Source organism: Apiospora marii (assembly GCF_038362585.1).
Source record: "Apiospora marii strain CBS 49790 chromosome Unknown utg000003l_segment0_segment0, whole genome shotgun sequence".
NCBI lineage: Eukaryota > Fungi > Ascomycota > Sordariomycetes > Amphisphaeriales > Apiosporaceae > Apiospora > Apiospora marii.
Window position 1 is genome coordinate 2450058 of NW_027117374.1, and position 1074814 is coordinate 3524871.

Sequence of the window (1074814 nt, forward strand, 5' to 3'; positions counted from 1 at the left end):
AACGGATCATCTAATTCGTATCTTTGGGGAGGGGGGGGGGTAAGGGGTACGGCAAGATACCCTCCCATCCAGGTTTGCAAAGAGCCTCCCGAGCATCGTACTCGGGCTTGGAACTTCGTGTCTAGCGGAAGCCATACTGAACAGTACTCTGGCCAACCACCTGCCCTTTGCTAAAGAAAAATGAATCGGCTGTCGTGATCATTCTGTAAAGTTCTTGCCACACATGCGAAGGTCACCCAGCCTGATTTCATCAGGCGCCGTGCTAGTCCCTTTCGAATATGATGAGTTACCATCGGTAGTTTTGATAGTGTCCGTTGACACTTACAGACCACTTACCTCAACGAGCGGAACCAAAACTGCTTATTCCATCAGAGCGCGCCCATATGTCTCGGCTTAGTATCGCGAGTAGCCGGCCTCTTGGATTCTGCTGATATACCAGCGCCGACGATGATAAGACTGTAAGGCTCGCCAGTCGTAAGTAGTGTTTCACTATTCCCGGTATAATTCTATCTGAAGGAGTAAATAAAACCATTAGACGACAAGCTTGATGCCGAGACTTGTCTTGGATAGAGGAAAATCTCGTGGGAATTGTCATCCGTCAACAAGGAGCGATATCCAAGAATCTAGTGCCTGTTTGTAGTATCAAACAGTATGGTTGGAGTCGCCCAAGGGACAGCTGAAGGTGGAATCCAGGAATACAGGTTGGCAGTCATCCACAAATCAAGCCCAGGCAGCTCACAACACTTAGTTCTCTATCCGTTAACTTGAGCATCTATCATCCGCTCGTTATACATGTACGTTGTGCATTGACTGGACTCCAGCTCCCGTTCATCACATCCAATCCCGGTACTACCGAGCTAGTGAGCCCAGTACCATTCGACGGAATTCTTACATGAGTCTAAGGGATGCCATGTGGCTATTTTGGTTACCTAGTCCGGAGTCTTCTCAACATCCCTACGGGGAAGGGAAGGGGCTTTATTGCCTGTCCAATCAACATCCATCTGGGAGCGGGATAATTTCTGGGGCTCTTTTGTGACTGGCTCCTCCCTACGGCTTGCTTTCCGTGCTACGCCAAGGACATGGGTCTGCATCGACACACCATCAGGAACACCATCTTCAAGGTTTGGTGACTAGAAGCAGACTGGCAGCAGCAATAACAATCAACTCAGCAGAGTAAATGTGGTAGATGAATCTGTATGTACATGTAAGTGGCATTATTAACGACCAGATAAGAATCTTCTCAAGCTGATGTCATGGTCCCCACAGTTGTAGAAAACATCTGCAATTGGCCGATGCCGGCCTGCTGGGCCGAATTTAGCATTTGAGGGTCAAAGTTCAATTCCCCTTCCCTATCTCTTATCAGATCCAGCGAATCCTGAGTCACTGCGCATTCCATTGAATGATATAATTCGGTACCATCAGCGTCTTACTCGCAGCCCCCCTGCCGGTGAAGTGCTGAGAACGGTGCGGCAAGTCATTAAAATACGACTTGGCACGAATAGTCCATCAATAACCAACCTTCGTTGTCTGAGTGTTTCGGAAAATGCCACTATCGACATGAGTTTGCGGACGACTGCCTTGAAGGCTAGTTCTAGCTTCCATGTGAGCATGCCTCTCTCCATTACTCATTTACATTCCACGACGGCACAAAATGGCTGATCCATAACTATAGACACCAAATTTTCCTGGGTGCCACAGACGAATTTCAACCAAAATAGCCGATGGCCCCTCGCTGCAGCCACCGCACCACTCTGGGGCATCACGGAATAGTGGTCGCCTTGCAAACTCGGTAGCATCCAGAAAGTCCCGGTTTGCCTCAATACCAGAAGCACAAAGGCAACAAAAGAACATAGACAGGGTAACATTACTGGCACTCGGCTGTCACTGAGTTTGGCTAATGATCACTTCAGGACTTCCTGGTTTCTGTCTTGGAAACATCAGTCACCAAGCGCGATGCACGTGCCTATATCAACAAGTTTGCTCCCCTGTTGGAGAGAAAAAGGATTGGCTTCAAGCAACAGATAGCAAAATCGGCAACCAGGGACCCGTCCCATGGCGTACAGGAAGAGGACCGAGATGGGTCACTCCAAAGCCCGCAGTCGCGCGTTGAAAATGCAACACAGCCGCCGCTCTACGTGGCCATAGTGAAGTTCCGGGCTCCCCAAGGAGCAGACGACAGTACGGTTCTGGGCGTAGCCAAGTCCCTCAGCGCGCTGAAGACGCTTGGCTTGATTAGTATTGTGGTTGTGGACTGCGATGGTATGACTGGAACCGATGCCGAACGCCGACATGCCATTGATGCACAAGCCAACCGCATTGCGGAAGCCATTGACTTGTTTGACGAGGAGGGAGCCGTAGTACTCGGCACCCCACTGACTATAGGGGATTCCGTTGGTAAAGGAACATCACCATACGTGTCCGAAGATCTTTTCGTCACCGACTCAAGTAGTCTCTTGCAATCATTGCAAGACGACGTCATTCCTGTCATACCGTCGGTTGGGGAGACGGAGCAAAGTATCGCTTATAAATGTGTCGACGCCAACGACGCAGTCCTGGCTTTAACGAGACAACTGTCAGGTCTCCAATTCTTGGGACAGCCAACGGAGGATAAACATATCTTGCAACGATTGAAGGCTACCGAGGTGTACAGGCTAATCATTCTAGATTCTGTCGGAGGAGTGCCCGCAAATAACCGCGCCACAGGCCGTTACATGTTTCTGAACCTGGAGCAAGAGTACGAAGAAGTTACTCAATCCCTCGCAGAATCAATCTCGAATGCAGGCTCGAGCGATCCGGCAACAGTGCAAGAAAACCAACACCACCTGCGGAATGCACAGCTAGCCCGAAAGGCGCTGTCCCTTTTACCCCCCACATCGTCTGCTATCATAACGACGCCTCAAGATGCTGCTAATGAGCGTCCTCAGGATGAGGCTGACTCTGGTTGGCCGTCCGTGGGTACTCGTAGGAAACTCAACCCGCTCATACACAATCTTCTTACGGATAAGCCTGCACAGTCGTCCTCTCTACCATCTGGAAGATTCACTCCTGTTGTGTCTTCCAATGGCGCAGCCCAGTTGGGTTCAAGCACAACGTTGGCCAAGCGCGGTATGCATGTCACGATCCTTCCGGATCCTCGAGTTTCGATGTGGCAACCGCCTCGGCCAGGAGAGCCACGACTGAGACTCACCGATTCCTCCGTAGATCTCCCTCGGCTTGTACATCTGATCAATGACTCTTTTGGGCGGAAACTGGATGTTGAGCATTATCTGAAGCGAGTCGAGGAGAACCTAGCTGGAATCATCATCGCTGGCGAGTACGAGGGAGGCGCCATTTTGACATGGGAGAAACCGCACGATGTAGATGCCTCTGGGAACGTTGACCCATCCAGATTGGTCCCATACCTGGACAAATTCGCCGTCTTGAGGAAGAGCCAAGGTGCTGGAGGGGTCGCAGATATCGTCTTCAATGCAATGGTACGGGACTGTTTCCCGTACGGTGTCTGCTGGAGGAGCAGAAAAGACAACCCGGTGAACAAGTGGTATCATGAGCGATCCGCAGGATCACTGAAAATAAGGGATATGAACTGGGCAATGTTCTGGACGACACCTGAACTGGCCTTGGATGACCAAAAATTCAGAGACTACGAGAGTGTATGCCGCGGGGTCGAGCCATCTTGGGCAGATAAGAAACAGGTCGCAGACTAGGTTATGTAGGGTGGAGAATATACAGTCTGGATATTGACCACAGCACTGATGCCACTGCATTCACGAGTCTTCTGTGTAGTTCCAGTCCTACATCTAACGCGAGTGGCTTTTTGTAACACCCATTCGGGAGAAATGGTGTATATCAGCATGCAATCGTAATCCAGGGGCCACGAACTGGCTATTCATGAAACTAGAATCGCTATATGATGATATCAGTGATCGAGTGGGAATATGACATCGCACATCGCGGGGCAGACGGACAGGGCGGTCAAGGCGGGTTTTCGTAGTGGGGTTTTCAATAACACTGACTCGACCCCCCAGGGTAGCTGCAGCCTACGCTGAAGATAAATAGAGGAGCACGCACCCAGCACCCGAGTCGACTTTTTACCTAAGTCGAGGCCGGAAACAGCAAAGGGAAGAGGCGCCAAGCATAGCATTCGAGGCCAAGGCAACAACTCATCTAGGATCGAACCAGTATCACGTAAAATTCAATATTCTTTACACATCGCTGACTTTGCGTTTGGGCATTTCCAATTCGGTGCGGGCGGTAAGGCTGGCGCGGTTTCTGGCTTGGGTAGTTCTGATGACAGCACAACCGCCAGAACTGGGCTATGCGGGGCAGATTTACGATATGCCAAGTGCCCTTGGCCGCAAAGCGAACAGAGCTGCCCGGGTCACCTCGTCACCTACTAAGGGGTGGTCATGCAAATCAGGCTATGATATAATGGCAGTGGGCTAAAAATGGAACCATGAAAAACTCGACTGGCGTTGGGGGTCTCGTCTCTGTTCTCGTCAAACACCTTTCACTTTTGGTGCCTGGCAGCCTGGTGGTTTTTCTGGTTTGGCCGACCGAGACAATGGGCTGAAGAGCGGGCAGGCAAAGGGGCAGGGCCACGGAAACTACCTGTAAGGTATGTAGAGACGGTGCTAGGCTGTGGTTGGTTAGCGAGGGTGCTTGCGATCCGTTGCGGCGTTGCCAGGTTGGAAAGTTCTGGATTGTGCAGGAAGGCTCAAAATAGACAACGCACTCCCCTGGGGCCTAGGGGTGCCGCTAGAGGAGGGGAAGACTGTGTCCTTCCCTATTACTTACTCGACCCGCGCCGCCTGTCGCAAGCCTGGAAGTGCACCAAAAGACTCTGATTTCGTCTCCCCCCACCCCCACCAAAAACGCAATCCAATCAATCACAGTAATAAACACGGGCACTTTTGCGCAACAAACTCGGGCAGCATCCAGACGAGCGCCAACTTTTTTTTTACGACCCGGTCTATCTTGAACAACCAACATTCACGTTGTAGTTCCTTCATTTTTCTGCTACTGCGCCGACTCCGAACAAAGAAACACACGATCCGTTCTCTGAAACGACTTTCTTCTATTTCTTTTGCTTGTGCATTCGACCGTCATATTTGAGCAAAGATGAGCGTCGTTGGTGTCGACTTCGGTACCCTCAACACCGTCATCGCTGTTGCGAGGAATCGAGGTGTTGATGTCGTAAGTAGAAGCCTGTCTCTGCCTGCCTTTCCGCCTCGCACCATTTGCGCCCACTACACCGTGCCCTGTCAACATCTCAGCATGACTGCAGACTAACTCATAATACAGATTACCAATGAAGTGTCCAACAGAGCCACTCCGTAAGTTGTTTTTACCCCTCTTCTGCCGTCGAATACGGCTCGACTTCTACGACAGTCATTCCTGACATGTACCGTCTTCTGCTCTAGTTCTCTCGTAGGATTCGGCCCCAAGGCTCGTTACCTGGGCGAGACTGCCAAGACCCAGGAGATCTCCAACCTTAAGAACACCGTCAGCTGTCTGAAGCGGTTAGCCGGCCGAAGTCTGAAGGACCCCGATGTTCAGCTCGAACAGCAATATGTCACGGCCGCACTGGTAGAGTGCGGTGCCCAGGTCGGCGCTGAGGTTTCCTACTTGGGCAAGAAGGAGAAGTTCAGCGCTACCGAGCTCGTTGCCATGTTCCTGAGCAAGGTCAAGCAGACCGCCCAGGCCGAGCTTAAGCTGCCCGTGTCTGACATCGTCATGAGCGTACCTGCTTGGTTCACTGATGTCCAAAGAAGAAGCTTGATGGACGCTGCGGAAATCGCCGGCCTGAAGATGCTCCGCCTCATGAACGACACTACCGCTGCCGCTCTTGGCTGGGGTATCACCAAGCTCGACCTGCCTGCCCCCGAGGAGAAGCCCCGCCGTGTCGCCATCATTGACATTGGCCACAGTGACTACACATGCTCCATTGTCGATTTCAAGAAGGGTGAGCTCGCCGTCAAGTCGACCGCTTGCGACCGTCACTTTGGTGGCCGTGACTTCAACCTGGCCCTCGTCAACCACTTCCAGAAGGAGTTCAAGGCCAAGTTCAAGATCGACATCACCACAAACCCCAAGGCTATGACGCGAGTTGAGACTTCTTGCGAGAAGCTCAAGAAGATCCTTTCTGCCAACCAGCAGGCTCCCTTGAACATCGAGTCCCTGATGAACGATGTGGATGTTACTGGCATGATTACACGACAGGAATTCGAGGCTCTCATCGAGCCCATGCTTCTCAAGGTTACTGCTCCTATCGAGCAGGCCCTGGCCGAGGCCAAGCTGGCCAAGGAAGACATCGACGTCATCGAGCTGGTTGGTGGCTGCACGCGTGTTCCCGCGCTGAAGGATCGCATCCAGGAGTTCTTCGGAAAGCAGCTGTCATTCACTATGAACCAGGATGAAGCTATTGCGAGGGGTTGCGCTTTCAGCTGTGCCATCCTGTCCCCTGTCTTCAAGGTCCGCGACTTCGCTGTCCAGGATATCTGCTCCTACCCTATCGAGTTCTCCTGGGAGAAGGACCAAGACATCCCGGATGAGGACACGAGTCTTACTGTGTTCCAGAAGGGCAATGTCCTTCCCTCCACCAAGATTCTCACCTTCTACCGCAAGCAAGCATTCGACCTGGAGGCAAGGTACGCTAAGCCTGAAATCCTGCCTGGTAAGGTCCAGCCTTTCATCGGCCGCTTCTCCGTCAAGGGCGTTAAGGCCGACCCTAAGACCGAGTTCATGATCTGCAAGCTGAAGGCCCGCGTCAACATTCACGGTGTCCTGAATGTGGAAAGCGGCTACTACGTGGAAGACCAAGAGGTTGAGGAAGAGGTCAAGGATGATGAAGGCGAGAAGAAGGACCCCGAGGCCATGGAGACTGATGGCGAGAAGAAGGACTCCAAGACCAAGACACGGAAGGTCAAGAAGCAGGTGCGGAAGGGTGACCTGCCCATTGTGGCTGGCGTGACGTCTCTTGACCAGCCTGCGCTGGCCGCCGCTGCTGAGAAGGAGAACTCCATGGCGATGGAAGACAAGCTCGTTGCGGATACCGAGGAGAAGAAGAACGAGCTGGAGGCTTACATCTACGAAATGCGGAACAAGCTTGACGAGCAGTACGCCGAGCTTGCCAACGATGACGAGAAGGACAAGATCCGAGCGAAGCTGACAGAGACCGAGGTAAGTTGATGCATTGTGCTTTATACAAGAGAGTGGTATACTAACTGTGCTCTAGGACTGGCTGTACGAGGATGGTGAGGACGCCACCAAGGCCATCTACGTCGCCAAGATGGACGAAATCCGGGCTATGGCTGGACCCATTGCTCAGCGACACTTCGACAAGATCGAGACTGAGCGACAAGCGGTGCAGGCCAAGCTCGATGCTGAAGCTGCTGCTAAGAAGGCTGCCGAGGCGGAGAAGAAGGAGGCTGAACCCGCTAAGGACGAGGTGATGACTGATGCCGAGGCGCCTCAAGCGGAGACGGAGGCCAAGGAGTAAGGGTGCTTATGTGATTCGTTGCCTGGCGCGCTGGACTGGTATAAAGGATAGACCCGGATTGATGACCTTTTGATGAGCAAAACCATTATGTAGACAGTAATGGCAAAAACAAACCATTCAACTATTGGCTCTCTCCCCACTTACATGCGTTGCCTGACTTATTAACTCTGCCGCCGACATCTGACCTTGCGTTGTCGCGTTTCGAATGCTATCTAGGACCAGGACATGCATGCCATGTATGGACAGAGGGTTTCTTCTGTACGATGTTCTATCAGTAGAAGCTAAAATACCCAGGCGTGCCATCCGAACAAGAGAAACCTTCCGACCGGGCCGTAGTAAAGCTTGAGGAAGGGATAGCTCGAACCATGGCCCATGGTCCCTAGCTTCCCCGTACTCGTGATCAGCAATGGGTAAGATGGCAAAAGAGAGTGGTTACAACCATGACTCGCGACTCATGGCATATGTTTCATGACCCCAATGGCGGCATTAGGCGACTCTTATTCGGATAACCCGTATTTTTGAAATCCAGAAACTTCGCCAGCGATTCCGCCCCTTTCTTCGAAACATGATCAAAGTTCAACTCGGTTGCAGGCTGCTGCCAGGCAGATCTACCGGAGATAAGATTCAGTGTTGATCTACCTTCCATACGCACGGCTACTCATTGTACGTTCAAGTCCCGCCATACATCCGCACGACAGACAACACATCTCGTGCTGGAAGCAGAACATTAGGATCTTCTGGACTTGTGTGCGTGGGCTATAGCACGTACACACACCATGGATCGCATCAAGACCAACAAGCACGACAATAATGACGATGGTGGCCTTGGTAGCCGGCGACCGTCTAAGCACGCCAATGAGCGGCATGCTACAACCAGGTGCTCCTCTCGGCCACGCCTTCAGAAAACGTTGATCTTCTTTAGCCTCTGCGCGGCTCTTCTATCGGCAAGACTACTACTGCCTCTCCTGGGGTCATCACGACATGCTCCATCGTCATCTTCTCTTTACTCGCCCAAGGCGGAGAAAGCATGCAGAGCCATCCAAGCTGCCCAGACGACGTATTTCCCCGGGGACGCGGCCTACTGGGCAGAGCTGAGCCACTACTGGAGCAAGTCGCTGGCGGAGCTGCGGCCGGCGTGCGTGGTGCAGCCCGCCACGGCGGCGCAGGTCGCCGCCGTGGTCCGGGTGTTGAACTACGGGAACCACACGTCGGTCCGCTTCGCCGTCAAGAGCGGGGGCCACGACCCCAACGCGGGCCACGCCAGCGTCGACGGCGGCGTGCTCGTCGCGCTGCGCCACATGAAGGGGGTGCGGTACGACGCGGGGGAGGGCGTCGCGTATGTGAAGCCTGGTGAGACAAACATGATAGAGAGACAGCAGCCTTTCTCGTTCTTCCCCTGGATCATTTTCGTGGCTTCATTTGCTCGGCCCCCCTTTGTTTCGTTATCGTTAGACGCTCTACCGACAGTTACGCCCCGAGCCTACTGCAACACATCATACAAGAAGAAATGTCCTGCATGAAGCAAAGTTAGAATGCTGACCCGAATCTTCTATGATAGGAGGTACGTGGAACGATGTGATAGGGGCCTTGGAGCCCTACGGCGTCACAGTCGTCGGGGGACGGCTCGGGATAGTAGGAGTTGGGGGATACTTGCTCCAGGGAGGACTGTCGTTCCTGAGCGCACAGCATGGTCTGGCCGCAGATGTGGGTTGGCATACCGCACCTCCCCTATTTGGAAGAGAAGACCTCGAGCTGACTGTTCCGCACAGAGTATTATCGGATGGGAGACGGTCATGGCGAACGGGACCGTCGTCAACATCACGCAAGAAACGCACCCGGAACTGGCAGTTGCCATGAGAGGCGGAGGCAATCAATTCGGTAAGCGCAGCCCAAATTGATAGTAGTTATATGTGTAGGTGGTTTGCCGCTTTTGTTGACCACGGTGCCTGCCTTTACCTCCTGCCAGGAATCGTCACGCAGTTCACAATCAAAACCCGTCCCATGGGCAAGATCTGGGGCGGAGTGAGGCTGTACCGCCGAAATCGACGGGAACAGCTGCAGGCGGCGTTGCACGATTTCATCACCGCCGGTGCCGAGGACCCCAAGGCCGCCATAATCTTCGCCGATTTCTTCATGTATAAGAACTGGGGCGTCTATATGGTATTCTTCTTCTACGACGGTGAGATTCCGCCACCGGCTGGGCCGTTTGCAGAGATGCTCAGAGTCCCGGCCACGGCCGACTTCACCTCGACCAAGAAATACTCTTCAATGGTAAGACTTGCCAGCTTAGCATGGGTCGCCTTACCATGTGTGTGCGTTTAACTGACATGAACATCGAAAATAGCTTTGGTCGAATGGTTTTCTGGCAGATTGGATCAAAGGGCGTGTCTTGTTCCGTGTAAGCCTCCTCTCCCTTCCCCCTTTCCCCCACCACCTCCCAGCCAGCTGACCATGACGTGACACCGCCCCGCCCTCCAGACCTTCACACTCCCCGCGATCCCCAGTAACCCGCGCGTCTACGATGAGATCGCGACGCAGTGGCGCCGCATCATGCTGGGCGGCTACCTCGACCGGCTGCGCAGCTTCCCCAGCCAATGCAGCGTCGAGTTCCAGCCGCTGCCGGCGGCCGTGGGGCGCCAGAGCGAGCGCGCGGGCGGCAACGCCATGGGCCTGCGTGCCGCGGACCCGGACCGCGTCGTGCTGAACCTGCAGTGCATGTGGCAGCGGGCGCGCGACGACGCGGCGGTGCGGGCGCTGGCCGCCGAGATGACGGAGTGGCTCGCGGGGCGGCTGCCGGCGTGGAATATGCAGGCGGGCGCGGGAGAGGTAGGGGTAGAAGAAGCGGGCGAAACTGCTGCTGCCTACATGCCGCTGTTCATGAACGATGCCATGTCGGACCAGGATGTCCTGCGCAGCTACCGTGGCTACGACGAGTTTCGGGAGCTGCAGCGGAGCGTGGATCCCGAGGGCATGTTCAGGAACCGGGTGGGTGGGTATAGGTACTAGTTTCCAGGATGGGGCAACCTGGAGAGGCGACGATGGTGGTGTTGGATTACATCACTCTATAGCGTAGATCTCTCGCGCTCTTCAGAAACTAAATGCGCAAACAATTCAAATCCTATATACCCAATGCATGCATTTGCTATTCGTCCCCAGGCACATTGAAAGAGTAATAACAGAATAAACTTGAGTTTTAATGTTAATTATTCAAGACATCAAGATGAAAATCATGGTGGAATGGTGTCGAGTATTTCCTACCAGGTGGCGTGCGTTCTGTCCAGTCAGCTTAGAGTTCCGACTTGGCCTGGCTGAGAATCCGATGGCACCTGCGCTGCCCAATTGAACTTCTTCTCGAATATGCATTCACATGCGGCATTCAATCGGTAGCGATGCTCTATCGTCGTCAACTCGCATTTGCATCCCGTACAGACTCGGCCGAATGAGAGTGAAGGGTCGCTGACTGAAGTCTAAACTGGAACACTGGAACCTAGGTTGACTGGCCTAAGTGGCGGGTTCGGCCGTTACCCTCTCGGGCCCCGCAGAATCTCAGCGTGCCGAGGACCACCCATCTCCCAATCCCTTGGGGACCCCTCGTGTTACTTGTGTCGACCGACACAACTGAATGCAACCCCCGGTCAGCCTGGACACTCGGTATGATCTGTCCCGTTTTCGTCCCCGTCCCCGTTTCTACGCTTACATATAACATACCGCCTGGCCAGCGTTGAGGTCTTTGTCAGATAGATTTTAGTCTTTCCCCTCTACCGAATTCCCTCGAAACTATGGGAAGCTGTATTTTATAAACCCAATTCCGAGCCAGCCCACCACGAACACCGCGAGCCAAGAAGCCTGCCTGCCACCAACGCTGAACGTGGGGCCATAATCCCGAGAGACCAACGAGCACGACGCCGGCAACCCACGACGGAACCTCGCCCATGGGGGACGTGGCGGACATGAGGCAGCTCTGCCTGCAGCTGAGGAGCAAGCTCGACAACTTCCTCGACACACCAACCGACGACAAGGTGCTCAAGGGCGTCCAGGCCCAAGTGCGCATCGCGCAATCCATCATCGAGGATGCGCTCAAGCGGTATCGGTACGTAAGCAATCTGACGCGCAATTGCCCGGCAGAACGATGGCGGCGACAGCCACCCGAGAGACGAGAGAGAGAGCCAGCAATGTGCTAACACTGTGACTGCGCAGACCCGACGAGCTCCTCATCGCCTACAACGGCGGCAAAGACTGCCTGGTCCTGCTGGTCCTAATCCTCGCCTCTTTACCGTCGCACTTCCCCTTCCAACACCCTCCAAATTCGAACCACTCCTCCTCCTCACAACCGCAACAAAACCACAACACAAGGACGGCGCAGTCCTCCAACTCGCTGGCCTCGAGGTTCCCCCACGCCCTGCAGGCGCTCTACATCCGGCCGCCGCGCCCGTTCGCCGAGGTGGACGCCTTCGTCGCCGAGACCACGACGACGTACCACCTCGACCTCGCCACCTCGGACCAGCCCATGAAGGCCGCCCTGGCGGAGTACCTCGTCAAGCGCCCCCGCGTCAAGGCCGTCTTCGTCGGCACGCGCCGGACCGACCCCCACGGCGCCGCCCTCGGCTTCTTCGACGAGACGGACCAGGACTGGCCGCGCTTCATGCGCGTGCACCCCGTCATCGACTGGCACTACCGCGAAGTCTGGGGCGTAAGTGTCTTGCTCTTCCTTTCCTTTCCTTGCCCCGCCGCCGTCTCTCTCTTCCCCCCCGGCCAGCCGCCCAGTATGCTAACCAACTCGTCTATCGCAATACAATAGTTCATCAGGGCCCTCGACATCCCCTACTGCTCGCTTTACGACAAGGGCTACACGTCGCTCGGCGGAACCGACGACACGCACCCGAACCCGGCGCTGCGGCGAGGGGGCGATGACACGGAAGAAGAAAAGAAGACAAATACTGGATTCCGGCCGGCCTACGAGCTCATGGAAGACGACGAGGAGAGGCTGGGGCGCGACCGGTAGTCTGGTATTTGGCGCACGCGTGGGTGGCTGAGACATGACATTCCATTCTCGCTACACCGAAGGCGTTCCTGAAGCAGGGTCAACCCCGGATTTGCCCTATAGGGCATTGGAAATTCACGACCGCAAGAAGCCCACAAGTTGGGTTAAACTCATTGAATTAGAGCATAGAACCAACATTCGCATCTCATATATTTTAAGTATTAAGGCGTTTCATATAGAAATCTCAGGGAATCTCGAGTTTCATGGAAGGTGAATCGGAAACCATTTAGTCACTTGGATCAGTCACAGGGGGGAAAGGAGACGACCATGCTGGAGAGGGGGAAAAAAAGAGAAAATAAAGAAAGAACCGGTTGACGATGAAATAAACTACACCCAAAAACTACGATGGTATCATCCCTTCCCTTACGTCCATCCAGTCCATGTAGTCATCTGCCATGTCCATCCATTGCTTGCTCAGAAAACTCCCGCTATAGGGCTTGCGCCTCATAAGCCGACTCGATTGACACCACACATAACTCCAGCTTCTGACCATGTACCCAACTGTGAAGCGACGACCAACACCCCCTGCAATGCTGTTGCTGATTACTTATTATGCCACCAGGGACCGACTGGCATTTCAATGCTTGGTCTGAAAGAATGATTTAAGCGCGAGACTTCTCACTATCCATATCCTCCTGTCTCACGTCGCCGAACAGCCTCAGGCGGTAGAAGCACGTGTGGTCCGCGCCGTAGTTGCTGACGGCCCGGATGACAACGTGGTGCGAAACGGCGCCCAAGCCCGCGAGCTCGGAGCTGAGCTTGAATAGCTGCATGCCTCGCTTGTCGCCCGTGTTCTGCTGCCGGTAGATGAAGTGTCCGATCTTGACGAAGCCCGAGTTCAGCGTCTTCTCCTCGGGTGTGTCGGGGAACTGTGTCGTGCTCCAAGAGTTGATCGACGTCCGCAGGTTCAGCTCCTCAAAGTAGGCCCAGACCTCGATTTCGCGGGGCATGGCCTCGGGGTCCAGCGTGGCCCCGGGGAGGATGTGCTCGACGAGCAGGTGCTGCGGAGTGATATCGCGGCTGAGAAGAACGCTGAGGGTGTTTCGGTCGTTCCCTGCGCAGAAGCATTGGCCTTCGTCGGTCCAGTGCTGAAGCGCATTAAGGGCCGGCTGTGGCTTGTACCCGTCTCTTTGCATCCATGCCTTGCTCTTGAGCGGCTTGGCCGGGATCCTCCACATGGGCGAGGTATATGTGGGATCAATCACAGCACCAGAGCCTATGGCGAGGAAGTTCACCTGGTTGGCCAAATGATCATCGAGGCGCGTCTTGATACCAGTCTGGGCCATCGCCTCGAACTTAGCGTCCGCGACAGCCTTCTTGGCCCATGTGTCCACAAGGTCTTTGATTTCCTGGCGCGACATGCCCTGAGGGGGGTTGTTCTGAGCATTGGCTAGTGCCTCCTCGATTTTCCCGTTGCGCTCTTGAATTTCGCGCAGCTCTTGCTGATATTCCTTTTTGTATGCCTCGAGTTCCTTTTGGACTTGCTTTGCAAACTGGTCCTTCGACACGACTACGTTGCCGCCGCCGTCTTTGGCCAATTGCTCCAAGTGGGCCTTGAGTTCCTTTTCCGTCATGTCAGGACCTAGGAGCTTCGACACAGTCTCGCTATTCTGACGAAGCCACGACTCCCATCCATTGAGAAGTTTCTTTCCCATATGGGGTTCAGCATCCGGAATCGCAAGAGTTTTGCCGTCTACCAGGCGCTTGAGTGCAGTCCAGAAGTGCGCAGGCAATGGTTCTGTAGTATCTCGGAGATTCACCACTGTGCCCGTTTCGGCCTGGATGCGGTCTTTGACAGCGTGCCAAAAGTCTTCGGGCACATGTGTTTTGCCCTTCGGATCAACCTTGAGGTAGCATTTGGACGGGAACTCTGCAACAATGGCTCCGAGTTCATTTAGTCTGGACTCAAAATTATCCAGACGCTCGACCAGGCTTCGAGCATCGACATCTCCAAGCGGATTCCGGACAGCTGGGATCAGCCCTGCAAAGCTGTCTCTGACACCAGGCCAGACATTCCAAGAAATACCGGAATTGGTTGTGTAGTCTTGGAGATGAGATGCGAGTTGGATAAAGAACATAAGTGCAAAAACCGTTCCGCCAAACATCAATAACAGCTTTAGGAAGTCCTTAACGATATCGAGTGGAATGGGCCACAGGAATTGTGGTAGCTGCCACCAGGAGCGGCTGGGAGAGACAGGAGTCTGGTTGCTCGTAGTGCCCCTACGTGGCACGCGTCCAGGAACAGCGCCCGTGGGATTACTAGGCGTGTGCACAGGCTTTTTCCCTCCCTGTACGGGCTTGACTGGCCTCTGAGTGCCTGTAGAGACTGGAACTTCCTGTGAAATTGGTTTGGCGTTTTCCGGGTATTGATTGGCAATCGGCTGAGATGCTGATGACGGTACAGGTTTCTGTGACGTCGGCAATGGATTTTGAGCGGGCGGACGCGAAGCCATGCCCAGGGTACCAGTCGCCACGTTCGGGTTCTGGAAGCGACGCCGCATTTCAGAAACCTCCTTTTGTTCCTCTGGTGTTATATTCTCCGTCATGAGCACAGGTACACCATTGGGGTAAAGGACTTGCGGGTGCTTGTTGTATCGCATTCGATTACGAAGCTCGGCCGCCTCCTCCGGGTCTCTGTATGGATCCTCATTCTCCTTCGAGTTATCGTCATCTTTAGCCTCGGCCGTGAAGCTCATGGAAGGGGGAGGCGATAGTTTGTCACCAAGATGTGGAATGTGTGGTGTGTGGGGTCCGACAATCGGTTGACGGGTCTTCTCTTGGTCGAGCGATGTCAAACCTTCGGGCCGCTTCTTGTTGTTCCACGCTGAATTCGGCTTTGCCTGAGCAGCCGGCGGCTTTGACTGGGCAGCCGGCGGCTTTGCCTGGGGAGCCGAAGGCTTTGCCTGGGGAGCCGAAGGCTTTGCCTGGGGAGCTGGTGGCTTTGCCTGGGGAGCTGGTGGCTTTGCCTGAGGAGCTGGCGGCTTGAGTTGGCCAGCTTGTGAGGATGGCTGTTTTTGCGGCTTCATCAACGAGCTCACGCCTTTGACGCTTGGAGGTTCTGCATTGCCAGCCGTCTCGCTTGAAACTCCGAGGGGCGACGGTTGGAATGGCTTTCTGGTACCCGAGATAGGAGCTGGCGTGTGGACTGATGCATCCCCATACAGGTCACTCTCTTGAATGAAACTCCTTGATGTGTCAGGGCGTCCTGGAGAGTATGGCTCGGAAGAAGCACGTCCGGTGGGGATTCCGTATTTGCTTCTAAGAGACGAGGGTGGCTCCGAAGGTGGCCGTAGTCCGTTGTAAGTGGTACTGCCTGGGTCAAGGAACGTGGTGCTAGAAAAGTTTCGGTCCGTCGTCTGACCTGTATAGTTATTCCTGTTGCCAGAAAGATGCGGTGGCCTGCTAGGGTCTAAGGGGGGTCTGACCAAACCGAGTGGTCCTCTCACAGGCTCTTGGCCATTTGTACGGCGGCCATGATTTTCCTCCTCATCGTCGTAGTAATCATGTTCCGCGGCGTCTGCTGAGTTCAGTTCAAAATCAGCGCCAGCCGTATCTACAGGGCTTAAGTCAGTATTGTCAACATCGTCTTTTGTCTTGTGTCTAGTCATATCTGCAGCAGCATCGGACATGGCTTTTCGAAGGCTGCTGGAGCTCGAGCGACCCATGGCTGTCTTCTTTTTCTTCTTCGTCCCGAAGATCTGCGCTTCGAATGCCTCATCCTCAGCCGCCTCGTCGACTGCCTTGACGACTCTCGAGACAGAGGCACGGCCAGGATTCGCTGAGTATGTGTTTTTGCCATAGACTGCGCTCGCATGAGCAGCTGACAAACCAGCAGGGTTTGTCTGGCGGACATTCATAATTGCATCAATCGCCCTCTCACCTCGGTTCCGCGATTCAGCCTCCTCAGCGGCACGCCTCACAACGCTGGCCTGTCTGGCATTGGATTCCGCTGGTGTCAAGTCTCCGGCATGAGTGCTGCTGCGTGTGTTACGCCGAGCAGGCCTGTTGTTATTGGCTTTGGGAGGCATCTTGTGCACGCGATGGCCGCTATGAAGATAGCGCAGTCCTAAACCCCAAATCAGCAGATGCAATAGATAAGTGACTCCGAGTTGTTGTGCAAGTAGAGGTTACGGTGTCTGTTTACAGCCTAACCGGCTTCAGTAGCATTGTAGAGAGAGGGGAGAGGGGGGGAGAAAAGAAAAGAAAAAAGCCGAGTTTAGATCTTACCAATTCTTCGGATATGGTTCAAATCCTATAATCACATACAGCTTCGTAGGTGTGCAGGAAAATAGGAAAGGACTGGATGGTATCCCCCCTTGAGTTGGTGGTTGAAAACTATTGTTGATGGTTCTGGCGGGCTAGATGAATGCTTTGACAATGGTGACTAGGGTGGCTCTAGATGGCCTCGATGATTGTCCCAGCACCCCGGAAACAGACAATACGAAGGTGCATTCAGAAAAGTCCGAAGCCCATTTGTGTCAAGACCGCCGGACACGGACACGGCAGAGACAATGCAGCTTCAAGTGCACACAAAGGCCGACTGATCGGGAGGCTGCTCTGACTTCCTCCACCAAGGCGACTTCGAGCGAGCTCAAGACATGCAAATAAGCTTGGTACCAGACCAACGCACAGCACCAGGTCGATGGTTCGGGACGCTGTTTCGGGGGATTGGCTGGAGATGTCAAAGAAAAGGCTGGAATGTGGACTGAATTATGGATTGTCGCATCATTTCCCGTTGCTCTTTGTCGTGCTTCGATGGTATCTGCCAATCCAGGAATGCGAATTGCGCCGGGGTGGACTTGCCTCTAGTCGCGTTCGGCGGGCTCTGGGGCGCGCGCGTCTCGGCGTGGCTGATGGAGAGTGAACTAGAGACCCCGTAGAAGGAGGCTTCTTGGGCAGCATCCACGTGACCTGAAATCGAAGATGGGCTTTCGGTGGGTGACCGACCATCTTCCGATTGCGAATGCGGAGAGATAACAGGACGCGAGCTCGACAACTACATCGAAATTGTTCCAGGAGCTGGTTCTCGGCGTTTGGTTATTTGCTGAGGAGGATCTGTATTCTTCCCTTGCAAACATAATCAAGGCCAGTCCAGTTCTTCTACATTTGTAATGCCAATCGAATCCAGTCTTGTTTTGGACGTGTATTCTGGTTACCTGAAATACAAAGCATACCGACGATAACTTACGGTACAACCAAACCAAGTCAAATAATATCTGTTTAGACGGCCTCTGCCGATAATCAGAATTTGGTACCAAGCACTTGCTGGACTTCCAAGTTTGTAGAGGGAAACAAAAAAGACCTTTGAAAGCTTCGAGAGGGAGATGAGATGTATTGAGAACTGGTGGTGGTGTGCATGTGGTCTAGATGCGCTTAGTAGATCCCAAACCTACATCTTTCTCAACCTTTACCAGGATCTGCCAAGTTTTCCCAGAATAACGCTGCCGATGCGCCAAGTCAAGCGACGCTGCTGGGCTCAACTAGCACGGGCGGTGAGATGATGGACATTGAGCCGTTCAGAGGGCCGTTAAATAAGATAGTCAAGTCGGGAGGTGGCATCATTGTCGGACCCCTGGAGATCCCTGGTCATCCCTGGTTGCGCGTCCAACCAGATGCCTTGATTCTGCTGGAGGGGCCACGGGGAGCTTAGAAGAAGCTGAAGTTGTACTTTTTAGCTGGGCCATGCACCGAGTAGGTACATGCTGTGGCTAACGGGAAGTGAATAAACAACAAGCTTCTAGCGAATTGACGAGGGCCCCATTTTAGCCATTGCAGCTTGGTGGGCAGTGGATGGTGGATCGACTATCCGGAAACCCCCACCAACCTTGTGTGTCTAAAGCAAGCAGAAGGTGATCGTAACGAGATTTGGAATAGACGTTACTGCGCTGTGCCAGATGAAATGAGACTGAGCAGACAGTTAATCTAAAGGTAACCATCCTAGTGCACCTGAGCTGCTGTCACCTCCCCCCTCGACATATTTGTTTTATTTCTCCTGTTGCTCTACAATCTTTCTCTCTTATCCCATCGCATCCTCCCCTCGATCCTCATCTCTGCCCCGCACACAATCGCATCTAGAATACACATTGCGTCAAGATGGCTGTTGGAACTGTTCTCGTTACTGGGTAAGTTGGAGACATCGCCCGTTGAGCGCGCAGGCCTGGACCGCCAGCGACAGCCGTCGCGAACCCCGCATCCTTCCATTGTTTATGTATGGTCGTTTGTCTGCATAGAATTGGGACATGGACATGGAATCGGAAGCTCGAGCTGGCCGCCCCGCCATCGTTCTGCGCAAGGCGCGCCTCGACGCCCGCGGAGAGGAAATGAGAACACCCTGCTAACCGCCATGTGGCTTGTAGTGGCACCGGCTACATTGGCTCGTTCACGACGCTTGCTCTTTTGCAGCACGGCTACAATGTTGTCATCATCGACAGTCTCTACAACTCGTCCGAGGTCGCTGTAGACCGCATTGAACTCATCTGCGGCAAGCGACCTATCTTCCACAAGGGCGACGTTACCAACGAAGATGACCTGGACAAGGTCTTCACCGCGCACCCGGAAATTGACAGCGTCATCCACTTTGCCGCGCTCAAGGTAAGTCCTTTGCTTGGGTCCCCAGACCTTGCGTGGTTACAGCACGCTGACAATGGGTCCAGGCTGTCGGCGAGTCGAGCGAGATTCCTCTGGAGTACTACCGTGTCAACGTTGGGGGTACCATGACCCTCCTCTCCTCCATGACGAAGCACAATGTTTCCAACATCGTCTTCTCCTCGTCCGCGACTGTTTACGGTGACGCAACGCGATTCCCGAACATGATCCCAATTCCCGAGAAATGCCCCATTGGCCCGACCAACACGTACGGGCGCACCAAGGCCTTTGTCGAGAACATCATCGAAGATCACGTCAATGCGCAACGCAACAACTTGCAGAAGGCTGGCAAGCCTTACGAGCACTGGAATGGTGCCAACCTGCGCTACTTCAACCCTTGCGGTGCCCACCCCAGCGGTCTCATGGGCGAGGACCCCCAGGGCGTGCCCTACAACCTCCTGCCCCTTCTGGGCAAGGTTGCGACCGGAGATCGCCCGAAGCTGTTGGTCTTTGGTGATGGTGAGTAAAATAGAAAGACATGCATGCTACAATGACTTGGCGGCTAATTCGGTTGGTATCAGACTACCCTTCTCGCGATGGCACTGCCATTCGCGACTACATCCACGTTGTCGATCTCGCCCGCGGACACTTGGTCGCCTTGAACGAGCTTCGCGAGAAGAAGCCTGGCGTCAAGGCATGGAACTTGGGATCCGGGCGAGGCAGCACCGTGTTTGAGATCATCAATGCATTCAAGAAGGTGGTCGGCAAAGATCTGCCCTACGATGTTGTGCCGCGCAGACAAGGTGATGTTCTGGACCTGACGGCCAACCCTACGAGGGCGAACGAGGAGCTTGGCTGGAAGACGGAGCTCACTATGGAGAAGGCTTGTGAGGACCTGTGGCGATGGGTGTCCAACAACCCCAAGGGATACCGACAAGAGCCCCCGGCTGAGTTGCTGAATGCCGTAAAGACCCCGTCTTCCTAAATTCGAGGAGACCGCGCTAGCTGGATAGAAGAACTTGGTCAAGGAAGCATGGGGAAGTGCAGTAGAACTGGGCTATCTGATATACATAAACAGCATTAAAAGAATAGACAAAATCAAGACCAATCCAACCCATTTTGCGTAGTCCTAGCTGGCGCTTTTTGCTGACAAAATCACAACAGATGCATGTTGAAGCCTGCAGTGACTGGGATACGATACCAAAAACGGGGCCAAGCATACATCATCGCGACCACCAACTGGGTAACGGGGGTGGGCAGTCCAAGCGCTCGGCGCATCGGTATCCGCAGGCCGGCTGTCCCCGTCCTCAGAGCTACTTTGTCGTCGTTTCAGTGTTTCAGCGCTCAGAAAGGTCCCATTGATAAGCCCACCATCACGTCAGATGTCAAGAGCCCGTCCCTAGGTCCAGGCTGGTAAGATTAATACAAGACCCCCCCGGGATGTGAACGATCGGGTTGCACGACAGGAAATCATGGCCGCGCGCATAGGTATTGGGGAGCAAGCAACAAAGGGCAATTCTGGCAGAATTGAGCTGCCGATCCTGCCACGTAAGCCAACGCGCATGCATGTCGCGATTTGGTTCCTGCGTTCCCCTTGGCCAGCCCTTTCTCATAAACTACACGTACAGACTTCTGCTCGGGGACATCCCAATTGAATACACAAGTGTGTGTGTGTGTGTGTGTGGGCGGGTGTTGGGTGTTGGGTGTGGGCAGGCTGGGACAGGCGCTGGGCGAGCACAGGCTTGCGCAAACCATGATGGCATATTCGAGGCGCAGCGGAATCGCGACTCAGGACGCGGCAAATGGATACGAGTGTCTGCGAGCGGGACGGGTTGATTTGGGCAGGGCAGGACTGGCCAATTATTGAAGGCTAGCAGGACGGGCGGACAGGGTCGAAAGCGTGGTTGGTCGATGCGCGCATACCTGAAATCAAGCAGGGTCGCCAATTCTGTCCACTGCCTTTTCAATTCTCCACTGGGAGCGACCTAACGCCGCGGCGGTAGTGCGATAGTTTTGGGTGTGGCTCAACCCTGCTGTCTCGAAGAGTTCGTCAATGCGACTCTTAATTTTGTAGAGCTTGAAGCAACCCGAGCGCCTGTCGTCTCGTGTTCTCCTTTCACCCCAACCAAGCGTGTGCTGTTTTTCTTCTTTCCCCAGCCACATGTGTACGACGATCAGTTGCCTTTTTGCTGACTGATGAATCGCAGCCGTGGGATTGTCTCTATTCAACCTTTCGTTTTTTAATATCCTGGTGTTGCCAGCCAGCCGCTTTACCACTCCCTTTCTTACTTGTCACCCGCTTGCCCGGGGTCGACTTGGGATATACTGTACCTCCTTGCAAACCCAATCGCAGACAGCCCCTAAAAGCGACTACTGCATAAGACTTGCTTCCGGCCCCCGGGCTCCATAACTCACGAGGCTGCCTGTGACATGCGAGGTATCCCGGACTTTTCATCACCTGTTATGTATGCCTTAGACGTCTGCCGGCCTTGAGCCTAATCCTGATAACGCCGTTTCGTACGTCGTACTGCCTGCCCTTACCATCCTCTCTTTCCAACTTTCTGCGTACTACTCATACCGGTCGCACATACCATCGGTTTTGAGAGGCTTTCTTCAAACAACCAGGCTGCAGTATTCTCTGGGCTACGCCGGGGCTCGACGGCGGTATGGAGCATGCATCGGCCGCGGAAATCGGCCAAAGCCGCCTCCAAGCGCTCGGCCAGGAATGGGGCATAGAGTCTTATTTGCCCCCAGACCCTCTGACGCGGCCGGAGACGCCGCCTTCGTACCAGACGGAGAGCGATGATGCCCTGGCCGAGGAGCTTTTGAAGCGCCAACGCATGTCAGAGTCGCATGGCTCTCATGGGAAAGTTGGCTTGTCGCGAGCCTTTACAACGAAGAAGAAAAATTGGGAATACAAGGAAATATATAATGCCCTAACCACCCATGTCACCAACAAGGGCGCCCCAGGCGTGGCCCAGGCTCTTATCGCCAAGTTGAACTTGGTTGGTGGTAATGTCAATCTAGCGCAGAAGAGCCGGACGAGTCTGTTGACACGGAGGAAGAGCCTGGACCTAGCAGAGCGAAGTCAAGTCCTACAGCGGGCAGTAGAGAACGGCCAAAGAGAAATGGTCGAGGTACTGCTACCTTTTGCGGATGCGCTCAGTCTCGACACTGCGTTACCCATTGCCTTCCAGAACCAGGACACATCACTCGCTATGCTCTTGATCAGCTACGGCGCCAGCGTGGCGTCCACAGAAGAATGCCAGGATGCCTTCAGGCGGATATGCGCACAGGGCGGGAACGCTGATCTTGTTTCCATAGTGTTGGCGTCGGAGGGGCGGCCAGCGCAAGAGTGTGTTTCGCAGTGCATGGTCGATGCCGCCAGAGCTGGCTGTTTAGGCACCGTCATGGCTCTGAGTCAATCAACCGCCGATGGAAACCACGATGGTGCAGCAGCACTAAAGACGGCGATTGGCCTCGGACGCAGAGACATCGCACTGGCGATATTACTGGGCCAAAAGCCTCCCGGCGAGCCGGGACTGAGCGACGCTTTCGAACAGTTGATGCATCACCAGAACATCAACGCAAATGAGAAGACTACGTTGGCCGAGGTGCTGCTGTGTGCTGGTTCTGGAGGAGATTCTGCCGCTCGAGCCTTGGTCCATGCGAGTGCGATTGATTACCTCGACATGGTTCATCTGCTTGTCCAATACGATGCGTCAATAGAATACGACAATGCAGTCGCCCTCAAGAGGGCCATATCCAACCGCAAGATGGACCTGATCGAGATCCTTTTGAACGGGACTGCGCCCCTAAATCCCACTCTGGCCTCCGAATGCGTCGCAGCAATGCCCAAGAAGATGAGATTCGAAGACCGACAAAAGCTATTGGACCTGCTTCTTCGAAGGGGTGCTAGCGGAGAGGCGCTGGACGAGGCGCTGGTTGACGCAGCTGAGGCTGGAGATGCCGAGTCAGCAAAACTACTGGTTACGGGCCAATTTCCGGGCAAGGTTGTCGGCGACCGTAGTCTGAAGCGAGGCCCTCGGAGCATGGTCTTTGAGAGACATGAGGTGGCGTCAGCAGACCACAAGGGGGCGTTGGCATTGCAGCTTGCTGTAAAACAGAGCAATGTGCCCATAATGAAAGTCATATTAGCCAACCGGCCTCCTACCAACGAAGCAATGGCTCAAGTATTTCCTAGTGTGCGGAACCTGCCCCGCTTGGAAAGATATCAGATGACAGAGGCCTTCCTCGCCGCCGGTGTCTCAGGTCCCTCCGTTCATTCCGCTCTGCAGAATGTAGTAGATGAGCTACCACCTCACCGCGATGATCGTCTAGTCGCCCTCCTGCTTCGTTCGAACGCCGATGTCAACTTCAATGAGGGAGCTGCCATCACTGCAGCCATCTCACAAAAAGACATGAGCCTGTTCACTCGCCTAATGAGGAGCAACCCAACCCCTACGACAGCGGCTAAGGCACTACCGTTGTCCATGATGGTCAACAACCTAGACAAGAGGCTACGCATGGTCTCGCAGCTCCTAGCTGCCGGAGGCGGGCAAGACGCCGCCCAGGTTTCTGCCGCGGTTGACAAATTATTACAGACTAAACCCATCGACAAGGCTCTACTAAAAGTTTTATTGGAGCAGGGGAACGTGGACATGAACACCCGCGATGGCATGGGTGTGATCTATGCCACGCAAGACTCAGATCCTGAAATCTTGCAGCTTGTTCTCGATTTGGGAAAGCCAAATGCCCAGACCGTAGAAAAAACCATGCAACACCTTTCCAGCTTCCCTTCCGGCGCGTCCAAAGCTGAGAAGTTGGGCGCACTTCTCCGGAAAGCTCAATCCCCGGAGCTCATCAGTAAGCTTCTCGTAGAGGAAGTACATACTATTGTCAAGATGCCACTCGAAGAGCGCACCATGTCTGTCGCGAGGACTCTGCTAGCCAACGGCGCCGACATCAATGCATACAACGGCGAAGCACTGTGTCGCGCAATTGCTTCTGCAGATACGCCAGTGGTGGACCTTCTCTTCCGGGCTTGTCCCAGTCCCCACACTCTGTCATTCGCTATGCCCCATGCACTACGCATCAAAGACCCAATGGATCGCCTAACCTTCGCGCAGAGGATCCTGGAAGGTGGTATACCCCCAGCCGAGGTCAACCGCGCATTGGTCTTTGCTGTAAACACGTACCCAGATGATATACCGCTCATCAACGCTTTGCTGTCATTTGCAGACACCAACGATGGCGCGGCTCTAATCGAAGCAATCAAGGGAGAAAGCCAGGATGTGGTCGAGTTGATCTTGGGGAAAAAGAAGTTCTCGTCAGAAATCCTGAACCATAGTTTTACGCAAGCGACCAAAGGGAAGAACAGGAGACAGCGCAGTATATCCTGCGGCAGTCTTCTAAAAGCGGGAGCGTCGGGGGAGGTCGTCTCTGATGCACTGCTTGCCGCAGCTACGGATGGCGATTTAGAGCTCGGTACGATAATCGTTCAGAACGGAGGAAGCATCGAACATAAGGATGGTCAGGCTATCGTGGAAGCTTGCAGGTCAGGGGCAACGAGCGTACTGGGCATGCTCCTCTCTGGCGAGGGCCAGATCGCACAGCCGGTCTTACAAAAGGGGTTCCAGGCGGCCACAGAGATATCTGATCTGGATAAGCGAGCTGATATATTCAAACTGCTTCTTCAGCAAGGCGTCACTGGCGAAGTTGTAGATGCTCAGCTCATCTCGGCAGCGAGGTATGGCGACGCTGGAACCGGCTTATTGAAGCTTCTCCTGGCGTATGGAGCAAGCCCCGACTACAAAAACGGCGAGGCCGTGGCAATGGCTATCAAGAGTGCTTTCCTCGCCAATCTCGAGATGCTCCTGGGTATCGTTGAGGTCGGGGGAAAGCAGAAGAAGCCGTCTTCAGCCACGCTGGTACGCGCAATAGATTCCTGCTGGAACCTTAGCAGAGACACACGATACACGGTCATGACATGGATATTCCAAGCCGGCAAGCCTGTTCCGAGCACTCTGCATAATGCTCTCGGCAGGGTCGTCAACGAAGAAGACCCCGAAGAAAGATTAATACAGCTACTAGTCGCAAATCGGGCAAGTCCTGCGGCCAACGGATGCCAAACTTTGATCGACGGCACGCGTACGTTGCCGCCGTCAATATTTGCTCACCTTTTGGAATCGAAAGTCACTCGCGAAGATGCGTCCGAGGTATTTAAGCAAGCCTTTGCCCTCGACAACGTCGAATCCTGGCTGTCGGACACGGGCCTGGAAATAGCCCGTTTGCTCCTAAAGAAGGGAGCGTTCGGCGACGGCGTTTCCTCCGCATTTGCAGCAATACTCAGCATATACGCGAAAGATCCAGGGAATCTGACCCAGAGCTTCATGGAGCTATTGCTGGCTCACGACGCGGATATCAACTTCAATCGAGGTGAAGCACTGCAGATGGCTGCATCTCAGGGGAAACCTGATCTGGTGCGAAGACTTCTCCAGCAGAAACCAAATGCCGAAACGCTCACCTTGGCAATTCGTCGGATATTTGATTCCGAAACAACGGAGGACGAGATTTGTGAGCTCATTCAACTCCTCACAGGATACAGCGAGGGCGAGAATCGGGTGGATGTCATGTTCACCTACCCTGACTCGGAACCCGTCGTGGTTCGGGCGCTCTCACGGTTTCCTCGATCAATTCCAATTCTCCAAGCATTACTGGACGCTGGCTACTATCATGATCAAATGATTAGCCATCAAGTCATACCTGAAGTCGAGGAGAATGAGCCGGTCACGCTCCTTGCATGGGCTCTTTTGCAACCGCAAAAGAGGATCAGCAGTGCTGTCATCATTCTATTGATTGACCGGGGTGCAAAGGTCAATTTCGAGACTCGCGTCACACGTGTCACACCCCTCATGCTGGCGATCGATGCTCGGCGCCAGGATATCGTGAAGGCGCTGCTCTTAGCAGGGGCGGAGGTGGACATCACGGACGCGACGGGGCGATCACCGCTGTCCACGGCCTCTGCAATTGGCGGAGATCTGGCCATCACCATGATGTCTAACTTGCTCGCTGCAGGTGCCTCGAGAAACGATGGCTCATTGCACAATGCCGCCCGCGAGCTTAATGTGCAAGCTATGCAGATACTGGTGGAGTACAGACATGACCCCGACTTTCCTAGTCCTCAGCATGGTGGCCGTAGCGCTCTGGGCGAGCTGTGCCTCCACGCTGCCGATATTGGCCCAATCACGGCCATCAAGGAGAAGGCCATGGAACGGGCGATCAATTTTCTCCTTCAAGATTCCGATATCACTGTCCAAACCGATGGCAAATCCGTTCTCCTACTGGCCCTCGAATCAGTCGACCCCCTTACAACTACCAAAGTTTTACTCCGGGCAGATATGTGGAAGTACATTAACAAGCCTTTCAATCAGTACACTGATGGCACATTCACATATTCACCTACACAATATGTCTCGCGTGTCATGCCACAGACAGAGAATACTCCTCAGTTGCTTGCTCTCCTCAAGGCCAACCGTGGTACCGATGTTTACTATGCCAACTCCGGCCCTCAGCCAGAAGGTGCAGTGGGTATGCCCGAGACTGTCCTTTCGGCGGAGCAGGAGCGCAGAGCACGTTTGGATCGTGCAGCAAGGGAGGGCGAAGACCACGCAGCTTCTATCGCACGACAGAAAGAGCTCGCCGCGGTTCAAGCTCAGATATGGGCCGCCCAAGCCGAATTGGAAGATATACGCAAGAAGCGCGCCCATAGCGAAGAGCTATCAGCTATACAGGAGCGGGCCCACGTGGAGGAACAGCTGTTTGCCAAGGCCATGGCTCAGCAGCGTGCCAGGCAGACGGAAGAGGTCATGCACCAACAGGCCCTTACCGACGCCAATGTCCGCCGCGCGCGCGACGTCGGCAATACCGAACTGGCGCTCGAGAACCAGCGGCAGAGCCGGATGCTGGAATGGGAGCGCGACCTGGGGAACGAGCGAGTTGGCAACGCCAACCAGCTCAGTAGCATTCGGTTGCGAGAGCGCGAGGAGATGGACCGGTTCGACAAGGGCGCCGATGGGCGCTTCCGGGACCGTATACGCGAGCAGAAGAAGCTGGTCGACAGCCAGAACAACCTCGCGACCAACTTGGGAGGCCAAGGCCAGGCGGCCCGCAGACAGCAGATTGGTTACGTCTCTGGCGAATTGGATTGATCAGTAAACATATTAATATCATTAGGGGGGTTTTACCATGCATATAGCGAAGCTTTTTGGGGAGGGGGGCGAGATAAGCGTTCATTTCAATGTCATTTACGATACCAATCTCCTGCACGTCTATAGTACACACCACACCTGCATGCACTATACTGAACAGCTATTGATTCATGTGAAGACGCAACTCTACGCCACAGTATACCAAGATACTAGCCGCTTCCCGGGCTTTGAGGGTGGCGGGCGGCTAGAGAAGGCCGATGAAGATCTCGGCATGCCCATCTGGCCATCTGCCCATCCGGGTAGATGTGAGACCGCATGGTACCTTCCCGAAATCGAGCGTGACGTGCCAGTTCAGCGTTGCGTTGGAGAATGACGACTGTCTCGAATGCAGAAGGTGGCAGCCGCCTGTGGCGGGACAATGCGGGGGCGGCTGACTTGGCAAGCGTGGTGTCATCTTGCACAATGCCACCATGCCACTCCAAATGCTTGAATCAGTGGGCGGCAAGTGTTTGCAGAGGTCATGAGGGAGGGAGGAACTAAGCACCGGGCATCGCAGCAAACGGCAGGAGCCATGCCGGGATGGGTGTGGCAGGCTTTTAGGGCGCCAAGCACGCGAACTGCCGCAATCTTCCCGCTTGCCGACAGCAGTCGCACTCGAAGGGCTTGGCACCTACCACAAGTGGAAGTGGCCCGCGACTGTACGCCGCATGGCCAAGGCGCTACGTAGATTGCACTGCATCTCGCCCACTGCGACCTGATAACGCTGGGACATCGTCGGTTCGCTTATACCGCTTCTCTCTATCGACCATGTAACCCTGCGCTCGGTATCTTCACGAGGCCGCTGAAGACGCAAGGATGGACCAGGGCTATGGCGCAAATGTCGGTCGGGATGTGGCATGCGAGGGCAGAAGAATCGCGTATATATGGATCTCTGTTCCTCACGACGCCAGCCAAGTCTGACTCTTGTCTCTGCGTGAGAGTGTGAGTGCGAAGATCTTCTCGTGCGTTCTCCCAGTACAGTCATTCCTGTCTACCCATCCCCCGTCAACTTTGTTCCACATCATCACCATGAAGTCCCAAACTTTCTTGGTTGCCGTCGTGGCAGCATGGCAATCCACCGCCATGGGCAAGGAGATCCCGAACCCTGTCCGGGATGAACGCTACGACAGCGGTGAGGTTCACGAAGGCATCATGGCCCTGAAGCATGTAAGCAAAGCCATATCATTGGTGCATCTTTCTGTGAGCAAGAGTGACTGACTTGATCCCTCGTCCTCAAGGCGCAATGGGCTGCCCGCGAACAAATGGGAATCTTCGAAGTGTCCCAGTACAAGAGCTACACCAGAGAGGGACCTGTGCCCTGTGTGGACGGGTACGCCGAGGTTGTTCCTGGCGACAAGAACAACACCTTCGCGTGCAGCAATGTGAGTCTTGCTCATCCTCTGGCAAAACAAGGTAGCACTGACTGACTGACTTTCCTTTCCTTCAAGGTCGACTTCTACGACTTCAAGAGCCACGCCGATCTCGGCTCGGCCAAGGGTCAGGGGTCCAGCTCTTGGGGCTGGACCAGCCCCGAGGGCCGCGAGTTCGTCGCCGTAGCCCAGGCTGACGGCGCCGCTTTCGCCGAGATCACCAAGGCCGGCAAGCTCGTCTACCTCGGCCGCCTGCCCCAGTACACCACGGCACAGCCGTCGCTGTGGCGCGAGCTGCGCGGCTACAAGAACTATATCGTGATCGGATCGGAAGCCGTCGATCACGGCGTCCAGATCTTTGACATGTCGAAGCTCGTCGATGTCGACCCCGCCAGCCCCGTCTCCTTCACCAATGAGAAGGACCTGACGGGTTACTGGAACGGGCTTCCGGTCGGCAGAACTCACGTACGTGTATCTTTCTTTCTTCAAGGAGAGATGGCAGGGTGAAATAGGAGACCCTACTGTTTCTTTCAGTACATTGATCTAATCCACTCTCTCTTCTGCAGAACATCGTCATCAATGAGGAGAAGGAGTATGCTGTCGCTGTCGGCGCCCAGCCCCGTACTTCTGACTGTGCCTCAGGTCTCATCTTCATTGACCTCTCCGACCCCTCGAATCCTGTTTCACCGGGCTGCGCTCCAGGCGATGGTATGTTATACCCCGATGCCGAACTCTCTGTCTTCCCCTGGGAGATCTGATAGTCCATCTGCAAACATGATGCTGACGCCGGCAGGGTATGTCCATGATGCTCAATGTGTTGTCTACCGCGGCCCAGATGAAAAATACAACGGGAAAGATATTTGCTATGGATACAACGAAGACAGTCTGACCATGTAAGACCCCGATTATACACGAATATGCGGATCTAATCTGGGCGCTAATCCCTGGTAGCTACGATGTGACGGACAAGAACGCCACCAACATTATCAGCCGTACGGGATACGAGGGGTCGGCCTATACCCATCAGGGTTGGACAATAGACAAAGAATGGCAGGAATACCTCGTTTTGGACGACGAGTACGATGAATACGACAAGACAGACGGCGGGATCGGAAAGCCCATTACCTACTTCTGGGATATCAAGTCGTTGGAGGCACCGAAGCTGACGGGCTTCTACCGCCATAGCCGCAAGGGCATCGACCACAATCGTAAGTCTGATACTTCCTCAATCCAGTCCTGCGATCCAAATTCTTGGTGACAAGGGAGAACTTCCAAGCGCTAACCGCGGCCCTTTTAGAATTCGTCGTCGATGGCCACGCCTACCAGAGCAACTACGGTCAAGGCTTGAGCATTCTAGACCTGACGTCGATTCCCTCGGACCCAACTGGCGGCAGCGTCACAGAGGCTGGATTCTTCGACATCTACCCCGAGGACGACGATGCGCAGGGCGGCGGCATGATCGAGTTCGTTGGATCCTGGAGCCACTACCCGTTCTTCAAGAGCGGATATATCCTGATCAACACGATGGAGCGTGGCGCATTTGTGGTGAAGAGAACCACCTGAAGAGTCAATTCCTTCGCCTCGGAGGCCCTTGCCGCCTGACGACGACGTTAGAGAAAGGGTGGGAAAGTGGATTAGAGCGGCTTGTTCGTAATGAGGCAGATCAGATACATGGGCACAGAATAATGACTGAATGAAAATGTCATGCCACCAAGCTTGCTCAAGGCTCTCCTAAGCCACCACCGTGGAGATTACATGGAAATGATGAAGGGTTAGTTTACGTTTGTGTGGTAGTTCAAACGTCAGAAAATATTCCTTGCCCAGATGGTCTCTGGTCCCATAGCATGTTTGCGATTTAGACGTTACCGCTGGGTTTATAAGTAGAATAACGCACCGGCGCTGAATGTGGAATAGAGAACCTCCGCATGCTCTGCAAGTTGGACTGCCCTGCCTTTCCTCCGGTGTCAGTCAAAGTCAACTCTTCCAGCACTGCCTGGTTATCGTCCTCAAAGGGATTCAATATCCCCTTGTCATGTCACCTGCACCACAAATACTCTCGGATGGGCTGACTAATTGCATGGCAGCATTATAATAATTTTATAGGCAAATATAAAGTAACACGGGACAGACGTACCGTTCTTACCCGTATCCTGCATTAATAAAAATGCCATTACCATACCAAACGTACCCATCAGATGAATTAAAGGATGGTCCAAGGACCGCAGCAGCAGCAGCAGCACATTTCCCCTCCCGTCAATCTCTTTCCTGACTGTAAGGGGAGACTGGCTGGGGCCAAGGGTCTCGGGGATCAGAACATGAACATTCCAATGGTGCGCATACATTACCTCAACCGGCACCTCGACCGGCAATTCGACATCTGCACAGGTGGCACAAAACAGGATTTGACACACAAACAAGAAAGTGTATTACGGAGTACTTAATATGGAGACGTTCTATAATAAGTACTCACGCTAGGGCGGTCGAGAATGACCCCCACGGCGCTATCCATCAAGCCGTGGCGGCGACCCGGGCCCTATTCCAACGCCACATCCGAAGGCCCGGTCTTCTTCACGCACCACGTCCAAGTCTACAGCAGTGGCAGCATCTAATACCCCAAGCAACAGCCTGAGGGGAACGCCTACGACGAGATTAGATGGGGCGTAGTACACGCAATGCCCCCAATAAATCACATGTGCTGTGAACAGGTTTCTTTCCCTGGCCCCCGTCTGGTTACATCGGTGCAGGGCCCAGGTAGCATTCCTACCCGCTGTAGCGTCAGCTAAGATGAGCGGGTTCAGATGCTACGGAACCACGATCCGCACACCGAGTGCCAAGCGACATGCAAGTCAAACGTCGCCCATGTGCAGGAACCGGTGAGGAATTCGCGCTTCGGTTAGCTTTCCCGGCTTCCCGCACAAAGATAGCAAGCCCGGCCGGGGTTTGCATGTGGAGAGTCGGGCCCGAGCAAGTGCCGCAGTCAACACGCGAGGACCCAGGCCCTGTCGGGCAGAGAAAGAGGATCGGATAGCATGTCTGTCTCACGAGCCAGGTGGATAAGTAAGTAGATAGGGTGGGGGGCTTCGCCTGCCTGCCTTACGATGGGACCAGCCGCATCGCAGGGTATAGGCGAAGAGAGGAATGCTTCCGGGTCGCCTCCGCAGGGCGGGAACGCCTGCCGATTCGTGCGGTTGGGGTGCCAAGCATGTCAATTTCCGGCAGGACCCGGTAACTCCACGTACGTTTGGCTCCATCCCCCCTTGTCAGAAAGCTTATAGTGTCTAGATGCACCGCATTCCTGGGACCTGGGGTTGCATCGAGGCTGACAAGATACCCAACTTGGCAGGAGAGACAAGTCTGCCGTCTCATGCCTGCCAGGCTGACTGAGGAGAGATGATTAAAAAGATATTCCATCAATCACAAGAGAGTTGCACAACGCGACTATCGTATCATGGCAGTTGCTGTATGCCAATGGCATCATGAAGTGATCCTAGATGCCAGCTCTTGCGTGACACCAGCTGTCGTCCGTCATCTCTCAGGCTAAGATGACTGCATTGCTAACACACCAAGAGCATCGCGAACCCCATCACCGCTCAAGATCCCGCACCTACATGATCCTGTGGGACTTTCCTGCACGAGGAAGGCCTTTCGGAAATAGACCGGCGAGAATTTCGCCATCGTGATGGCTGTCGTGAATTTTTGGACAAGGACAAACACAAACAGGTTTTGGAAGTGGTTCTGCGAAATATATAGCACGGCGCCGCCAACCATATCAACATTTGCTTCAGTAGCTCTATCATATCTCCCTATAACCATAAGTTCAGATGTTCGCAAATATGCTGTTTCTTGTACTAGTCGCGATCGGCACTGCCTTTGGCGCTGCCACCCCTGATGCAACGAAGAATGCCACCCAGGCTATCGTTGCCAAGAAGGTCATCATCGAAGCTGGAGAGGTAAGTCCCTATACATGATGTGCTTTATGATAGTCCCCAAAGACAAAAGTCAACACAGGCTTACCGATTTTCAGGGCATCTCCATTGAGTCACTGGCCAAGAAGGTCGAGTCCACGGGCGCCAAAGTTCTGAAGACGTTCGCCTCCGATGTATTCACCGGCCTCAGTGTCGAAATCGACGCCAACACGGACTCGTTGCAAGTCGACAATGAGGTCCGCAGCACCTGGCCCATTGGCCGAATGCAGCTTGCCCCGACTTTGCCGACCCTATCGTTCAACCAGGACGCGGCGAACTACTCGGTCCATGAATATACAGGTCAGCCAAAACCAGAAGAACATCAAAGCTTCCCATATAGACAGTTAACATGGGGAATAGGCGTCTCCAAGTGCCATGCTGCCGGCATGTACGGAAAAGGGGCGAAAGTGGCAATTGTTGACACTGGGACCAACTACAATCATGAAGCGGTACGTTCTCAAACCTCCAATAAGTAGACAACTCTATGCTAACAAGAGAAAGCTTGGGGGAGGTTTCGGGCCTGGCTTCAAAGTGGCTGCTGGCTATGATTTCGTTGGCGATCGAGGTTTGATCTCATCACCGCACCTTTATCAGATGAAATTAGTGATGCTCACGTTCATAAAGACTGGCCATACACATCCAAGGAGCCAGATTCAGACCCCCTGGATGACGAGCTTGGTCACGGTACGCACGTGGCGGGCATCGTCGCTGGGAAAAGTGAATGGTAAGTCGATATTTAGTACTCTCGTGCACAGCTTGCTGAATTCACGCAGGTTCTCAGGGGTGGCCCCGGATGCCACAATCCTATCCTATAAGGTCTTTTCTGCGCAGGGTGGTGTAAGTATTTGATCTCCAGTCACTCTGCTACCTCCTCATCTCACGCTGAGTACAGAGCTATACGGACGAGGACACACTGATCGAGGCTTTTCTACGCGCGTACACCGACGGCGTGAGTGACGATTGTTTTTTTTTTTTTTTTTTTTTTTTTCAATAATTTATCTCCGTTTGTATTTTGCTGACGCGGTGGACAGGCCGATATTATCACCGCGAGTATTGGCGGTGATGGTGGGTTCACTGATGGTCCATGGGCAACGGTGGCCTCGCGGCTTGTCGACAGGGGCGTGGTTGTGACCATTGCAGCGGGCAATGAAGGTCTACGAGGACCTTTCTACGCCAGCAACGGGGCATCAGGCAAGAACGTCCTGGCAGTGGCTTCCGTTGACGCCAGTGAGTTATCGGCTTTGCCATTCCAAGCTACCTTCTCAACGGATGAGACGCCGAATGTGACCACGTTGGGGTATTTGCCATCTTTCAACCCGTGGAATATGTCGTCCATGCCTATCGTCCCAATATCCCTGAACACTTCGATTTTGGGGGATGCCTGCAGCTCCCTGGCTGACAGGGATCTCAACCTCACAAACTCCATTGCCCTCATCCGTCGTGGCGGATGTGACTTCGCCATAAAGAGAAGTAATGCGGCCGAACTCGGCGCTAGGCACATTCTCTTTTACACGGACGACCAGCCCATCCTCGCTCCCACAACCCCTGACTCTGACGACGACCTCGCAATGATTGAAGAAGCCGCCGGTATAGCCATTGTGGAGACTGTCAAAGCAGGAGGAAACGTGACGGCAGACTTTTCGTCCCACGAGTCGCGACGTGTTGGCGTCTTCAACTCGGCAGGGGGGATACCGTCAGATTACACCACTTGGGGTCCGACCTACGACATGGAGATGAAGCCGAACATTGCAGCCCCGGGACGCAATATCCTGAGTACATATATTGGCGGGAACACGGCGTGAGTGGTTCTCTTGTTACATAAGTTTATTTTGCAAGATTTAGAGACTGACTTTGACCCATAGCTATGCGGTGATGAGCGGTACTTCTATGGCATGCCCCTACGTGGCTGGTGTTGCAGCCCTCTACATTGGCCAATTTGGCGGTCGCAGCGTCCACGGCAACAATTTCGCAAAGCAGCTCGCCGACCGCATCGTTGCCAGCGGCGCCGCATTGCCTTGGTCCGTCGAACAGCCCAAGGGAAATCCTCAGCCAAGCCGAAACTGGGCACCGGTTAGCCAGGTTGGGGCCGGCATGATCGATGCATGGAAAGTGATGAACTACACGACTGCTCTAGGGTCTTCCAGAATGAACCTGGGCGATATCCCACGCTTCGCGCCGGAACAGTCTGTGGACATAACAAATGGAGGGAGCACACCCGTCTCATACAAATTCCGATTGCAACCGTGGGCTGGTGTTGAAGCCCAGTCGTCCATTTACCCCTGGTACTTGGCCTATTACCTCGAAGAAACACCAAGAGAGATGGTACCAGGGGTTGTGTTGCCAGAGGGAGTGTTCACGGTGCAGCCCGGGGAAACAAGGACAGCTCGGTATGTTTTCTCTTCGTTTTCAGATGTCATGGATATAGTCGCTTACAGTCTACTCCAGTTTCAATTTCAATTACCCCGAGTATGATCCAGCCAAACTGGGGATGTACAGCGGGAAAATCCTCATATCCGGGAGTAACGGAGAAGAGTTATCTGTCCCATATCTAGGTTCGTTCATTTTAACGCGATCCCACTCTGCTTCCATTGCTGATGTTGTACACACCGGAGCAGGAGTCAGCGCAGATATACACGAGCAGATGCAGAATAGCATGTTCACCGACAGCGTTCCGTACCAGTACGGAGGCGTTAACCGAGACAACATCGAGTATTTCCACACGTACGAAGTCCCACTTCGCCCTTGCACCGACATGTGACTAGAAGGTCAAAGAGCCACGCTGATGCAATTTGAGAACAGATACGACTTCAACTTGACATGGGGGGCCCAGAATTTCCCAAAGATCAATCTCGATCTTCACTACGGCACCAAGGAGCTTCGATGGGATGTAAGTAGGAAACAAAAACTCCACAAGATGCGACGACAGTGACTGACCCTTCGGGCTTATCAGGTCTTCGAGAAAGGCTGGGACGAGAAGGATTGGGAGTACCCGCCGGTGTTGGGACAGACACCGGGCTACATCGGCTCGGTGGCCTACTATGCCGGACAAGGGAGCGGCGGCTGGGGCTACGACCCGACTCTCTACCCCGACCAGAACGTGACGGTTCCCTTCCCAGTGCCCCTTAGCCGGGGCGACCCATGGGCAGGGAGAGATTCTGCCTTTTGGTGGTTCGGGAAGCTGGCCAATGGATCCTACATCGCGCCCGGAGACTACTAGTACGTGCTACCCTCAATCTGCGGCTCCTTCAATGCATTATGACAGCTAACTGGGATGCAGTTGGCGCATTGCGGCGCTTTACCCGTTTGGCGACCCCAAGCGGTCAGATGAGTGGCATGTCTGGAACCTGAATGGGGTGGAATATATCACGATCACCCCTTATACCCCTTATGCCCCCTGAAGAATGGCATGTCGGTAGATGCAGGGCTGAAATTGACACTTGATCGCGCAATGGCTCTACAGGCTTGGCTCTGGAGGACGGGTGACTGCAGCTCCCTTTTCACATGACGATGGTATACGAGTAGAAGCAAGCAATTTATCGTACGTTTTGCTCCGGAGTGCGTCATGTGCTCGTCAAATGAACAGTGACAGATCAATACCTATGATGCGGGCACAATTTTGAGGATGTGTGTGCGTTGGGTCTCGCGACGTTGCTGCAGTGGATCGGTTAGCGTCCCGGGGAGTTGGCAGAGTCCGCGCGGGTACCGACAAGGCGCTAGCGTTGATTACCACTAACCGAGACTGGTATCCTTCGCGGCCTGGTCATAAGAGAGATCATTAAGATCTTCGGGGAAAACATCTCATTCGTTCAGAACTTTGGCAGGCCCCCCCCCCCCTAGCAGTGAGCCGATAAGGTCTGGCCCAGATTCATCAAGACCCCACTGGCGCCCTGCCAGCAACGAAAATTTGTCGCTGCGTGCATGCCACTCCACGTGGGCAGATTGCTCGCAATTAGATTCCATGCTCGCTGCAAACCAACCAGCCAATCGGCACGTCTTCGTTTGCCGTTTCTTCCAAAAATTTTTCATTTCCAATTCGATATTAAAGAAGAAAAGACGAGGGTCGGACAATGCACGCAGAAATGCCGGGATAGGGCGATGTGACAATACGATGGCCGCTGGTGGGCCGGTCGCCACTGCGCCGTAGATGCAAAAGTGGTGTTTAGGGGGCTCCATCACCAATGCTGCTAACACGATGGCCAGGGTATCCTCTTCCTCGCCTCTCCAGGCACTCCGCCTCTCCCCATATTTGCTAATCGAGATACCGAGGGACCGCTGAGTTCAAATGGGACCGCTCTCCCGTCTTTAGCGCTTCCCCTTCGTGCTCTTTCCCAAATGTGTACGTTGCGGTCCTTCTGGATTTTGGAATGAACCAGCCAGTGTCTTGAGTCAGTCGCCATCATGTCTACCGCCGCGCTGGATCTTACTTATCCGTTCGCGCGTCTGCCCTTCGCGGCGAGCGCCGTTATCGTCGGCGTGCTCTCGGCCCTGTACCTCGCCTACCAGTGGGCCCTGCCGAAGCCTCTGCCCGGCATCCCTTACAACCAGGACGCGGTGAAGACCCTCCTCGGCGATGCGGCCGAGCTCCAGCAGATCAAGAAGGAGGGCGGCCGGCCGCGGGCTTGGTTCAATCTGCAGACTGTCAAGCACAACAGCCCCCTCGTCCAGGCCTTCATAGCGCCCCTCTCCAAGCCCGTTCTGATCCTGTCCGACTTCAGGGAGGCCCAGGATATCCTGCTCCGGAGAGGCAAGGAGTTCGACCGTGGCCCCCGTCATCTAGAGAACTTCGCTGGTATCGTCCCGTGGCATCATATCGCCATGGCCACGGCGAATCCCCAGTTCAAGGCGAACAGAGAGCTCGTCAAGGATTTGATGACTCCTCAGTTCTTGAACACCGTATGTTAGCCCCCAAGCTCTTTGGCCGACCCACTCCATTAATGACATATGCTAGGTTTCTGGGCCCGAGATCTACAATAACGCCATGAAATTCATCGAGCTCTGGAAGCTGAAGGCTCAAGTGGCCGCTGGCCGGCCTTTCAGGGCTGAGGATGACCTCCACACCATGACGTTCGATATCATCAAGGTAGTCGCCCTCGGCGAGGGTGATGACCAAAGCATGACTGCCCTGTACACCGACCTGGTACGCTCCACTGCTTCCAATGCGCAAGATGCCGCCTCCGCCGGACTGGATGAACCTTTCGTCTTCCCCGAGAACAAGCCCAACGTGGATCTGAGGGCACATGGTACCCAACAAGAAGCCGTCGGAGCTGCTGCCACCCAACCCTTCCCGGCCTTGTTCCATAAGATCAACAACCGGAAGCCAGCCATGAAGGAAGCTTACGCCGCCAAGTTCGCCATGCTGGACCGACAGGTCTCCCTGGGCGTGCAGCGTATGAAAGCCGGGGCCGAAGTCAAGTCCGCCCTGGATCACATGATGCAGCGTGAGCTGGCTTCTGCCAAGAAGGCCGACCGTGCGCCCGTGTTCAACTCGCCCTCCATGTACGACGAGCTGTACGGCTACATCGGCGCCGGCCACGAGACCAGCTCTACCTCCCTGCAGTGGGGCCTCAAGCATCTGGCTGCGGATCAGCGCGTCCAGACCACTCTCCGGGAGTCTCTTCGTGCTGCCTATGTAGATGCCGTGAGTGAGGGTCGCCATCCCACCTTCGCCGAGATCATCAAGACCCAAGTACCCTACCTGGATGCTGTCGTCGAGGAGATCCTCCGCGTCACCGGCCCCGTCCAAACCCTGTTCCGCACCGCCACTGTCGACACCACCATCCTCGGCCACCACGTCCCCAAGGGCACCCAGATCTTCCTGCCCATCACCGGCCCCGGCTTCACCGCGCCGGCCTTCGCGATCGAGGAGTCCCAGCGCAGCCCGTCTTCCCAGTCCCACAAGCACATGCGCGGCACCTGGGATGAGACCGACGCCGCCAGCTTCGTCCCCGAACGGTGGCTCAAGGCCGAGGAAGGCACGCAGCAGCAGTCCTTCGACTCGCAGGCCGGGCCCATGCTCGCCTTCAGCCTGGGCATCCGGGGCTGCTTCGGCCGCCGGCTCGCCTACCTGCAGCTCCGGATCCTGATGACGCTGATCGTGTGGAACTTTGAGTTTGGAGCCCTGCCCGATGAGCTGAACTCCTTTGATGCGGTGGATACGCTGACGACTAAGCCGGCTAAGTGCTTTGTGAGGCTTGCTGTGGTTCAGTGAGTAGAGGGGTTGAAGGGGGTGCGTGTTTGCGATTGGCTTTGGCATAATACCCCTATTTAGGATGGATATATCTTTAGAACATAGCATTTTGAATAGACGGTAGGCTTGAATAGAAAGAATACTAGTATTTTAATCTAAATTCTCTTCGTGTCATCGAGCCTATGTATTAGCCAACTCTCTTCGGTGATTGTTTTTCTTCATGATTGTTCCAATATATCGTGCCTGTGTCTCACCCAACTGCCCATGTTCAGTTCTCTCTATTATCTAGGTTTTACATCATAGATTCTAACGTCTCACCTTCTTGAGAGCTTCTATCTAATAGTGCCTTCCTTTCAATGTGTCGTGACTCCTGATCGCGGATGATCAAGCTGGGGGTTTATTTTCTACCCTATTTGCATACTATCTACACTATTTAGGAAGTTACATGCATTCCCTGTCAGCTTCCATCATGTTTAGCTTGACATTTGTCACCCCGCCACCCTTCTCGCAGTCTCGCTCCCTCCCCGCCTAAAATACCTTGTGGTTGAATTCCATACATAATGACCTCTCTGCAATCGCCGAGGTGCCACCTTCCGTAATCTATATCACGTATTCCGAGCTCTTTTTCATTTCTCACGCAGTCTGTTCTTTATTCACCTCATCCTTTTAGCTACTAGCCAACGCCACCTTGGCCCGATTGCTCTATATATTGTCTCTTGATTTCCCATTCCCGTCTTGTTGCTAACTGCCTTGTCCCAGGGCCGTACCTCAACGGCGAAATCTCACGCTTCCCCGGGCAAGCAGAGCCGCATCCCCTTCACTCGTACTTAGCTACCTACTTTTGGAGTGAATTGGATGTCTCAAGAGGGAACAATGAAATTTCTCGGGTAAGCGGTTACTCCATCCCTCATGGGAAACATGGACAACATGGAATAAACACCGAAAGTCGTCTACTGCATCGCTTCATATATTACGACTTCGCCCAAGACCCGCGAGCAACAATAACTTTGGTATCGCATTTGAAGTGTTCTTTCTTGTATAGGAACACCTCTCGACGGATATCATGCTGTGAGCCGTTTTTCTTTCACCCTCCACCAGTGCTGGCTAGCCATTTGCTCTCCGCTGTTAGCCATCCGACATGCTGCTTGAGGGGAAGCGTCCCAGGTACTGCCCAGCCCTCATGCGTCTCCCTTGTGCCTGCACGACGATGGCGCTGACTTTCTCTAATGCTCGTGCTGCATCTACGAAAGCCACATATTGATATCACCAATACCCTGCCGATTCGAGCCATGACCACGACAGTTCCTTCGAGGTCTCCAGCTCGGACGCGTCGCCGGAGCCGTCCACAGATGAGCCTTCCACTAATGAGCTTTCTGCGCTAGAGGTAGCTCTTCCGTCTCTCTATCCTCCCGTCACAGCATTTTAACCCTCCTATCCCAGACCAATGCACCTAGGCAGGCTCGGTTGGCCGGCCGGTCTAAAGCGACGCCGATCCCCAAGGCAAGTAGGCTCACTTTCCTTTATGCACTGCTCGCTTCTGCTAACATACCATCTTTTTGTATAGACTACGGCTTTGAAACAAACCAGGCTCCCCTTTTTGCCTATCTCTTCGCGTACCACATCGGCGGCCCCCAGACCCAAGTCTCACGCGAGGTCCCAGGCAGCTCGAAACTCCACTGAACCCAGCATGTGTCCGCTGGCGCGCCCGGCTAAGATACGGCCGAGTGGCCCCAGTGCAGTGCAGCCCCACGGCCACAAAGATGTGGCCGATGACGCAGATGACGAGAGCGATGATCCCGTGGCGCCTCGCAAGCGTGCTCGCAGAAGTGGTCGTCGTCCCGTGATTCTTTCATCCGCAGAGGGCAGTAACCACATTGGACCGTCCGCAGCGAGTCCAAGTGCCCGTCAGGTAAGAAGATGTCCTTCCGGTTATGCTGCGCGACTACAGTAGCTAACTTGTATCCAGCCTTCACGAGACGCGACTTGGCCGCCCCAGCTCCGTGGTAGATGTAAGTAAAAGTTACCTTCCCTGGTGTTGCCTGTTAGTAACCTAGCTATCTGTTCTAGCATAAGATATCTTCTCCCGCGGCTCGTATGGACGACAAGCTCACGTCTTCGCTCTCGTCGCGGCCGTCCCCGACACAGCCGTTTATGCAGACCCTGGGCATCGGCTCGCATCACACCGCCAGCATCCCAGACCCTCCCCCGGCAGCCCCTGCCCGGAGGCCACCTACGCCCATGATAGTTGAAGACGCTGGACAGGCTGCCAGCCCCGAGTTTCCATTTTATGTCAAGATTTGTGTCGTCTGCGGCGATGCGAGCGATAAACACATCAACTGGATTGGAATCGATGGTCAAGAGCATCTTCTCGTGTGTCTGCATTGCCAGGCCGCAGACAAGCGATCCCGTTCCGACCTTGGCAATGGCAAGGCCTGGGCGCTCCGATCAGGTGCCCTTCCGACTCCTGGGCGCAATGGGACAACCATCGCGGCCACGTAGTCTACGTCACAGCAAGGAGGGGATGGAGGTAGCACCTGGTCCGCCGCGCCACGACCACGAGGAGGAACACGGGGTGCTGTTGCGGAGTCGGGGAAAAGGGTTTTTGGAGGAGGCCGCAAGCAGGCGTCGGCCTAGGAGCCGCGTGTCGCGTGTCGCGTGCCCCTGTTCCCGTTTTTGGTCATGGTGCATTCCAGAGGATGGAGTTTTATGGCATGGGTCTTTTGCTAGCCCCTTTACGTCTGTCAACCGCGCTTTGTTGTCAAATGACGGGTCCCACCCGGCAAATGTTGCATTCTCACCTGCTACAAGGTCGATCTATACTATAGTTCAATTCCCTGTTTCTACTCGAGCGACGGTACTCTACCCTGGGCTTCTCTGTCTCGCATGATTCGGCATATCGATGCCCATCGGTACTGTATTGTCTTTTGCTTTGGGCGATCCAGCTTCGTAGTTTATCTTACTAGGATCGTTTTAAAGGTGAGCTTTGGCGTGGCACCCTGCCGAGTTTACGTGCTCAATCTACCCAGCCACGTAGTCCTTGTGGCGTTCTGAGCAAGTTGGAAAGTTTAATACCTAATGATCCATCTCTGGTAAACCTTACGGCACCTCGCGTCGGAGATATACCCAGTAGAGATAGCATAAAACTGTATAATAGAATTTCTGTTCCTGACTTTTTATCTCCTTCCAGTCAAGACTTCCTACACTTGCTCAACCATCATTATCTCCTGTATACACCACGCATCAACGCCATAGCCAACATGCAGCTGAGCCTCTTGACCCCCAGCGACCCCCCCTCGTACGAAGAGTTGTGCCATTCCACGTCTCGGCCAGCACTCCCCGCAACTGCCGGTGCCTTCTACCATGACCACCCCGGCGGACTGTCTATCAAGATGAACCTCGGTCCATCCCCGGGCGAGCCGATGGAGAGCCAAGCCTGGCTTGGCGTGCTCTACGTCAAGTGCGGCAACGTCCCCGAGATGATGAAGCTGGGGCTGTTTATTGGACCGGAGAACGTCTCCCACGAGGACGGCTACATGGAGCACACAGCAGACACAATCTCGGACACAGAAATTCAAGCTCGATGGCCATATACCCGCCACTACTATTTCCGCGACCTACAAGAGCCGCCCCGGTGGGTGGCGCACATGGCTTGCCTGGCGGGCGACATCCGGAGCCTGGCTGACATGCATCCATGGGAACTTTCCCATCAGCACGTTACTGCAGCTAGCGCTTGGGCCGTGGAGGGGCAGCAGATTTACCGATTCGACCGTCGTTACCCGAGTGTTTTCATCAACACCATTTACGACATCCCGCTTCAGGGCCTGTGGCCGTGGCCAAAGGCTACCGAGGCGACAGATAACGCCGATCATAAGGCGCCACATGCACCAGCAGATAGCCTAGGGAAGCCCTCTTCCCCTCAAACTAAACCTTCCCAGCAGTAGTTGCCGGTCGGCTACCAACGGTGACTCGCGTGTCTCTTGCCCTTGTTGTTTCAGAAGCCGGTACCGATCCAATATTTGGTTGTTGGAATGCTTGCAAGAGTTTCGGAGGTATTGATTATACAGGTATAATGGCTTCTTTTCAAGTTTATATTGTGAGGTAGCCTGTTCTTCGCCAGTCTTGTGTCTCTACCCGAAATCCTTGGTATAAATCGAGAGAGAAGAAAGGAAAAGGAAAAGGAAACAGAATGAAAAAAAAAAAAAAAAAAAGATAAAAAGAAGTTCATCTATAAAACCATAGTGCTGCGTTAGAATAGGTGACAAATTGGATACGACGTGCCCTAATAAACGTCATAATATCATAATTTTCAGAATAATGACAAATGGATCAACAGGTTACAAGGTCATCGCCAATTCTCATAGAGAGCACCAAGGCCCTCCATCTAGCGTTACATGGCCCCCAATGTTGCACCAGAAGCCATATCGTTTACCTAAGAGACCACAGAGTTCATGTCAATTCTCGGACAACGAACCCTGATGCTGCTGGACCAGGCTTCCCCAGTGAGCTGAAAGGGACCGCTCGTCCCGAAAAGAGGTTTCCGAGAAGGTTTTGGGGGAGGCCTCACGGAAGACCACGGAGAAAGCTCCGAGACAGGCCTTTACAAGGCTTCCAGGGAGACCATCTCTCTGTATCGTGAAGTTGTGGCTGAAGGGGGTAACATTGGAGTGGATCACAAGTTGTCGTCAGCTTGGAAACTACGACCCATGTCCCATAGCCTCTATTGGTTATCTTGGTCGTTATGCATACTTGCTGTGTAGGCAAAAGAAGACGTGGCGGGCCGAGCCTATTTGTTGTCTATTTGTATTTTAACCCCAGGCCTGATCTGCCAATATATTGAACTCTAAATCTAGTATCGATAGTCACTAGTCAAGATGGCTTACGGAATTTCGTTAGAGCACCCGTATAAGGCCCAACGGTGAGGTTGGATTAAGCTGCATATGGTGATGTTTTGACAAGCCTTTCGTGATTGGATGAAGCGATGCCAAGCATGCCAGACGCGGCTTAGTCACTTAATGACATATTGCTTACTACTATGTACAATGTGGAATGGTCGTAACTTGCCGTTCAGCCCGTGCAACATAAACGGCTGATAGTTCTCCCTCGTCCTGGTTGGCTTGGTGATCTACATGGATTGAACAAGGGCCAGCCATGCATGTTACCGAGTATCCAAGCAGCATTGTCAATAGTGTTGCAGCCGGTCATCAACACGTTCCGCAGCGGCATGTTCCAGAAAGCACGTGCATAATTGGTAATGCAGTGTGATTGGTAAACATTCTTCCAGGGGCTGGCTATGCAATGCGCATCGTACATCGTACTACCCGGAAGGACGGTCTCATAGCCCGACTCGCTCGTGCCTCTTATATGCCGCAATTGTGGGTATCTCCAGTCCACTTGCGGATTAGAGTTGCAAAGGACGTGGGGCCAAGTTACCTCCATGCTTTACTGCCGACATATGAAACAAAAGAAGGTGATGCCGAGGTATAAATTCACGATCCAGCGTTGCATCAAGCAAAAATTTCCCGATGTTCATCCCAACATAGCCACGAGACGTCGAGGCCCCTTATGTAAGCTAAGCCGTGCTTGGGACCGGCTCGGCTCGGAATGAAGGATATAAAACCCTGCTTGGCGGCCCAGCATTGAAACAAGCTTTTCCAATACGATCATCTCCCTCCTAGGCCCCTACCGCATACAGTAGCCCGCTCTGTTTAAAGTTCGTCCGAAGATGAGAGTGTCTGGAACCCGGGTTGCCGGCGTCGTCGCGGCGGCCGCCGTCTCTGCAAATGGCCAAAACCTGTTAGCTGAGGCGCCTCTGACCAACACAACCACCACGGAACAGTTCGCCGAGGCATGCAAAGCGTTTTCCCAACAGGTTCAGATCGCCAACAGCACCTTCGTCTCTGCCGATTTCGTTGCCGCCAACACCACGCTGCAATTCCCCAATGCCGACCCGTCCTGTAGCAGACCCTCACAGCTCGTGTCGGTGCCTCTGTGCCGAGTCCAGGCCAACATCACCACTTCGAGCACCTCCGGACTCCACTTCGAAGCCTGGCTTCCCCAGAACTGGACTGGCCGGTTTCTCAGCACAGGCAACGGCGGCCTCGGTGGCTGCGTCCAGTATGACGACGTCGAGTGGACGGCCTCGCTGGGCTTTGCCGCCGTGGCCACCAACAACGGCCACGACGGCATGAGCGGGCTGCCCTTGTACAAGAAGCCCGAGGTCGTCACAGACTTCGCCTGGCGCGCCATTGAAACCGGCGTCGTAGTAGGCAAGGACGTGTCCAAGGCCTTTTACGGCAAGGCCCACACCAAGAGCTACTACCTCGGCTGCTCCACCGGCGGCAGGCAGGGCATGAAGATGGTGCAGGACTTCCCCGACCTGTTTGATGGCGTCTCCGCTGGCGCCCCGGCCATGAACTTTAACAACCTTAACACCTGGAGTGCCCACTTCCTGCCGGTAACAGGCTCGAACACGAGCGATACCTTCGTGAGCCAGGACCTGTGGAACGTCGTGCACAAGGACATGCTGAGCCAGTGCGACGCACTCGACGGCAACATCGACGGCATCCTCGAGGCGCCCGACCTGTGCCGGTACAAAGCTGACGGTCTCCTGTGCGGCAATGGAGCCGCGCCGGCCGGCGCCTGCCTGACGGACAAGCAAGTCAACACGGTCAACACCATCTTTAGCGACATGAAGGCGCCCAACGGCACCGTGTTGTATCCCCGGATGCAGCCGGGCAGCGAGGCAGCCGGGGCCTTCAACTCGTACTACAACGGGCAGCCGAGCGACAAGGCAGACTGGATCAAGTACGTGGTCATGGCGGACCCCAACTTCGACCTGAGCAAGTTCACGCCGGACCTGTGGGCCCTGTCCGACACGCTGAACCCGGCCGGCATCGCGACGACCAAGGCGGACATTTCGGCCTTCCGGGACCGCGGCGGCAAGCTGCTGCACTATCACGGCACCATGGATGCCATCATCAGCAGCGACAACTCGCCGCGGTACTACGAGAGCGTGCGCGCGGCGCTGAAGCAGGAGCCAGCCGAGCTCGACGCCTTCTACCGCTTCTTCCGCATCTCGGGCATGGGCCACTGCAGCGGCGGGCCGGGCGCCCACTACATCGGCAACCAGAAGAAGCAGCTTGCCTTCCCCGGCCAGGCCGACCAGAGCGTGCTCATGGACCTCGTCCGCTGGGTCGAGCAGGACCAGGCCCCCGACTTCCTCACCGGCACCGCCTTCGTCAACGATACCCAGGGCGGCGAGGTCGCCTTTGCCCGGCACCACTGCCGCTGGCCGACCATGAACAAGTTCATGGGCGGCGACGCCAACAGCGCCGATTCGTGGTCTTGTGTTTCTTACAACGCCACTACCTAAGCAGAGAAAATGGTGAATTATTTTTAGGTGCTACTGTTTGGGGGCAGGGGTAACCAGTTGTTTGGCTTCTGTGACGAAATAACTTCTTGTATACTATATATTTACAAATATGAAAGTCACACGCTTTGAAGATTAATGAATGCAATGTTGAAATTATCCACATCGTTTCCCTGACGAATAAAAACGAACCTATATTGCTTAGTTCCCTATGCCCAGAAGCTCCTCCGTTTGCTGAATGATTTGTCCTGGGTGTCTTTTGCAGATCTTGCAGCTCTCTTTTGATCTTGATAACTCATCTGTGCCACCACAGTCGGCTTTTTGTCTGTCAAGTACGGACTGCCTAGATACACCGCACTCTCCACCATTAGCTGCTCTGCCTCGTAGTGGTTCCCTGCCGAGTTTCCGGCCTTCATGAGCGCCGGGGCGACGATTAGAGTCACGCAAGTTGCGCCCTTTTCGAAGTTGTTGTTCACGGGTTTCATCGCAAAGTCGTTGAACTCGATGCCGTGGCGGCTGTCCCCCGGGTACTCGCAGAACCACGACGCCATCTGCTGGGACAGATCCGAGTCGAGCTGGATGGCCTCCAGGATGAAGTCGAAAAGCTGTTGGACTAGGCTGGGGTCCCGTGTTTTGAGCAGGCCCCGCAGGTCTTTTTGGATACGGGCTACGGTTTCGTATGCGTTTGCTTTGACGTTGTCTCGCTTTGCGTAAGATGATAGGAGAGCCGCAGTTTGGCTCCTCCAGAGGTGGTAATGTGCATCTCCGCACTGACCGCTACCAGCAACACTCTTATCTATATATGACATTAGTTCCTAGGTGACAAGGAGTTGTGATAGACTGGTGAACAAACTCAAGTCATAGAATTTGTCGCAGAGTTCCCCGGCCCAGTATCCTCGGCTAGGGCAGGTTCGTGACGTGAACACAAACTTGGCCAGGTGATCCCAGATGACTGCTTGAACCAAATCTACGCGGTCCTCTTTAGAATGAAGGAACGTCTCTGGCTGTAGCGTGATCTTTTGTAGGAAGCCTGGCCTAAACTTGCTCGGAGTATGATACGGCGATGGCTCAACCACATTACTGCTCACAATCTGTCCTAATTCCCACATGAGTTTTCTCCATCTGCTGATGATCTCGCTGTCTGGTAAAAGTCCGATGCCGGATATTACCTGGGTTCGAATCGGGCCCGCCTTCTCCTGTACCTTGCGCTGTAGCCACTCAATTGTTTGCACCTGTTCGAGCATTCCTTCCTGGTAGGATGCCTTCATATCCTCCATTTCCAATTTCAGGCTTCTGACCTGGTGCTGCAAGACCGCGATTTGCTCCTCGTGAGCATTGTCCGGCTCTTTTGGCAGGCTGTCTCGAGACGAACTGCCATAGCCGCGCGACACTGTGGTGCGTACGGGACTCGGGGGGACCTTGCTTGAATGGGAAGCGCTCGCCCGCCAGCTTACTTGACGAATTCGAGGCCGTTATGGAAGACATATGCCGGTCTTCTCTCATAGGCTTGACCCCAGAATCTGGGTTCGGTTCAGGCCACGGCCCAGGTGGATGCAATGAGTCGTCTGGTGTCAGGGGCCGGACGGTGGGATCTTTGCCTCTAGTCCCGGGATCTGCCGTAACCTTGGAAAGGGCGAAGCCATTCGCGTTTGGTTTCGATGTGTTTCGCCTGAAGAGGGGCCTTACTCTCCTCCCCAAGAACGAACCCTTGGCGTACGGAAGTCCTCCTATCTCAGGATACCGCCCATACTCTCCGGTGTTTGGTTCGCCACGCATAGTTTCGCCGGAGAGCTTTCGAAAGATCTTTCGAACCTGGAAGCCTTGAGCCGCATAGCCCATCCAAACGTCTTGGGATTCCGTGGCGGATTGAGCTCGATGGCCCACTCTTGCAAGTCTCGGGGCTTTGCAAGTTGTTTGTCATGCGTTGGTGGCTGCTGCTAGCGTACTGGAAGGCTTGGACATTCAGCCCATTGACACCCAGTGTCGGAATCTATGTCCTTCGCACGTTTCCACAACCTGATGCCAGTTTTCTCAACCCTCTTGCAGTACGCCGGTCCGCCACCGTTTAATCAAAGAAAGGCTAACTTGTCACATTCATTATCTTGAGACGCTGACCGATGAACTTTTAGACGGGAGTTGTTCGGCGTACTGCGCATCGGGAAATCCTGTAATATTGTCGAAGCCTGGTGGAATACTTTCAGGCCAGTAGTCAGATGAAACTCTCACCGTGCGTCCTCAGGTATTCTATGGTGAGTGTGTAATCAATTTTTCCTCGCATGTATACTGTGTGTGTGGGTATTACTAATTATATCTATTACGCATATATATCTATACTTGTGGCTGACCTTCTCGAGAAATTTTCAAACATGGCGCTCTTATTCCCGGCTAACCTTTCAGCTGGTGCCAGTCTTCTGATAGCTCCTTGGCTCCTTATTTGCGGGCAGTGTCGTGCCTGCAGCCACAAGTCGTGTTGATATTGATGTCGGGCCGCCAGCTCATGGATGTCTGCATTTGTCTCAACATGTGACGGCTTTTGAGCCCAGCTATTGGTTCAAATTCCAGAAGCTTGCTTCACCACAAGGCGTGAACGCAGGTCGTGATGGGTCTTGGCCAAGCCGAGAAAATACGATAATTGTGGTCGGTGGTATTTAAGGCTTGCCGTACTCGTCCAAGCCTGGGCTAATTATGGCAATATGCAGCCGTAAGTTGGCTTGGGGCATTGCCATTTCCGAGGATGGCACCCTTTGCAAGGCTCTGGGAGTTGCGGCGTAGCTGATCACAAGCTTACATTTTGATTTATGAACACCCGTGAGCAGTTGTGATTTCCAGCATGCTTGGGGCCTGAAAGGTGATCCTGGGATACTCAAACTAATCCAAAGCACAGTCTGTCCAAAAGTAGTGAATATGCCTGAAAACACTACAGTTCGGTGGAGCGCAGCCAAGCCATACAACTTTGGCATAGCAGAACTGCAAGGCTCGCCTGTACCGCAATCTTCCAACCGGTACAAAACAGGTCAGCAGTCTAGCGCTAGCCGGCTTCGAATGCCCAGCAGGCCCTCGGACAAATTCATTGCGATAGGCATCGACTTCGGGACTACGTGAGTTGTCCAAACCCACAAGACACGTTTAAACAGATCTGACTCTGGTCCAGGTTCTCAGGAGTGTCCTGGGCTTACTCTGAGGATCCCGACCTGATACACGAAGTCAGTCACTGGCCAGCCGAGTCGCAAAACAAGGACGAGATCCAAGTGCCGACTATCTACGATGTAGCGACCAACAGCTTTGGATACATGGTCTCACGGGACGCGTTGCCTATCAGGTGGTTCAAACTTCTCCTTCTTAATGACAGGGACGCCAAATATGACCTGAAGAGCTGCGAATACCTCTACGACGCGAAATGGAGGCTAGAGGAACGGTCAATGGATGTAATAGGCCTCATCGCAGACTACCTGCGCAAGATCTGGCAACACACACTGAGCGAAATCAGCGTCCAAGTCGACATCGATGCTTTGCCGCTTCGAGTGGCCATTACGGTGCCTGCGATATGGCCCCAGTATGCACGCGAGAAGATGAAGGCTGCAGCGCAACGAGCCGGAATACTGGAGTACCGACCCATTGGAAAGACCGTATTACAGCTCGTGGAGGAACCTGAGGCGGCCGCTCTGGCAACACTCTTCGAGAGAAAGAAGTACCCCGAGACGAGCGTGAGCTACAGTCGCCGATCTTAGTGTAGATACATGGTGAGCTAATAGCAACTAGGTCGGCGAGATCTTCGTCGTATGTGATTGTGGTGGTGGAACTGTGGTAAGTGGACAATGCTCTCCTTTTCCTGAAAGCCATGTCACTTACTTGAACTACAAGGACACCATCAACTACAGAGTCAAATCACTGGAGCCCTTTTGCTTGGAGGAAGCGGCAAAGGGGGACGGTAAAACTCAATCTCGCTGTTATACGGCTTGGTAGTCCTCGGCATTGACAAGCTTATAGGAAAGCTTTGCGGCGCCTTCTTGATTGATGATGCCTTCGAGGCCTGGATGCAGCACAGATCGGGCCTAAGATTCAGCCAATGCCATGCACCCAAGAACGAGTTTCGAATTTTTGTGACCGAAGAATGGGAGTACACCATGAAGAGAGCCTTTACTGGCAAGGAGGTTAATAAGGAGTTTATGCTCCGGCCACCGGCGAAGGCCTTCTCCAAGTTCAAGAGGGTCCGGGGCCAGAGCGATAGCTACTCAATCAAGGGGTAGGTTTCTGGACCCGGAATTTACGAAACCAAGCGTCCAAGAACTTACAATTCTTTTTAGAGAGACAGTTCGGCATTTCTATGATGCGACCTTGCTGGGTATTCAACAGCTCATCAGTGACCAAAAGAGAGAGATCAGGACAAAGCACAACAAGGAGCCGAAGGTAAGGGAATCCTAGGACACCTCTGCATCACTAGACCGTTTGGCTGACACGTTCAAGAAAATCCTTCTCGTCGGTGGGTTAGGTTCCTCTAGGTACATCTACAATAGACTGCAGGAAGAGCACCAGAACGTGTTGCAGCCGACTCGGGCGTAAGGACAACAGTCCCAACCCCTACGTACTCCTGTTCTAACACATCATTTATACAGATGGTCCGTTGTGGCTCGGGGAGCGGTCATATCCGTGCTTCGCAACACTCTTTCCAGCAAAGACTTTGCCGGATCCCAAGACTACAAACGAAAGCAGACTCTCCACCGGTTGCCTGAGATCTCTGCACGGGTCTCACGATTCAATCACGGAGTAGAGAGCGGAGTACCTGTATACCGAGCATCTCCGCCAGTAGACGTCTCTAGGGATAGAGTAACAACAGATTGTGACGGTACCCAGCTGGTCTGGCGTATGCGGTGGTACCTCAGACAGGTGAGCATACCGACTTTTTGCGTCTCTGCCCATCATCGACCAGCCAACATTGCCAACTGACCCAGCGATAATTAGGGAGACACGGTTCATGATCGGAACCCTGTTACTCACAACTTCACGGAATACGTCAAAGATGCAAACGCCACCAAGACCTACTTCAACATCCTGGTGAGCGACACAGCCGAGGCATCTGTCAGACAAGACCACACCGTCAAGCAGCTATGTGTAATTGGGTGCGAGTACGAAGTACCATGGGAAGAGATGCAATTCATTGCTCCAGGTGTCCGGATGGTGGATAACATTAGTCTTACCATGAGGTTTCAGGGGGAGCCAAAGTGGAGCGTGAGGGTTGGACGCAACACTGTAGAGCGCGACGTCAATGTTCAGTACACGGATTGAGGAAGTGGTCTTTGTCCCCTCCGGTTATAGATTACAAATGACAAAAAGGTGACCTGCGGCACGTTGGCCATTTTTGTTCTGATCATTCCTTGGCAAAGCGTGCTTATGGAACCAAGAAGCCACTTGACGACGGCTTATAATATGCGAACGTTTTAGTTGCGAAACCGAATTAAAGAAGGTCTCTTACTTGCCTGTGCTCTTTTACTAATCTATCTTGTGTGAGATATATGACAATGAGTCAACGGCGTAAGATTCGATGCGGCTTTGCTTTGTAATTGTTCCGGGGGCACAGTCAGCCCGCCCCCTGATTTGCTAGCGCCAAAGGATTACTGAGTAGCCCCGAAAAGGCCGAATAGGGCATCGGCGCGGAGGAACAAGAGAGTATTTGGCAAGTCTGGACAACAACATCATTCCGTATAACATGATGCAAACAAAATATATATATGTTTGATGGTGCCCCTAAGGGCTTTCCTGGAAGTGGAAGAGAATTAATTTGACATTCATGATACCCGGACTGTTACTATACAGAAATCAAGATTCACTTCCACTTACACGATGCTTCAATCACCTGGTTTTGTTTACCAACCACGGCTGCACAAGACGGAAAACAGCGTAAAATACCCCAAGAGAACTCCCAAGCAACAAGGGGAAATCCAACGACTATATGATGAAGCAAAGCTCCAATACGACCAGTCCAGCTGGTCTTCTTCGATAGAAGCGCTGCTAGGCGCCAAAAGTCTACCAGCTATTACCAAAATTGTGTCATTAGGTCTGGGCAGTCTTTACGAGAAGTCCAAAGACCAGCCGCGGCGGTTGAAGCAGCTGGCCATGTTGCTTGGCGTAGCCGAATATCTGCGGTCGGCGAGCTGCCCCGAAATCAACATCTACGCGCAGGACCCCAGTTTCACAAAAGCAGACGAAGCACTTCTCCGTAGCATGGGCGTTCAAGTGCTGAAGACTACGTCGCCGGCGGACCTGGGCGAGGCGGGGCGTGTCATCGACGAAAGGACGTTGGTGTACAGCCCCTTTCTCACGATCGAGGCGTACGAGCTGTTGCTGGGAACCTGCACGGTGGACCTGCTGGTGGGAGACGACTTCAACGCGTTGCGCTCGAAGTGGAAGAAACACACGGCCGAGCACAGGCAGGTGGAACACCTGATGAAGTCGTGCGTATCGCAGTACCAAAGACGCAGTATCAGCGGCAATGGCTTCTGGAGAGACGACGACAGACACTTCCCGATGGCTTTGTATAATCGAGGCCACCATATAAGGAGGCAGACGGGCGCCAAGGACCAAAGCAGTAGAAATCAGTTGTTGCCGGATATTCAACCCAGGGGTGAAACACCTCGCGCTAGGTTATAAACTGCTTTACTTTCCTTACTACATATTCTTCAGGGGGCAGAGACAATATCAAACACGGGACTAGTCATAGTGCACTCGTACGGTATACATGAAAGTATTTATTGCCTTAACTACTTGCCTTTTCTAACCCTCGAGAAACAAGGTGAGCACGATGCTCTTAAACTACTTTCTCACCTAGATAAACAGATAAAACAAAGCTTTGCAACGGATGAACTGGTCTTTAGAGATCCGGGTGGTAACTCTAAGACGGAACGGATGGGAACTCCTTAAACCGCAGCGGGTCGACCGGGCTGGGCAGTCGGAGGGGGCGGAACGGGGTTAGGTGGAGGCTGAGGTTGAGGTTGAGGTTGAGGCTGAGGCTCAGGCTGAGGTGCAAAGAAGTCCAACGGAACGGCATCGACTCTTGACCTAACTCGCGATTTTCCCACGAGGTACATCAATATGAAAGCAATAGCCAACCCCAGTGCAATGACGCCGAAGGCGATGGCGAGGATTAAAAGAACCAGCCGATTCCTATCATGACTGTGACAGTCACATGTGTTATTGCCGGAGCCCCTTACCTTGAAGTAGGTAAGGAACCCCCCGTCGTCGTTGACGCTGCCATCGGTACTGCCAGCGCCTCCGCAAATCTGGCTCAACGCAGCCGAGTAGAAGTTTGAGCCAGCCGCACCAGCCGCTGCGCCAATGTTGCCGTCGAACGCGACGGGGTAGACCACGTAGTTGGGCATCTTGTTTAGTGTTGGGGTGAGAGTCGGTTTAGATGATGGCTTGGGGCGTTCGGAGAGGTCGGGTTGTCAGCGAGCAGATGCTTCAGGGGAAGTGATGTTTTTGGGGACCAGTGAGGAACTGGGTGTGTATTTATACTAAATCAAGATATCCCAAGACCTTAACGTCACTGTTGTTGCTTGAGAAACTCATTGATTGTCGTAACAACACCAAAGATGTTGTGCTCTCGTTGTCGTCTTTGTTTGGTAACATGCTTCTTTCTGCGAGAGTTCGACAAAGGGCTTGTTTCCCGCAACTTACGGCGTGTGTATACAAAGCTCATTGCCTTCGGACGGGGAGAAAGGGATGCAGCCCGTACTGCTTGACTGCCAAACGATAATATGGCCCATTGCGAGGACCGGGTTTGACCAAGTTCCTACTAGGACGATAGCTACGTGGTATCAACGTGAAAACCCGACGTCTACTATTCGGGCGTTGGACCCCAAGGCGCAGGCCATTTCCTAATCCACGGCTATTGAGCAAGGGCCGGCCGGACAAGCAACACTATGCGACTGTTTGCTGTCTTGGTAAAAAGGTACAGGACGAACCGTCGTTGGCTACAGCGATGTTCTTTTACAAGAACTGCTGTTTATTAAGTACGTATGTACGTATGTACGTATGTACGTAACGATGCGACATAATGACCGAAGCATAGAAGAAGAAGAAGAAAACCGAAGTCGGCAAATAAAAATAACGCGTTGTCTACACGTAGGAGGCTCCATGCAGATATTTCGCCATCAAGTCAAAGCCTGAGAATGGAAACCCTTGACTTGCAAATAGCAGACCCAAGGCGTACCAAGAAATAAGAGGGCAGAGCCGGTAAGCACTAATGCTTCTAACCGCCTCCTATTGTAAGATGTGCATTTCGTGGCGGCGGCTGTTAGGTTTAGGTTTGAGCTGGCACTTGGGGCGGCAGTGACAGAGAGGTGTTGAAGATTAACCAAAACTGCTCGAGTCCCTTCCGTTCGACCAGTAGGGACATCAACAAGACACCGTACTAACCAAACAGCCAGGCTTCCCCCGACAGCTGGCAATTGATACAATTATATATGTAGTATACGAGTAATCGGGTAATTATTACACTCGTGAATTGTTTATTACTATTGATTATTCTATTCGAATGCTTTAAGTATGGGCGATTAGCCTGGTTATTCCGGTGTCTATTTGATGTCACTTCTGGCAGTCTGGTTCGACTAACCTTAAACCGTTGGAGCAACCCACTGCCGCCAGTAGATTGGTCCCAGCTCACTCACCCGCTCCATACTGATCTCCGTCTCCAGTCGCATCAATTTTCCTTCATATTGGTAGGTCCGGTACCTAAAAAAAGCATTTCAGATACCTAAGTATGGAAAAAGCCCTTGATGAAGATTGATTGATTGAAAACCCACGCGCCTTGCTGGCTTTTCCCGACATTGCATCGCATTGCATTTACTTTACATTGGTCTCACTCCAATCACCCGCGGATCGACTGATTGATTGATTGTTCGATTGACCAGACCAAAACCGACCGCATCGCCTCGCCTCGCTTTGTCCTCAATCGATTAATTGGATTGTAAGGCCCCAACGAGCTTGTATTAGGTACCGTGCCGAAGCGCGTCCAGGGTCGTCGCATCCGCATTTGGTGCCAGTAGTCAGTGCAGGGTGCTGTCCGTTGCTGGTGCGCTGGTGCTGCTGGCTGGGGAAAAATCCAATTACGGCTTCCCCTCCTCCATTGTCTCTGCGGTTTTCTTACCTGTACGACGCGTGGTACAAGACATACATTACTTTGAACACCTCCGCAACCCATCATTCCAGCTCGACAACCAACAAAGACCAAATGGCCGGCCAAGATTCTGCTGCTGTCGGCAAACAGAGCCCAACTCCTTCCGAAACCGACCGCATAAAGCCTCCTTCTGCAGCCGAAGACCCCGATACCGCCGCCGCGCGCAAAGAGCTTCGCAACACGGCCATCTCTGACAAGCCTGATCTTGCCCCATCCTCAGCCATGGCTTCTTCTGCTGCTACCGCCGACACTGCTGCTACGGACTCCGACACGGCTTCCGCTCGGAACAACACGCCCGACCACGAGAACAAGATGAAGGACCAGATTTCTTCCCCAAAGAAGAAGCGGGCGCACGACGAGGTCGATCAGAACAAGGACTCGACCCAGGATGCCAATGGCGATGTCTCGCCGCTGGGCGCCGATGCCAACCCCAACAGAACTGACAGATCAGAGCCCGAAAAGAAGCGCCCCCGGGACGTCTCCAGCGAGACGAAAGCCGCCGCACAGAACAATGCTGTAAGTTACGTTATATAATATTTTCTATCTTTCTCTCTTTTACTCTTCGTCTTTTGTTTCCGATAATCGCAATCCTGCGCTTAATGCCCCCAGGTCGCATTCGGGACGACTGCTGACAAGAACATTTAACAGTCCCAAGATGCCAAAGCAGCTGGAGATAAGACCGTCAAGACCACCTCGAGCTCGGCATTCAGCAGTTCAGGGCTTTCTGGCTTTGCTAATACAGCGTCTCCGTTCCTCCCATCGACAGGCGCCAAACCACTCACTTCCTTTGCCAGTCCTTCTGGCTCGCTATCTCCGTTTGGTGCGGCAGCCACTACGAAAACGGATACCACCAAGTCGGTCTTCGGCAGCGGCAGCCTCTCCAATGGCGCCTCCCCCTTTTCGTTGGGCGGCCCTTCGAAATCAAGCGTGTTTGGCTCTGGCTCAGGCTTGAGTGGTGGTCTCACTGGGCTGAGTGGTTCCAAATTGACATCCTTTGGCAAACCCGGCGAATCTTTTAAGAGCAGCAAACCGGCCAAACCATTCGGAGCTCCGGAGAGCGACGCCGAGTCAGGCGACGAGGAAGCTGACGACGGCGATGACAACGCAGGGGACGAGGCTAAGGAAGACAAGGAAGCTGACGATGATAAGAAGAAAATCAAGCTGCAGAAAAGCAAGTCATTCTCGACGCAGCGTATGCCAACTGTTGCTAACGCGATCACAGCCAATGTTGATGACGGCGAGGCCGGCGAGGTTACGGTCCTCCAGCTCCGTGCAAGGATCTACTTCCTGGACAAGTCTGCTACACCTGCTGCTTGGAAGGAGCGTGGCGCCGGCAACTTGAAGATCAATGTGCCCGAGGCCTGTGTTGATTTGGACGATAACAACCTCCCCATTCCCGGCTCTTTCGACGCTTCCACTCTCGAGGATGCTGACAACAAGAACGTTCGCCTCATCATGCGCCAAGACTCTACTCACCGCTTGCTACTCAACACCGTCATCATTCCCGCCATGAGCTTTCAAGAGAAGCCCACGAACAAGACGGTGTGTGTCCTGTTCACGGCAATTGAGGACAAGGGAGAACCAGTCAGCATCCAGCTCAAGGTTAGTTCATCACTTCACTTACCAAACATGGTACATCATTAGTATAACTGTCTTCTAACATATCGTCCAGTTCAACCCTGCCAACGCTAAGAGCTTTCTGAACGAAGTGGGAAAAATTCAACGTGAACTCCAGTCGAACTAGGAGTCCGATGCGGGTCCACCTGAAGATCCTTCCGCCGTGCGAAGTCCCCTAATTATTACCAAGCCGACGGTTCGTGTTCTCACGAGTCCATCATGTGAACCATTCACTGGTGGCGCCATCAGCCAGACGCCTCTGAAACCCGGTCGGGTACTCGTACGTGTGAACTCTGGTCGCCGGGTTTCTTACGAAGACTCGGGATACCATAGTCGGGAGTCTCAAGGGACCCAGGACGAGTTGGAGGGAGGAGATTTTTCTATTTATCGTGAAGCTAGCCCTTGTCATGGCTTGTCCCGACGCGAAATGGCTACAGAAGACATCTCTGAGCCCGATTCTAGCGCTGGGGCGGCGGCGCAATCTCCGTTGCCAGACTATGACTCCGGTGATGAGGGGGATATCAGCACCTTTGTCCCTGATACACATACCACGACGGATCATGATATACCCAAGGTCGAGAAGGATGATGACCAGATCCGAACAGAAGAGACTGGGTGAGCGAGTCGATGGGCAGTAAGTACATGGCCAGACGCGCACATCCAGTTGGTGGTACCCAAATCATGGCGGGGAGGGGGAGGGCGGAAATAGACGGAGTTTCAGGGCGGGTCAGCGAGCATTTGCATAAGATGGATGGGGTTGTTTGATTTGGCGTGTGTATGGACTACCAGACGGAAGGAACCGGACCCCTGGCATGCAGTAAAACTTGGACATAGTTTTTAGTACGTCGCAACAAACTGGCAAATACCCCCTTTCTAAGGCTCGTTGTTTATGTCAACCTGTTATTCCCTCTCAACATCATGTAGATTCTGTGCTTCTGTCATAATCTTCTGTCATAATCGTAAAATTCGATTCGATGTCCCTTCCAGGGTAAACATTGGCAATGGTAGTACACCGTGTTTCCCCTCGAAGAAAACTGTCGAGGTCAAATTTTCATCGATTTACTTGTACTACTATTGTATAATTCGCTATATCCTAAATCGAAGATGGTACCCGTTCTTCATCTTGTCTGCAGCAGTCCCTCCTTACCATCTATGCGGAGCAGACTGCCTGCCAGCGTGCGTCGCCGTGAGTGACAGCCAGGGCGGCCTTGACCGTCTCGGAGGCGGTAAAGTCCGACATCTTGCAGGTGCCGTAGTCATCGCTCTCGCAGCCGGAGGGCGACAGGTCGAAGTTGGCCTCGTTGAGCAGCAGCTGGATCCGCTTCTCGCCGCCCTCGCAATCCAGACCGCGGAACAGCATCTGAGCCGCAAACGGCACCTGACGGGCTGTCCGCCACGCCCGGTTGGGGTCCACGGGGCCGGTCGCGGGGAAGTGGGAGTCCTGTGCGAGGTGGAGCGCAGAAAGCAGCAAATCTAGCGTCGTGTCGTGGCCGAAATTGAGCGACAGGTTGTCTTGACCTTCCTTGTCCTGCTTCAGGAGGAACTCCGTCATGTTGCTCACCAGCAGGCTGCCGAGCACGGGACCCATGTCGCCGGGCAGTCCGTATCCGAAAGCCCCGCGCATCAGCAAATCATACTCGTACTCGTGATCGAGGATTTCAGCGCGCGTGAAAACGGGACACCAGGGGGACGAGTCTTTGCCATACACGGCCGTCCCGTACACGCACGCGTAGAGCATGCCGTGGACGTGGGCTGGCGTGAAGTTGACGCTCGGGAAGCTGTCCGCCAACAGGTGGTTCAGCCGGTCGGCGATGGGCGGCAGGTAGGCTTTCCCCCATTCGGATACCAGGGCGCCCCCGAAGCCGTACGTCCACTTCTCGCACGTGTCCATGGGCGTGATCCACGAGACCGTCTTGTTGTCTTCGGCAATGAGATCCAGCGAGGCGCTGGAGTTGGCAGAGCGGCCGTAGTATCCGTCCATGAACCAGCGGGCGGACTCGACGACGCGGTCTTGGTCGCCGGCCAGCACGCGCGAGGCCGACAGCTGCGGGTACTTGAGGCGCATGGCGACGCCGTGGTCGAAGAGCTGCTGGCGTCCGGTGGCGGAAAGATCATTGGTCGTGAAAGTGCTGTTCCAGCCCTCTTGGAGGAAAGCCAGGGCGTCCGGCACGGGAGCGCGCGGCGCGGAGAACAAGGAACTCTCGTTGCCGATGTAGTAGGCCAGGTTCTGAATCGTGCCGATCTCGTCGGACAGCGGGTTTCTGCTACCATGGCGGTGGACTAGGAAGCCCTTGGCCACGGCACAGCCCGGGGGAGCGCCGCTCGAGAGAGACGGTGGCGTGTTGCTGGGCTGGAAGTACGGGGATAGGTTGCCCATGTGCTCATAGATGTTGAAGTCACATGATGTTGCGTCTGCTGCCGCGGTCGGCGATGTGACGACGATGGCCGCCAAGCCGAGCTTGATCGCCTGGCTGAGGGAAGTGGTGAGCATGGCGACCATGGAGCGACTGCCCGCTGTGGTGGAGAACAATTCAATCAAGCAATGCCAGACACAGGCACCGAGGAAAGTGAAGAATAAGAGGCGGGCAAGGCGAGAGACAGCAACGGGGCTTTTCTTAAGAGCCTCCAGCTCGCCATTGCTCCTGTCGAGCCCGTTCTCCGCATCTTGCTTGTTTATCTCCGTTATCGTTCCCATTTCGAAGGCTTCCCGATACCCGGATCGGCAGAGACACTAACCAAGCTCTTCCCCGGTTCCTTGCAGCTCAGCCCGTCGTGCTGGGAAGGGCTGGAAGGGAAGTGGTTGGTTTAGGTGGGTTGGGATCACTACGTATATGCTAGTCATGCGGCGGTCATCGAGGGGTCAGGCCGAATGAGGCAGGTGCTCAAGTGACCTACTGGGCAAAGCGGAATGATTGGACGAACCGATGCCAGGTCAAGATATGTAGATAAATTGATGATAGACTTCGATAGAACCGCGAGTGTCAGGAGTCACTTATGGTATTCAGGTGAGGGTTTGTTCAGTGTTGCCGTTTCGCTGAGGTGCCAGGGGCAAGCGATCAGCACCTAATTACGTACCCAGTACCTACCTACCCCTACCAGGTGCTAAAGTATTGAAGCTCCGTGCTGCGTGCGAGCGTGCTACCTCTCAACTGCGGGGCGTGCTCGCAGTGAGTGATCTGCGAGATCTCATTGCCCCACCGACCATACTGATGGTTCTTCTCTACATTCCTTCGTAAGTAGGTACTGTAAGGCAACAATCAAGGTGCTACAACACTGATGGGTTGCCACAAAGAACGTACAAGCAGTTCAACTGCTTGCCCGTGGATCAATTTAAAAGTACATACAGCGAGTTGTTATAGAATAGAAAGCCCACCCCAGTTAGCAACCCCATTGAGCAAGGTTAGTGACAGTGCTTAGAACACCCAAATCGCAGCAATCAAAGTCAAGCCTCCTGCAACCACCGCTGCCGGACTTCCAGTCAAACTGGAAGCACCACTTTGTGCCATCACCGAGGAAGACGCCGGACTGGAGGACATCATAGTCGAAGACATCATCATGGCTGTAGTAGTTGAAGACATCATATCAGGGGCTGCCATAGCCGAAGTTGTCATCATACCAGGGGCCGTAGCCATCGAAGTTGTCATCATACCGGGCATCATCGCGGCAGCCGAGCTTGTCATCGTCATCATGCCCGGAAGTTGTGCTGATCCCGTTGACGGCCTGTCACCTGCGTCAGCGGGCTGAGCAGGATTGAGCGCAGGAGAATTGGCGCCAGTACCATTACCCGAGGTGGAATTTCGACCCGAACCATTGCCGTTTCCTCTTCCGTTTCCGCTTCCGTTTGACATACCACCGCCGCCGCTGCTGCTGGAAGAGTTGCGGCCACCGCTCATGGCACCACCGCTCATAGCACCTCCGCCTGCAGCCCCACCGGCGGCGGCGCCTCCAGCAGATAGAGCCTTGATGCCTCCATCGAGGGCCGCGTTAATTTGGTCGATCGATCCCTGGGCGATCCCTTGGCCAACACCCGGAACCTTGGAGACAATGGCATCGCCTAGCGCCTTAGAAGCCGTCTTCTGGTCCTGGATCGACTGGACAGCAACCATGGTGACACCGAGCATGTCGAGCTGCGGCTTCTTGGCGGCCAGGTCCTTCATTGTCGTGTTGACCGAGGTCACCAGGCTGTTGGCCGTGTCTTGGAGAGAGAGCGCATCGAAGACACCGAGGGCTTGCGCCGCGTTCACTTTGGCGGTCGAGGCCTGCATGGTCATCTGAATCTTTTGCGACGCCTGGAGGACGGGCGCCGCGGAATTGACGTCGGTGCCCGTTATGGCCTATGCAGGGTGGTTCATCAGTTACTCAAGTTGACATGGGCCCTGGCCCTTCTGTGTGAGTGATGAGAGAGTGTTTCGTACCTTAACCTTAGTATCGAGGTCGCCCAAGGCATCTGACACAGCACCGATGGCCTGCTGCATTGCCTCAAGCTGGGCGTAGGCGAGACTCGCCAGAGTTGCCTCCAAGACAAACGAAGCCAGCTTCATCTTGTATTCCTTGAATATAACGACTGTATAGGGTATTTTAAAAGGTATTTAGAGAGATACTGCGCCGGGCCTGGAAGAACTGTCGAGGTGATCAAGTAGTGAAATTATGTGATTGAGATGCCTGGTCGGATGACAGGTGTCCAGGCCAGCTTTATAGATGCAGTGATATAACCTTGAGCCTCAACCCCATGGGCTGCCCGGAGGCCGCGAAAACTTCTATTCACCTGAAACGTTTCCGAGCAACCTTGAGAATCTGAGAATCTGCCCTGCCCCTCGTCTCCTAATCTCCTGATCCAATCGCCTATGGGCCACGGCTATCGCCCGGGTCCAAGCAGAGGCGCCAAGACCAGATGAACCCAAAGTATACGAGCGATCAGTGAGGGCCGTTTCATGTTTCGAGCTTCCGTTTCCATCTGGAAACATCAGCAACGTGTTTCCTGACAAAGGGCAAAGTCTATGATCCTTCTGCCAGTGAACTGATGAGTGCCATGTGTTGGATCTGAGCCGCGATCTGACGATGCATGAGCCGCATCTCCAAACTACTGGGCGGGCGAAGCATACCCGTTGGAGTTGTCCTCGTATGCTTCATTTGTCATCGATTGAACGGAAAGTCTCAGTAGTCAAGGGTATTTGGAGTATTGAAAAACGACGCGTTGGGGTATTAGCGCTGGCATCTCGTCGCACTGACATCGGGCTCTCGACGACACCTTCATCTCCCGACAGCAAATCCCGGCGCACCACCCGTGCAAAGACTGGTCCAGTATCATGCGCCAGACTTTGTCCGGCCTGGTTGAAGCTGGCCATGTTTGTAATGATCTTGACAGCAGAGTCGTTTCCAGATCTCCGATGCCTCGGGCCGCTCTTTGGTCGCACACAGGCCCTTTAGACGAAGATGCATGAGCTGGGAAGACGATTCCATTGGAGTATGGAAACTGTACACCTTTTCATTGATATAATGGTTTTCATTAGCATTACAGACTGCCGTTCCCACCACCGTTATGGCTGAGATTTGGCCTCGTAAGGGTATATGTTCGTCAACTGGCTTCTTGAGATTCGCCAACTCCCAGATCAAGACCGCGATGGCTCCTCATCGCTATGATGGGCTTTATCTTGCTCGACCCTAGTGTCATCATCATCTTCGTGATCGTCGCCGCTTTGTTCTCCCTCCTCACCCCCTTCCCCGTCCTCGTCGCTGTTTCCTTCTTCTCCCTCTTCTTCGCCTTCTTCTCCACCGCCTTCTTCGCCCTCTTCCTCACCGCCTTCTTCGCCCTCTTCCTCACTCTCTTCTTCACCCTCTTCCTCCTTTTGGTCTTTGTTAACATTCTGTTTTTGCTTGCCGCCGTCATTTACGCCGTTGTTCTCATTTTCGTCGTCTCCCTCTTCCTCATCGTCGTCATCTTCGTCATCATCATCCTCGTACCAATCGGGAATCAAGTGATTGTCTGCTTCGCCGTCCTCGCCGTCTTCGTTGCCATCGAGCCTTCGGCGGGCCACCTCACGGCCGACCACGGGCAGTTTGGTCACGCCACGGTGCTTGGCCTTGTCGGGTATGAGTGCTGGGTCGAGGAGGCCCACCTGCATGAGGACAGAAGCCTGGTCCCAGTACACATACTCATGAGCAAGCTTTCCACCTCGCACAGTAACGATTGAGACCATCAGCACTTCAACCTTCTTTTTCGTCGGCGGGACCCCGGGTAGGATCCACGGCATCTCGGTAGTGTGTTTGAAGGCAACATGGAGCTCATCGACTACTCTGTTGGTGCCGACGGTTCGGGAGAGCAGTGTCAGCTGCAGCGATCCAGGGTTGCGGTGGAGGAAATAGTGCCCATAAAAGTCATGCAGCTCGTCGGCACCGATCCCGCCGGTCTGCGTCGGTACGAATGTCACGTATGGAGTGGTGTTTTTCGTGTACGTGGACATGGTCTTCTGGAGGTTTTGCGTGAAATATTTGGCTGAGAATGTTAGTTTTTGGAAGTCCTAGTAGGTAGATGGGATCAAGGAAAGAAAATGAGAAAATATTGAAGCACGTACCCTGGACATTCTCTTCATGCACTCGCTCCAGGTTGGTATCGCGTCGCCACGCTCTCCGAGTTGTCGCAAGAGATCGGCTCCAGGCCAGGTCCGCACTGATTTTGTCGTACTCTTCCAGATCGTGTTCCGCAAAGCCACTATTCGCATCGTATGAAAACGTGGGGTAGTTGTACTTCACGTATTTCCCAGTGCCCATGCCTTCGGGGATCTTGCGATTGACTGTCCGCCGCTTCCCCTGGATGCCAACCATCTGATCTTGCTTGACGATACCCACTGTCTCGTCTCCCTCGGCCAAATGGACCAGCACGTGGACGCCACCGGGGTAGCGCGTGCGCGGATCCGGGATTGCCGTCGGGTAGTATGCGATGAGACAGCACAGCTTGAAGGACGGGTTGTTGTCGAGGACGTGGAAGAATTCTAAGCAAGCCGACGCCGCTTCACCATAGCAGACCAATCCATAGGTAGAACATGGGCCAAGGTCTTGGTTGTTCAATGCGCGCAGATGCGTCTTGTACTCCTTGCCACCCTTTCCCATGGAGAAGTACTCGACGTCATAGCCTTCATTGCGCCATTCGGCTATGGTGAGCTCGTCGAACTCTTCCTCTTCTGCCGTAATGTATAGTTTGGGCTTCCCCTTAGGGAAATCATCTTGAGTTGATATTAGCTATCGTCGTATCGATGGTATCGAGTCTTCATACCTGAGAGGAAATTAGGGTCATTGTGGTTGGGTCCGGCCCCGGCCATGCTACCTCCCGTTATATTGAGTGTACGGCCATTGCGTTCCGACTCGGGTAACGCAGCTTCGACTATCTTCGGAACGTCGAACATGATGAATACACGTGTGGTGAATTTGTCAATAAAAACAGATGCTATTCATGCCGTACTCATTAGGAGGTGTCCCTACTCTTCGTGGCTATTACTCTTATATTCTAGTTTGAAAAACAGGATTACAATACCGACCGTCATTGAACCATGACGTCAGGCTCGATCCATCGACCACCATAACGCCATTGGGGGTCCCAATCTCCTTGAAACAAACCCTTGACGAAATAACACTTCGAGGTCGTAACAATTCAATTAAATTCGGTCAACTTCATGTGTTGTCTTATTTGTCGTATCTGATGTGGCAATTGCTTGTCTTGTAAATCGCAAGGAAACAACGGTTCTGATACTAAACATCAAGCAAGTCCTGCTGCATTGTGCTGTCTCCACTGTTGTTGACCTTTACCACGCAGAGATAGGTAGTCGGGCAACGACTCCGACCGTTGTGACTAACAATCCCCGCAACGGACACTAACAACTGTCATCATACTTCATCAAGTTCAACTTGCTTCCATCAGCACCCCACTCTGCCACTGTCCAACATTGAGATGAATAACGGCCACGCAATTAAGTTATTCGGTCTATTACACTTCTATTGTACGGAGTATTGTTTATTCAAGTGTTTATTCGAGCGTCCATATGCCAGATCATTCCACTCGACTTATGTAGAGGTGTTAGAACTGGTTGGTCCGGAGTATTGTCAAAGGCAGTGCTGATCAGTCCACCATCCATCCCACCCGCTACCTACTCCAGTGCACCACTCATCTCTTGTAATCTTAGCTGCACATCTGGTGCGCTACCACGAATCTATCAAGGATGCTATCGCAACCGTAGCAACGGCACATCTGGAAATGGGCAGCGTAAGTAAGAGTTTCTCCAAGGGCTGAATATCGCTGCAGACGCCAAACCTACCTCTTCTTTCCCGCCCGGGACGCAGTCAAAGATTTTGGTCGCGTTGGACTCCTGGCCCATTAATACTGTGGACCAGCAAGCGGCGGAGTCAATGACCTGGTAACACGGCGCAGGATCGCAAGGGCCGGGTTGTTGTTGGTCCTGCCGGACAGCCAGCGCCGGAACGAGCGGCATCAGGAGGCAAAGAATCGCCGGGGTTTGCATTTTCGTCGGCTGGAGAGGGACGGAAGGCGGACTGGGTGATCGAAGGCTAAAAGAGTGAAGTGAAACCAGATTAGGTACGCAGTCGAGGAGGCGTTCAAAGAAATACCATTTACTTATCAATACCTACCTAATCATGCTGCAAGGGGTAGAAGTGCCGTAAGGGGTGACTTCTACTCATTTGGGTCCAACTACTCCTAGATACCACAGCTTGAGGCAGCATGCATAATGTTTTCGTTCGCAGTACGATGCGCACGGGTCTCTTGTGTCTATTTAGCCTAGGTTCTGGTAGATGGCATATCAGATAACGTGACAGCATCGGACTGTCGGCAGTTGATTTGCATGCAGTCATTTCAGCCGCCCTCAGGTAACCATAACTTGGGGGCTTAGATATCCTCAAACTCGAATTTCACCAAGATGGAGCATTTGGTCTCCTTTCCTTTCAAATCCAACAACCTGATAAAGTTCCAATCGTCTCGAACATACAAAAGCCGGACAGTGGCTACACCGTACGTAGGGTTTCTGGCCCACGAATCGTCGCTTTTGATCAACATGCGAAGGAAAATGAGCTCGTTGTCGTCGTACTCCCATCGGAGCTCCTCATCCCAGATGGGATCTGTCGAAGGCGGATTCTCGCCCCGGTGAAGAAATCCGAGCCTGTGCTGGTGGTAGGGGCCAGTCTTTTGCTTCGCCGCGAGGTCTTTTTCATTGGTCACCATCGAACAGGTCAAGTACGGCTTTACATCACTGGCATCGCGGTCCGGGGGTAGAGGGATGTCGGTGGCACCGCCCACATGCAACCGGAGTCTCTTTCTCTTGCCTGTGTTGAGCTGTCCATTTCCGCCCGGACGCAGGGCAGCTGGCTTAAGAACAAAGCCGTCACTTCCGGTGAAAAGCGCCTCATTACACTGCATGGCCGCCCCGTAGGTCTGCCAGTTGAGGGCACAAATCTGGGCCCCTATTCCCCAGAAGGATACTGCCCGTAGATTTCTCGAGCTCACGCGCGTTCCCTTCGGAAATACGCGTACTAGACCGGACGCGTTGTGGTGGGCAATCTTTTCGGAATTCGCTGGCATGTGCTGAAGGAGCTGTGTCTCCGAGACGTTGATCAAATGATGGTGAGGCTCTTTGGTCCCCCATTCAACATCTTCAAACCAGGAGTTATCAGGAGGCTTGACGGATTGAGCATAGACCCCCAACTCGGCCAGCTCGGGGATAATGACGTTTGAGGCAGCAGCTGCTTTCTGCTCGCGATACTTCTGATGGTTTCGCCTTTCCTCCTCATCTTCTGAGGAATCTGATAAGTCATCCTCTTCCATGACCTCGTTCGCGTGGTGATACTCGACGATAATACAAATCTTAGAGCCCAGGTCGTTGAGGCAGACATGGTCATCGGAACCATCTTGTTCCAGATGTCCTCGGTCGCGCACAGCCTTGCTCAGGAGTCGGTCGCCGAAGACCTCTCGCATGATGGTAACAAGTCGTAGTTGCCCGTACGCATCGCAATGGTTTTCCAAACTTATGAAGATTGGTGCGGCTCGATATCCCTGTTCGTCCACAGCCTCGGCAGCCTCTTGATCAACAACATCGCGAATCGTCTCGCAGACTTTTCTGAACGCTATATGAGATACGAGCGTATAACCATGCGTCACCTTGGGTTCTTCTTTGTCGTCGCTGTTCCACGCGTCGATCTCGACACATCGTGCGCCGGTGCGAAGTACTTTTTCGTAAGCTGCTGCGGAGCTCTTGCCAAACAGCTGATGAGCCAGCAGGTAAGTGTTGTGGCTTGAACTAATGAAGTATTCTGGCAGTGTGTGGGACCGATCTGTCAAATGCGCTGGCACTGAGATGTGCGGGCGCTGGACCAAGGCCTCCAAGGCCGCTGTGGGTTGGTCGGAATCGACACCGGCTTCTGCCTCGCTCAGAACGTTCTGCTTGACCAAAAAAGACCTCAAAGCATGGCTGACACGTAGTTGGCCCGTTGTGATGGCGGTCCGGCGACCAGCGTGTCCTCCACCCGCCACACTTTCAAAGTCGATTTGCTCCCCATATTCTTCCTCATCGTCTTCGCCTTTCGAGAAAACGTTCAGCCTGCTTAACTTTGAGGTCAGGTCAGACATAATGGAAATGGATGAATGGGAAAATTGCAATCGACGAGAGTTCCCGAAAGATATTGCTACATATCAGGATTTGTTTGCCATTTTAAAAAGAAAGAGGAACTGAACTGTCCTTAAACCGTTTCAGCCGGGATTTCGGCACCCTCAGGCGCCTTTTCCCAGGTTGTCATGCCTTGCTTACGACGATGAGAATGGACTTGGCTTACGCCAGTGAGTTTTGGTGGGGTGGGATGACCCCCCAATTGTGGCGCTTTTCGCAGTCAGGCTCACTCAGCTCAGGCCCGCGATGAGCATCATCATCCGTCACCTTGTTAGATACTTGACGCCTCACTTCCTCACGTGTATATACCAGTATTTCTTGAATACCGCGGACGCCTCGGTCAGGTGCAGCTACTTCTGTGATGCCAGTGATAAGTCCATTGCTGTATGAGAGGGGAACCACACCTTTAGCGGTGGGATTTTAGTGGCAGATGCGATCTTCCCAGCATCGCATTCCTTGGGCCCGGCGCCCGTAATCTGACTTGTACATACCGCAGCTTACAGACACCCGACTCTCCTTTGTCAATCCCTTAGCAACTTCAGTTTACATTGTGTGTGATTGGTCATTGTCTTGCATTTTGTTTCGGAATCCAGCATCACTTCGCCATGCTGTTTCGTGCACAATGGGTCGATTGAGTCGAGGCTGCTTCAAATGTCGGCAACGACGCGTTCGCTGTGATCAAGGTCGCCCCTCTTGTCAGCGCTGCATCAAACGAAATGAAGTCTGCGAGGGCTACCGCGACGAAGCAACTCTGATATTTCGGCACGAGACTTTAAAGGTCATGCGACATGCACAAATTGCCGCGGCGGTATATTACACCCCTCCCGCATCGATAAGTCCCCGCCGTAGGAGTCGGTCGGTTGATGGGAGGAGTCCCGTCTTGTTAACAGGGTCGGTGAATTCTTCCCACTTTAATCCAGATGAAGCCATATCCCTCCCCAATCTCCCTTCGCCATACCCGTGGCTGAAGCAGATCCCCCATCATGTCCAAGTCCACAAAGAAGAACAAGCGGTGGAACAGTTCATGGACAAATATGTCATGTTCCCTTGCAATGAGTCCTCATCGCCTGGGTTTCTGGAGCATCTACCATCTCTATTCAAGGAAGTGAATGTCGAAGGCCGATATGCTCTGCGCTGGGCCGTCAGAGCCGCGGCTTACGCCGAGGCAGCCAGAGACTCCGAGGGAAGCCATATCGTCCAAAGAGCTCTGCACTGCTACGGCGAGGCCTTGTCGGCGCTGGGCGAGTCACTGGCAGAACCAGGCAAAACACCTGACGATTATGACTTGATGGCCATTGTGGTCTTGGACCTGTTTGAGGCAAGACGAGCTCCCACCTGGAATTTCTGAGTTGGATTCTGACAGTAGCAGGCCCTTTTCCTACCAGATCTCTCCCAGGTCGGTGCCCACACTCAAGGCATGGCCCAGATCCTGAGACTGCGAGGCTCGAATCAGTTCTATAATCCGCGGGGTTGGTCTCTCTTTCGGCTGGCGCATCACCGTATCGTAAGTCTTGCTCTTATGTAGCATGAGAGGTATGCTCACTTTCAAACCAGCAAAAACAGCAGTTAGCTTTCAATCAGCCAGCGCTCATGGAGTCGACGGTTTGGCTTGATCAGCTAAACGAAATGGTGCCATTCGTCCGGCTGGAGAAAGATGCACACGAGATCAAAAAGACGTGCGAGAGAGCACGAAGCCTCTTAGAAAGTGTGACAGTGGATAACGTCTCTACTGATGCCGTCAAATCAATCCGGGAACTGTACGAACTCGATCAGACAGCTTCCGGCTGGCGGCAACGTCCCCAATGGCATTTTAGAACGGTTGCCGCCAGCGACTTGCTTTTGGACCTTCCACTTCAACCAATCACCCGCCACGTTGAGCTTCATGGAGATGTTTGGAAGGCCTACGAACTCAATTATCATAGGACAGCCCGAATTATATTGCACCAACAGCTTTTGATGGTGCTAAAAGCAATATTGGCAAAACCTAGCCTATCAGAGCCAATGATCCTAAGTCTGCACGATATGATGGACCGGTCAACAACGACTGTGGGTGCCCTTGTGGAATCGATACTGGCCACCGTCCCTCAATCGCTGGGCGATATCGACCATTCGGGTCGCGTTCCTCACGCTCAAAATGGAATCCCTAAGTGTAGGTCGATTGGGTGTTATCTTCTCTTATGGCCGATCAAAACAATCAAAGCCCCCAGCTCGGCGGCGTCTTTGGAGCAAAAAGGCAAGGCCCGGTCCGTGTATGAACGAATTCGAGACTACACGGGAATGAAGTCAACGCTAGGGGATTTGAGCATGTTGCCGTGATTCTGGATGGTTGTCGAATTCGGTGGAGTGGCATGGGCAGCCACGGTCCCCACATACCGTTCCGAACCCGAAATCTGGGTTGATGGATGCATCTCAGCCATCCACGTCATGGAAACGCATCGGAACGAAATCATGAAGTGGAGGGTCTGCTAGTTTTGCGACCGTTTTGAGCATCATCGGGTATCGCCTGTCAGCATGTCAGACAGAGCCAACGGCTCATGGCGATAATGTTTGTTGGATAGATCGTGCTTGAATGCGTGCCGACAACCAACGCCTCTTTCCTATATAGCGGCCCTCCAATCAGGCAAACTCGGAGTGTCTCCCACCCCTCATCAATAATTCCACGGATATTCCTTAGCCAGAACCAACTCCGACTGTGCCGCACCTCGTGTCTCTATTTAGAGCAGCAACTTGCTCTTCATTCGGCACGACAGTCTTCCCTCAGCCAGAAGCATCTCTCGCTACTGGAAAAGACCACACTTCAATCATGTTCACCATCACTCGGCTTCTTATTGCCATGCTGGCCGTGATGCCGGCATTGGCTCTCCACGTGACCTCCGCAAATGGCCTCAGCCTCCCCGAGGTACGTTTAGTAGTGGCACCCCACCCCATAATCAAAATGACAAAGGATTGGGAACTCACTAACGTTCACCGTCTAGTTCGAAGTTGCCGCCAGGGCCACATGCAGTACCAATGACGACTGCCCCGGCGGCGCATGTATCTGCAGAGGGGGCTGCCACTGCATCTCAGGCCCCCCAAGAGATTAATACCGGCATGGATCTTGTTCATATTCCACCCTAATTGCTTGTTGATAGTGGAATGGCAACGAAGCATGCGGATAGAAACATTCGCTCTTCATTACCAACAGGGGGAAGAGGAAGGATTGACCATCCTGGGCAACGGTTATTATTTGCTTCATAAGCCCATGGTTGTCTAATACATGAATTCAATACAAAACTTGCGAACTAGCCAAAGACCACAGCACCATATACCTAGGCCCCCTTCATTTGACTTGATCGCCAGACCTTCTACGTCGCGCCTATCCCCATACGCCCGAGACAGCATTCGGCTTCAATCACTTCCTGGCTTAGGCCCCTGGAACACCGTCTCCTCCAGCACCGTCCCGTCCTCGAGCTGGACCTTGTCCGCGCCTACCATGACGAAGGCGATCCGGCACGGCTCGTCCGTGCGGTTGATCCACTGGTGGTTGGCGCCGCCCTGGATGATGAACTCGCCCGCCTTGACGGTCTTTTCCTCGCCACCGTCGAGCGCCAGCACGATCTCGCCCGACATGACGACGCAGTAGTCGAGGCTCTGCGTGCGGTGCATGGGTACGCTGTACCGCGCCGGGAGGTTGGTGATGCTGAACAGGGTGCCGCCCGGCGGGCAGCGCGGGATCTTCTGGGCCGGCGCCGCCGCCACAGAACCAGCATCAGGCGAGTTGTCGTTGGACACGGGCACGGCGTCCCGTGTGTCAAAGGTCGAGAAGGAGCTCTTGCTCGGGCCGAAGGGGGAGAAGGCCTCGACGGCCTCGTCACTGTGGAAGATGGAGGTGCCGTCGGCGGCGTGGCCGGTGATGACGAGGCGGGGGTTGGTGAGTTGGGCCATGGCTGTTACTGAGAAGCTAGATTGCTGGTGATCGATGCTGTGATGAATAAAGTAGAGGAATATGTAGTGGTGGCGGTTGCTTTCTTAGGCAGAATCGATTGGGTGCAGTTGAGAACAGAGATACTTGCAAGGCGATGATGAGGAGAAGGAATATCTCTTCGAAGGTGTAACTCGATCCCTTTATATGCAGTCATGGCAATTCCAGCAACATGCTGAGCTCCTAGGTTATCGTATGCCTTGACTTGTAAGTCCTCGCGCAGCTAACCGTGTTGGGAAAGGAGGACGATGCTGACGCCCCGAATCCATCTCGCGCAAAACGTCGTATGATTGGCTGTTCGTGTATATATCTCCACACATCCTGGCTGGCTAACGGGAGGCGTATCAACTACGTGTGCTAGTGGCCACTATGGCCCCTTATCAAGCATTTTACTAATGATTTCCTGGCCTTTAACGCATATAATGCACGACAGCTAGTCCGTGTGTATTCGTCGTTGTCCATGAATCTTAGACATTCATAAGTTTACGACTAGGGGGGTGCTGCCCATAGAATAGATAGCAAACGGCGGGACAGTCAGATGGTAAAGGATTGACAGCACTCAAAGGGGGTGATACTAGAACTGCAGATCGAAGACGGCAATTCAAAGGAACCCTTTTGGGACTTCGAGTATTATTTAGTACAACATGTATGAAACCGCCATGTTATCGACTCTCGCCATCATGGGTTGTCCGTCAATTGTGTTGCTTCTCAGGCTATGGAGCGTGAGTCATTCTGAGAGAAGATGGATTTCTTTCTCCCTAAACGAAGGCTTATCCTATCATATATGGACCTGCGGTTCTATGCCGGAAGTCACTCACGATAACGACTGGAAAGCTCGCGGATGTGATTGAAACGTGTAACGCTGGCACGACATCGAGGCGGCACAGCTTCCATTCCATGCCAGGTTATCTTGATATTCCATACATGCCTGCAGAGCAAATTGAAGCGCTCTTCACCCTCTCCTGTTCCAACAGAAGCCGGGGATACTCCAGGGCGAACCAACCGCTGCTGCCTACCATGTCTGGAAACGCTCCTTTATTCCTGAAATTTGGCGTCACTCATGAAGCCCGATCCATAACGTGTAATTTTACCTGGCAGCTAGTGATCAACCGCAAACAAAAATGAGTGCCATCTGCAGAATCAGTAGCAAATATCTGTCTCCACCCTACTGTTCGTGTCCAATGTCCCTGCTTCTTGATTATTACAACGAGAATCCCCTATAACGTCGCTGTCGCCCGAGTAATCGGTAGGATATCTATCACAAAAGGCCCAGGGACACCATGGGTTAGTACTGCTCATTTCATTTGCATGGATGCTTTGCTGACAAAACGGCACCACTATAGTCCTCTCTGGGGTTGATATGTTCCGGAGGTTTCTCCACCGGGTATTTACGATGTCAAACCCCGTCGGAGAATTTGGCCAAAACGCCTACGATACTTCTGACTTGCAGGAAAAATCCTTTACTAATAGCTTGAGACCTGCAAGTAAGTTTAATAGAATAGAAGCCCCTCGTTCGGCCGATGTTTCTTGGAAATCCGATTGTATTCACACTTTAGGTATTGACACCCTGTCCTCGGTATTAGCTAGGAGATATTATATCCAATATGACGGAGCCTATGTCGACAGGTCTTGTCCAAGACTACACCTTTAAGCTGGCTATGCTGATTCTCATTCTGGTAAAACTTGATCTACCCTGACGTTCCGATAGGATCATCCTTTACTAATTCACCTTGGCCTGGTAGTTTCTCTCACACGCAATATGTACAGCAGTGTACAATGGACTGTTTCATCCTTTGGCGTCTTTCCCGGGCCCTCTATCGCATGGAATATCCGTCATTCCTCGGACAGCGTACTTAGTGTCTGGTAAACTGGCTTTCCACGTCAGCGATCTGCATACGAAATATGGTGCCGTGGTGCGCATCTCCCCCAATGAACTGGCTTTCTGCGAGCCGCAGGCCTGGAAAGATATATACGGCCATCGCCAGCAAGGCCAGGAAGAGTTTCCAAAGTACAATGGTTTCTATCGACCGATGAAAAGGAAGAGTCCGGCGTCCATCATGTCAGCTCCGCGTCATGATCACGCGCTACTCCGCCGCCAGCTCTCCCATGGGTTCTCTGACCGCAGCATGCGAGAGCAGGAACCCATTATCGGACCTTATGTCGACTTACTCATCAAGCGCCTACGCCAACGTGGAGGTGACGGTGGTAAAGCTTTGAATATGCGCGAGTGGCTGAATTGGACAACCTTTGACATTATTGGCGACCTCGGATTTGGAAGCTCGTTTGGTTGTCTCGAGCATAGCGACGACCACCCCTGGGTCCGGAGCATTACCCGTACTGTCAAGGTCGGCAGTTACATCCAGGCCATATACGAGCTTGGGGGCATCCAACTCGTCACTTGGATAGTCGACAGCGGGATATGGGCATCTCGCAGTGAGCACAAGAGGCAGGTAAACGGAAAGCTTGCTCAAAGGGTCCAACTCGATGCCCAGCGGCCGGATCTCATTGAAGGGTTACTAACAAAGCAAAGTGACCTGGTAAGTAGCCAATTACTGATATATCCGTGCAGAGCCAAATTCATGTTTCACCTAGATTTCGCTAACTTCAATGGCAATAGTCTTTTGATCAAATATCGGCGGCTGCCTCAACTCTCATTGTTGCGGGTTCGGAAACCACGGCGACACTTTTGTCAGGGGCGCTCTTCCTTCTCGCCAAAAACAGAGGAATTCTAGCCATACTGACCGAGGAAGTGCGGTCTACATTCCAACGGGACGGCGAGATCACGTTGAGCTCTGTTAGCTGTCTTTCGTATATGCTGGCGTGCCTAAACGAATGTCTTCGTATGTACCCACCCGTGGCGATCGGCCTTCCCCGGGTGGTGCCGAAAGGAGGCGCGGCGGTGGCTGGCAGCTTTGTACCAGGAGGCACCGTCGTTAGTGTGTGGCAATGGGCAGTCAACCACGACGAGCGATTCTGGGAAAGCCCCTGGGAGTTTCACCCGGAGCGGTTCCTCGGCAACGACCCACGCTACCAGGGCGACCTGCTTGACGCTATGCAGCCTTTCAGCACTGGGCCTCGGAACTGCATTGGGAAGAAGTAAGTGATAGGGTCTGCTGGTGGAAAAGAGGCAACTCGAGAAACGACAAATGCTAATGTAACCATAGTCTTGCATATGCGGAAATGCGCCTTATACTAGCTAAGATCATCTTCAACTTTGATATCCATTTGGCGGACAACTCAGAAGACTGGATCAACAGACAAAGTGTCTATTTTCTTTGGGAGAAGCCAGCTTTGCATGTGCATTTGACTCCCGTTTCCCACTAAGCGTCGGGATGTCGCGGTCATTTTGATGTATGAGTCTGCACTTGCCAGTAAGTTATTACAGAGCTGTTGTAGCACGAGACTTAAGACTAAATTTGTATTCATTTACTTACATGGATAAAGGAGGTTCATAGATACATCTATGGCTCTTTATATACTATCAACTTTTAGTCAGGCCTTCGCGAGCATTGTTTCGTTCCGGTTCCTACTTTGAACTTGGTGGCTGTACCCCTTTCCCCCTTTTTCAAGCACAGCCATGCTTGCTGCAGGCAAATGACCGATCACCTTTCGTTTCTTGGCTCGAATATAAAGATCACAACAGTTGTCTGATTGCTAAACGAGACTCAGTTTTAGTGTGTCGTACGAGATTTAAGTGACCCGAAGAATTACCTCGTCGTCGCCAAGAATGAAGAGCCGAAAAGGGAAGCCCCGAATGATTTGTGGGTCACAACCTTCCCCCCAACTCCGTCGTGACAGGCCAATATATCTCGATCACGCTAACCTCTTCAAGCTCGGTAGACATATCCCGAGATGGCTATCTTAAGGCCTTTGCCGGCCAGCGAGATAGCGAAGTACTTTTCCTCCATTTCGACCATCGTATCCCTTGCTTGAACGACTGCGAAAAGAGTATTACACACGACCATTGCTTACTATGGACTCGAGGAAGAGCGAGCACGACGAGGAGGAGCAGGCGTTCCTGGACCATGCCGGCATCTCTCCAAAACCCCACAGTTCACGGAGGACGGCGACCTGGTGGTGGCGTTTGCTCCTCGAACTCGCCATGGCGAGCACGATAGTGTTGTTGCTGTTCTTTCCGCCCTTCCCTCGTCGAAACACCATCAAGAGAATTCCGGTGCCTCAGCGTGAGTCGATTGCTACTCAATATATGTCGCCACCAACATCACTAACGCTGCTGTCAAGTTCCGAGGAAGATCTATACCTTCCATGACGACCCGAAATACATGCGCGGGGACATGTTCTTCAATGAATCCGACACTCTGCACACATTGAACCACTGGATCGAGCTGAGCTCCGGTATACCTCCCACCCATCTCTGCTGAGACCCAGCTGCTAATTGAGACCCATACACGCATAGGCAGCCGAGGCTACGTAGTGATCAAGGACGCGGAACGCTTCGACCTGCCGGACCCGTACACGGTCGCCATCGACCGCGAGAACGAGGGGCCGGGCTACATGATGTCGTCGTTCCACCAGCTCCACTGCCTATCCTACCTCGCGGAGCACCTGCAGCAGGGGTACGCCGGCGTCAACCTGACCGAGGAGGTGGCCCACCACACGGCGCACTGCTTCAACTACCTGCGCCAGGGCATTATGTGCTCCGCGGACACGACCCTGGAGGGCAAGACGGAGGCGGGGCCTGGCGAAGGGTCGGAGCACGAGTGCGTCGACTACGATGCTCTGCTGGAGTGGGCCAACAGCCATTCGGCGTACAAGTGGCGCGGGAACCTTCCCGATGAGGCTGTACTATAACACAAGTCGCGATAGCAATGCGAGTGAATTTCATTATTGTTCTCAAGGCATCTCATCCTTTGTGAAAGCATAGTCCTCCCGCAGATCCGGGGTCGACCCCGCGATGTATTTACATAGTATGAGCTAAGCATGACTGGCTAATATGTACCTAAGCCAAATATACTTGAGAAGAGTACCTAAGACGCATGCGACCTCTTTGACATCCTCCGAAAAAGAATACACATGGTCTTCTCAACATCAAAAGTAAGACCATTGATGGTTTACCTACATTTGAGCTTATGCGAAAAATAGCTGGCCCTCTGTTCTGCGCTTGGTAATGGATGGCACTAATTGACAAGATCGTCAGTGGTTGTTAGGGGCTTTAGCTATGGGTAACTGTGGACCCCACTACTCACAACCACTTTAAACAATTCCTCAGTGCGACGCGTCGCGTCTTGCAAGTGCTGTACCCGCGAGCGGACTCTATGCTACGCGCCACTTTAACACCACCCTGATCAACACCACACCAGCGACTACACCAGAGCCTCGAAGTAACTGGTAAACTCAGAACTCACTCCAATACAGATTTTGCCCAGTCAATTGAGTGCCGACAATGTTGACAGCCTCTTCGCCCGTTGTTTATCCCACAACATCGTCACCACCTCCCGCTTCCAAACGGTCGCAACCTCACAAGGGTCCCAAGGCCTCCCAACGTGGAAAGGGTGGATTTCTAGTTGACGATGACTCCGATGACGATGTGGCCCCCGAGCCTGCCTCCAAACGGCGCATGCTGAGCAGCCCGAGGGAAATGCCCATCGAAACCACAGAGCCCTCGTCACCTCCGACTGAACTCGAAGCGTTTTTGAACGTACCTCTAAGACTCGAAAGCGACAACACGAAAGCAACAGTCGATGCGAACCCTAGTGCTGAGCCACCGCAAAGCACGAAACAACTTTACGACACCCTTCTCCAGTCTACGCAAGACTTCGCATCTGCTTTCCAGAATCTCGCCTCGCGCAATGCCAAGAGCAAATTCAACATCAAGACGTGTTCTGGCGCCAGCCAGGAGATTAAGCAACGTCAGGCCGTAGCAGCTCCGTCATATGAGCGCCTCGTCGCTGCAAGGTCGAAGACGAAGAAGGGGCGCGCCGAGCGCAGCTACTATGGTCTCGACATCCACGAACTGATCGACACGGCCAAGAAGGAGATTGCTACGGGCGCGCAGGCCACGACAACAAAGGCCACCCCAGACCAGCCGATGCCCTCGGTCGAGGCAGTGCAAGGCAAAAAGCCCAAAAAGTCTCTCCTATGGACGGAGAAGTATCGAGCAAGGAATTTCATGGACCTCTGTGGCGACGACTCAACAAATCGGAATGTGTTACGTTGGTTGAAGAGATGGGATCCTCTAGTATTCCCTGGTTCTTCCAGGTCAAGGGGCATAAGGAGGCCGGGGGTGAAGCAGCAGGCAGAAGAGGAAAAGCCTCACCGGAAGATCCTCATGCTTACTGGACCCCCTGGTTTGGGCAAGACCACGTTAGCTCATGTCTGTGCACGACAAGCCGGCTACGAAGTACTAGAGATCAACGCGAGTGATGATCGCAGCCGAGATGTTGTGAAGAACCAAATCCGTACGAGCTTGGGAACAGAGAACGTCAAGATTGTGCAACACAAAGCCGGTCAATCTGGCCAATGTCAAAAAGTCGCCCGACCGGTTTGCGTCGTGGTAGATGAAGTCGACGGTGTGGTGTCAGGATCTTCCGGCTCCGGCGAAGGAGGTTTCGTCAAAGCGCTACTAGACCTCATTACTATCGGCGAGAAGAACAGTTCTGGGCAGTCGGAAAACACCCCGCACGCCCATCGCCGGAAGAAGAAAGGCGACGACTTCCGACAGATGCGACCCATTATCCTCATCTGTAACGATGTGTATCATCCCTCCTTGCGGCCACTGCGCCAGTCAAACTTGGCCGAGGTTATCCATGTGGGTAAACCGACGATCGATGCGGTTGTGAACCGTCTCAAGTCGGTATTCGAAAAAGAGGGCATCCCGTGTGAGAAGGACGCAGCGCGCAAGCTCTGTGAATCGGCATGGGGTATGACCAGTGGCCTGGATGCCAAGAAAGGCCGAGAGAGTACTGCCGAAGGTGACCTGCGTGGCATCATGGTTGTTGGAGAGTGGGTTGCTGGGCGCCTCCGAGCAGCATCCCTCAAAGGCCCAATGTGTTTGACTCGACAGTGGGTTGAGAAGCACATTGCCCACGAACTTGCCCACGGTGGTGGTGGTGCACGAGGAAGCGGACGTGGCAGCGTGAGAGATATCGTCAGCCGCGTTTTCCAGGAAGGTGCCGGGTTTCCCAGCTCAAACATGGTTGTACCCAAGATGAACCTCAATTCTTCCGAGCAGCCCCAGGCCCAGCTTGGCTTCTCTGAGCAGCAAAAGAAGTATGCCATGGAACGCTTGCAACACATGGTTGAGACCAGTGGCGATATTGACCGCATCGTCACCGACATATTCGCAGATTACCCGAACCATGACTTCAACGATGACTCGTTCCTTACAAAACCGGACCAAGCATACGAATGGATGAATTTTCACGATACGTGCACATCAAGGCTGTACAGTGGCCAGGAATGGGAGCTAGCACCCTATCTCAGTCGGGCAGTCCTCGCCTGTCACCATCTGTTCGCGTCGCCCATTCGCCATTCCCAGCTGATGTACCAGAAACGTGACGCAGCTGAGGAGGAAGCGGCACCGCTCCCCTTTTCTGGGCCCCGTGCCGACTTTGTGGCATACGAAACTGAAAAGACCAACCGTGTTATGCTTCAGACTCTCCAAGCACAGCTATCACCAAGGCTGATGCGTGCGTTCCGGAGTGCTGAAGACATTGCTACAGATTTCATGCCGTATCTCATTCGACTTGTGTCGCCCGATGTGAAGCCGGTCGTCGTTGGTGGCAGTGGCGACTCAAAGGGGACCGCAAGCGTCAGGAAAGAGACGGAGAAAGCAATGGTTGCCCGGGGAGCAGAGACACTACTGGACGTAGGCGTCGAGCTTCAAAGAGGCAAGATAGAAGGTGGCACTTTCGGCCGAGGGCCTACCTGGGTTTACCGCATGGAGCCGTAAGTTTTAACGATATTCGAATGAGCGTGAACAGAAGGCTAACAATATCTCGACAGTGATTTGGATATCTTGGCAACATACGAGACATCAGCAGCCGTTATGCATGGAACGCAAGCACCCACGCGTTATGCTGTTCGACAAGTACTGGATCAAGAAATGGAAAAGCTGCGGAGGCTACGGGAAAGCGCGGCGCGACAGACTCGTTTCCGTACTGGGAACCCATTGGACACTAGGGAAGCTGTGTTTGAGAGCAAGGAGAAGTCTGGCAAGTCTAAGGGGGTCGAGCTGCCGATCATTCCTGTGAAGAAGGACTTCTTCGGACGGGTGGTTGCGAAGCCCGTTGTGCAGCCACTTCAAGAGGGCGATGGGAATACCAACGGAAAGAAGGCCGAACCCGTTACAACTGGCGAGAACAAGGTATGGGTCACATTCCACGAGGGAATGAACAATGCTGTGAGGAAACCTATTACGTTGGATGATCTATTCAGGGGCCTATAGTGAAGGGTGTTGTTGGTTTATGCGTTAATGAGAGAAGCGTTATGTATGTATGCAGTTGCTGGGATTGGAGCAACTGGGGTAGAATAGGCATCATTGAATGGATTGACCGGTTCATGACAAACACATCGGTTGTCTCAATCATTAGTTGAAGAGCAATCATTGGAATGCGATATTATGACAATCTGATTCCCCAAACGCAGAATTGCATGGCTATTTTCAGAGTTTGAGCAAATACCCATGAGTGAGAAAATAGCATGTTGTAGAAAATCCACATTAGCCGGCCCCGGATCTGGCCGACGTCATCTTAACAATTGAAACGAGGATCGAAAACCTGTCTGCTTCCACGCGTCGGGACACCTATTGGACACGCACAGCCATGATAATACACCCAAGATTGCAGGGCGCATATAGCAGAACATTCTTAAAGACCTGCGCACGCAAGATGAGTACCAATTCGGAGAAGAGCCCGCTCCGTTTCGGCCCATTCGAGGTCACGTCACAGGTAAGCGACACTTCAACTTGTTAGGTCGGCGGCAGAAAGCTAGCTAGCTGTCTGTAAGCTGTATACTCTATGTATGCCGAGCCGCCAGAAAACACGCATAGGAACACCGTACTTCCAATCGGGTTGCAACTCCCAGACTTACTTGCCGATCTACTACTCACCCTTTTCTTATCTTTGTGCTTCTACCTCGGACACTGCCTAACCAATCTGCCACTTCTAGGTTTTCTACACCACACCGTACTCCTTCGCCCTGGTGAACCTGAAGCCGCTGCTGCCGGGCCATGTCCTGGTCTGCCCGCAGAAGCCGCACAAGCGGCTCACGGATCTGTCGGCCCCCGAGCTGACGGACCTGATGCAGGCGGTGCAGCGCGTCCAGCGCATGCTGGCGCGGCACTACTTTACTACTTCTTCTACGCCGTCTTCCTCTGGCAACGAATCACAGCAGGGCAAGGAAGACAGCAATGGCATAGCGGGGGAGGAGGAAAGGGGACTCCCCGAAGACGGCTCGTTCAACATTGCGATCCAGGACGGCGCCGAGGCGGGCCAGACGGTGCCGCACCTGCACGTACACGTGATCCCGCGCATCCGCGGCGCGACGGCCAAGAGCGGCGACGGGCCGGGCGACAAGATCTACGAGATGATGGCGGACGAGCACGGAAACGTCGGGGGCGCGCTCTGGGATCGCGAGAACCAAAATGGTGATAGCGGGCGACCGCGGCCCGGCGGCGGGTTCCCGCGCATCGAGGACGCGGACCGGCAGGCTAGGAGCATGCGGGAGATGGAGGAGGAGGCGCGGCTGTTCCGGGACGTGCTGGGGAGGTTAGAGCGGGAAGGGTCTTGAGAGGGCTCTGTCTGCAGTGTGCATGTGTGCGTAGAATTACCGGGTTGCTTGGGACAGAGGCGTACTTCATGGGCATGTTAGAAGGCTTCGTTACGCTTCCGCGCATGCAGCCATTTCCATGGTAGACCTTGGTTTCGCTCAAGAAGCTTTCAATATAAGAGCATCAAGTCTAATCTATCTCTGCACTCCCCATAACACCGCAGCGCTTAAGGGCAAGACTGCCGCAGTAACCCTCAGGGAGCATCATACAACCACCTACTCTTCAGGTCTGCCTAGATTCCAGCATATTACGCGAAATTTGACAATCAGGGGACACAAAACTAGTTGAAGATCAAGTGTGGCGTCGGTCTATGAAGTAATGAATGCTTCCGCGAAGTTGATTACTTAGCTTCGCCACCGGTCTGGGTGGCCGTATGCGAAAACCATGGACCAGTCCAGACAATAGTGATGCGAACGAGATGCACCGCTGATGTCCTTGGGAAGAAGTAAACTTTTATTGACCTTAGGCTACTGCTCAGCTCCCATCACCTTTGAGTTCGGACACGGCAGACAGTCCAGGGTAGTACTTGTGCGGCCTATCAAGATCCGCGCGAGGGTCGGCGGAGGGTTTGCTTTTAATCACCCAGCAGCCTGGGCTAGACTTCACTGAAGGCATTGCGTGGGTGGAAAAAAGGAAACCCGCAGGCCTCGATTGTATAAATGTGACTGGCTCGGTGGACTCCAAGAGGTGAGCGGCGGATGATATGGTGAAGCGAGCTGAAGTTCGAGCTCAGTTCAATCACGCGACGTGAGCGCGTCTTGTTTGATCATCTTGATGCCTGTTTCCTTTTGCCTTCTATAGTATTGTCAATCGAGGCCCATGTGGCTACGAGCTGAGGAGGGTAAATCTCCAGCCCGCGCTGCCTCAGCCAGCCCAGCGCCATGATAAGTGAGAGTAGTAGTAAAAGAGGCTCGGCCGCTCTGCGAGGGTCGAGCTATGGCGTGGGCGCTTGGTGATAGCACGGCGGGCTAGTGGCCGGCCCCGTGGGCTAGACAAGGACGAACGATGGAGAAAGCTCGGGACTGGAGGTCTCGACTAGCAAACAATGCCGTTGAGCTGTGCTTGTGGCGTCGCCCGTCGAGGGCTGAACGGCTGTCACCGCATGCAAGGTACAGAAAGCACATGCATATGGATGTGTGAATTGGATTGCGTGCCTGTTTCCTTTTTGCTCCATCAAATGACCAACGCAAGCCTCATCGCTCCAGAGCACACTGGCCAAATAGTTAGAGACCCAGCGCTGCCCAACTATATGTGCACTATTGCTCCCCTTGAACGCCGCAGCGCTGCGGACCAAGCATGGTTTAGTGCAATCGGTGTTGCGGTTTCCAAGGTCCGATGTGCTGATAACGGTGATTGTCAGGCAATATCAAACGGAAAGCAGCTCTTTAGCGTTCGAGGGGATAACATACAGATGTACTTACTGCTTACCTTGTAGAGCTGCCAAGCTGCGCAGAACCCTTGTCGGCCAGAATCCACGCGGGGCAGTTTAAGACAATCCTACACACGTCAAGGCGGGGATTAGACAACCGCTCATCCAGAAATCGGTCTTCAGGATTACTGACGTTCGGGATCTAGAACGAGTAGCCCACGGAGTTACTTAGGTCATGCAGGACGAGGACGGTCATCGCCAGAAGAATGCCCCTGCAGTAAGCTCTCGCAAGGATCCCGCATACTTTATTAGTTGACATGCAGGTAGGGCAGGGGTGGTTATCTGCCGCCAAGGGCTTCTAGGCAGGTCAGGCAGGTCAACACGAGGAAAACAAAGCAACGCTAATCAGCAGAGGCTACCTGTGGCCACGACAGGAGTCGTCAATTTCCCAAGATGCTGGGTTCCGGCCCGGCGACGCTGCGTACGGCAGGCACCCAGAGGGACGACAGAAAGCAAGACCACCCGAAAGCTGAAGTCGAGCATGAGGACGTCACAAAAGCCACTCGCAAAATGAAATAACATACAGAACTGCCTAGTACTGAGCTACTAGTTACTATAGGTACTCTTTTGTGTCGACGCGACCTACGAACACCCTGCACAGCTTTCCCGTTCCGGTACCATGGCGGGTTAGCCTCCAAGTGACGGCGCTACCCTCTTCTCCCTTTAGCGAACCCTCATCACACAATGGCATACCCGACGGTATGCAACCGTCCAACATGGCACTATCGAAATCTACAGGGCCCCTGTCTCCTTCCCCTCCCGGTTGGGTGGCCAGTCAGTTAATAAATATGCTGGCTCTCCAGTCCCATCGATATATAGAAGTTATGTTATCCGCCTGGCATTCAGTGTTCTATCCTTTTGGTGTCCCAGCAGCCTGGTAGGTCAAGACATTCGACCCTGATCCGGACTTTGCCAAGCATGGCTCCCTCTGGCCTTGTTTCATGGGCAATTGCCCTCGTGCTATCGAGTTGCTTACTATACGGCGTTGATGGCTTCGCTTCCACGGATACCATCACCTGGGGCGGTGACAACTCCAGAACCGGCTACCAGGACAACCATAACATGGACCCAGATATCGTTGGTAGCGCCCAGTTTGGACAGCTCTTCCGAACGGCGCTGCCAGGCAACTACATGAATCTCGGCCCCGAGCAGATCTTCTCTCAGCCTTTGGTCTATACCCTGAGCAGTACCCAAACACAATATGTCTACGTCCTCACGACCCAAAACAATCTCTACCAACTTGATGCCAAGACTGGTGTCATTGTCAATCAGAGGAACCTACATATCCCATTCCTGACGTCCGGTTAGTAGCCAATCCCTGCGTGAGAGCTTCAGCCGGGGAAGGGCTAGATATATGAACTTTGCCATTGGCGTGGGCCTCACAACCTCGCAGCACTATATCACTAACGACTTAAGCAGATCTCAATGGCTGCGTTGATATCAACCCCACGGTTGGTGTGACTGGAACGGGTGTCATCGATCCTACAACTGAGACGCTCTACTTCACTGCCAAAACCTACAAGCAAGGGTATACGCAAGGAAGACTGAATGGTGAATATTGGTTTCATGCAGTCGACGTGAACACGCTCCAAGACCGCGCCGGATTTCCTGTGTCGATGGAAGGCGCCATCTTCCGCAACAACCCCAACCGGATGTTCATCAGCGGTAATCAACACCAACGCCCTGGTCTACTTCAGGTTGGGCAGTACATCTACGCTGGCTTCGCGTCACACTGCGTGCAGTACAACTTCACCGGTGCCATTCTGGGCTGGAACAAGAACACTGGTGCCCTTGTCGAGGCCTTTGCCATGGAGGGTGGCCCTGAGCCAAACACCGTCCCCGGTGGTGGCGTGTGGATGAGCGGAGGCGGACTCGCTTACGATAGCGGCTCGATGTACTTCGCAACCGGTAACGGTTACGCAAGTCAACTGAAGGGCACTCCGGTTCAAGGTCGGAACCCACCCACTGCCCTCGAGGAAGCCGCCGTCAATGCCAAGATCAACGACGACGGTACCATTACGCCAATCGACTTCTTTATGCCCTGGGAAAAGACCGATCTGGACGGAGCAGACAAGGATCTTGGAACCAGCCCTCTGGAAATCCTGCCTTCGTCAACCTTCAGCTGCCCCAACGCTAAGCGCATCGGAATCGTTACTGGGAAGTCTGGGAAGACATATTGGCTCAACCTCGACAACCTAGGAGGCTACCAGATGGGACCTGGACAATACGATGCTGTGCCCCAGCAATTTCTGAACGAGAACTCGGTATACTCCGGTGCAGGTGTCATGCCACTTGATGGGGGATATGTGTACATCAACGTCATCAAATACAAGACGCACGTATGGAAGTTCGGCTGTGACGCGAACGGGAATGTTGCTTTCACCCACGTTGCAGATACTGCCGAATACAATGCCAATATCCTTGGTGTTGGCCATGGAACCACAACGTCTCTCAACGGGCAGTCGGGAACCGGGCTTCTCTGGACTTCCGACGTCGAGGGTCTCAACTTGAGGATCTACCAGGCCGTTCCCCAGGCAGGAACTCTGAAGATGATCAACTCATTCAACGTACCCGGCTCAATGAAATTTGGCCGCCCAGTCTTTGGGAATGGTATCTGCTACGTGGCGAGCAACCAAGGCTACATTTACGCATTTGGTTCCCCTGTCAACCTGCCTCTGAACTGCACAGCCCCCTCCAGCTTTGGCTCGGTAAACCTAGGAGACCAGTCTGCATCTCAGAAGGTCACTTGCACGGCGAATGCCAACACCCTGGTTAACAATGTCACCTTACAAGGCAACGCCAACTTTGCCTTCTCCGGGTTGCCAACATTCCCCCTGTCTCTGTCAACAGGCTCTTCTTTCTCCTTCCAGGCGACCTTTGCCCCGAAGCAAGTCGGGCCCTTGTCTAGTAGTGCAAGTGTCAACACTACCAATGCCGTAGCCGGCTTCTCCACCAACACCCCGGTGAAGTTGACGGGCACTGGCAACTCGAAGCTACCGCTTTTGCTAATATCGCCCAACACCGTGTCTTTCACCGGCGTCATCACTGGCCAGATAGAGAATGGTGTCAACCAGACCGCGGTGCTCCAAAACCAGGGCAATTCAACCTTGACTATCTCGAGCCTCCTGTTCTCGGTTGAGACGGAGACCGGGCCCTGGATTACACCTAACACCACGAGTTCTAATAATACTTCGATCGGGCCATTCACCCTCTACAATCTGCCCACGACGATTGCTCCTCGAACCTCGGCTTACATCCCTGTAAATTTCAACCCAACGACCAATGGAAACTCCAAGGTCTTCATGCAAGTCAATTCAGATGGCGGCAACGGAGTTCTCGATATCATCGGAACGTCCAGCACCCTACCCCAGGTCATGATTGAGTTCCAGAGTCCTGATGGACAGAGCTGGGTCAATTATACGAGTGGCGTCAACTTCACCTTTGGTAGCGTCCTTGAGGGCACCACGGTCACGCGAAAGATGCGTTTCACCAATATTGGCGGACCCAATGCTGCGGCTCTTTCCGTCACTGTTTCCAAGCCGCCATATGGAGTCCCGGGCATCGTTGGTGCCGTGAACAACGTTGATCTTGCCGAGGGTACATTGCTGCAGGCTGGCCAGAGTGCTACCGCCGACCTCTACTGCGCAGTGCCTAGATCGCAAGTGAACGTCGATTCCTATAATGGCACAGCCCAATGGACTCTCAATACCGGCGACCCTGTCATGGGAAAACAGGTTATCCACTTCCTCTGCAATGCCGCGTCCGAACAGTTGGGCCCTATTGCTTCGAACGGCTCCGCCCTCTACAGGTACACCGGTTGTGCTCAAGACAACAACCCTGGACGACAACTGCCCAAGCAGATCTATACCGACAATGTCAACAACACCAATGGGAACTGCATCGATGCCTGTTATGGAGCGGGTTATACAACTGCCGCCACCGAATATGAAGCCGAGTGTTGGTGTGGCAACACCATGCCATCGCTTTTCGTCGCAGACGCTGAATGCAGCTATCGGTGCACCGGGACCATCAATCAAACTTGCGGTGGTAACGGAGAGTTGCACCAGGGCGGCTCGTTCATGTCCGTTTTCGCGACAACGCAGGCACTTCCCAACACACTTCCACCTGGTGGCCCGGTCCAGCCTAAGACTGTCGGCAATTACAGCTTCGCCGGTTGCTACTCCGAGGCTTCAAATGGAAGGGCCCTGACGGGAAGTAGCCAAGCTGTGGACACCAACACCCTTAACAGCTGCGCCGCTTTCTGCAATGGCTTCACGTATTTTGGTGCCGAGTATGGACGCGAGGTAAGTAATTGCATTTCCTGGCCCGGCCCTCCCCTGGGAGTTTTATATGCTAACTTATACCAGTGCTTTTGCGGCAATTCCCTCAACGCCGGCAGTACCATGACTGGTATCAGCCAGTCGGACTGTAGCATGCCTTGTGCTGCTAACAGCACTCAGCTTTGCGGAGCCGGCGGTAGGCTGTCAATGTATATCTACAATCCGTATGGCAACAACACTGCTCCAAACACAACGACGACTCAGCCTGCGACTCAACCTGCCACCACTACCTCACCTACTTCAACCCCAGCTGCCCCCAGCGTTGTTCAGCAGGCAGGCACTTTCGCCTACTACCGCTGCGTGACGGAAGCCACGGGCATGCGGGCCCTCTCCGACCTGTCTTATTATAATGATGCGCTGACGGTGGAGATGTGTGCCTCGGTCTGCGCCGGGTACCCCATGATGGGAGTCGAGTATGGACGGGAATGCTACTGCGGCAGCGCCACCAACCCGGGCAGTGTCAACGCGAGCGAGACGGACTGCCGAATGCTCTGCTCCGGAAGTAAGTCCGAGTACTGCGGCAGCGGTAACCGGCTGAACCTGTACACGCAGGCGCCCGCCAACACGTCCACGGCTGTTTCCAGTATCACGTCGTCGGCGTCGTCAAGCATGGCGTCCACCTCGACCAGTGCTAGTGCCTCGATGGTCACTACTGCTACGTCTTCGGCGACACTCTCGGCGACCGTCTCGGCGACGTCTGGTACCAGCGGTGTTTCGGTGACGGCGTCGCAATCTACGAACTCTGTGTCGTCGAGCGCGGGCTCGACAAGCACCTCTTCCGCTTCTTTATTGACGAGCTCGTCTGCTCCCTTGGCCAGTTCCTCCTCGACTTCTTTATCGACGAACTCGTCCGCTTCCTCGTCCGCTTCCTCGTCAGCCTCACCGTCTGCTTCCATTTCATCGAGCTCAACTATTTCTTCCTCGACGAGCTTGTCTTCTTCCTTGATGGTCTCGTCGTCCGCCTCTATTTCGACGAGCTCGTCTGCTGCTTCCATTAGTTCCTCCTCGGTTACCCTGTCGGCTAGCGCATCTGCTTCGACTGGTTCCACATCGTCGTCGACGAGCTCGCTTACTTCCTCAACACTGTCGTCTTCCGCTTCGTTCTCATCGAGCTCGGGCATTTCTTCCTCGACAAGTTCGTCTGCTTCCCCGACAGAAACATCGTCCGCCTCGGTTTCACCAACGATAACACCGAGCTCGGTCGTTTCCTCCACCAACCTACCTTCCTCTACTTTGCAGTCTTCTAGCTCATCCGCTTCTTCTGGGCCATCATCATCCATGCCATCTAGTTCCTCCATCAGCCCAACCTCGTCAGCCAGCTCCAGCAGCATTCCGGCGTCCAGTATGACTTCAAACACGCCGACTTCTTCTGCGTCGACAAGCTCCACTGCCACATCTACATCTACTTCAGTTCTGAATGCTTCGACTCCCTCAACTAGCAGCGCTGTTGCTACCACAACAAGTAGCGTTGTCCTTGCATCGCCCAGCAGCGCTATTGCCTCACCTAGTAGCACTGTCATCACTTCGTCTACACCGACAAGCTCTGGCCCCTCCGTCCCTACCGTCTCAGGCTACGTTTATCAAGGGTGCTACACCGAGCCCTCTGGCCGACGGGCCTTACCCGACAAGACCTTCGCCTACGATAGCATGACACTGGAGTCTTGTGCAGCTAATTGCACCAACTATGCTTGGTTTGGTACCGAGTATGGCAGAGAATGCTACTGCGGTGCCACGCTCGACAGCGGCTCAAGCAAGACATCTGGCAGCACTATCAATGGTGCGTGCAGCAAGCCTTGCGGAGGCAATAACACCGAGGTTTGTGGCGGCGGCAGCTTGCTCTCGCTGTTTTACTCCTCGGATCCGGCAAAGTACAACGGACCTCCCAAGATTGTGGACGGTAACGCCAACTACACTTATTACGGGTGTGTAGGAGAGCCACAGAACGGCCGTGCCTTGTCCGCCAGCACCGCCAATAGCGGCATGACCGTCCCGCAGTGCCTGACGTGGGCGGCTTCCAAGGGCTACAAGTACGCGGGACTCGAGTATTCCCAGGAATGCTGGGGCGGTAACACATTGAGCTCGGGCGCGGCCAATAAGACGAATGCCACCTGCTCGATGCTTTGCGGCGGCAACCAACGGACGTATTGCGGAGGTCCCTCGCTCCTTTCTCTTTACATCACCAACTCTACCTCAGGATCGCGGGGCATCGGCTCATAGCCGGGTGCTTTGTACGCACAATATCCGCCATCTAGAATAATCTCGGCGCTGGCCATAGTCACATACATTTCCTACAGCACATGATATTTCTTCAAATACTGTATAACAGTTTCATAGAGGATTGTATTACTTAAGATTATCTGTAATTGATAATAATACGAAATAAATAATCGTTCTTCCCAATTTGTACAGATAGCTTTTGTTTGCATTGAGCCCATATTACCTTTGTTCTTAGAAACGCTGCACCGAAGAGACAAAGTAAGTGGTCCTACAAAACAAGGACATTGATAACCATGCTTTGAAAACAAAATACTTTGTCTAGGTACCCCGACCTAAGGACACCTCTCTATAAAGTGTATGAGAGATGGTTAAACTAGATTGTTGATTAGCTATTGTTCGCAATATTCGCAACAACTCTTGTGAATTCTACTTGGCCCAATTTCTACTGCGGTGTTCCAGCACAACACAAACCGCCAACCGCAACCCGCAGCCTCACGATGACGTCGCCGACACCACCCAGCACACCACTCAGTACCCCGCCGAAAGTGTCGAAGCAAACGCTTCGGCAGCGGAATGAGCAGAAAGACGACCCGAATTATTACGATGTTGGCGGAGTACCGGCTCAAGTTATCTCTAGCGGTATGCGCCTAGCATACACCAGTAAGGAGTATCTTGAGACCGTCGACTTCGGGTCCATGGATGGGCTCCGAGAGTCTGTCAATGCTTTGGAACTACTTCAGATGCGGAGGAAGGCCTGGCTATCTAGCAACTGCGTGGACATACCGTTGGTTGCGACGTATAAAAACCAGCCCAGGGCCGTCCGCCACCGCATCAACCTGCTGCTAAACAGTGACACCAACAAGCTGTTCGACGACCCGGTGGTCCCGGGCCGCGAGTACACCGATACCTCGCCCTTCGACATCAAGGACGAGCAGCGAGCCGACGCCATGTTTACCAAAAGGCTCAACGAGGTTTACAGGTCCCAGCCCAAGCTCTGGAGGCGGATTCGCGCCCGCGAGTTCACCATTTGGCCGATGCACACCACGAGCCACTTTGTGACAACCATCATGCGGATGCGCCGTAGCGATCCGTACGCGGACCTGTCGACCACTTACGACGAGGTCGCTCAGTTTGCCGTGCTCGAGCCCGCCTACAATCTGCAGTCCATCAAGCGGATCCACCGTCGCCTGCGCGCGATCCTGGCCAAGGACGGCATCAAGATGCCCGCCGACGCGTACCGGACGCCCTGGTACCCGAGGCAGTTCGACGACTACTCGTGCGGCCTGCGCTCCTACAACATGGCCAAGGAGTTCATGGAGCGCCTGACGCTCATCTACACCCTCCTGCCCGTCGTCTTCCACGCCACCAACATGCCCGTGACGCTGAGCAACTCGACCCGGCAAGACCTGGAGGCGCCCCCTGCAGTCGCTGGGCGGCGCGCCGCCGTCCGAGTCGGCCTCGTCGGCGGGCTCGGCCATGGACACGGACCCGGACCCGGACCCGAGCCTGGGGACCGAGGACCCGCACCGCCGCATCAACGAGCCGCGGTTCCAGCGGATGCTGTGGGACTCGCCCTTCAACGGCTACGTCAACGAGAACGCGGTCCGCGAGCAGATGATCGGCTCCGTCGTCTGCGTCGCCCTCAACCGCTACGACTACCAGGCCCGCGCCGCCATCGTGGCCATCGACTCCGTCACGGACCGGGACCTGATGCACGACGCGGAGCTTCGGCGCGAGATGGCCATCAAGGACGCCAAAAAGGAGGGGGGCAAATCGACCCCTCCTCCCCCGCCTCCGCCCGTCACCGCCAAGGTGTACGCGGCGGGGGAACTGCGCCCCCAGCGCACCGGCAAGGTTCAGCGGTTCAAGGCCGGCCAAAAGTCCTACAACCCGGTGCAGAACCCAGGCATGTCCCTCGACAGCGCCCTCGAAGGCTTCGCCAACATGACCGTCAGCGGCAGCGGTACCGCCGCGCCCAAGAAAGGCAACTTCGCGGGCCCCCAGGAGGCCCAGCAGGCCGACGGCGGCAAGCAGCGGCTGACGTCCGGCCAGTGGCAGCGCAGGAACAGGAGCCTCTGGAAACAGGGTCGGCTCCGCAAGGCCAAGCGCCACGACCGGTACGGGCCCGCCTTCCTGAACGTGCCGGCCTTCAGGAAGGTGCTCTGGGAACATGCCAACAAGTAAAGGCGAAACGATCAGGTAACGCACGCCCCTCTCTTCTTCCAGTCCCCCTCCCCCGCCTGTAAAGCAAAGGGATAGCATAGGTAAGTCATCATCAGCGTAGACCTCGTGCCGCTGGCACTACCTTTGTTTCCATTCACCACCATTGTCTTTTCTAAGCGGTTTCTGTTTTCTTTGTTTATCTTTTACCAACTCGACAGCAAATAGACACAATTAACCTTGCGTAAATAATATACTATAACACTTCTTCGTTTTATTTTGACCAAATGCCGTCATAGGATCTCAACGAAGTTTCTGGACATACGATGTACATTTGTATACTGCTTTTATATTTTTCTTTTCTTTACACTGTAAAGTATGTATATAAGGGCGTCTCATGGTATGTATGTGTATATATAAAGAGAAAACCGCATGCGCCGATAGCCCCCTCTAAGAACCCGATCTAAACGAAGTATGACACGACAGCTTGTTGGGCCGTGATTAAGTACCTACACTCTAGGCAGCGAGCCAGCGGCGATGTCCTCTTCAGCCACTACATCCTCGTCGGCACACTCACTGTACAAATGGGCCTCGGCGGTAGACGTAGGCCCGGGCGCATAACCGTCCTCTTTCAAGCAGACTAAATTCAATCATGTCAGTATTCAACAAACTCCGCCTTCGCTGCAAAGGGGAGAAATACTTACGGTGAGGCCTGAGGAAGATGCTGCCGACCATCGCCAGCCCGAAGAGACCCGCAAGCAGCACGAAGAAGGCCTGGGGGAAGCTTTCGACGGTCGCGGCGTAGATGCCGTTGAACATCATGGGGGCGAACACGCGGCCCAGCGCGTGAAGCAGGCCCAGGGCGCCAAGCAACGAGCCGACGCGCTCGGCCGGCACGTGCTTGGTGATGGAGCTCTGAATGACGGCGCCGCCAAGCCCGCCAAAGGAGGTCAGCACGCCGGACAGGACGAACAGCTGGGGCGTCCGCACCAGGCAGTACCCGACGATACCCGTGACATCCGACACCAGCGCGATGCGCAGCAGCCAGACGTCCAGCTCGTCCATGCCCGAGTTCGTCTCCATGATGTGCAGGGCACTATCGCGCTGCCGGCGCTGCATCGGCCGCACGCGGAAGATGTAGTTTACGAGGGGGAAGACGCCGAGCAGCGCTATGACGCGTATGAAGCTCGTCAGCGACACGAAGCGCGAAGCGTCGAAGGTGCCCCAGTGGAACATGTACTCGACGTAAAGGATGGTGACTGCTCCCGAGCCAATCGCGACGGAGAGGATAATGGTGTCGATGAAGGCAAGGATTAGAATGTTGCGCCGCAACCGGCCCTCGCCTGCACCTCCGGGGACGAGCATCTTCAGGGGCGCCAGAGGGTTGGCCATGAAAACGGCCGGCAGCCAGTCCAGGAGTAATCTGCTCCTCACACGGGAGTGCAGGCGCGAGGCAAGCGCGTCCTCTTCCTGCTGGTGCTTCTGCCGTGCTAGCAGTTGGCGCTTCTTAGACAATGATTCGGGCATGACGAGCCAGATGAAGAGCATGAAGATGATATGGCTCGCGAGCGCAACATAGAAAATCGACAGCAGTGTGTCGGTCCATTTCACCAGGTAGCCTGCGAGTAAGGGCCCAACAGCCACACCGGTGAAGAGGCAGGCTTGTAAGTAGCCGATATAGACGCCGCGCTTCGACGGCGACGAAGTGTCACTGGTGTATGCGGTAGCGATGATACCGCCTGCGGTGAACGAGCCTGTGATACCATCCATGAAAGCGCCCACCAGAATCCAATGGTAATCGAGCGCTTCGGGATACTTTGCGCAAAGAATGGTGGCGATTTCGTTGAGGACGCCGCCGATGGAGGCGATGGCGAGCAACCGGGTCCGGCCGTATCGGTCGCTGAGAGAGCCCAGCTTGGGCGCCGTGAGCGCGCTCAGCGCGCCGGTCAAAACACTCGTCATGAGCGTGAAGGTGGCGACGCTGCGCTGGACCGGCGGGATCTGACATTGCGGGTTGTCCCCGCCCAGCACTATCGGGGTGACAATGAACGTCGGATCCAGCAGGCTCTTATCCGCCATATAGTCGCGGCATACCAAATCAACAATTCTGCAAATTGGGGGTCGAGATACGTCAGCTGCGCGTTCAAGAATGGCAGGTTGCATACACCCGGACTGGGTGGAAGATGCGATGAAACTCACAGATTGATCCTCGGCACCAAAACACCTCCAAAGGCAAGCGTGAACAGTAAGTAAGGGCCAATGAGCCAATATACCTGACTCGAGAGTCAGTTTTCCCTTGCATGCGGAAAGTCTAATAAATGAACGGGAACGGTTGGTTCGCGACGGGCTTCTGCATGGCGCATCCGCTCGCTCGGGTAAAGCATCAACAACATCGTCAACAACGTACCGAGGGCCGTTTATACCAAGGCAGGTGGTCGTATTCTTGCGCCAAGGTTCCCCTGCTCTCCGCGCTTGTGTTTTCGCTGCCGCTCCCCGTTGCGTCGCCATCGGCGCCGGCGCCGAGCAAAGGCGATGTCTCCCCTCCTCGTTTTCCGCGTCGATCATGATGATCTTATTACTCCCGACCGTCGCCCCCGGGGGCTGCCTTTCGCTGGTCATCTCTATATCTTTCTTTTAGGGATGTTGCTTGGTGGGTTTGCGCATAGGTTATGCAGTGATAGCTGGCGCGGTTTTCGATCTGATTGGTCGGGGAAGTTCGATCCGGGGTAATCGCAGGTCACAACTCTGGCGCAAGAATATTTCCTGTCTATCTAGGATGACGTCGTTGAAGCGCTACGATGCGCAGCAGAGGTTGACTGAAAGCTCCTGCCTTGCCTCGATGCCATGGGGAACGAGATGGGGAGATGCAAGAAAATGACCGATTAGGAGAATATCACAAAAAGTGGGAGGATTATCGATCGCTACGGATCTCTGCTCGGGGTTGGAGGGATCCGAGGTCGAGATAAGGGAAAGTTGGGTGGTGAACGCGGGCCCCGTTCCTCCTGGCATGTCCGGGTACTTACGACACTCGACTTTCTTATTTCGTCAAGATAGTCTACGCAATACATACCAACACCGAGTGCACAAGGGGGCTACCACTTTAGCGTCGCGACTGGGGGTGTGGGTGGATGCCCAGTTGGCTCCAATGTGTCAGCCAGCAATTCAGTAATGCAGCACAAGAGAGTGTGCTACATGTAACCTACTTGGTGTAAGCCCCCGGAGCGGACTTTACGGACTACTTACAACGAAATGATAATATTGGGCATGTTCTATTATCAAGCTGGCGAACCGGGGAAACAGGAAACAGCATCGAAACGAAACGCTAGACCGGCATTGTTCCAGGATACATTTTCAGTGCCCAACGCCAGCCAGCTCTGATCAACTCTAGATCACAACTTGAAAAAGGACAATTTACTGGGTATGGGCTGAGCAACGCCTGACGGACCGCAATATTGATAGCTGACCTGAGGTCGCCCACCCAGAAGCTTATCCCGTCTCTCCTTGCTTCGTCTGTGAAGGAAGAAGCCGAAATGGGAGAAAACCTTCTTTGCGATGCTGACAATTAACCACGTTGACCCCTGTAGGCTACTGCGAACGTGGCAGCTTGCTCGGAATCTACAGGCGGTTCAGGGACACGGCGTGTCTGGTCCTATCGGATTTGCTGGGATAAGCCACGGGAGGGTTTCAAGGTACATCCTGCTTCAGTGGGTGTCTGTCTCAACAATCGCCGAGGCCGCCTCTCTGCCTTTACGAGCTCCATATGGTAAAAAAGGATATGCCTATGGTCGGTCAGGTAAACCTCACAAAACACTGCGACTCAACGGCTTTGTTCGCACAGCGCTGCACTATGCTCATTACCTGCAAATATGCCATCTGTTCTGTCGTGAAATCATAACCACGTAAAGACGAAAATCGCATTTCAAATCAATGACGCAACGAAGACAGACCTGCGCCGCGTGGGCTTTAGAGCGTGGGGTAGTACTGTCGTACTACGCTCCAAGACTGGCTGCTTGTCCTGCCCGCTGGGAATTGGCATTTATCAGCAATGACTTCTCAATGGCAGGGGTATTCTTAGCGGATGCATCAATTAAGCCAACGGGGTGCAGTGCATTTATCAGTGATAATCATTGCATTTGCATCGGCATTGCCTGCAATACCGAAGATGAAAAAGTCCAAGTAGAATCCCTTCATGAAAACTTACATTGGCCTCTGGTTAGAGGGTTTGAGGCGGGGTATTTGGGAAAGGGACAGCCGATCTGCCAGCACTGAGATAACTCATATGGTGATACATGAATTTATACTCCGTACAGGTAGTAGTAAGTACTAACCGAGTAGCAGACTAGTGGGTGTCATGACTAGAAGGGCTCTACTTCGAAAGGCTTCGTGAAGCGTGGTAGGGCGTGAATAGTTGGTTTCTTTACACTTGCTTCAGGCAGGCTCTAATATACACTTTCTACTGTCGCAAACTATACAGCAAATGCATTTTCCGGGCCAGCGAAGAACTTCTTCGACTCGGCACAACGTTCGCTCTTGCATCCAGGGCACCTCAAGCCCATCTGCAATGAGCACGAAACCCCGCTGTCCAGGTGCGACTTGGCAAGATCTGCCAGGGCCTTGATAAAGGTAGGGTTGCCATTCAAGCTCTCCACACGCTTGATCGTGTCTGGGTGCCCCGACTCGCCAATGATCTCCTTGTCAAGCTCGTAGAGAGTCTCGATATGGTCCGATGTGAAGGCAATGGGAATCAGTACCATGTCCGTCTGGCCCTTCTTGACATACTCCTCCACCGAAGTGGATGTCTGGGGTCCCAGCCATGGCTGCGGGCCAACCTGGGACTGCCAGCATAGCCGGTAGGGGTTAGAGAAGTTCAAGCGCTGCATAACAGCATAGACGGTAGCCGCAACCTCGGCAGGGTAGGGGTCGCCTGGGTTCATGTTAGCGGGTGCAATATTTACTGCTGTGCACGGAATCTTACCTCTGTTGACGACTGTCATGGGCAAGCTGTGGGCTGAGAACATCAGCATTGCATTCTTGCGCCGCTCTTCAGGATACTCTGCCAGCTTCTCCTCTATGTTCTTGGCAAATGTCTCCACCAGTCCCGGGTGCGCCGGCCATCTGTCAATGACACTCCACTGAATAGTGCCTGATGTTGCCTTTCCCTCCAGACGCTGGCGCCATTTCCAGAGCTCATTGATACTGCTGCCGGTTGTAGAGCAAGAGTACTGGGGGTATTGCGTAAAGGCGACAGCTCTGCCTCCCTTGCCGTTGCCAAATCCATCTGCGAGAAGTCGGTTGTACATCTCCTCCGTGAGAGGATCCGCGTATCGGAAGGCGACGTATGGTTTATGGGGCGCGGTTTCGGGGGACATCTTGTCGAGGAGCTTGCACATCTCGGCGCTCTGGTACTCCGACCATTTCCGAATAGGCGAGCCTCCTCCGATCTCCGCGTACTGCTCTTTAATCTTGGGTGTTCGGCGTTTCGCAATGAAGGGCCCGAGGTAGTTTTGCAGCGGTCCGAGAGGAATCAGATCTGCATCTGCCTAGAACAGGGGCACTGTCAGCTCTCATACAGAGTAAGTGAGCAAAGCACCGGTAGCTCATACAAACAAGCGACTCAGGAAACTGTGGACTTCGTCGGTAGTAGAGGGACCGCCCATGTTGAGGAACACCATGGCGGTTGGGCCCTTGGACCCGGCGGCATTTTGCGTTACTGGCGGCACCGGGGTCGCGAAGCCTCGGGCTTGAAGTGCATTGTATCCTGGAGAGACCAGCGACTTCAGCACGGGAGAATTGGAGCTCCTGGTCGTTTGCGACACTCTCTTCGAGAGCTGCCCAGCAGAATGTCGTAGAGACATGCTGGCAAGTTGCAGGCAGGGGCCTGGAATTGAAAGAACGAAGCGATTGACAAAACAGGCAAACAGAATTTGACTCAGTTCCAACAAGCCAAGAAGAACTATGCAGTATCAGTTCAGCAGAAAAGGCTGAGGAGGGCAAAGAAAATGCCACGATGAACGAACATCCCACTCGAATAAAACGTGAGGGTCATGGCCAGCAATACACGGTACGTAGCGCTAGTAGCTGTGCCAGTGGGCTGTAGACAGGCACCGAGTCGCCGAGCATCCACTGGTAATCGTACGCTAATGGTGCTGCTACCTACGAGCACCGATCTTGATGGATCTAGTTGTTCTGCGAGATCTGAAGATGAACAACAGCATGGGCCAATTGCTCACTTGATTAAATGCAGTATTTATCCTCAAATAGAAATACTAGTCAAATTACCTGATTTGAGTCCATTTACAGTTCCCACCCATGTCTGCTGTTGACTGTTAGAGGATGTGTTCGTTCGTTCCTGATGACAGCAACAAATGTTGCACAAGATGCTGGTGTTTGATCCAATTGGATAGCTGCAGTTGTTAATCGAGGGCGTTTGAAGTACTGGCCTGTGCTTCCAAAGTCAGGTGCTTTCGTGTGTTAGACAATGGCTCCACTTGGCCTGGACGCGGGTGGTTGCCTAGTATCCCTGGCAAGCGTGTAGGTGCCTATGCCTTCACAGGCCATCATCAAGAAGAAGAATAGAAGCCCGGACAAATACCATAACAACCCATTGGCCGATCAAAAAGGTTCGATGCCGCTTCATTTTTTTCAGACTTCTGATGCTTCATAAACCAATCCTTCTGAGACCATATCTCTTTCATTAGAAACGTCATCATGAGTTACCACCATAATCAAGATGGCCAAGAGCCTGAAGAAGACGAGCTTGATGAGGATGTTCGTCTCTTATACCCATGAGTTCCTGCCCTGGTCGGACGAGCTAATGAAATTGTAGATCTACAAGTCACAGAAGGACGCGCTGCTCTTTGCAATCGACGTCAGCAAGACGATGCAGAAAGCACCTCCGGCCTCAGATGACAAGAAAGCTGACACGGACAGTGGCATGACTGCAGCTCTCAAATGTGCCTACCAAGTGATGCAGCAGCGAATCATCTCCAACCCCAAAGATATGATGGGAATCCTCCTGTTCAATACAGAGAAGAGCAAATCCAATGACGAGGATGAAGAACGCGGCAGCCCTGGCTATCCTCATTGTTATGTATACGTACCGCTCGATGTCCCGGCTGCCGATGATGTGAAGAAGTTGAAGAGCCTTGTAGAAGATGGCGAAGACTCTGAAGAGGTCTTAATCCCATCTAAGGAGCCAGCCACTATCAAGGACGTCTTGTTTTGTGCCAACCAGATCATGGCAACCAAGGCACCTAACTTTGGCTCTCGGCGACTCTTCATCATCACCGACGGTGACAATCCCCACTTGGACGATAAGAAAATGAACGAGGCAGCCGCAGTTCGTGCGAAGGATTTATACGATCTGGGTGTGTTCATCACTCTCTTCCCCGTTGGCCACAAAGATAGTTCTTTTGACCTAGGCAAGTTCTGGAACGTATGCAATCCCCCTCTTGGCTAAAGATGATGCCCGGTATTGATTTTACCTCAGGATATCATATTCAAAGACCCATTAGCCGAGCTCACCGATCCGGAGAACGTCTTAGAGTCCAAGTCTGGCAATGATGGCCTGTCGCTTCTCAAATCTCTAATCAAGAACATCGACTCAAAAAAGACACCGAAGCGTGCTTACTTCTCTAGCATGCCCTTTGAGATCGGGGCAGGTCTCACTATATCTGTCAAGGGCTACAACCTGTTCCAAAAACAGGCGCCCGCAAGGAGCTGCTACGTCTGGTTAGATGACGAGAAGGCTCAAATTGCGGTTGGCGAGACCGCGCGGACAGAGAAGGACAGCACACGCGACGTTGAGAAGGGGGAGCTCAAGAAGGCATACAAATTCGGAGGCGAGTATGTCTACTTCAGCCCAGAGGAGCAGACCGAAGTCAAGAAGTTCGGCGAAAAGACTATCAGGATCATCGGTTTCAAAGATCGATCCCTGCTCAAATTTTGGATGGCTATCAAGAAGTCTATCTTCATCTATCCCAGCGAGGAGGGCTATGTAGGCTCCACGCGTGTGTTTTCTGCACTATGGCAGAAGCTGGTCAAGTCAAAGAAGGTTGGCATCGCATGGCATATTGCACGCAAGAATGCGAACCCCCAACTTGTCGCCATAATTCCTTCACGAAGCCAGTCGGACGAGAAATCGGGAACGCCGTATCTTCCTGCTGGCCTCTGGCTCTATCCTATCCCATTTGCGGATGACGTTCGAGCTGGGCCTGAACTGCAGATCGTGAGGACTACGAATGAGCTGACCGACAAAATGAACAAGATCACGGGACAGTTGCAGATGCCTCGGGGATTGTACGAGCCACACAGGTATCCCAATCCAGCTCTGCAGTGGCACTACAAGATTCTGCAAGCCTTAGCTCTGGAAGAAGAAGTCCCAGACAAACCAGACGACGCTACTGTGCCCAAAAACAAAGCAATCAGCAAGCGGGCGGGTGAGTCACATATTCATTTCGTATCAGTTCCAATCTCGATAGAGCTTTTCTCTGCAGAGTATATACTGACACGTCTTTCCCTCTACAGGAGGCTACCTTCAGGAGTGGGCAGATGTAGCCAATGAAGCATTGGTCAAGCACCAGGAGCAAAAGGCCATCAAACGGGAGCTTGATGCCGAGGATGATGAGCCTCGACCAAAGAAGAGAACAAAGACAGCGACAGCTAGCAAGAAGACTGACGAGGATGGCAGCTCAGCCATGACCGATGCAGCCTTGAAGAAGCTGGTCAATTCGGGTGATGTCACAAAAATGAAGGTCACAGAGCTGAAGGATGCCCTCGCAGCTCGCAGCTTGGATACAAAGGGACGCAAGGCTGACTTGGTGGAACGGCTTGAGCAATGGGCCGAGGAGAATATGTAAGACCATGACGACATTATACCAGAGGATGTGGTTTGCAAGGCGTTCCGGATTTGTTCATATATCAAGCTGTCTCCTGTACGAGGCCTCGAGGGACAGGCGATGGGCAATAGTGCAAGAGGGCTTGCAAGGCATTAGTCTGTATGGCTATACAATAACATAACCACTGCTCGATCAATTTTCAAATCCCCCTTGTGCTTGGAGACTGGGGAAGGTGCACAAACTGCTCGTCTCTGTTGCAGTTGGAGAATGGTATCTTGACACTTACGCCTCACGTGCGAAAATCCAATATTTGTATCAACTTCTGAAATCTTAGCACTGCAGGCTGGGCGCGGAAATCGTCAATATATGTGCTTGATGCACCTTGCATTTGTTCTACATAGGTATATGCTCCAGTCTACTGACATGGCACTTTGTATGCGCTGCAGTTGATAAGTACCAAGAACGAGCAGGCAAGAACGACCCGTTTACATTTCGTTGCACCTGACTGCTGCATTTCCAAACACCCAAAACTTCGTACTTGCCTAACTTGTATGATTTTGTCTGCCTGTTGCCCCTCATACCCAGATTCGAACAAAAGTTTTACTTGTTCACTCAAAATTTCTCATTCTAGTGGGCGAAAGTTCACATCAACACAGACGCCCGCATCTGGTTTCTGGTAGTGTCGGTAGTGTCAGTAGAGCACCCAAATGCGACACCCAATATTAGCAAGGTATACTCACACGGCAAGCGCACAGACCCGATCCTCGCACCTGCAAGAAGCTACTCCACCAAACTTATCCAACTTATCCGTCATCACGGCTTTCTAGGTCACTTCAATCCGGGGCGCGTATACTGGTCGCGACACGCGACTTTCGACACCCATGCTGCCCCGTCGGCCACTTTCGCTACAATGGACGCCCTCCTGAGCAGCATCGGGCAGTCTGTCAGGGCCGAAAGCAACAGCAATGGAAACGTCTGCAACACGATCCAGGACGTTTGCCAGTCTTTGGCCAATCATGTTGCGCGACGTACCGACACGCGCGCCGAACACATATCGACAGCCTTTGAGATTCGGCAAAATGCAGTTTTCGACATCGCCGTCGAGCCCGAAGTCCCCGAGGGGGAGGACCCGGTGCACCACTTGCAACCCCCAGTCACGCGCACCATAAACGCCTCTGAGACGATCATGAATCAACCGAACGACGACCCGGTCCTGCAACGCATTGTCGCAAAACATATAATTGGTGCTATTGGCGAGGTGGACGGAAGTTCTTGGAATGTACGCCAGGTAGTGAGGGGTGTGCAGGGCTGGGACTTCACCTACCAGTGCAAGAACTCTCTGCAAGCGTGGAATCGTCAGAATGCCAAGAGCACGGGAAGGCCACCCATTGCTGCTTGGAGCGGCCCAGGCGGGCAAGACCCCATCAATATGAGTCGGCCTGCCTTCGACTGCCGTGGAAGTGTATCCATCACGTTCTCGAGAGGTAGCAGAGCTATAGTCATCAAGTACGAACACACGCCTCTACACAAGACCGTGGCCGAGCTGGCAGATCTTCTGGCTCCGGCAGTGCCTCCCCCCTGTTGCCAACGGTAACCACGTTGGCAACAAGTCGACCAAGGCGAAGCGACCGCCACCTGCCGAAGGCGAGGAAGGCGCACCGAAGAAACGAGCGAAGAGAAAGAGCAAGGCGGCGGATAATACTGAACCGAACCAAGCCGATCCCGAAGGAACGAACACATCGGCCCAGAATCCATCGATCCCGGAGCAAAACTCTGCCAATGCTGGTGCGGCGTCTGCGACACCGTTCTTGAACATTCCTGCAGCAGAAGCTGCGAGACGAAGAGAGTTGGCGGTCGAGTTATTGTCAGGAAAGGGGATAGACCCCACGACACTCTCTGAAGAACAGATGAATATATTCTCGAACCAGGCACCACATCTACAGGAGCTCTCTCTTGAAATGCTCGCTAAGTACGGTGCAGAGCGTCTGAGGATTGTACACCCTGACGAGAAGGACCAACAGGCCTCAGCCAATACTACCCCCGCCCAGGGTACTCCAGATGTAGCCGATGCTTCCGCACCGGGACCTGCTGCGGCTCCGCCTGGTGACACAGAAACACCCACCAAGAAGAGAAAACCTCGCAAGAGGAAGTCGGATGCTGCAGCTGAAAATGGGGATGGTACGGCGGCCTCACGGGCTGTTGAGCCTGGCAATGCACAGAACGGTGGGATGGAAACTACAACCATGACGCTGAACCTGCCGAAGCAGAGGAGAACGCGTGGTACCTGTGACACCTGCAAGAACCGGAAAGTGAAATGCACAAAGGAGCATCCGGTTTGCTCTGTTTGCCAGGAGGCTGGCGAGACCTGCGTATACTTGCCGCCGCGCCCACGAAGAAAATCGGAGAAACCAGCAGAGAAGTCAGCAGAGGCTGCTGATCCTGATACCGATGTCCAAGCCGAAGAGGAGGATGATGCTGGAGAGAGAGAACAGATTGAGCAGCCCGAGCATATTGAGCCACCACAGAATGTACAGCCAGTACAAATCACACCAGTACCGGTGCCCAGGCCAATGCAAGCAGTCCAGCAAGTAGCTCCAGTTGCGGCAGCTGCTCCTGTCCCAGCCATGGATCCGGACAATGATGAATTCATACCGGATCCGAATATATTGTCAGGCCCAATTGAGCAACCACAGCCAGCTGCGCCTCAGTCCATGAACACTAATTACTATTCGTCAAATAGCGGCGTGACCTACTCCGATGCAGATAGTTCAGAAGCCGCACGGCATGCACATCAAGCTATGGCCAACCTGACATTCCCATCTTCGCAATTTCAAAGAGACACGTCTCAAGCGTCCCCATCTCTGTCTTTTCCATCGGCAACACAACCCAGTCAACCGCCGTCCGCATACTCTCAGCCTCCACCTGTTGCCCAGCCTCAACCAGCTCGACAGAGTTCCCGGAGTACAAACAGACGCAGCCTTCCTACGGGACCCGCCACTCAGCACCAGCGCACCGACTCTGGGAATACAGCTGCGAACCTGGTTCGTCCACCAGGCTGGAATAATGCATCGCACTCGCCAGATTTGACTGCGCAAGGCACAACCAGATCGCCGAGTCTCTCGCAAGCGCAGGCTGCAAAGCAACGACCCAAGTCGCGTAAATCGGGATATGAAGCCCAGGTCCATGCCCATCCAAGCCCGGATACCATGCAAGCTGCCGTGACGCTCTCACAAACGGCAACGCAGCAGCAGACCCCACACGTGTCAGCAGTAACAAGATCTCCATACCAAACGACGAGGAAGCCCACCGCAAGGACTCAGTCACGACAAGGTCATAGATCACAGACCAATACTCCGGTCACACAGACCCCTGTGCCACCACCACAGGTTCCCACATCTTTCAGCGCCGCCGCAAATGCTTATGGCCACGCCAGCGCCCCGACCACGGCTCCTGGGTACGATACGTATGGCCGATATAGCACGAGCAATACACAGTATCCCACCACCACTACAGCCGGCGACGCTACTGCACATAGCTCCTACGAACCTAACTCGTATCAGACGCAGTCTACATCCACGGCAACAAATTCGTATACGGCGCCGTCGTATGATTATTCGAGAAGCAGCGGCACTGCCGATACCAACACCGCCAATGACACAAGCAACTATGGTGCTTCGAGCAGTGGCAACTCTAACCAATGGACATCTGCCCAAGGCCGCGGCTCCCGGTCAGACACCACACATTCTTATAACATGCCGAACGCGCAACCAGCACCAACCAGTCCGTATGGAACGCGTTCAGCTGCCCGGCAGGCCTCCCAAGCTGCTTACAACCAGTCTCAGCAGCCAGGGTACAACTCCTATCAATCCCAGATCGCAAATCAGCCGCATCAAAGCCAGAGCAATCAGACGTGGTACGGCTTCCCAGCGGCAAGCACCAGCACTTCAAACCACGCCAATTATAATAGTAACACGGCAAACGCAACTTACGGCAGCACGAGCGCTTCTGCTAATGCTGGGGCGTACTCGAGCCATCGACCAAGCATGCCTGGCTATGGATCTAGTTATGGAGAGGAGCCGTCGATGTTTGATCTGCTGAGCCGCGGCCATCCTGGCAACTAGGCGTCACCTAGGCGGTATACCATGCATTGGGAGAGACGGTTTGACGAGGTTCTACGAGAACATCCTTAACTGTGGAAGCATTTTGGAAGGAATGAATTCGAGTCAGAAGACACACAGTGGCGTTTGTTTTACCATTGCTACACAGGCGTACGGCATGTATAGAAGGGCGACTGGAGTCAAGGGAAGAAGATTTTCCTGATGCTTCAGTAATTATTATGCGATGATTTCTAGTATTATACCCTAGCAAGCTGGAGATGGAGATGACCGAGCTCAATCAAATGGAAGGACCAGGTGTGAAAACCATGCATGGTAGCTATGGCATTTATGTAATTGACAACCCAATTCATTGGCAGCTATCTAAAGTATTTTCCGTCGCCCGCATCATGACATGCATTGACGCTGAAATCTGTATGGAGGTTGATTCAAGTGAACCTCGCCGTCCGTGCAAACAGGTCCGCCCTATGGTGATGATACCCGCAACGTCCCGACAGTTATCTATCTCTACCTCTATTATCCGGTGTCCAAAGTAGTGAAATGAAGCAAGAAACAAAAGGCATCGTAACCCTCTAAGTAAACGTAGCATATGGTGACATAATCTCACCGTTCTTAAGACTCCCCTTTCCCGTCTATTTCTCTGTAATGGCATCTGTATGTTGTCGCATCCCTTTTGACTGTGTTGGCTCATATCAAGCTCTTACGACGAGGTCGAGGAGGGGCGTTGGTGCACCAGTCGTCCCTTGACCCAGACCATCTTGGTATTCCGGTCGTCGCCGTTGTACACCCACTTGGCGATGCGCTCGTCCCACTTCTCCCAGCCGAAGATGTCGACGTTGCCCTCATCTGCACCGACTCCTCCGACACCACCACCACTGCTATTCTCTACTGATCCGGTCCCGTCTGCGTTGCCATCATCGTGTTCGTCGTTGGCGACCACGTTCAGCCCGATCAGCTGCGCGTCCCACTCCATGCCGACCTCGAACCCGCCGACCTTGTGCTCGAGCCCGAGGACGGCGGCGCCGCCGCGCGTGGCGAGATGCAGGACCTCCTCGACGCTCAGGGTGGCGCGCGCGCGCTCCTCATCGTCGATGTCGGCGGGGGCGCGGCGGCCGTCACCCTGGGCGTTGTAGGGCATGGCGAGGTGGCGGGAGACGAGGCAGGCGAGGCGCGCGGCCTCGAGCACGCTGGGGGCGTAGCCGCCGCTGACGTCGGTGCCGAGCCCGACGCCGACGCCGCGGTCGAGCAGCCAGCGCACGCGGCACTCGCCGCTCGTTAGGGCCGAGTTGGAGCAGGGGCAGTGGGCGACCTTGGCGCCGCGGCGGTGGATGAGGGCGGCCTCGGCCTCGGTCAGGTGCACGGCGTGGGCGAGCACGGTGCGGGGCGTCAGGAGGCCGAAGCCGTCGTAGACGGAGGCGTAGTCGGCGGCGTCGGGGAAGAGCTCGCGCACGAGGGCGATCTCGCCGACGTTCTCCGAGATGTGCGTCTGGACGCGCAGGTCGTCGCTGCGGGCGAGCCGGCCCAGCGCCTCCATGGTGCCGTCGGAGCAGGCGGGCGCGAAGCGCGGGGTGAGGATGGGCGCGACGATGTCGCCGGTGGGGTCGATGCGGCGCATGTGGTCGATGGTCTCGCGGGTCCGGGCGAGGACGGCGTCGGGCCCGCCCTCGTCGGCGTAGTAGTCGGGCGCGAGGCGGTCCATGCAGACGCGGCCCACGAAAGCGCGCTGCCCGGCGGCGAGACAGAGGTCGGCCAGCAGGTTGGTGGCGGCGACGTCGATGGTGGCGTAGTAGGCGGCGGCGGTGGTGCCGTGCGACAGGGTGCGGCGGACGACCTGGCCGTAGACGCGGCGGGCGCGGGGCAGCTTGGCCAAGGACGCCTCCATGGGGAAGGTGTACTTGTTGAGCCAGTCCAACAGGGTCGAGCTGCCGAAGATGCCGGCGTTGGGGTACTGCGGCGCGTGGATGTGCGTATCTTGACGATGCCCGTGTTAGCTCGTAGCACAGACCGAGGCATCGCTTGTTTGTTTCTCGTACCTATGAAGCCGGGGAAATAGAACTGTCCCTCTTCGCAGGCCCGAACCTGCACGTCGCCATCATCCCACCCCAGTTTCGCGTACAGGATCTCTGCCGCTTGCTTCTGGTCGTAGAATTGCAGCTCAATGGCCACAATCTTACCCGACTTATCAACGGCAATGGCCGCATCGTGCAAGTACTCTAGCTGATTGAGCGATTTACTGTGGACGAAAGTGCCCACGAAGAGTTGGTTCTTCTGCATTGCTGGCGGCGCCATTTTTCTCATTCGACTCGAGGACAAAGGCCCGTCCCCCTATTCTGAGACCGGTTCAAATGAGTTGTACTTTGGCTAGGGGGCAACGAAGAGTTCCCCTGTGGTCAAGAGAGCCCACCAGCTACAGTTAATGGCAGATCGGCGTATGCACCCAAATCTATGCGAATCAGCAGTATTTATCTCCAGACCTCCCAAAGCACACGCAATTCCGTTGATGAGGACGATCAAAGGGAGCAGGCAACGTCGGTGTCCTTTCTTTATACAAGTGGGGGGTTCTGTTCGGGTGGGTTTGGTTGTTGGCGGTTTACCTAATGTAAGTCGGGGACGGGGCCCAATCATGTCTTATCTTGCAGGGCGTTTTGGCTTGGTTCCTGCGTTGGCCGTGCTGCAATCCCCAATCGGCACTTGGCACACTCCGCGTTTGCTACCTCGCCTACTGTAACTGCTGCTAGTTCCGTTTCCAGGTCCTACCTACTTGCTCCTTGTACTCAGGCTTCGGCCGCTGCCGCCCACCGTTGGACTTTTCTACAACCACCTTCATACCAAGTACGTAACACACATGACAAGACATTGGAATCTCAGCAAAGATAATGCATTGGTTATCTATCAATGTTGTATTAGGCGACGCCATTGCGCCACCCTCTTTGGGTAATCTACTGTACTGAAATCAAGCAATTGTGCAAATAGCAACCGTCACACCCCGTCCCAAAAGAATAGCTCTCGCCGGTACCAGGCAAGCGCCGAAACTTCTATACATGTACATGGCCAGTCGTCATTCCTCACGTTTCTTCATCTAATGAATGTCTTGGCTCCCCTTTTCCTCTAATCTAGACATTCCGATCGTGATTCGTCCCTAGTAACAACTGTTGACCAAGAGTGTCTAAGTGTATCTAGGCCTCAGCCTCAACGTTCTCTTGGCCATCAACGCCGCTGACAGCGTTGTCATCCTGGTACGAGTCCCACTTCTGCAGAATCGCCTTGATGTTGGGGGAGCTCGTCAACGCATACACATTCTCGAAGTACTCCTTGGTGAGCTCAAACGGACGAGCCGTCACGTTGGGAATGTACTTGCCAATCAGCTTCGCGGGATCAATACTAGTTTTCTTAATCTGCGTGTTCAGGAAGCTTCGGAAAGGCTTCACGCCCGACCGCAAAAAGGTCGAGTGGAAGGGCACGTCGATTCCACGGAGCGGAATGGTGGCAAACCCGCGCTCCAGCTCCAGCGGCTTGGGCTTGGCATTCGTCTGCTGGGCGCACCCGTCGATGATCTCGACCAGATGCTGCTTGACCTCCTCGGGGCTCAGGCTCTTCTTGAGGTCGACAATGTCGATCTTCTGCACCTTGAGGTAGTTCATCACGGCGCCAAGCGTGTCGAGGGCCCGGAGGTCACCAGCACAAACGTACTGCATGTTGGCAATGTTGTAGTTGACAATCTCCAGAAGCCAGCCCGTCTTCTCCGCGATGTTGCCAACAACAAAGCGCAGAGCCTCCTCGTCAAACGACTTGGAGATGCGGCTAGGGTTGACGGCGCACATAGAGTAGTTGGACCGTCCGTCGGCGTCGCGCTCTACAGCTACCTGCATGGTCAAGCCTCGGTAGAATACGACCGACACCAGAGACTCAATCGGCATGACGTCGGCAAGTGCTGCGAGGGCAGAGTACTCGCCCAGCGAATGTCCGGCGAAGGTGCTGTCCCGGGGAACAAGACCCTTGGCCTTCATGTCTTCGAAGCTGGCCTTCTCCATCAATGTGAGAGCGGGCTGTGTGAACTGCGTGGCAGAGAGCAGACCCTGTGGCGACCGGTACGTGTAAGAGGTAGTCTTATCCGAGATCTCCTTGAAGATCTTCTCCGACTTGGTGCTGCCATCTTGGGCCACCGTCTCGAACTTCATGTCCATGTACTTTTGACGGATGGCCTTGCCCTTGGGCCCACCGAAATGAACAGTGAACTCCTTGGGGTTGTTTCGGACAATGTGGGTGATAGAGAAGCCTGTAACGAAGTTAGAAGAGAACCATAAAATGACGGGGTTGAGGTTGACTTACCGTAGTTGTCCAAAAGGTACTTGTCAGCTCTGTCCCATACCTCCTTGGCAACGGGACTGCTGTCGTACAAATCCATACCCATACCCTGTTCCTGAGAACCCTGGCCAGTGAAAACGTAAGCCGTCACGGGCTGTTCAACCTCGGCTTCACCAAGGAGAACCTTCTCCTCAGTCTCCTTGTTGCTGACCTCTACCTTGATGATCTTGCGACCACCAATCATGGCCACATGCTGCAGCTTCACTTCGATATCATCGTTGGGAAGCACCATACCGACAAGGGAAGCCTGGAAGCTGCGAACTCGGCCAACGTTGTTCTCAGCAGCCCAGGTTTCGACCAAGCTTCGCACAGCTGCACTCGAGTACATTCCGTGGGTGATGGTTCCCGGGAGGTTGGCATAGCTGGAGAAGACGCGGGACACGTGGATGGGGTTGTAGTCCCCGGAAACCTTGGCGTAGGTCTCGTTCGAAGCCGGGGCCTTGAGTTGCAGAGGCGTCTTGCCACTGAGCGGGATGGGGTTCTCGAAGTGTACAGGCTGCTCAATTGACGATCCATGTCGTTCGAGGTAGTCAATCACCGGGTTGCCGTGCGACTCGCCTGCCACGTATTCAACGCTGGCCACCTGGTCGATCTGCTTGCTAGGGCGCTCAAGGAGCACCTGGCCTCGGGTTTCGACACTGCTGAAGACAGACTTGTTCTTGAACTTGATGAGACTCTGGAGGCGGAAGACGAGAGTCTTGCCAACAAGGTCTTCATTGTCTTCGAAGATGAACCACTCCTTGGACTTGAGGACAGCGACGTCCTTGGCCGTAGCAAGGTGGACCTGCATCGGGGTCTCAATCTTGCGCTGGAACGTGTTCTCGTAATCGGTGTAGGCGCCGCGGTACAGGAACTGCGACGTCACTTCCATAACGGGCTCGCCGTCACGGGTGATGGTACCGCAAACCTCAACCATCTTGCCAGATTCCTGGTTAACAATGGCGTTGACCTGTGCGGTGGTGTTGACGGTATCACCCTTCTTCAGAGGCTCGGCACCAGGCATCATACGGAAACCGTTCGACAGATGGACAAGTTTGAGGAGATCTCCATCAATCTTGCGGGGGAAAATGGGCTTGGTAATCGCCTTCCATCCAACAACGATGGCAAAGTCCATGGGAGCATAGACTTCCTTGCCGGGCCGGTCGACGAAAGCCTCGCCCGTGTTGCCAACAGCGTGCACAAAATCGTTGATGTCCTGGCTCGTGATAGTCGCGCTTCCGCCATCGAACTTACCGGTGACCGGGGCATCGAGGTCAAGCTTATCATCGCCGAACCATGCACGCCAGTAAAACTCCTTGATGCGGTCGTTGCGGTCATCCATGTATTCACGGATAGGAGCGTAACCGGCATCAGGGTGGTAAGTGAAGCGCAGAGGCAGAGCAACTGGCTTTCCAAGGGCAGTGGTGTCCTTGATCATGTTGACCACGATCTTGTTCTTGCCGTCGAACTTGACCTCGATGACGTCGACATACTGATTGTGTCGCGGCTGCTCCTTCACGACGATCGAAGTCTTGCTAGGGTTGTTGGGGTACGAAATCTCAACAAAGAGACCACGGACAGGAGCGAAGATGCGTCTCATCGGGTTGGTCTGGTACTTCTGACCTTGAACCAAGACTTCTGACATGAAGAGAGCATGGCGCCATGAGCGTTTCGGACCGGCCAAAAGAGTCAGCCAGGTGTCCACAGAAGGCAAGGCAGCGCTGGGGGAGTTGGACAGGCGGTAGGTGTTCTTGTTGTCGTCTTGTGACACCGTCAAGCCATCAATGTCGAGAGGAACGCCGGCATCGATCAACTTGCCACCAAAGTATTCGATGGTCGGGATGGTCTCCGGCTTGCCTTGGTAGAGGTCCCTGGTCAGGCTGGCGATGTGTGCATTGTGGATACCGTCCAGAATATCCTTGATTGGTTCATCAACAACAGTCGAGTATCTTGCAGCGGTCGGTCCCTGAAGGATACATGTTCTGCCGACATCCTGGCCAATGACGGCGTCAAGGTCCTCAGATTGCCACAAAGAATCCTTCTTGAAGAAGAATTCGAAGTTCTCATCCAATGCAGGCACAAAAGTCGTAGGCTTCTGGGCTGGTCGCTGGCACAGCATTAGGAAGTGCTGTACATCCTGAGCATTGATGATCTGAGTTTCGGCCTCCGGGTACCTCCCAAGATTCTGTCAACAGTCTCAAAGGGTTGCATGAGATCAGAGTAGTTCTGCAACATCGACATCTGTCCAGTCGAGGAAGTGAAACGCTCTTCAACTCTGTGGATGAAATCGCCAACCAACTTCATGTAAGAGGGGTCAATCCAGCGAGACTGGTGCTTCACGTAAGTCAACTCCACCAATCTTCGTACGACTTCAGCGTACGTCATGTCTTCCAAGTCAACGGTTTGGCCTGCAGCGTTCTGGCCAAACCAGACCTTCTGGCAATCGTCGTTGAGTCTCTTGATGATGTAATCCCGGTTCTTCTTAAGTTCCGCGACTCGCTTCTCCTTGGGTAGGCTGAAGATCTTCTGGTCCATCTCTGCCCAGAATCTGACACCGCGGGTAGCGAGTTTGTGGATCGGCTCGCCCATTTCTGATCGAACCGTGATCACACCACCAGCTGGGCCCTTGTAGGTCTTCTCCCACTGATCATCGTCAAGACCTGGGGCATCAATGATAGCCTGCTTGGCGGCCTTGCTGGTGTGGGCTTCCTTGGCAACCATCATGCGGCTACCGAACAAGCAACCATCAAATGGCATCGGCGGGTAACCGTACGCCTTGGACCATTGTCCAGTAATGTAAGGGTAAGTGTCCTCGGCACCACCAAAGCCACTGCCGGCGACGAGAATGATGTTGTCATAGCGGCGGATACGTGCATACATCTGAAGAATGGGTGTGTGGAAGTCTTCGAAAGAGTGGTGACCACCACCACGACCACCTGTCCATTGCAACACAACAGGGAAGGTAGGGTTGGCCTTGGCAATGTTGATGACATTTTGAATGGCTTCCATTGAACCAGGCTTGAAAGCAATGTGCTTCAAGCCAAGCGTGTCAATGTATTCTTGAGCGACGTCAAGTGAGGGAACACCAGCACCAATCGTCAGACCCTCAATGGGAATACCCTCGGCTCGGAGTCGACCGATAAGGGGGATCTGCCAACCCATCGCACGAGGGTTCACGTAGATCAGATTGACGGTGATACCTCTTCCAGCAGGAATAGCCTTTTCGATCTTAGCAAAGGCATCGGTCATCATCTTGGCGTTGAAGTAACCACCGCCAGCCAACTCAATCTGGTAACCGGCGTTCATCGTAGCAGCAACGAAGTCCCAAGGGACAGTCGTAGGTGTCATGCCAGAAACCATCAAAGGAGGAAGACCGAGGAGTCGACTCATCTTGGTGTCAACGAAGGTCTGACCCGTAGAGGTTTTGATCAGCTTGGGGCCATATTCCTTGACCCAATCGGCGGCATACACAATAGCATTCTCCTCATCGCGGTCGAACAGTTCAGGCTTGTATCCAACCTCCGAGACAGTCCCGCTCAGGCTACCCGCGAGGATAACTCTAACACCGGTACCTTCTTTGTTACGGCTGGTAAGGATTCCCAGGCCGGAAATGCCTCCAGGGCCGAAGTCCAAGATGTGGGTGGCACCTGGGAAGACAGTTGCCGTCTCCCAGTTCACAGGATCACGGGTAATCATGCGGATCAAGGAAGGGACAATATCACCTTGTACCTCCTCTCGCAGATCCTTGCCGGTACATGTGTTGAACACAGGGATGCCGAGGGATTTGGAATCAATCTCAATGTTCTTGAGGTCCTCGTCAATCAGTTTGGTAGCGTTGGCAAGGTACTGGCTGTGGAAGGGGGCCGTGATGGGAAGGAAGCGGTTCACAAAGCGAATCTTTCGCTCTGTGTGAGGAATTCTGTTCTGGTCGAGGCCGGTGGGGGCCTTGACCTTGCGGAGTTGCAGGTTGAGACCGTAGAGGGAGATTGGAGGTCCAGTTACCACCATGTTGCGCGGGCTGTTGATAAGGGAAATAGAGATGTGCCTGTCCTCGGGCAGGTACTGGTTGGTGGCATCAATGTGCTTCTGCACTTCGCTCTGAGGAAGATCACGGATGCTCAGCATGGGCGTGGGCTCGCCTTCACCGTTCTCATCCGAGTCCTGCAGCACCTTCGGGGTGAGCGAGGTTCTGGGGAAGACCTGTTGGCTGCGAGCTCCGATCCAGAAGAGGATTGTCAGAGCATCCTTGGCGACTCTGTCGAAGGAGTCCCAGTCGCTAGCAGCGGCAGTGGCAGCAGCCACAACGATACCCTGAGAATGGCCAGTGGCTCCGCTGAAGCGATCACGCAGGATGCCGGGGTGGAGACCAAGACCCTTTCCCAAGACCATGTAATGACACAGCTGGACCAAGCCAATCAATGGCAGACTGACAGGCGCAGAGATCAAGTAGTCATTGTCCGGTGTCGTGTCGGGCGTATGAAGCCAGGTCATAACATCAAGTCCCTTCGCGTACAGCTTTTCGGCCTTAGGGTCTCGGGACAGAGTTTGCAACAGATCTGCTGACCTGGAGACGAGGTCGCCGACAAATGACGGATACGTCTCGTACACTTCGCGAAGCTCGTCGAAGTACTCGACAATATTGCCTTGGCCGCCGAAGATATTGTACAGCTTGGCATCCTCCTCGTCGGCTGCTCTCATGATGGCGGAGTCATGTGGGCGGATAGCTCTGTTCGCTGTCGAGCGGGCAGCGAAGTAGCACCGGACAACAGCAATTTGCTTCTCTGGGATGCCAGGGAGGCTTCTAGCCAAAGCGTGCACATCATTGCTTCGAAGGAAGACTCGCTCGAACTCGTTCAGTGCGAGCTTGAGCACCTCCTCGTACGACCCCTGGCCATCGTCTTCACCCTCTTCTACTTCATGGGCCACAAAGCCCATGTATCTGGCAACCAGCTCGGGTATTGAGGAGGGCTCGTCATCTTGGGCCAACTCGTCTGTGGCAGCGGGTAACGTAGCGGTAAATCGCTCCTTCAATTGGTGTGCATAGTAGTGAATGCCGGTTGGTACTAAGAACGAGGTCTCGAGAGATCCGTGGGTAAGTGTGAGAGGGCGAAGGTTGGAACTGGATCTAGGAGTAGAAACGCCCGTCTGGGGGCCGGTTCCGGTACCGTACATGGTGGACGGCTGTACGGGATTTCTGGGTAGAAAAGTCGGGCTATTCGGAAGCCAAGTTAGAATGCGTGTTTCGAGCGATCTCAAGAACAGAGCAAGTTGCGGTGGGCTTACTTGTGGATGTCTCCGTGAACTCAGCCAAGAGCAGGAGGCAGATAGCTTCTCCCAGCAATGGGCAGTATTAAGTTGCTTTGCAATATAGACAAGCAATAGCGTCCAAAGGAACAGCAATTGACGACGGGAATGGCCTTGACAATCTACGCAGCGTGCGTAGGAAGGGCGGGTATTGGGTTCTGACGGCAATGTGCGTCCAGAATGGGAAGAAGAATGGAGGTCTTCCCGAGTTGTTTGCTTGGAGGGAAAGAAAAGTGAATTGGAGTCAGGGAAGTGAAGGATGGGATCGGATCTGTCAAAAGGATGGTGATGGACGGGTTTCAAAGCTTGCCCAAAGTCAATGATCTGGAAGGAGCAACAAGAGACGGTTCGTCCATTCCCATCCACACTTCAATTGAGCGAGGTGATTATTGAAAGATCCATTCATCAGCAGCAGTAGCAGCGCAGAAACCCCATTACCATTTCATTTGATGGAGCAAATGTCTACTTTTGCTTGGCTACTACGCCTAGCTACATCCTTCTCTAGTCGATGAGTATTACCCAATCGCCGTGGTGCGTATGCAGCCCATGCCTGCCTGTCCCTGCTCAACGTATCAACTTTTTTTGCTCTTGGGGCTGCGGGAAGCATTCTGCCTCGCCAAAAATTTCGACTTCTTGTTGGGGACTTGTACCGGACAGGGAAGCTACGTGCAGCTCTAGCCCAGATCCACGACAGGGGGAGGGGCAGGTTGGAGCAGGAGGGTTGCAAGGAGGGTTGAAGTACCGGGTACCTCCCCAAGGCGCCATTACCCCCCAATTGATGGATGCCAATCGCCAGCCAGTAGCTGCGCCCAGCGCCCTTATCCGCCCGCATGGCACCCCACCTGAACGAAGACCCTGACTGCAGCCCGCGAACGAAACTTTGAAGACCAGACCGGACGATACCTGTTCAATTGAATGCGGCAGCACCACCACCAACACCACCACCCGAGCGTTTCGGCGAGTATTACGCCCGCGCACCGGCATCATCGATAGTGACAGTATGTCTTGAGTTCATGATGCACGTACCTGGCTGGCAACGCGTGGATATCCCTCATGCATGACATTCTGCCTCGAACTCCTGGGATGCAGCCATGTACCTCTTCTGTTGCGCCCCTGTAAGCTGCAAATGCGTTGCACCCATAATTGATGTTCGTTCGTTGGGGCACCACGCAAGTGTTGATAACCAATCCCAACTCCCATCATTCTCATTGTTTGGGGTTCCAACGATGTGTTTGTGGATAAACCTGCCTGCCTGCCTGCCTATATTCAAACCTGTATGAAGGTGTACACTTGAAACATGGCGAATTTAAGCCTGTCCATCTTTACATGCGACCTGTGTTTATCAACCGAGTCCCGAACGACGAACTTCCATGGCCTCCCACCACATTTCGGACTTACCATGATAGAAAATGCGCGAACCTTAGTCAACATCCTCGGATCGGACGGCGGCTCGAAAGTAAGGTTAAATAAACCACAGACAAAAGACGCGGGAATAGCCCCGGGCAACTCACATATAGTGCCATATGGGTCTTTAGAACAAGAGCGATTGGTCTTCCAGAAAGCATGCATTCAATTACATTCGGTCATTATTCTGGAATAGCTTCATGGCTTGTAAATCTGGAAGATACCGGCTTCCTTGTAAAGGGAGTCGGATCGGCTGAGATACAAAAGATCACGGGCGTGTCAATGCATTGAACCTGCAAAGCGCGAGCCAAGGAAAAGGATACCCAGGCGGTCATGCAAGAGGCACGGATGGGGGTCGTTGGAGGGGTATCCTTTCGATGGGATTACTTATTATAGAGAATCCCCCGCATGGCAATGCTCAATGATGTCGTAGCTCGCATCAGCCGATCGCTCTCGGAAACCTATCCATGCTTTATATGCCAACGATAGCGACGACTTCAACATCCAGTGCTGCAGAAGCGGTGCTAGACGTATGCAGCCAAATAGCTAGCTTCATCAGTGTGTCCTGAGAGAGGAAGACACAGTCATGTCCTTGTGCCAGCCAGCCCTGGAGACTCACTACATATGGTTTCAATTTGCCATAAACGCTATACTCTACGCGGTTGTATAATACGATATATAGTATAACTCGACCATTCCCAATAGCCCCCAATAGTTCAACCAACACAAGTGATCAGAGTACAGTAGAGTAGCCTGATGGTGCAGCAACCAATGATCGGGAATGCATTGCGAATGTATTCGGTACGAAGCCATTGGCAGTTGGCACCCACCGGAGAACGGATGGGACCCGCATTAAGTCGAGGCATTTGAGTGTGGAAGTGGACCCGACGATAGGGGTCGGACTCGGAGAGACGGTGACGGCTTCATCAATTTGAGTCCAGATGAGTTGTCAGGAACGGCGCTCCATATTGCCACGATACTCGAGCTTAACGAGGGCGACTGCATGCTGAGCGAATCAGGGCACGCAGAGCAAGCAGTAGTAAGTTGCAAGACCCTTTCCCACTGCCAGTTACAGTTACCGGAACTTGTCACTTGGGTCTGTCAAGACTTCGGCCGAAACTCTCTGGGTAGGAGGGGTCCTCAACTTGCACCAAGGATGATGGTACCAAAGCCAACATAGGCCAGAAGCCAAGTCCATTGAAATAGATGGGATGAGACTCTGTGGGGGAGAGAGGGGACCTTCTTCGCACGCACTATTCCGATTATGGCTTAGAAACATCAAGTTGGTTGAGAGGAAAGTGGTGTCACAGAAGTGGAGAGTCAATCTAGAAACAGAGGGTTCGGTGTTCTTCGTGCTGGTCACTAGGTGGCGGCTGCGAATCGTGAATCTACCAACGTCTACATCCTTCTTTGCGAACAATTTGGGTCTTAGAGCTCTCCGGGACATGGGAAGCAGCCAACATACGATCCGGAGCACGAAAAGATAGCCGTAGAGCTGGAATGCGGTAATGGTGAGAAACGAGAGCCTGCGATGGCAGGGGTCGTAATGCATGCTGCAGAGGGGCCTACAATATTTTGTGCATTGGTTGTCGGATTGGCGGCTCGAACCTGCTGGGTACTTGTTTACACGCGGCGCTCTTGCAGCAAGAGAGGTACCAAGGCTAGCGGCCAGACCAGCCAATTTTTTTGCGTGTTCAACATTTGGGAAAACACGCGAAACTTGAAGCTACAGCCTCTAGAAGGTGCCCATCCCGGCATATCCCCAGTCCCCTGTCTACATGTATCCATCCCACTTTGTCTTGGACGGCCTGTCGTAGAAAAGTATGGTGTACGGTACGTAGAGGCGCGCTCCTTCCAGTCACTTTTTTTTGAGACCGCAATTCTTGAGTGGATTTGTCAATTCAAGTGGTATTCTTGTTCTTGCAGGGGCGTTGGAACCGCCTCTATTGCACGATACAGACAGAGGTACGCAAAAACTGAGCTTGCTCATACATGTATTCACCCACCTTCCCTTCCACTCTCTACAGTAGCTCGTCTGGAGTCCTCTCATTCTTCCCAATTTCCCTCTGTTGCTTGCCTGCCATCCAAGCTCAGCAGTGCTTTCCCATCTTGACTCTTTGTTAATTCAATTGTAATAGTTTCAAGTCGAGGTTAGCCACAGGGACAGCCAAAAACTGTCGACCTCCCGACCTATCTACTCTCAACCCCTTCTACATACCTTCACGCCTTGCACGACGTTTGCCACGAGACACCATACTACCAGTAGACGAGATACCCCGTGGAGTCTCGCCAAACGAGAGCACCCCTCTCTCGACACATAGAGAACCTTTTCACAGAGGTGTCTACCCTCTCTCCCGCCGACCCTTGCCACACCGCCCAAGATGCGTCCCGAAGTCGAGCAAGAGCTTGCTCACACGCTCCTTGTCGAGCTTCTCGCTTACCAGTTCGCCTCGCCAGTGAGATGGATTGAAACACAAGATGTCTTCCTGGCAGAGAAGACGGCCGAGCGGATCGTCGAGGTCGGCCCCGCAGATACATTAGGAGTGATGGCAAAGCGAACCATTGCTTCCAAGTACGAGGCATTTGACGCTGCAAAGTCGGTCCAACGACAAATTCTTTGCTACAACAAGGACGCAAAGGAGATCTACTACGATGTAGACCCCATTGAGGAGGAGCCGGAGCCAGCAGCTGAGAGCTCCAGTTCCAGCGGAGGAGCTGCCCCAGCTGCCGCCGCTTCTGCCGCACCGGCAGCGGCTGCCCCGGCTCCGGCGAGCGCGGGTCCAGCTGCTTCTGTGCCAGACGCCCCAGTTCAAGCTCTTGAAATCGTCAGAGCCTTAATAGCTCAGAAGCTCAAGAAGCCCTTCCTCGAGATCCCCTTGAGCAAAGCTATCAAGGATCTTGTTAGTGGTAAGTGGTTTATGCAGTATTCTAATAATCTCTTACGCCTACATTGCTAACCAATCTAAAACCAGGCAAGTCTACTTTGCAGAACGAGATTCTGGGTGATTTGGGCAAGGAGTTTGGCTCAACCCCTGAGAAGCCTGAAGACACGCCCCTGGATGAGCTCGGCGCTGTTATGCAGGCGACATTCAATGGCCAGCTTGGCAAGCAGTCGCTAGCTCTCATTGCTCGACTCGTCTCTTCAAAGATGCCTGGAGGCTTCAACATCACAGCTGCTCGCAAATACCTCGAGACGAGATGGGGTCTTGGTCCCGGACGACAGGATGGTGCTCTCCTGCTGGCCATCACTATGGAACCTGCTGCACGTCTAGGCTCTGAGAACGATGCCAAGGCATTCTTGGACGATGTTGCCCAGAAGTACGCTACCAACGCTGGCATCAGCTTGTCTACTGCCGCAGCGGCTGGCCCAGCTGCTGGAGGCAGTGGCGGTATGATGATGGATCCGGCAGCCATCGACGCTCTTACCAAGGACCAGCGTGCACTCTTCAAGCAGCAGCTTGAGCTTCTGGCGAGATACCTGAAAATGGATCTCCGCGCCGGCGAAAAGGCCGCACAAGTAACTCAAGAGTCCTCGAAGGTATTGCAAGCCCAGCTCGATCTCTGGTCGGCTGAGCATGGCGACTTCTACGCCGCTGGTATTGAGCCTGTCTTTAGCCCTCTGAAGGCTCGCACATACGACTCGGCATGGAACTGGGCTCGTCAGGATGCTCTTCACATGTTCTACGACATCATCTTCGGTAGACTCCAGGTTGTCGACCGTGAAATCGTCAGCCAATGCATCCGCATCATGAGCAAGTCGAATCCCCTGCTTCTCGAGTTCATGCAGTACCACATTGACAACTGCCCGACTGAGCGGGGAGAAACATACAAACTCGCCAAGGAGCTGGGTCAACAGCTCATCGAGAACTGCAGAGATGTCTTGAACGTCTCTCCCGTTTACAAGGATGTTGCTGTTCCCACCGGTCCCCACACCACTGTTGACAACCAAGGCAACATCAAGTACGAGGAAGTTGCCAGACCCAGTTGCCGCAAGCTTGAGCACTACGTTAAGCAGATGGCCGAGGGCGGCAAGCTCACAGAATACGGCAACCGTACACGGGTTCAACATGACTTCACCCGTCTTGTCAAGTTGATCAAGGCCCAGCAGACAATGGCCAAGACGACACAGGCGGAGATCAAGTCCCTCACCAACAACCTCCGCCAGTCCCTGGCAATGAACGAGAACCAGATCTTGCCTAGAGAGAATGGCAAGACGTCTGGTCTCGTCAAGAAGAGCGGGTTGAAGGCAACCACCGCCGCCTCAACTAACAAGGGCAAAACCGAGACGATTCCTTTCCTGCACCTCAAGAGCTTTGATGAGCTTACTGGGTGGGAATATGACAGGAAGCTCACCAAGGTGTTCCTGGACTGCTTAGAAGTTGCCGCCAAGGATGGTGTCAGCTATGAGGGCAAATACGTACTTATGACCGGTGCCGGTGCTGGTTCCATTGGTGCTGAAGTCTTGCAAGGCCTCATCAGCGGTGGCGCCAAGGTCATCGTTACTACCAGCCGCTTCTCGCGCGAAGTTACCGAGTATTACCAGGCCATGTACGCAAAGTTTGGTGCTCGAGGCTCTCAGTTGGTTGTTGTGCCCTTCAACCAAGGTAGCAAGCAGGATGTGGAAGCTCTTGTAGACTACATCTACGACACCAAGAAGGGTCTTGGTTGGGATCTTGACTACATTGTGCCCTTCGCCGCCATTTCCGAACAGGGTCGCCAGATCGACAACATCGACTCCAAGTCTGAATTGGCCCATCGTATCATGCTGACCAACCTCTTGCGCCTGCTTGGCTGCGTGAAGGCCCAGAAGATCGAGAGAGGCTTCGAGACTCGACCGGCCCAGGTTGTCTTGCCCCTGTCACCCAATCATGGTACATTCGGAAGCGATGGTCTCTATTCCGAGTCCAAGCTTGGCCTGGAAACCCTCTTCAACAGATGGCGATCCGAGGATTGGGCCAGCTACCTCACCATTTGCGGAGCTGTCATCGGCTGGACTCGAGGCACGGGTCTCATGTCTGGCAACAACGTCGTTGCCGAGAGTGTTGAGCAGGAAGGCGCACGCACTTTCTCTCAGCAGGAAATGGCTTTCAACCTGCTCGGTCTCATGTCTCCCCAGATTGTTGATCTTTGCCAGCACCAGCCTGTCTTTGCTGACCTCAACGGTGGCCTGCAATTCCTCAAGAAGCTCAACAAGCTTATGGGCCGGGAGCGCGCCAACATCACCAACACCAGTGAAGTGCGCCGCGCAGTGACCAAGGAGACGGCCATTGAGAACAAGATCGTCAATGGCGCAGAGAGCGAGGCTCTCTACAAGAAGAAGGTTATTGAGCCGCGTGCCAACCTGAAGTTCGACTTCCCGAACCTACCGGACTGGAAGAAGGATGTGGCTCCCCTCCATGACAAGCTGAAGGGCATGGTCGATCTGGACAAGGTCGTTGTCGTCACCGGTTTCGCCGAGGTTGGCCCGTGGGGTAACTCTCGAACCAGATGGGAGATGGAGGCGTACGGAGAGTTCTCGCTCGAGGGTTGTGTTGAGATGGCTTGGATTATGGGTCTCATCAAGAACCACAACGGTCCTATCAAGGGCAAGCAATACTCGGGCTGGGTTGATGCCAAGTCTGGGGAGCCTGTTGACGACAAGGACATCAAGCAGAAGTACGAGAAGCACATCCTGGAGCATTCTGGTATTCGTCTCATTGAGCCTGAGCTCTTCGATGGCTACGATCCCAACAACAAGGAACTCCTGCACGAAGTTGTCATTGAAGAGGACCTTGAGCCATTCGAGTCTTCGAAGGAGACTGCTGAGGAGTTCAAGCGCCAGCACGGTGACAAGGCCGAGATCTTTGAGATCCCGGATAGTGGTGAATACATTGTGCGCATGCGAAAGGGTGCCACACTCTGGATCCCCAAGGCTCTTCGATTCGATCGCCTCGTCGCTGGCCAAATCCCCACTGGCTGGGACGCCAAGAAGTACGGTGTTCCTGACGACATCATCTCTCAAGTCGATCCCGTCACTCTCTTTGTACTTGTTTCGGTCGCTGAGGCTCTTCTCTCTTCCGGTATCACCGATCCGTACGAATTCTACAAGTACGTCCACACCTCTGAGGTCGGTAACTGCATTGGTTCGGGTATGGGTGGTGCTGGCGCTCTGCGTGGCATGCACCGTGACCGCTTCCTGGACAAGCCTGTTCAGAATGATATCCTCCAGGAGTCCTTCATCAACACCATGTCTGCATGGGTCAACATGCTGCTGCTGTCATCCTCCGGTCCCATCAAGACCCCTGTCGGTGCCTGCGCTACTGCGGTAGAGTCGGTCGACATTGGTTACGAGACCATCATGGAGGGCAAGGCACGCGTGTGCCTTGTGGGTGGCTTCGATGACTTTGGTGAGGAGGGATCTTATGAATTCGCCAACATGAAGGCAACCAGCAATGCTGTCGATGAGTTTGCTCACGGCCGTACACCCCAAGAGATGTCGCGACCTACTACCACTACCCGTAACGGTTTCATGGAGTCCCAAGGCTCTGGTGTGCAGATTATCATGACGGCCCAGCTTGCCCTTGACATGGGTGTTCCCATCTATGGTATCCTGGCTCTCACAACCACTGCCAGCGACAAGATCGGACGGTCCGTTCCTGCTCCTGGCCAGGGTGTCCTCACTACCGCACGCGAGACGGCTCGTAAATTCCCTTCGCCCCTGCTCGATATTGAGTACCGCCGCAGACAGATTCAGCAGCGCAAGAACCAGATTCAAGACCGAAAGGAGTGGGAGATGCAATACATCCAGCAAGAGGTTGAGGCCATGAAGTCCGCTGGCGAGCCATTTGACGAGAAAGACTACATGGAAAGCCGCGTCCAGCACATTGAGAAGGAAGCCCTTCGTGAAGAGAAGGAGGCACTCCGAAGCTTCGGCAACAACTTCTGGAAACAAGATACGACCATTGCTCCTCTCCGTGGAGCCTTGGCTACCTGGGGTCTTACCATTGACGACCTGGACGTTGCCTCTTTCCACGGTACCTCCACCAAGGCCAACGACAAGAACGAGTCGTCTGTCATTTGCCAGCAACTTCGTCATCTCGGCCGCAAGAAGGGCAATGCCGTTCTGGGTATCTTCCAGAAGTATCTCACTGGACATCCCAAGGGTGCCGCTGGTGCTTGGATGATGAACGGATGTTTGCAAGTCCTGAACACTGGATTGGTCCCTGGCAACCGCAATGCCGACAATGTCGATCCCATCATGGAGCAGTTTGATTTGATCGTATACCCAAGCCGCAGCATCCAGACGGATGGTGTCAAGGCTTTCTCGGTCACTTCTTTCGGTTTCGGACAGAAGGGAGCCCAGGCAATCGGAATCCACCCCCGCTACCTCTACGCCACTCTTGACGAAGCCACGTATGAGGCTTACTGCCAGAAGCTTGGCGCACGCCAGAAGAAGACCTACCGCCACTTCCACAACGGCATGATCAACAACTCATTGTTCCAGGCAAAGGCCCACGCTCCTTACACCGAAGACCAGCTGAGCTCTGTACTGCTCAACCCCGAGGCACGCGTCTCTGAGGACAAGAAGTCGGCCGGTTTGATCTTTGCTACCGACTTTGCCAAGAAGGCAGCCCTTGCTGCCCAGACCTCGGTGTCGAAGAGCACCACTCAGGCTCTTACCGAGACCATGGCCCGTGCCCTCCCAATGAACAACGGACAGAAGCACGGCGTTGATGTTGAGGATATTGCATCCATCAACATTGACAACGAGACCTTTGTTGAGCGCAACTTCACTGAACAGGAGATTGCCTACTGCCGCAAAGCACCCAGCCCGCAAAGCTCCTTTGCCGGTCGCTGGAGTGCCAAGGAGGCTGTGTTCAAGAGTCTGGGTGTTCAGAGCATGGGTGGTGGTGCTGCTCTGAAGGATATCGAGGTCCTTCCCAATGAGCACGGTGTCCCGACTGTCACTGTAAGTTAACCCGTTGATGTTCCACATTCTGACCAGTCATGCTAACCAATTATTCACAGCTGCATGGCAATGCCAAGGCTGCCGCTGACAAGGCCGGCGTCAAGGATGTGGTCGTTTCCATCTCCCACACGGACCTGCAAGCCATTGCTGTATCGGTTGCTTCTTTCTAAGCATCATGGCGTAACGTTTCATGTGAATGAATGTATATATTAGACTTGGCGGCGCGGGTGTTTGTCCATTGGGAACGTGATTTTACTTCTCAGTGTCGTGTATTTACATCCGTTACCAAAGATAGACGAGCAACGATATCGAGTGGGGAGGGAAGGAGAAGGAACAGGAAGATAGAGGTGTCGATGCTCTCTCATGGCTATTACACATATTATGTGTCGAGAGCAAATATAAAATATTTTAACCTGCACGCACTTACCTCATCCCTCGGCCTAATGTGCAAATGCCATATGTACAACTAAGATACTATGCCAGTTCCATCACGAGCTCGAAAACCGTGGCAAGACATTGGTCCGCTCTCATCCACCTCTCGATAGGTGGCAGTGGCCCTGACAGTGAGTGGCCCATGCGACATCTGATCTGATCTCATGAAAGTCTATCTCCGAACTGCCAAAGGCCCGACGCTAATGGACGCACGATGAAAAGCTTGATTCTCGGCTCGTGCCGCTGCCATTGAGCCCCTGCTCAGTTGTATCAGTACTTGTTCTCCTGACCCTCTTGATACGAGATGTCGGGGTGCCCCATTCCAAGTGCTAACCCAGATTCGTGGATCCTGCGTGGGGGGAGCCCAGCAAGGATATGTGGATGTAGCAATATTATGTGCATGTGATCGTGGTTCGATACGGCCCCTGCTCTGGTCGCGATGCGTCATGCCACCCCAGCCACACTATTTCTCTTTGTTAGTCTTTGTCGGTCCTCAGTGAGATAATTCTCGGGTTGATATTTTGGGGCACTTCGGCCTTTTTCCTTTTTGACAAAAGGCCCTGCTCATCTCCACCTTGGTAGTAGGTGTTCCTTTGGGTCGGAGATATCAATGCCCCGTATACTTGTCGGCCGTCAAAGAACGCTGGTGTTTCCACGTGACAATACCTCACGACAACAGTTTTCTCTTGGATTTACGGTGTATCATTTTCTGAGGCTTCGTCGTTGTTGCCCAAACAACTCCATATCGTAGTTTCCTTTAGATGTCGTTGGCCTCGAAGAGGGCAGAAATGGCCGAAACGAATCAACCCGGGTGGCCGACAATGTTATCTCAAAATTAGTCGCTGGCGCTTGCTATTATCCTGAAATTCTGGATGTGTATCAATCATGGCCATTTGTGCTTTCTGAAACGATGCTTGGTGCGATGGTATCTGTGGAAGCGAGCTCTGTTACCTCCCTTGCACCACGGAGATGTTTTCGAGTGAATTGCATTTGTCACCCTGACATTACGGCAGTTCCGTAACTCATGTTCCTCGTAGGAAAGTCTTGTATAGGTAATAGTCTCTAGTCTGGTATGTTGTTCGCCCATTCTATTCTAGGATCTAGCGGACGGAAGGAGCTTTGCAGCAAGAAGAACTGTCTTACTAACGTGTGTCCGAAACCTCGCCACCATTTCCTAGGTCTCAAGGAGGACGAGAAGGGGCTCATATGCCTAGATAGAGCTTTTCTCTATCAGCCAACCAACTGCCTCAGTTAGTTAGTTAGATAAAATGCCCAAGGCCTTTATTCAGGGGGGTGTTTTCGTACGGCTCGATCCTGACACAGGGCGGCCAGAGCTTTTTGTTTTCTTTCTTTTCTGGATCAGCCTGTGGTCTTGAGTCCAAAGTCTCACCGATACCACTGGTTTGTTGCAACCACAATATAACCACAAAGGCTAAGAAACTCCGGTCACCATCTCTTTGCAGAAGATCTTGAGCTGGCACCTCTGGTTGATGTTATCAATGCAAATAATTACACTTCCAACACCCTGGACGGTCATTATTGCCTTGGACAAAGTAAAAGGTTACGTCCAATCGTTATGGTGTATAAAACGCACGACATACATTCAAGTCCTCGTCCTAAACTTGCCTTCACGTACCGTATGATATCTCTGTTGGCATGCAAGGCCAGCTACTCAGGTCCATTCTGTTACTTCACATGCCCTTCCGGGGAATGCTCCAGACCCAAGGACGGAATGGCAACACTTCAAAGTCGAGACAAGTAAGTAATACACTATGGATAACTTTGTATACATGCTATTGAGCCAATCAGGTGAGATATTTCAGACAATTTTCTGCACCCACCTCCATACTGAATCCTATATTCAATGCAGGTTCTGCTCCGTGATCTATTTATCTAACAGGTAAAAACCCTTGACCACATCACCACTCGGCGATTCCTTCATCTTCACTCAACACCTTCTCCCTGTCTGCCAACATATCCACCCCTACCCAATCGCCGCTTCCTTGGTAGCCTCACATTGATCGATACCAAGCTGGCTATCACACAGCCCAGAAAGCTGACAAACGTTCGGCGGTCGGCCGCACAGGAAAAATGAAAATGGCTGGCGGACGTTGACAAACGTTCGCCAGTCGGCCGTACAGGAGAAAACGAAAACGGTTCCCGAACGCTGACAACCGTTCGGCGGTCGGTCGCATAAGAGAAAACGAAAAGGGCAGGGCAGAGGAGGGCGTTGACGGCCCCTGCGCCATCCCAAAATAGCTCTCGTGACCACGATGGCATTTTGGCGGCGGCGCTTAGTAAAGCGTTGCATCGCCGATCATTTGAACGCAGGAATCACCATCACTGTCGTTGAGTCAGCGGGCGCCTCCATGCCACGTGCTTGGGATGGCTTCCCCAAACTCCCCGGCTAGGAGTATTTATCTTTACGCACGCACACTTTCTCTTTTCCCTCCTTCCCTCAATGTCCCATTCTCGATTTCGACTTTCTACATGCATACATGCAGCTGTGCCTCGAGCTCGTCTGAGCTCCGAATGCACTTAGCGTTCGTTATTCGTTGGGCTTCGTTTCCACAAGGGCGAAAGAAAAACGAATTCCCAGGAGTCAAAGAAACATTTATTGCGAGCAACACATAACACCTGGTCCAAACACACCTATCGACCCTCGTTGCAAGTATTTACTCTCCTGGAGTGAACGAGATATCTCAAGAGGGAATAGTGGGAGTTTCTCGAGTAAACGGTTACACTTCCCCTCAAAAAGCACTGGGATAACGTGGAATAAGCACTGGAATAGGAATGGATAAACACCGAAAGTCGCTTACAAGGACATTTACTCCATATTGATAGCCATATCTGGCAAAGGAAAACGCAGGAAGGTTACGCTAGCTGACCAGCCATACTCCGGAAGCAGCAGATTATTCCATCTCTCTAGACTGGGGGAATTACCCGAATAACCAATCATATATCTTGGCACGACTACCCGAATAATCAGCCATATATGTTGGTACGACTGGCCTGCAGACCCTACAACGACTCTAAACGACTCCGTCATCTGCTCTCAATGTACCCGAGCTAGTTACCAGATATTGAGAAATCGAAGTCCTCCATGGCATCCACCGATTCTCCGCTCTTCACATGGGTGTTGTACTCGTCCATCTGCTGGAAGAACTCGCTGTCGTCAAGACCTTCAACCGCATCCGAGGCCGAGGTGTTGTCGGGGGTATCGGCAGACGGGAAGAAAGGATAGCCAGCAAAGCCGGTATCGGCGTGGCCCGAAGCAGCAGCATCGAAAGCAGCTGGAGCAAATGTCTGGGGGACAGGGGGCGAGTTCAGGTTACTCTTGACTGGGACAGCGGCCATAGCAACGCCTTGGGCCTGGGCCTGAGCCGACGCAGCAGCGATATCCGGGAACGGGTGCATCAGCTGAGACGGAGCGATGTTGGCCGACAGATGGGAAGGTGTCGCAATGGCGGGGAACTGAGGGTTCTGCTGCTGGGTAGGGACCTGAGCAGACGGAGTGCGGGCGATATGGCTGAGAGGCGTAGAGTTGACGGAGACAGAGGGAGTCATGGCGGACGGGTAGGCAAGGTACTGCGATGTCAGCGTCTGTTGCTGTTGGTGCTGTTGTTGTTGATGCTGCGGGAGAGGCTGGTCGTTCTGCTGGCCACGTCCGTTCATGCCACCGCCGCCGCTTTGCATACGCTCGACAACACCCTTCCAGTAGTCCCGCTCGCGGGTTAGGGCGCCGACCTCTTGCGATAGGCGCTGGATCTGTCCAGACTGGGTGCTGATCAGATCGGCGCGGCGCTGACGACTGCGGCGGGCAGCCTCGTTGTTGCGCTCGCGCTGTACCTTCTTGTTCTCCTCGGCCTTCTCGCTGTTATGCTTGCGGCGGCGCTCGTACTCTTGGATCGATAGGCCGTCGCTCAGGGGCAGCAGGCCGCGACCGATGATGCCAGGGCCTCGGCGGCGGCCAGGGGGGGCGGCTTGAGGTTGTGTCTTCTCTGCAGCCTGCTGCTGCTGGTTGTTCACGGGCCTGTATCGTGCAATCGATTAATTAGTGGCGGGGTTGAATAAGGAGTATATGTAACAATCATACATGAAGTTATTTTGAGCCGTTTGGTCGGTGCCGCTGGACTCAGGGGTCGCAGTTTGCATGTAGCCCATCCATTCGGACATTTTGCTAGGTAGTCGAAAACTCGGAGTTCGTTGACCCTGATCTATATCCATTGAGTCAGAATACTGTATACGTTTTGTGGTGTTGAGTTTAGTTGGCGCGAAGAGTATTATACATACGTTGGTTGGTGTTGTCCCGTGGCACGAAAGGGGCGGTGACTCGAGATCGATATCAACGACGGTTATGACAGTATCGCAATCGTGGCTGCTGTCAAGACTGTTATGACAGTGGCGTAATCGTGGTTGCTGCGAAGACTGTTATGACAGTTTCGTAGTCGTGGCCGCTGTGAACAGATGTGTGTAGTGATGGAGAAGATACGTTCACAAGTGATGGCTGACGGGAGTTTATATAGGGAAGAAAGTGCACCCAAGTTGCAGCGAATATTCAATCGCCGTCGCAAGACAACTTGGTTTCTTGAAATCATTCGATGTTCCTCCTCAACTTGAAGCCATTCAATGCTGTTTGGCCCCTCTGTATGACATGAGGCCACTCCATATCGAGCTGCAAAGATGGGATGGCGTCGATGAATACAAGAAGTACCCACCATAGCTAGTATCCTTCACGGCTATTGCTGGAACCGTCTGATGTATACGCAGTCGGTTTACTGAGTCACCCTGAGCGGTTATTCAACAGTACGTGATACAGCTCAACATGATGGATTCAAGGTACCCAGGACACTTCAAGGGGAGCGAGCAAGTGACATCATGTGCGTGTTCAGTATTGCCCTGCGACATAGATACGCTGCATTCAATGCGAAAAGCGAGCCGCATACAGCGATCAAATTCCGGGGATGCAATCAATGATATGAAGCAGGTCTATCACGCGTAATTGTGGTACTTCCGGTGGCAGGTGCAGCATTTCTACACAAATGGCGGGGTTGCCTGGCGCTGTTGTTTTGGCAAGAGCAAAGTTATTTACAGAATATAAGTAGTCAGTAACTGTACCGTTGTACTGAGATACGGGTGTACCATAAGTTTGAATCTGTCGACATTTCTGACCTGGTGATATTATGGGCAAGGCTGAAAAGGGGTAAACCCCTCCATGAGTCAGCCAATGCGAAGTTGCGGCACCGTGACCAATTACCATGACCTGGAGTTGTCATCCAGTATCAAACGGGACAATACTTTCAAGAATCAATATTTAGGTCCTGCGTAATGCTATTTGGGTGCAGAGGTTTTCGGCCGAAAAAAAAGGCCTGCAAAACATTGGGTGCGCAAAGGATGGCTTCCTATTCAGGGCGGAAACTTTACGTTCAATATTGTTGCTTGGACTTGGTACGCATTTAGCTGCAGAGAAGACTCTGGATACTATTTGATTCTTGGAATAAACATAGTTGGGACTTGAATTACGAGCAACGCTAACAACACCAAGGTGAATGTCACCAACCTGGATTTATATTTGGTGTCTTGTGTATGGAACTTAGGGACCCCTTGCAAATGCAGATATGTATGTTACCGCTGCAGTCGATATCAACTATTATGTGCAATTGGTCCAAAAGAAGATACCGAAGACAGTTGTATCACCAAGCCTGATATCAGATTCCAGTGAAGCCCTCGAGGAAACTCGTTACGAACGCATTTTGCCGTAGTATTCTGGTTTGTCTGACATTGGCTTTGTTGAAGAATAGAGCGGCGCCTGTTGGTTCCCAGGCCCGTTGCTCCTGATGGGAATATAGAGGACTGTATACTAGAAATCGAAAGAAGAATACTGTTGGTCGCAGTGGATCGGAAGGAAGCAAAGTCTCATCCAAATACCATTGGCAGTTGGCAATGGCATTAAATGTACAATGGACGATATGGCAAGTACAATTTGTGAGAAAATTCAAGTTGTATCATAGAACCTGCCGAATATGTATACTTCAGACATGTACGGTATGCTCATTATCCCTCTCTTTCCTGTCCTTGACCTTCTGAACTAGATTAGAAAGACGTGCCTGGTTCTTGTCGAACGCCTGTCGATACGTCAGCCCGTAATGCTCCTTGTCGCGTCCGTCGAATGCACGACCGTCATGGGCCTGTGGATCGGCGCCCTTCTCTAACAACCATTGAACAAAGCCCCAGTCCTGGGACCCCTTAGCGTGGGACAATGGAGTTGCTTTGAATCCAATTCCAACAGTCATGACGCTGTGAGGCTGGATGGCATCGTAAACGTCCCTGTGTCCATTGATGTCCTCTCCATTTTGTATCAAGTGCTCCGCCATCTCAAACCGTGTAGAATCAACCGCAGCACCTGCGAGGAGTCTGAACTCGACGAGGCATTGTAGTGCTCGTCCGTATTCAAACTTAGCACCGTGGGCCAGCAAAAGGTCGATGGCCTCGGTGGACGCGACCTTAGCAGCCATGTCGAGAACGTCTCCGATCTTGCGCTGAACGGGCGCTTTCCAAGGATGCCGGAGAAAAACCATGGAACGGGGCCCCTTACGGGCGATGGTTGGATCCGCTCCATGGTCAAGGAGGAGCTTTAATATCCTAGTATCTCGTACACATTGCACATGGTGAAGTGCCACCTCTTGGGGTGGTCCCAAGATCTGGTTGGGATGCCACCCGTTGTCGAGGAAGACTTGTAAAAGGGAGAGCAGCTTGGGACTGCCGCTATCGAATATGGTTCGTGCCGTACCACAAGATTTGTTGGCCCCTGTATGGAACAGAGCGTCGAGGTAGTGCGTGCACTCAGCCCTGGAGCAGCCGCTTGCGAAGATGTTTGTCACCGCGAGCCTAACGTTGTCTTTGGGCCATCGTCGGGTCTCTCCCCAAAGGTATCCATTGATAACGGAGTTGTTGCCGAAGAGGCTTTGGACAGGATGGTCATTGTTCTTATGTATTTGGAAAACTAGGGTGTGAATTTTGGTGCCCTGATTCTGCATTAGATACCGCACGATCCTAATCTGGAAAGCGTGAGCCGCTTTCTCGAGGCCATACTGGCGGTCGGCATGCGATGGCTGGGCAATGTCGATGTAGTCGCAGACTTGGGGCAAATCCCCAGATGTGCACGCTGAGTAGAATGCCAGTGATCCCTTGTCTTGGCTGTACCGCGGTTGGTCTTGGATCAGATAGTCCGGCTGTGGTACTTCGGGGGGCAGTGGAGGGAGGTCGGCATAGAGGGCTTCAATTCGGCGTATTTCCTCCTCCTGCATAACCTCCAGCTTGTCCTCTGTTGGTTTCATCCCATCTTCTGTCGACTTCTGCTCAACGTCTCCAAATTTCCCTCTTTTGATCTCTTGTCCCACAGGGGCTTCGGTTTCAACAACCTCATCTTCCTCTCGTGCGCGCTTCCTTAAACAGGACATCATTGAGATAGAGCAAGTCTTTCGGTCGTGACACTCGAAGCTGATAGATGGAGGTTGTTGGGAGAAGTTGTCAAGGTTGGAGTGCGGGGCTGAGTCCTGCGAGGGCCTTTTGCTGTTGGTAGTTGGTTAATACAACGCGGCCCGGGAGCGCTGGGGTCTTCGGGTAGGAATCCCTGCCGAGGCTGACCAAGAACCGGGCGGAGTTTCTACCACCTGATATTAGCCCTTACTTTTGTAAGGACAGAAGCCCCAGGCTGTTGGAAGAAACGCAGCTTAGGTGGCTACAAGGACTGGGATGCGGCGCAGTCTTACTGTTAGCCATTCATGAAATAATTGGTCGTTGGTGCCATCACCTAAATTTAGAAATCTCAATGTGGATCGCGAATTGGAAGGAAGTCGTTGAGGACTGGCAAGTCTCTACCAACATTATCATACCTTGGCGCAGTGCTGCAAGCGAGTTGTGGTAGAGATGAGTGCTTCATGTTGCCAACAGGATAAAAAGCAAATGAGACGTCAGAGAGCTCATATAAAACGGGCAATGGTTAATCTTCGAGTCAAACAGCATCTTCCAAGGACAGTCTTTTCTGAACTCCATACTATATATCCATTCTCTTCATCATGATCCTCACAGGGGCACTTGCCGTCGTGGTAGGATTGGCATACAGCCAGGCCAACGCCTACACCCATGATGTCGCTCCTCGCTCTCAGCCACCAGGTCCCAATGCAAAAGAATGGCCTACCTGCATCAACCTTGTCCAGTATCACGCTGGACAGTGTTGCATTACCGGAAAGCCTTGCCCTTCTCCAATACGGACAGAGGCCGCCCCAAGCACACGCAGTACGGCCCAAGACCATCCTGAGCCATGTCATGGACAATATCCAGCAACACCGACAATTATAGACACTTTGACAACCAATCAAGCTGGCGAACCTATAACCATTGCTGTGATCCAGGGGGGCCCCATAACCTCCCTCGTCACTCTCACGTCCGGTCCTCAGCCGACATCTCTCGACCTTTCTGGAGGCCCTGTGAGAAACAGTGTTTCTTCTGTGTCTTCTTATTTGGCAAGCAACGTACTTCCGATCGCAAGCTCATGGGCCTCGGATCCTAATCCAGCCAAGGCTACCGCCGCAATTGTTGCTGTTCAGAACCTGATCCCTCAGCTTGGTGGGCTTTCGAATGGCCTTCCAAACGGTAAAGGCATTTTCGACTGCACTGGCAGCTCGTCCAGAGCCACACAGGACATAGCGACAACACTTGTCCAAAAGCTACAGGATGTGACCTGCGGAGTCTTAAACATTCTTGGAAGTCTCGAATTTGGCCAGCAAACAACAGCGCCGGGTGACTTGGCTCCTATCATTCAAGATATTCGGGACAATGCTGGCAAGATATCTTTTGATCTCTCAATTGTCATGTCACACTTGGGCACTGTTCCGCCTTCAAACATCCAGACTACCACCGTTGCTAACATCCCAGCTCCCCTTCCCCCAGCAGACTTGACGTCAGTTGCCTCGACCACAACATCTCTGCCCCCAGGAAAGGGCAAGGACCCAGGGGACGGGACGAGCGAAGGAGAATCAAGTAATCCAGAGAAGAAAAAGGATCCACATGACAAAGAAGACACTGGGAAGGGAGAAGACCCCGAAAATGGAACGGACCCTGGAAAGGAGAATAATCCAGGGAAAGAAGGGGAACCATCTAAGACCAAAGATGACCCTGAACCATCCAGCACAGCGCAAAGTAGCACTTCATGCACTACAACTTTATCCGCGACTTACGCAAGTGTCTTCTGCTCTGTCACGGCAACTGCAGTCCCGGGACATGGCGAGAGGGACAGGCGGCGTCAACAGTCCACCGGCTGCTCTACGCTTGCGTATAGTACTGGAACAGCATGCGATACACTGTTAGCATCTACAACTACGGCATTATTATCCGAAGAGACGTTGTGCAGCCCCAATAATTGTGGCGCTGTGAGTTGCGGGCTAGGAAAGAGGTTCTCCCAGCAGCTTAAGAAGCGTGGTGCCCCAGCCCGAGACAGTCAGCCGGAATTGAACAAATGGTCTGACCCGCTAAATTACAATGGCGATCGAAAGAAGTTCATACGAGGTGGTAGGTTACTTCCCAGTCTACCCTGTTCATTATAACCATGTTTTGACTGTTGGGTAGAGGTTGCATTGGCCGTCGCTCAAGAGGCGAACCATGTCGAGCATGGCTTCTATAATGACCAAGCATTTCCCACGTCAAACTGGATTGAATTCGGCAACCAAGTTAACACGCTGGCTGTCTCGGGTTTGTATGGATGTACGTCAGTCGTGGTCGTCTCTACAAAAGGTGCATGGGCTAGCCATTTCTGGGAATGGCCTTCATTCACGCACGGCGACGAACAATTCGAGTACGACGTCATCCGTCGCTTGCATACGGGATTAGGCGTCCAGTACTTGAGTCAATTCGGCCTTGACGAGCTACGGAACAATGATAATAACCCCCATGGACACATGTTTGACGATGCCAATCAGCCTCGCGTCTTTGTCATAGCACCACGCAAGAAAGCATATCTGCTGAATGGAAAGCCCAGTAACTCGGAAACAGCCGGCGGGAGCGAGTTCAGGCACAATAGCTACGTCAACCGAATTCTGGCGGAACTGAGGACTATTTTCCCTAACAATAACGAACTAGCCCTCTCAACTATCCAGTACTCGATCCAAGAAAAATGGGAATTTGTGGATGTGGGAGATGGCAACGGACAGCAGAAATGGGAACCGGATAGAGGTGATGGTCTGTTCAACTTCCACCGGGGAAAAGTGCTTGTTCAGTATCAACCGGCCCCAAAGGCATGCGAACGCAACACAAACATCGTCGAGACGGAACAACCCAAAGCCATGTGGCGAATGTGGTTCGAAGGAAGAGGTAAGCTGAAGAAGCTCCAGTTCTTTTTAAAAATAGTAGCTTGACAACAGAAACTGACATTTTCCATCACGCAGACATCGGAGATCGACATGCCGAGTGGGTTCCGGCAGAACATCAACACCTAAAGCGGGATGAACAAAGCTGTTCCATGAAGGAGGCCGGTCCTAGCAGTGGGGACTCTACCAGCGCGAGTCCGCTATCTACACCAGCATCCACTGACACTGCAAGTCCCACCACTGCATCCACGACGGCTCCTATCGAACCGCCGCCGCCGCCGCCGTCGACCCCGAAGACATGCAACCTGCATCTTGACGAGTATGTCGAGGACCCTGATCACAAACCTATTCTCGTGGAATACAGCTTTTACGACGGGGGCGACAAGCCGAAACACCAGGGCCAGTTCAAAAAGGACTGGAACCAAGAGTACCTTGTGCCCACATCCGAGACGGGACTCGCCCTCCCGATCTCCGTGACAGTGACCGACAAGCTACCGCCAGGTGCGTTGGATCCGAAATGTCCATCGGTCGAGGAGGCAGGGTGTGACCGTACGTTGTGGAGGAGCTGGGTAGTTCATCTCAAGTACGGCGAGATGGCTTGGCCCAGCAGCTATGTCTCGAACCTTTACTGGGTGGATCCCAAGAGGCTGCCTAACTGCCAAGTCGGTAATTGGGCCCAGGAGGACTTTTTGGGGGGAGCTATCAAGAGCGCTCCGCACCGGCAGATGGATTGTCGCTTTGCTTGCTAATAAGATTCCCATTATGTTCGTTGTCAGTTTCTTTTGTTTTTGTCTGTCGGTGTCTTGATCTATAATCGTTAGCCATCGCCGATACAATATTATTGAACCTTTCCCATGAGGAGTGGTATTCTCCATGTTCTGCATCCGCAATTATTGACTTATTTTCCCCGAGACACGCATTCCCAACCCCTCTCTGCTTCAGACTAGGTATCCCGTTGCCATCTCTTTGAGATTTGTCGCTAAAATTTCTATGGTCGGCAGCGATGTGACTGAGGTTCACGTCGACGTCACCGCCACTTCTTGGACGTCATCCCGGCCAGTCGTGGCCTGCAGTCGAATTAGAGTCAGCGCTATCCGGGAGGCCGAGCGCCCAACGCTACCATTGGATCAGATGCGGGGCTAGGCGTTCAAACTCCACGGAATAAGGGGTTTCTTCCGAACTTCTGCCACTTCTGCCCGAGCCAAAACAAACTTTCTACTTCATGCATGTAACACTTAACTTACCCCTCAAGCCCAGGTTCGGTAGTTCAACATGCTCACCATAGTCGCATGGCCAAGGCGCAGACGAACAAGTGATTGGTCAATTCAGCTGAGCTTGAGCCCTAGTCACATGTCGGAAATTCCACGAGTATGTAACCAATGTAGCCGTTTGGGGAGAAAAAACTTCATTGTCGCGCAGATGAGAGATCAGATGGATAGGCTAAACACCCGTATCGTTGCACGATATGCACATGTCACTAGACGAATTTAATCACCGCCATCTGGCAAAGCTGACTCCCTACGTGTGTTTATCTCTTGTTGACAAGTTGTGATGCAGGGAGCTAAAGCTTACGTGATATGATTCGAAATAAAAAACTTGCAACTTGCTGCAGATAAGAGAGCACATGCTTAAACACCGGGCGCGACTCGTTGCACAGTTCGGTAAGATTGCTGTATCTAGGTTGAGAGCGACAACTTTCGGAACGCTACTGCACCAAACTGAATTATTGGTTCAAGTCTGAAGGTTTGGGCAGTCGGCAAGTTCAGAGTGAAGTAGTATTGCCAGGGCGCGTGCTCTGGCTCTGGCTCTGGCTCAGACTCGAGGCCCGCTCCTTGATGCCTCGCATTGGCGTGCGCATGAAACAAAAACACGCAGTCGCGAGGTTTGTTCCTTCCCAGGAAATTGACTTTGATATCAAACTGAATTGGGATTCGCAACCAACAGGGCCCCGCTCGTTCTACCAATGGTGATTTGGTCCACTGGGTAAGCTTGTGTTTCCCGATACTGTTACGATATTGACTGGTGACGTTAATCGGAAACTGATATCTGGCGATACAGCAACTCATTCGTATCTGTTAACCCTCTTCCTCTATCTTTACTTGGAAGAGGCCGGCGACTTGTAATTACCTGGTGTTAAAGAATGTAGGCCCACAACTGTTTCCACTGGCCGAAGAACCCTTGAGTTCGTATTGAGAAAGATCTTGCATTGATTTTTAGTAGCAATGTCTCAAGACGCCCCTATTGCGGTTGTAGGCTTTGCCTATCGCGCTCCTGGTGTTGGCGGAAAAGGCCTATGGGACTACTTGGCACAAGCAAGATCGGCCTGGTCCAAAATCCCCCCGGATCGCTTTGACCAAGATGCGTACTGCAGGCCAGGTCCCGAGAAGTCGGGCGTCTTCAGGGTCCAGGGCGGCCACTTCGTCCCCGGGGACATCTACGCCTTCGATGCCGCTTTCTTCAACATGAGAGCGGAGGAGGCCAAAAACGCCGACCCCCAGCAGCGCATGCTGCTCGAAATCGCCCTAGAGGCCGCCGAGATGGCGGGCCACAGCCTGAACAGCATCGCCGGCCAGAACATTGGCGTCTTCATCGGCAGCGGGCAACACGAGTACTCGGGATGTCTGACCGACGATCACTTTGGCGTCAAGACGTTCACCGCTACAGGGATCGCGCCGTGCATGCTCGCGAACCGGCTTTCATACTTCTTCGACATAGACGGCCCCAGTACGGTTCTTGACTCGGCGTGCGCTTCGAGCGCGTATGCTGTGCACCAGGGAATCTTGGCCATTCGTAACGGAGACTGCAAAGCCGCATTCGCAGCAGCGGCTTCGTTGAATATTGGTCCTGGTGGCTTTCTAGCACTGGAGAAGACAGGGTAAGCAATGCAACTCTATTATTCTCATTTTACATATTGTATTACTGTCGTGCTGAATCTAGAGTTGGACAGAGCGCTTTCGGACGATGGCAGGAGTTACTCGTATGACTCGAAGGCTTCGGGCTTTGGCCGTGGCGAGGGCGGCGCTTGCCTGCTGCTAAAAGCCATGGACGAGGCCATCAGAGATGGCGACCCTATCCAGGCCATTATACGAAGTTCTGCTTGCAACCACGGCGGCCGGTCCGACGGTATTACTATGCCGAACGGCATAGCCCATCGGGAATTGCTTCGGCGGGTTCATGAGATGGCAGGCTTGGATCCATCCGACACAGCTGTCGTTGAGGTAAGTCTCTGAGATGCGTGGAAGTGATGTTTTGGTCGTTCATTATGCAATATGGTTGATCGTGGGTTGTTGTCTTCCATGTGATGTTCTTACCCCTGAATTGGCATTTGCCTCATGTACCCCCCTGAATTTTAGCTCAGAGAAATAGTGGGACCCCTTTGTTTGGCGCCCTTCGAGCAAATGACCCGTCTTTCCCATCAGCAACGACGACAGCAAACATTCACTGACATCAATGAATTCGAAAAGGGCCATGGAACCGGAACAGCTGTTGGGTGAGTATCACAGAGAAACACCAAAATGAGGACTGTTGGCTAATGAAGAAATGCACATATTAGTGATCCTATTGAGGCTGGCGCCTTTACGTCAGTTCTCGCAAAACACCGCACAGCCTCCAATCCGATCTACATTGGTTCGATAAAGTCTAACATGGGGTCAGCATTTGGACATCTTTTTTTTGCTTGTCACTCCTAGCTAACACGGTGTGCCTAGTCACTTGGAGGGTGCAAGTGGTATGATCGGAATGGTGAAGGCCATTCTCCAGGTCAAGCACGGAGTCGTATTACCTACGGCAGGATTTGAGTGCATCAACCTCAAGATTCAAGACAAAGAGAAAATTATTGTGCCTAAGACCCAAATCCAATGGCCTCAGGGGGAGATCAGAAGGATTCTAGTCACTAACTTCGGTAAGAACTGGCCTACCTACAGAACGCATATCGTCTTGAGCACTATGCTAACTACGTAAATGCAGGATTTGGTGGCAGCAATGCTGCTGTGATCGTTGAGGGACCACCACCCAATAATCCCATCGAGACAAACGGGTACTCAACAAACGGCGAATTCCACAAGAATGGCGTCAATGGGAAAGAGCTTCACCAAAATGGCCACAACACAGAAGTCAAGCGGGCATTTGTATTCTCAGCAAAGTCAGAACGGAGCCTTATTGAATATCTTTCGTCATTCGAGGAGTATCTCAACGGAGCACCCAGGACTGATGATTTTATGGTGAATTTGAGCTATACGCTGGGAGAGCGTCGCACCCACTTTCCTCACCGAGTCTCTGTTGTCGCGGATTCCATCCCAATTCTATTGGAGAGGCTGTCTAATGCCAAACCAGCAAGAGCCAAGGAGAGGGTTGTGGCCTTTGCTTTCACTGGACAAGGTGCCCAGTAAGTGCATGATCCGTATTTGTTCTTTACGTCACTCACAATATCACCAACTAACATCGCGTCATAAAACAGGTATCCTCAGATGGCTGCCAAACTTCAACACTACAAGGGTTTCACCAGGGCAATGGCTGTAGCAGAGGCACATTTTCGAGAATTTGGCGCCACCTGGAGCCTAACGGAAGAACTCCAAAAGCCGGATAGTACTTCATGTGTCAACAACGCCAAGATCAGTCAGCCTGCGTGTACCGCGGTCCAGCTCGCCCTTGTAACACTTCTGAGAAGCTGGGGTGTGGAGCCAGCCGTTGTTACCGGACATTCCAGTGGCGAGATAGCAGCCGCCTTCGCGGCGGGTCTGCTGTCTTTCAAGACGGCTTGTGCTGTGGCATACTTCCGAGGTCAGGCGGCTGCCCTATTATCCAGCAGATATGTCGGGAAAGGTGCCATGCTTGCTTTAGGGGTCGATCTTGAAGAGGCAACTGATCTTATCAACGAGCATTCGGGAGGTGCTTACTCGACCATTGCCGCCATCAATAGCCCACAGAGCGTCACTATTTCGGGAGATCTTCCAGCCATCCAGAGCATCCAGAAAGCTGCTGGAGAGCAAGGCTTGTTTTCTCGACGACTGAAAGTTGACATTGCTTATCATTCGCGCCACATGGAGTCAGTGGCCGATTGCTACCTCGAAACCATCAGGCCTTTTTGTGATGGAGGTCTCGCCGACCAATCAGCAAGGGAGACTTCTTTTCCGACTTTCGTGTCGTCCGTAACTGGACAGACTGAAGACACAGCCGCGGGTGGCGCCGAATATTGGGTGCAGAACCTGGTTCGTCCAGTGAGATTCTGTGATGCCATCCAACAAGTCGTCATGCCAAATGGTAAAGACATGATCAGCAGCAAAGGCACAGCTGCCAATGTCGTCATCGAGATCGGGCCTCATTCCGCGTTGAAAAATCCCATCAAGCAGACGATTGAGCTCACTCGACCTCAAAAGGCCGGAAGCCAGCAAACTATCCCAATAACATATCTTCCCTCCTTGATACGCGACACAGACGGGGATGAGGCGCTTCTCGACCTGGCCAGGTCGCTTTTCACTTTGGGCTCTCATATCAATCTTGGGGAGGTCAATGGGACTCCAGTGAAAACTGCAACCGTGCTTGATGATCTTCCGGCTTATGCATGGGACAGATCGACGAGCTACAAGATTGAGTCAAGATCCAATCACGAAAAGCTGTTTCCCGGCGAGCCGTATAACTCTCTGGTCGGTAGACTGCTGTCCTCCAATGGCGGCAAGGAGCGCGCATATCGACAGGTCTTTACGCTCGACGAGATGCCCTGGATCCGCGACCATGCCGTGGCTGGCGCCGTTGTCTTCCCCATGACTGGGTATATCGCGTGTGCCATTGAGGCTGCGCGGAAGACATCTTCGGTGCCTGCGGCCGCTTTTGTCGTCCGGGACTTTTACATCAAGGAGCGCATGGAAATTCAAGAAGAACAGGCTATCGACATGGTCACCAAACTGAAACCGGCCGTCACAGGTGCATCGAACGTTTCTCAGACGGCCTGGGACTTTGAAATATCAACCTGGGACGATGCTACTGGGTGGACAATACATTCTCATGGCTCTGTCCAGCCCGAGACGAAAAGCATGACGGCGGATACTATAGGATTAGAGACCTCTCTGTCCCTGGTCAATACGACAGGGGAGATTATCGAACACGACCTCACCAACTACTACAAAGAAGCCAGTGTGAGAGCGACTCGTTTCGGACCCACTTTCCAGAACTCGGTCAGGTTCTTCTCGGGGAAAGGATACACGGTACTCGAACACAAACTGCGTGATCTTGGCAACGCCTCAGAGGTCCCAGGTAGCCCAAATTCTGTCGATTCTCCCGTCACGGTTGACCCTCCAACGCTGGATGGATTTCTTCAAGGAGGTGCCCCTCTCCAGATCACCGAAGACGGAAGACTACCGGCCCAAATGCCAAATTATATCAGTCGTTTCCGCGTCTCTAACACCATACCCTCAACACCTGGACAGCGGTTCGACATTGTTACTAGACTGTTACATTACGACTTCAAGGGAGGCCGCATGCAGATTGGCGTGGCTGCATTCTCACGGAGCCCCGACAACGCGCTGATACCCATAGCTGAGTGGGAGTCGGTTGCGTTTCGCACTGTTGGGTCTGCTGAAGAGAACATTGACCCAGCCGCGAGCCTCCCGGACAACTGGGGGTGGGAACTGCTGCCCAGTCTCGAGTATCTCTCTGATGACCAGATCGAGAAGGTCCTCCCGGAACATGCCGACGACCAAGCTGAAGAAACGCGCGCTGAAGACCTGAAGCGCATAGCATGGTACTATATCAACAAAGGACTGGTGGAGACAGCTCAAGATGACCGCTCGAAATTGCCTTACCACCTAGCCCAGTTCGTCAAGTGGGGTATTCGGCACGGTGCCGCGAGCAAAGTCACTCTGGCCTCAGACGTTGCGGCTACGGAACTGCGCAACATGGTTCGCAGTCGAGACGCCCAAGGTGAGATGCTCTGCGTCCTGGGCGAGCAGATCGTGCCCATTCTGCGCCAAGAGGTCGAACCGCTGGAGATCATGCTGAGCGACGGCCTGCTCACGCGCCACTACGAGGCCGATGCGATGAACGCCCACTTCAGCAAGACCATGGGCAAACTGGTGTCTCATCTATCCGACCTTGTTCACAACATGAGAATACTTGAGGTCGGTGCGGGCACGGGTGGGACCACACTGCCCGTGCTCCAGGCCCTTACGCGCAATCGGAAAGAAGAAGGTATTGTCTATGTGAACTACACCTTCACCGACATCTCGACAGGGTTCTTTGAGAACGCACGCCAAAAGCTGGCCCAGTGGTCCCAACACATCACATTCCAGAAGCTGGACATCACGCAAGACCCCGCGGAGCAGGGCTTTGAACTCGAGGATTTCGACGTCGTCATCGCTGCCAACGTTTTACACGCCACACCAGACATGCGAATCACCATGGAGAATGTACGAAAGCTGCTGAAGCCCCGGGGCAAACTCCTATTACTGGAGGCAAGCGCACATCCACCGACTCTGCTTCCATTTTTCCTACTCCCGGGTTGGTGGTACGCCGAGGATCAATACCGTGACCGTGAGGAAGGTCCGATGATGCCAGTACCTGTTTGGGACCGTCTACTCAAAGACACCGGTTTCTCGGGCGTGGACATCAACGTTAGAGACCAACTGGGCGGCCAAGAGCAGGTCATGGGTATCATGTGTGCCACCAGGGTTGGCAAGATGGATGCAAACCAGACCGTGACGGTGTGTGGCCCGTTCATGGACAAGGAAGAAGTCGGTTTCGCGCAGACTGTCGCCGATGCTGTTACTGAATGCTTCGGCTGTCGTACCACGATGAGATCCTTCGCCGATATCGACCCAACGGACAATCCGTTTTACATCGTACTTGATTCGCCGAGGCACAATTTGATGAAAGACGTCAATGCTGCGAAGTTTGACAGTATGAAGGACCTCTTGGTACGCAATGCAGGGCTACTATGGGTCATCCCCGATAACGGACCGGTCGAGAGTGGAACTATCAAGGGAATCATGCGGACCTTGAGACTCGAGGATGAGCCGAAGAACCTGATGATCATTGACCAGTTACCTCTGACCGAGCAAGGCGTATCGGCAATACTTGATCTTACCAAGAAGCTCCGAGACCCAGAGGTGACCCGCACACAGGACCTGGATTTTGTGTGGCACGCAGGGTCAATCCATGTACCTCGGATGCGGTTGTTGCGAGATATCAAAGAGCCATTCGCTGTGGAGCAGGGCATATCATGTCGCAAGCTACAGAACATCTGGGACGGCGAACGCGCTTTGGAGATGACGATAGATAGTGCCGGCAGCCCCGATTCTATCTACTACCGCAGGACTGATGTACTCCAAGACCCTCTGGGAGACACGGAAGTGCTGGTAAGAGTTGAGGTGGCTGGTGTCAGTCAACGCGATCTCAGTCTTATACTTGGTTCTATACCTTGGACTCCACCGGGATTTGATGGGGCAGGCACGATTGTCAAGGCCGGCAAATCCGTGGCAGGCCTTGAAGTGGGAGACAATGTTTTCTTCCTTTCGGTTGAGAACAGCAGTGGCTTCTCTACATATAAGAGGTTGTCATCTTCTCATGTTGCCCTGGTCCCTCCTTTCACCTGCAATACGGACGCCGCGACTATGCCTCTGGCGTATTCCATGGCTATATACGCCTTGATGCACACCGCACACCTTGAAAAGGGCGAGACAGTCCTGATTCATGGGGCCACGGGTGCTATTGGACAGGCATGTATCACCGTCGCACAACACCTGGGCGGCAAGGTTTACGCCACTGCTGGCACCAACGACAAGCGGGAGTTCCTACACGCATCGTACAACATACCAAAAGAGCGTATCTTCTGCAGCCGTACCCCAGAGTTCCGAGACAAGATTCTCTGCGCGACAAATGGGAAGGGCATAGATGTCATCATCAACTCGCTCAGTGGCGACCTCATGAAGGAGACTTGGTCTTTGGTAGCACCCCTGGGACGGTTCGTCGAGATTAGTAAGAAGGATGCCCTTCAGAATACCAATCTACCGATGTCGCCATTCGAGAACAATGCCACTTTCCACCCCATTGACTTGCGTTGCTTGGCTCAACATCGCCCGCAGGAATTGAGCCGCATCTTTTCCACATTTGCCGATCTCGCCCAACAGGGCGTCGCCCTTCCGATCAAGCCTGTGTCGGTATTCCCCATATCGGATCTGGCATCGGGCTTGCGGAGGCTCAGGTCTGGTGAGAATTCGGGCAAAGTCTTGGTAACGGTTGGGAAAAACGAGCGTGTGATGGCTGAGAGCGACCTGAGATCGACAAATGTCCTCTTGAATCCTGACGCGACATATATGGTCACAGGTGGAACCAAGGGAATTGGCCTCAGCCTGGGGTACTGGATGATTGAGCATGGCGCCATGAACTTGGTCCTTCTTGGCCGCAGTGGTGCGTCTGGGGCTGAAGTCCAGAAGCTCCTCGCCCGATTCAAAGGGACCAATGTGTGCGTAAGGGCTTTGGCATGCGATGTTGGATCGAAGAGGGAACTAGAAGGTGTCATGGAATCCATCAAGGATCTCCCTCAAGTCCGAGGTGTCGTACACAGCGCCCTTCTCCTCAGCGACAAGTTATTCGAGAACGCCACGTATGAAGACTGGCAGATCATTATGAGACCCAGAGTGGACGCGGCGTGGCACCTCCACGACCTGCTGCCCAAGGACATGGACTTCTTTATCGGCCTGGGCTCTCTATTGGGCGACACGGGTAACCCCGGCCAGGCCATCTACGCCGGCTCGGCTGTGTTCTACCACGAGTTCGCCAAGTATCGCAGCGCCTTGGGCATGCACACTGTCTCCATCGCCCTGCCGGTCGTGCTGGACGTCGGCTACGTTGCTAGCAACAACCTGAGCGACCTCTTGCAGCAGACGCTTGGCGCCACGCTGACCATGGCCGACATCTGCACGCTCGTCAAAGGCGCCGTGATGGCGTCGTCGCCACTCCACCGCGATGCCAAGGCCATCGCCTGCACCTTTTACCTCGATGGCAAGCCTATAAGGGACGGGCCCTGGGACTACATCCACCCGGTGTACGCACGCGAGCGCGTCAAGGAGGAGGCCGCCAAGAGAAAGAAGAAGATGATGACGAAGAGGGGGGATGCTGGCGGTGTGCTGCACTCTACCACGAATAGCGCCAGCGGTGGGCCCTGGCAACAGGCCGTCGACGACCCTCTGCCGGGCCTGACCGAGGCGCTCATTACCAAGGTCGCCGCCATGACCATGTTGGACCGCGACGAGGTGGGTGCCGACGCGCCGCTGGCCTCGCTCAGCCTTGACTCGCTCGTCTCGGTCGAGCTGCGCAACTGGATCCGCCGCGAGGCCGGTGTGGAGCTCGTGCTCAGCGCCATCACGGGGGCGGAGAGTCTTGGAGCTTTGGCGGTGGAGATCTTGGCGCAAAGGAAGTGAGTTAGGAGGATTTGAGGGGTAATTTGTTCAATGTGGGATTGCGAGTTAGTTACGATCGTTAGAAGTTTGTTGTTCAATTTGGTCACAGATTGTCGCGTTGAGTTAGTGGGTTGCCGGCGGCACACAGTCGCACATCGCCATTCATTATCCAGGTAGTTAATATACTTGATGGAATGAACACATGTAGCAGTCATAAGCATGGGTATCTCAACAAGTTGTTCCTTATATTTTTACCGACATAAGCTCATTAGTATACATTATGGCTAACTGGACCAAGAGCCTCGGAGTCAGTAATGAGAAGCCCTAGCTGGCCCCTTTACGTCCTGCATGGCAGTCCGTCCCCAGGCGTCTCAGTGCCTATGCCTGACCAGGCGTCGACTGCGTGGTTGCGTGTTGAGCATACACAGGTGTCTGTGCCTGAACATTCTCAGCTGGCTTTTGACCGAGTTCCACATCGGGAGAGGTGGTTGAGTGGTGGTTCCGGACACTTCCGATGATGAAGAAGACCAGGTTGATGATACACAAGACCCAGGTGACAGCACCCAGGGCAGCGCATGCAGCCATGACGGAGCCGAAAGTATGAAGTCCGGAGTAGAAGTAACCGTCGTAGTAAGCCAGAGTAAAAGCCGCCCAGGACGCCGACCAAGCCCAGCTGGAGAGCCAAAAGACGCAGGTCAGGATGTAGGCGAGCAGCATGGCAATTCGGTAGTAGAACTGGTTGGCCTTAAGCTCCAGGAAGATGGCAGCGCCATAGACGATCCATGAGAAAATTGTCTTTTTGATGGTCAGCATGTAATCGGAAGACATTGTTCAAGGGGTGAGGGAAGAGGTGTGACTTACCACGAAGAGCAGATATCCAGGGGCCCCGGCGGAATAATAGTATGCGATGTCGCCATATAAAGAAAGCGCATAGGCCGCCAAAGCCAGAATCACGGTGGCAAGCAGGATGATGGCCCCCTTGATGAATATGAGCCACTTTGGCTGAGGGGGCACGCCAGGTGCGGTCAGTCCTGATATCGCCATTATGAGATCTTGCTATGAAGGGGTTTCAAGCAACGAGATCAGGGATCAGTCTTAGCGATGAACAGTGTTGGATAAACGTTCCACAAGAGAAGAGATGGGGAACCAAGTAAGCGGGTAGGCGACAGGCGAACCCCCCTGGGAATGTGCCATATGCAGTATATATAACAAAGGCATCCCTGGAACGAGTGAAGCGAGAGCAAGACAATGTTCGCCTGGAATGTAATTACCTACAAGGGTTCTAGATAAGCCCATTGTCTCACAAGCTGTCACAATGACTGACTAACACGGAAAGCCACAAGCGCGAAGAAGAAAGAAGCGTTATTAGCGCCTCTCAGCCGCGGCACTCGGTCGATGCAGATCTTGATCCCGCCTTGAGAGCTGAAAACAGGGGTCGCCATCACCAGTCGGGTAGGACTTTGATATCAAGGCTCTTTTGCGGTTGCGGCGGCAAACGAGGGTGATATTAGAGCTGAAGAGCGGTGGCATTTGGTAGCGCCTTGGCTTCAGACCTTTGCCAACATGAAGTGGCGCGGTCTGTCTGCATACTTAACCCAGGCTATGTTCTTTATTAGCTCAACTGCCAAGATTCCAAATGCAGAAATAAGATTGACGAATTCTTCTGCTGGGGTCTTGTACAAAAGGGAGCTAACCCAATCCCAGACCTACTAGACCAAGGACTTCGTACTTAAGCTTCCATGACTCTATGAAATCATGGGTTCTATGTTGCGACAGTCAATTGTACGGGTCTCTAGCTAATGTTGCTAAAGTTGGTTGCGTAAGTATGAAAGATATGAATTATGTATTCCTCTTCAAATAGGTGTATGTCCAATAAGCAGGACCATGTCTTCGTGAGGACGATGAGACAGACGGTATCTGAACATGCATGCTTGGGGTTCTGGCGCCCCGGCATATGCACAGCGCTGTCTGGTGCCGCGCTGAAGGGAGTGAAAGAAGCAAGTCGAATCGCTGGAGGGGAAGGAGCACCTGCAGGTAATCTCCACATTCGGCGTGCGATGTGCCACCGCGAGTTGATTAGCTGGCTGTCTCGAAGATGTCATGAGGTAAAAAATACTGCAATGAGATGGGATATCACCCACCGTATGTGATAAAGGTTTCTAACCAGACGTATTGTACGATGGTCTGATGTAGAATGGCCGTTCAGCGGTGCCTATTTAAGTAGGAATTGCACACGGGTGGTGTTCTGCTGGGGAAGGAGCACACCATGCAACTGCCATTTCCAAATCTTCCAATCTGATGTGCCTACACGTATATCTGAAGAAATACCGAACTTGATGCACAAACCTAGAAATCGATTATTCAACTTGACATGAAGTATCAGTTATTACCGGTATTGTTTTAACGCTCATCAGAACATCCATTTGATCCCATGCGCGCGAATAGAGGTTCGCCCGCCAATCACCATCATGGCCGAAGCATTCGTGCGCCACCCTCCTAGGAGTCCGAGGCCCAGTGCAGACTTGGCTGTGGATGAATATGCCCGCATGAATAAGCTGTCCATAGATATTCAATCATACAACCCTGTCTCGTACCTCAAATCAACCGCCAATTCACTGCTTGAATCCCAGGGTCAAGGCTACGGAGAGGATGACTCACTTCCAGACCTCGATATTCCCTTTCGCCTATCCCTCAGCGAACCACCGGTCATCTCTAAGGGCTCCGTCAGCTTCCTCGGCTCCATCGCCCGGAGAGAGGATGACGAAGCTATTATGGACCGGGCCATCCAGGCCGCATGCTCCAGCCCGAGACGGCATCTGAAGGTGGCATTGCCGCTTCTACGATCTGACCATGAGTCCGATTGGAGGGAGCTCCTCAGAGACGTGAGAGAGAGAACAAATGTTCACTTATATTCCAACATGCTCCCACTTGAACCACTGGAGATATCATTGGACGAGGCACCAGAATACCCTGAAAGTGCCCACTCGTTTCGCTCGCAGTTGGCACGAGATGCTGATGCGAGTCAACTCGCGATATCCCAGGATGCATTGAGATTTCTCGCCACAACTTTGGCTATTGACAAGGATGTTGAAAATCCAGAACAGTTGCTGGTGGGAGGATCTCGTGATCGCCGAGTCAGTAGACAAGGATCCATGTTCTTGACGATCAAGCTAACATATTTCCTAGTCTTTCATGTCTCGCGATGTCACCCCGCCAATCACTCCATTGTCAGTGCCTGAAGAGCTGTACACCCCTGGACCAGATCGCTGTCAAGTCCCGGTCGCGTCAGACCCATGTAGCTTGATTGAGGAAGATCTGGTGGCGGCACAGTCGGCCTTGATCGCAGCCAGTTCTCCTCCCATCCTGGGGACGCCTGTTTTGCCCTCATCACCTGGAGTAGAAACATTCTCCCCTGCGGTCAGAAGAACCGAGTCTCTCAAAGTGGAACAGCCTCTAATCCCATCAAGACCAAACTCTCCACCAGAAAACCGCACGATTGACCTGAAGCAGGCTGCGGAGAGCGCGCAACTGGCTGTTGATGCTGACTGTGATGTAGACGCTTACTCGTGGAAAGAGATACCTGACCTCTTGAGCGACGAACTGCTAGAAGAGCTGCAAGCAGGCGCACATTCGGCCAACTTGGCTATAGAGCAGGAGCGCCTGGAACACGCAGATGCAATTGCTCGCGTCCAAGTCCCAATTATGGACTTTGCCATCACGAAGCCAGGGTGGCAGAGATTGGGACAAGATAGCAGTCGACACATCAAGTACCTCTTGCAAGCTCCTGGAATGGCTTTAACGAGACTGAAGGGCAACTATAGGGAACGGGATTACTGGTGGGCGCCATTTCCGTATAGGCTTCGCCACGTATCTCTTGATGAGTCACCTGATGATGTTGTAGAGGTGGATGATGTTCTTCGAATGTACAACGATGCAGAACTCCCGACAGCTGCATCGTGCGTACAGAAACGACCTGGAGTGGCCATACTGAGAGAGGCTGAGGATGACGAAGAAGAAGAAGAAATCCAGGTGTCGCATAACCAATCCGTAGGCCTCACGGATATCCTGAGAAAACGGAAATTGGAGCTGCAAGAGGCAGAACCAGGTCGATCCCCGCCGTCGAGCGATACATCGGTTGTGGATTTGGTGCGCCATCCCCAACACGCGCGGCCTGCCAATGCTACCAGACTAACGCGTCTACTCGTTGACAACGATGACCCTAATGCCACGGCAACTCTATTGGCGAACTATGTCAATCTGCGGACTTCGAAGCGGCAGAAGAATGAAGCCAGTTCGTTTTTCGGCCCTAAGAAATCTGCACAGAATGAAGCAAATTTTCTTGGTCACGGAGCCAAGAAACACACGAAAGAAGACGAGGCCCCGAGATCTAACGTGGCCCCGATTGAGAAGCTTGAGGCAGCCCCAGTTCCGGATTTGAGGGGATCTTCCAACCCGATCAAGATGATAGTAGCATTGACTATTGGCCGCGGCATTCTTGGTTGGATCGAAAAACTACTTCCAGAGGCTAAGCTTGTGGAGCGGGACTTTAACCATTGGAATACCGTCGCATGGAATCGAAACATGGTCTCTCGCTCGCCAATAATATCTTCCTTAGCTGCTGAAGCAGATGTTGTCGTATCGCCAGTCACCGGAATAATCTTGACCACGCTCATCAAAGTGATCCAGAAACCACTCCCGGGGCAAAAGAGCAAAACAGCGATTCAGGAACGAGTTGAGAAGGTCTCCGCACGATATGAGAGGCTCATCGTCTTAGTATCGCAGTCTAATCGTGATGATGAGTCGACCAGAGATCTTTACGCATCGGAGTGTGCTCCATTCGCTGAGTTCTCAGGTTTGGTTTTGGGGCTCAATCCCAACTCCCAGGTATATTTCGTTGGCGGCGGCGAGGAAACTCTAGCCAAGTGGCTCGTGGCGATGATTCAACGATACTCTTTTGAGGCTGACGGACTTCAAGGTCTGCTGATTTCGGACGAGACGACTTGGGAATTGATAATGCGCAGGGCTGGGATGAACGCTTATGCTGCACAGGTCATTTTGGCAGAACTGAAAGGGATCAGCAACAATGACCCACAAGGTCCATCCATGGGAGAGCTGCAGAGGTTCATCCTTATGACGCCCCGGGAGAGAGTTGAACAGTTCTCCGGAGTAATGGGCGGCACGGATGTCTTAAAAAGAGTTGGCGCGGCCTTGGATGGTCCTTGGGAATAAGGCCGGGGTAGTATCGTTTAGCAGGAAAATGTGGCTTGATGTATTAGTTTGGGAGGAGGTAAATCTTCGAGACGACAGATACTCTCATTTTGCTATGTACGTTCGGATAACCGCGATATTGCTTTCAGGAAAGCTAGCTCATGAACGAAGTCCCCAATACTCGACGGGACACAACAGCATTGACACGCCCATATGTATCATTCTGCCTCTGTGTCGCCATCAGTAGAGTTTAAGCACCATATCTTAAGGCTGCTCTCCTTATTACTTCTGCGCATCCATGCCGGCAATCTTTCTGTTTCACCCTGGTCGCCGTTGCGCGATTTCGTCGTATCGTTATCCGAGTCGGCTTCCTTATCTTGGCCAGCAAAGTCCCAGGCACCCGAGCACGTCGCAATGACCGAGCCAGACGGGTGCAGGCATGTGCTGCCCACTGTCGACTCGTGGCCCTGCCAGTCCCAAGCCGGCGCGTGCGGCCCCTCGCGCATGCCGACGTTCTCCCAGACCTTAACCGTGCCGTCCGTGGTGCCGGACCAGACCTCGAAGCCGCCGCCGGCCGCGTCCCCGGAGAGGAAGACGTCGCAAGTGACGCGCTGGTTGCTGTCGGCGGCGTCGCGGCCCTCGAGCCAGCCGAGCAGCTCGCCCGTGACGCGCACGTCGTAGACGAGGACGCCGCGCGACTTGCGCTCCGAGACGAGCAGGTACCGCCCGCAGGGGCTCCAGGCCGTCTGCGTCACGCCGTTGCCGCCGATGCCGATGCCGGAGTTGCGGCCGCGCTCGGTCGTCTTCTGGACGGCGGACTCGATGCCCCACGCGGCCACGCAGTCGCCCGCCTGCGCGAAGTCGTACATGCCGACCCAGCGCGTCCAGGTCCCGGCCGCGACCAGGCCGAGGCCGCTTTCGGACGACGACGGGTGGGCCGCTAGGGTCGAGATGGTGCCGCGCATGCCCACGCCGCTGCCCTTGGACAGGTGGCGCTCGGAGGGGATCGTCTTGATGCGCAGGAGCGGCTCCTCGCCCGTGCGGGAGACGTCGAACTTGGCCAGCAGGTTCTTGGTGGCGGCGACGAAGTGCGTACCTGGGCTTGGCCACAGCATCGCCGTGGCGGAGAGGAAGGTCTCGGAGTGGGCTCTCATGAAGGGATAGGACGAGGCGGGCTGGTGTTTGACCTTGGTGGCGGTGCCATCTTCGGAGGTTTGAGGGGGGTAGAGGTAGTAGAGCTGGATGGGCAGGTCGTGACTGGAGATCAGGATCTGGTTGGTGTAGGCCTCCGCGAGCTGGAAGTAGGGCGCGGGGCAGAGGACGTTGGTCCGCTCGGATAGGGGGATGGTGACTTGGGGGTTCAGCGAGTGCGGGCTTGACTCCGGGTCCAGCAGGTCTGGAGGGAGGATGTAGCCGTCTATCTGATGGTTAGATGAGGTTGTGAGGATAGTGGTGCCGTCTGCAGTCCTATCAATCGTTTTTGGGTCAGTAGGTATATTCAGGACCTGGCCGCGTGTAAGTGAGGGTGGGGCTGGATAGCTGGACCGTCTTGCATACCATTGGGCGCTTTCGAAGTAGCCATGCAGTTGATCCTTCTTCTGGGGACGACTGCTCGGAGAATTTCGCTGTTGCAGGGTTATATCGCCTGTCGAAGCGACCAGCTTCACCCTGCTCTTAGACGAATCGATTGCTTCTGATTCCTCCATGTCGACTTGCCTAGAATCGTTTTACTCTGTAAATAGGTGCATCGAATTCTACCTACCTAATTCCGTCAACGTGGCTGGGCTTCTCGCGTCGCAGTGAAGTGGCTCAACCCGCCCCTCGTCCCTGAGAGGCGCGTGTGGCGCAGGAACTCTATGTGTGGATAAGCCTATTTCGACTCTATGTGCAGCATCGTGAGCATCTCCTATGCAATTAGATAGGCAGGCATCAAGGGTGGCATCCATCAAGTCCGTAACCGGCCAAACCAACCATGGCGAAAACGAATTCGATTCCACTCAACAGATCAGCCGACATGGTGGAGCCAGGCACCCTGGCTTGTACTTACATAGATTGCAGGGGTGCTGATCAGAAGCGGTGGTGAGTCCCACGTCATCGCCAAACAGGCAGGGAGCGTCATTGCAGTTCGTGGCATGTGTTGGCCCATTTCCCACCTGCATGTCGGTTCACTAGTATCACTGTTCCGTTCCCGCCCTTCAGGTGCCAGGCCAGGTACCAGGAGAAACGACCGTCAATTCGCATCAATAGGTAGTACGCCGTATCTTGTCGGTTATCGATTAGAGCTTGCTTATCTATGTTCGGCGTGTGTCATCAATCAAACTGCTGCACGCACTAAAAACCCTTGCCAGTTCTGGTGCCTGGATGGAACGGAAGAGGATGATGGGGTAGCGCGCTATCTTGCAATTCTAGGCGTTATTGGGTACCTCTGCGGCCTACCGCGGCCCCCTGGAGAACTCCCTGCTCCCCCGGCAGGTAGCGCCCAATGTCAACCTCTGACCATGTTCTGGCACCGAGCTACCTACGCGCAACTGACTTCGTGCATGATCCAAACTCCATTCCAGCCCAAACATCACGTCCCCATTATCGTAGGGGGGGATTGCCGGCTGATCATTTCTCAACTTCTACTGCATCCGGGGTCCATGGTGGTTTCTGTTTCTAGCACGCCATGTATTCGAACCACTTGTAGAGGACATCGCCAACGTGCAACTCTTGCACCTTCTATTAACATTCCGATACACCAGCTTCTGACCTCACCGGATCGTACTGACATACGAGACACCCCCCATCACTCGACAGCGTCCAATTCCTGAGGCGAACCTCCCACACTGTCACTGCATCGAGTCGGTCAAGGGCAAGATGGACAGCTTTTTGGACATGATGGAGGACCGGTGTGCGGAACTCCATAGAGTCGGGTATACGAACTTCTTCGTTTCTATGTGAGTACAATGAATCCGGCATTCCTGGGGCGAACCAGTCGAGGACGGAACGTATAGAGCTGACTGCTTCTTGCTGCAATCCAGCCTTATCATCATTGGCATTCTCTTCTCCTATCTGCTCCAGCACTACCGTATTATCTCCCGAGGTACATCCGAGGGCATCTCGCCGTACTTCGTCCTCCTCGGCGTCACGAGTGCCAACTCCCAGTTCGCCAACATCCTCGCCTTGCCCCAATCGCGTGCCGACGTGGAGTGCTGCAAGCAAGTCAGCGGGCTCGAATGTGCCGCCGGACTTCTGGGTATCGCCCAGATTGGGGTGCAGTGGATATGCTTCGCCGTCATGTAAGGATACACCACCACTAGCTCTCTCTGGCGGACTTGTTGCTGATGCGGGACTGTTGTAGTCTTGTTCTTTTTCTGGTGTTCTTTCGCCGAGACGAGACCGTACCCGAAGATGATGACGACGATGTGATCGACCCCGACCAGCCTACATGGAGGACTGCTATCGGCGTTGCTGCTGCTTGTCTGGTCCACGGTCTGCTTATCGTCATCGTAACAGCATCGCTTGCACTTGGAGCTCCGAGTTACCTGGCCATGTGGGCCAACATCCTGGGCATCATGTCTGCTGCCCTCGCTGCCATCCAATATGTTCCCCAGATCTGGACCACCTACCACCTCAAGCACGCGGGGAGTCTGAGCATTCCCATGATGTGCGTCCAAACTCCTGGTGGCTTTCTGTTTGCCGCGAGTCTGGGTGCCCGCCTTGGCTGGTCCGGTTGGAGCTCGTGGGGGGTCTATGTTCTCACCGCAGTGATGCAGGGCATCGTACTTGCCATGGCTATTGGCTACGAATGGCCCAGCCATGGTAGTCAGGGGCACGCAGAATCGGCTAGTTCCAGACCAGCTTTCAACCGCCGCACCACGCCCCGAGTTCTCCCCTCGCCTGGTCCGTACTCGGCCCATCTCCAGGCCTACGCCGAAACGCAAGAAGAGATTGAGGCCGCTCTGGACCGCGAGGCAGTACAAGGCCTCGGTGAGAACCAGCCGCTCCTGGCACCTGGGGGCATTGGCAGCTCTGGCGTTCGATAAAGGTGACGAGGACTACTGTGAATGTATCACTCCTACCACGCCTCCTTGCTTATTTTATTGCATTTATTCTGTGTACCTTAGAGCCAGAGCGCGAAACAACTGTACTTACCCCAAGTTTCTGCTGGCAACAACATGGCGATACTGACATTACAAATTGGCTCAAGAATAGACAAAAAAAAAAAAAGAAACCATTGTAAGCCCATGTTTGTGGATTCTGGACATAGATAAGAGTGTCAGCTACTTACTGGCTGATTAAATAGTCGTTGCTATTCAGTACTACATACATTTGTCTACTCGTCGAATTTCTTGAGTTGATGTGGGCTCCTCCACTGCATCGAGTGGCAAACAAAGCATCGTCGGCGGCATAGTCACATTGTGTTAATGAGTTTATGGCTCACTGCATAGCCGAGGCTCGATGCATTTAAGAGAACAGTAAGAGAATAGTCCAGGCGTGAAACACGACTCGCAACCTGTCCCAGCTTGCGCCTTGTTCAACAGCTGCCAAGTGGATTCCATTCCATCAGCAGTTGAAAGCAGTCCTTATCCATGAGCCCGATCAGACCGTGAGAAGGGTGAATGCGCCGCGTTTCCGCATCGTCCGCTCGATTTAGATGATGCGCTACCTGGGAACCACTTGCCGGCCTAAGGAGGCTACTTACAGCCAGCAGCTCTCGATTGGCGCGACGAGACGCAAGCTGGAGCCCTGGAATCAATCCGGCCTGCAGGGCCAGGATCCCTAACTCCTAATCCATAGTGGGGTCAGCAATTGAGCGTGCCCGTGATTGCGCAGGCCCCTTGATTGGCTGAAGCTCGCTACAAGCTACAGGCTTGACGGCCAGCCGCGCTCCGGGGTACTGCAGGCTGTCCGAGTCAACGGTGTCATTCTCAATCCCTCTTAATCATCACCTCCTCTAGTCGTATCTCTCGCTCAGGGTGACTGACTAGTAAGACTCATCGGTTGCCTGGCGCTTCTTTGTTCCTCCCCTTTCCTTTCCTCTGGTAAGGTTTTGCCATCATCGTCGCTGTGTTCGCTGCATACAGGCCAGAGAAGGAAGTTTTTGTGGTCGTTGAGTTGATTCCAATTCCAAAGAAGCCCTTATCTTCATCCCACCATGGCTATCTACAGCGCTGTCCCGCCGCCGCCCGGCCTCGGCGGCACCACCACCACTACGAATGCATCGCAGCAGCAGCAGCAACCCCAAGCTGCTGTCGCCGGCCACCCGGCCCTCGATATTGAGGCATGGACTGTATCGGCGCTTCAATCTCTCGCCATCTCTCCGGACGCCCGCGGCACCAATGCCCCGCTCTCGATTCCCCTTGATGGCACCAATTCGAAGCCCTCTGTCACCATCCAAGATGCCCGCGCTACGGGCGAATCCATTCGCCGGCCTCTCTCCCGCCGTGATAGCATGAAGCGCCGCGAGGCACTTTTGAAAGGCAAGGAGGGTAGTCGACAGCGCCGGCGCTGGGAGAATGGTATTTATTCCCTCTCCATCGTTATCAATGACACGTCTCCGCGCGTTAGCTGCATCGGCTGATCACATGCCCCTTTTTTGCTCTGCAATTATAGATCGTCTCATGCACGTCCCCAACGCGCAGCCACCCCAGCCCTTCGATTGGGAGCCCCGGGCCACGCATCCTGTCCACCACGTCCCCTACCAGATGGCCGCCGCCTGGGACATGCGCGTCCGCGCCGACGTCGAGGCCAAGAAGGCCGCCGCCGCCCTCCGCAAGCAGCAGCAGACCAAGACGCTCGGCGACGACGCTGTGGCCGGGCGCGTGCCCCGCGAGCTGTTTGTGCGCGCCAAGAAGACCCCCGCCGTCAAGACCTGGGTGCGCTCCCTCGAGGAGCCCGTCCGCAAGTTCCTCGTCGACCAGCGCCGCGCCCGCGAGGAGGCCGAGGTCGAGGCCGAGGACAGCAGCGACAGCACCGAGGACGAGGAGATCGTCTTCGTCGGCCGCAACGGCACCATGCGCGACGGCTGGAAGAAGGCCAGGCGCGAGGACAAGAAGCAGGGCGCGACCGAGGAGGGCATGGTGTTTGATGCGCTCGGCGATGATGACGAGAGCAGTGCTTTCAAGTACGTACAACCAATAACACCATCTATGCTGTATTGGAATTATTGGCGGAAATATACTACAAGAGAAGGGGAAAAGGGGGAGTCTTTGTGTGGACTGTTGTTTCCGAACTCCTCGTGCTACAATTTCCCCCTCCCCACGCGCTAGTTTACTGACTTTGATGACTCTAGGCGATGGCTCACTCACTCCATCTCGGATTACTACGGCCTAGACTCGCGCTCTGTCCTGGTTGGAAACCCATCTCGCAAGGTGGTGTACGTTGCACCCAGGGCGATGAAGTCGGGACATCCGCCGCCGGCGGTGCTCGCCAGTCTGCCCCGACCTCTGTGGCAGCTGTGTTCGTAAATATACATGTTGAAGACGTAAGTGAAAGAATCTATATATAGACGTCTCGGGGGTGCATATTAGACGGTAACGGGGGGCTATTTCTTGTACGATCTTGCATTATTTACTGTCACTTCGCTTCCCTCTCACTTACAATATGAGAGAGCCAATGTGAGACTGAAAGTCATAACTAAAAGGGTCTGGGAGGTCCAGTCTGCTGCCAGACCGGCTCCTCCACCTGTAAAGATCGAGTACCATTGTTGCAAGTATCCATCCTCGCCGTAACATGGATACTGGCTTTTTTAGGCCATTATGTGGAAACCCTGTTGGCGAACATGTGTCAGCAGGATGTTGTGCCAGTGTCACATCCCAGCGTAATCAGAACCATAACACCACCGCCCTGGCCGGCGTCCTTTTCGATGCCAATTTCAGGCCTCGTTCTTCAGTTTGAACTTATGTTAGTAATGCACTTCGTTGTATATGGTATACGCAACTGGGCAGTCCGAGATGGCGGACAAGAGCTTCTAAAGCAAGAGGAAGGGTGCGCAGCCCCCCACGTCTTGGACATGGACGGATGCGACACAGGATCATGGTGCCTCGGTGTCGTTCGATCTGCCCGTCATCTTCAAGGGCGGCTGCGTGGAAAAGGCGATCAAATCGGCGGGAGGACCAGATTTTCGATGTATCAGCATGGTCAGGGGCAAGGATGAAGCAGCGGCAAACGATACTGCAAACGTATCAGGGTAGGCCAAGATCTCAGAAAAGGGACAAAGACGAACATGAAAGGAACGCAAAAGGAAAGCAATGCAAGCAACCGGGTCTAGCTGATGGGTACTGGAAGATTTGTCGTCGCCTTCAGTTGTTGAACACTTGCCTAGTGTACCAACCCAGGTGCTCCAAATCCGGCAGGTTGAGCTCCTCGTACCATTCCAAGAGGTCCACCACATTATCGAAGGCTTCGATGCCGTTTTGGCCCCCATCGATTACGTAGCGCCACTGCCAGTTGGTGTCCTTATCGCCGTCGTCGTATACGCCCTCTTCCCCCTCTTCTGAGCGGCAGTAGAGCACGTAGCAAGCGGTTTCTGGGCCGTTTCCGATCTCCCAGCCAGTCAGGACCTCCCAGCCATAGAGTTCAAGGTTGTCGGGGTCAACTAGAGTTGTTTGCGAGTAGTCCAATCCGTGCCAAAGTGTGACCTGCTGGCCCTCCTCGTGATACTGTGGCCAACCATGGCCAATGAGGCTGTCAACTTGGCTCATCAAGATCCAAAAGTCGTTGGGGAACTTCTGTAGATCCGCCATGTCTTCACCACCGCCGTTGTCGCCGTCACATACTCGTAGCAGCTCGGTCATCATGCTTTGCTTGAATTCGATGCGGTCTCGTTCACGCATCTCGCCATCTTTGGAGTCGATGACGCCGTCAAGGTTAAAGATGCGCACGAGCGCGGTCCACTTCGTGAGAATATCTGCAGGTGTTTCGATGCGCTCATTGGGGTCATGGTGCAGCTCAGGGTGTGAGACGTTGAGGAGCCGGTAGATGAAGTTCAGGCGCCCTGCCGCCACCAAATGGTCCGGCGTCTGGGGATCCGTGGTTTGAGCCGTCTCGGCCATCTCGACGAATTTGACAAAGGCGTCGCGGTTGTGCTGTACGACGCGCTCGCGGTAGCGCGTCAACGCCGCCAGGATTTCGGCTTCGGTAGGCTGCATGGTGTTCGCTTTAGCAGTTCTGAGATGGCGGTTGTATGCATGAAAGATGAGTCCTGAGAAAACGCCGGGAGTAGACTGAGTGGCTTTACCCCCAGATCATGAAAGGTAGGAAATTATATTCAATGGAGCTGTGAACTGTTTGCTCGGGGTATCCGGGTGTGTCTTTGACCTTTGTTCCATGCACTTGTGGCAAGGTCGACCGATCCCTGATGTATTCAAATGAAATACATCTTGAGACACGACCGGCACATATGGCTTAGACCAAGACTATTGTTACAATACAATCTCGGCCCTCATTGCGAGTTAAGAACCCATTTGTCCTATTATTGATTTGAAGCATTGTTTCCTGGTCAATAGAAGGGGTGTATCGTGAGATCAATTTGGTTTCCCTATGACGTTAACTCGACATCGTCATTCACTCTCCAAATCTCTGGATTGCGATGCGAGCCACCAAATGACGGGAGCTCCTGGCTTCCATCCTTATGAACAGCCCAAATTCGATCCTCGCAGACCTCCTCCCAAATCTGCAGCCCATCCCCCAAACGCCTGAACTGGGCAAAAGACGCTGACTCGTACACCAAGCAGGGTTTTTCTTCGCTTCCATTCCAAGGTGCCCCTTCATAAGTCTCGTGGGATCCCCGCGGGAGTGTTCCTGACGAGCTCGCTGCTCATCGCCCCACTTACGGGAGAGCACAATGTCCAGCCATAAAAGGGTAGTCCTGGCGTGTTCTTGAATCGAAACAACTTTGCTCTTGTTCTCCACATCTCCTGCCTCGTCGATTCTCCGGAGCTTGCACCGCCTCGATGGGGGGTGGAAGAACCCCCACAGGGGCTTCCCCGAGGATGGGAATACGACCGAGACCTTCTGGAGATCGGGGCTGTAGCGGAAGACGAGCTCCGGTAGCCACTCGTGGGCCTCGCCGAAGACGGGCGGCTCCACGGCCAAGTGGCGGAGTGTGCGCCAAGATTCGGGGTTCAGAACAGCAGCAGCAGCAGCAGCAGCGGCGTCCCCCCTACGGTCCTCTTTCGCCATGGCCTGGAGCGTGAACATGGCATTCGATGAGCTAACGAAGAAGGCATCCATCTCCGGCCGGTAGGGCCGATAGGGGACTTGACAGCCCGCCAGCCGGGAGCGATGGAACCTGACGCCCGAGGACGGGGAGAGGACGAAGGCCCGCCACTCGCGGCAAATGTGCATCAGGACCGGGAAGGCGGTGTCGACCAGGAGCGGCTCGACGATCTGACTGAGGCCCTGGAAGCGCAGAGGCCACATGACGCAGACCTCGGGCTCGTCGTCGGGCAGGGCCAACTTCCAAATGGCCTCTTTGACTTCTCGGGGGGCTCTGTTGAACGCCATGGGACCAAACTAACGAGTGGGTAATGGAAATGGTCACAATACTTTGGGGCTCACCGGGGGATGTAGTGGGATCAAGTCCAGCCAGGAGACCAAGATTGTTTCTTAATTTGCCCGCGATGCAAGGGGCCGCCTCATTTGATTGTTGCCCCCTCATCCAATATATCTCAAAGGCGCCTGCATTATATCGTTACACAAGCCAATTGTATCTCAACTCCTGACTTTATGCCAGGCTCTGATTAACTATGAAATTGGCATGCTGCCTTTAGAGTCAAGGGGCAACACACGGAAGATGGGGGAGGAGATAATGTTCAAGGGTCTTGGCTGGGCATATAAGGGTGTACCCATGATTTATGTAGACTTTTTCTATTTCGAGGGATTATATAGTTCGTACAAAGTAAATGGCACTGTTTCCAAAACCAAACATCGACTAAAACAGTGAAGCCTGGCAGCTTTTCGCCCTCTTTACTCTCAGTAAGTGCGGATCCTGTGATAACACTACAGCGAGGCGAGAGAGGCGTTCCTCTAAGGAAGACGAACGTGGCTGTGGCTTCCGATGTTGAGCCTCTCGTACTTCTTGGGGTAGTCGACCTTGATGTGCTCGAGGATGGCAATGGCATGCATGAAAACACTGAAGAACAAAGTCAGGTTAGCTTGGGTAAAATAGTTACGGATATAAGGGGGCATGGGTCTCAATTTACTCACAAAACGATGATGTTGATGGGGAACATGACGTTGAAGTTGTACTTGTACTGGATGTTTTGCCAGGGGTCGGGGATGGTCTTGGTCCAGATGGTGAAGATGAGAAGGATGATGCTGAGCCAGGCATCGCTGATGGGGCCGAGAGGCTGGTACGACGTGGGGTGCTCCTCGTCGCCGTCCTGTTGCTTGGACTGCCATAGCCGGGGAAAGCGGCCGGTCATAAGGACCAAGACGAGGTTCCAGACCAGGTTGAGGAGGAGGACGACGGCGAGGACGTTGAGCACCGGGGTGTAGTTGTCGCCGTTAAAGTGGAGGGTGGTACTGGCGATGAGGAGGCCGATGGTGACCAGACGCAAGCTCAGGATGATGTCGACGTCGCCCAAGAAAGACCTCGTTTTGGTGTGGCTGGCGCCGTCGACAGGCCGGACGATGCTTGCAGGATTCATAGTGGGCGCGTTTACTGCAGATGTAGATGTAGATATAGATAATTTATTGGGGGGGGGGGGGGGTGTGTGTGTGGAAGGATGATGATGATGCTTAGTGATGCTATTGTGTCGAGAGAAGAACCACAACTTCGACAGCCGTTGCACCTTATATTCATATATTTCTTGTATATTGAAATGCCGCTGCCTAAGAATGCACCGTAACCCGTACCAGAAAAGGACCTCTCATGGGTTACAGGGGTTGCATCATGGTGCAGCCATCGGAGGAGTCCACTCAATCAACCAATCAGGGGCGGTTTAATTGGGTGCCTAACCTTCTGCTCCAGTTGCTCCGAAAGGGGGGTCGAGCCTTTCATGCTGGTGGCTTGAGGAAAATCCTTTGATGTGGGATCTAAGCAGTGGGAATCAGCTATGTCCTTTAGCATGTTTGCTTTCGAGTTGCTATGCATATCAAGTACTCAGGCCAAGGGTCTCCCCATATAATGATTTATATTGCTAAGAATTTCGGGGCCAAGGCTTGGAACTGTGTATAGTTCCACCACCCCTTGTTGCCGTCGTTGAATCCAGCATACATCTTTGCGATTTATTAAAGGCTGTGTTCACTCCAATTATAATGGATGGCTAAGACCACTACGTAGGTTGTTGTTCTCTTAACTGTACCGTATCTCCTCACTTTGAAATCTTCCTTGCTGACGCATGCCCCCTATTCAGTAATTTCACCGAAAAGAAAGCCACACGACTGCACTGGCAATGTAATGTGCAAAGTCCGAATAACAGCCCTGGTCTTTCATAGATAGATCATTGGAGCTTAAATAATCAGCTGAGCATGGGAACAACAAAACCAAGTAGCGTAAAGCCATCTGCAGCATAACCCAAAGACACTGCCCACCACCCTGGATACATCATGGAATCCTCCACATGTTCGTCACTGTCTGGATTGGCTTACTATGAATAATTCAAGACCCAGTTAACATTGCAATTTCTCTTCGCATATCTCACCTTTGCTTATTCCATAACATTCACGACTACTTTGGAAACCCCACTCGGATATCGTGAGCCTGTAAGCACTTACTGAAGTCATGTCACACTCGCCAGCCCGTCTAGATAGCCCGGGAAACAATAATGTTACGTTGATATTGAGCAACCAAGGCGTGGTTACGCGCATGGTGTCCTCACTCTCGACAGTTCTCAACCCCTATGTTCTGACCAAGGTTCCGGTGGGAACACACAAGGGCTAGGCATGGTTCTCCTGCAAGTGTGAGGCACATTGCCTCTTCTCCAGACCCCGTCGAAGAAGTAGGAAGTGATCACTGACGCAACACAACATTATTATAAGGACTCGCCAGCTCAACTGTCAACCTAGCCTCCGAATCTGCAGTTTCTACCTACCAACCACCGGCTCGGAAAGCCACCGTGTGCCAAACACCTTCTCGTCGTCTCCTTTGCAATCCAAGGATATCTCCCCCTATGCCTTCGCCGAGGGCGTTTACGTCCCTGTGCCCAGAATCAGTCTCTGAGTTCCGTACGGGAAACAGTGTGTAACCCGCTGGTACAAGTGTCTGAAAGTTGGCACCATACGTCAACGGCTAATATTGTCTATTGTTATGTTCCTCTCGATAAGTAATAATAAGTTGTTTTAAATTCAATTAATGTAATGGCAAGCTTTCCCCACATAGAAGGAAGACCTCGGGTAAGTAGGTTACCTTAAGATTAAGTCCGGGGTCATTTATAGGTCAACTGGTACCTATTGTCTATTCTATAGCTGACTTTTCACGTTGAATCCCCCGTGGATGAGCTTCCAGTGCCTGGAAAGCTCTGGGCTAGACACAGGCCCGTACGAAGCCCTAGTTATTTATAACCTATTGCCCCGCCCAACCCTCTCTCTGTCCTTCCTGTGACATTCAACTGCTGGACCGCCTTGAAGTTGTCTGAATAATAATTACATCTCCGTCGCCACCACCAACGCCACCACCAACACCACCGCCGCCTCCCTCTTCCGCCCGCGCCTCTTGTGTAAGTCGCACGGAAATAGATAGGCCATCCCGATCGATGCTAGAAGAAAACGAACTGATCGCAGTCTAGCAATCAAGAACCATGAGTGGTCAAAAGAGAACACCGCTCCCCTTCTAGGGAAAGGATGACCAGTGGACTCCTGAGACCCTCTCGGCTCAGATCCGAGCCAAGAAAGAGGCCAGACTCGCCGCCGAGGCCGCTGCCGCTGCTACCGCCGCTGCCGCTGCTACGGCTACTAGCTTCCGTTGCACCGGATGCGACCAGGTATGATTCCCAAGTTCCCTATCTTCTTTTCTCCATTTTTTAAAAAAGAGCAACACTAACACCGAGGTTCGCAATGAAACCAGACCTTCGACAGCATCGAGCAGATGCAGAAGCACGCCTGGTACGCCCACGTGGGCACGGCGTGCCAGGTCGCCGGCTGCGGCCACACCACCACCAATGAGGCCGCCATGCGCATTCACCTCTGCGACGACCACGACCGTAGCCGCCGCCGGTACGAGTGCCTCTGGGACCCCTGCGGTCAGACGTTCCCGACCCGGATCGCCGCCAACGACTGCTTCCATAAGCACCAGGCCCTCGCGTTCGCCGCCGCCACCGACGCCGTTCCTGTCCAGAAGCAGCAGCAGCAGCAGCAGCAGCAGGGCTAGAAGAGAAACTTCTTCTGTTTGGTGGATGATGGATGGTATGTTAAGCGACTTGCACCCTAACCGTAACCAAGTCATTTACTAACATACGCCACAGAAGACGATCCCGTGGTTCTGACAATATAGAAAGGTTCCCTTCTAGAGGGGTTTAGGCTGTTTCGACCCCGTCAGGAGATCACGCAAACCAGGAGGCCCCCCCTTGTTTCCGACCGTAAATTTAAGAAAATTGGCATTGGCGAAGAAAAAACCTTATTCTTGACCCCATCTTGTTTCATCTCTTCTAGAACGCCGTGGAGGCTGAAGCCCTGAATGGCTGTGACAAAGGCTATTTATGTACTATATGTGGTGGTGAATGACTCGCGGATGTTCCAGGGAAGGACTGGCGGCGGGATGTGACAACCCCCGGGAGCCAGGGTCCTCGTTAGAGTGGGATCGGCTGGGAAGCCCACATTACAAGTCATTTTCCCCCCCAAACACCCTGGATATGGACAATGATTCAGTAAAAAACGACGCAATCGAGACTCGTTGAGAGATGCGTAGATCCATGCGTAGATCCAGAGACAGGAGATTAGGTATTGCTATGTCTAAAACTCGTCCAGGCTCTCCGGAGCATGTGGAGGGGTCTGATGCAACAGATGGCGATGCCCCCCAAAATCCAGAAGATGCATATGTATATACAAGACGATCGTGCATCAAAAGATGGACTCCCAAAACGCCGATGCTGGCTGATGCTGCTTCCCAATGACCCCCCAAAAGAGTGAAATGCTCATAAAATGATGCTGAACCCAGGAATGCGCCCGCCCCGTAGCCGTGAAAATGCTACGCAATTAAGATTTTGCCCCTCCGTCCGTCGTTTATTATCAACCCATTATGATCGCCATGCCAGCGGCCAACGCCAACGAGCAGAGTCCCAGGGGCGCCAGGGTCATCCCGGCACCGCTATCGGGTTTATCCGACGACTCGGCACTTCCCTGGGCCGCGCCGCCCGTCGTCGTCGACGAGGAGTCCGTCGCGCGGACGGGCGAGTCGGTAGCGCTGGAGGGCACCTTGGAGAAGGAGGCCGACGCGCTGGCGCTGCTGCTGCCGTCGGCGTTGGGGACGGGGTCGGTGGTCTTGGACGGGTCGCCCTTCTTGACGCCGTCGCCCAGCTTCTCCTGGACCCACTTGGCGGCCTCGCCGGTGAACTTCTCAAAGTACGAGAGGTGCGCCATGGCGTCCGGGTTCTTGGGGTCGGCGCTCGCGCAGATCGGGTCGGTGCCGACGCAGTAGTCGCGGTGCCGGTCCGCGAAGGCGGCCAGCTTGTCCAGCTGGTCGCCGGGGCGGGGGTAGAGGCCGCTGGCACCCGCGCCGCTCTGGTAGTTGCCCGGCTGGTTGGCCGAGTGGCGCGTGTCGCCGAATGTGAGGACGGCAGCGACTAGAAGACACCAAAATAGTTAGTAAGCTGTAAGTGCATCCCGGGAGGAAAAACCTGGCAGCTAGTGCCCCTTGGTCCATGACTCGTGGTGGAAAGGGAGCGAAGCCCATGGGAAATTACTTACGCGCTTTGCCGGCGTCGCTCTTGGGGTCGAGGGGAATAACCGGCTTCTCGACGCAGCCCTCGAAGAAAACACCACCGCCGCCGCTGAGGGCGTCGCCGACCACATGCGCGCCCTGGGAGTAGCCGCTCAGGACGAGCTTCGAGTCCGGGCACTTCTTGTTGTAGGCGATGATCTGGGTGACGGTGTTGGCGCCGCCCTCGTGGACCGAGTCGCAGTAGGGGTCGGGCAGCATGTTCTGCATGACGACGTCCTCGTAGTCGCAGCTGTCGTAGCCCTTGCAGATGGCGTTGACCAGCTCGCCCTGCCGGCCCGGGTAGGGCTCGTTGTTGCCCTTGGCCAGGAAGACGTGCACGTCGGTGCACTTGCCCGTCCCCGTCGACTGTCGAGCCTGCAAGTCGGCTGGCGTCGGCGCCACGGCGGCCTGTGCGACGGCCGAGGCCGAGAGGAGGGCGGCGGCAGCGCCGCTGAAGGACAGGCCGGTTGACAGCATGGTCGATTAACGTAAAATCTAATAAGAACAAGGTCTAAGGAACCGAACGAATGGAAAAAGCAAAAAATTCCGAGCAACGAAGAGGAGCGAAGCGATGCAAATCTATCTTGTAACAAGTAAACGTCCAGAGAAACGGAATGGACAAGGCAAGTTCAAGTAGTAGTATCTCGTTAGAGTGTTTCCCACCAGGTTTTGGCAGCAGTCGAAGTGGGTTCAAGCTCTCCTTTCCAAGGGCCCTTGATCCCAGTTTGACAAGCGAGTGGGTAGAATCTCCGGTTTTCCCAGCACACCCACACCACCAGGGTTGTGATAAGCAGCGCATCGTTGCTGGTTGCCTGTTGAGTTGTGTGCCGTGAGGGCTTGGTTGCGGCCTGCGACTTGGTTGCTTGGGGCTCTGCCGTTTCTGCAGTAGCCTCTGGACTTGCCGCTTGGACTGTAGCAGGGCATTCCCGACACGAGCCCACCCAGATTAAGAAGGCCAACAGGGGTCAAGGGGCAAGGGGGCTGGTCGGTGGGGTAAGAGAAGCGAGATCACCAACCAAGTCCTTCGCGAATGTCCACATCGTCTCCATTCCACGAGAGACATTGCGTAGTTTATCGTGCACGGAAGCACCTGTGGTCATGAGCCGGGCTCCTCTCGCCTTACCGAATACCAAAGGCAGGACATGGTCTGGACATGGGTGGCCGAAACACGAGAAACCGGTCGGGAAACGTTTCGTCGGCGACGTGGGCAATGACAGCATGCAGCACGTAGGTAGATGCATACGTCTCCGACTTCCAAAAGCAACAGGTTTTGTTACAAAGTTGCGTCAATGATGTTACCCTGTAACCTTGCGGCTCCCAGATCCCAGGCGGTGGTGGTCAGTTACATAGTTGAAGAAAATGCCCCCCAGATCTTGGCATTGGACAGACATGGCAAAACCCAATTGGGATTCGGGTCCTGGGCGTCGACAAATTACAATATGCGGGCAGCCTCTACAGCGCACAGCCCGCAGAAGGAGGGGCACGCATGCGCCTACCCTTTACGACAACCAAAAGTCGCCTTGATGCGGAAATAGAGATAAGAGTTTTTACGAGAAGACCCTTTTGCAGACTTCGTGACTTTTCTCGACACGAGACGCGCTCTGGACGAGCTGTGGTCTGGCATCGGTCCTTTGCTCCCGGCTACTGCGCATAGTTGTGAGAACTATCGTCTGATCAGCGCGAAAGGCGGAACGCTAAGGGCAAGCAAGTTTGACCCCCAGTGCAGAACCAGTGGTCGAGCCCGATTTTCTCATTACTACTATTTTAGGGAATTGTCGGCCTATGGACAGAATAGGCATCTGCTAAACACATCCAGATCCGGTCTGCGTGCGCTATCAGTCATCATCTCCCAGGGTCGCATCGAGGATGTTCGCTTCCAGCAAGCGCCGTTCAGGCACATACATATATTACTCATCCTAACACAATAGGCCATGTTTGTGCCGGACCTGGAAGAGTAGCGTTGTGTTATCGCATGCTTGTGGAATGGTTGCAGTAGTGGTATCCGATGGTTGACTGTATCCATTCACTTTCCCGTCAACCAAAGGCCAGGCAGGAGGCCAGGGTGAGCAATCATTCCGGAGGATTACATAGAAACGGTTACCTCCACACTGGAGTGCTGGCCCACCCTTGGAAGACCGTGTCTTTCAGTAAATACGACAGCAACATATTCCAAAGATGCATAAGTAACAAATGAATCAAGGCATAGGTATTATTTCCTGCCCATGAACAAAAAAGAGTCGTCATAAATATTTTCCCTTTATGCATCCTCTATGATGGCCAGCCGGTAGTCGGGACATCGGGCACCTTTCGGGGGAGTGAAGCCCACCTAGTGGGACCCTCCCATAGCAGCTGAGGTGGACTAAGCTCCAGCCAGTGGGTTTTGCCTTGTAGTCCCGACGTCACAACCTTGAGCGGATCGATTTGTCCCCGAGCGAGAAGAGATCGCTGCAAGATGCGATCTATCTCGAAGTTTTCGATACACTGGTTTTTTATTTGTAGAAACTTGGTTGTAGCTTTTGTGTTCAATGCATTGTTCAGTTGACCATCAGGAAGAATGGGGGTGAGAGGGGGATCGTCATGTGTGTGTCCTGTGATGATGGTAGCTGCACTGACTTGGCCAGCATTCAATACCAAGTACATACAGTCAAACTGCACGCACATACATAGAGATATGTAAGCCAACAATATTCATGCCAGTCTCATCCAACAACCGAATCGGCATCCCTTCTACTCGATTACAAGTAAAGGAGATGTCTACCGGTTTCACCTAGATTGTCCAGACTCAGTCGACTCTTCGCGCTCGCGGGGTTCGCTCAAACCTTTGACCTGGCGGCGAGCACACAAGAGGCATAGAGAACAGTGCAACCACTCCCATGGTCTGCGCAGCCCTCTGTACTGCATTTGATCAGGCATGGCGCCCATATAGCCTCTTCTACAATAGGACAATGTCGGGTATTAGGAACCATAACCCTAACCGGAACCGTAACCCTAACCGCAGCCCCAACCCCAATCGTAACCGTAACCCTGACTGGATGCACCGCCGCGACTAGATGCGACGCATCACTTTTGACGCTCTAAGGCCATATGAATATACCAGGCGGTATCAATGATGAACTCCTATCTAGCATTGGACTTGGGGAGGGCATGTTGCGTGCCGCAGTACGTTGAACCTAGCCGTCGGTAGCTGAAAGGGAGGAAGCAGAAGAGCTTCACACACCCAACATCCCAAAGTGAACATGCAGTACCCAGTAACAAGGCGTGGCGAACCATGACCAGCCGTCTACAAGTCGAGCGCAGTCGCCCATTCAATGTCAAGACTCTACGTGGTATCGCAATGAGACACCGTGGCCGTCCCTAGGAGCTGTACCCCCCGAAAGGACAAGGGAGAATACAGTGACAGTCTATCGAGACATTATACATAGTGCTGTTCGTAAATTTGGTTTGAAAAGTAGTCATTCATCTCATTATCGTTGTCATACCGACTCGTCTAAGTCTGTCATCATCTTGCCACCTGCTTTTGGTCCACGCGCCTCGCCATATCAGTGTGCTTGCCAAAACCGTGATGCCAGCAGTCTCTCCCAAATTTTAAGTAGTATATACATATCTTGCAGTTGAGCTTGTACTATTTCGAATCAAATCTTCATCCACGATGCTCTCCTGCTACCTCAGTGTGTTGGTGTGTTGGACACCATTTCGAGCTATCACCGCCGCATGACGCCATTAGGTGAGATCGACGGCGGGCTCCCACTGGCGGCGCTGGAGTTGTTCATCTCCCGGACGAGACTGTCGAGCTCCTGCTCTGTGAAGTTGATGTCCATATCCATGGGGAACTGGAATTCGTCATCAGGCGACTCGCTGACGGATACAGCCCCTGGTTGCATAACGGACGACATAACAGACGGTGCCGGCGCTGCTACCGCGACGTTCGCTGTCGCTATAGATAGCGGTCCCTGGAGCGACGCCTTGAACTTGCCCAGCAGGACGGGGTCGTCGGCCGGCGTCTTCTGCATCGACATGATGTCTCGAGCCCGCGCCTGGAGCTCGGCATCGCTCGGGAAGATCCCCGTCTTCTGCAGCTCGCGGCGGACGTAAGCAGTCAACCCGCTTGCGAGCTGGGGGTTGCCAAAGGTTCGGGTAGGTGTCTCGTGTCGCATGGGGTCAAGCTGCTCAGCTTGACTAGCCGTGGCAATGTCGTCGGTCGCAAAAGGGGTCGTCAGGTTTGGAGTCTGGAGCATGGCATCAAACTCGATGGAAGGGAGATGAGCCAAGGGATCAGTCCCCCCTACTGGCAATGGCCACGAAGTCAAATCAATCTGCTCGGCATGGGCATCGGGAGGGAGGATCCCAACATCCTGTTTGAACTGCCGCAGCCACTCCACGTTGTCAGCGGGTGTCTGGTTCCATTTATCGTCACTGTTTCCATGTTAACTTTATTGATCGACAACTCGAGCGAGGCTATGGCTACTTACTCGTCATATTCGATCCACCTTGCCTGGTATTGGAGCTCTTCGTCAGTCGGTATATGTTGATTAGGGTTATTCTCCGACATGGTGGACGCTACGTAGCGGCCGAGCTCTTTAGCCAGTCGCCGATAGCAGTTCGCTTCGTTCACGAAGTACATGAACCTGGCTTTATGGTCCTGCTGAGGACTTCGTCGACCCGGTGTCGATGTTGACGTGGTGGGAAAGCCCGGCAATGGCGATGGAGGCTTTGGTGGCTGTGAGGTGCTCGGCAGCGGAATATCAACTGATAAAGAGGGATCGATCTCGTTTGCGTGCCTCTCTCTGAAACCACTGAGCCACACGCCATCGTCTGCTGCGGTTTGGTTCCAGTCATCATCTTGCTCGTATATGATGGTTCGCGCCTGCCTCTGCAGATCCGCGTCAGTCGGCTCCAGACCTAAGGACCTCTGCGAACGCAGAAACTCGCCTAGTTCTCTGTCAAGCCTGCTGTAGTTGTGAATGGTGGAGTCAATCGACATGGGATCCTGCGATCGCTGCGGGTTGTCATTGACGTCCTCGCTGCGCGGCAGATGAGCTCGCCTCCGGAAGTCGGTTAGCCATTGCGTGTCCTGGTGGATCAGGCGAATTGCCCAGTTCGCAATGGCGTCGGAGGGATCGATGGACTTCTCTTCCATGCGGCTGATGATCTTGCAAGCCTCCGCCTGGAGCTCTTTGTCCATTGCTGTTAGGCCGAGTAATCGACGGGCTATCACAAACTGCTGCAACTCTCTTTCCAGGTCGCAGTTTTCGAATATGTCCCTCTTTCCAGTGATCATAACTTTGGAAAGGCACCCTTCTGTTGGCCCCCTCGGCCTGAACATGGCGGCGGTACTGATTTTAGGCTTGGCCATGACAAGGTCGCGGAACCACGACTGTGCCGGGTTTTTGCTCTTAGAGAGCGAATCTCCAGCAAATATTATGCGGCAAGCTTCCACTTGCATCTTTTCGTCAGAAGGTGGGATAGCCTGGTCATCGGCAAGGTTTTCCATCCAATCTTGGAGTTCGAGCTTCAGAAGACCATACGCATTGGTGGGAGTAGATGTTGGGGTCTGGCTTGCTTGATAGGGAAGTGGCGAATTCCTCTCATGGTCGATCATGTCTAATTGGTATTGTTAGTTCAAAGACAACGTAGAAGAGGTCACTGCACGGCGCTCTTACAGGGTGGAATCGAGTTCTCGACCAGGTTCATCACAGGAGCGTCGAAACCCCAGTCACCCTTCCAGTCAGCCATGGTATAACCATTCTTGAAGTGCTCCGCCAGATGATCAGTACGAGCTGTCCAGCTATCCATCACGACGCCGCAGAAACCACATCGCGATCTGATTTCAGGTGTTGTGACGCGCCAGGCATCCATGGACCATGCTGTGAATGTCACGTCATGGACGAGTTTCAGGTGTTGCCGCAAGTGATCCTTTCGATAGAACGTCCGTTCCTCCAACGATCGCTCTGTGCAGCCGGAGAAGTTGTGCGATTCCACGTGGGCATCGCTCGGGTTCGCCTCGCCACAAAAGACGCAGCTCATCACACCCGTCCCAGAGTGGATGACCCTTGGGCCTTTGGGTGAGCAAACCCAGCGTTCGAGTGACAGATGGAGAGATTTCTCATGCCTCTGCCAGTCGTGCTTGGTTCGGAAAGTTTCCGTGCAGAAAGTGCACTGGAAGGTTTTGGGCTTCTCGCCAAGCTTCTCTTGTGAGCGTTTTTGGGGAATACGCCTACGGCGTCTTCGGCCTCGGGCTCGTACAAAAGACGGCAACGAACCCATGGAGCCGTGCGACTGGTGGGAAAAGGTCGACGCAAAGGAGCCGCCGCTGGACTGCGACTTGGACAAGCTACTAGCCGAGGATTGGTTGGCAATGGACCTGCTAGATCCATCATCAGAGTACCCGGATACGTATGGGCTGTTCAAGCTGGAGCTCGAGGACATGTCGGTGCCCGAAGCGGTGACGGCCCTCGCAATATCCGTCACGGACGCCGGTTCGTTCTCAGGGGGCGAGTTGGCCCAACGCTGCAGCGGGTTCATGTTTTCGAACAGTCCAGGAGTTCCGGATCGGCGAGGTATGTCCATGGCAGTAGCATAACCTCGTCCAACATGAGGCGAGGTGGAGCGTGTAGGTTGGATCTTTCCTCTTCGGCGGGCATTGGCCAACCAGTTGGTGATCTGGGTCTTGTTGAGGCCTGTGATCCTCTGCAGAGTCTCCTTCTCCTCTTCGGTAGGGTAAGGGTGTCGACTATGGGTTGCTATCCAGTTCTTCAGGATCTTGACAGACTCCCGAGAGAAACGAGCCCCGGGCTTGGTCGGCAGAGTCGGTAGAGGGGCGACATCCCCTACGTGGTTCTCTGCTATAGTCGCCACGGGCTTCAGGGGAGCCACCAAGTCATCTTCGAGAAGAATCGAAGTTCCCGGGCGGTCACCTATGGTGGGCCAGGGGTCTGCTGGGAACGTCAGGCCTGCCTCTGGACCACCGTGGTTTCCAACGGGACCAAAGCTACACTCGCAACGAAGTGCCACACAGACAGTGCAGTAACCCTTATATGAACCTTCCCTAATGAGCTTGCACTGATAGCCACCCTGGGCGCAATGCATACATGGGGACTTGGGGGTTTCCCAGACGAACTCCGTTGGTGGCGTAGGTTCTGGCAGCGGCATAGCGTGCTCTTGAGGGGGGCAGGCAGTGGTCTCCTGGGGCAGATGTGTCGAGTCAAAGTGCTCGAGGGCCCAGAAGGACCAGTCATCGCCGTCGACATCCCCAAGAACGAGGTCCATGTTGGTCCCTTGGGTAGGGTCAAATGCGCCCTGCGGTGACTGCTGTTGGGGTTGTTGGGGTTGCTGTTCGAGATTGAAACCGGTGTCAGCACCAGCTGCATCCCAGTTAATGAAATCCATCTCTTCGAGCTCGTCAATGGTAGTCATCTACAGGGCGTGCTTCTGCCAAGCTTTGGGGTGAAGGGCGTATGGGCCAGTCTAGGCTGTTTGTCATGAACACGCCTTTCGGCTACACACCAGGCCGGGCCTGGAAGAAGCTGATGAGTCGAGGTAGTTAAATACCTAACCTACTTCCCCTGGAGAGTTCCAGTTGAGTGCAGGCCACGTACTCGGACCTTGGTATACCAGGGAAGGAGACGGAGATGTTGCAAGTTGTTTACCGAAACGTCTTGATGGAAGAAGAACTAATAAGAGAAATGATATTTACAGGTTTGAGTCATAGGACAAGCCGCCATGGCAGATAGATTTATCGAGCAGGCTAGCCCTAGCAAAGCAACCAGGCATGTGTGCTGTTTGCAGTCTCCAGTATCCAGTATCTAGTATCTAGTAAGCCGAAGGAGAGCTATCGTATCATCGGCAGAGGGTCACAGGCGTGACCCTTCCATCATTCATACAGCAAAAGACAAGGGGAGCGCGCCGAAAGGCGATGGAGCGCAGAGCCCCACATCATGTCAACTTTGCGCCCTTGGGTTGACTTGACGAGCAGGACCGGTGGAAGCTAGGACGGTAGCGGATTGGCTGGATGCTGGTGGGGTGCGGGGGATCAGGACCGACATTATCAATCGCCCAGTGGCAGGCCATTGACGTTACTGGAGACCGCAGGGAAACCCCCTTCCCAGCGCCGCATTTCACTGGAGCTACCTACTACTATACCCGGCTACGGTCCGGTGTGTCCATATTCCAGCTCGAAGCAATTATGTACCACTGCAACCACCAGCGAGGAAGAGACGCGACAACGCCGCCGCCGACTGCCGGAGTTGTTGTTGGGACCCATGCCGTTTAGTGCTGACATGCATTTCTTGGCGCCGCCCTTGTTCATTGAACGCCTCGCCGCGGACGGGCGACTGCGAGACTATCACTAGAAAAGCGGTGGAAAGCGAGCTCCCGATCGGAACTGCGTTTATGTTCTAGTCGTACTATATTCCAGCAACCTCGAAGGGAAACAATCACGTGTAGGTATCCCAAATGTCATTACTTACAGTATCATGGACTGACGATCGTCGTCTCTGACTCTGCCATGAGATCCTGGCCCTTGTCCAGTCGTTATCGAGTCGCTGACTAGCGGAACGTCTGTTTGCTGCGGCCCGCCCATCATGACCCAGAGAACTGGATTTGGCGTTTGCGATCCCCATTGAAGGAAAAGCACGGCCTGGAAAGTGGTTTCGGTCAAGCCAGGGCCACTACCGCGATCTCCAAGTTTATTAATGATCCGTTGACGATTGCCCATCTCGGAGATTTCAATATTTGAACACCAAGTTCAACTCAATACTTAACGTAGGTCACGCGATCAAACAGAGTTGGGTGCATGTGCACGTTGGGTTGCATTGCGCTGGGCCGGCCTCTGGCCCGGTCGCTATCTGCTCTAATCTCTACCTACTTAGTCGTTGAACATCAATAGTGAGCTGGGCCCCTGGGCGCTTGGGTGCAGGGACCCTTCGACTCACTTCTTTCCGAACTACAGATGCCTCTCCATATCGCCGTCGCAAATTACTCATTGTCTTCCATTCGCTGAGATATAGTAATTACGCAATCGGATGAGAGCCCATTCGAATTTGAGTGAGGTAGGTAGAAGTCAACAGACGGAAGTTTGGTAAGTCGCAGCTTCTGCTATTTTTCTTCGGGTATTGTGCTAAGAAATCCAAAATCAAATGCCTCCCCCTCCCATACCCAATGTTCCCCCTTAGCGCCGGGCTTCCCAAACAGATCAAATCGATGATTATAATGACTGTAGTGACTGTACAGATTCTTTTGAATGGTGAAGTCGAACAAACATGCAAGGAATTGTCTCACTTCGATGGCAAGCATTGTATCTATGCTCATATGTACTTTATTGCCGTTGTGTTGTGTTGCGTCGGCGTCGACCGCGGTCTGCAGTGTGAGTTCCTAGTCGTCAAGGCGGAACGCCGAATGAGTCTCCTGTCCGTTGTTCGGAGCGCTCAGTTTGGCTTTGCCCTGAGGCCCTGGCTTGAGGTAACAATTGCCGGGCGCGGTCCCTTTCTCCGCTGTCGGTCGGTCCGTCCAGCCCGGTACGAACGTGACGCCCGCGCAGGTCTTGTTGCCGTTGGCCGTCGAGTTGGCAAAGTTCTCTGATATGTGCTTCGTATAGCTGGCGCACGCATCGATGCAGTCGTCGAAGTTGCCGACGAAGAGCCCCTGCAGTGGGGCGTTGGGCGTTTCCTTATTGCACGCAATCTGGTAGGATGACTGGTCGAAGACTGGAAAGCATGGCGCGGATTCATGTAGTTAGCTCATGGGTCTAGGGGCAGCACTAGGAGAACGCGACAATACTCCACGAAATGGGGACACGAAATGGGGACACGGGCTGACGACGGTACTTACACTTGGAGGTATACGTCGTTCCCGACGCTCCAGTTGGATTTGATGAACAGCCTCGAGTTAACGCATCATAGTTGCCCGCTGCAAAGTTGGGGGAGGTGGAGGAGGTTAGATTGGCTCGGAGGGCAGCCAGATTCGACTCGGCCGTATTTGCCCGATTGGATTCCACGCCGGTGCCTGCGGCCAGCCCAATAACTGCGGCGGACAAAATGGCGATGATGACACCCAGAACGAAGACCACCACCGAGCAACCCAGGATCGTGCGCTTTTCTCTTCGTCGCCCTCCAAGGTCGGACGGTAGCGATCCATAGCCTGTAGTGTCGTAGTTCTGTGTTGATGGCGGCCCCATAGGAGACATCGCATACCCGGGGTACTGGTTGTACACGGTCGAGTCCTCCCTCTTGAAAGTGGGCGGCAACGGCTGCTGATGTTGCACATATCCATGATTTGCTGTTACCTCTGGTGCCGTTGGTGGTGAATGATACTCGGGGAATGCAGGTGGAACTGTTTCCGGCGCCTCATCGTACTAATCGGGAGCACGAGGTAGTCAGCATAACCCAAATGCGTGTGGCTGACGTTCAGTATCAAATCGTCTTACCCTCGGTGCCATTGTGTCAGTCTTGGTGCGCCAGATAGGGCGGCAATACCAAGAGGATAGCGTCCCTGCGGTTCGCAATGGGAGAAGCTTGTCTCTCGAGGTCCAGCGCGGCAGACGGTCTATATGACGGGAGGGAAAACACAACAAGTGGAGAGTCCGGGAGGCTGGGTGGAGCTTCGAGGGCTCCTCAGCGGCAGATGTTAGACTGCTGGTCCTGGCGAAGGAGGGAGGGTCAGTCCGTGTCTTGATCAGGACCTGGCCCCGATGCAGCTAATATGGGGGGCTAAGCCTGTCGTTGCTGCAACGGACGCTTGTCGACCTGTAAGGACGAGCAGAGAAGTGAGCCAGGATCTGAAACCCGGCGGCCCTGCTACGTGTGTACTTGTAGCTGCAGCCTTCGTGTGTGCGGCTGACCAGAGTAAATTGCCGACAATCTTAAGATTGGATAAAAGGCAAGGTGTATAGTGGGACTATCAGGGGGGCTTGCAGCAACCACCAATAGATATCTCGCGATGTGCATAGAACAGCCAAATAAATAGCGATCAGTCCCCGAAACAACGAGTAGGTCGGCGACCATCATGTATGCCAGGAAAAAACCAGAGAGCGGCGGCGGCTTTGTCAGGCACGATGGTGACTGCTCGCTCTATAGGCAACCTGTCGACACTTGCTGAGCAATTGTAGAAGCATTTCTACGAGCGATGGATACTTGAGGCACAGCATGATCAAATATCAGTACCCTGTGAGTTGATTGGACCCAGCCGCCTAAAGCGTTACATTGCGCTTGCTCGTCACAGTATAGTGCTGACGGCCGTCGTATAATGGCCATTAACTGCTGCATGGTACCTTGCGTTGCTTTGACTGAGCATTCAAGCACCAACACCCTCTCGATACACGATTCCGTATAGCTGGTATATCATGTCCAATATTATGTTGGGGGCCTGCAGGGAATTATGCATCACCAATTCGAAACGATTCATGTTGCCTGCTCGATCCCATTCTTTCATCTCGTTCTCATTGTTGATGGGGATTTTCGGCCCCGAAATTGTGGGCAGAAAGATGCAACCAAGATTACAAATGTGAAGAGGGGAGGGGCCGCTGTAGGATGAAGATCCACGCATCCATAGCTTTGAAACTACATGATATTTGACCACATCTTTCAGATTCGCCAATACTATCATGATTGGATCAGCGACCAATCAACCTACATGACAAAACGCGATCTCAACTTGACTTCTATGTGCAACCGATGCTTTTCTTAAGGCCAGGTTCATTCCGTCGAAATGAATATAAGACGGCTACCAGTCTTTGGCACGGACAACACAAGCGCCCGGGGTAGGTGGATCGGCGAGAAAATAAGCAACACACTAACCTGAACCGCCGCCCCCATGGTCCATCGTGCCACTGCCCAAGCCATACATAACAGCACACGAAAGTCGCATTCTGTTTGAGGATACATGAGCTTAGCAGAGGCAGTCAACAGAACAATCTGCATCCTGTACAGACTTTTGCTATCCGCCAGCACTGTATCTATCAGGATGAGAATCTGCTGTATGTAATCCGTATAGGGCTGAGCGAATGTTTGGCTGGGCATTAGGTCTAGTAGCGGCCATCAGATAGAAGCCTGGGTGCTGGGGGCCAGGGGCCGTATTCTAGAATTACATCAACACGCCAACCCGATCCTTCGGAGACTTCGAAGCCGCGGGGACACCGGTCAGGGTCACGTCAGCGTACTCTTAAGAAGCACATATGGATGCCAACACTCTGTCCATGAGCGGTATGCACGACTGGTGCAGCGAGGAGTGGCCAGTAAGTTTAATCTGGGAGAAGCAGATAGCAGAAGATACACGTGGCTGCTGCAGACACTTTTCACCACGCCGGGACTTTGTATGCATCATGAGTTCCGAGTCAATCATGTACATTCTACTTTCCCTGCATCAAAACGTTACACGTATTCGCAAACGAGACGCCGCAGGACATCTAGACCAAAAACCCGGCTGCAATAGCGGCTCGGTGTGGTCCAACCATGAGGAGGCACAGCCAGGCAGAGGGTTTTCCAACCTCTTTCCTCGATGCGGAGAATCTGGCTAAGCTGTTTGCATGAGCGTCGAGTCTCAACTCATTCCGCTGGGCTGTCTCGGCAGGTGTGGTGTCGGATGTTGATGCAGGGTGACTCAACCTTGTGTGGCGTGGTTTTCGACCGGTGCTCAGCGGAATCAGTCGGTGAACCCATCATACCGATACACTACATAGGTAATACTGCAATTCAAACGATGTGGTGGCTGGCCAGAGTATCATCGTTTGGACAACTGCCCAAAGTCCATTGAATAGCGATATTGATATTTGCACTACTTGGGCATCCCGCTCATTAGTAAAACAACAATGGGCCATGGATCAATGCACGGGCAACGGGGGGTCATCCGTATTGCTGGGCGTGGATTCTGGGCGTGGCAGCGTGGGGTGGTGTTGTCCACTCAAAATCAAGCTCGAGGGCATGAGGGTGGACAGTAAGCGCGGGGTTGGGGACCCCTCTTTTTGCCCTTGACAGATTTTAGAGGGAGGGGATGATGAGGGGCAGACAGACAATTTGATGGTAAGTTCGATAGGCAGCTCCCGAAACCAGGATCGATCTTGTGTTGAAATCAGTGTAGATTGATTGAATCATAATTCCTAGAATCACAATATCGGTAAGAGCAACACTCTTTTTCCAAGGGCACAGGTGGGTGACGTGGTCTGCAGAATCTTGGTACGTCGGCCAAGGGAATCAGACAGACTCTTTCTTTCATCTAGCGATGCTCGGAGTAACTGTTAGAGCCTCCCGCAGATTGGATGACACCAGTGGTTGTCCGGTTTCAACGGACTCTCCCTTTTTTTCAAACTGCAAACCAGGCACGCACGAGTCAGCCAATGAAGGCGCTCCCAGCAGTCGGCACCGATTCTCTCCTTGGACTCTTACTGGTAGGGCGGTAGAAGGAACACATGGAAATGGAAAGAAAGAAATAAAGGTCCAGGGCTTGAGTGGGTTGGGCGAAGTTAGAATAGACAAAGTACCACTACTGTACTACCTGTATTCATCAATCGGAAGGACTCAATAAAAGTCACCGGTGATCCACCTGCCCTCCGGTCGTCGAGAACGACCACTTGCCCGTCCCAATTATTCCCCAAGCTCGAACCTTTACATAACCACCTCTTCGCTTCTTCTTGATCAACCATTTACTTCCTCGTTGTGCTGGTGAGGACGGAGTGCTTCAACACGAACCTCCTGTATCAAACCGCAAACAAACAGGCTAATCGTATTCAAGCGTCTGAGAATAGAGTGTTGCGTCACTTCCCTTCAGACTGTTTTTAGGTATGGTCCAATTCCAGTCCAGGCCCTCAATTTATTGACCGGCATCGGCACCGATCGTCCTCATAGCCGTAATCGTAGCTTGCTGCCAATGCCAATTTGCACGCAAGCTTTCTTTCGCTAACTTTTTTCTCAATTTAATAGTCTCGATCTCTGTATTAATCCCTTTGTCAATTGATACGTTCCTCCCAAACCAACCCAAATTGCCTGCACCGACGCTGCCACCGTCACAATGCACGTCCACGAGATGGTCGCAGAGGCCGAGAAGACCGGCCAGCCGTCTTTCTCGTTCGAGTACTTCCCACCCAAGACCGCCCAGGGTGTGCAGAACCTCTACGACCGCATGGAGCGAATGTACGACTTCGGTCCCAAATTCATCGACATCACCTGGGGCGCTGGTGGCACGACGGCCGACTTGACAGGAGAGATCGTCACCCAGGCCCAGACATATTTCGGCCTCGAGACCTGCATGCACCTGACATGCACCGACATGGGCGAAACCAAAGTGAATGACGCACTATCAAGGGCATACAAATCCGGCTGCACCAACATCCTGGCATTACGCGGCGATCCGCCCCGAAACAAAGAGAAGTGGTCCGCCACCGACGAGAACTTCCGATACGCTAGGGATCTTGTCAGCCATATCCGCCAAAAGTACGGAAGCCACTTCGATATCGGCGTGGCTGGCTATCCCGAGGGCACAGACGACAACAAGGACGAAGAGCAACTGCTCGACCATCTCAAGCAGAAAGTCGACCTGGGTGCCTCTTTCATTGTTACCCAGATGTTCTATGATGTCGATAACTTTATCCGCTGGGTTGGCAAGGTTCGGGACCGGGGAATCAACATCCCCATTCTGCCCGGTATCATGCCTATTGCAACCTATGCTAGTTTCATGCGGCGAGCTAAGCACATGCAGTGCGGTATTCCCGATCACTTCATATCTGCACTCGAATCCGTAAAGAACGACGATGCAGCTGTCAGAGAAGTTGGCAAGGTGCTGGTGGCGGATATGTGCCGCAAGATCATTGCGGCTGGTATCCCCCATCTGCATTTCTACACGATGAACCTGGCTCAAGCCACGAGGCTGGTGCTGGAAGAGTTGAACTGGATGCCAACGACAACGCGCCCACGGAAGCATGCCCTGCCCTGGAAGCAATCGCTTGGCCTTGGCCGCCGTGCCGAGGATGTGCGACCAATCTTCTGGCGCAACCGCGGAAAGTCGTACGTGGCGAGAACACAGGACTGGGATGAGTTTCCCAACGGTCGCTGGGGTGATTCCCGCTCCCCTGCCTTTGGCGAGCTGGATGCATATGGTATCGGACTTACCGGCACCAATGAATCGAATCGCAAGAAGTGGGGAGAACCTAAGTCGGTGAAGGATGTCGCCGACCTGTTCGTGCGTTACATCGAGCAGGACCTCGACAGCCTTCCTTGGAGTGAAGCACCGCTCACAAGCGAAGCCGAGTCAATTAAGCAAGATCTGATTGACATGAACAAGCGTGGACTGCTCACCATCAACTCGCAGCCCGCTGTGAACGGCGCAAAGTCTTCTGACCCCGTCCACGGTTGGGGACCATCCAATGGATATGTGTACCAGAAGGCCTACGTCGAACTGCTAGTGCCGCCAGCACTCTTTGAGAAGGTGCTTCCCCGCCTACACAACCACCCAGACATGTCATACTACGCCGTGACCATGACGGGCGAGCTCAAGTCCAATGCACCCTCCGAAGGCCCCAACGCCGTAACATGGGGTGTTTTCCCGGGCAAAGAGATTGTGCAGCCGACCATTGTAGAGAGCATCAGTTTCCTTGCTTGGAAGGATGAGGCCTTTAGATTGGGTCTTGACTGGTCACATTGTCATGATGCCGACACCCCAAGTCGTGCCCTGATTGAAGGCATGATGAACGATTGGTATCTTATCAACATCGGTAAGCTCATATATTCTGAATGTTTACTACATCCTACTAATGTCCTCTACAGTCAACAACGATTTCCACTCCCCACGGGCCATCTTCGAGCTCTTCGAAGGGTTGTCAGTGGACGGACTTGAAGAGGTGCCAACTATAGAGGCGACGGCAAATGGAGTTCACCAGCCCGTCCCCGGTACCGAGACCAATGGTGCCGCAGCGGTTGCGGCTACGGCGTAATGCATTTCATCAATGGGTCAACAGCATTCTTGGATTTTCAACAACAAGCATATATGATGGGCGTTTATTCAACGGAGTCCTGAATTTTCAACAAAAATTTACGAGGGCATGCAACGGGAGCTTGGCGAATAGGGTCAGGCTCGAACATGGTGCATTATCTCAACGATACCCCGGGTGTGAAAAGGAAGGCAACGGACAGGCGATTTTTTCTTTGGATTTTTGTTACTACACACAGTATCATGATGATGTAGTTTTGGAGGAGAGCAAGCCTATGTCAGCGAATGTAAGGCAGTTTGTTGGTTGCAGTTGACAGTCAGGCCAAGGAGCAGGCGGCTCTCACACGAGCGGTGGTCAATTGGTCCCAAATACTCACGGGACCAAGGAAGTTCTGATAGTCTCAACACTGAACTTCTTCAGCATGCCAATTTTGGCATGCTACGCTCATATCGCACTTTTGCCTCTGCTATTTGACTGCCAATTACTGTCCACACTATTTGACTGAAATCATTTGAATGCATTAATTCGTTATTGGAATGGCATCAGTTCACTACTTGGTCACCTAACGAAGCGTACTTATACACTCAAACCTGATGTATGAAAACTACGGGTGTTGAGGAGGCCTATCCAAGATACAGCCCCGTACGCACTACAGTCGTATTTCAGTATATCAGGTTTTCGCATACAACTGACTCCAATTGCCGCCAATAGCGGCCAACTAGAGTTGCCAAAAAAGGCAGGATGGAAAATTGTGAGATCGGTCAGTTGGGCTATCAAGACAACCAATATCTTATTTTACCTTGGACCTCTGCGCTTGTCGACATGCCACTGTGGTATCAATTGCTTTTAAGTGTTACTCCTGCCTGGCCGTGTTAGTGACTGGCGCTTCCGGGGCCTGTGCTTAGGCGGCAGCGGACGCTATCATTGACGTCACAAAGACCCTGACTCCCGCTAATTCGATCCGATCGCGCCTTGGGAGATCTTGCATCTGGCCATCGCGTCTATGAGGACACCATTCGTCACTACACTAAGGTGCATAAAACATTATAGACAAGGCCGAAGGGAGTTTTGATTTGATACTGACCGGTTTTTCTTACATTTTCACCCGAAATATTTGTTCCATGTGTCCTCGAAATATTTTGCAGAGGACTCTGACGCCCTGCATACGTTACGTGAATGCTGAAATCGTCCGTCGTCCTCAACTCAGACTCAGTCCCAGCACGGGGCGTAAATTGCTACACAGAGGTTTCTACTCGGCTTCTGCGGTCAATGCCAGCTCTACGGTTGCAAGTATGAAGCGAAGTGCGCCATCACCCACCAAGCCGGGCCCTAAGGCCAAGAAACCTCGCCCAGAGGTGCCCGAGTACCATTCGACTCCTTCCATGAGAGACGAAACAGGCGAGATCATTTGGCCGGCTCCAGCGGCCCAGATCGAAGGTGCGCGAAAGTTTATCAAAGAATGGTATATTCTACTTCGCAACTTATTTGGTCATGCGGTTCTGATTTAATCTTGTCTGGTAGTGCTGCGGCGGGCAAGAAGACACTCATTATCCCCGATAAGGATGCGGATGGCTTGACCTCAGGGGCTATTTTACAAAAGACTCTGGTCCTACTCGGCCTAGACCCTAGTCTCATCTCCGCCCATCTGCTTCAAAAGGGCAGTAATATACACGTTGAAAACGAACGCAGTATCATGGCATCATATGAGCCCGAGTACATCTTCGTGTTGGACCAGGGATCGCGCAAATCCGCGCCCGTCATCGATGGTCCCCACAAGGCCCTCGTTATCGACCACCACTTCGCTTTGGATGACGACTTTCCCCAGGGATCGGAGCATGTAACGGCTTGCAACTCTCCCCCGGTGGCTACCAGCGCCCTTCTCACATACCATCTGTGTTCTGAACTGCACGAGAAGGTTGCAGCCACCTGCGATTGGCTGTGCGCCATGGGCACTCATGGAGACTTGGGAAACACTCTGAAATGGGAGCCCCCATTCCCCGATATGAAGGCCACATTCAAGGCTTACACGAAGAAGGCGGTCAACGATGCCGTATCTCTCATAAACGCCCCTAGGAGAACATCAACCTATGACGTCCCAGGGGCATGGCAAGCCTTGATCTCAGCCGAATCACCCAAGGAGCTCCTCAACAATCCCACGCTCCTTTCTGCCAGAGCCGAGGTCAACGCCGAGGTTGAACGCTGTACTCACACTGCGCCCAAATTTTCGGGGGACGGCAGGATCGCAGTCTTTCGAATCAATTCGGCTGCCCAGATACACCCCGTCATTGCAACCCGGTGGGCAGGCCATCTACAATCACCAAAGCTTGAAGTGATCCTCGTGGCCAACGAAGGGTATTTACCCGATATGGTGAACTTCTCTTGTCGCGTGCCACGAAGCGCTAGGGCTCGTGAACCCCCTGTCAACATCATTGAAGTCCTGAAAGGCATCGCGGACAATGCTACAGATCCAACTCTTCGAGAACGTATGGGGGAATCGTTCGCTAGAGGTCATAAGGAAGCTTCCGGAGGTATTGTCCCCAGAAAGGAGTTCGAGGAGCTCATTGAAGTCCTGGAGATTGGCAAGAAGCCAGAGGGGAGCAGCCCTACCAAGGCGAAAGCGAAGAATTCGGCGCCCAAACAAGCAAACACGTTAATGAACTACTTTGGCAAGCCGGCTAGCAAATGAGAAACGTGGCCAGCCTATCTGCTCCCATACGCTTGAGTCAACCCTTCGATGTTTCTCAAAGCTGCCAGTCTCTCTGGTTACGGGGCATGACTCAAAGTCCGCCGTAGGTAGAAGAGCTTTGTTGGTCGACCCTGCTTCAGAAATTGGTTGGAGTCGGGACTCGAGGCTGCTTTGATCCACTCGGGCTTGATGTGGGATTGGGGAAAAAAGCCGACTTTTCCATCCTTGGTCATTCCAGACCAACACCATTGATTCTGATCAAGCCCTGGTTCTGGTTAGCTATCTTCGCTTTGGCAGTTCCGTACGAGTTTGGCATAACTCACAGCTAACGTTACGAATCGTGGCCCCTTTATCAAAGCTTAGCCACCCTGAGCCCGGGTCACTGGGTTCCCATTTCCACCTGGCCGTGAAGGTCACGCCGTCGTTGTTCATCCCAGGTATTCGGACATTGCCCTTGGGCGGTGGTAAAAGAGAGATACACCTGGCGGGGAAGGATCCACGGGCGCCATCATGCCAGCCCACGCACTGTTTTCCACCCCATTTCTCAGGAAACTCTACGCCGAGGATGCGAGCACCTTCCAAGAACTGCATTGTATTCTCGCCATCGGGCCCGACATTCATACGATCACCAGGACGGACCAGATGGTCCGTGATCGCAACAGCAGTGGGTAGCGATCCAAACGTCGTGGGGTCTACTTCTGCCAATGGGTTGGCCGTTTGAGGGTTGGAGAAAACCAGATCGAAATTCCCTAACCCAATATCCTCTGGTGATAGTTCTCCATACGCCACTGGGAATTCCTCCAACTCGGGCAACGGTTGGGGATGGCGGGCCAAATGGCGAAAGAGCTGATCGGGTGTGGTGAAGACGGTGGCATCGGACTCGCACGGGGTTCATCTTTCCTGCAAGCAAAACACACATCCGTATCTTGTCACGTGTGCATATTCCGACGGCAAATGCGACTTGTAAAGGAACCTCAAACGGTATCGGACGCCCCATGCGCAAAGCCCACCACTTTCTATCCCTTCGATTAGCATCTGTGTAGACTGGCTATGACCAGGGGCTTTCTTACTCCTTGGATCACTGTCCAACTCGATCGCTGATAGCGTATGCCGATACTTGCACTCGACGCAACGAGCAACAGTCACCTTATTACCCTTTGTTGTGTATGGTCAGCTATCTTGGTATGACGACTTTACCAAATGGGTATTCTTACCTGTTCCAAGCCGGCTATGGTGGCTGCCTGCCCTCCTTCTTCCCTGAAAATAAAAGCACCTTCGCAGAAGCCACCCATCGTCTTAAAACTGCTCTCGATCCCGATGGTGCACTTGGCTCGATTCGCGTACCATGGTTCCATCTCGGGCGCTGGTGTCGGTATGCCCACCAAGCATTCGCGAGAGGCGGCTTTCACCCCACCCACAGGTCGCAATGTGCTCCCATGGAGATTCTCTGAACTCGGGGCCGGGAATACATTGAAGAAGCGGGTAGGTAAGGGTGGTATTTTGGTCGAGCCAAATGATACGTGGAGGCCGCCTTTCGCTGTCGAGAGACGACTGCTTGCCTCTGAAAACACAGATGTCCGATAGGAAGTCGAACCTGAACTAGTGGGGCCTGCCGAGTCGTAGTCGGGCAGTTCCGAGCCCACCAATGTATCCCGGCTCGACGTGCTTGTAGCGGGACGGCCTGCGTGCCTGTGGGGTAGCGTAACGTCGTCGGCGATCACCTCCGTCTGAGTCGGCAAGCTGGTGGACAGCTGGTCTCTGACCCACTCACTTATTCGCGGGGTCGGCGACATATAGGCCATCTCGGGGCCTATTTCAAGCTGCGAAGGCGTGAGTTCTTGACCATCGGCATCTGCCCGTACAGGCGACGGCCTGTCGCTCTTGTTGAATTTTGATCGTGCCGGCTGAAGTGCACCGGGGTGAACGGGATGAACAGAGTGGAGAGGCGATTGGTCGCTGCGCCTTGAGGAGACTGAGGACCTAACACTTCCTGAGGAGTTTGCAGAGTTTGCGGATGAAGTGTGAGACTTCACGGTGTGTACTCTCTCCAAAACATGGCCACCTCCTAAAGCACTCTTACCGCTTGTGCGTGTCGTCGAGCTGGTACGTTGCGAATCCTTCCTAGATGTGGAAGCTGACGCTGGACTTGAGTCTACCCGCTTGTTCAATGGCCGCGAAAAAGACTCATACCTTCCCGGCGGTAAGGGAGGTAGGGGAGGAAAGACGGTGTTGGTCGGATGTGAAGCCAATGGCATCGACTCAGAAGACGATGGCATAGTGGATGAATGATCGTCGATTTTCAAGCGCCTGATAGCCTCCAAGGCGCTTAGAGCAAATGCTTTCGATGCCGCCTGGACCTCGGAGTACTTGTCGGCATCGAACGTGTCCACCTCGATGAAGTCATCCAGGTCGTACAGCAGATCCTCCAGGATCCTTCGATTCTCCACATCTGCGTCTATAGGCGAGTTAGCGTCGAGATATCTCGGTCTTGCACGCAAGTCATCACGACCAACCGGGAATGGGCAAGCCTACCGTTATCTGTAATACCTCTCTTGAAGGCATCGCCGTGCTTGTCTACCTGGGCGTCCCAGAGAGGCTGGATCTTCTGGAGGGCGCGCTCGCCTTCCTTGACCAGGCCCCGGGCGGACTTGAGCATGCGTTTTGACCGCTCGGGATCGTCGCTCTGGCCGGCCTCGGCATTCGCCGCTGCTTCCTTCGCAATTCTGACCAACTCCTGGAAAGGGTGGATAACGAAGCATTCTGCGTCCACCGGCATGACAGCAGCAGTGGCGACTGATGGAAGAGTTCCAGGGGGTGGCTCTGAAAATAGATATCTGCAGCTAGTTGCAGCAGGTTGCCCGTATGGCGTCCGACATGTAGGAAAGCAGAATCGATCGTTGAGTGAAGCAACACAGCTTAGCAAGTTGATCGTGTGACTTTCTCGTACAACTGAGTTGCTGTGCTTTCGACAAGAGGTCTGTCTCTCCTTGTCTGCAAGTCTCAGATGGGCGAGCCCAGCCGGTCGGGTAGGGCGTACCTTTTAGAGGCATGATCTTAGTAGAGGCTGCAGCTGGGCCAGGCCGCGCGCCAGGGATATCCTCGCCGGGCGGGCGTTGGCTGGCCCCGTTGCTTAGATGACACTGCATGCTGTGGGACACTCTATTTGAGCCCCGGTCACCGAATCTGAGTTGAGACAGCCAGGATAGCCCCGACTCGAGGGGTTGCCATTGGCCTGGCGAGGTCCCGGAGGTGTGGTGGGATTACCTCATCCGGCCAACTCTGTACAGGGGACCTTCCTGTTCGATAGCGCTCCAGGCCAATCGATAAGCCCCTAGCGCCCACGTGTGTGGCTTCCGACCTCAGGTGGAAGGCGCAATCTGGTTCATCCACGCGAATAGCACGCTTCGTACGACGAAAATAAACCATTGATCGAATTTAGTATTATTCATAGGCATGTTATGTCTGTGTGCTGTAGCAAATGCGATGCGGCGGGCAAGTCGTGCCGAACGAGAGTGGCCTGACGCTAGCATCGATGTCCCCCGTCTATTCCCGGCCGTCTCATACTCGGTAGCCAGCATGCTTCTGGGCCTTTCTGATTCGGTGGCATCCTTGAACATGACCACACCAATGGGCAACCAGTATCATTCCGGTCTGGCCATATTTCTTTCATCTATCTCACCCTTTTCCATAACCGCCAGCTGTCATTGCCCCCTTTCCATCGCCCACTACTGACTCACAAACCTCGTACCGGCCTTCAGGTGGAACTTGAACCACTGGATGGCCTGGTTGAAGGCCTGCTCCTTGGCGAAGACCTCGACGGCGTTTTTGGGGTCGCAGCGCACCGCGAACCCGTGCTGGACGCCCGAGTACACCGTCATCTGGTACGGGACCTCGGCCGTCTTGAGGAGCTTCTCCATGTGGCGTCGCTGCTCGCCGGCGAAGACCTCGTCTTTCTCTGTGTAAATTATTAGCCGTTTTTCTGTCCATGTGACCCACGCTTTCCTTTCCGTCCCTTGCACGTGTGTATGCATGTGACACGACGATAAGGAAAGAGAGAAAAGCGTGAAACGAACCATACCTAGGGCCCTGGACCCTGAGAAAAGGGAAGGGAAAAGGGGAAAAAAGGGGGAGACAAGATGAAACTTACCACCAGCCACCACGCACAGCGGCTTCTTGACACAAAGCGCGTCGTCCGAGTCGAACCAGTTGGGGTGCGCGATGAAGCCGGCGTCCAGGGCGCCCGGGAGCAGATAGCGCATCACGTACTTGGCCCCGAAGCAGTAGCCCGCGGCCGCGATGTAGCGGCAGCCGTGCTTGCGCATCTCCATAAGGACGGCGCGGACGATGGGCTCCGTCTGCTGGGAGCCGTGGTTCCGCACTGATCGATGAGCATGTTAGTGCTGCTACAGTTTCATTCGTGCTATATTCATTATTGATTCATGAGACACGGGGTGGAGAGAGAAAAGAAAACAGAACGTACTCCACTTGTGGGCATCGAAGCCGGCGAGCGGGATGTCGGGCACGGGATCACCGCGGAACAGGTCCGGCATGACGGTGAAGAAGCCGTTGGCGGCGAAGTTGTCGGCCAGCAGGCGGTTGTTGAGGTAGCCGTGGCCCATGGCGTCGGTGAAGAGGAGCACGGCGTTCTCGGAGCTGCCGTTGGGAGGGCGCTTGAAGTAGACCTGGCCTGTGGTCACGCGATCAGTCAGTCAGTTATCATTGCCGTCGTCGTCATCGGGTGTCGTTGAATGGGGAGCACGGGGTATGACCCAGAGGAATAGAAAAAGGGGGTGCGTATACTACGCAGTGGTAGCTCGGAAGCTGATATTCAGCAAGTTCACGTACAGCCATCAATGTATCGGTAGGTGCCAGTCGGCTCACCGTCGTGGAGGTGGCCGGTGGTACAGCAAGTACTGAGGGTCTCGCCGTCACCATTCATCTTGTTGCATAGGCCGGCGAATTCGGATGATGCCTCGGAATGGTTAGACGAAAATATCTGGCAAGGTTCAGTAAATTCCTCATCTCGGGATGACCACCGCTTTGTGAGATGCTGGCGTTTTTGTTTTTTACCTTGGGAGTTACGATGAGGCAGTGCTCGCTTGAAGAAAAGCTGCATTAATGAGCCTGTGTCCAGGACAATTTATGAGTGCCGCGCGTGTGTCCAGACAGCATCGAAGAAAGAGAAAACTTCCTGCGCGCGATAGGTAGATGTGTGGACAGGATTTCGTCCCAAGTTCTGATGAACCAAATAAGAAGATAGAGATATCTTGCAGTTCAGGTGGCTTATCGTTTTCGTCCTATCACGAGCACAGAAGTGGGAAAGGACGAAGGAAAGCTTGGGTGAGATGGGCTTTAGCTTCCATCGAAAATCAATTTTGTGGTCACTGCAGTGACAGGATGGAGGGCCAACGACGAGCCCATCAAAACGCCATGGGCATGTTCTATTATAGCACGGCGATGGATCTAGAATGGTATCGTTACTTGACTCACACAGTTTATCCAGTACACCAGCACTGATTTGACCTCGCTGTCTAGACTGGGCAAAACCACCGAGATATATATGGGAAATACATTCGGGCCTTTGGCATCTACACATAAAGGCCTACATTGGTCCGGGGACGCAATACAAAGAAGAGAAGCATAGAACCCATGTCATTAACCTGATCGTGATCTCTGTTCTTTGTATACACACAATTCCTGAACATGCTACCAACCGACCAACCCAATCAGCCAAAACGCCAAAAAGGATAGCCTCGAGTATAAAACCCACACAGAAGGACGCTCATTGTCGTATGCCAACTCCAGCCATGCTCTATAGTCTGCTGCTGCCGCCGCCGCTACCGCCCAAACCTCCATAAAAACGCCTTCGCCTAAACACACAAGTGGGTGGTCATAAATTCTTGATAAGGCGTGGCGAGTGTCCGACGTGTGACGCTCTCTCATTCAGTAACCAGCTCCTCCAGCACTCTCATGGCCCGCCCGCCTTCCTGCTCGAACTTGCTCACCATGGCCTCGCACTCGCCTTTGAGGCGATCTTCCGCCAGGCCGGCGTTGTGGTTGATCCACTCCTCAACAGTCATCTTCCTCTCCGGTGTAGTAAGCTGGGCGCCCTTCTGAAGCAGGGAAGAAGGGTTGATGTTCTCCTTGTTCAGATCCTCAAATACTTCGTCGATATCTACAGCTGTCCACGGATGCGTGCTCTCGAGTCCTTGGAGAACGTTAGCGTTGCGTTTGGACGGTGACGAGGGCGCAGGCGTAACCGCGACCGGCTCCAGTGCTACGCGACTAGAGTTGGCTGTGTTGGAAGGCTTCGATGACGGGGGCTGGTTCTCCTCGTCAGAGGCCTGAGGTGATTGAGACGGAGACAGAGCAGACTGCCTTGCAGATGGGGCCGGGGAGATTGCAGATTTAGGTGTTGCTGGAGTCTCGCTGATCTCAGGGGGGGCAGGGGATGGCGAAATGGTTCTTTCGGGAGTCGCCTTTGCAGCAGGTCGCGGCGTGGAAGACATTTGGACTTCGTCCGAGAAATCAACATGCATGGCGGCTTTAGGAGGAGGTTCTGGCTTGGGCTCTTCGACGGCGGGTGGGGGTTGTGTGCTGTTCTTCTTGGGTCGGCCACGCTTCTTAGCAGGTGCCGAGGCTGTGGTGAGCACAGTCGCATTAAAGCTTAACTCGTCGTCAGACATGGATTGAGCCGGAGCAGGGATAGTTTTGGGGGCAGCACCTCGGGCTGGCGCTGGCGCGGCTTCCGGCTCCAGTTCCTGCTCCTGCGCGGCTTCAGCCTCGGCTTCGAGAGCTGCCTGTTTCGCCTTCTGTGCTTTAGTCTGCTTCGAGGCCTTTCTGGTGGTGCCGGCCGCCTTGCGGCCCTTCTTGGGGACCTGCAGTGTCGAGGCCTCCTCGGCTTCCATATTAGCACGCATGGCCTTCAGCTCAGCAGAAACATCGGCGTCGTTGACTTCCGCTGGCATAGGATCAAACATGGCATGGTCGCCAAGGGGCTCTCTGTTGCTGCCTGTGCTCTTCTTCTTCGGCGCCGCCTTCTTGGCCTTGCCCTTAGCAGCTGGGGCCTTGCATCTCTCCGAGTCAGAGTCTGCAGCAATGCCTTCATCCTCAGATAGTTGCCTGTCCAGATCCTCCTGCAGTTGACGATCAATTTCCGCGTCATCGGGAATCTCCGCTTCGTCGGGAATCGACATGGCGGAGGCAGTGGAGGCAGTAGACATCTTTCGCGCATTCTTTGCCCTAGATGCTCGCGGTTTCTTTTGCGTGGCCTTTGTTGGAGGCGCAGGGAAAGAATCGACCATGCTCTGATCGGCACTGGACTCGACGACGGACGCGTCCGCATTATTGCTCTGGCGGGTACGAGTAGCTCGCTTCTTGGGGGCGGGAGCCTCGGCGTTGGTCATCACCGAATCGTCCACCGAATCAGAAGCTCGCTTGCGGCCGCGAGCCGGCTTGGGCGGAGGGGGAGGTGCTTCGTCCTCGGGCGGGTCTTCTAGGACCTCAATAGGTTCGTCTTTCTTGCCCCGACCCTTCTTGGCCCTGGTTGTCGTGGCCTTCTTCGCTCTCGGCTTCTTTGTCCCGCCTGCTGTAACTACGGACGTGGTTGTCATGACGCTATCTTCGTAGTCGGGGAGTGTGGATGGTGCGTCGGAAGCAAAGGTGGCGACAGATTGTACCGATAACCTCGAGGCTTTGGAGGTCCTGGTTCCTTTGCCGCGGGCTGTCTTTTTCAGAGGACCTTGTTGGTATTGGTCTATCAGTCTGAAGAACGGGCATTCTGGTGAGCGCCGGTAGTGTTCGTTCCTGTTACGAGATATTAGCGATCACATCCCAGTAGTAGCGGGTGTGACCAGCCTTACATGGGCTTGTCCGCGGGCTCCCACCCGTCCAGGGCAAGTTGGCAGTAGGTACACGTTGCCATGTCGTCGGAATCGATCGTGGGTGTGTATTTCCAACCGGCGTCGACCATCTATTGCCGTATTGGCGGTTAGCGAGAGGCAAAGAAGAAGACGCGTTTTAGCCCGCCCAGCTCTTGTAGAAGACAAACGCACCTGCTTCGTCTTGCATTTCCAGGCCCGCTTTCCTTCGTGCGGCCATCTCTTCGCGAACGTCGCTTTCCTCGCCTCCATCATGCTGGGGTGGCTCGGGTCGTCCATGTTGTAGTCGCCGAGCCCGGCCTCGATGGCCGTGACAATGGCCCAGCCGCAACGCGGCGAAAGGCGCAAGTGCTCCTCGATGGGGCTGTCGTCATCTTCCCAGCCTCCTATGCGCGCGTGGCATAGATAACACACAACATTATCGGGCTTGTCGGCGGTAGGTTCGAAGTAGAAACCGGCTCTCGCAAGCTGGAGGGACGTCCGATGTGTCAGTGTCCGTTGTTGTGCTGTAGAATGCCACCATGCCCCTCTCCTCTCGTGCGCCTGGAAGAAATACTTACCAAATTCTCGTCCAGTCCCCTGTGTGGCCATGCCAGGGTCTTAGGTCCTCGTTTCCTGCCCGAGACGGGCTGTGAAGATTGGAAGGAGGCCAAGCGGCCCTCGAAAGTGTAGTAATGATCGGGAACCTCGCCGTCGTCCATGATCGCGGATATCGGTCGCGTCTCGTTGCGACGGGAAGGGTTGCGCGCTGAGCGTTGTGAATTGATATTGTAGACGGAGCTCCAAGGTAAGGCTGTAGTGCAAAAAGAAAGAGTCCGCAGAATACTTGAAGTAACAAGGGTTGCTTATTTGTTATTCGAGAAGCGATCAAAAAGTCGTGATAGTCGGGTGGGCTTGTTTGTTCTTTCAAGTCTAGACAGGCGCTACCGGGTTACAGGTCCAGGTTACGTTCAAACAAAGTGGGATACGCACAAATGCGAATCGATTAAGGAATTGAAAGACGCGACTGCGATTGGCCCGACCGGGATCGCGTTTGTTTACTTTCTGGCGACTTTTAAGGGCGCCCGGAACACAGTGGGGCCCCGCCCTAGCTTGAGCTCTCAGCAGCTTAGCGCATCGCTCCCTCAGTACCGCGCTGCTCAGTAGCCTCCAACCGTCAAACTCCACCTCCCCCAAGGTAGGAGGTAGATTGGTCCTAAGCACCACCGCCGGCCTGACTGCCTCAATCTCTCATCGTCATATAGAAAACCAAGCAACTCATGCCATGATATTACTGTCAGCAAAAGGACATCAAGTGGCAATAATCGATGCATCTGGGCCATCCTATTCGTTCCAAGAAGACTAGTCACAAGACCGAAAGTTAGTAGGTCACCTCTGCTGCATTAAACGTGACCTGTACATATCTGTCCAGGACCACCAGTGCTTTAACTCATATTGTATTTTGTATGTATCGAGAGCTGCGATTATTTCTTGGCTTATTTGTATTCTATCCAGAACCCTGCCAGCCCCTGCATGGTCCATTCAAGTCTGGGTTTTTCCGGGGATGGCATGAATGCTTTTGTGACGCCGTGGAAGAGCAGGCCACATAGACTTTGGCCCTGATGCATGCTCTATATACGTAAGGAGTTAACTCACGCCTGTAGTCCGAGTTCTCGGTAGAAGGCCTCGGTGCTGGGCTTTCTTCCGAGGAACTGCTCAAGAGTGGTCATCTCGTCTTGGCTACCGCCCTTTTCGAGCACCGTGTGTCTGTAACGCCGTCCCTCCTTACCGTCCATGGGGTTCTTCTTGAAGACGGTGTGGAACATGTCGGTACTGTACACCTCGGATGAGAGATAACCGTAGTAGCCAGCATCGTAGCCGCCAATCAGATGGCCAAAGGTTGCTTGGCCACTACCCCAGTTGCTACAATAAAGTCAGTAAATGCATAGGAAAGAAGCACAGTGACTGGGCAATGAAAGGCTGAAACTTACTATCCTTCGCCAAACGTCTCGGGGCCGGCGAATCCACAGAGCTCAGCCCGGAGCTCGTTGTAAAGCTTCGTGAGGTCCATCTTCTCGATCGTCTCGTGGTTCTCGGGCGCGTGGACCTTCATGTCGTAGATGCCAAAGTGCAGCTGTCGGAGGTTGAACAGCGCATCGTTGACATGCTTCGTCGCGATCTGCTTCTGAATTAAGTCGTCGGGGATGGGCTGGCCCGTCTCGTAGTGGCTTGACAGTGCCTTGATCTGGCTAGGAGTCCAGCACCAGTTCTCAAGCATCTGCGACGGGGCCTCGACAAAGTCCCTGACCGTCGAAGTTCCGTGGAATCGGGCATACTTGGTGCGACCCGCCAAATCGTGGATTCCGTGACCAAGTTCGTGGAAGAGCGTCGTGACCTCGTCGTGCTTGAGGAGGGAAGGCTTCGTGGGGGTTGGCTTGGAGAAATTGCATACGAGGGCCGTCGCAGGGTAGTGGCGCGATCCATCAGTCTGGACGAAGCCAGGTTGCAGGTTGAAGTTGGCGGCGTGGCCATACTTGCCCTGTCGTGGGTGAAGGTCAAGGTAGAGGTAGCCCACGAAGCCATTACCTTCGGAGTTGTCATCCCAAACGGAGTAGACGATAACGTCCTCGTGCCAAACAATGTCTTCCGCCTTGCCAGTCGGCGAAATCTTGGCGCGTTCCTCTTTGCTAAGCTGAACAAAGGCCAGGCCGAAAAGCTCCTCGAAGATCTTCAGCATCCCCTTTACAGTATTTGAGAGAGGGAAATACTCCGCAATCTTTGTCTCGTCGATGCTGTACTCCTGCTCAATCATCATGCGATCATAATAACGGTGATCCCAGAGGTAGTATTTGCCATCCGGCTTCAGACCTCTCGACTCCTCGTCCTTCTTCTTGAGTTCAAGCAGATGCTTTCGCTCCTTCTCACCGCCAGCGGTCAGGCGTTGTCGGAGATCCGAGAGGAACGTGTTGACGGTATCAGTGGTCTTGGCCATCTTATCCTCAATACGCAGAGCGGCATGGTTGGGGTAACCCAGCATGCGCGCGGCCTCATCACGCAGAACAATTGTTTCCTTAAACAGAGGCAAGTTATCGTTGACCTTGTTCTCATTGGCAATAAAGACCTTACGCCTCGTCTCCGGGTTCTTGGCGAACTTGAGTGTCGGGAACAGGTCAGGGTACTTGAAGCTGAGTCGGACCTTGCCCTCGTTCTCGCCTGTACCCTTTTCGAGGCCCTCAACGACGTCAGCAGGCACGCCGTCCAGCTCCTCCTTCGTGAACCACACACCGCCGTTCTCTTCGTTCAGGTTCTTCTGGAACTGGATGCTGATCTGGCTGAGGCGCTTCTTGATCTCCTTGAAGCGATCACGTTGGGGGCCTTTCGGTAGACCCAACCCGTTCTTGATGTAGTTCTTGTGCTCCTTCTCTAGCAGCCGAAGGCTCTCTGAGTCGAGGTTTGACTCGGACTTGATGTTCTTGAAGACGGCATCGACCAGCTGGAAGACATCGTCGCGCATGTTGCACTCAATAGCAAAGTCGTCCATTATCTTCTCTGCTTCGGTCGAGGCATTGCGCAGATCCGCATCAGCCGACACGTACTGGTAAAAGCCCAAGATGCGGCCATTGAGTGCAGACTGGTCCTCGTCCTCGGCCATGGGCTTCAGGACGGAGGCAAATGTGGCCTTTTCCACCGGGACTTGGGCCACGACCTTGTCCAGGACGCTGCGCGTGGTGTCGCACAGGGCCTTGGCCTGGCTCGCAATGGAGTCCTTGGTGCCGGTGAAGGTCGGCGGGGCCTGGGGTGGATTCTTGTACTTGTCCGGAGCCATCGAGGCAGACATGATGGGCCGACTCGGGGTGAGTGTTGTGTATCTGCTAGCGACGGGGTTGGGCCTGAATCGCAAATGGTTCAGGTAGGAAGTGAGGCGGGAGGCGGCGCGTGAGGAAGCCAGATTGAAGGTGATGGAGGCAAAGAGGACAAGGAGGGAGCTAAGGAGGAGGAGGAGACTGAAGCCTCTTCTTGTAGTGGAAGTGGAAGCCAGAGTCGTCTCGTGCTCTCAGGGTTCTATGCAACTGGGCTGGTAGCTACTTCTTCTGGCGTCTTCATGTGAGACAGAGTCCAATGGGGGGAATCTTCAGCTGCAGCCGGTTCCAATAGCAAACGTCAGCCGGCACCGAGAAAATGCAGGTCTGGTGGGGGGTGGGTAGTTGCCGTTGCGGTTTTGGGTCGGACAAGGAAGCTACCGATGTCTTGTCCTTTCAGATATTGACAGTACGTACTTGGACTTACCTCGAGCTTAAGGTTAAACACTTTCTTACGGTACTTTGATGCACGGCGGAAGGGCGGTATGAGCGGGGGGACTGGCTGCTGGCTGGTCGGGTGGTGGGCTTGGTTGTCGAGTAAGAGTATTAGTAGGCGCGGCGCGGGGTAACGAAAAGGGTTGACGAGGTAAGCGAGCGGCAGGGCGATTGTGATGCGAGGTGGGAGGTGCAAGCTAGCCGAAACAATTGCTGTAAAAGGCCGAACAAGGGCGTTAGGGTAGACTTCCGCCGGGAGAGGAGGGGTTCTTGGAGGGGTTGTTTTGCCTGGTTTTGGGTACATGCAAGTCAGATACAGATAATGTAGATAATGTACAGGACACCTGATACATCCAACCAAGATAATCATGATGCTATACGAGTGATGGGCGACAGGAGCTACAGTACAAGACAGGCAATACCCACAGTAATGCTGTAACCTACATACATATGTATGTATACCTCTGATCCTTGCCAGCGAGACTAATATTAGGCCCCTTTCCCTCACGCACGCTTGCCCACTGTACCGTCAGCTTTAGAGAGGGGCACTTGACTTGGGGCGTCGTTCCCGGCGGTGGGCGACCAGTGATTTCAGCCCAAAGCCGCATCCAAGGACACATCTGAGGGAGCTATCCTGGCAAGGGCGCTGTTTGCACTCCAGCCCAGCACTCATCAATCGATCTGCAGCATCGAAGCACCGAAGCAACCGCCCGGGCACTCGAGGTGATATGTGTGACCGATTGCTTGCTTTGGCGAGTCGTCACCGCGGTCGCCAAAGTCTTCACCACCTGCTACGGTAACATCCAATGTCACACAACTTTGACTGGTTGTAGATATGCAAACACACCAAACACGCGCACACACAAACGGGCATCGAACACAACACCCAGGGGACCATTTTTGTTATGGGTAGGGATTCACAAGCGCATCATCCCGTGCCATGTGTCCTTCAATGATTATCTATCCGAGAGAGGAACCAGGAGCGAGTTCCCCCTTAAATCAATACATGCGTAATTCCGTGATTCAATCAATGAGCAAACGCCATGTCATTCCCCCCAGCCATGCAAATTCCTGCAATGCCTGATACTGGGCTTCGTAAAAACAAAAGACGATCCAATCACCCACAACTCCCAACGCATTTCGGCACCTCTTCATCCATGACATCCGACCTTAGTTGGCCAAGATGGTCCGCACAAGGTCTGTATAGCATTAGCATTTATTCCCCAAGAAACTGGCCTAATGCACCCCTGCTTAAAGAATTAGGGGAAAGGCATGTGTGCGACTTACCGGTGTAGTTGACCTGTCCGGAGCTGGTGTCGACGGCCTTCAGCAGCTCGTCGACCTCCTCGTCTGTCATCTTCTCGCCCAGGTTCGTCAGGATGTACTTGAGCTGGCCGACTCCGATGAAGCCCGTCATGTCCTTGTCGAACACTTGGAAACCGCGGCAGTACTCGTCGGGCTCGCCAGGGTCGCGGAAACCGCCCGGCCGGTTCAGGACGCGCTGGAAGGTCTCGAAGTCGACTGTGATTTGAAATCGCCTTGTTAGTTGATATATCCTGTAAAGGCATGCTGCAATGTCTCGCGATTGATGCGTTGTCGTCGTAGTTGCGCAAATGGCCACAGAGACGGTCGCAGCCCAAAAATGGAGCTGCCGAACATGGGTGCGAGATGGTGTTACTTACAGTCACCACCAACATTCTTCTCCAGGTCGCGGATCTCTGTCAGGGTCGGGTTCTGACCACAGGCCCGGAGCAGGTCGCCTAAGCTGTCGAGTTGGACACGACCGTTGCCGCGCTTGTCGAACAGGGAGAAAGCCTCCTTGTAGTTGGTAGAAGCCTGTCCTTCATTAGCTGCCATTTTGGGTGATGTTTTTGTTTACACCGGCGAATTGCGAGATGCGCGCGCAGGGACTTGTTGTTGGCGTTGCCTGTTGTAATCGGCGGATGCGAAAATTGACCGAGCAGGAAAATGGCAGATTGGCTGGTAGCGATTGATGTTCCCGGCACGGATGAGGAGGAAATAGCGATCGTGAGACAATGCAATCAATCAGATGTGTTGGTAAGAGGTGGGTTCATCGAAAGACGGCAGACGGGCAAAATAGAATTGCAGCCGGGCCAACAACAAGAACCTCGGAAAGTTTTCCAGTGCAATTGTAGCGAACAGAATGGGCTTGATGGCGCTGACTGGTTGCTTCTGACGGCATCGTTGGGGCGCTAAAAGCAGGGATTCTGGCCATCTTTTTTCTTGCTTTGCATGGCCTCATCTGTCGCTCGGTCGGGGTTTCGAGGGGCTGCACCGACTGGTCGTTTTTTTGTCGAACAGGTAGGTAGGCGGTGTTTACTTTTCGCAGGCCGGCCGGGTAACAACAAGTCCCTTGCACCGCAGCATGCCGTGTGGTGTGGTGGGGTGGTTTTGGGGCATATAGGGGGTTGTAAACTTACCATTCTGACGGTGGGGGTATTTCTCGTGGGAAATAGAGCGGTTTGAGAAGATGAATTCTAGCCAAACAGTAATTTGGACTTGGTGATGGGATTTCGAGGAGGAGAGAAACAGTAAAGGGAGAAATCCAAACAGTGAAACAACTGATCAGACTGGTTTTCTTTGGTTCTCCCTATCAGAGGGTGGTCCATTGGCATGTACTGGTCTGTGCCAATTTCAATGCGTCCAGATTGCAGTGGGGTGCGACCAACTCAGCGCCCCCGGTTACTCCCATTGCTGCCCTCCATCGTCACGGCAACCAAACGGACAACGCTGGCTTCTTGGCCTGAAGCGGCAAGCGGCGGTGAAATAGTCCCAGCTGAGTAGCCCCACGAACGACCTGATAGTCTGAGACTGATGGGTGAGACTGATTGGTGACTGCTGCTGCTGAAGCAGCTTCATAGGACGTGTCATCTTTGTGTCTGTCTCTGCCTCGAAAAGGGTCTTCCGGGTACCGTTTCAAAAAACAGCCCGACTCATGGGATACCACTCCCCGCACTTGACATTACATTGATACGGGTCAACTTGGTTACAAGCTCTCCCCATCTATCTAGGCTATACAGTTCGATACAGATGTTCTTCATTGAAACAACTCATCATCTTCTCCTCGCCATCAGTAGATATGTTCCCCAATCCGACACCACTTCAGCTTCTTTCCAGCGGTCTCCCATCGCCTTCCACTCCGGCACTGAGTCAATCATATGGTCCCACATAACGTCCACCACGTCACCCTCTCCGCCCTCTGCTCGACTCTTGACGTCCGGGTAAGCGTCTTTCCACGAGTTGTAGCAGCTGAATGTGCGGGTGTACGCCTCAACGGCACCGAGTTTCATCTTGTTTGTCTGCCACGCGACCTCCTCGCCCTGGCCCTGCTGCCCCGGCTCGTGCAATTGCCTCTGCACGTCGGTAAACTCGGTCTCGGGTGGGACGACCTCGCGCAGTAGGTTCCGCAGTATCTTCCGGCCGGGTTCCCAGAAGCGCCCCATGCCCTCGACGCCGGGTGCCACCTCGCCGAAGCCGTAGACGAATGCCTCCATGATGTCGGTGGCCTGCTCGTAGCCCAGCAGCACGTTGTCCTTGTAGCCGAAGAACGCCACGGCGCCGCCGGGCTTGAGGGTGCGGGCGAGGTTCGGCCAGACTTGGGCGTAGTCGAACCAGTGTGCCGCCTGGCCGGCCACCACCATGTCCAGCGACTTGTCCCCTACGAAAGTCAGGTCCTCGGCATTGCCTTGCCGGAACTGGATGTTGCTGCTGGTTGTCGTCTTCTTTGCTTGGGCTACCATGCCGGCCGACGGATCGATGGCGGTCACGGAGGCGAAATGGGGGCTGAGCTCCCGCGAGATGAGGCCATGGCCGCAGCCGAGATCAAGCAAGGCCCCTGCGGGTGTGGGAAGTTGATGATATGCCAGTATGGCCCGATAGAGAACGGGTGGGTATGATGGCCGGAATGCAGCGTATGATTTAGCCGAGAACGTTGATCTCCTAGTTTGTAGTTAGCAACTTGGTATACCTGATGCTTGAGTGTGATGTGTTGCTAAGCGACTTACGCAAATGCCGACATTTTTGAAACGTCACAAGTCGCCTAGCTATTGTGAGGATAAAGCGAATTCAACGACACTGTTCATTCTCTACTTGGTGTCTTTTGTATACAACAGTATTAAAAACTAAAGTTTAAGAATCTTTTAACTACGTTAATAATATTAATAAAATAACGCTTAATATAAACCTATTAATCTACCTCTACTATATAATTATTTTACTTAATATATTTAAGATAATTTAAAGGTATTTAATCGCTATTATATAAATTATTTAATTTTATTACCTTAATATTTAATAAAGCTTAACCTATTTTATTTATTATTATTAAATCGTTTAATTTAATTTAAAAGTTTATAAAAATATTATAATAATTATATAACTTAATATTATTATATTTTAAAAAATAATAATTAAAAATCGTATTTATTTTAATAAAGAATTAAACCCATTATTTTTTATTATATAACTATTTAAAAATATAGCTTATAATTATAATTAATCTTATTCTTATTATTATAAAAATTATAATTTAAAAATCTTCTAATTATATTAATAATATTAATAAAATAATGTTTAATATAAACTTATTAATCTACCTTTATTATATAACTATTTTATTTAATACGTTTAAAATAATCCGAAGGCATTTAATTACTATTATATAGATTATTTAATTCTATTACTTTAATATTTAATAAAGCTTAACCTATTTTATTTATTATTATTAAGTTATTTAATTTAACTTAAAAGTTTATAAGAATATTATAATAATTATATAATTTAATATTATTATATTTTAAAGAATAATAATTAAAAATTATATTTATTTTAATAAAGAATTAAACCCGTTATCTTTTATTATATAATTATTTAAAAATATAGCTTATAATTATAATTAATCCTACTTTTATTATTATAAAAACTATAATCTAAAAATCTTTTAACTATATTAATAATATTAATAAAATAACGCTTAATATAAACCTATTAATCCACCTTTACTATAATATATAAATAAGTATATAATTATATAATTATATTATTATATTTATAATTTAAATAAAGGAGCTTTAAAACTTAGCTAAAAGGTATTAAAGCTAGTTAAGCCGTATATAAAAATAATTTATTATTATTAAAGGATATTTAAAAAAAATTATTTTAAAAGAATATAAATAAAGAAATTATAAATAAAATATTATAAATAAAAAAGAAAATATAATAATAAATATATTATTAAGATATTATAATTATAATTAAATATTCCTTTAAGTCTTTTAATAAGCTATTATTATAAAAATTAATTAAAGGGAAAGAAGAAATATAATAAAATTAATTTTTTATAGCTAATAAATTAAACCTTTATAATAATTATTCCTTTTTTATTTATTTAATTTAAAAATAAATTAATTAAAAAGTTAGCTAATAGGTTTTAAATATATAGTTATAACTTCTTTAATTTCTTTATAATTTTAATTAATTAGTTTTATATAATATTTTATATAATTAATATATAAGTATATTTAAAGTATATCTTAATAATTTAATTATAAAATAATAGTTAATAATTAATTTAATTGTTTAATTATTTTTTATTCCATCGTTTTTAAATTAATAACCTTATTAATTTTAAATAAAATAAAACTTTATTTAATCGAAATCGATTTAAATTATATATATTATTTTATATTAAATAGCGTAGTTATATAAGAGTTAGATTTTTTAATTATAATAATTACTATATTATAAGTTATATTTATTATATATAATTCTTATTTAATTTTATAAAGCTTAGGATAATTAATAGCTAAATTAGTTTAAATAGTATTTTTATCTTTAAAAGTTTAATTTAAAATAAATCGTTTTTTTTTTTTAATTAATTTTATTATATAAAGCTATATAATAGGATTTATTATAATAAGTTAATTAAATAACTATATTAGTATTTTTAATTAATTATTAATAAAATAAAGCGGAAATGGCTTATATTAAACTAAATAAATATTAGTTTAAATATAAAGGGATTAATTCTTTTATATAATTAAAATATTAATTTAAAATATAAAAAGAATAATATATATATATATATATATATATTATTTATTATTAAATTTTAATAAATAAGTTTATAATATTTAAAAATATATTTTAAAACCTTTAGTTTTATTATATTAATTATAACTTTATAATTAATATTATTTTTAATTCTTACTTTATTTATTAAAAATAAATCTAAACTATTTTTTAATAATAATAATATATATATTTTAAAGTTTTTTAATAGTTTTTAATTATTAGGTATTAATTTAAAGTATAACTATTTATATAAAATATATTTTTTAAATAGTAATATTTTAAACTATTACTTTTTTTTTTATAATTAAGTCTTATATTAATATCTTTATAAAATTAAAATTCTTATTAAACCGTTTATAATAAAGCTAACTTTATTAATAAAGCGCTAATAAGGTACGAATTAATATACTATATTATTTACGCTTTCTTTAAATACTCTTTCTATATACGTTTAATAAACTACTTATAATTACCTTCCTTTATTACCTTCCTTAAATATTATCGGAATTTCTTTTAAATATTATTATATTTACTTTTAAAAAGGTACTCATTTTCCGTATTTATGATAAAACTATAACTCGATTTCCAATAGATTAATTACTTCTTTAATAAATAGGTAAACTTTAATATCGGTAATAAAGGTATATATTCGTTAATTATCTTTTATATATTTAACTTATTTATCTTATATACCTTAATTAAATACCTTTTAAAATTACTACGCTTTTTAAATATATTTATATTTTAATTAAAGGTTTTACTATTATATCTTAAACAAAATATATATACTTTAAGAATACCTAGATTCCTTATTATTATTAATTTATATCTAGAAAATTTATAATAATTCTTTAAAATAACCCGTATATAATATACCTAATTATAATATTTTATTTCGATTTCTTTATATTATTAATAAATATATTTTTATAACTTTATAGAAATTAAAAATTATTAATAATATCCGAGCTTTTAATATATTTCCGAATATTTATTAAATTAACTATAATAATATATTTTCTTATAAATTTTAATTAATATACGTTTAATATATTTAATAATATAATTATTATATTAAAACCGATAAATTTAATAAAAAAGAATTAAAATATCTTAAAAGTTTTATTAATATAAAATATCTTTATTAAAATCGATTAAACAAGTTATTATATTAAAGCTTAAAAAAATAACTACTTTTTTAATAAAAAGGCGAAATATAATTAAATTTAAATTATTAAAATTTAAAAATCGTATAAAGTTATCTGGATTATTAAGAAATTCATCGGTTTTGTCGTTATTTATAATAATAATAACGATACTTATTATATTATTAAGAGGCGGTTAATTAGGATCCTTATTATCTTCGTTATTTTCGTTATCTTCGTTATCCTCGTCATCCTCGTTATCTTTGTTATCCTCTTCGTTGTCATTAAAACTTAAATTTCCGGAAGTATTAAAAAATTAATATTAATTAAAAGAATTTATTATAAAAAAAAATATTAATTATTATATATATATTAAATATAAATTAAATATATATATTAAAGTCTTATTTTTATAAAATAATAATATTTTTAAAAATTAATTAATTAATATCGATAATAATAAATAAATAAAAATTAAGGTTAAATAATATAAATAAATAATTTTAATAATTTTTATATTTACTGGTAAAGGGAATAAACGAAATAAAAAGTTAATAATAATTAAGATCGATAATAATAAATAAATAGAAATTATAATTCGAATTAAGATTAAATAATATAAATAAAAAATATTATTAATTTTAATAATTACTAGTAAAAAGAACGGGTGAAGTAAAAGGTTATTAGAAGTTAATATCGACGGCGGCGAGTGGGTAAAAATTATAATTCGGGCTAAAGCTAAAAAGTATAGGTAAAAAATATTAATAATTTTCGTAATTGCCGTTAAAAAAAACGGGCGAAACGAAAAATTAATAATAATTAAGATTAATAATAATAAATAATAAATTAACCGAGGGAAATAATCGCGATTTATTATTTAAAGTAATTAATAATAATTAAGGTAAAATATAAATAAATAATTATTTTAAACTATCGATATAATAAATAACGTTAATTAGAATTAAAAACTTTAAAAAATAAATATTTAATTTAATTTTTTATAATAAATATTATAATTTTAATATTATAATATATTTTAATATCGTTAGATTTTATTATTATATTTAAATAATTAAAAAGGTAATTTATTTTAAATATATTAAGTATTTTAATAGTTAATAAAGGTAATTTAAGGTTATTTCGAATATACTTATAACGAATTAAATAAAATGTATATCACTTTTTTAAGTTAAAACGTTTTATTTTTAATTTTAACGTTTATTTAATAAATTTTATTTTGGCTGGTTTTTTATATTAATTACGTTTAATTTAAATTATATTATATAAAACCGGTTTTTTAGAAAAAGCGAAAAGTAATTAATATTCGTTAGTTATTTAAATTAAAACGACGAATTATTTATAAATCGTTGCCGTAACGGCGTTAAAATATAATATTTATATAAATAATAAAAAAACGATATAATTTATATTAATATAGTTTTTAAAAATAATAATAGTTTAAAGATAATATTATATAACTTTTTTTTTATAAAATAAATTAATAATAGTATAAAAAGGAGAAGTATTAAAAAGGAATATATTTATTATCTTTTTAATTTAAATTTTTTATAATAATATTTTAAATATTATTATTATAATAGCGAAATTGGATATATTTTTATAAGAAGGTATATTTATTGTTTTAAAATTTTAATAATATAGCGTCCCCGGTATACGTTTTGAAAACTAATAAAATTATTAATACGAAAGTTTATTAAATAACGGCATTTTATAATATAATTTTATAATTTATTATATAATTAATAATTTTTATAATTATATTAATTACGGTATATAATAGTAAAAACGATTTATTTTTTAATAATAATTATATAATTTTATTTTTATATATTAATTTATTAAAAATTTAATTTAAAAAAAATATAATTAATATTAATAAATATATAAAACAAAAGAATAAAAAAATATATAAAGTTTAATTTTTTTTATTTAATTTTAAATAAAATTAATTAAAAATTTATATTTTAATTATTTATAAATATATATTAAAACTTTATAAATATAGTTTCGTATTATAATTAATCGATTTATAAATTTATATAAATCTATAAACGTAATTATAAATAAATAAACGATTTTATTTTTAAAAGTTTTTAAATTAGGATTAAAGTTTATATAAACTTTTTTAACTTAAAATTTAAATAAGTTTAACTATACTTTTTCTTTTATTATTAAAATAGGATTTGTTAAATAAATATTATTATTATTAATCCGGTTAATAAAAGTATTAATGTTAATTAAAATATTTTCTTTATTTATTTTAAATTTTTACTTTTTATATTTATTTAAAATATAACGAGTTTTTATAAATATATAATAAAGCCTTTCTATTTTATTATTATTAAATAAATAATTATTATTTATAATAAAGTATAGCCGGGATATATTAAGTATAAATATTATTTTAAATTATAAAAAAAAATATTATTCCGTTAATTAAATATTATATAAAAATCTAAAAGTATAAAATTTAAATAAAGTAATAAATATATAAACTAACTAAATAAATAATTAAAAGGTAAAAATAATAATAATTATATAACCGGGCAATATTCTTTAATAAACAATTAGGACTTAAAAATAATAAATTAATTAAATATATATTTAAAGTTTAAGATATAAAAATAATTAAATATTAAAATAAGGAATAACGAAATTAATAGAAATTAAAGGCGTTAGTAAAATACTTAACTTAAGAAAAGCTTTCTAATTAAAAGAGATTTAATAGTAATAAAAAGTATAAGATAATTAATATAAATTAGTTATTTAAAATTAGTTAAGTATTTTTAATATATATTAAATAAGGAAGGAACGTTTAGAAAGGGAAGGAGGAATTATTTATATTAAATAAAAAAAGTTTAAATTACCGCCTACTTACCTTCCTTAAAGTAAGAAACTATTTAACCTAGCCGTTATTAATTAAATTAATTTTATACTAATTACTTTAAATCGTTAATAATTATTTATAAAAGTTATTTAATATTTAATTAATTTCCTTATTCGTTTACAATAATAAATAGAATAAATAACGGTCTTTATTTAAAAAATATTAATTAATTAATAATATTTTTAAAATTTAAAGTATTTCCGATAATTCCTTCTTTATTTATTATATTATAAAATTATTTCGCTCGACTTTTATATTTTTTTAAAATTATAAGAAATACTTTTTTAATATAACAGTACCCGATATTTATAGTTTATATAAAAAGAAATATATCGATCGTTAATTAAATTCTTTATATTTAAAAAATAATATGGATTTAAAGATTATATTATAAAATATAATATTAAAAATAAGTTAATAAATAATACTAAATTATTAATAGATTTCTTTATATATCGATAAATAAAATTATAAATTATAAGGTTATAAGGTTATATTAATTAATATATAAAATAAACCGTTAATAAAAAGCCGTTAAAGAAATAGGTATTTAATATACTACTTTTATTATAGATATAATTAGATATTTTTATACTAATTATAATATTTTAACTTTACCAGGATTATATCGAAGCGACGATATAATTAATAAAAAAGTTATTAAGGATTAAGCCGTAAAGGTTATAAATAAATTCGATATAACTAATATTTATAAAAATAAATAATATATTTAAAAGGATAATAAATTAGCGATTTTACTTAATTTATTCTTATAAATAATAAATAAGGAATAAAAGGTAATAGAAAAGGTTGATTATAATAATATCGTTAAATTAAAGGATTTTATTTACGCTAAATACGTCGATAATAAAGGAAAATAATAAACTTTTTTTAAAAAGGGTTTTTAAATAAATCTTTAAGAAATATTTAATAATTAAGTTTTATATAATATCTTAGGTAAAATATTCTAATAATATAAAGAGTTTTTTTAAAAGACGATTTTAAACTATAATATTTATAATAATTATTCGGTTACCAACGACGGCGTTATAATAAATTTTATAAACTAATAAAACAATAAGTTAAACGAATAAAAAAGGGTAATTAATAATCGGTTAATTATATTATTTATTTAATAAATATAAAGGCGGTAAATATAATAAAATATTAAAATATAAAAACCGTAAAGATTTATTATATATATTAAATAACTTTATATATATATATTAATAATATAAAAAAGAATTATTAATAATTTATTTTAATTAAATATATTATAAAACTATAATAATATAATTAAATACTTCCTTTTTAATTACCTTTTAATTTAATTTTATAAAATAAAAATTTAAATTCAAATATAAATAAACGGAGCTATAAATATATTATAAGATAATATTCCTTATTAATATTATAATAAAAAAGGAATAATCTTTATCCTTATAAAATTTTATATTAAGCCTCTTTTAAATTTTAATTCTAATATAAAACATTAAAAACTAATTTTAATAAATTATTAAACGAAACTATAAATCTATTAAATAACCTCCCCTCTTTAAATAAAGGGATTAAACTTATTTATTTTTTCCTTTATAATTTAACGAATATATTTATAAATATTATAAATAATTACAATATTTTTTATAATAAGATAAATATATTAAATAATTTATTAAATATTTTCTTTTAATTAAAAATCGATATAATTATATTATAATTAATATAATATAACCTTTTTATAATAGATATTTATATATTCGTTATTTTTATCTTAGATGGAATAAATAATATATTCGTTATTTAAAGCCTTTTTATTATAATTTATATAAAAGGTTTCGAATATAACCGTTTTATTAAGCTTAATTTAAGTAATAACGGCTTAATATTAATAAATAATGGAATTAATATTTAAATTTTTAATATATTTTATTAGGATATTAACGTTTGATAATAAATTTATAGAATAGATAAAGGATTTATTAAATTAATTAAAGATAGAACGGTTAGGTATTTACTAATTAAAGAAATTATAATTTATAATAAATTATCAGGTAAATAAAGTGCCGAAGACGATAAATATATTATAAATACTTTAATTAATAACGGGTTCTTTTAATAATATTAAATTAATAAGATTTTATTAAAAATTAGGAGCCGTTAAAATTAAATTAATTTTAAGGGTTTAATTTCGTTAAGTTATTAAAATAATAAATATTAATTATAAATCTAATAAATTATTATCCGATTTAATATAAGGCTAAAGTATTTTTAATTTTAAAATTATAAATTTATTATCTTTTACCGAAGGAATTTCAAATTAACCATAGGATAAAAGAATATAAATATTAAAGTTCTATAATAACTACTTTATTTAAGCTTGATTATTTAGAATTATAATAATAAATATTATTAGTAAAGAAATAATAAATAAGCGGCGAAGGATATATACTATATAGAAAGGTAATCGATTAATATTTTAGTTTATTCTAATATCTATTCTTAACGATTTTTTATTTAAAAAATATAATAAGGAAGTTATTATCGAAATTATTAATCGGGTTTTATAATATATTTTAATATATTATTTTATTTTTCTTAATATATTTAACGAAAATAAGTTTTTAATTCTTAAAGTTAATAAAGTTGTTATCGCTATTAAAGAGGAAATTATAAACTTCGATTATATCGTTATATTTATATAGTAAATTCTTATTATTATAAGCGTTTTATTATTTAATATATATCTTAACCTAGGCTTTATAGTTATAAATAATTTAAGCTATTAGTAGATAATTTATTAATTAAAAGTATAAAATATTAAAAACGCTTTTCTTAAAAACTATTTTATTTAACTTTTTTTAAAATAATATAAGTATATATTTTAAAAAATAAAATTATAGATAACGATTTAGTAGGCTTAATTTAAGTTAATAGAGTTATTATTAATAATAAGTAAAAAGAAATACGAAATATATTAAATATATATTATAAAGGGGGGGGAAATTAAAATAATAATAAATATATAATTAATATAAAATTAATAATATATATATTAAAAAAGGAATATAACTTTAAATTATTAATAGGAAAATAAAATTATTAGTTTTATATAATAAAAGTAATAGATAGAAATAAATTCGAATTTATTATTTAAAACTATTCTAAAAAAAACCGATTTAATATTATAATAAGGAAAAGGTAGGTATAAAAAGTAAAGAGTAGGTCTATAAGTAAAGGTATACTAATAATATCGGTTAAAATTAAAAGATTAAGGATTATATAATAGGTAAAGAAGTAATTAATAATAACGGTTTTTAAATTTCCTATTATAAATTTAAAATAAAGTCGATTAAGGAAATAAGATTAACCTATAGGATAACGCTTAAATAAATTCTATAATTATAAAAAATTACTTATATAACTATTAAATTAAGTAAATAAAGTAATCCTCTACCTACCTCGCTTAAAATAAAAATAATAAATCGTAATAGGAATATATATTTAATACTTTATAAAATTTTATAACCTTAAAATATTATTAAAAAGGATACTTATAAAACCTTAAAAAATAATAATTATAATAAATCGCTAGGATATTATTATTATATAAAAATTTAAATTTAAGGGTTAAATTAATATTATAGGAATATAAAATTTATTATATAAATAAGCGTTGGTTAAAGGGTTAAAAAAAAGATTTATTAATATAATAATTTTAATTAAATTATTATATTTAATTATAAGAAAGATATTAGGTTTTAATAGCCGGGGTTATAGCTAAAGGATATAATTAAGCTATTTAATTCAATATTAACTATAATATTCGGCGACAATATAAGGCGGCTGTAATTAGCTTACTTAATTTATTATTCCTTTCGTTATTAAACTTATTATTATTATTATTTCTTAAATATAATAATATAGTAATTATTATATTTTTTTATAAAAATATAAAATTAAAAGGTAATAAAAAAATTATTAAATACTAGGATATTTATAATAAAATTATCAATAAATTCATTATCTAGAATTTCGAAAGTATTAAGTTCTATATATATAACAAATCTAAATTACGGGATATTTTAAATCGATTCTTTTTTAAAAATAATAACCTTTAAATATAAAATAAAGGAAACTATTATTATTATATATATACGTATAAAATCTTTAAAGTTTTAATCGATCGGTTTTAAAATAAAAATAATAATCTTAAAATTTTTATAAAGTAATATTAAAGAACTTATAATTTATTGTAATTATTAATTAAAAAGACGTTTTTATTAAAAACCTTTAAACGAATATTTAAAAAAAACTTAATTAAATAGCGTAAGGTAATATAAAAAGATAAAGTATATATAATAATAAAATATTTAATAATCTTTAAAATAAAAATCGTTACTTTAATATATAATAAATAGCATTTTTTTAAAAATATTACGTTATTTTTTATAAATTTATTTTAAGGTTTAAAATATTATATCTAATCTACTTTAAAATTTAAATTCGCCAGTTTACTAAAAAAGACGATAATAGATATAATAATTATACGAACTATATATATATTAATAAATTTCATTTTTATATATCTTTTTAAAGAAGTATAAAATAGGTTTTATTAGGCGGTTTTAAATTAAAATAAATTTAAAAATAATTTATAAATATTAAAAAATATATTAAAAATTAAAAAATATAAAAAAATTAGAAATAATTATTTATATCGCTATTTAAATTATTAATACCCGCTATAATAACGAAAAAACCTAAGGAATATAAAAAGCGATAGCAAAATTAAAAATATTAAAATAAATATAAAAAAGATTTTATTTTTAAAATATAATATCGGGGGTTTAAATTATATTAATAAGAAAAATAAACTCGAAAATAATAAATATTATAATTAAAAAAGAAATAATTAAATTAGAATTAATAATGGATTTTAATTTATAATTTAAAGTATTTATAAATTAATAAGGTATAACGTTTTTATATTAAGTATAATAAAAGGAAAGGTTTAAATAACTAGGCGACGACTTTAAAAGAATCGAATTTATAAATATATTATAAATAGAAATAAGGATAGGTATAATATAGTTATTATATAAGAATTAATACTATTTATTTTTAATATAACTGTATTATGGATATTATATTATAAAATTATTAAATATTATTTAATTAAAATATTAAATATTTAAAAACTTTTAAAATTAATTCTAAATTAATTTAATTATATTTATTATTTTATATTAGGTAATTTTATCCTAAGAAATAAAAGTTTAAATATAAAGAATCGGAGAATTAAGTATTATTTAAGCTTTATTAATATAAAGGGGATAATTATAAAGAATATTAATAAGATATAAAAATTCGTAAAAACAATATTTATTTAATTTAATATTAATAAATTTACTAAGTATTATTTCTTAAGATATTTTTATTAACTACTTAAGGATTATATAATAGAAACGATAAAATTAAAGAGTTTATTATAATAATATATAAGCATTAATAATTAGGAAAGGCGGGGAAATATATAAAATAATATATATAAAATCGAGCTAACGCTTTATAAATATATATAAGGCCAAAAGGTAAGTGGGAGAATTTAATCGGATAATAATATCGCTTTCGAAATTTAATAACTTATTAATAAGATCGATAATTTTAAAAAGATAAGGTTTTAATAAGCGGCGGGAGTTATATAACTTTTTAAATTAAATTAAATAAGGGTATATAATTTTAATTTTATTAATAATTAAAATTATAAATCGGGTTATTATATTTTATTAGTCGATTTATAATAAAAATATTAATTACGGTATAAAATAAATAATAATAAAATAAGTTTATTATAACTTTAAATAAAATAATAACGGCGATTTCGATTTAATTTATAATATAAACTATTAAAAAAATATTAAGGTTATATATTTTAAATAATTCTATATAATAAACTTTAGCGATTTCGACGTTATAGAAATTTAAGTATTCAATAATAATTTAATAATTAATTTAAGAAATAAGATATAAATAATAAGTTAAAAATTATATAAAAAAATAAAAACGGTTAATTTTATAAATAAAAAAATATTTTATATTTTTTTAATAATTTTAAAAAATTTTAAAATTAACTTATTTATATAAGCGGCGGGATTTAATAAAGTCGTTATCGTAAAATATTAATAATTATTATTAATAATTAAAATAGAATTAAAATAAAATAGAATTATAATATTATAAAATTAATAGGTTTTAAAAGGAAATTATAGAGCTAATTTATAACTAATATAAAACTAGTTTATACTTATTATATAAGTTAAGAAAAAACTTTCCTTCCTTATTTTAAAATTTATAATATTTAGCTACTTTATAATAACGTTTCGAAAGTTAATCCGTTATATATAATTAAAATTATAATTAAAATTATAATTAAAATTATAATTAAAGCTATTAATTAAAATCGTCATTTTAAATAAATTTATTTTATAAAATTTTAATTTTAATTAAATTTTAAACTTTAAATATAATATTAAATTTAATTTTTATTATTTTTAATATTATTAAACTTAATATAATTATTATAATTAACTTTATTAATTTTTATATTTCTTTTTTTATTTATTAAATATTTTTTATTATAATAAATTTTTAATAAAATTTTAAATTAAAAAATAAATTAAATATTTTAAAAATAAAAATAAAATTTTAAATTTCTTTTAATTTTAATAAAAAATCGATTTTATAATAAATAATAAAATTATTTAAATTTAAAAGGTTTATATAATAAATAAATTTCGAAATTAATTAATATATAAATTTTATATAAATTATATATATTAAATAATAAATATTAATTATTTATATTTTTATATAAACTATTTATTATTTAATTAAAAAATAAATATAAAATAATTAAAAAATAAATATAAAATAATTAAAAAATAAATATAAAATAATTTTAAAATAATTTTTAAATAATTTTTAAATAATTTTTAAATAATTTTTAAATAATTTTTTAATAACTTTTTAATAAATATAAAATAATTATAAAATAAATATAAAATAATTATAAAATAAATATAAAATAATTATAAAATAAATTTTAAATAAATTTTAAATAATTTATAAATAATTTTTAAATAATTTTTAAATAATTTATAAATAATTTATAAATAATTTTTAAATAATTTTTAAATAAATATAAAAAAATTATAAAATAAATATAAAATAATTATAAAATAAATTTTAAATAATTTTAAAATAATTTTAAAATAAAAATATATATAATTTTTAAATATAATATTATATTTATATATTAAATTTATTTATATTATAATTTTTAATTTAAAATAATAATTTTAATATTTTAATTATATATTTTATTTTTTATATTAATAAATTAATAATAATAATTAAAATTAATTTATATATTTTTAATTAAAATTAATATTAATATATATATATATATTTTTTTAAATTAAATTTTAATTAAACTTTTTTATATTTTAATTAATTAATTTAATTAATTAAAATATTAAATTCTTTTTAAACTTTTTAAAATAATATATAATATATTATTATATTAAATTTTAAATCCTTTTTATTAAATATTTTAATTAATTTTTTTTATTATTAAAAAGTAATAAATATTTATATTATTATTAATATAAATTAAGTTTTTATTATTTCTTTTACCGTTTCTTTTAATAATTTTAAATAATATTCTTTTATTTTCCGGTTTTAATTATTTATAACTTTATTAATATTATAAAGAAAAATATTAATCGCCTTTTACTTATTTATAATAATATTAAATTAAAAAACGGCTTTTTTTATTAAGAATTATTTAAGAAATAAAAATATTATTAAGTTATATAAAAATTAATTTATTATTAATTTAATATTTAAAAAAAGTTATAAAGCATTATTTTTCTATCCGGCTTAAATAATCGTTATCTATTAATAAAAACTATTATTATTAAATTAAATAATCGCTTTTAATTATAAATAAACGTTAAATAAATATCCGAAAAACCGTATAAAATAATATAATACTTAAAATTATTTAATTAAAAGCCTATAACTTAATACGATTTTTATTAATATTAAGTAAAGCTTAAAGAATTATATTATATTATTTTTTAATTAAGCAGCTTTTAATTTAAATCTATAAAGTTATATAATTAATAATAATTTAAATTTATTATATCTTTTTCTTATATACTCTCTTTAAATATTTTTCTTATATACGTTTAATAAATTATTTATAATTACCTTCCTTTATTACCTTTTTTAAATACCGCCGGAATTTCTTTTAAATATTATTATTTTTAAAAAAGTATTTATTATCCGTATTTATTATAAAGTTATAATTTAATTCTTAATAAATTAGCTACTTTTTTAACAGGCGGGTAAGTTTTAACGTTAATAATAAAGGTATATATTTATTAATTACCTTTTACACGTCTAATTTATTTATTTTATATATTAAGATTAGATACTTTTTAAAATTATTATGCTTTTTAAATATACTTTTATTTTAATTAAAATTATAGTTTAAGCAAGATATATAGGTTATATTAATACTAAAATCCTTATTTATTTAATTAAATAATATCTTATAGTTATATATAACGCGGTAATTCTTTAATATAAATTAAGTAAAATATATCTTATTATAATAAATTATTTAAATTTCTTTATATTTTTTATAAATATAATTTTATAATAAGGTAGAATTCGAAAATCGTTAATAATATTTAAACTTTTAATATATTTTTAAATATTTATTAAATTAGCTATAGCGATATATCCTTTAATAATAATCTAATTTATAACGCTAATCGAATATATATATATATCCCGCTTATTAAAATTAGTAATAAAAAATAAAAAGGGATAAGGGATTTTAAAAATTAAATAAGTAAAGAATATTAAATAATAAAATAATTCGGTTTTTTATTATATTAATAATTAAAAAAAACCATATGAACGTAATAAAAGATAAAATAAGAATTTTAAATAAATTTTATAAATAAAAAGTATATATTATATCTTTTAGATTATTAAGAAATTTATCGATTTTACCGTCGTTTATAATAACGATAACGATATTTATTATATTATCGAAAAGCGGTTAATTAAGATCCTTATTATTATTATCTTTATCGTTATTATCTTTATCGTCGTTGGTTTTATCATTATTATTGAAACTTAAACTCTTAGGGATATTAAGAAATTAATATTAATTAAAAGAATTTAATATAAAAAGAAAGATTAATTATTATATATATATTTAATATAAATTAAATATATATATTAAAATTTCATTTTTATAAAATAATAATATTTTTAAAAGTTAATTAATTAATATTAATAATAATAAATAAATAAAAATTAGGATTAAATAATATAAATAAATAATTTTAATAATTTTTATATTCGTTAATAAAAGGGATAGATAAAATGAAAAATTAATAATAATTAAGATTAACGGCGGTAGGTAAATAAAAGTTATAATTTAGATTAAAATTAAATAATATAAATAAGAAACGTTATTAATTTTTATAATCGTTGGTAAAAGGGATAGATAAAATAAAAGGTTAATAGAAATTAATATTAATAATAATAAGTAATAAATTAATCGAAGGAAGTAATTGCGATTTATTATTTAAAATAATTAATAATAATTAAAATAAAATATGGATAAATAATTATTTCGAAATACTAATATAATAGATAATATTAGCCGGGATTAAAAGTTTTAAAAATTATATAAAAACCTTAAAAACTTAAATATCTTTTAATATAATATTTCTAATATAATAATAAACTATATTAAATTCTAAATCGTTTGTAGAATAATTAAAAAAATATTAAACTATAACTATATCTATTTATTAAAAATAATCGTCTAATAATTTAAAAACTTTTTAATTAACCTTAATTCGAACGTTATAAATAATATATTTACTTATAAATCTAATAACCCCGGTTCCTTATTTTAAAATATATAAAAATTAGCTAGTTTTAACAGGTTTTTTATAATTAAAATAAATAATTTTATATCAAATAATTTTATATAAAACTAGCCTTTTAAAAAAGGTAAAAGGTAATTAACTTTTAAACAATTATTAAATTAAATTAATAAATTATTTATAAATCGTCGCCGTAACGGCGTTAAAATATAACGTTTATATAAATAAAAGCTAAACGATATAAATATAAAATTAAAGGTCGGGAAAAGGAAAAGTCCTTTAAAATTTATATTTATTTTATATTTTAAAAAGGATAAATTAATAATTATATAAAAAGGAGAGGCGATAATAAAGAATATATTTATTACTTTAAATATTAAAGGTTTTAATTTTAATAAATTAAATATTATTCCCTTAATATTATAATTTAATATATTTTTAAAAAAAAGTATATTTATTATCGAAATAACAGGATAGGTTAATACCTTTAATATTATATACAAAAGTTATTATTATAATAAAAAATAGAACTTTTTATATTATAACGTTTTAATAAACGGTTCCGTAATTTATAACGTACTTTAATATATTAAAGTATATAAAAAATATAATTTTAATATTAATAAGATAAATATCGCTTTATAGTAATTAAATAAATTTATATTCTATAAATAAATACTTTAGAAGATTATTTATAAAAAACGGATTAAAGTAAAAAGGGGAATATAAGGCGAAAAAACGAGAATATATTTAGTCGTTTTAATTCCGTTATTATAGGATTAAAATTAGGATAATATTTAATCGTATTATTTTAAATAATATAAAATAAGCTCCTCTTAATATAAAATTTATTTAAAACATTTTTATAATTATTACTTTAAGGTTCGTCGAATAGATAAAATACGAATAGTTCGATATTATATATAATAAATAATAAGGCGAAAATATCTTCCCTATAAATAATTTCTTAAAATTCGTTAAATTAAAATATCCATAATTTCTAAATATATATATTAATAAAATTAGGTAAATATAGCCCGCTTTTAATAACCTAGATAAATAATCTTTTAAATTATATTTAAAACCCTTTTTTATTCGTTTTAAATTTCTATTTTTTATATTTATTTAAAATATTAGGAGTTTTTATTAATAGGTAATAAAACGATTCTATTCCGTCGTTATCGAAATTTTAATTATTATTTATAATAAAATATAGCCGGGGTATATTAAATATAAATATTGTTTTAAATTATAAAAAAAAATATTATTCTATTAATTAAGTATTATATAAAAATTTAAGAATATAATATTCGAATAAAGTAATAGGTATATAAATCGATTAAATAAGTAATTAAAAAATAAAATTAGGAATAGTTATATAATTAGGCGATATTTCTTAATAAATAATTAGGATTTTAGGATGGTAAATTAATTAAATATATATTTAAAGTTTAAGATATAGTAACGATTAAATATTAAGATAGGCGACGAGGAGATTAATAGAAATTAAAGGCGTTAATAAAGTATTTAATTTAAGAGGAGTTTTTTAATTAGGGGAGATTTAATAATAATAAGGAATATAAAATAATCGATATAAATTAATTATTTAAAATTAATTAGGTATTTTTAAAATATATTAAATAAGGAAGGAGCTATTTATATTAAATAAAAGAAGTTTAAGTTATTATTTATTTATTTTCCTTAAGGCGAGAGATTATTTAATTTAATCGTTATTAATTAAATTAGTTTTATATTAATTACTTTAAATCGTTAATAGTTATTTATAGAAATCGTTTAATATTTAATTAATTTCTTTATTTATTTATAATAATAAATAGAATAGGTGACGATTTTTATTTAGAAAATATTAATCGGTTAATAATATTTTTAAAGTTTAAAATATATTTATTAATTCTTTCTTTATTTATTATTTTATAGAGTCGTTTTACCCGATTTCCGTATTTTTTTAAAATAATAAAAAGTATATTTATTAAATAATATTATTAGAAATGTACGGTTTATATAAAAAATATTTTATTAATTATAATTTATTATATAAGAATTAAAAAAGTAATATAAACTCGGAGATTATATTATAAAATATAATATTAAAAGTAAGTTAATAAATAATATTAAATTATTAAAAGATTTCTTTATATATTAATAAATAGAATTATAAGTTATAAGGTTATATTAATTAATATATAAAGTAAGGTATTAATAAAAGGTTGTTAAAAAAATAAGTATTTAATATACCGCTTTTATTATAAATATAATTAAACGTTTTTATACCGATTACGGCGTTTTAACCTTATTAAGATTATATTAAAATAACGGTATAATTAATAAAAAATTTATTAAGGATTAGGTTATAAAGGTTATAAATAAATTAAATATTACAAAAAACGATAATATAAAAATAAACTTATTAGGTAGGTTAGCGATTTTATTTAATTTATTTTTATAAATAAAAAATAAAAAATAAAAAGTAATAAAAAAAGTCGATAAAAATTACGTTTATTTATAATAGAATATTATTTATATTAAGTATATCAACGGTATAGGAAAATAATAAACTTTTTTTAGAATAGGATTTTAATTAAAAGATATAATATAAAAAATATTTAATAATTAAGTTTTATACGATATTTTAAATAAAGTATTTTATTAATATTTTATAATAATTACGGTAAATCGATTATATTATAATATTTATAATAATTATAAAGTTACTAGCGACGGTATTATAACAGGTTTTATAGATAAGTAAAGTTAAAAGGTATTTAAGGAATAAATTAAAAAAGGAAGTTAAAGAATAGCCGGTTAATTCTATTATTTATTTAATAAATATAAAAGTAATAGATATAATAAAATATTAAAATATAAAAATTATAAAAATTTATTATATATATTAAATAGTTATATATATATATATTAATAATATAAAAAAGAATTATTAATAATTTATTTTAATTAAGTATATTATAAAATTATAATAATATAATTAAATATTTCTTTTTAATTATTTTTTAAATTAAATAAAAAAGAAATTTTATAAGGTAAAAGTTTAAATTTAAATATAAATAAATAGGGTTATAAATATATTATAGAAAAGTATTTTTTATAGGTATTATAATAAAAAAGGAATAATTCCTACCTTTATAAAATTTTATATTAGGTCTTTTTTAATAGAAATAATAAAATTTTAATTCCATTATAAAATATTAAAAATTAAATATAAAAAATTATTAAATAAAATTATAAATTTATTAAATAACTTCCCCTTTTTAAATAAAAAGATTTATTTTATTTATATAACTTATTATAATTTTTTTAATATTAACCTTTATTTTAAGTAATTAAATAATATATTTATTTTAAGGGAAAAGGATACGTTAAATAATTTGTTAAATACCTTTTTTAAATTAAAAATCGGTATAATTATCTTACGGTTAAAATAAAATAACCTCGTTATAATAGATTTATATATAATCCGTATATAAATACTGGATTTTATAAATTATATTATATATATTAATAATATCGTTTTTATAATTCTTATTAAAGGTTCAGAATTATAATTTAATTATACGATATATATTAAACTAAATAATGATAGTTTAATATTTTTTTAAGTTTAAATAAATTATATTATTTTTAATATATCTTATTAAAATATTAATGTTTAATAATAAACTTACGGAATAAACAAAGAACTTATTAAATTAATTAAAAATAAAGGGGTTTAATAAAAGTTAATTAAAAAAGTTATAATTTATAATAAATTATTGAATAAGTAAGGTATTAAAAATAGTAAATATATTATAACTGCTTTAATTAAGAGCGGGTTTTTTCGATAATATAATATTAATAGGATTTTATTAAGAGTTAAAAGCCATTAGGGCCGAATTAATTTTTAAAGTTTAACTTTATTAAATTATTAAAGTAATAAATATTAATCGTAAGCTTAATAAATTATCGTTTAATATAGTATAAGATTAAGGTATTTTTAATTCCAAGATTATAAGTTTAATATTATTTAATTAAAAAGTTTTAAATCGATTATAAAGTAATAAAAAACGGATATTAAAGTTTTATAATAATTATTTTATTTAAGTTTAATTAATTAAAATTATAATAATAAATATTATTAATAAAGAAATAATAAATAGGCGGCGAAGGATATATATTATATAAAAAGGCTATCGGTTTATTATTATATAAAATAATATTAAAAGTATTAAGCCCCCGCTTTTTTTTAAAAAGCATGATAAAGAAGTTACCGTTAAAATTATTAATCGGGTTTTATAATATACCTTAATATATATTTTTATCTTTTTTAATATATTTATTAATAATATGTTTTTAATTTTTAAAATTAATAAAATTATTATTTAAAAAAAAATATAACTTTTAATTATATCGTTATATTTATATAATAAGTTTTTATTATTACGAACGTTTTATTATTTAATATAATTTTTAATCCGGGTTTTATAATTATAAATAATTATAATTATAAATATTTAAATTATTAAAAGCGATAAATATAAAATATTAAAAATATTTTTTTTAAAAATTATTTTATTTAATTTCGTTTATAATTATATAAATATATATTTTAAAAAATAAAATTATAAATAACGATTTAATAAATTTAATTTAAATTAAGAAAATTATTATTAATAATAAATAAAAGAAAGTACGAAATATATTAAATATATATTATAAAAAAAAAGAAATTAAAATAATAATAAATATATAATTAATATAAAATTAATAATATATATATTAAAAAAAGAATATAATTTTAAATTATTAATAAAGAAATAAAATTATTAAAATTATATAATAAAAATAATAAATAAAAATAAATTCAAATTTATTATAATTATTTAAATTAAAAAAGTAATAAAAAGAAAATAGAAATATTTAAAATAAAAAAACAGCTTACGACTTAAAATAAAAAATAAAATTTAATATAAAGTAAAACTTAACTATTAAATAAAATAAAAATAAATAAAGAATTTATAAATTTAAAAAGTTTAAATTTTACCACTTTTAAACGATTATAATTAAATTACGAGGTTAATAATAATTAAATATATTATAATAATAATATATTTATAAAACATTACTTAATTATCGAAATTTATAAATAATAAAACCTTATTAATATTATATTAATAATAATTTAAATAAATCGTAATAAAAATATATATTTAATATTTTATAAAATTTTATAATCTTAAAATATTATTAAAAAATATTTTAATTAATATTTATAAAACTTTAAAAATTAATAATTATAATAAATCGCCGGGACATTATTATTATATAAAAATTTAAATTTAAAAGTTAAGTTAATATTACGGGAATATAAAATTTATTATATAAATAAACGTCGGCCGAGGGATAAAAAAAAAAATATATTAATATAATAATTTTAAATAAATTATTATATTTAATTATAAAAAAGGTATTAAATATTAATAATTAAAAATATAACTAAAGGATATAACCGAGGCATTCAATTTAATATTAATTATAATATCTAACGATAATATAAAATAATTATAATTAATTTATTTAATTTATCGTTATTTTTATTATTAAACCTATTATTATTATTATTTTTAAAATATAACGATATAATAATTAACGAGTTCGTTTATAAATATATAAAAAAAGGAAGTAATATTAAACTTTTAAAAAAAAAGGAATATTTAAAAAAAAGGCGTTAATAAAATTCTAATTAAAAGTAAAAAAAATATATTAACTTATATAAATAATTACTTTAAAACCCAGAAAGTTTATAATCAACTTTTTATTAAAAAAAATATATATTAAATATATTAAAAAAAATTTTAAAAATTATTAAAGCTTTAAACTTTTAAAAAAAAATTTTAAAAATAAAGGTTAAAAAAAGGTTTAAAAGAAGAATAATATAATTATTACGTTATATCGAAAAGATTATAAAATATCAATTATTTAATTTAAAAATAAATTAATATTATAAATAACGCTGAACGGTTTAAATAAAATTAATTTATTAAAATAAAACTTAAAAATAATATATTAAAATAAATAAATATAATATTATATAAAAAATAAAAAAAATATATTTAATATAAAAATATAATTATAAAAATAAATAATATTATTTTTATATTAAATCGAAAATATTTCTATAATAACCCAATATTATTTTTAATAAATTTAAAGTAAAATAAATAAAATAATATTAAATTTAATTTAAGCGTTATATATATTAATATTAAATAAAAAATAATAATATAAAATATAATTAAAAAAGGTATATATATTATATTCGGTAAAAAGGGTCGTATTAAATATTCGTTTAAAATATAATATAAGTTTAATTAAGCAGTTTTAAATTAAAATAAATTTAAATATAATTTATAAAAATTAAAAAATATATTAAAAATTAAAAAACGTAAAAGGGTTAAAAATAATTATTTACGTTATCGCTTAATTTATTAATACCCTTTAATTTTAATTTATCGTTTTAAATATCTATTATAATAACGAGAAAATTTAAAAGATATAAAAAGTAATAATAAAATTAAAAATATTAAAACGATTATAAAAAAAATATTAATTTTTAAAATATAATATTTAAAATTTAAAGTTTATAAATAAAAAAAGTAAACTTAAAAATAATAAATATCGTAATTAAAAATATAAAATTTAAACAAAACTTATATTAAATAATTAAAATAAGTAACCTCTATATTAAATAAAATAAAAATAATAATTAAAATAACTAAATAACGACTTTAAAAGAATTAAATTTATAAATATATTATAAATAAAAATAAAAATAAATATAATATAATTATTATATAAAAATTAATATTATTTATTTTTAATATAATTATATTATAAATATTATATTATAAAATTATTAAATATTATTTAACTAAAATATTATATATATAAAAATTTTCGAAATTAATTTTAAATTAATTTAACTATATTTATAAAAAATTAAATATTATTTAAATTTTATTAATATAAAAAGAATAATTATAAAAAATATTAATAAAATATAAAAGATTATAAAATCGATATTTATTTAACTTAATATTAATAAATTTATTAAATATTATTTTTTAAAATATTTCTATTAATTTTTTAAATAATTTTTAATATAAGATATAATAATATAAAAATTATCGTTATTATATATAAATATTAATAATTATAAAAGGATATTAAGTTAATCTTAATTATTTAAAAATAAATATAAAACTAAGCGATAAAATAATTTCGGTTTAATGAGAAGATTATATTAAATAATAATATTACCCTCGAAATTTAATAACTCGTTAATAAAATTAATAACTTTAAAGGGGCTAGGTTTTAATAAGTGGCGAAAATTATATAATTTTTTAAATTAAATTAAATAAAAATATATAACTTTAATTTTATTAACGATTAAAATTATAAATTAAGTTATTATATTTTATTAATTAATTTATAATAAAAATATTAATTATAATATAAAATAAGTAACGATAAAATAAATTTATTATAACTTTAAATAAAATAATAACGGCGATTTAAATTTATTTTATATTATAAATAATTAAAAAAGCTTTAAATTTATATAATTTAAATAACGTTATATAATAAATTTTAACGATTTTAATATTATAAAAATTTAAATATTTAATAATAATTTAATAATTAATTTAAATAAGAAATAAAATATAAATAATAAATTAAGAATTATATAAAAAAATAAAAACGGTTAATTTTATAAATAAAAAAAATATTTTATATTTTTTTAATAATTTTAAAAAATTTTATAATTAATTTATTTATATAAGCGATAGGATTTTATAAAATTATTATTATAAAATATTAATAATTATTAATAAATTATAAATTAATAATTTAAAAAGAGGATTATAAGGAAAAGTTAATTAATATAAAGGATAGTATAAAAAATAAATTTAATTAGCGAATTAAATAAATAGGTAATATTTAAAATAATTTTAATTAAATTACCTTTATTTTTTATTTTTATATAATATAAAATATTATTATTTTATAAAATATTATAAAGTATAATAATTAAAGCTTTATTTATTTTAATTATTTAATAAAAATAATTAATATATTTTATATTATATATAAAATATTATTAATTAAAATAAAATGCCTATTATAATTATAACCGAAGGTATAAAAAGAGGCGGAGGGGGCGGAGGGGGGCGAAGGGGGCGAAGGGGGCTTAAAATACCTGGGCTTTTAACGATATTTTTAAAAAATTTATTTCTATTTTTTATTTTTATTTTTTTTATTTTAATAAGGTTTTAAGGAGTATAGTATTAAATTATTATTAATTTAAAGTTTATAATATTATATCGTAAAGAATCGCGGTAAGTTTAAAACTATATTTAAGTATTTCTTTTTTTAAAAGTATATTATAATTATAATTAAAATTTAAAATTAAAATATATCGTTATAATTAATTTAAATTTTAAAAATTAAATTAATTTATTTAAAATATTATATTAATATTTATATTTTTAAACGTCGAAGTTATAAAATATAATATTCCTTAATAATATAAATAATTTCGAAAAAGAAAAAGACGAAATTTAAAAAAAGTTTTATTATAATTACTTTTTAAATAAAATTATTAATTATTATAAATTACTTTTTATATAAACCGTTATTATTATTATTATTATATTTTTTTAAATAAACCTTATAATACTTTAAATATAAATTTAAATATATTAAAATTAATAATATTAATTAAAATATAAATATATTTATTTAATTTTTAAAAATATTTTATATTAATTTTATACCTTAAAAAATTTATTTAATTATTTATTTATTAAATCGTAAAAATAAAATAATAATATACTGTAAACGTATAATTTATTAAATATATTATTTTTAATTTATATTTATATAATAAAAACTTATATAACGTATTTAAGTTATTAATAAATAAATTACGTAATTAAAATTAAATATAATAGCGCCCGTATATATATTAGCTTTTAAAGGGTATGGTTAATTAAATACGTATTTTATTTAGCCCGATTAGGATTATTATGCTCGCAAGCTCGCATGATATCCTGATTGAGACCTCGCAGCCGAGACGAAATCCGATCGCAGGGCCGAGGCCAAGACTTGGGGTACGGAAGCAGCCATCCAATGAGAATGCGGGGTTGAGTGACTACCCTCTTAGGAAGCTGCCCCGGAAACACTAAACGGCTTAGGCACAGCCTACCAAGAGCTTTTAGTATACGTGCCAATAAGGAACCTCCTTCTTGAATAAGACCTCTCATCCGGTTTCACTCCATCCCACTAACCCATTCATTATATCAATCGGGCAAATATCTTTAACCATTCAATGTCAAGTAGAGCAATCAAGATGACCACTGAAGCTACAGCCAAAGCTTTCTTCTCCTCGCCCTACTTTTCGGTAGTCGGAGCAAGTTCCAACCCGGCCAAGTTCGGACACAAGAGTAAGCCATCTCTATCTCTCTGTCTCTCTCTCTTTTCATCTCATATGAGTTTATCTCATCCCAAGTCGTTGCCATCCGGCGAAATTACAGCTCGCTACGCGTCCCATAGTACCCACATGAGGACAAGAACCATCAGCCAGCGATATTGATCCAGCTCACCAGTTTTTGCGTGGTACATTGCCCACTCTATCCCAGCCACCCCCATCAACCCGGGCAGCAATTCCATTGCAGTATCGGGCAAGGACTATACCACTGTGCCCACACTTTCGGCACTGCCGCATCCCAAGGAGACGTCGGTCTCCATCATTACGCCCCCGGCGGCCACGCTGAAAGTGCTCAAGGAGGCCAAGGAGCTGGGCATCCCGGCAGTGTGGCTGCAGCCTGGCACCTTTGACGACGCGGTGCTCAAGTTCGCCTACTCCAAAGGCGAGGATGGCTATGGCGGCGACGTCGTCGCAGGAGACGGCGGCAGAGGCAGCGAGGGCTGGTGCGTTCTCGTTGACGGAGAGAAGGCGATGAAGGCGGCTGGCAAGTTGTAGAGACGCGACAACTCATATCGCAGTGGACGCTGTTCCTTCTACTTGCGCCGGAAGGATTCAGCCTAATGCTTACGATATAACTATCACGATGATGCGGAATTCGACCTGCTCTTTGAAGCAGAGCAGGATGATTACGTTGTTCTAGCCATTATACATTAAAGTGGAAGGAAACCCAACAAGCCCAGCCGCCAACCGATCTATCCAGAATTCCTCCTACCGCCACGGGCCGACAGCCGTGGTCGGAGTTGTGTCAAAGGTTTATCACCGCTAAGGTGGTTGTGTTCAATCTTTGTTTCTTCCCTCAGAATCCTCGTCACCCACGCCATGCCCTTGACGCCTTCCTCCATGCCGTAGATTCCAGCTAGAGGAAAGCAGTGCATCTGTCCTTCCCAAATCATCCAACTACCCCGGACTCCATGCTCCTCGCACTTTTCCCTCAGTACATCTGTATCTGGAGCTAGCACATCATGCGTTCCATACACGCCATACACGTGTATCTTTTGGAGCTTCATGGCCCGGTAGACCACATCACTATTCAGGGCAGGAGACACGTGAGGGTCATCAGCGTTGATCCCCGTATCCACTTCTCCCGGGGGCGAGGCTGTCCACGCTTCGGCGACCGAGCCCGTGTATTCGGCTCCCAGAAGCGGATCGTGTTGGTCAACCGCGGCCATCTTCGCATTCGAGTTTCGCAGATCGGCCGCTGGCGAAATGACCACGATGCTCTCCAGTATCGAGCGCAGCCTCGTCATGTCCGCCTCCAGGTCCAGAGGCTTTCCTGTTTCGATGGGGCCCAGACCGAACGATGATTTTCGCGAATATGCGTCAATGGTCTTGGACAGATGCGTGGCCCACCAGAACCCCAGGCTCAGCGCGATGTTGGCACCCGCCGAGTCGCCCATCAGTACCACTTTCTTCCCGGCCGTCGCCGATTCGCTGATGAGCCTGGCCAGCAGGCGGCGCAGCACGGGCAGCGACTCACTCGCGGGGCTGTTGGGGGCCAGCGGGTAGCTCACGATGGTGAACCTGTGGGTGCCGGCGAGGCTGCTGGCGATCTTACCCACAAAGCTCCAGTGTTGGCCCGAGGGTGGGCTCTGGAACCCGCCGCCGGCGAAATAGTACACGTTGTGCAGCGGTCCCGGTCCCTGTTTTCTGACGAACGACGAAGACGTCTCCGGCAGGAAATCGTACAGCCACACGTCGGTGGCCTCATGGCATCGCTCTACGATCTTGCAGCCATTCTTGCGCTTGGGGAAGCCGGCCAAACGGGGGCTCCCGGCCGGCTGCGGCTTTCCTGGCTTGACGAGGCGCGGCCGCACGGGTTTGATGACAGTCCGGAGGACGCGATAAAGAAATGAGAGGTCGGTCTCTCGTTGCACAGTAACTAACTGGCTCTTTGGTTGGGTTTGGCCAGCTGCGGCTGGCATAATTGAATGTGTGGGATCTCTCGCCTGAGCTACTCGGACTTTGACAAAACGCGACAGCAAGATAATTATGTAACGATCAGGTTATTTGGCACGCGACTCTTGTTATATATGAAGTTTCACGTTGCAAAAAAAGGATCCTCTGGGAGTGGATACATCAATCAAATCTGAGGCTCTCCGAGCTAGTGTTGCCGCCGCCGCCGCCCTGGCTTATGCTGACGACGGTTGTGACGTCGTTGAACGGAACAGTGGGCCATGGCCCGACCCGATTCATGGCTCAATCGCATTCCTCGAGCGAACTACCTCAAGCCCGGCATGCCATTGGGCCAGAATTCCCCGAATGATTCAAAAGTGCCATTCAAGCTCTATCCCGACTTCAGAGGTTCGATTTCCGGCCTTGGCCTGCATTTTCGCGACACGGGAAACATAGGGGCAGCCAATCGAGCTAGAAAGGGGGCTCGGCCTTTCTGCGGTCTCTGCTTCTGGAATGAGGCCTTTTTAAGTCCTTTCATTCCCTCCTTTGGGCGGCTACTGTTCGAAAGTTTCGCTGGCCCATTCCTCCTGCAGCAGCCATGGTTCCTCGACTGCAGCAGTCCCCTGGTTCCCGCACCATGCACCAACGCCCGCGAGGTCGCTCTGACTCTGTCGCGCATCGCTGCCCGAGCTAGCGAGAATCGGATCGGCGGCCTGCGATGTTTTCTGGCAGTTCAATTAGCCTCCTACCTAACGTTTTATTGCTATTGAGTTTACAAACCTTGGGAGCGGTCATTTGGGTACGATTGCAAGCCCCGGTAGCAGTCGCGGTGGCTTTCTTAGCTTTGTTCGACTTTGGCCTACCCTTACGACTTGAGCACCAACATCAAAATAGCAAATAACACGCCAGAGAATCATACCTTGGGATGGATGAAGCTTTTCCCGCCATCACGATTGCGCGCAGATTTCAACACTAGGGTGATGAGTACCTTTATTGGTCCCCAAAAGAGACTCTCAGACAGTTCGATAGGCCTCTCTTACTGAGTACATATTTAAAGAGCGAAGATTAGCAACCACAAATGAAAAGCCATGCCTGCATCGTTTCGTGTTCTTAAGAGATTTTACACCACTATAAACGGAAATCGTCGTGGAAGAGATCGCAGACCCGATCGTATAAGTGATCGCAGCGATGAACACTCTACTGTAGGGTGCTTACACTGTGGCGTTCATGTTGCATAAAGTACACGGAACTGGGGAAGTACAAGTACATGTCTATAGGCTACCCAGATATGGAATGTCAGGTACCAACGTCAATCCAATAGTCCTTCCACTCAACATCATCGCGTTCGCGATCAAGTCAGATTGTGGGGGTAGTTGGGTTGATTAACGTCGAGAAGACATGTCGCCGCCGCAGGAGTCTTCAATTGTATTGATCTAGGCAACACGGGGAGAAATCTTTTGTTTTTTATCGGCAAAATATCTATGCGAGGCGAAAACCTGGTGTCATTGCGTACTTTTGTTCAATGGGTATGTCGCTCCTTTCCAATCCCACCAAGCCAATACGTCTTAGTAATGGATCGACTTGAGAAAAGGGTCATCTAGTAAACTTCCAATCTGGTACTGTGTAAGGATCCGGTCACATCCGTCATAGCTATACATATACTAATGAATAACCAGTGTCACTGCTCTCAAGGCCCTATGACAGTGGCAGTCAATGATATTTGTCCGTCCCATGGTTGTGGTCACTACCGATGTGCCTATTGCCATATCAGCAAACCCAGGAAAGCAAAGCACAATGGCCAGGTAACCCAAACGGCTGGGTGGCCGCGTCCAAATGCAGCAGAAACCCCCCAAATCGGAAGTGTCAAAGACAGTAGTCTTCCGAAGGACTCTGCCAAGCAGTCGGGATTCCAGAATTCAGCGCTGTCAGCATTGCAACAAGAGCCTACCAAGGACCCCGAGGAGCTGCCAAGATCCGACCTAAAGCTCATTGGCCATTCATCAGTTAACAACGAGACGGAGGAAGATCAGCATATCTTACCAGATGCAGGAGGGTCAAAGAACTCCGATGTTCCATTCCACGATCGTCGCGAAATATTCTTGGAACAGTCAGACTCCCAACAGGCAGATCAGTCAATGCCACAGAGCTCTCACGCTTTGATGCCACAAAAGGAACCCATACCCAATCTCAACCTCGAAACTGGCCATCATTCGTGCATCACTGACAGAACTAAAAGAGTGAGCAATCACTCTCCAAAAGACAACCCGTCTTCGACCAAACCCCGTCCCGTCATATCCTTAGTCTCAGCTTGGCTGGAATCGATTCAAGAGCATCAGGACTTTTCAGCGATTGCTCGTGCCTGCAAAGGGTTTGGAGACCAGGAACTTGAGGATACTAATGGCCAACAGTCTCAACGCAATGGGGCAGTCTCAGATTGTAGGGATAGTGCTAAGAAGGCCCATTATGCTCGTGGGAAACAAAAGACATCTACCTTGGGTGGTAGCCAAGGGGAAAGCTCATCAGCAAAGCTCAAGCAAGCAACTCAGTCACGCGGCTCTAGTACCAAACATTCCCTCTTCGCTTGTTCATTCTTCAAGAGGGACAAACGCTTATACTCGGCCTGTTCTAACACACGGATTTCAAGCATAGGCCACCTTGCTGAGCACCTGCGCAAATTTCACTGCCGAGGAGAAGCATGTTGCCATAGTTGTTGGATTACATTTGAGGACATGGGAGTTCTGGAAGCTCATGCAACTGATGGTACTTGTCAACCCACCAATGGCAAGGCACCTGATACGTTGGAAATGCCCAGAACTAAGAACAGAAGCCCCTGGGACAAATGGTACGACATCTTCAGGCAATTGTTCCCTGGAGTTGACCCACCAGACTCCCCTTACTGGCAATCATACGAGCCAACAGCGGCGGAGCTTGTTGCTTACATTAGGACGAATCTTCCGGCAATGCAAGTGGAAAACGTCGAAACAGTGCTGGACAGTGTGCACACATTGTATGCCAGTTTTCTTCGCGCTGATGCGGAATCCTTGAATACGCAACAATCAACCTCTGCATTTTCGTCTGGCAGTAATGAAGAAGGGAGAAGCACAAGAAACACCGCTTCGGAGAGTCACCAAACACATGTGGGAAGATCTTGGACTATTCCCTCAAGTTCAGCACCAACAAATGGTCGGGAGTCGTCGCTTTCTCAACCAACGCCTAGCTCCCTCGGCGGCGGTGAGGAGCTCACCTCGCACACATCTCACAGCAGACAGCTAGTGGAAGCGAGGCAGCACGTGCCTAGTCTACTTCCCGCATGTCCACAATCTTCAGAGGAGTCATCAAGCCCTCTTACGGTTGTTGGCCCTGCGTTTCACATTGAGATGGCGCCCGAAGAGCACGTTTTAGATGACACGAGTTTTGCAACACCAATGGCAGAGGCCGGATCTGAGACAGATTCCCGAGAGGCGACAGACAGTATAAGGCCAGGGGATGCCTTATATCAGCCCGGAAACGGCTTCGACTTCGCGGGCCCTTGCCCAGAAGAGCTCCAACCCGGTCGGTATGACCCCGAGAATTTGGGGTTCGAGCCTTATACCTTGCTTGAACCCGGGCAGCAATTTGACTCGGCGGAGAACGTACAACTGGAGGATTTCGAACTTGGCGAATTTCTCAATATTGAAGGAAGTTAGTCGCAGTTTGCGCTTGATGCTGGGCTATGTAGCGTGATCAACCAACGAAAACAGACTTATTCTAAAAGGCTGGGCAATAAGTTGGGATGTAGCAGCGACATCTCAAACGAGGCTAATGTACCGTTATACATGCAATGGTAAAGCTTCTCTTCTTGTTGAGAATTTCTAGACTCTTTTAAGGGCTGTCGCAAGTCGTAGTGATAGGGCTAGTAGCCTTGTTATAAAATAAAGATATAGAACTTGTTTATATTAATAGCGGGATTCTTTTACTTAATAGAGGTTATATAATAACTTTTACTATTATACCGATAAAGTATACATAGCTTCTAGACTATGTAATGGCTAAGAAAGTAGCGTTTAACGGGATATTTTTAATAAAAAGGTAGCCCCCCTCCGCACTTTAATATACCCTTAAATTTTTGCGATACATAAATATAAAAAATCCTGTTGATTATTTTGGGTGACAAAAGGGTATTCATCCCATCTTATGCTTCTGAAGTTTCCGATCTCAACAACAAAGTGCGCACCAGCCAAAGCCCCTTACACCAGACAAATTAGACCTAAGGAGGTCCCGCCTTGAATCCATAAACCAGACATCCGGCCTGGATGGTTCCGCCAGCACCCCCATTGTTGGTACACCGATAAAAGTTGTCCCGCAGGATCAACGGGCACCTGTCTGCCCGGCCCGGCTCGTTCAGCGGATTTCTGACGTCCACCCTCTCCGCGCCGTTCTTGAGCTCGCACCCGTCCTTCCAGTATATCTGGAAAAAGTAGGGCGCCTTCTCGTTGGAGTAGAGGCCCAGAAACGTCTCAGGCTTGCCGGCATCGACATACTTCGGATTGTTCCCACGGCACAACCAAAGGCTGAGAACCTCAACCGCGTCCGGCTGGATGGCCGCGTGCGGTCCGAATTGGTCTGGGCCGTAGCAGGTGCCGTCGTGCATCGTGAGAGGCGTCTTGGGCTTGGGCGGGGGAGGCTGAGGAGGAGTGGAATCCTGGGGGCCGCGCATGGTGTACTTGGCGGTGCCGCAGTCGAGCTTCAGTTCACCCGTTTTGTACGAGGTGTGAGAGTCGTATGTGCCTGTTTCCTGTCTTAATACCGGCGTTGCAGTTGTGGTTTACGGGTTCGGGGACAGGGGGGAACTGTGCCCAGTAACTTACAAGTCTTGAACTTGCCAAACACGTCCGCACATTGGTTGGCAGAGAATCCGTTGCCCATATCAGTCGTCGTCAAGCCAAATTCGAACTCCCAACCTTCAATAGTCGAATCCTAAGTCGGAAACCTTCTTGGTCTCGGCAAATGGTTCCGAGAGAGTTGACTTGCCCTCGCATAACTTGTCAATGAGTCTGCATTGATGCCGGCCATGTCAGCAAAGTGAGTAGCCCCTGGGTCTCTTCAACACGAGGAGGGCAGCAACATACATGGGGGCTTGCGTTAGTGACTCGTACAGGTTTAGTTACGTCAAGGGCAACATCGTGTAAGGGGGTCCGAATAAGGCCCGTGCAGATAGCTCTATTAAAAGGTCAGACAGCCGGTCAAGTTTCAATGCCTTTTCTACTTCGCACATACCAAATGCAAGATAAACAACAACCAACAGGAGACTCGAGAACCTATCTCGCACTTGAGCAATGTCGCTCCGCAATCTAGGATCGAAACTGACAACGAGCCTGAGAGCCACATATTCTTCTTGTCATCCTGACCCGGATGCCATGGCATTGGATCTCCATACCCAGTCCAACTCGGCACTCATGCGACTACCTCTAGAGATCCGAGACGCCATACTAAAAGAGTCATGGATGGGGGCTGGAGTTTCTCAGCACCTTGTGGTCCGCAACGGTCACCTCCAACATGCGACCTGCGTTTGCGACCACGCAGCATCCGACGGACTTACGGAACTCTGCTTCCAACGTGGTCCTATCAGGTTCGAGGACGGAGAGGTGTGGGGACGAATGAGATCTACTTGGGGCAATCACTGGAAGTGCGAAGAAGAGTTCGGCCGAAGTACTGCAGGAACCAACGGCAGCCAGGATGGGAAAGTCTGCAGAAGCCCATTTCTCGCCATTATGTTGACCTGCAAGCAACTGTACCTCGAGTGTCGCATTTCCATGTATACACTCCTCTGTTTCGTCATCCACGATCTAGACACTTTGCGTCAAGTTGTCACTGGCAAGAGGCCTCTTATCGCCTCTATCAGAAACCTGAACCTTGCAATCCGACTGCCTATCAAGTACGAACGCCAGGCTATGGCGAGGTGGGCAACCCAATACACAATGGGACTATGGAAAGAGTGCTGCGTGGCATTGGACCATGCTGCCAAGGAATACAACTTGGTGTCAGTGGACCTCTGGCTGGATACCGTAAAGCCTTCCTGGCGCGGAATACTGAGCTCGATTCCCAAGGACCCCGTGAACCCATTCTGTTTCGGAGAGCGGCTGGCGGCTATCCTCACGGTCGACTTACCGGTGAACCCAGATCGGCCTGAGGTCTGGCAGAGTGTATCAGACATCCAACCACAGTTTACTGTCCGAGCTCGAGGCTGGCCCCCTTTCCGATCCGAAGACTCGACCGAAAGCATGCCTCATACGATAATTCGGCTACAAGAGCATGAAGAGCCCGGCTCTGTCCAGCCTGAGCTTATAATCCCCAGGACCCACGTGCACAGAGTGCCTTTGCGCCGAGTATTATTCGATATGTTATTACCATAAGTGCCGAGGTACCAAAAGCAGCGGAAGGAAATGGACACAGAGTCAACATTGGAACGATTGGAACAATACTGGATCATGGATTGCTTTGTTGGGTTTCTTTCAGCGCAGTGATCCCAATCTGAGTGGGTTTCCCGCTTAGTGAAAGTTGTCAATGGCTATTATATGAACAAAGGCAGTGGTTCACAACAGAGGCGTAACTTTGCTATTGTTACTAGAACCAGCAACATGGGCATCAAAGGAACATAGACACGGCAAAGTAGTAAATATAAAGGTGGTATGCCAATACCAACACCAGAACTGCCTCGCCAGCAACCCGTTGTGTAGAAAGCAATCGACAACTTTTCAGACGAGTCAGAACAACATGCCGGGCCATCAGAAGGTAAGAATGTCAGAACTGGAGGCGCTCCAGCGGCCCTTCTACGTAGACCCCGGCATCAACAAGATCGGAGCGACGGGCAGACGCACACGCAACTCCCGGGTGTCCAAGGCTGCTGCCGCAAGTGCGAAAACAGCCGGCATCACGACAGGGGTGCGGCGGAAATGGAAGGCCGCCATCAAGAAGTTCTCCAAGCCGCAGCCGGGCTACCCCCGGTTCCTGTTCCGCGGCATCCGGCCCAACAGCGGCGGCGGCGCCGAGGTGAGCGAGAAGCTGAACACGACCGAGGGCGTGGTCCCGCACGCCTTCACGTCGGGCGACGACTACGACCTGTTCGACACCCCCAACCTGCGGCAGGTCGTCAACGCCCACCTGTCCGGCAGCCACGCCGGCAACTCGCCCTTCTCCTCGTGGACGCCCAGCATGGGCATCGCCATGAAGTACACGACCGAGGACGGCCGCCTGGCCATGCTCGACACGACCCTGCTGAACAACCGGGAGTCCCCCGAGTCCGCGCCACCCCTCTCGGATCCGGCGTTGGTGTTCCACGTCCCCGACCTCGTCGAGACCGAAATGGCCGGGGTCGAGGACGACTGGGAGTGGGACTACGAGTTCCTCGTCTACCGGCCCGTGACCCGTCCCGCGTTCCGCAGCGTCGCCGTCGGCGAGATCCGCGACGCGGGCTGGGGCTACAAGCACGATCACGGCACCAAGGGAGACAACCTCGAGGTCGACGGCTTGCCTCACCCCGTTCGTGAGGAGGACGTTGTGGTGGCACGCGCCGTCGCGGAGCTCTACCGGCTGCAGGACGCCGCCCGCAACAACAGCCCCGCCGTGGCCCTGAACGCCACGGCCGCCTTTTTGTCCGTGAAGCACCGCCGTAAGGGGGAGCTGGACGACGCCGATCTGCAAGTGCTGACGCGGCAACTCGCCGCCGACCTCGCGGCGTGGAGGGCGAGCGGGGACGAGGCGCTGTTGGTCAATCCTCAGCAGTTCACCAAGGGCATGCTTGACTCCAAGTTCATGGTGCGGATGTTGGTCGATATTCAAAAGCAGCCGCCTCTCAAGCAGCCTGAGCCCGTGCGTGAGTCTGCGCCTGTGCCTGAACCTGTGCCTGAACCTGTGTCTGAGCCTCTGCCTGAGCCTCTGTCTGAGCCTGTGCCCAAGTCGAAGAAGCGCAAAGCTGACGATGACGACGACCTCCAACCCCCAAGTCCAAAACGCCAGCGCATCGTGAAAAAGGCCGAACCTGTTCGAGGGCGGCCTCGCACCCGTGCCCCTCGAAAGAAGTCGATAGCTCAAACTCTCGCAGAGAGATCCGCTTCTGACCCTGACTTGTAGCCTAACCCTTTTCTTCTTCTTTGATTGCTTTATTCTCGGGGCTTGGTTACTTGCAAATACCCTTTGTTTCTTGTTTCACGGTTTGTTTTCTCAGTTTGAAGATATTCAAAGATCTAGCCATCTAGAGCAAGGTAAGTAAGTCATCAATAAAAGTTGTCATCAAAATCATTACACTTATGCATATTCGTGGTTCTATCCGTGATGATGACATAGTCCGATTCTAGCCGTAATAATTGAATGTCGGGTAGCCTGTCTGCTGAACTCTTTCAAAACGGCGGTCCGGGCCAATCTATTCTCCTTGTCAGCCTCAGTCGACCTCTTTGTCGATGCCTTTGTCCGAGGGAGACCCAATCTGACGCTTTGTCTCCTGAACCAGCCAAGACCGCTGCGTCAACCATTTGTGTAGCCAAACGAGCCTCCCCGTGATCTTGGACATGCTTGCATGGCTTGCAGCAGTTGGTGATGACGATGTCACAGTAGTGGCGGTGGCGGTGGCGGTGGCGTGGTCGTCTGAGTAGAGAGGAGACAAGTACGATACTACGAACGAGCGGTCCCTTGCGAGCTGACTTGGATGCGATCAGAGTGCTGACTGACTGGCTGTAAAGACCTGCATGTCACCAAAAGACTGGTGCCTGATCTGCTGCCATCGGCACTGAGAGGATCTGGTCTAATTGGCTACCATTGCCAAGGAATTTCAGGCAGTTGGTTTGTGCAAACATTGGCACATCGAGATTTTACGAGCTCCGAGTACCAAACGAGCCAAGACAGTCAATACGTATGTACATATGCACGCGATCATCAGATTTTATCCAGAAGAGAAGCAATCATTCAGGTGCATTCACTGGCGAGTATCCCTAAGGGTAAACTTGGACGTACAAGAAAGGGGCAAATGGGAATTAAGCTCAAAAGCCCTGAGCATTTCATATTGATTTCGTAAAATAGTGATATCCTGAGGAAGTCTAAAAAAGGGGTTATGTGATCGAAGAAAAATAGTACATAGATGTATACAGGGGAAAGGGGAGGAGAGGCGAGTCCGGTTATATAGGGGTATGTAGGTAGTTTTCCTGGACTCCTCCTCCTCCTCACTGCCTCCACGAGCCCCAGTAAGTATTGCCCGCCGCCGTGAACGCGTCGCCCAGCTGGTAGGACGTGGCGCGGAAGTAATCCTGCATGCGGCCCATGCAGATCGGGTTGGCCAGCACGGGCGCCTCGGGGGCCCAGCAGTTGCCGTCATCCACTTTGAAGTCGGACGCGACGCTGGTGCGGCGGCTGCTGAAGTCCGACCCGGCCGAGAAGACGGACGAGGCGCTCGAGACTGACGAACGGCCGCGTAGATGATGTTGCCTCGCCTGGTATGACGCGAGCGGGGTGTCGGGCTCCTCCTCCTCCTCGACGACCTCGGTCTGCACGCAGGCGTCGGCATAGCAGCTCACGGGCCGCGGCCTCCGCAAGGGCACGCGGGGCGTCTGCTGGGGCTCCTCGGGGATCGACGCCTGCGGCGATGCGAAGGCGTCGGACTGAAAGTTGCCTGAACTCTCACGTCTCTCACGGGTGGGTGGTGGTGGTGTAGAGTTGAGCGAGTGGTTGGATCGTTGGGATCGCACCGACGAGGAGCGGCTGGGCGTCCGCGATGTGTTGTTGCTATAGTCGAATCCGTTCGACAGGGGAGCGGGGGCGCTGGGCCCGGCTTGCAGCGTGAGTGGTAGTAGTGACGTGCGTCGCGATTTGCGCTGTTCTTCCGTCTCGGTGGGATCGAGCGGGACCTTGGGCAGGGACAGTGTCCTCCTGTTGCTGTTGGAGGCCCATCCCAAGGTGGAAAGGGTGGCAGACCGACGCCGACTGGTCTTCTCCGTCTCCTCGGGCGCATCGTGGATGAATGAGATTCTCCTGGATCTCGAGGTGCTGGACGTGTCGCGTGGCGCAAACGTCGAGGCTCTGTTCAGGGCAAAGGGCCTCGGGCTGGGCTCGGTCGGCTTCTGGTCGACCTTCCCATTCTTGTCCGAGGCGAGGAACTCTCCTTCACGCGGCCCCAGGATCACTTGTAGTGATCCGAAATCCCTTTGACTATTGTCTGCCGGGAAGAGCCATTCTTGGAGTTTTGGTGGCAGCCCATGGCTATCTGGTGGATGGGGACAGGACACGGTCAGCTTGAGTCTTTCATACGTTGTGCGTGCAATGGGATAAGGCATACCTTGCTGATACTGGCCGGACCGAGTCTTCCAACAGATGTAGAAGCTTCCCTGCGGTCCAAGTGCAGTGACGGCTAGCTCGACAATACTGTCTGGATTACTTGGGTCTCTGCTCAGTTCCTCTAAGCGTTTAGATAGCATCTCATTCCGGACAAGTGGCTCCTCATCGTAGTCCACATCTCATCAAGAGATATTGCCGTGGGTTTTCGCCTTCCAGAAGAACGAATAGAAGAAGCGAAAGTGTTAGATGATGCACCAGGCGTCGGTAGTAGTGTAAGTAAAAGTAGGTATTGTATGCATGTAATTATTAGGTACCGGGACTGGCCGGAGATATTCAAGAGTCAACGACAATAACAAGGAGCAATCCCGACCATATTAAAACACTTTCAAGAAAGGAAAAATCATCTTGTGCAGATCTGACTAAGTAGGAATCAGCTCCACAAGTAGCCGTGACCGTGACCACAACTTTAAAGAAAAGACGGTATTCCCTGCTGGCCGCTGCCAGAGGACGCGGAATGGCCAGCCTCAGCTGGGCACAGAATTGCTCAAACAGATGGTGATGCAGCTCTTGCGACAGTGCTGGTGGAGACGGGGGCTTCTTTGGGGGGGCCTTCAGGGCTCCCCACCTGCCCGAAGCGGCCTGTCGCGGATCCCTACAGGGCCCGCCAATGCCTGCGGTCCCCTGCAGCGCCCCTGTCACATCCCCTGGCCAGCGTCGGACTGAACTGTTTATCGTACGATCCAATCCCGATTACCTTCGATGACCGCCAACCTCGAAAGGTTATGAATGCCATCGGGGATTTCAGGGCCATATGCTCGATTCGCCTAATCCATGCCCGCACAGGGCCCAGGGCCTCTACCGACTTTCGAGAAGCTCCTCGGGTAGCTCTGCAGGTGGGGGCACGCGCGCCGTGACACCCAGTGCCCTGGACAGCGCTGTCGTCGTATTACCACTTCAAACGGCCAAGCCCAGGAAAACGGCTGGTGTCCCTCTCATTAACACGCCATCCAGCCTCTTGTCAGATACGCAAGGGATTCCCATGGGCCATAACGCCGATCGACTCGATTGAACACGACGCCCGCGAAATGAAAAAAAGAGCAAGCTTCGGCACTCAATTGCCATCACATCAGGGTGTGTAATGCCCTGAACGTGATTCGTCAACTGCTTGCTATCCCGGTCCTTGGCACCGGGTCAACGTCCTGGGAGAACATGTTCGTCGTCCCTTTGACATTTCACCGTTGTCTTATGATGAGAGACGAGGCTGACCTGACTTTGACTTTTATTGGCACCGCCTATCCTGGTATTATGTAACTGCTACTGGTGCTGCTTGGGTCTGCCCTACCGGAGGGCCCGCTACTTTCTCTGGGTCCTGTTGCGGACTTGCACGTGCTTGTGCTTGTGCTTGCTCTTGTGCATGATCTGGCGCTTGTGTTTGTGCTTGTGCTTGTGCGGGTTGGGTTTCTTCTCCCGAGCCCTTCCCTTCTGCCAACCGCTGCGCTTCCTCCGTCTTCTGCTCTTCCTCCGCCCTCTCCTGCTTCTGCCTCTCGAGCATCTCGTCCAGTGTCGGCTGGTCCTCGTCGTCTGGCTTGGTCACCTTCTTCTCCCTCCTCGTCAGCTCGACCTCCAGCACTCGAGTCCCGGGTGGCAGCTTGTCCCTCAGCCCGTTGTCGTCGCGGTCATAGTATAGCGACCAGACGGCCGGTGCCACCTCGACCGCCGCGAAGCCCTCCCACCCTTCAAAGGTCATGCGTCGGTCTTGCCGTGTGCAGTCCCAGGGACCCGTGAGGTTGGGCTGGGCGTAGTCACGCACTCCGTACTTGACTTCATAGGTATTCTTGTGCACGTATATCCAGTTCAGAATAGGGGCTTCGTCTGTAATCGTGCTGACGAGCCCCTCGTACTCCGAGTCCGGGTACGGTAAGAAGTAGCCATTGAACTTGTGCGGCGCCAACCCCGTGCCATCAAAGTCCGGGATGTTGCCGGTGTCCACGAAGAGCTACCGAATTACGGGGTTAGTGATTGATGTTGGTTGGGTTGGGATGGGTTGGGATTAATGTCCGGACTCGTGGGACCTTACCTTTGACCCTTTAAGGACAATTGTCTTGCCATGCAGTTCATGACTCCGATTTGACGACGAGAGACAATTTACCATAAGATTGCATCGTTGTGCTCGGTGTTCTTCGCGGCGGTTCTTGGACTGACTCTGGCGGATGGCTTCTTGTGTACCCAGCATAGCCGGGCACGTAGTAATGGCTAAGAGCATTCCTAGTACCATTTTGGCGGTCGGAGTTTGCGTGTGGGTGTGGGTGTGGGTGTGGGTGTGCGTATGTGTGTGTATGGCTATGCAATGTGTATCGGTCAATCTCTCTCAATTGATGCAAGCAAGGAAGTACAGGTAAAACAATAACTACTTCTAGCGACAGATGGGAAAATGGCTCGATTCAAGATATGGGACATGGGCGATCAAAATCAAGGGGGCTGCTCATGGGGGGGTATCGTATCGCCAATCGGATTAGGTATTGGTTCGTCGCGTGTTCAACGCCTGCTGTCAGACAGATCAATGGGAATAGGGTGATAATGCCAGACAGAACTGGGAGAGCTTAACTCTTTTTTTTTGGCTCACAAGAAACAAAACAAAAAAAAGCCATGGCAGAAAACCGACTTTCCGACCTTGTCAATATCGACAGAATGGGACTCTGGGACACTGGGACACCTGGCCCCCTTGCCACTCTCGCACCGTCGCTTTGCTTCTTTGGTCGCTTGGGTTCTTGGGGCTGTCTGGCCCTTCTAGACCTCGCATACGGCTCGTTTCAGACTTGAGGCTCAAAGTGCTTAGCTGCAAGAATGGCCTTATGCTCGCGCCATTCTGGGCTCCACTCCTCGGACCACTTCCGCCCCATGATTTTCTCCGATGCGACATCAACCCCAGGTTCCCTCTCATGCGGCTTTGCCGGTTGAGACCCTTACGGAGTCGGACATCAAACTCGCTGGGCGGCTTGAGCGTAGGAAATTGACATGTTGGTGCCACGTTGTGCAATTCTTGTGCGACTTTGTGCGACCTTGTGCGACCTTGTGCACCCTTTTGCTCCCTCTTGTACGGAAACGTGCCATCGGATGGATCTCAGATAAGCGCGATGTAATGTCGCGACCCTCTAACGAACTGCGCGACCCTCAATACAGCTGCGGGCTCCAGTTGCCAACCCTCGAAACAGAAAATCACCAGGGGCTGGGTCCCATACTTGTCGTGCACGGCATGGGAAAATCATCAGACGAGCCCGTCTGTCCGACCTGAGCTCGGCGGAAAACGGTGTGATGGATTGTTGAGAACAGACCCGAAACCATGGCCATCTCGGCTGGGTCTAGAGCTGCAACACAACGCACTGCAGCATGCATGCGTGGCAATTCGGGACTGACACTCTACTAGTCAGTTGCAAGAAGAAACGGCCGTCGACCGCGAGAAAGGAGAAGACCTCAAATGTCTATATAAGACAATGGCAATTGCAGTCCAAGGCCGTTCTTCTTTCCCTTCCTCACCATCAACCATCTCACCATCCATCCTCCCATTCTAAAGATCTCTGGAGATCAATATTCTACTTAATTCTGAGCCAGTACGGTTATATCTTGAAGCAAGACCAACACCGAACATCCTAATCCCAAACAAAACCACCACAAACTCCACAATGGCCTCCACCACCTCTGCGTAAGTCAAGTCTTCTGCCCTGCTTCTGAGCCAGGCAAACATCATGCATACCACCCTCGAGCTTAGCTAATCAGCCATTCCGCGTCTTAGTATGCCTACTAAGGACACCACCTTCGACTCTGACTCTTCCGATGGTCAGGCTCGTGGCGGACGCCGCCAGCTCCAACAGGTCAACACTGGCCTTCCCCCTCTGCCCACCAGCTCCGGTCTGTCGCAACCTGCCGGTAAGTAACCTTCAGTCCGATCCAATTGGCACCCCCGGAACCCAAGCTGACTCATCTTCCCATCTACAGGCCAGCTGCTCCGTGGCGCCGTTGACGACCAGGGCAAGAACACCAAGGCCGCGCTCATGGTCGGTATCAAGCTCGATCTCGAGGCCGAGGTCCACCTGACGGCCCGCGTCCGTGGTGACATCGCCATTGGTCTGTACTAGAGCGGCGGCCCGTCTTTTTTCTCTCGACCTCTTCTTGTGGCTGGTACGGAAGAAGGGTTTTCCGGGAGAGAAAGCGTCGCTGTTTTGGTGCAACTCGGCTGGTTTGATTTGTAATCACATTATGGCTTGTTGAAAATAAGGCGTTGGAAGATGGTTCTTACTTCAGGACAACAAATACCCCCCCACGCTCCCAGAGGATATAACCTGCGGCTTAGAGCGATGCCGCGCACCCTATATCGGGCGAATTGATTTGCAAATTACTTAACCTCTCTCTCTTTCTTTTATCTTGACTAGTGATTGTTGTACCTGTCTGATTTGATCTTCCGTTGAATGATTTGAAGTATGTCTGACTACCTAGTCATCTTAAGATGGTGCTTACGTTGGGCTGCTGTGGCCGTGCTACAGGTAAGCTGCATTGCATCTGGCCATGTGGTTTTTGGGACGATCCGAGCTCGGGTATTTGTCATGGGGCGAACCGGCCAATCAGACCGCGTCGGCAACCTTCGGCAGCTAGGAAATGGGCGAGCTCCCGACGGGCAGTAGTTGGCGAGATAGGCTATTAGAACCATGATGGCTGACCGATCTTTTCTTCTGGTCGGCCAATCCCACCTCGCCATTCTCTTCCTCTCCACCCCCAGCTGTTAGAAGTTTCTCGCGATACCCGATCGGAGATGGGCGGAGTGTCCCTGTTCTGTGCTGTGCATGCTACTGCGACTGATTACGTAGCGAAGTCGTTCGTTAGATGCCGTGATGCCGTGGACCCGACGATGCCCAACTGGAATGTCCCGGAACATATCTTATTACTTTACCTACCTACTACCTCGATTCGACACGGCGTATCTACCAATTTCCCGGTACCTACTTACGTACACAGCGAAGCACGTCTGCCTCCCCCCTTCCTTCCACACCGGCGACGGAAGAAGCGCTAGAAGCATGTCGTAAGCAGCTTAGCCTCACTTCTCTGCATCCCGACGCGCAGGTTTCAAAGGCTTATTATTCCCTCTGCTAAGTCAGCCCTCCTGCAAGGCAAGGAAAGAGCTCCCGCGTGACCCGCCGGGATCGGAGTCCTACTGTCTACCGTGCACTGTCTCTAGGAACCCGAGCAAAGTCCAGAGAACAACTCGGCCGAGTCGCCTGGGTTCTGTAGCCGAAAACGTGCCATCACTTCGTTGCAAGGGCTCTTGCAGTACTTTCCGCCCCATGGACGACTTAGGTAAGTAAGCACACACTGCTGCTAAAGACGGCAAGGCAAATTGTCATTGCATACGACTATGTGCTCCACACCCCTATTGCTCCACAAACAAATGCAAATAGATGCATACCGTGTGATGCATTTAGACACTTGACTCACGCGGTGAACCGGGGGGTTGTAATATCCCCCCTATCTCCTATATCTTTGGGCGCAGGGCGAAATAAGAGTCGTACAAGTCCGGCTACCAGTTTCGGCTGCCACCCCCGAAAAGGACCACCACCCCCAAAGAACCAAGCGGAACCAACGAGACATGCAGATTACAAACACGGGAGACGCGTTGGGCATGTATCGGGACTGGGAGGGCTATAGAAGCGTGATTACTCGCCTATACAGCGAGGAGAACCGGCCCCTGAAGGAAGTCGTGCATTGGATGGCTCAAGAGTACGACTTTCATGCGACGTAAGTGCCCTCCCTCTGTTTGGTCTTTTGCAGCTATCACATATCCGATGTCCTGCCTGATGCAGGCAAAAGTACGGTGCATTGAGCTAATGTGGTCGATCAATCGTCACTAGCGAAAAGATGTACAAGGACCGCCTAAAGCGGTGGGGCATCCGAAAGTACATGAAGTCGGCACATACGGGGGAGGGGGAGCCTCTGGCCAAAAGATCGTTGACTCCACGCCATCGCGACCTCGATCCGCACCGGATCCGGCAGTTCCTGCACCAGTCGTCCTTCCGGCTGCGTAAGTCCAATCCGGGCAAGGGATCCGCTTTGTTATCCACCGCGCAGTTCTCCCCGACGACGCTAACCATAAGCGGCGACCTCGCCGGGATCGAATCAGCGCTGCAGGCCGTGACAACCTATACCAACACGTGCTTCCAGACGGGGGCGTGGGAACTTCTCCCCCGAATGCTTCGGCTTCGACACCCAGCCGGTAGCGTGCTGGTACCAGAAACTCCTGTTCGCGGCCGCCAAGCTGCGGAGCCGACAGAACCTGGCGGCCAGCTTCGACCTCCTGCACAGCATCTTCGACGAGTACCGCACCCTGCTGTACCGCCAAGACCCGTCCCTGGTCGTGCTGAGCCTGCTCGCCGTCCTCGACCTCCTGGCGGTCGGCGACGAGCTCGCCCGCGCCCTTGTGCGGTACGCCGCGCCGCTGGCCCGCATCGAGCTGGGGGCGCGGCACCCGCTGGCGGTGCTCTGGACGCGGCTCGAGCCGTTGTCGTCGGAGCCCGGGCCGCTGCGGGAGGCGGTGCGGACCATGACGGGCGCGGAGCTCGACACCATCGACCGCAACGTGGTGCCCGGCAGCCTGTACCCGACGCGGTCGCGCGTCATGGTGGCGCTGGCGCTGTACTGCAACGCCCTCGTCGACGCCGTCTCGACCGAGGCCAAGCTGCAGGCCATCTACACGGCCATGTGGTGGTACCGGGCGGCCCAGGGCGGCGGCGCCGACGTTGTAGGCGGCGGGAACGGGGGCGGGAGCTGGATCGACTGGAGTAATCACCCGCTGTCGCAGGTCGCCATCGACGACATCTGGGAGGAGTGCGCGGGCGACCCGAAACGGCTCGACGAGGTGCGGAAACAGTTACCTTTTGCCTTGCGGCTCCGCCACTCGCGGCGGTTGTTGTCGTTCGAGTCTTGGGCCGAGCTCGAGGAGTTTGCGCGGCGGAAACGGATAGAGTCCCAGATCCGCTTGATGGAGAGGGAGTACACGGCGATGCTGCAGGATGTGGCGTACGATGATGTTATCGACTCAAATAATTTGTAAGCAAAAAAATACCAACCAAGCATCATTGGGGGGCAGTAGTAATGGGGAATTCGAAGAACAGCATGCATGTCTGACACTAAAATGAAGATACCCATTAGTTTGCCTGACGAGGGATTAGAACTAGTCGAGTATGCCGCTTGTTGCGGTGCGTTTACCACCCTTCCCTGAATACAACAAGGGTGAGCTCCACGAAACACTGCGACACCGGTTCCAATTATGGGATAATGGGGTATCTTCGCTGCCCCTGGGCGCTCATTGTTGGTATTGGTGCAAAGACCTCAAGAGCACTCCGTTCCTTTGGTATAAAAACCTTGAGATTGCAGCCCTGTGTCTTTATATGTACCATACATCCTTCAGAATAGACAAATAGAAATAACCAAGAAATCCCTCTCTCATGTCAACAGTATTACACGTTCTAGTACACGCGATTCATTGGCGGCTTTTCGCTGTTCCCCCCGGCCTCTCCCGCCCTGGACCTATAGATCAGGGTAGTTTGCCGCCACCACCTCTCGTACAGCTCGCAGGCAATCCTCCTTTCTGTAGGTAGCTAGATCCGGCCATCCGTGCTCATGGTAGATCTTCCGAAGCATAGGGATCATTCCGGGAGGATGCCCCCAGGTTTTGACGTCCATAAATACCTCGCTGTTGCTTACAGGAATGAAGTAAAGGTCCACGTAGAGGCCCTTGAGAACCTCGAAGAAGTCAGTAACGGCCCAGGCTTCGCTCTCCGCCCGCCACGCGGCCTCTTCTTCGGGGGCCCAGTCGTAGGGGTCGTCGATGATAGGTTCCCGGATGTGCGTTTCCCGGTTGCGGTAGGGGTACTTGTCCCAGTGGATGATGCCAAGCTCCGTGTCGACAATGATCTTAGAGGCCTCTCTGTGACCGGCCGTCAGGGGGGCGGGGCGACCTCGGTGAAGGCATAGCCCTCGGTCACCATTCGACATGAGTCCAGGTCCGAGTCGGGAGGGAGTCCAGAAAAGAAATTGTCCCAATCGGCAAAGGGGCAGTCGGCGATGGCGTGGAGACCATCTTCGGCGCCCCCTTTGTTGCGAATGTAGGGGAGGTGTGCAAGGAGCGAGATGACCCTGCCGGTCTTGCCAAAACGGACCAGGACCTCTGGGTGGGCGTGGACAATGGAGGGCCAACCTTCCTTGGGTGGGTATATGACTTCAGTCTCGTCAAGGTACGTCTTGGTGAGAAACTCATAGTAGTCACTGACGGCGGCAACGCACTCCGCCTCGGAATACGACACATCCTCGAGGTCAGGCATGTTATTGATAAGGGGAAGAAAAGTCAGAGTCAAATGTTGCCTGGGTGGTGGACAGATGGAAAAGACTAGGATCATACAGTATATACGATTTTTTTGGTGTTCGTTTTAGGCTATGGGCGATGCATATGCAAGGGGTGATGTGAGGTATATACTCAATGCAACCGTAGTGCAGCAGCTGGAAATTGCTCTTTCTTGGCAACCAGCTTTTGGATGGTAGGCATCCATAAAGACATGCGTTTATGCAACCAACAGGATCAACTCATGTGCCCGTGTAAACCCGCAAAACCAACAAGCAACTGCCAAGGAGCTGCTTTCAAATCCTCATTGTGGACTTTATATTTCTCGGTATCCCCACATCTTCAGCCATCATGTTCTAAGAATTTTCAATTCTCATCTCGCGGTTACCATAATGTGGTCCCTTCCCCGTGGGGTTTTGGTCCTTACCGCCCTTACCCATGCATTAGCACGGTTCCCACCAAGCATCCCAACCGCCACAACACTTTCCTCAGCGGCTCCTGTACGAGTCCTCCCGGCCAGGGCAGAAGTCACCACTGCTACCGAAAAGCCGATCCCGAGCAGCACCTCGGACCCGTTGGAGTGTGCGCTTGCCAACGTCACCAAATACTTCGATGTTGTCACACCCACGGGTGCCTTCTCGAAGGCCCTGATATCCTACGGCTCCGTCCTGATCGAGCCACGCCTTGCCACCGCTACAGGGCTGGACGAGCTGGATTGCACCGTCACGAAAGCCGAGGACTGGTGCGGCTTCACCACCACGGCGCCCGCGCCCATGGCCTCCAACTACATATCCTACGCCAGCGCGGCGGCCGAATTCTGGAGATCCAACAGCGCGTCCATCTCCAGCCTGTCCTCCGACTGCCCCGACTTGTGGGGGAGGCCTGATGTCGCCCAGCACGTGTGGCTGTCCCAATACATCACCCACGCTGGGTGCTACATCGCCGCACACGCATCTACGGCAACTGATTCACCGTCTTCGGCGGAGTCTGGGCCCGCGTCGGCCACTAGTTTGGGCCCTGGGGCGTCATCAAACACGGGCTCCGCTGCCCCGGGAGCTTCCTCCGCTGCTGCCGCCGCCAATACAGGGGACGCTACCTCTGGGGCTGCAAGACTCGGTTCACCCCTTCTTCATCGACTTCTCCAGCTTTTGGTTTGGTAGAATGGCCAAGCATGTCATTCGATTCTTCTGGGGCTGTTTTATGTATTTATAGTTTGGTCGTTTTTACATTCTGTGGATCATTCAATGTGCTCTGCATTTGACACATATCGTCGATGTACTTTTGCGACTCTTGAACATTGCTGGAAGCTATGCGCACCTAACACCTGCTGGGTCTTGTTTACGATACTCTCCCTAGCCTCACGGGATTGATAACTATGAACGCGACAAGCTAAGAAATCGCGTGTTTTAATGCGTTCGTGAAACGCGTGACTCGCCTAACAGCAGTTGGCTTGTTATGGTTATGATGACAGATAGTGCGTTGCTAGGGGGGCAAACCAACCAGCCAATCAAGTGTCTTCTGGAGTCTCAGGCGTCCTAAAAAGTCGAGGTGCCAAGACGGCACAGCCAAGGATCACGCAGTGGACTGCATGGGAGTCGGATCGACTTTCCATTTCGCTTCATAGGCAAGCCGGCCCGACAAGGGGCATAGAACACTACAATGTGACATTGACGGCGTAACCTAGCCCCCTTCTACGCCCACCTCGATTCCAATAATAATCATGACAAGGTATTATCCGCGGGCTAAGGAGCTTTATAAGTTTGAAGCTGTCACTAGGTTGTATTCGAGCATGTGTAACATAGCTTAGGCGCGAGACAAAGACAGGGAAGATCGAAGAAAGGGGAGGGAGGGTTGATGTTGAGAGTTGAAGTTTGGCTTGGCAACTAGCCCCTGACCCCTGGAACATCCCACGTGCTGACGGCGACCAACAAACAAAAGGCAACCCACCGTGATGAAATTGCTTGACAGACTTTTGCTGAAACTCCCTCAATCACCATTGATATTCATCACCTGTTTAAGACACCAGCCGGCCAAGAAGAATGCTGCCTGTTCAGGCAGGATGTAGAAACTACGTGGGAGTCTCGTACGATTAGCTGATGTTTCACTATGAAAATAACAGAAAGTGACGTATGGATTCAACTCGAGCATGGCGTATAAGCCATCTTTCTGTCTCATTCCTTAAGTCCTTTTAGGATGCCGAAGTAATGAGTTTTTACCGTTGGGTTGCTTTTATAATGCGGCCTTAATAACTAAGTTCGTTTCTCAGGATTCGCTGGTCGAAACTTCTCGGATACTCTGCACATATATGCTGCAGCTCTACGAGCATCGTGTCTACCTTCAGAAATGGCTTCTCAGGCAATCCTGAAGCCACAGCTTCCGAATTCCCCACATATAAGTACCCATGCAAGAGCAGCCCATAGAGACGAAACATGCCCGTCTTGAGTAGTAACCCAAAGGGCACATGCACCCAACACACCTCAACGAACGAGAGAACGACGGAGAAATTGTCTACAACGTACGTCAGCCTAGCTATTGCATGGTCAACCACCGCATTCGTACCTCCTATCCGCCATGGCCAACATCATCAGAGATACCATCAAATCGGCTGTCGATAATACCCACCCGGTCTCGGTCTTGTTTCATGTTATCCACGTACAACTCGGGATTTCTGTTCTTCTCGTCCTTTACATCTTACTGGTCAGCGAGGCGTACATAATGTGGCCACTCTTCATAATCCTCTGCATAACACTTCTGGATATGGCATTTCTAGCTTTCGGATGGTGCGTCTTCAACAAGAAGATCATGGAAGCCGATCAGGTCATGGAGCTCGGGAACAGACCTTTGGGTTCTGCATGAGGAAGCCGTGGGACTTGATCTAATGTGCGTTGGAGCATTGGTGGGCAGACTGTTGATAGTACCGGGGGAGTCAGCGGCCACGAGGGAGCACTGTAGGAATTGCTAATACGATAATGATTTGACACTAGATACGTTGCTCTTTAATTTCATATTAATTTAGTAAGTCTAAGTATAATGCTTATATCTTATAAAACCTACACAATTACTTATAATAGGAACTTTTCTTAATAATTAAATTAAAACCGGCGAGCTTTTTACTCGTTCTTTACTTTAATAACACTTGTATCTCTTAATATATTAGAATTACATAAGTTATAAATGTAACATAATTTTCAAATAATATACGGCTCTTTTTTGTCGGTAAAATGCAAGCTTTCTGGAACTGACCACAACGTTTAGGGTGGTCGTCGAACAATCTTCGGCATAGTAGTCTAGTGTATACCACCAACTGCGCGAGAGAGCTGCTTGAGCGCGGCAGAGGAGGACATCAGGCATATATAGTAGCTGAAATTCGCCCATCCCCAGGTAGAGGTCGTACAGCACACTCCACCCAAATGTCCACGACGACGCATCATACTACGAAGCTCACCCACAGAACACAAGAAACAACGCAGCATAAGAAAAGCAAGAAGCTACCGACAACCATCCCAGCCGTTCACCATGAAACACTACCTGAAAACCTTCGCTTTCCAGTTGTCGCATTGTTGCATCATGCTGTGTCAGCTTCTCCTCCTCTATGTGATGCTTAGTGAGGTCTCCATGCTCATGAGAGTTCAAGGGTATGAGCTGCCGCCCATCTTGGCACATATGTGCCTATTTCTGTGCCTCACGCATATCGTCATATGGGCGTTGCGGAAGGTTTGAGAGAAATGGAGATTGGTACTGGGATAGTCACCCATGGGAATAGGATTGGATATGTATATGTCAAGAAACTGTTGTTGGCGATGCATAATATCAAGATGTTGCCTATTTTCTCTGAGAGATTAGAAGCCAGCAAGGACTATGCGATACTTGGGGGTGGCGGGTTATCTCATTGGAAATTACAGATTGAACAGCAAACCGATCTACCAGCAAATGAGCGAAATAGGAATATGCCCCCAGGTCGCGTGGCGGCCTGATAAAGCAAGATAGGCTAGCTAAGCGCCGGTTTTTGTGTTTGCTAACAACCAACATCACCCTGCTTTCGCAACCCGAATGCTCGATAACCTATCACGGCTAGGGGCATATACGACCTGATGTCTGTAGAAGGCGCTCGGATCGCTGTCGGTGCTTGGTAAGGCGGTCCGGAGGGCAGGTTATCGTCTGCTGGGCGGGTAGCCAGCTTTCTTTACACGGTATTGATACGATACGGGTTTCATACATCAGTCTGAAGGGATGACGGAACATATTAGAGGGTGCGGAGACTGCGCTGTCATGACCGTGTGTCGGCGTCAATATGGTATTTCATCCCTGTGTTACGAACCTAACCTGTTTTGCGAACCAAGAAAACCCCCGAACGCCAATGATAGGCGAAAGAACCGTGGTCTTGTTGGACAGCAGGATTCTTCCGACGGATGGACGCAGAGAATCCCTTGCGTGAGTCCGCTCCACTCGGGTACTGGGGCCAACACTGTTTGCTGTCGTAGCGTTGTGTCACCAGAGGGGAGGTCGTTACATAGCATCAAAACGCCACGGCATGGTCTGCTTTATTTGTCATTGATTTTCGACAATCAAGGCAGTCTCATACATCAACGACACAACACCCACAACGACAGGAACATTTTCGTGGTCACAATGGTCGTTGGGCAGAATCTCGGACCGCTAACCACAGCAGCAACGCTGCGGTCTACATGTGCCGACGACCTAAACCAAATTTATAGAATCAACACGTTGGAGAGCTGGTATTACCTACTCCAGGGACCACCGGAGGGAGCTTCGTGCTACCCAAGCGCCTACGCCGGAGTTCGCTCGCAGTATTATTCTCCAGCGGCCTCGTGCCCCTTCGGCTTCACGCCCGCATGCACCAGCACCAACGGAGAATCGGAGACGGTGTACACTTGCTGCCCAACGTCAGTGAAGCTCCTGCGGCCTCTTCCCCTCGAGCCCTAACATGGAGCTGCAAAGTCTACAAGAGGGCGGGTCTAATCTGTGGCATAGGCAATTCGATTACATATGCCAGTCCACAAGTATCTACCAGTGGGAGACCACCCTGGGATGCATGGTTCCTGTCAACTCCGACCTGACGACGACATGGAAACTCCTCGACGTCCAGAACGGCAAGACGGTGACATCAACAAGTACCGGGTATCAGGGCGGAATGAACGCGTTTAGCGTTCAAGTCCGCTTCCAATCAAGCGACCTCATCGCTGGAAAGGTTAGAGATGACCTCATGAGCAACCGTGTGGAAATCTTGCAAGTCTAATGGCAAACCAGACATCCACAACCGCGCCAGAGAGAACGCCAAGCCACGGCTCGGACCAGGCCTCGAACACAGAAACAGCGAACACATCCAACGGACTCACGGCAGGCGCGGCAGCAGGCATCGCCGTGGGGGCAACTGCTCTCCTTCTTGCCGTCGCGGTGGCAATCTTTATCATGTTCCGGCGGCGAAAGCGACACCAACAAGTACAGCAGCCTGCAGCCGCCCAGTTTACCGACAGCTATTACCCTAGCCCAGCCCCGAAATACACATCAGCCATGGATGTTTCGGCCCCGAAGATATACGAAGCTCCAAATATCATGTATGAGCTGGAGGGGGCAGCTCCGGGAACTGCGAGGTAGAAGGGAGTGGCCAAATAGTGGTTGGTCAGCGAAGCTTAAATGAGCAGTGCGGTCGTTCCTCTTGGGTCATTCTCCCCCTTACCTGTACTCACTAAGCACGGTGACAAGGCGGCATGAACGCTTTAGTGGCCCTGCCGATGGCCACACGACACAGCCTCATTGACTTGAGAACCTGGGCTGTTTGATAGGCGCCAACCGGAGTGTAGCCTGCTGTACACGAGAGAGGCGGGTGCCCCTTACATCGCTACTGAGGGAGGAAACTCGCCTATGAGCACAGCCCGCATGGTAACAAGATGGCAGGCAGTGCTGTTGGGCGTTGAAAATGCGGAGCAGAAGAGTAACATGGAGCAGGTGATGTAAAACCTGGGCCATGTTCTTGCCATCGCTTGGTTGGGCAGTTACTTTCGGAAGCAGGCAGATTGAGTCACTCATACGATTCGGAAATGAAGAAGAGTCGTTACATTTACTGTCCATACACTAAATACATACATAAAACTATCACTAATCGCTAAATGCATTCCGCTCCATTCCATTGACAGCACGGCCATTGCCATGCTCAAATATCATTCCAAAACGAGGCCATCCCCCGACCCCAGCTCCACGAACCGATAGTCAGGAGCCCCTTCGCCCATGTTCTTAGCCTCGCTCCGGACCGCGTCCGCCACCGTGTACCTGGTCCGCCGCAGCAGCGGCGCGATGAACCCGCCCCCCTTCTTCTCCTCGTCGTGCGTCGCGACCCAGTACTTGGCCCCGCTGGCGCGGACCGCCTCCAGCCCGTTGAGGGCGCCCAGGTTCAGCTGCTTCGCCATCCAGATGCCGACGTCGTGCAGGCCGTGCAGGAGGACCCGCGTCTCGATGCCGGCTGACTTGACGGATGCGAGGTCTGTGGCCTTGATGCCGTGGGGCGAGTAGACGACGGCGGCGGAATGGCTCGTGTGGTCGTATGTATCGCTCGTCTTTGTATCTTCCTTGTTTGAGGTCGGCGCGACGGTCTTGAAGGCGATCATGACGGCTGAGTGGTAGTAGAGCGCATTGCCCGCCGTAATGACGCGGCCGATGCCGACCCAGTCCGGCAGCGGCGAGACGCTCAACGTCTTCTGCCAATCCCCCGTGTCGGAAGAGAAGCCGGGAGTCGTCGTGACTTTATCGAAGTGCTTCCACGACCGGATGAGCTCCGCAGCTTTCTCGGTCGCGAAGACGGGCGTTTCGCGCGGCAGCTCCTTCAGCGTCGTCTCATGACAATGGTCGGTGAACTCATGCGAGATGGCGACGACATCGATGAGTGAAGCCGGCTTGCTACCACCCGTCTTATCTTTCCCCGCGGCGTTCTCTCCTCGCTCGGCCTCGATGAGCAAGAGGTTCAGCTCGTCGATGGTCTGCACGCTCGGCGCCACGAGGTGCCACTGGGTGGAAAACCACGAGGCGACGTCCGACTGCGGGCCTTGCAGCCAGGGGTCCAGCAGGATGTTGAAGCGGCTTCGACCCGCCGCGGGCTTGGTGCTGGTGGCGGCGGCGGTTGGTGGGTACGGTAGCGAGACCAGCCAGGTAGTGTCGGCGTTGAGGTGGATTAGGACGGGCTCGTCAGTGGCTCGCTGCAGCGCCGACCGTAGCTGGGCGCGGTCGCTAATGTTGAATGTCAGTTTCCCTCCTGGATCAGTCATTCTCTTCTCGCTCGTTAGGTCGATATAGGAATCTTATTATTTTCTGTTGCGAGATGATGAAATCACCAGAGAGCCATGGTTCTATTGCGCTTCAGTCAGTGTACCTTTCGTGACAATGAGATCTATGATGCCATAGTTGATCAAGGTTGCATTCAGTTGATCCCGTATTCTTGCGCCCCAATTGGACAGACAGGCCCCTGTAACTTAGCGCTGAAGGGCTCGGGTACCCCCGTAAGTTCAGCGTACGAGTGCTACGCTGGCACTTCGGATTCTTTTCTTTCGAATGACTCAATCGCGACCAAACGTCGCCCATCAATGGATCCATACCATAACGAGATTCAAAATGGAAAATATATCTTATTACCCCTACTTATATACAAGGTCAGACAAGTCGCTCCCCGGCTACCTACCTAAGCTAAGTTGTTTTCGTACCACACAAACACGAGGATGAACCAGAGCGACGTCGGCACGGCGATGGCCAGGAGCTTCATCTGCAGCTCTATCATGAACTCGAGGAAGGCCAGCATCCCCTCGTTCTCGGTGCAGCGCGTCCACGCGCTCCTGCGTTGCTGCTCCTCGGGATACGGGGAAAAGGACGTGTAGAGCCGGCCCTCCTCCATCGTGGCCATCCAGTCGCGCTCGCGGCGGCTGTCGCGGCGGCCCGGGTGGTCCAGCCCGTTTCGTACGCAGTACTCACAGTGCGTCGAGAGGGGGCTGAGGATGTCGCAAGTACAGGTGGAACAGGAGAAGTCCGAGGCACGCCCGGTGCAGCTGTCTTCGTCTTCGTTAGCGCCATCGGCCACTGCTGGAGCGGCTACTATGCCAGCCGGAGACTGAGGCTCCTCTGGTTGCGGTCTTGGCAGCACCTGCGACACCCTCGATGCGGGCCGTGGGGGAATGACGATTGTCAGCTTGCTCATGGTCGCGTGGTAGTGCGGCTTGGGAAGAAGGGTCGGGTTGAGTAGGGGCGTGTGCTCGAGAGGGAGCGGAGGGGCTACAGCTACGGCCATGGTGGCAGCCGGCGCTCTCTCTCGCGACTTTTATCAATGCCTTGGACGCCAAACAGAGTCAGCAAAAACAGATGCGACTGTGTGCTACTCACCTCGGATGCGAAAGAAGAAGAAGAGGAAAACAGTTACTTGTGACAGTGTTACACGATCAATCAATGACTTTGTTTTCTGTATCACGGGCTCTGTGCCCGTCTTATAGGCGGCAGGGGTGTAAGTTGGCATTGTTTGATGGCTGGCTTTGCTCTTTGTTAGGCATGGCCGGACAGTCATGAAAGGGCATCTTTGTGTATTCCACCTGGTCCTGCTGTCTGCACGTTGGGATACTGGGCGTTTCTATGTAACATTTGAAATGCTTTTATCCAGTTACTTGGTCAAATGTGCTGGAGACTTCAATGACGAAGAGGAAAGAGTGTTGGGGGTACGAGAGGCAGCCATGACGATGATGATCTTATTCAAGTTGTTGAGTTGAATGTGTACCCCCGTAAGTTCCCTAATTCTATACGACCAGCTTATGAATATTGAGTATATATGCAGCCAACGTGTTGAATTATTTTACCTTATGTTTTGAGACAACGAAGTCCTTTGGTTCTGGTGTCAGTGGCTGGCGCTATGAGGGGTCGGTCTCATGATGATTCCTCAATTGATGCCTGCTAGACCTCAGGACTATAGCGGCTAGTCCACAGGAAACCTAACGAGGAAACGCCAATCGCATGATTACCAATCCGGGGAGATCAGGATGACCTTCCTAAGATGTATATAGGTAGAGTTGATGTCAGCCATGAAACTAGACGAGAGGTCTCCATGTCCGTACAGTAGAGCTGAAGTGTCCCAAAACGCCCGTGCAGTCACTGGGATTTGATCCACTGTTAAGCTTAAACTAGCATCGAGACGCTATTATTCAGACGGCATGCCATCCGATCTCCTTCGATCTCGGACCCTGGTCTGGCTGGGTCTGCTTCCAATTACAATTTTAGCAGTCTACGCCGCACTCTTCAGCAGCAGCAGCAGCAGCAACATCAGAAACCCCAGCCCGCACAACGAGACCTCGGACATGGCGGGGCTACGCGGTTTCGCGCTGAACCCGCGCGTGTTCAACGCCTCGCTCTACAAGTCCGTCAACGACGTCTGGTTCGGCGGCATGTCCGCCCGCGCCGTAGGCGGCACGGCGCCCACCAAGGAGATGGCGATGCGCTGGTTTGCCGGCGGCCAGGAGTTCGACGCGCGGTGCCGATCCGCCGGCACCGTGGCCCTGGACTCCATCGGCCCCGGCCGCCTGGCGCTGCCCAAGTTCACCACGGTCCAGGAGGACCGCGTGCACTACCCGGACATGGCGCGCCCCTTCGCCGCGCAGTACGGTGGTGGCAAGGAAGGCGGAGACGGCAGCGCCGCCGCGGCGGGACAGAACGCCCTCTCCCTCGTGCTGCTCCTGGACCAGCTGTCGCGCAACGTGTACCGCCAGGACCAGGGCCTGATCTACGGCCACTACGACCGCCTCGCGCGCGCCGTGTCGAAAGATGTCCGCGCCCGCGGGGTGCTCGAGAAGCCCGGGTTCAGCGACGTGCAGCGGTACTGGCTGTACATGCCGCTGATGCACTCGGAGGACCTGGCCGACCACGAGGAGTTCGACGTCTACATCCGCGACAAGATCGCCCAGGCCGAGAAGGCGGGCGACCAGGCGGCCGTGGGTTCGCTGCGCAACAGCCTCGACTTCGGGACGCGGCACATGGACATCATCCGCAGGTTCGGGAGGTACCCGCATCGCAACAAGTGGCTCGGTCGGGAGACGACGGGGAAGAGGCGGCGTACTTGGAAGGGGGTGGCGAAACGTTTGGATCCGGTTAGGTATCTGTGATTTATACAATATCGATTCGAGTTTAGACTGCAGACGAAGTTATGTCACTCATGCTCTCCCATATTCAGCGAAATGTAGTGATTTATAGACGACAACACTCTCAAGCAAGCAATTTATCGGAAATAAAGACATGATGTTGCGCGAAGGGGGTATATCGATTTCAAGCGTCGCATGAAAATTAAAGCCTCTATCGCCGTCTGCCTCAATCCCTGTGCTTCTTGGCGCGGCGGTCGGCCATTACTTGGAAGATGCTACCGTCATAAATCCGTCGCATATCTTCCTTGGTGATCTTTCCATCCTCCGGCCAGAGCATCATATACGTAGCAAACCCTAAAGAAATTGTCAGTAAGTTGCATATTTGTGTGAAGCGAAGAACACAGGGGGTTGGCCATACATTCGAAGAAGGCACCGAACCAGCCGATAGGATCCAAGATGACCCTCTGGCCCTTCAGCACGTTGGCGATGTCCCAGATGGTCAGGTAATCGCGCCCCTCGGCGTATTTGGCGAATATGTCCTCGAACCGCTGCGGCACGAAGCGGCCTTCGTGGTCGTAGGTCTGCGTGTCGCTACCGTGCTTGTCCTTGTGGATCCGCTCGATGTAGATGCGGAAGAAGGGGTCCGGGAACCAGCTGCCGGCCGTCGGGTACGAGAAGTTGCCGTGGATGATCAATACCGACATCAAAGACAGGATCAACCCGAATCCGACGCCGCGGAAACCGCGGAACGTGTCGAGTGGCCAAATGATACCATCTTTGTCCTGGTGGATTTTCAGTCAGCGATGCCGACGTTACAGGTGACGGCTGATATACTCACAGAGTCGAAAAACTCGACGTGCTGCTGGAGCACAGTCTGGTCGCGGTGATTCTGAGCCCATCCGTCTGCGGTCGTCCCTGAGGGCTTCTCGAAGCTTGCTGCGATGTTGGCGCGCGCGACCCCTAGATTACAGCATAAGCGACTGTCCCCTGTTTCTTCTCTTTCCACAGCTATTTGATCCTGGATGTATACTAACCCGCCTGTGGTAGCCGCTCGTCGTCCTCTGGCTGCGAGAATGGTTTCCGCTGCACTGTAACCGGCACTTCAGGGATGGAGCTGACAATGGGAGGAGCGATTCCGTTGGTGATTGCGTGCTTAGGTGGCTTTGCCTGCATTTCCTCCGCTTCTGAAGGCTCTAACTTCACGGCGTCGGCGTACGTTTCCATTGTGCTCTCCATAATGATGCTCCGTGTATTCGCGTCTACGAAATGATTGGTTGCTTGCCTGGGAATAGGACCTGAGATGTGAGAACATCCTATGCGTGTATTTATACGATCCTCGAGCAAAAACGGTGTCATGACGTCATGCGCATCTCTCCCTTTGAGCTGCATGATCCGGACGTATCTCCGGCAGAAGCTCTTTCACATGTGATTTCACGTCGTAAGGTCACGATATATAACTCCACAGCATGAATGTGCTGCTGATGAGCCTCAGGAGATTGGAAACGGGCCACTTTGGCTTAGTGAATGCGCCTAGAAGCTGTTTTGTGGTTGGGAAGAGTTTAGTGAATCCCACGGCGCCTTTGGTCTGCTCGATTAGCGGTGTTTGGAGACTTCTCTACCTGCACTAGTAATCTGCGAAGAATATAACAGTCATGACATCCTGTAGGCTATTGGGGATTTTCGACACAACAAATGACTGGCAGAGAACGAGATACCAATTTCGGAAAATCGACAAACAGCGACATTGTGTGAGACAAGTTGGGAGAGCATCGTTGGGGAAGATGTTTGTTGGTAGTATTGGTGAAATTTCCCTAGCAGCCAAGCCTGTGAGCACTCTCTGGCCGCTTGGGGTGGCGGGGGTCAGGGGCCTTTATTCCTCGCCTGCCACAGCACCGAGGCCAGCCACTAGATCCCTCGTCATGTAGATGGGTAGCTTGCAATCATCACAATGGCAATCGGACAACTCAACACAATAACATGATAACATAATACTACCAGAATTAACCAAAGGAAACCAACATGACAGTGTTCAGTTGTCAGATGACCCCTGTAAGAGCGTCCGAAGCTCTCGTAGGACATTACGTCATTCCTGGTATGACCCTCAATTGCGGGTCAACGGTATCATGCGAAATCCAGGAACAACCCGAGCAACCTTCACCTCTATCCCAAGACAGGAATCCCGGATAGCCGACTGCTTGGTCTGTCTTGTCAATGGGTCGGGACGCTATCTTTGGAAATCGTGCAATCCAGACCCTGTCTACCTACGCAAGCTACAGACCCGGAAACCTGATTTCGGTAGCATCTGCCGGTTACCCGCACTGTCGTCCAGAGTCTCGCATTGGACTGATTTGCCCGGGGGCTTCTCCGGTTCAGGTAAATTAGACCGTCACGACTGCTTCTAGAATGCTGAATCGCCCACCGCCCTCCCTGACTAGGATAGATGCAGCAGGACCCTGCTTTCTTGTCGGTTCAGCTGACGACTGAGTTCTGGCCAAGTTTACAAGTAGCTACGGCTGTATAGCCTTACTGCCATGGTGCACAATGTAGATCTCTCCACGATACGAAGTAGCATGGGTCCTCTCAGCGAAGAACAAGTCGACCGGGTGGGTGCGCGATGACTTCACATTCCCTTCCCGGGACGCGTATGCGGCTTGGCTGAAGCAAAGCAAGACTTCAGCGATTCTGCTCAACGACCAAGTAGCTGATGAAGTCATCTTGCCAAGTCGCGACGACTGGATACCATGGAAATGTAAGGATATAAGGGCATTCATCTCTGTCTTTGTTTCTCTCATCTCTATCAATTCAGCATCAGCATCAGCATCTAACAACCATCAACCGCATCTACACTTTCTACCATTTCGCCGCCTCTTCTCCAAGCTTATAAGCACACCCATTCAAACCCATAATCGACATAATCAAAATGAACTCCTACGGAAACAACAACAACTCCTCTTACGGCTCTTCCGGCCGCGACGAGTACGGCTCCTCCGGCGGCCGTCAGGAGTACGGCTCATCTGGCCGTTCTGAATACGGCACCTCTTCTGGCCGCAACGAGTACGGCTCTTCGGGCAACGGCGGCTCCTACGGCGGCAACAACAACACATCCTCCTCTTACGGAAGCGGCGGCCCCGAGCGGGATTCGTACGGCAGCGGCGGCAACAACAGCCGCCGCGATGATTACGAGAGCGGCTCCTATGGCGGCAACTCTGGTAACTCTGGCTCCTATGGCGGCGGCAACAGCGGCAACGACCGCCGAAACAACGACTCGTACGGCACTGGCTCGTCCTACGGCAACAGCAGTGGCGGCGGCGGCTACAACAGCAACAACAACAACGACAGCTACGGCAACAACAACAACAACAGCAACAGCTACGACAACAACCACAACAGCAGCAGCCACGGCAATGGCAGCAGCGGCTACGGCAACAGCGGCAGCCACAGCGGCACCGGCAGCAGCTACGGCAGCAACAACAACCACAACAGCTCCGGCGGTGGCCGTTACGATGACGACAACGGCCGCAAGCACGAGAACTCTAGCAGCAGCGGCGGCGCCGGCGGTATGCTCGGCAGCATGCTCGGCGGCGGCAGCAACGACAAGAAGGACAGCAAGGAGGACGAGACCTTCACCGACAAGGTGATCGACGGTGTCGCCACCTACGCCAAGAAGAAGTGGTAGATTCATCATCTTCTTATCCATGTACCAACATATATGTATTTCATGACTGAAGAGAGCGTTTACAAGCGGGATGCAATTCATAGCGAAGCATAATACAATTAATACTCGAGATACTTCTTGTAACCACACTTCCTGACCGTGATTCAATGCATCGTTCCTCTCACATCATCCTATTAATGTCAAGCTGTGGGACCTGGAACTTCTCTTGCCTGTTTCCGGCCCTGCGACATTATTGTACAATGCGTAGTACGAACAAGACTACCTCTTGCTCCATCTTAAGGTTCTCGAGGTCACGTTGATTTTATTCTCAAAAGAACCAATGTCACTTTAGCCAAGTTGGCCTCATTTCTTGAATATGGTTTTACTTGTTCATCATTGGTTCTCATTGATTCATTCCATGTTTAGCAAAATTATTTACAGGCCTTCCAATTATTTGCACTGAATTCTGATCCTCTTTCCATATTACAAGCCAAACTCAATCATGAACCACTGGACCAAGCCCACAATGAGGGCAATGGATCCAATAATGGTGGCAACAATAAGGACGAGCATGTTCAGGTAACCGAGACCCAGAAGAATGCGGTCCCAGATGATCTGGAGTGCCACACCAGTCCAATAGACTTCCTCGCGGAGAAACTCCTATGTTCTCTTCGCTTGCAAGCCCTGGCGGTATTTGCCGACCTTCTCTGCGACGTATCGGAACGTCTTCCGGAAACCGGCCGTGAGAGGCCCCTTGAGGCTTTGTGTGGTGCTCGGCCACTTGATCGTGTTCCGGATGACGCCACGGACCACAGAACGCAGCTCCTCGGGGTCGTCTTGGGCGATCCGTTGCTCAAAGGTTCCGCCTTGCTGCCGCTTGAAGGAGTCGTGATCCTCGTTGGAAGACTCGTCCATCATTGTGTCAAACTCCAGCTGTGGGATCTGGAACTTTTCCTGGTATTTGAAGTAGAGCTTCGAGCGGAACTCCTTCGGCAGGCGACGGACCATGTTGCCACGTTTGATAGGGTTCATGTCTTGGCGAATTGGCATGACACGGTTCTTCTGGGTACTGATCCAATCCAGTGACTTGCAAGCGGGGTCGTCGAACTCGGTGTTGGGAAGTGACTCGATCAGCGGAGCGTATAGGCGACGGAAGTTTTGCATATTGTGGTCCACAATGTTGGCAACTTTCCGAGGGTTCTCGGTGGGGAAGGCCATACGTGGATCACCAAGGTAGCTAATGCCAGCGATGGTAGCGTACAACTCATGCTCAGTGAACTTCTCAGGAAGCATAAGGAGAGCAGTTCGAACGGCACCCAAAAGGTTGATCTGGTTGGCCATACGAACTTGAGGATCATCGCGCAGAATCTTGACGGGCTTATGAAGGCGACCGGCAAGGTAGAGCGTGTTCCAATCCCGAAGATCCTTCTTCAGCGTGTCCAAGGAAACCACACCGTACTTTATGAGAAGTCCATCTACGGTAACGTGGGTATTGAAATAAACACCAGCACCCATGCGATCTTGGACGAAGGAAACGGCACCAGATCCGAGAGATGCGAGTGACGAATAATGGTCACGGTGTTGGTTCATGTTCAAGGAATGGAAGTGCTGGGTATGGGTCACGCCAAAGATGAAATCGATCATCTTCGGCTCGCCGTTCTGAGCCTTTTGGACAGGCAAAGGGGCCTTGGGGTGAACCGACTTCATCTGATCCTCGGTAGCAATATCTTTGCCCTTCTTAGATTGCGGGAATACTCCAGAGCCGTAGGCGAATGCATATCGGACAGGAGCTCGGAACTGCCACAAGACCTGGCGCAAGCACTCCTTAAATTCCTTCTCAATCACAATATGCTGGTTCACGCCAAAGTTGGTGTAGGGAAGATCGGTAAACTTCTCAATGTCAAAGTTTCCATCTTCCTCCCAATCATACGCCGGGGGACCGGCAGACTCGTTGTAAGGCGGGGGGCTTGAATCCTGTGTAGCCGCAGCTTGAGGGCTAGCCTCTGCATTGTTGACCTTGGTAGCATCCTCGGATGCGTCCTCCTTCTTCTTGGCTGCCTCAGAGCCCGTGTTCTTGGTATTGTTGTCGGTCGAGGTGCTGTAGGTACGAAGCGCATTGAAGTGGCGCAGGAATACGGGGCGCTCCCGGGTAACAGCGGAGCTCATTGTAGCAGCGGGAACCGGGAAACCCTTGCCCTGACATACCCGAAGTGTGTTTGGGCGGAATGCAGCTGAAGCGGAGTAGCGTGCAACTGCGCGGCCGCCAGCCGGCAGGCCTTTGTGTAGCATTGCAGACACCATAATTGCTACGGGTGAGCAGGTAGACAGGCTGGAACGCAAGTAGCGTAAGTTATGGTTCGATTCGTAGACTTCGACGGAAAAGGGCGCGACACCGGAGGCAGCAGGTGCTGATGTCGTGGAAGGAACACGGGGTGTGCGTAAAACGCTTGTATAAGGAGGTGTAGACGATGTAAGAAGTCCGGAGTGCGCGCAGAACACCGGCAGGCAGCAGGTCTTAATTCCGGGGAAGGAACACGGGGTGTGCGCGGAACGCTCGTGGAAAGAGGTGTTGACGTTGTAGTGAAGCCGGAGTGCGCGCAGAACACCGGAAGGCAGCAGGCGTTGATGCCGGGGAAGGAACACGGGGTATGCGTAGGACGCTTGCGGAAAGAGGTGTTGACGTTGTAGAAAAGCCGGAGTGCGCGCAGAACACCGGCAAGAAGAGACCGGGACGCGCGCAAAATCCGGAAGTTTAAGGAGACGTCAATAGAATGACCTAGCCGTATGGCAAAGGAATGTGTATGGATAGTTGCGGTGTGTGAAGAAGTAGCGTATGTTGTTACGCCCGGTTGGATGGAAGTGGGAGGTGAATGGCGTGTGATGTAGGTTGGGAGAAAAACAGATTGATCTGCAGCGGGTGCCGCCCTAGTGTTATTTCGGGAGATCAGCCATATGGCTCTATGCCTCGAGGTCGAGGTGACAAGATCGTGAAGGCTCGTCCGCACGTGTAGAACGGTGGGGGACAGTCTTAATGATGTCGCCAAAGAGGGTGGTGAAGCAAAATCTAACATCTGACGATGCGCCGCACACACTGATGACTGCACTAAAACCTCTAAAGCTCGGCGTCCCTACCCGCGAGCTTGGGGTAGAGGGGGCAGGTAGCTCAGCTACGTAGCTGTTAAGCTTGATCCCAGCCCAGCAGCCAACCAGCAGTCCCAATGGCCATGAAACGGGGCATCGGCACCCGGGTCTAGCCCTTTAGACAGCCCCACTAGGGGCCAGGAACTTGGTGCATTGTGACGTGAGTCCGGACAAGCGGACAAGGGTTCAACAGTCGGACTTAACCGTAGGAAGCACAGCACTGGACTGTCGCATGCGTGTGTGTACCTGGGATTTGCTTCACCAAGCTTCTGACCGTTGATCAACAACATTCAGTCAAGATCATATCAGCCCGCAGGTATGTACCCAAGTACTCCGGACTCCAGAAAGCATTGCCAGTCTGTATCCGTACAGCACAGCGTGATATGAACTCGTCCAGGTCCAATTGTCTTGGCGGCATCCAGTGTGCCGTGCCATGGCTTGTCCTGAAAATAGGCCAGGCGCCCAGCCGATGGCGGCGGGCATGCAAGGGAGCTTCGGAACATCGCTTGTGCGCATTCATTGTTCACCTTGATCACCAGCACTGACAAACATTCCAGGCTACTGTCGCGCAGCTTGCTCATCGAGTTGGATCGTAAGTAAAGGGCTCGACGCATTCTCTCATGCTCACTGGAGCACGAGGGCATCGGTTATCCCTTCTCAATCTCGAAGGCCGAACACTGGTTGGCGCGACGTGCTCTTGGATGTGTCTGTGGATTTATTCCAAGAGTGAAGGAAGCCCAGTACGATTGCGCCCATCACCCGTCTACCTACGTGCAAAGAAGATTACGCTAACGCGCTAGCGTCATCGCGATAAGACGATATCGGTTAGCGCCATTGCGATAAGCCTATTATCACTACGAGTCTACTATCACAGCTAGCGCCATCTCGATAAGCGATAAGGGGCACGATAACGCGATAAGAGCATCAAGCTTGACGTCCGTGCGCACTCAGGCCCGCCAAGCCGCTACCACCGCCCTTTGTCCATTGCTGAACCAATCCGGTCTGCCGGTCCAACACCAGACGCAGACACGCAAGGAAGCGTTGGACGAAGCGTTGTTCATCAATCTCTTTGACCCCTGCAGGTGGTAAAGTGGCGCCTGGCCTCGCTGTAGCAGCCACTCACAGGCCATCACCAGCGTTACACTTCCCCAAATAAACAAACACACTCAGTGGCCGAGCAGCCAACCTTCAACATGACTGTCTCTACACCAAAATCTGCCCGGCTGGCGGTCAAGCGCAAATCAATAATGAGTGGCCAATTCCGTCACAGTGTGGGCGGAAATGCTCTGCCGCGACCACAGACCTCCCTCCGAGCATCAAGAGTAAGTATTCCTGGGCCTTCTAGGCTTTCTTGATCGATCAACAAGGGAGCGCAATCTGCTGTTTCCGGTCGCGACACAGCTGCTAACAAGAATCTTCCACCAGGTCTCCAACTTCCGCGCGTCTACGTCGCAACCCCAGTACGACATCATCACAGGCGCCGACAATGCAGCCAGCTCTCCCTTCGTCAAACACAATACCCGTCATGGCCAGACCAACGGCGAATCGGTGCGAGCCTCTTCGCGCGAAAGCTCCAAGGAGAACCTGGCTCCTCCAGATGCAGAAGAATACGAGACGCAGCGCAAAAGGATAGAGGAGCTCAAGGCTGAGTTGGCTGCCATGCACTACAAATGCGACAACTACGAGAAGGAGAAGGAAATGACCGCCTTGGAACATGAGAACGAAATCCGTGAATGCCGCCGGAAGGCCGATGAAGACTTCAGCAAGCGGCAGGATGCCGAGGGTGAGAAGGGTGTGGTAGAGCGCCGGATTGAGTCCGTCATGTCCGAGTTTGCGGAATTAAAGGAGTCGGCAGAACGTGATGCCCGAGCTCTGGAGAAGAAGGCGCGTGAGTCGGACAGTGAGGCACGGTTGCTACAGGAGCAGCTCGACGATTTATCTGCCGTCAAGGAAGAGTCGGACCGCATGAACCAGAAGCGCATTTCCGACCTCGAGTTACAGGCGTCAAATCTACGCGAATCGATGGAAGCTTACGAGAAGGAAAATCAGTCCAGGGATGAGTTATCACAGCAAGCTCAAGAGCAACTCGCCCAAAAGGATGAGATAATTGGCGAACTCGAAGCTAATGTTCTACGTCTGAAGGCGCAAACTGGCGACGCCGATACGATCGCTGTAATCCGCCGCGAACTGTCCGACCACGTGCAGTATATCCGAAATTTGGAGTCGAAGAACACCAAAATGCACAGTGATTTAAGCCACTACAAGCAGATCCACAAGGCAGTCGAAGTAGTGGAAGAGGAAAAGCGATCTCTGCAGCGGAAGTTGGAGGCCGCGGCTGGTCTGGAAGCTGAGCTTGCTGAAGCCAGGATCCAGAGGCAACGGCTTGAAGATGAGCGCTTGGCCTGGACATCCTACTTGCGAAATGCCAGTGACGACATGATGGAGTTTGATTCGCCCGAACACGTTGCCCGCGCTCTTGTCGAGGAACGCTATACCTCGGCATCGCTGACCCAGAAACTGGGCGAATTCCAAGAGCAGCTTGGAGAAAGAGACGGAATCATCAAGTCCCTGGAGGCAGAAATCGGCACTTTGAAGACGCAAATCGACAAGCTCAAGACTGCACCGTCTGCGCTGCCGGCTGACAAGACTCGAGCCAGGCTCGAGCGCCAACGCGCTCTTGCAGCTAAAGAAGTAGAATACCTGCGTGCCCAGCTCAAGACATTTGACGCCGAAGACGAGACGTTTGAGCCGGAAAAGGTTGACGAAGTCAGGAACAACCGCGTGGCTGAACTCGAGAAACTGGTGGACAACTATAAATCCGAAGTTAATGCCCTCCATGAGGAGCTTTCTTCTGCGGAGGTTTCTGGCCCTGCTGAAGCCAAGCAGTTGACCGGTACTAAGAGACCGAGGGAGGAAGACGCTATAGAATCCGAAACGATCTCTGAGCTTAACCGTAAGCGACAAGCACTGCTGAACCAAGTCGCAGAGAAGGACCGGACCCTGAACACACTCCAAGTCGACTACCAATCACTTCGAGAGCGTCTCGAGGCCGCCGAGAAGAAGAACAAGACACGGGTGTTGTCTCTTCACTCCAACCCCACGGCCGAGTGGGAAGCCATCAAGGTGGCGACCCTCACCGCGCTCAAGGAAGAGAACAAGCAACTCCTCACCCAACTCCAAAAGGCCAACCGCAACCCGCCCTTCCCCGTGATCCCGGCGTCTCAACTCGCGAACGCCAAGCGCGAGGTCGAGGAGGCGCAACGTGAGACGGCGTCGGCGATGAAGTCGGCGCAGCGCCTGAAGCAGGTATGGGGTGCCAAGTCCAATGAGTTTAAGGAGGCCATCTTCAGCACGCTGGGGTGGACCGTGACCTTCATCCCCAACGGCAAGATGCGGGTCGAGAGCGTCTTCAACCCGAGCCAGACGGACGAGCACGAGAACAGCATCGTCTTCGACGGCGAGCGCGGCACCATGAAGGTCAGCGGCGGGCCCCAGAGCGTCTTCGCACGCAGCATCGCCGACCAGATCCAGTTCTGGGTTCGCGATAAGGGCTGCATCCCGGGCTTCCTGGCCGCGCTGACGCTGGAGTTCTACGAGCAACACAACAATAAGCAGGAGTAAAATGTTGGAATCTTTTTTTCTTTGTCATAGAGTATGTAAACATGTAGGCGGCGGCATGTTTGTTTGATCAAGGGTGGATCACATGATACCTGGCTGGAGTTTGAGGAGTTTTCAGATCGGCTTGGAGGGACGATAGGTCCTTCCTATTGCTATAGCTTCATAATCTGAGCAACGATAATATGCGCGGTATACGAAGACCTGACAGTGGGGCAGATGTCTTGTAGATATAATTCTTAGTGAGACATAATGACGACACGAATGCTTGGCGACATGATACGACCGATGGATTCTAGAATGTTTTGTTTTATTTATAATTGTTGGGAGTTCCAGCGAATGGATAGAAGCTACATGTGAGATGGCAGCTCTAAGCCATAGCGCGTGAGTCCAAGCTGTGTGTTCTATCTAAACCAGGCCATTCCGAAGGATCGTGAGGATAGGGTATCTATGGTTCGTTCATGCGGTGTCAGATTTGCCACCACAGCAGGCGCTGCTGCCACCACAACCCTCCTGCTTGTGCTCCTCCTCGCGGTGGGGCTCGTGGAGGTTTGGTGTGCTGGTCGCAGCGACGGCGGCGTCGGTGGCATCGGCTTCAGTAGCAGCTGGATCCGGGGCGGCCGGGGCGCTCTAGGCCTCGACGCCCTTCTTCAGCAGGCCGACGAGGGCGTTGGGGTTGGCGCCGACGAGCTCCTCGGCCTTCTCGCCGTCCTTGAACAGCATGAAGGTGGGCATGGCGCGGATGCCGAGCTCCTGGCTGACCTCGGGCAGCTCGTCGACGTCGATCTTGGCGAAGAAGATGTCCTTGAACTGCTCGTCGTTGGAGTGGCTGTTTTTGCGTGTCGTCATGATTAGTCTTTATTCGTCTTTTACTACAAAGATCCCCATTCCCGGGCAGGATACCGAAGAGGGAGAGCATCGCGTGGAGGGGAAAAGGTTCGAAAGTTACTCACTTGACCAGGATGGGGGCAATGGCCTTGCAGGGACCGCACCAGGTGGCGAAGCAGTCGAGCATGACGACCTTGTTGTTCTTGAGGGCGGCCTTCCAGTCCTCGGTGCTACAGGTGAGGCATAATGTCAGTATGATATCTCTATATCGGACAGGTCCGGCATTCGGCGGCGCGCATCATCGATGGGCACAAAAACACCAGAAGTGGGGTTCAGGTGCAAGCAACCGCTCTGTGTGCGCCGTCGCATGGAGGGGGTGAAGGGGAGGGCAAAACGCACGTGCTGATGTTGTGGACAGTCATTTTGGGCGACGAGTAGTGGAACTGGCGAATGTTCTGCTGGAGGATGGTAGATGTTCTAAAGATGTTGTTGCGTCTCAAGAGAGAAGACTGAATGGTATTGCGTAGGAATGGTGTTGACATGGAGGAGGTGGGATGGTGGGAGAGGCGGAAGGAGGGGTTTTATTGTTTTATATGGGGACCGGGATTCCGAAGCAGCAAGAGAAAGGTTGAACGGCAAGTGGTTTGTTTTGGCTTATTCAGATTGGAAACAAATCCGAGAGAGAGTCGAGTGAAGCTTCTTATGGATTGGTAAAGGCGTTTTCGGGTCTCTAGTGGGTTTTCGGCAGGTTCTACAGGGGCTTCTAGTGCATTCAGGCGTGGAAACAGGGCTAACTGGTGGGATGGTCTTAGGGGACAGCGCGAGACGGGCAGTAGTATGCGGTATGTGGCTTGGGAGCTCAATGCAGAAGAAAAACACAGACGTGACGCAAAGCATGTCGTTGATTTGTCAAAGAGGCTAAAACCGAGCTGCAGATGCCGATGACGCGATCGCCAGACCCCTGTGTGTTGGTTCGGAGACCCCTTGTCGGGGGGCCTCTCCTAGCAGGGCAACAGGGCAACCTCGGGTGCAAAATTTGTCCTGTCTGGGTAATTGCTGATTACTGTGCAGGTCGCATCTGTCAAGACTGCACTTGAGCACGTCACCTTTACCGCTTCCAATCGCGGTCGGCCGCAGTTCCCGACTGCCGCCCGACAACCGCCCAAGGCTCATTGATAAGCAAGCATTTGGAACCACGACTGAAAGTAGAACATCATCACTATTTCTAATACTGAACTGATCGAAAAATGGCATTATAAGTTATATATTTGTTTTTGTTACCCTGTGAATCAACGATATATTGTGATGGCGAAACTGTCACCAGAGGCTGATCGTGACCGAAGCTGCAGGTAGGAAGAGGGTATCAAAACCGCAACTATTCATCTAGGTATTGTATCGTCTATCATAGCAAATAATCGCTTCATAGGCTGCCCAAACCAGCCTCTTCTTCTTCATCCTCGATCTTGACTTCAACATCACCCACCACAGGAACCGGTCCCTTGCCAGGCACCGGCTTGGCCAGAACAACGGTCTCGATACCGGCCGGTGTCATCTCCTCGGGGCCCATGGGTAGTGCCTCGACGTCGATCGTCATGTTCAACAGGGTCTTGAGGATGACGGAGCTGCCGGCCTTGCTCATCACTTCGTTGGCGTGCTTGCACAGCTCCGAGCAGACGCATTCGACGCAGCCGTGCTCGCAGTAGCAATGCTCGACCCTCTTGAGGGCTTGCACCAACAGCAGATCGATGAACTCAAAAGCCTTGGTGCTGATCCCCGACCCTCCCGCGCCGCCTTTGGCGTCATAGAACGTGAGACGGGCGGGCCGCTTCCTCTGCGTCTCCTTCTGCGCAAACTCCTTCATGCCGATCTTGCACTCGGTCCGGACGTCTCCGGGCATGCTGATGACGAAGTTGGGCATCAGGCTCATCACCGCGTGCTCGGCCGCGTGGATGGAGCCGGCGACATTGAGCCGACGATCGACCAGTATTTCGAGAGCCCGCTTGGGCACGTCGAGCCACATGCCTTTGCTGTGCCGAATGATGGGCGGGTTGTCCACCTGCACCGCGTCGAGGATCCGGCGCTTCTTGTCTACCTTGAAATAGCCGAAGACGTTTTGCGTGATCCGGATCGCCCCGTGGAAGGCCCGAGAGAGAGACCCGGGAATCTTGCGTATCAGCTGGGTCTCGACCGGATCGATATCGGTGAAGTCACGCTGCTGCGTCGTCCAGTCTACTTTGACCTTCTCGACTTTGGCGATCATTCTATCAGGCTGGAAGTCGCGCACAAGGTAAGAATTTCCTTGGTGGAGGAAGATGGCACCATCGTAGATAGTGAAGAAGGCTCGGGAGGCCTCGAGCTCCTCGAGCACAATATTCTTCCCGTGGGAGATGTCGACAACGGCAAAATGGTCTTCTTCCGTGTCGCGAATGGCGACATATTTCGAGGGCACTGGCCGAAAGCGGTCGTGGCAATGGTAGTAGCCAAGCTCGTCCTTTATCAGGCGTTCCTCTGCAATCTTGGCCAGATCCTTCGAGAAGTACTTAGCATCCTCGACCGGCCTGATGGGCATCTCGTAAGCCGCGCATTGGATGTGGCCTTCTAACACGAGCATGTTCTCCAGGTCCACTTGTAACTCGCTGTTGGGTTTGGTAAAGAGCTCGTCGGGGTTCTGCATATAGTGCTGGTCCGTGGCGAAGCAGTCTCCCACGAGAACCGACAGTGAGTCCTTGTTTCGCCGTCCTGCGCGACCGCTTTGCTGTCTGAGATTGGCAATTGTATACGGAAAGCCCAGAGTGATTACGCAGTCCAGCGTACCAATGTCTACACCCAGTTCCAGCGCGGTCGTGGCGACAATGCCCATCAGCTTGCCTTCGAACATTTGAGCTTCAATCTGCCGTCTGTCCTGGGCAGTATAGCCGCCACGGTATCCCATGATCCGCGCCATGCACTCAGGCCGTCCGAGCGATTCGAGCTCCCATTTGGCCGCCGAGACGAGCACTTCGCACTGCTTCCTCACGCGGCAAAAGGCGATAACACGAACTCCACGCAAGATCAGCTGGCAGAACAGCCGGGCACATTCTGCCATGGCATCCCCGCGGCCACTGGATGGATCGCCCGGGTCCTTATAGGGTGTGTTCCAGCAGAGAAACTCCTTGCGACCGGAAGGCGATCCGTCAAAGTCTACGAGATGTACGTCGTTGATGCCGAAGATGGTTCGGAAATGGTCCTGTGGGTTTGCGACGGTTGCCGAGCAGGATATGAATCTAACCCGCCGATTGCCTACTGCGGCGCAGATGCGACGTAACCTTCTCATAATGAAAGCCACGTGGGAGCCCATGAGGCCGTTGTAGTAGTGAAGTTCATCAACAACGACATATTTCAGGTTCTGAAGAAACGTCCGCCATTTATCTTCTTGCGGCAGTATCGTAATGTGCAGCATATCTGGGTTTGTGAAGATGATGCGGGCCTCATCTCGGATCTGATTCCGGTCCTGCATCGGTGTGTCGCCGTCGAATGTCTCAACGAGGACTTGCTCTAGCCCTTCCATGTAAGACAGCATATCCTTCAGGCTGCGCTTCTGATCCTGGGCCAGCGCCTTGGTCGGAAAGATGTACATGGCTCGGGCGTTATGGTCTTTTTCCAAGGCATGGATGACGGGGAGCTGGTAGATGAGTGACTTGCCCGAGCTTGTGGAAGTCGAGACGACGACATGGTGCCCATTCTCCAGGGCGTTGATGGCCTCGGTCTGGTGTGCGTAGAACTGGGTGATACCCTTCGCATTGAAGAGGGCATTGACCATGGCCTGGCTGAGCAGGAAGTCCAGCTCGCCGTAGACGGCCTCTTGGGGGTCGAAGACGCGATGACCGTCGGGCACAATCTGGTTCACGTACCACGAGCTTTCCTTGAGCTCTTGCACGATTTCGGGGATGCTCTTTCGCTCCTTGGGGATCTCTTTGGGTACGGTGTCCATCTCGGGCTTCGGTGTCGGTGTGGTGGGTTTCGACTCCGAGGGGGCGGGCATGTGTGCCAGTGCTTCCTGGCGTATCATTACCTCGGGGTCCATCTTGTCCTCGACGCACTGATTGATGTATGCGCTCACCGCGTTGGTAAACTTTTGATTGCGCTTCTCGATCAACGTCGTCATTTGCTTCTGGCTGAACACGGGCATCTTGAGATCCTCATCCCGAAGCCGCCTGTTCGGGTTCACCGCCTCCCCCGTCTTGCGGCTCTGCACCTGGCGCTTGAGGTCGCCGTCGATGAACTCGAAGTAGAGGACCTCCTTGCCGCCCAGGGGCGCCTCGTCCGGGTGATGGGTCCCGAGCGCGTCCATGCCCGTCAGCCCGCCCACCGAGGCGTCCGGTGCCGGCCCCTGCGTCCGTATGTCCTTTCGCGACCGGCCGGTCTTGAACGTCGTGTCCCGCTCCGCGCCCTTGATGTCGGTCTGCAGCATGACCTCGTCGACGTAGGAGAAGCTCACGCCTTCGGGGCGCAGGGCGACCACCGCGGCGACGTCCTCGATCTTCAGCTCCTTCTGGGTGTGGGACTCCACCGCCGACTTGATCGTGTCGAACGTGGTCGCCAGGTGCTTCCGGGTGGAGCAGAAGGTGAAGACTAGGTTGAGCGCCCGATGCGTCTTGTCCAGCTCCTTGAAGAGCGGCGGCCATTCCATGACGCATTCAACATTGGCATTCTTCTTGGGTGCCGGGGTCTTCTTGTTCTTCTTCGAGGCCGCTGCTGCGCTGTCACCTGCCACTTTTGCGGACTTTGGGGCAGTCTCGGCGTCACTTGCGCCGCCATTGGCATCATTTGGAACGGATGCATCCCCGGCGTTCTCAGGTTCGGGCGATTCCGTGTCTTTTTCCGTGCGCTTCCTCTTCCGCCGAACGAGCCTGTTTGAGACTGTGGCCGCCCGAAGAGTCGACATTGTTATATCATCCGTACTGTGAATGCATTTGGGAAAGTCGTTTTTCTTGTTCCGGGCGGCTCGCTGATATCAACGCGGGACAATGGATGGCATTGACGTCAAAGACAGTGGTGGCGCGGCCACTGTACGTGCCATCACGTGACTCCCGCAATCGGGCCCCGGGTAGATCTCATCAAACGATCCCTAGGAGCCATGCTCGACTTTCAATTGCCCACAGAACAGTCTAGTTTATTTACATCGTGGCATTGACATGTCTTCAAAAGCATGTGGGTGACCATGGTTGATTGCGACGACTCGCAGGAGAATCAGCACTAATTCCTCGCTTCGCAACCCCCTTGCATACCTGTGAACCAACTGGATAAGGTTGCATTGCCGGCAACTATTGGTAGATCTACGAGACACCCCGCCACATTGTCGATCCGCGTATTCCAATACTTTTTCCTACATTTACGCCAGATAACACGCCTTAATCGTCCAATTCGTGGTTGGCCAACCAAGTACAGCCACGATGCATCTCATCCTCACCGGCGCAACGGGTCTCGTCGGCTCCAGCGCCCTCGACGCCATGCTCCGGATGAACAGCGTGACCAAGATCAGCATCCTGAGCCGGCGCCCCGTACAGATGGTCCAAGACCGTCCCGACCCGCGGATCAACGTCATCATCCACAAGGACTTCGCAACGTACGACGACGAGGTGCTCGCTCAGCTCAAAGGCGCTGCAGGCTGTGTATGGGCCATCGGCGTGGCTCAGTCGCAGGTTTCGAGAAAGTCAGTACAGAGCTACTTCCCTCTTCACTCCCCTAAGCTGGAGAGTAAAGTTTACCCCTGCATGACAGGGGAAAGACAGAAAACACCAAAACTGATTAGCTGCATTCAGAGATTATACCCTTATCACAAAGACATATGCCGAAGCAGCCGCTAGAGCCTTCGCGTCGCTTCCGAGGACCGATTCAGGCTCTTTTGCTTCAGGGGAGGAAGCGTCACCGGCGGCGGCACCATTCCGTTTCGTTTATGTAGCCGGCGGCGATACCACCATAAAGCCGGGCCTCCTGACTGCGTTCCAAGCGCGGATCAAGGGCGAAACGGAACTATCCTTGGGAAGCATTTGCAAGTCCAGCCCAAACCATAATCTCAAGGGATATTCGGTTCGCATCTTCTACCCGGACAGGACCAACCACGACGCCATCAAACCCTACTTGGCGCCGCGGCCCCTGGTACACAACGTCTCCGAAATGATCCTCGGAGCGCCTATCCGCCGCTTCGCACCGAACCTCTGGGCGCCCACCGAGAAGATGGGCGAGTTCCTCGTCGAGCTGGCCATGGGCCGTCACGACGACATCGCGGCGGCGGACGGGCAGGAGGTGGTGGATGGCTTGACCCTTGTCTCGAACGCGGATCTCAGGAAGGCTAAGGGGTACTAGTGAGCACTAGGCCGTCTATTCTCTTTTGGGGGGCATTTCATAGACCTTGCTGTTGAATAATTGCAATCCGTTATGCGAATAAAAGGTCTCTGATGCAAACAAGTGGAAATTTGTGGTGTAAGGCCCCTTGGGATATGTTTTCTAAATATTGGCGCGTACCACCTATACATTCCAAAACCAAGATGCTTTTTGACAACGAACTAGCTGACTAGCGGGCAGGTTGTTTAATACAGGTGGTGGTGTATGTGATTTGCGTACATTATGTTTATCTTCGTTTGGGTTGGCTTGATTCCAAAAATGAAAACATGAAGGGGTAAAAAGAAGAAATTGGGCAAGACCGGAAGTTTCTGTGACTCCGAACCAAAGAAATACGGCCCGTGGTACAGCTGGCTAGTTTTGCCTTCACAAAGCCCTAAGCTTTGCATACGAAACATCAGGCTTCCGGAATAGTTTCTCGGTTGCGCTCATAGATGTGTATTCTTGCGGTAACTCTCGGATTTCGAAGTTGAGAACGAGCAATACCACAACAATCCGAAATTCCATAGAAGCGAGTTTGCGCCCTGTAGTCAGGTGTTAGCTACGAAGGCTTGTGTATTCTCAGCAAAGTTGAAAGGCCTTTGATGCTGTTCAATACAAGAGCTGTATATGAACCGTTGAGGTACTTACCAGCGCAACCCCTATACCCTCCACCAAAGGCAAGCGAGACTAGTGCCCGCGAATCAAACACCTCTTTGCCGGTAGCCTCGTCCCTGACGAGCCACCTTCTCGGCTCGAAACACGCCAGGTCGTTGCCAGCCCGCGATTCAAACCCGTCGCCCGACTTCTCGACAGCGGCTCGGGCCCCAGCAGTGCGATTTGATTCGTCCACGGGCACCGGTGAGCGGTTGAGGTGGTAGTTCATCATGATCTGGGCTCCTTTCGGTATGGGACATCCGAGTACTTCTGTGTCGGTAATTGCCTGGCGCAGGTTGGCCTTGACGACACCACCAAGACGGAAGTTCTCCTCACACGTGGCGTCAAGGTAAGGAATGTCAGTCCCGAGAATCTCGCCAACTCCTGGCTGAGATGTGGGGAAGGCGTTTCGAAGGGCCTCGCGCAACTCGACTTGCACTCCAGGAAACGCTTCCATGTACCTTACGAACCAGGTAAGCGCATTCGCAGTGGAGTCGTGGCCCTGTATGCCTGTCAGCGATCACTCCAGCTCCATGTGGTATGGCTGGCAACATACCCCTACAAGCATGGCGAACATTTCATCCAGCATATGTTGATCCTTGGTCGGATCCGTCATAGGCTTGTGTTTCTTCTTAACCTCGGCAACCTGCCGTCGAAGCACCAGATCCATCATGCACGTGTCGAGCTCATCAGCCTCGAGCTGCCCAACTTCGAGTCGCTGGTAACGGTCGACCGCCTTCCTCATTGCTTGGCTGATCTTAGAGGTTACGGTGCGTCGGAACCTGCGATAGCGTGGGGTGAAAGTTTCCAGCTTTTGTGCCCACTGAGGGGCAGGACTCCTGGAATTGCGCGCGATGGTATCTGCAATGTATACAATTTCCTCTTTCAGAAAACCTGCAGCAGGCGCATCTCGATCCTTGGAATCCGCCTCCGCGGCCCGGCTCCCTGAGAGCTGACGACGCAACTTCCGGATCTCGTGCCTGGTTGTGCCTGCTTCCTCTCCAATTACGGCCACCCAAATGGCATCTAGCGTTGCATTTTGGAGGTCGTCATGAACATCGAACGGCTGGCTCTTGCATGTGGTTGTTGTCTTGAGTCGCCAGAGGTCGAGGAGCTCGAGAGTTACTTTGTGGATGTTGGGCGCGGCGGCCTTTTGCAGGAAGTCGGCGCCCATCACATCGACCCACAAACGCTTCTGCTCCCTCAGCTCGGGCGTCGTATACTGACTGAGTGAGGCACGGGGGAACATGGGGGCTATCATATCAAGTGCCATGGGAGCCTTGTCAAATTCCTTATTGCGACGAAATACGATATCCTCGATTTCGCGTGGGTCTTCGAGGACGATGATGGGCTTTTGAAAGCCGGGGAGCAGCAACTGGGCGATAGGCGTGCCCAGCTTTTGGGTGGTGGTGGTGAAGACTGAATCGGAGAATTCGTTGTTCTTCTGGACGACCGACATTAGATCCGGTATGTCGCCCAGAATACGAGTAACCGATTTCTTGTTGTATGGAATCCCAGGATACGGGGTTGGATACAATTTGCACCAGCCGATAATGATGATTGCAACAAGTGCAACGAGCAAAAAGCCCGTCAGGGAGTACAACATTGTCTCTTCGATTTCGATGTAGTTTGTCTGGTTGTGCCACACTTATCAGAGAAACAATTATGGCGACAAGTCTATAAGATTTGAGGGGGTTCTGCTTTTCAGGTTGGGTAAAGAGAAGTCAAAATTGAAGTTTCAACCCATTCCTTAATTTCTGTACAGAGTAAAACAGAATGCATTTCCTTTCTTAACGCCGGTGGACATTTGTTTGGCCAACAGGGGCTTATGCGTTAGTCGGTACCCAATGAGAAGCGCTCGCATGTTGCAATGAGCGAGGTAGTATTCCTTGCCTTGTAACAGAGGACCAATCATACGGCTGTGCTAAATCAGCCAAACCAACTGCATCGGCCGTTGGAGGGTTCAGTGAATATCGCGCCCACATCAGGTTACGGTAATAATTGTTGCCAGGCAGAGTTTGACGTAAGTATGCAACACAACCATGCAATTTGGTAAATGTACATCCCAACAGCATTACATCTCTACATCCCTTGCATACAGCTCACTTCGGGCCGGGGTATGTCTGAGGATCTGTGTACCAACGCAAATTCGGCCCTAGAGTAAGGGCGTCTCCGTAATCACAGACATAGCGGCAGCATCAATGCGATACCGCTCTGGGTCAACTTCAAGAACAGGATTGAAGTGTTGAAAGTGAATTGAAGCAAATTCATCATGTGCTTACACTACAGTTGCCTGAAGTACACATGAGCTCCCCCTCGATACCAAGTTGTGAATCCCGGCATCAATATGCGTCAGCCAATGTTCGGATGAGGTCACCATCTTTAGGGCGCGAGGCTATCACAGGGTATGTTGGATGGTACCCCAATGGGGGTAATAACGTAGTCATGATACCACGACACCTGATGTTGTGGTTCCGGCGTCAAGTTGGGCAGCATACCACCCGCCTGTGACGTTTTGAGAATGGTGTACTGCGTCTGGTAGCTGAAATTTCGTTGTCAGTAAAAGGGTCCTCTCTGTTTGGGTAGCTATAACGGCGCCAGGCCAGCCCACGTACTAGATCTGTGAGCAGTTTCCTGCTTGGAAGTTGTTCTCAATGCGGCCCCGGACCTCAAATACGGTCGAGTCCGCGGTGCCCTCTGCGACGAAGGTGGTGTTGGGGAAGTGCTTCAAGTTGTTAGCAGCGGGTTGAGACATCTATCTAACGAGTACTAGCGCCGTAGCACACGGAAAGGGGATGATACGTACCGTGAGCGTCATGCGACCGTCTGGCGGCAAGAACCCCTGTTTGCACTTGAGAACCGCAGCCGGCCCGACGCAGTCCTTAGTCAACGTAGTCTGGCGACCAGACGATGTGAAGTAGTCCGTGAAGGAGTCGGTAGCGGTGGCATTGTCAGCCTGTCCCACAAGCCTTGGAGGTCTGTCAGTTTCACACCATCAGAGAAGCGAAAACTGGACCATGACACATACGCTTCCAGGAAGTTCCGGAACCCGGCCGGCACATCGGGCTGAGGGTCGTAATTGACCATGTTGACGGCCGCGGCCATCTTGGCGGCCAAAACAACGGAGAAGAACTGCTGAAACTGCATGGCGATTATCAACAAACGAATGTGTATATGATTGTGAATGAGTGGAAGGTGAGGTAGGCACAGAGGATGCAAAAGATGATCGTGATACCTGGGACAACCTTATATCATTTATCCTGAATTGATGTCAACTCCGTGGTAAGGCAACCAGGGTATGCCAGCAGAATCAAAGATTGGGGCTAGAACTCTCCGGGGTAATCCGAAAATCTTTGAACGCCAAGCACATGCCAGTAAAACGCCCTAAATAGAACGGTACAGTGCATCTTGAACCTGACATAGTGACTTGGCAGTCAAGGCGGGAGAAGCCGCGAGCCAGGGTGGTCAGGGGCTATCCCAGCCCACGCTAGACAGAGAGCTTGACGGGATTGCTGGATCCGCTCAGCCTCGAACGTTTCTTTAGTCAATCCAATAGAGTTTGTATGCGGCAGATTCCTACACAGGGCTTCCCTGGAATACCGGGGTCTTTAAGTAAAGTCGACCCGGCTCCGTCCGGAAAACATATTGGGGATAGGGGCTTGAAGGTTCGCCAAGCCTCCCTTTTCATGCCCATCGAGGCAAACTTGGTGGATTCGTGGCTGAAAACGACGGCAGAAAAAGGTCTAAGATGCTTCCCTGATGTATGTAATGTGAATAGATACATAATGAATAAGAAGCCCTGCTCGTTCTGTTGAGGTCGGACTTTGAGCAAGTGTAACCACTTGCGCTCACTCGTTCCACGCTTTCAGCTGTCCAACCTTCGTTTAAATTATCCATTCATTGAAGAAAGTCACTCTTTACTACAACTCCAACACCGTGCCGAATTTCAAGATGAAGTACTCCACATCAGTTTTAGCCATTGTTGGTCTTGCATCGGCCTTTCCCGTGGACATGGGCCCATACAAGCCCGATTCCGATGTCGACGCCGCTTTCTCCCCGTTTGTGAAAGAGTACGATATTCTCAACACATACGAAGCGAACATACATTCAAGACTAATTTTGTCAAACAGGTACTACCGCGTGTCCGAGGACAAGGCGGCCACCACCTCCTTCACGGACTTCTGGCCCGCCGACGGCTCACTCGTCGCCGCTGGCAACACCTTCAAGGGGTCTGCCTCTATCCTTGCCGTCAAGCAGAAGCTTCTGCCGCCCGACGGCAACAAGGCGTGGTGGCATCTGATCCTAGGCGCCAACGTGGTCGGCGAGGATTCCAAGACGAAGACGATCAATGCGAAGATCATCATTCAGACCACCTACACCCCGGGGAACTGTTCTCAGGCCCAGTATGTTGTCATGACCTCCTTTTTAGCCATTTGGTGTTCCAAGTATTTTTCGGTGTCGTGGCTGATGGGTCGAACAGTGGTAATGCAGCTTTTACGGTGGCCAAGGATGCCGACGGGGTACCCAACTGGACGGCACATACAGGGGGTCTGTTGGTTTACAACCTGACCGTGAACACAATCCAGACGCCTACAGATGAGGCGTGTACAGCAACATGATGAACGTTGATCTCAAGCCTGGGTTGTTGCCATGAAACAAATTACAAGGACCTATCTATCTAATCGCTGTGGTGTCAAGCGCATATCAATCCTTTCATCTCCTGCGCCCTTTATCTCCGATCGAGGCCCTGTGATAATGATTGGCCTAGGCTAGAATGTCCCGATGAACATGGGATAGCCCCGCATTGGCAGGTATCGGGCGTTGTCGCAGGGGTTTGAGAATCTGGGGTATCGGGGGGCCATCGGAACCCCTCCGATGAGGTTCGGCTCTGCTACGCCGGCCGTATCGCTCGTACGTCAGACCAGACCTGATATGGCCGTGCTGGCTTTGATTAGCTCTGATATCGATCGCCCAATTGGTAGCGCAGTCATATGACGCATTTGGGAAGCTCATTGCCCCCTATCAGCTCTAGGCTTTATCTTCGCTAGCTGATTAGGTGCCGCAGGCATAGTATCTAGACATGTTTTCCATTCAGATTCAGGTTTTGATCATTCGCAATATATGACCTTGTCAATGAATTAATCCGTTTCTACTTCATCTCGGTACTCTGTGAAGACTTGACCTCCCCATATCTTCCATGATGGACGCCAAGAAATGCACAGCAGAGAGTGATGTGACAGATACGAGAGCAGTCTTCGAAGGACCTGATCACCAGGCACTAAAGCTACCGCCCGCTTCCGATGCAGAGCTCGAGAGTCACGAAGTCTTCAAGAAGAACGCCGATGGCGTCGACTTCCGCACCGTCGGGTGGCCCCGGGCCACGGTGATTTTCCTCAAGATTGTCTTCTCGACAGGTATCTTGTCCATCCCGACCGCGCTTTACGCGTTGGGCGCAGTGGGCGGCACCTTGTCGCTAGTGGCGTGGCAGGCGGTCAATACCTGTGAGTTTCTTCCCCCAGCCAGGCTGAGTCTTGATTATCAAACAAGGAGCAGCTACTCAAAATGTGTATTGCCAGACTGCGCGATTGTCCAGGGCAACTTCAGGAATCGGCACCCCGAGTGCCACTCGATTGTCGACATGGCCCAGACCCTGGGAGGCTTCTGGCTCAAGGAGCTAGTCGGCTTCATCTTCCTCATCGCCTACATCCTCGTGACCGGCTCCGGTATCATCGGCCTCTCGGTAGCCTTCAACGCCCTCTCCAACCACGCCTTCTGCACCGTCTGGTGGGGTCTCATCTCAGCCGCCATCATCACGGCATGCGCACTGATCCGGACGCTCAAGAACCTGGGCTGGGTCACCTTCGCCGGCTTTATTTCGCTTTTCGTCGCCATCTTCATCGTCACCGTCGGCGTGACCACCCGCGACCGGCCCGCGGCGGCCCCGCAGACCGGCGACTTTGAGCTCGGGTTCGTCGCCATCAACTACCCGACCTTTGTGGCCGGCATGACGGCGACCGCGACCATCTTCATCTCCAGCGCGGGCTCGAGTGCGTTCCTGCCTGTCATCAGCGAGATGAGGCAGCCGCGAGATTTCAAGAAGGCTGTAGTTACTTGTATGGCCATCGTGTTATCAGTGAGTTAATGTCTCCCCTTCGTATCTCAGGGGACAATCCAGATACGATACTATAGACACTAACAGCTTCACAGTGTTACCTCTCCTTCGCAGTCGTCGTCTACGCCTGGTGTGGCAAATGGGTCGCCAACCCCGCCCTCGGGAGCGCAGGCGACCTCATCAAGAAGATCTCCTACGGCGTCGCGCTGGTGGGCCTCATCGCGAGCGGCGCCATCAACCAGCACATCGCCGCGAAATACGTCTTTGTGCGCGTGCTCCGCCACTCGCGCCACCTGCAGTCCAATACCGTCACGCACTGGGCGACGTGGGTGGGCATCACCTTGGCGATTGGCGCCGTCGCCTTCCTCCTGGCCGAGTCCATCGCCATCTTCAACTACATCCTCGCGCTCGCCGGGTCGGTCTGCTTTGCGCCCATGGCGCTGGTCATGCCGGGGTTTCTGTATCTGCACGACTTCGCGGCGTACCGGAGGGCGTCTTTGGGGCAGAGGACGAAGTGGGTGCTGCATATCTGTTTGATTCTTTTGGGCGTATTTGTTACAGTCTGTGGAACGTGAGTAAAGCATGCCGACACCGACAAATGACCTTACTGACTATGTTGTTAGATACGCTACGGTCATGTCGATAAAGGAGGCGTACAGCAATGGCGAGATTGGGTCTGCTTTTAGTTGTGCTGACAACTCTGGGTCAGTCGCTGGATAGGAGGGAGACCAAGGACTAACCAGATTTCCGACACATTCTACAATCAATTATCGAGATAGCGGAAGTTAGACTTGATGATTTCAAGAAACTCTGATTTGAAAGATTTAAGAACATATTTCACTTAACCAAAAGGGGTTCTCATAATGAGTGATACAAAAGCACGCTGAGCTAGTCGGACAAAGAATAATTTAATTACAGGCAGTATATTTTCCACTGATTCGATTAGCTGACCTATGACCATTATCGTGGTATGTTTTGGAATAATGCAGGGCCCTTCAGGTTCAACCTCTAGGCTTTAGATGTTCGGAGAGCCCCCAGCTTACGATCGATTAACTTATTGAGCACGCGGAGGACGAGGGTCGCCTCCTTCTGCCAGTCCTCCGCGATAGACACGGGCATGGGCAGGGTGGCGGAACGCTCGATGATCAGCGCCGTAACCGACACTTTCGGGGTGTCCGACCCCATGTCGAGGTCGGTGACGAGGTGCTGGTAAACCTCGGGCAGGTCGTAGCGGCCGGCCTTGAAAACGATAGCTTCCGCCTCGGACTCGCGTCCATGAGAGAAGTACCCTTCATCTTCGTCTTCGGCAATGGGCTTCAGGGTGCCGCCCAGCTTTGTCGTCGGCTTCGTCGGTACTGGCAGCAAAGACTTTTTCTTCGTTTTTGGCTTCGCTTGGGTGGAGGTCACCGACGTCCTCGCGATTCTCAGCAGCTCCACATCATCCTCATGGATTACCTTGCGTCCTTGAACATCGGAGTGCTTGCTCAGGTAGGCGACAGTCTCGTCGACGGTCCAGCCCTTCCTGACCACGAACTCTTGCAGGTCGCGGTGGCTGAGCCGGATGCCATACTTCAGCCGGGCCTGCTGGATCAGGATGCCAGCTTCGCGGTTTCCGTGCGCCTCGGGCTCCTTCTCCGGGAGCACGAAGCGCTTGTAGTAAGTTTGAACGACGAACTCGGTCATTCCGCTGTTCAGCTGGGCTCTCTCGAGCATCCAATCCCGACGCCTCTCCCAGTCGTCGGAGGCATCCCGGGATCCTAGGGCATAGAAGCTACCGAGATCATCGTACAGGGTCTTCTCGTATACGAGCATTCCCAAAGCCGTCTCCTTGGCTGTCTGTTTACGCAGTCCAGGCATGGTGGTTGTATCGCTGCAATATTCGGGAATACTTCAGTCAAGAGAGGAAAGTACCGATGTGTTTCCAAATCGTGTGTTGCATACGAATATCATGTTCATTCATGGGGATACTCCTGCATGTCTATATACTACCAAACGGAGAAACACAACAATGAACAATCCTTGAACAAGATAGGCCCCACCTGTTTTAAGGTTGATCAAATGTCCTTTGTTGCCCAAGAAAGGGGCGAACCTTGTTCAAATTGTGTAGGAGTTAGACAATGCAAGCCAAGATCGAGTTGCTGCGTATTGTAAAACGTAAGAAAGAGCGCATTTTTGGGCAAGAGTAGCATAGAGTGTATCGTGATATTTCGAGTTTAGGTACACAACACGCTCGAGCGATCAAACCATAAACCCATTGTCAAGTTGTGCTCGGCTAGGGAAAAAAAGAGAAAAAAAAAAAAAAAAAAAAAAAAAAAAAAACTCCCTTGACAATGGTACATGCTTTACTCCAAGCCACGAAATAATTGGGAAAGCTGCATACAAAAGCGCCTAGGGCCAGGTCTCGCGTGCATGCACAACACCACCCACCCACCCCTCGCCCCCAGCAAACGTGCTCCACGTAAACACCCCGTCAAAGAACCACAGCCGCGCCATGACGCCGTACTGCCACCGATCCCCATTCTCCAACAGCCAAAGCGGCCCGCCCGACATGCCCTGCGACCCGTCCGCGTCCGTGTCGAGCGGCCCCGTCGCGTCGCACCGCGTCTCCTTGTAGACGGAGATGCTCTGCTGGCGGTACGGCCTACTGGCACCGTCGAGGTCACCCGGGTAGCCGTAGTCGTAGAACAGGGGCTTCTGCTTGAGGCTGTCGTCGTGGAGGGCGTCGGCCCCTAGGAACCCGTTGGACTCGCCGAGCCGCTTGTCCAGCACGAAGATGGCCCAGTCGGCGTTCTCGCAGCAGGGGCAGTCCGGCAGCGGTTCCGCCGGCATCAGGACCTCGGTCACGTACGCTCCGGGGAACACCTCGGCGCCGTTGAAGGCGGGGGCGAAGTAGTAGGGGACATCTGGGGCCCAGCAGTGCCGGGCCGCGGCCACGTGGCGGGGGCCGATCAGCGAGGCGGAGCAGATGGACTTGGGGTTCGTGAGACGGCCCATGGCGGAGAAGGGGTAGTTGCGGTCGTCGATCCGCACTCGGTCGTCGGGGCCAATGGTGTAGCGCTTTTGGGGAGACGGGGCCGGGCCGTAGCTGGGGGGAGGGGCGGTGGTGTTGTGGTACAGGGACGTGAGATCAGCCTCGGAGATGCGGAAGACTTCGGGAGGGGACATGTCGGTCAGTCGCAGATCAGGCTGGTTGGGGTTGTCCAGGATGGGGTGCATCCAAGTCAGGCCAGGTCGATCAGTGACGGGTAAGGCGGAAGAAAAGCTCGCAAGGCATATTGCCAGCTTAATTGCTAAGTAAAACGGCATTATGGGATATTGGCGATCCGATGAGGCTGCTGCGACTGAGTTACTTGTGCTGCTACAGCTCTATTCATCATGGCCAAAGGCTCGCCATTTATAGGCACGCAGGGTCAAACTCCGAACGGGCTTCGACGACAAATCAGAAAAGATCACATAACCAACCGCAGGACTGAAAACGGTCTGAGATTTCCGTTGTACTGAGCACAGCCGCTCAATCTGGCCCGCCTCTCTAAACTTGCAGGTAACCACTACTCGGGATGGTTCGACGTGGGCGTTATGGTGAAGTGCCAAGTGATACTCCATTTGCGTCTAGACCGGCCGACGAGTATCTGAATCTCTCCGTCAACTAGGTATTCCCCCGATAAGTCTCACCGGCACACCCTTTTCGGGTGACACGGGTAACGAGTGAGGTGGTAGGATCACGCAAGATCAGGATCGGGAAGGTCGTTCATTGAGATTCCGACAATATAAGAGGCCACCAGGATTTTGTAAATGATGTGCCAAGATCTCTTTCAGGCCAGTCAGAAGCATCATCCCGATTCCGGACAAGAAGCCGAACCGGATGCAAGCTCATCTCAACGCATCAGGGCAACACTAATTGACCGGAGGTCTTATCCGAAGTACACAAGTCCTTCTTGCCCCTGTCGTGGTGATGAAGAGAACATCTTGGCTGTCAACGCCGGGCGTAGAAGACAAAGAAGTAATTTGGGGGCCATGCAGGTATTAATATTGTCTGACTGTAACATATCAGGGGTATTACTCTCGTCCAATCGAAAGCGGTCAATTCGCCCCGGTAAAATCGTAGACGGCCCGTCTTTCTTTGGCAAATCACCATCGAATCAAAGATGCGGGCAGTACTCGTAACAGCCGACTAGCCAGGTCGCTTGTCGGGTTCCCGTCGCTCGGGACCAACCAAAACGTCCAAAGATGCATTCGGAGGGTGGCCGTCGGGCGGCCCCCAGAAACGTGTGTGTGAAACCCCTGCCCGAGGTCTAGAATTCGGAAGGTGGTACCTCGCTCACGCATCTATGGCCGAAACCTGTCCACGTTGCAGATGCATGCATGTTTGCTTCTCCCGTCTGTACGAAAAGTCTCGCATCATATTACTTACTCTTTGTATCCTTGAGCAGGTTCAGACCCTATATAGCTGCAATATGAGGTATCTTTCGTAACAGGGAATAATAAGGATAGAATAAAGCACATAGATAAAAGCAGAGCTGCATAATCCAAGATTTGAATATGTAATAGGGGGTCCTTCGGAGTTAGGTAGTGCTTAGACAATGAAATTCCGATCCAACGCAGCATGCCATACACAACCTAGTTACAATCTCGATCAAGAGTCTGTTCGGCCTCCATGGTGTCCTCCGACACGATTCCGAGGGCCTGGTCTGCCCCTGAAAATGTAACAACCCATTTCTTGTTCGGGTCTCGAGTGTGGAGCTCAACTTGGATGTCCTCATCCGGTATAGGAAACCCCGACTGCGGGGGCGAGTTTTCGAACGTGGGCTCAACCCACTGGCCTGCCACTGGGACCAGGTCGAACTGCAGGACGACCAACGCCGCGAAAGCCAGGATCTCGTTGCTGGCAAAGTGTCGACCGGGGCAAAGGATGTGGCCACCACCAAATGCCCGGAGCGCAACCCGGTTCACCTTCTTGTGCCCTGCTGATCCGGGCTTGCGGGCGAAACGCAGGTGGTCGAACTCGCCCTCATCATCGCCCCATGTCGCCGTGTCCGTATGCTGCACCGTAGCCGGTATCATCAACATGCTACCCTTCTTCAGGAGGGTGCCGTCCTTGAGCACCACGTCTTCGAGTATCACGCGCGGGCCAGGGTTGACGGCGCGGTAACGCAGCGTTTCCTGGAAAGTACTCAACAAAACCGGACAACCTCTATTGAGGTCGGCCATGTCGACGTGACAGCTGCCACTCTCATCTTCGCGCACAATTGCCGAGAGCTCGCGGCGTATATCCCGCAGCACTTGGGCGTCGGAAAAGATGTGGAAGAGCACCCACCACGCGCAGGGTGCCGTATTGCCCAGGACGGCGAACGAGTTTCCGAGCTCCCCGCGCGCAACGTCGTCTGGTGCCAGGCCGAAAAGTTTGCTGTGGTGTTCGAAACGCTTGCGGACAAGCCCCGAGGCGGTTTCGAAGCCGCGGTTCCGCACGTACTCCATCATGGCGGCGGCGACAAGCTCGCGTGCCTGGTACAGCTTGGGGAACAACCTGGTGGCGAATGGAAACATGGAAAAGGACATGAACCCCTTCTCAAACGTTCTAGGTGGGCTTGTTAGTTTTGGTGTTTTCTGCGTCCATGCTTGGGCAACTGGAATATACCTCCAGGCTTCAGCAATACCCAAGTCTCGGTAAGGGTTCTGCGGCCCCCATACAGCCTCTGTCGTAGCAATTTCCATGAGTTGGCGGGACCAGCCCCACAGTCCGATCGTGATGGGGCCTCCCTGTGCTCTGAGGGGCTCCGTCTGGGCAGACAAGACTTCGACGGACCTTCTGCTGATCATGTCCAGGTCCTTCCCAGGTGCCATGGAGGGTGCGATGAAGCGCGGCCAGCTGACGCTGAACCCGTGCTCGCTCATCATGTCTTTGTGCATGATGCGCACGGCTTCTTTGCTCATACCGACCACGGAACCCGCATCGGCGGCAATGGCAGCGAAGCTGACAGCGCGCCATTGCTTTTGCAGCTCTGGTATGAGCCCAGGGGAGTTGACAACATACATCTTCTGGAAGGGCAGGCGCAAGGTATAGATGGGCAATTTGTACTGGTCTCTAGGTCCCGCGTGCCCGTGTCAGCTATCGGGAGCCAAGTGGAAGGGAATCGGGGGCATAATACCTCAGGCGGACGTGCAAGCGTGACTTCTCCCTGATCATGCCGATCAGGGGGCCGATAAAAGGCAAACCCGTCTCGGTGGCCGGTGGCTCTCGCAAATCCTGTGTCCAGGTAATGAGGAGGCGGAGGAAAATATAAGCGAGAGCCGCAATTGCTCCGGCGACAATGGCCACGGTGGATGACATGGTCTAGTTACTCATAGAATTCCCTGATATCAACTTTGCCGTCAAGCTGAAGTTATATTGAGATGTTGTTGAAAGTTCAATCGTGTAACACAGGGAGAGGGGGGAGATGGATGGCGGCAGTCTTCAAACAGAAACCACCCCGGCCCAACTACATTACACTGGCACCAACAGCACTCGCTTTCGTCCAATCGGATTTGGTTGCTAATGAACTTTGCGGAACCCATGCAGTCTTTGTATCCTTCCAGCTGGGCCCGACCGGCTGGACCTGGCCTATCATGTAACAGGGATCATCCCTTGCTTGATTTCTTTGGGCCCTGGAACCATATAATACGACTTTCCATATCCTCAGCATCACACCTCCAGCATAATAGTCGTCGTTGGCTGAAGAGAATTCTTTTGAGGAGAGTTTGGGGCTAAGACATTTACTTTGTACCAACACTATCCTCGTCTTCGTGTTAAATGGGTCTGGGTATCTGGAATGATTCTCCATTTGGATCATCAAAGAGAAGATTTCACCAGAAACCTCGAACAACCGGGAAATGCATATTTCTCTGTAGGCGTGCATGGGGTCACTCCTGGGGCGAGAACTGTCTTTGTGATAGCACTTGGTGATTGTTCGGTATCGACAGGATACAATAGGCTCTCACGGCCGTTGCTGAGACGTCGACTCAGTTCAGAATCTACCTTGGAAGGCTGGAATACCTCTAACTTTCCAATTGCTAAATTGACATAGCACCCCGTCAAAAGAGACGTGCTAGCTGCATCTGCTTCTCGTAGCAAACCTGCCACGTGCAGTCAAAATTTGCCAGAGTGCAGGCTTCACACCACAATAGATTTCGAGAAGTATATCTCGGGCTGAATACAGCCTGGCCAGCATCATGCTGAAAAGTAGTCGGGGAACCAAGATCAATGCTCCAATCCATCAGCTTCGCCTGAAATCCCCACGCCGATCGTTGCTCGGTGGCTTCCTGCTTCTTTTCTTTGTGTATTTAATTAAGCTCCTGGTTGTCCATGTCTACGAGACATCATATGTTGTGCTACCGCGTACAATATCCCCGCATTCAGCAATGGATCTCTCATTGGTCGAGACCGCCGAAAACCAACATTCCAAGTGTTCCTCTGAATCAGCCCCCTGCAACTGCTCGAAGGGACAACACTGCGTCATCGGTGGCACCGTATTCATGAACTGCATCCCGATATGTGGTACCTGGGGCGCAGCGCCCGTTGCAGCCCCACGATTCGGCGATTACAATTCCAATTGCGATCCCGACCCCGGACGCATCCCCAAGAAAGTCCCTAGGGTCTAATCTAAGAGAGGGGATCGGCAGGCCGCATATGTCGAGAGGCCTTAGGTGGGGAATCGCAGGGGGGATAAGATGCGGAGGTCGATGCAGGTAGCCAAGAGTGTTGACAGGTCATGAGACTATGCAGTAGCTATTCGGCAATACTCTCAGCCAATAAGATCACGCTGGCTCACTACCCCAATATTCTGGGTCACTCTATTTCAGGGTGCCTGAGCCGCAACATGCTTGTCTCTCGTCGCTTAAAGGGGTTCGTATGTGAAACTCGCTCCCACGAGTGACATAATTAGGTCTATAAAACTACACTTAAAGCACAGGTTACATCAACCCGTTACTTGTGTAATACTTATAGGTTGCGTAGGGTATATAACGTATAAAAGCTATGCATATTAGGCCTTACCGAATTTTGCCTGGATTTCCTCTTCCGTGAACCGCCGTGTACGCTTCTCTAGGTACTTTGCGCGTTCGTCCAGGCTCATGGCCATTTGCTCGTCGCCAATGGGTACCATGCATTTGGCAAGATGGTGATAATCCTTTCGTAAGACCCTGATGGTGATCATGATATAGTCAATGTTGTGAAAGACAATTGCGCCCTGAGAGGCATAGGTATCCTTTTGCTTCAAGAACGAGTTTGGGTGTTCCCTCCAGTGACGTAGGGGGTTGAGATGATGCGAAGTGTGATAGCCGTCGTTGAATGAGTGCCGATTGCTCTAAAGCCAGTAGTGATTAGTATAAAGAGGCGAACTGCCGTGACTCGATGGGGCACTTACCTGGACGTCGATCACGGTGATGCTTGAACGATAGTCCGAGTCCGGCTCCTCGTTGTCGACAAACGCATGCTGCCCCCAATTGCCCGCCATAAGCCCAAATCGCATGAGAGCCAGCGGGAGCAGAAAGACGCAAATGGTCGCCCGGGGGTTGATCTTATACATCGTGTAGAGGAAGAGGTAGTTGCCGACCTCCCAGAACGTAGATCGCACGCCCATGAAAGCACGCCCCTTTCGATAGAAGTAAAGCGGCAGCTCCAGCGGGGCGAAAAAGTAGAAGCGCCCGACGTATTGGAGAAAGTGCAACACACTGTCTCGTTGGTAACGGATAGTGGATGAGAGGTCGTCGGGACCGTTGCCCTCCACGTGATGATGCTTGACGTGGTGGAAGAAATAGGAGTTCCAGGTATGGCCCATGAGCGGGTCCGTGATGTAGGGGAAAATATAGTCGAACAGGGAATACGGCAGTCTTTTCTGCAGGATGCCGTTTCCATGGATATGCTGGTGCATCATCAGAGTATAGGTGCCGACGTATGACACTTGCATGATAAAGTGGAGGATGCCGTGAAGCCAGGTAAAGTTCCAGAGAAATAGGGACAAAGCGCTAGGCACTGACGTGGAAAAATAGAGGAGCAGGTGCGTAAACATGACCACATCCACTTTGTTTCGCACTACGCGCTGCGCGAGTCGCGTGTACGGTCGCAGCAAGAACCGGTTCAATTGCTTCGACTGTAGCCACGGGAAATCGCACGAGTTGAAGATGGCCGGCTCAAAGTCCTTGTGGTTGGGGTCGTTCATGTTGTCCATGGCCGCCAAGATGTGCGCATCCCGCGCCTCTTTCTCTCCTGGGACTGGCGGGCCGAGTTAGTTGAGACGACTTCGGATGTGTGCTGGTGCTGGACGGCACACAATTGAGAGGCTGATGTACGTACCCACATGCTCGCGCAATCCCGATTTGCCTTCAGCCCATCGATCAATGTCGGAATCGAGGCTCTCCAGAACCAGCTTGTCGGCTCTCGTGTGGTTCGGGTCGACGATTACATGCGCCATCGTCTCGTGTGGTGGATTTGCGATGGGTTGAGAGATTTTTGAGGGTGGTGGTCCTCGACTTAAGTAAGGGATGCAAGGTGACAAAAAACTAGCGACAATCGATTCTAGAAAGGGGTAGGGAATTGCGCCATCATTTTGTTGGCTTTCTGACATACCAGCCCGTTTCAGCTTTGTTAGGGTTGCGCAGTGAGTAGGCATGTATGTGTCTTCCGCCATTTGCCACCCCGTTTCCGAAGGCCTGACATGGATGCGTACAACACACAAGCATCGTTGGTTTTTAGCGTCGCGCCAGACCAGCTGCAAATGGGGCCAGTTCTGGGATAAGGATTATTCGCTTTTTCAGGGTCCAATTTGACCGCCCCGTCTCATCCGCTGAGGCTCCGCTGAGCCCCACGCTAGCAATCACCCCGGCCGCCGACCAGGTTATCGTTATCAAAGTCTTGATTCATGAGGACTTCCTTCACCAACAAAAGTCCAATCCAGTGGATGGTGTGGTCATACCAACCCTTTTACCGGTGCTGCATCTCACACTGATCTCGAGTAGAGATGCAAACAGACTGATTAGTCATCCACGGGCTGTCGTGACAGTTGCGTATCGTTTGCATTCTTTCCGGCTCCTGACAGACAAACACCCCGGCTTTCATACAGTACAACCACACATGTTTGAACAAAGCCTCTACCGTAGACTCACTCTGTCTCGTTACTCCAGCCTGGTGTGGTTTCTTCGTACTGTTCTCCCACCCCATCAAGTTTTCCGTTCAGGGGCTTTCCGTTGATAGGCCCTAGAGGAGCGGTTGTTGTGTCTCGGATATAGTACATGGTGACAGGTGGTGGCAGCTTGCGAACATATAATTTCTCTAACTCTGCTCTGGCGCCTTCTGTTTCTTTGCGAAGTTGCGGTACCCCAGGACTGCTGGCTCAGTCTCTACCCGGCCAGCTTTACAAAATGGCTGCTTACGTGCTGGTTGGCAATCTCTCATGTCTCTCGGTGCGAGTATAGAAAGCCTCTGGTGATGGTTTATCGAGGCAGGGGCGACCACATGGACAAGTTCGAGGTCGCCAGTCTTTTCCTCCCGCGCCACCACCAAAGTTTCTCATCATCGCATCCCCGACCCCTTTCCACGCAATGCATGACAGGGCCTGGAATCTGAGGCCTCCTATGGTGGATGGCATAGCTCATGTCTTCTCAGGATACTGCCTTCGAGTCCGAACAGTGAATAAGATGGCCAAACCCGTACTCGATTTGCGCAGCACCTTCTCTTCCCCCAATGGTGTCTTTGAAGCGAACACAGCGCCCCTTACCCCTGTGCATACTCTGGGACCCGCACAAGCCAAGTCCGTCGACCAGAAAGAAAGGAAACCTGATCTCAACAGCTGGTTAAACCGGGGGATCTATTGAGCATGTTTGTAAGTATTTGGCTTGTCAGGGACTACAGCTTTCTTTGGTTATAGCTTCTGTAATCCTGGTGTATTATGCCCAGCAAGGATCTGTTCTCACATGGTGGTGCCGCGTAAAATCCAGTTCTGATGCTTCCGCTTCCAAATTTCTTTATTTTCTTTTCCCAGTGTGTAAATAGGGCAATAGTTGTGACTATGGATGTGGTTCTGATACTTCGATGTCACTGGAGTAGCATTTTTCGATAATCTTGTCGCGGCAACCTAACGAAGAGCTGGATTATCGAGGTATCACGTACCTCTGGTCCATGGGTCGACAGAATAAGCCCTGGGGTGAAGAAGAGGGGGGCAAGCATTTTCATGCCCTAGCCGAACTCGACTTATAGCCGGAGATCAAGTATTATGTCGCCTTCAATGAGGATATCGTCACATGGCGTCATAGTTGGTTCATCCCGGCAACCTATATTGGCATCTTAACCAAACCCTTTAATGTGGTGTCTCTTGCTGCCACCAGGAGTCTATCAACCTCTAACAGTCACGGAAAACTCTACACAGACTCTTTATGTCCGCCGCCGCATGATCCCCATGTGGCTCAATCCCCTGTGATACTCAGAAATGACAAGACGGTGAACAAGGTTACAAGTCATGCGTCATCGGGGCAGAACGTGGGGACAGAACGAAAAAAGGCCAGGAACAAGGCTTAACCCCGTCCCATACAATTAGGGCTTTGGGGATATAGGGTAGATCCGGGGCTTACTACGAGGTAAGCTATGGGGTCGGCTTTACAGAACAACGCCAAGTTTGACGATTAGGTTCTGGTTCGAATGCTCTGCCCTGTTGAATGCGTGAATATCCTATATCATCAACAACAACAACATAGAGGACAGAAGCGAGGGCGCTGGTCTTTCCTTTTGCATTTTCTTTTCATGGATCTGACCTATGAGTGCCTTCCCATCAACCCTGCCAACTCCCGATGACTACTAGTAGTGAATCCACCATAGCCCAGCCTGGGTAGATTTCATTACTATGAAAATCTCAATCTGTGTTATCTGCAATATAGCGCGACGTGACTCTTCGAGGCCAGAAGCCGATAATATGTCCTCTACAACTGAGTATGCTAACCCCACTAATCCGTGGTCATGAGGCGTGCTTACTACTCATACGTAGCTGGGTCGATTGCTAAATATGTTTCGCGCATCGTGGCCGGCGACAGAATCTCGCAGTCGACTCTTAACTCCATGGCGATAATTGCTGGGTAATTTTACAAGGTGATAGGATCAATTCGTTCTGGAATGTTTCGATGTTGCCGGATTCATATGTCTTGGCACCCGGGCTGATGACGAGCTGACTCGTTAGCGCCTGCAGTTCAGCTGGCAGCACAAGCCCCGATTTCAAATCAGGTACCTAGCTCGGGGGTCTAATTGCGCCGGGGCTCTAAACGCGAAGCACCGAGCTCATGCAGCGGCTTACCTCACAGGCGGCTCAATTATTCATTCTCGTCTATCGTGGTCTTCATGCAGCATCCATCATCGCCATAGACAGAGACAGACAACACATCTTTGCTACAAATAGGTATCCAGCATCGACCATGGACCGAGAATATGGCATATATAAAGGCCCTTCAGTGCCACTACGGAAAATAAACATCTTGTGCATCCATCTCAACCTTCAGTCCAAACAGAAACATTTGTCACTACCTACCCCTAAACGAAACCGCAACTCAACTCAAAAGTCAATATTCAAAACCTGTCCCCTCTATCTCATACCAACAGAAGCAGAATCACTTCCGATTAAGCCAAAATGGTCGACACAGCTTCAAAGAAAGTCATCCTGGTGACGGGAGCGACCGGAAAGCAGGGCAGCGCCACCATCGACGCTCTCATCGCGGGCGGTGCCCTTGATACCCACACTCTAGTCGCCGTGACCCGCAACCCCGAGTCCGGGTCCGCCAAGCGGCTCGTTGGCCGCGGTGTCCAATTGGTCCAGGGCGACCTCAACGACATCCCCGCCATCTTCACCAGCGTGACGAAGGCGCTGGGCGGCGGCGACAACGCCAAAATCTGGGGCGTCTTCAGCGTCCAGGTAGGTCATTCCGCATTTCTTCGCGCAAGAGGAATAAATGCCTGAGCCCCGACTAACAACTTCTTTGTCTTAGACGGCCATCGGCGGCGGCGCATCGCCCGAAAGCGAGGAGCGCCAGGGCAAGGCGCTCGTCGATGCCGCGCTGGCCAACGGCCTCGAGCACTTCGTCTACACCTCGGCCGACCGCGGCGGCGAGGTGCGGTCCTTCTCGAACCCCACCAGGGTGCCGCACTTCATCAGCAAGCACAACATCGAGCACCACCTGGTCGAGAAGGCGGCGGCGGCGGCGGCGGCGGCTACCACTTCCAGCAGCAGTATCGCTGCACCGACGCCCATGACCTGGACCATCCTCCGCCCCGTGGCCTTCATGGACAACTTCACCCCTGGCTTCGGCACCAAGATCATGGCGACGGGGATGCGGGTGGCGCTCCAGGGCAAGCCGATCCAGCTCGTGGGCGCGCGCGACATCGGCTGGTTCGCGGCGCAGGCCTTCCTCCGGCCCACGGCCTACGCGGGGCGCAGCGTCACGCTGGCCGGGGACGAGGTCACGCTCGCCGACCTGCGCGCCGTCTTCCAGCAGAAGACGGGGCGCGACATGCCAGAGACGTTCCAGTTCGTGGCGCACATCATCTTCTGGCTGTCGGCCGAGTTCGGCAGCATGTTCCGTTGGTTCCACGACGAGGGCTTCGGCGCCGACTTGTCCGCGCTGCGCAAGGAGCACCCGGGGCTGCAGTCTTGGGGCGCTTGGCTGGAGAGTGAGAGTGATTGGGTGGCGAAGTCCAAATGATGAATTTTTCCAATTAAACACTGTCGCTGGCTGTATACATATAGAATAATTCCAAGTTCCGTTCCCTCTCATCTGCTGCCTTGATAAGACGCCAGCCTCCAATGCATTATTGACACTTGCATCTTCATTTAGGCACGATGTAGAGTACACCTAGCGATACAGTCGATTCCCGTCTGAGTTTATCCCACTCCGTCTCAAGTGACAAAGCTCCATGTGCTGGTCTCGCCCGTCTCGTTCTCCCTCTTCTCAATCTCCTTGTTCTTCTTCACGCACCACCACCTCGTCACGATGCACGACAAGATCGCGAGCCCGCACCCCGCCACAATAACGCCGCCGCCGGTCTGGTAGCGGGGCTTCTGGCTGCGCAGGAAGAAGTAGGGCGTGAACCAGTGGCTGACACTGCTGACGCAGTTGGCGATAGCGATGAGGGCGGCCCGCTTCGTGCGCGGGCGCGGCACCACCGCCGTCTCCCAGGAGATCTGCAGGTTGAGGGCGACGAAGGGGCCGCCGCATAAGAGGAACAGACTAAAGTACCGCGGGCCCAGCGACAGCGTCGAGGTCATGATGACGGCCCCCACGAGACACAGCGCCATGGAGCCAACCATGTGCCAGCAGTGCTCCAGGCGGCGGCCGCTCGACCACGAGATGCCGATGGTCAGCAGGTAGGCGAAGACGTACGGCGGGGCTTGGAGGAGGTAGGTGTTGGTCTTGGAGAAGCCGAATGTGTTCATGATCTGTATACGGTGTTAGTTGGGTGCAGATGAAAAGGAATGCTGTCCAGCATCCAAAAGACTGAAAGAGCTTACCGATGGTAGGAAGTCCTTGAACGACTGTCCAATGATGATGAAAAAGTGGCTCGAAGCAAAGAGCCAGGTGAACGGCTCCTTGAGCGCCAGCCGGACGCCCTCCCAGTGCCCTCCCTCGTCGTCCTCGGAAACACCGCCGGCGTTGACCTCCTGACGGTACTGAGCCATCTCGGCCTCCTCGGCGGACATGAAGTAGGTGCCCGTGGACGAGGGGAAGTTGGGCATGAACCAGAAAGCGGCGAGCCCGACCGCGATACTGACGGCGCCCTCGATGAGCACGAACCAGCGCCACGACGCGAGCCCCCGGATGCCGTCCATGTTCTGCAGGACGGCGGCGGCGAGCAGGCCCGAGATGACGTTGGAGACGACGTTGCCGGCGTGCCAGATGCTCATGCGCAGCGGCGACTCGCTCTTGTGTACCAGGACAAGGTCATGAGCGAGACGGCGGGGATGAAGGGCCCCTCGGTCACGCCCACGAGGAACCGGCAGAGCATGAAGCCCCAGGCCGAGTTGAGCGCCGTCATGGAGATGGTCACGGCCGACCAGGCCAGCATGAAGCAGGGCATCAGGTACTGGGGCTTTCCCTTGGCCACCATGATGTTGGCCGGTACCTGCGAGATGATGTAGCCCACGTAGAACAGGGAGATGCCCGCCGACCACTGGACGTCTGTCATGTGGCAGTCGCGTTGCATGCCGGCGAGGCGGGCATTGGATACGTTGATGCGGTCCAGGTAGCTGTGAAGAGGCGTGCAGTCAGTATGATGCTCAAGGGGGTATTGGGGCGTCTCGGTGGGTAAGGGGAGGCAGGGAGGGCTTCTACTCACTTCATCAGCAACATGGCCGTGACCATGGGAAGGAACTTCCAGTCCAGCTTCCGGACCAGGGACTTCTCCACGGCTTTCAGCTCATCTTCGGTCTTGTCTTTGAGCAGTGTGTACTTCTCCAGCATCGCATCCCGCGATGGGACCTCCTCAATCTCGAAGTTTTCGGCCTTGGAGGCCATCGACGACTTTCGCGACAGAGACATTCTGACTAAACTGAGAGTAGTCTACCTGCCTATGAATTCGGTGTCAAAGTCGATACCGCAAAGTCAAGTAGCTTGAACAGAATCATGGGGAGACCATAGCTCCTATTTGTATGTCCATGGCGACCACTGATACCCATCTCACGCCCTTACCTCGCATGCGGCTGGCCAGGCATCCGCCATGAAAAGGAATGTTTACCCCAGTTTCCCCGCATACTCCATCCCGACGAAATATGGTTTTCTGGGGTAGGTTGAACTCCATCATCCCCAGATTCCCAGGAAGTCGTCACGCCAAGGGAGGAGCTTTCAGGAGCGACAGCCACTCGCATGGCTGGAATGTGGGCAACCAGGGAGCCTCGAACCCAATACCAAGAAGCACCCTGGGTGGCCAAGATCTGCGGCGCTCAAGAATCGGCAAATGACCTCGCTTTTGGTTTGGGTTGGTAGGTTTCGGACTGAGGCCGCCGGTGATACTACCCAGAGCGGGCCGTCTCCTCGGACATGTCCCGCAAGACGGGAGGGCGGACTCGACCCGAGCCATTGTCCCGCCAAGACTGCTCTAAAGAGCCAAGACCGGCCGAGGCCTCAGGTCCTTGGCGCTGGAAGCCCATGACAACGTGGGATCGGGAAAGCACGCTTGATAGCGGCGCTTCATGACTCGGGGTGAGACTCCCCTACACCGCCGTAGTATAGCAGTGGATGCATACATGGGCGAAATAAGCTTGCCAAACACCTCGGCGCTGCTTGGGAACGTTGGCTGCACCGGAACACCACCCTAGGGGAGTGGCCGGGAATTCACCCAGCAACCAATGTCGGCCAAGCTGTTGGGGAAACTGGCCTAACCAGAGACGACGGGTTCGCTCCATAGGAAATGCCACGATTATGGGACAAGCCCGAAGCGGCTGGGCGAGATGCCTTCCCGAGAAACATGCCAGCGTATGTCTTGGAAACAACGTTGGCAAAATGGTCAGCTTGGCTATTCCAGTGGACGGACACAGCTGGGCTTGATTGACGTTATGAGGAGAATGCGGCTCGGAACACGTCCGGAAAAGGCCAAGCCCTATCGTATAAACCCAAGAGCTCTAGTTATCCATCCTCCAAGTGACAGGTGTGAAGAGGCTCCTAAACTGCAAATTGTGGTATCTTTGGTCGTCGGTCAATGCTACCCTACCTCTTCTTAACGCTAAAGCCTATACATATCAACATTGTACAATACAATTGGGCGATGCCAATTACGAAAGATCCCAGTCGCCCGCTTCGTAGTCCATGTCGCCTTGATCTCCCTGGTCTTCCACGGCGCCCCCAAAGCCACCGGCATCGTCATTCTCCGCTGTAGGCTTCGTAGCAGGCTGGTCGTCGTCCATCTCGTTAGCCATGGCGACGTCACCATCCGCCGCAGAGGCTTTGGGTGCTGAAGTGGCCCAAGACAGCTCGACTGTACCATCTACCTGAGGGATGTTCTTGTTGGCTGTCACGCCATTGTAGAACTGCTCGGCCGTCTTGCGGTCCTTGAACGTAACGTGGGTTTTGTTCTGGTCGCTGTGAATGGCCGTAAATTCGCCAATACCCTATATGATGTTAGTATAGCAATTGCACACATATGAGCGATAGCACTCACAAGAAGGTAGTGGCGTAGAGCTTCGTCCTTGGCCGGCTCGGTGAAGTCTACGCCAGTTAAGGCCACAATCTTTGGCCGGTTATCCAGCGAGTAGGCAGCATACGCGGAGTGTACATCACCTCCCATACCACCCCTGCCCCGATAGCTATAACCGCCACGAGAACCCCGGGGAGGGAAGGCGCCGCGTCCTCTGTAAGGCCGTCCTCTACCCCGACCCCGCGTGGCCCACATAGGGGTCTCATCTTGCGCTGCATTGGGGTCTAGTCCAAGAGAGTTCGCCTCCGCCTCGAGCTCGGCCAACTTGGCACGCAAAGCTTCCGCTTGGGTTGCAGGTTTACCACCGTCCGAGGCGGCGACAGAGCTCGTGTGGAGGACGGGGGACAGTGACGCTTCCTTGACACCACTGGCAGCCAGCCTAGCCTGGAGTTTGCGCTTCTCCTCTTCGTGGCGCGCCAATAGCTCCTTGCGCTTCAGTTCGATCTCTTGCTTCTCACGCTCAACCTTTTCTTTCAACTGGGCCTTCAAAGTGTGCGCTTTTTGCGCTTCATCCTGCTTCCGCTTGAACTCTTCCATGTCAAATTCGGGCTCAGGGGCAGCATGTTCGCCATTTGTGGAATGGTTTGCGCCATTCCTGGGACCATTCGCATGTTTGGCAGTAGGGAGGTGAGACTCATCCTTGAACCAATAGACCTTGACAAAGCGATTGTCGAAAACCACCTTTGGAGACTTCCACGCGCCGTTGGCTGAATCCCAGCTATCAAACTTGATGATAGCTATGCGCTTCTGCGCCGGACGGAATTCGACTTCTTCGATGGTGCCAAATTGGCCAAAGAACTCACGGACCGCGTCTTCGGTATAGTTTTCCTCGGGTATGTTTTCCACCACGATCTGAGTCTTGGTCTTGTCATTGACAGGACCTTCTGCCGCGAAGTCCGGCCGGCCTGCTTTGCGTCGGGGTTTCTTAGAGTCGCGACGGTTGTTCGGAGGCATGTGCGGGGCAAACGGCTCGATTTGTTGCATAAACTGGCCATGGGTCTCAAAAGGCAAAGCCAGCGTCGCATTGTTGGGATCGTATTCTTCTCCAGCCCCGGACGGCGGAGGTTTGAATGCTGGCACGAAACCTGACCCTGTACCGTGCTCAAACATGCACTTGTTTCCTCTAGAGCAAAATCCTTTCGTCTCATAGTCCCGACATGGAGCGCGCCTTCGGGGTGGGTGCTTGGGGGTGGCAGCAGTGCCTGAGTAGACTGGTCGTGGCAGCTGAGGAGCTTGCGGCATCTGTATTCCCATTTGCGCCCCAAGCTCTTGCAGTTGACGTATGTTTTCCATAATAGTGTTAGCATCCAGCTGAGGCATACCTGCAGAAGGAGCAGCAGGGAACGGCTGGTTGGGGTTGTAGGCGTCGTCCGGCGCTGTGAAAGAGGGCCCATGTTGACCCGAAGGGCCAGGAAATGCTCCGTAACCGCCGCGACCTCGCGACGCATACGGATCGTCAAACCTCCCACCACGTACGGCCTGCGGTCCGCCTCTTCGCGCCTGCTTATAAGGCGGCTGCGGGCCCTGCATGTAAGGATTTGCGCCGTATGCGCCCCAGCTCATCTGTTGGGTGTCCGGCGCATCCAGATCCCGGTACGAGCGTTTCTTGCCGCCGCGCAAAGTGGACCCGGGAAACGCAGATGGTGTGTCGGCGTAAGGAGTATGCTGGAAGTCTGCAAAGGCGCCTTGGCCCGGCAGAGAGAACTGTTGGGCGGAGGGGCCTTGGGGTATTTGGGAAGCCGGCGGGGCTACACTGTGAGGGGCGGGAGGAGCAGGCGGTGCCCCAGGAAGGTAAGATTTGTACTGGACGGCCTGGAAAACATCGTCGGTGAAGGCAGCGGAATCCTCTCTGAGGAAATCGGGTATTTCCTCCTCGAAAACCTGTCGAATCCCCTGGGCGTCGCCATCGTGTCGCAACAGTGCTAGAACATAATCGGCGAGGACATCTGAATCGGCATCGGAGCTGGAAGAAACAAGTCTCGGGTTAGTTTGAACTTGAGCAGATAAAGAAGTCGGCAGACGGGAAACTTACGTATTAGCAAGTCGCTTTACTATCCATGATTTGAGATGCGGCGCATCTTCCTCGGCGAATAACATGATTGGTGTTTGATTATGAGGATGTGCTGGCTGCTCTTCTAGGTCATGGTGAACCAAGGTTGGATTTGGTACGATTGGTGAGGATTCGATGGCAGCCTGGGTTGCGGTGTGTCACAGCAACTCTCGTCGAAGGCCGGGCAACATTCGGGTTTGGTAATGATTGGGTCGGGTTCCCAGGAATCCAAAAAGAAAGGCAGAGGCGTCAATAGTAACGCCGGTAGCCTGAGCACTGCAACTTAAACGTAACTCAGCTACAAGGCTGCAGAAGTTGGTCCGGATCGATTTTTCTGAGGTGGTGTTTTGATTGGTCAATCACGCGAAAAGTGACGAAATTCTGCTCGCAAATCCCGACAAGGATGATAAAGGCGCGATGCTGATGCGTGTTGGAAGCACAAGAGCTTCGGCCCTGGCTTCAATTCTTTTTTTAGTGGGGGCAACGCAACAGCTAGGCTGCTGGCTGCTGAGCTACCTCCTACATACAACGCTGCTTCAGTGGGTGGGCCGGCGAAGAGTGGATCCCGCCCAGCTAACCTACATAACTTCTGACCAAGGATAAGTGATTGTGCCTTCAGCTGAATGCTGGTGCGGGGGAGGGGCAATGCCTATCAAAGCTCTAAGCAATCAACAATGGATGTCATCCAGTCTCTGTTCGTGGTTGAAATGTAGTACCTAACAGAGCTGATTTCCGAGGCAATGGATTCCACAGGTGTTGATGCAGATCTTTGAGGGTCAACTTGCCCAAACTCCTTCCAGGCTTGAGCTGTTGCTTTCAGCTCTGCACCATATGCAGAATTTGAGACAGCACGGTGACGATGGCAGCTTTATCGATTGGCACCTACCTCCGATAAAGATCCGTTGATCTGACTGTGTAGCATCTTGGTTGGGTTCAACATTGCCAATGCCCAGCAAATCTAATTAGAGAAAAAGTAATATCTAGCTCAATTTGAAAACAAATTCACCAGAGATCCTAAAACAAGCAAACCAACTACCTCCGAACCCATGTGTAAATATATTTCGTTTCGACCTTTCATACAATTATAGAACTTGTTTGCTATCCTAGAATTACTATCTCTAGTTCTCTTCTACGTCCAAGCCCCACCGCCCCTCACCTAACTGTTACCCACCATTCACCACCATCCTCATCTATACCTCTGTTGTCGTGAACACCTCAAGATTGTGAACAGATACGAAAGTCGCAATGGCGTTCACTATGCACTCCCATTCGGGCCAATTCTGCCCAGGCCACGCCAAGGATCAGCTTGAGGAGGTGATCAAGCATGCCATCAGCGTAGGCTACAAGACAATAGGTCTGACTGAGCATATGCCACGAACAGAGCTCGCAGATCTATACCCTGAAGAGGTGACTATATTCTGCCCCGTTAGTAGCTAGGGTGCTGTAGCTAATATTTCCACAGTTGGATGACCCCGAGCAATCCCTGGCCGTCCTGGCTCTCCGCCACGAGGCCTACATCAAGGAAGCCCAGCGTCTGCAAGCCGCCTACGCCTCGCAGATTCATATCCTGATCGGCTTCGAGGGAGAGTGGTTGCGGCCATCATACGGTCCTCTCATCAAGTCTCTCGCAGCTGAGCCCTGCATTGACTACTTCATGGGCTCCCTCCACCACGTCAACGCTGTACCGATTGACTATGACTCACCGTACTACCAGAAGGCTGTGGAATCCGCGGGCGGAACGGAGGAGAAGCTCTACGAGCGCTACTACGACCAGCAGTACGAGATGCTGCAGGCGCTGAAGCCACGTGTCGTTGGTCACTTCGACCTGTGCCGGCTGATGAGCCAAGACCCCGATCGTGACGTTCGACAGTGGGCATCAGTGTGGGAGAAGATTGTCCGCAACTTGCAGTTCGTTGCTGGCTATGGCGGCTGGCTGGAGTGCAACACGAGTGCGCTGAGAAAAGGTCTGGCCGAGCCCTATCCGTGCCGGACCATTGCAGAGGTGCGTTGAACAAGAGCTGTCCGGTTCTTCCATGTGTGGGAGGCAGATACTGACTTTTCCCCTTAGGAGTTCCTGAAGTTGGGTGGCAAGTTCACCATGTCGGACGACAGCCACGGGATCGCCCAAGTAGCAACAAACTACAAGAGAGGCCTCGAGTTTCTTGAGAGCCTGGGTGTTACGGACGTTTGGACGTTGGAGCGAACACCCCATCCTGGTGTCACTGGTACTGAAAAGGCCACATTGGTGGATAACAAGGTTCTTGTTGCGGATATCAAGAAAAGCTTCGACTAGATGTGGCATAATTGCGCCACTGCTCTAGAAAAGGGCATAGACAAAGACATAGACAGACTCTCAAAACATGTTCATTGGTTAGTAGAAATAGACTAGAGTTTCACCGTCATCCGGATCACCAGGTTGTTAGTTTGATTGAGCTCATATACAAGTTCGGACCGACCATGGTACCCTCAATAAGGGCAGTGATTGTTGCTACTCATCCAACGCCAATGTGACAACAGAGCATATAGTTCAGGAGAAAGACCTGGTAGATCTCCAATGTAACTGGAAACTCTTAATAGCAGCCCTAGAATGAGTGAATATATATAAGTCTGCTCAGTTCCCTCAATGCAATGTCGACATGCCAGAACTCTTCTTCCTGTACCTCAACACTTTTCCTGCCTTTTAAGTAATACCAACATACACGAAAACAGTGAAACGAGACCCTGATACCATTGGTATGAAAACGGTCTATTCTGGTCATGATACAACATATGCTGACTTGGCAATCAGGAAACATGCGTCAGACCATTCTTCTGGGAGCCCTGCTCGCCGCCACGGCAGTCAGTGCCCACCCTATCAACGCAACACAGCCGCCGGCCGACATACATACGATCGATACCGTCTCTCTCGATTCAAACTCCCTGCAGAACTGCAGAAAGTATACGATGCAGGGATACGGATACACCCCCAAGCAGGGGAAGCCACTTGCATCGACGGCGGATTGCGAGAAGCTCTCCCTCGCCTTGCTGGGCCAACCCCAGAACTACTCCCTCGCGTACTTCCAGGACAACGACGACATGGACGTGGAAGCCAGAGGATCCTGCCACTTGTTCGTCTCGACCAAGATGTGCGACGATGGCCGCAAGTGCCATTACGACTATCCCATCAAGCTCGGGAACGGCGATGTTGCATTGCTAGTCGGCAATGCACTTGAGGAGTTCGGGGCAAATGGATGGCTCACTGCCCGTGGAACGATGGAGTGTGACACCGACGATCGGGAGGAGGGAGACAGAACTGCGGACGTCATCTGGGAGATAAGAGATAATTTTATCTAGGCGTTTTTTTCAGGGCCTTCGGAACATGCGGATTGAGCCGACAGCGGCAAAGGCCGTTTGATTCGGATGCTCCCGCAAAAGATGATTTTGTCCACATATATTAAATCGGTAACCTTTTCTTCGGTATCCTCTCCAATGGGATGAATACCTATACTAGTTCAACTAAGCATCGTTTCCCGTAGGTGAAGCATCACGCTAATGCCGGTCAAATGATCTCTAGTCTGTACACTGTACATTTACAGTAACAGGTTTCCAGGCACCAGCGCTCTCGCCATTACAATGATAATTTATTCCCAGCCGCAACCTGCCTCAGAATGCCGACCTCCTCCAACTCCTGCATCAACCCCAGCAGCGCGTCATCCATGCCCTTGGGCGCCAACATGGATATCGCAACCGGCAGGTGCCCATTCGCCCCGGTAATCCGGGAGGTGAACTCCACTTCGCCGAGGGGTAAGACGTAATCAGGGCAGCCGGAGCCGTAGCTGAGCGAGTACACCGAAAAGCCATCCCAGAACAGCTTTTTGCTGCCGTCGGCCTCTTGCCTTGACGGTGTGGCCTCGTCGCGATACTGCGGTTGTCCCCAGGCCTGGGGGTAGACCAGTAGTGGAATTGTCGCACCCTCTTCGTTGGTTTCGCCCTCGCCAGCTCCATCCTCCGCATTCGCCTCTTCCAAAGCAGTAAGGGTGGGTGCCGGTAGGAGCACGTTATTCACCCACTGTGCGAAAACGTCCAACACTTCGCGAGAGCGCCGCATCTCCTCGTCCGAGACCCCAGCGCCGTACTCGAGCCTGGCCTTGGTCGTAGGCTCGATGTATGGATGTCCCCTTTCCGGATTGGCGCGCTGGAACTCGGCCACGAAAGGCTGGATGACATCACGCGCCATGGCCCCGTAGACTAGGTTGGGGTACATCTTGCCCGTGTACTTGGCGAGGTCCTGGTGGGTGCTCCTGGGATCAGGGCGGGTGGCGCGCCAGTAGTCGTATAGATTGAGTCCTTGACGTTGAACGGTTAGGTGGGATTCCAGTCTGGCGACGAAGTTTTCAAATATGGCAGCCGCAGGGGTTTGGTTCTCAGGGTTAGTGCTGTCGGGATGGGGAAAGAACTTCGGCGTTTGGCTCATGGGCTCTGAGGGAGGTTCGATGGCATAAAACAACTTGAACTTCCTTCGTCTACTTCCCTTACCCGCCAACCTCTTGTGGGCTTCACCCCGGCTGTCATCGATACCACTCATCATAGCTTTACTCACAGCGCTTGCCACGGAGGCGGAACGCGCAAACACCCCGACGGTGTCAAACTCACGGCAACAGACAAGCGACAAGGAGGATTCAATGGTCCCCAGAGATGGCCGAATCCCAAAGAGGCCGTTGACACCTGCCGGATGCCGGATCGAGCCTCCGGTGTCAGTGCCGACCGTGAAGTCGAGCCAAGAGTAGCTGGCGCATGCGGAGGCGGAGCCCGAACTGGAAGAGGAAGGTTTCTGCCACCCGTCGCCTCTGGCATTGGTGGGCGTGACCTCCTCGAATCTGCAGACTCCTTGTCAGTGCTTCGAGCTCAGTGCTTCGAGCCCATGCCGATTGAAGGAAGGCGTATTAGGGCTGATAAGTATACGCACCGTTCCAGGGGGTCCTGGCCATCGCACCACTGAGTGCATCGGAGCTTGCCAACCATGACAGCCCCTGCGGCCAGGAGGCGCTGAATGCATGGTGCCGTCGTCTCTCTTGGCGGGTACAGATCGCGGTAGTCCTTGCTGCCGTTGCCCGTCTGAAGGCCTTCCGTGTCTATATTGTCCTTGACGCCAAAGCGAAGGCCCGAAAGCGGTTTCTCATTGGTCGCGTCGTTGTAATAGAGCCTTGAAGGGACTGGTATCAACTATGTTGGTTGAGGTAAGTGGTTGGGCCATGCCAGGGTCCATGGTGTAAGATGTACTTACGTCGGAGGCATCGAGCCACCGGAGCGGCTCACTAGTTCGGGTTGGCGCAACGCCTCGAACGAAGGAATTGTTTTGGTCAATGAAAAGTCTTGATACTGCGTACAAATCACCGGTGCTGGTATGGAGCACATAGGGGCCAGGAGTAATGCGCAGGCCTCTTGGGACAGGGAAGCTCGAGGCTTCTGGAAACCTCGTCTGGACTGTCGTAGTCTCTGATGCGTTACCGGATGGGTGAATAATGACTAGAAACAAAGTCAACGTTCCGAGATATCAATTGGTCTTTTCCTAGTAAAGCCTACGTGACAGAAACCCTTGAGACCATACATCGTCTGCCTCGAGCCGTGCTTCAAACTTATTGAGGGTGTCATCTGATAAGATGGTATCGTCGTCAAAGTATGTCGCCGCTAAAAAGCCACAATCTTGGAGCGCTGGTCTTAGAGTGGTCACGGGTTCAGCGTGGAGAAGGTAGGGCTTGTCATCTACATAGATAATGGTGGTGGCGATACTGCCGCCTGAGCTGGCAGTGACCCCTTGATTCAGCTTGACTCGTTCTGACATCCCGGCCATCGGAATGGCAAGGCTGGAATGAGAAATGAGAGGTTCTTTGACAGTGGGAGTTACTTCAGTGTGGGATTGGACAGATAGGTAGGCAGGCGTCCAGGACTCGGTGTGTCCCAGCCCCAGTCCCAGCTGAAGCGGCCTGGGTTCTTAGGGCGCATCGGTGCTCCATTCCCGCGCATGGAGGATTGATTGCTCACAATACAATTGGTTTATACATGCACTAGCATCGACGCCAATGACGCTACGAAGATCATGCCCAAATGAATCCTTGAGGACTGCACTCTCAAGCTACCTTTCGTCCCGTGGATGACTTTTAGCAACAGAGAGGAGAACGCTTGACAGCTGGTCTTGGTATAGGATAATACGAAGATGGCGCATTCCCACCCTTTGTTACTGGGGGGCCCTTAACAACATGCACCTTCGCAGTTGCATCTGCTGAACAATGTCGTTGCGCTCACAGAGCAGCAGGGTCGACCAAAGTCCCAAGCGAACGGCGCAGTCGCGCATGTCGGCCCCCCTGCCAACTACTCTCAGCAGGTTGCTGTAATACGACACCGCGGAGAAGGCCTATCTGAACGACTATGGTGGAGGCGGCAGTCACTTCTCCAAGACTTCGGTCGCTGACGTCTTCGAGGTTCATGAGGGAAAGGGTGGTGTTTTTCATGAGCGCTTGTGCGACAATGAAATCGATAACTGGCTCAAGTCGGACACTAAGGCGCCGCTGAGGGTGCTGTTCATCGATGCCTTACCCGAGCAGCCCGACATGCTGCCCGTTACCGAACCCATCTTCAGACAGGCGGTGGAGTCATTCGATATCAATCCGCGTTTCATCGACAACCTGGGCAGGCAGCACATGCCTGGTCGCGAGATTCGACGCCGCAGTGACGGGTCCAGCAGGCACGAAATGTGGTATACCGCCGTTCTAAGGCGGGACGGCTCAAGCCTCAATTATAAAAATGTCAATCATATCGTTGAACTCACCCGTCAATATGCATACTGGCAGAGGTTATGCGTCTGGGCTGATTATTGTCAACGGCCGGGGAAAGAAGGACAGGGTGGCGCAACAATAACGTACATGATCTTGCGCTGTCCCCGCGATATCAAGCAGGCCTTCACCAACACCTTTCTGGGAGAGGCGGGCCTCAAGCTTTTGGAGCATCCCATGTCAGTTCACGCATTCGTCATGGACAAAGCCATATTATCCACCTGGGACTTCTTATCGCATATGTCAGGTCCATTATACAACTTGGTGAGTCTGTTTCATAACCGCCCCGTCAATTGGAGTTCCCAGGATTTTGCTTAACATGAGGCAATAGGAAAACAAAGCCTCAGAACTCCAGACCCCAAACGATTACGCCGAACGTTCGCGGGCCTTTCTGGCGCTGTCGCGGCAGATCTACCAAGTCTCGACTGACTATGACATTTTGCAGGCCAGCGCCGAGCACCTCAAGTCGCAAAGCAAGTGGTTCAGCGACACCGACCGGAAGCATTCCCCCACCGACGAAGACATGGAAGAAGGGCAGGATACCCATACCGCCCTGGACGACATCTTCAGCCAGATGCTCAGCGAAGTCAGCCTCCTGCGCACGTACTCGAACCTGTACCTGGAGCGCAGCAAGATCGGGATCGACGAGTGCTACGCAATGACGAACCAGCGCGACAGCGAGCTCAACATCGGCATCGCGCAGGCCTCGAACCAGGACAACGCGTCGCTGCGCATCATCCAGGTGCTCTCCACCATCTTCCTGCCCGGGTCCTTCGTCAGCGGCCTTTTCGGCATGGGCTTCTTCTCCACCTCGGATGACGGCGTCTTTGTTGTCAACAGCCGTTGGTGGATCTACCTCGCCGTCTCGGTCCCGCTGACCTCCGTCGTCTTCGTCGTCATGGTGTATTACCAGTGGCGGGATGGGACCAAGGCCGAGCAGGAGTGGAGTCGGCGAATCAGCCATGTGGCCCCGAGCGACGCGGAGCTGGAGGAGGCTTTCCCCCGTCGCAATGCTTCTGGTAGAAAACGGCGATGATGGGAGAGGGTAGTGACTGAGAATAGAGCGTTGTTCCAATTTGAAGGCAGATTCAGGTCAATGCGAATTAAAGGAAATAAAAGAACTGGCTTTCATTCCAAGTCAATTTGGCGCGGATTCCCGTTCTCTTAGAGCTGGCATCTCAAGTGGGAGACTTCGTGATTCGGCAATTGGCTGCCACGAATTCATTATCACTTGACAGACTTGAAAAACCCCAAGATTAAAAGCGTGCTGGCCAAGATTATCGCCTACTCGTTTTTCTTGCCGACGGAGCCGCCTTTCCTAAACCCAAAGTAGGAGACGAACACCACCAACCCCGTGGCGGCGAAGATGGTCCAGAACGCCGCGCGGTACCCCTCCATGAGTGCCGCCTTGCTGTCAGCAGAGCGTGAATGATCCGTGACGGAAGCTGCGATTGCCGCGGTCACGGCGAGCCCAACGCTGTTGCCAAATTGGGCGACTTCATTGAACACACCGCCGGCCAGCGACTGGAGCTCTGGAGGAAATGCCTCCGAAATGACGAGGTTGGATGCGGTAAATAGCACTATTGATATATTAGCATTGCTGGGTCTGTAGGGGGGAGGGCAACAGCCGGGGAAAATGAACTTGCCGTCAGGGTTCATAGGTGATAGCAGCAGTGCCCAGAAGGGGGCAAACCAGTAGTTCTCGCCTACGTTTATGGTCGCCATGAGAATTGGGGGAATCACCGTAATCACTGCCGAGAAAGTTGTCAAGGTTCGCACTTCCACGCGAGAGATCAAATACGCTGTCGCGATATTGGTGAGCGCCCCTAAGATCGGATGGGGGATGAACCGTAGTGAGCTCTGCAGCGCACTAAGACCCTCTATTTCTTGAAAGCTGGAGGGACTTATTAGTACACCTGTGCACGCATCATTCGCCCCTCCGGGCCGCACATATTGAACTTACTAGAGGGTAGTGAAGTACTCCAGACCATTCAATGCCGCCCAGCCGAAGAACACGTTAATACAGACCGACGTAAACGTCGCATTACGCCAGAGCCGGTTCGGGATCAGGGCCGGCCGCCCTTTGAGAGTCTGCCAGTGCATCCAGAACGGGAAGGCAATCAGCAGCGCCAGCGATACAGCCAGGAGCGCAGCGTTCTGAGCGTAGCCGATGCTGAGGTAAGACGACGTCGTCATCGCCAGGACGTACATGAGCAGGCCCAGCGCGGCGCTGAGCATGATGGCGCCGACCCAGTCGATCTCGACGAGGCGCGCCATCAACGTCTGACCCGTCCGCACCGGCTTGTGGGGCAGTGACCAGATAGACGCCGTCGACAGGACGAAGTTGATGCCGGCCATCATAAAGTACGCCCAGCGCCAGCCGATGGTGTCGGTGAAGACGCCACCGAGCACGAGCCCCAGCGCGAAGCCGAGCGGCTGGCCCATGCCGTTCATGGCGAAGGCGACGTTGCGCCAGGTGCCCTTGTGGGGGAAGGTCAGGGTGATGAGCCCGACAGCCGTCGGCAGGCACATGGCGATGGAGGCGCCCAGCAGCGTCCGCAGCGCAATGAGCTGGCCGCCCGTCCGCGCGAACCCCAGCGCCACCGTGAAGGCGCAGAAGAGGTAGCTGCCGGCCACCCACATGGGCTTGGCGCCCACGACGCTGTCGGCCAGCGCGCCGAAGATGAGCAACAGGCACCCCGCGGCGAGCGCGTAGACGGCCGCGGGCCAGAGCTCGAGGCCCCGCTGCAGGTCCACGTCGCGCGCGATCTGCGGGATCGCGGACACCAGGATCCCGGAGCCCATGGTGTTGAGGAAGCTGATGCCGGCGAGCGTCGCGATGACCGTGATGCCCCGGACCTTGGAGGTCTTGGTGGGGATGTCTCCGGCGGCTACACTCTGTGTTGCTGAAACTCTTGCCGCATCAGGGTGTCCTGTGGCCGCATTTGGTGGCATTGACGGGATACCTGCCTTCCCGGTGCTGCTAGACACGAGCCCACGGTCTGACATTGGCGCCAATTCTATAGTCAAGGCACTGGTGGACGACGTCATTGTCGCGGATCAGAACTCATGCAATCTGTGGATAGGATCCTCAGAGACGAATCCGCCAGTGTGATATATGGTAGAATAGGTGATTGTATTGGATGTCGCAACGGGAAAAGAAGTTGTTGGCTGGTACGGGCAAGCCAAGGAAAGTGCAATGTACACAGGAAATGTCTCTGCGGATCTGTTTCTCCTGCGTGAAAGTCAAGGCCAGAGTTGGGTAGAATCATTCGGGGGTGCATCGGGTTGAACTGATTACCGTCTTACCCCCAATTCCTTTCAAGAACGGGGTTTGTCAGCAATGATGACAATGCGGCTAGGCGACCTGATAATGCGTTGCTATTGATAACGCGTCTTTGGGTTGAGCTGGCTCGATGTGAACGATGCCCGGGTTTCAGCTGACCCCCATATCACTTTAGCTCATCGCATGTCAAATACGCACGAGCCACCCGCCAAGCCAGTAGTGACAGGCGTTGAGCTTACTACCTATACTGAGCATATACTGAAAATATACCCTAGAGAGAGCCCTGGAGAGAGCCCTGGAGAGAGTCCTGGAGAGAGCCCTGGAGAGCCCTGGAGAGCCCTAGAGAGCCCTAGAGAGCCCTAGAAAAGGGGTATATACCTAGCATATACTAGCATATATTGAGCATAGGTAACCGGTTAAGGTTAGAGTGGTTAGGGTTAATGGTTAGGGTTAGGATAGGGCTAGAATAGGGTCAGGGTTGGTTAGGTATCGGGTTCTGGTATATAAACTTATATTTCGGGTGCTATATAATTTCGTATCTCTCTATATACTACTCTATATACCTACATATATTAAGTATAGGTAGGAAGCTTAACGCCTGTCACTACTAGCTTAACGGGTGGCTCGTGCGTATTTAACATGCGATAAGCTAAAGTAATATAGGGGTCAGCTGATAGCTTAACGATGCCGTCATATTGGCGTGGGCAAAGCTGGTCTAGCGGGCAACGACACTACTTCCGTTAGGACTGTGGAATAACCAGTCTTATGCTGCAACGCTCGTACACCGTCTAGTGGTATAATCAAAGAAAATGGACACTGAAATAAACGATGGAGATTGGGAATTATGATCAAATAAAAACCTAGTTGTTCCATCGGCCGTTGTTCAAAGTGTTGAGGAATTGATGAAAGTTTGGCTGTTTAGATGGTGCCATTGGCAAGTCGCGATCCTGACAATGATTCTTCTGGTGCTGTCACTTCGTGCATGATTTGACGTGCTGCAACTTGGTAAGCTCAGAAACGCGGGATCTACCGGGACCAGCGACATGGGATATGTTGTCTTTTTCTTAGCTGATCATCTCATGGAAATGATTCTAGACCCCGGATATTATTAGATGAAGAATTGAGGTTTGAGTTTCCATCCCAAAATTGACAGGCAGGCCCCCCCTGGAGGGCATGACTCGGCAGCAGCCGCACACCCCCGACTTACTTTCCAAGCCCCCGTGTTATTCAATGCTCCGCCCATAACCATGTGCTTGTTTCCATGGTGTTGAGAACCATGTACAGCCTCACGTAGTAGGAAAGATGCGCATATAAGATTCGAGAAGTTCCTGTCTTCTGTCTTCGAGTTCTCCAACTCACTGCGTCTTTCCAGTATCACATTCACTACATTCCTTTCATCAATTGAAGTCGCGGCATCATCCAACTACAATACACTCTCTTTTCAGAGCCCGCCCTTCAAATCCAAATTCAACTCCTTCACGATGCGCTCTACCATCTACTCCAGCGCCATCTCGTGCCTCGCAGCCGTGGCCGCGGCGCAAACTGCCCCGATCTGGGAAACCCTGCCCCCAACGCCCCAGCTGCCGGGGAGCCCCGCCGGAACCCTGTCTGACATCAATGGCGTCAAGATCTGGCACGCCGAGTTCGGCACTGCCGTCGACGGCCAAGTCCCGGTCCTGATGTTGCACGGCGGCTTCGGCAACTCGGACTACTACGGTAAGCAAGCTGTCCATCCCCAAAATCCCATACATCCGCAACGCTAACCCAGTGGGCTCGTTCTACAGGCGACGTAGTCAAGACCCTCATGGCCAAGCACCACGTCATCGTCATGGACACGCGCGGCCACGGCCGCAGCACCATGGACAGCACGCCCTTCACGTACGAACTGTACGCGAGCGACGCCGCGGCCCTGCTCGAGACGCTGAACATCCCCAAGGCGGCGTGGGTGGGCTGGAGCGACATGGCCATCGGCACGTTCGCGGCGCTGATGGACAGCAACAACAGCACGCTCGTGGACCGGGCCTTCGCCTTCGGCGGCGGCCACAACCCGCAGTCGACCAACTCGACCTTCTCGTCGAGCGCGACGTACGCGGCCTTCATCGGGCGCGCGACCAAGGAGTACGCGGCGCTGCAGCCGCAGGGGGACCTCAAGGCGTTCGCGGCCGCGGTCGAGACGTTGGAGGGGGGGCAGCCCAACTGGACCGAGGCGGACTTTGCCAAGATCAAGCTCGGGGCCAAGGTCACCATCGCCGACGGACAGTACGAGGAGGCTGTCGTCCTGGCGGAGCCGGCGCTGCTCAATAGCTGGATCGCCGGGAGCCAGCGCGTCACTTTGACCAACGTCAGTCACTTCGCCCCCGTCCAGGACCCGGACCAGTTCGCCGCCAAGGTCGAGGAGTTCCTCGCGGCATAGAGTCTCGAGAAGAAAAGTAGATAGGTAGCCTCCAATCAAACGCACAATCGTGTTCCTTCACTGTACTTTCTCTTTCGCATGTATGGCGTGGAAAGGCCAGGATAGTGGAAATTATTTGATGGTATCTCGATACGCTGATTAAATCCGAGGCTAAAGACTCGATGATTGTATGTCAATCCGGTACATCCAACTCCAATGGTTCCGCGGGTCTCTCGCCAACTTCCCCATCATCTCTACGTTCTCATCCTCAGGACCGGCGCTCGCGATACCGTGCTCAATGGCCAGTCTCGCGTACTTGGTGGCCAGGCGCGCCTCGCCGACGAAGCTGTACTCCAGGGCTGCCATCGTGTACGCCTCGTAGAGAGCGTACCACAGCTTTTCCTGGTGATACAGCGAGACCAGCAGCTCGGCGGCCTGCGGCGTGGCTTTGGAGTGCCGCGAACGGTCTTGGAACTCCTTGATGAGCTTTTGGATCTGCAGGATGCGCTCATCAGACGCCTTGATCTGATGGCGGTTCCTGGAGCAAAATTCGCAAGTACATCCGAAGTGCCACATGCTCTCGATCTTCTTCTGTCGCCGCCGATATGTTTGGAATGCGCTATGCTTGGGTCAATTCGTCATTCCTTGAACACGGGCACTGGGTGGCCTACTTGATATACGAGACCGTGATCTCTTCTCCGGGGTAGATGTCTCTCACCGCGTATACATGCTGAGTCATGGTACGAGGATCGAAGTAGTATTGGGCGTTTGGCCGGCATGCATGGTTTAGCCGCGAAACTATCGAGTCTTGGTCAGTCCATGCTATGGTCCGTACTCGTATGCGGAAGTACTCACTATCAGGGAAGACGGCAAGCCAGCTTTTCTCGCCCTCGTCATCTTGGACATCCCCAACCATGTCAAGTTCAAACGAGTTGACGTCGAGAATCTTCTCGACTCGCTCCGACAGGGAAGCAACATCGTCGTGAGTAGTCAACTTCAGGAATGCCGTCCTCAGAACGGGCGGAAGTCGTTCGACTGCCTGGAGTCTCAGCGTGGTTGCTTGGTCTTCGGGCAGCTCGAAGATCCGGTTATCCTGGACCACTGCCGGGGTTGCGCTCATCACATGGTCACCCAGACCGAGATGGCCCGTAGCGATTACACCCATGCCCTTCCCGGGGATCGCTCGCACCTCCCATTTCGGATTGGTGGCCAGGTTCAACCGTTCGGTCTGGCTGTGGATCATTGGGTCTGTCAATGAAGTTGACTGTGCGAGCCGGGCTGCCCGCTTGGGGCTGGTCAAGAAAGCAATCCCTTGACCGTTGCCGAAGCTTGGATTGGAGTAGATGCAGACCTCCTGGGATAGATTCCCGATACAAGACCCGGAGACAAGCTCTAGCGGAGAACGTTCAGTCGCCGCCCATTCTGGTGTCAGACTCAGGGTGTCTCGGTGCCAGGGGCAGAATGAACCAGTAGATGAGGTGAAATGTGAAAACTGGCCATCGTGCTGCCCTGTAAATTCCACAAGCTTGCAGTAGACCTGTGTCAGTGGCGCACAGAAAAGCGTGAATATGGTATGTGTTCGTCTCATGGCGATGGTTGATCTACACAACTCCACAAATGACATTCAACCAGGACGGAGAGGCCTCATATATAGTATTTATAGCCAACCCGAGATGGGCCTCTTCTGAGGGCCTGGTACAATGTATTCCCCAAAACTGAACATGCCGCGACTGGAATTGAGCCGTGAGGTTAGTGCGCATAATGAAACGGCGAGCCCTGGTCTCTCGCGATCCAAACATATTCATGAACCTTCAACCTGGGAAAAGGGTATTTACGGCGTTCTCGGATCCCGTCAAGGCCCAGAGCGGTCTATTCCGGAGGCGTCGTTGAGGCCTGTGGTTGGGCCAAAGGGTTTCGGTTTCTCGCATAGTGGCCTGTCAGATGCGGGATGGTCCCGTTGGAGCGTCTGCCAAGCGATGTCACTCTGAGGACGTTTCGAAACGCAGCGCTCATCGCACGACTCAAGCTTTCGACGAGGAACCCGACTGAATGGCCCTGATCGGAGGTGTCAATTGTGTCAATCCTGTCCGATTGTGGTCGGGGTCACACCCCAACCGAAGCTGACTAACCATTGGTTGCGACGTCGAGGATGCAAACTTGAAACTGCACTGGGACATGCGAATGAGGGGTTTACAGGCACCTCGCCATGCGATGCCACCATAAAACGCGCGTCGGCAAGTTACGTCATGTATTATCCCATCCATTGAAGTAGAAGCGGGAGTCTCAGGTTCGTCACGCGCAAATTACACAGGAACTGAAGACAAACATCCCATACTTGGAATATCTCAATCGAAAACTCTATTATTATCTACGTTGTACATCTATTCATTGGACTGAGAGAACCGCCCTAAACGTTAGACCAGACCACCCACCCCGGATTCCCCAGTCACCATCAGCCAGATCCACCCGCACCAACCAACGGTACGAGACGATACCTAAGTACGATACGATGGCGTCGTCGGAACTAGCCCCGCGCCTCCAGCTGGTGCCCATCCTGCGCGCCGTCCTGCTCGTCTTCGGCGTCTTCGCCCTGCTCAACGGCCACTCCTACATCGGCGCCTTCTACCGCTTCTCCGACGTCCGCGCCGCCTTCGCCGTCTGCTGGACCGTCGTGGCCTGGAACGTCGTCTGCGTCGTCGCCGTCGCCGTGCACCCCCACCTGCAGCGCCTGGCCGGCGGCCTGCCCTTCCCCGTCAAGGTCACGGTGCGGGGCCGCGCCCTGCTCTCGTACGGCGACCAGGACGAGAGCGGCGACGGCCTCTTCGCACCCCTCACGGCCAAGCTGTTCCTGGCCTTTGTGGACGTCGTGCTGGCCACGCTGGTCCTGGGCTTCATGCTCGCGGCGGGCGACAAGACCGTCGACTGCATCATGTGCATCGACGGCCAGCTTCATGTGCAGGCCTGGGTCCGCAACATCTGGCTCACTGTCGTCATCTTTGAGTACGCATTAGCCCTGTTCCAGTCGTTGGAGGGCGCGAGCATCTGGTACAAGCAGAGATACATCAACAAGAGAGGACACATCAGCCTGGCTTAAGATCCAGTAGAGCGGACTTCCTCCCTGGCGGAGGTGACGAAGTCGGCAGCCGGGTGAATCTGCCGACACCTTGTAACCTACAAATTAGGTTATGATTTTTTTTGACCTGTGTCATCCCAACATTGAAAGCGTGAGAGACTTCATACACCAAAAATGGTAAAACGGCCGAGACAATGCGCTGGCTTCCACACGCAACTAGAATTGATTCGCAGGCCACGAACATGTACTCCAGCTTGACAGACGACAATGCATATTTATTGTTACGGGAACGGGTTACCTAACTACCTCATTGTTACCAAGACGCCCAGGGTGATGCGCACCCAAGCGGCACAGTTTCTGTAGGTGTGATGCAGCGGGGTAATTGAACCTGCATGTGAGATATACTTATGCTCCGACACGTCTGCGTGTGCGCTGCCGCTTCTGCGGTGTGACCAGGAACGCCTCTTTTTTGTTTGCGCTTTCACTTCAGCAGCGCCACGAACAAACTACTCACTTTGACTCGTTGCACCCATTGATTGATTGTTCGATCTAGAGAGAGAAAGCGCGCGCCAGCCAGCCAGCCCAGCCCAGCCCGCCAGCAGCCATGGACCCTGCAGCACTGTTTGACAGCCCCCGCGAGGTGACGAACTCGTCCATCTCGGACCCGGCCTCACAGGTGGGCGTCGGCGGCCGGACGTACCAGGCCTACCGCGAGGACACGTACTACCTGCCCAACGACGCCGACGAGCAGGACCGCCTCGACTTCCAGCACGAGATGACGTCCATCCTGCTCGACAAGCAGCTCAGCGTCGCGCCCGTGCAGGACCCCAAGTACGTCCTCGACGTCGCGACGGGCACGGGCATTTGGGCGCTCGACTATGCCACCGAGAACCCCGACTGCCAGGTCATTGGCACCGACCTGAGCCTGATCCAGCCCGACATGGAGGCTACGGTGCCCAACTGCAGGTTCGTTCGCGAGGACTCGGAAGATCCTTGGACTTACGGTGAGTGTTTATTTTTCCTTTTCTTTTTCTCCCTATCCCTTGCTCCGTTTTAGCTCGATGTTTCGGTGGTTATCATTGGGGTACGCTCTTAGCAAGCAAACAAGCAAGCTGTCGGTTACCCTAAACAGTAACCAACCCCCACTGTACCGAACGTTTGGGTCGTCTCACTCATGCACGATTGGATACAACTCTGACCCCGTGGCTGACATGCAAGGAACCACAAGACCACAAATTCGATTATGTACATCTTCGCTACGTGGTGACGTGCTTCAGAGACCATCGGACAATAATGCGCCACGCATTTGAGAACCGTGGGTGTGCCCCCTCGAGACTACAGTATAAGTCTGAACGGCGCAAAACGCTGAGGCCGATCTTGCATTGGGAAACGCGACATGCACCCAGCTAACCGCATTACATACGCAGTGAACCCCGGCGGCTGGATCGAGTACGTCGACCAGTCCGTGGAGCCGATGCGGCACGGCGGCACCGCCGAGGGCTCGGTCTGGCACCACTACGTGACGACGTTCCTCGACACCATGGCCAAGCTCGGGCGGGACCTGCAGTGCCCGCGCAAGTACAAGCAGTGGCTCGAGGAGGTTGGCTTCGTCAACGTGCAGGAGCAGCTCGTCCCGATCCCCATGAGCCCGTGGCCCTCAAACCCCAAACTCAAGCTGGTCGGCAGCTACAACCTGGCCAAGGTCCGCACGGGCGACCTCCAGGTGGCGAAGCCCATCTTCCTCCGCAACGGCATGTCGGACCTGGAGTACGAGGAGCTGGCCAACAAGGTCCGGCTGGAGATTACGGATCGGAATAATCAGTATTACATCCTCCTGGTGGTCGTGTACGGGCAGAAGCCTCCTGCAGGGTAGGCAGTCGATGGGCTATGGACGCCAAGGGGGCCATAAGGATCACTGGGATACGACCCATCACGACATGATGCCTTATTACTTTATGATATTTTTTCAAGATTTCACGCCCTATATAGAGTCATTGCTTCATTTTGAGTATACCGGAGTGTTCATTGGCATGGAACATGAGACATTGTATCTAAACTTTCCTACCCAGCACCTAGACTTGTGAGCAGGATTAATAACACCAAGACCTACCTCTCTTCGCTAGTACTTGATTTCACGCCATTGGATAACGTCCTTGGGTCTCTCCCGCTCCCACCGCTCCTCGATCTCCCATCTTGCCACGTCCCTTTTCCACTCCTCGAACTTCCGGTTCTTGTCGAGATTCTGCATGGGTCCGGGATGGGGGTTACCGAAGAGCACGCGATCCGGGGGACCACGGGCGCTCGTGGGCGGCTCCATGGCAAGCAGCTTCTTCTTCTTTTTGGCCGCTTTGTCTGACGACGACGACGTATGGTCGCTGGTGCAGCGAGGGGCAGGGAAAGGAGTGTGAACGAATGGGGATGCCATTTTGGGGGACGACGGCGGTGCTGGGGGATCAGGAGGCTCCTACGGAGACCTCGCTGGGTTTTATAGCCTCTCAAATGCGTTTCCATCGCCGTTTTGAATAACTTTTCTTTTGACCGGATGTCTCAGGCGATGAGAAAACGGCGCGATTCGTCCATAAACAGATCGTTCTCTCCTAGGATTGCGAACATTGTAGAATCTGCGTCACTTTCAAAAAAGGGGGAAGAGAGGAACAATCGAGAATGTCTCACATCCGTTTGCCGAGGACAGACTGATGCGTAGCATTTGGCTTTGAGGGATATGTTTCGGTAAACTATCATCTGCTTATCCACAGGCAGTCGAGTAGTTTCTGTGTTGTTTGCTACGACACAAAATTCGAGCGAGGTCCTTTCAACGTTTCCTTGACCAATTCTGTGAGCATCTATGAAGAACCCCGGTCACTCCCCCTTTGTTTGTCCGGAGGTGTCTTGAACCCCCTGGTACTATCCTGGTCGTCTCCCGAGTCGGGGCTGGGGCAGCCCTTGTAGGTGGATTCAGAAGACGCGGAGCCGCTGGCGACGCTCGGTTGCGGCGACTCGGACCGGCTCCGACTCTTGCTCTTGGGGCAGCGGCCGTAGTAGTCGCAGCCGCTGGCGGTGCAGCGGTCATGGTAGCTGGCGCGGCCGCGGCCTTCGGGTAAGGGGCCTTGGTGGTAGTGTGTGTAGCGAGTGCATGACCCTTCTCCGCTCCCGTTGGTCAGAAAGGGGCAAACAGACTCCCCAATGGGATTGACAAAGGACGGGGCTTGGTTGGGCAGGGGCGGACGGCTGCTGGTGTTGTGGGGAACAGGTAGTATCGAAATGTGCGCCCTTTGGATATTCTCTGCCTTGAGGGGCAGAGGAAGTTCCAGTTTAATGGAGATCTCGAGTTTCTGGGGTTTTGTCATGGTGTTTAGTGTTCTATAGGCAACTGGGAATTTGTAAGGCAAGGTTTTTTGAGGTAAGAACACTGTATTTATACAATATAGGTCTAGTGGGACTAGGACTGAACTCGAAGGTTTTGTTGATCGTCGTGGTTTTCAGCCTGACAACATACTATGCTGGAATGACGCATCATTTGCTTATCAAGAAAGGTCTTTCCAATAATGTGAGCTGAGTTGACAGCGTTTCGTTCATGCTAATGGTATTATTTTAACCTCATGCCGATGCTGAATCTTGGAGTATCATCAAGCTGTTCTACTATGACATTCATCAGACCGTCACTATTACTCTTAATGAGGCAGTCTACAGGCAGACAATTGAATAACCACCGTTATCCATTCTTCGACATTGATTATCATGAATAAATCACAGCGATTATTCGACCGAAAAGGGATCCTCATGCCGGACGACCATCTCGCAAAGAAAATTATTCCATTCATGGGCAGAGATCAGTTTTCAAAGGTTTGATGGATGGCATGTTGTGCTATCATTAGTACTAAAAAACACCCATTGTTCAGGAGACAATATTGCATGTACTCCCCCAACCTAGTGAATGGCACCTAGAGTAGTTACCCCTGAGCACCTGCCTGATGACCCTTCCACCGTTCCGAAAGACTCCATCAGCAACACAGTAACCTGTCATCCGCTTTTACGAGTCGATACAAGCCATCAGATCTCCCGATTGGGGCTTCTGGTTGGGGTTTCCCAAGGCAATCTTGCTCTTGGCGGGGGGCCTCCCACCTTAGCCTTGCAGAATTTCATGATGGGCTTCCGTCTGGCGTTGGACAAGCAAACGGCGGTAGATCAGGACAGCAATGTCCACCGTATTCGAAGTTTCAAGTTGATTCAAATCCGCTTCATCTTGCTGCTGCTGCGGCCTACTGAAAATGATTGCGAGAATCTTCTGTCACCTTTCTCGCTTTGCTACATATGCAGGAGCAGGATTTTCGGTCATTTTTGATGACTCCGACATCCTAGGCCGTTTGATTCTAGCGGATTCTCAGGGGTTCGATACCCATTTTGTCCATGAGAGCGGGCGGGTGCTTCCCCCTTCCTTTTCCACCCCATTCAAGCGCAGCACAGCGATCCAGCCAGCACCCGGGGATATGCACACAAGATTTGTGCCTGTTAAATGAATTGAATTTGTTTGCCCATCCCGATGGTGCCAGTTTCGTCTCATAAACCCTGAACAGGGTGCTGTATTTGAGGCTGACTGCGGTCCCACGACGTAACCGAGAACCCCAGCGTCAACAACGCAGACCACAGGCGATGAGCGAGAGTCCATCGGTATATGACTGGTAGTATCTTGATGAAATACTTCAATATAAACAATTTCAGTAGTATCTGGAAGATCTCGACATGGAACATCAGGATTGACTTGCGCCTCAAAATCCCAAAGCTATTGCTTTTCTTGGACACAATTCAACCATTTTGGAACGCCCCATGATCTTATGAATGAATGTTCATCACTTTCGCCGTTTGCAGTGATATAATATCTGGTCGTCTCGTAACAGTACGTGTGGAGCGCTACGGGACGACGCATGAAGACACGACTGGTGTGTCGTCAATTCCTGCATCCTGAGAAAGCCTGACCATAACACAGAAGTGCAAACGGAATAGACACGAAGAGGATACGCATCGGAGATCACCCGAGACATATATTTCCTGACCCTCGACCCTCGGGGTTCTAGCAAGAGTCGATCACAAAGCCAATTATCACTAGTATGTACTGAAGACCAATTTGGACTTGCTGTGTCTCCTTGCCAGACCTTCCGCGCTTTGGCCATCATAATCATACTCCATCAAGACCTCCTTTAACGTCAACATGTGGACTGTCATCCTGCTCATTCCCCTCATCCTCATCCTATTGCACCACGGCCATTCTCTACTCCCTAGGATCTTGTATCACCGCTCGTTTCATAAAATCCACGTCGCTAGGAATATAGTCAACTTCCGACAGTTCAATGTCCGTACTCTAGGAGAGAGGCTGCTAATAAGAGCTTTACCCAACCGCAGACTCGTTGCTGCCTTTGGCATCAAGAATGCATTCACCACCACTGATCCCTTGGTTTACAAGAGGTTTGCCCGCTATGCCACAAGTCTAATAAATCGAGTCAACGCAGACAATGAAGAATGGCGACAACTCTTGCTGCTTGGACAAGACACATTACAGCGCTATATGTCATCCGGTCCGGAACACCAGCTCGGGACCCAAGAACAACGTCTGCATTTGACCTCAACTGTTCGAATCCTGTGCTTTGTCGTGGTATTGCATTTCCTTTTCCCAGGAGTAGAGAGCGTCGATCTCGAAGCAGCCCGGAGCGCTACCGACGATATCAACCGTCTATGGATGCAGTCCAAGGACGCTTCAGTACCTGTTTCGGAGCGTGAACAGGACCTTCTTGTTACCAAGATACGCCAGATGCTCCCTATCAATGGACAGTTATACGACCTTTCAGGCCTTGAGGAGCAGAGCAATCCGCTCAACATCATCCTGCCAGCTTTTGAAACACTATGGCGAGTTGTGCTCTTGACTTATGTGCACATTGCCTTCAGGGGTATTGGTTCAGATATTAGCCCCCGGGTGAAGACGGAATTTCTAACCAGGGGCATCCTTACCGATTTGCCGAGTCACTTGGGCACGGGAAGCGATGAAGAGTCTACGATGTTGCTGATATCTAAGGTGAGATCGAGTATATACCGCTTCAACTGTTACCCCCTCTCTGGGGTGAGCTTGCAGGACGCTAACGACTTCCCACAGGAAGCCCTGCGGCTTTACCCGCCAACCAAGCGAATCCACCGGGTCGCCTCCCCCTCTATCAAGACGAGTACGCAGCATGCTTCAAAGTCATCGCCGCAGACATTGAATCCCTCCATCGCGATCCCTCCATCTGGGGCCACAACGCGCACGACTTCTTCCTCCCACGCATGGCACAGGGCTTGACGCAAGAACAGAAGGATGCGTACATGCCCTTCGGTCTCGCCCCTCACTTGTGCCCCGCGGCCAACAAGTTTGGCGAGCGCATGATCTCTATGCTGCTCGGACTGCTGCTCCATGGGTTGGGATCGAGCGGCACTGGTGCGACGATCGAGTACGGAGACGCGAAGCTCGACGGCGATCTCCATGCCCCTTTACCCACCGGTCGCGAGGATGCGGAGGGCTGGTACATCACCCTGTAGTGTTGGTTCAAAATTGAATCTATGCGGAATCTTTTGGGGACTGGTGCGGTGAAGTTTCTGTTCAAAGGCGCGACGTTGAGTACCGAATAGTGGCTTGACATTATGCCGTTTCGCATGCTGGGTCATGTGAACTGCCGCAGCATCGGTATTACTACTTATATACTTAGAGGATAAAACCGCGTTTCAATTTGGGATATTGAGTGTCGGTTGCTTATAAAATGGTGGTCGGTACATGATTGCCATACATGATGTGTTGTTCCTTCTCTACGATCGTGTCTGTTCGCTCCTGATTGTTGAGATGTGAAATGTAAACTGACTGAACGTCACAGTCGATGTGGAAAAAGTCTGCGTGTCTGAGTATACTGCCTGGTAGAGGGTTTATGATTCGTGCACGCTTTGCGAAACCAACCTAATGAATGTGATGATTTGAGCGCACTACCTGCGAGTGATTTGATCAATTGGCGTTCACTGCAACAGATTGGAAAATTTGTCGGAACCCCATACTACGGCATACGGACACCAATATCCATCTCTCCGCTGTCGGGAAACATATTGAAGGTAGTTCTCAATCTCTAGTGACGAAAAGAGCTGAGCGCGGCCGTGGAAGGAGAACCGCCGTTGGCCCAGAATGGCAACGTCGGAACCTCTCTGTTCGCAGCTGCGCTACTTATATCGCACGAATGCGGATCTCCGCCAAATCGAAGTACGCTGGGCTGGCCACTACTACAACTCTCTCATGGTATATTACTTCCCTTCTCTCGTGTTTGGACTATTGAGTACCCATCTAGAAAAATCGTCCGGAAATCACCTACAGCATGCTCCTTAGCACGTCCTCGATCTTGGCCTTCCTTGTGGCATCCACAGTGGCAGAGAATGGCGCCCGGAATGAACAAGTCCGCGGTGTCAAGTCGGAGCCACCGTTCACGCTGACGGCGCCCGAGATGACCTTGACACTGATCCCCGACGAGCCCTACGGACGGAAGCCGCGCGTGCCGCAGCCGACCAACCTCCCGATCGCAGACCGACAGGCGGCCGGCCCCGGCACGACGCTGCAGAAGGGCTGGTATTGGATCCGCGCCGTCGCAGCGCCCAACTACCACAAGTATCTGCAGACGAAACCCGCGGTCGCGGCGGGGACGGCGCTCCTCGAGTCGTACACGACGGCGGGGCAGTTCAACGTGGCGGACGGGCAGCTGGTGGAGAACACGGGCGACGGCCAGGCGCCCCTGTACATGTGGGTGGAGAGGCCCGCGTCGTCGGGCACGACGCCGCGCACGCTGGCGACGTGGTTCAACACGACCGAGAACCCCTTCGGTGCCTTCGAATTCCAGGGCGACGCCCTCACCTGGAGCGCGCCAGAGGTCCAGCGCCAGAACGTCGCGGCCTGGCTCGTGTGCCAGGGCCAGGCGCTCTTCATCAACACGGGGGCCTACGCCTATCAAACGCCGGCCGGGTGTTCGGATCAGACGGTAAGACGCTTTTCTTTTATGGCGGGGTGTGTCGCTTCGAGGGGGCTTGGCTGACGTTTTCTGATCGATCTAGATTCATTACTATAATGATGCGCATGCCAATAATTGAGGGATGAACTCTTGTCAGGAGTAGGTTAATCGGGTATCCTAGCTTAGGCAAGTAGGAGGATGACAACAGGGCTGCCCGGAGAGATATCTCCTTTGAAGCTAGGTGCAGCGTCCCTACCTGGAAGAAAAATTGGGTACTGTGCCTGCTTTCGAGTTCGGTCAAGGTTCGAGGCTCTAGATCCCATCTTTGATAATCGGATTCATTGAATTTCCCTTGACTTTCGCAGCTCTGGAAGGGATGCCAGTCTGTCAGTTGTGCATCTGAGGGCGTGTTTCCTTTTTTCAGCTAGCTGGAGCTTTTCGCTGGTTTTCGGGGTAGAAGCATATATGTGACTCGACGTGACCAGCTTATCCCGTCGGAATAGTAGCTGATCGAGTCGCTATATACGACCAATCAAGTCGATAAGCTTGGGTCGATTCGAATAGTCCTCCGATAAGCTGCAGACCGGCTGACGGAGGCTCGTGCGAAGTCGGATTGTATGGGTGTGGCATTGCTCGCGCACGGTGCCGTCCGTCCTCCCGTTGGTTCGTCCCTCCTTCGAGCCGGCTGCGTCAAAATTGGTGAGTGTGGTATTGCTCGCGCTCGGCTCGCGCTCGCCCCTCGACGTACCGGATGAACGTTACCTCTGTTCCAACGTCAATACGGAGTGAACCGTGGTGACGTCGAAGGTATCGAAATCCGACAAGCTGACTGGGAGACGGCACCGTCTGAATTGGCAGGAAAGCTATCAGCTAGCTGAGGAAGGAAACGTAGCCTGAGACCCAACCGAGCGGGCTTCCCCACTGTAAAACATTTGTGTACCCGGCCTGTTGCCCTGTGGCGCCTTCCTACCTACTTGCCATGAACAGCCCCGAAGATAGCGGAGATTAGGATGCTGAAGGATTAAATCAACAAAGTATATCTGAACCCAACCGATCAAAACCCCACCAACCTCCCAAAAGCAAAACTTCGGATGAAGGAAAAAGAGCCATAGACCATTGCCTTCTCATCCATTCCTCTTCGACTCGACTCTGGCTCCTCTGGGCTTGTAGTATTTCGATCGGACCGATGTAAATTGACTTCGGACGTCCGACGCCACCATGCACAAGGTGGCAGGGGGGTAACCCAGCTCTCTGGGGAACTGCAGGCCACGACCACATGGCTCTTTCCCCGATGGCATGGGAGTATGGATAGCCTTATCGACGGATTTGGGCCAACGGCTTGTGTTGATGAAAATCCTGAACCTTGTACCGTGGTCGGCATCTCGAACGTGGCGTGGCGTCCATGACCACCGGGACAGTGTTTCCATGAAGAGCCATGCCCTCTATAAGATCTGCAGTTGCGCCCAGCCAGACAGGATATAGCTAAGGGACCACTTGTGCAACTTCAACTTTCCTTGTTTATTGGTGATTGTATCCAAACGATTGGCATCCATGGCTCCCCCCACTACCACCAGCAGGGAGGATGACCTCCTCCCCGGCACCGAGATCGTCTTCAAGGAGAGCGGCGAGCTGGCCCGAGATGAGCTTGTCCTGGTGCCGCACCCCTCCAACAATTCCGACGACCCCCTGAACTGGTCGACGACGTGGAAGACCATCATCATCGCCAACCAGTTCGTCTTCGTCTTCATCAGCATCATGACGCCCCTGGCCATCGCGCCCATGACCCAGATCTTCGAGGCCGAGTTCCACAAGACTCTGCCCCAGGTCAACATGCTCTTCGGCGCCGCCGCCATCACCCTGGGCTACGCCAACTTCCTGATCGTGCCGGCCGCCAACGTCTTCGGGCGTCGCCCCGTCATCATCATCTGCGGCCTCATCTGCTTTCTGGCCAACATCTGGCAGGGGCTCGTCACCAGCTACCCAAGCTTCATCGGTGCCCGTGTCATATCTGGCATCGGCGCGGCGGCTAACGAGAGCATCATGCCCATGGTCATCTCGGACATCTTGTTCGTCCACCAGAGAGGCCGAAGCATGACCTTTTACTTGTGAGTACCTGAAACCCACAGGCAGGGGAGAGAAGTTGCTAACAATAGACGTAGCTGGGCTTACTTTATGGGTCTGTTCATCGGCCCCATCATTTCGGGCGCCATCGCCTCCCAGATCAGCTGGAGATGGTTTGTAAGTGATGCTGGTATTGTCTCGAATGTTGCATGTCCATGCTAACGACTCCCTAGTTCTGGGTCTGCACAATCTTGCAGGGCGTCAGCTGGATCTTGACCATTGTCGCTCACCCCGAGACCAAGTACGAAAGATCCAACCCGGGTTCGCCGGCGGGATCCATCTTCAACATGGCGTACCAGAATGACAAGCAGGAAGGACAAGCATCGGACAGCGAGGGCCGGACCTCATCCCCGTCGCGGGCCCCCAGCACGGTGCAGATCCGCCCCGTCGGCCGGCCGTCCAAGGAGCAGTTCTCCCTCATCCCGCGCATGCGCTTCGACTACAGCCTGGCCAAGGTGACGCGCGACATCGTCTCGCCCATCCAGATCTTCTCCTTCCCCATCATTCTCTGGGCCGCCTTCGCCATGGGCTTCGCGGCCAACTGCCTGCTGGCCCTCAACCTGACCCAGGCCCAAGTGTTTGGCCCCCCGCCGTACCTCTTCACGCCGGACCAGATCGGCTTTGTCAACTTCGCCTTCGTCGTCGGCGCCGCCATCGCCCTCGTGACCGCGGGGCCCTTCTCCGACTGGATCGCCCTGCGCCGCGCCCGCAAGAACCGCGGCGTGCTCGAGGCCGAGTTCCGGCTCCCGGCCCTGATTCCCTACGTCGCCCTCTGCCTCATCGGCATGACCGTCACCGCCGTCGGCTACCAGCGCAGCTGGCCCTGGGCCGCCACCGTCGTGGCGGGCTACATGCTGGTCGGCATTCAGGTCGTCGGCATTCCCGCCATTGCCATTGCCTACGCTGTCGACTGCTACAAGACGCTGCCGGGAGAGATTATGATCGCGGCCACGATTGTCAAGAACACGTTTGGGGTAAGTCTTTCTTAGTACCTTGTCCAATTTGTTCGAGCACGGCACTAACTCATTCAAGTTTGGAATGATCTTTTTCTTCAACGACTGGGCCGCGACCGGAGGCTACTTGAGCCCCTTGCTTACTCTTATGGCAATCACGGTGGGAATCTCTGTCATTGGGTTGACTGTATTCATCCCCTTCGGCAAGAAGTTCCGTCACATGACCAAGGACTCCAAGCTGCATTCTCTGTGAGCTCGGTGGGATATTCGCAATTACGGCCTTGTTGGTGACATTGAAGGTAGTGTTGAATTATCATTTACGCTGGAGATAATAGTAGTTTCTAATACCCTATATGGAGCGACTAGCGGATGATGGGGGAAGGTAATGCGATCATTGATATATACAGTCATCCAATTACCAAGCCAATCCTTCATGCTGTCGATATCCCTTATACTGCTGGTCGTCTCATCACCGTTTACTCCGTGCAATTTGGCACCAGCATTGAGCCTGTACTAAAATTATTTGGCTTGCATTACCTGTACTCTTCACGTAGATACTTGAGAGTGTCAGCACGCTCGACACAATGCTCGCAATGCACCAATCTCCTGTGCATCGATGAATCTCTCGATCGCATGCCCCAGGGTCGAGTGGATCCTCAGTTACAGGCTATGTGTTTCGTGGATTTACTTCCTCCGCGTTTACCCCAACATCCCGCACAACAGATCCCCCGCAGTCTCCAATGCGTGACCCCCGGAGTAAGTCTGTGTATGTACAGAGCCCACTGCAAATATTCATCTCAGGACGAGCAGGCGTGGGACGGTACTGTAGCGATGCATGTCGTTTATATACCGGGGCCAGGGTCATGAGGGCAGCGACTAGCTATTCCTCCCGTCCTACTCCAGCACTCCAACGACACCGCAATGTGGAAGCTTAGACGAGCAGCAGTTCTCGCCGCATTGGCCTCGAGCCAGCTCGCAACATCGGCCCCAAGCATAGATGGGCGCCGCAGTGTTAGCGACGTGTCCCTCGGCCCTCCGGTCAGAACATATGCAGAGTGCCAGCGTAAGACCTGTCGCCCCTTGGCAGGCTGTCCGGCCGGGACCCTCTTTGTGAGCCCCGACAGCCCGCTGGCCAACTTCACGACGATCCAGGCCGCCATCGCATCGCTGCCGCACGACGACACCGCGCACACCATCCTCATCGCGCCGGGGACCTACGTCGAGCAGCTCAACGTGACGCGCCCCGGCCCGCTGACGCTGCTGGGACAGACCGACGCGCCGTTCCGGAACAGCTCGTCGGCGCCCTACGCCGATGTGCAGTCGGACACCGACCACGCCAACGAGGTAACGGTGATCTGGGCGTCCGCCAACAGCGACAGCACGGGCAAAATCGTCGACAACGCCGTGACCAGCGTCCTGACGGTCGCGCCCACGTGGGAAGCCGGCCTGACAGGCACGGGACCCACGGGGTACCCCGTGTCGCCCGACACCCCCGCCGGCAGCCGCGACTTCCGGCTGTACAACGTGGACCTGCGCAACACGGCGGCCACGCGGTCGGTGGGGCCCGCGCTCGCCCTGGGCGTGGCCTACGCGCGCGCCAGCTTCTACGGCTGCGGCCTCTACAGCTTCCAGGACACCGTCTACGTGGGCAAGCGCGGGAGCGCCTACTTCTACGACTGCGTGGTCGCGGGCGAGGTCGACTTCCTGTACGGGTTCGGGACGGCGTGGGTCGAGCGGTCGACGCTGGCGCTGCGGAACTGCGGGGGCGGCATCACGGCTTGGAAGGGTATGTTGATCTCCATTTCTTCCTAAATCTCTCTCCCCTTTCCCGTTGTAGGCACTGATGAATGACGGAGTGATGCAGGTACGGACACGACCTTCCCTAACAAGTATGGCGTCTACGTCTCGTCGTCGCGCGTCATCGCCGCCAACAGCACCGTCGCGGCGACGATCGAGGGCCAGTGCCCGCTGGGGCGCCCGTGGAATTCGCTGCATCGGAGTGTCTTCCTCGGATCGTACTTGGATGCGAGCATCCTGCCCGCGGGCTATATCAAGTGGCAGGATACCGACCCGCGGTTTGATAGCGCGACGACCTTGGAAGCCGTCTACCGGAACCAGGGGCCCGGATACGACGAGGGGGTGATGGCGGCAAGTACTGTCACAACGGTATTGGATGACAAGAGCGTAAAACCATACGCCAGCCCGCGGGACGTGTTCATGGGGTGGGAGGGAGAGCCAGATGACTTGAGTTGGATTGACCAAAGCGTGTTGATACGAAATCCCTCGGCATGCGGTCACTGAGTAGTCATAGTACAAGTTGATACAAAATGATAGATTGCTAACGCTTCGGATTATTATGGAACGACCGTAACCGTTAATCATACAAGAACCATCGAATAGCAGCACCAAACGCATGTGATCAATCTGGATTTCGCACAATCAATGCCAGTTGAACACCCCGGTACCATGAACAGCGTCGACAGAATTCGAAACGCCCCGAACAGCCCACACAATTGAGCAGCGGCTTCAGCAAGGCCTCCCGTAAGAGGAGCTGTGATGTCGTGTGGCACCCAGCCGCGTGTTGACGGAAGAGTAGCATGCCTTGGAAATGACCGTCGCTTTACATTAAGCACCATCGCCAACTCGGATGGCACCCTCCTGGGTAAGACCATAAGCCCAGAAGCCCTCGATGGAGGCGGTGTTGCGAGAGATCTTGTCGTGCGTAGTCAAGAGCCAGAAACCGAAGATGGGCTTGGCCAAAACGTCAAGGATGGCGTAGCAGACAACCTCAGCATCCACATTCATCAAGCGAGCTCCATCACCAATGCCCCAGACACTGGAATTGTAGTTAGCCATTTGATCTCGCGTCACGGGAGTGAATCCAGAACTTGCATGGGGTAGGCAGTCCAGAGAAGCAGGGTGTAGCCCGCAATCATGGTGAAGAAGGTCTTGGTCTTGGTGTCCTTGTTGGAGATGGCGGTGCGGCCGTTGATGGCGAGCTGGTAGACAATGACCAGGTAGGCGGCGCAGCCCATGGTGTAGTATCCCCACTTCTGGCCATCACTGTTGCCAAAGGCGGCGAAGAGACCAGTGAGAACCATGATGACATCAGCAAAGATAGCAACCAGCATGCTGGCGCCGTTCAGGCCAGCGAGGAAGGCCAAATCTGCCAGCAAGAGGGGGGTAGTCAGAGACCACTGTGGAGGTTGGTTAGCATGTGCCTTGGGTGTTCACTAGGGTAAAGTCTCGGGTGTTCACAACTTACATCAACGTATCGGGCCCAGTAGACCTGGCGCGAGTAGACCTCCACGGCGGTGTGGTGCTTGGTGGTCTTCTCCTTGTAGACATGGAAGTTGATGCCATCACCAGAGGCCATGGCGAAGTACGAGATGAAGGCAATGGTCGTGATGAAAGCAGTCAATACATGGAACAGGCGTTTTTGCTGCCCAAAGTCAGTCGGGAGACACTAGCCATGTTGCGTCCCGGACTCATGGACTAAACTTACAACTGGGACTCTCATAGCCATTCCATAAAAGGCGAGCGACGACAGAGCCATGAAGACGGTGACGACCCTGGGTACAGAATAAGTTTAGGGGTCGCTAAAGGGTGATTGCATACTAATTGACTCACCATAGCGTCCGCTTGCCGGTATCACTGGCGACATCAGTGAAGTAGAAAGTCGGAAGATCCGGCGTAACAGTGGGGAAACTGGTCGGCGAAGCCGTGGCCGTGGCCGTGGTCTTCCTGAGGACTTCCTCCATGATGAAGATGGTGCTAGTAACGGTGGGCTAGAGGTGCGCTGGCGTAGTGAGTGGGTGAGGTTGCGTATAGTTTATCTTGGAATATCCTGATACGTCAGAAGCTCAAGAGACACAAGAGTGGCAGACAAATCAATTCGGATTCTACCAAGCTCCCCCCTCTGCCTATTTATGATACAGGGCCGAAGAGGGGTCGGCACTCCTCATTACGTTTTGGAAGCGTGCGTGTAAGCAAGCCTATTGTAGAGGAGAGGGATTCAAGGTTTTGGGTTGAAGAGTCGTGTCGTCACTGCTGCTGAGTGATGGCGAGAGGGATCCCTGTCGCGCACCACTCTAGCCACACCATTGGACGATCGAGAGTTCGCCCACCGCATCGATGCGCTGCATCAGCCACCTGGGCCATCCGCGTCCCGGGCTGCTAGCAGCCAACCCCCCAACCTAAATGGACGGCCTTTATGCTTCAAATCGTCCAGAGTCGCTCGCCTACTCGCCTAAGGTTCCCGCTTGGGTCTGGTTTTGGTTTTGGGTGGTTTCTTGTTCGCTGCGGGGTACGCTCTCGGCGGCCTCGAACTCCACGTGTGCGGCGGCCAGGCCAGCAATTGAGTTCCCGTACGCGGTTAGGTTTCGGGCAGGCAAACGAACGAACGACTCAGTGAGGCGTCTTGTCAGCCAACAACTACCGTCACGTTGAGGGAAGAGGGGCTTGCATCGTTTCCAGAAAATGCAGTAGTGATTGGTGTCTTGGGGTCTTTGATATAGTGAATTATATGGTCCAGTGGGACCTCCGCGTGGGCAAGACTGGGGCGGTGCCCGGGGATCTATCCGGACGAGATGATGGTGTCTCGTATGATCAACTCGGATCTCCCTCCACTTCAGATGTCGGCTTGCCGCGGATGTACAGAATAGCAGCAGTCCAATTGTACGAGGTAGCACGATGGTATGCGCCTAAACATCATAGAGTTAGTGATCACAGCGGTTTCTTGAGAGGAAAAAACATTAGACGTTTGCGGGGGTGGGACGAGACGCTGTGGCAGCTGGGGGCCCTGGGCATTATGGGGCCAGCGAGTTCGGAAATATCCTTAGCGGCCAGGCATTAAGGACCCCCGCCAACGCGCGACCATTACCGCATCGATGTTAACCTGCCCGCGGTTGGCGGTCTGTGACTGAGATCTACACCAAGTTTCGAGGTCGGGAGCGTCTCGGCCAGCGGGTTCGGGGTTTGATGGCTCGCAATCCTGAGATGGCAAGGGGCGGCCCCTGGTATGCAGCAGGGACAAACTCGGCATAGCCTGACGCCTTGATGAATCTTGAGGTCTGCCGATGCCCGTTTCGATCCTAGCGAGCTTCGTCTAACCGCACACTCCAACCGCACGACGACTGCACAAAACGACCCGGCGATAATCTACGGCATTTTTTTCTGGGCCGTTTGTCTTGTCAGATAGTAATAACCGCAATGCATTGATGAGAATCATTGTGGGTGGGCGAAATACTTTGGTGGCGGACTTTTGTGGGAGATCTGAACATACAAGGCCCTCGATAGAAGATCGCGAACTCTTTCACCTACGTACATAGATACAAGATAGGCAACGCAACAGGGAGGCCACAAATGGCGAGATCTTCACTGCAACACATGACTGGAGCCCGCTCTGACCAGCTCTGACGACTGTGAATTAATCAAAGGATCAATAAAGATATGACAGTTACGTCGTATGCAGCATAGAAACTCGGCCTTCATTCTGGTCCGACTCTCCCCACAAGAGCATGTTATGTTCTCTCTTGGCGCTGACATGTCTCTATCCGGCAATGTCGATATGTAGAGTTGTGGGCCTCTTATTTGCGACCTGAAAAGTCTTCTGTATGCACTGCGAATGCCAGAATTACTCTACGGTAGTATCTAATATATTCGATGCCTTTATGACAACCCGTGTTGAAACATCCGCCAACTCAACGAACAATTTTTGTGACATCATGGGGTGGAAGAGGAGTCTGGGCTTTGACATCCGCTAGATTGTGGGCCATGTTCTATTTGCGGACAAGCTTCTATCAATGGGAATGCATAACAAAATATGCGGACCCTCCCTTCAGCTCCAAACGCACCACGGCCACCACTCCCACATAAGCCGGACCAATCGCCGGCAATTTGGCGACGAAGAACGATAAAAGGTAGTGATTTTCAGGAGCTAATGTCTGACCGATTGGAAGGAGGAAGGGCGTCAAGCAGTCAGCATCTTGGTGGTGGTCAGGACCCGGAAGGCTGGTGGATGGGTAAGGCCCAGAGACATGGAGGCGGAGGCGAACGAACAGGGGAGGGAAGCGGGAGAGCTGAGTGAGGAAAGAGCGACACAATTCTTCAAAAGTCCGCTTTCCGTTTCGCTTACCTAACCTGGGATGGGTTATCCTTCCCATCCTCCCAATTAATCGTCATCAAATGATACCAGTCATCGCCCGCCTTTGACAGGATACAGAAAGTCCCAATTAGTAATTGACATCTTCCAGTACGCCGGTCCTCGCATTGTCGGACCACCCCCCAACAGCACATCAATCACGCAGAGCCAGAAGGCCGGCAGGGGTTGTTGAATGGGGAAGGGGGCCCAACTGAACGCTCCTCGGGCAGATATGAACATGAGCATGCAAATGAACCCCGAGGCCTCGGACACGTGAGTCTGCGCCGCTCGTTCGCGGGCACCTACCTACATCTGATCCTTCTCGAATGACTAAGACCAACAACTTCGATCTGCAACTACAGCTTCAACGAGGAAGGCATCCAAAGCCAATATCACGATGCGCGCAAAGTGGGCCGCAAGCCGCGCGACGCTCGCCAGGTGCTAGCTAAGCGCGGCTTTATCGGACTTCCCAGAAATCCCGTCGCAGTCGGAAAGAGCATCATCCGCACCGGCCCCATCAAAGTGCTGCCGCTCGCAAAGCGACTATCGGCATCCCCCTCGTCATCGTCGAGCAATGAAGAAGACGACCTCGTAGCCGAATCTGCTGCCGCTGCTGCTACACGCTTATCTAATATGCAGTCAGCGGCGGCAAGGTTAGTTCACCGCGCCAACTCACCACCGCAGGTGCCACTCCCCGTGCGGACGCCAGACGTGCTACGCTTACCCGAGGAATGTGCGCGATGCATCCTGGACTGGACAAGTGAACGGTTCGAAACCCGAGCCTGGAATGCTTCCAATGACTGGGGAATGGAGCTAGGCCCCAAGCTGGGGCTCTGGACCAATCAAGCTGGCGTCGCGAGGGAGGTGGTTCTGCGGGGCGACACCGAGGCCGGCTTTCGGATGGTGCAAATATGTTTTCAGCAGTACCAGTCCATCATCCAGACGGAACAGCCCCCGGAAATGCTCCTCAAGACGTTGATCGTGGCCTTTTACATGCTGCAAGCCGGGCCCGAGCTCGGCGCCTCCTTTGTGCGCTACTCAGCCAGTCTGTTCCCCATAATCCTGGGGAAAACGCACCCAATTAGCCGTATATGGCACCATATCAACACCCTCGGCGTCCTGGCGATCCGACCCTACCTCTGGACGATTCTCCAGGCTTGGTGGGAATCCCTGAAGCAGCGGCTAGGGACGCGCCACAAAGAGCTCGCTGTGCATAAACTCGAGCTGATCCGTAGTCTGCATCGGTTCGGCGGAATATCGATGATGTCGGCAAAGAGCGGCATCGAGCAGATGGTGGACGACATGGCTGCTGACGTCAAATACTGGACGTTGGACTATGTCATGTGGGCGAAGCTCGAATTAGTCACTATTTACGTCGAGGCAGGTCTCGATACCGAAGCCGCCGAGCTGCTCGAGGACATTGGGAGGCGGATCGAGGCCTCGCCGGAGGACTATGACATCTGGACGCAAACTGTGTACTGGTATCTGAGGGCGCAGGCGATGGAGAGCCTGGGACTGGAAGAAGAAGCGCTGGAGTCGTACCAAGCACGATATGACGCGTGTCTCAAGACGGTTGGTCCGGATGCACGCCATACCGTTCGGGCGCTGGGCGAACTGGAACGCTACAATCGCAAGATCGGTCGCATAGAGGTCGCCGACCAACTACGGGTGAGTTTCCACAACAGTTGGAGGATAGTGTGTGACAGCGCGGCAGCAGTCAATGACTAAGATGGCACCCCAAATGAAACATGGTTTTCCAAAGCCTCTGCTGCGCCGGGCTGGTTCGTGTCCAGATTCGATGGCGATCGACAGAACTCTCGCTATGAAGGTTTCTGTGTGTAGATATCGAGCGACTATGTAGGTCGTGGGAAGACCAAAATCATCTCAGAGGGCGAGCGAACCAAAGTCGGGCCGTAATTGGACGTGACGAGCCACTCCACGATCTCTCATTGGTACCTTGTCTACCACTTGTGGGAGTCGATCACCCGCCCGCGACCATGTTCTGCGGGGTTGGGCCACGAAGCCGGGTCATGTATGACATGTATTGCTGATACGAAATCTGTCCACTGCCATGGTGATCTACGAACCGGTCAAGCATGTGTGGTCACGAAATCTTTTCGTTGACAGCCGCCAGGGACGCTTGCTTGCGTCGTGAGCACTTATCGTCGATAGTTTTACCCACTAGCGACCCGTGGGCTTGCATCTGCGTCGTCTGATTGGCATCGTACGTTGCTGTTGGAGGTCTGCGGCAGCGGGAACCAGCAGCGGTTCGCAGCCCCTTAGTCAGCCCTGAACTGATTGAACAGCGCGAGCTCTTGCTGCTGCTGCTGCCAACTCCGGCTCAAAGGATGGACATGAGGGCGTATTGGCGTATCGTACACATACATCATCATGAGTGTGTCTTTGCCGTATATGTAGTAGAGATTGGTTTCTACTGGAGGCACTGTTACGCGAAGGGTGCATTGAACCCCCCCTTTGGGATCTGCATATGGGTTGGCCATTCATTTCCCTTCAGTTGCATCCGCACCCCTGCCTCCCCGCCCTGGGTCGCCCAATTGCTGACGTGCGTGCAGGCTCGGTATTTGGTTACGTGCAATGGTGTCTCCGCGGAAGCAAGTTGCGTCCCAGAGCGTTTAATATATGATCCGCGCGCACAGAGAGCGTGCTGACTGTTGTTTGTTTAAGTCGAGCACCGGTCCCATGGCCATGGGACATCTCACTCCTCCTCTGTTCTTGTTGGTTAGTGCGGCGTTCATGCAGCAAAGTACCCAATTCTATTCTTATCGACTTACGCGCCCAAGATAAGCTTGCCAGACAATAGTGCGCCTATTATTCTCCGTTCTATCCTTCTGGCAATGGATTCGGCCCTCCTTTTCACACAAGACAGTGACCCTGCCAGTTATGGCGACGATGCCAGCAATGCCGAACAAGCGTTGCGCGAAAGGTCAGGGAGCTACGCTCCGAACATCTATCACAGTATGCAAAGCCGACCACAACTTTTTCCGCAGGCACCTTGATCCTTGCCGGCATGCGTTCCATGGACAATGGGAAGCTGATCCGATCTGCCTTAGGCTTCGATCTAGTACCGAAAGCTGAGTGTTACAGCCCTCCCGGAGGGATTACCGCAATAGCTAAACCTATTCTACCGAATGGACAAGGTAACCCAATATCACACGTGCCTCGATCTTGCGGCACCATTCACCTGTTTGATTGGTCTCCAATATGCTAACCGTCAGCACGATTATGCAGCCTCACAGAGCCTCTTGCAGCCGCCTGCAGGCGAGGCCGGGCGATCGACGCCCAAGCGGCCGAGGCGGAACAAGCAGGCCGAGTGCCCTCGCGCCCATCGCGGCGTGGGCCGCATCAGCCAGTACAGCGAGGATGAATGGGACGCCTACAAGGCGACTCTGTACCAGCTGTACATGGTCGAAGGGCGGACCCTACAGGAGGTCCAGCAGATGATGAAGGCCGCCTACTTATTCCCGGCCACGTAAGTGCTTACCAAGCAATGGAACCAAATTTGGCACGAGCCCTTCTATTCTTTTACCTCTCGTGCTAATGACTGGTCTACTGATAGTACCAAGATGTTCAAGACGCGCTTCAAGCGCTGGGGCTGGTTCAAGAACATTTCCCGAAAGAATCCCAGCCGGGCCCGGGTTGCCGCCGCCGCCGCTTCTGCTCCTGCATGTGCCGCCAACGCGGATGAGTCCTCCCTAGTCACGCGGGGCCACCGCCGCGGGCGGCTGATGACGCACATGAACCCGGCGGCGGCTTCGGCGTCGATGGCCCCACGCTGGTTGAACCTGCCGGACCACCTGGCCTTCCAGGAGCTGCCGCTCGTGACGTCGCGAGCCTACGTGCGGTCGCAATTCGAGGGCCAGGGCTGGGTGGCCGAGGCGCTGGGCACCAAGCAGGTGCGCGCCGACCACGACCGCTTCGACTTCACCGAGTCCGAGACCACCATCCTGTGGACTCTGCATCTCATGAAGATCGGCTGCGTCCGTGAAGCATACGAGACTATCCACGCCTTTTGCGAGATGCTCAAGAAGGGCGTGACCACCCTGCATCCCCTGATGCTGTACGAGTTCTGGTTGCTGTGGCGCAAGGCGTACGACATCTGTGTCATGGGTAAGTGTGGCCACCTGCCCTACTCCATCTATGCGCTATGAGACCTGTCTCAACTAACCCGGTACACCACTTCGTTAATAATAGTCCACGACGACAATTTCGACCTGCTCCGGGCCCTCATCACGTTCCTGTGTGACGCGACGGAGAACAATTTCCGGGGCACGACGGTGTCGTCGCACCCGGTGTCGCGGATCCTGCGCTTCAGCCGGTCCTTCCTCGAGGGCGAGTGCAGCGACGCCGTGGTGACGCACGCCCTCAACAGCGGCATGCGGGCCAGCGCGCGCACCCTCGAGGAGATGCTCGGCCACGACCACCCGACCATCCTGATGACCTGGAACACGCTGGCCTGGTACCAGCGCGGCTCCGCGGCCTCGGGCAAGAATTTTGTCGCCCAGTACCGCAAGGCGCTGGGGCGGGCCGAGGAGGACCTGGGGCCCGAGTCGGCCGTCGCAATTGGAATTCTGTTCGACTTCTTGTACCACGTCTTCTACGTGCTGCAGGAGCGAGCAGAGGAGGAAGAAACGAGCGAGACGGGCTGCTGCGCGCGCTCCATGGCGGAGGACCTGCTGGGCCGGTGCGTCGCGCAGATGGAGGACGAGGGGCCCGGCGAGCCCCTGGTCATCGTCTTCCGGGCATACGCGTCGGCGATGCTGATGGTGGGCATCCTGGAGCTCGAGGCGGGCGACACGGCCCTGTTCTGTGCGCGCATCATCGAGGCGGCGGCGGCGCTGCGGCGGCACCGCTACAACGAGATGGCCGAGATGCTGGAGCTGGACTGCAAGGAGCTGCTGGTGGCGGTTGGGGAGAAGAAGGACCTGCGGGGGCTGCCGCTCAACCTGTCGCGGCCGCGGTGCTCGGATGCGGAGAGGGAGGTTTATGTGGGATGAAGACTACTGTCATTTTCGTGAAGCTGTAGAGCGTTGGTGCCGGGGTGGGTGCTGTGAGAATAGCTCATTATTCGTATATATCCTGTACAGAAGCCCAGAGAGAATTGATTATTATCTCCCCCATACAGCTGTGGACCTCCTATGTGGTAATCTAACAAACTCGATACATTTTCCTTCCGCTTTCCTCCGCGGCCACATCCAGCATAGTGTCTACCATCCCATTGCGCGTGTCACACTCTCTACGAACTAGCTTGATTGCCCTCGGCCCTCGCGGCTTGAAGGTTGCTCGGAAAGGGACACGCCCGGTTCCGCTAGCGATGGAGAGATCAATCGCCCAGGACCCCTCGCAAGCGAAACCCTACATACGATGCATGAAAACCAAAGCAGTCTGCGCCGGTTGGTGAAAACCGTCGACTCCTTATCCCCCACCCCCACTCAGCAATAACGAGTGTCGTCCAAAGAGTGGATATTCACCAGCGTGGCCTCATCAAGGCATGATCTACCAACGGTCTGGCACGCGACTGCTACGTTGACTCCAAAGGCCAGAGAAACATTTGTCGGCTGCTACTCTTATCTCATGGGTTGCAGCAAGTTCCCGGATCGAGTAATGCCAATTTATTGATCAACCACGGCAAGTAGGGGTACGAGTCGTTCCGCCAAGCCCATGTCCGTCCCCTATTGAGAATGAAACTGTCTGTCAGTCAAGTCTGTCAAATCGCAACGCTAGTATCTCAGTTCAATGGTCACCATCTCATTGGAAGTCTTAAGAGAAATATCGAATGAAAGAATCATATAAGCACTTTTAGTATCACTACAATTTGTTGATTCCCCCGTCGTAATCGGCTGTAGTGGAATAACCATGACAGCTGTTGTGGGAAATGACAAAGTACTATTTGTTCCGTTCGGAGCAACGAGAAGAGTCAAATAGCGTGTCGCGTTCACTCGATAAAAAGTCAAGTCGTAGTACTGTTGTTACTGGACGCACACAAGAGCATCACTAGATTGCTTCAGCTTCTTTCAACCACCTATCTACACAGCATCTGAAGTATCGTATCTCCCCAACCAACGAACTAGCCGTCATCGCCCGGCGGCGGATGGCCCCTGTCCACTTCCTTCTCATCGATAATACAGTGGGCCCGACTGTCGCCCCCGATTGCCGCTCCGAAACCGTCAACCACAATCCTACCGAGACGACGGAACCCTCCTGTCCACCGCCCAAGTCGCCACTGGATTCGTCCCGGCGACACTGTGGAGTATCCCAAGGGAGAATATAAGGCATTGTCAATGCCCTGGTGTCTTGAGGAACACGAACCAGGACCAGGTGCGCCGGGGGTAACCACCCCAAGCCACACAGAGAAAATTAGAGTAAAGAGGATGCCCAAACTACCAGCAAGCAGTAGTAAAGCAAGCCTGGTACGGTGTTTGTTTGGGCATCATTAAAACTTCCGAACCGTTCAAAACCAGAAGTTTGACAAGAAAGTACCAGATTGCTCAGCTCTGAGAGGCACAGGAAAAGACCGCGTACAATCGGGGTATTCGAACATGTCAACGCTGATCTGCGCAGCGGAAAAAAACGCAGGGGTGACACCAAAGTATCCGCAGTCAAAAGCAAGTAAAATACGCAAAAAACAATGAACGTGTCGCAAGCGAATGTCGAGAAAAAGTTTTTGTTTTTCAAGGAAATGGGGTTTGAGATTCGTCAGGAAGTCGTGAAGGGCCAATTGAAGACCGGAAGCGCAAGAGGCTCGAGTCTAGCGGACCCAAAGGAAGTAATTCGATACCATTGTAGAATACGCCAAATGAAGTCTATAAGCCGTCTGTGTCTCTTACACGCTAGTATGCCTGGCCGGGCACCGGTTTCCTGCCAATAGGTCTCGGCGGTTGCTGCTGTTGCTGCTGGAGGGGGCTAGGGCCCGGCGGAGTCATGCGCCGTGAGCTTTGGCCGCTTTCACTGTTGTTTCGCTGCCGAGGCCCAGGAGACTGTCCTCGTGCGCCAGCCGGGCTCATAGGACGGCCTCCAGGAGAGGCAGGTCTACCGTTCATGGGACCGCCGGGAGACTGAGGCCCACGCATCGCTGGAGATTGAGGGTGTCGCATGGCGGGCGATTGCGGGCGGCCCGTCATGGCCGGGGACTGAGGTCGCATCATGGCGGGCGACTGAGGACGCATCATGGCAGGCGACTGAGGACGGCCACCCTGAGGAGTCATTGGCCGTTGTCCGCGGGGAGGGCCTCCGGGACCACGGTTCGGGTTGACAGGCGGGCCATTGCGGGCTCCGGGAGGACCACCGGCAGGGCGGGGCTTGACAGGGCGAGTGGACAAACAGGTACGCGGGACAACACCTTGTTGAGAGCGGTCTAGGCGAATGCAGAGAGCCCAACCGTCATCGTATTCGTGCAGGAGTCTGACAAGCTGACCGGCTCTGAGCTCCATCTCGTCCTCCAGGGAAGGCTTGAAATCCAGCTGGACACGGTGCACAGTCGAGTGAGGCGGACCTCCCGCAGCGGCAATGGCGTTTGCACTCTGGGAGGGTCCGGGGGACTGACCTGGAGCAACAGAGGTGAAGCTGAATTCGGTACCAGTGGGGCTTGGTTGGGAAACGAGAGACGGAAGGGGAAGAGGTGCCTCGTTGGCCCGGGTCAGGTCAAGCGGCTGAGGAACATCCTTGCGGACGGACTGTTTACGGGCAATACCGGCTCCGGCGGCGGCACCACCGGCAGCAGCGGCGGCGGCAGCAGCAGCAGCCATACCGTTAGGGGCTTGTCGAGGCGCATCGGTCGTCTGAGCCACTCCAACAACGTGCTCAGGCACGTCATCGAAAGGGTTGTGAGGCTGCTCCATGGTTGCAGTCCGCGGGGCTCCGTCGTAATGCTCTGCGTGGTCGCCAAAGGGGTTCTCTTGGCTGTTGCTCTGGCTTGTCATCGGGCGTTCCCAGGGGCTTTGGCCAATCTGGCGGTTGGCCTGCGAGTTGGAGGGTGCAGGCCCTAGTGCAAGGGCCATAGCAGCACCCTTGCTGGAACGTCGCTCACCGAATTCGGGGAGGAATTGGGTGACGGGGCGCAGGCTCAGGCGGGGAGCAGTGGCTGTAGTGCGGGTAGTATGTGTCGAGTGAACCGACGCTTGGCGGTTATGAGCTGCCGCTGCCGCAACTGCCGCGCCGCCCATAGGAGGACGGCTCTTCTCGGCTTCTGCTGCCGCGCGCTCCTTCTCCATCTGCTTTCTGCGTCTGCTGAAAAGGAAGAAGACGGCCAGACCAACAATTAGTAGACCGGCAAGGACACCAATGGCGATTCCTGCCTTTGCTGCGGCGCCACCACCCTCGCTGGAAGACTCTGCCGCGGCGGAGGAAGAAGACGCCGGAGTGGCGACAGTGTTGGCGGTAGGCTCGAGGGTGTTGCTCGCTTGATTTCTGGCCGTGGTAGGGGCGGTCTCGATAGCCAAGCCGGTGCGGTCGCTAAAGGCACCATCGGAAGAAGGTACAAGCGATTCTGGCAACACTCCCGCACCCTTGGTTGACACGCCCTGAGCCTTGGGGTGAGAGAGATCCGAAGTAGGTGCTGGCGCCACTGCGATTGTCTGGCTGCCCTCGGTGCCCGAGTTCATCGTCACGTAGCCACCAATTTCTCCCGTAAAGGTCGGCTCCATCGTCTTGTACACCGTCTTGAAAACCGTCGAAGGGAGGGGAGCTCTGATTTCATGTTGCGCCTGCTCGGTCGACTTTTTCGTCAAGTCGTTTGCCATGTGCTGGATATCCTTCTTGATAACTTCCCATGTCTCGCCCACCGACCGCCGGTGGAGATGCTGGTGATGGCTAGGCATTTTGAATTACTTGCTACTCGGTAATATGTGTATCGGCGATATGTTGCACTGGGGTCGTATTAAGGTTGAATTATAACCCGAGAATTACACAGGCGCGCACGATTGTTAGTTGTTTTATAGTGCGCGCGCTTCACTGCATCGAGGGGGCGCGTGATATGCGTCGGTAGCCGTGTGTGTCGTACGGGTCCTCCTTGTGAGTAAGTCGATTGCGGTTTGTTGACCGTCGCAATCGAACTTGGTCAATGAATGTAATGCGCTCAAGAGCGTCGTCGTGAATATGGCACGTCAAGTAGCGGGACAGGCTACTATTCAGTTTGGATCCGGGTGTCGAGGTGAAACGAGCGGATATTACGCGCTTGAGGAGTCTGGGTTAAGCAGTGAATTGAATCGTGCTGACCAGCAAGGCGTTTGTGTTTGGTGAAATTAAGGAATGAGTTCGAAACCTCGGATGCGGACGACGTCGTTTGTTTTGATAGGCGTGTTGTGGTGTTGAGTCGCGAGGAGGGGGAGGGAAAGAATGGAACGAGAATTGGTCGTGATAGTGAGGTCACACACCGAAGTTCTCTGGGTAGGGAGGAGAGGCCGTAGGGTCGCAACGACTTGACGGAGCAAGGGAAAAGAAGGAAAAAGGCGGGAGAGGGGACGGGAAAAGAGAAGTGGTCGTTCGTTTTCCTGGAGAGAGCGTGCGTATGCCCAGGCCTGTCTGCCCGAGTGCATACGATATGGGGCCCCGGTACAACTACCTGGACCTACTGAGCCTACTGGACCTACTGGACCTCCCACCTGCAGCTAATGAGGGTACAAGGCCCAGGAACCGACAGGGTGCAGGGATCGGCCGCGCTCAGTCACCAGCAGACGCTAGCCAGTAGCAGTAAGGCGGAGGTCTGTGTGCGGAGCCACCATCTGGCAGGATCGGCTCTGAGTGGCTCAAGCTGGAGGGGAACATTCGAAGATCACGAACATCTCCATACAATTTTGGCTGACCTGCATCCTTGGACAATTTCGGGCCATCAGCGTGGTATTGGTTATGCTGCGCTCTGCCATCCAGAGCGAGAGGCATTTTGTTCAATTTGGGTTCTGTCATGCTCCTGCTTATGCTGAATGGGATCTGTGAAGACTGTCAAAAGGCAGAATCAATCGATGCAAAACATTTTTAAGCAAGCTCTTAGCCAGGTAGGTAGGTTTAATGAAAATGGCGTACAATTTGCGGAACATGTCTGCCACTGTTGTTTACTTTTTCTGGAGGGCCCGTCGCTGTCAGGGAAGCCATTTAGCTACGCAATCACATACCTACTCCGTACACACATCACAATATTGAAAGCAGGCGCATACGTCCATCATTGACTGGGGGGGCACATGACCACGTTGCACCCGATTGATTTATTTCCCCGAGGGCCAAGCTCACGAAGTCTTCGGCAGAGCACCTGTCAATTTGAAGACAACACACACACAAGACACGCAGCACGCGAGTGAGACACATCAAAAGGCAGCACAGATGATGACATAAAAGTCTCTGTGTCAATGTCCTCGGACCCTCCAAATTCTGCCGCAAACCTTCGAGATTGTGCAAACAAGCTAGGCGAACGGTGAGGAAGGCGAACAGAAGACCCAAACAGGGCCGCTGCTTCGTAGCGCCCGACCAATCCCTCCCTCTCCCTTGGCCAAACCCTGGACTGCAGACTGCCCAGCGCTGGCTCCGACTGAAAGTGCGCTAGTCGGGAACGAAGGACGCCACTATCCAGGAACACGAGCTCTTTGATTGGCCGACCGTGCAACGCTGCAGCAGCTTAGCCGAAATGAGCTCTCATCATGCCATCCCATCACAGATACTAAAATAGTTGGCTGATTTTGGTGAGGGTTCGAGGTACCCCTAGACTGCCCCTGCGCTTTCACAAGGAGGGGGTGGGTAGTCGACAGGAGCAGAGGAGCAGACGACCTGGCCATTGACTTCACTGGGCTTCTTCCAGAAGCAGAAGCAGAGGCACAAGCAGAAGCAGAAGCAACTGGCCGCACAGAAAATCCTGAAGCTGGAGGCTTGCGACAGATTCGTATTCTGGCGCGCAGTGGTGAAAGCCCAAGCCACCTGCCACCGTCCACCTGCAGCGGTGGATCGGTTCAATCAGATGCTGTGTCCAATAACAACATTGATGTTCCAACTGTGCAGGTGTTTGCTCCGATCGAGTTCGTCCCAAGATTTTAACTAGGGCATTTTTTCTTCTTCTTTTGTTTCGTTTCAACGCGCGAGTCGCGTTTGCATCAGGGCAATCAGACGACCTCGCCCCAGGTTCTCCTGTTGAAACTTGACAGCTTATCGCCTTGAGCAACAATCGCCATCAAGCTAGCCCAGAACAGCGCCTACAGCCAGGTCCATCCCTCCCTTGTCGTCAACCCTGCAATTGGCCTAGGCCGATCAGTATTAAAGATGGTCAGGGAGTGCAACATTTTGAGCTGGTTGGCCCGTACTTTTCGGTGTGAACACCACGCGCAGTGCTGACGATGATCATTCGACGGGCAGCAACCAGCACCCAACAGCATTGCGCAATGTATCTTTGGTATTGCGATGACGTTGTGCAATCATCGATCGCATTGTTAAGAATCTTCTGCAGAGCATTCCCGACCCGTCCCGGGGCACCGGGCTGGCTTATGCATGGTTCCCCCATTTACCCCCTTTCAGAGACGACTGCGTGTTTCCATTCTAGACATGCCTCATGCTTGCTTGTACGCGGTTTGTTCTACAAGTCAACAGAAGCAGGCCACCTTCGAGCCCGATTCTGCGAAGCCCAGCAAAAAAGAGATGACGGCCGTTTCGCATTGCGCGTTTGTGGCTGTGCGTCCCGCTCGTGCCGCCCAAGCAAGCGTCCCGCTCCATCATATCTGCGGATTGCTGATCCGCGGGTTCCCAATCCACCTGGCCCGCTTCGCCAAGGCATCGTGAGTGCGGCATGTTTACGGAGTAAGCAGCCAGAAAAGCAATACTGTATGTACCGTACGCGGATGCGGGCGCTTGTAAGTGTTTTCGTCCTTGTTGAAATAAGAAAAGCTGCACTTCACACCGCTACCTCGGGTCTCTATGTTTGGACAAACTACTCTGGCTTACGCGTGCGCGGCCCGCGTTGCTGCTGCTTGAACATGCACGCTCGGCTCTTGAGGCCCCCCGTCCCGCCTTCTCCATAAGATAGAAAAGTTTTCTCGATCTCGTAGCCAAGCACTTGACACCAAACGCGATCCGAAAACGGCGTCATGCAAGAATAAGGACGGTGCCCAAACATGCAAACTGCGAGGTTGAGAAATTTGATTCGTCGATAAGGCGACACTAGAGAAGCGGTCTAGTCCAGCCTCGACGCCTCTCAAGTCTGTAGGATCTGATATCCTCGACCAGCAGCAAAGGTATTGGTGCCCGGGTTGGAGGGCGTGGGTTGGAAGGACCCCGGATCGCAGTCGAGGTTCTCGTCGTTCTGACCTTTCTTCCTCGTTGGGTTTGCTACCTAATGGGCGTTTGCAGTTGGCGAAGGCGTCAACTCTGACCCGAATAGGGTACATTCTATAATAAGTCCGGTCCTCGAAAATGCATCCTAGGTCGGTCAGGATGAGAACAACCGTCCTTCTTTTGACGATCTCCCAGTCGAGTGGTCCTGAACCACGCGGCCGATTTTGGCTTAGACCCGATGTCTTCCTCGGTTGACCCCCGCACGGGGGGTATGGCAGTCGTTGGTGGCTCTCCGGTGGTACCGTCGTGGTGTCCGAGAGCAGCATCTGGGCGTGCGTCTTGCGAACCCGCCGATATCTTTTGGACGGCGCGCGCGAGGCACCTGACACGTAGAGGAAAGGACTGTGGTCGCATTTTGCTCCCCTTTTCCGACTTTTGCTGCGGGTCGCCATCTCCACGTTTTGCGATCAGAGCGCTGCAGCGATAATGGGGTACTGACTCATGGGCGGCCGGTGCGGTCGTCTTGCCCCAACTTCCCACGTGGCTACTGACGTAGGAGTCCCAAGTTTTCAGATTGGACACTTACATATATCATGCGGCTGCTGTTGGGCAGAGGTCGCGCTGCGCTGGGTGCCGTGGGCAACCGGATCATTTGGCGCCCACCATGGCTCGTCCCCCTATCCCGTCGTTTCATGATATCCAAATGCAATAAGCCCGAGGCACAGCTAAGGATCGCGCAACGGCCCTGGCAACCACATTAGAAATGCTGAGGAACTTCGGGTGTTTCTCATCGCAGTACTGGCTCCTCAGCATGGGCTACACCGTCACGCCGCGATCATGCTGAATGCGAAAGCGATAGATCCTGGCGCTGATGCCGCTCCAGAAAACACATAAGGCATCAACCAGTTGAAAATAAATCTCCGAACTCTAATGAATGAATCCGAAAATAGAATACGTGAATAGTTATATAAGAACATGCCAGAAATCAGTTATAACTACCAAGAAAGAAGTTATGCGGTTACCTCTTGTTTCTTCTGAACCGCCGCTTTTCTTCACCGGCAGAGGCATCATAGTATAATCCAAAGTACTAATTCTCGAGCTCAATTGAGGATTCACATTGCGATCATGTTGTCCTCAGGCTCAAAGTAGAACAACTCCAAGCTTCTATCATAACCCGAAAAGGGTCTCTCCATCACCCTTCCAACAACTAGCCTGCCCTAGCAACCGATCACTTGCACCAGTAAATGATAAAGAATGTCCTTAAGACCACAGCTACTTCGCGACTTCTTTCATATCAAACCGTTCTCGTAACATCTCACTCTCTACATCGCCTTCCATATCTTTCTACCCGTGTACATTCTCACAGCATGGATGACGCAGCTGACACCACCAAGTGCTCATGTGGCAATATGACCTCTTTCACAGGCATATTCACTTGCCCGCACATCGAAGTCATCAGGTACGAAGTGAGAGAGTGTAGCAGAACCCATGACACGCTAACCAGGTATATAGCCTTGAAGAGCTGGTCTCGAGACTGAAGAATGGCATTGGACCGGTAACCCACGAAGTCAAGATGGCCAAGCTCGACCTCGCCTACAAGAAGACTGAACATGAGTCGGTCGATTGGGGTTCCATCCTCAAACGATTCACGGAGGACGGCCGCCCGGTTCCAGAAGGGGTCCAGGCGGAAGCAGACGCGTCAGAAGCGGCATTGTGTCAGGCACGATCCAGGCTCGAGGCTGCCGAACGCGCACAGGATATGCTGCGCAAGGAAGTGGACCAAGTTCATGAGATAGCCATGCAGTTGAAGGATCCTCCACCTCGGGACCCCGAGCCGGCGATCCCCAAAAGGGGCACCAAGCGCCGCGCTGGCACCTCCGAGAAGACGCCCGGCGCTGGCGCTCCTGAGAAGACGTCCCATGCTGCACGGCCCTCGAAACGAAGCAAGACCAATCCCAACAGCTTCGTCAGTTCCTTCGACAAACTCATCTCCTCACACCAGCAGCCCGTCATCGCCCAGACCGGCGTACACCATAAGCCGCAAGTCCCCAGCGGCCCCGCAACCCTGTCAACCCTTCGGGCCGTGTACGAAGTCCTCGATGGCCTCGTCGCGAAAGGAAAGCTCCAGCGTGGCAAGGACCTGGAGATGGACGAGAACGGCTGGCCCAAGCTGTGCGACGACAACCCTGCCCCATCCCAATCCCGGACAGCTCCAGATGTCAAGTTCGAGAGCCTCAGCAACCTCGAGAAGCTGGGCCTCTTTTCGCTCTCGGCTTTTGACGCCGAAGCCCTCCTGCACCCCGACCATAAGACCAATGCCCCGTCAGCAAAGTAGCCCGCAGCATCCTGATTCGGGGCATGGCTGTACTAAAGGCAAACCTTGACTGCCTGCGGTTGATGACTATTCGTCGGAACACCGATCACGATGCCGGCGACGTTGCTAGCCATGATATTCGTATGCGCCGTCCGGAACACGACAGTAACCCGATGTCAGATGTTCGCCGCCGATAGAGTCTATGTCGGGTCTCGCGGCCCAGGACTGGGAGCCGAAAAGCTGATGGAATCATTGCGAACGCGATGCCGCTCTGGCACACTCGAGTCTAGTCTTGAAACTCACGCGAGGGTTCTGACAAGGGCTGCTTTGATGACATTTAGGTTGATACAGGGCCAATAAAGTAACGATAACTACGTATGAGACATGCTACACAGTGTTCCTTGAATCGTAAGTGCCGGAGAAGAACTCATAAGCCTGGAAATGCACACAGCAACAAGTATAGACCTCGGGCAGTCAAGTGGTCCCAGTTCGGTGATTGTAAGAGGTAAGCATCATATCAAGGCGGCAAACATTCTCTAGATTAATGTTTCATAAGTGAGAAATCAAGATTATTCCTGTTTGAACTTAGAATAAGGTATCACTATACACATGAGTAAAATTGGCGCCTGGCATAATAACCATGATAGCTATTAGCTAACGTGCGCCCCCTTCAGTGCTTCTTCTTCTGCAGCAAACAATGCTGGCCCCAGTGTCTTCGGAATCGCTCTGGAACAAGACTGGTGTCCGGCACCCAGAGGACTCGCGCAAGCCAATGCGTCTTTTCGGCATCGAGGAACGGAACACACTTTACCACGTCCCAATTCTCCTCGTCGGCCACGTAGTCGGGCTCATTTGGCGGGAGTGGTCCACCACGCTCGGGGTACTGCGTATCGACCAGGAAGGAGCATTGTCGGACATCAATATATTTGCCCATGTCTTCCTCGTTGCGGTCGTTCATACCGTTCGTGGGAAGCCAAGTCCCGCCAAAGAACCCAAAACCAACGCGAGCCTCCGAGAACTCGCCTGGCAGCAGACCGCGGAACTCGGACCGGATGAACTTGGCATGCATATCGCGCGGGAGAAAGTACGAGCTGGGGAATCGATACCACTCCTTCCCTAAGCAGACGAAATCACCCTGGCCACCAACTCCCTGCTGCCCAGACACACCTGCACCCAGAGGCGTGTACAGCTTCAAGGGTGCCGAGTATGCGGTATACAGCCCAACTATGCGCGCCACACCAAGATCCAAAGATAAGAACATAGTTAAGGTGACGGCGAATAGCTTGAGACGTGCAGGGATGCGCCCAATCAGAGAATTGGGATCCGTATGCCCGAATGCGTTGAGGATAATGTGTAATGCCAGGGCAGCGTTGAGGGTCAAGAACGGATAAGCAGGGTACATGAAGCGTTCCTCCTTGTGAGGCTGTAAAGTAAAGATAGCCAGCCACATATAGAAAGGCATGAGGAAGATGATGGTGCGCATTCCTGACTGGAAGCCATGGTGGCGTGTGGAGAACACCTTTTGGAGAAGGAACAGCGGCATGGCGAGAAGCGCAAGAACGAACCAAACGTTGAAGTTGATGGCCAAATTTCGGAAATAGAAGGTCCATGGTTCCGTCCCGTACAGATCGGGGCCACCGGTCGAGGAGAACAAGTTGTACATGACAATGTTCCACGACGCGATCTCGAACTTGCGATAAAAGAACCAGTTGACAGACCCCTCTCCGAGGAGTAGGAGGATGGTGGCCACAGCACCGCGGCCGACGCGAATGAAAGCCTCAAAGAACCGCTCCTTATCGCTCATCAATGCGAAAATCGCCTCCTCGAGGAGGAAGGGGGCGCAAAGGGCAGCAGCAAATGGCCACCCTACAACACCACCAACGGCGAACCAGAATATTCCCTGGGACGTCCTCAAGCCGCCCCGCCAGTTCATGAAGGCTGCTGCTCCCAGTAGCGACATGTACATGGCGAAGCTGGATGGCAGGTATGCCGTGGCCGAATGGAAGTTGCCAGGGGAAATGACGGTTGCGATCAGGAAGAAGAGGCCGATTCGAGCATTGAGCGTGAAGCTGATGACTCGGAACAGCAAGACCTGGCATAGTGCGCATGCGAAGGCCAAGACATATCGAACAAAGTAGAACTCGCCCAGCTTGGTGGACTGGGGCAAGAGACGTCTGATGTTGCCGACAATGGCGTGCAGGCTGACATAGAGCCAGCTTCGGATAGCGAAGTCGGGCGAGTACTTCCAGGTCTGGAGACCGTAGCCGTGGGACAGGTAGTGGGTGGGTTCCCAGTAGTTGAAGGTCTCGTCGCAGTCTTGAATGGGAGCGCAGAGGGCACTGATCATGTTGGCACCAAGGAAAATGTAGAAGGCCGTGATAGGTTCCATGGCGAAAGCCGAGGGGCGCCTAGGTGTTGAAGCGTTCGTTAGCGGGGCAATCGACACGTTGATCGTAAGAGCGACAGCGGCAACCTACTTCTTCTTCGCATGGCTTGCCGTAGGGTGGACAAATTCCCGGTGTTCTGCTTCTCCTGCCGGCGGCGCCATGGTGTCGGATTGCAATGTGGTGCAATGGCTGGCGAAGGGGTGCTGGTGGTTCTGGTGGGAAGTTATCACCTTTCAGCTGCGGTACAGACAGCTGAGCTTTGGGAATTTTGGTGAGGCTCACAAGGGTCTTTTTAGTGCACCCGAGCAATCATGACGTGAAGCTGGTACCTCAACTGTACCCGCCCCAGCAAAAATGCCAGACTGTTGATTGGTCAATGATTGACTGATCTGATTCACAGAGATGGATGGCAGGCACTACCCCAGAACGAATTATCAATCTTCATGGTTTTTACATATGGCAAGGACCAGTCTGCCACAGTGCACTGCTTTTCACGGAACAGCAATGGAAGTCCTTTGGTTGGACCAGCTTGTTTGCGACACAGCCCCATTCTGCCACGTTGACAGACTTAACACATAATCTGGGCTTGTGTTTCTGCTGGCAACGAAGAGATTCCCATGTCGGCATCTCGTTGAGTCTGAAGTGGGTTGACATCAATCAGTTGATGAACGAAGTCGCTGAGCTTCTTACGAGCAGAGACTGACGGCCGGGTGCGCCGAAGTGCCCACAGGCGACAGGCCCCATACCTGTGCAGCTGCTGCACGGGGCTTATCAGCCGGCGCTAGCAGCATCCCGGAGTCTAAATTTTGGCACCAACGATGCTGGCCCCACTGTATGTTTTTTTTCTTGACCTGGACCTTCATACAAATCTCTCCCGCTTGGTAGGCTCACACTGCGATACCCTTCTTTGCATCATTCCTCTTTCAGATTTGGTTGGCATCGATCTCGCAGTCAAGTCGATATATAAACAGTTTGACTATACATTCTCTGTCCTGCTCACAGGTTCAACTGGTGTGTGCAGCAGATCTTTTCGAGGTCTTACAACCGTTGGCGTCTTGCGCCAGTTGTGAAGAAACACTAGCTTCTTAAGATTTCATAAGTCGATTCACTCAAAGTCGGTCAACGAGGTCGTTCACCATGGGCGCGCCATTCTTCCAGATTCCTGGGCTTTCAACGCTGTCACCACCAGCACAGCAACAACAACAGACTCAAGCCCCGCCCCAAGATCAGGTGGTCGCTGAGCCAAGCACCACTGAACCCAACGAGAAGCAGCCCCTGCCCAGCAACCATGATGTGACAAAGCAGCAATCCGGCCCTGAAGAGGCACCCGCAGCTATGGAAATTGACTCGGCTGAAACCACGACTCAAAAGAATGATGCCACGTCAATGGCTGTCGAGTCGCCTCCAAGCCCGCCTTCTCTACTCCAGAGTTTAGAGGCCCAGTTAGGTTCATTCGCCGCTCCCGTGGATGCTAGCGCACCATCAGAGCCACAACCCCCCGCCACTGAGCAGAACACGGTAATGCTTGACCAGGGCGACGCTGCCCAGGACCCTTCGGCGGACGGAGTGGCAACGCAGGAGGAAGGGGACCAACCGGAATGGGAAGAGGATTCTTCGCCGTACGAATCTTCGTCCGACTCCAGCAGCTCTGATGATTCGGATGATGATTCGGATGATGACGGAGAGCCGCTAATGAACCCCGAGGCCATGGCCCGCATTCTCATGGAGGCCGAATCAGATGACGATGGCGAGGGCCGTGGCAAAGGAGGCGCCGCTGGTGGCCAACTTCGGACCAAGAACGAAATCCCGGAAGAGGTGATACCGAAGCCTGATGTCACCATCACGCCTGAAACCAAGATGGAGGAGCTAGGCCATGTTGAGCACATTGTTGACAACGTCATTGTTGTCAAGTCCAGCGCCACTGGCGAGTATCGCGCGCTGGAGACGGGGTCGGTTCTGTGCAACGAGGACAGGGTGGTCATTGCCGCCATGGACAACATCATCGGAAGTGTACGCGAGCCTCGCTACACTGCTAGCTTCACGAACGAGGAAGAGATCAAATCTTTCGGCATCTCTGTTGGGTCTAAAGTGTTCTTCATTCCTGAGCATTCCACGTTTGTCGAAACAGGGCCCCTGAAGGCTATGAAGGGCACAGACGCAAGCAATTGGCATGACGAGGAGGTAGCTGAAGACGAGATGGAATTCTCGGACGACGAGAAGGAACAGGCTTACAAGAGGGAACTGAAGGAGAAGAAGAGAGCGCGCAATCCCAATAAGAAGGACACCGCCAGTGGCCCACCCGGGAAGCGCGGAGGTCGCGGCGCGTACCATGATGGCTCTTCACATGCAGCGGCCGATCCCGGATCCTTGAAGTATGATGACGAGGAAGACGACGACGGCCCTTATAGACCATTGGCCCGGCCGGCTGGTTTCGGCTCAGGCGCTGCACCTGCTGGTGGAGCGCCATTCACCCACGGATCAGGCGGACCTCGTGGCGGCCGAGGCGATCACAGAGGCAGAGGGCGCGGCCGTCCCCACGACCGAGGTGGACGTGGCGGCCGTGGGTACCATCGCGGCGAGTCGGGACCGGCATCGAGGTCGTACGGTCAGGAGCCGCAAGCATCGCCGCAACAATTCCCGAACTTCGGTGTCCCCCTCCCCCGCCGCAGTTTGCTCAAGGAGCCTATCCTCCAGCACTACCCCAGTTCTTCGGAGGCGCCGGTGGCCAGCAATCAGCGGCTGCCGCACCGTACCCGTTTCCCACTTGGCCACAGGGTATGCCCCAGAACTTTGTTCCCCCGCCACCCCCTCAGTTCCAACCGCAACAGCAGCAGCCACAGGCTCAGAATGCGCAGAATGCTGCCTACTTCAACCCCGCATTCCTCGCAGCACTACAGAGCCAACTACAAGGGCAAAATGCGCCCCAAAACGGCCAGTGGCCTCCCCAGCAGGGAGGATCCGGATAGAAGAAAGGACTTGAGATTTGCTACGCCGGTTATTGACGGCACTCGCCTGGGAAGCGAGCTCGAATTCGTGTAAAATTAGGGGAAACAGCGAGGGAAACGGCCGAAAAAAGGTGAGAATGAAGAGCATTGCTGCGCGAAGGTGCTACTACTTGAGGCTGGAATCATCAGCACAACAAATATTAAACCCCCATTGCTGAGAGACGGGAGTCGCCTTCATCCACATAGCAAGAAGCGAATCAAGCATTATGCTGATCATTAGTTTCCAGGCCGTCACGATGTCTTCATAACGACGAGTATTTCGAAATTGTCCGTTCTGTGGGCAACTGTGTGGTTGATGACCCCTATTGTCTATACCGTTGATATCGCAGTCTCTGTCTCCTTGTTGGGTCAAAACCTGCCACTAATGAATCAGTCTTCACACCAGTTCCAGCAACTAAGGGTGCGCACTCGTCTGCTGACTCTTTTGGTGGGAGGATTTCAATCATCTCAAAATCAGTTTTGCTAATTCGTTGCCTGACACATTGATCATATCTACCCAAAGGCACAGCTATCTCTGGCCTCTTAAATGCACATCCCTCTACATGGCATTTGGCGACCCAATAACCGGCGCATTGCCAAGTCAGCACTCCCCTGAAGGTGTCTCGCCGGCAGTCTACGAGCATGTGGGGATGTTTGTAATGCGAGGGCATCGGTGGAGAGGACACGTAACGATGATCTGTCGCCCAGCTCAGCTCCGGCTTGCCCGACCCGGTGGGATCGGGCTGCAAGAACAGGTCGCCCGGCGCCTCTACCATACCCGTCTCATTGTATTCAAACGCGTCGTAGAGGGGCGCCAGCTCCCCGCGCGACTCGCGGCACGCGTGCAGCAGGGCGAGCCGCGCCCGGAGGGGCTTGCGTTTGGCGAGAAACTGCAACTCGCCGGGCTGGCCAGTGCAGCGGCACCTTTGGCCGAGGACGACTTCCAGCGCGTGGTCCTCGGCCGCCATGTGCCAGATCATCGCGCGCAGCTCGGGCGGCAGTTTGGGGAACTGGGGGAAGGTGCGGGAATCTTCTGGCAGGGCTTTGCTCGCGTGCTTCCCGAACGCCATGCGCCAGATCATCTCGCGCAGCTCGGGTGGCAGTTTGGGGTACTGGTGGAAGGTGCGGGAATCTTTTGGCAGGGCTTCGCTCGCGTCGCCGTCCGCCGGCCGCTCCGGTGGCCCCTTTTCAGGGATAGCTCTCGTATCGCAGCACGGCGGCGGTTTCGGTCGCGCTGCTGCGCTGGTATCGCCCGTTCCCGGCGCTGCGGCATCTCGGGGGCTCGGCATGGCGTTCCTGCTGTTGGGCGACTTCTTTGCCGGAGCCCCCTTGAACAGACGGGAGAACACCGTGATCGCTTCCCTGAAGTTCATCTCGAGTGCCTTGGGCATCAGTGGTAGGGGTGGAAGCTTATGGCGATACATCATTCTCGATTGAACGATCGCCTGATGGTTGGATAAGGATACAAGCAATAAAATCCATTTTGCCAGGAGAATAGAAGCTGTATTTAAGCATGTCACCTCTGCGAAGTTGCTGTGTGCGATCGCGGCAGGATCAGCAGCCAGGGCTATCATCGATGGCGATATCTCTCTATTCCACGACAGCTAGGAAATGGGATCGGGGGCCAAACAAGAAGCAACAAACGCAATAAGGCTGGAAAGAATATGCGCAGGTGGACCTTTTCGAACTTTGCGATTTTAAATCACCTCCACTCACCTTCTCAATCGTCGATGTCCGCTGCTCGACTATATTAATCGGCATAAGAGCTCTTATAGTGTACATATTGTCATCAGTATTCCCAACAAATGCTGGTATCTTGATCGAAGGCGGTCGTCCAGACAATAGGTAGCTTTCAACTTATCTGGAAATAATTTGATCAGGGTTGCGCAATGGACAGAGGCGAGGCGCAATAAGCCAGAGTACAGAGCTGCCACCTTACCTAAGAAGATCTTTTTGATAATACAGGCAGTTCATGGGGCAAATCGTGAGGGCGTTATGAGACCATTCTTGTGAGCTATATACTTTGATGCACTAGCGAGGTTATAAGATCAGGACTTTGGGCCTGCCTGTTTACCTTGGCTTCGGGCTGAGAATTTATGTGAAAAGTGTAAAGGACGGATGGACACCCTGCGCGCCGGCCGCTTGGTACTGGAAGATATGCACTCAAGAGTGTGGCGGCGAGCAGACACGCTTATGGTGATTACGGATTGGTGACAGCAAAAAGGGGCTCCTTCCCGTCAGGGTGCTACCGTCCTATTTCACCCGACGGCTTGAGCCGCAAGGGAACATGCATTCGAAGGCGACCCGAGGATATGTGAACTCGATGGCTTCGATTTCGTTCCATCATGGGCACTAATGCTGGGCGCTAGAGCATCTTGGCACGTCAACCAGACCTCTTACTCGACCCATTTGCACTCGGCAGGGCCATGGTGCAGCCGCAAACCATCAAGCTCGTAATGAAGCTATCTATCATTTCATAAATATCAGATAAGATCGATATTTGCTTCTGGAATTTTCCATTCAGTGAGCGGATTGTTGCATATAAATCAGTGCAAAGTCTTCAGCAACATTCTCAAAATAGATTTTAGCAACATTCTCAAAATAGATTTTGGTTGGCACATGTCTACCACTTATGCGCGACTCTATTTATATACCACCCGGATGGTGCTCCGCAGCCGCTCTAAAAGGTGAAAAGCTCAGCCAGCCAGTCCGACTCTTCCGTGAGTACCGGGTCGTATAACTGTACGGCTGCATCAACATGACTGGCAGTTCCGGCGCCGGGGGCCAGTCCGGCGGTGTTTTGAGAGCCCGCAGCGAGGGTTGTGGTACCCCTGGTTCTTTTTAACGCCGCATCCCACTTGTCAATGTTAGCACGCGCGGTCTCTATACCCCTTCGAAAATGATTTGGTCGTTGTCGTTCCTCTATAGGCTCCGTCACGGACGCTGCTCGCTCCATTATATCCAGCGCCTGTATGAGGACTTGGCTCGCATCGAGCGCACCGCACCTCAAGACGGTCTCGTGGTCCAGGTCTGGATCGTCGAGGGTGTTTAAAGTGAAAAGAACCTGCATAGCATGCCCGAAGCAAAGGTGCAGAGCGAAGGGTAGCCCCGCGTGCTCCTGAGGCGTAGAACGGAAATAGATCCCGATGATGGCATTCACTTCTTCGACGCAGATATTCAGGCTCTCTATACGAGTGGCAATCGACGGCACATGCTCAGGCAAATGAGGAGCTAAAAATGCGACGGGTGCACCACCATGCATTATAAATATCTCACTGGCTTGTAGGTTCGCATCGTGTAAGTGGAGTTGGATAGTTTCTGTTAAAGAATGAGTCTCAGTGGTGGGATGGACAGAGGTAGAGCAGGAAGAAAGATTTACCTTCTGAGAGAACCCGAGGTTGCAAGCTAGATTTGAGCAGTTCGAACCGGTTGCGGAGAGACTTGTAGGATAAAACTGCGAAGCTTGACCTCTCATGCTCTGCCCGTTTCCACTAGTAAAGAGTCTAGGTCAGCAACTCGCTACACATGAGCAATATCTGAGAGATTGGCGGGAGGGTTTGTTGTATCATCAAGATGCCAAACACCTTCCGGGACTTTCTATAAGAAGGACTGACTCACCGTGACTTGAGCTACCTCTTCCACAAACTTCCGTATCTGGGCAATTGCAACCAGAATCTCGTCTCCATAATGCTCTGGATTCGCTGCTAGGCTGCTTATGCAGTCTTCCACATGTGGCGTCCAACGAACGACGTCTGCCTTCCGAAAACTGGAAATGCTACAGGCAACGGTTCGTGAATATCCCTTTGGCTGGATGTGAAAGAGTATAGCTTAGGTAACTAACTTACATTGATGAAACGATGAACGCGGCCAAGATTGCTCGTCGTTCTTCATCGGTGCGCTCCGTAGAAACTGGCGGTTGGTATCCAAATAGATGGGCTGGATTGTTGTTGGTACGAAGCGCGTCACCTATACTCTTAGGAGGTTCCGCAAGCTGTAAGTCGAAGACCAGTGCGTTTACGGTCCCCGCGAATCGCAGAAGGAATGGTTTACCGACAAAGTGATACTGCGTCCTAAATGATATGTTCAGCCCCCAGTAAAGGCCAGTGGAATAGTATCATGCATATATCATACCAGCTGAGGTAGGTCAAGAGGCCTTGCAGCAAGTCCAAGTCCCGCTCAAGCTTGACAAAGAGCTTCCTTGCGAGGTACTCGCGTATCTGTCGTCCTAGGAGCTCGCACTGCAGGGGCGACTTGGTGCATATGGCCTGGACGTTCATCCAGAGGAACGGCCTATGACGCTGCATATCCTGCGCACTGAATGAGGGAGCAATATAAACAAACGGGAAGCGCTGGAGACAATGAGTGCGGAATGTCTCCAGTATCTCATCAGCATGGGACTGATGCAGTCCGTCGCCGTCCGACGTAGATGACGAGTCTATCTAGGGATTAGCGTTTTGTACACAGCTCACGCATATGAAAGCTCCTAAACGAAACAAAAGCTCGATGTTTGTAGGCGACACCACTATTCTGGGCGATAACCTACCACATGAGTCGGATTGAGCTGCATCGTGAAAACGAAATGAGTCACCATCGGAGGAGACATGGCTGTTGGCTGATGGGGCACTGGACTGATGGCTTGTAGAAGCACTGCCGCTGTACGGAACAGGAATAGACATGGCTACTTCTGAGCGTGATTCCATTGGTACAAGATTGCTGGCAGACGCAGTCTGGGGGATTGCATTCTGGGCTCTCAGTAGTGACACTAGGTCGTCAAGTTTGCCTTCGATTTCCGATGCTCGAAGGGCTGAAACTTGTCTAGTTCCATGTTTCCTCACCCTACTACTGGCGGAGAGGACGGCAGTCCAAACCACGTCGGTGACATCTGCAGGTGTTTTAGTATATGGATCAGATTGACTTCAAACATTGAAAACCCGCAATGTCATCGGTGAAGAATAACAAGACTGACCTAAGACACTTTCCACCGCCGCGACTGACGCACTTCTGCTTGGCTTGGGAGCAAGTCGCACATGCTTGCCCATAAGGCACGGATGCCTCGGATGGTAACCCGGAAGATGGCATTGGTTCCATTGTCGAGTTAGAGTAAAGACAACATCCACCTGAGTTGTAACTTCCGGGTTTGATAATGTTGATTTCAATATTGGCTTTGTTTCTGGACGAGTAAAGCAAAAGGTGCAATCATGAAAGCTGACGTAAGGCAACCCTTACTAATACTCACTCTTTACAGAAAAAGGAGCCCGGAGTTCGGATTTCAAACCCGAAATCCGCAAAGGGAGAACCCCACCCATTTGGTGTTACAACACCACAACGAAATCTGACAAACTATCTACAGCCAACCCATATAGATAGATAACCAACCACTTTGGAATGTAGTCAAGAAACAGCTTCGTTTGGATAGGACCCCATAACTCACAAAAGCTAATCCTTCATTAACCGCCAACTAGGCCGCCGAGCCCTCCTGCTTCTTCCGAACGATTATCCCAGAACCCCTGAAAAGACGCATACGAGATATCACAGTTCGGAGTGGATCCAACGGCCTGCCCATTTAACAACCTTTATGCAAGCAATGGAAATCTCCGCAACTGCGGGCGGGTCAGGACTTAAGCTTAATCTAACCTTGATCTGACAACTTTGAGAATGTGACCCGGTGGCATTCGTCAGGGTTCTGATGGCTCGACTAGACAACTGAATAAGTTTCTGGAACATGAATAAGGCTTGGCTATCGGCCATTAGGGCTACCTCTGTCAGCTGCGGTTCCTAAGAGTAGCCTGCATGGCTTGGGGTTCTATTATTCCCGGGGAGACTGTGAGTCAATTTCCCCGATTCACAAGTCCGCTGCAGAAATTTGCGCAAGATGTATATTCTAGATTCGCAATCTATCTGGCATGCGTCGTCGCGACCTGGCATTGTTCAGATGACCAAGAGAGTGATGGCCAATCGTAACGCCGTCTCTTCATCCGAAGGTGTAGTCATTAGCTCGGGCCGTGAGCTTAAGAATTGGGACCGTATCCATTCGGGAACAACGTGGGAATCATTACGAGCTCCTGGGGGGGGGGGGAGACTCATATGGTAAAGTGGCTACGAATCTGATCCAATAGACGGTTACCATGATGTAGAAGGCCCGCGAAGCTACTCGGCAGGCTTTCGAACAATGGCAACCTGCGCAACAGCCTCGAGCGTGATGTTTCCCTGCCCGTCCACACTGAAGCCGCTCTTCTTCTGCAGGAGCTCTTTGTACTTGGCCACGGCCGCATCCCACGTATCCTCGTCGTTCTGCGTCCAGCCTCCCGGCGGGACACCGATGGCCGACCAGATGGCCAGGGCGAACTCGTCGAGGCTCTGAACGGGCAGGAACGCCGACTTCTCGTGCAGCTGCACGTCCTCGAAGCGAAACCCGCCCTCAACCAGCAGGCCCCGAATATAGTCCCGGTCCTTGTGCTGGGGCTTGGGCTCCATGGCCAGCCCGGCGTCGGCGCCGTAGACGGCGCGGCGGGTCTCCCCCGCGCACTCGCCCTGCGGGATCTGCAACCAGAACGCGGTGACGGCCGTGCCGCCGGGCCGGAGCGTGCGGTACATCTCCTTGGCGGCCCGGACGGGATCGTCGAGGATGGGCAGGCCGAAGGACAGGAAGACGTGCGTGAAGGTCGCGTCCGGGAAGTCCAGGTTCTGCGCGTCCATGGCGGTGGCGGTGTACGGCCACTGGCGGGCGGCGCCGGTGGCGTTGTAGAGCTGCACCATGCCGGCGGCGAGGTCGGTGGCCTTGATCTGCAGGCTGGAGGGCGGCGAGGTGGCGAGAAGGGCCTCGGTGACGGGGCCGAGACCGCAGGCGGCGTCGTGGACGATGGCGTCACTTGGGAAGGGGGGAAGGAGAGACATCTCGAACTTGGCTATTGTGAGGGTCTCGTCCGCGCCAATTGTCTCGAACATCTTCTGGCTGAAGGGCATGGCCTGGTTCGGGGCAAAACCTGGGGCATCCATTCTGTACTGTGATTCTGATCTGAGGAGGGTAAAAGATTAGTTGAATGGCTAGCAGTTCAGAATTGTGAAGTGGAAGAAGGCGTTGGAACGAAAATGTTTTGCCAATATGGATGGATGTTTGGCTCGGCGCCTCAGGTCCTTAACAAAGGAGAAACAGGTACTCACATGTACTTGGGGAAAAAAGCCCTCAACTGTTGGAGCGGGGCTATTTGATATATAATCCAGCCGATCAATACCTGCCGGAGGATCTACTGTACACACATAAGAGGTAAGTAGGGGATATTGCGTTGGGCTCCGATCATGCATGGGAAATCCGGACTTGGCCAGGTGACTGGGTGGGGTGCGGCGTAGACCAGGGGGAATTGCCGCCTAGAATGCGACTGGCGTCCCGTACCATTGCGGCGGGTTCCTGATTGCTGTGCGGACAACAAGACACTTTTTATCAGCTCAGTTCGGTCGGTTATTAGAGCCAGGCTAGTGAAAACTGCAGTTCCGAGTAGCTGGCAGCCACGCCAAGGGGTGTTACCGACGTGCTCAGGAGAGTCGACGTATTGACAGGCCCTCTGATTCATTCTTCAGTATTTCTCATGAGAATTGGTCGCCCTGACTATCGAGTCTTTATTGCATGAGAGTGAAATGAGTTACCATGAATCGATTGTGGAAATGTAGATATTTTGGCTGAGGTGAGCATAGACGTAGATACCAATATACGATGTTTCCTCGACGACAGCAAGGAGGGATTTATTAGTCTCTGCTTCATCAAGATGAGCAGAGGCTGTACTGGTCTGGCACCGGTTGTTACCCAGCTTGTGTATGTTCTGTCTCGGGGCTCAGCATCTCTTATAGCCTAAGTCAAGAGAACATGGACCTATTATTTGTAACCTCCAGTGACGTTTGGTCTTCATATTTCATGTAATATAAAAGCCCCGAGACACTAAGTGAGCAAAGGGGACACCGGCCGATGGGTACCCCTTTTCTTCAGTTACTTTTCTCATACCATACCACTAGAATCTATTTCGACCAGTAATCTGTGGGTCTGTTCTGGCAAAACCTGGAACCCCTTTGAATGCTTCCCTTGAGACAAGTAACTTCCGAGTCATATATGTGACGTAGAATCTATTTTGGGCAATGTATAGATGCAGGCAGATAATATACTGCGATGATGTAAAATCGTAAACCATGCGTATAATGGTAAGAAAAAAAAGACAAATTACATTGTAAAGTATAAAAATGGATGGATTGGGCTGAGAAGAACGACATATATGATCAGGCAACGAACCTCTAGGTATACATCAATCTTCCCTGACCTAGTTGCCTCTGAAAAAGTGCACGAAATGACTCCCCCTTTATCCCCTAAAGGGCCGTGGCGCTGATCCCGCCACGATCAATGCAACTGTGGAAACTGAGAAGAGGATTTAGACCAACAGACGTTAGGGTAAAAAGGCCGGATGTTTAGAATACTTTACATTATCCTAGCCTATACAGTACGTTATCTGTCAATGAAAAGCAGCGATGCGGTGCTTAACGAATCAGCAGGCACTGATAACTCATCGATCGTCTAGCCCTAATAGCGGGCATGGATTATTGTCGTGACCTTGCCTTGTCGCTTGCGAGGCCAAGCTGACTTATATGGCCATAGTCCCAGGGGCCAGGAAGCCCATAGTCTAGAAAACGTCCCAGTTCTCCCTTGACCGTAAGGGAAAGGCGCCTCACCAGGTCTGTGATAAGTTGAAAGCGCCTTTGACGTTTAGACTGGACGTAAAGACGCTGCTACAGGTTTGCTCAGCATTCTATTCTTTTACACGAGTTTATATATGTACATGGCTCGCTCAGCCTCTCCTGGCTGATCCAGACTTGTGACGTGTTGTTGTACATCCATCTGATGCCGCCGCCATCTTCGACGTAGCGGCATTCAAGTACCGTGAAGCGCCCAAGAACACCACGGCATCGTTACCAGCCTTGCCTTCGCAATTCTGATACTCGCTTACACGTAGCCTTGAACCCACCCTTGAACTTCCTCTGCCAGCGCTCACTCACGAGTCTCTTGCGCTTGAGACCGTTTCGCTCGTGGTACCGTTGCTTCTGGAAGTCGGCTCGCACCCGGTTGGATTGGCACTGCATTTCCAACATCTTGAAAGCACGTCCGACGTCAGCACCCTTGGAGACGTACATGGTGCGACCGGTGCGCGCGACGCAGCGGACGACGGGGCGCTTGGCGGCCAGGGCAGCCATATCATCGTTCTGCCGCTTCGAAAAGTCACCGGCCTTGAAGGTTGTGTAGTCGGTCGAATCTAAGTCGCCGAATCTGCCCAGTGGGGGCACGGTGAAGTCGGGGTCCGGGGCATCGAATGCACGACCGGCATTACGGTTCCTGAACATGGAAATAGGCGAGCGGTTTGCTGAGCTGTCTGTGGGGGAGGTTGTCGAAGAAGGGCCGGTCGGCTTCGCGATGTTCTCCTCCTCCGCAGACCTCGAAGGTCGGGATCGCGATGGCGAGGCCCAGTCGGCGTAGTGACGGGCGGTGCGCATGGAGCAGCCATTGATGCTGAGGGCCCGGATGGATGCCGTTACGGTATCGTGCGAGGCTCGGGACGAAGAAGACGTCAGGCGTAATGCCGAGGTGGTTGTTCGCACCGTCGAGGCGGATCGCATGGCCGCATTGGCGACACGGCTCAATTCGGCCGCCCTAGAATACACATGAGTCCTCACTTCAAGACAAGTGACCTTAGGAACCAGACTTACATCCTAGCAGGTACAAAGGTGCAGCAGAGAGACCAATTGGCGCAGTTTCGGTGAACCTCGGGTAGTCGTCGTGGTGAAGCTCAACTGTAGCTTGTTGCGATTGTCCAACTTTTGGCCGGCTGTGGATGATCCGACTTCCGGGCTTGTCGTTGCAAGCCACAGCAGATTGGACAATGCGGGAAGCTGCTAACTCCACCGGGACTCCACCACAGAGCCTTGCTAAAAAAGTCGCCATTGGTGGTCGCGTACCAACCGTGCAACCGTGCAGGCCCATGTTTAGTTGATTTCAATCAGAACGTGCAAGGCCAAACAGCAAGCAGCCGGTGCAAATATGGATACAGCTGCCTGCACTCTAACTAAATCTTAACTTCAAGGTTGCAGATGCTGGATTCCATTCTCCCAACCAACATTCCGCCAACTGCATCGATAACTGCACAAACATCGTCGACATATACTGTTCCACCGAGCATTTGACGATTAACGCGGAGAGACAGCTGGAAACGTCGACAACATGGCCTACAATCCCTATGGAGGAGGTAAGTCTTCTCGCGCCATTCTTCTTCGGATGCGCCTCGCCGTTATCAGCGACTGCGACGACGCGGATATCAACTAATGCACTCGCTTTCTCTTCAGTGCCTGGCTTCGGGCCTCCTCCGACCTACAACTCCTACCCTGGCGCAAATGGTGCCCCCCCAGGCATGCCATCTGCTCCTGGTCTTGGTAAGAACGACCCGAGTACTGCCTGTACACCACCTCGAGCATACTGACTGACTTCGATGTCTGTAGGACCTCCCCCAGGCATGTCTGCCCCAGGCACCGCGCCCCCTGGCATTCAGCAGCCAAACATCAACCAAGCTAATCGACCCAGCGGCTTGCCTACCAGTTTTCAGGCTCCCCCGAACATGCCAAACATAAACTTCAATGCCCCAGTCATTCGCCTCGGAACACTGCCTGCCAAGCCCACCACGCCGGGCATGCCTAGCCGCAGAGACAGCGAAGCCCCCATGTCCTCCGGCGGCCAGGGCAGACCAGGCGTTGGTATGGAACGAGGCGGGCTGGATCAGACACGACAAGCTATCCGCGACAACATGCAGGCTCTCATCCCCCCGACGAAGGAGGAACTGGTCCGCACTATGTTTGTTCAGGGAATCACAGAAGGCATCGGTGGCAACGACGGCATCGAACAGATTCTCAAACTGGCCGGTAACCTACGAAAATGGGACGGGGCAACCGACGCTCATGGGAAAGATATGACTTTTGGTTTTGCGCAGTTTGAGGATGCCGAATCACTGTGGGTAGCCTCGGAACTTCTGAAGGAGATACATATACCCATCAAGAAACAGGCGCCCTCGGGCGATGGTCCGACAGACGAAGACGACGAGACCTACGAGAAGTTCGACAAGAGCAAGCTCCAGTTCAAACTCGACGAGAATTCGATCAACTACCTCGAATCGTACAAGGAGAACCGCGGAAGCGATTCCGATGCCGATGCCAAGTTGGAGGCAGCTAGAGGTGCGTTGAAGCAGATGATCCGGAAACTCTTCTATCCTCCCTCGAAGTCAGGAGCAGATGCAGATGGTGATGTTGCCATGGGCGACGCCTCGGGCCAGAGCGGCGAGAACGTTGAGGTGGTCAACATTCCACTAGCTCAGGAGGACGAGCTTGCCGACATTCCCGCCGAGATGCGCGAGACCGTAGCTGCTGAAATCGCAGCCTTCCGTGATCGCAGCATCAAGCGCGACCTGGAGCGGCTGAAGCGAGAGGAGGAGCTGGAGGCTCTCGAAAGGCAACGAGCCAACGGGACCAGAGCTTCGCGACTCGCATCGCCACCCCCGAACAGCAATTCGAACACAAATAACACCCCCTTGGGCACTCGTGGGATGCTCAATGCTCCTTCCGGCCCCAAAGGCCAGAAGACAGACCTGGGCAAGGACTACAATCGGTCGGTCAACTTCATTAATGGAGGTACCACGAATGGAGATCTGCACGTGAACCGGGACGATGAGGAGACCGACGCCAGTGACGACGAGCTAGAGAAGCGCCGTATTGCCAAGCAAAATGCCGAGACCGAGAAACTGTACTTGGACGCAGAACGGCGATGGTTGAACCGCGAGCGATCTCGGGCTGCCGCACTCGAACGTGAGAAGGACCGTGACGATTCCGATGAAGCCAACATAGCGCGCAAGCGCGAAGAATTACTACAGCGCTTCAAGCATTTCGATGACGACGCCGAGGCCACTCGTAAGAAGGAGGAGTATTTCGTCGATCGGAGTGCATGGATTCGCAACCGAACCGCGTTCCGTGCCCGCGAGATTGCGGCTGACGATGCTGACCGTGCCGCTGAAGAACGCGAGCGCGCCAAGGAGGCTGCTGAGCAGGAGCAGGCGCGCGGTATGGCCGATTCCTTCCTGGAGCGACAAGCCCAAGAGATGCAGAAAAGAGAGGACAGCCGCGCCGCCATGCCTGCGCCACAGCCATTCAAGTTGTCTCTTGGTGCTGCTGCTCAGAGGGCACAAGCCCAGCGCGCGGCCCCACAACGCAAGACGATTGCTGAGGTGGAGGGCTTGCTGGAAGACGAGGAGGAGGACTCCAGCACCCGCCGACAGCTCGTCCCCATCAAGTTCGAGCCCATGACGGCGGCCGGCATGTCAGATGAGGAGCGCGAGCAGGCCGTTCGAGCATTGGCCCAAGAAATTCCTAATGAGAAAGAGGGTCTTTGGGAATGGGACGTCAAGTGGGACTTCCTGGACGAGACTGTTATTCGTGACAAACTCCGGCCGTTCGTGGAGAAGAAGCTGGTGGAGTACCTTGGTGTGCAAGAGGAACTTCTTATTGAAGTTGTGGAAGAGCATCTTAGGAAGCACTCCAAGCCGGCTGAGGTGGTTGAGGAGCTAGCCGAGGTAAGTCAATGTCGCCCCCGTATAATGCCCACGTGGTACCTTGCTGACACGATCCTAGGCACTTGACGATGAGGCGGAAGCGTTGGTGAAGAAGCTCTGGAGGATGGTTATTTTCTTCACTGAGAGTGAGAAGCGAGGTTTATCCGCATAATGACGCTGCGGTAACCAGGACTTGGCAATATGTAGAATAGGGTGGTGGTGTGTAGTGATATACAGCGGGCGACCCATTGTGTAAGCTTGCAAGGATGGTGGCTTGTTGCAAGCAGAGCGAGCCAGGGGTTCTCCATACTTATGGTGGGCCAGGTCTTTACCATGCCCAATCGTGGAGCTACTAATAAGAATGACTATGGTCTAAACTCGAATGCAGAGAGTTCCCAGCATACCTGTTTGCGGATTTATGTAAGCATCTATTTGCGTTACCAAGAATAATTCGACGTAAGCTGTGTTCCGTGAACGCGGAAGAGTACCTATGTAGTGAATACGCTTAGCTGTGGAGATGGGGATCGCAGGGGGTTGCGACCATGCAAACGGCTTCACTAGTGCTCATCGACAGGACCCTTCCCTGGTATCCCTACGTTCTTCAGCTCGGTCTAACCTGATTGGGGGTACCCGTCACACCCACAGGGCGACCAGGTGTCAAGGCATAAGCAAAACAACAACAGCAACAAAGAACAAGTTAAGCTGCTGCCTGAGACAGCAGATGCATTTATAGATTGAAAAGATCGACCCTCTCACGCAAACACTTTGACTCGCATCGCCACAGCAGCAGGTGAATTTCGCTGTTACGGATGACCAATATTGCCCTGCAGTCTAGGACTCCTTGGCGATAGTTCGAAGCAGACGCTTAGCTGCACGCCGTCATGGACAAGTTCTACCTCGACAATGTGGCCTTATATGAGTCTTTGGTCGAACGGGCCACGCCAGCCCCACTGGCACGGAAAGCCGGGCAGCCGACCGATTTGGTTGATGCCAACATGATCGTGGCCGCGAGAATCCGGCCTCAGTTGGACGAGGACCTCGCCTCCGGCTTTCCTTGCGCGGTATACCCGCGCTCCGGTGACGAAGACGGCGTGGTCGATATCCATGATCTCTATCACCATCCAAGAGGCAAGCCTGTCCTCAGATCCGCCAAGTACGAGGTTGACCGCCTGTTTGGGCCGGAAACGACGACCGAGGAGATCTTCGACGTCCACGTGAAACATCTCGTGCCCTTTGCCTGGAATGGGGGAATCGGCACCCTGTTCGCCTACGGTCAGACGGGTTCCGGCAAGACCTTTACCGTGAGCCGGCTGGAGGAGCTGGTGGTCGAGGCCCTGGTGGACCTGGACCCGGACTCGGAGAAGCAGGTGTCCATCACCATCATCGAGCTGGCGGGTAACACGGCGTTCGACTTGCTCAACAAGCGGCAGCCCATCTCCATCATGGAGGACGCCAAGGGCGTGACGCGGCTGGTGGGGGCCAACGAGTGCTTCGTCAAGGCGCACGCCGACGTGCAGGACCTGATCGAGCGGGCCACCAAGTTCCGGCGCACCGCGCCCACGCTCAAGAACGACGACTCGTCGCGCTCCCACAGCATCTGCCGCATCCGCATCAAGCACGGCCGCGTCGACGGATTCCTGTACCTGGTGGACCTGGCGGGGTCCGAGGGCGCGCGCGACGTCGCGGTCCACGGCGCGGACCGCATGCGCGAGACGCGCGAGATCAACATCAGCCTGTCGGTGCTCAAGGACTGCATCCGCGGCCGCGCCCAGGCGGACGCCATTGCCGAGTCGAGCCGCGCCCGGCCGGCGGCGGCCAAGAAGAGGCAGGCGCCGCATATCCCGTTCCGGCAGAGCGCCCTGACCAAGGTCCTCAAGCACGTGTTTGACCCGGCGGGCGGCCGCGCTTGCAAGACGGCCGTCATCGCTTGCGTCAATCCCAGTCTGGCGGATGTCGGGCCGAGCAAGAATACCTTGCGGTATGCGGAGATCCTCCGTGTCACGGCGCCTTCATCAGCACCGACTGCTACTTCAACCTCTACCTCTACCTCTACTTCCGCATCTACTCCCGTCAAGACCGCTGCTGCTGCAGCTTCTACCCCACAACAAAGAACATCACAAAAGCCATTTCAGGTATCGGGCAAACCAAACAGCCGTGACCCTGATCCAGAGGCCGCCGCCGTCCCGTTTCGGCACCGCCTTCGCCCTGGCATGGTGATCCGATTGAAACCGTCTGCGCTCGACGATGCGGATACGCCTCGGCTGGCCGTCCTTCTCTGTCCCGAGATGGGGGGCGACGACGACGATAGCCCGGACAGGTCCGGGCGGAGCCGGGCCATGCATTACGTCTGTGCCTCGCTGGTGCCGGTGCCAGGAAAAGCTTATTACGAAATGAACCTGTGGGACCAGTTTGCCGTCGAGTCGAGCATGATGGACCGGGAAGTCATTCTTGAGTACAATCCCGAAACGAGGTATTATTATGTGTATCATATAGTGTAGAGTTGCGTCGCCATGGTTAGACGGTGATAGACGGCGAAACATTCCACAAGTTGGCTTGTCATTGATGCATTGGTCATGTAAGACATCGTATTGAATACATTCAGGTAATATTTCACCTTTGGCCTGCATGATTGGTAACGATTACGACACATATTTCCAGACGTGGCTTAACTTAAAACGCCAGACTCTTACACCTCTCGCTTCCAGAAGGCGAGTTATCGTATAAATAAACCCTCGTCACCTTTTCGATACATTCTGTTCACTGCATCTTCATCTGTAGTTTTAGGAGGTCGGGGCTGCCGCTAGAAGCGCAGAGGCTCAATAAGTTCCACTCAAACCGCAGTCCTTCATCACAGAAAATTGCTTCATATTCAATGGTAGAGACAGAGCAAACATGAGTCAGAATGGATGGTTGATATTCATGAATTGTGATGAGCAACTTTCACAACGTGGGTTCGCATTGTGACACGCAAGTGTTGTGCAGCATTAACGTGGCGCATGGGTGTGGCGCTGTTGGCTTCTCCGTTACCATTTAATTCAGCGCTGTCATAACCCCTCCAAGAATCAAGAATGATGTGGGTGGCAACCAAGCATCGTTTATAAAAGAGAGAACCGGCGCGCAAACAACCCCTATTGCGAATTATCACGTCAAATACCTAATCGGAAAGTTGGATAGCCTGCGCCATTTGCATTCACACGTTCACAAAATTTGAGCTCTGATTTTACTATCGAGAGGCTGGTATTAGCTTTTTGAGGCCAAAAGAAAAAAAAGTTGAGAAGGGGAAGTAACGCATTTTAGGACGCCTCATCACCGAGAGTCATCTCCATGGCGAGCAGAGTCCCAAACACTTCCCAGGTGATACCGGGAGCCAGTGTCAGCATAGTGCTCAAAGCCGACCAGCGCACCGGTCGCGAAGTCCAGGGCGTTGTGCAAAATGTCCTGACGCGGGGCGACCATCACCGTGGGATCAAGGTGCGCCTCACCGACGGCCGCATCGGACGGGTGCAGCGAATGGCACCAGCATCGGCGGATGGCGTGGCGCCAGGGTCTGCGGGCGCCGGTGTGCCCCCGGCTGGCGGGCCTGGCCCAACGCTGTCGATGGCGCCTCAGCCGGTACAGTTCACCAGGAGTGAAGGGCGCCAGCGGCCGCAGTACCAGGACGCGCGCTTCGACGGCCACTTTGAGCCGCCGCCGGAGCAGATTGATCTCGCCGCGTACATAAAAGCGCCTAAACAAAAGAAGAAAGGCCGCAAGGGGGCCAAGAACGAGCCGCCCGCCACAGACGACGCGGCGACGGCGGCGTCAGGCGGCGAGGGCTCGAATGCGAACCCGGCCACCGATGTGGTATCTGCCACTGCTACCTGTCCTGTGTGCAGCGCATTCGAGGGTGATGAGGCTGCGGTCGCGCATCATGTCGCAACTCACTTTGAGTGAAAACGGTCAACCTGAGGACAGGTTCAATCGTTGACGCAGATTCCGGTCCCCAGTCAATGGCGCAACAACAATAAACTAAAGGTTCCAGCATATTTATTACGTATTCGGCCATGGTCACCATGATTGATTGAATTGGCTTGCGGAGGTTTGCATAGAGTACAGGCACCTTGATGGCATTGACATCAGAGGCATGTCCCTCAAGGTCCTTGGCCCGAAACAGTTATATCAAGATGCGCTTTGAGTTCAGCCACCAATAACGGTTTTTATTCAACACACTTCGGCTATTGCTAGTAGAATTGCTTTCCAAAATGATTCCCGAATTCACAGCCAACAGCGAACTCAAAGATGTTATCATCATCGGGGGTGGGCCGGCCGGCCTCGCCGTCGCGAGTCGGCTCAGCGAGCGCATGCCAGCCGCCACCTTCACCGACGAGGAACATCAGCGGTACCACTGGATACGCAAGCACTCTCGCAAGATGTCCATCAAGAACTACAAGACGGGCGCCGTCCGCCCTGCTGACTGCCGGTGCCAGCCCAGGGCTGCACTTCTGGACATGACCGTGCTGGATGCCACGGGCGGCGAGTGGATGACCCGTTGGCACACCCTCTTCAAGACATTTGACATTTCGCACTTGCGCAGCCCCATGTTCTTTCACATTGACCCGGCCGAGCGAGATGGCCTCTTGTCGTACGCCCACATGAGTGGCCGTGGCAAAGAGCTGAGGGAGATCTGCGGCTGCGTTGGTAAAGAAGTGAGCAAGCATCAACGTAAGAAAGAGAGGGCTCGGAAGCAGTGAGTTGCGCCTTCAACAACCTCCGATCCGTCTATTGTTGCCACTGCTGACCTCGGAGAGGCCCAGAGCGGAGCCCACTGTCGACGAGCGCGATCGTAACGACTACTTTGTCCCTTCCACACCCCTCTTCTCTGCCCATTGCGACTGCCTCATCGATCGTTACAGCCTGCGACGCGATGTTGTTCAACACGAAGAGGTGCAGGATATCCGGTATGGCTTTGTTGACCACGTGTGCCGAGACGAGCCGGTCTTCACCATCCGCACAAACAAGGCGACTCGTTATGCCCGAGTAGCGGTGCTGGCAGTGGGGCCGGCGAATGCGCCCACGATACCAGGCCCGATCGACCAAGGCAGTGATGCCATAACACATGCCATGAAGATCCGGAGTTTCCCGTCCTTGCGTGTAAAAGAGAAGATTGCTTCGAAGAAGACGACCAACATTCTGGTTGTGGGAGGCGGCCTCACTTCTGCCCAGCTCGCAGACCTGGCAATCAGGAGGGGCGTTTCAAAAGTCTGGCTTATCAGTAAGTTGTTCCTCCTGACCGACCCACATTCCATTGGAATGCTGCATCAAGCTTCATATTGCTAAACCAGAGGTGGCATAGTGCGAGGGGAGTTGAAGGTCAAGCCTTTCGATGTTGGCCTCGAGTGGGTTGGCAAGTTTCGCAACTTTGAACAGGCCGCATTTTGGTCAGCCGATACGGACGAAGAGCGGTGGGAGAAGATTAAGACGGCGAGGAATGGCGGCAGCATCACTTCGCCGTACCGTAAGATCGTCGAGAAGCATGTCGCGTCGGGGAGGCTGACATTATGTCGGAACACCACCCTGCGCTCCCGTCAATGGCAGGAATCGACTCAAACTTGGAAGGTCGAGTTCGATGGGCCCGATCGGGACCAAGATCAGGAGCATGAGCAGGCAGTGCCGTTATTCGATCACATATATTATGCCACAGGGGTGCAGACCGACTTCACGACTCTGCCATACCTGCAAAACCTGCTTGCAGATTTCCCCGTTGCCAGCTGTGGTGGACTTCCGTGCATAACAGACGATATGCAGTGGAGGGAAGACGTTCCCCTTTTCTTGACCGGCCGTCTCGGAGCATTACAGCTGGGTCCGGGAGCACCCAACCTGGTGGGAGCACGCATTGGGGCCGAGCGCATCAGTTGGGCCGTGCAGGATATATTGAACAAGGTTAAAGATGGGGGCGCGTCCAAGCAATCGGATGACAGCTTTGACTACTCGACCGCTCGGGGGAGTCGCTTTTCGGCGCTGGAAATCGGCGGGGAGTCGTAGTTGAGGATGGATGACGACAGCTTGGGCGAGTCAGTTGGGGGTTACGTACTGCTGCATAGAAGCATTGAGGCAGTGGATCGGACAGACCTCCGAAAGGATGGGCGCCTGTTTCTTGCAAGTTTGGGATTCCGACCGGAATTTGGTCGGAATCGCCTTCTGTTTTCGGCAGAGCCTCTAGGTCCACCACGGGGATGGTTCACATGTCAAAGCGACAAACGGTTGCGATCTAATAAACATTACGAGCTGGTACAACCCACGTGAGGATTTCCAAGATCTGCAGAACAGAAACGCACGCGCCCGCCTGCCCGTTAGTTTGGGAATCGGGATGCAGGTCAGGTTAGATCTTGTCACATCTTCGATCCCAACCATACAATGGGCTATCGAGTCGCAAGGAAGCGCTGGCTTATCGAAATGACGGGTCGTGATGCAGTCAGATCCCCCCCTTTGCTAACACTTTTTTTCATCCTGGGTTTCAGGTCGTTCAGGCGCCAAGGACGAATGGGGGCTAGCATTCAGCCGTTTTTGCGGGTAGCAGGACCCCTGAACGGCCAGGGACCCCACGCTGGAAACCACGTCTTTGAGGCTATGGCGTTGAGCGATCCACCGCTGGGATGGTGGGGGGCTTGCACGCCTGCTCACGATCGATACGACGGGCGCGGAGGCGGCGCCGGTGCCAATTCCCGAGCCATTCATTTTACACTTTCCATTCTGGTACCTACCGTCGTTATCAGAGTGACATCGTCGCCTCTAGCTCTTCTGTTCCCTCCTCATTCACCTGAAAATAGTCGGCAGCACCCGAATGCAGAAGAGTAGGAGTGGTTAGAGCCGCTTCTACCGTTTTCTTGACCCACCGCATCCTACGACGAGAGGGAAGCGCCATACCCAATGGCTTGTCATGGTGGTCTGCCAACCCTCACAACCGCCGGACCCTGACATGGTGTACCCGCATCTGCCCTGATCGTACCCGCGCGCATTGCAACACAGCACAGCTTTGGGCCAGGCATAATGGCAAGACTTTTCCATGATCCTGGGTTTCGCCGCAGGCGCTGGGGGTGTCCCTGCCAACGGTTAAACTTAAGGATGGTTCGTCCGGTCTTTGTATAAGACTTCGGACGATCGCCTTGACAGGAGTTTGTTTTTTTTCTTGGGAGGTATGCTTCTGGCTCATTCACAAGCTTCTCTAATAGCCTGCATGCAAATCTGACCGTCCCTATACGGCAGTAGTCTTTCGTTTTTGGAACACCCATTCACACTCACTCACTCACTCGTTCTGTCATCGTTCACTCGTTGGCTTACACTCTTTTGCTCAACCAGCTCAAGTGCAACATACACACATCACTCACTGTCTCTTCTTTTGAAAGCATTCATTACTCTCTTTGTCGGCTTCCCGCCACTTACATTCACTTAATATGGTGTTCAATATCAAGAAGGCCGCGGGCCTCAGCATACAGATCGGCGCCGCCTCGGCCCTGGTCAAGGGCCTCAACGTTGCCGAGTGCCCAACCGCCACCACCGCCCAGGCAATTGGCGGAAACGACTACCAAATATGTCCTAATACCGACCTGCAGGGCAAGACTGCTCAGCAGATGAAGAACTGCGCGTCCACTGACGACTGCGTCAAGTTGTGCAGCGGCACGGCTGGATGTGACAAGGCCGTCTACGACAAGACCAACCGGATCTGCCACATCAAGCAAACCACGGACGGAACTCTTCTGGAGTGGGTCGAGGACGCTCAGTTCGACGTGATCTATGTCCCCAAGACATACGACGTCTCCAAGATGGGCAAGTGGGGCGACCTGATTAGACTGCCTATCATCCCGGTCGCCGCCTACGTCGTGCCCGAGTTCCCCGAGCCTTCGCGCATGCTGGTCTTCTCATCGTGGGGCGCCGCTAACTTCGGCGGTGCTTCGGGCTACACCCAGTTCGCTGACTACAACTTCAAGACTGGTGCCGTCTCGCAGCGCACTGTCTCTAATACCCACCACGACATGTTCTGCCCGGGCATCAGCTCCCTCGAGGATGGCCGCATCATCATCACCGGTGGCTCAGACGCGGAGAAGACGAGCTTCTACGACCCCGCCACCAACGAGTTCACCGAGGGGCCCGACATGAAGATTGCCCGTGGCTACCAGTCCTCGGCGACCATGTCCAACGGCAACGTCTTCACCATCGGTGGCTCCTACTCGGGCGGCCGCGGCGGCAAGGTCGGCGAGGTCTTCGATCCTGCCACCAACGAGTGGACCCTGCTCAAGGGCGCCGACGTCCAGCCCATGCTGACCGTCGACCACGAGGGCATTTGGCGCGAGGACAACCACGCCTGGCTGTACGGCTGGAAGAACGGCTCCGTCTTCCAGGCCGGTCCCAGCAAGGCCCAGCACTGGTACGGCACCAACGGCGCCGGCTCCGTCACTCCTTCCTCCGTCCGCGACGACGTTGACGCCATGTGCGGCATCAACGTCATGTACGAGCCCGGCAAGATCTTCTCGGCCGGCGGTGCCCAGGACTACGACAACAGCGCCGCCAACAAGCACGCCCACATCACCACCATCGACGAGCCCGACCAGCCCGCCACCGTCGAGCGCGTCGGCGATATGAACTACGCCCGCGCCTTCTCCAACGCCGTCGTGCTGCCCGACGGCACCGTACTCATCACCGGCGGCCAGCCCACCGCCCACGTCTTCACCGACACGGACGGCGTCCTGACCCCGGAGCTCTTCAACCCCGAGACCAAGGCCTTCACCAAGATGGCGCCCGAGGCCGTGGCCCGCAACTACCACTCCGAGTCCCTGCTACTCGCCGACGGCACCGTCTGGAGCGGCGGCGGCGGCCTCTGCTACGTCGCCAACCCGCAGGCCTCGACCAAGAACTGCGACCGCAGCGTCGACCACGCCGACGGCCAGATCTTCTCGCCGCCGTACCTGTTCAACGCGGACGGCAGCGCGGCGGCCCGTCCCGAGATCACGGGCCTGCCCGTCTCGACGGCCAAGGTCGGCTCCATGATCACCATCGCCACGAACCGCGACGCCGAGCCCGCCGCCTCGTTCGTGCTCGTCCGCATGGGGTCCGCCACGCACTCCATCAACACGGACCAGCGCCGCGTGCCGCTGACCCAGGTCCACCGCTGCAAGGGGCGCTACTCGGTCCTGCTGCCCGACGACAGCGGGGTGCTGCTGCCGGGGTACTACTACCTCTTTGCGCTGTCGGCGAGCGGGACGCCGAGTATGGCCAAGACGTTCCGGGTTACGCTGAAGTGATTGGGTCAGATGGGGGTGGTTGGTGTTTTTTGCATGCGAGGGTGTATTGGAGTAATGGGGTGGGAAGAAAAGGGAATCGCGCTCGTCTCATACGATATGACGGGTGGTTAATCTACTAAATCTATAATCTATAGTTGATCAATCCTAATGGAATATTAATGATTAAAATAGAATATGCCTGCCGATCTTGTCGTGACTTGATCCGGGGCTTGCCAGTTGAAATGAGCCCCTGGCCCCGGATGGAGAGCGAGCATAGGATCGGGATATGCTCGTGAATGAGCGACCTCACGATAAGAATGGACGAACTTGCCCTGGACGCCCTACATTCTACCTGACGTGAAGCCCACTGCTTACCCAGCCACGGTGAAGTCGTCGCCAGTTTTCCATAAGCAGCTCGTTGCCCTCCTCTATATGTAACAGAATAAGTTGGTTTTATTCATCACCTCGACATGCAGAGAATTGGGCGCGATGGCAGAGTGGTCTAATGCGATAGACTAGAACTGGATCTCCGATTCTAGGTATCTATTTCCTTCGGGAGCGCAGGTTCAAATCCTGCTCGCGTCGTTCATTTTTTACCAAATCTTATTGCTTTTGTTAATCTTTTTGTTGAACTAGTTATCGAATATGCATTTAGTCAATTCTACCAATGTGTGCAGCCAAGAGTTTTCATTATGGGTGGCTTCAAGGAACCTCTCATGCCGACCCCTTCTTTTCTACTACGACAGCTGTGGCTTTTCGGATGTCAACAGAATGCAGAAAACTTTTGTGGCATTGTCCCTACTAATGTTTCTGTGTTCCACAATGTGTTTGTCGTGCATGATACCAACCTTTGACCGATACACAGCCTACAACTGACCCATCTAATCCGACGCCCAGCATCTAAAACGGAGGCTCGATGTCGGCCAAGGGCACCGAGCACTTCTTCCCGAGCGCGGCCTTGGCCTCGGCCGACTCGGCGGGGATGCAGTCCATGCCGATGCCGCCCTTGATGCCGTCACAGATGATGACGGGCTTCTCCGTCCCGTCGCCGCAGGGGCTCTGGACGGTGAAGTTGCGGAACTCGATGTTCTCGCACACGGCGTCGGGGTTGGTCGAGCACGTCAGCTTGGCCACGGCCATGCCGTACTTGCCGCTCGTGTAGCCCGAGAAGTTCTCGAAGAGGATGTTGGTGATGTTCATCTTGGACGGGTACTCGGCGCAGGTCGACGAGTTGATCTGAGGTACAGACAGAGTTAGCTATTTGTCTTACAGAGGCTTGTGTTGGCAGGGAAGTAAAGGGGGCATTGGCTTACGTTGAAGTAACATGAGTCGATGAAGGCGGAGTATTCGTTGTTTGCTTGCCAGAAGTTACTACCCAACAATTAGTATCTTCCGCTCTCTGTTATTGGTATGTGGGGATTGCGTGCCGGAATGTGACGTTATCGATGAAGCCGTAGCCAATGTCAGGGCCGGCCCAGGTCTTGAGACGAGCTCCGTGTTGGCCGTTCAAGAGCCAGACGTTCTCGATGACGACATCCTGGACGAAACTCTTCTCGCCGGAATACTGGCCTAGCGACCCCATCGATTGGCCGTGTGTACCTTGAGGTGGGTTAGCAGTGCCCTGTATCAGGGGACCTCAATGGCTGACTCACCATTGCAGTACATGGTGTCGACGTGGACATTCGTAGCGTTGGACTTGGGCGAGAAGCAGTCGTCGCCCACGTTGACCCAGACACGCTCGACGGTGAGATCCTCAATGTTGAGCGAGTCAAAGAAGTCCGAGTTCTTGGGCAAGGCGGTCGCGTTGTTGGACACGGCGGTGCACATGACATCGGTGAAGGAGACGTTCTTGGAGGTGACGATGAAGTTGGTCCAGCAGGGCGAGTCCTTCTGGTGGATGCCCTCCATGGCGAAGTTGGTCAGGTTCTCGCCGTAAAACAAAATAGGCCGCAGGTACGTGTTGGTGGGGTCGAGGATCTCGAGCCCGGCGAACTCGTTCCACCAGCGCTGGCCGTTGCCGTTGAGCACGCCCTCGCCGAAGAGGCGGACGTCGCGCCCGCCCCACTTCCAGAACATGAGCGAGTTCTGGAAGGGGTGGGCGAAGGCGTGCGCCTGCCAGTAGGGCGTGTCGTTGGTGAACTTGACCTCGCCGTCCCAGTGGATCTGCACGTCGTCCAGGAAGGTCAGGTCCAGCGGCTGCCCGATGACGTACAGCTCGTCCTTGGGCAGGTACAGCGTGCCGCCGTGGTTGGCCTTGTGGAGACCCTCGAGGAAATCGTCGGCCACGTCGTCCGTGTCGTTCTGCGAGGCCCGGATCTGGATGATGGGGCGCTTGCCGCATTCCTCGGATCTCTTGTAGGGATGCTTGGCACGGAACTCCTCGGGGTTTCGGGGAACGCCCGGGGGGATCTCGACATGGTGGGCAATGGCGCCCACCACGGCGGAGAGGGCTAGGAGAATGGACGAGGACCGCATGGTGTTTGATTACGGCACAGCAGCACAAGGCGAGGGTGCGGAAAAAGTCTATAGAATCACATGGTAAGCAGGAGAGTGTTCGACTTTTATCTTTGTTTGCTGCTGTACATAATTCTCCATTTTCTACTATTAGCCAAGCGGTGCCTGCATTTACCCCAGCTGGAAGCGAAATAGTGCTGACTCGGAATCCCCAATACCCAGACCAATATACTGGGACGCAGCAGCAGCAGCTTGTCTTTCCACCAATCGTGTTGGACGGGTAGTGGCTGCCGAGCTGCTGTACAACGCAATGATGAGCTGCATAATTGGGGAAGACGGCCGAGAATATTCTTGACGTCCAGTCTCGCGATTCAATCTTGGCAGAGGACATGATTGATGGAATTAGAACCAGGAAGCGTCCGTCCCAATCTCACCCCTGTGGCCTTCTGCCCTGTCCGCCCCATAACTACCCCAACTTCCACTAACCCATCCCCGCATCAGACGTTGTTGCGGGGAAGTCGGGGGATTGGACTTGTATATTCAATTGTTTGCATTCTCACACCGCCAGTATTTGCAAGTGTTTGAATCAACGTCGATTGATTATCATGATTGAGGCCGACACGCGAGACACTGTGGTGTGGGGAAAGTAGAGTAGACTGTAACATGAGCGAACGCTGAAGTGAATCTATCAAGATAAATTAACCTGCGCTTAGGCCTCTTCCCTCAGTGTCACATAGATCTTGCTGAGATCCTGCTTCGACGGACGCAGCATATAAACCGTCTCCCCCTTCTCATTCTCCAGTCCCCAGGTCCAGGCATTGAGCCTCGACACGATCTGTCCCTTGAACGGCGGCGGCGGATTGCTCCAGACGGCGGTGACGGCGTCGTGGAACGCCTCGATCTGGATCCCCCGGAACCCTTGTTCCGCCGCCCGGCGCATCATGTAGCGTGCAAGATGCGCCATGAGGCCCTTGCCGCCCTCGTCGAGCTTGGTGACGGTGGAGTTGCGCATCAGCACCTGCCGGGGCCCCGTCGGCTTCCACGCGGCCGGGTCGCGCTGATCCAGGCCCTCGAGCGCGTGCATCGACTCGGCGTAGCCGGGCAGCACCGCTGCGACGGGCTCGATGCGCGCCATGTCGAAAGGGAAAGCACCGTCGTAGGCGAGCGCGACCGAGAGCAGCGGGAAGTCCATCTGCTTCAGGAGCGCGTCGCCGTCCTTGCCCAGGTCCTTCGTGTCCCACCAGAGCTTGCCGCCCGCGGCTGCCGACTCGGGCCGCTTATACTGGTACGCCGTGTCGAAGAGCCCGAGCGAGAGGCCCGAGGCGATCTGGTGGTCGACCATGTGGTCCAGGGACTCGAAGACCTTGTAGGCGCGCACCGTCTGCTCGCCGGGCCACAGGACGCTCCACACGGGCGAGCCGAAGGCGTTGCTGTGGGTCACGATGGCCTTGGCCCACTCGGCGTGCTCCGGGCCCAGGGTGCGGATCTCGTAGCGCGCGGGGAGGGCTGGGTCCGGCGACATGATGGGGTTCGGGGGTGCTAATAATGTGGGTTCTACGGCAGGGTGTGTTGAGACCGGCGGGGGAAGATGAACACGGTCTACAAACTAGCAATTCGCCTTTTCAAATGACTGTTGAAGATCGGGTGGGATGTGTTGTGTCAAGAGAAAGTAGGCACCGCTGACACGATTGCATTTGTAGATTTCCCGGATGGATAAAAATCATCTTTTCTTTTTGATTATCACGCAAGGGATGCAGCCTAAACCAACGTCGTGATCTAATTGGCTTGGCTTGACCGTTCCTTTTTCACCCGGGGCCCTGGGCCCTGAGCCGCCGGTTTCGGTGTGTGATTGGACTGTGGCGTGTTACATCGCTTTACCTATCATATGATCTTACTGGCTGTGGAAGCTCTCTGACCACCCCCTTGGGACCATGCAGATTGATGCTCTTGTTACACTGATAATCATCAGCGTGTTAACTGCATACGTCTCGGAGTATTTGACAGGAGTGTGAGTGGATCCCCCACATGCATTCTAGCAGGAGAGGCATGTCGTTACGCATACGACTTTGCCATCAGTTTATACGTTGCCCATCGACTACCATAAAGGCAAGTCAACCGGGCGGGCTAAACCCACTCCAAGATGATGCTATCCCACATGAAGCCCCTCCACTGCGTGTACCGCGTCACAGTGAAGCCCAACACGTTGACGCCTTCTCGCAACGCCGCTCTGGGGATGGTGTACTGCACGAACCGCCACTCCCCGCTCGTCTTGCCCGAGCGATACAGCGAAGGGTCACTCGCGAAGTTCTGTTTATCAAGTGTTCCGAGCAGCTGACCGTTGATCGTAACATCCATGGCAGCACTTTGCGAGTACCCGGCAAACGAGAGACTAAGCCTGGCCGAGTTGTCGTCGTCGCCACTATTACCCCGGGACAGCAGCGTCGCTTGGTCCAGTTCAAACTCGACGGCCCACGTGCCGACCAGCGACTGTGCGTAGTACCAATCCGAGACTTGGGACTTTCCCACGGTAAACGTCAGGTTGGCCGGGCTCTGCTCGGAGACGCCGTGTTGGTAAGGCGGCCCGCCATTACGGAAGCCGAGGGCCTTCTTGTCGAAGTCTCCAATCGTGAAGACCCTCTTGCTTTTTCTGGGCACACTCCATGTCAACAAAGAAAGGGTTGTGGTGTTGCCTGCCGCAACATGGATGCTACCCTTCGTGAAATTTGTATAGACGTCCGCGAGTGCGCCTCCGTTCGACCAGGCGTAGAGTCCGTACGTGCCAGCCCTCACGTCTTCGAGCGAGAAGCGACCTTCAGCATCGGCATGGGTCGTATAGTAGTAGTTGCTTCCCTGTACGGAAGGCCTTCGCGATGTATCTGTATCCCCGAGGAAGATCGCCGCCCCGGAAGCTGGCCGTCCGTCGGAAAGACGCAGACGACCGGAGACTACACCACGGGTTTGGTAAGCAGGGCCGCTCAGCCACGGGTAAGGCCACTTGGCAAGCTCTTCGTTGGCTTTCGTTTTGGCATCCTCGACCTTGCCATCGTTCTACAGCCGGTGAGCTCAAGCAACCTACTATGGCGCCAAGGTCCACTCACCAGATACCAGAGCCAAGGGCCCCAGATTTTTCCAGCAGGCTGGGAAACTTTCTCTCCCACGCGGAAGTGCGAGGTGTCCTGGACCACGTTGAGCTGTACGCTGTCTCCCGTTGCAGACTCGCGGTGGACCTATCACCAGGTTAGCACTCCCCAAATTAGCATAGAAGAGCTCAACATAATACCGTCAATGTTTGGCTGAGGTGATCCGAGTTGTAATAGTCCGTCCCGGGATGGATGTACCAAGAGCCAACGTTGGGACCATATATACCGTAGAAGTCACGTTCGCGCACGTAGTCGGAGAAGTCGTACTTGGTCATGAACGTGCCGTTAGCCAGCTGCCACGTCTCGTCCTGGACCTTTGTTGCGTTTTGGTACAGCGAGAAATCCGGGAGGGCCTGGTTGCGGAGATAGGTTCTGCCATTTAGGAAAAGACCCGGATCCAGGCGCCACAGGGTTCTCAGGATGCCTATGTCCGGCAGGGCTCGGTTGACGAAGTATTGGTACGCACCAGCCAGGTCGTCGAAGATGACCCAGTGCAACTCTCCTTCGTTGCAGGAGAAGGCCACATCGATGTAGTCGTTTCCTCGTGAAGTGATGGTCGCCGAAGTCCAAACAAAGTTATTCTCGCCGTCTTGCGTGTACGTTAGTATCAGAAATGGTTGAAGGTTGTACCAGGTGCTGGGCTTACCGTATCCCATGTAATGCCCACTTGCTGATCCTGCCAGTTCAAGACCCCGGAAGTGTAACTTGGGGGCGTACACCGCTTCTTGTGTCACATTCCATAGATCGTTACCGAAAGCCCAGGTGCTATTGCTGACCTATTCCAGAAAGGGCCCCCGGTTGGCAATCGCCAGCGGAATGCAGGCGAACAACCCTATCATTCTATAACTTATACCGTGTATCATAATGCGCTTGTGAAGTGATATGCCATATAAGAAGAAATATATTGCCGGTGTAGCATGGTGGAATGTTGAAGGGGTTCCCAGTAACATGGGAGGGGTTTGCATCTCAGGGTGGAATGCTGTTGGGGTAGAACTGTTGTGATTGGTGCCAAAAATCCGTCATCGCGTCCACTCATGTGCAAATGGCCATCACGCCATTGCCTAACCGCAAATCGCCTTTGCACCAAGTGAAGGGGCAACATGATCCCTACTTACAGGAGCCTCACATGGACAGTCAGTACATGGTCAATAAAGAGACGTTTGCTGTTTGTATAGTGGCATTAATCATCTTCAAAGGCGAATAGTTATGAGAAGCTGCAGGAGTGTGATCAATTTGTACAAAAGGTTTCAAAATAAAATGGACGTTGCATTTAAGCATTTTCAAATCCTGTTTGATATCGGAAAAGTGCCTGTTGATCCTGTGCAATATTTGCTGCCTGTGACCCAGTTCAATAGTTCCCAGGAGAATGGTTAGCCTGAGATCTGATCCCTCAGGTTGGACGGCACACATTGCGAGTTCGATGCATTGTTGGGTAATTTCTAGAAAATAATCGTTCACTATCATTGGCTTAACGTAATTTTGTATTTCTCTAAACCTTTGTTTCCCCATGACTCCAGCCCTCGTTTCAGCCTGAGCTTGAACCAACTCAGGTCTGGCCTATTATTGAACTCGTCAAGCGTCTCCCGAGCAATTTAGACCTGGCTGGAACAAATTCCATGGTATTTCCACTGTACCTGGCTAGGTAGGTTAGAGCTGCCCACATCGAAGAATTCCAGAACCGAATCTCGACAAAGCAAACAACCCATCTATCATGCAACCGTTTAGTGTCCCGCCTCTCCCTGAAGATGCCGAGTGGAGAGAAGGCATGAGATGTTTCCTGGTGGAAGTCATCCCTAGAGGCATCGGCTTGTTCGACATGCCCTCCGGCGTACCTCGCAAAAGGGCCAACAACTTGCAAATGCTGCGAGAGACGGTCCACCTACCTCTGCGTTCCACACTATATATACTGCTATCCGGGCGCCATCGCCTTGGCGAAACGATGGATTGACCAAGCTGTCTTGAGCGAGGCCGATACCAAAGAGATCAACGATCAGCTGGCTCTCGAGCTAGATGGCGACCTGCCTCCACGCCCACCCGCCAAGCTGATCCGCGATCTACTGCCAAATGGCGACACCTCCTTGGCTCTCAGCCAAGGGAACCACCCCAACTTTCTAGCCGCTGATCGACTGCCACCTTATGATTCCATCCGGTGTTTCAAGCCTTATCCTTCGAAATCGGAGATCGAGTCCTTACTTCACGAATTCCGCTACACGATGAAGAATGATCACCTCCCACTCGGTATGCTTAAAGCGGGTCTGTTGAATTGGTGGTTCTATAAGCATCATGGAATCCAAGAGACCTCAGACCCTGCCTGCGAGTTCTTCAGGGAATACCTGAAGCTTCATAATACCAACGAAAGCCGTCCAGACGCAATAAGACCTTCCATCGAGATGATTGGAGATGTGACGGCCCAGGGGGCGGGTCGGTTTTGCAAGCCGGGGGTCAGATATGTTGCCCTCTTGCCTGCCAGCGCTAGAAATGGTCTCAATCTCCGGCCCGTGAAGCAATTCGATACGGCTACGCCACATCGTGATACCCTCATTGAACTCGAGAGTAAACTGAAGGTAAAGATCATCAACCTACTGCCTAAAAGCGATCTTCCGCCTGAGCCACAAATGGCTGGCAATGGAGCTGCATCGTCTCAGAACCCGATTGAAATCGCGGCGCAAGGCCGTGCAGTGAAAGAGGAGGAGATGGACAATGCCGCTAAGGAGTTACAGGAGATCGATCTCATGACTCCCGAAGACCCTGCTCCTGCGCGTGCTGATAGAGCGGGTAAAAGGGCTCCTTCTGTGGAGGCAATCGATGCCCCTAGTGGCAAGAGAGCCAGGCATGACAACTCTGCTATCACCACTAGTCATCTCCACGAGCGGGAGAAGACTTCACTCAACACAATGGAGGCACTGCAACTGACACCTGCTGAGGCGGCACAAGCCCACGCACGCTTTATACAGTACGAGGTCCTCCAAGGAGGGCAAGGCCAAGGGTCCAGGGGAAGTGATACCAGACGCTCTCAGTCGACTGAGGATGCAGAGAACCCTCGTGTCGCAGCTGCGCTGGACATCATGAAGGCAATGAATCTCGGTATTGCTGATGCCAGCCGAGTGCACGCATGCTTCTTGCAACGCCAAGACACCAAGCAACAAGAGGATCGAGTGGGTGATGGTACCCCGTAAAATGGTCCCCCATCGGTATCAAGGGAGGACTGTGTTTTCCTCTGGATGTTGATGGAACCAGCTGGTCAGGCGCATGATATGGTCCTCTTTTTGACGTGATGCTTTCTGGGGAGACAGAGGACACAAGACGAAGGATATGAACATGTAGCTTGAATCGTGCCGGTAGAGAAGGGGATCCCCAGCTAACATGTTATGTCCATACTTTATGCTGACTTCACTGTAAAGTGTCGATTGTGCTAAGAATCCGGAGGTAATTGGCCTCAGACAGCAGCCACGACGGTTCCCATACACAATGAATCTTTACGTAGCACTGGAATACCCGAGAATGGATTCGGGATGGCGTCTAACTAAGATCAGCAATTGCAGCCGCATACGCTTTGTAATCTTCTAGATGAAATCATCAAAGAGAAGCCAATTTTCAAACCAAACAATTGTAGCATTGCCATATCAAAGAAGGGCATATCAAAGCGAACGTCGTATTGCGCACGCCAACAACAGCCATGTTTGCTGAAACCACACCCAGAAAGAACGGCTCGCTTCCAGCAATCACCTCCAGAGAGCCTTGTACTGCCCCAAGGAAGCCTGATTCTCAACAATCATTGCCCCTGGCAATGGTGCTCCAGTTGCCCGACTCGAAGTTTTGCCCCGCGATCGTATCATCGATAGGAAAACAAGAATCCAAAATGACCTGAGCGCTGTCGGCAATCATGTCCCAGCTGCCCAGCGTCTTGGGGGACGGGCTCTGCCATTAGCGGTTAGTCCCGTAATATGGTAGGTGGCCATGGTACTTGAGACTCACGTCGTTGCACCACCAGATCGCGGAACTCCAGGAGCAGCTGACCTGGCCAAAGTTCCCGGGACCAGGCCCGTTGCTTGGCACCCCGCCCACTCCGCGGAGGTAGTTGATACCATCTTGTAAGGCCCACCTGAAGCCAGTCTCCCATATATTGCAATGGATAGGCGTTCTTCTCTGCGGCTGCACCCCTCGAGAGCGTAAATGAGTGTCGCCGAGCTGGAACTTCGGGTTGATATGGAGAATCTGCTGATACACTTGCTGGACCGTGCCATTCAGGACCTCCGTCTGCCCGGGCGCCACTTCCACTTTCCATTGAAGGATGTCGACGCCGTACCCTGGAATCGGAGACTCGGCACCGACGACCTTGATGGGGTTCAGAAGCTGATGCTAGAACATCCACAGTCTGAAGTTCGAGTGAGAACTCACCAAGCCCACCAGTGCTGCAGCAAGAGCTCCAATAGATACGACTTGCATCCTATCTCAACCTAAAAGAAAAGATATGAAGAAGAGATGAAGAATAATAGAAGTTTTAGAATTCGATGTAGTATTCTATTGATAAATCAAAAGCTTAGATGTTTGGTTATGCTTGAGAGAGGACAGGAGTGACATAGTTTGAAGACTAGGTATCAAGACAAGACGAACTGTCCATACGTATTTGACTGCAAGGTAAATATGCCTCCAGAGCCGGAGATAATGACGTGCTGGATCCTGTCCGAGAGTGCCATATTTGATGAAAACCAACTGCCGCCAATGTCACAAGGCAGCCAACCTGTGGCTGAATACAGCGGTAGTACCTGTACCACCGTAGGTCAACCGTCCAATCATACTCATCATCGGGGTCCTGCCATTCCCGATCCCTGTCAAACCTTCGGTCGAACCAGCAACGCAATGACAGGGCTTCAGTGACGTAGTATGGCTTCCGCGGAGAAACAGCAATGGTTGGGACGTTCAAGCGCAACTGTTGCAACTGTTCAGGGGGACTCAGTAAACCAAGGCATCTGTCCTGTCCTATCTGCCTTCTCTTGGTACTATGCTCAACATCGGATTGACGTCAAGGCGCGGACGTTTGTTGCCGGATCCATTCTCGAACGGAAGTGCCTGATCAGGAATATTGATAATAATTGGTAACTCGTCGCTTGATTTGGATCCGTGTCAACACAGACAGCGTCATACCTCAAGGCTCAAGTTCCGTAAGATCAGACCTGCTTGCTAGCGACTCGTACAAGCTATCCGCCGTTGACAGAGCCGTGATCAAGTAGCCTCGGTTCTCCAGTCCCGGCGTAATATGAAGCTCCCGCTCAGCCCATTCAAGTTATCAGCCGATATGATCGCCCCAAGGCTTGACCCTCCTCGCTCCCGAACCTGAGCCACTTGCAGATGCTTTCGTCAAGTATCTACATCCAGAACTCTGAGTCTCACTTGGAGTGATTACCTGATACTTGTGGCTAAGGGGGTGAATAAGCGGCTGTGCCTGTCGCACCAATAGCACTAATGCCGACCTTATATCAACCACACAGCCGTTTATGTTAAATTTGAGGAGATGCAGTTGACTACCTTTGGTAGCGTGATATCACATATGGGGCTGAAGTCTCCTGTTGCTCGTGCGTCGTGGATCTGTACCCCAGCCTTGTCGGGGCGTGGAAATGTAGGCATCTGGACCCGATGAGCCCAAGACGCAAACCTTTTCTCTTTCCGGTCAGAATCGTCCCCATAAATCGAATGCTGGAAATATATAGATGCGAATGATACGTTTCCTTCCCCCAAGTAGTACTGCGATTGGACAAGAAATTAGTCGGTTGGGAAAGAAAAGGGAAAGAAAGGCCTGCCTCGGCCTCGTTCGCCGTCATTCCAGATGATTCGGCAAAGAAGCCGGGACGCTGGGAAACTGTAGCTATCTGACGTGCGCCTAGTCATTGTACGTGCAGCCGTGTTATCCAGATGGACGAGACAAGCTTTCTTGGCGGGCTGCGCGTTTGCGCCGGATGGATCCACAGCCAATCAACGGCTATCTGCTGTGGTCCTGTCAGCGACATGAACGGCAAACGGCACAATCTTTCAAAGCTTGGCAGTGCTTTGAGATCGTCAGCCAAGCACCGCAACGTCAACCACGGTATTGGCGACGTCAGGGCCAGAACCTGTTTCTCGATAACGTCTGGCTTGCGAAATCCAAGGCGAAGAGGTATGGCAATTGTTCTCTGATGGTTGCAAAATGTTGATAAATACCATGCTCTACTCGCAAGATATTGAAAGGGTATCTTAATCCATCATCCAACGGTAATTGCCTGATTCCAAGCATAACAAACAAAGGAGAGACAGAGCTCTACCATTATATCTACAAGAAACACCAACACATACACCAGATCTACTACTCCATACGTTTCTGCCCCAAGCAAATCCCCTACCTGAGAAATACCAGCACCGACACTCTTCCCTCAAGGCTTCACATAATTTGGCGCAACTCCTCCAATCACCCCAAACTACCAAAAAAACTCATCGAAATGTGTTTCGGCTCGTCAAAACGTGGCGCAGGAGGCTATGGCTCCAGTCAACCTACAAAGGTCGTACACCATCACCACGGCCCCGAGATGGGCACGGCGGGGTATGGCGGGGGACACGGTATGAGTGGTCACCAGTCGGGGGGTCGTATGGGAGGAAGCAGCGGCGGTGGCATGATGGGTAGCAGTGGCGGGGGCCGTATGGGAGGAGGCGGAGGAATGATGGGCGGTGGTGGAGGTGGTCGTATGGGTGGCGGAGGCGGCGGCGGCGGCGGCATGATGAGTGGACTCGGGAAGCTGGCCGGGTTCGGTAAGCAGGGTGGCATGGGAGGGGGCCGCATGGGGGGCGGTGGTATGGGAGGCGGAGGCATGAGCGGGCGCAGATATTAATGATAACATGACTCCGTTCAGTACCAGAGATTGAGGACCGGATTGTATGTTATAGTGGCAATCGTCCTCCGAGAGCGACTCGGTTTGATTATATAGCCTGGCTTCAAGCCTTTCGCCAGTTACAACAATAGTTGCTGAAGCTACAGCTCACATTGCTGCAACCAATTAAAACTCAACAAACAGCGAGCCGTAACAGAAGCAGCAGTAAACGCTTCGGTGCCATGCCTGACAACGAAAGTCTGGTTCACGGGCACATACGCCTGTTTCGTGGCGTTGGATGCTCGGTCATTACCACTGTATTGATCATGTTTCAAAGGTAGGCTGTGGAAGGAATCACAGAACCCGAAATCGCCAGTGCATAAATGCATGTGTGTATCACGGCATGGATATGTGGCACAGTTAAGCGCCTGATAACATGGAATGAGGGGTCGAGTGGCGTCCAGTCACAGCGAAGACTCAAAAGCAGGTTATCCTGCGGTCCAATTTGATTCGACCTATCCAATCAACTATCGCCAAGTACTTGTCCTCGCACCTCCATGAACCGCCGCCGGGGCGTTTTATGCTGAACTACCTGGAATAAGGCAGAACGATAAGCCCCAGACGCCTTTGTCCATTAGTCCGGTGACGATCATCACGTAGAAGTGGAGGGGCAATACGAATTTCCGGAGTACTAGATCGTGCCGTGTGTGGCACTGCGCACACGAAACTGGGCGAAGCAAAGAATGACAGAATCCAATTCGCCGCCCCCGGTTGGAGTGAAGAAGTGCAGTGGAAACGTATGCAGAGTAATATGCACTTGTCTGCCGAATCCGGTCGATACCGCAGTCGCAGGTTGCCTCGCGTCTCCCACATTCCCTGTTCAGTGGAAAACCCTCCAAAGGGAAAATTTCCAATGTTGTCTTTCGACGAAAACCCTTTGCTATGTTCGTTGCCAGGAGCGGATGATACCCAGGTCATCTTTTTTGCGCTATACCCTATGCAACTTCAATCCTTCTTCAAGTTCATACGCGTCCTTGAAGTATTCCTTCATCAAACCCATGGTATTGAACCTCAATTCGGGCCAGACCTTTGTCCCATTTGGCCGGGGAGCCGCATAGGCAGCCGAGTCAATCCGTCAGGAACTCCCCAATAATGCCCTACGAGACAGTCGAGTGAGTGTATCTATCGCCAAGTCCAATTAGCCGTCTACTAATACGGGTTTCCCCCAAGTATCGTGATCATCACCATCCCAGGCCGGATTAAAGCAATCCACTCCCCGTTGCGAGATGGCGTCGACTACCTATCCCTGCAGGAGCTTCTCCCAACCGACTTCCCCTATTCAAGAATACTTTCCCCTGTGCTTAGTTTAGACAAGCCCCTGGCGAACCTGCACGATCCTGCAACAGAACTACTCGAAACTCTTCTCAACCTTCGGAAGATAGACCCTCACCGTCCTATCGTCTTCATCGCACACAGTGTAGGAGGATTGGTAGCTAAGCTCGCATTAGTGAGAGCTTGGAAAGAGTCCAAATATCGCGCTATTGCGCGAGCAACACGAGCAATCATTTTCCTCGGAACGCCACATCGAATCACATCACTTTTCAAACCCGCACTTCCCCTTGTCAACTGCATTGGCGGCGAATCTGAACTTAGGCCTTCAAGAAACGACTATCACCTCTCACCAGAGTCAACCCAATCTACACAATCTTCATCAACACTTTCGTTCTCATTAGAAGAGTTACATAAGTCCTGGGTAAGAACATATGCCACAAGGCTTCGGATCACTTCTTTGTACGAGACGGTATCCCCTCTTGTCTCCCATTACTGTGCAGTCTGCGACACCCCCGGAGAAACTGTCCTGTCATTGAACACTACGCACGAGCTATTGGGTTATGCACAGTCGCGCAATGACCTGTCTTATCGGACCATCAGGGACGTACTATCTTGGATGTTGGATTGGATCCACGAATCAGTGCCATCACGGCGAGATTTCGGGCAAGACGAAGACCAGATACTACGGTCTTTGTGGCCAAATGGACTCGTTTCGTCGTTAAACACAATACCCAACCCACATGAAGGAACGTTGTCTTGGCTGTGGCCCAACCCCTCCTTGCAGACATGGCTCGAGTCCCAAGGACCCTCTATATACTGGATCGTTGGAAAAGCAGGCTCTGGAAAGTCCACGATAATGAAATACCTCCTGGACAAGTTGACAGAGCCAGTCCACGACGCTACTCTGTCTACTCAGGGCAGCGAGGTATTGCCCATGCTCGTAGCGGCTCATTTTACAGATTTCAACTTTCCGCCATCGAGCTCGGAAAGCATCCTCCGGTCCCTACTACACCAAGTGATTGCACTTCAACCTTCTTTATCCAAGTTTCTCCCACCGAGTCTGACAACCTGGCGTTACCACGATGAAAGCCACTTGCGTGATCTCTCATTTGCACTGCATCACCTTGCCCGACATTCCAACATCATCGTCATTGTCGACGCTTTGGATGAGTGTCATGCAAGCGTGCAGCGAGATACTCTTGGCGCTTTATACCTCAACGACACCCAAGTATCTCCTGAAGACCTCGTGCCACCTGAGACTCGCGATTTCTGTGCATCCTTTTGCATGGATTCTGGTCGCGGTTTGAGGGTCATGATGAGTTCCAGACAACAAATGCATTTAGGAATCTACTTGGGTGACCCCCTATTTCGCCTAGACCTTTCTAGTGGCCAATTTGCCCAGGGGTTGATTAACGATGCGCAGAACATTGTTGAAGACCGCCTCCAATTGAGATGGGATCTTTACCGTGGAGTCTTAACACCAATATTCGATCAACTAGTTAAGACGGACGACACAACAGGCATATATCTTTGGGTCGACCTTGTCACATCTTTGCGCCGCCTCTGCACCAATGACCTCTGGTCATACTCACTACCAGGAGTGGCATCTTCTTCAGACAAGTCTTTGACTGCTCTTCTTCCTAGCCATGCTACATGCCACGACCCCACAACATACTTGTCTGTTGTTCCTACCAAGTTCGATGACCTTTACCAGTTCGCTTTGGAGGCAGTCCTCCGGAAAGGAAGCAAGGACTCCAAGCTAGATGCAATCAAAGCTTTGACTTGGGTGTGCGTTGCACAAGCGCCCCTGAGTCCAGACGCCCTATGGGATGCTGTTGGAGTTAAGTACTCAGACAGTAGACAGTCTAGAGATTCCTTAAGAGCTCGGGGCACAGAGGCTCGCGTGCCCATGCTTGGTGGCCTTGTTGAAATACGAAACTCTTCAGTCCAATTTATTCACCAGACGGTCAAAGAATTCCTGATTGGCAAGTTGCCGATGCTGTGGCCTGGTGAACCAACGTCTTTACAGCTGAGCTTGAGCTCCAGTGCTTTGATGCACGAACATATCAAATTATCTTGCGTTAGCTATCTAGAGACAGTCTGCTATGAAGAACACCGCAGTCTCAATACGGAAGACGAGGACCTCGAGCAGCGATGGCCGTTATTAGGGTATGCAGCTACCAATTGGCGTCGCCACCAAGTTCTAGCCCTCAATGGGGCTACAGATGAACTTACCCGCAAGTTGCTCCGCCCAGGATCTATGGTCTTTCTTGCATGGTTCCGGCGCTGGTGGGACCATGAGTGCCATAATGAACAAGATCTCGAAATATTTCCAGCCAACCCTACTCAGGGGATTGCTGCAAGCTTTATGGGGCATGAGGCCTTAATTCTAGAATGGCTCCAGCTACATTCCATGAGAGCTACTGAGCGCACGACTCGCGGTGTAATCTGGACCCCCTTGATGGCTGCCGCTTGGTCCGGTCACATCGATGTGGTCCACCTTCTACTGAACCAGCCTGAGACTGAACACGAGCACCCAGAGATAAAAGCCAACGCTCTTGTGCATGCAATCAAGAGAGGCCACAGGACCTGTGTCCAGAGTCTAGCAATGTCTTTTGCAGTCCCTACTGCTGGCCCATCCTCACTGAGAGACGTATATTTAGCCGCCGCTCAAGAGTTTGGTTACGGCCTAGTAGCCCAACTACTTGATAAAGGTGCAAACCCCGACATCGACGGTAACGCCTCCAATCTCTCTCAACAGCTACGGGATAAATCTTTAAACCCAGACGAAAATTCCAGACTTCTCTTGCAGGAGGCCGTCCGAGTGGGATCAATCAATCTCATCGCGCTACTAGTCCAGAAAGGGGGATTACGCGACGGCCGGCGAACTAATCACTATCCTACAGCGCTGCACACCGCAGCGGTCAAGGGAGTGCCTAGTATCGCAAAGTACTTACTGGAGCTTGGTCACTCCGACTTGAGTGCGAGGGACTATGATGGGAAAACCCCCCTACATCATGCAATCACCGGCAGAAGATTAAACATGGTAAAGTTTCTATTGGATCACGGCGCGAACATCGATGTCGCTGATAACCTTGGAAACACAGCCCTTGATATTGCCTCACGCAATGGGGATGCAGGAGTAGTTGAGCTTCTGCTGGGTCGAGCCCGCTCATTCGTGAATATGTCCCCTCAGATCGCGTACCCGACAAACTTCACGTTGACCAATGCGTTCTTTAATGCGTGCCAGTCAGGGTCCTATGCCACCGTCCGACTCCTGCTCCGGATGAACATCCCTGCTGATTTGAAAAGAGATGGCATTCCTGCGCTTCACCAAGCCCTCACTGATGGCTTGTCTCCTGCTACCACCGGCATGGAAAAGCCTCCACATGAGATCTCGCGCATCAGAGTCCTTCGATTGCTACTGGATGCGGGTGTGTCTCCAGATGTGACGGACTCCAAGCTTCAGACTTGCCTCCATCGCGCCGCCCGCCGTTCGGAAAGCCGTGTTATTCGATATCTGTTGTCACGGGGTGCTGATGTTAGCCTTTGTGATCAACACGGGCGCACCCCCTTGGACTATGCCTCACAAAATGCTGATTTGGAAGCCATGAAATCCCTGCTTGATTTCGGGTCCATTGTTTCCAACACGACGTGGCTTAGTGCTCTGGAAAGTGGCAATTCTCCGGTAGTGATATATCTTCTGGGTACTATCAGAGAGTCTGACTCTCCCCAGGATACTGCACAAGATAGAGCTTCAATCCACTTCGACTTACAGCCCCATCCGACACAAGTGCTCCAGTACTTCCTTCAAAATAATCGAGTTCCAGATCGGTTTTCGTCTGCCATGAGGTATCTGCGAGGTCTACGGGTTTCAAATCCCCAACATATCCATGTTGAAAAGGCCTGTCCATCTTCTAGGTGGGATACTTTCACAAGGAAGTGGGAGAGCATGACAGGGTCACGTTGGATATGGTGGCCACTACCAACGCCATCTCCTATCGTTCAGAGTAATGACCGCTACGTCTATTGGTGTTGTCCTGGTGTAAGTACCGCAACCGCTGTCAGATGTGTTCTTGAGCTAACTGTTGACAAAGGGGGGTGGGCTTGAGCACTACGAGGTAGTCTCAAGAAGACTCGGCGCAGAGATCCAATCTGTCATCAACTTCCAGAAAGAAATATCCGCGACATGGAGAAAGACGGAAGCGAACACAGATATCCTGGACACACAGGCGTCGCCAAGTGGTACATCGTTCACTGCATCTTCAAGTTCATCTGCGCCGTTGCTCTTATCAAGCTCGACCGAGTCGATCTCTACCGGATCTGTAGGACCAGACCATTATGAGACCGGAAGCTATGAAATGGGCGATTTTCCGGCTCAAGTTGACCGGCAATTTCAGAACAACACGTCTAGCACTATGCATCATGGATCTAACCCACCAGACAACCAAGACCCAGGCAGACCCGATCCATCTGATCCCAATCCCGATAGCCCGCGTCAAGTTGGCGAATGGGTTGTTGTCAAACCAGGCAAATTTCCTATTGAGCAGATCAAGATCGAAACGTCATCTAGCCACAAGGAGTTCTTCGAGAACCTGACAGAGTCTTACAGAAGACGACGCTTAATGCTCAAACGGCTGCTTTCCATTTACCGCTTCAGCCACTGGGGTTTCGATATGGTAACACATCCACCTTTTCGTTGAACATATGCTTTTCACTTGCTAACAGTTGTTATCAATAGTTCACCTATTATCAGGGCAGATATTCAAGCATATCGCGGGGGGCAGTCGACGAGTATCATATACCTCTAGGTCTGCCCGACTATGACTTCGTGCATATTGACGACAGAAAACCGCCGATCTCGCCTGGGTTCTTTTATCAGCACTATTGGTTCTGCTGTACCCCCTGCGATCGTTGCAGATTTTCTTTGTGGTGCAATGCACTGCAGAGCACAGATGTGGAGGCTGGCAGCAGCTCTAGCCGAGTTGACTACCTGCAGAAAATACCTAAGAGGTATGAGAAATGGGCACCAACAGCGGAAGACATTCCACAGCCTTCCTTTGGATTGAGTGCCTTCGAGCTGCCCAGCTTCATTGGATTCTGTGCCTACCTATCCGTCGCTTTGTTGATTGTGATTGGGTTTCTATCATATTGGTTTCTGCTACAGGACCCGACGGATATACAGAACGCGACTATTCCTTTGTTGATTGTAATTACTATATGTCTCGGCTTGTATCCAACCTTTAGAAGACATGGATGGAATGGGGACATGGTAGGATAGGTGTTTCTGGTATTGGCCAGCTTCAGTTCGATGATGGGCTGAAGGGGCGCGGGTGGTGCTGCAAGACACGTCGAAGACACGTCGAGGGGACGTCAAGGACTTCAAGCTTCTTTCTTGGCCCGACGTGTCAAACAGCGATGGCAAAAAAAAACCATTTCGTTGCAGGGGTTCAAAATCTTGCCGCAACTTAGAATAGCGATTTGTTGGATATAATATGAAATATTCTTTGGGCATCTGCATATAGAGTACCGAGTGGCATTTATTGAGGGGTGAGATACTGGACTCGATAATACGATGGGAGACTTTGGGCTCGGCCAGGCAACGAAAAGTGGCAGGCACCTCATCGTCGCCACACAACAATCCTTCCAGTTGGGGCACCCATCAATCTGCCTGCCATCTTCCTCCGTCCCAACCATCTTTCCCCTTCTAATCCACCTTCCACAACTTCTGCCTCCGAGGTCAATTTATCATCTCACCCATTTCCGTATCCATCTCAACATTTTCTTCATCCATCACGACATCAACATGCCGAATGCCTGGGACAGCGATCAAGAGCTCCGACTCGCTATGGCGGTCGTGATGCTAGTCAATGGGGACCTTCAGAAGATCAGTTGGAAGGACGCTGAGCCCATCCTTTCGCAGGTCTTCGGTGATAGCCCGACGCCTGCTGTCTGCAAGTAAGTTGTTACCTTTGTGTTCATGCCATCGCGTATATGGACAAGCTACCCGCAGTTTTTATTGAAAGTATGCCTACTAACTGGCTGTTTTCCGTCATCATAGGCGCCACTGGCGCACAATGCGCGAGAGATTCGAGGCTGCTCTCAAGAGGGACGAGACCAGCAAGGCCAAAGCCCCCTCTGGCGCCGGTGCCTCGAAGCCTAAGGCCAACACCAAGCGGACTGGCCGTGCCAACAAGCGCAAGATCGTTAAGGATGAGGATGATGAGGATGAGGAGGAGGAGGACGACGACGACGGCGACGACGATGACGACGACGATGACGCCGAACCTGCCCCCAAGCGACCTCGCCGTGCCGCCACCGAGAACAAGAAGGTCAACTACGCCGAAGATGAGGATGAGGATGAGGATGAGGATGAGGATGAGGCTTGATTCTTCGTAAATGGGGTCAACATTCACGTGAGTTGATACCCCTGCATACCTACATTCGATCACTTGGGCACGCATGTACTGACCTTGACTACGTCATAGGCAAACAATCATCTCACTTCTTTCTTGAGCCTCCTTCGATAGAAATGGGGTGATACTGTGTTCGGTTCTGGTTTCGAGTCGGGTTTGGCCGACTGAGATTTCTTTCTACATTGCGATTCATTATTTCCGTACACAACGTCTTGAGACATGCGTCTGGCATGACCAGGACACAACACGGAACTACAAGGAAAGGTTTTCGGCATTAAACACATCGGGTAGATAATGAGAATGACCATAAACTGCCAAGGTTCCATGCGCAACGTGTCCCAATAAACCATACAAACTGTAGTTCGCTGAGGTAGTATGGTAGAGCTTAGCGTTTGATCTTCTCGCATGATGTATGAGTGCCTGGATGCCAATATGCGTAAATGGTAAGGCGCCCGGAATGGCATGATACCGTAGCTAAAGCTGATTCGAGGCTGCCAATATGGACTCTACCAGGGGAGACTGGAGTCACGTTGCTTCCACTTGACTTGTGCCTGTCCGACTGCCCCACGTTCCTTCCCTTGCAAGTTAATATCACACGAACTCCAGCATAGCTTCCGTACTTGATGCTTATTAACAACTCATCTACCATCAAGCAACGTCAACTTGCCCTATAGTCCGATGTGGTGTAGTGGTAAACATTAGAGATTCTCGTCCAATGGAAGTTCTCGGGCCCAGGGTTCGATTCCCTGCATCGGAAATTTTTTTTTTTTTGATCCTTTTGCTTGATGTCTCTGATTGTCATGGTACCTGGCTTCCTATTTGCTTTGTGACCCACAACGCACAATAGCATAACGAGATGAACAAACGTAGGCACTTAACATATTTTCCACGATGACACCACAAGTACACGTTTGGCAACGCGAAAGGCGCGCACATTATTCAAGCCACGGAATCATACAGCTCAAGATGACGGCCTTGAACAATGCCATATTTAGTGAAGCTTGTCCTCGCCAGTGATGATAGTCCCATTCTCGACGGCCGCACGGTGTGCACGAGCAACCATGGCGTACGCAGGGTAGTACTTGTCGAGGAAGGGGAAGAGCTCGGCAGCACCAGGGGTCCTATAAGAAAAGAAAGAAGGGGCCGGGTCAGCTTTCAGAGTGCTCACAAAGGGGGAGGGACCCAAGCAACAACTCACGCTCGCCAGTCGCGCATCAGTTCGCTCATAATGGCAAAGGTCGACAGCACCTGGACACCGGCATCGCGCATCCGGTCGTTGCTGACGGTGCGTACGAGTTTGGTGGTGGTGCCCGAGGCCTCGACGTTGACAAAGACGCTGTAACCCGCCTCCCGTAGCGATAGGGCAAGGAAAGTGGTGCCTGTTCCGATGATCCTCAGATGCTTAGCTCCCTGTTTGCAATACGAAGTTTCAATTTAGGACCTGTGGGGGTCGGGTTTAACTTACAGACGTCGGTGGTGATGCCAGCCAGGACAACTTGCTTTTTGCCCGTAGCTTCGATGGCCTGGCGGAACTCCGCATTGTCCCAGGCATTTCTAGAGCGGGAGTCTTATGTTAGAATGCCCTTCAGGAGTCACCTTTCCAGCTAGGCAGAAAACTTTGGCAACTTACACCTCTCCCAGTCGCTTAACCAGGGGAGCATTCGGAAACATGTCGAGGAAGTCGGCCGGCAGCGGGCCGTTAGGGCCTGGGAAGCCATCGTTAGTACAGTCATCCTGCACACGTGATAAGCCAACACTGGGACGGATCAGGGGAACTCACCGACGTCGCCCGAGGTAGTCAGAACCATGGGAGTGCCAAAGACATGGGCCAGCTCGGCGTGCGCGTAGATGGCATCGCGGTAAAGGATGGCGTCGTAGTCCCTGGCGATGCTGAAGAGGCCGACCTGGATATCGACAATCACAAAGACCTGTCACCGATGTTGCCGTTAGTAAAGATGATTGGAGGGATAACATTGAGTTGGCAACAAAGTGACGCACACAAAGTGACGCACCGTGTTGTTCTTGTTGAGACGCTCGTAGGTAGACGCACTAGCGGCGCTGACGAATAGCAGAAGACTTGTAATGAACTTCATGGTGATCATTAATTAGTGCGCGGGTGATGGGATAGTGAGTGACACGAACAGCACAAGTCTAAAGCAATGGGTCCTGATATCAATTTAAAGAAAGTCGCCAATTGCCAGTGACGATACTGACCTGTTCGATATGGGAAGCTCTTCCCCGTTACAGTCTGGGATAGAGTTCGATAATCTGCAGTGACTATAGAACCTTCTTACTCGCTGTATCGGAGCTTTCTTGGCAACTTGCCTCATCTCAATCTTGGAGTTATCTCGACTAGAGGTCTTGGCTCCTGATGCCGTTATCCTTCTCTTATGGGATTCGCATTACATTTCTTGGCCGTAGGCCTTTTTGCTTGTATTCCTACGTGCTCCTATTGACATAAATTTTTGAGCAGAACCACGATGAATCTTCAAGCAGTGTCTTGCATCAATCTTGACCCGATCCGGACAGCTTCCCGGGCCGATGTCAGGGGTGCCTTGCCGAGCACCTTTGGGATAGACCCCATACATCCTTACCCCACTCTATTCACTCTGGGTAGCCTATTTTGGCAAGAAAACAGAATTGATTTCCGAGCAAGTAAGAGGCTTGAATTTGTCCTAGCTTCTACCGGGATAACAATATGCCTTCTAGTGTGGGTACGAAAAGTCAAAGGAATCCTTGTTTTGACGGGTGAAAAGTGCCCAAACAGACGCCTTGAAAATTATTGATGTATTATGCTTGTTAATCGTGATATGATACAGTCTATTCACCGAAGCCGAACCAAGACTTCATCCGTTGCCAATTTCCTGCCACACGAATTCCCACACTAGTTCGCTCTTCTAGAACCTTTGGAACCCTTAGAGCCACCAGGAGCGCCCAGCAATGCATCCGCAGCCGAGGCTAACGGATCTCCAGCGCTGCCTCCGGAGCTGCCGCCACCACCGCCGGGTCCGCCTAGGTAAAAGCCTGGTTAGCCACAGTACCAATACCAGCATATTTCAAATGCTTACCGTTCACGAAAGTGATCATTATGTAGCCCCCGTCCACACCCTGCTGGAACACGCCACCTGTCTGAGGCACCATCGGGGGCGGCTGATTCTGCGTAAGCTTTGCGGTGGCGGATGCGTAGGCCTCGAAGTCGCCCTGGCCAGGGTTTATGTAGCCGATCATGCCAGCCCGGCAGTGCCCACCCACACTGCAGTATATCGGGATCGGGGTTGTCTCGTTGATCTTGACAGAAAACACATTGCTCTATGCAGTCCAACCAACATCAGCCTTGGACGTTCTTCCTTTTTTTTTCTCCTCTAGTTCTCGAGAAGGAAGCAGCCAAGGGGAGAAACTAAGCAACCTACCCCTGTTGGGTCGCCGAGGACGAACCCAGAGTTGAAGAAGCCTTTCTTGGTGGGCGTGAAGGGGGTACAAGGCGCGCCAGCCACCCCACGTACCACGCTGGATGCCGCATTCTCGTCGACGAAGTGGAAGTCGACGATGTCTCCCACTTGCGCAGTTACCACCTTCGGGGTATACACCAAGGCGGGAGCACCGTTGGACCCAACATCTACCCTGATACGTGCGCCGTGCGAAACCACTGCCAGAGTGGTGAGGCAGAGAAACCATGTGGTGATAGCCATGATGCTCTCGGGCATCCGGCTCAGGTGGGCAGTAGCTTGGTTGGAAGGCGTAAAGAAGGACCAACAGGGCTGCCAGCGGTCATGCTGGTGTGATAGCAAAGGTTTAAAACGAAGGAAAAGGGAATGCGTAATTACCCGAAGAGAAACGAAGCAGACACGACAAATCACATCAGACCAGCCATTACGAAGGGTGTGACCCGTCGTCGGCTCCTCCTTCCTCTTATACGGGACAGTACTGCTGTGACACGTGCTGCGGCCGACACAGGATGCTAAGGCGTCGTGCTCGCGACTTGCGACGAACTGGGTCACATTCAACATACGATTGGCCCTGGTCTGGCGACCTTCCGTATCGGACACTTCCGTAACCGAGCACCTGGTGCCAATGTAGTAGCCGGTGGAGTGATGATCAATATCTCGCCTCGGTTGCGAGTGTGGAAAGGGCGTTCTAGACCTGGCCATGGAAGTTTCCGAGTTGGGCTTGGATTTCGAGCCTTGCGCTTCCCGCCTTATCTTGGTCAGTGCTGTGGGCAATGTTTATGAAGGAGCATCGAGACACACAACGAGCATGTTACTCGACGATGTCATGAACCCAAAGATGGAGACAAGACAACAGATCCGATGCGTTCCCAGGGAGAATAGACGATCCAACGATCGTATCCGACTCCCGCGGATCGAAACAGAAGCCCGAAAACGGCTTCCAATATGTTATCCAGAAACACGGGTTATGCTATCCGATATTACATCACCCCCGTCATGCTCTACCGCAACTTCTCGGCAGTTGCGCTTTCGTATACGAACGAACCCGTTTCATCTGAAGAAGGATCCGCCAGGCCCAGGACCTAGCTGTGAACGGACATGAAGAGTTCCTGCCGTTCGGAAAGGTAAAACTTGCGCCGGGGCCCAGGGGGCTGGATGGTGTTCATCCGAGCTTTGGGCATCCACTTGAGACTCGTTCCCATCCCCTAGCTCGAACCCTTTTCTCTCGTCTGAAGATGAGGACGAGGGCCGCATGCGTTATTCGTATGGGGCTTAGTACCAGCCTCGCCAGCTGAGTCGAGGCTGTGTTCGGGATCGGAACAGTCGGAGAAGTCGGACTATCGTAATTGATGCAAGTCACGTAGGTGATGCTGCGGTCGATCCGGCTCCCGGATTATCGACACGATGAGTCTGTGTATAAAGGCATTTGCCGCGCGGCTCCCGCAATCCTATACTCTCTTGGAATCGCCAACGACATCAAGAATTGGTGAAGTTATCTTCAATAGAATATCCACTACCTTGGATACTTTAGATACTCGAGTTACTCCCAACTTTCACCCCGGAAATCTTGTCTGTATCGAGTCTTTCGCTTCCCCAAGCCTAAGTCTTTCACATTTTTGCATCTCCCTGTCTATCAACCCAAACTCCTAACGCCTACCCCAACCTCGGATCGGTCACTCCTAGTCGCACCATCCCAACAACACGTCGCTAAGAAAAATGCATTTTTACATCACAACGTTTGCCGTCGTTGCGTACCTGGCAGCTCAGTCTGGTGCCAGCGCCTTACCGCCACACGCCAACATCATACGAGGAGCCGCCGCCCCCGAGGGTGGTGCCCAAGACATCATCGCCAAGATCGGCGCCGTCAGCGACGGTTTGGACGGCTGGGCAGGCGCCATCAACAACTACAAGATCGGGTACCTGTCCCTGGTGCCGGCCGACAAGGCCGAGAAGGCGACCGAGGCCGCTCTCGACGACGCCACCGCCTCCGTCAAAAAGACCAAGCCGCTGAAGGACAAGGAGAACTCCGCGGTGGCGGGCCAGGTCGCGGCCATGCTGCCCAAGGTCAAGGCCGTTGCCGGGGCGCTGAAGGAGAAGGTAAGCCGCCGCCATCCGGTATAATTGGCAAGCTGGACTTTCGCACTAATCCGTGTTTCTGATTAGGCCCCAATCATGATGAAGGAAGGTGTCGGCGGCAAGGTGGTCGAGGATGCGGCCGGCGTCCAGAACAAGATGGACCAGCTGTTCGCGTCACTGCAGGTGGTCATGACGGCGCAGACGCAGCCGGGGCTCCGCAAGGCCATGGTCGGCGTCGATAAGGTCCTGAGCCAGACGCAGGCGACCTTCTCGGGCGGCAAGATGACCGCTGCTGAACTGACGAACCAAGGACTCGCGGCGTCGAACCAGACAGCCAAGGCGTCACAGACAGCTCCCATCAGCGATGGCGTATCGTGGAGGCAAGGATGGTGCGGGATCACGACCCTCTGGACCATTGCCGCAGTCGTTGGACTGGTGGCAGCTGTTTGAAGTTATTTTCATTTGGCTCTTCTACAGATTTGATCAATATACAATGCCTACTTGCTAGACTATTGTAACCACCCAAGATGCTACGCCAACGCCAATCACCCTGATATCCCGTAAAGAAAACTACTCGTACACACATCTGATTTACACTGCTATGCACCGCGGACCCAACCTGCCACCTCCAGCATCCAGACCCAGCCGAGTACGAGGGGCGCCAGCGCCAGGAGAACCCACCACAGCTCTACAGTGAGCTGCAGGCGCAACCACTTCCCCCAACGGTGCTGGAGCTGCGGTCGGTGCGCGCATGAGGCCGTGCTGAAGACAAGGCAGCCGAGACCCGGGCGGGACTCGCATTCCATGTGTTCTCGACGGCGCTGCATGAGCAATCTGTAATGCAGAGTAAGTAAACGTGTGTGCATTTGTGCGGATGATGAGCGGGGGTATAGATAACGGAAAGGGGCAGGGGGGAAATGAAGGTAAGGTTTCGGTAGTTACGTACGGGACGCTGCCCCTGCAGAACTTCAAGTCGCTGCCCAGGTCGCAGCGCTTGTCGTTGGGGCACTCGAGGTGGAGCATGCGGCGCTGGACGAGCCACTCGACCTTGAGCCGGACGCCGGTGTTGACCAGGGAGTAGAAGTAGCGGCAGGTGTGCTTCAGGGAAAGCGCGTCGGGGTAGATGAGCTGTTGCGCGATGAGGTGGTGGATCTCGGGCGGCAACGTGGCTAGGCTCGCCGCCGCAGCAGCAGCAGCAGCGCCGCGGCGGCTTGTGCTAGCATCATCATCACCTTCCGGGCTCAACAGCTGCTTCGTCGAAGACAACACCACATCGGTCGACTTGTGTCCCCTAAGCATTTCCGGTGAGGCGATGGGTGGGGTTGGCGGAATGGATCTGCTGCTTGTCGGATGAGAGCTTCGGCTGTTGCTAATCCGTGGGTGGGTGATGCGGGTATTCTCGTCAATTGGAAAGGGGGTAAAAGGGTCGACACTACAAGAGAAATAAAGACAAGAACCAACAATTTTACACAGTGCAATGATTGAAGCTGAAAGGAATTGAATTAGACAGAAAGATGGAATCCCGGAACGGCGACGATATTGTACATGTATGTATATTAAACGGCTGCCTGTCTTCGTATTGTGCTGGCTAAGATGTAGGTTGCCAGATAAAACATCAAGCCGGAATGGGGCTGTGGTTTCAGCGGCAGCTTCAGCACCTCCAGAGCACCGGATTACCTACCAGAGCTCTTTAGCGGAGTGGGGGAGAGCAACGGTGGGCTGCTGGACAGTTGGTGGTTGGGGCGACGAGTCCAGTCTGGTGCAAAGCTAGCTCCAGGCACCGAGATAAAGTGACCAACGGGACTCGGGCCTGGCGCCTGGGCCTAGCCCAAATGTACCTCAATTCATGTACCAAGCAAGCTGTGCAGCGGGAATTAGGTAGGTATAACCAATTGAACGACCTGACTTTGCCAACTGCCAAAGACCCATGGCGACTATCGTGAGTGAGGCAGAGTTCGATGAGTAACTTCTCTGAAGTTATCGTAATTTACGACGTCCATCGACACTTGAATATATATTGATATCCGTCCAATCTTGGTGGATTAAAACTGGCAGGTACGACCGTACGAGTCTTTAGCACTGCCTGAACCAATACCAACTGCCCAACGTTCCCAACCAATATATGCACCATACGGAGTATGTCGCAGATCAATTGATCAATGTTGCATCCCTATATGAAGATTGAGATAATGCATGTGTTTCCAAAATGTCGCATATCGTGGTAAAAAGCACGTGATTTCGTGAATTCGCCACACCGCGTCGCTGTGATTTGGAGAAACAGTGAAGATGCCAGACGTGAATGGCCAACGCCGCCCGATCTCCGCTACTGCTACTGCTGCCTTCAATTGACGGGGTCTAGTCGATTCATCATGACTTGGGACCATCTCTTTGACGGCTCGGCCATTCTTGCATCATAGATTATCCATCGCGCCAACCCACCCGAGCCTTATCTTTCACAAAGAAAACCCCTGCTAATCGCACCTCAACATGTCGACCATTATCCCATCTCCGGAAAGCGACTACGGGTCTGACTTTTCTCTGGAAGAAGAGAACCTCGTCATTGAACTTCTCGACGGTATTCAACCCATTCGAATTGAAACTCAAGCTACATCGAAACCAATTCAGCAACCGACGGTCGGCATAGCTACCCCGCTGCTGCCCGAGAAACGAAGTTGCGATGATGCATCTTTCCAGGATGCGAGTGACCGTCGGCCGGCTTCAATGGGCCAGGCACGGACTCCCGCCTCGATGCGGGCCAATGCATCGCGCGCTGCCATCCATGAAAGCTGGCAAATGGCGTCCATGCCGCTGGACGGCGTCGACTACCCGGATCGTAAGTCGCATTCTCCTGTGCCGTCATTTCTGACTGATTAGTAGCGTCTAGTGAGTCGCGCCTTGTCGGACTTGCAACCGCCACAAAGTGCAGCACCATCTGCAAATGAGTCTGTCGATGACAATCTCAGGCAAACCCAATCGCCTGTGGAGCGCTTCCGTTCCTTCCCCAGGAGGCCCCTAACCGTCACAGATTTGTCGTCTGGGGCATGGTGTGAACTGCAATATTGGTATACACTGACCACGCTACCTGGTGGTCGGAAGACCCGGACCGCCGCCATGCGCGGCGGCACCAAAGTCCACCAAACCTTGGAGGACCAGGTGCACACCACCGTCCAGGTCCAGATCACGTCCAAAGAGGAAGCGTTTGCCCTGCGCTTATGGAATATCATACAAGGGCTGAGAACTCTGCGGGACACTGGCTTCACCCGCGAGCTAGAGGTTTGGGGAATTGTGAACGGGCATTTTGTCAACGGTGTCATCGACGAAATCAGCTACACGAACCCCAACGCCGAGTTTGGCCAAGACTCAAGCTCCCAAGACCAAAGTGCTCAGCAGTCATCCATCAAGACCTACTTTGGATCGAATCAACGCCAGGTCTACCTGACTGATGTCAAGACTAGAGGTGCAGCCACGTTACCATCAGGTGCTGCAGTGCGCCCAGCCAAGGTTCAACTCTTCCTCTACCATCGGCTTCTCTCCGACATGGCTGCTGCTAAGTTGGACTTCACTACCGTCTTTGAACGTTATGGCCTACGAGCCGAAGTGCGCTTCTCAGACGCGTTCATGGCGGAGATTGGGAGTTTGCACGATGAGGTCTTCTACGACGCTGATTCCGACATGGAGAGCACTGCTTCCCAAGACAACCCACCCGGCTCAGCATCCGCCCCGCAAGGCCGATATCCGGACTCGTCACCCAGTCTCGAACCTACGATGACTCCGTCATCAGATTTGATCAGGTATAGAACGCTGCGACAGGTTGTCCCGTTGCTGCAATCCGAGTTACAGACCACCTTCCCCCAAGGTCGCAAGTCGATGGGCGATGTCTTGTCTGTTCAGTATCGCCACCGTAGCGACGGTCACATCATTGGCAACCAGGTCTTCCCAGTGGATTCCGAAGCATTGGACAAGTATCTCAAATACAACTTGGCATGGTGGGAAGGCCAGAGAGAACCAGATGGTGTCGCAATAGAGGAGGCCTACAAGTGCCGAACATGCGAATTTGCCGAATCCTGTCAATGGAGGAAAGACAAGGAAGCGGAATTCCTAAGTTCGCGTTCCTCGAAATAAAATAATCTTCGATATTTTTATCTAATATCCAACGGCTTGATCCTATCCTAGGAACTTGAACATCTGGTTTATTTCCCCTCAAGTTTGAGGCTGGGTAGCTGAGGCATCGCGTTTCTGCAAGATCTTGGAGCTGATTTCAGTATCGTTGCTTTTTGTCAGTGCTGGGCATGTCAATGTCGATCAAGCACTGAAGCATTAGCCGTGGCGTCTGTGGCCTACCTCGAGCTGTCATTTAATACGCTCACCCTTTCTTCCCCATGCCAACAACAAGGGCTCGCATAGGATATCATTTCGCAACTATGTCCGTACACAGACGAAGCCTACCCGGCGATGTCGCGGTCGTTCCTGGTTGTCATTGGCATCATCTTCGCGTATCTGGTTGCCAGGGGGTTTTTCTCCGGGCAATGGCGTTCAGCCCAGGAAATGACTCCTTTCTGCTCATGTCAGATGACGGATCCGTGGTCGCACGAGGATGCACCTGGCGTCGCGCCGTCCATCGATGGCGTTGCCATTGTGTATCACGGTCGGCCCGTGTCCAGCGCCTCGAAAGAGCTTCTAGTTGAGGGCACGTCTTTGGTGAATCCACGAAACTGGCGACGCCCGTCAAGGGAGAGGAGGGTTGGGGGGTGATTTGTGGTATTTAATTGCTGTCTGGACCGGGAGTCCGGGCGTGCAGAAGGGCGTGAGCTGTGGTTGCTGGTCGGGGAGGAGCCAATCGGTTCCCATTTCAACAACCCCAGGCCGCGCTGGGTCCCTCCCTGAACATCTTCCCCGCCACAGCATTCCCCTAATCTCAATTGCGTGCACGCAGACCGTTGCGTCTTCCGCGCTGCCCCATCGTTTTGTAGAGCGCATCAACATCAAACCTGTTAGCGGCAGTAGCGGCAGCTCCCCTATACGGACTAGCCGATTCATTTCCAGTGATTGATGGAATCTGGCTTCTGTATCCAGCTCGCTAACTCACTTTCCACCTCAGCCAATCTAACAGTTCATGTAGGGTCCATTGAAGGACCTGGAGCCTGCCCGCTGCCCTACAGTACATGCCATCTCGCTGCATGAAACAGCCGCCCCAGACCCCATCCGCGACGGAAGAAGCCGCGTACGCAGCAATTCCTTGGACGTTCGAAATTTGTTCTACGCGAGTTCTATGCGGGTTCCATGGGCATTTTTGCGACGCTTAAATCGGCTCTTGTGGATAGAAATGTCCGGGGAATGATGTGCATTGCATTTTATTTATCCCGAAGTGCGATCTCGCCCGCATGAAACAGCCGCTCCATGCCACACCGGCAGTTACTGCCCACGGAAAAAGCCATGGCAGTGCCTCCACACATTCGACTAGACACGTTCTGCACCATGCTTATGCTTTCCAAAGTGGAACTCAAAACGAGGCTTTCTGCTCGCTAATTGTCGTCAGTCCTCCACCACTGCGAATGCAGCCATTTCCAGGGCAATGGACTGTTCTATTGATAGTCACCACAGAAGTCCCTGCGCATCATCTTGTTAGTACCACTAGGCATGACCGGCGCTGCCAAGTGGGATCCCTGATGCTTACTTGCCAGATCATGCCGCAAGCCATCAAAGTCCCCTGGGGGAGAGGGGGTTTCGTTGTTGCGAGTTGTTTCTTGCGCATGGGCTCTCCCTAATCTTTGCAATTGCTAAATATGTCGCGGGTGTCCAATCAAAACTTCAGTCTTGCTGGCTTCGGTTTTCTGGGCTTCCAATTCCTGTCCTGAGAATTTGGATCCATACAGCAGGCATCTCCTTCTTCCCACTTTTGCTGCCCGGCCTTTGCTGGTCCAACAATCGAAAACATGTCTCAAGCGCCCGACCAGATCACGCCTCTGTCGCCGAAAGGGATGGGGGCCATGCATAGCGGACGACAGAGTGCGTTTGCACTCCCCAATATCAACTCGATGAACGCGATTCCTTCGGCCTCGAGAGTGCTCTCCCCACCCCCAACGCCCAGGAGTCCTATGCTCAGGCCAGACCGACTCTCGCTACGGCTGAAGAGCAATTCCGGCATGACCCTACACACCAACGATAACGCCCTGAGCCAATACACCGACTACAACTGCTATGGCAGGTCGCCCAGCGCCTTCGGTGGTTCCTCGCCTGGCCTACCCAGTCCGCCCACCGACAGATTCACGCACTCCGCGCAATCCGCCCGCTGCGCCAGTCCCTTCAGCCGAGATGGTCCGGGCAACCTGAGCGGCTTCACGTCCTGCCTTCCGTTCATGGACTTCCTGGGCCGGGATGCTTTCCAGATGGCGCTCGACAGTCCTGCCGTCATGCGTCAGCTGTTGCACTACTGCGAGAAGCAGGGGTGTGAGGAAAACGTCGAGTTCCTCATCAAGGTCAGTTGTTCACTCTTGCCTCGCGACGCCTGGTTCTCTCCCGGCGTGCAATCGATTATTAACTTGGATGGATTAGATTCGCGAATATGCCCAAGCCACCAATGAGATGACTGTGGCATTAACAAGCATCTCTACTCAGTACACAGCCCTCGGTGCTACCAAACCGGTCATGTTCCCTTCTACCGTATCCAGGACACTAAACTCGGATATCAAGCGCATCGCCCATTCCACAATACCCGGCTTGGAAGCAGTCTTCTCAGATGCCCGGGCGCATATTGAAAACCGCCTGGCTACGGATGTCTTCCCGGGGTTTGTAAAGAACCAGCTTGTCCAGTGTACGGTGACTGCGCTCGAGACTGGGATGGCGGGAGCCTCGTCGTCTCAGCTCGAGTACCCTGGACTCGGAACAAGCTTTTGCATGACAGATGCCATGGGCGCCGACAATCCGATTCTCTGTGTGTCGGACCATTTCGTCTCCCTGACCGGCCACGCCCGCGCCGACGTTGTCGGGCAGAACTGCTCCATGTTGCAAGGGCCGTTCACGGACATGGAGGCGCTACGACGTATGCGTGTGGCCGTCCGCGAGGGACGGGAGACGGTCGAGCTGGTCCTCAACTTCCGGAAGAACGGCGAAGCCTTCTGGAACCTATTGTTCCTCTTGCCGCTCAAAGATCTGCAGCGGGGCCAAATCCAGTATTGGCTCGGCGCACAGGTAAACGTCTCGGAGAACCTGGACAGCCGTAAGGACCTCTTGCGCGCCCTCAACGCGGGGGCGCCGCCTGGGGGCGACCAGCTCGACACCTCGAGCTCGAGCGATAGGCATTCGACCGAGAACACGGTACCTCCCGCGACGCAGCAGGGCGGGGAGAGAGGCCGCAGGAACAGTAGCGTGAGGAATAGCAGCACCGGGCAGAAGTCCCGCCGCCTCTTCGACAGCTTCCGCCGGCGCGCCGCCTCCGCGACGGCAGCCTCAGCCCCTCCGCTGCCTCTCGTTGACCCTTCGGAGCCGATGCCTGGTCAACAGAAGATGGCCAAGAACTCCCGCTTCGCGGCGCAGCGGTTCCAGCCGCGCGCCCAGGTCCACGTGTACCCCACCGCCTATTCGCACTACATGGTATTGCGCTACGTCGCGTCCGACCCTATCCCTTCCCCGGGCGTGAACGGGTCGATTGGGCCTCTGCCAGGTACCATGGACCCTCCCTCGACTGCTTCTTCCCCCTCCCCGTTCGGGTCCAGCACCTCATCGTCCTCCGGCTCGTCGTCCACCTCTGGCTCCATGCCGTCGCACGGGGGCAAGAACGCCAAGAAGCACGGCCTCAAGCTGCCCGTGGCTTACTACAACGAGGCGGCCGTGGACCTGCTCTCGATCCGGGCGGACCCTACGGGCGCCGACATCTTCCACGTGCTGGCCGACAAGGCGCACTCGCCGACGGTGACGCGCTCGTTCAAGAGCACGGTGCGCGAGCGCCTGGCCGAGGGCCGCTCCACAACCATGAAGATTGTGCTCGACCGCGGCAGCGGCAGCCGGTCGGGCCTCCTGTCGAAGCGCCGGCGGAGCAGCACGGCGGCGCCGCGGACGTCGACATCGACGAGCCCGCGGCAGTCGATGCAGCAGTTTGCGGGCGGGTACGCCACCGACCAGCCGCGGAGCTCCGAGTCGAGCGAGGCGATGATGGCACTCGCCGCGGCCGCCGCCGAGAAGAAGGGACAAGGCGCGAGTTCGGGCGCCGCGGGCAAGGCGCCTAGGAACGAGAACTTGTACAGCCACTGGGTGCCGCTCAAGAACGCCATGGGGGTTACGGAGTGGGTCGTGCTGCTCCTTACGCCGATCCCCAATTCGTGAGGACGATGGGCGGGATGAGCAACTACAGAAAAATAGAAACAAAAAAAAAGAAACACAAAAGGAAAACAAGAGAGGGAACCATCCCGGGATCTAATACGACTATTAGACAACGTCTACAGGGCATACGGCGTTGGGATCTGGACATGCACACTACACATATCAACAATACCCTTTACGATTAATGACTTTGGTAATGAGTTTGGGGACTACGGGATCGGGCAATGGACATAATGCGACGGATAGGGACAAACTTGTCTGCCAGTCCTTCGGGATGGCTTTGGGTGGGAGGATAACGGGCTCCTGCTTATGATGCCATTTTAGAATAATATGTCACCATATATTGCGATTTTCTTTTGTTACGCTATAGTTGCGGTACAATTCGGCGGCGGTAGCTGAGAATATGCGCATGGTAGATACATACTTTTAAGGAAAGCAAGTATTTCACCGTTCTCTGTTTCGTTCTCGATTCGAATGCCGTGTTTCTTTCGATATCCTCCCTCCGTCTCTCGCTTGTCGCGCCTATCTGTGGACAAGGACAATACCGTTGGGACTCGACTCGCAGGGTTAGGGTTATCGCATAACCACACCCCAGGTCCTTCGCTGGGGGAGGGGGCTCTGGACAATGGCTCTTACCCAGTCTGGACAATTGCTGGGGAAGAGCCATTGTCGAGCCGCCGACGGGTTTCGGCGTTTACCGTAACGCCGACAGGGGCATTTATCGCCGGCAACATGCGTGCGTGCGGCACAGGTTGTCGTTGTGCTTTTTTGGTTTGGAGTCTTGGGACCAACGGGCCGCTAAACTTGTCTTGGGAGGGCCCGACCCCCCGGAACAGCGAGGATGGATCGGGGATCGGCGGGGGCGAAAATGGGCGAACCGGCCGACTGCAGGAATCTCTTGACGTGGTATGATCGCAGGGCTTGGCAACGGATATTTAAACTTCGCCTTTCGGTTTCGCCCGACCGGCTTTGTTCGTGTCTGAGGATGTAATTAGTTGATTGGGATATTACACTGTACCTTTTGTCATCAATACATTCATCATTAATTTGGCAACGACGACTACGCCGTCGACGATCACTAGATTTGGTTGCTGGTGAAAAGGGAACAAAAAGAAATGTCGGCCTCTTCTGAATTCAGTCTCCCTTTGGAGGGGAAGTTGGCGATCGTCACGGGCGCCAGTAGGGGGATCGGCGAAGGCATCGCTTTCGAGCTTGCCCGCCGCGGGGCTTCGGTAAGACAGACCAACCCAGCGGGAACAGCACTCACGTCGTCCGAAGGGTTCCTTCTTTTTCTTCTTCGCTTTATTCTGTGTCTTCTTCGCGGCTCCTTCCCTTCCTGGATTAGCTGACTGACTTTCGGACCAGGTTGCGTTGGCGTACACCTCGCCCGGCAGCGAACCCCAGGTGCGCGCCCTCGCCGAGCGCATCCGGGCGCTGCCGCACGCGGCACCTACCTTTACGGTGCAGGCGGACCTCTCGACCACCGAGGGTCCCCACCACCTCATCATGAACCTGCAGGCCCAGTTCCGGGCCGCGGCCCACACGGGCGACGGCGTCGTCCACCCGCAGCGGCCGTTCGTCATCGACATCCTGGTGAACAACGCCGGGTGCGAGCGCGTCGTGCCGCTGGGCGAGATCGACGTCGCCGACTACAACGAGGTGTACGACGTCAACGTGCGGGGGGTGATCCTGCTGACGCAGGCCGCGCTGCCGTACCTGGCGGCCCAGCACGCGCGCGTCATCAACATCGGCTCCGTCGGGGCGCGCGCCGGGTTCCGGGACTTGAGTCTGTACTGCTCGTCCAAGGCGGCGCTGGAGGGGCTGACGCGGTGCTGGGCCGCCGAGCTGGGCAAGAACGGGACGACGGTCAACTGCGTCAGCCCGGGCCCCGTGCAGAGCGAGATGCTCGACAAGATTCCCCGCGCCATCGTCGAGATGCAGCAGGCGCAGACGCCGATGCAGAACCGGCTGGGGACTATCGACGAGGTGGCGCGCGTGGTGGCTGGATTGGCGGGGCGGGATGGGGATTGGGTGTCGGGACAGGTTATCAGTGCGAGTGGTGTAAGTTGTGTGAAGTTCCCTTGGCTTACCTTGTTTACCTACCTTGCTCTTTCCCATTTTGGGGAATATAGAGGTTTTTCTTTTCTGATTTTCTGCGTTTACCTTAATAAAATGCGGTTTGCTGACTTGGTTGATGCGGGTAGGGTTGGGCGATGTATTGAGGCGAGGTGAAGGTGAGGTAAAGGTGAGGTGGAGTCGTTGGGCTTCCGCAGTTGGAGCTGTGTGATTATAAAGCTGTTATTAGTTCAGTAAAACAATAGAGGAAGGAAGGTACCTAAATAGATTCCTAGAAGATGAAATATAGCCTAGAAATATTTCATTAAATAATGTTGTGCTTCACCTACAGCCTTCCTCATTAACAGAGTTTCTCTCTCACTCACCACACACACACACACACATCGTTTTTCCCATCATATTCTCAATTTTACCACTTCCTCTCTATCGTTTCTGCATCTTGTTCCTCTGGAACTCGCAAGCAGACACAACAAACAGCACCCTCGCACCCGCCCAGTATCACTACTCGATCCATTGCATCGGCCGGCTCCAGAGGAGTGCAGACTGGTAGCGGATCGACGCGAACATACAAATACCGTCGTTCACTCTACTGATGTCTTCTCAGTAGCACCAACTCGCGTGCATCAAAACATCACACTATCACATGAACACAGTAAGTCAATTTTGCGATTTTGTTTATAATCTTGGATAAATTGTACCTTTTAATGTCGTCCAAGGCTCACGATCTCCTAGTCCTAACGTGAATCAGTTCCAACACAGTATTTTTGACGCAGTCGCCTTTGGGACTCCAATCCTCCAAAGTGGGATTGTGCCGTGAAGGTATAACTATTGACCACTTACTATTCGTCTCCAGTAACTACCACCCACAGTAATTGCCTGCAGGTCGAAATGAACCGGAACGAGCCGACTAAACCGATAACAATCAAAATGAACTACAACGGAAGGACCTATGTTAGTGGCAAGGTACTCAAGGACAGCAGCTCGGACGACTCGGCAAAGTCATGCATCCATGTCAATAATAGCCACCTACAAATGCGTCTCCCGGATGGTCGCTGCTCTTCGCCGTCCCGTCTCGATGACAAGTCCGAGGCCAATGGCGCTCGGCAGTCTGCATCCGACTCTGACTACAACATGGGTTCCACAGACGACAAGAAATTAGTCCATGAGGAGCCAGATCAAAATATGTTGTTAGACGCTGAAAAGCCACGCCAGGCCAGCCATGGGATGATCCAAGAGTTCGTTAACAATAATATCTTCGGTTCCATACACGATCTTCTCGACACGGTGCAGGATCACAACAAAGAGCTGTATCATAAGTTGATTAAGACCGAGCAAGACCTCCTAGCCATTCAGAAAACCTTATCGGACACAAAGCAAGAGCTGTTGGCCGAACAGCAAGCCCGTTTCAAGTTAGAGGCGGAAAACAGAGACTTATCGAGCAAAGTAATCGAGCGCGAACAGGCGGCCATATTGGCGGAGGACAATGCCCAAACGGAACGACAGTTACGCGAGTCCGAGCACGAAAGAATGCTACAAGACCTTCGACAACAGTGCGATGCCAAAGAAAAGAGCTTACGCGAAGCGGCCGTCAAGCGAAATGAGGATTCTCGCACTATAGAATGGATGCGCCAAGAACAACGCGCCAGCCGCGAGGAAATGGCCAAGCTTCGAGAAGCCATCCGCGAGCATGAACAGAAGGCGGAGGAAGAGAAGCAAGAGCGGAAGCGACTCTGGAAGGTGATCAGCGATATGCAGCGGAGGATGACACGATTTATGCTAAAGAGAAGAAGATCTCGGGCTAAGGCGGCTAAGGATGTACAGACCATCGCAAAACAAGGGGCGATGATCACCAAATTCCGAGACATCATCAGCGAGCGCGATCAGAAGGCGACCGAGGATCAGAAAGAGCGGGAGCGACTTCGCGAAACAATCAGCAGCAAAGAAAATGAGTTGGCTCAAGCCCAACAGGAGAATCTAACGCTCCTTAAAAAGTCGGGCGAAGATCAAGTAACGATCGCAGGACTCGAAGCGACAGTCAAGAAGCTCAATGCGGAAATAGCGGGGTTCAAAGAGTGGTGGAGCAGCAGCCCGTTAAAGCCTTTCAGATAACTGCGACCGGAGGTGCTAGAGCTTGAAGTTCGGTGATGGTATTCAGTGTGCAGGCTGTGGAAGCAGAATAGGCGGAGAGGCGTGGTGCTTTCAACAGATTCCCACTACTTCGAAACTCGACATTTACGGCCTGGCCAGCCCCCCGGTGGGACCACATTGGACATGGGGGTGTTAAAATTCAAGGAGCGACTATATTTGGATTGGTGGTTATGATCTGGACATGTCATGACGGGCATCATAGTCATTTGGGGCGTTGCTTATGTTGAGGGGCTATTGGCTACTTTGATTGACAGAATACTTCAAGGTCCTTCTTTTCTATAGTGCTATAGAAAGTGGCTATAGGTATATAGAGCAATGAGAGGCTCTCGGATCTTGAGGTCGAATTGAAACAGCCGGAGTGTGGCCGGTGGATATCAGGTTACCGCAGGGTATGGAAAAGAAATAACCATACGAACAATGATCATGAATGCGAGACTGGCTATGGAAGAGACTGGTATCAAAAGAAACAAATGATTACGTGATGAGGAGATGGGCTAAGATAAAGGGCTTATGCATGGAGCAACCAAGGGGGTAGACCACATCATCCCGCCTGCCCCTTCTGGGCCACGCCATCGCAGGGAGATGGTGTGGGACCTGGAAGGGGCGAGCTCAAGAGAAGCTCAACTTCTACCTATCAGATGGATCATTCTTACCCTAGAGTGCGTGTCTCCCGTCATAGGAGTTTCTTGTTTATATTCTTCGAGTAAGGTATACGGCTTCTGTGTATTGTTGTAAGACAACAACCAGAATCAGCCGGATTGCCCGGCAAGGTATTGATCCCCCATAGGCGAGTGATGTTCCGTTGGCTTCGGGTTGCCAGTTTTGGAAGCAAAAGCATCGCAGTGACTGTGCTGTCTTCTTCATTGTTAGCTCGTAGACTGCTGACCCGCTGCGAAACCTTTGTAAGCCTACAGATCCGGCTTTTGTCATGCCTAGCTCAAAGCAGACCGTTTATGGTGCATTGTGCACTGCTATCGACGGTCCAAACTAATCATATCTCCTTTTTAGCTTTGTTTCTACGAAACTACAAAAAGATAGCTTTGGTTTATAGCGAGAAATGAACGTTTGTCTCTGTAAACCTACCCCTGAGCAACGCCTCGCTACACTATATTATCGATTATTCCAGAGTAACGTAAAACCCCCTTATTAAATCTGCTATTTAGGCCAGTCATTAGTAGAACGAGTGCAATAATGGAGGCTGCGAAAAGAAATCCCCGACGGAAAGTAGACGATGTGGAGGAGCCCGAAAAGCCTCTGCCGAAACGGTCAAAGGGTTCGCGCGCCCAGCCCAAAACCCTTTCCCCCGTCGTGTACAAAGCGGCCATCAAGGAACTAGCCGGAGCCAAGTCCAGCCGAACAGGCCCGTCCATGACCGATTGTGACGATGCCATGATGCTGCGCATCAAGAAATGCCTGGACAGGGGCAACCATCCAAACACGCCCGAGGCAGAGGCCAAAGCAGCTCTCCGCATGGCGTCGCGCCTGATGGGAGACTACAACGTGACGCAGGCCGAGGTGTTGGCCCACGAGCCGCCGGAGAAGCAGAGCCAATACGCCGGACAAAGCACGGTATCCGTCACCCGCTGCGACGGCGACCGCGGGAAGACGGTCAGGTACCAAAGCTTCACCGTCACCCTCTTGCTCGCCATATGCGAGTTCTTCGACTGCAAGACTTATACGTTAAGCCGCAAGGAAGAGTTGACTTTGACGTTTTACGGTATTGCGCAGAATACCATCGCGGCGGCCATGTCATTCGTGATGGCTTATAACCTCATTTCGGAGTGGGCTAGACCCTACAAGGGCATTGCAAGCAAGAATAGCTATTGCCATGGTATCTGCGATGAGCTCTTGAAGACTGCCAAGACGAGAAAGCCGACGAAGAACTGCGGGCGAAGAAAGCTCGCTCGAACACCACTGCGACGAAGACAAAGGAGAAAGAAGCCGGACGAGCCAAGTCCCCCAATTCTGACTCTTCTACTCCCGAGCCGGAACCTAGACAGGAGGACAAGGCCCAGGAATCTTCTGAAGCCACCAATACAACCACGCAGGGTTGTGCAAAGACTGGCTACGGTCCATCCAGCCCCGGGAAAGCTGAAAAGCCTGAGAAGGCTGAGAAATCCGACAAGTTTAAAAAGCCCGAGAAGGCTGGGGTATATCGCTCTGATTCCGATGACTCCGATGAATCCGGATTTCATCCCATTGACGAAGATGACCTACTCGAGGAAATGATAGAAGCCGGTGAATTGGAATACATCAATGAGATGCCCCCACCCGAAGAGTGGTTCCGCAAGGACAGGAAGAAGACTAAAACACAAGCCCCTAAGCTTAAGACAAGTCCGCCGCCGACTGCACGGGGCAAATCACCCCTACCTGAGTCAGGCGAGGATACCGAGCCACGAGAGTCCAAATGGGCTTCACACGGGCAACTCATCATGTTTCGGGAGACGGCCACGAAGATCGCGGACGACTATCTAAAAAGCACGGGCATGAAGTTGGGCAGAAGCAAGACCAGAAATATGACGGTACGCGATGACGGCGCTTACAACCAGGGAAAGGCGGATAGCAAGAAGATCGATGTGCGTCGGAAGGGTATCGGCAATTGACCAGGGATATGCTCACACACACATGCGAGTTAGGAATTTTCATTACGGCAGGCGTTTTGTTATACATAAGCAAGGATCATCAATGCGAAGCAGGCTACGGTCGAAACTGATATTAAAAGAAATAAATAATCCCATAATGAGGAGATGGGCCGAAGTGCCGCTGTCTCGCAGCCTGCAGGCGATATTCTCCCTGTCTCAAGCCTTGGCCAGCAAACATTTATGAATAAGCACATATTCAGCCCAGGAGAAGAGAGTGTGACGCCGACACAGAGAAAAAGAGGTTGCTGGAACGTTTTAGCCGCCGTGGCTGCTTGAAAGTCGATTTGGTGTGAAGGTTGGTGCGGCACAGCATGTTGCATTTGCATTTGCGTGCCTTCCCGAGGCCAAATATTTGTCGTGTCCATATGTCGTTCCAAAATCAACATATGATAGCCGTTCGCAATAGGGGCACTTGAAGAGAACGTTTGGATTTATTAGATAAGTAGGTAATGATTGGTGTAGGTATCCGTACATTTTTATGCGTTGCAGAACTTCTATCAGCCCGAAATCGTAAACATTGATGGGACAGTTAAAGGGCATTGAGAGAGACGCGGCTCATAGGTGCATATCGTGCGTTCTAATCAGGGGTACTTTAGTATGTAATACTTTCCATTGTCTCAGCTGGACCCCAGCTTGAGAACGCCACCTCATTTCGCTATCACATCATTCACCGAACACTCGAGAACCAGGCTCCCAATCAGAATCCACAATGCATGCCCATTCCCTTGCCTGCCGCTGACGTGCTACCAGGCTTGCATTATCATCTGACACTCGTTCACACCATCTCCGGTCATTGCCCACGATTTGACGTTGCCTCCAAGGCGATCTCCCATTAATTAGTACGCCACCTGCCACTTGTCGGCCAACATGCGACCTCCCGGTCTCTACATAAGAAACAGGCCGGCTGCCTATATTAGGGTGAGTTGGCGGACGCATTGACCGTCAGTGTAAGTTGTGGAAGCTTCTTTGATCTCTCCGTATTGGATTGTCTCAAATCCCTCACCATGTTGATGAACGACAAGGAACGGGCCCTTTCAAGGGCCGAGCGGTCCAAGACACAAAGATATCAAGATGTCCATCTCCAGGAGTACGAGTACTCCGAATTAGAGGATATGAAGAAAAGGATCAGAATTCTCAAGTTAGACTCCAGTTCAATTCAAAACCCCATTATCGACTGCGAACTGTTCGAGGTGGAGTTCGATGAGAACTACGTGCCACACGGTGTCCCAGACAAGAAGGATGACCCTTCCTTTACGCCGTTCCATCTTCAGAGGAACGAAGTTGAATATGAGGCTTTGTCTTGGTGTTGGGGAAGGGAAGCCGCTGACTATGCCATCCGCATTCGCCGAGGTGAAGAGAAGTACAAGCTGAGGGCCAAGTAGGAGCTGGTATTAGCTCTCAAGTATCTACGCCATGACGATGATGACAGCACCATGGCCATCAAGTTCATCAGCGAAGAGATCATGCGGCTGGAGAGATTTGACGACATCTGCAAAAACGAGGCCAATGCAGATAAGTGGCAAGCCCTCCTGGCCTTGATGCAAAGGCCATGGTTCGGAAGACGTTGGGTTGTTCAGGAGATCGCCTTGGCCTTGGACGCTCAAGTCTATTGTGGCCCAGACGAGATTCCATGGAAGGATTTCGCGGTCGCCGTCGAACTGTTTGTTGAGGTCGAGACGGCAACGCACAGACTGTCCTAAGTAATTCAAAAGGACGAGAGGTTCTACCATGTGCCGGGGTGGTTCGAGTACGTTTCGCATCTCGGTGCTAGTCTACTGGTCGGAGCGACAGCCAAGGTCTTTCGTGCAACAGAAACCCAGACAGACAAGACCAAGAACCGAAAGAAACTGAGAGACGGCGGAGGCTCAGGGTCTCCCACCATGCCTGCTCGGCCCGATGTGCCGACTGGATCCTCTAGGATGGCTGCCACTACCGGCATTGCCCCTCCCGCCACCTCGGATGCATCACACGACAACACAGCTTCCAATCAAGACCATGCGACCCAAGCCTATCAGCAGCTCGGAGATAGAGAGTCCGCTGTCACTCCCAGCAAGGACGATGACAACGAGTCTGATTCGGACGTTGAAGGAGTATCGGTCGACCCTCGTGGACGCCGGGGCCTCCTCAGTCTCGAATACCTGGTATCCACCTTGTTTACATTCGAGGCCACTGAGCCACGTGATGCGATCTATGCATTACTGGCCATTGCCAAAGATACCTCGCCTTCTGCCGAAGTCAACGATTACCACGGAGACAAGTCCAAGGACGCCTTGCTTCTGAGTACCTTGTCCAATTTTCTGGAGAAGAAGCCCTACCGTGTCGACTATACTCTGCCATACTCAGACGTTTGCAAGGACTTCTTCTCATTCTGCATCGAGCGATCGCAGGTATCGGACCCGTCCAGGTTCTTGGACATCCTGTGTCGCCCGTGGGCATTGAAGCCCCCGAAGGCTGACGAAGACCTAACTCCAAGTCAGAGTAGCCGAAGCAAGAAGAACGAATCTACCAACACCAGTCTCTCGGGACAACAAAAGAAACCAAAGGGTATCTTTGTCATGAGTCCAGCCCACCCGATCCAGAAATCGACAAAGAGGAGTCAATGAGCAAGGACAAGATTCAAAAGTTCATTGACGCCATGGAACGTTGGGCCATTGTACGTATAGACAACACTCAGTGGGTACCAGAAATTCTCTTAACCACTCAAAGCAGGTACTGGAGAGGAGGCCAAAGACGCCGAAGCAGAGGTTTTTGAGTTGTTTCGTTCAAATAGAGAGGAACTGAAGGACGCACTCCAGCGAAAGAGGTCTGGCAAGCCCCGGGCAGAACCCCAAGACGTTCGGAAGCGGAACTTGCAAGTCCAGCTCAGATACGAAGAAAAGGAAGACAATATGGAGAAGTTCAAATCGACGATTCGCAGGTACGAAGTAAGACAGGTCCGGCGGGCCCGATACCGAGAGCTGTGCAAGAACGGCTTCCAGTATGCAAATATACGCATGGGTGGGGATGAGTACAAGAAATACGTGGAAAGCGCCACCAAGCTCGTCAGCTTTCATCTCGAAAAGCTGCAGGCGATCGCCAAGGGTCGGCAGGAGGCCGAGGACAAAGCCAAGGATGAGCTGGCCAAGCTCGCGAAGGACTTTGTGAAATCATCCTCGAGCAAGGAGGACGTGGTGGTGGAGGAACATGTTGACGATCATTACTTTTACTATGTCATGGGCGAGAGTTATGTCCATGGCATGATGGATGGGGAGGCAATTCGGGAAAAGTTCGTGCGCAAGCTGCCTCAACGTGTGTTTGAGCTGAGGTGATGAATCTTGATTTGCTTCTTATCCAGAAAACGTAGATTGGATACCTAGGTACACTACATCGCTTTGAAGAAGTTGTAACAGCTCCGATTGTTGTGATCAAGAAGCTGGGAAACAAATGGTTCTGGTCGACCGCACGAATCAGAGAAAACACACTAGCTCTACAACAACACAGGAGGACCTGAGTTCAGATGCGAGATCTAAGCCGTATCTTTCTGTGTTAGAGATGCACCCCAGCAGCTTTCGCTGGATAGCAGCATGCCGCCTATCGGTTGCTTGGTGGTACTATGCTTACAGAGCGCACGAGACATTGAAGTGGTCACATTCATTCCTGCTCTGGAGCTGTCAGGCCTGCCCGCCCAGGCAACCTGACACGGCATCAATTTACCCGTCGGAGTCTGGTGCAAGTCATTTTGACAATTTTGAAAGGGTGCACCTGCTCATCGTGCCAAATTGACAACATCCTACGTTGAAATGTTGACCTCAAGAGATTTCGGCTGCTTTTGATTGATACATGTGACGCATGCACCTTCCCGTCTCCGCAGTGGGGTGCACCTGTCAAGTCCCCAAAAGCTGGGGAACGTTACTTCGGTCAATTCTCTAACTCCCCTTGTACGAGTCCGGCAACCTGTCCAACAGGGCTCTGGTGAGACATGAGACCTAGGATATCAGACAGGCCTTCCTTGTCTACTGTTCGATATTGCAACTTCATCGTTATCAGGCCAGCCGTTTCGACCGTGTTGCGTCGGAATGTGCCTTCCGCCATGCCCGTCTGCCCGTCCCCGTCCGCGTCGGGTGCCCAGAACCCCAAGTGATGGCCTGAGGGGCTTTGTAAGTTGCACAGAAATCCACAGTTCTTCCCCGGCTGCACAGCCTAGAGATCAAAACTCTAATCGAAGCTTCCAAGTTCGAGAGTGCGAAATGAAATGCAAGAAATGCTTCAATGGCTTAGGCCAATCAAGATGCTGATGGAGATGGCAATCCTCGCAAGCTTTCGAAAAACACCTGGTTTCGCATCCATCTTTAGGGAGTTGGGGATTGGGGAGACGCAAAGAAAGCACTAGCCGAGTGCAGCATAGCAACGGTGTGAAAGTATTGGGCAAACCAGACAGGCGCCAGTACCTCTGATTGGCATAGGACCCCGAGGGGCGCGGCGAGCCGGGGGTGCACTAAATCTAAAAGGGGGAGACGAAGGGTGATGGGAATGGCAGCACTAAGGATACTACGGCTAGGCCTGCCTTGGCAAGGCAAATCAAATTGCGAATGCCCTCTATCTTGTGTGATTCGAGAAGAAACAAGAGGTCGCGGAGCCGATGGCTAGTGCCACTGGCGCTTCGGCAACTTAACAAGTCTAGGTGCTCTAGCCGGTCCTACCTTCTCTCCCATAAAACGTCTTCTTTGCTATTCCACGTCGCCTTGCAGCGCAGCCCGCCTCCACCTATATGAAGCCAAGAGTCGGTCTTGCCTGTCATGGCTGATAGTTCGTGTCTACATTCAAGCCTTCCATCGACCTCACTGCCGCAGAACTTGGACTCCTGTTCCCTTCCAGGAACCGACGCTGCTCCACGCACAAGCAAGCAGGTCAATCGCTTAGCTACTGCCCATTCGATCTTTTCCAGATTCATAAGCACCTAATTAATAATCCGTCACTCCTTTTCCTTATCGCAGCCATGAAGTTCCTCAGCCTCGTCGCCCTCTCCCTTTCGCTCTTGTCGGTCGCGACCGGCGCCCCCGTCGCCGATGGGGCCGTCGCCGAGGGGGCCGTCCGCTTGGCGAAACGGCAGAATTCGTCCTACAACGACCTGATGAGCTACATTTCCCAGCTCTTCACCGTCGACATCCTGATGAAGGACTCCGCGCTGATGATCGGCCTCGGCGAGAAGGCCTTTGCGATCCTGGCGGGCTTCTCGACGACGGAGAACGACCTCGAGGAGGGCCGCTGCGGCGACGTCGTCGTCATCTTTGCCCGCGGGACGACGGAGCCCGGCAACGTCGGGGCGCTCGCCGGCCCGCCGCTCTTTGAGGCCCTGCGGCAGTCGCTGGGCATCGTCGGCCGCACTGTCGCCGTCCAGGGGGTCGAATACCCGGCCAGCTTCACGGGCTACCTGCAGGGCGGGGATAAGGCGGGGAGCCGGCAGATGTAGGTAGAATGGGTTCCATGCCAGATTCCTCGGTACTCACTGTCCACATGAGCTGACATTGCCAAAACCTCGACAGGGCCAATCTGGTAACCCAGGCATTCAAGCAGTGTCCCAAGTCCAAGATCGTCATGTCGGGCTACTCTCAAGGAGGCCAGGTCGTGCACAACGCCGCCAAGCTTCTCCCGGCGGAGACCATGGGGAATGTCAGCTCGGTTGTCATTTTTGGCGATCCATGTAAGTCGCTCGTATCGTTGCGCTTTTCACTGGGGGGGGGCACTCATGGCTAATGATATGGCAGTCTCCAAGTACCCGGTTCAGGGTGCGGCGCCGAACAAGGTGCTGGTCACTTGTCACCTGGGCGATAACATCTGCGTCAACGGTGATCTAATTCTCCTACCGCACCTCACGTATTTGCAGGACGCCATGACGGCCGCGGCCTTCATTGTGGCACGTGCCGAGACATGAAAGAGCATCCGTCATCTCGGGCGAGGGGATCACTCGCAATGGACTGGGCGTGCTGGCGGCGACCAGCAGCTTGGCACACTCGATCATGAATGGGAAATATTGAACAAGGAGATTATTCGTAATGCCTACATCTTGGCACATTCTATTCTCTAACGGAGGATTTTGGAAAGGAAGATTATTGGTAATGGCAAGAAATTATTCGACTTTAAGACAAACCCAGGTAAAGCAATTGACTTCGGTCCAACTGACGTCCTGAAACGTGGCTTCGGCTAGTCTGAAGTCCACTGATAGCGTATTGCGAGACCTGACAGCAAGCCAAACCAAGCCCGTGCCTGGCTTCACTCCATCCACCTAACCATACTCTCATTGTCAGATTCCCAGCAGTGGCAGCCAGCCTGTGGCTGATCGTACATGAACTCAATGTGATTAGTTGGTCCCACTCTCCACTCACATACACACCGCGACTGCAGAGAGCCCTTTATTCGCATCCAACATGCCACGTCTTCTTCTTTTACCGATCCAGACCATGGTTCCCGACCAGATAGCTTCCATCGGGGCCGATAATAGCACATGTTTTACGAGGCATTACTATCGCCGCTCACCACACAACAAGGGCATGAACTCCGCCGACTCGTCCACGGGCGGCAGCGTGGGGTCGTACCGCAGTCTCTTCGCAAGGTATGTTCTCCCGGACATGTGCCTGCGCAGCCGCCGGCGGGCCTGTCGCGACGTCCACCACCGCTGCAGGGCCTGGCTGCGCTCCTGTCGCCGTGGTTGGGACGACTCCGCCAGCGGGCTGGTGGCCGCGGACGACGGCATCCGCGACGGCGGGTCGTGTCGCTGGCCCAGGTTTTCTAGGAAGAAACGGAAGGGGGCCAACTCGACGTACTTCTTGAGAGCGCGGATGGCGAGGTAGGGACTGGGTCTGTCATTGGGCCTGTTGGTGGTGTGGTCGATGCTGTAGTCGTAGTCGCAGTCTGGCCGGCTCTGTTGTTGCTGTGTCTCTTGGTCGTGGCGATCGTCCCCGTCCTGGTAGAACATGGGGAGCAGCCTGCGCCGCCGTTCCTGCCCGACAGTGAAGACGAAAACGTCGAGGCAGACCCACGCGAGGAGTTGCAGCAGCAGGTGCGCCGCTAAAAGGGGCAGAGTGAAGAGGAGGCCGACGTGGAAGACCACTGCCCAAGCGAGGCGCTTCCCTCGTCTCTGCAGATCGGCTCGGCGGCCAGTTTCCGAGGTCTCTGAGCCGAGATGATGTTCGGCCGCTACGAGGGCGATAACGGCGCAGAGCACAGCGTACACGATGAACGGCAGTATGTTCCAAAAGCCGAAATCGGCGAGGGGCCGGTGCCAGTAAGCGTGCAGAGAGGCGGAGGTGGTGTTGTCTTGGGTCAAGTCGCTTGCTGCCACTACTGAGTCGTCATGGAGGCCCCGAGGCAGAATTGTCAGTGATGATGTTGGGGAAATCGTTGCGGTATGATTGATGAAGATTGACGTAGGCACGGAGGTGGATGATGTATCAGGTGCGACCATTCCAGGCAGAGTACGGCCTGGCTGGTTGAATGCCATCATCAGGCCGCCGAAACCTCCTGGCAGCCGCAGAGGTGCCATCTTGGACGAAGATGGTCAAGGGAGATCATGAATATGGCCGGTATAGTTTTATTTGGTAATTGTGTTGGAATCCAAATCCAGAGCGGTTTGCAGAGTATATAGAGAGTTTTTATAAGAGGATGTGTCTGCTGCGAAGGTCATCTCCGAAACGGTTGCCTACGGATAGAGGACCACCCCTAACAAGGCTGAAGTTTGGTCCACCCATGGCACCCGAAACTTTAACACCACCGCCAGGTACACTGCTTTGTCTTATAGCTTGAAGTAATACAATGATTATCGTTGCAAGTTACTAGAGGGGCCTCCTCATTAACATGAGTATAGGCCTTCTATTCAGCAAGCTTCAAAATGAGAAAAGAGAGAAAATAGTAAATACAAGCTCTCTGATCATAGTCTAAATTTGCACAGTACCACATCATCAAATAATCATCCTTCAAGTAGGCTCTTGATGTCTAGCGAGGGATCTACCTCCTCGAGTAAGGCGATGGTCTCTTCCCAGAGCCTCTTCTGAGCTTTTTCTCCGTCTGTCGAGGTTACAAAGCTTGATGGACTGAAATCAGTGATCAAGTATCAGTTAGTCAGTCAGGACCAATATTAATGTTACGCTATTTTGTCATATCGAGGGTTGAAGTGCAGACTTATATGGACTTACGCCTTTATCTCCTGTTCGCTGATATACGCGCCACGCCGCTCGTTGTGCCGACACACCGCGTCCGCGAGACAGTACCCGCCCTGCGCCGGCGTCCAGGCCAGCACGCGGTTGATCAAGGCTTGGCCCGGCATCGCGTGGGAGCGGTGCAGGGCGCTGGCGCAGAACCCCGGGTTGACGGCGTTGATGATGACAGAGCCAGGACCAGAACCAGGACTGTCCCCTGCCTGGGAGGCTGCTCGAGAGCTGATCTCGCGGGTCCAGAGGGTATTCAGAAGTTTGCTTGTGTTGTAGCGCTCCATATCCCCTCGCACGAAGCTGGACTCCTCGTCGAGGCGCTGCAAGATCGAGGAGGCGTTGCGCTCGGTAAAGGGCGTCCAGAAGTGCACCTCGGAGGCTACGATAGTGAGGCGTGTGGGGCGGCCGGTCTGTTTTGCGGTGGTTCGGAGGGGTGGTAACAGGAGGAGGGAAAGGTAAGCTGTGCCCAGGTGGTTTACCTAAAGACCGTGTGGATAGACTTGGTTATTGGGTTGTAAGAGACTAGAAATTTCCAGACTCCCCCTTTTCCGGATGGAGGAAATTGGGCAATACGCATAGACCACGAATCAGTGCAAACATACCTGGACATTGGACTCGTGTCCCGTCTTGGAGTGCACAAACTCGAGGTTTTTGACGCCGGCACTGAGTAGAACGATATCCAGACGATCCAGCTCGGAGCCGGCCCGCACCGCCAACGCCGCCATGCTCTCGAACGACTCGTAGTCGACCGCCCAAACCTGGACGTCACAGAACGGACTCCGTTCGACGATTTGCTGTTTGGCCGTTTCGCCGCTGGCGACGGTTCGGGCGGCCAGGATCAGGCGCGCCAAGCCGTGGGCCGCCAGTTCCTTGGCGGCTTCGAAGCCGAGACCGCCGGCGCTAGCCCCTGTGACGATGGCTGTCTGACCGTCGAGCCGGACGTCCTGCGGGAGGGGCTTTGGTTTGAAGGTGAGTTGTCTGTAGATATGGCCTAGCTGAGTTCCCATGTTCGTCCTTAGTTGATGGTGCTTTTGATAGTTCTTTCCTATCAAATGCCAATAAGAAAGATTTGAATGAATGAGGGAAATGTGTATTGTAACCACTTTCCCTAGTTTTCTTGCTAACTCTAGGGACAGAGTATTTAAATGGTGTAGTCCAATTTGTCAATTCGGGCGTCGACTTCCCGGGTAGTATTTGCTCCGTCCCATTCGGAGCAACACTCCTCGCCGTTGACGGCTTTCATAGTTTGCCCGAGAATCGCCAAGTTATGGCGCGGCGCAGCCAATAAGGTTGCGCCAGGGTGCATACTCGATTGTAACTATATTTATCTCTCCTGATTGGTACAAAAACGAAGACACACTAGCTGCTCAACCAATCACGTATTAAGCAGTCTGAAAGGGGCAATTGGTCGACAGGCACGTTTCTAATCTGTTCAACGGCTCTGGACAGTAGTCGAAATGGAAATTAAATTATCATTATTATCATTATAATTGTGTAATATTAGCCGTCTAGTCTCCTATTCTCAACAAGCATCTTAGTTTCATAGAGTGGATGTGGACCAGTCTGATAAGTAGTTGACGTCCGCCTTCCCCGGGAACTCGTCCACTTCGTGCTTCAAGCTGTCGAACAAGACGAGGAACAGCACCACGGGTAGGTAGGGGGCGATGAACATCAGCTTTGCGGACACCTTGGCCCCATTCCAGGCGCCTTTGACGGCTTTCTTGGTAAGCTTCTTAGCGACCTTTCTCAGCTTTGGGTCCAGGGATTCGAGATCGATTGTTTCGGTGCTTTTCAGGGATCCCAGGCGCGGAAGTTGGCTGATGGAGAGCCTCCGCTTAGCAGGCTTCTCTTGTGCTCGATCGAGGGGGCATTGGCGGCTGCTCTGGGTGCAGATGTGGCGGCCCATAGTTGGCGGACCGGAGGTGGTGATTTTTATTTCCCTTCGCCCGTGTCCGTCTGTCGAAAAGGGAAACAGGGGCTTGGACACAAATAGGAGGCGGGTTCGCCGTGTGATGATGAAGAGCGGCAGCAGTGTAATTAACTCCTTCCGCAATGGAATTGAAAGATCCAGCATAAGTGTAGGCTAGGGCTTCCCCCAGCCGAATATGAGTCGTCGCGAGTCCATGGTGTTGAGATTTCGGAGAAACGTCTATAACCACGTTTGAAAGGAAAGAATGTCGCTGTTGTTTGAGAAAGAACCGACTGTCCTACTGCTGGGAATTCTGGTTTGAATCGGAGACAGGTTTTTATATACGGTTGTTTTTTTTCTGGGCGTATCAGTCAATCAGGGCAAAAGCCAATGCAATCAAACATGTGCCGCCCACGTGGGGGACGAGTAGATGTGATTTGAGCCGTGTGCGTTCGGAACTTTCTTTTTCTTTTCCTTTTCCCGCCAGGATTTGCTTTTTTGTCTACTTCTGGACTCTTCTCACGGGAAAAAAAACAGCCAGACCCCCACGCTTTGGTTGGTCTATCCAATCATATTGAAGTTACAAACCTCAGGCACTCAACCAGGTGTTGATGCGGAATCTATTATTAGCTTACTGAAGTTTTCAAATGGGAATGTTTGATCCCACACACTTTTCGTGAGGAAAAAGCATTATAACGCAATGCTGAAAATGACAATGCAGACTATCGAATATAGGTTTCAAGTATAAACTTGTGTTATCAAATTGGACCATGCTGAATATAAGGGCGTGATACCTAAAACCGCCATTATTTGATTGAACGATTTGCGAGGTCATGCGATAAGAAAATGACCTCATATCATTATATCTAAACAACTTCTCCTAGGGCCTTGGTCATCACTCAACTTTCTCTCATAGCCATGAGAAGTTGCATCTTTAGCTGTAGAGGCACTCAATCCACGCTACCTAGAACTCCGGAGCAATATTAAGAAACCAGATCGGTAACTAGATCGAGTCTCTATGGCGCATTTCTCTTCCGTGATAGTAAGCTGCTTCATCTCTAAGTGTAGAGCGCACCACAACTATCATAATCGAAACAGGCCAGTAGGGGTTATTCAGCCCGCACACAGCGAAATCAGGTAATCTAAGACCACTCTCGCGAAAAGGGGGCACACCGGCACGGGGGCCTCTAGACGTCCTGCGTTTCTACACTATGATTCTCATTCTCGGCTAATGATCCGTGCTCTCAAACGAATCGCTCAGAGGCTATGGCCGGCAGAGCCGCAGAGGGGAGTGTTTTGTGACGAATGAGGAAATGTGGCGAAGGAAAGATCCGATGCCCATGAGGTGGCACCCGGCAACCATATCAGACGAGCTCAGGATGCATCTGGTAGGCAGGTCACAAGATCGGAGTGTTTGTAAGGTCTGAGAGAAAAGGGCGATGCTACTTGTTGGGGCCGATGGATACTCGCCTGGTTTCGCACAGACAAGCTGCAGTGTCGATGACTTCATGCTGATGGAGGGGTTGGACCAAAAGGGGTTGCAAGACCGCCATGTCACACAGTTATTGGGTAACGGAGTTAAAAAGGGCCAGCTTATCGCGTCCTTGACTGCCGAGAGGTCTTGAACGCGGCGTCGGATGTTTCCGTCTACCTGTGCTCAGCCCGAAGACGCTCGTTAGCCTTGGGGGGGGGGCGCAGATGGGGCTTGTTACCATATGCATGACTCGCGGGGAAGCCAGTTGCAACATACAAGTATTCGATGACAGGTCCTTGGCATTGAGATTGCCGAGAGAGAAGAGCTCTTATTCTGCGGATCCGTGCGTGCGATTAACGGCAGTTAATATCAACGATGTCTGTCCCGGAGATTGGTCCCAATGGCGTTGGAAATCGGTGATGAGTGTCGACATACCCATGCCACAGAAAGGGGATGCGACGTGGTAGCAGTCCACAGCCTGTGGAGGAGGCGGTTCTCGACGCAGGTGTCCGGGAACGAAAGCCAAATGATTTGTCACTGATTGACGGACCCTCTGTGCGAGCAACAGGCGCTGCCAGTTTCCTCTCTCAATCTTGAGAAATCGTATTCGGTATTCGGAAGGTGTGACCTCATCTGTGTGGCAGGCGAGAGAATGCAAGATAAGATGATTAAATTGGACTCAGCTGTCTGTCGTGACTGTCGATTGTCGATTAACGATTTTCTCTCCGGAAGCCGGGGTCTACCACGGTTCGAGATCCGAAAAACACTGGGGCCCCAGCTGTCTCTTCCCTTTTGGATTGAAACGTCAAACGCTTCTGACACTTTAGCCTTGAACCCTGTCTTTAGACATGCCCGCGCCTGCCAGAGCACGCCCGACTTTATTCAATTCCCTCTATTGGCCCGCCCAACTGCTACCTTGCAATTCCATGTTCCTTCGAGGAACCAATCGAGTGAGCCGCTAGACTCGTCGGTGGTCACGGACGAAACATGCAACGGGTTACTGAAGCATTAATTTTAGCATACCCCGTTTGCTTGGCGACCCTGACCCTGGGGGCGCGCCAGGCACAGGGCGCTGGAAAAACTGCCGGGTACCGCCCCGCCTCGCACATCACCAGCGACCAGTAAACACCCTCGGCGAAGTAAACCATGCTCAAATCATATGGAGTATTGTGTGTAGTCGATCCTTGTCGCCTATCTACAGTATCTATTTCTGGCCGACCCTGGATCTTGATGATGCGCAGCTTCGTTGGCCTGACTCGCTGTCTATTATGTGGCAGCTCCAAATGGACGGCTGAGCCTCTCCTCGGTTGGGTGAGAGGTGTCAAGGTGTCAACGGAGGTGTTACTCCAATAGAAGCTGCCCAAACGAACAATCCACCTCTATTGGCTGCCGATGCGACGTCATGTTTAGTTCGTCCGCGCTCACATGAATGATGCAACGCCGTGAAACGGATACTCTTGTCCTTAAGTACTGGGTTCTCGACTGGCGTTACCAGGATCCGTCTAGCCTACCGTGCCCACCTACCCCATTGCGGCCCTTCAAACACGCCATATCAGGCTTGACACCAACACTTGAGATCAACCCAGCTCCCCTCCTCCCCCAATCAAGCGAATACGCCCGCTATGGTGATGCACATGTGCCTGTCTATCAACCCACCCTTCACCTCTGCGGGCTGATCGATCCGCACAGATCTTCCCGGGACCCAGCCTATCATGTTTCCTGTCCGCCCTGCTGCACCCGTCCTCGGTTCGACTTGATTTAACACTGCTGCAACCCCCAGACGTGGGTTTCATGGCTCTTGATGGCTTGTTCTAAGTTTCTTCCAACTTCCAAAGCACTGCTTCTCTTTCTTTGCTTTACGTCTCTGGACTGAAGCCCTTCGGCCCGCTGGCTTGGGTACACTTCGTTCTTTATACAGTGTAATTTTAATGTCAGTTGTCGCAGGCGACCCTATTTCAAATCCCCATACACACCTACCGGCACGACTCCGACAAACCTAAACGCCACTACTGTCGTGATGCCGTCGACAGCCGGACAGGCCCCAGGCCCCAGGTGGCTGCAATGGCGTGCCTATCTGCTGCCACTCGCGCTTGTCAGCTTGCTTTTCACGGCCTTCTCTCTTTATAGCAGCAGCCCGCGCGAGCAGGTCACAAGTCCGCTCTTGAGAAGGGCGCTTGCGGAGCTGGTTTCGCCCGACACGCTGCGGTCGATCGAGCGCGATGAGAAACTGAGGCGGAGCTACGTCGAGGTCATCGACCTCGGCACCCGTGCCACCGAATGGCTCACGGAACGATATCCTGCAGTTGAGCTCCGGGAGACAGGCGAGGCCCTGCGCTTACACTCGCGGTCCGTGTCCCGGGGCAGCGCCTGGAGCGACATGAATCGCCGCGATGTTGTTCCTCGTGCAGGAGACGACTCTTCTTCCGACAACTCGGCTATAACCCAAAGAGGCCTGGGTGATGCAATTGGGGACGCCCTGTCCAATGGGTTGGCCAGTATCACCGATGGTCTTTCCAAGAACGTAGCAGGCGCTGGCATGTTCTTGGGCATCGGCGCGGGTGAGGGAGCTGCGTCAAGTCTCAACTTGACCTCTATGCAAAATGCAAAGGCCATCGGAGCCAAGGTCGCTGCTTCGGCCGGCATGGAAAACACCGGGCTTAATCCGACTATCGAGAGTACCAGCAGTGGTCTGATCGCTACGCTTCTGGGATCCGTCGATCTCAATTCTCTCACTTCCGGTGCTGGTGCCGGACTTACGGACCAGCTCGGGCCTGCCGCCAACGGATTGGCAGTCGGTATTGGCAATGGACTGGTCAAGGGCCTTAACATTGGTAAGGCCGATACGGGCGCGGCCACCCCGGCTACGGGCCAAAACCCGCCCACGCGCCGCCAGACATCCCCAGCCCCTACGACGTCCTCGGCCGCTGGTGGGATCCTTGGCAATGTTTCTTTGCCCGATGTCGCAAACAACTTTGGCTTTGGCCTGACCAACACCATTGCCAGTGGGGTTGATTTCAACAAGATCAAGAGCATGCTCGGAGGTAGCGTCGACACAAGCCAGCTGATGGCACAGTTGGGCCCTGCGGCCTTGGGTCTCTCCTCCGGGATTGGCAACGGCCTGGTGAACGGCCTGAAGATCAACACCGTCCCTCCCCCGACCGGTAACGATGTCCCCAACATTGCGAACTCGTTTGGATACGGGTTGACAAACTCGGTGGCGTCCAACATCAACATCAAGCAGATTGGAGACCAGTTGTCGTCCCTTACAGGCGGAGCAGGCCTGGGTGGTAACAAGAGCTTGGCGCAGATCCTCCCGCCTGCTGCTGCCGGCCTTGGCAAGGGTCTTGGTCAAGGCGTCGCGGTCGGCCTGGGCGCCCAGCCTGATCCTGGTCAGATTGCCATCCAGGATATGCCCAACGGGGACATTGATTTTGACGGCGTCTCTCGAAGCCTCGCCTTTGGCCTTACGTCCCGCCTGCTGGCCAATGGCACGATCCAGAAGATTACATCTGACCCGAGCATACTCGGACTTGGAGGATTGAGCAGCGGCGGCGGCGCCTCGGACCTACTTGGCAAGATCAACATTGGGCAGGCTGCCGGTGGCCTCGCACGGGGGTTCATTCAAGGAGCTGGCGATGGTATCACGGCCATGGGAGGCATCAAGGCCCTGATCGACGGAAACGCAAGCAGTGCTACTGACATTCCCCTGACTCCCCTCAACATGGATGACTCGCTAGGGGGGGCTGCTGTCGGCTTGGGCCAAGGCGCCGGCAGTCAGGGTGTTGCCGTTGCCAAGCTTCTCGTCACCCAGTTCAAAGCTCAGTCGAGTAAGCGCAAGCGGGAGCAGGAGTCGACTGGCCTGGTATTGCGACGAGCGGAAGCCCCGTCTGCATCGGGTCTCTTGGGCGGCTTCAACCTCACCTCGTTCAATATCTCGCGTCTGCTGGAAGCCGATACCATCTCTACCATTCTTCAGTCGGGTATCAATGCGCTGACCTGCGAAGGTGTCGCGGGTCTCGCGCTTGTTGGACTTGGTCTGGTACAGTCGGGCACCATCGACACGAGCGGCGACATGAACCTCACTGCCTTCAAGGATCTGATCCCCAAGGGGACCATCCACTTCAGCAATGACGGCACGAACAACTATGAGATGGACGCGTCGCAGCTTATCGATGACATCAAGCCCCTCAACCTGGGAGGTATCAATGCCAACTTCAAGGTCAATGGCAATGGGATCATCACGACTATCGTCGTTACCGCTCTGCATAGTAAGTAGCCATGCCCTTGTACATGTCATGACTAGTAGTTAACCTCCAATACTTGTAGTTGCCCTGGCGATTGGCGTCATGCTCACGGTGCTTCCCCTAGCGATGGGCGTGGAATCGCTCCAGAACATGCTCGGTCGCATCGGGAGGGGCCACTCTCTCGCCAAGTATGACAAATGGATCAACATCTCCTGGCTGTTCATCATTGCCCCGTCTGTTATCCTATTGATGATCATGGGTATTGTCGGCCGTGGAAACGCAGGGCACTTCCGCTCCGCACACAATGTAAGCATTCTTATCCTTTCCATCACTCCTCTCCCCTCGGTTAAGGGGCGGAGTCACGCCATCACGTCATTTTGCTGACCACGATGGGAAAACTAGATCATGGGTCTCCTAACCGTGCTGCTCACTCTTGCCTGCACCGGCCTGCACTTCATCGTCAAGGTCAAGCAGACGGGCTCCGCGACACTCGTCAAGGCCCGGGCCGCCGCTAACGTGCTCCTCGTGTTCATGTCCCTGACCACAGGTATCCTGGGTTTCTCTGAGCTCAGCGGGCTCACCGTCTGCCTGGTCCAGGTGATACCATTCACGGGCGCCATCGCCATCGGATTCAGCGTCTTTCAGACGTTTTCCATTGGCAGCACGATCGCCCTCATGGACCTCGTGCAGATGTTCAGAAAGCCCAAGAAGGGCGGCCGGCAGGCGTCGAGGAATGACCTCGAAATCAGCGGTCCTACGCTAGAGAAGATATGATCCCGCTGCTCCTGTCCTTCTATTACCTTTCATTTACCTTCACTCTTCTTCTATATAACCCTCAAGCTCACTTAACTTCGACTTCATCTTCTTTTTTCTCTCCCCTGCACCGATGCGCCCGATTCGAACATCAGCGTCCTCACCCGAAGGTGCAAAACAGGGATCATATAACAACATTTTGGGATTTCGTACATATTCTTTTCATATCCCTCTTATGAGCCCCCACGACATAGATTTCAAAGTACATAGGCAGAAGTGTTGGTTTGCATCAAGTGGCAGCTTGGCTACTTTGGCGGTTGGCGTAAGGGGGCGGATGCCAGGTCGTCGGGGAACGAACTGACTGGGGTTGTTGGTTGGGTGGGTTTGCACGGTGTCTATCTATAGTATTTTGTTGTAATTTGCACGTGGTTTTAATTTCCCGAACCAACCGCAAAATGCGACCCTGAGTGACACGACAAGTGAACCCCGTTCATCGTGAAGCTCTCATATGCTGATCGACTTTCCCATGTTACAATTTCTCAAATGAGTTATAAGACGTAGCTTTCAACTCATTGCCCTCAATCACACATTGTTCGCTCTCACTCACTCCACTCATATTTGTCCGACCACCAAATAACGACCATGGGCGCCACATCAACGCTCAATACCGTGTACCTTGTGTACTTCATCATACACATCCCCATCCTCTTCTGTAAGCCATACTTCCCCCTCTCAAAATGGGCAGTTGCATAAAACTTTCGGTGCGTGCAGATTCAAGTAGCTAACAAACAGACAACGCAGGCGTCGACCTGGTCCCCTTCTACCCACCAGCCTGGTACGCCGCCGCGGGTCCGCTGGCGCCGCTGGGCCAGCTGCGCGCCTACTACCTCGAGAGCTACAAGGACCAGTTCTTCCAGCCGACGGGCGTGCCCAGCTTCTTCGCCCTGTTCTGCTTCCTCGAGCTGGCGTTCCACCTGCCCGTCTCCGTCTGGGCCGTCGCCGCGTTGGCCAGGAAGGCGGCGCTGCGGGGCCGGGACGAGCTGCTGCTGTTCCTGTATGGCGTGGAGACGGCGCTGACGACGGCGACGTGCATGTGGGAGGCGTACGGGTGGAGCGAGGAGCTCATCACGGGGGCGGAGAAGGTTACGTTGATTGGGGGGTTGTATGGGGGGTATCTCGCTGTCGGTAAGGCTTCCTTTCCTTTCCCTTTTGGGTGAGTAGCTGCGATGAGGCACATTGTACTGACGGGGTATAGCTTTGCTTCTGAGCGTCGACATGTGGGTGCGGCTCTCCAAGAAGCTGGACGCTGCGGACAAGACCAAGAAGGTACAATAGGGAAATTGTAGCCAAGCTACATATATTCTCTATGCCAGCTTCGCGATAAGGGCCTAGGTCTGGCTGCATGCATTCCAGTGTTTTCTATCCCGGCAGCGAAAACGAAGCAGAGAAACAATGTCTTGATTACTTGTACAGTCATAGCTGGACCCTGGCCTAGCCCTCGATATGACGATATGACGCCGTTCAACTCCCACGCAGCAACAATCCCATAGCATAGCTTTTCGGCCGCTCTCGGTCTTTTATCGTGGGGGTTGGGGCACTATTGCCCCAGTCTACCTTCCATAAACCAAATAGAAGACCAATTATATGTACAAGAACCAATTTCCTCCGACAAAAGATAGCCCAGCCGTCGTCTATATCAGAGCCCCCCTAATTTCCGGATGGTAATACATATGAGATGTGAAATGTTTCTGACTCCCCACTCAGTCGATTCTCTTGGCGATGCCCCAGCCATTGCCGACACCCTTTCCGTTCAGCCCGTACCCCAGGGGCGTCGCGCCGCCGAGGCCGCGGCCCCGGAGCCGCTTGGGCAGGACGACGCCGAAGAAGTAGACGGCGCTGCCGAGGACGCCGGCGGTGAAGGAGACGAGCCCGTAGAAGACGGTGCTGGCGTAGACGTGGCCGCCCATGCCGGCCCACTCGACCTTGCCCTCGGTCTTGGGCAGGGCCGGGGTGGGGAACCAGCGCACGCTGAGGGACAGCGGCAGCGGGTCGCCGATGACGAGGCGCTTCGTCTGGCTGCCGTCCATGTGGCTGAGGGGGCTGGTGCTGTAGGCGACGCCCGAGTCGAGGACGCCCGAGTCGTGCGGGTGGACGTGGTGCTTGGGCGTCGAGTGCAGCAGCACGTTGAGGTGGGTGCTGATGTGCAGGTGGCTCTTCTGCAGCGTGCCGGCCAGCGCGAACACGAGCGGGATGTACTCCTGCTTGTAGGGGTCCTCGCCGACGGCCTCGATGTGCGGGCGCGGGCGCGCGGGCAGGCGGCAGGCCAGCGGGGCGTCGCTGTGGATGTAGAACTCGAGCAGGTGGAAGAAGGGGTCGTCGATCATGGCGACGGTGCAGTTGACCTCGGACTCGGTGCCGTAGTGGAACTCGAGCGGCTTGGACGTCTCGTTGCAGACCGGGAAGGGAATCCACTCGATCTCGTCGTGGGCGTCCTGGATGTGCTCGCCGGTTTCTCTAGAGGGGGGTGGCGCAAAGGAGTCAGTGGGTTGCTGCTACGGGAAGCATGGGCCCAATTGGGATCACATACATGCTGCGGTTCATACACGAGACGGGAATGGCCGCGCCGTAATGGTAGGCGGGCAGGACGCCTTCGCGCAGGGTGGCCGTCGCAAAGTCCACCAGCAACACCAAAGCGCCGACGAGCGCTTTAGAGAGGGACGGCATGGTGGGCGTCTCAGAAACTTGTCGGCCAAGTGCGACTCGGAATCAGGCAGAATCAAGAATAAAAATGCCTCCCTTATATCCACGGGCAGCGCATGTCTAGTCGTACAATTGGGTCCCGGGGCATACAAATGGGGTTTTGCTTGCCTGCCGATGCGATTGGCGATGGTGGCCAAAATAAAAATAAGGCCAATCTTAGGGGAGCTTAGGGGGAGGTGGAAGGCTGAAAGGTCCGTGGGAATTTGGGGGTTCAATTCGATGGGGAAGACGGATCGGCTCTGGACAGCCTGGTCCTTCGCTTAAACAGCCAAGCTATTGACTGCTGAGGGCGGGGGTTTTAGTGGCCAATCGTTTTGACTCCCAGCGTAACCTGGCCTACAGTCACCTAAGCGCACGCAACCAGGACCGCACCTTACCATGTGCAACTGCACGCATCTACAGCCGCTATTGGACTTGTGCGATGTGATAACTGCGAAAAGCGGCATCCTTGAGCTGCAGAGATTAGGTGGCCTCCCTAGCGGTATGTTTATACAGACCTCGCCATCTCGACCAGCTGCGCTTCTCGATGCATCGCGTTGGTGGCGTTGGTGAGACCTGTCGCCGGGCATGCTCTTCTGGGCTGATAACGGTCAAGACCTTGCCATCGCATCAGGCAAAGGGCTCAACAAGAGACACCGTTTTGCCCAACCCTTCTCGGAGCAGCCCGGGGTGGCGCAGAAGCCAACCATGTTGAGGACCGGATCACGATGAATCGAACAAGTCCCCTGGCATTCCTCGAAGAATATGCCAGCCATTGACACAGATGAGTTTCGAGGTGGGAACAGGGCTCTTCGACGTCACGCGAGCACCACCTGCGTCTCCAGTAAAATGTTCGAGAGGGCTTTTGTGTTTGGAGTCCTTGGAAGATGTGACAGGTGTTGGCTGGCCGTTGGGCGGCTCGGCCTCAGCAAAGGATTCATTTCCTACACCAAGTGCGGGTGGAGGGCCCATGCCCAAGTCGTCAACGAAGGCGAGTCTTGGTCAAAGCTGGCTTTTACTTCCACAAAGGATGAGGCACGCAACGAAATGGGTGCATTGGGCAACCATCTCAACTTGGCGAGATGATGACGGGACAGCAACATCAATGGGACAGCATGTCTTGCTCTCTTTGGCCGGAGCCGACAGCAGCTTGTTTGACATGCCGAGCTCGTCCTGCTCAACCCAGACAGGAAATATGCCTCGCGCTTCCCAGGGTTCTGCTGTCGGTTTCGAGCCTGCCCTAGGGTTCATTATGTTGATATGTCGATCTCGTATGTAAGTTGCCTCTCCTCTGCTTGATTGGGTGCCAAGAGGGTCGAGACTCGAAACTCGAGGCCTCCCTCTTGAGAATTATCTAGCTTTATCTTGTCGACAGGGTAGAGTTCACTGTGTGCTGTTTCGGCCACCCCTGTTTTGTTTCGTCTCAACTTCCTCGCACATCCTCCTCTTCACCCCCCACCAAATAGACTTGACGCCTCTGATCCGCCCGCCTGTCAAGCTGAGGAGATACCCGCCCGTCGTGAGCAAATCAGATTGCATTCTTTGGCTGTCCAACTGCTTGGGATAGACGATGTTTCATACGGCATTTCTATATGGGGCGCAATCCCTCCACACGGATATCTGTGCCACGGTTCTAGCCGTGGAGGATATGTACCCCGAAAGCTTCAAGTCTCCGGTCGACGTGGCGACTTGCCTATATACTCACGAGTTTGCGAGTGACTCGTATCACGCCCATCGTTCGCGCCCATCATTCGCTCGCTTAGTAGCTTCATCCCGCTGTCAGAAGATAGGCGCGCCTACTCGGAACAGAATTTGCGCTTATGTCGCGCCTAGAAAGCACATGTTGCTTGCTCGGGTAGCTGTATTCGGGTTCTTCCGTCTCCTTGAACTGCGCATCACGATTTGCGCCCTACCTAGAAGTCTAGGAGCCTAGGCTGGAGAGTAGTACCAGCGTCTGGGCCAGGAACCACCACATATATGAACACCAATTCACCATTTTCACCTTGTGATGGTTATCACGAAGTCATCGCTTTTTGTTGAAGGGCTTTCTTCATTTTCTATATGATTGCATCACCCTGCCGAAAGTTGCTACTGGCTTTCGTCTCATACCAGTCGGATGACCCTCTGGTATCTCGCCAGTAAAGACTACGGGTATCCTGACTAATACAGTCCATCCCCTGTCCTTGAACTCCAGAAACCAAACAGTATACACACAAATCCATTGGTGCTGCCCGTGTCAACTTCCAAGCCAAATCGCATGCTCCGAACACCAAGCTTAAACGCCAAAATACACATCATGGATCCGTTGATCATGGAACTCTTGTACTACTTCCGGCTCTCCATCCGGAAACACGTTCCAACGTGTTCGATATTCGGCTATGACGACGACGAAGAGGCGGAGAGATCTGGTGGGAACGGCCGGCACTCCTCCACACCCTCCCCGCCACATCGCCACCGGCAAACACCAGCATACTATGGCACCATGGCCGGCTTGGCTGACGATCAGTGCCGGCGGCCACTACCGAACCAGCGGGAGAACCAGCCGTCTCTCCGCGACTCGGTCGGCTCGGCCTCTTTGCCGGCGTAGTGGCCCTGGGGAATCTGATCGATATCGACGTCCTCAAAGTTTACATACTCCGGTCGGATCTCGCCATCAGAGTCGTAGCGGTGCTCGTTGAAGTCCTCAAAACTGTCCCAGAACTCCTGGAAGGATCGCTGTTCTTTTCGTTGTTGTTTCGGCTGCTGCACCTGGTCATCTTCTGTTTTCGATGTTGCTGCCACTCGGCTGTTTGACAACCGGAGGTCGGCCAAGCTGGGCTGGGGGTTCATGAATGGCAGGGCTGCCCGATCTATGGTGGCAGGAGCAGTGTTATGGACGTCCTTCATTCCGATGGTTGAGTGGTGGATGCCGTTCGGGTGACCAGTGCGAGAGGCTTCGAGTTCTTGGAGGATCTCTTTACGATGAGGGCGGCTCAAAGGGTGGGGTGAAGGGGCCCGGCTTCTACCACTGAGCGACGAAGATGAGGACGAGGACGAGGATGAAGACACGCGGCTCCTGGATTGCTTCTGGTTGGTGGGTCGTACTGGAGAATGTGTTCTGTGAGGCAGCTGTTCAGGCTCAGGGAAGCTGACCTGGTGAACAAGACACCTTCTCTTAAGCTTCGGCGAGGAAGAATCCCGTCCTTTGCTGGTTCTGGTTTCTTGTCGCCCCCGGGGACCGGGATATGGAGAAAGGGCCCTTGTTCTGATATCCTCCTTGGACATGGACTGCCTCGGGTCGGTGGGTTGAAAGAGGGCCCAGTCGATGAGAGAAACAGGAGGTGCTTTGTGAGGAGATTCTTTGGCCTGTGGAGATATGGCATGGAAGGTAGGCCCTTGTCCTCCAGAGCGAAGGGAGAAGGTAAACTGGCTTCTGGTGATGACGATACTGGGTGTCTGGGAGGTGGTGGCACACCCCGGGGAAGACGGGTATGGAGAGGGGGGCCGGCTCCTGCTCTCGTGATCCTGCTTCTGGTGGACAGGTCGGTCGTTGCAGTCGACGGGGCCAGAAAGAGAAGGCGTCTTATGAGGCAGTTCCTCGGGCTGAGGGATGCTGATATGCTGGCTTGCAGCAGGGCGAACAGGAGAAGGAGTCATGCGTCTGCCATCATTTGTGTTGACCTCACTCTCGAGAAGGGCCCCGTCGATGGGAGGGCGACGGGCGCGTATTGTGAGAGGTTCCTCTGACTGGGGGACGCTCAGCCGTCGGCTTTCAACAGGTCCCTGAAGGCCAGGGTTCGCGGTGGCATCGCCCGTGGTTTGGGCAGGGGCAGCATCGCGGTCCTTGGTGGGAGAATAGACGTTATCTGGAAACATATTGACAGATTACTGTTTGAATGTGATGAGTTCGAAGTGATGATAATGGCGGTGGACGGTTGTCCTGGCAAAAGAAGTAATTACTAGAGGTTGATTGATGTTTGGAGTTGACCAAAGTGACTCTAGATGCATATGAGTACAGAGTGGTTGTATGTTTCGTTTGATGGTTTTTAGGCGAAAAAGAAGTAGGAACTTATAGGGACTCCAAAAAGGAAGATTCGGGCATAACGGAGATGCATGCTGTTGAGCCAGGGCAGAAGGGGGGGGAAGTTTGATGCTGCAAAGGTACCGGAGAAAGCACTAAACGATAGGAGGGAAAAGCTCTCGTCAGTTTGACTGTACCCATCTGGGGATTATGGTTCAAAGCAGACCCGGACTATAGGATGGCAACACAGAATTGATGTTATCTATTTTTTCCCTTGGGGTCTGGAGGCACATATACGGCGTTTGGACTTGGCGATGCGGCCAGTCGTTGTCATTTTACGTAACATGGCAGTTGGTCCTCGCCTGGCACCAGCGGCCAGGGATTTATGATTCATGGTCCCACGGTGGATTCCATTACCCTCGCCGAATGGGAAAACGGCCAATCGCGAAATCAGGAAGTTTATTATAGGGCTTTCAACGTCAACATGCCAAGCTGATGGGCAGTCACAGTCATAACGCAAAATCTTGGCTAAGTGTTTTCACGTAAATGACGATGCTATGCTGCATAGCCATCAGATCATTGACTTTTTCCAATTCAATTGGTAGAAAGCTGGTTATCGTAAAATCTTCAGACGTCGTTGGTATGCTTGCTATTGTCACACCAAGACCAAACTCCGCTCTCCCCTTCTCAAGCTATACTCTTATCCACCAGGATCGACGTTCCGCGAAACTCTATTAGTATAAGCTTTTCCATCTACCCGACTCCCGGGTCGCCATTTCCGCTAAAATATATGGAATTCGACTGACAGTTGGGTTCTAGAATTAGTGCGCTATTTGCATTTGGTGTTACAGACAGACTTCATTAAGCGTCTTTGCCGAGTAATTATGAAGCTGGAGATATTACCAACACTGTTTAAACCTAATACACACCTCTGTAGTGGTGACAGTAAAAGGTGGCAGTCTTCGAGGTTTAGGGGCTGTTCATACTGCCTCGGTAAGTCTCCAGGGATGCAGGGACATATGCTGTGGCTACGATGGTCATATGGGATGAGGGCACATAATCAATCGATCCGTAGAACAAGCAATCACACACAAGATACAACGCAGCAAAAGACAGACAAGCATACTCAATATATAGGTCACATGCATTATTAATCGTGCCTCTCCCATGCGCCGCCCTCTCTTGGTAAAAAACGCCGGAAGCGCCAGTTCTGATGCCCATCTCGCTCTTTCTTTTCGATATAGCAATGTAGCCAAAATCGGGTACATCGCCTCGGAAGCCTACATCTCATCGGAATGATAAAACTACATCTCTTACTGTCCACTTCGCGCCACTTTCTCAACCTCGCAGGAGAGGACTGTCCTCAGAAGCCAAGTCACGTTCTGTTGTGCTTGGACAACTTAATCGTCGCAAGCTATATCATAGAAATCTCCAATCCTAGGCGCCGCTTGGTTGGCCCTGGCTATATTGATTGCACCTCCCCTCCAATAACCTCTTTCTTTCTCAAGTCTCACAGGAAGCCCATGCTACCTCTGAAGCTGCCACCGAGACCAACCGCTCCATCTATCGACCTCTTCAGGTCGCGAACTTGGCGCATAAGCTCGGGCATCTCCATGCCGCCCTCGTTGTTGCCTCGTGCCGTCCGGATCCAGACGTCGCATTCAGATATCAGAACAGACACCCAGCTGGGCAGGCTCTGTTCTGGTCGGCCGGTGCGAGCAAGCTCTCTCATCCACACGCGCACCGAGTACACGATCCACTCCACAACCCGCGAAAGCATAGCTCCCCGGAAAGGAATCTCCTGAGACTCAAACATCCTCTCCAGGCAGCGTGTTACCAGGTCGTGGCTGACTCCAAGCCCGAGGAAAACCATAATGGGCCAGTTGGGATCCGCGTTCATGCGGCCATCCTGAGCATTGTCCACGGCGTATCGGCACAGGTCGGGGAGAAGTTGCGGGACCGGGAAGATAAAAGAGTCGTTGGAAGCTCGGTGGCATACTTCGCGGATGACACCAATGATCTTCTCGTACGGTTGCGGTGGCGGCTCGGGCACTGCGCCTCTAGCGTTGCGCGCCGCGTGGAACTCTTCCCACTCGCTTGCGACTTCGTTGTGCGTCCGCTCAAGCAAGGCACTCCACGTCTGCAGGATGGTAGTCGCATTGCGGAAGTCAGCAGCGTGGAAGATGAGAAGCGCCAGATCGTGGTATTCAGCTTGATCGGCGTAGTCGTTGAATAGCTGAGAAAGCAGTCAGTATCGATGGGCCGACAAATCTAGGATGGAATCAGGAGCGGCAACTTACTTCGGATAAGCCCTGGATAGGACCGTCCAGCTGCTGGGTAATCTCTGGGATCTTCTCGGCAGGTATGCGCGGGTCGGTTTGAAGGCGCTCAAGCAGCGTGTCTTGGATGTGAGCCACCTCGAGGAGCTCGGTCACCGTGTGGTGGAGCATCTGCATGTCCTGCCGGCTAATACCCGGGGTCATGACACTAGCATTGGTCTTCGCCAGACTGAGCAGATTGAGCCGGTCCTTGATGGGGATCGGGAAGTCTGACTGGGCCAGGTCGGCCTGTACCTTGGCAGCCTCGAAGTAGCGGGCCCGGGCTGTGTAGTACCGGCAAAGCAGCTCCGCGTGGCGGAACTCGCTAACGGCCAGACGTTGAAGGAATGTGACCACGTGCGGCGACTCAACGTTGAGCAAGCGATCTGTCCACCCTTGCTGCACATACCAATCGTACAAGTCGAAGTGGAAAACCTCGTCAGGCGCGCTGTTCACTACCTCGTAAGCTTCGTCCCGTTTGGTGGCAATCAATGTCTTCTTCCCGTCAATCATCTCGGGTTCCCGGCTTGATGCGGCATCCAGGTTCTGAAGAACATGCTGAATGAGCTCGTAGCAGCTTTTGCGCTCCAGGAATGCCCTTTCTCTAGGATCGTTGGGGGGCTTGTTGTCGTTGAACCAAGACAAGGCGGTGTTTCCACGGTCTTTCTCTTGGGCGACAGTGAGACAGAGCTGAATGGCGCCAGCGAAGTATCGCAGATCAATATACTGGCCCACGACAGTCTCCAGATTCGTTTGTCCAAGGCTGCCTGCGACTTTTTGGAACAACCTCAAACTCTCGGCAAGGAGGGTGCGGGAGGTGTTGGGGTTCAGCGCTGCGTCCGACGCGCGCTTCAGTTGCTCCTGCGCGCGGAAGATGACGACATCATCTGGGCTACAGAAGCTGCCGCAACGCCGTCGCAGGGCATCGGCTACCGTTTCCACGTTAGCTCCGCTCTCAATGTTGCGGTTAACGATGGCCTTCACGAGCACCTTGGCAAGGTCCTTTCCAGAGGTTCGAGAGAAAAGACGCTCGAAAGTAAGCTCGCGGAGCTGCTGGCGAGAAGCCTCGTCCAGGCGGGTATAAATATCTGTGACGCGCTCATCGAACAGCATGAGAACAAACGAGATTCCTTCGGAAATGCCTGCCATCAGGATCTGGAGAGCATGCATAGCCTGGTGCTCTCCTTGGAAGGCGACCTCTTCTGCCTTGCTGCCAGCCCGTGCCAAGTCGGAGGGTCCAGAAAGACCTTGAATGAGGCCCTTGTTGTTGTCGAGGAATGACCTGAGGCGCTCCAGATGCTCCTGGACGGTAGCAAGCTTGGTGTTAGGGATCGTTGATTTAATGCAAAGAGCACCAGCTGCATCGGTTCCGAGGCTGATGACTGGAGCTCTCCACAGCGATCGAATAAGGCGGCTCAGGTACAGGCTCAGAGCAGCGTGACGGGACGAGGGCCGGACAGATTCCACCGTAGGCACCTGGCCATCTTGCTCTGGAAGCATGGGGTTGCCGCCAAAGTTAACAAACGCCTGTCTCGCCCGATCTTCGATGGCCTGGTCGATAGCACTTCGACCAGCACCCATTCGCTGATCAGCTGAGCCCTGGCCACAAGCTACCGCCAAAGCTGCCGTGACAGATTCAACACGGCCGTACAGATTTTGGAATTTGTTGAACTGGTCCTTTAGCCCCTCGTCGCCGACGGTCGTCCTGATAGACGAAGAAAAGATGTCGACCAGTCTCCTCCTGCGAATCACTATTACGCCGGTGTTGGTCAAAATCGCGAACTCGCTCGTAGGGCTGTCAAACTGCACCGCCAATTCGTTGCCGAATCCCAAGGGCTGGTTTGTCGCACCGAACGGCTTGCTGATGAGGCCAATATCTTCGGCCTTGCTGTTGATCTCAATCCAATTGGCTTGCTCATAATTCCGCAAGTTCTGGATATGGCTAGTGTTCTTTATACGGCCTGTATCCGGAGCCGACGCAAAGACCACGTCGTTCTCACCCATGTTTTCCTTATGAACAAATGCGATGAAATAACCTGGTGCGTATCGTATAGCCTTGCGAGTGAGAGCCAGCGACTGAGAGCTGATATCGATGTAGTCGCTGGGCCCGCCGTAGGGGTCACGGGGTCGCACTTGTCGATTTTGGGTAGGCGGAGGAAACTTGATCGACTGCAGCTGCATGCTCTGGGGAGCTGAAGCCGCGGAACCGGACGAAACGTAGGTATTGCTCGTGGCACTGAGGTAAAGGCGGCAGCCTGTATTGGTAACGGCCATCAGATGGACCTTGGCATCTTCGGTAGATGCGATGGGGGAGATTGCGATGATATCCATGCGATCACTTAATAAGGGCGAGTGGCTGGTAAGCATGTGAGATACATCGCGAAGGCAGTCGTTCTTGGTCTTCTCAATGACCTTGGTCAACCGGTCGGCCCCCTCCATGTGGTACGTCCGAATGGTCGAGCTGCTAGACAGGGAGTAAAGCAAATTCCTGGTATCGTCGATCACTATGTCAACAATGTACTCTTGCGATTTGCTACCCCAGATAACCGAAGGAGGACGAGGTACGACTGATGTCCACCCGGGCGACGAGTGGTTGATCTTGCCAGTCCTACTGGAGAACCATTTCTCTTCCTGCTGGTAGTAAAGCTCGTAAATATCCGGGTCCGACTGGCCTGAGTAGAAGATGCGACCATTGGCAGCCGCAGCAATAACGCGAGCCTCGGTGCCTCGAAGCGGTAGTGTCATCTTTGTCTGGTACAAGGTGACACTGCTGGCCCCGTTTGGCTGGATGTCTGCCGCCACACCGAGAAGAAACATTTCTTGCACTGTCGACACAACCAGCATGTAGTTGATTTCCTGAACAAACACGCCGGGCTTAGGAGCCACTAGCTTGACTGCTGTGATGCTATGAGGGTTGTCTTCATAGCCGATGAGCTCGGGGTTCGGATGCGTGTAGTCCCACAAGTAGAGACTGTTGTCGACGGTAACCCACGCGTAGTTGAGCTCACCAAAGAGACCCATCATGGTCGAGACCTCGGCCGTGTTGTACTGCTCGAAAACGCGCTGGGGAATCTCGTAGACTTGAGACTCGGCAAAGGGCGCCCATGCCGAGTCGAAGCTGGGCATGTCATATTCGGATGAAACTTGTCGGCAGTGAGCATCGAGCTCCGGGTAAGCTTCGTCCTGTACGAGCGCGCTGTTTATGTAGGATGCAGCTTTGGACAGCGGCGACTGGGGAGGGCGCGGGGGCGCGATCTGGGCTCCTCCATTCGCAATGGGCGGGAGAGGTCGTCCATCTTGTATCGGGTCATCCAGTGTTGGGGGGCCGAGCTCTTGCTGCATGGGCGCGTCGAAACTTTGGCCAGCGGGTTGCTCGCCGAAAAGACGTCTTCTAACCGGGTCATTCTGAGCTGCGAACTTCCGGGCCAGTGCCGGCGTATGCATGAAAGCGCCCGGCACGGGGCGCATTGGTGTTGCCTGCATGTTAGAGAGTTCCGAGGTCGCTCGACGGTGAGCTTCGGAAGTAGGAGAAGATAGAGAGGATGGGGGGGTTTTAGGGACAATAGCCGTTTATCTGCAGCGGCCTGCAGACAAAACGAAAGTTGTAGTCAATGCCACTTGAAGCCGGCGAGGCACCAGGTTCGGCGACAGGCTACCAGGGCATCAATGGCAATCGACGGAGCTCTCTGCAAGCGTCGAGGTAAGGACAGAGGATGCGCGTACAAGTGGGCAAGTGCTGGCAGATGAATGAATCGGAGCCAAAAATGTTTGCTTCCGTTGAAGATGGCCTTGTTGGGTGGGAAAATTTACAATGGTGTTGCAGCGTAAATGCTGGTGAATCGTGACGATGTTTATGTGGACTTGGCTGTAGCAACGCTCAATTCTTTCTGCCTTCAATCCTTTGCCCGGGCCCGTGTCGCGCTTTCATTCGTACCTTACTTTTTATGAGAAGGCTGGAAATTTTTAGGGCGATCGGCTGGAGCTCTACAAAGCTTGGGCGCGCTCGTTCGTGCCAATGAAAATTGCCCTGCAGACAAGCTCCCAGCTGCTTCTCGCGACAAATGCACGCTAGGCCGAATGCATCAGTACTACCCAAACACCTACAGTCCAATCTCTAGATTATGCAACTTGATGGTAACTGCTAGAATCGGCAGCTGATTGTTCGGTTACTAAAGCAATAACCAGCTATTCAAGTGCCCTCTTCACCTGTTTATTACAATGCATTCACTGGAATAACCATTAGAACTGGTAGTTACTTATGCAGTTATGACAACAATACTCAGTGATTCAACTGTCAAATGTAGGTGCTTATCCCAGTCTATTCTACTTGAATGACACTTTTTGTAAATGCATCCAAGGGTCAGGTCTTGCCTTATTCACCAAGTAACGAATTGGAATGATTGGGATGGCACGGCACACTCGCACATCACGCAATGGACAGAATTGATTAATTAGCTGATTAATTGATTGGTCGATAGAATAGGCAGTTAAGCCCTCTGGGCATCTATTATATACTAGCTGTATTCCATCACCAGGCTCCATGTCTGCCGGCTGGTTTCCTCAGTAATCAGGTCCGACAAGAGGCTCAATCACATCAAGAGTCTCCTACTGCTTCTTAGCTTCCCGAGCAGCCTTCTTCAGGGCTCGGTTTCGGATGTCCTCGTGCATCTTCAAGGTAGAGGACCGGAGGATCTTGCTGCCCGTACCCAGGAACGTCTCACCAGCCCAGGCCATCAATGCATGGCTCCAGAAGGGCGTGTAGGTGTCGGGCATGCTCTGCCAGCCGCCAGTGCCGATCTTGCCCAGAGCTGAGCGGACAAAGGTACGCGCGCTGGGGATCATCATGCTGGTGCGGCGAACCTTGGACATGGCGGTGGTAACCAGGTAAGAGAGGCAGAGCTGCACATCGACGTTGCTAGACTTGAGCTCAGCCGCGAGGGAAGAAGACCACTGCTGGAGGAAGGCCTTGGATCCAGAGTAAGTAGCCAGCAGGGGAGAAGGCGCCCAGCCGCCGAACGAGCCCATGGTGAGGATGAGACCGCGCTTCCGCTGCTGCATGCCCGGAGCAATGATCTGGGTGACCTTCAGAGTGCCCATGCAGTTGATGGTGATGATGTCCTGCAGCTCTTTCTTCTCGGTCAAGACGAAGGGTGTGGGGATGCTGTGAGACTGGCCGACGTTGTTGATCAGGATGGCGATGTCGAGGCCCTGCACCAGCTCCGTCAGGCGCTCGTAGTCAGAGTCGTTGTCGGCGCTGAAGTCCATGGCGAGGATCCTGGTCTGGATGTGGGTGAACTTGTGCTCGAGCTCCTTGGAGAGGTCCTGCAGCTTGGACTGAGTTCGGGAGACGAGGACGAGGTTGAAGCCCTTAGCTGCAAGCTGGCTGGCGAACTCCTTGCCGAGGCCGTCCGAGGCGCCGGTGACAACAGCCCAGGTGCCCTTCTTTCCATACTTGCGTAACTGCAAAAGAGAAGAACAGTCAGTCGCGATTTCTGAAAAGGGGCAATAGACAGTCGCAATTGGTAATGGTTCATAGACTTACGTTGGTACCGCTGAGGACGAAAACATTGAGGAGGAATTGCAGGTAGCCCAGCGCCTTGGAGCCCAGGTACAGAGCACCAATACCCGCGAAGCCCAACAGCAGCGACTGCGGGACAGCGCTCAGCATGTCGTTAATGTCGGCCATGATGAGACGCACTTGACTCCTGGAATAGGGGCTGGCTTCTTATGGCAATCAATTGAAGTTATACGACGAAAATTGGACGAGGGGAGGGAGGGGACCCTTCAGTTTGACAGAAAAAAGTCAAGATGGTGTTGGCATGGCACATGGAAAAGTTGCCGGGATTTGTTGAGTTTGTGTGGACGTGAACCCCACGCGCCGGGAACGACCCGGCAGGAGCGTCATTGCAAAATCCAAATTGCTGTCTCATTGGTTGAAGCTATGGTAGCTGTGCCTGGCCTTGTCTCGTTGCTGCTGGCTCTATTGCGCTCGTCACTAGCACTGATGAGTGTCATCGATCAATAAACGGATCCATCTACCTAGTAATTGCTCAGAATCTTTTTCAACTAACAGGTTGATCTGCAGGTCTAGGTATGTCCATATTAGATATGTCCTATACTAGTTATTAAGCTGCCTATGAAACCATATGGAATTGAGTAAATGCAAACAAGCTGGACGAATCGCAATGCTCCTTACCATGAATTAAAGATGGTGGGAGCACCCTCGCGAAAACAAACGAACGTTTACTCTGGTATTGAAACATGATCTAGAAGAAACGAAACAATATTGGCCTTGAAAGTGTATGTAGTGAAGAGTATTTTCCCCTTTCATCGTCTTGAAAGCTATCTATTAGTTTGCAAATCCCATCAACAGCGTGCTCCTTAGTATCCCACTACCAGCCATCTATCCCACTTTCTAATTTCTAACCATCTAGCCGGCTACCAGATATCTCACTACCAAAGAGCCATCCTGTCACTAATTATCTCGCCTCTACTCCGTAGTACGGTCATTCTATGTGTTAGTTAGGTCAATCCAACTATATGTATGCCACGTATCCTCGACTCCTTGCTGGTATCGTGTGGGGCAGCAAATCACTGGACTAATAACACGCCCAAGATCAAGCTTAGGCCAGGGGGCCTAACGAAATAATCGGCAGATCGTCTGGCGATGCGGATTCTTTGAAGTGGGTGTTGGTCCCCGAACATTGATCCCGCCTTAATTGCAACTCCGATTGCCGCGCAACCAGCCAATGTACAAAAACTGTCCCAGCTAGGTCATCATTATAGCATACCTTAGTATCGCACAATCCTCACCCCAATTGATCAAGTCTTTCCGTCATAACGTAGAGGAAACGTACCACAAAATAATGGACGCCATCGCCGCCTACCTGCCCGCGGGCGACAAGGGCTACCTGCCCTACTACATGTTCACCCTGTCCCTGATCGCCGTGGGCAACTCGCTCCAAAACTACATGACGCTGCACTTCTCGCGCCGCTTCTACAACGGGCGCTTCGTGCCCAACAAGGCGCTCCCGGCCAAGACGGCCACCTTCGACCCGGAGGACTCGCCCAAAAAGCTGCTGCCCGTCGCCGCCGACTACGACGCCACCACCAGCGGCAAGGGCAAGGCGGCCAGCGTCGACCAGGTCACCCCGCTGGCCGCCCGCCTCTTCGGCACCTACACCCTCATCTCGGCCATCGTGCGCCTCTACGCCAGCTACCACCTCAACCTCGAGCCCGTCTACATGATGGCCATGTCCACCTACCTCGTCGCCCTCGGCCACTTCGCCACCGAGTACTTCTTCTACAAGACGTACTACATGGGCGGCCCGCAGCTGATGCCCTTCTTCTTCGCCACGACGGGCACGGTGTGGATGGTCATGCAGAAGAGCTACTACGTGGAGGCATTGTAGAGGTGTGATGATCAATTGAGCGAGTGGGGCAAAGTTGAGTGAAAGGCACAATCATCTGAACGAATTGGCTGGATGGGATACTCAATTGAAGGTCAAGCTGGCGGCTCCCTATATAAGTGCAGTGGCACACAAAAGTATATACCATGTAAAGTAATGTGTAATTCAAGTCGATCAAGTCCCCTCATGACGGTCTTCACATCTTCTTGCGATACAGCTCGCCGCCGCAGTCGTCCCGCAGTCGGGCCGCCGCCTGTTCAGGCGTGATATCCCGCTGCGGCTCCGCCATGAGTTCGTATCCGACCAAGAACTTCCGCACGGTCGCGGAGCGCAGGAGCGGCGGGTAGAAGTGCATGTGGAAGTAGCTGTTCTCGACCTCCTCGGCGGTGCCCTCGAGCGGCGCCTGGTGGATGCCGGAGCTGTAGGGGAAGCTCGTCTCGAAGAGATTGTCGTAGCGGCGCGTCACCTCCTGCACGGCCTCGGCGAACTGTAGGCGTTCGGCCGCCGTCAGGTCGACGAGGGCGCGCACGTGGCGCTTGGCCAAGATCATGACCTCGAAGGGCCAGACAGCCCACCAGGGGCACACGACCAGGAAGGCGTCGTTCTGCCACACCACGCGCTCCTTCTTGTCCATTTCCAGCTTGACATAGTCGGCCAGCAGGTGGCGCCCGCCGTGCTCGGCGCGGTACTTGGCCATCTGCACCGTCTCCGCCGCAGGCTCCTCGGGCAGCGTGCTAGTCGTCCAGATCTGGCAGTGCGGGTGCGGGTTGGAGCATCCCATGGCGGCACCCTTGTTCTCGAAGATCTGCATATAGCGAAGCTGATCTTTCGGCGGGACCACCGTGGTCTCGGCCGGTGCTTCCCCAAGGTCGGATTTCGCGGCCACCTCGGCGAGAGTGTTTGTCGGGGCGAGGTGCGACGCATAGATACGGGTCCAGGTCTCGATAATGGGAAGAATATCGGCAGCAGACATGTCGGGGAGGGTCACATTGTGCTTGGGTGAGAAGGTCAAAACGTAGCATCGGCCCTTGACGCCTTCTGCGCGTAGTAGCAGCGACGACAGATCTGGAACAATTAGCATGCTATCCTCCAGGAATGAGGGCGGAGTGTCATACCATCCTTGGAAGTCTCGGCGTCATAGTCGGCTTGCTGTTCTTTCACGGCGCTGTAGTCGTTGACGAAGACAAGTGTATTACTGTAATCGGGGTTGCTGTCGCCAGACGCTCGCGAGTTTCGGGGGCACAGATAGCACTTGGGATCATATTCCGGAAGCTCAATAGTGCTCGGGCCTTCCTGCTGGCCTCTTCGAGATATTGTCAGCTTCCAGAAGTTAATAAAATAGCTCGATGCGTCCTTACTGCCATGGTCGCTTCGTCCGGTGAGGGGATACTAGGAGCCACGAACCCCTTAGGGGATTATAGCGTCGATGCGAAATATCGTCGAGGATCTTTTCCGGCATATTGAACCTGGTCTTAGGGAGGGAGAGTGAAGGTTGGTTTCAAGACTATGGGGATGGGATGGGCAAGCTGATCATGTAGGTCCGGGGGCCCGCAGACGCGGGGCATATCTATCACATGCGATGGTGGGGTGAGAACCATCCAAATATCGCGACAGCAGGAAGGGAGCCCCACGAATTCCCGCATGATGTAATTGGATAGCTCCAGCAGTAGCAGCAGCCTGGGTATCTTACGGTGCGATACAATCTATTGTAGAAGGGACTAACATATGGATAAAGTTAGAGGCCCAGAAAGGTATCAAGACACATAAACTAGATTAGTACCTAGTTTCGGGACAAATCGTAGCGATGGGTAACTCCGCAACGGATAACCTAATACCTGAACAACAATATGGGGTTGACATTTCCATTGGTCCAACTCTCACCCCATGATCATCACACCTGATCAATTCCTGTCCTACCATACAAGGTCCGTCTCGATCAACGTCAAATTCTTGGCGGACTCCAGCATGATTATTCTCAAGAATCTCGGGCATCGTCCAATATTCTCATGCACCCACTCGTGCGTTAGATTGTTGGCATGTACATACTCCCTGTCTTCCATGTCATCCAGACCATCCAACCCACAGCTTTTGATCTCAACCATCCATTCTCTCCGGAAAGTTTTCTTGGGCAAGACCCAAGACTGAGCAGCACCTAGGTCGTTGACACTCCGTACGACTGATAATAAGGGAGGTCCCGCTTGAAACACTCCGCCTCGTCGTCCAAAATAGAAACAACGTCTTTCACAGCACCCTCATTGTCGATGTCTAGAGCATTGCCATGCGTCCACTTATCGTAACCAACCAGGAAGATCTTGGGCATGTAAACTTCAAGAGCCGCTAGTTTACATATCCTCGCCTAGTATTTCAGTATTTTATATTTCACTCTTTTCTGCCCCGTCATAATGCTTGGGTTTTCTTATTAGGGCATCTAGGTATGGCCATTGGTCGAGACTACGAAACCTATGCCAAGCATTATTGGTTTCCGTGCTACCCCAGTACACTCGGGGGTCTTAGAGACGATTCTTTTAGTGAGCACACAGAGTGATCTTCCAGATGTAGACGCTAAGAACCTATCGAGGATGTGACAACGAGAATATCGTAATGACTAATCGTAGTTTCTTGAGAGTAGAACCAGGGAGCAAGCATGTTCTTGCCCATTCCATAATCCCACAGTCAAGAGGATCATCACGGATCTAACTACCCTACTGACTAGATGGTAGGAAATACAACCTGGCCCCGGCAATCGCGAGAATACTCGAGCTCCAGGTCCAATAGCTCCAGGCCAGCGGCCGTGCCTCCTTGGCACCGTACACCCACACGGCGAGCCCGTCGACAAATCCCACGATGGTGACGAGACCCTCGAGCGCCACGATGGCGCGCATGTTGCCCTGGTACTGCAACGCGAAGAACGAGAGGCCGAAGACTAGGTCGCGGCCGGCCTTGGAATAGAGGTGCGCTCTCAGAACGCGTGTGATGCTACTTCCGCGCGCAGCCGGGTGCACGTTGCTGGAGTCCTGCTTTTCCTCCTCCTCGTCATCGTTTCGTCGGACGGGAAAGGCGAGCTCGGCCTGCGCCGGCGAGACTAATCCCATAATCCCAAGGCCCAAAAAGCAAGAGCCGAGAACATAGCCCGGGGGAATGACGGAGGGCTTGTTGAGACTCTCCGCGAGGATCTCCGATAGGCGTTGTCTGAAATCCATTTTTTACGAGATTTGCACTGCAGACGTAGGGGATCGAGTCTGGTAACTTCTTGCTCTTCAAAAGGGCAATGCAATTCACAGATCAGCTACATGTAATATCGAGTATCTGGGATGCAATCCCAAGAATGACTGGCATTCGGATATCATCGTATCTACTTACTGTCGCAGTTGCAAATTCCTTATATTCCAACTGGTATCCCAATTACAGACCCCATCAAATTGATTCATTTGATTCCATAGGTAGCTACGGCGGTACAAGCTGTGTTCGGGCAGTTTTTGTCCGAAGTGGGCCTCATCAAGCAAGCTTGGGACTTAGTCACGTGGCTGAGGCTGAAAGTCTGGGGGAATCCAAACGCTCGGACCAAACCGACCAACAGCTCGTTTTAGCGCGTGTCGCATTTGTGGTAGGTTAGTAATGGATTGGTGCAATTACTGGGAACAGGACAGCCACCACACACCCACCACCCCCTGGCATCGCAGCCTGGCGCAAAGCAACAAGGGCGCTCGCACGACATCATCGCAACCATTATCCATCAAAACAACAACCGTATCTCGGTCGATCCATCGACCTACGCCTATCAATAAACTCGCCGCATCGAGAGCTATCCGGTTATTATCGATTGAATACTTCCCCGCCCGCTGTGCATCGATAATTCGCGGTTCGACCTCAGCTGGGCCTCAAGCTGGCCTTGAGCTCGGTGGTACCAAGTTACACGAAACACGATGGGGGTTATTCGCAAGAAGACGGCCACAAGGGGTGGTGAAGGAGGCGTGAAATACGTTTGCGATGTCTGTTCGGCAGACATAACCTCTACAGTAAGTTGTCTTCTTGGTTTTTGTTTCGTCTTTGTATCTTCCGTTCCTGGTCGCGTCGCCGTACGTCGGGTTGTTGCTGCGGCCTTCTCGGCACAATGTGGCTCCTCCGTTCGATGTGTCAGCCGGTCTCCGGCCCCTGCCACCTCAACCACCATGGCCCTCCCTCCCCCACTTAGCCCTCTGATGCACCTATATCTCTGTCTGGTTGTACCTGTGATGTACGCTCTTTACTTATTTCTTAATCATAGGTCCGAATAAGATGCGCCCACAGCGCTTGCAATGAATACGATCTCTGCGTACAATGCTTCTCGAGCGGCTCCTCAAGCGGCTCACACCAGCCCGCCACACACCCATACAAGGTTATCGAACAAAACTCCATACCAATATTTGATCCAGAATGGGGCGCCGACGAGGAGCTCTTACTCTTGGAAGGATGCGAAATCTACGGCTTAGGCTCCTGGGCCGACATTGCTGATCATATTGGTGGCTACCGGAATAAGGACGAAGTACGCGACCACTACATCAAGACCTATGTCGAGTCGCCATGCTTTCCCCTACCGAAGCGGTGTCGCCCCGCCGACATGGAACTGGCCCAGGAGATCTCGCGGGAGGAATTCCAGGCACGCAAGAAGAGGCGTATCGAAGAGCGTAGGGAGGCTCAGAAGAACGCCCCGGCTATGGCGCCCAAGACGAAACCTACCGCCAGTGTACCTTCGTGTCACGAGATCCAAGGCTACATGCCCGGTCGCTTGGAGTTTGAGACAGAGCATGCCAACGAAGCGGAGGAAGCCGTGCAACTCATGCAGTTTGATCCTGGCGATGGCATCAATCCCCGAACCGGAGAGCTGGAACCAGAGATGGAGCTCAAGCTCACCGTCATGGACATCTACAATGCACGGTTGACGCAGCGTGTTGATAGGAAGAAGGTGGTCTTCGAGCATAATCTACTCGACTACAGGGAGAATAGTAAGCTGGAGAAGAAGAGGACGAAAGAAGAGAAGGATCTCCTCAACAAGGCTAAGCCTTTCGCAAGGATGATGAACCATGACGACTTCGAGAGTTTCTGCCAGGGCTTGGTGGACGAGCTGAATCTACGCCAGGCCATAGCCCAACTTCAAGAATGGCGGAACCTGAAGATCGGTGATCTTCGGAGTGGGGAGAAGTATGAACAGGACAAGGCAACCAGGATACAGAAAGCGATTCCGATGGGCTCGATGGACCGCGAGCGTTTGGCAACGGCCCAACGATCAAAGCAGAACACACAACCAGAGCCTCCTAGTGGTGCGGCTTTACTGATCGCACCCGAGCTGCCTTACCGACCAGCCACGACCGGTGCCGCTCCACACAACGCTATGGACGGCACTAACCTTGAGGCGAAACCATCCACCAACGGGGTTTCTGCCACCAACGGCGCCCCGAACGGCGTGGTGGCCAACGGCACCGGCCCGGCCGCGAACACGCGGCAGAAGTTCGTCTCGCAGCCCATCTCGGGCGTGCAGCCGCTCAACCTCAGCCAGGACAACGCGCCGGACCTGCACCTGCTCACGCCCGAGGAGGCGGAGCTCTGCAAGGTGTCGCGGCTGCAGCCGAAGCCGTACCTGATGATCAAGGAGCAGGTCCTTAAGGAGGCGCTCAAGGGCAACGGCACGCTCAAGAAGAAGCAGGTCAAGGAGATCTGCCGGCTGGACTCGCAGAAGGGCGGCCGGATCTTCGACTTTTTCATCAACTCGGGGTGGATCGGCAAGGCGTAGTTTCGGGTGGAAGTCGATCCGAAGATGGTGAGATTTTTCACGCCTCGGAAGCTGAGCTGATGGCTGGTCATCGGTGTCCCCTCCCAGCATGGGAGAAAAGCGCGGCTAGGCCCGTCTCGTACACCCATTTTATAATTATGAGCCTTGCGCATGTCCCATGATGATGCGAGGACAACCCTACTTAAATACCTACTTAGTTAAGCATATATGAATATAACGATTCGATATAATGAATCATTCGAAATAACTGATTCCATCGCACAGTGGAATAGTCGCATTGACCATGGGTAACTGGAATAGTCACGTCGCTTATTCGGTTCAGTCTAGACTGTAGACGTGACCTACTAAGTCCATTGCTGGTCTTTGTTGTGTACACCAAATGGAATAACCACATCGACTGGTGACTGAAATAGTTATGTCGTTTATTCGATTCACACTAGTACCTAGATGTAATAAACCAGTAACTAATCGTTGTCATGCAAGTCGTTCGTTCAATGCACTAGGTCGTAAAGTCTAGTTATGTACAGTTGTTTGTCAAAAGAGCTGCTCTATGTACTCGGTGTGCAACGTCAGGAGTCTATCTGATCAACTCAGAAGAAAAAGGCATCGTCCAGGGAGCCCATTTCATGCGCCCCATCCTGCTTTCTTCCCACTTTGATGAGCGGGGCACATCACCTTGGCCATCTTAAACGCATTGGGAGTCTGAAACGGCCTTGTTAGCTACGAAGCAAGCAACATTCGGGACGGATGCGTCATGACTTACAGTACTCGTTGGTGGCAGAGCAGGTGCTACCGCTCGCGCAAGCAGTGCAGCCGCTGTAGCCGCTACCACCGCACTGGCCGTACTTGGCCACGGAGCAGCCACCGGAGCCGCCGCCGTTACCGGGGTTGTTGGTCGGGCCGGGGTTGCTGACGGTGCTCGTCCTGATGGTCGTGGGCGCAGGCTGCTGCGGGTTAGAACCGCCACCGTTGTTACCGCCGCCGCTGCAGGTGAAAACGGAGGGGCCGGGCACGGTGTAGCTGGTGAGCCCGTTGTAAATGTTGGCCGTGTAGCCCGGGTCGGTGTCCTTGAAGGCGCCGGGGATGCTGACGGTGGCGGGCGAGGCGCTGCCGCCGCCCGAGACCTTGATCTGGGCGCAGCTGGTGTAGAACTGGGGGATGCCGGCGGGCCAGGGGTTGTGGATGCCCAGCTGCGAGATGCGCAGCAGGTACTCGCCGTCGGGCACGCAGCTCGGGATGTTGAAGCTGTAGGAGCCTTCCAGCTTCCACGAGGCCTGGCCGCCGCTGAAGGTGGCGCCCCAGTCGTGGATCTTGAACCAGCCGCCGCTGCCGTCGTAGCTGGCCGCCGAGCCGGGGGCCTTGGACATGTAGCTGGTCATCCAACCGTGTCAGTCTTCTCTTCTTCTTGTTTATGATATTCTTCAAGGCTATGTAGCTACTTACACGGAGGTGGGACCTTGGTGGTAGACCGGGGTGTCGAGGGTGAAGGTGAACGAGTCACCCGCCTTGACGGCGACGGTGTCGGTGCCGGAGCCCGAGGCGCCCACGTTGCAGCGCAGGTCGTTGGAGGCCAGGTCGGTCACGGGCGAGTTTCCGTTGCTGTTCTTGCGGATGTACTGGTAGACGGACCCCTTGGTGCTGCCGATGCTGAGCTGCTGGAAGATGTAGTGGCCCGACACCTCGGTGGCGGCCAGCGAGAGCGCCGCGGCGGTCAGGACTCCCTTCATCTTGTCTTGATTGATGAATTTAAGAAGAGCTAGAAAGAAGGACTGTGGTCTGAGAGACAGAGAGTGAGGCGATGGACGACTGACTGACTGTAAGCAAGGGGGTGTTGAGGAGCAAACAGTAGAGACGGACAATCAGAAAGGACTCGACTTACAGAACAAGGGACAGAGAGAGGCGTTATATATCGAACAGTATGCCGAGAGTCACTCTATATCCCGCAGATAACTAATCCATCCAGATCGGGAAAATTGGATGTGATCCACATCACGTACGCGCTTTTCATCTATCTACGTACCCACACATCCCGGCCTGCGATGCAGCAAGCTTGCCTTCTCGTTACCAAAGTTGGGTAGCGTTCGGCTCATGGCCCGAAACCTTTCTGATCCAAGGAAACAAAGCCCACGAAAGGCCGCTCGCATCAAGGCCCTACTCCCTTCCGCGTGGCTTTTGCGGAAGGGCTCGCCCAATCCGGCCCTGCCTGGGCTTCCCGAATAGGAAATGCGGACTCTGGGCCGCCGCCGTATGTGGGCCCGATCACCCCAGCCCAGGTTGGCATCAGCGGCTCAGTCGTCCACCAATCCCGGATGCTCGTTCGATATTAAAAAGTACGCCGACTGTGACCATTTTAATGGGGGTTGTCCTCTGTGATTCGTCGGTCGCCCACTTGAGTAGTTGAGTCTGATACAGCGCTTTCCCCGTCGGCGCTGGGCAGGTGTCTTGGCGATGCAGAAGTGGCACCTAAGCATCCGGAATGCAACACGCTTGTGCGGAGGTCATTGCGGTGGTGCGTCCGCTTGATGCTAAAGTTGGACGCTGAACAACCGGGCGGTGTCTCCGGGGCCAAGTAGCAAAGTATGCATAGGGCCGATACTATGGCACTAATATCACTATAGGAAATTGCATCGCAGGACAAGAGCGGCTTGACGACATTGGCCAACAAAATGGAGTTGGAATGCCGGGTACACCTATCACTTGATAACTTTATTTCTTTTTTTCACTCTCCTTGACTGGACAAAACGTAGAGCCTCCTAATTCAAAACTTATAAACAAGTTGTTTTTATAACTTTGGCTCCTTTTAACTATAATTTGGTACCCCTTCCTGATCTTGACTCTTGAAGAGAAAAGATCACCCTATATGAGGCTGCTGTCTATAACTGCACAAAGCAGAGTTCTGGTACCAAAATGGGCGACCAAAAACGAATATTTGTCTACGACTAGGAGAGACAGGAAAGTAGTCTCGGGGTATCCGGGGTGCAGGTCTGCGTTTCTCTACCGCATCTGACCCACGATTTGTTTGTCAGATCAGGTAGGCTAGCCAAATAAGCAAATCAGAATTCAGTTTATATATCACACTCGTCTAGAAACTCGTGCCTGCTGACCACTGGACGGCTTCACTGACCCGATGTCTCGCATGCTATCCTTGTAGTATCATCTGGGCACCCCCTATTTCGGCTTGTCACGGTTGGACTCGGGGAGATGTTGCTGTTTGCGTCTAAAGTGCGTCCTATCACGACATAGCTCAGATTCTCAGCGTTCGTATGTTCTTAGTACATGATCCTTATCCAAGTCTAGCTGCAAATGGATCAGGCGTTGGCCTACATGCAGCAACATAGCTGGACAATTATGCGCCAACTGCACTATTTGCACGTATGAACCTAGTTTCTCAAGTATTTGTGTCATGGACTCTTGCTTGTTCGAGACAGCGCCAGATCCGGCGGCGGTTACGCAAGCCCACCGGCACATCCAGGGTCTTGCCACTGGGTTCATGGATCTCGAAAAGCCTACCTTGCCGTATTACGATTCACCATCATCCGGATTCCATTATACGTTGCGGCAACCTCTGCCCCCATAGTTATCACAAGGCTCCGTTAGAATGTACTGAATGTCAGGGCCTGGCATGCGATGAAGGAAAACCTCCCAAAGCTGTTTTATAGAATACATTTCATCATGGGGCTGCATCTGAAAGGAATCTCGAGATTCTAGTCGGCTATCAATAAAACGCTGAGCCAGCTGGAAACATTGCTTGTGCACAGGGATGTAGAGATGGCCCCCTGCCACGCTGATGTGCATGGCTATGACGTTCTCTCTTAATGCCAGTACTGGGAAGCCATCACGCTCATTGTACTCTGCGTCAAGTTGCAGCACACATCTTCTGGCATGCTGGGGGTGAAGGTCCGGGAAATTTACGGATGGGTGGTCGCGAAAAGTGTCGATTTCGACTCCGGAGCTGTCTGGAGCATCATGGCCGGTCATCAAAACGATGGCCCGGGTGAGCCAATCGTTGGTTTCAAAGCTACTGTGCGTGGTGTTCTGTCAGGGCGGGCTATTGCTAAGGCTGCACGCTCGCTCCTACCTACCGGAGACTAGGTTCCAAGAAAGGCCCGCCGCAGATGCAAGAGTAGATTTGATTGCGCGGCATAGCTGAGATCTGAATATTGGGAAGTTCGGAGAAAGACCCAAAGAATCGAGATGAGCGATCTGAGGGAATGAGACTGACTATCAAGCATTGAGAAGTCGTGAAGTGATCCATCAAGATGTGAGGTATGCGAATAAGTTGGGCTCAAGTAGTCCTGCACATCGACGTGGATGTAGGTGCCGCATCCCTTACTTCAGTGCATTTTGTATTCATGGGTTGGCATGGAAAGGGGTAAATGACCGGCTGTGGCGGCGGTGTTCAGGGGTGGCAGTGTGACCACGGCCGATCAACCGGTGCGGCTTCCCGGAAGGAGGGGGGAGGGGAAGGGGGTCCCCGGGGGGCCATCATGGTGCGGGGACGGTTCGGACGGTCATGGTTCTTGACTCTACTGATCGATATATAAATAGATGTTCAGAAGCATGATTCTGCCATTGAGAGTAAGCTGAAGACAGACATCCCTGACGTTGTGTGTCAAAAATGGGGCTTGACAAGAGTCAGCTGATGGTGACCATATGAATCGGCGAACCAGCCGGCGAATCAAGCGAGTGCGACACCCTCTGTCCCTGCTGCACAAGCAAATACTGCCCGGAGCCTTCGGATACCACTACATGGCATAATGCTCATACGGATTGCACCGCAGAGGGATTCGGGCTAGGGCTTATTGCAGCTTGGCGCTGATTTCACTCATACCCCCGATACGAAAGGCCATCTCGGAGCGAGGCCGACCTTGGGTTAGAGCGCCCCCAAAAACCGGAATCGAGACGTCGAGAATACCGTTGCGAGTTGGTTAGTGGATTTCTTCTCATGACTATGACTTACCCCCAAACTCAATGAGGTTACCTGAATCCTAATGTTCCAATTGAATTTGACTATGTACTGTAGACAAGCAACCAAGTATCGCTAGTGTGTACGACATCTCAGGGTCTCGGTGCATGTAACCGCGTTGTCTGTTAACCTTAGATCTCCACGTGCTACCATTCGGGAACCTCGTGGTGGAATTGGCCAGGTTCCAAAGGCGACAGACATCATCTCCAACTCCATTGATCGCCAGCAATCACGGAAGTCGGCATTCCAGATCTTCGAGTGTTTGCTGGTTGTTGGTGGCACAGCACACTGCGCTGACGCCAATCCTCCAGAGAATGGCGCTTATCCCAGGGATCCCCCACAGCGGGAGCAGGGGCAGAAGCTCGGCATTGGGACCGCCACTGTAGGTGAAGCTAGGACAGAGCTAGTGGGTTCGTTGGAAGAAAAGGTCTGGCTTATGGAAATGTGTTGAAGGAAGGAATGGGGATATCGATGGGGCACTGGGAGCTTCATAAGGGAAACGAGAACACACCAGTACCTACCATGTGGCCAAGGTGGCCTGCTGAGCTGAGGTTTGCAATTGTTTCTCAGTATGCGATAGTTCACGGAGGCGTTTTTCTTCCTCTTCAGATGCCAAGCTGTCGCAAACGCGTGTTGGAAGCCAGCAAGAATATTGGATCCCTTCGCCGCAGGCAAGCAGATCAGAAGACACCTATATGTGTAGTAAGTCGATGTCGGATCTCCTGTGCGTGATGCATGAAAGGACAATACATATGATGATAACGCTCTATTCGTGACGTTGATGCTATCGTGTTTGGTGAGGCTTGCCAATAAATTATGGTTATTTTTGGGTACCTGCCAGCCTGCTAGAGATGTAGTGAGCCTGGGCAGAGCTTATGGTCCATTGTCATGCGTTGGGTCGCAGCTGACCGACTTAAGGTACTATTGAGCCAAGCAATCCAGCCTGCCTACATGTAGGCACTGGACGAGGTATGTACATGCAACAAACAAGATTCAGTACTAGCCATCAGGCATCACGATACAGATGGCAACAGCTATTACCACTACAGATGAGAGGGAACATCTGTGCATTGCCTCTTCTTTCCCGGTCTTCTAGCAGGGCCAAGATGGCTGTTTTGTCCGTTTGTTTCGCGTCGAGGAAACCGAGTCACGAGTGTTGCTGACCCAAGACAATCGAATTACAGAGCGAGTAGGAGGTACATACCTCTGATGAGTCGTCCAAGGCCCATGCTAAATTAGATTATTTCCCTCCCTGGCTCCAACCCCTCCGACTTATACATATACACATACATAGCCAGCACTCCGTTTTCCCATTCCCTATGTTTGCTACGCCTTTTTGTTTCGCGGCCTTTTAATGATTGACGAAGTGTACCATATCCCCAGCAGCTAAAGGGCAATCCCAAGAAGCGGCGTCGGCCAGATTGCATCGATCGCCCCATTGCGCAGACCCGGCGCCCATGCAACCTCCCTGTCTCCCTGGGAATTGACAGAGCCTCGTTTCATAAGAGAGATCCACCATTGGCGCCCTGCCGCTTTTCCGCGTCGCCAGGGCTCGTCATTGTTCCACGTACCATCCACGCCGCCAAGTCCAGTCTCGCGGGAGACCAAACAGGCCAGGGAGGGTGAGGCTCAGTTTCTCTACACGAACAAACTCCCTCTACACACACAAACCCTCATTTTCTAGCTGGTCGGATCGGGGGCGGACGGCTTCTCGATTACCGCCTCTATACAATGACTGTTGCTACCATTGCTAACCGGCTACGACCCCAACAGCTCGCGGCCTTGATGTCTCGACGCAACCTTTTACTTCCCGCCTGTGCCATACTGCTCCTCATCGCCGTCTGGAGCTGGCGCCTCCAGCCGACGTCTTTCGAATGGAACGGAACTGGTGGTAAGGGCCACGGCCCGATCGCAGGTGCCCTACAGCCACCCGCTCCGAATAAGGTCGATTTATCCGATCCCGAGGCCCCTTTCGTCGGTTGGCCATTGCAGCGCGTGTGCGACGAGGCGACGTATCTCGAGGGCTTAGTCTACATATGCGACAACAACTCCGGTGGCATCGGCAACATTCGCAACTACATTCAGACATGTCTCAGATACAGCATTGAAGCCGGCGCGACCTCGTTGGTCATGCCCAAGATTCGCCAGCGCTCGGCGGACGACTTGGAAAACCTCTTTACCGACTACCTTCCTCTCTCCTACATGTTCGACGAAGAGCATTTCAAGAAGTCATGGACGACTTATTGCCCACAGATCAAGCTTTACGGTAACGTGACCGACATTCCAAACTACCCCAGGGGTCTCGATGGCCAACCCATCATCCAAGAGATTGTGCCCAAGGAATACGGAAACCGTGGAGGCTGCGATTGGAAGGACCAGAACCGGCATACGGATCGCTTCGGCCAATCCTTCCGGGGATGGATCAAGAACTCGACAAATGGAACACCCCCTTCGGTGGATACACCCCGTCTCATTCGCTTCAAATGGGGAGTGCTGTGGGACTGGCCGGTTTACAAGGATGGCCCCGAGTTTGCAGCCACCTTCGGCCATCTCCTCAAGTTCAACAAACAACTGCTGCGCCTGGGCAAGGCGGTGCTGAAGAATATGCATGGCTTCGCAAAAAGCCAAGGCGCTGCTTCGGGCGAGTTCCTGGGTGCCCATCTACGAACCGAGTCAGACGCGATGAGCTTTTGGCCCATATATGACGTACAAGCTCCGGCTTACCTCCACAAGGCCATCGAACGCGGTTTCAAAGCAGCCTACCTGGCGACGGGCAACAATACGGAGGCGCAGAAGTTTGCGACTGATGCCGCCGAGAGGGCTAACCTGCGCGTTGTTACCAAGCGTGAGCTGTTATCTGAAAAAGACCTCAAAGAGCTTGACTCGCTCACGTGGGACCAGCAAGGCCTGGTTGATTTCATTGCTCTACTGGGAAGCACGTACTTTGTGGGGCCCATGCCTAGCAGCTTCTCGGTCTACATGGTTCTCAAGAGACATCTCAAGACGGGCGGGATCTACTACCGGCCCTACAGGCCAGGTACTGACGGGGATGGGTACAGCTACATGGTGGGCCATTTTGAGCAGTACTGGGAGGACTGGCTGTTCATGTTCGATGGCATGTGGCCGTAAACGACGTAAAATGAACACGGCTGTGTTGTGTATGGATTTTCTAACACTGTACTACAAGCATTCAATACCCGGCGTTTTTGGGGGAATAGGTTATATAAAGACAATCCATGTTTGTTTGAAGCAAACCTTTTGTTTGTCATCTACATCCTGTCGTGAAACAAATTTGAGCCAACCTGGGTCGGCTCCTCTGTTGAAGATGGACGCTTATGCAACTTGGTGATTTTATGCAAGTAACAGATCCATCGCGGGGTTGGCATCATTTACGTAAATGCCAACGATTATCATGCTCGCAAGCTCGCATGATATCCTGATTTTTCTGACACCCAAATCCAGGGTCCTTGTGCTTCTTTTGTCCGTTTGTGTTCTCCCAAGCCCGCTTTCTTTACATAAGTACTAAGCTCCTAGCTCCTAGCTCCATCTGCGGTAGTCTCTCCGGCAAGCATACTCTTCATCTTCGATCCCGCCTCATCTCGTCCCACGTTTCAGGCAGTATGTCGCTGGTAACCCTCGGAAGCTTGCAGCGGATGCAGGCCACGGAGCTTGCAGAGAAGATGCTGGCAGCCCAGGCAGCGGGTTTGAACAGCGAAACGTCCAACTTTGCGGTTGTGGACGTGCGAGACGATGGTATGGACCTCCGAACAAGCTGCGCCTGTTTGCCGCCCTTCTCCCTCTCCCTCTCCCTCTCCCTCTCCCTCTCTTTTGGATTTACTACCAACCAAAGCTCCTTCGCAGTCTGCACTCTTCCTTGGTGATCTAATCTGCATGTAACTAACGCGCAACACCCACCCAACGCAGACTACATAGGCGGCCACATCCAGGGCTCCCTGAACTTCCCTTCGCGATCCCTCGACGCCATGATGCCGACGCTGCTGCGCAAGCTCGAGGGCAAGGAGACGGTCGTGTTCCACTGCGCCCTGTCGCAGCAGCGCGGGCCCTCGGTGGCGCTGCGGTACCTGCGCGAGAAGGAGGCCGCGGGCGACGCCAACAAGGACAGGACCTCGGACGGCGGCGAGAAACAGCAGCAGACCGTGTACATTCTGGACCGTGGGTTTGTGGGCTGGCAGGAGAAGTACGGTCCCGACGAGCGGCTGACGGAGGCGTATCGCAAGGAGATCTGGGAGGATTACTGAGGAAGAGGAGGAGGAATAAAGGAGTGTGGATCAAGATGCGAGGGGGGACAGGCACCGGGCTTGGGTTATGAGACCCTTTCCTCTCGGCCGTCACCGTACGCCCTTTTATGGGAGATGATACCCCGGCCGACCTCTCGAGGACGGCAGCGGGTCTATCTTGGCGATGACACGAGCAGAGACCATTCGGCTTCGGGGCCGCGGTATTGTTGGGCATGTGCCACCGCTCTTCGAAGAAACCCCCTAGCAGAGTGCTCGTACGGTTCCGAAATAGCATCTGGGAGAGCGAGCGGGTTGCTGCCTCCACGGTGCCAGAGGACTTTTAGGTTCTAAGAGAACCAATATTTGCCTATCATGAAACTAGGTATCTTCACGAATTAAGAGTATGGAAAACCATGGGAAACATTGGTACGCCAAAAAGACAAAACCAAATTGCCAACAGTCATCGGAGAAAGTCTGATTTTTCGCATAAAAGAAAGCCGAGCTGATCACCTTTTGCGAATGTTGTAACCTCTGATTTGTGCACTCCTTACACTTATTCGATCCTCGAAATACTATACTATATTGTTATACTAGTATAGTAACAGCAACAACACGCACATACAAAGGACAGCAATCGTATCTCCGACTCAAGCAACCATGTTCCCTCAGATCCAGATGTCCTCATCGTGGGGCCCCAAAGGGGATATCGAGACTATCCTGTTCATGATCGTCTGCTTCCTCCTGGTCATTCTGACCTCCGCGGCTCTCCATGGCTGGATGATCTACCGCGAGTACAACGCGATCCGCCACCCTGCATGCCGGCGCCATCGAAAGGAGGCGAGGCTCGAGTACGGGCTGTCTGACATGAAGGAGTTAGGGGAAGATAAGCCTCTGCTGCTGCCTCGCGGTTCGTCCAACGACGGCTCGCCATGCCGGCCCCCGTCGATGTCGCAGGTGAGAGAGATTGCTCATGACGCCCATCAAGACGAGGACGACGAAGTTGACAGTGCCAGCGGTGAAAACGATAACGACAGTCTTGGCGATTATTGTTTAGATGGCAGCAACTCCAATGTTGGTGCCAGTCTGGATAACGAGACTTACATCTACATGCGCGATATCTTTGGACCGAAACGAACACCGCCGACGCCGCTGCCAGATTACATCAAGTCGCTTCCAAGGAAGTGTTAGGTCAGGGCAGTTCAGAATTCAGGTCGAAGACGTGCTGCTCCAGCGGCTCTATAGTAGCTCTGCCGCTGTCCACATGCGGGCCTTCGGGGGGGGGGAGGTGGTTGCATAGGACTGACTACTCAAGTGCCTTGAGAGGCTCGGAAAGAAAAACATGACCATCGACAAGACTGTGTGGGCGGGCATTTGGGTGCAGGATGAACAGACACCATTTTAACTAAGGGGAGGTTCACCATGTTACTGCGTTCGCGGTTGGAATATTCGGCTGGATACAATATATTCGGGGATATTATACTCTATAACAGCCCAATTTTGGATTGAAAACATTATATACTTGCACTCTATGTCCAGGAACAGAAACCAAGCTATGGCTACATTTGAATACACGTTGACGCAAGACGCAATTCTCTCCTCGATACCTTTTAAATCTTGACATCGTCGACGCTTCGCAACTTCTTCTCCCACAGTAGCAGGGCGGCACACAACCAGTTCGCGGCGTTGAAGTAAAGCATCGCGCGCATCTGACTGTTGTACCCGTCGGCGAAGACCTGCCGCACCGCCTCTTGGGTGGCGTCGGGGAGGCTGTTGACAAACGACAAGGCCTGGGCGACTTGCTGCATCTCCGATGGGGTGAGGAGCGGCGGCAGGTGCGAGGCCAGGTGGTTGTTCAGGATCGTGGCACTGGGATGATGATTAGAGTAAATTAGGTTTCAGAAGGTGACGCAGTTAACTCACCTGATAGCGAGACCGACTGTCCCGCCGAGGACGCGGATCTGAGTGATGGCGCCCATGGTGACAGCTAGATCTTCACGGTCCACGGTCAGAGGTGCGTATATGACGAGCGAGATGAGTCCCATGCCGAAACCGAAGCCCATGAGCACCTCGTACCCGTAGAGGGCTTTGCCGCTGTGGAAGGGGATGGAGGTGCTGAGCCCGATGCCCAGCATCTGCAGGGTGGCGGCGAACACACAAAGGTAATAGGGCGGGACTTTGAGCTTCGTCACCAGCTGGCCCGCAACGGCCGTGGCAACGGGCGAGGCCAGCAGCAAGGGGAGGAGTCGCACGCCGGCATCGAAGGGGGAGACGCCATCGACGGCCTGGATGCGCTGGGTGAGGTTGATCATGACCGTCATGAACGGGGGCCCGGTTAAGAAGCCGACGCTGTGTGACAAAAACGATTATGAGCGATGCCTCTGGGCTTTTTCATTTCTCTTTCCACAATCCCATGCACCAGAAACTAGAGGGAAGCCACCAGACTTACAGCATCAGACTGGCAAAGATGCGGCCTTTCATCAAGCGCAACGGGAAGATGGGCTCCTGGGCGCGGTGCGGCCGGGCGACGACACGCTCCCAGAAGAGGAAGATGACCAGCAGCAGGGCGCCGACGACGAGAGCGCTAAGAACGGGCGCGCTCGCCCAGGGGAACCGCGACCCGGCCTCCTCGAAGCCGAAGACGATGAGCACGGTGGCTGCCAGGAGGATGGCGGCGCCCAGGAAGTCGAGGCGCGCCAGCGAGGCCCGGGAGAACTTGGCCCGGAGGTCTACGTGCGCCGCGGGATTGCCCTGGTTCGGGAAGTGCGTCGGCATGAGGAAGGCGATCATGGCGGTGGCGACGGCTCCTGCGGGGGCGCTGTGCGTGTGTGACAAGACTTGTCAGCCAAAGAGTTGGAGTAGTAGTAGTACTCTCCGTCATTTGGTGGAAAAGGGGAAGTTCGCCTACTTGAGGAGAAATACCCAGCGCCATGATCCGTGGTCGTTGATCAAGCCGCCCAAGATGGGACCGAGGACGGAGCTGACGACCGTGACCACGGCTACGGCCGCCATGATGTGGCCCCAATGCTCCGGAGGTACCAGCTCGGGCTGGATGACGGTCACCATGGCGAAGATACCCGAGGCGCCTATTCCCTGGAACGCGCGGAAGACGATGCTGCGGACCAGGGCATCAGTAATCGATATTAAGTAAAAACCGGTAATAAGCTGGAATAGCACATACAGTTGGATCATGTTGGAGATGGAACCGCACACGATGGAGAATACGGTGAAAAAGGCCACAGCAACCAAAATGAGGAGCTTCCTGCCCAGGATGTCGCTGAATTTGGCGTATATGACCAAGAAACCTAAGCAGATTGACAATGGGCCCGGGTTAGTCCATCATTGGTTTGGAGCGGACGAGAAGGGGGGCAGTTCTACCGGTATAAGAGATGAGGTACGATGTGACGACCCAATCTCGCTGTTCAAAGCCGCCGAGGGCGTTCGTGATGGAGACAAGCGAAGTGCTGACAATGGTCGTCTCCAGGGTCGACAGGAGTAATGACAAACACAGCCTTTGGTCCGAGAATTATACGTTGTCAGTTCAGCCGACTCGCATGACATCTTTCAAAGTAAATATAAGGCCTTGAACGCCATGATTTGACCATGTGTGGCTCCGATCGAGGAGAAACAAGAATAGTTGGCATTTCATGATTTTGAAATGAAAAGGTTATTAAATATTAAGAAAGCAATCGTACGCAGAAACCAATGTGTATAGCCTCCAGCCTTTGATGTAGTTTCTCTGGACGTTGGGCGCCGAGCCGCCGCCGCGGGCAGCTGTGGTGTTGGTGGCATCTCCATCCCCGGCATCCACGTCGAAAGGTGTCAGGACCGGATGAGAGCCGCTATCCGGGGCGGGTACTGCTGCAGTGCCGGGGGATGTTACACCCGTCGCTGCTCCTAGTTTTGGCGACATTGGAGAGCGCGTGTCACATTTACGCCGGCGACGAAAATGGGAATATGCGAATTGGAAAGTGAAAGGCTTTGACTCTTTTTTTTCGAGCATCAATGGCTGCTGCTGCTGCAAATGAAATATCTCGTATTGAAAGCCAGACATCAGGTCCTTTTCTGCTGGAATTCCTTGCTTACTCCGAAGGAACGATAACAAGCTCGCTAATTGATAACCATGGCCTTCCTACTTACCAAGGTACTTAGGTAACTGACCCAAACTGTGCCGCTGACATCCATAGCATCTTGGCTCAGCTGGCAATCTCCAAACACTTTGAAAGACATACTAACCTTAGGTACGGAGTACACGACCAAGATTCACCCTTTTGAGCTGCCCAAACCGAAGACTCCCAGGAACCTGCGAGTCAAGTCACGAGAGGCTATACGATACAAGCAAGGGGCGCTACGGCTTGCTCCGGCACGCTCCCGTCAGTCAGTTGGCATCGATGCCCACTGTACTCCACGTATGAACGGTCTTCGCGGACTAGGCTGCCAGGGAAAACCCGGGTGCTGTGTTAAGGAACACGGGTTGCGAAGGGGCTTACCCAGGGGGACCCGCGCTAGGTTCTAGCTGCCGCTCGAGAAGTCGAGGTGAGAGGTGGCTAAGCGATCGTGGCAGTGCCCGCCGCCGCCGCCGCCAGATCTAGCCTACCCCGGCCTAACGATGTGTAAATGAATAGGGGTTAACGGTGTCAGCGTTGACTAAGGAGGCCTAGGTGACAGAGCTGACAGTGCCTGTTGGAGCCAAGAGATATTGGTCGTACATCTGTCGAGCCTGCGAGCGCATGGGATAGACGTGCGACCTAGGTATAACTGCATCCACATATTTTTCGGCCTGAGTCCACATTTCGCTGCATGCATCACTGATCGGCTTGTATGCGATGGAAGACGTTCATGCTTCAATTACGGGACCCTCCCTGGGTTATATACCCGGCCATCGTTTATTTTGGGACGACGGCCATCGTGAGACAAACGCATTGCTATTCGTCAGGCACGGGAAGTTGGCATGTTTGAGCGGATATAAAAACCCTTTTCTTTTTTGTTGTTGTAAGGGTTGGTTGACTCGGATCGAGGGTCGCAGCAGAAAGGGGATGCCGGTTAACCTAGTTGGTGATTGATCTCCTTCTGGGATCATTCCTTCTGGAACGTCTGCTTTTGAGACGCGACAGTTCGCCGCCCCTCCAGGTTCTGCTCCCAGGCCACATCCGGCTACGGTGACATGCGATTCTGGATGGAACTGAACTAAATTTAGCTCTCGATAGAGAACGAGTTGCATACGATGGATATCTTTGTTCGATCAATTCGCCAAACATATGACCGGCAACCACTGCTGTCCAAGTTGGAGATAAGTACGGAGTATCAAATGTAGCCCTAGAACAGCTGTGGTGCACGATAAAGGATATGGGGGTTCCGTAGGTTCGACATTGATTTGATTGGCAAAGACGGCAGGGAAAAAAAGATTCCCATCTAATAATAAACAGCACTGGATATGATTGCAAGGAGCTGAAGTGAACTGGGTTGCAATGCGAACCACGAGAAAGCCTGCATTCCACCATGCATGGCCGATGTTGCTGGGGTGGGCCTAGCCACTCGGCGATGCAACTGGACTGCGGGGCTGGCTGGGATCCCCGTTCATCGCTTGGGATGCTTGGATGCCTCCTGAGTCCTCCTGAAGGCAAAGGAGGCCCTGATGGACGATCGCCATCCAGTAACGTGTGTGGGATGTAACCTACGGACGTGCAGGCTAGAGACTTCTTCGACTTCTAGAACCTGGTTCGGATTTAGACAAAAGGCTCCTCGCACAGTCGCAGAAGCGAAACACCTAACCGCTGCCGCCGAACTAACATCAACCGCTACATCAGATGCATCTCGAAAGTCTTTTAGGGACCTCTTTCATCAAGGGCATGGCATAAAACTCATGTGTATCATCCACCTGGATCAACAAAACCTTGCGCCATGTGGAACGTCAGCTTACAATGTTAATCATCGCCAGACTGAAGCCCTCTTGGGACACAGTTCTGTCTACAGTACCTACGACAAGCTTTGGTCTGGCAGTCAGGGCATCAAAGAAGCATATCAGGGACGTATGCGCCAAGCGCCTGCTGACTTGTTATAGTTGATATGCATGCGTGATTGATAATGGGCAGCATGAAGAGAGAGAGAGGCAATCGGAGACTTGCTGTCTGATGCCCCACTGCTACCGACGCTCCAGAGAGGCACAGCGCACGATGGCAAGGGCCAGTAAGAGGCCGAGAAGCAGCAATCGGACAGGCAGAGGGAGGGAGATGTATGGAGACACGGAGAGAGGATGTGTGTGAGAGTGAGAGACAGCCCAAGGGAAAGAAAAAAAGAGGGGGTCCCTCTCCAGGAGAGGAGAGGGTCCTGGAGAGGGGGGCTTGGGGGTTCTAAACTTCTGAGGGGGGTTTGGTTCTCAGTTTCTACCTAGCACGGGAGTCTATCGATTCAATCAATCGGGCGGCCCCCCCATCCCCTCCTCGAATCAATCAATCAAATCCAACAACCGCCAAAAACCCAGCCGCATTCTAGCTCCCCTTATTATTAAACTTCCCTGGGTTCAAATACCCTCCCTCACTCCTTGTAAAACCGTACTAGTAGTAGGCGTGCGTGCATTCTGTACGGTACCATTACCATACGCGTAAGAACAACATTCAGCGTGAAGCCATCCGTTACTAGACTCGCTTTTCTTTCTTCTCATATCCCTCTCTCTGTCTCAATTCTTCTTGCTCTCTCTCCTGTCGACCAGTAAATACATACATACCTATCCTTATCCCTTCATTTTTGGTTGTCTTGTCTTGCCTGGGAGGGGCACGACACTTAAACCTTGGTACTGTACACATTCCGTAACACAGCTTGGAACGGATAAGCCAGCCGACCTGACCCCGACAATTTACAGTGGGCGGGCAACGCAACCTCGCAGTCCAAGTCGGCCAGTCTTACTCTAGAGCAACCAGCAACAGTACCCAACTGCTTTGCTTGCTGCTGCGCTGCACTGCAACAGAACGAAACAGCCGCTTCTCCCAAGACACTCCTGGCCACACCACTCGCGCGCACACACACAAAAGTCAACATTGGAAGACAAGACGAGAGACCCTTGATTCTCGGATCAGTGCCTTCTTACGCACCACCACGCGCACTCTTTCTCCCACTGCATCAGCTCCTAGGCTCAGATCCCACCCCCCCAGAAGGCGACATCATTGCCTCTCTCCGTCCCTCTCCCCTGGTCTTGCCGATCTTCACTGCAACATTTAGCTCCTACTCTCGGACGTGACTTTTGCATCTTCTCTTCCCTCTCCTTACTTTTTTTGTTCCCATACTTCATCCAAGCCTTCATAGATACCATTCCTCCAGACAGATAGTCCCTCATCAGATCAGCCTCTACTGAACAACACCACCAACAACAACGCCCCGACTTACGACGAACAACAACACCCCCCTCAATTCGTCCATTTCTCTGCATTCCACCTAGTGCATCGCCAAGATGTCGTGGAAGCTTACCAAGAGTGCGTTCTTCCCCCTATATGCGCAATGCATTGTTTTCCCGGGTCATTTCTAGACGAACAAGCCTCCGCGTGGTTGGCAATGGAGAAGAGGGGTTGCACGCCATGCCATGGCGGTGCCGCTTGGGTGTGGACGAAATGCGAGAGCAACCGAATGACTGTTTGGATTTATACTGATTTAACGTCTCGCCTACAGAGTTGAAGGAGACCCATTTGGGTCCCCTGTCCAACACCTTCTCGAGATCTCCTTCCACATCGACCATCACAGGCACCGATGAGAAGATGGCTGCACCGCCCACGAGCTCGTCTACCCCCGCCCCCCCTGATAATGCTATCGGTATGTGACAATTAGCAAATGTGCTCGCTACAGCCTGTTTGGTGTAAGACGTATACTGATCTCTGGTACCCCTATTACAGCTGCATCCGAAGCAATGGCACAACAACCCGTCATTAAGACACCGAAACCCGGTATCCTCGTCGTTACCCTCCACGAAGGCCAGGGGTTCCAACTCCCCGAGCAACATCGCAGCGCTTTCAGCCAAGCAGCCCATCAAGGTTCCTTGTCATCTGGTGGTGCTCTTGCAGGCTCCGTGCGGCCAGGCTCTCGGGGAACCCCTGGCTCCTTTGTCAACGGTAGGCCGCAGACTTCGGGCGGAGGCAACTTCGCCCCTTCGAACCACGGCAGAGTTTCCAGCAAATGGTTGCCATACGCTCTTCTCGATTTCGACAAGGTCCAAGTTTTCGTCAACTCCGTCTCTGGTAACCCCGAGAACCCCTTGTGGGCCGGCGACAACACACAATACAAATTCGATGTGTCTCGAGTGACAGAGCTCGCCGTACATCTGTATATGAGAAACCCTACCGCCCCGCCGTCAGCGGGTCGAAGCCAGGATATCTTTATTGGAGTTGTCCGCATTAACCCACGGTTCGACGAGAAGCACACTTTCGTGGAGGATCCCAAGGCCAGCAAGAAGGACCGCGAGAAGGCGGCAGCCGAGTTTGCCAGCAAGGAGAAGTCTCTAGGCCAGGCTGGCATGGATTGGGTAGATGTGCAATACGGAACGGGTAAGCTCAAGATCGGTGTCCAGTACGTCGAGAACCGCGCCGGCAAGCTCAAGATCGAGGACTTCGACCTCCTCAAGGTCGTCGGCAAGGGCAGTTTCGGCAAGGTGATGCAGGTCCGCAAGAAAGATACCAACCGAATCTACGCGCTCAAGACGATACGAAAGGCTCACATCATCTCGCGGTCCGAGGTGGCACATACTTTGGCCGAGCGTTCGGTGCTTGCCCAGATTAACAACCCGTTTATCGTTCCTCTCAAGTTCACCTTCCAGTCGCCCGAGAAGCTGTACTTCGTCTTGGCCTTCGTCAACGGCGGAGAACTGTTCCACCATTTGCAAAAAGAGCAAAGATTCGATGTGAACCGCGCGAGATTCTACACAGCCGAACTCCTCTGTGCGCCTGGAATGTCTGCACGGCTTCAACGTCATTTACCGCGACTTGAAACCGGAGAACATTCTGCTCGATTACCAAGGCCACATTGCCCTTTGCGATTTCGGTCTGTGTAAGCTGGACATGAAGGACGAGGACCGCACCAACACATTCTGCGGCACGCCCGAGTACCTGGCACCGGAACTGCTGATGGGTAACGGCTACAACAAGACGGTGGACTGGTGGACCCTGGGTGTCCTGCTCTACGAAATGCTTACGGGCCTGCCTCCCTTCTACGACGAGAACACCAACGAGATGTATAGGAAGATCTTGTCGGAGCCGCTGCACTTCCCTGGCCCGGAGGTTGTGCCTCCCGCCGCCAAGGACCTTCTCACCAAGCTGCTCAACCGTGACCCCGAACACCGACTGGGCGCAGGCGGCAGTGCCGAGATCAAGGCCCATCCCTTTTTCCACGCCATTGACTGGCGCAAACTGCTGCAGCGCAAATACGAGCCTACCTTCAAACCCAGAGTGGTAAGTCTCGGAACTCTCCGACCTCGATCAAGGATTTTGCTAATACCCTGTTTTCTTCCACTGCAGACTGACGCGTTGGACGTAACCAACTTTGACGATGACTTCACCACGGAGGCGCCACAAGACTCGTTTGTCGACGGGCCCATGCTGTCGCAAACGATGCAGGATCAATTCCAAGGCTTCAGCTACAACCGACCGATTGCTGGGCTGGGTGATGGCGGCGGCAGTGTCAAGGACCCCAGCTTCGCAGGTAGTATTTCGGGTCGTTAAAGCATGATTTCTACATGTTACTACTACAGGGTAGGGCGGGCAATGGACTTAGATGGATTAAGCTGGCGTATACGGCTTCTCGACTAGATAAGGCTACTATAGGGGTAGCCTTTCCAATCCCTGGAGAAGAAAAGTCTTCTCGGACATAAGTAAAATAAAAGAATGAATACAACCACGAGCTGATGAAGGGCCCATATCGTGCCATTGTGTGACGGTTCTTCAGCTTGCGCCCGGTGTCTACGGGACCTCGAGAGTGGGGCTACACCTGCTTGACCTGCCCACCCGCTAACTTTCGCGCGTTGTTTGGCTCCATATTGTGTCCGTAGTAAAACTTGGACGAACAGCGTCATTTGCAGGGACTTGTAAAGGAATCGCCGAGTTCAAACAACGCAAGAAGGGAACGAGCTGAAATTTGTTCGTGTACATCGCGAATCTGCCCGATTCAAGATTTGGTCGGATTGGTCGATGAAATAGGTGCATTCTGGTATTTAGCTAAGATCGATACATGCCTTCCTTGGTATCCGTGTAATTGGACGGCACGGACGTGGATGAGCATCAGATAACGTCACTGCCGTGCAGCAGCTATGAGAGAGAAAGAGAGACCAGACAGTGCAAGTGCAGGGTGCGCGGGGTACCTGGGTGATGAGTGAGACAAAGCTATGGGTGAGGCGTGGGCGTGCAACAGCTTCCCACCCAATGGCCCCGACCCCTCATCCATCCATCACCACTTTTGGCCGTAGTATCCGCCGACGTATTTAATATAAGTCCATAGCATTGCACCTTGGAAAACTCCGTCAAATCTCTGCCTGCTTGATTAATCATTCATTGCTCTCTGTCCATTTTTCGGCCATACCAACCGGATTGACCCCAGAAGACTTCGGGTTTAGGAGGTAAGTAGTCGAAACACGTCGGATTCAATGCATCTTTGACGCTTTTCCCCTTTGCTGTGGAGGGGCTTGGGTGGGGGCGGTTGGCGGTTCGGGTTGACGATGAGGCAAGCTTCTGACTTCCCGGAAGCTTCACCCCCATCGATCACATCAAAAGAGCCCTTTTGCCGTGCTGTACCTTGCGAAGTAGCTTGGGAGGGAGCTGCCGGACACTACGGAGCTTTTTTCTTGGCTAATAAGGTTCCAAACCTCTGCCCACTCCACCTAAGCTGCTCGTGAACGAAGCGGGAGGGAGCTCTCTTTCTGTCCCTTTAAACTCTCTCTCTCTCCCCCTCTCGTCGAGTGAATCGTTCACCTGTTTCATTCCGTGCTTCTTCGGACTCTTTGCTCTTTCGCAGACCTCACATACTGACAATTCACTTGCCTGCCCGGTGCAGCTCATCTCCAGATATCCACACATACCCTTAGCTGTGATCAATTGCCGACTACACACAACTTTTCAAGATGACGAAGGCAACCTCTCTGAACGCATGGGCCGACCTGGAGGCTCACTACCGCACCGTCGGTAGCAAGGTGCACATGAAGAATGCCTTCGAGAAGGATCCCAAGCGCTTCGAGACGCTTTCTAAGACCTTCACCAACTCTCCCAGCAACACCGAGATCCTCTTCGACTTCAGCAAGAACCTCATCACCCCCGAGACCATCGACCTACTGGTCAAGGTCGCCGAGGAGGCTGGCGTCGAGAAGAAGCGTGACGCCATGTTTGCCGGCGAGAAGATCAACTTCACCGAGGGCCGCGCCGTCTACCACACTGCCCTCCGCAACGTTGGCGGCTGGGACATGAAGGTCGATGGTGCTGACGTCATGAACAACAAGGGCGGTGTCAACGAGGTTCTCGAGCACATGAAGGAGTTCTCCAACCAGGTCCGCAGCGGCGAGTGGAAGGGCTTCACCGGCAAGAAGCTGACCAACATTGTCAACATTGGTATTGGCGGTTCCGACCTGTAAGTTTTGACTGCTATCTGATCTGTCCATGCAGCCAACCCCCACGCTCTTTGACCAGCAGCTAATGATCATATAGCGGCCCCGTCATGGTCACCGAGGCCCTGAAGCACTACGGTGCCGACGACATGACCCTCCACTTCGTCTCCAACATTGACGGTACTCACATGGCCGAGGCCCTCAAGGCGTCGGACCCCGAGACCACCCTCTTCCTGGTCGCTTCCAAGACCTTCACTACGGCCGAGACGTGCACCAACGCCAACACTGCCAAGACCTGGTTCCTCGAGAAGACGGGCAACAAGGGCGACATCGCCAAGCACTTCGTGGCTCTGTCCACCAACGAGGCCGAGGTCACCAAGTTCGGCATTGACGCCAAGAACATGTTCGGCTTCGAGAGCTGGGTCGGTGGCCGATACTCGGTCTGGAGTGCCATTGGCCTGAGCGTTGCCCTCTACATCGGCTACGACAACTTCCACAAGTTCTTGGCTGGTGCCCACGAGATGGACAAGCACTTCCGCGAGACTCCCATCAAGGACAACATCCCCATGCTCGGTGGTCTCCTGAGCGTCTGGTACTGCAACTTCTTCGCTTGCCAGACCCACCTGGTCGCTCCCTTCGACCAGTACCTCCACCGATTCCCCGCCTACCTCCAGCAGCTCTCCATGGAGTCTAACGGCAAGACCATCACTTCGGACGGATCGCCTGCCAACTACAGCACCGGCCCCATCCTGTTCGGCGAGCCTTGCACTAACGCACAGCACTCCTTCTTCCAGCTCGTCCACCAGGGCACCAGACTGATCCCCACCGACTTCATTCTTGCTGCCAAGAGCCACAACCCCATCACCGACAACCTCCATCAGAAGATGCTGGCCTCCAACTACTTTGCTCAGGCCGAGGCTCTCATGATTGGCAAGGATAGCGCACAGGTCAAGGCCGAAGATTCCAAGATCGATGAGAAGCTTGCGCCCCACAAGGTCTTCATGGGCAACCGCCCCACCACCAGCATCCTGGTCGGCGGACACATCGGACCTGCCGAGCTCGGTGCTCTGATTGTCTACTACGAGCACCTTACCTTCACCGAGGGTGCCATCTGGGACATCAACAGCTTCGACCAGTGGGGTGTCGAGCTGGGCAAGGTCCTGGCCAAGAAGATCCTCAAGGAGCTGGACGAGCCCGGCAAGGGTGACCACGACGAGAGCACTGGCGGCCTGATTGGTGCCTTCAAGAAGTACTCTTCCCAGTGACTTGACAACGATAATGATCAGGCCTCAATGGCAAGGTTATAAGCAGATGCTGGAAAAGGGGGCTGTAATGGAATGAAATGGAAAGGAATATCATGAATCATGACAAATTGGCGTAGCCGAGCCCGGGTTTTCTCCGGATTATATATGAAAGCACAAATAGACCACATTGTTATACCAGGCTCTCATTATTGTCTGCTAATATTTTAGGACCTATGCACGTGACGTGGCCACGGCTGCTTAAATTCCATGCGGGCAGTATCAAGCATCTCATCGAATAGAGTGTCTTTTTTAGGCCACCATGAGTGGCTCAAGTAACGGCTCATTTCAGCCAAGTACCAGTAGCTGTTCAATGTATCAGGCTTGGTGATTGTGATGGAAATGCTGGATACGCATGTCCTTTTGTCCGCGTCGTTGGGACATATAAGGTGGGGATGCGTCAACATTATGTCGTATATCTAGATAACCCCATCATGTTCGCGTGCTTGTTATTCCCACTATATGACTGCTGTACACCTTCAACATACACGCTGCAGGCCCCATGTACCGAGTCTCCATTTTCAATGCTTTTCTTTCCTTGACTTGTGCTTCCTACTCTTGTTCTCTTTTTTCGGCCTGCCTTTATCTTTGCTGCTGCTGCTACTTTTCTTCGTGTCCTTCTGTTTCTTCTTCCTATCCTCATCTGAAGTGGCCATGGATGCAGTGCCACTATCGTCTTCACTATTCGCCAAGTCATGAGACGAATGTGATTCGGAATCGGTATCGTCGTCACTCTTCGAAGACGAAGAAGAGTCGGACGCCGAATCTGAAGAGAGCCCGTGACTCCCACCGAGCCGTCTATTATGTTGGTGTTGTTGCGAGCTCTTGTTTCTGTCCCGTAGCTCATAGTCCCAGCGTACCTGCTCTTTCTTGGCATTGGTGGCCAAGTCGTTGCCGCCGTGCGTAAGGTAAAGATACTCATCGAATTGCATGGACGTCCCGGCGATAGTCTGGAAGTATTCCTTGGTCATGACTGGTCGAGCGTGGGGTTTCCCGTCACCAGATTTCGCTGCTGCGTTGATCTTCTTGGCGTCAAACTCGGCCAGCGCCACGGCCGTTTGGAAGGCGTTCCTGATCTGGCGGCCATTCCACGACAGCTTTTCCCAGTGTTTCTTGGCAAAGCTCAGGATTTCGCCCTCTTGTACCTCGATGGGGTCTTGCCCGCACTCAAAGCGCTTCTTGTTCAGATCGTTGAGCCGCCGAATGTTCACCTTCCAAATGGCCACGGTCTGCTTGCGCTCCAGCTTGGGGTAGTACAGTGTCAAGTGCAGCCGAGAGCGAAAGGCGTCATCGAAAGAACCCACTCGATTCGTAGTCAGGAATAGAATCCCTTGGTAGTATTCAAGGATTCTCAAGAAGACTAATTCGCGGTCGGTTATTCAGCAGAAGAAGAGAAAAAGGAAAAGCGTAGAGCTACGCACCTGAAACCAGTCCGTTCCGTTTTAAATCGTCCTTCTTCATGTCTATCAACATGAGGTCATTTGGGCCGCGAGGGGGGTTTTGCTTACACTTCGCTTGGCGAGAAAGACGTCTGCCTCATCAAGAAGAACAACGCAACCCCACTGCTGTGCTAAGGTGAAGTGTTTCTGAAGGCTTTGTTCGACCTCATCCGGCTGGTATCCGATATCTCCTATGGCTGATATCAGTCTCTGCCCGGTCATCGCCTACTGTGCGAGAGTTTACCACATGTTATAGGAAGCAACGGGCGCTTCGTATAGGCAGCGACACATTCTACATTAAAGAAGAATTAGAACACACTGGGACTTGGGCTTGGAGATTGGACTCACCGGCTGTTGATGTTTTGCCGACGCCTGGTTCGCCATGCAAAAGAATGATGCACCCCTTTCCTGTGGGCATGTAAGTCACTGAGACCAAGAGAGCCATATAATCACACCGTACCTTTCCCGCGCACAATATCAGCCTCTGTTGAACGCTTCACCAGGGCAGCGGTTGATCTTGAGCCAGCAGCATGGGTTTCCACTACAGCTTGCACCATGTCCTTGACACCGGAGGGTAGAATGAGGTCCGTCCAGCCAGCCTCATCGCCGACGGGCTTCACGAACCTCAGATCCAGGGATACTTTACGCCAAATATCAGCTGAGTCCATATGCTCTGATGCCCTCTCGTGAGTACTTACCCCATTTCCGAGCTCGCAGCGCAAACGCGTATACAGTTCCAGGCAGCAGGAGAACGTGGTCATCTTTATTCATTGCATCGGTGAGCCTTTTGACGGAATTGGACGCATCCGGACGTACGAGGGGATAGCTGCCGACGGTGTCGTTGACATTGAGTCTAGTCTTGGCAAGCAACCTCCGTTGATGTTTTTTGTACCAGTTGTAGCTGTCTTTGCCCTTGAAGTCCGCAATGACCTCGTCTCCCAACGATGCGGTCCTGCCACTTACATCTATGTTCAGATGCTCGTCGGGGCTGGGCAGCATAGGCTGTGGCACCATGTCTGCAAATTTATTGTATGCCAGCTCGAAATCTATAATCACAGGAGCGTTGATCTTGGTTGATCCCCACTACAGTCAACGAAAAAGCGCCCAGCATAGTAGCTGTCAGCAGAGCCGGATAGGGTCAGTTAACTCACCTCTTCTTTCAGCTGTCACACGGTCAGCCCCTCATAGAGCCTATGAGATGCCTCGGAAACCTGAATGAACTCATTGCCGCGCATCCTCAAAAACTCGCGTATGGTTGTCTCGCCTGGAGCGGTTTGCGCTTGACCAAGTGCAAGTGGCTCTTTGGGATCAGGGGCATACGCTAATGGGTAGACTTCAAGACTGTTGATACCCCTCTCTCCTTCAAAAGGTGCGATATCAATAGGAAGGCATACACAGCCAAATCGCTGTCGGCTAAAGTCTATGTAGTAGCACACAATTCTCAACGGTGAGTAAATATTAGTGCTTGTTGAATATTGGTTTTGCTGTGCTTCGGAAAGCAACATTCCACCAACAACAGCGATGATCTTGTAAGCCTGAGGTGTTTCGGTACCCTTTATCGTATGCATCGTTCGGGTTCGAGCTCCGGAAGTTTCATAATCACCAGCTTTGATGGTTTTTCTGAATGAAGTGTACACCAGAGCCCCTGGCCTGTACAGCATCCATAGATCTTGAAACCTGATCGTTTTCAAATTCCCTTCTCGCGCGTCCCGATCAAGCTGGATCTGAGGTTTCATATGCTCTTCCATGAAGCAGAGGAGATATCGGAGCTGGGCGAGGAGGTCGTTTTCCAAGATTGAGCTGTCACGTGCAGAAGCCCTTCCCTGACTTCCACCTTCTTCTGTATCTACCTGTGAAGCATCTAGGCTCCTCAAGCGTTGCTGTTCAGTGTTGCGAGTATCCTCACTCTCAAGATTGATCAATTTCTCTTCGATGAGACTGCGATGCTGGACGAGCCATCGGAACGGTTTCTTGAAACAAAGAGTGCCATCATCTGCTTCCAGCTTCGCCAACGGCTCTCCGAGTATTAGAGTATCATTAATCCCATCGAGGAAATCACGCATGACCCGGGATTCCACACAAAACTGCATAATCTCGGCAGATCCGGGCACGAATGTTGCCTCCTGGCTATCGCTTAGTGGAGATTGCAAACCAGGATTCTCGGCCTTGCCCCTTTTAACCCAAAGGACTCTGATGAAAGGGTAAGACTCGAATCTTTTGAAGTTTTGCCGTTGCTCCGCGTCGCCTCCGTAGAAGAATTCGGTTGTGAGCTGAAACTTGCGACCGGCTGGCGTTTCGTCCTTAGCGAGATTCGGCTTGGGAGCACTGCCGACCGGAGAAGAACTGGCCTTCTTGAACTGATTTCCAGACGCTGGATTCTCCAATTTCTCAATCCGTCTTTTGAGGCCATCAACCACCTCCATCAGCTTCGCAACAACACCTTCAAGCTTTGCAACGTGGTCTCTGCCAAGCTGCATTCCGGAATCACTGGTGGATCCAACTCTTTCCGAAGATTTAACCGACGGGGCTGCGGCCATAGGGTAACTGGAAATGTCGATGGTTGCCGTTTTGCAGTGATTCATCTCGGGGGGGGAATCGGTGGTGGATGGAGAACCCGAGCGACCAGCGACACCCATCACATGCCTACTACCATCATTAGACCTGTCCTTATTCAAGGCAGTGAATTCCATCTTTGTTGACCCTGAATCTGGTTGCCTCATTGTGTTTGTCAGTGAGGGCGATCCAGTGGCAGCAATTGGGCTTTCTCCCGCCCTTGCCTCTGTAGGCGCATTGGACTTGGATGTAGCATGGTCTGCCATCGCGGACAGGGTTGAAAATAGACAACTATGGTTATGTGAAGAAGATATGAGTCTACAGATTGTTTCTAAGAAACCATCTTGACTCACTGTAAACTTGGCGTGGCAGCTGCTATGTCGAACGTGACGGCGAGCAATAGGGAGACAATTATCGCATCTTCTGTCACTCGTTCCCGACATCGGGAAATTTCGAGAGGCAAGTGGACGTGGTACCTGACCGGGTCTATCTGCAGTCGCTGACCGAATAGGCGACCGCCCGAATGTAACATACTTCCAACGAGTGCCCTTGATTGGTGCTGAAGGTCTCCAGTATGCATCGTGCCGCAATCCATCCGCCGTTTGCCTTTTGGGTAGGTATGCATGTGAGGAGGTAACTCACACCCACTTTGAAAGAGGGGAAGAAGCATCTGGGATGCCAGAATGCCCTACACGAAACACAACAATATGTGTTATGCTCGCGGTTAGACATCAAACCTGCTTTTCATGTTGCCAATGCTCTATCGAATCGAAGGAGGATGTCAGATGTAGCTCGTTCAATTAGCAGCCATTTACTTTCCGATCTATCCCAGGGAAATTTCCTTGCCATGAATTCGAATTCAGGGCTTCCGACACGGGCACGGATGTTGAACAACAGTGCGACAGGACATGCGGATACCAGTGGTAATGTGACAACATGGGCGGAAATCGCGGGGAGATCAACCGAATTCGTGCCGGAACAAGAGCGGTTCGATGTCCATGAGGACACTTCCGAGTAAGATGCAGAATATGCAAATCCAGTCGAGATTGGCATGAACTAACTTTTGGCACCTAGTCAGGACTATTATAAGGAGTCACGCGAAAGATTGGAACAATTCAAAAAGACCCTCGCGGCGTTCCAACAGAACCTTGTCGATCGAAAGGTAGACACGAAATTCGACATCACCATTAAGGATGCCCATGATTATACGATGGACGATGTCCTGCATATTGCAAACACGGTCCAGCAGCGGAACAAGAAGCTCGACAATGTCAATAGTTGTACCAGAGGTATCAAGAAGCTTTTTCGGGCAACAGGGCGGAACGCTTCGACGTTCAAGAAGCTCTTGGCTTTCGTACCCAGTGATGCATACGGCTCGGTGATATGTGGAGGGTTTGCTATCATATTGGGAGTACGCATAACCCCTTTCTATCACCAATAGGTTGCCAAACAAAGTATCGAGACTGAGGTTTTGCTTAGGCCCTAGAGCGAGCCGAGTCATTGCGGGACAAGATGTGTGTCACATTGGAGAAGATACCTACGACTCTAAGGAGGTTACACGAATGGCTCGACGTCCATCACAAATCGGGACGATTGAGATCCAGTGCCGATGCTGTGTTGGTTGCCATCTTTGTTTTGCTGGAGCTCATCGTTCGAGAACTGTCGGGGAGTACTGCCAGTAAGACCAGGTGCTTCATATATCCATCGCATTCAATTGCTAAACCAAGCTCTTAGAAAAGATTATCAAGGCTCCATTCAAGGGTGAGGCCTATGGGTCTACCATTGACGACGCGGTCGCAGCCTTGGAGGCAAATGTGAAAAGCTTCATCGAGGAGGCTAGCCTTTGTGACGCACGGAGACTGAGCCGTGTGGATGAAGTCACGAAGAACACGCTCATGACCACGCAGCATCTCTCTCAAAGTTTTGCTGACTTCCAAGAACAATTCTCGACAGAGGCTCGACTGGAACAGGCCTCAATCAAAGAAAGATTGGCTATGCTGACCAATAGTACTGAGGCGTTATTGGGTGAGATCAGCAAGAAGAGGTTGCGTGAGTCACCAATCTAGAAGCCGTTTAACATAACCTAGATGCTGATCTTCACAAAGATGACCCTGTTCAGGCCCAAGTCAAGATTCTACTAGATGCCACACCAGCTTCAACGCGCAGCCAATCGTCCATTATCTATAGAGCGAACACTCCTGGGCTGGGCCGGCCTTCTGTGCCTAGAGATTGGAGAAAGGCATCCCAAAGGGTTTGCAAAACATCGATTAGGGACCTCGTTGACTGTTTCCAAGATTTAGGATGCAAGCCTGATCATGCTGATCAAAATCGCATCGCGTTCATTCTTGCATCCGAGGAGATGCGCATACACTCGCGTAGCACCGTGTCGAAGCTGCTCGTTGTCGAACTGGATAGTGACAGGGATGAGTACTTCACTCCGGCATCGTATGCTTCCACGGTACTTATCCGGGCCGTGCAGAAGATTGGAACGTTTCCTGTCCTTTACTACTTCTGTGTACCTCGAGCAAGCGATCCTAATCCTGACAGCGATTTATTCGCAGGTGGTCGGGGTCTTTTGACGTCACTGACATCCCAGCTCTTGGGACATCTGAAGGATACCCACGGCCTCGATCTAGACTTTTTATCCACAAGATGGAACAGGTTCAAGAGCGCAATCGACGATTTAAGTCGTCTGTTCTTCATTCTGGAAGAGCTTCTACGACGGGTTCCGAAGATGACATGTGTTTACATCGTGATCGATGGTGTTTGGAAAGTCCAGGATGATGATGAACATAATATTCTGGACGAACTCTTGGGGCTTGTTAAGGATGAAGACCTCTTTGTCAAAATCCTGATTACGAGTCCCTTCTCCTTGAACATCCTGAGCCCGTTGGAAAAGGAAGAGGCCAAACAGCGGAAGCGGGCCAACAAGGCAAAAGTGGCGATACCACCAGAAAGTAGCTTACTGACGTTGCATGTGCCAGAGCATGTGGATGGTACCCATCATGACTTCAATACCAGCTGGGTGGAGGGTGAGATGAACGAGGTCATCCGGGGATGTTCTGACTTGCCCGAAGCTTCGTTGGGTGTGGAGCTTGGACAGAGGAGAAAGAGGAAGAAGAAATCAAACAAAAAGAGGAGAAGAGAGTACATCTCATCACAGAGCGATACCAGTAGTTCGGACAGCGATGACACAGCTGATTCAGGATATGCATGAAGCGGGCATTGTCGTTCGAGGGGTATCAATGCTCGAGTAAGAGATCTGAACTGCAATATTGACTCTATCAGACCACCACGAGGAGTACTAAAGGAAAAATATGCCTCTTACGCAGTGAAAATCGACTAACCGTTGGCCGAAACCAGTTCGTCTTGCAATAGGAGGTCTCGTAAACTTGACTTCCTTGGCTCTGCAAACTTCCGGTATCCGAGCCCAGCTAAGTGCTATGATTGCCATGCGCTGGACAAGGCCGGCTTCTGTAAAGACTTCGTTATGATGTGCTTTGGGTTCAGGTACTCCTCTTCCCATTACGGGAAGAGGTACTTTCCGTACTGCGTTCTCCCGAACTCTTACTACGAAGAGGGGCGACGATACCCGATCGACACGTGGACGCAGTGAAGTAATGCAGGAAGTGTGGGATATCACGCATGAGCTTGGGAGGCGAGAAACGTACTATACACCCTACCTTAGAGCTGGCAGGCGCCACTTCCGCACTGAAACGTTGTGATGTTTTTGTTTCCTCCTGCATCATTCACTTTTTTGATGAGCCAAAGCCACCGGCGAAACCCATCATGGCCATCATATCATCTTCGTCGTGCTCTCCGTCGATGCGGACATCTTCGCCGTATTCCATCTTGACATCCTTGTTCTTCTCGCGTTCGAGGCGAACCTTCTCCGCGGTCTCCCTGCGCTTGACGCGCTTGGCCTCGCGATCCTTATCGTCCTCGACCTTCTGAATCTCGAGGCGCTCCTTCAGGCTCGTTGTGGCGTTTGTCTTCTCTTGCTGCAGCATTTCCCAGAGTATCTCAATGCGTTCGTGAACCTCGGCGGCTGAGGCCTGGCGCACGTGGCCCGTCTCGCCAATGGCCCGCAGATGCTGCATCGAGTTGATGTGGTCGAGCCACTGCAGATTGTCCTTGAAGGTGAGGTCGCAATGCTCGCAGTAGAGACCTGCGCCTTTTCCGCGCTTGCCCATGCCCGCGCCGCCGGGCACCAGCATCGTCTTGCCCACCTGCGCCGAGAAGTCGGTGGCGCGCGACCGCGCAGACGTCAGCGATTCGTCGCCCGTCATCGGCTTGTAGTATTTCTTGCCCTCGAGCTTCGCTTCGTATCGCTTCTTCGACTCCTCTCGCTCCTCGGCCTCGCGGGCCTTGGCCTTCGCAGCGTACTTGTCGAGGTCCCAATCCTCCCCCTCCCGGAAGGTGTCACTGGCCTTGCCGGCGCCATAGGCAGAACCTTTCTTGTCCGCCATGTTGCCGTATTTGATGAACGATCGGACCAATTTAGATACTGTTCGAGACAGTGAGCACAATCAGGTCGGCGTGGACGTGAAGAAATCGGTGTTTCGAGGCTATGCAGACGCGGTTTGTGGAACGAAGTGCAATCGGTGACGCGCGACAGCGAGTTGAAGGATAGCTCGGGTTCATTAAAACTGGAACCACTTTAGAGGCAGGCAGATAAGCTTCGTGCATGTGCTTATCAGCCTCCATCTTTTGGAGCTACCCCGCCAACGATTCGCTGCCCCTCCAAAATATTCAATGTCGCAAAAATAACGAAATTTACTTGCGCCCAGGCTCAGATAAGGAAGTTGTATTCCAAGTCTGTAATATCGATACTACGACCAGGGTCCTTTTACTCAAGATGCTGTACTTAGTCGGGTTAGGTCTCTCCGATGAGACCGACATTACAGTCAAAGGCTTGGAAATTGTCAAGACGGCGTCCAGAGTCTACCTCGAAGCATACACCAGCATCCTGCTTGTAAACCAAACTGTTCTGGTAGGGCGTCCTGTGAATGATTTGTTTGGCATTTGACGGGGAGCAAAAATGAATGGACGGGACAGCTGAAACCTAACCTCTCCAGTAGGAGGCTTACTATGGCCGCTCCATTGTGGTCGCCGATCGCGAAATGGTGGAGTTCGACAGCAACAAGGAAGATGAAAGCAACGAGCTTCTACGATACGCTGCCACCGAAGATGTCGCTTTACTCGTAGTAGGTGACCCGTTCGGCGCCACGACGCACGCCGACCTCGTACTGCGCGCCCGCCAGCTGGGCATTCCTGTGAGCACGATCCCCAATGCGTCCATCATGAGCGGCATTGGGGCGTGCGGCCTGCAGCTGTACAACTTTGGACAGACGGTTAGCATGGTCTTTTTCACGGACAATTGGAGGCCGGCCTCCTTCTACGACCGGGTGCGGGAGAATCGTCAGATCGGCCTGCACACGCTGATGCTGCTGGATATCAAGGTGAAAGAGCAGACCATCGAGAACATGATGCGCCAAAACCAAATCTTTGAGCCCCCCCGCTACATGACTGTGGGCCAATGCGCACGCCAGATGCTTGAGATTGAGGAGGAGAAGGGCGAGGGCGTCTACGGGCCCGACAGCCTGGCCATCGGCGCCGCGCGCGTTGGCGGCCGCAACGAGAAGTTCGTCGCTGGTACACTCAAGGAGCTTTGTGACTCCGACGATGCACTGGGTCCCCCGCTGCACAGCATGGTGCTGCTGGGCCGTCGAGCGCATGAGCTTGAGAAGGACTTCGCCCGGGGCTTTGCTGTTAATCCGGAAAAATGGGATGCCCTCTGGGCGAGAGATTACGGAAAACAGGATGCGCCTGTTGCTCTGCAGAACGAAGACAACGGCGATGAAGATGCTGTTCCACAGAACGACGAGAATGTCGATGAAGAGGGCGATGTTAAGGTGCAAGCTAGTCTCTAAGGTATTATTATGTTGAAACGTACATACTTGGATGAAAGATAAGGACAAATATTTCTCACAAGGGCTACACTATCTCGAGTGCTTCCAGGAGTGAAACAAACAGTTTAATACGTTTACTTGGCATACATACTTGGCATACATGGAGGTATGTTGAGAGATCCAGTCTCTTGACACTTTTGTCGTGCCTGATAGCGTGAGCAGATTTGTGTATGGCCTCGCCACCTTCATTCAATGTTGATTTCGATAAGGAGGGCCGCGGCGATATGGGGTCATAACTTCGGATTGACTTCGATGCTGTAACATTAGACCCGGCAAGTGCTCTCTCTGCATGTGTGCACCAATGCCAGCCATTACGGTTGATACGTTCAATTGATCGATGTAAGCATCAAGGTTCGGATATGACGTAATCTTTGACCTGCAATCGTACCATTTCCCCATGAGATGCATTTTTTCGGTAGCTAGTAGGTAGGCGGGCACATGTAATTGTTGCAATTGATGGGCGGGAGTTCCTTATCATTGAGGATTCCCATTGTCCAACCTCAGGTGCATATGGAAGGCAGGCCCAAGGCGGATTTGAGGAAGGTGGCAGGAGATATAGCAACTCGCTCCACTATTCGGCATACATATGCAAACACGCTGCCTGCCTAAGGTACTTGCCTACATGCGCATTTGTTTGGGATTACCGGCCTCGAGCACCTTTAAATGGTATGAACATAAGTTAAGAGTTAAGAAATTTTTCTGGATTAGGGCGCCTTTTCCGGGGATGGTTGAACACTACATGTGCCTATCAACGGTACAGTGAGCATGCAGCGTTCGATATTAGCGTGTCTGTACCGTAGCTTAATAAATTTCGGAGCGCAGGCCGTATTTTAAGCAAGTACGCGCCTACCTTAAGTACATAAGCAGCACGCCAACACGCCTAACAGCTTCCTGCCCCCCACATTTTACCCTTTCCCATGTGCCACTGCTTTGGCGACATCCATCGCAAGTAGGTTAATTGAGTAACAACGGTCCGGCATCACCTGCACCTGCATTTCCGCCAAACCACTTGACGGCTGTCCCTGCCTCCACTGATCGCTCGGAACTTAGTAACTCGGTCAATCCCAGTCACTTTAGGATAGAACGAACAGGCCGTACGCACTGATCCGGGAGTGATTGGAAAGCGGCAAGCATTGGACGTCGCTGCATTATCATCGGTGGTGCAGGTGAAAATCGGATTTCCCTTTCCCAACCTCGAATTTCAAGCCTGATACCTACCTATCAATTCGACAAGCCATATCTCCTCAGGCCCAAAGCCATCGGCAACCCAAGAGTGTGGGACAGTTTCTCCAGCATCAATCGCATTGGAGCCTGCCACCATCTGTCTGAGGCCGACCTGAGATATTTAGGTTCCGCCAAGCTGTAATCCATCGTCAGCACTTCATCCACTCACCACCAATATTCATCGCCAACTTGCGCAATTGAGCATGAGTACTACTGTCTCCCAGACTTCACCATGGTAAGACGCCTCATCGCCATGTAACCCAGCATCGACCTACTTGCTAATGATGTCAGAATTCGGCTTGGGAGGTTCGTGACCAGGCCGATCAGGCCGAGGACGACTACAACCATCCTCTTCGTATCAAGAACAAGGAGCTGGAAGATGAGAACCTCCAGCTGAAGCGCATCTTGCGCAAGAACGGCATCACTTGGCCCAACAAGTATGGCATACATCAGATTGTGTCTCGCAAGCGCACCCGGAGCTCAACCACAAACACGTCCATTCCCTACCTGCCAACTGAGATCATGCTGAAGATTCTTTCTTATGCGCTCACCAGCAGCTCCCCCATCATCGACCCTCTGGGCAAGACCAAGAAAGATCATCTTACCCCCGACGAGAAGAATCGGCCTAACCAGGTTGCCATTCATTTTCTCGCCACATGCAGAGCATACAATGAAGAGGGAAAGAAGATGTTTTGGACCCAGAACACCTTCACCTTCACCTCGGTCCAATCGGTCAAATTGTTTTCCGAGGTCGACGCCTCGTACCGATGCCTCGTGAAGCAGGCCAACATGCGCATCATCGCAAGATTCTACGATGATGAGGACCGGGCGCACCGCCTCCCGAGGGACCACCATTCACAGATTCACGGTCGGCCGAAACTCAGAGTCCAGAGAAGAGCCAGAGAGCCAACTCTGGCACGCCGAGGCTTCCGTTCATATGCCTGGTTCCAGCTTGTGGACTTCCTCGAGGCCCTGTTACCCCCTCACATTCCCGGCCACGACCACACTGTCCCACGGACCCGACTTCTGCCGAACCTTGAGGTCTTGCGCATTGATCTTGTCAATTTTGGGGACGACATGTTTCAGTATCCGCCGGCCCAGCTGCACGACGTTGCCTCTCATCAACTCGGATGTTCTCTCAATGAGCTGATCGTCACTGGCTTGCCGACGGATGATACTGGCACTCGGACTGGTACAGAGCTGTCGGGCCTTCTCAAGGATGATGGCTTGTTGATCAACCACGCACCAACTTTGGTGGCTCTGAAGCAGGGCGGTCTGCGTGTCCTGCAAGGAAACGAATCTCGTAAGAAGGTGGTTCGATCTATGCGGCCCGTCATGGGTGTACACCACCACCATCACGATGATCACCCCGATTACTTCGACGAGTTCCCCCCGGCACCTCCAGACGAGGGCGAGCCGCCTTATTCGCAGTACTTTTCTTGCCGTACCATCTGGAAGCGAGTCCCAGAGTGGATTGAGCGACCACAGAAGCGCCACTGGGTATTATTCGATCGGGTCAGCGGTTTGCCCTGGGATGAGGTTCAAGAAGAGGCCCTGATGTTTGACTTCCTCGATGATACAGATGAAGAGGAGGGCATGATGTGTGAGAACTGCGGCGAGGTTCACCCAGGAGCCATTCTTCCGGACGAGCTCATGGATGATTTATACGATGACGATATGTGATGCGTCAGCTAACGACACTGATGACTTTGATGAATGGACCAAAATGGGAATGGCGTTACATTATACCAGCTACTTGCTTTGAGCATTTGCACGGAAGCAGCCAGGCGTTCTGGAGGTGGGATATTGGCAGGCCGCACAGGGTTTGCGTGCCATAATTAAGATGCAAGTCCTACAGAGCTAGGAAGGAAGGATGTATGTATTTAGTCGCTTAATACACTGCATCGAATCACATATCATTTGCTCCCGCTTTCGATGGTTACTGACGCAGTGCCGAGATTACTAAGATGTGCGAGTAACAGGCTTAGGCCAGATACGGCTATGAAATGACTTGTGACCGTTTCTTTCTTACATCGGCCTTGATGAACGTGGTTGACAGTTCCCAACTGCCATGCGGCTATTTGGGCGGTACCCCCGCTGAACGGGCTGAAGCCTGAGATCAGATGCAGGGCTTCGCATGGTCGTCAGTCCCGCCCGCTTGCCGTACCACGACTCGTATCGATGCATGTCTGGATCAGGTGGCAGGCAAGAATTTTGTCTTGGGCTAATAATAACGCTTCTGCACCCGTTACTTTCCCACCAATGAGGTCGAGCATGGTCGTCCAATACATGCATACAGCCCCTCATCCAACGCTGGTGCAATGCGGTCCTCAAAGCGACTTCCGGGTAAATAGGGGGCTTTCGGAGGTAGAGTTGGACCGGTTAATTAAGGGCTCGATTGGCGATTGGGCCGCGACAAGCTATCGAATCCCACAATGTTGGACTGACGGTGGGATCTTGTGATCAGCGTCCCTGGAACGAGAAGGCGCCAAGTCGGCTCATTCGGTCATCACGTAATGGTTTCCATGCATCATTATAGGCAAGAACATGCGATGGCAAAACGAAAACACGCCTAAGTATGAGTTATATATAAGCAGTTGTCCCGTACAGTTCTAGTTGTGGAAACCTAGGCACTAGTAGCAAAGGGCAACACGAGTAAGGACACCAATCCATCTGTATGAACCCTGGTCTGTACCAACGACAATATGTTGCTCCCGCTGTCGAAAATCAGCGCATTTACCACGCTGCTCGGCGGCATCGTCAGCATCAGCGAGGCCAAGCCGTTGCCCCAACAGCCGGAGCCGTGGGGCTTCTTCACCAACAACACCATCTACCAGACGACGGGCCGCGAGTCCATCACGTACCCGCGCTACGCGGCGCTCGAGGACGGCACCATCCTGGCCACGGCCTCGCTGTCGGGCCAGGGCGGCCCGGGCTACTTCCCCATCTACGAGAGCACCGACGGCGGCGCCAGCTGGACGCACGTCTCCAACCTGACCGACACCGTCAACGGCTGGGGCCTGAGCGCCCAGCCGGCCCTCACGGAGCTGACCGAGGACATGGGCGACTACCCCGCGGGCACAATCCTGGGCTCTGGCAACAGCTGGAGCAATAATGGCACCCGGATCGACCTCTACGCCAGCACGGACCGGGCTCGCACTTGGGAGTTTGTCAGTCATATTGCTGAGGGGGGTCGGCCTAACACGACGAATGGGGCTGATCCAATCTGGGAACCATACCTCATGTAAGTTAGCCATATCATGCTACACGTTTATAGCATGTACGCTTCAATTATGAATCTTGGCATGGATATTGGTGCCGAGATCTTGTTGACGCGTGCGCACAGGGTCTACGACCACCAGCTCGTCTGCTACTACTCGGACCAGCGCGACCCACTGCACGGGCAGAAGCTGGCGCACCAGACCTCGCCGGATCTGACGACCTGGGGCCCCGTGGTCGACGACGTGGCGTACGACCTGTACGAGGCGCGCCCGGGCATGACGGTAGTGACCTATTTGCCGGAGCCCGTGGACCAGTGGATCCTGGTGCACGAGCGGCCCATCGGCAACTCGTCGTCGCACGGGTCGCACTACCCGGTCTACTACGTCATGGCGGACAGCCCGCTCGAGTTCGGTAAGGAGGTCGGCCGCCCGATCGTGATCAACAACCAGACAGCGCCCAACGCGAGCCCGTACGTCGTCTGGAGCCCCGCCGGCGGCACCCCTACGGCACCATCGTCGTGTCGGACGCGGACCGCCGCCAGGTCTACACGAACCGCTACGGCGGCGACCCGGACCGCTGGGAGGAGCACGGGACGCCCGCGGGCGCGGTCTACAGCCGGGCCATCCAGATCTTGGCGGGGTACCCGGATCACCTTATGATCTACGGGGGCGAGACGTTTGACGATATGGGACTGGGGTTGCATACGCCTTTCTCGGCAACGGTGGTCGATCTGAACGAGGTGCTGACGATGCCGGTCGATGGGTATGACGATTGAAATCGGGAAAGGAAGGTGCGAAGGTGTTGAGTTTTGGTTGAACTACATCTTCGAAGATCACGCAGATCTATGCCGAAAGGGTTCCATAATCAGTCAAACTCGGAGTTTATTGAAACTCCTGCCCTGACCACCTGCCATATTGGTTTTGAAATAGGACGAATACTTCGACATGTATTCAACACCCACTGTGCAATCCGGTTTCTCCTTTTGCACTGTGAACTATACAACCCCTTATTTTTGTCTCCCATCTGTTCGAGTTCTTATTCGACTTATTCAAGGTAAGCTGCTCTTGCGAGTCATGCTGATGCCAACGATACTTGATAAGAAGGTAAGAAAGAAGTAGTCCTGCAGCTCAGTCAGTTGTCACAGGAATCATAACTTTCTTACCCTATTTCAGGCACCCAACCCGTAAGTAATGCCAAAAACTCGATATAAAGTCATCTCCTTCAGCTAGATGTTTTCATTAAGTTTGTCTCAAAGTCAACTTGTTCAGCCACCAGCATCCAGCATGCGTATCGGATACAAAAAAGTCGAAGCTTACCCCGTCATCTTTTATTCTTGTAGACCGTCGATGTTGGGTACACAAAGTCTCTTCCTCTAACTGCCTATGTCTCCGCAGACAAACGAGACGCTAGCTCTGTGGTCCTATAAACTTGTATCTGCCGAGCTTGTGAAGTATGTGAGCCGAGGTTTCGAAAATATTGAGTTGAGTTACACGTAAGCGTAGGAATTAACCAGTATGTACGATCTTCTTTTTTCGATTATATCTCGACTAGGAGACGCCTAGTAAAAGGAACTTGAAAATCCCTGTCGCTGACCTGCATTCTAACCCCTCTTTTCCCTTCGGGATGTGACCAGATGATAGTTAACTAATTTCAAAGCATGACTACAGATCTGTATACGCAGCAGGGACAGGGGTTATACACACACAATTGCCGACCACCCGGTTCACGAAGTGGAACCATTAGTACTGTCTACTTATCTTACAAGCCGCATAGCTGAATATGTTTGTCCAATACATATCCTAGAAACTCATGCTTCCTTTTGCCAACCGTCTGAGGCTGTTGCTGCCTGGTCAGCACATCGAAGCTAGTATATATTTCTCGTTATGTGCCGCAACCCTGTAGGAACGGCTCATTCTCTACGATGCCCATGCCTCGCGACTGCTATTTGCTATCAACTGACAGGGGTAATTCTTTCTGTATCCGGCAAACCGTGAAAAGACATTTAGTGGATCGAAACCCCAGCTGTTATAGGATAACTAATAAACCGAACCATCAACTGGCCAATGACTAGAGTTCTACTATATTTAGCCGTCTCTGGCTTGTAGTATAATGAGAGAAGATTCAGGAAAACGACAATCTAAATACCACGAACTGTCGGTCTAGTCTCGTGACTCCTTCATTTCTTCCAGGGGGCTGCGCCTGGCGCTTCCTGTGACTAAGATCTGCAGAATACAACCCATCAAAGGAATCGCCCGAGGAAAAAGATAGAGTTGGAAAGGAGGTTGTAACATATTCTGTATTTGACGGTGCCGTGTTCCGGGAAGCACCTCAGCCGCACGGGGCGCATAACATACTCCATCAAGTGAGCTGTCAAGTCGAACAGGGCCTAGAACTAAACACCGAGTTAAGTCCATATGTCGGTTGGTATTGGTAGTTTTTTTGCTTCTGTTACACAGCCTAGTCTTGCTATAGGGCTGACTGTGTGCCCTTTTCTTTTTTATTTCAACTACCCAATGACTCAATACGTACCGTCAGCAATGGACTTGGGGATGGATGGTTGGCTGGCGGCGCACACTCCGAACTTGGGCAATGTGTAATCGCCTCGGCCCAACCTACTATGTTGAATACTACTACCGACGTCCCTCGGCCGCTGACATCCCGAGATAACACCGGCGTGGCTGACATTGCAGGTGAAATATGACAGTCGCTGCGGTGCATGCAGAGTGCCGAAATGCCGAGCCCTTGGTCTAGGGGGGCACCGAAAAGCAAAGGAAACACGAGATACAAGAAGGAGAGATGATACCTAAGCCGGGATGCCGGCAACCCCCGCTTTCAGGGCGAGCGGTTCTTGTTAGAGCGGGGCGGGTTACGTCGATCACTTAGCTCCAGTTACACTGCATCTTGGTCGTTGGGCCTAAGCATTTTTGCAGGGCTTGGCTGGAGGCTTGTTTGTTGCGCGTGGGGTTTCTGGAATGTACGCACGCACCTACCAGACCTACCTTTTGTCGACGGCCTCTATTTCCCGGGGGACCCATACGTGTATTGTTCTTTCCAGTCTGATATCTTCGTCATTGGCCTTGGTCGGGGCCCCTGGAGCCGTGGAATGGAGATTGACTCGCATTAGTGTGCGAAAAGCCTGGCATGGCGACGCCGGATTAGTAGTCACAGTCGCAGTGGTAACGGCCCTTCTCGAGTCAGATTTCCTGATATTAGCAGTCCTCATCGACCTTCCGATTTCTGATTAGTCAAGAAGCTTAGCCCTCTCTCTGGCTCGGGTAACCCCAAGTCCATCGCCCATGGGTCCCGATGCTAATGCGGGATTGCGGGCATCAATCAATCGAGGCGGAGAAAAGCAGGCAGCAGACCCAGCAGCGACATGGGAACTAACAGGAAGTGCCGCGTAACAATATCTCCACCAATGTCACCTTACAACACGGCACCTTCGCCGGGATATACTTGCTGCTTTCATAAGAAAAGCATCAGCATGGGGTTCGCCCGCTGCATCGTTTGCATACCGGTCGACGCAGTCAGTACCTGCGCTGTAGAGGCTGCTATTATCCACACCAGAGGCATGTACTGATAACCTGCGGTCCCAGATGCCCAAGAGCCATTGGTATACCGGTTCGAGGCAGCTGCGCACTACTTACGTCACTGTGAATGGTGGCACAATGCAAGCCGGTCGCCTACCTGTGTTGTGGGAAACGACCGGATCTGCGGCACATCGCCGTATCATCTCCGGCGCTTCAACCACGATTGCTTTCTTACGGGGTGGTCAGCCAGGCCAGGATCAGTCTGCAGCTGGTCATCTCATTTTGGGATATGCACGCTTGCATGGGATTAGTCAGGTTTTCCTTTTTGACAACACCACTCATGCGCTCCCAGGGAAGCCCAGGGAAGACGGTTGCAGTGCATATGCGGACTTCACTCGGCCATACCACGCCCCCTCCTCTTCTCCTCACGCTCGAGAACCATCAACCCATGGCGCAATGGGCGGGCGCCCTATGCAGCTAGGCGGGCACTACTGTGTTCGCCGCTCTGCACATGGCACGGCAGATACGCTACTGTAGGCACTCTGCACCATGGCTTGACATGGCCATGCCTCTCGGGTATAAATATCGACAAGTTCCTCGCCGGGAAAGATAGACTTTGGAAGCAGGAAGCACCACTCCAGTCCCAAGCAATCTCAGAGGCACAGCCAACGGCATATCAAGCCCTTCCTGGTCAATTCACTGCCAATCTTGCAGCTTTCGCTAGACTCAACGATCGTCCCATTCACATAACCGACAATGGTGCGATCTCTTGGAGCACTGGGCCTGCTGCCTCTCGTGCTGTCTCTACCAGCACCACAGTATGTTGCCAACCGCTAGGACTCGTTTTCAAGTCATAGATATCCCTCTCTATGTATTCCGCATTGCTAACCACATCCCAGGATGCACTATGGCGAGAACAGCGGCCCCGTCGGCGGTGTATCGCCTCCTATCCCTACTGTGACCGCCGCCAGTGGCTCACTGTACGGTGACGCGAAGCTCCTGGGAGGAAACGCAGAGAGGCCACCGGCGTCTGGAGGCGACTCAGCCAATGTCCCCAACCCGGAGCTTGTCAACGGACAAGAGGAGCCCGCTGATCTGGGTCTGTTCCTCGACTTCAACAGCGTCGATGTCCCGCAACCCATTCGTGGGTCCAAGGGCAACACCGATCCTGGCCCAAGTAAGTTATAATGCAAGATGCTCGGACAGACTCGTGTAACTGATACGCAACACAGGGACGTACGAATACGAGAAGTTGAACCCTGATCTTTTCGCACCTCCGGACTCAGACCAGGGCGACGTGCCGAACTCTATGTGGCCCATGGGCCTCAGCCACGTAAAGCAGGGAGTCGGTGAGCGCTCCGGCTGGTCTCGCCAGCAGAACCAGAAGGTGCTCCCCGTGGCAGACACGATGGCTGCTGTGGATATGCGACTGGCTCCTCACGCATACCGTGAGCTTCACTGGCACACTGCTGTAAGTTATTGCCTATCGATGATTTATCTGGCGCCTGACTAATCATCGGTCATAATAGGGTGAGTGGGCACTTATGCTGAAGGGCAGCGTGCGCGTGGCGGCGATCAACGAAGACGGACAGAGCTTCATCGACGACGTTACCGCTGGAGATGTGTGGTTCTTCCCGCCCGGTGTCCCGCACAGCATCCAGGCCCTCGATGAGGGCTGCGAGTTCCTGCTCGTGTTCGACGATGGCGAGTTCTCCGAGGATGAGACATTCCTCGCCAGCGAAGTCTTCATGCGCAACCCCAAGGCCGTCATGGCCAAGAACCTCCAGGTGGACGTCTCTGCCTTTAAGGACATTCCCAAGAAGGAGCTATTCGTAAGTCTCTCTCCATGGTCGGCCCCCCCACAACATGAGCGAAGAATGAAACTGACCAAGATGCGATGCGCACAGATCTTCAATGGAACGCCAGCACCCGCCGACATTGAGAAGCAGAACATCACCTCCAAGGCCGGTTCTCTTAGCGGCGGCCCTGGTAGCTACACCTACCACTGGTCGAAGCAGGAGCCCTTCACAACCGAGGGTGGTACCGTCAAGATTCTGGACCCGACCACCTTCCCTGTTGCGAGCATGTTCTCGTCCGCCCTCGTGACGCTGCAGCCGGGTGCCATGCGAGAGATCCACTGGCACTCCACCTCGGACGAGTATGTGTTCTCCTCCATCTTTTCCATTCGCCCCTTTTCTCGCTACCCACCAGAGATAAAAATGTAGCGACATGGAACTAACACTATTGAACTAGATGGAACTACTTCCTCCAGGGCTCTGCGCGCATTACCGTTTTCGCTGCCCCCTCGGCGGCGCGCACCTTCGACTACACTGCTGGCGACGTCGGCTACATCGAGGCGGCCAACTGCCACTACGTCGAGAACACGGGCGACGAGGATGTCATTTTCCTCGAGGTGCTGCAGGCGCCCAAGTTCACCGACATCTCGCTGTCGCAGTGGCTGGCCCTGACACCCAAGCAGGTCATCAAGGACACGCTCAACCTCACCGACGAGGTCATCGACGCCCAGCCCAAGGAGAAGTCCCTGATCAAGCCGGGCAACACGAACATGACGAGCCTGGACTTCACCGGCAAGAAGAGCTCTTAGAGAAAGGAAAGAGATACGGGAGTCTCGGAATAAACGACTATGGTAATGAGACACGTTTTGGAAAGAGGGCTATATTTGAGAAAACTTTACTTCATATTCATGGTCCTTGGATCAAATTAATATAAATCCTAATTACTTACTCAAAAACAAGGCTCAGATAATTTGACGTTGGTGTGTGTGCCTGCCCACACTCATCGGTCTTTCCTCGTCTTTTCCTTCGTCGTCTACTCGACTTTCCGACCTCTGGGCCCTGAAACTCGAGTAGGACGCCCTGCTCATGCGCATCCCACGCGGCAATCATGACAGCCACAGCCAAGATGGCATCGGTCCCTGCATTATGGTACCACAGAGGTACATGAGTAATCCCCAAATTGATGGCGATAGTGGCCAAGGTAGGGATGTTGTGCTTATCGACTTCCTTCTGCATTCGTTCCTCGATGGCTTCTTCGCCCGTGTATTTTGTCGCGTCTCTCGCCAGATCTTGCGCGTTGACCCACCCATCCAGGAGCCCCGTGGTCGCCGCGGCGGGAAACAGGGCGGCCATGGCGTGCAGGTCTATTCCCATGTCGAAGCCCACCAACACCAGATATTTTTTGCCGCTCTGCCGCCTCCACGCCGAGAGGAGCTCGCACACGTGCGCCTCCACGTCGGCGGCGGGCATACAAAGGTTCTGTGTGGCCCAAATGCACCTGCGACGGCGGTCTTTCGGGTCCCTCTGGCCCTCCCCCTCCGTCTGGATGTCGATAAAGCAGACCTCGGAGCGGAGATTGTGCTTCAAGCTCGAGGGGCGCTGTCCTCGCAGGAGGTCCGCGGCGATGGGCGTGCTGGGCATCTCGGGTAGGTAGACCAGACCTACCTGCTTCACGCTGCCTTTTGTATGGGCGCAGTTGCCTTCGACGTCGAGGCCGACAAAGGCGCAGTCGGATGCGTATTCACGAAGCAGGGTGCAGTTCCAGATCTTGTTGTGGATGAATCTGTTCCCGCAGGCGGATTGGTATAATGGGGTGCGCCGTAATAAGGACCCTGATTTATGGGGCCACTCCGATGGTTTGCTGAGAAAAGGAGATTGGATTTGCATTGTCGTGGAGGTATCCATGTTGCTAGTCTTTGACTTATCTCTCTCTCTTTCAAGTGGGTTTTAGAAGGAAAGCCAGAGCTATGGACAGGCGATCGATTAAGGAATAGACGATATGCCTTGACGAAATGGGTCTTATATGTTCTAGCTCGAAGCGCCTAAGAGGGGTGCCTGAAGCTTTCTCCATTTGACATTATCTCGGATTATATAACAGTTTGGGTGGATCCGGCTGATACCCCTGAGCTCCTACAACATCAAGGTTTAGTCTTCTCAGGGGCGCAATGAACCCTATTAAACCTTACATATATATTTATTGAAATATTGGTACAATATCGGGGATCCCGTATTCATGAGGGTTATATTGACCACGCTCAATGAACACTCCGGGCTTGACAAAACGATAGGAATTAATAGACGGGTATGTTCGATAACTAGATACTTGACATCGAAGCAGCTGGAGGGTCTTATACTTAGAAATCTCTAAGACGGATCCTAGGAATACAGTTTAACTTGAACAAAAAATCGACAGGGTATGAAAGGAAACTATAACATATTCATCGGAGAAAGCCCCATGGGCCCGACAGTAAACAGGCCTCGGGTCCGTAATGTTTTTTTCAATCCTCAATCTACCGATATTTTCTGGCTATTCAGGTTATTCCTTGGTCAAATCGCAGGAGCTTTGTACTCAGCACTTCCGTCAACTCACTGCATCAGACATTCAGGAAACATCTTCCAACATGGGTCCTTCCAGCACAACTTCTTTGCACATCCAATGCCCTTCTGGACTGAACCCCCATGAGTGGCCCCTGAAATCGAGCGCAAGGGTACGGAAAATGCCATTTCACAAGACACCAGAGGGTCGAAGGATGGTGAGCAACAAAATCTGGAGCTGCGCTACTCTCCAAGAACACATCGAAGATTGCGCCTTTGTCGGATTCGATGTCGAGGGTGACTACCGGGATCCCACTCAAGTCGGTCTTTCATATCTCCCGGAGCTTCCCCCCACGCCCATCAAGCCTGGGATACTGCATGGACGTCTGGAGTTCCTCAACGATGCATTATGTTCAGAGCTCTGGTCACTTAACATCAAGCCCAGAGAGGAGGTTGCCCCGTGGCATACGCCATGTCCGTTTGCTACCCATGAAGCCAGCATTCATTTCACTCATGTGGAAAGACTTTTGGTCGAGCTCTTGTCATCTTGGAAAGCCCAAAGTGGCAAGAAACACTTGGTACTCGTGGGCTTCGGCACAGGTGCGGATCTCACCGTACTCATAGATCAATGGCCAACAGCTGCGCTGCTATTTGACGGTTGGCTTGATACCCAAGACTTGGCTCGGGGAACCAGGGCTCCCATGGATGTTCACCGAGGAAGCTTCCCGTCGATGTGGAAAATGTCTCTGAGTCTGGGCATCAAGGAACTCACCATGGGCGTGTCGCATAATGCGGGAGCTGACGCCTTGATGGCCATGGCCCTCATGATTGCTGCATGGGATGCATTCACACGAGGCAAGGAGCTCGACATACCACCCCCCAATGGCAAACGACGACGACGACGACGCGTAACAAGCTACTCTACCGAAAGCTCTTGATCAGTCGACGATCACTCATTCTATTCCCAACAATAATGTCAACCCCAACACACTTTTCCTGTTCGACCTATGCTGCCATCGATCTTGACATGTGGCAGTTGGAGAATGCCAGGAGGTTTTTGGCTGATACTGGCCAACATTTGATTTGGTTGAGCAAGTTCAGATATGAGGCCGGTCGGAGGATGCGCATTCCGGGGCCAAGGCGGTTCAGAGACCAACATCGGATATGGTTGAAGCTAGTGGCCCCCGAAAAGCGGGAGGATAAAGTAAAAGGGTGATTCAGTATCCACAGTAGAGATGCTCGGTGTAATTCATGTTATGACCTCTGTTGACTCTCCTTTCCCATAAGCCAATGAAGGCTTCTGCATACACAGAGATCCCCTTTTTGAAAATTGCATATGGGTTGAATCTCTGGTTGATGCTGGTTCGACCTCGTGAGTCAAAGCTCGCCCCTTCCCTAAACAGACATCTGTTGTCCCGCCTCCTACTCTTTGCACCCCCTTTCCGCCCCCACAACTTACATATGCTACCCAACATCGTGCCTTCCCTCTCGATACATATCATGACACCACCACCCCTCAATGACGTACCACCAATTCAAATAAACTCTGTACTTCATGCCGTACAGCACGTTTATTGGAAACTTACATACCTCCCAGAAACCAGCTTGAGCCAAGACTGGACAGTGTGGCAGGGCGCTGGTCAGCCAAGTATGCATATATATGCGGACGGCCATGGTGTTTTAATCGGTGGTGACTCGAAGCTCAGCTCATTGGTTTGCAGCTCCAAATCTCTCGGGGCGCAGGTGGACAGCCACCTTGAGAGCATTGGTGTTTGAATTGCATCTATGAGCATACTACTTGAAGTCGACCCAAGATCTAGCTTATTATTAAATGCCTTGCATTCGAAAACACTATCTCGGACTACACAGATGCTATATTTGCCCTCGACACTTCATGTTCCGTATTAGTGTTTCCATTCTGTAGGACGATGTGGGCGAGCCGCAGCTCTGGGTGTCTACAGGTTTCCGCCTACCTAAGAGGATACGTCCAACCCACTATGCTACACTGTGAACAGTTTTCTAGGCTAGGAGATACAACAACGGACCCGTTCACGAGTTCAATGCTCACTTCCTCTCCGCGCATGTTGGGTCTTAAATCTCATTCGGTGCTCTGTCAGCCCAGCGGTGTTGGAGGTCTTTGCCGTCGCCTGGGCAGGGTATCCCAGGATTGTTTCTAGAACTAAAACGTAGCGTTCCATTGCGTATTGCTTTGATATCGCGTCACCCAAGGTCTTCGTCTGCTTGGATGTCGACTCTCGCATGGGCTGCTACACTCTTTTCACGTCCGTACTTCTGCTTTGCCCGCCCCAACCCACATCAGATCCCGTACCTTCCTGCTCTTGATTATTACACAGGACATGACGTACCTACCAGCTCGACGGCATGAACATGGAAGCACGCACCATAACCATATGGTCTAAAGTAAACAAAGCAATACCATATCAATTAGCCCCTTTGGCCAAGTGGTCTAACTTGTTTCCCTCAATTCATAAGGAATCATCGAGATCAGGACAGGTTGATGCAGCCTAAAGCTAACAGAGGTCACAGTTTCAAATGCTCAGTTTTCAAGATAATTATCTACTTTTTTTTTTAGTTCTTTTTATCTTTGCGTTGCTCACTCGACTCCGCTCACGTCTGCGCTGTGGCCGTCACACGGCTCGTTTCAACCTGAGATTGCCACGTCTTGTCCTGCTCAGCAAACAAAAGGCGATCCAGGCTATATTTCAATGCACACAGCCCGCAGCCAGATCACGGCGCACGCAAACCACATACCTGCTCTACATGCACGATATGTCACGGATAAACCAGCCTACCTTCGCTTGCGCGCCGACCAGTGCTAGCTTTACATGTGATTTGCGACAGCTGAGACCAACGGCACTTGCGATCGCTGAATATGGTTCAATGGGCGACTGCTTCCTTCTGTTTTGATGCACATTTCTGCGCGTCAGGCCTGGCGATCGATGTATTCCATCCTATCCTCCGACTCATAAGTTGTGTTGCCAACTACATGATTTGACAGCTCCATTGGCGCAGACAGGGCAAATATATTGCTTAGCACAGTCAGAGATAAGTAGTCCCCTGGTATATAAAGCAATCAGTATCTAGTTAGCGTGGTGGAAAGATAGCTGCAGATTGGTCGGATGCCTTCAACACCTACTGCCAACCCGATAAATTATTCCGCCAGCCCATGCCGCGAGGGAGTTGTTTTCATGCAAAGCAGCCCAGCAAAATTACATTTGGTATCAAGAGAACGTGACTCGATCGGATTGTCATTGCACATTTTACGACTGGATTTCTACTCCCGGGCTGTTCCACCATGGCCGTTGGGGCTCGACGAGCCTCAATTACCCCTGCAAGCCATGCCAGAAAGGGGAGAAAGGGGGTCTTGACGAATGGCATATCTACAGCCCTAGACATATTTCGACTACTGGACATGCCCAATTATCTTCCGGTCCTGATAAAGATCTAGTCCCATACCCCGAAAGAGGACAACGCCGTTTGTAAGACAATAATGACTGGATTTACCTATGCTGTGGCCTGTGGCGCGCATAAGTGCGGAGCGCAGGCCGCCCTCTATCTTCCGAGGGAATTCGGTAACCACCCGCATGCTACTATTGCCACGGCGCATCGATAGTCAACCCTTTGACTGGCATCCCTATGCAGTCTGATGACCATCTGATTACATCGGATGACACGATGAACCGTTTCAACATTTTTTACACTTTCTATTCACAAGTCCGGGACGGCTAGCCTCTTACAGATCAACTCCGGGTAACAATTGGACGGGCGTAGTTCCCTTATTCAGCACCCCTGTGCAGTAGTGCTGATGTTAACTGTGGGGAGCATACGCAGGTGCGTTATAAGTCTAATCCTCAGTTCATCCGACTTGTCAAGCTGAACTAGATGGGCTGACTGCAGGTGCACAAACTGGCATCTGAGTTACAGATCTGATATGTTTGCCCACGGGATCCTCGACCGGTATTGGTCGAATTTTGGAGATTGTTTGAAATTTTGAGGGTGTCCTTGGCGATTAGGCATGATCCAAGCGGTGAGAGTGATCCCATGGCTTTCGGGGATGAGTAAGTGAAGTGGATGTGATCTTCACAGGGGTATCGGTTTGCTTACTAAGACGCTATAACACCCTCGTACGGGGGAGAAAAAAGAAGGAGGGGACACGTGCCATCATGCGTTCGTTCCCCTCTACCGTAGAACGTGTTTGCATGTATTATGGAGAGCGTGATTCGAGTCTTTGAATATGGAGATTCCTCTAGGAGCTGGAGTAAGTCGTGGGATATAACGATGTTCCAAAATAGCAGCAGCTAAAAAAACGGCTCGCCGTATAGTCGTGCATGAAATAAGATTGCGGGAACCGGTCCGCCCGTAAGCGTCGCTGGATTCGGTATCGTTACTAAGCTCACCGCAGCTAGCGCCTCGCACTTTTACAGTAGCAGCAGAATGGATGACGCCCGAACAAGGGGTATGCGTCCCGACCATGTGGGACCACCTAGGACAAATCGATCATCTCATCGGGCGAGATGGGATCCTCAGCTGAGTGAGGACATCCTTGCATTCACAGTAGCCTCTATGGCAACCTTCAGCGCTAGGCCGTCTCCAGCTTCATGGGCAATTTCCCAAGAGGGGCCCCTAGTGTTGCTTTTATTCCTTAGCTGGCGTATAAGAAGAACGCCTCAGTTGGGTGCCGTTGCATTATTGAAACCCGGTTCTCTATCGGCAGTTCGTTCTGTTTCTTATTCCAAGTACCATTTCTAGGTAAGAAAAAGTCGAGCCAAACGACCACGAACGACCATGATGAGATCCGCTCTCATCACGGCGGCCGTCCTTGCGGTACGGGCCCTTGCATCGCCTCTCGTCGTCGCCGCCGAGACCGACGTCAATGGCACCTACCCGGACCTCGTCTCCCGGGCCACCGGCTTCTGGTACGCCAACGTGGACCACACCGGCAATGCTCGAGGCTACGCCCCGGACCTCGACCAAGATTTCAACTACGCCGTCTACAAGGCCGTCAAGGCCGGTGATGGCAACGGCATCCAGGCAGCCATCAACGACGGCACCAACGGCGCCAAGCGTCACGGGCAATGGCTCGCCTCTCAACCTCGTGTAGGCGCCCCCTTATGATGCGGTGCTACAGATCCATCAAGAGACTGACCACCGGAACAGGTTGTGTACCTCCCGCCCGGTACCTATGAAGTCAGCAAGACCATCTACATGAACACCGATACCATTATCATGGGAGATGCCACCAACGTAAGTCTTGAACGCCTTGTGGGAATATGTAGGAGACATGACGCAATTGCTGACGAGGACGAACAGCCGCCCGTCATCAGAGCTGCAGCCAACTTTTGGAGCGACGACCAGACACTGCTCTCAGGTTCGCCGCCTTTCCATCCCAAGAATGGTTTTGTCTGATTGACTAACACCCTTGTAGGCCAAGACCCCACGACTGGGGTTTCAGGAGAGCTCTCCTTCACTGTCGGATTGAAGAACATCATCCTGGATACCACCAAGATCCCTGGAGGTATTGCTCTCTTTCTTTCGCCTCGTCTTTGAAATTTGCCCGGTGAACTGACAACTCTTGGCCTTGGCTTCATAGGCAATGCTTTCACCGCACTGTGGTGGGGTGTCGCTCAGGGCGCACAGCTGCAGAACGTCAAGATCACCATGGCATCTTCCAGCAACGGCAATGGCCACACTGGTATCAGGCTCGGAAGAGGCTCCACACTAGGCCTTGCCGACACCCGCATCGAGAAGGGTCAGGTATGTTGCGAGACATTGGCGAGAGAACTCTACTCACAGGCACGACTGACATCGAGATGAACAGAACGGTGTCTGGCACGATGGCCACCAGCAAGCCTCGTACAAGGGCCTGTATTTCTTCCAGAACACCATCGGCATGCTCATCACCGGCGGCAACACCATCAGCATCATCGGGGCCACCTTCGACACCTGCGGCACGGGCGTCCGCGTCACCGGCGGCTCCCCGTGGGTGGCGCTGATCGACGCGACGTCCAAGAACTCGGGTGTCACCTTCGTGACCACCACCTACCCCTCGTGGATGATTGAGAACCTGAGCAAGGACACCAACTCGGACGTCGCCCAGGTGCCCGAGGGCACCGTCATCGGCGCCTCGAGCCACGTTAACACCTTCACGTACGGCAACACGGTGGGCCGCAACCCCATCTACGGGAGCACCACCTCCACCAACAGCCGCCCCGCCGCCCTCGCACCCAACGGCAAGTACCCGGTCACCCCGGCGCCCAACTACGCCAACAACCCCGCCAGCGACTTCATCAATGTCAAGGACCCGGCCCAGAATGGCGGTGTCAAGGTCCTTGGCGACAACACCGTCGACGAGGCCGCTGCGCTGAACAAGGTTCTGGCGTTCGCCGCTGGCCAGAACAAGATCGCCTACTTCCCCTTCGGCAAGTACCGCGTCGATAGCACGTTGCTGATTCCCAAGGGCTCGCGCATCGTGGGTGAGGCTTGGGCCACCATCACGGGTAACGGCGCCTTCTTCAAGGACTCGGCGAACCCAAAGCCCGTGGTGAGCGTGGGTAAAGCGGGCGACGTCGGCACCGCCCAGATTCAAGACATGCGGTTCACGGTCTCGGATGTGCTGCCCGGCGCCATCCTCGTGCAGTTCAACATGGCCGGGTCGTCGCCGGGCCAAGTCGCGCTCTGGAACTCGCTCGTGACGGTAGGCGGGACGCGTGGCGCGTCGGCCCTGACCAACGCGTGCGGCGACGCCAACAACCAGTGCCGCGGCGCCTTCCTGGGCCTGCACTTCACCAAGACGTCGTCGGCGTACGTGGAGAACGTGTGGAACTGGGTGGCGGACCACACCACCGAGGACTTCGCGGGCGGCTCCAACATCGCGGCCAAGGGCGGCGCGCTCGTCGAGTCGACCAAGGGCACCTGGCTGCACTCGCTCGGCAGCGAGCACTGGTGGCTGTACCAGCTGAACCTGCGCGCCGCCAGCAACGTCATGGTGTCGATGCTGCAGACCGAGACCAACTACGACCAGGGCGACCACGCCGGCAGCGTCCCGCCCGCGCCCTGGACCGCCGACGTGCAGGGCTGGGGCGACCCGGACTTCAGCTGGTGCGGCGGCGGCGACACGCGCTGCCGCATGGGCTTCGCCAACTACATCCAGGGCGGTTCCGACATCTACACGTACGCCTCGGCGTCTTGGGCCTTCTTCAGCGGGCCCGGGTACCAGGCCTGCGCCGGGAACTTCCAGTGCCAAAGTAAGTAGTCGCAACCTGCCTGACCTTCTCTCGAGAATTACCAAGAGAACAAACTGACAACTTCCCTAGACCATATGCACTGGATCACCCAGACGCCGAAGAACTTGCAGGCGTTCGGCTTGTGCTCCAAGGACTCGTGGGCCGTCATGCGCCTGGCCGACGGGACCAACATCGAGACCCAGAAGGGATTCGAGGGATCGTGGCCCGGTGGCGGTGGCCTCGTTGGCCGGTACACGCCCAACTAGGCAGCGTCGGTGCGGACAAGTCTTTGCCTCTTTATTGGCTTTAGCTGGCGCAGCTCTTTGATGATACCGGGAGGTGGGGCCTGAGCAAAACCCGTAATTGGTGTTCCTAAGAAGATAGATAGATGTAATGAATAATTTCTGGAGCAAAATTGGCTGCGACTCGGCTGAAGTGAGTACCATGTGAGATCTGAAATAGAATTCAGGGGCCGGCGCCGACATGCAACCTGCCGTGTTGTTTTGAGATGGCTGTGCAACGGTGATCTGCATGAACCCCTGCCCAGTGCCTTGGGCAAACGAACCGGCCGAGATCGAGGGCTGCTAATGCAGTCCAGGGTCAGACATGCAGATTACGCTCGTCGCACGAATCTCTATTTATCTGATACCGAGGCGTAGAAGATGGAGGCTCAGATGCGGTTCCCCCCCATGATCTCATCCACCCCTGCCAGCCTGCGGGACCCCTTCTGGGACCCTGGCGCACCATCACCGAAGTAACCTCATCTGGTTAGCAATGGTCCCTGACGTACAGCTAAAGTTGGCTGGGCCACCCCGCCTCTTCGTCGGGTCGGCTTCTCTGATGGAAGCTTAACTCAAAGTAACCTGACTTCTGCATACCTACCTCATTCAGCAATAACCCCCCGCCATCGCCAATCCCAACCCCAGCCTCTCAACCTCGAGACCGCCGAAACCTCTACGACCCCGAAGCTACCGGCTCGTCTATCCAGGAACTTACCGCCGACGATCCTTTTGCAACCAGCCGCAGCCCAGGCCAGCGTGCTGCTTATCAACCACCTCGGGCGGAATTCGAGTCCCCTACCTGCGCCCCTGGGTTCCACTGCCACTTGAGTTCTCGGCCGACACCCTACACACAACGTTACCATAACGAGAAAATGTCCACTACGCCCAATGCGGCCTCGTCGGCCCAGAGCTCTGGCTCGGCGAGGTTACTCCAGAAACAACTGATGGAAATGAAGCGCGCTAAGGACTTGCCTGGCATCTCCGTAGGTCTGGTGAAAGACACCAATATCTTCGAGTGGGAAGTCATGCTCATGATCAACGACGACTGCAAATACTACGGCGGTAAGCGTTTCCCTCGCGGCGAACACTTTGCTCCTCGAACCCCACCCGGGCATGAGAAATGAACCTGGATTGACCGACATACTAATAATCATCCCACGGCAACAGGAGCCTACTTCCGCGCCTACATGACCTTCCCGCCCGAGTACCCGCTGATGCCGCCGAAGCTGGTGTTCCAGACGCCCGTGCCCTTCCACCCCAACATCTACCCGTCGGGCGAGCTGTGCATCTCGATCCTGCACCCGCCCGAGGAGGACAAGTACGGCTACGAGTCGGCCGCGGAGCGGTGGTCGCCCGTCCAGACCCCAGAGACCATCCTCGTCTCCGTCATCAGCCTCTTCAGCGAGCCCAACGACGAGTCGCCCGCCAACCTCGACGCCGCCAAGCTGCTGCGCGCCGAGCGCGAGGGCGGGCCTAAGGAGTTCCGCAAGCGCGTCCGGAAATGCGTCCGCGAGAGCTTGGGCGAGGATTGATTGTTTCACTCCTCGCGCGACACGAGAAGAGAAGGAGAGTAGAAAGGAAAGCAAATAATAACCCCTCTCTGAAATGCGATAATTGATGAATATTGGCGAGGGTCAATACTTTTTGTATAAAACAAACACACACAATGACGATGGTGGAAGAGATGGAACAATTCGGTCAAGTGAGTATGGACATTGCTCTTGGCGGAATGATGCAGCAGGTTAAAGATTGTATATAGTTCTGTATGGTGATGAGATCGGCCAGGGAAATACCATCATGACATACGTGTTCGACATTTCATGCTTGCTCTGAACTAACTACTGGGGGAATGGTATAGGGCTGGGTCTCTAACTGGTTGCCTTAATGGAGAGGATGAACTAACCTTGACGGCCGCAGCGGTACCAAACAGAACTTGGCGATTGATGTGAGCGAGTAGTGGTTTGTTTCATGCAAGGGTCTTAGAAGTTGGATGAATGTCGTACTTTGAATGAGGATTTACGAGTGTCTCCCATCCAAGTGTCGTGAACTCAAGATAGGGGTAGCTCGTCTTTTGTCTTGACGACACGGCATGGGCATCATCCATCAACCAGAGTATGACAAAGTGCGCGAATATTTGGCACATGGCTACTCCGACTTGCCGCTATGAAAATTGTATAGGTTCCGAAGGCATATGGCAACTACACTTTAGCCAAAATGCGAAATGACCAACCCGCAACATCCAATGATATGGAGGTGGCCATTACCCATCTACCGACACCTCCATGGGAGTGGGTTTGACCCGATTTATCTTCTGTTCTCAGTCTCCTTTATATCACCCTTCGATGACTCCAAGAGTGATTATACCTGTCTTTACGTAGCTTCAAAACAATCACCCAATAAACACTTCTCTTTCCCCGCTCTGGCCCTCTCGTAGTTCTATCAAACCGAATAGAAGCATATCTCGTTCGTATATGATTCATCGCCATCACCAAAAGCCACTGGTAGCCTCAGCCAATCAACCGTCTAAGGACACCTCATTCCAATATGCGGCCGCATCCCACACTACTGTTCCTCGCCAGCAGCATCAACCCTATCGCCGGCGCCGCCGATGCCGGCGTAATCATGCTGATCGCCTACCCCGCGACGCCCGTCTTCAACAGCACGTACTACCTAGCCAACCACGTCCCCGCGGTGGCCGCAGCCTGGAAACCGTACGGCCTCGCCGGCTACCGCGCCCTCCAGTCGCAGTCTCCGGCCGGCGGCAGTGCGGGGGATCCGTACGCCATGATCTTCGAGGCCGAGTGGCCGGGCATGGACGCCGTCAACGACATGCTGACCAAGACGCCGGCCGAGGAGAAGCAGCGGTTCGAGGAGGACGAGAAGCGGTTCACGGATAAGGCGCCCGTGGTCTGGTTCATGGGGGTCGGGGCTCAGGGGTAGAGAGTAGGCACTTAAAGGGTACTCACATCGCCGGTTGAGGGAAATGCAATTGAAATTGATGGTGGAATCGAGCACTCGGCAGAGCCTTGTTCAATTGTAACGTGGTGGAGGAACATGGGCTTGCCAAGTTGGGTCCCAGAGTGAATTTGTGTACAATAACGGAACAAATTAGGGGAAATGAACTGGAAAACATATGTGAGCGTGGCACGTTGATTTCGTCTCTGTATTCTTGAAGTCGGACTCTACTCAATCACGCCAAGCACGCGACCAACGACGCGATCCCACTCCTCATCCCACCGCAGGCTGCCCTCCTTGCAGGCACCCTCTCGCAGGTGCTTCAACTCATGGGAGCCTTCCTCGGTGAACAGGCGTCCCAGGGTGGCCGCCAGCTCATCCGCCGTCTCGAAGCCGCATCCGTTCACCCCTTCCTTTACCAGCTCCCCGAAGCTTTCGTAGTTGGAGTACGCCGCCACGGGCAGGCCGGACCCGAACATGTCGACGACCTTCATGGGCAGGTCGACTCCGGAACTGGACATGTGCAGGCAGACGCCGAGGTCGGCGCAGCTCAGCAGGGTGGCGTAGTCCTCCATCGACAGCCAGGCCGTGTCGATGCGGATGTTGGGCAGTTGTCCGTCACGTGTCAGCTGCGCGATGCGGTCCAGGTAGTAGGCTTTTTGTGGGCCTTTGCCCGTAATGATGGCGACAATGGGCGTGTTGTACACCTTGGCGTATGTGACCAGCCCGTCCAGGAGGAGCGAGAAATCCTCATCGGGCGTCCAGCTAGTGCTGCTCACGACGAGCCTCACCTTGCCCGCCACTATATCGTGGGCCATGTCTTTGGTCTCGGGAAGTCTCTCCAGGAAGGCTCTCCGGATCTTGTCAGACTGGAGCGGCTGGAAGTTGTCGGCTGGACGGTCATGCAGAGTCAGAATGGGCGTTTTGATGTGATATGGCGCTTCCTTCAGCTGTCTCGCCATGGCGTGGGTCACGGTGATGTTGGCGGTGGGCGCAGCCCGACCCAGGGCACATTCATAGGCCTTGGATATCTTGACGAATGGGTGGTCTGCCCCGCGAGTGCCGGCGAGGATGGTCCAGCCATAGTTGTGCCAGTCGATTATGAGATGAGTATTTCGCAAAAAGCAAATGATAAGGGCGATGGCCAGGGTGGGAATAGAAGGGGGGTTCTGGACCAGCAACCAGCGCGCTGGCAGAGTATCGTAGCCGAGTACACGGATCAGAGTCCATATCTGCCAGAGAACCTTGAGCGGTCCAGCAACCAGAAAAGGAAGCGACTTGAGTGCAGCCGGTGGCGTGGCAAGTCCATACACCTTGACATGTTCATCACTCAGGAGGTCGTGAAGAATCGGCGATTCTATCCATTGTTAATGCCAGTGCTCCAGATCTGGTACGAACTTAGGCTTACCATCATATCCTATGAGATCTACATAGCCGCCATGGCTAGCAATACTCCGTGCATGGTAATTCATGCGAGGACTGCGTCCGATGTCACCTAGCACGAGGACCTGGACCCTCGTCGACTCCTTGGTGGCTGGCGAGTGTTTGACATATCGCGAAGGCAGCACCATGATAGCGAAAATGATAATGACGGCCAGCAGACACGTAGAAAGGATGACTAAAATTGCCATGGTTCCGTCTAGAATCAGTGGGTCTGGGGAGTGAGGTCTGGCACTGATGTTGGGCTTCTCATAAGGAATCCATCAGTATGCAACCAGTGTGTAACCAGCGGACCTGTACCAAAAGGCAAGATGTCCTTTTTCTTATTGTGTGTTTGTTCCTGGTGGTGATTGTAAGCAGGCATTACTGGCGACAGCTGTGAGGTTCAACTTACCTACTCAAGGTTCATTCAAGCTTCATCCAGTCAGAATTGGGTTTAGTATTCCGGACTCTTGGGATGGCATCTGCATGGAAAATGTGACTTGGCCAACTTGCAATTGATTAATGCTTGGCGCGACCTGTCACTCCATCACTCAGGTCCAACCAAGCTTGAATGAAGATTGGTGAAACTCGGTTGCAGCTACTGTAAGAAAGCAGCACAGACTCCCCGCTAACACGCTATCATCAATTACCCGAGATAGCCGCCTCTCTGTACGCTTTCAGCTCTGAGCTCAATCACGGCTGTTTTGGGGGACCTTGCAGCAGCAGGTGTGCCAAATCTTAGCGTATCACTCCAGACCCAGACACCAAATCAGAAGCGTCAATGGGGGCAGGCCTTGCCGTGTGTTTCCCCGCTAAAGATAATGAATGACGATGCAAGGGAAGACCGCCACACCCTCCAAGATAACATGCACACTACCGATACATGCACCACACTCTATGCACTGTAGCTGTCCAAGTCTCTGTAAGTAGATAAGTCTGAAGGATTCTATACAGCCTCAAGTATTTCTAGAGACATATTGTGGGACTATTCCACCGTGGTTATTTTTATGCGTCTGAAGATTGTTTCCTGTCACCTTGATGGCATGAGGAGGAGGGGATGGATCACTGGCCCAGCTCCGCCAATTTTAGTGCTTGTCAAGTTTCCGAACCTTGTAACCCCCCATCAGCAGGTCAACAACGGCTTGCAGCAAGCAAGCAAGCAGCAGCCTGGCAGCAGCAGCCTGGCAGCAGCAGCCTGGCAGCAGCAGCCTGGCAGCAGCAGCCTGGCAGCAGCAGCCTGGCAGCAGCAGCCTGGCAGCAGCAGCCTGGCAGCAGCAGCCTGGCAGCAGCAGCAGAGCAGGGGGATGGAGATTAGCTTGGCGATGAGACAATACCCGACCCAGATTGGGCAGGACAACATGTCGTCGGCTAGCCTCTTCTTCTCTCCTTGGATTTCCTCTTGTTTTTTTCCCTCTCACTCTGTTCTTCTAGGTCGGGAATTGGCAGGCATTGATAGAAGCATTGATTGAGACGACGACACAACGACATCATCATTGTGGCACGGACTGGACTAGAATAACCTGGCGGCCTCGCTCTCGTTGGTCTTGGTCTTTAGGTTACAAGGCCGGTCGCCTTCCTTTACAGTACGCCCCGTCCCGCGCTATTGGTGCGCCCCCCCTTTCGCGAAGAGAAAGTGTGTGTCGGGTCAATCGAACATTTCCAAGAAGTCTCCGTGAGACAACGCGACGAATCCGTTCGACCGTTTCTGTTCCAATACAATCCCATACCCTTCGCATCGTCAACGATCCTCCATACCTGGGAACTCCCGCTTTTGCTTTGGAGGAACTCCATTGCTTCAATCCCCATTTTATCATTCCAATTCGACACTCCATGAAGTGCTAGCTGATACAAGCTCGGGGGTCGCACTGACCTCGAATCCACCACTTTGCTGTGCAGGACCGACAGTTGCGACGACAGACACTAGGCCGCAACCTTCTATTAAGCTTCCTTGTTGAAGTGGCACAAACACCAAAACTGCGTCTTGCGTCTGCAATCTGCGCGACTCGCAAATTCTCGATAACACCATGGCATCGTCATATGCCCTTCCAACTCCTCCCTTGCCCCACAACCATACCCATCACGGCCATGAACACGTCCACTCTCACTCCCACTCCCGTTCGCCGCCAACCTTTGGCCATTCGAGACGATCCGACCGAGGCAGCAACGCCAGCATGCACTCCTACAGCCAGAGCCTCGAGTCGCTGAATGCCTACGCCAACGGCCATAGCAACCACAGCCGTAGTCAGAGCTATGACCAGTACCGCAGCGATAGCGACAACCACTCCCCGGCCCACGCGGCTGCTGCGCACACCCAGAACACGACGCAGTATAAGGCCAACTCTGTCCTGCCCCTGTCACGACGAGAGAACCGACCCTCACCGCTTTCTCGGAAGACCTCGGGTAATGCGATGATGGGCAATGGGTTAAGTCCGGTCCAAGATGCGTCTCCTGCGACGCCCGGCATGAACGGTTCGGCCTACTTTGACAGACCCCCTGCCGGCCACAACCACGGCCACCACGATCACGATCACGACCATGACCGTGACCACGACCATAGCCACTCAGGACACGGTCATACCCATAGTCACTCAGGCCACCACCATGATCATCATGGGCATGACCACGACCATGGCCATAGCCATAGCCATAGTCACGCCCACGCTCATGCTCATAGTCACGACCATGGCCATGTTCATGCGGCGCATTACTCAAAGTTTACTGGCTTGTTGCTACCATATGCCGCCCGATGGCCGCTTATCCATTCGGTCATGACCGAGAAGGACTCGAGGCGCATATTCTATTTCATGGTGTATGTCATTGCTACATTATTTTCAGTCTCCCAAGGGAGAGATGCGACTTTAAGCTAACAACTGTGCGCCAGGGTCAATTTCTCTTTCATGGCCGTCCAAGCCTTCTACGGCTACGTGACCGACTCGTTGGGCTTGCTCAGCGACAGTATACACATGTTTTTCGACTGTGTGGCCTTGGCTGTGGGATTATTCGCGGCGGTCATGAGCAAATGGGCGCCCAGTGAACGATTCCCGTACGGCTTCGGGAAAATCGAGACCCTGAGTGGTTTCGCCAATGGCATCTTCCTAATGTAAGTGAACACTTGATTTTCATCGATTGCAGGGTGCTGATGTCTTGGTTCAGACTTATTAGCGTTGAAATCATGTTCGAAGGCGTCGAGCGCCTCATGGAGGGTAGGGAGACGAAGCGACTACTAGACTTGTTCGTGGTCAGCACCTTGGGCTTGATTGTGAACTTGCTGGGCATTTTCGCCTTCGGATCGCATGCGCATCATGGGCACGACCATGGGCACGACCATGGACACGATCACGGCCACTCGCATGGTCATTCGCACGGCCATTCTCATGGCCACTCCCACGACAATGAGAATATGCATGGAATTTATCTGCATATCCTGGCCGACACCCTAGGAAGCGCATCCGTCATCTTCTCGACGATTTTGACCTACTTCATCCCCTGGTCCGGCTGGGATCCCGTCGCCTCGTTCCTCATTGCGTATCTGATTGGCATGACCGCTGTGCCGCTCGTGAAATCGTCCGCGCACAAGCTGCTACTGACAAACCCCGACGACACCGAGTACAACCTGCGGAACACGCTGTCTGGAATTACGGGTGTGCGCGGGGTTGCGTCCTATGCGGTCCCCAAGGTCTGGGAGGACGACCGGACGGGCAACTGCGAGTCCCGAACGAAGCTCATCGGCGTCATCCACGTGGCGGCGGTGCGCGGCGTCGACATGGAGGATGTCCGGGAGCGGGTCGGCAGCTACCTGCTGGAGCACGGCATCGACAGCACGGTGCAGATGGAGCGGGAGGGCGATACGGCGTGCTGGTGCGGCATGGGGCGGTTGAGCTCGCTGGCGCCCAAGAGCCCCGGGTTCAAATAGACGTACATAACGACTTTATAACTGTATATCCAACCAGCCTTATGTAAACAGATCCGACACTAGATAAAAGCTATCTTTGTCATTCGAACAAGATCAAAAGAAGAACGTTCAAAATTTCAGAGGGGTCTCATGCTGTAATATGTCTAAGAATGTATACCATAGAGGGGTATCTGAGTGCCATGTGATGCGCAGGTGAAAATTGAACTAACATCAAAACAGTGCTGTTTATTATGCTCAAAGTCGCGCGTAGAATACAAAACAACAACAGCTCCTTTGCTTTTGAAACAACGCGGATTGTTCGAACCAGTACATCTATGTACCTAGATGGCTACTTGTATTTCATGTCTAGGCAAGCTTCGAAAGACAAAAAGCCAGTGGTCACCCACCCATGTCTACGCTATCTATACGAGTATGCCGTTCAACCCATTCCTCCCAGCCCATGGCTGTTGTTGCCGGGAGCTCCTGTTGATCGCTCCTATCAATGGGCACCTGCTTCCTACTCGGGCGTTAGGAACCGACAGACCCTCCGGGTAGGCCTTGATTGACGCCTCATTACCCTTGCCTCGCTAACAACCCCCCCTTTGCTTCCCCTCGCCTCAATCGTCTACTTCCGATCCTAGACCCTTGAGGTCTCAAGTTGTGTGTGGCTGCGTCTTTTCCTTCTCCTTCTCACTCCCTTCAACCAAACACCTTGTTCATAGCCTGGTGGGCCAGCTCGACGCCCAAGAAGGTCGCGGCGTTGGCCGGCACCGCGCGAGCGAGCGCGGGCCCGAAGCCGGGGAAGAAGGCCTTGACGCCGCCGCGGCCGTAGACCTCGCGGATGACGCCCTTGAGGGTGGGGTTGCCCTCGGCGGTCTGCAGGCGCGACTTGACCGTGTCGACGGGGAAGACGGGGATCCACATGGCGACACCGGCGGCGCCTCCGGCGGCGGTGACGGCGAGCAGGGATAGCTCGCCGCTGGGCTGGCCGGTCTTGGGGTCCACGGGCGTCAGCTTGCGCTTGCAGTACTCGTAGGCGGCGAAGTAGGCGGCGCTGCCGGGGCCGTCGCGGGCCAGCGTGGCGGCCGAGCCGCGGAAGACGGAGCGGACGCCGCCCTCGCGGTAGAGCTGGCGCACCACGTCGAGGCCGCCGTTGTACTTGGGCTTCTCGCCGGGCTTCGTCTTTTGGTCCTGGACCTGCAGGATCACCTTGACGCGCTCAAAGGGCGCCGTGATGGCCGTCATGGGGATGGCGCTGAAGAAGCCCGCGGCCGAGGTCTGCGCGATCGAGAGCTGCGTCGGCCGGCCCGTCGCGGGCGAGATCTCGGGCGTCGAGACGGAGGTGACGATTTGCTTGCCTAGGTCGTAGCCCCAAAAGGACACGGCGACTGCGCGCAGATGGTAGGTTAGTCTCGTGAAGAGCGGCGCGGGAAAATGAGCGCAACTGGGAAGGGAGGGGACAGGCTACTACTTACACATGGGCGTGACGCCCACCAGCGGCGCGCTGACACCGGCGTACAGACCCCTCTTCAGGCCATCGCGGGCGATGCTCTTGCGGACGACGTCGATGGCGCTGTTGTAGACGCCGCGCTCGGCGGTCTGGAGACGGACCTTGACCAGGTCAAAGGGGTGTCCGACGACCACGGCGCATACACCTCCGAAGCCGCCCGCGGCAAAGGAACGGAGCTGCGACAGGCCGCTGCTGGCGGCGGCTTTGGCTTCCTGCTTGATCTCGGCCTTGAGCTCGTCGCCCGAGTCGGGGATGTGCGGCAGCTTGTGGGCGACGGGCGAGGGGACGGCGGAGCGCAGCTTGCTGTCGATGCTGCCGGACGAGGGATTGGGCGGTTCTGAGGCCATTTTGGCTGGCTGGGGGTTGGGAGGGTTGGAGGAGGGGTGAGAGAGGAGGGGACCCGAGTTGGATGCTTTGTCGAGGACAAGGATTAAGGAGCTTGTTTGCCTGTATATTTCGAAGGTGTTGCGGTGTAGGTAAATCGTGTCGAGAAATTGTCACAAAATAAGTCGTGGGGAGACAAAACGGTTGGTCTATGGTCGCAAACAACAAAACACGGCTGGGAGGATGTATGGGCGACTGATGTAATAAAGTCCGGGCCAAAGTCCCGTGCCAGCGTGCTGCGCTGCCAATTGAGGAACTTCCCTCGGCTTGTGATAGCGACCCACTTCCCCACGGATCTGGCGCAAGTGGATGTGGATTTAGTCGTCGGTCGTCAGCTTGCGGAGGGGTGGAAGCACCAAGCAGCTTTCTTGGCAACACTGGGTAAGCCGGCAGGCAGTCTTGGTCATTTGCAGCGTTTTGGAGGCGTCACAATAATCCCCGAAGGACAGATTGGAGATCGACGCATAGCAATGGACAACTACTCCGTACATGTACACACGTATGCGGAGGTCCGGGGGTACGGAAGCACCAGATCTCAGCAGCATGGGATCGACCCAAGACATTGGACAAAATGTACGCAGCAAGTGTCTGTCTGCAAGGTCTGAGTGGCATCCATGGGATATGCGTTTCGCTTACCATCCCAGCGGGTGGGAATTTCCACCCATGTTGACAAGGCACTTCAGGTGAATCTAAATTTCAAGGGCATTATCATCGGCTTCGTCGTAACCGCTTTTTTTAAACTGGAATGCGATCCGACGCATTCAGCAAGCTGTGCTATGTACCTAGTAGCCGACACTAATAATAAAAAAAAAACTACCGGGGGTGCGCACTGTCCCCTTGTGTTCCCCCACGACGTCAGTGCCTCGGCTGGCAATCAATTGCACTCAATCTGAGCCAAGAAGTACTTTCCCTACCTACGTACTATCAATCAAGGTGATTGACTTTTTATCAGATCAAGATCCAAATCCACCAGACCATTTTCAATGTTGCAGGGACCCTCCCCTTGACGTGGCCACCGTGATGTCCTCTCGTATAATACATATCTAAATTGTCACAATACTTGAATACTCGACATCAAAAAATCACTCAAGCCAATGCGAGTCGTACTTTCAATGCAAAATATGTAGTGAGTTCATGTATGTAAGACCAATCAGCCGCCCCCAGCAGGCGTGCATATCCATTCCCCCAACTCGCTTACATGCAGTGCAATGCGCCGCCGTGCATCGTGCAACCAACTTGTCAGCCGCCATCCAATTACTATCGCCCTTTCTCTTTCTCGGGCCAAAGGAGAAGCGTCCGACCAGTCAAGCCCAAGCCAAGGGAAGCTAGAGCTAACTTCCATCCCCCCTTACGCTAGCTTACAGGTTGGCCGCATTACGCGAACTCTACATAAATACATTTTGCAGATCATTTTGAAGCTCACTGGCCTAGGTATTTATATATTGCGCCGCCACTCACTGTAGAGTCAATCGGCCATGAGCATGTTAGGGTTATGGGCACAAACCAAAGCGTCAATGTAGGAAGAGCGACGGTAGATAGATTACTCGAGATATAGTATGGAAACATGGCAAGACATTCTTCTTATTTCAAGAGAGCTATGCAGAAAACCGGCTTATCATCCTATTAACGCCTCTGTATGCACTCGGCGTGTAAACTTTCCTTCTCAGCGCTCATTAACGGTCCAACGTCTCTTACTCGAAGTCACATCGCGGATCCTTTCTGCTTCGCCCGGTGGTCGAGGCGCGCCCCAAAGGCCGCCTCCTCCTCCTCCTCCTCCGCCGGCGCCTCCACCGCCACCGCTGCCCCAGAGGCTTGGAGAAGGGGCTCCGGCAGAGGCACCGCGCTCTGCGCTATGCGATTTGGTCTTTTCGTCGATGCTGTCTTCAACCGCGGTCTCAGGCGGCTGGACTGGCAGATGACCGTCGTTCTTTTCGTCCTTATCCGCCTTCAGGTCTAAAGGCGCGGGCTTCTTCGCCTCCTTTTCGTGCTCGAAATTAAGTGTTATCGGCAGATCCTCCTGCGCTTTTTCTGCGTCTTGTCGCGGTTCCCACAGCCCGTTAGAATTCGATCGGGTGTGGGTGGGTTTGATGAAAGTCGTTACACCACTTCCAACAGTGATGCCACCCTTGTCGGCTTGGCTCACTCTCGCACTGATACTAGGAGCATGAGAGGACCGCCGCATACTGCCCAATGACGCGTTTACGGAATTGCTGCGATGGACCGGCGAGCCCTGTGCGTACTGCGCACCGAAGCCGACGTCCCGCAGAGGAGAAATAGGCCCATTAAACCGTCCTCGGGAGCTCCCGTTGATGCTTGACGATCTACTCAGCGACCCAGCTCCGGGCAAGAGGTGGTCACTGTTCGCGAATAGGGTCATCTCGTACATGTCCGGAATCGACATCTTCCGCCGCGAGAACGCATCGTCTAGCGATGCCAAGGCACTGGCATCGATGGAGTTGACACTGTCGTAGGCAGGCCGCCTCCTCGCCACGGTAAGAGATGACATTGCAACATCTGCCAGCACGGGTTGAGCAGTCACGCCGCCTACTAGAGCGTTACAGCCAGCACCATGCGAGACTAACACCACAATGTTTTCGGTCTCCACGTCGTCGTCCCCCTCGTCGACTGCGCTTTCATTCTGCGTACCGTTGCCATGTGGCACCTTCACCGTGCAAGACATTTTAGTAACCATATCTCCGGGGCGATCGGTTGTCGAATACCACTCGACCAGTCGCTTCAAACCCTTTCTGAAGCGTTGGTGCATAGCCGCCCATTCTTCTGGCAAAACACCACCGTCGCCCCATGCAAGACTGTCGCGTGATGAGTCCCATTGGTAGTCAACATCCACACAAGCGTCTCGTGCATGTGCCACATACCCAATAGGTATCGGATCGGATGCCGAAACAGCGTAAGGTGGTGTGGGTGCACTGTAGCCCACGGGTGTAGTGGCAATGCTCCCACGACGTGCCACTGCCCAAGGGAACTTGAGCGCTGGGCTAGGAAGTGCTTCATCTAGTTTGGAGAGGCTGTCTAGTCCAGGAGAGCCTGGATGGCCATCGTCTGCCGACTCGGCATGGGTCGCGAGAGGGCTGCGCAAGGAAGGGGAGTTCCACAGGGCGCTGGGGGTGCTGGGCACTGGTTTTGCGTTGAAGTGGGCATAACTGTTGTAGTCCTCCTTCCGTAGTAGTTCAGCCTTCGCAGACGCTAGCATCAGTGCCGATCTTGGGGGTGGTGTGATGTGGTCGAAGTAATCGGGTGATGCCCATTCCCCAGAAAGGGATCGAGTCGGAGAACCGACCGCTTGATGTGTATGGGGCTCTGAGCGGCATTGCTCGAGTCGTTCTCGGGGACCATTGCAGGGCGTGTCCGTGAGGGCGCCGGGTTCGAAAATGAGGAGATCTGGTTTACTCGTGTAGGTTTTGTGCGAGGCGACTGGCCGTTGGTCGGTGTGCGAGAGGGCGAGGGCGAAGGTTCCAAAGCCAGGCCCGAACTGATGGCTATGGAGGTCTGCACGCACCGAAGAAAGGGCGAGCTGTGTAGGATGACATTGTATCGTCGTCTTTTTCGCGGGGTTTGGTTGACCGCAGCGGATGCCTCTTCCTCGGTTTCGCGATCTTGTATAATGGACGCTATGCGAGCGCCTACCATCCGTGACTGCAGCCATCCTCCGTAGGTCAAGGGCGGGTCGTAGGGGGCGGGCGAAGACAGATGCCACTGTTTGTCGGCAGCATCCAGTCGGTTGCCGTGCCTCACAATGAAGACATAGGCAGGAGGGCGCCCCATGGTATCGTCTTGTTTCTGGCGGGAAAAATCGAGGTTTGTGTCGAAATGGTATCTGCCTGGGAAGAAGACGGACGTAGAGGTGGTGTGCGGCCAGTCGTCCTCGTCCTCGTGGAATTGGTTTGTGGTGTTTTAGCTGCGCGAGTCAGGCCACCGTTGGCCGTACGAGACAAGTTAACGGTAAGGCTCTCGCAGTTAAATGCGGCTTAATGGCGTGCAACTGCCTTTCCCCGGTGGACTGGCAAATTGAGCAAGATTGTAAGGGGATGACGGCTGGATTGGGCGATCATCAGTCACGTAGCAGTGGAACCTCTGCAGTCCCAAACCTTCAGCATCGTCCCGTTGTCTTGCCTTGCTGCAGGTTGCGTTCGTGCCTGGAACCTACTTGCGGTAGCGGTGATGAATCTGGACGAACTCAAAACAAGAGAGAAGGATGAGAGAGATGAGACAAGACAACGCGGAGTTCACGTGTGTCTTCAGTCCGAGAAAGAGGCTGTCCAAACAACGGCGGCAGCAGCAACAGCAGCAGCAGCAGGTTGAACTGCCCTCTTTCTCTAGCTCGACTACCCTTTTTTTCTCTTGTCCGGGCTGCGAGGTGGGACAAACTGGGAAAAGATGGATGGATCAGTTGGACCAGGACCCTTGAAATGAGCGGGGGCTAGGACCGCTAGCAGCTGGAATGTGGTGCACCAGGCACGAGAATGGGCTTCTGACTGGCCCGACTAGTCGGGACTGGAGACCGTGTACAGCTTTTATTTAGTGCATCAAACACATGCATGTTTGGTCATTGATTGTTCGCGTTTCTCTTCCATCATCGTGCTTAGCCGCCTAAGGCGTTCCAGTCCAGTCCATCCCATCCGGGTATTGGTCACTAGCCCATGTTTCAATCAATGCTACCATGAGCTTGTTTTTTATGTCATCCGGATGCAGCTACAGTCCAAGCCAAGCCTCGGCTCACGATTTGACAGATGCAGGTCACGCATTTGCTGCTGTCCCGTCGAACGAGCATCTAATGATATGGGGTAATTCCTACTCTATTCAATACAACGCATCGTGTGTTGCATCATTTCATAATCGAAACCAGTGAGTAGTAGCCATGCACATGTTGAATCCCAACTCCTTTGTTGGGACAACTCCTGCAGGATCTCTAACCAACGATTGAACCAGTCGTTCTCAAAGGCAGTCTCGACAGTTGGTACGCCCCTTTTCTTCAAGACCTGAGCGCCCAAGCAAGCATCCATAACTATTATTATCTCAGTGTCCCATAATAATCTCTAGGTTTGGACTGAAGGATGCCCGGTGGGCAGTGGCGTTAGCTGTTGCATGTTGAGCAATGACAGTGTAGTATGAAGCCAATAGTTGAAATCTCCTGTACGGCTAGCTACCGCCGTGTGGAACACATATTTGCCATAACATGGGACTGTCTACAATCACATGGAAATGCATCAACGTCTTCGATTTAGTTCCGTTTCGAGAATCCATTGAAACCAGGTTACTCTCGTGTGGAAGGGAAACTTAAAATGAAGACGTCGTACCTATCGTGTACTTTCGGATAAACTGTGCTAGTTGGTTCCCATGGATACGACCTCGGGAGAGCAAGTATTCAAAACAACATACTTGATGATGGATGATGCTTTCCTCCAGGTGCCCCAAAAGCACATGTCTATCAAAGGATGCCTTTGGCCATTCTTGCCGCTTGGTATTCATTTTCGCATCCCACACCACTGACGCGAGCAAGAAACAACCTACGGTCCTTACCCAGGTGGGCCGGCATCCAGTATGACTTGCCTTGCCGAGAAACATCAACCTGCGCAACCAATGTTGCGGACGAACACAAGCGTGCCTGCCAAGTCGAAGGCCTAAGGGACGTAGAAGATGATTGGGCAAATTAAGACTGGCTGCGACAGCTGTCACTGTCCATGTCAATGCGGCAAAGGTCACGTACATCGGACACATTCAATCCACTCCCACGTTTGCTTGGGTCAGTAGGTCCTTCTTTAGCAATTCCACTCCCTAGAACACACATCGACCCAGCCTGCGACGTATCATACCCCTTCGGGAGGTGTGTATGCAGTACTCTGATCGATGCCGCTCAAGCATGATGGGTTGTGGTTGCCTGCGACAACGTTCAAGATGACAATTCCCCGAGCGTGATGCGTTTGCGTAACTGCAGTGGCGCCTCCTCCGACGGCACGCATTCTACCGCATCTGACTCAACCTCGATGGGAACTGAAGGCACCTTCTTGCCACCAGCCATGTCGTTCCCATGAAAGGCCCAATGTGAGAAAGTAGAGAGGGGGAGGGGGGCTCGAGTGAGGCTCTAAGAATGAAGGGGGACACAGTCAAGCTACTAGAGAATATATACCTAGGTATATATTGCTTGTTCCTCTTAACATTTCTTAACCCTCTTAACTCAGAATAGAATTCATTCTTCTTCTTTTTTATCATATTAACACCAGGATTGGACCCTCTAAAAGGGAAGTCCCATCGCGCCATCCTCACTATACATGTGTGTAATTTGTCCTCGGCAGGCTGTCATTTTCCCCCTGTCTTCTTTATCTGGTTGGATAGTCCTGCTCTCGCCGTCGTCACCAGAACTGACGGCCGTGCGGTCCCTCCCAACAGGTCACGAAACCGCTGAACCATTGGGCTTATCAGACGAAGCCGATGCGGCCAGCTTCTTAGGTGTTGTCGGGGATGTGTCACCGGGTGGCCGAGTTAGTGGCCCGGTAAGTGCCCCACCCTCCTATTCCCCGCTTACCCCACTGTCATTGCATTACATAAGCCGTTTATCCCACTTGCTGCTTTAGTGTTGCCGTCGCTGTTGCTGTCAATTATTCAGCAGACTGTCTGAGCTTACCCATATCCCATTGAGTTGATCCAACCTCACCACAGGGGTTCGCCTCTGCCACGTTCCTTTCCAGTTACCAGAACCACCACCACCACCACAACAAGCCATCGACCACCATGAAGCCCCCTTTGGCATACTTGCTGTTGGCCCCGTTGCTGACTCTGGTAGCAGGCCTGCACACCAGCAACTGGGCAGTCCTGGTGGGCACGTCGCGCTTCTGGTTCAATTACCGCCACCTCGCCAACGTACTGTCGATGTACCGAACCGTCAAGCGACTAGGAATACCAGACTCGCAGATCATTCTGATGCTGCCAGACGACATGGCCTGCAACCCCAGAAACGCGTTCCCCGGCACAGTCTACAGCAACTCGGACCGTGCCGTCGATCTCTACGGCGACAACATCGAAGTCGATTACCGAGGCTACGAGGTTACCGTCGAGAACTTCATAAGGCTGTTGACCGATCGAGTCGGCGAGGAGATGCCACGAAGCAAGCGCCTTCTCACAGATGACCGCAGCAACATCTTCGTCTACATGACAGGCCACGGCGGCAACGAGTTCTTGAAGTTCCAGGACGCCGAGGAGATCGGGGCCCCGGATCTGGCCGACGCCTTCGAGCAGATGTGGGAGAAGAAGCGATACCACGAGATCCTCTTCATGATCGACACCTGCCAGGCCAACACTATGTACAGCAAGCTTTACTCCCCCAACATCATCGCGACCGGCTCGTCCGAGCTCGACCAGTCTTCGTACTCGCACCACGCCGACAACGACGTCGGCGTCGCCGTCATCGACCGGTACACGTACTACAATCTGGAGTTCCTCGAATCTGAGGTGCGCGACACGAGCAGCAAGAAGACGATCGGCGACCTGTTCGACAGCTACAGCTACGAGAAGATCCATTCGCATGCTGGCGTGCGGTACGACCTCTTCAAAGGTGGCGCGGACGCGGCGCGCAGCCGGCTGTTGACGGATTTCTTTGGAAACGTGCAGAACGTTGAGATCGACGGGACTAGGAACACCACGATGATCGACGATGAGCTGATCTCGCTCAGCAAGACCATTGCTCGGCTCTCCGAGCTTGCTCGAGAGGAGGAGATGGCCGCAAAAAATGAGAGCCAGATCACGAAGTCAGCACCTAAGGTGCAGCAGGTCACAAAACCGTTGAGTGATGATAACTGGTGGACCAAGAAGCTAGTAGGAGCGACAGCTCTCGCAGGGTGTGTTGCCCTTTGGGGATTGAGCTCGTACTTGGAAGCATAAATATATAATTTTCAGATTCGGCTCAGAGCCAGTAATTCAAGACTTCGACTACGGTACATACCTTTGATTTGCTACAATGTTTGAGATGTGATGGTGTAAAGGGTTTGTGAGCGGTCCAGTTCAGAACTTGTGACTTTCATCATGATCGTTATCGACTTGAAGTTCACGTCTGACTAGACGTCCCCCAGTCGTCTACGCGTCTACTGATCTAGGTCTGAAATAATGCACTCAACGATAAATGGTGATGCAATACGATTATGTGGGACACTATTTTGTATGACGGTACTAGACGGCGTGGAAAGTGGTGGCTATTCTGGTTATAATTTGAGCACGATTTGAACACGACAATCTGCTATGGAATAATAGGCGTCATTCCAATTGACGACACATGACATGGTAAGATCAATGCCGGCTATTGCATCGGAAATAATTATCCTAAGATCGGTTATCCCATCTCGTGACATTTGAATCATAAGCTTTTAGGTTACTCTATTGTACTGGCAGGTGCTATGGATGATGCCCGCTATCCCAGCGCAGTAATGCTGCCGGGCATCTACTGGATGTAACAATTGGCAAATAAAGACGACGTGAACTCCCAGTTATTGCATTCGTCTATAATCAAGAGGCTGGAGAGGTGCAATTCGCATATGACGACGATATTGGTATTCGAATGCATGCGCTTTGGAGGCATCTGAGCTGCTGCACTAATCTACGGGTGTTGGGAGTCCACCCACCATATTGATGGCGGCTTGAAATACGTGCCAGCTGCCAGTCAGTGCTGGTGGGTTACAACTTCCATTCAAATTTGATCAATCGACATCAGTAACAAGGACCGAGTCAGAAAACACCAAGCAAAGGGGTTCAAATAAGTGATGGGATATTCGAATCCGAGTTCCCATGATTATCGTCTTTCGGTCATTTGTTTTGGCCAAGTTCTGAATCGCAGGATCGTGACCGCCCTAACACAATGACATGTTTAGCGACCAATCAAGAACATAACCTCGCAATCCGTCCGTGAACAGAGATGCTATGCTGTCTAATGATCTCCATTCCCTGATTCATCAACAATTAGTCCTTCCTTCTTGATGACCCTTCGCACCGGCAAATATGGCCACACAAGACCGAGGCCATATTTTGCCGTTGGAGTCTTTTGGGATCAGCGCTGTGCCCTTGACCACCCACAACATTGCCTGGTCGCCCGATGCAGAGCTCGCCATCACCTCGGATGACTGCGTGTACTTGTACTTCCCCGAGTTTCCGTCTGGGGGGACCACTGCGGCCGGTGCTTTCGGATCCGACTTTGAGACGCAGCGGCAGTACTACGAAGTGAGCTTCCGGTTCCCGGTCGTCGAGATCCGCCGCCCGGAATTGAACCGGCATCTCTTCACCGCGTCCGAGCAGGAGTACCCGGACTTCCCGCCCACCTTCGGCGCCGGTGTCAGCCTCGTCGCCAACATCGGGACTTCTTTGAACCATGCCGTGGCGGTGGAGTGGTCCCCGAGCGGACTTGGGCTCATGCGACGGTCGGTCCTGGCCGTCCTGACCGGCACCGGCGCGCTCACTATCTTCTGCGAAGGCGTGTCGGATGGCCTCGGCACCATCAAAATGAAGGGGCGCAATGTCAGGACCGTGAGCTCCTGGGTTGTCCCCTGGAGCGTGGGCGATAATCTGCTTGTTCCTCGGGCCAAGGGCCACACGTCCGACTACTCCAAGGAGCGTATCACCTCGTTCGCCTGGGCGAAAGAGGCGGCCGAAGACTCCGGAAGTCTCCTGGCTTATGTGAATGACGAAGACGAGGTTGTCATCCTGGCCGTTCAGTCAAGGCACGACCCTGCAGCACCGTCAGGAAGTGCTGGTGAGTGGAAGGTCGAGGAGGTGGTCCGTTTCGTGGCCGACGGTCCGCACCCGAAAGGAGATGTACGTCCCCCGATATCTTTACCCCATAGCTGCGCGTTACTGACAGCTCTCTAGCCGGCACATCCCGATTTCTCCGCTCACGGATCATCGTTTGCTCTCCAATGGGGCCCATGGCTGAGGAAAAACGGCAACTACAAAACATGCATCCTGTCGTATATCACAAGACACTATGTTGGCTTTCGTGAGGTCACTATGCGAGGCTTTTGGAGACCTATGGAGACACCTAAAGTCGACATTCAATCGTCCGATTCGAGTGGCATATGCATTCATCTCGCCCCCGATGCGTTTCTTCAATGGGAAGACATGGTATGACTGTCGCGAGCTACATCATCTCCCCATCACTAACTATGGAATCTAGATATGGACCGTGGCTGGCGGCCGTGTATGTCGTGGAATCATAGCCACGCCAGCCAGAGTCCAACCCTTCCAAGTTACCTTCGATAGCTCGGCACCCCCAGAGGTGACTACGCCACACTCGCCTGAGGCTTGTGGCACTAATTATGCTTCCGATGAAGAAGCCGAACAGGCGATGAACCCCATCACTGGTCTGGTAATTCATCCACCCAACCTCTCCGAGTCGGGTCCGAGTCCATACTTCTCGTTGGTGCGTCTGTCGGCGACGGTTTCGAACCATGATTGGTACCAAACCAACCTCCCTATCGCATCCGATCCAAATAATCCCAATGCTAGACCCAGATGGGCCACGGAGATGACACAGTTCATCGAGGAAAAGCAACCGATAGCGTTGGCATACAGACCGCTGAACCCTGAAGGAAAATTGCCCAAGGGTGATAACGACGAGGATGCCGCTGGCGAGGAAGAGGAAGACGAGGATGAAGACGAAGATGATGAAGAGGACGATGACGACGGCTCGGACTGGGGATCTGTCGAGGATTTCAGTAAGACAGAATATCTGGGGGAGATCGACCGGTTGGCCGGGATGGAGAAGGTGAACATGACGCGCATCCGCACCTGGGGCATGACGGCCAGCCCCGGCGGGGGCACCCACGCCGTCTTCGTCACGCTGAACAGCACCATCAAGCCGGAGCGCCACACGTTCGGCGGCATGCGGTGTCGCGTTTTGTTCGGCCAAAACGTCACCCCTCCCGACGAGCGCGTCCTGTCCATGAAGAAGCTCAGCACCGAGGGCCGTATGTGGGAGTGGATGTACGGCGGCGGGCCGCCCGTGCCGGGGGCCAGCGACTCGGTGTCTGTCAACCATTCGGCTAGGACCGCCGCCAGGGAGAAGATGAGGGAGGTTGCCCTCAGCCAGGTCTGCGTGTTTTGCGGGGATGCCCTGCAGTCACAGGGGCGCACGTCGCGATGCGGGAATGGGCACTCGTTTGGTAAGCAACTCTTTCCCGTCGTCGATTATCTTTTCATGTGTGTTCCTATTGAAATTGCAAAGCTAACCCGGCATCTTTTCTTTCTTTGACAATAGAGAAATGCGCTTCTACCGGAATCCCCATCATTGCCCCTGGCAGCACCCACACCTGCAGTGTTTGTGGGCTGAAATGCCTGAAGCCCCAGCAAGTCAAGGCTATGACACAGAACCGCGACCTACACGATTACATCGAGAAGGAAGTCTCGGCTGAGCTCTGTGGTGGTTGTGGTGGAAAGTTCATGAATTGAGAGGGACACTGCTCAAAGTCAAGCATCAATCAGTTTCGACCAGTTACTCCTGTAGTCAATTTTGTGTCCAAATGTTCTATGCGACCACCTGTAATTACCACTGCAATCATCTGACTAAAGCTCTGAGTCACTCTAGGAACAGCTTTTCCACCATCCGGCATTGAAATAACCTCGCACCAAGTACGCCACCACCGAATCAAGAGCGATTTCTTAGAACACCGCGGTGGCGTCGGGTGATCTCCCTTCCAGCGTATGGATCAACCCCTCCAGCTCACACACGACATCTCGATAGATGGCGCCCTGCAGCTCGGACTGGCTGAGGTCCTTGCCAAAACCAAAGTCGCAGTCCAGACACTGCCGCGTCAGTTTCTGGAACCTGGGCCCAAGTCGGGAGTCTCGCGCCGAGAGATCCGCGATGCGCCGCACTTCGACAATGTCCTCCGGCTTCAGCGCGCCCCACTGCCCGATCTGCAGGAGGGCGACGCCGAGGCTGTGCATGGTCAAGTTGCGGACTCCGTGTATGAGCTGCGCGCTCGCGAGATCCTCCGATCCGTTGGCCATGACGGTGTCGCGCTGCTTTCCTTTGGTGAGTTCAGTGCCGATGTGGAGCGTATCTAGCGATGCCGCGAGACCTTCGTTGACTTGGAAGAAGGACAGGTCCTGCAAGCGCCATAGGGGCTGTAGCCATGGTGTCGATTGGAACTGCAGCACCCCCTTTACGAGGGAGAGCGCAAGTCGGAGCTGGGCGGGGACCGAAATGGAGCGCTCGACGGGGAGCTTGAAGATTTCGTCCAGCAGGGATGGCTCGCCCAGCCGTTTGGGGTTGAAGCACTGCGTGTGGTCACACGAGTCGTTGCAGACGGGAGACAGGTGGTGCCTTAAATGCTCTGGCGTGTCGAGATACCCACCACAGCGGCTGGTCTGGGTACACAACTGCGTGCACATGTCTCCCGAGGAGCACAGGTCCAGCGGCTTCGGACCCGTGTCGCCAAGCGGTTGCGGTGCCAAAGCGTCGCCAGCCTTGTCTATCACGGCAGCCGACGATACGCAATCGTCGGAAAACCTGACTCTCCTTGACTTACTGGGGCGTTCCTCGCGACCGGCACAATATGTGGTGGCCACGCTTGTCGACGGCATCGTAATGTGAATGAGGCGCAAGCTCTGAGAGCGAACGAACAAGTCCAGGAGTCCGCTATCCACCAAGTCAGTCCAGGTTTGGAGGGAAGAAAGATGGGGGTATCAGGGAGCGCCTACTTTCGGGTCTCAAAGCCGTCTTGGGTGCGGTAGCGCACAATGACCCTGAGACTTCCATCCTTTCGAGAATCTAACAGCAGGCGTAGATCATGGCTTGTATGTTGGGATTGGAAGCACGACCAGAAGGCTCGGAGTGCGTCGTAAAACGACCTGGAGTGTTCGGCGACCTGCTGGAACGATTCTGGCAGTGGCCGTACCCGTTTGGGGCGCGACTTGGACGGGCATTGTTGGATCTTCGCTGCCGACTTCCGCAGTCTCTTCAGCTCCTGAACCGCCTCCTTGAGCTCTTCTAATATGGCTTGATAGCCAGATTTCTTCACCATTACGTGGACAGCTTGGTGTATACGCTCGGAGGTTCTGACCTGAGGGCATTTTGTTGTCAGTCTTCCAAGTCACCTGGCCATAGAAGCATTGGCTCTGTACGGTTCGCATACTTTGACCTCTGGGCTTCCGGCGTCCTCCAAACCAACGTTGAGCTTCTCGTTGAGGGCCGTCGTGCAATCGCGGATTTCAGCCACTGTTTCTTGGAAGTCCTCATATTTTCTGCCCATATATTCCTTCAGTTCGGCCTGCAGCTCGTCCGAGTCCCACCGGGCATCTGTCGTGTCGTCGATAAGTGCCTGAGCCTCGTCACGACCTACTACGTCTTGCAAAAGTAGCTGCATCTCATCCAGGAAGACGGCGCTCTGGGCCCTGAATTTCTTTTGGAGCCGCTTGATCTCACTGTCATGGTGCTTGAGGACCTTGAGTTTCTTCCGAGCTACCGCGATGCCTTTGATGGCGCCAATGCAAAGGGGCAGTATCGCAAGCGCAAGCTCCGCCATGGCTGCGATGTCAAAGACGGCGGCTGTTAAAAGATTGACTAGGGAAACGAATTCGAGCAGATGTCAGAGGCGAGATAATTGACTAGACCCAATGCGCTATTCCATGCAAGTCGGCGGCTGTGCCGTCCAATAAGGCGTCTGGATGATGCAGCACTGCGTTGCATTTTCAGCTTGGGCGGGGTGACGGGCTGACAGGCTGAGTCTCGTACTCCGCCACTTTTCGACTGTGTGCCTTGACAGGATGCTTTCCTTAGCACTTCCTCCATGTGAATTCGGCACATCTTTCCTACGCGACCAGTCCGAAAGGAACATCTCGAGGCGATGGCGGGGGCCGATCGTGTTGCTGAATGGCAGCAGTCTATCACCGAAATTCGGGATCCTGAAGATCACTCAGACGATCCGCCCTTGATCGCACCGCTTTATAAAGCATGCTCTGCCGTCTTTCGCGACATCATTTCCCATCTCTCCAGCGACTCGTCGGTCGATAAGTCCGTCCAGCTCAGCTTGCAAAGAAGCCAGAGCTATCTGGTGCTATGGGCCGATGGCTACGGCGTTAGCGACGGCTTGCTAGACAAATCGCTCGATAAGTCTCGAAGAGCGCGAGCTACTACTCTGCGGCTGCTTTTAAGTGTCTCACAAACCCTAACCAAGCGTATGATCCATAATCACCGCGTCCGTTTTCGACCCGAAACTTATACTAGCAGGGCTGTTCCAACTCGTCCCCGAAGAGGAACGACTTCGGCTATCCTCCAAGATTACTGATGTTGTTCTTGCGGCAGACAAGATCAAATTCCTGATCGAGCATGACGATAATGGAAACTCCGATTCTGATGGGAGCAGTGACACTTCATCGCAAGCTGAGGCTGACGATTTGGACGAGATTGCCGAGGATCTCGTCACTGACACCCAGTGTCTCATGGATCTGGGGTCGAGGTTCCAAGAAGAGCACGTTGGTCCTGTCAATGTCGAACCTGCAGTCAGTGCAGCTCAACTGGTCACGTGGGACCCCTCCATGAACTTCGTGGACCGCGTTCGTTGGCGTTATCCGCAATGCGAAGTTGCTGTTGCTGAACGACTTGGCAAAGCCAACTGGGCGCGCGTCCTGAGGCACCGGGAAACAGTCAGTGAGAATACTCGGCCAGAGCTGGTGATGCTCTCGACGACAAATCCTGTCCCAGCCAAACCAGCTCCTAGCCAGGTGGCATCGACCACCTTTCATGACTCTGCATTGGGCAGTTCGGTGCCTTCGGTTCCTTTGGATGTTCCCGGACTTGACAACGCGACAACCGAGTATGCGGAAACCATGGTATCATACCGAGCGGGCCAGGGTGACTCGGTCCGGGTACCGCCGCTTCCGGATGGGGCGCGTGAGGGCAAACCATTCGGCTGCGTAGGCTGTGGGATGAACGTTACCATGAAGGCCAAGTCTGCTTGGAAGTATGTGATGGAATCCCAAATGTATCTTTGGCGGTGCTGACGTCGCATACAGAAAACACTTATTCCTGGATCTCAAGCCATATATATGTCTTGAAGGGGGATGCACCTTCGATGGCTTGCCGTTCGAGACCAAGGCCCAGTGGAAAGATCACCTATCATTGGAACATGGCTATTTTAATTCTTCAATGGCAACTTCTGCGTGTCCAGTCTGCCAAGAAGATATTTCCAACAGCCAGACTACTGTCAATGTCCATCTAGCTCGGCATCTCGAAGAAATCGCGCTCACGGTCTTACCTACAAATCTCGACTCCGAGGACGGCACAGACCTAGATTCGGGGTTGGCATCTTCGGAAACTTCCACCGGGGACCGCCACGAGTCTATCGGATCGGAGCCGGATATGCCGGACAATCTCAGATTGTCCAAACCAGCCATCGCCTCCAAAGGCAATGGCAAAACCAACATGCCCTGGACTCTGACTGAGGAAGATCGTATGGGGGAGCTGGTGCAGCTGGGAGCTGACTGGACTGACATGACTGAGGTTAGTTCTTATATCGACCGACCCGAGATGACCACCAGCGGGCCCAGACAGTCTAACTGGATCTTTAGGTATTCCCCACCAGAACACAAGACGATATAAAAGACCAATGGGACTGGTACATGTCTCTCTATGAGTCGCCCGAAGATGAGGTTCGTTGTCTGCCGAACAAGAGTCGTGCTGGAGTTACTAATGAATTTGGATAGCCTAAGCTTGGTCGTACTATGGAGGACATCTATAGCGATGAGCTGTACAGCCCGAACTTTGGTATAGCTTCGGCGACTCCTGCAGCTCAGGAGCAGTCAGAAACTCTACCAAGCCATTATCTATTCACACAGAGGCTTCAGGCTGCTAACAGACAGCATCTGAGTGCACCTGACGAGTCATCTTCGCTCTCGCCTTTTAAAGAAGGCTCACCCTTGGCACCTGTCTTCAAGGACAACGTAGCGCAGGGCCGCTCGGCAGAATCGCCAGATCCACGCAACCTGAGAGGCCACATCGAACCTAAGGACGAACTTAGATCCCCATCACCCAAGTCCGGTAGCCCACGTCGCAACAAGAGTTCCGCGCCTGGATACCCTAAGCGCTACATCGAGAAAATGCCTACAGATGACGCTGCTTCAATGCAACGGCCATTCGGGGAGCTTCTTGCTCATTTAACTACACCTCCTGGACAACATGAAAGCTATACAGCGACAGTCATGTCCCCTTATTCCTACGCTCGCGCACAGTCTCCTGGAGAACCGCCAAAGACCCTTATTGACCCAAGGTTGAAATTTCGAGATTATCCGGGCCTTATCAGCGGTCGTGTAGCTCGTCCCCTGCTCCAAGAACCACCGAGCAACGAACTACACGAGTGGAGGTCACTGGTCGCTGATGAAGCAGCATCAAACCGCGCAACTACCGGAGACCAGGTCCCGGACGAGAGTGATGATGTTCGAGCTGCTGTTATCCCCGAGCCTACCGAGAGGACTACACGAAAGTTCACTGCGGATGAAGATGGTATTCGGCTAACGGAGGTACAACAGCCTCGAATTCAGCCACTGACGATCCCTGGCTATTCAGACTTGTCCAACCCCCACGTGGGTCATCAACATGAGCAGCTAGCCACGAATCCCAAATCTTCCCAGTTACAACAGGAATCTTCATCTGAAGCAAGAGCAGGGCCCAAAGAACTTATAGATCAAAATATGCAAAATGTGGTCTTTTTTCCGAAGAACTCCAACAACGATTGGCCCGAAATATCAGACCTAACAGAGCGCCGACGAAATTCCAACCGGGTTGCTCAACTCAATTACCGTAAGTGTTACCAAAATCAGGTATGCGTTCAAAATTCTTCCTCCCCCTCTAATACCCGCCACAGGTAAGAAGCTCAAGAGACGTCTGGAAGACCTTGAGAGAGAAAAGTCTCTTCGTGATGATGCACCGGATAGTCAGGGCAAGGACCACTGCAGTGAGGAGGTCCCGCCAGCCAATAATGCGAAGCACATGGCCAACGAAATGGCATCGGCTGGCCTCTCTGAAGCCATTCCAACCGACACGACTACAACGCCTATCAATCCCACCGTGCCTGAGACTAAGCAGCTGTCGCGGCCATGGAAATGTCCGATCCTCACGTGCAAGTACCATGAGCACGGCTGGCCAACCGAGAAGGAGCTCAACCGCCACGTCAAAGACAAGCATTCTTCTGAGCCGGCCATGTACGAGTGTTTGTACCAGCCTTGTCCGTACAAGTCCAAGCGGCAAAGCAACTGCAAGCAACACATGGAGAAGGCACACGGGTGGAAACACGAAAGCAGCTACAAACAGCCCGCCACCACCAGGTCTATAAGATCGAGCGGCGGGGATGACGATACTACCATCAGGGTCCTAGACGGCGCGGTCGGTGAGGTCGGCAATGTGAACTTTCGCGGAGGGGTGAGGCAACCGCAGTCATGACCGACTTTTCCACTGTGCTATCCGCAATTATGTCACTGCCCCTGACGGCTTTGTCAACAAGGAGAAGTGGGAGTATTGTATCCGGCTCTGGCTGGAACCCTGCGCCAGAGGATGGGCCAACTGTTCTTGCTCTTAGATCCGTCGATGATGTGGAGCCTAATTTGAGTTATCTGTGTTACTGCTGGTATGACTTCGGGAAGTAGATCGCAAGTGAGGCGCATCTGGATGCACTTAGGGAGATGTATGACTGGACTTCTTGATTATGCGCGCCAGACTTGCCAATTGGCGCTCGAGACACAATACATGTGGGTAGGATGGGGTATCGTGTCTTGTATTGTACGTGAGCGGTGGTGAACAGAACAACCATAGGAATCATAAACTCAATAGGGGGTCAACCAAACTCGAACACCCGCCCACGCTCACAGGAGATAAGCGCGAGATAGGATGCCCCATTTCCACCCATTCTAGAAAAATATAAAAGCCCCCCTCTTTCCTCCCAACTCCTGATTCCTTTCTTCCTTCACTTACCATTCTTTCTACTCATCCTCACCATTGGAAATATTCCACCTTCTCCCCTTTTCCATCTTCATGTGTCCACTTTTCCTTTTGTCCACTTTTTCTACTGCCTTCTATATATTCTCCCCCCTTTTCTTTCACTTTCATTCTCTTTTCCTTTACTTCTTCATATTTGTTCTCTTGCACTGGTCCAGTCATGTGCTCGCCAACATGAAGGGACATCACCAACTGTCGGAGTGTCATCCCATATCACGCGTCCGTGTTAAGGGTATCCCAGTAACAGTTCGTCAAGAAGCCTCTGACGGCGATGTCCAAACCTCGGGTTTGGTAGTCCTCGTCCTAGCCTTCTCGGCGAGCAGTTACTGGCATACCCTTAACGCTGATTCGTAATATCGGATGATCCTCCGGCAGCTGGGGGTGTCACTACATGTTGGCGGGTACATGACTGGGGGGACCCTCGAGCTCCCTGGCTAGGTGACCTCGAGTTTCCTGGTGGTGATTACGGACTGTTGAAAAAGGTATGCCAGCAGCAGTCGGTCGAGAAGCCTCTGATGGCGATGTCCAAACCTCGGGTTTGGTAGTCTTCGTCCTAGCCTTCTTGATGGACAGCTGCTAGCATACCTTTTTCAATAGTCCGTAATCAACACCAGGGAGCTTGACGATTCTGGCCAAGGACGCCTGAGTGTCCTCTTTCTATATTTTTCATTGCCAGCTGGGGTTCGTCCTCGGTGGTGAAGAAGAATCAGAGGAGGCCCACGATGCAGGGGTCTAAGCCAACCCATCCAAACCCATTGGCCTGCCGTCGGCGGTCCCCATGCCTCCATCCATCCGTAAGTCTGCCGTCCCTTTTTCATGGTGTTTTAGTCATTTTTTCGCCCTTCTCCCTCCAATTTGCACTTTGCCCACATACAAACCTTAGCCCACTTGGTGAGGAAATTCGCACTATCAACGTACTCGTGAGTTTCGTGATGGACTGGCGCCTTCCCGTCTCTCTTTCCGAATACATATGCTTTCTTAATTACATACATCCACACACAGTACCGCCTTTTTATGATATTTTGACGATCCAGGACACAATAGAATACGCACAGTAGAAATTACAGGCACCCAATCAAAGTTTACCACTAACAATATAATTAAGAATTAAAGCCTAATAAATAATCCCACATAAACCTTACCCGTCCTTATAATGTATTTTCCATTTGACGCCTAGTAACCTAAGGAATAAAATCGTACACCCGCCAGCCTCGCAATGTCAGTATTGAAGCCCTTAACCCATTGCTGATGCGCATTGCTTCTATCCAGGCAACTCCGGCTTAATGGCACGATTGTAGGTCACAGGCAGCTCCGCTTTGCTATGAATGTCTCTATCTATTCCGAACCCGTCGTCGGATGCCTCTATGGGCTGGGTCGTAATCTCGCGGCGGCGACGACTGCGCAACAACATCCACCCCATTAGTATCCCGACTAAGACTGCTGCAGGTATGCCCACGCCAAAGCCAATCTTGGTGTTGATGCTCATGCTTTCGGCATTGAGTGGTTTCTTGGTCGTTAGGGCCGTTGGGACGGCAGTACTGTTCGTTGTTGTTGTTGATGCATTTGCGCTTGGCCCTGGATTGCCAGAACCGCTGATCGCGGTACTCGCAGAGACAATATTGAAATAGTGGCACTTCGGACCAGCGTGCACATTGTCGTCATCCGTCTGAATCTGGAGCTCGAGATAGAAGACTCCGGAACCTTTGATGTTCTTGCTGGTCCCGACGGTCCACGGCAGCCCGCCCTCGCTTGGCACGTTTCCTTTGTTCGTGTCAGTCTCATAGTGATCATTTTGATAAGCCTCAAATTGTTGTAAATGAAACATGTACTTACGTTGAATGACCTCCGAGTCGGGGTTCAAGTCTTGAAACATGACCAGGCTGTATCTCACACCGACAATTCCGCCAAATCATGAGATATTCATCATCTCTCCTATAATGTAGTCCGCGTTTCCTGTGTAGTTACCAGGAAGACCACCTTCGGGCGGGACAGCGAACTTCATGTCGGCGCGAGTAGACGGCATTAGAAGGAGAAACCATGCCGTCAATAATGGTAGAGAGCCATTGGTGCAACGCATTCTTTCTTCCCGTGTTCACGAAACGGCCCGAGGATGATGAGAGCAAAGATGGCTAATGTGTTAGAGCAATGGACACACGAGGATGAACGGGGATGAGGATCAGTCCATATTACGCCGGCTAAAAAATAAAAAGGGTGGCACGAACAGGTGTCACTGCATGTACATTTACGACCTGCAAAGCCTCTGCCTCATAATTAGATTATACATAAGATTGCACTTTCTTTCGGTTCAGCCAAGGCAGAGTGTGGGCGGTGGGTCACAACGGATAATAATAGCACAGTGCGCTTGGGGTCCGCTCAGCTGAGGCTTTCCAGGCGGTCTTTTGATTCGCTTTACAATCACTGTAGTAGGCGAGGCAGCAGGCTGTGATGTGGCCTTTTGTGAAACGAACACCAAGGGCAAAAGGGGGCTTGCTCGCAAAGGCCGCCCCCAACGGTGGGAGATGATCCGAGAAGGGGAATGAATCTACCTATCGACCAGCCAACAATGGAATGGCTGAACGATGGTTTGTAAGGGGACTGGCAGGCTGTAGCTCAGGCTGCGTGTGATGTATGATTTATGGTCATTCCTCAGAACTTGCACGTACTATCTTCTAATTACTTAACCGCATCTCAGGGGGTCGCTAATAAGCTACTGATCATTACCCTTTCTTCCTCTGTCAACCCCGATTCTCCCGCTCTCATACTATGGCCTTCGACGGTAAACCGGCTTTGGTTTTGTAATCTCGTCAGCTGCGGACTCTGGCTTCTTGCAAGTATGTTTGCCAGCCCTTAGAGCTTGGCACGTGGAGCACCATGTCGGCCAGGCTTCTTCGCTCTGTGACGTCTCCCCAGCTCCTTTTGGCTCTCCCTGAGACCCTACGGGACCCGGAGATGGCGCTTTGTCTGACTTGGAAGTTTTGCTGTTTGTCATGATGGGCTAAAGTGATGGGAATAGCTATCAGGATAGATGGTTTAAGGGGCGCAGTCCTTATATATTATATATGCATAATTACAACTGAGGACGATATATCTGTTATGTGTCACTCAAAGTATAATTATTATGTACAACTTACAAAGGAGTTGTATTACGCTTGCCTGGAGTTAAATAAACGGAAACCATGTCTTTGTTCTCTGTTCATATAGTCAGTAGCGTTTTGCAGCAGCTCCTTGAGTCCGGAACATCCTCGCTCCTGCCTGTACACCAACGGTTTATACCAGGAAACCCCCGTTACTTTAAACCAAACACCGCAGATCCGAAGACTGCCTCACAAACGAGACCTTCCTGAACCGTTCCATCGCCGCCGTCTCCAAGCTCACGATGACCTCGAGCCCTCCGTCTTGCAACCGTGGGAGCACGATGGGGTACCGTCTCCCCGGCATCTTCCCCAGTCTCACCGCGTCACACCGTCCTACCTCCGCGCATCCCCAATCGAGCGCGCAGATACCTTGGTCCGCCCATGAGACCATGAAGATGCCCTCTGCCGGCCGCCGTTTCATAGCCGCAATGTCGGGCCGGGATGTCGTGTACGCCACCGCGGCGCGGATTCTCCGCGCGTTGACTTGGTCTGTAATTGCTCTGCGGATCGCCGCGGCGGTTTTGGCTAGAAGAGTGGCCTTTTCTGCGATATCTACTTCTGCTTGCTTCTTCTGCTGACGGTCACCGGCTGGGTAGTTTGAAAGCGCTGCCATGGACACCAGCTCATGGATCGGGGCCGAGACGGCGGCTCGTCCGAAGGCAGCGCCGAGGTAGTCTGGGGACAGCGGCGGCTCGCAGCGGGCGCGGAAGTTGACGGGGATCGAGATCGTTGACGAAGTCGCGTCATCGTGGGATGATGGTGTTGACGGCGGAGGTCCTTCGGCCGCTACCACAGCGCTCCATAGCAGGGCCGTCAGGACGTCGCCGGTAGATACCCAAGGCACGTCAGCAGCGACCGACGGAAGCCAGTCCATGGCGAGGGCCTTTATCTCCGTCAGCGAGTCTGAGGAGAAGCGGAAGATGGCCGTCATGAAGACCGGCTGAGGCTTCGTGGTGGCAGGCTTCGGGACCGGTTCCCCATCCTGGAAGAACAGGACGGACGGAATGGTTTTGGGCATGTCCGAGTCCGCCACCCCGAGACCCAATTCTCGTACTGCGGCTCGATTGAGCATAGCTGCATTTACAAGTCCATCTTTCAGCTTGGTAGGGTCAACATCGCCACCTCCATCCCGCAATCGACGACAATTCGCAGCCCAGACCTTGAGCAAGGCGCCGAATCCCGTGATATCCGTCGTGGAATGGTGTATCGCAACCCCCAAGATGAATCCGCCCTCCACCAGACTCAGCCGCGCCCGGAACACGGGCTTCTCGTCTCTGCCATGAGCCTCGGATTTTGCGCCCACCGCCATCTCTGGCGCAAACCCGCCACGGCCCAACACATCGGGCGGGAACCCCCGATCTCTCAGCGCGGCGTAATTGTACTCTCGCGAAACATCCCGGATGTCGAAGAGGCTGTCGACCGATTGGTACGGCGCCGACAGCCCCACGGCGCCGTGCGGGCGCGCCAAGCTTACGACGCGGGACAGCAGGCACGGGACCTGGGCGGCGGTGGCTGCGAGGCCGTCTGGCAGTGTCCAAACGATTTCGCTCTTACTGGAGACGCTCTGGCCGGCGGCAGGCGATGTTGTCGTTGGCAAGATAGGAAAACATAGCATCTGGCGGATGTAGGTGCGCGGCATGAGCCAATCGAGTGGGGAGAGCGGGCTCGGTGCCGGCGACGCGGAGTCATCGTCCGTCACGGTACCCGCCATGACAACCAGCCCAGCAACAATCTCGAGTTTGGCCGGAATAGATAGTTGATGAAATGGAAAAAGTAGTTCAACTATTGGCCCCAAAAGTGCTTGGGAATCAGTTCAAGACACCCGCTTACTAAGCCACCGGTCAATCAGAAACATCACCATCGCCATTTCCTGGCGATCGGTCGACATGGAATAGATGCACCAAGACGAGGACCCAGTAGGTCAAAATGTAAGCCAAATAGTGACTGAGCGCATTTGATATCTTTGAAAACTCCAACTAAACACTGGAATTGGGTATGTGAAAACTGCCACGCTTTGCCTGTCCTAACCTGAACGCCGTTGCGAATGCATATACCCTTTGCTGTATACCGAACAAAACCAGGGAAAAGCAAATATACGTAAACCGCTGATAAAGTGATAACCGCCTGGGGTTTGGGTCCCTTGAGATCTCGCTCGACACGGATTGCCTCCTGCCCTTACAGTGACCGGATCCTAGGCTGTCAAAATCGCCTGGTCTCAACCAAGCCTATGGGTACATGACAGGATCGAAAACCAGATCCTACCAGTCCGCCGCCCACCCGTTCTGTTCTAGGAACTCCGCGCAGGCCTTACGCAGCGCCAGGTTGGGCCGCAGGTCCGAGGGGCGCATGGGCTCGCGCGTCAGCGGGTCGGTCTGCGGGTCGGTCTGCTGCCGGCGCATGTGCTCCATGATGGAGGCGCGCTCGTAGCTCTGGCCCGAGACGGTCATAACGGGGTCGACCATGAAGCCGAAGGTGATGTCGTCGATGGCCCACTCGGGGACTTCGCGCCGCTTCTCCTTGTTGGTGCGCGCCGCCTCGAACACTTTCGTGAGCTGCTCCATCTTGGCGTCCCACTCCTCGGCCACCTGGCGCCGGTCCCCGTCGGTCGCGCTGGCATCGGCGGCGGCGTTGTCAGGCGAGGTCATCGTCTCCAGGGCGTCTGCCTTCTCGCGCCGCATGATCGCCAGCACGTCCTCCTCGAGCTCCTTGTACTCGCGCTTGCGCTTCTTCTCGGCATCGTCCCAGCGGTCCTTCTTGCAGCGCAGGACCAGCGTCGTGACCTGGGCGAGGGACTTGTCGTTGGTAACGGCGCAGATCTCGCGGGCGCGGTCCGCATGTGCGACGGCGTCGTCGTAGGCGCTTAGCTCGAGGTAGGCCTGAGCGAGGTAGTAGTGGGCCTTCATGCTCTCGCCGTTGAGCTTGAGGCAGGCTTGGCAGTCGGCGATAGCCGAGTCCCAGAGGCTGAGCTTGAGCCGGGCCATGGCTCGGTTTGTGTACAAGGCTGGATTCGCGTCGTCGGAAATGATGCTATCGCGCCAAGAATTGCAGGTTAGACCTGGGCGCAGGACTGTAGACGACGAGAGAACTCACGCTTTGGAATATAGACTCTCTGCACCGACAAAGTCGCCATTTTGGAAGCGTTTGTTACCGTCTGCCTTTAGCAGGCCGGCTTTGACAGTGTCGCGAGCCATGGCTACGGTGGGTTTGTAGCTGTGATGCGTGTGTTGGCGGGGTAGTTAGTGGTGTGGTATCAGTAAGATGTATGTAGAGGCTACTTGAAAGCACAGAAGCAAGTGTTTCACCAGCGTTAATGGGTGGGAGGCGGATGCAATTGAATGACGTGCTGGCTTGGGTTGGGTAGAAGAAGAACAAAGAGACCAAAAGTGAAGTGAATGGTGAATGCCCTCAGCCCCTTCGTTCAACGCCCGACCAGCAGGTTGGTAAAGGATGGACAGACTGTCGTCTTTGATTGCTCCTTCCATTTGTCAGATTGCAGGCCCGGAAAGTTCGAGAAACAGGGGTCCAGCTGCCAAAGTGGATAAACAGAGACACAGGAGCGAACCCCTTCGAGATCGGCGTCGGCTGCTGCTGCCGAGACCCGCCGGCGTAGTTCGTCCCCGAGACACCAGTTCTTCCTCTTCCATTTTTGATCCAATGTCATTCCCCAGCTGGGTAAATAATATCTTCAATTGCAATCGTTCCTTCCATTTTGGTGTTCTCATAATCCATTGTGGAGCTAGCCAGTTTCCAAACGGACCATCGGTTCATGCATCAAAGCGCTGCGATCCGTGGTAGCTTCATCTCTTGATTGTATCGTGCCTGATGATGTATTTGAACGAGCTAAAAGCCCGGCAGTTCGCATTACACCGGTTGCTATCGTGAAAGCCCCCAGTGATGCGCAAACGAAACAAGACACCAGAAATATTTGACTTTGAGGCCTGCCAGATTTCGAACTCTCATGACCCCGCCTCTGGCACATGCTGATACCACTGTTCTAGTCCTGCCTTGCCTGTCGCGACGATGCCATATCAGTTACCATGGACCCAGATGTTACTTGTCCAAAACGCTGTTTCTTCAAGTGGCACCTTTCCCAAGACAATCCAGGCTTCTGAACTCCACAATGACAGTGATTGAACAAACAAGCGCACCACTTTTTGGAATTGATGATGAGAGTCTAGCCTTAATCCTTGAGCTTCAACGTCAGGATGGAGAGCACCTGGCGAGTACAGCAAAGGGCAAGCAACGCGAGGGTAGCGCACTGAGCGATTCGGAAACAGCACTCAAGCTTCATCTGGAGGAGCTTGCCGTGGCAACCGTCTCTGCCTTGGATCGCAGGATAGCTAGAAGCATCCAAACGGCGGTACGGCAGGATGCAGAGACCTTGAGAAGACTAGTTGCCGAAGAGGACATGGCAAAACAGGACCGTCGTATCTCGCTAGAACTTTCTGCTGGAAGAGTTCCAAAAGATGCAACGGTCTCAGAAGCGCTCCCTTCACATACCGACATCGCGGACGACGAGGACATGGAACTCATCGAGAAGATGTCCTGTATATACGTTACAGGGGAATTTGATAGCCTAGATGAGGGTTGCGTCACCCCTAGTGACCAGGCGTCGGTTGCTGGCCAAGAGGCCGAGAGCTCGGCATGGGCCGCTTCTCGTCCACATCAAACCCGTGAATGCATCTCTTGCGGTGACAGACGCCACTTCACAAACGTTTCACGGGCGCCCTGTCAGCACGAATATTGTCGAGAATGTCTCCTTCGGCTCTTTGAGGAATCGATGCGCGACGAAACTCTGTTCCCCCCGAGATGCTGCAAAAAGCCCATACCGCTTGAAAAGAACATCCTGTTTCTCCCACAGGCTGTTGTCAAGGCATTTCGCAAGAAATCTCTCGAGTTCTCTACCCCGAACCGGACGTATTGTCATCGAAAGGAGTGCTTGGGATTCATACCTCCTGCCAGATATATGAATGGGATTGCTCACTGTCACGACTGTGGTGCGAAAACTTGCATCAATTGCAAGGGCGCGAGCCATAGCGACGACTGCCCTTACGACGAAAGACTGCAGCAAGTTATTACACTCGCACGTAGCCAAGGATGGCAACGGTGTAAGAAGTGCTGGACCATGGTGGAACTCCGCACTGGCTGCTATCACATAACGTGAGTCTGGACACGCCCGCTCGCTGCGTCCCGTGCTTTGGCAAACTGTTTCGTCTGCTTCATTGCTACCAGGGCTGTATTGAAACTGAACCTTTCGGATTTAGTTGTCGCTGTGGCGCCCAATTCTGCTACAACTGTGGCACACCATGGAAACAGGGTAGCCGCGGAAAATGGAAAAAGCAGTGCGACTGCGCACAATGGGACGAACATCGACTCGTCGAGCGTGCCGAAGAAATCGACGCCAGAGATCATCAAGTAGGCCGGCCATTGCCTGAACCTCGAGCCGATAGCGGTGCCGCAGCTGCTGTCCACGCCCAGCGAATCGATAGGCTTGTGCAGAACCTTCGCGCAAACCATGAGTGCGACCACCTGCGCTGGAGGGGCCGGCCCGGCCCACGAGAGTGTGAGGAGTGTGGTAACGAAATGCCGCTCTTCATCTACGAATGTCGTCAATGCCACATCATGGCCTGCAGACGATGTCGATTCAATCGTCTGTAGACTGTACTAGTTATGGTCTTCGTTGTTGCCATCGTGTCTCTTCGTAACGCTTGCTATTGAATCTGTTTCACGAGCTATTTGCACTTCTTTTACGGGTCGCCTTCCCATCACTTGACTCACTGACCCATCTATGCCCGAAACAATCTTTCAATCCCGAGTGCTGACGTTCGTTGTGCTGAGTTGTTTTTCGGGACATCACGCAAGGACACCCCTAAACACATTGTCAGGTGCACAAAGTGGTCCTTACCCAATTTGCCCCTTTTCATCAAAACCACCCAGTAGATCCACCAGCCGATCTTGACTAAGCAGCAGATCAAAGGATCAACGAGATCTCAACACTGGCCTGAAGCACGTGATAGTATCATTAGATAATCGTCAATTACGTGATTCTATATCCGTATGCCTCAAGGAACGCCATTTCGCTGCTATGTATCCAGACCGCACGCAAAGCCATGACAAGCCACCGAGAAGCCCCCCCCCAATATTTTGTTATACACCATGGGCGCGTCCACCCGTCTGTTCGCCCGCGCCTGGAGAAGTCCAAGTCTATACATAGACCAAGAGAGAAAAGCCGGGAAAGAGGAATTCGTCACGAATCCTTATTTCGTTCAAACCCCCCTCCTCCTTCCCGTATACCCAACACACTGTTTTGATTCATGTGCCCCTTTCTTTTCGTTTCGTGACGGTCATTATATACTTGTACAACACTATTTCCAGTTCGTGTCCTTGTGTGTTCGGCCTCTATATCTGCTGTTGTAGTGAAAAACGCAAAGTATATATATACTCAAATCCAAGGACTTCTATCGGTAGGAGTTGGGATTCCTTCCTCCTCCTCCTGGCGGTGTCCGGGGTCGGGGCGGCGGTCTGGACCCAGGCCCACTCGAATTGGTACGGCTGTGGTCCCACTTGCGCCGGCTGGCCGCGTCGTAATCGATTTCCCGGTCGGAATCGCTATGGGTATTGTGGCGAGGCGGGCTGCTGCTCGTGATGCCGCGCCCGTAGCGCTCGGCCCGCTTATCGTCGAGATAGGACTCGGGGTCCTCGTCGGTCTCTTCCTCGTACGACTCGTCATCGAAGCGCGGGAGCGACGGCTGCGAGTCTGAATCACCCTTGACCAGGCCTGCCCGCTCCTCCTCGGTCGCGTTCTTCACCTGCGGGTTCGAGTATCCCCGGGACCCCATCCCGGACCGGCTCGGCGGCTTGTGGTGGCTCGGCGGACGCTCTTGGTGGCGTGGGAGTTCCTGCGATCCATCAGCTTGATGCCGACGGAAAACATTTTGGAACGAGAATTGCCGACGAGCTGATTGGCTATCCCTATGCGGCGGCGGCGTCGGGGGTGCGAAGGCGCCAGCATCATCCCCAGCGAAGTGGATGTGCTGGCCCGGGCTGCTGGCCGACGCGATGCTCGCCGCACTGCGGGCAAGAGCCCCAGCACCGCCATATTCGGTTCTCTGATTGCGTAGCGTGTCCGGTAAGCCGTATACGTGTTCGCGTGTGCTGCCGTAAGGACTGTTCTCGCCACCCAACTTATGGCTCGGCACGGTAATGTCGGTTAGCTGTACGGGCTGCATCGGACTCTGGTGTAGCCTCTTTGAAGGGTTTTCGGCGTCATAGTCTGGGTGACCTGGGAGGATGATGCTGCGTCCTCGGCCGCGTATGGTACCGGCGATGCTAGATAGGAAACTTGGTGATGCCTGCCGCCGTCGTTCTTCCTCCTCCATTTCCTCCGCTGTCGGCATGAAGGACATTCCCAGGGGCAAATGCGGCGTTCTCGGCGGAGCAGGGAAGGGCTCTCGCTGTTGGTGTGGGGTGAACGGGTTAGGCGACGCAGTGCGCCGACTCATCTGACTATTGATAGTAGTTCGTCTCCTGCGCAAGCCATCCCATTCGTATTCTGGCCCAGCTTCGCTCACCGTCTCCAACCTCTCCCTTTCCTTTTCTTCGTGTAAGCGTTTCAACTCCTCTGCCTCCATCTTGAGGCGGGCGCCGGAAAACCTTCGCACAATCGCAGCCGCACCACGGATCGCGTCTGCCTTGGGCTCTGTCTCGGACTGTTCCTGCTCGGCAATGGTATGGATCTGATCCAAATCGCCTTTGAACACGGCGGTATCGGGTACATCTTTGGCCGACTTGGAGAGCTGCAACAACACGACTCCCGAGCAGATGGTGAGAAACCCCATGACGACCGTGACGATGGATGACGCCGTGCCTTTGAATCCCTGGAACAATACGGCGGAGGTGATGATGGTCGTGCTGGTAAAGTAGACGTAGTAAGTGGGTGTCACCATGGCGGCATTGTATAAGTTCAATGCTTTCTGTTCGCAGGTTAGCAAATCCAAAGATTTTTCTTGGGGGCTTCGAAGAGCCTTACATTAAGAAATATGATTTCGGTCAGCAAGGTGCCGATGACGAAAACAAACAGCACGTATAGGAACCAATGCTTGAACTGGCTGCCAGATGTTCCCTGTACCTGGGCGACAATCGCGGCGCCCAGACCCTGTGTCGCAACGACACTCAGTCCTCCGACCCAGCTACAAATCGAAATGTAGACAAGCATGTTCTTCTTGCCCCATCTCGGGCCCGCCACGAAGGCGGTAATGGCCGAGCCCACGAGGATCACACCGGCGTAGCTGAGAAACCCAGGAGCAATGACATAATGCTGCATCTCCTGGATATTGGCGACGGAAGATTCTTCCGGGGCGTTCATAACAATAACCACCGAGCCAACAATGCATAGAAAGCAGGCGACCTTGCCAACCATGCTCAGCCGCTCCTTCAGGAAAATGGCGGACAGCACCGTGGTAATCACTACGGACAGGGCGCCCAGGGGGGTAACGAGGATCGCATCGGTGAAGGCGTAGGCGACGAAGTTGCAGATCTCGCCTATGATCATCAAGATCATACCCGCCCACCAATGGAAATTCTTGAGGTAGCCATATCCCTCGCCCGCAGCCTCCTCGTACTTCTCGTTTGCCTTGAGCAACCCTACCTTTTTCAACACGAAGGAGCATCCGATGAATAGGCCGGACGCAATGGCCAGGCATATACCGATGACTTTGTATACGGGAGGTCGGGTCGCCTTCTCCGGGTCTCCGGCAGCTCCATCCGTCTCGTTCGCGCGGGCGTAGATGTTATGGGCGACCTCGAGGACCTGCGCTGCGCGGTCCATGCTGGGCGACGTGGGGCGAACTGGTCGCCGCCAGTCAAGTGGTGTCGGGGACCGGCTGCGGTCTCGCCCTTCAAGGCTGGCCCTGGGAGTGCTCGTTTATCGATGTGTAACGTTCGTGGAAATGTGGTTTCGGCGGAAAGGAGACAAGGTTGAAAGCGGCGCCGTGGGAGCACAACCGGTCGAAACTATCCTTCTTAGTCAAGGAGGACGACGGTTTGGTGACCAAAATTAAGAGCCAACGGCGATGGTGATAGTTGTAATCTCTCGTCTGCAAAACAGTGCCCTGTGGCAGTTATAATAGACAAAAATAAGAACCAAAAAGCTCGAAAAGCGGGTGGCTGTTATGATCCGATCGTAGGCCGGGATAATCGAGGTTCAAGTTCGGACGGAGTCTCGTGTATGGAAATGCCTTCTGCAATCGTCCAAAAAGCTGGTGGTCCGGTGTTTCGTACTGCTACGAAAACTTGCTGATTGATCCGCAAGATGCTGCTGCAATGGCCATGCAAATCTATTCGCAGAAGAAAAGCAAGAATGTCGAGGCGAGGTGCGTGAAGGGAAGGGGTTTGTTGCGACCACCTCTTGAGACGGTTATTGTGGGAGCTCCTGCCGAGAGTGTACGTAAGGGCGCGTGAGGTGCGTAGTAGCAGTAGGGGCGGATTGGGTGAGGGTGTAGGGGGAGTGGAGGACCACAAGTCTCCCCAGCGACGCATCCAGTTTCGAACAAGCGCGGGGCAAAGGAGGCCAGGGGGCTCTTGATTTCCCTTGTCACTTGTTGGTTAATTCGAGATTAAAACGGGCTGCAGGTCAAAGAATAATGGACGGGACTTCTTTGAGTGTAACTGCAGCGGAGAAAAACACACAAAAACAAACCCCATTCGCTTTCAGGAGTGGAAGCCGACGATCGAGGAAGAGACAAAGCGGGAAGGAAATGCGCCTGCAGACACGACCAGACGGACGGATACCTTATGTCATACATCAATCGAAATGCAATACCTAAAAACCACTGCTCCTTGCGTACGCAACCTCTAGTCGCGGAATCAGCAGGTTCTGGACCGACGGCCATCGTGGTGGGTGTAGGCTAGTCTGCGTCGTCGTCCGGGCAGCCAACCACCGAGTGCTGGTGTCGTATGGGATCCTGGCATCTGGGACCATCCAAGCTACTGCAGGCTAGGGGGGGCACAAGCTCCAGGACTCCAGGGGCAGTGCAAGCCTAGCACGCGGGGTGGAGCGGCTGGAAAAGGGCAGCTAGCAGGTAGCCTATTCCTTACCTAGCTGTTGGACAAAAGAGTTTCTTTGGGATCTCTAGCCCGAGCGAGCACCAAGGCACAAGGACATCGGTAAGAGTTTGGCCATTTTTAAGGCCATTTTTAAGGCCATTTTTCCTTGCATTCCCGTCCGATGTTCCACTACTCTGGGTCCCCCCAATTTCGACGACATTCAATTCTTGAGGCAGATGTCCATATTTGATCGTCCTCTCGATTTGACGGGCTTTCATGCAACGGTGTCTTGTTCTTGCTGCATGTAGTAGGTAAACAAAAGATTAATAGGGCCTCGAAGCTCCAATCGATACATGCCACATGCACATGGGTATCGACCCAAGCGGCGGATCGGTGTTTACAGACGGTCCGACGAAGAAAGAAAAGAAGAAGGAAGAAGGAAGAAAAAAGTAAAAACAGCAACAACCACCGGTTCGCCGAGTGAAACAACACGTTGAATCTCGTCACCGTTGATCGGACAATGACATTGTACGGATGTCTTGAAAACATCCCTGATCCCAAATGCCTCATATGCGCCTGTACATAATCTACATTCTGTGCATATCAGCCGGGTCAGCATGGAAGTTTGCACTCACATTTCGGGCGTTCGTCTTCTTTTTTCATATCCTCTCTCATTCACTTTGGATGTGTAGCTTAGAATCATGAATTACACTATCCAAGCTTGGCATCGTGGAAATCGACATGTTCAAGCATCGATGTCGAATCTTTTTGTGGAATGTCTGGGGAGCCGATCTTTGTGCATTTGCGGTCACTGGCTGCAACCCACCCCTGGGCGATTGGTTGCCTGTAGTGATGTCAACCCACAGCAGCAGCCAGTGATTGCATGCCACAGAGTCGCATTGCCGTTCGCTTGGTGGGAAAAAAAGAAGCTATCGCCGGTTCCGATCTAGTAGGTAGTAGAACCATTATCAACACAAAGCAGATTCGGTATCTGACGACTTATGTAGTGCCCACTGCCCGACATATTCGATCCGTTCAGGCTAGGCGACTGGAGATTGCATGCGTGCAATTACCAGTCAAGGTGACGTCAATATCCATCTACGATGATTTGCGAACCAGCACCGTAATAGTTCCATCCACGGTTCCGCTCAGTCAGAAGGACAGTTGGCAAGAATTGCATATTTCTCTTTTCCCCTCTGTTTCGCTCGGTACGAATGCGAAGACAGGATGGCATAATCCGCTGAATGTGCGTCGCGTAACTCCAGATCTGCGCCAGGTTGATTGGCTTGAGGGGCCTTTCGCTTTCGGACGTGGCTTAGGCGCTTGCGAGTCCATGCAGGACAAGCACAAAACGTTAACCGCCCGATGTAGATAGCATCTCTGCCCGGCCAGCTCGCACCCCGGCCCTGGCTATTAGTTCTAAAAGTTAGCCAACTGGTTCGCTGCAGAAGTGCACATTGAAAAGAGAGAGAGAAAAGTCTGCTTGATACGAAACGTCGGCCCCCCATGGACAATTAACCGAATACGGGGTAAGGTAAAGGTGTGTGCCACGGAGCCGGAGGCTAAGCAGATTGTTATCCGCCACAAGCCAACAGGATAGGATACATATTCATTTGTTCTTTTTCCTCCGGGAGGGACGAGCACATGTCGTCCGACTGTAGCCCGAGGAAGCTCTACTGAACGTGTCAAGGGCATGGTCATCGCACGAAGAAACCACAGAACATTCTATTCTCGCACGACTCATATCACTTGTTGCGCAGTTGCCTGTGCCTGGTGTTTTCCCCTCCGAATTTAAGGTTAAACGGATTTGTCAATCTCATCCGTTTGTGGTAGAACATCTGTTTCTTTACATGGGCCAATTTTCAGATACTAGGTACATAGACATTGCCGTTTCTCCTGTTTGTACGGACGACGTCCACAACTCATCTGTAATTGTGTCGGCGCCAATTCAGCGATGCGGAGAGGGAGCCCAGGAGACCTCCGGCTCCAGATTACCTTATCGGTGCGCAATGTTCGATCCGTGGCCATCCGCTAAGTTCCTTTCTACGTGGGCAAGCGGCGCATGCGTGCCCATTTTCTGAAATTACATAATCCCCTGAAACCTCATTCAGGGCTAATCAATTGCTATCTTGGTCCATTTTAACTGCCACCAATAGACCGTTGTTGAATCATGAACTACATCAGGCCACACTTTTGGTCGCTTGGGACGATCATCACGATTGACCATGTCGCAGCGGGCCTGGGCTTCATTGCGTAGCATAAAGCATCGACATACACCTTCCAGGCCGTAGCGCCGGTTTGGCGCAATGAGCGGGTGCCGGTTAGCAACCCAACTGCCGCCCGCATATACGCCCTTGGACGCACAACAGGAGCAGATACGTCTTCTCCACCTCTTACCGGGCTCATGGGAAGACCCCGTCTCTTGCACGACTTCGACTGTCTGCATCAGTGACGGCCTGGTTTTCGAATCGCTGTCTTACTCTTGGGGCGACCCCTCCGTTAGCAGGATCGTCTTGCTCAACGGGCATGCAATCGCCGTGACAGTCAACCTCTTCGCCGCCTTGCGGCGTTTGCGGTACCGTGAATCCATCCGCTGCCTCTGGGCGGATGCTCTATGTATCAATCAGGTCGATCTGGAGGAGAAATCCCTTCAGGTCTCGCTGATGGGAAAGGTCTACTCTGCTGCATCGAAGGGACTCTTGTGGCTCGGCGAACACTCTGAGCTACTCTCCGACATAGAAGTAGCAGATCGGGGCTTGTTGGAGAACGCGATCCCTGAAAAGAACACCGTAGAAGCCTTCGACTGGCTGCATCGGTTGGCAGGCGATGCTGATTCACAGAGTATCAGCCATGTTGACTACGAGCTCACGAGGAGGCCTGCGACACCCAGTTGTGTAAGCTCCCTGAAGATGCTTTTGTCTCTTTCATGGTGGAACCGAATGTGGACGTTGCAGGAGGCGGTGTTGCCACGCGATGTGAGCTTCGTGTGTGGCTCGTCGGAGATTACCTTGACAGCCATGGACAGAGCGCAGGAACACTACTACGAATATCAAGCCACGATACCTCAACAGGAGCTAAGGGACGGTCCCGTCAACGCTGTCATGGACTGCCTGAGTTTATGGGTTATCGCAATCGCGCAGCTCCGAGAGGTCGGAGATGATCGTGACATCGTCCATGCCCTATTTTTGTGCAAAGCTCGCCAGGCCACCGATCCACGAGACAAGATTTATGCAGTGCTTGGGCTGTTCCCTTCGATTGCTCGATACATGGATATTGACTACAACAAAGATACCGCCCAAGTATCGACCGAGCTGCTGCTGTGTCTAGTCACGCTGCATGGCGACCTCAAGGCGTTGGCATGTGCGGCCGACACTCCAGAGGATCTGTCGCTGCCGTCATGGGTTCCCAACTGGTGCTACATGCTGGAGTCCAACATGCGTGGTGGAGAGGTAGGCCTTATCGACGAGTACGATGAGAGCTTCGCGGCCAGAACCACGCCAGCCCAAGTCCGCACGCCCTGTCGTGGGGTACTTGCTATACTCGGCATATCAATCGACAGGGTCGTAGCTTTGCAACCCATACGAGCAACATCGTCACACACGCTTTCCAAAGTTCTTGCAGAATCTTTCCGGGGCTGGATCGACAGCTTGCCTATCAGCTCTTTACAAGATACAAATACATACCTTGGTATAATTGAGCATATGATTGACAGAATGCGCAGTTTGGACAATCGCGATGCCTCGCTTATCATCACGAGTCGGGGACTCATTGGCTATGCCTGCCACGATGTACAGGTCAATGATACTGTTCATGTCCTTTTCGGGGGTAATCTCCCCTTTATCTTACGCGCATCGCACTTCCCTGGCGGTCAGTACAACACGCTTGTATGTCACTGCTATATGCATGGCATCATGGAAGGAGAGGCTTTGGATTGGGGCCTCAAACCGCAATGGGTCTTCTTGGTTTAGCCTCTATGTCGGCGTACACTGGAAAAGCGATAGAGAGAAGTCCATTTCTCATTACCACGGCCATAAAAGCAGCCGCGTTCTCAATTTCATGGTGACTGTACATATATCTGTATATGAATCCTTCCGGTTCCCCCGGTGTTGCTTAACCATGCTCGAACTCCTGGCCAGACTTGAAATAACACAAAACGCTTCACTTCCAAGAAAGATAACGAATAGCAAGAATGATATGTACAACAAGATCAAAGATTCGCTAGAAATCATACGCTCTTTTCATGTGTCATAACCATCATGAGCAGCTTGCTCTTCCTTCTCTCTTTCGTCTGTCGTTTCCGGCGTGGGGCTTGATGCGTCTTTCTCTTCTTGCTCTTCATGCTCTCCATCTTCCGTCGTTTCTGGCGTAGGGCTGTTGGACGAGCTGATGTCGTCCTCCTGGTCCCTCCGCTTCGGCCACTTCTCCTCACGCATCTGCCACATCCAGCTGCTGAACCTCTCCACGGCCTCGACGGGGCAGTCGAGGTGCACCTGGAAGAAGCCCTGCAGCTCCGAGCCTGTGATGCTGTTCTCGGGCACCATCTCCGCGAACTCGGCCGCCAGCGCGGTGATGGTGGTGGCCTTGCACCTCTCGCACCGGCAGACCTCTCCCTGATCCTCCTCGTCGTCGGAGCTCGTTTCCGCCTTCTCGGATAGCCGCTTGTAGCCATCTTTCACGGCCTGGTTGGAAGATATGATAGAGGCAGATCTGCTGACCTGGCTCTTTTTGTGGCTCTTGATGGGCCGGAACATGCGCACAAACATCTCCTCAGAGCTCTTGCGCGAAATGTAGCCGATGTAAATCTTCTTGTCGATGCGCCCCGGGCGGACCAGCGCCTCGTCCAGCTCGTCGGGGAAGTTGGTCGTCATGAGGACGATGCGGCCCTCCTGCGACCCGACGCCGTCTAGGACGTTGAGGAGCCCCGAGAGCGTGCACTCGGACTCCTTGCGCTTGATCTTGATCTCCTTCTTGCCGTCGACTTTCTTGGCCTTCTTCTTCTTCTCCTTTTCGTTCTCGTCTCCCGAGTCGTTCTCGCGGTCAATGCCCGCGGCGTCAATGTCCTCCATGAGCACGATGCACCGCGACGGCAGGTCCTGGAACAGCTGCTCCAAGTCGTCATCGTTGATGTGTGCCAGCTGCAGTACGTACAGGGTGAGACCGTACCGCCCCGCCAAAACTGATGCCAGTGTCGACTTACCCGTGCCGGGAGGGCCGTGCAGGAGATAGCCACGCTGGTAGGGAATGTTGCGCTGGTGGTACCGCCGCCGCGTAGCGGGGCTCAGATACTTCTCAATGTCGGCCACTGTAGGTTCGTGTTAACGAAGAGTTCATTCCATACAAGTTTGTTCTCAGAGGCGGTCGGTGGCTTTTACGTCGGTTTGACGGACGTGCTTGACAAGAAATGGCATAAAAACTTACAGAGATCCTTCTTGATGGCGCTGTCAAGGTGGATGGTAGAAAGCGGGCGCGCAGGAGACTTTGACTTGAAACGCCAGTACCGGTACCCATCATGACCATGAATGCGCATCTGAGGCTTCTTCTTGAGGCCGGCCTTGGCCTGCTCCCGGCACATCTCGAGAAAATCAACGACGGGTTGGCTGGACTGGCTGACGCAGGTGATGGTCAGATTAGTCGGCCTGCCGTAGAGGCTGTTCCCGTCAATGTCGTCATCGTCGTCATCGCTATCGTCGTCGTTGCTGCCCTTCTTGCCCCGCGTGATGGTGAAGAAGCGGCCTTTGTGGAAGAACCAAGTCCGGTGGAACTGCGGCACGCACTCGATGGGCCGGTCGGCCTGCTGGTGGTTCTTTTTCGCTACTACGCCACCGGCTGCTGAGGAGCCTGAATCCGAAGAACCCTCCTCAAGCTCATCGTCCTCCTCGTCCTCTTCCGCGACAATGGGAATGATGGGATCCATGCCAGCGCCGTCTTCGTCCTCGTCCTTGTCCACGACCTCACGGAAGAGGTACGACTGGTTATACCTCCGCGGCAGGACAACCCGGTCCACCCACTCGGACACGAACGTGCTCATCTCGTTACTGCTAGGAATGACGACACGTATGGTGGCGTAGTCTCGCAACGAGTCTACGACGGTGCCGGTGGACCCCCGCAGCCACTGCAGGGCCCCGATGGCAAAAGCCGTTAATGTGAAGATGGCGCTTGTTTGTGTGACGTCCAGCTTCCCCGCCCACTGGCCGAGGAGGGCCTGTAAGATTCCCATGGGAGTGGCCTCCTCCAGAGGAGGCAGGCTGGATGTGATGTTCTCCATGACGGAGGTGATGTGTGTGGTGTGATGCTCCCCTGTTGTCGTAGATAATCCACGGTGGAGGGTTCGTCTTGTCTTCTCTGTTCTTGGTGCGTGGGATCTTGCGAAGAAGGTTAATCGCGTGTTAAGATGAGACGAAGCGAGCTGAGATGAAAGTGGAATTACTGAATCTGTTTGTCTATTTGTTTCTGGTTTGAGGCAAGCATGGTGAGGGGAAGGCAGTATATCTTATAGCAATGCCTGGCAATCCGGGGAGGTTTGCTCCAGGGCAACCTGATTGGCTACCAACCAAGCCACTGCCCTAAAGCCGGGAGTGACGCATCGGAGCAGATCAACTGTGATTTTAGTTTGGCGCTGGTTCGGCCTCCAGTTCCATTAGGAAGCTTGGAATTCATCCTGGACCAGCACCAACTCCCAAACACACCAAAGTCAGTTCCTCAGTTACTGCTACTACTCCTGCGCTAATCGTGTATGCCTGGAATGAGGGTTCAATACTATGGGTTGTGGGTTCTCGGATTCCAGGCAGACTCATACGGTCGGAGTTGGCGAACGTGCTTGGTGCAGTAACGATCCGGGAATGAGGCAACCTGGAGCCTGTTGCCTGCAGCTGCTGCGGGGCAGCGCGGGAACCGGGGTTCGGGCAGCACCTGCTAGGGCCTGTCATTGGCCTAAATCCGTACTTTTCAGCGATCTACCAGAGGCCCCGTCAAAATTGGGCTGCACTGCCAACTTAAACCGATGAACAACTATGAGTCAGGCCTATCAGGCCAATTCTGAGCCAGGCTATGCATGTGTGTGTCGTGTACGGCACAGGGGAACTCAGCTCTTTTACTCTCAAAGGTCCCTCTGGACTGGATGCAATTGCTGCAAGTCTACCTGGTATGTAGCTGCGTTGTCCATGCAGAACGACTCGTCATACCACACCCTTGGCTCAGCTGCTCAGGCCCAAAGCCCTGTGCACCCCAGAGGTGCATTTGAGGCTCACCTACCAAGCATGCACACTGCACGCATTTGCAGCAGTGAGGCGACAGGCGAGGTCTTCTTTTCTTCTTATTCTTCTCTTTTCCCACCCACGTAATGCTTTTTGCGTGTATTGGCTTTTGAGTATCGTACTGTGACAATTGCGAGCTCCGACTTGTCAGCAACAATCCTGACTTGACGCCTACACACTGATTTATTTCCAGGCAGCGATTGTGCATTTCAACCTTTGGTGGCGGCACATTCGGCTTCACGGAACAGTGACTCAACGCCGGCGACCCAGCAGAACCAACATTTCCATCATGCTTTCGGCATCTGTATCATTGCCCAATCCCCAGAAAACAGTCAGATCATGGGACCTGGGAAACCAGGAACCTCAGGCGGACCAGCTTTATCCTAATGATGGCCGCCGGGACGTGTCTAACAAGGTCACTGTTTTCGATGTTATTTATTCAATGGATGGCAAGGATAGCGAATCTCGGCAAGAAACTCATGTATTTTCCCATGCCGCAGAGTTTACCCACTTTCTACAGAGGAATCAAGTCAGTAGTAGTACACTCAATCAAGCAATACCGGAGCAACACTAAGCATATATCGTAGTACGGTCATTCCGAATACATTTCAAGCCGGTTCATGTATGTCTAACTGAATGCACCCATTGACCTGCAAGAACAAGCTCGATAGCTCACCAAATATACAAAACCCAAGACATGCGCGAAATGCACCTTGGGCTCTGTCATGCATTCAGGAACACAGCGGTCGCAATTATAACAATGTAGAGTCGTGGATGACCCAGTCGCATGTCTCTCAACTCACCATGCCCGGCGAAAGGGTTTGGGAAGTCTCAAGATACGACAATGGATTAGACCTTAGGTACGGGTTTGATTACTTTACCTCTCACACATCCCAGGGGGGAACAACATGTCCCCAGTCTCGCGCCGAACTGCACAGTAGCCAGTTCAGTGAAGACAAACAGGATAAATTCTCTACGGTGTGTCTTTGCCGACTTGGCGTCATATGTGTGGCAAGACGGCCGTCGGGGTACAATATGGGCCGAGAAGAAGACCCAATCGTTACTGCGATGCTGTTCCAAGATACGGGGAATGGACACTGCGACGATCACTGGAACCTCCCTACGACGGTGGACTGGCGACAAGAAGGACCTCTAGATCCATTCAAATGGGGTGCCAGGCTCCTGGAACATGTCATATACTGTACGCTGAGACACGTGGCATTGGAATGGGTTAAGCTCATTCGGAACTCGGAGATGCACGTAGCTTGTCTGGTAAGCCGCAACGCACCCGCCCGAACACCGTTACTTCACTATGGACCTTGATTGACGTCTCAATTATTGCCCCGACAGGAAGAGAATATATACCGAAACCCGGAGGATGGAACCTGGGGTGATCAACTTTGGCGCTGCTCCAGAGGCTGGAATGCGTTCACGCGGCTGATGTCCCTACATGTCCGGATGGTCTCTTATCTAGATGTCCGCGCCGTGGAGTTTTTGGAGGAATTCTGGGAGGATGCGGCTAAACGCCAGATGGGTACCTCACCACCCGACGGGAACTCTGTACACGTCCTGCCACTACTGGACAATGGACGCGTACTCTTTAGCTTGCCGAAGAGCCTCGAGGCCTCGCAGACCGAGTTGAAGACTGCGTTGATACAGCCGACGGCTAACATGCTCGACATGGTAGGATTAATCATTCAGCCAATGTGGCTTACTCTTCACTAGGGACGAGAAGTGCTGACCTGACTATGCTTTTCTCATGATTAGGTGTACAAGCGCGTTGCCATTCGAGACGCCCGGAACTCACTGGCGTTGAACCAGAGTCTGTGGCGTCTGAGCTGGATCACTTTCCTCTTCTTGCCTCTGACTTTCATTACGGGCGTCTTTGGGATGAATGTAGATATCTTCGCGGACAACCCCTCTATCAAATGGTGGTTCGCAGCCGCCATCCCGTTAGTAAGTCGCCCATTTAGATGGCACCCTCCTGTCCCTTAGAGAGCGCATGCTTACAACCTAACGACAGATGGTCCTTGTTCTTCTAGGGTGGTACTTGTCCCGGCGCTACGTTTATGATCGTAACCAACGGAAGAAGATGGAGTACATGGTATGAGACGATGACTTTGAGAGACGAGGATTGAAACCTGACGCGACCCTTGCTGCTAACCACAAGTTTCCGAAAGCCCCCAATATATATAAGAAGGATTGCATTATTTATCCGGAATGAGCCAGTATAGCGTTGGAATACCTAGTATAGATGCAATGGTAACATCTTGTAAGGAATAGGGGTAGGCTAGAAATAAGGCAACAGATGTTGTGGACCCTGAAATGATTGCATTACAGTCATAGTCTTGAGTTAGAGTTCATATATGAGAGATGGTGCATAGGAAAGACATTAGTTGTACAGTCTATGCATCCATGGTCCTGAGCAATGCTATGACCTTGAAGCCTCCGCAATCAACTAAATGAGTGGCAGGATAAAGTCGGGCAATCACATAGCGGACGTTCAATCAGCATTTGCCCCATCCAGGTTGACAGCCTTTGCAATGCTCTTCGGTAGAGCCGCTGGTAGTAATATTAGCTCAGGCATATATTCACATGGGGAGATAGACAGAACTCACCACCATCCGTACGAAGAGCAGCAGTTGCCCTCGAGGCAGTGATACGGGCCGGCACTGTCAGGCCCACAGCTCCCATCTGGGCTCAGAAGCCCACAAGTCCCGTAGTCAGGGTTACACCCGGCTCCGCAATACTCGGCCGTGACGCCACTGCATAATATGTAAGCTTAGTCAGTGATTTGCAAAAGACAGTCCCACTGCCCCAGGTGGTGAACGGAGGGAGGTTGGAATTAACTCACCACCAGCCCCATTTCGAGCAACAATAGCCGTCCAGGCAGGCATAGCCTCCAGTACTGTTAGAACCACAGGTGCCGTCCGGCGTGCCCGGGTGGCTTGGGGCGAGGTTGCGGAAAACGAGGCTCCGGCCTACTAGCGTACCGTTACTGACGTCGTAGTCTCCCTCAGCCAGGAGGCCATGGGTGGGCAGCGCGTATATAGGACTTGCCGTTAGCAACACGGTGGATAGGGGCAGGACGAAGCCAACGGAGGTGAACAGCTGCATTGTCCAAATTATTGGCAATGTTCCAAGAAATCTTTGGTATCATGTACTTAAATTTGAACATTCCGGTTATAAGATCAGATGAAGGTTGGGAACAGGACACATTCCACAGCATATATACTGCTTTCATTGTCAAGCCTTGGAACCAGCCTCAGACTGGAGCAGATCCAAGAAACTCCCGCCGTACGAGTATTGTGGTGTGCTGAAAGACGCTCACGAGGCATCTGGCAATTTCCCTTTGGTGTGTACAGAACAGGTGACTGTAGATACAATGAGCACGTTATCTTGAGCCAATCCAATAAGCGAGTCGCGGGGACTGAATAAGCACTGAAAAGTAGCAACTTGAACTGGTGACTTCGCGCCAATAAGAAGTTTGGTTACAACGTTACACCACATATTCTACTACCTACCCGCATAAAAGTTCAGTTGCTTTAAATGGCAGGTTCATGCCGGTGACAGGATACCTCGGGGATTTCTGCGCCGCTATTTGTGGGCGCGGAGCCACCTATGGACAGGTCTTGGAACAACCACTTAAGTGGTTGTTCCATGACCCAAAACTGTCATTAGACTTTCCATAGGATGTCAAATCAGCGGTATCAGGCTGCGAGTAGCCTAAGCCAATGAAACTGGGGATATAGCAAGAGCGGGGGAGATATGGCATCTTTAGACTGGTGCAAGAGTTTTGAATCACTGGCTACAATCGCTCTGGTATTTGTTTGACCTGTAATCGTTGGTTTCATAGCCATTTCACAGGTTGCTTCGGTACCTCTTTTGACCCCTTTTCCATGAGTAGGGAATATGGAACATTGTGAAATAGCGTCACCCTATACGGCGTACACATGGTATGAAATTCTAATGCCAAAACGTTGCAGTACGAAGCTGAATGTATATTTTGCAAGGATTTCTCGCCTTCATAGTCAGTGATTGCTAGGTGTCTTGTTTGAACTTATGTTCCCTCCAAATTGCTGACTGTCACCGGGGGCGTCCCGACTTTTGCGTGTGAGTCATCATGGGTTCTGCAGTGGAGCAACCTCTTTTACTTGCGGGTGTATATAAGACGATGTTGGTAGCATCTTTATATTCCGCAAGCCACAAAGCTCTTGAGCACACTTCAGTACAGCGGTAGTATTCTGGGTTTCGAACCTGGAGACCAAGGTTCGAATCCTCGAAGTGTCACCACTGGCGTGTTTCCTTTTGCCCTTTGATTTTCTTTTGTTGTTTCCGACTCGGAATATAATATCACCAAGGTACATAATCATGAAATGGACCTACCAGTCCCGAGCCAGTTTCTCGCGGATATCCTTCACATGCCAGACACCCCCCTTTCCCACAATCCACAACTCGTGTTCCCCAAACACCAGATTCACCGGATCCTTGCCGCCGCCCCCGACCCGAATCGAGCCCAAAATCCACCCGGACTCCGGGTCCACGACGTCGACGACCTCGCCACCGGCGCCGAAGATCCAGCCGCCGCGGCTGGCGCGGACGCCGTCGTAGAAGTACTGGATAGCCCGAGTGAGCAGCCGGCGGTTCGTGAGCAGCGGGAGCCTGTTCCCCGTGGTTTTCGAGGTGGCAAAGTCAAACGCCCAAAGGTCGCGGGGGCCCTGCTCGTTTCGCCGTGAGGGCCGCACCTGCGACGCGCCCGTGTCGGCCACGTAGAGCGAGGTGCCGTCCGGCGACACGGCGATGCCGTTTGTGTTGCCGTTGGGCAGCATCATTAGGGTCTTGATGCGGAGGGTGGTGCCGTTGACGAAGTAGACGGTGGGGGGAGTAGGCTGACCGTACGGATGCAGCTCTCGGCCCTGTTGGGGGTTGAAACGCAGTTAGCAAATACAAGTAGCACCCTTTGACGAATCGGCACTTACCCAGCCTGACAGAGAGTCCGTCAAATAGTAGTTCCCCTCGCGGTCCAGATCGAGGTCGTTGAAACTGATAAACGGCTGCTCGTCGTGGTTGTTCAGGATCATTGTCCGCTCCCACGTCGAAGGGTCAATGGTGGCCAAGTAGCCCGTCTCATGAGGACCTCCGTCTGTCACGACGTGGAGCTTGCCCTTGCTGTATACGCAGCCGTGGACATTCCAAGTGGGCGGGTTGGTCCTCACGGTGGTCAGATTGTTGGTCTTGAGATCCAGCAAGTACTGGTGGTCGTAGCCCGGGCTGCCCCATGCTACAAAGAACAGCTGGGAGGTTTCCGGGATGTAGCAAGGGGCCTCATGAATCTGGAAGGGCAGGGTTTGAAGCTGCTCCACCGTCGCGTCGGGCCCTATTATGTCAAAGAAACGAGGATCGTAAGCCACGAAGCTCGTCTGGTTGATGTGCTCGTTGCTGCGCCGAGTTGTGTTAGCAAATCTGTTGTTTTCGAGTAATTTCTTGGGCGAACTCACATGGCGGCAATTTTATTGTCGGAGACCTCTGCTGCGGATGGTGCATCGAAGCCGGAGCAATTGAACTCCCCGGGTATCACTGCGAGGAGGGGATTCTCATTGGAGACCCACGCCCACTGACTAAGTAACGGTGTAGCGTCCGGGGCCCTTTCATGATGAACAGCACAAGCCGACAATGTTCGCATCCTGCCCGCTGTTTTGCACCAGTCGAAAGCTAGTGTGCGAATGTGCCTGCGCCTAACAGTGGAGGATAAGCTCACCGTAGGTGGCGTAGCTGCTGCGCCCCACTGTACCCGACTTCACCACTTCACATGTTCAGTTGTTCAGCTGCTCTTCCAGGCTGCCACCTTTGTGAACCGCAAACTCAGGACAATCAACTTGTTCTCGGCTGCCTCAATTACTTTTATATCTTGGCGGATTGAAACTTCTTTTCAGGGACCTCTTGCCATCTTTTTAAATCGACATCATGGTTATTAAACCGCTTTACGAGCCCGACATGGCTCCCCCGTACCCATCTGACTCGGCGTCACCGCAAGGCCGCCAGGACCCCGAGCCCTACGTCTCGCCCCTGCCCCGGATTCCCACGAACCCCCCAGGCGGCTCCCCTCCGGCTCGTCCCATGTCGTCCGACTCGCCATCCGAGAGCCGGCCCGCTGGCTATCCATACTCACCGGACCAGCTGTCTTACCCCTCCTATGTGCGAGGCCACTCCTATCAACAGCCGGCCCCGGTCCCCGTCCCGTCCCCTTACCTCTATACGGGCCAGCCAAGCCCTAGCTATGCCGCGCCGCAACAGTATTCCCAGCAGTACCCCCAGCAGCCAACGTACGCCGAGGCCCCGGCGACCCAACCATCTTACCCCCCGCAGCCTCCGTACTCGCCTCAGTCCCCGCAGCCTCCCTACCCCTCTTTACAGCCGTCGGCTTTCGAGGCGCCAGCTCAGCCGCAGTATGCGAACCCCCCGGTGCCCCAACCATCCTATTCCCCACAACCACCTGGGTCTCCGCAGCCTCCTTACCCCTCCTCACAGCCGGCCGCCTTTGAGGCACCTGCTCAGCCGCAGTATGCAAGCCCCCCGGCGCCACCACCGTACAGCAGCAGCGCCTTTGGGGATGATTATCCCGGGGATGTGAAGAAAGAGTACCCTTCTGTGGACCCCGTGACGGGGGCGTCTATGCCCCCGGGCACCGATGAGGAGCGCGGCCTGATGGGAGCGGTCCTGGGCGGTGCAGCCGGCGCCTACGCCGGGCACAAGGCGAACCACGGCGTGCTCGGCGCATTGGGCGGCGCCTATGCCGGCCACAAGCTCGAAGATGCCTGGAAGGACCACCGGAACAGCCGGCCCAGCTCCAGCAGCAGCCAGCAGCACCAGCCAATCATGGCGCCGCCTCAGCCCCAGTACGCCGAGGCACCCGCACCGCTCGCGCCCGCCCCCGCGCCCTCGCCCCAGCCCGAGCCGCCTCGGTTCGGCAACTTCTCCCACAGCTCGGCGCGGATCAGCCTCGACCGCGATTACGACCTGATCGCCGAGTGCCGCACGCTCAGCGGCCAGCAGAAGCTGACGTCTATCTCGCTCAACCAGTTGCTGAGGAATTCGGACGGGCATTTCCAGTGGGTCGGCAGTGAAGATACGGGCAACTTTGGCGCAACCGCCCGCAACGTGCGGCTGGTTGACGACGGCCGATTTCTCGAGGCGGAGCTCCGTGCTATGGATGGCGCTTGGCGATGGGACAGGGTTCACCTGGATGAGAAAATCATGAACATTGATGGGGATTTGCAGGTGGTTTGAGATGAGAATTTTCTGGGCTCTTCTGCTGGAGTCAAAACATAGATCAAAGTTTATCGATATCCAAGTTGAGCCCCAATGAGTCTACTGCATCCCCGTCCACTGTCCTCCATTGCATTTCCAAGCCGCTACCACGTGAGGTATCGACCCGGAGAAAGCCCGGGCTAGTATCTGACAAGAATGAGGACGAACCCAATGCCGGAACACGAATCCTTTTCCACAACCTAGTTGGGTGGCAGTTTATGTGCCATCAGTACATCTGATGAATCGTATTTCCGGGTTGTATCGATGGACAATCTGCCGTCCAAGACCTTTGAGAGGCTTTGCCAGTGGCAGAGATTGAATAAGACACGCAGGGGTTGCCTTTCAAGTTATTAGATTAAGGGGTTAGCGGTTATTGGATTTAGTATAGAAATCCGAGTTCCACATTTCTAACCAGCTATGCAGATGCAATTTTCACCAGTCAACAACCTAACTTGTCTAGATGATAAACCCGGAACCTTAAGTGTTGCCAATCTGCCGCCGATACCTATTTGTCTCAACTAACCCGAACGTAGCCAGGAGCTTATGCAACTCGTGGAATATTCATGTAGAATGTAAAGCTATGTTGATCATATAACCTTAATAAGATATTCTAGACTGGCACCGCCTCACTACTGGATGTACCATTTTACCTCTTGTTGTCTGCCGGCCACGGTGTGTGGTACTCGCGTGATTGGTATAGATGAGAAGTTGTGAAGTCTGTCTTTCCTCAGACGTAAGTCCCGCAAGTCATGAATTAGTCGACCTTGAGAATGACATGTACCCGGACTCTTATGTCCATCACGTCCACGCCCATTTGTCCGACTGTTCGTCGAGGTGTGTCCTTTGGACATCTGTACTCCTAAATATTGCCTTTCAGCTTCGCGATGACGGCCAAAGCCTCGGCACGGACGTCTTGGACGACTTCGCCGGCAGGTTTTGACGAGCGGACCAAGCCGACTCCCGCGCCCCTGAATCAGTGTTGTTAGGCATTCGGCTTTGGCATGTTAATGGACCCCAAAATTTTTGAAACCAACTTACGAAAAAGTGATCATTCGTGTCTCGTCGCCCTCTGCCATGGCCTTCTTGAAAGACTCATGTACTTGCTCGATGGGGATGCCGTGCTCAATGTCTTGGAGTCCGGAGTGTATAACTGTTCTGCCCGCATAGAGCTTCGACCACGTGGGATAGCCCATAATGGCATCGTTCAAAGGTGATCTAATCATGTTCAGTTTTTGCTTGATCAGAGGGGATGGGCGGGTGGCTGGATCGGTTGAGCAGACATACCTTACTGTTGTCGCACCGCCATCGTTGGTATTAAGGATCGCGTTTCGTACGAAAGAGTTGGAATCGGCCTCGGGGCAGGCCATGAACTGTCCATCATCAAAGTATTGTAAGCCGAATAGCACAAATCGGGTCACTTCGGTTATGGGGCCAGACGGAACAGACTTACCCGAGTGCCCATCGCCACCGCATCCGCCCCCAGCGCCAACGCCGCCGCCACCCCCCTCCCATCCACAACCCCACCCGCCGCCACCATGCCAACCTCCCTGTCCCGGAACTCCGCCTCGTTACGGAGCGCATCCACAATCTCCGGCACCAGCGCCACGACGCTCGCCGCCGCCGCGAACTGATGCCCCCCCGCGTCGCTCCCCTGCGCCACCACGACGTCGGCCCCGGCCCGGACGACCTGCCGCGCCGCCTCGACCGTGCCGACCTGCACAAAGACCTTGATCCCCCACCCCGCCCCCGCGTCGCGGAACAGCGCGATGAGCGGTCCGTACTCCGCAGGATCCGAGCCGAAGAGCCAGACGAAAGCGGGACGGTGCCTGCGCAAGATGGGCAGCGCGTTGGCGCGGTACGCCTCGGGCGTGGCGAGGAGCGTCAGGAAGCCGACGCCGACCTGGAGCGGGGGAGCAACATCATCCGCCGTCTCACTCGCGCTCTTGATGCTAGTGCCATCGTGGAGCATCTGGCTGGCCATCGTGAGTTGCTCGTCCAGCGCAGCCAGGTGCGGCGACGCCGCGGTCGGATCCATGCCCGCGGGGACCATGCCGAGTCCGCCGGCCTTGGTCACCGCGGCGGCGAGCGCCCCGTTGGCGACGGTGAACATCGGGGCGCTGATGATTAAGGGGCGCGCCGTGGCGGGGAACCACTTGTGGAGGGGGTTCTCAGTGGCCATGATTGATAGATACGGCAGGCAACAGTCGCGAGATATCTTTGTGTGCCAGCAAATTGCCACGGAGGTGTCTAAATTTCAAAAACGCGAGAAATACAGGATGAGGTTAAAGACTCTGCCCTTGACCCCGCAACTGATCGCTGGCTAAGTATATATAATCTTACCTGAGCGGCTGACTGCAATCTGACAGCAATCGGCGAATTGTAGTCGCATAAAGTAGGTACACCAAGCCGCTTGGGGCCACCAATAGAATACTCGGAGGGTGGAGAAGCAGCTGTGAATGATTTGATCACACATGATGGTCAGACGTAGCGAGCGATTCGACAATGCGATTCCCGGCATGGATGCAATTCCATATACTACGTACGCTGAGTCTCCCTCGTCGATGAATGGACATAGAAAACAATTAGACAAAAGAACAAGAAAAAAACAAATATAGACCGTCATGCGATCTCTCTCCAGCATGCTCATGGGTATGTACAACTCCTCCTCCCCTTTCGTGTTTTTTTGCAAGAAGCCAACCCATGAAAATCGTAGTGACACACGTCACGATTGAAACCTCCAATGCAGGATCTAACTTATTGTCCCAGCGACTCGTACTTGCCACTGACAAGCTTCCGCACTGCCGGGACGTCATGCCACTGCTCCTCCGAGGTCGAGGTCGACTCGCCCACATCCGCGAACGGATCGTCATCGGTCAGCTCCACCTCTTTGCCCTTGCTCTCCTCCAGTCTGGACACGGTGATATCCGCGATGTCTTGTGGCAAGCTTGCTTTGGAGATGAACTCCCATCGGGCTTCAACCGTACCCGCCTGAGGCTCGATACCGCCCTCGCCAACAATGCGAGCAATCACCTTTTGCCAGTCCTGAGACGCGCTCAGCGTGACATCACCGAGCCGCCAATACACCAAGTGCTTGTCCTTCAAGTGTGTACCCTGAGGCTTGGTTTGGGCGCCAGAGGCTTTACCTTCGTACGTAGCATATATGACTACGTTGTGAAGCGTAACCGCATCGTTGGACTTGAACTTGAAGGCAGGGTTGAGCTTGTACTGAAGAAGCAATCCAAGCTTATCGCCTTGGGGCTTCCAGGCTTGGCTGACAATCAACGGCACGTGGTCAAGAGGAGGGTTCGCCTCTTCCACGTGTAAGCGGTAAGAGAAGCCAACAGTAGGCTGGCTGGGTCGGAGATGGGAAAGATCGAGTGTGAAGTGATCCGGTTGGTCGGGCGCTGTGTTCGTAATAAAAATGCGATTCGGTCCAATCGATTCCAGGGCAGGGAAATTGTTTATCCGAATAGTTTCATGGGCTGTTATGGTCAGTCTCGCACAGTCAGGCCAGGGTTAACATATATACTTACAAGGTGCGTTCGCCGAGTCTTCCGGGTTGTACGAGAATGCGATCTCTCCGCTGATCTTGGCAGACTTGATGTTACCACGTTCAAATGTTGCCGATACAGTTTCCATGAAGGAGGAGCACAGGCCAGGCTCGTGCAGATCGGGGTGCTTGAAATGAGCGTGGTTGCCCAAGGAGTTCGAGGACCGGATGGATTGCGTGTCCGATGTTCCGGTAACACTGGGTTCCGACACCAGCGCAGAGGTCGTGGGGGGCTTCGAAAAGGCGGATGGGAGGCTTGGCGTAGGCGGGAATGGGTTGCTTGACGAGGGTCCCTCAGAAACGGGCGCGGGCACGTAAATAGTGTTCCTCACATCCCTGCGGCCGCGGATGGTACCTGTCTTGCGGGCCGGCGTTCCTAGGGCCGAGAGGGAATTCGTGAACTTGGAAAGAGCAGCCTGCCGCTCCTCCGGATCCTCCTCTGCCACAGGCTCTTTCTGAATATTCAGCTTGAAGGCTGGCTCAGTCTCATCACCGGCTGCTTCCCTTTCGGCTTCGGATATCGGGTCGTGTCGCGTCGGTGGTATGGTGAAACCTTCCGCATCCTTCTCGGCCTCCTGCTGGCCTGGCGGCGGGCCAGGGAGGGGGCAAGACATCGCCCACATCCATGGCAGCGCCTCCGTTTGTGCCATTCATATGGGATGGTTCCAGCTGACCGGATGTTCTCTCATTTGCAGCATCGCCGCCCGAGCCATTCGCACCCTCGTGGCTGGTTTTCCCGTTCGTCTCCGGCGACTTGGTTGACTCTTCAATCATATCGGGGCGCTCTATGAGGGAAGAGAGCCTATTATGGGACTCATTTAGATTGCTCGAAGATGCCCTTGGCGAGGGGCCGTGGGCGCTTTTCGAGGTCCTTGAGAAGGGTCCCTTGGGAGGGGAGAGTTGTCCGAACCCGCCGTGGACACTCTGCCGCCGCCTACCCAGCATAGTACCAATGCGACTGCGGAGCTTGTTCTCACTACCTTTATCTTCCTTGGGGCCCGAATGAACACTTCTGGAATCTTCTGGTGTTTGAGGGACCGGCGGCATGGGCGGTGGTACAGGGGATGAAGAAGGGGCATCACCAGCACCAGCACCAGCACCACCCGCACTACCAGTAGCACCAACAGTTGACGCTTGTCGCGACGTAGTCATCCGCTTTTCCAACTTCGGCCGACCGGCCGTGGTCTTTGTGACAAATGCTTGGATCTCGTTGGTTGTATTGAAGTCCAGTAGGCTATTGAGAACCGATTCGGCTTCGGATTGTTGCTGCTGTGCCTGCTCTCCTTCGTAAGTGCCGTATTGGGTCAGGACATCGCGAAGCTGGTTCAGACGCGTCTCGTCTAAGGCCTGTAGTGATTCGAAGATGAAAGGAGCTTGCGACTCCCACTGATTGGTCGCAGATTCGAGTCTGGATGCGGCCTGATCCATCTTGGCGGCGCTCGTCTTACCGGCTTTCTTAGCAACCGACTCGGACTTCTTTTGCGCCTCGTCGAGCTCTTTTGCCATGTTCTGCAAATTGCCCTGAATTGTCGACATGTTCTGCATCTCCTTCTTCGCGTGGAAGTTTCGCAGGGGCACCTCGACATCCTTTTCGATTTTGGCCGCGAGTAGGTGATGTGACATGGCGATCGCTTCGGTCGAGAGTATGATTTTGTCCCATTGTATTTGAAATGTGCTAATTCAACATGTCAGCCGAAGACGCTTTTGCGCCGCAAGTGATGGGCAGACGTACCCGAGTTCGGACTGAGCGTTAGGAACCCTGAATTGGGTGAGTTTTCTCATAGCTTGAACATATTGCTCCTCGACCTTGCGACGTTCCTGTAGGGGGTAATCGTTCAGCGTCTCGTCTCTATGTAGCAGCAGATGGCGCCGGAAGCAGGGGCGGATGCGGTCGTACCTGTAACCAGTCGGCAATCTCGATGTTGACTTTGGATATGCGCTTTACTCGGTCGTTGAGGGCCTGGGCGGCTTGAGTGGGCTGGAGGTTCTCCTGTGGTCATGGTGATGACGGCTGATCAGCAAATTTGTTTGCGGCAGTTTGCTGCAGCAGCACGACAGGATGATTCTGGAACGGATCGCCGCAATGACCCGGTCGCGACAAACTGCCGGCTACGCAAAACTGGACGAAGCAATGCGCGACTTACCAGCATAGCCGGGTACTCTACTCTCATGGAATCATCCATTGCGACGATAGCTGGAGCTCAGCGGGACGCTCATGTAAACACCAGATGGGCTACGTAGCAGAGGGTGCAGAGGAAGGCATAGAGATGCGCAGCTGGGAAGATGCAGCGGGAAACGAAGTTGGAAAAGCGAGATGCGATGGCTGTTTCATGGACCAAAGAGGTGTCGGATTGCCGTTGTCACATCCCAGCCTTGAATTGACAACAAGTGTGACGCTGCTCTCCTCGGCGACGATGGAAATAGATGGAGCTGGCATCCCCCCCGGGCCGCTGTGCCCACTTTTGCCTGGTCCTTCCAGGGTGCAGGGGCTATTATTGGATTGCAATTGAACATGCGATTGAATGGGCCAGAAATGGGCACCTGACGCGGCACTCAGCGAAATCTAATCTACTTTTTTAGTGGTGACGCCAATGCTGACAATTAATTTGAACCCTTTCCTTCTGGCTGTCTGTTCCTGTGTAACCCCAATTGATCCCCCATAGCAAATCTGATCCAGTTGGTCAGAGACATTGATCCGTTTGATTGAACGCCCTCACTTCCCTTCTCGAGCTCCTGTCTTGGTAGTGAAGGCACTTATGTACACCACTGGATCGAAAAAAGCTTAGGCGCCCCCCAATCTGTAATGCGCTGCTCCAAATGAAGCAAGGATGGAGCCGAGGCTGACGTCGAAACTGCACCACCGCCTTTAGTGTGGGTTCTTTAGGGCGCCCAATTCATGCAGCAGACGAGCAAACATTGATCGATTTCATCGGCTGAAACCCGAACGAACTTGCGGTCACAACCTGAGGAACCCTCTCCGTCGTGACCTCGTGAGACATGACGGATGCAACAGGTGTGGAACGTATTTTTTTCTGGAGTCGAGTGACGCACAGCGAACAGGGTGCAGCTTGTGCATGCTTCCAATGTTTCTATTGCAGTAACAGCAGTGGTAGGTACATTACTTAATTCCTTCTGTCGTCTGATGTTAAACCGGGCGGGTACCTTGACTGAGCATTGTTGGCCAACTCTGCCAAACCCCAGAAACTTAGAATTATCAGTAGCGGATGGTGGAATTGACGCCCAATGGAAAGGAGATAAGGTATTTGACCCGTCACCCATCGACCAACCTGGGAAATTGAAATCTTGGCCATGTCGTCGTCCGAGCACGACTGGCGCAGTGCCGTGTCTTCGTTGGATCGCTATGAGAACATTCAGAAGCTGTAAGCCTTGATCTTGAAGACTAGCCTAGCATGGCATCATGCCGCAGGAGAGAGCTCACCCACCCCCGCACCGTAGAAAAGCCGCGATTCAGGCGTCAGACCCTGCAAATACATCGGCTCAGAAGGAAGCCTTCTCGAAGGAAAACGAAGCCTATAAATCCTCGTCCTCGCTTGTAAGTAGATTGAGGGCGCGCCGCCAGACTCTCGACCGTTTGGACCCTTAGCTTTTGCGAGACCAGGTGTTACTGGAGTCGCGTTTCATAGACTAATACCAAACAGGAAGATTACAATGCAGTCTGCTCTGCCCCTTTGGATCCGCAGCAGCCTCCAGCCTCACCTCCATTTCATCCAAACTTGGGCGACAAGCAAGATGACGATGCCCCATCATCGCCGGGCATTACCATCGGATCGTACCACGATTGCCATCATGTGGCAGGCGGCGTGACGGCCGAGGTGTACAGGGCACAGGCCCGAGCGCTCAAGGTAATCACCGAGACGAGAGACATCGCGCCGCACGACCCTTTCCGCGAGGCCAAGATCCTCGCGGCGCTGAGCAGCGGCAGCAGCAAGGCGTCTCACACCATCCCGCTGCTCGAGACTTTCCGAGACCAGGAGCAGCGGTTCGTGCTGGTCTTCCCCTACATGCCGCTGACGCTCGAGTCGCTGCTGGCCCGCCGCGAACCCGTGACCCGAGCGCAGACGCGGCGGATCTTTGGGGACCTCTTTGGCGCCCTCCAGGATCTGCACGCGCAGGGCATCATCCACCGCGACATCAAGCCCTCCGCCGTCCTGCTTGAGTCGCCCGACGGACCCGCGTACCTGTCCGATTTCGGCACCGCCTGGCACCCGAAGCTGTCCCTCGTCACGGAACCGGCCGACGGCAAGATCCTGGACATCGGAACGGGACCGTACCGGGCGCCCGAGGTGCTCTTCGGCGACAAGTCCTACGGACCCCTGGTCGACATGTGGGGTGCGGGCGCCATGTTGGCCGAGTGCTGCCGCCACCCGCCGCGTTCCCTGTTCGAGTCCCGCGCCGCGCACGAGGACGGCAACCAGCTCGGCCTCATCCTCAGCATCTTCCAGACCATTGGCAGCCCGACGCGCGAGTCCTGGCCCGAGGCCGCGCACTTCAGGACGCCCCCGTTCGAGATGTACCGCGCCTTTGATGTCCGCGAGTGGCCGGAGATCCTGCCCGACGTCGAGCCTCCATGGCGCGATCTGGTCTCTGCGCTGGTCAAGTACGACAGTGGCAGAGCCAGTGCCTCGGACGTAAGTTTTACCCCCAGCAACTGATTCGGCTGGTGACTAACTAGGATTACAGGCCATAGAATTCCTCAGTTCAAAGTGCACTTGATTGAGGCAAATTCGTGCTGTTGTTTCTCCCATGCATCTTTTGGCCATCTCCCCAACTGGGCTTAGGTAAAGCACACGTCACGCTCGATCTCTACCCGGGCTAACGACTGTAACTTCAATCTATCCCTGGCTTATCTCAAGTGTAGGTTGGTCTGCAAAAACTTGCGCATTGTGTGGCCCAAGAGCCTGCGAGATTGTTATGGCGTCGAGAACGACAAGCCGCGCTGGTGCTAGACGGGCAGCGGTACAACTGCAGTAAAATCAGATAGAGTAATATCAAGACGTCGACGTTCATACGAGTATCTAGCCCCAGGATGGTCATTGGTGATGGGATGGTTTGGCTGCTAGCTCCAATGGGATATTTCGTAACGGCCTACAGCTATGGTGTATTCCAGGCGCACAAAAGTGGTGAAGCTATTTGGAAGAAGAGTTCTCAGATTATTGTTAAGCCCATTTATTTGTTTGAAAAGGACTATGCTGATTTGCCGTCAAGTTTCTTCATGGGGCCTCCGGTTTATCATTGAATCATTGAGTATGTTCATTAAGGTTCTGCTTTCATGGGTTAATACTGTGCAATCCACCCGTATTTCATTTCTCATATCACATACCCACCTACCTCTTATGTATCTCCGTTGCCATACAATTATTGAGCATCTCAGTTTATATAACTCTCAACAGAAGCATTACCCGATCCCTTCCTCGCACCATTTGTTCCCAACTCTCTCGCTTGTCGCTGCCAGTCTTCCTTTGCGCAAGAAAGAGTCCCAAGCCTACTTAATCACAATCTATCCGGTCACGATTGACTCCACATATCATCGCCAACTCACCACCAGTCCTAGAAATATTCTGACATTTACAACACCCACAATTGCCTTAGTACAACATCCATCTTCAACACCAGACTAGACACCAAAATGGATATCCAGCCTCCACCAAATGTCGACGTGTTGGATTGGCCATTTAGGAAGGACTCGCGTATAGGGTCATCACAATATTCCAAACCTACTATATCCAAGCAGTTTATCCGGAACAAGCTGTGGTGCGGTGCATTGCTGATGCAGCATGCCGACGACTGTGGCTTTGTCGGGTTCGATACAGAGGGACAACCAGATGGTGAGGCGCCCACGCAAATCGGACTTGCCTATCTACCCGGTCTGCCCACGACCGCAAACTTTCCCCCGTTGTTGGGGTCTATCAGGCGTCTGAAGAACAGGCTAGAAGGCTGTCAAATGAGATGCATCAGCATTAAGAACGGTCCGCACGATCCGCAGCTCAACCCTGGAGGGCGTTGCAACTATGCCATCAATACTACCGTAGACGCGTCTGAGGTACAGATGCAGCTTGTGGACTCGCTGTTCGAGTGGAAGATGAAGAACAAGAAGAAGTTCATGGTTTTGGTTGGCTTCCAGCTCAGTATGGACATGTACACATTGCTGTCTCAGTGGCCCGTAGTATTGAACTTCCTGGATGGCTGGGTTGACACTCGGGAACTAGCCATCGAAAAGATCGACCTTCGGAGGCAGTTTCCTAGTACGAGGCCGAAATTCGGGCTAGCACTCAAGAGGTATATCAATGGCCTGGGCGTCCATAACGAAGGACGTAGCATCATACAAAACGCCGTGATCGACGCCATGATGGCCCTGGTGCTTCTGCTGATGATTTGGAAGGCGTGTTTTGAGGGAACAACGCCATACTTCTTTTTCGACCCTCGTCCTCCAGTGAAAAGGGGAGGCCTGACCAGAAGGGAAAAGGCATTGCAAAAGCGTGGGGGCAGACTGACTGGCACAACTTTGGAGTCTGAACACGTGGACAACTATGATTATGGCTGCCTGTTTGAGGCTATCCAGTAGTTGCTGTGAGTGATTCAATGACGACCTTTTCCGAGCACATGGCCTCAGTTCCCGTCTCTCCTCGGGTCTGTGAGACATAAAAGCATGGACTGAACAGAACTGGTTCCTTTACAACAAATAGGTTATCTAAGAGATGCGCATGATTCGGCCGAGGTTATCGAGGAGCGTACGTAGGCAAAATGCATACCTACCTACGCACTACGGTTGTGCAAATTGGAGTGTTTGCTCGAAAGCCTTCCAGCACGTGGGTTCTTCCAAAACCCCACGCGTCATCGAGGCATTCGCATCGCGCCTTCCTTCCCCCTTTTACATCGTACCTTCACACACAGAAACCACAATACATCATTACTGGTCAAGCCACCTCTGCCACCTCTGCCACTGACAGGCTACAATGCCACTACTGCTCATGCCAGAGCAACAAAAGCTATCTCACCGTCGTTTCGGGCCAACAACATCTCGAAGGGGTTCTGGTGTAATGGGCTAACATGTCTTCCACCTGGCAAAGGAAGGCGCTCCGAGTTCGAGTCCCGGGTACTCCAACTCAAGCTATTCTTTTGCAAGAGTTTTGCCTTTTTCCTGCCTTGCTCTCCTGGTTCAAAAACGGGCAGACTTGGCTTCGTGTGTTGGTAAATAATGAAGGAATCCGCCATCTTGTCTGGACACTGCTCCGTTTCGGAACGATGCTACCAGCCCGACTGCTAAGCAACCAGTGACCAAGGAATTACTCTATCCGGTGGCTATTGTCTTCAGTACGGGGCCAAATTGTTTCAATTTGAACCATGCTGCCTGGTGCAAGAATTGCTGACAATACTGCATCTCATGTCAATCTACATTCCTCCACCCTTTGGTATAATACATCTTTCTCTGCCTGCTCTTCGATACCTGTACGTAATGAGATACGAATTTGAGGCAAACGCCCAGATTGAACCCTGCGACTAGTCGCAAGACCTGCTTGGATGGGTCGCTGTAGAATAAAGTCAGCGACGTGCACAGAATCCTGCAAGCCTAACATGGTCGTGCGGTAGCACACAATCATCCACATTCCGGGTTTCTACTTCACCAAAACCGACAAACGCCGGCCATTTTCGATCGATGCATGTTTGTCACGACAACATTCCGTCTTTTACTGGCGTTGGTGCTCGAGTGTCTCCGCATTCAACACTCCAAGAGGAAAGGAGGCTTCGAATACATATTTGGCTGTTGACTTTGAGCACCTCGCATGATTGCTGCAGCGGTTCATTCCCAGGTACGGTAAACCCATCAAAACCCATACCGGTCTCACAGAACATGGCACAAGTAGACTGTATATCTGGAACACTGCATAAGTACAATTATCAGTCTACCATAATCTTCATAGTTGCCGTGCAAACACGTCAAGTCGGTCTGGGCTTCGCGTACATATATCCAGTAAGCATTGCATAATGTCAGGGAAACCAGGAGATATATCGCGGGAACATCAAAACTTATCAGAATCGAGCACCTGATTAAGGAGAACGGGAGCGTGCAGACGGTCAATGTTCTAAGCCAATGCATGCCCTCAAATGCTACCTTGGTATATCATCATGATGTTATCAACTCTTGCGCATATACCGTTGTGGAAATAGGGGGTCAAATGGCAATTGGTTGGGCAGAGGGCGTATACATAATAATTATAAGATATAACTGATGCAGTGCTTCAATCTAACCATGACAGCCTAGTTGCCATTGAGACCCTTTTATTTTGGGAGGAAACCAATCTCCTTGCCAATTCAACCTCAACTCGATGTCAACATGTGGCCTTGATGGAATAGCCGGTGTCTTACAAGGATCATTGCGCTGCATTTAAGATGAATGCATCCCGTGCCCGTCATTTCAGGGGCACTCGCTTTACTAGCCGACGGCATCCATCACGTCTTTATTCCCAACTCAAATCCAGTAAACCACCATGTTTCTCTTCTATAGAAATACTCCGTACTCCTTTGAGCAGTGTCCTTGAAGAATGAGGCGAAGAAATGATAGACCTTATCAAAAGTCCGACCCCAAGCCTCCATCGCCACTAGGTAAGCTAGTTGTCGAAGGTCCAAAATTGCTAACTTGGTGCCAGGGAGTTCTGCAACACCGCTCTTCCATTTCAGCCGTCTCCTGCCGAAGCGGCATGAGCCGGCCTCCCGGTGGATAGGGGAAGCAATCGATGTTGGGGCTCCTCATGTGGCGCATACTGTGACTGCCCCATCACCAGTGTGTGAAGGTGTCGTAGCCGTCTTGCTGTCCCCGAGCCGACATGTCGAGACTACTAACGGTTGTTTCAGTCGAGGACAGCTGAGAATACCACCGTCTTTGACTCATGTCTATCGCTTGGGTCCTTGATGTGTCGTCATGCCATCGGGCGTGGCGCTGTGCGTCGTATTTGGAGACTCAAGGGGCAAATGCTGATGGTGAAGTTGCCCTCGTCCGATGCCCATGAAAGGTGCACAGGGCTGTGGTCCGCTGAGATGCATCCGCAGAGCCTAATACTACATCATACCATCAAATAGCCACGCCCAAGTTGCTACAGCATACAGCGCAAAAGGGATCAGTTGCTCGCGCACAAAATGCCAATACGTAGGAGGCGAAAAAAGAAAACATCGATCCTGGTTTGGAAATATCAGACGGGCAGTGTGGTACGTCGGCCAAGAAGAAGACATCCTTTCTCAGCTGAACTCCAGTCTGAGCAAAAGCTAATCACGCTACTTGACAGATGCGATCTGGCTTACCCATGTGATGTTCCATCGATTGAAGTGTACAGGGGAGCCTCAACATCCCAAAACTGGGATCATCTTTCCAAAGGCCTTGACACCGGAATGATAGACCGAAATGTACACAAGGCAGATCAAGCACACAAACCGGCGCTCGATATTTTTAGAAATCATATCGACGCAGACGTATCTGGTCCCTCGTTGTCCTCAGCCAGTGACCATTCGCTGGCACGCACTTTCCAAACCGTTTCGCATGCAAACCAGTCCATACCTCAGATGAACTCTAAACCAAGGGATTAAGCTCCAACGGGCTTGAACTTCTAACGTTACATGAAACCTTCCTTTATGGTATTGGGGCTCAAGATTCGCATGCCTTGGCCCCGAATCAAGTTTCGCCGCTCATAACTGACCATTCCCCGGGTTTGCGTGCCCGACCAGGCCCGTATGGATAGTAAATGCACCGAATTCTCGCACCTACCTTGATGTTCAGATCCCTTTGGCCGTTTGGCAATCGCATCTGTCAGAATGACGCTTTTGGCTATTGACGAACACACAGGCGAGCAGTGTTATGAAGTTTTCGTGTTCATTCCAAATGCACTTTCTTTGACACCACTGGAGAGACAGCCTTAGCGACATACAATGACGGAGCTGACGTTGTGGTATCCAGAAATACACCCGGTGTTCCAGCGCGAGAATGCCTCTTGCTTTCGTCTGGCGCATACGAGACCCGATGAACTGGCAAAAGTCATCCCAGAATACGTTCTCTTCTCGTATTACCGGACATCGAACCCACGAGATGAGTTGGTTGACATATCGGCACGCTGTTTCGCCAATTCTATCAACCGGGCCGGCTGGTATTTCTTCGAAACGCTGGGGGAGCCCAAGAATTTTGAGTCGGTGGGCTACTACGGCCCAAGTAAGGGCGACGCGACAATGGGCATGTTGAAAGCACCACAACTGACGGTTTTCAGATGATTTGCGGTACCTAATATTGATGTTGGCAGCGATCAAAGTCGGATACAAAGTATGCATCTCCATCTTCTCTCTTTCTCCCTCTCCCTCTCAGTCTCTCGCGCAGGAGGTTGAAATGTTCCCTTATTTATTATCTAGCGATAGATGGTATTCTCGTCACCTCGGAACAACCTGGAAGGTCACTTGAATGTGTTGGAAAAGAGCCAATGCGGCGTCTTCCTGGTCGCCAGCGCCGTGTCAGCCCAGGTGCAGCCTCTTCTAGCCAAACGGCCGATGCGAACGCTCACCGCCCCGGAGCTTGAATGGTTCTTGGAGGAGCCATTCGTCGAATCGTACCCAAACACGAAGACCTTCGAGGAGGCGCGACATGACCCGTGCGTCGTTCTACACACGACGGGCTCGACGGGTCTTCCCAAGCCCGTGGTCTGGAAGAACGCCATGCTGAGCACCTACGAAGCCTGGCGCACCATCCCGGCCGTCGACGGGTTCGTACCCCCGCCCGAAATTTACCAGACGGCGCGGCGCGTCTACACATCCCTGCCCATGTTCCACACCAGCGGGCTTAACGCCGCCCTGATCTGGACCCTCTCCTTGGGGGTTACGCTGGTTTTCGGCGCGGCCCACGTGATCCCCAACGCCGACTACGTCGACGAAATCCACCGATATGCTGACGTAGAAGGGTCGATGGGCGCACCGTCATTATACGAAGATCTATGCGCCCAGCCAAAGATGCTGGTTCATATGAGGCATCTCCATTATGTCGTGTCGAGCGGAGCTCCTCTATCGCGAGCTGCCGGTAACCAGATTTCCAAGTACTCTCGTGTCATCAGTAACATCGGCGCCACGGAGACGGCCTGCTTACCGCGTCTCTGTCCCTCGATGGCGGACTGGCAGTACTTTTACTGGCACCCCACGCATTCCGGCATCCAGATGCGCGAGCACGTGGAAGGTTTGCACGAGCTCATCATCGTGCGGGACCGCAGCCTTGAGCCGTTTCAAGGGGTGTTTTATGCATACCCGGAGCTGGAAGAGTGGCCGATGAACGATTTATACGACCGCCATCCGACCAAGCCATTTCTATGGCGGTATCGGGGTCGGAAAGACCACGTCATTGTGTTCAGCAATGGCGAGAAGGTGGTGCCGGTGCTCATGGAAGCAGCTCTGACCAGCAGCCCGATGGAGAAAGCGGCAATGGTCGTGGGCCATAGGCGTTTTCAGCCGCTGGCTCTGCTGGAGCTGTCCGACAGCCAAGGCCCGCCGGCAGATGAGACGGAGAGGCATACCCTGATCCAAGAACTTGGTCACTTCATTGACGAGGCCAATGCGTACGCGCCGGCGCATGCCCAGCTCGACCACCACCACATCCTCTTCGCAGACCCTGCCCGGCCCATCCACTCTCTTGGGCAAGGGAAGATTCAACGGCAACTAACCTACAATCTTTACAAAGATGACATCATTGCTGCCTACACTGCAATCGAGAAAAGAGATGTTTCCAACCATCACATTTTCACCTCTGTTTGTGAGTCTATTGACTGGCTCCGGAGACAGTTGATTGAGGTTGCAGGAAAGGAGGTAGAGGCAGACGATGACCTTTTCAAGGCCGGGGTCGACTCCCTGCATGTCATGAAGTTGGCGCGCGAGATAGGGGGCATATCCCCCTCCGCAATCTACCGACATCCTACTCTCCGCCTTCTTGCAACTTTCTTGGTCGGTAAAGAGTCAGACGAAGGCGATCGCCCCGACTCCACAGACACGCTAGATAAAATGACTTCCCTGTTACGGTTATACACGGCTGCCCTGCCTCGACAAGTGCGGAAAGAGACCAGGATGGCTGCTGATGGCACCAAATCAGCCCGAGAAGTGAACATGCGCATCGTGCTAACAGGTAGCACTGGCTCACTGGGCTCGTATCTTCTTGATGCTCTGTACCACAGTCCCCGAGTGGCGGGCATCGTCTGTCTGAACCGCGGATCCGACAGCGCCGACCGCCAACGCCGCGCTTCGGGAGGCCGAGGTCTGACGTCCGACTGGGACGAAAGCCGTGTAACGTTCTTGGAAGCCGACCTGTCTGCGCCTCTCCTGGGGCTCTACCCGGCCGTATACCAGCGGCTACAGACCGAGACGACACACGTCATCCATAATCAGTGGCCCGTCAACTTTCACTGGCCCGTTGCGTGCTTCGAGCCGCACATCCGCGGCGTGCGCAACCTGGTAGACCTGTGTCTCGTAACGAGACATGACGCCCTCCTATTCTTCGTTTCCAGCATCTCGGCGGTTGCGGCGTGGTCGGAGCCAGGCCCAGTACCGGAGGCCCCTGTCCGAAACATGGCCGCGGCCACTATGGGGTATGGTCAGGCCAAGTTGGTATCGGAACAGATCCTCGAGCGGGCGGTCGCATATTCCGGTCTTCGGGCGGCAAACTGTCGCATTGGGGCGGTGGCCGGGCCGATAGTTAGGCCCGAGGGCCTCTGGAATCGACACGAGTACATACCAGCGGTACGTAAATGTCTTCATTCATCCCAATCCTGGGATGTAGAAGTAGGCTAACAATATTATAGCTGATCAACTCATCTGTATACCTTGGTCTCCTGCCCAAAGAGTTCCCGGGCCGCGACTGTGTCGACTGGCTACCCGTCGACAAGGTCGCCCCTATACTTCTCGAAATACTCGATTCCCTCGAGAAATCCCCGGGCCCGGCTGACGCGCCGTTGCCCGTGTATCACGTGTCTAACCCAAACACCACGTCGTGGGCCACCCTGGTCGAGTACGTGCGCGGCCAAGTCGCTCTACCCAAGGTGGCTTTTGCGACGTGGTTAAAACACCTCGAGGAAAATAGTCGCGAGTTTCTGCAGGATGTGGACAAGAACCCGGCGATCAAACTGACCGACTTTTACGAGAGGATATCGGAGGGGAACAGCCAGGTGCGGCTGGAGACCTCGAAGGCGGAGGGCGCGAGCGAGACGCTACGGTCGACCGGGGCGGTCAACGCGGACTGGGTTGCGCGTTGGATGAGACAATGGGGGCTGACTAAGATGGACTTGGTCATGCGATAATGACTAGATACTCGGTGGACTGCGGGTCCAGGACAAGCAACATTCAGTGGGCATTTTGTTATCGACCTGAAGCTTGTGGTGTGCTTTTACATGCTGTCTTTACCAATGTAATTTTGTTTTAAGCTACTTATGATCCATTGTTACTTGGTGTGTAGTGGGTTTAACAATAATATTGATATTGCACCGGCGCTGAGAGGAAGCACATGGCATGTCCATGATTGCTACGCCTTTTGTCCAACCAACATTAGGCAGTAAATCGGACTTGATAATTACAAGGGTTTTCTATCGCGTCAACGCCTAGACGGAAAGGACGAAACTATCCCCAATATATCCAGAGTCCCCCTGCCTAGTAGCCAGCGCGGGCGGGCAACTCAACGATGGCACACCATCGCACATCCACGAGCGCTGCCTCTTGTTGAAACTGGCCTCCGGGTTATATCTCGGGCAGTGGAGGCTCCACACAAGGTGGCCCAAGATGCTGTACTTGATGGCGACGAGGTACCGGCGAAGATCCTCGGACAGGGACGGGTCCTCCTCGTGGGTGCCGACCGTGTCCAGGTACTTGGCCACGTGGTTCTTGATGAGCTGGCGGCAGATCTGCTTCGCCTCGTCGATGCTGATGTGGTGCTCCTGCATCAGCACCCAGATGGAGTTGACGACGTGGTCCTGGCCCTGCGCCTTGGCGGCTGCGACCTCCTTCGGCCACGACCAGAGGTCGTTCTGCAGGCCGACGGCGATCCAGGCCGGCGCGACCAGGACCTGGCAGCGTGCGAGCTCGTGGTCGGGGATGCGGAGGCCCATGCCGAAGGTTACTACGCCGTACCAGTACCTATTCAGCTGAAGTTAGTTAGGGGGTTATGCAAATCCGGCTTAGGGGGGGGATGGTTTTCCTCACATCTCGCCGACGTCCTTGATGCGGTAAGGAATGTACTCGGCCATGCTCGTGAACTGGACCCCATGCTCCCGCGCCGATCCGACCTCGATGAAGCGCGCCCAGGCCTTCATGGTGGTCTTGGCGCAGTCGGGGTCGATGGACAGCATCTCGCTGAAGATGAGGGACTGGATGCGCTTCTTCCCGGCGGCCTTCTCGTCGGCCGGCTGGGGGGTGACGGATCCGGGCCGTTGTTGTGCGGCCTCTAGGAATCCGTTCATGATCTCGTTGTTCTCGGCTTGCCCCTGAGATGAGTTGGCATCAGCTATCTTCAACCACCCTGAGAAGCAAAGACGAAAAGGGGCAAAATCCATGCACTTACCACGTCACACCCCACGCACTCAACAATGTCTGAATTCATCAATAAGCAGTCCCCTAGCGGACATGGGGGCACAATGTCGGCTTACCGTCATACATGAAGGCAAACTCGTTGGCATAGGCTACCACCTCCATCCGCTCGGGCATGCACTCGGGCATCACGACCGAGATGAAGCTGTAGTCGGGCCCCAGACCGCCGCAGTACCCCTTGCAAGGCCCGACGAGCCGGGCCCAGTCCTGATGGGCCCGGATGGCCCCTCGATCCTCGAGCTCCATAAACCGGCTCCGACGGACGTCGATGCCGCCACCCAGGCCCTCTGCGTCGTAGCTAGAGGGGTCGACGACCTCGGAATATCGGTATTCCATCTTTCGTAGAGGTATCGTCGGCAATAAGGTTAGTATCCGGGAATAATATCAGCAATTGCATAAACCCTTGAGACGCTTGGCTGGCTCAACGGCTACTTGGGCCCAGTATGAACGGGGGTCATTGGTATCTAGTTGTAGCCGCGGCATCCGTCAATGGCTCTGAGGCCACTCGCAGCGCGCCCGCCATCTTCCGTCTCGCTCGCACGGCAGCGGCACACGCGGAATGGATGTTGCGACTTTGTATTACGTACGCATTGATGGCATCTGCCGTCGTAGAAACGTCCATGACTAGGATTCCGGCGCCATCGATTACCTCGCCCCGGGTCAAAGAAGCCGATGATACCGGGCTTGTACCGGGCGTCCATATGCTATTTCCAATGAAGCTTGTCTTCAGAAGATCTGATGAACTGGCTCAAGAACGTGAGAGGAAAGGTACGTTGTTGGTTTGAGTTTTTGGGCTGCAATGAGGCGACAGAAACTTTCCGGGGCCGTGTTTATGTCAACCTAGCTGGACCAGAACCATGTGCGTGGGTCTGAGGGTATCTCTGGCCCCCGAATGTTCGAGACCCCCGGATGGACGACAACGACCAGGCCGGCAGTCGGTCGCGAGTAATATAAACTTGCCGCTAGTTTTCGCCAGTTCTGCCGGCTGAAGTCCCATTTCCAGGGTAGCATATCACCGCGACCCTTGAGCTAGTAGCCTGACAAACCCGATCGCTCCAGAAGCGCTCAACCTCGAAGTCTCTTACGAATACGGACCCCGATGCGCGAGAAACCCATCATGGGTGGGGGATTGTGGTACCTGCGGCTGCCTTGATCGCCCGTACGCCTGGACTTTGACTCGCTCACCACCCGCTGAAAGTTCAGATGGCGCATGGCAAAACAGAGACGAGTCAGGGGGTGAAAAGGGATGACTTTGGTCAAGCTTTTCTGGGGGGTCGCCAACGGCCGCGCTAGGGCCCCCGAGCTTGCAGGCCAAGCATTTTCGAATCAACGGTCCCGCAGATGGGCTGCCTGGGCAGTCAATTCAGCTTAACTGGAACAAGGCAATAAACGGGCCCCGCTTGGCAGAAAGAAACATTGGCAGCAGATGAAGAGAGTCAGTACGCGCAAAAATAAGGACGAAATTAGGTACATTCGCGATTGGGAATTGGCAGGTGATTTAACATAACTTCGAGCTGAGCCAAATGCTTTGGGTGAGACGTGGAACGTGACCATTTACTTCACATACGTTGGTGGTAGTTTGGGCAAATTATTACCCCTGAATCTGGAAGTCTCTCCCTCATTGGATGCTGAACTGCGATATTGCATTGTTCTCGTATAAGAAGACTGTAGAAGATGTATAGAGCAAATCCGTAGAACATTCATAGATTAAAAACGTTTCCATTCTAGTCCAGCGGTCCGTAGCGCGCCGGCATGTCAAACTCCACATGAGGCATATCCTTCAGCTCCTGCGGGACTGGCGGCATGACCTCCATGCCTTCCAGCAGGATGACTTGCTGCCCACTCTGTTCATATCCCCCATTAGCAATGTAAATAGAGTGCAGAATGAAGCGTGGTGGGGGACGTGTCAACTTACCGCGAAATGATGAATCATGTGACAATGCAGCATGCTGACGGCCGGAAAAGTGATATGATAGCGAATAACGACGAATCTGCCCTCGCCCGCGTAGAGCGTGAACCCATCGCGGTAAGGCGGGTTGTCCAAATGAAAGTACCCAGCCACTTCATCGCCCCCCTTCTCGAGCGCCTCGTCCACGCTCTTCCAAGGGAACCCCCCTTGCCCCTGGCCGATGACCCAGACCTTGTGGTTGTGCTTGTGGAAGGGGTGGTTGGAGTCGACCTCGGCACCGTTCTCGATGATGAGGTCGACGACGGACCCGTTGCGGAGGAAGCCGTGGGCGTCGCCCCACGACGTCTTGCCGCGCGAGCCTTCGTTCCACAGGATGGGCGGCACGTTCTGCCGGAAGAACTCGTGCGGGGCCGCGTTCAGGACCCAGGTCGAGGGGCCCGTCTTGTTGACTAGGAACTTGAGGGTGAAATCGGCCTTGGGTGGCGGCGGGCGGGGCGGGAAGGGGGCGAGCTTGGATTCGTCCATGACTTTGCTGGTGGGGTCGACGACGCTGCCGTTGAGGTGCAGCCATGGTCTGGTGCTGGGGACGGTCCTGTTCGATGTCGTTGATAGATCCTATGTGCACATCATCAGACTTGCAGGAAGCTCATCACTTGCTCGTGGTTTCGCGTACCTTGGTAGTCGGGTACCGCAGAATACCCGCTCCCTGAATCACCTGCTCGAAGCGTAGTGAATGTAGCCGAATAGCATAGTCGCCCGCCGGCTTATCAAGATGGACCAGAATACTGTAACCATTGTCATCAGCAAATAGCTACTCCACTTAGTTATCAGCACTGTGGTAGGGAGGGAGTACCTCGTCCGCTCGCCCAGGTTGATGTGTGTCCGAACCACCTTCTGCGGATGGACAAACTCGCCATCAGAACCCACGACCCAGAATTCGTGCTCATCTATGCTGATGGCCAAGGCATGATGGGCCCCCGAGTTAATAAAGTTGATATACAGCCACTCCTCGCCCGGCGCGGCTTGCACCACCTCGAGCTCTGGGTGAGTCTCAGTACAGTACTCGGGGTTGGTGTACTGATGGCCGGGAATGCGATACTCGCAGCCGCGCTCATTCCGGCCAGGCCCACCGGCCGCCTCTATGTCCTGGGCCGACTCGCATCGGGTCCCGCCTCTCCCGTTCAGGGTGAGGCTGTTGGCGCAGACGGGGATGTAACCGGTGTCGCGGAAGCGGATCAGATACATGTCCATCGGCTGGTCGTTCCAGTCCGCAATGATGATGTGACGCGGGTTCCTCTCCGCCGCGCGCATGGCCTGCAAATCTGACTCTTTGTTGGAGACGAGATCGTAGGGTCTGGGACGCCAGTCTGCGGGTATGATCCAGAGTGGACCGCGTTGCCCCTGGTCTGAATGTCAGCTTGCTTGCTTCAACTGTCGTTTCTAGGAGATCTGCCGAAGCCAAGAGAAGAACACCAACGTCTGAGAATGCAGGTCCGAAATGCCCGTGGTAAAAGTAACTCCCATATTGGCCTGTAGGTGTCATACGATAGGTGTACGTGCCCCTTGGCGCGGTCGTCCACTACCAGTGGCCAGTCAGTTGGGTATTTTGCGGATTAGAGTACGCGGCTTGGGTATCAAACCTGGGTGACCCCGGGTACGCCGTCGTTCCACGGCTCGTTGATTTGGTATATGCCGTGCCTGAATTTGCGGTTAGAGCCTGGGCGGTTTGGGAATGGGCACAAGAGAGGTGGAGGTTTTACCAATGAATTGTCGTCTCGATGGCCATCTGGTTCTCGACAACCACCTCTAGAGTCTCATCCTCGTTGACAGTGAGGAGAGGCCCCGGCGTGTCGTTGTTGATTAGGAACGTCGGGCGGCCGTGGCCATCTGTCTGGAGGGTTAGAATAAGAGACCATCTCGGAGGACTGAGTAGGCGTACCCTGCTTGTCCCATTCGTACGTCAGGTTGAGGTGGTATCGCCGTACCCCTTGAACCAGCGCCAACCACGCAGAAAGTGACGCCAGATGGAGTTTTTCGGACCTCATGATGGCAACTAGCGAGTTCTGTCAGAAACTCCAGGCGTATGGATGTTGACTCTGGAGGCCTTCAAGTTGTTTCCAGCATATCCATTGATAGCGCCTGCATCAGACATACAGAACCTAGATGTCCCACTTCATCTACCTTGGGAAACTCACGTGATGCCACTGAGTAGGGGGTGCCATGGCTCTCATGTATCATAGAGTGTTCTAGACCTCGACTGAGCCGACAACAGTGGGAAGGACGCCAATCTCCCCTGTCCAAGGGACCAGATCGCACCAAATCCCAATGACGAAAACTGTAAAGCTAGAGGGGAGGTTACGTGCGTGTAATTTTTCCAGAACAGGTGATACTAACGCAATCGATCTGAGAACGCGCAGGTAGTAGCAGGCTAGTGGTGAGAGGGGGTGACAATGGAGGATTGCACCTGAATCGTCCTCCCCCGGACCCCGTAGGTTCAGACGACCGAACCATCTCCGGCGGGGGAACGGGACCTGGACCCGTCGACCCAGCTTCTGATATCTCTTTTTGAGGTCAAGATCATCTGGGCTCGGGAGATCATTCTGTATTCGAACGTATCACGGTGGCGAGTTATTGCACCAATGGATACTGAGCAAGAGTATGTAGGCCCCTAAACGAACCTCCCGCTACTGTCCTGTCGTTCTTCATCCTTGGCTCTCCATGAAGAATATCTTCAGTATGTCTTTGCCTATCAAATACGAGAGCAGCGGGGAGCGACTGTTGAGTCCCATCTACCCGCGATCGTCTCTTGTAGTTTCCAACAGCCGTCGGCCTCGTTGGCTGATTCCTGCGCTCATTAGCAGCCTATGGATCTTGACTATATGCGTTACAAACCATTGGCAAATCGGATCCGGGGTGAGGTTCAACTTGGGATACAGCACTTCCAACGAACTGAAGGCCGACCAGGTGGTTCGGCGGTACAACGTGACGGTGGGGGCCCGCTGGATGAATTTAGGTCAGTTCTACCGAGCAATACTATGCTGAAGGTGCACATGAACATTGCTAACCGATTGGGAGTAGATGGGGGTTTTTGGCGAGGGATACTTGTTTGCAATGGGGAGTCGCCATGTCCGACCCTGTACGCCGAGGAAGGTGATGTGGTGGAGTTGAATGTCCACAACGATCTGTTTTCCCAAGTGTCGATTCACTGGTCAGGCATGGACCACCGAAGGTAAGATGCGGGCGGCAATCCAACCGTCACACAAGAGCTGATGTTTATTTGCTCGATAGATTTGGATTCTGGAATGACGGCACGGGCGGCTTGAACCAGGTTCGTGATTAGCACCCCTTGATAAAAATTGATTGATCTGGCGTATTAACAGTATGATAGTACGGACTGTTTCAGCGGGGCAACTTCACATCCCGGTACGACACCACCGGCCGCTGGGGCCTGAACTGGTATGCAGACCACACGGGCGTGGGCATCATTGACGGTGCTCATGGGGTGGCCTACATTGCCCCGTCCCCTTCTCGCCCTAGGCCATACCACCACATAACCTCTTCTCCCACGGAACTGGCATTAATCCACGAGGCGGAGCGCAACATCCAACACATGCTGATCTGGAACTACTATCGGCGCGATGTCGGTTGGCGCATTCTCGAGCTCAAGGGCGAGGGCACCAACCTCAACTGCTACGACTCCATCCTGGTCAATTCTAAAGGGCGGCGACATTGCCGGCACCCCGACTATCCCACCTTGAACGGCCTGGAACTCGATGAGTCCGGGTGCGCCATCGAGGCTGGAAACAATGGCATACCATGCAGCCCGACCGATGCTGACTACGAGGTGCATTTATCTAAATCGTTTTCTTTTTTTTTCTTTCCAATTTGAATCTTGGTCTAACCCTTGCATAGGTGATTGAAACTCACGGCCGACCGTGGATCATGCTCAACGTCTTGAACATTGGCTTTGAGCACGCCGTCCGATTCAGCATCGACAACCACCAGATGTGGATTCTTGCCAACGACGGAGGATTCGTCGAGCCCCAGCTGGTCGACGTTATCTACATTAGCAACGGAGTCCGCTACACCATTCTGGTAAAACTGGACCAAGAGGGCGCCGACTACGCCATGCGTCTGGTGTCGACCAGCACGAAGCAGAATCTACAAGGGTTTTCTATCCTGAGATACCCAGTCTGTTCCGCCCCCTGCCCCTTATCCTATGACCCCTGAGTATGTGTACGCGAACTGACGAGACCCAGGCCTTGCGCTACCCTCTTCATGGAGCCCCCATGACCATCCCCCCCACCTCGTGGTGGACTAGCACCCTGCGTGTGCCCCGACGGCTCCATGCACGCTTCCTGCAATACCACCTCGGTAGATTCTCTCAGTCCATACCCCCCATCGGCCCCTCCAGCATCCAACAAGACGCTGCACTTTGAAATCGGATCAGTGCCGTCCAAGTACGAAAAACATATCACGGAGTGGTACCTCAACAAGAAGCCATACCAGCTGTACCGTGCCCAGATGTCACCCCACCTCTTCCGCAAGAACGTGACGGACGTGGAGGACCCCGTCGTCGGCGACCTACCCTGGGGCACCACCGTCGACATCATCGTGCAGAACACTTCCAATGATACGATGCCCCTCTACAAGCACGGCGATCCCATGTACCTACTAGGCGCGCAAGAGAACGCCACTTGGAAGTGGGACACGGTCGAGGACGCCCTCGAAGCCGGCGTCCGTCTCAACGTGAAGACGCCGGCCAAGCAGCTGGTCCACGACGTGCCACCGCTGGGCTGGGCGGTGCTCCGATGGCAAATCCTGGTGCGAGGGGCCACCATGATACACTCTAATAAGTTCAAGTACTACGGTGTAAGTTCATTCAATGCTGGTATACCCCATTACCTACAGGAGTGCCTAATCCTGACCACCTGGGTATCTAGATGGGCATGGCCGCGCCTTTGCTCGAAGGCATGGACTCGAGCATGCGCGACGAGGTGCCCGATCACGCCAAGATGCTCCCTCATGTCGAGTTTACGCCAACGAATGACGGAGTGTTTGGATAAAGGGGTATAAGACGTCAGAAAAGCTTGGTCTTTGGCATTACGAGTTGAATTTCCATCTGTTCTCTATTCTGTCGAAGAAGATAGCAATAAGAATGTACTTCTTATCCAAAACGCTTTCATTCAAAGTTGTCTTTCGATCTGACTTGAGCCATGTTCTGCTTCTCATTGCAATATGAACTTGGGAAATAACTGCCGCGATCGGCAAACCCACAACTATCAACATGTGATGGCCCGATGGGTCTAGAACCGTAGGATTGATCGGTTCCTCCCGCTCTCGCGTCCGCACCTCGGGATTTGCCGCCGTCCCATTAGTTTGCAATGGTAAAATCACGCCAGAGAAGTAGCTGAGACTAGGTTTCCACCGTCTAATTCCCAGGCGCGCGGATGATAGTCCGGGTATTGCCTGTTCTGGAAGTTATCTAGTCGAGGGACCGTGCCAAGCTTTTACCGGTCCGTCTCCATGTGTGGACGAACGAAAGGCTATTTCAGCATGGAGTCATGGACAAGGCAACGTCAGCACACTTTTGTCGATGTCCATAATCCCAACTCGGGTCCCGTAGCGAAACACATATCAGCGGGAAATCCCATCGATGATCCATCACGAACAGGGGCAAAGCAGCCTACGCCCATGGAAATAAAGAATATACCGTACTCGCTGTGCAGCTTCACATGCCACGCCTTCGTGCAGATCAAGGAGAAAAGCGAATCTCCGCGGACACTTAGTCATATTAAGCATACTACAACTTACCATATGAAAGCCGGGCGCCTTGAAATGCTTCAAGCCTAGGCCTTCTAGACCTTGAAAGAACGTGGGAACAACGTGTAAAGGTGCCGCGGACCACTCAGTCGGAATTCTCCGGCATGTTACGTCACACGCCACGTGGCAGCCCTGCCCGAATGGGACCAAACTTGTCTGACTCTAACGCACTCGATTACACTGACTGGGTAAGTTTAGCTCTCCTACCTTCAGCAAAGCCAGTTGCCAAGGGCATTTAAGCATTTACAGCGGGGACGATCGCCTCATGGGCCTGGGCCAGGTCCATCGACGATTGGGGTCCGTGGAGGGCGACGATAATGACTGTGGTTTGCATTCATTGCTGATACTACCTAGTGACTGAATGGTTGGAGACAAAATCAGGGGTAATTGCCCCTGTTCGGGTGGGGTTTCGCCGTAACCTCTTTGACACTTCCGCGATGCCGCGCTGGCCTGCCTGTAGATAGGAATTTGATCCGAGCTGGATACAGAAAAGCCAAATGAAATGCACGCGTCGTGAGTTTCCCTGTCTACAGCCGCGGCTCCGCGTAGTTCTCTGGGTCACAATCGAGGAACTCATTGACCCGTGCCGCGTAGGACTCCGCATACTGCCAAATCGACGCATGCCCCGCGCGCGGCCAGATAACGAGCTGGCAATTGGGCAGCGCGTGCAGCAGCTCGTAGCTGCGGGGCGTAGGCACCACGTAATCGTCGTCGCCCGTCATGACCAGGGTCGGCATGCCGAGCTCGTGCATGCGGTAAAACGAGTGCAGGTGCTTGTCCTTGGGGGCGCACCAGTGCTTGATGGCGCGCAGCTGGACCATGAAGCCCTCGACGCCCTGGAAGGTCGGGAGGCGGCCCTCGGACGCGTGCTCGTTGTACTCGCTCTCGCGCAGGCGCTGGAAGTAGGCGTCGGCCGCCGCTTCGCCCTGCGCGTCGTTGCGGAAGAAGACGAGGGTGTAGGCGTGCTGCCATTCGGCCTCGCTCGCGCTTTTCTGGAGGGTAAGGAACCGGTCCAGGTCCGGGTCGGTACGGGGCCAGAAGTGGTCGACAGGGGTAGGGCCCGAGGGGTCGGCGCCGATGAGGACCAGACGTCTCACTCGCTCCGGCTTCGCGAGGGTCGCCATCTGGGAGGCCATACTACCCATGGAGAACCCCAGGAGATCTATGAGGTCGAGGTCCAGGGCATCTAGGAACTCGTTGAGGTCATCGCCCATATCCGTTACTGTATACAGAAATTAGTTTTGCATTGGTGGTGAGGATGTAGCGGCAGGCTGAATTGACCTACTATCAGATGGAACTCGCTGTGTGTTGCCGCTGCTCTGCCCAACTGCAGGAGGGTCAAACATGATGACGGGACGTTTAAGCGCCAGGGGGCGCACGAAGACAGGGTCCCAATACCCCATAGAAGCCCGTACCTTCAACCATCTCATAGGTTAACATGAGAACAATACAATTATCAAGTCTCAGTAAATACTCACGTGCATATGCATCACCAGCGCTATGCCCTCCGCGGGTCCAAGTCTTCTGTAGGCGTACGTTATGCCATTCTTAGCCTCGATCTTCTGTACCGGGATGTAAGTGGGAATCATGGCGGCCGTGCTTGAACCTCCTTTCTCAGGATAAGTGATGTATTAGCGACTCGTTGTTCGTGTCCCGATAGAACATCAGTGTGGTCTCGGTTGTACTGCTTAGCATAAGCAATGCAGATAGAAAATTGACAATGTACGCCAAATGCCGTCCTTTCAGTTGAGGTGACTACCCGGCTCTCTCCACCCCAGGTAACCTTGGGGCCCCTAAATGGCGGGGTAAAGCAGGGCATCGGCTAACGGTCAAGAGCACTTGCAGCTCCTGAAGTCTAATTCAGGGGTAAAGCCTTAGGGGCTCCTGTAGGCCCTAGACCGCCTAAGGCTGCTGAATCACGTTTTCAACACCAAAGAATTAGTCCTTCAGAACGGTATAGGGTCATAGGATGCATATAAATATTGCCCAGGCAGTATACTGGGACTATAGACGTGTTAATGGATACTGTCAAGCATACTTCTGTAAAAGATCAGCGGTAAACAGTTGTATTTGTTCCAAATTTACATTAATTCTTGAAGCCATGGCCAATTTGATCCCATCGTTACTTGTCTTCGGGCCCCAAACCCGTCCTTCCCCGGACGATATTGCCGAGTTGCGCCAGGAATTGCTGCGCAACCCCCTACTCGCAAAAGTGTATTCAGGGGCTCTAGACCTGCCCAAATTCTTGAAGGACTTGGTACTTGTTGATTCCGCGTTGGACCACGCTCCGGCAGAGTCGTACATCCATGACTTCGTGGAGTGGTTAAGAGAGTACCGAGAGACCCCCTACTGTGCCCTGCAATGTCCCATAACACTCACTTTCCTGCTCAATTTCCTGATCCAGATCAACCAATACCTGCGTTTTCTGCGCTCCGTAGATAGAGAGGAGGTGCATGATGCACACTCACTGATGCTCGGAAGCCTGCAACAAGGTGGCGTTCATGGCTTTTGCGTTGGCTTTCTGTGCGCCATTACGGTATCACTGTCTAAATCCGAGGAAGAAATTGGCGACAACGCCGCTCGTGCACTTTGGTTGGCATTAGCTATTGGCGTGTGCGTGGATAAGGACGCGACCACTGAACCGACAACCTGCATCTCTGCTCGATGGAGACGTAATCAAGCCAACGCGCTGGATAAAGCGTTGGCAGTTCTCAAGGCCTATCCAGAGGTAAAAAGAGCCCTTGTATTTGATCACTTCCCTTGTTATTGTACTGACCGAGTATGCAGGCCTATATTGCAGGCATCACGGATGAAACCTCGATGACCATCACTATCCCGGACGCGCACCTCGCGGGTTTAGTGCCTGCGCTTGAAGTCCACGGGTTCTCCGTCCGGGAGATACCAGTCGACGGTCGATTTCACAGCACTGTTTACACTTCCGTGACTGAGCGACTTGTCGGCTTCTTTGCAACGTCGCCTGATTTACGCCTTCCAGGTGCTGAACAGCTGCAGGTCCCTGTACGCTCAGCCACAGATAGCAAAGTGATCTGTCGAGGCGACTTGGTCAGACACGTGTTGGAGAACACGTTACTCAAGCAAGTGAATTGGTACCAGACCATCACGCTGGCAATGGCGGATGTCCCACCAACCCGTAAATGCATCGCGCTTGCAGGCTTGTCCAACCACTTCCCACTGTCTTTGGTGAAGAACCCGGACATACAGCTTCATTTCATACGGGATCTGGGGGAGGCTGGTACCGAGATCAACGACAATCTCAGCAGCACTACCGGTCCCGAGCCCACGCCCGAAAGCACCAACGGCGGCAACGGCACTGAGGGATCCTGGGTCTTTGCTTCCGACGAAGACTTGAGCGGGGACGAGTCCCCAAACGACGCTCTGCCGCCTGACTTTCCACCTCATTCGGTCGCGGTCGTGGGCATGGCTGGGAGGTTCCCTGGTGCCAGTTCCGTCGAAGAGCTCTGGACTCTCCTCTCGACCGGGAAGTCATCCATACAGAGGGCCCCCGATAGGATCGGGTTGGACTACCTCACCGGGGATTACTCTCAGAAGAAGTGGTGGGGTAACTTCATCGACGACCCCGACACCTTCGACCACAAGCTCTTCAAGAAGTCGCCCCGGGAAGCCCTGGCCTGCGACCCTCAACAGAGAAAGCTTCTCGAGGTGGTGTATGAAGCGCTTGAGTCATCAGGCTACTTCGGCGCTCAAACGTGTCAACCTTCCGAGTACACTGACTACGGTTGCTACATTGGAGCCACCCAGAACAACTACGTCAACAACGTCAGCACACAGCCCCCGTCGGCCTATGCTACCATCGGAACAGGGAGGTCCTTTATCTCGGGCGCTGTGAGCCACTACTTTGGCTTTACAGGCCCCGCTTTGACGGTCGATACTGCATGCTCATCCTCGCTCGTCGCCATCCACACCGCCTGCCAAGCCGTCCTGGCCGGTGACTGCTCCGCCGCCATCGCGGGAGGCACCAACATCATCACGAGTCCCCACGACTACCGCGACCTCCAAGCCGCCGGGTTCCTCAGCGCGACCGGTCAATGCAAGCCCTTCGACGCGGGCGCCGACGGCTACTGCCGCGGCGAGGCGGTGGCGGTCGTCGTGCTCAAGTCGCTGTCCACGGCCATACAGGACCGCGACAACATCCTTGGCGTCATCACCGGCTCGGCCGTCAACCAGAACGCCAACGAGGCCCACATCACCGTGCCCCACTCCGGGTTGCAGACCAAGTTGTACCGCAAAGTCATGACCATGGCCCAGGTCGCGCCGGGGGACGTGACGTTCGTGGAGGCCCACGGGACTGGCACCACGGTGGGGGATCCCATCGAGGTCCGCAGCCTGCGCGACGCGTTTGGCGGGGCTTCGCGGAGGGACTCGACGCTGTACTTCTCGTCGATTAAGGGGAACATGGGCCATGCCGAGTCGGCGGCAGGAGTCGCGGGGTTGATCAAGGTGCTTCTCATGTTGAAGCATGGGCAGATTCCCCCGCAGGCTAGCCACCAATCTCTAAACCCAACTATCCCAGCATTGGAGCCAGACCGGATGGCGATTCCGCGCATACTTACTTCATGGCGTCCACTAAGGCAGGTGGCTTGCGTCAATAGCTATGGTGCTGCAGGCAGCAACTCTGCGGCGATGGCTTGCGGACCGCCAAAGACGGGTCTTAGTGACTCCGCACAAGCTGCCGGTGTCGAACTGCCTTCGAAACTGCCCTTGATTATATCTGCGGCAACCAAAACCAGCCTTGCACAGTATTGCCAGAAGTTACTAGATTGTCTGCAGGAAGGGGCGGGCGCCTGAGCCACCCGACACCCAAATCGCGGACGTGCTTTTCCACTTGGCCAACAGAGTAAACCGGTCACTTGAGCACAGCCTCTTGGCATCCGTGTCCGACATGAGTGACCTGAAGATGAAGCTCTCTGTTGCCACCCAAGAGGAATGCCCTGCCTTCATGTCCGCACCCGCACCCAAGCCCCTCGTGCTAGTCTTCGGCGGCCAAGAGAGTCAATTCGTCGGGCTTTCAAAGGCCGTACACGCCGGTTCGGACATCCTCCGGCACCATCTTGACCACTGCCAGGAACTGCTCGTCCAACTTGGCCTCGACGGTATATATCCCGCCATTTTTAGGCAGATCCCAATCGCCGACATCGTTTCGTTGCACGCCGCCCTTTTCTCCGTCCAATACGCCTCGGCAAAGGCATGGATGGACTGCGGCTTGAGCGTGAGTGCAGTCGTAGGACACAGCTTCGGTCAGCTGACTGCCCTCTGCATCTCCGGTGTGCTATCGCTGCCGGACGCGATATGGCTCGTGGCTGGCAGGGCGGCGTTGATCAAGACGCACTGGGGCGCCGAATCTGGATCCATGCTGTCCACCCAAGCTGAGCGGCAGAAAGTTGAAGACATTCTAAGGATACTTGATCGTGCACAAGGTCAAACGGGCTACGCCGAGATTGCCTGTTTCAATGGCCCGAAAAGTCATGTCATCGTCGGTTCCTCCAAGTCGATCGATTGGCTGGAAACACTCATCGCGGAGGAGGGCCCGCGGGATGGCGTGCGTGCTAAGCGGCTCGCAGTTACCCACGGGTTTCATTCCGTCTTCACGGAATCGCTACTGCCTCAACTAGAGGATCTTGCCAGCGAGCTGGAATGGAAGAGTCCCACCATCCCTCTTGAGCTCTGCGAAGAGACTCCTAGCAGCCACGAGCTTGACCATCATCATGTAACAAGACACACGCGCGATCCAGTCTGCTTCCAGTCAGCGATCGAGAGACTCGCAGACAAGTACCCACAGTGTGTCTGGCTCGAAGCAGGACGAGGCTCGTCAGTCACGCACCTTGTAAGAGGGTGTCTAAAATCGCCGGAGCGCCACTCGTTCTTCTCTCCGCAGCTGGCAGCCGACAATGCCTTGGACTCACTAGTGGACATCACCGTCAAGCTATGGAGAGAAGGGCAGAAGGTCCAGTATTGGCAGTTCCACCCATGTCAGCGGTCACAATATCGGGATGTCAGCCTGCCCCCTTACCAATTCCAGAAGACGCGACATTGGCTTCCATACGTGGTGCCCAAGGTGCATGACAACACTGCTGAAATCGAGCAGCCCCACAAGCCGACGTGCCACGAGCTGTTATCACTTGTCAAAGGCGACAAGCTCGGGGAGGCGGTCTTCCGGATCTCGCCCAAGAGCGATCGCTTCAGGAACCTGGTTGAAAGTCACGTCATGGCCGAACGCGCCGCCATGCCCGCTTCGCTCTACGTAGAAGTGGTTGCCCGGGCTGCACTGTTCCTCCAGGAAGACCTGCCAGCAAGCACTTGGGTGCCGACAGTTGAATACCTCGAGATGAAGTCTCCAATTGGGCTCGATCCAGAGTCTGAGATCACCCTGAAAATGCAACACCTTGAGGATCCGTCCCAGTCGTGGAGTTTCACGATACTACTTGCCACCCCTGGATCCATTAAACCTCAAGAAACGACAACTGGCGTGGTACATCTGAGCAAGCGCACAGATCCCCACACAGCCCAGAGCTTCAAGCGATTCGAGACCCTGATTGGCCCTGCGCGATGGGAGCGCATCTTGCAGCACCCAGACGCCGAGAGGATGCAGGGGAAGCACATCTATCGCGCCTTCAGCCAGATCGTGCAGTACTCCGACCTCTTCAAAGGAATCAAAACCATCTCCTGCCTCGGCCGCGAAGCTGCCGGCGAGGTCCGCATCCCGCCTGACGCCGACGACGCTGCACCAGACCAGCGTCTCGCCAACACGCCCATGGTCGACAGCTTCATGCAGTTCGCCGGGTTTCTCAGCAACTACTTCAACGACGCCTCATCCCCGGGGAACCTGTTCGTGTGCCATCGTATTGAGCGCCTCGAGTTCGGGCCGGGTTCTCGGCCGACGCCGGGCGGTGGTTCGTCTTTGCTAGTATGTCGGACAGTTCCGAGGAGGGCACTTCGGTCGACGTGTACGTGTTTGAGGCTGAGAGCAGGAGACTCGTGCTCACGGCGCTCAGGTTGGACTTCTCGAGGATTGCGTGCTCTACGCTTACGCGGATCCTGGATGGCACCGGATCTGTTGACAGACCCAAGGCCAAGACAGCGCTCGAAGAGACCAGAGCCACAGACGAGGCGGCAAGGGGCGAGCCTGTTTCAACCCCCAACGATTCCTCAATTCGTAACAAGCCAAAAGGAGTGCCTAGCACCAAGCGACCTGAGATCTTCCAGATCATCGCCAACATAGCCGATGTCGAGATTGAGGAGATATCAGGAGACGGAACTCTCCCTGACATTGGCATCGACTCTCTGGGCGTCACGGAGATGATCAGCGACATCAGCTCCATCTTGCATGTCGATCTTGACCTGTCTACAATGCTCTTCTTGTCTGACATAGACGCCCTGGTCGCTCATATAGACGAGCGATTGGGCCTGCATGACGTGCCAAGTGCAGATGATTCCCCAGTTTGCAATGACATCGCCAAGCCTCAATTTGACTCTGGCGAATCGGCTAGGGCACCGCTGCCACCCGCTCTTGAGAAACCGAACGAAGGTCTGCCGCGAATAGACGAAGTCGATATGGGATTCGGAAGCTTAACGGGCCCAGTGATCCATTCTGCATATGAGGCTTTCAACGCGGTGCGACTGACCTACGACGAGCTTGGTACCGCGGTCGGAGCACTAAACTACTGGAGTGACATCTACCGAGATGACGCAAGCCTGATGATTTCATACATCACCGAGGCGTTCTCCGATCTTGGCTGCGATTTCAGGTACCTGACGCCTGGCACGGCCATACCACCCCTGAAGAAGGTTCTGCCCCGGCACCAACAGCTCATACGTCAATTGCAACTCTTTCTTGTAGAAGAAGGGGTCTATGTTTCGTCTCCCGGGTCCCCTACCGGATTTACCAGAGGGCATACCCTCATCGACGACACGCCTGGCGAGATTGTCTACCATCTGATCAAATCCAAGCATCCCCAAAACGCCACCGTTCGCAACCTGATCCGCGCGGTCGGCTCGCAGCTCGCCGAGTGCCTCGTGGGCCAGGCAGACGGTCTCCAGATCTTGTTCGGCAACAAGACGAACAAGAAGACACTTGAGGACCTGTACGAGACCTGGCCCATGCTGGTCGCCGCCACCAAGCTCTTGGGCAACTTTCTGTACCGGGCCTTCACCGTCAACGGGACCAAGCCTGCCGCTAGCGGTGGTCAAAACACCTTCCGCATTCTGGAGATAGGCGCCGGCACCGGCGGCACCACGCGCTACATCGTCGACTTCCTGAAGAAGCAAGGTATCCAGTTCGAGTACCACTTCACCGACCTGTCGGGCTCGCTCGTCCAAAAGGCCAAGCGGTCCTTCAAGACCCTCGTCCCCGACGGCGCCATGACCTTCGGGGTGCTCGACATCGAGCAGGCGCCGCCCGCCGAGTTCCTCGAGAGGTTCCACGTCGTCATCTCCACCAACTGCATCCACGCCACTCGGGACCTCGCCCGGAGCCTGACCAATGTGCGCAAGATGGTCCGCCCCGACGGCGCGGTGGCGCTGATCGAGATGACCCGGACCATGTACATTTTCGACATCATTGTCGGGCTCTTGGAGGGGTGGTGGCTGTTTGAGGACGGTAGGTCGCATGCTCTCGCGGACGAGGCGCGGTGGACCAAGGCTATGCTCGACGCGGGCTTTCAGGAGGTTCTCTTCTCCGATGGCGAGTCGGCCGAGGCCAGGACCGTGCGCGTTATAGGGGGGTTTCCCCAGAGCGCACCGTCACCACGGGACGAGCCAGTGACAGCCAAGCGCGCCGCCAAAACGCCCGGTTTCGCTGTGCAAGAGGTGGTCTACAAGACCGTCGGTGGCCAGGATATCTATGCCGATATATACTGTCCTGATGATGCCGACCCGGCGAGGAAGATGCCAATTGGTAGGTCGACGACGCCCAAGCCTTCTGGAAAGCCTGCCCATCGTACTTATTGACTCTCCCTGCCACCAGCCCTCATGATCCACGGCGGCAGCCACATCCTCTTCTCCCGCAAAGACATTCGGCCTCCGCAGACCCGAATCATGCTCGAGATGGGGCTGCTCCCCGTCAGTCTGGACCACCGGCTCTGTCCCGAGGTGGCCTTGGCCGACGGGCCCATGGTCGACGTCTGCGATGCCCTCGAGTGGGCTCGGACGGAGCTACCTAACCTCCCGTTGAAGAATCCCAGCATCCGGCCCGATCCCGACCGGGTTGTGGTGGTTGGCTGGTCGTCTGGAGGACAGCTGGCCTTGTCCACGGGATGGACGGCGCCCGAGAGGGGGCTCCAGCCGCCCGACGCTATCTTGGCGTTCTACAGTCCGACCGACTATGAAGACGAATGTAAGTGGTCGCTTATGAACTACAAACGGCCCAGGTGTCACAGACTGACGCTAGGACTCATAGGGTGGCAGTCCCCGATTCAGCCCATTGGGGCCAAGGACTGGGGACCGGAGTACGACGTGTTGGAAGCTGTTCAGGATGAACCGGTACGTAGTCATGATTTATGTACAGATGGGACCAACTATTATATATCGACATCTTCTGATCTTTTCTTCCCCAGATAACCAACTACAGCGTCGTCAGCGCCTGGGCCCCGCTGTCCGACCCACGGATCCGCACCGACCCCCGCTGCCGCATCGTCCTCCACATCAACTGGAAAGCCCAGACCCTACCCGTCATCATGCGCGGCCTCCCCAGCCGCGCCCGGGCCAACAGAGGAGAGCGCGTAGCCGGTCTCGAGGGCGAGGAAGCGGTGGACTGGAACGCGCTGCCGCAGCCGTCGGTCGAGGAGATCCGGCGCTGCAGCCCGCTGGCCCAGGTCCGCGCCGGGAACTACGCGACGCCGACCTTCATGATCCACGGCACCGCGGACGACCTGATCCCCTACACGCAGTCGATGCGCACCGTCGAGGCGATGCGGGGGCGCGGGGTCGAGGCGCGGCTGGTGGTGGTGCCGGATGCGCCGCATGTTTGCGATATGAGCAATGACCCCGGGTCGGCGGGGTGGAAGGCGGTGTTGGAGGCCTATAAGTGGCTGGAGACGTACGTCAGATAAGGGTGTATTTGTTATTTTGTTTCCTGAGTATATGGTGCCGCGCAATGCCTTTACCTGACTAAACTATCGACAATCACTTGGACAGATAGAGAGACATTGTCTCTCGTAAGCAGTACAGCATCCTAGCTCCGTGTCTAATTTTCTCCGTGACAAGCACCTCATTGTTCAAATCCAGTCAATTGGATATCAAAATTGTAACGTTGGCAGGCGAATCAGGTCGACGTCTTCGTGTGAGGTGAAAAAAGGGGAAGGATCAGCGCTGTAGATAAGCCTGTCATCTGCATAGCGCGTAAGCGGCGTGGTGTCTCTCATGCTCGGTGCCGTTGACCGGCTTTTCTAGAAGCTGTCAGAGTCGCAATCTGTGGATGTGGCTTTCCTTGTGCGTGGCTCTTGTCGTACGCCGGGCCGCACGGGTCAGCCGGGTGGGATGCATATCAGCTAGCAACCCTGGCTAGAATCCTACATAAAACGCAACCCACCCACGCCAAGATGGAGCACGCCCACGTCACTTTCGATTCTCACACTTTCTGGGTGGGATCAACATGTTTCAGAACATTGTCACACGTGGATGCTCGTAATATGAAAAGTGTTGGTTAAGGTGACAAATCAATGAGTTGGCGAGACCAAACAAAGACATGTGTGTACTCTACTATTTCGGAGTTGTGTTTACGAATGACCTGATTGGTACAACAGAACCAATACAAGACAACTTTGCACTGAATAGCGAGTTCCACATAGTCTAGTGAAAGATGCCCTGTAGTGGGTTGCTTCATGCATACATAGGTAGTCATCATTCCTGTGTTACGCTCGGTATGATGACTGCCAATCCCAGCGACGGTTTTTGACACGCAACCTCTTCTTGGTTACTTTCTCTTGGGACGACATGGAGGTCTCACTTGACAAGGTAGAAAGAACCGCGAATGACGGTGCCGAGACGCTCTCTATCCTGTTACGGCTTGGTAGTATAGGGGTGGGGGTGGATGAGGGTTGTATTGGCAGGAGAAACATTCCAGCCATGACTTGGACTCTTGATGAGCAGGTTGACGTAGCGGCGAGATAGAACTCTATAAAAGATGTCAAAATGCCCGCTCGGAATTGGGAAGAGACTCACTAACCACTCAGCCCCCATCGCAGCCCCCTAACCGCATAAGACCCATTCCCGCAACTGTTGATCCATCCACGCACAATGGAGACCGAGCTGGAGGCCATCCTCAGCACTGTGGTGCAGAAGACTACGTCCCTTACTGCTCGACTGAAGGCCGAAAATATGATCCAGCCCACATTCGACGCCTCCGGATATGGAGCGTACAAGGGCGAGAGCACTTTGCTCCGTCAGACACGCTACGAGCTGACCGAAGCCGCCAGGGACCTCCTGAGACTGGCCCAAGGCCCGGAAGATGAAATATTGCAGATGGCCCTATGTGTACGTGTACTTGAAAACTAACATCCGGTCTAGGTAGGCAAGCTTCATGTAACTAACGTTTATGTGACCCTTTATGTAGTCCGCAGACACGTCAAACCTGGCCACAGTTTTGCGCTTCGATATCGCCACCAGCATTCCTATCGAGGGCCCTATTGAGGCCGAGGTCCTGGCTGACAAAGTTGGTCTGCCGCTGACTGTCCTTTTGCGCATTGTCCGCTACGCCATCGGCAACGGCCTCTTCATCGAACCCGCGCCCGAGGTCTTCGCCCACAGCGCCGCCTCAGCCTATCTGGCCCAAAGTCAAGATCTTAGCGCCGTTGGCCGTATGACTACCGGCTGGGGCGCCAAGAACATGCTATGCATCCCCAAGTGGCTCAAGCAGCAACAGCAGCAAGGCGACGCGGGCCCACAGGCGCCTTTCAATGTGGCATTCCCGGAGTACGAGAACGTCTTTGAGCAGATGGACAAGGATCCAGAGGTCGCCAAGGACTATCATGCTTACATGACGGGTCGGGCGGGTCTTTACCGCTATTCCCACGCTAACCTGGCCGGGGCCTGGGATTGGTCAACAGTGGGCGCCAAGACTATTGTTGATGTAAGTGTTTGAAGCCCAGGAGCCTAGATCTCAAACTATCTGTGTGTTTTTCACGTCACTAATCTTGTATATTCGAACAAAAACAGGTCGGTGGCTCGGCCGGACACTCTTGTCTGGCTCTAGCAGATGCCTGCCTGGAAGCCAAGTTCATCGTCCAGGATGTGAACACCGTCGCTTTGGAACAGGGGCGACAAGCGATGCAGTCATTGCCGCCTACGGTTACCGAAAGAGTGACATTCGAACAGTACGACTTTTTCACGCCCCAGAAGACCGTTGGCGACATCTACATCTTCCGCCACATCCTCCACGACTGGAGCGACGAGAACTCGGTCCAGATCGTCAAGAGCCTAGTACCCGCTCTCAGAAGCGGAGCAACCGTGCTTGTATGCGAGGGGATCATGCCCGAGCCCCCGGCGAAGAAGGCAAACACGTGGGATCGGAAGCAGTTCCTGTTTGAGGATATGGCCATGATGTGTTCTCACAATGCACGCGAGCGGACGGTCGAGCATTTCGTCAGGCTGTTCAAGGAGGCCGACTGTAGATTCGAGTACATGCGCACGACCGGAGGCCAGAATGGGGCGTTTCTTTCGGTTGTTGAGTTCAGGTTCAATGTTGATTAGATGTAGAGTATAGAGCTTCAACATGTTCGGCTGTTAACTACATATTGACTACAAACTGAGCACTCCCTTGGCATTGAAAGCCACCCAATGGGGTGGGGTTCCATATGCACCAACTCCCATTGGTGGGCTTCCACTGCCTGATCCCGTGACAAGTGCGGCTGACCCCAAGCCCGGTTTCCAACCTCACTGTTCCATCTTACCCCTCTTCCTCACCGACAAACCCATCGATGGCCAGAACTCCAGGATGCGCCTGATAAATGTTGAGACCTACGGTTTTACCGAGTTCTGGGGTGGCCGGATCCCCAGATATGCAATACTCACGCATACGTGGGGTGACGGGGAGGTGACCCACCAAGAGTGGCTGAACTGGCTAGCTACAGGAAGCTCCGAAGTAGAAGCCAAGCAGGGTTTCCAGAAAATCATGGGTGCCTGTATACAAGCCAAAAAGGACCGCCTAGACTGGTTATGGGTCGACACCAATTGCATTGACAAGACCAGCTCGGCCGAGCTCAGCGAGGCCATCAACTCCATGTACGCATGGTATCGGGGCTCATCGCTATGCTACTGCTACATGGCGGATGTCCCAACGACGTCGACCAACGATGACACCCTCCTCAAGTCGTTTAAAGAAAGCCGATGGCATACTCGTGGCTGGACCCTGCAAGAGTTACTGGCAGCACGTCGTACAGTCTTTTATTCACAATCGTGGACTTTCATTGGCACCAGGGACACCCTCTCGTCCTCAATATCTGCCGTGACAGGTATCGAAGAGTCATACCTTGTGGAGGGGACGGGACAAGACCGAGTCCGACTCGCAGATGTCTCGATGAAAATGTCGTGGATCGCCAGGAGGAATACAACTCGTGTCGAGGATATTGCATATTGCATGCTGGGGATCTTCGAGATCAACATGCCTCTACTCTACGGCGAAGGGATAAAAGCCTTCACCAGGCTACAGCAGGAGATATTACAGTCTAGCAACGACCACACCATATTCTGCTGGGCCTGGGATGAAACAGTACCCGCGGGGTGGGCTAGCATATTGGCCCCTTCTCCGCGAGTATTCAAGGACTCGGCCAAATATCGCAGCTTTCGATACTCGGCCTTCCATCACTATTCGTCGAGCACCACACCATGCTCCATGACCAACATGGGGCTCTCTATCACCTTGCCACTTATATACACGCATGGTGGTGCGTATGCCATCTTGGACGCTTTCTTGGATGCCGATCCGGGCCACAAGAAATATTTGTGCATCTGCTTGCAATCCTCCCACCTTTCATCTGCGGTCTTTTCGCGATCTATATCTGTGCGGAAGCCACTGGAGATTGATACAGAAAGTCTCGGAGACTTGAGACGCTACAATATCATGGTTCCATATAAGGCAGGGTATACCAGGGATGCTCATTCTAGTGAGGGGAAAATAGGTCTTATCTTGGTCCTGAAAGAGACAGCCACCCAGTTTTTCAGTGCGCAACCAGAGCCGTCAAATACCTCATGCTTCCATTCGAACCAGCCGCTGGTCACGAACTTGAAGCAGTACTATACATCTCCTATCTTCCTTTTCGACTCTAGGAATGGACTTCTTACCCTTTCACCACCACAGCATTGCGGTTCCATCGACCCTCTTCATACTGCGTTGATGTATATCGAGACAAAATCGGAAGGGCAACATGGCCAATCTGAGGCATACTACCTATTCTTTGGAGCAATGATGAGAGAAGAATCGGTCACTTGGTATTGCGATATGACCACGAGGAGTCAATTGACCAAACAAAAGCTGACTCAACTGATGATGTCGCAAGCGGACTTGGAGGAGCACTTTCGGAAGAAGGCCATGGCGGAACTTGGTTCAATGAGACAGCGCACGCACGCTACCTCGGAAGATTTGCAGATTGACATCGGCAGTAGCGTGTACCTATCTCCCGAAATGGTGACCAGGACGGCCATTCTTTCAGGCCCCTCTCCTGGGAGCCGTACTCGACGTCGCCGACACGGGGCAGTTTGGAAGTTCCTATCGAGCTTCCGCTTGCCGGTTGGGTCGTCTCCAACATCCGCCGCAATTGGGGGAAATGAGAGTAAATGAGTTTGAGCCATTCTAACGGCTGTTCCTCGTTCTTCTTGCGTGGCAAATAACGTGATTTGATCGCAAACTGTAACCCAAGTAAACTTCATATCATGGCCACCTGCCTATCACGAGAGGGGTGTTTAGATGGCAACTAAATTGAAGACAAGATTTCTGGTCGCGCCATACTGACAGCAGCCCGCCGCACTGTCACCAGCCCCCAAACGCTGGTGTTGCTGGGGGCGCCAAACCTAACCAGCGTAATCCAGCCACCTTGAGAGGTAAACCCATTCGAAAGCTTCTTATAATTTGGTTGGGGGCAACTAGCATCCCTTATATAGCGGCCCAGAGACAATTCTTCATGCACGGTACTTTTAGACATGCAACGTACTTTCAGACATGATGTTGAAAAGTACCGTACATATTTCAGTATGCAGTGTCCTTTTGGACGGTGGGTTGCAGAAAGGTACCCTGCATCCAAGTCGGAGCATCTGACCGTGGCCGACCAATCATCGCCGCCGCCCAAACCTCCGGGGAGGGCCCATTCGGCGAGACTCATTTTCGTATGCGCCGAAGGGGACTTTTCGTCAAGCGTGCAGGGGCTAGCGTCCGGGCCGCACCTTCCAGAAACTAGAGCAAGCCAAGGAAGATGGCCGGACATGTTCCTCCGTGAAATTGATTGATCAGAATCAGGCTTCTTAAATTTTCTTGGCTGAATTGCGAGCCGCTTGGCGACAACAACACAAATACTACGTCAAACATCAGCCTCAAAAACCTAAGTGAAGCCACATACCTACTCATTCCGACCTTCACCGTCTCGCATGTTGAAGTGGGGCTGGCAGAGCGTTCTTGTATGACTTGCTAAGTTGCTTTGTTGGCAGGGGGCGGGTCTTGGGTCGTGTCGATCAGGCAGTGCACGATGGTGACGTTGTTCTTGCGGGCTGCGTCCAGGAGGGTCTTGGTCGAGTTTATAAACTTCTCTTTCTGGGCTGGGTCTTGAATCATGTTGACCAGCACGTTCTGGCAGTCCAACAGGAGGAGAGCCGTCTCCGAGGGTGGGTAGGCGGAGGGCTTGTAGGCATTGGTAGCACTCATTGTGGTAGTGGGTGTTGAGGAGTGTTGGTGATGAATGGGGTCATGTACCAGTAATGGTGTTCAAGAAGGAATGATGAGTAGAGTTCGGCGGGATATGGTACCGAAGGCATACAATTATATGCCCATGTGTGTTACCCATTTAATGGTTCAACATTACTACAACCAACCAGCCAATCAGACCACACTTTGACATGCCAACGTGACACCCCTTGCGTCTAAAAGGTTGGCACGCCTTGGCATAATGCAACTGCGTTTGTATTCTATATATCCGTGTTGGTTATTTAAGCGTTATTGTTAATTTCTATATCGTGATTCTATATAGGTTTAAATTATAAGAGATTATTATATTAGTTTATTTTTAATATAAGGATATATCGGTAAATATATAATAATGAATTAAATTAAAAGGTAATAACTTTTAAAATCTACTTTATAATTTATTAATAATAAGTTATAAATTTCGTAACTTATCGCGTTTATTTTTATAATATATAGTTAATATTTTCCTACTCGTTTTTTATATATTTTATCTTTTCTTTAACTAAAAGGTTTTAATAAAATATTTTATTTTATAAATATAGCTTTAGCTTACCGTTATACCGTCGTGCATGGCCTCGCTAGTACCTTTATTTTTTGCCTAAAAAAACGCACCTATAGTATGGATGGCAAAGCGTGAAGGAGGCCGACTGAGCCGTACGTTAATAACCCTTCGAGCGACCTGGTTTAAAATCCTAATGCGGAGCGCTGGCCGTACGCTACCCACGCAAATCAACGTCAGCCTGCGCCAACGAACACGTTCCTACCAACGGTGCGAAGCATGGGATATAAGGCTGGATACAATAATTACCGTCAAGACCCGGCTGCGACGTTTCGCTCCCCTTACCACACAACCCAATGCCATACCCGTTCGAATATCGGCAAACAACCTATAACTCCTCTCTGATGTACGGCGTCCCGCAAATGAGCGTGCCGAGCACTCCCTCTTCAACTTGCTGAAACTCCTGCAAACTCACCTAGACTTTGCTATTAAATAGATCAACTCTTACCCCCGTGAACAACTGCGCGCCCGAGGCCAACGACCTGGCCGACCGGCTGAAGGATGGCAAGCGCAAGGTCAACCACGAGGTTTTGGAGGGGATGCCGCACGCATTCGACAAGACGTGCCAGCCCGGCAGGCCGGAGTAGGGTCAGATGAAAAAGATGAACACGCTCATCATCAACGAGCTCAAGGAGGCACTGAGAGTCTAGTAGTGTCCAGGTCGTTCTGAATGTGGATGCTGAACCGACGGGAGAGGCATGCCAGTCAAGCGATGTGAACAAGTTACCACGTTCAATAGAAAGTATTCTAGAGCTATCTCATGCTAGCTCCACTTCAAGCGAATGATTTCTCAGCAAAGAGTTACTATCGTCGCGCATCCTGAATGACATGTTTCACAAGTCAATTGAGCTAGCCGGCCGAGCAATGTTGGCTCGCCAGTGGTGTTTGTTGACCGGGTCCTTCTGGTAAACATTGAGTTCGAAGAACTTGTCATGAACCTCGCACTTGTAGTTCTTGTATCTGCTTCCGTTCACTTCCAATTAGCGGAGCTGTGTAGATAGTCTGGCGCCAGGTAGGGCCGCTTATATGAAATGCAGTGTGTTGGGGGAGAAGGGGACTTTGTCAGAACACTGCTGACAAGAAAATGGCTGCTACTAGATGTGGTAGGACGTACGAGTTCAGCTTCTTGAAGTTGGCTTGAATGAGATCGTCCTCGGTAACCTCGACAAACCCGTTTGGTTCGTGAGCTATGGGGACGAAGTAGCGCTTCGACTCGAGAGGGCCATAGTTGACCTGTTGAACCAACTGTATAGCGAATATCTGAGGGTCTCCAGCCATATCTGGCTTCTCGTCATTGTTGCTCTTTGGCGCGGAGGTTTTGGGGTAGGAAGCCCATGCGATGAAGGTGTCAAACTTGGCCTGATGCAAGAGGTATTGTGGACGGTAGGGCGCGATGGAGCCACAACAGAAGATTGAAGTCATCTTGATAGAGTTTGGTTAAGCAAACTTGGTTCAGGAAGGGCTTCGTGGTGTAGGCATGAGGATAGAAACAGAAACAACAATTGTCGACAATGAGAGAAGGGGGTTTCCTACTTATTGAGCTGGAAGACATTCAGTGTCCTGGAATTATCCTCCCGCACATGCCAATATGGAGGCACTGCTTCGTAACACGGTCTTACTGGATGATTAATTTAATTGGCTAGGATCGAGCTGCATCCTGCCAAGGAGCCGCCGCATCGTGCTAGTGAGCCGCCTGCAGATATTGAGGCATACCCTCAATTTTGACCAATAGAGGGGAGTGATCCGACTTGATTAAATTTAGCATGACGAGACTTGCAGAAATTGAGGCATACCCTCGGGCGTGGCCAATAGGACGATTTCATTCGGTTTGAGTGTGGCTCGAATGGTAGCAAACCTAGACGCCCGACCGATTATCTGGCCCTTTGCGGCTTCAGCTATAATTAATGCATCTCCTCGAATCTCTCCATTTCTCTTCTCTCCTTTCGTCCCACGGTCGGCCCTGGTGGTGATACCGCAACCGCTCCTTGTCATCACTTCCAGCAAACCAACTTCATCCAATCTTTTTTGTTTTTTGGCCAATTTACATCCATCTTCTGCTTATCATTCTTTGCCAGTAGGCTTCCCGCCAACTTCCCATACTCGTGAAAGCTTCCTCCTATTTCTAGTCAGCAACCAACAGGACCAGACGCACCCAACGATCAACTTCTACTACACTATGATCAGATCCGATCTTCTGGGTGCATTAATCCTCGCTGGTCCCAGTACGGATATGAGGGTCCTCTTCAGTGTGATTGGGGTGATTCAGCTCCTACAGAGCCTGCTGGACAGGATGAGCGAATCGATGGACCAACATGGCCAGAAAACAGCAATAACTCTCAACAGCACGAACTTGAACACGACATTGATCAACAAGGCCCAGACTTGTCAACTCCATTTCAGTGCCCGCATTGCCCGAAGGCGTTCTCCGAAAAGAAATTCTTCACGTAAGTTAGTCCAATGAGAGCCAAGCAATAATAAATTAACTATAATCTCACAGGAGACACATAAACACACACATTCGCCCCTTCAAGTGCACTGAAGGCGATTGCGTCAAGGCATTCGCACTGAAGGCGGATTTACATCGTCACCAACGTGAAATACATAACCGAATCAAATGGTACTGCATGGAACCAGATTGTAAAACTACCATGGCTATTAACGGTACATCACGAAGGGGAAACCTGGATAGACATATGGAAACACGGCACGGGCTCCCGAAAACATGACACGTGGCACATGGATTTGATTAAAGTCTAGCTCTAGAAGTCTTCTTAGACCAAACTCATCATTGTCGTCTCGTGCTTGCCTTATCTCTTTCGTTCTACAGCACCGTGACAAAGGGTGATCGTACTATCACGACACCACACAGTCAAAATCAACGAGGGGAACAAGAAAGACGGTATTGGGTACTTATTTCAACTCGCAAGGTAGCTATCCTACTTGTTCGCAAGAACCAACTCAGCGACAACATCACATTTTTCACCACGGGCAGCTTCCACACAACTTCGTCATGGCTAACTGGCATCTGCAATCACGCCGCATGGGTGTCAGGAGCTATACACGAAGACAAGAGGACCGGAAGTAGCTTTAAGTAAGAAAGTCATAACCAGATATAATTAACTGAGTCTTCGCCTTGTGATACTGTGATACTAATATAGTAGGTACGAACCAAAAGAGGGGTATCAAATATTGGGGTACAATCAGCGCATGCTACTATTTTAGTACCTGGAAAACAACCAGGTGCGTTTCTGCTTCCGTTATGGCCGAGAAATGGCGGCCGTCGCGCCCTCGAGGTTGTAGGAATTGCGACCGGGTACTGTTGGGGTATTCGAGTCAGGCAGTCGGCGTTGAGTGCATCGTGCGATGGCGGGAATATTTCATTGACTGGTAATGCGACGGTGGAGTAGCCCAAAGATGGCATACGAGACTGAGGGGGTATCAAACACTGAGCATAAAGCAGGCAATCGTAGTGGCAACAAGAGGAGATTGATGTGAAGTAAAGAAGGGTGGGGAAAAGAGAGAGGCGGAGTTTGGGGTCCAGAAACAGGTTTTGATGGGTTTTGACCATGAGGCAAAATCATAAACTTCTCAACAGAGGCCGTCTCGTGGTTTGGGCATTTGCTTCAAGTGAGGAAATTGGCATCTCACATTGTCTATTCCAGCTGCCAGAGCCGGAGCTTGATTCACTATAGGTACATTGACTAGTATAAACACTCGGCATTATTATATATTAGGAAGATATTAAGGTGCTACAGTCCAAACGACATGAATATCATTAGAAGGTCGTCAACCCAACTCGTGAACCTGGTTCCACGGATACACTGGTGAGAATCATGAATCCGTTACTCTTCAGAATGTCCAAAGACTTTCTTCAAAGCCTCGCGCAAGATTTATGAGCTCAGAGCCCCGCAAAGTTGACGACGATGACCGACTAGACGGGCTGGAGCGTCTTGCCGAGATCAGTCATCGCTCGACACGCCGGTGCAGAGGTAGAAGCCCGCCCACATGTTGTAGCAAGCGCGGCCGCCGATGCCCGTGTTCCATTCCGCGAGCTGGTCAATGGTGACGCCGGCCTCCTGGGCGATGGCGCCGCAGGCCTCGCCCTGGCCGACCAGGTGCCAGCGGTTGCAGTCGTCGACCATGCCGGGCTGGACGGGCTGGGGCGTGGGGTTGGGCGGCAGCGGGGTCGGCGTCACGGTGGGGTCCGGGTTTGGATTGGGGTTGTCGAGGACGCCGACGCAGATGTAGTAGCCGGCCCAGAGGTTGGTGCAGGCCTCGCCGCCAATGTCCGTGTTCCACTCCGCGAGCTGGGCGGGCGTCACGTTGAACTCGGCCGCGATGGCGTAGCAGTAGTCGTGCAGCTCCACGTAGTAGAACTTGTTGCAGTAGTCCACCATGCCCGCCTGGGCCGGGAATGGCGTCTCGATACCGTTCCCGGATTCTGTGGGCGTCGGGGTCGTCGTCGCCGTCGGCTCTGGGGCCGGGATGCTGGGCTGGCGAGGTGCGAGTCTGTTGAAGCGCTTCACGCTGGCGGCGGCGCTTTGGGCGGCGAAGAGGCCGAAAAGGGCGAGGAATGAGGTGGGAAGCATCTTGAAGGGAAACTTTAAAGGCAAGTGTTATGATATCCGTTGGGCTGACGAGTATACAGAGATAGAACTTGGCGACGGTGACGAACAGTTAAAATGTAGGTTTTTGCTGGGGTATGTCCCTGCTATATATAGCAGCATTTGGCGAGCGTCCGAGTCATCGTGGTATAGAGCCTCGGGCATATACGAGATCGCCAAGCTGACGGAGACTAGTCCTCACTCGTGGGTTAATTCGAGATGGGCTGATCGGAATCGCCAAGCAGGCATCAGCTCGCAGCCTGGGCTAGGCGGTCAGCATTGGTTAATGAAGTCATGCGGGTTCGGCTTGCGGCGGGGCAGGCAACACGCCATAATTATACCCAACGCCGTTGGGCAGGGGTAGGTAGGCTACTCGGCTAGTGCCGACAGCAGCTACCTCCGAAGACGTCGGTAAGGGTTGTCTTCAGAGTAAAAAGCAAAACGTATGTCATTTTCTGGTTTGGGCATCTCCCTATCCCACGTCACAATCACTCCATATCGCAAGGCATATCAGCTTCGGCGGCCAGACACGGAAACCTAAAATGCCAAGCCAATATATGTTCCTTAGCGAGATGACCGTGCGGCGTAGTATACAAAACAGTGGGTGAGATACAGGGGTCGCTGCATCTGTGCCGCTGGAAGAACCGATAGGGCCGACTTTGATTGGGCCAATACTCGACCATGAGTAAACGCCACCAACTCAGCCAATAGCCGTTACTCCACGGAGTATCTACACACATTAAACTTCCGGGCGATGCGGGGAACCCAGGACCGATGCTACGTTATGGTTCATTTCGAAAATTAGGCCACAGAGTAGCATCGGAAGATTTTGGGAATCCTTGCCGGGGCCTAGGCCCAGGCAGCATGCTACTTCGCACACCGCAGGTAGCTCCAGGAAGAGCTTCTCATGTCAAAGCGACAGGCGCCGGAACTGGTAGTAACCAACCCCATCCCGAAGTCCGCGTGCTGTGGCGGTGCGAGGTAGTTCTGCCTGCTCTGGCATGGCGCAGTGATAGTCTGCCACTCACCCCGATTGCACCGCATATCGTTCAAGACTTCGTCCGAGACTCTCGCCGCCAGCTCTTTGGCGACCGAATTGAAGGCGCACTTGGCCGGTACAGCGTTTGTATCGATGACCGGGCAGTCCTCGCCCCGGCTGTAGGTCTTCCTCACGTCAGTAATACGAATCGCGACCGAGTTCTCCTCGTCGGGTTCCCTGCATGAGGTGACTGTGGCCTCAATGTCGGGAAGCTGGGACGCTAGGCTGTACTGAGTTCGACCAGTCGCGAGGCGTATCCGTCGGGAGAGTTGGACCAGGGGGGCAATCCGGTATCGAGTCGTGGGTTTGTGTTATTGGTGAAGCACTCCTTCTGTGTGGCTACCTCCCATAGAGTCTTGAAAGAGCCCGTCGTCTCATTCGGCATGTTGACTGTAGGGATGTAGAGGAATTACTGGCCTGGCCCGTCGCCGACGGCGTCCGTGATAAGGCTGGGCTCGTAGCCCGCACTCTGCCGCATCCACGAGGGCCTCGTGTCGGAAACTTCGGTTATAGACTGCACTGACGAGACGAAGGGACACTTCAGAGGCCAGACGGCGTCCAGGTTGTTCACGCCAAAGACTAAAGGGAACAGTTGGGTTGGCGCATAGGTCTCATTGTTGCGCGGGAAGATGAAGTCAAACTGGACGTCAGCGGGGAGCGTTCTCGCCGCATTTGCGCTCTCAACCCATCGGAGAGCAAAGAAAAGGGCAAAGAGGAAGCGTTCGCAAAAAGAATGTTCTACGTAGCTGCAATCCCTGCTATCAATGATGCTAGCCGGCATGCTAGCTGGTCCACGCCGAGTAACCCTCAGCAACAGGCTTCATGGCTGGTCGAATGAGAAAATAGAGGGAAACAAAGAAGAATAAAGAGGAACGAGGAACGAGGAAATACAGAGGGATCAGGGGATGAAAAGGACATCTAGTTAGAGCATCCTTCGATATCTAGAGCCGAGCTATACCAGAATGGGCTAAAATACCAAAATTCCTAATCAGTCAATAATGCATATTTAGCTATTTCAAATACTACTGTTAACTTAAGCTTACCGTATCCACCACAATGGTATCCAATCAGATAACACCCTTATATCACGACCTGCCAAACATCCATCAGACCACGATGGCTGAGCCCTTTAAGCGCTTACTACCCTATCTGATGAGCCGGTTACGCCGGATCGATGATTTGTGTACAATGGCGAGATCGAGTTGTAGTTATGGAATGCACTAGATATAAATATCCTTTCAACCTCACCTTGATCCAAGGACCATGCAGTCAACCGGTCTATTCCAATACATTGAATACTTTCATCCTTACCAAAGAAGCGGACTGCTAGAGAACAGATCAACGGAACAACATGGAGTCCAACGTAGGTTGAAATTCTGTCGTTAACGGTGGTTATCGTGGGTACTGACTAGACGTATTCGAAATGCTTCAGAATCTTCCCGGGAGCCCAAACCTCCATATCGCCATCGTCGGCGCCGGCATCGGCGGTCTAACCTGCGCGATTGCCTGCCGCCGGATGAACAACAATCTGAAAGTCACGGTACTCGAGCGCTCGGCCGAAGTTCTGCCACTAGGCACGGGCATCCACATTCCGCCCAACGCAGCCCGGGTGCTTGCCCACCTAGGCCTCCTCGACAGGGTCAAGAAGGAGGCGGCCGGGTACCATATGGACCGCTTCACCCTGCACAGGTACGAAGACGGGCAGGTCCTCGCTGATAAGCCGGTGAGGGAGAAGGTAGAGCGGGAGTATGGTTCCGAGTGGATGTAAGTGAAGTACTGGAGCACTACGCCCAGGTGAACATGCATAGAGGAAGACTGTGGACTGACAATTGGGCTGAAGAGTAATCCATCGAGGTGATTACCATACCGTGCTACTTTCCGAAGCCAAAGAGCTTGGAGCGGAAGTTTTGACGGGTGCAGAGGCCATTGGCGTTGAGAAGTCACAGCAGAACCGAGAGGCTGTTGTCCTCAAAGATGGAAGACGCATTGAAGCAGATGTGGTCATTGGCGCCGATGGTAATTCTACTAGTTGACAACCTTTGGCTTACACAGTCCAGTCAGAAACATGGCTAACGGAGCTGTTTCAGGATTGTGGTCTTCGCTGCGAGAAACTGTCCTGGGACGTCCTTTCTCGCCAACAGAAACGGGCGATCTGGCGTATCGAGGAACATTTCCCCGTGATAAGCTGCTTGCACTAGGGAACGAGAACCTCAACAAGATCATAGACCAGGAGGACTTGCACGTCTGGCTGGGACCGGGGAGACATGCCGTCTTCTATCCGTTGAGAGATCAGACGGAATACAATCTGGTTCTGATGTGAGTTATCAAAGCCCCCTTTTCTAAAAGCCTTTGTGTCTTTGACAGCATTCTACAGAGTAGCAGATGATCTAGCCAATGGCGTAAAGATGGCCCCGAGTAGTCTGGAGGAGATGAATGCCCACTTCGATGGGTGGGATCCCATGTTGGTCACCCCTTATCTAGTAGTATTACTACTTTGGATTTCATGCAGAGGCTGACCTGGCCAAATCACGCAAGTCTGAAGGACATTATATCGTGCCAGAACACCCCCTTGAAGTGGAAGCTGCTCCATTTTGAAAGTCTCGACAAGTGGACCAAGGTAGGAGATGTTCTATTTCCGTGGATCTTCGGAGTTCTTCACTAAGGCCAGATCTCAACAGGGGCCCATCGCGTTACTGGGGGATGCGACGCACCCCACCCTGCCGTATCAGGGTCAAGGGGCCGCCATGGCCGTGGAGGACGCCGCCGTCCTGAGCCTGCTGCTGGCGAGGTCGCTGGAAAAGGGCTTGCCGGCGGGTCCTGTGGAGAAACGAGAGTATCTCTCCGGGCTTTTGAGGCTGTACCAAGATCTGCGCAAGCGGCGGACCGAGACCAACGTGGCCGGGGCGGTGCATACCCAACACTACTACCACCTGGCCGACGGGGAAGAACAGCGGCGGCGCGATGCGGAATTGGCAGGGCTGGCAGGAACCGGATGGCAGGGAACATGTTCGTTTAATTGGGGAGACGCAGAGTACCAGAGGAGTCTCTTGGGGTTCGACGTTATTGCTGATAGCAGGGAGAAGTTTGAAGAGTGGTGGGTATCATACCAGAAAGCAGGAGCCATGGACGGCCTCTTCTGACATCAGCAAGGGCAATCACGGCATACGGGCCTGGGATGAAGGCTTGCGGTACACGGTGCCGGTGCGTGCTCAAAATCATATTCCATTAGATTTTACTCAATTGTACCCTTTGGTTATTGCCGTGACTGCGGAACCCGGGTTTGCAATTCAGAGTTTGTACGGGGCAGCCTCAACCCTCATAGGTACCTTCCCATTGATTGTGGGTGTACATACGAATCCGCCAACTTGATATTGTTGTTTGTCGAGACACAGACAGCCCTGGTGATCTCCCAGAGCTAGCAAATGCTCCCAAGACATACACACATATAAAGTCATCATATAACCAGTTGAAACCGTTCCTGAATCGAACATGACCATATCGTCGTCCGTTTTTCTGGCAGCCCCACCCCCACTGAGACCCTGCTAAAACTCCAGCTAAGTCAGCACCGACGCCCCGACGCCCGACACCAAGACCCCCTTAACCCCCCGCAAGCTCACCAACCAGAGATTTTGCATTTGGTATCAAGCCCAATCAGGCCCGAAGCTCAGCTCGTTTACAGCCCACTTTGGGACATCCCGCCAATTCTGACCAAGCAAGACAAGCGATCCCAAATAGCATCCAATCCCTCCTCCGCCGGCGCCAACTCAAAAAACTGTCTAGAGAGTCAACATGTCGCCGCCAATTGCTACTTTCAACGGCAAGGACTTTCCTGGTAAGTATTCTCTCCCGCTTCGTATACCATTCTCACTTCTAGCCCCTCGACCTTCCCGAGACATGGTTTCACAGACAGTTGACAAGGCCTTTGCAGACCCGGGTGTCGTTGTTACCCCCAAAGTTTCGGAGCCATGGTCGGTCGATAAAGTGCTTGCGACAGTCCAGCCCTCGCCGCCAGCCGAGGGCACCAGCTCGCCGGTCCCCTTCTTCCACCTTCTTGAGCGACTCAAGACCAACAAGCGTGAAGGATGGCGCCGATTCGGCATCGAACGGTAAGTCGTCACCGCCACCAGTCGCGTTGTCGCAAAGTCGGTACCTCTATATGCGCACATGCTAACCTACATTCATTTGCAGGGGTGAATCGATCTCCGACCATATGTACCGCATGTCCCTTATGACCATGTTCTGTCCCCCTGAGCTCGCCGCCAAGATCGACCTGGCCAAGTGCATGAAGATGTGCCTGGTCCACGACATGGCCGAGTCGATTGTCGGCGACATCACCCCCGTCGACGGCGTCCCGAAGCCCGAGAAGAGCCGCCGCGAGGCCGAGACGATGGACTACATTGCGCACCGACTGCTGGGCAAGGTGCACGGCGGCGTTACCGGTCGGGAGATCCGGGAGATCTGGCAGGAGTACGAGGACTCGAAGACGCTGGACAGCCTGTTCGTGCACGACATCGACAAGATGGAGCTGCTCTGCCAGATGGTCGAGTACGAGAAGCGCGTGGGCAAGGACCTGGACCTGGGCGAGTTCGCCTACGTCGCGACCAAGATGGTGCTGCCCGAGACCAAGAAGTGGGCCGACGAGGTGCTGGCCGAGCGCGACGTCTTTTGGAAGGGTGAGAACCATGTCGTGCACGGGGAGCTGGGTGTCAATGGCGGTGTGCAGGGCGCGAAGCACGAGCAGCAGGACGCTTACTATTCGCGTGATTCTTGAGGGGCTGCTTGTTTTTAAGCGCTCTCTTCGGCCACCACCGATGCAACCATCTCGGTCGATTTCAAGGAGAGAAAAAAAATCCCATCCGACCCCTCTGACTTGCAGCTTCGTGCGTTCGCCAACCTCAAGATGGTGAACGGATGCAGATCAGTATCAGTTACTACTTACTTACCACTGGAGTTGTCCGTGCCTTATCTTTGTTGATAGATTAGAGCAGATTAATGAAGTGAATGAATTAGACACCACATCGAACACATAATCACATGCTGTGTGACCTGCAATCTACGGATGCTACTTATATGGCTTCATGTCTTTTTTTTTTTTTTCCGGAACTGCCCCGCGATGCGACATGCCCCTCGTCCCTCTTGCTTTCTATCCAGTGGTGCCAATCAACCTAGTGGGGCGCTTCTTTTTTGACAACCACCCCCTAAAAGCCCGAAGACTCTTTTTGGAAAGGCGGCTTGCGGCTCATTTGGCCCGGCAACGCGATCCCTGTACCTCAACAATCACAAATTCAATTGCAACCCTGCTGTCCATCAACGGAGAAATCCACGAAGGCGGATCGTTTGCATCGTCAAAGTGGCATCTCAGGGGTCCAGCAGTTGAAAGGGGCTGTCCCCGACTTTTTGTTGTTCGCGGCCCTTCGATTGGCGACGCGTCTCCATGTGATCAGGTCGCGAACGCTCTCTCAATTTTTTTCCCCTGCCCGCACCAACCTCTTAAACATTGCACACCGACAATCAACTAGCCAGCGTCTACGTCACATCCGCAGCGCTTGAACTGATCGACAAGAGGTGCCCTGGTTAAAGAACACAGTGACGAGAACCCTTTTTACTTGCCAGCTATTTTTCCTCCTCCGTCGCGCCGTACTTTGCGCCTAGGATCCATCCAAAAGCTATCGGTCGGAATTTGACAGGGACCACGATTGATTGCCAGCAGCAAGCTTTTGGAGCCGCCAACTGTACAGCAACTCGTCCTTGACACCAACAAGCCAGCCTGCCAACTTACCTCCAAGCACAAACCCCATTTTCGCCCCTAGTGACTGTATTGAGCATCGAGAAACCCGCAGCTTCTAGTGACTGAAGCTCTCTTGTTGGTCTTTTCGAGACCTTATTGTAATCTGCGTCACGTTTCTCCCCCACAGTCGGATAGTGATCACGAGTCACGACTACCCCAACATTCGACGGACGCCAAAAAGTCTATTCACGCACGGCCAGCCAGCCTTCCGCTCTACTCGGCGACCACTAGACAACTGAGCGCAGCCAACGTCGTCCGGTCCATTCCAACTATTTGCACCGCCGGCTCTCCATCGGATCAGCTGGACCTGTCCAACAAATTAGACAAGAGACCCGGCGGCCTTTCACGCACTGGTTCGCACAGAGTAATCTCCTGAGACGCAGCACACCCGAAAAGAACCATCGCGGTTCTGCGCGCAATCAGAAACACGATCGAAGCCCGTCTACCGGCCACTGCTGTCTTCAGGGCGCGCCGCTATGCCCTTTGGGCCACAAATCGCCATGTCGGGAGCTTTCCATTTCGATGCTCCGAACGGAGCGCCGCCCATGTCTGGCGTCCACGCCGGGATTTTTCAACCTCCCATGTCGCCTTCCACATCGAGCTCGGTTTACTTGACGAAATCGAACGGAAGTCTCGTCTCAGACGCATCCACGCCGGTACCTAATGCGAATCGCAAGCGTCTGCGTCACGGAGAAATGACGCCCTCGCACGATGGCACAATGAATGGCGGCTATTTTACAAACGACAGGTTGGGGGAAAGGAGAATAAGCGGTGGAAGAGAGATACGATACACACTCGGCGGCCAAATCGAAACCCCTAACGGAATGGTACAGAATCAACTGGGAGGCGACATGGAATCGAGCACATATTCTGACGTCGACTACAGGCGTGCTCTTGGTTCACAACGCGCGCAAGACGAGCTTGAGTCGACAGCACCGGGGCAAAGCAGAACGGACCTTCCGATGGAGATGGAGCCTCAGGCAGCCCAGCCGAGAGGATGGAGCGCGTTTGCCCTCAATACCATAGGAGGCGTTGTTGGTAAGGTGTGGGAATTCTGCAAAACGGGTGCGTTCCGAGGGTTCTATGCAGGAGGCGGTAGGGCTTTTGATGCTCATGCGAACCCCCTGCCCGGTAACGACGAAGCCTTCCGAACGGCCTCCGAGTACAGACAAAGCCCGACCCCGGCCGGTCTTCTTGAATCGGACTATGCGCCTTTCCATTACGAACAGGAGCCCGATTCGACTCCGCCGCCAGCCGCTAAAAGGCGCCAAATCTCCGCAAACACCTCTAACGATGAGCTTGAGCTACGGAAGAACTGGGTCATGGTCAATGAGCCCGCCGAGAACATGACTCCACCCACCATGGTTTCACACCCGTTGCTAGATCGGCCTTCCTCGTCACTTCAAAACCGACCCAACTTACCTCGCCGCATAAGCAAGCCGGTCAGCAGACTAAACACCACGCCGAATTATAACCGCCGGCACTCAGGTCGCATTAGCCATGCCGGTGACCCTTCTCTTACCTTCCGCGAACCAGCCAGTTTTGCTGGTCCACCTTCCTTGATAATGGCCGCTCCTGAGAGACCGTCTACACCTAGTGCTACACCCAGTAGGCTTCCTGTCGCGATTCGACCTCATTCCCCGGCTATATACTCGCCATCGCCACGGCAACAATCGCGGATTCCTAGTCCCAGTCCGCATATGCAGCGTGGTAGCCACCGGAGGAACCAGAGCGCCGCATCGGCTGCTTCTGTAGGCTTGGCGGGAAGCCCCGCGACGGGCAAACCCGGCACGGCCAGGAGGCGAGAGACGTTGGTTGAAGACCGCAGCCCGAGACTCGACGCTGAGGCCCAGCGGATGGTGGCGCGGCGGCTGCAGGAAGAGCGTGCGGCAGATGCGCGGATTAATGATTTCAACGCACGCCTGCAGGATATGATTCGGCAGGGCCAGGAGGCGCTGGGCAACAGCATCGAGATTGACGGCGGTATGGGGTACGGCGGCGGCGCGGGGACACGTTGGGACGACGAGTACTGAGAGATTGTGTTGCCCCTGTGCGTGTCTCGGCTGCGCAGTGTCTTTGTGTTTTTTGACGCATTTCCTGGAGCGGCGAATTCTATGAGCGATTGATGGATAGCTGGCGTTGGTGGGCTCTTTCTCTTGATTTATTGCAGGGTGTTCGGATCGATTTGGCGTTTTTGATGAATGGCTCGTCCCTGCCCGCAACAGCACCCAAAGGGGTTGGAAGGAACGACGTCTGCAGGCCATTCATTGGTGTCTTGCGTCTGCTGTCGCTTGGCTGCTGGGAGGGGCATCGCCTGTCCACCCTGCGCTTTGCACTTATACCCGATCTGCTGGCTCACTGTACATATTTTGTAGGAAATACACTGAAGATTCATAATTCATATGGTGATGGCACCCTTGATTTTGGAGAAATGAGCAGGTGTGAGCAGGTGCATGTGGGATGTTTTCGAGGGATTGACGCATGCATTTCGTCTACTTGTGCGTTTTTCAATTAAGATGTGTCCAGCTCTTGAATATGACTGCATCTTCACCCACGAATCCCCCCAAATACCCCAAGCCATCCAGTTGCTTGTCAATATGTAAGATGTTGAAAGGTATTACTTAAATCAGATTTACCGTGTCCAGCACACTTTCATCATCTGCCCACATTCGCCCATACATTGCACCCTCAATAAACGCTGGTGCCACGACTCGGCAGCGCCCGCCGCCTCCCTCTTGCCTCCGTAGCACCACGGGTGCATCAGACCCAGCCAACAACCACACCTCGTCTCCCACCTGGCAGCTGAGGTGCGCACGTCCCCACAGTCCGTTATCGAGGGCAAGGAAAGAGTAGTTGGCGAACAGATTGACGTGTCGCTGCATCATCCTGAAGTTCGACTCCAATACGGCTGGGACTCTGCTTACGTGTTGTCGGTATTGCGGGACCTCTTCGGCGCGCTTTCGGGTTTTGCTCAGATCGTCGACAAAGGGACTGTCGCCCAGCGCCGCGATGGCATGTTCCAGACTGGGGTATTGGACCCTGTGGACCCAACCCAGGAGCATCCTGTGACGGGCGGCCCTGTCCCAGCTGAACTCCCAGCTGTGTTCGTCGCGGGTGGGAAAGATTGGACCGAGTTGACGGGACCGGGCGGGACCCCATGGGGTGAAGAGTACGAATTGCTCCATTGCGGACCATTTTGGGCTGTTCTTATGGTTCATGTCTTGGGGGATTTGCATGGACTGGTCGATCGCGGATACGCTCAGGGACTGGATCCACGTCTGGCACGCCTGGACGAAGTCGTCGAAGGCTTCTGACGCCGGGTCATCGTACTGGCCCTTCGAGGAGCCGTATAGTCTGGAGGAGATGGTACCGATGCGCTTGCCTCGTACCTCAAGAGCTTTTCCTTCTCGATTCCATTTCACGTGAGAGTAAGAGGAGTTGGTGACAGACCAGTCAGGTGGGTAGAGAGACGCGAAAACCCCCGAGACATCCACGTCCTCCTCCGACAAGACAGGGCGTGAGCTGAGCCAATCCGGCACCCAGGACGGTAACCCGGTATTTGAATCGGCGGGGAGGGTTGTCGTTAGCGGCGTCAAGTCTCCATGGAGATGGACAAACGCCACGACGAATTCTTGGAACACTTCCTCGACCGGTCTATCGTAGTCGGGCTCGGGTAAGTTATATCCCCATTGACTGGCCATTCCGTAAATACTGTACACTTTATCGTGACTTCGCGCGCATTGCAGGTAGGGGAGGCAACGTAGCATTTTCCGTTGTAGTGTCTGATTACGGGTATCCAACCGCCTGGTTCTTGTGCAAGAATCAGTCGGCCTCAATTCTTCATCGTCGATGAACGACTCGGTCAAAGTAGTAGTAGTGAAACTATTTGCCTTCTGCGGGGTCGTGTGATGTCGTAAGGCGACGGAGTCCAAGAACCGCCGCATGGCGGTTCGAGAATAACCAAGCTCAATTCCACGCGACATTGCCGTAAACGTATCCCAGCTCATGTTCGAATGACCTGTCATAACGGTAGCTTTGCGGGCTAGTGCAACTTCTTGGATGGTCCAGACATCCTTGAACCACGAATTCTGATCAAGGTCGGAGAGACTAGGTTGCATACAAGCCCTTCCCGGATAGATCCCTAAGCAAATGTCTCAGTAAGACTGGATAAACGCAGTGGTGATCTACTATCCATTACCGCTGAGAGTATGAGTGAGACAGCGAAGGAAGACGTACTGAATAGCAGTAGCGTAGCAGCCAATATAGCCACTTCAATAGGGAGTGTGTCGTTCCGATTGAAGAGCCTCTCGGCCTTGGCTGAGAGTGACCACAGTCTGATAGCCCGAAACATCAGCTTCATCTTCCTATCCGCCTGATCAAGCCATACGATCACGCGCGATGCGTTGTGGAAGATTCGGCCCATCTGCTTCACTTGGCAGTTGCGCTCTGTTGTCCCGGCCTCGTGTTCGGCTTGGTCAACGCAGATGGCATCGGCCCATATTGTGCGCGTCCACAGGCGACTGCGGAGATGCACCAATGCCGCGTGGCAGCTGTCTGTTACGGGCAGCCTCTGTCCGGCACACAACACCGAGTGTGATCCCTGTTTCGCACCATTACCCCGAGCGTATGACAAGGCCTCGTACCTGCTTAGGCGATCGGACAGCGATATTTCTCGAATCCTAACCTCGACTTGGGCTTTCGAACATATCGACGGGAGGAGATCGAAGACCCGGATCGAGTGCTCAGAACTCAGAGATTTGTGCTTGTAAGTAGTGACTGACGACGACATCTGGTTAAACGGAGGCTGCGGCGTACCTCGGACATGATGCCAAAACTAAATATTCTTGATTGCAACTTTGCGAAAATGATTAAGCTTGATTCAATCTCCTCCATAGCCACACAGCGTTCCCCAAGATAGCTGACGTGGGCTTGAGGGCATTGTTTCCCTTTTCCGTACGCCGCTGGTCGGGCTTACGCACTTGTGGGCAGGGTTACTCCCGCTCAGCCACTAACATCATCCGTCGCCGGGCCAGCTGCGAGTCCGAAAGCGAGCGTCACAATTCTAAAAACAAAACCTTTGCAAACCCACCAAAGATGCGAGCGGTTGTTCCCTCTCAATTGCCACTTTCCATTGCCCAATAATCTAGATCGGGTATGCCCCCCCCCCGAATTGCCTGTCAAAGCGCCTTCATCCACTACTTGATTAAGTCTTCAGGGGGTCATAGTATGTCTTGACTCTTCCCGCCGCAGACATCAACTCGCATCATATCATAATAGCCACTTCTAAGCTTGAACGCTGATCACTAGTTACAAAATGAAAAGTCCCATGAATCCATACTCAGACCAAGATCGAAATCCAATCCGCTAAAAGCGTTTGGATGATGCTCCCAAGTCGGATATAACTCCCCCACGAACCCCGTATCACTCGTCTCAGTTGCTTGCCCTATCGGATGGTCTGTATGGGGCAGTGCCACTGCTGCTAGCTCTTCCATGCTCGGAACACGAGTGTCATAGTTCAGAAGATGGCCGGGTATAGCACTGGACCCTTCTTGACTCCTCATTGCGACCCCACTGTCCGCTATAGACTGCCCCGGTGTGCCACTTTCTTGGGTGTTGGTGCTTGATGCAGGAATGCTGGAGGGCGACTCACGGCTAGCCAGCCACGCGTCGAATATCAGGTCTTGACCCCGACTCAATGCTGCCCGCAAAAGTTGCTCGTTCCTTTCGGAAGGCTGCAGTTCTTGCGATGATCCTTCACGCTCCAATTCTTCCATCAAGATCCGTGTGCCGTGGGCTTGTGAATACAAGCGGAATTCCGAGAGGTCTTCTGAAAGGTTGGGGTCCATGTAAGCCGAAGCAGGCATCGGCTGGCCGGGGAAGAGTATCTCCCATATGGCGAACCACTTCTCGGATTCTGAATGATGCGGCTTCGATTTTCTGGAGAGATCGTGACGCTGCTGGTGCGTTAATCCCTCGAGTGCGTCTTGGCCTCTCCATTGGCACTGCTCGTGGCGGAGGTGGTTCTCGCGCGATGCGTTAGACCAGAAAATGGCCTTGCACCTCTCGCAATGGTTCTCGGAATAGTGCGATCTACTCAAATGTTGCTTTACCCTCGGTATCCCATCCAGTTTAAGGGTGAAGCAGTCTCGATGGCGGCGTGGGTCGCGCTTCCAGAATGGGCAAGCTAGAAGCTTTCGGAAGCTGGTATCTGAATCGAGCCTAGGTTGTTTGGGACCACGCCGGTCACGCGGGGCTTCTTCATCTTCGCCCTCCCCATCACTGCGTTCCTCCTCGCGCCGTCTCCTCTTTTGGGTATTCCTATAGGGTTGTTCAGCCGATCTTGCCGAGCTAGAGCTTATTTCTTGCGACGCTTCGCTGCGCTGAGTAGATGGTGTCTTCTCATAAGAAGTGATTTGTGTGTCGTTTGGAACTTCTGAACCATGGTGCCCTTCTAAAGGGAGAAGGTTCTTTGTTGACAAGAAACCGTCGAAAAGTCTGTCGCTAACGACAGCAACAATTGCCAACGATATGTCATCTAAAAGAGCAGAACAATGTTTCCAGGCCATAGATGCAGTGTCAGAGTTTGATATGGACACCATGTCGGAGTCAATTGAGCTCCCCTGAGAACCAAGTCTTGTCTCATTGCTTGATTCTGGCTGCGAAACAAGGCTGGCGAGATCATCAGTTCTAGAAAGCCAAGGAGTTCCATCCAGAGATCCAGGAGCACGGCCTTCCACGCATGCTCCCGAGGGTTGAGGCGAGCCACTGCATTCTGAGACATTCGCGCTATTCAAAGACGAAGTCGCAATATTTCTGAAAAACAAGGACTCATCCGGATTGATTTCCGAATCGAATGTTATTCCTTCTGACACTGCCTTTTCGGACGATAGTCCGATTCCTGAGTCGTTGAAGTCGCATGTAGGATGCTCATATCCTCTCGTGAGATGGGATTGGTGACCTGAAGGGGCGCCAGATCCGTCACCGACCGGCAAAAAACACGGAAGTGGTTCTGGATACGTTACCGGTCCTTGGAATATAGTCAGCTCGCTAACCCTTCAATGCTGGCCTACTAGCTGGAGTCGGGTTTGTTTATTACCAAGTGTAAGGTATCCGGTGTTGCTTTTTTGCGGCGTAGACGGTACTAAAACCAGATACATCAGCGGTCTGCCTTTCAAAAACATGCATGGTTCAAGGCATGAAGTTAACTATTGCGTCATTAAATTCATAAGGAATTCCTTCAATCGGCGAGTTCGATACTATCATCGGTAATATCTTGAATGCTTCGCGGTCACAATGGCAGCCTTACCTGGTGTCTTAGGGGAAGAATAGTTGGAGTCCATAAAAGAGTAAGAATGTACCCGGAGAAGGTTAAAACATATGTGTAAAACGATCAGCTGTAGAATTAAGTCGGAAAGTTGATATTTTCGCCAAGATTGATACTGGACAAGCGATTGCATGTTAAATCTCAGTGTTTCGTGTTGTGGGTGGTATTATTATGATTGAAGTTGTAGAAGGCTGCGATCGACTTCCTCCCTGTGGCCTGAGAGGGGTTTTTGTACGACTCACTCAGAACACACCTGTGTCTTTGCATACTATTGGCGCGGTTAAATAGTCTGGCAATTCGCGAATGCAGCGCCCGGCCAATCAGAAGTAAACGCGCTGAGGTGCTGACGCTGACCCCGAAAGTGTGCAGTGTTTTCCAGACTTCTCGCGTCTAGTTCCTAGAATGGCTATTGGGATATCACGTATCAATATGGCGACTTGGTGCTGGACAGTGCTGAGACCAATAACTCAGCCAACCTGATAACTACACGTAGAACGCGGCTCCCGTTCGTGTAAAGCCTTGACATTCAAACTATCGGGTTGGCGAGTTCTAGGCGAGGCTATCACTTTGAAAATGGCCAGATAGAATAAATGGTATTTCCAGTATAGTAATGCAGACGAGGGAGTAGAGAAAACAAGACATTGTTCGCATAAAACACGCCCCCGTGATCATTTGCAACCAAAGGCTGATTATCATCCCCGTTCTCACAACTGAAACCTCGATGGCGGGTACATTCAGCACGTCTTGTAAGACATCGAGTAAACGCAAGTAAGGTGATCGAAGGGCCCTGAAGGGAGTAAACTATAGGAGAAGGGCTAATGAAGATATACAGAGAAGGCAGCATGAAGAGAGCGAACAAACATCACATGGACAAGTACCTTGACACCCCTCCAACAACTGTCGAGAGGCTGTCTTGCACTACAGACGCGCAAGTCTCGTCTCAGCAGATGCACGAGAAGAAAATGTCGAAGACGCTTGCAGATTGGCAGAAGCGGTGGGAGGCAGCCAAGAAGTGATGTATTGAAATCACGTAACCTTCGATGTAATTGCTGGGAATTGCTTGTATCATGGAACGTGGGGATGAAGGTCCTCGTCGATTGCACAGGTGCAGATACTAGTTAAAAGTATCCTTCCTTGGTGGTGTATCGGACAACGAGACTCTTTAATTAGAGGCCAATCTACCGTGCCAGGAATGTCCTGGCCTCACAGCCCAATGTCTTGCAGCCAATCCTCGTGATACCGCTTTCACCTTTGGTAATCGGCTACTAATGCCAAATGGCGCGACATCCGATGGCCGGGCCACCCTGGCCCGTGGTGAACAGCCGAACAGGTTGGAACTCGGGAACGGACGACAATCGAGCCAGGACGTCGGACGAGTGGACAGAGACGCCTTGCTTCCATTCCTAATAGCGCTTGTACATCAGAGCTCCCTTTGCGTCCGTGGCGGACCCCGTCTCCCAGTACAGTTTATACACAGCGACCATTCTCTCGATTGGAACCCTGTGGTCATGGTGCCGTAGGGCCTCCTCGAACCCTCCCGTCGGGACCTCGTCCCACCGCTCTTGCAGGAAACGATCGCCCAACAGGACGTCCTGTTGGAGCCAACCATCATAGCGGCTCTGAGATGAGTATAGTGGTCGACAGTTCATCCTTCGTCGCTGAGACTGTCCGCGTGCAATGACGGCGCGGGTATGCTGGATGAATGCGGCGACATCGTGGACCCAGGCTGCGACATCGTGGAGTTGAAAAGTCCCAATGAACGGAATATGTTTAGTACGCGGCTATTTTAAAATAATTCTTATCTAGAAGGAATGAAGAATCTAAATAATTCTTGAAGGTAGTTTCGAAGAGTTGATATGTGTTCGGGGAAGAAAGGTGTAAAAATTAGGCCGACTTCAAGTGGCTCCCGTAAGCCATAGTAGCGTCAGCCATCACCAACTTCCTAACGGCTGTCGGCGCATCGAACTGTCCGAGCGCCATTGACGCGCCGTACTATAAAAGACACAAGAACCCGGATTTGTTTCTATTGTACAATTGGTGACTTGCCGACAGTTGCATCACATCGATAAGCAACTCATCGCTTCTCCGTGCGAACAAGCGCCCTTCCACTCTTTCTATTACACTATTTCATCTAGCCTCCACTAACGATTGTTGCTACTTGAGAAATCATGGCAGTCTCATCCGGACCGAACAGGAAGCTTACCATCCTCATAACGGGCTGTTCACCCGGCGGCATTGGCGCGGCCTTAGCCATCACCCTCCACGATGCAGGCCATCATGTCTACGCTTCAGCTCGGGACCCGGCCAAGCTGAAGCCGCTCACGGACAAGGGGATCACGACCCTGCCGCTCGACATCTCCTCCGCCGCCTCCATTGCATCTGCCGTGTCTTCGGTCTCGGCTTCTCCTGCCGGCGCCGCCGGCCTCGACATCCTCGTCAACAACGCGGCGGCGTCGTACTCCATGCCCGTCGTCGACATATCGCTCGACGAGGCACGGAAGCTGTTCGATACCAACGTATGGGGCCAGATCGCCGTGACTCAAGCCTTCATGCCGCTCTTGCTCCAGCGCACCTCCTCGTCGTCTCCCGACTCCAGTGCCCCACGCGCGTGGGGTATCAGCGGACTACTGTTTGGCTGTCGACAGCACCATCAGCAACCGATGATCGTGAACCACACGTCGGTGGGCTCCGTCATGCCCATGCCGTTCCAGAGCGTCTACAACGCGTCCAAGGCGGCGCTGGCCATGTTCACGCAGACGCTGCGCATGGAGCTGGCGCCGTTCGGGGTCCGGGTCGTAGAGCTCAAGACGGGCGGGGTCAAGACCAACATCATCGCCAACAACAACGTCCACAAGAGCCAAAGCGTAGATGGCGGGAAAGGACCGGCAACGACATCAACAACGTCGCCGGCCCCGCCGGGGGCAGGGCACTTGCCCGCGCATTCCATCTATGCGCCGGCGCGCAGCGTCGTTGAGCACGCCCTGAGCCAGGAGGGGCTCGCTGACTGGGGCATCCCGCCCGAGCAGTGGGCGCGCGAGGTGACGGCGCTGCTTTTGAACGGAAACCCGCCACAGGCCATCTGGAAGGGCGAGAGCGCGACGGCGGCCTGGGCGGCGTTGTTGCTGCCCTCTTGGTTGTTCGAGGGGTTCCTGAAGAAGTTGAGCAAGTTGGACGTGGTGGAAAGGATTATCGGAGAGAGTCGGCAGCAGCAACAGCAGACTAACTGATTATTTGTAATTATTCATATTTATATGCGGTTCAATCGTCACGAAGTGTTGGCAAATCTCAGCCAGCCGTTGTCATCCTCGCACAGTTGTGCCTTCATCGCCTTCGAGCGCGCGTCCAGATCCTTCTCCGTCTCGAGCCGGCCCGACCGCCCGTCCTCGCCCCACCCGTCCAGGCCGTGCAACAGCAGAGCCATGACGGACGACTTGAGCAGCGGCTCGCCCCTCGTAATGAAAATGGTGGCGGTGACCAGCACCGCGGCCGCCACCACCTCGACCAGCGCCAGCAGGAACCAGGGCCAGCGCACGCGGATGTAGGTCTCGGACCGGAACGCCGACCCGGAGAGCATGGTCAGGTTGTTGTTGTCCCCCGGCCCGCGGCTGCGCATCTGCGCCGAGATGCCGTCGGCGATGCTGCCCGTCATGGCGGCGTGGTCCGTCAGGTTCATGTAGTACCCCATGGGCAGCAGCTCGCCCAGCTTCCCCCCGCGCTCCACCCGCGTCGCGTTGTCGTACAGGCCGAACCGGTTGTCCAGCACCGTCTGCAGGAACTCGTACACGCGCTGCAGGGCGTAGTTGCCCGTCGTGTACTCGCGCCCGCTGGCGTTGGCGCGGTAGGTGACGAAGCTCTCGTCGAACATGGTGCCGCGGTTGAGCTCCGTGGCCCCGATGACCGTCCGGTTGCGAAGCGGCGTCAGGGGTTCCTCGACGACGGTCCCGGGCACGAGGCGGCCCGAGTCGACGGTGGCGCCGCGGTGGGTGCGCTCGCAGAGGTACCAGTCGGACTGCAGCATCTCCGTCGGCGGCGGCTTGTCTTTGCCCGAGATCCCGTTGTTGGCGTTGGCCACCTTGACCGAGGTCAGCGACAAGGTGTGGTGTCCAAAACTGTCCGTGTGGATGCTGGTCCTGGACCGGAACCACGTGTAATCGGTCGGCACGACAGTCGGTTTGCCGTTAGTCCCGTTTCTCAGCGTGAGGTTCCATTCCATTTCGACCAGATACTCGGACCGGTTGCGGCCGGCGTAGTCGTACGTGCAAGTCAAGTTCAGCCCCGGTGCTGCCTTGTCCTTGATCTCGTTGGCTTTGCAGTCCGGGACGGCCACGTCGGTCAGGTTGCGGACCGACCTGCATACGCCCAAAGTCGAGAACTCCGGCCAGGAGCACGATGTTGCCGGCGGTGGACAGGAGTAAGATGGGTGTGGAACTTGGCCAAAGATTGAGTTCAACAGGCCGGACTGGAGCGGAAGTGTGTCTCCGTTGAAGAATCCAATATAGAAATCTGAATACAGTTTTGGTCAGATCAGTATTCCTAGGTAGGGTGAGCAGTGATGGGCATGCATACTTGCGGCATCGGCTTCGGGATTCTTGTTGTTGAACGCCCTCGAGACGTATTCCTTAGCCACGCCGATCTTGGACGTGACATTCTCCAACTTCGTGGTCCGGCTCGGGAACTGGAGAATCTGCTGTGCGGTAGGGTCTATCGCCACACTGGCCGTCGTGACCAGCGCAAAGCAGAAGGCCAAGATGGCGCCGAGCCGTAGGTTGCCCATGAGGGAAAGGGACCCGAGCGGGCCGCGACTGGCGTTGTCGAAGGCCTGGAGATGACTCAGGGGCCGGCGCCGGTCGAGGAAGTGCTTCCACTTGAGCTGGCTGAGGCAGGCGCTCACCGCGAGCAGCATCGACGTCTTGCCCACCATGACGAGGATGGAGATGACGGTGTTGGGCTGAATAAAAAACGTCCACCGCGACAGGGCCCAGCCGTCGCACAGGGCCAGGACCACCACCAGTGCCACCATGGCGGCGATGCTGCCGACCACGGCCGCGATCTCCGCCCACCACCACGCATGGGAGGTTGTGGCTCGCCTGCCGCCGTTGCTGGAGGAATCGAACGACACTCCAAGCGGTACCTCCTTGGCCGTGGCGCGAAAACGGCGGTCCGACCCGGGCTGGCTCGTGGGTCCATCGTAGCCTTGCAGGTAGTCGTCATATTCGCCCCCTAAGGGCGAGACGCCATCGCTAGACCCAACGGGCCGACCCGGCTGCAATTCGTAGTATGACTTCGACATTGTTTCGAAAAGTCGTATAGCCGACAACTCACTAGTCACTAGTCAGGTGTACTTAGGCTGAGTCAATTCCCCAGCCTCTACGTGGGCTAGGCGTAGACTTATAAGTAACAACTTCTATAAAGGCGGAGGGGGGACAGAGAAAAAGAAAGCGGCGCTTCGCCTCTGCGGCTGATCTTGTAGTGCTTATGGAATTTGTTTTTTGTGCCTATCTTGCTGTCCTGCTTTCCCCGCCACCAAATTGAAAGCCGTCGTATCCCGGCAATTATGTCGATCGGCCAAAATCCCTACAGCGCTAGCTCGGTAGTGCTTACTATCGCGCCAGAGGTAGCCTCAGCTCAACGGTTGCACCCGCCATTGGCTCCAGTCTATCCCACACCGGTCGCGACAAGAGCTTCTGATTGGTACGTTTGCCACTGAAGAACGAACCCCCAACCGACTATCATGCAAGATAGGTGAATTTGGGGTGGGGCCTGGTCATATAACCCAAACCTCCAGTGATATACGGGACCTGCATGATAAGGCCCAAACGTGGGCAGCCCCCACACAAAGAGCCGTCTTGGCGGTGAATAGTGTTTCATCTTTTGGCCCAGAGGCAATAGCTATATGCAAAACTCTTATAACTACAGGGCCAGCTCGATGACTTTCAAACACAAGTATGTAGACCCGTCGAACCCGGCCCAAAACCCCCACCCAGTCAGTCTCTATTAGCCGCCCGGCCGCAGGATGTCCACGCGCTCGCCGTCCAGGACCCGCCAGCCGCACGCGCCCGACTGGCAGCCCTCGCCGCAGTGCGCCTGCGTGTTGCCGCAGTACCCGGCCGCGCTGCAGCAGCTGCCCGCCGGCCACGACCCGCACGTCGTGTGCTTGTGCGCCAGCCCGCAGGTCCCGTCCGCCGTCGCCCCGCCCGTCGCGCAGTCGCCCGACTGGCACCCGCTGCTGCAGTAGGCGGCGGTGCCGCCGCACCAGCCCGAGCTGAGGGGGTTGGCCGTTAGAGAAATGAAAATAAAACGTAGGTTTCGTACGGAAATAATGGCGACGGGGGTTGCTTACCTGGAGCAGCAGTTGCCGGTGGGCCAGTCGCCGCAGACTGTGTTTCCGTTCTTCTTGCCACAGGTGCCGTCGGTGGTCTTGACAGGGGTCAGGCCGCTAGATGAACAAAGAGGCAATGACGAGGTTAGCCAGAAGCTCCAAGGTAACAAAAGAAAGAAAAAAAAGAGATAGGAGAGCAGTATTTACCTTCCTACACCCGAGTTGAAATCGATACTCCACGCCATGGTGCCGCCGAAGCACTGGTTATCCGCCCAAGCCTTCTTCCGCGCAATCGTCTCGTCGTCGTCGTAGCCGATCCACTGGTCGTCCCAGGTGATCTGCTTCATCATGGCCTCGGGCAGGTACTCGGGCGTCAGCCCCTTTTCGCGGATGAGCGACTGGATCTCGACCAGCGACATGACGCCGTCGCCGTTGGTGCACACGCCGGGCTTGCTGGGCCCGCTGAAGGGGCAGAGCAGGCCGCGGCAGCTCTTGTCGGACAGGGTGTAGCCGCGCCCGTACAGGGCGACGCCGAAGTTGATCTTGGACGGCTCCAGCTCGTCGAACCAGAGCGGCAGCGTGTCGGTGGCGATGTCGCGGATGTCGGCTTGGCCGCGCACGACGGAGCCGAGCGTCTTGACGTCTTGGTCCCAGTAGCCGTGGAGGTCTTTTCAGTGTTTTTTGGTCAGCAGCAACTCGAGCAATAACCTACACTTGGAATGCAAGGGGTTCTGGTAGCAAGGACCACTCACCGTAGGCCATGAACCCGAAGAAGTCGACAGAGCTCTCCATTGCCTTGGCGTCGAAATACCGCAGGTACCAATAGTCCGGTGCCAGCGTCAAGCTCAAGCCAAACTGCCCGGCGAACGAGGCGTGCATCTCGCGGACGAGAAGCACGAGGTTTTGGGTGTCGGCGGGGGCGCCGCCGCGAAGTGTATCGACGGGGTATTCCCAATCCAGGTCGACGCCCTGGAAGCCGTACTTGGTCATGAAGGTCTTGAGCGAGTTGATGAATGCCTTGCGGCTGCTGGCGCTCGCGACGAGCTTGCTCCTGTAGATAGAGGGTTAGAATGGGAGGGGCGGGTGACAGAAGAGGAATGCGTACCAGGTCCCGTGTGTTGCCTTGTTCGGGTCGCTGAAATCAAAGCCTCCCACTGCTATCCATCTAAATCGGGAAAGCGGGTGATGTCAGCACGTTATCTTTGTCATGCTAGGGCAGCATGGTAAGTTGAACTCACGTCTCGAGCCCCCGGCTCTTGAGCGCCGTGAACTGGGCGTAAAGCTCGACATCGCCGGGGTCCGCCGGCACCACCCCGAAGCTGTTGGGGTCGATGGACGCGAAGGCGTAGTAGAGGTGGGTATAGCCGTTGCTGGCGATGTCGGCCGGATAGATCTTGTTGCACAGACGGTCGCGGGTGTTGGACCCCTGGTAGTAGCCTATCGTCCGGCCGTTGGTGGTGCCGCTTCCGGTGCCGCACGTCTTGCCCGACTTGACCACACACGAGCCGAAGTCCTTTTGGCACGGGAGCGTGTTGCCCTTGGGATCGGCATTGGTACAGTATGTCTCAGTGGTCTGGGCAGTTCTCGTTAGCTTGGACTGTTCTTCTGGGGCTGTAAAAATGGGACAAGTACTCACACCACACCATCCCATGGCCGAGCAGCACAAGTTCATGCCGCACTTCTCTTTGCCATCTTTACTGTAAATGCCGCACATGGCAGTAGCGGTGCAGCCACCGGTACACTTCGGTACAGAATGTTAGCCGGATGTCCGAATTATAAGGTCAGGTGCATTGTGTCACGACTTACATTCTCTTTTCCGCAAAATGCCGGGCCGTAGCCGCACGTCCCTTTGGTACTACAACAGCTGCAGAACACACACATTGTTAGTAATGGGTAGGACTTGAGGCATAGAAGTACGATCTTGTATCTACCTTTTGTCGGCACATGTCCCATCCGGAAGGCATAGTGTGGCATCTCGACGCGCAAGGTCAGGGTGGGGATCAGCATGAATCAATTCCACCGGATGCGGCGACAACAGTTGGGGATTTTGATGGGTTGGTGCCGTCCGGGAAGGACCATCGGAACTCAGGTTGAAACTAAAAGCTTGTTGTGAATCATCCGCAGGAATGATGGCGCCTATCGGGAGGGCTCCATCTCTGATGGCAAATCCCGCAGGAGAGGCATTGGCCGTACTGAGGAAGGCAGTAACAAGCAGGAGAAGAAAGGGTTTCGTCGACATGGCTTAGTTGTGTCCATCTATGATCATAGGAAGAATGTCGGAGTCAGGACTGCAACCCCTTAGAAACAGCGCAATCGTGTGCTTTTAAATGGTTCTAGTTCCAAGACAGTCCTTACCAGATCTACTAGTCAAGTCAAGGTATCAGGTATCACAAATTCGAGGCGTTAGCAGATGCTGAGTTGACAGCGGGCCCAAAGCACTGGGTCCTGTAGTACCCTGTCCATTTCGTGAACGGCTTTGGCCAGAATGGCATGGATGCCCCCATCAGAAGACCATGTCTCCGAAGCTAGTGTTTTACGGACTATACATTTCGGGTTGTGCCCAAAGTAGTTACCGTAATCCCTAAGCCCTGTCGGGATAGTGGGCATGCCGGGGTAATGCTTATCACAAATAAGCACTATTGATTTCCCAATGTGGAGGTGGCACCTACTTATAGATATTATACTGCAACTTTCGTATAGTGGCCTCGGCCAGACTCCGGACAGTTCGATCCAACGGTCCGCGACCTTCCCGCATGCTTCAATAATGGGTCGAGCTGAGTCTGGTCCCGCGATTTTGTTGTGTGATTTCGGGGGCCAAGGCCGGATATGGATGAAGTAGTCCAGCCGTCGTCCGTTCATATTGAGGGCCAGACCTGTCCATGTGATGCTGCAACCTAATAATTAGGCCAAATGTGACCATTTTTCACCCTCCACCGTAAACACAGTGTTCAGGAATTGCATTCTTCTACACCGCTAGCATGTTCCAGTGATAGTTGGTAAGGTTTACTATACGAAGGGAGTGTTTACCTCGGCTATGCTACCTGCCTATTGCAGTGATGACCCGCCGCTAAGTGTAGGCAGCACCACGTCCATATCCAAGGGTTGTTGTAAAGATGAGTCTAGACTTCCGGAGATGTGGAGCTGCGCCGTTATTTTTTGGACTCGCCATGACAGCTCAGGGCAAATCCGTAGATATAAAATCCCCGGCGACCTATAAACCTCCTGGAAAAGCTGTCCCAAAGTCTCATGGCGAGCAAAAACCACCGTACGCCTCTTTTGTAGACCTTTTTGGAGTCAAGATGCAGCCTGTCGCGATTCTGGGGTACTCGTTACTATGGTGTAAGTATGCCTGCATGACTCTTAACCTTCACTCTCTGTTCATGTGTCTTATTTTTTAAAGCACTGCTGACCTCCATCCAGACGACGACTTTCGCATTGACCGGCAGCTCCCTTACCGGAAATGGGACGCCATCGTGGGCGGGACAAAAGTCAATAACGAGATCCAACGGTACGACTCCGCGTACGACGTAACCCACATCCGGACCATCTTGGGCGGGCCGGCGCCGCACCGCGGCGACTCCATGTTCATCACACCGCAGTACAAAGACGGCGAGTGGCGATCCGCCCGCATGGAGGGCAAGGAAGCGTACTCGTGCCCCGAGGGCAAGTCCCTCATCCTGCAGGCCGAGATCCAGGTGGGCACGGCGCCGTCCGACCAGCAGGCCGGCATCTGGCCCGCCTTCTGGGCCATGGGCCAGAGCTGTCAGCGGAAGGATGGCAATGAAAAGGTCCCGTGGCCCGAGTGCGGGGAGTGGGATATCCTCGAGACCTCGGACGGGCACGACTGGACGCTGGGCTCCATCCACTGGGGCGTCAAGAATGCCGATGGCAAGATCGGGAAGAAGGACTGGCCAACCGCCTTCGGCGACGAGCAGGTCGCCAGGTACGGGAACAAGTACGACCATACCCAGTCGCATACGTGGGCAATCAAGGTCGACCGCACAAAGTCGAACTGGAAAGATGAGACCATACAGTGTGAGTTGCTCAACCTATTACCCGTCTCATACGTGGACAAACTCGAGAAATGCGATGATGTGGCTAACTTGCCTTGAAAGGGCTCATGGATGGCAATCAATTCTTCGAGATGAAGGGCAGCGACGTGAATGACGAGGGGCAGTGGGCAGTGCTCGCTCATGAACCCTACTTTCCCATTCTAAATGTCGCCGTTGGGGGGAATTTCCCCCAGACCCAGCCAGTAAACGATAAAACCGGGACCGGCACTGATACGGGGATGCAGGTACAGTACGTTGCGTTTTATATATCTGATTAGTTCATGTATTTCGAGACCTGCATGTCGCCTCGCAACACGCTCTTACACAGCCAACGGCTTGACTCTTCCGTCGTGTGAACAGCTGGTGAAGCGCCACCTGCCTGGGTGCCACATGGGCACCAGCCTCAGCATGATGACCCTCACGACCCCTTTCAGTGGCGGAAATACATCGTGCCAGATGCCATCTTCGAATGTGGCAGTCTCCATATTCAAGAAAAACACCGGTAGGGTATTGAATAAGGCGCGCCAAGTAATCTGGCTCCTGCCTATAAGGAAGAGACAGTATTGTCAATATATCAGCAACCCCGACTGAAGATGAGGTAGCCAGACTGGAATGAAATCATGGATCTCACCGGCAGCATTTGCAATCTTGGCAATGTCGATGGGGTGCTCCGCGGTATCATACTTGGCCAGAGCAGCAATGGCCGGCGGTTCGGACTTAAGGTGACTGTGCAAGGCCTCCTTGAACGAGTCCATGATGGCCAACAGCTCTCCGGCCGCAAAGCTCGATCCCTTGTCCCGGAGGTACTTCTTCATCCGGTCCAGGCCGCTGTAAAAAGTTTCATGCTCGTGGACGGCGGCATCCATCAGGCCCTTTTGACCTGCGGCTTTGTCGATGCTGGGGAACAGCGCGGTTTCTTCGTAGTGATGGTGGATCTCGACACATTCCATCCAGGCTAGGCAGTATCCGACAAAGTCGGATTTGTCAGCGGGGAGCTTCAGCCGCGGCGCCTGCTGGTAAATGGAGTTGAAGCCACGGATGAAGGCGTTGTGGCTCAGAGCCATGTGGGAAGCTTCGATGGTAAAGGGGTCATCCTGAAGGCTCCAGTCATCTTTAGTGAGTCGAGGGTTGGGCATTGAGGGTGGTTGTTGAATGCGACCCACCTTGCCCGTCTCGAACCTGGGTGTGCTTAACAACGGCAAAGGCGCGTTTGTATAAGTCGGAGACGTGCTGCTCGACATGGCGGGTTCTCGGTTTGCCAATTCAAGTTGAAGAGAAGAGTGGGTAAGTAACGGGATTCTTTCGAATTGACGAAACGAGAAAAGAAATACGAGAGATCAAGACAGGGAGAGGTTCATTTAAGCATATGCAGAGATAGGGGCTATGACCTGATCAGGTAGAGTGTGGCTCTAGTTGGGTGACCCTGCTGGTCGGTACCATCGGGAGCTTATGCCGGCCTAGTCGTCCCGAGCCAATGAAAAGCACAGGTCATGTTTTCCCTTTATGCCAAGGTTATGGCTACCGACTTGGTGGAACCTTATTATGTTCTTCAGTAGTAGTGGCGCCTCGAAACAGGATGTGCACCTCAATCTGCTGATGACCAAGGCGTCCCGCCGTGAAATGTGACAAGATACAGAACCAAACACAGTAACTGGAGGGTTTACAACATGGCCCATATTTTAGTCGAGGTCCACTCAGTGGGTAATAGAGCAACTTGAATCAAGCACAAGTAACTAAGAAACTAGGAGCAATCGTTCCTAGCGCCCCCAGGCCCCTGAGTAGGCCACGTAGTCCCAGTAGCAGCAACAACAACGACGGTAATGGTACTAATGGATATAGCAGTAGAGTCCCGCAGTTCATGTAGACGATCTCGCAAACTAAGTCAGCAGTAGGAAGAAGAATGTAGGGGTTATGACATACTGACCGAGAAAACTTCAAGATTGGTTGCTCGATGCCGAAGCATGCGCCCATGCTTGGTCGAAGTCGGCGATGGCCTGGCCAGCCTTAACCACGTGGTAATCATGGGCGGCCCAAGTCGAATTATCTTCAGATACCATTCTCTCGGTGACGTTCCCGTGCTCGTCGATGTATCTTTTCAACATCGGCGGCTTGGCCTTGCTAAGTGGGGTTAAGCATCTGTACATCTTGTTTCGGGTGGTGATCTCTTAGATCTTCCGTCCACTTTGCTTCCTGGGCTGTTGACTAGAGTTTGAGGGCATGGTGATGGCACAGAAGAAACTAGGAGAAATGGATTCGGTTGCTCGGATCTGGCTGTTCACGTTCTGAGAGTCACAGAACTCTTCGGTAATTCAGATATGATGAGTCGAGGGTCGCATCGAAAGCCGTGCGCTCAGCCATCTTTATATTCTTTTCTTCGCCGCGCCTTCCAAAACCTGTGATTTTCCTCCATGGTGGGATTGGTGCTACGACTTACACCGGGCACGAGAGCCAAATTCTGGCTGACTAATTATGCAAGTCTGCATAACATCATAAAGCGCTGTTTTCACAACCAAGGGTTTGCCGGATTTTGGACCGCAGGGCATTGCTCCTGATTTTTGCCTAGATTGATGTGCCGAGCTCGGCGCGGGAATGGTTGGCCGCGAACATTACTCTGAAGGCAACTGGCCTAGTGGGGCAAAGAATGAAGCGGAAGAGTGGGTGGTTGGCTCAGAATCGCCGATCAACAAGGAAGGTGTGCATGATGTTACAACGTTGCTGGCCTGACCGAAACAGCTGGCGAATGAGGAGGCAACATCCATAAAGGGCTGATGTCACTCTGTCAAGAAGCAAAGTGCCAGGCCAGAGCCTGGTGGCCAAAACAGGGTGGCCAGAACCTGGTAATCGACTCTGCTTCTAGAGCCTGCTGCCTAGAAATGTCTGAATTTAAGAAGGGTAGAGCCCGACATCGGGCAAGTCTGAATGCTCGTGACAAATAGCCCCCAAGCTTGTGTATCTAATTAGAGCTCGACCCATCGCAACTACCACCTGTATGAATTTATCCCCAGCAGAAGTGGAACTAAAAGAATGACTCCACGTTTACGAACCAACTCGCAGCCTTCAAGTCCACCCGCATCAGCCATTAGATATCTTGTGTTCCTTTTCTTTCCAGTAGCATAACCTAGACTGATCAGTGGTCCCTTCAGGTTTGCTTCTGAACACAAGGAGACTTCTGCTCCGAACCCACCATGGCAACCCCTGCTGGACAAGATCCTAGGCAGGATTGGGATAAGTATAAATCAGTCATCCTGGATCTATACTGCGAGAAGGGATATCCATTGACACGAAAGGGCGATTTCAAAAAAGACCAATGTGTTGACTCAATCATGAGGCATCAACATAACTTCATGGCTAGGTTGGCAACCCATCGCGGATTATTAAGGATCCTTATACTGACTTGAAACGCAGCAAATGGCAATACGAAAGCCAGCTAAGAAACTGGGGTGTTACCAAGAACCTCAAGCGGAACGAATGGATATCGCTTCTTGTTGTTCATGACCGACTTGTAACTCGGGGGGAAAGAAGTGCGCATCATGATTGCGGGGATCGTCCAGACCAGGGAGAAGATCAACAAGATGCGGCATCGTTATTGCAAGAACTTGACAGTCCCATTGCATTCCGACTATCAGGGTTAGTCCCCCAGAATGTCGAACAGTTTAACGACTGCTAATTAAGAACAGGTATGACCTCTATTCCCGGTCGGCAAGCCTTCGTCGAAGTTAAAGAAGACGGCTCATGGAGACGGTGTGCCCCAAGAGACCTTTCCGTGACGTCCAACGCCATGGCCACAAGTCCCGGAACTCCTGAGCCTGCCGAAGAGATGACCTCACCGGTCGTTGGGAGTTTCTCAGCCGTTTCGTCGCCGCCTCGACAGCGTGGGGCTTCACCTATGACTTTGGGTGTGTTCCAATCATTGCTTCTGGACCCTGTGCCAGAGAACGACACTCTTCACGGAATCGATTTATTCGGTCATTCAATGCCCAGTACAGACTGTTACTTGGAAGTCGGATCATTTCCGATCGACCCAGACCATATTTGGCCTTTCGGGGGCGAGTTGAGCTTCCTTACCCCTGGCAACACCCAGCGGGATGTTCCAAATGCCGCTGACATGAGCCGTGATCCGCACCCCAACGTCGCAAGCCACCGCAGTCAGAACAACCTGGATTCGTCAGATACAGAAGTTGGGCCCGTTCAGAGAACTCCGCTAATCCCTGAGCAATTCTTTGATTTGCTCCTTCGCGAGGGATCCACCGAACTCGCACGTCACGATCCAGCCCTCCTTAGGGTTGCCATTACCACCGTCGCTCGATTCCAGTCACTGGTTTCAGCTGAGTCGTTGTTCTGGCAGGAACACCTATTATCACCAGCTGGAGCAGTATTCAGCTTCGAAACGAACCAATTTACGACTCTTCTATACTCCGTAATCAACGGTTTCGCCAGTCTAGACGGGGTCCCCCGTGATTCAATTCTACGAATGCTCAGTGGGAACGAAGGAATTTCCCAGCATTTAATCAATATTCTCCGGGGTGGACCGGACTCTGTGGCAAAACAAGTAGCGGACAACCTGTTCCGGGCTGCTATTGAGTCAAATGACAACAGGGCGGTTGCATTACTGCTTGAAAACATTCAATGCAGACGAAGCATCGCCATCGATTTGAACCGCTTTCACGCTACATGTCTGAAAGCCAAAGTCGGAAACAGACCTTTAGCCTTGGCTGTGGACTTTGGCAACGAAGAGCTGATTGAGACATTATTGATTGCAGGGGCATCTCCAAACTGGCCACGAGGCGGCTTTGATGAAAGACTCCCACTTGAGATGGTTCTTGAAGATAAATACTTGGATATCTCAGCTAAGCTACGAATCATAACTCTCCTCATGAAACACGGGGCAGAGATTACCGGTGCGGTAGTCAGCATAGCTATGGAGAGGGCTGCAAAAGAGTTGCCAGTCTTTAAGGCGGTGATGGAAGGTATTCCAGACGACAAGCATGACAATATAGAGGATCACGCCTGCGGTATTATTCGCTACATTGAGAACTCAGTCGCTACGGCTACAATTCGAAAGTTCATAGACGCATGCAGGGCAACTGGCTGCGGTGAATGCGTCTCAAACGGCTCCAATATGGATGAAATGTTTACGGACGCATTAAGGCGAGGAAACATTGATCTAGTTGATATCCTTGCACCGTACGCCACATCAACATGTGGGGTCCTTGCGTGGGCCGTTCGGAGCGGGAAGATGCAGCTGGTTCAATTCCTTATTCAAAGGGGAGCACGTGCTGATGAGGAGCCCGTCGAAATCGACTGGGACCGGGACATAAGAAACGACGACTACACTACACCCCTTGCGGAAGCAATTCGTCTAGAAGATTCTGATTTCGTGGATATTCTCGAGGAGTATGGTGCATGGTCTCGGATCAGCGAGCCGCTTGATTTTAAGATTGCAATCACCGCCGCAGCACAGGTCGGGAGCCTTCATCATCTCAACACGATTATTAATCGTGCTCAACGGCAGGAGGGAGACAACCTTTATAATGCCATGTGTATAGCTATCAGGAACGACCATTCCGAAGTTGTTTTAGCACTACTCCAGGCAGGTGCTCATTGCGGCGACGACGACGGACGTTGCGGAGATGCTCTCCGTGAGGCTTTGACGAGGCGTAACAAGCAAGTCGTCAACGCTCTTCTTGAAACCGATTGGAGCTATGCGTATTGTAGTCGTTCAGGGTCTACGATGGCACTCGCTTGTGAGTGGGGAGAAATGGACATCATTAGCGATCTGTACAACATGGGGTTTCCCCTGGATCAAGGGGACTATCTGACACCACTCCAGGCTGCCGTGAGGTCGCAAAATAAGGGTTTAGTGGAACACCTCTTCCAGCTCGGCGTCAATCCAGGATCGAAGCCCGCGTACCGCGGCTCAACGCCTCTTCAGGAAGCCGTCAAAAAACAAGATCATGACATGGTGGACTACCTATTATCCAGAGGTGCATCACCCGCGGATATTGGAGCTTTTGCAACAGCTCAGATAGACGATATGACTGCGTTTCCAAAGCTCTGTTGTGCTCAATTGGAAAGGCATCCGTCAGGACTAGTAGGATTTGGAGGCAAGCTAATTATTGAAGCTATCTATACGGACAACCAACTTCAAATCGACGATCTAATCAAGACAAAGGTCGACTTGAACAGAATGACACTCTGGGTTCCTCCTAAGGCGGCTCGTACGGACGATAAAATGAGTCCTGGGGAAATAAAGACTGACTTATTGCTCAAAGGCATACACAAAGAGATGAGCCCGTTGGGATTTGCTATAGTGTATAGCAGGGGCCAGGATTTGCGACTGATCAGCAGGCTATTGAGGTCTGGGGCTCATGCAGACAGCTTTGCTGTCAATTGCGACAAACGTGGAGGTTTTCGAACACCCTTGCACCTCGCGGTGGAAGTAGGGAGTGTCGAGCTGATCTCTATGATGCTCGAAAAGGGCGCTGATATTAACAGACCCGCACGCCGGGGTGTCTTGAGTACTCTTTTACAGCGGGCCTGCGAGCTGGGCAGTTACGACATAGTCCATTTTCTTCTCCAGAAAGGGGCTGATGTCCACAGTGCTCCTGCGAAGCAATTTGGCGGCACGGCTTTACAGTTCGCTGCCAAGAGCGGCAGCTTGAAGATATGTGAACTTCTTCTTTTCCAACACAAAGCGAACCCACACGCTCCTGCACCAGAGTTTGGAGGTGGCCACACAGCGTTTGAATGGGCCGCCAAGGAGGGCCGATATCATGTCTTGCTGCTACTGTGGAAGGAGACTCCTCGAGAGGGATTCACGATGCAGATCCTGCAGCGAGCACGGGATCTTGCTGAGAGGAATGGGCACAGAGGGTGCGTGGATATCATCGCTCGCATGTTGGGCGGGTTCTCGTCAGGACGGTTGATTTCATGAAGCTGAAAGGGAATCTGAGCAATGATTGGGTTGCGAATCTCAACTCCTGTATCTTGTATTAGGCCGTCCAATTGTGTATAGGCGCTTTGGAGGTTTCGAATCGTGGGTTTCGGGTTGGTCAGGGTGTTTGGTACATGCTTCGATATTGGTTCGAGGGGCAGTGATCTCATATTCCACTCGTTTCTTGGATCTATAGATTGAATGGTTAGTATTATGGCGGCGCCGCATGGAATTGTCACGGAATTGATTTTGCTTCGTTCATGGAATCGTGGCATGTTTGTATGGTCTTTTGAACATTGAGCGGATCTTCTGATACATGTAGTGAGTCAGGAAAGGTCTGGTTGAGCCTCTCCCAGAAGATGAGCCAGCCCGAGCTTTACCAACTAAACCCGCAGCTACAAGAGAACCCAGCTAGGAACTCAGCCAGCAGAACCCCACCCAGCTGGATTCACCCAGCGACTCTGGACACTTTTATATACTCATGTTAGTGTTCCGAGTCAATGTATCCAATACCTTTACAAGAACACTTCTCCGTGCCAGGGTGAGACTCCAGCAAGAGTAGCTCACTGCATTGACAGCGTAGGAAAACACTATATCCGAGACACGGTCTAGAAACAAACGGTAATGGACAATAGCTCCATAACTGCGACAGGGCCTTGCTATATGCAATAGTGACCAGCTTGGTAGACTGGAGTTCTGAGTTCTGAGGGTTAAATGAGGAAGCATGCAGCTCAGAGGTCTAAGTAAGAAAGAGCTTGCCCGCAATTGGTTGGATACACATCGAGCTGACGTTCCCTGGACTGAGTATTTGTTCTTATGAATCGCATTAATCATTGACGCGCTTAGTCATCGCCCAGTAAAGCTCGAGTAGTCCCATGGTCGCGACCATAATATTGTGCTGTACATCGGGGAAATGCCACAGACGACGAGACACCGCTCTGCAGTGCAACCTTGGCGCCATCGCAATCCCCGCCATCACGATCGTTAACAGGAAGCGTATCAGATCCGCTATATCGTTTGAACCAGACGACACTGTTTTCCGCATGGGTCCCTCACTTCCCACCTCCTGCGCCCATGCCCATACCCGCCCCCGATGCTGCTCCTCCCGCACCCACCACGCTCAACCCCAGTGTCTTGTGCTCCTCGGCGTGCCGCGCCGCCATGACGCTCAGAAAGATGTTCCAGCCAAAACCGACACAGGATGCGACGAGGACGCGCGAGCGCACGGGGACCCAGATGAAGTTGACGAGCCCGACAGCAGGCCAGATGGTCCAGCCGGCGCGAAGGAGGCCCCAGAGCTTGCGGCGCACCACCCCAAACACGAGCGCCAGCGTCGGCAGCCGCAGAATATTGGTGACGATCAGGAAAAGCGTGATCATGAGGCTCAGCGAGATGGTCTGGTCCAGGACGAGCTTGGCCGCGACATTGCGGTAGTTGATCCTGAGGTCCCCGCTGCTGCTGCTACCGCCACCACTACCACCGCCGCCATTTCCGCCGGAGGACTCAGGGACGGCGGGCTTCTCCTCGGGGTCCCGGCCCTTTTCGAGATTGTCGCCCGCGGCGGCGGGCCGCCGCTGCTTGAAGGTGCGCGTGCGCGTGGGGAAGTGGCGCTCCAGGGCGTGGTGCCACTCGTAGCCGATGAGGGCGCCGATGAAGCCGAAGAAGGCGAACTCGAGAATGCGCTGTTTGTCCAGGGGCTCGGGCGTCCCCTCTGCGTGCCACCTGGCAGCGAGCTGCGCCGTTAGGTTTGCGGCGGCTTTGATGCAGGTGTTCTGCAGGGCCGTCGCAAGCATGGACGGCATGGCTGCGGCGGGCTGATGGGGCACTTGGCCTCTTGCTTTGTGGTTGCAAGCCGCTAGCCGACGCGCCTCTGTTTCTTCTGGGATACCGCTGATACCAGTTGGGAATGTGGTACGAAGTTGTGATGTCGTAACGAGAGCAGATCAAGGTGGAGGGGTATCTGGGGAAGGTGATCAGTGACGAAAATAGGGGCTAATGGTACGGGGGAGAAGTTTATTTAGAAGCTACGTCTCAGGACTGACTAAGGCATCCTAACGTTGTGGCGGTGCAACGGTCCGACCCAGGTGGGGCTTGGGACGCGGGCAACTGGGGTAAGGGATCATGGCTAAACTGATGATCGGGGTTTCCCATTTAATTGGTTGACTACAGGATATCCTAGCCCTGGTGATTCAGAGCTTACAAAGTAGTAAACAGTTCGAGAGAATGATGAGATCAACACCGCTTACATCCCACGTCAATTCCATCTCCGAATGTACGACGTATGTCCCCAAGTCGGATCGCGGCACCTGGAGCGAACCGAACCCCACCCCCACGTGTGGACCTTGTACGTACTGGGGACCTGACAAAGAGCTGTCCCTCTGTCCCTACCGGCTTCCTGGGACAATCACATGCGAGTTCTTCATCGCCTCATTGGGCGACACATTCTTTAACCTTCTAGAGCAGCTCCCAATTTGGCCGGTGCCACTCTTGATCCTGGCGGTCTTGCTGCAAAGCGAGCAGAGCATTTCCCCGGAAACACAAACATTGATATTGTTTCCACAGTCTCAACCCATTGTCCCAGAATCTGATTACTCTGGGACTGGAGCATGAGTACCAGCTTCGACCCTATGAAAGCTTTGGGGAGCGGCGACTTAGAATGATTGCTGGAAGGTCCCATGCGCCTTAAGGAATGAAGGCGAAAGCTGTGTGATGTAGTACGCTGCAACAAATCCCACGAATGAAGTGCGCGTAACTCCCCTACATCTCCAACTCATCAACTTTTGCGCCAGGTAAGATTTCTGTTGACATCAACTTGTGCATTTGCATTCGAAAAGACTGCAACGAGACCTTGACTACACATCGCCCTTGTGTATTTCATGCCGAAACCCAATGGCTAATCCCGTACTCATAGTCGGTGCCGGCATTGTGGGCTTGAGCATAGCCCACGGTCTCAAAAAGGTTAGCCATCAATTCGCTTGTCGCACTTGATCAATTACAGTACTCATTTAGCTGCTTCACGACTACTTAGGCCAACATACCCTTCGAGATTTACGAGCGCGATGAGGACACCAACGTGCGACCGCAAGGATGGGCTCTGACTCTCCACTGGGTCCTACCTTATCTGGAGCGCCTCCTCGACGCCGGGACCTTCGCCCGGCTGGAAACGGTGCAGGTGGACCCCGAGCTCGGGCGCCACGACACGGGCAACTTCTTGTTCCTCAATCTGGCGACCGAAGAGGTCAAGTTCAAGATTCCTCCCAACAAGCGACAACGGCTCGATCGCGAAAGGTTGCGGGCTCTGCTGCTGGAGGGCGTGCGCGACCACGTGCATTGGTCCCAAACCGTCGTCAATGTGCGACAACACGAAACTGCCCCGCACGGCGTCAGCGCTATCATGCAAGATGGCACGTCGGCGTCCGGTTTCTTGTTGATTGGTGTGGAGGGCACCAATTCGCGCATCCGGCGTTTTCTCGTTCCCGATGGCTACGAGAACTACCAATTGCCCGCGCGCATGGTCGGGGTGCGGCTCGAGATGGCCGAGGACCAGGTCGCGCCGCTGCGACGTCTGGATCCCCTCCTGTTCCAAGGGGCGCATCCGACTACGGGCACCTTCATGTGGTTCTCCATCCTCGATGTTCCCGACACCAATGGGACCCGCGATACGTCGGATCCGCTCTACCATGTGCAATTGATACTCTCGTGGCTACTGAAAGGACCCGAGGATGAGATCCCGGAGTCCAATGGCGATCGACTCGAGCAGATGCGGACCAAGGCCGATGGCCTGTCGCCTACGTTCAATCACGTCATCCAGAACATCCCTTCTACGGTTCCAGTAACCGAGGTCAAGCTCGTGGACTGGGTGCCCTCCCCCGATTGGGACAATCGCGGCGGCTCGGTGACGCTGGCCGGCGACGCCGCGCACGCCATGACCATGTACCGCGGTGAAGCCGTGAACCATGGGATCCTCGACGCCTACCTTCTTGCCAAGGCCATTACGTCCATTTACCACGGGGAAGTGAGCCGGAAGGAAGCCATCGACGCATACGAGGCCGAGCTGCGCCACCGCACGCAGCCCGCCGTGCTGCTGAGCCGGGAGGCGTGTCTCGGGGCGCACGACTTTCACGCGTTGAACGAGAACTCGGCGGTAGTGCGACGGAGGGCTCTTTCTATTACTGATTAGATGGACGGTAGGTAATCTACAAGTATGACGCTAGTGGCGAGGCAATGTGGTTCTATCTAGTACACGTAGCGGAATGCAGGATTCTTGCGATCCGTCAGATCCTCGTCGTCGATCAGCGACTCGACCGCGGTATCTCCCCTCGCCACTGCCGCCAGCTGCTCCTCTCGCGCCTTTTCTGTCTGGCGGTTGCGGCGGCCGTAGATGATTCGGAGCAGGATGGTGACAATGATGGCTGCGCCGTTGGTTGCGAGGATGGTGATCTTGGCGCTGATGTAGCCAGGTGCTTCGCGGCTCTGGAAGGTCTGCATTACAACGTTAGTGGCAACCAAGATATCTTTATCTGGAGGGGAAGACTGACCTGAGGACCGATGATGTTGGCGATGCTGAACGCGATCGCAATGGCCGCGTTCGAAGTGACCTTCTTCGTGTACCCCGACGTATTGGACCCGACGAGACTGTACACGAGCGCCGTCGGGGCCACGGTGAAATTGATCAGGTAGATCCCCGCCAGGCTCCCACCCTGTCCCTTGTAAAAGGACATGAGGCCCGCTCCGATCATGGTGGGCACGATCATCGCCAGGATAGCCAGCCAGCGGGGGACGCCGCGCAGGATGGCAAAGGTGCTGAGCAGGGTGGCGAAGATAGACACGACGCCCGAGGGCATGTTGAGCAGCGCCGACTCTTTGGGCGTGTAACCGAACCCGTTGATGAGGGTGGCGCTGAACGTCACGATCACGCCCGAGGGGATCACCGTTAGCACGATGATCAGCGTCAGCAGCCAGACGGCCGGGTCCGCGAGCGCCTCGACGAGGGCCCGCGACCGGAAGATCTGCCGCCCATTGCCCGCCTGGTCGAGCGCGAGCGCGGTGCGGATGTAGGCCTTCTCGCCGTCCGTCAGGAAGCGCGCCCCGTCCACAGTGTCGGGTAGCCACAGCAGCACGGCCACGGCCACAACCAAGTTGGAGGCGCCGACGGCCAGGAACATGATGCGCCAGCCGCCGAAGGCCCCGCGCGCGATGTCGTTGTCCTGCGACCCGTGCTGGGCCGCGAAACTGACGAGCCCGCCCAGCATCTGGCCGACGCCGATGCTGCAGTACCAGAGCCCTGTGCGGGCGCAGGCCTGGCGCTTGGTGTACCAGGCGCTGGTGACGAGGACGAGGGCGGGCGAGATGACGCTCTCGCAGGCGCCGAGCAGGACGCGCAGGGCGAGGAGGCCGGCGAAGTTGCGCACGGCGGCGCTGCTGCACATGGCCAGCCCCCAGACGAGCACGTTGAGACCCAGCACCCGCCGCACGGGGTACCGCTGCAGCAGGTAGGCCTGCCCGAATTCGGCGGCGACGTAGGAGAGGAAGAAGGAGGTGGCCAGCCAGCTGAAGTCTTGGCCGCGCATGCCGAGGCTCTGCTGCAGGCCCATTACGTTGGCGTAGTTGACGACGACCTAAGGGGGCGGGAAATGGGGGAGGTACGAGTCAGCCAAGTGCATCGACAATACAATGTGCAACGCCAACCCAGCGCTGTCTTCTCTCTGTTTCCCATTTAGCCATCTCACCTTGTCGAGGAACTGGTAGAAATAGCAGAGGAACATCAAGGGTATGACGTGGAAGTCAATCTTCCTGTACAGCCGGCCGCGCTGCACCGGCCCCAACTGGCTGGCCATCACGGCCTCCAGAGCCGCCGTCATTTCTGGCTTCTCCGTATCTGCCATATCGATCGCTGTGGTGAGTTCCGGGGCGTTTCAAACGCGTTCGTGCTCTAGTGTTGTCGGCGTGGAACGTTGTCACAGACGATACCTTTGGTTTTGGATGAAAACTTATAATAAAGTTGGCGTATCACGTTAGAAGCAGGTCAATACGGAACTTATACGCGCATTGCATTTTCCATGCTACTTGCCCCTCACTCGTGATTTGAACGTGGGCTTGGCTGCAGATGGTTCTTAGTAACAGCACAATCTGCCGTGCAGGATAAGACAACTGTGTCTTGAGTTGGGGCACGCCGTATCGTCAAGCCGTATCGCCGTATAGGCCAATGAGGGAGGACGCTTTGATCGCGTCTAGATTGCCGATCTTTCTTCGTTCGATGCTGCACCACCATTTTAGATAACTTGACCCCCAACCCTCAGCTGTATGCATAATGTGGTTATCTAGAAAGAAGCTTTCGGGGCCTTGATCGATTGAGCATCGCACCCGACTGGACATACCAAATCGATCATTCGTGGAACGGTACGGTTACGAGGGTATCACCGAGTGGCTGCTACCCCTCCCTAGGTAGCCAGCCACCACATACTTATTTACGTTTGGCCATTCGGGACCTCTGCATTAGCTCGCTGTCACCCGAACCTCACCATGCAGCCACGTATCTTAGTGGCCGTTGAGCTATGATTGGCCTCCGAATTAAATCACCGGCCACCCGCCATCTGGAGCTATCTGACTAGACTGTCACTAGGATGGCTGGAAATTCATTCCTTTCCCCAAAATGCAGCATGCACCAGTGCTGTTCCTTCTACTCCAACATTCACCACCATGGGCTCCCCTTGCGCTGCCCATAAATCGGCTCAAACACCCCGCACGCGCCATCCACCGTCCCATTCTGTACCGTCGTCCAGCCATTGGTCTTCGGGTTCGTCTCGACATCAAAAACCACCACCGGATACTGCCCCGCCTCCCCCGCGCCCACGGGCTCCCACCCGGGCCCGGCCCCGTAGGGATCCTTGGCGAAGTCCGCCCAGGCCGTCTGCATCGCCGCGCTGAGCCGCGCCTCTTCCGCCGTCGCGTTCGCCGGAGGGTACGACCCGAACACGATGGGGATCTCGGAGGAGTGGTACGCCCCCAGCCCCTCGCGGAGCGCCGTGTTGGGGAACGTCGCGTTGAAGAAGTACCGCCACACGGGCAGGCCGAGGTGGAAGGCGGCGTCCTGGGCCACGCGCGAGGCGGGGCAGGTGTACTCCATGTCGGTGTCGATGGCGGCGTTGACGTGCCAGCCGTCGGCGAGGAGCTCCCCGTTGGGGCCTTGGCCGCCAAGGGGGTAGGTTGTCTTGAGCGCCGCGGCGTGGGGGGACAGCATGGGGAAGGCGGTGACGTAGGAGTCCAGGTCGGCCCAGGAGCCCGTCCACATGGTACCTTCGTTGGCGTTGGTGCCGATTAAGAGCGGGATTTTGGCGATGTGGCCTTCGCCGCGCGCCCGGTCGGGGTCCGCGAGCTGCGTGATGTCGTCATCAACGGGGTAGAAGGACAAGGACGCTGAGGGGTCGTTGATGAGTGCCCGGATGCTGCTCGCGGGCGCGGCTCGGACGCAAGCGAACTCGGCAGCAGCCGCCTCGGGTGAGACTGACGTGCTGCTGTTGGCCGTGGTCGAGGTGCAGTTCAAGCCCTTCACCAACAGAGGCCATGCCGCCGGACCGATGACATCGCCCGGAGGGTCCATAACCCACGCCGTCTCGTACACCCCGCTCTGCTGGATCGCAGCGCGAAATGGGCGGGTGTTGGTGTCGTTCATGGTGCCGACCAGGCGCGAGACCGACGTGGCGCCGCTGCTCTCGCCGAAGATGGCAACCCTCGCCGGGTCGCCCCCAAAGCCCGCGATGTTCTCCTGCACCCACCGCAGCGCGAACCGCTGGTCGTACAGCCCCACGTTCTGCTCCTTCATCGGGACGGCGGGGCTGATGGGGAACCCGAAGGGCCCGAGCCGGTAGTTCAGGCTGACCACCACGACGTCCTGGTGCGCGGCGAAGCTGGTCCCGTCGTGGCGGGTCATGGACGCGCTCCCGCTCTTGAGGCCGCCGCCGTGGATCCACACCATGACGGCGCGGCCGGCGCTTTGGGGAGCCGGCGACGCGGGCGCGAACACGTTGACGTACAGACAGTCCTCGCTCTCGGGCGCGAGCAGGACGTCGGTGTTGCCCTGCTGGATGCACGCGTTGGGCCAGGCGGTGACGTTGCGGGGTGTCGACCAAGGCGCCGGCGGCGACGGCAGGGCGAAGCGCAGGGCGCCCAGCGGAGGGGCGGCGTAGGGGATGCCGAGGAACTCGTTCACCGCCGTCTCCGCCCCGGGGAACGTCTTTTGGCTGCCGATCACCACGCCCGCTTTCAAGGTCGCAGTGGCGGGTGCATTTGCTGCGGCATTTGCAAGAGTCCCGGCGCCGAATGCCCCGAATACTGCTGCTGTGACGGAAAAGACCTTCATTTTGTCGATATTGAGGGGTGAAAAACGACTGTCGTCTTTCCCGGGTCACGCGGCGAGGAAATCTTATCAAGACACCTCCAGGTTCCGGTCGCCAATGCCGGACCTAATTGCCGGTATCGGAAATGGCCGGCAAAGCCCGAGATCCACTCGCAGCGGGATCAGCCGCACGCATCACCAAAAGCAGATTGCGATTGTGGTTAGAGTTGGAAGGCCTGACTCGCGGCTCCGCAATCCTTATCTTAAAACCAACGTCCTCCAGGATCTGGTATCCGGCAAGCTGCGATTAATTCGACATGGGTGACTCAAATGTGACATTGTTTTGTCTAAAGAAACCCCGAAGAAGCATTTGAGTCCCGGAAACCTGAGGCTTCTGTCGACAATGGGAACAGCGGACGTGTGCCAAATGTGGCAAAGACAACATCATTGTCCATGACGGCGTGAACAACAACAAAGAGCCTGTGTCACCCTCGGATTCTGAACAATTCCTTGGTCCCATAATTTCCCATTCTGATCGTTGTTGTTATATATCTCGACAACAATCTAGAATCTTAGACAGATCAGGAACCCAACGCGTTAGCAAACAACGCACCCCTGTACCCCTACCAGAAATTATATCCAGCCTTACTGCCCTACACAAACGTCAACATGGCTAACAACCGCAGCGGCAACAGCCAGAGCAACAGCAGTGGCAATGGCCAGAGCCATAGCAGTGGCGAGATAATTCCGCCCTCAACCGATACCAAGATGAGAGCCAATGCCGCCGCGAATGGCCGCCGTGGCGCCGTCTCCGGTCCCGCCTCCAATGGAGCCACCACCGGTCGCCGTGGCGCCATTGCTGGTATCCTGGACGGGAGTGAAGGCTCGCTCAACCATGGCAGCGCCGCCGCTAAGAGGTAGGTTGTCTTCCTTTCATATCGTGTGACTTGAATGGTGTCAGGTTTCTTCGAGGACGTTTTGCCTTGACAACAAACTATGGGGTAGTTATAGTAGTAATATATAGCATTCGAGAAATTATCAACAGTGTTCCTCAAGTGATCTAAACCTTTGATTTTAAGGTTAGGAGGTAAAATCAAAGGTCCACGACCAAGTTTTTACATTGCCAAGGGTAATCAACATCTGACTGCCATGCTCTTAACCTTTCTCCCAGTCCCCTTCTACGAACATGGTCAATGATGCTGCCTTTCCGCCCAAGCCTGCTAGACCTTGGCTGGGTTGTGTCTAACTTGGAAACCAAACCACTTCCCGTTATGGGGGTTGGAGCCTTTCAGCGTAATCGTCTGGTCGCTATCCCGCGGCTTGTGCATAAGCCACTGCGCCCAGTCACCCCACACAATAGCCTGATTGAACATGTCCGACTGGCGCTCGGGGCCCCAAATACTGCCATCCTCGCACGCGGACCTCACGAAGACGGTTTGATACGAGTGGACCTTCTCCTCCCTGTTGGTCGGAAAGGTGCCGTTGACGATGTGGTTGCCGCAGGTGAACCACTGGTCCCAGTTGGCATCGTTCGACGCCATGACGCCGCAAATGCTAGATTGATCAACATCAACACGGGCTCAATTCATGTACCCATCATCCGGCAGTGAGCAGAGCAGGTTGTCCAGAGACTGGGAAGACTCACCCTTGGTATATCGGCAGCGCGTAGTACCTCCCGCAAACGTCCATGCTGTCTTTAGGACGGTTGATGGTGGTGACTGTGGTGGAACTGTCTGACCATCCCTTGGTCTCGCTGACCGTCTTGGTATACTGCTTCATGAAAGCATTGGCGACGCTCGCACTGAAGCCAACTTTTGCAGTTCCGCTCATACCACTTTCCTTATCACTCATCCCCAAATCGAATCCCAGATCGATACCAAATTGGTGGGTTTCCTGGGTGCCTTTCATGACGCTCTTGCCGTTGGACACCGCCTCGTTGAACTCGTGCGTGATTTGCTGGGAGACGCTGCACTCCTGGGTTTGGGTGCAGTACGTGCCGTCGTGCGGCATCGGCTGGCCATAGAACCAGAAGCGCGTCGTGGGGCAGAACTTGGCCTCTTGGTCGCGGGCACGCTGGCACTTGCCGTTGTCCAGAAGCTTGTTTTCGGGTATGGACTTCTTGCAATCCGCGAATTTCACGCCTCGGAACGGGTTCTGTGGATCCGTCAGCCGAAGAAGTCCACAAGTACTGTCAGGAAGCGGTAGGAGACACATACCCATCCGTCGTTGTTGTCAAGATTCGGCTTGAGGTTAGCAGGGGTATTCTCCGCCACGGAAATGCACCTGTTAATCTCAGGTACTCCTGTGGGGGCTGGAGCGGGGCGTGCTGGGATGGTCGTGCCATACACCTTCTTGTGGCCTCCGAGGGGCTCGAATCCGCCCAGTGCGCCATGGCAATGGATGAGGAAGGGAAGTGCGAGATGCAGAGCTAGTCTCATGGTGTCTGGTCTTGGGGTCTCAATTCTGGAAAGACTAATCGATATGGTATGCCCTCTTCAGAAATGGGGCAAGGGGCGCAGGGGAGGGATCAGCATTTGTAGGGATGTAGACGGCTGGTTATGGAACAAGTTGCCTCATCGGGGCTACAGCCAGCTTCGGATAAGAATACCGTGATGGGCACATGTTGTTGTGTATGCTGATGCCTTTGATGCAATCGTTCGAATGTGTCTTGTTTAGTGACATGCGCTGACGACAAGCCTCTGGCCAGCGCCGTACCTTGTTGGCTCATCTGTATCTTCTTTTGTTTGTTTGTTTTCGATTCATAACAAGGCTCCCCTGTAGAAATAAAAGACTCATAAAGAGCAGGTTACCTCAAAAAAACATTAAACTCAAAAAGCAAGGTATCATACCCGTATCTGCATTGCCAGCGAGGTTGACAATTTCGGACGAACGGCTGGCAACGACAGCGGCCCGGAGTGTCTAGACCTGGCCGGGCCCGAACGGTGCCCTCCCTTCCCCTTCTGTTGACAAACGCTACCTAGGTGCCCCGGCCGACAAGGTACCTCTCGCTTGGGCTAACCCGAGCTACCACCAACTCCGATACATGCGTCGTAGCATGACCTTGGCTACCCGTACGCATTCCGCCAGCTTAAAAGCCTACGTATCAGGACCTACAGCTTTACCTGGAACGAGACACATCATTCCATCACTTCCTCTCGGCGCATTGCAATCAAGCAACAAGATGAAGACCACCAATCTCTTATGGGTTCTTGCTGGTTGCGGCAGTGTCGCATCCGCTATCGACGAGAGTCCTAGCGATCCCACCAGCTGGATCGAGGTATGCAACGGCAGAAACCACAACAACGAATGTGGCAAGGTCGACATGTCGGAGAAGTACTTGGGCCAATGCAGTAAGTGACCATCCTCCTCCTTTATCGAGGTCCGGCGCGTCACATTGGGCTGACTCCACGATTAGAAACGATTCCGGTTGGAGTGTTTTATGCAAAGGTCATGTCGGTCAAGTTTGAAGGGCTGCCCCAAGGCAGTTGTTGCGAGCTGTTCGAGTGAGTTCACTTCCTGTGTTGATGTCTGCACACAATGTGCAGTTCGGAATACCTCTTGTGCTGATACGACTGATCCTCAGAGGCGTCGACTGCACGAGAGACCGAGTCAAGGTCTCTGATGCGGTACCTGACCTGGGTGCCATTTGCAACTTTGGCGGAGATGGGGGGACGACTGGCAAGACCAGAAGCTTTGCTTGCCATCGCCCGGAAGAATGCGCCAAGCTGGGCTACACCCAGTGTAAGGAAGTTTCGTAATACGCGAATCTGTAGTTTAGCACTGTCTCAGTGGATCTCAGTCATGGTCGATTCCCTATCTAGTGTAGCAAATTGTGGAATACTATGTTGCAATTACCTGCTATATGCTATTGACTTGATCGATCTTTACGTTGCGTCTGGTGCTGGCTGCCCTGCCATTTCCCAGTGTCACTGCTGCTCCGGGTACTATTGGAGGATAGATAGATGGATAGGAGCACGTCCCATACCCCTAGGAAGGTCAGGTGCAGCTTCGCTGCACCCCAGAGATTAAAGAATACAACAACAACAACAAGAACAACTGCTGCTCCGGATCTTGTGCGAGGACCACAGAAGACCTTGGTCTTTCTCGTCAAACTGAGGAGAACGGCAACCCGTTCGGCCGAAACGAAGGTGATGGGGTCGGCCAGGCGGTTGGAATAACTGCCTAGTCGAGCGCTAGGCCATGATAGATAGCTACAGAATGAATTGGATCATCCAACCTCATCTGCAATGCTACAAACTGGAACCGTTTTGGTGCGGCTCCACAGGTAGACGAATCTTATTTCCCCAGATCTAGATTTTAGCAGCGCGGGGAACGCTCCATTGGGGTTTCCAGCCTCAGGTCTCCAACCGACCATAAGGGCGCTAAGTACGGCCACAGGGGTACCGTACCGGGTCCCGATATCCATTTGGATCACCCGGCAGGCGACCGAGCCCATTGCAAAACAACACGATTTGCAACCCAGCTGACCGCAAGGGTCCAGAAGAGATAAGGAGAGCCAAAGAGGTCCTGCCACGGGCCTTCCCGCAGAGGCGACTTCCGAGTCATAGCTTATGGACATGGGCGAAGAAGTCATATAAGAGGCCCGCCGACTTCACTGGTCCCGGCAATGAACAAATCTTGAGCCAACTTCCTTCATTGTACCACACACACCCCTTTCTCGTGTACACCACAACTATATACACAATGGTCTCCACGTCTCTCCTCGCCTGCATCGTGGGCTTTCTCCTATGCCTTGTTGCCTCTTCTCCAGCGGTTCCGGATGGGCATTATGGAAGCCGCGCTCGGTCGGAGGGATCAGGATTGTCTGGTCAAGACTCGCCATCTCCACCACCGCCACCGAGCGGCATGTTGCTCGGGACGCGTAGCAACCTGAGTTTACTGGCCGACGCTCCTCTTGCCGACAACCAGTGGTGGGTAGAGATGGAGAATAAGGCGACCCGCTGCCTTGGTTGCAACAAGGGCAGCGCAAAAAGAGATTTCAAGTGCGAAGACAGGTGCCCCCGCGACGTCAACATGGAGGACTTCAGACACGCAATCGAGGCGGCCAGTCTGCTGAACGAGGTCGGCGAAACGTCTGGTGGCCACAGCATGCAATACGTGAGATACAACTCGGTAGTGGTGTATATCTGCAACTGCAGTAAGTGGGGTGCCGATACTTCCGGGTCCGGATCGGGACTTTCTAGTGATGATACTGACCATGCACCTTGGAACCCGCAGAAGGCAATCAAGACTTTCCTCGCGACCAGCTGGAGCACTTTAGAAACGATATCTTCCAACAGTGTCGCGGCTCCAACGAGGATTCTGTCAGATCGGGGCATGTTTGGTATAAGCAATGGGGCAAGGGCTACCAAGTCGATAGCTGGGAAGGGTTCCAAAAAATCATGGAAGACCCAGACAAAACGGGTTGCGGGAAGAAATGCACTGGGGGAGAGAAGAAGGATCCTTGCTAGGGCTAGGCGACATGCTTGTCACAAGTCTCTTGTCTCGGCCGGGCGCTTCACTCGAGCATCAGCTGGAAATGAGAGGAAAGAACGGACCGATGCTGATGTATTGCTACTGCGTATGTCGTAAGATCTTGACACGGCCTCTTCTTGGTCAAGTTGGCTAATGTTTGACAATGGTACTATTTGTCGACGTTGAATCGATACGAACAACCATGGCGCCTGCCCACTCCAGCTACCTAATGCATTATGCAATTGTGACCTGCTCATGGGAAGAGTTCATTGTTTCTGTGGGGGCATTGATGTTTGCTCGAGCAGGGGTCGATTGCTTGGAGTTGCAATTGAGAGGCGATGGAGGGGCGGGCGACTACTTATCCAGAAACCCATTTCCGCATCACGTAGCGGCGAAACAGCAGCATCGGCTTCGCATGCCCTACCTCATTTCCAAGAGAAGGCAGTTGTCGCGTGACCACACGACACAGGGCGCGATTGGGCCGAAGAAGTGGGCCACGGAAACATTGCAACCCCTGCCAAGAGCCGCGTGAAACTCCAGGAACCCCCGGCAGACCCACGATGTGGCCCATCTGCCGCACCTTGGCGTGCTTGGCCACCCTCGGGCGTTCGCTGCCGGAGGGCTATCTATAGAAGCAGTTGTCGGACCATGTAAAACTGTTTCTCATCCCCCTTCTTTCTAGCTTGTCTCTTCTTTTGCCTCGTTCTGTCATCTAATTTCTATCGATTTCGTTCGATTCTCATTCCAACTTTTTTGGTATTATTGTTTTGGGCCGTGCCCAACTTTCTGCTCTTTTCCTGGTTCGAACGGTCAGCAGCAGCAGCAGCAGAGCTACAGTTCTGCGCTTTTATTTCATTCTTTCACTCCCGGGTGCCCAATTGCACATTTGCTTTTTTACGTCACAAATACGTTCCGCTGTTTCAGGCCTGCTCGCCCTCGACCATGCGCGCCCAAGCCGATATGCTGGCACGTGATGTGCCCAGCACCACTCGCTCGCCGACCTACAAGCGCTGGTACCGCCGTCATCAACAGGAGCAGGCGGCGAGACGGGCGGCGGACAGCTCCGACTCGGAAACGGGAGCCGACTCCGGTCCAGACTCGGATTCCGACTCGGACGACGACAACAACAATAACAACAGGAATTCTACGAAGAAGGCGAGCGACCCCAAGTCCAGACGAATGATCTCGTGGAGGTCCCGGCGAGCTACACCCACTACGCCAACCCCCACTTTACCTTCTGGTACACAATCATCGGATGATTCCGTCTCAAGTGCCGAATCCGTTTCAAGCGCGGAATCCGAGGCCAGCGTGGACTCCTTGGACTCGGATTCGGACTCAGACAACGGCGCCAGGAAGAACGCCACCGTAAAGTCGAGGCGGATGATCTCTACCGCGGAGCTGGGCAAGGCCATGGCCGCCCAGCAAAACTCGGTCGCAGCAGCCCCGGCCGTCACATCTGGTGCTCCTCTTCCTGCCGCATCGAGCAAGGCCCCCTCTTCATCAGATTCGGACTCGGGCTCAGGGTCGGAATCGAGCTCGGAATCGGCAGATTCTGACTCCGGATCCGAAGACGAGGATAAGAAGAAGACGCAGAAGAGCAGTAAACCACCGGCTCCCACCCCTGCGCCAACTGCCTCCCTGCCGGCGGCGCCGGCAGGGGCCCCGGCTATCACGAGTTCCGGTGTTCCTCCCCCTCCCCCGGTTGTCGCGGCACCTGCCGATGTGTCCAAGGCGGACTCGGAGGACTCTGAATGCGAGTCAGAAGAAGACGACAAGGAGGATGAGAAGGAGAAGGAAGAAGACAAAGATGAGAAGAAGCCCTCGTCCACGACTCCGGCTACCATTTCCGCCTCGACCTCGGCTTCCGCTCCGGCGGGCAAAGCCCCGGCCATCACTTCTGCCGCCGCACCCGCAAGCTCATCCGGCAGTGCGCCCCCGAAGTCGAAGACCACGAAGACGGCAACGAAGTCCAAGTCGGGCTCGGGCTCCGAGTCAGAGTCGTCCTCTTCGGACTCGGACTCGGATTCTGACTCGGGCTCCGAGGACGAAGACAAAAAGAAGGAAGACAAGAAGAAGAAGGAAAAGGAAAAGGCGTCATCCAGCTCACTCCCAGGGAAGGCCTCTTCATCTGGTGCCGCGCCAGGCGTCACTTCGGGCCCTGGCGCACCACCCGTCGTCACCCCGGCCGGTCCCTCTGTGACCGGGCCAGCTGGCGGCGGCGCCGACCCGCTGCCTGCGTCTGGGCCCCTCGTAACCGCACCGGCGCTGGCTACGTCTTCTTTCCTGACACAGACCGGCACCGCAGCGCTGTCGGCTACCGCGTCGGGTCCAGTGGCTACGGCGGCGGCTGTCACTGTCGCGCCTGGGATGACGCATCTCCTGACGTTGCTGCTCATGTGTTTCCTGTTCCTCAGGTCTCGAAGATAGAAAAAACAAAAACAATGCTATTCTTCTTCTCCAACCTTTTATGTTTTTCCAACCTAGGCTGTCTAATAAACTATGTACACTCCCAAAGGCAACTTGAGTCATTAATTACGTGAGCGGCGTTCAGTTGCGAAAATGAGTGACTCGAGACGTGTTACGGAATAGCAGTGGTTGTCCATCCCGATTTTTATTGTGATATGGTCCGTGGGTTTCGCCCTCGACACTTGGTGTTATGACGCAGAGGCCACGGGACCTGACTCAGCCCGTACGTCTTAGTAAACCACCTTTGGCGTCACCATTTCTGCAACAGAGAGCTTACAATGACTTTGAAAGACCAGTGATAGATCTGCAGCCTTTCTGTTCGAACCTTAGAACAGCGTCGGTAGCGGTGGTGGCTTGTTGTTGATCTTTGGCTGTATCTTCGTTCCGATCTACACGCCATCAGATTCAGATGGACCTATGTGCCACAGCTGTTGTAATATGTGAGGAGGCGTCATTAACGACCCCGAGTTATCCCCAAGGCACACCCCGAGATCCGGTCGGGCGTGACACTTTCACAGCCACGGAAATCACTCCCCAGCATGGAGCGCAGGATGGCTTCGACGTTCGACGCCCTTGCCCTCCCATCATGCTGTTCGTTTACATGGCAGTAACTCTGCCGACAGCCATGCTGGGATCTCAGATCTCGCCAAGATGGCCACCAAACAAGAGCAGGCAAATTAGATACCATCTCGTCCCTTCGGCAATGGAAACGTAGCATTCAAACGTTTGGAGTTCCCGCAACCTATATGACTCCTCTGAGGTTAGCTGGTTTTGCTTGTGCCTGCGACTCAACCGGCGGTCTCCGTGGATGCCCGCCCCACTGGCTGCAGGTACGGTATCCGCTCCGGCGGGTACTGAGGCGTGTCGATCCTTTTTGCTCTTAGACCCGCTGTCCCGCAATGTCCCAGTGAAACATTGCCAGGAGCTCCATCCAGAGCCTCCTGCGTTGGGTGCAATGCAATAATACTCAAAATTGAAATTGGGATGATAGCCCAGCACCAGCATCAGCACCAGCACCCAGGCTTGATTGAGTTCAAGTTAAGTATATGCTTCTTTTAACCCTCTGTCTCGAGCCTGAGATACCAACAGGGGTTGGGGCGGTGTGGTAAGCGGCAAAGGCTCGTTGCTCATCTTTGCCGGCTCGTTGAACCTCGAGGTGGCGTTGTCTCGGCTAATTCCCGACTCGTGCGAGACATCTCACCCCTTGGCGCTCGGTGGTCTAAACTCCATCCATCCCACTGTCTTCACTGGACGATGACATTGACCATATGTAGCACACCAACCCAACAGGGCGACTGATACATTCAGGTACCATTAGGGACCCTATCTTGGCGTACTGAGTTCCGTCTTGGTTGAAAAAGCATCAGCGTGCAATATTCGTATGATGGAAATGTATTTTCGCCAGTGTTAGTCTCTGTGCTGTCCCTGTCGTTAAATTGACAGGTCCGGCCAAGTCCTAATTTCCGCTGTGATCATGCCAACCCGTCTCAGTGTAGTATAGAAAGAAGCTGCATTCTTTTGTTCCTGCATTGGCATCCCCCTGCCAAGATTGCCGACCCGGGTTGTTCGGATCTGTACCGTACGATCGCCAGCTGGGTATAACGTGATGTTATTGAAAGTTGGCGGCTCTGCGGTACTTGATTGCAGGGATTATTCTCCCGGTTCAATGGGGCACCCAAGACCGTCAAAAGCCACTTGCAATCTATGCGCGACTTGGGACTGCTGGGCAGGGGCACTTTAAGAACGTTTTAATTACGTATGTCACACGTTGTCAGATGTTTAGACATTTCCCATGCGTCGTCTTGCAAGCCTTTCCTTTCTTTTCCAAACCTATCAATGTCTGTCTAATGTGAAAACCAAAAGTGTTCTGAGCTTGACTGAAAAACTTGACGGGTCAAAACGTAGCCACCAAGAAGTCGGGAAGGAATAATGTCCCAAAAACACTTCGTTGGCAATGATGGTGGTCGTCGTGTGAGAATTATCACGTCGGTACCGGCAGTTCGGGGTGGGTTCCCCCAGGATTGCCATTTGTCGATCCTTTTGGTGCGTGCTGCCGCAAACCGACCCTCCCCATAATTTACCTAAGCGCCGAGCGGCAGCGGGCACGATGTCAACAGAGCATCGTACGGCAACATGCGCCTAGTCTTGCCAACTTTTCCGAGGCAGGACCCTCTGGTTTGTTTCCCCCAAACGCCAAGCGCCGGCGAAATGGCCCTCCTCGTACGGCAACGTGCGCCTAGAGTTGCCGTTCCCAGGCCTGACAGCCGTGCTGCGCGTGGATCGTGCTCGATATATCGCTCGCTACTCCGACGACTATTCATCTTGTCCTGACCTTCGTGTCTTTTCCCCCCACCAAGATGCGACACATGCTGTTGCGGGTGCCCATGAGCGTTTCTGCCAATGTCACTCCAAGTCTTGGGCCTCATCTTGAGGGCTTGAGGCTCGCGGCGCGAGGGCGCAACCCATAGTATAGATAAAAGCAGTATTCCTGCGCCGTAGAGTGTGAAGTTTTATCTGGATCATGATCATCGTCGTCTACCCAAGAAGATAGTGACCAGACTTCTCCTTCTCCTCTCCAAACGATCTTGAGGATCGTTGCCTTTTCTTCATTTCTATACCCTCTTTGGCCAGGTTGCCTATTTGCACGCTCTTCCCAGGCTGTGCCTTCATACTATAATCTTGCATTTTGTATTTGGCTTTTGAAGAGAAAAGAAGAAAACGACGACAAGATGCCTTCCTGCACATCCTTTGCCCTTGCTGCCCTGCTATCGCTGGCACAGGCCCACGTCAACTTTCTGGACATCGTGGGCGACCCGGGCTCCAACCACAGCATACAGTTCGGAAGTGAGAACCATCCCTACCTAAGTCCCTCAGATTAAGGGGCGGTACACTGACCATTGCACCAGTCGATCCCGCCCAGGCCCGCAACTGCTCGCTGATCAGCGCGTGCCAGCTGGACACGAACCTGATCCGCGACGCCGAGATCGACGCCAACCTGGTAAACCTCTGCGGCCGCAACCAGCTGATCGGCAACATCGACATCGCCCTGCACACCGAGAACGCCCTGGCCGCCGGCGCCGTGACGCAGGTCAAGCGCGGCAGCGAGATCACCATCACGATGCACCAGGTCAACTCCGACGGCGCCGGCCCCTACGAGTGCGACATCGACGAGGGCAGCAACTCTAGCTTGATGGTCAAGAAGCTCACCATGATCAACAACGTGCCCGGCGTCAACGGCGTCTCCCAGGCCATGGTCAAGGACTTCAACATCACCGCCAAGATGCCGGATGACTTCACCTGCTATGGAGGTTTGTTCTCGGGTTAACTTCTCACCAAGATTCACGAAGACTAACAAATCGCCTATAAGCCTCGCCCGGAAATATCTGCACCATCCGATGCCGTAACAACGCCGTTGCCGGACCTTTCGGTAAGTTACCCAGACCCTTGACTCCCCTTCAACACTCCAATACTGACCCTCTTCTAATTCCCCAGGCGGCTGCTTCGCCGTCCAGCAGACCGACGTCGAGCCCACCGTCAACACGGCCAGCAGCATCCGGACCTTCAAGGACGGCGCCGGCATCCTCAAGCAGGTCCAGGGCAACCTCAAGGATCTGGCCAACGGGAAAGCGGCCAACGTGCAGCAGGGCCTCCTCGACGCCAACAGCGCCAGCGCCCACGCCGACAAGCAGCTGCTCGCCTCCATCCAGTCCAAGATCTACCCGGAGACGGCCCAGCCCGCCCAGGCCAAGGGCGCCGGCGTCACGCAGGCGACCACCGCGCCCGCTGCTGCGCCTACGAGCGGCGGCGCGGCGGTGTCTACTACACCGGCTCTGGCTGCGCCGGTCCCTAGCGCTGCGCCGGGTGCTGGTGCCGGTGCTGGTGCTGGTGCAAGACCTGGTGCTGGTGCGGGTGGGCGACAGGGTGGTGTTGGTGGACAACGCCCACCCTTCCCCGGGGCCGGTGCTGGGCCCGGTGCTGGGGCTGGGGCCGGCAGCAACATTGTCTTCCCGTTCCCCACGAGAGCCCCCGGGGGCGGCAACAACAAGAGGAGCTCCTTCAACAACGGCATGAGATGGGCCCGGCGATTCATGTAGATCCGAGTTCAGTATCTCTCCTTGCCCTGTAAAGCCATGTAAAAAGTGGGCAGTCGGTGAAGCTGAGAACGGGTGGTTTCAGATGAAATGTATATAGTCATGACGTGAAAGGCACACGGTCCCCGGATGTTTTCTGCGCGCAGACTTCCCAGGGCGTGGCGCCGGACAAGTCTCTTTTCCCCTTTTCTTAGTGGCGTAGCGCAGACAACTTGTATATATAACTGTATGACATCATCTTTTCGCGGCTCAACAATGAAACAGTCAGTTAAACGTCCAATAAGGTTGGACATATACGAACTAATACGCCTATAGGTCAAACCGAGATTCTCCGCTTTTCCGTTTTGGTTAGGCCGCGAAACCTTAAACTCGACGCTGCCCCCGTTGTGAATCAGTCTAGCACAACTTGATATGCAGCTACAGTAGATGTAAAAGGTGCCCATCCTATCACATACTACGAAAGAAGCTTGCTTGGCGGGGACACGAACGCCTCTTGCCTCGGCTAGTTGGGCGGGGCCTGCGGATCTCCTCCCGCGGCCGATTGGATGCAACTCTATTTCAACCCCATTGTTTGCTTCAAACAGCATCTGGTACTACGGATTACCCCATTCCAACTGCTGGAGACTTGCAGCCGAAAATTTACCTGGCATTGCTTAATCAGTAACTGTACTTCCACCAGAACTAATACAGTCCGTTGAATCAACCCGCGCTGCTCAAGACGCCATGGCCGACTATTCCATCTATGGAGGCCCCAGCGAGGACTGGCTAGCGGTGGAAGCCGACGTCCCCGCTCTCCCCACCGGCCTGCCTGTTCTCGAGATCCAGAGACTGACGAACGAGATGCGCTCCAAGAGGGCCAATGAGGCCATGGTCGCTCTCGCCGACAAGGTCAGAATGCAGGACTTGACCATCCAGGCGCGCGACGGCTACTCGCTGGAAGTCCGCACCTACCTCTCGGCGGAAGCCGCGGCGGCAGACGCCCAGCAGAAGCAGAAGCGGCCGACCTACCTCCACTTGCACGGCGGCGGCTTCCTCCTGGGCACCATCGACTCGGAAGACGCCACCTGCTCCAACATGACCCTGGACACGGGCGTGCTGGTCCTCAACCTCAACTACCGCCACACGCCCCAGTACACGTACCCGACGGCCTGGCACGACGTCCAGGACGCCCTCCTCTGGATCCACCAGCACATCGACGAGCTGGGCGGCGACCCGAGCCGGGTGCTCATGGGCGGCATCTCGGCCGGCGCCTGGCTCACGGCGTCGCTGACCATGGAGATGAACCGGGGCCGGATCGCGCGGCTCGCGGGCCTTCCGCCCCTGGCGGGGCAGGTCCTCATGATCCCGCCCACCGTGCACCCGGACTGCTACGGGCCGCAGCTGCGCCGGCTGCGCGAGGGCGTCATCTCGTCGTACGTGGAAAACGAGTTCGCGCCGATGCTGCCCGCGGCCCGCGGTCGCATGTTCTGCGAGCTGCTGCGGGTCCCGGACCCGCAGGAAGACGACACGAGCCTCAACCCGGGCAACGCGACGGTCGAGCAGGCGCGAGGGATGCCGCCGACTACGTTTGGCGTCTGCGGGCTAGATCCCTTGCGGGACGAGGGGTTGTTGTATGCGAAGCTATTGACTGAGGCGGAGTGAGTATTACCTAAGTTGTATCCCCCAACCCCCTTTTCGCAACATGGCCTTCTCCTTCCCCACAGTCCAGAGTCTTGAGTGATTACTAACTCGAGTGTTTTTATCAGCGTCCCCACCAACATCCACGTTTTCAAAGGGCTGCCTCATGGGTTTCACTCGGTCGGCAGCAAGTTGAAGGCGACCGCTCATTGGGCCACTGTGATGCATGGTGGGATCAGATGGGCCTTGGAGCAGCCCAAGGCCAGTGGCAAGTTCGATGTGACAGCCTGGTAAGCTCGGTTCACCCGCGCTTAGATGTCGGCGGAGAGCCCGACAAGGACATACTAGTCTGTTAGATAGGAAAGGGTCAATATAGATGAGGCCTTAGATCGACCTTGAAGGCATCGAGCGTTGCTTGCGTTGACCTTTCCTCGCAGACATTCGGGGCATTCCAAATCATATATCCAGGCATTATGGTAGAAAGGCGAAAGACTTAGACGAGCTGGTATCGAACCAAAAGTTACAACATAAAAAAGCTTAAACGAAGTTGGTTACTTAAAGTGGTTAAGACCGGTAATAAAGGAGCCTACTGCGTATATAACAAGGTAATGCCGCTTTAAGTAATTTGCTAGCACTTGTATGTAATCAGTCCCTGTCATGAAATCTCTCAAAGCAGGGAGGGTTTCCCACGATGCAACCCAACGGCCTAGACTCCCGGCTAAATAGGCTACCGAGGGCGTCATGTCGCATACTATTCTTTTGCCAGCACTTCTGCTTGCCAGCTTGGTTCGCGCTGCCGGTCTCCCAGCCTGCACCCTCAGCTTCGACGGGCGCGTCCCTCAGAATGCCACAGCCCAGACGTTTGTCTCGAAGCAAAGCCCCTTCAATCCTGGCTATGTACTGGGCCCCGACGTGACTTGGGATCAAGTCATCGAGTTCCCACAGACTCCGCCATCACGCGCGAGTGGTGCCAGAGTGGCTGCGTATCTTGGCCCGAGTGAAGCTTACATGAGTATTTAATCGACTAGTTCGACATCCAAGCGAAGGCCAAACCCGTTGGATTGAGCCTCTCGTGCGTGCTTCACACCTTACTAACGAAACTTGTCCCCGCCTTGTCTTGAAATATTGGGGACTAACTGATATACCACAGGGACAAGTCGGTCTTCCTTTCGGGCACCGAGGGCCTGGAGACGGCGCTCCGGCGAACGGAGCTACTGGTGAACAACAACGACCCGACGGTCTCGGGCCACAAGACCTGGCATCTTTCGGTGCGCACTGACCCGGCCCAGCCTCTCAACTACACGCACAAGTACCTGTTGGCCTTCCACGAGGCGCAGGACTTCCAGGCCGACTTCTGGAGCATCAAGACTGAGGCGGAACTCGGCGCCCCCGTCGACACCCCGCCGCGCAAGACGCTTCGCGTCGAGGTCTACAAGTGGGACGTCCCGACCAAGAGGTTCTTCGAGACGCCGCTTACCGACGACGTGTGGCACAATTTTGGCATCGACTTGAACTTCGGCAAAAAGTAAGCAACCGGAATCCCTTGTGCCCATTGTCATATGTGTGTGGTATTGAAGAAAAAACCCTCATTTGCAGTTTGATATCAGTCCTGTACAGTACCGGCCACCTGTCCCTGGAAGTGGTAGTGCCGCCAACGTTCAACAACATCTCGGGCAAGGCACCGACAACGCTGGGCGAAACGCACTTCGGGCTCCAGAAGCGGCCGCTAGGGGCGACTATTGAGAATTACCTGTTCAGTGGCACGCAGGAGGAGGGTATCAACGAGGCCCTGTTCTTGGGCGGAACCTTCTAAGACGACTCGGCCAGTGGCTGTATCGCATTGTAGGGTTTGGTGGGCTTACGACTGGGAATAGGTCAACCCCGGACGCCTTCTTACGCTGAAGGCCCGTATATGGTTCGCGGGGGAAACTCATCCGACAGATCTTCGGTCTGAGGGTCGCCGGAAAGATGAGCAGGGGGATCATGTTACCCGGATCCTGCGCGGGCCAGATGGCGCAAGGGCTGTTGAAGAATTTAACAGCCTCAGTGTGGTCACAGTGATAGCCCTAGGTTATAATACTCAATCACCCTGCCAAATTTGCATGGGTTCGAAGGAAAAGTGATGTCACCCATAATTAGACATCGTGGTTCTAAAGATTAGAAGATGAACCGGTCTTACGCATCGTTTTGCCATCCAAGCGTACCACCGGTATAGATCTAGAGGGCCAAATAGTGGCTGATTCAAATGGGGAACACAAAAGTAGTTAGTTGAGTCACGAAATTCGAATTTTAGCTTACAGCAATCTGGTATTGGAGTATCTTTTCAACATAGGTTTATAAGACTCACCACGACGAAACCAGCTACTGGAAGATGACCATGTTTTGTGTGTCGTTGTATTCAATAGCCTTTCATTGTCCGACATGTAACAATGTGCTTGCCAAGTTCGATAACTTGTATGGATGATACTGAGAGCTTTTGTGAGGCAGCGTCATGACGCCTTATGCTTTCTCCCTATTCTGCTTTGTTTACGGCACGGGCATTATCGTCATGGAAAGCCCTATATAAACTTCCCTCAGCCAGAAACTCGCCCACTACTGTCAAAACCCTGTCGCGACGTCCCCCGTCTTCTACGTGGCAAAAGTGACCACCTCCTGAGATCTGAACCCAGCGAACCCGAGGGATAAGATTGAAGAATGGGGCTTGAGCGATGTCATGTGATGTGTCATATTCGCCGTTAATAATGAAAGTCGGGGCTGTGATGTTAGTCAGGCGAGACACAACGGTCCAGTCCTTTAAAGACCCGCCTCGTAGAAGATACGTCGGCCCCATCCTGCGATAACCCGGTTAGCAAGTAAAACGATCACACCGAGAGATTTATAAGGCATACTCACATGGTAGAGTAAACGGTGTTGTCATCTTTCATGTTCTGGAACGCTGGTAGTAAATCCTTTGGCAGAGGCTCAGTGCGGCACACGTGTGTCCTCTGAAAGTATTCGTTCCCAATCTGGAATCCGACGCAGTCCAGATCTCTCTTCTGTAAGGCATCACCCAGCGCGCGGCATAATTGTGGTGGCATCTGCTCTCTCAGCAGTTCAGTGCCGCGGGAGGCGAGCTCGCTGCTGGCGAGTGCGCTGGCGAGAATCAGCTTCCGCAAACCTAGGGGCCGGCGGGAAGCAAAGGCTGCGCCAAGCATGCCACCCCAGCTGTGGCCGAGGAGGTGGAAGCCGGGGTCGTTGCGTAGGCCAAGGTGGTCGATAAGATTGTCAAGCTCGTCCCGAAACAGCTGCTCTCGCCAAAACGCCTCGTCGCCGGCCTGGTGGCGGAGATGGGTAGAAGACGCACAACCTATCTGGTCGTAGAAGATGACTGGGACCCCATACTTGGGCCATAGGTTCGAGAAGGGCAGAAGGTACTCGTGGCCGGCGCCGGGACCCCCGTGTAACACAACAACTGGGGTATGACCACAGGAGAGGTCGCCGACGATTTTGTAGTAAGTAAAGCAAGGCTCAGCAATTGATGGGATCTCCAAAGGCACCTTGCCTTCACAGACTGGGTTGGTGGCCATTGCTTGACAGTGATAGAGTCCAATATCGAGAGTGGAAACCGCTTAGAGTATTGTCGTTGTCAGCTTTCTGTGGTCGTGACGATCTTGTCAATGCATTTGCGTGCGGAGGGGGAGGGGTTGTTGGACCGTTAGCTGTTGGGTCGACAGGTCACACGCATGTACCTCATGTAAGGGGTGGTGATAAGCTCAACTAGACGGTCAAGGCGCTGACTTGAAAACGTCGTCCTTTTGCCCGGTTGGGGACGGGTTGGTTCAGTTAGTTAGAGCACTGGTTCCTTCGCCGTGACACCTCAGGGGCGCAGTGCCGTGAACCAAACAAGTGCCCTGGAAATTAAGAGTGCTCCCTCTCATTCCCCATCTCCGTCTCCCGACTCCATCTCGCTACTCTTGCGAAGACTCTCCTATATCTGTGGATTGTCCGATCACTACTTTTGTCATTGACAGCAATGTCGTCATATTTCCTGATTCCAGCTACTTTCCACAAGGCGCATCGAAGGTGAAAGAAACAGACTTGTTACCCACCACCCAACCGGCATATATCTCCAAAGAATAATGTAGGCATCTGACATGTTTTTGTCTACATAATTCCCATCAATTCATGGGACCTTTGCCCCTGAGCTACCCAGCCAGTTTGGTACGTTCAACGAAGAGTCCGATTTGATCAGCCTGCATAGCTGACATGTAATGCTCCTAAGTTGGCCCGAAGCGCAACGTACCAAAAGACATGTTTTCCCAGTAGCAACTTTCATACCTTCAATCGGACTATTCATGATGCTACATGGGGTCAAATTGGCATAGAGCCATGACACGGCTTTGTAGCCCTCCTAGAGGGGTGTGTCATATTGCAGGGCCTCCGTCGCTTCCAGAGTTGACCGTGGGACCTGCCCAGAGGCGTGTATATCAGAGCCAGTTCACTTGGGCTCCACCGCGTAGTGGGCGCTGTCTTTCTCCCATCGCTTTCCATGCTGCTGCTTTGTGGTAAACCGTCAAGGGTAACAGCATTGTGCTCTCCTGCAAAGCGCATCGAGGGACTGTCAACGAAGACCATGATGGCGTTCCTGAAGCAGCGCGAGCATGTTATTGCCTGTATATTGTGTATATCTCAACATTTTGCGGAAGTTGGCCGCAGGGAGGTGTCCGCGGACGTGCATCAGGCTGCAGGACGAAGATAGATTGATCACAGCCCAATCATGTTTGGTGCTGAGCTCATTGGCGCTCTTCTGCAGGGCAGAATTCTTAATTTGCGCGCCCGAAAAACTGTTTACGGCTGCAGCGTTCTGCCTGTGTCCTGATCGCTGCCCACTATCAGGGTCAGCTGATACCTTCCAGCCGGGCGTTCAGCCAGCCACTGTAGTCGAGCCGGATTTTCTTCATACCGCCGTGCATGACAATACTTAGCTGATCTACTTTTCTCCTTGACGGATCAGAGGTTGTGCCTTCAACAGCCTGTCGACTATCTTGGAGTTGCAGACAATAACAACATTATCATACCCATCCGGATACCCATTCGAAGGGGACTGTCTCTGCGAGACGCACGCACAATCGAGCCATACAGCTGATGAAAACCAACTCTGCGAGTAACGCCACCACTTGACCCCGCTCCTCCCGCTCTGCCAGCTGCGTAGAAGTCTCATTCCTCGTCACCTTCGCTGGCCAGATCCCGTTCTTTCCGGCCACTTGCCGACATACGAAGCGATGCGTCTTCTCAAGTTGCGACCAGATGGGACGTTCAGCCTGACGGTAGACCTCGTGGACGGAATTCCCCGATACGCGATACTGTCGCATACTTGGGGTTCCGACGACGAAGAGGTCAGCTTCAAGGATATCATCGAAAGGCGAGGAGGTCGAAAGAATGGCTACCGGAAGATTCAATTCTGTGCCGACCAAGTCGCCCGAGATGGCCTCGAGTACTTCTGGGTCGACACGTGCTGTATCGACAAGTCCAACAGCACCGAACTTCAGGAAGCAATCAACTCCATGTTTCGCTGGTACCAGCAAGCGGTCAAGTGCTACGTCTATCTACCAGACGTAACAGGAGGCCTATCGGAGTGGACAGAAGCTTTCCAACAGAGTCGATGGCTGACCCGTGGATGGACCCTCCAGGAGCTTATCGCTCCTTCATCTGTGGAGTTCTTCTCCAAAGAGGGCAAACAACTCGGTGACAAGAAGTCACTTGGTGCTTTACTTCAACTTGTCACGGGTGTCCTCATGAGAGCGCTTCACGGAGCACCTCTCTCTGAGTTCGGTGAGGCGGAACGCATGTCCTGGTCAGACACACGCAGTACGAAGAAGGGGGAAGATATGGCATACTGCCTCCTTGGGCTGTTCGATATTCACATGCCTCTGATCTATGGTGAGGGAAGGCAAAACGCATTGCGCCGCCTCAAGGAAGAAATCGCGAAAAAGTCTGGATTCCAAGGTGAGCAAATTCATCACCCATTCATTCGGTGCATACTGACAACCTTAAAATAGAGTACCGGAAGACACAGTTTATGGTCCCGTTTGGGAGAAATCAAAGTTTTGTTGGCAGAGAAGAGACACTGGCCTGGCTTCTGGACAGGATTTACCCATCGACACAGGCGAATGATTGCCAGCGAACTATCATCGAAGGGCTCGGAGGTGTTGGTAAAACCCAAATTGCTCTGGAGGCTGCCTATCGTTTTCGTGAGAGGTACCCCGACTGCTCCGTGTTTTGGGTTCCTGTCGTGAGCATGACTGCATTCGAGAATGCGTACCGGGAGATTGGACAGGCCCTCAGTTTGCAGGCGGTGGAGGACGACAAGGCCGATGTCAGGGCCTTGGTCAAGGCAGCACTCAGCAGGCAAAGCGCCGGTAACTGGCTCATGGTAATCGATAATGCCGACGACGGGGATTTGCTCATTGGCAACGGCGACGGCGGCGACGCATCTGTCAAGAGCGCTTTGCCTTTCAGCCCCAAAGGCTCGATACTATTCACTACCCGGAATCGCACAGTCGCAACATTGCTAGATGTCGGGCCCAAAGAAGTAGTAGCTGTGGATGGAATGAACAGGGCCGACGCCATAAAGGTGTTACATGAGAACCTCGAAGTGAGCCAAGTCGACAAGGAAAGCACAGAGAAACTGATTGAAATCCTCGCATATCTACCTCTGGCAATCAAGCAGGCGTCCGCCTACATGAGGCGAACTGAGATCAGCACACAGAAGTACCTAGGCTATTGTCTGACTTCGGACAAGTCGCAAACGAAATTACTATGCCAGGATTTCGAGGATTACCACCGCTATTCAACCATTGCGAATCCTATCGCCACTACGTGGAACATCACCTTCATCCACATCTCACAAAAATGGCCACTTGCAGCAGATTCTATGAAGACTATTTGCCACTACGCTGAAAAGGATATCCCAATAGAACTGTTTCCCGGAGAGGACGAGATGAAAAGGGATGAAGCAATCGGCGTCCTCAAAGGATACAATTTCATCTTAGAGCGACCAACATCAAAGACGTTCGACATTCATCGTCTTGTCCGTCTGGCCATGCGCAACTGGATCAGGGATAAAGGAGACACATTGCATTGGAACACAATATCGGTCCGTCGGCTCATTGCCATTTTCCCGACCCCTCATACTGAAAATAAAGACGTTTGGCTGAAATTTTTCCCCCATGCGCAATCGCTATTAAAGCTGCAAGAGGACTGCTCCAATAAGGAATTGACAGCGACCCTGATATACAAAGTGGCAAAGTCGCACCATGAACTCAGAAACTACGTCCACGCGGAACGATTGTACCGGGCAGTTCTAAATCTCAAAGATAAGGAACTATGCCCAAAGCGAAGTATCATATGGGAAAGTATGTACTATTTAGGGATGACACTCAGCGAGTTAGGGAAAGATGCTGAGGCGGAATCTACCCTTCGAGAGGCAATTAAAGCAAGAACCGATGTCCCGGGACGAACAAATGACCCTGATACCTTGAACGCGATTCTGTGGCTAGCAGAATCACTCGGAGATCAAGGGAAGTACACCGAAGCAGAGGAGACGATTCGAAAGACACGAAAGAGAATGGTAGATGTTTTAGGCCCAAAGGATCCCACTACAATTAGATCTTGGGGCAGCTTGGCAGGAATACTGAGTTCTCAAAAGAAGTATCCGGAGGCGGAGCAGATACTACGCCAGACAGAAAGGCTACAAAAGGAAGTACTAGGTCAAGAGTCCCCTCAGAGACTCTGTAGCCTGAATAATTTAGCACACGTGCTCATGAGACAAAATCAGTACGAAGAGGCGGAACAGATTATTCTGGCGACTATCGAATCATCAGAGAGAGTTTTTGGTAATGAGCACCCCGACACGCTTATATCCAGACAGAATCTAGGACGTATGCTTGTACGGCAAGGTAAGTACGTGGAGGCGGAGAGAATTCTTCAGGTAACGGTGGAGTTGAAAGAGAAGGCCTGGGGCTCAATGCACCCGTCTACTGTAAAAAGCAGGAAATACCTCCAGAAGGCCCTCGATGGCTTGGCAAAATAGAGGAAATACACTGAACGTATGGGTTCAGCTTTATATATTCGCTCTCCTGATTCTACCAGGCGGGACCAAATCAGGATTGTGCGTCAAAAGCTCAGTGAATCCCTCAAAAGTTGCATCTCGGGGTGTGACAATGTACACGTACTCGCGGCGACAAGAACAAAATACGAGTGACAACGTTTTCAACCTCTATTGCTGCGTTTCGCCTACTGATGATTGGCCGTAGTTGTGTGTCGCTCCGGTGCCGCGTTATTGGGACGATCTGTGGTATAAGCTGCAAGTTGCCTTGCGGGTGGGATCGACACTCCCCTGGCTTCTGGCTTGCGCAAGTCTCGCGTAACAGCAGGCGGGCAGCGGTGATAACCCAAATCCTTACAACTCCATTTTGGCAGAGCGTAGGATAATACGGACTTCAGAAGTCTGTCGTGGGACGGAGCTAATTGCAGTTATTTGATGAATTGGTGCATTTTGGATGAGTGGCTAATGATTTATAAAAATCAAGATTTTCCATGAAACGGAGTCCGCGGGGTTTAGTCGCTGATTTCGCTCCAGACGACCCAATGTTGAATGTGGCATGGGAAAGAGAAACGGAAAGCGCAAGAGGGCAGTAGCCACTCAACCAAATCAATTGAGATCCAAACATCTTCACAGCATGCACATCACTCAAGACAGTCATGAATATGATTATATCTTCACTTGTTTGATCGTATCAAAATGTACATACATGATCTCTATGTGCTCAACAACCCTGGTTGTGCACCTGAAAGGAGAGACACAGGCACCTTTCTAAGAAAAAGCGCCCGCGGTCTTCTGGTTGGGGTATAAAATGAACCGAATTCGCCGCTCTCCCCTCTTGCCGTGGGGGGAGATAAAAAGTCGTAAAAAAAAGAGGGAAAAAATCAAAATCAAAACCAGTATGACAACTGAACACAAGATGGTATCTCCTACAAAAAAAACACAACTGTTTCCCAACCGTAACTTCCCATTTGCGTCAAGCAGGCCTCATAAGAAAATAGACCCGGCCGCGACGAACCTTTTTTAATTGACCGACCAACCGTCCAAGCCCTGCCAGGAGTATCTCTATTGTTATTAGTGCACCATCCCAGATGCTAGAAAGAAAAAAGTGGGTGCCACCCGCTGCAGCGGATGGCACTTGGAAGATTGGTGCAGCGATCAAGCATTCCTTGATTTGTGTCGACTCGGGAAAGTGTATGTCGACCCTGCCCCAACGACGGATGTTGTTGACAAGCCAGATAAACGGTGAGCGTAGTGATTTGGTCCGGAGCAATGCAGATGTGTAGCAGCGTCGAACTTAGCGTAGCTTTCGGCGATAACGATTCCAGCGGTGGACAGCAGCTTTTTAACTTTTTTTTTCGGTGTTTTGGTATGAAACAGAAAAGGAAAATCCAGAGAGTGACGAAGAGTTGGTCTTTGTTTGTGACATATTTGAAGGAAATGAAAATGGGCGTGTGGAGACTCCTTTCGTCTTGAGGAGTCACGTTGGATTTTAGTTGTGTTTTCTTGCTGCTGTCCTGCTGGGATAAATCGTTGCCGTCAGTTTCGGCGTCTTCGGCGCTGGACACACCGATTCAAAGTCCATGTACGCATCATTGTGTGACGGGCTCGTGGCTACTCCTCCTCTTTTCGCCGGAAGGGCGCGGAGAAATCTCGAGCAGCTTGGCGCTACCGCGGCTGAAGTTGCGTAAATGGTCGCTGACCTTGACACTTGTGGCTCGTTGTGGGATGCCCGGGTTCTCGCCCTCGGACATTTCGTCATCGCTGGCTTGGTCGACATTGACGTGCTTCTCGTCGTCTTCGAATGTTTCAAGGAGCCCTTCACGGCTCCGCATGGTATCGCGGTGGTGCATCATAGTCGGGGTGTGCTTAACATTCCCCCACTTGGGTGACTGGTCCAAGTCGTCGTTCTCGTCATCACTGCTTGGTAAAGCCTCGCCGGTGGACTGGCGGCGGAGTTTGTCATCCACCACTGTCTTGAGAAATTCGTCGTCGGCGATCGAGTGTTGATCAATCTCGTGTTCCTCAGAATTTCGTGACGGGGAGCCGACGGGGTAGCTTGTCAGAGATGCCTGCACGCCGGACGAGGCGCGCTTCCGGTTGCCCATCCGCCCTCCGGACAGCCACGAGCCTTCCGAGCCGATAGATGCTAGGGACATAGACTGGGGAGGCGGTGATGTCATCATCTCCCTCTCTATGCATCGAAATCGGTGTCGCACGATGGCCAGATGTGGGCGTGTCGTAACGCATCACAACATCATCGGGAATCACAGGTAAAGGTTCTGCAAGCGTGCCTTCGGTCTCCGGTGAAGCGACGCGGGAGTCCGGAGGAGATAGCGGTAACTCGGGAAGGTCCTCGCGGAAACGCGACATTGTCCGCTTGGGTACTTTGGAACTCAATTGCCGTGGCATGTAGTTCATGGGCTGAGGGGGTTGGTGAGTTGACATGGAGTCTCGTGATGTGTTGGAGAACGATGAAGGCCCAGAATCTCGCTTATTTCGTCGCCCCCATTTGAAGAAAGACCAAGGCTTCGAGGACGAGCCGCCATCCGAGATGTGTCCTCCTGATTCGGACTCTTCCGATCTCGAAGCAACCCGCATTGAAGATGGCGTCGATGCCTTTTCAGCGGCATCAGACTTTTCCTTGCTGTCCTTGCTCTCCTTGGGAGATGCTGAGCGTTGTTTCTTGGGTCGGATGAGACCCATCAGCCTGGGGCTGGATGATCGTGAAGTTCGGGGCGCCGTCTCGTTCGCGGGCTCCGTTGGTTTCGGTTCAGGTACCACCGGCGCTGGCGTTACAGGCGACAATGGTATGCTGTCTACCCTATGGAAGTTTTCCAGAGGGCTAGGCGAGCGCCGCTTGTCCTGTGGCTCCTCGGCCGGGTTGGCTGGCTCTTTCTCCCGTTTGCGAGGAGAGTCATCCGACTGTCGTTGCCTTGACGAGGTGACCACAGCGGATGTGGTATCGATGCCAAGGCCCGTAGTATCCCGGCCCAAGACACCCCTTTCTAGGTTTTGTGGAGGTGGTGTACCATTTCTGGCGGCTTCTGCTTCTTCTGCCCGTTGTCGTTCCGATTTCCTCGCGAGTCGCCTCTCGACTCTTTCTCGGTCTCGCTCCGTTTTTCGTTCCTTCCTCCTCTTGTCCCTCTCCATAAGCTCACGGAGATCAGAGGCGTCGAGGTCGTCTGCGAGGTCGTCGACCCTTTTGTGGGCTCGTAAAGTTGACTCTGGTATCGGGCCCCTTTCGGCCAGCTTCCTCTTCTGCGACCCGGACCGCAGCGGGCCTGAGCCGGAAGAGGCGCCATAAAGGGGATTAGATGAGTATCTTAGGGTCGGGCGGGGTGCTAGGGCGTCCAAGGAGGACAGTTTCCAGGCGATCTGATCCGAATCGGTCGACATGGCCGAGTTGATGGACTCGGGTCCGGGCAGAGAGATGTCGGACTCTCGCTGATCCCAGGGTCGAGCGGGCCCCGTACGGGCTCGCTTGCTGTTCCTCTTCATCGGCCTGCCCGAAGTCCAGCTGTCGGTAGCGGGGCGTGTAGGCGGCGGTTGCAACTGGCTCATGGCCTTCACCTCAGCTTCGCGGTCATGATCTTCTTTCCTTCGTTTGCTGGATTTGTGGCGGGGAAGATGTTGAGCGCTGCGTTTGCTGCCAGAGTTGTTGTGGTGGAGGGTGGGCACTCGGTCCCTGATATCTATTTCAGGGTTCTGTGAATCCAGAGTGTGGCCGGTGGTGTGGTTGGATGTTCCCTGTTCCCTGTAATTATCATGGTCGCTAAGTGTCGTGGCGGATTTTGGAATAGCGGGCACGGGTGGGACTGGGTCGTGCTGGCTGGGACGAGCCCGCGCAACACGAATTGAGTCCCGACGGCCCGGCGAAAAACTATAGGTGCGGCCCCGCCACTGGTGTTGGTCAGGCAGATCGCCCCGTTGCTGACGTTGCCGCTTGCTAGCTCTGCGACCGGTGGCCTCCAGTAACGATGGCGCTGAATCGACGGGATCTGACGAGGTGGCGGGTTCAGTTGCTGCTCGAGAGGGCCCTGGTGCATCGGCCGCCTGCCGCCCATTGCCTGGAGGTCGTCTGCGCGAGCCTTTGCGGCGGAATGGCCAAATGGCCATTATGCCCTGGGTTGATGTGCAGCCTTTTTATGCAGGTGTGTGTCGCAGGAGGCGGCGCCTAGCAATGCAAAGTCGGTGCCCTACAAGGGTGTTGGTTGTTGTGCGTGATGCTTGTAGACGGTGATGTAGGTATAAACATTATCGCCATTTATGAGGTCGTTTGGGCCGAGTAATTGAATTCCGGAAAGCAAATTGCCGTCGCTTCGACTTGTGGGCGCCGTACAAAAACGGTGAGTGACTTGATGCTGGCGGCTTGTTTAGCTGGTACGTTGGCCGTGAAATGTTCGGTGCCGCTGCAACGTCGAAAACGAGCTCAAAGAGCCTCGAAAATAGGTTACTTTAGGCAAGGGAGATGCAGTTGCACAGCATCCGGGCGGTCGTGTTTGCGCAACGGTTGAACAGGGCCTGAAAATTGATTGAGCCAGCTAAGGGGAGAGAGGGAGAGAGCCAAAGGCCGCCTATTGACACCCAAAGACTAATGGCAGCAGGTGAGAACGGCAGATGCAGATCGACCGTATTGAAACGCGCGGGCTTTACGTCGGCCAGGAAAATATCGAACTCTAACAGATTGCAGCAAATTGGTGTATCTGCATGGCCATGCTCCCCGTCGCGTTGAATGTTGTGTTGTCTAGTATTGATGCGAAATCCAGCGCAGCCGGGTGGCAATCGAGATTTGCGTGCGTTCTGGAATGACTAGGTTTCACTCAATTCTTCGCTCAATGCCGGACTGGGTGGGGTGATGGTACAAGTCAAAGGGGAATGAGAGTCGAGAGGCAAGAGTGGCCAGTAGTCTTGGATCCGGGGGGGTCTCGACTTTGCTGAGGGAGGAGCATGAACAACAGGAACAGGAACTGATGAACTGCGAACGGGGTAGACCCAGGGCAGACGGAGGGGTGATATGTGATCAGGACGGCTGGTGGTAGTAGTGGTGGTTAGATGGGTATTGCCCGGCTGTGGGCAGTGGGAGATGGGGTGCTTTGCTTGCTCCTTGCTCCCTGCTCTCTACGGCGATGCCTTCTTTCGGGGTGGCGTTGGCGGGCGTGTTCTGGGGCGTGGCCAACAGGGCATGCTGCTATTTTTGACTTGGATTTTAAGAAGAAATACTAACAATGCTTCTTCTTACTCGCTTGCCGTCGAGACCAAGACCCTACAATCTACAGTACAGCATCAGGCAGGTCAGCACCAAGGTGCCCCCTATGTATGTAGCTCTATCCTAGGGGCTAGAGATGTAGCGAGGCCTACCTAGCTGGCTGTTCCATCCCGCGTCTTGCTCTGCTTTTTTCCTACGCCCACGCTGCAATTGACCTCCAATGTACCTGTACAAACCATAAAGTCGGGAGGCAGGTACAAAAGCAAATGAACCCACACGTTCCCTGCTCACACGCTTCAAGCAGGCTCGTTACGCTCCGGTACCTACATGGCTCATGGGCGATGGTGCCAATCGTAGTGGGGGCGTTGGAAATCTCGTCTGTGTCCGGTTTCCTCTTCTGTGTTACCGCTAGAACAACCAGACAAGGTACCTTCATATCCATGTCGATTTGGTGGCCGATGTGCCAACAGCCCTTTCCCCCCCTCCGCAGCTGTTGATAGGTACGGCAAGTACAGCTGTAGCGGGCATAAGAGGCAAAAACATTCGTACGGCACGTTACGTGTTAGCCTGGGCTAAGCCTGGAGAGTGGCCGCAATACTCCAAAAGACACCAATCATCCTGAGAGGCTCAGAGACTCGAATCCGAATCGGCCGTGCTCTGCGATACCCTATTTTGAACCTTACCTTTGTGTTTGTGTATCATCCACTGGTAGGCACTAGCTAGTTCACCGTGACTCGCGAGAAAATCTGCCTATGCAAGTGGGTTTCCTATTCCGAGCTTCTCCTGCGACAGATTCGGCGAACCTGCTGCTTTGTGGCCGCACCATGGAGCCATTGTCGTTACGGTACAGTAAGTATTTCGGGCAAAGGTGAGCAAGTAGCTAACCTCGGGCTCTCTCTCTATCTCCTTAGGACAGAGTATGTATCGGTGATGTCAATGTAGGGCCGGCCTGTCTGGGTCGGTAGCAGATAGAGGTAGCGGTAGCGGTACCTCGACTTTTCCCATGATACAAGTCGCAGCCCCTGCCTCTTTCGAACCAGTGACCCCCTGAACAAACCTGTCGATGTAGATCGTATTCATAAGCGGCTAAGCGGCCAGGGTGGAGGGGCGTGACTAGGTGGTGACTTAGTGCTGCCCTCTCGTTTGTGACTGACTGACGGGCAGAGAAGCAGAAGCCCTATTGTACTTGTAGTGCCGCGTCCTCAACAACACAACAGTCTGCTATCCTGCGTTGTTATCCAGCGGATGCTAACGCTTTGATGCTTGGGAGAAGCTACAGGTACGGCGAGCAGCGTTTTGTGTGTTTGTTATTGGTCGCGGTAGAAATCGTGGAGGGTATTGCCTAGACTAGATTATGTCGCGACATTTTTTCCCCGAGCCCCTCGGTGGCCTGCCGATCCATAACTCCCGGCCAGTGCCACCGCCACGAGGTTTGGGGGGATATCTCAAGTCATCAATCAACCGAGGAAGTTGCAGTAGCTGTCCATAATATCACAATTTGAAAAAGCCTGGTTTCTGCTTACGTTTGGCAACCAGGTATTCAAACAGTGCTTTGACGCACGCCTTTCCCATTGCTTTTAAGGCTGTCCTGCAGCAATCCTGCTGAAAAGAATCTCACTAAAACTGGGAAAAAGTACCGACTAGAGACAGCCCAGCCACTGATGGGGACGAGCGGCAGACGTATTGTAAGTTGGATTATTCTTCGAACAGCAAAACTTCCATTCAAATACGGGAAATCGCAGATCATAGCGGAAAGGCGCATATCTCATTTCACATACTCAATCTAGATCGGGTTTGCTCGCATTTCGAAGTTTGTCGAAGAAAACGTGGCGGGCGCTACCGCCATCGATTACATTGCTCCCGGTAGCTCACGTCACGGCAGCGCCTGTTTTCCCAGGCACGGCAGTCAATCTCCCCTCAAATTGTCTCGCAACGCTGCATGCCATACGAGGTCTAGCTCGCCTGCCCTGCCCACCACCGCTCACGCCAAGTGAGGAAGCCATAGACATGATGCCATCGTCGATGTTGAAGCGCCTAGACGCCCTGATCGACAACATCGGGTCACTTCTGCCCTGGAGATTTTTTTGTATGGGTAATGTCATTAAAGCGTAGGGTTGCAAGATTGGCTTGATCCCCAGTCGGTCCAGATGCATCCAAGAATGTGTCGTTTCGGGTCTGTGACCGACCAGCAACGGCTTTGTGTGTCGAGAGAGGCAGTGATTGGCGTTGCCCATGCCAGGGCCCCGATGCTAGGCCAAAGGCTCTTGGCAGCCTGGCTAGGCCGCCTTCCCAATCGGCGTCACAGTGGATCTCGCGTGTCCTGCTGGGTTACGCCCAACGTCACCGCGCACATCATTCGCTTACTTGCCGTGCATCGCGAGTAAGTTCTTGAAGATTTCAGGAAATCCAACGGGACTCGCACGCGGCCTGCGGTTGGTTGCTATAATAATCGCTCATAGAAAGTCGGCCTGTGTGTCTCTGCGGCGTGATAAAAATACTCTCTCCTGAGACGGTAGGAGCGCATGTTTAAACGTTCCAAGGGGGCAACATCGGCTCGTGGAGTCTAATGCGGGGGGGACAATTGTGTGCAGCAGGTATTAAGCATGTCGTCGTGCCTGTCAGACTGACACGTAGTGTGCACATGCGCAACACGCATTTTCCCTCGACCGCAGGGCCAGTAAGGTTCAAGGCCAACAGCGGTAAGTGGTCGGGTCTGATTAGAGATGGTATGCAGATCATGGACTAGAAGCCTCTCGTAACATTGCCTTGCCCATAGTAGTGCTAGCGAAGAGTGAGTGAGCACTGGAACCCTGCCTTACCTGCCTGCCTCCTGCTGCAAAGCAAGTGGGAAGTTGCAAGCCAACGAGCCACAGCGTATCAAACGTTGGTCACTCTGCCACCACCGGTACGTCCGGGAAAGATGGCTTCTGACATCTCAACATGAGATGTATTAGATTACCGTCCTATATGTGAGGATCCTTAGCTCAGAACGCTAGAAGGATGGACAACTGCGAGTATCGCTGTTGATTGGGCATGTCATCTGAATGAAGGTGGCATGGCACAGGTCCTTGTGACTATCACTACCACCCAGCTTCCAGCTCGCCCAGGACAGCACCCCGTATTTCGATTGGCGTTGGCGCAAATTGAATGTTCGAAGGCTGTTTTCGGTCGCATTCACAACCTTTGGTGCTTGGAGCAATGTTAGGCATGTATTAGGCCATGAGCAGCTTTCTTGTTTCGAAGAGATCCATTGGTTCAGCTCCAAATGGGCCTCATTTGCCAACTTCCAGCTCTGGGCTCGCAGCATGGTCACTTATCAACATACCTGATCTTGAATTCCTGGTATCCAGCTCGCACAGTAAATAAACTTTACCTTGGAACTACGGAGACAATACATTTGTACCATCATCCGCCAAGAAAAAAAGCCAGAACGGAGTTGATGGCTGGCTGGTTCTCTGGGTGGTTATTATTACCACGTGTGTTAATGGCAGGCATCGTCAAAGCCGGACTGTTTCGCCAGGCATTCGGCACCATACTTCCCCTGGGCAGCTTGACTCATTGCCACGGCTTATTGGTGGATCGGCCATATATTTGTTTCGTAGGGCAACTTAGAGCTGACTTGGCTATAGCATGAACCGTTAAGGGCCCGGGCACCCCTCCCGAGGACCCTGAGTGCCTGAAACGGGGATTTAAATGGTCCATGAGTTCGGACCAAAGCCCAACGTGTGGACTAGATCTGGAGATCCGCGGGCCTCTTCCGGTGTGCTTCTGCCGGATACCGGTCCCAGAGCCGGTCCCATAGGCTGGAGCGTCCGGTCCTAAGCTATTGAATGGCGGACAGTTCTGGACAGGCGGATTCTGCAGGTGATGATCATTTGCCACGCGCGGAGTTGAAGTATTTGTTCAGGCTCATTCACTGCTTGATGCCTGTATGTTTCCGCGGACCCCAGGTCTTAGTAAAACGCTGTTTACTGGACGAACTCGCCCGTCATCTGCTCATCATTGCTTTTGGGCGCATTAGGCCGATGCAGGCAAGATTGGGAAAAATCGGCAACTAACCCGAATCAAATCAATCATTGCCAAATAAGTGTTTCGAAGACTCTATGCGTCCGGGCTCAGTCTGAACTGAGACGCGGGAAAGACATTATCGCATTGGACCTTCGACATTCAACCGAGGGTTTCCGGTCTGTGCGGGCCAGAGAATAAGAGGCAACCAAGGCAGTGAAGTATTCCAATTGCGAGAAATCCCAGGTGGGTTTGTGCAATGGGTCGCTGGAAATTGGAGGCAATGAAATTCAGCTTCGGATACCATCTAGTGACCATCAAAACCAAGGTCAAGATTATATAAAAATTATTATTAGGCCCGACTGCTGCAGGTTCGACACATCTTGACATCCAGTCTGCTGCAGACCCTGTCCTTGCAACTAGAGGTTCAAAGCATGGAACCATCCAGATGCAACTTGGACCTCCCGCCAGCTGCGAAGCGGGCTGGCAGCTGGCAGCTCATCTTAGTTGTCGCCAAGGGCAACGCGATTTCCCCATGTTTACCAAAGCAAGGCGAGTAAAGTGGTCTGAAGACGATTTTTTGTTTCATGGTAACATGTGATTTTGAGAACACCATAGAGACATCGACATCATCGCCAGATACACGCATGTATCTGCCAAGTGGATCCACGCTTTTCCATATCCCATAAGCGAAACTGAAATCATCCATCGCAAGTATCAACACGACCGACAGCTCGAAGCAGTCAAACATAACAACGCCAACATGTCGTTCAATCCGCGGATGTCAATCATCCCGCCATCCCAGACCACGTCCCGCACAACGCGCAAAAAGGAAGAGGAGGCAGATGCGTTCATGCGGCTGCCTGACAAAGAGATTGTCGGATGCATAACAGACATAGGAATCCCTTTCACGGTGGCCGACCTGAACAAACCCAACGCGGTGCAGGTGCAGATGATCTTCGAGTGGTTCGCCGAGCTGCTCCTCAACGCAACGCGCGAATCCGTCGAGCCGGCCATGCGCTCCGCTGCCGAGGACATCTGCGGCGACTACCCAGACGTCGTGCCGCCCGACACGCGCAACCTGATGGGCTTCTACGTCTCGCTGCGCCGGCTCCTGCTCGAGTGCGGTGTCACCGACTTCAGCTTCACGGACCTCTACAAGCCCACCCACGACCGCCTGGTCAAGATCTTCAGCTACTTGATCAACTTTGTGCGCTTCCGGGAGAGCCAGACCAACGTCATCGATCAGCACTTCAACAAGGCCGAGACCACCAAGGCCCGTATCGAGGCCCTGTACGAGTCGAACCAGGAAATGGAGGTGCGGCTGGCCGACATGAAGCAAAACCGCAGGGCGTTGGAAGCACAGGCGCGCGAGAAGACGGCCAGGAATGAGGAGCTCAAGAAGACGCTGCTGGATCTGCGACGGAATCAAGAGAAGGTTGCGGCCAGACTGGAAGAAGCGAAGGCGAGAAAGGGCGAGCTGGCGCAGAGGCTGGAGCAGAAGACCGCCGACAAACTGCACCTGAAGCAGGAGAGCGCGAAGCTACGGCCCTACACCCTGCAAAGTCCAACCGCTTTGCAGACGAGTCTAACGGAGCTCAACAACACCCTTAACTCCGATAAGGGCCACATCGACGCCCTGGACCGCAGAGCCCGCGCGCTGCAGACGTCGACAGATTCCTTCACGGTAGTCGCAGCTGATGTGGCCTCTTGCATCAAGCTACTTGACGAGATCTCTACGGAGCTGTCCAAGGAGGAAGAGGAGAATGCGCGGAATTCCAAGCAGCGGGATGCACTATCCGAACGCGGTAACAACGTCAAGGAGGTCGAGCGCACAGAGGCCCTGCTCCAGCGCCAGCTATCGAAATGGAACGAGCGGACGGAGAAGCTGCGCGACCAAAGCCGGGAAAAGGCGCACGAGGCCAAGGAGAAGATGGAAGAACTGAGGGCGCTGCACAAGAAGCTGACCGAAGAGCGATCGGCCAAGGGCACCGATATCGAGAGGCGGCGCGTGCGCATCGAGCAAACGGAGAAGAAGGTAAGAAGCCCAGTCCATCTCAGGAATCATATGTGCAACATACTAACTCAAGAATCTTAGATGATGGACCTCAAGGAGAACATTGAGAACGAGGTTCGCAATGCGTACGACGAATACCTCAAGATGGAGTCGCATATCAAGCTGTACATTACGGAGATGGAGCAGGCTATCTGATCTGGTTGGTCTGTGGAATTGGTTTACGATAATGTTATGAATGATGAAAGGATACCCCTGGAGTATTTGCATTAGGGCGTCAGGTGTCTCTGGTACCCTTCGAGGGGTACAGGTAGTGTTATAGACATGTATGGATTTGAACATCGAGGGCCATGAGCGGAAACAGTAATGGATACGACATCGTGTTATATTAATGTTGCTATGATTTGGGGTATCGTGGTTCTTGAGCCTCAGTGGTCGTTGTCATGATGGAGAAATTCGAACCAAACTCATTGATCTTCAAGTCGCTCGTCCCATTCCCCTTCGCCAAAGTCGCACCACCGGCTCAGAACCCGTCCGACTTCGACGGCTCTCCCAGACCAACCACCTCCCTCGTCCGCGTCGAACAGTCCAGGTCTGAGTGCAACGCCCCCGCTGAGTATGGGCACTTTCTCCCTGAGGAGCTGCTGCAAAGCTTCCTCACCCCGGACCTTAACCCCGCTACCGTCATCACGACCTGCGCCATACAATGGCTGCTGCTCGTCGCCCTCTTCATCGTCATCATGGGGCTGCTGGTAGAGCGAGGGCGCGGACGTGAGCGTGGGCGGAGGCGGATCGGCCACCTCAACACACCACCCGAGGCGCCGGCCTGTCTCGGCCACGACTGCGCACGTCGTGCCCAGGCCCTGCGCGCTCCACTCGCTCGTGTCTCGGTGCAGGGCCACGAGACCGTAGAGGATCAGACGGGGCGGCCTGCGTGTGGTGGGCGAGCGGAAGGATGACGGCGGTGGCGGGATGGTGGTAGAAGAGCTGGGTGAGAAAACGGCCAAGTAGGCCCGCAGGTGCGTTACCGTGGGCGTGTAAACGGTCCTGATGTGCCGCGATATGGAGAGCTGGTATAGCGGAGATGAGAGTAGCCTGATATTTGGGTCCGGTGGTGGTGGTGGCCGTGGGTGTTGTTTTGCTTGGGGTTCAGGCAATGAATTGTTGTTGTTATTATTGGTTTCATTGGTTTCCTCGGGTATGGTGCCGGCTTCTGGCACGGGTCTATCCGGCTGTGTCGTCTCATTGACGAGTGTTTCCAGGAATTCTGCCCGCGAAGAGCATATTATGAGCGTTGTCGGGTGGACATGGTGGTCCAGGATGTAAGTGAGTAGCTCAGATGGCAATACTGGTGAGAGAACCAGCACGTTGGCGGACGGCATTGGTAGGTAAATAATAATAGTGTTTGCTCAACGCCAATGCATGCTCTCATCTGCATTAGCCTTCAATTCATTTCAATTGAAAATTTCATGAAAAATAACACAAAAAGTCAATTGCAGGTAGGCTCTTAAATGGTGATGGCATTTGTAGGTCTCACTGCAGCCAGGGTGCTAAGGTTTACACCCAGCTTGCCCAGGCGCCCGGTCCGTCCCGCTAATACTTACTTTGAGGGAGAGCTCGGCCGTCGCACACAAAAGAAAAGCCCCGCCAACGATACAGCAAGCAGCAGCTTCCGGCCGCCGGGGTCTCGATTACGTACGTACGTCACGTACAAGTATTTCCTACCTCACTTTCCCCGGCATCACTATAACCCTTACACCCAGGCACACGACAAACAGCAGCTAGGGAGCTGGCTGTGCGTCCAAGCCAATTCTTCTTTTATTTATCATCATGGAGTCCATATCGCGCATCTCGAGTCTGCTCGAGAGTGGTAAGCAAAATGGCTCCCTGCTCTGCCCTCTGTCTGTCCTCTTGTCTTGGGCCCGGAACTAATCATGGACGATGATCTACCACCACAGCACGCGAGCTCACTTTAGACGCCGCCCAGGCCGCCCGAAGCAGCACGCGCACCGCGACCAAGTCCCTCCCGACCGCCGCCCTCAAGAAGCTCCTCGACAGCCGCAATGAGCGCGAGATCCAGGACGGCCTGCGCCGCGTCACCGCCATGATGTACCGCGGGCAGCGCACCCTGCCCTTCTTCTCGTCGGTGGTCAAGAACGTGGCCTCGCCCAACCTCGAGATCAAGAAGCTCGTCTACATCTACCTCATCCACCATGCCGAGCAGGAGCCCGACCTGGCTCTGCTGTCCATCAACACCATCCAGAAGTCACTCTCCGACGGCAACCCCCAGGTCCGCGCCCTCGCCCTCCGCACCATGTCCGGCATCCGCGTCCCCGTCATCTCCCAGATCGTCTCGCTCGCCATCAAGAAGGGCGCCGGCGACATGAGCCCCCTCGTCCGCCGCGCCGCCGCCCTCTCTCTTCCCAAGTGCTACCGCCTCGAGCCCGCCTGCCTGCCCCAGCTGATCGAGTACCTGTCCGGCCTCCTGGGCGACAAGCAGTACTTCGTCGCCGGTGCTGCCGTGTCCGCCTTCCTCGAAATCTGCCCGGAGCGGCTCGACCTGATACATCCGCACTACAGAAGCCTGGTGAAGAAGGTTGTCGACATGGACGAGTGGAGTCAGCTGGCTATGCTCCGCCTGATGAATGTCTACGCTCGCAAATGTTTCCCGAGGCGGACGCGCAGCGTCAACAAGGCCAAGGAAACATCGGGCGGCGATCTTCAGGATTTCTATGGCGATGGGAAAACGGCAGCGCCCGATGGGAGTGAAGAGACCGTGGTGCTGGATCCCGACCTGGTTTTGCTTCTGAACACGATCAAGCCCCTCTTGCAGAGCCGCAACTCGGGCGTGGTGCTGGCTGTGGCACGGTGCTACGCAAACATTGGTACCCCCGAATACACAAGGACGGCCGTCGGTCCGTTGGTCGCATTGATGCGTTCGGCGCAGGACATCGAGCAAGTGGCCCTCTACAACATTGTCTCCGTCTGCCTGGTGCACCCGGCCTCCTTCGTCAAATACGCCTCGCACTTCCTGGTCCGCGCCACCGACAGCGCGCCCGTGTGGGAGCTGAAGCTGGAGATCCTCACCCTCATCTTCCCCCACGCCCCCCTCCACACCAAAAGCCTCATCCTCAACGAGCTCGAGCACTTCTCCCCGCGGCACGAATAAGGCCCTCGTGCGCGAGGCGGTCCGAGCCATCGGGCGATGTGCGCAGACCGACCCGGCCACGGCGCCGCGGTGCCTGCGTCTTCTCCTCGGGCAGATAACGAGCCTGGACGGCACATTGGCCGCGGAGTCATTGACGGTCATACGGCATCTCATCCAGCAGGACCCCGAAGCCCACACGGGCACAGTGGTGCGGCTGGCCAAGAACCTGGATTCGGCTACGGATCCGCAGGCTCGTGCCACTATTATCTGGCTGGTGGGCGAGTTCGCCGGCCTCAATGGCGAGGACAACATTGCCGCGGACGTTCTCCGCATTCTGCTGAGGGAGTTCACCGACGAGTCCGAGATTGCGAAGCGGCAAATTGTATTGCTGGCCGCCAAGGTCTATCTGCATCACATCAATCGCGAGGCCGAGAGGTTGCAGCAGGAACAGCAGCAAAAGGAGCAGGAGAAGCCAGCATCGGAAGAGAACGGCGAGGATGAGGACGCGCCGCCTCAGTCTCCTGCGCCGGCTGTTCAACTGCCGTCGGAAGACCACCCCATCGCGAAGCTGTGGAACTACGTGCTGCTGCTCGTGCGCTACGACACCTCCTACGACCTCCGCGACCGCACCCGCCTCTACAAGGCGCTCCTCGAGGTCCCGCAGCTCGCGACCCTCATGCTGCTGGCGCCCAAGCCCGCGCCCCAGGCCCTCAGCCCGTCCGAGACGCGCAAGGGGCTGCTGCTGGGCTCCTCGGCCCTGGTCCTGGCCGGCGGCGGCGGCGTGCACGGCTTGCGCGGCTACGAGCCCCTGCCCGCCTGGGTCCCAGAGGGCAGAGAGCCCGACCCCAAGCTGCGCGGTACGCAGGAAGGCGGGCGGGCCGAGTATGGCGACGGAATGTCGCGCGGCTCCATACCGGCGTCGCAGCAGCTGGACGAGGCCTCGTCTTCTAGGGGCATGGAGGCCACTTGCGCGGGCAAGAGCAATGGGTCCGGTGCCAAGACGCTGGATGATTGGCTGGCGGAGGATGAGGGTGAGAGTGAGGAAGAGGAAGAGGAGTCTGGCGAAGAGGAAGAAGAGGAAGAAGAGGAAGACGACGACGAAGAAGAGTCTGGGGAAGAGTATGAGACGGACGAAGGAGGAGAGGAAGAAGGCGAAGACGAAGAGGACGCTAGTGAAGGGGAGAAAGGGGAATTGCAGCGGTTCCTTGATGACTAACCTGAAACGCATTGGTCTTCCTACATCAGCTGGCCGTACCTCAAAGCAGACTCGAATAAAAAATTTATATTTCAAAATGATGTCCCTGCTTTCCTCTTGGCTACTAGTTGAAGCTGATGCTCTTGTGAGGTGGAGGTGAAAGGGATGTAGCTTAGACGTGCCAAATGCCGATCTGCTTGTTAGCACCAAATCGATTTTTACCTGCTACACCGAGACGCCTCGTCCCATTGCCTCGAAACAATATCTCTAATAATACACGATATTCGAATAGCCCATTCGACGACCAATGCCTGTGAGCAGGTGCCAATTTCAATACAGGCCCAAATAATCCCAACCCAACTCCAGCCCCATCGTACAACGAGCCAAGCCAGCAACTCCGGTCATCGACCCCGATCCCGTCATGCCAAAACGCCACCAAACTCCAAACATGAATCAAATCTATGCAGCCACAGCCACGCCAATTATGATATCCTGTGACTTCTCTGGCAGGCTTTCCTCGCCGTTCACCGACGTCTCCTCATCTTGTCCTTCTTCATCTCCCACCTTCACCGCGTCGTCCCCAGTCACACCGGCAGCCTCCATGATGGACGAAGCAGGAGACCCCCCGGACACTGGCCCCTCATTGTCGCTGCTATCATCATTCTCCTCCTCATCGCCGCCACTGCTGCTACTCGAGCCCGACCCCGAGACCGTTCCTTCACATTCGCTCTCGCTCTGGCTGTACAGCTTCTCCGTCGCGACGGTCTGCAACGAGACGTCGAGCTTGAGCAGGAACCGCGCCGCGCCGCGGAATACGCGCTCCAGGTATTCGTCGACCTCGAAGCCGGCGTCGAGCAGCGAGGAGGAGGACCGGAAGTCATAGGCGTGCGACTCGAAATGCGCAAAGTACCGGTTGCAGCTCTGCTGCATGCGGCGGGCCCGCGCCAGGTTTCGGCCCAGCGCCAGGGGAACCGCCTGGTGCACGAAGTCGGCCAGGGGCAGCAGGAGGGCGTGCTGGCCGTGGTAGCGCAGGCTGGGCTTCATGGTCGGGTGGGCGGGGAGGCGGTTGCTGGCCATGATGCGGTAGACTGTTTGTTGAGGCTGGTTAGCGGGGGCTGACAGGTCACGACGGAGAAGAAGAAGAATGAAATGCAAGCCGACTTACCTTGCGCGGCGGAGATGTTGTGCTGGATTCCTGCCGTGGCGTGGAAGATGCGGAGGGGATACGAGAGGGAAGAGCCATCCTCCTTCTCGATCTGGGGGACGTCGGCCAGGCACGTCGAGACCAGGCTCATGGCTACGTCGTCCACGGGGACGATGTCCAAGCCGCTGTGGAGCTCGCCGCTCACGACGCGCAGGACGCCCGTCCAGACCCCCGTGAAGATTCCTGTCGCGCCGGCGTAGCTGTCGACCCAGCCGGGCACCGGGTACTGCCAGGCCGCCGAGACGATGCTGGGTCGTACGATGGTCAGCGGCAGCTCGCGCCGGGACTCGGCCACGACGTGCTCGGCCAAGCACTTTGTTAGGGTGTATAGATTCGGGTGACCCGTGAGCTTGAGGGCGTCGTCGCCCGACAGCGCGCCCGACCGGAGCCGCTCGCACAGTTCCGCGGCCGGCACCGGCAGCGGGACCAGCTGCTCGTGGATGGGCGCCGCGGACCAGGGCGTCACGTAGGCCGTCGACGTGAGCACGGCGTGGCGTAGCTGGCGGCAGCGGCGCGCCAGCACCAGCAGGTTGAGGGAGCTGCCCACGTTCTCGCGCAGCAGCACGTCGGCCGCGGCGATGAAGGAGATGCTCGCGGCGCAGTGTATGATGTGCGTGGTGTTCTCGTAGAGGTACGCGGCGTCCCTCTGGTTGGTGATGCCGCAGTCGTCCGTGGCCATGTCGCCCTCGACGACGCGCACGTCGTCTGTCCAGCCGGGGGTCAGCAGGCTGAAGCACGGCGACGACTTGGCCAGGTCGAGGAACCGCTCCCGCGCGCTCTTGGTCTTGTTGGCCCGCACCAGCACGATCACCTTGTCGAAGAGGAAGCTGGCCCGGCAGCGGAAGAGGGTCTCGACCACGACTTTGCCCACGAAGCCGGTGGAGCCGGTGACGAGGATCACGTTTCCCATGATGATAATCGAGAACAACTGGATGAAAGGTGGCAGAAGGAAGATAAACTCTGGAGGTTGCGACTGCGTGGCTGTTAATATCGAAGAGTTAGGTCTCAAGAGTAAGAGGATCGGCAGGCCCTTTATATCCAGTCACAGTGATAGAAGTGACAGAAGTTTCTCTTGGCTTATCTCCTGCATTAATACGCCGCTGCCGATTCTAACCATATGTTACGCCACGATACCCCATCTCGGCCGGTATCCGGCAATGGGGAGGATGCCCGCCAAGAGAAATCATATCGACTGAGATTTGGGGCATGTCGAAGTGTTGACAGATGGAAGCCAGCGCCGACGTTAGGGGGGTCAATTTGGTGCTTGCCAAGGATCATCATTTCCTAGAGTTGACGAGACATTCATCTCGTTGGGATGACGAATCCTGCCAAGACGAATCGCACTATGTGGCGTCCAAGTCAGCACCGCTTAGTCTTTCCCGGCGGCCACGAACTCCGGAGCCAGTCGGAAGGGGGGGGGTGGGATACCCGCACACTATTCACGTTGCATGCGCATATTATTCTAGAGGCAAAGGATCGGAAACGAACTGCGCATCGGGTAGCTTGCTATTTTGGCAGTTAGCCTGATCAGTTAGAAAAGGGGGCGGGGGAGGGATAAAGATGCCCTGAAACTGGTGGCGTGGCCCAAAACTCTACCTACTAGTGCTGCTGTCAACGGTGCTGCCAACCCCCAAGAGTTTACATCTGTCGCTGGGCAACTTTACGTCGGCCTGCCCCAAACAGACTTGAGCGTTACTCTTGAGAGAGAGAGTTTCATGACCAGTGACCAATGTAGCGAGTATGGCCTTTTCGGGAGGGCTGTACAGCCCTACGTTCGATAGTAAAGATGCTAATTGCCGTAAACAAAATCAGCCATGCAGACAGAGATGTGCTCTGGACTCGTACACGCTGGGATGGGCAGATCCAAGAATTTGGGCAATTGTAGTTTTAAATATTCCGATTATAGACGTAGGCAAAACTGGACGTGGGAGGGCCTGGGTATCCTGCAAGATCTCTGCCACACCATACATTGCCATCAACTCAACCATACGCAGGCAAAACACCACGCCGTTATCAAACTCAAAAACGCCTAAATGCTTTCCTCGCCAGGATGCCAAATCAAATCAGATGTCCCCGCATACTTTTTTGCAAATGGACGGGCGCCACCAATACCATCCAGACGAACGGGAGCGTGAATGAACCCCGAAATCTTGCAGACTGGCCAGGTCCGTCCTGCCCCGCGCTTAGAACGGGCGGGAACGGTCCGTGAAGCGGGAGTGGCACGAGTAGCCTGAGTACGCGGATGGCGCGTAGTGCGATCGATAGCTCCTGCCGCTGCTTTGGCGGGTTATCATCTTGGCCTCGACCTCTAGCAGCCGCCTCTCCATGTCGTCGAAGCGGCTGGGGTGGACTCCTGTCATGACGCGGCTGACCCGCCCCTGCACCTTGCGCATCTCCATCCTCACACCCTGGGCCACGGACCCCGAGTTCACGCTGAAAGAGGGGTCATCCAGGGACTCGAAGGCCTGGTTCTGTTCGTCGCGGAAGACGTACCCCGGGTGGCCTATAGTCAACAGGAAGACGCAAACTATGATGGCACTGTGGGTAGTAAAATTATGCGTCAGTCTCGAGTATTCAAGCGGTCATGGACGGATATAGAAGGAAACGGTGGCAGGCTAGGCAAGTACTCACCATCCTTCCAACATGATGAACAGTCCCTCCTCCTTCATCAGAGCTCCAGTGTAGCCCTGATAGAGCTCCGCGGCACGGTAGCAGCTCCTGGCCGTGGTCAAGACAAGGGCGATAATGATCATGGCCATGAAGAAGCGGAGGCGGGTATCGTAGCTATTGGTCTCCGGAGCGCCCTTGGCGCTATTGAAGAAGCGCACAGCAAAGTCCAAAAAGAGGCAGGCGAAGACGCTGATGGAGAACACTTGCAGGGCCAGCCCGATGACCGAGATGTGCTCGCCGGTATGGACCATGTCGCTGCCCACCTCGGCCACGGCGCTGATGATGGCCCCGGCCGACTGCAGCGTCAGAGCAAGCATGTCGCCCGGAAGGAAGATCCACACGAGAAGGGAGGGGTTGAACCGCTTCAGATGAGGTGCCAAGTTATTGATCCTTGAGTTCTAAGTCAGCAGCGAACACCTCAAAGGAAACGAAGGGAACCCTTACGCCATAGCTAACGTAACATATATGCCTGCACAATAGAACACGGGGACGATCGTCAAGAATACTGTGTCTGGCGGTCAGTCATACAGTTCACATCTACCAGAAGTAGTCACAGGGAACAAAGAGCAGGATTGCGCATGTACTCACCTCCTTGGATTAAGAAAGGGTAGAACGCAAATGGGTTATAATGCATGAATATGCGCCCAACGTAGCCCGCAATAGCGCTGATAGTACAAGTAACACAGCACAATGTGAAAAACCAGGACCGCCAACGGAACCCCAGCATGATGTGGACAACCATGGCGAACGCGTACAGAGCGATGAAGATGATATTAACTAAGAGGTTCGGGAGATAGCCCGTCACGCTCATCTCCAGCGGGCACAGATCGAGGGTGCAATTGACCTTGGGGCCGAAGCCGATCATGTATCGGAGCTGCGCAGGGTCCAGGTGCGTTGGGTGAGCTGCGCTCATGGGAATTGTAGCGTTAGGTGTCATGAGCGGATTGGTCGTATTGCCCATTGTGGCAACGGCCGCATGGTGTGCCATATTTGGCTACGCAGCAATGTGCAATAGAGATTAAGGAGTTCAAGGAAGGCAAGTCGGAAGACCAGTCCAAAAACAGCAGTTGAGACAGTGATAGCTTACGAAAAAACGACTGAGAGAATGTATATGCACGACCAGGTCCAGCAAGGTCAACATATGTGTGACTGTCGTTGGAAACGTCGATAGAAGCAAAAGAAAGAAAGACTCCTCGGCCAGTAATAGGTAGTCGGGTGGGTAATGTGTCATTATAAGGACGATTTGTTGCCACCTTCTCGAACACATCCACACACGAACTACTGGTGTAGCTGCGAAAAGGAGGCCTTCATTTCGATATAACTTTGTTGCGTTGAAATGAAGGAGGGTAGGCGACAAGTCCCAGAGGTACAGACGCTTCAGGGGTGTATGAGACAAGCTACTTTGCTTGGCCAAGAATGTGGCCTAACTCAACAGTAAATTGTATCTCCGAGCGATCTTCGGTGTGAATAGCCATGCCAGCATTTCCCCTTATGATTAAGTTTGAGGCGCGGCCACGAACGTTAGAGATTTCCACGCCGGTCCAGACCTCTTGTGGCCGGTGGCGCCCATTCGGGAAGATGGCGCATCATTCGGACGGGTCGCGTCTCTAGCCGTATCCTGTCGGAAATACCCATGGAGTATCCCACGCTCCCGCTCTCTAGCAGCTTTCGTACCTCAGATAAATGAAGTGGCTTGACCCGAAATACCATCCCACTTGAAAAATGGTTCTTCCAAACGCTGTATGTGACGGGAAAGCGAGCGGTCACGACCTGCCAAGCATACTTGGATATTTCAGAGCTTTACCCCTCTGAAAACAAGAATAGCTAGCACGTAACAGGCCGCGCTGATGAAGTACGGCGTGCCCAAAGCAGCACCCCCGGTATTAATCCCATGAACCCAGAGAGCAGCCATCAGTGGCGCGCCAAGCAGCGAGCCCAACGTTTTGACCATCACGACCAACGAGAAGATGTGTGTTTCTGGGTCAATCGACCCTATCATGTCTCTGTCATGTTTCGGGGCAATGGCCGGTGACTTGATTAGCGAGAGGGTGAAGATTGGGAGGGCAGAACCCAATGCATAGATCAGCAACGACGGGAAAAGCAGCCAGATATTGGTTGAAACGCCGATTGCAGAAGCACCAAGCACAGATATAGCCCAGCAGACCAACGCATACTGGGAGTTAGCTCTATCGGTGTCGCTGTTCCCTTGGGAGGCGCCTACCGAAGAGTGCCGCGATCGCAGGAGTGAGGGTATCACGACTGTGAGGAGGACGAAATTGACCACGGCCTTGCATGAAAGAAGATATCCGGCAGAAGCAAAACTCCAGTGATAGCGCTTGGAGATATACTGTGGAAGCAGTTTGGTGTCGGAGCTTGCTAATGAGGACAGGAAAAAGCAAATGAACATCAGGGTCAAGTTGCGTGGGTGGCTCGCAGTAATTGATCGCAGAGTTTGAAATCGCTCCAGAATGGCCCTCATGATTGATCCCTTGGACGTAGGGGCTGTTGGAGCAGAAGACGATATCAGAGGCTCTGCTTGTTCCAACTGGCTGTCGTCGTCTGGATGGTTGGCCTCGGCCTTTCCTAGATGGTCTGGGAGCAGCGATACGGCGGGGATGGCGAGCAATAACAGGGCTATGCATATCCAAAATGGTAGCCAGATGAGGACCGTCATGGACGCCGCAGCGAGGGCAGGCGCGCCGAGGGCTACTACGTAGGATATGGAGCCCATCCAACCAAAGTAAGTTGCACTGATTACTCGTTAGCCAATAGCATGCCTTTCCAGGGGAGCTCACAGACCGAAGGACATAATCGTCCGTTATCCCCGACGCGATTGTATATGTGATCGAGTTGAACACACAGTCCCCGCCGAGTACGGATAATATGGGAGCGGCAATGATGGCAGTGGTTGGCAGAGCGTGCTCAAAATAGCCGACAACGACAGTCCACACAAGCATCCAAACCCTTGGAATCAAGTTCAACCATAGAATGGCACGCTGGCCATACTTTTCGGCCACAAACCCAAGAGGTATTGTCATGACGAAATCTACATCGTTGTCAGCAACCCAACATACCCCGCGGGCACGTTGTGCGATGATGCAGGGTGTCGCAGGAGGGCTAGAACGGCGGATGTGCAGATAGCTTACCACCAACGATCCAAGCTGTGTCGACGGCGCCTTGGATCCATGCCAGTCCCCGCTGGACCTCGTCAATCTTACAGAGTTCCTCCGGGACGGTACCGTCGTGGCCGATCCGGGATTTATCATGTCCTGTGTAATATTCGCGACAAAGCCGCCTCTCGATGACGCGGTTCAATGGGAGACTCGAGAGGCTTTGGGCGAAATTGACCAGGAAGAGCAAGGTAAGCAGGGCACCAATCACGGCGCGACGAGGAATCGGACTGCGCCTGGCCTTTTGATTATCATCTCTTCCCGGGCCTGCCACATGCTCAGGGCCGAGAAAAGGCTCCGTGTCGCTTTCCATGACAAGCTGGATCTCTTGGTGATCAGATTGATGGTTGTGAGCGATAGGGTCCGGAGGCTACTTGCTTAGCGCAGAGACGCTGAGTTCACAGAGGTCCGACCCACTAAACCCCAGGCTCACAGGGGTCGGTCGCCCCTCCCTCGATCTACTTGCCAAGTTACCTGGCTTCCATTTCTGGGGTACAACCTTGAGCTCAGTATTTGCATGTGTATGGACCGTTCATTTGATGTTTCTTCGTTGACATGGCATCCAACATATGCCGTACGATCCCAATAGAATTGTTACCTGGAATTTTGCACATCATATCCAGTGATCATTTGACGGGGGACTGTTATTACTTGGAAGCCTAATCACTACCTTGCATGATGGCAGCGCCATTGGCCGTTGGCGCCTCATTGGCCATGATATCCATGCACAGGCCTGTCTCCTGGATTCCCAAAACTGACTCCAATGCCGTCGCGAACACGCAACGGACGAGCTGCAGGTCGCCGCCAAACTCGTTGTTGGTGGCCAAGATGACACTCTGGGTAGCCTCGGTGTGCTCGTCCATGATGATGAAGGCGTTGTAGTGCAACTTCACGTTCTTGAAGTTCTGCTTGGGGAAAGCGCTGCGCACCACCATGTCGACTTCGCCCGCCGAGAGGCCTAGCAGCTCGTCTGCCAAAGCCGGCTTCGATGCAGGGGGCTCAATTGCCGGCTGTTCGAAGAAGGGCGCCTTGAGCGACGTGATGAAGGCCACGACCGGCTGAACCTCATCCTCATCCTCCCCATCTTCTCCGGTATTGGCTTGAGATGACGCCTCCTTCACGAATGCACGAATGGTCTGTAATGTATCTTAGCACGAAACATCTATGACATGGTTCCCCACACGACCGACCAACCTACCTCGAGACTGATATCCGCGGTTCGGAATACAGGAAAATATGGATGGGCCGTCTCACCGCGGCCTTCCATCGCACAGTCCTCGTCCCACGCCGGGCTCGGCCTCCATTTGGCCGATCGAAGCTTGGATGGCTGGTCGCGGAGCACCTGGACCGTCTCAGTGTTCCATATCCCCCCTACAGCAGCAGCCTCATCGCGCAGGATGCGGGCCGCGGTAGAGTCTGCGGCGACTTCGAGGTCCTCTAGCAGTGACGCGACGTGGTTAAGATTGCAACGAATGTTGACGCTACTCGTGTTATCTTCGTCTTCATCTTCCCCTTTCGGGCGATTCTGGTACTCAAAGGAGCTCACACAGCACGTGAAGCGGTCCTCAGCCGAGTGTCTGTCCAAGATGGCGTAGGCCTTGGTAGACGCCGTGTTGTAGAGGGCCATAGCCTGACGCATCGTGTCCTTAGCCTCTCTCTCCCCGTCCTGGTCCAAATTGACGAAAGGCGACACATAGGAAAGGATGGGCCTGTTGTCTGCTGTGAGTATCTCGGAAAGGTCCGGCTTCACAGGCATAACGAGCTTCTCATTGCAAAGAACCCCATCGTTGATGAGCTGCACAGCTAAGTGTCAGATTTTGGAACGAATTGGTTAGGTCAATGGGTGTGATCTTACATCGATACCAATATCCTCCGACAAGGATATGACCAGTTGTCGCTGGTGCGCTCCGTGGCTCATGTTGGCTGGCAGCAGTGCGGTCGCCAGATTCCTTCCAATAAAGGAGGGGCAGGTTCCAGTCGGTTTGCACGCTACTCGAATTCAGGAATACGATGAAGTTTGATGGATAGATAGCCTGGATCACAAAAAAGCTCAGAAGTTGCAAAATGATTTAAATAATTAATACCGTGATACAGATCATTTGATGCATGACTAAGCCATAACTACAAAATGTGATTATGTACGTCTATCCCAGATGGCAAGAAAAGATGACGGTGATGTTTTGCGAAGCCAGTTGCATGGTTGGTTTGGGGAGACCGCCCCGCCGATCAAGGATCCTGGCCGCTAATCGATCAGATCGTTGGCGGGAGGGACAGGGACAGCAGGGTAAGACACATCCTTCATAGTCATGAAATTAGGTACACAAGTTCAGTAAAGGGAAAATCCTTCTTTCGCCTGAGTCTTCATTACGTTCTGCAATTGGGCCTGGCCCTACTTCATATTGATACTTACTTTATTCATGGCGCTGCTACCAGGCGGCTTAGAGCTCTGCACGAAAGAGCTGAGGTAACCTGTGTGTTAATGAACGCACCTGGGCCACGCCCCCGCATTACTTAGATAACCTAGCAACATTGAACCTACCACCTACCTACCAATTGGCGCTAATTGTATATTTGTCAAACAAGTCGCTTAAAAACAGCGCCAGAAAACCTGCCAGCATAGCACACATGCAATCAATTGTGATGCTCTGCAACTCAGCCATGATAGCATGTCAGGCTATCGTTACTGCCCCCAATTCCCTTCTGTGTCAGAATTCACGATGACTCGTACTCCGTTTCTAATCGAAGCTTGCGGAGGCTACTTCGTACCGGTCCCTGGCATCCCCTCGGAAGCTTGCAAGATTTGCTCAGCTCACCGTATACGTATGCGCACAGCGACCCCCTGGCGGCCAGTATGGGAGCTGAACCATTGTTTGGTTCTCCCGTACGATTTGTAGTTCCCAGTGAAACATACAGAACCCCTGATGGGGGTGATTGCTTACAGCGTACTGGTAGATGATTCGCTCTAAAGGATGCCATTGCTTGTGGGAAGAACGAAAGTCAGGTCCAATCGCCAGTACGTTTCGCTTCTTTGTACTAAGAAGCTAAGTTCTGGTATTTAATCCCTTCGACTTGAATTACTATATTATCTATTCAAATACTACCCTAACAGAAATTGCTCGCGTAAATAATTTACCAAATAAGAATAACATAAAGCTGACAGACTGTCGAAAAATTGGCCGAAGCAGCATTAGGCCAAAAAATGAAGTTGCGAGGTTCTCCTAAGAGCCCCTTTGAATAAACAAGAGAAGAAAAAGAATCCGATACCCGTAAAACAAATACTCCCATACAAATCGTTATATATCCCCCACGCGGGATTCCTAGAGTATTGTAAGCCGAGAAGGATCGCCAAATGTAAAAGATGCCAGCTTAACCCCAGAAGCCGACACCGATTTTGGCGTCACGGGCCTCAACTCCCTCTCCATGTACTTCATCCACGACATCTGGCACATCGTCAACATCAAGGTCGGCCTCATCGGCGCGTATCGTAATGGCAGTGGAGTTGCCTTCGTAGACAGCATTCTCGAAACGTGGGATTTTATTTTTGGGGGGGTTCGGGGCGAGGATGAAGACGCCCTTGGCCGTGGCGACGAACTGGTGGCCGTCATTCTCGCACGTCGGGTTGGGACCGCACCAGTCCTGGGGCAGCTTTTCGTGGTTCTCCCACTTGGTGGTCCATTCATCCTTGTCATTAGCGATCCCTAGCCCGGACACTTTCCCGCTCTGTGACTTCTGCTCAGACGTGGGCACACAGCGCAGCTGAACGGATTTGCCGGTGCCCTTGAGCCCCCCCTCCTTGGCGGAAGCATAGGGGTACTCGTCGGGCGAACTGTTTATCTTATTACCGTTCTTCCAATACCAAGAGTGGTTTTCATTGCACGGCTTCCTGCCGTAGCCCCAGGCGTTGCGGTTCTCTTCTCCCTTCTTCTTGGAGGCCCTGCGGTCCTTGTTGCCACCGCCGTGCAGGCTGGCGGGGAGGCCCGCACACTTGATCGCCCAGCACGTGTTGAGGCAGATCTGGGGTGTAGTTTCGCAGTCGTAGACGATGCCCCTGGCGGTCACAGCTGAGGCGGCCATGGCAAGGAGAGTGACAGTGAATGGGCGCATGGTGAGCTATGGATATGTAAAGAGTATACTTTTGTTTAAACGCGTGAGGAATTGAAAAGACGAAAGTGTGATAAGAATAAAGGGGTAAAGTGGTAAATAATGAAAAGCTGAAGTGTTTCTGTTTGGATGAGTAGTGAAAGTTTCTATCTTATACCGATGACTCTGCCCATCTTATATATATCATCATATCGCATTCCTTAGAACTTTTTCTCGGTGTTGCATTTTCCATTACTGTTGCATGCTCATCTGTAGTCCACTTCAGCTCAAGACTCCAAGAAAGATTGTTCTGGGATCTCAACCACCAAAAGCCTGTATATTCTACTTACTAGGCCCCTTTAGCACACCCCAATGCAAGTCAGCAGGATCAGTTCCGCGCCCCCACAGTGCTTGCAAAGCCTTTTCAGCTCTCTGAGGTTGACTCTGCTCAAAATAGCTACAACCGACACGCGAGCATGCACACCGACCGACTGGGGGGTTTCTTGGCTATTTTGGAATCCAGGCTACACAGACTACCCACTGTGAGTGAGTTTTCTTACTAAAGCCTTGTGAACTTACTCGTTGATAGATGAGCCCGATCTGGGTATGTCTCATCCTATATGTGCAACGGGCACGTAATCTGCAAGACAGGTCTGTGATTACGAGTGGTAGCACGAGTCATCCATTTCGCTTGTTTGCTCATGCTGATAGGATACCTACTAAGGCGGTACTGACCGTGTTGAACGTAAAGATTACCGCAGGAAGGGGGCTTGGTGATTACTTGGCTGTTCATTTTCCACTTGCTGAAAATACGGCGTATGTTTCATTTAAGGCAGATTAAAAGAAGCACTTAGTGTAGTACACATTGGACTTAAATCATGACATCAGCTAAAGTTAAAGAGGATTATCTGAAACTTGAGTATGAGCAGAGCGGACGGTTTTAGCTATCGGTAGCCTAGCAAGCTATTGTATACCACCTATCGATTAACGTGACGACGCGCGCCTCGAAGAGTATAGCCTCGGTTACCCGCGCCAGTAGGAGCCCGCGCGCCTAAGGGCTCGACATTAACGATTACCTGCGCCAAGTGCCGCTCGGGCCCGCGGGCCCTCGCCGCCGCCAGTGACGGCCGGGATGGCATTGGGTGAGGCGGGGAGTGTGCTGGCGGCGGTATGGGTAAGGAGGAGAAGGAGGAAGGAAAAGTGGGTGAAGTGTTGTCAGGATCTGGACGACTTGAGAAGGAGGCTCAGTATGACCGTGGATGTCAACTGTTGAATACCCATGCTTAGCGCGGATATTTTCATATATGTCTGGGCTACGGAGGTCTATGTGCATCTAAGTACAATGGGCAAGAAATCAGAAGTTTGGAAGGGGCTCTTTTTATTAGAGGTGATGAGGCGCAGTATGGTATTTGGTGTGTTTGGAGGATTATAACATATTCCCTTTGAACTGGTCTCAAGCATAATAGACTTAAGCCAAGCGACCCCTTCGTGCAACACCTGGGTAATGCAACGGCCTTTTACACCTAAAAGCTCTATTTTAAAAATATAATATAAAATTGAAAAAAAATAGGAAAATTATAATTTTTTAGTTTTTAATAAATTAAATATATAATAAAGTAATATATTATTTTAGAAAAAATTAAAAAAGTTACTTTTATTTTTAAATAATTATTTAAAAATAGTTTTTAAATATTAAGTACTTTTCCTAGTAAAATATAAAGAAAGGTATTTAATAAGAAAAATTTAAATAACTTTTTAATTTTTAATAAATAAAGACTTTTTAAATTATAAATTTATATATAATTATAAATAAAATAAGGTTTTTTAAGAAAAATTAAAGAATATTTAATTTTAAATGTTTTATGTAATATATAAATATAAACTTTATTATTTCTTAATAAAATATAATACTTTTTATTTTATTTTATAATAACTTTTTAAATAATTTTATTATAAAGGTTATTTAGCGTAATTTAAATATTAAATTTATCGTTAAGTAATTATATTAAATAAAGTTTATATTTATTTTTTTTTAATTAAAAAGGATAAGCTATAAATATTATATAACTTTAAAAGGGCTTTAAAAACCTTTCGAGTTTAAACTTATTTTAATATTATAATAATTATTTTTTTTTTTATAAATAGCGAGCTTTTATAATTTTAAATAATATTAATTTTAAATTTATAGAAATTATAAAATACGTTATTATAAAAATATTTTATTAAAAAACCTTACTTTAATTTTTTTATAAAAGAATTAAAACGATTTACTTATAATTTATTTTAATTTTTTATATAATAATATAAGTTTTTATAAAACGTTTTATTTTCGCCGTTATTTTTTTTAAATTTTATAACTTTTTCGATCTTATTTTTTTTATTTTTAAATTATTATTAATTTTTTTTTTTATAATAATAAAATTATTATTATACTTAACTTTATTTATTATCGCGCTATAATGGTTCGTATTATTAAAAAATAAGTCCGAAAATTATATAAAAAATATTTAAATATAATTATAATAAGGTATAAAAATATTTATTATTTTTATATTAATACTTAAATATATAAATATAAATTTAATTTTAATAAGAAATTATTTTTTAATTATTTTTAATATTTATTTAATCTATTATATTATAATATTTTTAAAAATAATTTTATATTTATATTTAATTATTATAATAATAATAAAATTTATATTAAAATAAAATATACTTTTTATATTATTTATTTAATATAATTTTAATATTAATTTATTAATATTATAATTTAAATTTCCGTTATATTTATAAATAATTATATTTTTTTTAATAAAGTTTTTAAATAAATTTATTTTTATTTTTAATTTATTAACGTTAATAATAAATACGATATATCTTTTAAAAATTATAAATAAATTATTAATATTTTTTTATATTTAATTATTTTTTATTATTATTTTATAAAAAATTATTATTTAAAATTTAATCTTTTTAATATTAAAAAAAATATTAAAATTCGTAATATTTTTTATAGGTTTATTAAAAATATTCGTTAATATTTTTTTAATTTTATAGGTTAACGTTTTTATTTATTATAATAAGGTTTTAATTCGTAAAATTAATTTAAAAATAAGTATTATTTATTTTTTTATTAACGTAATAAATAACCTTTTTTTTTCAAATTTTTATAAGTTATTTTTTATTTTTAACTGTTTTTATTAATTTTTTTATAAACTTTAAAATAATATATAAATTATAAAAGAATTATTATAATTTATACTCGTCGAGGTAATAATAATTAAATTATTTAAAATATTATTTATTATTAAATTAAAATTATTTTTAATATAATTAAAGTTTATTATTTTAATAATAATAAATAAAAAAGTTTTTAAAATAAAATTAAAAGGTTTTTAATATTTTATAATATAAATTTTTATATTCGAATTATATAAATAGAAATTAATTATTTTAATTATACTTTTTCTTTTATATTTTTATTTATATTAAATCCCGAGTTTATTTATAATATTTAAAGTTATTTTTTAATATAATATAATATTAATAATAAGTTTATTATTTATATAGGTTTTAATAAAATATCGTTATTTTAATATAATTATAATAATAAATTAATTAATTAATTTAATAATAATAATAATTTATTTTAATAAATAATTTTTATTAATAATAAATAAATAATTTTTATTTTTATTTTTTTAAAGTTTTTTAAAGTTTTTTAATTATTTTTTATTTTATTTTAAATAAATTTATACCTTATTTATAATTAAAAGGTATAAATATAAACGTAATTACCGTTTAAATATATAAAGGTTAAGTCGATTTTTAATTTTTTTTTTTATTATTTTTTTTAAGATTTTTTATAAAGTTTTACGACTTTTTTTATTATATTTAATAAATAAATATTATTAACTTTATAATTTTTAGGGTTTACTTTTTTTTCTTTTTTTATATAATTTTTTTAAATTTTTTTTTTTAAATTATAAAATTTTTTTAAATATATTAATTAAATTATTTATTAATTCCTATTAATTATATTTCGTAAGTTAGCTTTTTTATTTTATAAAGTAATATATTTATTTATTATATATTATTTTATTTTTTATTTTTTTAATTTTTAATTTTTTATTTTATTTTAATTTTAATATAAATAACGGGTTAATAGTTATTATTCGTTATAATTTTAAAAATTATATAGGGAAAATATTATAAAGTTTAAAATAATTTTTTAATAACGTTATTTAATATATTAATAAATCGATATGTTTTAAAATTTTAAAAAGTTTTATAAATTTTAAAATAAATTTTTAATTTTAAATTTTAAAATTTTTTATTAATAAATTTACTATTTAATTTATTTTAAACGTTATAAATTAATAGCGGTTATTATAGTATTTCGCTTATATTTTCGTAGTTTTTCGTTAATATTTTTTTATATTATTTTATAATTTTTAAAGTTTTAAAAGTTTATTTTTTATTATTAATACTTTTCTTTTTTAAAAGTTATTTTTAATAAATATATAAAAGTTTAATTAATATTTATATATTATTTTAAAAAAAAAAATTTTTATAATAGTATTAATTATTAAATTAATTATAAAAAAAGTTATATATAAAAAATTAAATTAAAGTTTTAATTATTTTATAATATAATAATATAAATATATTTTTAAAGTTTAATTTATTCGTTTTATTTATTTATTAATTTAAAAATAAAACGTTATTAAATATTTCCGTTTAATTTAATTATAATAATATAGTTTTAATTAAAATTTATTAATAAATATAAAACTTTTATTAAAAATAATCTTTTTTAAAACTTTAAATTAATATTTAATTTTTATATAAAATAATTTTATTAATTTTATAATATTAATATTTATAAAAATAAGGAAAAAAAATAATAATTTAAAAAATTTATTTATAATTATTAATATAATATTTATTAAATTATAATTTAAAAAAGTTTTTAATAATTCGATAATAAAGTTTATAATTTATTTTATATTAAAGTGAAATAATTATAATAACGATATTAATTTATTATATAATTAATAATATTTCGTTTTTAATTTTAAATATATTATATAATAATTAATATATTTTTTAATATTTTATTTTAAATTTTATTAATAAAACTTCCTTTTTAAAAAATTAATAATTCGGTTTATATTAAAATAATTATTATAAAAATTATTATAATATATTTTTAATAATAAAAACTTTAATATTATTTAATTTAATATATAAAACTTTTTTTAATAAAAAAATATTTTTATTTCGAAAAAAGTTTAACCCTTTTTTAAAAAGGTTTTATTTAAAATACCCTTTTATATTTTTTAAATATATTTATTTATTTATTATACCTTTTTTATTAAAGCTTAAATATTTTTCGAAGTTTTTTTTATATAAATTTTTTTTAATATAATTAATTTTTTAATTTTTTAATAAATAATTTATTAAATTAATATTAATCGTTCCGTTATTAATTTTATTTTATATAATATTTATATTAATATATAAAGTTTATTTTTTAAAGGTATTATAATAATAGTTAATTTTTTTTATAATATAAGTAATAATATTAAGTTATTTTCTTTTTTAAAGGTATAATTTAAATATTTTAAAGGTTTATTAATAAGGTTTTTTTTTCCCGGTTAATATTTTATAATAAAATTAAATAAAGTAAAATATATATATTATTATATTTAATAATTATTTAATCGGTTAATTTTTATAAAATTTTATAAATTTTAATAATTAATAAGTATTTTAATAAGATATTTAAATTCTTTAAAGTAATATTTTTAATATTTAAACAATAATATAATTATAAATATTTTTTAATTAAATATATTATAATTTAATTTCGCTTTAAAAAACTTTTTTAAAAAAAAGTAATAAAATATTAATAACTTTTTAAATTTTTTTATAATAAAATTCCGTTTATAATAAATTAAAAAATATTTATTTTTAATTATATATATTTTTTAAAATTAAAATATAATAAAAATAATATTTCTTTAAATATTTATTTTAATTATATAAATATATATTTTAAAGTAATATTAAAAATTAATCGTTTTAATTTTTATTTAATTTCGTTATTTTTTAAAAATTATATTAATAAAGTAACGATATAAAAATATTTTTTTATAAAATATTAATAAAAATTATAAAACTTTAAAAATATTTAAATATTATAAACGGATTTTAATTTTAATTATTTTTATATTATATTTATTTAAATTATATTTATAAATATATTTTTTATAAAAATATAATACTTTAAAAAGTTTAAACTTTTTTAAAAAAATAAATATTTAAAGGTTTTAATATATAAATTTATTTATAAAAATTTTTTTATTATTATTTAAAAATATTTTATATATATTTTTTTATTTAATAAATATATTAATATATTATCGAAATATATTATATATATTATATTTATTAAATTTTTTAAAACTTTAATAATATAATATTAAAAAATAATAAAGGTATTAATTAATTTTATAATTATTATAAAAAATTTATAATAATTATATTAAATATAAAAAGTTATTTTTTATTTGTTTTTTTTTTTTTAATTTAAATATAATAATATATATTTTTAAAATTAATTTTTAAAAAAACTTTTAATTTAAAGATTTTATTTAATAATTTTAAAATAAAAAAAAGAATATATCGATTTTTTATAATAATTTTATTAAAACCTTTATAATTTATTATTATTTATATTAAGTTATTTTTTTTAAATATAAAAAATCTTAACGTTTTTATAAAGTTTTAAAATTTTTAAATTTTTCTTTTTAATTTTATTATTTTAATAAACTCTTTTAATATTTATAGTTTTTTATAAAAAAAAAAAGTATATTAATTAATATAATAATTAAATATTAAAAATAAAATTAATAATATAATTTACGGTATTAAATAATAAAATAGAATAATTTTTAATATTAAAAAACGTTTAAAAATTATATAAATAAAATAATATAGGGTTTTTTTTTATTTCGAACTTTTTTTTTTAAAAAGTTCGGAATTATTTTAAGTATAAAAATTATCGCGAAATATAATATATTTTTTCGAAATATATATTTAAATAAATAAAGTTTAATTATTTAAATTTAAATAAAATTTAATATAAATTATTATTAATTTATTTTTAAATATAATATAATATTTATTTTTTTAATTATTTTAAAAAATAATAATAAAAAGGTTTTATTTTTTTTAAAATTTTAATTTATTATAATATAAAGTTTACAAAAATAGCGGGTAATATTTTATAAATTAATAATATTAAAATTAATTTAATATATATTATATATAAAAACTTTTAATTTATTAATAAAAATAATAAAAATTAATTTAAAAAAAATAAATTAAAGTTTTATTTTTAATATAAAAATATAATTAATAAAATTAATATTTAAATAAATATTTAAATTAATATAAATAAAAATAAAAATAAATATAAAAAAAAAAAAATAAAAAAAAATTAATATATAAAAAGTTTTAAAAATTTTAATAAAAAATAATAATAATAATAAAATTATTTTATTAATTAAAATTTTTTAATTTTTTCCGTAATATATTACGTAAGTATCGGTTTTATATAATTAATTATATAATATCTTTTCTTTTAATATTTATAATAAATAATATTAAAAAAATTTAATAAAGTTTTTAAAGATTTATATTTTTTTATTATTTATTTATTATTAAATTTTTTTATTTTTTTATTTTTTTAATATTTATAATATTAAAAATCTTTATTCTTTTTTTATTTATATTATCGTTTCGGTTTATTTATATTAAAATTATTATATTATTATTTAATTAAATATTTATAAAATTTTAAAAGTTATTTTTTTTTTTATTAAAATTTAAATAAAATTTTTTAATATCGAGTTATTAAATCGATTATATTATTATAATATTTTAATAATTAATTATAATAATTTATAATTTTTTTATATAAAGTTTTAATAATTTTTCGAAAAAAAATATAATTTATTATTTATCGGTTTATTAATTTATTTAAATTTTTAAAAAAATTAAATATTAATAAAAATATATAAGGTTTTATTTTAATTATTATTAAATATATTTTAATTAAGCGGTAATTATAACTTTTTTATTTATAATTTTATAAATAATAAACTTTATTTATTTTTAATAAATTTTTTAATTTTTTTAAAAAAAATTTATTTCTTTTTTCGTATCGAAGCTTTTTTTTAAACGATATTATTATTTAATATCGTAATTTATTTAATTATATATATATAATATTTTTATATATACGTTTTAAAAATATTTTTTAAAATTATTAAAGATTATTTTTAATTTTTTTATTTAATTATTTTATTTAATATAAATAAAATATATATTAAATTTTTTATAATTAAATTTAATAAATTTAATTAAATTTAAGTTTTTATTTATAAATTTTAATTAGTTATTAAAAAAAGTCGGGCTTAGTTATAAATTAAATATAAATAAAGTTATATTTTTTTTAAAGTTTAATAAGTCTTTTTTAAAGTTTTATAAAACTTTTTATATTATATATTTATTATTTTTTTTATATTTTATATATTAAAAGGTTAATTATAATATTTTCATAATTAATATAAAATTAAATATTTTTAATTATTTAATTTATTTAAATAATATTTATATTTTTTTTAATTAATTATTAATTATTTAAATAATATTATAATTTTATATCGCCGTTTTATTTTTATTAAATTTTAAAGCGATTAATTTAATAAATTATTTTTTAAAATAATTTTTAAAAAGATTTAATAAAGTTTTTTTATTTTTTTCTTATAAATTTAATATTAACTTCGAAGTTATTTCGTATTTTATTATAGGTTATTTTTTTTTTTTTTTATTAATAGTTTAATTTAAAATAATATTTTTAATAAATAAATTATTAATAAAAACGTAAAAATTATAAAAGTTATTTAATATAATTTAAGTATTAAGTTTATCGTTAAGTAGTTATATTAAATAAAGTTTACGCTTATTTTTTTTTAATTAAAAAAGGTAAACTATAGGTATTATATAGCCTTAAAAGGGCTTTAAAAACCTTTTAAGCTTAAACCTATTCTAATATTATAATATTTATTTTAAATCTTTTTTAAACTTAAATAGGTATAATTTAGAGTTTAATTAATAAATAAGTTTTAAAATTTTTTATTTTATTAAATTAAAGGTAATATTTCTTTATTTAAGATTTATTTTATAAAATTAATATTAATTAATATAAAAACGTATATATTATTAAATAACTTTATTCTAACTCTTTTTATTTAAAATATTATAAATTAATTTAAAATATAGTTGTATTTATTATTTTCGATTTTTAATTAATATTTAAAGAAGCTGTTGCGTTAAGGGGGTATTGTACGAGGGGGTCGCTTGGCTTACCTCCCAGCAGCAACTTTTACAGTAGGTGTAGCAAGAGGGATACAGAGCCATGACTGCCACGCCAACTTCAAACCCCTTGTTGGGGCAGACAGAGTTGAGCAGCGCCGTTCACTCGGATGAAACGAGAAAAAGAAGACACACTTAGATATACATCTGCTTAATAGCCAGCGCGAAGAGAAAGATCATTCCTATATCACAGGCCCAACCGTGATACCATGGTCCATCACCAGGTTTGCGCCATTGACAGAGACGGCGCTCGTACTGCAAAGGTATAGACAGGCCGATGCCACTTCGTGAGCCTCCATGGGACCCTGGCCAGTAGTAAACTTTCGAACGACCTCGGGTGTCAGCGGTTCCCGCCTGCAATTCTCGTCGTACATGGGCGTCCTCACCCAAGCAGGGCTGACCTGGTTCACGCGGATCCCGAACGGTTTGCAATCCATCGCTACGTTTAAGGCTATGGTTAGTGCAATCGAACCGTTTCTTTCGACTCATAAGAGAGGACGGGATGGGGGATCGGGGTCTCTTACCAGAAGCGCGAGTCAGTCCCAAAATTGCATGTTTGGAAGTAACATAAGGCGTCCTATGCGGAGCGGCCGCGATGGATTGGCCAGAGGACACGTTAACTATGGAGCCGCGGCCGACATCGCGACTTCCATGTCGCCCCAGGCTTACATGCCTGATATCTTGGAGTTTCATGGCTGCGACTATAGCTTTAGTGAGGAGAAAAGTTCCCTTCGCGTTCACCCGAAGCACTCGATCGTAGTCATCCTCGGTTACTTGGTCAATGGAGTTGTAAGCTTCTGTGTCGACCTTCTCGGAGAGTCAGCAAAGGCTGTATCACTTGAAGCATCTGGCCTCACGCACCCCCGAGGCGTTGACGCAGCAGTCGACCCTGCCAAATTTACGAATTGCGTAGTCCACTGTGGCCTGGACAGACTTGGTATCCGTCATGTCCAGTTCCATCGACAATGCTTCGTATTCTGGGGCTGTAGCCAGAGACTTGCTGTGATCCGCCGCACGACTTGCGCCATCCAGTTTAATGTCGGCGAACAGAACGCCTTTGGCGCCGGCTTCTGCGAATGTGAAGCCAACTTCCTGACCGATGCCCCCTGCAGCCTACTGGAACATTAGTAATCTGTTGGCAAGGGGGGGGGGGGGACTAGAATAACACGGACCCCTGCAATCACAACGAAGCCGGGATCTTGGAACTGTGCCATCTCTCGCGTGTCACTAGTTCGCTTTATGGTGAGTTGAGTGAGGACGGAATCTATGATAGAGCCCTTGTTTGACTGGTTCCCCCTTAACGAAGAGGCTGCTGCAAAACATGCGGTATTGATGGAACTAAGGAGGGCAGAGACAGAGGTCGAAAGCGAGTCGCAGAAAACCAATTGAACCACTGGGAGGGGTAGAAGCCTGCTCTGCGTTTCCTGTGTCGTAGAAGGGGATTATGACGGGCAAGTGGAAACCAACGGCTGTGTACCCCTTGCCATCGTCCTTGTATTTTGGATGTTCCGAGGATGTAAGCCGAAAAAGGATGATGCTGCAGGAAGACCTTGCGCAGTTGTTTCAACGCCAAATAATTGGGGAGTTTGAGAGGCGCACTGTACGACCCGGCCTCGTCCATATCGTACGATTGGTACACGGTGTTGGCCCCCAACGACGTGGTTCGGGAGAATATGCAAAATTGGTACACGGTGTTGGCCCCCAACGACATGGTTCGGGATAGTATGCAAAGTGGATCAATACTACAACGTATCGGGGACGATTGTGTCACCACAGCCAACTGCCTGCCATTTGTCACGTCACGTCACATCAACTTTATGCCCTGTTGATTGATAAAGGATGACCTCTCGTCATTTATCCCCCGCCTCCACCCGCGCGGCCCACCCCCACGGCTGCCCTGCCGGATGAGAGAGAGAGATCTCCGCACATGCATTAGCGGTTGGTGCCCACCGGTCAAAGCAATGAGACTCGCTGCTTTAAAATCACTGTGGACACCAACGACCAATGCATTAAGATGTACCTACATATGCGCAAATCTCTCTCTCACTCATCCGATAGGGCAGCCGTGGGAGTGGGCCGCGCGGGGGTATGTGCATTCCTCCCTTGCACGCCGTAATACAATTAGAGTCAGTATGTATGAAAATGTATGGATTCGTCAACTATGTGCCTGCACAAGTCATTTATTGGCTCCTAGGCCGATAATACGTACAGTAAGCTGCTAGAATGAATATATTGGAACTTCATGTCGTCAAACTTTCGGTCTATCGAATCGATAGCACGAATTGCAACTCGCAGCTTCTCAGGGAGGGTGGGGGCGGGGAAACCCAGAATCATTTCCAATCCAAGTACTTGCTAATCACCGTACACAAGCCCCTCCCCATCACGTTTTGATCAGACGGAAAACATCATGTCTTCCGTTATATTGCCCCAACGAGCATACAACCAGTCGATTGGTGGCTTGTCCTTGTGTTTCCAATGTCCTTGCTTTCCATAGATTGGCAATTCGCCGTTAGCTAGCGTGCAGTACGTGGAGCTGAGTTGCCAAAAGGGTTCCGTGCCCGAACTTCCTGCCATGTCCTTTGGCGGCCACGGCACTGCCGCCGTGACACAGTTACGGCTCATGTGCCTTATCAGGCGCGTGAGGATGATGGCCGTGTTGTCGACCCCAAAGGTCCAGCTGTGTCTTTCGTAGCCGATCATGTACACCAGGTTGGGGATTCCCTCGAACATGGCCCGGTTCCAAATGAGCCGCCCCTTGAGCGACACACTCTCGCCGTCGACACGCAAGTCGATGTCGCCGCCCAGCTTGAGTCGAAAGCCGGTCGCGGTCACGATCACATCGACATCCAGCGACTCGCCCCCTGACATCAGAATTTGGCGGTCCGTGACGGCCTCGATTTCGCCGGTGACTAGTTCGGTCCCGGGGCGGTGGAAAGCCCGGAAAAACTCTCCGTCGGGAGATATGGACGGGCGCTGCTCCCAGACGTTGTAACGCGGCTCGAAGTGCGGCTCGAGCCTGATTCGTGGCGGGAGATACTGAGCTGCCTCCCTCCGCATGAGACTTCTCGCAAGAGCGGGGAATCGGAGGCAGAATTGCACCAACAGGTACGGGACGACGATGAAGTACAGCCGCTCAAGTCTCTGGGCCAGCGGCTGGGGGAACCACCTGGACACGCACGATGGTAGTTGTGGGAGCCGTGTGGCCAGGTTCCCTGAGTGGATGTAAGATGGGCTTCTCTGTATCATGGTCGTCTTCGCCGCCTTCTTGGCTATCTCGGGGAAAATCGTAGTGGCAGTAGACCCGCTGCCTATAATGGCAATCCGCTTCCCCTCGTACTCAAACCCGGCCGGCCAGAATTGAGGATGGATAACTGCCCCTTGGAAGTTTCTGAGCCCTGGAACCTCTGCTGGAAGAGGAGCCTCATAGTCGTAGTATCCTGCCCCGAGAACTAGGAAGCGGGCTTGAAAGAATTTGGATGAACCCTGAGATGTCACAACTAGGCTCCAACTTTTCTCCTTGGAAGACCAGTTGGCCGAGATCACTTTATGGCGGAACCGAATCCGGCCTTGCAGGTTGTGTTCGGAAACAGCCTTTGTCAAATATGACATGATGGCAGGGCCTTCTGCCACGCTCTGGTTGAAGGGCCACGGGTACCATGAGAACCCGTACGTGGGGAGATCTGTGTCGGCGCGCGCTCCGGGAAACTGGAACAGGTCCCAAGTCCCACCCAGCTGCCCCCGACTTTCGAGCACGACAAAGGATGCAGATGGCATCGCCGTCTGCATCCGGTATGCACAGTTGATTCCAGATATACCGGCACCAACAATGACGACGTCGTGGGCTTCTGGCGCAGGCGCGCCTTCGTACCGGGGAGCCATCTCTGAGGGCGAGCAAGGAAGTATGGTGGAAGGAACACCCGCATGAGAATGTGCTGAATGAGGATAAGTCTTTACCATATTCCAGTGAACGCATGCGGAGGCCATAAAAGCTCACGTCGGCTATGATGATAACTATCCATGCGGTCCTGTTATCCGCCTTGCGGTGCGCATGCGAGTCGATGGAACAATGGACAGTGTGAAGACTTCATTAGAGCTACAAACGACTCACTCCATGCAGGTCGATGCCCGTTTGGTGAAAGATGCGTCTTCTGCAGCGTTCGGGGCGGGGCTTTGTTATTAATTACACGCAACTCTGGCTAATTAAGTACTACCAACAACATCCGTGTGTGGGGGGAGGGGAGCCGAGGGACTTTTACCATTGTAACATTATCGACAAGCTTCAGACGACATCGAGTCCCCGTTGAATAGCATGGCTCATCTCGATCAGCTGCTCGCCCTTGGGGAACTCATGGCCTCCGTCGTGCACCAGAACGGTACGTACCACCGGGTCGCAGAGTTGGCTGAGCTCTTGCCCGCCCGTCGGCTCGACCCCGTCGCTCGACCCCATCACATGCACCGTGGGAATCCGGATTCGTTCCGCCTGGGGATCGCCGCCCAGAAACTCCAAGGCACCGCGAACGGCAGCGCTGCACACGAAGATGGCGCACCTGAAGGGCAATGGCGGCGGCTCTGGTTGGTCGTTGCCGGCAACGGCAGCGCCACCGCTGTCATATTGTTGTTCACGACGACGCTGCATTTCCAGAATGTGCAAAGCCGCGACCACGCAGCCGGCTGAGAACCCGAGGACCCCGTCAAACGGGCCCTCGGTGCGAATGTAGTCCTCCAACTGATCCACCGCTGTGCGCAGGTTCACGAAATCGGCAGGGCGGTAGAAGCCGAAGAACGATTGGCCCGGAGAGGCCAAGGACGTAACATCTTGGTGGGACAGAAGATGCAGCGTTAGGTTGCTTTCCTGCATGGGTTGGTAAGGAGGGGTTGGGGGTTGGAGGGGGATGCTCACCTGCCGCCATGGGCACGGCTACTGCTGCTTCCACGAACTCGTACTCGTACTGGTCCTCCAGCTCATACCGTAGCCCTGCTGCGAAGTGTGTTAGGCGGGGTCGGAGAAATGCCAGAAAGGTTCTGGCAGAATTACCAGTTTGCAACTCCATGACCTGCACCAACCAATGTCAGCCAACTGCTTTCCATAATTGAAGGTGCTACGGCTCTCAGAAAGACGGGACATATGACTTACCGCATTATTGGAACCATTGCCGTGAATGCAGAGGAATTTCATTGTATAATTGAGAGAGGGGAAGTAGGCAGACAGATGATAGTGGGTGAGGAAATCGCAGACAAGGAAGAAGAAATGCCATCAGGCAGGCTCTTCCCAATAGGATCGATAGGGCTCTATATATACACACACACCCTCTCTGTCTGACTGTCGTATGCCCCCTTACAGCTGTACACATCAGTACCGACTCTCCACTGTTTCATGCCCAAGATGTCTTCCACCGCTCTGCCTTCGATCACGAATCGCCCGGTCGCGGTGCTTGGCGGAGGTGACCTTGGCCGACTAATTGCAATTATCTGGGCCAAGGGTAGACACGATGTCAATATATACGAGAACGACAAAATTGGGCAGGTGGATTTGCTCCAGTGGTGCCGAACCGCCTCAGATCCCCGGGGCCAGGAATCCCCCGAGCAGGGCGCTGTCCACGCTTCTAGTGATTTGAATGCGACTGTCCAGCATGCGTGGCTGGTAATTGAGGCCATGCCGGAGGTTCTCTCCGTCAAAACACAGATGTTTCGCCAACTAGCCGCGGCAGCGCCCAGGGACGCCGTGCTCTGCACCAGCTCGTCCGAGTACAAGTCGCGGCAGCTTGTGACCTCACTCGAGCCGTCAGTCAGGTCGCGGATGCTTAACATGCGCTATTATATGACGCCGTCGACCCGTGTGGTGGAACTGATGGGCTGTGGCGAGACAGACCCCGATGTCCTCTTGTTCTTGGCTTCCGAGCTCCGTCGGAGTGGTATGCGCCCCTGGGTCCTCGCCAACGACTCGGCGGGGTTCATCTTCGGTCGTCTGTGGGCGGCCATTCAACATGAAACCGCGAGGCTTTTGGAACAAGGGGTCCTGCTTCCCCGTGACATCGGCGGCATTCAGGCCGACTTGTGGGAGCACGCTGTTTCGCCATCTTTGCTGGCAGCAGAACATCCTCTCTCGCAGAAGTACCCTGAGATGCACACGGCAAATTCACTGCCAGAACCGAATACGAAAGTGCCCAGGGTGACATTTAATGACAAAGATCCCTCAGAGACGTGGAAGCGATTGGAACAGGCCCAGCAGGTCCCCATAAGCGTTGAAGCATTGCAGAAACCGCTTATGTACTTTGTTGATGTTGGACTACGAAGCGATGTCATTATGGATGCCTATCATGCCGGACGCATCCTCTCCGGCTCTCCAGATGGGAAACCACTAAGAGCCTTGGCATCGGGTCAGTACCTCCCGGACGGGATCGACGTATCCCCAGCGACAGGTCAGATCTTCTGGACGAGCATGGGGGTGCCAGGGCAACAGGACGGGGCGGTCTTCAGCAGCAACCTGGACGGCGACAACGTCGAGGAGATAGTCGGCCGAGGCGTGGTTAATACGCCCAAGCAGCTCGTCGTGGAACCCCAGGGCCGAAAGATCTACTTTGCCGACCGAGAGGGACTGGCCGTTTGGCGTTGCGACTTCGACGGCTCCGAGCTCGAGATGCTGGTTCGAACTGGAGATCCTGCCTTGACAGAGCAGGTGGAGGACCCAGCTCGTTGGTGCGTGGGAGTTTCTGTTTCGGTCCGGACTGGTCACCTGTATTGGACCCAGAAAGGCCCTCCCAAGGGGAACAAAGGCAGAATATTCCGTGCGCACTTGGAGTTTCTTGCAGGTGAAGACGCCGGAAACCGCAGCGACGTTCAGTGCCTGCTGCGCAACTTACCCGAACCGATTAACCTGGCCATTGACCAGCAAGAAAACCAGCTTTACTGGACGGATCGGGGCGAGATCCCAATTGGGAACAGTATCAACCGGGTGTCTTTGGATAGGATGACAGAAGCGCCACTGGGTGGCATCCAAGCGTGGCCGGGAAGGGATTACGAACTGCTCGTCAGATATCTTAATGAGGCAATTGGGATCAAGCTTGATTTGGAAAAGCGACACATCTATGCCGCCGAACTTTCTGGAACCATCTACAGATTTGCTATGGATGGCTCGAATAAGATAACCTTCTATGAGAAACAAGGGACGTACGCGGGAATGACGATTGCGTACGTCTAGCACTAAACCGCTCGTCATGAACTAGTATGAATATCAATCACTACCCATGCAATCCGACATTAGACACTCAGGTCCAGCCATTCGTATTTCAGACACAGAGCGATGATAAACCCAAAGGCCGCCCCTGCGACGTTAAGATAGAACACCTTTCCGATGTTGCGCGCCACAGCCTCCACCACGCGCCTCCTCGCCTGGGGCAGAAGGTGGTCGAAGACGGCCGAGCCGACCCCGCTGATGGCGGCATGGATCATGTCGCGCGGCAGGTCCGGCGCGATGGCGGCGATGTCTTCCGTGGTGCGGTTCATGAAGACGGTGGTGGCGATGCCGAGCGATATGGCGAGCGCCCCCATCTGCGCACACGTCATGAAGCCCGAGACCTGGCCCACGGCCGCCCGGCCCATCTTGCTCTGGCCGACGGTGAAGCCGAGCTGGATGATCGGGGCGCACCCCAGCCCCTGGACGATGGTGTAGGCGCAGATAACCCCCCGCGGCGTGGAGTACAGGATAGACGACATCAAGCCGCCGGCGACCAGCAAAAGCACGCTGGCGCCGAGATACCAGACCATGTAGACCGGATATTTGGGGAACAGCGGACCGAGGGGCCCGGCAGCAACAACAATGGTGCCGATGAAGGGGAGCGTCCACAGCGCGGCTTTCAAGGGCGAGTCGCCGTAGGCAAACTGGAACAGGATAGGGAGGGAGTAAATGGTGACGGTGACATTGGCTATGCCAATGGCCGTCCAGCAGAAAAGTATGACCATCTCCCCATGGCTAATGAACTGAAGCGGGAAGATCCTGTCGGAGGTGAGCAAGCTCCAGCGCTGCTGGATGGAGAAGGCGGCCCATACCAGGACGGTGGCTACATAGAGGCCTACCATTCGGCCGTTATCCCATGGATAGACGATGCCGCCGAAGCCGAGAATGGCGACCACGCACGCCACCCCGCCGATGAACAGAACGGCGCCGACGTAGTCTATCCGCTTGATGCGCCGCCAGAGCGTATCGCTCTTGGGACTGGACGGCACCACCGGCGGGATGAGGAAGACGCAGGCCGGAGCGGCGACGGCGGCGACGACAATGTTGACGTAAAAGGCCCATCTCCAGGTGGCCGCGGACTGGGCAAACGCGCCGCCGACAACGGGGCCGAGTACCGCGCCCAGAGCCCACGCGAAACCAACCTGGTTGAGGTAATTTGTCCGTTCCGATGGCAGAGTCATGGCCGACACGATGTTCATGGTCCCGACGTAGATGCCAGACCCACCGAGTCCGGCGATGACGCGGCCCACGATGGCCGCCTCGATGATGGGAGCTGAGCCGATGATGGCCGAGCCGGTCTCGAACGTCGCCATGGCAATGAGATAGAGCACCTTATTATCGAACTGAGTGTTCAGCTTGCCCCTACAGTGTATAGGTAAGAGAATGGATACAATTCAGGGTAGTGCGGGCGACAATGGACGGGGAAACCTTACCAGAAGGGATTGGATCCAACCTCGGCCATAGGATAGGCGATTGACAGCCATGTCAACATGTCTATTCGCCCAAACGTCTCGATCATGCTGGGCCTCACGGTAGCCAGAACCGTGTTGTCGAGGGCGTAGAGAAAGGTCGACGAGATCAACGAGATCATGACAATGGCCCATTTCACGCCCTTGTACTGGCGTTCCCCCGTGGCTCTGCTCTCGGCTTGAGGTTGAGACTGTGGGTTGGTGATGCCAACCGAGGCTCGCTCCTTGGCAGCACCAGACAGCTCCGAGTCTCCTGATGCTGTTTGGCCATCGGAGTGGTCATTTCGGGACATGATTTTGCTGGCTAGGGCAGTCAATCTGGCAGTGGAGATGCGCTCAGAGGAAGTCCCTGGAGGGTCGAAAGAGAAAAGATCGCATGGAAAGAGCCGAATGAACAGAAGTGTAGCAGGAGGTAACTAGGACAGAGTGTGAAGTGCCCATCCCTCCCTGGGACCATTGCCAAAAAGGGTTCCATTGGGCCCGTCTTTGTCAAGGTTCATATGTACGTACCCGCCACGGCGGCTGAAGTACCCCGGAAGTACCTGCTGTACCCACACCTACCGTCAAGGGTCAAGTGAGAATAGCCGCCGGGCCGCATACTGTTATGTTCTGCATTGGTGAATTGTGTGGGGGCCGGCTGATGCACCTGAGGTGCAGTGGGACGAAGGTCGACTAGACATGATGTTCCGTCAACGCGGCCAGAGATTGTCGTTTCAAGCTAGGGATATTGGTCAGGCTTCATTCTACGTTGGGGCCATAGCGCTGAGAGCGTCGAGAGGGTCAAGACATAGCTCGCCCACGGCTGTATCAACATGCCCATCGACTTTTCAAATATGGCGCTTCCCCGCCGGCCGTACGGCTGGCTTTACAAAATCGTTAGCTTCGTCACCCTCTTTTTATTCATCTTCACTCGTATCACGACCTATGTCTTGATGCCATGGAGACGGCCACAGAAGAAATGGACCCTGCGGCAGCTCTTTATGGTTGAGCTGGCTAGGCGTTTCATTCACATCGAAAGCCGTACTCAACAATCTTGTACGCTGTCTCTGGAACCTCTAAAGGAAAAGATACGGTTCACGCTCATCGAGCCTGCTGCGGCGTATTTCTACAGGGGTCCACTGGATCGCCAGGAATGCCCGGCCATCATCGGGGGGACGTGGTATCCTGAGCCCCTGAAAAGTCCGGATCAAATGCCTTCTTCTTCCACCATCATCCTACACATGCACGGAGGGGCATTTATCACTGGCGATGGGAGGCCGAAACAGTTGGCATTCATGTGTTCGGCGTTGCTACGGAGCGGCGACGTCACGGCCGTCTTTGCGCCTCAGTACCGGCTCTCGTCTCGTCCCGGGTCACACCATTTCCCTGCTGCACTTCAAGACACGCTATCCAGCTACTTGCACCTTATTCAGACCCTGGGGATTCCGGCGAACCACATCACCGTCTCGGGCGACAGCGCCGGTGGTAATCTCGTCATTGGGCTCCTTCGATATCTATCGATATACGGCCGGGACCTGGGGATCCCCCTTCCCGCAAAGGCAGTTTTGATGTCGCCGTGGGTCGCGCCCAAAGCTTCGGTCGGTCCCGAAATCGTAACTACAAGCAACCCGAACTATAAGACGGACTACCTGCCCCACTCGCATCTCCTTTGGGGCGCAATGGCGTATGCCGGCAAGGCCTCCCCTGCCGATCGCTTCATATCCCCTTTGGGCCATCCCTTCCCAACCCCTGTACCGACTCTCGTCACCGTAGGCAGTGACGAGCTGTTTGAAGCTGACATTGCGCTGTGGGCGGAAGAGATGGACCGCGTCGAAGGGAATGACATCTGGCTCCGCTATGAAGAGAATGCGCCGCATGACACATTACTTGTTGGTGCAATGCTGGGCTGGGTGGATAGTGCCGAGATGATGGCACACCTTATAAGCACTTTTGCAAAATGCGAGCCCAAGCAAACATAACTCGTCCTGGAATGACCTTCACACATGGGTAAAAGCGGAGACTGTACACAGACATTACCAGCAGCTTTTGTGACATCATGGAGAATCATTTAGACCCAGCTGTGGAAGACAAAGCCTGGCCTCACATATGAAAATCAGCCTAACGCACTGGCTATCTACCGCTCTGGGATTGCTACTCATTGCGTTGTCTCAAATTGTGTATACCAATTTCGTTCCGCTCACACTCCCGGATCTCAATTCATCTAGGCCAGCCACCGCACCACCCAAATCGCTCCCAGTGTAGTTGACAGTTGGCGTAATGGGCTTGATACTCCCAGCAGCTAGAAGGCGTTGACTCAGCTGAAAGAACGAGATGGCAAATTCAAGCTCATCTGGTTTCGGTGGTACAACTTCACCCTCCCACAGGTACTCCTCGCCAAACGCATCATAGGCCATTGTGATATGAATCTGGACATTCGGGTGAGACTTGCGGACCTGTTTCTTGTCCATGGGGTTGATAGTCGTGTAGAAGACAGGCTCCGAATCACTCAGGGCGGCGATGCAGACATCAACCCCCGTGCCGATGCAGTCCCAAGCGTATCTCAGCCTGTTGTCTGTAATCCGTTTGATGTCGGCGGCGCATTGAGGGGAGCGGTAGTCAACCACCACGTCCGCTCCCATCGACCTGACCTCGTCGAAGTTGTGAGGCGAGCAGGTTGCGATCACCTTGAGCCCAGATGCCTTCGCATACTGAACACCAAGCAGGCCAGTCGCCGTACTGGCTGCGTGGATAAGGAGTGAAGAGGCTTCTGGCGCTGGCGTGGTTGGCATCGGAAGGTGCAGCGACCTATAAAGCGATTGGCCCTAATGCCATGAATTAGCATAATCACGGAGGTAAGGGCTACCACGAAGTGGCCATACTATCGTCGTGATAGCAACACCCAGTGTTGCGGCTTCTTCGTCCGTGGTGTTGCCAGGGACGAGAAGCTGAAGGCCTTCTTTCACGACTATATGGTGGGCGAATGCGCCATTCGCTGGGTGGGCTCTGTCACTAGAAAAGGTGATAGTATCAGCATTTTGGTGAATAGCATATACGGGGGTGATGAATGATAAAACTAAAATCGGCTCTGTTGTCGTGTGAAATAGCGTCTTGACGTACCAGCCTCGGACGAAGCCGGCAATCCTCGACCCTTTCCTGAACCTCTGGACGGCGCAGCCAGTATCCTCGACCACACCTGAGAAGTCGCAGCCGACTCGGCAGCCATTGTCCACAGTGCCGTAGTCGATGTGCTTCCAGTCTGCCGGATTTAGCGCGATGGCCTTGACTCTTACGAGAATGGAATCATCTTGCAACCGTGGTAATGTTAGATCCTGAACAGTAGCAATGCCGTCAATAACTACCACGGCAGGGGTCAAACTCATGCTGAGCGGCCTATGGGTATGCAGTCATATGCATTCCAATATCGACGAAGACTCTATGTGATAGGTCCGAGCAGTAATAGTGTTCGGATCAGGAAACAGCTTGTGACCGTGAGTGAGTCTTGTTGGGTCAAATGCCAGTAGACAGCTTGCATTCGAATTCGGAGCAACAATATTACCCACAAACGGCGTGCCAAGATAGCGCTATGGCTTCCGCGCTTTGCCGCCGAGATGCGGAGAATAAGCCTGGGTGGTTGGCCAGGACTCAGCGTTACTGATGACCAACGGCCAACCAGAGATAGGAACACCTTCGTTGGGAGTAGATAAAGAGCTACGTAATGCTTCCGGGATCCAACCCTGCGTCCCACACCCCCTGCTACACAGTGTGCGGCACGATGTGCCATGCCACCCACGTTCAATTTGGAGATGGTTGCATCCGATTCTAGAAATGAGCCCCAGAGGCAACCTCGACGTACGAAAATAGTAAAGATTGCATGCGGATACAGAGCTCAGCCTGTGAGTTCTCTCAGACGGCTCGGCTCCCAACAGGATACTCCCTTGCATTAGTCACATAGCCATTCGTGTGGCACCTCGGCCCAACGCCGAGAGAGCCTGCTGTCAGCTTCTTGAGCGATCAAATCTCGAAGGATCGATTGGGGACGGCAGCCTGCAACTGTCATCATGTCATCAACCAACAACATGCTCAACTCCCGTAATAGGAAGCTGCCCCATACTACATGCCACCCGTTACAGATTGGAGTTGGACATGGATGATGCAAGCGAACAAGGCTCTACTCGATTATGCTGGGCTCATCTCCTGGCAGACCGTAAGAAAATCTGCTGTTCTATTTTTGGGTCAAGTCGTCTTGAAGAGTGAACTACAAATGTTGGAGCCTGCCGGCCTGAAAACCTCCGACGCCAGCCTCTGACAACGAAATAGCTCGGCTCAGCGTTCTCGATTCAATTACAATTTTCATCAACAGCGCAGGGCTTCACGAAACGCCACTGCTCTATCGATTCTCCTTTCCTCCGTCTTCACGACTAAGTCCCCAGCCCCCCCTGCCCGGTGGAGATGGACGAATTACCTCCCGGTTCCCACGATGACATAGGCTCTCCATTCCGCAGCTTCGTCATCGCCATGCTTGTATTGACCGGCGTGGTCATCACATTGCGACTGTGGTCGCGCAGCCTGGGGAGGAAAGCAGATGCCCACACGGTCGGCCTGTGGTGGGATGATTGGGCGTCCCTACTGTCTGCCGTAAGTCCTTTTGGATCGAAACCCTTCCTCCAGGCCTCCCAACATAAAATGACATTTTGTGATATTTCCATGCTGAAACAAAAGTCGTGAAGATGGTCCTGATCGCGCAGCTCATCATGAGTCTCATCTTAATTGACTTGGGAGTCGGTCGCCACATGTGGATGATGAGCAGAGAGGACCAGGCGCTGTTCCTCAAGGTCTTCTTCGCCATCTATTTCGTCTACGATCTGGCTCTCGCTCTTTCCAAAGCGTCAGCCTTGTTGTTTCTCCACCGTGCTCTGCCCGCGCCCAGCGTGCCGCAATGGTTTCGGGTGGCTATTTTAGTACTTCACGGCGCCAACCTGGCCTGGTTCGTTGGTATTGTCTTGGGCACCATCTTCCAATGCAGCCCCGTCGCCAAGAATTGGAGCCCGAGTCTTTCTGGGCACTGCAGCCCTATCAGTGCCCTATTTCTGGGCAGTGCACTTCCCAGCGTCTTCATCGACTTGGGAATTCTGTTAGTACCAATGCCAGTTCTTTGGCGTTTGCAGATAAACCGCGCAAAGAAGATCGCCCTGACAATCATATTTGGGCTGGGATACTGGTAAGGACATTTACCGCATCTATTGAGTAGGAACAATGCAGGAACTAACATACACCAGTGTAGTAATCGTCTCTATGGGGCGTTTGATAACCGTTCTCAGCGCCGGCAACACGGTAAACAGTGACATCACGTGTAAGTGGCGGTTCCAACCCTGCCAATCGGAGGTGCAGATCTGACTTGAACATAGACGAGGGCATTGCTTCATTTTACTGGTTCACCGCCGAAACCCCCATCAGTCTGCTCAGCGTCTGCCTGCCAGCCATGCTAGCACTCGGTCGTCACTTGACTGCGGCGTACTTGGAGCCCCTCGCGTCCAAGGTGTCCTCCTTGGTCACTTCGAGCTCGAGCGGCAGTGGCACCCTCACCAGCAGCAAGACTGGGGTTTTCGTGCGCATCCACGGCTCCGGTGCACGTCCGGCGCACGACCCGAACTCGGGGGGCGAGTCAGACGAGTCCCCGGATCCAAATGAAGACGCCGTCTACAATGGAACGGAGCTTCAATCGAGGGACACGGTCGGCAGCGAGCATCATATGATGAGCTTCCCCGGCGCCGCCGGCAGCGGCGGACGTTCAAATGAGTCTTTGACATCGTCACATAAGGCGGGATACCCGGCGCGGGTCCGTCCAGGTCCAGGCGATGCCCAGTACGGGAACTACTCGACGCTCGTATAGCCGGGGGGAGAACTTCTTAACATCATTCATGTGGAGGGCGACTTTAAAGTGCGGCGCGATCAATACTGAAAAGGTCACCTAAGTGCAGCCAAGAGCTTGGTTCACACGTCTCATTACCCATAGCACAGTACGGTCGATGTGCCGAACCCATAGCATGCAGTTCAAATTCAGACCCTAATTCAATGAGAGAAGCTCGCCCGACTGTGTCCGCGTGTAACCCGACTGACGCATGAGCCAGGCAAACCATATCCTTTGACTTTGCAATGCATTTGATACAACTCAGTTGGCTTGTCCTCCTAGAGTGATCGGGCGTGAGAGACATTATTTGATGTTGGAGATTACAGATGACGTGACGCACACTGCGCGAAAGTTCCTATCCAATAGGCCTACAGATTTGGCCTGTTCACTAAACATTGACCGAGGGTGACACGAAGAGAAGGGAAGAGTCACTATCCGGATTCCGGGCATTTAGGCAGCAGGTGGCTAACCGCTGCGACGCGGGCCGCATGCTCTAGCGATGCAACGTACCTCGCAAGTACTTGTGATCTGGCTGCCGAATATGGTCCTACGAAAAGTGAGCCCACTCACAAATACAGTGCATTGCCCCTTATCTAGGCATCCGAGGAACCTGGACGCTGCTTTTACCTGCATAACCGTATTTGCTGATGTGCATTATAAAATGTGGAACCAGACCTTGCGTACAGTGCGGTCCGTTCCGGGGGGGACTATGGGGGAAGGGGAGGCGATGCAAGCTGATACATTGGTACCTACCTATGTAGATTTTACCAGGTTACTTGGCATTGGGATGGTGACGGCGGGACGGAGAGTCACATCCTAGCCGACCTTGGCAGCCCTTTAGGGCTGTTTGGTTGCTGCGCTCTCGATCATGGATGCCTCGGCTCGAGGTACACAGGTGCATACTGCATCCGTTCATGTTTCTATCCTCGGCAAGTTACTTTAATACTCATATGGGTTGAACGTCCAAACGCTCCAAGGCACCAAGAAAGGGTTTTGAGATGGATTGCGACTGTTCCGTCCCAGTAGACGGCTCGGGCAAAGGTGCAACCATGGAATCGTTGCCAGTGCTCGCGAGCCTGGACGGCAGCAATGATGACCCGGCCGCAATCTGCGGCTTCTCCATCCGGTTCCCCCAGGAGGCGACGAGTTCTGAGGCCTTCTGGAAAATGTTGCTGGAGAGGCGTTGTGCCACTACTAATTTACCGCCTGATCGCATCAACCCCGATGGCTTCTATCAAAGAGAGAACAGATCAAACACGGTAAGTCTTTACTAAACGTATCATTTCTATTATGAAGTACCCTGACTGAATTTGCTCTAGTTCTCAGCCAAGGGCGGTCACTTCCTACGCGACGACCTGGGCGCCTTTGATGCTGGCTTTTTCTCTATCTCGCCGGCCGAGGCAGCTGCTATGGACCCAATGCAGAGATGGCTCTTGGAGACAGCGTACACGGCTTTTGAGAACGGTGTGTTAAATCAATACCATACCATATTGTGATATAAAACTCGCCACAAAACGCATCTAACTCTTTGCTCATAGCCGGGATCCCGATGGAAAGTATAGCCGGCTCCAAGATGGCCGTCTTTGTTGGTTCGTTTGGTTGGGATTATCTGATGCAAATGTATCGAGACCCCGAGACCCTCCCAAAATATGCCGCGCTTGGAGTAGGGTTGAGCATGCTTGCGAATCGGCTGAGCTGGTTTTTCGATCTACGCGGTCCGAGCATCGGTCTGGATGCGGCATGCTCAAGTGGAGCGACAGCCCTGGATCTTGCATGCCAGGCATTGCAAAATGGGACATGTGACACCGTATGGGCCCTTCCTTTTTGACTCCAGCCAACGTTAGCTTACATACAGCGGTAGTGTCTGGTGGCAGGTTGCAACTTGACCTATGCCCCAGAGGCGTACATATCCATGGCAAACCTCGACTTCCTCTCACCCGACAGTCGCTGTTACTCCTTCGACGGCCGAGCCAACGGCTACGCGCGCGGCGAGGGGTTCGCGGTCCTGGTGTTGAAGAGGGTGTCCTGCGCCATCCGCGACGGCGATGTCGTCCGGGCCGTCATCCGCGCGACGGGGTCCAACCAGGACGGCCGGACGCCGGGTATCACCCAGCCCAGCCGCGCGGCGCAGGAGCGGCTAATACGCGACACGTACCGCAAGGCGGGGCTGGATATGGCGCACACGCGCTACTGCGAGGCGCACGGGACAGGCACCGCGATCGGGGATCCGCGCGAGGCGCAGGCGATCGGGGCGGCCTTCCGCGACTTTCGCTCGCAGGAAGACCCGTTGTTTGTGTGAGTGCGCCGCCGACCCCCTCGCTCATGTGCATGGACTGACTGCTCGCTGACTGCTCGATAGGGGCGCTGTCAAGTCCAACATTGGTCATCTTGAAGGGGCTAGTGGCCTAGCAGGGGTTATCAAAGCGACCCTGGTCCTAGAAAAAGGAGTTATACCTCCAAACGCCAACTTCGAATCGCCAAATCCTAGGATAGATACCCAGTATCTCAAGATCAAGGTTGGTTCCGAGCCCCTTTTTGCTTTCATCCTTTCCTTGCCTCTGGCGATATTAGGTGTTTCTCGTTTTCTTTTCTTTCTTTTCTTTTCTTTCTTTCTTTTCTTTTCTTTTCTTTTCTTTTCTTTCTTTTCTTTTCTTTCTTTTCTTTTCTTTCTTTTCTTTTCTTTCTTTTCTTTTCTTTCTTTTCTTTTTTTTTTTCTTGAATATATAGTAGTTGCAGTGCTAACCGTATTGGCTTAGTTCCCAGAAAAGGGGTATAAATGGCCTGCTAAGGGCCTGAGACGCGCCTCGGTAAGCTCTTTTGGTTATGGAGGGGCCAATTCGCACATTGTCCTTGACGATGCTTACAACTACATGCGTCTGAGGTCACTGCTGGGCAAGCATTGCACCAAGCATTCCTCACCCTGTCCATCGGAGCAACCGCAAGACACGTTGAAGCTTAGCAACGGCTTCAAGGGCAGCTACAACCAATCAAAACTGCTCGTTTGGTCTTCCGCTGACAAAGGGGGGATTGGAAGGATTGCGCAGGCGTACCAGGTCCATTTTCGGGGAAAGGCGCTACAGGCCAAGGTCCAGACCGGAATCCTGGATGATCTGGCGTATACGCTCGACACCCGACGGTCCCATCTTAGTTGGAGAGCATGCGCTGTTCTCAACGACGCAGCGCAGTTGGTTGGAATCGAATCACTTATTTCTGATCCAATTCGAGTTGGTCCCCAATCTCCACGGGTCGGCTTCGTTTTCACCGGTCAAGGGGCTCAGTGGTACGGCATGGGCAGAGAGCTCACCGTGTTTCCTTCCTTTCAAGCAGAGCTCTGCCGTGCCCAGGTCTTTCTGCAAAGCATAGGCTGCTCTTGGTCCGTTACTCGTAGGTCCATATCCAATGATGAACTACTATTGGATCGAACATTTGCTAAAAACAAGCAGACGAGCTGTTCCAGCCAGAAGAGACCTCACGTATCGACCAAGTCGAACAGAGCCAAACACTCTGTACAGTCCTCCAAGTTGCACTCATCAACCTTGTGCGCAGGCTCGGCCTCAAACCTTGTGCCGTCGTTGGCCATTCGTCTGGAGAGATCGCCGCAGCGTACGTTGACCGACTCAACCTCCCTATCATGTTTGCTAACCCGCGTCCAGGTACGCGGCCGAAGCCGTAACAATGGAATCGGCCTGGAAACTGGCATTTATCCGAGGGCTGTGCTCGGCAAAGTTATTGAGGTCTGAAGATGCATCTTATCCCAAGGGTGCAATGATGTCGGTGGCGCTGTCAGAAGGCGAAGCCCGACGCCGCTTGCAGGAGATCGAATCCGACGCCGTTTCCTTCGGAATCTCTGTGGCCTGTGTCAACAGTGCCCGAAACGTGACTGTTTCTGGCGAAGACCACTTAGTCGACCGTTTGAAAGCCCTGCTGGACGATGAGGGCGTATTCGCGAAGAAGCTTCCTGTATCGGTCGCGTACCATTCTCAACAGATGCGTCCGATTTCTCACGAATATGCATCGCTGATTGGAAAGTTGGAAGCTCCAGTTGGCGAAGGGGTTCCGATGCTATCGACCGTTACAGGCGAAGCAGTGCAACCCAAATGCCTCTTGGAACCGTCATATTGGTCACGAAACATGGCCTCCGTCGTTAAGTTCGACCAGGCTGTGGCTTTGATGTGTGTCAAATCTGCCAAAGACCTTACCAAGAAGGTTGACAAAAGCCACAAGCTTGTCTCAGTGGTAGATCATCTTGTGGAGATCGGACCTCACTCATCCCTCCAGAGCCCAATCCGAGCTATTCTCCAGGCCTGTCCTCGTGGAGCCTCGATCGGATATGCTTCCTTGCTCAAACGCAACAGGCCGGCAATGGAAACTATGATGCAAGCCCTAGGGCAGCTGCATTGCATGGGGTATCCCCTTCGGCTGAGGGCGATCAACGAGCCAGGAGCGGACCCGGAGCGATCACTCCTGGTCGACCTGCCCGAGTACCCATTTGACCATAGCCAGAAATTCTGGCATGAAAGTCGTCTAAGCAGAAACTACAGACTGAGAGAGCACACCCCATCGGAGCTGATAGGTACTCGCTCCAACGACTGGATTCCATCGGATGCCCGGTGGCGCCACATAATCAGGGCTTCCGAAATTCCATGGCTGAGCCATCACGTTGTCAGGGGGATCATCCTGTATCCCGCTGCAGGCATGATGGCCATGGCGGTTGAGGGTGCGAGACAGATTGATGCATTTCGGGAGATAGACACGTTCCTACTGGAAAACGTCGCATTCAAAGCTCCGATCCAACTGCGCTCGACCTCGGAAGCCGTCGAAGTCCAGATTGGACTTCGACTGGTTGGCGAGGACCCCAGCGGCAGAGTCAAGAGGGATTTTTTCATTCACACGCTCAGCGATCAACACTGGAAGTTGAATTGTCGGGGGACGATTACCGTGGGATTCTCGGATACGTCTACAGACGGTTGGGACCAGCAGAGGGCTGCCGAGGAACGAGAAGCCCTCGTCCGAGAACGTGCCAGTCCACCAGAGAGCTATGACAGCTCCGTGGAGTCTCGGGCCATGTACAGCTACCTGCAACAGCATGGCCTTGAGTATGGTCCGGCCTTCCAAGCTCTGCGAGGCCAAAGATACAATGCGACCAAAGAAGCAGTGGCTGAAGTCTCCCTGCTTACCCCCGGGGCTTTCCGCATCGACCTCCTCGGCCGGACAGAATCAAATCATCCATCCTACTTCGTTGGACGCGATTCTCCACCTCGCCTTCACACCATTGACTTCCGGGGGCTCCAGACCGATGGCTACAAGTGTCCCAAGCAGTCTTAAATCTCTCTGGATATCGGGAGAAGGACTTATCTGGTCAGCCCAGCAGCCATCCATCACTGCTTATAGCACAATATCGCGCGTCACGCATCGAGGATTCTTCAGCAACGGAATCGCCATCAAATCCGACAAACCCGGGGCTCTAGGGCTTTGGTACGAAGGGCTGGAAGTGATAAACACAACCAACACGCCAGTTGCTGTGACACTTCCTAACCCTAGGCAATTTCATATGAGCGTGGAATGCAGGCCAGCGGTTGGTAAACTGACACCTCAACAGACACAAGTGGTTTTGGAGTCTCTCCACCCTCCCAGCGTCACAAGATCGAAATTGGATCTCGAGCTGGAAGAAATTGCGTTGATATCTCTTCGCAGACTGAAACAGTCCGTCGAGGTGACTCCAGTTGAGCTCACCAAGGACTGGAAGAAGCACTATTGGAACTGGGCCAACCATCATTTGGGGCACCATCAAGACAGACTTACCCAGTCACCAAGCACGCTCGAGGTGAATCGTTCCCTTGACTGTCTGAGGAATCGTGTCGATGGTGCGGCAAGCGGCGCGGCTATCGGCAGGATCTATCTCGAGATTGCAGCAAATCTAGTAGCGCTATTCCATGACGAGATACACCCCATGGAAATATTTGTTCGTGCAGAGCAGTTCAAAGCCGTCTACGAAGATCTCTACAACACCAGTGGCACGGTACAGGCCTGTCACTATCTGGACCTCCTCGCCCACCAGAAGCCGGGGATGAACATCCTAGAGGTCGGAGGCGGTACAGGCGCTGGCACTCGCCGCTTCCTCAAGGCACTACAAAGCCAGCCCGGTCCATTGCCGGGGTCCCTACGCTGTGCCAGGTACGACTTCACCGATGTCTCGTCGGCATTCCTGGCTGCTCTGCGGAAGGAGTTCGAGCGCTTCCAGTCCCAAGTGAAGTTTGGGGCTCTCGATATCCAGCATGACTTTGGGGCGCAAGGCTACGGGCAGGGCGAATACGACGTGGTGCTTGCCGTCGATGTCATCCACTTGTCGTCCGACTTGGCGGAGGCGCTGCGTAATGTGCGACAGGCATTGAGGCCGGGCGGGAAACTGATCATGCATGAGACATTCGACCCGTCGGGCTGGACTTTGGGGTTCGTATTCGGGCTGTTCCCCGGGTGGTGGGTGAGGTCGGGGGACAAAACCCCTTTGCTATCTCCAAGCATCGGGACCGATCAATGGGATGAGCTGCTGAAAGCCACTGGCTTCACTGGTATTGAAATGGTTCTTCCAACAAATGCTCACGGAACACACCACTCTGGCTGGATGACTGCTTCTGCCCGTGAAGACGTCTCAATGACTAAGCAACCGGTCCAGCTCCCTGGTACTGCGATTGTGCTTGATGCGTCTTCTCCAGCGCAATGTGCGCTTGCCCAGGCTTTGGAAAGCCCACTGGCAAAGTTGGTCGGAGCCAAACCCCGCGTGCTCACCATGGACGCGGTTGCATCGAGCCCAGCCGGACAGGATCTCATCATCTGCCTACTAAACTACGACCCCTCGTTTCTTCGAGGCCTGGCACCAAGGGACTGGAAGCCTTTGAAGTCCGTAATCCAGTCTTCGTACCACCAGCTATGGGTCTCATCTGGTGGTGGTCGTGTGCCAAGCCCCGATATTGGCATCATTGATGGTCTAGCTCGGACGTTGCGATCTGAACATTACAGATATCACGTCGTCACCTTGGCTCTGGAACCCCCCAGGGCATTCTCTGACGAAACAGCCCCCATTTTGCAGGTGGCCTGGGAGATGCTTTCCGCCGTGGACGGGGAGCACTACGAGCAAGAATACGTAGAGACGGACAAGATACTGCACACCAGGCGACTCGTTGAAGCCAATTCCTGGAAGGTAGACGTAGATGCAAGCGTCGTACCTTACGCCGTCTCTTCTGCGCTACTGTGGAGACACAGCCCATTCCAGCTATCCTTGGCCGCTCAACCATTCCCGGGCCAGTCTGTCTACACACAGACGGCCGCCCCCCGCCGAGCTGCCAAGTACCCAGGAGATTGACGTCATGGTACGAGTAACGTCAATGCACGGCTGCCATGCCGAGGCCCTACCCATGAGGAGCGATGGCGCGGCCTCTGATCCGCCGGGCACGTTCTCTGTCGGTTTCGTTGTTGGCGCAGGGGCTCAGTCCCAGTTCCGTTTGGGCGATCGCGTCTGTTTCCCCAGCGCCGGCCTGCTCCAGTCTCACCTGCGAATGCCCTCCTACATGGCGGCTCGACTGCCCCGCGGCCTCTCCTACGCCGAAGCCTGTTCGCGGGTGCCGCCCATGCTGGCCGCCCGCAAGGCCCTGACGGGGCTCGTGGAGGCAAAGTCGAGCGCCAAGATCTTGGTACACGACGCAGCAAGCCTTGTTGGACAGGCTGCCGTCGAAGTTCTGAGAAGCTTGAAGGTCTCAAATATCTGGGTTTCGGCGGTGAACAAGGAGGACGGCACTTGGTTGACCGAATCTCTAGGGATTCCTCCAGCGCGCATATTCCCTCAAACATGGCTCGAAAACCAAGATCCAATGTTCGCACCTCTCTGGCAGGAGGTGTTTGACATAGTCATTAGTGGTGCCTTGGGCATTTCGCTACCCTCACTATTAGCAGCCGTACGACACGGCGGCCATTGCATCTCGATTACCCGGTCCTCGTATCCAAAAGAGGATTCCTGGGCTATCAGTACCATTCCTCGGAGCCTGCATGTACTAACCGTGGACATCGGAGATGTTATAGCATCGAGAAGCTCAACTCCTATCCGCTCCCTTCAAAACGCCGTTGATGCTTTGGCCCCAATCAGCCCGCCACCCGCCAGGCATGATTTGATTTCATTCAAAGCTTCGGATTTGCCCAAGCTGGCCGACTGCCTGCAACGTGTCAGCCCCGAAGAAACAGTTTTGGTCGAATTCGATAATATGGATAAGTTGGATGTAAGATGACCAGCCCTGCGGGATAGCTTGAAGATGTGCGCTAAAAGTCTCGTAGGTTTACGTGGCCACGGGTTCCACATGCCGTCTTCGTCCTGACGCGACCTATGTCATAGCAGGTGGTCTGGGAGGACTGGGAATGTCGATGGCTCGCTGGGCCGTGGATCGTGGCGCACGCTTCTTGGTGTTGTTGTCACGATCCGGAGCCTCCTCGGTGGAAGCTCTCGAACTTTTGGAGGAACTCCGAGGTAAAGGTGCTACGGTCGAGGCGCCCCGGTGCGATGTCACACAGAACTCAATCCTGAGATCTGTGATGAAAGACATTTCAGAGACCTTTCCGCCCACCAAGGGCTGCATCCAGGCTTCGATGGTGTTGAAGGCAAGTCTTCGCAGCAGCGTTTTGGTCTGCTCCCGTATTGACTAGTGCATATAGGAGGTCGTGTTTGAGGATCTTGAATTTCCCGACTGGAGCGCGGCGCTCGAGGCCAAAGTGATCGGCTCTTGGAACCTACACGAGCTGCTTCCCAACGCCCTCGATTTCTTCGTCATGATGTCGTCAATAGCCGGGGTCGCAGGCAGAGTGTCTCTGGCCGGATACAATGCTGGCAACGTCTATCAGGACTATCTGGCCCATTTCCGAACCCTCCAGGGGGGGCACGGCGTTTCGATCAACTTGGGCGCTGTGGCCGACAAGGGGTACCTGGTGACACACTCGGACCGCATGACGCGGATCAAGCAGGCGGCCCAAGTGGAGCTGGTGTACATGAAAGAGATCTTCGCCGTGCTCGATCTGCATTGCCGTACGCACTCCCCGCCCGGTCGCGCCACGCTTCCTTGCCAGCACATCGTCGGGCTGCGGCCGCCGGCGCTTTGGAAGGACCTGGAGGAGGTCCCCTTCACGCAAGCGCAGCCATTCTGGGGCCACATGCACCATGTCCCGGCTGGTGGGCAGGGGCCGTCTACCCTGGAGACGACGGCATCACACGCTGTCCGGCACTTGGACGCCGGCAAGCGAGTGGCTGCGGCAAAGTCACCGGCGGAAGCGGCTGCTATCGTCGGTGAGGCCTTGTTGCAGCGCACTTCGACCTCGTTGGCGATTTCGACAGATCGCCTCGACCCAGAGATGCCGTTGATATCCTATGGGATTGACTCCCTTTCCGCGATGGATCTGCGCAATTGGATTGGGAAGACCTTCGGCGTCGATATTCCCATTTTTGATATCCAAGGGGGGACACCATATCCGGTATCCGCCAGAGCATCGTTCGAAAACTACAGGTCGATTGACGGGGATAAGGAGCCTCCAAGCGATGTACAAGACCTGACAGTCCTTCTGTTGCAGGAAATACGGGAGTAGAGTATCTTAGCAGCGGTCACGTACTGCCTCGTCTGTCTCTTCTATCTATACATAGCACCAGAACGTTACTCTCTTTTGTACATGTCCTAATTTCCTTTCAGATAGCACTTCATTTATCATCTGTTGCTCTCGATTGCGCAATACCCTCATCACCTGATTACATGCAAATTGTCGGGCTATGCTGTCCTCTTGCTAATGCAGCAACTTTTTACATGACCAATGCACTGTTTATGATAACACCGCTATCTTCCCTGCGGACTAGAAGCCAGTTACTAATCCCGTAGCCGAGGAGCGTCCGGCTGACAAGACAGGAGGTGGTAGTAGTAGTAGCTTGATTGCTGGATTTTGGGTCGACACACATATCAAATTGTTCCGAAGGACACTCGCAGATAGTGGTGCGGTGCATTACATTGGTGCATGGTACAAAGTACAGGCTAGCTGGTACTCTTGTCGTACTACCTCCAAAGGTGGACCGCAGCCTGCCTATGGTAGTAGTACGGAACGTAACCCTCTGCGCCTCATGCTGTGGAGGGAGTTCTGTGTGATAAAGCGGCGTGGGCTCTCTGGCGGACCGGTGGGAGCTGCACAAGTGAGACAAGCAGCTTCATCACAACGGCAATATTGAAGTTGGGGGCGGACACCCGGATAATGGCGACCTGCATAATTCCAAACCGGGGTTCTGGACCAAGAACCAATTGGAGGCAACGCCGGTAATAGCCGATGAGGAGGCAGTCACCCAACATCGTTCCATTCATGCAGTAAGGGGTGGGGGTAGTTTGTCGATCCAGCCTTAAGCTTGCGGCAAGGCAATGGTACCCGGGCACAGCCCCAATACCCTACCAACCCCTAGTATCTAACGAAGCAGACAGCTCAAAAGGTGAGACATGACACGGATTATATATCATGTATCATGTCCCAGGATTGGCCTGAGTTATGTTCTAACAGGCTGCAGCATTGTCATATTCCATTTCACTCCGGTCAACAAATCATTTCAACCACTATCTCCTTCACTATTCGTTCCTCCCCTTCAAAATGCCACTCTATAGCCAAGTGCCCACTGACATCGACGAAGTCGATATTATTATTGCGGGAGGTCAGAATAGGTCTTATTCGCTGACTGTTTCTTTCATCTCGGAAGTACTGACCAATCTCTTCCTCAGGTGGTACCGCGGCGTGTATTATCGCCTCCAGGCTTTCCGATGCGGACCCATCTCTGTCCGTTCTGGTGGTGGAAGCCGGGGCGAACAACTTTGACGATCCTACCATTGTCAACCCGCTCTTGTTCCTTCTGCACAGAATGCCCGGTAGCAAGGCCATGACGCTCCACAAGGGCAACAAGTCAGAATTCCTTGCCAACAGGGAAATTGTCGTCCCCGTTGGTCACGTCCTGGGCGGTGGCTCATCCGTCAACTTTCTGATGTACAGCCGACCACAACGATCCGATTATAATTCTTGGCAAGCACCTGGCTGGAGCGCCGAGGAGTTGCTGCCGTATATGAAGAAAGTAAGATGCCCATCCCTCCCAGATTTCCGTTTGTTTAACTAAGTTCTACAGACGGAAACGTATCACGGGAACGACCCCAAGAATGTTCACGGCCATGACGGGCCCATCGAGATCAGCAGAGGGACGTTTGTGTCCCATCGAGTCGAAGACGCGTTCTTGACTGTGGCTGAAAAGCTCGGCTGGGGCGAGATGGAAGACCTGAGCGATCTCGAGTCCAACAACGGGGTGCAGCGTGCCAAACGATACATCTCTCCTGCCGGCAAGCGGCAGGACACCGGCCACTGCTATCTCCACCCAAGGCTACAGGATGGCAAGCATCCCAACCTCCACGTGGTCGTCGACTCCCAGGTCATCCGTGTCCTCTTTGACGGCCAGAGAGCATGCGGAGTCACCTACCAACCCAATGGGAAAGGCGCGGCTCCACGCACCGTGCGAGCCAGAAAGAATGTGGTGGTCTCTTGCGGTGCGCTCGGGACTCCGCCCGTTTTGGAGAGGTCCGGGATCGGAAGCCCCGAAGTGCTCCGGCGGGTCGGGGTCCCGGTCGTCTCCGACGTCCCCGGCGTTGGAGAGGGCTACGAGGATCACCACTCCGTCTCGGTGGCTTTCCAGTCGAACCTGAGGCCGGACGAGACCATTGATGGCATAGCGACGGGAACGATGGACCTGACCAAGATGATACAGGACGGCGACAAGATGATTGGCTGGAACGTCATGGACGTCAGCTGCAAGCTGCGGCCGAGCCAATCCGACCTGGCTTCCCTTGGTGCTGATTACCAAGAGGTGTGGAACCGGGAGTTCGAATCGGACAAGACCAAGCCTCTGATCATGATGTCCTTAGGCGCCGGGTATGAAGCACACCCATGACTGTACCCATCTTGTGTTGTACTGATAGACTGACCGATCGTCTACGAGCTTTAGCTACCCGAAGGACCCGACCGAGGTTCCCCGCGGCCAGTACTATATGATGGCCGGCGTCGGTCTGCACCCGCTATCGCGCGGCTCCCTGCACATCACGGGCCCGGCCCTGCGCGACCCGGTCGACTTCGACTCGGGCATCTTCTCCGACCCGGAGCGATTCGACATCCGGACCTGCCGTTGGGGCTACAAGGTCTCGCGCGAGCTCGGCCGCCGCATGAGCATCTACCGTGGCGAGGCGGCGACCTGCCACCCACGCTTCGCGGCGGGCTCCGCGGCCCGATGCATCGAGACCGACGAGCCGCTGGCCGCCGACGCCCCCGCCATCGCGTACACGGCCGAAGATGACGCCGTCATCGACCAGTGGCTGCGCGAGAACGTCGAGACGACGTGGCACTCGCTGGGGACGTGCAAGATGCTGCCGCGGGACCGGAACGGGGTCGTGGACGAGAACTTGAATGTGTACGGAGTCGCGGGGCTCAAGATTGCGGATCTCAGCATCTGTCCGACCAATGTGGGCGGGCATACGAACAACACCGCGATGACGATCGGTGAGAAGGCGGCCGACATTCTCATCAAGGAGCTGGGGTTGGTCTGATCCTGCGCACATGTGGAGTTATCGAGTCAGGATACTGCTCTGGATTCAACGTATCGACGACCCATGAATGTCACTCATTATTTTCATTTTTATGCGTTCCAGTAACCACCATGCCCTATCCCCCTGTTCCCCTGTATCCCTCCTTACTACGCGTTCTGTTCGGGGATCACACTTATACGGAAGTAAAGAAATATGATACTTGTTAAGAGTCGGATAAAAATAATAGGTGCGTAATAATTAATAGAAATAGGAAGAAACCCATCCGCCGTTTTCATTTATAACCTCGCGGTTTTATATCCATCCCTTAAAATATAATATATTAAAGGTATATTTCCTTTCTATTAATAGGTTAATTTTAATTAATATTATAAAGGGTAAAAGTATATAACCTTTAAAAGATATATATAAGTAATAAGTTAAAATTATATTTTTATTTTTAAGCTATTTATTTTTTAACTAATATATATTTTAATCGATTAATTATTATTTTATTAACCGGTTAATTATATTAATGCCTTTAATTAAATTAAAAAGTTAATTAATAAACGTTAATTCTTAAAAAGCTAGTTTATTTAAAATAAATTATATAAGTATAAGATTACTTATATATAATCTTATTTAACTTTTAAAAAGTTATATATTAATATATATTAAATTTAATAAATGTAGTATTACTTATACTTATCCTTTAATAATTTAAATAAATATTATCTCTATTTTAATACTAGTATAAAAGGGGCTATAATAATATTAATAAGCTAATAAAGGCTTTAGTTAATAAGCTAGTTTAATAAGTTAGTTTAAAAAAGCTAATTAAAATATATTAACTTTATACCTTAGAATTAACTAGCTTATAAAAAGAAAATATACCTTAAGTTATAATTATTTAAAAGGATTAATTAAACTTTAAACTAAGCTTAACTTAAATATAGCTTATTCCCTTTATTTAATAATTATTTAACCTTTTAAATTAATTAATATATAAAAGTGATAAGAGTAATACTTAAGGAAGCTATTATATATTAAGCATTAATTAAATAACTCTTATTAATAAAGTAATTAAGAATATAATATTAATAGTAATAATTATTAATATAGCCTTAAGAGAATAACTTAAATCGTTCCTATATAATTTATTTATATCTCTATAATTATTAAATACTTATATCTTATTTAATAAAGGTTTATCTTATGTTTAATTTTTAGTAGACTTAAGTAAGCGCCATTAAGTGTAATTAACAAGAAGTTTAACCTATAGTAACTACTAGGGCTAAGAAAGGTTAATAAAGAAAAAGCCTCGATTTCTAAAGTTGTTAGCTATCGTTATATAAAATCTTTTCTTTCTAATCTTATTTTCCTTTATATACTTATATACTCTTTATCTTTAAAAATAAATAAACTTATATAAATACCTTAAGTAATAAAATAAGCCCTATTTAAAATATTTATATATATATAATATATATATAAAAACTTTTAATTTATAATAATTCTATCTACTTAATCTTTAATAAAATTAGGATTAGTATTATAGGATAGTTATAGATTATTGTTCTAGCCTTAAGTGCTTAAAATAAGCAGACATAAATTGGTGATAATGTAGTCTATCCAATACCTGCTTGAATAACAAGCTGGTCTCCGGGTTCATGGGAATTCCATGGCTTTATCTGTTGAGTCACACACCAATGATGATCTGGTTGTGTCATTTGCCAAACGTAGTTGTATATATCCTAGCATTGAGACCCCAGTATCACCCACCGCCCTTAACTGATCGTACTGATGGGTATAATAACAACTCCTTCGTCTCATGATGTATTCTTACAACTTCACTGCAAATCCTTCAACAGTGTGCTCTTCCCCTCGCCGTCCAATCCTGCCCATTTCGGCTTCCCATCCGGTATATCAACGACTCGCTGAGAGTAGAAGATGTGACATCTGATGGTAGTAGTGAGTTATCAGCCAAGGAGAAACAGGGAACAAAAAGAAATGCAGATAGAGTTACTTACGTGGGAGAGAATAGATCCTGTTCCTCTTGACCAGCAAACTTGACGAGCGTCGGGAACAGCAGAACCATATTGCGCCCCTCGTCCATGATGGGCGTCCGGCAGTACGAACAGCTCGCCTTACACGGCAGTTCGTGCTCCAGGTGGCGCGTCCCGGAGTGGTAAAAGACCAGGTCCTCGGCCCCTTTCTCGAACATCATGTCCTTCTTGTGGAATATGGCGGCCCATTGGAACGGCGCGCCTGAGTGGGTGCATTAGCTTGGCAGTAAAATACAATTGTTGAGCCATGTATTACGGCGGGGTTGTTGTTATTGTTGCCGACTTACCATGCATGACCTGGCAGCCGCGGCAATGACAGAACTTTGCGTTCAGGGGCTGGTCCTGGCTGAGCCAGTACTTGACTCGGCCGCAGTGGCAGCCTCCCTGGAGCTTCTTGTCAAAAGAGGCAGGATCGGCCGCGTGGTAAGGTGGCTTCTGAAGAAAGCCATCTTGTCTCGTCTCTGGGCTGTGGGCCATCTTGTAGGATATCAGACGTTTTTGGTTGTAGGAAGGATTCCCTGTGTGAACAGCACCTGCGGTTACTGCTTTTGCTGCGAAGAGCCGTGTTTGTAGTGGCAGGCGCAAGTGTGGCAGCTCGCGGGTACAATGACGTAGCAAGTGTGTCGGGTTGTTGATGATAGGGCTGCGGAACATCGAGGATTGCACCTTTTTCTGCTTCAAGTTTGGTCCGTCAAGAAATAGTATTACAAGTATGCAAGCAAGGGAGGTCAAATATAGTTTAGCTAAAGAAGCCCGAGATTGGGTTTTGTTCCTGGCCTGGAGGTAGACCCTGAAGGAAGTAGCCATTCATCCTGACGTCAGGACTGATGATGGGTAGTGCGCCAAGACGTCTTGACAGCACCCCCACCAACTGGAGCCGGGACGGGACGTTTGGCCCGAAAACGTGCAAAGCGGATGCAACTCAATTCCATCCTCCACGGGGTAAATCATCTTTTGATTGGCTGTGAAATCCGAAAAGAGTAAGTATTTACGAAAAATCCTGCATACTTTTGAAGCTGTATTAATAGAAAAATATTTTGAGGCCGACGACATGCTACCTCAGTTGGTTGCCCCGGGGCTGAAGATTGATTGGCCAGACGACTTCCCGTCGCACTAACGAGCCCCGTGTTCAATCCGATTGCCATCCGCCATTTTCGTTTCTTCAATGTTTTCCCACCCCCAACCTCAACCCTAACCTCAGTCGACAGCCACACAGACACAAGATGGCCTTCGACAACGCAGCGAGCATAGGAGGCCTGGTGCAGACCATCGGCAGCACCTTCCTGTTCGTCGCCGTCTTCAGCGCGTGCGTGCTGACGGCGGCCCCCAACCAGGTCGAGCGCTACGCCGGCGTCGTCATGCTGGGCGGGCTGACGTTCGTCTTCCAGTCGTCCCTCTACTTCTGGTGCCACAACAAGGGCTGGGTCAGCCTCCTGGTGACCACGGCCTGGACCATCTTCTGGCATACCCTCGAGATGCTGCTGGTGTCCAATGTTGCCCTTCCGGACATCAAAGAGCTGGTCAAGCAGCGGCGCAAGCCTGCGGTTTCCGGGTCTAAAACTCCGCTGTCCGTCGGGCAACTCGTCGTCTGTACCTCGTCGCTTCTGTGCAACTGGCGACGCATTGGCACTAAGTGGCAGATCCCGAACCTCCCGAGGTTCTCTTCGGACGGAAGTGTCCCTGGTAAAGCAAAGTTCCTCTTCTGGTCTCTGCTCAAGATAGCAGGCTCCTATCTGATGATGTGAGTATAGACGCGCTCCAAACAGCTCCAATGCGTATGCGCGATCGCTATCACAGGATCTCGGGCAGTTCTAATCAGTACATGTCAGGTCGATCTTCTCTGTTGCACCGCCCCCAAATCCAGACATGATCGCGCTCCATAACCGAGAGTTCTTCTCTCGGCTCGACGACATCACCAAGGGCGAGGCCATCTTCCGAGTAGCGTCCACCGCCATCTTCTTCATCAACGTCGCGTTGATGGTCACGATGTGGTACTACCTCGTCTGTGTCGTTTCCGTGGTGTTGGGCCTCGCCGGCCCCGAAGACTGCCCGCCATTCTACGGATCTCTGGCGAATGCTTACACCCTACGTGGGCTGTGGAGGTAACTACTTATGCTCGTGGGATCTGGCGGCTCGAGAGTGGTATGCTGACGCTCGTCTATAGGAATATTCACCAAGGCCTCCGCAAGTGCGTCTCTGGGCCTGCCGATGCCTTTGCCGGGTCGGTGCTGCGCTTGCCGCGGGGCACTTTTGTTTCCAGATGCGTGCGTCTTGTGCTGGCATTCTCGATTTCGGCCATGATTCACGCCCAAGCCGACTTGGCCATGAGGATACCGTTTGCAGAGGCTGGCCAGTTCTATTTCTTCTCGGTGCAAGCTCTCGGTATCATCTTTGAGAGTGCTGTTCAGGAGATGTGTACGCGGACAGAGGTGCGTTTCCCTCATGTCTTACAGAGGGGGTTGGGCTACATCTGGGTGATCTCGTGGTTCTGTTGGGTCACTCCAACCTGGTCTTATACCATGATGCGACATATGGATCCTGTCAAGGATGGCATTGTGATGCCTCTGGTCCAGTGAGAACGTGGTTTCAGTAGCTTTCACTGTTGTATATGATCAATACTTTCAAGTCTTGACTTGGCATTGCTTCTTGCCTATTACCTAGTTCCTTGTCAGAGGCCCGGGTCGCTAGAGCCCATCCCATTCTTAGGGCTCCGTTAGTGACGATTCAAGGTACGTGGGCGAAGAAGACTGGGTTGGCGCTGCATATATTTTGTTGCGATATGTAAGACATCATAGAGAGCGGCGCAAGGTAGGTGGCCTCGTGCTTGGAAATAGACGCTTATACAAAAGACATACTGCAGCTACTTTGCGGTCGAATACTGGATTCAACCAAGGTGATTCACGTCAAGAGTATGTACAACGAAATAACATCACACGCAAGCCAAAAGTCCACACTCCTATCACCGGGTGCCGGCAGAACCGAATTGGGCAGTAAAGCATCATACGATAGGGACGTATTTAGTCAACCTGGACTGCTGTCCACTCAAAAAACAAAAACTTTGGATACAATCTTGAACCCTTACGCCCTTGAAGGCTTGAATCGTGATCATATGTTGTCTTGCATATATATGTCAAAGTGGTGTGGTAGTGAACCCTCGCACCTTTGAACTTGAAGCCTTGAGTCGTAATTATCTGTTATCTTGCATATTCAAGTCAAGATGGTAGTGAGCCCTTGCACTCTTGAAGCCTTGAATCGTAATCATCTGTTATCTTTTTTCTGCTATTGCGAATATGTTGCGACTTTTGACTGACTCGAAACACCTCTAAGGGTGGTCTAGAAGCACAGCCCCTGACTAACATCAAACCCACAGACGCTTGTAATTTAGATCGCATCACTTCAAGGTGAGGAGAACATTGAGAAGGTGTTGAAGAGGCATATGATAAGCCAAAGCAGAAATTTAAATAGCCACCGGGGCCTGGACTGTGCTCATATCAAGGCCTTCCCCAGAATCACCAATGTTTTGGAGTGATATACAACATCGATCCATCATTTGTTCAATTGCGCTCACAATCTCAATCCTCAAGGATTCCAAGGCAATCGTCTTTCGGCTATCCTTTGTATATCTTCAACCATGCATGCCTTACGGAGACAAACCATTGTCAGCGTAGCATGGCATCGGGGCAGCTTCCGAGCCATGTCCACGGTGTTGCCAGACCACGTCACGAAGCAGGGTGCAACAATGCCGCCAGGTTACGTAGCAAAGGTCGGGCAGCTTGAGACCTTCAAGCTCCCAGAGCGTGTCACGGGTACGGCGGAGGACCGAGCCATGGGCCGCGCGCTGGTGGACGCCTGGCGGCGGGACGGAATTCTGCAGATCGCCATGACATCAGCTCATCAAGCGGTCTACGGGCGGGCACAGGAGGCGAGCCGAGAATTCTTTGCCCAGCAGCCCGCACTGAAGGCCTCGTGCGTTGACTCGCAGAGCTACGCCGGCTACATCGCCTCGGGCGAGGAGATCACCGACGGCATCGCCGACTACTCCGAGATCTTCACCGTCACCAAGGATCTGCCGCTGGAAGATCCCCGCGTTGTGGACAAATGGCCCTGCCACGGTCCATGTCCCTGGCCCCATCTCGACATGCGGGACCGCATGAACGAGTATATGGGCAGCCTAGGAGAGATCGGCGAGAAGCTGCTGCGGTTGACAGAGTATGGGCTGGGCGTGCCTCAGGGCGCCCTGACGAAAATGACACAGGACGGTTGGCACCATATGCGAGTTCTTCGGTAAGCGATCCTCCCATTGGTCCTCGGGCTCAGGACGAGGGAAAATCGTTGTCAGCCTAACATGTTGGTGTCCCATAGGTTTCCAGTGCACAACAAGACGAACGGCAAAGGGAAAGATGGCCGTGGCATCGGGTCCCACACCGACTATGGCCTGCTCATCATTGCCGCCCAAGACGATGTTGGAGGTACAGAGTGAATCCGTCTGTTCGAGAGGAGTCGCATTTGGACGCTCTTCGGAACCAGTGTTTCCCTTGCTGACATGAAGGCACGCCAGGTCTCTTTGTCCGGCCACAGTACGAACACGAAAAGTTTGCCAACTGGCAAGAGAGCTCGGCTGGGCTCTACGAAAACGACGACAGATGGGTCTACGTGCCACCTCAGCCAGGCGTGTTCTCGGTCTTCCCAGGTATGTACCGTCACACCCACCCAGCTCACGATACCATCGAGAACCTCCCGCTTACCTGGCTGGCCACAGGGGACATCATGCAATACATGACCAACTCGTACCTCCCGTCGACGCCGCACAAGGTGGGCCTGAACAGGCGGGAGCGGTATGCCTTTGCCTACTTCCACGAGCCCAGCTTCCAGGCGGTGGCGCGGCCGCTGCCGGGGTACGAGGCGGGACAGGAGCCGCACGAGGGCATACACTATGGTACCCACTTCACCAATATGTTCATGCGCAACTACCCGGACCGCATCACCACGCAGCGCATGCTTGCCGAAGACCGCTACCAAAAACTGTCCAAGCTGGCCTGCGGACCATGAGATCCGAGTCGATGGATGCGGCTATCATGACCCAAGCAGCGATGTCAACGAGCGCGAGATTGTGAACTGAAGGGAAAGAAAGGCAGGGAAGTGAGGTGAGGGGCTGGGACATCCAGATTGAAATTGAGAGAAAAGAGGGGCCCACGGTCTTCGAGAGCGAGTCAGTTTGATCGATCCGAGATAAGAAAGAATGGATATCTCAAATATGAGTCGACATAGTTGATAGTAAAACCAATACAAGTATCAATATTCCCATCTGGACCTCCGTTGCCGTCATGCCCGACCTGCTCGCTTGTTTTGGACGTGTTGGGTTGTGATAGCAGCCATTTCAATGGAAGCTAATGTATGTATGGCGATCTTGGTCCTCCGCCCGAGATCGGCTCGAAAGAGAGGCGCGGACGCGATATCACGTGATGTTTCAATTGGGCGCGCCATCGTGATAAGTGCGACCCTAGGCATCTGATAAGCCTCAAAATTTCTCCCGATGATACAACCAAACAGGGAAGTGCAAACACCGGGAAGAGTAAATGTGGTGCCTTTTGATGGGGCCGATCGACTTTTTGCGGTCGCGGGTCCCACGTTCCTGCCACGCTGCTCGTTAGTTGCCGGGTCATGGAAGGGCTAAGAAAAGCAGAATGACATGGCACGATTTGGAAGTTCGGGAGGACCGCTCGGAGCTCGGTGAGGGACCAAAAGTGTGAGCATGGGAGAGTAGGAGCAAGAGTGGGCTTCTCCTGATCAGTGCTGAGCTGGCCCGGCGGTGGGTTCTTTTCGATTGATAAGGCAAAGCACTCCCCTCCATCACCCGCCATCAATTGACTTGTTGTTTCCTGCTTGCTGTTCACTTCCCAAACCAAAGAAAAGAATACCCAATCAATCTCACAAACCAATTCCCCCAAAACAACCGCCAAGATGTCCAAGGCTTTCGTTCAACGCCCGGCTCCCGCCTTCAAGGCCATGACCGTCTTCGCCAACGGCGAGTTCAAGGAGATCTCCCTCGACCAGTACCTTGGTCAATGGTAAGTCAGGAAGCTGCTCCAGAGTGAGGCTAGAGGAGATGGGAGTGAGAGATCAGCCCACCCACGATCTCTCTCCCCCCTCAATTGCCCACTCTCCCACTCTCCTCCCCCCAGATGAAAAAGAGCAGCTAGCTGACTGATGGCCTATCGTTTCCACCTTGCAGGGTCGTCCTCCTGTTCTACCCCATGGACTTCACCTTCGTCTGCCCCACTGAGATCATCCAGTACAACGACGCCCTGTCGCGCTTCCAGTCCATCAACACCCAGGTCCTGGCCCTGTCCACCGACAGCCACTTCTCCCACCTGGCGTGGCAGCAGCAGCCGCGCAAGGAGGGTGGCCTCGGCGCCGACCTGCAGCTGCCCCTCGTGGCCGACCGCAGCCAGAAGATTGCCCGCGACTACGGCGTGCTGATCGAGGAGGAGGGTGTCGCCCTGCGCGGCCTCTTCATCATCGACCCCAAGGGCACCCTGCGCCAGATCACCGTCAACGACCTGCCCGTCGGCCGCAACGTCGAGGAGACGATCCGTCTCGTCCAGGCCTTCCAGTTCACCGACGAGCACGGCGAGGTCTGCCCCGCCGGCTGGATGCAGGGCCAGAAGACGATGAAGGCCGACCCCAAGGGCAGCCTCGAGTACTTCTCCACCCAAGCCGAGAAGGGTGCCAACGGTGAGGAGCCCCTCGCCAAGCGACCCCGTACTGAGTAAAAAAATGATATGGAACACTGTTTGCTGATGGATCTTCTCTCTCTCCCTCAGGTTCGAACTAGAGTAGCAAGTTCCCAAGATGATGAAAGGAAAAACAGGAGAGGCAAGCTTCTCTTTCGTGGCGGACAAAGCGATACATGATACATGAACGCCCGCCAGGGCTCTTTGTTTTACTCTGTACTTCCTGCGATAGAACGCCTCTAGATATAGACTTAGACTTAGATGAGATGAGACGAGACATGAGGCAACGCTGCTGTGGACCATGAATACACAATTGGCCCAAGGGCCCCCCAAATCTGACACGGTCCTATCCGTGTACGTTCGCATTATGATGCTTAAGGTAATACCGACCAATCTGTACAAAACCTTCATCACCCTCTCTATACACTGTCTCACTCAGTGCATGTTTCTTAGGCTTTTAGGATGAGTCTTCATTCGAACCAGTTCACAGCAAGACGAGATGAATTGGCCGGCCCTGTCGAGAAACATGCGCCCTCGGATGTTCCGAGTTATGTGGTCTCACTTATGCAGCAGTGCATAATGAGACTTCCAAGTTATGGTGAGCGTAGGATCGTTGACCCTGCTGGCCATGGTCCGAAAGGTGGGAACTGCGGCCGCATCCGACATAACAAACACCTCACCGGCCGCATATCTCCGACCTCGGACCTCAGATGCTGATCAATCGGTCCCGTGGGTGCCGAGATCACCTGAATCCCGTTCGCAGGGGCAAAACCCAAGCGAGAGATTGGCCCAGGAAATCTCCCCGGAAAAGAGATTTGGTCGCCTGCATTAACAGTCATGGCACTCCCTGGATTCAAAGCATAGGCGATGTCAATAACCATATATATTATCCAACTAATTTACCTTGTACATAGATCGAGGGCAAAAACTGAGCGCAACCTACCTTACGGGGGAGATCACTGATGAGATTGTTAAAACACCAAAGAACGAGAAGTATGGGGGCCTTCCCTACCTTTTGGGGTTTATAACGGAGCACCTCCTTCTTCATCATCCTCGTCATCGTCGTCGTCGCCGGCCTCATTCTCTTCTTCTTCCTCTTCCTGGCGATGACGACAACGGCGGCGATGGTCCGCTTCTCCCCAGTATGTCAATGTAGAACAGCCACAGGGCGCCAAGTTTTCGCCATCGGAGGCGCGGAAAGAAGGAGCAGGGGTAGTAGGAACAGGAGTAGTCAGGCCAGTAGTAGTGTCCAGCACCTCACTCTCAGCATGGAGCCCCCACTGGCGTATCTCATATTGAACCTCGCACCAAAGACACAACTTTTCCGATCGCAGCAGGAAATACCGGTACCCGCTCTCGCCCTTACTGCCGCTGTTGCTGTGGGCCGCGGCCCTGGGATCAATGTCGTCACAACATCGCCGGCGATGGGAGGTCCAAACGAAACCTGTCGGGCAGTGGCCCAGTAGCGGCACCGCCGCGTCCAGGCCGGCGCCGGCGGTGGTCATGACTCGAGGGCAGGGGTAACGGGGGCCGTGGTGACGGTCCTTGATGACAGTGCTATGGCAGCTGTAGCACTGGTAGACGTATTGGACTGCGATGCACATACCGCGCCAGTTCTTTTACTTCTTTCGAGAGGTGATGGGGGATAGACGTGTGTTTTGTGTGTGTGTGTGTGTGTGATTGCAAGTTATCCAAATGCTGTAAATGTATCACGGAGGCTTGTAGACCCCCTAAACCCCCAGCGGAGTGCGACCAGCAGGGAGAAATTCGGTGCCTCTAAATATTGATTGTATAGGGTCCAGGCTAAACAAAGGCCGCCGCAATGTCACTGAGATTGTACACGTAAGAATCTGAAAGGATAAACAAGACCTCACCATTCACCCCTTGTTATATGCGGATTTCTTTGTATTAAGTCCTGTAATCTATTGTACCCAGTACTCCCGTGCAAAGGACATCCGGCAAGTTCCTGTGCTTTCCAACAGGGTCTTGATCTTATATCAATCAAATCAGTGCCACAAAGGACAAAGGGATGATTTGTCAACACCCCTGAGCATATACGCTTAATGATATGTGACGATGATGTAATTGTTGACAAAAGAAATCCCCCCAACGCCCGACCAAATGCAGTCGCCGATGCATAGAACGCTGTAATATGATGCCATGAACTAGCATGTACTTATACAAAACCTGGCGGTTGTCAAAGAAAAGCCAGAATGATAGTAAAAAGAAAAAGAAAAGTAAACCAATGCGTGCCTTATCCATAGATATGTAACCAGATATTGAACAAGTCCCCCTCAACCACGCTATGATGACCAGGCGGAACGGACATAATCTGGATGCAATAACCGTTTGCACTTATGCCTGCCATCTGAAGGTACTCCAGAAACACCAAAATGAAAAATGAAAAGAGTCTCATCACTGGTGGGCTCTGTTCATGCAAGATGATCGCTATCTGCTCTATGTCTGGACAAGGAAGAAGATAATTGGATGGTGAAGACATTGGCAGGCGGAGAGGCGGCTGGGCTAAGGCAGACGAGTGTCTACCATCGACGACTGGAGATACTGTTAATTGTGTCCAATACCGCATGTAAAAAGGGGGTGGTGTCCACGACTAACCTGTAGGCTGCATCAACCTGCGCACGCCGCCGTCGCATCTTGGGGACAAGTTTTTCCGGTTTTCGTCGGGGTGACTTTCCACCAGAATCACTATCACTGCTGTCGTGACCCGCAAGACCAAGTAGCTCAGCTTCCAAGGGAGTCAAAGGAGATCCTGGCGATTCAGGGCCTGATAGATTGTCGATGGACGACCGGCGGCTACTCGGACGGCCGACTCTTGGTCTCGGAGAACCTCGTCTTTGAAGCTTCTCAGATGACGGCAGTGGGGAAGGGGCTGCTTGGCCCTCACGACTGTCGCCTTCAAGACGTGTAGACGAAACAACAGATTCGTTCCGCCTACGAGGCTTTGGGTCCGGGGTCCTCTCTGCATACGAACTTGAGACATCGATATGGCGAGTAGTTGACGAGCTGTGCTGTCTGTCGGGGAAGTAACGCCTTGCACTCGGGCTCCCTGGCCTGCCCCTACTCTCTCTCCTGCCCTCGGAGTTGTCTCTGAACCGGTCGTGGCTGTCGTAATCTCGCGTATGTGCCCTGGGCGTGTACGAGTCTGTCCTATATTCGTGTCTGCTGTCATAAGAACCGTCCAATGATCCTTCAGCATGATACCTTCTGGGGGGTGGTTGAGCTTGGTAATGAACGTTCGCATCGGGGTACCAGGGGGTTTCTGCAGGTGTTGGACGATCTGGAAGCGAGTGGTCCCGAGGTAATATATCAGTAGGACCTCGAGTCCACCCTGTCCAACCATTCTCCTCAGCCACAGGCTTCTCAACCCCGATGACACCTGGGACCGAGCCTGAGTCACTAACTTCACCAGGTTCAGGTGACATCTGTTTGGGCCGCTTTGCCTCGTAGTCATGTTGAGAACTGGCTAGGTCAACAGTCTGGCCACGACCTGTCAATTCCGCTCCGTGTTCACCCTGGTAATCCTCAAACCGTCGCTTTCGATTGTCAGGCCTGCGGTGCTGATCTTTCGGATTGCGTTGGCTTTGATGATGATCACGGCTCTGCGGCTTTGCTCGCTGATTAGGATTCTGGCCAGGCTTACTGCGCTTCTCATTCTTATGCTGAAGTCTCTTGGCTTCGGTCAAGTAAGCATCGATGCAAGGGATGGTGATGTTCTCGGGATCCAGGAAGGCAATATGGTGTTTGTACTGGGCCCATTGGTCTGTGTCTCGCACGCCTAAAGCAAAATCGTCTTTGTTCTCTGGTGTAACGTAGGCGGACTTCACACCCGGAGCATTGTACGGCGGTGGAAGCATAATGTCATCCGTCCATTCAATTGGCAGTGGCTCAGCAATTGGGTCGCCCTTGTTGGTCGTCTCGATTTCCATGAAAATCGTCTGTTCATCGTACCTGAACCCTTCGTACGGGGCGTCGCCATCTTCATCTGCCGGCTGTTGGCTGCTATCATGGCCCTGATGAACTTCAGGATGGGCCTGTGGCTCGACACTTTGATCTTTGGCTTGCGTATGGGTTTTCATTTTGTCCTCAGTATTGACATCGGGTACGGCTCCGGCATCGCGCTCAGTTGCAACCTTTGATTCCGCGGGGCCTGCATCGACAGGCGCTTTCTCATTGCTAGTGCCATCTTCAAGGTGGCTCGATAGCTGAGGGTGGTCCGATGTACCGCCACTATGGCCTGGGGTACTCTGAGCAGACGTCAGAAGCGAGTCCTGTCGCGAAAGGCTCGTGCTAGGTCGGTTCTTGCTTTGCACGCTCTCGGGTCTGCTTGGTGGCAACTGGTGGAATTTGCCGCCCCGCGGTACCTGCTCGGTGTGCCGGTCATGAAGGCGACGCTTCGGACCATGCCTATCTCCTCGGCCACGGTGATCTCGATCGTACAAATGCTCGTGGTGGGGATGGTCTCTTTCGTATGCATGCCTCTCCCGGTCTCTGTCGTTATGACGACCTCCTCTGCGGCCCCCGCGTTCATGTTTCGCATAACGTTCGTCGCGGTGGTTTTCGCGGCGCCGATGAGGGTATGGGGAGTATGGCTCCTCATGCTGCGGCGGAGGGTAGCCAGGGGGGTATACAGGAAAGCCTGGGGGCGGAATAGGTCCGGGAAACCCTCTGTGATCCGGCGAATAGTGGATGGGCGGGGGAGGTGGGAGAGGGTGTCCCTGTGGCGGCGGGACTGGAAGCCCAGGGGGGCCGAAGGGCGGGCTCTGGGATTGGCCTGGAAACCCAAAGGTGACAGGCGGTGGAGGGTAGCCAGGAGCGGGAGAGTGAGATTGTGGCTGCCCGGCACGATAATCGGCTGGATGCCCGAGTGCAGGGCGCACACCGGGTGGCGGCGGCCCATATCCATGGTGAGGTGGAGCCGGCTGGGCATAAGAAGGGGGGCCATATGACGGGTGGGAGCCGTGAGGAGGACCGGTGGTCCCGGGAGCACTGTACCCATCGTACGCTGGTCTCGGAGGAGGCAGGTATCCTTGCCCATAAGATAACGGGGGATAGTGTGGTGGAGGTGGCTGAGGTGGATAGGGGAGGAGAGCTATGAGTAGGCCCGTACGGATACGGTTGAGGTGGAGGGGGTGGTGGGTATGGGGCAACAGTCGGGCTCTGACTGGAGGGATGGGAATATCGGGTCACGATTGGCCCTTTGTGTCGTCTGTCAAAGTCGCCCCGGTCAGAGCCAGACATGTGCTGCCGAGCCCGCGAAGCTTCAAGGCCACTGTCACAGAGTTAGTACGCGCTTGCTTCATTATGTTCAATATTTGGCATAGAGAATAGATGGTGGCTTACGCAGGGAGCTCTCTGGTGGGCTCAGGACAAGCTGTGAACAGGTGCCCTCTCATCCCGCAGTTGTAGCACGGCGGCTCACTTGATGCCGGACGACCAGGGATACTGTCGGCCATTTTAGCGACGAGTGAGCAGTCATGTGTTGGTGGCGACTTTGGATTCCTGGACTGGCGCAACCTGTTGGTCGCGGTGATGGTTACTGGTCAGCGCGCAACTCCCTTGAGGCGATAAGTACTAGTCAGTAAATGGAAAGCCCTGGCAGGGTCGCAAGTCGACGTTATGAAAAGGAAGAGGGTGGTGGGAGAACAATGGTAGCCCGATAGGCACCATGTTGCAGATAGGAACATGAAGAGTCGTCGAAAGCCCAGCGCGTAGTAGGCACATGAGCGGAAAGATCGATACAATGAGCGACTGCGAACTTATGTAATGACATACTGTGGCTCACGTATGAGCTGCCCATATAGTACCAACTGTTCGAGATGGACATTCCCCAACTTGGCCTGAAGACCTCCTCCGCGTTTCGCACACTGCGATCGTGTTTGGGGCCTGCATGCAGAGTCGTCGATGCTCTAGCTCATGCGATAAGATATACTGATTGAAGGAGCTCCGGTATATCGCGATGGATGTATATCAGGTGAGCTGAAGATGGGTCTCAGATGAGGACCGAAATGGAGAAGTTGCACGAGTTGATTATCTGGGGTTGGCCGAACGCCGGCGGCTAAACCTCGGGCTAAAAGAACGAGCAGGCCCGATCTGGACCTCAGAAACCATTCAATCGATTGATGGCGTGTATAATCGGTGTCTCTCTCCGGGCACAACGCAAACTAGGTGGATGACTTAGGATGCTAAGGTCATATTATTCCTATCATAAAACGGTTCGGAAAAGGAAATCATCTCTCGGTAATGATAGTCTATTGTCTTGTTCAAGAGCCATATTGGCCGGTTTGGAAAATGAGATAAGATCACTGGAAGGAGACCAATAGTCCAATAACGATAAGCCATACAAGTGGGTGAATGGCCGATTGAATACAAAATCAACATGGCCATGACGGGGTGGACTATAAATCTCCAAAAATTCCGGTCTATAGCAGACAGACAGCACACCCATGAGACCAGTAGCAACTGCACTGGAGCGAAGATGTTGATCCAGCCAGGCGACAGATATTCCATCCATTGAGCTCATGTAAGGAAAAGATCAGGGGCTTCACGATGTCAAGCAGTGCAAGGCCGTGGTGCGTGAGAAGTGTAGGGACTTCTGAGATCAATCTGGTATGCGAACAAGCAAGGAGCGAACCCCATCCAGACCATCGTAGCAATGAAGACCAGCAGATTCACTAGAAACCCGTCTTCAATCGACCAAGTCGAAGCATCCAAGAATTGATAACCACATGCAGCTAAAGAAACGATAAGCAAAGTTTTGGGCGAGGGGAGGGAGGAACAGCGGCTCGCAGCAGTGGTGGCACCCGCAGCGGTGTCGTGAGAAGTCACGGCTGAATGGATTGGAGTGTGGTTGAGAGGTGGAAGTAGAAGAAGATGGGAAGAAAATGGCGAAGCAGGCAGAAGTCCAGCAAGTCCGGAAGATATGGGAAAGTCAAGCGGCCTATGAATCAAGGCAGGTGTTACGGATACACTAAAAACCGACGACCGTTAGCAGCAGAGGCATGGATGCACCCCTCACCTGGAGCTCGAAGCACCCCCCACCGCCTGCCACCATCGCTAAATTGCCAATTGCTGTCGTGCCAGGGCCAGGGCCAGGTGCAGAAACCAGGTGCGAGGGTAGGTACTGGCGAGGGTGCCTCGTCATCCTCATCCAAACCTTGGAGAAGGCGGCAGGGTGTTGGGTGCAGGTGGGCTCGTGGGCTCGTGGGCGGGCCAGAAGGGCGGGCGCCAGGCGCTTGGGGCATGCTGCAGTCTGCAGCAGCTCAAGGAAGTACATGTTATGTAGCCAGCCCTCCATGGATGCCAGCGCCATGCCATGTGCTTGCGCTTTAGTAGGCTAGGTACAGATCGATAGCAGTGCAGTATCTAACCTGGGTTTCCCATAGTTGATTCATCCACCATTAGATTACATGTAGGTGTTATTGATCCTGCTCTTCAATTCATTCTGCACTCAGAGATGCCGTGTCGCATTCGAATTATGCATCTCACTATTACCTGAATTTTGCAAGCCGTTTTGCTCGATTGCCGTAATTTCGTTCATACCGCGAGTAAAGAAGCCTGGGGGTTCATGCGAGACGACAGACTGCCCGATCTGAGAGAAACCCAGCCCACGCCCGCTTTCACAGCAACCGAACATGTTTGAAGATCCTCAACCTACACCACACTGCTTACACGACAACACATTCGCTCGGGGCAGACGGAAGCTTGTCACCTGAAAACGCCGGCTGTCAATACACCAGAACCCTCGATTCCGCCATTATAACGTCGCTCGTCTCTCTTTTCCCACTGTCGCCTTAACACCCGGCCAAGATGCCTGGGCTTCCGGGTTAGTAATCCCACCAAGTGTTTTTGCTGCTACGTCACACGCACGAGCGTATATACTTGCGAACGAACACGACCCCCAATCGAGATGGATCAACGCAGTTGCTGCTCGCCAGTATGGGGGAGACACAAATAAAACACGAAAGAAAGAAAGAAAGAAGAAAACAACCGCTGTGGAATTCTTTGCTAACATGGCGCTTCTACCCTCCGTGTAGCCTCGGTCGATCTCGACGAATGCATATCGCGCCTCTACAAGAAGGAGCTCCTGGCCGAGTCGGTCATTGAAGCTATATGTGCCAAGACTAAAGAGCTGCTGATGCGCGAGAGCAATGTGGTGCACGTCAAGGCGCCCGTGACGGTGGTGGGCGACATCCACGGCCAGTTCTACGACCTGATCGAGATCTTCAAGATCGGCGGCTGGTGCCCCGACACCAACTACCTCTTCCTGGGCGACTACGTCGACCGCGGCATGTTCAGCGTCGAGACCATCTCGCTGCTCGTCTGCCTCAAGCTGCGCTACCCGGACCGCGTCCACCTGATCCGCGGCAACCACGAGAGCCGCGGCGTCACCCAGAGCTACGGCTTCTACACCGAATGCTCGCGCAAGTACGGCAACGCCAGCGTCTGGCACTACTTCACCGACATGTTCGACTTCCTCACCCTCAGCGTCGTCATCAACGACCAGATCTTCTGCGTCCACGGCGGCCTCTCGCCCTCCATCCACAGCATCGACCAGATCAAGATCATCGACCGCTTCCGCGAGATCCCCCACGAGGGGCCCATGGCCGACCTCGTCTGGTCCGACCCGGACCCAGAAAAGGACGAGTTCTCCCTCTCGCCCCGCGGCGCCGGCTACACGTTTGGCGCCAAGGTGGTTAAGAAGTTCCTGGCCGTCAACGGCATGTCCCATATCCTCCGGGCACACCAACTCTGCCAGGAGGGATTTCAGGTGCTATACGACGACCACCTGAGCACGGTATGGAGCGCGCCCAACTACTGCTACCGCTGCGGAAACATGGCGAGTGTATTGGAAGTGGGTGATACGGGCGAGCGTTTCTTTAATGTATTCGCGGCTGCGCCCGAGAATGACCAGCACAAGGATATACAGCAGGGGGCGGAGAAGCAGGCGGACGGTAACGCCATTCCGGATTACTTCCTGTAGATGAAGACACATGGGATATGAGGCATAGCGTATTTGGGGGTAAGAACTTAGATGTTCAGGAGCCGGCGCTGGACTGGACTGGACTGGACTGGACTTTTTTTATATGCATGATCCCCATTGGGACGAAGCGAACTTAGACACAGGAATTCGAATACCCAATCCTTTTGTTTTCTTCCTCTTGGCCATGCCCAATGCGAATGGATGGCAATGCTACCAACTCAAGCAAACGTCCCAGAAAATATCATCATAAGCATTGGTTGTGACGGTTGCTCTGACATAGCCCGAAGAGCACGATACATATATGTTGGGCGTTCAGAAGCATCAGTGTTTTTGTTTTGCTTTGTTTTGCTCGTATTCTTGAGGAACTATGCAATGATTGCCGGCTCTTTCACAAGACGCACTTGCTGTTCTCCTCCATGAGTACTTATCTCGGTGAAGCATGAACGGCCAGGGAGCTTCCGCCTGCTACCAAAGTCTACGTCCCAAGTGTTTTGTCATAATGGTCGTGTGAGCCGGAGTCCTGAAATGGTAACGAAAATTTGTTTTTGAGCCCCAGTGCGTGGCATCTTCCATCATGGATTATCGATACTCTGTTCCTATATGCAGCCCGTGCGTTGCCTGGCTGGAGAGTATCGTTACGCAACTCCCACCTTGCCAAGTAAGGTGTGCTAGCTTTGACATCTTCAGCGTCGGCATGAAGGAAATCTACCAGTCCTTAGCAATATCGAAGGACCATTCAAATTGCAAGTGGGTCTTCTTGTCGTCGTCAACAAAAGTAGAAATGGCGTTGTAGTGACCGCGAGCCAACATTCCCGAGGGGGCATCCTCCTCTTGGACTAATAAAAGGTTAGCAGGACGACAACATGGTTTCACTGACAATTATTACTTACAGCGCTTGGTGTAAATGGGCTGCTTGTCAGTGTTGGGGGCGTAGCTACCCTGTTGATTTCATTAGTAATCTCTCTGGCAGTGTTTGTCTGGAATACGACTTACCAGCATCTCGCTGTCCTTGCTGACTTTGATACCCTTTCGCTTGACGAGCTGCACGTACTGCAGACCGCTAAGAATCTCATGCTGAACCTTGAAGGAGACAACCATGGTGAACTTGGCGCCCTCCTTGATCTTGAAAGGGTTGTCCTTAAGAGTAGTCTCGCTGCCAGGCTGGGAGACATCGATGGTGACAGGCTCGCGGTCAGGAGACTCCATGGTCAAAGACTGAATAATGCAGACACGCTTGTCATTGGGATCAGAGAGATCCTTGCCACCGCCCAGGCCGAGGGACTCCTTGTATCTCTGAAGAGACTCATCGTTGGCGTCTATATTGCTGACCAGTTAGAGTTACGATTCATCAGGATACTTAAAGCACGCCTATTCTGGAAGAGAACAAGAAGATTATATAAACGAGAACCGAGGAGACCCGTCAATAATGCAGTCTCTACTTAGAGACGACAAAGATATGTTGCTCCACCCACAGGGGCTAATCAGCTACGCAGCCAGGCAGAACAGGTTGGGGAAGCGTAGTGATCCAGACTTTTTCAAGTATCCATCATGAGAAATGGTAGGATTTGGCCTGACACCAATGAAAACACTGGCACTTGGCAGTATGCGAATTCGCCTGCTCCAATGTGTGCAGTCCTTATGAAATGCAAGTTGGCGTAAATGTGGACTCGCTGATTCGTCGACACGTGTATAGGGGATTTCATGCCATGCCAACGTGATGGGGCCCAGTTGACTTTGTGAGATGAATCAACTCTTGCCAGTCGCCAACTTTTGCTTCTTACACTCTGGTATAGCAAAGGAGGCATGGTTTCGTGGAAGGGCTTCAACATTTCAAAGGCCTCAACGCCAAAATCGTCACCGACAGTTTCGACCCCACAGATCCCAGGTAGTCAGGGAACACCTGCTCGTCCTTCAAGATGGGTGCACGCCAAAGCCAGCGTCTTCAGGGCAAAGAAAGCAAGATGGAGGAAGGAATATAAAACAAAACCTTAAGAGAATGAGACAAGTAAGAAGAAATCATCACGCACCCATGTTCTGGTACTCAGCCAAGCTCTGTTTAGGCTGGGAAAGCTTGTAGCCCTGAGTCTCCTCGGGCATGTGATCATTTTCCTCGGTGGAAGCCATGTTGGGCGAAGGGCGACGACGGGCGGGCGGAGAGAGATAGAGATGAGTAAAGAGAGAAGAATGGGAAAGGAAGAATGGATAATCGCAACGCTTGCTTATTAGACGAAGCTCAGAGGGAGTGATGTCGGTCTGTCAGTTCAGAGAGGAACGGGAAGGTTGGGATATCAAAAAGAAGGAGGGGCAAATTGGCGGTGATGTAGGTAGCAGCAGTCCGTCAGGTCCCTGGGCTGCTGGGGGGTGTGAGGTTTCAAGTGAGAGCTGTCTCGAAAGGAGGGTCCATCCAGTTGCCAGGCTAGACCGTTTTAGTTGCAGGCCTGGTGGGGTTCTGCTTTGGCACTGTCTGGCGCTTTCAGTCGCTGTCGGGTTTCTCTGTGAACGAATGAACGTTGCTGTCAATGTGTCAGGCAGGCTAGCCAGGGTACGTACAGCCAGGAGCCAGGAGCCAGGAGAGCCAGGGCACCACTCTGCCACTGGACACACTGACGGGAGGGGTACCTAGTTGGAAAGCAGCCCAGACACCAGAAGCCAGCACAAGCTCCAGTCCAGGTTGGCTGGCCCCTGAGGGGATTGAAAGATCTGCAAAAGGTTGAAGGGCCAGAATGATGCTGGTCTGATATCTAAATGCATGTACGGCAATGCAGGCCTTTACATTGGTTCGGTCTGAGCATGAGAAGAAAGTGCACCAACAGTATTGGAAGCATCAGCATCAGCATCGGAGCCTACCTACCTACCCCCTACGGTACGTCTGTCGATGGACTGACTGAATGCATGTGAGGTGGGCTTGAAGTAGCGGCCAGACTGTGTCACGTTGGTTTACTACGTACCTACGTCCAATACCAGACACACGGTCAATCATCTAGCCCACACGCGGCAACACATTGGTTTCCACGTGTGTTCGAGAGAAGGCTGAAATGCCAGCAGATGAAGCAGTCGGTGATTGAAGATATTGGTCAGTCACGCAAGTTGGATCAATCCATGTCGTTCTCAACATTCGAACCTCTTCCAAATCTGCGACTGCGACGCCCAAGCCAGAATTAGGCAAATGCATCAATGTAGGTTACCCTGCCGACCTGGCTGGCTAAGAACATAGGCATGTGGCGCCAGGCCGAGCCGAGTCCTTCGCCAATACTGAAGCTGTAGCAAATGCCTTGTGTACCATCAACTGAAGAGCTGAAGCTTCCACGTACGATTCATGGGGGAGATGATAGCTGTGACTGAACCTTCGCAGTCATAGCCAAGGGCAATGTGCTCGCAACATGAGTATGTAGCAGCCAATTTTCCCAGCAGATTCGGAATGTTCGCACTGAAGACTGAAAGGGGCATGTTGCTACCCTGCCTAGTACCTAGCTGCCATGCACGTGGCTCGGAGATCTACCTACCAGTGTACCTACACCTACCTATATGTGAGGAGGGACGAGCTCAGGTTCACGCATTGCTGCTTGCCCTGGTTGCCTTCCACGCCACAGGTGCGAGGCCCTTCAGAAAAATGTTGAGGCTCTGTGATGGTATGCCCTATACCTTCCATGCTACCCGGGCTCCCATACTCCTGGCGGTCCTGGGGAAAACTGTGCGCTCTTTATCCACCCATGCCTGTCTAAGATTGAATTGAATTGAAGAATATGCCCTCCAGATCGGGTGAATTAAAATGACGCTATTCCCATTCAGACTATATCCGCTAGTTCAAATAGAGCGAGATGAAATCGTGGGGCCCTCGGTTTTGCGGTCTGCAATTGGCTGCTCGTATTGTGACAGTGGAGTGCGTTACTCTTTCCACCAGGGAGAGCAGTTCTTACGGTCCTTACCTCAGTGTGCCAGGACTGCTCCGCGCGAACCGTTCCTCACTAATCTGGCAGCATGAACAATCCCCCCAGTCCGGTCCTAGCAGCCCACATCCACCCTACACCTCAGACCCTCGCTCCCTCAGGTCCCAAGTCCCAGTCTCGTCTCCTCAGTCTGACTTCTTTCGTCCTTCGAGAACGAACCCTTCTTTTGTCCAGCCTACACTCGAAGGAGAGATCGAGACGTTTTGCGCCGTCGAACATCCCGTCGGTAACCAATCAATTCGCCAGTTCTTTTTCGATACTTCCGTTCCGGGGTTTTCGTCTGCTTCCCGTTATTCAGGACCCGTTTGGTTGGGCGCATTCTACATCTTTGTAAAGACAGAAGGTCAGTCAAATCCGTTACGGGGCCAGTCGCACACGCGCGCCGCGCGCATCTGAGCCTTATCCATCCCTCCACCACCTCACAGCACCGTCACGAAAAAAAAAAGCTCAATGCGCTTCGCGTCTCGTCTCCATCAAATCCTCATACTAATGCGACGGCGACAGTCACTTCATTTAAGTTCCTATTACCAACTCTTTTAATACCGTACCTCGGCAGCTTGGAGAATTTCGACGCGCTTCCCGAGCTCAACTTGCAGCGCGCCACTTTCGAGTCCAGAATCCAGAATCAGAGCAACCACCCATTGCCACACTTCCTTGCACGCCTCAAGTCATCTCTTTCGCATAACGCCGCCATAATGGACGCTTCGCGCCAACTACCCAAGACGCACAACCCTTTGATGGTTGAAAATGTGCCGCCTTGTACGTACCTGCTGCATTTTTCCCCCAACAGATGCCAGAGCTGACTCTGCCTACAGTCACCGACCTTGTCGGCCGCCGCCGTCTGGGTCAGACCCAGCTGACCCCGAAGATGGTTCAAGCCACTGCTACCGCCGACCTCGATGCTTCGAACCTGGGCGTCTTTGACTACGCGCACCTCCGCGCGCCTCTGCCGAAAGGCATCGTGTCGGGCATCTTCAAGTCGTCGCCCAACTCTTACTTCCTCATGCGTCGCAGCCAGGATGGGTTTGTCTCCGCGACCGGTATGTTTAAGGCTACGTTCCCGTATGCCGAGGCGATCGAAGAAGAGATTGAGCGCAAGTACATTAAGTCTCTGGTCACCACCAGCCACGAAGAGACTGCCGGTAATGTGTGGATCCCCCCGGAGCAAGCCTTGAGCCTTGCGACGGAGTACCGCATTACCCCGTGGATTCGCGCTCTGCTCGACCCTGCCGATATTCCCGTCACCACCAACTCGGAGAGCTCGCCCAAAAAGATCCAGGCGCCGCCCAAGTTTGATCCCATTCTGGCGTCCCAGAACACGTTGGCTCCCCCCACGCCTTCCTCTTTGCGCAGCACCCGCGGTCGCCGCTCTGCTAGCCCCGCGAAGAAGCGAGCGATTGCCTCGCCGCGCAAGCGATCTACCAAACTTACTGCTGCGCAATCAACTGTTGCCGACCCAGCTGTCAATGGTATTGCTGCCGAGAATGCCAAGGAGGAAGCATCTTCTTCCGCGGCCACGGAACAAGTCCAGATCGAACAGATCGAGACGGAGCCTGCTGTAGTGCTTGCGCCCGTTGAGGAAGAGCCCAGGGTGCAGGTCAAGGTTGACCAAGATGTCAAGGTCTTCAAGGGAGTCGAGACAACGCACACTGCTGTTGAAATTGGCTTGCCAACAGGCAATGAGCCCCCGAGCGCCGAAGAAGCCGCCCAGATGATCGAAGAGGCTAGGGCAATGGTTCAAGCTGCTGCCAGGGAAGTCGAAGGCGCTGACGCTACTAATAAGAGCAAGCGAAAGGTTGAAGACATGGCCGTTGGTGATGAAGAGGATGAGACGGATGGCGAGGGATCTTCAGAGCCTCGGTCAAAGAAGGTTAAGACTGAGGTGGAGTTGAGGAAGGCGCGAGTGAGGAGCCGAGCGTTGGTCGGTATTAGTGCTACACTTGCGATCGGGTATGTTCTCTCATCCATGATGATATAAGCGTGGAATGCAAAGCTAACTATGCGGACAGGGCCATCATTCCATACGTAATGGGCATCTTCTAAAAACAAGGGTGGATGGATTTGTAAATTGGGGGCTGGGCTATCTCGGAAGGCATAGGGCCTGCATGTTGCAACGCGATTTTTTTCCCCAGGGGAGTTTGAGGACCATAGTTTGATTTTTCTTTTGCACATACCCATACCCATACCCTTTCACCCTCTGAAGCAGTGAGAAATGCTGCTTTGTTTTCTGAAGATGGGCTTTTGCTGCTTTAAGCAGAGGCTTTGTGTACGATGTGAACACCCGCCCCCTTTAACTGCCTTGCCCCATTTTTAAACATTTGGAAAGGCGAACACGATGCTCCGTAGCACGGACTGGAAATGAATATAGTCGCTCGTTAAAATAATGTATATTCCTGCCTCGTTTACCTTTGCGTCAATTGATGGGAAGAAACCTGGATAACATACGGTGCTCTGCAAATTTGTCATGAAGATTCGTCACCTAGGAGGTTTGTATGGGAAACTGAGCCAAGTAAAGGTGATGACTATTGCTCGGTCTCTGTGTTTGAGCCCAAACTACAGCTATTGGAACCAGTGGTTGGTTAAAACCATATCAGCATGGTCTTTTCGGTGCAAACATGCGCATGCGTATGTTTCACATACAACCACAAAAGCTTGAATCCTCTTCTTCTAGGCATGAACTCGAACAATGACGCCCTGCATGTATTCAGAACGAGTGTATTACACGAGTTAGGATTATATGTATATTCTATAATAGTGCCATGATGGTCTTGCCAACCAAGACATAGGCACAGATTGTGAAGCTGTACCCTGCTATATGCAACGTGGTCCTGTCCAATCGCAGGCCTGTTCTCCAGCACTCTCCCGTTATCTCAAATCCCCTCAGGGTCGTGGGCGTTTGCTGTCTTTATCGGCAAGAGCCCTTGCTGACCGCCTTCATTTGCACTTTCCTCTTATCAAAACTTCTCATACCTTCCGAGTCATGGCTGGCTCTGGTCACATCGAAGAAGCAAAAAGAAGGTCCGAGCTTTTTTCCATATTAATTTATATTATTGAAAAGGAGTTGAAGATTTTCTCCCGTCTCCGATTCTATGTTCATGTCTTCTTCCTCTTCTCTCTAATCTCATTCTGGCTGAGGAATGGGGTTGGATTCTTCTCGTTCAGCCAAGAAGCTAAGTTATGTCCTCGAGCCACCCAAGCTCCTACTTCCACTCTCATCACGGGTATGAGCCTACTTGTCATTTAAGACTACTTCAACCCATTGAAATCTCCCCAAGGACGGGGTCCTTTGTATTTATGCTTACAGCAGGCTAGAAGTCGACAGTGCCAAGTGGCCTGCTGACTGACGCGATGTGTTGCTGCCCTGGCTAGTGCTCCCCGAATTGCTGGGAAAAGCTGGAGCAGCCCCAGCTTAGGAGCGGCAATGGTCGGTTCTTCGGGTGCGCTACCCCGCGGTCTGGGGTGTCCGTACCACCTGCATGGACGCGACAAAGGCAGGTAAAGAACGGTATATCCAGGCCTCGGCTGTATCGAATTTCTTTGCTTCATTTTCCAACAGCTGGATCCAGTGATCGGGTTGCATTTTGACTATACTGTTATGTCCTGCGATTTCTGTTGGAACTAGCAAAGCGGTCTGTCTTGTCGGTCTAATCATGCGGCCTCAACTAATCTCTGGGTGCCTGCGGCGCACTCGCCCATTCAATCGCGCATTCGCTTCGACTGCAAGAAGGTTCGAAAACTATGGCTTCATTGGCCTTGGACAGATGGTATGTGGTATTCAGGGTATTCGTGTGCTTCGTGGGATGTCACTTACTGATATTCTCCTCCACCAGGGCTACCAAATGGCCAAAAACCTGCAAGCGAAGCTGGCCCCGAGCGACTCGATCCGAATCTTCGATATCAACCAGAGCGCGGTGCAACGGCTTGCCGATGATATGAAGGCTTCGCAAACCGGCGGAGCTGCAGTGACCACCGCCGAAACCGCTAAAGATGCCACTCGAGATTCGGTAAGAAAACCCCCCTTTCGCTCCCAGCACCATTCCCTGTCCATATGATGAGTATGTTCTATCCATGATCTAAGTTGGGACCGGCTTGCCGGTTCTCCCGTGATTATTCTTTATACATAAAGCCAATCCTCTGAAGGGCATTTAAACTGTTATGTCACGACAAGGAGCAATCGCTCGTACGTTTTCAAACTGCTGACAGTCAGTCGTACAGGACACCATCATAACGTGCCTGCCTGAGCCTGCGCACGTGAAAGCCGTGTTCTCGGACATTCTCTCTGATATCCCAAAGCGGGACAGGGTGTATATCGATTGTTCGACGATCGATCCATCATCGTCTCGCGAAGTGGCAAAGATGGTTTCGTCTGCTGCACAGGGCCAATTCGTAGATGCCCCAATGTCGGGTGGGGTGGTTGGAGCAACGGCCGGGACGCTCACGTTTATGCTCGGCACCCCTGATGCTCTTCTGTCCAAGATCGAACCCATTTTACTCCGGATGGGGAAGCGCGTTCTCCACTGCGGCGCGCAGGGAACGGGCTTGAGTGCCAAGCTGGCTAATAACTACCTCTTGGCCATCAACAACATTGCCACAGCTGAGGCCATGAACCTAGGGATTCGATGGGGGCTCGACCCAAAGACGTTGGCCAATGTGATCAACGTAAGCACCGGCAAATGCTGGCCCAGCGAGATCAACAATCCTGTTAAAGGCGTGGTCGAAGGAGCGCCTGCCGGGCGGGATTATTCTGGTGGTTTCGGCATCGGCTTGATGAAAAAGGATCTCAATCTCGCCATTGTCGCTGCGCAAGAGGCGGACGCGAGGCTCGAGCTCGGTGACCAGGCGAAACAAGTGTACGCCGAGGCGGAGAAGCTCGACAATTGCAAAGGCCGTGATTTTTCGGTGGTTTATAGATACCTAAACGGCAAGGAGTAAAGGGAAGAGTCAAGACATGATCAATGCCAACAACGACAATCTTTATGAGGTTGCAACTTGCAAAGCCATTAGCTGCCTGACAACTCTGACCACTGTTGCAATTACTTACCATCCCTCAAACGCGGGGTAATATGAGAACGCAATTTTCTATTTCGATAGGCCACCCGCCAAATCTCCTGAATGGCTTGCGCATTATTCTTTTTTTTCTATTAACTCGCCGGCTACTTTGTTGGGTTCACACTATACGATACCGAGAGACGGTCCGAGATGTCATGTATGACGGTTGTCGAAGCGAGGCACGCCATTTGCATAACCCAGCGCTAAGGCTCTTATTCTAATTCTCGGAAGGGCCCACCTCCGGCCGACGGCGTGCTTGGAAAGCCCCACTAGTCATCCAACGAAAGCTCCGAATCAAGAGAAAAACAGAGATTGAGGGCGTCGTCTCGGTAAGGTCGGGCGGATGCAACATACCGAGAGAAACATGGTGATGCATTCGTCTTTCAGCTGCAGCATTGAAACGATGATCAAGAAGTGGTAGTATCCTGGGTTGTATACCTGCATCTGCGGTCAAACGAGGCACAAAATCGTTAGCAGCCAAAAGCAACGACGAGGCGAAAGATGAAACAATTACTATCTGTACATACATTCTCCAGAAGAGACAGATAACCCCCGTGGGCTTTGACTCAGGAGCAAAAGTCCCGACACAATACGATGTGTTCTAGAAGCGGACCTCGCGTGTCATAGCGTAACCGACATAGAATGCCATGCCAGAACTCCCCGAGAGCACTCTGGCAGTGGCATGGGTGCTGGGCTCGCTTAGAGACTGGACCCTCCATCTCACTGGCACTCGCACTTGCATTTGCGCTTTTCTGCCCGATTAGGAAATCCACTCGTTAACGCGAGGCTTGGCATTATACGCTTGCTGGCCTTTCACCTACCATTTCTCTTAGTTTCTGTCGAATTGATTGGGTGTTTCCTATCCTCCCTCCATTACCATTGCCTTGGGGCCAGATGGAAGAGCCCCTACCCGGGTTGATGCATACGTGCTCGCTCTGCTACCTGTCAGCGATGCCCCATCCCAACTTCTACCCGAGAAGGGAGCGTGTGGGTGCATAATAAGCAGCCATCAACCTGGGTTGGTTCTGCCGTCGTATTTGTACAGACTGGATCGCCCCTAGGTTCTGTTGGCTGCTTTGTTTCGTTACTTACTTACTAACCAGCCGTCGTCCGCTCTGCTACATATGAATTCCTTCCCTACCTACTTTCTCGATAATAAAATCTATTTTTATTAGTTACTTCACGAATATAATCGTGTTTGTTTCTTTCGTCATCTATCACTCGTTTGTGTCCTGATACCCAGCAACAACGTTCTCTGCCCCTCTAAACTGGAGATATACTTGAAACCGTTTCAGTGATCGCCGGCCACGTATTATCATATCAGCACCTCAGTACTCCGAGAGCATCTGCCACCAAATTTTCTGTTGGAGGCTCTGGGGTAATTTACTGGATACGCCTTTGGATAGAAAAGGAGAAGGAAAAAGAAGAGGGGGAAAGGGCAAGAAAACCGACCGAAGCAAGGGGGAAAGACAGACCACACTGCTTATTATCCTCTGTTTGCGACGAAGACGATAGTTCCAGCCACGATGTCGTCAGGCAATGGCAACGGCACCGCGCCGCACAGGATGAGTTTCAAGGACTGCACCGAGGTTAGCGCCTTCTGCCCCGTGGAGGCGACAGTCCTGGGCTACTACCCGAACCTGGGCGTCAACGCCTTCCTGTGCGCCGGCTTCGCCGCCTGCGTCCTGGGCCTGATCGGCGCGGGTATCTGGAAGCGCACGTGGGGCTACTCGGCGGCCCTGGCGGCGGGCTGCCTCCTCGAGTTCATCGGCTACATCGGCCGCGTCCAGCTGTCGGCGAACCCTTACAACCAGGGCGCCTTCCAGACCCAGATCTGCTGCATCATCCTCGCGCCCACGCTGATTTGTATTTCCATCTACCTGACGCTCAAGCACGTCGCCCTGAGCATCAGCCCCGAGCTCTCGCGCATCCGGCCCCGGCTCTACCCGCTCTTCTTCGTGCCCGCCGACGTCTCCTGCCTCATCCTCCAGGCCATCGGCGGTGGCATCGCCGCCTCCGCCGGCAAGGACAACGCCACGCTGCTGCTGCAGGGCGACCGCGTCATCATTGCCGGCATCGCGCTCCAGGTTGCCGTCCTGGGCTTTTTCGGCATCATGTCCGTCGACTACTTCGTCCGTGCCCGCGCCTGGGTCAAGAAGGGCGGCGCCAGCCCCGAGGTCCTGCGGCTCTGGAACGACAAGAAGTTCCGCATGTTCGCCTACGCCGTGACGGGGGCGTACACGGGCATCTTCATTCGCTGCGTTTACCGGTAAGTTTCCACCCTGAAGAGAAAGAGGAAGAGAAATCCAAAAAGGAGGGGTTTGTGAGTCTTCTTTTGCTGACATTTTGTGTGTGCTACAGTATCGTGGAAATGGCTGGTGGTTGGGGCAACCCCATCATGCAGGACGAGCCTTCGTTCATCGTCTTGGAAGGATTGTAAGTTCTCCGGCATCATCCCTCATCGCTTCTCTCGTGATAGCCCACATACATTCGTTCGACAAGAAACATGTCCCGCTAACCGCTAGAATCTATCCAGCATGATCCTCATCCCTGTTGCCCTCCTCACCATCTTCACCCCCGGCGTCCTCTTCCCCGACATGGCCGCGCGGGAGGCCATGCGCTTTCGCAGCAAGAAGAACAAGAGCCACGGCGATGCCGCCGACGCCGAGAAGGCCGAGCACGGCGTCTCGGGCAACGGCGGTGGCGTCACTACGTCGGGAGACGTGACGCCCCACGGACACAACCACAACACAAACGCAGATTCCGCCGCCAACAAGAACGCATCGGCGGCATCGAGCTTGTAGAGTTTGGTGTGGTTTGACCGGGCCCCATGACGAGGGTTCGCTTTCTTGCCCTTTCTTTCGTTTCCCCATTTTGAAGCATATACATGAAATGATGCGATCGAAGAGGGCTTTTTGCATTTGTAGCGAATAGATATATACATAGATTATAATTCCCCTATTTCTCGCAGAAATCGATGCATTGGCTCAATTAAAGGGTTTCTGATATCTAGTAACAGTTTCTTGTCGTAACTACTGTTTTATCTTTATGATATGAAAGATGAATGGCCAGTGGAAATCACACAATTTGCTGTTCTCCATCCGTACTTGCCGTAAAGGGGGCGGCAGAGGCAGCGGATTCGCCATTGGCAATAGCATCATCGGATAACATCAATGATACTGATAGGTACATAGCAAGCGTTAGGATACAAAGCCCTTATTTCTAGGCATATCCCGTCTTACAGTAGCAGGGCATTCATTCAGTGAAAGGGACAGTGCACATTCAAGAGTCAGCAACTGGGTAAACTATAGTGAACTTCCGGCTACAGCTGTCTCGGTGGCTCACCCATAAAGCGTTTGCGGGTCAAAACAATCACACCCTGGCCTAAGGAAAAGGAGTGCTGTCCGACATCTGAATTACCGGGTGATATAATACCACATCTCAAGTAATGCGTCGGAGAAGGCGGGAGTTCGCCTGCCATATGATCCAGGACCACCACAGGAGTCTAGACTTGGCTTTTCTCAGAACATACGCGACCGGAGCCAGTCTTTCGCTGTTTTCGCCCAAGCTGATCATGTCATATTCTCCGATGGAGTTTCAAGGTCTCGTAAATGCCATTGGTTTGATCATGCAAGGTGGCAGAATGTTTCAATGTCGTCTAATTCCCATCCGGTGGATATATACAAGTTTGACGCCTCATTCTAGTCCCTACACCCGGCTCTCAGGAGTCGTTTTTCTTTTGCGACTCTGCCTTTTCGTGCTCGATGATCTGCTTGCTCCAGCTGCAGGTATCGGGTTAGCCTAGGTCGTTTCTCGTCCCGAAGGTGCCGGTTTTCGATTGGTTTGGTAAACATACTATCTGCTGGGGAAGAACCGGCCGGGCTCGGGCATCTTGTAACGGACTTCTCGCTGGGCGCTCAGGTTCCACGTCAGGGCCGTGAGACCGACAATGACGCCCATGAAGACGGCGGTGTTGACACGCCAGTTGGAGGGCTGGGCGTACCAACCACCGCTGGGCGACCAGACGTGCTTGGGGTATCTGAAGTTCGGGGTCGAGGTTAGAGGAGGGCAATTCGATTGCGCAGGGCGTTCGAGGTTACTGCTTACTGAACTTTAGGACCGCCACCCTGGAGAAATGTTAGCTTTGCAACCAGGCGCCAGTGTTGAGAGCAGAACGTACCATCTTGGCTGGTTTGTGATGAATGGAGTCTTGTTGGGATCAATTGATCGTTCAATCGTCGTTCTTCGCGATTCCTGTGAGCACCGGAATTGACGTTGTCTCGAGATTCAACCGGCAAGCTGGAGCTTTAGAGTGGATTATTGTTTTTCCCTCAATTGCGGCTGCCACAGTGAGGTAGCAATAGGTGGTGCAGGTACAGACAGGCGGACGGGCTGTTTTGGGGGGGGGGGGCAGTTACAGTGGGCGGGTGAGCCGCTGCAGGAAATCGAAGTACACCTGAAGTGCAAACTGACTTGCCCGCCCGTGCTAGAAATCCAATTGGAGCTAACCAGAAGGGGTGGCACGGATCATCCAATCAACGGATCCCTGAAGCTACTCACACGACGCCAGCTTCCAGAAACTTTTTCCTGGCCGGACAAAGCGACTCCAAAAATACGACTGACCAGCTGCAACTGTCGGTTGCTTCACACAACCCGCCCGGCAACAACTTCCGCAGGTGGGAGAGAGAGACAGGAGAGGGCCCCTCATGTCCAATTATACAATGAAGAGATTGCGGTTAGATCGCCTAGCGGGCCAATTGCTTGCAGCTCCCATCAGCCCTGCAGCCAGACTCTCGCGACCCTCCAGCATATCGAGATCGATACCCCAGACCTGCCGCCACGCCTCTCTTTACAACACACAACCGTGCCAGAGGAGGCACCAGTCCACAGTCGTCTCGCAAGCGCCTCTGGAGGAGCAGAAGCAGGAGGAGGAGGAGTACCTAGTCCAGGAACCCGAAGATGGCGAGCCCACACCAGAAGACACACTGCGAAGCGGTCCTCTGCCCTCGCCGCACCCCTCGCGGGCAGCGTCTTCTGCTAAATTAGCCGCCCTACACGCACGACTTTCTCTTTCCCCCCAAGATCCCCATCGAGACATTGGCGCGAGCTCTCGTCGACCCCTCGGCCGATGCCCACCCGAAATACAACAATGCGAACCTTGCCTACGTCGGCTCGACTGTCCTGCACTACCACACCTCGGAGACGTTAATCACAAGGTACCCTCGTCTGCCCATGTCCATTCTCTTCACTGCGATGAAGGGCTACGCAGGAAACCCTGCCCTGCATCAAGTCGCCCGAGCGTGGGGTGTCGAGTCAGCCGCCGCACCTGGTGAGGAGGTCGATCCCGGTCTGCTGCAATATGACCCCATGAAGCCTACCGTCGTCATGAACAAGTGGGGGTATGTTCGCGCCGAGACTATCGAGTCCGAGAAGTTCAAGTCAGGTAAAGGTCTTAGTGGCCGTGTCATGTACAGCAGCAACCCGTTCGGCGAGTCCTCGGCCGCCAAGGCTCTTCCCAACTTTGAGGTCGACGACGGCCGGAATTCCAAGACGATGCTCCTGCAGAACGCGCCAGCGAACGCCCATGCCAACTTCGTGCGGGCGGTCATTGGCGCTGTCTACATGCATTGTGGTCGCGACGCCGCCAAGAACTTCATCAAGTCGCATTTCCTGTCACGGACGCTCGACCTGTCCAACCTGTTCGAGTTCAAATTGCCTACCCGAGAACTGGCGAGGCTATGTGCGCGAGAGAACTTTGAGCCGGCTGTTGCCCGACTGGAAAGCGAGACTGGTCGCCTGAGCAGGACGCCAGTCTTCGTTGTGGGTATTTACAGTGGAAGGGACAAGCTTGGTGAGGCTGCGGGTCCGGATCTGGACTCGGCTCGCGTGGCTGCTGCCATCAACGCCCTGAAGGCGTGGTATCTATACAGCCCCGGCCAGGTGAGCGTACCCAGCGATACATTCGCCGAGGACGCCGCACCCTGGAAGCCCGCCTATGTTGATATTGGCGAGATCATCTCGTAAAAGAAAAAAATCCCACCCAGTTGCAAAACTCTGCTCTGCTCGGCAAGCTTAAGGAATATAAAAGCTGCGTTAGGGACACCCAGGCAAGGGGGTGGCGCTCTGAGCGAGGTTGGCACAAACAACGGGCCGGCCGTGTACGAAATAGAAATTCAACTGTACATTGTACATTTTTTTTTTAAACGAGCTCCCGACGGTCCCCAAGTTATTATGTGGCGAAACGGCTAGATGATCTACTCATTGGACTTTTGGGTCCAGAACCTGTATAGCAAAAAAAAAAGATAATGTACCATATCACACATACCATTACAAAACCAAAAGAACTATACAGGAAAAAGCATGTAGATGAAGCATTTACGAATCACTCGTTTATAGAGTGTATATATATACATACCAACTCTCGTACTCCTGGTCTCCACCGTCTCGATGGTCTTGGTCTTTTTCGGCTGGCTGGGTATTAGTTGAAGAGAAATTACCCCCTTTCTCAATGAGCGTACGGCTCTCCCAATTGGCTCTGCTGGTTGAAAACAAGAAGATGTAACTGGTTCGGAAAAGCGTGTTGACTTCGGTCATCTATCCCATATGGTATTACCACTTGATCTCAGGAGAAACCCTTTCAAGCTCTGTGATATCTATACCATATATTGCATTAATCATGTACATCGATATACACGTCTTTGTTCCTCCCGTTAGTTTTGTCTCTCTCGCATATCTCTTGGTGTCATGATACACTCTCGCACAGTCCCTAACAGGGTATCTATCTACCTATCTAACGACCAAACAAAAGGAGAAATTTTCGTCTCTAAGTACATACATACAATACTCTCCCGTGCCCCCAATTTTGGTTTGAAAAATAAGGACAGTCCTTCGAAAAGAAAAAGTATAAAACATCGAACGCTTCAATTCCTAGCATTAGTACCAGAAACAGTGGTATATAAAGTAGTATCATCCACTACATTGCCTTACACATCCCCGACCGCAGGTTGACTACATCAGGTGAAATGGTCCCCCTCGCCCAGCCGGCCCTGCGTCCCCATGCGCATGAGCCGCCTCTGGCGCTGCTCCCGCGCCGCCGCCTCGCGCTCCTGGCGGGCGTGGCGCTTGCGCTCGTAGATGGCGCGGACGCAGCCGCGGATCTGCTCCTTGCCCTCGTCGTAGTTGGCGCGGGCGAGCTCGACGACGCGGTCGATCTGCTCGGGCGTGTAGACAAAGTTCCAGGTCGACATGTAGTCCGACTTGGCCGGGTCGACTTGGGGCACCTTCGGGTTCGCCATGAAGGGCAGGTACACGACGGCGATGCCCGCGCCCGGGTTGCGCAGCTGCTCCCAGGCCGCCGAGTGGTCTGGGTTCAGCTTCGAGGGCGGCGGCGGCTCCGAGGACTGTTCTTGCGTCGTACCCACCCAGATGGTGCAGTAGCCCAAGTCCGAGTCTTCCGGGTGGCTCTGGTCATGTTCCGCCTTGGCCTTTTGGTCCGCGGGGTCCTGGTCGCGGATTTCGGCTTCTTTTTCCCTTTGTGCCTCGAGCAGCTTCGACTCGGCTTCGCGATTGGAGTGGGCCTCTGCCTTCCGGAGCTCCGCCTCGGCCTTCTGGGGTGATTCATCCCCCTGAGGCCATCCGGCGCCCACGGGCCAGCCCTTGATGCCGCGCTGCCGGGCATAACCGTCTGTGACGGAAAGCCAGTTGTCTGTCTTGATATCCGCCGAAGCATCAAAGGCTATGATGACGTCGACATCACGACCGGGGCGAAGCAGCGGATAGATGGGTAAGTTGTTGGACATGCCAGCATCCATGAGCTGGATGTATTCCTGGGTATGGATATTGGTGGGTGTTGTGAATCGCAACTGCTCTTCGCTCAGGCCATACGCAAAGTTGGGTATCTGAGCCGGGTCGATGGGGTGAACCTTTTCTAGGTCCTCATTCCGACCATGCACAACTTCGTCGATGGTGCCGAATCCGGTCAAACTCCTCACGAGCGGCCTTACCTCGCGGTAATAGTGGCTTAGGGTTGCGCAAAATGCCGAACCATAGATACCCATTAGGATGGGCATCCGCATTTCGGGTAGATGGAAGCCGCTCTCGGGAGGCACATCCTTTCCATTGTGGAACTTTCGTCCGATGGCCCAAGTCGGGATGCCCGCATTGAACTCTTCACAGAAAAACTCGTATGGAGTCATTTCGAACCACTGGAACCAAGCCTCTTGCTTGGCGAGTTCCTTTGCATCTGCCGAGGGGTGATCGGGCTCCAGGGAATTCCCACCTGCCAAATCAGGGATTTCGTGGCGGACAGCGGTATAGATCGGCATAGGATTCTGCCCATACTTGACGTAATTCCTCTGGTTCGACAGCTTGAAATCGCGGTCATCGACGCCAAGTTCACCCTTGGGAACTAGCAGCCTCGCCCCCAGCAAGATTCCGTACACATCCACAAGCCCGAAAGCAGCATTGGGGTCACCTCTCAGCTTTTCCACCAAACTGCTGAGCAATAGCTTGTTGGTTGGTGCCGATAGAATCGAGGAGAAGGCTTCCGGAGGATAGGCAATATGAACGCCAAGGCGGTTCTTCAGGTGGTCGATGACGTCGTGGAAGTTCCGTCCCGTGATAGAGGAATGGTACAACGCTTGTAGCCAACATGTGCCACTGACGCCGGATGTGTAGGTCACGCAGTCAAAAAGGCCATCGTCTTGAGTGGCGAGAAGCGACCCTGCCCCAGCAACCATAGCCCTCAGGCCGCCTCCCGAGCCGCAGACGGCAATCGTAGGTACGTCGTCGGGATGGACATCTCTCTCATCGATAGCCAGGTATTGCGCCAAAGCAGCCGTCGCCACCTTCTTCCGACGCGACAGGAATTCCTTCTCCTCGTCGCATAGCTGGTCAGATAACCTGACCTCAGCTGCGTAACGAATTTCCGGGTTGATGTAAGCATCATGAGCATCACGCCATATCTCATCAGACAGGGATCCGGGGGCCATGGAGAGCTCGCGCTGGAGCTTGCGGAAGTTGGCCGGGAGGTTCTTGGACCATTCCGGCAAGATGAGGTTGACCAAGCGATCGGAAAGGCTGGACCATTCTATGTCGGTGACGCTGGAGATGTCATTGACCCCACGCACAAGCCTGGACCAAGCGGTTCTCTCTCCGGGCTCGTCATCCTGAGGCTTGGGTTCGGTCCGGTCTCTTTTGGGCTGGTGAATGAGCCGGGCGTGTCGCAAGTGGCCGCCTGGGTAGAAGGAATATACAAGTAAGCCACCGATGATGAAGACAGCGGGCACGATAGCGAAGGGACCTTTACCACTGCTCCCGTTTGGCCGCAGGCCCCGGGAGGTGAATAAGGCCCGAGGAAAAGACGACCGGAGCGGACTCCGGGGTTCTTGGCGGCCACGGCGCTGCGAAGAGAGGGCGGCGGACCGCGAGGGACTCTGGAGCCTGGACGCCCAGGTCGAGGTGGGTGCCAACTGGAGATTCCGCCTACGCGGCGATGACCATCTGACGGGGTAGTGCGGTCGGCCTATGCGCCCCATCAGCTGCGCTTGGTGGGAGAGGCGCAACATTGCTGGTCTTGCAGGCCTCAATTATTGAGGATCTCTCCGGCGGATTGCTGTCATTTACTTGGGCGTTTTCTCGCTGTCTTTGCTGGCTTTGGAACTGGGTTACGATGCCCGACTGAGACCTCTCTTTCGCGCAGAGTTCTGTTGCCGCCCAGCCCACAATCATGAAATAGTGACATCATTTTAATGAGGACTCGGCAAAGCAGCCAAAATCGGAATCGACGCGACATTATGTATGCATCTAACGAGCCGTATGCGCATAGTGGGTCCGGCCCTGACATTAGGTTGGGTAATTGTTGAGCTTGGAACCCCAGACCCACCAAAGCTTGTTCCTCTCAAGGCGACGTACTTGCATACACTGCGCTGCAATATTGCTCTGTATTAACCTTCAGTTGGTTGTGCAATTGATGTGTACCTAAGCATGTAAAAGGATGGTGATAGCATAATATTTTCCCAGCATCCAACGCCCTTCTTGGCTCTCTTAATGGATTCCCGCCGGCCAACCGGTCCGAGGAAGCAGCCACGGCGTTGTGGCTTTACAATAAGCACTTACATACTCCGTACATGGCATTGGTCTGATTCAGCAAAAACCCGGGGCAACTGAACCAAAGTCCCTGATAATCACACGATGGCTTCCATGTCAGCTTATGCGAGCTCCTGGTGCTCATGATGAACACCTTATTCTATCCGCATGGCTTACAAGAGAGGTATTCGCCGGCGTGACCAACGGCAGAGAGAACAAAAGCCTAGGCCCGTAAGAGCTTTTCAGACGGGTTACCAACTTTGGTACAGGAGACCGTATGTCTCCATCTACTGTCTGCACATGAGGGTAGTACCATGCATCGAGATGCAGCATGGGCGTCCGCTGCTTCGGGTCACGCTAAACCCTACCATCCTACGGCCAGTAGGGTTCTCCGCATGGATGTGCCACAACCACGTTCTCCCCCTAACGTCAGATTTTACGGCCACTTCAATGACATATCACCACGCGGTCTGTATGTGAGGCTCTTAGGTCAGAGTGCTGCGGGAGAAGGCGACTACTGCCGAGACCCAGGGAATGCGGTAAGGCGTCCAATGGGTAGATGGAAACCACTCATTGGCATGCCTAACCCTGGAGTCTCTTGTAACAGCCTCGAATCGGCTTAGTTATGTCCGTATTCTGCGGTTAATCAAGACTTGGCGGAGGTCATGGTCGTCTACTGACCGGCCTTCACCGCTGAACTTGTGATCAGATGTGACTAGAAAGGGGTTCTTCTGCTCCTTCTGTCGATCCCTGTTGGATTTTACAGCTCGACCTATCAAGTGCAAGCTGTGGCCAGGCGCCTCTCTTAGATGTGTTGCAGTACTCGAACGGGTTTCGGTACGACATATCCGGAGCTTCTCAATACCCTAGAAAGAATCGTGAAGCCAGCTGACTTGGTGTACACATCCTTCCATGTCAATGCGGCGAGCAAAATATGCCTTATCATGGTATACGCGTGCTCTTGGTAGTCGTGCTGAACCTCTATATAAGCCTGAACCAAACCCCATCTTGCTCTTCTGCCATTGCAACATCCCTAGGCACTATCGCAACACTCCTCCAGACTCCTACTGCATATTCCAATCATTATCCACCAAGATGGTCAAGTTCGCTACACTCACCTTGGCCCTTGCGGCAGCTATCACCGGCACTTCGGCCACATGCACCAAAGCCTGCGTCCCGGGCCAGGTTTACTGTGGGTGGGCTCTGCTCGGTGAATATGGTAAGTAATGACACGATGATTTCAAACAAACTTGATAAGAGCCGCTGCTGATGGTGATATTTTGTTCCTCCCCGAGTATAGGCTGCTCTGAGAAGGACCTCCGCAACACCAAGGGCGGGCAGTACTCGGACTCGACCTACACCTGCGCCGCCGACGCTCATAGCGCTGATGAGATCGAGTGGTGCGTCGGCGGCAATGGGCACTGCCAGCCTCCTGACAACGACTTCTGCGATGGCGTCAACTACTGCTGCCATTAAAAGGGGCGGGGAGGCTACTCCGTTTCATCTTGTGATGAGATCGGGTCAATATCAGAGAGCATGCCCACCTGCTACCTAAGACCTTGGGGGGGTTATGGATATGAAAATATGGCTTGGTTATTTTCATTTTAAGTCTACAGCTGGCCAGCTACACATTCATTTATGATCAAGGGGTATTGCGCCTCAATTCTCTTCAACAGTAATCTATATTCAACAAGATCTACCACATTGCCCAGTGATTATAAAGTGAGAACAGTATGTGATGAGATGGGGTGAAAGTCGGAAAGATTTCCGTGTTTAGAGCTGTGCAACTGTGGTCATCGCTGTTGCTCGCGTACATTATATACTCTAAAATCCGTTGCAGAGTATCCCGTAAACACGGGTACCACATCTAGATATCCGCCCCTCCCTATCATACCACAAGACTCTCTCGGATTATCAAGTCTACTTGCCCGATGCAACTCTGCGGTGAACCCAGCCCGCAAATCGCACAGCCGGCGCATCGACGTAGCGCCACCCCAGATCCGCCGCCCAGATCGTCACGACCCAGACCACCGCGACCGCGCCAGCAACCCCCAAGACATAGCCCGAGTTGGTGTCGGACCCTGTGTATTCCAAGAAGAACTTGCCGGCCCACCATCCCAACCCGTGCAGGATTGGGACGTGGACTAGATAGAGACTGTACGAGATGCGCCCGAGGTATCTGGCAAGCGGCGTCGTGAACAGCCTCTGCAGCAACGGCGACCGGTCCAGGACCAAGATGAGAGCCACGGCGGCGATCGTGCCCCAGAAATGGCCCGGCAGGTTGGCGGCTATGTACTGGCTCGGAACGAGTTGAGCAAGCCAAACGTAACCGGGCGCCTTGTCGCCGCCCAGATGCCATTCTGGCGCACCAAGCACATAAAGCACGAAGACGTAGATAGTAATCTGAGCTGCGGCCTGTACATACTGGCTGGACCATTTGTGGGTTCCTGCAGACTGCCAGCTACTGTTGCTGTGTGTGGCTGCGGGTTTCCACTCGCCGTCCAGCGTGCTGGATTTCTCTTCTTCGTCTTCCTCCGGAGTACGACGCCGAGAATGGAGTCGCAAGTCTGCCAGCAGCATCCCGCTCAGGAAGAGGAATTGGGGCCAGTATACGAAGTAAAGGGCCCAGGACGCCATGCCAACCGTGACCAGAAGCCTCACGCCGTTCTTGCACCGGGAAAGCGTCAAAAGGGCCCCATACACCAGCAGCGAGCCCCGGAACTCGTGTGGCAGCGTCCACATGGCCGGGTTGTAGACCCAAGTCCACTCGTCCCGGTGGGCCAGAGGATCGACCAGCTCCAGTGCCGTGCGCACGTAGTCCGCGAACTGCTCCGTCAGGGTCGCGAGGGGCGCGGGGTCCATGGCCTGGACGGCGGCGCCCGGCATCTGGCCCCCGCCCTCCTGCGTGCCGCCGAACCCATTGGCGTACGCGACCAGCACCGTCGGCAGGCTGAGCACGACGGGCGGCAGGAAGAGCCGCGGGTGCCGGCGGAAGGCCGACGAGGCCAGCGCCGCGTACGCCTCTTCCGTCTTGGTCTTGGGATTGCCGCCCGTCGCCCGCAGCAGCTTCAGCGTCTTGTGGCTGAGCGCGTAGCCCGACACGACGAAGAAGATGAAGACGTGCGGCGGGCCCGAGATGGCCAGCCGCAGGATCGGCAGCTGCAGCAGGTGGTCCGTCTCGCGGCCTGCGTAGCCGTCGTGCAGGCTCCAGGAGAAATAGATGAGTGAGATGTGGTGCCAGACCACAAAGAAGGCGGCGTAGCCACGGAGCCCGTCTATGTGATGAATGGGACTTGTTAGCATTCATGATCTATCTGTCAATAAAGGAGTTGGTATCTTAAGTGATGGACTGACCTAGCCATGCTGTTGATGATAGCGGCCTAGGGGGCTCTTCCCCGCCATACGATCGACTTGAAGGGTGGAGGAAACTCGGCAAGAGCTGTCGCAAAACCTGTCGGATCCTAGCCTTCCCGGACTTTCGACTCAGGGGACTGGCTGCATGGCCGCCGCCGGTTTCACGAAGTTCGGTCTCGACTAATATCGACTCTTCTTCCCTGGAGTGGCCATCATCAGAGCTACTGCTACTACTGGTGGTGGTCAGTAGATGGTAGTCGGCCGACCGAGAGGAGGCATTGATGGGATGCGGCATTCTGATCTGAAGTTTTCCCACGGACGATGAACTGCAGCATACTCTGGTCAAGCCACCCAATCCGGCTGGGCACTCCTCGATCTTTAACGAAGAGCCTCTTTCGCGATCTGGCTAGAACGTGTCCTGGAATGCAAAGGGCGTCATCATTCGTTCTCCTCCTTGGCATGTGCCGCTCATGACGGCCTGCCGATTGTCTTACCATCCCGAGTCGAGCCCCGCGGGATCGATATTTACACATTCGCTTGTCAAATCGCACTATGTCTAATTGCCTCGTGGTTTCGTGGACCCGAGCCAGATGCTACACAGGGCGGAGTTCGAGAACTCCCTTCCTTTCGTGTGGAAACGATTGGAAGACATGTACATCGCCAATGTCTTGGACGCGCGAGGGAAAGCTCCCTTGCGACGCCACACTCAAAACATCTGTGACGGGCCTGGAATGAGTAAGAGAACAAAGGGAATAATAGGGGGGTTTGGTATGGCAAAATTGATGAGTTTACGGGAACCCAATCCAGATCTTGTTGGTTTATCGGGTCCCGCTCAATTTGGAGAGTGACGAATGGGCGATGTGTAGCATCCCTTCATTTCACGCTTTGTTTCCCGTGCCTCACTCAACCGCGCCAGGTCAATCCGTACTAACCTGCCCATTTCAGGCTGGGTCTCACATGTTCGATCGTGATGTTGCCCGCGTTCAAGGTATGCGGTCCTACAGGTGCTCATACCCACACCGTCATCTTCCTGCACGGGCGCGACAGCGGCTGCGCCGAGTTCGCTGATGAGTTCTTCGAGAGCGAGACATCAGCCGGTCCAGACCAGAAGCCACAAACGCTGCGGGAGCTGTTCCCCACGGTGAAGTGGGTATTTCCCGGCGCGCCCGTGACACGTTCGGCACGCTTCGACTCCGGCATGTCGCAGTGGTTCGATATGTGGTCCGTCGAAGACCCTGAGGAGTGTCCCGAGATTCAGCGCGGTGGCTTGCGGCAAAGCATCGACCAGATTCTCTCGGTAGTCCGAGAGGAGGAAGCTGCTGGGGTGCCGCGGGACCGCATTTTTCTGGGCGGCATCAGCCAGGGCTTTGCGACGGCCATGGCAGCACTGTTTGCCGAAGGCCAGGGCGGGTTCGCGGGCATGGTCGGGCTGTGCAGCTGGATGCCGTTCGCCACACCGGCGGAAGAGTCTTTAAAGGGTGACGATGATGCATCATCAGCCTCATCCTTCACTCATCTACAAAGAATATTTACAACGACAACAGCAAACAAACCACCGCCAGTAACAGCTAACGTAAAAGCCTTGCGTCAGACGCCAATTCTGATTACTCACTCCCTGGATGACGAGGTGGTGCCCGTACAGAACGGAAGACGACTCAGGGACATCCTCCAGCGGCAAGGTTTCGTGGTGGAATGGAAGGAGTATCCGGACGGTGGACATTGGGTTAACGAGCCCCAAGGTGTGGATGACATGGCTCACTTTCTACGCAAGCACATGAATATGCTGGACTGAATCGGACATGCTCAAACTGGTACGAGCTGATATCTACCGTCCGCCTCGGTTGCTGGTCCATAGTCCACATTGGACACGAAATCTCGCCAGTCCTTTTAATTATCTTCATGGTAAAAGAGCCGCTTCCACCAGATTGCACCGTGCTGTACAAACCAGGTCTCGTCCAATGCTGTCGGCATAATGCTTACATTGGTATAGTGGCTGGTTGAGCCAATCGACCTGTCTATTACTTACAGGAAGTATTGTAGGTAGATACTACTCCACACATGCAGCGCTTTCGCCGTCGAAGAGATACCGCGTCTTATCTTCCGGGCTGCGTTAATGTCGAGATGGATTCACCGCTTTGCCTGGAAGGACGCAGACGCGATCTCCTAGCCAGCCGCTATTGGGAGGTTAACATCGCGGGGTTTGAGACTGTCTATGCTACTTACCAAGTCTGTCATCTTGTTGGTTAGGGGGCCAGCTTCGATGAATCCCGAATCTTCGGCACGGCCATCTTTATTTCATGCAGACCCCCCTTTTGACAGGCGGGGGACCCGTACACGATCAATCAAGGAGTGTCGATCACCCACAAGGCGTCAGCCGCTCCGTAAATCTCTTCACAGGAACCCCAGCGCATGAAGCGTTTGCTTGCCAATTCTTGGTCCCTGAAGGGCGGCTGTGCTGCGGGCGTGCGGGCGTCGGGCGACGTCAGGGGGTTGCCGTGTTTGAGGTGCCTGGGGACGGCATCCACCTGTCCTGGTGTCAGGTCGCTCGCTCGGTCTTCCCCAGGCAAGACGATGGAAGCTCGCCGAGAATGGACGGATCGTGTGCTCTTTTACGTCATGGGGGGAGCAGGTACGGGAATCCTCAAAGGGAGGAATCACATAAGAATTTAGCAGTTAGACCGGGCCGCGCTGTAGCCGCCGTCTCCGTGTGTTCTGGGTTACTTTGGCAAGCCTCTTTCTGATACAGGAGAGGTGTATTCTGTACGGAATATGGTGGTGTTCGATGCAGTGGCATTCCGGCTGTCATCCTTGGCACATACTACGATTTGGATACATGTATGCGTGCAGGATGCCAAATGCGAAAAACCAACGTGGCTGAACGTGATCATCTCCGAGCATTATCTATCCAAGAAGCCAATCGCGATAGTTTGGGGGTTTGGACATGGTATTGAAACAACAAGCAGGCTGGCTGGGCACAGCCTTGTAGCAACAGTCGGCCGGGCTGTCAGGGGTCAGACAAGCTTGACCAAAGATTTCCAATCTAGGTAAACTGCAAGACCTTTTCACTGCATAAACCGCACGATCTGCTATGTGTATCCAGCTTTGTTATATCAAATGGCATGTAACGCAGGCTACGCAAATACGCAAATACTGAAGGTTCGTTTACCGTTTTACATGGATGTTAGCCAGGTAAGTTGTTAGGTCACTTGGCTTCTGGTGCATGGCTTGCAGCCTCCAACATGTCCTCTTGGCCTCGTATTGTTTGCGAATAGGTATGCTGTGGTTTCCCATTGTCAGTATTTGAGATGTGAAAGCCCCACAAACCGGTAGGCCGGCAGGGAAAATCTTGTCGACATGGTGGTGCCGAGATAGCCTTGAGCCGGGCTCGCTAGTGGGCTTTCCGTGCAAAATCCATCGATTGATTGTTACGGCGGCCCATATGCTATCTTCGCTCGTGAGAAAAGCGCATTGGAATAACTGCGGTTGCAATCATAAGAGCAGCGCATAGGTTTGTCACAGAGTCCAGCTGGTTATTATTAGTTTTGCCAAACAAAATACCTCAGGCGCGCGCAATGACCTTTCTCGTTTCATATGGTTTTTAGGGTCAACTCCTTTTCCAGGGTCTTCGTCTGTGAGAAGGAAACTGCCCACAGACGGCCGAGTGGAGCGGATTTGGAAACAAGCGACAAGCCACTATTGGTTACTATCTCGCCCGCTCGGTATTCTAGAGAGGCCATCGTCATTTCGGGTGGACGAGTACTGCACCGGGGGTGTCTTCTTTCTTTTTCTTGCAGGGGGGGTGGATATTGCTGAGGTAAGTGGCCATGCGAGATTTCTGGATGATGGGAATTGCGCAGATCGAGAATAGGAGAATTCTCGACCAATGAGAAGAGGAGCGCATAGGGCGAGACTTATGCCAAATCTCTTTTGCTTTCCGTTTCGCCCCCCAACAACAGTAGCAATCCCTGGACCTCCGGGCATATTCTGGAATAACACAGTTTCAAACCTTTCTTGTTTTCATGCTGTGCAGAACTTTGCATACTACGTCAATCAGCCCAGTTGCCACCGTCACCAATCAAGACTTTCCGGTCCAGGCTGGAGAGAAATTGAAGGCGGGCGCAATGTCTTCGTGTTGAGATAATGGCGCCGGAGCGACACAGTTCGTAAGGCGCCACCGCATTTTAGTGGATGAGACTGGCTGGACCATGGTTTGTTTGTTTGTTGACGACGATAACAGATGCCGATGCCGATACAGACTACCTAGATCTTCTGGAATGCAGTACCGTAAAAGAGCTGTGCCTGTCTAGAGTTTTGGCCGTTATGTCATTCTGGAGAGTTTTGTGTCATCCCATCCTTGAGGAGGATCGTGTCTCTCCCTCTCCCGTTCCGAGAGCAAGCGAGTCAGTCGCCAACTGCCATGGACGTGTCTAAGATGAGGTAATGCACACAGATAAGGTATGCATTGCATCTGTTTGTTTTTGTTCAAGACACTTGCCTGCTCAGTCTCAGTTGATCAACCGCCATGGCTATTACTGGCCGAAGCTGCGTGTGCATGGACGAGAAAGAGAACCCACCGCTGTGCGAGCGTTCATGTCCCAGACTCACTGACTCTATGTAAGTTGCCTCTTCGTTCTTTATATCAACAGCCTTCATCACTCTTTTGTCTTTTGGTGTTTCCCGGAATTTGCAGTAGCGCAAGCCTAGAGGCTGTAGCCGATTGGAGGAGGGCATGAGTATGCTGCGGCATCCTTGATCAACCTAATTTTAAAATGCCTGACGCCTTGCCCAGTTCAGCCTAAGCCGACTCGATGCGTATCCCTGCCAGGCCCAGCCGCCCTTTCACTTCGAAATGGGCAGTTCGTCCTGAACTAGGGCCATTTCCACGGCGTGTACCTGCGTTGGAGGGTGAGATTGTATCGAGGACGCCGGCGGGACATGAATCATTGTCTCGTTGCCGCCGGCGTTCCTGCAGAAAAAGTAAATGCCCGCAACTTGACTCGTCCGGCGGGATCAACGACCAGACTGACGATGCCAGACTTCACCAATTCATCGGTCCCGACTAAGGAAGGCCTGGACTGCGCGTATGTACAGTAGTCTTCTCTCGTCTGATGTTGTGTGGATATCCTATTGGCAAGATGGATATCAATTAAACCATGGACCATGCATTCCCCTCAATCCGTCAATCGCCAAGCTGGAGCTGCCCATAAGAAAAGCCCAAGTGCTCAAGCTATCATATTCCGTTACAGTAGCCTTAGGAGCCATAGCTGTTCAGCCGCGAGCGAACCAAGATGCCCTTGCGAACGATGGAACCTAGTGCTCGCTGTTGTTGAAGTACAGTATGTAGACCGCGGCGCTTGCTGGCTCTGGCTCTGCGCGCACACGCCGTCAGGTAGGCCACCCTCCTCAACGGCTCTCTGATCTCGGCTCGCTTGTCGCTTTGCATTGGGCTTGGTGGCCATGACCTGTGCTGGCTCTTGCATCCATTTCATATGTATCGTGCGTTGATTTTATGCTTGCTCCCTGCTACTCCATCGCGCCGGGACCATACCGACCTACCTGGGCATGCTAGCTACGTTCGTTACCCAGACAGATTAGGTCGTAGGCCACTGCATGCCTGCCCATGCTGCCTTGTCCGGGCTGCCCTGACTGTGCTTTCGCTCTTTTTTGCATTGCTTCCCCAATTGTTTCTCAAGAACGGAGGAGCTCTTGATTCCCTCTTTCCCACACCTCACCCTCTCTCTCTCTCCCTCACCCTCACCCACCAAGGAAAGGTCGTCAAGCTCGCATTACACCGCCGCGACCTATCGCAGCCGGTGACCCTGACCTGCACCAACTAATCCCTCCCCCCCACCATCTATTGTCTTATTTGCGTTATGTCCCGTAATATTTCGTAGTCTTTTTTCTTCACCGTTCACTTGACCTTCCACTGGACTTGTTTTCAAGTCCACAATACCTACTGCCCAGTTCGCAAGGTACGGGTCGGTCACGGTCTAAGACGAGAAGGGCCATCTGCCGCCAAGTCCACACACCGGAGGTCTCTTCTAGTTTCACTCACTATCAGCGCGCGCGCGCCTGTGAAGTAGAATCGAAACAGCGTCAAGCACGACTTCAAACTTATTTTTTCGCTCGTTGTTTAGAAGCAGGCCCAGTCTGGACTTTGTGTCGCCTTTCCGTTCGTTCTTGGTTTCTGTGTCACACTTTCCCCTACCACATACATTCGTTCTTGCTCTTCAGCGCACCAGTCATTCCCGACACCGACAAGAAGCACCCGCTGCTTCCTAATTCTCAGTCAACACCTAGTCAACCCAACGACGCCGCAATCATTCATTGACAATACACGTCTCTACAATCCTCCTTCGCAACATTTCACCTGGTCACGAAGAGATTTTTTTGGTTACGATTACGGTTAATGACTATTAATCTCATTCCATCTTCCCAAGAAGAACAATCAGAATAAAATCACAAACAAATTCCAATCCCGCGGCACCCTTCCATACGCAAATCGGACAAGGAATCCCACATAAACGGCTTACCTGGGGACCCCTGGAATTGCCCAGCTCTGTTCTCACATGAGGCGCTGAGCAATTGTGGTGCCCGAAACTCATGCAATCGCTACTGCAGTGATTACTAAAATCCCGGAGGATCACAGGCCTCAACAACCTGCACATCAAGACATGGATACACCACAACACCAGGAAGCCTGCACGATGGGCGAGAGGAAGCGAGGGAGAGTCGAAGGTAGGAGTCCAAGCACGAAAGTTATACTGGCATCAGTTCTTGCAGCTGCGTCGCCGGCCATGTCGCAAAACGGTTGCGTCTCTTTAGCAGGCTCCAAGACATGCCCAGCTTTCTCGTCCGCCTCGGTCTCGACGGGAACCTATTTAATTGGACTATAGTGAGTTGTACTCGGGCTCAACCTGTTCGGTATAAGCTGACCGGCAAAGCCCATTCCTCAAAGATGTTACGGATCGCGCCTCATTTGACGAGCAACTCAACTCGTATGTCCGTACAAGCTATGTCGAGTCCAAGTGAGTGCACTGCGGTTCCGTCTCGAAAATTCCCTTGAGACTGACCCGGAACAGGTACCAACAATTACTCGGCTGTGGCAATATCAACCTGTTAAACACGACCAACCTCTACGCACGCTTCACCACATCCGTCATATGCAATGCTATCGTGCAAAACTCAATCCAGGAATGTAGTCTCACGGGTAATGCCGCACGACCTCTGTGCGCCGACTCTTGCGTAAGTGACTGACGAGAACCTTCGGATTTGGATTCGGGACTGACACTTCCTTCCAGGCCGACTACGCCCAAAGCGAAGCATTAGTCGTGTCTGACAAGTCCCTCTGCTCAAACCCTAATGGCAACTCACAGAATCAGATCCGAGCCGATTTCACTAACTGTGCGCTACCGGCCAATTCTCTTTCGAGTTCGAACTGCATCCAAGCCAGCGACAACGAGCCTCAGAACTGCGGATATAGCGATAGCACCATTGGTCTCTGTTCCTACTGTGCTGCAGGAGGCATCAACTCGACCGATACATGCTGCTACAACTCCAAGATTGATAGCAGGTGCGCTGGCGTTGTCCTGCCTGCGATCACCCCAGTCATGACTTTCCCGCCCATGCCCACGAACACGAATGGCTCGACGCCTGCGCCAGAATCGAACAAGAGCAACAGTGGACTGAGCGGTGGCGCCATAGCTGGCATCGTGATCGGATCAGTGGTTGGCCTTGCCCTGCTCGCTTTCTTGTTGTTCTTGTGCATCAGGCTTTCGCGTCGGAGAGGCAATAGCCAGAAGGGCAGCGTCTTCAACCAGCCCGCACCGTCGAGAGCAGGTGTAACGACCGCGCAGTCACAACCGATCTCCGAGAAACGCCCAACGACAGCACCTCAAGGATACGAAATTCTTCCCGGAGGTCGAATCGCTCGCATGTCCGCTTTGGAGGGACACTCAGGTGACTCGCCGTCACGACATGGTGGCTCGCGGCACGGGGCATCGCGACATGGATTATCCTCTGCTGGTGGCGCTGCTGCAGCAGGGGCTGCCGCTGGATACATGGCCTCGAGAAGACGAGGCGACAACCACTCCTCTTCGGATGAATACGGCGACAGTCCACGGTCCGAAACCCGCGCCGGTGTGCTACGACCTCCGCCCACATCCCGTAGGAACGGGTCTCTGTCGAGCGGCTCCATATTGATTGGCGATGATCCGCAGTCGCCAACTAGTGCCGGCGGCATGTCCTTAGGTGGTGTCGCCAGTCAGCAATCCGAACAACTTCCATTCTTCAAGGACTACTATTCGCAAGACGACATCCGCCCGGGAGACCGCGTCGCTGTACTCTGGGCATATCAGCCACGCGCTGTCGACGAGTTCGCGTTGGAGCGTGGCCACATGCTGAAGGTCGTAGGCATATGGGACGACGGTTGGGCTACAGGAGTAATGGTGGACGAAATGGCGGACGAATGGGAAGCACGACGACAAGCGCAAAGGGATAGTGGGGTGTCCCACACATCAGGGCGCACGCGGGAGACTTCACCCACGGCCAGTGGGGAGATCAAAGCGTTCCCCCTCGTTTGCGTTTGCCTTCCTGAGCACTGGAGGAAAACAATTGAGGGCGACGGGTCTACAGAGGCCGGGTCCAGCGCCCATCCGGGAAGCCAGTGGACATGAACCTGATACCCACCTAGAGTGTTGCTCACTGAGGCCTCCTTGAGATAAAACAAAACAAAACATACAGTTCGCATTGCTCCGGCGTTGTTGGGTTTTTGGCTTGCACTCGGGGTCGCCCCATCTTGACGGCGCTTCCCACTTATTTTGCACACGACTTCTGTCCAGGACGCTTCGCGACTTTTACTTTGCGGCTTGCCGACACGCGACGCGGATATATTTTCGGCGGTGCCCGACTTCCCTGCGAATAGATACGACAACGATACGCTTAATGTGTTTTGTTATAGACGACCTGTTGGTTTATCATTCGACAGATCCACACTTCGCGAGGGCTGCCTGCCGCCTCGATGGTTTCCTCCGTAGCGCCTACTCTGGTGGTGTCTACGTGCCTCCGCATGGCACGATGTGCCAAAACGTAGACTGGTTACGTTCCCATCCACGGCGCCGGTCATGTCGAGCACCTTCTTGTTTCCCTTCTTTGTTTAACGTTATATACCCGGTGATGCCACTTGGCTCCCTTTGATGCCCATTAATACGGACGAACTTGCGACATAAGGACTTACACTGTGCTGAAGCATGGTAGGTCCAGGGGCAAGTCGAACGGAGGATGTCATGTTTATGAGAGATAGATGATATTAAATCCCAGGGGACGATGCTTGAATGATTCGAACATATGCCTAGTATCGCCTGTTTGTGGCTGTTTATACTACATACCCTTACATACCAGTTGAATGCAAACACTTACCCCGATGATCATCATCTTCTATTCGCCAAACCCGTACTCAGTCGACCTTGTTGTATATGAATTGTCTTGTGCCCCGCACTGAACGATAACTTATGTATACTGGGATGAGGTAGCAGTAACTCATCACCCATGCCTTTGGCGGCGGCGCAAATGCTGCATCTTGTGACATGAGAAAAAAGGACATATATGCATATATGCTGGAAATTCCAGATCCGCAACTGGCTGGTTGATGTTGAAGCGTGCAAGTGAAGCTTGGATCCTTGTCAACTCGGTCTGGACCCCGGCGTTACGTCAGGGCCGATCAGCTGCGCATCAATTGGCGGGACAGCTGGAGCTGTTGCAGTAGCTCCGACCGTTTGTAGGTACCTACTCAGGCAGACAATCCGGTGCGGTCCTTGTAAACCATCTATCTACCATACCATTCGTTTGCCTCTGAACTTCCTCCAAAAGAGAAAACTGCCTTCTTGGATTCTGCCTTGTCATTTATTTTACAGCCGCAGAGTCACACGGTGATGCGTCATCTGCTCCTGCCAGGAGAAGGATGAGCTGCTGCGCTCCCTCCAGCGCGACCTCACCACCTTCAACCTCACCGACTCGTCGTAGCCAATTCTGATGCAAGTTCTCTTGCGCTCTTCAACATGGGCCAAAGCTACTCCCTTACCATGCCGTATGCCGGCCAGGCGGGAATCGACGTGCCAGAGCTGTCGGACCTGGTCCACGAGAAGTCGATGAACAGCGCCCGTTTCATGAAGAGTATACGGGCCCGAAACTACCATGGCCTCCTCCTCGCCAAAGTCACCGTTAAACCCCACACTCCCATGTCCCTCAAGTCCTACGGCGACAAGATCATGCGCGAGCGCGACAAGCTCAGAGACGTGCCCAACGCCCTCGGCTTCGAGCGCGCCTTCGAGACCGAAACGAACGCCTACCTTCTGCGTCAGTGGCTGTACAGCTCGCTCTACGATCGGTTATCGACGAGGCCCTTCCTAGAAGACATCGAGAAGAAATGGATCGCGTTCCAACTGCTATGCGCTCTGCGCGACTGTCATGCGAGGGATATTTACCACGGCGATATCAAGACGGAGAATATTCTGGTCACGTCCTGGAACTGGTTATACTTGACGGATTTCACCGGCTCCTTCAAACCCGCTCGCTTGCCGGATAACAACCCAGCCCTATACTCATACTTCTTCGACATATCGACCCGCCGTACCTGCTATATTGCACCCGAACGGTTTCTCGGTCCCGATGAGGAGTCCAACGAGGATGATGGCATCACTTGGGCAATGGACATCTTCAGTGCAGGCTGCGTCATTGCCGAACTCTTCCTTGAGACGCCTATCTTCACTCTGAGCCAGCTGTACAAGTATCGCCGGGGCGAGTTCGACCCTGTTATTTCCCACCTCAGTCGCATACCCGACCAGGGTCTGCGCGAGATGCTCTCGAGCATGCTGTCTCTGGAGCCGGAAAAGCGCTACTCTGCTGAGCAGTACCTTGAGTATTTCAAAGGCAGAGTGTTCCCGGAATACTTTTATAGCTTCCTACATCAATACATGGAACTGATCACGGACCCCTCATCTGGCCGTGCCCCAATCTCGGGCCCGGCAAAGAACCTTGGCGAGGCTGACGAGCGGATAGACCGAATCTATTTCGACTTCGACAAGATCTCGTACTTTCTGGGGTACCAGGACAAGAAAACATCGCCGGAGACGGCTCGCTTTACTCCAAGGCTAGGTCTTGGTCTTTTCCCAGTGCGGCTAAATATTCCCAATAATGAACATTATACATCAATCACTCCCCAACCTGTTGCTGATGATGGTAACCTTGTCTTTCTTTCCGTGGTGGTAGCGTCGCTACGGAATGCTGCTCGTTCCGCCCCGAAAGTCAGAGCGTGCGATCTCTTGCTGGCCTTTGCAGAACGCTTGACGGATGAGGCCAAGCTGGACCGGGTCTTGCCGTACCTCATGATGCTTCTGAACGACGAAGTGGACATAGTGGCTATAGCGGCGCTGCGCTCGGTAACCGAACTTCTAGCCATGGTCACAGTCATCACGCCCGTAAACGCACATGTGTTTCCAGAATACATCATTCCGCGAATGCAGGTATTTCTAACTGGTGCTTCGCGGCTCCCGTCGGTGGGTAAGGAGCGCCGAGAACCAACGCCCTTGACGAGAGCTACATATGCGTCTTGCCTTGGCAGGCTAGCCACTACGGCCTCGAGGTTCTTGACCATGACAAACATACTCAAAGAAGAAGGGTCCATCTCAATGGCTGATCCCGAAGTGGAAGGAGGTAGTGATGCAGAGACTGCTTTCGTCACCCTGTTCGATAATTCTAGGAAAGAGTTGGCAAGGCTGTTCGAGGCGCACGCAAAGGCTCTGGTAGAAGATGCTGACGCATCTGTTCGCCGGGCATTCTTGAGCTCTGTCCCTGAGCTCTGCAAGTTTTTCGGGGAGGCGGAATCGAACGACATCATTCTGACTCATCTTAACACGTACCTCAACGATAAAGACTGGATGCTGAAGTGTGCTTTCTTCGACACCATCGTGGGCATCGCCACCTACTTTGGCAGCACGAGCTTAGAAGAGTTCAACCTTCCCTTGATGGTCCAGGCACTGACAGACCCCGAGGAACACGTCGTCCAGGCAGCACTGCATTCCCTGGCCGAGCTTGCGAACCTAGGTCTTCTGTCTCGGACGAAGACATGGGAGCTGATAGATATCGTGGGCCGCTTTACTGTGCATCCCAACATATGGATTCGCGAGTCAGCCGCAGAATACTTGGCCAATTCAACGAAACATCTTTCGCAGTCTGACAAAAGGTGCATCATCTTACCACAGATCAGACCCTTGCTGAAGAACGCCATTATTCCCGACTTTTCTGAACTTGGTCTTCTCGCCGCTCTGAAGAAGCCGCTAACCCGCACAGTCTTCGACCAAGCCATGGTATGGGCCCAGAAGACAGATAAGGGGCTATTCTGGAAGGCTGTGATGAGGCAGAGACAATCGACATTCAACCTTTCCTCGACGGGCGTGGCATCCAACTCACGCGAACCGCAGCCCCTTTCAATGAGCCGGGTATTGAAAAACGAAGAAGACGAACAGTGGCTCTCGCGTCTGCGTAATTACGGCATGGCACAGGGAGACGAATTCAAGCTGCTGGTGCTCCGGGAGTTTATTTGGCGTTTAAGTCGGATGAAGAGCAGCCCAGCTGCCAATGACGGAACATCTACTGGACTGAGCGACATCATCCAGCTGCACGACCAGATGAAGTGCCCGATTCAAAACATACTCTTTGACGAAGCACCCTCGTTAGACGATGCTTCTAGGCTACCTATCGACAGTCCGGCAGATCAGGGCAAAGGGCCATATACGATAGCCGATGCTCTTCTGGATGCGTCTATGACCATTGACGAGCCCGTCGGAAGAAGGAGGCGTGCTGCTATAAACAGCCATCGGTCAAGGCTCAGCGGTCAGGGAGATGCAATCTCTCCTCGTACAACTATAGACAGGGGCACCATGTCCCCAACGCGCTTGCAGCCCGGATCGCCAACTGATGGCCGTTCTAGCTTCGATGAATCTAGGCGGGCGTCCTCGGCCTCACGCGGGCGCACATCAGTCAGGGACGACAACGTGTCTTCGCAGGACCGGCCGTTCTCCGCGAGAAGGGCGATCCGTCCCCAATCGAGCGCGTTGGATCTGCTTAACAGGAAAGATACCAACCGGTCCATTCCCGAGACTGGCACAACCGAGACTAATGCCTTCGGCCAAGTCGAAGGCCCCTTTTCACCCAACCCGCCCCCGAAGATCAGCTTACCAAGTAATTTCGACGAGACGCTGGATGGCGGATCCTCAAAGAAGGCATCCCATTCATACGAAGGGAACGACCCTACTGTGTTGAATATGTTAAGCAACATGTATATTGACAACTTCCCGCACGATGTTGTAGAGTTTGGCCCCATGGTCCAACCGATTTCCACAAGAAAACCAAGCAGAGGCAACGGTCAAGGAGCAAGCGAGGCCTGGCGGCCTACCGGTAGACTGGTCGCGACCTTTGCCGAGCACACCAGTGCAATAAATCGCATCATCCCCTCCCCAGATCACGTGTTCTTCATCACGGGCGGTGATGACGGTTGCGTCAAGATCTGGGACTCGTCGCGTCTCGAGCGTAACATCTCAAACCGTTCGCGACAAACTCATAAACACGCAGCAGGCGCTAGGGTCGTTGCTCTGTGTTTTATTGAATGCACGCATAGCTTTGTGAGCTGTGCCACTGACGGGTCAGTACATATCGTCAAGGTGGACACAGTAGCGACCGAGAGCTCGACCAAGTACCTGCGTCTTCGCTTGCTCCGCGAGTACCAGCTGCCGTCCGATGAGTACGCTGTATGGTGCACCCACTACAAGACGGACATACCCTCCATCCTCCTCCTGGCGACCAACCGTTCTCGCGTGCTCGCCATCGACCTGCGGACCATGTCGCCCATGTATGAGCTGCAGAATCCCGTGCACCACGGCACGCCGACCTGCTTTGTAGTCGATCGTAAGCGGTATTGGCTACTGCTAGGTACGTCGCACGGTGTACTCGACCTCTGGGATTTACGTTTCCGCGTCCGGCTAAAGTCCTGGGGCATGCCTGGGAAATTGCCGATTCAGCGACTCGCTCTACACCCGAGCCGGGGTAAAGGCAAATGGGTCTGTGTGGCAGGCGGTACTGGCCTCCAGGAAGTCACCGTCTGGGACATTGAGAAGACGCAGTGCCGCGAGATCTACCGGGCGGCCGGCTCCTCCTCCAAAGACGGCCCCAAGGAGTACGAAGCCTGGAGCGTGGACGAAGACAAGCCCGAAGGCATGCTGGGCCGGTTTGCGACTAACATTGAGCCGTCGAGCAACAGCACCGCCACGGACCGCTGCGTGCGCGCCATGGTTGTGGGCAGCGCCAACATGGACGAGCAGCAGCGCGACGTGCGGTACGGGTACATCATCACGGGGGGTGCGGACAAGCGGCTGCGCTTCTGGGACCTTAACCGGGTCGACCAATCGACGGTATTTAGCGGCCTCCTCGGCGACGACCCCAAGCCCGTCTTCCACTCCCAGATCGCGCCCAACAACCCGCAGCTCACCGTCGTCACGGAGCGGGTGCCCAAGAGTAATAACGGCAACGGTAACAACAACAACTCTTCCACGACTGCGTCTGCGAAGGGCGGCCGGAACGGAGACGGCGCCGCCGCTTCTTCTTCCGCGGCGGCACAGCAGCAGAAGAAGCAGGTCAAGGAGAAGCCGGCGCGGCACACGGTCATCTCGGCGGAGCAGGCCCGGTTGCTGCGCAGCCACCTTGATTCGGTCATTGATGTCGCCGTGCTCGAGGTGCCTTATACCATGACCATCTCGGCGGACCGCATGGGCGTCATCTTCGTGTTCCAGTAGGAATGGAGCCGCGAACCGAGCGAAGACCAGTGGAATTTTATTGACTAGTGCCGACCGCGGTGGTGCGGCGGCAGTAATACAGGCAGTGAAGGGAATTGGAAGGGGCGAAGGAAACTGATCGAGAAGACTACTATTGTTACATTTTTACGTAGTACTGCTTGAGGAACCGGACGAAGCAGTACGGGATTTCAGAAGTATGGAGGGCGAAGAAGGAAGTGACGGGCTGGGCATTTGAGATGTCTGTCACTTCGATAGAACCGGTCTGGTATCCCCATAGCAGCAATGGTAGAATCGTGGTTCAATGGAGCGGGATGGGCTTGATGCATACTTACCCTACGGTAGCAGAGCAAGTGCTCATGAATAGATGTCACAGTTGAATGGATATGTGGCTACATTGAACGCTCTGTTACTCTTATGAGCCCGTCTTCTCGATGACGAATTAAATCACGTGAAGATGTGTGCTGGGAGCGTTCATGAATTCTTGTTATCATTGTTGATCGTCGTGGAGGAAACAGGTACAGCATCACAAGTTCATAAATAGATTGTCGGTGGTAGATTTGTAGGTCAGGTTATGGAATATCTAAACTATGTATTATAGGACTTCAAGTGACTTCGAATGCCTTGCCGTCCAAGGGTGATCGTTAAACATATGCTTGCTAGCCAGCGAGTTAGCCAGCTTCCTTCCATCCTCCCTCCCTTCCTCCTGGCTCTTCCCTTCTTCTACTTCCACCACATCTTGTCCCATTACACCAACTCCCATTCAAAATAAATCTCCCAGCCCATGCTGTAGCCCCCGGAACTTATCGTCCGCAGATACTCCTGCTTCGTGAGCCCCCGCACGTCCTTGTCGTTGAGCCGGTTAAGCCCGTAGAGCCAAATCTTCTGCCCCGGGGCGCCGAGGTCGCGGGCCCGGACGTCGGTCCACCACCAGTACCCGTCCGTCTCGAGCACGACGAGATCGTCCTTGCGGCCGTCGAGCCCGCGGATCTTCAGCATGAGCAGGTAGTTGAGGCCCGGGCCGTTCCGCTCGGGATCCCAGTGCTCGCAAACCTTGGAGAACTGGAACCGCACCACCTCGCCGCTGTTGACCCGGATGTGCTTCTCGGCGGGGCTGAACGTGTAGGCCGAGATGCCCTCGTCCGTCGCCGTGCCGTAGCAGAGCGCCTTCTCGGCCCGCGTGGGGCCAATCATGTACTCCTCCCAGGTGGGGATGCTGCCGTCGCTGCGGTAGAAGTGGCGGCTGTCGCTGGGGAAATGCTTGAGCCCAAACAGGTCATTGGCGAGGTAGAACATCTCCGGCTTGAAAGCCTTGTTGTACGTTCGGTCGCCCACGTTTCCGGCGCCCCAACAGGCGTCCAGCAGCTTCCACTCGCCATTGTCGATCATCACGGCGTTCCAGGCGTGCCCGGTTGGGTTCCTAGGGGGCGGCGCCTCTCCACTCTTGAGAGGCGTGTAGCCGTACCCCTTGCCGTGGCCTCCGACCACGACGCACTGTAAGCCTGCCCGCCGCGCGATTGCTTGATATACCTCGGCGTAGCCTTGGCACACTGCTTTCCCGTGGAATATCGTTTCTTCCACATTACGGCCCTTGATGCACTTGCCGAAGAACTCCTCCACGTTATAGGCGATGTTGTGGTGACACCAGGTGAAAATGGCACGTGCCTTGTCCGTCGCCGATGGGAACGAGCCGCACAGTACGTTGGCCAGATAGCCTACCGGGTCGTTCCGAGGCAAAGTGTGATTTGGATACTGCGCGGCCACGGCGTCGGGCCGGGAAAAGTCGCGACAAATGAGACACGTTACTACGGGGGGCGCAGCAGCAGCCCGTGTGGCAACCGCCTCGATCTGGGCCATCGAAGGGCGGGAACTGACGGGAATCGGGGGTGGAGAATCCGGGGCGCAATCGTTTGGCCGGTTCGATTCGAAAGTGGACCCGGGCTTTACATACCCGCCTGATGGCGGAGGAGGAAGACGCCGGGATTGGCCATTGGCATTGCTCGGCTGTGGCGGAGACTTTACCGGCCTAGATGGAAGTCTGGGGGGTAGGCTCGGGGATTGTTGGATTTGCGGCACCACGGGCGCTGACTTGATCGACCTTATTGGGGCAACCGCGCCAGCTTCTTGTTGACCGGCCTCTTTGGCGGCCTCTCGTTCCTTGCGTGAAGGCGGCAGTGGTGGGAGCTTCGCTTGATCTAACGTAGGTGGCAGCTTGCGAACTGGCTGGGTCTCGGTTGACGTGGTACTCGTGCGAGATGATATCTGGTTTAGGGAGAGATTCGACATGGCTGACATATGCGACATGTCGGAGGCATTCGAACCTCTCCGGGCGCCGAGAGTCTGCGTCGATGGTCGCCTCGGGGGCAGAGCTGGCGAATTGAGCGAAGACTCGGTGTTTGTCCGCGTGGGCAAAGGCGGCGGCGGAGGGCGCATGCCCGGGGGCGTGCCCGTCGCATGCACATCGTTCGTCGTGCGCCGCGGCAACACTGGCGGGTTGCTCTCTCTCTTCTGGGGCCTCGCCGGAATTACTGGATTCCTCTGGGCAGGAATAAGCGGTTTCGCGCTCCCATTGCCGGTCCCATTGGTGGTGCCGTTGCTGGTGGGTGCCTCGGACTTTGGTCGACCTGGAGGAGGAGGGGGCGGGGCTCGCTTCCCGCTACTGCTGAAGTTCTTCTGCTGGTTGAGGGCCGCTATTCGCTCGGCCAGGGAGTTGAACTGGCGGTCCTCGACTTCGGCCATGGTGTATTACTGCTGCTGCTGTCTTGGAGGCGTAAGTAAATTTGTCTGTCTTGTCTGGAATGACACGACAGGAGCGTGGGGCTCGAATTTTATGTACGGGGGGTATCTTGGATTCGGGTAAAGTGAGTGTGTGAGTGAGACGAGCAAGCAAGCAGGCGTGGAACGCGTGACACGGGTGGAACGTGTGCGTTATGATGTAGGCAAAAGCCCAACCACAACCAATACGGGAAATTCAAACGAGAGACTGGCGAAGGGGGACAAACACGGTGTCTGGGGAGTCTCGGGATATTATTAAAAGGAGGTTTGTGCCGGTTCAGAAGCCATGTGGTTCGAGGGAGATGTGATGACGGGCTCGGCTGAAGCCGTTGGTGAGGCGAGAACTGACTTTATGGGTGACGGTCTAATTAGAGGGTCCAAGAGACGCAACGGCACAGCCCTGCCGACTGGAGGAGGTGGGGAACATGTCGAGCGATCGTTGGGTACAGCCCCTCGCTACTGGGTTAAAGATAGAAATGCTACTGTACAGCTGCTAGCTAGCCTGCCTAGAGCCTAGGTGCTGTAGGGCCCGGGCTAGCGTGGTTCTGGCCGTGTTGCTCATGTCGGCCTTCTGCTTCCTTTCCTGTCTTCAAAATCCATTATACAACGTCAGTTTGTTATGTTGCAAGTCATGAGCTGCTCACCATGGCATCGCACTATAATTGTTATAACAGCCATCTGCCCCACTGCCGGGCTATCTTGGCCCTGGTAATCGTACCCTAACCGGACGCTGGATCAAGATGACGTGAATGGACATCTTGGGCTTATATTGACATGTCGATCATGTTTCGCATATCTCTCCTTAGGACCTGATGGTGGTAGAAGCAGAGTAGAAGACCTGTGGATCTCGGGGATAGGCAGTAAATCATTGCATTGAAATATCTGTATGGGTGCGTTGATGGACGCGGCTGGTTTTGCGATCTGCTCGCTGCACAATGCTCCCAAGTTGGTGTCAGAGCGGTACTAGGTTGGCGAGCAGCATGAACGACATGATAGCCGTGATTCGGACGAGATATAGAAATGGAATCCACCGACGGAGTACCGCCTCGTACATAAAGAGAACAATATCATTGTCTCAGTACTGGACCAGGCCGTTTGGAGAGGACCTCCTCTGAAATCGAGCAATACCATTACATGTACATCACCATACCTACACACACACATGCAACGACATGCTACCCTACCAGCCTGCGGTGGTGCTTATTTCTTTCCATTAAGAACAACAAGTCTGATATAATTGACGGCAATCGGGACCCGTAGATTCCAACAAGCTGGATGACGAGCACTGCATGTGGTCAAGGATCCCTCGTAGGGAAAGAAGGACGGGCAGACAGGTTCGCATTATCCACTGCATCAGACCCATTATTATAAAGCAGCTGCTCCGGATCCTGCTGCTCAATGTTTTGTTTCGACCCACCGACGGGCTACCGTTCCACTTTTCCCAGCAGCCTACAGAGACCTTAAACCCGCAGGGGATCGATTCTAGCGATCAATTCCAAGTGCTGTTTATTCCCGTCATTGCTCTGGTATCGTTGCCCAAGGTTGACTACGCCGCTGTTTGGGCTGTGAAAGTTCGGGCATGCGTATTTTCTGTTATTTGATCTTCGTATTCGACCCTCGACGACCGAGATCCATCGGCACTTGGAAGTTGAACATCCTCACCCTCCATGTTCATGGTTGACTGACGGCTGGTACCCCGTGCAAGTAAGTCATCAACTAGCACATCGGCCTAGGCCTGCCCTGGCGCGGATCGTCGAGTACCTGCCTTGCCCCGCAGTCTCGCCATCCAAACAGCCAACTGCCTGAAGTACAGTAGGCAGGTAGGTTAGCTAGCGGTTTAGCCTGCCCAACTCAATAAGGTGTTTGACGTATTCATTGACTTTATGGAAGCGACGAATTGACGACAAAGGAACGAGAATTGCCAAAAGAAAAACAAAAGCCCGAGAAGGGAACCAAAGGAAGCTGTCCGGCTCCTCCGTGGCCTGCCCTGGGCGCATTTCAACAAGTTGAACCCTTCAGCCCCATCGACCGGTTTAGAGTGTCGTCACCACGAAACCACATCATTCGCGCAACCGCCCTATCAGAGCCGCCAACCAGATGCTCGTATGCGCGCGCGCAACAAGGTAGATGTCTTCGCCAGCTAGTTGTGGTGCCCGAAACGGACTTTGACCAGATCACCACCGCCCGCTCTCCAACTGCCCAGCACTAAGCATCGAGAGCCTTTCTTTTGGCCGCGATATACCGGTTTCTTCTCTCATGCCCTTGCCTTGCCTCGGGCCTTCGAAGACAGTATTTCTTTGATCCCATATATTACTTCACCGTCAACCTCTTTTCTTCCGCGACCAACCATGGATGCGGAAGCGGCGCCTGGTGCCCCAGGTGAGGCACCGATCGCTGGCGATGCCACGGTAGTGGGCATCTCAACTGGGCAGCCTGCTCAGGTTTCGCGCCTGGCACGTCTGCCCAAAGAACTGCAGAAGGACATCTTTAGCCATGTAAGTTGTCCGCCTCGACCTTTCCTCCCGTGGTTTCCGGCGATGTCTCCAAACTGACACATTCGTTCCTTTGTGCAGTGTTCGCAGTGCGACCTTATCTGCCTCTCGCTCGTCTGCAAGAGCTTCCGTGAGCTTGCCGCTGCACAACTCTACCGCAACTTCCACATTGTCTTTCCGGACGAGGATGACCCTAGCTTCGATTCACCCATAGATGGACTGGCAGGCGGATTGGACACATTCGTCACAAGCGAGTATAACTATGCGCAGCACTTGCGGGATATCTCTCTAGATACCTTGTCAGCCGGCGACAAAGCCGAGACCGCCTACAAGCCTTACCTGTTTGGCGTGAGCTGCGGCAAGTTCATGAACTCTCTACTGCTGCTCACGCTACGAAAAGCGACCTCTCTTGACTCGTTTCGCTGGAACATTCGCGTCGAATTAAGCAGGCCGGTTTACAAAGCCTTACACAATATCTCCTCTTTAAAGCATGTACACCTTCGAATGCAGTCAGGCTTGTCTCTTTATGAGCCACCGCCGCCATTGCCCTACTATTCCTCGGTACCAACCGCGATGCCCGTGCCAACTACGGCACATCTCCCGCCCCCGCCCATGCCAGTTGTACCCTCCATCGAACTCGCTGGTGCATCAGCCATCTCGAACCTCTTTGGGGCCCCTAGCACCGTCACTTGGGGCCCTCCTCCGGTTCCTGTCCCGACTGCAAGCCATGCGCCTGTCGCTAAGCACAGCCTGAAGGCCAAGCCCTCTAAGAAGCAGCACGGTACAGAGAAAGAACCGCCGACGGTCGGCGGCTTCAAAAAGCTGGAGAGCCTGGGCGTCCTTGATATCGATAGTCTTGACATGGTGCCCGAAATCAAGAACTGCATCGAAAACTCATCTTCTACGCTGAAAAAGCTTAAGCTTTCATTCTCAGATGCTCTTGCAACTCAGGCACGGAAACCATGCCTCGTCGATCCTAATGATTCCGACGAGGATGATGACTTCCAAGTCGTACCCATGTCTTCTGGTTATGATGACGGCAGTGGACCGGCTAAAGCCTTCCGAGCTCAAGAAGAGCGGAAATTGCAGGAGTCAGTCTTGGGTCGCATCTTTGATATCGAGCCCTTTGTCCCGAAAAAGTCGCCAGCCACCAAGGAGAAGAAGCCCGATGCCAAGTTGACAAACCGGGATGCGAGCCACCGCTTCATCAATTCCATGACAAACGTTACCAAGCGCCTGATGATGGGCGTGGATGGTAGCCGCGTACTTACGTCGCAGCGTCAGGAATGTTTGGATTTGATGATAGAAGCAGCGAAGAAGTACGTTGCTTTTAAAGAAGGGCTGGCTACCGATGGACAAGCTGGAGACGGTGCGGGTCCGAGCGCTAGTGACCTGAATGGCCATGCAGCAGATTCCGAGAACGAAGATGCAGAGACAGTTGCCGAAGCCGCTTTAACCAGTTTGCCCAAAGTCCAGACCGACCAGGACGAGACGAGACCAGAGGATATTGATGTGGCGGCACCCGAGGAGCAGCTGGTAGAGCAACAAGAGGATGTAAACAGCGACGTCGCAAGTAAGACCGAGACGACACAGATGGATACTTCTCGAAGTGAACCAGCTGTCCGGTGTCAGAATGACCAGACACTACCGCTTGAAGACATACCCTCGGAGATTACGGGCACTCTTGAGGCGGGTTTGGATGATCACCTCGGCGATACTCAAGACTTGGGTTTGCTACAGGCCGAAGTGGCGCCAGATTCTGACGACCAACTTGCCAATGGCTCAGTACAAGAAACGGCTGAGAAACTCCAGGCACTCGAGATTTCCGACAAAGAACATGACATGAACATTCTAGAAGCGGAACTCGAAGATGCTGGGGACATCCACGATGCACACACTATGGATGAAAAGGAAGATCTCCGACGCCAGATTGGTGCATATATTCGTGGTACACGAGGCGTGGCTCTGCAGTCCCTGAGTCTCCATTTGATTCCTACCAAAGCATCGGTCCTCGGTCGTGCCATTGACCTCCATACACTGAGAAAGCTGACGCTTCTTAACGTCGGGAATCAGGCCCCCATCTGGAGTCTGCTAGCCAAGGAGAATAAGTTGGCACCGCTCCCGCTCGTCAAGGTTTTCACAGACCACGTATCGCTCCCGTTCCTCCATCTTGTATCACAATTGGAACAGGTAGATGAGCTGTTCATGATTGAGCGGAGTACCAAGTACAAACCGGAAAGTTTTGCTCCAAAGACTAAGATTTCTCTGGAACAAATTCGACGGTTTGCACTAAAACGGCATATGCGCACGATCAAGCGGCTGATGATCAGGAACGACGCCGATGACACATGGGACGCCGACGAGAAGACTACGCAATTGATATGCCGCAAGGGGAAGGCGCTTGAAGAGCTAGCAGTGATCATGGGCATCAAGTCTGTGGTGAGTGTTGCCTTGCTCTTGATGATATTGTACTTGAAGCTAACATATGCAGCACACTTTCCTGCAGTACCTCTCCGGGCTCACAAGCCTGCGGGCCTTGCACATCATATCGTTCAGAAGCGATGATACGTGCTTGTCCGTTATGCGCGAGACGAGACGCTTCATTGTGGACACGATTTCTCATTACCCGGAACTCAAACTCGAGTGGTTGTCGATTGGAGACGACGACCGTGCCGAGAGGATCATGCGTAGAACCGATCTGCCTGATGCCAAGAAAAAGAAGAAGAAGGACAAGGGCAAGGATGTTGCAAGCGACTCGCTGGCCAGCCTGGGCACCGAGGATGGCTATCCTGCCTTCCCCGACGACCGTTGGGATGAGGAAAGCGACAGTGATGAAGATGAGGGCAATCCCCCGCATTGGCTGAAGTTGGATCTCATAGATGGGATCGCTTTCTACGATGTCTGGGGAGTCAAGATCTTCAAGAAAGAGATCATGGCGGCGCGGTTGTGATGAGGGAGATCAGATTACGAAACCTGCACGAGATATGAAATTGGGGGGATCAACATGGCAATGCGATGCGGTACTGACTGATGGGCTTCAAGGGAGCGGGTTTGGCCGGTTATATCTTACTTGGCCTCAATAGCGTTGAAAGGTTCATTGGTTTTCTCTATACCCTAGCCGTACTCCTACAAAGCACCGGTCTGCCTTGGCAAGCGTTTCTGTTCATGAATTATTAGCAATGTTTCGAGGCATCTGGTAGATGTCACGGTATCATACAAGATCATACAAGAGTAGATCATACGATCAATTGCCATTGATTAACAACAACTGGTAACTTCATATGTTTTGAAATACAATGAAGTAACTGAGTGACATGAGGTGCTGGATAAGATGAGATTATGCGCCAATTGCCATGGCTATTGTTACATGAACTCATATGGCCGCTACTATGCATTGCATGACGAAACAACGAAACAAGAAACCCAGACGGCGTGAAACTCCACATGGTGACCTCCCCAATATACCTTGGTTGAATATGATCTATGACTGCGATCACTTTCTTACCTCGCTGGAATCTTGAGCTTGTTTATCTGGTGCCCTCGTGGCTTGAGCTGGAGTAGATGCAGTGGGTTCGGCATGAGACGGTTTTGCGGCGGACGGATCATCTGCGAGCACCGATGATGGAGCCGACTTGTCTAGAGATGCTTTTGAACCACCCAGAGGGGTTGGCGAGCGAGAGGTGGCTGAATCGGACGAAGCTGCCGGCGCCGCCGCCGCCGGTTGGGATGGCGGTGGGGGCCCTCCTTTCGGCGGCCCCGTCTTCTTCAGGTTCTTCCACTCCATGAACATGGCGGCTACGACGGCGACGAGCGTAACGCCCATGGCGACGCGGAAGATGTGGGTCAATGCGCCGTTGTAGATGTGCAAGACCTCGTCCTTGCGGTCGGCCGGGACGTGGTCGACGAAGTTGGTCGCGCCCTCGCCCACGACGGCGCCCGGCTGGATGCCGGGCACATTGCGCAGCTGGTCCACGAGCGAGTTGCTCAGCAGGTTCTGCCCAACGGACGTGAAGATGGCGCCGCCTAGCTGCTGCGCGAAGAACATGATGGAGATGCCCGTCGGCACGTCGGGCTTGGGGAGCACCGACTGCGCGGCCAAGCTGCTGGCCTGCATGCCGATGCCCAACCCAAAACCGGCGATGAATTGGAACCCGATCCAGTGGCTCGCGACCTCGCCGACCCGGAACGTGCTCATCAGACCCTCGCCCACGGCCATGAGACTTGGGCACACCAGCATGGCGGGCACGTAGTACCCGATGCGCTGTGTGATGGCGCCGCTGAGGATGCTGGCGACGACCAGACTCAGCACGAAGGGGAGGGTGTAGATGCCCGACTTGACGGCGCTGACGCCCTGCACGACCTGGAACCAGAGCGGCACGAAGTAGATGGTCATGAGCATGGAGCCCGCGATGGACAGCATGAAGATGGCGCCGGCCAGGACGGAGCGGTTGCCGATGACGCGCGGCGGCACTGTGGCCGTGTTGGGCTTGAGGGCCTGCACGGCCATGAAGGCCAGCCAGAGGACGCCGAAGACGACGAGCAGGGCGATGATGCGCGGGTTCGACCAGGTGTAGGTCGAGCCGCCCCATTGCAGGGCGAGCAGCAGGCAGACGACACTGGGCACAAAGAAGAGGGTGCCGAGGGGGTCGAGGCGGAGCAGCTGCTCCCAGGCGCCGGGCTGGGCGACCTGCTTCTTGGGGAGGCGCAGCGTCAGCAGCAGGCAGGCCACGGCGGCGGCGCCGATGGGCAGGTTGATGTAAAAGCACCAGCGCCAGGTGACGCCGTCGGTGAAGCCGCCGCCCACGAGCGGGCCCATGACCGAGGCCAGCCCGAAGACCATGCCGAAGACGCCCTGGAACATGGGCCGCTTGCGCAGTGGGATCATGGGGATCATGATGATCATGGTGCCCGAGAAGATGCCGGCGCCGCCCAGGCCCGCGATGGCGCGCCCGACGATGAAGACGATGGAGGACGGGGCGGCGCCGCAGATGGCGGAGCCGACCTCGAAGATGAAGACGGAGATCAGAAATGTCCTACATGGGGGTTTCCAACGTCAGTAACAAATTCATGAAGCACCGGCGTTTATGTTTTCACGTACCACTTGATGTTATAAAACCGGTAGATGCGTCCGAAAATCAGCTGGGACGCCGCTGTGGTCAGCTGGTAGGCCGAGCCGTACCAGCCGATGTCGCCAATGCTCCGGAACTCATCGGTGATCTTGGGGATGGCCGTGCCGATGATGGTACGGTCCAGGGCCACCAAGAACATGGCCATGAAGATGGACAACATGATGGCCCAGAATTTAAATGTCTTGGGCTTGAAGTTGCGCTCCGCTTCGTCCTCGTCCATCCCCGGTGGTCCTCCTGGTGGGCCTGATGGCGGTTGCTTTGAAGGATCCTCCTGAGTCGATACTGCTGGTATTGCCGTCCCCTTTTCGACGTCGACTGTGTTATTGTTGTTGTTGTTGTTGTTTTTGCTATCATCGTGGCCGATCAATGTGCTGCTTCCCTTGGATGTGGCACGGTCATCATTCTGATGAGAGCGCCGTGGCGTGGGGGACGCCGCTCTGGCAACAGCTGATGCTCCTGCTGCTGCTGCTGTTGGGGGTGCCGCTTCATTGGGTTTCTCTCCCGAGATGGTGATGGGGTCAGTCTGACAGCTGCTTTCCCTCATCTTGCCGATATCCTGGAACGAAACAACACTGATGCGCCCAAACGCAAAGTCATCGTCACTTTTGCTCTTCCGCGGCGTTCGAGTGGCTGCCTCTGCTGTGTGAGAGCTGTTGGCGCTCTCGGGAACAGCATTGCTGGTGCTATCTCCGCTGCCAGGCTCAGAAGATGCAGCTGCGGCTGCGGCTGCGGCTGCCGACGTTGACTTGTCCGCCCCGTGGCTATCTGTGTTTCCATTTACTTCCGGGGCTTGGCCCGCTGGCGCTGAAGTGGCCTCGGCAGACTTTGGGCCCTCCATGGACGTCATACTCCAAATAACACTGACAGCAGCCGAAGGGTGTATCAGTATCAGAGAAGACGGGAACGAAGACAGGGAAAAAGTCTGCGATATATGGATAGCACGCTGGTCCCTTGCGATTGCAAACCGTGCGGCAAACCTAAGGGATTGGCAAGGGCAGCTCTGTCTCAAGGGAATGGCATGGATCTATTGAAAAGGATGACTGTCTATAGAATGAAGACAGGAACTATGAACATATAGCTCGGCCACATGAACAAAAAATAAATATGCAACCCGGACATGTCATGGCATATCCCCATCGCAGGCATACCATACATAGCCTATGACGGCTCCTTACCAACAGCAAACGATCCGACCCTGGGAAATAAGACGGCACATCGGTGCTCATGAACGCCGTTGTCTCTCCTAACAGACGGGCATACGAGCATGCTTTGCTTTTTGTTAGTGGCCTTGGGACGATACATACATAGTGAGCTGGATTGGCGAGAGAAAGCGAGAGCGTAAGCCACATGGGCGTTGGGGAGCGCATTATCGTTCCATCCGCAGGTGAGGTTGGGGAAGTTCCGCCAGTGTGAGAGCCGCTGCGGGTTGCAGGTCGTGCTTCTGTTTGGGTGCCTGCTGTGCTCCATGGCGGCTCTCAGTCTTAGACGGAACGATGTTGGGCAATTGGACCGGGCCAAGGAAGGGCGGATGGGCGGTCGTTAAAAGTAGGAAGTTAGTGCTGAGTGCCGAGTGCTGAGTGCGTGCAAGACGGTACGTACTGCGTACTTTGAGGCCGTTATCATGGCGAAATATGACACTATTCCCCTTCCAGCAAGCAGACGGAAATAGAAGGAATTTCGGGACCGAGGCGCCTGCTTTGGCATCCTTTTGCAGCATCCTTCGGTCGCGAACACGATCTTTCATGACCGACCACTCCCCCCTCCTCTTCTTGCATTCCCCTTCCCCTCTATTATCTAACACCCCCTGTCTTCTTGTGCTGCATATTACTTACTACGTCTACTTACACAAGTACCGACCTTATGCAGAGTGTAATTGGCCGGAGTGATCAATGAGAAAGAGTGATAGCTGGCATGGCTACTGCATGTATCAAGACGCCACTGGACACTAGGCCGTCCTTCCTATCTATCCATTACGAGTGCATGCTACCGTTGCTACTTCTGGCTACCTCCATACTGCATACCTGGGGGGCAGTTTGTGGTTTGGTTTGCCCACCATCACCTAGGTGTGCCACCCGAACAAGCCGATTGAGAGAGGCCTCTGTGTCGTCTCCTTCCTTGCTCAGACAAGTAAGGCGACACAGCAGGGGACGTGAAAGGACATGACATGTCGTCGCTCCGCAAATCTTACTCGCTTGCGCCCAGTGCCAATGCCAGTGCCAGTGCCATCTCTTAAAACCAAGCCTTGTTGAACGTCGCGTACATTCAGCGGGGGGCAGAAGGAAGGAGAAGAGAGTAAAAGAATCGCCTTTCTGGATATTTCCTTCAATTGAGGCCGCTCCCGAGGTGGGAAGCTAGTGAAATCTCCTTCCGCCTCTTTTTTTAACCCTCTAATGGTTCCCCTGCCTTGATTCGTTTTTTTGTTCGACCCATTTGAGCAAACAACTACATACACACGCTTGTTGCTTCTTTTGTTTTTTCCCCCCAGTCTACGTCCAGCCAATACGCGGGCTGGCGTCGCACTACCGGTCTTTTCGGTCCCGACCGCATTATCTTGCTGTTGGTTTGGCAGATTGCTGTGCCTCTGGGCGACACCAAAGCTCAAGGCACCCGGACCCATTGGCACGCACATCTAGGCAGGCACACATACCGGATCAGAGTGTCCCGCATTCTTGCGACCATCCGATACGGCTGACTTGACGGGGCACTTCATCCCTGGCGGCTCCTTCGGGACCGATCTCTTGCCCTAGGACCACCCATAGCCGCCCGCCAGCTAGCCATCATGTCAGACACTGCCGATTCAACATTAGGCGATGGCGACTCGTATAGGCAGACAACTCCAACGGGGTCTTCTGCCCTGCAGCAGTCCCAGCCAATCTCGGACACGACTGCTGCAATGAAGGTCACCCGGGGCCATTCCTGTATCCTGTGTCAGCAGCGAAAAGTCCGCTGCGACAAAAGCAAGCCATGTTCCAACTGCGTAAAGGCCGGCGTCGAGTGTCGGGTTGTCCCCCCGCAACCTCCGAGGCGCCGCAAGAAGAGGGTACCTGAGCGAGACCTGGTCGACCGCCTCAGGAAGTACGAGGCCATGCTCACCCAGCATGGTATCGAGTTCGAGGGCCTGGGCCCGGACGTCAAGATCTTGGACCCCGGCACCGTCCAAGAGGGGGACGAGCTTGACTCCGAGTTCATAAAAGTGAGAGAGTCGCCCGCGAGGTCGGACCCTGACTTGATCTCCTCGCCTGGCGAAACTCCTCACATACCAAGGTCAGCACACATCTTGGCAGTGCTTATTACTTGTATAGAAACCGGCTGCAGTGTACTGATATTGACTCTAGAACGTTCAAGTGGTTCCCCTTCCAAAAAGAGGTGTGTTTGTTTTTTGCCGCCGCCGTAAATATGTGCTTGGGAGTGTCCATGACCACATGATCTAATGCAAACCGTGATGGTAGTTTCGCGCCGTCGAAGAAGAATCAGAAGTTCACAGGGAGTCGTCCGACGACGACGATGTAGGCACCACCATCAACACGGCTTATGACAAGATGTTCGATAACGCAGACGGCTTTCCCTTCGTCGTGGGAGCTTCCTCCCGAAGCATCACGGACCAACACCCCTCTGCCATACACATCTTTCAGCTATGGCAGATATACCTCACCAATGTGTCCTCCCTGCTGAAGATGACCCATACCCCTACCTTGCAAGGCCGCATCATCGAGGCTAGCGCCAACCTGGGCAAGGCCTCCAAAAGTCTCGAGGCCCTAATGTTCGCAATCTACCTGATGGCGGTGACCTCTCTCCAGGACGATGAGGTATTAGAAATGTTCAACGAAGAGCGGGCCGTTCTCCTCAAGAAGTATTACATTGCATGTCAACAGGCCCTTCTCAACGCGAGTTTTATGCGAAACCCCGACTTGACAATATTGCAAGCCTACACGCTATATCTTGTAAGTACTGGCCGATTGCATATGACACTTTTAGTCTTTCCTCGGCCAACGATTCTAACCGAGCTCAGTTTGGGGTTCGACCGTTCATCGATCCACGGTCACTCTTCTGTCTGACTGGAATTGGCATCCGTCTAGCCTGGCGCATGGGACTTCACCGTGACGGGCAGCAGTTCAACCTCTCCCCTTTCGAAGTGGAAGAGAGAAGAAGGTTGTGGTGGACATTGGCAGGATTCGACAGGCGCATTGGGGAAATCACCGGCTCTACGCTCACAGCCATTTCCACTGGCGGTGACTGCAAACTGCCACTGAACATCAACGATGCCGACCTTCATCTCCATGCCAAGGATGCGCCAACGCCCCATACGGGCGCGACAGAGATGCTATTTTCCCTAACACGGCTTGAGTTTTCCAAAGCTCCAGGAACGGACAAAATGAAACCCGTCATCTCTGATCCGGCCCAGACAGTCGCCAATTTGGCCGACCATCGCCTATCAAGCTATCTGGAACGACTCTCGACACACTTGGAAGACACATATCTCAAGTACTGTGATCCCAAAGTGTCACTGCACTACTTCACGCTGATGATGACGCGGGTCAGCATGTGCAAACTCAAGGTCCTCGCAGGCTTCTTCAAAACGGCCATGCAAACTCCTGCCCCCTTGTCCCCCTTCGAGAGTGAAGAGCTCTTCCTTGAGGCCATCAAGTTGCTAGAGTACGACAGCACCATCCATGCCAACGACTCTCTCAGGGGCTACTTCTGGTTTTCGGCTCTACATTTCCCCTTTCCAGCATATATCTGCTTGGTCAAAGACCTGCGTACCCGGACCACTGGGGAGCTGTGCGAACGAGCATGGGCAGCCATCTTCGAAAACCACGAGCGCAGGCAGCTCCTCCGCCAGATGCGGAGCCCTATGCAACTGGCTTTCAGCCCCTTATTTGTCAAAGCTTGGGATGCTCGTGAGGCGGCCGAGTCGCAGCTGGGGAGGACACTTGCTCCTCCGCCTCTGATCACCGCCATGCGACAGATTGTAGCTCGCATGGGCTTCTCGGCAAAAGCAAGTCGCCGGAGCCCGCCGTCTCTCATCCAACACCGCCCTCCACTGCATCTCCGTCCGTGTCGAGCGCCTACTCGGTTCCACCAGCTTCGGCCTCGGCACCGCCAGCACCGGTGGCAACTCAACCACCACCACCGCCCATGTTCCCCAACGGCCCAGATCTGTGGTCCAATGTCCACGGTCCAAGCATGGGAGGGCGTGGGCACTACCCGCCCGAGTTTACCGAAGTCAATCTTGGTGGCGAGTTTGACTGGCAGGCGTTCCTGTCGCAGTTCAGCAACAGCTATATCCCACCTCAGGAGATGGCCATACCGGTTGCTCCGCCCGATCCCACCACCCAAGTCTATTGGCACTGAAGAGCAGAAAAGAACAGAAACAAAATAAAGACCGATAACTGACTGGCATCGATCAAACTTTGCGGTTTCTCCGCAAAGCTACTTAACGCCTCGTAGGGCTGTTCCTGGGCGACTAAAGTTTACTCTCTCAGTGGGCGTGCACTTCTTGTATAGCAAGATAGGAAGGGGGAAAAAAACTCGAATGCTTTTCTCCGTCATGGACAGAGAAGAAAAAGGATATAAGAGCCTTCCAATAGTCTGTGCATATGTTCAAGAATTATCATTACAGAACAACCCAGCAACCTCTATCCAGATCAACCAAACAACTTCCACACCGTCTGCCAACTTCGGTAGCCAGATCACGATTCAATAAATCCGCCGTCAAAATGCCTGCTGAGCTTCTCGCCGATATTCCTCCCGATTGGCCTCTTCCAAACCCCGTTCCGCACCTGGACACGAGCCTCGAAGATTCCGACCATTCGAATAACGAGATCGCCGCCACCCCCGGCGATCTGATTGACGAGAAAATGGGTCATACGCCTGCTCCCCTCCCGCATACCCCCTCCCAGGTTGCTGCTGTCAGGAGGGACAGCTGGGACGATGATTTCTTCAAACGCAGGCAGTTCGTAGACGGGTGGGACGTAGAAGCGATTGTCGCCATGCCTCACGTCCTCTACTATCCCGTTCGCTATGGTACCTTCATGTTCGATGACTCGGACATCGACACGCGCCGTCTAAAGAGCCGGTCGCGCCCGGTCCCGTCGCTGGAAGCTCACCTTAGGGCTTTCTTTGCCCTGGTCGTCTTGATTATCATTGCCATTCTCCTCTACTTCTTTTTGGGATGAGAGGCCAAAATAACAAGGGTTCGCTGTATATCCTGTCCTCCTTACCCTGTCGCCGCGGGGGAGAATTTCGATGTCACCATGATACCACGATATCTACGCCGGTCCCTCTTTGATACTTCTGTCGACAAACAGGGCTGTTGAGCACGCTTTGGGGGGATATATTTTCCATTTCTTTTCGATTGTATGCATAGTAGGGGAATTACCATATATTACGATATCTCTTGGATTTCCCAAAATGGGTATTTTGACACATGAACGAATGATGATGGGGTATTGGGGTGTTCGGTCGGGGTCTTATGGGATTTCTTTCAACCTCTGTTTGTGGTTGCGCCTCACCGTTGCAGCCGGCTGTGCTACGGTTTCTGGGAATTGGTTTCGTACAGTTGCACATTACATGATACCATATTCAGTATAGCCACCTGAAATTCCTACTCTTTCATTAAAAAGCAAACATTCCAAGAGCGTGTTACGATGATTGCCATGTGTACGCTGGATGTATGTATTCTGTGTTTGTATTGTCGTGGCTCATTGGACCGGACGGATCTATCATAGACTACAGCGGTATAACGATGTTAATTGCCTCCTTTTGTGAGAATATCACATTGTATGTTTCACGATATTCTCATATATTACTACTGTATAGGGAGTGACGCAGTTCAGCACGCCTAGCCTGTATCTGCCTTCAATGATTCCATAGGCTCTCCCTCCCTCTGGTCTATATGAACAAAAGCCGGCAATGGGAATCCCGCCTATCAGTCAGGCGGAAATCAGATTCATGGCATTCATCATTAAGATGATTCAGGTATTGCCCAAATCGCACACCCACAGCACTTACATCGGTATACCATGGTAATGCGTGCATAATTGCATCGGGACCGAAAGTCGCAATGATAGTCTGTCTACCGATAGACCGCAGTAGATCAGGATGAAACTATGTAATAACGATTCGAGACTCGCGTACCTTATTTTGAGCTTGCTACAGTAGACCAGGCGTTATCTTGGATGAGAAAAGGAGACCTGCGGCTCGGCTCACCGTCCTGAGTTCAGGCTGTTTCAGCTCTGCCAAAGAACCCTGTACGGCCATGCTGTGTAGTTATACCTACGGCTCTTGCTAATAGTGGCTCTCCAGGGGCGTCGTACGCAGTATGCCCACATGAATCACGAAGCCCGGGTTACCCCGCAAGGCGTCGGATAGATGGGACTCGGGCATCCTCCAGGTACGGAAGTGCCTGTGGAACTCCTTGATCCAGCCCTCGAAGATCTCGGGGTCCCGGAGCTGCTGCGCGACGATGCAGAGCGCGGGCTCCTGGGGTTGCTGGGGTCCCTCCCCGGCGTCGGCCCGCCGCAGCTTACACACGTCCACGCATGTCTGGACCAGGGGCCGGATCAGCGCGTCGTTGTAGATGCAATCGCAGGCCACGACGGCGTCGAAGCTCTTGAGCGCGTCCGACCCCGTCAGGCGCGCCGTCACCTCGTCGAGTTCCCAGTCCAGCGGCGCGAAGGCCACGTTGCCTACCGATGGCGGGGTCGCGGCCGCCGCCTTGCCTCGGCGCCGCGTGGTGGCGGTCCCCGCGGCGGACAGGTTGGCCGCGTTCTCAGCGAGGTTGGCGTCGATCCACTTGGAGACGTAGGGCTGGTCGGTCAGGACGTAGCGCGCGACCGACTGGGCCAGGACCATGCCCGTGAGACCCGAGATGCCGCAGCCCAGCTCTATCACCGCCGAGGTGGGCGCGAGGACGCCCGTCTTCCACAGGGGGTTTCCGGGGGAGGCTATCCAGTCGGCGAACATGGGGGTGACTTTCCAGAGAACTTCACACAAGGATTTCAGCATACGCATTCAGACCCCCGGGAAGACTTTTCCTCCTCAGAAAGAACGGGAGAAGGCTCCCCGGCAAGATCGCGCAAAAGAAAACTGACCGGCGCCTGTTGTCCCACCGGCACGGTTGGAGGAAAGAACGGCGGGAGATTGATGGATGACATAGTCCTTGCCGGCCACAGTAAGGTCCAAAGAGGATGCGCGTGCATCGACGAAGCCTAGGTTCTGAGATGGTATCTCCTGGCTGAAAAGGAGAAAGGTTTCTAGGGGTGGCCGTCAGCAGGGGCGAATTTGGGGTAATAGGATGGGACTTGGTTCACACCTTCGTCTGCATCCTCGACTTCAGGGCCAAGAAGGTCGAGCAAGGACTGGACGGCCATGATTTCAGCTGGTCGCTTGGCAGGGCTGGGGTTATGGGATGACGAGATTAACAAAATGTTCAAGTGCCGTCTAGTTTGGTGTTTAACCTAGGCAAAGCCAGGCTTATCCATCTCCCATCCGATTGATTGAATGGCTCGTCTAAAATGCAATATCTAAGTAGGTTTGCCGCCGGGGATCTGCCTAGCCAGTCCCGAGAGGTTTGCCAGGCAATCGGCAAAGCAAGCCAGGCCAAGGCGCTGTCCATAATCTACAAAAGCATCCCTCAGATGAATATATATATATATATATTGATTGATTAAATATCGGCTCACTATTGAAATGGCCTCCCTCAAGAAATATTGCTGCTGGAGTCACTTGGCGACATTGAGATGCGGAAAGACAATGTGGAGCTATGGGCGGAATACCGAAAAGAGCTCAACCGTTTTTGTCCTCTGGTTTAATTCAATTGCTTCTGCCGGTGGAGATGATACTGTTGCTGAACTGGTAGCTCGGGGGCTCCAGGCAGTCTCAGGCCTATGCTTCCACAGCTTGAGCGGGGCCTCATCACTCAAAATCATTCGCACATCGCCAGTTTTGGGTGCAGTTTGCTGCAGAATGGGAGGTACCCGGGTGGGCTTTTCGTGATTGCAGATTGACAATGCAACAGATCCCCATCCCCTTGCTGCCGATATGCCTCGGTCTCCGAGGACTTCCTTCACGTGTGCATACGTATGATGTCCATCTGTTTTAGATCGAAGAAAAAGGGGACCGACCACGCGGGAGACGTACGAGGAGAGATAACCACTCTGCGCAATGTCTCGCGGTGGTCTCTCCTGGAAATAGGAACACATATCAAGAAGCTGGGCCCAATACTAGCCTGGATCCTTGTGGTAGTCGGTTCTGGGCTCGCTGGGCAGGCCTGGCTAACTGGACGAGGCTTAGTTTCATGCTCAAAGCATCTCTGGGCATCGCGCTTCGCCATCTGAGGCGCAAGTTATGGAGATGACGGCATGCACGTAGGTACACGCCAATTGGAGGCGGCGGTGGTGTCGATGGATGCCAATGTGGTCATCAAAAAATGTCTCTTGTCCGAACGAATTAGCGTATGGGGTGCCCCTCTTTTTGGCCGCTCCCTGTCGTCACTCTCTCGGCTTGTTCTGCTTATCTGCCATGCTTGCTGTTCACGTCGTCAAGCTGCAGCTACAGGCTACAGCTACCTAGCCAAAAAAGATGTACCAGCCAAGAAACGCTCGAGCCAAGGCATCATCATGTCTCCCCGACCACCTAGGCTCCAGGAAGACCACCAAGTCAAAAGTCAAGGGGAATGCCTGAGGATGAAGTCGAGTAATGGGTGGTTGAGGTCTCGTGGCAGATTCCTACCTGCATTACGCAGACGTTCCATCACTGCCCGAATGAATGATTGCCTGCTTCACATACATTGGAAGTATTTATCGCCTCCCGTGCTGGCCGATAAGTCCACGTAGACTCCATCTCAATACTTCGTGCCGCGTGCTCCATTCCATGTTGCTGTACCTTGGTGGTGCTACCTGGTCTAACCAGACCTGCCTACAGAACCTAGACACTACTACGCACTGCTGCAGACACCTTTGATTGATCTGTTCCCGCTTTCTGCATTGACGGCCTCAATCCATAAGTAGCCATCATCCCTGGCCTAATACCAAAACCGGGCCGACCTTGGCATACATACACATACAGCATACATATCTTGCGACTCGCAACATACATATCTCAATACTTTTTTTTTCTAAGGACTTCGTTTTACATTGTCTTTCTGAAGCAACCGATCACGAGTCATTTCTCCTTCGCCAGTCCAGTCCAGCACTAGTTAGCCATCCGCAACCATGGGCGATTGGCAAGATTCAAAGTACCGGACGATGCCTCTGCATCCTCGGTTGTCCGCCAAGGCTCCCTACTCTATCGAGACCCCCGAATGCGAACCGGTCGAAGGCGAGACCATCCCCCGCCGACACCCCTTGACCGCCGACGGCCTGATCTCGCAACCCGCCGACAACATATCCACCATCTACGAGCTCGTACGCGTGAGCGCCGAGAAGTACGGCAATGCCAAGTGCATGGGCTCGCGGCGACTGGTCCGCACCCATCAGGAGACCAAGAAGGTCAAGAAGATGGTCGACGGTGCCGAGCAGGAGGTGGACAAGAACTGGACCTTCTTCGAGCTTAGCAGTTACGAGTACTTGAGCTACAATGACTACGAGAAGCTGGTTCTGAACGTCGGCTCTGGCCTGCGCAAGCTGGGCATGACTAAGGAGGACCGCGTCCACATCTTTGCCGCCACCAGCGCACACTGGCTCGCCATGTCACACGGTGCCGCTTCCCAGTCGATGCCCATTGTGACTGCCTACGATACCCTCGGCCAAGAGGGTCTGCGTCACTCCATGGTGGCCACCGGCGCCAAGGCCATCTTCCTCGACCCTCACCTGCTGCCCACCCTCGGCAACGTTCTCAAGGACGCCACCGATGTGCGTTACGTCATTTGGAACAGCCAGAACCAGGTCAAGCAAGAACACATCAACAACCTGAAGAGCTCCTTCCCCAACGTCACCGTGCTAAGCTTCAAGGAGCTCGAGAAGATGGGCAAGGAGAACCCCTACGACCCCGTTCCCCCGCACCCCAATGACCTCTGCTGCATCATGTACACCTCGGGCTCCACGGGCACGCCCAAGGGTGTGCCTCTGAAGCACAGCAACGTCGTTGCCGCCGTGGCTGGTGTGAGTGTTGTGGTACAACCCTTCATTGGGCCTGGCGACGGCCTGTTGACTTACTTGCCTCTTGCCCATATTCTCGAGTTCGTTTTCGAAAACGCCGCCATCTTCTGGGGCACGACCATGGGCTACGGTAACCCTAAGACGCTGTCCGATACCTCGGTTCGAAACTGCGCTGGCGATATCCGGGAGTTCAAGCCCTCCGTGCTCGTTGGTGTGCCGGCCGTCTGGGAGTCGGTGAAGAAGGGTATCACCGCAAAGGTCTCTGCCAGCGGCGGAATTGCGCAAAACCTCTTCTGGGCTGCCATGTGGGCTAAGAGCCACCTGATGGCCGCAGGCCTGCCTGGTTCGGGCCTGCTGGATGCCATTGTGTTCAAGAAGATCAAGGAGGCCACCGGTGGAAAGCTCAAGCTCTGCTTGAACGGCGGCGGTCCCGTCTCTCGTGACACGCAGCACTTTATCTCCATGGCCATCGCCCCCATGATTATCGGCTACGGTCTTACTGAGACAAACGCCATGGGTACCATCATGAACCCTCAAGAGTGGTCTGCCGACTCCCACGGTGCTATGCCGGCGTGTATCGAAGTCAAGCTGGTCGACTTCCCCGATGCTGGCTATTTCGCGACGAACAAGCCCAACGCGCAGGGTGAGGTCTGGATCCGTGGGCCCTCTGTCATGCAGGGCTACTACAAGAATGACAAGGAGACGGCCGAGGCCATGGCAACTGGAGGCTGGTTCAAGACTGGCGATATCGGCGAGTGGGACCAAAACGGCCACCTGAAGCTGATTGACCGCAAGAAGAACCTTGTCAAGACGCTTAATGGCGAGTACATTGCTCTGGAGAAGCTCGAGTCTATCTACCGGTCAGCTTCCTTTGTCGGTAACATCTGCGTCTACGCCGATCAACAAAAGGCCAAGCCCATCGCCATCATCGTTCCCATGGAGCCGGCCCTGAAGAAGCTTGCGCAATCGCTCGACGTCCAGGGAGACAGCCTCGAGGAGCTGGTTCACAACAAGAAGTTGCGGAACGCAGTGCTCAAGGAGCTCCAGAATGCTGGCCGCCAGGGAGGTCTGTCCGGCATCGAGATTATTGACGGTGTTGTCATGTCGGACGAGGAATGGACTCCTCAAAACGTAAGTTGATCCCCAAATTTCGACGGTGATCCATCGTGTGACCCATACTAACACGTCTATAGGGCCTGGTTACTGCTGCGCAAAAGCTGAACCGCAAGGGAATCTTGGAGAAGTACAAGAAGGAGGTTGATGAGGCATACGGCTCCTCTTAAGTCCTTCTTCGGCTGACTGATATCCTTAACAACACTGCTTCTGTGCAACGTTCCGAATACCCGTGTTTGTTTTTATGTATGTAATTTTGAGGGAGCGGGACAACGAGGTAAAAGGGACGTCTCTGGTCGGTCTTGGGGAGAACGAAAACTTTGTAACAATAAGCAAGCCTGATGTGAGCGACACGAGGTAGCAAAACAGAAAAAACAAGAGATGATTACTGCTGCCTACTTACTTGGTCTTCCTGCATCTAATACTGAGGATTGCGGCACGTGTTATTGTACTGCCATGCTGCTACGAGTCAGCCGGCATATGCGCGGAGGATAGAGCGGCCTCGAGATGATAGCTTGAGCTCTGGCCGAAGCTTTTTTGTCTGCTCCCGATTGGTGTGTTTCAATGTTTGCATCCCCTGCTGCTCCTCGATCCTCCAAATAACACACGCATGTGAGAAAAGAAGAATTGGAAGGATGGCAGGATGGGAAAAAAGAGAAATGGAAAAGAATAGGAGCTGAATGGGTATTGTTGTTAAACCTTTGGTAGTATCATTCTCTAATAAATACAGGCATGCCTATTAATCATGTTGTTTGCTTGAAGCACCAACACATGTCCCCTTACATAAACTATGTCTCCTTGCCAAGTGGTGGTTGGTACTTCAAGTGTTAGAAGGTGGAACATAATGCTCGATCTTTGCCGAATGTTGTCGGTTGGATGCAACCTAATAATTACTATGTGATATACTTCGTAAACCATCGCACTCTACGGTTACCTTGATCGTGGTAGAGTAAAAACGTTGGTCAGCTCTCTCGATACAAGCCGCAAGTCGATCCAATAATCGATTGCATGCAAGTCCTCTAGATTGCGTGCCTACGCTTGCCGCGGGTAGGTAGCTAGCTTATTGTTTGTCCCCTTGTCCGATCGTCTCCTGCCATCATCATCAGCTTGCCTTCTGACTTGCATTAACTTATTGAGTTTAAAACTTGGGGGGAATAAACGAGCCTTGCTGCTGATTTGCATAGACCGTGCCGATCTTAGATACTGTATACGGCACTTGTTCCTGCAGGACTCGTGTAAGCCGGAGAATGCCCAGACAGGGCAATTGGATCGAAGCTGTATGAGGTGAGATTGGGTGAAGATTAATCTAGAGTGCCGCGCCTCACTCTCTGCAGAATCACCTGTAAGGCTGTAAAGAAAAGCAAACATGGAAGCAAGAGACCACTGAAATATGCTGTTATCGACTAGTGGGTTATACCAAGTTGATTACGCAGAGGCCGTGGGAGGTTCAAACACCAGGAAGGGGTCACATAATGGTTGGACCGATCAGCGACCACTATTTACACGTTTTATATGCCTTTGTTATTTATCGTTCCTCTAACTTAGATGTGCTGTGGCAGCTTGGCGAAGAATGGTAATGACAAGAGCATAAAGAACGCAGGCTTGGGGGATTAGGGGGGCTTTCTAAGTGTGGAGAAGATACGATCAATCAAAAGTAGCAATCGCCGCCGTTTCCTTCGCTTGTTCGTCGTCGTCGTCCGTGGTGTCTTCGAAAAGCATTTCCAACCTGTATTTGCCTGCTTGGCCGAGATCTTCCGCAACCAAGGGGCACATGACCCTTCCTCGGTTTGTTCCGTCGATCTGTATCCTTCTCGACTCCCCGTCGCAAATCCTTGAGCTATGCCGTGCTTCGCTTCTTCTGTCTTGTCATTCAATCGTACCATCTTCTCGCTTCTGACATGCGCCTAAAACCGCTCATACCAAGCCATCGTAAAGTGATAGCGCGGATACAATCGTTTCGTCACGTTTGCTACCCTCCTTAAACTCCTCCATGTCTAAGCTGCCGTTCTCGTCCTTGTCCATCATGCGGAAGATCTTCCTGACGCGCTTCTCCGGGGTGTCCTCGTCTTCGGGCAGCTTGACCATAGAGCCGACCTTGAGAACTCGATGTTAGCATTGTTCACAGTAAAACGGAATCGAAATATGTTTGTCCCATACCATTTTGTAAATAGCCTCGACAATCTTCAGCATCTCGTCGTAGCTAATTTTGCCGTCTCCGTCGATATCGTACAGCTGGAACGCCCAGTCGAGCTTGTCTTCCATCTTCCCGCGACTAGTAACGCTCAGGGCGCAAATGAATTCTTTGAAGTCGATCGATCCAGACTTGTCGCTATCGAATACATTGAAGACATAGTCGGCGAATGATGAGGGGTCGCCAAAGGGGAAAAATTGCCGATATATCTTCTGGAATTCCTCCTTTGTCAGCATCCCCGAGGGGCAATCCTTGAGGAAACCTGATAGTCGCCAGCGTTAGTGTGCAGTCAGAAACGGGATCGGAAGGTGTCGAGATCCCAACTAACCCTTGTACCACTGTTGCAGCTCCTTCTTGTCGAAGTGCGTCGACTTCTGAAGCTCGGCGAGTTGCTCTTGCGAGAGCTTGGACTGTCTGGGAGGCGCACTTCGTTAGCCAGGTTGGCAGACCAGGTTGGGCATTTCGTATATTCTAATCCGGCTGGGCTCCGCGACTGTCTGGGGCAAGCTGGCAGAGAGTGCGCATCACTCGTTATCGCGAGTGAAGCCTGGTTTGCGGTGAGATCCGTCCCAGTACCCATGTGCGCTCAGTCCGCCAATGCGGGTGCCCCGGATAGCCTGCAAATGGCATCGAATTTGAGAATAGGGGCACACTCACGATTTACCCATGGCGGCTTAGTGTGCTGCAGCCGAAATTGTCTTGTCGTTGAGAACGCGTAAGAGTTGCAGGCAAGAAACTGCGACAGGCGCGGAGGTGGGGTTGAGGACACTGATCTAGCAGGAGTCGCAAAGTCTAGGTAGACCTCATAAGTCGTGAAGGTGTGGGACAAAAACTGTGGGTGTTGCAGAAAATGCGGGTTTCTGGGATAACGTCGCTCGGCAGACGAGTTTGCAAGATCAAGTCGTCTCGACTGCAAAGCAGCAGAAGAGATTCGAGGGCGGGCGCAAACGTATGATGTAGGTGTTTTCTATGCTGCAACGGGGCTGGAGGCTGGCTGCGAAGCGGTAGAATAGGTAGCTGGACACGAGTGCTAATAATAAGAAGCCCACAGAACACTGACAGCGAACCGGACGGGCGGTTGGCCTGGTTTGCTAGACCGAGTAGTAGGGTGTTTTTGGAATGCCGTTGTTGGACAGTTGTTGGGCGCTTATAAGCCGGCGACTCGCAAGCGACTGGACTGCTGTTGACTTATTGGATCCGGGAGAGGCGATAACAAACACGAGAGGGAAATCGAGAGCTCTGGTAAATAAATGCAGGTTGTCGTGCCGATCACTCCATTCAAGGGCTGTCCCAGGCGTTTATAATGCTCGCTCTCTTTCTCTCTAATTGATGATGGGCCCCAGATGATGGAGGGGCTACTTTCAGTCAGCGGGGGGGAGTGCGGGCTTTGCTAAAGGTCCGTCCTTGTTGTTTAAGGTGGGCGATGATGTATTTTGTTTTCTTTTTTCCTTTGCACGTGTGCAATCTTGCTGTCCAAGCTTCCAATCTCCGTCGAAGGCTAATAAATCAGAAGGACAAAACAATCTTGATGCTCTCTCGATCAATGGAAGTTCATAGGTATGTAGGCGATACGAAGAGGCCAAAAGAGAGCATATGCGCGTATGTGATGTAGGATGTACAGGATTGTAGGTGCGGGCAGGTGGATGGTAGAGCGGGAGAGGCCCTGGACGGGGGTCAGGACTTGAGGGGGCCGCCTGGAGTAGGCGAAGTGCGACTACCAGGTATTGCAACATGAACATGAACCAACAAAAGCGTCATCAGTTCATACTACCTGGGATCAGTCATATGGTTGCAACCAAACATAGGACGACAGCCGCCTACAGCTAAGGTTTAGGTATACTTAGTACGCAACTGTCGATTGAAACGGTTTCCAATGCCCCCTCAAGCCTTGCTGACCCTCCCACCTGCCCTTTTTGCAGGAGGAATCTACGCATGGCAAGTACAATGAAACAAAGGTTGGATCCATCATCGCAAGTGCTGGCATGGGGGCCTGGAGTGCAAAGTGGTGGTTCATTCATCAAAACTGCCAAGTACATGCACTGTTCGTACCTGTGCCATCCTCTCGGGCAACCACAGACCCTTGTCCCCTGTGCAAAGAGGTGACACAAGAACTGCCATTTCTACCAATCACTGCCCCTACAAAAGGGGGGGCTGCTGACATAATGGGGGCAGTGCAAGATGCCGCTAATCTCGATATGATCTTAGCGCCAATGCCACCCTGGCGATGGTTTGCAGTTGCCAATCGGGTACATTTCTCAACCGGCTGCTAACTGCCTATTCGGTACTTTTCTGCTTCCCATCAAATGTGTGCTATCACCCAGAGTGACGTGGTGTGCACAATAGCAGGTAACCAAGCAAGTGCAACATATCCTTGAACTATCTATTGGATGTTATCTGTACTGGCCCGGCTATTACCAGAGAATCAAGAAGCTGGTAACTAGTAAGTTGGCAGCATGGGAAACCAGCCGCTGCGTAACAGAAACTCCAAGCTCGACGTATCTCACCTGATCGACACACACTTGACATGGGCTCGGGACAATTTCCAAGTCATTTATATGGGGAGAGACCCCTGATCCCGCCGATCAATCTATCCGGCTTTCGCGAAGGGTAGTTCTCGGGGTTGGCCCGCCGAGTCGACCGGCCCAAACCGCCACCAATTCCCGTGCTGCGGGAAGTAGTAGTATCGGGTGATCATCTTGGCAATCCACGGGAAGTTGGGCGGCCACTGATAGACGCCATCCTCGAACGTCGCATCCGTACAAGTCAAGACAAAGGGCAACATAATGACCTTCCCAAGTCTTGTCAGCTTTTGTTTTGCTCATTCCGTTCCTCCTGTCACCCGCAGCGGAAAACAACGGACGTACGTACCTTGGTGGCTGGATCGGCCGATTTCTTGTCAAAGATCTCCGCCGCCTTCTTTTTCCAGTACTCTCCCCAGTTGACTTTGTCCGAGTACTTGTCCAGAGCCAGCAGTGTCGGGATCTCGTTGACCATGTGCTCGTGCATCGTCGGCGCAAACGATTCGATGACAGTCTTGAGCTTCTGGCCACTGTACTTATTCTCGCCTGCTTCTACCTTCCAGATATAAGTCATAAACTCGACCAGTCCCGCGTCGAAAGCCCGGTGTTCCTCGAAGCTGCTCTTCATCAGCCCCGGCACACCGGCACCCTGTTCCAGGAATGGGAAGACGTCTATTTCTTCCGTCTCGTGATGGTCTTGCAACAGCTCGCCCCAGACTTTGCAGAAAGCCACGAAATCGGGGATGTCCCCTGGGGATGTTTCGACATGGACGCATTGCAGGTATATGGACGTAAGCCCTCGGATGAAGGCATTGTGCATTATGATCATGTCTCTCACCACTTTGGAAACAGCCATCGTCAGTTGGATGAGTACTCCGGATTCGTCGGGGGAAATTGATTGCGGGAGGCCACGCGATCTAAGCATATAACAACCTCACGTACTGGGCTGCAATCCTTCGTTTGGTTCCTGGACAGTTTGTATAAGTTCATGCATCTGTAGCCAGTCGCAGGGGACAATCGGATTCACTTACCTCGCCGCCATGTTCAACGAAGCTAATCAATGGCCATGGACTATTCTGCCATGATAAACTCTGCGACATTATGCGTGAAGTTGAATGCCGAGAAGAAAAGGGGATATAAAGAAGTTACAGGATAAGCGTATCAAAACTTAGAACCAATTACAGTTGCTCTAACAAGTCTTTATATAGGTAGAAACGAAACACTTGTATTGCTAATAAGACACTTTCACGTCCACGCAGTCATGTCCTGTGGATTACTCGTTTAAGCCTCCTGGCTGCAATGATCTGGCAACCACCAAAGAACGGTGCCAGCCACCACCATATTAGTCATCTCTGTTCCCATCTATACGCAGGTCGTATAGCCATTGGCTTTTGTGTGGCTCAGCCGGACATATTGGCCTGGACGACGGTGTGTTTCCGAATGATACAAGTAGGCGTACCGGCTCTCAATACTAGATGGAACTAAGATGAGTGCCGCAACCAACACGGTGCAATGGCTGGTTTAAGGGGTATTGCCAGGTTACTTACACCAGCACGAGCCTTGGAGTAGTTTTGATGGTGCATGTGAACCAGCGAGTTCCATCGTCGGATTACATGTGAATCAAGAGTCTACTTAGACCGATCTAAAGGATGGCAATCGCTATTGTCAAAGTTGCGCCGGACAGAACGGGCATTAGTGGGGACTAGCCAAGTCCAGTGAATGGATCTCCCCCATTACTCACTCACTTGCTTAGCCGAAGCTGGGGAATGTTGGGGAAAGTCTCCGACATCGTTGGTCGATGATGACAGTCCTTACTGCCGAAAATACACGTTAAATCCCCGGGCTGATTATTCAGGCCTTGGTATCACTAGAATTGCACCTTCTTACTAGATAGAAAACCTCTTTACGAGAAACGACAGTTTCTTTAGTGTCTTTTGTAAGTTGAGACGGTTCTTGCGTATACCCCGTACAAATCCACCACCATGGCAACCCCAGCAGAACATCCGCAACCAAAACCGGCCGCCGAGGACGAGGAAAGCCGCAAGCTCTCCGTCACGGCGGCCGACGCCCAGTCCTTCGCCGAAGGCGTCCTGCGCGGCAACGGCGCGCCGCCGGAGCACGCCCGCACCGTGGCCGAGTGCCTGGTGGCGGCGGACCTGCGGGGCGTGGACACGCACGGCGTGAACCGGCTGCCGTCGTACATGGCGCGGGTGCGGGCGGGCGTGCTGGACCCCGCGGCCAGCCCGACGCTGACGCAGGTGACGCCCGCGGCGGCGCAGGTGGACGGCCGCAACACGTTCGGGGCCGTGGCGGGGGCGGCGGCGGTACGGGCCGCCGTCGACATGGCCCAAGTGTACGGGATCGGCATGGTGTCGGTGAAGCACTCGAACCACTTCGGCATGAGCGCGTGGCTCGTGCAGAAGGCCCTCGACGAGGGCATGATGAGCCTCGTCTTCACCAACTCGAGTCCCGCGCTGCCCGCGTGGGGGGCCCGCACCAAGCTGCTGGGGGTCTCGCCGATTGCGTGCGGGGCCCCTGGCGCCGACGACGAGTCGCCGTTCATCCTGGACATGGCGCCCTCGATCGCGGCCCGTGGTAAGGTCTACAAGGCCAAGCGGCGTGGGGAGAAGATCCCGATGGATTGGGCTCTGGATGCCGAGGGTCGGCCGACGGATGATCCCGCTGCGTAAGTGGTCCCTGACTGTTGGGGGCTAGAGCGGTCGGCCAGCCAAGCTCGCCTACCCTTCTTATTCCGTGGACTACAAAAAGGGGGTATTTTACATTGACTACATCGTGCTAATCCGTCCGTCGCACCAAAGGGCGCTCGAAGGCGTAATGCTGCCCATGGGCGGCCCCAAGGGCTCGGCCCTGTCCATCATGATGGACGTCTTCTCAGGCGTCTTCTCCGGGTCGGCCTTCGCAGGCCACGTGGCGAACCCGTACGACCCGTCGCGCCCGGCCGACGCGGGCCACTTCATCGTGGCCATCAAGCCCGACCTGTTCCTGCCGCTCGCCGACTTCCGCGAGCGCATGCGGTACCTGTACGACCGCGTCGTCCACGAGTCCGAGCCCGCCGCCGGCGTCGACCGCGTCTACTTCCCCGGCGAGATCGAGCAGCGGACGGAGCGCGCGCGGCGCCGCGAGGGTATCCCCTACGTTGCGGCCGAGGTGGCGGCGCTGAATGAGGAGGCGCGCAGGGTCGGGACCGAGGAGGTCAGGGTGATGCCAGCCAAGGGGAGTGGCCAAGAGGCAGCGGCGGCCCAATAGCGGAGGATAAGATACGATGTGCATTAATTACGCTGCGGTGAAAACTCCATACCTACTACCAATATTTCCCACGCAGCCCACATGCAACCCATATCACATGTCGGGCTCTGAAGATACGGCTGGAAGGAACTCGAGTAAATGGTTTACATTCAAGTCAGTCAATATTGATTCTGCAAGATTTCGGTTTACAAGCCCACGGATGATCCAGCAGGATGGTTGGTGGGACGGACGTGGCGGCTGTAGATTGTGGCGGCAGCCAAGCGACCTAATAAATGGCCGGGGCCCGGACTGTTGTGCCAATGAAGCCCTGTTGCAAGATTCCGGGCTGCAAGTTACCAACTCGGTGGCGTCCAGAGCCCAGGCCCAGGCCTTCTTCTAACTGGTCCCTGAAAAGCATCTCGTGTTGCCATGCATATTTAGGGTTGGAGCGGCGGCATCGTGGTTACTAACACGCGGATCTGCGGCGTCGCTAATGATAGCTCGTCCCCTGACTAACATCCTAGGGCTCGCGTGGTGCCTCTGTGCAAAGCCTTCGGGTCAGTTAGAACCGCCTACCCGTGGAAAATATTCAGATTGGGAATCGTGGAACCAAATATTGTTGTTGCTTTGGGATCTAGAGAAGGAACGCACGGCGCCGGCAGTGTCCCGGATTGTCGCAACAAGGCCGGTAGCGGGGCTAGCATGTTGGAGCTACCCTACGGACCGTCCCCGGAAGCAAAGCCGCAGCGGCTTCTGTTATGCATATGACCCGCAAGCCATACCAACTCTACGATCGTACCCAGTTTCGTAGATGTGCCGAAGACCGAGCTTCTCCAGGTGAACAGAGACGTGATAGCATCACTTATTATAGGGCAGCCAGCCGCGATCCACGCCAAACGAGACAGTGTTGTGGAGGGGATCCGCAAGTGTGCTCGGGACCGACTGAGTAACGCCCCTCGGACTGTGTAAATAAGCAACGGGAAGATTGTGCACCGTCTCAAACTCAGGCGCACTGGCCGGAGTCAGACCCCAGGGGGGCGGGAAGCCTGGGGGATTGACAACCAAGAGGTAGGCAGGTACACGGTGTGCCGGACGTTCAGCTTGGATCCAAGGCTCCCAAGAAATGAGACGTCCGGACAACCACTTGAGACCGGACCAAAGAGAGGGTGCGGTCCTCTGGCCAACTAGACGAATGAACCTTTGCACTGTATCGATCCAGCAACTCAAAATGCCATATGGTGGGGTTTGCTTGGCTGACATAACCCCGAACTAGCAGTGGTTGTTTGGCGTGCTCGGCCCCTGCCTTGTGCTGAGAGCTGTGGGTGCCCCGTCAGTACGGCTTCTCCAATCTTGTCCGCCGGCCGCCCAGATGAACCGGAAGCGAGGGGAGAAAAACAACTTCTCACAGACCCCCCAAACCAGGCGTGGCGGCGGAGTTGGGACGAAATGGGTTTCTTCAAGGCGTGGGCGTGTTCGGATCCCGCACTCGGTCGTGGAGTCTGATATATATAAGTGAACACAACATCGGCTCTCTCTCTCTCTTGCTTCCAGTTGCACCATCTCATTCAGACCATTTCCAAGCATCTACATTCTAAAGACTTCACTATACTCCTCTTTACTCATCACCCTTCTTTCAATCTCTACCCTTCAAAATGCCTGGAACTACTACCGTCTCTGCCCCCCGCGGCACCAGCAAGTACGATGAGATCCCCGGTCCCCTAGGTCTCGCCTCTGCTTCGCTGGAGGGCAAGGTCGCCCTCGTTACTGGTGCCGGTAAGTTCTGAACAGATTCCCAGCCCTATGGCTTACTCCATTCCTCACCATTCCTCTATCTCTGCCCAAAATCTGTTGGTTGCGGCTGTCTGCTGCTATCCGGGGCTAAGAGGGGCCACCCCCACCGGACATCCGGTGCTCACATCCTAGTCTCCCCGACAGGGGTCGACTTGCCCCATTTGGCAAGAGCAATATGTCTCAACTGCGGAACACGCTGCACGACATTGCATAGCCTTGCACCGCATTCCACGTTTCACCTCCAGATTGACAGGCACAGCCGGCTAACCATACTATGCGCTTACAGGTCGCGGTATCGGCCGCGAGATGGCCATGGAGCTCGGCCGCCGCGGCGCCAAGGTGATTGTCAACTACGCCAACAGCCAGGAGTCGGCCGAGGAGGTGTGCGCGGCCATCAAGAAGTCAGGCTCGGACGCCCGGTCGATCAAGGCCAACGTGTCGGACGTCGACCAGATCGTCAAGATGTTCGCCGAGGCCGTCAGCTTCTGGGGCAAGCTCGACATCGTCTGCTCCAACAGCGGCGTCGTCTCCTTCGGCCACGTCAAGGACGTCACCCCCGAGGAGTTCGACCGCGTCTTCCACGTCAACACCCGCGGCCAGTTCTTCGTCGCCCGCGAGGCCTACAAGCACCTCGAGGTCGGCGGCCGCGTCATCCTCATGGGCTCCATCACCGGCCAGGCCAAGGGCGTCCCCAAGCACGCCGTCTACTCGGGCAGCAAGGGCACCATCGAGACCTTTGTGCGCTGCATGGCTGTTGGTACGTACCATCCTTCTTACAGCACTTCGATAACGGTATCAATGCTAATCACAAAAACAGACTTCGGCGACAAGAAGATCACCGTCAACTGCATCGCCCCCGGTGGCATCAAGACCGACATGTACCACGCCGTCTGCCGCGAGTACATCCCCGGCGGCAGCGACCTCGACAACGAGGGCGTTGACGAGTACGCCGCCACCTGGTCTCCCCTCCACCGTGTCGGTCTCCCCATCGACATTGCCCGTGTCGTCTGCTTCCTGGCCTCCAACGACGGTGGCTGGGTCAACGGCAAGGTCATCGGCATTGACGGCCACGCCATGATGTAAATAGCCTCGCGTCGTCGTGTTGTTGTCGATTGTCGTCTCGGAAAGTTACCGTGGTTAGGGGGGCTATGAGTTTCGTCCGCGGTCTGGGCCCCTGTATATTATATCCTGTTTTTACAACTCATACAGCGCCTTCACTAGGTAGAGAGCATCTCATAGTAGTAGTATAAAAATTGATAGACATCATTTGCATTCTCGTCTTGAAATAGTCAAGTATGTCGCGGCTCTACTCATATCCAGTTCTCGCCGGTTTGTATGTGAATTTCTAATCTATTTGCGAGATGATATACCTGCAGAGTCAATAGTATTTCAGGTCTGAAGAAGAACCCAGTCTTTTTACCCTTCATTCGACAGTATTCGTGTTGGGGGCTTGCTCTGCACCATCTGGTTTCTGGGCGTAGATGACGGTGAAGGGAATAGCTAGGCGCAAACTGGCGTCATTGATCATCTCGAGGGCCTCTTGGACGGCGTCGTTGATCTCGCTCGGGGAGAGACCGAGGTTCTGCAGGGGCTTGAGGCTGACGGGGTCCGCCAACGCGAGGAGGTCCTCGTGCTTCATGAGGCCGAGGTACTTCCGGCGCGGGTCGTCGGGCCACGGGCCCATGGGGATGTCGAAGTGTTCCTCGCGCACGTTGACGACGCCGGCCGCCTCCAAGGCCCGCCGCTGGTGCACCGGCTCGACCTCCTCGCGGGTCCACGCCCCTTTGACCGCCCGGTGGCAGAGGTCGGTGATCCGTCCGAGGCCCGTCTTGGGGCAGATCGGTCGGCGCGCCTCGGCCGGCACGACGTAGTTTGACGTGTCATATGGTGGCGAAGGCGTCTTCAGCGGTGCCATGGTGATAAGCGTACATCTTTCATCGTGCGTTTCGAACCAGCTGCGCGCGGGGTGAATGGTCAGTGGATCTGGCTGGCTGGCGATGATCTGTGTGCATCATCTGTGTGTCTACATATATATGAAAACTGCTTACCCGCCTGGACGCAGATTTCTATTTGCTACTGATCAGCTCATTCGTTCCGCCGATAGGTGCTCAGCCCGAACTCACCTGAAAACCCTGGCAAGCAGACTATCGAAATCGCCGCGTAGATGTAATAACGTGTGCCTCATGTAGACCAGATCGAAATCACTGCCGTACGTCCATTCATGGTCCTCGATGTCGTCCACCATGAAAGACAGATTCGGGGGAACCCAGAGCGGTTGAATGGGCGATAGATCGACCCCAAGTACTTGGGCCTCGGGGAACCTATCAGCAACTAGGGTGAAGTTAGCATCGCTCTGTGAACCTATGGGTTGCCAACGGCACCATTACCTTCTACAGCCCAGCTACAGTACCAAAAAACGTGTTAGTTGTATATCATCGATTGCGAGGCTGACCATGCTAAACTCACAACCCAGGGCCTCATCCCAGATCGATAATTTTCTGGGGCCCATTCGCCACGGGGGCCAGAAAGCTTCGGTGGTCGAGGATTTCGCTGTAAAGAACGTGAGCCGCCTCTTCGCGGCTCTGCTCTTTGTCGTCATTTGGATAGAGATACCGCCCCGATCGAAAGTGGTGATAGCGCCTTGATATTCATTTTTCCTTTGTTTAGCATTGCGTGAACGGAAGGTTGGGAAGCAATGCCGCCGGAAACCTACCTTCCACTCTCGTAGTCGTGATTCCAGACACTCGAGGTAATGGAACGCCAATCAGTGGCTGGTTCGCCCATCTCGCTGGCCGAGGTAGATGCACGCGAGGAGAGACTGTGCCCGGCGGATATACTTTCCGAGTCCGAGCTGTCATCATGCTCCTGCAGATTGCTGGGACCGGTATCTCCAGCGATGGGAATACTCGAATTAGCCATTGCCCTGATAGCCAGCCGGATATCACAATTCGTGGGGACTAAGGGGAGAGGAGTAATGGCGACAAGGCAGTAAAAGGCTATTAGGGAGTATGTCGAAGAAGACGCCTCTTGAAGAATCACTCGCGCGTACTGAGTACTGAATATATGATATTCACAGAAGAAGTCAGTTGGTAGTGTCAGCTCAGTTGCAGGGGCTGCCGACGGGCTGATAAACTAGCCGATGCAGCATCTTCAGCTGGGCGCGGCCAATCATAGCATCTGTCACTGTACCTTAACCCTCATATCGATACCTACCTACTCATACCTGACGATGAGATGGCTTGGCCAAGATGGAACTAAACGTCACTACTAGTTTGCGTGCGAAGCGGTCAGTATGTTTGCTTGATCATTTTCATCATATCATGTCGAAGATCATGACAGCTGAAACTAGACTAGACAAATTACCCAGGCTGACCCAAAGCCACAGAAGTCGACCGTATACCAGCACTTCCGCTTTGTCGATATGGCGTTTAAACCGTTCTGACATGGTCCTTTTATGTTTCCAATCTCATGTTTTCAAGCTTCGTCTTAGACCCATCACTCAAACAGCGCTCGCCATGAAGGACTGTGCACCTCAACAATCGAGGCGAGCTTCCTGACCATTTCTGTGAAAGACAATCGAATCAATCTTCAGGTAGAGCTGGTACCTCACAAGTTTCCCCATCACCGGTTATCCTCCTTTCATCAACTGGCTTCCGGGGGTTTCTGGCCGATTATTATTGTTATCGGCATCCACATATGTAGACTAGTATCGGCCAAGTCGCGGTCGAAGTCGTGCACAACAGCGCTTATGTCACTCTGCGACAGGCCCAGTGCCTGTAGTGGCCTCAGAGCCAGAGGTTCTACAATTTGCCGGAGAACCGACTGGAGCAGGTAGCCAATCCACTTCCCGCGAGGGTGTTCTGGCCATGGACCAACAGGGGCCTTATACATGACCTGCCGGACATTGATGAAGCCGATTTCTCTCAGCGCCTGTGGCAGATTCCAAGCCGTGTCCAAGTCAAAGCCGAACTTCTCTCTCTGCCCTTTGTTGTATAGATAAACGGCGTAGGCGAAGCCGTTCTCCGGAGGTAAGGGCGCGTCATCACTAAAGACCTTGGTCTGCAAATCTTCGAATTCGATCCAGCTAAGATGCATGTATTAGTAGCGTGACGCCATCATCCCGCCATGCAGGGATCAGAATATGCAAGCCGTATATGGCGCGGTATGTGAGGCTTACCCTCCAGGTCGCAGATTTCTGCTTCTGATCAGCCTCGGGCACGTGGATGTCGGTTGGCAAGACTTACGCCAGCATCTTTGCTATTAATTCTTTTGGCCGCCTGAGATATGGAGCCACGCTTCCCAGATGAACGAGATCACTCGGCATGTGGCAAACCCCGTCCAAGTCCGTTTCAATATCGGCAAGGCGGGTGGTCAGATTGGGAGGCGCGAACACAGGCTGGATGGGTGAGATGTCCATGGCAACCACCTCGGCACTCGGAAACAACTCAGCAACTGCAAGATCGTTAGCACCGGAGACCTACTCCAGGAGATGTTGACGAGCAGCTACCTTCGGAAGCCCATCTGAATGGCGTTCAGTAAAATCAGTCAGAGGTATGCGTGGCGACATTGGGGCATCTGGCCGACGCAGAAGATGCTGACCAACTTACCCACCATTACCGCAGCCCAGATCAACAATCTTCTGAGCTGTCTCGTCGATGGGTGCGACGAAATGCCGTCCGCCCCTCAACTCCTTGAACACTTCGCGCATTTCATCCTCCCGGGCCGAATCCAGCTCATCATTCGGCCAGGGATACGGTTGCGAGCCTCTGTATTGATGATACCGCCTTGCCAGACTCGTTCGTCAACAACCTGTTAATTTCACCCGGATGCTGAGAGAATACGAAATGTGAGAGTACCTTCCATTCTCAAAGTAGTGCTGGGCAATGCTGCTCGTCAAGGAGCGCCAATCGTCATCCAGCGTCTCCCCCAGCTCACTGTTGCTTGTGGTGGAGGGATCGGGCTGCGAGGCTGCATTCTCCGTGATGAGCCCTTCTAAACCGGAATCATCGAAGTCGCTGGCAAACCCCCAGTCAGGGAATGTCGCATGGGCGGTGTGATGGGCTGGCGAGGATGGACTCGCGCCTCCATCCGGAGTTCTATCGATGTCAGCTTCATCGGTGTCGCCTCGGTCTGTCATTGCCGCCGTTATTAGGTGCTGTAGGACGGTGAGACGCCAAGACCGGGAGTCTCTGCCCAGCAGTCCTACTCAAAAAGATGTGGGAACGGCACAGCGCCCGTATAAAAGAGAGGGAGAAGAGTGGCTCAGGAAGCACGCTGTTGGCCCATTGAAATCAGCAAAAGAGTTACCCAAAGCGACTGAGACGACAGCACTGGAAGTTATGTATCCGGGGGAATGGCACGCGGAGTATGTATGCATCTGGACCCTGGGCTTTTGTCCTGCAGCTTCATGCAGTGTCCAATTTCCAGATTCTGTGTACCTACTCCAATGCCCTTCGTGACCCCCCTGCTTTCTGCCCCCTCTCTTACAGCTGTTGGCTCTTATGACCACTAGTTATGGGCTCTCCTACCATTGCTTTCACTATCAAGGTCGGCGCTAAGATGATGCACACTCTTTTGCAATACATCTTGTTTGAAGATACGCTTGATGAAATCAGACGATCGAGGCGGGCAGACAAACATCAGTAAGTACATGTGTTTACAGCGGCAGATATGTAGGTGGTCATGTGCACTTTGGGTGGCTAATGGCCACTAAATAGTGTCGGAGGTAGTCAGCTGTGCTTAAAACAGACAGCACTATGTATACTGAAAGACTCTTCAATTTCTATTGAGCAGTAACCTCTGGAATACGTGAATAATAACTGTAACTGGCCGTGATGGCGCCTTTTGGTGCACTTCCCCGCTCATTGTGGCAGTAGGTTACCTAAATGCCTTGATTACCTACCTAAACCGTGGCTGCAAAGTGGCACATAAACACTCTACGCCCCACCGGGTCGCCAACCAAAATGATCTCATTGGCTTCTTGCCGGCGCACTCGCGCGCATTAAAAGCACTTAGCGCTTTGAGTGCAGAACACAGGGTACTTGGGTACGCGAGTCGCGTCTCTAAATGGAGAAAGCGCGTCTTGTGTCTAAGAAAACAGCCAGGCCTAATTGAAAGTACCCAGGATTATCTGCACACCACTGCTTGCACACTACTGCTGGCTTGCTCTCAGTGTATCTCTCCCACACGTCCTGGTCATGAATTGAGACGAAGCATCAATTGAGGCCCATCATACTGTATCGAAACATTCTTCTTCGGAAACATACCTACCCAACACTTCCATTTGTTCATATCCGGTTTCGACCGCCATGCCCATACACTCCAGGGTGCTCTAAGTGTCGAACGCCATATCAGACAAGATACCTTCGACGCGTGCCTCGCTCCCTCGCTCCCTCTCGCTCACCACCTAACCGGTACCCCCCAAGGACTCGAGTCTAACCTGCAGAATCCATGAATTGGAGTCTGTAGGTGGGCAAATCGCGTTTGCATTATCTGAAAGATGTATCTGCCACGCGAGTTCATTTCGAAACTGTACCTACACCTCCAGAGAACCCGGCACCCCCTCTCGCCTCCGGTCCTGGTCCTCGTCGCCCTCGAGCCCGATGCTTTGTGCGCCTGCCGAATCTTGACACGCCTCCTCAAACATGACTACATTCCACACAAGATCCACCCCGTGGCAGGATATGGCGACCTTGAACGTGCCGGCCAGGAACTCGTGGCCCCCATGATGGAAACCCGCGGCGGCAGTGGAGGATTGGTCATATGTCTTGGTGTGGGCGGCATGGTCGACATGGGCACGATACTCAACCTCGAAGTAGAAGGGGAAGAAGCAAGCTTCAACGGCGTCGAAGTCTGGGTCTTCGATTCCCACCGACCCTGGAACCTCAGCAATGTGTTCGGTGGGTACCCACTAGAGCCCCCGTCCGAAATCTCGTCGAGTTATAAGTCACGCGCACCTGAAGGTGTTCAAGCCGGGCGAGTTGGACGCGCATACAAACCTGGAAAAGGAGGCATTATTGTCTTTGACGACGGCGACATTGTGGAAAGCCTGAGTACCGAACGAGACGCGTACCTCGCCCTTGTGGATATGCCCGACATAGAAGACGACGATGATCTATATGGCGACAGTGACTCGGAAGAGGAAGAGGAAGAGGAGGTGCCGCAAATAGAACAACCGAGACCTGGCCAAAAAAGAAAATCATGGTCAGATCGGGACGACAGTAGCGAAGACGATGTTGACAGACCGAAGCAAAGGCGGCGTAGCAATTCGGTAAGTGACTACATCTCAATCGCAATTTCAGGCGCTAACATAGCAAAGTCAACTCCCATACCCGACTCTCCACGCCCAGCGCCGCGAGGCCTTGTTTCTCTTAGGGATCCCGGCATTTTCTCTGACGATGCAGAAGACCCGCCATCAGCAGCTCAGCCTCCTAAGAGACCCTCGGCTCGTGCACTTCGAAGGAAACTCTTGCGAATGAAGCAGGAGCACGAGACGGTTCTGCGAAACTACTACCGCATGGGAGCATCATATTCCGAACCCATCAGCGCCATGGTCTACTCCCTCGCGTCGGAACTCGGTAGGGAGGACAACGATCTACTCTGGCTCACAATTGTTGGTGTCACCTCTATGGAGCTTTATGGTCGATCGTCTGCCGGGTTAGCGGTTACTGTTCGCGGATCCGACTCGAAACCAATGTCCGGCTGGATGGGTGTCCGTGGAGCCAGGTTGCGCCAACTTCTTCGTGACGAGGTCCGACGCCTGAACCCACCTGAGCTTTCTTCGCAGAATGGCAGAGTCTCGCCTGCCGAGAGTGCCGGCATTATTCCCACCACGGCACGCAGCCCCGAGGACACATCCATCAGGTTATCGCCAGAGCCAAAATTCCTCCTCATCAGGCACTGGTCGCTCTATGACAGCATGTTGCACTCACCCTACTTGTTCTCCCGATTGCGGATATGGAGTGACAGCGGACTGAAACGACTGCACAAGCTACTCGCCAAGATGGGCGTCAGTCTGGTGCAGTGTAAGCAAAGCTATGTCCATATGGATATGATGCTGAAAAAGGAGCTGAGAACAAAGCTCCTGAAATACGCGTCGCTCTACAACCTGGATGACATGGTCCCCGCAGCCGAAACGGACGGTCGCGACCGCGCAGGTGCAAAAGATGGCTGGGGATTTGTCCGCAGCTGGGGCTGGCGTGCAACGCTTTCTGCCCAAGACGTCGGCGTTGTTATTGGTGCACTTCTCGAGGTCGGCAAACATAACCACGGAGCAGGCGCCATATCAAGCCAGTCTTTATCTCAGCTGGCAGACCCGGCTGACGTGGCTGACGACCACGGCTTCGCTGAGAGCCAGGAGTGGGTGTCTCGCTTCTGGGACGCCTATGATGCGCTCGAGGACATAGATGCCCTTAAAGCCGGTCTACCAACGGCCCAATACCTGCACAGAGCTATCTTCCGCACTGGCACGTCACTCATCGGCAAGCGGCAAATCAAGCATCTTCTGGCCTTCCGCATGTGTGTCATCAAAGACGGGCCTGACGTGCCGCTCTTCAGCCATCCTGCCGCTTTGACCAAGCTGGCACTTTGGATCGGCGAAGCCCTTGCGGAACAAGAACGCGATACCAACGGCAAGCTGGCGCATGGAGGTCGGGGCACTCCTTTAGTTGTAGCGAGCCTGAACGAAAGCCGTGGTGTATATGTTGTTGTCGGTACGGGTGGTGGCGGCGGCCCGGATCTTGCATTCCTGGACCGGGAAGGGGCCAAGGAGAAAGCCGCCAAGAAGGAAGCCAAAAGTAAAGAGCGCGAAGCCAGGCGAAAAATCCAGGAGGAAAAGCGCGCGGCAAAGAAGGCAGAGCGCCAATCTAAAAACAAAGAGGACGACGATGACGACGAGGAAGAAACAGAATCGGAAGGAAGCGACTCAGATTCGGATGATGACTCGGATGACGAGGAGGAACTCGAGGAGAGGCGACGCCGCGGTTACGGTCTCAACAAATTTGGCAGTGCTTTCCAGGATGTGACAGCAGAAACCAATGCCCGTGTCCGCATCGACAGCTTCGAGCATTGCGTCGTAGAAGTGCGGAAGGAGGATCTGGCTGGTTTCTTGGAGAGCCTGAGCTCTAAGGCCGTTGTTGGGTAAACAATGAGCCCGGAGAACAGGCCGGGGGGTCTTCTGGAAAGGTTAAGAGTGCCATTTTCAAGCATAAGAGCATATTGCGGCGCGGCGTTTTTGGGGCGAAGGAGAGCTACGGTTCCGATATACCTGTTTCCATTCATTTCTGCCGACGGCTCTCGGTCTTGTAGGGGCTACTAGGGGAAGGAGAATCAAGGTGTACATTCACGATGCATGGATAATGATGGAGCTTTACGATAGATATGACCCGACTAAGTGGTCGGACTATATCTATGAAAGGACGCAAGTAAGTACTTGCCGGAGCCATAGACAGCACCATGATAGCATGCCGGCCTGATGAACTTGTCGAATAATACACTGAATGATAAGCACCTCGAAATCTCTTGGTGACAAATCGGCTGATCAAGCGTTTCCGAGTGCCCTGATCTCAGGTAGGGTTCTGTTTGGCAGAGGCCTGAGGAATATTTGGTCATGTGGCGTAGTCATGTTGCAATCGAAGATTCTGCCGTATCCGCCGTTGGTATAAAATGAAACCCAGCTCAGCTGTGACGGGGCCTACAAGATGGCGGCGCTGTTTGTTGTGTTGACAAAACATAGTAGTATAACAATACGAAGACGGGACATTATTCTAGAATGAGCCAGCCGATTTCCATGGCCGCTTTCTCCAAGTGTCGGCGTCGGCTGATCCAGATTCAAATGAAGCAATATCAATCTCAAGGTTTCGCGTAGGACACCCAATTCATCACATGCGGCGGGTGGCCACCGCGGCAGATGGGAACGCAGTAACTAACTGAGCGCTTGCGTATGTGCGTCGTGTTGTTTGGGTTTGTGGTGCGTTACGGGCCAATTGGCTAGCAGCTAGCAGCTACCTAGCAGGCCGATCAGCGGCTACATACATAAGAGCACCTAAATTGGTAACAAACGTTGTTATCGTTGTTACACGACTGGACGCCACAGGTCTCAGCGCAACTACGACTACTGTGCATCGTCCAGACTAGGCGATAAGGCGGGCGTCACAGCATGCCGGCAACTAAAGGGCAAGTAGCAAACCGTTCTTCGGTTAACGACTTGGCAAGTGGAAGCGATTCTGGGGGAGGGGAAGGAAAAGGTGTCGGGCGGTTGGATGCAATGTGCAATGCTATGCATGACGATACATATGATGCAGCAGTTACTACCTACCTACATGCTTACCTTACATGCATGATCTTGGTTTGGTTGGGGCCACTCGAGGCAGGCAATCATATCTCGAGTCTGTACCACGATTTCACAAGGATGAAACTTCAATGGCAAGTCCCCCATCTGCACTCCTTACGCTTGCAGCGACTACGGTGTAAACAGTAAACCGCCGGCTCCTCCAAAGTCTGGAGCATACGACGAATGCATCAACTGCACTTGCATACGATTCGCCGGCCTAGGCAGATAGCACTACTAGGCAAGTGATCTGTCTGTCTTGTCGGACAGAGTTCCGAGGACTCGTATTAAGGGAGGGCGTGAGTCGTATTTCTCTGATTGGGCTCCCTGCGAACGGATCTTCACATGGCGTGTATTGTAAGTCGCACGTGGGTGTCGCACAGGCTATCGCACATGTCAACCTTCGACCTGCATAGTCGTGTTTGACCGCCCCATCCACAGCAGCTTAGGTCCCGACCCAGCAAGGGGTCCTACCTGACCCAGGTACTGGTATTTTGCTAGTAGGCAAGAAGCAATAGAAAAGCGGGAGACAGGGATCTCGGAATCTGACACAAGATAAGGCCATCCATCCACTTTCTCTGCAGGGTCGCATCCCTATTATCCCGCGAAGAAAGTCGGCCGTGGTAGCTAGAAGAGCCTCAAGAAACGGAATCGTGACTACTACTTCCTTACCCACCGCCGGCAGTGGAGGCCCCCACTCTACTTGTTTACCTATTTTTGCTTTCGGTTGATTACCCAATTGATTTGGGTCTTTCTTTCCCTTCTTTCCTTCTGATTCTCCTCTCCGTTCCCCCTTCCGTCAGCCTCTCAGAACTTTACTTGGCCTGTATCTATGGGAGACAGACTCTAGCCACGCAAGCCACCGCTTTCACACTAATCGGAATCAACACACCGGGAAACAGCCGAGCGAGCAGGATAGAGCGAAGTGCTACTGGCGTACCGGATCCCCTGTATAACAGCCAGCGGCTTCCCTCCCTTCCCTGTCCTCCGATGATGGAACAGATCGATCTTTCCACCCTGGCAGGCGACATGTTTAACATGCTGGTGCCCGAGTCGGTTTCCTCCAAGGTCTCGTCACTGCGCACCAAGAAGCCCCGGAAGACCGCTAGCATCGGCAATCTCAAGAATGCGCCTCCCCCCTCCGCAACCGTCCCGCCGGCGCTCTGCCTCGACCTCCGTCTCGACTGCTGGAACTACTCTTAGATCGTCTAGCCGGACCTACGCCGAGAGTGATCTGAGTGCATCTAGTTCTGCCGAGTCGCTGATCTCGGAAGCCGAATCCAATGCCACCACTCTCTACACCTCGAGCAGCACCTCGTCTTCGACCCGCACGTCCGTGAGCGGCCGCAGCAGCCTCAGCAACTTGGAGTACAGCCGGCATCAGTACCATCAACAGCAACAGCAGCAACAGCAGCTGCAGCAGTTTCAGCAGATGCAACAACAACAGCAACAGTTGCAACCATTTTACCCACCACCACCTCAGTACCAGAATTACGCACATCAGCAGCAACAGCAGCAGCATTACGGTGCCCCCCTAGCGCCCGTCATGGAGGAGCAGCAGCAGCTGAAGCTCAAACAACTGGCCATGGACTCCAAGGGTAACCCCCATGAAAGTCGTTGGACGCCTTCAGGTGTCAAGTGGAGATATGCACGCCAAGGTACTTACACGCTCTATGCATCCACTTCCGCCCACTTCTTTTGGAGCTGACTCGCTTCCGCTTCTTCCTTTTGACATGTGATTGAACAGTGCACTAACGCATCGTGCAACAATCAGGTCAACATCTGACAGCGATAGCGTCGGAAGAGCTGGACGACCCGTCGTTTGAGCGCCGCTCTTACATCGATGGTGTCGCCTACTACCTGCGGGCATGCCCGGACAACCTTAACGAGCTGGAGACGGACATCTTGCTGCGGTCGGCACCTTTTCTGGCCGAACGTCCACGGCCGACGCGGCGCATCGCGATCCGGCGACCGACGGACCGCGGCAAGACGTTCCTGCACCGCGGGGTGCAGCAGGCAGTAGCGTTGGCCATGGTGGCGCTGCACGCAATCTGGTGCACAGTGTTGCTTATGGGCCGCATGGGCGTTAGGTACGAGCGCCAGTACAACCTCTCGAGCCAGCTCGTGTCGCACGGGTACTGGTTCGCCAACAGCGTCGGGAAGCATAGTGTGCACCTGAGCGCAAAGATACAAAAGGCCGGCGACGGCAAGGTCGGTCAGATCGTCAGCGGCCTCGCGGCCTGGACCATGGAAAGTTTTACGGGCGGCCTTCAGGATGGCTACGGCGAGGGCATCGTTATGATTAGGGGCCACAACGATACTGAGGAAGGGCACGTTACCATCGAGCAGGCTTACCTTGGCGATTAACGAACGCATGCATATATATGCATGCTTACTTATACGAGACGAGACTGGTTCTCTCCCCTCGCTCTCACACGTCTCTCTACTACCTCGCTCCCACGTTGGGATTCGTCAGCGGTTTTGGATCGACCATGAATTTTCCAGGAGAAGGGGATGGGATTGGGCGACTAATGGGAGTAGGGAACAGAACAAAACCAATTGGAAATTTAGAGAACAGCGATGCATTCGGGAACAACAGCCAGCCAGCCCGCAGCGGCAGCGCCCACGATATATCTGTTGGGTTTGGGGTTTGTGTTTTATCTTCTGTTTTTCCATTCCCTTTGTCGGTCGGTCATTACGAATCATCATGAGCGTCTACGATTTTTTTTTTCTTCGAAGTTGGGTTACTCAAAATATGCTGTAGTAGTACGTTTGGACTTATTCTCTCTCTCTTTTGTTTGATAGAAACCATACATACAAGGCACTCACTAGGATAACCCACACACTTTGGATCGCAGGAAGTGATCCCTAATCTTTATTAAGAATTTGGTGTCTTTGTCCTTTGTGAACGTGTATGCACTTCGTATAAAATACTTGGACATAAATACAGTAAACACCAAAGGTATGAGCAGATTGCTTTTCCATATGATCGAGCGATCCAGGCGATAGTGGCTCGCTCATCTGTGCTTGGCTTGCAGGTTCTACCTTAGGTAAGCCGCCTGGTTTTAGTGGAACGTCGGCGGGCCGTAAGAGTCACCCCGCCAAAGTCAGATCGGCATGATCACTAATAATAATGTAACGGTAGCCCAAACAGGCAATAACTGTGGCGGTTGACTTACTACACGCACGCCGATCTTGACCTAAGTTGCTTGCTGCCTGCGATCCATGACCATCCCTTGTTATAAATACGTTTGACATAAAAGACACAAGACCGCCGTTTGGCATTTGAGGAAGCAGTCTGTTTGTATGACCTTCAGCAGCCCCTCATCTCTCATAAATCTACCATGGCTCCATTGACCCTTCTGTCGCTCCCGCCGGAGATCCTGGCGCTGCTTCCAGACCACCTGCAGACCATCGAGGATCTTCTCAGCACCGGCTCGACATGCCGGGCCCTGCGCCACGCCATGGACGCCGCGAGGCCACCCACCATCCTACGGTTGGCGGCGGCGCAGACCCGTATCTTCTTCCGCCCTTCGCCGCACTACCTCGTCACCGCGGCGGCACGGGAGCTGGGCCATTGGGCCCGCCAGTCCGAGGCCAACGAGCAGCGGCTGGCACTGAGCATGCGGGAGGGGCTCGACGGCCTGCTCGAGCTGGCCGCCGGCGACGCAGGCTGCGGGCTGACCATGGCGCGCATCCGTGAGCTGCACGAGATGCGCTTCTCCCTCATGAACCCCGTCACCGACATCATCGACAAGTGCGTCGGCCAGCAGTGGTACGCCACCCCCAACTTCTGGGACGGCGGCGTCGACGACGCTTACACCATCGACTCGGCGCCGTCGGAGACGCTGTTCCACCTGGCCATCTACGGCGAGCTATTCGGGCCGGACCTGGACGCCCTGCTGGACCCCGACAATCCCGTCCACAAAGGCCACCGGCCCCTCACGCCCGAGACGCGCCTCGAGTACGTCAAGTACAGCGTCCCGGACACGGCCACCCACTCGTGCGGCAAGTACGACCCCAACAAGACGCGCATCACCGCCCCGCCGGATACGCGCCGCATGGTCCACGCCACCGGGCCCTACCGCGGCAACAACTACCGCGGGCCCAACCACAACCTCGCGCTGACCTGGACCATCAACAGCAGCCGGTGGCGGCCCCGCTTGGCCGCGATGCGGAATCAGGTGGCCGGCGTGCCCGAGTTCTGGGAAGACTCCGACCCGGGGTGGTGGTACGAGGAAGAAGACCACGCATCATCGTCATCATCGGGGTCTGGGTCCTTGGGCAACGCAGACCATCAGAGCAAGTGGCGCCAGCGGATGTGGGAGAATATCATGGTGTGCCAAGGCCTCGAGGGCCTGCAGATGCTGCTGCTGCCCCAGTCCAACGACGACGGGAAGGTGGGGGAGACGACGGCACGGCGTGAGCGTTGGGCCGACAAGGTCCGCGGGTGGCGCCGGCAGATCGCGAAGCTGGAGCGCGAGCCGGCGCTCGTCAAGGTCGGGCGCCAGGCTACGCTCATCTCGCCCTACCTGCTGGGCGATCTGCGAATCTGCGTTAGCGGGTACGTGCCCGGCTCCTAGTAGGTGGGAAGAGACGGTCATGTAGCAGTCCGGGCGTGGAAAGAATTCGAATATCAGCGTTGTAATTCTCATGCCGTTATTATCACCGGGTTACGCTAGATGCGTGGGTCTCACTCAATACAAGGGGTTCATTTGACCAAGCATACAAAAAAGTATCCTATCCATCCAGTCGTTTCCCATCAGAAACCTTGTGAACCTTTGAAGTCAATCAACTTGTTCTATCTATGATTGTTGATAGCAAGCTTGTGGTTTCGAAGTTCAACACCAGAGCTATTTAGATTTCAGAAGTTTTAGGTGTCATAAATTGCTAAGTAGAGAGAGCCTTAGGTATCTTCGCGACCGACGTTAGAGCAAGCAACATATGTATCAAGCCACTAAATCCATTTCTTTTCTCACTTATTCACTCCGAACACCCCCCATCAGCAGCGCTTGTACCTTCTCGCCCTTCTTCTTGGGCGCATCCCCCGCCGGCAGACACAGCAGGGCATTCGCCCCCCTCAGTGACCCTACCTTGGAACTCCTCTGCCCACCCGTGCTCGAAGCCAGGAGCAGCCCATCTCTCCCCACCGTGACAACGGCGCGGTGGTACTCGGGCCGCCGCTGGTCGAGGCCGAAGTCGTGGGCCAGCGTGACGGGGACCTCGGTCAGCCCCGCGGGCGCGACCCCGCACATCTGGTGCAGCGACGGCAGCACGAAGAGGTGGAAGGTGACGAGGGCCGAGGCCGGGTTACCGGGCAGGGAGAAGACGACCTTGCGGACCCGCTCGCCGGCGTTGTTCTTGACGGGGACGGTGGCGAACGTGGTCGGCTTCCCGGGCTTCATGGCGACGCGGCCAAAGTGGATGGTGCCGCCCAGGGACCGTTCGATCGTGGGCTTGAGCAGGTCGAGCTCGCCCATGGACACGCCGCCCGTCGTGATGATCAGGTCCACCTGACGGAGCGCGTTGCGGAGCGTCTCTTCCAGGGACCCGGACTGGTCGGCCGCGATGCCGAGGTCGACGACCTCAAAGCCCCACTCCCGCGCCGCCGCCATCAGGGTGACGCGGTTGGTATCGCGCACCTCGCCGAGGCGCAGCGCCCCGGGCCGGTCGTGCTCGACAATCTCGTCGCCTGTTGAGAGCACGCCGACGACGGGCCGGCGGTAGGTCCGGACCTCGCCTACGCCGACAGCTGCCAGGAGACCGATCTCGCCGCCCACGGCCGAGATCTGCTCGCCCTTGCGCAGGATGAGGGAGTCGGTCTTGATGTCGCTGCCGACCTCGCGGATGTTCTCGCCCTCCTGGACGTTGTCCGCCAGGATTTCGACCTCCTTCTCCTCTTTACCGTCGTCCGTCATGGTCTTGAGCACCGTGTCCTCCACCATGATGACGGACGTGGCACCCGCCGGCAGGGGCGCGCCCGTGGTGATCCGGGCGATCTGGCCTTCCTTCAGCTCCTTTGCCTCCCCCGGTGCGGCATGTGATACGGAAACCACAGGGAACACGCCCTTCATGTTACCGCCTTTGGGCACCACTACTGCATAACCGTCCACTATGCTCGCCCGAAAAGCTGGGACGTTCGCTTTGGCCTTCACGTCCTCGGCCAAGACGAAGCCCGGAAGGTCCCTGCTGACCTTGGTCGCCACGACCTCCGGCGCGGGGGTGTGCTCCTTGATCTGCCCGAGGGCCTCGTCTACTGCGAGCATGGGATACGGCGACTCCCGGTTCCTTCGGCTTGGCCCCAACGCCGGGTCGCTCGACATCGGGTTGGCGCTCGGTGTCGTGTGCCGGACGAGCGCGCCATGGCCATGGCCGTGACCGTGACTGTGCCCATGGCCGCCGTGAGAGTGACTATGGGAGTGTGCGTGGGTGTGGCTGCTACTACTGCCGCCGTGGGAGGAGCGAGAATGCCACCCTACTGCGCCGCTCATGGTAGGACTGAACCCTGCGTCAGCCTCGAGCTTCTTCAAGCCGCCGGCGTGCAGGCTCCTCGAGTCTTGTCCGGCTGCTTGGAGGCAGGCGTGGTGCAGAGTCTTGAGGACGGCCTGTAAGTTCTCCTTGGCGCCTTTGGGCGACCCAGGAAGCGTGATGATGACCGACTTGTTCCTTACGCCCGCGACAGGCCTCGACATCATGGCAACTTGATATTATTATATGTTAGTTTCGGATAGATTGAAATTCAAGGTTCGAGCTTTAGGACAGAATAACCACTTACACGGCGTGACACTCAAAGAAGCCGCGAGCATGCCGTGGACGATCCCCGGGGCTTGCTTATGGAGCAACGCCGACACAGCCTGCGAGTTACTGGTTAGTACTCATGACCTCCTTTCACTGGATGCAGCCAAAATAGTGCGTAATTGGTTACCTCGGGCGTGTTATCGGCCACCGCAAACCCCGTACCACCGGTGGTCAGGATCAAGTTGATGCCCTCGGGCACGGCCACGTCGGCCCACAGCATGATCTGGCGCTGGATCTGCACGACGACATCGGACACGATCTTGGTGTCGACGAGCTGCCACCGACCACCCCCTTCCTGTTCTATCGTGTCCTTCAAAACGGTCCCCGATGCATCCGTGCTGGGGTCTTTGGCCGCGGTGGTCGAGATGATCAGGAGAGCCACCCTGAGGGGCGGCGTTGATGCCGACATCTTTGCTGATCCGAGGTCTCCGGAGTTACAACCTCCTTGGGGAATCTCTCCAGACCAAATGTCTCAGAGAGTTTGCGATTGAGTGAAAAAAAAGAACAAAGAAGATGAGCCACCAGAATTTTTATATATGACAGTATTTCAAGGTTGAGCGGACAAGCTGAGTACTTGTAGTTTTGTATGTGTAAACGACAATCAATAGGAGGGGTGCTGCGGCTGCGGCTGCCGATCTGAGGTGGGGGTCTCTTTCTACATGTAAGCTTCCCAGAATACGCAACAGTCACGCAACGTGACTTGGGCCAAGCATTTTGTGCCATTGAGACCTCTTGCAGAAACTTGATGCTTGAATCCGATTCAGTTTCTTGTAGATTTATTTCATAAACTCTTCCAAGGAGAATAGCTACTTCGTGTGCGTTTATACCTGTGTACTCCATGCTATGGGGAAGAGAGACTTACACGACTGGACGTCGCCTATGGAAGCTGTTTCCAGTCCCACTACAGATGCTTTAAGCAAGGATAGGTAACGATAAGATAGTGCCAAGACGCAGCTGCTAACCATTCAACTCGGACCCATACTTTCTTCAAATAAACCATCAATTCTCATGCCTCACTCCAAAGTTCAACGGACAACACCAACAACACGTACACTCACTAATTTGCCGTGATTTGAGTCGCATCCGGCGAGACTACTGCAGCGACTGGGAAAATTATAATCATTTCGGTCACTTGATCCAAGCAACGCGCGACATCACCCAACATGGTCCGCATCAAGGAGCGCTACCTCCTGGTGAATATCCTGTATCCCAGTGAGATCGGTATCAAACCAGGAGTGCCAGATGTAGTTGTCATTAACCAGCCGACAACCGACAAACTGACACCACAGGTGCTGCTGAGAGAAATTCGCGCCGAGGTGGCCAAGACCTTTGGGGACTTTGGCTCGGGCGCTCTCGAAGGTGGTGGTCTTCAAGGTAAGTTATGCTGTGCGAAGCTGTTTACATTCCCAGGAACATAAGCTCACTTAACGCCAGTCAAATACCTGTCAAACGCAACATCCACTTTTATTCTACGCATTACCAGAGCGCAATATCGCATGTTGTGGACAGCATTAACCTTCATGGACCATGTCCCTGTTAGGCATGGCAAGCCATGCACTTTCCGTGTTGTCCATGTCAGCGGTACTATCCGCAAAGTCGAAGAGGCAGCTATACGGCACGCCCGCAATCTGATGTTTGCCGTCAAAGACCAAGCTGGTGAGAAGGACAAGGCAGCCCTTGAAGCCATGCTCGGTCAGGCAAAGCGGACGCGACAGGCAGCAACAGTCATGCCGACGCCGTTGAATGTCGAAGATGACTCGGGCGATGAAGACATGGTCGACATCAGTGACGATTGAAACTGAGGGGTATCATGTTCTATTTGATCTAACGATCTTAATTCCACTGTCGCCGGTGGGCGGTGGCAATCCGTCGTATGGATCGTCGTCGTCGTCAGGCACCAACTCGGGTGTGGTTGCTCCCGTGCCGGAAGGATCGGCATGGCCCATCCTTTTGGCTTGCTCTTCGTCTTCCTTCTTCTCGGCTGCGTCATACGCTTCCTTCGAATCAACCCAACGCTCCTGGATGTCTAGGGCTTCCATCATGGAAGACTCATTACGCATCGCCACCTGCCACACGGTATCGTTGGCACCCTCGGCACCCCCAAAGACGTAACCGCCAGCGCGATCTATGACACGCAGAAGATGCATCATGCTCTTCTTATTCTCGACCGCCAGAACCTCGAAATGGACAAGCGCAAAGTTCTCGATCAAGTCGGCAACAGCTTGGTTCAGCCTAGCGAACTTTTCACTGCGCAATCCTGGAGCTTCGTCTTCTAGCGAGGGGAGAAGGTAATTGAGGTCCTGTACTTCTGTGTAGTAATCGAGGTTGAAAGGTAAAGGGTCGTACGAGGAGAGTTTGTCGATCTTGGTCAGTACGTTGATGTGCGGGAGATCCATCTGGAGCATGGCGCGAAGCGTAAGAAGTAGGTTGGAGATGTAGAGCGACGGCTGCGTCAAGCAGAAGGAATCGGAGAGGTGTACTACTACCAGCTATTCGAAGTTAGTACAATCGCACAGGAGGAAGAAGAGGTTGAGGGGTGAGCGCCTAACCCTGTAGCCCAACTTCTGAAGCTTGAAGAAGATATTCCGTAGCGAGTTGTGGTGGGTGTATAGCTCGACTTGCCCGGGGCAATCGAATAGTACATATGAATCGCCCAGTTCCTTGAGGCCGTTCTCTAGCCATTCCATGTTGTGTTCGAGCTCCTCAAAAGCGTAGAGGACACCGCCGTTTGGGCCTAGTTGATCGTCTGCCATGATCTCTTCCAAGGTGACCAAGTCGCGTATGTCCAAGGCGCAGGGATAGTTGGTCTTATCGTTGGCGGGATCGAGGTTGACTACGGAGCACTCTCTGCCTATAGCACTCATAAACTGGTGCACTGTTCGTGCTTGTGTCAGCGACTTGAATGGGCAATGCAAAAAAGTGAGCTACAGGACTTCACTCACTGCCGTCGCAATAGGTGCTCTTGCCAGCGCCTGGGCTGCCCACCAGAAGCTGCGCGAAAGGCATGTTGAATAAACACTACGAGCAACGAGTGGTGTGGGATTGAATACGTTAGAAGTGGAATGAACAGGGTCTGGAAAGACCAATTATTATAGAACGCAGCTAGTAAATGACCTCGTTGGCCTCGAAAATATGAGGTTTGCGACAAGACTCTCTCAAATCATTCGAGGGAGTGGAATTGGCTAAAAATGCCCCTCCGTCTGAAGCTCTGGCAGACAGTTCAAGCCTGCCCCTCCATGACCCAGAGCTTCCGGTTGCAACGCCAGCCAAATTTAGGCGGTGTTACTCAGCAGAAATAGGGGCGGACGGGAGCTCTGTCAATTGATTGTTTATCGGCGACGGCTCCATGGGACAGGCCCCATCCTAACACAGCAACCAAGGAGCATTAACCAACGCCGACTACTGACATAGCACGAGCTCCAAATCGCAATTCTTGATCACAATTCCGACAACATCGCCGACACACAAAGAACCCATAGTCATGGCGCCCAGTATGTATCCATTCACTCACGCAGGATTCAACCCATGCATCTGCCATGATAGTAAATGCTGACTAACTTGGCTCTTTTTAAGCAACACAATTCGAGCTCGCGCAACCGCCTAACGATGCCGTCTCGTCCCTAGTCTTTGCGCCGGACGCGCCGTCGCGACTCCTGGCCTCGTCGTGGGACAAGAACCTCTACCTGTACGACACACTCACGACTTCCGAGAGCGGCGATGCAGAGGACGGCAGCGGCGTCAGCCACGGCACGCTGCTGCGGACGTACGAGCACCGGGCGCCCATCCTGGACGTGTGCTTCGGCGCCGACGACAACGAGGCCTTCACGGCGGGCATGGATTGGGAGGTCAGGCGGGTCGACCTCGAAAGCGGCGAGCAGACGACCGTGAGCAAGCACACCGCGCCGGTGCGGAGGGTGGTCTATAGCAAAGCACACTGTGAGTCGCAACCAGCTTTCTTCTCCTTCTCCTTCAGCAACCATACATCTGCGCAGGCTCCTCCCCGACAACAAGAAGATGAAGGAAAAACTAACAATTGGTGAATCAAACGAACAGCACTCCTCATCTCCGCGTCCTGGGACAGCACCCTCCACATCCACAACCCGACGAACCCGTCCCTAACGCCGCTCACCATCCCCCTCCCGGGCAAGCCCCACGCCATGGCCGCGTCGCCGTCCAAGGTGATCGTGGCCATGACGTCGCGCCTCGTGCACATCTACGACCTGGGCACACTCGCGGGCGCGCTGGAGTCGCAGTCGGGCGAGGCCCCGGCCCCCTGGCAGCAGCGCGAGAGCTCCCTCAAGTTCCTCACGCGCGCCGTGGCGGCCATGCCGTCCGACGGCGGCTACGCCACCTCGTCCATCGAGGGCCGCGTCGCCGTTGAGTGGTTCGACGCCAGCGCCGAGTCCCAGGCCCGCAAGTACGCCTTCAAGTGCCACCGCCAGACCGACAACGCCGCCGCCGCCGGCGTCACCGACGTCGTCTACCCCGTCAACGCCCTCGCCTTCCACCCCGTCCACGGTAACACCTTTGCCAGCGCCGGCGGCGACGCCACCGTCGCCCTGTGGGACGCAGAGGCCAAGCGCCGCATGAAGGTCTACCAGAAGTTCGCCGACTCCATCGCCGCTGTCGCTTTCAGCACCGACGGCCGCTTCCTGGCTGTCGCCGTCTGCCCCGGTTTCGAGACGGGCATGGAGGACTACAGTGGCGAGGGCCGCACCAAGATCGTCATCCGCGAACTCGGCGAGAACGAAGCTAGGGGCAAGGGCGCCAAATAAGCGGAATTTCGATTAATATGGGTTATGGAGACGGTGCTGGATAGGCCAGGCAGCCTGTTCGGCCAGTATCAGGAGATGTCAATGCGCGAGGTGCCGTTCTCTTGACATCCGTCGACACTGCCACCATCGGGCTCCAGAGAGAAATACGTACAGTATAGGAGGGGCCTTGGCTAGATGATCTTACGACAGAATCGGGCAGACGATATTACTGATCCCGTCATGTCGAACACGATCATAGAACTGGCGGGGGCGTACTGCTATATCATGTGTGTGGGCGAATCGGCGTTAATTGGCAGGCAAATATTATACCTGTCTCTGTGTAAATAGATGACAACTCACATGAAGCGTGTTGGGACAACTACTAGAACGAGTTGAATGATCGATATATACTTGCGAAGCTAGGCCTGGCTATCTGATAGATAGTATGGCGACGCCTTCCGGGCTAGGCTTAAGAATCTGGAAGCAATAAAGTGGCCAGAATTTGCCCTACATGAACCCCGGCTAAGTGAGCCTATTGATGATATTGCGGTTAGCCCTGCCAGCATAACTGACCATGATGGAGCACGAGTCCAATTTTGACGCGGTCCATCGTCATTTCATGCCTCCCTGCTCATCCATGTCGTCCCCATATTCGTCGTACACTTCGTCTTCAGGAAAAACGTGATTGCCATGTTCGTCCCAGTAAGCACCGGACGGACTCGAAGCTCGAGTAGAGACGTATGACGTGGCATAGTCTTCGCGGTCTCCATCCACCTGCGAGCCATCCTCTGGAATTGGTTCTTCATCTTCCTCATAGAACGCATCCTCTTCATCCTCTCCTGAAACTGAGTGGTCTCGGGAAATTCGGATTTGCGACAACAAATTATCTTCGGGGAAGGTGGATTTCACGACCACTGAATGGCGGAAATTGGCAAAGTCCAAAGCCCCTTTGTTCGATCGTGGAACGAACTTGACGGTACTTCGGCTGTCTATTGACCGCTCGCGTTGGGGTCTGAATGTTGCCGGGATGATGGTGTCGGCATCATCATGATCGAGTATTGTCAGCTCTCTCGCGCGTCTGGTGCGTAAGGTACAGTCTTCAAAATCCGACTTGGTCGGCCAGGCTTCTTTCTGTTCGCCCCTGAGGAGCTCGAGATTCTCGTAAATGCCAATACCGCGAGACCGCTTATTCGAAGGACGAATACTTCGGCTCTCTGTCTCATCAACCCCAGTGTGCAACTTGCCCATACGCGGCAACGTCGATGATCTCTTGCGCTTGCGTGTGCCTGTAGCATAAAACAAGAAGTCTGTGGCTGCCTCATCATCTGAGAAACCGTCCCCTGCACGCCATACGGGTTCTGGCTGGCTTCTGGCGCTTGGGTACTTGTAATGCTCCGTTGATGGCGTTTTGATGACGAAACCGCCTTTGAGCACGCGTACAGATTCAGTAGTAACTACCTGATGGGTTGCAGTATCATTGGTTGGAAGCTCCCCAAATATTGTTCCCCTCGAGTGGCTCCTGGCCCGGGACTTGGATCTTGGCGTGGTGGGTCTTCCACAGCCACGGGATGCAGGACGCTGGGAGGGAAGCGTTTCTGGAATGTGTGTCATCTGCGAAGATGGTTTTTCTCGTTGCTGTGTTCGTCCATGCCGAGTCTCGGGTTGAGAAGGAGGCCTCCCCGGTTGAGACAGTTGACCGGATTGCTTCGGTGGACTATGGGGTATGACTAGCGAACCCACAGGGCTGGAACTCCTGGATCTAATACCAATTTCGAGTTCCGGGAATATACTTTCAGTGTGATCTTCTGCATGGTGTAGTCTAGAGGTTCCGGGACTGTTAGAAAGATGCCTTTTGAGAACAAGACCCGTACACTGCGACACCATAGGCTTCTATGCGAGCGAGAATAAGTTTAAGTAGGTACTTACATCGATCGTTGCGACCTTCCGCGGCTTCTTTTTGGACCCCGAGCCCTTCGCTTCCCCGAGTTAGCACGAACGGAGGGGGCGCTGTCTGATCTGCTCAGGCCAGCCCTAGCAGCATCACTCTCCTGGTCATGGGGGTAAAGCTGCGAAGTTGTTCTGTGCAATCTGGTGCGTGTACGACCCCTATTGGCATGTGCAACAGGCTGTGGCTGTGTTTCTGGAAAGGGAGCAGAAACGAAATCCCAGGAATCATTGGTAGAGGGTACTCTTTGCAGACTCCGTGGATTAGATCCCGACATAGTGTCAGCAAGCATGTTTGCAAGCCGTAGGAGTCTCACTGACGGGAAAATTGTCACGGATATTCACTAGCAACTACTTCCCCAGTGATGAGGAATTGCATAGTACGAGGGTGTGATGCGTGAACTCGCTTCACCGAAGCAAAGTCAAGAATTGATTCGAGCTACAGTAGAACTGTTTGCATTATCAAGGTTTTATCTCTATGGAAGGCACGATGACCCGGGGGCAGGTGCGAATGCATAAGGCAAGTACAAACAACAGCCAATAGCCAAGTACCGCTTCTCTTTTAGACTATTAAGGGGGGCCACTTCCTTCTATCAGGCGTCTTATGCGTCACCGAGTCCAACTTGATCAAACATGAATGCAGACGTATATCCTGTGTAGATTGACAACGCGATGGTTCTCATACAAATGCAACACCTGTCGAAACATTCCTGTATACCCCGTACGCATAAGTCAGCAGATATATCTTGCCTGAAATACGTGGAAGGTATCTTTGGGGAACAAGCCCAGACACATATAGTCACATTAGGTACTCTTCAATGGTAACTCTTCTGCAGTGAGATAAGTAGGTAGCTCATACTTCCGCCTTCCAGTCATCGAAAATCAATTCCCAAATCGAGTCGAGCCATAAAAGTATTCCCTAATGATACCACATCCCGTTTTTGGGTCAATTGAGCATCTGCCTCCAATTTCGTTCCCAGAATCGATCCTGTCGTGTGCTGCGTGTTGCAAGGCATTCAAACCCAATGCGTCCAGCCAAAACCCAACGTAACCCGCGTGTTCCCCCTGTGTGGTGAATACACCAAAACACCCAAATTCCATGATTCCCATCTCCCAGAATGCGAAGTACCTCTCAATTTCGTCCCTTGCCCCGTGGCCACCAGAGCCATCTACGGCGAGAGCGTCGGCTCTACTCGCCTCTCGCGGTAGGTGTGATGGCCTGGCAGTGTTTTGTTAGTTTGGACTACTTTTCTAATCTTTACTCGAATGCTGGGTAGGTGATTCATGAACAAAAACGTACCTTCTGAGCCGGGACGTAGTCATAGGTACCGCCCATGTTGAGCAGCCAGACCTCGCCAGGGTTCTGGGGTGTCTTGCCGCCCCAAAGGAAGCTATTGGGGAAGCCGTGGTCAAACGGCGACGCGCTCTCGATCTCCTCGATGTCCTCGTCCGACAGCGCTAGGGTCAAGGCCTCGATGTTGCTCTTCAGGTGCTCGAGGGTCCTACCGCCGATGATCGGGAACACGTTGGGCGTCTTGGCCATGACGTAGGCCTGGGCGACCGAGGTGATGAGCGTGTTCTTGCGGGTGGCCACGGCCTCGAGGGCCTGGCTGACCTTGATGTCCTTGTCGCTGGCCTCTGCGGCGCGGCCCGGGGCGCCCTGCTTGCGCGCCTCGCGCTGCTTCTCCGTCTTGAACTTGCCGCCGCCCAAGGCGCCCCATGGTGCGAGGCCCATGCCCTCCTCACGGCACATGGGGATGATATCGCGCTCGAAGTCGCGGTTGGCCGCCGACCACTGGCCCTGGTAAACGCTGAACTGGCGGAGGCCGTGGTCGCGGGCGTACTGGTTCGCCTTGGAGACGACCCAGGCCGGGCTATCGCTGATACCCAAGTACAGGACCTTGCCCTGGGAAACGAGCGTGTTCAGGGCCTGCATCAGCTCGGGGATTGAGGTGCTGTAGTCCCACCAGTGAACGTAAAGCTATATATCTCATGTTAGTAACCCGATCCATATGTGAGCTGGGACACTCGCTCCTTCCAAGGAAACTTACAACGTCGATGTAGTCAGTCTGGAGCTTGCGCAAGCTGGCATTGACTGAAGTATGAAGGCTCTTGGTGCCATTGCCGGTGCAGTTGGCCATGATCTCGCTATCACCACGTCCAGCTCGGTAACAGGTGGTGTACTTGGTGGCAATGACCATCTGGTCTCGGACTCCGCGCTTCTTCATCCACTCACCAATCCACTTCTCGGATTCCTCAGCCTGATAGTTGTTGGCAGTGTCGATGAAGTTTCCTCCCTGGGAATAAAAGAAGTCCACTGCGATATCCGTGTCAGTACACCATCGAAGTGAGACACGGAGGCAGCGGTGGTATTGTATCGATCTCATGTATGTACTCGCACACCGCAGTCCCGACTAGAACGAGCGCAGATACCAAGGATACCACCGGGTCAATACTTACGGATCGCTTCGACCGTCTGCTGGTCGCAAGCACCCATGAACTCGGTCCAAGCAGTGCCGAAATTCATGGCGCCCAGACAGAGAGGGCTGACCCGTACCGAGGCGGTGGGTGAGAGCAGACGATAGCGAGCCAAAGGGCTCTTGGGCTGAGGAGCCATGGGTAGAGGAGGCGCCATGATATGCAGGTGAAAGAGGTTGTTAAATCAAGGCCGGAAGCGACCGTCCAGTCCGTAAAGTGATGTGGTAGCGGCTACAGAACCGGAGGGTATTTGCTGTTCAGCCAGCAAGTTGGAAGTAACAAGTTTCGTGTGTGTGGCTGTTCCGGTTGTGGTTAGCAACGTTGATCCGGTCTTGGTTGTAAAAGGAAGGAAGGAGCAGCGGTGAGTTTGTTGTGCATCTTGACGATGCGAACAACTTCTAGGCAGCGGTTCTCCCCCGCAAGTCTCTTCCGAAGACGATCCTCACAGTATTGGTGGTTGTTCCAAATGTCCCATGTGACCCAATTGTGACCATCGCACGGAAGTATACTCGCCCTGGAGAATATACTCGTCACTGGAGTTGCCAGTTCCAATCAAGAACCGGAGACTGGCATCCAGTCACAATGTTCACATGATTTGGTGCTGCTGGGGATATTGAGAGTGTTGTGCAGTCACAGTAGGAGATCACTTCTTATGATCTGACTCACCTGGATCCCTGGGCGATTATGCTATCGTATAGTCGTCCGCCAAGACTATGGACTAATAAGGTGAAGTAATCAAGTAAGTTGTAGGTTGCGTTGAGGTCAAGCTCGACAGCAATGCACTTCGTCAAACCTCAGGCAATCAGGGAATTCAATAGTCTTTTATATGTGCCACATATGGCCCTCCACAAAGAGCCTTGCACCTCTTCCCATTTTATCCGAATCTGCAAGAGTAGGGAGCTGATTAAGCTATGACTTCACGATTGGGTAGCGCCCTTGTTTCCTCAAGCCGGCCCTGTCCGCACATCCCGCTTCATGCATCAAACATTCCTCGCTGCCTGTGTGTGGGAGGCGGATACTACGTACGTGTGTATGTCGGCAGGCAGGTAGGTCAAAATGGCTTGATCGACAAAGTATAGTGTAGATATGCAGGTATGTATGATCTCATCGGCATTAGGAAATAATGCAGAATGGCGGCATTAGGGAAATGATGCGTTCCGGAGGAGCCAAAAGAACGGATCCGGAGCGTTCCCGTTGGCTCACGGTCAAACACAGGTGGCATCACTGATTAATAATATGTTTCTGTATAATGCCCAGGAGCAAAGAGGGGGATGGTTTCGGGTTTTGGTTGTCCTAAGTCCGAAACTATGTCTACTGGCGTCGTCAATTAATCCCAACTGTATCTGAAGTGTAAGAGGTACAAGTATGGATATCGGCCTGTGTCTTCCAGTGAAGACCTTGGGTGAAGTGCAATTGAAAGCTAGGTATAGTGGAGGTGCTGTAGTGCCGGGGCGGGGTATAGGGAGACACAGTGGGTAAATGGGCGCCTACTGAGTTCAATCGAATGACTTAGGTGTACTACTAAATGTGGTTGGCTGGCAACTGTGTGACCTGTACGATTTCGTCTCGATACACGGGTACCGTAATGCTGATTTATTTGGATAAGACACGTGTAAGTTTGAACAGTATACATGGATATCATCACTTTTCATATCTACATGTTGGTACATAAGCACGTCGCTAGCAGGTCCACACGCCGACGATGCCATCCTGGCGTCCCTCGACCATGTACCCGTCCTTGATGCGCACATGCTCAACAATGGCCGGCGTCTTGTTCTCCTCTGCTTGCGTGATGCCGGCGCCGCACTCCCACTGTCGCGACTCAAGCTTGTCGTATACCTTGACAACGTCCTCCTGAGCGGCGCTGACGATGCGCCTGTCGTCAAACATCATGCTGGTGACGGGGTGATCATAGGCATAAGCATCAAAAATGGAGCCAGTACGAAGATCCCATATCTGTGTCTCTGTTAGTAAGGCTCTTGTAGAAAAGGTATGGTGTGAAGGGAAGGCTCCCAACTTACCCGAATACTGCGGTCCAAACTGCCTGTAACAAGGTGCATATCATCAAACTGAAGGCAGGTTACTGGTCCGGTATGACCGACTAAACTCCGGTGTACTTGACCACTCCGTAAATCCCATAGTCTCACCATGCCGTCAGCAGTTCCGCAGGCAAGGGCAGTCTCGAAGACCTGGATGGCGCCCACAAAGTCGGCGGATGCCGAAGTGGACCGGCTCGTTGACCTCCAGCTGCCTTCGCTGGGACCCAAGGATGCCGATGCCTGCGCAGCCGCCCACATGACATCCAAAGTCTGCACACATCGGCCCTTGTTCAGATCCCAGTGGCGCAGTGTCTTGTCGGATGAGCCCGACACAAGCACATCTCCACGGAAATGAAGAGCCGTGACTTCGTCAACATGTGATTCCAGAGAGAACAAGGGGCAGTCAGCCATGCTGCCTGCTGGTGGGTCCACAGGTTGGTCGTCCTTGTTCTCGAACGCGAGACCATCTTCATCTTCTTCGTAGGTTCCTTGAGGGTCATAATGCGCCTTACTGAGATCCCATAACCGAATGGTTGCATCTCTGCCACCCGTTGCGAGGATGTTGTCCTCGACCTGAAGCGCTCGGACGGATGCCGTATGCCCCTCGAGAAGTCCTATGCACCGTCCCGCGTTGAGATCCCAAACCTTGACCTGGTCATCCATACCGGAGGAAACCATTGTACCAAAGGGGAAATCGAAATCGAGTGCTGTAATCTGGTCGGTATGGGCCTTGATCTCACGAATTGCTGTGCCCGGCTCAAAATGTTCATGCAAAATGGGCATCGACTTCCGTCGGATAGTCTTGGCCCGCTTCGGCCGCGAAGGTGTGCTGTTGGTGGAGGGGATCTTCTCGTAGACCGACTTGGACATGAACTCGTCCGCGTCCTCGTCCGTGACCATGTCATCCCCGTCGTCCTTGCTAGGGGTCAATTCCCTTGCTATGGACTCGGCCTCGTCGACCAACATCTGTGCGTCCTCGATGTGGCCCTCCATATCCATAACTGCATTTGTTAGCAAAACGTCTAGTGTAAAAAGAGACATGGGGAAGCCTACTGTCATGTTCAAGTAAGGCTTCCTCTTGCTCCAACCCTGCTAACCGGTCCAGGATAATCTTTCGCATGCCCGCAAGGTTGGCGATCTTGTTGTCGATCTCGCGGATTTCACTGCTGGCCATGTTCTTGCGGACGCCGAGCATTTCCAGCTCGTGGAGGAACGAGGCCCTCTCCTTCTTCAGCTTGTGCAAGTGTTGCGGGCTGTCAGGCGCATGCGGCTGCTCCTCAATCATCTTGCGGCCTCGAGAGACCCTCCTCCTATGCCTCTTCCCATCTTCGGACAGCTCGGGGAAGCTTGCCTGGAAGCCTTGGAATAACGAATAGGTGTTGTCTTCGTCGGGGATTTGTCGCAACAAGTCGTCGGACAGATAGGAGAGGGCACGAGACTGGATCTCCGTGGTGGAGAGCTTGGAGCGCACCAAGTCGGTCGGAGTGGTCCTGGCCATGGAGAACATACCCCGTTGGATCCCGGGTCTCTTCAATTGCTTGTGTACCTCGGCCATGGCGTTTTGGTAGTGGCCGCCCGAAGCGGCTTCATTAGACAAGGGCCCGACCAAGTGCCCAGCAGTCGTGGTGATTTTGCGAGTAAACGTCTCTATCCCTCGAGTCTGGAGCAGCAATTAGCCGGGTGTACAGAGGGAGCATGATGGGCCGCACGCGAGCAAGTACCGAGAGGATTGAACTGTCGCCCACGGAGGCTTCATCACGAAAAGCATTGTCGAAATCTTTATCATCCATACGACAGCTAAGACCAAGCCGGTACTTGAGCAATTGGACAAGTAACAGGGCGGTGGCTAACGTGGTGCTGTGGGGGATTCAGGAAGCTGGTCGGGTATTGAGCTCAAAAACATTGAACACTTATCACGATAATAATTTGATGGAGCCACGAAAAGAAGGCATAGTCGTCTGGGAATAGAGCTCTCTAGTTGGACTGGGGTTGCATCAGATGGCTCGTGCAGCCTAAAATAATGCCATGCGCTAAAATACCAGGCTTGGACTTTTGGAGGCTGCTGCTAGACAGCCACTTCACCATAATTGGGGAGCTGCTGCAAGCTTGCGACATTCTGCTGGCTAGACGTGCGTGCCCTTTCGTCATTGGGCCATGGCTTGGGGGGTGGGCGTGCGGGCAGGCGGGCTAATAAATGACGCTGCAAAGGTAAGCTGCTCTGCACTGCAAGCTGCAAGGCCGGACATCGGACTCGACCAATTGGCTATGCGAATAACACGAGCAGAGCAAAAAAATCATTTGACAGTAGGCATTTTGTAGCCAGAGAGAAATGAGGCATTATACGTTTGGTGGAGAGGTCAAAGGGCTGATTGCCTACATTAGGTACATTGATATAAACACAGGTGTGTGATGGGCTATTTCAATTGATCATTTGGCCAAGTATTAGTAGTTGGCAGCGCATACAAAGTTTCCGCATGAAGAAATCACAAGCCTCTTATATACATCAATACGATAGATATGCTACAACTAAGCCTGGAACTTGGCTAGGTAGGTAGTCCATTGATACGTCAGTTGCAGGTACATTTCACATGCGACTAATCCTCTCGTCAATTGATTATGCCATTGAATAAACACCGGAAGGGAGAATATAATGATATCAATTGTATAAGCAGTCCTTCCTAAGTTATCGCCGAGATGACATTTATGTGAACCTTCTGCCTCCGAGCCGGCGGCGTCCACTGGGGCCGGCAGGGCTGCGTCGAGTCAAGCAAACAACTTCAGGAAACTTTGCACACCATCAGACGAGGCACACACCATCTTGCAAGTGTCACTACAACTCAATCTCGTGCTTCGCTTCAATCCTACACCATGGAAAAAGTAGTGGATCACTCTAACCCCTCCAAGGCGCTGGATCTGTCAGAGATTCGCTTCCAGCTTATGTGCGTATTCGAGCTCCCTTTGGACCTTCTGGGCAAAGAACTAGCAAACATTGGATTTTTCTGTTCACGGGGAGGCTAACTCGTGGTTTTTTAACTTTACCCGCGATGCAGTCGCCTCGAGGACACCATTATTTTCCACCTGATTGAGCGGGTGCAGTTCCCCTTGAACAGCACCATCTACAAGCCGGGCGCGATCCCGATCGGCCACGAGCATGGCGACGACGCCGGCGACGGCCAGCAGCTCAGCTTCATGGACTGGTACCTGAAGGAGCAGGAGCGCCTGCAGTCGCTGATCCGCCGCTACGAGGCGCCCGACGAGTACCCCTTCTTCCCGACGGCGCTGCAGAAGCCGCTGCTGAAGCCCATCGCCTACCCCAAGATCCTGCACCCCAACGACGTCAACGTCAACGCCGAGATCAAGCGCTTCTACACCGAAAAGTTCCTGCCCGGCGTCTGCCAGCAGCGCACGGAGCGCGGCGAGGCCGCCGAGAACTACGGGTCCACTGCCACCGCCGACATTGCCTGCCTCCAGGCCATCTCGCGCCGCATCCACTACGGCAAGTTCGTGGCCGAGTCCAAGTTCAAGTCCGACCCGGAGCTCTATACCCGCCTCATCAAGGCCGGCGACACCGACGGCATCGGCGAGTCCATCACCAACGCCGCCGTTGAGAAGCAGGTGCTGGAGCGGCTCCGGATAAAGGCACAGGCCTACGGTACCGATCCCTCCTCTCCAGACAAGGGATCTGGCGGCGATACCTTTTCCAAGATAAACGTCGAGGCCGTGGTTTCTATGTACAGAGACTTTGTCATCCCCCTGACCAAGGTAGTCGAAGTAGACTACCTGATGCAACGTTTAGAGGAGAAGGAGAAGTGAGCCTAGCTACAGCAAGCATGCGCTAGAAAATAAAAGGCCTCATTATACATCATCAGTCACGCAATGAGGCAGGATTAGAGGAATAAAGATCAAGTCAAAAGAGAACGCATAGACTACTAGGGTGGATGGTTGAATAGGCACTACTTCTGGAAAAGAAAAAACGAAATGAATAAAAGCTGGTTTCATAATGTCTTGGATTTATGGGTATCTATCTTCACGACGGCGGGTTGATGTAGTCGCCAACAGCCTTCACCGCAGCGGCGAATTTGCCGGCTTCGATCAAGATCAGGTGCCCGCTCGGCGAGACGCCCATCTCCTGGAAGGCGCGCTTGCTGTCGGCGGCCGAGGCGTCATTGTTGGTGAAGGCGTAGGTGCCATGGGCGACGGCGTACTTGTGCAGCACCTCGTCCTCGGGGTGGAAGTAAAAGGTCATCGGCTCCTGCTTGCCCTTCTTCTTCTTGCGCTCCTCGACGTCGAGCGTCGACTCGATCTCCTGGTAAGTCTTGGACACCACGAGGTAGTGGGTGAACTCGTACGGCTCCTTGTCCTCGACGGCGGCTTCGATCTCGTCGACCAGCATGCTGTACATGGGCGGCGCGATCTCCGACGGCATGTTGATGAGACGCTCAGACAGGACGAGGCCGACGTGCTTGTCCGGCGAGGCCAGCAGGTCTGGCACGACCGAGGACAGAGACGATGAGGTCTTGGCCTTGTCTGAGAGGTAGCTGACGAGGTCCGCCAAAGGCTTCTTCTCGCGGTTCTCGCGCAGGTTGAGCGCCGTCATCATGGCATAGGGGTCGCCTCCCTCTCCGTCGGTCTTGACCGTGGAGCCGATGGTGGACTGCGAGAGGATCAGGTCTGCCAGGCCGGAGATGTCGAACAGAGCGGCATCCACATCCAGCAACTGGCGCAGTAGGGCTTTGCTGCCATGGAAGTCAATGTCTGCATTGAAGTTGAACCATTCAAAGTCGACATTGACAATATCAAAGTCCTGCAAATTAATTAGTATGGAGGGGTCATATGAACGAGCGCCGCCAGGACGTGAATGGAAAACAAAAACTTGCCTCGTCATCCGAGCTCTCGCCCTCGTCCACCATCTTATCCGGATCGGCAGATGCGCCATCGGCTTCTCTCGCTCTCTTCTTAGCCATTTTGAGGAATATGTAGATTTATCTAGGACTTGAGATTCGCTGTTGTCAGGTACCGAGGCGCGCCCAATTCGAAGAACTGCTGCTGCGTTGTGAGTGAAGAACTTTTGAAAGATTGGGAAATGCCCCTCGCTAATCCTATCTTGGAATAGCTTTTCGCTCGATAAGCCCCGTTGCCCCGCATTCTAGCTGACGTGGGGCTTTACTGTCTCTCATTATTCAAGCTCTCGGAACTGAAATCAAGACGACCATTTTAATATGGACGGTTGGTAGTTTCTGAATTAAGCATTCTCTGCATGGAGCATAACCAGATAAACCAGATGTCTTAATTTCCCGCGACTTAATGGACCTGGTTAGGTGGTGCCCTTCTTTGTTCGTGTGTCCCAAGTACGATGGACAGCGAGATCAGATGCCCCTGGACCTCACTGATGCATCTGTTTACATGCAGGCCTAGTACTATGTAAGTATATTGTACGTCAAGCAAGCTGGATGAGCTTCTACCAAACGGAGTTAAGGATAGTCTGCATGTAGTCGGTTCCTGATGGAAGATGGTACGTAAATGTCCATCAACCGCTTACACATGCCGATTCCATCTCCATGCAGGTGCAGACTACAGTATAACTACAACACTCTGCCCTGTCATACATATGTCACACCATCCATACAGCAGATGCCAGGGGCTATTGGGTCGAGGTCGGTGGCTTCTCGACCGCTTATTTACTTGCATATATACTTGATGCCATCCTAGTTCATGGTCACAATTTATGGTTCACCCAGAGTTTCTGCGTCTCAACGGCCTTTAAACCTAAAGTAACCCCGTACTAGAGGTAACCATAACAAGCCCGCCGTCCTGCCAACCCGGCTTATATGGTTCCTCGTGCCTGGAGCAGTATGGACGTAGTAGGAGTATAGTAGAGTTTGTTGTCATAGTGCTGAGCCCGTCCCCCCTGTATTGACAATGCATATGTAGACACCGAAGTCCAGACGAAGAATCTTCAAGGTGGGAAAGGGAAATGGGACGGTGAATGGTGATGGTGATGGTGGTGGTGGCAGGGACGTAGTTGCAGCAGCAGCTCTCCTTCTGCAAGAACTGACGACGATGGCGCCACCCACCAGCAATCGAGCCGATGAAGGGTCAAGCTTCAAGCCATGCCGCATAGCCGGCAGACCGACAAACAGACACGCAGACAAATACAAATGCCTGTCAGCAATAGCAAGTGCCCTTCATGCATGGAATATTCAGAAAGACTCCCATTGTGCAAATTGCAATGGCGCGCCATTCAGAGGTGCAGCACCGACCCCCCTTCTACCCTTCTCACAATAAGACTGGGTCGAGAGATCGGGAGATGCAGACTACCATAGTATCTGCTCATATATATATATATAAATAGACCTTGCGCAGCTTAAGCCCCCGGCCGGCCCCTCCCCCATCTCCTTCCCGCCTCCCCTGGAGACGGAAAATTTCTTCACCACTCAAGAGAGACAGAGAGAGGGTTCGGGAGGGAAGACGTGGAGCGGCACGAAGCTTGTAGTGGAAGGAAGACAGGCGGCGGCCAGTAGGCTGTCATGACGACATCAGGGGTAGATTCAGCCTGTATGCCACCGAATCTGGGGAAGCCCTGCCAAACGAATCGAAAATCGCGCCGTCGCTTACTCTCCATGCAAGCTAGTCCCCCCTCCTCCCCGGGGCTGCATGAGGTGTGGCAGGATGGGGATGCATTTGTACTGACACTATTGGCATTTGGGAAAAAGACGAAGAATTGCACACCCAAGTCGATTCTACTCGACTCAGTAAAACATATTATTCAATAAACATAAATACATACTAATGGGTATTGTGGTTGCAGTAAGCAGCATAAACAATAACGTATGATGATGTCCGGAACTTCCAGCGCCCATGGGCAGACAAAGCAGCAAGCACCGATTTTTTCCACCAGACGCGACCAAGAAATTGGCTCACAATGAACTCCATGTCCCTTTCCCCCATCCATCCATATACACATAATCCCCCTTTACCCGATGACTCCACTTTGTAAAGCCAGGCATTGCGCTGTTTGCCTGGCAGGCATGCTTGATGGGAGGATACGACGTCCTCCCAAATTAACACAAATGTTGCAAAAAAAAAAAAAAAAAAAAAAAAAAAAAAAAGGCCTGGAAATGGATCCAGGCCCTGACCCGAACCAATACGCCATGCACCCAAGTCGCTATGCATCAGGATTACCCAATCAGGTAATCGGAAAATCGATTTTCTCATCTCCCTCCTGCAGGACAGTATATTGTCACTCGCTCAGGACCGGGGCTTTACGTCCGCCGGGAAACGCAAGAAATCATGAGGCACTGGGGGCGACTTGGCAAAGGCCTCACGCGTCGCGAGATCTAGGCTTTCTGCTGTCTGGCTGCCCGGTGTGCGCACCTCGGACTTTGGTGTATCGGTGGGCGTGAGCGAGAGGCCCAGACCAACGACGGCCTGGCCTGAGATCATGGGCCTCGCGGGGTTGTAGAGCTCGTACTCTCTGGCCTCCATGGCCAGCTCGCTGGTCTCGTCGAGGAGCTCGCGACGGGCGAGCTCGATGTCGTGCCGCGCCTGCTTGATGTATTGGTCGTCCAGTAGCGGGATGATGCGGTACTCGAGGGCCTCCATGATGCAGCGCTCAGTGACGTTGATTTGCTCGCAGGTCCACATGTCGCGGCCCCACTCGCTGGCATACCAGGAGGTGGGCTCATGTAAGTCCTCGATGAATTTGTTGGCTATAATTAGGGCGGCCAGCACGTTAACCTCGGGGAACACGGTATCGTTGTGGGCTGGCGGCAGAATTGGGCCCGAGGGCATCGTGTGCCGCTTCGATGCCGGGGTTGTCTGGCGCGACCGCGGGTAGGACATCCGCCAGGTATTGCGGTACCGACGAGGGAGGGCGTCCAGTATACATGTCGCCAATGCAATGGTGTCCATGGGCAGCATAGCGTGCGTGAGCATCATGTGCACGACTGCCACCGAGGGAGATTCCAGGGCAAGGCCCTGGGGGAGCATCCTGGTCAAATGAATTGCCGGCGCTAGACAGTTGGAAAGCTGGTCAGTCGTCCGTGTTTTCGACAAGGCTGTAGCGAGGTTTGTTGAATTACCTAGAAGATCTGAGTTGAGGGCCTCGGCGTCGCCAGGCACGATGCGAGGACTCTGTGTTGCGGATGAGTTCTGGGATGAGAGTGGCGGCGTAGGCAGGTTCGAGAGAGGCTTGTAAAATGTCCGGAAGTAGGCCTCGTCAAACTCGAAGTCGTCGTCGACGACGGAGAAGCTCTTGTTGTGGCCCATGGTGAAACGGGTGGATGTGGTTGCTGCCGACGGACAGATGGATGGATGGAAAGACGGCTGACTGGCTGCTCGAAGACGCTCTTCGAACAAATACACTCCAATACTGCACTAGATGTGGCAGTGGGTTCTCCTCATGCTCTAATGGAGGGCTTGGGCAGAGCAGAGGGTATTTCTAAGTCAGGTGGGCAGCTACTGGGGAGAGATTGCTAACACCAGCGACGTTGTGCGAAATGGTAATGAGTTGAGATTGCGATGATGAAGGTCGAGAGAGCTCTACTTATATACAAAGGCTGAACCGAGACGAGAGGAAGTTGGGCGAAGCCACAAACTCGCAGTCGAAGCACAACAAGCAATCTATTTTCGGGGACGAAGAGGGTAGATGGTAGGATGTGATGGGAAAGCACGGAAAGGCAGAGATGGGTGAATATATCAAGACTGGAAGATTAGGACTGGATGTAGGTAGGTAGTAGTAGGTAATTGTATGTCTGCATAGCCGCACCACGCACGGGTCATTAACGAGCAGGACTGCCCAAGATGCAATAGCTTGTTCAGGGTGCGCGCCAGGCTAAAGGATGGGGCCGACCCAGGGACAGGAAGGAAGTTGGTACAAGCAGATACGTCAGGTACATGTACATCGATACATCGATCCAGCTCTCGCTCGAGTCTGGATGTCGTGCTCCTTGGCTCGTAACTCAGAATAGTAATTCGTCTTGCTGGGAACCCGCAAAATGTAATGAGCTTTTGCTGGTAAGGCTGATGGCTCGGTGGGCAGAAGTGGCACAGTGGGGGGATTTGAAAAGGGCGAGATGGCAGAGAAATGATGAAGTACAGCAGTCGGCGTCCAGGGCTTGGTTCAATGGAGGAGGGAGCAGCCAACTTTCCCCCAGCTTAGGTCTCTACCAGTGCTCTCTACCATGGAGTCAAGGATCGAACGTGCACAAGCAGCCGGCGCTCCAACTCCTCTCCTAGGGTTCGGGGGTTACTTGTTTGTGCAATGTGGAATCACTTGTCACTATGCTGTATGATCGCTTTCTGTTTACCTTGAACGCGGTTGTTCCTTTTTTTCCCTCCTCCTCCTCCTGGGCATAACACATAATCCATAACGCCATATGTAGGTAGAGTAGCAGTGGCCCCCGATGCTACGTAAAGACGACTGGGAGACACACACATACCGGCAGCGACGCATCGCATTCGATAGTGATACATAATGCTATTATGTGTTTATTTTGTGTGTACCTACTTACACAACACAGCAAAGGCAAATGTGGATGCTGAAAAAGCCGAAGGCTCTTTCAAATGGCCGTTTTGGGCGTGCGGTGGCTCAGACTGGACACAACGGGATTGGTTGGGTCCTCTCGTCCTGCAGCCAACACCGAACGCTACCTAAACCCAAGCTAGCAGTATGGGCTATGGTCTCCCTACTGGTCTCCCCTTACCCCTGCCCTGCCCCCGTGTGTAAACTTTTTTCTTCTGGGAGCATCCCGCACTACGGCCCAATCAGTGAGTCGTAAGTCAGCCTCATCGTCGCCCTTTTTGCACCACACAACAACACTTTCCCAAGCGCATCCCGTACAAACAAATACGGGCAGCTTACGACTGTTTCAACTCACGTCGGCAAGTAGTCTTTCGGTGGCTACACACACAGGCAATAGCTGCCGAAAGCATACCTGCCTACAGCTTAGAGTATCGACGGCTAAGCCGGCATCATCTTCTCCGTGGCTTGATTCTCAGGGTTCATCCGCCCCAAAGGCGCCTGAGGCCCCAGCACGCAATTGGAACACGGACAAGGAGACGAAGTCGACAGTCAAGCTGACACACTAGCACAAGGCTCGTAATGAACCATGGAAGAAGCCATCCACGTCGGAATCCATCGCGCTTCAGAGCGAGAGAGGTGGGAAACGTATGCCCGCTTATTAACCTCTGATTGCTTGTGCATACGTATCATCCCACACGTACATAAAATTGCTGCACGAAGGGGGATTCGGGGGGTTCTAGGTAGTTCTCTGGCATGTGGTCCCAGCCTGTCAATTGCACTTGAGCACTGCTTTGCCATCTACCGATCCATCAATCCTCCATTTGCATACATACATCTTGGACATGTCCCATCCATCTTCCTCATGAGGAAATTGGAAAAAGGGGTCTCGGGGGTCTCTCTCGTCTTTCTCTCACCGCTACGCATTGCCCAATCAGCCAAGGTGAGGTGCGCCAAGGGGGGTGTGCATCCTTGTCGGATCACTCTCGCGTCCGTGTCTCCGCGATAGACCCGCAGATCAGCGATCGTATTTTCCACCCCTACACAAACACTGTTAGCGACTCGAGCAAAATGGGGGGTTTCCCTCCTCGCCAAGCAGGCCGGAGATGCATCTAACTCCGTGAACTCGTATGTTCTTTTCCGTCTATGTGACGGTAACAGTACATGGCGCCCAAGATAGCCTCGGTCGATTCTTCATTGTGCTCGTCTTATATTTAGGGTCGACCCCATTGGGTCCGGTTTACCAGTTCCACCCGAGGGTCAACATCATTCCGATTGCCCATCCGCATTTTACCACTTCGCGGCAAACGGCAAAGTCGTGAGACCTGAACCACAATGTTTTGTCCCATCCTGGGCTGAGGCTCGTATAGCGGGATATTTGACGGCGCCAGCTATGTAGCTGTGTGGAGTTGTTCGGGGTTTTCAGCGATGCGAGAGCGAAGGGTTCTGCGAAGGGCGAAGGGCTAGGAGGGTTTTGGAGGTTCGGGGTCAAGCAAACTTGTGATGCTTGACTGCCTGCCAGAAGGGCCTGCTTGAACATGTTTATTGCTGCCCGAACCGCTCGGGATGCCGTGGTTTTGTTTCTTCATGCAATGCACCAGGGACTCCTGTCCAGGATTTCCCCATGCCCATTGACGATGACGAGACAAGATGTAAATCTACGACGGTCTATTTGTTCTAGACGATGGCTCACGTGCCACCCTCCATCCCATGCCGGAGCGCATGAGGGCCAAGAGGATCCTCGGTAGATGCAAACCGGTTGGGAAAGAGATCGCCAGGCACATAGGAAAAATCTTGGCCAAGGTCCGGTTCTCACGAAGTCCCTACATCAGCTAAAGATTCCCTATGCAGGGTTCACTTTTGGCTGAGCCGCACTGCCAGCTCCATCGTCCGGGGAAATCGCTAGAATCGGTCTTCCCGCATTCAGGAAACAGCCCCCCAAAATTGTAACACGTCGGCGGTTGGCGGTCGTCCCTACCGCTACCTGCCACTGCCCTCGTCGTGACCCGGCGTCAAGCGTCAAGAACACGACAAGCTGAGTCCTGGCTCGAAGCTGGGAAAAGAAACCCACCTGGCGCTCCACAATACTTGGCTGTGTATCCAAGGCTACGGTTACACGGAATGACGCAGGTCGCACCGGAGAATAGGGTGTGATTCAGGACGGGATACCCTCGGGCGTTGTTCCCTGGTCTTTTGGCCGAGTAAAAGGCGGCAGACCTAACGCTACTCTGACTGGTCTGGCACTACCTGCCCGACGAGAGTCAGTAACCTGTTCCTTCGCGCGTGCGCTCTAGCCTAACAGCGGTAATTCTACACACAGAGACATTTTCGTCCAATGAATCGCACTAGCCCCGAGCCCTGCAACCAGGAAAACATAGCTGTCTTTCGCCCTATGTGTTTGATATCCGTTTCTGGCGGCGGCCCCTACCCGGCCCTTCTTCTTTTTGGGGAGGCGGGGGTGGCCGGTGGTGTGGTACCTAGAATCAACATTCCCAATCCAATATTACTGCTCACATATAAGTGACACATGTCACAGCCATTTGTTGGGCTGCTACTCTTTCATGACGCAATAATCGTTCCTACCATCATCGCTATGGGGGTTTTCGGGTTCAGATCAAGGCACGCACGCAGCTACCGTCCTCTCCCAAGAAGCCTTTTCGATTCGCGCAAAGCTACCCGGCGGCAAACCAGGCCCGAGTCGCGATCGTCTATAGTGGTTTCAACCACGAGCCTGAGACGCCGTGAGCCTAGTTAGTCTGCGTCTTCCGCCGTCAGCTCTAGCCTCTAGTCGTCCTGGACCGACGAGCGAACTAGCTGTGACCCCCCGGGAAGAGTACCATGCCCACTTGAGTGTAGCTCTTTTGACAAATTTTCTGGTATCCCCAAGGGTCTCAGCTCGGTGCTCACGGGCCCTGGCACTTGGCGTCAAGCTGGGAAGCTGTTGTTCATGATGTTTGCTTTTGACTGCGGCAATTACCAAGAGGGTTGAGACATCGGGCGTTTAGCCTCAGGGCGGCCGGGTAGTAATCAGGAACACCGCTTTAGGGCTGGCCGCTGGGTACGGACAGAGCCCATCAATCAACATGGGGGCGCGGACTAAGTCAGCTCCGGGCGCGCCAGAAGGCTTCTTTTTCTTCCTTTCGGAGTTTCCCGTCTCGAGCCATTGAATTTGCGAGGTGTTGGGAGGAGGTTTGTATGGAACGGCGAACCAGAAAGTGCCCGCGGGGCCAGCGCTGGCGCCTGCGACGGGCTTCTGGGCCGTATCGAGCTAGATGTCTCGTTGGACGCCGCGGCAGGGACTAACTAACTCCCTCTCGGTTCCAGGCAGAGTGTCAAACGCCGTAGAATAAGACCGAGTACGTCCCCGGCATCTCCATGGCTCGCCGCGGTTGTGTTTCTCATGGCGATGCTTACTCATGCGGCGGTGTGCAAGACAGGCAGGCGTCGCAAAATTACCGACAACCACACTCTTCTCCACCTTGACATACTTTGCGGCTGGACTTGTTTGTCTTTGGTGGGAGGTCTGGACCCCAGCCTCTGGCTGAAGCTGCGGGAAGATTGCTCGTGCAAGCAAACGTCGTCCGTCCACTGTTGCCGGTTAGCTTGGGTGCTCGTTCGGCATGCTGGAGAAGGCAGACAAGGTAAGGAAAGAGAATTCTCTTACCATTCAATTGGTCTGCGAATCTCAGACGTCAGCATCATATGTCTGTCGAAGCTTGCGCAGCCCCGACGTATCTCATTGCGAAGCTCTGTTGGTGTTTGATCCAAAGAGTCCGCTTGAGTGGGTGTCAACAACTGAGTCACCCAGGAAATGATGAATGTTCTCTCATTTCGCGTACAATCGTGAATAACCACGTTTGCTGGGCCTCTTCTTCCTATCAAAACTGCAATCAGAAACTATAGGCACCTACTTGCTAGCAAGAACACATAGACAACTGTCGTCATGATTTACCAAACAGGAAGGTGAGGGTAGGACAAACACGTAGTTCGGCCTTCGTTCATGATCTAATTGGCTGGTGACGCGCGTTGAGACCTGCTTATCATACATGGCCCCCAAATACTCGCGAGCTTATATCAACCTCTGCCATACCGCCGTATTCGAGGAGAATCATCTCTAGAACCATACAAGAGGAAATAAAATATTCGATGACCTAAAGTGGAACGCTCTCCCCGAGTGAATTCGCAACGATGGCTGACCAGAACGGCAATCGCAACTGTGAGTGAACACTCTGGTCGCTCCCCCTTTTACCTTCACGGGAAAAGGACTCAAATGGTTGACTATGACAAAAAATTACTTACTCACTAATAGGCACCAATTGTGAGAAGTGTCCCTTCTGTTGACCCAGGTCTCAACTTGGCTTTGCTGGGGGCTGGTTGCACGTTGCAATGGCATCGTGCTATCCATTACACTTACACTTGTGACTACTTCAGCCTGCTGGCAGATCCTGACCATAGCTCTCTATCTAGGCAAAAACTGCACGAACTGTGAGAACTGCAGAGACTGTATGTGCGTCCCTTGGCGAGTTATCCACTGCCATTTGTGTCATGCTGACGAGTCGCTTTCTAGGTACCGGTGAGTTCTGCCTATGGGAACAAAGGGCACCTCCAGCTCCCGACATACAGCACTGGCATATTAGCAGAGGCCGATCGTGATTGATCAAGCTCTTCTGGTCAGCCGGTGCCTAGGGAGTGAAGTTGGCTGGCTGACATTGTGCGCGTGGAGGATGCGACGATTGCTCGAACTGCAACAAGTGCAAAGGCTGCAAAGACGTAAGATGATGTATTCTCTTGTTCCTACTCTCCTCCTGGCCGTTTGCTGACTTGGTATGACCACCGTCCGACAGTGCTCCAACTGCCACAGCTGCACCGATTGCAACAACTGTTCTAACTGCAGTGACTGCAAAGACTGCGACAACTGCTCAAACGTAAGTCGAAGACAAGCCGAGGCGGGTGTTTTCTGTGTAGCCCTCCCCCAAGTTTTCGATCCTGGAAAGGGGCTTACCAATTCGCGATAGTGCACCGACTGCTCCGGGCTCAGCAACGCGAGCAACCAGCATGGTGTCCACGTCGACAGAATCCCTGGTGAACTGAAGTAAGAGCTGCGGTAGTTGGGTATTTGGTGATGGTTGCTGGGTGGCTGCAGCTTCAATGGGCATTCGAAACTCAAATTATGGGGAAATATACGGCCTGGTTTCCCTTTAGAGGTCAGCTGTCGCTTCCGATGCAGGATATTGAAAAGGGGGTAGAAGTAATCTTCTTAAGTCGATCATTACTGGTACGCTCATACACGGGACACTACGTACATTAGATATGAGCCCTCACTTATACACAACCTCATGTGGGTCTATCTTGACCGCATGCTCTGACGCTACTTAAGAAACTGCCTATATACATTAACTATGTTCAGCCATACTACGTGTTTAGTTGCGCACTGAACGAAATTCCGTTCCCTGGCCATGTACTGTTCAGCCAATAGAAATTATCGTGCTCCTTCTCCTATATCTAGGCGCGTATGCCAGCGCTCAGATTTCCCCAGGGCCGTGGTCAGGCACCAGTCGCGAAATCACAGGAAGCCATAGGAATAGAACTTATCTGCCATGGCTACTGGAGCTCGCAATACGGGAGATGCTAGAGTATTCCTCCAGGGAACGAAGGCCCGACGATCCTGATCAACGATATGAGAGAGCCATACTCCCCCTCCAATGCATAATGTGACACCTGCCAACCATACAGAGCATGCATACGCACACGCCAGACTTGTAGGATACTCCTCAGCCATTGGGTCCTTCACCGCGAGGTTGCCATGACCTAGTGTGTGTGTGTGTGTGTGTGTGTGTGTGGGTATGTGTGTCAGTTATGGCACGGCTATTAGGGATAGGTCTAGTGCTGATCCGAAGAAAATATGGGAAGAGGTCGCCTATTCGATGGTGGTGATGGCAACCGTTGTTCCTGCATCCAAATGACTACCCCATACACACCCCAGCTCTGAAAGACCATCTTAGAATCTGCGGGGGGGGGTATAGGTGGACTATTATGCTAGCATGTATCTGCCATCCGGCCTCCACTCAACTGATTTCTCATCTTCAAGTCTAGCGGCAGCGGCACTGCTTGAAGCATTCCTTTTCAAAAGACATACCGTACCATCAACGAACACCTTCAGACCCCCCCCCCCCTCTCCATTCCCCCCCCCGATCGCACAAGCGCAACCTGTCTTTCACGAACGAACTGTAAACAACCCCAGAACGGGCCACCATGTGCGAAACGAGGTCTGACAGGAGCATAGTTGACTAGCTGGACTTTCGACTCTCTGCCTGATACCCAAGCAGTGCGTACATGTTTGGGGGGCTGGCGTGGCTCTGGATACCACGACGCACATCGGGCATGCCGCCAATTTGTCATGGATGGAGCCAAGAAGACTGGCGGAAGCTTGACCTGCTGCTGGAGGGGGTCTTCCTTACGAGCAGCGGTTCGGCCACCATCCTGATGAGGATTGACCCACGGTGTCGCGACCTTGCGGCGGCGCCCTCCATACACTTGGCTGGACACACGAAGTCGTGATGCCCATAAGAGCTCCAGCTATAGGGAGGGAAGAGAAAAGTGAAGCTCGAATGAAAGCATACCTCGCTTACCCTATTCGGACTATATGTATGCAAGCATGGCAAGCTGGCAGCAGACTGGCAGGACATCATGCAACAACGCATGGAAAAGGAAGGGTTGCTCTGGGGGAGATGGAAAAGAAAGCTAGTGCATCTACTACCGGCACACACCTGAAAAGGGGTCGCAATTGCAACCCTACGACAGGACCCTACCGCGCCGCGTCGGTAACTGCGCCAGAAGAGCACAATCCTCCATGCTGATGTGGTGAGGGAGAGAAGGGGGTGCAACGACGAAACCAAGAGACAGCGATAGCCGGGCCACCACTTGCCGGTCGGGTTGCAACTTCGCACGGTGCCGGTTGGGTTGTGTGTTCCATTCCGATGTGTCTACATATGTGTTGGAGATAGATGTGAGCAGACGGTGACTGCATACATGCCTCCAGTTGATTTCCGTGCACTTACACACCGGTAGACACGGGGCGGGATCGTGGGTCGACCACCACCAACTCTCCCATGACAGGAAACCCCGGTGAACACGTCACACCCTCATGGTTGGCGGTGTTTCTATGCAGCAACTCTCTACACGTTCACGTTCGTACTTAGATCGACTTCTCTTGCAGCTTCACTCCATCTCTTTCGCTCTCTGGCACATATTCACACGCGACCAGGGAATAGGCAATACGCACTGTAGTGGTAGTCATCAAATGCCGGAGTGGCATACGTAAATTTAACATGTGCATGTACAGGAGAATGATAGCTAACCATTTACATGGCTCCATGCGCAAGACTCACAGAACCGAACCGAACCCCTCATTACCTGTCAGCGCCCACGGGAACCCTCCGCCTACCCCAAGAATCCGGGCGACGATCCTCCCTTTGGAGCTTTTTCTCCACCTTCGACTCCGCACTCATTTTCACGACCGAGAGGGGTAACGACAAGCCCACCAGAGATGCATTTCCGTATGTTTTGTCGTTGTACCACCACCAGAACTAATACCGGAAGTTCCTCCAAATCGATACGCAGTCCGGACACCACCACCTGAGCCAGAGCTCTTCTTTGAATGGCTCGATACCACGTTTTCAACACTCAGACCCCTCTCTCCCTCCTCTCTCCCTCATACTACGTAATTACATACACCTTACCCATGCGTCATGTTATTTGACGCTGGTGACTCCTGGGTGTTCTGTCAATAGACGATGCAAGTAGTCGCTACTTGACATGCACCCATGTGTTTTGCATCTGTGATTTCAGTAAAGCAACCTGATTAGGTTGTCGTCTGTGTTGGATCTCTCCGGTTAAAGTGAAGAACCCTGAGGGGATGGCTTGGCACTGGAGCTTATTTTCCCACGCGGCATTGACATTGATCTGGTAATACAGCTCCGGTGCCACGGCGCGTGCAGAATTGCTCAGTACCACTAAATAGCATGACCGGACAAGAAAGGGAAATAGCAGGGAAGGCGGTTCCCAGAATACCGGTAAGTGAAGGTACTTTCTCATTTACTGGGGGGAAAAGATTACATTTGCATTCGCATATCGTGCGTTGGCGCCCGTGTGTGTGGTCCCTTTTCCCATTCCCAGAGCTCAAGCATCTCGAGACATCGACAAGCCGCCCTGCAATTTCTCTCACGCTTCTCAAAAGTTGCCGGGAAATTATCATGGCGTAATAACTCGCCCTTGCTCGTACGATCTGATACCTGCCTCCCCCAGCAGCCGCCATACCCCCTTGTAATCAACCGGTATGGCGTGCCCTATAGTTGTTGGACTATACCGCCCAAACAATATTTTCCTGGTCTGAAACGAATTTGACCACGAGTTGGCTTGGACAAAAGAGTAGGGCTTTGTCCACAATCGAGACAAGCTCTTCTTGCCTTGCATTGATAACAGAGCTGGTAAGAAGTGAAGTCTCAGTGCCCATGTGTATTTCTATGTATCTCAGACAGCGGAAGGGGGGTTTACCAGATAATGCTTTATCGGATGCCGACTTCGGAAAATTCCTACCTTTTTCTTTAACTCATCTTCCTCTTTCCTGGAGCCCACATATCATAAGCAACTGCTACTACTACTTAGAGAGTGCCATCGTGACGACGGAGGATCTCTGCTGCGTTAGGGCGTGCCATTGCCCCCAGAACCTCATTATTTAGTTCGTCATGCCCACTTGCATGCAGTGGCAATGCAGGTATCGCACGCGAGAGATGTAAAGAAAATCTTGTCTTCTCCACACTCAAACTTTTGGTTCCAGAAATACATCGTTTCTGGAAGCGAAGCAGCTTAAGGTTATATATAGGATTGCTTATGTGGGTGAATCGAATGACTTACATGCAAAGATTGAGTCTGTGCCCAGTCCGATTGCTACGCGCCACGTGCTGTAACAGGTGACAGAGAAAAGAGCTTTACATACATACCTCGACTGCATGTGAAGTTATCACTGCGGGTGGTATCACAGAGGGGCCGTGCCAGAGTCTGGGCATGCGAGAATGTAGTCGAAAGCCCAGCATGGCTTCCACAAATGGAGCTGTTTCTTTTGGCCAGGACTCCGGACTCTGCGGACGTCATTCCGCCAGCAAGGCCGGCCAAGGCGGAGTCGACGAGACCAGCGTCGCCTGGATCTGCATGAATTGATGAAGGCAAGCCGATGTATGGTCCTGTAGATCACTCGAATATCATTTAGATGCGGGAAGATTCAGCCGCATGACTCTCCTCTAACAGTGCGATTAGAAAAAGGGGAAGCGGCCGGCCTGGTTCGCACACGGCATTAATTCAATACTGACACGCATACACATATATATGCACTCCGCGCACGGCAAGGTGCGGAGAAATATCAACAGGATGCGCTTGCAGTTAAGAGCCTCATTGCCAAACCAATAGTTGCCTCTTGAGCAGCAGCAGAACCTCCATCGGCCACTTGCCAAAGGAAGGGCAGACACTACGGGGCTTTCCCTTAGCAGGGGGGCGAAAAGCTCGTCTAAATAGATTAGATCGCTGCTGCAAACCAGGGCAGAACTGGAAAGCTAGCTTGCTAGGTTGGCTTGGTCTAGGCAGAAAACCCTGACGGATCGAACCAATGTACATCGTGTAATATATTGAGCCTTCGTCATTGTGCCCCTAGTAGGACCAGAATAGTAACGACACGGGGGAGAGTCGTGTTGGTGATCTGGCCTGCAGAAACACGCATATGGCGTGCAATGCCACGGTGTCGGTGCTTTAGGTGTTTGCTATCCAGCTTGCCTTGGATGGTAGTTTCTTGATCGTGGAAATTAGAGCAGGCTTCCAAGACAGCCAACAAGAACCAATGGCCGTTCATCTTAGAGAGTGCTGCCATTATTGAAGCAGGCAACCCCAAAGGCGATGCACACCCTTTACAGATCACACTTGACCTCTGCGACAGAGATATGAGCTATCCATACCGACTCAAGCTGCTGTAAAGAACAGGTTGATGGTGTGTGACACCAAACAGATTCAATGACAACGATCTCGATCAATTGTGAATGCCTGCCGGCTGACGTTCTGTCGTTGGTGATTGGTAGCGTCATGGTGCTGCGAACAATCTCTGTAACCGCAAAACGGCTGACAGTGAACACGACCTCGGACGCTGCTCACCTTCTCAAGTCGCGTCGTCGTCGAAGCAGAGTCGGCCGTAAGAAAGCCGATACTGATATGATTAGGGGCACAACTCCAGCCCGGCCCACGAGGCGTTGATGTTTCAGAAGTCAGCCTGGTGCCAGGACGACGTGGTACAAGACTGCGAATAATTGCCAGTAAGCGTTGCCGACCCCGCAGGGATATTGCCGGTCTGCCACGAGGGAAGCCAGCCAGTCATGGCGAACGAGTGTGTATTCGGGCCGTTCCAAGCCTCCTTTGCTGCAAGTGCTTAATATATCGCTGTGTTCCCTTCCTCCAGCCAGTCAAAGTCGACGGCTCCCCTGCTAATGGCTTACACGTCCAAGATGCACGTAATCAACTTACAGTGTCCCGATAGTGTATGATCCGTCCTGATCAGATACGGTTATTGCTGAGCAGGCAATCTCTTCCAAGTTGGCTGCACAGAGAACAAGGCAAGAAGTTCCAAGTCGCCCGCCTGTCTATTGTTGCGGCATTGATTGGCAGCTCACAAATCCTCGCGGCAGAGACATATACATATTGAGGTCCAACGCGATCGTCAAGATTGCGTAGCTGAGTCCAACCCGTCAGAGGGGGATTGGTATTTGCCGTCTCTTGGCTGCGGCGATATCCAGAAAGGAAGGTGCGCCGTTTAGCGAAAAGAGGCAGCAGAGATGATATTGGTGGCAGTATGAGATGTTCGCCGCAGATCACGCCTTGTGACCCGAGTCGGCATCAGGTGGACATGTAGGGTCGGCTCGCTTAACGGACGAACCAAAGAGCTTGGGTAAGACTCGACATAGGTCTTGACGTAGGCAACGAGCAGCAATACGCCGAGGGCAACTGATCAGCTCTTATTACTATCCGCAAGCGCTGCAGAGGAAAATGAATATCAAAGTGGCGTGGAGTGGTTCACCATTCGAACCGAAATTTGGGAGCTCAATGAAATACGCCCGCCCGCTGTGCCCGCTATTGTGCCCGCTGTGGGGGTGGAGTTCCGTAGTGCGACAGTGCAATGTTAGGCCTGTGCCCAAAATAAAGTACATACTTAAGTAAGTACTGAAGCAGGTAAGCAACACCATTGAAGTAAATCTGCGGGGAACAGAGCTTGAAGCATATCACCCAAATTCGTTCGTCCGCTCCAAGGACCTACCCTCCAACTTTAGGCGTGTCATGTAAGGCGTTAAGTCGTGTTTCTAGTGGCCGTTGTGCTAATGTGAGTCTACAACGAATTTCATCCGACAGCAGTGGCCGACCCTCTGCGACGGTTTGAGCCTGAAATTAATGGTCGGATAGGACATTGCAAAACCGGGAACTCCTTTACCACCCACGGCAACCACAGCATCTCATAGGCTGATTGTCGGATGCTCGAGGTTTTGAACCAGCCGGCGTATTACTGACCATCTCATAATTGGATCGCGAGTTTATGTGATGTCGTATACATGGTCATAGAACTATCTCCCCATACTCGAATACTTTTCTTATGTCTGCTTGAAGCAACAGAATGCAAGGGGGGTCACATACAAGTCTTAGTCAAGAACATGGATGCACCCTGAAATGTTCATGTAACTGCTCTTAAGCGATACGGATGGGCGGTAGCGAGCGATTCGGAGGTGGGACTTGTCCACTCCATTGCTTTCTGCAGCCAAGCTCGCCCACTGGGCACCGAATTCGCAGTTGACATCTTCTTCGAGTATTCATGTCTCGGTACTTGGCGACGATGGATTGACTGGCAGGCTCCAGGTTTCGTGCTCTTCACTTCGGGTTCGACGAGTTCATACACCGCCGAAAGATGCTTTTGTGGCTTGATTGTTCCGGTTGAAGTATACATGCTCGATTCTACATCTCATTCTCATTCGCGAAACGATCCCCCAGAGCTACGTGCGTGCTGCTCTAACCTGCTTAGGAATGTGCGTGTTGTAGCTGACAGGCAGGCTATTCGAGCCCCCTGTCCTGTCTCCTCGATCTCTGCCGGCTGGTCAATGTACATGCCCCCCAAAACATGGGGTTAGCAATGCACCTCTCTCATTTCAGCTTGGGAGGTTACACTGAGGTCTACCCTTCTACCGCGGCAAAAAAAGTGCTGGTAGTCACCTCAATTTCGTTACCACCATCCTCAGGCAGCCTCACACGGATAATGCCGTCCACGCACAAACGGGTGTTGCTGCGAAGTAGTAGGTAAGTACCGCTCAACTGTGCTTTTTCTCAGATCAACGGATGGGACACCCTGCCAATCGCAGACAGTTCTGTACATCACTTTAGTTACAGGCCAGCCCAGCTAGTCATCAGAAACACGATGCTGCCAAGGACAGTTGCTCTTCCTGTTCTAGAATCTCCTCCGTTGCATACGCCGCTCTCACTCCACCGACAGTCTGCACAAAAATCCTCCTGCGCATGCTGGCAAGAGCTCGTGGAATGCGACTGACCTTTTGCTCCTGCCTTTTGCCCAATCTTCACGACTGGAAAGAATTATTCCGTGTCCACGAACTCACATACATGATCACATATCCGCTCCGCCCCGTCCGTACATACATGTGCATGTTAACTATGTAGGTATGTACCGGACGTGGATCTTTCTCTCGGGCAGAACAGAAAAGAGAGCTGACGGGAGAGGATACACCCCTCTCCCCACCCCAGCCCGCAAATCCCGGTTCTTATCCTACTTCTGTCTAAACCACGAGCGGCAATCATTCTGGGGTCGTGTACTCTTTTACGGGGCGCCGTCTCATAGCGGACTGGATTGGACGAGATGGGATGAAGGAGGGTGTGCATGTGCCAGGGTCTAATGCATCGTGGTCTGCTCTCCCCCCTTCGCCCTGCAGCACATTTGGTACAGCACAGCACCGTAAAGCAACGTTAGTACCTACACCCAGCACGGCCAGAAGCCAAGGCAAGGATGGTAATGGGCAGCGCGGCATGGTCGATTCTCGAGGACGAGTCCTGTTGTCAGATCCTCCGGTTTTTCCATTAATCCCGTCCCAAAACATAATAAGGCCTCTGCCGTTCCTTGCAGGCCACACCTTCGAAAGTCGAAAGGGTTCCCTCCTCCTCATCTTCCAAAAGTCCCTTCTTACGTTCGGCGTATTGGTTATGTAGTTGTGTTCTCGCCAGTCAGTTGCAGCATACATCATTCCTGTTCGCTCCATCCCGCGTTACACAATCTGGTTGATATACGCTACGCCATCTTTTCTCTATCACGCATGTGCTCAGCGGGAGACAGACGTACGCAACCACGCCACTATAGAATACAGCCCCGATGGCCACGGCTGCCCTGCAACCACCAAAGCTATCGCCGTCTTCGGCTGGCGACTCACCTCACTCGATTGGCGGCGCAAGCAGTACAGGTCGGCCATACCCTCTTCCATCGAGGGACAGCTTTTCAATCGAGGTTCCCTCGCCTCAGGTCAACCCAGTCAATGGTTCTGCTCTCAAATCGCCGAGTTCTGCCAAGGTTCAAAAGACTACCGGCTTCAGTCGAGAAGGTATTCTTGGCTCAGCTCAAAAGGCACGAAACCTTTCACAGTCGTCCGAAGCACGTCCAGACCCGTATACAACCGTGAATGGGATGTCCAAAGGCTCGAGTGACGAAGGCACCATCAACCCTCTTAAGAGGCGTAACACGGATGCCACCGTAGATTACCCACGGAGACGAGCTACAATAGCTGTAAGTCGCCCACATTGGGGCAGTTCAGGTCGAGTGAATTCTCGTGACTGACGTTTTCTGGCTTCTTCATAGTGCGAAGTTTGTCGGTCCCGCAAGTCGCGGTGCGATGGCACCAAACCCAAGTGCAAGCTATGTACGGAACTTGGGGCCGAGTGCATATATCGCGAGCCAGGCATCAAGCTTGACGCCGGCGACAAGCTGATCCTCGAAAGACTTACGCGCATCGAGAGCCTTTTGCAGATGAACTTGGTGGGTGGTGGGAACCCGATGCAGATATCTGGCGAATCTCCGCCCATCAGCAACGGCACGGTGGCTCTTACTGGCGACAACCTCCTGGCCCATGATGCCAACAGATTCGTTTCGGTCATCCCGAGTGGGGGCTTGGGCACCTGGACGAGCGGCACCAACATATCTACCATGCCAAAAGTGCATACCAACGCCGCGTTGCACCTGCTACAATGGCCGCTGATCCGAGACTTGGTCCAGAGGCCATACGACCCTCAGATACTTCTTCAACTCGAGATGGCCCGCGAGCCGCTGCCGTCTCTAGCCAAAACTCCTTGTGTCGATCTGTCCAACACCAATGCATACATTGAGGCGTACTTTGACCGAGTCAATATCTGGTACTCATGCGTGAACCCCTATACCTGGAGGAGTCACTACCGCAGCGCCTTGTCAAACGGGTTTCGCGAAGGGCCCGAGAGTTGTATCGTCTTGTTGGTACTAGCTCTTGGCCAAGCCAGCCTGCGCGGCAGTATATCGAGGATCGTACCCACGAGGACCCACCAGGGCTGCAATACTTCACAGCCGCATGGTCTCTACTGCCGGGCATGATGACGACCAACAATGTGTTGGCAGCTCAGTGTCATTTGCTAGCGGCTGCATATTTATTCTACCTTGTACGACCCCTCGAAGCTTGGAATCTTCTGTGTACGACGAGTAACAAGCTTCAACTATTGCTCATGAGCCCGAACCGAGTGCCCGAGGACCAAAGAGAGCTGTTGGAGCGGATATACTGGAACGCTCTGTTGTTCGAAAGCGATTTGTTAGCCGAACTTGACCTGCCTCACTCAGGGGTTGTCCAACTTGAAGAGCACGTTGGCCTCCCTGGAGGTTTCCAGGGCGATGAGTCGGAGGCCGTAGGACGAGATGATCTTTGGTATTTCTTGGCCGAGATCGCCCTTCGAAGGCTGCTGAACCGAGTCAGTCAGCTCATCTACTCCAAGGACTCGATGGCTTCTACGACAAGCTTAGAGCCAGTCGTGGCGGAACTCGACTTCCAGCTAACCCAGTGGTATGAGAGCTTGCCTGGCGCTCTCCAGTTTCCCTTCACGCGCGCGGCATTACCAGACCCGATCCAGACCGTACTCCGCCTGAGGTTCTTCGCCTGCCGCACCATTATCTACAGGCCCTACATTCTAGCTGTACTGGACAACGAGCAAGCCATCATGGACCCTGCTGTCCGAGAAAGTTGCCACAAATGCCTCGAGGCATCGATACGGCAATTGGAGCACATTGGCGCGCAGTAAGTAGGCTTTTGCCCCTTTACTTTACCCAGTTAGATTACGTTTCTTCCTGGGCCTCTAAATTGGATCAATCTGACACAGGCTTAGCCATGCTGGTCACATACCTTATCTGTGGCAAGGCGCGCTATCGATCGTCTCGCAGACCCTTCTCGTGATGGGCGCCACAATGTCGCCGTCGCTATTCAGCATCATTCTGACTCTGGTGCCACACCGGGAAGCGATCGACCAGATTATCAATGATGTCATCATGGACATTGAGAGAATGGCCGTGTTGGCACCGAGCTTGAGTCTTGCGGCGGAAATTATCAAGGAGGCCGAGGTCAGGCGCCGCACCTTCCTGAACGGTTGAGAGACCGGACGCGAGCCCGACATTACGAAATCCAGGGAATACCGGGAGATCGCCACTTTGATTGCAGATCGCTTCTCTAAGCCTGTATCAGTACACATCAACCGAGATTCAGGCAGACCGCCGTGACATATGACACATGTACGGCCTAGAAAGAAGCGAGATGGTTGGCTTCTTCCCGGGGGAGTGCAGAAAACGCGAGCCAATTCGCGTTCAGACTCGGAAGGGGGGATAGGAGTGTGTCATAGTCGCCTAGGAATGGACCTGCTTTCCGCACGTCATACACGACGCTCTGTATTGAAATTCAGCCTCGTCGGATACAGGGTTGGAAATCCTTTGGAGGCTGATATTCGCACATCAACTGCGTGGCTAACCTCACGTAACCCCCGGGAAACAGGATTCCACTGCTCGTTCTGGGGTTGCACCCAGTCGAGATTGAGGTGCTGTGGTTGGTTAGGGATAAGCCGGGTTCAGGGGAGGCGGACCGCAGTCCCGCAGCAGCCTTGGCAATCAATCAACAGTGACAGAGCATCCAATGGAATCTACATTTGTTGTTGGCTTTTCTTCGAATAAATGGTAGATCCGAGGTTTCGCCAGACTACTCAAGAGTACTGCGCACTAACATGACGAGTATTATCGTTCGGACCTGGATACCATTGACTGTCTGTCCGACTGTCGCTTTCCTCTTAGGCTTGGCGAACTCGGAGGCTGGTCCATTTTCGGGATTCCAAGAGTGCCTGACGGGCTGGCTCCCCTCAGACCAAGATTGAGATAAACAAGAATCGAGCACGTCTCGCTTTCTATCATTCCTGATGCACTTGGAGAACAGCGAGAGGGGTGTGTATGGCCAAAGAAAAGAAAACAAATGTCGGCCTCATAGCAGCTAGGCACTGGCACACCAGTCTGGCGATGGTGGTGCAATTGGACCGGGTCAAACGAGCTCAGATTGTATCTAGTTGCAAGTCCTACGTTATGCCATTCTCAACTACCGTGGAAGGATGGGTCCAATCTATCGGGTCTTCAATCTGTCACTCAAGGTATAGCATTCGGGGGGGGGGGGGCGCTGCCGCTCTCCCATGTCGTTCGAGGCCATCTTGTATTCATTCTGCGTAGAGTCCTGCCACTATCTATAACACAGCATAAGCGAGATGCAAGCCAAGTCCTTGCCGAGTCGCCGCAACAGATTTCAGGACCAACATTGTCCGTATAGCGCTTCCATCTCTGCACAACTACCGGTGACGCAAAAGCCGTCGTTGCGGTAAGTGAAGCAGATATACTGGATTCGTATCCAACATCCATCTGACCGACGGCCGCACATACAGCAGTCGGCCGGTTGATTTGGGATACCGCAGAGAGCCGGAATAAGCGGGCGCAGCGACCGGAGCGCGCACACACCCACACTCGGCAACTGGGAAACGAGGTCTCGGTACCTAGGCCGCAGCGAGGAAGAGATGGTGTGTAGTTGGTTGCTTGCTTGCTGATGCCGGACTTGTTTCTCCAAATCTGTATGTGGCAAACCAACCAGACATTGCATAAAATGTCGAGAGGTCGCAAGAATATAGATTCCGGGTTCCCTAATAAACCTTAACTATGTCAACTCTCAATTCCCAACAATTAAAACTTGTAATTAAGCGACCTCCTGTTATGTATATCTATGGTGAGTACTTAAAGGGATATTTCCTTTTTATAAATTAGCTGAAATTAATTAAATTTTTAAAAGGTAAAAGTATAATTTTTATATATATATATATAAATTAAAAGCTTTTAAATATATTTTTAATCTTTAAATATTTATTTAAATATATAATTAATTAATCTTTTATTTATAAACTTAAATTAATCATTTAATTATATTTATATATCTTATTTATTAAAATAATATTTTAAATTAATATTAATTTATAATTAATAAATTAATTTTAATCCCTTTAATATTAATAAGATTTAATATAATAAAATTAGTATTTATTAGTTAAAAAATAAGTAATAAATTAACCTTTATAAAGTTTATAATATTAAAAGGTTTTTAATTAAAGTTATATAAATATAATCTTTTTTTTTAATTTTTATAATTTATTAATAAAAATATATTATAATATAATATTTTTTACTTATAATAATATAATCGTAATAATATCTTTTAAAATATAATTAATTAATTAAAAAATAAATATTACGTTATTATTTAATATAATAAATTATTATTAAATTTTTTAAATTCTTTATTTTAATTATATAGAAATTTCCCTTTTTATAATCTCTTATAATATATATCTAAAATTTATAAAAATAATATTTAAGGGTTTTTTTAAAAAGTTTTTATAATATATTTTATATAAATCGTTTTATATTTAATTAATTAAAACTTTAATTAAATAATATCGATTTCTATTATACCTTTAAAATTTTAATTAATATTTATTTAAAAAAATTTTTTTAATATATATTATATATAATTAATATAAATAATATAGAATAAATAAATAATAATATAAATTAATAATAACTTTATATTAAAATAAATAAATATTTTAAATAATAAAATTAAAAAAATTAAACCTTTAATAATAATAAATAATAAATATTAAACCCCTTTTTTATTATAACTTTTAATTATAATTATTTATTATCCTTTACGATATAAAGTTTAAAATAAACCTAAGGTTTATAATAATATTATATTTAATTATTAAAAAAAGAATTATTTATTTATATTATATAAGCTTAAAATTTATTAAAAATTATTTATATTAAATAATAAAATTTTTAAAATTAACGTATATAAATATCGATATTATATAAATTTTTAAAGAAAGTTTTTAAAAATAAATATAAATTTTTATAATAAATATTTATTTTTTAAAATTTATAATTTATTTCTCTTTTTTATTATATATATATATATATATACGTTATTATTTTTAATCTTTTATATATTATTAAATATATATATAATTATTAAATCTTAATATTTATTTATATATATTATAATAAATATTAATATTAATAACGATATTATATTATATATATTTATAAAAAGCGTTTTTAATAATTTCGAAAAAATTATTTTATTAATTATATATTATAACGCTTTAAAATTAAAATATTTTATTAAATTTATTAATTTATTAAAATTAAAATATTTTAATATTATTAAAGTCGTTAATAATATAATATTTTAAAAATCGAAATAAAAAATAACTTTATATTTATATTTCTTTTTTATTATTTAATAAAAAATAAAAACGAAAAAAGAAATTAAAAAAAATAACGATTAATTTTTTTATAATTTTAATAATAAATACTACGTTTTAATAAAGTTAAAAAAAAGCTATATAAATATAAAGGAAGAAATTATATTAATATTTAATCGTTATTCGGAAATTTATCGTAATAAAATAATAAAATAAATAATATCGAAACGTTAATAAATAATAAATAAAGGAATTAAAATTAATAAATAATTATTTAATAAATATATTATTATCGATTTATTATTAATCGATTATTATATAATTAATTAATTTATATATTTATTTAATTTAATTTATTATATAAAAAATAATAGGTTTTATATAAATTTTTTTTTTAATATAAATAATAAATTAACGTCTTTTATAAAACGGTTTTAATTAATATTAAATTTTTAATATTTTTCTTTATCGTTATATATAAAATTATTTTTTAAATAATATAATCCTTTTTTTATATAAATATATAAATTATTTATTAAATATTTTATAAAATTTTATATTTTTTTTATTTATTTTATTACTTTTAATATATAATTAAATATTAACGATAATATTAATTTTTTAAAACCTCTTTTTATTTATCGAAAAAATTAGAAATTCGCTTTATATTTTAGGGAATATAACGGTATTATTAATAATATTTATTTTATCATTAAAGTTTTAAATTATAAATAAAATATATAACGTAATTAAAAAGGTTAAATTAATATTAATATATTAATTATAATCGATTAAAAAGGACGATTTATTTATATATTAATTAAATAAAAAAGATTAATTAATAATAATTAAATCTATATATTAATAATAAAAAATAATAATTTAATAATATTAAAAGGGTATTATATATTAAATAATATTAATTATATAAATTCCTAATACCTTTTTATATTATATTAAAGTATTTAATATTATTTAAAAGAAAAATGTTAAATTAATTAATAATTATAAATTAAATAAAAATTATTTAATTTTTAATATATTACTTTTTATAATAATATTAAAAAGACGTTTAATAAATAAAAAAATAAATTTAATTATTTTAAATACCTTAATTCTTTTAATATTAAAATAATAAAGTTCTTTATATATATTATTACTTTTATTTATAATTATTTAATTAATTATAAATAGATTTTTATTATTAAATAATAAAATATTTATAATAATATATATATAAATAATAATATATAAATATAAAATATAATTTATATAATAAAGAATTAATTTAATAAAAATAAAATAAAAGGAAAGGTATAATTAAAATTTAATTAAAAAAAAGATTAATTAATAAATAAAATATAATTTAATTATTTAATATATTTATATAAAAAATAAATAAATAATATATATATTATTTTTATTATATTTTAATATTAATTAATTAATTTTTATTAATTTAATATAAAATATATATTTTTAATAATATAAAGTTAATTATATAAATATTATATTAATATTAATTAATCGATTCTTTTTTATTTAATATATTCTTTTATTAAAAATAAATATATTATATATATTATTATTATTAAATTTTTATTTATTATTTTATAAATTTAATATATATATTTTTAATTTAATTTATTTAATTAATTTTTATTATTAAAATTAAATTTTTTTTTAATATATATAATTATTATATTATAATTAAAAGAAAGGAATAAAATTTAATTTAATTAAAAAAAAATATTTTTAATTAAAAAAAAAAATAAAAGAAATTTAAATTTATTAAATAATTATATAAATATATATATATATTTTAATAATTTTATTTATAATATCGTTTTTATATTTTAATTTATATATTTTTTTTATATTTTAATTATATAAAGTTATATAATATTAATAAATTAAATAGTTTTATAAAATAAAATTTTATAATTATTAAATTAATTAAAATAATATTTAATATTAATTAATTTTTAAATATTTAATTATAATTTTTATATATAAAAAATTAATAAATTAATTTAATTAACGATATAATTTAAAAGTTATATTATATATTAAACGATTAAAATTAAATTAAATATAATTATTTTTTAATATAAATAATAAAATATTAAATAATAAAATTTTAAAAATTTTTATTTAATATTATTTATTTCGATATTATAAAATTTATTTATTATTATATATTATAAAAATTAATTATAATTTAAACTTTATAATTAAAATTATTTAAATATAATAATATTATATAAATATATAAATTTAATATAAAATTAATCGTTATTCTTTTTTTATATTTTTAATATTAAAGTTTAATATTAATTAAATTTAAAATTTATTAATTTATATATAAAATTTAATTTATAATATAATAATATAATTAATATATATATAAATTTATTTAATTAATATTTTATATAATTATAAAGTTTAATATTTAATTATAATATAAAATAATTTTTAATATTTTTAAATAATTTTTAATATTATTTATTAAGAAATTATTAAAATTAATTATAAAAAAAAAAGGAAAAGAAAAAAAAAAAGAAATTAAAATAAAAGAAAATAAAAAAAAAGAAAAAAGAAAGGAAAAAAATAAAAAAAAGGAAAGAAAAAAAAATAAAAAAGAAAATAATTTTAAAAATAAAAAAATATAATTAATTTAATATATTAAAATTAATTATTTATAAATTTTTATCGATATTTTAAAAAAATATAAATATATTTTAAAAAACTTTAAAAAAATATAAATATATTTTAAAAAACTTTAAAAAAAAAGAATTTTATAATAATTTTATAATATTAAAAAATAATTTATATAATATAAATAAAATATAAAAAAATAATAATTAATAATATAACTTTTTTATTAAAAATAAATATAAAGTTTTTATTAATATTTTAATTAAATTTTATAATATTTTAATATTTAATATAAATATAATTTTAATTAATATTAAATTTTAATTATAATTTAAAATTAATCGTTTATTTTAATAAAATAAAATAAAAATTTTAAAAAATAAAATAAAATTTTTATAAAACGAAATAAAATTTTTATAAAATATAAAAAAACGTTTAAAAGAAAATTAATAATAAAAAAATATAATATTTTTAAAATATTAATTAAATAAAAAATAAAAAATATAAACTTTTTATTTTTAATATTAATTTAATAAAAAAATAATTAAATTATAAACTTTTTATTTTTTTAATTTTTTTTATTATTAATTTTAAAATAATAAATAAATGTTTATAAATTTTAAAAACTTTTTTTTTTTTTTTTTTTTAATTTTATAATTAATTTTTATTTATATTATTTTATTTATTATCGTTTAATATTTTTAAAAATATATTTTTATTTTTTAAATATAAAAAATAATTAAATATTATTTTAATATTTAATATTTTATAAAATTTTTTTAATTATTTATATTATAATATTTAATTTATTAATATTTATATAATTATTTCTTTTTTATTATATATAAAAGTTTTAATTATTTTTTTAATTATATTTAAATAAAAAAAAAAATTTATATAAAATAATTATATTAAAATAATTATTATTTATTTTAAATTATTTATTTTAAATTTATATAATATTTAATTAAAAATTAAAATTAATAAATTTAAAATTATAAAAAAAGATTTTTTTAAATTTTTTAATATCGATTCTTTTTATTATAATTTAATTTTATTATTAATATAATAATTTTCTTTTTTTTATTTTAAATTATATAAATAATTTTATATTAAAAAAACTTTTTAATTTTATTTTTTAATTATTTTTTAAATATATTTATAAAAAGGTTTAAAGAATTAATTTTTTATTATATTTCCTTTTATCTTTTTATTTTAATTATTTTTTATAAAATTTTATTAAATTTAATTATTTTTAATTTATTAATTTTCCTTTTTAAATTAAAATAAATTTTATATAATTCTTTATTTATAAAATAATTAAACTTTTATATTATAATTTATAAATATTAATTATATTATTTAAATTTTATTTTTTAAACTTTTAATATTAAAATAAATAAATCGATTTTTAAATCGATTTTAATTTTAAAAATATTTTTATATTATAATTTTAATTTTTTAATTTTCTTTTTAAAATTATTTAATTTATTTTTATATTATTTAATATTAAAATAATTCCTTAATATTTTATTTAAATATATAATAATATTTTTATAAATATAATTAAAATACTTTATATAAATTTAATTTTTTATTAATAATTAATTTTAATAATCGATTAATAAATATTTAATATTAAAGGTATTATCGTTATAATTATTTAAAATATTATTATTATAAATTTTAAAAGTATTAAAAGAAATCTTTTTTAATAAGGTATAATTATTATTAATTTAAAGGTAATAATAATAATTTTAAGTTTAATTTCTTATATATTAATAACTTTTTATAAAGATTTAAAAAATTAACGAGAACGTTTAAAAAGTTATATATTAAATAATAAAAAGGTAAGGGGTTTATAAACCGCCGTTTAAAAGGAAATAAATATATAAGAGTTTTTTTTAAAGGGTATTATAATAAGAAAAAAGCTTTATTAAATATTTTTTATTTAAAAAATTATTCTTTTTATTATATTAATTTTATTTTAATATATAATATTATATTATAAACTTTTAATATTATAAAAAACGTTACGATTTTAACGAATATATTATAAAAATTTAATTTTATTAATTTATTAAATAAATTATTAAATTAATTAAATTTTAAAATATATTATTTAAATAGATATTAAATAGAAAGATTAATTAAAAATCTAATTAAAAAAATTAAGGTTCGTCCCGTTAATTAATTAAACGTATATTAACTTTTAAAATTAATTAACTAATAAAAAGGAAACGTAGCTTAAGCCAGATAGCCCAGACGATAAATGTACCAGCTGTTGTTGCTTTTTGCTCCACCCCGTACTCTACTTCCCTCTTTAAAAGGGGGCAGAGCTACATACCCCACGGGGGAATGGAATGGGGAAACGGGGGAACCGGGAAGGGGACCTGAAGGCATTGACGATCCTTACCCCCTCTCCAGTACAATTGGCTCCGTGCTGTACTTTGCCCTTTTGCCATGTCACCGCAAGGAGCCTTTGTACCTGTCTCTGCTGCATAAGCTAATGCACAGTCGGGACTGATCTTCCTATATGAGACGGGTCATATTACAAGCTTCCCTTCTGGGCGGTTTCTTATGTAAACGTATTTACATGTGTCTGCGTAATAATGGTTTTATCTCTCTTCTTTCTCCCACTCAAATGTAATACGTAGCTATGGTGATAAGAAAGAAGTCTTGCCCCTCCGAAGCTGGTGCGGCAGAACAACGTCTCGCAACAGCCTTTGCGATTACCGAGCCCACGGAAATCGATCGTCCCGCGCTGAAATGACGTTGACCGGGGGGGCCTGGCAACCTTCCCGGCGGCCAGCGAAAATTGCTCCAACTAACAGCGCGAATAACGCCAACTGCCAATGGGGGCAGAGCAGGGACCGAGGTTTGGGGAGTGATTGATTTACTTGTGTAACTTGGCCATCTCTGAATTCCGGCGACCTGCAACTCGATTGCCAGCCTAGCCGCGTGGCGAAGGCATTGGCGAGGAAAATCGGCCCTGGATGATGACGGAAAGGACAGACCCGGAGCTCCCAACGGCATGGTCCCAGGGTCCGGTATCGATAATAGTTTGACAGATGCAGCCACACCAGGCCAGTGTGTGTGTGTGCATGGCAACGAGCGTGCGGGGGGCTGGTCCTGTTTCGTTTCGTTTTGTGGGCGACTGCCCAGCAGCCGTGAGAGAGTGCATCCCCCTTGGCTATGTACTCGGGCCACGCACGGTTGTTGCAGCCAGTGATAGGCGGGATAAGGGTGCATCCGGAAGACAGTCGATCCTGTGTTATCGCCGCCTCCCCTGTCTGACAGCGCCGAGCAGCAGCAGTAGCAGATGAGACACATGTTTGCGCAACGCTGTCCCGTTGGACCCGACCTCTGTTTGGCGTAGCATGTGTTCATCTATCGCATCTTAGATCTACGTCGATCGTTCCTCATTCACGTATGGGGACGACAGAAAGAGATAGGAGGCAAGATCCGAGTTGCTTTAGGAGGCCGGGGAGGGCCGCTCCTTCAATGTACGGCGCCCAGGCAACTGGGCTCGGCGGAGATCGCTTGGTGAGAGCTGATACGGGCGAAGCTCATCACCATGGGGAGAAACTCTCAGCCACTCAATCCCAGCACATGCTCGTAAACACATGTGCCACTCTCCGCAGCGCCCGTAAAGTCCGTTACGGTGGAAGACCACCAGCTGAATCAAGCAACAACTGCGAGCCCCGATGCACATGCATCATATGTGTACATATGTAGAGCAACACCCAAACCAGATCCACAAGATAGCCGAATTCGGACCAACGACCAAGTAACCATACACTGTTATCAGCGTTGAACTGGGGTGTCTCCACCGAGCCCATGGATATGCGTGGATGATGGCTTTCTAGGTGTGTCTGAATAGGGTATGCAATCAGCATCTCTCAGCCGTTTTCTAGAAAAAAAGGAGGGGATACGGACCCCAGTCCGGTCCTGGTGATTGGGTGGAGTATCCGGGACCATGGATACGGAATCGATGGGCAGCAGCAACCCCAGTCCCACCTGGTTCCTCGTCTCTGGCAAGCGAGATTTGCTTTTGACATGGAGGCAGACCAACAAAAGCATCATGCCAGAAGCCAAGATGCTCATCGCGTTTAATAATCGCCCGTCAACCCCATAGCTAATTTGGTTAGGGATTCAGATTAAGCGGGCGTATAGAGCGATGGTCAGTCCTGAAGGGGTCGCAGTTCGTAGTGAGACGACATGGCTTGGCTATTACGGCTTCAACTGTCGTCTGGTCGTATCTTTTCTTCATACTGAAGCTGATTCCGCACCGTAGAGGCGATTGTGGAAACAACCTAATTAAAGCAGGTTATGTAGTCAATTCAGTAATAGATGTGGTTACCTCAAGTGCTTGAAGTCTCAACATGGTTTCCCATATGACCCCTTCATATCCAATACTACCTTGATGGTGTATTACTTGAGCCGCAATGGCGTTTTAATGACGATGCTTCTTCTCAATGGTGAGGACAGCCAACGAATGACTCCGCGAAATTTGCCATGCTCACTCAGGGGCCAATTGCAGAAAGTACCTTCTTTGTACCAGCCAAAACCCAGAGTACTTAAGACTTGCCGTATTTAGGCATATTAAACGAGGCCCTTTAGATCATCTGGCGCTTGCCGATGACCAAGTCTGCAGCAGCTCCGGATTCAGCAACTGCGGCAGTGTGCCGGATGTGATCAATTAAATTTGTCACGACAGCATCGTGCTGCTCAGGGTTGTCCAACCCGCCGGGGAGTAGCAGCTGGACCTGCAGTCTGGCAACTTTAGCTGTTTATTGAAGCGCATTGCCAGTCTGGACGAGTCATTTCGCAGATCGCAAACACAGACAAGTGACCTTGGTGGACGCGGTTTCTAGACCGTCGGCCACCAGAATGATTCACGATTTCAAAGGCGGATGGCGTCTTATAAGTTGTCATCTGGCGCACAGGCTGTACCTCTTGAACTTCTACAGCCGCTTGCCCCAGCCTCCCGGATTCGGCCCGGGGTCGTGAGATATTGGTGAGAGCCCAGACGGCAAGGGCATAACCCGAAAAGCCAAAGCAAAGGTGTTACCGCAGCGGGAGGCGGGTTTGGCCAAACAGACTAATCATACACTAGAGGGAAAAGGCTGTCGCTTCAATTGCATTGCCTTCATTGCTTGAAAGCCCCATCGGAGGAGTGAGCCTGCGGAAAATCACGACGCTGCTTCTGCAGGCTACTCTCCACCTCGGTCGAGATTACCGATCGAAGAGTGGGTGCGGGACCTGGTGTATCGGCCGGGTACGCAAGCAGAGACGCCCACGAGATCCGACGGCCACGATCTTCACAAGGTGGCAGCTGCCCTTCCATCGACGTGCCATGCTGCCCAAAACAACCAGTAGGTCCGTAGTCCAGAGCCTGGACGGTTTTCTGGAACCCACGATGGAGGGCAAAAACCATTGCCCGCCTCATGAAAAGAAAACTATTGATCATACCCATCTACGGCCATACACGGGCTCAATGGACGGGGCATCGCAAGAATGGGTGATTGGAGTCAAGCTAGTTGGCGCCTTCCGATGTCACTTTACACGGGCGACGCCAGAATAGCGCCAGAAACAAACAGCTGCCCTTCCGCAAGCAAGTAGAATAGCAAGCCAGTGCCAGGTCTCACATGCCATTAATTGCCATATTATTCCGCCCGTTCCACCGGGATGGTCGGGGTTGCCATTCAATTGAATGATTTTTCAATGCGTCCGGGGTCTCGTTACTCGAGGCATCCTGGCAATACGGTGGCAGCGATTTTTAAGGTTTAGCCCACAGTGGACGCGATTCCGGCCCTTTCGGTTCAGGGGTCGCCCTGGAAGCAAAAACCACCAAGACGAAGTAGTAGAGTTCTTTTCATGCCCTGGAATTGATGCATCCGGTAGCTGGCAGATTGGTCAAGTGGAGTCTCGTAAGCAGCGGCAGCAATGCCATGGTTCTCGACGGGTACCGAATGCAGATAAAAGATCTGTCCCTGGGGCTTCTATCGTCCGATTTCCCAGTTTAGCTCAAGTGTTCTTATTTAGCCCACGGCATAATGTTTTCCATGTTGTGGTAGTAGGGAGTCGGCTCCGAATTCCAACTTGCACCGCTTCCAAGTGATCGCGAATCCCGTCGTTGGTTACTTCGCCCACATCTAGTATTGTCACTATAGGTCCTCTCCCGGTTTGTTCTTCCATGTTAAAAGCTGCAGGGGTTCAAGGGAAGCATTCACCTCGACTGGAATGCAAGGCTCGAGGCGGCAGAAGGTTTCGTCGTAATGCTGAACAAGAAACGTCATAGAAAGACATATTATTGCCCTTTCGAATATGCACTTGTAACAATGAGATAACATTGAAACCGAGGGCAGCAGATGTTTCGGGAAGACCTTTGTCGTGCTGCCATTCTAGTCTTGACCTAGGAAGACCCTGAAAAAGACTCTGAATGCCATTGTTAAGTGCCATCCCTGCCACCTATAAATCCGGTATCTTGCCATTTGTAGGCTCATGCAACGGTGGGGTTCAGGTTCGTGTGAGAAGACCTGTGTATATATCTCTTGTATTATCAACTGACCGCCAAGAATAGTATATGCTGCCCAGTATGTCTCGCAGGCCCGAGATTCGGGAAGACCGTACTGATATTGACTCTACCTCGCAGAGGCCCAGGTTCCTGCTGAGAGGTAAGCATACCGAACTACCTGCGTTATATCACCAGGAGCCTCGACCTTTACCGACTAATGCATCCCACCAGTCGCTGCGATCCAGACGTTCTCAGTACGAGTTTAAGCCATTCTCGTATTCTCCTGACTTCTCGCCTAGAAACCGATCATCATCACCTTGTCACTTGTCCCTCAGCCACAGGCCACTGTCTACTCCCGAGGCAGGGAACGTATCATTAGCCTCTAGGTCGCTACCTCCTTCAAGCAAGCGAAAGGGAAACGTCCCATTCAAAACTGGGCTTCCAAGACTGACCACCGGGTCAACAGCAGACTCGCTTCAAGACACCATGAAGTCACAACCCACTATCAGTCATACGGAGGTTAGCGGGTTTGAAGAGAGCTTCCATACCCCTGGCTCCAACATTGCCACCGATATCGCACCCAGAAACTGCTTCGTACGGTGCCCAAAGATCACCTTTCTCATCGGCCCCGAGGGTGGCGATTATGATGCTTCCGCCGGCGAACACGCGCTGGAGTGCCAGATCTGCCTTGTTTCCAAACTTGAAATCCGCCCCGCCTCCTCCCCTAAGATCAAGTCCGACACACGGCCGGCCATCCTACCGTGCGGTCACGTCTTCGGCCACCGCTGTCTCGCCAAGTGGTTACGTTCCCACAGCGCCTGCCCGTGCTGCCGGCTGCGATTGCGGCATTGCGGCTGCGGCCACCGGGTGGAGCCCCGCGTCGTCGACCCCAGCTCCATCCTACACCTGCCGCGGACGCTGTCTGACGGTGGCGTGATCGGGGATCTTTGCGGGACGTGCCGCGAGCAGCGGCACCAAGAGGCACAGGCCGCCCGTTTGCTCCAACTGAGGATGGCGTACTGTGAGGCCCGCGACGTCTGGCGCGCCTCGGGGGATGTTCGGGATCAGAGGGCTATGGAGGCGGCGCGCGACGACTTTGAGGAGCTTGGCTTCGCGAGCAGCGTTGCGAGACTGAAGTTGGACCACGCGGAATGGTGAGGCCGGGTCGCCTCCCGTTTAGGGGCAGTGTTCTAATTTTACTAATAGTTAATCCATCATTAAACAATCAAAGCAAGGGTTACTAGAACATAGTGAACACATTTGGTAGACCCGGCCAGGACAGAGGAAAAAAAAAGGTCGGCAGAGGCCGACATTGGCATCGAAAGACATGATCACACAAGGCTTGGCAGGCTCTGAGACACATGGGCCTGGATCAATGCTGGATGGTGGTGAAGTTGAACCCTGCCCCCGTATCAGATGAACGGTGGCTAGCGTAGCCGATATCCAACGGTGTCGCTTGGAGCTGCCGAGAAATTGACATGTCTGCCCACCTCGCGAGATCATCTTCATCGATCAATCTGAGACACGATCGCCAATACCAACAGATGGGTAACACTATCATGCCCTCGACAAACGTGTACCGTAATGCACATTGTCTGGTTGGTGGGACCGGGACATAGACGTAGGTGGCAATGTTCGAGAAGCTCAAGAAACTACTGTAAGCCAACAGCTTTGCTATTGAATTTGCAGGATGCGGGCCGAATGAGGCTCCTTTAAGGTTTAGTGTTGCACTCCACTGACAAGAGCCACGAGCCTCGGCCGTTCAGTCAACTGTAGCTCCTGCGTTACGGACTGTAATAAATTTCAATACTTACATCCGAACTTCTGCAAAAATTTTCAACTCGGGTCGATAGGTCGAACGCTGATCCGTTGTTTCCCCGTTTCACTTGGTTAGTACCTGTCAAACTTGATTGATGAAGGGATTGTAACATCTTCCTGTTGTGCTACAGGATGTAGTGCAAAATGCCGAAGCAAGGGCCCCCAAACCTCCAGGTACTGCAGGTGCCACCCGAGCTAGACTTAAGTCACATTCCGCGTTCCATCGTACTTTCCGCCGCACACGAATCAATCATTTCAGGTAGCTGGGAAGGCCGTCTGTTGGGCAATTGATTATTTGCAATTGCATTTGATCAATCAATGGAGCTGCAAACAAAGCCCATGATTCAATATCCGAGTAAGACCGCTGCAGCTGGTTGTCAATCGGTACTTGGTCCGGTGCAGTACCTCTAGCTGTGAACTGCTCGAGCTCAGCCAATTGATGTAACGGCCGCTAAGATACCTACCTAAATCACCAATTCTGCAGTACAGGGGAAATTGGTAGAAAAGCGCCTCTGGAACCATACCATGCGCCTAACACATGTGCCAAGCGGCTTCGAAGCCGTTGTTTTAGGTCCATCAGGAATCTGCAACCAGCTGAAATGGTGTTCCAATTCACCATGGACCACCGACGGTGCTCAGTGAAGCTGCGACGCCGTGTGTTTTACAACCTTGAAGCAGACCCTGGCCCGGATCTGTCCGCCACGATCCGCGTTCGCTGGTAGTCTGGTACGCATGAGCTACTCAACTACTGTACCTACTTACCTAGGTAGCCTTTAGCCACTTGACAAGAGAAGCAAGCGACTTGACCCTCGGGTATAGACTGTGAACATCTGCTAGGTTAACCTTGGGGTTGGTGTGCCTTAATGACTCAATCCCTTCTACCACATCATACAACTTATGCTTTTCGACTTCGTTTCCCGGCCTCCAGCAGCCCGAAATAACAAGAACACACCATCCAACAATTCCGCCCGCCCACAATCCTTCTACGATGCGCCCACTCTTCATGTGCAACTTACGATAGAACCTTTCAGATGGCATCACTCAATTACCAAAATAGTGTCATCAGCAGCACCCACAGCTAGCTGGCGGTGGCCCGTTTCCCTCGTTCCAAGCCACCCGCGGAACCGCCTCTACCCCGCTAACCACCGTTATCCCGAGAGTCGCAGCAGTGCCTGTACGGCCAATCGGCAACATGCCGACTTATCTATGCCACGGCTTTCGTTGGCATAGGAAGAGCATCCGCTACTTTGTCGTGATCCAGGATTTGGACGACGCCGCCCCGGAATGGATCGTGGCCCGTCAGAGCGCCGTCGCTTTCCTGTATCGTTTCTATGACCTCTTTGATTTTCTTCCGCCCAGCAATCCACCCCGGAGCCAGGGTAGCTCGAGCGGCAATAACTACACGTTATCGAACGGCTCCCATAAACACTCCCACCCCCCTAGCGCTCACCAAAACCACCACAGAAGATTCGAGACCAACGAACGCGACGATGCTCGCGTCGGCCGAGCCCTGGATACATGGTCTAATCGCATTCGTGACAATGCGTCTCGTAGTCGTAGCCGGAGCCGCACCCGGATGTGCGGGCGCAACAATGGCGCGGCCTCACGAGCCTCGACGCCTGAGCTGGATGCTACCTTCAACGATTGGTCTGTCGTGAAACTACTGGAGGAGTATGATCCGAAGAATGAGGATCAACTCAACGGGCCTTGGGCATATGTGGCAGATCACATTGTGCGCGTGGATACCTCGGCCTCGATAGCCGAGGAGATGATGAATTACGAAGAGAAAATGAAGTCTGAGAAAGTCAAAGCCATGACCGGCCCGAGTGACGAGACAGGGCGGAAACCGAACCCCTCCGGCAACAAGAAACATGGATGGTTCGAGATGCTGCGGGACAATTTACAGCGAAACGAGGAGATCCGATGGTATGTTGTGGTTTGCGGTGACGAGGAAAGAAGCCTTTCCGCCAAGGATGTCGACGAGAGCCGTGGAAATATCGCAGCACGAGGAGGCTTCGGTCTGAGAAATCCGCCGCCGCCTATGGATTTCGACGAAGAAGAGTTTATCTGCCGTTTCCCCGAGCTGCTGGGGAAAGGGGGCGATGTACCAAGGACCAAAGACTGGCGACGACCGAAGGCTACCAAACCAACGCCTCAGATCGCCGGCGAGCCCCCCGCAGACTTGTGCATGCCCGAGTTTCCAGACTTCGAGGTGCGTCCATTATCCTTACGGCCGCCGCCAGCACGCAAGACGCCGCCCGTGGTACCGACCAAAGATCACCCGCGACGTGCTCCTCCTATACCTACCGCGCTGCAGATGCAGGAAATGCGCAAGGGATCCATAGAAGATTTATCGAGACCGAAGACGCCGAGAAACGGTAGTAGTGGCGGCCTACGAAAGTTCTTTTCGAAGCGGAATTTGCATAGCCCTGGCCCCGATTGAGTCGAGCCTTTTTTTTCTTTCTCGATGATAAAAAAGTTCAGCAACGGGCAGGGCTGCCACTATCATCGCCGCTGTCGGCAAAACGGGAATGGTGAGACGGTAAACCAGACCATAAGCTACTTGAAGCGAAGTAGACTGGGAAGCATTGCAGACGGATCAGCCAACCAATGACCCAGGATACGATCGGCTCGACCACAATGCTCCAGCAACGCTTCAAGACAGTGATGAAGCATGCGGCCCAACACCCTGGTGTAGAGGGAGCAGGCACGCCGCCCCGAGAACGATGACTGTGTTAGATGCGATCCGAGCTCTTCCCGAGGAGCAGGCTGTGTCGTGCGGACGCCCAGCAGTATCAGCACCAACAGCAGGCAGAGAGATTAGGTCTAGAAGGCAATCAGCTGTAGTTGGTCAACCTGTGACACCGATGTTTGGAAATGCTGTATGCCTGTCAGATTTATGTCCCTTGGATTAAAAACAGCGATTATGTCCACGAGTGAACCCTCCTTTTGGACGTATTTGTGTTCACTTACCATGCACGCAGGCTTGCTCTACATAGATCGTATCCCGATTGGTTCGGCTTACTTCTGACAGCGATGGAATTAGAAGCTTACGGTGCATGTTTCATTCGTTTGAATTGTCAGCATCTATAAAAACCATCAGCCCAGAGTTTGGCCCATTGGTTTGGCGTCCCGTCATCAGATCGTTTTGATTAATATACAAGAAATAACTCCTCTCTCACTTCCTCTTCGCCTCCTCTACCGCCTTGCTGTCCTCTCCGTGGAAGAAGCGAAGGATCGCCGCCGCTGCCACGTCGCCGTCGTGCTCGAGGTGTGCCGTTTCCTTGGCGCGTTCGGCGTGCTCGAGGTCCTTGAGGCTGCCGCCGTCGACGCGGATCTGAATCTCGCGGTGTACCATGTCCTCGTCGAAGGCCAGGTGTGCCTGCGTCGTGAAGACGCGGTCCTCGATGAAGATGCCCTGCACCGACGTGTGTGGGCTCGAGCCCCACACGTGCACCTTGGTGTCCTTAGACAGGAGCCCGCCCGAGGAATTGGGGGTCGGCGGCGCCGTCACGTGGTCCAGGTGCATCTGGTGCATGTAAACGTACGGCGTCTCGGGCACGTCAAAGAGCTGCTGGCCCACTGGCGTCAGGTCGATCTTGCTGTGACCCAGCTCCCACTTTCCGGACTCCTCGGGGGCCACCGCAGCACCAAAGAGACGGCAGAGGAGTTGGTGGCCGAAGCAGACACCGCTGAGCTTGGTTTCAGGGTTGTTTATCCATATTTCTAGAGAGGGTTTTCAGTGAGTCTCTTCTTGATACATTGGTCGAGTCTGGGGGGTCGTCTCACCTCGCAACAGGTTCATCAGCTCTATGATCCAGGGGTTATCTCCGTGGGCGTCGTAACAACTCCCCGTCATGAGGATGGCGTGGCAGTCCTTGATCTCGTCATAGGTCGGGACCTTGCCCCCCTTTTCGGTCACGACGAACCGGCGATCCGTCTCCACGCCGAGCGGCGGGTTGTGGTTCAGGCCGGCTTTGGAGAAGTGGTGATGCAGGACCTGACCGTAATTGCCCTTGTCTTTTTGAGTATCCGGGGGTGTCTCATCAGTTTCCAGGACTACCTGGTGAGTCTCGGTGTTATTATCATCTTTTTGAAGTTCAGGAGATCCAACAAAGGAACCTCTGGAATGAGCAGTGCATGTATCCCTCCCCCTCCTCCCGAGACACTAGTACCGTGATGATCAAGCACTGGCACCAGGCACCAGGAGCAAGAACTGCTGGGGTAGGAAAGGGTATAAATCGAAAGTCGCTTACCATCCGGATCTTGGGCAGATCTTTTACTACCATTTTATCGATGGGGACCGCTGCTGCTGCTACTGCGTATGGTCTGCCGCTACTACCAAGGCACAGAGGTCTCGTCGTGGGTCTGATTATGGAGAGACGATAGAAAGCTGCTGGGATAGTGATACCTCGAAGCTTAAAGACGGCGTTGCAACTGGTGAAAGGGCGGATCATTACGTTTTCATGACAATAGAGAATCAGATTTCACCGAGTGGGCACCGGATGCCCTTTCTATACTCCCCGAACAAGACCCTTACCTAACCACTGATTTCGTCGCACAATAATACGCATCATCTGAACTATGACGACATCAACGTCAAAGGTTTTCCGCGTCTAGTCCGCCGCGTAGTCCCGATCCACTTCCCCGGAAAGCGGCACCGGTGGGCTGGTTGGGATGAACCGGGTTACGCACCCTCGTCCATGATCCATCATCGTCCCCGGCGGAGCACTCAAATTCGGCCGAATTCTTTTTACACACGTTAAGCAAAGACGCGATCAATATGTGTTTTCCGTTGAAATATTAAACCATATCGTCTTAATCGACTAAGAGTTAAATTCAACCTCGCCTTTTTCGACAAGTACCTCTGTGAGACTTGTTGGTCCGTAGCTTCCACAAAACAGAGTTTTTGTTACCCAATGCCAAGTCCCGGGCGAACTTGGCTGGCGGAAAGGAAGCCTCATGCCCAGCAACACTGACGTTGGAAGGGAGAATTTCAAGTTTCACAAGTCCACAAAGCACGGAAAGAGTTTGCCGTTTACATCCTCCATACTTTTGCTCTAATGTTACATGGTCCTGATTGATTTCACTTTGATCTGCAAGGGAATTTTGTGCCACACCAGCCACGTTTTCTGCCTCGCCATCCACTGATCGTCCAATAGTTCGATATCAAAATTCCATAGCAAGCGGGCCAAGACCAGCCGCATTTCAGCATAAGCCATGCTGTGCGCGCCCGTTAGCAAAAACAAAAAGAATTGGCCTGACCGTCCTTTTAAGAGATGTTTGTTTGAAACTTACTTAACCCCGATGCAATTTCGAGGGCCGTACGAGAACGGCTGCATGGCGGCTCGATTATCGTTTGCGAATAGTGCGCCTTCCGAGTGCGGTAGCCATCGCTCGGGGACGAAGGATTTGGCGTCCTTGAAATTATGCTCCATGCGACCGGCTGAGAATTGATGGACTCCTACGGCGACTCCGCCGGGGGACCCATTGACCTTCGATCTCCTCTCCCGTTCCCGGAACGAACCGCGGAAAAGTACTGGGGCCCGGCGGGTACAGGCGCAAGCCCTCTTCAATGACGGCTTTCAAGTAGCTCAACCGACTCGTGGACTCGAGGGTGATATCTGCCTCGGATGTGAAAGCAGAACGGACCTCGTCGCATAACTTCTTATACTTGTCCGGTTTTCTGCCTAGGAAATACGTGATGCCTGCCAGGGCGGCCGAGGAGGTACCGCTGCCGGCAACGATGAACGAAGACGCCATCATGACCAGCTCTCGGTTCGTCAGGGTCTACGTCTTGTTTTGTAAGAGGTAGCTGATGAAGTCCTTGCGGTCCTCCTTCTGCTGGAGCCTCTTCTGCACCTTCGCGGACGTCATGGCCACGTGTTTCTGCCGCGCCGCCATGAGCGACGTCGGCGTGAAGTACTTCGCCCACCGGCCCAGGCCGTAGTAGATGAGGACCTGGTACCAAACGATGGACTTGGTGCGCGCGCCGAGGACCTGCAGCCACGGCTGGTCCACATTGTCCAGGCACCCCATAGCCTGTCCAAAGGCCAGGTCCGACACGACGTCGAACGCGAACAGACTGTACCACCGCTGCATGTCCTGCGGCCCGCTGCCCGCATCCCGGCAGCACCGCCGCAGCTGCTTCACCAGCTTCCCCGTGTACAACTGCAGGCAGTCCTCCTGCTCGCGCAGGGCGCGCTCCGAAAAGGCCGGGGCGACGGCGCGCCGGAGCCGCGCGTGCTTGTCGTGGGGCGCGCTGATGATGCCGTCGGCGGCGGTGGCGCGGATGTTGGGCCCCGCGATGGCGCGGCCGTCGAGGCACTTGACGAACTCGTCGGGGCCCCGCCGGCCGTAGATCTTCTTCCAGGCCTCGCCCCCGCTGCCCGTGTACGACAGCTCGTCGGGCGCGATGCGCACTACGGGGCCGTAGCGCTCATGGAGGGCCAATAAGGACCACGCGAGCTCTCCGCGCAAGCTGGTGATGATCCAGGGGAGCCGGGATGCCGCCCAGAGCTTGGGGCCCGGGTAGGCGCGCAAGGGGTGCAGAAATATGTTGTAGAGGGCGCGGCCGAGGAGGTAGAGAGTCAGCAAGACCAGGGGCCCTACTATGAGCCGGGTCGCCGATAGGGCGGACAAGTCGCCGAGCAGCATTGCGGTGTAGTAGTGTCCCGTTTGTGCTCTGTCGAACGCTCACGCAACTCAACAAACTTAATGGGATAACCGACACAGCAATGGGAGAACGAGTGGGATAAACACTACGGAGACAGAACAAACCGTGCCCACATGGGATAATCGACACATAACAGCCACGTGCGACCTCGAGCCTCTTGCAGCTATAAGTCGGTGAGCTCATTGAGGTGATCGGATCGGCATCACCCCTCATCTCACTGTAGCAAATGCCACCTAATCAGGAACGGTACATCGCTTGTATCGCGACCATGCCGGTTTATTTTATAGTTTACTAGGTATCCGTTTGAGGTCGTATTAAGACCACAATGCTGGCACCAGTCGACTTGAGCGCATCGACAACTTAACTTGCAGTTTCATCAGACCTGCTGGTTTGTTACGAAAGATGCAAATCCGATGTCATAAGCGGTTTTGGGGTTCAATACAAACCAAAGCTCATCGCAAGTTTGATTATCATGGTATGCAACTTCCAGGCCAAATCGCGGTTACGCATTCCGGCCTTGGATCCTGGACCGGACGGCAAGAGCCGAGCACAGGGTCGGGGGGTTTACTTAAACCAGTACCGAAGCTATCTGGTTCTTATCGACTCGGCCACGTGCTCTATTGACAGGACAGTAAAGCATCCATAGGTATTCTTCAAAACCCCAGCGTGTTGATCAACAGACTCCTCCAGACTTGTCCCCACCAACCGCGACTCAAGCTTTCAGAAGGGGAATTGCGCTCGCCGTCAACAAAACAAGCTTTTGGGCACATGGCCAAGACCGGGACGATCTCCCCTCTTTTTCTATCTCTTCTGCGTGGAAATGATTACTGCGTAAGTACTCTAGTCAATGTTGGGATCATCGCTGTCGCCATCATGGGGATGCTTGATTATACGTACTTGCTGTTTGCATCTTCATCCATGCTTGGACTCACACGACCTTGCCTTCCCACTGCCTATACCTCTCACACAATCATAACAGATGGTAGCTCTTTCTGTCGCGCTTTTCACTTCTGCGTGAACCTCCTTGACATACACTGATGGTTCACGATGCACGTACATACTTCGTCCCGTGCTATATTCAGTATGCTTATGCTGACTCCGTTCACCCACGAAGTTGGTCGTCAGCAGGTTTATGTGCTTCATAACCTGTAACAAAGGGGCCTCGAGCATCTTCAGCGGGTGGTACTCTTCGAACGCTGCTTGCTTGAATCTTTTGCTTCGCGCTGCACCCCAATTACAGCCGGAACAAGGCTCTCTCGCCTCCTTGGCGATCAGCCCTCCAAGTGACGCTCTTAGTCGGTTTCTTCTCTCTTCCAACATGTCTGGCAGAAACTCAGCATATTCCACTCGTCCTCGGTGGGTCTTTCAGATCAGATTAACTCACGGGGAAGCCCATTCGGCAGTGTCTGACGCAGTGCTTCGTCGTCCATCAGCCCCATGTAGGATTCTGTGCAACGAAGTACGAGTGCTTGGCCATGGGCGATGAACATGGGCTGGTCGTCGAATAAGAAGGCAGCTACCATGAGGCAGGCTAGCTTTGTCGGGTCCGCAATGTCTCCGTTCTGGAGCCACTGGGCTCTCGCGAAGGTGAGGGCGACAGAGAGGTCGTACTTGTCGGCGGTGATGGCGATTTGGAGCACCTGCCGGGGCGAAATCTCCGCAGGCACCAGATCATTGCGATGGTGGATAACACAGCATATCGCGAATGTTGCGTCGGGGTCGTCTTCGATGAGCGGGACCTCCTTGGGTGACTCCTTGGACAGGCCTTGACCTTCGCTCCAGTTAGGCCCGAACATGACACGGAAGACTTTAGACGCGCAGCAGAGATACTGCGAGTTAACCCTCAGTCGTGCATGTTTCTTCTCTCCAACGACAAGAATTATATCGCCGTCCAAAGAGAAATCTTGTGAGATATCTTCTTCGGTGGTTGCCGTACTTTCTGCCTCAGCGGGAGCCGTATTCTCTTCAGTGGTAGCCATTGTGGTGTTTACGAAGATGAAGAAAGAAAGTAGGGTGGTGAGATCTGGCAAACAGTCTCAGAATTTAATGTGAAACGGAAGTAGGTAAATAACAATACAGCTCTGAGGCAACAATGCAGGTAGCCGTCGGGTGACAGGGGGGTGATTGCCTGAGACGATCCCACCACAGGATGTTGTTACTGGATGTTGTTGAATCTAACAATGTATATATATAATACTAGCAGGAAGCAGTTCATGAAGAGACGAAAAGTGACTGAACCATCGTGGCTAATTAAGGCGGTGATTGTGGTGAGGTTGGAGGTTGCAAGGTGAAAGGAACCTACTGAAGTTGCTAATCTACTATGAGCTATCATCTGCGCTTCTCGTGAGGTGACCCTGTGGTGAATGGAAGAGCTCAGCAGTTTGTATAGAAAGGCACGCGCCGCTCTCTTGTTCTCAAGAAAGACCAGTCACTTTGGACTGCCAAGGTACGTCCATCCAATCCTCCTCCAAGCTCACCACCAACAGCGACCACCAAAAACTCAACATCACCAGAACCACGACCAACCACAGCATAGACAACCAAGCCATCCGACAGATTTTGAGCGCCGTTGGCATTCCTGTCAACAGCACCGAGAGAGCCATGACAGACAGCATCATGCTCTCTTGTGTCAAGCACTTCAACAACGACTACGACGCGGTTCGACCCCGCGAGCGAAACCATGTGATGAGAGGCGTTTTCAAGGCCGGATGGAACAACAAACAGAAGCCCATCGTACCGGCTGAATTCGCTCCCAAGGATCTAGGCATGACCCAGGTCGGAACCTGGAAACACGTAGGTTGACGCCTCTCGTGTGCTCTTTTGCAGATACAGACATGGCCAACGACTAGCTACGATACAGGAACTCCCAGCTGGAGCGTAAGCCCAGGCCACCGCCAACCGCCTCGTAGATCGGCGTCGCCAGGCAAGCGCCTTAGCAAAGCCCCAAGAAGCTGTCAAGCCGCAGAAGGACCTTGCCCGGAAGCAGGGCGCCACCGCCTTCGTCCGTCCCCGAGCAGTATGATATCCCTAGCCCGTGAAGTGCGCAGTAGCATGCTAATCCGTGTGGTGTTACAGGACAAGTTCGCAGACGTCGTGCACTACGACTGGGTCGATACGAACAGCAAGTTCGCCTCAAGCGGCGACATCGAATGGGCAACTCCCGGCAAGTTCACCCGGGAGCTCCGCACGACCGCGCATGCCACGGCAGACGACGCGATGGCCGACTACATAGTGGAGTGGAACACGACCCTCGCCGTGTACCTCATCAGACGCTATAATTGCAACATTTGGTAAGCCACTAGGACTGCTGTCCCTCCGATGAAGTCTAACCGCTAACCACTGGAAACTAGCCACCACACCCCCTGCCGACCCGCCGATGAGAACTTCGCAGATTACCAGGTGGGCGACTTCATGAAATTCCGGTCAATCGAAAGTGCCCTGAGAGTCCAGTCCGGTGATTTTGTTGCCGTCGTGGGAGCAGCGGATGATAGAGATGCCTTGATGCCCAATATGCCGCTACTATGATGTTCTTTTCTCAAAGAAGATCCAGCAGGGCATTTCGCCGCCGCTCCAAGGAGTTGTTTGGAAGATCATGACAGGGGCCCGACACCCTGGCGGACTGGAGACACCAGCTATAGTCACATTCCTATCTTATATAGGCATAAAAGAGTTTTGTCGCCCCGACCACCAACGAGACGACCTTGCCTAGCCAATGGCCTCCAGCTCCCGAGACACCCAGCCGGCCGGGTTTTCCGTAAGTACATGGTCCAACACTTTGTTGACTTGGAGCCTTCGAGTATTGATCACTTATGTATAGGATGATGGGAAGTACCGGCTCACCCCCGGGTCCATCGAAGAAGAAGAGATAGAGCAGCGAAGACCCTGGCTGCCGGCCAAGGGGGAAAATGGAGAATGGTGGACTATGAAAGCCCTATCAGATATTACCGAGGACATGGTCCTATACTCCAAGAAGAAGCTGGCCGCATACTTGAAGGATGCAGCCAAGTACTTCGACATGGAGAAAGACCACCAGCTTCCAATCACAGCCAAGAAGGACGATGTCGGTCTCATCTGGGTGGAGAAATCTTATATCGGCCGAGACGGGAAGCTGGGACAAAGCCTTGCATGTGCACCTGATAGAGACGTCAATATCCAGCTCTGGGGATCCCGTGACGTGTCTATCGATGGACAGCAGCCGGGATGGCAGATCCTGGCCAGGGGCACTACACAAGCCGGCAACCTCGAACTCGGCGTGCCAAAACGACAGCCCGTCTCGATTAGCGACATGAAAATCGCTTTTCAGTGGACAGAGGCAACAGCCCAGTCGAGAAACTCGAAGGAGTCAATATTCAACCAGCTACACGAGGTATGCTCTCCATTTTCCTGAGCGGCATGTTAAAGTTTGATACTTATGGTTCACCAGATATGGTTCAAGACTATCGCCGATAATGTAGAGAATATGCCCAAAACTGTTCGGATTTCTGGCGAAATTATAAACCAGCTGAAGGACACCAAAGTTAGGGATATCTTGATCGCCGAGCTCACAAATGCCAGCAAGAATGCTGGTAGTTGGAAACTCTTGAAAGATGGCCCAAGCCATCCTTCAAAGATGACTGAATTGCTCGAACCTTTCAACCATCTAGACGAAAAGCAAGTCAAAGAATGTGCTCGCTTTGTAGAGCACATCTACGCGATACGAGAGTTTTCTGTCATCCCTAAGGGTAGCGAGGTCCGTAGCAAAGATCTCAGACTCCCCGATGGGCGGGTCGTCGCCGGTATTGGGGTGCTCAAAGTTGCCTGACGGCCCGGTAAAGGAAGATATTGAGATATGGGGTGCTTATACCGGTAAGCAACAGACTGGCTATTAACATGACATATCCCGATGTACACGTCTTATTTCATCATGCTCAATACTAACTGTACGCACTGGTGAACAGGTGTTACCAGTAACATGCAGAAACGTACGCCAAATCATCTCACACAGATCAACATTTCCGAGAAAGCTGCGGGCACGCATTATCGAATGAGCCACCTGCTCAGGCAGTTCACACGTTTCAGTGTCCGGATTTACCGGATCATGTCGTTTCGCTCAATCTCCTCCTTCCTTGCAAAGGTTAATGGGCGATATTTCGCATAGCAATGCATGATCAACCTTGACGACTCTATTAATCCCTTTCTGCTTCATCTTGGATAGACTCTTGACCAGGATTGCGTTGACAGCAGTTCTTCAAACCGGCAACATCTGAGAGGTATTAGTCGAAATTACCCTGCCGCCAATGCATTACGTCAGCTTCATAGCATGACTCGACTTTCCCTGGATTTACCTGATGTTGGCACCAACAGAGGCGTCCTTGGACAGACCTGGGATGTGCCTCTTATCGCTTCAGGTCTACAGGAAGAAACTTCTTGGACACGATTTCCTATCTAAGCCGCCAATGGAGCTTTGCACATGTATATCTACATAGGTAACAAGATGCCAAAGGCCGCAAAAGGCTCAGGCAAATGGTATCTGGTTTACACGGGTCCAGTTGGTCAGTCTTACACAATGACTGGAATAAATATTCGCCTGAGACATTCTGTACTCCCTATTTACGAGATCAAAGTTCCGGGCCGCGGTCCTCACCCATATCGAATTGCGACAATGCCATGCCCAGGTCCTATTACAGATCCGTTGAATATCTGGGAGAGAGCGAATGATATTGCACTCCAATTCCAGTATGACGACGTTCCCACCATGCCCTATCCAGCTACCCGACGGCACTCAAACGTATACTTGCAAGATATCCTTCGGTTTTGGCCGTGAATATGTTTTCATGGCGCACGCCGCCGCGGGCCATCTCAGAGAGATGCGTCAAAGTGAACCGTTCGGTAAGTTAATGGGGTGGCAATCGAAAGACGGGCGTTTCCAAGTTGATATTGACAAGATGAGCGTCTTCTATATTCTTCGTGACACAGTTGAAGAGGATGAGGAAGAGGATGAGGAAGAGGATGAGGAAGAGGATGAGGAAGAGGATGAGGAAGAGGATGAGGAAGAGGATGAGGAAGAGGATGAGGAAGAGGATGAGGAAAGCTAGACACACCATTGAACACATTACTACAGCAAATGAGTGTTGGGCGGAAAGCTCATGAACAGCCGTGGCGGCCTTTTTACCTACTTGTGGTCTTTGACATGTGCTGTCGTGGTAAAATATCGGTCTGGTTTGATATCAACTTTTAAGAATCATCGTTCCAAATCATTGCGTCAAATGGCAAAAAGCTTCGCCGACACTGTACATATTCCCACTTATATTCTGGACGGCTTCAGAGACAGCAACACGCGAGACAAAGTAATCACGGACATGATCGAAGCCAGCAAAGCTGCTGGTAGTGAGGACGTACTCAAGGATGGCCCATCTCATCCATCGAAAATGACTCAAACGCTTTAGCTTTTTAACCACCTTGACCAAAATCAGGTTGAAGATTGTAGTAAAATCTCTCAACACATATACTCGATTGTGGGATTCGCTATAATCCCAAAAGGCAGTGAAGTGCGCGGCGACCAACTCAGAATACGTGATGGTTCCAGTTCAAGGACTGTCGACCACATTCATTGTCTTGGAATACCTGACGGAGTTCTGCAAACAGATATCGAAGTCTGGGGCATCTATAATGGTAAATAATACTCGTGGCGTCTTTCATTTTTACCTTGCGATATAATGTGGATTGCTGACACAATGATCTGATAGGAGTGTGGGACTCATTACAGAACCAGTCATTTATTGCACAAGCTTACTGCTTTCGAAGTACGGGTCTACCAAATTATGTCTTTCCTTACATGAAAAGTAATCGCGGCCTAATGGTGTGTCCAACCTTACACTCAATCCTCCTTGTTCAGCAAGGCGCTCTTCCGCGCCAAGTCCCCAGCCAACTGCCGCATCGGGATGTTGGCCATGAGGTCAAACACCGACACCTCGACCGCCACCTCACGCGCCACCCAGTTCCTGACCTCGACGGCCACCAGACTGTCGACACCGTAGGCGCTGAGCGGCCGGGCGGCGTCGATGTCGGTCTCGGGCATCATCATCAGTTTGGCCAACCGCTGGACCATGGCCGCCGTAATAAGGTCGATGGAATCCTCATCGACGCGGCCACAGCGGGAGAGCTCCTCGCGCAGCGAGATGGTCGCAGAACCGCCAGCCGAGGCTCCCGCCGCGAGGTTACGCAGGGCAGCGAAGCGACCGTCCTCGATCCAGTACCAAGCGTCGTCATGCTCGTTGTAGGGGAGACCGCACATGACTTGGGCCGGGTGGGCGTCAGAGCCCTCGACCGCCGTGGATAAGAGGCCGTGTAAATCCGAGTTGCGCATCACCTTGAGACCCATGGCCTTGACATGGTCGACGTACTCGTCGTGCTCGGCAACGAAACCCACGCTGAGCAAATAGCCAATATCGATGGTCATGGCACGCAGACCCTGGCTACGGCGGTAGCTTGCGAAGTAGTCTTGGAAGATGTTGCCAGCGCCGTAGTTACCCTGACCGCGATGACCCATGACTCCGGCCAACGAGCTGAGCATCACGAAGAAATCGAGATCGCGCGGGAGGAGCTCATGAAGGTTCCAGGTTCCGTGGACCTTGGGACCGACCGTGGTGCGGACGTGGTCCGCTGTCATCTTATCAAACAGGGTATCATGCAAGACCATGGCGCCGGTCACGCAGCCGCGAATAGGGGGAAGATGCTGGATCTGGTCAAGGACAGACTGGAGTGCGGCCTTGTCTCCGACATTGCAGTCGAAGGCATACGTCTTGGTCTCGTATGTCTTCTCGAGGTCAGCAGCATAAGCTTTGTTGTCCTCACTGCTGGCTGCCGATCGAGAAAGAAGCACGATGTGCTTGGCTCCCTTCTCTGCCAACCAGCGAGCGATCTCGCGACAGATACCGCCCAAACCAGCAACCACATAAGTTGCATCAGCCGTGATCCCGACCTTGGGCATACGAGGCACGGCGAGGACCATGTCTGCGTCGTCGACGCTTATGACGACCTTGCCCATGTGCTTGCCAGTCTGCATGTAGCGGAATGCCTTCTCCACGTCAGACATGGTGAACTTTTGTATTGGCCGAACCGGCTTAAGAGAACCGTCGTGAATCAGCTTGGCTGTTTCCCCCCATAGCTTCACCGCACGCGGAGTCACGTTATTTTCGAAGTCAAGCAAATTAATCCCGATGTAGCTCTTGTTGTCCAAGAAAGGCTTCATATCCAAGCCCGTGTTGGCAAAGAGGTCGGCCTTGCCAATTTCTAGGAATCGACCGAACTTTGCCAAGCAGTGCCACGAGAGACGCAGGGACTCGCCAGCGAGGGAGTTCAGGACAGCATCGACACCTTTCCCATTAGTGGCGCGCATAATGCCACGGTGGAAACTAGTATCGCGGCTGCTAAAGATGTTGTCCTCGGGTATGCCGTATTGGTCGATAAGGAGTTGCTTCTTCTCCTCGGGACCAACAGTTGCGAAGATCTCCGCACCTATGCTCTGAGCAATTTGAATGGCCGCTTGACCAACACCTCCGGCAGCTGCGTGGATGAGTACCTTCTCTCCCTTGACTAGTTGACCGGCCGTGATTAGAGCGTAGTAGGCAGTGAGGAAAATAAGGGGCATCGATGCCGCCTCCTCAAAGTCCATTCCCTCGAGGATCGTAATGGCACCCTTGGCAGGGAAACGGACAAAAGTGGCGAACGTATCGCACGAAGCAGTCATGACTTTGTCGCCAGGCTTCAAATCGGTGACAGCCGATCCAACGCGGGTCACGACACCCGACACATCAACACCCAGTTTGTACTCTGCAAGGTTACCCAGCGCGACGAGAACGTCCTTGAAGTTAAGACCAACCGCCTTGACCTGAATCTCTATCCAGTCCTCTGGAATTGGCTCGTAGTACAACTCGTCCTCGATCCATCGGAAGGTGTCAAGCAATCCCGGGGTCTTGATGGTCAACTTAAGAGGTCGACCGCAGCCTGTGAAGGAGGTAGGCTCCGGATCACCCTTGGCCTCGTACTTGCGGAGGGATGAGTCCACATTGGGTATCCGTTCAACACGTGGAACGTAGACGCAGCGGCCACGTGCAGCGAATTCGCCGTCAGGGATTTCACCGCGGCTGTGCTCCAGCGCCACTCTGAGTACGGCATCGGATGCCAGCTCCACATCGATGGAGCTGGCGGGCTCCAGATCGAGGGTGGCAAGAAGGACGCCGGCGTCCTCGTTGCGGATAGCCCGGGAGAGACCTACCATGAGGGACTTGAGGGGCTCGTTGATATCCATGGCAGCTCCGCCCGTGATCCACAGAGTACCGGCCGATCCCAGTACGACGTCGCGCAGCTTGTCCCAGTTATCATCCGTAAGCTCAGCAAGCATTGGGGACTCCCACTCGGCCAGACAGATACAGTATTTGCCGCTCACGGCGTCTTTCGTGACCTGGTTCCAGTTGATGGAGTCCACAGTCTTGTCCGCCTTCTTGATGGTCTCGGCGATAGCAGCCCCAAGCTTGTCAGACGCAGGAGTGTCGGCGCCAATGACCAGGAACTGACTTGCAGTCTTGGAGGCTGTGTCGAGAGGCTTGGTGGATATGATCAGAGAAACGGGCTCCTTGGAGCTCTCCCGGTCACCACGGACATCCATATCGACACCAGAGAATCCAGCCTTGACCAAGGCCGTGTGCCACTCCGGCACATCGAGCAAGGGACCGCCGAATCGACCATCAGCCTCACCGAGCCACCACCCTGGCAGAGGTCCCATAATGAAACCACTGAAGATGCGCTTGATCGTCACCTCCGACAGTACGAGTCTGCCACCTGGCTTCAGCAACAACTTGCAGTGTTCCAGGGTCTCCTGGATGCTCTTTGTGGCGTGCAACACATTGGCGCATACAATGAGATCATAGCTTTCAGGGGCGAACCCCTGTTCTAAAGGCGAATTTTCCACATTACATGTACCGAACTCCATGATAGATGCATCGGTGTTAAATCTCTCTGCAGCCTTGGCAAGGAAACCGGGGGAGATATCCGAGAAGAAATATTTGGCAGCTTTGGAGGACCCATCGGGGTTGCGGAGACGCTCAAGGACGTGATAAGTGGTACCGCCGGTACCTGCTCTTGAAATTAGTACATCTCTTTCAGGAAGTCATCGGTTAATCTCAGAGGGGAATGCAGTCATCCCTGTCATAGGTGTTGCATCTAGCCCCCTTGAGGCACTGTAATGGGGTGGGATAAACGCCGGGATAAGGATGGAATAAACACTGGACAGGAAGGAATAAGTCCGGAATAAACTTACCAGCACCGATTTCCAGAATCTTGACACCAGGAGACTTGTCAGCAATGAGCCCGACATACTCCGCAACGTTCGTGTTAAACGAAGTCCCGAAAGCGCCCCTGTAGAAAGTGTACAATAGGTCCCCTTCCGTCATAACCTGAAGCGGCTCGACCTCCCGCATGAAGATCTTGGGCAGGTTTTCCCCGATCCTGTCCACCATTTGCACGGTAATGTCGCCACTGGGCGAGTGCACGATCGCGTCGCGGCACCGCTCGAGTTCGGCCTGCACCTCGGCGGGGTCCTCGGCCAGCGGCGGGAAGTCCTTGATGGTGGCGTGCATCCACTCCACGTACGACTTCCAGAACCCATCTTGGGGAACAAAGTCCTTGCCCTCGCCGTTGAACCAGTCGAGGCAGCGGTAGATGTGGTACAGGCAGACATACTCCAGCTTGTCGAGGACGGTCTCGTCGTCTTTGCTCTTCAGCGTGCGGCTGTAGACAATCTCCTTGATCTGGTTGGGTTGCAGAAGGTCGACGTCCTCGTGCCAGTTTTGGCCGAAGCAGGAAGCCCGGGATTCCTGGGCGACTGCGGTGCTGTCGCCTCCACCGCCGATCGAGGCAAGACCAACACCCTCCATGATAATGAGGGGCTCATCGTCTTTCTCGCATACATTGATCGCAGAAGTCCACGTCGTATAACTGGTCTTCTTGGCGGTGCAGTGTCCTTGCAGCTTAGTGCTGAGGGTGGTTGGCAGCTTGGATGAGATGAAGACGCGGTCAAAGAAGAAGGGTACCACAGCTTCAGAGAGCGACTCCTCTTCACCGGTGATGCAGGGGAACAGGAGATGAAGGATCGAATCCAGAGTTGCCGGATGCACGACGAACGGGTACTCGAACTGACAAGGCATAACGCTCTTGGTATCCGGAATGCTGATGATCCCATAGCTCGAGTCCGGTCCCGCGAATAGATCCGTCATATTTCGGAAGGTAGGGCCGTACACCATACCGATAGTCTCGACTTGATCGTAGAGGAAGCTTCGGGCGGGCCTTTCGCACTTCTCCTTGGCGTCCAGGAGAGCCTGCTTCTTGGCCGCCGACTCCAGCTCCAGCTCCTTCTGCATGGCCGGGGAGAGGGACGACTTGTATGTCAGAGAGATCAGACCGCGGGCGTGCACAGTCCATTCCCTCGTCTCTTCTGACCAAGACGAGACGGCGAACTCGTTCAATGAGGACGAGGGTCCTGCCTTGGTGCCGGTGCGGCGGGGGTGGAGCTGGACCTGCACCTCGACACCCTTCTCCGTTTCGGGAACGCGGAGCGCGGTCGTGATCGCGACGTCGCGAAGCTCGTACCCGTAGATCTCCTCGTTGATGTCCGCGATCTCCTTGGCCGCCTCGACGGCCATGATGACGATACCGACACCGGGGTAAATAATGTCGCCTTGAACCTTGTGCTCTCGGATCCAGGGGTTTTCGTTGCAGCGGAGGAAGTTGCGCCACGTCGGGTCAGGCACTCCTGGTATCCGGTATCCAAGCAGGTCGGTACGAGCCTTGGGGCGCTGTCGGTAGTCTCTGCTCAGGTAAGACTCATCCCAGAAGCTGCGGCTGGCACTGTGGTCCCAGCTATAAGGCGGCAGGTCCACCAACATCTTCACGTCCTCGGGCGTCTCGTTCACCAGGTTCAAGTCAATCTGGCATCCCTTGGTCCAGAGCTCGCCGGCCGCCTGAAGGGCCGTATCGACACCATTGACTTTTCGTCTCAGAACACTGGCGTACGCCAAGTCGACAAAGCGGTCCTCGGCCTTGAAGATGTCAAGTAGATAGCCCCTGAGGGCGGAGTGGGGTCCAAGCTCCACGAAGACACTGGCGAAAGCGGTACGGTCATGGCTGCGAGTCTTGCCCTGCGTGTGGTGTAGCAGAGCCCGTGTGGCGGCGGTGAAGTTCACTGGCGAGACCAGGTTGTCAATCCAGTATGAAGGATTCATGTCTTCCGCGGTGACCAGTTTCCCGGTGACCGAAGAGAACATGGGCAATCCGGTCTCGGGGGCCTCGTGAGGAATGCCTGCCAAAGCCTTCTCATACTGGGTCCGTGCCGCCTCCATGTGGAAGGAGTGATAGGCAACGTCCATGGGTAGCTTGGTGCACAGTACTTCATCCTTCTTGAGCGCGTCATACAGTTCGTCTATGGCTGGCTTGTCGCCAGAGACTGTGCAAGATCTGGGACTGTTCATGCAAGCGATGACTGCTCTGCCCTGCGCCAGGGCGCCGAGTCGCTGCTCGATAGTCTCGGCCGACGCGTTGATCGCGATCATGCCGCCATTCTTGGAGACGGTTGAAGAAACTTGACCCCTAAGCCAAGCAATCTTGACAGCCGCCTCGTGGGAGATGAAACCGGCCGTGTAAGCGGCGGCGATCTCGCCACTGGAGTGTCCCACAACAGCGACGGGCTGAACACCCCATGATCGCAACAGCTGGACGAGCGCGACTTGCAGTGCGGTACAAGCCGGCTGGCTATACTCGGTCAGGCGAAGGTTACAGTCGGCTTCAGACCGATTGAGCTCCTCATCCAGATTCCAGGGGCAACCGAGAGATGCGAGCACTTCCTGGGAGTATTTCATGCTTTCCCGGAATGCCTTGTATACATAAAGTCCCTGCCCCATCGCCCACCATTGGGCGCCCTGTCCAGTAAAGGCAAATGCAATCTTGGGTACGGCGGAGTTGGAGGATCGAACGACAGCAGGGATATTCCCCAGGGCCTTTTGGAGAGTCTCATTGCTGGATGCAATGGCGAAGCTCTTCCATGGAAGCACTGTACGCTTGGAGCTTAGGGTATAAGCCAAGTTGTCGAGTAGATCTGCTGTGGACTTGGAATCGGGTTTGGCGGAAAGGTAGGATTGGAGGCTCTCGACTTGGCGAGCGACACCATCGGCGTCGTTCGAAGCAAGCGCAAAGACTCTAGATTTGGTATCCTCTTTCGAAGTGCCATTGGTGCCGTTGGAATAACCATTGGTGCCGTTGGAGTGGCCATTGGTGCCGTTGGAGATCAGTCTGGGAGTTGTGAAATGGCGTCCCCTTTGGCCTGTTCGCGTCAAATATGAGGCGGCGTCCTCAAGAATGACGTGGGCATTCGCACCGCCGAAGCCAAAACTGTTGATGCTGGCGCGCCGAGGACCTTGATGGGGCCATGCCATGGTGTCAAGCGGGATCTTGACTTTATCTGGAAGGGAAATCTGCGCGTTCAACTTCTCGAACCAGAGATTTCGGGGGATTAATCCTCGTTCAACAATGAGTGAAGCTTTGATGACTCCTGCGACTCCAGCGGCACCTTCGAGATGGCCAATGTTGGTTTTCACTGATCCAACATAGAGATCAGAGGTCCTGTTTGTGCCTATCGTATTGAGAATAGCCTTTGCTTCAAGCGGATCGCCAGCTTGCGTTCCTGTGCCGTGGGCTTCCACATACGCCGTAGTCGAAGGACTGACACCCGCTTGCGCGTATGCCGTCCGGATGAGCTCTTGCTGAGCTTCGCTGTTTGGTAGCGAAATACCAGGGGTCCAGCCGTCCTCATTCGCCGCCGTAGCAAGGACGACAGAGCGGATAGTGTCACCGTCCCGAAGAGCTGCCTTCAAAGGCTTCAGGATCAGGACGCCGATACCTTCGCCTCGTGCGAATCCATCGGCGTTGGCGTCCCACATCTTTGACTTGCCCTCAGGGGAAAGAATCTTGGCGGCGCCGAGAAGGATGGACATGTCTGGACCAAACATGAGGTTGGCGCCAGCAATGACGGACATCTCGGCCTCTCCTGTCCGGATGCTTTGGCAGCCGAGGTGAAAGGCTGTCAGACTTGACGAGCATGCCGTGTCAATAGTCATACTCGGCCCCTTCAAGTCGTAAAACCAGGACAGTCGGTTCGAAGCCAGCGAAGCCGAGGTTCCGGTGGCGTGGTAGATAGATGGTCCCTCATTGTCGCGAGCTTGCAACGAGGGGAAGTCGGCGGTAAATGTGCCGATATAGCAGGACGTTTTTGTTCCGGCAATGTCCTGTAATCGCAAGCCTGCATTTTCAAAACCTTCATATGTTGTTTCCAGAAGCATTCGGTGCGTGGGGTCCTATTTGAGTTGAGTTAGCGCTTTCTGTTCCTGCCAAGGTAAGTAGCTTCCAATTACGCCATTGGCCGCTGAGCGTTCGATGAGTGCCATTATGCCACCAGTAAATCTACTGGCATAATCGTTCTTTGCTTCAATCGATATGATGGAATTGCCAAGGTAATTGATTTGTCCAATTTAAAGTTTGAAACTCAATAATCTTCAAAACATCAACACAGGTCACTCACCATGGCCTTTGCCTCCTTGGGCGTCACCGAAAAAAAGGGGCATCGAACACCTTGAAGTCTTGCTTCAGGAAGTGTGCGTGTCTTTGCTGGATGGATCCAAGCCGGTCACCGTTCGGGTGGTAAAACCCATCTACATCATATCTCTCCTTGGGGATCTCGCTTCGGGCTGATCGGCCCTCAAGCAGCATATTCCAGAACTTCTCTGGATCAGAGCCAACGCCGGGCGCCCTGAGGGCAATACCAATAACGGCGATGGGCTCAGACTGAGGCAAGGCCTCGGCCTGGTCGTATATTAAAGGCATGTTATGTTGTACAAATATCTGATAGGCCTGATGAAGAGCGAAAGAGACCAATGATGTGTCTAGAAGGGGCTATCAAGAAGTAGTAGGGCTTAGGAGGTTCTATCCAGATTCCGGAACTGAGACCAAGGCTATGAAGAGAGAGAGCGCAGTTATATCATTAAGACTGACTGTCTATCTGAAAGCTGAGACGAGATGCACGTGTCTGTCTAACCAGTGGCATCGGTCTTTAAACGCCGCTTGGTAGAATATCGCGGCCCTTCATCAACTTCCTTCACCCCAGCATCCTCGCCCGTATCGTCGCCGTTACCTCATGACTCGCTGGCGGTTACTAAACTTAGGATCCATACGGGATAATCTTGCTCTTTCGGATCCAACGACTTGCAAGTGTAGAGAGAAGTGGAAAGTCGGTCTGGGTGCGGTACACCAGGGCGCGCCTGAAGCAGGGTGCAAGGCGGGAACTTCATCCGCACGTCGTGTGATCTTGGAGCTGAGTACTATGGGTCTAGATGCCTCTGTAGAAACCGACCAGTGCGGTCGTGAGTATCCAGCACGTTTTCTCTACTGCGCGCAGTCTTGCGTGAAGATATTTTCGCGATAGCCGGATGCGAACAAACAACTGGGTAATGCTCTAGCCTGTGTGACCCCGGTTTCTGGGGATGACTGGAGCCCCCCACAACAACCAAGGACCCTGTCGGCACCTGGGGACAGGAGCCCCATTCCGATACAGCGGCGGATCATACGGGGCTGGATGAGCGATATGTAACCTCGTGAAACCTGGCCGGCTTATTGACGATCATATGTTGAATTATTGGGTACGCCTTTTTTGGAACCTGAATCAGCGTGAAGAGTATTATACGTGCAAGGGTTCGAACTGTCCACCATACGATGTGGCGCAGTGGTGGTGTTCTGATGATTACAGGTGTAGAGCCCCATGAGAGAAGCAGTTTGCATAATTAATCGTCAAGAGCGTCATATCTCTACCTATTCTATCAGAGGCTGATACCACCGGAATACGTTATTGGGATCATATCGTCTCTTCAGATCTCTCAGCTTCTCCAACCTCCACGGCTCTCCATAGAGGGCCTCCGGGGGGTCTTTCATAGTTGAAGTCGTGTTCCCGTAGTTTACGTATTGATGAAGCTCGCCGTAACCAGAGGTTTCTATGAATCTCCTCTTCCAACCGTCGAGGTGCTTCTCGAAATCGTCCCGATCTTCCAGCTTCATGGGGGTTGCCATCAACATTCTACGTGGTCTATGTTAGCTTCGAAAGCAGTGAGGTCCCCCTAAAAGATCGCATACTTACAGGAAGTGATCAGACGAAGACCGCCACGGGAAGGCGGTGGCATCATCAGGTATCTCCCGGACCCGATGGTGCGGAAGACACTCGAACATGGCGCCAAAGGTCCCCTTACCCGCGAACTCGATGTTCTTGGCCTTCACACTTTCGAAGAACTCCCTAGTAATCTGGAGGTCAAATTTCTTGACGCATGCGGCGCTCATCATCTTGTAAGGCGCGACAGTCCAGACCTCGGGCATGCTCAGATATTTGTTGTAGCCCTTGTAAGTCGTCCAGGGCAGCTCAGGCCACTCAACCCCTACCTTACCCGAGTGGATGGCTGGCTTGATCGCCTCAAACCTGGCAATCCAAGGGTCTGCTTCGGCTTCGGCGCCGGACCATACGAGGTTTACCAGGATCATATGCTTCATCCATGATGTATCAGTTGTGTTATTTTGGGGAGGACTGTGGGCTGGTCTTACCTGTTTGCCCTCTGTGCTCTTTCTCATCCACAAGACGAATATGGCCAGCTCCTTAGGCATGGTCTCGGTGACCTCATTCAAGGTGCGAAATACATCATCACACTGCTCGATCTCGTACTCAAGATCCCAAGTGTAGTGGATGCCGCGATTGGATTGCTTGTGCACCCTGAACGTTGCTTCAACAGCAATGCCAAAGTTGTGGCCGGCCCCACGCAGTGCCCAAAACAGATCTGCGTTCTTCTTTTCTGAAGCTGTGACGATAGATCCGTCCGCGAGAACCAGCTTGCAGGAAACCATGTTATCGTGCAAGAAGCCATACTTGCCTTGGAGGCGGCCAAGGCCAGCGCCCAAGGAGACTCCCATAACACCAGTCGTCGGGCAAGATCCCACATCTTGACGAGGGCTGATTAGATAGGGTTCAGTTCGCGGACCGATATTTTCACTTACTGACTTCCATGCCCATCTTGTGTATAAACTTGACGAATTCGTCTGTTATGACACCGCCTCCCACAGTCACCGTCTGGCCCTCTTCATCAAAGCTCAGGCCATTCAGAGTCCTCATATCGATCAAGATGCCATTTTGCAGATGCCTCATGGTCGATGTCACTGCATGATGACCAGCTCGCGGGGAAAATGATATGTTTCTCCCCGTGGCATACTTGACGGTCTCCACAACGTCCTCGATACAGCCCGGCTGGACCACGGCAGTGTAAGTCTAGTATCACCAATGTTAGCGAACATCTTCGTGTCCAGCAAGTACCGAGAGTTGAAGGTAATTGTGTACCGGACGTTCATACTCGGTGAATCTTAGATTCGATGCACCGAAGCCCTCAGAGCCTGGATAGTGCAACTGTCCGCTTGGCGAAAGGCGAGACGCTAGCTCGTGGTGGTCATCCATCCTCGGTGGCAAGTAGTATGTGTCTACTGAAACCAGGTGGTATCAGAGCAAGAGCCGAGCGACGATGTCTTGGTGAAGGAGACATTCAGCGAAGAGCGCATCGCCAGCGACCAGCCAGCTCCTTGCTGACCCCAAATCCATCTAGGGACTAACACGCCTGTGTTCTCTTCGCGCCGGGGTACATTCTTGGCACGGGGGTACCCTGACCTTCACGACGTAGTGGAACCAGAGGGTGGATCGCCTTGTGTGCAGAACCGATCGGCGAAAACTCCGTTATTAACGACATCCTATCTTGACCGACAGCCGCTGTGCTGGGCTATCTTCACTGCGAACCACAGCACACGCGAGCCCATGGTTTGAAGATGCCAAGCCCACGTGCTCTCCTTGCGTCTCGAATTGCCCGCAAGCGAGCGACAGTGAATACGAGAAACGCGGCCCTCTAGGATCATGGGTGAGCAACTAACCAAAACCTTAATCTTCACCGTCTCGGGGCGTTTCTCGGCTGGGCCTTCCTGGCTATCGCGACATGCGGTCAAAATGTCGTCGGCGCCAGGCCGACAAAGTAACCTAACCCAAGAATAATCAGTGTTACACTGGGCTCGTATATCAATGAAGTTGAACTATTTAACCAATCAGTGCGTATTATCTACTTTATTTGCTACGTTATTCGTATGAACGGGGGAGTTGACAGTACGACATTGCTAGCCGGCTTAACCCCCCTCCGCCCCCTTTCCTTGACGTAAGTGTATCTACCAGATCGCCGGTACCCTTGATAACAGAACAAACACGTGGTAATGATGTCCGCACCATGCGGCATTTCACTTGGCAAGTCTGAGACGACACAGGACACCTTCATGCCTGTCGATCGAACTCCCCGGCGCGCACGTAATGCCGAAGTTGCTGTAATCCCTGGAGGTGCTGTCTAGGTCCAGGCCCTCGATGGCGTCAAACTCCTGGAGGATGCGGACGACCACGAACCCGGCCTCCGTCAGCGCAAACTGCTGCCCTATGCAGATGCGCGGCCCGCCGTTGAAGGGCACGTAGTGGAAGGTACCCGGCCTGCGCTTCTCCCATCGCTCGGGAACGAAGTCATCTGCGTCAGGACCCCAAAGGTCCTTCCTACGATGCAATATATGGGTGCTGAAATTGCATTCCGTACCGGCAGGCACAAAAATTGGCTGTGTTCCATCTGGGCCGCCCCCTGTCGGAAGGGTCGTGTCTCTCTTGGCACACCGACTGTTCAGGGGCACGACCGAATGGCGGCGGAGCGTCTCGTTCAGCACATGTTTCAAATAGGTACAGTTCTTCAGTTTCTCGAACGTAACGCTGTCAGCGGCATCGGTGCCACCAGTAGCTTCGCCGAAATGCTGAAGGACAATCTGGCGGAGCTTGGCAAACACTCGCGGGTTTCGGATCAGCGAGTAGAAGACCCAACCCGTCAGCGCCGCAGTCGTGTCGGTTCCAGCGGCGAGAAGGCCCAGAGCCTGCTCGCGGACCTCGTCGCGATCTGCACACCTGGCTCGCAGGGTGTCGAGAAAATCGTATTTGGCCCGGTTCTCCCCTGAGCGGACTGTCGCGTCCGCCTTGTCCATTGCGTCGTTTGTGAATTGGTGCATAACGGCAGCAATGCGTCGTAACTCCTTGTTCCCATAGATCCAGTAAAGTCCCCTGAGAGTGAGCCGCATGCGCAGAAGAGGAACCATCTGCTCCAAGGCCCAGTTGAGATCTTCCTTCTTCTCGCCACGGAGCCTGGCCTCGAGCGAGTTTGCGCTCTGGCCGAGAAACACTTCAGTCGCTGAGTCGAGCGTGAACCGTGGCAGGAGCGCCGCGAGACTGACGGGTGCTGCCCAAGTCCGGCCGTTCTTGTCTTGTGAGGTCGACCTGACTCCTTCGGACGATTCCAGGAGACATCGCATCATACTTTGAAAGCGGCCTTCGAGCAGGCGCACGTTGGACACGTTTTCCCTGGTGAAAAGGGGCCGCATGACCTCGCGGGCGCTGTGCCACGCCGGACCGTCGACCGCAAAGATGCTGCGGCCGAGGAACAGCTTCAGATTGGTCGTGCGCACATCGCCCAGCTTGAAGTCGCCAAACTGCGTGGCCAAGATGGCTTGGATATTGCGTGGCTCGGCCGTGATGAAGTTGGAGCTGCCAAGGACGTTCATACGCCACGTATAGCGGCCCATCGCTGCAAACCGGTCTGTAACATACTCGGGCATCCTTTGGTCTTTGTCGGCCATCAAGCCATTTCGGACGATGTCGAGGCCCAGTGGCCATTTCCTTGGTTCGGTTGGAACGCTGCCGCAGCCAAGTCGGCGGGCCTTTAACCAGTGACGCCATGGACGGACAACACAACTGTTGATGAGCCTCAAAAGAACCAAGACTGCGCCCAGGCTGACGAGCAAACCGGTGCGGCTGAAATTTAAGGCCAAGTAGAGTATAGCTCCATTTTCTTGGTTGGGAATCTCTTGCGCCATGATCTTTCGCGATGAATCGATGCCAGTGTGACGGCCGTGTTGGCGGACTTCAACTGCTGTTTGGACGCCATATCAAGTAACTGTACCTTCATCGGACACTCCCAACCATCCGTCGACAACAGGGAACAGTATTTGGGGCAGAAGGGCATGTGGGGCATGAGGATGCCAACGTGCTCAATGTGAAGCTCGGGGTTGGCTAAAGACTGTCTTGCCCCTGTGTCGATTTCTGGCAAGCTTTCCCTGGGTTCTATTAGTTGACCGTATGTTAGGACCCGCAAAGAAGCATTATCAGGGTCCTGTCACCTCGCAGTAGCTAAAAGCTTGCAAGTCTATCTTTTCCCACTCCAGGATTTACAGGGGTGCTGATTCGTTTGGCAACGCAAATGGGGTTGGGCAGGGACCAGGGTGGGAAAAGGATATGGGGTACCCCTGATTGTCTCCCGCCATGCAAGTTCTCAGGGCGTGTTCTCTCTTCATTCTGGGAGGCCATGGCTCCAATGAGTCAAAGGGTGGTTATCGTATGAATACTGGCAGCCGACGTCGTCCCAGTTCTGGCACTTGCCTGTGTTGGCGCGAGCATAACCACCGACCATTGATAGAGGTAGAATCTGGTACGTTCTATCAAGATGTCTGATATGCTCAACTATCTCGAAAGAGAGGATGTGAAGGCGATTGTCAGTCAGTTGCCTCCCATCACGTTCGGTAACGTCTTCAAAGGGCTTGGTATCGCTGTAAGTTATCCCTTCCCCTCAAATAAATATTTCTGGTGACGACTAAAAGTGTATGGTAGATTTTAGCGCATCTTGTCTTGGTCAGGGTCATTTACAATTTGTATTTCCATCCGTTGCGCAATTTTCCTGGACCTCGACTTTGGGCCATTTCGCGTGTGCCATGGCACTACACCAACCTCAAAGGCAGAATCACCTGGCGAATCCGGGAACTCCATGACCAGTACGGACCAGTGGTGCGCATTGCCCCTGACGAGCTGTCGTACACCACGTCTACGGCCTGGAAGAAGATATATGGTCAACGTAGCCCGGAGTTCCCGAAGGCTCTCGACGGACGAGGCATCGCCCCTACGAGCATCGATGGACGCCCCTCATTGATGACTGAAACGCAAGAAAACCATTTAAGGTTGCGCAAGGCCATCAACCCGGCGTTCTCGGAGCGTGCCTTGAGAGAACAGGAGCATTACCTCCAGGCCCATTCGACCAAACTGATCAAAGTTCTGTCAGAAAAGTCGAAGCAAGGACCTGTGGATATGACAACGTGGTATAATCTTGTCGCTTTCGATATTGTATCAGGTATGTGAAGGCTCACCGAGTATCTGTTGCGAGGCCTGTTTTTTCGTGGGTGATGCTAATACCCGTTATCAGATCTTGCATTTGGTGAGCCAGCCGGGTTTCTCGATAATGCAGACCAGCCATGGATCCAAGTCATTCTCAATCGTGCCACTGCAATTAAATTTTACCAGTTGGCAGTCTGGTATGGTGTTTTCCCTCTACTGAGTCTGTTTACCCCAAGATATGTGACAGAAAGCCGAAAGGCGCACATAAAAAACACCACTCAAAAGCTTGAACGTCGCATGAACGCGAAGAATCCAGGCAAAGACTTCATGTCATTCATTCTGGAGAACGACGACCCGGCGGTGGAGAAGCTGTCCAAGATTGAACTGGTCATGTTGTCGAGCAACTTCATCGTGGCGGGGAGTGGAACATCTGCGGGAGGCATGTCCGGCCTCACATATCTCTTGCTGCGCAATCCAGACAAGCTCGAGAAGTTGAAGAAGGAAATCCGCGACGCTTTCTCAAAAATAGAGGATATAACCATGGTCGGTACAGCAAAGTGCAAATACCTCAACGCCTGCCTGGAAGAAGGCATGCGCATGTACCCGCCCACCCCGGGTTCTTTGCCACGCATAGTTCCCGGCAAAGGTCAGGAGATTGACGGTAAATGGGTAAAGGGTGGCATGGCCGTCGCCGTCAACCAGTTCAGCGCTGGGACGTCAGAGCTCAACTTCGAGCGCGCTCGTGAATTCCACCCAGAGCGATATCTGGAACTACCGCCTGGGTCCGAGTTCGCCAACGACGACAAAGCTGCGGCTCAGCCTTTCTCTATGGGCCAGCGTGTGTGTATCGGAAGATCGTAAGTTCTTATCCGTTTGACATTCGTTCTGTGGCTTGAGTAACTAACTGTGGACGTTCAGCATGGCATATGCCGAAATGCGCCTCACTATGGCAAAGATCATGTTTTCTTTTGACCTCGAGCTTGCGGAGCCTGATCTGGATTGGTGGAATTTGCAAGGGACTTATCTCGTCTGGGAGAAGATCCCGTTGATGATCCAGCTACATCCTAGGTTCAAGTAATGTTGAACAGACTTAGATAGCATTGAGATAAAAGCAGAAGCATGGAAAGGTTCAAGAATGGCTGTCAATTCGTTATTATCCCACCAGCATAATCAGTTGGCGGCATAATGAATTGGATACGCCGGGCTGTTTCAACGAAAACCAAGACGAATATGTTGTATAATTCCATTGGCTGTTTAGTGTTCTACGGAGCGACATGAAGTCTGACTCGCCCGTCCTGGAATATGTTTACTGAACTTCACACCCAAAACCACTAGGTTTTCACCAACATGGGATCACAGCCGATAAACTGCAGCTATCAAGGTAATCTTGGGAAATATTGGGAAGGGATATTTGCAGCGAAAACAGGGCATCCATTCAGAACATGCCCCGGGTCTGGTTTAGAAACAAAAAGGGGAAATTAAACAGTAGCTGGGGGTTGAGCAATGCGGACGCTCAAGACGGCCGCTTAGTCTAGAGCCTCTGGTTTATAGAACGTCAAATATGACCCTTTTGTTGGCAAAGTTTATTTTGCATTTGCCCACGTGGTGACCGACTCACCGCCTCGGCCCGCTTGGCGGTTTGAAGAGAAAGTATCGTGGTATCATCGCCTGTAGCCCCTAGACAACCGATTGCAGGGATGCCGCTGATCGTTGAGAAAGGAGAACGGCGATACCGAGATACTGCCAATACCTCAAGAAGGTATAGCCCCGTGCTTGTATGTACACGATTGGATGCCATCAACGAGAAAATATCTGTAGTCACTTCAAATCATACAGACTCACTCTCGACTTGCGTGGTCTCATTCAAACCGAACTCGCAATCGATCATGGCCTGTACTATGGACACTTCGTTGGGGCAAAACGTCCGCAGGCCCATGCAGGTGATGTCCCTCGGGATGACGAGAACAGGTGAGCAAACATCTGCATAATTGAGTGTAGCCACATACTGACATGTGTATAAGGGTCCGCCTCCATCACCCAAGCACTTACTATACTGGGCTATCGAAACGTGCATCATGGGATCCAAGCCATAAGTAACCCAAATGACTGGACCGTGTTCTCCAATGCAAGCGATGCCTTCTTTGAAACTCTCCCGTCTTATCGGGGGCAGCCGTTCGGACGATTCGATTGGGACAAGATATTCGGCCAGTGTGAAGCGGTCACTGATATGGGCTCCTTCTTTGCTATCCCGCTCATCGAGTCATACCCGGATGCGAAGATCGTCCTGGTAGAGCGTGACGTTGACAGCTGGTATGAGAGCATGGAGGAGGCGATCTTCAGCACGACCTGGGGCTGGCGGGCCAACTTGATCATCGACGTCTTCGGTCGTTTCATGAACCTAACGGGTGGGTTGACAATCAGGAAGATCATGCTCGGCTTCTATGAGGCGCGTAACGTCACCGAGATAAGAGCCAAGGCGAAAGAGCGGTACCGCAGACACTACGCCGAGATCCGAGCTGCGGTTCCCGAGGAACGACTTTTGAACTATGACCTCAAGCAAGGCTGGGGGCCTTTGTGCAAGTTTCTGGGCAAGCCCGTACCAGATATGCCGTTCCCACAGGTCAACAAGAGGAAGGAGCATGTGGCAAGAGTCAGAGCCAAGCAAGACATGTTCCTCAAGGCGATGTGCAAGAAGACGCTTCGAGCTCTTGTGCCATTCATCATGAGCTCTGGGATAGTAGGCCTCGCAGTCTGGAGCTGGAAAAACCAGAAAGCAGTTGCTGACTGTTTCAAGCGGGCGAGGTCACTGATCGACCCATTGATTGCGCAGTTCATTACCAAGCGTCATGTTTCCTAGCATATCCGTGCTCCTCAACGTTGGGCATTTTGGAAGGGAGTTGTCACAGATCGAGGCTAATGAGGCCGACCAATACTGTAGCTTCATACATTTTGATTTGATGAGAGGAGAATCTATCAATGAATGCTAATATGTTTCTTATGAGATCGCAGTGGAATGGGACGAAAGACGCTGGTAATGCTGGCCAAGTACATTTGCTTGCAGAGCGTCATAGGTAAGAGGTTAATATGCTTGTAAGAAGATATATATACCTTACCTGACCGTGGGCGGGTACATGATATGCAACAAACCGCTTAACCCCACTGATCAGCTACAGCCAGTCCCCGCACCCAACCTGTTCAAGGCTGCCTTAGGGGCCGGTAAACAGCTAACTCGCCGCATTTCATCACAGCTGTAGCGCATCTCGAAATTTTTGGGAGCTCTTCAGCCTTGCACGCGACATTACGACAGAAGCGGTCGGCGAAGCCAGAACATTTCCAGTCACCTCCCCCACCGACGACCTGTGACTGCGAACGCCAAAGAGGTAAACCCATATCACTACTACTCCCCTTCTTGACCGAAGCACCTCTTTTTCCGCCAAAATGAGGCTCACGGTCGAGCTCCTCCAGAACTCGCCGTCATGGCTCAACGCCCTGAAGGAGCGTGAGCTTGATCTTCGAGGTACGTTTGAAAAGAGCAGATACTACACTGGTTGATCTATCCCAATTAGCCATATCGCCAAACACCAAAGCCAAAAGACAGAGAGCAGAGTTGATAGCGATTTCTTCGCCCCGTGAACAGGACATCGCATCCCCGCCATCGAGAACCTGGGTGTCGCAGGTGTAAGTCGCAGCAGCACCTCCCGCTCCCTTCCCTTCCCTATCACGCATGGCCGAAGAATATTCCTGTACTGACCCTACCGACCTTCCGCAGCCGCAAGATGCCATTGACCTCGTCGACAACGATATTCAAGTGCTGGGCAACTTCCCGCTGTCGCCACGCATCCGTACCCTCCTGCTAGCCCGCAATCGCATCGCGTCGATCCAGCCCACACTCGCCAACTCTATCCCGAACCTCACGACCCTGCAGCTCGAGTCGAACAACCTGAACGAGCTGGCAGATCTGGATCCTTTGGGCACATTCGCGAACCTCACACACCTGGTATTGCGGGACAACCCCGTCACTAAGAAGGAGGTGAGTTTGCTGCTTGCTGGTATTTGAAGGTTACTTGCTAATAGGCCGGCCTAGCACTACCGATACTGGGTCCTCTGGCGATGCCCTCGCGTGCGGTTCTTGGACTACGAAAAGGTCAAGCTGGCGGAGCGCAACCAGGCGACAACCCTCTTCGGCACGGCCGAGGAGCCCACGGAGTTGGCCTCGAAGCTTATGGGCATCAAATCTAAGACATTCGACGCCGCTTCTGCATCCAACGGACCTTCGGGCGATCTCTCGACTAGGATGTCGAGGATCAAGCTTACGGGCCAAGAGAAGAAGCGCTTACAGGAATTGATCAAGAAGGCGACAAGCTTGGACGAGATCACACGGTTGGAGACCATGCTCCGCGAAGGACGGTTGCCCGCCGGCGTCCATGCTGGGGATGAGATGGAAGAGTAGAGAGGGCATGTATGGACGTGGACTTCATTCTTCTAAACATAGATGATTACGACACTGGTAACAGGCGTTGATTGCTTCGCTACGACATGCAAAGTTGATGGATTATACCCAGACTCAAGGCAATGCAAATATTTTCGTCCACTAATGCTACCTTCCAAAAAGAACACCGATCGCTAAAGCTTTTCTTGCGAGAGCCTCCCCCAATGAATTCCTCGTCGCTGCCGTAATTTCAGTATCGCTTATGAACCGGATGGGTCAGGTTGGTCTAACAAATCCATCAGGTGTTTGCGTATGGCCAACCTGCCCTTCGCAGGCCCGGTGAACTTGCGTCGAGGGGTCCTTGTCCCTGTGGCAGTATTATCATCATTTGTGGTTTCCAAGGTAGCATCATCGTCTTCAGCTTTCATTGCAACACCGCCGTTATCCTCGGCCCTCGGAGTATTATTGTCATCGTCTTCAGCTTCCAAGGTAGCATTATAATCTTCTTCAGCCTCAAAAAGCAATGCCAATATAATCTTCGGCCTTCACCTGCGGTAAGTCCCTCTCCGGCTGATTATCGAGGTGGGCAGTCTCAGAGTTAGACTCCAAGTCTTTTGGGTTGTTATGTATGCCCAGCCCGCCCCTCATACTCCCAGTGGTCTCACGTCGAGGGTTCTAGCCCGTCATGGCGACGTCGTCATCGTCGGCATCGCCCCGTGCCTGCCGAGACTCCATCTCGAGCTGATCGTTAGGGTCGGCAGCCTCGTCGTCGTGACTCTGCCGGGCCGAGCCTGCCGCGCCGCCGCCCAGCATGCCGGCGATATTGGCGCTGCCGTTCAAGCTGGACCGGCTGCCGTTAGACTTGTGCTTCTTAGCACTGCTGCCGTTGGCCACGGGAAGCTCCTGCTGGACGCTGCCGTTGGCGTCATTCTTGGCCCGCTCGCCGCGCAGCGTCGCGCGCGTCGCAGCAGCGGCGGCCTTGATGTCCCGGAACTTGACAGTCTTGGGGACTACATCCTCCAGGAACTCTAGGTTGTCCTGGTGATGGACAGCGCTGGCTAATGAGGTGTCAGATGCCATTCACATACTTCTTTCTTCACGAAATGTGGAGCGAGAATCGCATACCAATGTCCTTGTATTGGATATTGCGCCTAGGTTTGCGCTCTGTCTTGGCTTGCTTGAGAGCCTCTTCGGCAATGTGCTGAACAAACATCTCCTGCAATGGATGTTAGGTCTCGCCTGGCAAAATGACGGCACGAAGACTTACTGCAGCTAGGCATATCACGAATGCTGCATTGTTAGAGCAGATGTTGATGTCTTCGTCTTGGGCAATGATCTTCTTTACTCTCGACACTGCGGAAAAGGTCAGTATAATAAGTTCATGCGTGGGACATTGCTCGACTCACGTGGCAGTTGCGTTTGCCCAGTCACCTCCTTTCTAGGGGGGATAGCCGTGGTGTTGTAAGGCATGGTGACAGAGACTTCGTGGAACAAAGATGCAGTGTTCCGATCAAATGTGCTGTATTGACACAACACAGGTTGGTGTGCAAGATCAAATAGTAGTAGGTATGTTGTATGAACGAGTGTAGTAGAATTGAAGATGTGGATTTGCCGCCGCAAGTACCTGTTGAAGTGCGAGGGTTAGTGCTTTAAACTCCCGACTTTTTTTACTTTGGCTCAATTGCTTCAGGAACGCAACCGCCCAATTTCTAAAGGCTGGGGGCAGTAAGTGCAGTCGACCACAAATTTTGAGATCCCTGATTCTCATTTTGTCTACCGTGGGAAAGAGCGACCATCGACCTATACATTGCGGCGAAAAGACCATGCTTTTCATAGGCGGCCCAGATGGAGGTCAAATAGGTCTTTTTGAACACAAACGAGGCTGTATAATGGCCTGGTCTCATGCATTGGACTAGCATCGACTTACTGAAATGCGTGAGCTGAGATTTCTGTGATGATTATGGCTCCTGAAAGCGTCGTCGTTCGGGGTAGTCTCGAGTGCGGTCTGGCATAAAACGGCATGGAATGAAGACGCGTGACGATTTAAGGAGACGCGATCCCCATTAAACTCTGGCACTGGAGGTGCTTGCTTGGCAGAAGAGACCAAATGTTTGGGCGCCAAGCAAGCCAAGCGTAAGACAGCGCCAAGCCTGGGAGGGGCACCCCTAGCCAAGCTCCGGGCGAGCTGGTCTAGGCTTCCATCAGAGGGTACCATCCATGGATTTCACTGCATTGCATCAAATGCCAACCCGGAACCCATCCACCAATCGATCGAATTACGTAGGAGAATGAACAACTCCCGACTTTGAGACGATACATCACCTCTTCCCAGACCTCAACCAGCGAACCTCCAATCGAAAAACCGACCCGCCCCGACTTGCTGGGTCCTATTCTTCGTACAATAACCATGGTGCAGGACCCTATGCGATGAGTTCACGAACAACCTCGTTTTCCGCAGCTCCACTCACCCGCCGGCCGTCCTCTCTCACCAGTCGCCTTTCCTTTGCTGTCTCAACCGCCGAGCGCGGCGAAGGCCACGATGCGCCCGCAGCTCAGCAGATAGACGAAGAGATCGCTGAAATCAAGCGGTACGAGGTATGTGTTGTCGCCCTTTGCGGGCCCACGCGCCGATCGTCCCAAGCTGCTCCGCAATCTTGCTAACGTGCATTTGCCTCCAGGACTTTACCACGATCGGTATGCGCCATCAAGCTCGCTCGCGAGGGGATACCACGATACTGACAAGCCATCGACAGACTGGGTACAAGATGCCGCACGCGAACAACTGCGACGGAAAGCGAAACGGCACAAGAATGCCGGCCTCTTCGACAACGGCCAGGTGACCTGGCGACATCGAGTGGCCGAATCCTACGATGCGGCTCAAGGATGGATCGTCGTAACCCTTATTGGCGCCGCCATCGGTTTCAATGCGGCGTTTCTCAATATCATTACAGAATGGCTATCCGACATCAAGACGGGCTACTGCACCACGGGCTTCTACCTAAACGAGAGCTTTTGCTGCTGGGGCGAAGACAATGGTTGCGCCGACTGGCACCCTTGGACCGGCTTCGGGCCCGCCAACTATGTGATCTATATTCTCTTTGGCACGTTCTTCGCCTGCCTCTCGGCGACCCTTGTCAAGTCGTTTGCGCCCTACGCTGCCGGATCAGGTATATCCGAGATCAAATGCATCATCGCCGGTTTCGTCATGAAGGGGTTTCTCGGCCTTTGGACGCTCATTATCAAGTCGATTGCGCTTCCCCTGGCCATTGGATCGGGTCTTTCGGTCGGAAAGGAAGGCCCCAGCGTACACTATGCCGTTTGCACGGGCAATGTCATCTCTAGGCTCTTCGAGAAGTATGCGCGCAATGCCTCGAAGACACGCGAGATCCTCAGCGCCTGCGCAGCTGCCGGTGTGGCTGTTGCCTTTGGAAGTCCGATTGGCGGCGTGCTCTTCTCTTTGGAAGAGATGTCGAATTACTTCCCGCTTAAAACGCTTTGGAGGAGTTACTTCTGTGCCCTGGTTGCCACCGCTGTCTTAGCCGCCATGAACCCTTTCCGAACCGGCCAGCTTGTCATGTTTCAGGTCCACTATGATCGATCATGGCACTTTTTTGAGGTATTCTTCTACATCATACTTGGCGTTTTTGGAGGCTTGTATGGCGCTTTTGTTATGAAGTGGAATCTGCGAGTCCAGGCGTTCCGGAAGAAGTACTTGACGAAATACGCCGTTCTGGAAGCGACATTGCTGGCGGCGGGTACCGCCATCATTTGCTATCCTAACGTATTTTTGCGCATCGATATGACGGAAAGCATGGAGATTCTGTTTTTGGAATGCGAGGGCGCAGAGGATTACCAGGGGCTGTGTGAAAACGACAGGCGCTGGAGTAATATCCTTTCTCTGCTACTTGCGACGGTCATCCGAATATTTCTGGTCATCATATCCTATGGCTGCAAAGTCCCGGCGGGTATCTTCGTCCCATCTATGGCCATTGGCGCTTCCTTCGGGCGAACTATTGGGATAATAGTTCAGGCGCTCCACGACTCTTACCCACAAAGCGTCTTCTTTGCCTCTTGCCTACCCGATCTACCTTGCATTACCCCTGGAACATATGCCTTTCTAGGCGCTGCAGCCGCTCTCAGTGGCATCATGCACATCACCGTCTCCGTTGTCGTCATCATGTTCGAACTTACAGGGGCGCTTGATTATATCCTGCCCACCATGATCGTGGTTGGCGTTACCAAAGCCGTGTCTGAAATGTTCGGGTAAAGGGGGTATCGCCGACCGTATGATCTGGTTCAGTGGATTCCCCTTCCTCGACAATAAAGAAGACCACAACTTTGGAGTACCCGTCCAATCAGTCATGACCAATGACATTGTCACCATTCCAATCCAAGGCATGACGCTGCAATCAGTGGAAGATCTGCTCTCGCAGCCCAAGTACCAAGGTTTCCCTATAGTAGAGGATGTAAACACGAGGATACTTGTAGGCTACATCGGACGTACGGAACTCCGCTACGCTATCGACCGCCTCCGGCGCGAGCGCCAGATCACCATCAGCCCGCAGGCCAAGTGCTCCTTTTCGCCCTCCAACGTCGCGGGCGCCATCCCCGTGACGCCGACCGTGACGGTGTCCAACACGGACTACAACATCTCCTCGTCAGCGTCGACTATCGACTTCAGCCGCTACGTGGATCCCACCCCAGTCATGGTGCACCCGCGCTTGCCGCTCGAGACGGTCATGGACATGTTCCGCAAGATCGGCCCGCGCGTCATTCTGATTGAGTACCACGGCCGCCTGGCCGGCTTGGTCACAGTCAAAGACTGCCTCAAGTACCAGTTCAAGGTCGAGGCGGAGGAGAACCCGCATGCGAGCCATGACGTCCAGAAGGGCAACGAGGTGCTGTGGGGCTGGATCCAGACCGCGGGGTTCTGGGTCTCGGGCAAGCTGTCCAGCGCCAGCGGCGGCCGCATCCGGCTCGGTAGTACGGAGATCCAGGGCGCGGGTCGGCCGCATGTGGGTAGAGGGGGCATCATGGACGGAGATGAGGACCTAGGTGATGAGGGTGGCGTGGAGTTGGAGAATAGGTAACATAATTTTATATAGAGATTTATAGATTTTATAGCATTGGTGTTACCACTCGGATATTAAGACAATTTTATTACTTTTCTTTTCGTTTTCTATGTCACCGCAGTCTATGTTTCTTCCTATGACCCAAATCAATGTGCGTACTGCGAAAGTCAGGTGGATGGTAAAAAGTCTAGGTATTAAGGTTTTCTAGTCTAGATCCTGGAAAGCTTACCCAGTATTACAATTCTTCGGATTCCAGATCTCCAATCATCGCCACGTCCTCTTCATCATCCTCATCCTTCTCAACTCTAGGCATGGTCTCGTCGACCTGGGCCGCCGCGCCAATCGCCGCGACACCGCCAGCCGCGATGCCAGCCGCGACCACATTCTCTACGCCGTCGTCGTAGCGAGGCTGCTGTTCCTGGCCGAGTAAGGGTTGCTCCGACGAGGACTCCTCGGAGGCAGAAGCCGTGCCAGCATCGTCGCTGGTACCCTCATCCTTGCGGCCGATGATGACGTTGCCAGCGACGAGCATGGCGGCACCGAGCCACCAGAGCGGGGGCAGGGACTCGGCGAAGATGGCGAAGCCCAGGACCGCCGTGATGACGAAGTTGGCCGACGTGTTCATGATGGACACCTGCGTCGTGGAGCTGCCGCGCGCCAGGGCTTTGGTGAAGAGCGTCCACATCTGCAAGGAAGGGGAGAAGCCATGTTAGTACAGCCTAAATGAAAGGGGGACCTGGGGAATAAATCACTTACGACGCCGTTGAAGACTAGATTCAAGCCGAAGAAGGCCTGGTGGTTGCGATTCTTGTCAGTACTACGCTCCATGAAAGGATATCCGGATATCCGAAACCACAATTTGGTTAGGCAGAAGAAGTCTTACAGCGCGGACAACGTATTCAATGGGCTGTTCCAGGTCGCTCAGACCCAGCACGCCCGAGACGGCCTCAGCAATCTGAGTGGTGAGATTGTTGGTCGTTCTGTAGTACATGTAAGCTTCTTTTCGGTCACACAGTAACATGGCGTCTCGGAGAATAGAACAGGAAGCTGCCGTCTAGATGTAACAAAACACATTGTCCAACGGCAGACATCATAAGCTAGCCAACCGCGCGTATACGAAGACTTAATAGGACCATATGGACCAAGAAATCAGGCATGACCATGCGCGCAACGGAAGCTCAAAAGTGGCCGGTGAACTACTGACACATCTGGTTGCGATGCGATGCATCTAACTGCCGGCACCAAGCTCATGGGGGATAGAAGCTTGCATGGCGAACCAAGTGAACACACAAAGAACGTACAGTTTAGCAAAAACGCCATTGAAAGCAGCGCAGGCGCCGCTGGCGATAGCGAGCACAATCCATTGATTTCGACTCGCCCATGATGCTGGACCAGCGGTGGTGGTCGGCGGGTCTCTCACACTCTCGGTGGACGGGCGGGCAGCAGCAGCGCCGCCGGCATCGTTGCTCATCTTTTGATTGGTCGATACAGCAGCACCCTGACGTCGCCTGGCTGTGGTAGTGGCAGCAGAAACAGAAGTTGATGGAGGGAGAAGGTCAGACTTCGGCTCGTCCGGGTGCATGAGAGGCTGCTGCCGGGCGGCCGGCTTCTTACGAGGCGCCATAGCGTTGGGTGCGCGTGGTTGGGATAGGCTATGGAGTACTCCGTATTTAGGTTAGTAATCCGTAACCTGCTTTCAGGTTGGAGGTTGCCGCAGTTGATGGACGTCTTCTGTTGGCTGTGTGTTTCAACCTCTGGCTAGGTTGCTTCTGATTTCGTCAGAGTTGGTAATTTGAAGGCTAGCCCATTTTACAGGTCCGTTTCAAATCATACAGGCACCCCTCACCCACCTAAAATCAACCCCTGTGCGCAACATTGATGATGCCCCTGTCATTGCATCGGAAGCAACCAGATCTCGGTATTATAGAATCACAAATTGACTTACATCAATTATTTCATCTCCGCTAGAGTTGTTGTAGATGCAATATGGGGTCTGCGTGCTTGTCAATTGACATACGATCTGTTCTTTTAAGGAAGTCCAGTCCCTTCTGGCGACGTACTGTTTTGCAACTACAAAAACAGACCCGGCCAAGGTCAACACCGTTTGCGTCTACAACTCGGCAAATGAACCCGTCGGTTTTCATGGGTTCTATACCCTCATGCGAACGATGTATGCCAAGGAATACGAATGTGTTCGATCGAGTGAGAACGGAAGATGTCCCATTGCCAACACGCTGCGGCCTGCCTTGACATAAGGAACTCTCTATTTGCCTCACTTTCCCAAAAAGGGGCCAAACCCATCCCGAGCAACGATACATCACAGCTATCCATAATAACAGTCCTCAATTTTCATGAAAGTAAAGAGTTATTTATTACCAAGCACCTGTGTAGAAGCAACAGGATCGATCCACTGCAAATGCCGACTCCGCCAGAGCAGAATGGGTTTGGTACCGACATGGGTTTTTCTCCTCTCGTCTTGATAGGTCCTCAAAGTAAGTCATCTGGTAATCATTCAGACGGAAGTAGCATGCAAGCCTCACAGAGCGTTGTCCCCATTAGCATGAAAGACGAAAGCATATCTTGTCCATTAATTTTCCTGGGAGCGGAAGCACTGATCATCTACTGCCTCATAGAAGAAAATAGATCTCATACTTCTCAAAATTTATAACTACATCTGCATTGACTCGTTCAGTAGATATTCGTGGCCGAGAAAGATCTCTGGTTATCGAGCTATATATTCAATTACAATTTGACTTGTCTACACACACATGCACACTCCCGCATTATGTATATTAATGTCTGAGTGGCAGAACCGACTGGGGCAAGTGCGCATGGACAACGGCCTCTACTGTCTACTCTATCTTACGAACAACTTCAAGAGGTGACTATACCTTTGCAACTCCAGGCGAACGTCGACCACGTACGAGCTGAGCGAAGCGCATACATCCCAGAAAGAAACTGTGTTGTACATGACTAGACGGTCGCCAGCAACATCTGATCTGGCCTAGTTGAGTATGCTGCCCACGGTAAACAGCACAAGGCCAGTCCAAAGGTAGATGTTCCCCCATGATTCAATAGTCATGACTGCAACATATCCTGCGGAAAAACAACTCAGGCATACGATGTACGTAAGTCCGATGTTCATTTCCAAAGCAACTCACTAGGGGGGCTGAAGGGAGTTTATGCGACCAATGGGTATGAAGAATCCGTGCCCCAGAGCTCACCAACCACCATCTGGCCGCGTATGCGGTCACGCAGGATCTCAATTAGTATACAGGTTGCGTTGGGCAGCATATCTCGCACGAGCCCAGAAGCCAAAGAGGCACTGTGTCGGCCACGGGCACTTTCGAAGTGTAAACCAATGACGTGGATAGCATCACTGGGAGTAGCATGACCAGATGATATTCCTTAGCTAGCACGCACTTGAAGAATGTGATACGCATTACTAAATTGGCAAATCCGCTCAAGTTATGGTCAGGCCAATAACCTGTATCCCGTGGATTCGCTCTATAAACCACCTAGCAGTCCCCATCTGTGACATGCTGTTGTCCAAAGCACAATTGTGAAGCTTTGGTGTCAATCTTATCGTTGCCCCAAATCCCAAAAACAAAAGCAGTATACACTCATGACCCCGAAAAAACGCCGTTCCATGCTGTCAATAGTTCTGTCTCTTCTCCTCCTTCGTCATATGATCCCCTTTCTAGTCGCTGCAACTAGACCCGCGTTGGTCTCCACCTAGGTGCCCGTGGGCTTAGCAGTGCAGGACACAATCTTGACCTTGTCGGCCGAGACGACTTGACCACCGCTGTCCATCTTGAAGGTGACGTTCTTCAGCTGGAAAGTCCAAACTTCGTCGCAGAATCGGTAGGTATCGAGGCTTCCCTAAATAGCAAGGAAACGCGCATTAGTATTCGGGCGCTCATATGAAAGGCACAGACATGCTAGGAAGAATTGCTGGAATGGAGAATGAGAGACGCTTCTGCGACAGGTCACCGTACCTTAAAACTGAGCCGCGCCCGGACCTGGTTCTGCAGCACTTCGGCGATGGCACGATCGAAGTTCGCCAGAATCTTCATCGCAAGCTGAGGGTCGATTCGAGTTTCCATGATAAGGTCGTCGAGAGCGTCCGTCAGCGCAGCACCGACACTACGAATTGGGGACATCCTGTATTAGCCTCTCAAAGATCAAGCAGTGAATAGGATGCCCAGTCGCATGCGTCATACCTGCTTTGACGATAGAGCTCGTAGAAGCTCTGCTTGTCGGTAGCCATCGTCGGTGATCTGAAGATATTCAATGGCAACGGCGGCGGCGGGCGGGTAAAATGATGATGGAAGTGATGAAGTTGCGCCGTTTAAATAGTTCCGGAAACAGGATGCGTCGAGGGTCGTTGAGGCTTGGTGGAGCCGATTGAGTCAGCAGTGCTGTGGCAGTGCTGGAATGCTGGAGTAAGGAGGTGGTGGTGGTGTCCCAGTGGCTGGGAAGTGTACCGTAGGTGGGGAGATGCTTAAAGTGTGGGATGGGGGTGGTTGCCTGGGAAAAAGCACTTAACACGTGCATCCGCGGAATCTCGCGTTGGAACGCGCTTCTGAGATCGCGCTAACCTGAAGCTATGGCATCATCACTTTGACAAAGGACTCGAATTGACGAGGTACCCTTGGGACCCTGGAATTTACGCCCGGAATTTACTACGTCTCTGCGCTCGGCGACGTACAGAAACATTTTCTATAAAACGTAATGGGCAGAAATCCATCGTCAAAATCAAATTCTGTCGCATCATTCTCAACACTCCCCAAGGGCACCTTCATCGCCACCATCCATTGAAGGTCACAGCTAGCCCAATATGGCGGCCACGTCTACTTTCGGCGACGAGCACATGCTCACCGAAGAAAAGAAGGCAAGAGCTGAGAACACTCGAGCAGAGGCGAAAAGACTGGCCCAGATTCGCAACAAGCGCAAGAAGTCGCAAATATCACCACAGGAGCGTGCTGCCCGGGCAAAGGAGCTTGATGAGCTCCTGCGCAAGAGCAAGATCTTCAGTGATATCCTGACCAAAAAGACTAAGGCTCTTGGCCGCGTCGGGCGCGACTTCGATAACCAAGCCCTTGCCGAAGCTGGCCTAGAACTCAAGCCGCAACCCAAGATTATGACCGGTGGCACGATGCGCGACTACCAGCTCGAAGGCTTGACCTGGATGTATGAGATATGCTTGCAGGGGCTCAGCGGTATTCTGGCTGACGAGATGGGTCTTGGTTGGTATTGCCATTATCAAGCCCGCATGCGTTTTACTAATGAGGCAAAACACAGGAAAAACGATTCAGACGATCTCGCTCGTAGCCTTGCTTCGTGAGCAGGAGAAATACTTTGGCCCGCATCTTATAATTGCACCATTGAGTACTTTATCGAATTGGAGGAACGAATTCGAAAAGTGGACGCCTTCCATTCCGTTCGTCATGTACCATGGCACACCTGAGGACCGCCAAGCAATCTTCAAAAATAAAATTTGGAAGCATTATGCAAAGGGCAGGCCGACGGAGAGGTTTCCGGTCGTTTGTACCAGTTATGAGATGATTTTGAAAGATCGAGCGGCCTTATCAAAGATTGATTGGGCATTCATCGTGGTGGTAAGCATGTCCTGCTGCATAAGATCCATCAAAAGCTTGCTAATCATTGTCGCTTTAGGATGAGGGCCACAGGATGAAGAATGCGGACTCCAAGCTATTCAGGGAGCTGATGCAATTCAAATCAGCGACCCGACTCCTTATTACCGGCACACCTCTCCAGAACAACCTTAAAGAGCTATGGTCACTTCTTCACTTCCTCATGCCCCAGACCTTTCTGGATTGGGAAGCATTCGAGGATTGGTTTGACTTCAGTGACCTTCAGAACGAAGAGGGCACCGAGCAATTTATCGAAGACAAGAACAACCAAGATCTGGTGAAGAAGATCCACAACGTCTTGCAGCCTCTTCTGCTGAGAAGGATCAAGGCAGATGTCGCGAGTTACTTACCCAAGAAACGAGAATATGTGCTGTATGCTCCAATGACGAAGGAGCAGACCGACCTGTACAATGTCATTAGCGATCGAGGTACCGATACAAGAGCCTACCTGGAAAACAAGGTGGTTGAGAGTCTGGCAGGGAGTGTGACTGGTACCCCATCTGCCTCTACTCGGTCGAGTCGTCAATCGTCTCGGGCTGGTAGTACTCGCCCGTCGGACTCCGGAGGCTCGCCCAATAATGCTTTCTCTATGATGATGGGCAAGAAGACTGGTACGCGATCTCAAGCTAAAGCGGAAGAATCGGGCGTGGCCACTCCTTCGAGGACACCAGGAAAGCGAAAGGCAGCCCCGACAAAAGAAACGCCTCCTGCGAAAAGTACTAAGTCGAGCAGACAGTCAACGCCAGCTTCGATTGGTACAGGCCGAGGAAGGGGACGTCCTCGTAAAAACGTCCAGACTTATAAGGTTCCAGATGATTCGGACGACGACGATCTTGATGACGCTGCGTTCGAAGCAAAGCTGGCTGCCGAGATGGAAGCGGCCGCGTTGACAGATGAGGAGTTCCCGCTAGACGAAGAGGAAACGGCGAGAGCCGCCACGTTGGAACTTGCTAGTAAGTTGACTTACCGTGACGATTGTCCCTCGTTTAATACTTACTTTTTTTTTTTTTTTTTGAAATGCAAATCGCCGACAAGAAGCTTGGCAATTCCTTGATGCAGCTACGACTCGTGTGCAACAGCCCACATAACTTCTACAACCCATGGGCGTTTGATGAGAACACGCCTGTTGACGAAAGCATTGTGACATCTTCGGGCAAAATGCTCCTGCTGGATCGCTTGCTCCCCGAACTGTTTAGACGGGGACACAAGGTGTTGATCTTTTCCCAGTTCAAGACCCAACTGGACATATTGCACGACTATTGCAATGATCTACGGGAGTGGAAAGTATGCCGGATCGATGGTGGCGTGAAACAGGAGGACCGGCAAGAGCAGATCAAGAACTTCAATGAGGACCCTGACTTCAAAGTATTTCTGCTTTCCACGAGGGCTGGTGGGCAGGGTATTAACCTTGCGAGCGCCGATACCGTCATCCTATTTGACAGGCAAGTACTAGGCAGCCACCGACCATAACGCATCCTACTAACACTTCTTTCAAAGCGATTGGAACCCTCAGCAAGACTTGCAAGCCCAGGACAGATGTCACCGCATCGGCCAGACCCGGCCTGTGGTTGTCTACCGTCTGGCCACGAAAGGAACTGTTGAAGAAGAGTTGCTTATGAGTGCCGATGCGAAGCGCAGACTCGAAAAGCTTGTGATTCGCAAGGGCGGCTTCAAGTCCATGGGCCAGAAACTCGACCAGAACGAGCTTCTAGACAAGGAGACGCTGCGAGCTCTCTTGTTGAAGGAGGGCGAGGTATACCAACACTCTGGTAACGATCGCATCTTCAGCGACGAGGATTTAGAAGTGTTGTGTGATCGGTATGTTCGCTCTGAGCTGACTGTTATTTTGTGTGCGTAACTAACACAAACCTCAGGAGTGATACGGCTTACGATCGCGCGGCGAGTGGTGCCGGCAACTCTGAGGGCTTCCAGGTTGTTGACACAGCTGCGGATGGAATTAAGCAGATCAAGACTAAGGAGCTGTGATCTGGTTACTGCTAACGTGCCAACGATAGGGGAGATAATGTACACATGGAGGCTCACGGGCTGGGTATATATGCCAGCAGGCGTTGATCAGGATTTGTATGTAGCATGCCTGCGTTTGTATTGTAGAGCTGCTTGGATTGCGCCTTCGATAGGCTTCTGTATGTAATGTATTTTGCCCAAATAGGGGTGCTTTTGGTCTGTATGAGTAATAACAGCGATTTCTGGCTGCATTCGTCCCTCTTCTGAAGACAAAGAGTGGTGGGACCCTTTCATGTTGTTTGCCATTACTGCAGGCAACGTTGGACGTAGTCAGACTTGAAAGGAACTTATGACAAAAGGCGCTTCACAATGATATTGAGATGTAGCGTATATCCTACGAAGCGTCTAATTGATGGACTGCCCTCAATCATTTCTGTCTCCTACGATTGATGCATGCTTCGCTTGTACTCTACTTCTCCATGCATACGCCAGAACATACTAGCTTGCCTTCACACACGTTATTCGACTCATTTCGTCAGCTGCATGCAGTCCTCGCTGCCCAGCTCTATGAACATATATTATAACATTCTAATCAGAGAACAGATATTATCGTAGCCAGGGACACGATGGACGACAAGGTTCAAAAGGTTTTAGACGATTTAGATAGGCGCAACAAGGAAAACGAAAGGACGAAGCAAGAGAGGCTACAAGAATGGGAAGAAGTAAAGGGGCAGAGCCGGGAATGGCGAGAACGAATAGAGCGAGACGTTTGGGATCTCGAAGCCTGGACCAACGACAGATGGGCCCGTCAGACTTTTGGCGGCCTCTACACAGCCGAGTTCTTCCCCGAACCCGACACGACCGAGTATCAGGGAGAGGAGGACCCTGCCAAACGGACGTCCCCTTCCGCGTCCCGCCAACAAACAAAAGATGTCACAAAGGAGAAACAGGCCGAGAAACAGACCAAGAAACAAACCAAGAAACAGGCCAAGAAACAGGCCAAAAAACCGACCAAGAAACAGGCCAGGAAGGATCATGGCCTCGGCGATGTCTACCACCCGCCTATGCCACATCGTCGTCCGTACTTCGCCTGGATTGACAAGCCCACCTGGCGAGTCGACAGCCGGCAACTTCTCTCCCAACTGCACCAGTCGTGGTCGCCATGGTACTCGTCCCTCGACACGGGCAGCCCGGCGCTCAACGGCCTGCACCTCGCCGGGGCGCTGGCCCTCCTCGTCTACTACCGGCGCGGCGTCCGGTCCGTCCTGAAGACGAGCGCGCAGCTGCTGTACGTGGTGCTGTGGCTCGTGGCGGTCCTGGTCTCGGAGGCGGAGCGGCTGGTGGTCGACGCCCTCTCCCGCGTCGTCGGTCTCGTCGCCGGCCTGCTCTACCGCGTGGCGCGGGGCTATGTCGTCCTCCCAATAGCGCGCTGGCTCGGGCGCATGCTCCGCGATATTGTCCACGGGGTCGCCGCCGCCGTGGCGGTATCATGGCTCGTGTACGCGACGTGGCTGGTGCTGCGGCGGATCGTGTCCGTCTACCTCGCGGGCGCGGCCGCCTTGGTCGGGGGCGTGTGGGCGCTCCAGGCGTACGTCGTGGGGCCCATAGCGCGCCCCGTGAGCGAGCGGGTCGGGCCCCGGGTGTACTGGGTCGCCGTCGCCATCTTCGCCATCTGGGCCGCGTACGGGGCTATGTGGACGGCGAGCCGAACGGGGAGCCTATGGTGGTGGTTTACTGCTGCTTCCACCCACTCTGAGACTCCGCCCCTCTCGTTCTCGGAGATGTCCAAACTGGACCCGGAGCTGGACCTCGGGCACGTCGTCGTGCGAACGGTCCGGGACGCCCTCGGGGCCCACATCGACGAGAGGCTCTTTGCGTTCTTTGGCGCGGGCCAGTGGGAGAAGCGGTTCATGGACTGGTTCGTGGATCGGGGGTACGTGCTCAGACCTTGCCAATACCCGGGTTGCGTGATTCCGGATGCAGAGTGGTGAGTTGGACACCAGTTTAGCTATCTATTTGCGTGTGTTTGTGTTTTAATAATGTTTCTAGGCCCCCCGCGTCCGGTTCAAACCATGATCTTGCCGTAATATACTTGTAATGTGTTGGTTGCTTTGTGGTACCAACATGTTGAGTCGATTTGCTCTGTTCGCGTTCCCGTTGCCTGTTGCAGAGTACGTCCTTGGAGCCTGATGATCTAAACCGTCATCTGAATGACCCCTTTAGTCGAGTTTCATCTTCCGGCAGTAAACTGGGGGAGAAGGGGAGACAGCTGATACGTTGTGCTCCTGACGTATTGTGTCGATACTGACATGGTTGGCAAAGCGTGACGTGTCAGCTTGGAAATTCAGCAGCCGCCGTCGACAAGCATATTGGCCTCGACACATATCGTATTTGTGTGTTCATTTCTCGTAAGAATCGTATAATCCACCCACTCCCTTCTTCCAATCCTCAACCTCATAGGCGTTGCGTCTTCCTCACCTTCTCCTCTATTCGCGCTCCTCCTCAAAACTCCATCTCCTCGTCGCTATCCTCAAACTCCCCTCTTCCTCCGCCGTATCTACCTCCTCTCCCCACCGTTCGCCTCCTCGTCGCGCCTCGTCGCCTCCGCGCTGGCACCGAGCTTGCGCACGCCGTCGACGACGCCCAGGACGAACCCGCGGCTCTCGGCCAGCTCCATGGCGCCTACGCCCCGGAGCACGACGACGCCGCCGCCGCCCTCGAGGGACTGCGTGCTGCCGCGCATCTTGGCGGCGCGGACCTCCTGGAGGTCGCGCAGCAGGGACCGGACCTCCGCCTGCGCCGGCACGTCGTCGGCGGCGTGGGCCAGCAGGGCCTCGGCGAGCTCGAGCCAGTGGTAGGGCAGGTAGCCCGCGGGCGCGTCGGCGGTGCAGGACGGCAAGAAGGGCGGGGCGAGGCGCGGGTCGTCGCCCGGCTTGGGCGCCTCCCGCGTGCTGCGGATGTTTTCTTGGAAGGGGCGGGCGCGGCCCGTCCGGCCGTCGGCGCGGGTCGGGGGCGGCGGCGGCGGCGAAAAGGCCTGCGGGTCGACGTTGGTCTCGTGGTGGATGATGTCGGCGAGCGAGGCCGGGTGCAGCCAGGCCGGCGGGACGATGTTGGCACGGCGTTGCTTTTTGAGGAGCAGGGCTAGCCAGAGGGGCATCTGCGCGCGGTGCGGCGGGCGGAGCGCGGGGGTGTCGCCCTGCAGTTGGGTGGTCTCGGTCTCAGTTTGCGATCTTCATACATATAGCGGCATCGTGATCGGAGGGCAAGGTCGGATGGTGGGGTAAAAAGTTGGGGGATCAGGAATTGTCATACACTTAGCAATGGGATGGATTCGAGCCTTTGGCGCGGTACGATAGTGACCATTTCCATTTCGCAGAGGAAGGCAACCTCGGTGGGCACAAGTCCCTGTGGTAACGGAAGAGCCATGTCGGTACGATTGGCTGCTCTTGGTTCTTGGGTTTCGCTACGATCTTGAATCTTTGGGAGACGCGACCCAGGACGCGAAAGTGGGATGCAATGTTAATTAGTGGCCGTGCACTCCCCCGAGGCTTATGGAGGGGTCCCCGTAGCTACCTACCTATGTACTTAGTAGCTATTCAACGACCTACTTTGTAGCTCTCTCCCACTCACTTAACCATGCAACTGGGATGAACCATGCCAATTGATTCACTTTTACTCATGTATTGATACTCAAGTCTTGATGCAGGATACGAGCTGGTATTGCCTCGAAACATTCGTTGTTGGGAGCCATGGGCAGGTGCCCATGAGTTCTTTTCTCCTCTATATGTACAGATAGCAATCCACCTTTACGAGTGCCGAGGCTTGTTTAATCAAGTCTAATCTCTAGGTACAGGTGTAGTTGGACTATGAAGACAAGGTCAATGGTATTCCCGTCCTATCCTCACACAGGCCTTTATTTGCCTGATACTCTTGAGCAATGAATTCCTTCCTGCCCATTAAGCGAAAATGCGGATCGGCGTCGAGAGCGTGGCCGGGTTGTTGAACCGCAGATCGATGTTGAGGCCGGAGATCTGGTTGATCTCGTCCTCGGTGAGATCGAAGGAGCAGCAGTCCAGGTTCTGCTTCAAGCGGTCCACGTTGTTCGACTTGGGGATGACGATGACGTTTCGCTGGGTGCACCAGCGCAGCAGGACCTGGCCGGGGGACTTGCCGTGCTTCTCGGCGATGCTCTTGACCACATCGGTCTCGAAGAGCGGCTTGGCGCTCTTGGCCTTCTCGTGGTCCATCTCGAGGAAGCTGAGAGGACCGAAGGTGGAGTAGCCCGTGACCTGGATGTTGTTGTCCTGCGCCAGCTTGACCAGGTCGGGCTGGGTGAGGTAGGGGTGGTGCTCAATCTGCAGCACAGACGGGGGGATCTTGGCGTAGGACAGCAGATCGGTGATGAGCTGGGCACTGAAGTTGGAGATACCAATTGACTTGACGGTTCCGTTGTGGACCAGCTCCTCCATAGCACCCCACGTCTCGCTCACCGGGACCGGGTCCAGCGGGGTAACCTTGGTCTGCTCCTTGTCGGTCCAGAAGCAGGGCCAGCGCATTTCCTCGAAGGGGATGAACTTCAACGAGATGGGGAAGTGGATCAAGAACAGGTCCAGGTAGCCCAATCCCCAGGCCTCGTTTTCCAGCTTGGCCATTTGCAGAGCATTCTCCCGCTGTTGTTGCGGAAAGGGGCGGGGTTAGCATGGGTTGGACGCAGCAATACGAGACGTGCTAGTCAAGTCGGAGACCAGAGGAATTCCCACCTTCTTGTAGTTGCACCATAGCTTCGATGTGATGAAGAGGTCTTCTCGCTTCACAAGACCGTCCTTGATAGCTCTTTGGACACCCTGGCCGGCTTCGGCACTGTTGGTGTAGTCCCAGGCACCATCGAAGTGTCTGTATCCGCATTTGATAGCATCGTAAACGGTATCAGCGCAAGACTCGCGAGGGACCTTCCAGAGACCAAAGCCCACGATAGGCATTTGCTAGAGGCGCCGTTTGTGAGCACTCAATAACGTACCTAAGGACGACTTAAAAAGGCATCATTGGTTAGGTGTACTTACATGGCCGGAAGCCAGCTTGAGTGAGGGAACTGCCATCTTGCTTGCCGAAGTTGCGATTTTGCGAATAGAGCTGAGCATGTAGTTGATGAATGGGTTGGCGGGAAAAAGATGAGAATCAGAAGAAGAAGAAAAGAGACGAAACTGAAATGGCCTCGGGATTAAATCAAGTACATATTGCTCCGACGACGGCAAGTTGCGGCTGCTACAGGACTCTTGTGTTGATTCTACTGGCGCGCGAGTATCGTTTCATGACACGATTCCATGACGTTGGGACGACTCAATCCCGCTACTGGTGGGGTTTTGCGGGGGTTGGTGCCGCTCAAGGGGGGGTAGCAGGGTTTTGATAGTATCTGAGAGATATATACTATTTATCCATCGCACGCTAGCGGCCGGTTAAATAGGTTTTACACGCTATTGGCGTTTGACAATGTCTTGAAGATTGAGTAATAATAGGCGCTCGATATACAAGTACGATGAGATCTCTTGGCCAGGTACACAAATGCTGCGGGGTTCGGCGTTCGTAACATATCAAGTGCCCAACAAAGGTGGGATAATAACAATATCACCTACATCCCTTGCTGGGTTGGGTTAAATTAATGCAGCACCCTGACCACTCAGTCGGTATTCATCGCCTTCTGGTGGGCAGCTGGCTTTTTTCGGAGCGCGCCCGCGTCTCGGTAGTGATAGCGATTGAGGTGTTGGCTGAATTGGGAAGCTCTCACATCCCAAGAAAGATAAGTGTCGCTGCTTGCTTGGTGCTATTGGCTGTATCCAGATCACCTCATCGACACCCAGCGAAACGTGCCTGCTGTCGAGTTATCTTGAGCCACTCAAGGTGTAAAGATGAGGGGTGTTGTTGGATTCGGTCTGCTGGGGCGCAATGATGCGACTCCTTAAAGAACTCCTGATTTGACGCCGTTACGTCGCGAAAAGAAACTTAGACCTAGATACTAATATACCATATCAGTTGCTCATTGCCAACAAAACTTATCTCGTTTGTTTATGAGTAAAGGATGCGGCATTACGTGAAACCGTTCCGCGAATAATGGACGAGAAAACACTCCAACCTACCCCGGCTGCCGGAGTTGGCGATAAGGCCGACCGCCCCAAAATTGCGCGCCGGACATCATCAAAGGACTTGGATGAAACGTATGAGTTGTATCAGCAGCAGGAAATATCGCAGGGTGTTGGCATTCTGGAAGCGCGCCGGGTTTTGCGCAAGATCGACTGGCACATCCTGCCCTTGCTGATGGGCACCTACATGCTTCAGTTTCTTGACAAGTCCAGCATCAACTTCGCCGTCGTCTTCGGCCTGAAGAAGGGGGCCAATCTCCAGAACCAGGACTATGCGTGGCTATCCTCCATCTTCTACTTCGGTTTGCTCAACTCTACTCCCGGTCATGATATTGGGCCCATTGACTGACTTTCGCGACTTGTAAAGGTTACCTGTTCGCCCAATACCCGGCAGGCTATCTTCTCCAACGTCTCCCCACAGCGAAGTTCATTGGCTCAACGATTATTGGTAGAATGCCTCTATTTCTCCCCTGTATCCCCCAGAATACCTCTGATAATGCGAGTTCTGACGTGACATGCCAGTCTGGGGCGTCCTCCTGATTACCACTCCAGCATGTACCAACTTCGCCGGTATCGCCGCCAACCGCTTCCTGCTGGGCGTCTCCGAGGCCGTCGTCAACCCGGGCTTCGTCCTGGTCATGTCCATGTGGTACCGGGGCACCGAGCAGCCGCTGCGCCTCGTGACGTACTACAGCATGAACGGCGCGGCGGGCATCTTCGGCGGCCTGCTCGGCTACGCCATCGGCCACATCACCTCGGGCGCCCTACCCGGGCAGTGGATGTACATCTTCCTCATCTTCGGCGCCGTCAGCCTGGCCTGGGGTGTCGTGTTCCTGGCGTTCATGCCGGACCTGCCGTCGCGCGCCCGCTTCCTCGCGCCGCCCGAGCGGGTCGTCGCCGTCGAGCGGGTCGCGGCGAACCGCCAGGGGGTCAAGAATCACCACTTCAAGGCGTACCAGATGTGGCAGTGCCTTCGGGACCCTAAGACTTGGATCCTCTTCGTCATGTCGATCGCGGCCCAGATCCCGAATGCGTCGCAATCGAGCGTGGGTCATACTTGCAACCCAAGCTGGATGGGCCTTCAGGCTGACCACATGACAGTTTCAATCCATCATACTGGAGACCTTCGGTTTCGACGCATTAGAGACCCAGTATATGCAGATACCTGGCAGTGTCATCCAAGTCGTCTCGCTTCTGTTAGGAGGCTGGGTCTCGTCCCGCTGGCCGAACATGCGCTGCGCCATGATGTTTACCGGCAACCTAGCATGTGTAATCTGCGGTACGTTATTGTTACCCCTATCCTGAGGAAGCTCAGGGCTTGACAAACATTCTTAATAAAGGTGCCGTCCTCGTTGGTCTCGACCCAGGGCCAGATGGCACGCATAACAAATGGGGCCGGCTTATCGCCCTCTGGCTCTGCTCGCTGCAGTCAGTCGGCTTCAGTCTTAGTCTCACTATGGTCAGCAGCAACGTAGCAGGCTACACTAAGAAGCAACTAACTGGCGCCTTTGTCTTCGTCGGGTACTGCGTGGGAAACATCATCGGACCGCAGACCTTCATCGAGAAAGAAGCCCCTTTATACACCTCTGCATATATCGCGTAAGTAACCAGACGAGACGACCCCGGATGGGATTACTTGATCTTGTGGCTTTACAACTAATCTCTACCTCTGCCACCAAGCGTTCTGACTGGATACTCGATTAAGACGATCATGGTCGCCGTTTTATATTTTTATATGTGGACTATCAACAAGAAGCGTGATAGAGAAGCCATGGAAGCAGGGCAGCTTCCCGAAGAACAGGAGAAGCAGGCGGTTGAACTTGGGATGCAGGACGCCACAGAATTGGATAACAAGGGCTTCCGGTACAGCTTGTAGGAAGCCGGGGATTCGGGTAGCAACAAGAAAGAATATATTTGCTGGACATCTGTTTTGGATAGTTGCAGTATTCATGCTGCAACCTACCAGTCTAAACATGTGTTTTATTTTTACACTTGTATGCTATACCTCTACTTCCTTTAAGCCTCCGAGTCTATTAAAAGTAGACATCTTTATATATAGTATTCAATAATTAGGCCCAGTAGCTAGTACGTTCCGACTATCTGTAACTGACTCGCCTAGTACGAATAAACTTGTCTGCTGCAGGCTAATAATTCAAGCATAAGAGAGTCTCGTAGTCAGTGAAGTATACCGCCCCCTTTTTATTATGGGAAACAGGAAAAAGGGGCAGGGGTATCCGGTCGGTCCTCGCCATCGATGAGTATAGTAAGACGAAACTGCCTAGGGGGTTAAATACGCAGTACTCACAAAAATATCATGGATGCAGAAAACGACTTCTCGGGTTTTCTACTGGTTCGATTCTTGTGATCATGTCGTCGTGCGGCGCAGCTCGTGCCTTTTACCAAAAGCGGTAAAGGGCTAAAACATGAGCCGTAGACTATAGTAATTCGCTATTAATAGATGTCTATACGCGCTTGAGATACTCCACAAATATGAGGTTATAGTAAGGGTAGATCATCGAGCATCAACATTATATACAGGTCGTTGTATCACACACAGTCAAGCGATAGCCCAGAGCATAGATCCGGTAAATTCAAGTTACTCAAGCGCTTGATTTAAATCCTCCCCAAACATCACGTCCGGTATCACCAGCGTCCCCGCCCCCGGCGCCGGCAGCAGCCCGATCTGCTGCTGGCACCAGACGATGGCCTCGCGCCCCTCGGGGATCTGGCAGACGGGCGTGGCCTCGAGGATGCGCGAGAGCTCCCGGATGAGCTCCTGGGCGACGCTGCCCATGGCCCAGCAGCCGCCGGCGGCCTGGTGGTCCTCCTCCTTGCGGAACATGCGGTAGAAGACGACGCCGACGTGCAGCAGGACGAAGAGGGCCATGGTGTCCATGGCGATGACCAGGTTCAGGAACTCGAGCCCCGTCGTCGTCACCAGCGACAGGCAGAAGCCCTGCGGCAGGTTCAGCGCCTCCGCCACGAAGCTCAGCTTCACCTGCGCGATGATGAGCCGGTACATGGGCACCTCGGCGCACAGGTAGCCCAGCGGCGACGCGTGCGGGGCGGCGGCGGCGTCTTCGGCGTTCCTGGAGGAGAAGTTGGTCCGGATCTGCTGGCTGACGCTGGTGAGACGCTCCATGGCGAGCCTGGTGTCGAACCCAATGAAGTCGAGAGTGAGAGGATCCTTGAGTAGTCTGTCGACGGCCGCCCGGATTTCGGACGGGCTGTTCATGGTCCACCGAATATTGGTGAGTAGGATGTTGTAGGTCTCGAGGAGGATGTCGAAAAAGGTATTGAAGCGTCGTTGTATCTTGATCTGGTGGCTGTCTAGCCCGCCGGTTGCATCGGAAGCGATTTCGCTTTTCAGCATGGACAGGTTTCGTTTCTCCACGATGATGCCGCGGTGATATAGTACGTGGGTGTTGTTGGTGGCCGACAGTATCGACAGCTGCTGGCGGAACTGGATGCTCGCGCGGTTGCTGAATCCGAGGGCGGCGCTTACATACTTGGACGAGGCGGGGCCCTGGGTCTGGTGCGCAAGGTCCGTCGCCGCGATGGCGAGTATCCCGTTCAGCAGGTAGCCCTCCCCCAACGCCGTCCGCGGAAGCTCCTCTTGCAGATAGCGCTGGTCCTCGGGGATGCCGTAGAAGCCCATCCAAGTCTTGGTGGTCCATTGGTGCATCAGCTCGAGCTCGAGCCGTCTGTCGTATAGGGGCTCCCCGGACAACGGCGGTTGGCTTGGACTGGATGGCAACCTGGGGGCGGCTGGTGCGAGACCCGGAGGGGAGCCTGATGGTGGCAGTTTCCTCACAAGCTTTTGTGTCTTCGGCTTGGGGCGAGCCGCCGAAGCTGCAGCCTGTTTCTTGAGTCGCGCCTCTTCAAGCTCTTCCGGAGTGGGATATTTGCATTCGGCCTCCCGCAATACACAATTGGTGCAAGGTGGACCTTGTTCGTCACACTAGTATCGATATTAGTCCTGTTTGTTGTTGCCTTACATACGCCCAAAAGCTGTAGATAGTTGCTGTTGGTCAAATAATACGGTGCTTATGTGCGTGGGTGTCTCTGGCCACGTCGCAGACAAAACCGACGACAGAAGAATACGAAAGGTTGTTTCGGAATACAAGTACTCGCTTACCTTGACGTGCTTCTGTTTGCAAGAGTAGCATCCGTTACGGGACTTGTGGTGACTTCGTCGTTTATGCATAATGGTACTTGCGGCGTAGCTAGACCCGGTGGAATGGACACTGGGGGTTACATATAATAATAGACTTTGCCGGGCTTGGTTTCCAAGAGGGGCAGAGGCTCGGATATAAGAGAAGTCCACGGGCGGCAGGGGCTGGAAGACGGGAACCAAAGGTGCGCAGGCCAAGCCGGACTCGCAGCTGATGCCCCTGTTGATTGGCGCCCATGGGCTACCAGCTCCACGGAAAAGTGCCCTTCCATCGCAAGCCACTTCTCCAAAAGATGAACCAACCCCTGCCTGCACCCGGGTTTCTTTACTAATGCATTCGGGACTTTTCACACGACTTCGCTGAACCTATCCTCCCAAGTTTGAAGGGGAACTTTTCCACGGCATCGGCCCTTATCCTGCTTTCTCTCCATGGTCGCACAGTTCGAAACAGGGAAAGGAGGGGGGCCAGACCAGCCTATCTTGGGGCAAGCGAGTACCTTGAGACCTCTTTTTTCCTATGCAGGTAATATGTCTCATTGTCTAGCCCTGTGGCCATGGCGTCATTTCTCGATATTGGCGCTCTCTTCTGGGCGCCAAGTGGTCAGAACGAACGCCGAAGACAGGGAAATAGGGACTGGGTCCATTGCCTCTCCCGTCCATATTAACTGACACCAAGTCCACCCTTGGAGGTATCCCGAGCTAGCCCAAGCTAACCACCCGTACTAGACACCCTCCCGTTTCCGACAGCTCCAACCCCACCTTCTCCGGGCGAACCCTTCATATGTAGTGTAAATTGCCTGCCCGGGTTTGTGGAGAAGATCTTGTTCGAGCGCTTCGACCTGTCATCGTTCGCGCTAAGGCAGAGTCAGCGAGAGATCCTGCCTTGGCGAGTCTCACCTGCCCCGTGAAAAGCGGTCGCAGGTTTAGGGCTGTAAGCAGGAAAAAGAAAAAAGAAAACCCTAGCAGTGATGATCAAGTACCTAGTCGTGTTCCCATGTCATGGCCTGTCAGATTTCTGGGTGGATACACGAGATTTTCTCGTCTCCTCTTTCGAGTAACACGCTCAATGCTGTGCACACTTTTCCCATGGGGGTCAAGTGACACCAGCACTTGTTTTCATTGCATGAGGAAGCCGTTTGGGATGCTTGGGGCGTAAGAATTTATGTTGCCTTTTGGAACACTCTAGAAGACGAATAGTTGCAAGCATGGATATCCTTTACGACCGCTGCATATCTGGCCGAGGAATAGCTAGCATCAGTGTTTTCGAGATCCGATCGACCCTCCCACATGAAATTTGGCTGCACCAGGGAAACCCAATATAATTCTTACATGTTCTTTTTATAGGGCTCATGATGAAACTCAACAAACCCACACGCCTTCTGTACTGGCTTCGCTTTACCGATAATCTGCTCGTTGTGAATCCCTTGTTTCTGCCGGGGAGCCTTAATATGAATCGGGAGAAAAAGAGATAGAAGAAAGAAGATATCGGTACCACGACGGATATATCGAGTCACTAGTTCAGGCGAATATGCACACTTCACTTTTGTACAATGCTACCAAAGCATGAGAGCAAGTGGCTAGGGGGCCCTACGTTGCAACTCCACCCCTATTTGACTGATGCCGAGCTTACGGGACGTCTCTCGCAAAGCTGTGGATGCAAAGTGCATAGAATAACGGCTCGATCCTGCTTCTAGTCAGTCGAGAATCAATATTGGTGAATAAGTTCCGTGAGACATATAAAGATGGCTTCAGTATATATTCACACACCTCATCTCTAGTCCCTCGAGACACCGTGGGATTTTCTGTTTGCCTTCGAGGCAATGAATAAAAGAGTTCGTGGGATATCGTGCATTTCGTTATCTCGTTCAGCAAACTACACAACCCTTCCAATATCACCCCTTAATGAGCAAAAGAGGGCTTGGAATGTATCGATGAGATAAAGGAAAGTACATGAGCTGTTGGTTATCAGTATTGAATGGTAAATACTAACAATGTTATGGAAAAGGGGCTAGCCCATCACTCGCATTCCGATACTTGATCATGTCTTCTCAACACAACGCCCATTCTACAGTACACATCGCTAATCAACCCGAACTACAAATTTATTACTCCCTTTTAAGGGGTTCCATCTAGTATAAGGTATCACAAGTCTATAACCGCAAGCAAGGGTATCAGTTCTTCTCGTCTGGCCCACTGGTTCCATCGTCGACAGGTTCCGACACCCCATGGACGCTGGCACTACCAGCACCGTCTTCGCGCTCCCGAAGCCCCTCCTGCTCCCTAATCCCCCTCTTGTGCCGTTCCCTCTCACCCTTCTCCTTGCGCCAGCGCACGCCGTGTTTCATGATAAGCAACAGCATCGGCGCGCCCGCAAAGGACAGGGCCCCGAGAATGAAAAAGGCCCACCCGTCGCCAATGCCGTCGATCATGGGATTGATGGCGGCGGTGGCGCCCGCGCCCACGAGGCAGCGGGTCAGGTTGTTGGCGGCGGTGGCGGCGCCGGCGTGGCCCTGGTTGACGTCGACGAGGAGGACGTTGCTGGTATTGCTGAAGCCGATGAGGCCGATGCCCAACAGGAACAACAGGACGCAGGGGACGGCGATGTGCGTCTTGTACTGCATGGCCCAGCCCCAGCCCATGAGGACGGCACTCGCGAGCGCCAGCAGCGGCAGCCCGATCTCGAGCCGCGCCTTCTCGATCGGGAACCCGGTCAGGTCCTGCTGTTTGCTGCGCTCAAAGGGCACGCCCAGCCGGCGGCAGTGCCGCTCGTAGTTCCAGTTGATGAGCCGGCCCAGCACGGCGGCGGCGAAGATGGAGCCGCCGCCCAGGGGCAGGAACATGAGCCCCACCGTCAAGTCGCTGAAGCCGTAGTTGGCGGCCAGCTGCGACGGCATGGCGGTGGCGACGGCGTAGAAGCCGGCGAAGATGATGCTGCTGTACATGAGCAGCAGGAACATCTCCTTGTCGAAGAGGATGGTCAGGCTCTTGAAGGGGTTGAGCCTCCGGACATGCAGACTATGCTTCGTCGATACGCGGGAGATGGTCGGGCGGAGAGTGAGGCCATTTTTGTTGTTGTTGCCGTTGTCGGAGTCTTGATTGGCTCGTCGGCGGCTGCGCCGGCGGTCCGCTAAGGCTTCTTTGCCCAGTTGCCATAGTGGGCGATAGGCCTTGTGCGAGCGGAGGCTGCCGTCGCCCACAATGTTGCGGCAGGTCTCGGGCATGAACAGCGCGTAGAGGACCATGAAGGCGCCAGCGAGGATCGTAAGGAACCAGAAGATCCAGCGCCAGCCCAGAAACTGCGAGATGAGACCACCGATGACGGGCCCCAAAGCCGGCGCCAGGATCGTGGGCACGGCTGCGAACCCGACATACTGGCCCCTCTCAGCGGAGGTGATAATGTCAGATACCACGGCCTGGCATAGCGCTACCGTCGTACTGGAGCCGGCTGATTGGAGCATACGCAGTACCAGTAAGGCGACGTAGTTTGGTGCCAAGGCGCATCCGATGTTGGCTCCGACGTAGATTACGAAGCAGATGAGATAAGCCGGGCGACGTCCGGTGGCATCGGCAAAGGAGCCGATAAACATGGGCGTGAGGCCTTGGAAGATCTGAACTGAACGGTTAACTTCAAATTTTCAGGTGAGATATTCGATACGTCACAACACGTACCATGTAAGTCGTCACAGTCAAGTTGATCTATTAAAACCAGTCAGCGCCAAATGCACGCAAATGCGATGATTCATTGCAGATTGCCGGGACTTACTTGTGTAATGCTGACATTGAGGTCTTTTGCTAGCATTCCGAGGGCCGGGAAGTAGATCTGGGCCGTCAAGGGCGAGAAGAAGGCACCGGCCGCCGCCCCGAGCACGATGGCCCGCTTCTGCCATGTCATGAAGATTGAGTAATTCGGCTGGACATCTTTCGAGACCGGGCGCTCACTCGGGGGCTCTCCGCTCGGTGTCGCCTCCGGAGGGCTCCCTTGATGCTGTTCTTCACTCGAGTGGTGGCCATCGCCTTGCTGCGTGGAGGTTCCGGACATGTTCATCCGGATCAAGGCGCACAACGCGGTCCAAGTATTGCATCAACCAGCTTTGGTGTACGGGAACCGGACAACTTGGGATGCACAATAGTAGGGGATGTCATCATCACTATATATATGTATCACATTTCACAATAGCCTTATTGTCCGTCGAATAAGGAAAGAGCAATTCGGTACTTCTACATTCTGCTCATTCCTCACCAGATGTGTGCGTACCTGACGATAGCCGATTCGGAGCCGACAACGGCTAACCCGCTGAGTTAGCCGATACGGTTTAATAGCCGAAAGGCGCAGAAGCATGATGGAGCCTAGCTCAGCGCCAGACCAACCATTTATTTATGGGCTTGAATGTTGCTTGATCGTTGCGACTGGGACAATTGCGGTGGTTGCAGTTGATACCACCTGCACTCTTCACTGATGAGACCGAAAACAATGTCGCCGGCTGAGTTTACGTGTAGTACAGGCCGCTATATCGCAGTGACCTCTACGACGCTAAACTCGGACCATTCTTTCTGTAGACCGTTGTGATGATAAAATGGAGTGAGTTATGGTCGATCGTGGAGACTGCAAATCAGATGGTCCGCCAAAAAATAAGACCCCGTTTCCACCTGATCGGATTTTGAGAACAAGGTCCATCCGCCCCGTAATTTAGTGATTTACGGTTCGAATTTGGAGACCCAAACATACACGGATCAAACTACAGTTTATTATGGTAGACCCAAATATGACAGTTCCGAATTGCATAGTTCCTGTCACAGGCGACGATCATGTACTTGAAAGCATGCATTGATTAATGATACATGTAGATTACAGAGACTCAATTCAATATGAAGGCTGATATAGGCAGAAGCCACAGCGCGCCCAGTGGCGCCAACGTTACACCATTAGAACAGTAAAAAGACGTTTGGCCACATGATTGTATGTATGATTGGTATGGATGGTTGAATTAATTAGGTCCATGGGGTATTAGCTCTTTTTAAATAACATTCTAGATATACATGACAAATTGCGCTAGAAAGCTTTTTTAAACGAGAAGAGCGACGAGGGCGCCCAGAACACCGGCGGCGGCGGGGGCCTGGTAGTGGCCGGCGCCGCTGCCTCCAGTGCTGCTGGGGGCGGCCTTGCCATCGGAGCCGGTCTCAGAAGAGTCACCGCCGTTGCCGTTACCGTTGCCGTTGCCGTCAGAGCTGGAGCCGGAGCCAGACGAGCCGGTAGGCTTGGGGCCTCCGGCGGTGGTGACGCCGGTGATGCCCGAAGGGCTGCCGACAACGGCGGTGGTGGAAGAGCCAACGCTGATGGTGAAGGAGGTGAGACCGCTGCTGGCGGCGATGGTGAGGGTGTGCGCGCCAGTGGCAAGGCCGGCAGGGATGGTGGCAACCGGGGGCTGCGAGGTCTCGGCCTTGGGCTGGGTGGGGATGGCGGTGTCGATCGACTGGGAGGGCATGCCAGTCACGATACCATCAGAGTTGGTCTGGGTCAGGTATGCGGTGGCCGGGTTGGAGTAGTCGTAGGTGTACGCCGACGTCTGGGTAGTGGGCTTGCCGTCGGTGCCAGTGAAGCCAACGAGGACAGTCTGTGGGTGAAATTGGTCAGTTTTGTGGTTCGATCGTATACGAAGGTATATATCTAAGTTGAGACCCATAAGAATCGGGTATTGTACGTACGGTGGTGTGCATCTCCTGGGCCATGGCGGCGACGGCCAGGAAAGGGGCGACAGCAGCAACGGAGGAACGCATCTTGACGGCTCTTGACTATTACTTCTTGACTTGACTGATGGACTTGTTCTGTATGAAGACTCGAGGTCAAAGGCTGTACAGGCGCAAGTGAACGAATGTGGGGAGAAAACGAGGGTAAGGTGATCTCTGGAGAAGAACCGAACTCAAGAATCGAAGGGGGCCGCCATGTTTATATTTCATTTCCCGGATGCAGGACGACATTGGTACTTTCATCTCGATCCTATCCAGTTAGCAGGGCGGCAAGGGTTCTCCGCGAAAAAAGCAAGCTGCACCAGCTGCAAGCCTGTTGCTGGTCGTCTACAAGTCGACCTTTCCTGGCTAGAGTCGCTGCCAGAGTGGATCGGCTGACTGCGCCTTGCTTCGTATTATTGCTCGGGGGGTGAGCTAGCAGCGCGGTGTACAGTAGCATGGTACTGCAGTACTGTGCTTTAGCTTGCCTGGGCAGTTCGAGGAAGTCTTTTCCGGTGGCATGGTTGTTTACTTGTCACGTCCGCTGGAGACCCCTTCCTGCATGTTACCCTCTGCTGGTCCGGTTGGCTGAACAGCAAAGAGACAACACGGCATTAGCGCGCGGCCACCAACCAGATGATCCCCCAAGCCCTGCATTTAATCTAATTTCCGATCCTTGTTGCTGGGTTGGATCATTGTCTTCTCAATCAAGGAAAAAGATAAAAAGACGAAGAAGCAAACGGATCTTGGACCTCTTCGCATACCGGGTTTGCGATTGGCTGCTGGGCGAGATTCAAGCATTCATTATCAACGTCGGTATAGAGCTTTCTTCAAGGTTCGTTCGAATGCTTCGACGGGTAGCGGGAGGAGCTGAACTGACGGGGATTCGTCCCGAGTAAGAAGTCTCACAGACTCAAAGGGGGCTATGTACACAAGTGGCAAGCTCTCGGCACAACGAGACTGGTAAGAACTTTGTATCAGAACCCCCCGATGGCTGCATGTTTTTGGGTGTCACCCGAACGCGTCTCCAAGCCACTAGGCAGGAGGCGGTCGTTTTGTCGTGTTGGCGCTGATTACCTAACACTTTTGGCACTGGATGCTCTGATCCCTATATCGAAGTGTCTTGGTGTCACTGGTTATCGTACCATGGTGGTGATTGGCATTGTCGATCGCCAGTGAGTCATTGCCTGTTTGGAAGTCGCCTGCTTTGAGCTCAGGAAAAAACGGCACCACTTGGAATTGCCTAGAAGAATCCATTCCGTCCATGCGTTGTTGGGGAACAGGTGATTTTTTGACTGTATCCAGGCATCGAGGAAGGATTACTTGCTGGCTGGCTGCATACCGACCGACTACAACTCGTACCGGACCCATGGACTCGTATGTACGTTAAGTCACTAGAGGCCAGCACTGTGTACGCCAAAAGCCGACCAACCCTCAACCCCAAGAAGAGTGGATGGGATTAACAGAGTAGTGGCTTGGAGGAGAGGGGCCGCTTGTCGGCCAGATCGGACTTGGACTGCTTGGTGCGCAGATGACCACGAAATTCCGAACTGCTTCTGCTATTTTTGGGCCAAACTTCTGGGTCGATTCACGCTGTGCTCGTGTGCTGCACACAGCGGTGGTACCCGATCTTCTGCCCGATGTCCACGTAACGATTAGGTCGCTGAACGCAGTCCTAGGTTATGTAGACGTCCGTATCCAGATTCTACAACAATGATGAGTCCTGACGCGCCTTTTGAGTTATCGAGGGAGATGATCCTCTGGAAAGGGAGAACAGAACATCCATGTTTGTCGGGAATGTGACTCTGTACCACTACGCGGTTCGCGCGCCCTCCCTGAGCTACCTGAATCGCCGAACACACCCCCTACTACCTAGGGTGCTGTCCAAGGAATATGAAAGGGTAGGGGTGTCTAATGTAAAGTGCATAATGTACCGTACGGTCCATGCCAATTGTGCTCCATATATAGCCGTTCTCTCATCTCCATCAAAATGGCCCTGGAAAACGCATCCACGGAGAGTTCTAGCATCGGCAACGGTAGGTACTGGCCTGGACCCGGGATGATGGATTTTCCGTTCAGAGCCCCCTATGTAAACTCAACTGCGCTCGGGCCCAACCAGGTTGGCCCTGGAGTGGCTTTCCGACGGGACTGATTGCCAAGTTGCCTGCTGCTGCTGCTGAACACAGGACAGTACTGTACCTACTGGAGATACGGCCAATTAGTGGCAGCAGCTCAAGGTCAACAGCTGCACGGCTAAACCGATGACAGCCCAAAAAAGTAGGCCACATTTCACACGCAACAGGACAGCTCATTGACTGTGGGATGAAATAATACCATTTCATGAGCTTTGATTAGCAACAAAACAAAGCCCACTGCAACAACACTGCGATCGAGACCATACCGACCAACAAGCAAACTATTTTTCCGATCTGCATTGCATCTCTTCGATTCGCCAACAATTCGCATGCGCCTTACCAATCCTTGATCTCCGAAAATGGTACGCCATCCCAAAATAAACACCCCCTATATCACTATGTAGCCACGCCCACTAACTTGCACCTTTTCTCGATTTAGAATACGGCATTCAACAGTGCGCTTAAGCAATCGACCGCCGTCCGGCGCGACCTGACCTCGCTCACGTCGGGCGGCCCCGCGACCCCGGCCGCGCTCGGCAGCCTCTCGGCCTCGCTCACCTCCTTCGGCCGGACGCTCGACGAGTACGGCGACCTGGCCAAGCACGAGCTCGTGGTCGCGAAGCAGGAGAAGGCGTTCGAGCGGCTGAAGAACTTCCGCGCCGAGCTCGCCGACTACCGGCAGCAGTTCAACGCCCTCAAAGAGCAGCGCGACGAGGCGCAGCACACGCAGTCCCGCACCGAGCTGCTGGGCCGGCGGCCCTTTGCGACATCGACGCCCGAGAACCCCTACGCCAACGTCGGGGCCACCCCGACTAACCCGGGTGAGGTGCCGACCAATCGGTATGGGAGCGGCGGCGCGTACAACGGCGGCGGGCAGATGAGCATGGGCACCGGCGACTACTCGCGCGAGACGCACGCGCTGCGGGAGCAGAACTTCTTCGACAGCACCAACAGCGCCCTCGACGAATACATTGCGCGCGGCCAGGCCGTCCTGGGCGACCTCGGCGCCCAGCGCGAGATGCTCAAGAACACCCAGAAGCGGCTCTACAGCGTCGCCAACACGCTTGGCATCAGCGGCGACACGATCCGCATGATTGAGCGCCGGGCGATGCAGGACAAGTGGATATTCTGGGCGGGTGCGATCATCTTCTTCGGGTTTTGCTGGCTCTGCTTGCATTTCCTACGGTAAAAAGAGGATAAGTCGGCTATCGGCAGAATGACAACATCCTTGTCAGGGGCTGGAAATACATGGGGGTGTCTATGGGCATGGCACGGCTGCATGGGTGGGTTTGGAAAAATCCGTGATATTACTTCATAGCGAGGCGTCTGGCGTTCCTTAAAATAGCATCTTGAAGTATTTTATACATCCAGTAAACTCACACTCAATATTCCGATCAGGACCGTTCTATTCTTATTTTTATCTTTTGTTGGGTGTGGCTTCTAAAGGGCACGCTCTCGTAGGTTCAAGACATGCATGACGTAGAATACGCGCAGGCTACGACTCAGCAGGCCAGCCCTTCAGCGCAATCGTGAACAACACGTCCTTGGTCGCCCGCACCTCGACAACTTCCGTATCGGGCAGCACGTGGTTGCTCGTGCTGATTTGGCCCCCGAACTCGGTCGCCCAATTCTCCACGTCCCACTCCAGCCCCTGGGTGCTGATGACGCTGGGTTCCCGGATGGGGATGATGCCCACGTGCTTCTCGAACACGTCCTTGGCCCCATTCTCCGCCCGAGCCCACTCCCGCACGTGAATACGGTGCGTGCCGGCCTTGAGGAGGAACGTCAGGCTCTCGCCGCTAACGAGATAGACGCGGCCCTCGGCGTACGTCGGCGACTTCTGGAACAGGTACAGGTGGTGCAGCTGCGAGAGGCCCTGGTCCACGCGGCCGCCCAGCCCGCCCATGCACACGATGTCGGTGCTTTCGCCGCCCCCGCGCCGCTCCCGGATGTGCCGCAGCGCTTTGGTGAAGTCGGAGCTGTCCTGGTCCCTGTCGCGGATCACCTGAACCTTGCCGCCTGTCGCCTTCTCAAAGTACGATTGCGACGTCTCGGTCAGGGAGTCTAGGTCCCCTATGATGACATCCAGATCGCTCTATACACGGCATATAAGGGGTAAGTCAGGTGCCAAGGGGTTAGGGGGAGAGATGGGCGTGATCCACCATCGGGGTAGGAGAGTAAACTAACAAGCACTTCCTCTGGCTTTTGCTCTTCCGGCTTTTTCGAGATGGCTTGCGAGCAACAGTCATACAAGTGGTTTGCCCCGCCATCGGCGGCAACGTGGTATGATGCTGGGATCATCTCAGTAACACATTGCGAGCTAGCACACACATTCGGCCAGCTACTTGTCAGTTTGACTTACAGTTATGCCATACTCGTTTCAGAGTTTGGATGTCGGTGAGCGGTTGGTTTAGTATTATAACCGACAAGTGGTCCTTCTCCTTGGTGGGAGCCTCCCAGGGCCGGGAGGGGAACAGCCGGGCTGGGAACCAGTCCGTTACGGGGCCGTCGTCTGCCGCCATCGGGAAAAAGTCCTGCTCAGAAAGTCCAAGGGTCCAGCTGCAGTGACAAGATGAAGACAGTCTGATCTGGTCGTGTAGCCTGCCTCTGAGACTTATAATAGCGACTTCACACTCCCAACAAAGATATCGTTCGATTGGGTTGAAATAGGAAGGGGGGTTCGTACAATAGATAAGCCACTAGCTTACACCGGATGGGATGGGAAGTTACTATGGTCTTTGGTGGGTCCCGTGACACCCCGTTCGTCCTCCGCATGACATCTGGCCAAGCCCGGCGCCGGTGGATGATCTGAGGGCTTCACCAGACCGAGGCCCTTCCCGGCTACGATTCCTTATCGCACCCGATCGAGAGTGATGTGGCCGAATGAGCGACAGCCATGTTTTTCATTCCAAGACATACGAAACGGGAACGAAGGTCTCTACGATAGGTGTCGACGCCTGCTGCGTCACAGGTTGATGTATACTTTCTATATGTACTAGACTATACGATCCGCCATCTACATATGCATAACGCATGCATGCAACGGTATATGACAAACCTCATTTGGTAACTCCGAAAAACATGTTGCATTGCTTTTGGCCTGTCTTGTCTTGATGCTTCTCCCGGGGGTTGACGCTAATGCGAGTAGTGTGGCCCGAGCTCCTGGGTCGGCAGCTCGGGAGCAGGCGCGTCATGATCTTAGGTAAAATTTGCGGATTGGATTTGGGAATGCCGTATTGATGCGAGGCGAGGTCTTTTTTTCGTCTTGGACCTTGATTACCAATCTTTTTTTGCGATATACCACGTCGTCCTTATCGAAGTCGCAGCAATCCCTCTTTTCCTTTTGTGTTGTGTACCGGTTGCCCCTGCTACTTTCCTTTCGTCATTCCTTAAGTCGGTAATTTTACAAGAGGACAAAACCCCTCCCCCCAAAAACTACAGTCGCAAAGAAAACGAAAGATGTACCGATCAGCGTTGCGGTCGACGCCGCGTGCGACCGACGCACTCCGACAGACAGCAGCGACTCTCCGAACCGCAGCCCCCCGAAGGTTCGCCTCCACCACACCGGCCGACAAGAAGCGCACGTGGAAGGGCTCTGTAGTAAGATGGGGTCTGGCCGTCGGTGCCGTCTACTATTACAGCACCAGCCCGGCGTTCGCCGAGGAAGTCCAACGTACGAATTGACCCCCATTGAGAAGCCGGATAAGGACCTGCCTTTGGCAATTGTCTAACATTGGACCCATATTATAGCCACACATGTCACTGCGCCGGCGTCGTTCTCCGATGACGATTTACCGACCGTCGAGGCCGTCGTGGCCCAGAAGCGCAAGGAGGCCGAGGCGCGGTTAGCCAAGGCGGAAGCCGCCGAGAAGGAGAAGAAGTCGGGCGACAAGGCGCTGACGACGACGAAAGCCTCGGATGGCGGTGCCCCGCCCGCAGATGGTGCCGAGGCTGGAGAGGCCGGTGCCGTAGGCAGCCCGGAGGACCTGGAGGCCGAGGCGGGCCAGCAGGGCGCCTTCAACCCCGAGACAGGCGAGATCAACTGGGACTGCCCGTGCCTGGGCGGCATGGCCCACGGCCCCTGCGGCGAGGAGTTCAAGGCCGCCTTCAGCTGCTTCGTCTACTCGAACGAGGAGCCCAAGGGCATGGACTGTATTGACAAGTTCCAGTGAGCTACCCCTGGGCGAGTGAAACCAATTGAGAACGAGCGGAGATGAGAGGAATTGGGATATTCCCTGCGAAAGCAAAACAAGGAGAATTGCTGACAAGAGAACCACCAGGCACATGCAAGACTGCTTCCGCTTACACCCCGAAGTCTACGGAGACGAGCTGGCCGACGACGAGGAGTCCGAGGCGGCCGTAAACGGCGCCCCCGAGACCGCCAACGCCAGCGAGACGGCCGATGCCAAGGAGGCATCAAGCCATTCCCAGACATCATCACCCGCCGAGGTTGCAGCCCCGAAAGCGGCGCCCGCGCCCGCGGCACCAGAGGAGAACCGGGCCGTGCCCAAGGCGGCATGGGACGCCACGTCCGAGAACGACACCAAGAAGCCCACCCCCGAGAGCAAGCCTAAGGCGAAGACGCCCAAGACCGAGGCCTTCTCTGCGCAACCCGGATCGAAATAAGCCAGCGATTATTGCAAAAGAGAATAACCGAAGTTCAGGAGGTGGTGGTCTAACGCGGTTTAGCAAGAACAAGAACGGAGATATAAAACAGATCAATCAATCAATCTCATGAGGCGGAGTCATGGGAAAGAGCATATGTAAAACTATATGTAGAATTATGCACGAGACATGCCGATAATAGACAATCCATCCTCCTACCTCAGCATGGTTATAACAGTGGCGAAGGTACGATATGGTATCTGATCAGCAGAGCGCGGGACCGAGAATCAGCCAAAGTAACTTCTCAATGGGTATCATATTACACGTAAAGAAACAATCTAGTAACACAAACACTATAGCATACATGTAAACGGACATGGCCCCCACCATATTCAGCCTCCAGATCCGTATCCCCTGATAGACAAGACTCTTAGGCCCTCAGCCTCGCATGTTGCTCCACTACTGCACGTTCGGAGGAACGACCATCTTCGCCTTCATGGGGGCCAGCTCGGAGCTCTTGGCCCACGCGCCGTCAGGCTTCTGGCGGTAGCACATGAGCTTGCCCTCGTCGCCGACGCTGCCGAGGATCTGGCCGTCGTCGTCGAAGCCGACGCGCCAGACTGGCGAGCGGTGGTCGCCGTGCCGGGTCGTGTTCTCGAGCTTGCACAACTCGCGGACCGTGTGGCCGACCTGCCCGGGCTGGCCAAGGTACTTGCGCTCGCCCTGCGTGCCTGACTTGTCGATCTCGGCGCGGATCCCGGAGTGGTGCGCGTGCTCCTGGGCGGCGGCCCGCGACGAGTGCGTGGCCGTCGCCCTTGTTGTTGTTGTTGTTGACGTCGAGCTGGATCGAGTTTCCTCGTGTTTCCCCTGGCCTAGCACGTCGGATACGCGCCAGCTCTTGCCGTCGTTTGGCGAGAAGGGTGTGTCGACGCGAAATACGCGGACATGGCCATCCTGGCACGCCGTAGCGATCATGTCGTAGCCCCTAAAGTTGCCGGGGGCCCAGGCTACATCACGAACCAGGCCCTTGTGTCCAGTTATCTCGACAGCCTGGTAGAACTCCCGGGCGCGCGTTGCAGCACCAAAGGAGCCGGCAATCGTCTCGCGCGTCCGGTAAATCCTGGCCGTCATCAGGCCAGAAACCACCAGTCCCAGCGCGTCAATCGGCACGCCTGCTCTCAGGGCCGTGTAGCAGGGCTCGGGGTTGGGATCGAACCGGACCTTGAAGCACGTCTCTTCGCCGCGGCTGGGCTTGGGGAGCGCCTGAAACTCATCTATGGCGGTATAGTCGGCCAGCGTCTCTGGTTCCTCGCTCTCAAAGACAGACAGCTTTCCGTCGGCTGCCAGAAGCGCAAAGTATGTATGCCTCGTGTCCTCGTTATGCTTGATCGAGAAGGATCGGTATGGCGACTTGGGCGACCGGGTCTCGTAGGCTGCTTTGCCCGTCGCACTGAAACGCCGGCCCGGAGGTGCTGAGTTGTCCTCCGTCCAGAGCTTGAAGTGTCCCTCGATCCCTAGGGACGCTAAAAGATTGGGATATACAGTCGGTGGGAGCCATTGAAGCTAAGAAACCCGGGGTATGTCAGTAAATTCATTTATTAGCGACCAGAGCTCAGCGCATACGTTGGCGGGCGCAAGTGGAGGGCAGCTGCCACTAAATAGATAGATGTGAACATACCTCGAGAATTTCTGAGCCATGGGCTACCCAGTGATCGCAAAGGCGCCATATCCCGTCCTTATGTCGGTTGAAGACGCGAATCTTGCCGTCCACCGAGCCGGTTGCGCAGCGATCGCCGTAGGCGTTGAATGCGACAGCTTGGACAATGTCATGATTGCCGTGGGCGATCAAATGGAAGGCTGGGTTCTCCTGTGGCGGAGGGGGCGCACCATCCAAGGCAGGAGTCGAAGGCATGGTAGATTGCTACAGCGACTCCTGCTGCTGCATCATTACCTAATACCAAATCTCAGGAGGGTCGTCGCTTTGGCAGGAATGAAGCTCTACCTGAATCGCGGGGCATACCATCGGGCAGATGCTTGGGGTGGGATAGCTCACATTAAAGATAATATCGGGTATAAGCTTATCACTTATCGGCAATTCTTTTGGCTGAATTGCATAATCGATGTAAGTTCATTGCTGGGTACATGTACATTCAATGTTCACCAATATAGAAGCAGTTCTGTGCAGTATCTAACCAGGTATGTCTACCTATATTAAGGTATCAATAACGTAAATAAATGTGTATGTAGTTACTTCATGAATCATTGCCTCTATGATCAATGTATTGGTCCAAAGCACGAAGCAGGTTTACTTGACATTAGTGATCACGCTAGGGCCTGGGTACTTCCCTTTCACCTGACTCTGGTAACAATCACCGAGTTAACCACCTTCCCATACGGATGAACAACAAGCGCGACTTCCAACTTGCTACGAAGGCTAGCGGTGGTCGCATCGAATTCCTAAGTTGCGGGCAATATTAGCATGCAAGAGTCTTGTCATCGGCACTCTTTACCTCTCTGCTCCGACTGACTGACCGGATATAAGCACGTTCGCAGGCCCCAACTGCTTCGGATCACCAGCAACGCCCCAGGGCGCATCCTTGCTGCAATGCTCAGGGCTATCTGCTCTTTCTCAAGCTGTGTCACTCCGACCAGCGCAGCCAAGTAGACGACGTCGCAGCTAGTGAGACTCTGCGATTCAGACTCGGCGCTGCCGCAGTAGTGGTCCATCTCTTCCTTGGGGATCCCGAGCCTGGTAACAAGGTTCGACGATGTTGCAATGGCCTTCTCATCGCGGTCGACGTTGGTTATGACTGGACCCTGAGACTGATCTTTCGACGGCACGCAGCCGGATAGCGCGTCCTCTTTCAAGGCTTTCAGGAGGCATATGGGCGTCAATGGAAGAGGCCCCGACCCCACGAAGGCAATCTTCCGTGGACGGTCGAGACCCGCCGAGCGCAGAGCACACAGCTCGAGTCGCGTGAGCTCTTCATAGTTGCCATAGTAGGGAAATGTCTCCAATAGCCTTTGCGCTTCGGCTGGGTCTTGTCCCTGGGCAATATGGCGAGCCCAATGAGACTCGAGACAGCTTTCAGCTTGAGAACACAAGTTCTGAAGCGACGGTAGAACAGCTTGGAGCTTGCAGCTCGCAAGGACCTATGGCTCTCATGGTTAGCATCTGGCCGACGCGCATTCCGACTGATGCGGTCCCATTACCTGAGAGACTGTCTTCGCATCGCGGATCTCGCAACACTGGGATACCAGATCGCCGAAGAGGCTGTTGGTGGTCTCGCTGGGGCTCAGATCGGTCAGGTCCTGTAACCTGGTGTGTATGCCGACAATCCGGTCAACGATCGATGAGGCATCCCCAGATGACGTTGGCGAGCAGGCCACATGTTCGCAACTCTTCTCGGGCTCGCCTGATGTTAGAGCGCGGGGGTCACGTGCCTTCTTCCTAGAAGCGCCAGCCCAGGCTAACAGTCCAGACATGGCCAGGTTCGGTCGAGAAACGGCAAGTCCAACGTTTTTTCTTCAGAGTACCTTGATGGCCGGTAATCGTTTTAGAACCTCGCTAGTCGTCTGATATAGTGTTTTGATTCCGCAGGATGGTCGTTTTATAGCAAGACAGGTCTCCCTCCATGAGTCAAGGGATTAGGAGCAATGACTGAGAATCGGTATGTGGACGATTGGAGGAATATTTGATTCATAGGGGCGGGCCCGGAAGGGAGTCAAAATATCAATCTATAGGCATTGTTTGTGTGTGTTGTTGATGTTTACAGGACTTGTGACACCGGGGGCATCCAACAAGGTTCTCAGACCCATCGGCTTTCCGCTTTCCGGGGGCTTGGACACCTACCGCGCACACCAGATAGGAAGGCGTCCATGGTCGTCCTATGCAAACCCATTTATTCAACCGGGTACGCCGACCTATGAGACGGAGGGTATTTCCAAGTTTCCCATCAAGTGCAGCCTGAACCCCCGTCATAGAGCTGGCCCCCAACATGGAACCCCTAGCCAGCCGCACAACGGCCCCATGAATACAAAGGCGGCAAGGCGTAATGCTAATTTACCACGTTACTACCTTGTTCATTATAAGCTTCTCATATCAATTCAAAAACACGAGAGCGCCGTTGGCGCCAGCAATATCATGAAGGTTCAGTGGCGGTATAGCCCCCAGCCGCAAGTCTGGACGCTCAACTGTTGCCAGGAAAAGACTTAATTAGCTTTGAAAGATCATTTTTCAAGGAAGGTAGGGTGCTTTTTAGCTAACATATCTTCTTTTAATACTATTCCGACCATAGACTCTCCGGATCACACTTACGCTTGTGTACCCCGAAATCGCAGCGGCACTAAAGGGATCGCCGCTGAGTGCCAAGACTCGGTCCTGCGCCAGCCATCTTCCTCCGGCGCATCGCTCTCTTTCACTACGCTCATAAATACACGCTCCATGGTGGCCGCGCCAATGGAATAGCAATTTATCCCCAAGCGTGACTTGTTCTGCTCCAAGACCTCGATGAGACGCACTGTCAGGCTCTGCGTCTCTTCATCCCTGCTGCCACCATCCCGCTCCGAAAGGGGCAGAGCGTCACCTTCTTCCCCGTTGGCGGCAGGGCTGGGGCATAGCGCGCGATCCGCGACGGGCGACTCGGCGGGCAAAATGAACCGGACCTGACCCCCGAGGTTCGTTCCCTCGAACTGCACCCCCGGTAATGAGTCCACGACCCAGCGCTCGACCGCCGCCATCTCGTCGGGAGGCGACCCGGGCGCCGACCCCAGCACGAGGTGCACATGGAGCTCGTTGCTGTGCGCCGCGCGCAGCTCGCGGGTGGTGCCGACGGCGAGCAGCCGCGTCGAGAGGATGGCGGCGCGCGTCGCGAGCGCGTCGGCCTCCTCCATCGAGTGTGTGGTCAGCAGGACGCTGCGGCCCGGCGCGACGGCCTTGAGGGTCTGCCACAGCACGCGCTTCGCGGCCGCGTCCATGGCCGTGCTGGGCTCGTCGACCAGTAGCACGGGTGGGTCGCCCAGCAGCGCGATGGCCAGCGACAGCTTGCGCTTCATGCCCCCCGAGAGCCGCGACGCCGGTTTGTCTGCCTGCGCGCCGCCGAGGCCGACTTGGCCTGCGGCGCGGTCGGCGGCGGCGCGGACGTCCGCGAGGCCCTTGCAGCGCGCGTACAGGCGCAGGTGCTCGCGCACGGTGAGGAGGTCGAGGGCGTCGTGCTGCGGGCAGACGCCGACGTGGCGCCGGGCGAGCCTCGGGTCCCGAGCGATGTCGTCTCCCTCGAGCAGGATCGACCCTAGGGAGGGCGCCAGCCCGCCGCGGATCATGTTGATGACCGTGCTCTTGCCGGCGCCGTTGGGGCCTAGCAGCGCGAGGATCTCGTCTTTGCGAACACCCAACGACACATTGTCGATGGCCAGATTTCCGCCGAAACTCTTGGACACGCCAAGAAGGCGCATCAGGTCCTCGCTGGAGGCCGCAACGCGTGCGGCCTCTTTTTCAACGTCCGCGCCGCCGGAGCTGCCGCCTGCGTGTTCCAGTTCCTCATCCCGCTGGAGTGATCGGCCGCGCCTGCCGAAGGAGAACATTGTGGTGCTTCCATCTAGTCTCATCAGAAGAAAGAAGCCGCCGGCAATGTAGAGTATGAGCAGCAATATGGGCCCGCCGTATGCGTAAATGGAGCCCGGGTTGTCGACGATGTCGGTGCCGCGACACCGGACGATGTTTGCGTTGAGACTGACAGACAGGGCGCGGATCAGGTTCTCGATGGGAAGGATGAGGCCGAGCCCGAAAACTACCCCTTCCATGCTCTCGTCGCCCGCACCGATGACCTAATCAGGTTATCATGTTAGTACACCGGTGTGATTCCTTGTCATCATATTAGCAAGCACTCATGCACTCACCATTGTAGGCACCAAGGCACCTACGAACTCCGCCAGCATTACCAGTAGAGCCAAAGAAAAAGCCGCTGACTGCGAGCTAGCAAAAGTAGACACCGTGTAGACGGTAATCGTGGCAGCAATGCCGTAGAGCATCAAGACGAAGAAGACGTATCCAAGACCCCAGTATGGCGCTTGTATCTGCAACACAAATGTGCAGATAATAGAGATGACCAAGACGAAGAAGGAGTCGAACAGAAGGTGAGAAGTCCAGAGCGGCACAGTGCGGACACCCTAGACGTAGTATTAGAGGTTAGAAGGCCCCTTGATGCCCTTCTACCAGCAGACCCGGTAGCGGACAGAAGAAATCAGTCAGGAGCTACTACTTACGTTCGAGTACTGCAGGGCCCGGACCCCCGACTGGCGCTCGTAGGCGGGGTACAGCGTGAAGAAGACGGGGTAGAACGACATCATGGCGGCGAAGATCGTGATCCAGAGGGAGCTGCCGGCGCTGTCGTGGCCGGTGTAGAAGGCGAGGGGGGTTGTAGGACACGGCGATGGGGGTCCCCGTTCGCACCATGGTCATGAAGTTCATCAGGACCATCGACGATGACCCGCGGGCGTCAGCCGGAATAGCCAGGAGCGGCGGTAGAGACGTAGCGCGGCGGTCGATACCGTTCTCATTGTTGTTTTTGTCGTTATTTCTGGCTTCTGCTTCAACATATATCCCGCCATACCTGGCCCTGTTCCGCACTGTCTGATTGCCGTTGGCGTAGTAGTCGTAGAGACTTTGGCGCGTACTCAGAAGAACCGGGGCCGATGCGTTGAAGTAGCGTGGGGATGGAGTCGAAAAGGGGTCTCGGAAAGCTAGGTCGTAGCTAGTCCTCGATGCCTCGGTCATGGTGCGGTTGATAGCGGGCGGGCCCGCGGCAACCTCGGTGATGTTGGGCATGTATACCGGATCGGCTCCTCGAGTAGGCGCGCTCACCAGACCCTGGCATGCGGGCGGTTTATATTCGCCGAGAACGTTCTTCCCAAACGCCGTGACGATGATGGGGATCGCCAGCACGATGAGGTAAATTAGCCACTGTGAGCGCAGAATGATGATACGCTTTAGTATTAGTGCCCGCATCTGCTGGAGTACAGACGGCTGCATTATCGTGAGTCGGCTTCCCATACGCTCAGTTCCGGGGTCGGGGTAGTAGGACTTGGCGTCCAAGATTTGGGGATCTTCGGTGACATTGAGGAAAACGTCTTCGATCGTGGGCCCTGTGATGGAGAAACGGGTATCCCGAGGCCTTTTGAATGAGGCCAATACTTCCGCAGCAGACGAGGGGTCGGGCGTCGTGCAGATATACCGTTCACCGCCGTCGACGATTGGGTATTGTACATGAGATACGGACTCAGTCTTGGGGATTCGGACGCGATATCCGCCGCCATGTTGGCTCTTCAGCTCGGCAGGGGTACCTTGGCACTTGACGCGACCTACCGAGAGAACCACTATCTGGTCAGACAACACCTCACATTCGTTTAGGAAGTGTGTAGTAAAGATCATCGTCCTCTTTGAGCGTTCCTTGAGGATGGCGTTCCAGATCACCCGTCGCGACACGGGGTCCATACCTGACGTAACCTCGTCCATTAGCCACACGGAACTGCCTCCTACCAGCATGCACGCCAGCTGCAGCTTGCGCTGCATCCCCCCACTCAGGTGCTTCGACAAGCACGACTTCTTGAGCGTCAAGTGGCAGGTCTCGATCAGAGCATCCAACGCCTGCGGACTCTCGGTATTTCCCTTGAGCATGTTCCACAGCACGACGTGCTCGTAGACAGTCAAATTCTCCCACAGGATGTTCTTCTGGGGGCAGATGCCCATGGAATACGGCGACGCGCGGATTCGGATATCGCCATGGGATGGTACCTGGACCCCGGCAATCATGTCGAGCGCAGTGGACTTGCCGGAGCCGTTGGGGCCGACCAGACAGAGTATCTGGTTTTTCTGACTCGTGAGGCGTAGCCCGTCAACAGCCTTGATCGATGGATTACGGGCACCGCAGCAGCAACAGCAGAATATTTTGCGCCATATGGAGGGCCGGCAGTGTTTTTCAAGATTCGATACCTCGATGGCGGTATGGGAATCGTGAGCAGCTGCGCTGTTGTCGAAGACTCGGTATCGCCGATTGTTTCGATGCAGGGCATACTCAGCCACCCACGCCAGAAAAGGAAACGCGATTATTTGCACGGCCAGCAAGAGCCACTATTGGTGAGGTCGTATTAGCAATGAGCGCAGTTCCTTGTGAAGGGAGACAAACAGAAAGCCAAAAGGGAGATGGCAATCACGTACCAACAGATAAGGGGGAGCTTCCGTTGTCCAGCTATACTCAGGACTAAAAAAGGATGTCCCAGCCTCCACGCTCCACTGCGGTCTAGGTTGCGACAGTCTCATCGGCAGCAAGGACATCTGCAATCTTCCTAGATAGTCGAAGAAGAAGGTGTAGTTCATGCTGGGAAACAAAAGACCCAGGACGACGACCTGAGTAAGCGAGGGCGGGTTATCGAACGACACATTGTCCACGTAAGCCGCGACGATGGAAAGGAGGTACGAAATACAAGCAATGACGATGGCGCCAAGGGCCGCGCGCCTGAAGAAAGCTGCCGCGAAAATGCTGGCGTGCGTAACGGCCCAGCCGGTAAAGACCTGCCAGAAGATCAGCACGGCCGGATTCGTCGTGGGCGCGAACAGTTTCCAGAAGACTGGGTTGGGTAACGTCAGTAGATGGTTTAAGTTCATATTGAAGCGTGCGGCGAGCTTACTGCATCCAAGAATGATCCAGAGCGGCAGGTATAGGAGGTCAAAGGCGATCATGTAGCTGGCGATTCTTGACCATGCAGTCTCGGGTCCACCCATGGCGTCCATCAGTTGAGTGAGACCGGATTCGCGTTCCGTAATAACCATGCTACTGACATGGTAGCATAGCGTCGTCATTGTGAGTAAGAACAGGAAGGAAAGCACTGGAGAAACCATACATTAGTTACTATCAAGAGATAGGCAGAATAAAAATGGAACGCGAGGTGCCAAGCTTAGCGTATGCATACAATAGGTAGCTAGCCCAGCAAAGTCCTTTCTCTTGGTCTCGTCATGTTGTGCCTGCGATTCTTGCGTGAAGGCAAACACTTCAGGTATTACGGTCGAATCGGTAATGGCATTATCGATGGCAAGTTGGAGGGGCAGAATAGCCCCTTCGGCGTCGCCGGTATGGGTAAAGGGGTTGAAGTTTTGTCCCCCGCCCGACGCGGGCGCGATCTTGACATCGTAGTCCCAAGTGGCGTTCGCGCGGCCACTCTTGGGAGTATCGTTGAAGGACACCACGGCATGGCAGTTGGATTGTCCGTGAAAGTCAACGCTACAGGCTCGCGCGACATCATCTTCGTTGGTCAGGTGCACGACGGTTTGAGCGTCCAACGGCGCTGTCAATCGGCTCAGGACGTCGGGGAAGTCGGGTCCAAGCCCGTGGCTCTCCACGATCACCAACTTCTTGCCCCCGGTAGCTCGCATGGAATCCCTCAGGCTCAGAATCGTGGCCCGCCTGCCAACCCCGTACTTGTTGTTATCCGGCGTGAAGTGTGGTATCTCAAGGAGAAGCGTCAGGATCAGAATAGGGAGTGCGAGAGCCTGTATACATGTCGAGACAGGCGAGCGAAATAGGGCAAGAGTGAAGTTCTTTCGGGTAAGGGCCCAGGTCTGGGCCATTAGCCTGCCGGACTTCATGACTAATAACGAAACGAACGTCGCTGGAGATTTTGCAGGAGCGGCCAAGCAAAGAGTCGAATCGAGTGAGAGAATCAGTGGCCGCTTCCGTGTCCGCCCCTTTAACCTATAGATGCAGCAAGCAGAAAGGTGACAGGCAGACCAATAAAGATATATTTATTATTATAAGTATATATTGGTATAGAATTACTAACTCAGGTAATTGCTATATGCCAAACGCCATTCCTACTGTATCATATGCGTCCTCATCGCCCACCCATGGCCGAATCATCGTGATTAATGCACCATTTCCACTGAAAATATCCGCTCCCACAGCTAGGGGCGAAGAAACCGCTCATGGCAACCGTCATTGTGGCCACGAAAGGGGTTTACCGTTCCGACAGGCGGCTGTGTCTCGTATCGAATTGTGAAATACGCCGATCTTTCCAATTACCGGTGATATCTTCTTAGGCAGCAAGATTAATGTAGGCAACAGGGTTACATGCAATCATCTCCACATGCAAACTCCGAAAGTGGTTAGCCGCCAGGTTCATGCTGGGCCACAGTAGCTCTTGAGCATACTGAACATCGGCAAGACCCATGTGAGACAATCAGGCCATCCCGAAGACGGTTGCATATTGCCTGCTAGGACGGGGACTTTTCGTTTACCTTTGACAACACACCGGGACCCGGCACGGCCACGATCATTTCTTGTTCGCCCAAGCCAGAGTGTGCCAGCCCTTGTTCCTTTGGGACTTTGAATAGCCGTATGTCGATACGTACCTTGGCATCCTCGCTTGGCCTTTGGATCCCCGCTCAGTCTCATCAATAGATTTATCTCACCGACCGTCCTTGGCCTGTCGTTGTTCTCCTGGAGATTTGCACAGCGCGTAACCTTTCCGGCAGCTGGTGGCGGGCATGGCGGCCGAGGGGGCTTTACAGGTTTCATATGAACTTCCTCATAGGGACGCTACTGATTCCACAAGGATGACGTTGTGGAGAGAAAACATCAGACATGACATTCATATACCTGGTTATCTAGCAAAAGATAGGGAAGCTTACAGAAGAGCCGGACTCCCACGTCTGAGGGTGTTCGATATCCTCCAATTTGATGACAATGTTTTGTTGTTCCGTACACAATTTCAAAAATTGCTGGGAGTTATATTGGTAGGAAGATGTGATGTGCAGAAGTTTGTACACAAACTTAGTAGGTGGACAAACTTGAAAGCAGGCCTGCCTACCTAGCCACCGTATCCAAATGCTTTGACAATACCTCCTGAGCTTGGAAAAAATACCGTGGAAACAAAGCATGGGTGCGGGTAGCAAAATCCCCTAAAATGTTTTCTCAATGTGATGTGACTGTTATCTGCCGTGATAAAAGAGAACATTAACGATCTTCCACCTTCTGCTCTCTAATTACCATGTTGCCCGTTCCATATCACATTGAGTTTACCCTCAACCTCGGCCTCAGTCTTAACGGTCCTGGAAAGCTCCAGAACCTTGGCCTTGACGGCGCTGGGCGTCTGCGCGTTTATGCCTGGGTGAGCTCGAATGTAGGCAACGAGCCCTGCAACTTGAGGCGCAGCTAAGGCACGGTTAGAGGAATTAGTTGATTGTCCCATCCGATACGTTATAATATGACGGTTGGTTGTCGACTTACCGTATGATGTACCCACGACGTTCTCTACACGCCTATCCTCCGGCCAACCCGGCGGGTAATCCAGCCAAGCTCCCGGCGCGTGCACATGTACGAGGTCCCCGTGGTTGCTCATGCGCGACTTGGTGCCGTCCTTGGTAGAGCCACCGACGACGAGGAGATTGGGCATGGTAGCCGCGAAAACGGCCGGGATGTCTTGCACCCCTATGTTGTCGTTGCCTGCGGCTACGACGAACACCGTCCCATACTTGTCCTCTATCTTCTTCATGAGCCATTCTGCACGATGCCATGGTTAGTGTACAGTCCCTCCGCGAAGCGCCCACCATGCAAACGTGAATTCGAGTGCTTACCCATGATCTCCCAGACTCCTTCGTCGGCCCAGTAATATTTCAGACCCCACGACATGTTTACAACCGTGGAATCCTTGGTCCCGATGCACCGGTTGGCTACGTTGATGAGGGATTCGAGGAACCTCTCGATAGGCCAGTTCTCGTTCAGCCTGAAAGGTGTCTGCATGACGATCATCCTAGCCTTCCTGGCCATACCGAGCGTCCGGCCTCCTGCATACGCGGCTACTAGCGTGCCGTGGTCCTTCTCTTCTGGAGTATTGGGGATATCGTGGCCGTACCTCCTCAAGAGAACCTCCTCGACGTCGCCGCCAAGCTCCTGTGGAGTGCAGCTAGTTAGTCAATCGGTCACCGATATCTGCGCGTTGTGATGTTTACATACCTCCGGGATATCATTCAAACCGTCGTCGAGGATGAAGATGGTCTGGCCATTGCCTAAGCTGTTATCATAGTTATACGTGAAGGGCCCGTTCTTCCGGAAAACCACGTTTGGCGGTGTTGAGATCTGACCTAGGTGCCATTTGGAGTTAGGTTCTGAGCTTGGATCCCTCTTGACCGGCCTAATTGATACTCGTTGCGCGGTCGTGTGGTTGTGGGAATCTTCAGTGTTATCGCCAGCTCCCCGATGCATTCGTTTTCGCTTTGTTCCTGGAGGAAGGGGCGGCTTTCCTTTCAGTCCCTTGCCCCTCCCATTCAGCCGTTCATGATTCTCGTATTCGTAGAAGTAAGCGCGTCGGATCTGGGCAACGGCGCGCGAGCATACCACGTCTTAGCATCATACAGCACAATAGTATGAAGATTCTCAGGAAATTAGAGCCACTTACCTGTGGGACACGGTTCTTATCGTTCAGTGTTTCCCACGTCTTGCGTCCCATGCCCTTTATCCAGAAATACGCCGTAAACTCCAGATCGGGCGCCGTGAATTCCTCGTAACGCCCAGCGTCGTTGCCCAGGACCCTCTTTCGTTCATCGAGGACAGAGCGTATGTAGTTGATCTCAGCCGGAATGCGGGGGTCCTCCGGCAGGACGATGGCGTCGGCGATGGGCTTGTCGCAATCGCCTCCGAACCAGTCGCGGGCACGTTTCAGCTTCTTCTTGACTTGAGCGTTGATGGTTGAGTTGCACAATCCGTCATAAGTCAATGGTCCGTTACAGAAGGGCTCGTTCCGTTCCGGTATCCAGTCGCGCCGCTTTAGATTAGCCGGCCCGTTCGAAGGCCCGAGTGCCTCTTCGTAGTCGTACGCAGGCTGTCTGTTGTTTCGAGTATACCAGGGATCGTTCTCCAACAGAGCGAAGCCGGGATCGGTAGGTGTTGCCTCTTTCGGCCAGCATGGGTTGTCCCATAAGCCATCATCCGTCTTCGCCTTGTGTTCCCAGGAGGCGATGGTGAATTGAGGGGACGAGTCCCACGGTTATTCCGACCGTGTACTCTGTCTTGGCTACGCGTGGCAAGTATGGTCAGTCGGTGAAGGGAATCTGATGGGCGAGGGATTACTTACTAGATGCTCTGGCCCTGGTCTTCGCGCCAAAGTTCTTGTGCCGGACAGCGTCGTACATATCGGTGTCGCTCAGCGCGTCGAGGGGCGTTTGGAAGCAAATGTTGTTCCACATATGCGCCGCACCACGGTTCTGGTCTCTGGGCAGCCAGCGGACGACCTGAACGGGGTCGGCCCCGCATTGCGAAGGAGCCCTCTGGGCCGTGGCAAGCAGATACGACGGAGGGTATACGGCTTTATCGCATAGCTTCTCTTCCCGGTACGCCGCATTCAGCCACCCGGCGCCCGCGTGCTGCGCAGACCAAGTGTCGGTAGCGGCCGCCTTCAGCTCCGGCTGGGTCTTGGTCGCCGCTTTCTGCCCGCAATGCAGCATCCCCCACTCCGGATGGACGGAAATGGCGGAGCTGTAGTGGTGGCAGGCCTGATCCCAGCGGCCCTGGCAGGTGGCGGCCACGAGCGTGGGCTGCGCCGTCGCGGCGTACGAGACCGAGGTGATGGTGTAGGCGTGCGTCGTCGTCTTGCCGTTGTGGCACTCCCGACCCGTAACGATGCTCCCCTTGCGCTCGAGGCTGGCGCCAGGCTTCAGGTGGCAAGCCGTCTCGCTGGGTCGCCTGGTGCTCTCGGGGCCTTTGGTCCTGGTCGGCTTGTTGGGCGACTTGGGGTTACCCTTGTCGCCTTTCCGCCCGCTGCCCTTACCAATCTTAGAGGGGACCCTGAAGCTGGTGACCGAGTCTGCCACCATGTTCAGCGTGTCGAAAACCTTTTTGATCTCGTCGGGTACGAGGTCGGTGTCGCCACAGACGTTCAACCAGTTCCCAAATGCCTCGTCGGGCGCTTGGGAAGTGTCATACACGTAATTGGAGAGCTTGGCGGCGTCCACCAGCGCGGCTGACAGGCAATCATTCATTAGCTAGGTTCGCTGCAGTGGACAAGGACTGGGAAAGGGATGTATACCAAGCGGCCTGGTTAGAGCTCTGCCTTCTGGGATAGCGTTCAGGCCTATGTCGACAACCAGTTTAAACGAGGACATGAGTAAATAACATCCAATCTGCGGACGTCATTAGTTAGTATCACACCTCAAATCATCTGTTCATTCGGGAGACCCACTTCTGCAATGGCGGGCAATGCCTCGAGGAATGTGTCGCCGATTAAATTCAGCACTGGATCGTCACATGTGCAATATCCTTCAGTTATCCAGCCGAGTGAAGGGTAATATTCCCACGGAATGGATTTAGCGCCTGGCCAGAAACCCACGCAACCATATGATGTGGTTCTATGTTCCTTCTTGGCTTGTTCAACGATATCCTTACACTGAGACGAGCAGTCTTCAGATTTCTCCGGGGAGTCATTGTAAAACAGGCAGACCTTGCTGTGTGCTTTTTCCCAATCACTGGCTGCCTTGCCAGTCTCTTGTTGCGGTAAATCCCCCACTTGAGTCGGTGACCACGTAGAAACAGGCGTGGCTGCGGTTGACGAAGCGGCGGGATCTGGGTCAGGCTCGTCCACCTCGCGGGGCCAGGGAACGCAGTACGCATCTTGGTCACCAAGCTCGAGTTCCGTGACGTGGTAGTTCCGGACGTAGATACCGCGAGGGCATGACTTCGCCACGCACATACCGCCGGCTGCGGAGGCTACGCGGCGGCCGTCGGGATCGAGGATCTCCAGGTACTGGGCGCCGTGGTTGAGCACCTCGGCACTGCCATAGTTCAGACCGGCCTTGAGGCTGTACACGGCCGGCGTCTGCGTGTTGCCACTCCACGCTTTGAGCGTGTAGCCCGGCGCGAGATCCTGCTTCATCACTATGGCAAAGTAGACGCCCTCGACGCCGGCATCGTAGTTGATGGGCTTCTCCGAGTACATGCCGTCCGGCCCCTTGCAGACCGTATCGCGCGGAAAACTCGGGTACCAGATAGCGCCTTCGGCTGTTTTACCATCTGACGTATCCATCGAGGCCGCCGTGGAACCTTCACTCTTGAACGCATCGTTGAAAGACCGAACCAGGGGCTGCCAGCCACTACGCCAGGCGCGCCAACGTTAGCAAAAACCGCCGCGTCACGAGTCTGGAGGATGCAGCAACCACACTACTTACCTGTGATCGTACCGGTCAGGATTCATGTACTTCCATGGCTGGTAGTCATGATTTTGCTCGGGCCATATATCACTAATGTAATGACTCTCCGGGCCGTCGTTCCAAGTCTGAAACTGCACGTAGTTGGGCCGTGGATTCATAGCCAGGATGTTTTCCATGCGAACTGGCAGGCCCATATCGCCCAGGCGGTAGAGGTTGGTTTTGTAAGCTGCTTTGTACTGGAGTGGACTGAGGGGGATCATGTACTCGGCACCGTGATAAAGTGCTGCTTGGAAAGGCTTCATGTCCGGGCCGACATCGCCAGGGAAGGCGCCACCGCTACCTGCATACTCGGGCCATGCACTCTCCCAACTGGCGATGCCGTCCACTGTTTCGCCCCAGTGCTCCCTGTTGTTGGCAGAGGGTAAGTACTTCGTATGATGGGGGGCCGTGGGGGTACCTTACCACCAGCCTTCAGCTCCCTCGTAGTAACCAGTCGTATTGTCAAAGTCGGGCAGTCGGGCATGAAGAAAAGGTTGCCTTCGTCCCAGGTGTCTCGCCAGTTATTGAACTCAACCCGGGACCAGTTGGCTGCGGAGAAGGCTGTTCCCGGTATTTGAGTCAGCGTCAATATACCAGAAAGCTTATTTCCAGTCAGTGGCCGGATAGAAGGGCTCTTTCTTACTGCTCACAACGTTTCTGCCGTCAATCTTGAACCACCCGTCGGAGCCTTTGTATCTGTTCCAGATATCCGTGTAGTCGTTGGCGTAGTCGCAGCACGATGCTCCGTTAAAGCATGCATCGCCAGAGGCATAGAGATCCATATTCAAGTACACACCCATGCCGGCTTCCGCCGCGTTCTTGAACATGTAACCAAGGACTTCATCGACCCAGTCTGACTCGACGCAGCCAACGTTCATCGCGAAGGTGTCGAACCTGTAGAAGCAGTCAACATCAAGCAATAACGGAGATGATAGCCGTCCCTCCAACTCACCCAGCAGCTTTCGCCTTCCTCAAGTCCGTTTTGGCATGCTCCACTGTAATCTTCCCAAGCTATGCATGAGATCTTGTGTCAGCTGTCTCTGCACCGGAAAGGATGCCAAAGGATACAAAAAGGAATATATACCATGTAATGGGCTATGGCAGCCTTTGAAGCGACCTGGGTGGCCAGCAACAGTGTGCCGCCTAGCAACGTAAGCGTGCGAGCTCCTCTCATCTTGAGGGTTGTTGCTAGAAACCTCAGAGCTGATGTCGATAGGAGGAGAGAAGAAAGCAGCCGCGGCTGCGGGAAGAGATTATATCATCGAGTAGCAGCACACAGGGTGCGACGAAAAGTTCCATTGTCCAGCCTTTGGCCCCGAGAGAACTTTTTCATATGGCGTGAGGCTGGAGCCACCCTCAACTTGGGACCCACGCTTCCATATTCCAGAGCCCGCAACGGGTAATGGATACACACACCCGCTATCATCACGGAATCGCATGGTGTTTTTGCCTAGACTAGTCGCGAAGAACTACGCATATGGAGACGTCTCCGTTCCGAAGTACTTTTCAGGGATCAATTAGGTGAGTTTGGCAATTGGACCCTGCATGAGCGGGAAATTAGTATTAATAGCGTATATGGTGGATCAGAGCGCGCTACATACAGTTAGGTAAGAACCGTCCGTCGCATACTGTACAGCCTTGTGGGGTGCAACCAAGCCAAAATGGAGTGCCGTAGAGAGAGTCGATCATTTATGGATTTGACTTCGGTAGGCTGTGTGTGGCCTATATCCCGCCCTTCTCGAGGTAGTGACGGACGGGGAAAACCGCCGCTGCTTTCCTTTTGCTCGGCCTCGTCCCACCTCGCAAGCCGGCGCCGGGTTTTAAGCAAATTGACCGTCGGACCGACGCAGTATGCTTTCGTGGGAGACAATGGTGTCGTTCCACATGGCGATGTGCGGGACCTCAACTCCAAATTATTTGGAGTACAGGACTTAGCTGTCACGGTACCTATCGGTGACGAATATGTCACGGCCCCATACCGGTGGTCTATGTATTAAAGCCCGTACGCCTTATATTGGTATTTAGGTAAAACTTTCGTAATTCGGTATTAAAGATTTTTTAATTTTTCGTATAATAATATTAATAGAAATTATACCTTTATAATTTATTATATTTTTTTTAAATAATACGTATTTCGTTTATTTCGATTTAATATATCGTTAATAATCTTTTCGATATAAAACTTTTTTTATTTTTTTTATTTAAATATATAATAATTATTATTAATAACGCGAAGTTATTTTATTTATAAAGTAACGTAAAGCTTCGAATTTTTTATATTTTAGTAATACGAAACTATTTATAACGAATATATTAATTTTTTAATATTGCGTTATTATTAAAAAAAGAATTAATAATTAATATTATATTATACGTCGTTATAAAATAAAACCTATAAAATAATTAAGAAATTAATTTAAAGTTTCACGATATCTTTAATTATAAAGCGACCGCCCCTTTAATTTTACTTAATTATAAAATAACTTTAATCCTTAAATAATTTAAATATTATAAAATAAAATCGTTAATATAATAAATTAGCCCGATAATACCCTTAATTTTAAAATTATTCTTAATTCGTATTATTTTACGGGCCGCGTACGTTAAAAAATTTAAAAAAATCTCGACTTTTTTTAAATCCTATATAACCTTTAAAAGAATAAAATAAATATTATTTAATAAAAAGTATTTATAAAAACCTTTATATTTTAATTAAAAATAGGCTTTAAAGCTAACGTTTAATTTAAAGTTAATAATAATATTCGTTTTAAAGAAATATAAGGTAAATTAATTTAATTTCGATATAAATATAACGAGCTTTAAAAAAAATTTATCGATATTTATCGTAAAATAATTAAAGGTAACTTTAAAAATTTTCCTATTATTATAAACCTTAATATTTTTAATAATAAAAGTAATAAGGTTGCGAAACGTAAAAATTTTAAGGTTTAATAATAAGGCTTTAATTATAAGTTAAATTAAAAAAAAATACTATTTTAATATAGAAAAAGTTCGATTTAAATATATTATTTTTAAACTTAAAAGAAACGCTTTTATTTTAATAAACTTAATTGTTAAAGTAATTAAAGATAAAATCCTGTTTAAAAAATAATAATATTAATTATTATCGGAGTTATTAAAAAGTATAATTATAGTTTATAACACCGTTAATACCCGAAAGAATGCCGAAGTTAATCTTTAAAAGCTTTAAATAAGTAAGTTAATTTAATTCGAATTCTTCGCATTTTTTATTAAATATTATTTAAAATTAAGCTATAATAATTATATAAAGGTAGCCTAATTTATATTTAAAATTAATAACGATTTATAAAAAGCCGTTATTATTAATTTTAACCCGTCGATAAATAATAACCTTAATAAATAGATCGCGTTATACAGGAAATTAAATAATAACCTTCGCCATATAAGTATAATTATTTAAAGAAATTTAAAAGGATTAATTAATTAGCAATTAATTAATTAATAAATTAATAATAATAATTTAATAAATATCGATAAAATTAATACTATTATTTATAAAGTTAAATAGCTTAAACTAAGCTAGTCTTAATATTATTATTAATATAAAAACTACCTTTATTTTAATTATAATAATTAAGATTATAATTAGCGTAACTACTTTTAATTTAATAATAATAATTAAAATACCTAAGGATAAACTTTGATATTTAAAGGTTAAAGTAAATATAGCCGAGGTAATAATTATAATAATTTTTATAATAATACCCGAAGTAATTATTTTTATTAAGCCTTAGGTTAATAATAAAATTTTTAAAGTTAAAGTTATTATAATAATAATTAATCCGGTTTTTAAAGTAAATATAGCTATAATAATAACTTTAATAATCCCCTTTTTTAAAGTAAAGGAATTTATTAAATTAATTTAATAACTGGATATCTAAGCTCGGCAGGTTTTAATTTTTTAAATATCTTTTAAATTTAAAATTTTTCCCTCGATTAAAATAACGATTAGTATTAGATAAGCTAGCCTACTTAATATTAGGTATCTTAGCCCGCCTAATTCTAATTTTAATAATAATAGCCGGATTATTATTAATAATATAAATAGGTTATCGAGGTTTCGGAAAACGATTAACTCTTCTGTAAAATTATATAAAAAAATATAAGAAAAAGAAATATTTTATTAATAAAAACCTTAAATATTTTATATTAATAATTATAAGTTTAAAATATTTATAATTATTAAACTTATTTATAAATAATTATTTATATTATATAATTAATATTATAATTAATTTAAATTATTTTAACCTCGCTTTTTTAAATACTTCCTTTATATATAAAAATAACTTATTATTATAAACCTTTAAAAAACTTAAAAAATTATTAATAATTAATAATTTTTTAAATAAAATAAAATATATTACTTATTATATCGAAACCTAATTTTAATTAAACCTTTATTAAAAATACTTTCGTTTCTTAATTATATAATTTAATATCGATATTATATTAAAATTCCTTTAATTTAAGCTTTATAATTTTATAATTAATTAAATTGAAGATATAATTATTTTTAATAATTAAACCTACTTTAAATTATACCTTTATAACTTTAAACTTTATCGGATAAAAGGTAAAACGTTAAATCTTATTAAAATAATAAACGCCGCGGAAATTTAAGAATAATTAAAACCGAAGGATTATATAAATATATTCGTAGCCCTTATAAACTTAAATTTTTAATTATTAAATAATAATAAGGTTTATTAATATATAAAAAAACGTAACCCTTTAACAATAATTATAAACTACTGCGTTTACTTAACCCCTTCTTTTTATAAATAAAACTTAAAAATAATATTATATTATAATGTAATAACGAAAACGATAACCCTAATTAAAAAAATAATAAAAATTAAAATTAATATAAAATTAATTAAAAATCCCTTTTAAATCGCGCTATTAAATATAATTAATATAATAACTTTTTATTAATAAAAAAGGATAAAGGTTTAATTTTTTAATCTTTTAAACCTTTTAAATAAAGCGTTTAAATTAAAAATAATAATTAAAATTATATAAAACGATATTAAAAAGTTTATAAAAAAATAATAGAAAAACCTTTTAATTAAAAATTAATTAAAAAAAAAATCCTAATTTAATATTATTACTTTATTAACGCCTTCTTAAAACAACTCGCGAATAACTTATTACTGTACCGCTTAACGAATATAAAAATCTATTTAAAAAAAGGAATAACGCTATTATATTCGAAATCGTAACCTTTTAATATTAATAAGTTTAAAGTTATTAAAAAATAATTTAACAATTAATTAAATAAAGGTTTTATTTAATAATTAATATTACTAGCGGCGGCGTTGTTATTAATTACCTAAAAACCGAGAAGGGGCGTTTAAATATATTATAATTATTAAGGATTAAATATAATTATAATTAAAAATTAATTCCCTTTATTATTAATTTATAATATTTTAATATAAATAAATAAAGTAAAATAGTTTTTTAAATTCGATATTATTATAATTTTTAATCGAATTCGGATTGTTAAAGGTAAAAAATAAAAGACGGTATTTATTATAAAATATAGGTTATTTAAATAATTTATAATTTCGTTTAGACTTTATAACGTACCTTTTTACTTTTAAAATTATATTAAGTTTTTATTTTATAATATTTTAAATAAATATTATTTTATATATTTAGATAACGTTATTATTTTTTTTAATATATTAAAAGAATATTATAAATATATTAATAAAGTTATTTATTAATTATAAGCGGTAAGATTTTAAATTAATATTAATAAAAGCGAGTTTTATATTTCCTTAATAAAATACTTAGGGTTTATTATTAACCGTTATAGTATTTTTATAGATTAAAATAAAGTTTAAATTATTTTATTTTAATAAAGCCCGAATTTATATATTAAAAGAAGGGTAAAAAAATTATAGCGTTTTTTAAGGTTTATAAATTATTATTAATGATTTATTACCAAATACTTTAAAATAATAAAACCCTTTATAAAATTTATAAAGAATATATTTCTTTAAAATTAAATTATAAAATGCGAATAAACTTTCCTTTAATTTAAATAAATATTTATTATAATCCCGATTTTATAATATTTTAACCTTTTATAATCAATATTTATAAAAACGAATACCTTAAATTAAATCGTTAAGGAAGTTTTATTTTAAGATTATAACGATATATAATACCTGATAACTTTCTTTTTATTTAAATATTTAATTTAAAAATATAACTATAAAATATATAATAAAGAATTATTAATTATCGTTAAAAGCTTTAAAAAATAATACCCGAAGTTATAAAACTTTAATAATTTTAACGTTATTACGAATTATAAAAACTTGGAATATTTTATAATTATAAAACGCTTTAATATTAAATAAACGAAATAAGCCGAGTTTTTTATTAATTTTAATTTTATTATTATATATAAATTGGAGCGATATTACGATTAATTAAATATATTAAATCGATTCTTAAAAAACAGGTTTAATAATTATAATAATAAATATATTAATTATTAATATTAATAATTACTCTTTAACGCTAAACTTTTCAAAGGTATAAAACCTACTAAAATAATTAATAACGATAATAATAACGCCTTATTCTTAACCTTAATAAAAAAAATTAATATATTAATAAACGAATTAATTAACGACGTTTATAAAATATCTTTAAAAATATTAAATATAATAAAAATTATCGATTAAAAAAAACGATAATAACTAAAGTTTTTTTAAAAAATATTAATATAAATACTTATTATATGTTATAATATAATATAAAAAAGGGTTTATTTTAAAAGGCGCTTCTTTATACCGTAAAATAAGGTAATTAACTTTTAAATCCTTTACTAATATTATACCTTTAATATAATAAACTATTTAAAATAAATAAAAATATTAAATCTTATTTAATAATAATATATCTAGCTTTAAATACATAAAAATATCGTATAATATATATGGAACTATTATATATATTAAAAAAAAATTTTTTTCCGTTAAACGCCCTTTAACTTTTTATAACCTTTATTAATCTTAAACGAAAAATAAATTAAAATTTCTATTAATTATATTACGGAATTTTTACTTTATAAATATAATAATTAAACCTATAAATATATTTTTATAATAATCGATAAATTAATAAAGATATAATATTATATCCTAATAGTTTTTTTAAAAATTAATAACCTTATTAACGGCTTCTTTTAATATATTTAATTATTATACGGCTTATCTAATAATATTATAAATAATAAAAGCGGTTAATTTATATCCTTATTTTAAAAGTAATTAAATAAATAGTTTAAAATAATACTATTATTTTTATTAACTTATTACTCGAAAATAAACGGGTAAACAGAAAATATTAACGCCTTTATAAAAATATACCTATATATATACGTTAATTATTTCTAAAATAATTAATATAATTAATTACTTATAATAAAGTTTACTATAAATAACGCTATATCGAAATCGATAAAGTTTATACCATTTTATATTAATTATTTTTACTATTTAAAAATAAGTATTAAACCTAAAAGTTTAACTTCGCCGAGAATAATAATTAAATAGAAAAAAAATTATTTTACCGTAAATAATTTTAACGAACGCCTTTAATTAATATTAAATTATTTACAAATAATAATTTAAAAAATATAAAAGTTTTAAACTATAGTAATAAATAAAAAGCGATTTTAATTAAATTTTAAAAAGGGTAGTTAAGTTTATTTAAATATTAAATTTATTAAAACCTTTAAATTATTTAAAAAGCTTAATAATAAGAAAAAGGGACTTTTTAAAATAAAAAAAATATATAAAAATACCTATAAATTAACGCTATCGGTAAAATTTTATATTTTCTTAATTTTCTATAATTCGCTATTAATAAAAGCTTTTAACGACTCGATTTTTAAATAAATAAACAACGAACTTAAAAAAAAAGGTATAATTATTTAATATAATAATATTAATAAGGATCGCTTTAAAATCGAATTTAATAATATTATTAAATAACGAAAATAAATTAATATTTAATACCTTTTTAAATAATAAAATTAACCCCTGGATTAAGAAAAGGTTAAAAACTTATATAAATATTAAGATTAGTTAAAAAAGTTTTATAACGTTAATTTAAATTTATTAAAATTATATATATATTAAGAATATTTAGATAAAAAAAACGCGGAAAATAACCCGATATCGATATTATTATTAACGCCGAGCTCGTCGTTATTCTTTTAAATAAAAAAATTATAAAAGTTAAAACGATATAAAAAAAAAAAGGTTAAAAATTAAAAGAAATAATAAATAATAAATAATAAAATTATGGAAAAAATATATAAAGTTTACCGCTATAGGAAAAAATAATAAAAAAAACTCTTTATATAAATAAAGGTTTAATTAAAATATTAATAACTAACGAAAGGATCGAAATAATAAAAGATAATAATATAACTAGCTAATTTAATAGCTTAATAAAAAAATATTTATACTTATAATAAAAAATAAATAAAAAATAAAATACTATTTTTTTAAAGGCTCTTTATTCGAATTTTATTATTTTCGAAATTAAAAACTTTTTTAATAACGGGTAATTATTACGGCTTTATATTAATAATTTATACATTAAAACCCGTACGCCTTATATCGGTATTTAGGTAAAACTTTCGTAATTCGATATTAAAAATCCTTTAGTTCTTCGTATAATAATATTAATAAAAACTATATCCTTACAGAATATATTTTAATAAATTAGGTCGCTGAGGGGAAGCAGCCTCATATAAGAAAGGGCTGGCTACTGCTGCACGTGATCGAAGCGCCTTGAGTTACGTTGAACACTGCCCCCTCATCCTCCGGCAGCATTGTCCAATCACCACTTTGGGGTATTCCATAACTCCGTGGTTGAGAGTCCCCCGTGTGTGCCAAGAATTACAATGTACAGAAGACGAATGACAGGCCAATCATCACCAGCTGTCTCCTCTCCTCCAATTCTGAGCCCGACTCTTCAAAGCAAAGCAGGCGCTGTCCCTAGCGTTGCAGGCTGTCTCAGATATATCGGAACATGTTGTTCTTCACACTTCGCTTCATCGCCACTGGCTGCCCATCCTCGTATTCGACGCCAGCCGACCCTCCATCCCCGGCAATTCCCGACATCTTCTGCATCAACTCCTCGTCGAGCTCTGCTATCGTTTTCTTCTGATCTGCAGATTTGGGCTCATCCTTCCCTTGAGAAGTATCCAATGGACTCTGTTGTTGTTGTTGCTTGGAATGGCTGCTGCCACTTTTTGTTGACCCCGACTCGGCCTTTGCACCAAGCGTGGTGGTGCTGAAATGCCCAGCCGCGACCGGTGTGGTGGTACGGGCCAACGACAGCCTGGCAATTGACGGAACAATGGCAGGGACTGCTTTCGCATGGATCTTGGTAATCTGAGAGGCCATGATGATATTGATTGGTGGTCTAGAATGAGGTTGCGATCGAAATGTTCGATTTGTTCCGGACAGAGATTCACGATCCGATGTTTTTGCTGCCCCTGTTTTTGGTGACGTCACAGCAGCTACCAAATGACCGCATAGAAGACGACCCTTGCTAGTGCCCTACTATACCAAACTCTATTTCTATAAATGCTTGGCAAGTTATGTTGGAACCCCTGTAGGTCCACTCGATATGTTTTTATATACAAATATGCACACACGATTGACGTTAGAAGTGACATATCGAAAGCGACAGTGAGAATTCCCTGAAGATGCGACCTATTTGCCCTCAAATGGGCAAAAGAGATATGTTAGGTTGTCCTGCTAAATCTAACAAAAAGCCTCCTCATACCTGTCCGGGTAGATTCCAAAATATCTGTTGGTTGTACAGGTAAAACAAATCCATCGCGATTGTGATGTCAAACTCCTAGAACACCTCGCCGCCCCCCTGATCAACCGGGCCGCCCATTTTACCTGTTGCCTAGTCTATTGGTCTCTGAAGCTGCGATCTCAGAAGCAGCCAAGATCTTCTCTCCCCTCGTAGATATCAACGCATAGCCTCATCGCTCGTTGACGCAAGGATTTTCTTATAGCGGCGTTTTTATCTCGCTTCGTTGTCTTGCGGTCGTTACCACTATTCGGGCTCTTCGTCCTGAATCTTGTCCTCCACAAGGAAGCCGTGCTCGAAGCTCTTCTCCTGCCGGAAGGCGAAGCGCTCCCAGCTGACGCCGCGGCGCTTGCGCGACCCGTCCGGGTGGATATAGTGAGTGCGGGGCTCAAAGTCCATGACGGAGCGCCAGGTCCGGAACATGCGGCGCCAATAGCAGGCCTCGGCGGCGGGGGTGAGGTAGCGGTCGCGGAACACGCGGGTGCTCTCGCTCGCGATGGCGCGGGCGCGCTCCGGGTCGGCCAGAAGCTCCTCCATCTTGGGCACGAGGTCGGACCAGTCGCGCTTGACCTCGACGTAGTTCTGCTTCGGGCCCGACGCTACCATGAGCGGGTAATAGTGCGCCGCCCAGTCGAGTTCGTGGACCACGGGCACGCTGTCGCAGACGTGCAGGTACCGCAGCCGGCCGCTCCACGAGTTGCCTTCGGTGTGCGCGACGAACTGGTACTTGCAAAAGTCCTGCATGCGGAGGACGTCCTTGCGGTCGTGCCAGTCGATGGGCTTCACGTTGTTCCACGACTGGCCCTCGGCTGCCCTGACGAGTGCCCGTCGCAGGTCGCCGTTCTGAGCGTAACTGCCGCGCCATGCCAGCTGCTGCGGCTTGTCCCACCACCCGCGCGTGTAGTTGGTCTCGAGCTCCGCCACGTCCTCGCGAAACTGCACGAAGGCGCCAACGGCATCGTCGGGGTAGGACCAGCTGTCGAAGTCGGGCATGGCCCAGTGCCATGGGTTGTCCTTGTGCCGGGCCCAGGTCCAGCGGATGCGCTCCTGGTTCTTCTCGCCGCCCTGCGCGACGTCCTCGATGTCGAAGGTGAACTCGATGTTGGGGATCTGTCGGCGGGCATCAGGCATCGAGGAGATGGCACGGTACATATTAGCTAGGGCAGCTAGACCTCGGGAACGGTCCGGTTCTCCAGCGACTTCCTTAATGATGTACATCTATTGTGACCCTGTAAGACTTATGCTTGCGGACGTTGAACATGTTGCACCATATATGCGACCACTAGCTTACCTCTCCATCGTGGATCATGACCTGGAATTCTCCATGTGAGTGCCCGTCGTATGAGCCTTGCCTGTCGACGTGAACATCCTCCTCCTTGATCGTACGGTTCATTTCCACCAAGTGATCACGAGCCCGGTAGATCTCTTGGTAAAGTTGAGAGAAAGCGATCTGGTTCCAAACGTGTTGTCTCAGTTATGCGTTACCTCACAAAGAGTGAAAACGATTTCAAAAAACGAAAAGATTCCGCAAGACAGTCTGTCGGGCTTTGTGTACAGTTGCATCACAGGAGGTCTCGGGTGAACTTACGTCACATTGCTCGTCTGACAGGCCGAAGTTCAGGTCGTCCCGGCCGACGACAAAAGTCCAGTGCGGCTTCCCCTGTTTCGCTTTTGTCCTTTCATACTCTTGTTGGGAGTGCGAGATGTCAAGCGGCGTGGCCTCTCCCAGGCTGGTATGGCGAGTGTGAGACAGGTAGGAGAGTGTCATGACAGTCAGGACCGCAAGGACGAGCCATAGCAGCCGCCGCTTGAACAGGTCAGGCGACGACTTGCCCATAGCGAAGGCACCCTGGGCAAGCATAGGAGCCATTCACGGGAATGAGGTAGTTCTAAACGAAAGGTAAAAATAAAAGAAACGATCTGGTCAAAGCAAAGTCAAGATGCCGGCCAAGGCGCTTGGGCTGTGAATGGAGGGATGATGGCTTGCCCAAGGGAGAGGTGGGAAAACAGCCAAAAGAAAGCGTTAAAAAAATGAAACAGATGACGCCCAATGAAAGAAAATGATAACCAGCAGAGGGCATCAGCCCATAAGATACGTGAAGGTGCCAACCATACTGGCACGGGGGGCTGTGGGTGGCAGTAAATAGGTCAAGCTGACAAGATGGTATGGGGATTCTCCGACTGCCTTGCAGTAATCTATACATAGTCGGTAACGTTATCGACTGGCCTGGTCTGTATTGGCCCCCATTTCCCTATACAAAAGATTGGTGCCGGTGTGGGTCGGAGCAGGGGAGATTGCCAGGCGGAGGAATGAGGGCGGTACAAAGACATTTTTGTGTATTCATCCCTTGTCAGTTCTCTAGCATGGAATGCAGCGGGGATTTTCATGCTACCAAAATGTTTCACCGACGTAACCTTAGTATCTCGCTGGTCGTACATAACCATACTGAAGAAGGGTTAGCTCTCAGCGATCTGCAATGATTCGGGGGGGACGTTGCCAAGAAGGGTCCAAGACGGTTGGGGGGCAGCAAATGATGGACTGCAACTATTATAAGTATTTCGCGAAATTCCAAGACCTGGTTCAGCTTTATTTGAGTGTCGTGTTTACCAGAAGACTCAACCTTGGAGCAACACGATCTGCACATTGATCATTGTGGCTGTCATGCTGTACACCAGCTTTTGCAGCTGGGCTTACTGCGACGAAAACACAAAGAACCCGGTGCATCCGCCAATAAGCAGCGTACCAGATATGAAAGCACTAGGTGAATCATCTTCAATGCTGAGATGTAGCAGGGCTCTTGATGGTTCTCAAAGCCGATAGGTGCATGGTCTATATTAACTAGGGCTGGTCTTGGCGCACAGAGCGGGTCGCCCGCCAAGCAGGCACCCCTAGTTGCTACTTACTCGCACGTCTCACCTCATCCTGGATTACATGTTCTGTACACGAGGGTGGCAGGTTTTCAGCTCCCCAGATTAGGTTGCTTGATCGCCAATTACTGCAGTGAGTCTTTGGTGCATTCAATCTATGAAATAGCTTTTCTGGATTACTCAGCCCTGCAGCTCATGTCCCCGATAAAGACCCAACTAACTACATGTAGGTACACTATGAACTTGTAATCCAACAAGATTCTACTTTTGATGAAGACTACTTGAAGACTACTTACTCTACTAACGACACCGTCGCCAGCAACACAACCAAGGGCCAGGTCACACAGAAGAAAAGTATAGGAGGCAGTCATAGACACTGCTGACCTGACAACTCCACCTGTCATTGTAGCGCTGCGTGGGTGCGGGCACAGTATGCAGCTGCGGACTTTTCCAGGTTCCTTTTTTTCTCTTGATCCAATTGCCTAACCAGACAATTGCATGTGTCCTACTCAGCGCAACCTGGGGCCCAGTTTGTGTGAAAGGGGCAGCTGAGGCACAGGCGCCTTTGCAATTTCGCCTTGGAGGATCCGTCGGGTTTTGATGCAATGACGCCGCAGCAGTGCTCGTAAAGGTGCTGGGTGCGTGGCGTGCTGTTGTCCTACCCGCCCAGAAACATGTCACACGTGTTGTGAGTCGTCGTTGGTCTAACCTACCTAAATGTCCCAACGGTTTCTTGCAGGGAGCGAGCGTGTTTGGGCAATTACAAAGGCGTTGAAGAAGAAATGCAGTCGCGATAAGGATGAGGCTGAGTGGGTCGTCTCGTTCTCTTGGCTCGTCCCGGTGTTTGGCGATGTAGGTAGTGGCATTTTCGCTTTCCGACAATCTGGATGGGCCAAGGATCTAGGCGCAGGATACTAATATGGTCACCTAGTGTGCTGGGCGGCGCAGCCGTCTAGCTGTCAAGTTAAAAGACGACAACCGGTGGGGTAACATGGATCCATGCTAGTAGGCATGAGGCAGCCTCCGAAGGTAACGAGCAGTTAAGGTAGTTAGTAGCAGTCGTATGTACATGTATGTACCTAGGCTCGCTACTATTGACCCCCCTGATGATGAAATTCGCTTTTAAGCGTGGGGGCAGCGTCTGGATCGATCAGATATCCAGGCTCTTATGCGCAATCCGCAACCAAAGGGTTAGTAGGCGAGCGCCGAGGTTTCCACCACTTCGACCCCGTGTCTTGCATGGGTGGATCGACTCTCACTCACCTGTCGTTGTTAGCATGTCAATAGATAGTATACAAGGCACTGTAGGTCTTTACACCCCGCGATCGTCAATAATATCACGACTGCAGGAGGTCACGGTCCTGGCAATTAGTACTAGAATCATTGACGGGGAGGAAGTACTACGCTGTATTAGTGAGCGACCAATTGCTGTGTCCGAGACAACAGGTGACTGAAACTCCTGAGAATTAAGCTAATTTACTCGTTGACACATCGCAGAAATCGGAAGTTCCCGTTGGTGCGAAGCATCTGCACTGAACGGACCAACATCTTCAATGCAGGTAGTGACCGTGACCTCCAGTCCAAGACAGCCACTGGATGGCATTACATCACAAACAGAAGGTTAGTGTCTGACGACAAAGTTAGCACGATTTTCATACATACAAGGGAACGTCGCCTTGGTTACTTACCGAGCGGGTGACTGCAGGACAGCTGTGGCTTCTGCGAATACTTCTGCTCCAGGAGATCGCGAATGCTGTTCAGTAGCTGCACATAGCTCTGCTGTGGGTTCGCCTTGATGGCGGAGATGAAAGCCCAAGACATGGCCCCCGTGGCCTTTTGCGCGATGCTCGCATCAGCCGAGGTCTGGTCGTCCTTGCTGCCGGACCACATGATCACATCTGCGGGGCTGGTCTTCGTCTCGATAGTCTTCTTATAAGCGTCATCGCCCTTGAAGGCTGTCTTGGCGAAGCCAAAAACACTCTTAGCCACACCTGCCATATCACCAGAAGCATACGCCGACACCGCGCTGAGGAGACCCTGTCCCGCTTCCGCAGCAAGGTTGGGTTCTTTCGCCACGCCCTTGGTCGAGTAGACGTACGGCAGGTCCATGACGGTACCAGAATGACAAGAGTCAAAGATGGCCGTCAGTCTGACACCGGGCATGAGCGGCTTTACAACGACATGATGAATTTCGTCGTCGACAATGTGGCCTTGGGTCTTGTAATCAAGAGGGTAGATGACTTCGTCGTATCCATCGTCTTCGTCACCGTCCAGATCCTCCGTCTGACCACCGTGTCCAGAATAATGCAAGAAAAGAGCATCATCAGCACGAGCACCTTCGACAAGCCATTGCATGCCTCGCAAGATGTTTGCCTTTGTCGGTTGAAGTCGCGGGTCGGAAGTGTCGTCGGTCAGGATGATCTATATAGCGGTGTGAGCTGTGGCAGTCAAGATGCTCGCAGTAATAGAGATGAACGTACCATGTCCTCGCGCTTGTAATTGTAGCGCTCCATGAGGAAACTAGAAACATTCTGAGTGTCGTTGATGCAGCCTCTCAGTTCGCCTTCCTGGCCGATGTAGTTGATTCCGATGAGCAAAGCCTACTTATACGTTAGAGCTTTATTTTCCTCAACAAGACCTAATTGTGTGCAGTAGCACGGGTTTCCATACCTTGCGCTTGCCTGTACAGTGACTGTATTGGAATGTGTAGCCCTCAGGGGCACCGGTACCGAAATGCTGAGGAGCGTCAGGCGGAGGGGGCACATTGCCTCGGGGGCCACCGCCCTGGTGGCCATATTCGGGGCGTGAGTTTATCGGGTATCCGTAAGGGTCAAGGCCCGGGGGCGGCGGATGGTTGGGCGCAGAGTATTGGTTGTGATGTTGCGGTGGCGGGCCACCATACTGATTGTAGTCGGTCAGTGACGAGCGCTTCGGGTTTGCGAAAAGCACGCGACCAATGGAACGGGCTGAATTATATGCTTACCTGGCCTTGGGGCTGATGAGGAGGATATTGCTGCTGCTGGTAGCCCCCGCCGTGTTGCTGTTGATAGCCACCACCGCCGTAATGCTGTTGTGGTGGTGGTTGATTATATCCGCCGCCGTACTGCTGTTGAGGTGGCGGTTGATTGTATCCGCCGCCGCCGTACTGCTGCGGCGGCGGTTGATTGTATCCGCCTCCTGGGTAGCCGCCTCCACCGTATCCTCCACCGTAACCTTGTTGATAGGACATGTTGCACGGGTTCAGCTCCGGGTTCGATCAGATCAAAGAACGAAGATGGGCGAGATCAGAATGCTAATCTCGAACAAAAGGGCGAATTGGGAGGAATGAGATGGCAATGTGCGCACGGTGGGTTGGTTATGGGCAAACCAGAAAAAAAAGAAAGGGATGCCGGCGGTTGCATACGTCAGCTGGAGACTGTGTGTGGTTGTCCAGGTGAATGCTTCGAGGTTAGGTTGGCAAGGTTAGCTGTTTGGCCCGCAAGCTTTCCTTTGAAACGAGGGGCAGATCGGTGCTGTTGCATGTGTCACGCTGTCAAACCACAATCGAAACAGAGGTTAATCCATGCAGCTTCAGGTGATGGGATGGTCGGGAAGGTCGCTGGCAGCAAGGCGGAGCGGGGTATTCGCTATTCATATGGCCAACAACGAACCTTGGAAATGCTGGCGGGCATCTGTTGGAGGGGCATTGGCGCTTGGCGACTCCGTTTGGAGGGGTCTTGTCCTGGGTCTTGGGACCTCCAACCAAGGCCTAAAAAGCAGCTTTGGTGGCGTAGCACGCCCGCGGGATCGAATATTTAGCGCTCTGGTTAGATCGGGGCCATCCCGAAACAGCCGCCAAGTTGTCGCAGGCACCACCTTGCCACTTGTCTTTGAGGGTCAACTCTGTGGGCATCGCAGTTGATTCGCGCGACTGCAGATGCAAACACTCCGATACATCTCCTCCTCACCGTGCCCCTCCAAGCGCTATTTGCTTGGCAGTGGGCAGTGGCACTGACACAACTGACGGTCAGCTTTGTAAAGAAAGGAAAAAATCCCCCAGGTGTCAGGAGTGGTGCTGGTCAACCATTCCAGCGGCCTCCCACCCGGACAAGTCTACATTATTCCGTCTTTCGCCCAAGGAATCCCATCAAACCATCGACCCTATTCATCAGCTACCACGCAACGCAACCATGTCGTTCTTCAAGAAACTTGCCGACAAGTTCGACGACCTTGACCTGGGCGGCAAGAAGGACGAGCAGCAGCAACCACCACAAGGTTGGTCGTCCCATACCCCATCATCCGTCTTTCGCTAGATCTTTCTCTCGGTAGTCGGCAGCGTGTTCCTTGCGACTTACGCAAGCCCACCGCAACGCTACGTTTTAAGCTACGCCATTTGGCCCACGTTTTGGCACTAGCTTCCCAGATTCCAAGATATTGTCACTGACTTGCTTCAATTACGCAGCTACTCGCGGATACGACGGCTACGGCGGCCATTCAGGCTACCCTGGTGGTTCCGGCCCGCCGCCACCACAGTCTTACTCGCAAGCCCCTCCCCCGGGTCCGGAGTACGGCAATCAATACCCACCTCCGGTGCCGCCGCGTTAGTCTTATTCCCATCTCCCAATTACTACTCTTCTCTGGCCTATATTCTTTCACATAACCTTGCTTTCATTAGGTGTCTTGGTCATTGCTGATTTCAATCCAATAGAGCAATCTTACGGTGGCGCACCACCCGGGCCGGTCTACTCGCCCCCGCGTGACAAGCCTCCGATCCCCCAGGGCTGGATCCCCCAATTTGACCAGCAACATCAGCGATGGTACTACGTTGAGGAGTCCAGCGGCCGCTCGCAGTGGGAGGCCCCTGGATTCAACGCAGGCGGTGGTGATGGTTCTGACACGAGAGGGGGTCCTGACCCTTCGTACGGAGGCGCTCCTGGATACGGCGGGGGTGGCCCTGGATACGGTGGTGCTCCTGGATACGGCTCGCCTCCTCCTCCGCAACAATACGGAGGGTATCCTGGAAGCAGCCCTTATCCGCAACAGCAACAGCAGGAGAAGAAGTCCGGCTCCAGTGGCATGCTCTTAGGTGCAGCTGGCGGTCTTGCTGCCGGTGCGGTTGGAGGTGCTTTACTGGCCAACGCTTTCGGTTCGTCGAGCTTCATTCTACCTCCACAACATCTTTGAACAAGACGACTAACATTCTATAGATGATTCTGACGATGAGCACAAACAGCAAGCATATGCTCAGCAATCCTACGATGCTCCTCCGTCAGGTTATGGTGGAGACCCCTACAGCCAAGCCCCGCCAATGGCCCCTCCGCCCATCGACGAGGATGATCACTCTTCGCTTGCAGAAGCGCGTGAAGAATATCAGGAAGCTCTCGATGATGCCAGGTCTTCGAGTGCCAGCTCTAGCGACCTCGAAGAGCTCGCCGAGGCGAGACAGGAATACGAGGAGGAATATGCCGAGGCTTATGAGGAAGAATACGGCGAAGAGGACTGAGGCAATTCATCTTCATGAGATCGCCATCCGACAAGGATTACATGGAACCGAAAAACTCCATTTCGGAACGATTGGCACGATGCTGCACGTTTTACGACTCTTTTCCTACGCGTTGACTCCGTAGCATTGGCAGTGCCATTCATGGGCTGAAGACGGAGTAGCCTCAATCTCGTCCATAGCGTACAGTTCACTGTCCTTAGGTTGATCTACCGAGTTAATGCAGCTTAAAGTACCCTTCTTGATGCTTGTAACTTGTACCTATGGTGACGCTCCCTGGGTGGGCTACGTTAAGCCTTGCGGCCCATTTGCTGATTGAGTGAAACTTTATACCAAATTGGATTACACCTGCTTATTACAAGTAATTCGTTCTTGCCGGATGACTTGGGTATTGCCTTGAAGTTATAAAAGAACACTCACTCATATACGTTTTGTAGGCACTGACATGTATGGGTTATATAAAAGGTGACTTCTAGCCTGTGGAAACCAGGTTATATACACTTACGTGGATCGGACTCAAATCATCAAGGTCGTGTTGTCACAGAGACTATATGCAACAGCTTATGAATTCTGTTTATCTGAGATGCAGCTTGAGGCGAATGCGGTTTGTAACGACCCAAGGAGTGGTAACATGCCCCGAGCACCATCCTCTCCAGACTTCAGATAACGGATTCCATTCATACATACGACCATACGCCATTGCTGTGGCCGCCTCCTTCCTTAACCGATCACGCCATTTGGCTTGTCGTCACAGCCTTTTGCGTTCCAGGCGCATCCTTCGATCCCAAAACACTCGAAATTGCCGTCTGGATTGATGGTCAAGACAACCGAGCCGGCTAGATAGTAGTAGAACTGATATTAGTACAACGTCATCTTTGGTCCGCACTCCTTTACCAGAAGCCCAATGTAGAGAGGCTGCTCATGTCTTACCGAAATCGAAAGAGGTTACCACGCCTCCGAAACCATTGCCGGGGTAGCAGGAGACGTACATGTCGGTCGCCGGGTCACCGTAGATCTCAGGCTGCCAGCACGTCTGGGCAAAATCTCCGTCCGCTAGAGGTTCCAGGATCCCGCCGACATTTTGCAGACAGCTATAGTCTTGATATCAGCTTCATAGTTCCTTTTCGCTGTTGTTACTTTTGGGGCTGGTGAGTGAGTCACTATGGGTAAGAAATTGAAGGTTCGGTTCATGATAGTAGTGCTTTCTTGGGGTTTTCACTGTTGATCATCGTTCATGGCTGTTGAGTGAACACTCACTGGTTCAGGTTGATGACCGAGTGCCACAACTGTCCTTGGTCGTCATGGCAATAGGCATCGAGCCAGATGTTGCCGTGCTGATCGTCCTTGCCTTCGTTGATGCGGAAACGTTTACATCTATCAGAGATGAGGGCGTTCGCTTTACCGGGGGCTGTGGCGGACGGGGGCGCGATAACGTTGCCGGAGGTGATGGTCGAGATGATGAACGTGGTGCCAGTAGTTATAGTGGTGACCGGGAAGACGGTCGTGGGAAGTAGGTGAGTCGGAGTCCCAGTGACGGGCGAGGTGTTGCCAGCGTTATGGGCGTCCGCGGACCCGATGGAAGCGTAAACTACTGTGGCCATGATGGCCCAGAGCGAGAGGGCAATGAAGCTGGAGAAATGCATTATGAGAGCAAGGAGTTGGGGCAGAAGGGAAGTGGTAAGTAAAAATCTCGAGTCAGTGTATGCTTATCAGGAGAGTCTGAAGGAAAAGAAGCTCGGCGAGTTTGGTTGTTTTTATAGATTCTGAGGGAGCATCATGGTGCTCATAATGCCAGACTTTGTATTCACCTATCAAGTAGTGAGCATTGAAGACCGAGATAGTCACAGCATTCACTCTATACATGTGAATAAAGACTGCTGGTTAGAGAAAGATGGACTGTGTTTGCTCTATAGAACCATATGGCTTATGGTGTGAATACACTTGAACTGATAATGGCATATTGCTAAAGAATCATATCTGAGAATATGAGAGACACTTTAGAGTGCTTTTGAATAGATGGAGTGCAATACTATCTGAAAAAAGGGGTTCGAGGACGCTATCTTCTCGATATGGTTGTCTCCCTATTCCGTCGAACGTTTACATCGTTGTGTGCCCGGGCTTGGCTATGACTACAGTTAATAAACCGTTTACTTAATTTATAAAGATTTATCCTTGTTCTAACTGTGCTGATGTGGCATAGATTTGAAGGAAGGGGCAAGATAAAAAGTCATAAATGGTTGTTTGTTTCTTTCTTCACCAGCCGACAGAGGCCGGCGTTGTTTGGCACGTTTCTAGACAAAAGGGAAGTGGAATGAAAACCGTACTTCACTTAATTATACCTACGGGGAGCCAATCTATCTGTACCCGCAATATCTCAGTGACTGGGTATCTACGCATCCCTAGCGTTTGGATGTTGGCGGTGGAAAAAGGGGGAAACATATCCTCTAGTTCGTCATTCTGGAGTTCTGTTACTCACCAGGTAAATGTTTATAAATAAGAAGTATGTTATTGTGGTGGTGGCGTCTGCTGGGAAGTTTAGATCTCCCGTCCCCTCGTTCTCCGAAAAGCCGTTCCTTACTCCCATGGCCTCCTAGCCGTACACTGACTAGCACATCTGCCACGTGTGACTGTGCCGGAGGGCGACCAGATCACCGGTCGCTTCGTCCCAGGCGTTGTTAGTCCTTTCTCCTCCCTTTTATACTCGGTCGACCTCCTAGGAATAGGAGGGAAGCGATGTATCACGCCATGCACAGTTTCTGATCAGTCATATCGGGCAATGGGCACTCTTTCACAACCCAACGTATCTCTATAACCCAGAAGAGTTACACCAAGAACTCTGGCTCGGCGACCTGAAAACCAAAAACGACGCGCTCGCAAGAGTGACACCATTCTCCGTCGGTCCCAGGATCTGCTTCGGGAAAAAGTGAGTTCAGCAAATAAAGGAACGGGAAATGGACACGGTACCCCCGTAACTCTCCCCCCTCTTTCCCCCAACGAATCCCACCCCCGCATGCTGTATGTAGAACTCCAGGTTCATGGCTAACAAGGCATATTACTCATCCCCTATATTCTAGTCTCGCCATGTCTAAAAGCGATTAGTCATGGCCTATATTGTTTGGAACTTAGATTTCGCACTTGCACCAGACATGATCAACGGGTCTGATCGGTACCAGGCGTACCAATCGTGGGGAAAGCCTGCACTCAATATTCTCCTTGTACATAGGTCAGCCAGGGCTTAAGATGGCGGGAAATCGATGCCCGGTCTCTATGATGGTGTTCATATAGGCCACAATCTTGCGAGCGAGGTATACTGGATGTGCTTTATCTGGAATCGGTAGAGTCTTGGACATGGTGGCTGTTACCACTTCTCCCGAACTGCCTTTGTATGGGTTTTGGAAGACACGTTTGGCTTTATTGGGGACTCCCGGTAGGAAGTTTGCGTTACGACTACTAGCCACGTGCGTAGCATTGCCGCTCAGAGTTCTCCAGTGAAGAGTCCGGCGAGGCCTTGAGAAGCGGCATTACAGGAGTACTGAACGAGACATGATTATCCACGAAAGACCATGATGCAATTGTGAGTTGCTAAGTGGAGTGCAGACTAGGTCTTGGACTCGCAGCTTGATGAACTTGAGACATTCCAGCGAGTGTCAGATGGGAACAGAGTATACAACAAATCTTTATGTATACGTACCTTTGGTAGGCCCTGCAAGGGGTGCACGGTCGCGCAATGCCCGATTGGGAAGGAGTGTGTTCTTGACTACAATAAATATGTCGTTGTGATAGTTGACGCATGTTCCATAATACATGTTCTCTAATAATAATTACACTTAAGTTTGGTAATGGACGAGGCAAGCCTCATAACTTTGTCCACTTCCCCCGCTCCTCGTCCGGGCTGGGCGCCGCCGTGACGTGCACCCTCGGGTCCTCCATCCCATGAAGCGGGTCGACCTGCCGCAGGATGTAGGTGTCGCGGTAGTGCGAACTCTTGTCTTTACTGTTTGCGCTCTTGCTCGCTTGCGAAACGCTGCTGCCGTTCCGGCTGTGCGCGTTGTTCGTCAAGGCGTCCTCCTCATCATCGTCAAAGTAGCGGGTCTCCCGCGTCACCTTGACCTCCTGCGTGACAAAGATCTTTCCCCATCCCTCGGAGACCATGGGCCAGAAGATGGGGATGCTGGCGCAGATGCTTGCCGTCAGCACCTCGAGGGCCGACAGGATGATGCTGATAGGTCCGTACCAGGTCGGATCGCGTGTCGGCCAGGTGGCAGCTTGGTGTTCGATAATCGTCTGCAGGCGCCAAGCAGCCAGCGCAATGACACTTGAATCCAGGTTAGCCGTTGATGATCCTGCATGCCAGGATGTATGTAGATGGGAAGCAACGTACCACATGCCCATCGTCAACAAGGCGAGCAGCCGCAATTGACCCGCGCGGGTTCCTCCCTCTTTCCACAAAAGGAACCCCGGTATGATCAAGAGAATGATGTCCAGCAACATGTTGATAGCTGTGTGACTCTCGAATGTAGCAAGGAAGGCTTTCGGATGGTGCGCCCCAAAACCGTAGCAGTTCTTATCAGGGGCAGTCATCTTCCAGTAATCGCTCACCGGGACGCAAGGGACCCAGGACATGACTCCATACACCACTCCCCAGAGTCCGGTGAAGACGATGAGACCAAGGACGACCTGGTGCATCCTTGTCCCACGAGGAAAAACCCGTCGATATTGGAAGAGCAGTGCCAACTTGATGAAGGTAGCAGAGCATGCATAGGTCGCAAACATAACGTAGAAGCTCTTGTAGCGGGGTTAGCAAAGAAGAGTTGTAGGGGATGTTAGCAAAGCTCACCTTCTGGAAGCCTTCTACCTGCCAACTCTCCACCTGCAGGATGTGTTGCCCAAGACCGAACTTGATAGCTATCGGGGGTTAATAACAGGGACCCGAGAATGGACCGAAGGATCCAACATACCGATACAGGTTGCGATGCACCCTGCTGTTATGGTAGTCTGAGAACCCATCATGTTAGATCCATTCGTTCTCCCGTTGAAGACAGCCGAGAAGAGCCTACCATATTCAGCACGACGAAGAGGTCATCCAGACCTGCAGCGCGGATGATCCATAGCCGAATGTACAAGCGGAAAAAACAGCATATCCATGCGAGGAGCTGCAATTGAACCGGGTCAGGACGTTGGTTCGAGCGTGACGAGATGCCGGGATCGAAATACTCACCAGGAACGTTGTGACGATTCCAATAATGACGGCAGGCTTGTTGGCGGCTGGTTGCGGCTCGTTAAAGTTGATATCGGAGTAGACGAACTCGTTCTCGGCCGAAGCCATGGCTGATCTCCGTCCCGCTGGGCGTTCGGCGCAACTTGGCTGTGGAAGGCTTAGCCCGCCGGGTCCCGTCCCCGTACTCCTGTGTCGGATGCTCCTATTACTCAATCGAATTGTCTCGGTTCGTGTTGTCCAGTCCAGCCCATTTCCCCCACTACAGTTGTTGGTTGTAACGAATGTAAGGAGCAAACCCAGAATGCAGCAAGGAAGAAAAGGTGGTCAAAGAAAAGCAACGCTCATGGCACGTTTGGGGAAGGATCTGGGGGACCAGGTGAGCGTCTACTAGCTGCACTTATCATATTGACAGACATGGCTAGATGGCCAAGCCGCTGAAACGTGAACCTGCAAATCTACTCGCAATATGCATCCCTTACTAGGCCAGGCCCCTGGTTTCTCTAGTATGGTTGCAGTAGTAGTATGGCTGGCAAAGGGGGGGCCAGGACGTTAATCGTGTGAAGCCTACTGTGAAGCCCTGTCAGTGCCTGCATGAGACTGGGGTTGCGCCCAATTTAGCGGTTGGTACCCACGCGGATGAGAGTGCACGCGTGTTTCTGTGAACCCCCAACTTCTTCGGCACTGGGGCTTCCAACGGCCTTCTGGGCATTCATAGTAATAGATCATCGCTGAAGGAGCGCTAACCACGCCGCGTACCACGGCTTTCCCACCGACAAGATGCACGATCAGGGAAAGAACTTGATTCCTCCGGGCGCTCTCGCCATGCGTTCCGCTTTGTTCCAAAGATGATAGCGAAATGCACTGCCCAAGCGGCTCCATCCTGTTCCTTTCCAACCCTCGCAAAGTTCCGTGTAGTCAGGAAGTGGGATAAGAGGTGATGTGTGGGCCAGAAAGCCGCCGGCTGTTGGCCGCGGCCTGCACCGCTGCCCGGTTGCCAATGGGAGGGAAGATGACTCGCAAACAAGAACGTCGGCCACCCTCCTCCACGTGTGTTCTACTCTTCCTTCATCCCGTCGTCTGCTCTTTGATCCTGCGCCCAAATTAGATGGGATAACGTCAGTGTTTGCTGCCAAGTACATAAGCGAGGCGGCGAGTCCGCCACTTTTGCCAATTCCCCGTCTCTTCACACCACGCGCCAAGCGGCAGCTGCTGATGTATCACTTTTCGATATTGTTCGACACACCTCGCTTCGCACGGGAACATCTGCCTCCCGGCTGCCGACTACAGACTTATCAGATAGCGACTGAACAGGCAAGCCGGGTGATTGCTTAATAAGGTATGCATAACGTGAATGGTCTGTGTGACGAGTCAGGTCGAGCCGGCCGATACCCGTTTACCTTGTACTTATTGGGACTTTTGAGCGGGGGCGATGATTAGCAAATGCGACGTTCTGACACCAGAAAACATAGAAAACATGATTTTTCTCTCGTATCGTGGGACGTGGCTCCGTGGGAATGGAAAGGACCCTCCTCCCCTCGTTTGACTGCCAGCTGCTAGTCCCCTGCATTCCGGCTGCGCTCCACACGGCAGCTGCTATCAGACCGGCCTGTGCAGCAGAAGCGCCTGTTGCTGCAAGACTCCGGACTAGGTGATCAGATCGAAGCTGCCAATGCCCATAACGTTCGAATGGGAATATTGAGGGTATGAGCACTCGAATAAAACTCGCAAGTGTAGCATTTCGGGTTTGGTCTTTCTCACGGTTGAAGGAAGCCTGTTTGGTTAGGCCGGTGTCTTGTCAAATCCCAATCAATGTCCCTACTCTACTGGTGACTGGCTGGAGGAAAGGAACTTCAAATGGAAGTCGCAATGGGCCATGGTGGGCTGCCAGCTGGCGCTCCAGCTAGCATGACTTTGTTTGGCTTGGTCTGCAACCCCGAATTTCCTGTCATGCAATCCAACGAACGAGGGCAAACAGTCAATTTGCCAGGGGCCCCGGGAATCTCAAACCGAGAAAAAAATCCATATGACAGTTTAATTGCCGGGCAATTTTAATCCCACCTCGACCCTCCTGTCACACACATCCCTGGTTAGCCCAAATGGATAGCCCCTACGCCAAGGAATTGCAGACTGCTTTTGCCGTCATCCGGCAGGCCGCAAAGCTCAGCCGAGCAGTCATTTCAGCAGAGGACAAAGGCATTATCGAAAAAGATGATTTGAGCCCTGTCACCGTCGCCGACTTTGCCATCCAGGCACTGTTGACGGCCACCATTCACGCCGCCTTCCCCAACGACCGCTTCGTCGGCGAGGAGACGTCCGCAGATCTCCGCAGCAACCCTGTTTTGCTGGATCGTGTTTGGGCGCTACTGCGACGACTCGATGATGACGTCGCCCAGGGCCGCTGTAAAATCCCCGAGAGCCCGGACCAGGCGTGTGAAATGATCGACTGGTGCGGTTCAGGCGTTCCTGGCGGACCAGACTCTGGGCGGGTATGGGTGTTTGATCCCATCGATGGAACGAAAACCTTCGTCCTGGGACAGGCTTACGCCATCAACGTCGCGCTCCTGCAGGGCGGTAAGCAGGTACTGAGCGCCGTGGGCTGCCCGACCTTGCCCGCCAATCCGCAAGGTCACCTTTCCAACGAGACTGTTGACCCCACCGGACGAGGATCTCTCATCTCGGCCGTGAGAGGCTACGGAACCTTCGTCCGCCCACTCTTTGGATCTCCGGAAGAGGTCGAGGGCCACCGAATCCAACCTCAGCCCGATGCAACCTCTCTGCAAGGACTTCGGGGCGTGACTTGTTTTCACACATTGGACTCCGGTGTCGACGATGTCCACGAACTCATCATGCAGAAGCTGGGCATTGAATTTCCAGGTAGTGATCTCCTGGGCTGGGTTCCGCGGTGGGTTACGCTCGGTCTGGGGGTTGCCAACGTCACAGTCTGGATTTACAAGAAACGGGAACGTCACGGGAAACTCTGGGACCATGCCGGGGCGATGCTCCTCTTTGAGGAAGTGGGCGGGAAGATCACAGATATTGATGGCAAGGACATTGACCTGACTGTCGGGAGGACCATGTCCTCCAACTGCGGTTTCGTGGCCGCTCCGAAGAACGTCCACCACGAGGTTCTCCGTGTTGTTCAGGAGACGCTGAGAGCCCAAGGCAAGTCCCATCTTTTAGCAGCGCCTTGAAAAACAGGATGAGAGGCCCCACAGCAGAATCGAATAGACCGGTCGGACACAGGAACTTCGGATTAAGAAAGGGCACAGAGCCAATAGACATTATCATGCAACAGCTTGGAAGTGGTCATAGCGGGCGAGAATAGTGACGGTTCTTAGCTTCATATTGTCACCCTATTACTCACTCCAGACCTGGAGCCTAGTGCCCACCTTGCAGGCTCGAAGACCACACTCTCGGTGCATCCCACGCATCTCGCCCTGCCACTGTTCCAATGCCGACCGCTCTTCCCTACCCACGGATGCTGATAACTACATGCCATCTATCATTCGCACGTCGTCGCTCACTTGCCTGCTGCGGCTTGACTAGGCCGCAGCGACTGTGTCCACACCTTCCACGCGCCCTCGTCGCAGGCACCGTCCAGCCAGACAAAACCCTTCAGCAACGCCTTGGCCGCGTCCCACGTCGTAAGGCCTAGTTCACCCCGGAGTCTCCTGGTCTGGTCGAGGAAGAACATGTACGACTGCTTGGCGTTTTCGTTCCCCTCGCTGGCAGCGGACGCCTCGGCCAGCCCCGTCGCGATCGCGCCCAGCATCGCGGCCCAGAACAAGAATCGACGGTTCGGGATGTTGTTGCTGTTGCGCATGGCGTGCCCGAGGCCAGCTGCCGCATTGGCGAGAGGCTCGGCGCGCGGAAGCGGGAACGTTACGCCTAACGTGAAAACGAGGATGGCCGCCTGACATATATCGTTGGCGCTGCCTCTACTACCACTGCCGCTGTCGCTGTCGCTGTCGTCCCGCGGTAGGCTCATAAGTCGGTGCTGCACGATGTTCTGGTACGGGACTACCATGCCCGTCGAGCCCGTGTCGCCCAGTTTCTTGACCCGGACGGTATACTCCTCGATCTCCTGGCAGCATATCCGTAGGTCCAGGAGCAGCTTTTTGAAGTCATTATCTACGGGGAAAGCGGCGACCTCGGCCAAGGGCGGCCGTATCTGCGGAAGCCAGGTTTGGACGATATGTTGAAACGGTTTGCAGAGACCGACCTATAAGTTTGTTAGCCTGGAATGACAAAAGCCAGCAAAAAGGTAGGTGCAAGAGAGTACATACTGTAGGCGCCTTCCCTGTGACGGCCGCATTCATATTGTCTGCCAGTGTGAACGACTCCGATGCGCCATGGAGATCGACGGTCTCAATGCCGCCGCGCATATTCAAGCAGTACAAAAACGCCGCCCAGCTCTCCTCGGCAAACTCGTAGTGGGCCAGGTTCTCATGCGCGCCTAGGTGATCGATGCCGATATCGCGAAAGAGGCCTCGTAGCGGCCCCGCGTGCGGACAGCAGTCGGCGGGGCGCCAGCTGAGCGCCATCATGCCGATGAGGGTGGCGTCGGACACCGGCCCTGGCTGTTGCAGGCTGTCGCGCACCAGGCGTATCAGACGCACCGCCGACTTGCACTTGGTCTCTTCCAGCGCGGGGGAGTACTGCCGGCGTAGCGACCATTCCGCCAGGCTGCTTATGGCCACCTCCAGGACGATTGGTTCCATCATGTTAAGCTGGAACGCCAGGCTCGTCATCATATCGCTGCTTGTGAAAAACACCTCGGACATGATGGGGAATATTTGCTGGGCAGCTGGGGAGAAGAGCAGCCATGTGAGTATCTTGTTGTGACGTCGATATATACATGCAACTTACCCATATAGAACATCTGCCTGTGGCTCTCATCTTCCAGGAGGGGAGAAAGAGACCGGAGTGTATCCAACGACGGTGCCGGGCCTAGATGTAGGTCGACAAGACCTGAAGCCGCACATGTTTCCCCTTGTGAGTGACGTCCACAGACACAGCTCTGTCTGTCGCTTGGTGCGATCTGCCTAGCCGTCTTCCGTGCAGACTCAGCGGAAGAGCCGTTATTGTGTTTGTTTGTAGCTGGTCGGCGAGCAGAAGCAGCCTTTCGATGCCCTCGTAGAATGTCAGTGAATAACTCCTTCCCCAGCCCGTGATATCGGGATGTGGGCAGGTGTTCATACTGCAGGCTCTCTGGTTTAATCTATTCTGGATTTTGCGCCGTAGGTGCGCGGACGAAAGCCCGCTCCAGTCATCTGCACTGTCTTTGGCGAAGTGGGCTCCAGGCCGGCGCTGAAGTGTCAACGTGCCACAAGCTTGGTTGGACGCCATCGATAAATAGGTGATTGTGCAGAGTGGCGTTAGTAGGGGGTTGGCTGGATAGCCGGATGCCAAGGAATCTACCGAGTAGCTGCAGATGGAAACGCAGGCAGGTGGATGACAGGATTCCGGCATGGGATATCTTATACGCGTGACATACTGCCATGATGCTCTGGCCCCGGTTCCGTCACTGACTCATCTTGGTAGTTGATGGTCTGACAACTTTTCTCCTGGATGCTGTTCTTCAATAGATGCCAATAATTCCATGTACATACAACACCCATACTCAGGTCCTTTACAGGATTCTACTCGTCCCGCTAGGATGGCGCAGATAGGCGAGTTATTCCCCAACTGACCGCCCCGGGAGATGACTAAAAGCCCCCGGGGTCTGCAGCGCCAGGGGTTGACTTCGGGATTTGCTGGAGTTAAGGTATCAAAATCCCTTTTCGTTTCCCTCCGACCCGGGGTATTGTCTAAGTCTAACCAATAGCGGTCGATGACTAGTCGCAGGGGATCATGCCCAACATTCCTCTTCGCTTATTCCCGAGCGGACAACAGCGGAGACCAGCGAAGGGCGCAGAGACGGATATCGCGTACCGTTGCAATGCCACCGCGGTCGGAGTTTCCCAAAAGAAGCAAGTCTCCCTTTTCTGCAGATGATAAGCACTAAAGTAGGCAGACAGCAGTCGGGATGCATGTTGCTTACAGATAGCTGGGGACCTGCACCCAGTAAGAAGACAGGGAGAACCACCTTCTAGAAGCTTGGTCGAAGGTGGTCACTGGCTAGGGAAGAAAGAGGATATTTCTTTTCCGTCTTCTGTGACGTAGGGATCCCTGAGACGCATCACCCGCCGTCTGTCGCCCGCTCGTGCATGCGCAGCGATGTCTCTGGTTGGCTGCATAGCCGAAAGTACCGATCAGGTAAGCACCTGGTCTGCTTTATAATAACGACATATGAGGCATACTTTGCGAGCTGGGGCGCCCAAGATGCAATGAATTATAAGAGAGACAAGACTACATATCACTGAGATCGACACGTCATCTGTTTATAGGACTTTTAATTCAGGCCCACGGTCATTCGTCATATTAGGGGACACTATCATATTGCGATAAAGTGCCTGAAACTATTTCTTCAGAGAATCCAATACTTAATCATTAGTCCCGTAGGTGAAAGATAGGGCCACATCCATTGTACAGCCGCTGCTATGCCCAGAAACTGCTGTTTAGTGATAGCACCCCTTTTTTCACTATTGCTGGATACCAGCTCAGAAATTGTGGACTTCTTATCTTGGCCCTCCAGTCCGTCAAGTATTGTTCTGTGTCGAAGTTTCCTATGTCATCATCTGATAGCCACTGTGGTTCAATTTTGTAGGACACCATATTAACGGTTTTGCCCGTCTGGTTCGTATCAGCACATCAGTCCAGACTTAGGCTATCATTTGTCGATCTATATCAAGAGTAGATAGTGGCAGTCCACTTGAGTGCCGTGCCTAATTATAGAGTATTACTAACATTAAGTAAACATTCCATTTCTATTATAACCCGTATCCAGCAGGATTACGAGCCCCGGTAGTTGGGGAACTAGTCCAAAAGTATACATGATGGGTTGCATAACAGTAGACCCCTGTCATACTAACTAGTGATACTGACCAATGCCATGGTAAGCTGGGGTCTCCGGGCACCGCGGAAAATCCGCGTATGGAGGCCGCTGCAACAAGGTTCTGACTGGCATTGCACCCTATGAGTAAGCAAATGTCTAACTGCTTTGATTAATTGCGGCTGCTACTCTAGCGAGCCTCTCCAGGTGATGCGAAGTGCCTTAATAAGGAGTCTGTATACTTGACACATTAAACACATGCCGATCTTATGCATAGAGGTTCCAAGCCCTCACCCCTTTCCATAGCCATCGACCTGGAATATTGTCCGGGAATAACCATCGACATTCTCACTAGACTCGCTTCTCAGATGCAACGTAGCCCGAGCTGACCATTGTAAGCGTGCCTGGGCCACTGAACACCACCTATCTCGGAAGAGGCATGCTTCGCCTCAGATTGACACGCGGCCAGACGGATACGCCGGCTTGGTCTCCATTGGCGAGGCAAGGGCGTTGATTGGCATACAGTGGTATTAGAACAACGAGGGGATGTGATGGCACGGGTATCACTGAGCTTTCGAGTATCACTCGCGACTTTCAAGTCGGATTAATGGACTTCACCTAGTTGAGGTAGATGTAAGTCCATTTTACTGAGTATGGTGAAAAGTCCAATGCAATGTAAAGGATTGAAGATTGAAAGCTTTAAAGCATTCTAAACGCTAACATATACCCAATGCGTTGCCTGCAAATGCGCGAGAAGAAGATAGAAAACAGTAAATGGACCCATCCCAGATCATCACGCTCTACTCTCTAGCAGCTTGCCCATCTTGCTCGTTCACCGTGAGGCGCCGCAATCCCCGCTGCAGCGTGTTACCCATGACCTGGGTCGGCAGCAGCGCACCCTCGCCGCGGAAGTAGCAGCCCTCGCGGTGGCCTTCGGGCCGGAACTCGACCTCATTGCCCTGGCCGCCCTCGGCCGGGACGACGACCTGGATTTCGCGCCAGTCGGCCAGACACTCCCAGCAGAACTCGAACTGACAGCGGGAGCAGGTCATGTGGAAGCAGCCCTCGCCCTTGGCGACCTGGACGCCGCAGCCCTGGCCGGGACATGCCTTGGTGTTCTGCGCAAGCCACCGCCGCGTGCGCCGGTAGTGGGGGTCGCCGTGCTCGCGCTGGGCGGCCGCCTCGGCGCAGCGGAGGCCCTTGTGCCAGGGGGTCTGGCACGTGAAGCACATGTGAAAGCCGCACTCGATGCACATGATGTTGTTGGGGTCTTTGGAAGGCAGGAGCAGTTCGGTCGGCCCATCTGCCGCCACGTCGGGTCCGTCGTACAGCCCGCCCCCGTCACACCCGTCGCGGAGGCAGCCGCGGAAGTTGGGTAGGTCGCGCACCGAGTTGATGGTGGCGTAACGATCGTAGGTGGCGAACACGTCGGGTGTCGCGAGGCACCGGATCTCGTCGTGGGTGTATCGGTGGTGGCAGTCCGGCGTGGCGCAGATGATGTTGTCTACGACGCCATGCCCGCGGGACTGGATCTGTGTCGATATGAAGGTAGAGAGACACTCGCGACATATGTCAAAATCGTGCCCGCACTCTGGAAGGATATCCTTGGTTGGGAAAGACAAGATGCGCCATGTCCATTCGCCCTCGTACCCTTTAATGACTCGTCTCCATTTTTGCTCACCACCAGTCTCGAACTCCGAGTACGTCTCATCACAAACGATGCACGTACGCGAATCTTGCCGCCGCAGTAGGTGTTTGAAGATGGGGATGCTTATGGCAGCCTTTCCGTCCGCCGTGTTGATTGGCAGTAACTCGACCTCTATTTGCCCCAAGATTCGCGGCGGCGCGCCATCCAGGAGGGATGACATGCGCCCGTACCGAACAAGTCGGTCATGTAGGGCTTTGCTTCGACGCAGTTGGGCCTTTTCCGGCTGAGGCGTTAGAGCCTGAAGGGCCGCGCGCAATTGATTCGCGCGTTCGAAGCGCCTTACATGGGCGATGGCATCCGGAACACTAAGCGCCTCAAGGATCCCGAGGACATCGAGGTTGCGATCCAGCGGCAGACTTTTCCCGCAAACGGGTACAGGGCACTTAATCCAAGACGAGTTGCCTAATTGGAACCAATATTGAGAGCTTATGCCGGTGATGATGGCGGTCGTAAGACATGTCTTACAGACATATCTCCGACAGCAAGTCGAAACGCCCCAGATAGGATCGAAATCTTCAAAGGCCGAGGCGGTGACTCCTGGAAGCTGAGTGAGCATCTCGGACAGATATGCACTGCGGCTGGATGGTTGGGCCCCTTTGAATTTGGGAAGATGACAGACAGCACAAAGGGCAATAGGCTGCTTGAAGTTTCGCCCCGACAATTGCATTCCATTCATAAGGCGACTGAACTCTTGGATCTGCCGTGGCGTCAATGGGCTGTCAAGAGTAACCTGCGCTTGCTGTCTGTTTGTGTTGGGGTTCGTCATGGCGCTAGTGACAGTCTGTGGCGACAGCAGCTGTCTCATAATCAGCTCGCGCAGAGTCGTCGGGACGGGGGTCGTGTCGTCCGCCATGGCCTTTAACCTGGATCTAGGTCTCCTTCCGGCCCTACTGCCAGTTGTGCTGCGTGACTGGTGCCTGCGGGTGCCTGGTTCTGCCAATTCAAGAGAGCGCGCAGTGTGGTCGGTGGTTTGGTTTCTCAGCTCGTCTAATTCGGCACGCAAGCGAGAGATCTCATCCCGAAGAGCTTGTTTGTCGTCGTCCTCTGTGTAATCGTCGAACGCGGCCCAGGGATTCGTGGTGGCACTCCAGCCGGACCCGGTCTCGGCAGCCTTGCCTCTGGATGACTCGGATCGGAACGAATGAAACGCAGGCCTGCTCTGGAAAGAAGGAAGTCGACTTTCGTTATCCTCGTCCGAATCCTCGTCTACTTTCCTGATCACGACCAGCTCGCCAAGGTCACCAAGCCCTGCTATAGGGCGGTTGAACTTCTTGGGGTTGCCCAGGGTTGCCTCTCCGGCATCCGTTTCTCCAAGTAGATCCAGTGGAGCTGCTGAGCCAGGAATGTCGGCACCGTTGTCAGTCAACAGGGAGAATTCGAAGGTGGACTGAGCATCTGAAAACTGCTCGTCGCTGTCCGATCTTATGTCGCCCTCTTCTTCATACGCTGGTATGGAATCGTCCGACTGTTCATCCATGGAATCGGAGAGTTTGGGAGGACTGGGACGACCGTCACCGTCCGAATGCCGGCGAGGCCATATGCTGAGTCGCCGTGTCAGGAAGAAAGACTTGAGGGTACGACTGTCTTGTGCATTCAGGCCCCCCGTGTCACCTGCGTCTGAAACCATTGTGGACGGGTGTCGCTATGCTGCGCGACTGAATAAGGTTGGAATAAAAAGCAACCAGCACAATGATCTGCAAACCCGTTGGCGGAAGCAACCGGTTGGTTGCAGTGCCTACCAAGTAGGGATAAGACACCAAAGGCACTTGACACTTGACGAAGCAAACGAGTGGTTTAAGATGAATACGAGGCCCGTTTGCCAAACAAAGCAAAAGAAACGGTGTTTGTGTGATCTATTAGGAACATTCAAGACGCAGGCTCGCAGGCTCCGTCGCCCCAAATACTAGACATGTGCATCATGCGGGTGCTCCAGATCCAAGCAAGATCAGGCTCGACTCGCCCACGGTTGAAACGGTTCCAGAGAAGAAAAAAATACAATTCCCCGACGGGGAGGGGCATCTGACCGCAACGAACGAGCTAAATGCTAACGGTTGGCAGCTTGCTGCAATTCGATTGGTGTTGCTTGTTCCATGGGAGCCAGCTAGTAGGTAGATCTGGGCGGTTGAAGCGGAGGGGGCGACTGACGACACGGCGAGTCGCCGTTGAGCATTTGGAGAAAGAGAGGGGTTTGCTGTGTTCAAAACGGATCAGCTGTACACGTTGCACAGGCTGGACTGTACAGCTGTCCCACGTTCCCCGTACACGCCCAACACAGTCAGACCGACTTGATGCCTATTAGCGTTTGAGTAATGGCCGACCGATATGCCGCTCGCCTGAATCGCTGGTCAGCGCTGGTCACCGGTGCTGCATGAGGCATTCAGGGTCCTTTCATCCCATAAAACATGTCAAAAAGAAACGTAATTGCTGGGCTTTTCGTCTTTCTGCAGCGTCCATGATTCACTACTCGGCACTTGACTGAAGTTGACAGCAGTCTTGAAATAGTTGTCCGATCCTAGAGTTTTTGCTACTGCCCCCGTATGATGTAGGGGCGTGGCAGCGATGAGCGTTGAACAAGCGCTCGCATGCCAAGTACAACAACGAACGACAATTGCCCAACGTTCATGTTCTAGGCTATGGGCAGCGGGCAAAACTGCGGGCAGCGGTGGACCACAGATCGGAACCGCAGCTAGACCGCTAGAAAGAGACTTGCAAGCATTGATAGACCCTGGACCAAAGGTGGCGAGCATCAAGCATCGTACATGCGTTTAGGGAGTTCCGTGGACCTCAGGTGGCGGGAAACAGAGGCCCCCATGCATTTACAAAGGCCTATGCACCTACTGTACACGTCTGGCGAGGACGACCCTTCCAGCCTTCCCCAATTCAGCTTGGCGGCTCATGCAATCAATTAAAGAATGGCGCGTCTCAAACGCGCTCGCCCCTACCCAGTCGACGCGTTTTGGCCCCTCTTTCTCTCAGAAATTGTCACCCTCCAGCGTAGATGTAGATGTTTGTTGCTGTGATAAACAAATCAAGTCACTTACGTACACAACCGCACTACATCCCAAAACAAACGGCCGGTTCGAAGCCTGTTGCTCAATTGACTGTTCATCGCAATGGCGACTCCTTCGAGTGATGCCGGCTTTATGATGTCGGATGCCCCTTCGAGGGCGTCGGCAGGTCCCAGGGGTAGGCAAGCCCGAAGTTCTTCGGCACGACCCCGGGCACCGCCTTCAGAAAGTCTTGCTGCCCCCAGCGACGACGAGGGTGAAGGTTTCGCCGACGACCAGGTTCCAGGTCGCGCAAGGAGGAATGGCGGCACCCAAGACATCCCACGAGTTGAGGATCGAGTTGGCTTTGCGATCCAAGAAGCCTTTGAGCACTTCATCGAGGAGTAAGTGCAAGCCCCCCTGGCAAGTATACGACTCGTCGGAGGACTGATAGTGACGACTATGCAGCTTCACCGAAGACCCGACATCTTCAGCCCAACCCACCTCGAGCGCCGTTACCACCGATAAGTACTATGTCGCGCAGATTCATAACATGCGTGTGTTCCAGCTATCCACGTTCTACGTCAACTACGACCATCTTTCCTCCTACCAGACTGGCGCACTCGCCAATGCCGTCAACCAGAGCTACTACCGTTTCCTCCCCTTTCTTACCAATGCCCTGCACAACATGATCGCCAAGTACGAGCCGCAATATTTCCGCGAGCATCGCCAGCCCACCACCTCGAGCAACCTGACCACTTCGGGTGCTAGCCACGTTGGCTCCGCCTCGCAAACTGAGTCTAACCAAGGTGGTAAAACTGCCAATCAGCAGACAGACAAGCTTTTTGCCATCGCATTTTACAATCTGCCGCTGGTTTCTCGAGTGCGCAGCCTGCGCGCCCTGAACGTGGGGCAGCTGCTCTCCATCTCGGGCACTGTTACTCGTACGTCGGAAGTACGCCCGGAGTTGTCAGTGGCCACCTTTGTATGCGAGGCTTGCAGAGCCGTGGTACCCAATGTTGAGCAGACTTTTCGATACACGGAGCCAACTCAATGCCCCAATATGCAATGCAACAACCGCATGGCATGGCAGCTCGATATCAGGCACAGTACCTTCGTGGATTGGCAAAAGGTCCGCATACAAGAGAACAGTTCCGAAATCCCCACTGGAAGCATGCCCCGAACCATGGATGTGATCCTGCGCGGTGAGATGGTCGATCGTGCCAAGGCTGGTGAGAAGTGCATCTTCAGTGGTGCGCTCATTGTGGTGCCCGATGTGAGCCAACTGGGACAGCCCGGTAAGAGGGCTGTAGCCATGAGAGACGATAGGAATGCCGGTGGTAACGACGCTGGCGGTAGTGGTGTCTCGGGCCTGAAGGCTCTCGGTGTGCGGGATCTCACTTACCGATTGGCCTTCCTCGCCTGCATGGTCAACCCCGATACGTCGACTCCGGGCTCGACGGCCTCGCGTCAAATAAACGACATAATCAGCACCCTCACCCAAAGTAATGCAGATACTGCCGAGTCCGCGGAAGAAGCCCAGACAGCAGTGCTCAACTCGATGACACCTGCGGAAATCGAGGAGCTCCGTCACATGGTTCACAGTGACCACATCTACTCTAGACTCGTCACAAGTCTGGCGCCGATGGTCTACGGCCACGAGATTGTTAAAAAGGGTCTACTTCTGCAACTTATGTCTGGTGTGCATAAGTCCACTGCTGAGGGCATGCAGCTACGTGGCGACATCAACATCTGCATTGTTGGAGACCCATCGACTTCTAAATCTCAGTTCCTCAAGTACGTTTGCTCTTTCGCACCGCGTGCTGTGTACACGTCCGGTAAGGCGTCCTCTGCCGCTGGTTTAACCGCGGCTGTGGTGAAGGACGAAGAGACCGGCGAGTTCACAATTGAGGCTGGTGCTCTCATGCTTGCAGACAATGGCATTTGTGCTATTGATGAGTTCGACAAGATGGATATTGCAGACCAGGTTGCCATTCACGAAGCCATGGAACAGCAGACTATCTCGATTGCCAAAGCCGGTATTCAAGCAACTCTCAATGCGCGAACATCGATCCTTGCTGCGGCAAACCCAGTTGCTGGAAGATACGACCGCAAGACCACGCTTCGCCAGAACATCAATATGAGCGCACCTATCATGAGTCGATTCGATCTCTTCTTTGTGGTCTTGGACGAGTGCAAGGAGAGTGTCGATAGGCATCTTGCACAGCATATCGTTGGTATTCATCAACTGCGAGACAATGCGATAGAGCCTGAGTTCAGCACCGAATGCTTGCAACGGTATATTCGATTTGCTCGCACCTTCCGTCCCGAATTCACCGACGAGGCGAAGACCAGACTTGTTGAAAGATACAAGGAGCTGCGCTCTGACGACTCTCAGGGTGGTATTGGCAAGAACAGCTACCGTATCACAGTTAGACAACTGGAATCAATGATCCGACTTAGTGAAGCTATCGCGAAGGCAAACTGTGTTGAGGACATTACCGAGGGATTTGTCGACGAGGCGTTCAGTCTCCTCCAGCAAAGTATCATCACTGTTGAATACGACGACATCGAGATGGATGAGGATGAGGAAACCGCCGAGGACTCAGCTGACCTCCTTGCCGCTGCGGATGCTGCCTCTGGCGCCAATGCTGAAAACGAGGACGATGAGATGGCTGATGGCGACGGCCCAGCAGCTACTCCAGCAGAGCAAGCCGCAAGGAAGAAGAAGACGGCCATCACACACGATAAGTATGTCAGCATGGTCAATATGATTGTCAGCCGTGTCAGCGATGGCGAGGACTCCGGTGCCGGCGAAGGTGTCGATGCCGAACAGCTTCTCCAGTGGTATCTGGAGCAGAAGGAAGAGGAGCTGGAAGATGAAGAGGCCTACAACGCTGAGCTGCATGTGGCCAAGATGGTCTTGAAGAAGATGGTCAAGGTAAATAAGACCCCTGTCGTATCACTATACGCCTATGTGGCAATGCTAACAAGATTTTGATAGGACAACATCCTTATGGCCGTTCGCGGCGATGGCCTTGTGCCAGACGACGCCGACAACAACGGTGGCGAGGCATCCGCAGCATCGCAGAAGGTGACTTACGTGATACATCCCAACTGCGCCCTCGAGGAGGACCTTTGAGCGCCTGGCAGAGTGTAATGATGGATGAGGGTTCACATGAAACAACACAATACAGGGGGCGTCTGGAGTTCGTTCGTTGGACTGATGATGACGAAGAAAAAAAGACTCGACAAGCAACCTTGCCTTGTACACAAGGCGATGAGGGCTTGTGTTCGTGCCCCGAATAATGATGGTCTTGCGCGAGCAAAGTCTCGGCCTGTAGATCGATAGAGATGAAGTGACGAATGAACCAAGTAGATAATGCAGAAATAACTGAACCACCAACCACCTACTGAAAAACCACAAGTGAATGGCTTCATGTCCTTGATCAGGACGACGAGGAAGGACAAATATGCACAGCGCCTGCAACTTCTATTATCTCTATCAATTTGCTACAGGAATAGCAAATACTGTTTAAGATGTTGGGCAGGAGAGTAACAGGCAGAGTCAGTTTTGATAGTACAACAGGGTACGGGGGAAATATTGAGATATAGTCAGTCCTTCGAGTGCCCCATACTCTACGACCTCCCTGCTTGCATGTAGATGGAGTTTCAGCTTTCTGTCAAGCCCCTTGCTTATCATTCTTGTACTTCATCCTTTGGCGAAGAATACAAAAGGACGACCGAACAGAGATCAACCTGTCCGATGACCCCTTTGTTCTCTGGAAGCAATCAAGGCCCGGCGCACCTCGAAACAGGCACTTCACTAGATGCCGGCACTGTCCCGTTTATACTATGCATTTTATTGGAATTTTGGGCACATATTTACATGATGTCATAAGATAAGCAGTGCCCAGCAAGCTTAGGTCACGTACCCCATAGACCACTGCATTATAGATACTTGCGCTCTCTGCATACAGAAGGCAGGCTCGAACACGGCTCACCCTAGCCGGTCGTACACATGGGTAATCCACACAGGGGGCAGCTGATAGGTCACATAGGGAAAGTTTGATTGTGGATCGAATTACTCTCTCCTTCTAGTACACAAAAGCCTTGCTACGCTCTGCTTTCTCTATGATATGTACAAGCCATGTACTTGAAGTCAGGCCATCATCTTCCATTCCAGTCCCAAGGTTACGCACGCTTAGTGGGCGTTGTTCTTGTGGTGGCCTGCGATGTGTTAGTTTCGAACGTGGAACTATAGTATAGGAACCTGTCTTCAGGAGAAGGCCTTACGGAGGTGGAAGTAGTAAGTCATGGGGTAACCGATGACAAGGATGAGACCGATGGCGTGAATGATGGCTGTGGTTTGTCAAAGGACGTCAGCAATCTCTCTCTCCTGGGCAACGCATTGCCAAGTCTCCTCTTATGTTCTTATACTGCCAACACAGGGACTGGCTCGGGCGAGAGAAATTTGACATACGCTTAGCAGAGGCGTTGTTGCCGCCGAAGTGCTTGGCCTGGTAGCGGCCGAAAAGACCAGAGGGCTCAACCTTGGGGGCAGCGCCTCGGGGAAGCTTTTCGTAGAAGCTGACAACACGCTTCATGCGGAGGGCATCGGGGGCGGCGCCAAGTGCCTATTCATCCAATGTCGTCAGTATAGCCATTCGAGAGGGTCCCAATCCAATTTTCCGAAGATGCCTCAATTCAGTCCTGCCACCATGTCGACCCTCGGGCAGTTTCTTCAATTGGGACGCATGCTGTGGGGTGTGTGGACGAATTCGGATTGCGCAAGCGGTTTCGGAGCCCCGGAGGGAATGGTGATACGTACAGTAGGCGAGGCGATCTATAAAAAGCCTCGCAAGTTAGTACATCATCCAATACGAATGTAATAGTTGTAGGGCCGGAGTGTCCGTCGCGGGTGCTACTGACCTTGGGGGGGATCAGGGTGGACAAAGCCCGTCGCTGAATGAAGCTCATTTTGGCGGTGGTTTTTGGGTGTCTCTGCGCAACGAGTAGAAGGAGAAGAGGTCACAGGAATCAATTGGCCCAGACAAGACGCAATTGAGAGGTGATCGATCGGAGTTTGGTTGAACGGTAATGGAATTGAAGCTCGAGGTTGAAAGTAGACACACGAAAAGATCGCAACCAAAGCTCTCTTTGCCGACTGGCTCCGCATTCCGAGAAGAAGCGCCCAGGCGCGGCTATAATAAGCGCCACCCAGCTGTCAGCAGTCCGTCTGATGTGCCTATGGACCCCACCACAGCTGGCACGGCCAACAAGCTCGGGTCTTAACTTCACTGAATCCGACGCATGGGAAGAGCTTCAATTGGATTGACGAAGCCGTTCAATTGAGAGCGAGATACACCACCGAAACCCGTCCCCCCGACGCCAATTGCTCGCCAGCCACGTCGAGCAACACACACACACACACGATGGCGTCCCTCCGAACTGCCTCGGCAGCCAAGCTGCTGCGTACCGCTACCTCGTCGTCCTCGCGACCGGCTGTGTCGTCCATGGCCGCCCAGCAGCGACGCTTCAAGTCCGACACCGTCGTCGAAGTCAACAAGGAATTCGCCCGCGCCATGCCTTCCGGCAGCGAAAGCTCTGTCCCGGAGGTGCGCCGGCCGAACGACAACGGACCCGATTATGCCGCACACATTGACAAGGCGACCTCGTACGTACCACCGCAGCCGGTTGGCTAGCAATACAGTTCTGGACAAAAATTTTGAGAGAGACGACGATGGCGATAGCTTCACTGTGGTCACGCAAAGTCCCGTTCGCCCCTAACTTGAAATTCGGCTGTTTCTAACGGAATATGGACATCTATAGAATGTTTACCCCGGTACCCAAGCAAGTCCAGGACGGTAGCGAGGACGTCAACGTCTTGCCCGCCGCTGTTCTGTCCGGCGCTCCCATGGAGCTGCAAGCTAGAACTGTTCGGTATGTCCCATCGAAACCCACGAGCTTCCCTCCTTGTCAAATATGCCCCCAGTACTCTCACTTGCTGCTGGGGCATAGCGCAAGGAGAACTGAGAGAAAGAGAAACAGGAACTAACACCACATCTTCTTCCCGTCACGCAGCATTTTCCAGCCCGCCAAGCCCGCCACGCAGTCCGGCAACTGGGGCTCGCACCACTGGCGCATGGACTGGGACGTGCTGGCCAAGGGCCACCGCTGGGAGAACCCACTGATGGGCTGGCAGTCGTCGGGCGACATGATGCAGGGTACCCACATGAACTTCAAGACCAAGGAGGACGCCGTCGCCTTCGCCGAGAAGCAGGGCTACGAGTACTTCGTCCAGGAGCCTCAGGCGCGCAAGTTCACCCCCAAGGCCTACGCCAACAACTTCCTTTACACCCCCACCAAGCTGAAGCACATCCGTACGAAATAGACTAAAACAATCATAAACTTTGGGCTGGTAGCAGTGATGGTTGATTTTATTCTGACAAAAGGGGCAGTGGATGTCCTACCAATAACGGCTTCTTTTCCTTGAAGGTAGATAGGATGAATACGGACAGCGTGTGTATATATATATACTTAGTAGAAGCAGTCAAACCACCTTCTAGTAACAAGCATCGTTTCTGGTGCACTACGACCACCATGTTGGCATGCAGTGACCTTGCGGAGGGAGAGAAAAGATATCGATTCTTACTTCAATCGTTTTGACTGGGTGGGGATGATATAAGTACTGGGATTAAAATGTAGACAGCAAATACATTTATTCCTATAAAGCATCCAACCCGTGAGTGGAAAGGTTAGAAAGAGAGAGAGAGAGATATATATATGAGAAGGATAACAGACTACCGAATGATATAGGTCATTGGGGAATAATCATGCGCCTGCTGTTTCAGTATACCACGGAGAATAGCGAATAGCTGACTGAAACCCGGGCGTCTTCTCAAAAGAATGCCTGGGTAAAAATGGGACACTTGCGGTAGTCAGTTACGGTATTAATTTAGATTGACGTCACAATTTCTGAAGACAATGGCTCGTAGGAATGGACGGTATCAATTAATTATTTCGATTCTGTTCTCTGTTCGAATGCTGTTCCTCCCGAAACTAGACTCGGGAAATTTCAATAATGGTTGGTGTTGGAGTCCTCCCATAGGGAGTAACCTCGAGGGCTCTGGGCCTCTCTGCCCATCTGTGATTGCCAAACCGATCAAAGCGATCTCATTTTCGATGTTACACCGGACGCCTCGCAAAATCAAAAGTTTACAAATCAAGTACATGGGTCATGCATCATCGCGCCATCTGCTCGCTCGCAGAAAATCTCATACCTCCTGAACCAATTATAACCGAAGGGCAAGTCCAATCGCTTGATTGTCATGGTCGCTTAGGTCATGATGACATCCTCTGGTAGGTGGTCATCGCCGTCGAGGTTGAGGTCGATTCGTGCAGGAATGTCTTTCTTAGTTTCCTTGCGCACTGTATCTTCACCCCAGGCTCGCATCTGTACCAGATCTCTTATTGCGGCGTCTCTCCGCCATACCTGACGATCGAGTATTGCTTTGTTGACTTTGTCAGCTACGTCGCGGCGCAAGTCGGGCTTAAGCAAGACAGCTATCGACGGATCCAGTGTATCATGCTTAAAAACAAGCAGTGACATAGTCTCTTCGAGATCTCTCATGAACTTTTCGTTTGTGGGCGCTCGAGGGCCGAGATGCTCAGTCGCAAAGTCGAGGGCCGGTTGGATGTCGCCTCCCGGCGCCGCGTGACAGGTGCGAATAAGTTCCACTAGTTGCAACCGAAGAAGCGCGAAATGCAGAGATTGATCGATATCTAAGATCTGTTCGGTTTTTGTTAGAGACCGATACGTCATGACAGGTAGTGGCAATTAAAGAAAAACGTAGTGTGAAGTGCTCATGCAAAAGTGGTTGTTTCTCACCATCGACCCGAAGATCATAAGAGTGGTGCATGTTAAACTCGTGTTCTAATCATAGCAGGGGTAATAGAAGGATGATTGAGGAAAGTTTGGTCGTCATACCTCCGGGTCAAGATCATTGAGCGCTTCAATAGCTGTTTGCACATCACCTTGGTGTATTGAATGTTGTATCTGCTGCCTTGCAACGATGGAAGCATGATCCTGTTGAGGTTTCAATCGGGCTTCTTTCGAGAACTTCTTGGCAGCATTGGAATAGCCAGCCATAGTGAGGTAATCGAGGATCAGAGCATTGATTTCACTAGAGAAGCTAGGTCAGCCAGGGTTCCGGGACATTGTAGGCCTCATAGAAGAGGGTGGGAGCTTGTTGTATCAGAAATATCAAAGATAAGTTTCTCCGCATTATTTTTCAGAGAGATTCCCATTGAAATAATTGACATCATAACAAGCGCAGCAAGAGGACGGCGAGGAGGGGACCAACTTACTCTTTGGGCACCTGGACCTCCTCGACCTGCCGCGTGAAATCATGTTTCATGGGCGTGGCCGTGGAAGTTGAGGAGGTCATCCTGCGATCCAGTAGATCTTTGGTGTAACGAAGCTGTTCCTCGAATTCGCGGACAAATGGCGAGGACATAACCTGCCGACCTGGACGTGACTAGCTTTGATGCGATTACGTACGTAGGTAGATGCAGTTGGCGACAAGCAGGATCATGAGAGCGCTGCTCTTCAATGCTTGTTGCCGGTATGGGAAGGAAAAGAGAAGGGAAAGCTGAGGTTCAAGAGAGGAAGAGACTTCAAGTAGGCGTCGGTGGGTTTGTAACTGGCAAAGTTGAGAGCAAGCAGCAGACTTGGGTTGGGCACTACATGTAGGCACTTGAAGCTTTAGCTCCGACGGCTGACGCAGCCACTGTGCCGGATGCTTCCGCCTGGCACAAGCTGGGAAAAGCTGGATCACGCTTGATTGAATAAGCATACATACACGGGTGGGTGCACTGTATGGAAACCGACAATATCGAATGAAGATCGAATCACCTCGATGTACGTGTTCAATGTCAATCATCAAGTAGATAAGATAGGCTTTGAATACGGCAATCAACTTGAACCGTACTGCCTTTCATTCGGTGCATTGTCGACGTCAGATGCCTGGACTTACATCAAGCACGTAGATCCTGTCTGCCAGTTCCCCTTCTCACTGTACTTTACAGACCTCACCCTCGTCCTTGAGCCGCAGGAAATCCAACTGGCATTGATGAGATTTGGGGAAATGAGTATGTACATGTATATCAAAATATAACATGCCTAGAAGGAACTTGGGCTTTGTAAGAACAGAGCAGACTTTGGCATTCCCCGGCCAGGAAAGAAAACTCTGTAAGGTCTGGAGTAAGGTCTGGGCTGTGTTCCCTCGGTTTGGTACTTTAATAAGTAATAATGATTGTGAATATGTATTGGTCACATTGAGTAGGAAGTAGGTAGGTAGTGTCCCCTAATACCCACCTGCAAAGTCAAGTCGAATCTGAACGGGCGGAGGAGCTGCAGGCTGTATGGCGGCCAGGCGGCGCTGTACCGCTATCACTCACTTATCAGCAAGCACAGAATTCTGCTCAAGCCTCCCACCCAGTGCAAGCCAAGTCCGACCAATTAGGAAAGGGCAGTGTCCACACTAAGCATGTTTTCCTGACTTGCACATGCTCCGGTACGCACTGAGAATGCCATTTCATTCGCTTCCCTTGCACTTATAGAACAGTCAACCGGCCCTTCGTTATTTGTTTACTTGCCTATCTGACTGTAAAGGCCCTCCCAGTCAGACAATGCATGCATCGTTTCTTATATAGACTTCCCTGCCTTTTTTACGCTGTCTCTTGGTCCTGGCCCACAGCTTCCAGCTCTCGTTTCCGCATCGCTGGTTAGAAACGACAGCGGGCAAAGCAGGTCACACGACACCGAGCTGTATGCGCTTGGGTTAGGAGCGTCAGCTTGTATGCAGGCACACACACCCATGCTACATTGCCCCTCAGCTTCGCCCTATCGAGCCAAGAAACAGCAATTATATTGTTGTCGTCCAGTCGCTATCAACCCCCCGAACTAGACAAATTTCATATTCGATCTAACAAAGAACCGGAATGAACTCCGGTATGGGTCTGTCACCGATCATCCCAGATCACCGCGATGGCGATGACACTATTGCCAAGCGGGCTCACTACTCCCCGCCCTGGGCAGACGTGAGCATCATTGGCGTGGCAGGAAGTTCAGGTTCTGGAAAGACCACACTTTCACATGCCATCGTCAATAAGTTAAATCTGCCATGGGTCGTCATCATGTCCATGGTGAGTAATCTGCAAAATCATGAAATCGACCCGCTTACCGACTTACTGCTAGGATTCTTTCTACAAACCACTCGACCCGGAGTCCTCGAAAAAGGCCTTCCGGAATGAGTACGATTTTGATGCTCCAGAGGTCGGGGTTTCCTGATGATTGCTGCGTTATGGCATATGCTGATAAGGGGCGTCTCAGGCCATTGACTTCGACGAGCTGGTAAGCTGTCTCAGGGACCTCAAAGCAGGGTAAGCAGCCAGCCTTCTCTTGGTCTGGAACTGGCCACCTAGTACCAGACTCCCTACGGTTCAGCTGCTCACAGGTGAATAGCAAGCGTACCCAGATCCCGAATTATTCTTTTGAGAAGCATGCCCGCCTGGAGAATAGTACCGTCATCTATTCTCCACATGTTCTTATCCTAGAAGGGATCTTTGCTCTCCATGACCCCCGTGTCCTTGATCTTATGGATATGAGAGTGAGTTTACATTTCACCTCCTATAATACAATGCGACTTTGGCTAAACGACCTCTAGATCTATTGCGAGGCAGATGCCGACACCTGCCTTTCAAGACGGAGTGAGTCAGCCTTGATTAATCATAGAAGCGACCATATGTTGATGTAATCATTGCAGTAATCCGTGATGTGCGGGACCGAGGACGTGATGTTGAGGGGTGCATCAAGCAATGGTTTGCGTTCGTGAAGCCAAACTTTGAGAATGTAAGAGGTCAACCAAGTTGACTGCCTCCCCAAACATATGCTAACTCTTGTATAGTACGTGCAACCCCAGAAAAATGTAGCAGGTAAGGTTGACCACAGTTCTGCCATAATGCTGTGCAGTTCCGGCTTCCTGTTTTCTGCAACCATAACGCAAATCTCTGATTCCAACTGACCGTTATTCCCCCAAAGACATCATCGTACCGCGAGGTATTGAGAACAGGGTGGCCATGAGTAGGTGACTTCTTAACCCAAGTTGCATAATTGAATCTGACAAGTGCAGGCATGGTGACCCAGTACATTGAAAGACAGCTGCTTGAGAAGTCTACACGCCATCGAGCTGCCCTGAAGAGCCTCGAGCGTGGTTATGATAGTGAACCACTTTCAGAACGGGTTCTAGTCCTCCAACAGACGCCACAACTCCGAGGAATGAACACAATCATCCAGGATATCGACACATCGAGCGAGGATTTCGTCTTCTATTTCGATAGACTGTCTTGCCTGTTGCTAGAACTGTATGTACACTCACAACAAGACCCACAGCTTTGGATCTCTACCTATCCCCATCATATCAGTATGCTGACTGCCCAACACAGAGCCCTCAATAACGCGCAGTTCAAAGAACATGTCGTTGAGACACCACAAGGACATGCTTATCAAGGGTTGACCGGGAAGGGTGAGGTGAGCGCAGTGGTCGTGCTGCGGGGCGGCGCAACGTTTGAAGCTGGCCTGAGGCGAATCATCCCCGATTGCAGAACTGGCCGCGTACTTATCCAGTCGGACATGCGAACCGGCGAACCCGAGTTACATTACCTGAAGCTGCCTCAGAACATCAATGAGCATGACACGGTGCTTCTTCTCGACGCTCAAATGTCGAGTGGAGGTTCCGCTCTCATGGCCGTCCAAGTTCTGGTGGACCACGGCGTACCGCAGAACCGGATTGTTTTTGTCACCTACTCAGCAGGGAGGGTAGGCGTCCACAGACTGACCAAGGTCTTCCCTGAGGTCACTGTTGTGGTCGGCAGCATGGTGCCAGACTTTGAGGAGAGATGGGTCGAGAAGAGATACTTCAGGTGCTAACTGAGAGATTACGGGTTTAGATGGGCATTAAGCTCTCTCTCTCCCCCTCGCTCTCTTTTCTATATATACAATAAGCACTACCTGTATCATTCTGGCATAATGATAATTCGGCGTGACTCATACATATCCGGATAAAATATTAACATCTACACTTCGCTCTACTGGGTGGAGAGGATGTCGCAAGAAGCCATCAGGAATTCGATTACTGCACAGCGGGATTGCTGTATTCACCGCCATCACAAGGTGGCTTGTTGCATTATCTTAGGTATGTAGTTGGCTTGGATTAAAGAAGGTTCAGTAGTGAAGGCAATGAGATAGGAGGACAGCCGACCACTAATGCAATGGCGGTACTCTCATTAGGCCTACTGGTTAGAACCGCACGAGTCACTTGCCCCATACCTTTGAGTCACCTTATTAGGTTGGTTATGAAGTCTGTACGATCGTCGCACACAATTGAAATGGAAATTGACCTGATGTTCCAGCCGTTAGGAACAAAGGAAAGGAACAATAAAGAAAGACTGGGTTTGGGCTGGGTCACCAATTTGGGCCACCCACCTCAGTGCTAGAGAAGAGGCCTAGCAGCCCCAAGCAGTACCAGAGGTGAGAGGCCCGGCTGACGTAAGGCACCCTAGACTCCACCTTTGAGGTGCTAGGCTAAATCGGTCCACGTGCATCCCCAAGCTTGGACAGTTCAGCAGTGTCAGCCATCCTCAAGCCTTCAATTTTGCGGATTGTAGACTCCAGCCGCAAAGAAGTCCCGACTTCTTACTTCTCCCCCAAGACCTTTTTCCATTGAGGTGGCCCTGCTATTGTTTCCAGAGGAGCATCTATTCCTATTGTTGCAGGTCGCATCACTTGCGCACCGCAATTTCCCTGGACTCCCCCCTCACACCCGATTGCCCGATCCCGACACCACGGACGAAGAGCGACGATTCCGGCACATCATCTACTTGCCACTGTGGTGTGGTGTTCCGACGACAACAAAACCAAAGACCTCGAATCTGCAGCAACCCACTTCTTGCGATTACCGACCTCCTACATAGGCGAACTGTTGTTTGCGATTGTGCATATTCCAACCCGAACAGACTCAGACCTTCCAGTCGTGGATGATGGCTACTGAGGCCACCGCTGAGCAGCCCGTAGATGTCTCTGGAACTGATGCCACGCTTGTGAGTAATCTTTACCGGATCTCTATACCCTTTAACGCCCATGTCATCCTACAATTTTCTGCGATGCGTCTCGATGGGAAATTCCGGGGCCTTTCATTGCGTGCCATCGTGTACGCCGGATGCGCTCATTCATGCACTTGCCCCTCCTTCCGCGCAACATCTTGCCATGATCTTCACCACTGACTCGGCCCTGCTTTACCACAGACGCAGGAACTTTCGACCGACCCCGATTCTCAAGATGGCGGCTCCGGTGCTACCGCATCGTTAAATGGGCCCGCCCCTCAAGACGGGATAGAGAACAAACAGATTACCGACATTGTCGAATCATCTGGCAATTCGGCCGAAGTTAGCGTGAGCGGCTCAGATACAGAAGCATCGACGAACAAGGCAAACAAGTCTGGCGATGACAAGGGGAATGGGCGGGCATCATCTGCCCCCAAGAAGCCCCAGAGTTTCAAAGCAGTTTCCGTCAACAAAACGTTCTTGGGCTCAAAAGTAACAGCAAATGCAGCCTCGCGGCCTGAGTCGGCGGCATCGTCCGCAACTGTCACCCCAACAGGCACGCCGGGGATCAGTGCCTCCAAGCTCAAGCTTGTCGCGAAGAACAGCTCAAATCTGGGTGGCTCAACAAAGACCTTGACTACAAATGGCAAATCCGGCGCAGCACCGGACCCATCTACAGTATGGAACCGGAACCGACGTAAGTACCCAACTCAACATGTTGAGCCTTTTGAATATATTCGACGGCCGCTTATCCTTTTGTCTAGCTATACCTCCACCTGATACGAAGAAGATGTCCGACGAGGAGCTTATGAGTAAGTATGGCATACACATGGCGAGTCGTTTGCGACCAGAGGACGAGTCGGGTGGTCAATCGAATTGGGCCGACATAGACGAGGACGACGACAGTTGGGCGACTCCCGAGACGATTACATGGACGGATGGGACTAAGAGCTCTCTGGCCGCAACTGAGGAGCCGCCGGTGCGCATACCATCTCCAATCAAGGAATTTGCTCGACCGGAGAAGCCCAAATCACCAGCCCCGAGTATGGCCCCGCCGCCCTCTACGAATCCTCCGCCGGTCGCCAAGGCCTCGCCTTCCATCAAACCTGGACTACTCGCATCAGGCAAAGGCCTCATTCTCAAAGGGGCCCCAGAGAAGCCAACCTTGGTCGCTAAAAGTACTCCCCGATCATCAGAAGTCAAGTCTCCTTGGGCTACACTGCCGCCAGTGGCCAAGGCGCCCCCTGTCATGGAACTGCCACAGCACTCGCACGCTATGGGTAGAACATATCCTCCTCGTGACGAGACCGTGACTAAGAACATGACACCACCACCTACGAAGGAGATAGCCGCAGACGACTTCAGCAGGTCACCCTGGAAAGATGGCGGGGGTAACCGCGAACTATATAATTCACAATCCGGCAGATATGAGCCTGTTCATGACCGTAGGGGATCCAGGGCCGAAACGATACGGCAACAGCCATCTTTACTTCATCGTTCACCGCATCATGAGACCCAAGGCCCCGCAGAACCGTCAGCGGCTTTCCAGACCAGCAGAACAACTGGCCAAGATGCCCCTCCGTACGGAAGGCGCCGGGGTTCGTCTAATGTGAGCGGTGGAAGCGGAAGCTTTGCAAACCGCTTCGGAAGACCCGCCGATGCTTTGTCACCAAGCGACATGATACACCACCACCCGCCTGCACCAGCTCCCGGCCCCGCGTCCGGTCCTTACGCGCCCGGAAACGTGCCACATGGTCAGCGAACTCATCCTTCGCCGAGCTGGCAAACCCGCCCGTCGCCAGTACCATCCCATGCGGCGCCAGTCCCCGTACCACCCGCTGCAGAGACAGCTCCCCAGCCCGTCCTTGTAGACGACGTCGAGTTGCAAAAGAAGTTGATGCGCGAGCGACGCGAGTTGGCTATCAAGCGCAGGCAAGAGGAGGAAGCTCGTGAAGAGGCAGCCAAACAGGAACGAATTCGACTGAAGTTAGAAGCTATGGGCCCCGCACCGGAGCGCAAGAGTGCGAAGAAGGAGGAGCTAAAGGAAGGAACGGTCTCGATCCAGCCGCGCCAAGGTAGCTCGGCTTCGCATCAGACTGATGCTGCGCCAAACGATTCGAACCCACCAGCAAACGAAACGGCCAGGCCTTCCCCAATGAAGCAAGCTGCGCCAGATCGAAAAGGAAGCATCCAAGTGAATGGGATACAGCAAACGTCTGGTCACCAGCATGAAAGAGAGCATGGCCCTTCCAACCGCTTGTCGGGATCTCAGGCATCGGGTACTTGGCCTGAAAATACGCAAACTAATGACCGCTTACCCTCGTGGACTGGCGCCAGCCAAGCAGCGAAGAACGTATGGGGCGCTCCAGGCAATGACCGCACACTGGGCAATGGGACCTTTGATGCCGACCTTAACCATCTAGCGGACTCCCAGCCAACCCAACCTGCTAGTTTGGCCAACCGCCAGGCGCCCATCGGCCCTCCTCGTCCTGCTCCTTCGGCACCGCAATCTCGTGTTGATGCCGCGCCGACGAAGCTAGCGCCAATTGGACCACCCCAACCTCGTACAGGGCATGGTCAATCGCAGGGACCCGCTGGGCGGTCTGTGTCGCAGAACCCTTGGATAAACGCAAACATCGAGGAAGACGACCGTACCATTCGAAGGCAGGCTAATCAGCGCATGGAGGAGCAGATGCGAGATTTGGCCAACCGCGGAATCACCCTGGATGACGCCCAGCCCCCAGTCAAAGATACATGGCGTCCTGTGGCCCTCGGTGATGATGGGAAACGGCTGACTGGCACAGCCGTAACGAAGATTCACGGAGATACCGCACCCAGGGCATCCTGGAGTGGTTCAACTCCTTACCATGATGCAACCTCCAACGATTACCGACAACACCCAGGGCCCAACAGTATGAGGCAGCCGCCCATTGGATCTGCAGGCCCCATTGCACCTGGTCCCATCTCACAGCCTCGTGCCGGATCCCGCTTCTTCCCCAACTCTGGGCCTCGTGATCGAGACGACTACGCCGTGCAGTCAAGATCCAAATCGCCAACGCCTCCACCTCCTACCATGCATGGCCACCCTGCTTACGATGGTGATGCGGCTCGCCCACACGTATCTCTGCCGCCAGCCAGACCGGTGGTGAAGTTGCCCCCTGTGTCTAGGGCCTCGGCCATCGTCCCTGTCCCGACCCCTATCGCTCCGCCAAAGCCTGCCTCGTTCGCCGCCGCATTGGCTGTGGGGACCGGACCCCAACGCCATCCATCTTCGTCCGCTGCAGCTCAAACACACCGACCGGTACAGTTTGGCACTCAAGAGAATTGGCAAGACAAGATTAATAATTTGATTGGTCGAAAACCCTCGTCTGCCGCTCGGCCGACGGTTGTGGACTCGTCGAGCAAATCAGCTTTCGACGCCCATGGTCACTACTCGGCTACAGTGTCACTTCCAAATGCTTCGTCCGCTAGTTCCAATATCCCCGAAGAAAGCGCGGTCACTAGTAAGGGTATGGCAGAGGACTGCTTTGACGAACAGGAAATGGGTTCTTTGCCCCCAGTCCATCTCCCAAAGCAGGCGCCCGATGCTCTGTGGAACCCTGTCGACCCCAACTGGCAGCCTCAGCCGCCTAGATTCCGGGTAGAGGCTACAGTCGCGGATAACCCGCGATATGTTTACGAGTACGTCAACAGCAAGCCGATGATCCGATTCAAAACACCAGGAATGGAAGAGGCAAAGTTCGTTCCAGCTCCTTTCAGTTCACGTACCAAGAGCAACCCCAGGCGTCAAGCCCTGCGCGGCGCACGAAGTTCTCGTGGTGGCACGAGAGGTGGAAGGGACGTCGCGGGCGACCACAGCACTAGCACTCCGTCTGATCGCCTTGAGCGGCCCGAACGCCACGACCGTTCGTCGAACCGCAGTCGCGGCGGGTTCAGGCCACGGTCCGAAAACTGGACCAGACACTCCTCGGCAGCGCAGACTGCCTAAATCCTCACTCCAACAAGTCTTCCAAACCAAGACTAGACGCGCACTCTGCACCAATGACGACCCTTGCATCTGTGGCAAAGGTCTTCTGGCAGGTGCCTCACAAACTCCCCATGTAATAAAACTCACGAACTGGTGCACCCGAAGCTGCACCACCCTCTTTCCCAACAACTCACTGTCAGGGACGGAACATTGCCTGTTTTGTTCGACAGGGTGTACAAGTAATGCATTGTTTTGTGGCTGGTTTCTTTGCGCGGCCCTCTGAGCGAAAGCTACCCTCCTACGATGTCGGTTGCTTTACGGATCCCTTCTGACAGCTGAGCGACTTCCTCCTTATACTCTCTCTCCCCTTGACGAGGTGCCGGCCCCTTCTAGTTTGTCCTCTTCTGCGGCGCTTTTCTCGTCCCTGCACGGCCTGTATGGGTTGCGTATCGAGAATCGTGTCAGATTGGCCACTTCGAGTTAAAGGAGACCGGTCGTCTGTTTCAAGCGTGTCGAGGGAATGATAATGGACAAGATGATATGTGGCTGGCGTCGGTGTTTCTTCAGGGGAACAGGAAGTGGTTTGCTGCGAGCACGGCCAATTTTTCTGACGATGAATGATGGATTGGGAAGAATGTGGACCGGAAGTCCCGTGGGATTTACCAAGGGTGGGAATTCCCGTCTCTCGAAAGTCCCAAGGTCACGTTGTTCACAAACGGCCAGCGAATGGTTTCTTGTGGCGACCAAACATACATATTCGAGCTTTGCAGATGAATGATACGCGATGACAACTACCTATGTTCTTTCTGTTGCCCCATCTGGCTTTGTTATTGACGGAGTGCCTACCTAAACGTGCTTGGGTTTCGACCCTATAGCTGGTCTGCCACAGAAAGTAAAGTAAGACGGGCCAAAAGCAATCTTTGGTATTGCCAGGTATACGTGTGTTGTTTGGTTTTTAGTAGATATTGCTGGCAACAGATATCCCTTGGAAGTGAGTGAGTGCCTTGCATCCGAGTTTGACATCGACGTGGATCCTGTGGCCCGAGTCAGGCAGGCACAACAGGGCTTGTCGGATCAGCCACCCAGTAAATTTCAACTGGGAAGGAGGCATGGCTGCATGACTCGGGCGTCAGTTTTTCAATCGGGACAGCATGCCGGCCTGCCCTTGCTCGGGAGCCCTGAAGCCAGCGATGGTGCTCAATTTACCTGTTACGTGAGTTGACTGCCACTTGGCGTGCATGTGGTATCCTGTGCCGGATTGAGGCCGAAATGAATGGTACTAGGATGGAGCGATCTGGACGATGAGTTGCCCTATTATGGACTTATGGGTGTCGGAGTCGGACTGATTGTAACGATGGCATTGAGCACGATTGACGATTGCCTACCCACAACCCACTCCTTGCACACCCACCACCCACCTCCCACCTCCCACTATGGGAACTAAGACCGCGAGCCTTGGCAGATCCGCCTCGCCCGCTAACCTTCTGGAATCTTTGCCAGCACCCCTGTTTTCTCCGTACTATGGAGGCGGCGCAGGCTGATACCGCATAGACCGCATTTGATTCTCCTTGCAGAATGCTACTGCGGGGCGCGAACCGGTCGAGTCCCTCCACATTCCCACCTTCCCAAACCACACCATCATCTTTGGGCTCTAGGCTGCGGCTAGAGGTTGCACCACCGCCATCGCTTACATGGAGTGCAGTAGCAACGGCTGAAATTGGACGAGCTCCCAGCACCGACGATACCAGTTGACAATTGCCGAAGGTGGACACGTCCACCTCGGCAGGGGAAGAGAGGGGCGGCTGGCCACGAGGGGAATGGCTGCACACGTACAAGTCACCAGGCCAGGGACGGGGCGATCAGCACCGTATAGCGGCTGGTCGTCATTAAAAAGAGGGCGATGTCCCTGGTCGCCAGCATGAATCTTGTCCTGCTTCTGCTCCTATCTCCTACCCTTCTCTCTTTCTTAGCCCCGGCCAACCCGACCATGACCAGAACCGGTTCTTTGCTAGTATCAGCCGCCGCGGTGCTAACGGGCGTTCTGCCCGGAGCCCATGCCGAGTTTGAAGAGACGTGCGCCGGGCTCAGCAAGCAACTGGCCTTGGACAATGCGACCGTCACCCTGGCCGATTTCGTGGCGGCCGGCACCAACATTAGCCTGCCGGGTCTTGACCCTTCTTGTGGCGCGCCGTTCACCGTCGCGCCTGCCGACATTTGCCGTGTTGGTCTGACCTTGGCCACGTCGGAGCGCTCCAGCACCAAGATGGAGGCCTGGCTGCCCCGCAACTGGACCGGCCGCTTCGTGGCGACGGGCAACGGCGGGCTCAATGGCTGCATCGACTTCGCCTCGATGGCCTACACGTCCAACCTGGGCTTCGCCGCCACGGGCTCCGACAACGGCCACAGTGGCCAAAACGGCACCACCATGCTCAACAACATTGAGGTGGTCAAGGACTTTGCCTGGCGGGCTCTCGACACCTCGGTCGCCGTCGGCAAGCAGGTCGCGTCCGAGTTCTACGGCAAGAAGCACGACAAGTCGTACTACTTTGGCTGCTCCACCGGCGGCCGCCAGGGCTGGAAGATGGCCCAGGACTTCCCCGACAACTTTGACGGCGTCGTCGCCGGCGCCCCGGCCTTCGCCTTCAACAATCTGACCTCTTGGTCCGGTACCTTCTTCCCCATCATCAAGGCCGCCGGCGCCGACGGTTTCCCGACCCAGGCGCTAGCCGCGCTCGACGCGGAGCTGCTCCGCCAGTGCGATGAGATCGACGGCGCCAAGGACGGTATCATCGAGGAGCCCTCCCTCTGCAACTTCCGCCCCGAGGCCCTCATCTGCTCGCCCGAGACCAACAGCCCGTCCTCGGAGTGCATCACCGGCAAGCAGGCCGAGACGGTCCGCAAGATCTACTCGGACCTGCACGGCATCAACGGGGACCTGGTGTACCCCCGCATGCAGCCCGGCGCGGGCATCCTGGGCATGATCTTCGGCATCTACGGCTCGGCCGACGAGCAGTTCCTCTACACGGACCACTGGTTCAAATTCGCCGTCTACAACGACCCCAACTTCGACACCTCGGTGGTGACGCCCAAGATGATGGCCGACGCCTGGAGCCTGGACGCCGGGTCCATCAACACCTGGTCTGGCGACCTGTCCAAGTTCGCCGGTCGCGGTTCGAAGATCCTGCATTACCATGGTCAGGAGGACTCCATCATCTCGTCGTCCAACTCGAACCGCTACTACGACCACGTGTCGCGCACCATGGGCAAGCCCGCGGCCGAGCTCGACGACTTCTACCGCTTCTTCCGCATCAGCGGTATGAGCCACTGCCAGGGCGGTCCCGGCGCGACCGCCATCGGTCAGGGCGATGGCAGCTCCGCCAGCCTGGACCCGGAGGAGAACGTGCTGATGGCCATGGTCCGCTGGGTCGAGGAGGGCAAGGCCCCCGAGCGCATCGTCGGCACCGCCTTTGTCAACCAGACCGCTTCGGCCGGGGTCGATTACAAGCGCGCCCACTGCAAGTTCCCCCCTGCGCAACGTCTACAAGGGGCCCGGCGACGTCAAGGAGATCGATAGCTGGAAATGCATCTGATCGAACGAAACGTGCGTCATTCTCCGGGCCTTGGGCACTTTACAAACTCTCAAGAGAAATATATAATAAAGGCAAATTCTATTATCTACGTTACTAGCATATAATAAACACATACTATTTATACTAAAAGAGCGAAATAAACATCATCATCCTGCCCAAAAACGAAGGATCTAAATTGAATACTATAAATGAATTGCTTCGATCTATAATGGGCATTTCACTGTCAGCTACATGATGGTACCGTCATTTCATTCCCCGACAGCTCGTGTGCATCTATGCCAGCATGATGACCGTTTGTCTGTTGGGGTCAGTGGCGGGGTCGGCATAAAGGGGGTTGCAATGCGCCATAGCATCCGCTCGACGAAGTGTGGACAGGCACAAGTTCTTGGGCGGGTTGCCGTACCCGCTCAGGATGAACGCCGTGGGGACGAGCAGCTCGTCCGTCTTGACGAACTGGAGCAGAACCTGCTGCATACGCTGCGCCGCTTGATGCAGTACTGCGCTCAGCGAGGGTCGAAGATCTGCCACGAGTGGATCTTAGTGACCTCGCAGGTGAGGAGCATGTGGGCGTTCCGCGGGCAACGTTGCTGCATCACTAGGACGGGGGCGAGGGGGCTCGTGTTGCGGTGGTTTCTCTCGTGCTGGGGCATTTGTTTGGTCCGGTACCGCAGCCGCGCGACGAGATGCCGAATGACGGCCGAGTTGTCCTCGAACACGGCGGCGCACTGCAAGGGGGCGGTAGTCGCGCATGCGCGGTCCTTGGTCGTCGCACGCCATGCCTTGCTGGAGCAGCGCCGCTACCGGGTCCGCCAGGCCACCGCGCGCCGTCAAGTGCAGCACCGAGGTCACGTTGGTCCTGGTGATGGACAGCGGCATGGCGGGGATCCGCGAGTAGCAACTTAGGCCCACCAGCTGCTCGACTCTCCCTCGACCCCTTGAAGGCCGCGCCAGCAGCGACTTATGCCATTGCGAGCAGTTGTAGCAGTGGCGCTACACGAAGACGCGCCGCGAGGGCTCATGCTGCGCCCGGCTGCGCCAGAGGACGTCGTACATGCTGGAGCTTGGGGGCTGTGGGTGGACGGGGGCGGGAGTCGCAGGATTGGCGGCGGCCGAGTGTTGTCCTGCGACATGGTTCGCATCTTCTTTCAGGAGACGCTCGCTGGTTTTGTTCCAGAGAGACATCAGCATTTAACTTGGAGGCGGAGAGGCGTTGTAGTTATGTTCGAGCTGCGAATAGCAGCAGCGCAGGATCTGAGATAATGCCTTGTGACGGTTGCCTCAGGAAACTCTGCCGGCTTAGATCCAACCGGCTCAAGAAAACGCTCAATAACTCATTTAACTAATACAGACGTTCACAGGCCCGACGAGTCTCTTATTACTGGAGGAACTGGCCAAAAACGTGGACGTTCCACGATTCGCGAAAGGCCCCTGTGTTGCGGTCACTTGGAGGTACAGAATGCCTCTTGTGTCAAGATTCTTACGAGCAATCGACCAACTGAAAAGAAAGATATTGAACAGCTTTATTGATCGGCAACTTGGTGCCATCGAAGAAATCACGTTCTTGTCGTCTAGGATTCGATGGCTCCTGTGTCATTGGACCCTTGATCTCCGCAAGCCTTGCGACCCAGGTGAGGCCACAAGTCTATTCGAGCCTCAACTACATGAATCCCATAAACGCCGGACGAGGCCCATGGTGCTAAGCCAGTTACCATTCCATATCCTTTTGGCCCTCTTACCGAAAGATTGTTGTAGACACGACAAGCGAGCCATTCTGGCGGCTGCCCAACGATTCTGAAGACCCAACCCGAAAACATCGCAGCCAACTCTGGAGGCACTCATTACCACTGGGCGTCTCGAAAGAGCGTAGTTGGTGCGTTCTAATAGACCTGAGTGCAAATTCCCCGAATCTGAAGAGCGTCGAGAATGGCACCCCGAACGTCCTTGTGCCGCATGGATCACGCCAGCCCCAGCGTGGCGCATTTCTAGAGGGCAAAGCCAGGAAGAGGATAAAACGGTGACGTTGAGGCTCTTCCCAAATTGGAACCAGGGGCGGCGACGTTTCGTTTCAAGAACACGAGGTCACTCTTGGTTTCATCGAGGCATCTCAACTGGAATATTGTTAACGATTGGTGCATTTGCTGCCTAGCTCGGAGACTTTGCGCATATTACCGAAAGGTTAAAGGCAGAGCCCGTAACCGATTAACGTTGATGCTAGCGTTTGAGAAATTCAATGGCGCCCAACGATGTGGTTTAGATACTGGCTACGGCTACATCTTGCATTTCCTCTCAATCTCCCCAGCCAACCTCAGCCCCTCTACTAGGTACTATCTTTTGATGACCGTACGTCGTTCGATATTCGCTGGATTTCAGACCCCGAATACGCGTGCGCGACTCGAGCGGTGACATTAACGAATTGAATCGTCTTCCATCTCTGAGGAGAGACATCAGCGTCGTCCATTGCCGTCAATGGTGAGTCGTGTTTCTGCAATCGTGACTCGCTCCCCCAGAGTTTGTAAGGCTTGGGCGGCGGCTTCTACCATGAAAATGTTTGCACTACTTTAAGGGGAAGGAAGCTTCACCGGCGCTGCACCTAGTGCCCGCCAACCAGTAATTGATGTTTCTATTTTTTTTTTCTCTTGCTTCCGCGGACGCCTCTATTGTTGTTGCAATAAAAACATCCTTGCTATTGTACATACACGATAATCGGGTCTTTCTCTCTTTAGCTTTCTGTGCTGTCTTCCTCGGCTCTGGATGCCACACTCGATGCTGGCACCCAGGTGACACGACACACACACAACCCGCATACCCAGTCTTAAACATACAGACAGCCCTTGCAGCGGGATCGGGTCCTGAAAGGTGATTTGCCTGCACTGGCACAGGATCCGGTCTGCTTTGACTGGATTGGGCCCAAGGACCGACCTAACCCCGTAATAGGCTTGTTCCCCAACGCAGCATGGCGGGATATTCCTACCACGGCCACTGGCAGGACGACGACGCCAGGGATGGCCTGATCGACTTTGAACAATACTACACCTTTCCCCCGCGGCCCAACAAAAACCACCATGCCAACAGCCAAGGTATCTTTCATCGCTTGCTGAAACGGCAGTACCGACAGGTCGACGACAGTTGCCAGTACACGAGCAAGAAGCAGCAGTTGGCCAGCCAGAGCTCCAAGTCCCTGTCGCGGTCCAAAACCCGACAGCGGGGTACCACCGCCGATCTGCGTTCCGACCAGCAGCCCTGTCAGGCGGCCCAGGGCCTGGGGTCTCGGGCGTGTTCTCCCACTGCAATGCGGGTCTTCAGCAGTGCAAATAACCTTGGGGCTCGGCACAACCAATGCAACCTGCCCGACCAACCGCCCCGACGATCATCTGGTGTCGGTGGCGCGCCGTCAGCATCGACTACCATTACTGCCGCCGATCACCAGCAGCTGCAACAGCAGCAGCAGCAGCCCAACATATTCAGCCGTTTGCTGCGTCGAGCGCAAAGCAAAAAGGCCCTCAAGCTCGTGCAGCCAAGCACTGCAGCGGAAGAACAACAGATTGTCCCCCCGTTGCCTACAGCAGCCAAAGAGCCGAGGAAGGATGTCGCGGCCACATGTGAAGATGGCCAAAAGACGGCGACCATGGAGCGCAAGTCGACCCTGCGACTGAAAAAGTCCATTCGCGCGCGCTTTCGAGGTCCAGAGCAGCTGCCCCGACAACCCGAATCGACGGAGTCCAAGAAGGCGCCAGCAGTCTACGTACCGAGACATGCGGCGACGGACTTCTCTCGCACGGCCGTCCCGAACCCTGACGCGGCGGCGCGATTCGCATCCTTTGACGAAGGGCGGCGGCGCCCGTCATCGTCGTCGAACGCGCCCGCCTCGCCGACCCTCGTTCGTCCACGCACGAGTCCGGGCCATCACCATACCCCGCGCGTCGACGAGGATGATGACTACTTCCAGCCGCCGCAGCAGCCACTGCAACTCCTGCAGCCGCAGCAGAACGACTACCATGCGAAGCGGAGGTCCTGGGCCCCGACGAGCCACACCGAGTCGCGATCGAAGCGGTTCTCGTTCGCAAGCTACAACGCCGAAGCCGACTACACCACGGCGGCGCCACCGTTGTCACCGGCATCCATCGACGCCAGCGACGAGAAGACCCCCCTCCGGCCGAGTAGCAGTTCTGACCAGACGGCGGCGGCCGAGAAAGAGCAGCGCCCGCGCCAGAGCCAGCGCCACTCGTACCGGCTCGTGCCCGACCCGCACGATGCCGTCATTGAGGAGGAGACGGACTTCCAGCGGTTCCTGAGCAAGGCCGCCGAGGAGGACCGCCAGTACCGACAGGACCTGTGGCGCACCCTGTCGACACGGTCGCGGGCCGCGGGCCTCGCCGGGCTTCTGCCGCCGCCCGAACCGGACCTCGACCTGCAGGCTCTGCTCGGCGGCGCCGACTGGCATGCTAACAACGCGGACCAGCCGGGCAAGGAGCCGAGCAAGCAGGAAAAGCGCGCCAGCAATAGCCACCGGAAGCGCGCCAGCATGGTCAGCTACCGCTCGCAGACGGATCGGACAGGGAAACCGCAGCCGGACCCGGTGCCGGCGGTGCCCCTCATCGTCGACACGAAGGTCGTTAAGAGGAAGCCCAGCATGTCGAAACGTGTGCAGGAGTACTTCAGGCCCGAAGCTCTTGCAAACCTTCGCGATTAGGATACCCTCTTACATACGCTTGACATTCTACACGGCGGGTGTGGCTTGCATGCATTGATATGACGGAAAGGACTATTTGTACTGCATCCATTGCATTAGCCTGACCCTCCTCCCTCTACCTTTTCCTAATCTTTTTCTTTTTACAACGGTGCATCATATAGATGGGGCTTGGATGGTTGACTGATTCTGCGTACGCCGGAGTCACGGAGCATTCGTTTCTTTTCATTTAGAACCCTTTAACCTATAGCAACGGCATTTATGGTTGAAATGATTTCCAACTTGTAATAATAATTATTTTAGCAGTTTCGATTACTATTGTTTGTGGGTAATACCTAGCTCAATATGTCCATGTCCAGTAGATTTACCTGTATGGATTGACACTTGAGGGGTTCATGTAATTGACCCGACTTTCAGATAAATGCTTCATAAAACCATATTGGGCCGTCTGACTACCCGCCTACGGATTTCGCAGCCGAACGTGAACCGGGAGCTCGTCCGTGGGGTACGACAGACCGTGTATGGTGCGATACGCGCGATCGCCGTTGATCATCGGCGGCTTCTCATCGGCGTCGACTCTACCTCTGTTCACGGAGCCAGTCAGTACAATTCGCATTATTACACAACCGCGAGTATGAATACAGTATTCTCTTCGTGAAATAAGTAATACATGATTGGGGGGTGGTGGGGAGAGGGGATTAGAAGGAGGAAGAAAAGGGTACGTAGATATGGAAAAGGTACTTACTGCAGCGCGTCCCACTCATCCCAAGCACATTCAATGTCCAGCTCGCGCACCGTCAAGAGCAGCACCAGACGCAACTCCATGAGCGCCAGGTCCTGCCCGATGCAGTTGAATGGCCCGTACTCGAACGGCCGCCACGCGTGCTTGATGGGGTACAGCTCGTGGCCCTCGGGGACCAGGTACCGCTCAGGCAGGAACTCGTCGGCCCGCGGGAACAGGGCCGGGTCGTGGTGCATGGCGGCCGTGCCGGTCGCGACCGCGAAGCCGTCGGTCGGGTAGTGCCGCGCGTTGCCCGCCTTGTCGGCGTGCGTGAAGTAGAAGGACGGGCTGCCGCGCCGGATCGTCGCGGCCAGCGGGCTCAGCCGCAGCACCTCCTTGATCACGGCGTTGGTGTACGGCAGCGCGTTCAGCATCGCGGGGCTGGCGGCGAGGGTCGTGGAGGCCGTGCTCGGGTCCGGGCCGAACACGGCCGTGTGCTCGGCGCGCAGCTGCTCCAGGGCCGCCGGGTGCTTCGCCAGGAAGTGGAAGGCCCAGGTGATGGTGGTCGAGGTGGTGTCGTGGCCGGCGAAGAGGAACTGCTTCATGAGGTTCAGGACGTCCTCGCTGTACTGCGCCTTGTCCAGGGGGGCTTTGTTCTTCGTGCCGCCGGTTGCCGCCTCGTTGCTGATCTCCTTGGTCGCCAGTTGGATCACCGTCTTCTGCGTCGTGGTCTGCTCGCCCGACCCGATCTGCTCCTGGATTCGCGGCATCAGGGTGCGTCGCAGGATGCGGTTGCACCGCCATGCCTGCAGGTTCCATCGCGGGTCCAGGCGCTGCAGCAGCGTACCGAGGTTCTTGAAGATGACGTGGTCGCGGACGAGCGTCCGCATGCTGTTCTGCAACTCAGTTGGCCCTTCTCTCTGCTCGTTGGTGTTGAGGTTCCTAATAGGTCAGCATGGCCATCTTTCCGGATATGTATTTATCATCATAACTTACATGGCTATCCTGCATATGATGTCGAAGGTCATGTTGGTCGTGCGGTCCAGGAGCTGGAACATTTCTCCCCAGGACCCGTCCTTTGGCGCTTTAGCTTTCAAAAGGTCGACAAAGAGCTGGACCTCTTCGATGAAGGTCGGCATGTGGGACTGGAGGTTTCTCGCCGAGAAACCAGGGTTTAGTCGAGATCGCCAGAGGGTGTGGACAGGTTGATCCCAGCCAGTGAGGTTGCGCTCGCCCGAGATGTATTTGATCAGGTGCTTGATCTGAGGGTGGCGAGGCTGTAAACGGTCTTGCACGATGTCCTGGCACATGGCCGGGTCGACGACGAAGGCGAAGGGGTCGAGGACCGGCCACAGGTCGAAGTACAAGATGGGAGGGCGTTCTTCGACCCCCGGGAAGAACTTCTGCCAATTCTGGACCATGTAGATCTGGGCATAGTGGTTGTGGGCGTCCTGGGGGAAATTCGCCCGAATGGCCACCATCATCTTGAGGTGGCCCCAGACGAGCGAGTGAGGTTCGGCGATGGGCTATTATGGGTTTTAGCACAGCATTTTCATTGGAGTATTCGTTCGGGTGTACTCACTATGCCTTGCTCCTTCATCTGCCTGAACTTCATGCGGATCTGGTAGCCTTCGAAGAAGAACAGGCCCATCTTGAAGCCCAGCAGGAGGAAGGCTGCCTTGATGCAGGCTTGCACGAGGGGCCAAGCCTGCCATTGTCCCGACGTCAGGAATTCCATGTTGGACACGACCGACGACATTGGCTATGCGCAGAAACAAACGCAATTCTCTTCGCAGGTGGTCTGTAGTTGACAGGCAGAGGAAGATGAAAAGTCTTGCGTCGACATAAATATAGCGAAACGCCAGCCATTGTGATGAAGAGGGGGATCCATGTCACGAAAGCCACTTCTGTCTTCAATGCTACTACTTACTACGCATCACTTACCCAACCCGGCGTCAAAACTGGAACATGGCTAGTTGAGTACGTACCTCACTCAGCCCGATCAGGATTATCATGCTCGCAAGCTCGCATGATATCCTGATTAATCAAAGACTAACGAGATGGCAGGCGATCGGGTTACGACGCTGGAAAATGTCACTCCAAATGGGGTTTGGGTGCCGAACCGAAGCCGCTGGGGTTGGCTGGCAGTTGGCTCCCATTCTTCTCTTACTGGATGGGGGTCGCAAGGCAGAAATCGGGGTCAGAACTCTATTGCAGCGGGTATGCGCAACGGTTGCTGCTACCCGTAGCTTCTAGCCTCTCCAATAACTCTAACGCCTCCCTAAATTCTCACCGAACAACCAGAAAGCTAGGTACCTAGGCACCGTCTTTCAATACGATTTGTTGAAATGCTCCGACAGATCACAATATGACTGCTCTTCTCCATACAGCGATCCGGAATTGAATCGAAGCAATTGCTTCGTACGGTGCTGCTGTGCGTACTACTTAGATCGGCATCATCTAAGATGATAGAGTAAAAGCCGATGCGGGCTTTGCGATAGCGAATTGCTAACTCAATCGGGACGCCCGCGATACCGCACAGTACGTAACAGCTGAAGCGCTTGCCCACTCTAGCCCCCTAGCCCACCAGCTCCGGGCGCTCATCCCTGTGTCGATCAGCAAACAGCCCACATTAATAGGATAATTAGAATGTCAAGGCATCGGCTCGATGTCCCAGTCATAGGGAATTAATGGGAAGAATGCCACTTGGATATCCGGCGGAGAAAAACGTCAAATCCAGCCACCGGCCTCTTGCCAGTGCACTTCTTTGCCAAGTACATCTCCAACGCGGGACAATCACCCTTGGGTCCAGCAAATGAAGACCCAAGGTCGACAAACGATTTGACTCTTGCCGACCAATTACCGATTAGATTGGCAACCCATTTGGCTCGTCGACAGATGGATTCAAAAGCCGTTTGAATCTCCGGATTGTGAAGGGCGTCTCTGTGGATACTCCGGGACAGGGGGTGTGGGGGAAGAGACTGGTATTGTTGATTGCTTTCCTTTCCTCAAGGCGACAAACCTCGATCCGAGATCAATGTTGTACAAGCAAGCAACGTTACACTCGACCCTATTTGCAAGGCATATCTTCACACTGGTCGGGCACTTTGACCCTTGCTATTGCGTCAATGGGCGAGGTGACAGATTCTACCAGAGCTCGTATATTTCAGGGGTAGCTCGCATTCCCGCAACATAAGGACAACCAATGATTTCTAGATATTTAGCAACTTGAAGCGATTGAAAACCCCAGCCGGCTTTACTTACATTGCTGGCATACCATATCGCCGATGTGGAAGAACGATATATCATGAAAACATAGCAGCTACCAAGGCATGAAGTAGCATATTAAATAATGGCGCAGCTTTCAGGGGATTCTAGAGTGCATGGGACAGCTCGTTTGGTATCTAGTAGTACATCCTCTTGAGAAGATATACACTTTTTTGGTGCTGCTGAGGCCACAGAGGCATTTGTAGTCCCAGCTGTATTTGTACAAAGTATGCACATCAACCCCACGCCTTCTGTAACTTGGTAGGTGGGCTTATCACAAGGAGTTTGGCCCCAGGCGTCCAACTAGTATTCACAGCTTGATCTCATAGCAGAGTAAGAAGAATAGATAGGCTTTTCAAACCTGCGGCGATAATTAATCGGCCTGTTTCGTTTGCTGTTTGGATCTTCGTGGTGTGAACTGACTCAAGCACCAGAGATGCGCCGGGTGGTGGCATGGGCTGATACAGTCATCGTGTACCACAAACGGCGAATCGTGAGGTGCCGTTGGCCCCCCGCGAGTCCGACTGACGCGATCCCGCATACGTGCACTCCCTCTGATTGGAAGACAATTGCCTTGTGATTGCCTTGCCCGTACTGCATCCAACGGGAGTGGGAGCGGGCTGGAAAGCTACCAGCTACCCCTCCTATCCCGAGGCGGGATAAAACAATCCCTTTGCACACACAAAGGCTTTGAACCCGTCCGACCCTGTCTCAGATTTCGCACTCCTCCAAACGATCACCAATAGAATCAGATCACCAGCACGCCACTTCCAAGGAAGGAGGTTGGCTTCATTCCTGCACCAACCACACTCACGTATTCGTTTTTACAAGACCATTATCACCCCCTGTTAATTCTACTCGGATCTCACTGGCAGCACAAACACATGCAACAAGATTCCATCCCCAAAAACAACATGGCTGGGACATCACAGTCAAGCAGTTCAAGTGATGGGCTCAGTCCCAGCAGCAGCAGCAGCTTCAAGCTGCTTTGCCAGTACCTCAACTTCGGCGACGACGCACGCTCGCGCAACCAGGTGTATCTGACCCTGCGAAGCGCGCACATCCGGCCCTTCTTCGAGGAGTACGCGCGGGACTACCTGATGGAGGCCGAGTACGTCGAGGACATTGGGCTAGAGGCCCTGCTGGAGTGGTGCAAGCGCAAGGACGCGTTCCGGACCAAGAAGTACACGAGCAGCCTGGGGACGACGGGCCGCGATGGTAGCAAAAAGCACAGCGGCCGCCACATCTCCTCCTCTTCTTCTTCGTCGTCGTCGTCGAAAAAGGCGAACTGGCCGGCCCTGGACCACGCCGCACGTTTTATTGTCCAAACCTTGCAGTTCAGCTGGAGGAACCCCGGTGGCTACTGGTCGCTCGGCCGCTGCGACCTCAACAGCGTGAGCGCCAGCGACTCCGAGGATGGCACCGAGTTCTGGCAGGCCTGGTTGGTGCTCCGGTACCTCCAGTCCGAGTGGGAGGCGGAGAATCTCGAGGGCAGCGGCGGCAGTGAGGATTCGCGCGATACGTTCAGATGTGTGCTTTGAACGTAGAGATATGCGGAGAAACGGAGACTTCTAGTATTGTATTGGGGAAACAGGCGTAACCAGATTTCATGTAGCATGATGTTACTTATCGCGCGAGTATGGTACTTTTGATCCATTAACAGCACCCCCTTGGGGGCCGAGAACCTCTATCTTTTGCACAACCTATCCCATGGATTATAATCGCATCTAATAAAATATCACCTGCCTCCCTTCGAAGTGATATGTCAACCTACCAAGATTGGGCCTAAGATAAATCAAACTACATGCTGCATATGGAGACGGCCAGCTCAGCTAGTACTACTGTCTTGTCTTCCGTTTACATCTACTGTTTCAAACTGGTTTACCGTGGAATCTACCCTACGACAACTTCCCGTCCATTTCCAGGACGTTGATCAACTCCATAGTCGATGCAGGCTTACAGCAGCCCCCCAGACGGAGCGAGGAGTGCAGCCCTGCCGACAACTGACATGTGGTCAACCGCCAGCCGAACTGCACTCTCTATGATAGGATAAAGAATGAACGAGATCAAAATCGATGCGGAGATACTAAGAACAAGAGGAGAAACGTTGTTGACATTTGGAGTACCAGAAAGTTTCTCTAGGACGGGCCATGATGCTGATTCTGGAGACGAAATTGGGAGTGTGCTGTAGACCACCCTTTCAACATTGGTGAATTCTTGCTGACAAAGTTTGCGCCGTTCTAGGAAACCGAACGCCTTATGGTAGAAATCCCTCCATGGTGGAAGCGTAATCGGGAAACCAGGTCCTCTAACCTTGCATCTTCAGATAGGGTTGAATTATCTGCCGTAGCGTCCAAACCAATCTCAACAGCTACATAGCTTTCAGCAAAAGATATGTTTTCAGCTCCTCCCACGGCATTTGCCTTCGACTCGGTTGTTCACAGAAGGCGCCGAGTTACATCAACTATATGCAAAAGGTTGCCTGGAACAGAGGCGTCTCTGATGATCTCGTTCTAGGTGAAGGGAAAAGGAGGATTATAGTAATAATATTCATTCCTTGCAACTTCGACTCCTCAGCCCCTCGATATGGCTTCGTCTTCTTTGGTGATTAATGACTGCGTAAAGTGATTAGCAAGCTTTTAACTCTCCCAGTTTCTAAGAGCAGTTATAAATACTCAATACAAATCTGTTGAGAGGTAGCAGGCGCAGCGAATGTGTCCAAGAAAAAGTGATATGAGTGCGAGCTAAATATTGACGTTATTGGGAGAATCCCGCATGCAAAGTCAGAAATTGGACAGTTGCAGCCTTGGTATACCTACCATATAAAGAGTGTTAGAGCTACAAGACTGGGGAGCACAGAGAACGGATTGCCGAGGAAGGAAGAGATGCTTACTTTGTAGACCAAACTACGACGCCTGACCCCTGTCACAACAACGACTTTCCTATCGCTGACCAGGACTGAGAAAGCAGCCGGATTTGGATCAGTGCTAATGCTATGCAGCCTGTAAGACAGCCATCATCTCGTAGTCCCCGATCCCGCACTCAGACCCCCCTCGGATCGTCAACTGTGCCTCCGATGGCCTATGCTGCCCCTCGAGCGCTGGCCGAAACACCTCCCAGTCGGCCTGGGGCCCCAGCCACACAATCGTGCGCGCCTTTCCGTTCCTAAAGAACGCGTCGACATAGCGCTTGACCAGATCGACGCTCCGTGGGTACACAAACATTAGCGCCGCGGCGTCTTCGGCCCGGCGGCTCAGCGCCCAGGTGCCCGCGACCGTGTTGGCGCGGTCCTCGGGAAGGTAGGAAGTTGCGGCGGAAGCCACCTCGACGCCCTCGACGCGCATCGTCGTCGTCACCGGCTCCTCTTGTGTCAGGTAGGCTTGCAGTAGGCTCTCCAAAAGGCCGCTGCCACAGCCCACAGAAAGCACGAGGCGGCCGTCCGGTGGTTCTCCTCCGCTGGTGCTGCTGTCATCTTGAAACAAGTCCTCGAGATTCTCCAGAAGACGTGTCGATAAGCTTAGACAGCAATTTGGGTGGGACAGCGGCGCGTCTGACAGGATCGGTAGATCCATCATGGCGGGATCGGTTGATGTGTTTTGTGGCACGGGGATTGTGTGTGGCATGTGGAGTGAAGACGGGAAGTTTCAAACCAGCTGTCTCTTTAGCGTGGCGTCTCCACACGTAAGGAACTAGCCGCTTCATTTACATTGGACCACTCCGAGGGTCCTGCTACTCCTCCTGCATTCCCGAAATGAAACCTAGACTTTAAAACGACAACCATCATAAGGAAAAGTTTGGTTCTTTGGTTTTATACCTAGTTTAAGATGACTTCAAATGTCCCAGACAACATCTCCAGTCTCTCGTGACTTGGAACGAACGAAATAGGGGGAAGGTCACATCAGCAGTATCATCAGGTCGGAAACTCCGACGGTATTCTTTCCGCGGCAGTGATGAGCCAGACACATGGACAAGGACAATATTGTTCGAAAATACACAATTCAAAGTGTCTGTCCAAGGCTCATACCTGTCCCGGTCAGAATATCCTCAGAGTTTGCTGATATTAATACTCTACAGACGCCGACAAGATCAATAAATTGTTCTTGACTTGCCCATTAATAAGTTAACCACATCCCAACCTGTAGCTGGTCCTCTAGGCCGGTCTGTTCATCGCATCATTTCCTTGGCAACTAGGTACACAAGTAGTTTACTTGGACGGGGTGTGAAGCCTGGGTTGCGGTAATTGTTAAGAATGCCAAGCCAAGCTGGCATCTCTGAGGTTATACCTGCGCCACCAAATCGAGCCTATCAGGACAAATGTATATAGCCGGAACCAGGACTAGTTTTATCTCTGACAAGGAGATGCATGAATTGGCCCCGATTGCAGTGTGGGCGCACTGAAGGCAAGGCGGGGCTAGTGCTAGTCCGGGGTAGCCTCTGAGCGCCTAATATAGCCCAGACTGACTCGCACGTACGGAAGGGGCCAGGGGTTCTTCAGCTGCTATGACATGCGCGCCCCATGCTACCAAGAAACGCAAATTCGTGGTGCGTTTTGTAAAGCCGCATTGATACTACTTTGCTGAATCGTGATAGATTGATTACTGCGCATCTGACCTACCCCTATCTGATCAGGATGCTGTGTGCAGCCACCCGTCTCGTCATGGCCGATACTGATATATAATGCCCGGGGATCCTCCATGATGAAAAACAACCTCTCTCTCATCACTCATCACCACAAGGCATCACACTCTCTTTGAATTTCCAACAGCCTCGCTCGCTCACTACACAGCAATACGAACGCACACCTTCGAATACTCAAGAACATCGCGCCTCAACTAAAGACCATCACATCACGTCAACCTCACCAACATTACAACCAACCAACAAAACAAACCCCAAAATGCAGCTCGTCGCCATCTCCGCAAAGGCACTGGCATCCGTCCTCCTGTTGTCCAGCGTCGCCGTCGCGCTCCCCGCCGCCGCCAATGAGGGATCGGTATCGCTGCCCGAAGGCACCGTCAAAATCACATCGGTCCTGAACGCCAACGGCACCGAGACCTGCGACGCGCTCGAGTGCTCTTGCAAGGATGCGGCCGCGTCGGTGATCCGCTGCGTCGTCCCGCTCGGCGGCGACAAGACCAAGTGCGCCGCCATGTGCACGGGCATCAACCGCCAGACGTGAAAGAGCGTCGAAGTCTCTGGCGATGATTACCGACCTGTTTGACGGGTTGTGCATTACTTGCTTTGCGGAAACATCTGGCTTGTCCTGGGTTATCCTTGAGCTTCTCGATTGGGATCTGTTTCTATGGGTGTAGCAATAGGAGTAATAGGAGTCAACAATTCTAATGCCTGCCGCACTAAATATCGATCATCCTCTTCTTGGCTATGATTTTGCCGGCTTGAAACAGTATAACTACTCCCTGCTCTTTCGAACGTTTACTATCCGGTCCTGTATTATAGTCAAAACCGAAATTGGAAATCAGGGCTGTTACAATTTGTGACTAGCAACTACTCCAAACTTGAGCTATTGACACAGATTGAACTGTCCTGTCCTCCCTCATTCCCTTAAATTCTCTTCCTCCGCACTATACTCATGCCGCCTAGTCCTGAGCAGCAATCTGCTTCTCGTATTCCGTGAAGGACTCAATACCCTTGGGGACTCCGTTCCACTGCAAACCCTGCTCGTCCATGAGCCGGGCGCGCAGCTCCATGGCCCGCTTCCACGAAGGCAGACTGATCATGCGTTCGTGCCACTCACGGACGTGGGGGAGGCCCTCCCAGACCCGGTCCCAGGGCTGGTTGAGGACCTCGCTGAGGCGGAAGTTCCAGGGCACGAAGGCCATGTCGGCGAAGGTCATCCTACCGCCGACCAGCCACTGCGCGTCGGCGGAGCGCGCCGCCAGCTCGCCCTCGAGCACGCCCAGCACGCGCCGGATCTCGCCCGCGTACCGGTCGATGGCCGGCTGGTACTTCTCGTGGTGCAGGTGCTGGAACCAGCTGCACTGGCCGTAGTAGGGGCCCTGGCCGCTCATCTGGAAGTGCAGCCACTGGTTGCAGAGCTGGCGCTCCCGGAAGGACGCGTGCGAGACGCGGTGGCGGCCCTCGCCATCGTAGGTCTCGACGAGGTACTGGAAGATGGCGCCCGACTCCCAGAGCGTCAGGTCGGTGTTGGGGTCTTCGATGGCCGGAACACGGCCGTTGGGGTTCACGTCGGTGAAGGGCTTCTTCTTGACGACCTCGAAGCTGAACGACTTGACTTCGTAATTGAGACCGAGTTCTTCCAGCAGAAAGATCACCTGGCAAAATTTCAGCCGCCAGCCAACCAGCACATGTAGGCTTTAAGGACCGATAGGGGCACTGACCTTCCACGGGTTAGGGCCAGGTGCTGCGGAAAGTGTTAGCCAGATAGATGCCTTCGTCGCAATACAGCAAAGCGACCGTGTGTTACCTACGGGTCAGCCAGACATGGATTGGTTTGGGTGGGTTGCTCGCCATGATACAGTTGGGAGTGGGATGTGCGTATGGGCGAGTTTGGCTTATGATACTCCGAGTCGGATGTTGAAGCGTCTAACTTCACGGTCGATGCATTTCAAACAACCAAAGCCCCAATAAATAAGCACCATGATGCATGATACTAGATCAGATGGAGAAACAAGGGCGACGTGTCGGGGCAACTCGATTGCATTGTTGTTCCGGACCTGCGGTCAGTGAACCGGATACCCCTGCATCCAATGTGTGTTGGCTATCAAGCAAGGGGCTACAAGGCAATCACACCGCCAATACTACATTCCCTGATATGTGAAGGCCCTTACGCGACTAAACAATTTGCGCTCGCAATACTAGGGTTATTGATGTGATCTGGTCAAGGGGGACTGGTGGTGATTCCAACGAGGCGAGTTATTTGAGGACCTTCGACCGAGGTTATGCATGTGCTAGTTTCTGTATAATTGTCCTTCTACATAGGAAATGCCTCTTCGTCTGAAGCGTTCCAGCATACCAGCATAAAAGCATCCTACTTTTTACCCCAGTAGTCCCCGATCTTCCTTATATCGCCAATCAGAGCGGGCGGGTTATCCAAGGCGGCAAAGTGTCCGCCAAAGTCGTGGTCTGTCATGTGCGTTAGGCTCGGAGGATAAATACGTCGAGGAACAACGGAGACACGCGGGTACGGGGAAAGAGCTTACAGGTATGCGAGACCAGGTTCCCCACGCGAGCGATAATCTCCTTGGGCCAGAACCCGCCGTTGTACTTGAAGCTGCTGTACAGCATGGGCGCGTCGTTTCGCGCCTTGGTGTAGTCCGCCCGGCTCGAAGTGGCGTTCTGGGCGTAGGTGAAGACCGAGGATACGAAAGACTTGCTCATGTAGTACAGAGAGACCTGGCGGAGGATCTCCTTGCGCGTGATGACCGACGGCGCGGTCCCGGCGCGTGGGTCGGACCCTAGTAGGTAGAAGTTGATGAGCATGGGGATGATACTTGCCGACAAGAGGGGAAGGCGGTCGGATCATCTTACAGTCAATGTACTTCTCCCCCATCCAAGCCAGCTGTCCTATAGGATTGTCGTACAGCGCCAGTCCGATCGTGTTGGGCTGCGCCATTAATCAGTCCAAGAGTTCGCCAAACCTAGTGCATGTGCCTTCGTCTTGTAGCGACCACGCACTCACCTTGGTGGTCTGTTCGGTATAGTAGCCCAAGCCGGTAGCCATCCATTGCTCCATCAACTGCTGTTGGAACTTCTCGTTTTCGTCCAGCTTGATACCGTAGTCTGGGAACTGCGCCGGCGCCACAGGAAGAAAGGGGATGCTCGTGAGGTGCACCGCGCGCACGGATGCGGCGAAGTTGTCGTACATGCTATACGCGACAGTGGCGCCCCAATCGGTGCCGTGAGCGGCGTAGGTATTGTAGCCCAGAACCTCGGTCATCAGCGTGTTGAAGACACGTGCCGTGTCGTCCAGCGTCCAGTTGGCCGGCGGCGCGCTGGAGAAGGCGAAGCCCGGGAGCGAGGGGACCACAACGTGGAAGGACACCGAGGACTCCTTGCTCCCATTGGTCAAGGGGTCAATCACGGGAATGAACTCGGCGAAGGACCCAGGCCACCCGTGGCTCAGAATCAACGGGATGGCATTAGAGTCTTCGGATCTCTGGTGAAGGAAGTGGATGGCCAGACCTTCAATAGTGGCGGTATACTGCTGGTATCTACTTCAGTGTCAGTCTTGTTTGACAGGGCACTACGCTCATAACGACTCGGATAGGACCACAGACTTGTTGAGAGAGTCTTGCTCAGCGGACCAGTCGAATGTGGTAGTCCATTCGGTCTGCAGCTCCTTCAAGACGTGGAGATCAATGCCGAGCGATGCGCCTAATCCATAGTATTCTTCGTGGTCAGGAAGCGTCGTCTGCTTGGCCAGCTCCAGCATACGGTCCGGACACAAAAGAAGCCTGAATTCCGAGACGGTTGAAGCCGCCATTTTCATATCTCAAAGATGCGACGAGCGGGGATGCTTGGATTTGGAACGGGGGAGAGGATTCTGCCGGCTCCTTCTCCAAATTGGCTGCGACACTTCGGAGTTTTGTAGGCAAGGGGTCTCGGCTGTCCACACGCGCCTCACTCTTGCTTACAGACCCATGCTCACGGGTAGGTCGGAACCAACTGCAAGGGAGCTACGATGCGTCGTCATTCCGATTAGCCTAGGCGGTGGCCAAGGGGCTATGATATGACAAGACTCATGGATTACCACCCAAGAGTTTTAGTGGCAATTCGCAAAAATAGATTCCTTTTGCTGCTACTGTCAACCTGACTTTCTGGTGGTAAAACTCAACGAGTCGCTATATTCCAACTACCTGATAGTTACAAGACCAGAAGTAGTTCCTCCTCAAGGAAGGGCAGCCTCGTCCATATTACGCACAAGAGTGCTGATCCACCTGACGGTGTTGATGTGGGCAAGAACACTGATATGCTCGTCAACTGTGTGGATACCACCGAGACCTTCTTGCTTGGGATCCCAACCGGCCTGGTAACGGAAGATGTGCCGGGTAAGGTCCCAGTAGAAAAGGGTATCAGTATTGCCGGTACTCAACCCGGGGGCCATGATGATCTCTTGATCATATAAAGCCCTCGTTGTGCCAGAGAGAACGGCATACGGAGTCAAGGAGTCCACCTCCGTCGGGCTTACTGGCGCTGGCTCCAGAGTCCTGGGAGACTTCAGGGTCATCGATGAAGGGGTTTCGGCCTCATCGTTAAAGGCGTGGAGCGTCAGATTGTACTTCTCCGTAATGGACGAAGCCAGTTTGGCAATCTTAGCTTGTACGTCAGAAGGGCTGTCGCCAACATTGACCCGGTGGTTGATGAGAGCCGTCGTACGTTCGGGCAATGCATTCGACTTGACACCCCCACTAATAAGGTCCACAGCTACAGAAGTCGTGAACAGGTACTTGAACTCATCACTGAACTTTGCAACCTCTTTGGCAAGCCTGTCTTTGTTCTTTGTGCTGATGGTGGTGCCGGAACCCAACAGTTTCTTCCATTCGGCCGGGAAATCGGGACCATGTGCAGCACCACATTGCAACAAACCGAGGAAGGGGTTCTCAGAATGGAAATGCGGTTCGTACAGGTTGGCTTCGACCAAGGTGATGAACTCGGACATGACGCCGATACCGTTATGAGCAGGGGGGATCGATGAGTGGCCACCAGGCATCCGTACGGTAACCTCAACGTCAATAGCCCCCTTCTCACCCACCGCAGGCGTCGCGAAGGTGGCCCCAAAAGCCGTCGTGAGACCGGCGCCTTCGTCGACAATGATGGCAGCGCCATCCTTGCCATACCGTTGCAGGAGCTCCTTGGCAAGGTGACCAGCACCCTCGCCCGCCAAGACCTCCTCGTCAAAACCAAATGACAGCACCAATGTTCTTTGAGGGACGAAACCGGCCTTAACCAGTAGCTCCACAGCCTCAAGTGTGCCAACGAGAAGGTTCTTGCAGTCGCTGGAGCCACGACCCCAGATGGATTCGCCATCGTAAAAACCACTGAATGGCGGGTGGGTCCACTGCCCGATCGTAGTATCGGCAACTGGGACCACATCCTGGTGCGCCATGAGGACAGTGGGCTTCAGGCTCTTGTTCGAGCCTTCCCAGGTATATAGAAGTCCATGTGTGTTGATTTTGTCGAGCTTCAACGTCTCGTGGACCAAGGGGAACGTCTTCTCAAAATAGGCGGCCAATTCGTACATTGTGTCCCAGCGCGGATCCTCGCCAATGGGGCCCATATCATCATACGACTGAGTTGGGATCTGGACAGCGCCAGACATACGACCGATGGTCTCGTTGCGGAACTTGGGCGAGTCCAGGTATGCCTCCATCTTGGTTAACGCATCGGATTTCAGTTTTGGCAGCAGCGGGTCCACCTGAGGGCATTGTGCAGCGAGAGGCAACTCGTGTGGCTTCTCACTCTCCCGGAAGAGGCCAAAGACCCGGTGAGTCCATAGCAAAATAAGGGCTGAAAGCGATAGGATCGCCAATAGGGGCACCCGGCGGCGCTTGGAGGTGGTGATGCGAGGAATCCCGGCAGAAGGCTGCACCAAGGGTAACTTTTCGTAAGTTGCCATCTTGACCACCAGTAAAAGACGTACGAGGGCTTTGAAAAAGATGTTAAAAGGAAGAGAAGATCAGATCAGCAGCCATGATGTCGGACAATCTACTGGACCACTGCCGTTATCGCTGTACGTGCATTCGGGAAGCCAGGAACAGGCCCCGCCCTTAAGCTCAATGGGGCAGGTCGCAACCGCCCCGATCTGTAGGAGATCGTCTCCCCCAAGCCAAACGCCCACACCGAAGAGCGAGATAGGGGCCGGTCGATGGATTGCCATTATCTTTTCCCCTTGGAGATATTGACAGACCTCCTACGGAGTACTCATACTATTTTGCTGTTCGCGACGAGGCCTTTGCCGTCTTGGATAAGGGAGGCAGCTCGTGCTCTTTATATTTCAATGCACATACTTCCTACTACCTAGGAATCCTCTACGTATTATCTATAGTCTTTCTTCCTTCAACCTCTATTATTGGAGACCGGAGAGTCTTAAGTGTGCATTATATTCCGAGCAGCGCGAGGTAGGAAGAAACGGCCAGGGTCTAGAGCCCGGTGCCCAGCTACTTAAGCTTGAGGGTCAATGCTAGTGCACCCCGCAGTTTAACGGCAACTCTGATTTAACATGGACCTACAGTAGGTACTGTACTGGCGATTTCCCCATGTCTAACTGATTGATGCAGGACTGGGTTAGACAGTAGACAAGTCGACCAACGAACCAACCTTGGCTAGGAATCCTGCAAAGAACGATTTCGGAACCTGGTCAACTCAAAAGGGTTGTGGCCGAAATGTAAAGACCTAGAGCCACCTACCTAATTGCCTGCATGTCCTTTGGTGGTCAACTAACAGTGAATGCAGCAGCAGTGAGTTAGCGCTGCATCTCCCCGCTTTATTGACATTTAGAGACCATGCATGACCAAAGGGAATCGCGACTTCTTGTCACAGCGAGAGCCAACGGCCCACTGCTTGGATTGATATTGCATTGCGACTCGAGAGTTGCGCCTGCCTTACGCAGAAACAATGTGATTGTGTAACACCGAGTTGGTGGATTCAATTGAGGCTCTCACAGTCATCTCACCCAACACTCACTCTGACAATGTGCCGCCTGCGTGAGCTGAAAGGGGGAGCAGATTATCCAGGATGCGAGCTGCCCTAACAATCAATATGCTCAATTACCAGAAGCTTCAAAGCCACCATTGAAACCCTCAGTCTTAGCATTCAGAAGAGAGTCACCTCTGCCTCACCATGGCTCAGGTCACCTTTCTCCGTTGACCTCTCCGTCCTGCCTATCTTGAACCTGTTTGTGCGTTCAGCAACAATCTCATCAGCCGGTGTGTGGTGATCCATCCCGAGTCACATCCAACTCATCAACACACGCAAGATCGCGCCAACTTGAGTACGGGGAAGAGCAGCAAAAAAGATAAAGAAAAAACTTTGAGCCTCTCTCTCTCTCTCTCTCTTCTCGTCTCTCTCGTCTCGCCATCAATAGCCCAGTTCCCGCCGGTGTGGGCTGCTGCTGCGCTCTTTGTCCAGATAATTATCTCCTTCCTTCCCTTCTTACCTTTTTTTGCGTACGGAACAAGGCCCATGTCTTGATTCTTTCATCACCGAGTGCGGCTTTGTCTACCCCGTTTCCCTTGTTGCCCGGTGCAGCTTTCCAACAAAGACCTTGTTCACGAATACTCCAGCAACACGTACACGGCATCATCAGTTCCTCTCTCGACTCCGGAGTCCCTTCGATATTCACATCGAATATAGAAGACCTGTGTCTGGTTTCCTCAACGACCGTCGCCGGGGGCTGATCTTATATCTTTGTCTTTCCGGTGCCCAGGGACCAGGGACTAGGCACCCGAATACACATACACACCCAAGACCAACACGCCGAAAGGAGTCGCCAAACTCGACAGACATCCAAGCCCAACACGCCGAAAGGGGTCACCAGATTCGACAACAGGCATACCCACATCCTTTTGTTCCTTCCTTCCTTCCTTCATCTCTCATACACATACACACATCCAGGACCAACACGCCGAAAGGGGTCGCCGAATCTCGACAACAGACATACCCACAGTCTTCTTGTTCCTTCCTTCCTTCATCCCTCACACATATCCTTATCCACAAACCACCAAGCAAGCAACAGAAAAAGACTGACGCCATGGTTTTCTGCCGCATTCCCGTTATCATATACGTCGGGTGTGGATGCACCGTCCTCGACGAGGCCCGAGACCCCCAGCAGCACCAGTGGCCCGGCCACACTTGCACCAAGGCTTGCCAGCCTTTCGATATCCAGTACCGCCCTGGACTCTGCGAGGGTGCCCGAAGCAAGATCCTGTTCAATGACGACCTGGACTCCGACTGCCCCGTCGCCGCCGCCGCGCGCCCTCTGAGTGCCGGAGACGGACCCCCGCCGGTGCAGAACGCAAAGGCCGCCCCGAAGAAGCATGCGCCCCATCACCAGCAAGCCGGCAGCCTGAAAGTCTGAAGGAACTCTCATAAGGAAGAGAGAGCAACAGCAATAGCAGCGAGTCTTGAAGCCAGCCACCCCGAGGAGCCCTAGGGGACGATGGTTCGTCGTGCCCATCCAGCATGCTCCAGGAATATGACTGTATGGAAAAGAAAGCTATGGAAGGCACAGAGAGTTTGAGAGCAGGAACCGGAACGACAAAGGCCGCACACAACATGCCGCTAGTTATTCAACTGCCTATGCTATCATTCAATGAATTGAGTTATCTCTCAAACCACACTTTGTCTTTTATTGACCAGGTCTCTGTTGATGAGGACTTCGTGATGTGAAAATGAAAGTAGACAGGGTAGGGATGATCTGTAAAGCTTATGTGCGGTCCTTAATGTCCTTAATCGGATAGTTGATTCGTGATGTCGACATGTGGAAGGCGTCAATTCGCTGACCACCAGAAGGTAAATAAAATGTCCCCATGAGCCCTAGGCTCTCGGTATCTTGCTAATGATACCCCCAAAAGATGGTTTGCTCTTCGCGAGGCATAACAAGCATCAGCTTGTGTGTGTATCGTGAATTCGAATGCGCAGACGGCAAAGTTGGGTCGGAAATTCTGGTTCCACCATTGCTGGCGCATCCCGTCGCGTATGTAGCATAGTGCAGTACGTCGCAGTACCTATTGTTTCCTGCATCTGCCAATTAACGGGCCTTTTCTCCATGTCGTGACGGGGAAGTTGATACGTACAGGAAGTGAAGAATTTTGTGGCTTACCTTTTAACCTGAGGGGATGAACCTTGCATGCAGCTTCTTCCAATCCAACGATCACCTCTTTGTTCAAGGGAACACTACGTGCTACCCCAGCCGTGGTGGGCAAGTTCCTTCACGAAGGGCCGTCGTCGTTGCCATTGCCAACTTCTTCCGTGACCTCGATGACACATACGCGCTTGTTGACGCAAGGCTTCGCGCCCTCTTCTGGGTCTGTATTCAGTCGACCGTCAGTTTCACATATCTAGTTAGATGTGTGGGTGTATGACAAGATATAAAGATGATAAAGGGGGCTAAAGCTCAAGCGAAAGCATATTCAAAACTCTTTGATGGCCCATCTTACGCGGTGATGTGTAGTGCGTCATTGTCCACTTTCATGGCTTCATTCACTCTTTCGGGGCGGGGTTCTCATTAATGACACCAGGTTGCAGGTCGCCTCTATTGCGGTATCCGCCATCAGCGCCATGCCGGGGGTAATCGTAGCCCGTACCGTCTATTCCTGAGTCATGTCTATGCACCGGTGCGAGTTCTTCCGGTAGGGTCGTCATCGTGAAGTCCGTTGTCGTCGTCACGGCATGCTGGTCTCGTATCCGTTGGCGCACTTCGGTGGCGATCTTGCGCCGGTCACTGAACATGGCCATGTACTTCGTGAAATAGGCGTGCGGGCGGCCCATGATTCTGGTGCCAAATATCTTGTCAATCAGAGGCTGCAGTATGGGAATCGATGACGCGATCACGATGATGCCCCCTTCGACGCTATAAACAATCAGTCGGTGTAACACATGGATTCATTACCACCAGGTAGGGCTGGCGATTGTATTGGCTACTCACAGTGTCCATAATTGCAATTCAGCATTGGCATCTAGCGAACAATAGCCTCTTCATCAGCTTGCATCCCAGTAGACATACGAGGGAGAGGGAGAGGGAGACTGGTTAGACCATCGAGATACACGTACATGTAAAATCGGGGTCGATTAGGAGAGGGATATGGGAAGTTTTGTACGTGGCAACTGCCCCCGACCTTGAGATAAACTGCGATTAGCGATGGCATAGGCCTGAGTGAGGGAGCCGTCCAGTCGCCGTAAACAGCTAAACCCTTTTACTCACACAAGACCAAAGCCGAGAGCGACCGACAGTGCGAACTTCTTTCTGCCAGGCATCTGCAGATGGTATAGGACGATGGACGGATAGACGGCGAGGTAGAAGTCGGCAAATGCAGAAAGCGCTACACCAAGTCAGTAAGTACCATGATTGTTGGCATAGTCGGCGTCCTCTCCCATCGACAGACTGGAACTGGATTATGGGAGAGGGGGAACGGGAGGGTCCAAGATGAACATACATCCAGCAAAGAGGTAGTACCTAACTTGTACGTGCATGGGCACACAGTTTCCCCTTTGCTTCTGGATTTGAGCAGAGTCGGAGAGGTGGCACTTCTCGGCGAGGTCGCTGATGAGCAGGCCCATCGTGCCGATCTGGGCTAACTGCACCGCTGCGCCCATGAACCATAAGAAGCAGAAGTGAAACCGGCTTGGCAGCAGGAGACGAACCAGTAGAGCGATGACGGCCAGTTTGGGGCACGCGAAAGATACCAGGCCGGGGAAGAAGGCGGCGAACGTCCAGACCATAGCGGCGGACTGATCCTCGGGTGACAGGGCTTCAACATGCCGCCCAAGTCCACGGGAGACCGCCTTGGTGGCCAGGCCACACGCCACAATGCTATTGAACTGCGACAAAGTCAGCTTCTGAGAGAGAGGTGTGTATAGGGCGGGGTCATTGCCATGATCAACTCCCAGCCCTTCCGCTATAGGTAGACAATAAGTAACATACCACAGAGAATATGGTGAGGTGGTCGTCGCTACGAAGCCTGCGCTGCATATAGCCTCTCACGTACAGCCGGCCTGTGGTAAAGATGATGGCGATGCTAGTAACGATCCAGATGGATATCAGCGTACTGGTTCCTTTTTCATCAGCCACATTTTGGCCCCCGCCGGATACACCCTCGTTCGCTGGCGCTGGTGGCATTGCATCAGGTAAGGTCAGGCGTCACAGGAATCATATCATCGTCACCATCACCATGGCAAGTTTCCCAATTAAGGCGTGGTGAAGTCGACGCCTTCAATACAAAGCAACTGCTTGTAAGATAGACCAACGATGTCAGGAAATTGTCTTGCATCCATGGGATAGAAATGGATGGGTGAACCGCTACTTCCCACCATAATGAAACATGGCTTGCACATGGAATACACTACCTCGATGAAGACGTCGAAGCGAGAGTCTGGATCTGGATTAGCACATGCAGTTTGTCGTCTTTGATAGAATCGAAAGACGTATTCCCGCATCATGATTAGCTGCCTCGTTGGTCGTCCGATGTTACATCACCAACCGAGCATGCAAAGTTCCAGGCTGGGCCAGAATACGCATAGTCGTCAGCTAGAACTGACAGAGAAGAAAGCTTAATAGAACATCAGATTACGGGCGTTCCAGAACTCAAGGGTATTTTACCGGTCGTGTTTCGGTAAACATCAGTCGAATGCACAAAGATATCCATGTGTACTCCAACGCGGCTCCCAAAGTATAATTGGGGAGCAAACATGATCTTTGGGAATCGGAAGCTCGGGGCGCGGGAGATGTTCGATTATGAAGTGGAAACAGAATGTTGCAGAACGAATGGTGAATATATCTGTGTCTACCTCCAAAGAAACGCCTCATTGATCTCTGTGGAGGCTCTTTAGGTGCCCGGTACATAAACGTTTGTGTTAGACGGATGAAGATGTTTACAGAAAGCCTCCACTGGTGCTATCTTATGGACTAGGACTGCGGTATGTGCCGGGAAGCCTTCCGTTTTTTGTTTAGCAATAGGCGGTCTGATCCTGAATGATTAAGTACCGCTGCCGGAAAGCAGATATTGATATCCTCCTGTAGGGCCGTACAGGACGCGAAAATGATACATACATATCGTGCCATGGAAAGATGTTCCGAAGGATAGTGACTAATAGAAGATATGTTTTAATATGCTCAGTCAGTCTGGGCCTTAGGCAGTCTCATTGGGACATGAATGACTCGGCAATGATAATAGCATCGCAACTAGAATGGGCTTATCTCCTCTCACTACTCACGTATCGAATCATTATCAAGAGCGAATACAAGGTTTTGGGACATTGGATGATGCAGACGACCTAGTTTCGCTTCCAATACCCTGTTGGAACACGCGCGCAGCCTCAATCCGAGCTGTGTTGAAAGCCTGACATGTCTTGTTTTCTGCAATCGTTGACAGTCGCCTACCAGCCAATCTGTCCATGGGACAAGTGCTTGCAACAAGAACTCATGAGCTGATGAAGAGATCAGGAAATGGTGGCCAGGTGTCGCTGAAACCTGCGCAACGTACCGTTTTCGCTCGGTTAATATGGGTGTTTGTGAGGATATGATGGCAAATGTCCAAGCTGCAAGTTTCGAAGCAGCTGGTGGGGTTGGTTCGAGAGCTTGAAGTCAGGCCATAATGATGCACTCAGCCCAATACTGTGGTGGCGCCCCAAAGCGCTTAGGGAGCAAGACACAGCAGCTCGTAGGTAGTAGGTAGGTACTGTAATCACCGAGGTCCATAGTGCCATATGCCGCTGCAGACGCGGAAAAGATCTGTCATTTTTGGGGTAGGTACGCCGTAATGGGGTGTCGCTTCTTTGGACGTGCGACAATTAATGCATTGTAGTACAAGATCTAAGTACCTAGATTTCTGCCCGCACCAACCAAGCCAACCAACTCCAAACTCCAAATCTAGGCGCTTAGTCGTGTGAGCTGCATCAACTGGAGCAGGAGCTCAGTCAATAAGAATAGCAGTAACTGGGAGTGTGCATCTTGTTGTTTGTGGGTGACATGAGATTGTCGCTGGTTGGCTGTGCCGATAGTCGCAACCCCCTCTTTCACGGCCCATGATGCCCCAGTCCTCACTTTCGGGGGCCGGTTTGGCATTGGTGGGAAAGAGAGCACGGAAGGATAACAGCTGGCTGCACGGGTCTCCGACAAACTAGAAACCTTGCTCGTATGGATCATGGTGATATGCAGTGTGCAACCAACTGAGAATGCCGCAACGATGTCCTATTGGATACCGCCTGGATGGGACATAAGTACAGGGGTGGTGGATGGCCTGGCAGTCGACAAGTCGCACTGTGTGTGTTCAATCTACAACAATTGATTGCCAACACTGCAGCATGCTGCGTTGACTGGGCCTAGACAGGTCTGCAGAACGATTCAGCCTGCCGGCAGCGAGTATCGTCGTGATGCTTGCGAAGAAGAGGGTTATGTCGCAAATGCAGGGCAGAAAGAAGTTTACGGCCAACGGAGGCTTGATGACGCCGCACCGACCAAAGTCAAGATTGCCAACATGCCACTCAATGGATGGAGGGGGTGAAGGGAGTTCCTCACCAAAACCTTCTTGGCTGCAGCTGCTACTCGATCACTGATGATGTTTGTTTGTTTGCTACGGTAGCCTGATAGATTCCAGGCCATGGTCCTCTCATCAGTTCTGTTCCACTCGGGCTTACCATCATGGCTCTCTCAATCCATCGTTTCAATCTACATACCTATCCACGCCTGCCCAAATGTTGCTACAAAACAAGCCCAGTATTAGATCTGTGCTGTGTCTAAGGCGCTGGCGGCGGTACGGGTCGAGCCGCTTAGACGCCAGCAAACTAGCGCTTAAGGCACGCCAGGCCGAGGAAACGCAAGCGAGCGCAGATGTAGCGCCAATGCCGGGGCAGAAAGGGAGCCCCTTTCTCCATAAGCTGCCGATTGAAATCCGTAGGATGAGTAAGTCATTGGGTCCGTTCATTACCATCAGCGGTTGATTACCTATGATCAGCATCATCTGCAATTTCTGAGGACCCTACACACGAGAGGGCTCATGCTAATCTGCAATGTGGCAGTTTACACCTTGATCTGGGAGGACCACGACCAGCAGTACCATCTATCGCTCGCCGATGGTCGGCTCAGACGTCTCAAATGCGTCAAGCACCACAGCGATGACGACGACGATGCCATACAAAAGGCCATGGACGTGGCATACGAATCCCAATCATCGGTCATGGTGAGAGACGGCCAGCTGCAGCTATGGCAGCGAAGGCTGGCCTCTTCATGGGGCCATCGTCATTGGAGGTGCGAGGAATGGTCCGAGTCCTGCCCATCTTCTTCCGAGCGCACAATGTTTCAGCCAATGATGCTGTTATGCAAGCAAATGTATGGCACATATGCTGGTAGTCCCAAGTTCCAACTCGTATCTAACCCGAAGAAAGGTACCTCGAGATCATGGAGTCTATCTTCGAATCGCACACGTTTCTGTTCAACGAGATGCCAGCGGCATATCGCTTCTTCGTTGCGGTACCATCTCCCTTTTTAAACTCCATACGTTCGCTGGACATCACTCTGGTATTGCCGTACGCCGAGTACCGCTCATACAGTTCCACAGGCGGATCACAGCCTGCTACGCACTTGAAAGCCCTCCAGGAGGCGATGACCAAAATCGCGTTTCGTGACCTCAGGATATCACTGGATGTTCGTGATCGGCAATGCTGGCGAAAGTTGCCCGAGAGTGGTATTTTGAATGGATTTGGCAAAGTCAAAGTGTTGAATAAGTACGTCGTGGAACTACCAGCACTGCTTCCAGGCCAGAACGAATAGCATGAGAACTTCGACGTGGACAGCTCGACATTGCGAGTCCACAGACGCCCGCTGATACGTTACTGGAACTTCAACCCACGAAAAGTAGAGCGTTTGATCTGGAAAGTGGCAGAGGGGGGCAAGAGGCCCTGTTGGATAACTTCCGACACTATGGGATACATCCCAAATCCGTGGCACGATGCCAGGCACAGGTGAAGTAGGCAGTAGGCGCGCATAGCGTGTGTCGCTCAATCCCCACAGAACGTACATACACCAGGCCTGTCCGCCCTCCACTCCACTAGGCTACATTTACTGCCTGCATAAGTATATGGATGTCTCGAAGAGAAAGAGGAGAAGGAATCGCGTTTTCTCTAGTAAGTAGCATTGCAAGTGGGAATCTTGCTAGAAAAAGGCTATTTACCCCCAACGCTTACACAGTGCCAGCCAGATGGCTTGGCAGACCACATGGGTTATACCAATCCCACATACGATTTATCCCTGTCGCCTCCATCAGGCCATGCGGATTGGCTGCACTTCCGCATGGCCCATGGAGGAGCGCGGCTAGGTAGAGAGGCAAAGACATCTGATACGTACATTGCTCGCTACCGGATGCCTGCGGCGTTCGGCTCACCTCCAGTCACTAGGCCGAGCTGCTCGCGGGAATTTTGCCGCAGTAGGTAAAGCCATGCAGTCTTCTGTTACATCGCATATAGATCAGCGATGTATGGACCAGTTGTATCTAGATGCTGTTGGTTCTCCCCTTCTTCTACCTTGCCTATAGGCCGAATCGGCCCTTCTTAGACGCAGAAACGCGGCAGGACGATACCACTCGCATGCAGGCAGCGCTTGCACTTGACCAGCCGAACCTGCCGGAAGCCAGGATATCAACACTGGTATAGACGGGGTTCGCAACTGCCGTGTTTCACCATAGTACCTGCGTGCCAAGGCAGAGAGGTTGTTAAAAGGCCGTGGTAGCCTCTAAACTAGTCACCTCTCTAGACTCCTTCCACCAAGCCGATGGACGACTCCGTTGCTGCGAGCTGCCCGGACCCACGAGAACTGACCATGTTTCCCCCATCCCCCGGATTTATCTCCCCAGGGAGCGACTTCACCATGACCGCAGAGCTCCAGCACCAGTCTGATTTCTTTGGCAAGCTCCCTAGGGAGATCCGGGACATGGTATATCTCGCCATGTGGGATGTCTCGGGCACGCAGCAGCACGTCTTTGAGCACGAGGACGGTAGCGGGGACGTAACGCATTTCCCTTGCATACTTGCCGCCGGCGAGACGGACAGTCGGAATGACGAGTTCGAGAGGATGTGGCGCGAGCAGCAAGCCCGCCGGCCTCGCTCCCTCGTGGAAGATCCGGTCTGGGCGCGGCGAATGTCTTCCACCTGGAACGAGCACTGGCGGTGCGAAGAGGCGATGCTGACTAGTAGGGACCGAGGGAAGAAGTCAGGCACGCTGTTCTTGCCGAGTCTGCTCACATGTAGAAGGATGTAAGTACGGGTTTCATATGGTGTGTCCTCCCCAAGATTGTTTGCTACTCCATGTGAGTTGCCAACAAAGTAAACAACTTGTTCGTGTGGAGAGGAGAGACTTACCATGGCAAGCGCACCAGGTACGATGAGGCCCTACCGACGATCTACGCCTCCACGACGCTGGTCTTGACCTCGCTGCCCCTGGCCCACACCCTGCTCGTCGCGGCGCCCTCGCCCAACACGCGGCTCTGGCGGGCGGCGCGCCTGTCGCTGACGGTGCCCTACGAGCAGCTACACCGGCACCGGACCAACGACTACGTGGGCCGCCGCTCCGCCGCGCCGCACTGCTGGGCCGAGCTCTGCGGCGCACTGTCGAACCTGGTTCGCTTCGCCGCCCTGCGCGCCGTCACCCTCCGTCTCGACGTCGCCGACGCCAATCGTTTCTGGTGGGAGGTTCGCGAGCGCTGGGTCCTCTCGGCGGTCCGCGGCCGCCTGGCGCGCTGCCTCGTCCTTCAGCTGCCTGAACTCACGGCGGACGTCGACACGATGCGGCCTTATCAATTTCTTCCTCCTTCTCCGGAGCCCCCCTGCCCTTCTACAGAACTCTCTGGTGGCGAAGATGACGATGGCTCGGCTGTCACTGCTACTACCGAGGACCGGAGCCGTTACTCAGTACCCACCCCCTGCAAGCCTCTGTGGAAACCAGCAGCGACATCAGGGCAACAAGGGTCTGACGAGGGAACAATGAGAAACACAGAGTATCCCTCAACCAGCACCACTCCTCCGCCCGAGACGCCACCGACCGACAGCGGCAGCGAAAGCCCTGGCGGAGGCGGCGGTGGCGTGCCCCCCATTCCCTTTATGCGACTGGAGCGGTATCAGCGCCGGCGCTGGAGCAGGGAGCCCGTGGGCGACGGCGTGCAGGCCCGGCTCGAGTTCTTCAACCCCCGCGAGCACAAGGTGCTGGGTCGCGAACGCCGGCGCGAGAAGGTTCGCGGCTTGTTCAGGGGTCTGCTGATGATGTGATTGATCGGTGGATCACATGGGAGTCGAGGGCATAGGGTGACGATATGGGTGTTGTGTATGTATGTATGTTTCTGTCTGTGTTTCAAACCGACGGAGTCCCAGGGCCGCAGACCCGCCTTTCTTTCATTAAGCATGCCCGGGAGAGGGGAAGGGGAGAGGATTTCTTTTCTGATTTTTAGGGTTTGGAGTGTGTTCTCTTCACCTCTTTCTTTCCATACAGTAATAAACTTTCTAGTCCCGGCGTATTTAAAGCATCGATAGAAATTGGACTTGGCTGTGATATATATCCTGCTCCATGCTCTTGATCTTAGTGTCGAGTGCGACAACGTGATGTGATGTCGAACTTGGCTTCGAGTCTCGGCCTCGGGCGGCGCGGGGAGCGGGCACCCGAACCCCCTTGCAGATATGTGGGGATCGCGGGAGAGGAAGCATTCGCAAGCATACCTTGTCCTTGCTGCAAAAAGCTTCAACAGTCACCAATTTGTCAAGGGAAACTCAAATATATATACCAAGGCTCACATATTCCAGAATAAGCGAGTGGCTTTTGTCTATTCGTTGAAGATGGGTTTGGGGAGGGAACCTGCCACTTTTGTAAGGCGGCGCCCCCATTTTATCCTCCCCTCGACGAAATCTAGGTACATAGCAATCATTGCGTGCAGATATGACACAAGCTGATCTGTCTTGTAGGTCGTGAAGCCGTGTTTCTCATTTATAGTTTGCTTGCTCGCTAGTTGATATTATCTGAGGAGAAAATAAATGGGGGGATAATGATGCCAATTGCTCAAAGTCCAGACAGACACCCAGTGTCTGTATAACAAGTTCCCATTCAAGCCCCGAAGTCTTGCCTGGGAGAAGAAAAAGAGAGAGAGAAAGGGGGCGACGTAGCAATAATTAAGCAGCCCACTCATCAGGGTGGAAAGCCATAAGGTCGTACCACTGGATGATTGCGCCGATCAGGAACGCCAAAGAGCCCCAGAAGTTGGACCATGAGCTGCTCACCGGGTCACTGAGGAACAAAAAGAAGCCTGTGCCGAAGAAACCGATCGCCCCCAGAAAACTCCAGAAGGCGGCCTGCCAGGGGGCGGAGTTGAGTGCGGGCTTGTACCAGTGGTTCTGACTCGTGATCATCAGAATGGCGTTAGCGACGACGAAGAAGGAACTGCCAACGACAAGGGGCGTAAAGACAAAGATGACGGGGGCGAGAGGATCAGTCATGGGCAAGACCCCCGGAAAGCCAGGCGCCACGCTAATGGAGAGGATGGCACCGCCGATGAACTGCATCAAGCCCAGCTGAAAAGCCAGCGTGCGGAAGACCTGGCCAAAGTTGGTTGGCCACCACACCCAATTCTTGTCGCCTATGAGGGCTGGGCGGTATATCTTCTCGCCACTGTTCCAGGAATTGGTCGAACTGACGCTCGCATTGGTGCCGATCTTCTCCAGCTTGCTGCCGCTCAGCTTTTCGATATCGCCGTTTTCGTCGCGAACGCCATGGCCCAGGCCCATGTCCTTGTACTTGCGCTGGTAGTACTTGGGGTCTCGAATGTGGATTTTGAACTCGCCATTGTCGACGTTGAAGGAGGCGATGAGCGACAATATACCCGCCATAAGGAACATGGCGGCGCCGAGAAGGGTGCACAGCGGCACGGCGAGCTCGAGCTGATTGGGGAACACCACGAACGTCGGGTCCGCGGCAGGCAGCAACTGGAAGACGGCACCGATTGTGAAGACGACGGAACCGACAACGAAGACTACGGCGACAACCCAGTTGAGATCCCGGGTCGGGTAGATGCTGAACATGCGGAACGCTTGGTCCAGAAAGTCCGGCGGGGCGTCACCGAGCGACTCGACCTCGGTCACCTCGTGCACCGTCTCGAGCTCATCCTTCTGTGCCTTGTAACCTCCCCAGTCTATAGCTTCCACGGGCTCCGACCGGGTAGATGTGACCGAACCACTTCGCGATAAATTCCCTGGGGGCTTCGGCGGGTTACGGGCCTTTCCTGCCTTGGAGATCTGGCGTTGGGGCGGAGCCGGAGGAGGATAGTACGAGGCACGATACGATGCCCGCTGTGAGGCGTTCATCACGCGCTATCCTTGTCTTCGAGTTTCTTGCTGCGCCGTTCCCTTGAATGTTGATTATAGAGACTCCGCTCGTGAGCCTTCTCTTTCTTGTGATGCCTCTCGTCGTCAATGACCTTGGCACGACAGACCACCCAATAAGAATAGGAAACAAATCTGCAACAGAACCTGCCTCGATAGGGTAGAGGATACCGAACGAATGAAAGTCGGACAAGAAAATAGTATTGAAGATAGATATACACTCATTACTTGCCAACCGGTAGCGTGAAGAATGAGTGGAATTGATTGGGGTTTACAGAAACGAAATAAAAGAAAAGACTCAGTCAATCAATGAACCGAGGAGAAGAAAACAACGCTGAAGAGTCGTTGGCTCGCCTAAGAAGTCATCTTCTGGTAGCAGAGACGGGCAATGCAGAGAGATGTTGGTCCGGGAAGTTATATATCCGCCACACTTGCCAGCAGAGAGGGGATAGAGAGAGTTGAGGTCGGGATGGCACTACAGAGGGTATCGTGGCGGAAGGGATCTCTGCAACGAGATCTGCAGCTCTATTCTGGAGGTGCCGAGAGCGGGTCCCTCAATGGGCAACAGCGTTTCGTTTGGTGGCTGCGTCGTCCTCTTGGTGGGTTGGACTTGGCTTTGTCCTTCGAGGGTTGGAATTATGCGGTATCAAGTCAACATCATCATCATGCGATAAGCCCGATGGGATCAGGGTGTGGGGGCGAGGGGAGGATGGCAGGTCCTTCTTGCGGCACATCGAGCTGTCAGATCAGAAAAAAACCATGTTCCGGGGATGTACACGCTCGCTGCTGATCACAAGTAAGTAGGGACTAGCAAACCGGATGGCCGAAGGAGACAAGAGACGAGACGAGACGAGATGAGACGGCAAGTCACGGACCGGCTCTCGCTGCCGCTGCTGCTGCTAGTGGCCGGGCAGTGGTTTGCTAGCAGTCGCGATTGCCAAGGCCACGCTGGAGGAAATCCCAGGCGCAGCTGCGGCACCAGGTAAACTCTAAAATCATAAATAATATATGGACCCCCACTCGCCAATACTGACAATTCCAGTCTCGTAATTATGTTATTCGTCAGCGCCCAGAAGGAAACATGCATAAAACACAATGTGCTGTTGTTTCCCTTGGGGCGCCAATCAGGTTGACCGGCCGGGCCAGAGAATGCGACTCTGCTGCGAATTCAACTTCTTCTCCGGAAGCCCCTGTAACGAGCATGAAACAGAATCGAGTGACGGCGGGCGGTTTTACGGTGGAGAGACGGGTTAGAAGGGTTCTGAAAAGGTCCTGAAGGGGAAGCCAACCAGTAGGGGAGTTTGCAACTTGCAGGTTGGCGTTCGTGGGTTCGTGGATGCCCACCGGGGGCGCGCTCGGGGCTAGGCTGGACTTGTCGAAGCCCCTTCAGGTCTGCCCGGTCCCAGCCCCACGGCACTTCGCTAGGTCTGCAGCTTGGCTGCCTAATCCGGCAACTCCCTGGGGCCCGTCCACGACGACGACGACGGCCGTCCCCGTTTTCCCAAATTCGTTTCGACATGCCCGTTCCAAATTCTATCGTGGCGCCCCTCCCCTCGCTCTACCCTTCTGGTAGTCGACAAGGAACAGGAATAGTCGCTAGTAAAGAAGAAGGAAAATAAAAACTTATCGGGAACCATAGCGCGTCCTCCATCCTCCCCGTTGGGGCAGGCCCATGTGGGCTTGACACATAGTCAAACAGAAACAACCCAGTACGAAAGCTCTTTTTTTTCACTACTATCTCAGTTAGGCAAATAGAGTGCAGCATGCAGGTATGGTGACACGACGAACCTGATATATCTATGGAGCCCCATCAGGACTCCAACCCATAGAGCAACAACATACTCCGTAATACGTTTGGCCTTTTGACTTGGCCTGGCTATCAGGCATTGACAAATACCTATAAACAGCAGTCAAGATCAGCACTTACATACGACGACTCACTACCAGCATAGGATACGCCTAAGCACAAGCACCAGCACGAACACGAACACACAGCTCGCACGCCGCCGTGTACTGGCAGTTCGCCCTCGCTCAGCCGAAACTCCTCCTACGTATACGTTTCCTCCTTTTCGTCTGAACGCTCCATCCGAACCATGGCCGCTGCGCCATCGACTGTCCCGCCGACTGTCCAGGGCCAAGAAAAGGACGTCGAACGTACCGCCCCAACAGCCGAAACCAGCAGCCTCGAACCGTCCGATGACCTCGAAAAGCTCGGGAAGCAGCGCCCGGCGTGCTTCAAGAGCGGCCTGCAGGAGATCGGTTTCCTCATTTCCATCTTCGGCTCCAACCTTCTCGCCGTAAGTAACTGTTGTTGGACTTTTGGCACAACCCGGTGCCCTCCTTTTCGCTGACGCCCCGGACAGGAATTCCTCATCAGCGGCTTCAACGTCCTCTTGCCCACTCTCCAGAACCAAGAGCGCTTCTCCTCCACGGCGCCCTCGGCCGGCGCCTGGACCTGGCCGTCCAACGTCTTCAGCCTGGTCGCGGGTGCCTTCCTACTGCCCGTGGGCCGGCTGGCCGACCTGTACGGCGGACGCGTCGTTTACTTGGGCGGCCTGATCTGGCTCTTCTTCTGGGCGCTTGTGGGCGGCTTCAGTGCCAACTATGTCATGCTCGTGGTGATCCGCGCCCTTCAGGGGCTGGGCGCCTCCGCCTTCCTGCCCGCCGGCATAAACCTCATGGGCAATATGTATCGCCCGGGCCCGCGTAAGAACACCGTCTTCAGCTTGTACGGCGGCTGCGCTCCCTTCGGCTTCTTCATCGGCATCTTGCTGGCCGGCGTCAGCGCCCGCTTCCTCTACTGGGGCTGGTTCTTCTGGATTGCCTCCATCTCCATGGCGGTGCTGTCCGTCGTTTCCTGGTTCTGCGTGCCCGAGGACGAAGCCCCGCCGGAGAGGGCGAACCTGACCATGGACTGGTGGGGCTGCGCCACCAGTGTGAGCGCCCTCATTCTCACCGTCTATGCCGTCACGGAGAGCTCCAAGTCGGGCTGGCAGTCTCCGGGCATTATCGTCCCCTTTATTTTGGGGCTACTGCTCCTCGGCGCCTTCGTCTATGTCGAAGCGCGCGTAGCCAAGGACCCTATCCTCCCGCTCAGCATCTTCTCGACTAAGGACATCGCTCCCCTCTTCGTGGCACTTTTCTTGGCATATGGCTCGTTTGGTATCTATCTCTTCTATGCTAGCTTTTAGTGAGTCCCCTTCCAGGCAACGCAATGTCCATTCCCTTGGATTCCAGCGTCTAACAGTTTCATAGCATCGAAAAGGTCCTCCATATTGACCCGCTATTGACGGCGCTTTGGTTTGCCCCGCTAGCTGGCGGTGGTCTGGCCATCGCTTTGCTTGGTGGATTCACATTACACTTGCTGCCAGGAACCGCCTTGCTTGCATTGTCATGTGCCGGATTTATCGTCTGCAACCTGTTGTTGGCGCTGGCACCCGATAACCCCAACTACTGGGCCTGGATTTTCCCAGCCATGATCTGCGCCACCATTGGCATCGACATCATGTACAACGTGAGTAACATTTTCATCACTACCAACGTGGCCAAGACGCAGCAGGGTCTGGCTGGCGGGTGCATCAACAGCCTCCTCTTCGTCGGCATGAGCTTCTTCCTGGGATGGGCCGATCTTGCTACAGCTAGCCGGGAAGAGTTCGGGCTCCGAGAGAGCTTTAAGACTTCACTGTTCCTTGGCGTCGGGCTAGGGGGAGTCGCGGCCTTGATAGTGTTGGTGTTCTTAAGGATAGGAAAGGCTGGGAGTGACCTGACTCTAGAAGAACGAGTGGCGCAGGAGCAAGCGGGTAAAGAGGAAAACAAGCAACCTCCACCGTCTCGGTAAGGGCGGTCCGAGTGGATTAAAAAGTATCAACGAGAGTAATGTGCAGTCCTAATTTTTAATAGATCAGTTTGGAATTACATTGTTTTTATCATCAGACCAGGAACAATTCCAGGCCTTTGTCGCGCACATGCTTTAGCCATGACTGCGGATTTATGGAGGGTTGTTGGTCTGCATTAGACCATATCTCTTGAAGGATAATTGTGGCCTGGTTAACAGCCCAGGTCTGAAGAAGCCTCGACAGGTTTTGGAAGATTTCTAGAATAACTGCGCGATGCACAGGGTCCGTTGATTCTGCCCCTAGCACGAAAGCTGGCCAGAGGATGCCCTTGAAGTGGGTGTCTTCGGCCGGTATCTGTCGCAAATGCGAAATGGCCCGGCCGACGACAAGGGAGACATTTTCGCGCACAACGTCCCGGCCAAGCACGCGTAACGCGTAGACGGAAATGGCGCCTCGGTAAGCTTCGGCAAGATGTGTTCTCATGATTACTGACGCGGTTTCGTGGTGTTTTGCCGCCCATTGAGAACAGTTGAATTTGTCGATGAGGGTTAGACTTTCTGTCTCGACACCTCGGTTGACATCGCAGAGGACTTGCAAGAGCTCGGCAGGGCATCCGGTCCAGCTTGAGCCCTCGGCTCTCGTCAACACTACTGGCAGCTCCGACTCGTTGAAAACCTCACAAACATCCGACTGGTAGTGCTTGCTCAGTGTCGAGCCGAATATGGAGAGGCTGTGCGACCAAATCAGCAATCATTCAAACACCACCCTCACTGATGGATATGTACTCACATGGCATATGTTTCCTCGAAATAGTTGCCGAAGAAAGAGTTCCATCCGGGAGTATTACGCCTTGAATTTATCAGGGCGCGCATAGCATGGAGATGGTAGCGCCATGATTGCCTCCCCTCTTGCTGCAGAGCGTCGTTCCAAATGAACAGGAGAACTAACGCCACAATTGCTTCATGCTGGTCGTTCTTGGCGATAGCCTCACGAAGCCCCTTGATGGCCTTTTGCTCATGGACGAGGCCGTCCAGCATGAATTCACGTTTCCTGGACGAAAGCGTGATGGCCCCGTTTGAATTGCGGCGATGACTGGCCGAGAGAGCAATGATGACATGACGCAGAGCCTCATTCTGCGGAATCAACGTGATGAAGCGTTTAAAGGGGTTTTCTCTGTCGTAGATGACGCATTCACTGCAACACCGATGCAAGACTTGAAAATGGGAACCAACGTTCAGTTTCGTTCTCGGGCCAACGGGCGGGCAATGTGCGCAGAGTGGCATGCCGCGCGACTGGAAGAAGACTCACAGTATTCAAGATGCCTCATGTCCGGCTCGTTCCGTGGTTCTGACAACGGCCACTGTACCATCAAGCTCTTGCCAAAGTTTTCCGGGCTAGGAGACGCGGCTGCTGCAACCGCCACGGCGTTGGCGTTCGCATTGGTGCTGGGGTTAGAGTTGGAGTTGGAGTTGGGCGCAAAAGTGGTCCGGCCGGCCATCTTGCCTCTGCTGGCCATGCCCGTCACCCATATGACGGGCTTCTTTTCGCCATAGCCCAAGCATTCGCGGCCCGACTTTGTGCATTTGACGCAGTGCGGGAGGCGCGTATCACACACGACGCGCCTCTGGCGACATGTCCAACAGGGGCGGCTGGCGAACTCTGAAGGTGGAGAAGAGACCTGCTGCCGGATCATAGGTACCATCGTGGTTGTTGTCATATTACGGTGTTCAATGTGGAGGATATGGCCGGGGCTGCATGCTAAATAGCCCACGTAGGCGGATCTGCGTGATAAATACGGCAAATGCCAGATGACAGGCAGGAAGAAGCGCGATGAGGAGTGCTGGAATGGGAGTGGAATTGATTGAATGCAAATGGCGCTCTGGTCATTATCTTGTCATGAAATAATGTTGTTGCACTTGATGTAGACTAAAAGGTTTCAGCGTGGGCCCGCGCTATGCCTGCTTGACCCTAGTGAGACGCCCGTTAAGCATACAAGGGCCAAGCCAGGCGGGCGTGGGGAATGGAATGCCAATGACGAGTTCCTTCAGGGTCTTTTCGTCGAATCCCCCAATCCAAGAATCCCAATGCCCCCTACCAGTACCTACCCCTACTGCTCACTCAGCCTACGTCCATTACTAATCCAGACGAGACGACACCGATTTCAAGATGCAGAAATAACATATACCTCCTTGACACATGCTCAACTATGTTTAGCGTACCTGACTCGACCCGGGCCGGGCCCCTGTCGAGTCTGTCAAAGCCAGGACCTGCGGTGGTCTGTGACCGGTTTATTTTCGATCAGGGTGTGTACATACCGCTATTTAGCAGGCACGTACTGTAGGTAGGCAGTAAGTCTGCAGGTAGTAGGCATATAGATAGAGACTGCCAATTGAACTGCGTCGATCCCTTACATCACTGTAACAAATGACACTCCACCATATTAAATATATTGCGCCGCCCTTGTCAATAAGCCACACGATTCGGTGATGATAGGGCAGAAAAGACTCCATGCTCCCCGGATCGGAGTGTCGGATGTCTTAGCCGGGGGTCCGCAGCAAGCGGTTCTTCCCGGGGCCGTCAGACCCGTCCAGAATGCCATCTAGGCACTTCGCCTAGGATCCGGACACTTCGGGATTTGACACTCTTGAGTCAAATCAGATGCAGCACTGGCAGACACTTGATTACAAACACGTCCAGCAAACCCCGAATACCTCCCGGAAAGCATCACGAGTCGTGTTGACAGCCCATCTTCCATCTGAACGAATTGTTCGTCACCTGGTCTGTCAGCGCCTGGCCCGATGACAGAGGTTGTAAGGTGAGCAATAAACAGGCCACTGATGTTTCTTTCGTCGATGAGACTGCGCTTGGAATCCCAGAATGAACGGTACGACCTGACTTTGAGGCTGGTTTGATTACCTAAGTAGGTAGAGATTATGTACAAAAAACATACGTCACATTTCCCGAACTCCCAAACGACAAAGAGCGAAGAGCCCCATACACGAAGTTAAGCCAACGCCAGGCAATGCATAAAATGATCGACTTGAATGAAGCGCCTGCTGGGTTTCCCACTGCCACCCCCACCAGTCCAGTGCAGGGCCATCCACGGGTGTCCAGTTCTTGGCAGGCTTCGCTCTTGCCATTATATTGTGGTCTGAAGCATCTAGACCATCCCAGGGCCACCACTGGCGTACAACCCTTGCCATCTCTCTTCCACACCGCTGACTTTCGATTTGATGACCTCGATCTCCTGATCGAGCTCGTCCACGTTCCTGGTTAGCGCGCTGACCTCCTCGAACCGTCGCGCTCCTTGCGAAGACGTGATCATCTTTTGCACCATGTACCTCTGCTCCTCTAGCACGATAAGACGCTCGCGAAGATCTTTCTCCTCGGTTTCAAGCGTCGAGATAACGGTGCTGGTCTCGCTTGTCTGGCTTGCTGTTTCGAGATAGCCGTCCGTGTGATGGTTGCGCAGGGGACTTGCGGTATGCCCGTTTGGCTGAAGGAGCTTTCGGGACCCGGACGAGGAAGAAGACGATTGCTTCAGCATGCGAGGTAGGTTCTTCAGAGGAAGCATGTGCATATGCAGAAACGAGCTGGCGCCTTGGTAAATGGCTTTCTGTAAGCGCTGCTGTGTGGGGCTTTCTGTTTTCAGATCTCGAATCCGCCTAGCCGCCATGTCGTATTTTGTGAAGCTATCTATCAACCTCTTGCGCAGCTTAGACGCCTCCTTGATCTGGACATGACTAGGCGTGCTCTGCCCATCCTGCAGGGGCATCAAAGCCCTCTGGAAGCTTGGCATGAGTAGTTGGATACCCCGCTCAAATTGGCGTAACGTCTCATAGGCCCGTTGATCTGGCGGTTTGTGCACGATGCTCTCGACAAAGTCGCGCTTCGCGAAGATGGTGAACTTGCATTCCCGGCACATCCGTATATCTAAACTGATCGAGTTTTCGTCCGGTTTCTCCGACGAAAGCACCGTCGGGTTCGCAACATTCAATCCGATATCCGAGGAACAAGCCGTTTGCGGGTCCGTGCAGACCACCCGTCCGCAAATCCTGCAGTGGTGTCTCCTGAAGGTCCACGATCCGAACTCTTGCTGGCAAAAGGGGCACTTGGATACTTTAGCATCATCTTCCCATGTGACCACGGATTGCTCGATGGCCTTCCTTTGGGTTTTCTGCCCGGATAATGACGCTACTGGCGATAGTAGACTGCTGCCACTGTTACTTGCTGCTGTGATGTCCGCGGGCGGATTGGCTAATAGTTGTGTGAGCTTGGTCAACCTTTTCTCTAGCCTGGAGATCTCTAGTGTTTGCCTCTCTACTCTCTTTTTCCGTATTGTTGCAAATGCTTCCGTGTGGTCTCTTGTGAGCCCGCTGTGATCGTTGTAGCCTTCTCTTGATTTGTAACAGGTTTCGCAGACCCTGTACCAGTAGCCCCTAATCGGTTCATGCGTAGCTGATCTCGACAGCTTCATCTGGTACATGGTATGGTCTTCACAGAACAGCCTGCCACAATTCCTACAATTTATACTGCCGTTCACCGCACCTAGGCGCTTGTCGCACGAAGGCTCCGTACAAGGATCGTTCATGGTCGGTCGTTGCCAGTGTGATTTCGTGATTATATCGTCCGGGTCGAAGGGGATCTCCGGCAAGACGGCAGGGGCCTTGGGACCGGTGGGCGCAGCGTAGACAGGAGGGGGCAAGCTCTCATTGGACTCGAAAACCTCGAGGCCGCGCAGTTTTTGGTTGATTATGGATAGCGGCTGAAATCGCTTCGCTTTGTCGACTTGTTTGTCAAACCACGTCTTCACCTCGTCTTGCTGGAACTCGGGCAATTCTTGATGGTTGTCGTCGATATGGCGATTCAGTTGGAGAAGCGTCAACTACAACGTCTTGTTCAGCATTTGTGCGCCTGCAGGGTAGGTAGTCTTGGGATTTGAGCAGCGGCACGTACCATCTCCTCTTCACATATGGGACAGACTAGTTTGCTGCCGTTGGAAGCGCCGGCGCTGGGCCCTGCGAGGCTGACTCTGGAGGTGAGGTCTTGGGGGAAGTCGGGCAGCGGACTTGAGGACCCTGGTGACCCGGAAGCAGGCGATGCCAGCGAGTCGCCAATGCTACCCAAAGACGCGGTACTGTCGGACTGTGCATAGTAACTGGTGGCCCGCTGTACGGAAGGCGACGCTGATGCTGCCGTCGGCGGCGGTTGCAGTCCCTTTCCGCTGCCCAGGACGCGACCCCCGCCGAGCTTACGGCTCGCCATGACGTCGGTTTCGAAGGTCTCCTAGAATCTGAACCTGCCTATGGGCGACGCCAAGCGTGCCATGATGTTGCTACCCAGCTCGCACTCCGGCAATGATCGATGGGAAGCAAGGGAAGCAAGGGAAGCGAGAGGGGAGGTTCAGATACAGTTAAGGTTAGAAGAGGCCAGTGATCTGGTATGGTTGGTTGTTCATGATGCCTAGGCAGATCGGGAACGGGACGGAGTTCACAAGGCTACCGACAGCACCCCCTGCAGACCAACAGCCAAACACTGGGTACATTAGCGAGCGTACAGCTACAAGCCAGCTACTGGCTGGACACCTGAGGTAGCGGGCGGGGGCGCCCCTAAGCTACCTGGTTAGGCGCAAGTCCTAATAAATTCAGCCCAAGGTTAGCATGGTCCGCTTCCAATCTGCCCTATCGAAATGAAGTAACCTAGCCTGGGGGGACGAAGAGGCTAACTGCATGTACTACTATGCAGTGTGAGCACTTGTGAACTAAAACTGAAACAAGTCTCGAACTCTTGCGATCGAAGAGATGCACTGATCAGTAAGTATATTCAAGTTGATATAGACGGCTGACTACGAGATAAGGTGCTGATGTACATTGATTACTTGCCTAACCGTACTATGGCCCGGCATCTTACCTATCAAATCCACAGCCCGATTTTATTGAAGTTTCCCTGTTGATAAATCACTTTCTTGCATTCAGCTGCTGGCTACAACGAACCTTCGTTGGTACGTTGCGATGCGGGGTCCTTTGGCTGCCACACGCATTATGATTTCGACAGGGATCCTCGCGTGCCAGCGTGCCTCCAGAATTTTTTGAAGCTCCCCCGATGGTGCCGTCATAGCACCGGTGCCGCAGCATCACCAGTTGATATGGCTTGAAATCCATATTATTATTATCATTAGTTCGGGAACTGATGCTATACCCAGCCATTACATTCTGACGCGTCTATCTCTTGTCTCATCGCAGCCATGACTGAGTCCACGGAGAAGTTCCCGGAGGTCCAAGGCGGTGGCAGCTTGATTCTTGCCTGGCAGATCAAGAACAAGCATGTTCTGGTCGTCGGCGGCGGTGAGGTGAGTCTCAACCCATCTCCCTCTTTCATCACGGGCGAATATCCTTCCTAAAATGGCGCATGCACACGTTCTCGTCCCCTACTGACCAACGACCCGCGCTATCTCCTCAGGTCGCTGCCGGCCGCATCCTCAACCTCCTCAACGCCGACGCCCTCGTGACCGTCGTCTGCCCGGCCGAGGGCCTGAACCCGGAGGTGCGCCACCGCATCGCGCACAACCAGGTGACGCACATCGACCGCAAGTTCGAGCCGACCGACCTCGAGGCCCTGCCGTCGCCCACGACGCCCGACTCGCCGCTGGGCCCGCCCGCCATGGTGCTGACGGCGGTCGACGACCCGGCCGCCTCGACGCAGATCTGGAAGCTGTGCAAGGCGGCGCGGATTCCCGCCAACATCGCCGACGTGCCGCCCGAGTGCGACTTCTACTTCGGCAGCGTCCACCGCGACGGCCCGCTCCAGATCATGGTCTCGACCAACGGTAAAGGGCCCCGGCTCGCCGCCAGCATCCGCAAGTTCATCGGCCAGACCCTGCCCGTCGGCGTCGGCGACGCCATCGAGCGCATCGGCCTGCTCCGCGCCAAGCTGCGCGAGCTCTCGCCCGCGGTCGAGGACGGGCCCAACCGCATGCGCTGGATGATCCGCGTCAGCGACCGCTACAGCTGGGACGAGATGTGCGACCTGAGCGACGAGGACATGGACAACCTGCTCAGTTACTACAAGCCGAAGGAGGTCCCGGATATAGACATCCTCAAGGCCATGAGGGGCGGCGGCATGTCGGCCGACGATATGGATGTTTTCGACGGATCTTTCGGATTTAGCCTCGGGGTATAGACTACATTGGGTTTCCAAAACTGGACCTGGGGGCCGGGTATGATTTCCCCCTTTACATGTACAGGCAGGCGTCAGGAGTATATGAACAAAAATGCACATAATTCATTCACCGGCAGATTGCAGTGGGGTGCCTCAAATGAGGGAACTGCTGTCACCATGGCCCCGCCCGGGAAGGCTTGGAGCCACCATGCTGTTGTGGTCTAGATGTGTCTATTTTCAATCTTAGGTACCTCTCTTCAACCTCTAACGTTCCTTGGTTTAACATGTCTCAAACTCTTGCGGCAGAACCTCCAATCTGCGTCTAGGCGCATTTTCCCAAGACACCCTCCCATGGCCGTAGCGGAACCAAGTCCGTCTTGGGCTTCTTGATCTGGCCCTTGGTGTAGTTGCTGCGGGCCCAGAAGTCGATCTGGTGGTCCGCCGGCATGTGCCACTCGACCTCGCGGCCCGAGAAGTTGAGCACAACGAGCCACTTCTCGCCGGTCTTGCTACCCGTCTTAACGTACGCGTACACGTTGGGGTGCTCCGGGCTGAGCTCCTGGAAGCCGCCGTACACAAATGCGTCGGCGTGCTCCCGGCGGTCCCGGAGGGCCTGCTGCCAGAACTGCCAGGGCGACAGGTTTTCCGAGTCGGTGGCGTTCATTTGCGCCTCGGCGTTCACGGTCGTGTAGTCCTCCATGACGCGCATCCAGGGCTCGACCCCCACGTCGCAAAAGCCGGCGTTGGCCTGGGCATTCCAGTGCATCGGCGTCCGCGCGTGGTCGCGCGCCTTCATGTCCACGACGGCGCGGCAGTGGCGCAGCATCTCATCGTCGCCCGCGTAGATCTCCTGGCACTTCTTCCAGTAGTTGATGGTCTCGCAGTCCTTGTACTCGGCCATGTCCCAGCGCTCGGGGTCGATGTTGCGCATCCCGATCTCCTCGCCCTGGTACACGAACAGCGTGCCGCTCAGCGTAGTCTGCATCAGCGCTAGCAGCCTTGCCGAGATATGCCGGTACCGGTCGCTGTCATCGGCGTACCGCGTGATGGACCGCGGGTTGTCGTGGTTCTCGATGAAGATGGAGTTCCACCCATCCTGCTCGCTCATGACCCGCTGCCACTTGGTTACGATGGCCTTCATGTCCTTGACGTCCCACGGCTTCAGCGACATGCGCACGTGTGGCTTGTCGATGTCCACGAGGTCGAAGATGAAGATCATGCGCAGCTCCCCCGCGTTGGCGCCGACGGTGCGCAGGATCTCCTTGGGCTCGCTGACACCGGGCATCTCGCCCACGGTGATGGTGTCGTACTTGCTCAGGACCTCGCGGTGCATCTCTTGGAGGTAGTCGTGGAGCTTGGGGCCGTTGACGAAGTACTTGAAGGCCGGCTGGTACTTGTGGCCAGCGCTGAGCACAACGTCGGCGTCGGGATAGCCTGGCACCTTGGAGATGAGGTTGATGACGTCCATGCGGAAGCCGGCGGCGCCTCTGTTCATCCAAAAGTGCATAACGTCCCACACGGCGGCGCGAACGTCCGGGTTCTCCCAGTTCAAATCGGGCTGCTCCGAGGTGAAGAGGCTGAGATAGTATTCGCCCGTCTTCTCGTCGTAGGTCCATGCCGAGTTTCCCTCGCCCAGGATCATGGCCCAGTTGTTGGGCGGCTCAGGCTTGCCGTCGGCGCTGATGCTCTTAGGCTTTCGCCAGATGTACCAGTCCCGCTTGGGGTTGTCTTTGCTGCTGCGGCTCTCGAGGAACCAGGCGTGCTCGTTGCTGGTGTGGTTCACGACCAAGTCCATCATGAGCTTCATATCGCGCTTCTTGAGCTCGGCTATGAGCGTGTCCACGTCTTCCAGGGTGCCATATCGGTCGTCAATGTCCTTGTAATCGGCAATGTCATAACCCATATCGGCCTGGGGCGACTTGAGGAATGGGGAGGACCAGACAACATTGACGCCCAGAGACTTGAGGTAGTCAAGTCTGGAAATGATACCTTTGATGCTCCCCCATCCCGATGTGGCCCCTGGGTGGGACTGAAAGGATGAGGGGTAGATCTGGTACACGACAGCCTCTTTCCACCACTGAGGCGTAGAGAATGAAGACACCTGCTGGCTTGCGGTAGACATGATGAGATGCTATTATCTCGGTGAGCGAGATATACTCTTGCTGGGTGGTTTCGTCAAGTGGTGTTCGGCCGAGTAATGTATCTTGAACGATCCCCGGGGCAGAAGGGTTTGGGATGTAAGTCTAATTCTTGGGTTCAATATCTCTATGAGGGATGATGTTATTACGGTCTTGCACTTTATTTACGCTGGGGCAGCTGCGTGGGTTTTAAATATGGCCATGACAGAATGCTAGAAGGGACGTCCTGGACGTTTGCTGTTGCACTTGCGTAATGTTGCGGTTGGGTAGTGGCGTGGTTTCCCCGAGAATACTACCGGTCTCTCTGACCCACGTAATATGCGGGATGATCTTGGCGCCTCCCCACCAGCAAGCAGCAACCCCATCTGAGCTTGCATTTGCCGCAAGCACATGTTCAAACCGGATAATCCAAAACAGGGGTCAATCTGCAATATCAAACTTGACTTATATAACAAATACTCCTGTTATACTGACACCTCAGAATACATGTACACCTCTACGTTTGGCCGGCTACGCATTGATATCAAATCGAAGTAGCGGAGGTTCAGCAGGGTGGTTTGGGACTGACAATGAAGTCGAGTTCTGTGGCAGGTTTGGGTTCCTCCATATCAGCATAGGAAGGAGTATGGCTCGTCTTCATTGACGACGAGATGTATTTGCCATTCCACTACTCACTGGCTATGACATATCGTCCGTCATGGCAGTTAGATAATACTCATACGTGGTCCCCACCTGCTTTGCCAGCGCAGTTTCCAACGAACGGTGACGAATTATAACAAAAAAGATTCCAAGATTGCGAAAAACAAAAAATTAATTGCCGACGAAGAATATTGGCCGTTCTCAGATATGCTATTCGGAAAGTAAAAAATAGAACCAACAAGTAGTTCCTCTCCCGGACAGGCTTGAACTGTCAACCTCTCGATTGCAGAAGCCCCTGAAGTCAGGGGCAAGTAACAGTCGAACGCGCTAGCCAATTGCGCCACGGAAGACGTGATGTTGAGTTGTTGTTGCTGATGGAAGGTATTTTCTTATTGTCTTACATATGGTGGGCAACGACTTTCAAGTTTGGAAATAGCACTTGCAGAGTCTAAAAGCCACGGCCTCATGTGCCTGTGGAAAGAGGAGACCATTTTGGGCCTTCAATTTGACTTGCAGTGTTGACAGATCCAATATCACGTAAACAAAGGGATTAGGTTCCGTAGGGGGACTCATTCCTTTCGTCAAAAAGATGCATTCTGCCGAATAGCGGCTCAGCTCTCACAGCAGTGAATTGTAAAACTCCGAGTATTTGGCTTACATTTCCACTGGCGGCATGATGTTGACCATTTTGGTGTAAGGCGGGGATGGTATTTCTTTCTTGGTCAGCCGAAAGAATGATTCGCTCAAACACACAAAGGC

The 1074814-nt window shown here is 52.1% G+C and overlaps 382 protein-coding genes across 382 annotated transcripts; 194 read left to right on the top strand and 188 right to left on the bottom strand.

Moving 5' to 3' along the window:
* Nucleotides 1–1557: 1557 nt before the first annotated feature.
* PG985_004274 (acetylglutamate synthase) lies at nucleotides 1558–3704 on the top strand (the record flags this gene model as incomplete). The annotated part of the gene is made up of 2 exons (XM_066824043.1): nucleotides 1558–1602; nucleotides 1911–3704. The coding sequence occupies 2 exons, from the start codon at nucleotides 1558–1560 to the stop codon at nucleotides 3702–3704; spliced, it is 1839 nt and encodes a 612-aa protein (XP_066687203.1).
* Nucleotides 3705–5079: 1375 nt separating this feature from the next.
* On the top strand, nucleotides 5080–7498 carry PG985_004275 (heat shock protein; the record flags this gene model as incomplete). The annotated part of the gene is made up of 4 exons (XM_066824044.1): nucleotides 5080–5193; nucleotides 5302–5333; nucleotides 5421–7179; nucleotides 7235–7498. Exons 1-4 carry the CDS (start codon nucleotides 5119–5121, stop codon nucleotides 7496–7498), a joined length of 2130 nt encoding a protein of 709 aa, XP_066687204.1. The 5' UTR covers nucleotides 5080–5118.
* Nucleotides 7499–8274: 776 nt separating this feature from the next.
* Nucleotides 8275–10504, top strand: PG985_004276 (uncharacterized protein; the record flags this gene model as incomplete). The annotated part of the gene is made up of 6 exons (XM_066824045.1): nucleotides 8275–8848; nucleotides 9057–9202; nucleotides 9268–9376; nucleotides 9465–9769; nucleotides 9843–9896; nucleotides 9977–10504. 6 exons carry the CDS (start codon nucleotides 8275–8277, stop codon nucleotides 10502–10504), a joined length of 1716 nt encoding a protein of 571 aa, XP_066687205.1.
* Nucleotides 10505–11388: 884 nt separating this feature from the next.
* PG985_004277 (fad synthetase protein) lies at nucleotides 11389–12500 on the top strand (the record flags this gene model as incomplete). Its single annotated transcript, XM_066824046.1, has 3 exons — nucleotides 11389–11588; nucleotides 11696–12188; nucleotides 12297–12500. Coding segments are annotated over 3 exons (897 nt in total), but the record flags the coding sequence as incomplete, so codon positions are not given.
* A 641-nt stretch (nucleotides 12501–13141) lies between these two features.
* PG985_004278 (spindle pole body-associated protein sad1) lies at nucleotides 13142–16567 on the bottom strand (the record flags this gene model as incomplete). Its single annotated transcript, XM_066824047.1, has 1 exon — nucleotides 13142–16567. One exon carries the CDS (start codon nucleotides 16565–16567, stop codon nucleotides 13142–13144), a length of 3426 nt encoding a protein of 1141 aa, XP_066687207.1.
* A 2065-nt stretch (nucleotides 16568–18632) lies between these two features.
* PG985_004279 (uncharacterized protein) lies at nucleotides 18633–20109 on the top strand (the record flags this gene model as incomplete). The annotated part of the gene is made up of 4 exons (XM_066824048.1): nucleotides 18633–18661; nucleotides 18896–19130; nucleotides 19193–19643; nucleotides 19706–20109. The coding sequence occupies 4 exons, from the start codon at nucleotides 18633–18635 to the stop codon at nucleotides 20107–20109; spliced, it is 1119 nt and encodes a 372-aa protein (XP_066687208.1).
* Nucleotides 20110–21790: 1681 nt separating this feature from the next.
* PG985_004280 (ankyrin repeat containing protein) lies at nucleotides 21791–27334 on the top strand (the record flags this gene model as incomplete). Its single annotated transcript, XM_066824049.1, has 1 exon — nucleotides 21791–27334. The coding sequence occupies one exon, from the start codon at nucleotides 21791–21793 to the stop codon at nucleotides 27332–27334; it is 5544 nt and encodes a 1847-aa protein (XP_066687209.1).
* Nucleotides 27335–28402: 1068 nt separating this feature from the next.
* PG985_004281 (uncharacterized protein) lies at nucleotides 28403–30306 on the top strand (the record flags this gene model as incomplete). Its single annotated transcript, XM_066824050.1, has 7 exons — nucleotides 28403–28540; nucleotides 28612–28755; nucleotides 28822–29208; nucleotides 29310–29451; nucleotides 29537–29636; nucleotides 29695–29951; nucleotides 30041–30306. 7 exons carry the CDS (start codon nucleotides 28403–28405, stop codon nucleotides 30304–30306), a joined length of 1434 nt encoding a protein of 477 aa, XP_066687210.1.
* A 2270-nt stretch (nucleotides 30307–32576) lies between these two features.
* Nucleotides 32577–36106, top strand: PG985_004282 (uncharacterized protein; the record flags this gene model as incomplete). Its single annotated transcript, XM_066824051.1, has 14 exons — nucleotides 32577–32693; nucleotides 32768–33008; nucleotides 33069–33157; nucleotides 33204–33273; nucleotides 33333–33432; nucleotides 33482–33545; nucleotides 33601–33657; nucleotides 33740–34506; nucleotides 34571–35095; nucleotides 35154–35260; nucleotides 35324–35429; nucleotides 35481–35595; nucleotides 35659–35924; nucleotides 35986–36106. 14 exons carry the CDS (start codon nucleotides 32577–32579, stop codon nucleotides 36104–36106), a joined length of 2745 nt encoding a protein of 914 aa, XP_066687211.1.
* Nucleotides 36107–37106: 1000 nt separating this feature from the next.
* Nucleotides 37107–38916, top strand: PG985_004283 (uncharacterized protein; the record flags this gene model as incomplete). Its single annotated transcript, XM_066824052.1, has 2 exons — nucleotides 37107–37601; nucleotides 37657–38916. 2 exons carry the CDS (start codon nucleotides 37107–37109, stop codon nucleotides 38914–38916), a joined length of 1755 nt encoding a protein of 584 aa, XP_066687212.1.
* A 2073-nt stretch (nucleotides 38917–40989) lies between these two features.
* Nucleotides 40990–41394, top strand: PG985_004284 (uncharacterized protein; the record flags this gene model as incomplete). Its single annotated transcript, XM_066824053.1, has 1 exon — nucleotides 40990–41394. The coding sequence occupies one exon, from the start codon at nucleotides 40990–40992 to the stop codon at nucleotides 41392–41394; it is 405 nt and encodes a 134-aa protein (XP_066687213.1).
* A 758-nt stretch (nucleotides 41395–42152) lies between these two features.
* PG985_004285 (uncharacterized protein) lies at nucleotides 42153–42836 on the top strand (the record flags this gene model as incomplete). The annotated part of the gene is made up of 1 exon (XM_066824054.1): nucleotides 42153–42836. One exon carries the CDS (start codon nucleotides 42153–42155, stop codon nucleotides 42834–42836), a length of 684 nt encoding a protein of 227 aa, XP_066687214.1.
* Nucleotides 42837–44617: 1781 nt separating this feature from the next.
* On the top strand, nucleotides 44618–46267 carry PG985_004286 (uncharacterized protein; the record flags this gene model as incomplete). The annotated part of the gene is made up of 1 exon (XM_066824055.1): nucleotides 44618–46267. One exon carries the CDS (start codon nucleotides 44618–44620, stop codon nucleotides 46265–46267), a length of 1650 nt encoding a protein of 549 aa, XP_066687215.1.
* Nucleotides 46268–46473: 206 nt separating this feature from the next.
* Nucleotides 46474–48226, bottom strand: PG985_004287 (uncharacterized protein; the record flags this gene model as incomplete). The annotated part of the gene is made up of 4 exons (XM_066824056.1): nucleotides 46474–47060; nucleotides 47118–47654; nucleotides 47719–48165; nucleotides 48211–48226. 4 exons carry the CDS (start codon nucleotides 48224–48226, stop codon nucleotides 46474–46476), a joined length of 1587 nt encoding a protein of 528 aa, XP_066687216.1.
* Nucleotides 48227–49168: 942 nt separating this feature from the next.
* Nucleotides 49169–51547, top strand: PG985_004288 (uncharacterized protein; the record flags this gene model as incomplete). Its single annotated transcript, XM_066824057.1, has 9 exons — nucleotides 49169–49362; nucleotides 49416–49968; nucleotides 50024–50068; nucleotides 50126–50192; nucleotides 50252–50507; nucleotides 50569–50671; nucleotides 50729–50820; nucleotides 50878–51148; nucleotides 51224–51547. The coding sequence occupies 9 exons, from the start codon at nucleotides 49169–49171 to the stop codon at nucleotides 51545–51547; spliced, it is 1905 nt and encodes a 634-aa protein (XP_066687217.1).
* A 555-nt stretch (nucleotides 51548–52102) lies between these two features.
* PG985_004289 (uncharacterized protein) lies at nucleotides 52103–52909 on the top strand (the record flags this gene model as incomplete). The annotated part of the gene is made up of 1 exon (XM_066824058.1): nucleotides 52103–52909. The coding sequence occupies one exon, from the start codon at nucleotides 52103–52105 to the stop codon at nucleotides 52907–52909; it is 807 nt and encodes a 268-aa protein (XP_066687218.1).
* A 266-nt stretch (nucleotides 52910–53175) lies between these two features.
* Nucleotides 53176–53637, bottom strand: PG985_004290 (uncharacterized protein; the record flags this gene model as incomplete). Its single annotated transcript, XM_066824059.1, has 1 exon — nucleotides 53176–53637. The coding sequence occupies one exon, from the start codon at nucleotides 53635–53637 to the stop codon at nucleotides 53176–53178; it is 462 nt and encodes a 153-aa protein (XP_066687219.1).
* Nucleotides 53638–55490: 1853 nt separating this feature from the next.
* Nucleotides 55491–57180, top strand: PG985_004291 (uncharacterized protein; the record flags this gene model as incomplete). The annotated part of the gene is made up of 3 exons (XM_066824060.1): nucleotides 55491–55952; nucleotides 56085–57038; nucleotides 57109–57180. The coding sequence occupies 3 exons, from the start codon at nucleotides 55491–55493 to the stop codon at nucleotides 57178–57180; spliced, it is 1488 nt and encodes a 495-aa protein (XP_066687220.1).
* A 1023-nt stretch (nucleotides 57181–58203) lies between these two features.
* On the bottom strand, nucleotides 58204–59544 carry PG985_004292 (Phosphoglycerate mutase-like protein; the record flags this gene model as incomplete). Its single annotated transcript, XM_066824061.1, has 1 exon — nucleotides 58204–59544. One exon carries the CDS (start codon nucleotides 59542–59544, stop codon nucleotides 58204–58206), a length of 1341 nt encoding a protein of 446 aa, XP_066687221.1.
* A 1194-nt stretch (nucleotides 59545–60738) lies between these two features.
* PG985_004293 (uncharacterized protein) lies at nucleotides 60739–61594 on the bottom strand (the record flags this gene model as incomplete). Its single annotated transcript, XM_066824062.1, has 3 exons — nucleotides 60739–60773; nucleotides 60904–61387; nucleotides 61469–61594. The coding sequence occupies 3 exons, from the start codon at nucleotides 61592–61594 to the stop codon at nucleotides 60739–60741; spliced, it is 645 nt and encodes a 214-aa protein (XP_066687222.1).
* A 1068-nt stretch (nucleotides 61595–62662) lies between these two features.
* On the bottom strand, nucleotides 62663–64453 carry PG985_004294 (uncharacterized protein; the record flags this gene model as incomplete). Its single annotated transcript, XM_066824063.1, has 3 exons — nucleotides 62663–63546; nucleotides 63626–64273; nucleotides 64324–64453. The coding sequence occupies 3 exons, from the start codon at nucleotides 64451–64453 to the stop codon at nucleotides 62663–62665; spliced, it is 1662 nt and encodes a 553-aa protein (XP_066687223.1).
* Nucleotides 64454–65223: 770 nt separating this feature from the next.
* PG985_004295 (uncharacterized protein) lies at nucleotides 65224–65563 on the bottom strand (the record flags this gene model as incomplete). The annotated part of the gene is made up of 2 exons (XM_066824064.1): nucleotides 65224–65292; nucleotides 65360–65563. 2 exons carry the CDS (start codon nucleotides 65561–65563, stop codon nucleotides 65224–65226), a joined length of 273 nt encoding a protein of 90 aa, XP_066687224.1.
* Nucleotides 65564–65946: 383 nt separating this feature from the next.
* PG985_004296 (uncharacterized protein) lies at nucleotides 65947–67680 on the bottom strand (the record flags this gene model as incomplete). The annotated part of the gene is made up of 1 exon (XM_066824065.1): nucleotides 65947–67680. One exon carries the CDS (start codon nucleotides 67678–67680, stop codon nucleotides 65947–65949), a length of 1734 nt encoding a protein of 577 aa, XP_066687225.1.
* Nucleotides 67681–68339: 659 nt separating this feature from the next.
* PG985_004297 (uncharacterized protein) lies at nucleotides 68340–70033 on the top strand (the record flags this gene model as incomplete). The annotated part of the gene is made up of 4 exons (XM_066824066.1): nucleotides 68340–69017; nucleotides 69087–69221; nucleotides 69272–69866; nucleotides 69918–70033. 4 exons carry the CDS (start codon nucleotides 68340–68342, stop codon nucleotides 70031–70033), a joined length of 1524 nt encoding a protein of 507 aa, XP_066687226.1.
* Nucleotides 70034–71104: 1071 nt separating this feature from the next.
* PG985_004298 (uncharacterized protein) lies at nucleotides 71105–71641 on the bottom strand (the record flags this gene model as incomplete). Its single annotated transcript, XM_066824067.1, has 1 exon — nucleotides 71105–71641. The coding sequence occupies one exon, from the start codon at nucleotides 71639–71641 to the stop codon at nucleotides 71105–71107; it is 537 nt and encodes a 178-aa protein (XP_066687227.1).
* A 2094-nt stretch (nucleotides 71642–73735) lies between these two features.
* On the top strand, nucleotides 73736–75002 carry PG985_004299 (cytochrome p450; the record flags this gene model as incomplete). Its single annotated transcript, XM_066824068.1, has 3 exons — nucleotides 73736–74215; nucleotides 74296–74774; nucleotides 74843–75002. 3 exons carry the CDS (start codon nucleotides 73736–73738, stop codon nucleotides 75000–75002), a joined length of 1119 nt encoding a protein of 372 aa, XP_066687228.1.
* A 649-nt stretch (nucleotides 75003–75651) lies between these two features.
* Nucleotides 75652–76490, top strand: PG985_004300 (uncharacterized protein; the record flags this gene model as incomplete). Its single annotated transcript, XM_066824069.1, has 3 exons — nucleotides 75652–75862; nucleotides 75921–76034; nucleotides 76096–76490. 3 exons carry the CDS (start codon nucleotides 75652–75654, stop codon nucleotides 76488–76490), a joined length of 720 nt encoding a protein of 239 aa, XP_066687229.1.
* Nucleotides 76491–77082: 592 nt separating this feature from the next.
* PG985_004301 (uncharacterized protein) lies at nucleotides 77083–80085 on the top strand (the record flags this gene model as incomplete). Its single annotated transcript, XM_066824070.1, has 2 exons — nucleotides 77083–79586; nucleotides 79644–80085. The coding sequence occupies 2 exons, from the start codon at nucleotides 77083–77085 to the stop codon at nucleotides 80083–80085; spliced, it is 2946 nt and encodes a 981-aa protein (XP_066687230.1).
* Nucleotides 80086–80527: 442 nt separating this feature from the next.
* PG985_004302 (Bis(5'-nucleosyl)-tetraphosphatase) lies at nucleotides 80528–81428 on the top strand (the record flags this gene model as incomplete). Its single annotated transcript, XM_066824071.1, has 2 exons — nucleotides 80528–80587; nucleotides 80808–81428. 2 exons carry the CDS (start codon nucleotides 80528–80530, stop codon nucleotides 81426–81428), a joined length of 681 nt encoding a protein of 226 aa, XP_066687231.1.
* A 2387-nt stretch (nucleotides 81429–83815) lies between these two features.
* PG985_004303 (uncharacterized protein) lies at nucleotides 83816–88484 on the top strand (the record flags this gene model as incomplete). Its single annotated transcript, XM_066824072.1, has 6 exons — nucleotides 83816–84200; nucleotides 84317–87201; nucleotides 87265–87739; nucleotides 87790–87827; nucleotides 87873–88217; nucleotides 88263–88484. 6 exons carry the CDS (start codon nucleotides 83816–83818, stop codon nucleotides 88482–88484), a joined length of 4350 nt encoding a protein of 1449 aa, XP_066687232.1.
* A 97-nt stretch (nucleotides 88485–88581) lies between these two features.
* On the top strand, nucleotides 88582–89454 carry PG985_004304 (WSC-domain-containing protein; the record flags this gene model as incomplete). The annotated part of the gene is made up of 1 exon (XM_066824073.1): nucleotides 88582–89454. One exon carries the CDS (start codon nucleotides 88582–88584, stop codon nucleotides 89452–89454), a length of 873 nt encoding a protein of 290 aa, XP_066687233.1.
* Nucleotides 89455–89951: 497 nt separating this feature from the next.
* On the top strand, nucleotides 89952–91638 carry PG985_004305 (uncharacterized protein; the record flags this gene model as incomplete). Its single annotated transcript, XM_066824074.1, has 2 exons — nucleotides 89952–90803; nucleotides 90880–91638. The coding sequence occupies 2 exons, from the start codon at nucleotides 89952–89954 to the stop codon at nucleotides 91636–91638; spliced, it is 1611 nt and encodes a 536-aa protein (XP_066687234.1).
* Nucleotides 91639–92123: 485 nt separating this feature from the next.
* On the bottom strand, nucleotides 92124–93693 carry PG985_004306 (uncharacterized protein; the record flags this gene model as incomplete). The annotated part of the gene is made up of 2 exons (XM_066824075.1): nucleotides 92124–92254; nucleotides 92319–93693. 2 exons carry the CDS (start codon nucleotides 93691–93693, stop codon nucleotides 92124–92126), a joined length of 1506 nt encoding a protein of 501 aa, XP_066687235.1.
* Nucleotides 93694–96080: 2387 nt separating this feature from the next.
* Nucleotides 96081–97469, bottom strand: PG985_004307 (uncharacterized protein; the record flags this gene model as incomplete). Its single annotated transcript, XM_066824076.1, has 3 exons — nucleotides 96081–96538; nucleotides 96590–97154; nucleotides 97218–97469. 3 exons carry the CDS (start codon nucleotides 97467–97469, stop codon nucleotides 96081–96083), a joined length of 1275 nt encoding a protein of 424 aa, XP_066687236.1.
* Nucleotides 97470–98322: 853 nt separating this feature from the next.
* On the top strand, nucleotides 98323–100472 carry PG985_004308 (ATP-dependent DNA helicase II subunit 1; the record flags this gene model as incomplete). Its single annotated transcript, XM_066824077.1, has 4 exons — nucleotides 98323–98382; nucleotides 98441–98981; nucleotides 99120–100052; nucleotides 100141–100472. 4 exons carry the CDS (start codon nucleotides 98323–98325, stop codon nucleotides 100470–100472), a joined length of 1866 nt encoding a protein of 621 aa, XP_066687237.1.
* An 889-nt stretch (nucleotides 100473–101361) lies between these two features.
* On the top strand, nucleotides 101362–104572 carry PG985_004309 (uncharacterized protein; the record flags this gene model as incomplete). Its single annotated transcript, XM_066824078.1, has 3 exons — nucleotides 101362–101913; nucleotides 102020–102988; nucleotides 103817–104572. The coding sequence occupies 3 exons, from the start codon at nucleotides 101362–101364 to the stop codon at nucleotides 104570–104572; spliced, it is 2277 nt and encodes a 758-aa protein (XP_066687238.1).
* Nucleotides 104573–105266: 694 nt separating this feature from the next.
* On the bottom strand, nucleotides 105267–106840 carry PG985_004310 (amidohydrolase family domain-containing protein; the record flags this gene model as incomplete). The annotated part of the gene is made up of 2 exons (XM_066824079.1): nucleotides 105267–106537; nucleotides 106600–106840. The coding sequence occupies 2 exons, from the start codon at nucleotides 106838–106840 to the stop codon at nucleotides 105267–105269; spliced, it is 1512 nt and encodes a 503-aa protein (XP_066687239.1).
* Nucleotides 106841–107742: 902 nt separating this feature from the next.
* Nucleotides 107743–114082, bottom strand: PG985_004311 (acyl transferase domain-containing protein; the record flags this gene model as incomplete). Its single annotated transcript, XM_066824080.1, has 3 exons — nucleotides 107743–108842; nucleotides 108896–111084; nucleotides 111150–114082. The coding sequence occupies 3 exons, from the start codon at nucleotides 114080–114082 to the stop codon at nucleotides 107743–107745; spliced, it is 6222 nt and encodes a 2073-aa protein (XP_066687240.1).
* A 3917-nt stretch (nucleotides 114083–117999) lies between these two features.
* On the top strand, nucleotides 118000–123736 carry PG985_004312 (uncharacterized protein; the record flags this gene model as incomplete). The annotated part of the gene is made up of 3 exons (XM_066824081.1): nucleotides 118000–118525; nucleotides 118591–123566; nucleotides 123626–123736. The coding sequence occupies 3 exons, from the start codon at nucleotides 118000–118002 to the stop codon at nucleotides 123734–123736; spliced, it is 5613 nt and encodes a 1870-aa protein (XP_066687241.1).
* A 3331-nt stretch (nucleotides 123737–127067) lies between these two features.
* On the bottom strand, nucleotides 127068–128174 carry PG985_004313 (uncharacterized protein; the record flags this gene model as incomplete). The annotated part of the gene is made up of 2 exons (XM_066824082.1): nucleotides 127068–128031; nucleotides 128095–128174. The coding sequence occupies 2 exons, from the start codon at nucleotides 128172–128174 to the stop codon at nucleotides 127068–127070; spliced, it is 1044 nt and encodes a 347-aa protein (XP_066687242.1).
* Nucleotides 128175–130030: 1856 nt separating this feature from the next.
* Nucleotides 130031–131461, bottom strand: PG985_004314 (uncharacterized protein; the record flags this gene model as incomplete). Its single annotated transcript, XM_066824083.1, has 1 exon — nucleotides 130031–131461. The coding sequence occupies one exon, from the start codon at nucleotides 131459–131461 to the stop codon at nucleotides 130031–130033; it is 1431 nt and encodes a 476-aa protein (XP_066687243.1).
* Nucleotides 131462–132076: 615 nt separating this feature from the next.
* Nucleotides 132077–135111, top strand: PG985_004315 (uncharacterized protein; the record flags this gene model as incomplete). The annotated part of the gene is made up of 3 exons (XM_066824084.1): nucleotides 132077–133568; nucleotides 133626–134366; nucleotides 134417–135111. 3 exons carry the CDS (start codon nucleotides 132077–132079, stop codon nucleotides 135109–135111), a joined length of 2928 nt encoding a protein of 975 aa, XP_066687244.1.
* A 1473-nt stretch (nucleotides 135112–136584) lies between these two features.
* PG985_004316 (polyketide synthase) lies at nucleotides 136585–144774 on the top strand (the record flags this gene model as incomplete). The annotated part of the gene is made up of 7 exons (XM_066824085.1): nucleotides 136585–137237; nucleotides 137310–137580; nucleotides 137827–137852; nucleotides 137916–138011; nucleotides 138070–138263; nucleotides 138329–138746; nucleotides 138819–144774. The coding sequence occupies 7 exons, from the start codon at nucleotides 136585–136587 to the stop codon at nucleotides 144772–144774; spliced, it is 7614 nt and encodes a 2537-aa protein (XP_066687245.1).
* Nucleotides 144775–145131: 357 nt separating this feature from the next.
* Nucleotides 145132–145797, bottom strand: PG985_004317 (uncharacterized protein; the record flags this gene model as incomplete). Its single annotated transcript, XM_066824086.1, has 2 exons — nucleotides 145132–145548; nucleotides 145615–145797. 2 exons carry the CDS (start codon nucleotides 145795–145797, stop codon nucleotides 145132–145134), a joined length of 600 nt encoding a protein of 199 aa, XP_066687246.1.
* A 1424-nt stretch (nucleotides 145798–147221) lies between these two features.
* PG985_004318 (uncharacterized protein) lies at nucleotides 147222–149982 on the top strand (the record flags this gene model as incomplete). The annotated part of the gene is made up of 2 exons (XM_066824087.1): nucleotides 147222–147887; nucleotides 147940–149982. 2 exons carry the CDS (start codon nucleotides 147222–147224, stop codon nucleotides 149980–149982), a joined length of 2709 nt encoding a protein of 902 aa, XP_066687247.1.
* A 197-nt stretch (nucleotides 149983–150179) lies between these two features.
* Nucleotides 150180–151667, bottom strand: PG985_004319 (uncharacterized protein; the record flags this gene model as incomplete). The annotated part of the gene is made up of 1 exon (XM_066824088.1): nucleotides 150180–151667. The coding sequence occupies one exon, from the start codon at nucleotides 151665–151667 to the stop codon at nucleotides 150180–150182; it is 1488 nt and encodes a 495-aa protein (XP_066687248.1).
* A 1150-nt stretch (nucleotides 151668–152817) lies between these two features.
* On the top strand, nucleotides 152818–153986 carry PG985_004320 (uncharacterized protein; the record flags this gene model as incomplete). The annotated part of the gene is made up of 3 exons (XM_066824089.1): nucleotides 152818–152897; nucleotides 152982–153239; nucleotides 153302–153986. 3 exons carry the CDS (start codon nucleotides 152818–152820, stop codon nucleotides 153984–153986), a joined length of 1023 nt encoding a protein of 340 aa, XP_066687249.1.
* Nucleotides 153987–155098: 1112 nt separating this feature from the next.
* PG985_004321 (uncharacterized protein) lies at nucleotides 155099–156410 on the top strand (the record flags this gene model as incomplete). Its single annotated transcript, XM_066824090.1, has 3 exons — nucleotides 155099–155462; nucleotides 155557–156067; nucleotides 156236–156410. The coding sequence occupies 3 exons, from the start codon at nucleotides 155099–155101 to the stop codon at nucleotides 156408–156410; spliced, it is 1050 nt and encodes a 349-aa protein (XP_066687250.1).
* Nucleotides 156411–157244: 834 nt separating this feature from the next.
* Nucleotides 157245–158093, bottom strand: PG985_004322 (uncharacterized protein; the record flags this gene model as incomplete). The annotated part of the gene is made up of 1 exon (XM_066824091.1): nucleotides 157245–158093. The coding sequence occupies one exon, from the start codon at nucleotides 158091–158093 to the stop codon at nucleotides 157245–157247; it is 849 nt and encodes a 282-aa protein (XP_066687251.1).
* A 389-nt stretch (nucleotides 158094–158482) lies between these two features.
* Nucleotides 158483–159450, bottom strand: PG985_004323 (uncharacterized protein; the record flags this gene model as incomplete). Its single annotated transcript, XM_066824092.1, has 2 exons — nucleotides 158483–158523; nucleotides 158778–159450. 2 exons carry the CDS (start codon nucleotides 159448–159450, stop codon nucleotides 158483–158485), a joined length of 714 nt encoding a protein of 237 aa, XP_066687252.1.
* A 522-nt stretch (nucleotides 159451–159972) lies between these two features.
* On the bottom strand, nucleotides 159973–160595 carry PG985_004324 (uncharacterized protein; the record flags this gene model as incomplete). The annotated part of the gene is made up of 2 exons (XM_066824093.1): nucleotides 159973–160078; nucleotides 160153–160595. The coding sequence occupies 2 exons, from the start codon at nucleotides 160593–160595 to the stop codon at nucleotides 159973–159975; spliced, it is 549 nt and encodes a 182-aa protein (XP_066687253.1).
* A 1160-nt stretch (nucleotides 160596–161755) lies between these two features.
* PG985_004325 (uncharacterized protein) lies at nucleotides 161756–163255 on the top strand (the record flags this gene model as incomplete). Its single annotated transcript, XM_066824094.1, has 3 exons — nucleotides 161756–161776; nucleotides 162729–162869; nucleotides 162953–163255. The coding sequence occupies 3 exons, from the start codon at nucleotides 161756–161758 to the stop codon at nucleotides 163253–163255; spliced, it is 465 nt and encodes a 154-aa protein (XP_066687254.1).
* Nucleotides 163256–164112: 857 nt separating this feature from the next.
* On the bottom strand, nucleotides 164113–165280 carry PG985_004326 (uncharacterized protein; the record flags this gene model as incomplete). The annotated part of the gene is made up of 2 exons (XM_066824095.1): nucleotides 164113–164666; nucleotides 164791–165280. The coding sequence occupies 2 exons, from the start codon at nucleotides 165278–165280 to the stop codon at nucleotides 164113–164115; spliced, it is 1044 nt and encodes a 347-aa protein (XP_066687255.1).
* Nucleotides 165281–168504: 3224 nt separating this feature from the next.
* On the bottom strand, nucleotides 168505–172216 carry PG985_004327 (C2H2 type zinc finger containing protein; the record flags this gene model as incomplete). Its single annotated transcript, XM_066824096.1, has 3 exons — nucleotides 168505–169216; nucleotides 169273–170404; nucleotides 170464–172216. The coding sequence occupies 3 exons, from the start codon at nucleotides 172214–172216 to the stop codon at nucleotides 168505–168507; spliced, it is 3597 nt and encodes a 1198-aa protein (XP_066687256.1).
* Nucleotides 172217–173104: 888 nt separating this feature from the next.
* On the bottom strand, nucleotides 173105–173516 carry PG985_004328 (uncharacterized protein; the record flags this gene model as incomplete). Its single annotated transcript, XM_066824097.1, has 2 exons — nucleotides 173105–173183; nucleotides 173269–173516. 2 exons carry the CDS (start codon nucleotides 173514–173516, stop codon nucleotides 173105–173107), a joined length of 327 nt encoding a protein of 108 aa, XP_066687257.1.
* A 656-nt stretch (nucleotides 173517–174172) lies between these two features.
* On the bottom strand, nucleotides 174173–175235 carry PG985_004329 (uncharacterized protein; the record flags this gene model as incomplete). The annotated part of the gene is made up of 3 exons (XM_066824098.1): nucleotides 174173–174504; nucleotides 174629–175151; nucleotides 175224–175235. 3 exons carry the CDS (start codon nucleotides 175233–175235, stop codon nucleotides 174173–174175), a joined length of 867 nt encoding a protein of 288 aa, XP_066687258.1.
* Nucleotides 175236–178798: 3563 nt separating this feature from the next.
* PG985_004330 (methylenetetrahydrofolate reductase 1) lies at nucleotides 178799–180716 on the top strand (the record flags this gene model as incomplete). Its single annotated transcript, XM_066824099.1, has 2 exons — nucleotides 178799–180497; nucleotides 180550–180716. 2 exons carry the CDS (start codon nucleotides 178799–178801, stop codon nucleotides 180714–180716), a joined length of 1866 nt encoding a protein of 621 aa, XP_066687259.1.
* A 1289-nt stretch (nucleotides 180717–182005) lies between these two features.
* On the top strand, nucleotides 182006–183399 carry PG985_004331 (DHH family protein; the record flags this gene model as incomplete). Its single annotated transcript, XM_066824100.1, has 2 exons — nucleotides 182006–182175; nucleotides 182235–183399. The coding sequence occupies 2 exons, from the start codon at nucleotides 182006–182008 to the stop codon at nucleotides 183397–183399; spliced, it is 1335 nt and encodes a 444-aa protein (XP_066687260.1).
* A 77-nt stretch (nucleotides 183400–183476) lies between these two features.
* PG985_004332 (uncharacterized protein) lies at nucleotides 183477–186175 on the bottom strand (the record flags this gene model as incomplete). Its single annotated transcript, XM_066824101.1, has 5 exons — nucleotides 183477–183664; nucleotides 183723–184278; nucleotides 184315–184554; nucleotides 184614–185854; nucleotides 185932–186175. 5 exons carry the CDS (start codon nucleotides 186173–186175, stop codon nucleotides 183477–183479), a joined length of 2469 nt encoding a protein of 822 aa, XP_066687261.1.
* A 973-nt stretch (nucleotides 186176–187148) lies between these two features.
* Nucleotides 187149–188338, bottom strand: PG985_004333 (dienelactone hydrolase family protein; the record flags this gene model as incomplete). The annotated part of the gene is made up of 4 exons (XM_066824102.1): nucleotides 187149–187354; nucleotides 187547–187777; nucleotides 187880–188086; nucleotides 188245–188338. Coding segments are annotated over 4 exons (738 nt in total), but the record flags the coding sequence as incomplete, so codon positions are not given.
* A 1000-nt stretch (nucleotides 188339–189338) lies between these two features.
* Nucleotides 189339–191980, bottom strand: PG985_004334 (uncharacterized protein; the record flags this gene model as incomplete). The annotated part of the gene is made up of 4 exons (XM_066824103.1): nucleotides 189339–191205; nucleotides 191262–191371; nucleotides 191454–191747; nucleotides 191840–191980. 4 exons carry the CDS (start codon nucleotides 191978–191980, stop codon nucleotides 189339–189341), a joined length of 2412 nt encoding a protein of 803 aa, XP_066687263.1.
* Nucleotides 191981–192910: 930 nt separating this feature from the next.
* On the bottom strand, nucleotides 192911–195096 carry PG985_004335 (uncharacterized protein; the record flags this gene model as incomplete). The annotated part of the gene is made up of 2 exons (XM_066824104.1): nucleotides 192911–193181; nucleotides 193250–195096. The coding sequence occupies 2 exons, from the start codon at nucleotides 195094–195096 to the stop codon at nucleotides 192911–192913; spliced, it is 2118 nt and encodes a 705-aa protein (XP_066687264.1).
* A 1627-nt stretch (nucleotides 195097–196723) lies between these two features.
* Nucleotides 196724–197410, bottom strand: PG985_004336 (myosin regulatory light chain cdc4; the record flags this gene model as incomplete). The annotated part of the gene is made up of 3 exons (XM_066824105.1): nucleotides 196724–196752; nucleotides 196841–197074; nucleotides 197236–197410. 3 exons carry the CDS (start codon nucleotides 197408–197410, stop codon nucleotides 196724–196726), a joined length of 438 nt encoding a protein of 145 aa, XP_066687265.1.
* A 1217-nt stretch (nucleotides 197411–198627) lies between these two features.
* Nucleotides 198628–199592, bottom strand: PG985_004337 (ubie coq5; the record flags this gene model as incomplete). The annotated part of the gene is made up of 2 exons (XM_066824106.1): nucleotides 198628–199513; nucleotides 199579–199592. The coding sequence occupies 2 exons, from the start codon at nucleotides 199590–199592 to the stop codon at nucleotides 198628–198630; spliced, it is 900 nt and encodes a 299-aa protein (XP_066687266.1).
* Nucleotides 199593–225100: 25508 nt separating this feature from the next.
* PG985_004338 (uncharacterized protein) lies at nucleotides 225101–225733 on the top strand (the record flags this gene model as incomplete). The annotated part of the gene is made up of 2 exons (XM_066824107.1): nucleotides 225101–225194; nucleotides 225357–225733. The coding sequence occupies 2 exons, from the start codon at nucleotides 225101–225103 to the stop codon at nucleotides 225731–225733; spliced, it is 471 nt and encodes a 156-aa protein (XP_066687267.1).
* A 197-nt stretch (nucleotides 225734–225930) lies between these two features.
* Nucleotides 225931–227160, bottom strand: PG985_004339 (uncharacterized protein; the record flags this gene model as incomplete). The annotated part of the gene is made up of 1 exon (XM_066824108.1): nucleotides 225931–227160. The coding sequence occupies one exon, from the start codon at nucleotides 227158–227160 to the stop codon at nucleotides 225931–225933; it is 1230 nt and encodes a 409-aa protein (XP_066687268.1).
* Nucleotides 227161–228612: 1452 nt separating this feature from the next.
* On the top strand, nucleotides 228613–230817 carry PG985_004340 (chromatin remodeling complex subunit; the record flags this gene model as incomplete). The annotated part of the gene is made up of 2 exons (XM_066824109.1): nucleotides 228613–228657; nucleotides 228808–230817. The coding sequence occupies 2 exons, from the start codon at nucleotides 228613–228615 to the stop codon at nucleotides 230815–230817; spliced, it is 2055 nt and encodes a 684-aa protein (XP_066687269.1).
* Nucleotides 230818–231377: 560 nt separating this feature from the next.
* PG985_004341 (uncharacterized protein) lies at nucleotides 231378–231827 on the bottom strand (the record flags this gene model as incomplete). The annotated part of the gene is made up of 1 exon (XM_066824110.1): nucleotides 231378–231827. One exon carries the CDS (start codon nucleotides 231825–231827, stop codon nucleotides 231378–231380), a length of 450 nt encoding a protein of 149 aa, XP_066687270.1.
* A 619-nt stretch (nucleotides 231828–232446) lies between these two features.
* Nucleotides 232447–233523, top strand: PG985_004342 (uncharacterized protein; the record flags this gene model as incomplete). Its single annotated transcript, XM_066824111.1, has 1 exon — nucleotides 232447–233523. One exon carries the CDS (start codon nucleotides 232447–232449, stop codon nucleotides 233521–233523), a length of 1077 nt encoding a protein of 358 aa, XP_066687271.1.
* A 361-nt stretch (nucleotides 233524–233884) lies between these two features.
* Nucleotides 233885–235240, top strand: PG985_004343 (uncharacterized protein; the record flags this gene model as incomplete). The annotated part of the gene is made up of 1 exon (XM_066824112.1): nucleotides 233885–235240. The coding sequence occupies one exon, from the start codon at nucleotides 233885–233887 to the stop codon at nucleotides 235238–235240; it is 1356 nt and encodes a 451-aa protein (XP_066687272.1).
* Nucleotides 235241–236322: 1082 nt separating this feature from the next.
* PG985_004344 (uncharacterized protein) lies at nucleotides 236323–237570 on the bottom strand (the record flags this gene model as incomplete). Its single annotated transcript, XM_066824113.1, has 2 exons — nucleotides 236323–237359; nucleotides 237432–237570. 2 exons carry the CDS (start codon nucleotides 237568–237570, stop codon nucleotides 236323–236325), a joined length of 1176 nt encoding a protein of 391 aa, XP_066687273.1.
* A 1163-nt stretch (nucleotides 237571–238733) lies between these two features.
* PG985_004345 (uncharacterized protein) lies at nucleotides 238734–239705 on the bottom strand (the record flags this gene model as incomplete). The annotated part of the gene is made up of 2 exons (XM_066824114.1): nucleotides 238734–239426; nucleotides 239580–239705. 2 exons carry the CDS (start codon nucleotides 239703–239705, stop codon nucleotides 238734–238736), a joined length of 819 nt encoding a protein of 272 aa, XP_066687274.1.
* Nucleotides 239706–241110: 1405 nt separating this feature from the next.
* PG985_004346 (uncharacterized protein) lies at nucleotides 241111–241563 on the top strand (the record flags this gene model as incomplete). The annotated part of the gene is made up of 3 exons (XM_066824115.1): nucleotides 241111–241130; nucleotides 241221–241354; nucleotides 241424–241563. 3 exons carry the CDS (start codon nucleotides 241111–241113, stop codon nucleotides 241561–241563), a joined length of 294 nt encoding a protein of 97 aa, XP_066687275.1.
* Nucleotides 241564–242763: 1200 nt separating this feature from the next.
* On the top strand, nucleotides 242764–243218 carry PG985_004347 (uncharacterized protein; the record flags this gene model as incomplete). Its single annotated transcript, XM_066824116.1, has 2 exons — nucleotides 242764–242776; nucleotides 243004–243218. The coding sequence occupies 2 exons, from the start codon at nucleotides 242764–242766 to the stop codon at nucleotides 243216–243218; spliced, it is 228 nt and encodes a 75-aa protein (XP_066687276.1).
* A 116-nt stretch (nucleotides 243219–243334) lies between these two features.
* Nucleotides 243335–244526, top strand: PG985_004348 (Clr5 domain-containing protein; the record flags this gene model as incomplete). Its single annotated transcript, XM_066824117.1, is given in 2 exon segments — nucleotides 243335–243627; nucleotides 243638–244526. 2 exon segments carry the CDS (start codon nucleotides 243335–243337, stop codon nucleotides 244524–244526), a joined length of 1182 nt encoding a protein of 393 aa, XP_066687277.1.
* Nucleotides 244527–245002: 476 nt separating this feature from the next.
* Nucleotides 245003–245796, bottom strand: PG985_004349 (uncharacterized protein; the record flags this gene model as incomplete). Its single annotated transcript, XM_066824118.1, has 2 exons — nucleotides 245003–245398; nucleotides 245434–245796. The coding sequence occupies 2 exons, from the start codon at nucleotides 245794–245796 to the stop codon at nucleotides 245003–245005; spliced, it is 759 nt and encodes a 252-aa protein (XP_066687278.1).
* A 409-nt stretch (nucleotides 245797–246205) lies between these two features.
* Nucleotides 246206–246973, top strand: PG985_004350 (uncharacterized protein; the record flags this gene model as incomplete). Its single annotated transcript, XM_066824119.1, has 1 exon — nucleotides 246206–246973. The coding sequence occupies one exon, from the start codon at nucleotides 246206–246208 to the stop codon at nucleotides 246971–246973; it is 768 nt and encodes a 255-aa protein (XP_066687279.1).
* A 3469-nt stretch (nucleotides 246974–250442) lies between these two features.
* Nucleotides 250443–251429, top strand: PG985_004351 (uncharacterized protein; the record flags this gene model as incomplete). Its single annotated transcript, XM_066824120.1, has 3 exons — nucleotides 250443–250717; nucleotides 250806–251022; nucleotides 251082–251429. 3 exons carry the CDS (start codon nucleotides 250443–250445, stop codon nucleotides 251427–251429), a joined length of 840 nt encoding a protein of 279 aa, XP_066687280.1.
* A 563-nt stretch (nucleotides 251430–251992) lies between these two features.
* PG985_004352 (uncharacterized protein) lies at nucleotides 251993–253090 on the bottom strand (the record flags this gene model as incomplete). The annotated part of the gene is made up of 1 exon (XM_066824121.1): nucleotides 251993–253090. One exon carries the CDS (start codon nucleotides 253088–253090, stop codon nucleotides 251993–251995), a length of 1098 nt encoding a protein of 365 aa, XP_066687281.1.
* A 410-nt stretch (nucleotides 253091–253500) lies between these two features.
* Nucleotides 253501–254100, bottom strand: PG985_004353 (uncharacterized protein; the record flags this gene model as incomplete). The annotated part of the gene is made up of 1 exon (XM_066824122.1): nucleotides 253501–254100. The coding sequence occupies one exon, from the start codon at nucleotides 254098–254100 to the stop codon at nucleotides 253501–253503; it is 600 nt and encodes a 199-aa protein (XP_066687282.1).
* Nucleotides 254101–255007: 907 nt separating this feature from the next.
* PG985_004354 (uncharacterized protein) lies at nucleotides 255008–255952 on the top strand (the record flags this gene model as incomplete). The annotated part of the gene is made up of 1 exon (XM_066824123.1): nucleotides 255008–255952. One exon carries the CDS (start codon nucleotides 255008–255010, stop codon nucleotides 255950–255952), a length of 945 nt encoding a protein of 314 aa, XP_066687283.1.
* A 202-nt stretch (nucleotides 255953–256154) lies between these two features.
* PG985_004355 (Caleosin related protein-domain-containing protein) lies at nucleotides 256155–257152 on the bottom strand (the record flags this gene model as incomplete). Its single annotated transcript, XM_066824124.1, has 4 exons — nucleotides 256155–256282; nucleotides 256347–256710; nucleotides 256767–256888; nucleotides 256963–257152. The coding sequence occupies 4 exons, from the start codon at nucleotides 257150–257152 to the stop codon at nucleotides 256155–256157; spliced, it is 804 nt and encodes a 267-aa protein (XP_066687284.1).
* Nucleotides 257153–258848: 1696 nt separating this feature from the next.
* On the top strand, nucleotides 258849–259604 carry PG985_004356 (uncharacterized protein; the record flags this gene model as incomplete). Its single annotated transcript, XM_066824125.1, has 1 exon — nucleotides 258849–259604. One exon carries the CDS (start codon nucleotides 258849–258851, stop codon nucleotides 259602–259604), a length of 756 nt encoding a protein of 251 aa, XP_066687285.1.
* Nucleotides 259605–260243: 639 nt separating this feature from the next.
* PG985_004357 (Mitochondrial translocator assembly and maintenance protein 41) lies at nucleotides 260244–261749 on the bottom strand (the record flags this gene model as incomplete). The annotated part of the gene is made up of 1 exon (XM_066824126.1): nucleotides 260244–261749. The coding sequence occupies one exon, from the start codon at nucleotides 261747–261749 to the stop codon at nucleotides 260244–260246; it is 1506 nt and encodes a 501-aa protein (XP_066687286.1).
* Nucleotides 261750–263917: 2168 nt separating this feature from the next.
* PG985_004358 (spindle assembly checkpoint component mad1) lies at nucleotides 263918–266345 on the top strand (the record flags this gene model as incomplete). The annotated part of the gene is made up of 2 exons (XM_066824127.1): nucleotides 263918–264046; nucleotides 264150–266345. 2 exons carry the CDS (start codon nucleotides 263918–263920, stop codon nucleotides 266343–266345), a joined length of 2325 nt encoding a protein of 774 aa, XP_066687287.1.
* Nucleotides 266346–266969: 624 nt separating this feature from the next.
* PG985_004359 (thioredoxin-domain-containing protein) lies at nucleotides 266970–267589 on the bottom strand (the record flags this gene model as incomplete). The annotated part of the gene is made up of 3 exons (XM_066824128.1): nucleotides 266970–267168; nucleotides 267293–267397; nucleotides 267567–267589. The coding sequence occupies 3 exons, from the start codon at nucleotides 267587–267589 to the stop codon at nucleotides 266970–266972; spliced, it is 327 nt and encodes a 108-aa protein (XP_066687288.1).
* A 998-nt stretch (nucleotides 267590–268587) lies between these two features.
* Nucleotides 268588–272091, bottom strand: PG985_004360 (Hrq1p; the record flags this gene model as incomplete). The annotated part of the gene is made up of 1 exon (XM_066824129.1): nucleotides 268588–272091. The coding sequence occupies one exon, from the start codon at nucleotides 272089–272091 to the stop codon at nucleotides 268588–268590; it is 3504 nt and encodes a 1167-aa protein (XP_066687289.1).
* Nucleotides 272092–272599: 508 nt separating this feature from the next.
* On the top strand, nucleotides 272600–273512 carry PG985_004361 (uncharacterized protein; the record flags this gene model as incomplete). The annotated part of the gene is made up of 2 exons (XM_066824130.1): nucleotides 272600–272859; nucleotides 272969–273512. The coding sequence occupies 2 exons, from the start codon at nucleotides 272600–272602 to the stop codon at nucleotides 273510–273512; spliced, it is 804 nt and encodes a 267-aa protein (XP_066687290.1).
* A 402-nt stretch (nucleotides 273513–273914) lies between these two features.
* On the bottom strand, nucleotides 273915–275790 carry PG985_004362 (cytochrome p450; the record flags this gene model as incomplete). The annotated part of the gene is made up of 3 exons (XM_066824131.1): nucleotides 273915–274072; nucleotides 274179–274686; nucleotides 274741–275790. 3 exons carry the CDS (start codon nucleotides 275788–275790, stop codon nucleotides 273915–273917), a joined length of 1716 nt encoding a protein of 571 aa, XP_066687291.1.
* Nucleotides 275791–276566: 776 nt separating this feature from the next.
* PG985_004363 (uncharacterized protein) lies at nucleotides 276567–277331 on the bottom strand (the record flags this gene model as incomplete). Its single annotated transcript, XM_066824132.1, has 4 exons — nucleotides 276567–276726; nucleotides 276800–276939; nucleotides 276991–277153; nucleotides 277213–277331. 4 exons carry the CDS (start codon nucleotides 277329–277331, stop codon nucleotides 276567–276569), a joined length of 582 nt encoding a protein of 193 aa, XP_066687292.1.
* Nucleotides 277332–278135: 804 nt separating this feature from the next.
* PG985_004364 (uncharacterized protein) lies at nucleotides 278136–278803 on the top strand (the record flags this gene model as incomplete). Its single annotated transcript, XM_066824133.1, has 3 exons — nucleotides 278136–278254; nucleotides 278315–278587; nucleotides 278665–278803. The coding sequence occupies 3 exons, from the start codon at nucleotides 278136–278138 to the stop codon at nucleotides 278801–278803; spliced, it is 531 nt and encodes a 176-aa protein (XP_066687293.1).
* Nucleotides 278804–279384: 581 nt separating this feature from the next.
* On the top strand, nucleotides 279385–281016 carry PG985_004365 (uncharacterized protein; the record flags this gene model as incomplete). Its single annotated transcript, XM_066824134.1, has 4 exons — nucleotides 279385–279685; nucleotides 279761–280317; nucleotides 280392–280867; nucleotides 280920–281016. The coding sequence occupies 4 exons, from the start codon at nucleotides 279385–279387 to the stop codon at nucleotides 281014–281016; spliced, it is 1431 nt and encodes a 476-aa protein (XP_066687294.1).
* Nucleotides 281017–281304: 288 nt separating this feature from the next.
* PG985_004366 (uncharacterized protein) lies at nucleotides 281305–282153 on the bottom strand (the record flags this gene model as incomplete). Its single annotated transcript, XM_066824135.1, has 1 exon — nucleotides 281305–282153. One exon carries the CDS (start codon nucleotides 282151–282153, stop codon nucleotides 281305–281307), a length of 849 nt encoding a protein of 282 aa, XP_066687295.1.
* Nucleotides 282154–282684: 531 nt separating this feature from the next.
* On the bottom strand, nucleotides 282685–283512 carry PG985_004367 (uncharacterized protein; the record flags this gene model as incomplete). Its single annotated transcript, XM_066824136.1, has 1 exon — nucleotides 282685–283512. The coding sequence occupies one exon, from the start codon at nucleotides 283510–283512 to the stop codon at nucleotides 282685–282687; it is 828 nt and encodes a 275-aa protein (XP_066687296.1).
* A 1401-nt stretch (nucleotides 283513–284913) lies between these two features.
* Nucleotides 284914–286329, bottom strand: PG985_004368 (uncharacterized protein; the record flags this gene model as incomplete). The annotated part of the gene is made up of 1 exon (XM_066824137.1): nucleotides 284914–286329. The coding sequence occupies one exon, from the start codon at nucleotides 286327–286329 to the stop codon at nucleotides 284914–284916; it is 1416 nt and encodes a 471-aa protein (XP_066687297.1).
* Nucleotides 286330–288314: 1985 nt separating this feature from the next.
* On the bottom strand, nucleotides 288315–289742 carry PG985_004369 (uncharacterized protein; the record flags this gene model as incomplete). The annotated part of the gene is made up of 3 exons (XM_066824138.1): nucleotides 288315–288635; nucleotides 288696–289543; nucleotides 289625–289742. 3 exons carry the CDS (start codon nucleotides 289740–289742, stop codon nucleotides 288315–288317), a joined length of 1287 nt encoding a protein of 428 aa, XP_066687298.1.
* A 3195-nt stretch (nucleotides 289743–292937) lies between these two features.
* Nucleotides 292938–294006, top strand: PG985_004370 (nucleoside-diphosphate-sugar epimerase family protein; the record flags this gene model as incomplete). The annotated part of the gene is made up of 2 exons (XM_066824139.1): nucleotides 292938–293219; nucleotides 293293–294006. 2 exons carry the CDS (start codon nucleotides 292938–292940, stop codon nucleotides 294004–294006), a joined length of 996 nt encoding a protein of 331 aa, XP_066687299.1.
* A 194-nt stretch (nucleotides 294007–294200) lies between these two features.
* PG985_004371 (transporter) lies at nucleotides 294201–295839 on the bottom strand (the record flags this gene model as incomplete). Its single annotated transcript, XM_066824140.1, has 4 exons — nucleotides 294201–294740; nucleotides 294813–295223; nucleotides 295256–295547; nucleotides 295637–295839. 4 exons carry the CDS (start codon nucleotides 295837–295839, stop codon nucleotides 294201–294203), a joined length of 1446 nt encoding a protein of 481 aa, XP_066687300.1.
* A 1229-nt stretch (nucleotides 295840–297068) lies between these two features.
* Nucleotides 297069–299587, bottom strand: PG985_004372 (uncharacterized protein; the record flags this gene model as incomplete). The annotated part of the gene is made up of 3 exons (XM_066824141.1): nucleotides 297069–297404; nucleotides 297455–299453; nucleotides 299523–299587. 3 exons carry the CDS (start codon nucleotides 299585–299587, stop codon nucleotides 297069–297071), a joined length of 2400 nt encoding a protein of 799 aa, XP_066687301.1.
* A 1198-nt stretch (nucleotides 299588–300785) lies between these two features.
* Nucleotides 300786–301833, top strand: PG985_004373 (histidinol-phosphatase; the record flags this gene model as incomplete). The annotated part of the gene is made up of 3 exons (XM_066824142.1): nucleotides 300786–300947; nucleotides 301003–301542; nucleotides 301609–301833. 3 exons carry the CDS (start codon nucleotides 300786–300788, stop codon nucleotides 301831–301833), a joined length of 927 nt encoding a protein of 308 aa, XP_066687302.1.
* A 500-nt stretch (nucleotides 301834–302333) lies between these two features.
* On the top strand, nucleotides 302334–302873 carry PG985_004374 (uncharacterized protein; the record flags this gene model as incomplete). The annotated part of the gene is made up of 1 exon (XM_066824143.1): nucleotides 302334–302873. The coding sequence occupies one exon, from the start codon at nucleotides 302334–302336 to the stop codon at nucleotides 302871–302873; it is 540 nt and encodes a 179-aa protein (XP_066687303.1).
* A 274-nt stretch (nucleotides 302874–303147) lies between these two features.
* Nucleotides 303148–305361, bottom strand: PG985_004375 (uncharacterized protein; the record flags this gene model as incomplete). The annotated part of the gene is made up of 4 exons (XM_066824144.1): nucleotides 303148–304396; nucleotides 304486–304742; nucleotides 304804–305045; nucleotides 305103–305361. The coding sequence occupies 4 exons, from the start codon at nucleotides 305359–305361 to the stop codon at nucleotides 303148–303150; spliced, it is 2007 nt and encodes a 668-aa protein (XP_066687304.1).
* A 445-nt stretch (nucleotides 305362–305806) lies between these two features.
* Nucleotides 305807–307385, top strand: PG985_004376 (uncharacterized protein; the record flags this gene model as incomplete). Its single annotated transcript, XM_066824145.1, has 3 exons — nucleotides 305807–305833; nucleotides 305927–306613; nucleotides 306681–307385. The coding sequence occupies 3 exons, from the start codon at nucleotides 305807–305809 to the stop codon at nucleotides 307383–307385; spliced, it is 1419 nt and encodes a 472-aa protein (XP_066687305.1).
* A 248-nt stretch (nucleotides 307386–307633) lies between these two features.
* Nucleotides 307634–309400, bottom strand: PG985_004377 (major facilitator superfamily domain-containing protein; the record flags this gene model as incomplete). Its single annotated transcript, XM_066824146.1, has 2 exons — nucleotides 307634–308243; nucleotides 308313–309400. The coding sequence occupies 2 exons, from the start codon at nucleotides 309398–309400 to the stop codon at nucleotides 307634–307636; spliced, it is 1698 nt and encodes a 565-aa protein (XP_066687306.1).
* A 1716-nt stretch (nucleotides 309401–311116) lies between these two features.
* Nucleotides 311117–312048, top strand: PG985_004378 (uncharacterized protein; the record flags this gene model as incomplete). Its single annotated transcript, XM_066824147.1, has 2 exons — nucleotides 311117–311351; nucleotides 311420–312048. 2 exons carry the CDS (start codon nucleotides 311117–311119, stop codon nucleotides 312046–312048), a joined length of 864 nt encoding a protein of 287 aa, XP_066687307.1.
* Nucleotides 312049–312198: 150 nt separating this feature from the next.
* PG985_004379 (uncharacterized protein) lies at nucleotides 312199–313615 on the bottom strand (the record flags this gene model as incomplete). Its single annotated transcript, XM_066824148.1, has 2 exons — nucleotides 312199–312565; nucleotides 312699–313615. 2 exons carry the CDS (start codon nucleotides 313613–313615, stop codon nucleotides 312199–312201), a joined length of 1284 nt encoding a protein of 427 aa, XP_066687308.1.
* Nucleotides 313616–314536: 921 nt separating this feature from the next.
* On the top strand, nucleotides 314537–315121 carry PG985_004380 (uncharacterized protein; the record flags this gene model as incomplete). The annotated part of the gene is made up of 1 exon (XM_066824149.1): nucleotides 314537–315121. The coding sequence occupies one exon, from the start codon at nucleotides 314537–314539 to the stop codon at nucleotides 315119–315121; it is 585 nt and encodes a 194-aa protein (XP_066687309.1).
* A 583-nt stretch (nucleotides 315122–315704) lies between these two features.
* PG985_004381 (methyltransferase domain-containing protein) lies at nucleotides 315705–316973 on the top strand (the record flags this gene model as incomplete). Its single annotated transcript, XM_066824150.1, has 2 exons — nucleotides 315705–316104; nucleotides 316507–316973. 2 exons carry the CDS (start codon nucleotides 315705–315707, stop codon nucleotides 316971–316973), a joined length of 867 nt encoding a protein of 288 aa, XP_066687310.1.
* A 246-nt stretch (nucleotides 316974–317219) lies between these two features.
* On the bottom strand, nucleotides 317220–317525 carry PG985_004382 (uncharacterized protein; the record flags this gene model as incomplete). The annotated part of the gene is made up of 1 exon (XM_066824151.1): nucleotides 317220–317525. The coding sequence occupies one exon, from the start codon at nucleotides 317523–317525 to the stop codon at nucleotides 317220–317222; it is 306 nt and encodes a 101-aa protein (XP_066687311.1).
* A 418-nt stretch (nucleotides 317526–317943) lies between these two features.
* Nucleotides 317944–318447, bottom strand: PG985_004383 (uncharacterized protein; the record flags this gene model as incomplete). Its single annotated transcript, XM_066824152.1, has 1 exon — nucleotides 317944–318447. The coding sequence occupies one exon, from the start codon at nucleotides 318445–318447 to the stop codon at nucleotides 317944–317946; it is 504 nt and encodes a 167-aa protein (XP_066687312.1).
* A 1859-nt stretch (nucleotides 318448–320306) lies between these two features.
* On the top strand, nucleotides 320307–321661 carry PG985_004384 (uncharacterized protein; the record flags this gene model as incomplete). Its single annotated transcript, XM_066824153.1, has 2 exons — nucleotides 320307–321039; nucleotides 321243–321661. The coding sequence occupies 2 exons, from the start codon at nucleotides 320307–320309 to the stop codon at nucleotides 321659–321661; spliced, it is 1152 nt and encodes a 383-aa protein (XP_066687313.1).
* Nucleotides 321662–322476: 815 nt separating this feature from the next.
* Nucleotides 322477–323239, top strand: PG985_004385 (uncharacterized protein; the record flags this gene model as incomplete). Its single annotated transcript, XM_066824154.1, has 2 exons — nucleotides 322477–323130; nucleotides 323204–323239. 2 exons carry the CDS (start codon nucleotides 322477–322479, stop codon nucleotides 323237–323239), a joined length of 690 nt encoding a protein of 229 aa, XP_066687314.1.
* A 1412-nt stretch (nucleotides 323240–324651) lies between these two features.
* Nucleotides 324652–326427, top strand: PG985_004386 (MFS general substrate transporter; the record flags this gene model as incomplete). The annotated part of the gene is made up of 4 exons (XM_066824155.1): nucleotides 324652–325205; nucleotides 325260–325338; nucleotides 325395–326195; nucleotides 326254–326427. The coding sequence occupies 4 exons, from the start codon at nucleotides 324652–324654 to the stop codon at nucleotides 326425–326427; spliced, it is 1608 nt and encodes a 535-aa protein (XP_066687315.1).
* A 668-nt stretch (nucleotides 326428–327095) lies between these two features.
* Nucleotides 327096–328475, top strand: PG985_004387 (pectinesterase; the record flags this gene model as incomplete). Its single annotated transcript, XM_066824156.1, has 2 exons — nucleotides 327096–327960; nucleotides 328039–328475. 2 exons carry the CDS (start codon nucleotides 327096–327098, stop codon nucleotides 328473–328475), a joined length of 1302 nt encoding a protein of 433 aa, XP_066687316.1.
* Nucleotides 328476–328799: 324 nt separating this feature from the next.
* PG985_004388 (uncharacterized protein) lies at nucleotides 328800–329935 on the bottom strand (the record flags this gene model as incomplete). Its single annotated transcript, XM_066824157.1, has 5 exons — nucleotides 328800–329010; nucleotides 329067–329371; nucleotides 329440–329616; nucleotides 329680–329746; nucleotides 329805–329935. The coding sequence occupies 5 exons, from the start codon at nucleotides 329933–329935 to the stop codon at nucleotides 328800–328802; spliced, it is 891 nt and encodes a 296-aa protein (XP_066687317.1).
* A 2613-nt stretch (nucleotides 329936–332548) lies between these two features.
* PG985_004389 (Clr5 domain-containing protein) lies at nucleotides 332549–334044 on the top strand (the record flags this gene model as incomplete). Its single annotated transcript, XM_066824158.1, has 2 exons — nucleotides 332549–332589; nucleotides 332679–334044. 2 exons carry the CDS (start codon nucleotides 332549–332551, stop codon nucleotides 334042–334044), a joined length of 1407 nt encoding a protein of 468 aa, XP_066687318.1.
* Nucleotides 334045–335465: 1421 nt separating this feature from the next.
* Nucleotides 335466–337331, top strand: PG985_004390 (uncharacterized protein; the record flags this gene model as incomplete). Its single annotated transcript, XM_066824159.1, has 3 exons — nucleotides 335466–335806; nucleotides 335894–336444; nucleotides 336529–337331. The coding sequence occupies 3 exons, from the start codon at nucleotides 335466–335468 to the stop codon at nucleotides 337329–337331; spliced, it is 1695 nt and encodes a 564-aa protein (XP_066687319.1).
* Nucleotides 337332–339164: 1833 nt separating this feature from the next.
* On the bottom strand, nucleotides 339165–341150 carry PG985_004391 (variant SH3 domain-containing protein; the record flags this gene model as incomplete). Its single annotated transcript, XM_066824160.1, has 1 exon — nucleotides 339165–341150. One exon carries the CDS (start codon nucleotides 341148–341150, stop codon nucleotides 339165–339167), a length of 1986 nt encoding a protein of 661 aa, XP_066687320.1.
* Nucleotides 341151–346150: 5000 nt separating this feature from the next.
* On the top strand, nucleotides 346151–346912 carry PG985_004392 (uncharacterized protein; the record flags this gene model as incomplete). Its single annotated transcript, XM_066824161.1, has 1 exon — nucleotides 346151–346912. The coding sequence occupies one exon, from the start codon at nucleotides 346151–346153 to the stop codon at nucleotides 346910–346912; it is 762 nt and encodes a 253-aa protein (XP_066687321.1).
* Nucleotides 346913–347561: 649 nt separating this feature from the next.
* PG985_004393 (family 22 glycosyltransferase) lies at nucleotides 347562–349439 on the bottom strand (the record flags this gene model as incomplete). Its single annotated transcript, XM_066824162.1, has 2 exons — nucleotides 347562–349299; nucleotides 349369–349439. The coding sequence occupies 2 exons, from the start codon at nucleotides 349437–349439 to the stop codon at nucleotides 347562–347564; spliced, it is 1809 nt and encodes a 602-aa protein (XP_066687322.1).
* A 976-nt stretch (nucleotides 349440–350415) lies between these two features.
* PG985_004394 (H/ACA ribonucleoprotein complex- subunit Gar1/Naf1) lies at nucleotides 350416–352317 on the top strand (the record flags this gene model as incomplete). Its single annotated transcript, XM_066824163.1, has 1 exon — nucleotides 350416–352317. One exon carries the CDS (start codon nucleotides 350416–350418, stop codon nucleotides 352315–352317), a length of 1902 nt encoding a protein of 633 aa, XP_066687323.1.
* Nucleotides 352318–352863: 546 nt separating this feature from the next.
* PG985_004395 (uncharacterized protein) lies at nucleotides 352864–353635 on the bottom strand (the record flags this gene model as incomplete). Its single annotated transcript, XM_066824164.1, has 2 exons — nucleotides 352864–352896; nucleotides 352949–353635. The coding sequence occupies 2 exons, from the start codon at nucleotides 353633–353635 to the stop codon at nucleotides 352864–352866; spliced, it is 720 nt and encodes a 239-aa protein (XP_066687324.1).
* Nucleotides 353636–354942: 1307 nt separating this feature from the next.
* PG985_004396 (Zn(II)2Cys6 transcription factor) lies at nucleotides 354943–357350 on the bottom strand (the record flags this gene model as incomplete). Its single annotated transcript, XM_066824165.1, has 8 exons — nucleotides 354943–355580; nucleotides 355642–355753; nucleotides 355881–356028; nucleotides 356108–356332; nucleotides 356394–356697; nucleotides 356806–357066; nucleotides 357119–357144; nucleotides 357229–357350. The coding sequence occupies 8 exons, from the start codon at nucleotides 357348–357350 to the stop codon at nucleotides 354943–354945; spliced, it is 1836 nt and encodes a 611-aa protein (XP_066687325.1).
* Nucleotides 357351–358409: 1059 nt separating this feature from the next.
* Nucleotides 358410–359258, bottom strand: PG985_004397 (uncharacterized protein; the record flags this gene model as incomplete). The annotated part of the gene is made up of 1 exon (XM_066824166.1): nucleotides 358410–359258. One exon carries the CDS (start codon nucleotides 359256–359258, stop codon nucleotides 358410–358412), a length of 849 nt encoding a protein of 282 aa, XP_066687326.1.
* A 1950-nt stretch (nucleotides 359259–361208) lies between these two features.
* On the bottom strand, nucleotides 361209–362235 carry PG985_004398 (mitochondrial 37S ribosomal protein bS21m; the record flags this gene model as incomplete). The annotated part of the gene is made up of 2 exons (XM_066824167.1): nucleotides 361209–361944; nucleotides 361997–362235. The coding sequence occupies 2 exons, from the start codon at nucleotides 362233–362235 to the stop codon at nucleotides 361209–361211; spliced, it is 975 nt and encodes a 324-aa protein (XP_066687327.1).
* A 276-nt stretch (nucleotides 362236–362511) lies between these two features.
* On the top strand, nucleotides 362512–365051 carry PG985_004399 (uncharacterized protein; the record flags this gene model as incomplete). Its single annotated transcript, XM_066824168.1, has 4 exons — nucleotides 362512–362536; nucleotides 362634–362720; nucleotides 362787–364900; nucleotides 364959–365051. 4 exons carry the CDS (start codon nucleotides 362512–362514, stop codon nucleotides 365049–365051), a joined length of 2319 nt encoding a protein of 772 aa, XP_066687328.1.
* A 709-nt stretch (nucleotides 365052–365760) lies between these two features.
* On the top strand, nucleotides 365761–367377 carry PG985_004400 (kinesin motor domain-containing protein; the record flags this gene model as incomplete). The annotated part of the gene is made up of 1 exon (XM_066824169.1): nucleotides 365761–367377. One exon carries the CDS (start codon nucleotides 365761–365763, stop codon nucleotides 367375–367377), a length of 1617 nt encoding a protein of 538 aa, XP_066687329.1.
* An 826-nt stretch (nucleotides 367378–368203) lies between these two features.
* Nucleotides 368204–368812, top strand: PG985_004401 (MFS multidrug transporter; the record flags this gene model as incomplete). The annotated part of the gene is made up of 1 exon (XM_066824170.1): nucleotides 368204–368812. The coding sequence occupies one exon, from the start codon at nucleotides 368204–368206 to the stop codon at nucleotides 368810–368812; it is 609 nt and encodes a 202-aa protein (XP_066687330.1).
* A 308-nt stretch (nucleotides 368813–369120) lies between these two features.
* On the top strand, nucleotides 369121–370900 carry PG985_004402 (FAD binding domain-containing protein; the record flags this gene model as incomplete). The annotated part of the gene is made up of 3 exons (XM_066824171.1): nucleotides 369121–369605; nucleotides 369667–370130; nucleotides 370212–370900. 3 exons carry the CDS (start codon nucleotides 369121–369123, stop codon nucleotides 370898–370900), a joined length of 1638 nt encoding a protein of 545 aa, XP_066687331.1.
* Nucleotides 370901–372309: 1409 nt separating this feature from the next.
* PG985_004403 (uncharacterized protein) lies at nucleotides 372310–374154 on the top strand (the record flags this gene model as incomplete). Its single annotated transcript, XM_066824172.1, has 1 exon — nucleotides 372310–374154. One exon carries the CDS (start codon nucleotides 372310–372312, stop codon nucleotides 374152–374154), a length of 1845 nt encoding a protein of 614 aa, XP_066687332.1.
* An 879-nt stretch (nucleotides 374155–375033) lies between these two features.
* On the bottom strand, nucleotides 375034–376608 carry PG985_004404 (galacturan 1-4-alpha-galacturonidase; the record flags this gene model as incomplete). The annotated part of the gene is made up of 4 exons (XM_066824173.1): nucleotides 375034–375369; nucleotides 375447–375504; nucleotides 375561–375732; nucleotides 375786–376608. 4 exons carry the CDS (start codon nucleotides 376606–376608, stop codon nucleotides 375034–375036), a joined length of 1389 nt encoding a protein of 462 aa, XP_066687333.1.
* Nucleotides 376609–377296: 688 nt separating this feature from the next.
* PG985_004405 (uncharacterized protein) lies at nucleotides 377297–378109 on the bottom strand (the record flags this gene model as incomplete). Its single annotated transcript, XM_066824174.1, has 1 exon — nucleotides 377297–378109. The coding sequence occupies one exon, from the start codon at nucleotides 378107–378109 to the stop codon at nucleotides 377297–377299; it is 813 nt and encodes a 270-aa protein (XP_066687334.1).
* Nucleotides 378110–378711: 602 nt separating this feature from the next.
* Nucleotides 378712–380503, bottom strand: PG985_004406 (uncharacterized protein; the record flags this gene model as incomplete). Its single annotated transcript, XM_066824175.1, has 4 exons — nucleotides 378712–379635; nucleotides 379686–379814; nucleotides 379868–380316; nucleotides 380374–380503. Coding segments are annotated over 4 exons (1632 nt in total), but the record flags the coding sequence as incomplete, so codon positions are not given.
* A 1614-nt stretch (nucleotides 380504–382117) lies between these two features.
* PG985_004407 (uncharacterized protein) lies at nucleotides 382118–382903 on the top strand (the record flags this gene model as incomplete). Its single annotated transcript, XM_066824176.1, has 1 exon — nucleotides 382118–382903. The coding sequence occupies one exon, from the start codon at nucleotides 382118–382120 to the stop codon at nucleotides 382901–382903; it is 786 nt and encodes a 261-aa protein (XP_066687336.1).
* A 589-nt stretch (nucleotides 382904–383492) lies between these two features.
* PG985_004408 (uncharacterized protein) lies at nucleotides 383493–384173 on the bottom strand (the record flags this gene model as incomplete). The annotated part of the gene is made up of 3 exons (XM_066824177.1): nucleotides 383493–383645; nucleotides 383703–384086; nucleotides 384126–384173. The coding sequence occupies 3 exons, from the start codon at nucleotides 384171–384173 to the stop codon at nucleotides 383493–383495; spliced, it is 585 nt and encodes a 194-aa protein (XP_066687337.1).
* Nucleotides 384174–386197: 2024 nt separating this feature from the next.
* Nucleotides 386198–386584, top strand: PG985_004409 (uncharacterized protein; the record flags this gene model as incomplete). The annotated part of the gene is made up of 1 exon (XM_066824178.1): nucleotides 386198–386584. One exon carries the CDS (start codon nucleotides 386198–386200, stop codon nucleotides 386582–386584), a length of 387 nt encoding a protein of 128 aa, XP_066687338.1.
* Nucleotides 386585–387715: 1131 nt separating this feature from the next.
* PG985_004410 (uncharacterized protein) lies at nucleotides 387716–392598 on the top strand (the record flags this gene model as incomplete). Its single annotated transcript, XM_066824179.1, has 3 exons — nucleotides 387716–387735; nucleotides 387929–391940; nucleotides 391993–392598. 3 exons carry the CDS (start codon nucleotides 387716–387718, stop codon nucleotides 392596–392598), a joined length of 4638 nt encoding a protein of 1545 aa, XP_066687339.1.
* A 1103-nt stretch (nucleotides 392599–393701) lies between these two features.
* On the top strand, nucleotides 393702–394284 carry PG985_004411 (uncharacterized protein; the record flags this gene model as incomplete). Its single annotated transcript, XM_066824180.1, has 2 exons — nucleotides 393702–393853; nucleotides 393957–394284. 2 exons carry the CDS (start codon nucleotides 393702–393704, stop codon nucleotides 394282–394284), a joined length of 480 nt encoding a protein of 159 aa, XP_066687340.1.
* A 1018-nt stretch (nucleotides 394285–395302) lies between these two features.
* Nucleotides 395303–396404, bottom strand: PG985_004412 (isochorismatase; the record flags this gene model as incomplete). Its single annotated transcript, XM_066824181.1, has 6 exons — nucleotides 395303–395432; nucleotides 395510–395690; nucleotides 395777–395865; nucleotides 395942–396017; nucleotides 396092–396239; nucleotides 396324–396404. The coding sequence occupies 6 exons, from the start codon at nucleotides 396402–396404 to the stop codon at nucleotides 395303–395305; spliced, it is 705 nt and encodes a 234-aa protein (XP_066687341.1).
* A 791-nt stretch (nucleotides 396405–397195) lies between these two features.
* PG985_004413 (uncharacterized protein) lies at nucleotides 397196–398000 on the bottom strand (the record flags this gene model as incomplete). The annotated part of the gene is made up of 3 exons (XM_066824182.1): nucleotides 397196–397323; nucleotides 397380–397620; nucleotides 397722–398000. 3 exons carry the CDS (start codon nucleotides 397998–398000, stop codon nucleotides 397196–397198), a joined length of 648 nt encoding a protein of 215 aa, XP_066687342.1.
* Nucleotides 398001–399473: 1473 nt separating this feature from the next.
* On the top strand, nucleotides 399474–400283 carry PG985_004414 (uncharacterized protein; the record flags this gene model as incomplete). The annotated part of the gene is made up of 2 exons (XM_066824183.1): nucleotides 399474–399854; nucleotides 399921–400283. The coding sequence occupies 2 exons, from the start codon at nucleotides 399474–399476 to the stop codon at nucleotides 400281–400283; spliced, it is 744 nt and encodes a 247-aa protein (XP_066687343.1).
* Nucleotides 400284–400432: 149 nt separating this feature from the next.
* Nucleotides 400433–401132, bottom strand: PG985_004415 (uncharacterized protein; the record flags this gene model as incomplete). The annotated part of the gene is made up of 2 exons (XM_066824184.1): nucleotides 400433–400667; nucleotides 400780–401132. 2 exons carry the CDS (start codon nucleotides 401130–401132, stop codon nucleotides 400433–400435), a joined length of 588 nt encoding a protein of 195 aa, XP_066687344.1.
* Nucleotides 401133–402320: 1188 nt separating this feature from the next.
* Nucleotides 402321–403955, top strand: PG985_004416 (defects in morphology protein 1; the record flags this gene model as incomplete). The annotated part of the gene is made up of 2 exons (XM_066824185.1): nucleotides 402321–402666; nucleotides 402718–403955. The coding sequence occupies 2 exons, from the start codon at nucleotides 402321–402323 to the stop codon at nucleotides 403953–403955; spliced, it is 1584 nt and encodes a 527-aa protein (XP_066687345.1).
* Nucleotides 403956–405766: 1811 nt separating this feature from the next.
* PG985_004417 (uncharacterized protein) lies at nucleotides 405767–408152 on the top strand (the record flags this gene model as incomplete). The annotated part of the gene is made up of 2 exons (XM_066824186.1): nucleotides 405767–406309; nucleotides 406386–408152. The coding sequence occupies 2 exons, from the start codon at nucleotides 405767–405769 to the stop codon at nucleotides 408150–408152; spliced, it is 2310 nt and encodes a 769-aa protein (XP_066687346.1).
* Nucleotides 408153–409264: 1112 nt separating this feature from the next.
* PG985_004418 (dehydrogenase) lies at nucleotides 409265–410371 on the top strand (the record flags this gene model as incomplete). The annotated part of the gene is made up of 3 exons (XM_066824187.1): nucleotides 409265–409381; nucleotides 409515–410210; nucleotides 410354–410371. 3 exons carry the CDS (start codon nucleotides 409265–409267, stop codon nucleotides 410369–410371), a joined length of 831 nt encoding a protein of 276 aa, XP_066687347.1.
* A 781-nt stretch (nucleotides 410372–411152) lies between these two features.
* PG985_004419 (uncharacterized protein) lies at nucleotides 411153–412334 on the top strand (the record flags this gene model as incomplete). Its single annotated transcript, XM_066824188.1, has 1 exon — nucleotides 411153–412334. The coding sequence occupies one exon, from the start codon at nucleotides 411153–411155 to the stop codon at nucleotides 412332–412334; it is 1182 nt and encodes a 393-aa protein (XP_066687348.1).
* A 1230-nt stretch (nucleotides 412335–413564) lies between these two features.
* PG985_004420 (ankyrin repeat protein) lies at nucleotides 413565–414976 on the top strand (the record flags this gene model as incomplete). Its single annotated transcript, XM_066824189.1, has 2 exons — nucleotides 413565–414204; nucleotides 414246–414976. The coding sequence occupies 2 exons, from the start codon at nucleotides 413565–413567 to the stop codon at nucleotides 414974–414976; spliced, it is 1371 nt and encodes a 456-aa protein (XP_066687349.1).
* Nucleotides 414977–416019: 1043 nt separating this feature from the next.
* PG985_004421 (uncharacterized protein) lies at nucleotides 416020–416397 on the top strand (the record flags this gene model as incomplete). The annotated part of the gene is made up of 1 exon (XM_066824190.1): nucleotides 416020–416397. One exon carries the CDS (start codon nucleotides 416020–416022, stop codon nucleotides 416395–416397), a length of 378 nt encoding a protein of 125 aa, XP_066687350.1.
* Nucleotides 416398–416448: 51 nt separating this feature from the next.
* PG985_004422 (uncharacterized protein) lies at nucleotides 416449–416715 on the top strand (the record flags this gene model as incomplete). Its single annotated transcript, XM_066824191.1, has 1 exon — nucleotides 416449–416715. One exon carries the CDS (start codon nucleotides 416449–416451, stop codon nucleotides 416713–416715), a length of 267 nt encoding a protein of 88 aa, XP_066687351.1.
* A 180-nt stretch (nucleotides 416716–416895) lies between these two features.
* Nucleotides 416896–417618, top strand: PG985_004423 (HET-domain-containing protein; the record flags this gene model as incomplete). Its single annotated transcript, XM_066824192.1, has 1 exon — nucleotides 416896–417618. One exon carries the CDS (start codon nucleotides 416896–416898, stop codon nucleotides 417616–417618), a length of 723 nt encoding a protein of 240 aa, XP_066687352.1.
* Nucleotides 417619–417903: 285 nt separating this feature from the next.
* PG985_004424 (uncharacterized protein) lies at nucleotides 417904–418323 on the top strand (the record flags this gene model as incomplete). The annotated part of the gene is made up of 1 exon (XM_066824193.1): nucleotides 417904–418323. The coding sequence occupies one exon, from the start codon at nucleotides 417904–417906 to the stop codon at nucleotides 418321–418323; it is 420 nt and encodes a 139-aa protein (XP_066687353.1).
* Nucleotides 418324–419990: 1667 nt separating this feature from the next.
* PG985_004425 (uncharacterized protein) lies at nucleotides 419991–420926 on the top strand (the record flags this gene model as incomplete). The annotated part of the gene is made up of 3 exons (XM_066824194.1): nucleotides 419991–420460; nucleotides 420538–420695; nucleotides 420760–420926. The coding sequence occupies 3 exons, from the start codon at nucleotides 419991–419993 to the stop codon at nucleotides 420924–420926; spliced, it is 795 nt and encodes a 264-aa protein (XP_066687354.1).
* A 588-nt stretch (nucleotides 420927–421514) lies between these two features.
* On the bottom strand, nucleotides 421515–422534 carry PG985_004426 (uncharacterized protein; the record flags this gene model as incomplete). The annotated part of the gene is made up of 1 exon (XM_066824195.1): nucleotides 421515–422534. One exon carries the CDS (start codon nucleotides 422532–422534, stop codon nucleotides 421515–421517), a length of 1020 nt encoding a protein of 339 aa, XP_066687355.1.
* Nucleotides 422535–422957: 423 nt separating this feature from the next.
* PG985_004427 (NAD(P)-binding protein) lies at nucleotides 422958–424205 on the bottom strand (the record flags this gene model as incomplete). The annotated part of the gene is made up of 3 exons (XM_066824196.1): nucleotides 422958–423081; nucleotides 423184–423677; nucleotides 423801–424205. 3 exons carry the CDS (start codon nucleotides 424203–424205, stop codon nucleotides 422958–422960), a joined length of 1023 nt encoding a protein of 340 aa, XP_066687356.1.
* Nucleotides 424206–424738: 533 nt separating this feature from the next.
* PG985_004428 (uncharacterized protein) lies at nucleotides 424739–425104 on the bottom strand (the record flags this gene model as incomplete). Its single annotated transcript, XM_066824197.1, has 1 exon — nucleotides 424739–425104. One exon carries the CDS (start codon nucleotides 425102–425104, stop codon nucleotides 424739–424741), a length of 366 nt encoding a protein of 121 aa, XP_066687357.1.
* Nucleotides 425105–428598: 3494 nt separating this feature from the next.
* PG985_004429 (uncharacterized protein) lies at nucleotides 428599–431599 on the top strand (the record flags this gene model as incomplete). Its single annotated transcript, XM_066824198.1, has 3 exons — nucleotides 428599–430849; nucleotides 430908–431131; nucleotides 431228–431599. The coding sequence occupies 3 exons, from the start codon at nucleotides 428599–428601 to the stop codon at nucleotides 431597–431599; spliced, it is 2847 nt and encodes a 948-aa protein (XP_066687358.1).
* Nucleotides 431600–432220: 621 nt separating this feature from the next.
* Nucleotides 432221–432913, top strand: PG985_004430 (uncharacterized protein; the record flags this gene model as incomplete). Its single annotated transcript, XM_066824199.1, has 3 exons — nucleotides 432221–432290; nucleotides 432380–432763; nucleotides 432834–432913. 3 exons carry the CDS (start codon nucleotides 432221–432223, stop codon nucleotides 432911–432913), a joined length of 534 nt encoding a protein of 177 aa, XP_066687359.1.
* A 425-nt stretch (nucleotides 432914–433338) lies between these two features.
* On the bottom strand, nucleotides 433339–434302 carry PG985_004431 (uncharacterized protein; the record flags this gene model as incomplete). The annotated part of the gene is made up of 2 exons (XM_066824200.1): nucleotides 433339–434092; nucleotides 434166–434302. The coding sequence occupies 2 exons, from the start codon at nucleotides 434300–434302 to the stop codon at nucleotides 433339–433341; spliced, it is 891 nt and encodes a 296-aa protein (XP_066687360.1).
* Nucleotides 434303–435040: 738 nt separating this feature from the next.
* On the bottom strand, nucleotides 435041–435568 carry PG985_004432 (uncharacterized protein; the record flags this gene model as incomplete). The annotated part of the gene is made up of 2 exons (XM_066824201.1): nucleotides 435041–435314; nucleotides 435357–435568. The coding sequence occupies 2 exons, from the start codon at nucleotides 435566–435568 to the stop codon at nucleotides 435041–435043; spliced, it is 486 nt and encodes a 161-aa protein (XP_066687361.1).
* A 1251-nt stretch (nucleotides 435569–436819) lies between these two features.
* PG985_004433 (uncharacterized protein) lies at nucleotides 436820–438172 on the bottom strand (the record flags this gene model as incomplete). Its single annotated transcript, XM_066824202.1, has 1 exon — nucleotides 436820–438172. One exon carries the CDS (start codon nucleotides 438170–438172, stop codon nucleotides 436820–436822), a length of 1353 nt encoding a protein of 450 aa, XP_066687362.1.
* Nucleotides 438173–439827: 1655 nt separating this feature from the next.
* Nucleotides 439828–444118, bottom strand: PG985_004434 (uncharacterized protein; the record flags this gene model as incomplete). The annotated part of the gene is made up of 2 exons (XM_066824203.1): nucleotides 439828–440553; nucleotides 440618–444118. 2 exons carry the CDS (start codon nucleotides 444116–444118, stop codon nucleotides 439828–439830), a joined length of 4227 nt encoding a protein of 1408 aa, XP_066687363.1.
* Nucleotides 444119–445240: 1122 nt separating this feature from the next.
* On the bottom strand, nucleotides 445241–446321 carry PG985_004435 (3-ketoacyl-CoA reductase; the record flags this gene model as incomplete). The annotated part of the gene is made up of 2 exons (XM_066824204.1): nucleotides 445241–446095; nucleotides 446178–446321. 2 exons carry the CDS (start codon nucleotides 446319–446321, stop codon nucleotides 445241–445243), a joined length of 999 nt encoding a protein of 332 aa, XP_066687364.1.
* A 1180-nt stretch (nucleotides 446322–447501) lies between these two features.
* On the top strand, nucleotides 447502–448047 carry PG985_004436 (uncharacterized protein; the record flags this gene model as incomplete). The annotated part of the gene is made up of 1 exon (XM_066824205.1): nucleotides 447502–448047. One exon carries the CDS (start codon nucleotides 447502–447504, stop codon nucleotides 448045–448047), a length of 546 nt encoding a protein of 181 aa, XP_066687365.1.
* A 193-nt stretch (nucleotides 448048–448240) lies between these two features.
* PG985_004437 (uncharacterized protein) lies at nucleotides 448241–449503 on the bottom strand (the record flags this gene model as incomplete). Its single annotated transcript, XM_066824206.1, has 3 exons — nucleotides 448241–449109; nucleotides 449160–449347; nucleotides 449403–449503. The coding sequence occupies 3 exons, from the start codon at nucleotides 449501–449503 to the stop codon at nucleotides 448241–448243; spliced, it is 1158 nt and encodes a 385-aa protein (XP_066687366.1).
* A 1243-nt stretch (nucleotides 449504–450746) lies between these two features.
* On the bottom strand, nucleotides 450747–451244 carry PG985_004438 (uncharacterized protein; the record flags this gene model as incomplete). The annotated part of the gene is made up of 1 exon (XM_066824207.1): nucleotides 450747–451244. The coding sequence occupies one exon, from the start codon at nucleotides 451242–451244 to the stop codon at nucleotides 450747–450749; it is 498 nt and encodes a 165-aa protein (XP_066687367.1).
* Nucleotides 451245–451967: 723 nt separating this feature from the next.
* Nucleotides 451968–453811, top strand: PG985_004439 (uncharacterized protein; the record flags this gene model as incomplete). The annotated part of the gene is made up of 2 exons (XM_066824208.1): nucleotides 451968–452060; nucleotides 452309–453811. 2 exons carry the CDS (start codon nucleotides 451968–451970, stop codon nucleotides 453809–453811), a joined length of 1596 nt encoding a protein of 531 aa, XP_066687368.1.
* A 685-nt stretch (nucleotides 453812–454496) lies between these two features.
* On the bottom strand, nucleotides 454497–455538 carry PG985_004440 (glycoside hydrolase family 61 protein; the record flags this gene model as incomplete). The annotated part of the gene is made up of 3 exons (XM_066824209.1): nucleotides 454497–454513; nucleotides 454575–455182; nucleotides 455255–455538. The coding sequence occupies 3 exons, from the start codon at nucleotides 455536–455538 to the stop codon at nucleotides 454497–454499; spliced, it is 909 nt and encodes a 302-aa protein (XP_066687369.1).
* Nucleotides 455539–460508: 4970 nt separating this feature from the next.
* PG985_004441 (uncharacterized protein) lies at nucleotides 460509–461906 on the top strand (the record flags this gene model as incomplete). The annotated part of the gene is made up of 1 exon (XM_066824210.1): nucleotides 460509–461906. The coding sequence occupies one exon, from the start codon at nucleotides 460509–460511 to the stop codon at nucleotides 461904–461906; it is 1398 nt and encodes a 465-aa protein (XP_066687370.1).
* A 491-nt stretch (nucleotides 461907–462397) lies between these two features.
* On the top strand, nucleotides 462398–463036 carry PG985_004442 (Rhodanese-like domain-containing protein; the record flags this gene model as incomplete). Its single annotated transcript, XM_066824211.1, has 2 exons — nucleotides 462398–462530; nucleotides 462702–463036. 2 exons carry the CDS (start codon nucleotides 462398–462400, stop codon nucleotides 463034–463036), a joined length of 468 nt encoding a protein of 155 aa, XP_066687371.1.
* A 636-nt stretch (nucleotides 463037–463672) lies between these two features.
* On the top strand, nucleotides 463673–464203 carry PG985_004443 (uncharacterized protein; the record flags this gene model as incomplete). The annotated part of the gene is made up of 1 exon (XM_066824212.1): nucleotides 463673–464203. The coding sequence occupies one exon, from the start codon at nucleotides 463673–463675 to the stop codon at nucleotides 464201–464203; it is 531 nt and encodes a 176-aa protein (XP_066687372.1).
* Nucleotides 464204–464622: 419 nt separating this feature from the next.
* On the bottom strand, nucleotides 464623–466925 carry PG985_004444 (uncharacterized protein; the record flags this gene model as incomplete). Its single annotated transcript, XM_066824213.1, has 7 exons — nucleotides 464623–464881; nucleotides 464936–465361; nucleotides 465462–465830; nucleotides 465921–466127; nucleotides 466194–466317; nucleotides 466391–466524; nucleotides 466708–466925. The coding sequence occupies 7 exons, from the start codon at nucleotides 466923–466925 to the stop codon at nucleotides 464623–464625; spliced, it is 1737 nt and encodes a 578-aa protein (XP_066687373.1).
* A 3531-nt stretch (nucleotides 466926–470456) lies between these two features.
* PG985_004445 (uncharacterized protein) lies at nucleotides 470457–472710 on the top strand (the record flags this gene model as incomplete). Its single annotated transcript, XM_066824214.1, has 5 exons — nucleotides 470457–470478; nucleotides 470672–470812; nucleotides 470893–471842; nucleotides 471919–472440; nucleotides 472507–472710. The coding sequence occupies 5 exons, from the start codon at nucleotides 470457–470459 to the stop codon at nucleotides 472708–472710; spliced, it is 1839 nt and encodes a 612-aa protein (XP_066687374.1).
* A 1391-nt stretch (nucleotides 472711–474101) lies between these two features.
* On the top strand, nucleotides 474102–475843 carry PG985_004446 (glucose-6-phosphate isomerase; the record flags this gene model as incomplete). The annotated part of the gene is made up of 2 exons (XM_066824215.1): nucleotides 474102–474601; nucleotides 474679–475843. The coding sequence occupies 2 exons, from the start codon at nucleotides 474102–474104 to the stop codon at nucleotides 475841–475843; spliced, it is 1665 nt and encodes a 554-aa protein (XP_066687375.1).
* Nucleotides 475844–476400: 557 nt separating this feature from the next.
* On the bottom strand, nucleotides 476401–480137 carry PG985_004447 (AAA family ATPase; the record flags this gene model as incomplete). Its single annotated transcript, XM_066824216.1, has 7 exons — nucleotides 476401–477239; nucleotides 477301–477331; nucleotides 477388–477543; nucleotides 477638–477726; nucleotides 477779–477958; nucleotides 478017–478401; nucleotides 478491–480137. 7 exons carry the CDS (start codon nucleotides 480135–480137, stop codon nucleotides 476401–476403), a joined length of 3327 nt encoding a protein of 1108 aa, XP_066687376.1.
* A 581-nt stretch (nucleotides 480138–480718) lies between these two features.
* On the top strand, nucleotides 480719–483088 carry PG985_004448 (uncharacterized protein; the record flags this gene model as incomplete). Its single annotated transcript, XM_066824217.1, has 5 exons — nucleotides 480719–480885; nucleotides 480946–481282; nucleotides 481351–481549; nucleotides 481606–481920; nucleotides 481959–483088. The coding sequence occupies 5 exons, from the start codon at nucleotides 480719–480721 to the stop codon at nucleotides 483086–483088; spliced, it is 2148 nt and encodes a 715-aa protein (XP_066687377.1).
* A 532-nt stretch (nucleotides 483089–483620) lies between these two features.
* Nucleotides 483621–484340, bottom strand: PG985_004449 (uncharacterized protein; the record flags this gene model as incomplete). The annotated part of the gene is made up of 1 exon (XM_066824218.1): nucleotides 483621–484340. One exon carries the CDS (start codon nucleotides 484338–484340, stop codon nucleotides 483621–483623), a length of 720 nt encoding a protein of 239 aa, XP_066687378.1.
* A 389-nt stretch (nucleotides 484341–484729) lies between these two features.
* On the top strand, nucleotides 484730–485804 carry PG985_004450 (diphthine synthase; the record flags this gene model as incomplete). Its single annotated transcript, XM_066824219.1, has 2 exons — nucleotides 484730–484864; nucleotides 484953–485804. 2 exons carry the CDS (start codon nucleotides 484730–484732, stop codon nucleotides 485802–485804), a joined length of 987 nt encoding a protein of 328 aa, XP_066687379.1.
* Nucleotides 485805–487299: 1495 nt separating this feature from the next.
* PG985_004451 (uncharacterized protein) lies at nucleotides 487300–488750 on the top strand (the record flags this gene model as incomplete). The annotated part of the gene is made up of 2 exons (XM_066824220.1): nucleotides 487300–487302; nucleotides 487359–488750. The coding sequence occupies 2 exons, from the start codon at nucleotides 487300–487302 to the stop codon at nucleotides 488748–488750; spliced, it is 1395 nt and encodes a 464-aa protein (XP_066687380.1).
* A 1022-nt stretch (nucleotides 488751–489772) lies between these two features.
* Nucleotides 489773–491064, top strand: PG985_004452 (uncharacterized protein; the record flags this gene model as incomplete). The annotated part of the gene is made up of 3 exons (XM_066824221.1): nucleotides 489773–490311; nucleotides 490414–490700; nucleotides 490739–491064. The coding sequence occupies 3 exons, from the start codon at nucleotides 489773–489775 to the stop codon at nucleotides 491062–491064; spliced, it is 1152 nt and encodes a 383-aa protein (XP_066687381.1).
* A 3511-nt stretch (nucleotides 491065–494575) lies between these two features.
* On the top strand, nucleotides 494576–496424 carry PG985_004453 (uncharacterized protein; the record flags this gene model as incomplete). The annotated part of the gene is made up of 6 exons (XM_066824222.1): nucleotides 494576–494637; nucleotides 494719–494996; nucleotides 495052–495290; nucleotides 495349–495651; nucleotides 495727–495977; nucleotides 496073–496424. The coding sequence occupies 6 exons, from the start codon at nucleotides 494576–494578 to the stop codon at nucleotides 496422–496424; spliced, it is 1485 nt and encodes a 494-aa protein (XP_066687382.1).
* A 136-nt stretch (nucleotides 496425–496560) lies between these two features.
* Nucleotides 496561–497502, bottom strand: PG985_004454 (uncharacterized protein; the record flags this gene model as incomplete). Its single annotated transcript, XM_066824223.1, has 1 exon — nucleotides 496561–497502. One exon carries the CDS (start codon nucleotides 497500–497502, stop codon nucleotides 496561–496563), a length of 942 nt encoding a protein of 313 aa, XP_066687383.1.
* A 734-nt stretch (nucleotides 497503–498236) lies between these two features.
* Nucleotides 498237–499088, top strand: PG985_004455 (uncharacterized protein; the record flags this gene model as incomplete). Its single annotated transcript, XM_066824224.1, has 1 exon — nucleotides 498237–499088. The coding sequence occupies one exon, from the start codon at nucleotides 498237–498239 to the stop codon at nucleotides 499086–499088; it is 852 nt and encodes a 283-aa protein (XP_066687384.1).
* Nucleotides 499089–502956: 3868 nt separating this feature from the next.
* Nucleotides 502957–505660, top strand: PG985_004456 (glucan endo-1-3-beta-glucosidase; the record flags this gene model as incomplete). Its single annotated transcript, XM_066824225.1, has 7 exons — nucleotides 502957–503268; nucleotides 503329–503415; nucleotides 503482–503539; nucleotides 503597–503686; nucleotides 503762–503925; nucleotides 503990–505415; nucleotides 505485–505660. 7 exons carry the CDS (start codon nucleotides 502957–502959, stop codon nucleotides 505658–505660), a joined length of 2313 nt encoding a protein of 770 aa, XP_066687385.1.
* Nucleotides 505661–506547: 887 nt separating this feature from the next.
* On the top strand, nucleotides 506548–507207 carry PG985_004457 (uncharacterized protein; the record flags this gene model as incomplete). Its single annotated transcript, XM_066824226.1, has 2 exons — nucleotides 506548–506737; nucleotides 506843–507207. The coding sequence occupies 2 exons, from the start codon at nucleotides 506548–506550 to the stop codon at nucleotides 507205–507207; spliced, it is 555 nt and encodes a 184-aa protein (XP_066687386.1).
* Nucleotides 507208–508219: 1012 nt separating this feature from the next.
* PG985_004458 (uncharacterized protein) lies at nucleotides 508220–508615 on the top strand (the record flags this gene model as incomplete). Its single annotated transcript, XM_066824227.1, has 1 exon — nucleotides 508220–508615. One exon carries the CDS (start codon nucleotides 508220–508222, stop codon nucleotides 508613–508615), a length of 396 nt encoding a protein of 131 aa, XP_066687387.1.
* A 242-nt stretch (nucleotides 508616–508857) lies between these two features.
* On the bottom strand, nucleotides 508858–510201 carry PG985_004459 (Bcalg1; the record flags this gene model as incomplete). Its single annotated transcript, XM_066824228.1, has 2 exons — nucleotides 508858–509987; nucleotides 510039–510201. 2 exons carry the CDS (start codon nucleotides 510199–510201, stop codon nucleotides 508858–508860), a joined length of 1293 nt encoding a protein of 430 aa, XP_066687388.1.
* A 1875-nt stretch (nucleotides 510202–512076) lies between these two features.
* On the top strand, nucleotides 512077–513965 carry PG985_004460 (uncharacterized protein; the record flags this gene model as incomplete). Its single annotated transcript, XM_066824229.1, has 3 exons — nucleotides 512077–512861; nucleotides 512934–513152; nucleotides 513206–513965. 3 exons carry the CDS (start codon nucleotides 512077–512079, stop codon nucleotides 513963–513965), a joined length of 1764 nt encoding a protein of 587 aa, XP_066687389.1.
* A 678-nt stretch (nucleotides 513966–514643) lies between these two features.
* PG985_004461 (uncharacterized protein) lies at nucleotides 514644–515801 on the bottom strand (the record flags this gene model as incomplete). The annotated part of the gene is made up of 2 exons (XM_066824230.1): nucleotides 514644–515332; nucleotides 515420–515801. The coding sequence occupies 2 exons, from the start codon at nucleotides 515799–515801 to the stop codon at nucleotides 514644–514646; spliced, it is 1071 nt and encodes a 356-aa protein (XP_066687390.1).
* A 1700-nt stretch (nucleotides 515802–517501) lies between these two features.
* Nucleotides 517502–519621, bottom strand: PG985_004462 (uncharacterized protein; the record flags this gene model as incomplete). The annotated part of the gene is made up of 2 exons (XM_066824231.1): nucleotides 517502–519059; nucleotides 519137–519621. 2 exons carry the CDS (start codon nucleotides 519619–519621, stop codon nucleotides 517502–517504), a joined length of 2043 nt encoding a protein of 680 aa, XP_066687391.1.
* A 2964-nt stretch (nucleotides 519622–522585) lies between these two features.
* PG985_004463 (GPI-anchor transamidase) lies at nucleotides 522586–523731 on the top strand (the record flags this gene model as incomplete). Its single annotated transcript, XM_066824232.1, has 1 exon — nucleotides 522586–523731. One exon carries the CDS (start codon nucleotides 522586–522588, stop codon nucleotides 523729–523731), a length of 1146 nt encoding a protein of 381 aa, XP_066687392.1.
* A 1107-nt stretch (nucleotides 523732–524838) lies between these two features.
* On the top strand, nucleotides 524839–527280 carry PG985_004464 (uncharacterized protein; the record flags this gene model as incomplete). Its single annotated transcript, XM_066824233.1, has 4 exons — nucleotides 524839–525648; nucleotides 525703–525954; nucleotides 526007–526994; nucleotides 527057–527280. 4 exons carry the CDS (start codon nucleotides 524839–524841, stop codon nucleotides 527278–527280), a joined length of 2274 nt encoding a protein of 757 aa, XP_066687393.1.
* Nucleotides 527281–527490: 210 nt separating this feature from the next.
* Nucleotides 527491–529358, bottom strand: PG985_004465 (uncharacterized protein; the record flags this gene model as incomplete). Its single annotated transcript, XM_066824234.1, has 3 exons — nucleotides 527491–528472; nucleotides 528535–528896; nucleotides 528969–529358. The coding sequence occupies 3 exons, from the start codon at nucleotides 529356–529358 to the stop codon at nucleotides 527491–527493; spliced, it is 1734 nt and encodes a 577-aa protein (XP_066687394.1).
* Nucleotides 529359–529679: 321 nt separating this feature from the next.
* Nucleotides 529680–533269, top strand: PG985_004466 (uncharacterized protein; the record flags this gene model as incomplete). Its single annotated transcript, XM_066824235.1, has 6 exons — nucleotides 529680–530010; nucleotides 530063–530795; nucleotides 530848–531334; nucleotides 531403–531483; nucleotides 531538–532630; nucleotides 532695–533269. The coding sequence occupies 6 exons, from the start codon at nucleotides 529680–529682 to the stop codon at nucleotides 533267–533269; spliced, it is 3300 nt and encodes a 1099-aa protein (XP_066687395.1).
* Nucleotides 533270–535082: 1813 nt separating this feature from the next.
* Nucleotides 535083–535823, bottom strand: PG985_004467 (uncharacterized protein; the record flags this gene model as incomplete). Its single annotated transcript, XM_066824236.1, has 3 exons — nucleotides 535083–535582; nucleotides 535655–535684; nucleotides 535787–535823. 3 exons carry the CDS (start codon nucleotides 535821–535823, stop codon nucleotides 535083–535085), a joined length of 567 nt encoding a protein of 188 aa, XP_066687396.1.
* A 1289-nt stretch (nucleotides 535824–537112) lies between these two features.
* On the bottom strand, nucleotides 537113–538666 carry PG985_004468 (uncharacterized protein; the record flags this gene model as incomplete). Its single annotated transcript, XM_066824237.1, has 1 exon — nucleotides 537113–538666. One exon carries the CDS (start codon nucleotides 538664–538666, stop codon nucleotides 537113–537115), a length of 1554 nt encoding a protein of 517 aa, XP_066687397.1.
* A 547-nt stretch (nucleotides 538667–539213) lies between these two features.
* Nucleotides 539214–540146, bottom strand: PG985_004469 (uncharacterized protein; the record flags this gene model as incomplete). Its single annotated transcript, XM_066824238.1, has 2 exons — nucleotides 539214–539982; nucleotides 540046–540146. The coding sequence occupies 2 exons, from the start codon at nucleotides 540144–540146 to the stop codon at nucleotides 539214–539216; spliced, it is 870 nt and encodes a 289-aa protein (XP_066687398.1).
* A 929-nt stretch (nucleotides 540147–541075) lies between these two features.
* PG985_004470 (uncharacterized protein) lies at nucleotides 541076–542613 on the top strand (the record flags this gene model as incomplete). Its single annotated transcript, XM_066824239.1, has 2 exons — nucleotides 541076–542115; nucleotides 542220–542613. The coding sequence occupies 2 exons, from the start codon at nucleotides 541076–541078 to the stop codon at nucleotides 542611–542613; spliced, it is 1434 nt and encodes a 477-aa protein (XP_066687399.1).
* Nucleotides 542614–543413: 800 nt separating this feature from the next.
* PG985_004471 (magnesium transporter NIPA-domain-containing protein) lies at nucleotides 543414–545782 on the bottom strand (the record flags this gene model as incomplete). Its single annotated transcript, XM_066824240.1, has 2 exons — nucleotides 543414–544928; nucleotides 544985–545782. 2 exons carry the CDS (start codon nucleotides 545780–545782, stop codon nucleotides 543414–543416), a joined length of 2313 nt encoding a protein of 770 aa, XP_066687400.1.
* A 3523-nt stretch (nucleotides 545783–549305) lies between these two features.
* Nucleotides 549306–550967, top strand: PG985_004472 (Heterokaryon incompatibility protein 6- OR allele; the record flags this gene model as incomplete). Its single annotated transcript, XM_066824241.1, has 1 exon — nucleotides 549306–550967. One exon carries the CDS (start codon nucleotides 549306–549308, stop codon nucleotides 550965–550967), a length of 1662 nt encoding a protein of 553 aa, XP_066687401.1.
* A 270-nt stretch (nucleotides 550968–551237) lies between these two features.
* Nucleotides 551238–553264, bottom strand: PG985_004473 (uncharacterized protein; the record flags this gene model as incomplete). Its single annotated transcript, XM_066824242.1, has 2 exons — nucleotides 551238–552301; nucleotides 552418–553264. The coding sequence occupies 2 exons, from the start codon at nucleotides 553262–553264 to the stop codon at nucleotides 551238–551240; spliced, it is 1911 nt and encodes a 636-aa protein (XP_066687402.1).
* Nucleotides 553265–555287: 2023 nt separating this feature from the next.
* PG985_004474 (uncharacterized protein) lies at nucleotides 555288–556362 on the top strand (the record flags this gene model as incomplete). Its single annotated transcript, XM_066824243.1, has 4 exons — nucleotides 555288–555524; nucleotides 555603–555935; nucleotides 556020–556208; nucleotides 556276–556362. The coding sequence occupies 4 exons, from the start codon at nucleotides 555288–555290 to the stop codon at nucleotides 556360–556362; spliced, it is 846 nt and encodes a 281-aa protein (XP_066687403.1).
* A 740-nt stretch (nucleotides 556363–557102) lies between these two features.
* PG985_004475 (uncharacterized protein) lies at nucleotides 557103–557369 on the bottom strand (the record flags this gene model as incomplete). The annotated part of the gene is made up of 1 exon (XM_066824244.1): nucleotides 557103–557369. One exon carries the CDS (start codon nucleotides 557367–557369, stop codon nucleotides 557103–557105), a length of 267 nt encoding a protein of 88 aa, XP_066687404.1.
* A 1265-nt stretch (nucleotides 557370–558634) lies between these two features.
* PG985_004476 (Six-bladed beta-propeller TolB-like protein) lies at nucleotides 558635–559935 on the bottom strand (the record flags this gene model as incomplete). Its single annotated transcript, XM_066824245.1, has 3 exons — nucleotides 558635–559168; nucleotides 559232–559691; nucleotides 559751–559935. 3 exons carry the CDS (start codon nucleotides 559933–559935, stop codon nucleotides 558635–558637), a joined length of 1179 nt encoding a protein of 392 aa, XP_066687405.1.
* Nucleotides 559936–560216: 281 nt separating this feature from the next.
* Nucleotides 560217–561539, top strand: PG985_004477 (uncharacterized protein; the record flags this gene model as incomplete). The annotated part of the gene is made up of 1 exon (XM_066824246.1): nucleotides 560217–561539. The coding sequence occupies one exon, from the start codon at nucleotides 560217–560219 to the stop codon at nucleotides 561537–561539; it is 1323 nt and encodes a 440-aa protein (XP_066687406.1).
* An 880-nt stretch (nucleotides 561540–562419) lies between these two features.
* On the bottom strand, nucleotides 562420–563739 carry PG985_004478 (Nitronate monooxygenase; the record flags this gene model as incomplete). The annotated part of the gene is made up of 3 exons (XM_066824247.1): nucleotides 562420–562528; nucleotides 562599–562930; nucleotides 563011–563739. 3 exons carry the CDS (start codon nucleotides 563737–563739, stop codon nucleotides 562420–562422), a joined length of 1170 nt encoding a protein of 389 aa, XP_066687407.1.
* Nucleotides 563740–564314: 575 nt separating this feature from the next.
* On the bottom strand, nucleotides 564315–567293 carry PG985_004479 (uncharacterized protein; the record flags this gene model as incomplete). Its single annotated transcript, XM_066824248.1, has 6 exons — nucleotides 564315–565042; nucleotides 565094–565688; nucleotides 565732–566785; nucleotides 566843–566928; nucleotides 567008–567100; nucleotides 567255–567293. The coding sequence occupies 6 exons, from the start codon at nucleotides 567291–567293 to the stop codon at nucleotides 564315–564317; spliced, it is 2595 nt and encodes an 864-aa protein (XP_066687408.1).
* Nucleotides 567294–568419: 1126 nt separating this feature from the next.
* PG985_004480 (cell division protein kinase) lies at nucleotides 568420–569844 on the top strand (the record flags this gene model as incomplete). The annotated part of the gene is made up of 4 exons (XM_066824249.1): nucleotides 568420–568490; nucleotides 568567–568663; nucleotides 568770–569759; nucleotides 569812–569844. 4 exons carry the CDS (start codon nucleotides 568420–568422, stop codon nucleotides 569842–569844), a joined length of 1191 nt encoding a protein of 396 aa, XP_066687409.1.
* Nucleotides 569845–570757: 913 nt separating this feature from the next.
* Nucleotides 570758–571693, top strand: PG985_004481 (uncharacterized protein; the record flags this gene model as incomplete). The annotated part of the gene is made up of 1 exon (XM_066824250.1): nucleotides 570758–571693. The coding sequence occupies one exon, from the start codon at nucleotides 570758–570760 to the stop codon at nucleotides 571691–571693; it is 936 nt and encodes a 311-aa protein (XP_066687410.1).
* A 3830-nt stretch (nucleotides 571694–575523) lies between these two features.
* On the top strand, nucleotides 575524–578432 carry PG985_004482 (uncharacterized protein; the record flags this gene model as incomplete). The annotated part of the gene is made up of 2 exons (XM_066824251.1): nucleotides 575524–577875; nucleotides 577938–578432. 2 exons carry the CDS (start codon nucleotides 575524–575526, stop codon nucleotides 578430–578432), a joined length of 2847 nt encoding a protein of 948 aa, XP_066687411.1.
* Nucleotides 578433–578819: 387 nt separating this feature from the next.
* Nucleotides 578820–580047, bottom strand: PG985_004483 (geranylgeranyl diphosphate synthase; the record flags this gene model as incomplete). The annotated part of the gene is made up of 3 exons (XM_066824252.1): nucleotides 578820–579261; nucleotides 579328–579680; nucleotides 579748–580047. Coding segments are annotated over 3 exons (1095 nt in total), but the record flags the coding sequence as incomplete, so codon positions are not given.
* Nucleotides 580048–581435: 1388 nt separating this feature from the next.
* PG985_004484 (laccase TilA) lies at nucleotides 581436–583665 on the bottom strand (the record flags this gene model as incomplete). The annotated part of the gene is made up of 8 exons (XM_066824253.1): nucleotides 581436–581555; nucleotides 581627–582235; nucleotides 582294–582405; nucleotides 582474–583021; nucleotides 583098–583199; nucleotides 583261–583318; nucleotides 583381–583507; nucleotides 583560–583665. The coding sequence occupies 8 exons, from the start codon at nucleotides 583663–583665 to the stop codon at nucleotides 581436–581438; spliced, it is 1782 nt and encodes a 593-aa protein (XP_066687413.1).
* A 1066-nt stretch (nucleotides 583666–584731) lies between these two features.
* On the top strand, nucleotides 584732–586686 carry PG985_004485 (uncharacterized protein; the record flags this gene model as incomplete). The annotated part of the gene is made up of 8 exons (XM_066824254.1): nucleotides 584732–584756; nucleotides 584816–584849; nucleotides 584909–584948; nucleotides 585009–585464; nucleotides 585533–585811; nucleotides 585880–585949; nucleotides 585999–586492; nucleotides 586564–586686. 8 exons carry the CDS (start codon nucleotides 584732–584734, stop codon nucleotides 586684–586686), a joined length of 1521 nt encoding a protein of 506 aa, XP_066687414.1.
* A 1284-nt stretch (nucleotides 586687–587970) lies between these two features.
* Nucleotides 587971–589032, bottom strand: PG985_004486 (uncharacterized protein; the record flags this gene model as incomplete). Its single annotated transcript, XM_066824255.1, has 3 exons — nucleotides 587971–588665; nucleotides 588729–588858; nucleotides 588922–589032. The coding sequence occupies 3 exons, from the start codon at nucleotides 589030–589032 to the stop codon at nucleotides 587971–587973; spliced, it is 936 nt and encodes a 311-aa protein (XP_066687415.1).
* A 512-nt stretch (nucleotides 589033–589544) lies between these two features.
* PG985_004487 (polyketide synthase) lies at nucleotides 589545–597528 on the top strand (the record flags this gene model as incomplete). The annotated part of the gene is made up of 7 exons (XM_066824256.1): nucleotides 589545–590171; nucleotides 590231–592233; nucleotides 592319–594307; nucleotides 594400–596375; nucleotides 596445–596813; nucleotides 596877–596959; nucleotides 597034–597528. The coding sequence occupies 7 exons, from the start codon at nucleotides 589545–589547 to the stop codon at nucleotides 597526–597528; spliced, it is 7542 nt and encodes a 2513-aa protein (XP_066687416.1).
* Nucleotides 597529–598714: 1186 nt separating this feature from the next.
* PG985_004488 (S-adenosyl-L-methionine-dependent methyltransferase) lies at nucleotides 598715–600166 on the top strand (the record flags this gene model as incomplete). The annotated part of the gene is made up of 3 exons (XM_066824257.1): nucleotides 598715–598951; nucleotides 599031–599546; nucleotides 599633–600166. The coding sequence occupies 3 exons, from the start codon at nucleotides 598715–598717 to the stop codon at nucleotides 600164–600166; spliced, it is 1287 nt and encodes a 428-aa protein (XP_066687417.1).
* Nucleotides 600167–601316: 1150 nt separating this feature from the next.
* On the top strand, nucleotides 601317–602252 carry PG985_004489 (uncharacterized protein; the record flags this gene model as incomplete). The annotated part of the gene is made up of 1 exon (XM_066824258.1): nucleotides 601317–602252. One exon carries the CDS (start codon nucleotides 601317–601319, stop codon nucleotides 602250–602252), a length of 936 nt encoding a protein of 311 aa, XP_066687418.1.
* An 840-nt stretch (nucleotides 602253–603092) lies between these two features.
* PG985_004490 (uncharacterized protein) lies at nucleotides 603093–603326 on the bottom strand (the record flags this gene model as incomplete). The annotated part of the gene is made up of 1 exon (XM_066824259.1): nucleotides 603093–603326. One exon carries the CDS (start codon nucleotides 603324–603326, stop codon nucleotides 603093–603095), a length of 234 nt encoding a protein of 77 aa, XP_066687419.1.
* A 1431-nt stretch (nucleotides 603327–604757) lies between these two features.
* PG985_004491 (uncharacterized protein) lies at nucleotides 604758–605346 on the bottom strand (the record flags this gene model as incomplete). The annotated part of the gene is made up of 2 exons (XM_066824260.1): nucleotides 604758–604884; nucleotides 605039–605346. 2 exons carry the CDS (start codon nucleotides 605344–605346, stop codon nucleotides 604758–604760), a joined length of 435 nt encoding a protein of 144 aa, XP_066687420.1.
* A 2537-nt stretch (nucleotides 605347–607883) lies between these two features.
* PG985_004492 (uncharacterized protein) lies at nucleotides 607884–608513 on the bottom strand (the record flags this gene model as incomplete). Its single annotated transcript, XM_066824261.1, has 1 exon — nucleotides 607884–608513. The coding sequence occupies one exon, from the start codon at nucleotides 608511–608513 to the stop codon at nucleotides 607884–607886; it is 630 nt and encodes a 209-aa protein (XP_066687421.1).
* An 882-nt stretch (nucleotides 608514–609395) lies between these two features.
* Nucleotides 609396–609952, bottom strand: PG985_004493 (uncharacterized protein; the record flags this gene model as incomplete). Its single annotated transcript, XM_066824262.1, is given in 2 exon segments — nucleotides 609396–609787; nucleotides 609799–609952. 2 exon segments carry the CDS (start codon nucleotides 609950–609952, stop codon nucleotides 609396–609398), a joined length of 546 nt encoding a protein of 181 aa, XP_066687422.1.
* Nucleotides 609953–609976: 24 nt separating this feature from the next.
* On the bottom strand, nucleotides 609977–610348 carry PG985_004494 (uncharacterized protein; the record flags this gene model as incomplete). The annotated part of the gene is made up of 1 exon (XM_066824263.1): nucleotides 609977–610348. The coding sequence occupies one exon, from the start codon at nucleotides 610346–610348 to the stop codon at nucleotides 609977–609979; it is 372 nt and encodes a 123-aa protein (XP_066687423.1).
* Nucleotides 610349–610990: 642 nt separating this feature from the next.
* Nucleotides 610991–612707, top strand: PG985_004495 (uncharacterized protein; the record flags this gene model as incomplete). The annotated part of the gene is made up of 6 exons (XM_066824264.1): nucleotides 610991–611331; nucleotides 611408–611583; nucleotides 611625–611883; nucleotides 611942–612032; nucleotides 612077–612184; nucleotides 612246–612707. 6 exons carry the CDS (start codon nucleotides 610991–610993, stop codon nucleotides 612705–612707), a joined length of 1437 nt encoding a protein of 478 aa, XP_066687424.1.
* Nucleotides 612708–613356: 649 nt separating this feature from the next.
* PG985_004496 (uncharacterized protein) lies at nucleotides 613357–614338 on the top strand (the record flags this gene model as incomplete). The annotated part of the gene is made up of 3 exons (XM_066824265.1): nucleotides 613357–613399; nucleotides 613478–613673; nucleotides 613756–614338. The coding sequence occupies 3 exons, from the start codon at nucleotides 613357–613359 to the stop codon at nucleotides 614336–614338; spliced, it is 822 nt and encodes a 273-aa protein (XP_066687425.1).
* A 1493-nt stretch (nucleotides 614339–615831) lies between these two features.
* Nucleotides 615832–617388, top strand: PG985_004497 (uncharacterized protein; the record flags this gene model as incomplete). The annotated part of the gene is made up of 1 exon (XM_066824266.1): nucleotides 615832–617388. The coding sequence occupies one exon, from the start codon at nucleotides 615832–615834 to the stop codon at nucleotides 617386–617388; it is 1557 nt and encodes a 518-aa protein (XP_066687426.1).
* A 588-nt stretch (nucleotides 617389–617976) lies between these two features.
* PG985_004498 (uncharacterized protein) lies at nucleotides 617977–620144 on the bottom strand (the record flags this gene model as incomplete). The annotated part of the gene is made up of 2 exons (XM_066824267.1): nucleotides 617977–619496; nucleotides 619592–620144. 2 exons carry the CDS (start codon nucleotides 620142–620144, stop codon nucleotides 617977–617979), a joined length of 2073 nt encoding a protein of 690 aa, XP_066687427.1.
* Nucleotides 620145–620658: 514 nt separating this feature from the next.
* On the bottom strand, nucleotides 620659–621954 carry PG985_004499 (uncharacterized protein; the record flags this gene model as incomplete). The annotated part of the gene is made up of 1 exon (XM_066824268.1): nucleotides 620659–621954. One exon carries the CDS (start codon nucleotides 621952–621954, stop codon nucleotides 620659–620661), a length of 1296 nt encoding a protein of 431 aa, XP_066687428.1.
* A 2893-nt stretch (nucleotides 621955–624847) lies between these two features.
* On the top strand, nucleotides 624848–625906 carry PG985_004500 (NAD(P)-binding protein; the record flags this gene model as incomplete). The annotated part of the gene is made up of 1 exon (XM_066824269.1): nucleotides 624848–625906. The coding sequence occupies one exon, from the start codon at nucleotides 624848–624850 to the stop codon at nucleotides 625904–625906; it is 1059 nt and encodes a 352-aa protein (XP_066687429.1).
* Nucleotides 625907–625944: 38 nt separating this feature from the next.
* Nucleotides 625945–627969, bottom strand: PG985_004501 (uncharacterized protein; the record flags this gene model as incomplete). Its single annotated transcript, XM_066824270.1, has 2 exons — nucleotides 625945–627182; nucleotides 627246–627969. The coding sequence occupies 2 exons, from the start codon at nucleotides 627967–627969 to the stop codon at nucleotides 625945–625947; spliced, it is 1962 nt and encodes a 653-aa protein (XP_066687430.1).
* Nucleotides 627970–628673: 704 nt separating this feature from the next.
* PG985_004502 (glycoside hydrolase family 18 protein) lies at nucleotides 628674–630712 on the bottom strand (the record flags this gene model as incomplete). The annotated part of the gene is made up of 7 exons (XM_066824271.1): nucleotides 628674–628941; nucleotides 629020–629115; nucleotides 629206–629665; nucleotides 629751–630049; nucleotides 630104–630163; nucleotides 630237–630571; nucleotides 630635–630712. 7 exons carry the CDS (start codon nucleotides 630710–630712, stop codon nucleotides 628674–628676), a joined length of 1596 nt encoding a protein of 531 aa, XP_066687431.1.
* A 1585-nt stretch (nucleotides 630713–632297) lies between these two features.
* Nucleotides 632298–633328, top strand: PG985_004503 (uncharacterized protein; the record flags this gene model as incomplete). The annotated part of the gene is made up of 3 exons (XM_066824272.1): nucleotides 632298–632337; nucleotides 632419–633033; nucleotides 633114–633328. 3 exons carry the CDS (start codon nucleotides 632298–632300, stop codon nucleotides 633326–633328), a joined length of 870 nt encoding a protein of 289 aa, XP_066687432.1.
* A 42-nt stretch (nucleotides 633329–633370) lies between these two features.
* On the bottom strand, nucleotides 633371–634291 carry PG985_004504 (uncharacterized protein; the record flags this gene model as incomplete). Its single annotated transcript, XM_066824273.1, has 2 exons — nucleotides 633371–633594; nucleotides 633682–634291. 2 exons carry the CDS (start codon nucleotides 634289–634291, stop codon nucleotides 633371–633373), a joined length of 834 nt encoding a protein of 277 aa, XP_066687433.1.
* Nucleotides 634292–636235: 1944 nt separating this feature from the next.
* On the top strand, nucleotides 636236–639984 carry PG985_004505 (ankyrin repeat-containing domain protein; the record flags this gene model as incomplete). The annotated part of the gene is made up of 4 exons (XM_066824274.1): nucleotides 636236–636402; nucleotides 636456–636552; nucleotides 636602–636677; nucleotides 636728–639984. 4 exons carry the CDS (start codon nucleotides 636236–636238, stop codon nucleotides 639982–639984), a joined length of 3597 nt encoding a protein of 1198 aa, XP_066687434.1.
* Nucleotides 639985–641036: 1052 nt separating this feature from the next.
* On the bottom strand, nucleotides 641037–641786 carry PG985_004506 (uncharacterized protein; the record flags this gene model as incomplete). The annotated part of the gene is made up of 1 exon (XM_066824275.1): nucleotides 641037–641786. The coding sequence occupies one exon, from the start codon at nucleotides 641784–641786 to the stop codon at nucleotides 641037–641039; it is 750 nt and encodes a 249-aa protein (XP_066687435.1).
* Nucleotides 641787–642873: 1087 nt separating this feature from the next.
* PG985_004507 (uncharacterized protein) lies at nucleotides 642874–644164 on the top strand (the record flags this gene model as incomplete). Its single annotated transcript, XM_066824276.1, has 2 exons — nucleotides 642874–642942; nucleotides 643013–644164. 2 exons carry the CDS (start codon nucleotides 642874–642876, stop codon nucleotides 644162–644164), a joined length of 1221 nt encoding a protein of 406 aa, XP_066687436.1.
* Nucleotides 644165–644220: 56 nt separating this feature from the next.
* On the bottom strand, nucleotides 644221–645845 carry PG985_004508 (major facilitator superfamily domain-containing protein; the record flags this gene model as incomplete). The annotated part of the gene is made up of 3 exons (XM_066824277.1): nucleotides 644221–644466; nucleotides 644523–645602; nucleotides 645714–645845. 3 exons carry the CDS (start codon nucleotides 645843–645845, stop codon nucleotides 644221–644223), a joined length of 1458 nt encoding a protein of 485 aa, XP_066687437.1.
* Nucleotides 645846–646675: 830 nt separating this feature from the next.
* On the bottom strand, nucleotides 646676–648343 carry PG985_004509 (uncharacterized protein; the record flags this gene model as incomplete). Its single annotated transcript, XM_066824278.1, has 1 exon — nucleotides 646676–648343. One exon carries the CDS (start codon nucleotides 648341–648343, stop codon nucleotides 646676–646678), a length of 1668 nt encoding a protein of 555 aa, XP_066687438.1.
* A 645-nt stretch (nucleotides 648344–648988) lies between these two features.
* PG985_004510 (uncharacterized protein) lies at nucleotides 648989–649240 on the top strand (the record flags this gene model as incomplete). Its single annotated transcript, XM_066824279.1, has 1 exon — nucleotides 648989–649240. One exon carries the CDS (start codon nucleotides 648989–648991, stop codon nucleotides 649238–649240), a length of 252 nt encoding a protein of 83 aa, XP_066687439.1.
* Nucleotides 649241–649539: 299 nt separating this feature from the next.
* Nucleotides 649540–649860, bottom strand: PG985_004511 (uncharacterized protein; the record flags this gene model as incomplete). The annotated part of the gene is made up of 1 exon (XM_066824280.1): nucleotides 649540–649860. One exon carries the CDS (start codon nucleotides 649858–649860, stop codon nucleotides 649540–649542), a length of 321 nt encoding a protein of 106 aa, XP_066687440.1.
* Nucleotides 649861–649960: 100 nt separating this feature from the next.
* Nucleotides 649961–650757, bottom strand: PG985_004512 (uncharacterized protein; the record flags this gene model as incomplete). Its single annotated transcript, XM_066824281.1, has 2 exons — nucleotides 649961–650473; nucleotides 650536–650757. 2 exons carry the CDS (start codon nucleotides 650755–650757, stop codon nucleotides 649961–649963), a joined length of 735 nt encoding a protein of 244 aa, XP_066687441.1.
* Nucleotides 650758–651500: 743 nt separating this feature from the next.
* PG985_004513 (uncharacterized protein) lies at nucleotides 651501–652077 on the top strand (the record flags this gene model as incomplete). Its single annotated transcript, XM_066824282.1, has 3 exons — nucleotides 651501–651669; nucleotides 651735–651822; nucleotides 651903–652077. The coding sequence occupies 3 exons, from the start codon at nucleotides 651501–651503 to the stop codon at nucleotides 652075–652077; spliced, it is 432 nt and encodes a 143-aa protein (XP_066687442.1).
* Nucleotides 652078–653023: 946 nt separating this feature from the next.
* On the top strand, nucleotides 653024–653790 carry PG985_004514 (uncharacterized protein; the record flags this gene model as incomplete). Its single annotated transcript, XM_066824283.1, has 2 exons — nucleotides 653024–653477; nucleotides 653558–653790. 2 exons carry the CDS (start codon nucleotides 653024–653026, stop codon nucleotides 653788–653790), a joined length of 687 nt encoding a protein of 228 aa, XP_066687443.1.
* Nucleotides 653791–654714: 924 nt separating this feature from the next.
* Nucleotides 654715–656190, bottom strand: PG985_004515 (uncharacterized protein; the record flags this gene model as incomplete). The annotated part of the gene is made up of 2 exons (XM_066824284.1): nucleotides 654715–654795; nucleotides 655009–656190. The coding sequence occupies 2 exons, from the start codon at nucleotides 656188–656190 to the stop codon at nucleotides 654715–654717; spliced, it is 1263 nt and encodes a 420-aa protein (XP_066687444.1).
* A 2799-nt stretch (nucleotides 656191–658989) lies between these two features.
* Nucleotides 658990–660354, top strand: PG985_004516 (uncharacterized protein; the record flags this gene model as incomplete). Its single annotated transcript, XM_066824285.1, has 4 exons — nucleotides 658990–659104; nucleotides 659167–659568; nucleotides 659628–659687; nucleotides 659753–660354. The coding sequence occupies 4 exons, from the start codon at nucleotides 658990–658992 to the stop codon at nucleotides 660352–660354; spliced, it is 1179 nt and encodes a 392-aa protein (XP_066687445.1).
* A 720-nt stretch (nucleotides 660355–661074) lies between these two features.
* On the top strand, nucleotides 661075–662262 carry PG985_004517 (uncharacterized protein; the record flags this gene model as incomplete). Its single annotated transcript, XM_066824286.1, has 2 exons — nucleotides 661075–661988; nucleotides 662097–662262. The coding sequence occupies 2 exons, from the start codon at nucleotides 661075–661077 to the stop codon at nucleotides 662260–662262; spliced, it is 1080 nt and encodes a 359-aa protein (XP_066687446.1).
* A 447-nt stretch (nucleotides 662263–662709) lies between these two features.
* On the top strand, nucleotides 662710–663781 carry PG985_004518 (uncharacterized protein; the record flags this gene model as incomplete). Its single annotated transcript, XM_066824287.1, has 3 exons — nucleotides 662710–662943; nucleotides 663126–663493; nucleotides 663586–663781. The coding sequence occupies 3 exons, from the start codon at nucleotides 662710–662712 to the stop codon at nucleotides 663779–663781; spliced, it is 798 nt and encodes a 265-aa protein (XP_066687447.1).
* Nucleotides 663782–664480: 699 nt separating this feature from the next.
* Nucleotides 664481–665534, bottom strand: PG985_004519 (uncharacterized protein; the record flags this gene model as incomplete). The annotated part of the gene is made up of 2 exons (XM_066824288.1): nucleotides 664481–664799; nucleotides 664861–665534. The coding sequence occupies 2 exons, from the start codon at nucleotides 665532–665534 to the stop codon at nucleotides 664481–664483; spliced, it is 993 nt and encodes a 330-aa protein (XP_066687448.1).
* A 2492-nt stretch (nucleotides 665535–668026) lies between these two features.
* On the top strand, nucleotides 668027–670039 carry PG985_004520 (kinesin light chain; the record flags this gene model as incomplete). Its single annotated transcript, XM_066824289.1, has 1 exon — nucleotides 668027–670039. The coding sequence occupies one exon, from the start codon at nucleotides 668027–668029 to the stop codon at nucleotides 670037–670039; it is 2013 nt and encodes a 670-aa protein (XP_066687449.1).
* A 1604-nt stretch (nucleotides 670040–671643) lies between these two features.
* Nucleotides 671644–674170, bottom strand: PG985_004521 (uncharacterized protein; the record flags this gene model as incomplete). Its single annotated transcript, XM_066824290.1, has 2 exons — nucleotides 671644–672245; nucleotides 672298–674170. 2 exons carry the CDS (start codon nucleotides 674168–674170, stop codon nucleotides 671644–671646), a joined length of 2475 nt encoding a protein of 824 aa, XP_066687450.1.
* A 5858-nt stretch (nucleotides 674171–680028) lies between these two features.
* Nucleotides 680029–681477, top strand: PG985_004522 (Nuf2 family protein; the record flags this gene model as incomplete). Its single annotated transcript, XM_066824291.1, has 2 exons — nucleotides 680029–681303; nucleotides 681364–681477. The coding sequence occupies 2 exons, from the start codon at nucleotides 680029–680031 to the stop codon at nucleotides 681475–681477; spliced, it is 1389 nt and encodes a 462-aa protein (XP_066687451.1).
* Nucleotides 681478–681746: 269 nt separating this feature from the next.
* PG985_004523 (uncharacterized protein) lies at nucleotides 681747–682661 on the bottom strand (the record flags this gene model as incomplete). Its single annotated transcript, XM_066824292.1, has 1 exon — nucleotides 681747–682661. One exon carries the CDS (start codon nucleotides 682659–682661, stop codon nucleotides 681747–681749), a length of 915 nt encoding a protein of 304 aa, XP_066687452.1.
* A 448-nt stretch (nucleotides 682662–683109) lies between these two features.
* On the top strand, nucleotides 683110–685643 carry PG985_004524 (uncharacterized protein; the record flags this gene model as incomplete). Its single annotated transcript, XM_066824293.1, has 3 exons — nucleotides 683110–683149; nucleotides 683238–684339; nucleotides 684419–685643. 3 exons carry the CDS (start codon nucleotides 683110–683112, stop codon nucleotides 685641–685643), a joined length of 2367 nt encoding a protein of 788 aa, XP_066687453.1.
* Nucleotides 685644–686081: 438 nt separating this feature from the next.
* Nucleotides 686082–687736, bottom strand: PG985_004525 (secondary metabolism biosynthetic enzyme; the record flags this gene model as incomplete). Its single annotated transcript, XM_066824294.1, has 2 exons — nucleotides 686082–686710; nucleotides 686788–687736. 2 exons carry the CDS (start codon nucleotides 687734–687736, stop codon nucleotides 686082–686084), a joined length of 1578 nt encoding a protein of 525 aa, XP_066687454.1.
* A 1273-nt stretch (nucleotides 687737–689009) lies between these two features.
* PG985_004526 (RTA1 like protein) lies at nucleotides 689010–690457 on the bottom strand (the record flags this gene model as incomplete). Its single annotated transcript, XM_066824295.1, has 4 exons — nucleotides 689010–689364; nucleotides 689458–689886; nucleotides 689941–690007; nucleotides 690085–690457. The coding sequence occupies 4 exons, from the start codon at nucleotides 690455–690457 to the stop codon at nucleotides 689010–689012; spliced, it is 1224 nt and encodes a 407-aa protein (XP_066687455.1).
* Nucleotides 690458–691288: 831 nt separating this feature from the next.
* Nucleotides 691289–694584, bottom strand: PG985_004527 (uncharacterized protein; the record flags this gene model as incomplete). The annotated part of the gene is made up of 6 exons (XM_066824296.1): nucleotides 691289–692246; nucleotides 692296–692542; nucleotides 692643–692993; nucleotides 693337–693802; nucleotides 693865–694461; nucleotides 694522–694584. The coding sequence occupies 6 exons, from the start codon at nucleotides 694582–694584 to the stop codon at nucleotides 691289–691291; spliced, it is 2682 nt and encodes an 893-aa protein (XP_066687456.1).
* Nucleotides 694585–696032: 1448 nt separating this feature from the next.
* On the bottom strand, nucleotides 696033–696770 carry PG985_004528 (deoxyribonuclease nucA/NucB domain-containing protein; the record flags this gene model as incomplete). Its single annotated transcript, XM_066824297.1, has 1 exon — nucleotides 696033–696770. The coding sequence occupies one exon, from the start codon at nucleotides 696768–696770 to the stop codon at nucleotides 696033–696035; it is 738 nt and encodes a 245-aa protein (XP_066687457.1).
* A 9608-nt stretch (nucleotides 696771–706378) lies between these two features.
* On the bottom strand, nucleotides 706379–707410 carry PG985_004529 (uncharacterized protein; the record flags this gene model as incomplete). The annotated part of the gene is made up of 4 exons (XM_066824298.1): nucleotides 706379–706635; nucleotides 706721–707006; nucleotides 707058–707309; nucleotides 707369–707410. 4 exons carry the CDS (start codon nucleotides 707408–707410, stop codon nucleotides 706379–706381), a joined length of 837 nt encoding a protein of 278 aa, XP_066687458.1.
* Nucleotides 707411–708587: 1177 nt separating this feature from the next.
* PG985_004530 (flavin-binding monooxygenase) lies at nucleotides 708588–710075 on the bottom strand (the record flags this gene model as incomplete). The annotated part of the gene is made up of 1 exon (XM_066824299.1): nucleotides 708588–710075. One exon carries the CDS (start codon nucleotides 710073–710075, stop codon nucleotides 708588–708590), a length of 1488 nt encoding a protein of 495 aa, XP_066687459.1.
* A 400-nt stretch (nucleotides 710076–710475) lies between these two features.
* Nucleotides 710476–711372, bottom strand: PG985_004531 (serine hydrolase FSH; the record flags this gene model as incomplete). Its single annotated transcript, XM_066824300.1, has 3 exons — nucleotides 710476–711011; nucleotides 711097–711250; nucleotides 711331–711372. 3 exons carry the CDS (start codon nucleotides 711370–711372, stop codon nucleotides 710476–710478), a joined length of 732 nt encoding a protein of 243 aa, XP_066687460.1.
* Nucleotides 711373–711579: 207 nt separating this feature from the next.
* On the top strand, nucleotides 711580–713394 carry PG985_004532 (uncharacterized protein; the record flags this gene model as incomplete). Its single annotated transcript, XM_066824301.1, has 1 exon — nucleotides 711580–713394. The coding sequence occupies one exon, from the start codon at nucleotides 711580–711582 to the stop codon at nucleotides 713392–713394; it is 1815 nt and encodes a 604-aa protein (XP_066687461.1).
* A 59-nt stretch (nucleotides 713395–713453) lies between these two features.
* On the bottom strand, nucleotides 713454–715192 carry PG985_004533 (uncharacterized protein; the record flags this gene model as incomplete). Its single annotated transcript, XM_066824302.1, has 2 exons — nucleotides 713454–714792; nucleotides 714864–715192. The coding sequence occupies 2 exons, from the start codon at nucleotides 715190–715192 to the stop codon at nucleotides 713454–713456; spliced, it is 1668 nt and encodes a 555-aa protein (XP_066687462.1).
* Nucleotides 715193–715732: 540 nt separating this feature from the next.
* Nucleotides 715733–716857, top strand: PG985_004534 (uncharacterized protein; the record flags this gene model as incomplete). The annotated part of the gene is made up of 1 exon (XM_066824303.1): nucleotides 715733–716857. One exon carries the CDS (start codon nucleotides 715733–715735, stop codon nucleotides 716855–716857), a length of 1125 nt encoding a protein of 374 aa, XP_066687463.1.
* A 189-nt stretch (nucleotides 716858–717046) lies between these two features.
* On the bottom strand, nucleotides 717047–718258 carry PG985_004535 (GroES-like protein; the record flags this gene model as incomplete). The annotated part of the gene is made up of 3 exons (XM_066824304.1): nucleotides 717047–717700; nucleotides 717758–717887; nucleotides 717996–718258. 3 exons carry the CDS (start codon nucleotides 718256–718258, stop codon nucleotides 717047–717049), a joined length of 1047 nt encoding a protein of 348 aa, XP_066687464.1.
* Nucleotides 718259–719327: 1069 nt separating this feature from the next.
* Nucleotides 719328–720768, top strand: PG985_004536 (uncharacterized protein; the record flags this gene model as incomplete). The annotated part of the gene is made up of 4 exons (XM_066824305.1): nucleotides 719328–719513; nucleotides 719606–720096; nucleotides 720155–720228; nucleotides 720284–720768. 4 exons carry the CDS (start codon nucleotides 719328–719330, stop codon nucleotides 720766–720768), a joined length of 1236 nt encoding a protein of 411 aa, XP_066687465.1.
* A 1067-nt stretch (nucleotides 720769–721835) lies between these two features.
* Nucleotides 721836–728146, top strand: PG985_004537 (polyketide synthase; the record flags this gene model as incomplete). Its single annotated transcript, XM_066824306.1, has 9 exons — nucleotides 721836–722045; nucleotides 722106–722250; nucleotides 722325–722593; nucleotides 722648–723081; nucleotides 723146–723302; nucleotides 723543–724170; nucleotides 724230–724389; nucleotides 724440–726094; nucleotides 726150–728146. 9 exons carry the CDS (start codon nucleotides 721836–721838, stop codon nucleotides 728144–728146), a joined length of 5655 nt encoding a protein of 1884 aa, XP_066687466.1.
* A 22-nt stretch (nucleotides 728147–728168) lies between these two features.
* Nucleotides 728169–730404, top strand: PG985_004538 (uncharacterized protein; the record flags this gene model as incomplete). Its single annotated transcript, XM_066824307.1, has 3 exons — nucleotides 728169–729053; nucleotides 729109–729420; nucleotides 729484–730404. The coding sequence occupies 3 exons, from the start codon at nucleotides 728169–728171 to the stop codon at nucleotides 730402–730404; spliced, it is 2118 nt and encodes a 705-aa protein (XP_066687467.1).
* Nucleotides 730405–731436: 1032 nt separating this feature from the next.
* Nucleotides 731437–733421, top strand: PG985_004539 (uncharacterized protein; the record flags this gene model as incomplete). The annotated part of the gene is made up of 4 exons (XM_066824308.1): nucleotides 731437–731497; nucleotides 731565–731908; nucleotides 731960–732753; nucleotides 732827–733421. 4 exons carry the CDS (start codon nucleotides 731437–731439, stop codon nucleotides 733419–733421), a joined length of 1794 nt encoding a protein of 597 aa, XP_066687468.1.
* A 1826-nt stretch (nucleotides 733422–735247) lies between these two features.
* On the bottom strand, nucleotides 735248–736117 carry PG985_004540 (uncharacterized protein; the record flags this gene model as incomplete). Its single annotated transcript, XM_066824309.1, has 3 exons — nucleotides 735248–735356; nucleotides 735428–735665; nucleotides 735751–736117. The coding sequence occupies 3 exons, from the start codon at nucleotides 736115–736117 to the stop codon at nucleotides 735248–735250; spliced, it is 714 nt and encodes a 237-aa protein (XP_066687469.1).
* Nucleotides 736118–736686: 569 nt separating this feature from the next.
* On the top strand, nucleotides 736687–738039 carry PG985_004541 (uncharacterized protein; the record flags this gene model as incomplete). The annotated part of the gene is made up of 3 exons (XM_066824310.1): nucleotides 736687–737204; nucleotides 737293–737565; nucleotides 737628–738039. 3 exons carry the CDS (start codon nucleotides 736687–736689, stop codon nucleotides 738037–738039), a joined length of 1203 nt encoding a protein of 400 aa, XP_066687470.1.
* Nucleotides 738040–739202: 1163 nt separating this feature from the next.
* On the top strand, nucleotides 739203–740512 carry PG985_004542 (uncharacterized protein; the record flags this gene model as incomplete). The annotated part of the gene is made up of 3 exons (XM_066824311.1): nucleotides 739203–739747; nucleotides 739826–739932; nucleotides 740022–740512. The coding sequence occupies 3 exons, from the start codon at nucleotides 739203–739205 to the stop codon at nucleotides 740510–740512; spliced, it is 1143 nt and encodes a 380-aa protein (XP_066687471.1).
* A 912-nt stretch (nucleotides 740513–741424) lies between these two features.
* Nucleotides 741425–742236, top strand: PG985_004543 (Peroxiredoxin-1; the record flags this gene model as incomplete). Its single annotated transcript, XM_066824312.1, has 2 exons — nucleotides 741425–741531; nucleotides 741696–742236. 2 exons carry the CDS (start codon nucleotides 741425–741427, stop codon nucleotides 742234–742236), a joined length of 648 nt encoding a protein of 215 aa, XP_066687472.1.
* A 983-nt stretch (nucleotides 742237–743219) lies between these two features.
* PG985_004544 (uncharacterized protein) lies at nucleotides 743220–743801 on the bottom strand (the record flags this gene model as incomplete). The annotated part of the gene is made up of 1 exon (XM_066824313.1): nucleotides 743220–743801. The coding sequence occupies one exon, from the start codon at nucleotides 743799–743801 to the stop codon at nucleotides 743220–743222; it is 582 nt and encodes a 193-aa protein (XP_066687473.1).
* Nucleotides 743802–744737: 936 nt separating this feature from the next.
* Nucleotides 744738–746072, bottom strand: PG985_004545 (uncharacterized protein; the record flags this gene model as incomplete). Its single annotated transcript, XM_066824314.1, has 2 exons — nucleotides 744738–744759; nucleotides 744814–746072. The coding sequence occupies 2 exons, from the start codon at nucleotides 746070–746072 to the stop codon at nucleotides 744738–744740; spliced, it is 1281 nt and encodes a 426-aa protein (XP_066687474.1).
* A 124-nt stretch (nucleotides 746073–746196) lies between these two features.
* Nucleotides 746197–747671, bottom strand: PG985_004546 (zinc knuckle protein; the record flags this gene model as incomplete). The annotated part of the gene is made up of 4 exons (XM_066824315.1): nucleotides 746197–746207; nucleotides 746264–747204; nucleotides 747326–747487; nucleotides 747559–747671. The coding sequence occupies 4 exons, from the start codon at nucleotides 747669–747671 to the stop codon at nucleotides 746197–746199; spliced, it is 1227 nt and encodes a 408-aa protein (XP_066687475.1).
* Nucleotides 747672–750024: 2353 nt separating this feature from the next.
* Nucleotides 750025–751198, top strand: PG985_004547 (Metallo-dependent phosphatase-like protein; the record flags this gene model as incomplete). The annotated part of the gene is made up of 2 exons (XM_066824316.1): nucleotides 750025–750040; nucleotides 750252–751198. The coding sequence occupies 2 exons, from the start codon at nucleotides 750025–750027 to the stop codon at nucleotides 751196–751198; spliced, it is 963 nt and encodes a 320-aa protein (XP_066687476.1).
* A 705-nt stretch (nucleotides 751199–751903) lies between these two features.
* PG985_004548 (uncharacterized protein) lies at nucleotides 751904–753322 on the bottom strand (the record flags this gene model as incomplete). The annotated part of the gene is made up of 4 exons (XM_066824317.1): nucleotides 751904–752034; nucleotides 752089–752137; nucleotides 752192–752514; nucleotides 753226–753322. 4 exons carry the CDS (start codon nucleotides 753320–753322, stop codon nucleotides 751904–751906), a joined length of 600 nt encoding a protein of 199 aa, XP_066687477.1.
* A 2518-nt stretch (nucleotides 753323–755840) lies between these two features.
* On the top strand, nucleotides 755841–757188 carry PG985_004549 (uncharacterized protein; the record flags this gene model as incomplete). Its single annotated transcript, XM_066824318.1, has 3 exons — nucleotides 755841–755904; nucleotides 755961–757095; nucleotides 757155–757188. 3 exons carry the CDS (start codon nucleotides 755841–755843, stop codon nucleotides 757186–757188), a joined length of 1233 nt encoding a protein of 410 aa, XP_066687478.1.
* A 1607-nt stretch (nucleotides 757189–758795) lies between these two features.
* On the top strand, nucleotides 758796–760077 carry PG985_004550 (uncharacterized protein; the record flags this gene model as incomplete). Its single annotated transcript, XM_066824319.1, has 2 exons — nucleotides 758796–759149; nucleotides 759349–760077. The coding sequence occupies 2 exons, from the start codon at nucleotides 758796–758798 to the stop codon at nucleotides 760075–760077; spliced, it is 1083 nt and encodes a 360-aa protein (XP_066687479.1).
* Nucleotides 760078–761720: 1643 nt separating this feature from the next.
* Nucleotides 761721–762998, top strand: PG985_004551 (uncharacterized protein; the record flags this gene model as incomplete). Its single annotated transcript, XM_066824320.1, has 3 exons — nucleotides 761721–762463; nucleotides 762556–762630; nucleotides 762731–762998. 3 exons carry the CDS (start codon nucleotides 761721–761723, stop codon nucleotides 762996–762998), a joined length of 1086 nt encoding a protein of 361 aa, XP_066687480.1.
* Nucleotides 762999–763915: 917 nt separating this feature from the next.
* On the bottom strand, nucleotides 763916–764377 carry PG985_004552 (uncharacterized protein; the record flags this gene model as incomplete). Its single annotated transcript, XM_066824321.1, has 4 exons — nucleotides 763916–763976; nucleotides 764051–764233; nucleotides 764302–764321; nucleotides 764375–764377. The coding sequence occupies 4 exons, from the start codon at nucleotides 764375–764377 to the stop codon at nucleotides 763916–763918; spliced, it is 267 nt and encodes an 88-aa protein (XP_066687481.1).
* Nucleotides 764378–764915: 538 nt separating this feature from the next.
* PG985_004553 (mitochondrial 54S ribosomal protein mL44) lies at nucleotides 764916–766218 on the top strand (the record flags this gene model as incomplete). The annotated part of the gene is made up of 2 exons (XM_066824322.1): nucleotides 764916–765137; nucleotides 765241–766218. The coding sequence occupies 2 exons, from the start codon at nucleotides 764916–764918 to the stop codon at nucleotides 766216–766218; spliced, it is 1200 nt and encodes a 399-aa protein (XP_066687482.1).
* Nucleotides 766219–767207: 989 nt separating this feature from the next.
* Nucleotides 767208–769760, bottom strand: PG985_004554 (phospholipase A2 cytosolic; the record flags this gene model as incomplete). Its single annotated transcript, XM_066824323.1, has 1 exon — nucleotides 767208–769760. One exon carries the CDS (start codon nucleotides 769758–769760, stop codon nucleotides 767208–767210), a length of 2553 nt encoding a protein of 850 aa, XP_066687483.1.
* Nucleotides 769761–771375: 1615 nt separating this feature from the next.
* On the top strand, nucleotides 771376–771756 carry PG985_004555 (uncharacterized protein; the record flags this gene model as incomplete). The annotated part of the gene is made up of 2 exons (XM_066824324.1): nucleotides 771376–771499; nucleotides 771581–771756. 2 exons carry the CDS (start codon nucleotides 771376–771378, stop codon nucleotides 771754–771756), a joined length of 300 nt encoding a protein of 99 aa, XP_066687484.1.
* A 444-nt stretch (nucleotides 771757–772200) lies between these two features.
* PG985_004556 (acyltransferase) lies at nucleotides 772201–773642 on the bottom strand (the record flags this gene model as incomplete). The annotated part of the gene is made up of 2 exons (XM_066824325.1): nucleotides 772201–773572; nucleotides 773635–773642. The coding sequence occupies 2 exons, from the start codon at nucleotides 773640–773642 to the stop codon at nucleotides 772201–772203; spliced, it is 1380 nt and encodes a 459-aa protein (XP_066687485.1).
* A 962-nt stretch (nucleotides 773643–774604) lies between these two features.
* PG985_004557 (phospholipase/Carboxylesterase) lies at nucleotides 774605–775426 on the top strand (the record flags this gene model as incomplete). The annotated part of the gene is made up of 1 exon (XM_066824326.1): nucleotides 774605–775426. The coding sequence occupies one exon, from the start codon at nucleotides 774605–774607 to the stop codon at nucleotides 775424–775426; it is 822 nt and encodes a 273-aa protein (XP_066687486.1).
* A 5005-nt stretch (nucleotides 775427–780431) lies between these two features.
* PG985_004558 (SH3 domain-containing protein) lies at nucleotides 780432–782309 on the top strand (the record flags this gene model as incomplete). The annotated part of the gene is made up of 4 exons (XM_066824327.1): nucleotides 780432–780529; nucleotides 780579–780662; nucleotides 780717–780879; nucleotides 780936–782309. The coding sequence occupies 4 exons, from the start codon at nucleotides 780432–780434 to the stop codon at nucleotides 782307–782309; spliced, it is 1719 nt and encodes a 572-aa protein (XP_066687487.1).
* Nucleotides 782310–783689: 1380 nt separating this feature from the next.
* Nucleotides 783690–788477, top strand: PG985_004559 (uncharacterized protein; the record flags this gene model as incomplete). Its single annotated transcript, XM_066824328.1, has 1 exon — nucleotides 783690–788477. One exon carries the CDS (start codon nucleotides 783690–783692, stop codon nucleotides 788475–788477), a length of 4788 nt encoding a protein of 1595 aa, XP_066687488.1.
* Nucleotides 788478–789221: 744 nt separating this feature from the next.
* Nucleotides 789222–791213, bottom strand: PG985_004560 (Transglutaminase-like superfamily protein; the record flags this gene model as incomplete). Its single annotated transcript, XM_066824329.1, has 1 exon — nucleotides 789222–791213. The coding sequence occupies one exon, from the start codon at nucleotides 791211–791213 to the stop codon at nucleotides 789222–789224; it is 1992 nt and encodes a 663-aa protein (XP_066687489.1).
* A 2384-nt stretch (nucleotides 791214–793597) lies between these two features.
* PG985_004561 (uncharacterized protein) lies at nucleotides 793598–796691 on the top strand (the record flags this gene model as incomplete). Its single annotated transcript, XM_066824330.1, has 3 exons — nucleotides 793598–793744; nucleotides 793823–796180; nucleotides 796233–796691. 3 exons carry the CDS (start codon nucleotides 793598–793600, stop codon nucleotides 796689–796691), a joined length of 2964 nt encoding a protein of 987 aa, XP_066687490.1.
* Nucleotides 796692–801649: 4958 nt separating this feature from the next.
* On the top strand, nucleotides 801650–804222 carry PG985_004562 (Aurofusarin cluster transcription factor aurR2; the record flags this gene model as incomplete). The annotated part of the gene is made up of 5 exons (XM_066824331.1): nucleotides 801650–802134; nucleotides 802206–802236; nucleotides 802320–802811; nucleotides 802880–803768; nucleotides 803837–804222. The coding sequence occupies 5 exons, from the start codon at nucleotides 801650–801652 to the stop codon at nucleotides 804220–804222; spliced, it is 2283 nt and encodes a 760-aa protein (XP_066687491.1).
* A 365-nt stretch (nucleotides 804223–804587) lies between these two features.
* Nucleotides 804588–805046, top strand: PG985_004563 (uncharacterized protein; the record flags this gene model as incomplete). The annotated part of the gene is made up of 1 exon (XM_066824332.1): nucleotides 804588–805046. One exon carries the CDS (start codon nucleotides 804588–804590, stop codon nucleotides 805044–805046), a length of 459 nt encoding a protein of 152 aa, XP_066687492.1.
* Nucleotides 805047–806157: 1111 nt separating this feature from the next.
* On the bottom strand, nucleotides 806158–807242 carry PG985_004564 (S-adenosylmethionine-dependent methyltransferase; the record flags this gene model as incomplete). Its single annotated transcript, XM_066824333.1, has 3 exons — nucleotides 806158–806855; nucleotides 806964–807125; nucleotides 807185–807242. The coding sequence occupies 3 exons, from the start codon at nucleotides 807240–807242 to the stop codon at nucleotides 806158–806160; spliced, it is 918 nt and encodes a 305-aa protein (XP_066687493.1).
* A 1842-nt stretch (nucleotides 807243–809084) lies between these two features.
* Nucleotides 809085–811252, top strand: PG985_004565 (fatty acid activator; the record flags this gene model as incomplete). The annotated part of the gene is made up of 2 exons (XM_066824334.1): nucleotides 809085–811100; nucleotides 811163–811252. The coding sequence occupies 2 exons, from the start codon at nucleotides 809085–809087 to the stop codon at nucleotides 811250–811252; spliced, it is 2106 nt and encodes a 701-aa protein (XP_066687494.1).
* Nucleotides 811253–812996: 1744 nt separating this feature from the next.
* On the bottom strand, nucleotides 812997–813941 carry PG985_004566 (calcium-binding protein NCS-1; the record flags this gene model as incomplete). Its single annotated transcript, XM_066824335.1, has 4 exons — nucleotides 812997–813176; nucleotides 813240–813535; nucleotides 813602–813687; nucleotides 813931–813941. The coding sequence occupies 4 exons, from the start codon at nucleotides 813939–813941 to the stop codon at nucleotides 812997–812999; spliced, it is 573 nt and encodes a 190-aa protein (XP_066687495.1).
* Nucleotides 813942–815860: 1919 nt separating this feature from the next.
* On the bottom strand, nucleotides 815861–816612 carry PG985_004567 (uncharacterized protein; the record flags this gene model as incomplete). The annotated part of the gene is made up of 2 exons (XM_066824336.1): nucleotides 815861–816061; nucleotides 816142–816612. The coding sequence occupies 2 exons, from the start codon at nucleotides 816610–816612 to the stop codon at nucleotides 815861–815863; spliced, it is 672 nt and encodes a 223-aa protein (XP_066687496.1).
* A 1162-nt stretch (nucleotides 816613–817774) lies between these two features.
* On the top strand, nucleotides 817775–819059 carry PG985_004568 (Malate l-lactate protein; the record flags this gene model as incomplete). Its single annotated transcript, XM_066824337.1, has 2 exons — nucleotides 817775–818478; nucleotides 818612–819059. The coding sequence occupies 2 exons, from the start codon at nucleotides 817775–817777 to the stop codon at nucleotides 819057–819059; spliced, it is 1152 nt and encodes a 383-aa protein (XP_066687497.1).
* Nucleotides 819060–820690: 1631 nt separating this feature from the next.
* On the top strand, nucleotides 820691–821912 carry PG985_004569 (uncharacterized protein; the record flags this gene model as incomplete). The annotated part of the gene is made up of 3 exons (XM_066824338.1): nucleotides 820691–820811; nucleotides 821116–821586; nucleotides 821647–821912. The coding sequence occupies 3 exons, from the start codon at nucleotides 820691–820693 to the stop codon at nucleotides 821910–821912; spliced, it is 858 nt and encodes a 285-aa protein (XP_066687498.1).
* A 340-nt stretch (nucleotides 821913–822252) lies between these two features.
* On the bottom strand, nucleotides 822253–823428 carry PG985_004570 (uncharacterized protein; the record flags this gene model as incomplete). The annotated part of the gene is made up of 3 exons (XM_066824339.1): nucleotides 822253–822784; nucleotides 822953–823190; nucleotides 823296–823428. 3 exons carry the CDS (start codon nucleotides 823426–823428, stop codon nucleotides 822253–822255), a joined length of 903 nt encoding a protein of 300 aa, XP_066687499.1.
* Nucleotides 823429–824471: 1043 nt separating this feature from the next.
* Nucleotides 824472–825966, bottom strand: PG985_004571 (methyltransferase type 12; the record flags this gene model as incomplete). The annotated part of the gene is made up of 6 exons (XM_066824340.1): nucleotides 824472–824913; nucleotides 825007–825024; nucleotides 825074–825281; nucleotides 825337–825350; nucleotides 825437–825595; nucleotides 825686–825966. The coding sequence occupies 6 exons, from the start codon at nucleotides 825964–825966 to the stop codon at nucleotides 824472–824474; spliced, it is 1122 nt and encodes a 373-aa protein (XP_066687500.1).
* Nucleotides 825967–827328: 1362 nt separating this feature from the next.
* On the top strand, nucleotides 827329–829971 carry PG985_004572 (DNA replication initiation factor cdc45; the record flags this gene model as incomplete). Its single annotated transcript, XM_066824341.1, has 1 exon — nucleotides 827329–829971. One exon carries the CDS (start codon nucleotides 827329–827331, stop codon nucleotides 829969–829971), a length of 2643 nt encoding a protein of 880 aa, XP_066687501.1.
* Nucleotides 829972–832702: 2731 nt separating this feature from the next.
* On the top strand, nucleotides 832703–833523 carry PG985_004573 (uncharacterized protein; the record flags this gene model as incomplete). The annotated part of the gene is made up of 2 exons (XM_066824342.1): nucleotides 832703–832814; nucleotides 832952–833523. The coding sequence occupies 2 exons, from the start codon at nucleotides 832703–832705 to the stop codon at nucleotides 833521–833523; spliced, it is 684 nt and encodes a 227-aa protein (XP_066687502.1).
* A 977-nt stretch (nucleotides 833524–834500) lies between these two features.
* On the top strand, nucleotides 834501–835739 carry PG985_004574 (uncharacterized protein; the record flags this gene model as incomplete). Its single annotated transcript, XM_066824343.1, has 1 exon — nucleotides 834501–835739. The coding sequence occupies one exon, from the start codon at nucleotides 834501–834503 to the stop codon at nucleotides 835737–835739; it is 1239 nt and encodes a 412-aa protein (XP_066687503.1).
* A 396-nt stretch (nucleotides 835740–836135) lies between these two features.
* Nucleotides 836136–838363, bottom strand: PG985_004575 (molybdenum cofactor synthesis domain-containing protein; the record flags this gene model as incomplete). The annotated part of the gene is made up of 3 exons (XM_066824344.1): nucleotides 836136–837856; nucleotides 837932–838010; nucleotides 838082–838363. The coding sequence occupies 3 exons, from the start codon at nucleotides 838361–838363 to the stop codon at nucleotides 836136–836138; spliced, it is 2082 nt and encodes a 693-aa protein (XP_066687504.1).
* A 754-nt stretch (nucleotides 838364–839117) lies between these two features.
* On the top strand, nucleotides 839118–839750 carry PG985_004576 (uncharacterized protein; the record flags this gene model as incomplete). Its single annotated transcript, XM_066824345.1, has 2 exons — nucleotides 839118–839328; nucleotides 839389–839750. 2 exons carry the CDS (start codon nucleotides 839118–839120, stop codon nucleotides 839748–839750), a joined length of 573 nt encoding a protein of 190 aa, XP_066687505.1.
* A 12-nt stretch (nucleotides 839751–839762) lies between these two features.
* Nucleotides 839763–840960, bottom strand: PG985_004577 (uncharacterized protein; the record flags this gene model as incomplete). Its single annotated transcript, XM_066824346.1, has 3 exons — nucleotides 839763–840443; nucleotides 840504–840829; nucleotides 840897–840960. 3 exons carry the CDS (start codon nucleotides 840958–840960, stop codon nucleotides 839763–839765), a joined length of 1071 nt encoding a protein of 356 aa, XP_066687506.1.
* A 475-nt stretch (nucleotides 840961–841435) lies between these two features.
* On the top strand, nucleotides 841436–842729 carry PG985_004578 (mitotic checkpoint protein bub3 protein; the record flags this gene model as incomplete). The annotated part of the gene is made up of 3 exons (XM_066824347.1): nucleotides 841436–841445; nucleotides 841528–841890; nucleotides 842008–842729. The coding sequence occupies 3 exons, from the start codon at nucleotides 841436–841438 to the stop codon at nucleotides 842727–842729; spliced, it is 1095 nt and encodes a 364-aa protein (XP_066687507.1).
* Nucleotides 842730–843320: 591 nt separating this feature from the next.
* Nucleotides 843321–844945, bottom strand: PG985_004579 (uncharacterized protein; the record flags this gene model as incomplete). Its single annotated transcript, XM_066824348.1, has 3 exons — nucleotides 843321–844166; nucleotides 844499–844580; nucleotides 844635–844945. The coding sequence occupies 3 exons, from the start codon at nucleotides 844943–844945 to the stop codon at nucleotides 843321–843323; spliced, it is 1239 nt and encodes a 412-aa protein (XP_066687508.1).
* Nucleotides 844946–845841: 896 nt separating this feature from the next.
* Nucleotides 845842–847287, bottom strand: PG985_004580 (norsolorinic acid reductase; the record flags this gene model as incomplete). The annotated part of the gene is made up of 4 exons (XM_066824349.1): nucleotides 845842–845871; nucleotides 845953–846633; nucleotides 846704–846969; nucleotides 847113–847287. 4 exons carry the CDS (start codon nucleotides 847285–847287, stop codon nucleotides 845842–845844), a joined length of 1152 nt encoding a protein of 383 aa, XP_066687509.1.
* Nucleotides 847288–848810: 1523 nt separating this feature from the next.
* On the bottom strand, nucleotides 848811–850829 carry PG985_004581 (mitochondrial division protein 1; the record flags this gene model as incomplete). Its single annotated transcript, XM_066824350.1, has 3 exons — nucleotides 848811–849086; nucleotides 849152–850170; nucleotides 850223–850829. Coding segments are annotated over 3 exons (1902 nt in total), but the record flags the coding sequence as incomplete, so codon positions are not given.
* A 1208-nt stretch (nucleotides 850830–852037) lies between these two features.
* On the top strand, nucleotides 852038–852982 carry PG985_004582 (Chorismate mutase; the record flags this gene model as incomplete). Its single annotated transcript, XM_066824351.1, has 2 exons — nucleotides 852038–852108; nucleotides 852220–852982. 2 exons carry the CDS (start codon nucleotides 852038–852040, stop codon nucleotides 852980–852982), a joined length of 834 nt encoding a protein of 277 aa, XP_066687511.1.
* Nucleotides 852983–853196: 214 nt separating this feature from the next.
* PG985_004583 (bcp1-like protein) lies at nucleotides 853197–854133 on the bottom strand (the record flags this gene model as incomplete). The annotated part of the gene is made up of 2 exons (XM_066824352.1): nucleotides 853197–853973; nucleotides 854047–854133. The coding sequence occupies 2 exons, from the start codon at nucleotides 854131–854133 to the stop codon at nucleotides 853197–853199; spliced, it is 864 nt and encodes a 287-aa protein (XP_066687512.1).
* Nucleotides 854134–856417: 2284 nt separating this feature from the next.
* Nucleotides 856418–857437, bottom strand: PG985_004584 (uncharacterized protein; the record flags this gene model as incomplete). Its single annotated transcript, XM_066824353.1, has 2 exons — nucleotides 856418–857181; nucleotides 857251–857437. The coding sequence occupies 2 exons, from the start codon at nucleotides 857435–857437 to the stop codon at nucleotides 856418–856420; spliced, it is 951 nt and encodes a 316-aa protein (XP_066687513.1).
* Nucleotides 857438–872139: 14702 nt separating this feature from the next.
* PG985_004585 (uncharacterized protein) lies at nucleotides 872140–874422 on the top strand (the record flags this gene model as incomplete). The annotated part of the gene is made up of 4 exons (XM_066824354.1): nucleotides 872140–872547; nucleotides 872620–873301; nucleotides 873355–874072; nucleotides 874161–874422. 4 exons carry the CDS (start codon nucleotides 872140–872142, stop codon nucleotides 874420–874422), a joined length of 2070 nt encoding a protein of 689 aa, XP_066687514.1.
* A 12855-nt stretch (nucleotides 874423–887277) lies between these two features.
* PG985_004586 (uncharacterized protein) lies at nucleotides 887278–887949 on the top strand (the record flags this gene model as incomplete). The annotated part of the gene is made up of 1 exon (XM_066824355.1): nucleotides 887278–887949. The coding sequence occupies one exon, from the start codon at nucleotides 887278–887280 to the stop codon at nucleotides 887947–887949; it is 672 nt and encodes a 223-aa protein (XP_066687515.1).
* A 1852-nt stretch (nucleotides 887950–889801) lies between these two features.
* PG985_004587 (uncharacterized protein) lies at nucleotides 889802–891052 on the top strand (the record flags this gene model as incomplete). The annotated part of the gene is made up of 1 exon (XM_066824356.1): nucleotides 889802–891052. One exon carries the CDS (start codon nucleotides 889802–889804, stop codon nucleotides 891050–891052), a length of 1251 nt encoding a protein of 416 aa, XP_066687516.1.
* A 735-nt stretch (nucleotides 891053–891787) lies between these two features.
* Nucleotides 891788–892898, bottom strand: PG985_004588 (uncharacterized protein; the record flags this gene model as incomplete). Its single annotated transcript, XM_066824357.1, has 3 exons — nucleotides 891788–892335; nucleotides 892399–892672; nucleotides 892866–892898. The coding sequence occupies 3 exons, from the start codon at nucleotides 892896–892898 to the stop codon at nucleotides 891788–891790; spliced, it is 855 nt and encodes a 284-aa protein (XP_066687517.1).
* A 1005-nt stretch (nucleotides 892899–893903) lies between these two features.
* PG985_004589 (cytochrome P450) lies at nucleotides 893904–894372 on the bottom strand (the record flags this gene model as incomplete). Its single annotated transcript, XM_066824358.1, has 2 exons — nucleotides 893904–894148; nucleotides 894213–894372. The coding sequence occupies 2 exons, from the start codon at nucleotides 894370–894372 to the stop codon at nucleotides 893904–893906; spliced, it is 405 nt and encodes a 134-aa protein (XP_066687518.1).
* Nucleotides 894373–894399: 27 nt separating this feature from the next.
* PG985_004590 (Cytochrome P450 monooxygenase alt3) lies at nucleotides 894400–895266 on the bottom strand (the record flags this gene model as incomplete). The annotated part of the gene is made up of 1 exon (XM_066824359.1): nucleotides 894400–895266. The coding sequence occupies one exon, from the start codon at nucleotides 895264–895266 to the stop codon at nucleotides 894400–894402; it is 867 nt and encodes a 288-aa protein (XP_066687519.1).
* A 1389-nt stretch (nucleotides 895267–896655) lies between these two features.
* PG985_004591 (uncharacterized protein) lies at nucleotides 896656–897264 on the bottom strand (the record flags this gene model as incomplete). Its single annotated transcript, XM_066824360.1, has 1 exon — nucleotides 896656–897264. One exon carries the CDS (start codon nucleotides 897262–897264, stop codon nucleotides 896656–896658), a length of 609 nt encoding a protein of 202 aa, XP_066687520.1.
* A 637-nt stretch (nucleotides 897265–897901) lies between these two features.
* On the top strand, nucleotides 897902–898810 carry PG985_004592 (uncharacterized protein; the record flags this gene model as incomplete). Its single annotated transcript, XM_066824361.1, has 4 exons — nucleotides 897902–898078; nucleotides 898173–898301; nucleotides 898361–898575; nucleotides 898636–898810. The coding sequence occupies 4 exons, from the start codon at nucleotides 897902–897904 to the stop codon at nucleotides 898808–898810; spliced, it is 696 nt and encodes a 231-aa protein (XP_066687521.1).
* A 187-nt stretch (nucleotides 898811–898997) lies between these two features.
* PG985_004593 (uncharacterized protein) lies at nucleotides 898998–899672 on the top strand (the record flags this gene model as incomplete). The annotated part of the gene is made up of 2 exons (XM_066824362.1): nucleotides 898998–899039; nucleotides 899103–899672. 2 exons carry the CDS (start codon nucleotides 898998–899000, stop codon nucleotides 899670–899672), a joined length of 612 nt encoding a protein of 203 aa, XP_066687522.1.
* Nucleotides 899673–901002: 1330 nt separating this feature from the next.
* PG985_004594 (uncharacterized protein) lies at nucleotides 901003–901359 on the top strand (the record flags this gene model as incomplete). The annotated part of the gene is made up of 1 exon (XM_066824363.1): nucleotides 901003–901359. One exon carries the CDS (start codon nucleotides 901003–901005, stop codon nucleotides 901357–901359), a length of 357 nt encoding a protein of 118 aa, XP_066687523.1.
* A 782-nt stretch (nucleotides 901360–902141) lies between these two features.
* PG985_004595 (uncharacterized protein) lies at nucleotides 902142–910192 on the bottom strand (the record flags this gene model as incomplete). The annotated part of the gene is made up of 4 exons (XM_066824364.1): nucleotides 902142–905403; nucleotides 905642–909666; nucleotides 909891–909952; nucleotides 910000–910192. 4 exons carry the CDS (start codon nucleotides 910190–910192, stop codon nucleotides 902142–902144), a joined length of 7542 nt encoding a protein of 2513 aa, XP_066687524.1.
* A 981-nt stretch (nucleotides 910193–911173) lies between these two features.
* Nucleotides 911174–912848, bottom strand: PG985_004596 (FAD-linked oxidoreductase alt4; the record flags this gene model as incomplete). The annotated part of the gene is made up of 4 exons (XM_066824365.1): nucleotides 911174–911444; nucleotides 911496–912342; nucleotides 912398–912665; nucleotides 912735–912848. The coding sequence occupies 4 exons, from the start codon at nucleotides 912846–912848 to the stop codon at nucleotides 911174–911176; spliced, it is 1500 nt and encodes a 499-aa protein (XP_066687525.1).
* An 818-nt stretch (nucleotides 912849–913666) lies between these two features.
* PG985_004597 (sterigmatocystin biosynthesis P450 monooxygenase) lies at nucleotides 913667–915034 on the bottom strand (the record flags this gene model as incomplete). The annotated part of the gene is made up of 1 exon (XM_066824366.1): nucleotides 913667–915034. The coding sequence occupies one exon, from the start codon at nucleotides 915032–915034 to the stop codon at nucleotides 913667–913669; it is 1368 nt and encodes a 455-aa protein (XP_066687526.1).
* A 917-nt stretch (nucleotides 915035–915951) lies between these two features.
* PG985_004598 (uncharacterized protein) lies at nucleotides 915952–917691 on the top strand (the record flags this gene model as incomplete). The annotated part of the gene is made up of 4 exons (XM_066824367.1): nucleotides 915952–916056; nucleotides 916116–916629; nucleotides 916702–917470; nucleotides 917532–917691. The coding sequence occupies 4 exons, from the start codon at nucleotides 915952–915954 to the stop codon at nucleotides 917689–917691; spliced, it is 1548 nt and encodes a 515-aa protein (XP_066687527.1).
* Nucleotides 917692–918499: 808 nt separating this feature from the next.
* Nucleotides 918500–919470, top strand: PG985_004599 (uncharacterized protein; the record flags this gene model as incomplete). The annotated part of the gene is made up of 2 exons (XM_066824368.1): nucleotides 918500–918581; nucleotides 918635–919470. The coding sequence occupies 2 exons, from the start codon at nucleotides 918500–918502 to the stop codon at nucleotides 919468–919470; spliced, it is 918 nt and encodes a 305-aa protein (XP_066687528.1).
* Nucleotides 919471–920016: 546 nt separating this feature from the next.
* Nucleotides 920017–921063, top strand: PG985_004600 (uncharacterized protein; the record flags this gene model as incomplete). The annotated part of the gene is made up of 4 exons (XM_066824369.1): nucleotides 920017–920130; nucleotides 920251–920291; nucleotides 920383–920643; nucleotides 920698–921063. Exons 1-4 carry the CDS (start codon nucleotides 920052–920054, stop codon nucleotides 921061–921063), a joined length of 747 nt encoding a protein of 248 aa, XP_066687529.1. The 5' UTR covers nucleotides 920017–920051.
* Nucleotides 921064–921717: 654 nt separating this feature from the next.
* Nucleotides 921718–922512, bottom strand: PG985_004601 (uncharacterized protein; the record flags this gene model as incomplete). The annotated part of the gene is made up of 4 exons (XM_066824370.1): nucleotides 921718–922100; nucleotides 922168–922258; nucleotides 922310–922395; nucleotides 922449–922512. 4 exons carry the CDS (start codon nucleotides 922510–922512, stop codon nucleotides 921718–921720), a joined length of 624 nt encoding a protein of 207 aa, XP_066687530.1.
* A 957-nt stretch (nucleotides 922513–923469) lies between these two features.
* On the top strand, nucleotides 923470–926132 carry PG985_004602 (chloride channel protein; the record flags this gene model as incomplete). The annotated part of the gene is made up of 3 exons (XM_066824371.1): nucleotides 923470–923637; nucleotides 923684–925305; nucleotides 925343–926132. 3 exons carry the CDS (start codon nucleotides 923470–923472, stop codon nucleotides 926130–926132), a joined length of 2580 nt encoding a protein of 859 aa, XP_066687531.1.
* Nucleotides 926133–926349: 217 nt separating this feature from the next.
* Nucleotides 926350–927738, bottom strand: PG985_004603 (uncharacterized protein; the record flags this gene model as incomplete). Its single annotated transcript, XM_066824372.1, has 4 exons — nucleotides 926350–926799; nucleotides 926871–926936; nucleotides 926998–927094; nucleotides 927416–927738. 4 exons carry the CDS (start codon nucleotides 927736–927738, stop codon nucleotides 926350–926352), a joined length of 936 nt encoding a protein of 311 aa, XP_066687532.1.
* A 2111-nt stretch (nucleotides 927739–929849) lies between these two features.
* On the bottom strand, nucleotides 929850–930384 carry PG985_004604 (transcription initiation factor IIA subunit 2; the record flags this gene model as incomplete). Its single annotated transcript, XM_066824373.1, has 3 exons — nucleotides 929850–929996; nucleotides 930113–930278; nucleotides 930338–930384. 3 exons carry the CDS (start codon nucleotides 930382–930384, stop codon nucleotides 929850–929852), a joined length of 360 nt encoding a protein of 119 aa, XP_066687533.1.
* Nucleotides 930385–930954: 570 nt separating this feature from the next.
* Nucleotides 930955–931461, top strand: PG985_004605 (uncharacterized protein; the record flags this gene model as incomplete). Its single annotated transcript, XM_066824374.1, has 1 exon — nucleotides 930955–931461. The coding sequence occupies one exon, from the start codon at nucleotides 930955–930957 to the stop codon at nucleotides 931459–931461; it is 507 nt and encodes a 168-aa protein (XP_066687534.1).
* A 347-nt stretch (nucleotides 931462–931808) lies between these two features.
* PG985_004606 (SNF2 family N-terminal domain-containing protein) lies at nucleotides 931809–933757 on the top strand (the record flags this gene model as incomplete). The annotated part of the gene is made up of 4 exons (XM_066824375.1): nucleotides 931809–932728; nucleotides 932851–933136; nucleotides 933285–933589; nucleotides 933646–933757. 4 exons carry the CDS (start codon nucleotides 931809–931811, stop codon nucleotides 933755–933757), a joined length of 1623 nt encoding a protein of 540 aa, XP_066687535.1.
* Nucleotides 933758–934362: 605 nt separating this feature from the next.
* Nucleotides 934363–935727, top strand: PG985_004607 (uncharacterized protein; the record flags this gene model as incomplete). Its single annotated transcript, XM_066824376.1, has 1 exon — nucleotides 934363–935727. One exon carries the CDS (start codon nucleotides 934363–934365, stop codon nucleotides 935725–935727), a length of 1365 nt encoding a protein of 454 aa, XP_066687536.1.
* A 572-nt stretch (nucleotides 935728–936299) lies between these two features.
* Nucleotides 936300–937162, bottom strand: PG985_004608 (DNA replication protein psf2; the record flags this gene model as incomplete). The annotated part of the gene is made up of 2 exons (XM_066824377.1): nucleotides 936300–936932; nucleotides 937049–937162. Coding segments are annotated over 2 exons (747 nt in total), but the record flags the coding sequence as incomplete, so codon positions are not given.
* A 530-nt stretch (nucleotides 937163–937692) lies between these two features.
* On the bottom strand, nucleotides 937693–938874 carry PG985_004609 (aldo/keto reductase; the record flags this gene model as incomplete). Its single annotated transcript, XM_066824378.1, has 3 exons — nucleotides 937693–938406; nucleotides 938497–938718; nucleotides 938797–938874. The coding sequence occupies 3 exons, from the start codon at nucleotides 938872–938874 to the stop codon at nucleotides 937693–937695; spliced, it is 1014 nt and encodes a 337-aa protein (XP_066687538.1).
* Nucleotides 938875–939841: 967 nt separating this feature from the next.
* Nucleotides 939842–941746, top strand: PG985_004610 (uncharacterized protein; the record flags this gene model as incomplete). The annotated part of the gene is made up of 6 exons (XM_066824379.1): nucleotides 939842–940172; nucleotides 940238–940318; nucleotides 940393–940916; nucleotides 940972–941149; nucleotides 941211–941469; nucleotides 941551–941746. The coding sequence occupies 6 exons, from the start codon at nucleotides 939842–939844 to the stop codon at nucleotides 941744–941746; spliced, it is 1569 nt and encodes a 522-aa protein (XP_066687539.1).
* Nucleotides 941747–942466: 720 nt separating this feature from the next.
* Nucleotides 942467–944077, bottom strand: PG985_004611 (uncharacterized protein; the record flags this gene model as incomplete). Its single annotated transcript, XM_066824380.1, has 2 exons — nucleotides 942467–943818; nucleotides 943873–944077. The coding sequence occupies 2 exons, from the start codon at nucleotides 944075–944077 to the stop codon at nucleotides 942467–942469; spliced, it is 1557 nt and encodes a 518-aa protein (XP_066687540.1).
* A 2138-nt stretch (nucleotides 944078–946215) lies between these two features.
* PG985_004612 (MFS multidrug transporter) lies at nucleotides 946216–948083 on the bottom strand (the record flags this gene model as incomplete). Its single annotated transcript, XM_066824381.1, has 3 exons — nucleotides 946216–947652; nucleotides 947714–947740; nucleotides 947808–948083. The coding sequence occupies 3 exons, from the start codon at nucleotides 948081–948083 to the stop codon at nucleotides 946216–946218; spliced, it is 1740 nt and encodes a 579-aa protein (XP_066687541.1).
* Nucleotides 948084–949107: 1024 nt separating this feature from the next.
* PG985_004613 (uncharacterized protein) lies at nucleotides 949108–949819 on the bottom strand (the record flags this gene model as incomplete). Its single annotated transcript, XM_066824382.1, has 2 exons — nucleotides 949108–949656; nucleotides 949748–949819. The coding sequence occupies 2 exons, from the start codon at nucleotides 949817–949819 to the stop codon at nucleotides 949108–949110; spliced, it is 621 nt and encodes a 206-aa protein (XP_066687542.1).
* Nucleotides 949820–952262: 2443 nt separating this feature from the next.
* PG985_004614 (uncharacterized protein) lies at nucleotides 952263–953092 on the top strand (the record flags this gene model as incomplete). The annotated part of the gene is made up of 2 exons (XM_066824383.1): nucleotides 952263–952265; nucleotides 952343–953092. The coding sequence occupies 2 exons, from the start codon at nucleotides 952263–952265 to the stop codon at nucleotides 953090–953092; spliced, it is 753 nt and encodes a 250-aa protein (XP_066687543.1).
* A 306-nt stretch (nucleotides 953093–953398) lies between these two features.
* On the bottom strand, nucleotides 953399–954425 carry PG985_004615 (uncharacterized protein; the record flags this gene model as incomplete). The annotated part of the gene is made up of 3 exons (XM_066824384.1): nucleotides 953399–953998; nucleotides 954091–954194; nucleotides 954266–954425. 3 exons carry the CDS (start codon nucleotides 954423–954425, stop codon nucleotides 953399–953401), a joined length of 864 nt encoding a protein of 287 aa, XP_066687544.1.
* Nucleotides 954426–955362: 937 nt separating this feature from the next.
* PG985_004616 (uncharacterized protein) lies at nucleotides 955363–956529 on the top strand (the record flags this gene model as incomplete). Its single annotated transcript, XM_066824385.1, has 3 exons — nucleotides 955363–955576; nucleotides 955654–956071; nucleotides 956184–956529. The coding sequence occupies 3 exons, from the start codon at nucleotides 955363–955365 to the stop codon at nucleotides 956527–956529; spliced, it is 978 nt and encodes a 325-aa protein (XP_066687545.1).
* A 438-nt stretch (nucleotides 956530–956967) lies between these two features.
* On the bottom strand, nucleotides 956968–958420 carry PG985_004617 (WD40-repeat-containing domain protein; the record flags this gene model as incomplete). The annotated part of the gene is made up of 2 exons (XM_066824386.1): nucleotides 956968–958071; nucleotides 958187–958420. The coding sequence occupies 2 exons, from the start codon at nucleotides 958418–958420 to the stop codon at nucleotides 956968–956970; spliced, it is 1338 nt and encodes a 445-aa protein (XP_066687546.1).
* A 581-nt stretch (nucleotides 958421–959001) lies between these two features.
* PG985_004618 (uncharacterized protein) lies at nucleotides 959002–959994 on the bottom strand (the record flags this gene model as incomplete). Its single annotated transcript, XM_066824387.1, has 2 exons — nucleotides 959002–959661; nucleotides 959722–959994. The coding sequence occupies 2 exons, from the start codon at nucleotides 959992–959994 to the stop codon at nucleotides 959002–959004; spliced, it is 933 nt and encodes a 310-aa protein (XP_066687547.1).
* Nucleotides 959995–960822: 828 nt separating this feature from the next.
* On the bottom strand, nucleotides 960823–966148 carry PG985_004619 (uncharacterized protein; the record flags this gene model as incomplete). The annotated part of the gene is made up of 7 exons (XM_066824388.1): nucleotides 960823–962334; nucleotides 962407–962676; nucleotides 962773–962893; nucleotides 962934–964636; nucleotides 964724–965133; nucleotides 965194–965391; nucleotides 965476–966148. The coding sequence occupies 7 exons, from the start codon at nucleotides 966146–966148 to the stop codon at nucleotides 960823–960825; spliced, it is 4887 nt and encodes a 1628-aa protein (XP_066687548.1).
* A 1391-nt stretch (nucleotides 966149–967539) lies between these two features.
* PG985_004620 (glycoside hydrolase family 18) lies at nucleotides 967540–972911 on the bottom strand (the record flags this gene model as incomplete). The annotated part of the gene is made up of 14 exons (XM_066824389.1): nucleotides 967540–967712; nucleotides 967788–968060; nucleotides 968135–968450; nucleotides 968514–968870; nucleotides 968956–969495; nucleotides 969542–969570; nucleotides 969631–970515; nucleotides 970582–970675; nucleotides 970735–971641; nucleotides 971717–972083; nucleotides 972161–972298; nucleotides 972381–972631; nucleotides 972690–972748; nucleotides 972822–972911. 14 exons carry the CDS (start codon nucleotides 972909–972911, stop codon nucleotides 967540–967542), a joined length of 4479 nt encoding a protein of 1492 aa, XP_066687549.1.
* Nucleotides 972912–980832: 7921 nt separating this feature from the next.
* On the bottom strand, nucleotides 980833–981225 carry PG985_004621 (uncharacterized protein; the record flags this gene model as incomplete). Its single annotated transcript, XM_066824390.1, has 1 exon — nucleotides 980833–981225. One exon carries the CDS (start codon nucleotides 981223–981225, stop codon nucleotides 980833–980835), a length of 393 nt encoding a protein of 130 aa, XP_066687550.1.
* Nucleotides 981226–981892: 667 nt separating this feature from the next.
* On the bottom strand, nucleotides 981893–983507 carry PG985_004622 (uncharacterized protein; the record flags this gene model as incomplete). The annotated part of the gene is made up of 3 exons (XM_066824391.1): nucleotides 981893–982864; nucleotides 982938–983096; nucleotides 983235–983507. 3 exons carry the CDS (start codon nucleotides 983505–983507, stop codon nucleotides 981893–981895), a joined length of 1404 nt encoding a protein of 467 aa, XP_066687551.1.
* Nucleotides 983508–986116: 2609 nt separating this feature from the next.
* PG985_004623 (Metacaspase-1A) lies at nucleotides 986117–987743 on the bottom strand (the record flags this gene model as incomplete). Its single annotated transcript, XM_066824392.1, has 5 exons — nucleotides 986117–986142; nucleotides 986203–986935; nucleotides 986995–987114; nucleotides 987185–987415; nucleotides 987498–987743. 5 exons carry the CDS (start codon nucleotides 987741–987743, stop codon nucleotides 986117–986119), a joined length of 1356 nt encoding a protein of 451 aa, XP_066687552.1.
* A 940-nt stretch (nucleotides 987744–988683) lies between these two features.
* On the top strand, nucleotides 988684–989996 carry PG985_004624 (uncharacterized protein; the record flags this gene model as incomplete). The annotated part of the gene is made up of 4 exons (XM_066824393.1): nucleotides 988684–988768; nucleotides 988956–989093; nucleotides 989169–989639; nucleotides 989701–989996. The coding sequence occupies 4 exons, from the start codon at nucleotides 988684–988686 to the stop codon at nucleotides 989994–989996; spliced, it is 990 nt and encodes a 329-aa protein (XP_066687553.1).
* Nucleotides 989997–990713: 717 nt separating this feature from the next.
* On the bottom strand, nucleotides 990714–991636 carry PG985_004625 (CVNH domain-containing protein; the record flags this gene model as incomplete). Its single annotated transcript, XM_066824394.1, has 3 exons — nucleotides 990714–990829; nucleotides 990924–991084; nucleotides 991251–991636. 3 exons carry the CDS (start codon nucleotides 991634–991636, stop codon nucleotides 990714–990716), a joined length of 663 nt encoding a protein of 220 aa, XP_066687554.1.
* A 2212-nt stretch (nucleotides 991637–993848) lies between these two features.
* Nucleotides 993849–995319, bottom strand: PG985_004626 (uncharacterized protein; the record flags this gene model as incomplete). Its single annotated transcript, XM_066824395.1, has 6 exons — nucleotides 993849–994308; nucleotides 994375–994778; nucleotides 994831–994898; nucleotides 994952–994988; nucleotides 995051–995146; nucleotides 995212–995319. 6 exons carry the CDS (start codon nucleotides 995317–995319, stop codon nucleotides 993849–993851), a joined length of 1173 nt encoding a protein of 390 aa, XP_066687555.1.
* A 1988-nt stretch (nucleotides 995320–997307) lies between these two features.
* PG985_004627 (3'-5'-bisphosphate nucleotidase) lies at nucleotides 997308–998402 on the top strand (the record flags this gene model as incomplete). The annotated part of the gene is made up of 1 exon (XM_066824396.1): nucleotides 997308–998402. One exon carries the CDS (start codon nucleotides 997308–997310, stop codon nucleotides 998400–998402), a length of 1095 nt encoding a protein of 364 aa, XP_066687556.1.
* Nucleotides 998403–998731: 329 nt separating this feature from the next.
* PG985_004628 (uncharacterized protein) lies at nucleotides 998732–1000714 on the bottom strand (the record flags this gene model as incomplete). Its single annotated transcript, XM_066824397.1, has 4 exons — nucleotides 998732–999433; nucleotides 999498–1000018; nucleotides 1000081–1000432; nucleotides 1000709–1000714. The coding sequence occupies 4 exons, from the start codon at nucleotides 1000712–1000714 to the stop codon at nucleotides 998732–998734; spliced, it is 1581 nt and encodes a 526-aa protein (XP_066687557.1).
* Nucleotides 1000715–1002945: 2231 nt separating this feature from the next.
* PG985_004629 (uncharacterized protein) lies at nucleotides 1002946–1005480 on the bottom strand (the record flags this gene model as incomplete). Its single annotated transcript, XM_066824398.1, has 1 exon — nucleotides 1002946–1005480. The coding sequence occupies one exon, from the start codon at nucleotides 1005478–1005480 to the stop codon at nucleotides 1002946–1002948; it is 2535 nt and encodes an 844-aa protein (XP_066687558.1).
* Nucleotides 1005481–1006966: 1486 nt separating this feature from the next.
* On the top strand, nucleotides 1006967–1009982 carry PG985_004630 (DNA replication licensing factor mcm6; the record flags this gene model as incomplete). The annotated part of the gene is made up of 3 exons (XM_066824399.1): nucleotides 1006967–1007244; nucleotides 1007309–1009781; nucleotides 1009845–1009982. The coding sequence occupies 3 exons, from the start codon at nucleotides 1006967–1006969 to the stop codon at nucleotides 1009980–1009982; spliced, it is 2889 nt and encodes a 962-aa protein (XP_066687559.1).
* A 1062-nt stretch (nucleotides 1009983–1011044) lies between these two features.
* On the bottom strand, nucleotides 1011045–1011820 carry PG985_004631 (mitochondrial f1f0 atp synthase subunit f protein; the record flags this gene model as incomplete). The annotated part of the gene is made up of 5 exons (XM_066824400.1): nucleotides 1011045–1011070; nucleotides 1011137–1011202; nucleotides 1011324–1011477; nucleotides 1011672–1011686; nucleotides 1011773–1011820. 5 exons carry the CDS (start codon nucleotides 1011818–1011820, stop codon nucleotides 1011045–1011047), a joined length of 309 nt encoding a protein of 102 aa, XP_066687560.1.
* A 455-nt stretch (nucleotides 1011821–1012275) lies between these two features.
* Nucleotides 1012276–1013234, top strand: PG985_004632 (NADH dehydrogenase (ubiquinone) Fe-S protein 4; the record flags this gene model as incomplete). Its single annotated transcript, XM_066824401.1, has 3 exons — nucleotides 1012276–1012517; nucleotides 1012673–1012783; nucleotides 1012925–1013234. 3 exons carry the CDS (start codon nucleotides 1012276–1012278, stop codon nucleotides 1013232–1013234), a joined length of 663 nt encoding a protein of 220 aa, XP_066687561.1.
* A 945-nt stretch (nucleotides 1013235–1014179) lies between these two features.
* PG985_004633 (uncharacterized protein) lies at nucleotides 1014180–1015437 on the bottom strand (the record flags this gene model as incomplete). The annotated part of the gene is made up of 4 exons (XM_066824402.1): nucleotides 1014180–1014632; nucleotides 1014831–1015026; nucleotides 1015211–1015370; nucleotides 1015404–1015437. 4 exons carry the CDS (start codon nucleotides 1015435–1015437, stop codon nucleotides 1014180–1014182), a joined length of 843 nt encoding a protein of 280 aa, XP_066687562.1.
* Nucleotides 1015438–1016845: 1408 nt separating this feature from the next.
* PG985_004634 (uncharacterized protein) lies at nucleotides 1016846–1018832 on the top strand (the record flags this gene model as incomplete). Its single annotated transcript, XM_066824403.1, has 10 exons — nucleotides 1016846–1017049; nucleotides 1017102–1017179; nucleotides 1017237–1017286; nucleotides 1017369–1017513; nucleotides 1017571–1017613; nucleotides 1017670–1017755; nucleotides 1017811–1017838; nucleotides 1017945–1017986; nucleotides 1018036–1018267; nucleotides 1018349–1018832. 10 exons carry the CDS (start codon nucleotides 1016846–1016848, stop codon nucleotides 1018830–1018832), a joined length of 1392 nt encoding a protein of 463 aa, XP_066687563.1.
* Nucleotides 1018833–1019941: 1109 nt separating this feature from the next.
* On the top strand, nucleotides 1019942–1023992 carry PG985_004635 (uncharacterized protein; the record flags this gene model as incomplete). The annotated part of the gene is made up of 3 exons (XM_066824404.1): nucleotides 1019942–1020001; nucleotides 1020206–1020701; nucleotides 1020769–1023992. 3 exons carry the CDS (start codon nucleotides 1019942–1019944, stop codon nucleotides 1023990–1023992), a joined length of 3780 nt encoding a protein of 1259 aa, XP_066687564.1.
* Nucleotides 1023993–1025889: 1897 nt separating this feature from the next.
* On the top strand, nucleotides 1025890–1027545 carry PG985_004636 (feruloyl esterase B-2; the record flags this gene model as incomplete). Its single annotated transcript, XM_066824405.1, has 1 exon — nucleotides 1025890–1027545. One exon carries the CDS (start codon nucleotides 1025890–1025892, stop codon nucleotides 1027543–1027545), a length of 1656 nt encoding a protein of 551 aa, XP_066687565.1.
* Nucleotides 1027546–1027834: 289 nt separating this feature from the next.
* On the bottom strand, nucleotides 1027835–1028691 carry PG985_004637 (uncharacterized protein; the record flags this gene model as incomplete). The annotated part of the gene is made up of 3 exons (XM_066824406.1): nucleotides 1027835–1028058; nucleotides 1028107–1028417; nucleotides 1028471–1028691. The coding sequence occupies 3 exons, from the start codon at nucleotides 1028689–1028691 to the stop codon at nucleotides 1027835–1027837; spliced, it is 756 nt and encodes a 251-aa protein (XP_066687566.1).
* A 1823-nt stretch (nucleotides 1028692–1030514) lies between these two features.
* On the top strand, nucleotides 1030515–1032251 carry PG985_004638 (uncharacterized protein; the record flags this gene model as incomplete). Its single annotated transcript, XM_066824407.1, has 1 exon — nucleotides 1030515–1032251. One exon carries the CDS (start codon nucleotides 1030515–1030517, stop codon nucleotides 1032249–1032251), a length of 1737 nt encoding a protein of 578 aa, XP_066687567.1.
* A 457-nt stretch (nucleotides 1032252–1032708) lies between these two features.
* PG985_004639 (sterigmatocystin biosynthesis P450 monooxygenase) lies at nucleotides 1032709–1034707 on the bottom strand (the record flags this gene model as incomplete). Its single annotated transcript, XM_066824408.1, has 4 exons — nucleotides 1032709–1032832; nucleotides 1032994–1033911; nucleotides 1033966–1034495; nucleotides 1034552–1034707. The coding sequence occupies 4 exons, from the start codon at nucleotides 1034705–1034707 to the stop codon at nucleotides 1032709–1032711; spliced, it is 1728 nt and encodes a 575-aa protein (XP_066687568.1).
* A 2443-nt stretch (nucleotides 1034708–1037150) lies between these two features.
* On the top strand, nucleotides 1037151–1037777 carry PG985_004640 (uncharacterized protein; the record flags this gene model as incomplete). Its single annotated transcript, XM_066824409.1, has 1 exon — nucleotides 1037151–1037777. The coding sequence occupies one exon, from the start codon at nucleotides 1037151–1037153 to the stop codon at nucleotides 1037775–1037777; it is 627 nt and encodes a 208-aa protein (XP_066687569.1).
* A 1452-nt stretch (nucleotides 1037778–1039229) lies between these two features.
* Nucleotides 1039230–1039811, bottom strand: PG985_004641 (uncharacterized protein; the record flags this gene model as incomplete). Its single annotated transcript, XM_066824410.1, has 1 exon — nucleotides 1039230–1039811. One exon carries the CDS (start codon nucleotides 1039809–1039811, stop codon nucleotides 1039230–1039232), a length of 582 nt encoding a protein of 193 aa, XP_066687570.1.
* A 1322-nt stretch (nucleotides 1039812–1041133) lies between these two features.
* On the top strand, nucleotides 1041134–1041415 carry PG985_004642 (uncharacterized protein; the record flags this gene model as incomplete). Its single annotated transcript, XM_066824411.1, has 1 exon — nucleotides 1041134–1041415. One exon carries the CDS (start codon nucleotides 1041134–1041136, stop codon nucleotides 1041413–1041415), a length of 282 nt encoding a protein of 93 aa, XP_066687571.1.
* A 418-nt stretch (nucleotides 1041416–1041833) lies between these two features.
* On the bottom strand, nucleotides 1041834–1043697 carry PG985_004643 (glutathione S-transferase II; the record flags this gene model as incomplete). Its single annotated transcript, XM_066824412.1, has 3 exons — nucleotides 1041834–1042529; nucleotides 1042596–1042618; nucleotides 1043418–1043697. 3 exons carry the CDS (start codon nucleotides 1043695–1043697, stop codon nucleotides 1041834–1041836), a joined length of 999 nt encoding a protein of 332 aa, XP_066687572.1.
* A 136-nt stretch (nucleotides 1043698–1043833) lies between these two features.
* On the bottom strand, nucleotides 1043834–1044700 carry PG985_004644 (alpha/beta-hydrolase; the record flags this gene model as incomplete). Its single annotated transcript, XM_066824413.1, has 2 exons — nucleotides 1043834–1044418; nucleotides 1044491–1044700. The coding sequence occupies 2 exons, from the start codon at nucleotides 1044698–1044700 to the stop codon at nucleotides 1043834–1043836; spliced, it is 795 nt and encodes a 264-aa protein (XP_066687573.1).
* A 405-nt stretch (nucleotides 1044701–1045105) lies between these two features.
* Nucleotides 1045106–1046833, bottom strand: PG985_004645 (peptidase family M20/M25/M40; the record flags this gene model as incomplete). Its single annotated transcript, XM_066824414.1, has 1 exon — nucleotides 1045106–1046833. The coding sequence occupies one exon, from the start codon at nucleotides 1046831–1046833 to the stop codon at nucleotides 1045106–1045108; it is 1728 nt and encodes a 575-aa protein (XP_066687574.1).
* Nucleotides 1046834–1048966: 2133 nt separating this feature from the next.
* On the top strand, nucleotides 1048967–1049293 carry PG985_004646 (uncharacterized protein; the record flags this gene model as incomplete). Its single annotated transcript, XM_066824415.1, has 1 exon — nucleotides 1048967–1049293. The coding sequence occupies one exon, from the start codon at nucleotides 1048967–1048969 to the stop codon at nucleotides 1049291–1049293; it is 327 nt and encodes a 108-aa protein (XP_066687575.1).
* Nucleotides 1049294–1050417: 1124 nt separating this feature from the next.
* On the bottom strand, nucleotides 1050418–1052053 carry PG985_004647 (uncharacterized protein; the record flags this gene model as incomplete). The annotated part of the gene is made up of 6 exons (XM_066824416.1): nucleotides 1050418–1050787; nucleotides 1050863–1050893; nucleotides 1050941–1051086; nucleotides 1051139–1051256; nucleotides 1051371–1051755; nucleotides 1051859–1052053. The coding sequence occupies 6 exons, from the start codon at nucleotides 1052051–1052053 to the stop codon at nucleotides 1050418–1050420; spliced, it is 1245 nt and encodes a 414-aa protein (XP_066687576.1).
* A 2875-nt stretch (nucleotides 1052054–1054928) lies between these two features.
* On the top strand, nucleotides 1054929–1055896 carry PG985_004648 (uncharacterized protein; the record flags this gene model as incomplete). The annotated part of the gene is made up of 3 exons (XM_066824417.1): nucleotides 1054929–1055260; nucleotides 1055317–1055662; nucleotides 1055702–1055896. 3 exons carry the CDS (start codon nucleotides 1054929–1054931, stop codon nucleotides 1055894–1055896), a joined length of 873 nt encoding a protein of 290 aa, XP_066687577.1.
* An 897-nt stretch (nucleotides 1055897–1056793) lies between these two features.
* PG985_004649 (uncharacterized protein) lies at nucleotides 1056794–1058187 on the top strand (the record flags this gene model as incomplete). The annotated part of the gene is made up of 2 exons (XM_066824418.1): nucleotides 1056794–1057179; nucleotides 1057302–1058187. 2 exons carry the CDS (start codon nucleotides 1056794–1056796, stop codon nucleotides 1058185–1058187), a joined length of 1272 nt encoding a protein of 423 aa, XP_066687578.1.
* Nucleotides 1058188–1059078: 891 nt separating this feature from the next.
* On the bottom strand, nucleotides 1059079–1060266 carry PG985_004650 (uncharacterized protein; the record flags this gene model as incomplete). Its single annotated transcript, XM_066824419.1, has 1 exon — nucleotides 1059079–1060266. One exon carries the CDS (start codon nucleotides 1060264–1060266, stop codon nucleotides 1059079–1059081), a length of 1188 nt encoding a protein of 395 aa, XP_066687579.1.
* A 2111-nt stretch (nucleotides 1060267–1062377) lies between these two features.
* Nucleotides 1062378–1064122, top strand: PG985_004651 (uncharacterized protein; the record flags this gene model as incomplete). The annotated part of the gene is made up of 3 exons (XM_066824420.1): nucleotides 1062378–1062581; nucleotides 1062648–1063474; nucleotides 1063540–1064122. 3 exons carry the CDS (start codon nucleotides 1062378–1062380, stop codon nucleotides 1064120–1064122), a joined length of 1614 nt encoding a protein of 537 aa, XP_066687580.1.
* A 91-nt stretch (nucleotides 1064123–1064213) lies between these two features.
* On the bottom strand, nucleotides 1064214–1065822 carry PG985_004652 (uncharacterized protein; the record flags this gene model as incomplete). The annotated part of the gene is made up of 3 exons (XM_066824421.1): nucleotides 1064214–1064850; nucleotides 1064910–1065333; nucleotides 1065429–1065822. The coding sequence occupies 3 exons, from the start codon at nucleotides 1065820–1065822 to the stop codon at nucleotides 1064214–1064216; spliced, it is 1455 nt and encodes a 484-aa protein (XP_066687581.1).
* Nucleotides 1065823–1067280: 1458 nt separating this feature from the next.
* On the bottom strand, nucleotides 1067281–1069385 carry PG985_004653 (FYVE zinc finger; the record flags this gene model as incomplete). Its single annotated transcript, XM_066824422.1, has 2 exons — nucleotides 1067281–1069005; nucleotides 1069077–1069385. The coding sequence occupies 2 exons, from the start codon at nucleotides 1069383–1069385 to the stop codon at nucleotides 1067281–1067283; spliced, it is 2034 nt and encodes a 677-aa protein (XP_066687582.1).
* Nucleotides 1069386–1070364: 979 nt separating this feature from the next.
* Nucleotides 1070365–1071299, top strand: PG985_004654 (siroheme synthase; the record flags this gene model as incomplete). Its single annotated transcript, XM_066824423.1, has 2 exons — nucleotides 1070365–1070469; nucleotides 1070580–1071299. The coding sequence occupies 2 exons, from the start codon at nucleotides 1070365–1070367 to the stop codon at nucleotides 1071297–1071299; spliced, it is 825 nt and encodes a 274-aa protein (XP_066687583.1).
* A 301-nt stretch (nucleotides 1071300–1071600) lies between these two features.
* On the bottom strand, nucleotides 1071601–1073400 carry PG985_004655 (uncharacterized protein; the record flags this gene model as incomplete). The annotated part of the gene is made up of 1 exon (XM_066824424.1): nucleotides 1071601–1073400. The coding sequence occupies one exon, from the start codon at nucleotides 1073398–1073400 to the stop codon at nucleotides 1071601–1071603; it is 1800 nt and encodes a 599-aa protein (XP_066687584.1).
* Between the last annotated feature and the right edge of the window lie 1414 nt (nucleotides 1073401–1074814).